The 1,141,824-nt window shown below is 34.7% G+C and overlaps 40 protein-coding genes, 6 long non-coding RNA genes and 1 other non-coding gene across 81 annotated transcripts in view; 25 read left to right on the forward strand and 22 right to left on the reverse strand.

Moving 5' to 3' along the window:
- Nucleotides 1-24,793: 24,793 nt before the first annotated feature.
- On the reverse strand, nt 24,794-28,108 carry LOC123317629 (acaloleptin A-like). Its single transcript, XM_044904235.1, has 2 exons — nt 28,037-28,108; nt 24,794-25,311 (listed from the first exon to the last, which is right to left on the reverse strand). The coding sequence occupies exon 2, from the start codon at nt 25,309-25,311 to the stop codon at nt 24,907-24,909; it is 405 nt and encodes a 134-aa protein (XP_044760170.1). The 5' UTR covers nt 28,037-28,108; the 3' UTR covers nt 24,794-24,906.
- A 13,609-nt stretch (nt 28,109-41,717) lies between these two features.
- LOC123318621 (transmembrane protein 42-like) lies at nt 41,718-48,776 on the reverse strand. Its single transcript, XM_044905291.1, has 3 exons — nt 48,593-48,776; nt 48,375-48,521; nt 41,718-41,896 (listed from the first exon to the last, which is right to left on the reverse strand). Exons 1-3 carry the CDS (start codon nt 48,698-48,700, stop codon nt 41,735-41,737), a joined length of 417 nt encoding a protein of 138 aa, XP_044761226.1. The 5' UTR covers nt 48,701-48,776; the 3' UTR covers nt 41,718-41,734.
- Nucleotides 48,777-53,494: 4,718 nt separating this feature from the next.
- On the forward strand, nt 53,495-85,285 carry LOC123308776 (protein phosphatase 1 regulatory inhibitor subunit 16B). Of its 5 annotated transcripts, none has more exons than XM_044891611.1 (8): nt 53,495-53,826; nt 70,309-70,573; nt 70,681-70,882; nt 70,968-71,211; nt 76,270-76,395; nt 76,459-76,534; nt 76,635-76,852; nt 83,139-85,285. In XM_044891611.1, exons 2-8 carry the CDS (start codon nt 70,342-70,344, stop codon nt 83,658-83,660), a joined length of 1,620 nt encoding a protein of 539 aa, XP_044747546.1. In that variant the 5' UTR covers nt 53,495-53,826; nt 70,309-70,341; the 3' UTR covers nt 83,661-85,285. The 5 variants fall into 5 exon arrangements, with proteins under 5 accessions (XP_044747546.1, XP_044747564.1, XP_044747569.1 ...); XM_044891629.1 differs by lacking the exon at nt 53,495-53,826 and adding an exon at nt 60,531-60,653; XM_044891634.1 differs by lacking the exon at nt 53,495-53,826 and adding an exon at nt 60,568-60,790.
- A 301-nt stretch (nt 85,286-85,586) lies between these two features.
- LOC123308800 (annexin B10) lies at nt 85,587-98,215 on the reverse strand. 2 transcript variants are annotated; one of them, XM_044891653.1, is made up of 7 exons: nt 98,055-98,215; nt 90,353-90,529; nt 90,067-90,271; nt 88,108-88,434; nt 87,229-87,410; nt 86,564-86,659; nt 85,587-85,697 (listed from the first exon to the last, which is right to left on the reverse strand). In XM_044891653.1, exons 1-6 carry the CDS (start codon nt 98,073-98,075, stop codon nt 86,609-86,611), a joined length of 963 nt encoding a protein of 320 aa, XP_044747588.1. In that variant the 5' UTR covers nt 98,076-98,215; the 3' UTR covers nt 85,587-85,697; nt 86,564-86,608. The 2 variants fall into 2 exon arrangements, with proteins under 2 accessions (XP_044747588.1, XP_044747592.1); XM_044891657.1 differs by lacking the exon at nt 86,564-86,659.
- A 5,295-nt stretch (nt 98,216-103,510) lies between these two features.
- Nucleotides 103,511-139,808, reverse strand: LOC123308810 (GTP cyclohydrolase 1-like). Its single transcript, XM_044891668.1, has 4 exons — nt 139,546-139,808; nt 128,007-128,216; nt 106,904-107,186; nt 103,511-104,221 (listed from the first exon to the last, which is right to left on the reverse strand). Exons 1-4 carry the CDS (start codon nt 139,724-139,726, stop codon nt 104,092-104,094), a joined length of 804 nt encoding a protein of 267 aa, XP_044747603.1. The 5' UTR covers nt 139,727-139,808; the 3' UTR covers nt 103,511-104,091.
- A 9,986-nt stretch (nt 139,809-149,794) lies between these two features.
- LOC123319305 (mucolipin-3-like) lies at nt 149,795-151,729 on the reverse strand. The gene has a single exon (XM_044906199.1). It carries the CDS (start codon nt 151,586-151,588, stop codon nt 149,825-149,827), a length of 1,764 nt encoding a protein of 587 aa, XP_044762134.1. The 5' UTR covers nt 151,589-151,729; the 3' UTR covers nt 149,795-149,824.
- A 422-nt stretch (nt 151,730-152,151) lies between these two features.
- On the forward strand, nt 152,152-164,942 carry LOC123307108 (dynein regulatory complex subunit 3-like). The gene is made up of 8 exons (XM_044889327.1): nt 152,152-152,534; nt 153,453-153,736; nt 155,100-155,272; nt 155,608-155,956; nt 159,118-159,438; nt 160,055-160,282; nt 163,746-163,885; nt 164,672-164,942. Exons 1-8 carry the CDS (start codon nt 152,315-152,317, stop codon nt 164,877-164,879), a joined length of 1,923 nt encoding a protein of 640 aa, XP_044745262.1. The 5' UTR covers nt 152,152-152,314; the 3' UTR covers nt 164,880-164,942.
- An 824-nt stretch (nt 164,943-165,766) lies between these two features.
- Nucleotides 165,767-293,052, reverse strand: LOC123311927. The gene is made up of 7 exons (XM_044896064.1): nt 292,626-293,052; nt 231,786-231,830; nt 195,983-196,139; nt 190,220-190,421; nt 178,994-179,169; nt 167,410-168,930; nt 165,767-166,036 (listed from the first exon to the last, which is right to left on the reverse strand). Exons 3-7 carry the CDS (start codon nt 196,130-196,132, stop codon nt 165,977-165,979), a joined length of 2,109 nt encoding a protein of 702 aa, XP_044751999.1. The 5' UTR covers nt 196,133-196,139; nt 231,786-231,830; nt 292,626-293,052; the 3' UTR covers nt 165,767-165,976.
- LOC123311937 (parkin coregulated gene protein homolog) lies at nt 246,517-252,790 on the forward strand. The gene is made up of 3 exons (XM_044896076.1): nt 246,517-246,745; nt 249,635-249,992; nt 252,220-252,790. Exons 1-3 carry the CDS (start codon nt 246,606-246,608, stop codon nt 252,448-252,450), a joined length of 729 nt encoding a protein of 242 aa, XP_044752011.1. The 5' UTR covers nt 246,517-246,605; the 3' UTR covers nt 252,451-252,790.
- Nucleotides 293,053-313,976: 20,924 nt separating the features above from the next.
- LOC123307761 (flotillin-1) lies at nt 313,977-330,513 on the forward strand. Of its 2 annotated transcripts, XM_044890191.1 has the most exons (9): nt 313,977-314,149; nt 315,976-316,051; nt 316,149-316,239; nt 317,926-318,189; nt 319,370-319,378; nt 319,660-319,928; nt 321,222-321,567; nt 329,488-329,652; nt 330,292-330,513. In XM_044890191.1, the coding sequence occupies exons 1-9, from the start codon at nt 314,098-314,100 to the stop codon at nt 330,307-330,309; spliced, it is 1,290 nt and encodes a 429-aa protein (XP_044746126.1). In that variant the 5' UTR covers nt 313,977-314,097; the 3' UTR covers nt 330,310-330,513. The 2 variants fall into 2 exon arrangements, with proteins under 2 accessions (XP_044746126.1, XP_044746133.1); XM_044890198.1 differs by lacking the exon at nt 319,370-319,378 and having other exon boundaries at nt 313,979-314,149.
- On the forward strand, nt 322,856-323,732 carry LOC123307778. The gene has a single exon (XM_044890209.1). The coding sequence runs from the start codon at nt 322,898-322,900 to the stop codon at nt 323,723-323,725; it is 828 nt and encodes a 275-aa protein (XP_044746144.1). The 5' UTR covers nt 322,856-322,897; the 3' UTR covers nt 323,726-323,732.
- On the reverse strand, nt 329,543-341,528 carry LOC123307747 (sulfhydryl oxidase 1-like). Of its 2 annotated transcripts, none has more exons than XM_044890175.1 (2): nt 339,513-341,527; nt 329,543-329,684 (listed from the first exon to the last, which is right to left on the reverse strand). In XM_044890175.1, exons 1-2 carry the CDS (start codon nt 341,302-341,304, stop codon nt 329,626-329,628), a joined length of 1,851 nt encoding a protein of 616 aa, XP_044746110.1. In that variant the 5' UTR covers nt 341,305-341,527; the 3' UTR covers nt 329,543-329,625. The 2 variants fall into 2 exon arrangements, with proteins under 2 accessions (XP_044746110.1, XP_044746119.1); XM_044890184.1 differs by lacking the exon at nt 329,543-329,684 and adding an exon at nt 335,854-336,054 and having other exon boundaries at nt 339,513-341,528.
- Trnak-cuu lies at nt 331,796-331,868 on the forward strand. Its single transcript has one exon. It is a non-coding gene; the product is annotated as a tRNA-Lys (tRNA).
- A 2,955-nt stretch (nt 341,529-344,483) lies between the features above and the next one.
- LOC123322947 (serine/threonine-protein kinase tricornered) lies at nt 344,484-552,974 on the reverse strand. 8 transcript variants are annotated; one of them, XM_044911045.1, is made up of 8 exons: nt 552,668-552,974; nt 552,373-552,500; nt 350,430-350,565; nt 347,578-347,890; nt 346,237-346,573; nt 345,372-345,681; nt 345,123-345,310; nt 344,484-344,979 (listed from the first exon to the last, which is right to left on the reverse strand). In XM_044911045.1, the coding sequence occupies exons 3-8, from the start codon at nt 350,552-350,554 to the stop codon at nt 344,870-344,872; spliced, it is 1,383 nt and encodes a 460-aa protein (XP_044766980.1). In that variant the 5' UTR covers nt 350,555-350,565; nt 552,373-552,500; nt 552,668-552,974; the 3' UTR covers nt 344,484-344,869. The 8 variants fall into 8 exon arrangements, with proteins under 8 accessions (XP_044766980.1, XP_044766973.1, XP_044766976.1 ...); XM_044911038.1 differs by lacking the exons at nt 552,373-552,500; nt 552,668-552,974 and adding an exon at nt 537,031-537,493; XM_044911041.1 differs by lacking the exons at nt 552,373-552,500; nt 552,668-552,974 and adding an exon at nt 431,698-431,764.
- On the forward strand, nt 415,709-417,147 carry LOC123322948. The gene is made up of 5 exons (XM_044911046.1): nt 415,709-415,922; nt 415,985-416,346; nt 416,402-416,503; nt 416,554-416,900; nt 416,957-417,147. The coding sequence occupies exons 1-5, from the start codon at nt 415,909-415,911 to the stop codon at nt 417,122-417,124; spliced, it is 993 nt and encodes a 330-aa protein (XP_044766981.1). The 5' UTR covers nt 415,709-415,908; the 3' UTR covers nt 417,125-417,147.
- LOC123322949 lies at nt 508,421-524,750 on the reverse strand. The gene is made up of 3 exons (XR_006539232.1): nt 523,986-524,750; nt 520,239-520,242; nt 508,421-508,431 (listed from the first exon to the last, which is right to left on the reverse strand). It is a non-coding gene; the product is annotated as an uncharacterized LOC123322949 (long non-coding RNA).
- LOC123307112 lies at nt 541,040-542,497 on the forward strand. The gene has a single exon (XM_044889332.1). It carries the CDS (start codon nt 541,040-541,042, stop codon nt 542,495-542,497), a length of 1,458 nt encoding a protein of 485 aa, XP_044745267.1.
- On the forward strand, nt 543,899-546,670 carry LOC123307121. Its single transcript, XM_044889340.1, has one exon. The coding sequence runs from the start codon at nt 543,899-543,901 to the stop codon at nt 546,668-546,670; it is 2,772 nt and encodes a 923-aa protein (XP_044745275.1).
- A 457-nt stretch (nt 552,975-553,431) lies between the features above and the next one.
- On the forward strand, nt 553,432-554,515 carry LOC123313457 (transcription initiation factor TFIID subunit 11). The gene is made up of 3 exons (XM_044898349.1): nt 553,432-553,846; nt 554,028-554,212; nt 554,266-554,515. The coding sequence occupies exons 1-3, from the start codon at nt 553,527-553,529 to the stop codon at nt 554,397-554,399; spliced, it is 639 nt and encodes a 212-aa protein (XP_044754284.1). The 5' UTR covers nt 553,432-553,526; the 3' UTR covers nt 554,400-554,515.
- A 1,377-nt stretch (nt 554,516-555,892) lies between these two features.
- On the reverse strand, nt 555,893-558,274 carry LOC123320102 (ataxin-3-like). Of its 6 annotated transcripts, none has more exons than XR_006538693.1 (4): nt 558,131-558,274; nt 557,200-558,057; nt 557,057-557,132; nt 555,893-556,579 (listed from the first exon to the last, which is right to left on the reverse strand). XR_006538693.1 is itself a non-coding variant. In XM_044907285.1 (2 exons), exons 1-2 carry the CDS (start codon nt 558,152-558,154, stop codon nt 557,278-557,280), a joined length of 804 nt encoding a protein of 267 aa, XP_044763220.1. In that variant the 5' UTR covers nt 558,155-558,274; the 3' UTR covers nt 555,893-557,277. The 6 variants fall into 6 exon arrangements, 1 of the variants encoding a protein (XP_044763220.1); XR_006538692.1 differs by having other exon boundaries at nt 555,893-556,742; XR_006538689.1 differs by having other exon boundaries at nt 555,893-557,132.
- Nucleotides 558,275-559,274: 1,000 nt separating this feature from the next.
- LOC123323006 (cold shock domain-containing protein E1) lies at nt 559,275-579,369 on the forward strand. Of its 2 annotated transcripts, none has more exons than XM_044911179.1 (13): nt 559,275-559,426; nt 562,736-563,296; nt 563,665-563,838; nt 564,247-564,398; nt 564,476-564,855; nt 566,356-566,563; nt 567,377-567,556; nt 568,051-568,329; nt 568,529-568,858; nt 568,912-569,123; nt 572,033-572,366; nt 576,442-576,686; nt 576,787-579,369. In XM_044911179.1, exons 2-13 carry the CDS (start codon nt 563,203-563,205, stop codon nt 576,953-576,955), a joined length of 2,757 nt encoding a protein of 918 aa, XP_044767114.1. In that variant the 5' UTR covers nt 559,275-559,426; nt 562,736-563,202; the 3' UTR covers nt 576,956-579,369. The 2 variants fall into 2 exon arrangements, with proteins under 2 accessions (XP_044767114.1, XP_044767113.1); XM_044911178.1 differs by having other exon boundaries at nt 559,332-559,482.
- A 1,902-nt stretch (nt 579,370-581,271) lies between these two features.
- On the reverse strand, nt 581,272-586,412 carry LOC123323007 (neurogenic locus notch homolog protein 4-like). 2 transcript variants are annotated; one of them, XM_044911181.1, is made up of 4 exons: nt 586,087-586,412; nt 584,997-585,131; nt 583,376-583,504; nt 581,272-581,387 (listed from the first exon to the last, which is right to left on the reverse strand). In XM_044911181.1, exons 1-4 carry the CDS (start codon nt 586,118-586,120, stop codon nt 581,323-581,325), a joined length of 363 nt encoding a protein of 120 aa, XP_044767116.1. In that variant the 5' UTR covers nt 586,121-586,412; the 3' UTR covers nt 581,272-581,322. The 2 variants fall into 2 exon arrangements, with proteins under 2 accessions (XP_044767116.1, XP_044767115.1); XM_044911180.1 differs by having other exon boundaries at nt 584,997-585,137; nt 586,087-586,394.
- A 1,848-nt stretch (nt 586,413-588,260) lies between these two features.
- Nucleotides 588,261-595,054, forward strand: LOC123312133 (luciferin 4-monooxygenase-like). The gene is made up of 6 exons (XM_044896381.1): nt 588,261-588,342; nt 589,523-589,629; nt 589,836-590,567; nt 591,841-592,134; nt 594,313-594,546; nt 594,738-595,054. The coding sequence occupies exons 1-6, from the start codon at nt 588,324-588,326 to the stop codon at nt 595,026-595,028; spliced, it is 1,677 nt and encodes a 558-aa protein (XP_044752316.1). The 5' UTR covers nt 588,261-588,323; the 3' UTR covers nt 595,029-595,054.
- Nucleotides 595,055-595,422: 368 nt separating this feature from the next.
- On the reverse strand, nt 595,423-616,155 carry LOC123319244 (neurogenic differentiation factor 2-like). Of its 2 annotated transcripts, none has more exons than XM_044906121.1 (2): nt 615,856-616,155; nt 595,423-595,960 (listed from the first exon to the last, which is right to left on the reverse strand). In XM_044906121.1, the coding sequence occupies exons 1-2, from the start codon at nt 615,969-615,971 to the stop codon at nt 595,504-595,506; spliced, it is 573 nt and encodes a 190-aa protein (XP_044762056.1). In that variant the 5' UTR covers nt 615,972-616,155; the 3' UTR covers nt 595,423-595,503. The 2 variants fall into 2 exon arrangements, with proteins under 2 accessions (XP_044762056.1, XP_044762052.1); XM_044906117.1 differs by lacking the exon at nt 615,856-616,155 and adding an exon at nt 596,817-597,042.
- LOC123319257 lies at nt 595,516-598,964 on the forward strand. The gene is made up of 2 exons (XR_006538458.1): nt 595,516-595,650; nt 598,622-598,964. It is a non-coding gene; the product is annotated as an uncharacterized LOC123319257 (long non-coding RNA).
- On the forward strand, nt 600,661-604,165 carry LOC123319237 (enkurin). Its single transcript, XM_044906108.1, has 3 exons — nt 600,661-601,078; nt 603,528-603,857; nt 603,918-604,165. The coding sequence occupies exons 1-3, from the start codon at nt 600,770-600,772 to the stop codon at nt 604,110-604,112; spliced, it is 834 nt and encodes a 277-aa protein (XP_044762043.1). The 5' UTR covers nt 600,661-600,769; the 3' UTR covers nt 604,113-604,165.
- LOC123319230 (suppressor APC domain-containing protein 2) lies at nt 607,615-615,857 on the forward strand. The gene is made up of 3 exons (XM_044906101.1): nt 607,615-608,700; nt 614,897-615,100; nt 615,488-615,857. Exons 1-3 carry the CDS (start codon nt 607,708-607,710, stop codon nt 615,608-615,610), a joined length of 1,320 nt encoding a protein of 439 aa, XP_044762036.1. The 5' UTR covers nt 607,615-607,707; the 3' UTR covers nt 615,611-615,857.
- A 1,094-nt stretch (nt 616,156-617,249) lies between the features above and the next one.
- On the reverse strand, nt 617,250-618,374 carry LOC123312398 (probable palmitoyltransferase ZDHHC24). Its single transcript, XM_044896797.1, has one exon. It carries the CDS (start codon nt 618,203-618,205, stop codon nt 617,384-617,386), a length of 822 nt encoding a protein of 273 aa, XP_044752732.1. The 5' UTR covers nt 618,206-618,374; the 3' UTR covers nt 617,250-617,383.
- A 277-nt stretch (nt 618,375-618,651) lies between these two features.
- Nucleotides 618,652-643,298, forward strand: LOC123315012 (DENN domain-containing protein 1B). The gene is made up of 14 exons (XM_044900539.1): nt 618,652-618,838; nt 619,288-619,443; nt 619,605-619,742; nt 626,535-626,670; nt 626,722-626,775; nt 627,934-628,191; nt 628,977-629,078; nt 629,312-629,539; nt 631,341-631,517; nt 631,648-631,680; nt 632,164-632,408; nt 635,533-635,686; nt 638,856-639,227; nt 641,486-643,298. The coding sequence occupies exons 1-14, from the start codon at nt 618,822-618,824 to the stop codon at nt 641,837-641,839; spliced, it is 2,424 nt and encodes an 807-aa protein (XP_044756474.1). The 5' UTR covers nt 618,652-618,821; the 3' UTR covers nt 641,840-643,298.
- Nucleotides 643,299-645,141: 1,843 nt separating this feature from the next.
- On the reverse strand, nt 645,142-646,817 carry LOC123313188. 2 transcript variants are annotated; one of them, XR_006537729.1, is made up of 3 exons: nt 646,252-646,817; nt 645,888-646,195; nt 645,142-645,181 (listed from the first exon to the last, which is right to left on the reverse strand). XR_006537729.1 is itself a non-coding variant. In XM_044897943.1 (2 exons), the coding sequence occupies exons 1-2, from the start codon at nt 646,690-646,692 to the stop codon at nt 646,091-646,093; spliced, it is 546 nt and encodes a 181-aa protein (XP_044753878.1). In that variant the 5' UTR covers nt 646,693-646,817; the 3' UTR covers nt 645,142-646,090. The 2 variants fall into 2 exon arrangements, 1 of the variants encoding a protein (XP_044753878.1); XM_044897943.1 differs by having other exon boundaries at nt 645,142-646,195.
- Nucleotides 646,818-646,947: 130 nt separating this feature from the next.
- LOC123321243 lies at nt 646,948-647,911 on the forward strand. The gene is made up of 2 exons (XR_006538832.1): nt 646,948-647,179; nt 647,820-647,911. It is a non-coding gene; the product is annotated as an uncharacterized LOC123321243 (long non-coding RNA).
- Nucleotides 647,841-650,897, reverse strand: LOC123321227 (replication protein A 70 kDa DNA-binding subunit). Its single transcript, XM_044908683.1, has 10 exons — nt 650,738-650,897; nt 650,436-650,680; nt 650,090-650,365; nt 649,649-649,811; nt 649,143-649,347; nt 648,971-649,083; nt 648,645-648,871; nt 648,330-648,585; nt 648,082-648,276; nt 647,841-648,028 (listed from the first exon to the last, which is right to left on the reverse strand). The coding sequence occupies exons 1-10, from the start codon at nt 650,768-650,770 to the stop codon at nt 647,927-647,929; spliced, it is 1,815 nt and encodes a 604-aa protein (XP_044764618.1). The 5' UTR covers nt 650,771-650,897; the 3' UTR covers nt 647,841-647,926.
- A 470-nt stretch (nt 650,898-651,367) lies between these two features.
- LOC123311060 lies at nt 651,368-653,226 on the reverse strand. Its single transcript, XM_044894824.1, has 2 exons — nt 652,699-653,226; nt 651,368-652,180 (listed from the first exon to the last, which is right to left on the reverse strand). The coding sequence occupies exons 1-2, from the start codon at nt 653,116-653,118 to the stop codon at nt 651,608-651,610; spliced, it is 993 nt and encodes a 330-aa protein (XP_044750759.1). The 5' UTR covers nt 653,119-653,226; the 3' UTR covers nt 651,368-651,607.
- Nucleotides 653,227-656,345: 3,119 nt separating this feature from the next.
- On the reverse strand, nt 656,346-668,014 carry LOC123315890 (glutathione S-transferase 1-like). 4 transcript variants are annotated; one of them, XM_044901795.1, is made up of 3 exons: nt 667,624-668,012; nt 666,955-667,152; nt 656,346-656,739 (listed from the first exon to the last, which is right to left on the reverse strand). In XM_044901795.1, exons 1-3 carry the CDS (start codon nt 667,762-667,764, stop codon nt 656,425-656,427), a joined length of 654 nt encoding a protein of 217 aa, XP_044757730.1. In that variant the 5' UTR covers nt 667,765-668,012; the 3' UTR covers nt 656,346-656,424. The 4 variants fall into 4 exon arrangements, with proteins under 4 accessions (XP_044757730.1, XP_044757742.1, XP_044757732.1 ...); XM_044901807.1 differs by lacking the exon at nt 656,346-656,739 and adding an exon at nt 659,156-659,550 and having other exon boundaries at nt 667,624-668,014; XM_044901797.1 differs by lacking the exon at nt 656,346-656,739 and adding an exon at nt 660,211-660,623 and having other exon boundaries at nt 667,624-668,005.
- A 3,116-nt stretch (nt 668,015-671,130) lies between these two features.
- LOC123317913 (anaphase-promoting complex subunit 2) lies at nt 671,131-677,750 on the reverse strand. 2 transcript variants are annotated; one of them, XM_044904541.1, is made up of 8 exons: nt 676,877-677,750; nt 676,192-676,330; nt 675,660-675,825; nt 675,131-675,389; nt 674,887-675,026; nt 672,816-673,355; nt 671,439-671,674; nt 671,131-671,385 (listed from the first exon to the last, which is right to left on the reverse strand). In XM_044904541.1, the coding sequence occupies exons 1-8, from the start codon at nt 677,521-677,523 to the stop codon at nt 671,185-671,187; spliced, it is 2,328 nt and encodes a 775-aa protein (XP_044760476.1). In that variant the 5' UTR covers nt 677,524-677,750; the 3' UTR covers nt 671,131-671,184. The 2 variants fall into 2 exon arrangements, with proteins under 2 accessions (XP_044760476.1, XP_044760481.1); XM_044904546.1 differs by lacking the exon at nt 671,131-671,385 and having other exon boundaries at nt 671,609-671,684.
- Nucleotides 677,751-694,061: 16,311 nt separating this feature from the next.
- Nucleotides 694,062-707,468, forward strand: LOC123307126. Its single transcript, XM_044889345.1, has 6 exons — nt 694,062-694,170; nt 694,282-694,584; nt 703,781-704,012; nt 705,333-705,435; nt 706,174-706,196; nt 706,857-707,468. The coding sequence occupies exons 2-6, from the start codon at nt 694,576-694,578 to the stop codon at nt 707,393-707,395; spliced, it is 906 nt and encodes a 301-aa protein (XP_044745280.1). The 5' UTR covers nt 694,062-694,170; nt 694,282-694,575; the 3' UTR covers nt 707,396-707,468.
- Nucleotides 707,469-708,982: 1,514 nt separating this feature from the next.
- On the reverse strand, nt 708,983-723,435 carry LOC123309505 (ubiquitin carboxyl-terminal hydrolase 47). Of its 2 annotated transcripts, XM_044892663.1 has the most exons (13): nt 723,218-723,434; nt 721,146-721,346; nt 720,823-720,867; nt 719,348-719,782; nt 718,303-718,793; nt 717,989-718,203; nt 717,671-717,846; nt 716,985-717,507; nt 716,128-716,300; nt 715,829-716,042; nt 715,570-715,743; nt 711,772-712,813; nt 708,983-709,826 (listed from the first exon to the last, which is right to left on the reverse strand). In XM_044892663.1, the coding sequence occupies exons 2-13, from the start codon at nt 721,344-721,346 to the stop codon at nt 709,652-709,654; spliced, it is 3,864 nt and encodes a 1,287-aa protein (XP_044748598.1). In that variant the 5' UTR covers nt 723,218-723,434; the 3' UTR covers nt 708,983-709,651. The 2 variants fall into 2 exon arrangements, with proteins under 2 accessions (XP_044748598.1, XP_044748604.1); XM_044892669.1 differs by lacking the exon at nt 720,823-720,867 and having other exon boundaries at nt 723,218-723,435.
- A 307-nt stretch (nt 723,436-723,742) lies between these two features.
- LOC123307133 (centrosome-associated protein 350-like) lies at nt 723,743-742,034 on the forward strand. Its single transcript, XM_044889353.1, has 9 exons — nt 723,743-724,760; nt 725,697-727,336; nt 727,736-727,831; nt 727,989-728,300; nt 729,652-729,776; nt 730,608-730,709; nt 730,822-731,175; nt 734,586-737,341; nt 741,163-742,034. The coding sequence occupies exons 1-9, from the start codon at nt 723,902-723,904 to the stop codon at nt 741,927-741,929; spliced, it is 7,011 nt and encodes a 2,336-aa protein (XP_044745288.1). The 5' UTR covers nt 723,743-723,901; the 3' UTR covers nt 741,930-742,034.
- A 579-nt stretch (nt 742,035-742,613) lies between these two features.
- LOC123311373 (kelch domain-containing protein 4) lies at nt 742,614-744,646 on the reverse strand. Its single transcript, XM_044895285.1, has 5 exons — nt 744,459-744,646; nt 744,211-744,381; nt 743,572-744,124; nt 743,212-743,484; nt 742,614-743,118 (listed from the first exon to the last, which is right to left on the reverse strand). Exons 1-5 carry the CDS (start codon nt 744,570-744,572, stop codon nt 742,724-742,726), a joined length of 1,506 nt encoding a protein of 501 aa, XP_044751220.1. The 5' UTR covers nt 744,573-744,646; the 3' UTR covers nt 742,614-742,723.
- Nucleotides 744,647-745,025: 379 nt separating this feature from the next.
- On the forward strand, nt 745,026-749,795 carry LOC123313268 (transcription elongation factor, mitochondrial). The gene is made up of 5 exons (XM_044898087.1): nt 745,026-745,351; nt 745,431-745,659; nt 748,820-748,969; nt 749,134-749,372; nt 749,448-749,795. The coding sequence occupies exons 1-5, from the start codon at nt 745,095-745,097 to the stop codon at nt 749,707-749,709; spliced, it is 1,137 nt and encodes a 378-aa protein (XP_044754022.1). The 5' UTR covers nt 745,026-745,094; the 3' UTR covers nt 749,710-749,795.
- Nucleotides 749,796-754,207: 4,412 nt separating this feature from the next.
- On the reverse strand, nt 754,208-900,091 carry LOC123316835 (glutamate receptor ionotropic, kainate 2). 6 transcript variants are annotated; one of them, XM_044903097.1, is made up of 16 exons: nt 899,828-900,091; nt 859,931-860,056; nt 849,047-849,208; nt 840,243-840,494; nt 822,687-822,859; nt 817,112-817,336; nt 807,093-807,245; nt 806,245-806,448; nt 798,184-798,387; nt 791,993-792,196; nt 778,035-778,139; nt 773,450-773,701; nt 757,210-757,407; nt 756,837-757,037; nt 754,742-755,032; nt 754,208-754,581 (listed from the first exon to the last, which is right to left on the reverse strand). In XM_044903097.1, the coding sequence occupies exons 2-16, from the start codon at nt 860,013-860,015 to the stop codon at nt 754,393-754,395; spliced, it is 2,898 nt and encodes a 965-aa protein (XP_044759032.1). In that variant the 5' UTR covers nt 860,016-860,056; nt 899,828-900,091; the 3' UTR covers nt 754,208-754,392. The 6 variants fall into 6 exon arrangements, with proteins under 6 accessions (XP_044759032.1, XP_044759025.1, XP_044759054.1 ...); XM_044903090.1 differs by lacking the exon at nt 773,450-773,701 and adding an exon at nt 766,621-766,878 and having other exon boundaries at nt 899,828-900,089; XM_044903119.1 differs by lacking the exon at nt 798,184-798,387 and having other exon boundaries at nt 899,828-900,090.
- Nucleotides 768,076-768,471, reverse strand: LOC123316877. The gene is made up of 2 exons (XR_006538111.1): nt 768,421-768,471; nt 768,076-768,204 (listed from the first exon to the last, which is right to left on the reverse strand). It is a non-coding gene; the product is annotated as an uncharacterized LOC123316877 (long non-coding RNA).
- Nucleotides 844,452-848,224, forward strand: LOC123316873. The gene is made up of 3 exons (XR_006538110.1): nt 844,452-844,969; nt 847,977-848,069; nt 848,135-848,224. It is a non-coding gene; the product is annotated as an uncharacterized LOC123316873 (long non-coding RNA).
- Nucleotides 868,859-869,721, forward strand: LOC123316868. The gene is made up of 2 exons (XR_006538109.1): nt 868,859-869,390; nt 869,498-869,721. It is a non-coding gene; the product is annotated as an uncharacterized LOC123316868 (long non-coding RNA).
- Nucleotides 900,092-922,322: 22,231 nt separating the features above from the next.
- Nucleotides 922,323-923,393, forward strand: LOC123307145. Its single transcript, XM_044889365.1, has one exon. It carries the CDS (start codon nt 922,323-922,325, stop codon nt 923,391-923,393), a length of 1,071 nt encoding a protein of 356 aa, XP_044745300.1.
- A 24,393-nt stretch (nt 923,394-947,786) lies between these two features.
- On the forward strand, nt 947,787-951,357 carry LOC123317646. 2 transcript variants are annotated; one of them, XM_044904253.1, is made up of 2 exons: nt 947,787-948,572; nt 949,303-951,357. In XM_044904253.1, exon 2 carries the CDS (start codon nt 949,980-949,982, stop codon nt 951,213-951,215), a length of 1,236 nt encoding a protein of 411 aa, XP_044760188.1. In that variant the 5' UTR covers nt 947,787-948,572; nt 949,303-949,979; the 3' UTR covers nt 951,216-951,357. Both variants share the same exon structure in this region, with proteins under 2 accessions (XP_044760188.1, XP_044760189.1).
- A 36,663-nt stretch (nt 951,358-988,020) lies between these two features.
- LOC123323010 (glutamate receptor ionotropic, kainate 2) overlaps nt 988,021-1,141,824 on the forward strand; it is a 540,373-nt gene continuing 386,569 nt past the window's right edge. The window contains exons 1-2 of the mRNA XM_044911184.1: nt 988,021-988,089; nt 1,019,531-1,019,739. Of these exons, the coding sequence (XP_044767119.1) occupies nt 1,019,649-1,019,739 (91 nt within the window). The 5' untranslated portion in view covers nt 988,021-988,089; nt 1,019,531-1,019,648. The remainder of the gene's footprint in view (nt 988,090-1,019,530; nt 1,019,740-1,141,824) is intronic.

The raw sequence follows: 1,141,824 nt of genomic DNA on the forward strand, positions 1-1,141,824 counted from the left end.
AGAAAAATTCCTCTGGAGCCAGATCAGGTGATCTGGGTGGTCACTCAATATGTCCCATTCTTCCAATCCTGGCGTGAGGAAAATTTTCATCTAAGAACTGACCCACCGGTTGAACGAAATGAGGTGGTGCGCCATCTTGTTGAAAAAGGATCGTTTGATGGTCTTCTGCATTCTTCAATACTTACCGAGGGTTGGATGAATTGCGTTCTCTAATAGATCTAAATAAATTGACCCGTTTTAGTGAAGTTTTTTGATAATATGCTATCATGCCAAATTATCAATAATTTTGATGCACTTCAATTACTTACGATAATTGTCCATACCCAGCAAACACTAAAACCCAGCCACTGTACAAAAACTGTACAGCGTTGCTGCACTTAAAATGCAGCGAAGTGCATAATTGTCCATACCCAGCAAACACTAAAACCCAGCCTCTGTACAAAAACTGTACAGCGTTGCTGCACTTAAAATGCAGCGAAGTGCATTAGAAGTGTCAGTGTGAAGTTTGAGGTCAAAAAAGTAAACCAGAGTCACGCAATAAATTGAAAGAAAGAAGATGTCTACCGAAATTGTGAAAATCGCAAAATTGGAGTATCGAACCATCATCAATGCTATCAAATAACTGTATTTAAAAGGGTTAAGAGGTAAGCAGATTTACGAAGATATGCTTAATACCCTTGGTGATGATGACTGATCGGGAAGGCCAGTTTCTGTGTCAGTCCCCGAAAATATCGATGCAGTTCATGACATGATTTTATCAGACCGTCGAATTGGGTTAAAACGGATATCTGAAGCACTGAATATTTCATACGAACGCGTTCATATATTATATAGATTCAAAATGGATCCCCAAATGTTTGAATGTTGACCATAAGCGTGCAAGGGTAGAAGCATCGCGTTCGATCTATGCTCGATTTGAAAACGATATAGACTTCTTAAACCGAATTGTTACTATGGATGAGACTCGGGTACATTTCTACGATCCAGAAACAAAGCAACAATCGATGGAGTGGCAACAATCTGGTCCTCCAAGACCTAAGAAGTTTCGGGTCCAAAAATTTGATGGAAAAGTTCTTGTTTCAGTTTCTTTGGATTGCCATGGGGTAATCATGATTGAATTTTTGGATAGAGTCATTCGGGGCAACTGTGCGCACTTTTGCCTTTCAAGCCATACCCTGTTTCAAATGTTGAAGCTAGGAAAATTAAAACATATTCAAAAGATAGAGAATCTATAATATCTAATCTATAAGAAAACATCAAAACGCAAACAAACAAAAACGTTTTCTTTCCGCAAAAAAGAATTTAATAGAGAATGTCGGAGTGCGTTCACATGCCCCGTATTGCGGGTAAGTGAACGCAGTGCTTAGTGAACCACACAATCAAAACAAATTACAAAATAACGTCATCAAAATGTTACAATATTAGAGAAATGCTGTTTATTGTCAATATAGAAGCGCCTTTTTACAATCAGTGCATTATTGTTCGTGCCACAATTCTTGGTGAACACAACACTTGATACATTCCCCTGTTGGTGGCTCTTCATATTTTTCTGAACAAATGGGACAATATTGATCGAGTCTTAACCAAGAAAATCAACAATGTCATAATTTATTCCTCACTGAACTAATGCCCATATAATGAATCTATGCGCACACTTACCCGCGCACACTTTCCCCAGTAAGCCAAAATTTGAATTAACGTTCTTATAGAGTTGAGCAGCTAAGAGAACCTAGAATTTTTTATTATATATTTAGATTAATATGCCCATGATCGAATAAAATATTGTTTAACACTGAGGGACTCGGAACTTGGACCTGGCAGAATGTGCAGAGATGCTAAAAATTAACAAGAAAAGTAGTGAATTTGATTAATTGCAAATAAAAAGTTAAAGAAACGTGGCACGGCGCACTCCTATGAAAAACTAATATGGCGAATCTGCGCCCTCGCTTCACCCAAATGAACCCCTCTTTCATACATTGCATAGTCGAGATATACGCACTGCGCACACTTACCCACTGCGCTCAGTTACCCCGAATTACTCTAAGGGTAGAACAATAACCGGAGATTATTATTCGACATTACTGAACACTTTACGGAAAAAAAAATGAAGAGAAAAGACGCGGAAAGCTATCCGAAGGTGTTTTGTTCTTGCAGGACAACGCCCCTACACACAAATCGCATGTTGCCAAGCAAAAAATTTGTGATTTAGGGTTTGAATTACTAGAACACCCCCCTTATTCACCAGATTTGGCTCCATCCGACTATCATCTCTTGCCTCAACTGAAAAAAAGTTTAAAAGGTTGTACATTTTCAACAAGGAGCTGTAGAGGTCTGGTTTGCAGAGCAAGAAGAAACATTTTTTTTGAGAGGTCTAGAGACGTTGCAGGTTCGCTGTAATAAATGTATCCAAGTTAGAGGAATATGTTGAGTAATAAAATATTTTGACATTGAAATTTTGTTTGGTTCTATAGTAGGCTAAGAATTTTTCAATATATCCTCGTATTGCTCTTCGTGAAATATCTATATTTTTATTATAAGGTTTTTCAGATTTGTATTCATTATCCTTTTTGGTTTTTTAAAGATGATGATGCTGACTTTTTAAGTTCATTCAACTTCATTGTTCGTGTTATGCCCAAACTTTATCAAGAGCACGAACTGATCAAAGTGCCAGAAACTCTCATGAAAGTTAGATAGATATTTAAAGCCGCGATAAATCTTTGCTAGAATACAAAATTCCATTTCAATAAAAGGTGTACCTACGGTAAACTTATAATATGGATATGCAACAGCCTCTATATAAACTTGAAACCTAATGATATACGTTATTTTATGCGTATGATGTTCTTATCGAAATATAAAATAATATATTATTATCTTGAGTATTCAGTTAATACTCAATGATATTATTCAACGAGCATATTATGAAGGCTATTGATCGCTCGGTCGACTTCGTCTTGGTTTGGTCCGTCCGAGTGAATTATTAACCATTTCACTCTTTTTGTTACTGATTTGTGATTTCCAGAGTCACGAGCCACTATTCAACATTCAAAATGTAATTAGCAGAAAGCTTCATCTTCGAAATGATTTCGGAAGCATATAATTTCTTGGTCGCTGGGAAATTGAACCTAATCCTGATTTTCGGGACGCTGAAATATTCTAATTTTCCCTTGTTAAGACCTGGAAGCGTAATCTACGACATAATTCACACTTAGTCGAGAGTGCTCTAATATTAGAGAATATTATTTCCACATCAAATCTGCAGGGTTTTTGCGCCAGGTGGATTTTACTGATTTCCTTCTACCTCATAATTTATTTTCTTGTTTTCTAATGGCCAATAGTAGTTCTCAAAAGAATAAAATCCCGATGAGGATTATTTTGCTCATATACAGGCTGGTCCAGTTTGAAATGAGGAAAATGTAAGAGACCATATAGATTGAAAGAATAATATGAATTTTCTTTATGAAGTGTATTCGGGAAATGCTTCGTTTCCAAATTACAGAGCATTAAAGTTGGCTATCAATTTGCAGGTTCGACTGTAATAGAGTTTTTCGTCCTTGGTACATAAATAACTATTTTTGGTCCTATCAGTGACGTCCGTAAATAACACTTCATTTCCAAGGAACAATGGTTATGCCACTGCACTTAATAGGTACATACAGAATGAAAATCCATATCCATATTCACTTCCTTATTCAGTTCGTGGGAAAAAAAGCTTACATCCATTTTTTCTCAACTAAGAACCTTACTTGAGGAAAGCGTGAAAATACAAAATGATTGATAATTGAAATCGTAAATAATTAAATATTCAATTCCAAAATATGCAGAGATGCTCTTGAAAAAATAGTTTGAAATGCAATACACCAATTTTAATATATGTATATTTTCGGTATCTGTTAGTTATAACGGTTGTATTACAATTTTGAATGTTTGCCTTGTATAGTACGTTCAGGATTCAGTAATGAAAGAATAGAAACGCTATTTTTTTATATTTTATTCTGTTTGGCGATCGACTTTGGTTTAAGCCCAAAACTATAACTAATTTCGTACATTTTCTTCTCAAGTAGGTATAATATTGATGTACAGGGTGGGCAAAATTCGTTGTCTGCTGAGAAGATTTCGAGAACTATAGCAGCTAGAAGAAAACGGATGAAACATTTCCGAGCATTTTTTCGGAGAAACAAAGAATGCCTCCTACGATACTTCGTTGACAATTTCGTAAAGTTCTCATAACTTTTTTGTCTTTGAAGTTACAAATCTGTTACTTGAACCTTCTACAGGCACTTTTTTACGTAGAATCCACTGATGAGCTCAAAATATTTTTTCATTCCGAATCATTAGGTTTGCATTTTTTTTAAATGCAAACTTTTATTGAATTTGTTGTTTTTGCATTGGAAAAAAATCTTTTGCCAGTAGATTCTACGTATAAAACTGCCTAAGAAGGTTCAAGTTTCAGATCTGTAACTTCAAAGACAAAAAAGTTATGAGAACTTTTCGGAATCGTCGAAATCTCGATTTTTGTTTATAACTCGAAATCTAAAAATGATAGGCCGATTCGCTTTTCAAATTTGGATTAGTCATGAAAAAAGAGCTCGAGAATGTGTCATCCTGCTAAAATTCTCGAGATCCTCTCAGTAGATAACGAATTTTGCCCACCCTGTAGGTACTTCATTTGAAATACTTTAGGGGAGACTACCGAACATAATTTGTGAGCTATCAGGCGACCCTGGGTAGTTATTTGTTATGCACCTCTACACACCTACATTTTATTTTTAATTTTGGTAGAAGCAACCAGAACTAAGACCACAACGAATATCGTGGATAAAATGCACGATTTAGTGATATCATTTCTCAATTGAAATTTGTCACATACTCCCATGTCTCAAAACGTGACGAGCGACGTTTGGTCATGACAAAGATTATAGAGTTAACCTAGAGTTAACTCTATAATCTTTGGGTCATGACTTATGACCTAGGAGCAGTCCGGGAGACTTGCTCAGATAGGAGACTTGAACCACCCCAAATATTTCAATACAAAGTTCGCGCTAAAGGTATCGTAAATAGCTTGCGACATACTCGTAACAAGGTACAACTAGTGGCGGCTCCATTTTGGCCGCCATCCGAACAGTTCGGAAATGAGTGGGTTGAACGTGATTTTGTTGTTAGGAAGTAAGAAATTGAATAATTTTTGTTTGTAACACTGTCTGAAAAGTTTAATAGGTGCGTGATTTTATTTAGTTTTATTGCTTTCATTGATTAATATTGTTTTACAAACGATGAACCTTTTTAATAATATTTGTAAAAGTTTCAAGAAAACATATCTGTTGAAAAGACTAAAAGGGAGTGCGGAAGACTTGTCGGGAGATATAATCAGTGGTCCAAGTTTCCCGCACTGAGTGAGGTTGACTCTTGACAAGAGCAATCGATGGTCGTTGGAAATTGTTTTCTTTCAATGTTTTTCCTGAGAAACAAACTTATGGTCAAGTCTCTCTCTCCACCTTTTGAACTCTCGCATGGGTTAAGAAGACATGAGCCAATTTTCGGTTAGTAAAAAAAGAATTGCTGTCATGATATCTTCACGCAAAAAAAATGAGTTGCTACCATTTAAAGATACAACTCAAGTGGCTTCAGAGTGAAAAGGGGTTCAACTCTCCCGGACTCCCCATACATAGTATGCACCATTATTTGACTATACCGGCCTTTACACACTTATTTTTCATAAACCCAACGCGAAACCAGATCATATTGGGAACAGCGTCATCATGCAAATGAAGCTATTCAATTCCATCAGAATTCACGAGCAGGGACAAATATACTGCAACATTTTCGGTCGTGTTCGATAATATAGTCGTTGTGAATGAATTTACTTGTAGGCGACAGCCATAGATTGCTACACGTGTTATCAGAGCTGTATTCATTATTTCCTCCTACGCGTATTGGATACAATAAGTTCATTGGTATAGGAGAGACTATTCATTTCAGCTTGCTGATCGGCTTAACAAACTGTTCAAAACAATTTATTAAAAACCGCCTTAAAAATATTCGCATTTACAAAGCCGGTATTCGTCCGAATGGTCTTTTCTAGATTTCCGTAGGTACTCATTATTTTATTTCATTGACTGAATTTTTCCGATTTCATCATAATCTGCTGATTGTGATTGACATCATGATAATAGACTTTTCAAAAGCCCACATTCAGAAAGTTCGGATGTTCCATAAAACTTGAGAATAATAATAACTGAAAATTTCGAAATTCCATCATATTTATTAGTATGAAGCGACAAAAAGAATGTTTCGTCCTCTGCGATGTTGCAATAATTTATAAAAACTCTGTACAGGGTGGGCAAAATTGGTGATACCTGAACTACAACTTCTTAACCCAACGAGATAGAGGAAAATGAATGTACCATTGTCGTCTTTTTTCGTGAAACTATTATTAGTTTCATCATTTCATCATTAGTTTTCGAGGTATAGGCCAAAATTGAAATTTGGGCGATTTCAACTTTGATCATTATCTCCGTTCCTGATTGAGCTAGGAAGTTGAAATGAAAACATTATACAGACACTTTTTTGATAACAATCCAGTGGCGTACTATGATTTTTTCCAACAGGTATATTTGCTGAGCTACAACATGAAGTGCATAGTGTTTTTTCTTATGGAAACAGTCGTTTAAAATGGCTCCATTTTTTTCCGTTTCTAAATTATATCATACATCATACATCGCCCTTAGATTCGTTCATATATTATGAAAAATATAGTTTATATGTGAATTTCAAATGATTGAGTATTAAGTAGGCTGAATCACACAATAATATTTCTCTACACATGGTTTAATTATTATCATTTAGCTTTTGAATACTTGATTCAATCCTCCATGGTTTGATCTCGGTTTAGAACAACTGTCAGTTATTAGAATTCGAAATCATTATTGGCGGCATTGTGGAAATATTCGAAAACTACGAGATTTGTGATTTCTTGAATAATAAATCTATAATTCAGCTTACATAATACTCTTCATATTAAATTTAACATAAATACAAACCGTAGTTTTCATAATATCTAAACGAATCTGAGGGCGATGTAGATGTATGTCATTTTAAACGACTGTTTCCATAAGAAAAAACACAACTTCATGTTGAAGCTCAGCAAATATACCTGTTGGAAAAAATCATAGTACGTCACTGGATTGCTATCAAGAACGTGTCTGTATAATGTTTTCATTTCAACATCCTAGCTCAAACAGGAACGGAGATAATGATCAAAGTTGAAATCGCCCTAATTTCAATTTTGGCCTATAACTCGAAAACAAAAAAAGATAGAGGATAGCAGTTGATGGCATCATTAGTTTCTCGAAAAAAGACGACATGAATGGTACATTCATTTTCCCCCTATCCCGTTGGGTTAAAAAGTTGTAGTTCAGGTATTACCAATTTTGCCCACCCTGTACATAGCACTTATATAAAGGGGTTAGGGGCAGTCAGAGATGTGAATATACAAGTATTCCAAATAATAAGTATTCAATACATTTTAAATAATATAATATATAAGTACCAATATAAAATCATATTATGTTTTAAATTGATTTGAACAAGATTTGAATGAAAAACCATTAAATTGATATGACGTTATAGCCATATTTGTTGAGGTCTGTTACATAAGCTTTGCTTGGCGCTCGCCATTATAACTAGTTCATATACAGGGTTCCCAAAGTGTGTGATCTATTAGACGTTTACGGAGTACGGATCATAGGATAATTCTGAAACTTTGGAAACTATGGTTTACGATTCTGATCTATCTGACTAAAATATTTTCAATGTTGCGACGTTGCCGCTTATATCAGCAAATACTACAAATTTTGTTATTTCAGATGGACACCCTATCTATTATAACTTTTTTCGCTTCTCTATCTCTTTTTGAGTATTTTTGTCCAGTACATCGCTATCCCTATTATTGATACTTTCAGAAATATTGAAGGTTTTTCTCAAAATAGTATGATTTCAAATCCTAGGGAACTGTCGGATCAATTCGACCCAAATCTTGAAACTGTACACGGTGGGCAAAATTGGTGATACCTGAACTACAACTTTTTAACCCAACGAGATAGAGGAAAATGAATGTGCCATTCATGTCGTCTTTTTTCGAGAAACTAATAATGCCATCAACTGCATTCCTCTATCTTCTTTTGTTTTTGAGTTATAGGCCAAAATTAAAATTTGGGCGATTTCAACTTTGGTCATTATCTCTGTTTCTGTTTGTGCTAGGATGTTGAAATGAAGACATTATACAGACACTTTTTTGACATCAATCCAGTGGCGTATGATTTTTTCCTACAGGTTTAGTTGCTGAGCTATAATATAATGTTGTGTTTTTTCTTATGAAAACAGTAGTTTAAAATGAATGAGAATCGCCATTTTTTTACCGTTTCAGAAATATATTATACATGACCCTCAGTCTTTCTAAGTCATTTTAAACTACTGTTTTCATAAGAAAAAAGTACATTTTTATGTTATAGCTCAGCAAATATACCTGTTGGAAAAAATCATAGTACTCCACTGGATTGCTATCAAGAAAGTGTCTGTATAAAGTTTTCATTTCAACATCCGAGCTCAAACAGAAACGGAGATAATGACCAAAGTTGAAATCGACCAAATTTGAATTTTTGCTTATAACTCGAAAACAAAGGAAGATAGAGGAAAGCAGTTGATGGCATTATTAGTTTCTCGAAAAATTACGACCGTAATGTGCCATGCATTTTCCTCTATCTCGTTGGATTGAAAAAGTTGTAATTCAGGTATCACCAATTTTGCCCATCCTGTACATAGTTTTCGAATTGAGATGCACATGTTGAATTTCAGTTATTCGAGAGTTCTGATAGGAATAGAGATTTCAGTGGTCAATTCGACAAAGTTTGATATCAATTTCTCAAAAACTGTTTGATCAATTCGTGCCAAATCTCGAAACTATAACTATACATAGTTTTCGAATTATGATGCATAATATATGTTGAATTTCAGTTCGTTGCTTCTGATAGAAATGGAGATCTCTGTAGTCGATTCGACAAATTATGACCTTCCTTTTTGATTTTCATTTTACTTCACTTGTTTCTATTCTTTTACAGTTGTGTTTTTTTTTTCGTTACTTTTAAGTTAGAGTTGATAGGTTATAAATGTACCTCAACCCTTTAACTTGGTTTAATAATAATAATAATTCCTAAGGAACTGTCGGATCAATTCGATCCATATCTTGAAACTGTACATAGTTTTCGAATTGAGATGCACATTTTGAATTTCAGTTCCATAGTTCTGAGAGTAAAGAGATCTCAGTGGTCGATTCGACAAATTAGGATTTCAATTCCTAAGGAACTGTCGGATCAATTCGACCCATATCTTGAAACTGTAAATAGTTTTCGAATTGAGATGCAATTGTTGAATTTCAATTCGATACTCCTGATAGGAATGGAGATTTCAGTATCCGATTCGACAAAGCATGTTATCAATTTCGGAAGAACTATTGGATCAATCCGAGCCAAATCTTGAAAATATACACATTTTTCGTATTGAGATGCAAATGTTGAATTTCAGTTCGATAGTTCTGATAGTAATAGAGATTTCAGTGGTCAATTCGACAAAGTGTGATGTCAATTTCTCAAAAACTGCTTGATCAATTCGTGCAAAATCTTGAAACTATAACTATACATAGTTTTCGAATTGTGATGCATATGTTGAATTTCAGTTCGTTGCTTCTGATAGAAATGGAGATTAAATCTCCATGGTCTGGTCGATTCGACAAAGTATGTTTCGATTCCTAAGAAACTGTTGGATCAATTCGACCCAAATCTTGAAACAATTCGATACTTCTGATAGGAATAGAGATTTCAGTGGTCAATTCGACAAAGTATGAGATCAATTTCCAAGGAACTGTTGGATCAATTCTTGTTTTCGGTTTGAGATGCATATGCTGAATTGGAGTTCGATGCTTCTGCTAGTAATGGAGAAGAAGATCAAGGAATTTTTCGAAAATATTTCCTTTCCTGTACCGCTAATCGTTTTTGTAGTCCTTATGAATGTTGTAGATAATAAAATTCTATACAACTTTTGTCCGAAGAAATTTCACATACCTATACTTCATTCAGATTTATTTTAGCAGTCGGTTGGCCATGAAATAATTTTCTCAAGTTTTTGTAACTAGAACGAAGTTAGGTTGGCACTCATGAAATGTCGTTAATGTCATAACGCCGTTGCCACAACTAATATCAATTAATATTACGAAAAAGCCGAAATTGATTGAAAAAAGAGACAGGGTTTCAGAAAGTGCTAGAATTCAGGTCCGCTCATTCAAATATAATAGTTATACCCTGATATTCTAAAATCCAGAATACGTCAGACGGTAGCGAATATATTCAAAATGTAAGAGAATTTATATAATGTTTCATCTGAATCTAAACGACTTATATTTCAGCTGAATATTTCCACAATCAGAAAGATTGTGAATGAAGAGGATGACAAAGAATTTCCTTCTATTGGGAGACCCAAAAAAGTGGTGGCATTCGAGAATTTTATGTTTGAGTGAATTAATGCGAAAAGTTTACTACAGGATTTTCGATGAATGTCATCGCAGAATAAGTTCCCGAAAGTTGATTTTTTTATTTTTCATTTGACTTGTCCTTCACATTGTGAATGTTCAAGGTACCATTAAATACCTAATTATTATTATTATATCAATGTATTAAGTTGAATAGCCACAAATACGCGCAAGTTGCCCAGTTACTTGTTTATTCAAGTGAAATTTTTCTTCAATTGTAGATTTCAAAAATATTAAACCGAAGATGAAATGCATATGTTGCAGTGGTTGGGAATGGGTATCTCCCGAAGGAATTAACAGATAATTACAAGAATGATAAATTCTTCAACAAAAATCATCTTGCATCAATATAAGTAAAAGGAATTAAAGGAAGTTTCAAGTCAAGATGAACTTCACCTTTGAACAAAAATTTCACATGAATAAACAATAAGCAGGACAACTGGCACGTATTTGTGGCTGTTCATCTTAATGCATTGATATAATAATAATAATTAGGTATTTATTGGTACCTTAAGACATTACAGGACAGGTCAAATGAAAAATAGAAAAATCAAATCACAATCTTTCTGAATGTGGAAATTTCAGCTGAAATATAAGTCGTTTAGATTCAGATGAAATATTATATAAATTCTCTTACATTGAATATGTTCGCTACCGTCTGTCGTATTGTGAATTTTAGAATATCAGTGTATAACCATTTGAATGAGCGGACCTGAATTCTAAATAGCACTTCCTGAAATCCTGTCTCTTTTTTCACTCTCTTTCGTAATAAAAATTGATATAAGTTGTGGCAACAGCGTTATGACATTAACGACATTTCATGAGTGCCAACCTTACTCCGTTTTAGTTACAAAAACTTGAGAAAATAATTTCATGGCCAACCGACTGCTAAAATAAATGTGAATACAGTATATATCTTAATCTGACACGGCCGAGTATGTACAATGTTAATTTTGTTTTTTACTATTAGAACAGGCTGTCCTAAACAATTCCCCCTATATACAGATCTAATTTTTGGTTGAGGTAGAGAGCCCAAGATATCTCACCGTATATTAATCTGACATATATAATATGTGGGAATATCATACAAAAAAGGATCCTTTATTATTCATACTTGGCAAGAGAATACACTGAACCACAATATGAACCACCCCTCACAACAGATAAGCAGTTGTTATCCGATGTTACGTCGAAATTAATAATTCCCTCTATATACCTGAAATTTCCAAACCTCTCCTTTTCAGCACCTGCTCCAAAGCTTATGAAATTTTCACGTATCTTTCCAGGGGGAATTCGTTCTCACAAATTTATTCCTTGCAAAAATAGCACGCCCCTCTGAGTACACATAAATGTCATGTACTATATACATCTGAGTTCAATCGATCGAGAGCCGTCTTTCGCCAACAAATGGCACGTTCCTATTCACGAGCAGATAGATATAAATGTAGCATCTCTCATATTTCTGCTTCTGGCCTGATTTATCACGCGTCAAGAATGGAAAAATGCCAATATTTGCAATGGATTTCCCATTTTCTTTGAAAGGTGAATTTTGAATGACGGATTTCTAGAGTCACATCGAACTTTTTTATAACCACTCTGGTAAAATGACATTTCGTTCTTGTGAAGTCGACACCACTGGCAGAATAAGGTTCCAGTCAGCAGTATTTTCTATCTATATTAATAAAAGAGGATCTATGGTTTACTTCAAAATGCTTTATTGTTCAAACGATCGCACCAAATTGGACAATTCTTTTTTTGTTGTGTTTATTATTGTTAGGGCAAGGTTTATATAACAAAATATTCCCAAAAAAAATTGTACAGAACAGAAAAAAAGGCATTCCTTTTTTTTACGACCAATAGAGCAATCACGATGAGTTAGTTATTATTATCTACCCTAGAAATAATTTAAATGGCAAAACTAGGTTTGCCGGGTCAGCTAGTTTTTCATAAACAAAATACAAATATGTATTTGGTATCTGTTTTTCAATAACCTCTTACAAATGTAATTTGTAGGGGGAGTCCGGGAGTCTGATCAGGTAGGAGACTTGAACCACCTCAAATATTTCAATTCCAATTTCGCTATAACGGTATCGTAAATAGCTTGTGACATACTCGTAACAAGGCACTAGTGGCGGCTCCATTTTGGCCGCCATCAGAACAGTTCGGGAATGAGGGGGTTGAACGTGATTTTGTTGTTAGGAAGTAAGAAATTGAATAATTTTTGTTTGTTACATTGTCTGAAAAGTTTAATAGGTGCGTGGTGTTATTTAGGTTTATTGCTTTCATTGAACAATATTGTTTCACAAACGATGAGCCTATTTTAATAACAGTTGTAAAAGTTTCAAGAAAATATCTGGGAGTGCGGGAGACTTGACCCATGCTCTGGTCGGGAGACCTAATCAGTGGTCCAAGTTTCCCGCACTGAGCTTGGATAATAGATTGCTTCAAAAAAAAAATTGAATAATAAAAATAAATAAATAAAAAATATGAAGGGGTTCAAAAAAGTAAAAAACATCTCAGAAATAAGAATGACTCTGAAATAGAAAATATGTATTTCATACGCTGATACATGTGATGATGAAAACCTTGACATAGACAATGATTGGTCATTGGAAATTGTTTTCTTTCAATGTTTTTCATGATAAACCTATGGTCAAGTCTCTCTCTCCCCCTGTTCAACTCTCCCATGAGTTAGGGAGACATGAGCAAATTTTCGGTTCCTAAAAAATTTTTGACCCAAAAAATAAAGATTTTCGGAATCCAGCTTATTTTCTAGGGTGGAAGCCTTGCCAACGCTGATTATAGAAGTCCCAATTGGATCAGACGAATATAACAGTAGATATCGCAGCTCGAAATTCGCAATTTTTGAAAAATGTCATGTAAACGATGAAAATCTGAACGAAAGGTACACGAAATTACTTGGAATAAATTCGGCGTATTCGAAAACCTATATTTGAATACCAAACTTTCGGATGTCTAGTAATGTTTACGAGAAAATAGATTTTTTTTTTTTTTAGTAGTGGAATTAATGTCTGTGAATTAAATATCAATAAATAAGTTTAGGGCATGCAGAATTTTCAGAATTCAATAATTGTCTGCATGCCGTAAACTTATTTATTGATATAGAATTTTTTGTTTTTCAACTTTTCATTTTCGAGTTCAGTTTAAAGGGTTTTGTGGAGAGCAAAACTCTATATTGAAACATGAACTGTTTGATTTTTCAGATTCTACAGAACAAATACAATGCACACTAGGTATATCCTAGGACGATAGTAAAAAAACCTGATTTCAGACATATGTGTAAATATGTTACCCCATTCCATTCTCATTTTTGACCTAGAAGATCGAAATATTCGAAATCGAGTTTTTGTGCTGAGGTGGAAGCCTTGGCAACGCCGATTATAGGAGCAGAAATCCCAATTGGACCAGACGAATATTACAGGAGATATCGCAGATTAAAATTTGCATTTTTTGAAAAATGCCATTTCAACGATGGAAATCTAATCGAAGGGAGATAGGATCACAAAATTGTTTGGAATAGATTCAGCGTATTCGAAAACCCATATTTGCACACCAAACTTTCGAATATCGAACATCAGTGTTCACGAGAAAAAAGAATTTTTTGTTTTTCTTCTTTTTATTTTCGAATTCATTTTGAAGGGATATCTTGAGAGCAATTCTCTATTGAAGTATAAACTATTTGGTTTTCCCCAATCTACAAAACTACTTCTATGCATTCTATATACTAGGACATGAAAAACCTAATTTTTGAACAGAGGTGCAAATAGGTCATTCAAGGGACGTCGAATCCCTTGCTCATTTCTTACCCAAAAAATCGATGTTTTCGAAAACGAGTTTTTGTTGGTACTATAGTGAAAGCCCAGAAACCCCAATAGTATCTTGTATCAGACGAACATAACAGGAGATCGCAAATTGAAATTTGCAATTTTGAAAAATGCCATTTCAACGATGAAAATCTAAATATATAAGTATACCTACAGGGTGTTTCCAAATTAGACGTGAACATTGGAGGAGGTGTTAGTATCACTCATTTCCGAGATATTTGAGTTCTTGTGTTTTTCAAAAAATTTCTCACCTTACTTCATTTTTCGTCAATTTTTTCTACGTTGATCAAGTTTGATTTTAATTTTGGATTATTCTCATCATAAAAAGATATGAAAAGGTATGAAAAAGGCAGAACTATCCTGTATTAGACGTTGAAAAAGAATTAGTGGGAAATAAAGAAGGAATTAGGCAAGTTTTTGAAATAATTTTTTCAAACATAAATTTTGGAATTTGAAAGTTCCAGGCAAATTGATATTAGTAATTGATTTTTCTTTTTTTCATAAACCAACTTTTAAATCATACTAATTCATTTTCAACATCTAATACAGGATAGTTTTGCTTTTTTCATACATAGAGTCATTCGGGGCAACTGTGCGCACTTTTGCCTTTCAAGCCATACCCTGTTCCAAATGTTGAAGCTAGGAAAATTAAAACATATTCATAAGATAGAGAATTTTCGAATCTATAAGAAAACATCAAAAAGCCAACAAACAAAAACGTTTTCTTTCCGCAAAAAAGAATTTAATAGAGAAAGTCGGAGTGCGTTCACATGCCCCGTATTGCGGGTAAGTGTGCGCACCCTTACGGGGTAAGTGAACGCAGTGCTTAGTGAACCACGCAATCAAAACAAATTACAAAATAATGTCATCAAAATGTTACAATATTAGAGAAATGCTGTTTATTGTCAATACAGAAGCGCCTTTTTACAAGCAGTGCATTATTGTTCGTGCCACAATACTTGGTAAACACAACACTTGATACATTCCCCTGTTGGTGGCTCTTCATATTTTTCTGAACAAATAGGACAATATAGATCGAGTCTTAACCAAGAAAATCAACAATGTCATAATTTATTCCTCACTGAACTAATGCCCATATAATGAATGTATGCGCACACTTACCCGCGCACACTTTCCCCAGTAAGCCAAAATTTGAATTGACGTTCTTACAGAGTTGAGCAGCTAAGAGAACCTAAAATTTTTTATTATATATTCAGATTAATATGCTCATGATCGAATAAAATATTGTTTAACACTGAGGGACTCGGAACTTGGGCCTTGCAGAATGTGCAGAGATGCTAAAAATTAACAAGAAAACTAGTGAATTTGATTGATTGCAAATAAAAAGTTAAAGAAACGTGGCACGGCGCACTCCTATAAAAAACTAATATGGCGATTCTGCGCCCTTGCTTCACCCAAATGAACCCCTCTTTCATACATTGCATAGTCGAGATATACGCACTGCGCATACTTACCCACTGCGCTCAGTTACCCCGAATGACTCTATCTATCATATCTTTTTCTGATGAAAATAATCCAAAATTATAATCGAACTTGGTCAAAGCAGAAAAAATTGACGAAAAATTAAGTAAGGTGAGAAATTCTTTGAAAAACACAAGAACTCAAATATCTCGGAAAATGTTGATTTTTGGTTATCAATAAACTCAAAAAATCAAAAAAAAAAAATAAACTCAAACGACAGCAAATGAGTGATACTAACACATCCTCCAATGTTCACACCCTGTATATATTTGTACTCGTCCGACTATTCCAAGTCAATTTTTTTGAACTCTCATTTCATTTAAAACTATTTATTATTCCCTCGCTATGGCAGGACAACGTCTGCTGGGTCAGCTTGTAATAAATAATTTACAAACACCAAACACCTCCCTCAATCATATATGTTAGTTGTTAGTTTTTTGTTTGATTCGATGATTGTTTGAATCCAATATAAAGAACAAACAACTTCAGACTCGCAAACCTTAGAAAAAATTTAACTATATCAATCGTTACTCTCGTAAAAATAATCACTTCACTCTGTAAAGAGAACAATTTATTAATTGGAATTGGAAGCGTTTGAAGACGAAACAAGGTTGCTCGTTATCGAAGAAGCTCAATCATCGAAAAGACGGTTAATTGAAGAGACACGGTACCGAGAATCCATCATTCACTTCGCTCCATTAGATGGCCCAGACTGAAAGGTATCGTTGGCGGCACAATATACAATCAAATTATTCATTTTCCCACCAGGTAAATCTATAGAACAATTTCAAAGGTGAAACATTGCCATTAGAACCCCATCTTTGATCAGTAATTTACGGTTTACCTAGTTGAAAATCAACATTATGAAACTGATAGACTCAAGCTCTCCCCTTTGAAATATGTTCATAGAAAAACTGCATTCTTTTTATAGTGTTTCAAGGCCATGGTAGAAATCAAGCTGAAAAAAGGAATCAAGGCCCGTTGTAGAACAGAGGCGGATGGGACCACCGGGAGCATTTAGACCAGTGAACTCTAAAAGAACTCTTTTAGAGTTAGTTCACTGATTTAGACATTCCGTACATATAAACTGCTCTATATGAGTTAGGGATATTGACTTAAATTGCAAAAAAAATATAGTTAAAATAAGATTTTTGTGATAAAAATTCATATTAATATGATTTCAAGTTGCAAATTAATTTTAGCCTGTAGGTCTGCAGCGTATACAGGGCGGTTAAGAAAAATCGAGTAAAATAACGAAATTGTATTCCCAGAGAATTCAAGCATTTTAAAACTATCAATACAATGTATGGCCTCCACGGGCATCAATAACAGCTTGACATCTTCTTTGCATACTACACACGAGGTTGTTGAGCATTTCTTGAGGAATTTGGTACCATAAACGGGGCAGAAACTCTCTCAGATCATTTAATGATTCTGGGGTAGATTGATGACTCTCTAATCTTCTTTGGAGCATATCCCATGCGCATGTTCTATGCAATTCAAATCTGGTGAGTGCGGAGGTATTGGTAAATGTGGAATACCAAGCTCCTCGCGCGCATTCTCAACTATGGCTGCACGGTGCGGTCTAGCGTTATCGTCTAGAAATTGAAAAGTTTCACCAATTTGGCACAACATTGTCAATGACATGCTCCCCATAGTGTAAGGCGGTGTAGATCTGTGCGCCCGTTGAAACATATCCCGGCCCATACCATAACACTACACCCTCGGAATGGATGGACTTTTTGGACAAAGCGACGATTACGGGGTATGCTTGGGATTGTCCATACCCTTATTCTTCGAGAATCTGAAAATCGTCCATATCTGGATTCATCAGTGAAAAGGACACTACGCCATGATCGTTCCAATGGCGAATGGAATGTTGCCTTGCCCATTCCAGTCTTTGACGCTTATGGTCACGTGTTAATGGAACTCCTCTTAATGGACGTCTAGAACCTAGATTCACCTCCCTCACACGTCGTCTGATGGTTTCGATGGAAACTTGGACCCCATCTGCATTTTGAAGAGTGTTCCGTAGCATTCTACACGTAGATGTAGGGTTTCTTTTCGCCGAAACAGTGATGAAACGATCCTGAACAGGTGTTGTTTTTCGTCGCCCACCGAGCTTTGGTCTTTCCAACACGGAACCTGTCTCCCTGAACCTATTCCAAAGTCGAGATATCACACTTTGGCTGACTTGGAGTCTTTCCGCTACAACAACCTGAGTAAGGCCATCCTGTAGCATTCCGATAGCCCAATTAGCCTCAGCGTTTGTCAATTTACATCTTGGCATTTTCAGAAAACTCGTTTCAAATCGAAGCCGTTGATAAACTGACTTCATTTCAAAATAAAAACATTCATCAAACATATGCAAAGAACCAAACTTCAGAAAAAAGGCGACCAGATTGACGAAATGTCTCATACTGATTTTTATTGGATCGATTCAAGTTGTTATTGAGTTTTAAATGATTTTACAGCGATTTTCCCGAAGATTACATACTTTTAAAAACGATTGAATACGATATCCCTAACTCTTGTGGAGCAGTTTATTTGGCACCCGGCGCGAATAGCGCTGTGCTATTGGTCTAGTAGCAATATTCCTTCCTTTCATTTACCTATGTTCCGAAGTCGTAAAGATGATACTGGCTTTTATTTGTTGATGCCATAGACTAATAAAGTCTAAGTTATTAGTCTAGGGTTGATGCATTAGTTCATACGATGCAACAAGTTTCCACTGCCTATGCTTTTATTCAAATGGGACCAGGAAAATAGGTATATATTAGGGCAAATTTAATAAATGAGCAGGATGCGAATTAGCGGATAACGTTTGATTAACAAGTACCAGTTAACGAATACCTATGCAACATGCAAAAAGCACCACTTCACATAATATACAGGTACGTCTATATAACTTATTGATGTAGAAAACTTTGTATTAAGTATTAATCGATATTCCAGTCTGGAATACATATACTCACTCCATTTAAATTTATTTTAGCAGTAAGTTGGCCATGAAATAATTTTCTCAAGTTTTTGTAACTAGAACGGAGTGAGGTTGGCACTCATGAAATGTCGTTAATATCATAACGCCATTGCCACAACTAATATAAATTTTTATTACGGAAATGCCGAAAGTGATTGAAAAAAAGACAGGGTTTCAGGAAGTGCTATTTAGAATTCAGGTCCGCTCATTCAAATACTCTGCGCAAAAAAATTAACGCACATTATGGAAATCTCAAATTTATTCTACAACTGAAGGTGTTTTTCTTTCGTTTGATTTTATACACTCGATCGCTATGCAACGCGAAGCACGCAATTTGACCCAAGAGGAATGTGCCCAAGCGGTAGTTTTGCGAGAAGAAGGGTGGACATACACAAGAATTGCAGAAAAATTTGGAGTTTCCCATACAAGTGTGTCCAGAATGTTGCAGCGATTCAGGGAGACAGGTATGAATGTCCGAAGACCAGGACAGGGTAGACCACGGTTAACAACTGCCATTTAAGAACGTTACTTGAGAGTTTCTTCGTTGAGACAACGGTTTGCAACCTCTCGCCTCCTTCAAATTCAGCTTGAGCAAACTCATGGGGTGCAAATTAGCACTCAGACAATAAGAAATCGCCTCAGAGAATATGATTTAAGGCCTCGTGTCGCGACAAGAGGCTCAGCTCTTACCCCAGCCCATCGAAGGGCGCGTTTGGATTTTGCGAGAGAGCATATCCATTGGGAAGAGGCCGATTGGGAAAGAGTTCTCTTCACAGATGAGTCTAGATTCTGCCTCTACCATTGTGATCGACGTTCCCTTGTATACAGACGACCACATGAAAGATATGCTCAGTGCAATTTCCTGAATACTACTGGTTTCGGGGGAGGATCGATTATGGTATGGGGTGGAATATGTTTGACTGCTCGCACAGACCTAGTGGTCGTTGATAATGGAGCTATGAATGCTGATAAATAAGTATATAAGGACCATTCTTGAAGTGCATGTAGTGCCATTTGCCCCATACATTGCTGAAAATTTCATTTTTATGGACGATAATGCCAGACCCCATCGTGCGCGCATCGTTCAGGAGTACCTTGAAGAGGTTGAAGTCTCTCAAATGGAATGGCCAGCAAGAAGTCCAGATCTCAATCCGATTGAGCAGGTTTGGGACAACCTCAATAGAAGGCTGAGAAGTTCAGGAAATCATCCAGCTACTCTTAATGACTTAGGAATCCAACTCGGAGAAAACTGGGAAGGATTAGATCAGAACATTTTAAGATCACTCATTTTGAGTATGAACCGTCGTTGCCGAGCTGTAATTAACGCAAGGGGTGGAAAAACCAAGTATTAAATCACTTATCAGCATTTCAGTATTTTGAAAATTGTTCATTTCCCTTTTTTCACATAAGATTCGGTGAAATCCTGAATTTTTCTTCCATTTAATGTGTCTTGTTTCGTTCAAAACCTGCCCGAGAGAACATAAAAAATAAGTTATAAAGTCAATGTAGAGTAAACTTTCATTAAAATTGAGATTTTCAGAATATACGTTAATTTTTTTGCGCAGTGTATTTACCTACCTATGTTATTTCGTATCTCTTGTTGTATGCTTCATCGAAATCTAAAATTCCGCATTGAGACTACAATTTTGAGTTTTGTGATTTTCTCACTTATTTAAAATGATTCTGAAGTCTCCAATCAGACTGGGCCAATACATTTGTCGATGTTATTGCCTTCAAGTCTCCAAGAACGTCAAAGTGTGCGACATCTTATACGTGTTGGAAAAAAAGTTTCTCCTTCCACCTCATGAATCTACTGTTGAAATATTTGTACGATTCAAACACTCATCCTGTATATTCTTTCTGTCGTAGTTGTTATATCTACAAAATAATGTTGAACATACCAGGAGTGACCTATGGCGCTTCATGACCTGTTAATATGAATGCAGTATTACCCTACTTCGCAGTATTACCATGCCTATACAGGGCAGTCAACGTTTTCTTCGTTTTTCATCGATATTGTGTTTCTACCATCGTCCATCGTCATTTTTTGACATTCCAGATGGATTTTCGTAGCATATTTAGAAAATGGTGAATTAATAACGCCTTCAGAGTACGGCAGGTGAATAATAAACGAATTAATTCAGATGCATAACATCCGCAGATAATTAAATCAACAAATTATGTTACGATCTAAATCGAACTAACAAACTATCATCGCTCGAAGTATTACCACCAACTATTTCTGGTTGATTTGATTATCTGCGGATGTTATGTATGCATCTGAATTAATTCGTTTATGTACCATATTCAGTTTCATTAAAATTCTTCACATTCATTCAGACAAATATCATTTTACAAAAACAAAAACAAAACTCTAACTCGCATTATTGGAGCGACAATTCCTTCGGAATTGTTGTTTCCATTTATATTTTATATTTGAATATCATTTTGTCCGATTCATACTCCTTATAATATTGAAGCGTAATTTCGAACCAAAATTAGTATCTATCTTGAACCTTATACATATTATTATTCAATTACACTATAAACAGTAGTACATTCAACTAACAACAAAGAATAACATCATGAAACACACACAAGAAGCCATCTAGATTCGAAATAAACAAAAAACTTCCTACCGACATTGGCAGCAGTGAAGCCAGTGGCCAGTGAAGCTGGATTTCAATTTTTTCGCAGATCACAAGGAACACATTGTGAAACCCAGCAATGCATGGTGCCAATTGTGAAAAACCTTAGATGCTCAATTTGTCCGCATATGTCGTTTTGTTCGCATTTTTCCTAATAAAACGCACATGTTTATGGAATTTCATTTATGTATTTTTATTTCATCAGGCACCAATCACAAAATTACTTAAACATTTACCGTACATACAGGCTGTACATACAAATGCGAAGGAGTTAAGGAGATGATTCCTCGATGAAAATAAGCAGGGGTAGTTCCAATAAATTTTTTTTTTCTGATCGAACCAATATTGAGCTATATCGCCTTAGTTACCATGTGTCATAACACACTCATATTTCCCTAGGGAAATATGGAATGTCAGTTCATATTTCCCTAGGGCAATATGAAACGTCAAATCATATTTTATTTCTTTATTTAGTAACAAAATGGAAACTGCAATTGTTGAAATTTCCACTGAAAGTTTTTCCACCAGATACAAAGGAAGAAGAAATATCTTGTTCATAATTATTCGTCGACGAGACTACAGTTTTCTTGAGAACATTCCGTGCAGCAGTAGTCTCGGACGATTCTCCCAAAACGGTCTTCAAAGACTGTGATGCTGCGGATGGCTCTCCCTCCACACCTGCTATCATCTTCGCTACCTTATTTTTGTGCAGCATACTGTTAGCCAGATAGCCTTCTGCAACAGACGAACTTTTCCAACCACCATGTCTCTTAAGTGTTGTCATTGAGGCTCCCGCATCGGCAACCAAAGTCGCGGATGTTCGTCTTCCACAATGGCCTGTATACATTTTCGGATTATCTAATCCCAACCATTCAGCAACCTTACTCGGAATTTTTCCGAAGGTATTTTTGCCGACAGGCTGAAGAGTACACTTCTTATCTCTAAAAGCTACGAAGAACCTAAGAACGCCTTGCGGACGCAACGCCGAATACTCCCGCACCAAACGAGCAGCACCCAGATCTTCTTCATCAATTATAGTGAATATTCTGTTTATATCATTCTTAGTTTTTGAGACTTTAATTATGATTACCGACCCACGATCTTCGATATCTGAAGATGGCATATTCACCAGCTCTTGTGTTCTGCAGGCGCCAAAGATTTCCATTATTAAAACAACCTTCAAAATTGTGAATGTAAAATTCTTATCAACAGAGGAAATCAAAATGAAACTTTTACCTTATACATCAAAAAAACGTCATTAGGAGCTTCACTCAAGAAGGTCTTGAGCTGCTCCCGGGACAACACAGCTGATTTTTTAGGAACGTATCCTTTATTTTTGTTCTCAACAAATGCTTCGACTTCATCGAATAATTTGACATCAGTTTTTTCCTTCAAATGTAGCATTGATCTTAACATCGATAGTTTCGGCCATAACGTGTTTGGTGAATATTTCTGCGACTGGGGATCGAATGAATTAATCATACATCAAGAATAACAAGAATCAGAGCAACATACCAAATCTTGGAAATATGCTAATAAAATATTACCGTCCACCAAATTCTTTCTTTTCCACTCCTGAAAGCAATCGTACTCTCTACTGTAGGCAGCTTGAGATTTGGCCGGAACCAAAGATTCACGGGCTTTTGCCGATTGAGTTTCGACGTAGTTCGACATTATTTCAATTATTTTATTTCTGACAAGACGTCAAAATGAAACCAGTCAACCATGATTTTCAGAAACATGGCCCATAGCAACGTTAAAAATTTAATTATTACAAAAATATACAATCTAACAATGATTTCCCCATAACAGATTATTTCAATCAGAAAAAAACTATTGATTACACCACGGGAAATATGAATATATTTCCCTCGGTTGTCTATACATCCCTCGGGCTCCGCCCTCGGGATGTAACTTTGACAACCTCGGGAAATATACTGTTCATATTTCCCTAGTTGTAATAATAGCTATTTCGAGATCGACCCCCCTTCCAAGATACAGCCTTTTGAAGGCGATGACGAGTTCACAGTCTTCAATTTTTTTACGGGTTCTAAAAAACACTGAGTCATAAATATATACATAACATGAAGCACTAAGTAGATGTTACTCAAACAGTTTGTTTAGATCTCATAACTTTATTATTAGGGGTTGAAAATAACAACATGTATTTTAGCGGGAGGTAGTCATTCTATGGAATACGATGAAAGAGAATCAGTGGTCAAATTTGCTTGTAAGTTTTTATTTATTCAGAAAAAAGTATCGACTGACACTTGCAAGAGACATTTTTTCTCCAGAATTGAATGAAAAACCATCAGAAAACACGAAAACAATTTTTGAAGGAAAATCATAAGGGGTTGTTATTTTCAATCCCTAATAATAAAGTTATGAGATCTAAAAAAAATTTTGTGAGTAACGTCTACTTAGTGCTTCATATTATGTATATTTTTTTGACTCAGTGTTCTTTAGAACTCGTAAAAAAAATTAAAAACTGTCAACTCGCCATCGCATTTCAAAGGCTGCATCTTGGAAGGGAGGTCGATTTCGAAAAAAATTTATAGGAACTACCCCTTCCTTCTTATTTTCATCGAGGAATCATCTCCCTTAGTCCTTTTTTTTTACAGACACCCTGTATAGCTGGCAATAAATGAGGCACACATTTTGTAGCATATAATCCAACAGAATTATCATCTATGTATTCTGCAAAATTTATTTCAATGATTCAGGAAAAAGTCGTACGAAATACCTTCTAGATCACTTTTATCAGAAAGCTTTATGGAACTCCTATCAATAAGTACCAATATCAAACAGATTTATTTTTTTGGATAAAACCCGATGAATAATTTTTCATCCAGTTGTTTTCCGGTAAAAACCTGACGGTAAAAATCTATGGTGTGAAAGGAGTCATAAAGTTAAGTCAAACTCATTTTACTGATTGCTATGGTAAGTGGTGTAGAAATCAGAGAAATAAGTAACCCTTAACTTAAACCTGCCTTAAATAAGTCGGTGCAAACAGGAATTAGTGACCATTGCTTTCAGTTCAATTCCTTTCCATGAATTGTTGAATCATTACGATCAAAATTATCGGTTCGTAAATAGTACAAACACCACGAGAGTAACTCAAGAATTTTTTCTTCAATCGATCAAATCTACCGGAAATATCGATTTTTACAATTATACAAGGGCACCTTGTATAATTTAGATATTATGGAATATGTTCTCATTTATGAAAAAATGCAATCTGATTATTAATGGAAAAGTGTTTATAAAAGAATACTTTATTTTGTTAAAAATTGTACACAATCAGTTATGAGTAGGTATTTTATTTTTGTAAGCTATTCATGATCGATAATGTGATTTCAGAGCCAAGAGATTTCACCATCTAAAAGTTGCTCCAATATTGTAGGATGGCCCACCCCTGTTAGGGCCAGAAAACACCCTTGAAGCACCAGCATGGACCTCGTGATCCCCGAAATTCTTCTGCACCCTTACAGATCCGGCCGTATTTCCATCAGCATCCCTGTTTACATTAGGCTCGACTTGCCAACCATCGTCAGTTGCTCGAACATGACGACTATTCAATGGTATGTTGCGGTCATGAGGGAACACTTTCATGATTTTGGAATAACCGAGAGTTGAATGGGAACTAAAAGGAACAATACGGCCGTATGGAGGAACTTGAATGTTGTTTGAATTATCGGGTTCTGGATAAGAGACAGGTCCTGCTTGGACGATAGCGACAAAAAAAACCAGGCACAAGAAAAATATCATCTTAACCATCTGGAATGAGAAATTGGATTATGGCATCACAATTTCCAAAGAAAAAACTCACAAATTATTCGCCAGATGGCAATCAAATTTCGACACGAATATTTGGAACGTAATTTGAGAGCGAAGTATTTTGCAAGTGGATCTTGTATTTTGGAAAATATCGAGAAAACAATCTTTTTCTCTTCTTGGGAGATTCTAAGGGGTGAACAAAACTTTGCCTGGTCAACAGTTGATCTGTTGATCTGATACAATAAAATCACTCTAATCTTTCTTATGCAGTACAGGGTGGGCAAAATTCGTTGTCTACTGAAGGGATCTCGAGAAATATAGCAGCTAGAAGAAAACGGACGACACATTCTCGAGCTCTTTTTTCTTGACTAATCCAAAACTGAAAACAGATCCAGCCTAACGTTCATAGATTATGAGTTGTGAACGAAAATTGAGAAATTGTCATTTTCAATGAAACTGAATAACTCGCTTATTTGAACTCGTATTCGAAATCCGTTGTTACCTTCTACAGGCACTTCTTTATGAGGAATTCGAATATGAAATTAATAAATTTTTTGATCTAGTCATTCTCGAGATACGAAAGGGATTTCTGCTTTTTCAAATGTAAACTATAGTTGAAAGTTCTTTCATTCTGCTGCAGTTTTTTTGCTGATTCCAAAAATGTATCATATGTCGCTATTCACATAAATATAACATAAAACAAAAATTCAATACTTTTTCCTGCTTTTCGCGATTCAGTGTTGAAATTTTAGTAGGCTGGCGTAACCATAGCGACCGTTGAAAATGCATTATGGTTCGTGAACTCCACATAATCCTATGTGAACTCAACCTTCTGTGATAGGAATTACTGACTGTCGAATAATTATTTCTTTTATATATCGATATCGAGATCGATATCCTTTAAAGCCCGATTGCAACAGCCGAGAATTCTTTAGAAAATTTTCTCAAGAATTCATGCGCCGTGAATCATGTACCGTTACATACGCACTTTCGGTAGAATTCTCTGTTCAGTTTCATACAAAATAATCTCTGCCGTTTTCTTACCAAAATTAGGTAGAGAATTCTCCAGACAATTCTCGGCTCTTACAAACGGGCTTAAGAGAGTAAAAGACTCGTCTGATTATTTAAGAAGACAATTTATTCAATTATCGTTTTTCTATTCATGAAAGAAACTTAAAAAGTCAGTACCTATTGTAAATAAAATACGATAGCTATCTATAATTATAATTTTCACAAAAGTAAGATGATGAAAGATAGGTACTTCTGTCAACGGTAGTATTCGAATTGTGAACCATCGCAAGATAAACATTCCAAACATCGCGAGAACAAACGATGGCAAATTAATCATCGAAATATTTATAGTCCATTCAAGAATGATTGACATCTTGGGTGGCTATGAAAAATTGAATTTAAGTTGGTAATAGTCCATAAGTTAAGATTTTGTGTTGCGGAATTCAGGTTGGTATTGTAAATGAACAGTGACTTATTACAAGTGAATCTATGCACTGAACCACTGACTGACGATAATTTGAATTTTGTACTGCTGTTTATGTCTATAATTCATTCGTACAAATTGAAAACATTATTCTATCAATTCTGAATGCAGATTAATATGCTCTGAATTCGAATATTTCTTCTTTTCAAATGCTTTTCTAGGTCATATTTATTTATTCCAGTTCTGTGATTAAAACTACAGAAATTATTGAAGCTCTTTTATGATCAGATATTAAGCTGCGTTTGGACTTTCAAGTCCTACTGGGATGTCAATCATTCTTGAATGGACTATATTTAGCAATCCGTGATTCCAATCATAGAGGCTCAGGTTCACAAAATATAATGCATATTCAACGGTTTCTATGTTACGCCAGCCCACTGAAAATTCAACAGAGAATCGAAAAGTAGGAAAAAGTATTGAATTTTTTTCTCGTGTAACATTCATGTGAATAGCGACATATGATACATTCTTGAAATCGGCAAAAAAATTGCAATAAGATGAAAGTACTTTCAACTATAGTTTACATTTGAAAAATCAGAAGTCCCTGTCGTATCTCGATAATGGCTGTATCAAAAAATTTGATAATATAATATTCGAATTCCTCATAAAAAAGTGCTTGTAGAATGTAGCAATAGATTTCGAATACGAGTTCAAATAAGCGAGTTATTCAGCTTCATTGAAAATGCAAATTTCTCAATTTTCGTTCATAACTCAAAATCTATGACCGTTAAGCTGGATCTGTTTTCAGATTTGGAATAGTAAGGAAAAAAGTGCTCGAGAATGTGCCGTCCGTTTTCTTCTAGCTGCTTTAGTTCTCGAGATCCCTTCAGTAGACAACGAATTTTGCCCACCCTGTACAGGGTGATCCACGAAAATAGGAAAAGTCTAAAATTTTTTCAGTACGGGTCTAATTTATTCGATTTCGGAAATATTGAAGGAAGGCGATAGTAAAGAGTAACAAAACTTCAAAATTTGGAATCATTCGGTCGATTAGTTCAAGAGTTATTGAACTGTGAAATTTCACTCATAAGAAGATGATCATCACCCTGTATATCCCAAACGAAGGTACTCAGGCGATTAAAACCTCTTGATATGAGTCCTGCCTGATGACATTAATTCATGGTATCCATTTGGCGCATTCTTCCCGGAACACTCTGTATATAGGATCAATACAAAAATCAAAGCCGAATTTTTTCGAACGAGATAAATTATAAGTTACACTCAACTCACCCTTTACGTGTTATTGAAGTTTTTCTTGATCACGATGTTCTCGATGAGATGAAACACTCATAATCAATGCATGCAGGATGATCCTTCAAATTTAAATGTTCTCATTAGGATCACCAGGCGGTAATTCACAAAATACGCTCCACTCTGGGATTCCTTATCAATTCGTGATTTTTCATCGTATCGTTAACGATACAATACTCGTTGTTTACATTTTATTGATTTTGAAAAATGTACTGATGATATGGAAGAATCATGAAAATACTGATCGTTTAGTTAGGTAAAAAATTATTTTTTACTGTGCTTCGAACACATCGAAAAATGTGTGTCACAGAAAATTGAAAATTACCACAAAATATCGTCGCAAATTGTACACTTTTTCAACTGAACTAGCAATGGACCACCAAAAATTGAGACATTATATCTTTGCAAAATTTGTCATAATCCGACTTCTTGTCAATGTGCTAGTGAATTTTGTAGAAAGGGTAGGCGTAAAATTTGAGAAATTGACTGCTTGCAGTTTTCGTTTTTTTAAGGCTAATATAAAAAAATTTCTCTATTGTTATCCTTGATCTATATTCTTGTAATTACGAATAAAATTCTGTTATTTTATTGACGCGTTTTCGGTTGATTGGATGATACCTATTTGAAGGTTCTGAGAAAATGAACAGAAATTCAACATCCAACAAATTCCTCCTTATTGTACAGGGTGGGCAAAATTGGAGATACCTGAATTACAACTTTTCAACCCAACAAGATAGAGGAAAGTGAATGTGCCCTTCATGACGTCTTCTTTCGAAAAACTAATAATGCCATCAACTGCATTCTCATATATTCTTTTGTTTTTGAGTTATAGGCCAAAATTTAAATTCGATCGATTTCATCATTGGTCATTATCTCCGTTTCTGTTTGTGCTAAGAAGTTGAAATTAAAACATTATACAGACACTCTTTTGATAGCAATACAGTGGCGTACTATGATTTTTCCTACAGGTTTATTGGCTGATCTATAACATAAAGTTGTGTTTTTCTTATGAAAACAGTAGTTTAAAATGACTTAGAAAGAATCGACATTTTGTACCGTTTCAGAAATATATCATACATCGCCCTCAGTCTTTCTCAGTCTTTTTTTAAAATGACAGTAGTTTAATACTGTTTTCATAAGAAAATCACATCAGTACGCCACTGGATTGCTATAAAAAAAATGTCTCTATAATGTTTTCATTTCAACATCCTAGCTCAAACAGAAACGGAAATAATGACCAAAGTTGAAATCGACCAAATTTCAATTTTGGCTTATAACTCGAAAAAAAAGGAGATAGAGGAAAGCAGTTGGTGACATTATTAGTTTCTCGAAAAAAGACGACGGTACTGTCGGTACTGTGCCATGCATTTTCCTCTCATTGGGTTGAAAATGTTGTAGTTCAGGTATCATCAATTTGGCCACCCTGTACAATCTCGGAATGAAATATAAAATACACAACATGATTGATTTTTTAGTCAGGTAACAAACCTTGAATGCATGCAGTTATTTCCATAAGAATATCAACTTTCAATATTTTAATTACTGTATTTGTACATGCGGTGTCGCAGACCGCACAACGCTGACAGCGCTACTGTGGTTAAGGGTTAAGAGTCCTCTAGATTTCTCAGTCACAACATCATCAGCCTCCTTTATAGTCTCCTCACACATACTTGCCCTTCATTCTCAATCACACAGCAGCAGCAGAAAATTTTAAGATGTAAAATGCACAGAGTCCAAAAGCAGCAAGTTTATAAAACTAATTGAAATAAATAGGAGATTAGACTTCTAAAAGACTTGCCAAATATATAATATTTCGTAGTTGTCGGTTGAAAGGTATAATATACCGGCATCCCTTCAAAAATCAAATTTTGCCATCAACTGCATGAAAAATAATTGTGAGCCGTAAAAAAAATGAAAATCCACTTGAAAATTACATACAAGTAATAACAAATAAACTAATTGTTACCAAGACCTGTTACAGAAACAACAGACTAGGTACTCTGAAATACATCCCTTCGATTTTCGCATTCGAGGTCAATAAAAATAATCATGGGTCATAAATTTCTCAATTATTTATTGCCCATAATGGGCAATGTGGCTCATGACCAAAAGTAACGAGACCGTCCGAGCTGAAGATATCCCTCGATGTGTCCTTGAAGGGCGTCTTCCATCCCAGCACAGGGTGATACTAAAACATACTCTTTATTCCATATTCGAAGCAAAATTCAATGCTGAACTACACTGCGCAAAAAAATCAACGCACATTCTGAAAATCTCAATTTTAATGAAAGTTAACACTACATTGACTTTATAACTTATTTTTTATGTTCTCTCGGGAAGGTTTTGAACGAAACGAGACACATTAAAGGGAAGAAAAATTCAGGATTTCACCGAATCTTATGTGAAAGAAGAGAAATGAACAATTTTCAAAATACTGAAATGCTGATAAGTGATTTAATACTTGGTATTTCCACCCCTTGCGTTAATTACAGCTCGGCAACGACGGTTCGTACTCAAAATGAGTGATCTTAAAATGTTCTGATCTACTCCTTCGCAGATTTCTCCGAGTTTGGATTCATTAAGTCATTAAGAGTAGCTGGATGATTTTCTGAACTTCTCAGCCTTCTATTGAGGTTGTCCCAAACCTGCTCAATCGGATTGAGATCTGGACTTCTTGCTGGGGATTCCATTCGAGAGACTTCAACCTCTTCAAGATACTCCTGAACGATGCGCGCACGATGGGGTCTGGCATTATCGTCCATAAAAATGAAATTTTCACCAATGTATTATGGGGCAAGTGGCACTACATGCTCTTCAAGAATGTTCTCTATATACTTATCAGCATTCGTAGCTCTATTATCAACGACCACTAGGTCTGTGCGAGCAGTCAAAGATATTCCACCCCATACCATAATCGATCCTCCCCCGAAACCAGTAGTATTCAGGAAATTGCACTGAGCATATCTTTCATGTGGACGTCTGTATACAAGGGAACGTCGATCACAATGGTAGAGGCAGAATCTAGACTCATCTGTGGAGAGAACTCTTTCCCAATCGGCCTCTTCCCAATGGATATGCTCTCTCGCAAAATCCAAACGCGTCCTTCGATGGGCTGGGGTAAGAGCTGGGCCTCTTGCCGCGACACGAGGCCTTAAATCATATTCTCTGTGGCGATTTCTTATTGTCTGAGTGCTAATTTGCACCTCATGAGTTTGCTCAAGCTGAATTTGAAGGAGGCGAGAGGTTTCAAACCGTTGTCTTAACGAAGAAACTCTCAAGTAACGTTCTTGAATAGCAGTTGTTACCCGTGGTCTACCCTGTCCTGGTCTTTGGACATTCATACCTGTCTCCCTGAATCGCTGCAACATTCTGGACACACTTGTATGGGAAACTCCAAACCTTTCTGCAATTCTTGTGTATGTCCACCCTTCTTCTCGCAAAACTACCGCTTGGGCACATTCCTCTTGGGTCAAATTGCGTGTTTCGCGTTGCATAGCGATCGAGTGTAGAAAATCAAACGAAAGAAAAACTATTGATCACTAGAATTGATCGAGAACAACTGATTTTAGAATGGAGCCAATACATTCAAAATCTGATAATATAATCTTTTTTTATTCCTGCTGTAGTGTAGTTTTTAGGCTTCATTTTTATCATTAATAGATATGTTATTTTGGAACTCTTAGGCTCGGTTGTTCAATTTAGGATTAAGCCGAGATTTTTAAGTTGATCCTGGATTAACGTGACAAATTTGAACGGAAATGTCAAACGGGCCTTAGAACCTCTATAACGGAAACGGATAATCCTGAATATATACTTCTCGACTCATCAGTCGATGTTCTACCATTTTCATATCAGCCGTTCTTTCGAAACTGTCCGTCCCACAGGAGATATGATCGGAAAACAGAGAACACAGCCCGTCGGGGGATACATATTTATTATTTATTTTTATTTATTGTTATTAGCGCCTTCCTCCTAATGCAAAACTCCGACTAGGGAGAAAACCTATGATATTCATACTGGGACATACCTACATAACTGAAACTATTTCAGCAACAAATTTTTTTTTCCAATTTTTCCATTATTGGTCGATTCTAGAATTTAACGCTACTGGCACAGTTATATGGGTAGGTACAGAGACAGACAGACAGACAGAGGTTGTCTCTGGGTAGGTATATGAACTTAACTAACTGAATTTCCAATAGACGAACAGTCAATTATTCAGAATTATATACCTAATGGATTTTCCTTATTCCAGCAACCTTGAAATATCCAAATACGTATATACAGTAGGATATTAGATTACGTGCAAATTGATTTGACTCTTAACAAAAGGCTCTAGGGATATAGAGAACCTCAAACTGAATTAGGATTGGAGGTTCAGATGTCGCATAAGGATATTGGTTTCGAAGATATAGGTTGATTGATGAAAAAAAGTCAAAAATATGCACTCCAATACCTTCGTCAATATGGATAATTTTTCACTGGTATTACACTGGATTGGTACTATAGGTAGGTACCTATCCGCATTCTCCAGCAGATCATAAGAAACATAACTTGCAGGCACTCATTCAAATATTTACCTATATCTGTATCTTTTTTCGTTGAGAATATTGATTTAATGAAGCTTGGGGCCAACCGACCAAGATCATACTATGACTACCGTAATGCCAATTATGTCGGTTTGAATGACTACCTACTTTAGTTCTGTTGACTGGCGAGTCTGTACGCAGTCCGAGGACGTCGATGAATGTGTTGCTAAATTTTATGATATAATCAATGTTGGTTTGGAATCATTTGTTACTAAGAAAACTAAAATGAGAACTGAGAAATATCCAGCATGGTTTAACAAACGTTTGATATCGTTGATAAATAAGAAAAAGAAATTACATAGGGAATATAAAAGATCCATGTGTGCAGACATTTGGGATCGATTCAAGGTGGTTAGAGCGGAATGCAAGCAGTTGAACAGAAACCTTTATAATAGTTACATCGCCGAGATCGACGCGAGCTTGCGAACCGACCCCAAGTTTTTTTGGTCATATTTTAAAACACTGAGTCCGTCAAATGATCCTCCAGTTAGTATGCATTTGGATGATAAGATTGCTAATAGCGATGAAGAGATTACAAATTTGTTCGCCGATTATTTTGCCAAGACATACGAAAACGACCATATAGTTTCACCTGGAATGCACTCAATACGGGAATGTATTGGTTTGTCTCATCTGTCTCTATCCACGAGGGAAGTTTTTGAGGGGATCCAGGGTTTGAAGGGTGGCTATTCGTGTGGTCCGGATGGGGTGCCTGCGATGCTTATAAAGAGGTGTATTTTTTCACTCACAACACCAATTCGTGATATATTTGAGGTCTCCTTGAGAACTGGGAAGTTTCCCTCATACTGGAAAAACGGTTATTTGGTACCTATACCGGGTGTCCCAGAGCTTTTAGGCCAGCAGATATCTCAGTTACCTGCGGAAAAAAAAAATTGAAAAAAATACTTGTCGTAGGAGACCATACGCTCTTTCATGCAGCATAGCAAAATCCACCCCCTGACAAACAACCCCTGAGAAACAACCCCTAACTTTTGTTTTTCAAATGGCACCCCCATGATTGTTTGGCTTCAACTAACAGCTCTTTTTAATTCTCAATCAATGATATATCATAATATGTAGTTGTAAAGATAGTGACTCGATAAAATTGAATTCGTTAGTGGGTACTGTTAATTGGACTGATCGAATTAGTCCATATTGTAGAGACAAGAAAAAGTGGATGTTGAAAAAAAAGAGTCAATAAAATGTTAGAACTTTTTGTGCTTTGTTTTATTCCTACGGTATCGGTATCTTTAGTATAATGTTGCATTAACAATACAGCTGAGCGTATAAATTCGTATTTCATTTGTATTTTTATTTTCCATAATTCTGCATGCCATTCTAGCTACCATGATACATCATTGAATGAGAAATGAAAAAAACTGTAAGTTGAAGCAAAACAAACATGGGGGTGCCATTTGAAAAACAAAAGTTAGGGGTGGTTTCTCGGGGGTTGTTTGTCAGGGGGTGGATTTTGCTATGCTGCATGAAAGAGCGTATGGTCTCCTACGACAAGTATTTTTTTCAATTTTTTTTTTCCGCAGGTAACTGAGATATTTGCTGGCCTAAAAGCTCTGGGACACCCGGTATATAAGGCAGGAGACAAAGAGGATATTAGAAACTATCGAGGTATTGCGCTGCATTCTGTTTTACCGAAGTTACTACTGGTTTATGTGGAGGATATTGTTTTTCCAATCGCATGTTTTTGAACATCAAGAAGTGCTCGGTGATCACGTTTTCCAGAGGAAGAGACTATATACATTCCACATACGACCTGTGCGGTGAGAGATTAACTCGAACAACGTCAGTTAAGGACTTAGGAGTGTGGTTCGACACGAAGTTATCATTTCATTCATTTTGCTCTCTGATTCGAAGCATTCTTGAGTATGGCTCCTTGGTCTGGTCTCCTAGAGGTGTGGTGGCCTCTCGATCACTGGAGAGTGTACAAAGTAAATTCCTGAGATTTATTGCTCACAAAAGGGGTATACGATATGCTGAAGTGAGTGTTACGGCAATTAGGGAATCGGTGGGACTGTGGTCGCTGTCTGATAGAAGACGTGTATTGGACTGTTGTTTCTTGCATAAGTTGTTACATGGCTGCGTTTCCTCACCTGAACTAGTGTCAAGACTAACCTTGAATGTGCCTCCTAGAAGAACTAGGCATACTGAGTTGTTCAGGCCGAGAGCGTTACGTACTAATTATGGTAATCATCTATACCTAGGTAGAACTCTTTACTTTATAAACAGGTATCCTGAGTTATCTGGATATCTGCGAGCAGTCACTCGGTAGATTCAGGTCTCGGCTGAGCGTTGTGCTTTCGCGTTCCTCAGTGATGGGTAGAAGAAGGTGAAACACTAGATTATTTTTTTATGTTATACTCGATGTCGTAGTTGCTGTGTTCCAAAATAGTTTGTTATGTAGTAGTTTTTATTTTAATGAGGCTGTTATTTTTTTTTGTTAAGATGTATTTTTTTCTGTAAAGGGGTTATCCCGTAGATTTATAATAAATAAATAAATAAATAAATATGGTATAACAGGCTCAGCATTGGAATGGATTATGTCGTACTTCAAGGGAAGAACACAGCTGGTGGAAATATCTACTAACAATGGTTCTATAAGATCTAAACCTCTTGAGCTGAAGTTAGGGATTCCACAGGGAAGTATTGTTGGTCCCATTTTTTTCATTATGTACATGAATGATTTCATTGAAAATTCACAGCGGAACACAAATGAAGTGAAGAATCTTTGAAAGTGAAGGTAATAAGCTAATTGGGCGGTAATTAATTGCAAATTTTAAATCTCTTGTTGCTTTCGGGAAAGGTAGAACGATTGCATTTTTCCAAATGGTTAGGCAATAGTTCAGTCGAAGACAACCATTGTAAATATTCGTCAATTGGCCAATTGCTTTTCTAGGAAGGTTTTTTAAAGTTTAGTTGTTTATGCGGTCTTCACCTGGAGCTTTTCTTTTCTGTTCTTGAGGGATTTTATAATATTTTTAATTTCTGAAGGAGATGTCAGATTTTCGTCGGTGATCTAACTGACTTCCACATATCGTTCGCATTGTTCAGATTTTGTGTTAAGTCTTCCCTTCTTTTCGTTTTCAGGGAATATAGTGAGGATCGTGTTAAGCAGACTGCTTCTTTGTATTCCTGGTATAAAGTACTGTCGAAATTACTTTGTAGGCGTTTTCTTATTTTATTCTTATATTGAATGAGTTTCCTCACTTCCGAAGGTAGTTCGTTGTTATAACTATATTCTGCGGTTTTATTTGTTGCGGATTTGAAACTCTTTTGGATTGTAGTTGTGATATTTTCAACGGCTTTGTCAATTTCAGCTACGGTTAACCACCAATTAAACTCCGTAGCTGAAATAGTCAAAGCCGTTGATGGAGAACGTTTGGAATTGATGGAACTTTATTCAATATTGTCAAGGTCTTCTGGGTACTATACATTCACCCAGAGCGCCACCCAATATGAAACGGTGTCCGATTCAATTCCCTCCAGATAGAAACCAAGACGAAGACAATAGCATATGTCCCATATTTATTCTTATCTTATAATCTTCCTAAATATAGACTGGCGACAAGCCGAAAACAAATGCAATATAGATGCCTGAAACTTTTTAATAGTGTACCTGGAATAATACAGGGTGAAAGCAAATTGTTCAAGAAGAAAATTTTCAAACTTCTTTTGAACTTAGAACCATATTGTCTTGATGATTTCATGAAGTAATTTATTTCTTTCATTTCATTAGTTATCAGTAATTTGTTATTGTGGCCATTGATTTTAAATAAAGACTGTTTGTTGTTGTTGTTGTTGTTGTTGTTATTTCAATTTACGTGTTAGATGAAATCACTCGGTGGATGAGATGAAAAAAATGCAGACAGAAATTGAATGAAGATAAATTTTTTGTATAAATGCCGCAAATTTTGTATGGTTTTCATAATATATTGAAAACAGAATATCACTTGATGAAATAATAAATAAATAAATAAATGTTTATTCGTCCTTAAAGATATCAAAAAGATACATAGGATATGTCAACACACAAAAGGTATATTAGGGGAGACTGGGGAGGGTTGATACGTTTTTTGGAATTTTTATTCTGGAAACGGAATTATATGAAGAAGCAGGACTTTTCTTATATTATATAATTCTTCAATTAATCGTTCAACAAAATAAATATAGAAGTCGCAAAACATAAACATCTTATTCTGTACAGAACGTTGAACACAAAAACATGCAAACTGTCTCAAGCCTCCCCACATATGGGAGGATTGATACGATGTACTGGGAGAGTAATCGAGAGGATTATTCAGCTCAGTAGGTAGGTCAGCAATGATACTGGCTTGCTTTGGTCCTATAGGTGTAGAAAAATCAGGAAATTGTCACTTAGTCACTTCCACACAAGAAAAGTCGGCCTCGTTAAATACATGGGGATTGTACGGTTTTTAAAAATCCCTTTGATATGTTGGATGGTGAAGACGCCTTCATGTAGGCCTATCCAACTAGCTACGGAATATTTTTTGAAGATTATACATGTATCAGGCCTCCCCACGACAAATGTCTCAAACCTCCCTGAAAGCAATTTTTAAAGTGATTTATGTTTTCATCTTATACCCATATAATTTGAAAAGCGAATAAAACTGTAAATTGAGTAGTTTTATGCATATTTCCCAGTGAAATGTTTGTTTATGCCGAAGAATAAATGCATGATCATAAAACCCTTAGGTAACTTGAGTAAAAACTTACAATTTCTCACCTCGAAACACTCTTCGTTGAATATTTCACAAACAAACAAAGGTTAGCCTTACATATTAACGTCACGCAATGCCCTCTGCCAAAGAATAGTGTTCACTAGTAAAATACTTTTGAAAACGGCTACAGATCGCGGATATAAGCCTGTATCAAGCCTCCCCATGTATCAATGCTCCCCAGTCTCCCCTACATATAATAATCTCTCAAAGAAGCTTACCTGAAAAATATTCAACTGTGTTATAGAAGCTTTCAGCGTATAAGAGTGCTTTTATATTATTCTTGAATTCTCGTAATTTCATATTCTTGAATCTATCTGGTAAGTGGTTATACAATGAAATACCTGCGAATATGGGATGAAACAATTTCATTGAATTCGAGATACTTAAAATGCGTATGGTTGCCGAAATTCCTATTCTAATACTTTTTCATCCTGGAGAAACAAACTGTCTACTTTTCCGCAGTAGACCACAGTTTACGGTCGAGTCGGTCGAGTGCGGAAAAGCCACTTTCCACATGTGATAGGAACAATATTATTCCTACAAGCCTATTCCTCCTTTCACGGAGAGTTTGCGTCTTGATACCATCGAGTATTAAACCCACCTGACTAGAATTCACATGAAAATTTCTTTTCCGCCGACCTCTTAATAATAGTACTGTTTAACGTACACGAAATTAGCTGTTAATAAACCCTTTTATTGATTAATTTCCTATTAATGCATTATTGTCATGGGTAATCGAACATAGAAGTATTCAGCAGCTTGCCAAATAATTATTTTATTTGTATGTCGCATTGACTTTCGTAGTACCTAGCGGGTGAATTGAGAAGAGATGAATTGTGGAGGTTGCAGAAAAATTATGATGGTTAGAGAGTAATCAATATATCTATTTACTACAACTCCAGCTTCCACCAGCTCCACACATTCTTTAACAGATATAATAGGGACTGATATCAATGTGATTTACTCAAAATGTCACAACTCGAAAATGCCCTCTATGGACTTCTCGAATTGTTCGATCGGCCGCATAAATATCAACATTCCGATATGAGCATAGAAAATTTATAAGGTGTCAAATTTGACTAGGTAGCTATAGAAAATTTTTGCAATCAAGATTTCACATTAAATTCGAAATGTTGTCGACGGAAAAATCTTGTAATCAACTCGTTTATTAATTGAGCGATTAATGATCTCGAACATTAACGTGCTCGCTTCGCTCACACGTTAAAATATCTCAATCATTAATCGCTTTTATTAATAAACGAGTTGATTAAACAACTATTCCATCTCAATTATTCAAAGTTTATCCGTTAACTTTAAAGCATTAAAACGATTATTGTATTTTCATTTCAGAAAATTAGTATAAAAAAACATACACTTGTTGAAGTGATATAATTTCTGTAAACATCAGGATTTTTCCAAAATGTCCTGAAGAAGACTGTTTCTTTCGTAATTTATTGCCGATTTTCGATTGTCCCACGACCACCATTATAAGATAAATTCTGTTTCTCATGTTATGTAACAAAGATTTTGACAAATCCTACCCTGCTGCGGAGTCCAAGTACCGGAGGGTAGTAAATTCTTACAGATTGTTGTACATGAATCGCAACCAAATCAAAGCAGACTGGCACGGCAGTTTTTAGTTCCATTTTTAGCTGCTATGTACCGCCACTTTACGGCCTATAATTTCGGCTTCATTTCGTTGAACCGCGTTGTTCCTCTAGGTGGGTTTAATACTCAATGTTGATACTGAAAAGCAAAAATTTCGGGCCTTCGGTGCATAAAGACCTGTTCATATTAGAATGCAGCGTCCGTAGCTTGGTGGTCAGAGCGTCGGCTCAGTATTATGCAACCACAAGGTACTGACTTCGATCCCGAGCTAGGCAAGAAATTTTCTAGTCGATACGCGTACGGGCCACCAATCACTGTTGGGTTAAAATTAACAGTGCTGTGCCTAAGGTGGCGTGTGGACACAGTAACAAAGCCTACACAAAACAAAACTGGTTCTCCGATCTCGTACAAGCTCACGAAGCTTCTGAGGGGTACCTACGGTACCTATGGAGAATCAGGATACTATAGTATAGTATACTTAGTAGAGTATAAATGCATTGAAACTTTAATATGAGTAAACACTGAATAAAGTAAGATATGGTTGATTTTAGGAACTTACTGATACCCAGGTAGCTTCTGATTTTCATTCTACTCAAGCATTGCATATATGTTGGACTCGAATTTCTTGAGTTCTTCCAAATAGGCAAGGATTCATCACATCGATGAAAAACTACTTATATTCCGAAAATCATTACACTCGATAAAATCGTTGGTGAGATATAACTCAAATAGATTTATGTACCAAGGACAAAAAACTCTCTCTTACAGTCGAGCCTGCAAATTGATAGCCGAGGCGCAGCCGAGGAAAGCAAGCAAGCGAGACAATATAGACATTTTTTGTTGCATATTACATTTTTTTTCGTCGATCTCACACACCTTTATGAAAGTTTATAGTATAGTGAGAAGGGCTTACAGTTTACTGCGACCTTAAGGTCTATTGTGCCCCCTGGCAGAGCTGTTCTCATCGCATTATGAAAGTAAGAAGTTACTTGTTTTATGGCCTCATCAGAGATTTGTGTTTCACTTAAATTTCTTAAAAAAATGGTGAATATCATTATGGATAATGTGTATACACTAAGGTCACGTTTTTATTCATTCAATATCTAATTTAGAAAATGTTTTTTTTTTGCCTTGCATGAATTGAAATTCAATATTTATGGGTGTTATAAGTTCTGTGCATAACATCATTGGCGTTTTTTCACCTAATTCTCTTCGCTGTTTTGTTTTTACAAAACTTGTGTGGATCCTTTTCATTATGTAGGACCTTCTGTCAAGTAATCAAAATATTGTACTCTATAATTTCTTCATTGAATGTTACCATTTTGGTGCAACTTCGATTTGATCAATGGAAATAAATCATGCAAACTTGTTTGCACTGTATTCCATTAATTACTGAAGTACAATAAAATTTATATATCCATGTATGTATATGTTTTTAGGATAGTAAATAAATGCAGATCAACACAATTGATTTTCTCTCAAATATTTTTATTATTCAAACATAGGTCAATTTTACTAATGTGAGTAACATTTGATTGTTAGGACTCAGTCAGTACTGTTGTTGATGTTGATGAAATGTGAGGTTCTATTTCTTGAAAAATAGCTGCTTTGATGAATTTATGGTCGAACCCACAAAAATACATTATTGATATTGTCACCGAGGAGTGTTTTCAACTTTTTTTTCTAAGTCTTCTATTTTTCTGGTGGCAAAGTTGAGCTACTCAACTTGTGTACTTAACATGGTCATTGTCAAGTCTGTTTGTTTAGCACAGCCTCTCAATCTTGCCCTGCTTGCTCTGTATCACCCAGATCACTTCCTTCGTTAAACTAAAAAATGAATAGAAAATTTTACATATTTTTAGTAAGTTATACCTTTATAAAGAGGTATTCGCAAGAAATCACTGTATATTCAGTTTCACTTATAGGTATATGAATACAGAAACATAGATATTCTTCCTAGGTAGGTACCTACCCGTTATGAAATGTCTGCTACATACTCCTTGGTTCTTAATAATTGATTCAGTAAGATCTTCTCTCTTGAGCTGCTAACCATATATCCCTTCTTCGTTAATATGTGGGTAATGCACAGATTTTGTCACAGTAGGTATACGAAAAAAACTTATGGCACCGATCTGCACGGCTTAATCATAATACATTCTTTCAGAATAAAACTTAGTTCTCACTATTCACTATATATTGGAAAAAACTAAACGATATTTAACACCAATCAATGTCAAATATTCAGAAAAAGCATCCAAAAATTCTAAATTAGGAAAGGTAAACAAACGTTGTATGCCGACCCGCCGCCATATTGAAATATTTTGACAGGTCGTTGGTTTGCCTAATTTTCTACCAAATTTTAGTAAGAAAACGGCAGAGATTATTTTGTATGCAACTGAACAGTGACTTCTACCGAAAGTGCGTATGTAACGGTAAAGAATTCACGGCGCATGAATTTTCGAGTAAATTTTCTACAGAATTCTCGGCTGTTGCAAACGGGCTTGAAAGATCTTTTTTTTGTTCAGGTCTACGAAAAATTTAATTTTTTTATAGATTTTCGATAGCCTGCTTTATCTTTCAAACCGTGCTAAATTGGAAAAAAATGGTAAACAAAAAAAGTGTTTCTTTTAACACCAGGAATCTTATTCTTTTAAAATATTTATAAGTCAAAGACTAATCCTGTATAAATGGTGAATAAAAAACCAATTGTGCTATTCAATATTTATTCAATCGTGTTTATCCTTGTCCAATGTTTTATACATATCATTATTTTTATTTCCTGGCTTTTCGTCTTGAACAATCAACAGCAACCCGCCTATGATGAACAGGAGTCCTAACCACCATAGAAGAGATGAGGTTTCCTCAAAGAATAAATAACCGAAAATGGCCTACAAGGAATTTTTATTAGTTTCATTACTTACTGGCATGTTGCATAATAACAATTATTGTTACATTCCATGAGAGGATATGTAATATACATTTTGGTGTTTCGAAAATGAAGAATTCGTTAGTAACTCATTAGTAACTAACAAAGTTTTGGTTTGTACCTTGAGGACAGTGGTATACCGCATTCTGTTGGGTGCTAGCTCAAAATCAAATATTATTCGAATATAATTCATTTCGGAAATACTGAATTTCCCATATTGAACGAAGTGCTTTTGTCGATATGAATTGAATGTGGAATATATATATAGTCCATTCAAGAATGATTGACATCTCGGGTGGCTATGGAAAATCGAATTTAAGTTGGTAATAGCCCATAAGTTGAGATTTTGTTGCGGAATTCATGTTGGGACTGTAAATAAACATTGATCTATGGACCTACTAAATGTGAATCTATGCACTTACCGACGGTTATTTGAATCTTGTACAGCTGTTTATGCTCTTAATTTAATCGTATAAATTGAAAACATAATTCTGTCAATTTCGAATGCTGATTAATATACTGCAAATCTGAATATTTCGTATTTTCATAGTCTTTTCTAGGTTATATTAATATATTCCAGTTCTGTGATTGAAAGTACAGAAATTTTTAAAGATCTTTTGTGACCAGATATCAGGCTGCGCCTGGTCTTTCAAGACCTACTAGGATGTCAATCATTCTTGAATGGACTATATATACAAATACAAAGATAAAAAATCTTAAACCGAAACAGAAATTTGTGTCACAGATACCTGATTTGTAGTTACAGATTGAGTATTTTACGGAAGCAATAAAGTAGATACCTAATTTTCAAAAATGTGTATGTGCTAATTTTGCACTTTAGGGGTGCTATTCTTTCCATTACAGGTTAGGTTACTAATAAAAAATTTTGTGTATCGAACATCTAGTAACAATGTGCAATTTTTCCATTAGTAGTTGAGTAGACAAAACATTTTGTCCCATAAATAATTACTAACGAAGGACTATTGAAAGCAGAACAGAAATATAGAATTTTTGAAAATGAGGATTTTATCTTCGGATTTTTAGGGTGTCATTATACCATTAGGGTAGAAACAAAATATTTTGTAACAGTGAAAGATAGTACTGTTGCAGTACGTGCCAACCGGGCACTTCAGAAATATCGAAATTAATGGAGACAAGATGTCCACCGATTTTGTGAAAATCGAAAAATTGGAGTATCGAGCCATCATCAAGTACCTATATTTAAAAGGGTTAAGAGGTAAGCAGAGGTGAGATATGCTTGGTGTGATCAATGTCCTTCGTATGCGACCGAAAAATATTGGTCTGCAAGATTCAAAAGAGGTAAATTTTCCATCAAAGATGATGACCGATCGGGAAGGCCAGTTTCTGTGTCAGTACCCGAAAATATCGATGCAGTTCATGACATGATTTTATCATACCGTCGAATTGGGCTAAAACGAATATCTGAAGCATTGAATATTTCATACTAGCGCGTTGATCATATAGTTCACGTCAATTTGGACATCAGAAAAATTGCTGCAAAATGGATCCCCAAATGTTTGAATGCTGACCAAAAGCGAGCAAGGGTAGAAGCATCGCGTTCGATCTGTGCTCGATTTGAAAACGATGTAGACTTCTTAAACCGAATTGTTACTATGGATGAGACTTGGGTACATTTCTACAAAGCAACAATCGATGGAATGACGACACTCTGGTTGTCCAAGACCTAAGAAGTTTCGTGTCCAAAAATCTGCTGGAAAAGTTCTTGCTTCAGTTTTTTGGGATTGGCATGGAGTAATCATGATTGATTTTTTGGATAAGGGTAGAACAATAACCGTAGATTACTATTCGACATTATTGACCACTCTACGGGAAAAAATTAAAGAGAAAAGACGCGGAAAGCTATCCAAAGGTGTTTTGTTTTTGCATGACAACGCCCCTACACACAAATCTCATGTTGCCTTGCAAAAAATTCGTGATTTAGGATTTGAATTACTAAAACACACTTCTTATTCACCAGATTTGGCTCCATCCGACTATCATCTTTTTCCTGAACTGAAAAAAACTTTAAAAGGTAGTAAATTTTCTTCCAACGAGGAAGTAATAAAAGCTGTGGAGGTCTGGTTTGGAGAGCAATAAGAAAGATTTTTTCGAAAGGTCTAATGGCGTTGCAGGTTTGCTGTAATGAATGTATCCAATTAAGAGGAGAATATGTTGAGTAATAAAATATTATGGCATTGAAATTTTTGGTTTGGTTCTATAGTAGGCTAAGAATTTTTTCGATATATCCTCGTATTTATATACTAACGAAGTGCTATTGAAAGCAAAAAAAATGGAGAATTTTTTTATTATATGGGTTAGGTTACAAACAAAAATTTTCTTGTTACAAAATGTTACTATTGATGGACTTTCCAACTGTACTATATTTTTCAGGAAAAATCGAACAGTGGGTGCCCGTGAAGTTAGCATCCAACGGAATGCGGTGTTTTCTACCACTGTTTTTGAACTCACAAAAATTTTGGTGTAACAAGTAGTTACTAACGAATGAAAATAGTTATTTTCCTATCAAGTGCGGAAAGTGATACTTGCCCGCACGAAACTGCCGTTGCCCGAACGATGCGAAGCAGAGTTCGGGTAAGCAGTTGAGTGCGGGCAAGACACTTTCCGCAAGAGTTAGGAACAATATTTTTTCTACAAGCGCTTGAAATATATAAATATATCAATTGCACGATACAGATCATATCTCATTTGATTAATTTATATAAAATGACAGACGTAATTCTGCATGTCGTTACCATGGGTTACTCATCGTTGACGTTCGGTGCATAGAGACATGATAGAATTTAATTTATTCTATAAGATTTGCGTGCGGGAAAGAAATAGCAGGCGTTTTTCCCGCACGTTTTGGAAAAGTGACTCTTTGCAACTTGAAATGCGTGCGGGAAAAAGGTTGAACGCGCACGCTTGTAGAAAAAAAAATTATCCTGTTAGGAACATAACTAATATTCTTCATTGCATGGTTCTAAAATTTGTATGAATGTTTTCCGTATCCGGCAAACGCCAGAGACAGGCTATATGGCATTAAACAACTACAGGGTCTTCATAATTGATCGTAATATCGCACTGGGCATGGATTTCTAAATTCATTGAATATAAAATTTCGCTGGATATATGTATACTCAATGATTCCATGATATATATTAAGTTCAAAGCCCTTTAGTAAGCAGTAGCACAGAGTAGTTCAAAGCTAAGTGCCATGTTACAATCATTTATACAGACCCTGAAGTATTTTAATAATGAACAATCAAAGGGTCTAGAGCTACCACAATAAGTTTTCAGTAGGAATGTGTGTCGGAGTGGCGCATAATTTCAATCTGACCATCTCTATTCATAAACTTGAGCTATAGCTTTGGACGCTCCAGGAATGAAGTTGGGAGAATGAAATCCTCATCGATATTCCATCTCAAACAAAAATTGATAAAGTATGAAGGGCTTAAAGGCATATTTGAGTAATATCATTGGGCATACAGGGTGAGACTTTGATTCGTACAAATATTTCAACAGTAGATTCTTGAGGTCAGAAGAAGCACTTTTTTCCTTTACCATTTTTTCCGAATCGGCTCGGTTGAAAATAAACAGGCTGTTGAAAAACCATAAAAAAATGTCATTTTTGTAAAATAAAAGTATTCTTCATATTTTCTCGTATAATGCGCCGTTTTCCAGTAATTGATGTTCAAAAATTAAAAAGTCTCGGTCGGTGAAATATGAAGAGTTGGGTACTTTGGCTAGTTCTATTTAAAAGATCCACAGACGTGTAGTGTCACTTATTCTGAAGGTTATTCTGTTTTTGCTGGGGTGGCACAGCTCACTATGAAAACTTAAAATGGCTATATCTTTCTATGAGGGCCGAATCGGAAAAAATGTTATGGAGGAATAGTGTTTCTTTTGACTGTTAAAATATTTGTAGGAATAAAAGACTCACCCTGTATATATTATATATACAAGGTGATTCAGTGGTGAATGTGCGGAAGCTAAGGGTCGAAAGAGGATAAGCAGGTGAGTCAGAATAAACTTTTTTTAAAGGGTCCATCTCTCTTTATATAATCAAGATGGAGAGTGTTTTATTGATTTTATCAATTTATTTAATCACCAATAACTTTCGCACCATCCTATATATTTAGATGAGTTTATTCTCCGCAACAACTAGTTCCTAGTTCATACTGACAATGAATATTTTTTCAGGTCTGGCCTAGAAACATTGATAAATAAGGTTCAAGCTAAAAAGTACCCTGTATATCAAAATTCCTCAAATTTGATAGAATATTCGAAAAAAATTGAAAAAACTAAAGGGAACAAGATATTTGTTGTACTTCCGCACGTGATTTAAATACTCAATTAATCTAGTCAAATCTGAATATTCAGACAATACAGTAACCAAAATTTCAAAAAAATTTTCTTTCTTTCGGTATTCACTAATTTTACCAATTTAATTGCATTTTTTGGGTCACGAGTGTGAAACATTTCGAAAGCAGTATTCTGATATCTAATGAATAAATGTTTATATGTTATTGTTTTCAGTGGTAAAATTACCTACTACTTGAAATTATCACTGATTAATCCAAATACAAATCTGTTCATTCTTTGTGTTTCTAGTTGGTAACGCAAAAATTTAGGGCCTGATGAGAGGCAGAAGATTAATTTACATCAGAAAAATCAATTATGTAAAACCTAATGAAATTGTGTTGTATAAAATTTTTGTGTGTTGTCTGAAAATTCAGATTTGTATTAAATTGATTGATTGAATATTAAAATCGCATGCGGAAGTACAAGAAATAACTTGATTTCGTTAGTTTTCTCTCCTTTTCTTGAATATCATTCTGTATATATATATTATTTTTCAGGTTGCGAATTTTCTCATTTTGTTAAATATGTTTTTTATTTTTACCCTGTAATTGGGAGTACTCCTATTGGGTAATAAAGTTATATCTAATATATAAAATTCTCGTGTCACAGTTTTCGTTGCCATACTCCTCCGAAACGGCTTGACCGATTTTGATGAAATTTTTTGTGCTTATCCGGTATCTATGAGAATCGGCCAACATCTATTTTTCATCCCCCTAAATGTTAGGGGTAGTCCACCCCTTAATTTTTTTAGGAAATTATTTATATGGCAAAACAACGTTTGCCGGGTCAGCTAGTTATATTATATTATTATATTATATCATATCAGATATAAGTAATTACGATGTATAGGGTGTTTTTGTTGGGTTCAAAATCTTTATTTATCAGTTTTTCCTATGCCAGACCTAAAAAAAATCAGTTACACTATGTCAGTGTAAACTATAGTTGATGCGCAGAATAAATGTAGCAGATCAAAATATATAGGGTGATTCGAAAGTTATGGTTGAAGCAATTGGAAGAATCAATAAAACACTCTGTATCGTGATTATTAGGAGAGATAGACCCTTTAAATATGGATTATTCTGACTCACCAAAGTGTCCTCTATCCACTCTTAACTTCCGCTCGTATACCAATGATATATTGTACTCAATGGCAATATTGAAATTCATCTAAAAAATTAATGACGTATTCCTACGATTTCACTGAAAATTTTGAATGAAAATCTGAGCATTATACTGAAAGATTCAGTATAATTCCCCATATAAACTAACCAACTTTTTTAATAAAGTGGAAGTCGAACGCCACTGGATTCAATGGAACCATAATGAGTACAATTGCAACATCTTATCTGCTGTAATGCCAGAAAAAATTTTTCACATAGAATCGAGGTTTCATTTTCAGTACAAGTCATATATCCTCTTAAGCACGTCACTGCAACACGCATACTTTCATAACAAGGTACTTTTTGGGGCAGTTGAGACCGCATGTGTATCGTTTCATCAGAAAAGACTTTTTACATGAGAAAACAGATTTTAATGAGATGGTGATATTTCCATAGCAACGCAATATATCGAAAAAATGGCGAGGTATTCACCTAAGAATCTACCCAAAATAAAAAAACTCCGAAAAAAACCTATATCTTGATATTCTCAGCGTGGAAACAAAAAAATTTTCCCCTTTTTATTTTCACACATCGTACAACGAGAAGAGTTTGAGAAAAAAAGCCTTTGTCAATTACTCTTAGATGAAGGATAGTGCTTCACACCGCTAGCGAAAAATCCAACATCGGTGGAGAAACGTAGAAGCTATAGCTGAAATTTTGAGAAAAAACTAGACTTCCATGAAATGGAAAAATGGCACTATTTTCAAATTTTTAAGTGTCCCACTTCATTTGCTGCTTAATTTAATTCAGCCAATTCCCCATTTCGGAGTCAGATACGCCAACGGGCGACATCTATTGGTGAGTATTGATGATTCATTCCTTATCCAGGCAAGTCGAGAAGAAAATCTCTCGACCATACCGCAATTTGCAATAAAAAAATATTTTCAAAGGACTTACGGAAGACAAAAAACTAGATGCATTCGTGACAACAGTAGCCAGCAACGTTGAACCACTCTGATGAAGTGCTCTCATAAAAAGTGTCAATACGTAAGTATTGACTGTGATCATCAGCAGCACACAAAGAAGTCTCAAAATCATAAAGTTCTGTGAAATTAAAGTTTGTCGGTTTGAGAATGTTCGGTTGATTGTGATGGTTTCTTTGGAACCCTACTCACTTCAATAAAAGGCATCCCAGAAAGCTTTCCTAATACACTGCCTGCTGCCCCACAAATACCTGCCAGATAAGCTGGGCCCAATTCTTTCCACTTCATATTGTATTTCATATTTCTGTTCAGTCAGGACAATCAACCCACTTTTAAAACTAAGAGATCACTTAAAATTGACAAAACCTTTTGGTTTCGAAATGCTTACGGCGTGTCAGGCCTATGCTGAATTAAAACATAACCTCAAATAACAATTTATCGTCTAATACATGCATTGTGTGAACAGATTTCGATAACGCAAAGTACCATTAGAATCGGAAATCTGATTCAAATACATTTTTTTAGTCATCATGTAAACAATGAGAACGTTTAGTAGACATTGGACTATTTAAATCTCACTAAATCCAAATTCTTACTTAAATTTTCTCTTTTACCAAGAAGGATGACCTCTTTCTGTAATTTTGTATTGGTTCATAAAATTACATAATGAGGAAGATGCAATTTGCATCCCAAGAATCCCGTAGTAATAACATAACAGGTGGCAGAATAATTCTGGCTGCCATATTGCCAGAACTACTTCTTATTTCTTCTAATTTAAGAAATTTCCAAAGTGGGCCAAATTTCCTCAATAAAGGATTGACAACAAGCCGATTGTTTCAATGATAATGATTTCCTGAAGCAGTATATCTTTAAAATGGTGGTTTCTGAAATACTACTACTACTAGTATAAGAACATCGAAGATGAATGGAAACAGTTTTTTTCCAGGATAATATTCCAAAAAGATCTGATTATCTTACAAATTTGTCAAACCTTTTTCGAAATGGTTATGCTTTGGATGAACCATGTAGGTATTCCACATTCTCAGTTGAAAATTTCGAATCCGAATTCTAGAAAAGAAGTTAATTACCTAATTGTCAAATTGTCATATTTTATATCTTGAGAAATTAATACTTGAATTATTATTATCACTTTTGCACCATTTAGTACATTCTTCTCATTTCCGCCAATTTATTTTCATCTTCTGATCTTTATTATTGTATTAAAAAAAAGAGCTTCATGAAAGAAAGAAAATAATAACCATCCAAAATTAAACCTGACTCCACTTTTCTTGAAACCCTACAAAGAGTATGATCTGTAGGTAGAGCTTTTTAAGTCCTATTGCGTTATTTCAAATCATGCCACTTAATTATTAACAATAATTTTTTTATTCGCATATTATTGTAATTCAATGAAATTTTGAAGAGCACCTTTTTTGCATTACCTTCCTTTGTTATGGAAGATAATACAGTATAAAACCCAGTTTGGTAGATTCATGAAATATCATAGTGAAAACGTTGAAAAAATTAAAAACGTAACAAATGAAAAATTTACACATACATCACTATACGTGTACCTACTGTAACACAAACAATCTCATCAGCTTCAAAAAATCCAAAGAATATCCTGAGGAAGGTAAGGAAGTAAGGAACATGAAATTTCAAGAGTTTATGACATATTGGAGAAAAAAGCAGATTATAGTAACGTGCTTTCAAAAAAATTCGTCATCAAGTAGGCTATGGAATTTTGAACGTAGATATTTCGTGTCTAAACGTTATTCTCAGCTCGTGCTACACTATTTTCCAGATGAACTGTAACTGAAAATTTTAGCATTTTGGATTGTTGTCGAATTAAAATTATCATCAAATTATATAAAGATGGTTTTTACGGACGTGTGAAAGGCTTTTACTATTGAATCCTACTTCAAAATTGGGAAGAACATTGAAGGAGAATGGAAATATTCTGTTCCGGCGACTTCATAGAAGCCTATGTTGCTGTAGATTATTAAGTATGAATTTTTCCATTGTACTGTTTTGCGATGTGTTGACGAAACAGGTATGTTCAAACAAAAAAGAAAGTGGTCGACCAAAGAAGAAAACTCCAAAGCAATAATGAAAACATGATGACAGAAGCTCGACAAACCTCTATTCAGGTTTTAACTCAAGTGGCTGGAGTATCCGTTGGCATATGCCACATGATTTTGAAAAAAAGATATCCATTTGTTTCCATAAAGATTGACATGTTATCAGAAAACTGAAAGGGTTGTGATACCTAACCTTGTAGCATCCAAGAAAAATTGGAGTTCGGTATGCATCAGTCAAAGGCAAAATGTGGACCTACTTACTTTTATGGAACTTTAATAGCAGAACGTTATGAAAGAGAAAGAATCATGCCTTTTTATAGCTGAATTGAATTTTAATAAATTGTCCAATAGCTATTTTCATGTAATTCAGTTCTTTTTGTTTAGTCATGGATTTTCAGTAATGACTGAATCAATTCAATATTTATAGAGAATTAATAAACAAATTATTATATATAATAATAATAATAACAGGCCTTCATTTTGTACTCTATGAATACATATGTAGATTCTTACTGTGACCTTCTCACAAAAAAAACATAATACCACGATCAATTCAAGATTCATGTCTCTTACGTATGAAAATAGTGGACGGTTAAAATTTTTACGAAGAATTTTTTCTAACCGCCTCAGATTGTTTGGATTTGTCATCTTACTCAATGAAAGAAATATTTTTCGAACGTTGAGTGAAATTTACAGGTAACTTTTTCTAAAAAGTGCCTTTCCGTACAAAAATACGATATATAGGTTAATGTCATCATTGTTTACATTTTGGGAAGATGAAGTAATTCAAGGAAAGACATACGTTCAGCTACCGAACATCAGCCTTCAAAATTTCATAGCCTACTTGACGACGAATTTTTTTGAACGCACGTTAGTTATGTATATACTAATATTATGCCAACCTTTACATAAAATAATAATAATTTTTTTTCAATCCAAAATAAATATGGTGAGTTACAGAGGTTTTCAATTCTAAAATTGACTACTTGTGCGTAACTATAAATTAACATATAGGATTCATAATCGGATTTTGGTTACCTTACCCTACATAGAAATGAATTGAAAACTAGTTTCAGAAACAAATTCCTCTTCTTTCTGGGCATCTGTAAAACTGCAAAATTAAATAAAACAACCTTAGAACTTTGCGGATGAGTTTGAGCGTATGTGAAAGTACCTAAATTAGATTTGTATCGTGAATATCAATAACCGAGTTGTCTCGAAAGAAATGTATCTAAATTGCCAAAGTTTTCGCTATCTGTTTTATATTCCAGTCCAGATTCATCACACTTCAAGTAACGCGTATGGAATTTGGTATAAGTACCTAAACCTAATGTTGGATGTTATTTTCACTTATCTCCATATACTTTATAGTATCCCTGAACTTGTGAAGATTTTGATTGAGGAATACTAAGTCACCTTAGTTAGAACTCTTTTGAAATAATTGAGTGAAGATGAATGTATCTCGAAGGTTGATTTGTAACGAAGTTTATCCATATTTATTCAAATAGTCTTCTCAATTCAATTACTATTTTTCGATTATTATGAATGAATACAGCATACAGCTGAGTATCTTACTGAACACTGAAAGCTCAAACACAGTTACACTGAATCACACTTCAGTATATTCAGTATATTCGAAAGATTTTTGAGAAACACTTCGAAGAATGAGATTCAATTTATCACACCTATATAATAATTAGAACTCCAATGAGAGAAAACGAACTGACCTATCACAAACCATTATCTACCTTTGAGGTTATTAAAAATCTAAATAACAAATTTGGCATTTACGACTGAATACATTAATGAAGGAAAATTCGAATAAATTAAATATTTCATTCCTGTAATAAGAAAAAAGTGGATAAGAAACCCCATCAATGACAAAATCATGCATCCTTTGCAACAAAAGATCTGTCATCTAATTCAAACAAAAGTTAAGATTGCCTTTAAAAAAAAATTCAACTTGTTTTTACTTCTCAGACGGAGACATGACAGAACTGTCGAATTGAGAGTAAATACCTAATTGAAAGTAATACCTAATTGAACTGTTCGAGTATTGTTCTACAAAATAGAAAATACCAGAGATATGAATTTTGTGCTATACTGATTTACTCATCTTGTATATACTGCTTCACAAACTTTCGACCTATTTGCAAGAATTGTCGATGAAGCTTGGAAACATTGGAAACTCGCTAGGGATCAGCTACAAAGACCTTTGGATTCTCATCAACCGATCAACCACCTTCGAATACACTTCAAGAACTCAGAAGGTCTTTACCACAACTCTAGAGAGAAATTGATAAAAGCTACTTTGACAATAATTTGATCGAAACTATGCAAAGGCATTGTCAAGCTGTGGTTGATGTTCGAGAAGCCATTACTATTTACTGATCTTTATTTTTTACTACAAATACTAGATAAAAATAAATGTTCACCTGAAACTGTGAAACTTCTAAAGAAATGGGCAAAAGACTGAATTAGATACTTATCTAATTCACTCACTTGAGTTTCCTGGAATTTGAAAAAGGAAGGAAATTTTTTAAACAGTTTCAAAATTTCTGAACTCTGATAACTTTCGTGGAGAAGTATATGTCTCCAAATATTTAGTCATCTTCGGTACAATGAACACGTAATAAATTCAAAGCAGCAATACATTTTTCACTGATGACATAAAAAAGTCTAAGCCCATTCTAAACCCACAACATTTACGAATGAGTAAGTTCCTTAAAAAAATATTTCAGGAAGTTGAAACAACCCGATAATTCCTCATTATATTGAACTGTTAACACAATGGAGGAAACATCACCACCTAAGCGAATTATTATTTCTTATTAATTGAAGAATGAGTCCCACAAACTAGCCCAGTTTTCTATTGACCCTTGAATCATAACGCTTGGTATTTGCCCCACTAGTCTCTACCTGCCGTTTACAGGATTTATGAATCCGTACAAGTGGTCTTCGTCAAAGAGAAAAATCTCTCCCTCCTCTTTCCAACTACCAGAACAGTTGTACCGGTTCTGGTGAATGGACAGGTAATGAACGATCACCTATTTGTTGTCCCACCTCAGCACATGTATCGGTCCGTATTCTGCCGACAAATGGATAGGTTGCTTGGCAACGTCGCACAAACGAAAATGCAGTAGAGCTTATCCGTATTTCCTTTCCGGAAAGTCTTTTTCCTGCAGTATCTGCAGCCGTATGTTAAAAGTTGATAGTGTTTTTGGTTGTGGCGATTAAAACAATGCCTGGAACATATGATCCGTATTGTTTCTACTTCCAACGAAATATCAGTAACGCCAAGTGCAGTGAAAGGTTAAAAATATGTAACAGAACCTGTTAATCAAGGTAAGGATACTGCTACCTGCTTAGTGCTCAACTTATCCAACGTATTTTGAATTAAAATAAAGAAATTCGGTTTGATATGTTTCATCGAATTTTGTCCTTTTGAGGATTTGTTCCCACAGCTACCTGTCAAACTTCGAAACTAATAACAAATTTCTCGGAAAAAATCGTTGACTCGACGACAAAAAGTAAACATACCTACCTGGTAGTATGTTGTCATGACTGCACTAAGTTACTTCAATAATGTTCTAGTCCTTTTCATTGATATAGTATATAGTTGTTGATGAAATGAATTTATTGTTTCCATATTATAGATTGACAATAATTATTCCAATTCCACGTTTTGTTTACTTTTTTATTTTATTTGGGATATTTCCGCAGATTCATTCTTCAATTTGAAATTTTCATAAACAAGTAATTTTGGCTATCTAGGGAATTGTTTGTGTAATTGAATTGTAAAAAAATTAATGAATTGTCAGAAATGTTCACTTGGAATTGCACAATTTGTTGTCAATTAAAGGATTAATTGACAAAAATTCGTGTTTTCTTGGATGATTTCCAATATCTAATATTGGCGAATTCACCAAATTTTTCATCTGATATTGATGGCTAATTCAGAAAAGTTTTGTTTCCAGCTTTGAATTAATTTCTTTACGACAACTGAATAAAATTATGGGTACTTTTCTGTAAAGTATATAAGTATAATCATATTTAAAAAAATCGAAAACATATTGAGCACCTTCACCATTTCTATCATATAGAGGACAGCGAAATCGTTGAAATCACTACAACAAATGCAGAGTTTTTTGGGAAATCAGGTAAATTTTAAGTGTAGGTACTTTCGACAGCAAAATGATGTTAAGAACGTTTGCTTGCCTAAGAATTTACTGTCAGTAATAAAAGTATATACCTACCTATAAATAATATAATAAATATTGTGAAACACTAAAAATAAACTAACCTTACATGGAAGCTCTAATTCTGTTTCTTACCAATCAGTTTTTTACCATTTAAATATACAGAGTGTGCCGTATAAGATAGGAAACATTTTAATGGGATAGAGATAGAGGACACCAAAAGAATATGGGAATTTAAACCGTTTCATCTCCTGAATCACCTATTTACCTGATATTTGGATACAGGAATGATCTCATCAGGTACGAGAAAACTCCAGTCAAAAATTCATTCGATTTTTAGAATTCGGATAGTTCTACGAAGTTCGCGAAATCACCCTGTATAGGAATTCCATAAGTCTTTCGATAACTGCATAATTTATTGGATTAGTTTATCAACTCCCAAATGAAATCAAGACCGAGTGTTCACTGATTTTTTTTTTATCTCGACTCGATCATTAATTTCAAATCGAAATGAATTTTGAAACTTATGAATTCCATCGATCAAATAATTATACACTTCTGTACGGAGAAAAAGAATATTTCACAAATATTTTTCGTTAAATTCCGACTTTGAACTCAGAATTTAGTTAAATCCCGACTTTGAATTCGGAATTTAACTAAATTCCTCTACCTGTCTACGACCATTAATTCATAATTATTCAAAAACATGTATATACCTAATGACAATTTTCTTCAATAAAATACATCAAGTTATAATCTTTATTAAAGAACAACGTGTTTTTTTGTGGAATCTGATTCCCCTCATGAATATCTCAGTATATTTGGAAATGAACCAAATCGTCAAAGAACAGCCTATAGAGTCATTCGAGGCAACTGTGCGCACTTTTGCCTTTCAAGCCATACCCTGTTTCAAATGTTGAAGCTAGGTAAATTAAAACATATTCATAAGATAGAGAATTTTCTAATCTATAAGAAAACATCAAAAAGCAAACAAACAAAAACGTTTTATTTCCGCAAAAAAGAATTTAATAGAGAAAGTCGGAGTGCGTTCACATGCCCCGTATTGCAGGTAAGTGTGCGCACCCTCACGGGGTAAGTGAACGCAGTGCTTTGTGAACCACACAATCAAAACAAATTACAAAATAATGTCATCAAAATGTTACAATATTAGAGAAATGCTGTTTATTGTCAATACAGAAGCGCCTTTTTACAAGCAGTGCATTATTGTTCGTGCCACAATTCTTGGTGAACACAACACTTGATACATTCCCCTGTTGCTGGCTCTTCATATTTTTCTGAACAAATAGGACAATATTGAACGAGTCTTAACCAAGAAAATCAACAATGTCATAATTTATTCCTCACTGAACTAATGCCCATATAATGAATCTATGCGCACACTTACCCGCGCACACTTTCCCCAGTAAGCCAAAATTTGAATTGACGTTCTTATCACAGATTACAGAGATTCTCTGTAATCTGTGATTCTTATAGAGTTGAGCAGCTGAGGGAACCTACAATTTTTCATTATATATTTAGATTAATATGCCCATGATCGAATAAAATATTGTTTAACAATGAGGGACTCGGAACTTGGACCTGGCAGAAAGTGCAGAGATGCTAAAAATTAACAAGAAAACTAGTGAATTTGATTGATTCCAAATAAAAAGTTAAATAAACGTGGCACGGCGCACTCCTATGAATAACTAATATGGAGATTCTGCGCCCTTGCTTCACCCAAATGAACCCCTCTTTCATACATTGCATAGTCGAGATATACGCACTGCGCACACTTACCCACTGCGCTCAGTTACCCCCACAGATTACAGAGTAGGTACAGGTACAGGTTACCCCGAATGACTCTATGAGGTTATCTCACCGTTGTAATGACCTCTTCATGTAAGAAATATAAAGAAACATCAAAATACACCGGGTTTACTGATTTCTTGTCCATTGAGCCTCACGAGTACATATAAGTTTTTTCATAAAACATCCGGAATAAACCTAAAAAAAGATTCATATCGTTATGGAACACCCTGTAGAAGGTTTTCATATCATTGTTATGACCTCTCATAGAAGAAAACTCAAATAATAATGTACACCCTGTGTACCTATGTAATCCCATTCATCATAAATGTGGGAACACCTAGTATAAGATGTATTTGAATATTTGTAGAGAAGCAAACTGTATTTCAGGAACTGATCTACGTCGTCGTAGAACACCCCGTAGAAGTTCGGAACTAAATATCCGACTTTGAACTCGGAATTTAGTTAAATTCCTAATTCCGGAAATTCCGGAATTTAACGAAAAATATTTGAAAAATATTATGTGGCCCTTCTACGTCTTCGTACTTTCGAATGTTAAGATTATTTTATTTGATAATTTTTCTCACGCGGGATACCCTGTTTAAAGAAGGCCATAAATTTATATCTTTCTGTTCTTATAATAATTATAACTTATGATGCTTAGGATTGAGCAGTAGATTCAATTTATTCGAAGGTAGTTTGAGAAGAAGAACTTCTTCTAAAATTTTGGAGTTCCAATAATTAGTATTCCTTTGCCAATATTAAAATCCTTATTTCGATTTCTATCGGTATATTTTCAAATAAAAAAAATAGTTCAGACGACTATAACTCGCGTATTTTGCCCATTAACAAGTTTAACCACCCCGGCTCATTAGCGTCATGAACCTACCCTGAAAAATCGTTATGGAGAAAACAAGTAGACTTTTCCATAATCCACATTCACATTTTCTGTTACCAGTATGCTGTATAAGCTGCATACCATAAGCTAAATCGATAGAAATCAGGGGAAACTGAATGAAGAAAATTAGAAAATATCACGGTATTCTATTTCTGTTTAACAATATTATTGACTTGTTTGAGATTCCATATCTTCGGAAATCTCATCTAATATGAAGTAGCGTATTGAAAGGAAGAATTGCCATGGGAATCGGTGGAATAGAATCAGGACTGCGAGATTTCACCCATTGTCCGTAAACAGTTGGTCTAGATACCATCTTCTACAATAAAAAGAAAGCATCACACAAGTAGAGGCTACCAGACCTGTGAGATTTGGTGAAAAAGCCGACTCGATTGTTTTCTATATGTCAAGGCTGAGGATAGCAATTAAACATAGTTTTGCAATTTTCAACCGCCTTTGAAGAGGATTTGCCGAAGGACTTCTGTGACTTCTCCATTCATATGTATCTCTTCTTCATCACTGATACAAAAATCTATATGCATAATCTTTATGACCAGCGTGCTACAAGATTAAGTGATATACAAATTGTGAATGAATAATAAATATTCAAGGGTCGATTCCTTGTGAGCTGAAACTGCCTAATTTTCACTTTCTTTCTTAGAAACGAGAAAACTGACATAAGTATAATTGAGCAGACATTCTACAAGGGCAACAAGGTATTGAAAAATTGACTGCGTTCCCCTAAAATTGCAAGGGGAATTAGATAGATAACATGATTCATTTCGAACAAATCAGGTCTTGATAAAATTAACTATTTCTAAGAAAAAAAAATTATCAAAACAGGTACGTAGAATGGAGTCGTATAGGCTGAAATTAGCTTCGAACTTTAATTGATCTAGTAGGCAGATATCATGCTGACATCATAGGGCATAGGGGATAACTACCGGACATTTTTTTGATTTCCTGCTCGCTGCCAAAGAATGTCTGCTCAATTTAATTTCTAATTTCTAAGAAAAAAATTGAAAATTGCTTTTCTTGTGCCATCTTCTGGCAACTTTAGCAGGAACTGCTCAAAAAAAAAAATTCTATGAAAAAACAACAATCTTTTTTGACATATAATCAGCTCTTGAATTTGAAATATTAATGTACGGGGTGAAAAATTCAAAAACAACTTGAGCTCAAATGATGCAGTAAAAAAACAATAATTGAATTACATTCAAACACAACGTATTTAGGACAACCTGTAGGTATTTTCTTCCATTTAAACCCGCATTAATATGAAATTGCAGATAATCTGCAGGTACTAACTTCTGGAAGATAGTTAGTAGATGAAAACTGCAAAGTAGGGCTCTGTTAAATCACTTTTTATAATTCGTTCAACAGAAAATATGATATAAACTAGCTGACCCGGCAAACGTTGTTTTGCCATATAAATAATTTCCATGTTGTATCATAAAAAAATAGAAATTAAAAATTTTGTCTAAAAAATACAAAAAAAAATTTAGGGGTGGACTACCCCTAACATTTAGGGGGATGAAAAATAGATGTTGGCCGATTCTCATAGATAGCTGACCCGGCAAACGTTGTTTTGCCATATAAATAATTTCCTAATGATTAAATTACTAAAATGGCTATTAAAAAATAAGGGTTGATCGTAGAAGGGTGAAAATTGAGGATTGTATGTATTTTTGTATGTTGTATCATAAAAAAATAGAAATTAAAAATTTTGTCTAAAAAATACAAAAAAAATTTAGGGGTGGACTACCCCTAACATTTAGGGGGATGAAAAATAGATGTTGGCCGATTCTCATAGATACCGGATAAGCACAAAAAATTTCATCAAAATCGGTCAAGCCGTTTCGGAGGAGTATGGTAACGAAAACTATGACACGAGAATTTTATATATTAGATTACAAATATCTTGAGAAGTATTGAAGCAATCGCTTGTAGCCATTCATTAAATATATAAAATTGTGCTTGTGCGACCAGATCACTGAGTTTTCAGTGAAAAATATGAAACAACATATTCCTTGAACAATTCTTCTAAAATTCATAATTTTCATAAATTTGAAGCCAGAGAGACAATGTTGCAAAAAATTATAGATAACAACAAGAAGTTCTTTGTGTACCCAAAATGGTTGCAAGTTGCAATTACACAAATTTTATAATAAGAATGACTTATTATTTATTATCATTATTATTTATTATTATTTTGTATTTCTAATTTTCAACCCAGACGTGGAAAATGCGTTTGGATCATTTTTCTGGTCATTTTCAGTACGTTCACACCTCTCCCACCTTAAAATTCATAACGCATACATTATCTTTACCTCCAGATGCTATAGATCATAAAACAATCTAGGTTTATCAACTTTTCGGAAGATATGTATGTAACATCAGAATAACTATAATTTTTTTATTCACTCTAAACTTATCCGGTGGAAGAATCTCAATTTTTCAACTATGCCATGCATCATAAAATCGCTCAATTTTTCATATAAAATGATTTTAATGTTTGGGTTTCCAGCGATGCCATCTCCATTATCATTACAATTTTTGATAATGATATCATTTTAAATTTTACACTTCTGCTAGCAATATTGGAGTTACTGAATTTTGTACATATTCTTGCGTAATATGCCATAACCATTGTATAAAGACTTTATACAATGCCATAACTATACATTCATTTTCCACCTACTTATTCTTGTTATCCTAGAAATACAAAAATTTCTAGAACCCTATTTTTTTCAAATATCAGATAATTTAATTACAGTTTTATTCCGCCTGAAGGAATTTTGTGATATTTATTGCGTAGGTACTTGAATGACTTAGTTCATTCTTGTATTGTTTTCTATTTCAATTTGCTCACTTTTTTTAATTTTCACTGTTATTTCGAGTATTTCAACGCAAAAGCTAGAAGGTTAACCTGATTTTTCTACCAAAATGTTTTTCTTACGTCTTATGAGGCTCATACACATCCTAAGAAATATTATGATAGTGTTTCTTCAGGTATATCCAACATGTCCTTGATCATAAACAATCAATAACTGTCCAATTTTTCATCTCAAGTCCTTGCTAACTGATATAACCTATCAAGATAAAACAATTAAAGTATTCCTGAATTCAAATTCTCACAATTTACACTTATCTTTCGATAATAATCAAACCATTGAATCGGCTTCAGTTTCAGTTAATCGAAATAAATGGATCTGTTGTGATTGTGGTTACAAAATGTGTGTTTGTTCAATTTTCGTGTTCATACAACGGTACGAGAGATCTCATAATAACTGTGCGTCCCAAGAACTGTGAAGTAACGGATGAAAAAGTTTATTGCATAATAATATCAGGAAGCATAATTCTGGGGATTTTCGTCGAAGTAAGAATTTGAATCAGACGGCATAAGGTGGGCTTTAAAGTTTTCGAGGTAGTGTTCATGAGGAAGCATGAATCTTGGATATGCTGTAAGCCAGTAAAGATAAACCTCGGATAACACTGTTTTCGTTCAAGAGAGTTGGGATCTGGGATACACTTGGATCTCTAAATCGTCTTATCTATTCTTTCTCTGTCATAATGTACGGTAGGATCGGTAAAATCATTATGAATAGGGAATAAATAATTGATTTTTATATTAGAGATAATTCCACATTTCAAGAGATAGCTGAGGAAATTCTTTAATTATCGGTATATCTTATGACCTACCTGGTTCTTATTGTTAACCGATCTCAATTTGTGTACCTATATATAAGCAGTATGATGAGTTGTCCAAATTATAATAATCAATATCATTTATCAGCCTTCAAATGTGCAGAATTTTAGATATGTTATCAATAACATACTATAGTTTTCACAGAATAGTCTGTTGAGAATAATTATATTTATGATTGTACTGAAATTCCCAAGATGCAGTTAATTCTCGAGATTGGTTGTGAATACTTCAAACTTTCGTTCGAGCTCACTCTGTATATTTTGGGACTGCAATTTTGCTCCATATTGCGTGAAAATAAGGGCTGATAAGGAACTTGTCATAAGCGGATTGCTATCTTTCTCTGATTACGCTGAAACATTGATATTTCTCCTATCGGAACTGGTGAAATTGTGATTGACGAGTTGTGATAAGAAAGTTTGGAATGATAATTGACACTACTGGAACAATTCGATCGATAAAGAATGTCGATATAAACGCTTTTTTGTATATTGGGATGAATTGATTGCGGAAGAAAAATTAGAATGTTTCAATTAAATCTTCATCAGAATGCGGATGTTAGGCACTTCCTCATCGAAATTAAATAGAAACCGTTATTACGTACAATTAAACTGGAGATTCGTTCTCTCTTCCATTTTTATCCAATATAAATGAAAATAATATGAAAATACCTCAGAAAATACCGTAATAGAGTATAGAATACTTAATTTTTCCAAAAACTCTTTGGACTGCACATCATTCTTGATTAGCCTTCAATTTAAGTAAAAGCTAATAATTTGTTGATGGCAGACTACACATTTAATAAAGGTTTATGATAATTTGTTATTGATGGATGATGGTCAAAAAAATAGTTACTCAAGCTATATTTCGGTAAAACCCTCATTTTGAATCTTCATTTTTCACTATAGTGAGCTGGAGCTATGTGCTTCTTTTTTTTATCTCTGTAGTTTCGGAGTATTCAAAGTTCACACACTCACAGCAGAAAAAGTGTATAGAGTGTTCCTAAAATCAATGTTAATATTTAAGAGGACGATTCTTGGGCCAATTTAAAAAAAATTCATATTAATGAATGTCTTGAATGTCATGTGTAAATATATATACCTAAAGAATAATGACGAACTTTCTAATAAGGTTATTATTGGGCCTTGAAAATTTTCTACTTTTTCCTAAATTGCAATTAGTTACTTTTCTCTAATTTGATTCACATTTAATATCAAACGAAGTCATGAGCTTGAACAAAGAAAAAACCATTTTCATATAAGATACACCGAGAGATACACTGAACCAAAACATTTTTTAAGCAGAAATCATGCATCCGTCGAAATTTGCTCAGAAACTAATGAGAATTCCAAACAAATTTTATTTCAAGAGGAAGCAATGACGTACCATATTTTCTCCAAAAATAGTCAAAGAAATACCCGTACAGAAGCCACTGGTGAAAATAATTACAATTGTTTGATTGTTTGAACAGCAGAAAATGCATCTTTATGCATTGAAAATATGAAAGAAATTTCAAGATATCTACAATAGTAGCAGAGTGGTTATAAAAAAAATTTCACCCTTTATCTCCATACAAGAATCAGGACTTTAACGGAACGCGTTCATATAAACTTTTTCTTAAAATGGGTCCTAGAATCGCCCCCTTGAATATTAGCATGTTGAAGGAGAACGATCGTCGTACTAAAAATGTGTCTCCAAAAATGTAGAATATATGAGGCGCTGCGATCGCTAATAGGAGAATCGATTTTATAGCGTCAATTTGAAATGAATTTCCTTCGTTTTATTTTAGGTTATGTATCACCGTTCTTGTTTTCGATAATTTTTCAAATAGTTACGTCTCTTCAAATCTATAATAAGTATAAACTTTCTGATTTATATATGCAGTAAATTACCATAATTCACATTATAAAGGGTATAGTAAAGTTATCAGCTTTATTCATTCAATTGATGAAATTCAAAAGGAATCACTGATCAAAAAAATATGATATCTACGTAGATATGTTTATAATTGTTTATGGAAAACAAGATATAGATATAATAGTTACTAATTATAATTGGTTTAAAGTAATCTTCAAAATTATATACATTCCGTGAGGAATAGAACACATCAAGACAGCAAAAGGTAGCAACCTTAGATTTATCACTTGTTAGAGTAGATTATGTTCCCAGTAATAAGCTGAGAATAGAATTACTTATACATAATACATTATGTTATGCCAATGAAAATCCTCAGTAAGGTCCATTTTTGAAACACGTGTAGGTTTATTGGTTAGACATTTTTATTCAGAAGAGTTCACTTCTCACGAGTGATGACAATTTCAGAAAATAAAATTAAATAATGACGTCACTCGGTGAAAATGAATGACGCAATAAGTAAAATTTTTATGGTTAATTGAAAACAAAAATTGACCCATCGGATCGTTTTACTTAAAAACATTCAATAACGCAGTTAGCAATTTTTACCTTTCTTTATCCACACTGTATGGTACATCCAATTTGAGAATAACAATATGAGGAAAAAAGTATATTCTGTCTCTATACTATTTATAGTCGAAAACCATTCGAATCTGCAGAATAATTTTTTTAAAAACACTTTTCCCGTAATAACTTCACAAGGCTTTGATTTATAGTTCCGACAGTATATTTTTAAATTTTAAATTTTGATCAAATAATAGGTTCCAATATTCAGTGGCCCGCTTTCGTGAAACACGCTGTAGGTACCATTTCCAAACAAAACGAGAAAATCAATGCCAACAATAATCCAATATTTTTTCCTATAGAATCTAGACCAGAAAAAGCTTTTCAATGGAAAGAGAAGAAGTTATTTTCGATGAGAAATTAAAATGATAATTACATCATTGATAATGAGATATGTCGTCTTTAGTGTGGATCATATGGAAATGTATTCGAATCTATGTTTATAAAATTAGTAATGACTTAAGAAATCATTCAAATGTCACACGAATTATTCCTTCGTGTTATTTATCGAACGATGCATCAGCAAAACATACTCAGTCAACAGAAAGATGAAACAAAATGACCTCAAATAAAATATTGCACGTTATGAACAAATGCGTTTCTGAATAAGGTGAGTTAATTGATGGTCACTGACTCCTCATGAATATTTAGTATGATTTCGGGGCTCTGTATAGTCGATTATATGTTAATTAATGTTAAGCTATGATGACTATACTCGCATAAAAGTATCTGAGAATTCTGAAGAAGTTACACTTACACAATATTTTTTCAAAATTTCTTCTTCAATACATTTCTTTTCCCATTTCTAAATTTCGAATGAAATTTATTCAAATTCATAATCAGAGCGGTCGTCTGTCCAGCTATTGAACTCGCCCATCGCTGCTTGGTTCGCAAAGAAAAAATTAATTTTTTCAATATTGAAATACAGACTCGATCAAGATGAAAACTTTTACTCAACTCTTAAAGCGGGTTTCATAAAACTTAAATTGTCCGATCAACGATTTGACAGTTACTCGATTTGTAAAACGAAATCACTGAAACTTTTTTATTTCTGAATATAATGCAGAATAAGCAATTGAGAATAATTGAACGGACGTCTAAAAATCATAATTTGATGCGAGAATGATATTCTGAATGATCATGACTGAATTATCGATAGAAAACAAATTGACGTCTATTTGTCAATCAAGAGTTTATTCCTCGATCAAGCTTTATGAAACCCGGGGTGAATGATGTTATAAAGGTGCATCAGGCCAAAATTGCTTCCTTACTCTTTTCTTTGAGAAATTGAAATAATTTCCTTTGTCAAAATGCTGACAGACGAGTTTTTTACTCGTTCTATAGAAATTTCATTTTGATAAATGTAAAGTGCAGAAAGAATGATCATTTTGATGTTTGAAAGAGATAATTTTGGTTCATAGATTCATGTTTTTGAACGTAATATATACAGGGTGTCCCAAGTTCGGGTACTTATTAGACGTTTCTGGAGAACTGGACATATTTGTAATCTGAAAATTGAGATTATAATGTTTTTCGGAAATTTCTTCTGAGTTAAAATTTTTTTGGAGCCTGAGCACTTCCAGTTACACAAGGAGTGAAAATAAATTTGCTAAAAATTTTTTTCAACATTAATTTTCTTCGCAGGCTCCATTATATCCTTTATATCATAAAAAATTGGGGTGCTAATTTGAAAGACGAAAGTTATGGCAAATCTTAATCTTAATCCCAATTTTTGACACAACATTTTTGGAATACCCTGTAGCAAGTTTTTCAAAATTCAGGAAATGTTCAATATTCCCACATTCATCGACTTCAAAAATGTGCAAACGGTTTGTGCTTAGGATATTTAGCATAAGAATAACGATCATAATACTGAATACGCTTATATCTCCGTTTTTTTCAGTTTTTTTTCGATATATTCAAAACTATTCGAATAACCACAATGGTTTTAACAGAAATGTTTTCAGCATTGAATACTCATTCATATCAGAAACGAAAAAATGTAAAAAAAAATTTTAACAAATTAATTTTCACTCCTTGTGTAACCGGAATACTCGGCCTCCAAAAATATTTCAGCTCAGTAGATAATTTCGAACAATATCATAATCCCAAATTTCAAATTTCAAATACATATGTCCAGTTCTCCAAAAACGTCAAATAGCCACTCGAACTTGGCACACCCTGTATTTTAGAACGAATGAAAAAATCAGTCGGTTCAGACTGCTTTTCGAGATTTCATTTGCAGAAACCATAACGGAGGTTCCATTCTGTTGATTATTGAATGAAATTTGTTGAAATCATATCTCACCAACTGACCAACTGCAGCAAAAATAGTCATGAAACTCGCATTATTTATTTGTCAGGTTCTATGCGAAAAAAAATTCCTTCATTCTGTACAGAATAACTACAATGAATTCATGAAACATTGTTTATTGTTTTAATCACAATCTGTAAGCATATCTGAAAATAAAGGTGCAATGAGATGGTTGGATCAGCGTAAAGCAGTGGAAAGAAACAATAAACTGCACTCTTACCTCAAAAGATAATAAGAATGAGTTCGCAAGATATGAACGTCATTTATTACGTTTAAATTATTGCCTATTACAAATATCAGCAACGCGCAAAGGTAACCGATACTAGTACCTTTTATCTTCTCATTATCAATACCTTTCTTCGAATCACATTCATTCGTACTCGCAAATGAACAAATAGGTACTACAGTTTATTCAAGTTGGTACATGAGCTGTAAGCTTCGTTAACATGACATTAATAAATGTATACATTGCCCCAGTAAACTGACGCCCCACAGGAACTGTTGATTTTATCGAGATATTCGCGTCTCATTCAAAAATAAACAGATAAGATTTCTTGGATCTTGTATGGAAATTCAATCCTTTAAAATCGCACGCCATATCAATTTTATTATCTAGGGTACATCTCTTGAAGAAGTTTACCATCGATTCTCTTCTCAGGAACCACAACCCTTGAGATTTAAATAGGAGAAATGGAATTTGCGATTTGTCCAAAACGGGCGATTTTCACAGGGGAAGAATTTTTTGAATCGTCTCATGAATATTCAAATTAGAAATTCCCAATGGGATTTTTGATATCGCAGTGTACGGCAATTTGGAAAGTCTAAGTAAGGAGAGTAATTCAAAGCCAAATTCGATAATTTTTGAAGACCTTGTACAAGCTACTTTGGAAGATGTTTTCGAAAATCCATTGTTGATACGAAATTTTGAGTTTGAGATCCTTCAGTATGGAAACGGGTTGTCGATAAACAAAACGCTCTGGATTTCATTGGACACAAATTGAAGTGCTCTACAAATTTCATAATAATTGCTTTTTTAAAACGAGTATATAAGTTTATATTAGTATTAGTAGAAATTTAATTTGCCGGAGAGGTGTAACCAAAAATACATATACATTCCTTTTAAGGGTACATTTTGTCCACCAAAAGTTAAGCTATTGAAACAATTAAATCTTCTGCAAAAATAAAATCCCTATTGAATCCCAATTTGCCAACAGTATACAGGCCGTACTTACGATGAAATATCAAATAATATAATCAAACAGACAGTAGAGGAAATAATTGACCCTATACAGTAGGTATATCATAAATAACTCTTAAAAAAAAACTTAAAATATGGAGTTTTTCCTGAGAGTATGAAAATAGCAGTAATTAAACCAAAACACAAGCAGGGGGATGTTAATGAGTATGGGAATTACAGACCCATTAGCATTTTACCAGGTTTTTCAAAGATTCTGGAGAAGCATCAACAAGATAAAAAACCTAAAATGTTTTAAACGCAGTCTATATAAGTTTCTATTAAATTTGGAACCATATACATAGTTTATTGGATTATGTCAGATGAAGAATGACGGAATCATTGACACTATTTCACCTCATATTTATGGTGTACATATTGATTCGACTTGAAATAAAGAAATATGACTTTAGCCTTACGGCTTTCACACTCCTCTCCAGAGGAAAATTCACTTATCCCAGATATCTCAGATATCAAAAGGATTAAGCTCGGTTGGAGCCCTTTCCAGGTTTTCGGGCTCGTGGTGGTGGTCTGGTCCGGGTCGCTCCTCGGCTCCCTGCCGCCGATTGGATTACTGCTCCACCCGCACTTCGTGTAGGAGCAGATGGTGTTCCATGTACTTGCATACAGTTCTCGCCGTTCCCAGCAGTACCGCCTTCTGCGTGACTCTATAGATATTTTCGTCCAACTGAAGTTTCCTCAATTTCTCTAGTAGTTTCTTCGGTATCAGGCCTGTAGATGATATGCCAATAGGGATGGTCTTGATATCTTTCAGCTTCCACTGTCTCCTGGCTTGTTCCTCGAGATCTCTGTACTTTGAAATTTTTTCAGTGTGCCTATCTAGAATATTGTTATTATTTGGAATCGCCACATCGATGAATAGTGCTCTGTCCTCATCCTTATTGAGCAATATGAGGTCTGGTCTATTGTGGGTTATTTTCCGGTCTGTGAGAACCGTGCGATCCCAGTAGAGCTTGTGATGTTCATTTTTCAATACAGCATCCGGATGGTAATTGTAATAAGGAAACTTTTTCGAACTTGAAGAGAAAGTTGGTGTTTTAGTGCCAATTTTTGGTGAAGAATCTTGGCAACGGCATCATGTCTATTTTTGTACTCCGTGCCCGCGAACTTCTGACATCCCCCGGTGATGTGCTGGATAGTTTCATGTGTCGCACAGCCATAACGAGAGCTATCATCCGCCACTGAGGCATCCTTGGCTATATATTTCATGTATACTTCATTCAACTTTATTTTAGCAGTCGGTTGGCCATGGAAATTTGACACATTTCACTCTGTATAGTACGAAAATGTGGGGTTATGAAGCTTGTCAAAACATTTTTGGGTTTTAAATCAACGCTAGGTTGCCCGTTCTACGTAAAAGTTTCTGTTATTACGTATTTTATCACAATGTCGAATCTCTTCGGAAAATATGTGAAGAACATAATTGAAGCTTATTCAAACTGATTGAAGGCATACATACCAAATCCAGTTATTTGCATGGAAAATACAAGAGATCAGTATAATATCATAATATGCACTCGCTTGAGGAGAGTTAATGTTCGTTATCTTCTTTGGCTTACATCATTTGTAGATTTCAAAAATATTAACCCGAAGATGAAATGCATATGATGCAGTGGTTGGGAATGGGTATCTCCCGTAGGAATTAACAGATAATTATAAGAATGTTAAATTCTTCAACAAAAATCATCTTGCATCAATATAAGTGAAAGGAGTTGAAGGAAGTTTCAAGTTAAGATGCAACTTCACCGTTGAACAAAAATTTCACATGAATAAACAAGTAACAGGGCAACTTGCGCGTATTTGTGGCTATTCATCTTAATACATTGATGTAATCATAATAATAAGGTATTTATTAGTACCTTAAGACATTTACATTGTATAGGACAAGTCAAATGAAGAATAGAAAGATCCATTTTAGGGAACTTATTCTCCTATGACATTTATCGAAAATCCTGTAGTATACTTTTCGCATTAATTCACTCAAAAATAAAATTCTCAAATACCACCACTTTTTTGGGTCTTCCAATAGAAGGAAATTCTTTGTCATACTCTTCATTCACAATCTTTCTGATTGTGGAAATATTCAGCCGAAATATAAGTCTTTTAGATTCAGATGAAACATTATATAAATTCTCTTACATTGAATATATTCGCTATCGTCTGACGTATTGTGGATTTTAGAATATCAGGGTATAACTATTTGAATGAGCGGACCTGAATTCTAAATAGCACTTCCTGAAACCCTGTCCCTTTTTTCAATCACTTTCGGCATTTTCGAATTTTCGTAATAAAAATTGATATTAGTTGTGGCAACGGCGTTATGACATTAACGACATTTCATGAGTGCCAACCTAACTTCGTTCTAGTTACAAAAACTTGAGAAAATTATTTCATGGCCAACCGACTGCTAAAATAAATTTGAATGAAGTATAGTTCCTTGTTGGAATCACCTGATCCTGGATGGCGAGCATGAAGCCCTCTGTCTCAGGAAACAACCTTCCGGAAGTCAACCAGTATTTCGACGCAGATATGTCGACGTAATCATGGTTGACCTCGTTCTGGTGCCTTCCATGCAAAGGTTTGCCAATAAGTTTCTGCATTTTACTTTCTGCAGAGTGTTCGACGGTTTCCAAGTGATCCTGTTGTAGCTTTAACGGTGTTGAACTATCAGCAACACAAACTACTCGATGGAGTTCTGACGAAGCCGCCTTGCTCAGGAAAGTCCTTCAATTTCCTGGGACATACGGTTGGACAAATAAACAATTCCTCTACCCCCAAGATGTCGTGGCAGCTCTGTCCGTTCTATTGAGCTTTTGGGGTGATGTTTATTGTGTTTAGTATGCATAGTCCTTATTTTTCTCTGTAAAGCTGCTAAATCGGTGGTCGTCCAAGAGATGATACCAAATGAATAGCTCATCGCCGAGCAAGCGTAGGTGTTAATCGCTTTTATTAGATTCTTGCTGTTAAGACCAGTTCTCATTTTCCTTCTCAATCTTCTAATTATTATTATTATCATTACAAAGAATCCTCTGTATGTCACAAATGTGGACCCTCTGGAATCATCTTGTATGGTATCATTCACGTGAAAAGTGGAGAAAATATTCAGTTTTTGTTGTTTCAAGATAAGTTTGAATGGTCTTCGATGATATAAGTTCATTTTTGTTATTGCAGTATTGAAAACGAAGGAGAAAACATCAAGGGAAAATGGAGCACGCGGACTTGATTCAAGAGATGCCTCATATCGAACAAATGCCTACTCAAGAAAGACTGATATTAGCCAAGAAGAGACGGAACCATCAACTAAAGGTTTGGTCGCAAAAAGAGAAGGAGTACAGTAAGAAAACGCATAAGCCGAAAACGTCCAATAAGAGAAATATATTTTTTAGCGAAAGCGTTGTACTTCTTGAAGCAGCTTCCAGAAATGATATAGACGAAGGTAATATTTCAGAAGATTCTAAGCTGTTCATATTGTCATAACTTACGCGATAAATTTCGCTAGAACATTTTCTGTACTGATATTTTTTAATTTTCATTTTTCAACAGTGCGACGGTTGTTAACTAAGGGGGTGAGTCCAGATTCCTGCAACGAAGATGGTCTCACTGCTCTACATCAATGCTGTATAGACAATAACGAAGCCATGTTGAATCTTCTGTTGGAATTTGGGGCAAATGTCAACGCGGAAGACAGCGAGAAGTGGACGCCTCTCCACGCTGCAGCAACTTGTGGGTTCCTAAGATTAATCAAGTAAGTTCTTCAATTTGGATAGCGTCCTGGAATAAACGATGCTGATTGCTCTTAGAGGTTCGTAAATAACCAATTCGAATTTCAGGATCCTCATCGACAACGGTGCTAATCTCTTGGCTGTCAACGCCGACGGCAACATGCCTTACGATATCTGCGAGGATAACCAGGCGTTGGATTGTATCGAAATTGAAATGGATAGAAGAGGGATAACTCAGCAGCTCATAGATGAAACTAGGGCTTCTACAGAGAGGCAGATGTTGGCCGATCTAGAGATGAAGGGAATGAGAGGTGAAGATTTGGAAGCGTACGACATTCAAGGTGCAACACCAGTGAGTTGAATTGGAATGAAAATTTTGGTTATAAACCTAAGTTATAATTAAAATAGTTATATTAATAGGTGGGATATCCATTATTACTTTTTTTAAATAAACTGCTCCACATGAGTTAGGGCCATGGTAGAAATCAAGCTGAAAAAAGGAATCAAGGCCCGTTGTAGAACAGAGGCGGATGGGACTACCGGGAGCATTTAGACCAGTGAACTCTAAAAGAACTCTTTTAGAGTTAGTTCACTGATTTAGACATTCCGTACATATAAACTTCTCCACATGAGTTAGGGATATTGACTTAAATCGCAAAAAAATATAGTTAAAAAAAGATTTTTGAGATGAAAATTCATATCATTATGATTTCAAGTTGCAAATTAATTTTAGCCTGTAGGTCTGCAGCGTATACAGGGTGGTTAAAAAAATCGATTGAAATAACGAAATTTTATTCCCAGAGAATTCAAGCATTTTAAGACTATCAATACAATGTATGGCCTCCACGAGCATCAATAACAGCTTGACATCTTCTTTGCATACTACACAAGAGGTTGTTGAACATTTCTTGAGGAATTTGGTTCCATAAACAGGGCAGAAGCTATCTCAGATCATTTAAGGATTCTGGGGTAGGTTGATGATTATCTAATCTTCTTTGGAGCATATCCCATGCGCATGTTCTATGCAATTCAAATCTGGTGAGTGCGGAGGTATTGTTAATGTGGAATACCAAGCTCCTCGCGCGCATTCTCAACTATGGCTGCACGGTGCGGTCTACCGTTATCGTCTAGAAATTGAAAAGTTTCACCAATAGCAGCGTGAAAGTTTGGCACAGCATTGTCAATGACATGCTCCCTATAGTGTAAGGCGGTCATATTCCCAGGACAAATGTGTAGATCTGTGCGCCCGTTGAAACATCTCCCGGCCCATACCATAACACTACCCCCTCGGAATGGATGGACTTCTTGGACATAGCGACGATTACGGAGAATGCGTGGGATTGTCCATACCCTTATTCTTTGAGAATCTGAAAATCGTCCATATCTGGATTCATTGATATGTTGATATCCCTAACTCTTGTGGAGCAGTTTATTTGGGATACTCAGTGGCATAGGGAGTGTTGATATCGAATAAAGGATTCCCCAATGCGTTCCATTTTCATCGAGTCGTGAGGTGTATTGCTCTGACGAGGTAAAATGAGACCGAAACCATAGTCAGCATCTACTCTTCCTCGATGAGATGGACCTAGAGTTGATATTCCGAGAAATGATGGCTAGCTGGCTCTATTTGTTAGCTGTAGCATTTGTTGATTTTTATGTAGATGGATGTTATGTATCTGAATTAGTTTCGATCATTACTGACAGCCTTGATTCGAAGGCTTACTCATTTGATTATTATTCCGAACCTTCGTGATACTCTCGGCTATCATCATTATAGGAACAGGTGCTGGAATTCCTTGGATTGTTGATCGTTTTGAGAAAACTGGTTCAGTTGAATTTCATATATCAGACCAACATGCTTTTTACATCACACAGGTTAAAAAATGACCGCAGTGTTCGCCAATATCCAACCCCCTCCACTAATCGCATTGGGCATCAATGACACCACCTTTATACTCTATTTTACACTTTGATTGACACGCCTATCCAAAATCCCATTAACTCAATGATTGAATCCGACAGACCATCAAGAGCAGCGTGTATCTATCGATTGGGCGCTAAAGGGCTTTTTTCTAATGTACCTTCTGGGTGTCTGAAAATCCAATCGAATGTCAGAAAAAACTTCTCCATCCGGCGAAGGTGGGGGTTTGATGCGATTTATGGGCTACATGCGTCATTGGACCATTAATCTTTTAAGATGGTAATGAACATGTTTTTATCGTCAACTGCGTCCATCTCCACGTGATATAACGGATTCTTTGAGACCGAAATTGAATTGAATTGATGATGACGACCTCTGGTTTCAACGAATAATCCTTTTTTTAGTCGAAGGCTTCCAAAATGAATCATTTCCTTCATTTCGGACGTCAAAACTTAATTGGCGCTCAAAATGGCATGATTTGATTTTTGGAAAAATGTTCCCAAAAAAAAATCAATACTTCAGGCACAATATCTGACAATAATTTCCAGCTAGTGACCAGAGTTTTCTCAAATAGTCGTTGGAGATTTTGAAGAAAATAAATAATAACTAAATTAGATGATTTTTATTAACGATCAGTTTGTACCACTACATGTGTATCATAATAGCTTCTTCGGGCGATCGAGTTTTATTTGTTGTGTGTACAGGGTGGGCAAAATTCGTTGTCTACTGAGGGGATCTCGAGAACTATAAGAGCTAGAAGAAAATGGATGACTCATTTCCGAGCTTTTTTTCAGAGAAACAAAGAATGGTGAAAACCGTAGCCTCCCACGATTCTTGAAGTTACAGATCTGAAACTTGAACCATCTTAGGCACTTTAATACGAAGAATCTACTGACAAAAGACTTTTTTTCCAATTAAAAAAAAATTCGATAAAAGTTTGCACTTAAAAAATAGAAAGTTCGCCTAATGATTCGAAGTTAAAAAATATTTTAAGCACGTCAGTGGATTCAACGTAAAAAAGTGCCTGTAAGAGGTTCAACTAAGATGTCTAAAAACATGGTGTATGCACTGATTAGATTTTGTTTTTCCCGCTTCGAAAATAAGAGATAAGTTTCGTTTTTCCCACTGTAGGTAGCGTCGTTTAGGAATTGACAGTTGTCAAATGATATTTAAAAATAATTTGAATGCATTCCTACGACTTGCGAATGTGCTGTATTTATAAGCGATTATTGGTGTGTGAAAATGTATTACTTTCGAGAAAGATCGTACAATATTCATTTATTGAACATGGAACATGTCGTTCAGTTTTTTGTATGGACAATCAAGAACTACAGCTTAGTCACCTTCGCTCTACATGCTCAATGTTCGCCGATGACACCAAGATCTATAACTATCCCATCTCCGAGGCTGGCAGTCTGCAGTGTGATCTGGATGTTATCTGTGAGTGGTGTGATGAGTGGGGGTTACCCCTGAGTATGGAAAAGTGCTGCGTCCTTCATATTACCTTGATGGTGAACCCATGAAGGTGGTGGCCAGTCACTGTGATCTGGGCCTGGTGATCACCGAGGATCTACAGTGGTCCGAACATATTTCTTATGTATGTGCAAAGGCTAAGCGATCAGCATACTGTATTTACAAAATGTTCAAGGGCGGCGATGTTAATACTATTCGGACCCTTCTTACCACATATGTGAGGCCCATCCTGGAGTATGTCGGTCCGGTCTGGTCGCCATCCACGGTGCGCGATGCAACCATGCTTGAGTCTGTTCAGAGGTGGATGACTCGTTTTCCCTATGGGCGTGATAGACCATCTTATACGCGTCGACTAGAAATATTCAAACTAACCAGCTTCCGCGATCGACGTGAGAGAGGGGATTTGCTTCTTACGTACCGATCATTGCGAGGACATTTTGGAGATGGGATCAACGGTATGTTCAAGTTGAATTCAGGCCATCTTAGGGGACATAGATATAAGCTTTCGAAAGAGAGCTTTAGAACATCACAACGCCAAAACTTCCTCTCTAATAGAGTGTTTGACACCTGGAATCGTTTGCCGCCTGAAATTGTTGGAGCCGCTTCGGTCAACTGTTTCAAGAATTCCTACGACAGATGGAGAGCCGTTAATCAGTAGTTTTGTTTAATTTGTCATGGTTTCATATTTTTATTCAGTATGTGAACATTTTAATTTTCAATTTATATTTCTTTTGAGTTTATAGACTTATGTCTCAACTCTTGTATTTGTATTAATAATAATAATAATAATAATAAAAGAATTCGGTGTTGTTGGACTATCACTCTTTGTTGTTGAAAATTGAGGCAGAGCCAAATCAGATGAACATTCAGGACGGATAGAGCTAACAGTTTTATGGCAACTTCAGCAATAAAGCAATAAAGGAACTGTATTGAAAATACGTAATGTGAATTGTGAGGCATGTATTAAGAAACAAAAATATGTTAATCTGTTCGAGTCTGTTCTTCAAATATTCTTCACAAGTGAAAATTGCGTTTCAGTCAACTGAATATATTGAATATTTCGTCAATCAACTGTGTTTTATTGAAACCATATTGAATTGCTTTCCTCACGAATACAATTTGTCAAACAAAAATTATCTTGTAGAAAAATAGAAGTACTCCTTCGAATCCTTCTATAGTGTTGAAATATCTGCAGGTTCGTTTTTACAACGAAAATACAAGTGTAAATCACAAATATTCGTTAACAGCTGATTCTTTGATGGATTAGGAACACAGAGATGACTGTAATCTGTGATCGATATAAACGCAGAACAAAATAAAGCGAGAGAGTATCATTTGATTTTCTTTCACAGAACAAGGATAGAACATAGTGGCGCCGCCACGAAACAAATCTCTTATTTTCGATTTAGTCTAATGTCATTCCATTCAAAAATTGACGAGTGCATACACCATATTTTTAGACATCTTAGGTTCAACTTCCAGATCTGTGACTTCAAAGATAAAAAAGTTATGAGAACCTTTATTTGAAATCGTCAAAATCTCATTTGACATGTAAACCACATTCATGTCAATTCTTTTCTGTGTCTCCTTGATTATAACCTTGTGTTGTATTTTTAAGAACTTTAGGATTGACTTGTCTTTTCTTGCCAGATAACGATTTTTATGTATGCCTTCCTGTCTTTAATGTCATCATTAATTTACCTGCTGATTGGTTGGTGTTTTGCAGTTAAAACTTGAAACTCTGTATTTCGGTTAGTACTCTTGTTCGAAGCTTGCTACATCTGTCACGCTGTTTTCTACTGTTAATTTTGTATGTTTTTGGAGTCCTGAAGAAGGTCTCCATCGGGATTGAAACGTCGACTAGATGAAATAAAGAAGAGTTATTTTATAACACCTATCAATTACCCACACCCCTTATCAATCTTTTTGTTTAATACACTTTGGGAATTAAAAGCGACTATCAATATTTGTTGTTACTTTTTCTAAAGTTTTGAATGTTTTCTATTCTCTTCATAGCTTCATATTGCCGCTGCAAACGGGTATATCTCAGTGGTCGAGTTTCTATTGGAACACGGCGTGAGGACAGATGCCAAAGACAAGGACGATTGGCAGCCAGCTCATGCTGCAGCTTGCTGGGGTCATGTAAGCGCACATTAAGTCCTTGGAAATTTCTCTTATTTTTATTTAGCCCGATGATTTTTTCAGCTAGAAGTCATAGAGCTACTGGCACAAGCCGGAGCGGACTTGAACGCAAAGAACAAGCACGACGAGACTCCATTTGGTGAGTACAACAGCCTAATTTCGACCATATTCTTCGTCAGGACAGAAATGCAAATTGTTTTAGGTGAAAAAGATCTAACATTTCGATGGTGTTTTTTCAGATATCTGCGAAGACATCGAACTGAAAGAGAGGATATTGGAGTTGAAGACAGAACAAGAGATCAAGAGGCAGGCCGAAGCCAAGCGAAAAGTAAGAAGATCGCAGAGCAACACAAGGACCCAATCTGTTAGGAGAACGTCATTACGAGATAAGGGTATGACCAGTCGGAAAGACGCGGTTGAAGAGGCTAGACTCAGGCTGGAAGCAGAAAGTCAAAAGGTTAGATTACGTATTTGAACCCTGACTGAATCAAATCATCGAAAATTGCAGATGATTGCCTTTTTCATAATAGTTGGGGAGCCGACGATGCTGAATCGGGATTTACTCGAGCATCGTGAATTTTGAAGATTAAATGGTAGAAAGAAAAAAAGGTTCTATGATGTATGCAATTTCAGCGGTGGGGAAAGCGTCTGCAAGGTCTCAAAGATGTAAAAAAAAATCGTCAGGTGTACATACTCAAGCGTGTCAGATTAAGATACTGTATATGCCCTACGTGTCCCTGATAATGAATTCATGCTTATCTGACAGTTTGCGCGGTGGGACAGGCCGTACAGAAGAATTGAAAATGGTAAAAAAAAATTTTCGAGGGTGTCAGATTTTTGGAGGATATATTAATTGGACCCAAAGGAAACTACTTTTCAAGGGACTGACAATTTGGACGTGACGCAAGGTAACAGCGGTCCTTTGAAAATGTAAAAAAAATCGTTACTTGTACATACTCGAGCGTGTCAGATTTTCATACAAATGGTTAATCTCGGTGTTGTAGACGTGTTGACCCATCAATCTGACACTAATCAGGGAGGGTTTTCTTAATCTGACACTTCGAAGAAGATGAAAAAAATCCTTTTTTATCGAATATTCCCCTGCCTGTACCTCTTATAGTCTTTGTATACATTATGAGAGTTGTAGATGATAACACAACTTTTGTCTGAAGCAATTTTACATACCCTTAACCGTTCTCGAGTTAGAGGGCGATAGGGGCGAGGAGCTTAGCCACCTATGGGAAAGGGCAAGGTCAATATAGAAACCCTGTTTAATGTACATTCATCGCTATATATCACGAAAACGTTCAAACGTAGAAAAAATTGCTCAGGACAAAATTTGTAGAAAATGTTATGCTCTACAACTTTCATAATGAATGTAAAAAAGATTTGAAGCCCAGGGGAGGAGATAATTCAAAAACACTGATGAAGGTCAATATAGAAACCCTGTTTAATGTACATTCATCGCTATATATCTCGAAAACGTTCAAACGTAGAAAAAATTGCTCAGGACAAAGTTTGTAGAAAATGTTATGCTCTACAACTTTCATAATGAATGTAAAAAAGAATTGAAGCCCAGGGGAGGAGATAATTCAAAAACACTGATTTTTGTGACCTTTATGGCCAATTTTTATTGTTTCGGCTTGCTAAAACTGTCAGATTATATTTTTTCCGTCATTCTTGAATCATAAGCTTCAAAACAAGTAAAAACTTAACCGCGCTCGAGAATGTAGGTACACGTGACTTTTTTTTTGCAACTTTGGCGCCCTCCCACACATTTTCGACTCGCTTAAATTGTCAGATTAAGAGAATATATACTTTTCAATATGTAATTAACCACATATATCTTAATCTGACACGCTCGAGTATGTACAATGATCGTTTTTTTTTACTATTTTGACAGGCTGTCCTAGACAATTTCCCCTATATACAGGTCTAATTTTTGGTAGAGGTACTCTACAGGGTCCAAGGTATGTCCCCATATATTAATCTGACACGCTCGAGTAAATCCCGAATTTCCCTCTTCGGCTCCCCAACTATAAGTAAAATTTCAAGATAGAGTTCACTTTTCCGACGAAAACATGATCTTAGTGATTAGTTTGTATCAATTGGCTGGTTTCGACAGAAAAATTCTGATAATAGTTCTCCCATGTTACTTGATCAAGAATGAAGCGATTTACATGATCCATTCTAGATCGAAAAATAAAAATATTGGCAAGTGAGATGTTATTGGATTCAAAATATCATTCTCGATCGAAAAAAATATATAGGATGTCTCATTCAAAAATCAAAAGTTGATTGACATTTCCTGTCAAACCGGAAATGCGGCAAACCAAGTAAATATGTCAAAAAATTTATATTGAACTATGATACACAACCCCAAAATTTCGTCTTTCTATCTTCAATAATACAAAAGTTATAGGGGTGAGACACCTTTGAAGAATCTCACGGTAGATTTATCGTTGCAGAATTTCAGTATAGGTACAATTTTTTATACTTCGCCGAGAATTGCATGCATTTATCTGCGTTACCATTATAAACAAAGTTCTGTGATAATTCTGCAGTTTCACTTGGAAAATATTTGCACAGTATTAACCGAGTATCTGGCATTACGTAATGACGAAAATCATTAAGACTCACAATGAAATTTTCCACTCCTAGCATAGTTTACTTATTTAATAAAATATTAATTAGTATCCCAAAGAAAGACATAGGAATTTTATGCGAGATACAGGGAGAATTTATGAATAAAGAAATCGAATTTTTCATATCAGCGAGCATATAGGACAGCATTGCAGGAAAGTAACTTGAAGATGAAATTGTTTAGTATCGTTAAGATCGTCGATGGGTAGATTGAATATCGTTTTTTGCCGCTATTTCTCGGTATGCTATCAGTGAAGCCATTATATCGCATGCTTTAGTCCACAGTGTTAAGGAAATGAGGTTTAGGAAAAAACAAACAGTTGTGTGTTTGTCTTATAAGTTCAAAGTGAGTGGATCAAAAGAAAAGGGAAATTATGCATTTAATTTAAAAGTTCGTGAAATGCTACCTACACGAATCACCTCAATATAATACCTACTCATCATCGGTATTTAGATTTAACAGACTACATATTTAATTCACTTCCTTGGATTTCCTGTATCTTATCGGACTGCCCTACAAGAAAAAAATGCGCACTTTACACCGTTTTATCAAATGTCAGTTCCTGAATTTTTTCGTGTGTTGGATATCCTATATAGTGGGTGGTCTTCATTTTTGGAAATATTTCAGGCCCGAAATTAATTTCAAAAGCTATGAATTTCGAGAATTCATAAAAGAAATCGAACATTCATCTCGATAAATTATGACTATCGGTATATTTCGAATCCAAAATTTCATGTTTATTCAGAATATGATATAAAAATTGAGTATTCTCATTTGAAAAGGCAGGGTGGTATCGTATTTCAACATTTTCGGAACACCTATAAAGCCAAAAACTCAGCTTATGCTCTCTGTAGAGGAGATTCCGCCAAAGTTTTAAACATTCTCCTAGCCCAAAATTTCTTATGGTTATCGACTGATCGGTCGATAACCATAAGAAGGTTGAGTGAGTCAACAGTGCTCGATCGAGCACTGTTGACTCACCCTGTATAAATACAAATTTATTTCAGACAAATTACCCTGAGGAAATTTCGGATCGAAATTTGGAAAATATATTCATGCTATCTGAGGTTCAAAAACTACTTGTGGCAAAATAGATTAAACTTAAAAAATTTGACATATTTATTGAAAAGCAGAGTCTATATGCAATACGGATATATTTTCCCTCGTATTTTTCCAATTTCAACGTTTTATTTGTGAAATTTTTGTACGCAGGGTGTAATTGAAGGTGAGGTTTTTGTTTTCAACAGAAGGTAAAACTGGTCAAAATGAAGCGTTTCACCAAAAATCACCTATACAAAACTTTCAAAATGACAAAGTTGAAAAAGAAATTGAAAATGATTACTGAAATAGATCCCAATACGACCCTAGACCGTTTGTTAGCTGAATTGATCGCAAAGCAGTGGGAAAAATCACCTGATTCGATCATGTGGTTTCGTTTAGGATATTGGCTCGTTCGATATTTACGTGGTAATAAAAGTGGAAACTTGAACACAATTTTATGAAATGGCTCATTTCGATACCAACTAACGGAAGAGACTTAGGACACGAGTAAAAATTATAATAATATTTCAAAATCTCACCAATAAAATTCGTCTAAATCAGGCATGGGCAAACTTTTTGAGGGGAGGGCCAGATAAAATGAAAAATTACCTAGGCGGGCCAAAAAAAAATACACATTTTTACAAGTGATTAACTTTTTTTCGATTTTTACATCCTAGAAAAGTAAAAAAAATGACAAAAATTAATTATTGTTCGGTAGGATACGAAAGAGTATGTGAAAAATGAAACTGTGATCGAGCTTCTAAAAGTTGTGAAATTGGCAGTGATAATGCTGAATGCTAGTCACTTAAGGTGCCAACAGATTACTCTGACGTGACGTGGGCCCAAGTCATAATGCGCATTATTCGAAAATCTAATATAGGATTTTTTGCGGAAGCGTTAAATTAGTCAGACGTGACGTTGACACGTGTATTCCCACGTTCCCACATTGAACGCTTCCGCGCAAAATCCGATGTTAGATTTTTGAATCATGCGCATTATGACATGGGCCCACGTCACGTTAGAGTAATCTGTAGGCACATTTATAGTCGGTTGCTTACGCTGCTATTCATAGTTTCATAGTGGAAAACACCTGTTCACATAACAATATGCAGTTGTTCCCGAGATATTATGATTATTCATTAAATATGCCCACGATACCAGATTCCGCCCGTCATATTTGGTGCTCCTACCTCCAGTAGTAATGTTGTAAATATTAGTCAAAGGTACTTTGAAGGACGAAATTTTTGAAAAATATGTGATATTTTTGTTGCTGTCATCAATGAAAATCAAAAGGTCAAAAATACTTCGAATTACACAGACGTTGACAACGAACCAAACGAAAATTTTAATGCTTGATTCGTTACTAACCATCACGAGCATAATATCATCATCTCAGTAACCGTGCTGTTGACTGCTATAACTCGAGGTCCCAAGACTCCCAAGCAAATCCAAAATAATTTAGTTTAGAATTGAGAGAACTAGAACACTACACCTATGCTAAGTTGCGCGCAAACTTTGCTAAACTAAATTAATGTTAGATCCAATAATTAATACCGTTCTTAAAGCTCAAAAATTTTCATTTAGAAGGAAACCGTTACTTAATCGATTCAAACTACGCAGAATCGAATAATTGAATAGATATTTTCATGTGTTAATCACACTTGAATACTGCCTTCATGTTTGGAGCTCAGCAACAAACCGTTCGTTGCAAGTTTTGTATTCCTTGCATCACTATTTCTGTTCTGTGATGCAGTCGTTGGAACATCGAAGGAGATTTGGCGTTTTTTGCTTTTTCTGGGGATTACAAGAAATAATGCCAGCCGCTGCCAGATGCACACGCAGTACTAAGGCTGAGCCTCGAGCACAACTCTATGCAATTTGAATAACAAATTGGTGGACTTTTATTTGAGGGATTCAGGGATGAAGTGAACCAAGTCCATGCAGCCTAGTTTTGAGATACATGACACATGACATAGAAGTTGTTTATCATCAATTAATTCAAAAGTGACTTCTTTAAATTTGTGTAAAGTGAATGTAAGCATATGCTTATATTCTAACCTAAGTCATGTATCCCAAAACTAGGCTGCATGGACTTGGTTCACTTCAGCAGCTATGAAGCCCCCATTTATCAGTCCTTCTTCCACCTAATACGTTTCCAGCTAATTTGTCGTCTTCGATGTATAATCTTCAACATTTTAAGATGATAATGAACAGTAAGCAACTTACGCTTTGAGACAACTCGGTATTAGGTGACATTGCTTTTCCTTATCAGGCGGTCAAACTTAGAAAACAAAAATACTGGTGATTGTTTCAAAATCTTGACGCGGGCCGGATTAGACTTTCACGTGGGCCGGACCTGGCCCGCGGGCCGTAGTTTGCCCATGCTTAGTCTAAATTATTCACGAATTTTTTCACAATGGGCATCACAATCTTCTTGTTCGAACATTCCAACAATCGTCGTAAAAATGGGATGAAATAGGGAAACATCATAGCACTTTTTAAACATAACTAACATAAGCACTTCCAAGAAACTGCCTCGATTTTCTACATATTTTTTCACCCTAAATTGCACGATACATCAATTATTATTCTCTCAAGTGACCTGATGCCTTTAATCCGATGAACTTGGTACTGAAACATTCATTGTCCAGGCATATGTTTATGTTTTGTTTCGTTTTTGCGATGCTGGAGTCACCTTCCACAGTCGAACTTCTAGGGGTTGTATCTCAGCCATCTTGGATATTTTATATAGACAATTTTTGGTTAAACGACTTATTTTGATAAGTTCAACCTTCTGTCAAAAAAAAGCCTCACCTCTGAAAACACCTTTCAAGAATGATGGACGAATTTCAGGCGTACTCAACTACATGGTCGCCAGTTACAATTTTTTTTGTTAGTAAAATTTCTTGCTTAATAGCATCGTTTCATTCTAAATGTTATGGGTACTACTGTATTCTAAAAAAAAAAATTAAGTGAGGTCGAACACCTCTGTCACTGAATATCAATGCAATCTTTATTCAATTTTCAAATCTACAGAAAACTATAATATATTTTTCAGGCTCTCGATACTACGGATGACCCCCAAACTCAGTCCAAACCTCCCAAAGTACCAATAAGCAATAACGTACTCACACTGCCAGCACAACCTAAACTGAAAACTAACAACGAGCAAACAAAACACGAGGGCAATTTAATATGCAATAACAACGAACCAGCCGATGCCGACAAATCCTTCGAATTAGAAAGACGGACACCAGAAGGTAAAGACAGCGATTCCCTGCTGGAAAGTCCCATAGCGGAATCCAACGAAAACTCCTACACCACAGACGTGAACGGAAAAGTCACCGTGCATGTTGTTGTGACAATAAATGGAAACGGCACACTGGCGGATTTGAAGAAGCAACGAATGCAGATAAGAAACAACAGCGGAGATGTCAGTACTCTATCCTCTCCGGTCAACAGTATACCGGACAACGATTCTGCCACTGTTCCAACAACAGACGTGGTGAGATTCACAGGAGAAACCACCCAAGAAAATGTCGGATACTCAAAGTCAAAAAGATGCTGTGTTATTCAATAGATACTAGAAAAATGACTGTCCGTTTAACTTAATCAAAATTAGTTGTGGATGTGATAAAAGTAACGGCAACTGATTATTTTATGTCTGAAAGTTCCTGCTATTTGCCATTAGGAATTAAAAAAAAACGTTTTAACCAATTTCTACAACGTCAATGGAGCCAGAACTTGTCTCCAATTTTTTATGTTTTTTCGAATTTGAAAGTTTTTCCTTAGAAAAAACTATAAGATAAATCCCAGTTTTCTCCGTCCGATCTGGACTATTTTTATCTTTACTGATAACAAGGAATAGAAACTTCTAGCTGTAGTACCTTAATGATAGAACGTCCACACTCAGTCCTCCTGTCAGTACACGGATTATAAATGTTTCTGGTCCTACCGGCAGGATTTTTTTGTCTGCCAACAGTACCTACACTAGAATTTCCCATAGGCGTAGATACTTTACCTTCCCATCATTAAATTAGCTCAGTACTGAGTTTTACCATGCATTGAGTATAATACTCGATGGTTTTACTCAACAAAATTCGATTAAAAAATTATGATTGATTTTCCTGTATTAGTTTTCCCAAATTTTCCGAATTTTTCTTGGGAACGACATACTCATTCTATTAGCTGAGACGTTTAGTTTTCGAAGTTGTTCAATATATTTGCTATTTTCAATAAACGTACCTAGAGGTACTCATAAAAAAAATTTGAAATAAAATTTATATATTCACCATGCCCGAAAAGACAATATAGTAGGAAAAATTTTGCTGGTAACACACTAAAATATAAGAAAGGGAATCAGCACTGGAATTATTTACCTTGACATTTCTTCAATAATCCCTAATTCATAGGCATTTCCTTCATCAATGTCACAAAGAACAAGAGCTGTGTTGCCAACTACATTCACACCACAGCACTTGTACATTCCTCACCAAATACGAAAAGGCTCCATCTATTTATTCCTTCATCGAAATTAGTAGCTTTTGTGGAAACTTTGTCATTCTGTCTCATTTTGTTTCTCATTTTTGGTGAACGCCTGTGAACGACTGAATGTAAACCTAACAAGTCTTCTTGTTGTTATAATTTGGTATGTACTGGAGCTAGAGAGTCGAAACTTGCACATTTATATTAGGCAAATTTCTGCATTCTTTCGAATGGTGATGATTTAGTCCTTCCAGCGTCCTATGTGAAATTAAACATTTGCTGGCATGTTAAATTGAACTGGCAGCAGACCCATTAGACGTTCTATCATTAACGGTCATTTTATTCATTGTAGATAAAAACACATTGTGTAAATATCAATCGCAAATTCCCCACGATTTATGAGTTGTCCCAAAGAGGCAATAATATACAAATACATTCCAAATATTGTGATAAGTCTTAAATTGTTATATTTGATTCGTGGTATGAGGTTTTCAATTAATGAAAAAAAATCTTATTTGTATATATACCTACTCATATATTTTCTGCCGGTTAAGGCATTTCTTCGATGCATTTCGTTTTGTAGATTTCAGAATATGTACTCGCATTTTTTAATTGTAAATAAGGTTGATAGTGCCTGACACAATTTTACCGTTTTTTTTTGTAATTTTCTTTATTTTTCTTTCATATTCCGGATGAAGTAAATCATTGATTTGAAGAATATCTTCGATAGTTTTTGTTTTCCCGACACATAGAAAACCGCCCATAAAGAAGGGAAAGATAGTCCTTTCTCTTCAACTTTTCATGATACGTTATCGTTATTAAATCTATAATTAAGTTAATAAAATCTCGTAATCACATAGCGTTATAGTATACAGAAAGACAGAAAATGTTTCATATTTTTGTTGAATAATACTGAATACATATACAATCACATCAATATTATGTGGATCTAAACTATTAAAAATCCGTACTAGATAACAATGAGAATAATTTCTTATATAAAATAAATAACCAAATATACAACGAAGTATATAATATGATATGACGATACCACTGGTATGAACAGCAACATTCCTTAAATTTAGGTAAGAAGTTGAAGCAGAACCCTCTTGAAATCACCTGGGGTATCGTTCTGAAAAAAATTGTATCAGTATCGAGAAATAAATTTGAATATCATGTATCGTTGAAGAGGATTTTATAACAGGAGAATATATCTTCTCTGTTTTGAATAGCATATTTATGGAACTTCCAGGGAGTAATTCAGATACATACTGATTCGTTTCTACGATGAAATATGGCAATTCCTCCTCAATCAAGATACGGCAAATAAAAGATTAATAACTGTGTTATAGCCGGTTTACTGGCAATCACGATTTTACGAATTGTGAATAATATCGAAAGTTTTTGGATGAACTCATCAAATAAATGATTCAGGGTGTCCTAGAATTAATGGAAATACTCGGTTCATAGCCTCAAAATAAGATGATAAGTCTTATGGCGTCATCAAGGAAGGTAAGTCTGTTGCAATTTTCTCTCGTTTACGTTTAGGTATATGAATCTAATATAAAATAATATTAACTCAAAGTGCCATAAGAAACGAAAAATTTTTGTGTCGAAAATGTGTTTTTATATATAAAAAGTCAATCTATAAAAAAAGTCCTGAATCAACGTAGGTGAGAGTTTATTGTGATCTTATCAAGATCACATTTGGTTTTATGAATAAAATTAAATGAGATATTTATGGAATCAACAAAAGAGCAAAGACATTTTCATTGTTTTGCGAAATATTTTTAGAAACAAAATCACAGTACAATGCTATTAATTTTGTTAGGAATAATACTACGAAACATCAAGAAGCAAACGACCATGAGAATGAGGGTTGGCCTCTTGGTGTTTTCAAGATTGATTATATTTAGTATCGAATGACAAAAAACTGAGAAAAATCAAACTAGACACATGTAACAAAACATATATTTGATGAGTGAGGTAGATACATACACTTTATTCCTTAAAAATCATAAATATAGAAATTCGGGTTACATCCTAGCGTGCCAATGCAAGTAAAGCGCGTTTATAGTCTCCGGAAGTGTCATTCTGAAAATTATTGAAAGAGGTGAAGAAATTAATATGAGCATGAAATAATCGACATTATATGAGAGGAGATGGAGAGTGAGTATTGATAGGGAGTTATCATGCATCTGTTAGAGCACAACAAACCAATTTGAAGAACACCTCACTTCTATTCTATTCTATCCTATTGAGAGTTAATCACAAAGGGTTATGGGATGTCGATGAAATATAATATATTGGATATCCTATACAGGTGGATCACTTTAAAATACTCATCAGAGTCCTGAACTTTAAATTTTGCATATTTTCATATTTTCTCGTGAAAATTTCAATAAATTTTAAACAAAATAATCAATCATTAATCAATATCATATCATCCAAACAAAATGATACGAATATGAATATTCATATTGATTTGAGTTGATATTTTTTCCAATTCGAAGTTAGTCAGTCAAATAAGGAAGTGGTTTAAAGTCAAAGAACGATAAACACTGAAAAATTCGAAGCGTATTTTCTATTTCCTGTTTTCTGATCTATATGATGAGAAACTTCATAAAATTTGAAAACAAAATTAGTGCCACAATCTTCCTTACCTCGATGCAACTTTCCAATGTTTTATCATACATCTTTTCAAATTCCTGCTTGATGGACCCCAAATCGATTTCCGACCGACTAACAATTATTCTTATAAGTGTATCGTCATCTGTACCCATACCATCCATTGCATCATGAAGTTTTCTGGCAAAAAATATAGCAGGGCCTTGGACACACTCAACTGAAAGATTTCAACACAAAAGTTAAAATAATGGAGGAATTTATTTTATACCTTGATTAAAATCCTCAAATAAATTTCATATCAAGGATGAGAAAATATGAAATTAATTAGAATAGATTTTCCGCAACAACATAATAATTCCATGGAAAAGAAAATCACAATATGTATTTTTGCTTTGGCTGGAACTTCGGGGGGTAATTAACCCCCCTCCCCTCCAGGAAAGAATTTTTCACACTAAATCTTCGAATGGAAACGATCTAAACCCCCCCCCGAATTGCTCTCTGGATACGCCCCTGATGTAGCGCCCTATTGGGGCGGCATAACAGTATTTGCACGCGGGCGCTCAGACAGCTAGCGGCGGGCCTGGATTCGGCCCTGAGAATCTGTGGATCTTTTGAACAGAGTTGTATTCAGCCTGAAATTTCACCGATACTTTTTGATTTTTGAACATCAAATTACTCGACAACGGCGCATTACACGAGAAACTATGAAGAATACTTTTATTTTATAAAAGGTTCAAATATTCATAAGATGGCGTCCAACTAAGTTTCAAGAGTAAGTTTCTTCGAAGTTTCGGTATTTTTATGATATGTAATGGTCATAATGAGAAAACTGGAAACTGGAAGACGTTGGTAATATCTTGTGTTCGAACCCGAATACAGCCAGTAATTCCAAGTTTCGTCACGATCGAACTCACCTACTGCTAATAGTGCATCCAAAAAATCCCCACTCAATTCATGCTTCAATGCTTGTTCGATGGTGTTTCCTGAAATTTCCTTGTATTCTTCAAATATTCTTCGAAGTTGTGCAAAACTCTCATGCGCAAGCACTTTGTAGAAGATGCTTTCCTCAGTTCCAAGTTGTCCTTCACCCCCTGCGTAAAGTTCTTCTGCCTTAGCTCTTGCATCGCCGTCATCTATATCGTTGCAGTCGTTTCTTGTTTTCGTCAAGATCAACGTTAGGAAACGTCCCAGGTTGCCTGATGTTTCTGAGCATACTTGCTCCACTAGGGGCCTCTCATACACTGGAGATAAAGCAGATAGATAATTAATGATTTGATGACACGTATTTTTGTATATTGAAATGTTTCACATTTCAAATATAAACTGCTCCACAAGAGTTAGGGATATCGTATTCAATCTTTTTTAAAAGTATGTAATCTTCGAGAAAATAGCTGTAAAATCATTTAAAACTCAATAACAACTTGAATCGATCCAATAAAAATCAGTATGAGACATTTCGTCAATCTGGTCGCCTTTTTTCTGAAGTTTGGTTCTTTGCATATGCTTCATGAATGTTTTTATTTTGAAATGAAGTCAGTTTATCAACGGCTTCGATTTGAAACGAGTTTTCTGAAAATGCCAAGACGTAAATTAACAAATGCTGAGGCTAATGGGGCTATCGGAATGCTACAAGGTGGCCTAACTCAGGTTGTTGTAGCGGAAAAAAAAAACAACAAAAAACGAAAAACAACACCTGCTCAGGATCGTTTCGGCGAGAAGAAACCCTATATCTACGTGTGGTATGCTACGGAATAGGTACTCTTCAAAAGTTTCCATCGAAACCATCAGACGACGTTTGAGAGAGGTGAATCTAGGTTTTAGACGCCCATTAAGAGGAGTTCCATTAACACGTGACCATAAGCGTCAAAGACTGGAATGGGCGAGGCAACATATCAATTGGAACGATCAATGGCGTAGTGGCCTTTTCACTGATGAATCCAGATTTGGACGATTTTCAGATTCTCGAAGAATAAGGGTATGGACAATCCCACGCATACCCCGTAATCGTCGCTATGTCCAAGAAGTCCATGCATTCCGAGGGGGTAGTGTTATGGTATAGGCCGGGATATATTTCAACGGGCGCACAGATCTACACATTTGTCCTGGGAATATGACCGCCTGACACTATAGGGAGCATGTCATTGACAATGCTGTGCCAAATTTTCACGCTGCTATTGGTGAAACTTTTCAATTTCTAGACGATAATGCTAGACCGAACCAGCCATAGTTGAGAATGCACGCGAGGAGCTTGTTATTCCACATTTACCAATACCTCCGCACTCACCAGATTTGAATTGCATAGAACATGCATGGGATATGCTCCAAAGAAGATTAGATAATCATCAACCTACCCCAGAATCCTTAAATGATCTGGAAGAGCTTCTGCCCCGTTTATGGAACCAAATTCCTCAAGAATTGCTCAAAAACCTCGTGTGTAGTATGCAAAGATGTCAAGCTGTTATTGATTCCTGTGGAGGCCATACATTGTATTGATAGTCTTAAAATGCTTGAATTCTCTGGGAATAAAATTTCGTTACTCGATTTTTCTCAACCACCCTGTATACGCTGCAGACCTACAGCCTAAAATTAATTTGCAACTTGAAATCATATTAATATGAATTTTCATCACAAAAATCTTATTTTAACTATCTATATTTTTTTGCAATTTGTCAATATCCGCAACTCATGTGGAGCAGTTTACTTAGAGAGTAGGTTGGATGTTAAGAACTTAAAAAATTTCTGCGTTTTCCTCTAGGACGTCCATAAATACCTGTTTTTGTGCTTCAGTGGAAAACTATTCAGAAATATTCTACCTGCGCGTGCCTCAAAATAAACGCGAAACAACTAGGCTGTGTTATCTGGTATCAACTTACATGCTTCATAGCACTCAACGATTTTTTCGATTTCCTCATTGGATTTCGAGCATATTATTTCTATGAGTGTACCCTCGTTTGTTCCAGCTCCGTTCATCGCGTTTTTCAGTTCTTTACAGAGATATTCATGGGGAGGCATCAGTAGAGCAACAATCACTTTTTCGAAATTACCTCCAAGTTCACCTTTCACGTCTTCAATAAGATCCTGGAAAAAATTTAATATAATTTTGATATCTCACGCTGTGTGGGCATTCATTGGAAATTACGATTGAATTTATGTACGAACCCTCTCGAGAACGTTTTTGAAATGTTCCGCAATAGCTTGACGTTGCTGGTTGGATCTATGTGTTAGGATCTCTATAATCATGTCTTCATCTGTGCCCAGACCATCCATGGCACCTCTGAGGATCTCTGCATCATCTGCAGCACTGAAATTTGGGGCTGGATGCACGGTTGGGACCCCCTGGAAGAAGCCGTTTAGATTGCATTGATTCGCATAGTCTTGATGATCCAATTAAAAAAAACTTTACACAGGGTGTGTGGCGTAATGAATGGATAATATGGTACCTACGGGTAGAGGATGTTAGGGCGGTTTAGAAAAATATGTTTTATGTCCCTAGGTATATTCGAAAATTTAAAAAAACTACACCTTTTGTGTATCGAATGTAATTGCGGCTCATCAATGGTTATTCCTAGCTGAGATCTAACTCAAAGTTCCTGTTAAGTTTCCTAACAACCTAACGTGGTGTATAAAGAATAAGGTTTCCTGAGTGACAAAGTAAGAAAAAACATGTGATTCTGAAATGAAACATGGTCACTGTATTTCCATTAATAGGTACAAAATAAATTTCTACTGCAATGAGTCGAAGCATAGTTTAACGCAAACCTTGTTTTTAAAATATTTAGCATCCGAAATGAGACATGCATGAGCAGAATAAAGCAATCATTCATTAGAAGGTGTAGAACATGTATTAGAGCTTATAGTGCCACTTTGAACACCTTTTGTAAAACTTAGCCTTCTTTGGGGCAACCTTATAGATAGGATTTTTAAAGATGGTCCACACACCCTGCCATAACTCAAGCAAAGAATAAACGAAGAAATCCGCGCCATACCGCTTGGAGTACCAACTTGAGTACAAAAACTGAATTTCCTTCCTCCTCCCAATTCGAAATTCGAATAACTTCTACAACTTTCTTGTAGCCATTTCCTTAAGATAAGATTCCAATGTGATTAAGGTCGAACAATGTTGGCAAACAATTTTGAGTCAAATTAGGTGAATATGATTCAAGAACAATTGTTTCAATGGAAGAAAGTCTAGAATACTTTCTGTTTCAGTTAATTGAAGCGATTCTTCATTAAGAGTTGATAATATAATAATGAAAATATTTTTTTCCCTTATCGATAACCCGGTTCCTAAATGTTTTACGTAGCCCTTAATATTCAGATTTGAAGGGAGTTAAATGTTTGTGATAAATATACGAAGATGTATTGATATCTAGTAACCTAGACCCGTGTTTCTTGCATAAAAAAATATTGCGTTACCGTAGCAACGAACAATAACTCATTAGAAGTGTCAGAGTGAAGTTTGAGGTCAAAAACCAATAAATTAAAAGAAAGAAGATGTCCACCGAAATTGTGAAAATTGAAGTATCGATCCATCATCAGGTATCTATATTTAAAAGGGTTAAGAGGTAAGCAGATTTACGAAGATATGCTAACACCCTTGGTGATCAATATCCTTCGTATGCGACCCTGAAAAATTGGACTGCAAGCTTCAAAAGAGGTAAATTTTCCATTGAAGATGATGACCGATCGGGAAGGCCAGTTTGCCCGAAAATATCGATGCAGTTCATGACATGATTTTATCAGACCGTCGAATTGGGCTAAAACGGATATCTGAATATTTCATACGAACGCGTTCATCATAAAGTTCACATCAATTTGGACATGAGAAAAATTGCTGTTAAATGGATACCCATATGTTTGAATATTGACCAAAAGCGTGCAAGGGTAGAGGCATCGCGTTCGATCTGTGCTCGATTTGAAAACGATGTAGACTTCTTAAATCGAATTGTCACTATGGATGAGACTTGGGTACATTTCTAGGATCCAGAAACAAAGCAACAATAGATGGAATGGCGACACTCTGGTTCTCCAAGACCTAAGAAGTTTCGTGTCCAAATATCCGCTGGAAAAGTTCTTGCTTCAGTTTTTTGGGATTGCCATGGACTAATTATGATTGATTTTTTGGATAAGGGTAGAACAATAACCGGAGATTACCTACTATTTGACATTACTGACCACTCTACGTGAAAAAATTAAAGAGAAAAGACGCGGAAAGCTATCCAAAGGTGTTTTGTTTTTGCAGTACAACGCCCCTGCACACAAATCTCATGTTGCGATGCAACAAAAGATTCGTGATTTAGGGTTTGAATTACTAGTACACCCCCCTTATTCACCAGATTTGGCTCTATCCAACTATCATCTCTTTCCTCAACTGAAAAAAAGTTTAAAAGGTCGTAAATGTTCTTCCAACGAGGAGGTAATAAAAGCCATGGAGGTCTGGTTTACAGAGCAAGAAGAAACATTTTTTTTAAAGGTCTAGGGACGTTGCAGGTTCGCTGTAATAAATTTATCCAAAGGAGGAGAATATGTTGAGTAATAAAATATTTTGACATTGAAATTTTGTTTGGTTCTATAGTAGGCTAAGAATTTTTCAATATATCCATGTACCTATATACAATATTAAAGAAAAATTAGCGCGTTCATATAAATAATTATATGAGTATAATTCATGTATACATACAATTGTTATATAGGGCGACCTGACCATAACAATGAACAAAACGATAATTCGGTTAAAGTTCTGCAAAAATGATTTTCTTTGTTGAAGAATATTACTTTTCTGAATTCTTTCAACTCCCTAGTTTTGTGGCTTTCTTCAGTTTCGACGAAACTTGGATTTGTAATATTCATTCAATTATTTCTGCAAGTCACCCTGTATTTCATTGATATTGATTAATTTCTCCATCAAAATGTAAATAGGTATGCATAGTGATTTCAATGGGAAAATTTCTGAGGTTATCATATTATATTAGTAGGTAATCAACACAAGGATGAATCATTATGTTGACTAATATATCTGGCAAGGTCAAAGTCTGACTACAACAGAATATTTAGTTGGGATCTCCGTATTCTTACGTAGACTACTAGTCTCAATTACAGGAAAGAAAATAATACTGAAAATATCACTACTAAATTAATTATTTCCAATTTCCTTTTATTAACCACCTTTCATTCTTCATAAAACTCCATAGGTTCTATATGTGAGAGTTCCATGAACTTGCAGCAAAAATGTAAGAAGGGATTACCAATCCTTAGAAACAGTTGAAACCTGATTCTCCGAAACCTTGGAGTGTTCGTCAAAAAACTTGAATAAATTATTCAATCATTTCCTTTATCGAAAGTTGCAATATGTAATGCGATACCAAATCAAAGTCTTATGATTGATTCGAATTGAATCTTCGGACGAGTTGAGAATTTCCAAAATGCAGGCCCGGTGTCCAAGGTCTTTGACATCTACGCAAGGGCGTCGCGACATTTCACGGTTTGCTTTGAACAGCAATTTTATTAATTTTAAGAGGGGTATACAAATATTCGTTCTTGTTATCAACTTTCCGAGGTGCAATTATCTCTTTTATGAATTTCCACATGAAGAAATTTCTCGAAAAGTCTCGCCATTGGCTACAATTCGTAACCCGTTCAAATTGAAAAAAGGCTGCCGTTTTTTCTACAAAAGTGAAGACTATTGTAATATCCGCAACTTTTACCTATCGTTCAAGTGTTCCGGCAACACCCCACATTCCGGTTGTCTTTCCCCTTTTCCGACTACGGATGGCGAGAAAGTCCCGTGGTATAAACTCCTCTTAACGTTTAAAGAAACTAGACAGCAAATAAAGAGGGACAGCTGCGAAAAAACTGTCCACGGTTGACTAGCTATTACTTCGACATTACTTTTTTGATGTTGGATTTTTACCAGCGATGCAAAGTTCCTTTGCCTGTATGCCACTGGCGTATATTTCAATCACTTCTAGTTGTACAGGGTGTATATTCTATGTAGAGCAGCCGATAACAATACCGCAATTCTGTTTCTAGTGAAACTCGACTCTTTTTTGGAACAATTAATAGAAAAACCAATCTTCATCCAATAACCTATAATAAAAATGATGAATAGCATTGACGTGCATTAGGGGACATTAACCCAATTTGAGTGAAATGTCCAGAGCTTACAGTTTGAAAGGTAAACTGAAGTGCTGATTTTGTTCTTATGAGGATGATAATACTTGCTTTCATGAAGCGTAATTGATTAATAGTTAGGGCGCCGAAGAGGGAAATTCGGGATTTATTCGAGCGATTAATATCAGGGGACATACCTTGGACCCTGTACCTGAGTACCTCTACCAAAAATTAGACCTGTCGTCTAGGACAGCCTGTCAGAATATTAAAAAAAAACGATCATTGTACATACTCGAGCGTATCAGATTAAGATATATGTGGTTAATTACATGTTGAAAAGTATATTCTCTTAATCTGACAATTTAAGCGTGTCGAAAATGTATGGGAGGGCGCCAAAGTTGCAAAAAAAAAGTCCCGTGTACATTCTCGTGCGCGGTGGCGTTTTTTCTTATTTTGAAGCTAATGATTGGAGAATAACGGAAAAAATATAATCTGACTGTTTTAGCAAGCCGAAACGAAAAAAATTGGCCATAAAGGTCCAAAAATCAGTTTTTTCGAATTATCTCCTCCCCTGGGCTTCAAATATTTTTCGTATTCATTATAAAAGTTGTAGAGCATAACATTTTCTACAAATTTTGTCCTTAGCAATTTTTTCTACCTTCGAACGTTTTTGAGATATATGGCGATTAATGCGAGGTGTTTAGCGATACATGCTGAAGCGAAAATTCACTCGTTGGAAAATAGTACATTCTAAGGTTCAGTCAAAGGCTAATTTCGAAATTGACATCATAGAAATACCATCTCATTTTGACAATTGGATGAATGTAGATTAGACTGGGATTTTACATTGACCTTGCCCTTTCCCATGTGTGGCTAAGCTCCTCGCTCTTATCGCCCTCTAACTCGAGAACGGTTGAAAGTATGTAAAATTGCTTCAGACAAAAGTTGTGTAGAATTTTATTATCTACAACTCTCATAATGAATACAAAAACGATTAGAGGTACAGGCAGGGGAATATCAGAAAAAAAAAGCATTTTTATCATCTTCAAAGTGTCAGATTAAGAAATCCCCTCCTGATTAGTGTCAGATTAATGGATCAACACGTCTACAACACCGAGATTAACCATCTGTATGAAAATCGGACACGCTCGAGTTTGTACAAGTAACGATTTTTTTTACATTTTCAAAGGACCGCTGTGACCTTGCGTCACTTCCAAATTGTCAGTACCTTGAAAAGTAGCTTCCTTTCGGTCCAATTAACATATCCTCCAAAAATCTGACACGTTGAAAAAAATTTTTTTTTTTACCATTTTCAACTCTTCCGTACGGCTAGTCCCACCGCGCAAACTCTCAGATAAGCATGAATTCAATATCAGAGACAGGTAGAGCATATACAGTATCTTAATCTGACACGCTCGAGTATGTACACCTGACGATTTTTTTTACATCTTTGAGACCCTGCAGACGCTTTCCCCACCGCTGAAAGTGAATACATCATAAAACCTGTTTTCTTTGTACCATCTAATCTTCAAAATCCACTAGGTGTCCACGACGCTCGAGTAAATCCCGATTTAGCATCGTCGGCTCCCCAACTATAATATGTAAATAGGTATCTTATAATCGTAGTGAATTTCCTTCCAGATCCCTATATTTGATAAACTATGGACAAGGTGATCATCTAAAAAAAAAGTCATTTTATATTGTATTATTTAATTTCGAGCATGCCAACGCAGTTTCAGGGAATCATTCAGCATTCAGGATTTAGAGGACGACAAAGACCTCTCTAAAAATACTTGTTTCGCGTAGCTTTCTCTCTATTTTGCTGAAATGTTGGCATATTTATCATGTTTCTAGACGTCGAGTATTGAATGCATAAGATTGAAATTATCCTATTTCAACAAGGACACATCCTTTGACAAAGTGCAATGAACTTTATAGTCTTTCACCTCTCAGCTGAATTCATATGGAAATCTTTCCAATGATGGAAAGAAAGCGGTATTTTTAATTCCAATTTGAATTCGACGAATTTGAACCCATTACAATTATAGCAATAAAACTCAGGAAAACTTCTTATAAAATTGGAGATTTCGATTTTTTATAACACATGTCCTCTTTTACACGCCACTGCTGTTTTTCATGTTCATAGAAAGGTGTTCCTTGATGCAGTTTACACCTAATTTATAATTTTTTTTAAAGAAGAGAAATTCCAGGAGAAATCTCGGAACATAGATACAAGGAATGGAAAATAAACATTTTTTGTTGTCCAAAGACTGGAGCGAGATAGTTGCTTAGTGTCGCCAATCACAATTCAGATAATTGAATCTCACATCATTTTCACGTCAATTTTCCGTAAAAAAAGGTAGAAGCTATATAAATTTATTTATTTTATGCCACTGCCGTAGTGTCGCGCTAGACAGAGAAGCATCGAATGTTTGTACCACAACAAATACATTCATTGCACGTCAATGTCGATTCCATGTACTTATGTTCTGAGGGAGAAATGACAAAGAAGTCCAAAGGTATTGATCTAGCAATCCTGCACTAACTTAAAGAAGCTTTGTAAGTTCCCCACTATTGCTAAATCCTTAGCCAATAAATCGATATGCATTAGGATTAGAGATTACAAAGCGCAAATGAGCAATTTCGAACCAAAACGATTGCCTCCCTTAGAATAATCGGAAATTTTTCATTTTGGTTTATTTTTCCTAAATTCAGCAGGTATGATAAACCAACGAAACAAAAAACACTCAGATAAATGAATCAATTATACAATTTCATGATGATATGTGTTAGAGTTACCACACCCCTTCTTTGGCCTATATGACGCAACCTACCACCTTATTCCATTTTATGATTAGCATTATCAACATGATCTTTTCATTCCCATCCCAAATCGTTCATTAATTATAAAAGGGGTTATTTTATACTTCATGAATTTGGAGGCTTGAAATCAATTAGGAGGAGAGTCCCTGATGAAAAATAAACGGCATGTTAAAAATTATTGCATTGAGTTACTTATATACAGAATGAGTCTTTGACTCGTATAAATATTTCAACAAAAGAAACATCTTCTACCATTTTTTTCCGATTCGGCTTGGTTAAAAAGATAAAGGCTGTTGAAAAACTATAAAAAAAATCTATTTTTAATTCTCACAAACGGTTTTATCGAATGAAATGAATTTCGGAATATAGTTTTTTATTGATTCGATGGATCTTTTCTCATGATCCCCATTACCTGCCATAAAATTACAAAAAATTGATAGAATCCAATTCCTGAAACGAAGTTGTACACTATTTAATGAATTATATAAACGTTTTGTATAATAAAAGTTTTCTTCATATTTTCTTGTATAATACGTCTCTTTCGAGTACCTACCTAATTTGTTCAAAAATTAAAAAGTATATCTAAAATTTGAAAAATTGGATACTTTGGCTGAATATAGCTCTGTTTAACAGATCTACAGATGTGTAGTGTCACAGATTCAGCTTGTTGAATCTACTGTTGAAGTATTTTTACGAGTCAAAGACACCCTGTTTAGCTCGAATTGCATCGAAAAATTATCTCCGTGTTATAGCCAATGCAGCTAACATCTCAATAATAATAATTCTGAATCAAATAATCACAGGAAGCACTGAACGGATGCGACTTCACGAATGTACTGTACACAATAATTGCGAGTATTATCTAAGAATATAATCGGTATGAATTGATTCCAACTCTCGAAATAGATCCACTCTAACCTATACTTACCCCGAAATATTTTGTGCACATTGTCGATGGAAATTGGAAATCTGCAAACACAGAAAAAAAACGTTGTTATTCGTTGTACGGTTTTCTACCTCAGACTGAATAAAGTGACATCAAAACACTCCTTCCTACTCCCATTCGATCGCGTGATGAACATTGCAAACCGTAACGTAAATGTGATATCATGTCATGGATGGGAGAATTAAAGGTGAGTCACACTGGTGGCATTCACTTCTTCAATTTCCTTCCAACAAACCTTCCAAATTCCTAATCAACCATGAACTATGCAGATTTACAATTTTTGAAATATATTGAGTGAAATTTTTTATCTATAACTTCAATAATGAGTATCTCAAAGAACCTATTCTTATATAGGAATACAGGGTGTCCTAATAAAAACCCTCTAGAATTAGTCATACAGCGAAACAACTGATCGATGTTTGCCAGTTAATTTCTTCTGGCAGGGGGCATATTTTGTTTAGGAAGTCAATTCTCCAAATTCATTGCATGTGCTTAGCTTTCCCTTTGCCTCTTCGAATAGAAAAGTGGATCGACTAACACATAATTCTTGTAGATCTGAGTTCGGTCGTATACATGCCATGTCAATGCTTGAAATGAAAACAATTTAATAATCTGAATTTTTACCCCTATATTCATTCCAATGTTGGTACTCAATCATGAACTGATGATTTGTGATGGTATTAGCATCTTAAAAAATATTTTGTTTAGGTATCATAGACATAACCTAGAGCGGATACGTCAATTTTTGGGATTATTCATACAAATATTGCTAAATAAGTTCTTCACAAAATTATATTTTCTCTCATCAAAGTAGAAAATGGACTATATCCATACTAATAAAATCTTTGAAATGATGTGTCAGTCCATCCGCATGCGCTATAAAATCTATAAACGCTTGCAGAAGTAACTTTGGCCGATGAGTAGATGAAGTTGAAAAAATAAAAAACAATACATTTTTTTCCAAAAAAAATCTACCGGACTAGAAGTTTTGGAAAAATCAATAGTTAGGCTAAGAAAGTAGGATTGTTTGAATTAAAACTTCATGTTCAGTAGGCAGAAAATCGAATACATATGGACTCCGTATTTGAAGCGTCTTACTTTTAGGCTATTAATTAATGAATCCAAAAATCATTATTTTTTAGCGAGGGATCCATAGATCTAATAAATGAAATGTAGCGGATGAGGCAAACTTAGTACTTAAAATGACAACGACCGTAACGACGCATAACATGGCATTTTCATGTTATTCTCAATACCGAGCTAGATCTATAAACCTATTTCTTAAGCTCTTTTGCTTCAATATTTCATTTAGAGTAGGTATAGATTCATTCAAGATAGAAAAAGCTATAACAATTTTCAGAATGGTTGACCAAATTTGAAACGCTGTATTCCACGAAACGGGGAAATTTACACCTATCTAGTGAATTTCAACCAAAGATTAGATTTCAACGAATAATTTGGTTTTGTCAGGATATGCACATTTATTGTGATACATATTCAAAGAATATTGCTACTGAGATGCATGTCACATGGAAGTCTATATAAGAAGTATTATTCACTTACTTGAAATAGCTCGAATATGATGTTTATGTTGTCTATTGATCCCGCTTGAAGAACATCGCGCAAGCGCTGTTTCTCTTAAAAACGACAGGAAATGGAACCAGAAGGAGAATTTCAAATTCCAAATTTGAAATTTCAATTCGTAACCTTCTTATTCAAGCTCTCCCAAAGTAGAGGGTTATTATATTTTAAGGCAGTTTGTTTGAGAAAGAATAGAAGCTCTCGAATACATCACACTACACACTACCCTTCATAAAGTAGATATTTTTATGTTTCTGCTGTTTCTAGTAAAAGCGACAGGAAATGGAATAAGTTGTAAAATTTCAAATTCAAAATTCGAAATTTCAATTCCTACTAGTTAACATATTCGTATAATGATGAAATTTTCAGGAAAACATTCGATGAATATTCCAACATTTCCGCGAGGTGATGTTTATGTGATGATGAGCTCTCGAATACATCACGCTGCACACTACCCTTCATCACTAGTAGCTCAATTGATTTTTTCATTTTTGTTCGAAGAGGAAGATGACAATGACAAACAACCTCCTACCGTTTTTCATATACAGGATGTCCCGGATAAGATGAGAACATTTTGATAGGAGATAGAGAGAACACCTAGAGGATTACGAAAAATCCTGATTTACAGGGTGTTTTTCAAATTTGAATGGATATCAAAACCTCTCTATCTCCTGAACGGAATCACCTACTCATCCGAAATTTGGAATGAAGTAACTTTCATGAATTTTTGGATTTCTTCGATATCTATCTGTGTGAACTGTAAGATTCATTTATTCAGTTCGCCAAATAATATTGCATGGCACCATCAAAGTTGCCAAGAACTGATTATTTTCTTGGTAGTGACAATAATTTTTTCTCTTAGCTAGAGCTCTTTCCAGAGATATACAGTGTGCGGCATTCAACTTGAGACAGTAAATTTTGGCACAAAAATTATATGTACTCTTTCAAATTTATTAAATACGTATGGTATCGAGGGAGATAGAAAATGAACATTTTTTTAACTTTGACCTTGACTTCAGGGTTATTCCAACATTCTTCAATGGAAAGGTAAATTTTTAGTGCTGATTATTAGATATTCTTCATACAAAAATTAGTAACTTTCTTTTGATATTTTTTTTCATTTTCAAATAGATTTTTAAGAGTTCAAGTAAGCATAGAAAGATCCGTCTGTCTCCCTCTAAATCCGCCCTTGTATCTTTTCAATGTTTCGGCAAACATTTACAGGCTGTATTGCCCGTAGTCGGAGTTTGTAGTGCGGTTTCTCATAGCATATCTGGTGGAATCACTTCACCAAAGAACGAAAAGTTTGCTCAAGTTTCAAAATACATATGCCTTACCGAAAAACATCATGTAATCATAATCCTATGGTTATTCTGTTTTATTTCAATATATAACCTTCATTTTGATCAATGACGAACTTTATGCTAAATTCGAATGAAGTGCCACCTGAATGCAGCACAATTTCTGTATGGATAGTTCTGCATTTTGAAAATGCAGTATTTCATATACAGTTGCTGCGCAGCTTCTGTATTGATAATACTGCATTTGGAAAACGCAGTTTTTGACATACAGTGACTGAACAGTTTTCGTGGAGTTGGTACTCCACAAAATTTTCAGTAATTTTTTTTCAAACATAATATGCTCATATGAAGAGTTATCAATCTTTATATCTCTCTCACTTCTGACTCTTGTTTCAGTTTGCATTTCTTTTGTATCATCTAAACTTAAGAAGGCACTTCCAGCAGATGCCCTAATGGGGATCTATTATAGTATGGTTTACTGTCACCTATGTTATAATGTAGTTTTGTGGGGGTCATCGGTTGAGTCGGGTCGAGTTCTGTGTGCCAAAAAAAGGTCTTGAGACTCATATTCGGTCTGAAACCTCTTGACTCCTGTCGTCCATTTTTTCACATTCCCACAAGATCCTGACATTGCCATGTATTTTCATTTTAAACTGCCTATTATACATTCATCAGAATAGGCATCTTCTGAAAAAATGGTCTGACTATCATAACTATGACACAAGGCATGGTAACAACTTATGCATATCCAAACACCATACTGCTGAGTACGAGTCAACACCAAGTTTTATTGGCATCAAGCTTTATAACCATTTGGACATTACTCTCAAATCGATTAATGTAAAGAAATTCAAATATGAAGTAAAAAAATTGTTAATTGAGGGTTCCTATTACAGTGTCGAGGAATACCTCTCAGCTGTATTTGCCTAGGTATATATGTTCTGTCAATATTCAGTTTGCCAAACTCGATGTTTGTTTCATTTTGTTTTATTTTATTGTATTCTTCTCTATCCTCCTGACTTGTCCTACATATTGTTTCTGATGTCTCATAGGATTAATAAAGTTTATTATTATTATTATTTATTATCATATACCTACACAAACACAAACGTTTAAAAGAAGGTGCTGTCGGAACAATTACCTACGCAAAAGTATTCATTTCAGATGGGGTTTCCAATTCTTTGACGAATGATTAGACAAGAAGTATTTTAGAATGAAATTATTTACTGACACTTATTCCTTCGTTATTTTCATAGAGTCTTTCTTCGAACAGAATGTAAAACTGGACAAAAAAAGCCGTATCATTAAAGCAGTACTTTCAAAATGATTAGATTAGAAAAATCATTGATGATATAGATATTCAATAGGTACTACTTTATGATCGTCTATGATCTGTTCAATCGGAAAGCCACTAGATCACTAGAAACACTTCATGTTAATCAATCACATAATGACCCGTTTGATTTTTTATGAGAATGAAAACAGAATCTTAGGATTTGCCTATATTTCTATCTATATCTATCTATCTTGACACTTGGATGCTTTCTTAAGCAACTATTCATTTCGGTGTGTGTGTTTGTGTTTGTGCATTCAACTTCTGTGGATGTTTGTATACGCCATAGGCTAAATAAATAAATAAATTTCGATAGGTACTACCCACTGGCAAAAAAGACTTCATCAACTATATAGTGTAAGAAAATTTGAAGGTTAGTTCAAAAGCTTACCAATAAACTGTTCCAAATTATTCAGAAATTTGTCCAAAGTTATCAGTCCCACAGACTCCTTTTCGCAGTTTTCCGCACACACACACCCGGCGAAAAAAGAAAAAAAATGCGATACCAATGTAGCATTTTGTCAACGAACAATGTCACAAGCATTTTCAATAGTGTCTCAATTTTTTTACATTTTTTCAACCTTACCTCGTTTTCAAAGGGACCCAATATCTACATAATTCCGAATATATTGAAAAAATTTTAACAATGGTCAATGGTTGCTCTGTCATCATTTTCCCGCAGCCGGAGGTGTGCATTCCAGTCCTGTACTCAAAAATTGGTGGAATAATATTGGATTCGAGAGTATGATAACTCCGCCAACTTGGATATTTTATATAGACGATTTCGGTGGAATAATTTATTTCGATCATTTTCACCTTCTGTCGAAAAAAGATTCACCCTGTATAGTAAAAGTAGCGATTAGGAATGATTAAATGGGCGTATTTCAATCATTGTTCAAAGTACGAATAATATATTTCTGATGATGTGAAGATCATAAAAAGATTATATAGGTACTATCGAATGAAAACAAATCAATATTTTTATTTGCTAATCTAATGCTTGATTCTCCTATCAAAACGGAATTGAAAACGTATTGTACTGACGTATGTCTGTGAGATTATTGTTTAACACTTTAATCATAATAAACTAGCTCCATCATTATAATAATTCATTATTATTACTCTTATATATATATCTGTGTCCAACAGCACGTCGGAGGATAAACATTCTATAATAAAATGAGTACCTAATTAGGGAAATGGTGTGTTAAAAAATTGAGATCTCTGTTGCAGCTCATTTTATTCTTTCGACAAAGACAGGCTGGCGATAATCATATACAATAGGAACCCTGTTAAGGTTAGCAGCCTTTAGGGCTCGTCAATTACGATTACCTTCATTATCACAGAACTTATACAAGCAAAAAATACTTCGGAATAAAGATGAACAAATTTTCGTCAATTCACACAGTTAGAAATTTTCACAGAATCTTCACTGAGAACACATTTTTGATACAGTAAATATTTCCACAAAAATATAAATACATTTTACGTCAACAGTGATTGGAATAATAAATATCTTATTTTGCAATAACATTTGTTTAAGATGGTCCACATTTGATTCTAATAATATATATCCTTAAATGTCAACAGTAATATCCGTCGATAACAGAAGTTTTCAGAAGAGTCGTTTGATCGAATATGAATTTTAAGTCATCGGTGATGCTTCATATTCGACCTTGAATATTGAAAAAACGTCTTTGTTTGTAAAGGAATTATTAGCATCTCGATTTTTAATGTAACAAATGAAAAGATAAAACACTCCTGAAAACCTCTAATTACTTTCGTAAATGATTGTCTTATTTATTTATTTGCTATGAACCAGATTCAAGAACTCCTCTCTTGTCTTCGAATCGTCCCTGAATACTCCAAGCATTGTAGACGTGACTGTCTTGCTATTTATCTTCTGAACTCCTCTCATCACCATGCACATATGTCTGAAAAAATATTATGAATTAATGACTGTATATACAGGTGTGATCTTATTGAATCGGAAAATTTAAAAGGGCAACGGGGTAAAAACGGTCCGGAATATTTACGGTTTCAAACGATTTCGGAGTCCTGAGTTAAAATTATGTTAATTAAAACCAAAGCGAGAAAAAAATGACCGAATCTCTCTAAAAAGAGAAAAAAATGAAACTTCATTACACATTGTATCATTGTTGTATGATGAAGATGAAATACGCTGTGAATTGTTTCAGATGCAAGTGATTGAAAAAATGATTGATTGAAAATGTAATTTTCTTTTTATTCAAAGAACATAATAGCCTTGCGTCATTCCAGATTCATGTCTTGGACGTTTGAAGAATCGATTAACATTTTTACCAAGGATTTTTCCAATCGCCTCAGATTTTATGGACTCTTATAAACTAATCCAATGAAAGAATGCATTTCGCACGTTGGAAGCAAATGCACATTATTATTGAATGTGCTAGTAACTTTTTCTGAAAAAGTGTTTTTTCATACAAAATTACGATATATGGGTAAATGTAATCAATGTTTACATTTTTGGAACATGAAGTGGTTCGAAAAAAGAATTATGTTCAGTGGCAGAAAATGAACATTCTTATTTCCACTGCCTACTTGACGACGAATTTATTTGAAGGCACGTTATAAGCAGGAGGTAGAGAGATCCTTTTGTTGTATGGTGGAATGATATAGGTAAACTCAATTTAGCGTAGCAATGAGTAATCCACATATTGACTCCGAAAGTTATATTAAGAGGAGTTTATACCACGAGACTTTCTCCCCATCCTTATAAGACGTAAAAGGGGGTAAAGACTACCAGAATGTGGGGTGTTGCCAGAACACTCGATGAACGATCTGTAGAACTTGTAGAAGTTGCGAATATTACAGTAGTTTTCACTTTCGTCGAAAAGATAGCGGCACTTTACTTTACGTCTTTTTCAATTTCAGCGGATTTCGAATTGTAGCCAACGTGGAGACTTTTCGAGAATTTTTTATATGCGTAAATCCATTGAAAATATCATTCGACCTCGGAAAGTAAATAACAGGAATGAACATTTGTTTTTCAATAAAAAAAAAAAATTTCTGTTTGACGAATAAAAAAATTTCTGGCTTTCCGAGATGACGAACTGATTGAATTGAATTATAATGAAAACTCCATGTAAATTAGTGGTTTCTGACGTAAAATATACCTTTTCGCTTTTTGAAATGACCACTGTAGAGTCGCCTCTTAAGATCCAACAGGTGATAAAAGTAGTTTTTCCCAAACTTCTAACCTCTTATTAACCTTCGATAATAAACAAAACCCACGTGCGTAAATTGTGTAATAATTAGATATGTACAGAGAAGTGAGTGTATCGAGAATTTGCACACCAGATAATTTTTTTCACATTAAGATAAAAGAGTTATCAATGTCTGTTTATTGATCATGTTATAAAATACGGAACGAACAGTGGAAATAATTTGTTATAGAAAATATATCAGCAGATATATTAACATGTGCAGCTAAAGAAAGGTCAATGTCAGAAAAAAGTAAATTCTAAATATGATTAAAAAGAAAAACATTGATTTGCTTTGTTATCCGTGAATCCACTCCCTCATGATAAAATATAATTTTCTTATCACACCCCTGAAGCAGTCCATATGAACATTCGATTGCATTTCTTCAGTCCTCTTCTATCTCGTGGCATTCCTTATGTCGCAGTTTTTTCAATGTTTGAACGTTGAATGTACAGGCTGGGCAAAATTGGTGATACCTGAACTACAACTTCTTAATCCAACGAGATAGAGAAAAATGAATGTACCATTCATGTCGTCTTTTTTCGAGAAAATAATAATGCCATCAACTGCATTCCTCTATCTTCTTTTGTTTTTGAGCTATAGGCTAAAATTTAAATTTGGGCCATTTCAACTGTGGTCTCCATTCCTGTTTGTGCTAGGATGTTGAAAGACATTATACAGACACTTTTTCGATTGAAATCCAGTGGCGTACTATGATTTTTCCTACAGATTTATTTGCTGAGCTATAACATAAAGTTGTATTTTTTCTTATGAAAACAGTAGTTTGAAATGACTTAGAAGGAAACGCCATTTTTTTACGGTTTCAGAAATATATCATACATCGCCCTCAGTATTTCTTAGTCATTTTAAAATACTGTTTTCATAAGAAAAAATACATCTTTATGTTATAGCTCAGCAAATATACCTGTTGGTAAAAATCATAGTATGCCACTGAATTGCTATCAGAAAATTTTTCATTTCAACATCCTAGCTCGAACAGAAACGGAGATAATGACCAAAGTTGAAATTTTAATTTTGACCTATAACTCGAAAACAAAAGAAAATAGAGTACTGCAGTTAATGGCATTATTAGTTTCTCGAAAAAGAGCTACCGTAATGTGCCATGCATTTTCCTTTCTCTCGTTGGGTTGAAAAAACTGTAATTCAGGTATCACCAATTTTGCCCACCCTGTACAGTAGACTGGATTTCTAAATTGACCTTGGCCTTTCGCATGTTCTGCTAGGCTCCTCGCCCTTATCGCCCTCTAACTCAAAAACGGTTTAGAGTATGTAAAATACATCGCTCGATTAAATCCCGATTCAGCATCGTGGGCTCCCCAACTATGTAGAAAAATGAATAGATAGATACTCACATTCCTTCCACTACTACGGCTACTCCAGCTGGCTGCACCGCCTTCGTGACCGCTACAGCGATCTGCTTAGTTAGCCTTTCCTGCACCTGAAGCCTTCTCGAATATATTTCTACAATCCTTGCCAGTTTACTCAGACCTAAGATTTTTCCTCGCGGAAGATAACCGATAGATACCTTGCCGTAGAAAGGCACCAAATGGTGTTCACACATTGAAAACATTTCGATGTCTTTGACCACCACCATTTCGTCAGTGTCTTCGTCAAAAACTGCTCCGTTGAGCACCTCTGTAAAGAAATAAGATTTAGAAACAATATAGTTGTAACAATCTTAAAACACCAACTAAGAGGGAGAAGTTTTATGACACCCCTACATCAGATCACAAGATGATCAAGGAATAAATGAGTTTACCCTATTATAAACCAAAAAATAAAATAACAAAAATATTATCACGAACCAATTACAAGAAATTCGGGGAAGGGATGATAGAGAAATGTAGACAAAATATTCAAACAACAGATGATTTAATTGATGCTACATAGTCCAGTAACTTTGTCGCCTGGAAGTATGGGGTAGTATGCGTCAAACCCGGTAGTACTGATTTTTTCCAAAAGTTTGTGACCTCGAGCGCCGAACGCAACTTCGTCAAAAGTCGAAGAAACCACGAAAATATCGTGTTTTTTTTTTCATTTCGGCCATTATTAGCTTGAAGGACTAGTTTTTGAGAAAACTTCTTCAGAACATTTTTAAAGTAGACGAAATTTACTACAATATGATACTAGAACTGACACAATAGGTTCCGAGTTTAAGTACAGGGCTTCGACAGTATAATCAGGGTCAAAATTCGTTCAAAAAGACAGAATGGCAAAAAATTGCGAAATTCGAAAAAAATGATAAACTTTAGAAGGCTCAAACTCGGAACCTATTCAGTTTACTTTAAAAACGTTCTAAAGAAGTTTTCTCGAAAACTAGTCCTTCAGGGTAACAATCGCCAAAATTTGAAAAAAACACAATTTTTGTGAGGTTTTTTCGATTTTTGACAAAGTTGCATTCAGCACTCGAGGTCACAAATTTGGATTATTCATTAGACCAACAACATAAAAAAGTCTGCAATAAATCAGAACTAGTTACTGGACTATAACCTTTACAAAAGATATTGAATTGATGTGGCCTATACTTGATGAAAATCCATAATTGAACTTAAAACAGATTATACGATTTTCACAAAATAAGTTTATACTTGTTATTCATTGTTATCATCTTCAAACTATCACATTAATAAAACTCCTCCTGATTAGTGTCAGATTAATGGGTCAAACGTCTGCAACACCGAGATTAAACATCTGTATGAAAAACTCACACGCTCGAGTATGTACAGGGTGGGCAAAATTCGTTATCTACTGAGGGGATCTCGAAAACTATAGCAGCTAAAAGAAAATGGATGACAAGTTTCAGATTTATAACTTCAAAGACAAAAAATTTATAAGAACTTTTGGAAATTTTCGAACTCAAAAACGAAGTATCGTAGGAGGCTGCGGTTTTAACCATTCTTTGTTTCTCCGAAAAAGAGCTCGAAATGTGTCATCCGTTTTCTTCTAGATAAACATGAATTTATTATCAGAGACACGAGGGGCATATACAGTATCTTAATCTGACTCACGCTTGAGTATGTACACCTAACGATTTTTTCTTACATCTTTGAAAACCTGCAGACGCTTTCCCCACCGCTGAAAGAGCATACATCTTAGAACTTATTTTAGCGTCGTGGGCTCCCCAACTATTGGGATCAACCATCACAGTAATTTGTGTCAGCCATCCTCACAGACAATCTAAGATTCAGAGTTCAGAAAGCTTTCAAAGCAGCTTTGAAGGCTAATCGAGCAAGGCCATATCAACAACCTGATAAACAATATGCAGAGGAGTTGTATGACTTTAATCATTTATGCTCAAGTAAGTCATAATTTCCATTATTTTTAGTTATAATCTTTTCATTAGATATGAATGCCAGATGACCAATAAGCAGCAACTTTTAAAAATAAAAATCTCGAAATAAGTGAATTTTTGTGGAGCAGTTTATTTGAATTTGAATGAATATTTCAGTTTTACAGTTTGCTATATATATTTATATAGAAAACATAAATTTTGGAGAAATATATTTCAACTTCATCAGTTCGTTAGTCAATTAATTACATGATATTTTTTGAAAAATTCATTCACTATACTCCATTCACATTTATTTTAGCAGTCGGTTGGCCATGAAATAATTTTCTCAAGTTTTTGTAAGAAGAGCGGTGTAAGGTTGGCACTCATGAAATGTCGTTGATGTCATAACGCCGTTGCCACAACTAATATCAATTTTTATTACGGAAATGCCGAAGGTGATTGAAAAAAGAGACAGGGTTTCAGGAAGTGCTATTTAGAATTCAGGTCCGCTCATTCAAATAGTTATACCCATATTCTAAAATCCACAATACGTCAGACGGTAGCGAACATATTCAATGTAAGAGAATTTATATAATGTTTCATCTGAATGAATCTAAACGACTTATATTTCAGCTGAATATTTCCACAATTAGAAAGATTGAGAATGAAGAGGATGACAAAGAGTTTCCTTCTATTGGGAGACCCAAGAAGTGGTGGCATTTGAGAATTTTATGTTTGAGTGAATTAATGCGAAAAGTTTACTACAGGATTTTCGATGAATGTCATCGTGGAATAAATTCCCGAAAATTGATTTTTCTATTTTTCATTTGAATTGTCCTATACATTGTAAATGTCTTAAGGTATCTACCAATAAATGCCTAATTATTATTATATCAATGTATCAACAGCCACAAATACGCGCCAGTTGTCCTGTTAATTGTTTATTCATGTGAAATTTTCGTTCAAAGGTGAAGTTCATCATGACTTGAAACTTCCTTTAATTCCTTTTACTTATATTGATGCAAGATGATTTTTGTTGAAGAATTTAACATTCTTGTAATTATCTGTTAATTCCTTCGGGAGATACCCATTCCCAACCACTGCATCATATGCATTTCATGTTCGGGTTAATATTTTTGGAATCTACAACTGATGTAACGTATTCAAAGAAGATAACGCACATTAACTCTCCTCAAACTAGTGCATATTATGATATTATACTGATCCCTTGTATTTTCCATGCAAATAACTGGATATGGTATGCCTTCAATCAATTTGTATAAACTTCAATTATGTTCATCACATATTTTCCGAAGAGATTCGACATTGTGATAAAATACGTCATAACCCCACATTTTCGTTCTATACGGAGTGAAATGTGTCAAATTTCCATGGTCAACCGAGTGCTAAAATAAAAGTGAATGAAGTATAGTTGAGGACGGTATTGACGACGGACAGAAAAATCTACTGTGTCGTTCCTCAAACCCCAACTAGCTCATTTATAAATCCGCCCCTGCTCATATCAAAGGAAGAGGGATCTTATTTCGATTAATCGCGATGAGGCAATCATCTTTTGTTCCATCATCTTCGCATAGATGGGTTGGAAGAAAGCATTCGGCCTGAAAATCTGGAACAGACTGTGGCTTCGAGTCAATGAAAGGTCGGAACAATAAATTAAACTTTTATAAGATGAAAAGTACATCTGAGGACTTCCATTTCCGCCGCTCCGGTTGAAAGCTTTCCGCCGTTTCCAGGACGACGGATTTCCAAGAGGTGGTCATTATGTTCGGTAAATTCGTTTTTCATGTAGGTATGACATACGGGGAACGGTCAGGTTTGGTTACTTGTGGAAATCCTAATTGAGTGGTAGTGACCACGATTGGATACCAAGTCACGAATTCACGACGCGCACGTTTCAGAAGTGAAATAATTCATTTACTGAAAAGTGAAATTTACATACAAATCAGTTTTTTTTTTAGGAAATCCCGAGAACTATAGCTTCTAGAAGAAAACGGACGACAAATTCTGGAGCTCTTTTTCCCTGACTAGTCCAGGTCCGAAAACAAAGCCGGCCTATCATTTCTAGATTTTGAATAATGAACGAAAATTGAGAAATTGTTCCAATAATAATAATAAGCATTAAAGGAAGGAGACACATACAAGTATCTGGGCATAAAACAGGCAAGAAAAATCAATCAAAGCCAGATGAAGAAAGAACTAACGGAGGAGTTCACCCGAAGATAGAGAAGGATAATGAGAACTGGCCTCAACAGCAAGAATCTGATAAAAGCTATTAATACCTACGCTTGCTCGGCGCTGTGCTACTCATTCGGTATCATCTCTTGGACCACCACTGATTTAGCAGCCTCACAGAGAAAAATAAGGACGATGCTGACTAAACACAATGAACATCACCCCAAAAGCTCAATAGAACGGACAGAGCTGCCACGACATCTTGGGGGTAGAGGAATTGTTGATTTGTCCAACCGTATGTCCCAGGAAATTGAAGGAAAATATTTCCTGAACAAGGCTGCTTCATCAGAACTCCATCGAGTAGTTTGTATTGCGGATAGTTCTACACCGTTAAAGCTACAGCAGGACCACTTGGAAACCGTCGAACACTCGGCAGAAAGTAAAATGCAGAAACTGATTGGCAAACCTTTGCATGAAAGGCACCAGAACAGGGTCAACCATGAATACGTCGACATATCTGCGTCGAACTACTGGTTGACTTCCGGAAGGTTGTTTCCTGAGACAGAGGGCTTCATGCTCGCCATCCAGGATCAGGTCATTCCAACAAGGAACTACATTGAATATATCGCCAAGAATGCCTCAGTGGCGGATGATTACTGTCGTTATGGCTGTGCGACACATGAAACTATCCAGCATATCACCGGGGGATGTCAGTTCGCGGGCACGGAATACAAAAATAGACATGATGCCGTTGCCAAGATTCTTCACCAAGAATTGGCACTAAAACACCAACTTCTAAGTTCGAAAAAGGTTCCTTATTACAATTACCATCCGGATGCTGTATTGGAAAATGAACATCACAAGCTCTACTGGGATCGCACGGTTCTCACAGACCGGAAAATAACCCACAATAGACCAGACCTCATATTGCTCAATAAGGATGAGGACAGAGCACTATTCATCGACGTGGCAATTCCAAATAATAACAATCTTCTAGATAGGCACACTGAAAAAATTTCAAAGTACAGAGATCTCGAGGAACAAACTAGGAGACAGTGGAAGCTGGAAGATATCAAGACCATCCCTATTGTCATATCATCTACAGGCCTGATACCGAAGAAACTACTAGAGAACTCGAGGAAACTTCAGTTGGACGAAAATATCTATAGATTCATGCAGAAGGCGGTACTGCTGGGAACGGCGAGAACTATACGCAAGTACATGGGGAATGCAGAGGAACACCGTCTGCCCCGACAGGAAGTGCGAGTTTAGCAAGAATCCAACCGGCGGCAGGGAGCCGAGGAGCGACCCGGACCCGACCACCACCACGAGCCCGAAAACCTGGAAAGGGTTCCAACAGAGCTTAATCCTTTTGATATCTGAGATATCTGGCATAAGTGAATTTTCCTCTGGAGAGGACTGTGAAAGCCGCAAGGCTAAAGTCATAGTTTATTCTGTGAAGTACAGTAATAAACAATAATCACAGTTAAGTAAAACTTATCTTTAGTTACCCTTTGCCACCTAGTATCTTCCCTGGTGTCACGAGGCAAGCTCCACAAGTGCGCAGTTATTCAAAGCACATGAGACTCTACTGAGATCCTACAGTTTCATCTGTGTGAAAATAAGTTATGTCTGGTCGCTCTGGGATCTTGCTCTATTACATTCTACAGGCACCATTCTATGAGTAGTTAGAATGATATTATTTTTCGAAACACTCTGACCAGAAGTGCGGGGAGATCAAGAATCCACCAGACAACAAGGAGCTGAGGAGGAGACAGGACCCGATAGACATCAAGGAGTCGAGGAGCAGCCTAGACCCGACCACTACTATGAACCCGAAAGCAAGGCAAAAATCATAAAAATGCGTTATTTTATAACTACATATGTACCATTTTTCAAATTGCTTCGATCTTACGATAGCTGACTTGAATACCTGGATGTGTTATCGCTTTGGTTAAGGATTTAAACAAGCGCTCAAAAGGTACTAACTTCACGTAGGTGGAGTCCGGGAGACTTGCTCAGGTAGGAGACTTGAACCACCTTAAATATTGCAATTCAAATTTCGCGCTACCGGTATTGTAAATAGCTTGCGACATTCTCGTAACAAGGCAAAGATTATAGAGTTAGACCTAACCTAACTCTATAATTTTTGGTAACAAGGCACAACTAGTGGCGGCTCCATTTTGGACGCCATTAGAACAGTTCGGGAGAGGGGGGGTTGAACGTGATTTTGTTGTTAGGAAGTAAGAAATTGAATAATTTTTTTTTGTTACACTGTCTGAACCTGAACGGTTCAATATGTGCGTGGTGTTATTCAGTTTCATTGCTTTGATTGATTAATATTGTTTTACAAACAATGAGCCTTTTTACTAATAGTTGTAAAAGTTTCAAGAAAACATATGTTGAATAGAATAAAAGGGAGTGCGGTAGACTTGACCCATGCTATGGTCGGGAGACATAATCAGTGGTCCAAGTTTCCCGCACTGAGCTTAGATAATAGTTTGCTTAAAAAAAATTGAATGATAGAAATAAAAATATAAAAAAATATACAAAGATTCAAAAAAGTAAAAAACATCTGGGAATTAAGTTAGCGTGACTCTGAAATAGAAAATATGTATTTCATACGTTGATACATCTGATAATGAAAACCTTGACATAGACAATCGTCGGTCATTGGAAGTTGTTTTCTTTCAATGTTTTTCCTTATAAACAAACTTATGGTCAAGTCTCTCTCGCCTCCCTGTTCAACTCTGCCGTGGGTAAGAGAGACATAAGCCAATTTTCGGTTACTAAAAAAAGAATTGCTGTACTCAAAATGTTCATCTCACCATCTCTCTACTATTATCTATCGTAACCTATTTGGGCATGATATCTTCACGCAAAAAATGAGTTGCTACTATTTACAGCAAGTGGCTTCAGAGTGAAGAAAGGTTAAACTCTCCCGGACTCCTCATTTGTTATTTTCTCAGTTTCAGATGATATAACTCATGAACCCTCTTTCGCGAAGGCTATTGTGAATCGTTTGGGTTGATCTACATTTATGTCATTTGAGTAAGACAACTTTTTATTCGTAACAACTATCAACATTGCTTTGTATAAGCAGGAAGATTCTTCTCTCCTAGCTCAAACTATTGGTAGAAATGTTATTACTTAATGATAATCGACCTTCAAAAAATCGGAAATTTTCCACTGTATATTCTATACTTCCATGCAGAAGATTACCACAAACTTCTTGTTATGCTGGACGAGTCAGAATTTCCGCAAATGCTTTAGACACATTCATTCTGGGGTTTTCTTCACTGTTGAATGTTTTCCTCATTAGGTTGGGATATACGGGCAATTGAGGTGTGAAAACACAAATCTAAGGATCATTAAAAAATTCAAGTGTGTAATTATTTGTAAATCAATGACTAGTACCTTGTGTGAATTCATGCAAAACGGACTAATTAGTTATAACTCATGAAATAAATGCAGGCCTTTTTCAAAAACCATATTCTTGAACCAATCTACGAATGGAAATAGATGATTGATAATCTGCAATATAATTCACACCAAACTCCACTTTTCCAGATATTTTCAATCAAACGATCATAGGTATAACAATAAAATTTCTCGACTAGAGATTTGCATTCGAAATTATTTCTAGAAGAACTAATAAAGATGAGTGTGTAGGTACCTTCCAAGATGATAAGCAAACGTAGGAAACACAATTCGGTTCATTCTGAGGAAGCGAATGCATTATTCATTTCTGGAAAATAAATAGGCCATCTCCTAAAATGGATATATCCCGTATAACCTATTCCTACGGCTGTTTTATGTTGATGGTGAATTTATAGATGAGGTTTAGTATTCCATCATCGTATATCATGTGTTAACGTAGTTTAAAAGCTCCCATAAAAATTATGTCTTTGAAACAGAATTCCGATTAAACACTAAAATAATCGATGGAAATCTGGAGTTGAAAGAGCTAATGGCTATCAGTATTCCGTATCGAATAGTGGATGTACCTATTTGTAGGGGAATTTCGAGAAGTTTCAGCTGTTCTGATTTTATTTCCAGAGAATATGTAATAGGCTAAGTACTGTGCAAATTTTATAGTACAACAATATATGCAAAGTAGAGAGAGAGAGAAATTGACTTTATTGATAATAAAAAATCATCAAATGGCTATCGACCGAAGTCTTATTGTCAATTACATTTATAATTTATTAATTGTATCCATTGTATGAAAAAAAAGTTATTCCAATGATATTAGATGTTCATAAATTGGTAGTGCTAGTAGTTTGGCCTTTGGTAGGCTCTCTGTGTCATATTGGTGCACTAGTGGTGTTATTATAGTCTTATTAGTAATCCCCTTGATGAATTTTTTGCTCTGTTTATGCAAAATACTCTCTTACTGAACGAAAAATATCTCATGAATAAGTGATAAATGCTGTAAAATATATAATTCAAATCATTCAAATGACGATAGTTTTCCACAAATATTATGTCGATGCTTTTTTATAGTGAATATGAATAACAAATTCAACGAATATCATATAGGTTCGGAGCCGTCGTCGAATAGAACAATGAAGGAAAAAAAAAGAGTTTTCAACGTTCTATGTCGCCTTCTGTACCTATATTATGAAGACAGTAATGGAAAGAAAATACACTGAACATAACTAATCAAACAATTTTTTTCCCATTAAAAACGAGAATTTATTATTCGATAGTGTATGACAAATTACGAGGATGTATTGATATCTAGACTAGTTCCATGCATAAAAAAATATTGTGTTACCATAGCAACGAACAATAACTCATTAGAAGTGTCAGTGTCAAGTTTGAGGTCAAAAAAGAAAAGCAGAGTTAAGCAATAAATTAAAAGAAAGAGGATGTCCACCGAAATCGTAAAAATCGAAAAATTGGAGTATCGAGCCATTATCAAGTACCTGCATTTAAAAGGGTTAAGAGGTAAGCACATTTACGAAGATATGCTTAATACCTTTGGTGATCAATGTCCTTCGTATGCGACCGTGAAAAACTGGACTGCAAGCTTCAAAAGAGGTTAATTTTCCATTGAAGATGATGACCGATCGGGAAGGCCAGTTTCTGTGTCAGTCCCCGAAAATATCGATGCAGTTCATGACATGATTTTATAAGACCGTCGAATTGGGATAAAACGGATATCTGAAGCACTGAATATTTCATACGAACGCGTTCATCATATAGTTCACGTCAATTTGGACATGAGAAAAATTGCTGCAAAATGGATCCCCAAATGGTGACCAAAAGCGTGCAAGGGTAGAAGCATCGCGTTCGATCTGTGCTCGATTTGAAAACGATGTAGACTTCTCCAACCGAATTGTTACTATGGATGAGACTTGGGTAAATTTCTACGATCCAGAAACAAAGCAACAATCGATGGAATGGCGACACTCTGGTTCTCCAAGACCTAAGAAGTTTCGTGTCCAAAAATCTACTACTAGTTTTTTGGGATTGCTATGGAGTAGTCATGATTGATTTTACGGATAAGAGTAGAACAATAACCGGAGAATACTATTCGACATTACTGACCACTCTACTCTAGCTATCCAAAGGTGTTTTGTTTTTGCAGTACAACGACCCTGCATACAAATCTCATATTGCCATGCAAAAAATTCGTGATTTAGGGTTTGAATTACTAGAACATCCCCCTTATTCACCAGATTTGGCTCCATCCGACTATCATCTCTTTGCTCAATTGAAAAAAAAAGATTTAAAAGGTCGTAAATTTTCTTCCAACGAGGAGGTAATAAAAGCTGTGGAGGTCTGGTTCGCAGAGCAAGAAGAAAAATTTTTTTTTGAAAGGTCTAGAGACGTTGCAGGTTCGCTGTAATGAATGTATCCAATTAAGAGGAGAATATGTTGAGTAATAGAATATTTTGACATTGAAATTTTTTTTGGTTCTATAGTAGGCTAAGAATTTTTCAATATATCCTCGTATCTTCACTTCTCTAGCGTTCAACCTTAATGCAGGTCCACACTACTAGTACTCGTGGCTCGCGAGTACTTTAACCAAAAATGGTTAAATCTGCCTTCTCTTCACTTAATGTTAACTAGGTCTGAATAGTTCTATTTTTTTATTTTGAAAAATAATTGCAATTATATTGAAATTCAAAAATTGTTATTTTTACTTCCACAAGATGAAAATCAATTTTGCGATGTCTAAGGACAAGATGAGACAGCTTTTATTATAAATTTTCTATTATAAACGACCATTTTACAATTTCACTAGAATAAACAGAAGAGTATGGAAAATGAAGATAACAATGTGCCAAATATCTCAATATCTGAATGATCATTCAGACAATATAAGGAGTATCATTGAAAGGTTTTTTAAAATTGGAGTTTTTCCTCGGTTTAATGGCGAACGTTCATAAAAGGAAAAAGCGAAACCTTGATATAGGACTTCCTATCAAATTAATTGAAATTGGCTTCTTTACTTCATATGGGTACAATTGTTTCATTAATTATATTCAGAAAGTACTACAATTGGATTTCCGGTATTATTTCCTTCTTCTTGGAGCAGTTGAAGGGAATAATTATTCATCAATTATCAAAAGAATATCTTTCGTTTAGTTATAAGAAATTCTATTGCCAATACCATTGTTGTTAAGGTATGAGAAAATTTAGTTGTACTTCTAAAAGGGATCATTTCTGTTGTATTCAGAGGTAAATATTACCCACATAGGAAATGGAATAAGTCATTCAATATTCATTTAATGTTGAACTACAAGAGATGAAAGGTGCACCGCAAGTTCATTATAAAGGACACCAATCTCGAATCGATAATTAAAGATAAGAAAAAATATTGACCCAATTCATATTTTGGCATTCGAACACTGGAATGTTAACTGACGAAAATTTCAATTCACTGACCTTATCCTTGAACATATACAATTCTAACCATATAGTTATAAATATAAACAATCCTCGTGTTTGGTATAATATTCGAGATGATTGAAAGCCGTGAAAAAATTCAAGGTAGGTCGATCAACGCAGCCGAATATCGAATTGATGCAGCATTTGATTCGATTATCAACATCTCGGCTATAGAACCTTGACCCATAAATGTTGCCATGAACGATCTTGGACTTAAATGTAAAATGAATTTTTTCACTTATCTCTTCTAATCATTAAAATGTTAATGATACCAATATTGCTGTATTTATGGTTGATTGGAATTGTTTTTGGTTCACGTGTTGCTTGAATTGCGGAATTCACAAAAAAAATTTGATGAATATTCCGATCCGATTATACTATGTTCCATGAAAATCTATCACGTATTTCTTACAGCAAAATAAGACGACTTAAGTATAATTTAAGATGAGGAAGAATTAGTTGTATACCTAAAGCTTTTTACTGCGCTAGTAGGAAAAATATTGTTCCTAATAACTCCTAACTGATAAACCGGAAAATTTTATGAACTAATTTCTGCATGAAAAATACAGAAATAGTTGAAATGCAAATGACTATGTATTTCTGTTTTTTTCATGGAGAAATCAGTTCATAAAATTTTCCGATAAATATTCGTTTTCGATGGCCCATTCTGTATTGTGTAACTTGTAATGAAAATGATTGGGAAGATTTACCCTAATTGATAGAAAAGTGGGTTCAGTCTGAGATTAAGCTTGCTCCAAAATCAGTTTGCAATAAAAATCTCTGGCATTTATTCTATTCTATTGAGAGCACGTGATACTCAAATTTCATTCGAATTTATTTTCCAAGTTGTATGACATTGTGACTGTCATCAAAAGTTTTGGAATAGTTTATATTCATCAATTATTATTATCGATCATTACTATTTTGTCGAATGTCAAATGAAAAGTACAAGCAAAACTACAATAATGTGAACAAACTTAAGTATATTGTAATATAGGATAAAAACAAATAAGTATAGGAAATACATATTGTGAATCGAACAATTCTTAAACGGTGTGAAGTCGTTTTTGATTTTTTTGTGCGGTGTTTGTAAGTGTAATCGTGTCGTGCCTCTCAAATAGTTAATATGGATATGTAGTTATATTAACACTCAAATGGCCGATAAGCATTTTATGTATGGTCGTGCCAATGGTACATGCTTAATATGAGAAGTTGAAAGAAGCGAAACATTGATTTCAAGTTGAAAAATGCCACAATCATTTTGAAAGATATCGGAAGACTAATTTTAGCGAAGAATGCTTGGTAAATATCTTTTAGATTCTTCTATACGTTCATGCACGGGTAGGAATTTTATTTTTTTTGCTGAGATTCGTTTGCTTCTACATAAACAACGCAGGATTTAAAAATAATTGACAGAAATTCGTTCTCTTCAAAAATATTACCAAATTCTGAAATTTAGTTGTTTTTTCTCGAATGGAAAATGAAATGGGGATTGTATGTTTCAAACAAACTAGAAAAATATTCATGGGTAGGCGTTTTATAGGACAAAAAATGTTATTTTTGGAAGAGTGCATAACTTTCCAGAGAAAACCTAAGAACAGTTGTTTACAGGACCTTCTTTTTTGAAAAGAAATCATCCTTAATTTATGCGCATACAAGTTCAGTACTTCATCTTGTAGTTCTGAGTACAATTCCTTGAAAAGTCAGGGATAGTTACTGGAAAAGCTTTCATGAAATCTGTTATTTATGAAGATGAATACGAAAGTTCTGCAATCTATATCGATATTTTCAATACAGAAGATTAAACAGTTTCCACTGTCTTCTCGTTTGTTTAAATGTTGAGAAGCTTGGGAACAACTGAAAACACATCTGAAAACAGCTACTGCAGATACATATAACAGAACAATCCTTCTGATTGAGCAAGACTTAGGATACGGTAACATTTCTTGATACTTTCAACTCTAAAGAGGTATTTTATATCTATAGAGAACAATACGGATTGTGGAGCATCGATTCATCTCAAATAGCGACAGAATAATCAGTCCCCAGGGGAAATGAAGGATAAAACCCAAGAGAATCAAGAGATATGAGAAGGAGAGATTCACATTTCATCATATGCCAATACACTCAGAACTGATAGTCCCTCCATGTTCTATCAAAATTGAATGCTGAGATGAAAAAAGAACTCTTATTTATCCTGTAATCTTATGAATCATACAGGGTACCCTTACTTTATACATCCTTCACGAACAGGACTATAACAGTGTTGTTTTTCACGAACACCTATCAATTTCTGTTTGGGGAAAGCCTGTTTTTAGGATATATCACTCAGAATCCCTCAACTCCAATTGTATGAGAACAACCTGTCTAATTCATGTCATAGACGTGTCGTATAATGTTTAGGTATTAAACAGTTTAATAGCGATTTCTATTGGAAAAACTATACTCCATTCACAATTATTTTAGCACTAGGTTGGCCATGGAAATTTAATTTGACACATGTCACTCTGTATAGTACGAAAATTTGGGGTTATGACGCTTGTCAAAACATTTTTGGGTTTTAAATCAACGCTATGTTGCCCGTTCTACGTAAAAGTTTCTGTTATTACGTATTTTATCACAATGTCGAATCTCTTCGGAAAATATGTGACGAACATAATTGAATTTTATACAAACTGATTGAAGGCATGCCAAATCCAGTTATTTGCATGGGAAATACAAGAGATCAGTATAACATCATAATATGCACTAGCTTGAGGAGAGTTAATGTTCGTTATCTTCTTTGGCTAAAGTTTGAATACGTTACATCAGTTGTAGATTTCAAAAATATTAACCCGAAGATGAAATGCATATTCAACAAAAATCATCTTGCAGCAATATAAGTAAAAGGAATTAAAGGAAGTTTCAAGTCAAGATGAACTTTACCTTTGAACAAAAATTTCACATGAATAAACAATTAGCAGGACAACTGGCGCGTATTTGTGGCTTTTCAACTTAATACATTGATATAATAATAATAATTAGGTATTTATTGGTACCTTGAGACATTTACAATGTATAGGACAAGTCAAATGAAAAATAGAAAAATCAATTTTCGGGAACTTATTATACGATGAATTTCATCGAAAACCCTGTAGTAAACTTTCCGCATTAATTCACTCAAACATAAAATTCTCAAATGCCACCTCTTTTTTGGGTCTCCCGATAGAAGGAAATTCTTTGTCATTCACAATCTTTCTGATTGTGGAAATATTCAGCTGAAATATAAGTCGTTTAGATTCAGATGAAACATTATATAAATTCTCTTACATTGAATATGTTCGCTACCGTCTGACGTATTGTGGATTTTAGAATATCAGGGTATAACTATTTGAATGAGCGCACATGAATTCTAAATAGCACTTCCGAATTCCTGTCTCTTTTTTCAATCAATTTCGGCATTTTCGTAATAAAAATTGATATTAGTTGTGGCAACGGCGTTATGACATTAGCGAAATTTCATGAGTGCCAACCTTACTCCGTTCTAGTTACAAAAAATTATTTCGTGGCCAACCGACTGCTAAAATGAATGTGAATGGGGTATAGTGCCTACTGAGTGTATATTTTGAACTCCCTTAAATAATTCCAAGAGATCTAAATACAGTTTCACCAATGGAATTGCTAATACAAGAAATCTTATTAGTACCTAGAACTGTCCACATATTGATAGCATATTTTTATCTCAGTGCAATAATGTACCAGAACTATAATATTTATGTCGTACCAATAAAGAGGAAAAATTTCGGAACCAAATGTTTAAACATTGTAGAAATTAATACTTTAAAAAATTCGGTTTCCCTTCCGAGATTTATCATTGAAAATTGAATCCTCCAATTTCATGAGAACCAATTTAGGTGAATTATACCTTTTCGGGAAATAACTTGATATGGTAACTATGTAATGATCAGTTCGATTCGTTTCAACAACATATCATTATTTATAAAAGATATTGCACCATACACGCCTATGTTGCATGATTAGACTCAGGTAGACCTTGAAAGACGAAAAGTAATATCAATCAGGAAAAACATAATGCAGTAATATCCTCCACCTTCGCATTTTGCCAATGAATATGCTTGCACTGCTGATCAAGAACGCATTTAAGATTATCGACATATTATGATGTAATGTCTTGATATATTAAGGGAGGTTAAGTTCGGAATGCATACCTACCTATGCGATTAGCAAGCTCAAACATATGAGCGATACGAAATTTGTATGTCGAATAATCGTCAAAGACTTCCGAACTCTTGGAGCGATTTTTTCTGTGATGGGTTGTCAGATAGCTACAACAACTTGTACCATTTTCATAGTATAATATTATGAACGCACTATTAAAAAAATGACGTCGGGTGTTGATTTGGTAGTCATGCTGCATTGAATTCTATAGGACTTTTTTATGATTGAAATCATAATTTCATGAAAAATTCTCTAAGAAGACAATCTCATGACTAACGAAAAAACGATGAAAGCAATGAATTGAAGTTAGCATGAGAAATCTTTAGCCTAATATAAATACACATATACATACATCATTATTTAAGTCTCCGAACGAATCGAAACAAAGAATATTTGTCCTGATATAATCAACTCCTTTGGATTTCGAACAATAACTGAAGCTGATTTATAAAAACGATTAATCACCAAACGATAAAAGTTCACAATATCCAACAGGCTATTTAATTTTTTACAGGGTTGGACTTCGATGCTATTTACTTCTGTTTATCTTGGGAATATTTTCAGTTTGCAGAAAGTTCATGACATATCATTTCTTCAAGTTTGAAAAATTATAATGTGTGTTTCAAACAAGATAACGGTTTCAAAAAATGCATAGATTTTTTTCAACTCTTTGTTGAAGTTGCAGTAAGAGCTTTATTACAGATTACCATTATTATTACCACTAAAACTTTCCCATCTTCCACAAATCTATTATATTTTTGAAATTATCGTAGGATTACTTATAGTCTTCTAACTTATTAGTTACTTGAGCTCCCATCTCACAGCAAGAATTACAACTTGCGTTGGGCACAAAGTGAAGATTGTGTAACCAATGAAAGTAGATCAACTCATCATAAACGCCATTTTTTTAGAACTTTTTTATGTTTATCCAAAATCTGTCTCTCAGTTGTGAATTGTTTATTAAATTTTGCTCGAAAACTTTTCTTTTTTCATATTGTGAGGTATAATAGGTATAACTATTTTATCTATGTTATTTACTGAATTTCATTCAGAAGTGGTGATTTTGAATATTTGACTTCATTTAAAGACTCACTGAAAATTTCAAGAATATGCAGGGTAAAGCAGGGTATTTTTGTCAAAAGCAATTTCGTAGTTGAGCTAAATCTGAAACCCTCACTATTTCCCTTTTTTTTACTTCCAAGCCTCAATTTAAGAAAAATTGCCGAATTATCTACTTCAAAATTACATGAAACTATTTTTTGTTGTATGTTATCTATTTTTTGTAGTTGTATATTATGTAAATTCTTTTTTTTTTCTTATCGTGTATTACTTTTGCACAATGCATACGCGTGTTTCATATTGTGTTCGTTCAATTTCTTCAGGATGTTCAAAACTCATTGATGAATGGGCTAAAATGTTCCTCCTGAAGGGGATTTTTAAATATATCTTCTGTAGAACTGAAAATTTAGATACATTTTTTTATATGAATACTGAAGAGCATTAAATTTTGCGTCAAATGGGACCAGATCCATGAATTTTGGAATAACCGTTTTCCTTATAGATACATATCAAAGTTGACAAACATTCGTTTCAACACAAGTTTTTTGAAATATCCTCTAAAATAACATATTAATGATAATGATAAAAATGATTTCTATCAAAGTGGTTGAGCATTAATTTCTGCGTTGAATGGCATCAAGAACGTTGATTTTAACCTCTAATTTCAAAACAATTAAATTTCGAAGTTGAGTCACTTTTTAACATACCTGAACAATTGAGCTGTGGTATTTAAAACTATCAAAAATCACGAACCGCAAGGTCAAAACTTTGGAGATATACTGTCAATCCACCCCAAACAAAATATCAAAAAAGCGTAGCGAATTTTACCAATGGTTTTCTAATTTGTACTAACGACATAGCAATAGAATAGAAGAGATAAATACAATTAAAAAAATTATGTTCTGATTCTCATCTCTTTTTTTCGTAATCGTGGCTCCCTAGAATACTTGAGGATTTGTTCAATTTATATGTGACCCATGTAATGATTATTTTTATTGCTCTTGTAGGGACTTATTTGAGAATGGTTGGTTATTTCTGCGACGAGTTTTTGTACGAATTATTTTATTTGTTATTTATTGTTTATGAATTTTCTAGTGAATTTCTCCATTTCTTATGACCATTATATTTTTTGTACCCGATGACAATATTTAAATTTTTACGTCTTGAAAATTTACTCGGTTGGAAATCATTTGTGACTATAACATTGTGGTTGAAGATGACGGACAAGTATTTTGTGTCTGAGGATTCTGGGAAGATAATAAAGGAAGACGATGAGGATATAACTGTTAAATCAAGAGGACTCTCAACATTGCATGATTGCAGTAAGAAAAAGAGTGATGGAAAACATAATCTTTTTAACTGGAGGAAATTTATAGTTTAGTTTACAGAAAATTCAGCTCCCTCCGAAAGAGTTATTTCGGAAATCACATTCAGAGTTAAGGTAACTAATTGAATCAAAAGATGCGTAAAGTTTCGCTTATTCCCAAATGGAGACAGTAGACGAGAACTTCTGCAACACGATTGATGGAGGCGGAAAATATCGTTAACGAACGATAAAGCCTGACGAGTCGACACAAGAGACAAGAATCAGTTTCCATGGTGATGACATGGACAGACTTCAGGGGTTCATAAATCGTTGATTTTCCGATTATAATGACACTCCAGGACAAGTGGTCCAATTGATGTCATCCCCCTGACATCAGTGACCTAATAACCTGCGAACCTATCATCAACATTTGATTCATGTCGAGGTAATTTCAATTTCAAAATTTTACGTGATTTTAATTTAAGAATTTGAAATAATGGAAATTTGTGCATTGTTGTGTTTTTTCATTTATTCATTCAAAACTTACGAAAAAAAATTTATTTCCCACATTAAAATGACTAGGTCATAATATTCCCATTCCATAATATCTAACAAGTCCAAATCTGTTGCAACAACTATCGAGCTAGAGCTAGGAGCATTGTTGAACCGAAATGCATCATCTTATTTCCAGGACTATCAGTAAAATAGGTATATCCTCGATGTATCTGCAGGGATTTTTTCTGTTAATTTCTCGAAACACGAATTTTCATTTTTTGTTGCGTAACTTTCTGAAATAAATGAGTCGCAGATAATGAAAAAGCACATTCCTATTGAATCATTTAATGAACATCTAGAACTTGAAAATCATTCTTATGAAAAATTCATAACTCACGTTAGAAATTAAAATTTATATAGACGTATCTCATGAGACTACGTAGTGTGATATTCAGTTCAATATTCTCACCCTCAATGAGTGTTACCAATAATTTGGAAATTGTTGAACACTGTTGTGCAATTTTTTGCAATTTTCAGATTTGGCAAAAGTGAAAAAGTTTTAAAGAGTAGCCTTGGATATTTTTTGAAATGAATAAAATTATTTCTAAAGTATAATTAGAAGAAGAATTAACGTTTGTGAAAAACCTTATGGTTGATGTATAAATGTTTTTTAATCATATACAAAGTTAGATCTATTCAGAGGGGGACTACAGGGATATCGAAAACCGTTAGAAATACAGGGTAGCTTGAATTACGAAAAAGTTGCGTTATTCAAGGATGAGTGGGTGGATGTAAACAGTTCTTGAGATATCTCGAAAAAACTGAAAATCAAGATTATCATTTTTTCTTCATAACTCATTTGTTTTTGGAGATAACCACACGAAATTCGGTGTGTAGTCATAATCCTATATAGCGATTATACTGGTGTACTACTTTTTTGTAATTTAGGCCACCCTTTATTTTTAACGGTTTTCGATATTCCTATAGCCAGCCTCTAAATAGTTCTAACCCTGTATAATAAAACGATTCTGAGGGAAATTTTGTGATTTTATTCAGTGAGCCTATGATTCTTTACTGATATGACATAAGAAATGGGGTTTTCTTCGTCAGAGATAAAAATAATCATCGAAGAAATTCTGTTGAGAGTTCTGAAAAAAACGTAATGTAAAAGGCTAACACAGAGGTATACAGAATGGAATTCTGTATACCTCTCAGATTATAGATATCGTTGTAGTGATAACGATGTTAATGGAAACTGAATTAATACATATTTACTGTCTTCATCTTACCTACGTATTCTTTCTTCACTACCTATCATATATTTTCGATTTTACGAAAAAATCGTTAATTTTAATCACCTTCGTCATGGTCATAGAAAGTTTGATTCCATCTGCGTTTTTCCCGATTTTGATCCTTCTGAGCTCTCAGTTTTAATAGGTAATTTAAGACGTTTATTAATTGCCGGTTACACCCTCTCAGTAGGTAAACAATGATTGAATCATAGAAATTTTATGTATAAACGTGGTTTAAGATTTTAATTATTTCATTATTGCCATAATGCTCACTTATTTCTTCGATTTCTATAGAAGTAGTACCATAACAATCACTGAAATAACGTTAGGCCTTAATTAAGCCTAGCTTAAATAGTCGGTGCAAATGAATTGGTTTATTTAATAATGAGGGTTATCAAATGAAAAAAAAATCAAACTTATTATGCGCTTATCTCGAATATTTCACTAGTTGATTTAATATTGACACCTGCATCGAACAGAAGATGAAAAATAGTTTGATCAATGAATGACATAAATCCATCGATGAATATGGATTGAATGTGAGAACCATTAGAATGGTTGTGCAATGAGATGTCAATTAATAAAATACATTACTGAATAGATAATAAAAATACTGGTAGAACTTTACCTACTTTGGGTAGAGTGATCGATTTTGTTCGTAATTTTTTTAAGCCTGCAGTTTTTCATAAGAAATCGATTAGTATCAATATAAACTCCGACAAACTAGTAGTCAAGGAGATATTAATTTTAGAAAATTGGATTTTTCCAATATATTTCGATGGATTTTTCTAGGTTACATCAGTCAAAACTACAGAATATCAATAGTTTTTTGTGTTGATTCTATGTTTCTCATAATTCAAACTCAGATTTCAAATGCATTTGAATTTGACCATGGTGAAATTTTTGGAAATTCGAATTTAAAATAATGGAAAGAGAATCGAGTCATTCTAAGGCAAAACCGTGGTTCCTCCTCGGATTTGATTGACAATTTTTTGCAGCAGTGGGGAAAAAATCCATTGTACAAGTTTATATCTGAGGAAACTAGAAATTTGAAAGTTTTGGTTCAAGATTCTAGAAAATTTCATCCAAATATAAGATATCATAATGTTTTCACAAAGCATTAAGTCATAGTCATGTTCAACTTTTAAATAACTAAATATAATTGCCTACAAATTAAATTTTCACGTGAATTATTTTTTCACTGTCCTAACAATCTAACCTAACCTAACCTTAAAATTATTCAGTTTTATTTCCATCCACACATTTTTCGAAAAATTATATCGTTCATATTGAAAGTTTGCCAAGTTTGGGACTTGAACTCATAGATTTCTTCTCTAACTGCATACAAAAAAATTTGCTTTAAAATCTGAGGTGAGCAATAATGTGTATAGGTTATCCACAAAATAACTCTTTTTTCACTTTTTGTCATGATTCCATAAGAAATTTTGCATCAACATCGACGAAGAATTTTTTGTTGTACTGAATACTGAAATTATATTAACCATAGAAACAACACAAAAAACTATTGATATTCTGTGGTTTTGACAAATATACTGGAAATATGCAATTTCCAAAAATTAATATTTCCTAAACTACGAGCTTGCCGGAGTTGAGACTAATACCAACCGATTTCTTATGAAAAACTGCATGTATAAAAAATCACAAAATCGATCACTGTCCGTAAAGTCCAGCCAAAATGCTTAATTATGCTTATTTACCTTCAACAGTTTGATCATATCCTTTGGTGAAGAACAGCATTGCCTTTGCTGCTCTCTCTGGTGTCTTAAGAAGGCCCTGTCTTTCAGGATTCTCCCCAAGGGAGGCTAATAATAATTTGTACGATCTGGACATTTCGGGTAGCATGGCTTCCCTCGTTGGTGGTCGATGGTCAAGTTCTAGGTCGTGGTGGAATGTACAGTTTTCGTGTCCTAGAAATAAAAATACAGATAAGTAAACTTCGGCATGAAGACGTCAATGTGATTCAGGAGATTTTCCAATAACTTGGAGTGGAGTTATTGAGTTTGCTTCGGGGCGAAACTGCATGTTTATTCTATGTTGAATTCGCAGTTAGGCAATCCATTCATTCAATCCAAACTGATACGTTCCGTTCAACCACAATTACGTTTCTGTTTCGAATGGAGATCATTAGCAAAATACGATTTCATGTACTCGGGTAGACATTCTTCTACCACAGTTGGTGGAAACATTCTATACTACTAAAATAGCCATTGCCCGAGGTTTTGAAAATAAAAATTTAGACTACGGTATTATCTTTTATTGGAAAATTAGCATCAAGTATAAGTAGACGAAGTCGTTAATAGTTAAACAAAAGATTTGTGTTTTTTTATATAGGAAAGCAATAAAGGCCTTGATGACTTTCAGAAATCTGGATGGTTAAACTAGGGGATGTAAACCAAAAATACTGCGATGAAAGCACATCATCATTGTGAGACGAGTAATCACTTTTGGGGCAAAGATCTAACATGCCAAGGCAAGTTAGAACAGTGAGAAAAACCCCTCGATATAAAGTGCGTTCAAAAAACTTCGTCGTCAAGTAGGCTATGGAATTTTCAACGTCGATATTTCGTGTCTAAACGTAATTCTTAGCTTTTGCTGTACTATTTTCCAGGTGAACTGTCAAGTTAGAAGTTAGCATTTTGGATTGTTGTTGAATAAAAATTGTCAGGAAATTACAAAGATGGTTATTACGGGCGTGTAAAGAGCATTTATTATTGAATCCTACTTTAAAATTGGGGAGAAAATAGAAGGAGAGTGGAATAGTTATTTAATCAACTAGGTTATTAATAAAAGCGATTAATGATTGATTTATTTTAATGTTCGAGATCATTAATCGCTCAATTAGTAAAAGAGTTGATTACAAGATTTTTCCGTCGACCACATTTTGAATTGAATGTGAATTCTTGATTGCAAAAATGTTTTATCGATAGCTGGTCAAATTTGAAACCTTATAAATTTTCTATGTTCATATCGGAATGTTGATATTTATGCGGTCGATGGAACAATTCGAGAAGTCCATAGAGGGCATATTCGAGTTGTGACATTTTGAGTAAATCACATTGATATCGTTCCCTATAATATCTGTTAAAGAATGTGTGGAGCTGGTGGAAGCTGGAGTTGTAGTACATAGATATATTGATTACTCTCTAACCATCATAATTTTTCTGCAACCACCACAATTCATCTCTTCTCAATTCACCTGCTAGGTACTAGGAAAATCAATGCGACATACAAATGAAATAAGTATTTGGGAAGCTGCTGAATACTTCTATGTTCGATTACCCATGACAATAATGCATTAATAGGAAATTAACCAATGAAAGGGTTCATTAACAGCTAATTTGTTGTACGTTAAACAGTGCTATTATCAAGAGGTCGGCGGAAAATATTCTTTAATGTTCCAGCGGCATTCCCAATGTAGCTGAAAGAATCAGTCTTTCCAAAGTACTGTTTTGCGATGCGTTGACGGAACAGGTATGTTTAAGGCAAAAAAAGGAGTGGTCGACCAGAGAAGAAAACCTCAGAGTTATTCAGCAATAATGAAAATATGATGACAGAAGACAGAAGCTCCACGGACCTTTGTTCGGTTTTTATCTCAAGTGGCTGGAGTATCTGTTGGCATATTTTATGCCACACGATTTTGAATGAAAAATAAAAAAAAATTCATGAAGATTGACATGTTATCAGAAAATTGAAAAGATTGATTACTTATCGTTGTAGCATCCAGAAAAATTTGGTGTTCGGTATGCATCAGTCAATGGCAAAATGTGGGACCTATTTTCTTTTATGGAACTTCAACAGAAGAACTTTATGAATAAGGAGAAAGCATTATAAATTGTCCAATATTTATTTTCATGTAATTCAGTTATTTGGAATTTCAGTAACCACCAAAGCAGTTCAATATTTATAGAGAATTAAAAAACATATTGAGATTCTTACTGTGCTTTATTCATATTGCTGATATAGGTAGAACCCTTTTACAAAAAAAAATACATAATACCACGATACGTTTAAGATTCATGTCTCTTACGTATGAAAATAGTGGACATCGGTTAAAATTTTTACCAAGAATTTTTCTAACCGCCTCAGATTGTATGGATTTGTGGGATCTGACTCAATGGAAGAAATGATTTTCGCACTTTGGGCGAAATTAACTTTTCCTGAAAAGTGCCTATCCATACAAAATTACGATGTATAGTATACCTAATTCAAGAAAATACCTAAGCTCAGACACAGAATATCAACGTTTAAAATTCCCTAGCCTACTTGACGACGAATTTTTTTGAACGCACGTTAATAGAAAGACTAGCCGTGAGAACATGCCTAACAAGGCACTGCGAATCACAGATCTCATCTTGTAATGGAAAGATTAGCCCATAAGGCCATCCTAAAAATATCCCCAGGGAAGGTATGGAAGATAGGAGAATTAGGAATCAGAGAGCATGAACCTCTGACTAAGTTGTTTTGGAAAAGAATCTTGCAGGAACAATCTTTGAAGCCATCCCACTGGAGTTCATTAGGACTACGGAATAAAAACCCGGTAGCTAAATGTGGAAACAATATATTTTTGTATGGTACTCAAATGCTTTCTCAACACTTTCGGAAATATGATGATGTTTCGATAGATTTTCTACACAAAATGAGTCGATTGGAATGAACAGCTCTGGTAGTCGATTTTTGTGCATGCCAAATTCTATCCATATGTGTTTTATTTTTGCCTGCTTTATCAGAAATAATGACCGAAGGTGACATTTTCATCCTCCTCTTTTCCTTGCATCTAAATTTTACTACTCAAAGGCGATAAACTTCTGTACAATGCATGTATTTGTTGGAAAAAAAACGATACATAGTGAGAAATAAGCAGGGTTTTTCCATAATTCATGAGATAGAAGCTGTATTATTGAATATTTTACGATCTGACACAATGCTGATCGAGATTGGCTCATCAAGTTTGACTTCCTTATTACGAGCCTGAATTTTTCTGTTATTGCGCGACATGTCTACCTCAGAATACTCCTTTTGCAGTTACCCAGAGAAAGAAACCTTGAAATAAGGAAGTGTACTCTAGTGATTGAAATCATTGATCATTACTGTTGGTAATCCACTACACAGCAATTTTCAACTGCAACTCAGTTTGCAGAATGAAAAGTCAAGGTACATTTACATATGAAATTAATAAGACAAAATCCGCATTGCCTTGATTGGCCGGATTGACAATTGAGATCCGATTATAAATTGGTGCACTGGATATTTACAATAATTTTAATAATTTGTGTTGAATTGACATGTATAGTTCTGTATTATGGACAAGTGATTGTAGGCCTATATGGTATTTTTTTCGAAGAAGAGGAACCTTCAATTTTGAATTGAGAAGAGATTGTAGAACTGAGTTGATGGAAGTGATCAACTTCCGAATCATATGAAAAAAGTTGTTATAGTCATTGCATTCAACAGGTTCGGATATAATATATTATTTTAAATTAAATCAACCGTTTTTGAAGAAACATCATATGATAATTTGAATACAGAACTACATAGGGGATGAATCCCCTATCAATCTCATTTTATCATAATGTTATCAAATGGAAGGGAATATTATCAAAAGAGAAAAGGAGGATACAAAAATTTCAAGCTGCTGCGGCCGATATTTGATGAAAATCCATTATTAAATTATAAATTGAATAACAAGAATTTGTATAAAGAGTTTCTAATGAATTTGGTTTGAAGTGGAAGGAAAGAAGAAACTCAATTCAGAGAAATATTAATTATTTAAGCAATAAACTGGCCATCTATTGAAGACAAATTCCAAATTGATCATGTTTTGTGCTCAATGTTTTTTTCCCTATATTTTTCATTTTCTGGATGGCCCTTCGACCGAAACATATTGAAGAATTTGAAAAAATATGTTCTATATACACGCTCAAACAGTATTATAAACAAATAGACATGACTATTCAAAGCAAACGTCGACATACATATATACATCATAGGTACGTGAAGAATAACTTCAAAATCTTCTTCAATCTGCCAAAAATATTCATTCTACGACAAGGAAAATAAACTATAGGTACCTACTTCTTGCGTTGCGTATGATATAAACTTGCATCTTGTGATTTCAAACGAATTAGATTAGTAGAGATCAGAAAACCTTCACGAAAAACAAAATTCCCGAGAATAAAAAGGTTTAAATCAAACTTTTACAAATTGCAATAATTTAAATGGTTTTTCAATTAAATTATCGTAAACCTGAATAACAGAAAAAAACTTTTCGTATAGCCGCTATGTGAATAAACTGAAACTTAGTTGTTTCCTATATCTGATAATTCAAAATATTCCATTTATACAGTGTGTCAATTTGGAAAGGTACCACACTTAATATCTTGACCTCCATGCAAAATGCGAAAAGAGGTAAACTTTGGTCCGTAGGGGGAGATTTTATACATCTGATTCCAATCACTTTGTATCAACCCTGTGAGAGTGATAACAGCATGACAGCAATCACTAAAATCTTGAATGGGAAGTGGATTGAGTGACACCTTGTTTCAAAAGAAATTTGATTGCCTTTTCAAGAATGCCATACGCTTGTCATTTTATTGTTAGTCATTCTAAAAAATCAAATAAAAAAGAGTAGAATAGTAACGATGGTAAGAGTTGAAATGTAACAAGAAAATATTGAAAAATTTCGTACTAAAAAGATTTTCAAAATGTTGTCCATTATTTTGTAGACAAAATATGAACTATCTATAAAATACGTTTTGGAAAACTTCAACTCCGCATTCACTTATGTAGTGCTCATTCCAACTTTAATTCCTCTACATCTCAGAGGAGAAAATCTAAAGGTATCCAGTCTGGGGAGTCCTCATCTACCAATTCCTTTTGAAATTTATCTGTGAGTAGGTGTCGACAAGACAAAAATTCTTGTCTTGATGACAAACTTCTAAATCTAAAAAAATCGTATTATAGGTATGACGTTTTCTTGATATATTGAATCTTGCCTTGACTTATTGCAAATCTAATTTTCAATTGGAGTTTCAACAAGATTATCATTAATTATTTTCAATTGACATTTTTAGCAAAAATTTGTGCAATAAGTGAATAGGTATTTCATGTTAAAATAAGTGATGTTTCTCACAAATAATCGCGTTTTAGAGTATTCATGGTTAGATAAAATATTTCAAGATTTCTTGTTTTCTTGACAAGAAATCTTCTTTTTGACATAAAATTTCTTTTCCTGTCTTGAAATTCTGAAATTACTTCTTGTCTTGAAATCAAGGCAAGATCTTGAAATTTTCAAGAACTTGTCTTGATATTGTCTTGAAATCAAGACAATATCAAGACCCCTATCTGTGAGTCGTTGCCTCACTAAATTTGGAACCATATATTTCCAGCTACGTCGAGTTGATTATCTAAACTGAGTGTTATTAACAGATCTTTTACTTCTTTAAGCAGATTTGAGTATCATCAGGTATTCTTCTATGAATAGAAAATCTTTTATAGCCAACAACCTTTCATTATTTTTATGTTTCAATGCTAATCTTGCTTTTGAAACTATTTTACATTTTATTTTTCGAAAGTACCTACTATCAATAAAGGTGAACGGCATTATATAACCTTTAAATAAGGTCTCAACCCCCTTTCCTATTTGAGATTTTAGGGGTTGCTGTGACCATGCTCACGGTGTAGATACAAATTGATTGGAACCAACTACGAACTGAAGTTTACCTCTTTTTGCTTTTTTTCTGATTTTGCATGGGGGGCCGAGATATTAAGGGTGGTATCTTTTCAAATTGACGCACTGTATGTATATTCCCATTTTACGTAAAATCGGCAACTTATGAAAGACATCACTCAACTATTTTCAAAAAAAAATTATCTTGTTAGAACTATGGTAGCAAGACATTTTTCAGTCCTTTTCATATTTCACTTCAAAGCTAATACATGAACTCGAAAAAGAAGTAGTCAATTTGTGTACTTTTTATTAGGTTCGACTATTATGGTCACCAGTTCCTAAATCACGAATTTTCCAATTTCAAATTTCCAGTGGAAGAACCGATACAATTACGACATTTATCGATTCTTTGATGGATTTTTGATTGAGATGTTCATAGGTTAACCACAAAAACCTTCAACCCGTAATGTAATCGAGATCGTTAATAAAAAGCTAGATCTACAGGATGGTGTAGTTGTTGAGAAATATCGTATTGAAGTCAATTAGTTACTTATGTGCTGATTAACAACACCATAAACAAGATTTTTTTCCTTATCTCATATTAAGTACGTATACCAACCGTAGAACATAGCAAAGAGTAGCGTGTTCAATGGCGATGAAAATCACAACAGATCATATCGGAATCATTGACTTGTGTGGCTGGTTCGGTAAAGCCAGTAATAACGAAAAATATTTCGTAATTTATCTAAAAGATGATGCAAACAGATCAGTATACTATTCTGTAGGTTGAATATGATGAAACCACCGACCGTATGGCTTATCATAAACGCACAAAATGTGTGTTATATGTGTAAATAAGAGTATGTCCAAGAAGTGGAAAAAATAATTGTCATTTAACTGCGAGACAGATTTCGACATAACTGGCTGCTTGAACTCATATACGAACAAAATTTGAACAATGTCAAGTAACTTGAAAGTGATTCATAGGCAAAATTGAAAAAGACCATATTCAATTTTTTAACTGATACATACCCATTTATTATTTTTGTTTACTTGTAACGAAAATATAAACCTAAGTACTAGATTTCCTCAAGAAACTTTGACTGTGAAATACACTGCGCAAAAAAATTAACACACATTATAGAAATCTCAAATTTATTCTACAACTGAAGATGTTCTCAATGATAATTATTTTTATCAGAATTATGCAGGCATATGTTATCCACTTTCAACGGTTTTCTTCAATACAGATGTTTTTTCCCAGCAGGAATAAAAAAAGATGATATTATCAGATTTTGAATGTATTGGCTCCATTCTAAAATCATTTGTTCTCGATCAATTCTAGTGATCAATAGTTTTTCTTTCGTTTGATTTTCTACACTCGATCGCTATGTTACGCTAAACACGCAATTTGACCCAAGAGGAATGTGCCCAAGCGGTAGTTTTGCGAGAAGAAGGGTGGACATACACAAGAATTGCAGAAAGGTTTGGAGTTTCCCATACAAGTGTGTCCAGAATGTTGCAGCGATTCAGAGAGACAGGTATGAATGTCCGAAGACCAGGACAGGGTAGACCACCGGTAACAACTGCCATTCAAGAAGCTTACTTGAGAGGTTTCTTTGTTGAGACAACGGTTTGCAACCGCTCGCCTCCTTCAAATTCAGCTTGAGCAAACTCATGAGGTGCAAATTAGCACTCAGTCAATGAGAAATCGCCTCAGAAAATATGATTTAAGGCCTCGTGTCGCGGCAAGAAGCCCAGCTCTTACCCCAGCCCATCGAAGGGCGCGTTTGGATTTTGCGAGAGAGCATATCCATTGGGAAGATGCCGATTGGTAAAGAGTTCTCTTCACAGATGAGTCTAGATTCTGCCTCTACCATTGTGATCGACGTTCCCTTGTATACAGACGTCCACATGAAAGATATGCTCACTGCAATTTCCTGAATACTACTGGTTTCGGGGGAGGATCGATTATGGTATGGGGTAGAATATCTTTGACTGCTCGCACAGACCTAGTGGTCGTTGATAATGGAGCTATGAATGCTGATAAGTATATAAGGAACATTCTTGAAGAGCATGTGGTGCCATTTGCCTTATACATTGGTGAAAATTTCATTTTTATGGACGATAATGCCAGACCCCATCGTGCGCGCATCGTTCAGGAGTACCTTGAAGAGGTTGAAGTCTCTCGAATGGAATGGCCAGCAAGAAGTCCAGATCTCAATCCGATTGAGCAGGTTTGGGACAACCTCAATAGAAGGCTGAGAAGTTCAGAAAATCATCCAGCTACTCTTAATGACTTAGGAATCCAACTTGGAGAAATCTGGGAAGGATTAGATCAGAACATTTTAAGATCACTCATTTTGAGTATGAACCGTCGTTGCCGAGCTGTAATTAACGCAAGGGGTGGAAATACCAAGTATTAAATCACTTATCAGCATTTCAGTCTTTTGAAAATTGTTCATTTCTCTTCTTTCACATAAGATTCGGTGAAATCCTGAATTTTTCTTCCATTTAATGTGTCTTGTTTCGTTCAAAACCTTCCCGAGAGAACATAAAAAAGAAGTTATAAAGTCAATGTAGAGTTAACTGTCATTAAAATTAAAATTGAGATTTTCAGAATATGCGTTAATTTTTTTGCGCAGTGCATATAAGTTTATATTAATATTATAAAGATATTTGAATTTGCCGGATGTATTTTTGTAACCAAAAATACATATACATTCCTTTTAAGGGCACATTTTGTCCACCAAAAGTTAAGCTGAATGAGGCCATTGAAACAATTAAATCTGCAAAAATAAAATCCGTATTGAATCCCAATTTGCCAGCAGTATACAGGCCGTACTTACATATTACAAAGAATCCTCTGTACGTCACAAATGTGAACCCACTGGAATCACCTTGTATGGTGTCATTCACGTGAAAGTGAAGAAAATATTGACTTTTTTCTCATTGATAACTATTGAATAATCTTCGATGTATAAGTTCATTTTTGTTATTGCAGTATTGAAAACGAAGGAGAAAACATCAAGAGAAAATGGAGCACGCGGACTTGATTCAAGAGATGCCTCACATCGAACAAATGCCTACTCAAGGGGAAGGATTAGATCAGAACATTTTAAGATCACTCATTTTGAGTATGAACCGTCGTTGCCGAGCTGTAATTGACGCAAGGGGTGGAAATACCAAGTATTAAATCACTTATCAGCATTTCAGTATTTTGGAAATTGTTCATTTCTCTTCTTTCACATAAGATTCGGTGAAATCCCGAATTTTTCTTTCATTTAATGTGTCTTGTTTCGTTCAAAACCTTCCCGAGAGAACATAAAAAATAAGTTATAAAGTCAATGTAGAGTTTACTTTCATTAAAATTGAAATTTTCAGAATGTTCGTTAATTTTTTTGCGCAGTGTAGAATTAGAGTAATCGACCGCTGCCCCATTGGGGCGGACACCCTGTATGATCTGATGAACATCATAAATAACTGTAATTTTGTATAACTGGATATTTCACCTTCAATTAATACAAGTTTGTGTGACTTTCAAGCAAAATGAAATTCGATTCTGAATCAATTTATGAAAACGACCAATTCACTATCCTCAAGGTTCCAAATGCTGCATTGATGGAAGATCAAAATATTTCTTTCAATGAATCCATTTAGAACAAGGTCTTAGAAATTGTACGGAAACCTTATGTAAATAATCAAAGAATTTTATCTTTTAATTAGTGTCAATTCTTTCGCATGCAATTAATTCAACGCTTGAAGAATCACTTAGTATTCGTTTTGAGGCTCTTTGTTTTGCAGTAGTTTCAAAATATGTATTACATGATTGACTGTTTATTCAGGTGATTGCAAATGCATTATTCAATAGTTCGATTCAATGTCGATCGATGACAATTTAATAAGAAAATTTCCTACTACCATTCAGCATTTCTGAAATTTTTTGTGAGATTCACCAACTACACCTATCAGTTTTCAAGAAAATTATTTTATTTTTATTTTGAGACACCTAATTGAAAAGATAATTTCATTACACTTTTAAAGATGCTTTTTCGTTGGAAATAAAAAGTGAATAAACTAATAATATCAACGAAATACTCAATGCTCCTCGAATAATGTTCAGAATCTGTTTATAAGTACAATATTGGATTTGACAAATGAATTCTCGAGGAATACCTCATTAATAACAAATATTGAATAACTTGATTTATATTTCATGCATCGCTATTCGAATGATATTTTACGTTCTTGCGAACGTCAACAACAATAATTCATTAACTTTATTATAGTGAATGTGAGAGATCAATTACTGAAATGCTCCAGTATTTAAGTCGAAATTTTGGAGATAACATACATTTCGTTTTTTGAGTTTAATATTTTGAAAAGGAATCAACAGATTTCCAATATTATTTTTTCACATAAAAAGAAACTTTAAGGGTGTATCGCACGATATTTATTTTGTCTTCAAGTTTGAAGGGTTGGGGAATCTGTAAAAGGGGTGGAATAATTCAAATCATCAATTAAAAAATATGAAAAGGATAAGACATAAGTAGAACGAAAGCCGACTCTTGAATTGTATATTTAGCGAAGTCTTACTTGGGTTTGGACAGAGATTTATCAATGGAAATCAAAACAATATCACCTCTTGTCATTTCGAGCTTCCAATTACTTTTAAAGTACATGTTGCAACTTTTTATGAAGCGCCATACAGGTTGTTACCGAATAAGTGCGAAAGTTTTAGGGGATGATTATTTGTCGGAAATTAAAGAGGGCCTTTCATGTCAATTAAAGCGCTCAGGCCTTTCCTTCAAAGTTACACGCTTTCAAAAATGAGTAAGTAAAAAAAAGTTGAAAAGTTGAAGGAATGGCATATTGTGGGCTGAATCTATCAATAAAGAGGCATTATAAATATCTCTTTATAGTGTTGTTATCTTTTAAAGAGTTGCAAATCTTTTTAAAATTGTATTATGTCCGTGAAAGCAAAAGTTTCCTAATAAAAAATAAAATACAATATTATGCCTGAACAGATCTGTAAATGGAATCTAAAAATCCAGTATGTGGCTGTCATGTCACTTCGATTCTTATTGCAGCCTTCTGATTCGTAGAACATGATGGGCATATACCTACAAAATGCCATTTCTTCACTCTTCAGCACTTTCGAGAAGAAAAAATTTTTTTTTTCTCATTTTTGACATCGTGTAACTTTACGAGGAAAAACTCGCTTTAATAACTTTTGCACTTATTTAGTACTGCATGATTTTTTTTGGAAATCATCAACTTAAACTAATAATAACTGAGTCAAGCTTTCATCGAAACCAGAAAAATTTGGAAGAATCGCGAACAAAAGTATTTTATTGCGAAAAACTAGTTATGAATTGCACCTAGGTATCTCTTCATATGGACTGCGAAAAATCGTTGGGGCGCAACAAGTTTCTTCCGGTTTTCAAAGGGAAGCCAACATAAACTTTACCGAAAGTGATAAATGATAAAAAGGATAAAAATCACGTTGAATCATTATAAAAGTTAAAAAAAAGAATGGCTTAAAAACATGAGAATTGAATTTTCTTTACCTGGGGTTGCTGAAGTTCTGGGCGTCTTTGGGGTTCCAGGCACTTCAACGTCTTTCAGTTCGTAATTTTCAGAGAGGGTTCGCGTAACCGCTGGCCTTCTATTGTTGCAATTTTCACCATTAGATGTCATAACTTCGTTTCCGTCTTGCAGATCGAGTGTTAGCTCCTTGGTGACTGGCATTTAAAGCAGCACAGTAAATCAGTTCGCACGCGCCTAATACCGTAGGAGAACTGAGCTTTTCAGGGGGACAAGCGCGAATTATACTGGGAATACTCGCCGCTCCGCTTATGTGGGATTTTCACGAACACTGGGTATGTTGCCTTGAAGTCACAGGGTTCATTTCGAGGTTTTATAAAAGTTGATTTATCATATGTCAATGGGTGAGAACGAATGAAAGTATCATAAGGTAACCCCATCACAACACTTGTTGGTGAACATCAAAAACTCTTTATATACCGAATGATCCACTGTTTCGACTATTGAATAGTGAATAGTGACTTCAATTTTGAGGTAAAATGTCCTATAAAGCTAGGTCCTTTCATAATCAATATAAGAGGGTCTTAGAATTTCTAGATCTACTTCGCTTTCGATAAAAAACAAGAAATAATAACTTTTATACAGGGTGATTCAATTATCTCAGTAATCAGGTGATCTCATTTTTCTCGAAAAGGGATGACAGTTTTTCATTCTGTTAACGGCTTTTTGTACAAGTCAATGTTGACTTGAGATGCGCGTAAAAGTCGGAGAAAAGAATTAAGACGGCAGACGTCGCGGCGCCTTTTTTTCCCAAGAATATTCCTTTTTTATTATGTCATTCGAAAAACTCTTCTATTTTGAACCGTATGCAATCTTCAGCGTGTTTCATGTTATTTCTATTCCATTTATACGAGGATATATAGAAAAATTCTTAGCCTACTATAGAACCAAACAAACATTTATTACAGCGAACCTGCAAAGTCCCCAGACCTTTTAAAAAAAAATTTTACTCTTGCTCTGCAAACCTGACCTCCACAGCGTTCATTACCTTCACGTTGGAAGAAAATTTACGACCTTTTAAACTTTTTTTCAGTTGAGGAAAGAGATGATAGTCGGATGGAGCCAAATCAGGTGAATAAGGGGGGTGTTCTAGTAATTCAAACCCTAAATCACGAAATTTTTGCATGGCAACATGAGATTTGTGTGCAGGGGCGTTGTCCTGCATAAACAAAACACCTTTGGATATCTTTCCGCGTCTTTTCTCTTTAATTTTTTCCCGTAGAGTGGTCAGTAATGTCGAATAGTAATCTCCGGTTATTGTTCTACCCTTATCCAAAAAATCAATCATGATTACTCCATGGCAATCCCAAAAAACTGAAGCAAAAACTTTTCCAGCAGATTTTTGGACACGAACTTCTTGGATCTTGGAAAACCAGAGTGTCGCCATTCCATCGATTGTTGCTTTGTTTCTGGATGGTAGAAATGTACCCAAGTATCCATAGTAACAATTTGATTTAAGAAGTCTACATCACTTTCAAATCGAGCACAGATGGAACGCGATGCTTCTACTCTTGCACGCTTTTGGTCAACATTCAAACATTTGGGGATCCATTTTGGGTCGTTCGTATTAAATATTCATTGCTTCAGATATCCGTTTTAGCCAATTTGACAGTCTGATGAAATCATGTCATGAACTGCATCGATATTTTCGGGGACTGACACAAAAACTGGCCTTCCCGATCGTCATTATCTTCAATGGAAAATTTACCTCTTTTGATGCTTGCAGTCCAATTTTTCACGGTCGCGTACGAAGTACATTAATCACCAAGGGTATTAAGCATATCTTCGTAAATCTGCTTACTCGATGATGGCTGGATACTCCAATTTTTCGGTTTTCACAATTTCGGTGGACATCTTCTTTCTTTTAATTTATTGCGTAACTCTGGTTTACTTTTTTGACCTCAAACTTCACACTTCATTTCGGCGCATGCATTTTTGTTGGCTTCTCCATAAATTGAAAACATATCCACTTTTTCATCGAGCGAAAACATCTTTTTCAAAGCTTACAATGCGTTTTTTCATATGATAACCCAAAAAGCTCTAAAAAGATGACAACACGAAACTTTTACTCAGGAAAAATAGTTTGTTACAAAACCACATCTATGACGCCAGAGGAAAGCATACTGTCGCAAAACAGAAAAAAATGTAAATAAAATAGAATTAACATAAAACACGCTGTAGGTCGCTGACAGTTTGAAATGAAGGAAAAAAGGTATTTAGAAAAAACTTCGAAAGAACTCTTCTTTCGAATGGCATAATAAAAAATGTCTGTTCCTGAGAAAAAATAAATTACAGCGCCGCGACGCCTGGCGTTTTTATGTTTTCGCAGATTTTTACGTGAATCTGAAGACAACATTGTCTTGTACAATACGCCGTTTACAGAATAAAAAAATATTTGGCCGTTTCCGAGAAAATTGGGGTTACAAAAATATGTATTACCCTGTTCAAGAGTTATTAGCCAACCCAGATATTTGGATCAAACTTGGAAGATGATAAGGTAGTTTTGGGGGAAGGCGAATCATTGTGAAAATTTACAGGAGAATACTCTCATCGATGTAACTTCCTATTTTCAACTCCAAATCTTTATTGTCATACGCCACTCTTGCTCCATAATATCGATTTCCGTTTCTTCTAAAAAATGTTCTCTATCCTCAACTTTTTCGTAATAACTTTCGACCATCTTTATGAATAAAAATGAAACACGGTTTTGCGTTATTATCTCGCATCGCGCAAAAAAGACTAAAGCGATTTCATTCATTGTTTCCAAACCTTCCATATATGTACAGGGTGAGTCTTTGACTCATAAAAATATTTCAACAGTATATTCTTGAGGTCAGAAGAGAAACCTTTTTTCTATACAGGAAAAGCTTTTTTCTATACCATTTTTATCGATTCTGCCCTGATAAAAAGATATTGCCATTTTAAGTTTTCATAATGAACTGTGCCACCCTTGGAAAAAAAATTACCTTCAAAATAACTAGCTAAATCTGTGACACTTCACATCTGTGGATCTTTTAAACAGAGTTGTGTTCAGCCAAAGTAGATTACATTCATAAGATAGCGTCCAACTTAGTTTCAAGGTTTGGGTTTTTGGTATTTTTATGGAACGTAATGGTAATAATGAGAGAAAACTGGAAGACGTGGGTGATATCTTGTGTTCGAAGAAGATTAATCAAATGAATGCAAAACTATAATCAGAAATTGAATGAGAACTGAAAATAACAATTTTTTATAGTTTTTCAACACCCTGTATCTTTTTAAACCTAGCCGATTCAGAAAAACTGGTAAAGGTATTCCTGTACCATTTTTCTGTTGTTACTTTGTGTTAGTGTTACTTAGTGTTAGTGTGTTACTTTTGACCTCAAGAATCTATGACAAACATTTCATGGTCAGCAGCTTCACCAGATCTTAGTCCCATCGAAAATATATGCATGGAACTAAATTGAATTGATTGAAGTTGAACGAGCAGCGCCACGAAATAAAGATGTTTTAATTCAGCCAGTTTTACAGTTCTGGAATACCATAATCGAAAATTATGGAAGTGATAGAGTTTCCGGTGTACCAAGTGGTTACCATTAAATTATATCAACCGTGGCTTGGTGGTTAAAGCGCCGGATTAGTATACCACAAGGTACTGAGTTCGACCCCGGACTAGAGAAGAAATTTTCTAGTCGATACGAATACGGGCCATCATTCACTGTTGGGTTAAAATAAACAGTGCTGTGCCTAAGAAGGCGTGAGGACACAAAGTCTATACAGAACACAACTGGTTCTCCGAACTCGTTCGTACAAGCTAGAAGAGCTTCTGCTGAGGGGTACTTCGGAGCATCGGAGCCTATGGAGAATCAGGGTAATATCATTGAGTATTAAGTGGGTTTAATTCTCAATGGTAATATGTAAGAAATGGAGGTTGTATAAGTGAATGAGATCAATATTTTGTTATAATAATAAAAATATATACTGAATAATAACAATTGAGCTTTGTTTTTTCAGGATATTTTCTAGACGGGCTACATACATATACTACATCAGCAACAACCAAATCGGTTTATAGCTTAGAACACAGATACATGGAATGGAAAATAAACATTCCAAAGACTGGAGCGAGATAGTTGCTTAGTGTCGCCAATCACAATTGAGACAGTTGATTTGGACATCAGTGTCGCATCAATTTTCAGTACGAATACATTAGGATGTATGTAAATTTTTAAATTTAACGCCACTGCCTTAGTGTCGCGCTAGACAGAGAAGCATCGAATGTTTGTACTACAAAACATTCATTTGTAGCACTGAATGTCCATTCCATGTATCTATGTTCTAAGGTTTATAGTAACCTTAATTTGAACCTGGCGCTGAACAAACCTGTTTGTAATCTCTATTGTTCGTTTTAAGCCGTTTATGCTGTCATACCTCTGTTACTCACATCAGATCTGAAGTTCCTCTAATAGATACAGTTAGCTACAATAATATAAGGTCAATTATACAAATGAATCATGAAATTTTTTATACGATTAGGTATATTTTCGGTGTAGATTGAATGGACAACAGGAAACTGATAATTTTAATTCATATTTAAAAAAAGTAGAGTATTTATTCGAATTCAATAGTATATCTTGCCAACTGCTCAGCGACTACAACTTACCCCATTTGCAAAACTTGCTGGGCCAATTTCACTAAACGGTGATAAACTCCGCTTAACTTAAACCTTTGAGTATTCAACCCAACACTCAATTCCTAAACTCAGATTAAAATTCAAACAAACTGTTGCTAACATTGACATCTTCTATGTTTATAAGTGATATAAGGAGGATAAATAAACCACACAACACAGGGACACTCCATTTTAACTGCAGCTAATCATTGTAATCGACATAAATCAGCGAGTTTCTTTCAACGACAGTTAAGTCTAAACTCGGTTTAAATCCTTGGTGAAACAGACATTCGTTTACAGATGTTTTTTAGTTATACATAGTGATTCGGTAGATATTTTGAATTGGTAATGTTGTGGTTTTTTGACAACCTCTCCTTCTAATAGCCACGTACTATCAGGAGGAGGCTGGATGCTCGCCACTATCTAAATTACTCTATTGAAATAACGAGAGGCTACTACTTCAGTTGGATATATTAAGAGTAACCTACACCGTTTTAATGGTCAGTTCAAAAAGAGAAAATGAATATCTAATGTCAGAAACCACTAATTCATATGGGGCTCCCATTATAATTGAATTCAATCAGTTCGTCATCTCGGAAAGTCAGAAATTTTTGTATTCGTCAAATGGAAAAAAAAATTTTTCATTGAAGAACAAATATTCATTCATGTTATTAACTTTCCGAGGAGCAATTATCTCTTCTACGAATTTCCACATGAAAAAATTTCTCCAAAAGTCTCACGATTGGCTACAATTCGTATCCTGGTGAAATTGAAATATACGTTCGTTAAGTGCTGCCATCTTTTCGACGATAGTGGAAACAACTATTGTAATATTCGTTATTTCTACTTATCGTTCAAGTGTTCTGGAACACCCCACATTCTGGTAGTATTTCCCCCTTTACGCCAAAGATTGTAGAGTTTAACTCTAATCTTTGCTTTACGCCTTATACGGATAGCGTGAAAGCGACAGAGTCCCGTCGTATGTAAACTCCCCTCAACCACAAATATTATACGCTCTCGTTTCTAGAAAAAAGCGCTCAGAAATTCGATGAGACAGGTATCTCAAACTTTCGGGCATAGCATCGTTATAAAAAGTTACAAATCATCGATATATGTATTATATCTCAAAAAAAAACCGTTTTCATCTGCATGGGTCTTCGAAGAACAGCCAAAACCAACAAATATGTAAATGCATACGAAGCACTTCCAAGAATATGGTAGCGCGGATTTTCCGATAAAAAATTTCGCACATTGGTTTATTATTTCCAAATCCTTTCTCCGAACAATTACTTTCCATTCTTCGCTGCACTTGAACACAGCAAAAAGTTTAACGACCGGAGCAACCTTAAATAATACCTACACCTACCTGAAGAAAGAGCATCCGTAGGTATGGACCGTATGTCAAGAAGATGGTAGCCCAGGATGTTAGAAATGTGCAGTTTATTCATTTATTCTCTTTTTGATGCTGGAATTATAAATTCAATAACAAAAAAAATTGAATCGAGAATTAAGAAAGATGAATATGGAAAGCTGTCATTAGATGTTTATGAACATTCATCATTTGAGTTGGAAAAAGGGAATTGAAAAGATGGCCGTCTCTCTTTGGAACTGAAAATAAAAAATTCCATGCATGTATAGAATCTTAAACAATTTTTACTTCTATCAACACTGAATTCGAACCAATCGATATACAGGGTTAGAACTATTTAGAGGCTGACTATAGGAATATCGAAAACCGTTAAAAATGAAGGGTGGCTTGAATTACGAAAAAGTAGTACACCAGTATAATCGCTTTATAGGATTATGACTACACACCGAATTTCGTGTAGTTATCTCCAAAAACAAATGAGTTATGGAAAAAAAATGATAATCTTGATTTTCAGTTTTTTCGAGATATCTCAGGAAATATCAGAGATATTTACACCCACCCACTCATCCTTGAATAACGCAACTTTTTCATAATTTAAGCTACGCTGTATTTCTAACGGTTTTCGATATCCCTGTAGTCCCCCTCTAAATAGTTCTAACCCTGTATAGTGAAGAAATGATCACAGTAATAGTTTTGTTTGGCTAGTGACCAAGATGAGCTCAAAAAAGTTAAAGATTTAGACAGTACAATTTTTTCCTATCGATTTTTACTCCACTAATTCTTATTAGGAACTGAGTGAATAAATTTTCGATTTGCAAAATGGGCATTTATTCATAAAATTAAGCAATAATATCCAAACGAGTAAGTGATGACTGGCATTTCGAATGACCATAATTTTCATTATTTTCAAGCCAAGTCAATATTATTTTGGGAAAGTCAGCTTTAATTATGATCTATTGACGATAACGATTTGATTGAAAACGCTAACTAAACGTTTTTGTCCACGAAAATCGTTTCATATAAAATGATCCATTTGACTATTTGCTTTCGATATTCCTGAGTTTTCAAAAACAAATCTGTATTCTTTATATCATGAGGTTTCTCGATATGGACGATTTCGGCATAAGTTTATCATTTCAAAAATAATTAAGTTGAAACTAAAAGTGTATGTACCTTGAAGTCTGTACTTTCACTCAATAAAACTTTGCAGAACATAAATTGGAATAGCTAAAAAATCGCTCGTGTTTGGCTGATTAAAAAATCGACAATTCTTTGGGCTTTGGCGATGTCAATTACCACTCAAAGAAGCAAATCGTTAACCTACAGGTCTGTGGTACCTATGTCTTATTGAACAGTATGTCGAGTATGCGAATGTAAGGCGCAGTATTTTGACGAAGGTATAAGGAATAGTAGTAGAGGGTATCACAAAGTTTTTTTATAGAAGTAGTTTGATGTTAGGGAATAAATTTGAGAATATTTTTAACGGCAGGCAGTCTATTAATGCAGTACTTTTTCCAGAATTCAATAATTGTCTGCATGCTGCCGTTAGAAAAAAAGTTTTTTTTATGTTGGTTAAATTGTTAGGTTTTCTCGAATGGTGTAAATGAGCACTTCTTCGTGACTGGCGCAGGTTAGTTCTTTCCAATCTCAGATATATATTATAAGTCGACGAAAACGTCCGTTGTCCATTATTGGTGTGGCATCCAAACACCGAGCTCCATTTCGAATCCAGCTTTGTGCGAATGGTCTAAAACTGTTTTATGATCGATCTTATAAGCTTTTAGGAGATGCTACGACTACTATTATATTTATTTCTTTGATTTTATCGATATTTTTGACGACGGACGTAGAGGTACCTGTGTGGGGTGCATCTTTAACATAAAAAATAATTAAATTAATAATTGGTTGTAACAGTACTGATACCGTTAATACCATTCATATACTTTCAATCGCTTGCCTCACATTTTCTCCTTCATCAAAGAAACACTCAAAACGTAAACGAATTGTCTTTTTGTTGACATCCACTTTCAAAATACCGCCCTATAACTGAAAATTAAATGGACATAACAAATTCTATAACAAGAGAATTGGTCAAGTTCGGAATGTTACCTTTCCTACGAAATTTGAAATAAATTGTTCGATAGATAGCTACTTTAGAAGATGATGTCCATCACTACATCCATATCTAGGTCTACCTAAAAAATAAAGAATTTCTTATTCCCCAACATAATATTTTATGCATAATTCATATTTAATAATAATTTGTGTTATATGATGTGGAGTCCAAATTTTAAACAAACAATAAAATATAAAGTTTTGCCGTTTTTTTCTTTATTTACGAGATATATACTCACAAGAAGATATTATATCTCAACTCATGCAATGAAGTGTCTAATGATTTTAAGTTTCAAACTTTTTTTGATAAAATTTTTCTGCATCGAAAATCTACATTTTGCACACGAGTTATGAACTTAGGTAATTCATATTGTGATGACAAATATGTTACAAAGTTATTAAATGCTTGAGATGGGTTCGATATCAGCAAACTACTCTATCGTTATGGAACAGATACTTTATCATAATGAAGACGTTGTAAAACTATGATGCTATTGTTATATCCCTCAACAACCTCCTGATGAGAAGTGCAGTATCAATTTGCGCTTCAAAGATCTTGTCCGATTTTCTTAAATGCCAAGGTAATTATCCCTATTGTGATCCCATAGATAGAATAGGGGTAATAAGGGCTCCTTATCTCTTTCTTGTTCGTATCTAAGAAAGGCTGTTTGCCGTTTAAACATAAATTGATTTAATCAATAATAATTAATGTGACTCACCGGAAACTTTGATTTGAATATTTTAGTAAATATATGTACCTTAATAAGTGTATAGTAGTTGTTTTAATTTTTCATCATAATCATTTACTAATAGTAAATGACATCTTTCATTTCTTTGAGCTTTTCAATATGCAACTTATATGTTTCAACTGTTGGGACGTGTTTTTTATAAATTCCTTCCATGAATTGCCGATGATACTTGATGAAAATCCATAATTGGACCAAAAACTGAGTTTCCTCTTTTTTACTAGGCTGAGTTACATTATCACTACATGTTTACCTCCACCCATTTCAGCAAAACACGTGCAACGTGCTTCTTATTTGAACTCATTGTAGTGTAAATCAGGTAATTCAATTTTTACCATTGATCTAAATGAGCATCATCAATACCCCATTATTTGTAGTTGAGAAACTGTAAATTTCAGATGAATATGAAGGGAAGTATTTTCATAAAGAGATGTCTTGGTTTTAATGAAGCTATACAGGAATTCTTGAAAGTTGTTACCTACCAGTTTAGATTTTAAATATTTCATAATGACGAAGAAAGCTTATCAGTTTTGCCATTTTATTTCAAAATATGTACTGTAAATAATTTTAGTAAGAATATAATTTTTTCTTCTTCAATATACTGTTCATAAATAAAATGATTGTATGAAATAAAACATTGAAATTTATAAAAAATACTATATTTTAAATATTTTACACTGCACATATATACATCAATTTACAAATAATCTGAACAATGCAAGGGATACTTATATTAAGATGTCAATAAAATGAAATTTCTTAAAATTATATGAATAAATTGCCATTTCTGGAAAGTTAAGATACCTATAAACAGAAAAATAAAGTCTTCATTCAGCTAAAAATGATGACATTTTAATAAAAATATCCCTTAATACAGTTTTATTCCTCATTCATATTCTTATTTTGTACTTCAATGGACTAAGATAAAAAGTATTTTGCTGATCTTAGTGAACATTCTGAGAAGAAAAAATATTTTAGCCTTCTGAAGAAAATACATTGTATATTAAAAAATTTTGTTCCCCAATTTAAATTTGATCACTATTACTCATTCTTCTATAAAGTTACAAAGGAATGAGTGATTTATAAATAAAAATTGGAACCTTTCTGAGTAGAACTCCTAATGAATATTGAAATAAAGTAAATATATATATATATATCTGCTCTAACATTAGAAAGCAGATATTCTATGATGTAAATATTGTGTTATTATGATTCAATGAATAAAAATTCTTTGGTGTATTCACTTATTAGTTCATCATTTCTAACATGAGTACCCAAGACAAGGTTTTACAGTAAGTTAAATGTAGGAAAATATCACCAAATAAAATTTCCTCAAGTGAATTGAAAATCTGGAGTAATTATTATGAAGTTTCACTGTTTTTAGGAACTGGAACTACTCTATATTCTTTGTTGAACCTATTACAGCAGAAAAAGTATTTAAACAAACCACCTAAACCGAGACCTAAACTATCAGTAGACCTTGTTCTATAAAGTCCATTAGAAACATCATCTAAATTGGTTTCCCCAATAAAAATAAGCAAATCACTCTTTGGAAAACCTTTTTCATAGTATTCTTTTATAGTCTCATAAGCATCCATGATAACAGAAATGAACAAACTGAGTATTATGTAGATATACAAACTAATAAATGTATACAGATAAACTCTAGAAAACCACCACAACAATTCGGATTTTGTACCAAGTATAGAGAAAGTGGCAAACATATCATCCCCATTAATCAATGAAAATAAACATTCCGAAGTTGTAGATAATGATTTGAACTTAAGATGATAAGGACCTAAGACAAGCCAACCACAAAATGTAAAACCTGCATAAATGAGGACTGCACATATCAAAAATCTCACAACTTGAGGGAAGGCTTTTTGTAATGTCAAAATAACAACATTATATGTTTTGAAGAATCCCAAATATCTCAACACCCCAAACCAAACTAACAAACTTCCTGTTCCTAAAAATACACTACAAACATTCCACTGATCAGAAACAAACTCATCTCTTTCAATTTGTTGTTGAATAGATGAGCCTATGATAATCAAGATATCATTCACAATAATCATCAGAAACCACAAATTGAAAAATTTCCAACGATCACTGGTACTAAGTGGTTTATTGAAAGTAGTAAGAAAATATTCCTTAGTTACATTCATCAATTGAATGGCCCTCCAGATAGCTCTTACACAAAGTATTAATGAAACTGCACATAACGAAATGATAATATAATTCAGCAGGCTTCGTAATATAGAATCGATTTCATCTTCAATTACATACTCAACATCACCTTTGCAATTGAGTCTTGTTGGTTGTGTCTCAAGACTTATTGCTAACTGACCATCATGATCTTCATTATCAAATGTAATCATAATGTCAAATTGGTAACAATTAGGAGGTGTAATCCTACCTGTAGATTTGAAATTTACTGTTTTCAGTGAAAATTTCAATACTGCTTTGACTAAAGATGAAAATTTTATGTCTTGGTTTTGAAAGTATGTTTCAGCTTTAAATGGGTCCTTTTTATCATATGTTATATTGCTGCAGGTTTCAACAATTTCTGGATTGAATACATAAGATTCATTAAAACCATAAATGTCCCCTTTTTTATAATTGTATAAGCAAAAGACCATATCAGGCATTGAATTATCTTCATTCGTATATGAGTAGGTTCCAATTGCCTTACCTACATTTGCATAGCCTTCGACTGCAAAATCTATCGTAGAATAGAAATCTTCTATCACATACACAGCTAAAGGTCCAGCAGTAGGGGGATAGGAATTTATTTCTCTCGTTGGATCCCATCCTCTAAGAAATAAATGGCAAAATGAGACTCTATTATCGAAAGTGTAGTTAACATGTTGGTATCTTGTGTGGGAATACAGCGATAGTTGCAGAGTGACTAGAACAATCTTGATTAGCTGTATAATGAACTTGTAGGGAATTCTTCTCCTGGCTATCCATTTTTCTATTGGATTCATGAAATAGAATTGTAATCTTTTCCTTAAGCGATCTTCTGTTAATAAACTGGATGTTGATATGGAATGAATGCAGTCTTCGACCGAAATGTCTTGATACTCTTCACGCCTGACTTCTTGGCTCGTTTCTGGATCCATTTTGGTTCTCACGTATCAAAACACACTGATTATAACATTGAACTTCACTTCGTAAGGGTGGAAAGAAAATACTAATCTACATCTACCAAATTCACAACACAACAAAGGCTGCCCTTTTTGTTATTGAAAATTATCATCACAGAACACTCAATGAGTCAAACAGCTGATTGACAGTTTAAAGAGGTTAACATTTTTCTTTTTGAAATGGCCAGTTCCAGCTTGTTTGAAATAATATTTATCTAGTCAAAAAATATTTACATAGTCAAATATTCAGCTATATGAAGAAAATTTAGGCTGAGTAAAAATAATATATTTAATTCATACATTGTGAAATATTTCCATCAATAATTTCTGAAGCGGACCCTATCGGAGAAATGTTGAACTACTGCAAACAGTTCATTACGGCCCGGTTGTATAGTCCATTCAAGAATGCAGCAGAAATTGAGAAAAAACAACTATAAACTGGGAAAAAGGATTTATTTGAAGAAAATCTCAAAATCCCCTTCAAAAATGACAATGACTGCATTAACTTTTTACTTCGAAATGTCACCACCATGTCGCTGCAATCTACATTTGAATTTCAAAAAAATCTATTGTTGTTCAAAGAGGCGAACAGTTTCATCTAATAGAAAAATAATATGTAATATATAATTCCTTCTCTAACGATGATAATAACTGTCAAATTTGTCATTACATCAATATTTCTCCAGTTGTTGGAAATAAAAAATGTCGAGTTCCTCAAGTGATGCTGAAGATGCGGAGATTAAGGATTGGGGAAAATTCCTCAAAAATCGTGTTTGTCAGGAAGAATTACCTGGTATAATAAATGATAAACTATTAGAGGATCTTTTGAGGAAACAAATGGAAGGAAATGAGATCGGGAAATTACTTCTCCAGGACGGTATACATTACGAAAAAATTACCGAAATGAGGATTGAATTTTGTAGTGAGTACCTTATGTCAAATGCATATCAACTTATGATGGAAAGAGGATACCAGAGACCTCTATGGAGGATACCTAAAGAAAATATTGAGCAACAGTTATTTTTACAATTTCCTTTCGAAGCTTTCACCCTGAAAGTCGGTTACAAATAGGTGTTCATCGTAATGCCAATTGGAGAAATATTTATAAGTCTAGGTAGACATAGAGCTACAATTCTAAAATCATGAATGGAGAAATTTGTCTCATTTCCTGAATATTTGTAGGAAATTAGGTATAACCACTAACTTTTGCTATATATAGCGGCAAATGTTATAGTGGACGCCCTCCGTATATCCTTTTTGGGGAAATAACTCTCTCTGGTAGGAAGATCTTACAATGTCAATATCTTGAGGGTGCATTTGATAACTCTATAAGTTTTCATTTGAAATGTACAGCCGAAATCAAAGGGGTGGAACCCATTCACTATAATACGGATATGCGGAAGTCTACAATATACCTGAGGGAAACTGAGGTAGCTGAGACCCGCAGGAACTGCTCGCAAAGCAGTTCCGAAATTAAAATTGGACGTAATCCACCTACACTACCTTTCACTTGAGTACTATCATTGTGCACCTATTATATAATATTTTAATAATTTGATATTTTGAACACTCAACGATACTATCAAAGGGATCCAAGAGTTTTGAGCGTTGTAGATATCATATTTCAGGATATCTCTGGAGGATTCTCTACAAAATTTCGGCAAGAATACGGCAGAGATTATTTTGTATGCAACTGGACAGTGAATTCTACCGAAAGTACATATGTAACTACAGATAATTCACGGCGCATGAATTCACGAGTAAATTCTCTAGAGAATTCTCGGCTGTTGCTAACGGGCTTCAGAGCATAGCACTCAGTTTCATTGGGATTTTTTTGCAGACATTCTTCGGATCGATCATTTGTGGATGATGAAAAACTTGAAAATACTCAAAATGGACAACAATTTCATCGAAAAAATCGAGAATCTGGAGGACCTAACTCAACTGATGGAATTGGACCTATCATTCAATAAAATAACTAAAATAGAAAACCTCAATACCCTGATCAAATTGAAAAAACTTTCCTTATTTGACAATCGGATAAGTGCCATTGAAAATATGGACGATCTAAAAAATCTGACGATATTGAGTATCGGCAGAAATTCTATCATGGATTGGAAAAATGTGAGTTAAAAAACAACCCTAAATATAACGCGTTTTATATAGGCAGAACTTTCAGGAACTATAAAACACGCATTATAAAACATTTGGGTTGTCTTAACCCAAATTCGACTGGCTTTTCATATTTTGCCAAACACCTTGTCGACACCGGTCACACATTTCACAGCATTACACCTAGCAAAGAAGGGTCCCTTATTGGATAATTTCAAAATTATAAAGGCTTATAAAAAATTTTGAATATTTTGAATGAACAAATTGGTTTTGACTTTAAACCTTTCTAATTCTCTTTGCTCTGAACGAGGCAAGACCTCTTGTGAGCCAATTGTGTTTAAATTAGTTGATTTCTTAGTATTTTATTTTAATTATAGTTTACTGTCGTGCTGTACTTGTTCTGATGACGAGTTCGAACATATTTTTGTTTTACCTGCTTGTTGTTTCTTAAGTTAGATGTCAACCCAAGTCAAGATCTGAATGATGCAAAATGCAATTATTGTTCTACTTGTGTATCTCTTTGCGGCCGATCACCTCAAAAACGCTACCCATCTGCAAATGCGCCGTTTTATAGAAATTGAGCTCAATAAATAGGAGATTCTATGATCTTCTTTGAAAGCTTTATCTTTTTTTTTTGACAGAAGGTATAAATCATCAAAATAGGTCGTTCAACCAAAAATTGTCTATAGAAAATATCCAAGATGACTGAGATACAACCCCTATAAGTGGAAGATGACTCCGGCATCGCAAAAACGAAACAAAATATAAACATATGGCTGGACAATGAATGGTTCAGTACCAAATTCATCGGATTAGATGCATCAGGTCACTTTTGAGAGAATCTTAATTGTTGTATCGTGCAATTTAGGGTTAAAAAAAAAATGTAGAAAATCGAGGCAGTTTCTTGAAAGTGCTTATGTTAGTTATGTTGAAAAAGTGCTATGATGTTTCCCCATTAGTTCATCCCATTTTTACGACGATTGTTGGAATGTTCGTACAAGAAGATTGTGATGGCCATTGTGAAAAACTTCGTGAATAATTTAGACGAATTTTATTGGTGAAAAGTAAATATCGAACGAGCCAATATCCTAAACGAAACCACATGGTCGAATCAGGAGATAAGTTTTTTCCCACTGCTTTGCGATAATTCAGCTAACAAACGGTCTAGGGTCGTATTAGGATCTATTTCAGTAACTACCTAATCATTTTCAATTTTTTTCTCAACTTCGTTATTTTGAAAGTTTTGTTTAGGTGATTTGTGGTGAAACGCTTCATTTTGACCAGTTCTACCTTCTGTTGAAAAAAAAGCCTCACCTTCAAATACACGCCATATATTCAATATAAACCTTATGGACTTGTGTTTCTTTATCCGTAGATTGTATACCTGAGAAGACTACCAGCTCTGCGATCACTCAATATGGCTGATAATCCTTGTTGTTCATTAAAGGACTTCAAGTATTTTATAGCGACTTTCTTACCTGATTTGCAATACTATGAATACCGATCTATAACAGCTATCGAGAGAAAAATCGGAGATGAAATTTTTCAGTTAAGTATATGCATTCACAAATAGGTACTCGAACAATTAATTTTTTTCAAAATCATTCGAGCTCGTCAATTTTTGAATGGCGATAATAGTTTCATTTCCTAACTTGGGTTATACTCTTCTTTTAACTGAGTTGCTTTGAAATCCATCTTGAAGCTCAGTCTAAGGGAAAAGAACTTTCTGTCTTGAAGTCTATCAAAGAATCTTCTGTTGAATTTATAATACATATCTAATGAATAGCCGTTATGTGATAGTAAAAAATTTTCAACTAGTCTCTGCTAATACGATTACAATGCAATTCTTGTTTGGAGAAGATGCAAACTTGAACTTTTTGCAGTGACGATTATCTTATGATGTTAGAGAACGAAAAAACCGAGCTGGGACATAAATATAAACTGGATAAAGAGGAATACGACGCCAAAATGAACGCCGAAAGTTTCGTCGAATATCTGAATACTCGTAGACTTTTCGACTCGTTCTTCGAGAATGACCCCGAAGGATCAGCATTGCTGCTGATCGGAGGAGAAGTTACCAACTTGTATGTCACTTACGAGGAGAATATCGTTGGTCTCTGTAAGGACATTTTCAAGATAGGCCAGGTGCAACATGAAATAAGGCAGAGTGATTACACAGATTTCAGAGACAGTGTCGAAACGATACACAAACAAAATCAGTCTGAATCTATCGTAAGTATGTATGTATTAAATTGATACCTAGGACCAGAATCAATACTTCTGCTCAATCGAGATGTAAAACTCAACCATAGATTGAAATCTATTGTGTGAAAAGTGTATCAGCAAACTGTTGGACGGAGGTCTGAGGGGTTAGAAACTTTTAGTTAATCTCAAGCTGAATCTTAGCTACCCATCAACCATCACACAGGTGCACTCACCATTTTGCAAATTTTCTATTTTCGTATTTTTTTTTCAGGTCATAAAAGGGTACCTATCTCTTCAATGAGTAAGAAATATTTTTTACGATAGAGCCAATATTGCCACTCATTTATACAGGATGGCTGTATGCGTGAAATATTAATTAATCAATTCATTCCAGATACTGTAATGAATCCGAATTTTCTGAGGAAATTGGAATTCATTTTAGAGCATTCCTTTCATTTCACATTTCCGCCTTTAAAAATATTTAATTCTCAAATCTTCAATGCATTCATTCCGATAAGCAGAGTAAATGTAAAAAAACCGTTTATCTGTGTTTAATGTTGTTTTTCTTGCATGCCGTTGAAGATTTCGACGTTTTTCTGATGTTGATATGCGATAAACCGGAGCTGACAACGCTTTTTACTCTTGTCGCATTCTGAAATTTTCAGATTTTCAACGTGTGGGGGATTTGCCTATAAAAGCAGATTTTCCCCCGCGACGGGACTCTTTTTCTCTGCGATTCTTCTTTGATTACCTGTGTTTACGACGAGCCGTTCCACAAATTTAGAGTAAATTTTGTTTTGCGAGGATTAGTGCTCTTGGAAATTAATTTTTCTTTTTCGTTTTCCGCGAGTGCCTTGAAGTAAAGGAGGTAGGTCCCCGTCTATACCGTTCAGTTTCTTTATTAGACCTACACCGTTTATTTCTTTGACACTGCTGTACTTTATCGCTTTCTGTTATCTTTTGCCGTACTTTACCCTGTTTCGCGAGTCTGACTTGTTCTTTCGCTATCAGTCATAGTGCGTAAGCCCTTGGGGTATTGAAGAGGAAGTCCCGTCAACCCCCCTGTTCGCGTTCCCACGTCATAAGTGTTGAAATAGAAATCTCTTCTTTTCTATCAGTCATGGTGCGTAAGCCCTTGGGGTAGAAAATAAGAGATACCGCTCGTCGTCAGTGAAATCTCGTAGTTGCGCTCATAATAGACCTTTTCTTCGCTATCAGTCATGGAGCGTAAGCCCTTGGGGTAGTGAATAAAAGTCTCGAGTAGATCCGCCCTGGTTGTGTTTCTTTCAGTTCTGGAGAAATACAATTAATTACATCCCGATACCGTATAGCAAGTCATTTCCCTTCGCGAGGTCATCCTTAGTTATCCATTTCGTCTGTTCTGGTTGGCGCATTTTATTGAACAACCTTTGATTTTTCACTGTACCCGTTATAAACTTTATAAAGTGCTCGTAAAGTTCCAGAATGTATGTTTGCTGATCGATTCGCTCATATTTCATACCTACATATATTTCCGTTGTTTATATAAATAATCAGTTTCCGAAGGTGTGAATAAACTGGTATAATTTAATTTTGACTACTTCGTTATTGCTACCACCCTAGATAACAGCGAACTCTGTCTCCGACTAGCAACTACTCTGGTAGGTTTGCTATTCTTCCTAGTGAAAAGAATAGCTGGCGCTCGAGATAATTTTTTCCGAGGAAACCACGTTACAATACCTCATATCATTTCCGAATCCCTTCTATCGATGTTATGCATTTTGTAAAGCTTTTCAGTTAATATTTTTAATTCAAGTTTGAGAATTTTCTTTCCACCCAGTTTTAGATATTTTCAATTTTTTTATTATAAGTTTTCAGTTTTTTTACCCAATCTTTATTAATATTATTATATACAATGCGCATCAAAATCATGGAACAAATTCATTTTCTCAGAAGAAAAATATTTGGCAACAAAATCCTGAAACAGGTCAATTTTTGTTTCACTTTTACCAAATTTTTATGTATTTCTGAAGAATTTTTGTTGCACACTGTGCAATCCCCATCAACCCTCTAAATTTTTTGAATAGAGAAAGTGGGTCATGTGTGGTACCTTTTTTGCGAGGTCTTTGTATCATCTTCTTTACAGTCGTGCAGAAATATTGAAGAAGAATTGTTTTTTTAAATTAGTTAGTTCAAAGAGGTTTTCAGTATGTGCTCTTTGTCATGGCTCATTTACTTTGAGAAGATGGTACGTGATAAAATTTGTCACCGAATGAAAGTCGATCATTACAGTTTTGTTCATGCGCAACTTTCAACCCCTTCAACTCCCTCACGTGAAAAATTAGAATGTGTGAAACAATGCCCCTCAGTTATGATCTTAAGTAGGTATGTAATTAGTAGGTTTCGACTGAAGTTGAAACTTTTCGATAAAATGTTTCAATTCAAAGAAAGATTTCTGACAACGCAATTTCATCAATATTATGAATGTGTAACCAGGTACAACCATGTAGAGACTTGAAATTCGAAGTAATAAAATTGCGAAATGTATTTCCAATGTCCTCCATTTTTTTTCTCCATTGAAGGTTTCGTAGGGGTTGAAAGTTGGGCATGAGCAAAAGTGTAATGATCCACTTTCATTCGGTGACAAATTTCATCAGGTATCATCGTCTCAAAGTAAATGAGCCATGACAAAGTGCACATGCTGAGAACCTCTTTGAACTAACAAATTTTTTATTTTTTTATTTTTTCTTGAAAATTTTTGCACCCCTGTAAAGATGGTACCAAGACCTTGCCAAAAAAGTAGGTACCACATGACCAACTTTCCCTAATCAAAAATTAGAGGGTTGATGGGGATGGCACAGAGTGCAACAAAAATCATTCAAAAATGCATAAAAATTTGGTAAAGTGGAACAAAAGTTGACCTGTTTCAGGATTTTGATGACAAAATGAACTTGTTCCATAATTTTGACGCGCACTGTATAACGCACATAATCAGTATGGAAATTCCACTCGAGAAGTATACTTCTATGAGTTTTCGAACTGGGCATATGGTCATTTCAAAATCAGTTGGCAAGGTATGCTTGATCCTGAGAATTCACTAATTAAATTATGGTTCGTCGATGAGAGCTATTTTTCTACTAAATTGATAGGCGGCTCTGGCTCTTCGGCATGCGAAATTGATAAATTTTAAATGATTTTAAAACTTACAGGAGCACATGGAATATTTCCTGAAGGAAAAACTCAGTATATGCGAGCAGTTGAGAAAAATACGCTGGCTCTTCAACATGGGGGAATCTTCGAAGAAATTGGAGAAAAAAATGAGGAGACTCCAAAAGAAATTCGAAGAACTATCGACTGCGACCTGGAAATCAGTCATGAAATTGGAAAGCACCTTATGTGAGCAAATAATGGAACTGAACGAGACTTACGAACATGTCCTATTGGATTTGATCAACAATTTCATAGAACAAGCGCAAGGAATCTTTGTAACTATGAGAGATGTGGTAGGAGAGTTTAGTGATAATCTTCAGGTATTGAACCAAAGAGGAATATTTGCTTCTACTAGGGGTCTTCTGTTCAACAAGCACGAAATGATTATTATTTTCCACGTGCGCAGCACCTCTTGTGCTGATGCTGAAAATCAGGAATGGAAAATGAATATTCAGTACAAATTTACATTGTACCTTCTTGTTCCACATATCTACATAAAATATGTATCTACGTCGTCATTCGCCTCATTATTAAATCTGGTTTCCTCTTATTTTATGTTATGTCTGACAACACGGTTATTATTCATTACCGTATTCAACATACTAGATAATATTTTCGAGCTTTCTGCCAGAAAGTCTATGTGGTGTAACAAAAAACGAGCCTATAAAAAAATTCCAAGAGCAGATACGACCTTTCCCGTATTTTATATTTTTGGTGCACGGTATAGTAAACTTTTTGCGCTATATTTCATTGTGCAAATATATCAATGATTATTTTTGTCGGCAGTTTTAGTCGAATTTTTCACATACAACTGTTAGATCTACCTATAACTCAAAAATTATCATGTGTTCTAATGATTCGTATGAATAATTAGACGCGCAAAATCGAGCATTTGTATACAAAGGTTGAAAATTTTCATACAGAATTAAATCGCAGGAAATTGCTCAGACCTACTACGCTACGGTTGTTTTCGAAGAAGAAGAAGCAGAAAAAGATAGAATTGAAGCGGAGAAGAAGAAGCAAGAAGAGATGAAGCGAGACGAAGAATCCGGCAAAAAGAAGATTATGATGTCAGCAAACGAAATTAACGTGTTATCAGATGGAGTGCCTGAAAAAAAAGAAGAGGAAACGCCTAGAGAAAGGGTGCCACCAGGATTGAGACCAGTAAGTCTGTTTGGTAGGTTTATGAGTTATAGCCTTTAAGATAGGTCTTTTCTATATTCTATACAGGGTCTTTTTTAAGAAGTTGAAACCCACAAAATGAACTATTCCACCAAAAGTCGCTTCTATAAGATATTCAAGATGGCGGAATTATCATCCTCTCAAGTACAATACGATTTCATTATATTTCAAGTATGGAACCATCCACAACTCTACTTTAGAGGAATCCGTTATAAAATTATTCACTAGCATCCTGGGTGATCCGAAATACTAAAGGATTCATTCATCGTGTTTACGAAGCACTAAGATAAGGTCTAAAAAAGCATCTTTCAGCATAAGAAGTGCTTTGAGTACTCGCAGCTCTGATCAATATAGAATAATATTTCCAATATTGAAATATTCATGAAACCTCCTATTGCATAACGATTTTTTCAAATAATTTAGTTGTTTTTTAGTAATTATGTAGAGTACTATACAGGGTTTTCTACGGTGAATGGCCTAATAGAAGTTTCTTCTTCTTCTATTGGTGCCTATCCTCTGTGGATGTTGGCAATCACATTGGTCCACATTATTTTATTGACAGCCGCCCTGAATACTTGAATGGTCGTAATCCCTGTCCACTGCCTTATATTCTTCAGCCATGATGTTCGTCGGCGCCCCGGAGACCGTCTTCCTTCTATCTTGCCTTGTAAAATCACCTGAATCAGTTGGTATTTTTCATTGCGCAATACATGTCCCAGATATGACACTTTCCTGATCTTAATACACTGCAATATCTCCAGGTCCTTTTGCATCCGGTGTATAACAACTTCATTCGTGATATGGTAGATGTACGAAATCCTGAGCATTCGGCGGTAGCACCACATTTCGAAGGCTTCCAATCTCTTGCATGTTGCTTCTGTTATTGTCCAGGCTTCCACTCCATAAAGAAGAGTGGAAAATACATAGCATCTTAAGACTCGTGCTCTCAAGTGTATATTAAGATGCATATTAGATAATATTTTTCTGAGGCGATTGAAAACTGCCCTCGCCTTCTCTATGCGGAATCTTATCTCTTGTGAGTGGTCCCATTCTCCGTTCAGACTGCATCCTAGGTATGTTACCTTGTTGACTACTTCCAAGGTATTATTATATGCTGTAAATTGATGTTGTACTTCCTCGCTTTTACTCACTATGAGGACTTTTGTCTTTCTGCAGTTCAGTGTCATGCCATACCTCTCACACACTTCGACAACACGGTTGATTAGTGCTTGCAAACCTTCCGCACTGTCAGCTAAAAGTACTGTGTCGTCTGCATATCGAAGGTTGTTGATTACTCGACCATTGATTTTTATGCCTTCTTCCATTCCGTTGACAGCCTCCCTGAACAGCATCTCCGAGTAGGCATTGAATAAAGCCGGTGAGAGAATACATCCCTGACGAACTCCTCGTTTAACATTGAATTTTTGGGTGTTGTGGTTGTCTACCCGTACAGTTGCCTTCTGTTGCAAGTACAGATTCCTGATAAGCCGTAAATCTTTATCGTCGATGCCTGAGTCCTTCAACATCTGAAACAGTTTGTTATGCTGAACCCTGTCGAATGCCTTCTCAAAATCGATAAAACATGCGTACACCTTGCAGTTCACGTCTCTAGCTCTTTGTATTAAAACCTGAATGGAGAAGAGAGCCTCTCGTGTTCCAAATCCACCTCTGAAGCCAAACTGGACGTCGCTTGTATTTTCTTCAAGCTTTCTATATACTCGAGAGTGTAAAACATTGAGTAGGATTTTGAGGGCATGTCTCATTAAGCTTATAATCCTGTAGTCAGAGCATCTGGTAGCATTTGCTTTCTTAGGAAGAGGTATGAAAGTGGAGTCTAACCAGTCTGCAGGAAGCTCTCCTGTTTCATAAATTCTGTTGAGTAGTCGGGTTAGAATCTTATGTTGATCGGTTTGGAATAGTTTCAATATTTCACTATGTATACCATCCGGACCAGGTGACTTGTTGTTTTTTAGACGTTTTATTGCGTGCTTTACTTCGCTAAGTGTTATCTCCGGCCCTGAGAATCCTGATACTTCGATGTCTGTTTGTTCTTTCTCCTCGAATAGCTCTTCCATATATTCTTTCCTCCTTTCGAGTATGCTTTCAGTATCATAGAGTAAGTTGTTATTTTTGTCCAGAATGAAGCCATTATTTCGTGAGTTTTTTATTCCTGCTACTGCTTTAACTTTAGAAGTTTACGGAGAACGAATCATATAGGGTTGTTCTAAAAATTTGGGTATTAGGGTTCAGGCTTCTTATCTATCTCACTAAAATATTTTCAATATTGGGACGTTGCCGCCTATACGAAAAAATACTATAAACTTCGTTATTTCAAATGGCACACCCTATTTATTATAACTTTTTTCGCATCACTTTATCATCTGAGTATTTTTGTCTAGTACTTCCCTATCTCTTTTCCTGATACTTTTGGAAATACGATTTTCCACGAGAAATTCCCAAAATCATGGATACAATGAAATAGGCACAGAAAAGACATTTCATATTTAAGGAAGCTAAAATTTTGAAAATATATCCCTGAAATCCCGAAGATGAGTTTGATGTAGAAAAAACTGGGTTTGTGATATACAGGATGTCCCGAAATTCTTCGTCCCGTCACTCGGTACTAAAATAACAAAAAGTTGATTCTTTCAAATGGAACACTCTACTTTTGAGAGAAATACACAATAAGTATGTTCACATACGAAAACCTCATGGTTTCGGAAATAACCTCAAATTTCTATTAAAGTGCCCAGGTAGAAATTTTAGTCTTCAAGACGTCTTTGGTTGGTCATGTTCGGACGTATGGTGACCAACTTGGTGACGTCTGTGAGACCTTATGGTGACATTAATATGTCACAGCCTGAAGACGTCTCGAAGACGAATTTAGATGACGATTATTCGGTACTTTTTACGTCTTGCGTACGTCTTTCTTACGTACTGAGAACGTTAGTATTTTTCTGAAAATTTTAGAATTTCATGGATAGAAATGAAACAAAAAACAACATAATGTGAACAAACATTGATTGTTATATTTTTTTCTCTGTATAAGGAATACGGATAGGGAAGTACTGGACAAAATGGGGAGAAAGAAGCGAAAAAAAATATATATTATAATAAATAGGGTATCCCATATGATATAACAAAGTTTGTAGTATTATTTCGTATAAGCGTCAACGTCGAAACATTGAAAATTGAAAATATAGTCAGATAAATCAGAAGTTTGAACAGTATTACCCAAATTTTCAGAACAATCATACTATCCGTTCTCTGTAAACGTCTATGAACGTCCAATAGGCCACCTACCGTGGGAAACCCTGTATGGAGTAAATATTTATTTACTCTCGGAGGTGATATTTAATAGTTTCTCATACATATTCGATGGAAGGATAACAGTTTTGTTATGCTAGGAATAGGGCAGTCATTTGATAGAACTCCTATATTGCAGTATGTTAAGGACAGAGAAACACTTATGAATGCATTAGCAGGGTCCAGAGATGTTCACCTCCTGATGGTCGATAATAGGGAGGATTTACTAGTTTCAAGAGCTAGAGAGTGGGAAGAAGCCGCAATCAAAAGTTTGTATGAGTGAGTATAATCTAGGTAAAACTTTTTTCTCAACTAGCTAATTTTATCGAGTTACATCGAAACGTCCGTCAATTAAAAGTGTTTTATATCGGAATAGGAGTTGTGTTGCTCTGACGATGGTCAACATACCTATTCTTCTTCGGTGGGACGTGCTTCCTGACGGGGTCCTTGCGATGGCAAAATTGCCTAATTCAGAGACAATCACGATAATATTCCGTCATATATTTTTGTCCATTATGAATGCTTATTGACATTAGCAATTTTCTTGTTGACTTTTGAAGAAATATCAAATAAATCTAGGATCAACTTTAATCGTGAACTGAGCAACCGAGCCTAAATGTTTACTCACTTATCTAACTCATTAGTCTATTTCTTTATTAGTTTTACAGTTAAAGGTGAAAATTTATTTATTTGTTGCGGTATAAAAGCCGTCTGAGTACTTGAAGTGTATGTGGAGGTGGTTGATGAGAATTCAAAGTTCTTTTTTGCTAATCCCAAACGTGTTCAATGGGTCTTCTGAAACACTTTAGAGTTTTCACTCCCAAGAATCGGCAACTTTTGAAACGGTCACAAAATCTTTGAACTTCCTTAACTTTTGTGGAGCAGTATATCTCTATTATTTAATTGTGAGAATAGTCAGCACTTTTTCATGACAAAATTTCAGCACATGATTGAGAGCAAGTGCAAATACAAATATTTAATAGTAATAAAATATTAAGCCTTCGTGGAAAGATATAAAGACAGTTCGATAGAAAGAGAGCTAGTAATCTGATAAATTGTTTTCAGGAATGAGATCCAAAGAAACAGAGACAAGATTTTGGAGATAACATATTTTATTGAAGTTCATACTCAAGAATTCAAGCAACAATGGTCTGAATTAGATGATCTGCATATAAGCATTCCTCCTGATAATATTTCACTGTTGGGCCAGAATCCCTCGGAAATCTCTGGAGGTCCTGGTATCGATACATTAGAAGATAACGAAGAAAATTGAAAAAAATTTGTTTTCACTTGAATATTTTTCTTGATGTTTCGAGTTCCTTTTTCATTCAAGATGAAATAATATCTATTTAGATGATTTCAATACATTTTTGCATTGCCTTGAATAGTAGATTGAAGAAATTAATTAATTTGGAACGAATTTTGTAAGGCTCACGAACCTGGAGATTTTGAGAAGACCATGTTTGCGATTCCATTATGCACGAGTTCACTTTGAAAGGCTCTCTGAAAAAATCATCGTAGATACGTCCTAGAACTAATACTGATACATATTCTAAAAGATCAACTCTTCTTGTAAATCTCCAAATTTCATCGACCTCAGTGCGACCGTCTGGTCTTGACGAATTTTCGAAAAACCCTTATTTTTGCATGTCAGCTTTCGACAGGCATATCTCAGAAAAAGTGATACATATTCTGAAAGAGCAACACTTCTAGTAATAAATCTGAAAATTTTATGGAGCTCGATGCAGCCGTTCGGTCTTGACGATTATTTAATTGATTCCATCTTTTTGGAAATTTTTCGATAGTGACCTTTTCAGTGGATTATCTCTCAATAACAATAACCGTAGATGAAATTGTGATACAAATTCTGAAAGGGCAACTCATCTAGTAATAAATCTGAAAATTTTATGGAGCTCCATGCAGTCGTTCGGTCTTGAGGGTTATTTAATTGATTCCATTTTTTTGAAAATTTTCGATAGTCAACCTCGACGACCGTTTGGTCCTGACGAATTATCAAGTGATCCCATATTTTTCTGAATTTTTCAGCAGCTTTCGACACGCGTAGAAACTATCTATAACTAGTTCGCAGAAGGATCTTGCCTTAGGTAAGTTTGCAAGTTTCATCATTAAATTTCGGTAAAAAAAAAGATAGAAAACGAATTAGGAAAAGGGATTTATTTAAATAGAATAAATCGTATAAACTATATAACTAAAACAACAATATATACAGAGTATAATGTTACAGTTTCGAAAATATAAATATTATTACAAATGTTTCTCAGTACTAGAAAATGGACAGGGCTGACCAGCAGCTTGGGAAAGGGTTTTTCAATTGATACTCGAGGATGGAACGTCTTCAAATTGGCATCTTCAACACTTAGATTCAGTCCTTGGTACTCCCAATTGCTGTATCACTCGCTCTTCTATTTTCTGTAGAGAAGAAAAATATTTTCTAGCAAATAGTAGTAGAAATGAATTTTATTGAACAATGTTTCAAAGGGCTAACTATCTAGATCTTCCAGCCCATATATACAAATTAATATTTCACATAGCAAATACTAATCGATTAATTTTGGATTTAATAGTTCAAGGAATCGAAGAATGGTTACTACGTGAATAATGAGTAGAATTGAAATATTTATTGTGTATAGTTTTCAAAATTAAAATATTTCTTATCTTTAAAAAATCTAATTCGGTTTATGTTCGATATAAAATAGAAATAGGTATTTTCCTAACAAGTGCGAAAAGAGTTATCTTCTCGCACGCGATAGCCGTTGCGGAAAAGTGACATTTTAGAAACTGAAATGAGTGCGGAAAAGTACGGGACTACGAAATTTTCCACTTCAGTTTTAAAATATCACTTACCCGAAATAGGGTGAAAGAAAGTAACCCCCCAATGACAGGGGAGAAATTCGCTTTTTAAACTTAAATGAGTTGGGGAAAATAAATGAAAATGCACGATAGTAAAAAAAAAGTTGCATTGCGATAAAACATTGATGTAATTTTTTCCACACTTGTGCGGAAAAATGAAATTTTGGAGTGACAGTGAGCACTGCACGAAAATTACGGATAAAATCGGGGAGTTTAGAAACGCTTGACAAAACACTTATAATGGAAACTTATTTTTCTTTAATTCTAATTGTGTCTTTCAGTTGATTTAATCACTCAGTAGTCCTTGGTCAAGCGTCGTCTATTAAATCCAAGTGATTAGGAATGAAATAAATATATTTAACTCCTGGTATATACACGCAACGAAAATAAAAGAACATAAAAAACAAAACCGTTCAATATTATAAAAAAACCTCTTCTTTATAAAAATTCCCCCTCGACTAAATTGGAACAATTCGTGCAGTACCATTTTTCAATTTTTGGATTCAACGAAGTATTTGTTATAATATATAATCTATAAATTTATTAATTAATAATTATCTATTAGTTATCACAGACTGAGAATCTATTCTATCAACATGCTTCAGTAATGTAGAATGTAGCTAGGAAAAATTATGATAAAATGTGATTTGTGAATGAATATGGAGAAAATGACTCGAAAAATAATGAATATATGGAATGAAAAAATGAATGAAGGTTTGAAATGAAACGAAGGTAGAGTGAATTCGTTCAATGACAGGTTCGCTAGATCATTAATTGATTCATCGTGCTTTATGTAACAGATTTTTTACTGCAGAAGGGCGTGCAAAATTTGAATGAGGTCGTTAGTTACATCGATCTATTTGAAGACCCTGGCATTCCTCATATGTACAACCCTATCCCTGATATCCCATCACCAGTGAATTGTTTCTTACCCTATGCATTTCGTTATTTCTTTGGTGCCTAGCTAGCAGTTCCATATCCGACAAGTAAGCTAAACTTTCGGATTTAATAATGGCACCCTCCAATTCAGGACACAACTTTGGAGTCTGTTTCTTTTTTCTCAGAAGGCTCTTCCAACCATTCGAGCCGTAGTTTCGGCTGGTCGCAGTTGATTCCCTTCTGGCCAATCCATCGGATTTAACTAACGAAGTGTCTGTTTCAAGGTTGGTAGATCTTTGTATTATTTCTGATGGCATTACAGGGTCGTTGTCGCCAGTTATAGAAACTAAGGTAACAGATTTTCCCTTCTGGTTCACACCGTTTGGCGTGAACAAGGAAATGACAGTGGTGCATTTGGAATTGTGAATTGAATATGATACTGGTTGGATGATTTCGGTATTGCTACCGTTTATTGACGAGGTGGTGGACCAGTTTTGCGTAGGAGTACTGGCGGAGCTCGCGGGATGGGATGGTGAACTATACCCGGAGGTACTTTGGGAATTTGGATGATGAACAATGATACTAGCACCCTTACCAGTCGGCGAAGGCTTGAATGTTCGTAGTTCAGGTTGACGTTCTGTAAGTGGTGAAGTCAATTCTCCAATAGAACCTATGCCAGTCTGAGTTTTATCACTGTCCTCACTACTAGCGTTGCTGTTCCTCCAGAGAGCTGTGGGCCTCTCCCTCTCCTTGAACTCTCCCAGAGATTTCGCCTCTGAAGGAGTTTCTATGGTATTGGGACTTTCCAAGTCCTGTATGAGCTGAAGAGCGGCCTCTAGCTTTCTTGAAAAATCACCATCGCTACTTTTTGCCTCAGATTTAGAAGATTCCTGTCTACTGCTACTCTTCGAATTAGTTTGCGTTTTCTCAGAAACTGAGATACTTTCACTTGTGCTCTGAGGGGATCCGGTTTCTTTCTTACTTACTATCGCTTTCTGCAATTCTTGCATAAAGGATGCGTACTGTACTTTTTCAGACCGTGGACTCACACTGTCTCTCAAGTGCATCGTTAGAGTTGAACAGCTTTGTTGACCAAGAGATTCCTTATCCTCCCTATCGCTTAGCGCGGAATTTAGCCTGGATCTGTAAACTTCAGGTTCTGTCAATTTTTCCAAATATTCGTAGATTGGAGGTTTATTCGTTCTACTGAGATTCAAACTTGATTGCGAAGAACTTTCTGACAGTAGCACAGGAGAAGCAGTTCTGGAGAAACTTTTCATATTTTCAATTTTCCTGCCGCTATTGCTCGTGCTATCGTCCGATGCTTCCTCTATATATACAATAGGATTATCGACGTGCTGTGTCTTCTCAGGGCTGCTTGTTGTTGTTGGGAGGTGATTTTTCGGGAGACCATTCAGCTGAGATTCTTTCTTCTTTGGACTGCCATTCTGCAGAGATTTGGTGCAAGATGCAAGATTGTTTGATCCTGCCGCTTGATCTACATCAAAGACCCAACTTTGTGCATATGCGTTGTAGATGGCATGCGGTTTGGAGGGGGATTTCGAAGGTTTTTGCTGAAAAAAAGGCTCTCATAAATTTCAGGAAGTTATGAATTTCTTATACAATTATTTAGTTTACAGAACATACGAGGCATAAATAACAAAAAACTCTGATTCATTTCCTTATAACTGGAAATGTATACAAAGACTACGATAGCAAGCATATTAATCATTTAACTTCTCCTCATTGCTCCACAATGACTAGGCTAAAGCCATTGATGTTTTAAGACATAAAATTTTATCTAATTCGAGATCAGTAATACCTATTCAAATATGTAAACTGTCCCTATTGCAGCTTCATAGACGGTTTTTTTCGATTTCGATTCAGAATAATTCACGTGAAAATATTTTTTAAAATTGTCTACATAATGAACTCGAGCAAAATTCACAACGATTTTTTATTCTTCTTTGGAAATCCACATGTCAACATTTAAAACAGTTCGCGTACCTAATGAAACACTCAGATATGCTCAAAAAGATAATAAAAGAGAATAAAAAACGCTGCAAATTTTATAGGTATGATTTTGCATATTTACAAAAGACCATCCGCCAGCCAACTAGTTCTTGGAAAAAAAAGCGCTTCTCTCCAATCGACTCATTATCAGGGTTGAAAATCTGTATGTCCAATAATGATAGGACTCATTAGTTGCGTGAGTTGAGGAGTTAGGGGCAGTCGGAATAAAATATCTTGAAAATATCATATGAATATTGTGAGTGAATCCAAGAATCTTGTCGAATTATTCTATAATTATTAAAGGGCTCTCTGACCCAGAGCAAAGTAGCTGGCGTTAGCTGCAAACAACCGGTTTGTTCGTCCTCCTCTCATATATGCATTAAAATTTTATACCGTAATCACTAAAACCTCCATTCCCTAATGCCCTAATGCATATATCGAGTGTTAAGCTTCAAATGGGCCCTTCTTGAAACGATGTTTCAGGCCCGGATCTAGGGGGGGGGCAAGCGGGGCGCTTGCCCCGGGCGTCAGCTTAAGGGGGCGCCAAAATCAACCAGAGGTTAAATTTTTTTTGTAGTTTCTGGGAAAAAAATAATTTCCTAGTGCTAAAATCGAAACTGTAGAATGGAAACATGATTAACCATCACTATGCCAAAAATCTTCAAAATCAATGAAGGATCAATTAACTGTATATGTATTATTCAGTCATCTAGGAATGACCGCCACACTTGGGTGAAATAGGTTAAAAGATAGGATATGTCTACAATGTGTCGCAAGCATAGAGCTAGTAATTTCTTTGCCTGGGGAATTACCGACTCATCCTCATTTCATCTGGAACTAAGGGCCAAAATTTCCGATTTTTTATGGACCATAACTTAAAAACTAATCCTTTCAGCAAAATTCTGTTCGCATATTCGTAATCTACGACCTTGATTTAGTAAAGACAACAATATTGGGGGAAATCGTAGAGATCGAAAATTTTTAAAACTTCCATACTGTATGGATTTTTTGAAAAATATTTTTGGTCTCCGATCAAAACCAAATTCGTACTGTACACTAATAATATTTTTTAAAAATTAAGTTTCCAAGGTATGGTCGATGGAAAATCGGAAATTTTGGACCTTCGCGGAAAAAATTATAAAATCTAAACTGTTAGCGGTAGATGAATGAAGTGTGGTTTTTTCTATTTGCGAAGAACCAATCTATCACAAAAAAATCAGCATATGACTTTTTTTTTTCTGGCTGCTACACCTCCTCAAAGTTGACCAATTTCTTCGAAATATTGCACTAAAAAGGATTTATTTCCCAAAATACTGATCCTACAAAAAATCAAATTGCATATTCGTGATCTACGATCTCGAATTAATAAGTGAAATGACCCGGGTCGATATATGTCGCTGAAAAAATTAATTTTCGTTCGTAATAATTTCGTTCGTGAAGCGCGGGTAAAAACGATAGGTGAGCGAGGGTTGCAAACGACATTCTTGTAAAAACAAACTTTTTTATTTTTCGAACGATTTCAACCCGAGTCATTTTTTCTACTAATTCGTGGTCGAAGATTACGACTAAGCAATTAGATTTTTCCTAAGATGAGATAGGAAAAAAAATAACTTTCAATGGAACAATGGGAAAAAAATAAGAGTGATATTTTTCCTAAAGTACTCATTTTAGGAAAAATCTAATTGCATATTCGTAATCAACGACCTCGAATTAGTGAAAAAAATAACTCGGGTTGAAACGCGATGACGAATATGCAATTATATGTTTCCTAAGAACCTCAGAGGTGGGGGGGCCATCATTAATTTTTGCCCCGGTCAGAAAAAATCGTAGATCCGGGCCTGCGATGTTTTCAACGTCGGTTATCACTGTAATTAGAGCCCATGAGGGATTTGAATGAAAAGTATACAGTTGGTGTTGCATTGTCCTTGAAAATCTTAAGTAAATTATCAGAAGGCGATATTTCGTTCAATTGAAAAAAAACAAAGAAGGCTCCGTAAGCCTAGTTGCACCCACACCGATTTTGGTGGGCCGATTTTATATTGGTCGTCCAAATTCCAATAGTGAACCACGTGTGGGAACGTTGGCTGATCGTTTAGACGGTAAAAATCCGGTTAGTGTGCTAGCAACTGCTACCGATAAAATATCGGCCGATTTTATTCCGGGCCGTCCAAAATCGGTGTGTGTGCAACTAGGCTTAGTGGTAGCGCCCAACAAAGTACCGTGTAGCACTGACATGGCACATACATGACAAAGGCGACGCATAATTTTCAGATGTGTGTTCGATATCTGAAAATTATGCATCGCCCTTGTCATGTATGTGCCATGTCAGTGCTACGCTACTTTGGTGGGCGCTCCCACTAAACTTTAAATAAATTGTTTAAAGATGAACTCATTAGAAGTTTCAATGCTCACTGCAATGCTCCACTTTTGGAACAGGGCTCAACAAATATGGCAATAACTTTTTTATTCAATTTTTATATTCTTTTTCGAATCCGGGTCAACTCAAGTTAAAATTTGAATAATTTGATATTGATAAATTTAATCACTGAGATAACATTTTTTTTGCTATATTCTCAAGGTTTATCTTCGAAAATAAATATACCAGTTAGCAAGATTACATTTAGGGAAATGTAGAAATCGAATGTTCAACCAAAAGCATACTCCATTCACTTTTATAAAAGCAGTCGGTTGGCCATGAAAGAATTTTCTCAAGTTTTTTATAACTAAAACGGTGTAAGGTTTCATGAGTGCCAACTCAAGAAATGTCGTTAATGTCCAATTGACGTTGCCACAACTATTTACTGAAGAGGAAGTTAATCTTTGTTATCGGTGCAAAAATGCCGAAAGTGCTTGCCACAGAGACAAGACAGAAGATCGGTAAAGAAGCTCTATATTTTGAATTGAGATCCGCTCATTCACGTCGAATTTATTTATTTTAACGTGTCATTCGTCTACGTGAAAATGTGAACCTTACATTCAACCCCCTTCGAAAGAAAGGCAAAACACCCAATTTTTCAGAAAATCAGGTCTTTTCTGAACTTTTTCTTCAACGACAAATGTGGTATTAAAATAATTTGGGAAAAGCATAAGATGCATCAATTTCATCTTTGGGTTGATTTTTTTGACTAATTTTTAGAATCAATAACTGATGTCATTACAGTACAAGAAAATAACCAACATCACCTATTCTCGAGCAACTGCGCATATTATATCAATAATTCAATTTTTCTCCATTGCATAAATAAATACAGGGTGGTTCAACGAATACTTGACTGAAAATAATGAACTGACTGACTGATGTAAATGTGGAAAATCGCTCGGACCTGATTCGAGGGGGTACCACTTTTCCGCATTTTTCATCCCCCTAACGGGGGTGAGCACAACCCCTTGATTTTGTATGAGGATCAGGGGTATTGCGATAACTAATTTTTAAGATCGTATCGAGTAGGTACTATATCTGAGTATATAAATATCGATCGATAATGAAAAAACAGCGAAAATAGTGAAAGAGAAATACGTTATTACTAAGACCTTCATATGTGGAGTGAACAATATAGCGTTGATTGAAATCCAAAAATGACTTGATAAGCGTCATAACCTCACATTTTCGTCCTATAGAGAGTGGAATGTGTCGAGTTTCCATGGCCAATCGACTGCTTTTATAAAAGTGAATGGAGTTAAACAGGGTGTTTCATGAGAATTTGGCCATAGCCTAATGGTGAATGCAGGTCATCCAGGTCTTTCAGAAAACTTGCTTTTTTTGTATCCTAAGGCTATTAGTTTCGGAGATACGGGGTGATTCATGAATATTGGCCTAAATTTGCGATAGCCATAACTCTGGACGGCAAGGTCCGATTTTGTTCAAATTTTATGGGTTTGTTCACTTCAGAATTCTCTTTCAAACGGCGCATGAAATATCATTATTTTCAGGGCAGTACTCAGAATATCGTGATTTTTCATTCAAGCCCCAAAATCTATATTTTTTACTATTTTTACATACCTTACAGAAATTTCGTTATTGCCCTGAAAAACTACATAATTTATTTTAAGAAATCCAATTTTCACTTTGCTTGACACACTTGTCACAAGGGAATAGGAGCCGAACGAATTCATATTTTGTCATTTTTCGAAAGGCGGTCCTGTTTTTACTCCTTCGGTAATAGTATTTATTGTCCTTTGCCGTGATTCTGAATTATTTGAGATTCTGTTCAATTCTTCTTCATTTTAAACCCCCAGCACATACTGAGTGTTCGTTAAAAAGTGTTTAAAAGTATGCAAGGTCGAGCTGTGAATTTTTTTGAAATTACATATTGAATTTACACACAAATGATGTAAACCATCTTGGAAAATATAATCCGTTAGTATATTTGCTTCATAAGAGAAGTTAGAAGTGTCTGTCACTTTTTCACGCACACTCAGTAGGAACTGAGTGTTTAAAATGAAAAAGAGTTGAACAGAATTTTAAAAATTTTTAATTCACGAATGAAGACAATGAATAATATCACCAAAGGAATAATAACAGGACCGCGTTTCGAATAAATGACATAAAACATGAATTCGTTCGGTTCCTTCATTGTTGTTTTATCAAAGGAATTAAAAATGTTTTTCGGAAGAATAAATTTTAATAGTTGTTAATATTGTTATGAAGTAAATACACTTACGGATTACATTTTTCAAGAGGGTTTACATAATTTATATCTAAATTCAATATACTTTTTCATAAGAATTCACAGCTCGACTTGGCATACTTTTAAACACTTATTTACGAACACTCAGTATGTGCTGAGGGTTTAAAATGAAGCTTTGAACAGAATTTAAAATAATTCAGAATCTCAGCAAAGGACAATAAAAATTATCACCGAAGGAATAAAAACAGGACCGCATTTCGAAAAAATGATACAAAATATGAGTTCGTCCGGTTCCTATTCCCTTGTTACAAGTGTGCCATGCAAAGTGAAAACTGAATTCCTTAGAATGGGTTATGTAGTTTTTCGTGGTAATAACGAAATTTCTGTAAGGGATGCGAAAAATATAGATTTTGGAGCTTGAATGAAAAATCAGGATATTCTGAGTACTGCCATGAAAATATTAATATTCCATAAACCGTTTGGAAGAGCTTTCTTAAGTGAACAAACCCATCAAGTTTGATCGAAATTGGACCTTGCATTCCAGAGTTATGGCTATCGAAAATTTAGGCCAATATTCATGAATCACCCCGTATCTCTGAAACTAATAGCCTTAGGATACAAAACAAGCAAGTTTTCTGAAAGGCCTGGATGACCTGCATTCACCATTGAGCTATGGCCAACGACTCATGAAACACCCTGTAGAACTACACTTCTGAGACTCACCCAATTTAAATTATCTAGGAACATTTTTCCCAGATACATATAGAAACATTGAATTCGTTCGAATAATCACTTTGTATCGTTTCTTGCTGGAGTCAAGAGCACAAGCGACGTTTCTGGTTTTTAGAATGTACTGTCCATCAATTGAACTATTTGGATGTTTTCTGCTAGTTCTTCTACCTGGCAATTTGCAGGTACGTCATGAATCGAAAAAACATGTTTTTAGCGCGTAATTCCCGATGATATAAGACTGCGGCAGAGGAGCAGCGTGAGGAACAGATTAGAGCCCATCGCCCGGAACAGAATCCAAGGTGTTGACTGGCAAACTCGAGACCGCTTCTGGCGGAATGTGGCAATTACTTCTTATTCCATTGAAACCATCGGCATTGTCGGCGTGCCAATTCACGTGAAGTTGTGTAATCCGGCTTGTGCAACAGAGCATCGTCCATGGGAATCACTCTGTACTCTGATAACATAATCGGGCGATCTTCGAGCACCGACGCTGAGAATGCGGGTTTGATGCCATGGAAAGTGACCGACACGACACACACGATAGACGATAGTCAATGATGGACTACTGAAGTGTGAGCCCACGGCAAGGTAACACCTAGCCGATTTGTGAGGAAATATCTATTACTTCACAGAGACATGGGCATTGTAATTATACCCACAAAGGTTAGTTTACCATCTGGGAGAACCATGTGGTGAATTGAAGAGAAAGTAGTTCTTCTAAATAATGAAAGATGATGCTTTTGTGCGCTTATTTCTAGAAACGAGGACGTTATCATTTTGTTCAAAAGTCTGAAATTTCCGGAGTATGACTTCGAACAACTGGTTTGTAGTCATTGACGAATAACTCGTAATTGAAATAAATTCTGTCCATTCGGTCTTTTTTTTTTCAGTCCGTGCGAGACGAAAAACCTTTCAAAGGCTGACTGTTACCTCATGAGGGCCCAAGACTGGCTCAGGTCAGCCCGTTGCATACTATTTCTTTTTCGATCCACAGTGCCTGCATGTCTCATATGCTGACTTCCCCATGCCCTATAAAAGATACTCAGTGTCCCAACAGCAGTCCTACCATTACTCGAAGCTCAGATGAGGCTAGCTCCAAGAGCATTTTGATATAGTTCGGTGAAAGGTGAACCAATCATTATATGCCTGTGGAAGTCCAGGAGTGTTAATCCAGAGGGCTGTCCTATTGTTCACCTTCATTTTTTGACAACTTTTGTTCCCAAGAAACTTACACATACCTTCTTGATTGTTCCTTCCAAGTCCCAAAATCAATTCAAGTAAGTATGAGGGTCGTAAGTCTTGCTGTGGCAGTTGTTAGTTAAACTAGCTCCCGTAATATCAATATAGGCCAGCCGTTGCGAGTGGTTGCCTCTTTAGTTTTTGACCTCTATAAAACCGCAGTGTATGACCACACTAGTCCATTTTAGGCTTAAGCCCCATGTGTTTCCAAATAGTCACTGTGGCTTTGGAAAGTTTCATTTATATACAGGATGTAAATAAATAATTGAATTTTAAAAAGTGATTCTTTGTAAAAAAAATCTTTCATATATTCATATTTTTTCAGCAGCCCCTACTTAGATACACCCTCCTGAAGATGGCATCTGAAAAGCAATTTCCCATTTTTCTTCAGAAACCAAATAACTGACAGAAATGAAATGGAGCGGGCATTCTATACAGTGTGTCAATACACTTCAATAAAAGGTGTTAGTATTACCTTTCAAAAAACATTTTTTTCATATCTGTAGGACGTTCAAATCCAAAGAAATAGATATTATTTTGAAGGGTCAACTAAAATGAAAAAATAAATTTAAAATGGCGGCTATTCCAAAAAAAGGGGCGCAAAAATGTGAGTGTTTTCGTCGATAAAATTAGGTATATTTGATGTCCTCAAACTATCGCAAAGTCATGCCGGGACACACTGTAGAATGCCCGCTCCATTTCATTTCAATTTGTCGTGTTCCCCTATAGTGTGTGCATGATATCCGCCTACTAGATAAATCTATACGACTACGTAAGTACCTGTTGATAAATTATTTTTTTTCTCAAAAAAGCAAAAGGTATCTAAAATTAATCAATAAATGGTATAATATGAATACGGAGAAATGTTTCACACCCCTTAAAATTATAGAGGAACACCAGCAAATTTTTTTATTGAGTTCTCGATGTCATAAAATGTCTGCTGAATTTCATTTCTGAGAAATATGTGGTTTCTAGGAAAAAATTAAAAATACTTTTCAGGTTTCACATTTAGTAGTTGGGGAGCCCACGATGCTTAATCGGGATTTACTCGATCTGACAGTTTGCGTGGTGGGGCTGGCCGTACGGAAGAGTTGAAAATGGTAAACAAAAAGTTTTTCACACACTTGCAGATTTTCAAAGGATATCCAAGGTCACAGCGGTCCTTTTAAAATGCGTTAATTGTACATACTCGTGCGTCAGATTTTCATACAGACGGTTAATCTCGGTGCTGTAGAGGTGTTGACCCATTAATCAGACATTAATATCAGGGAGGAGTTTCTCAATCTAACCGTTTGGAAACTTAGAACATAGAATATCAGGAAGGAGCTTTTTCGAATAAATGTGACGGGAATTGTGCAACGGAAACGGCCATATTGGTCTTCCAAGTTTTGATTTGAAAAGTGGCAGACTTGGAAGTCAAATGATTCTGTTATCTGTGGCCAAATGAACAAAGTGATGTTTTAACTTAATTTTGGTAATTTGGATGGAAATTTGCTGGAAATAAGGATTTTGGATATTGTAGCGTGAATAATTCATAGGTAGGTGATTTTTTTAAGCTGAATATCAGGTATTAATTATGTGTTCCTGAATTTCATGACATATAACCAAAGATATTACACAGTAATATCTTTGCATATAACAAAAGGTTATCCCATGACAATAACACTCCATGGGCGTAGGTGATGTTAAGTCATAGACCTTAATACCATTAAGTATCTAGCCAAGCAGTGTTAGGCGGGGTGAATTTCCGCTTTGATTATCAATTTGAACGAGCTTGAAAACGCTTCTGACTTTGCGTCAGTGCTTTCCTAATTTTTTTGATCAATCAGAATCAACTGACTATTGAAATTAGTTTTTTGGAAACTTCATTGTCCTACGTCACTGTTGAAACGGAAATATATGTCGGCCATATTTTTCCTCCATTCCGGTCAAATTGAAATGAGCAATATGCTCCTTCCTGTTATTCTATATTCTAAGTTTGGAAATGATAAAAATGCCTTTTTTTTAAATATCTCCGGTCGTGTACCTATAATCAATTTTGTATTCATTATAAAAGTTGCAGATTATAAAATTCTATACAACTTTCATCTGAAGCAATTTTACATACTCTTAACCATTTTCGAGCTAAAGGATGATGACGGCGAGGAGCTTAGCTATACATGCGAAAGGGCAAGGTTAATGTAGAATCCCATTCTAATGTACATTCATCGCCATATATTTATCTCAAAAACTTTTGGACGTGGAAAAAATTTCTTCGGACAAAACTTTAAGAGAATGTTACCTCTACCACTTTTAAAATCAATACGAAAACAATTTGAAGCCCAGGAGGGGGGATAACTCAAAAAGTTTATTTTTGAGACCTTTATAGCCAATTTTTATTATTTCAGCTTGCTAAAACTGTCAGCTTATATTTATTTTTGAATCATTCGTTTCAAAACGAGCTTCAAAATAAGAAAAAAACACCGCGCTCGAGATTGTAGGTACCTACACGTGACGATTTTTTTGCAAGTTTGTCGCCCTCCAATATATTTTCGTCCCACTTAAATTGTTAGATCAAGAGAAAGTATACTTTTCAATATGTAATTAATCACATATTTCTCAATCTGACACGCTCGAGTATGAACAATGATCGTTTTTTTGTACTATTCTGACAGGCTGTCCTAGACAATTCCCCCTATATACAGGTCTAATTTTTGGTAGGGTCCTACGTATCTACCCTCATATTAATCTGACACGCTCGAGTAACTCCCGAATTTCCCTCTTAGGCTCCCCAACTATAGGGAACTATAGCACTAAAATTAAACACTTGATGACGTCCAAATTCCCTAAAATGTTATTTTGGGCCAAGTTTTTCAACTTGATCGGATCTGCATTTTTTCATATCAATTCGAATAAACTTAAAAAAGCTTCGGACTTCCCGCCGGTGCTTTCTTATTGTCTTCAACATGTCAATAGAATGAAGAATGAGATAACTTGCTGATATACAGATGGCACCTAAGGAGTTCAAATATAATCAAATACTCACTTTAGGAATAATGTATTCGATATCGGGCAAGTTGTCTCGTGATCTTCTGTCTCCTTTGATTTTTCGGATACCCCTGTGATCCTTGGCACCAATCTGCATCGAACAAAAGGCGAACTGACTATCCAAGAAGGATGCAACAATCACAGCTACTGCAACTATTCTGGTAGCAAAACAACCTGAAAAATTTTTTCAATATTAAAAAAAATTCCACCAAGAAAAGATAAAGTTCCATTCTCAATCTATCTGATATTTTAAGCAGAGTTATGTACATTATATTGGTGCGGAAATTATCATTATACATGAAAGCTATCTGCTCTTCCAATTTCGTATAACTCTGTGATTCCGTTCAAATTTAAAAATCATCCTGTGAATCAGAATCTAATTATGAGGGTTTTTCGTAACCAACATTACACCAGTATTTCAGTTCTAAAACTGAAAATTTTTTCTGAACAATCTCTGGACTGTATTTCTCAGTTAATTCTTATTTAATAGTAATATATGAACTTATAATTATTATTCGATAACATTCACTCATTTGCATAAAATTAGTCTCGATGCATAATATGAAATAATTGATATCGGTTAGGAATTATCGCATTATTATTTTCGTAAGGGATAGAATAGATATGTAATTAATCAAACCGTAACTGAAATTTCCCAATTATCAATATCACCGGTTTTGGTTACGAGGAAAGAAAGCAAGTATTTCAAATATGCGAGTTAGTACTTTCACTAGCGTTCAGGATAACAAGAAAATTTCATTTTGAGTTAATACACTATAATTATCTGCAATATGCCGCGATGGAGACTGTCGTTCGAAAAAAGTTGATAACTTGACAATTTCCGGGTAAGCATCGCGAAAGGAAAGTTGACAAGGTATTTACCCTTAACTTGATTTATTTTATTGCGATTAACCGGAAAGTTCATTGACTAGGTAGAAGATTTATTAGGAAACTAACAAAAGTAACAAAATAATAGGTAGTTACATGAGTTTTGCACTTCCAATTGTTAAAGAAGAATATAAATGTTTTTCGATTCAGGAATTGTTGCTGGAATTACTGAACTACTGAATTACTCGAAGAGTGTTTTAGAAATTTCAACAGTTCATTGGATTACGTTTAAGAAAGAAATCCATAATCAATTAATTTTTGTTGTTCTGAAATAATCTTGTATTAGGTAGGTACATGTATTGAGTACATGTAACTTAAACAGGAAAACATCACTTCCACTTGTTCAAGTTGTAGATATAAAGGAAATATTATGTTATTGATTGTCAAGGACATTCAACAGAGTTTGAATAATATTAGTTATAATAGTCGAAGCCAAAGATTATAGATACTAGATACAAAAAGAAAAAGAAAGAGTACTGTAATACAGTACTCCAAGCACCTAACCGGGGGCATCGGAATAGATAGAGATAGAGTTAACTCCATAATCTTTGAGTCGAAGCTTTATCGTTTCATCCTCGCAAAAAAAAGATCAATAGTTTGAACTGTCAATGTCGGGAAAAATTAATAATGATTAAGATTGTTCATTGGAGTGACTTCAAATTATTTGAAAATCGTCCAACATAATATGGACATATAACCAATTTCGGGCATTCTGAATTATCAGGGCAAAAATGATAAGATCCATGTATGAGTTATGTTCGTCATTGTACCCTTCTAATACAAGGTTTTTCTCTTTTTTTGTGCCATTTTTTCTGTTGTCAATGCATAAATTTTCAAAAATTATCATCAGCATATCGTTGAGCACCTACACAATATAGGAAAATAATATTAAAATGTGAAGAAATCATGAGCCACTTTTTCTCAAAGCATTTTCAAAATCTAAGAGGATTTGTTCGAAATAGTAAATGAATAAAAACAAAATACAAAATGTAAAATGAAAACGAAACATTTTCCGACATATTTGAGATATTTGAGGATTTCAATGATATATACAGGGTGAGCCTTTAACTCGTACAAATATTTTAACAGTAGATTCTTGAGGTCAATAGAAACACTTTTTTACTATACCATTTTTTCCGAATCGGCTCGGTTTAAAAGGCACAGGCTATCCAAAAACAATAAAAAAATTTAATTTTTAATTCTCAAAAACGGTCTTATCGAATGGAATTAATTTCGGTGTATAGTTTTTTATTTATTTGATTCATCTTTTTCGAACACAAGATATCACCCAGGTCTTCCACTTTCCTCATTATAAACATTACCATTGAGTATTAAACCCAACCATGGGTTTAATTAATACTCAATGCCATAACGTCAAAAGTATTCTTCATATTTTCCTATATAATGCGCCGTTTTCGAGTAATTTGATGTTCAAAAATTAAAAAGTATCTGTGAGATTTGAAAAATTGGATGCTTTGACTGAATGCAACTCTGTTTAACAGATCCACAGATGTGTAGTGTCATAGATTAAGCTAGTTAGTCTGAAAATTATTTTGTTTTAACAGGGGTGGCACAGCTCACTATGAAAACTCAAAATGGCTATATCTTTGTATCAGGGCCAAATCGGAAAAAATGGTATGGAAAAAAGTGTTTCTTGTGACCACAAGAATCTACTGTTGAAATATTTGTACAAGTCAAAGACTCAACCTGTTATTGAATTTTAGGAAAACAGCAGTAAACAGGGGTATGTCATGCATTATCACGAGAGGTGGGGTTTCCAAGTTTCCATTTAAGAAACTGAACTACCCCTACACCCCACGTAGAGGGAACACAACGATCTCCTCGAATAAACATAAAAATTGAACTATTCGATCATTTTTCTAGAAATAGTGAATACCTTACTTTTTATTCACTCTATAAAAAGGTATGGGTGTACATTATTTATAGAAAGTGTCATCAAAGTTGCAAAATGGCTGATGCGCAGATCAAGTAGTACAAAAGGCAATAAAGAAGATTGAAAACGTTGTGTTATATTCATCACATTTTAATATCAGCACATTTATAATGCAGGGTTTTTATAAATGATTGGCATAAAATTTCAAAATTGAAAACCACTACAATTTTAATCATCTAAAAAAGACACCGTAGAAGGAATAAATAGGGTTCTTCATGTATAAATGCCTATTCTAAGGGAAAAAATTTTTGGATCATCTCAAGAGTACTCCTTCATATTCCTGGGACACAATTGTGTTAAAACTCAAGAAGAAAATAGATTTTTTACAATATCTATGAAAGCGCATTGTTTTTTTTTTATGTATTACATTTTCGGTTAGAACAAATTTGAGAAATTGAGATTGAAAGTAAAATATGCAACGGGGCAAGGCAAAGAAAGCATTTCATTTTTCAAATTGAAAATAGACACCTTGATCAGTAAATTATAAAATGATATTTGTTATGAAATAAAATACAGTAAGGATTCATTATTTTGATTGATAATGTTATAGGGCTGTCATCCGGCAATGATTTATTTTAACGGCTTCTACAGTTTTTTTCATTCCTTGTATTGTGAGAGAAAGATCGTTTATGAATTCGTCTTCGAACAGACTAATTGGCTCAATTCCAAGAATCGTAACTCAATTAGAATATACCTAGAACTTCCATGCTTTTTTCAGTCAGATTATTGAAGGCAAGTAAGAATATCGACAGACAAAATGTTCAAGGTGACAAAGGATTGATAACCAATGTTTCCAAAGCACTATATTGAAATAAGTCAGTGTTTTCTATGAAACAGGTATCACTAAAAGATGAAAAGGTTTGCTAAAAGGGGAACGACAAACCCGATTGATAACCTTGAAAGTATAATTAGGAAAATCCCAAAAATCTCTTTTTATTTGCTATCCCAACCCAATCATTTTCTTCAATTTGTGTTGTTCTTTTGGTGCATTAATTTTAATAAATAATGAAAACAAGCACGTACTGTGAGCAATTACCTTGGGTCAATGGTTTCAAAGTTAAGATATAAATCAAAAGGAAAATCATATATTCGCAAATCATGGTGCTAGACTCATGGACCTCGAAATATGTATTGGTATGATAATGCATAACTTTGTCGAGCATTAAATTATCTAAATTATTTTGTCACGGTGCTATACACTTTATTTACTTCGATAAGTCTCTAGCATGAGCTCTGTCTTACAACGTTGCATATTCTATGTGCTCTTGTGTGAAGTGAAAATTTTTAGAAGACTTTGGAAATGAACTTTTATTAGAAATTTTCAGCGTTTTCATCACAATATAAGAAATTAGAATCCCATGTTTAATAAATTTCTATATTTATACATGACCAAGTTTGTTTATATTATCGGGAATAAGAAAAAGAAATATTCCATCGATTTAGTTAGGAATCTTCAATTATTCTATTAAATATATACGTGATTTTGTTTTCAATCCATAGGAAAAATTCCATTCGTAAGTTGTTACACGTAATTAATCATGATATAATAGCTCCGCAATGATTGAATCTGCTTGCAATTTCCTCGAAAATAAAATAATTATCTATAAAAAAATTCCCATATCGAAAATTACACTAAGGTTAACATTTGTTTACATAACGTGCGTTCAAAAAAATTCGTCGTCAAGTAGGCTATAGAATTTTGAACGTCGATATTTCGTGCCTAAACGTAATTCTTAGCTCGTGCTATACTATTTTCCAGGTGAACTGTCATTTTAGCACTTTGGATTGTTGTTGAATTAAAATTATCAGCAAATTATAAAGATGGTTTTTACGGACGTGTGAAAGACTTTTACTATTGAATTCTACTTCAAAATTGGAAAGAAAATTGAAGGAAAATGGAAATATTCTGTTCCGGCGACTTCATTGAAGCCTATGTTGCTGTAGATTATTAAGAGGTATGAATTTTTCCATTGTACTGTTTTGCGATGTGTTGACGAAACAGGTATGTTCAAACAAAAAAGGAAGTGGTCGACCAAAGAAGAAAACTCTAGAGTTCAGCAATAATGAAAACATGATGACAGAAGCTCGAAAAACCTCTGTTCAGGTTTTATCTCAAATGGCTGGAGTATCCGTTGACATATGCCACCCGATTTTGAAAAAAAGATATCATTTGTTTCCATAAAGATTGACATGTTATCAGAAAACTGAAAAGGTTGTCATTACCTAACCTTGTAGCATCCAAGAAAAATTGGAGTTCAGTATGCATCAGTCAAAGGCAAAATGTGGACCTACTTTCTTTTATGGAACTTTAATAGCAGAACGTTATACGTTACGCCTTTTTATAGCTGAATTGAATTTTAATAAATTGTCCAATAGCTATTTTCATGTAATTCAGTTCTTTTAGTTTAGACAGGAATTTTCAGTAATGACTGAATCAATTCAATATTTATAGAGAATTGATAAACATATTATTGAGATTCTTACTGTGATTTATTCATATGACTGACGTAGCTAGAACCTTCTTACAAAAAAAAACATAATACCACGATCAATTCAAGATTCATGTCTCTTACGTAAATAATAGTGGACGGTTAAAATTTTTACGAAGAATTTTTCTAACCGCCTCAGATTGTTTGGATTCTTGTCATCTTACTCAATGAAAGAAATGCTTTTCGAACGTTGGGTGAAATTTACAGGTAACATTTTCTAAAAGGTGCCTTTCCGTAAAAATTATAAAGGTTAATGTAATCATTGTTTACATTTTGGGAAGATGAAGTAATTCAAGGAAAGACATACGTTCAGCCACCGAACAGCCTTCAAAATTTCATAGCCTATTTGACGACGAATTTTTTTGAACGCACGTTATTTTCGAAGTTTTTGTTCAATTATGATCATCAAGCATTTGAAAGAGTATTCTATGAATTATAAAGCTTCAAAACGTTCATGTAACGTGCGTTCAAAAAAATTCGTCGTCAAGTATGATATGGAATTTTGAACGTCGATATTTCGTGTCTAAACGTAATTCTTTAGCTTTTGCTGTACCTACTATTTTCCCGGTGAAATGTCAAGTTAGAAGTTAGCATTCCGGATTGTTATTGAATTAAAATTATCAGGAAATTATAAAGATGGTTTTTACGCACGTGTAAAAAGCATTTATTTTTGAATCCAACTTCAAAATTGGGGAGAAAATAGAAGGAGATTGGAAATAATCTTTAATGTTCCAGCGACATTCCCAATGTATATCACAATGTTGCTGAAAGAATCAATCTTTCGATTGTATTGTTTTGCGATGCATTGACGGAACTGGTATGTTCAAGCAAAAAAAAGTAGTGGTCGACCGAAGAAGAAAACCTCAGAGTTATTCAGCAATAATGAAAATATGATAACAGAAGTCGGAAACTCCACGAACCTCTGTTCGGGTTTTATCTCTTATCTATATACAGGGTGTTTCCTAATAGAATGACAATATTTATAGGGGTGATTTTTGGGCCCATTTTAAGAGAAAAACTTCATCTGAACATATGTCCTAAACGTCTCTTCTTTTGAGATACAGGGTGGTATTGTTTTCAAAAATAAATCATTTATTATTAATATCTACAATACCACTTCAGATATTTTAATGAAACTTGTCATACATGTACTATGAATCAAGATGCATTTTTTAATGTATCACTTTTTTTTAAATTTTCACCAGTGGCGTTCGTACGATCTACCTATTTTGGCAGACATTGATGGTACGCCACAGATTTTTCCTGAAATAAAAATTATTTTTGAAATTCTCAATCATTTCTTACCAAAGTTGATCACTTTGCACCGATGCACGGTTTTCGCTTATAAAAATAAAAAACGTTTCTCTACATTGAAATAAATTACATTATGTATGTAAGTAAGAAAGAATTGTTACTTATCGTAGTGAACTGTGGCCAAAAATTTTATATTTCTGTTGTTAAGGCGGTTGTCATTATTTCGTGTAACAGTTCATCAGTCTTTAAATTCAGTTCTTCTCGTCTTATTTATTTTTGAAAACTTTACCACCCTGTATATCAAAAGGTAAGACGTTTAGGACATATGTTCATATGAAGTTTTTTCTTAAAATGGGCCCGAAAATCACCCCCATGAATATTGAAATTCAATTAGGAAACACCCTGTTTGAGTGGGTGGAATATCTGTTGGCATATTTTATGCCACACGATTTTGAATGAAAGACATCAGTTTGTTTTCATATAAATTGACATGTTACCAGAAAATTGAAAAGATTGATTACCTATCCTTGTAGCATCCAAAAATATTAGTGTTCGGTATGCATCAGTTAATGGCAAAATGTGGGACCCATTTTCTTTTATGAAACTTTTACAGTAGAATATTATGAATAAGGAGAAAGCACCATGCCTTTTTATAGCTAAATTGAATTTTGATAAATTGTCCAATATTTATTTTCATGTAATTTAGTTCTTTAGTTAAGTCATGGATTTTGAGTAACGTCCAAATCAATTCAATATTTACAAAGAATTAATAAACATATTGAGATTCTCACTGTGCTTTATTCATATTACTGAAATAGGTAAAACTTTTTTACAAAAAAAAACATAATACCACGATCCGTTAAAGATCTCTTAACGTCTCTTACATATGAAAATTGTGGACATCGGTCAAAATTTCTACCAAGAATTTTTCTAACCGCCACAGATTGTTTGGATTCTTGTGATCTGACCCAATGGAAGAAATGCTTTTCGCACTTTGGGCGAAATTAACTTTTCCTTAAAAGTGCACTTTCACTTTCCATACAAAATTACGATGTATAGGTTAATGTCATCATTGTTTACATTTTGGGAAGATGAAGTAATGCAAGAAAAAGCCTACGTTCAGACACCGAATATCAACGTTTATAATTCCATAGCCTACTTGACGACGAATTTTTTTGAACGCACATTATATCGAAATGAGATACGCATCTCTGCAAAGATCATAAAACACGTATAAGCAACTCACCAGTTATCAAAATCTCAACACGAATGCGACGATCTTCAGGTTAAAATCGGGAACCGCACAAACACCTGCGAGCTGTACGTAACGAAAAAAAAGAAGATAATCCATGGCTAGCTGGCATCGGCGAGCCGAACACTAATTTGCGATTGATTGCGGCAGGTATGGGAATTACGTATGAGTTCGAAATAGAGACAAATATATCGTTCTCACAACATTCACGGTCGCGAATATCCCTCCCAAAACGAAGGTACGAAGTGAAATTGTGCCTGAGCGAACCCCAAGGGGATATTCCCAACCTGCTTCGAAGAGGCGAATATTCAGATTCCATTTGAACGAATCATCCAACGTTGTTTTTGTAGTAGTTGGGGAGCCGACGATGCTATATCGGGATTTACTCGAGCGTCGTGGAGCCCTAGTGGATTTTGAAGATTAGATGGTAGAAAGAAAAAAAGGTTCTATGCTGTAAGCACTTTCAGCGGTGGGGGAAGCGTCTGCAGGGTCTCAAAGATGTAAAAAAAAATCGTCAGGTGTACATACTCGAGCGTGTCAGATTAAGATACTGTATATGCCCTACGTGTCTCTGATAATGAATTCATGCTTATCTGACAGTTTGCGCGGTGGGACTGGCCGTACGGAAGAGTTGAAAATGGTACAAAAATTTTTTTTTTCCAGCGTGTCAGATTTTTGGAGGATATGTTAATTGGACCCAAAGGAAGCTACTTTTCAAGGGACTGACAATTTGGACGTGACGCAAGGTCACAGCGGTCCTTTGAAAATGTAAAAAAAATCGTTACTTGTACATACTCGAGCGTGTCAGATTTTTAAACAGATGGAAATCTGGGTGTTGTGGACGTGTTGACTCATTAATCTGACACTACTCAGGGAGGGTTTCTTAATCTGACACTTTGAAGATGATGAGAATCCATTTTTTTCGAATATTTCCCTCCCTGTACCTCTAATCGTTTTTGTATTCATTATGAAAGTTATAGATAATGAAATTCTACACAACTTTTGTCTGAAGCTATTTTACATACTCTTAACCGTTTTCGAATTAGAGGGCGATAAGGGGGAGAAGATTAGCCACACATAGGAAAGGGCAAGGTCAATGTAGAATCCCAGTCTAATCTATATTTATCCAATTGACAAAGTGACAAGGTATTTCTATGATGACAATTTCGAAATTAGTCTCTGACTGAACCTTAGAATGTACTATTTTCCAACGAGTGAATTTTCGCTTCAGCTTGTATCGCTAAACTCCTCGCATTAATCGCCATATATCTCAAAAACGTTCGAACGTAGAAAAAATCTACATTCATCCAATCATAGAAATACCAATTGTCAAAATGACAAGGTATTTCTATGATGACAATTTCGAAATTAGTCACGAAAATTTTAGTGTTGTCTGTGACTGAACCTTAGAATGTACTATTTTCCAACGAGTGAATTTTCGCTTCAGCATGTATCGCTAAACACCTCGCATTAATCGCCATATGTCTCAAAAACGTTTGAACGTAGAAAAAATTGCTTGGGACAAAATTTGTAGAAAATGTTATGCTCTACAACATTTATGATGAATGCGAAAAAGATTTGAAGCCCAGGGAAGGAGATAATTCAAAAAAACTGACTTTTGTGACCTTTATGGCCAATTTTCATTGTTTCGGCTTGCTAAAACTGTCAGATTATATTTTTTCCGTTATTCTTGAATCATTAGCTACAAAATAAGAAAAAACGCCACCGCGCTCGAGAATGTACACGTGACGTTTTTTTTTTTGCAACTTTGGCGCCCCCCCACACATTTTCGACACGCTTAAATTGTCAGAATATATACTTTTCAACATGTAATTAACCACATATATCTTAATCTGGCACGCTCGAGTATGTACAATGATCATTTTTTTTTTACTATTCTGACAGGCTGTCCTAGAAAATTCCCTCTATATACAGGTCTAATTTTTAGTAGATGTACTCTACAGGGACCAAAGTATGTCCTGTTATATTAATCTGACACGCTCGAGTAAATCCCGAATTTCCTTCTTCGGCTCCCCAACTATAGTTCATTAGAGTGGTTTTTGATCATTCGTTAATGGAATCTTTATCCGAAAAATGTTTATTCAGTAGTTTAAATGAAAAAGTGCCTCTGGTTAGTTTATGAAAAAGAATCATGATTTTTGAATAATAATCTTTATAAATAAAAACGGAGCCCTGTTTTGCGTTCTCAACGCGTCATTTGAAAACAGCTAAATCGATTTTATTTATGTTTTCTTTGAAACATTCCTCAACTTTTTTAGAAGGTTTTAGAGGAAAAAAACTTCGAAAAAGTTGCCTGGGGATTTACAAAATCAAGAAAACTGAATGAAATTCAAATTTCGCGTGCAAGTGTATGTTGCGTAACACTTCCTGGCGGTTGACAGTTGACAAATGCACTTGAAGAAGAACCCGATCTCAATGTTGATTTAACGTTCAGAATTTTAATAATCAGTTAATTGATTACTGTGAGTCTAACTGATTCCTGATGAAAATATTAATTTCAAGCACTATGAAGGGAAAGTCTTTGACCCGTACAAATATTTTACGAGTAGATTCTTGAGGACAAAAGAGACACATTCTTCCTGTACGATTTTTTTCTGATTCGGCCCTGAAAGATATAACCATTTTAAGTTTTCATAACGAGCTATGCCACCCCTGGAGAAACAAAATTCCCTTCGGAATGACAAGCTAAATGTATGACACTACACATCTGTGGATCTTTTAAACAGAGTTGCATTCAGCCAAAGTACCCAATTTTGCTAATATCACAGTAATTTTTTATTTTTGAACAACAAATTAATCGAAAACGGCGCATTATAGATATTATACGAGAAAATATGAAGAATACTTTTATTTTACAAAACGTTCAAAATTCCATTAGATAGTGTCCAACTTAGTTTGAAGAATTGGGTTCTTCGAATTTTTTGTATTATTATGATACGTGATGGCCATAATGAGAAACCTGGTAGACGTGAATGACATATTGTGTTCGAAAAAGATTCATCATATAAATGAAATCTACTTTCCGAAATTCATTTCATTGGATAAAACCGTTTGTGGGAAAAAACTCAAGATAACATTTTTTATGGTTTTCAACAGCCTGTATCTTTTGAACCGATTTGATTCGAAAAAAATGGTAGAGGAAAAAAGTGTTTCTTTTGACCTCAAGAATCTACTGTTCAAATATTTAAAGACTCACCCTATATATAAATATCATACATCGCGATTTTGCTTTGCACATTAATATTGACATTTTTTTCTGCTCATTTCCGAAATATTCTCGAACCGTGAACAGCAATAATCCTCATAGGAATGAACTGAAAGCAAAAATGCGCAAAATATCTCATATTATCTCGGCTTTCCACTTACCGTACAGAATTAACAAATGATGAGGATGATCCTTCAATAATTCGGTGAGGTTCTGAAAGTAGAGTCCCCATTCTCGCAAAATAGCGGCAGCCATGTTGACAGCCAACACCGTGAATGCAATATAGAGAAGAGCTTCCTGACGTCTGGGTGACAGCTTCCCGAAACAAACGAGAGCTCCCCCAGCAACCCCCATCACAACATTCTGCGAAAACAAAAGGACAAATCATCAACTGAATAATAAATATATACACTATTCTTGAGTCTAGAGAAAAGTATGTTGAAAACCAAGGTACGAGGATATATTGAAAAATTCTTGGCCTACTATAGAACCAAACAAAATTTCAATGTCAAAATATTTGATTATTCATAATATTCTCCTCTTAATTGGATACAATTATTACAGCGAACCTGCAACGTCTCTAGACCTTTCAAAAATAAATGTTTCTTCAGGCTCTGCAAACCAGACCTCCACAGCTTTTATTACCTCCTCGTAGGAAGAAAATTTGCGACCTTTTAAACTTTTTTGCAGTTGAGGAAAGAGATTATAGTCGGATGGAACCAAACCTGGTGACTAAGGGGGGTGTTCTAGTAATTCAAACCTTAAATCACGAATTTTTTGCATGTCAACATGAGATTTGTGTGTAGAGGCGTTGTCCTGCAAAAACAAAACACCTTTGGACAGCTTTCCGCGTCTTTTCTCTTCAATTTTTTCCCGTGAAGTGGTCAGTAATGTCGTATAGTGACTCCGGTTATTGTTCTACCCTTATCCAGAAAATCAATCATGATTACTCTAAGGCAATCCCAAAAAACTGAAGCAAGAACTTTTTTAGCAGATTTTTGGACAAGAAATTTCTTAGGTCTTGGAGAACCAGAGAATCGCCATTCCATACATTGTTGCTTTGTTTCTGGATCGAAGAAATGTACCCAAGTCTCATCCACAGTAAAAATTCGGTTTAAGAAGTCTACATCGTTTTCAAATCGAGCACAGATCGAAGGCGATGCTTCTACCGTTGCACGCTTTTGGTCAACATTTAAACATTTGGGGATCTATTTTTCAGCTATTTTCCTCATGTCCAAATTGACGTGAACTATATGATGAACGCGTTCGTATGAAATATTCAATGCGTCAGATATCCGCTTTAGCCCAATTCGACGGTCTGATAAAATCATGTCATAAACTGCATCAATATTTTCGGGGACTGACACAGAAACTGGCCTTCCTGATCGGTCATCATCTTCAATGGAAAATTTACCTCTTTTGGAGCTTGCAGTCAAATTTTTCACGGTCGCATACGAACGACATCATCAAGGGAATTAAGCATATCTTAAAAGGTAAGCAGATTTACTGCTTACCGTTTAACCCATTTAAATACAGGTACTTAATGATGGCTCGATACTCCAATTTTTCGGTTTTCACAATTTCGGTGGACATCTTCTTTCTTTTAATTCATTGCGTAACTCTGGTTTACTCTTTTGACTTCACATTGACACTTCTAATGAGTTGTTGTTCGTTGCTATGGTAACGCAATATTTTTTTATGCATGGAACTGGTTTAGGTTACTAGGTTATCTAGATATCAATACATCCTTGTATATTGTACTTGTCTGACAGCAATAATTGAGAGCAGTGAGATATACAAGTATGAAAAAGAAGCAGGACCCTTTCGGGTAGAAAAGGAAAATTTTGGAAATAAGTTCAAATAATTCGTTTTCTTGACGTATGTAACCATTGGAATTAAATTTTTATCGAAACTTCAGTGAATGTCCTGTATATCGATATGCGGTTTTCGCCATTGAGTTAATTATTTAAATTGAGCACTGGCATCAGCTTTTACCTATCTAGTGCAAAAATAGGACTTTCCCTTCAAAAGCACCCGATTTTGAACACCATGTACCTCGAAATTCTTTTCTTTGCCAGATTCCGAAGGTTTATCTTATCAATAGGACAAAACTGAAAAAAGGAAATAATCCATAACTGAATATATCCAATGAAAGAATTATTTCACTCAAATTTTCAGCTCACTTTCTCAATTATTATTTCAGAAATAATTCTGGTTCAATATTTTGCCAGTTGAAACCCATTCAGAGACATGTACTATATGAGAATTCAGATCTGGATATCTAGCAAACTATTTTATGATTTGATTTTTCGTGCATTGCAAGCCGAATAATAATCAACGTTCAAACAATCACGAAAAATTTTGGGGATTATGGGATTAATGAATTCCTGAAAATACTGGAAATGCCAAATAAAGGCCGGGCGCATTCGCCAAATAGCACCAAATGTTCAATGACGGTAAAAACATGCAATCAATATTTGGGGGCTTATTTACCCACTATGCAGATTGCACGATGTTCAGTAATTGAAAATGAGGTTTTTCTAGCAGCTATTATTCAGGGCTTTTCATAAACATTGCGAACAAATTCAGGACATTGTTCTCTGAGTTTTTTGGAGTTTGGGGTTTGAAAGGTCCTTCAGATTACTTTTCTCCTCATTGATGGTCGAATTCGAGAGGAATTCGTTATTTATTCGGAAAACATGAAACGCCCTGTATCTTGGAAACGAAGCATTTTCGATACAGTTCTATAATACCTTTCTGACTTCAAATACCTCAGAGTTATTTTTTTAGCTTTAAGAGTATGCATAATATCACATATTATATTTTACAGCACGAATGATGAAAATGAAAATTTGCTATTACATTTCAAATGTTCGTTTGTTGAATAATTAGGTAGGCAGTGCAATAATAAAATCTCGATAATGTGAACGGGTCACATTGTTTTCTCCTTGGAATTTGTGTTGGAATAGCTGGTAATGTTTTATTTTAGTCCTGACAAATTTTTTTGAGTATATATCATTTTACATTGAACTCTTGTCCGCTATCAATCGATAACTGCCTCTTGAAGGCGATAAGTTAACGTAATGAGCGCAAACTGGTTTAGAGCACGCTCAGCAATCTCGATTACGTCATTTCCAGTTTTTCATGTATTGACCGATTTGGGAAATTGACCGAACGTGTCTGAAGAAGGTTTCCTCTCGTATTATACAACCAAGAATGACAGAATAAAATTCAACTCGAGAAGTCATTAGCGAAAAGTAACGAATTTTGTTTTTGCTTCGTCCGTTGCGCTGATTAAAAAACAACGTGAGATGTCACTCCTTCCAGACATCCTAATTAAAAAATCTGGAGAACCCTATTTACAAAATGATGAATTCACACAATGTTCGCGATTCATCACAGTGTTGACCAAAAATTTTTTTAGTGCTTTCAGATCAGTAGGTCGATGTCGATGTTCGAATTTTCTGAAGGTTTGAAGGTTTTTGCCATGCTTGTTTTCAATATTTTCCTTGGACCATCATGTGGTTCTTCTTCTACGAACTCAAGATGTCGTTACTCGGCGGATCAGATTTGGTCGTTTCGTATTTGGTTTGCTGCATCTTGAATTCTACCAAGAAGGTAATTGTTTGTCAACGAGTATCAGTGTGAAGTTTGAGGTAAAAAAGTTAACCAGAGTTACGCAATAAATTAAAAGAAAGAAGATGTACACCGAAATCGTGAAAATCGAAAAATTTGAGTATCCAGCCGTCATCAAGTACCTATATCTAAAAGGGTTAAGAGGTAAGCAGATTTACGAAGATATGCTTAATAACCTTGGCGATCAATGTCCTTCGTATGCGACCGTGAAAAAATGGACTGCAAGCTTCAAAAGAGGTAAATTTTCCATTGAAGATGATGACCGATCGGGAAGGTCAGTTTCTGTGTCAGTCCCCGAAAATATCGATGCAGTTCATGATATGATTTTATCAGACCGTCAATTTGGGACAGAACGGATATCTAAAGCATTGAATATTTCATACGAACGCGTTCATCATGTAGTTCACGTCAATTTTGACATGAGAAAAATTGCTGCAAAATGGACAATGAAGACTTCTTAAACCGAATTGTTACTATGGATGAAACTTGGATACATTTCTACGATCCAGAAACAAAGCAACAATCCATGGAATGGCGACACTCTGGTTCTCCAAGACCTAAGAAGTTTCGTGTCCAAAAATCTGCTGGAAAAGTTCTTGTTTCAGTTTTTTGGGATTGCCATAGAGTAATCATGATTGAATTTTTGAATAAGGGTAGAACAATAACCGGAGATTACTATTCGACATTACTTACTACTCTACGGAAAAAAATTAAAGAGAAAATACGCGGAAAGCTATCCAAAGGTGTTGTTTTTGCAGGACAACGCCCCTGCACACAAATCTCATGTTGTCATGCAAAAAAATCGTGATTTAGGGTTTGAATTACTAGAACCCCCCCCTTATTCACCAGATTTGGCTCCATCCGACTATCATCCCTTTCCTCAACTGAAAAAAAGGTTGAAAGGTCGTAAATTTTCTTCCAACAAGGAGGTAATAAAAGCTGTGGAGGTCTGTTTTGCAGAGCAGGAAGAAACATTTTTTTTGAAAGGTCTAGAGACGTTGCAGGTTCGGTGTAATAAAGGTATCCAAATTTAGAGGAGAATATGTTGAGTATTAAAATATTTTGACATTGAAATTTTGTTTGGTTCTATAGTAGGCTGAGAATTTTTCAATATATCCTCGTATGTCTCCAAAAATAAAAATCTAAGGGATTCAGATCAGGCGAACGAGGTGGCCATTGTATTGGTCCTCCTTGACCTATCCATTTGTTCGGGATTAAGTTCATTCAACCAATATTTTCTGTCGGCCTACTTAATCAAAACATGAAATTGATTATTTTCAAATGCTTGCAACTCCTAAACGAACACGAATCGGACCTCTGTTCATAGAAAAAGAAATGTTCAAAGAAAGCACAGCTACATGCAATTCCTCTTGAATTTGAGAATGAGCATACCAGAAAAAATTACTAAATGTTGCGTTTTTGGGCAATAGATTTCATCTTCATTTTATTGTTCTTGCGCCAATGGAATTGGCTAATGAAGGGTTTTGCGGGAAGTAACAATAATTCTGAATGGAAATATTATGAATCGTTGTTATTCCTATATTGAAACAAGCTGAAAAAAATCTCGATAGGTTAGGAAATTGAGATGATATTTGAGTTGAATATCAAGAAAAATAATTTTCTTATTATGGGTTTTGAAGCAATTTTTTCAAAACATCAGCATATTCACCTCCTACCCTCTGTAGATAAAACAAAAAATTAAATAATAAAATATGAATCAAGAATTTGCAGGTATTCAATATGAGTCATATTCAATTGCTTCTCAAGAAAATCCACTTATTTCAGAAAGTTGTTCAGATAAATAAACGTTAGTAGACACTATTCATGGACAGAAGTATTATTTGTCAACAACAATGCATATACGAATGTGTTTCATTTGTTGCCTACTTCCAATTACTAATGCTCAAAGGAAGACTATTCTATATTTTGTACAAAGGATGTTGATGTGATTGAGATTGGGAAAGCCTTCCAACTACATTGATGTAAAAGTCTAAAGAATGTCAATTCAATCTCTACAAATGGAAAGGTCGATAGATATATTTAATCTTTTTGTTGAATGCAAAATCCCAATTCGACTTTTTTACGTAACACATTTCATCCAAAGTCAAAATCACGTATACCAATAATAAAAATGTTATGCATAATTGTGTTAACAACTATTTTATCTTAATTTAATTTGGATGACGGGGAACCAAAGTTTGCCTTCGACATTCTGAGTAATAATGAAAGTTACGAGCTCGTCGAGTCGTGTAATATTATGCAGAAATATTCGAAATTCCTTCACTTACAATTAATCCAGCCACCAGATTGGAGGTGAAGTTCAATGTTGGGATGGAAACAAGGAAGAAGATGCCAGATACTATTTGTGTGGCGCCACAAAATATGTATATGGAGCTCCATAGCAATTGCAACGCTGTCCAGAAACTGCCTAGGCACATCACGTTTCTGAAAAAAAAAATAGATTTACATTTTCATCTCGCCTTCTGATTGTTCCAATGGTGAACTATTTTGGGGAATATGATAAAGAAGAATAGTGAGGCAACAGAATAATTGGATTGGAAATACGAATACAAATTAAAAAATTCCTCCAATATCTTGAATGTACAGTGCATCCCATTTTGGGTGAGACAGCCAGGTTTCTGGCTTGCTATTTAAGATAGGGCTTCGCGGTTTTCATGTTCCTGTCCTACTTTTTTTTGGCCTAATCAGATTTTGCATAACTGTTTCCCTTTATGAGATACAGGGCAATTTTGGAAATTGATACTTTTTGGATCACTCCTTTATCTCCGAAGTTATTAAGAATAATGCTGAGCTAAAAACTAAGTCTGATACAGAATTCTGCGTAGAATCCAGTGGCATACTCAATTTTTTTTTCGTGGTATGGTTTTGAAGATACGACACAAACCTATATTTTTTTCCCTTCAAAATGACGTATAATATTATATAGGTAGGATGTTCATAAATGCTAAAAACACTAAAACATCACATAATGATGATTTTTGTTAGTCTGCCATGGATATCCCATATAAAAGATGAATCATTTGGATAATTTTCATTCGTGATTTTTACTTATAGGATAGTAAGCGAACAAAGATAATACACTGATCACTAACTCGAAAAACAAAACGTAGGTACCTACCTAGATGAAATCATAATACAAATTGGATACAGAAGAAATAACCAATAAAATATTTATCATTGATACAAATTTTCACCATTACATAATATCTTACTAATTGAAATGTTCAAATTGCTGTCCATTTTCCCTAATACATAATTGACAAACCTTTTCAATATACGGCTGAGTGCATTAGATATTAAAAAACGGCGGTTTTGTAAATCCTGGAAAGCTGCCTCTGTTGATGCACGAAGTTCTTCTGGACTGTTGTGTCTGAAGGACAATAATAATTCATAGCGATGGCAGCTAGATCAGATTTGTTTTTTTCTCTCCAATATGCCTACTTGACAAAACAATGCTGCCAAATGAATAGAAGCCATAATAACAACAAGGATGCTTTCATCGACCATGACCTATTACTTTTAATAATCAAAAGTAATAATTCTCTTCTTGAAACTTGGAAAATTCATGGCCCACTAACAAAAAATCATCATTATGTGATGTTTTAGTGTTTTTTAGCATTTTTGAACATCATACCTATATAATACTATGGATCATTTTGAAGGGAGAAAAATAACGAATTCAACGAAGTAATAAAATACAGGGTGTTCCATTGAAAAAAATATAGGTTTGTTCGTATCTTCAAAATCATACCACGAAAAAAAATATTGAGTACGCCCCTGGATTCTACGCAGAATTCTGTATCAGACGCTAAGCATTATTTGTAATAACTTCGGAGATAAAGGAAGGGTCCGAAAAGTATCAATTTCCAAAATCGCCCTGTATCACATAAACGGAAACAGATTAGGCCAACTTGGATTTCACAAAAAAGTAGGACAGGAACGTGAAAACCGCAAGGCTCTATCTTGAATAACAAGCGAGAAACCTGGCTATCTCACTGGGATGCACTGTACAGAATTCTAATATTTTTCAATTATCTGACCAAATATCTGAAAATTTAGAATTTTGAGCCTGAAAATTCCAGGAAAGGTTTAAGGGAAAAATCTGCTAAATGATTTCGGAGCTACAAATCATCTTGAAAGTTCGCGTCATTTGTATTTTATGATGCTTCATTCGAATTCAGCCACAATATTTCGAAATAGAAAACTATATGAGAGTATGAATGGGTAGTTTGATATTAATTATCAACAAATACTTATGACCCGAGGTTTTGAATATAAAGAAAACTGAGGCAATGATTCATCTCGGATATAGAATTGATCGTAAAACTATCAATGATATTATTCAGAGGCGTCATAAACAAATGGCACGCTGAAATAGTAGGAGAGTGGTATTCGCGTAAGTGAGAGAACTAAACTACCTTGGACGTCCTTGTACCATGAAACTCAGAGGAAGACTTTGACCATACGCTAATGACTCTCAACTTTTATTATATTTGCGATAAATTATGCTCATTACTGACGATCTTCTGTTCGATAAAAAGATATTTGTTGTTTTCGCTGTCTGAAGCGGATGTTCTCTTGAACCGAAACTGTGTGAACAAGATTAATTTTTTCATTATCCCCTAATAAATCACAATGAAAAAGGAACTTGAAATGAGGTAATTCCATGAATTATAAAAATTCCAGTAGTAACGTTTATATGAGCAAGACTCGTTCCTGCCACCGTACGTACAATGTGCCACAAAAAAACACTTCTTCTTTCATACTTGGTTTTCGCAGTATTATTTAAACCAGTCATTTTAGTTGAACCCAACGTCCACCTTATGAGCGTCTAAAGCTAAACCCTTCAATTTTATATCGAGTCGCCTATCATTTCAAGGTCTTTTTGATTTGATGCAGGTCGTGCATATGTGATCACACTTCGAGAGGAAAATATCAAATTTTCTGAAGAAAATTATGGACCAATGTGTTAATTTCAATATCATCCTGCATCAACAGATTGTCGATTTTTCATTCCAGGGGGACAACTTCTGAGATCAAACTCAAAACCGTATCGCTTCAACCCTCACAGCGGTTCTTATAAAACTTTGATTGTCGGATCAACGATTTGACGGTCATTCGATTTCTAAAGAGAAATCATGGGAACTTTTTCATTTCTAAATATATTGAAGAAGTAGCAACTAAAAATCATTGAATGGGCGTGTATATAGATTATAAATTGATGCGAAAATGATATTCTGAATCCTCATGACTGAATTGTCGATTGGCAAGAAATTGACGTTTATCCGTCAATCAAGCGTTGATTTCCCGATCAAGCTCTGTGAAACTGACAATCCCAACCCCAATATTTTGAATAGTGAATTTGAGGTGAGATATAACTCATTTTAAAAGAATTTCTACTCTAAGTTCAGCAAATTTCATTTTTTTCTCTTTTCGTTTTTTTTTTGGAATATTCAAATTTTGTACAGAATTGGCTATCGAGTTGAAAATGCTGTTTGAATAAATCATATCTATACTCATTTATTCTATGGTTTCGACTATTATTACTGCAGTACTGCCGTTTTTTTCGAGAAACTTATAATGCCATCAACTGCATTACTCTATCTTCTATTGTTTTCGAGTTATAGGTCAAAATTAAAATTTCAACTTTGGTCATTATCTCCGTGTCTGTTTAAGCTAGGATGTTGAAATGAAAACTTTATATAGACACTTTTTTGATAGTAAACCAGTGGCGTACTATGATTTTTTCCTACAGGTTTAATTGCTGAGCTATAACATAAAGTTGTGTTTTTTCTTATGAAAACAGTAGTTTAAAATGACTTAGAAAGGATCGCCATGTTTTTACCGTTTCAGAAATAGATATATTATACTTCATCCTCAGTCTTTCTAAGTCATTTCAAACTACTGTTTTCGTAAGAAAAAATATATCTTTATGTTATAGCTCAGCAAATATACCTGTTGGAAAAAATCATAGTACGCCACTGGATTGCTATAAAAAAAGTGTCTGTATAATGTTTTCATTTCAACATCCTAGCTTGAACAGAAACGGCGATAATGACCAAAGTTGAAATTTTAATTTAGACCTATAACTCGAAAACAAAAGAAGATAGAGTAAGAGACCAAGTTGATGGCATTATTAGTTTCTCGAAAAAAGACGACCGTAATGGGCCATGCATTTTCCTCTATCTCGTTGGGTTGAAAAAGTTGTAATTCAGGTATCACCAATTTTGCCTACCCTGTACAGATTTGTTGGAAATTATGAGACAAAACGAATAAGTGGGTTGATTTTCAAAGAATATTTCACTAAATGGAGCACCCCTGACAGCGTTTTCCTAGTGACTACACCTTGAATGCTTCAATTCTGCAAATACGTCCGAGACATATGACAAACATCCAACTCCTTTTTGAATTCTCTTATACTTTCATGAGAGAATCGCCTATCCTACCTTGACTATCTACTCAGTTTCCGGTTCAATCTATAGATTAATAATGCTACAAGGAATCAATTAAATACTGAAAAATTTCCTGCTAGGAGAGAAATTACAGCACCCTGACGGAATTCAATAATTTCTCAACGACCTTATTCAGAACCAATACATCAGCTGATGAAATCCAGACGTCATGTTGATAGATAGCAGATGGAATAATCGATGCAGATAGAATGAATTATGTATGAATCAGATTTCAGTACGGATCTAGTGAGTCATTCATTTCACAGGTGGAACGTTATGGCACCTAATCATTTCTAATGACTCGTGTAAGTGTTGTTGCCAGCACTGAATGTTGCATCCAATGGGTCATTAAACAGTCTGCGTTCTACTCCACTTAAAGGGAAAATATTGAATTTCCCAACTTTCATGGCGAGATTTCATGTCGATAAGTGAAAAATATTCATTCTTTTCCTTTTAGCACACTTTTCAATGATTACTCTTATAAAGATCGATTCAATTTCAGTTGTTGTGTACTTTGGTACACAATGGTAAACTGCTCCACATGAGTTAGGAATATTGACTTGAAATGCAAAAAAAAAATAGTTAAAATAAGATTTTTGTGATTTTGTGAAAATTCAAATTAATATGATTTCAAGTTGCAAAGTAATTTTAGCCTGTAGGTCTGCAGCGTATACAGGGTGATTAAGAAAAATCGAGTAAAATAACGAAATTTTATTCCCAGAGAATTCAAGCATTCCAAGACTATCAATACAATGTATGGCCTCCACGGGCATCAATAACAGCTTGACATCACTTCACACGAGGTTGTTGAACATTTCTTGAGGAATTTGGTTCCATAAACGGGGCAGAAACTCTCTCAGATCATTTAAGGATTCTGGGGTAGGTTGATGATTATCTAATCTTCTTTGGAACATATCCCAAGAATGTTCTATGCGATTCAAATCTGGTGAGTGCGGAGGTATTGGTAAATGTGGAATACCAAACTCCTCGCACACATTCTCAACTATGGCCATAGTTGCGGTGCGGTCTAGCGTTATCGTCTAGAAATTGAAAAGTTTCACCAATAGCAGCGTGAAAATTTGGCACAACATTGTCAATGACATGCTTCATATAGTGTAAGGCGATCATATTCCCAGGACAAATGTGTAGATCTTTGCGCCCGTTGAAACATATCCCGGCCCATACCATAACACTACCCTCGTAATGGATGGACTTCTTGGACTTGGACGTCTAGAACCTAGATTCACCTCTCTCGAAAGTCGTCTGATGGTTTCGATGGAAACTTGGACCCCATCTGCATTTCGAAGAGTATTCCGTAGCATTTTACACGTAGAGGTAGAGTTTCTTCTCGCCGAAACGGTGATGAAACGATCCTCAGCAAGTGTTGTTTTTCGTCGTCCACCAAGCCTTGGTCTTTCCAACACGGAACCTGTCTACCAGAACCTATTCCAAAGTCGAGATATCACACTTTGGCTGACTTGGAGCCTTTCCGCTACAACAACCTGAGTTAGGCCACCCTGTAGCATTCCGATAGCCCTATTAGCCTCAGCGTTTGTTAATTTACGTCTTGGCATTTTCAGAAAACTCTTTTCAAATCGAAGCCGTTGATAAACTGACTTCATTTCAAAATAAGAACATTCATGAAGCATATGCAAAGAACCAAACTTCAGAAAAAAGGCGACCAGATTGACGAAATGTCTCATACTGATTTTTATTGGATCGATTCAAGTTGTTATTGAGTTTTAAATGACTTTACAGCGATTTTCTCGAAGATTACATACTTTTAAAAACGATTGAATACGATATCCCTTACTCTTGTGGATCAGTGTATTTTATCTCTTTATCCATTCTCTACGTCGATTGACAGACATTGAACTAAACTCTTCAGTTCAATGTTGACAGATGGCACATCTATCCACGACCTCATATAACACATCGGTCATCGGTCGGCAACATATGGCAGAGCCATAAGATGACTCATTTGTATAGTACCCCAAAGGATAGTACTGATTCTTATGTTCAGGTTCTGAATGGACAGACATCCTCATTGATGATTCCCTCATCTATCTCCGGATGCCCTATCAATAGGGTGCGCAAACCTTTTGCATTATATGCCTTTATGTCCTCGAGTTTTTTCTGAGATAAGGGATGAGCATCATCTTATAAGGAATCGATGAGAAAATTAGAATTTTCCACATAAGAGTTATTTTTCTATATGTCCAAGAAAAGATAACAACTAAATAGCAATTTTTGCAGATTCTTGAGGAAAAAATCAGTGTAGTCGAAATCCATACGATCTGTGGTCCTTGAACTTTATTTCTAAGTTCATCTGAAGTGATTACATCCCCCAACGAAAAAGGATATATATCTAACCTTGATAGGCTTTAGATGTCCTTTTTATATTCAGGGATTGTTTGTGAAAGCAGGCATAGGATTACTAAGAACTCATTTTTTATAATGAAGTGTCTTGTTATAACAGTTTTGAATCCTGCAATCATTTTTTCAATTACACTTTCCAGCCTCCAGCCTACCATAAAATGCGGCTCTGTTGATAATGAATTCTATTCTCTATAGTGAAGGTAATTTTGAGTTATAATAAGTTTCTGTTTCAAATCTTCAATAAAAATCTGTGGAATCCAGTAAAAAAAATTAACTCTTCGGTTTTCGAGACACCAAAGGGGTAACTTTGGATGTTTTTTGGTTCAGATAAAACCGGTACAGCGACTCTTTCTATGTACTTTTGCTCAAGGATTAAAAACTTTATGGATCTTGATATTACGACATAAAGTAGATAATTTTCAGTTTTGAGAGTGAAGGTTATCTAGATCATGTTTTATAAATATTTCCGAGGAACAAGAGGTCGTGCGAAAATAGTTAAAAATGTTGTGTTCTGGAAATGAACAACCTATTGTATGAAATTAGCAACGTTTTCATGATTCATAACATGTCTTAGTTTCTTGTTTACTACGTTGAACTTGAAATGATGCGATCAGTAAGGAATTGGTTTGTGGCTTCTTAGCAACAAAGATGAAGTAATAACATGATTCACAAAATTTTCCAACTTGATTTATTCGGAATAGATTAAGATATATCTAACAGTTGAATGTTTTACTCTCTCCAATTTTGTTCCCCTGTATTATTTATTGCATTTCCTACCTATCTATGGCAGAGTAGAATTGAGTTAAACTGAAAATGTGTGATTTGTTGGGAATAGATTTACCCTGATAATAAGATACTATACATAGTGAGTCTTTGGCTCGTACAAATATTTTAGTGGTAGATTCTTGAGATCAAAAAACAATTTGTTTTCGATACCATATTTTCCGATTCGGCATTGATAAAAAAAAGCTTCGCCTACCTGGAATAAGAAAATACAAAAGTAATGATAATAAAAAGGACTTTTCGATTTATGAGTTCCACAACTCTGCAACCAACATAACTACTAATACAGGGTTGGGCATAAGTCTAGAATGAAATTAAAATTTCTTTAACCAAAACCAATGAATCAATATGAAAACGCTGAAACCTGTCAATTGGTTTTTAATCAATCTTATTATCTGACAATAAACTTGTGTTTTTCTTCAACCCCTTAGCCGCAACCCCATCCAAGTTTTCCGTTTTTCAAATGGAAACATATACCGGGTGAGTCTTTGACTCGTACAAATATTTCTGTGGTAGATTTTTTTTTCTATACCATTTTTCCGATTCGGCATTGATAAAAAGATGAAGCCATTTCAAATATTCAAAATGAGCTATGCCATCCCTGTAAAAATAGATTTATTTTCAGAATAACTAGCTAAATCTGTGGATGTTTCAAACAGAGTTGTATTCGGCCAGAATACCCAATTTTTCAAATTTCACAGATAGATACACAAATTACTCGAAAACGGCGCGTTATACGAGAAAATATGAAGAATGCTTTTATTTTACAAAACGCTCAAATATTCATTAGATCGCGTCTAACTCAGTTTCAAGAGTTGGCTTCTTTAAGTTTTTTGTTTTTTCATGGTACGAAATGGTCATAATGAGAAAACTGGAAGACGTGGGTGATATATTGTGTTCGAAAAAGATTTATCATATAAATAAATAACTATATATATATATATATATATATATATAGTTATTATATTATATATATATATATATATATATATATATATATATTTACATCTGGCATACTTTATTGCGTCCTTTCAAAAAGCAACCTTATTGCGTCTCCCAGAAATACGCTACCTAGGTGGAATCTGATCGAAGTATATTAATCTACGCAAAAAATTACGTAGTTTGGTCGTTTCAGATCTCAAATATCTTCATTAATAAAGAAGTTGATATACGCACATTATTGCGTCCTTTCATGGTCCTACCATTAGTGCGTCCGGCGTATATTTTGTTTTCATATGTAGCACAATGCTGCGTCCGAATTTTATTCAATCTTTCACCATTAGCATGTTGTTGCGTCCAGCGTAGTTGCCACTTATGTTTTACAATCTGGTACAGTAGGATTATTCTAACTCGATGACGTGATCGTATTATAACATTGGCTCCAGTTATTACAACTTTCATCTTTCAAAACGCCTCTATATTTATGATGGCTATCATCCTTAGTTTGTAGACTGCTCACTTGGGGAATCGTATTTCAGAATGTTTCAAACACTCTTTAAGTGTCTTTTTGTCAAGAAGAGCTTTAGTGATCATGTAATAATTTCAAAAACGTTATATATTTCATTTTCGTTTTTTTTTAATAACAAATGAAAATGAGAGAGTGGTGCTCTGGAGATAACTTAAATTAGGAATGCATTAACTGCACAGTTGTTACATAGTTTATCCTACGTTTATCCTACGAACAATTTGGCAGTCTGGATAGTCAACTACTCTCTCAGGGTAGTTAAATGGACGGCGAATAAAATTCTCGAGTTCGATAGAAGAGTTTGAATATGAATCGTAGCCTGCATCCTAGCTCTTCGATATACAAGGACTCTCTTTGCTTATAGGAGGACGAAACCATTGAGCATATCCTCAGTGACTGCCCAGCGGCAGACAAGGTTCGCTCAGGCTGGTTCTAGGGGAACCAATGAACTACTTCTCCTCTGTTATCACCTCTTCCCTTTGGAAGATGGCACTGGAGGTAGAAGTTTAGCTCTTTGAGCTTGTTTGTGTGCCACAATAGACCGCTTTGGTTGTGGTAGCAGAGGTCTGGGGGATTCGACAGATGCGCCGAACAAACTGTAACTGTAACTCTTCGATACAAAGGATATACTTTCCTCGAATGCAGGAAGACAGGGGTTTCAAAGTTTGCAATACCAACATTATACACAAAAGTTGGAAATGGAATGAGATTATTGAGAGGTCAAGACCCACTCAAGGGAATAGTAGCTCATCATAAAATCAAAGTCAAAGAGCTGGAGTGCTTTGGAGAAGCTAATATCCGACATATGAATGGATCTTAAGCTAGAAGGAAAATCTATCACGCCAGCAGAACAAAAGATATTAGAAAGCCAGATTAGACAAGCAAAACTGAAGTTTTCATTCGAATATCATATGAGTAAACATATACTTTATATATTTCAAGAGATTGAAAGACCATGACTTGCTGTAAAAATCATCTTCTGCTTTTCTGGAGTCGGCTGAGCTGATGTCGGAAACGGGGGGATTTGTTCATCAAGATGGAGTGATACTATAGATACTAGAATATCAGGTAGTATAAGATGAATATAATGCAAGTGGTCACCTCAACATCTTGCAGGGCTAGCCGTGATCGACGAAAACTCTTATGCACATCTTGTCCGCGTATATAGAGAGACACAATGCGAATTCCTTACTTCCATCTGAGAGAAGTTTATGGCATAGACAAATAACCAAAGCTCTCATTTGTACCTCCAAAGACCAAAGCAGTTTTTGAGAATGATAAAGCTCGCATATATTGCAATTAGGCTTTTTCAACATATATGCAACAGCATATGCCAATTTTTAGATCTGAGAACTAATAACGTTACTGAATTGGAGATTATTCTGGCCTGCAGAACTCTGGCAGAATGAAGAACTATCTCAAGAACGTGGGGACAACACCTGGTTCTGTCACTAGGGGTTCTGGACGTGACAATGGTCAACGCAGCTTCCAGAAGAAGTGTTTAAGCTTGGGAAATGGTGACCAAACCATCAATATCTGAACATAGGATAATCGAATATAAAATAACAGAAGAGGAACTGATCCACCATTAAGATCCATCTGAAGCAAAACTTACAACAGTTCGAAATTAATTGGCCAAACCTCTCGCATTACGATCTGGGACGAAAAGTCGATCAGGGAATTTTAGAGGCCTTCCACTCCAGTTATCCACTCCCGGAAGTTTGAACAAGTGAGGATGCATCATTCTTGATTTGGTGTGGCAGAAATCAACTACCATTGAGCATTTTTGAGTGCAATGTCGCCACGTACACCAGGAAAAAGAACTATTTATTGTATAGTTATAGTCTTTATAGCAGCGTCCTGAGCAAAAAAACGGAGGTAAAAGATCTTGGCGTTGTTTTGATCAAAGTTTTACATTTGTTCCTCATGTTAATCATTCACTTGGTACGAGGCCAAGAATGTATGAATTCATCGTGCGTAATAGCAGATATTTTCTGATCCGGATACCATGGTTTTGCTGTTCAATACATTTGTGACGAGCAAACCGGAAATTGGATGCATTGCTTGAAACCCAACATACGATTGCCATAGGGGAGAGTTCCTTTGAATTGGACAGCCCATGAACCGGACTCAACAGTTTTCTACTACACTCGATAGTAATTTAGCATCCTTTACGTAAATCCCATTTTCGCAACAAGGCGCGAGCCACAGGTCAGCCATTTTCCAAGAGATCTCGATCGATGTTGCGAAAATGGGATTTACGTGAAGGATGCTAAATTACTATCTAGTGTAGTAGAACACTGTAGCGTCCGGTGACATATATTCCGAGAGCTGGCGACGAAAATCGGCAAAAGATTTGTAATGGATCATAATTGAATATGAGTTAGTTTTGATGGTGTATATAAATCAGCACCCACGCTAAAAGGTCAGGTAGTGGAACATCTGACGGCGACGCTATTTGATTTCTATAAAATTACAATATCCGTACTTTGGGGTGACTACTGACTGCCTCTCTTCTATTGATATGTGGTCTGAATATTTTATTCACAAATAATATATGATATTTGAGCAGTAAATGCAGTTTCAGCCAATACAATTCTTTTGAAACAACATCGTCAAGGCAGCAACTTATGTGGTGTACTGACACACCGCGTTTCACTAAAATGAGATCTGACCACTTTTTCAAGTTTTCTGTTCTATGAACTAGTGACAATTTTCAATCACTACAAAATACTTGTAGAGTGTTGTAATTTCATATACCTACATTAAAGCGCGTCACCGCTAGGTGTTCCACTACCTGACCTTGAGAGTGGGTGCTGACTTATGTATACCCTCAATACTAAATCATATTAGATTATGCGCCAGTATAAAACTTTGCCGAATTTCGTTGCCAGCTCTCGAACTAATGGAGGCTGTTCAGAGAAGTTTTTTCGAGTAAGATCATGTTTTGTTGAATTAATTCGGTGCAGTTAAGCTTGATGTCAGGAAGGGCGTTGTTTGTTTGAGGTTATTTCATGGACCCTTGAATGGCACATCTACTCGCTAGAGTAGGATTTCATGTAGGACGCCCAAGTTCTAGACCCGTACGCTTGTTCAACCTTACTACGCTCAGAACAAATATATTGTTTCATTCATCTGTGTACAATATGATTTGTTCTAAATTCAATCAGATCTCGCATCTCTGTGATATACACTTTGACAGACAGTCCTTATTAATTAATATATTACAAGGACACTATATATGTAGATACAAGAGTTTACATAATTTGTAGAACTTTTTAATTTTTGTGGTAATGTCACTTCTAATCCCACAGCACTCAGAATACAAAAGGTCATGGCAAAAGGAGTAATCAACCCCACAATATCGCTCAATAAGCCAGACGGATAATTCACCGAAGGAGAACAGGAACGATCTTTCAGTTTTCCCAAAACAACCTTCACAGGTAGTTAACCCATAACTAGAATCGATACAGCAATATAGACCAAGAATCCTCGTAAGGAAGATTGGGATATTTAAAAGACGATGTTTGGAGTTGGCAATGAACACCTTCAATCTATATAGATCACCAGAAGTGTAAAGAAAAATCGTAGAAGAGATTCGTCTTCATCTTCTGAAGATAACCAGAAGCTGCTTAGAATGTGTCATATACACAGAAAATGGAGAAGGACAAAAGTTCCCTTCACACCGAAATGGGGACCCAAAATCTTCAAGAACAATTAATTCAACATCGTTTCTATTAAAGACGATGAAGAAAGTAGTAGATAACAACATAAGAACATAGAATCTGGAGAATACACCAATTCACAAATGCCAGATGGCCTACAGGACGACCGATCAACAAAAACTGCTCTGTATGACAGTATGACTCTATAGCTAGGTTTCTGGTCCCTCGGGAACTGAAGGAAATGAAGAGGCAAATACACTTGCCTCTAGCAAGGAAGTTGACATTTATTCATCCAGTGGAATAAAAAAATTTTAATTCACAAGTGAAATGAGATGACATAAGCATAAGCGGATAAAGCGATACCTTTCATGTCAATTTATAAATCCGATAATTCTCTAGAAAGTGTTATCGTTTGATTTTTAATTGAAGTGGAATAAAATTCAGGTGAGTTATAATTTTTTTTTCATTCGAAAAAATAATAATGACAATATCAGTTAAAAGAACACCATAAGGGCACTTCAATCGGACCTGCTATTGCTCTAGAGACAGAATCCAATTCTTCACCTAACATACTTTCGGGATGACCTTGGAGCCTAGGAAGCTAAATCATTTCAGTTGTGCAAATACAACTTGGTTTACTTGTATACACAGTTGCCAGATTTAGGACGCAACATTATGCGTCGTGTGAAAGATGTATATTGACTGTATATCAGTTTTCATCATTTGAAGCGCCCTCGAAGCGGAATTTGCGTGAACTAAAAATATACTTTAGGTTTCATGAGACGCACTTTACTGCGTCTGGAGATATGTTTTTCAACATGGAATAACTCTTTTATCAAAAGATGTATGAAATCTATAGTTGTTCCAAAGATAGCTCTCGACGTCCTTCACGATTTGCGACCACCCCTGTCGTTGAATCCCTCGAAATACCAGAGAAAACTTTGAAAAACAATGCTGCGTCCGGTATACGGACGCAGTATTATTCAGGACGCAATAGTGTATGGCCCAAAGACAATGTATGGACGCAACATAGTATGCTGGATAATATATATATATATATATATATATATATATATATATATATATATATATATATATATATATATATATATAATATTATAACTATATAAAAAATTATTTCTTTCGACCTCAAGAATCTACTGTTAAAATATTCGTACGAGTCAAAGACTATGTACAGAACCTACCATTATTTTCAAATACCTACTTATTGCTCATTTTCTCCAAACTCTTCTAAAGAAAATTTAAATATCAAAACTTACAGGGTCATGATTTGTTGTCGTGCTCGATTCCGAATAGCATATTTGGATAGCCCTTGAAAAATACAATCATACTGATGGTTTACTTTTTGATACTGTTCACTGAATAAGTCACAAAATCCAGTGGCCGCTTACAGTGTTGCACGTAAGCGAATCATCGGATTTTGTAACTTATTCATTAAGCAAAAATGGAAAGTGAACCATCAGTATAGTAATATTTTTCACGGGCCATCCAAATATGTTATCAATAAATTCATATTGAATATTGTGAAAGAGAAATTTTGCCATTATCGGAAGATAATGAAAATAAAATTGGTCAGAAATGGTCTCTATACAAGTAGCTTTTGGAAACCAGTCGAATAAGAAAAAAGGTTTTTTCCTTACATGAAACACATTGTTCATGTACAGGGTGGGTAAATTTCGATGTTTTAGCACTACAGCTTTTGAACCAGAGGAGATAGACAAAATCTGATACCCCATTCTCGTTCTCTTTTTCGGAGAAACTAACAAGAGTGGTAATCATTTTTGGCCTCGTTTTTGGCCACCTTCTTTTGTTTTCGAGTTATAAGCGAAAATTGTAAAAATGGCGATTCCGAAATAAATTTATATCTCCGCTAATACTGATGATAGAGCTCTGAAATTAAAACATTATACAGGCACTTTTTTAAATAGAATCCAGTGGCGTGCTTGACATTTTTGCACGATTTTTAATTACGAAGCTATGACTCGAAGTTATTTTTTTTCAATGGAAACACTAGATTTCTGTGCAATTCTTTTAAAGCTTAATTTTTACTGATTTCAAAAATATATAACATCGTATGGTTTGTATCAATATAAATAATAAAAAATGTTCAAAAACCATCTTTCTTAATATTTCTATGGTTTCAACTTTTGAGGAGAATAGAAATATGTAGCATCTTATTATTACCACAGTCTCCTTCTATTAGTCCTTTCACTTCTATGCTTCTTACTCAATTTCTCCAAGATTCAAATTTTGTGAAAATTGGTGAAAAGCATAGAAAGAATGACATTGCCGGAAGAGCTGCTCTTATTATAGGAAAGGAAGCTCTATTTTTCTGTGCTCGTCAAAAGTTGAAACCATAGAAATATTGAGAAAACATTCTTTTGACCATTTTCTATTATTTATATTGATGCAAACCATATGCTGTTATATATTTTTGAAATCAGTAAAAATTAAGCTTTCAAAAAATTGCAGAGAAATCTAGTGTTCCCATTTAAAAAAACACAACTTAGGGTCATAGCTTCGTAATTAAAAATCCTGCCAAAAAAGCAAGCACGCCACTGGATTCTATTTAAAAAAGTGCCTGTATAATGTTTTAATTTCAGAGCTCTATCATCAGTATTAGCGGAGATATAAATTTATTTCTAAATCGCCATTTTTCCAATTTTCGCTTATATCTCTAAAACAAAAGAAGCTGGCCAAAAATGACTACTACTCTTGTTAGTTTCTCAGAAAAAGAGAACGAGAGTGGGGTATCAGATTTTGTCTATCTCCTCTGGTTCAAAAGCTGTAGTGCTAAAACATCGAAATTTGCCCACCCTGTACATTTCGATTTTTATTAATAATCCAGATTATTCACTTCATAGAATTCAAGGCTATATTTCTACAGAATCACTTCACATTTCCACTTGGAATGAAAATCACAGCTATATTATAGTCATAAGCCATTGTAAACAAAGGAATATAAAAGGGTTCAAACATACACGGGTGATCCAAATTCTTGTTTGCTTTCAGCATTCTAAAATTTTATCTCAATAAAAACTACTCCGAATAACTCTAAAAGTAGGTTCCTTGATGATGATATTGCTCTAGATCTAATATTTGAATAGAATATAATGTTGTTCAAACACGTGTAGAAAGAATACAATTCATGAAATCTTCACGTTTGAGAATCCTTGAATGAGATGATATATGTCATAAAGATTGAGTCATGCGATGACGTTACATGAATGTGTAACGTTGGTGAATTGATCTGTGATTAAGTTTTCGTGGGATTCAAGATTTTTCTCATTGTGCAAGGAATTTCGTATAAACCTCAATTATCAATATTGAGAGTATCACCAATTTTTTCAAAATGATGTTGTGACATCATATGGTGAATTGATTGGTGAATTGATCTGTGATTAAGTTTTCGTGGGATTCAAGATTTTTCTCATTGTGCAAGGAATTTCGTATAAACCTCAATTATCAATATTAAGAGTATCACCAATTTTTTCAAAATGATGTTGTGACATCATATGGTGAAAATGTAAAGTAAAACGTTTCATCTTTATTTATTTTCTGCGGAAACTATACTTTATGTCTTAGCTGAAATCGCTGTGGGAAAAATTTTTGTTTCGAAGGATATGTACCTACCTATGTGTATAAGGCACATCGTCAGATAACCGAGTTGAAGAAATTATTCCTCCTGGAAGCAGTGCTTTGGAGGCATATCCTGTTCTCGAGGAAAACATCTTTGATAAAATTATTATCGTCTTGGGAATACAAAGATGTGTCTGCATCCCTTCTTCGTAATAAAAAAGGCATCAATCGTTTCTTCCTCATATTGAAACGAATGAACAAAGTCAGGAAACAAACAGAATGATATTCATCACGCAAACGATTGTTTTCTAGCTTGCATCTGAAGGGAATAAAATGATCTAAGATACGTGGTTTGAATATAATCCAATATTACAATATTCTTTTCTTATTGTTTTTCACCATTCGTAAAAATTTTATTCTAGAAATAGGCCCGCATTTAAAATTTATCACTATATGAACATCTGATTGTCCCAAATCTTGTGTGGAACACAGGGTTTTCAATTTAATTTCTATATTGATAATTTATGCAGGGTCGTACAATTATTTTAGCAGTAGATTCTTGAGGTCAAATGCAACATTTTTTCCCATACCATTTTATCCGATTCGGCTCTTATAAAAAGATATAGCCATTTTAAGTTTTCATAATGAGCTGTGCCACTCTTGGAAAAACAGAATTACCTCCAGAATAACTAGCTAAATATGTGACACTACACATCTGTGGATCTTTCAAACAGAGTTGTAATCAGCCAAATTTGAACACCAAATTACTCGAATACGGTTCATTATACGAGAAAATATGAAGAATACTCTTATTTTCCAAAATGTTCAAATAATCATAAGATAGCGTCCAACTTAATCAAGAGTTGGGTTTTTCGGATTTTTGGTATTTTTATGGTACGTAATGATCATAATGAGAAAACTGGAAGACGTGGGTAATATCTTGTGTTCGAAGAAGATTCATCAAACAGATCAAAAACTATGTTCCGAAATTAATTTCATTGGATAAAACTATGTGTGAGATAAAAAAACACTAAAAATAACAATAACAACAGCCTGTATGAAAAAAGTGTTTCTTTTTACCTCACAAATTTACTGTTAAAATTCTTGTACGAATCAAAGACTCACCCTGTATAATGATGGCAACATAGAAAAAACGCAAGTTTTTGCACTTTACTCAGAGGATGCAGTCAGTAAATGAATAAATTCATAGTGCTATTCACTAATCTGAAAGAGTGGTTACAAAATTATACTTCCCGATAAGAAGAGAAATATATCTACAAATGACGATCCCTGTGTATACAGGGTGTTTTGAAATTGATGTGAAACAATTTAGGAAAGAATAAAAGAAAGTCTTTCTTTTGAATTTTTTTCAAGCTTCTCACCATGTAAGCAAACGCCCATTTGTACTGAGGCAGAAATTTTGTTTTTTTGAATATCTTCTCTATGGAATATAGCAGACAAGGTGAGTCTTTGGTTTGTACATATATTTTAACAGTAGATTTTTGAGGTAAAAAAAAATTTTTTTTTATTATACCATAGCTTCCGATTCGAACTATATAAAGAGATATAGCCATTTTAAGTTTTCATAATTATTTATGCCATCTCTGGAGAAAAAATTCTTTCAGAATAACAAACTGAATACATAACACTTGAGGGTCTTTGGAATAGAGTTGCATTCAGCAGAACTACCCCATTTTTCGAATTCAGATGTTTCTCTAAAACATACCTACTACTATATAGCATATGAAGAATACTTTTGTTTTGAGAAATGGTCAAATATTCAATAGTGAGCCTTCAAGTTACTTTTAAGAGTTGGGTTTTTGGTTGAATTTTCTGGTATTTTTATGGTATGTAACGGTCATAATGAAGAAACTAGAAGATGTGTGTGCAATTTTCTGTCCAGAGAAGATTCATTAATTCAATGAAAAACTGTTTTGAAGGATTTTCAACAGCCTGTATCTTTTCAACCAAGTCCGAATTGGAAAGAATTAAACAGGAATAAAGTGTTTCTTTTAAACTCAGGAATCTTGTGTTAAAACACATACATATACAGGGTGAGTCTTTGACTCGTATAAATATTTTAACAGTAGATTCTTGAGGTCAAAAGTGAAACTTTTTTCCTATACAATTTTTTCCGATTCGGCCCTGATAAAAAGATATAGCCACTTGAAGTTTTCATAATGAACGTCCAGGAAAAACAAAATAACCTTTTCTAGCTCAATCTGTGCCACTACACATCTTTGGCTTTTTTGAAAAGAGTTGTATTCGATCAATCTAACCAATTTTTCGAATTTCACATGTATTTATCAAATTACTCGAAAACGGCGCATTATATGAGGAAATATGAAGAATACTTTTATTTTACAATACGTTCAAATATTTATCAAATAGCGTCCAGCTTAGTTTCAAGAGTTGGGCTCATTGAATTTTTGGTACTTTTATGGTACGTAATGGTCATAATGAGAAAACTGGAAAACGTGGGTGATATCTTGTGTTCGAAAAATATTCATCAAATGAATGGAAAACTATATTCCAACATTCATTTCATTTGATAAAACCGTTTGTGAGATTTCTTTATGGTTCTTAAACAAGCCTTAAACTTCTATTGACAGTTATCCAAAACTTCTCAGATGATATAACTGACACTTATTTGTACTTGAGGTTAAATTTTCTCTATAACATTCCCAAGTTAGTCACCGGATACCCCATATAAAATAAACGGGCTACATATTAACCGTCTTGCATGCTTATGGATGACCAACTCTTTAATTCCCGCAAAAAATCCTCTTTCTCACGCACGAAGAATTACGTGGTATTTCAGTTAGGCGGCTGGCATCATTCAAAAATGCAAACCTCTCATCACCGTTTGATGAATATGCATGAATACACTTATGACTAGGCAATCAGATCCTTGCCCCACCGTGGACACATATTCCTCTATTGAAGAGCGCGCAAAGCACCTAGTAGGAGCCGGAAAAAAGGGAAGAAATAATAATAATAATATCTACAAGATTATTCCTCAGTTGACCTTCACGCCATTTTGATACTGACATGAACTGCCGTCAACTCGTTCGTCGTGAAAAACTCAATATCTGTACCTGATTATGGGCCCTAATGACTGCTACAGACGGTGCCTTGCAAAGAGAAGTTGCAATTTCATGCTAGCAGAATAGAACACTCTTTCGCGTTTGATTGAGTTCTGTGCACGATGAACTCTGGATGCATATAATCTGTTGCATCTAGATACAGAGCTCCCATTGAAAATCTAACGTCCTGGAAGAACATAATGTCATGTGGAGCTGGTTAAAAAAGATGATATATCAGAATGTCCATCGAAGATGAACAGGAGTTAGATGTTTCAGATGCAGAAAATAGTTTTCCATCCTAAAATTATTTCCATCAGTTTTTTCAGAATACTTAAGTACTTGCAATAACCCCAACCAAGACTAGCATTTCTTTCGAATATGCGGAAATATCATAATCTAATATATAAAATTCTCGTGTCATAGTTTTCGTTACCATACTCCTCCGAAACGGCTTGACCGATTTTGATGAAGTTTTTTGTGCTTATCCGGTATCTATGAGAATCGGCCAACATCTATTTTTCATCCCCCTAAATGTTAGGGGTAGTCCACCCCTAAATTTTTTTTTGTATTTTTTAGACAAAATTTTTAATTTCTATTTTTTTATGATACAACATACAAAAATACATACAATCCTCAATTTTCACCATTCTACGATCAACCCTTATTTTTTAATAGCCATTTTAGTAATTTAATCATTAGGAAATTATTTATATGGCAAAACAACGTTTGCCGGGTCAGCTATCTATGAGAATCGGCCAACATCTATTTTTCATCCCCCTAAATGTTAGGGGTAGTCCACCCCTAAATTTTTTTTTAATTTTTTATACAAAATTTTTAATTTCTATTTTTTTATGATACAACATGGAAATTATTTATATGGCAAAACAACGTTTGCCGGGTCAGCTAGTATACAATAAATTCGTTGTTCACCTATTCAGATTTCTGGAGAACTGAAATATTGCATTTCTAGAACGGTGTCACGATCCTATATTCAAGATTCTATAGTCTATTATTGTTTATATCAACAATGACATGATGTCAGAGAAAGCTTGGAAAACATCGTTGCCAACCTGTCAAAAGTACCCTTGATGCCTGCATTATCATTTGAAGAATATTTGTGTCTCTCTAATAAAATGGAGAAGTGTTATTCTTCCAAAATAATTTCAAATTGACAAAATGAAATTTATTGAAGAAGGTTTAATAAATACTTATTGTTTTCATAAAAATCCCAATGCATATAAATCAACAAGAGATTCTGGAAAACTAAGGGTAGTAGTGAATGATAAAAATTACATCGAATACAAAATAACCCAATTCTCATCACGAATGAAATTAATAGCACTATCAATGAACATAACATAAGCACATTGTCAACCTAGAAAAGTTTCGAAAAACTTTAGAATTTGTGAACGTTTCCAATTTGGATTTGGAAATGTTGATAACAGAATTGAAAACATTGTTTGTCAATTTGTGCCAACCATATATGAATATATAATCAGGAGCACAAAGCTAGGGTTTTTTGTTCGTTTGTCTATTTTTATGTCGCATCTACTATTAGGAGTTATTCTCATAGAAAGAATATTCTATTCGATAGAAATATTATTGAATTATTAAAGACTGAGTTATACAGGGTGAGTCATTGACTCGTACAAATATTTTAACAGTAGATTTTTTTGGTCAAAAGATACACTTTTTCCCAAACCATTTTTTTCTGATTCGACCCTGATAAAAAGATAAAGTCATTTTAATTTTCATAATGAACAGTGCCAACCCCTGAAAAAACAAAATTATCTCAAGAATAATTATGTAGCTAAATCTGTGACACCACACATCCGGGGATCATTTGAACAGAGTTGTATTCAGCCAAAGTACCCAATTTTTAAAATTTCACAGAAAACCGCGTATTATACGAGACAATATGAAGAATATCTTGATAAACTTTTTAGGGTTTTCACTCCCAATCTCTGAAACAAAATCAATTAAAAATGAAATCGACGATTTGCTCCTGCGTAAATTCTTGCACTAATTTGTCAGGAGCAAATTAACTAGAAAAAATTGTTGCCTGACAATGAACTGAAAATATATAACGTTGAAATTATAATTTTAAGTGGTAACGTTTCGGAGTCTATATCAGACTCCTTCATCAGACGAAAAATCTATTTTCTAGTTAATGTGCTCCTGACAAATTAGTGCAAGAATTTACGCAGGAGCAAATAATCGATTTCATTTTTAATTGATTTTGTTTCAGAGATTGGGAGTGAAAACCCTAAAAAGTTTATTAAGAATGCAGAATCCTCCCAGAATAAATTTCAATCGAAATATGAAGAATACTTTTATTTTACAAAATGCTCAAATATTCATTAGATAGCGTCCAACCTAGTTTCAAAGAGCTGGGTTCTTTGAATTTCTGGTATTTTTATGGTACGTAATGGTCATAATGAGAAAACTGGAAGACGTGGGTGATATGTTTTAAAAACATTAATCAAATAAATGAAAAACTATATTTTTTCATGGTTTTTCAACAGCCTCAATCTTTTAAACCAGGCCGAGTAAGAAAAAATTTTGAGGGAAAAAAGTGTTTCTTTTGACCTCACGAATTTACCGTTTAAATATTTGTACGAGTCAAAGACTCGCCCTATATAGAACAACTTTTATTCGAGAATTTTTTATGTAATTCCTTAGTATCACATATAAAACATAGTGTATTTTTGGAGGACGTCCTGTATATTGGGCGTCATAACCGGTATTGCACACGGGGGTTCAAACAGCTCACGGCGGGCCTGTGAGGCGCCCTTAAGATTAAACAAATAACGCTTTCAGTGTTATATTTGTCATGGCTCCTCCAAAATCTATTCGTTTTCCCACACGTACCTACCACTCGTGAAAACTGTCGAATAAAATGTTATGAATCATTAAATCGTCGAAAACTTTATTGACATTTCGAAGAGATCTTCTGATGCGAAAGTTCATATTGAAATATGCAGGTATATCCCTGTTTCTTTTGAATTGAAGAAACTTGAAAGGAATGAAAAGTTTCCATAATAATCGACAGAAAATCCTATATCTAATTGAATGTCCGCGCAAGATCTCCAACCTACTGAAATACATCATCATCCAAATATTATGATACCTAATGATTTCATTTCAAAAATTGTCCCCAATGTGACAACTCATACAGCATGACTCATATAAGTATTTTATATTTGATAGGAAGTTTTGAAGAAATTACAAAAATATGTAAAAAAAATCATTACTCATTTCTTCATTGCACCCCCTCGTAAGTCAACTAACATATCCGTGAAAAAAACGAAAAATAATGATTCGTTCCTAATACAAAACACTTAACTATTTATTTTCATTTTGTATCTTTACGTTTAATACAAATCATTATACGTTGTAGGTTATGCCCGAAAAATTGAGGAAGAAAAATAAATCGGTATCTGTAACTTCCATTATCTTAGTCGTAGTTATTATTACTCACGTAACCCGTTCCAAATTCGATGAACAATGTGGGAGACACGGATTCCCATGATTAAACGGATGAGATAAGAAGATAGACGAAGAATTGGATCATTTGCATGGAGGTCTTGCATCTAGGTAATTAACCAATTATTGCGTACACTGCAGGTATTGTTCCACACGAACCATAACTTTTCCCATCTTTCAACCAAGGTGATCCTCTCAAAATAGATTTACTCATTCCACGATTCAGGAAGTATTTTTCCAGTTATTTCAAATTATTTATCAGGGAACGCTGTATCATGATTCCTAACGAACTTGTTTTGGTTGTCTAGACATCCCATTGAAGAACATACACATACCGTCTGTTCCGATATTCCTGAACAGTACTGTCAGTAATTCAGAGACGATTCCTATTGGCCCAGTCGTTCGAGTTCTATTGTTATTCGATTGCTGGCCAGTAAAACCAGCAATATCGGAACAGGCCCAAACTCTTCCCATGACTCTCGTTCCGATACATTATTGATTACTAGCTGACCCGGCAAACCTAGTTTTGCCATTTAAATTATTTCTAGGGTAGATAATAATAACGAACTCATCATTTTAAATTTTCGATTTACTCGATAATAATTTAACTTTTTGTCCAAATGTCGAAAACCTATAAGTACTCTATGATTGCTCGATTGGTCGTAAGAAAAAGGAATGCCTTTTTTCTGTTCTGTACAATTTTTTTTGGGAATATTTTGTTATATAAACCTTGCCCTAACAATAATAAACACAACAAAAAAAGAATTGTCCAATTTGGTGCGATCGTTTGAACAATAAAGCATTTTGAAGTAAACCATAGATCTTCTTCTATTAATATAGATGTTGCAACGAGTTTTTCTTTTCTATCTGCAGTGTACTGAAAATTTATTTTTCAATATAGTTCAATCTAATATTGAGCCAGATGTAGCAGTCTTCTCTCTTGATTAGAGCAATCTTCATTACAGAAGAATTTTTAAGAGCCATTTCCAAATACTACCAGAAGAAGAAAGGGAGACACAACCTCCTTTTCAAAAGCACTTGCAGAGTTCCGCAACTTCCTGAAATTTATTTTTGCCAAAACGAAATGTTTGTCATTTAGAAAGTTTTATGTTGATTTTTGGTGAAATGGTTTATTTTTATGAGTTATCTTCTGTTGAAAAACCTTTGAAAAAACTCTTGATAACATTGGCTGTCAAAATTTTTGGGAGCTTGTTCCTAGGAACAAATTTTGTGCCCAAGTGTTTGATATTCTGAATTTGAGCCAAAAATAGTCTCAAATGATTGGGTTTAGCTCATTGACGAAGAATTCATGGTCAGATTTGTATCTCGAAATTATCAGCGTAGGTTATTTAGTTTCTTCAGTTCAATTATGGATTTTCACCACCAAGTATCGGCCACACCAATATTTCACATTTTGATGTCACCTATATGTATCAATACAAAATGAAACAGACGACCTACTCATATTTGCTGACCGACACCATTTACGTAACGCGTTTGAATGTTTTGCAAATATCAATGCGCCGCCACGAGGGACATACTAATTCATAATTAATTACCATTTTAGATGCAACAGGTACTCGCAATCCCGATATATAAATAATAACATAAACGGCTAAGCACGCCGCATCGTTGGGATTTCTTGCCCATTTACGTGAGCATTTTTCAATTCATGAGGAGATTATGAAAGATGAATTTCAGAAATTGTGAAAATTACGAAACCGATCACGAGGCGTGTCTGCATTCAAATCACATATATCGACATCGCGAAATGTTGATTGTGTTATTTATCGCCTGCGATGGGATTTGCCAAGTTTCGCGTCATTCATGAAATACAGTTTGGCTTCAAGACCGATATCGAGAAAGTTGCATTCAGATATCTATGGAGGAGTTGAAAATGGGTTCCTCCTTCTATCTCCCCTTTCCTTTTCTTAAGATTTATAGGAGCAATTGGAAGGTTTCCAAAATGATCGAGTTTTCTCGAATATATTGATACCAGGGACGTACTCTTTCTGCTTTGTCTATCAAGTATTTTTGTAACAAATTCAGTTCATAAATTTGGTGACAGTTTGTAAGTTACATCATTTCAAAGTTCTCCGTTGCCAAATAATGATGGAATGAACGGGATATGATAAATATTTCCCAATTATTGTATAAGCGCAGAGAATGTTTTGAGTCGAGTGCTTTGTGACAAGTCGTGATCATTTTTCCATGAAGCGGAGATATTTCAACGCAGTCGACTTTCCGTGATTGACATTTTTCGAGTTCCTAAGCCAAATACAGCAATCACGGCAAATAATAGGGTAGCATTCAACCATGCATTCATACGATGCAATATTTTTCTAGTGAAAATCATAATTGAAATGTCAGACAAAACTTGTCTTGCAAAAATGTCATTGCTTATAAGATCAGCTACGTGGAAAGAATGAAAATCTCTTATTTAAACTAGACAACTTTATTACTAGCTATTCAATTATCTAGCAATTCACATAGTAACAACATTTTTTATCGTAGAAAACTGTGGTTATTTTAGTACAGCCTGTACAGGATGAGAAAAGTTCGTTGTCTACTGAAGGGATCTCGAGAACTAACTATAGCAGCTAGAAGAAAACAGACGACACATTCTCTAGCTCTTTTTTCTTGACTAATCCAAAACTGAAAACAGATCCAGCCTAACGTTCATAGGTTTTGCGTTATATATGAACGAAAATTGAGAAATTGTCATTTTCGATGAAACTGAATATCTCGCATATTTGAACTCGTATTCGAAATCCGTTGTTACATTCTACAGGCACTTTTTTATGAGGAATTCGAATAATACATTTTTTGATCTAGTCATTTTCGAGATACGACAGGGATTTCTGATTTTTCAAATGTGAACTATAGTTGAAAGTTCTTTCAACTTGCTGCAATTTTTTTGCTGATTTCAAAAATGTATCATATGTCGCTATTCACATGAATGTTACACGATGAAAAAATTCAATAGTTTTTCCTGCTTTTTGATTCTCTGTTGAATTATAAGTAGGCCGGCTTACCATAGCAACCATTATTGGATCTATGAAGATCTATGGTCTTATTACTCTGTGCATATTCATGAACAGAAAAAAGTATTCATCAGAATTTCAGGTCCTTTTATCAAATGGGTAAGTTTCCTAAAACTCCAAAATCAAATTCAAGATAATTCATGAAAACCCTTTTCATTAGTTATCCAAAACGTAAAAAATTCGCTTCAAAATTCAGAAATTCCATAAATACACCCTTCGAAACTTGGTAAACATTCGAATATGTAAAAATGCCTTACTAAAGTCAAGTAATTTTTTTTTAATTTCACAAAAAGTTGGAACAGATTAAGAAGATATAGAATTCTTAATTACAACAAATTTTTTTTGTAATCTTTGTCTATACTTTCTTAAAACCGATGACATTTTGTGTCATTGTCAATTGTCATCACCAAACTTGATATTTATTGAGTCTATGGTGATCAGAAAACTTTTATGAGCATTATTGACATTGTGGCATTCTGGATTGTGAAAATGACGTAGAATGTTCATAAGAAAGCACTTCTGAAATCAGAATTTTCGTAAGTAAATACAGACCAAATGCAATATGTTAATATTAAAAATATATATTTGAGTTATAAGGATTTTAATGACATATATTTTGAAATTTAGGAAAATAGCCTATTGAGTAGTTACAAATTTTCAGAATGCCTCACATATTTACTTATAGAGAATATGCAGACAGGTGAATTACTGAGAGGGCTGGACCCCAATATTGTCCTGAAATTTCAAACGTTGTTTAAACCATGAACAATATTTTGGGTGAATCTTTCAAGTGCTTTATGATGATTCGTGATATCGGTTTTCCGTTGAGCGGTGGTATAGTATAATATAATATTGATCGTTTTCGAACATGGTCAAAGAAGTCCAGCACATTGTATCAGAAAATCCAAGCTCGTTCTTTACTGATTAGGCCCAATTTCACTGACTGTTCTTGCAAACAACTGAGTAGAAACAGACAAAAGTAATTTCGAAAATATCATCCAGATCATAATATAAGGGTGAGCCTTGGTATTTAGACACCTACATCATGACAAATCATCTGTCCATGATAGTAGGAAAGACTTAATGATGTCCTGCGATAATCATTCACGATTCAGAAGTTTCAGAAATTCCTCCTGAATAATAAAAAACTGATTTAACGTTTTAATGAAAGGTAGGCACTAACATACCTTTCAGCCTATTGGAAATCAAGGTGAAAATTAAAACTCCCGAAATGAGACTATCTATCTACATCAAAATTTACTCACTTTTATGTTTATCGCTACGTTTCCGGCACTTTTGTACGAATGAGAACAACACCTGAACACATAAACAAAGTATATTGCGGAGTTACAAAATCTTCGACAGAAACTACAAATGTATAAAATTACCTACGGTTTTTGCTCTAATGGCGTAAGATCCTCAGTAATTCTCGTTTAGGTATCCCTAAAGGCGAAAGAAGAAACCAAATGAGAATTGGATGGGAATGAAAATGTGAACCACAACTAAATGAACAACTCATCGTTTCTTTTCCGACGAATCGCCTGTATTTTCCTGGTTGACGGAAGAATGCGAATGGATAGTTTCTCTTAATGTCTTCTCGAATCGCTATTAGAATATCCCTTCACCTTTTATAGCAGTACCAATACATTATTCCGTCAATGATAGCTAACTGTTGCAACCTTGATGTTCGATTCGAATTATTTACCCATTTGTTGGATTGCCGTGTAATTGGAAAAGCTAAGACAAAAAAGTACATCTATCTACACGTTAGCATAAGGTCGTGATGTGTCTTGCCGAAGATTTCCATGAAGATTACAGAGCTTGCCTACGAAATGTTCCCATAGGAACAGAGAATCTTTATCTCTAATTTTACAACTCATTCACCCTGTAGATTTCGGATAAGTTTCGAGATGAAAATCGCAATTTTATGGGTACCTACGTTATCAGTTTCAGTCTTCAGTTCTGATCCAATCTGGAAACTGGTGACCTTACATCAATGATATTAGTATAGGGATGGTGGTGGGAAAGTTCGAAATATTCGGGAATCAAACCTCCAAACTAGCCGACGTTTCGGAAATTATATTTCCATCATCAGGGCACTGAAAATGAGTATACAAAATTGAGGAGCATAAACGTTCAGTTAGTCTACCTATCTTCAAACCTGCACTAGCTCTCCACAGTGAGTCAACTGGACATTGCTTTGATTTCGATGATGTTGTTGTTTTGAGGAGGCATCATTTCCTCGGCAAACGGTTGTTGCATGAGATGATTCAGATCAAGATTCATGATTCTGCTAATTCCAGAGCTGACATACAGCACCTTTCTAAAATATACCATAATTTATTGAAGAAAGTAAGAAAGAAAATGTAAACATTTCTCTGTGTTTGTCTCCACATGTTCCTGATTTCCATGAGTTGTCAATATTTCTACTTCGTTGAAAGCAAACCATTCTTTAGATCTTTATGAATGTTATAAATACTTTTATTTTTTCAATGACAGTGGGAAAAGCAATTTCATCCTATAAGTATCAATTGATCTGTTATTCTTTCTTTTTCTAGTCATTTTACCATCTAATCTATTTATTTATTTTTTGAATTATTGATATTTGTTTACATATATGTACATATTCTTCCATATATAATTTTTTTCCTCTCCTTCTCCTCTGTACTGTGCTTTTGGTTTTGACTCTAGTGGCCTTATTTTTGTAGTGTTTTGTAATTTTGTGTGATTTGTTGTCTTTAAGATTTTCGTCATTTTCAGATGAATTTTTGAGAACTATTTATTATCCCTGTATTATTTTGTACTTTTGTCTCACTGTCGTGAAGGAGAGACTTTTGAAATTTTGTATACTCATTTTCAGTGCCCTGATGATGGAAATATAATTTCCGAAACGTCGGCTAGTTTGGAGGTTTGATTCCCGAATACTTCGACCTTTTCAGTTTTGATGTTGTCGAAAATTCCAAATATCACCATTCGAGGTGACACTGGCAAATTTACTTTGTAAAGAATGTTCTCACGAATGAATCTGTAGAATTGCCAAATCATTAAGTGTCAGTTTTTTGTAGGAATATTCACGTTAATATAATATGTTGGTGATACCTGAACTACAACTTCTTAACCCAACGAGATAGAGAAAAATGAATGTACCATTCATGTCGTCTTTTTTCGAGAAACTAATAATGCCATCAACTGCATTCCTCTATCTTCTTTTGTTTTCGAGTTATAGGCCAAAATTGAAATTTGGGCGATTTCAACTTTGATCATCATCTCCGTTCCTGTTTGTGCTAGGATATTGAAATGAAAACATTATACAGACACTTTTTTGATAGCAATCCAGTGGCGTACGATGATTTTTTCCTACAGGTTTATTTGCTGAGCTATAACAAAAAGTTGTGTTTTTTCTTATGGAAACAATAGTTTGAAATGACTTAGAAAGAACCGCCATTTTTTTACCGTTTCAGAAATATATTATACATCACCCTCAGTCTTTCTAAGTCATTTTAAATTACTATTTCCATAAGAAAAAATACATCTTTATGTTATAGCTCAGCAAATATACCTGTTGGAAAAAATCATAGTACACCACTGGATTGCTATCAAAAAAGTGTTTTCATTTCAACATCCTAGCTTAAACAGAAACGGAGATAATGACCAAAGTAGAAATTTCAATTTTGTACTATAACTCGAAAACAAAAGAAGATAGAGGAATGCAGTTGATGGCATTATTAGTTTCTCGAAAAAAGACGACAGTAATGTGCCATGCATTTTCCTCTATCTCGTTGGTTTGAAAAAGTTGTAATTCAGGTATCACCAATTTTGCCCACCCTGTACAGGTTGTAGCACGAGTAAACGGACAAACGAAAACAGTGAATAGAGGGCATTGAGCTGGGTTCAAAAACGTCTCATATGTGTGTCATAGGTACTCGATTTCCGATATACAGGGGTTTTTCTAAAATTTCTCGAATTTTTGTTTGGCTATAACTCCTGTTATTTTTGATCGATTCTATTGAAAATTTATTATCAGGTTGAAGTTGTTACTTTCAATGAGACAAAACAAAAATGTGAATAAACTCAGGACCGGACTCATTGTGTCTATATTCAAATTCATGACTCATGAAAAACACCCTGTGTGTAGTTTTTCATCATAATTTTAATATTTTAGTTATCTGCATGTACGATTGCCTCAAATTCAATGAATCTATGGTATGCCCCAATTGTTTTTTGGTCAAACGCCTCTTGAAAAAACAGCCTTGCCTAAAAATGGATTTGGAAATGTTCAACTGACTTCTTGCTCTCGAAATATGGCTCGCTTTTGTTTTTGATATTTATAGCATATCGTCGTTAAAACCCGAAAAATGTGTAACTCCATTTTAGCTGATTTTACAGGAGAGGCAAAAAACTTTTTACTATTACCCGTACTCCCTTAATATTTACCTTTGTTTTCACGACAAAGCAGCACTATTTTTCTACTACTTCTTATGTTATCCACTGATGCGATGTGGATATATGCACTGACGCCGTGCTGGTGTAAGGAAGGTACACGTATTTCTTTTAAACAATTTCAAGCACGGAGATACACATTATTCTATTTTGCGCGGGAAAAATAATTAACTGTTCGATGGTACTATGCAAATTGCTGAGCATGTAGATGTTGAAAACCGCTAAGGGATGGCATCAAAATCTCTTTTTTGATTAAATTGGGAGTTACACATTTTTCGGGTTTTAACGACGATATCTGGTTATTCAGAATTGTCATTTATAGTGATAATGAGCTTGATTATTAATAATGAACAAAGGTAGAAATATTCTTTCCAAATTTGTGTAGGTATTATCAATTACACAACAAATTATCATTGTGAATGACAATTTTGAATGACCGAACATGGTTTAATTGTTGAATACATTCAGGACATTTGTTGAAGAAAACCTTGCAATTAAAAATTTGTGCTCTATTCCTTAGAGGTGCCTGACCACAAAACAATTATTTATAAAACATGATCCACAGGTGAAGTAACCCAATGATTCATTTATTTCGAGACAATCATACATGCAGATAAAGAAAATGTTGAAATTATGACGAAAAACTATATACAGGGTGTTTTCCATGCGTTGGAAGTCGAATAAAGCCTCACTGAGTCCGGTCCTGAATTTTGACGAATTTTAATGTTGTGTTTCATTGAAACTAACAACATTAACCTAAATATAAATTTTCAGTCGAATCGATCGAGAATTTCAGGAGCTATAGCCGAACGAAAATTTGAGAAATTTCAGAAAACCCCCTGTATATCGTAAACGGAGTACCTACGACATTCATATAAGGTTTTTTTGAACTCAGCTAAATGCCCTCTCTTCAGGGTTTTCATTTATCCGTTTACTCGTGAAACATAATATATACAGGGTGTTCCTAAATGGAACGTACAAACGAAAAGGGGAGATTCCTTAAGTGAGTTTAAGAAAAAAAAGTCCCATAAACATGGGGTCGCAAACGTTTCGTTTTCGAGATACAGAGTGTTGAAGTTTGAATTTTTTTCAAGTTTTTTTCTCATAGTATCTACACTTCACAAGATATTCAACTGAAATTTGGCATAGATATTACATTTAAGAGTTCTCACCACGTGACATGGCAATTTCGATAGAAGATCTACAGGGTGATATTTTTTCTGGAACACTGCCACCTGTTCTTCTGCAGAACTTTTTTTTGGTGAGCAACTGTTAATTTGAAAAAATGTAAAAAGAAGCTTTGTTCTTATACTAAACTTTTCGGTCTCTTGTAGTTTTGTCGTATCTACCAACGATTTCGAGAAAAAAAAGTTTGAACGATTCTCTCGAAATTCTCGTAACTATGATAGGAAGGCCAGTTTGTAATCTGTAGTGAATGAATTCAGTGTCAGTTTTTATGGACATTTTCCTGATCTGTAGCGATAATTCATAAAGATTCGATAAACTCGTATAATCAACACAGATTACAAACTGGCCTTCCTATCATAGTTACGAGAATTTCGAGAGAATCGTTCAAAATTTTTTTCCTCGAAATCGTTGGTAGATACGACAAAACTACAAGGGGCCGAAAAGTTTGGTATAAGAACAAAGCTTCTTTTTACATTTTTTAAATTAACAGTTGTTCACCAAAAAAAAGTTCTGCAGAAGAACAGGTGGCAGTGTTCCAGAAAAAATATCACCCTGTAGATATTCTATCGAAATTGCCATGTCACGTGGTGAGAACTCTAAAATGTAATATCTATGCCAAATTTCAGTTGAATATCTTGTGAAATGTAGATACTATGAGAAAAAAAACTTGAAAAAAATTCAAACTTCAACACTCTGTATCTCGAAAACGAAACGTTTGCGACCCCATGTTTATGGGACTTTTTTTTCTTAAACTCACTTAAGGAATCTCCCCTTTTGTTTGTACGTTCAATTTAGGAACACCCTGTATAAAACCTCTCCTCTTCGATCAGTTGTGGAAAATTAACGTTACCTATAATAAAAGATACCTCCATGTGACCACAAAGAGAATAGAGGAAATTTTATATTCAGCAACCGAAAACCTAGTTCTAAAGTTCCAGCTCATGATGAAAATACTAGAATATTCATTTCTAAACGGTTTTACCTTCTCCGCATGAAAGCAAGAAAAAGCGGCACACTCTTTGTGAAAAACTCTTTCCGCAAAATTAATAGCGAACAATTACCTATGTTGGAACATAAAATTGAAATGTTGCCTGGATGATTTTGTTGTTCGCTCACTTTTTGAATGGGTTCCACTTCGAAGGATGTCCATCGAATCGTACATAATGATTATATTCTCTTACAGTTGGAACACGATAATTGACGAACGAGAAAATTACTTAGTTTCCAATAAGTCTAACAATTACTAAGATTACATTACTTTGTTCTCCATAACTTAGATTGTAGTTAGTGAGAATTATTAATTATCTATAAATAAGTAACGGACTACAAAAAAACAGTTTCTGATGAAGTACCTGTTTAAAATGCATCATTCGAACTCAACAGTGAATTAAATTAAGCACATCAAACTCAATTTCAACACATCATTTATTTTTGAACAACTGTTAATAGGTTTATGCTTACAAGTATAAATTTCACCAACAAGAAAAAAGATATGGATACTTTTTTTCGATTTAACGATGTGATATAGGAAATAATTGATTTTTGAATTCGATTTATTTCAAAGTATTCCTATACTTTATACTCAATATGCTCTCTGTCAGAATATAGGTAAAATTATGAATATACGAGGATATATTGAAAAATTCTTAGCCTACTATAGAACCAAACAAAATTTCAATGTCAAAATATTTTATTACTCAACATATTCTAATCTTAATTGGATCATTTATTACAGCCAACCTGCAACGTGTCTACACCTATCAGAAAATATGTTTCTTCTTGCTCTGCAAGCCAGACCTCCACAGCTTCTATTACCTCTTCATTGGAAGAAAATTTAGAACCTTTTAAACTTTTATCAGTTGAGGAAAGAGATGATAGTTGGGTGGAGCCAAATCTGGTGAATAAGGGGGGTGTTCTATTAATTCAAACTCTTTATCACGAATTTTTTGCATAGCAATAAGAGATTTTTGTGCAGGTGCGTTGTCCTGCAAAAACAAAACACCTTTGGATAGCTTTCCGCGTCTTTTCTCTTAATTTTTTCCTGTAGAGTGGTCAGTAATGTCGAATAGTAATCTCCGGTTATTGTTCTTCCTTTATCCAAAAAATCAATCATGATTACTCCATGGCAGTCCCAAAAAACTGAAGCAAGAACTTTTCCAGCAGATTTTTGGACACGAAACTTCTTAGGTCTCGGAGAACCGGAGTGTGGCCATTTCATCGATTGTTGCTTTGTTTCTGGATCGTAGAAATGTACCCAAGTCTCATCCATAGTAACAATTCGGTTTAAGAAGTCTACATCGTTTTCAAATCGAGCACAGATCGAACGCGATGCTTCTACCCTTGAACGCTTTTGGTCAACATTCAACATTTGGGGATCCATTTTGCAGCAATTTTTCTCATGTCCAAATCGACGTGAACTATATGATGAACGCGTTCGTATGAAATATTCAGTGCTTCAGATCTGTTTTATCCCAATTCGATGGTCTAATAAAATCATGTCATGAACTGCATCGATATTTTCGGGGATTGATACAGAAACTGGCCTTCCCGATCGGTTATCATCTTCAATGGAAAATTTACCTCTTTTTGCTTGATATCCAATTTTTCCCGGTCGCATACGAAGGACATTGATCACCAAGGGTACTAAGCATATCTTCGTGAATCTGCTTACCTCTTAACCCTTTTAAATACAGGTACTTGATGATTTCTCTATACTCCACTTTTTCGATTTTCACAATTTCGATGGACATCTTCTTTCTTTCAATTCATTGCGTAACTCTGGTTTTCTTTTTTAACCTCAAACTTCACACTGATACATCTAATGAGTTATTGTTCGTGGCTATGGTAACGCAATATTTTTTTCATGCATGGAACTGATCTAGGCTAACTAGATATCAATACATCCTCGTATTATTAAGAACTATTCATCTTCCGACAATAAGAATTCAATATCCATCGCAGCTATCGATATGCCATGTTTTTTAAGGGCAAATTCAACAGAAAAATTGCCATTCATTCAAACAAACATCTCCTAAAAGGGTACATTGTATCGTAAGTAACTCACACTCGAACAATAAAAAATAGGAAACTGTGTGAGTAATAAAGACGTTTTTCGATGATAGAAAAGGCACCGTTAATGGACAGATTCAAACCAATTAACTAAGAAGTTTGAACTGGCAGGTCAGGAACTCATTGTTCATTTCGTGAGAGGTCAATTGCCCCACTTGCCTGATTATTACCTTAACAACTACAACAGAATAAGTGGGGAATCTTGGGTTTGAAGAGAAGAATCGAACTTCTTACAACGCCATTTAGTTTGACACGTACTAAAATGTTGAAATGAACTCGTTCCCTGCAAGCTCGTCAGAAAATTGATTGTCACTAGACCCTACCCACCCATAAATTTTTTCGTTTTGTATGTTTTGATGAAGCTTCTCCAACTCTTTTACATCCAATCATCCAAAGTTGAATTCTGAGGTTTTTTAATAGAGTAAGGGCCGAGTGACTCAAATTTCCAGAATATTTTCAATCGGAATATAAAAAAGTGTGTTTAACAATGTGTGTGTGTTTAAATTACATGTATACTAACTCAATGGAATTTCAATTTGCAATGCTGGATCAGAGAATAATCGTTCATGATTCTTCTGATAACACACTCTTTGTCTGGATATGACAAAAACCACAAAAATGTTAAACCCCATATAAACCAGAGTTGTAATCAGCCAAAGTACCCAATTTCTTAAATGTCGCAGATACTTTTTAATTTTGACATCAAATTGCTCGAAAACGGCGCATTATACAAGAAAATATGAAGTATACTTTCATTTTCCAAAACCAAATAATCGTTAGGGTGCGTCCAACTTAGTTTCAATAGTTGGGTTTTGAATTTTTGGTATTTTTATGGTACGTAATAGTCCTAATGAGAAAACTAGAAGAAGTGGGTCATATCTTGTGTTCGAAAAAGATTAATCAAATAAAAGAAAAATTATATTCCGAAATTCATTTTATTGGATGAAACTGTTTGTGAGATCGAACTGAAATTTTTTATGGTTTTTCGACAGCCTGTATCTTTTGAACCGAGCCGATTCGGAAAAACTTGTAAAGGAAGCTAGTATTTCTTTTGACCTCAAGAAACTACTGTTGAAATTTTTGTACGCGTCGAAGACTCTCCCTATATTTTGATTACCTCCCTTTTTGAATCTATTTTTCGCTAAAAAATTTTGAGACCGAAGGGCAAAGCAACATTACAATTTATACAACGAGTCTTCACTCGATAATCATTGTTTCTTAAAAAAAAGTTATAGGTATCGCATTCTTACAATGATATTCAAATGGTAATCACTATTACAAGACGGATGTAGTAATAACGCAATGCAATGATGGGACGGTTGAAACTATGATAGCTGGTGATTAGTGGGGTCTTTGTGCAGGAAGATGATTTTGAATGTTGATCATTAAGAACTCAACAAGCTGTCTACTCACCGGGTAAATGGATTCTATCTTCAGTTTACATGTTTCCGTTTAGTGCTGAAATGAAAAAAAAAAATATCATTAGAGATATTATGTAACTATAAACTCGGAAATTTTACACGATAAAGACAATGTATGTACATACAGCGATACCCAGAAGTCATTCATGTCCCTCGAGTAGGATAAGAAAACTGTGTATCAATTTTTCTGATGATCTACGACATAATGATATTTCCAGGATTAAAATTAGAGAAGAAAGATGACATTTTACTGCAAGTCAACTGTTGTATGCATGAACATGAACGGCATGAACGGCCCATATATGGGAAATTATGACCTTTATACTTCCAGTCAATGATTCTCAATTGCTGCTACTTCCATATATTCAGAAATGCAAATGTTTCGTTTTGGGAATCGAGTGACTGTGAAATTGTTGAATGGCCAGTCAAAGTTTCATGTAATCTGCTGTGAGTCTTTTGTTCGTTCATTAATCAATTTGTATATTGTGTCATAAAGAGATCATATCATAAGGAAATCATAAAAAAACCATAAATAAACTATACTGTCAGGCTAACATACAAAGTATTGTAAACCTCTGTCAGGTTTTTTTTAAGTGTGGTTCTTCAATAATTATAAAAGAGAAAACTGTTATTAAATAGTTTTTCTGTATTGATAGTTGCAGGAAAGTCCATTAAGATTTGATGCCCCATCAAAATTTAAAAATGTCATTTTTGAGGGGAAAAATGTAGGATTAACATTTTGATGAATTATTAAATTTCATCGGACTTTTCGCAACTGGACCAACTGTTAATTCTACAGTTTTCCCTTCAAAAATGACAGTTTCAATTTTTGATGGGGCATCAAATTTTAATGGACTCTTCTACAACTGGTCCTCTAACAAGTTGTTAGTCACTGTATTGACAGTACGTTTTCAGCGCCATCCCATTGTCAAATGTGGCAAACACAGGCGAAGTATGTTATTGTCTTGAAATTCAGTTGGCATTTGAGGTTATAATTCTAGTTCAATTTATGAATTTTCGGAATGTAGGTTATTGTGATATGAGGGCAACTCATCTCTTTTTACCGTCTTTTCCTTCAATATCCCTGTAACAAAGATAGTTAGATGGGACGAGTTGATTCAAGTTTGATAAACTAATCCAGTCTAACCAACAACTGAAAAAAACAACTGTCTTCACGATTGCATTGTATAAGACCTTATTATTTGCCCTCGGCACACGCCCGCCGTTGAGTGACCTCAGATGTGACCAAATTCAATCCCGTCAGGTGCATTCCTCACCATTCAACTTTCGGTATCGAAATTATTATAGATGTTCGCGACTGACATTCACATGAGGCAGAAATCGTAACTTCGCGTAACTGTTATTTCTTGTATGGTCTGAGAATCGTAATGAGGCGATGTTCAGTCGGGGAACATGTGAAGTAGGTCAAGGTGCCCACTCGAAAAATGCGGAATTGAATCTTCGAACGAATAATGGAGGTTTTGCCCATAACAGGAAGATGATAATGGTATTTCTCCCATCGTTTCGAATTTCAAAGGTGAAAAGGTGTTTCAATGATAAGGAAGATTTAGATTGAAGAATTGAATATTGTCAAGACATCATCGCATAATGACCCAGCGGAAATCATATCTAAACAGAAAAATCAAATTTAGAGGTGATAATTTGAAACCTATGATGACTAAACCTTTTCAAGTTCAAATTGCCGCTAATCAAAATCAAAATGACATTAGTCAAAATCAAATCGATAACATGAATTTCAAACTTGTATTAATCAGAAGCAAATTGGCATTAATCAAGTTCAAACTGGCATTTATCAATTTCAAATTGACAATAAAAAAAATAAAATTGAAGCTGTAAAATTCGAACATTAAAGTTCGAATGGAACTGAATCAGTTGATCACACAGATTAACCCACCTTTCTATCTTCTTTTCTCTGTCTTCTTCTCCTTGAAAAGGATGAATGAAACGGAATGGTAGAATCCAGAGATTAGAGATTATCGTTCATGTTAATATTGACAAGGTAATGCTTGTTTTGTTGCAAAATTCATCGCTCATCCAAAGATTTATTGCTTCTGCATTGGATATGCAAGATATAACTTTTTGAGAAAATTCGTTCCCGAATGCTCTTAATTAATTATCACGTTTTTTACTAGGTATATCATTCAATGGAATTTTTTCATCAGATGCATTTTATTCCAATCGAGAATTCGAATTTAGAATTGCCAATTTGATTTTGTTTATTGTCAATTTGCAATTGACTAATGCCAGATTGAAATTGATTATTGCCAATTTGCTAATGATTAATGTCAATTTGAACTTGAAAAGGTATAGAAGTAGATAACCCTCCCACTAGGTTGATAGTTTTTCAGGGATCTCTTAGGTATTTTAAATATTTATAAAATATAGAATACAACCTTGCATTCATCCTTAGAATCTCACATAAGAACCTCAAGAAGAAACTTAATTCCTGATCGAATTTCATAAATGATTCAGTCACCTAACGAATATTGTCAACAAGTATATTTTGGTTCTTGTATTATATCACCATTTCATTCGGGCCACCTCCCAATAAACACACACACGTGTATTATACGTTTATATGTGGTGGGAGGCGTTGATTCAAGGTTACTCGTTGAATTTTGTAACGTTATTTCGAAACCTAAATTCCACCATAGGTTGATTTCACATATAATCAACGTTTATGATCAAGCTGGTTACTGAATCCACTAACATGAAACGTTGTTATTTTAGTGCACCCTCAACGTGTATTCAATAGGAAGTGAGAAACATCGAATTAACGTTGAATACGATACCATTCAACAACTCGTTACTGTAGTCACCAATATGTAACATTTCTTTAGCGTACTACCTCAACGTATATTCAATAGGAAATAAATAACATTACATCAACGTTGTATACGAAATCATTCAACAACGCGTTACTGTAGTCACCAATAAGTAACGTTTCTTTAGCGTACTTCCCCAACGTATATTCAATAGGAAATAAATAACATTACATCAACGTTGTATACGAAATCATTCAACAACTCGTTACTGCAGTCACGAATATGAAACGTGGATATGTGGTGTTTTCTCAAAGTATATTCTATTAAAAGCAACGAACATCCCCTTCTTGTAGCCACTATTACAGAACGTTTCCTTGTCTTGCCAAGTAGTATATATCGAAAAAAAATGAGGGTCCTGTATTTGGCATTGTAAGAGCAATAGCGATCACTTTTTTATATTGGATTGAGTATGTTCTACCAGTTACCATTAGTTATGAGATCTGCTTATAATTTGAATCAATTCAAGAGACTGGTAATGGTAATAAAGAATATGTATTGAGCGGATGACTGTTGATGTAGACATATTGTAAATATAATGTTATGAACTTCGAAGCCTTAAGCTAATGGAATATTCACTACTACTACAATAAAAACTATAGGGTGCAGTGGTCTCGTTGGCAGCGATGTAGGGTAGGACGCCAGAGGTAGCAGGTTCGAATCCCGTCGGTGATGGATGTTTGCGGTTGTCTCGATTAACCTAGTATGGGAAAAGATATAATGTTGGCTAATGGGAACTATTACAAGACTAGTGGATGCTGGGCAGAAAAAAAATAAATATTTATTTTAGAATCAACATTTGAATTTCGTATTGTTGCAACATTATTTCAATCGAATGGCAACGTTATATTCTCGTAGAATTTCCATTCCGAAAACATTGTCCTCTATGTTACTGTACCACTAGAACGAAACGTATTTCCTAACGACATTTTGCCGGTTTCTCAACGTAGCGTTACTTGAAGAACTCAACGTTACTTCCACGTATCTGTGTTTATTGGGCTGTATAGTGATTCCAAAAAATGAAGAGTTAAAAACTCTTCGGGCATTCAATAAAAAAATCATACATTTATTTCGAACGGTTTTCAAGATCTGGTCTCTGGTTAAAACTATCTTTCATAGAAATGAAATTTTTCGGAAAAAGTGGCCTATGTCAAAAACACATAGATAAATTATGCCAATTGGGGTATTTCGAAATCAGTGTTTCCGAATATGATATGGAAATTGGGTATTTTCATTTGGAAAAGCAGGTTGGTATTGAATTTCCTCACTTTCGGACCATCCTATAAGCCAAAAATAATTTTACTTATGCGCTAAGTAGAGTCGATTTCGCCAAACTTGAATCATTCTCCTATATATAGCCAAAATTTTTAAGAGATATTGACCGATCGAGCACTTTTGACTTACCCTGTAGATTATAAAGGCGGGTAAGTCTTGTACTCGTACAAATATTCAAACAGTAGATTCTTGAGGTCAAAAGAAACACTTTTTTTATATACCATTTTTTTCCATTCGGCCCTGATAAAAAAATAGAGCCATTTTGAATTTTTATAATGAGCTCAGCCACTCCTGGAAAAACAAAAGAATATAACTAGCTAAATCTGTGACACTACACAGCTATGGATCTTTTGAGAGTTGTATTCGGTCAAAGTATCCAATTCTTAGAATTTCACAGATATTTTTTATTTTTGAACATCAAATTACTCGAAAACGGCACATTATACGAGAAAATATGAAGAATACTTTCATTTTTCCAAACGTTCACATTTTCATTAGATAGGGTACAACTTAGTTTCAAGAGTTGGGCTCTTTGAATTTTTGGTATTTTCATGGTACTTAATGTTCATAATGAGAAAACTGAAAGAAGTGGGTGATATCCGGTATTCGAAAAAGATTAATCAAATAAATGAAAAACTATATTCCGAAATTTATTTCATTCCATAAAACCGTTCGTGAGATAGAACTAGAAATAACATTTTTGTATGTTTTTTCAACAGCCTGATCTTTTAAACCGAGGCGTCTCAGGACAAATGGTAAAGGAAAAAAGTGACCTCAAGAATCTACTGTTGAAATATTTGTACGAGTCGAAGACTCACCCTGTATATATTGTTTATCTTGTATCTCAATCGACTATAATTGAAAAAACGGTCGAAAATTGTTTTATTATGGTGATCTTGCCATCGCATAATGCACATATCATTATCTCCTAATAAGAGAAAGCGAAAGTGACTCTAAACTTCATTATTTCTTATGTCATGATAATAATGCTCACGAAAAAAATTTCTTTCTTCGAACAATGTCGCTCAGTTGATTGCAATTTTAGGCATATCGATAAATAATTAAATTCGTATAGTTCCTTATTTTCGATTCACATGTACATGAAAGCGTGAACAATTTACGGTTTCCTTGCTCGTGAACTATTTGTTGCACATTTTCACGATAATAGCCGATCACTTGAAAGGTTTCTTGGACTGTGAATATTCCAGAGGAAGTTGCATTCTCCCACTCCCAGTGTTTTCAGCTCGAGAAGTATGATATAGAAAATCTACACTCTAATAGCTGTTTCTAGTGTATAAATCCACATTTGCTCATATCCGATTCGTCTAATGGATTGGATTATATGTTATTATCTTTTCGTACTATTTCCTCTGTCTAATTGGTACGGTGGTTGATGATGATGATTTGGTAGGTTTGCACGAAAATCATGAGTTTCAAGATGATTTTCCTGCTCTTAATTCTAGCAGTTCCATGAAGAATAAAGAACGTGGAATATCTAATAATAACAACCACAGAATAATTTTTCTAGAAACTTTTTATGGGTTTTCTTTCCCAGGATATGAAACAAGAGGAATAAAAAAGAAAAATTGTTGGAAATGCTCCAGCAATTCTTTGAAGAGAAATGAGGAAAACTGGTTCTGGGTTCTTTAATTTGGTTGCTGTTTTTGATGCTTTGTTGAGGACTTGTTTGTGGATCAGAAGTTTTTCGTCAAAATTTATTACTATTCTGTGTATGAAATTTGTTTGGGATACATGTCTTCAGGTCAAAAGTGTGTTTTGTTGAATTCAATATTAGATTATGTCATTGAGAATTAACTCAAAGATTATGTTTTACTAGTTCTATAGCTGTTGTTTCTTTATTTTTATCTATGTCATTTTATTTATGTTCTGAACTTCATATAATTAGGAAATCTGTCTATAACACGACTCTACAAAAAAATTTTTGTTCTTTGTCCTAACGTTTATACTAGGATTTTCCGGTTAATTATGCACAAAAACGAAAAGAAAATAACTATTTTTGGTATAAAGTTTGCTTTTGTGATAGTTATAGTATTAATAGTCGTTCTTAATTTTTTTTATTATTTTTAATAATTCAAAAATATCGTCCAATGAGAGTGGGGTGTTTACGTTTACAAGGTGCCGCTAGAGAGCACTCGAGTCATAAACAATGATCAGGTGTTGTTTACTAGCCCAGACAAACTTCAAATATCGTCAAGAAAGTGTAAATACGATGATGATGCATTTTGTTTTATATGTGGTCAATTTATTATAATTCGTGACGTGAAATACGAATTAAAGACATCTCACGTTCTCTCTGAAGCCTATGAAGCATATTTTGACTTTCCTGTTTGGAATCAAGACAAGCCATGAGCTCCACATGTTGCTTGTTTTTATTGTAAATGCTATCGTTGCATCAGTCTCCTAAACACAGAAGCAAACTTTTTCATGCCATATATTTTTTTTTTCGTCTAATTAGGATCTAAACTATCGAAATTTCATGCTTTGCACTCAAAGTCAAATTTGGTGTTGACCCGTGTAATCCATTCACTTTTATAGAAGTAGTCGGTTGGCAATGGAATAATAGCCCAACCATTCACCATTATTATTTAACGCTGCCAAAATGCGTAAAGTGTTTTGTCAAAAATCAAACGGGAACTGCCATTTTGAATTGTAATCTGGTCCTTCTGATAATATCCCTGATATTTTGAAATCGACTATTAATCAGAAGGTATGGAACATATTCGATGTATGTGAATTTATATTATGTTTCCTCTCAATCTCAGCATTTTCAACGACTTTTACTATAGCTAGACTCACGAAGATAATAACGATAGAGAGTGAAGAGGATGACGAATAATTTTAATGGGAGAGATGGTGCCATTTGAGGAGCTACAACCACAAATTTGGAATTATGATTTGAAAAATTAACACTGAAGTATTGACACACTACTTAATTATGCGAAAGAATTTGGTGTAACGAAGAATGGACATCACTTTTCAAAATTTTAAAATCAATGAATTATAAATAGGTACTAAAGGATGAACGAACCCAAAATTATATGTGAACAAAAACATGTCAGATTTTTTCAAAATAATGATGATGAAACTTGGATTCAGAAAAACTGATGTCTTAAACTCTTCAACTTTTAGTCCAAGAGGATAATCAACATTGATTTTTCTCAAGAACTGAATTTTTTTCCATAGCATAATTACAAATATACTCAGACACTGATCTCTTTTATTTTTCATTCAAATAGCTAAATAGGGAATTCCATCAATCAGTTTAAAAAGACGTAAATTATATACATCACATTTTTCGCATCCATTTATTGTACGAATGAAGTAAATTCACATTGTGAAAAATGCATGAATACATACTAAGACTCTTATGTAGAACCCACAAAAAAGCGCAGATTTAAAACCCAAAATCGTTTCGACAAGCGTCATAACTTCGCATTTTGTACTATACAGAGTGAATCTTTGACTTGTACGAATATTTTAATAGTAGATTCTTGAGGGTAAAGGAAACACTTTTTTCCCATAACATGTTTTCTGATTCGGTCCTGATAAAAAAATATTGCCATTTTAAGTTTCCAAATGAGTTGTGCCACCCCTGGAAAACCAAAATAAACCTCAGAATAACTAGCTAAATCTGTGACACTACACAACCGGTAGATCTTTTAAACAGAGTTGTATTCAGCCAAATTTGAACACCAAATTACTCGAAAACGGTGCATTTGACGAGAAAATATGAAGAATACTTCTATTTTACAAAACGTACGTACAATACTCATCAGATAGCGTCCAACTTAGTTTCAAGAGTTGGGTTCTTTCAGTAGCGGCCCGTCAGGGACAGCGAGCAGCAAAAATGTGAATTCTCACTTGTGTAAAATAATAATGTATTAGAAATTCTCCAAACATTACATAGCTCTCAATAAATTTTATAAAAATATTAGGTATCTGATATCTGATATCAATGGAATATGGAACTTCTTTGAAGTACGCTGTTTCAATTTAAATCACACATCTACTCGGTCCGTAGACAAAATACGCTCATCTCCAATCGAGCTATGAAGACAGCGCCGCAGATGCCTTCTCTAGCGACCGAGTGACCGACCGTTCGTTCTGTTCATTCAGGTACGGCATGCCGAATCTAGATTGTAAACATATCGAAGGAGCGCTAATATCAATGAGTCAAATTGCTTCAAACTTGAATAATTTTTGTTGGAATTTCATTCGGATAACAATTGAAATTAGATAAGCCTCTTATTTAATGTTTTTTCCGCCAATATCCGATAGTTTCAGTTTCAAATAACAAATTACAAGAGATCGCTGTTATTTAAAACGAATTTTTATCGTATTTGTTAATTTTCATAAACGTGAGTGCTGAATATATAGGTAATACTAATGAAATTCCGACAATTTTTCAAGAACTTTTCAAAGAATAAAGACCAAAACTATGATGAAAGTTGATATTGTTGGCTCAATACTTCGCACGGTGTAGGACATGTAGGTCCGGCAGGCAGCGACCCTGCCGACCCTAGAATGCCTCTCTTCGGTAACTCGAAGAATGATCGTTCGGGATATCTCGATTCTATCGTTTGCACTCGAGGTGATGTTAATTTCTCGCAATTCTCAATTTCGTAAGAATGCACTTTTGTTTGTTTTTCCAATTTCATTTTATGGATAAGCATTTTTAGAGTATTTTTATTTGTTATATATATTTTCGGTTCTTATTTTCATATTTGTTTCGAAATTATGTTTATTTTTCAAGTGGTATGCAGGGCTAAAATAGTTATTTCGCAATCATTTTTTATTTTCCGGATTATCTTCAGAGATTATTGAAACAGAAACAAAAATTTTAGCGAAACTTCACTATGAAAAACTAACGCACCGAGTGCAGTACCCCATAGTGATGTGGAAACCTAAAAAAAATATATATATATATATATATATATCTGCCGACCTACGATAAATATGCTCGAGCCGCCACTGGGTTCTTTGAATTTTTGGTACTTCTATGGTACGTAATGGTCATAATGAGAAAACTGGAAGACGTGGATGATATCTTGTGTTCGGAAAAGATTAATGAAATAAATGAAAAACTATATTCCGAAATTCCTTTCATTCAATAAAACGGTTTGTGAGATATAACTGAAAATAACTTTTTTTATGGTTTCAAAACACCCTGTATATTTCAAACCGAGCCGATTCTGAAAAAAATGGTACACGAAAAAAGTGTTTCTTTTGACCTCAAGAATCTACTGTTAAAATATTTGTACGAGTCAAATACTTACCCTCTACAGTGTAGAATGTCTGAAATTTCCAAGGCCAACCTTGGATTTGACGTGAAATCGGGAGATGCAACACAATTATCATGTATGTATATCGTGGTAAAAAATGTTTTGGTTGGCCCTTTGGACCGGGGTGTCGCATTTGGAAGGTTCAAACTGTAGCCTTCTTCCACCAATAACTTGCCAAAAAACTGAGAGTTTCCCAAACCTCTCAGACAAAAATTTCACTTTTCGAACCTTAACTTCCACGCTTCTTGTCCCTGAACGGAATGGACTCCAGATCTTGCAACGCCAATGAGATCAAACGAATCATTAGAACGGAATGCCGGCATTTTGCGGTAGGACGAGGGGTATCGAGATGCCTGGGCAACTCTTCCCATTACATAATGTGGCCAACAGGTGGATTGCGTAACATGGAAACATGGGCGTATTGATGGTGCCGAGAGGGAAAAAAAGGCGCCAGCGATGGGAAAAACGATCACGCCAGCACGCTGTTCGTACCCACACACCTCGCCACTTTTCCTTAATGCCAATCGAGACCAATTATAGGGTGCGGTAACTAGAAATCGAATCGGCTATGAATGGTTGTTCAGCTCATTTCCCTATCGTGAAAACGAATCAACATTGGGTCGGATACATAAGGTTCTGGATTGAAATTGGGTGGGGTTTAATGAAGTCGCCAGTGGCAGAAATAGTGGAGCTATGAAGGGTTAGTAGTTTGGGAGACCAAGAGGCAAATTCGGGATTTACTCGAGATTGTCAGATTAATATAAGGTAAGATACCTTTGACTCTATAGAGTATAGGTATCTACCAAAAATTAGACCTGTATATAATGGGAATTGTCTAGGACAACCTGTCAGAATAGTAAAAAAAAAGATCGCTGTACATACTCGAGCGTGTCAGATTAAGATATCTATATAAGGTTAATTACATGTTGAAAAGTATATATTCTCTTAATCTGACAACTGCAGAAACAAAAACGTCAAGTGTACATTCTCAATTTTGCGCTACCGGTATGGTAAATAGCTTGCGATATGCTCGTAACAAGGCACAACTAGTGGCGGCTCCATTTTGGCCGCCATCAGAACAGTTCAGGAGTGAGAGGGTTGAACGTGATTTTGTTGTTAGTTAGTTGTTATTGCGACGTTTTTTGTTCATTCAGTTGCTAGATTCATTGCCCAAATTTATGAATATATTATATTATTCATCAATACAGAGAGGACCGTTGAAAACAAAACGACATCTCTCTAGGTCCGCAGAACCGAATTAAACAGGGTGAGTTTTACAAATATTTTAACAGTAGATTCTTGAGGTCAAAAGAAACACTTTTCTTGTATACCATTTTTTCCGAGTCGGCCCTGATAAAAAGATATAGCCATTTTAAGTTTTCATAATGAGCTGTACCACCCCTGGAAAAACAAAATTACCTTCAAAATAGCTACAGTGACTTTATACACCACAGTGGCGACAAAAGTCGATTTCGACCGTTTAGGGATAGGCAAACGTGAAAAAAATATCGATATATATTGTATCGATATTTCTCGACAGTATCGATATATATCGATAGTGATCATATAAACAGTGTGTTCAGAGTTCAGACTGATTTTAGCATTGAGTTATTCATCTAAGAAGAGATTGAAAGGAGTATGGTGAGTATAAAAACGAGCATAATATGTTAATTTGAAAATAAAATGAACTTGTAGGTTATATTTGTTTAATATTTTCAGGTCCATTTCTCCTCTTAGATGTAGGAAAAAGTGAGGGAGGTTGAGAAAAAATTATAAGGTGAATGCAGTGCCTAACATTTTTATTTCTACCAAAAATGAATCCTATGAAGTCACATGCATCTATTTCACTAGAAGACTTAGCTCCTATAGTACATTATGTTACATGTTACTTATAGTACATCTGGTTGCTCATGTGCAAATTACCAACATAGTTTATTGTTCAGAAATGCGAAAAAGCACAATCCAGTCATTTACAGAATATTTCAAATTTGATCAAGACGATTTTTCGTCCAAGCAAAACACTTTCGAACGACTCGAATAGCACGGGACAGGCACAGAATCACGCAAACTGTCACAAATTTTTTTTTTTTTTTTTGGTGTAGCAGGGGGAAAATCTGCAAGAGAGACGAACCACCCTCATCTCCTGAGGGGGAACAGTGTGGGGTTTCTCACTCTCCTGAGCTCGAGACCCACTAAAAACCCTACTGCTCCTTGAATTTTGGTTCCGGGCATTTGCCTATAAACCGTTCATCTCTTGGTCGGTTTTCTTCTCGCACACTATCGCGCTGGGATTTATGTGTTTATCCTCTATTGGATTAACACTTTATTGAATTTTTCAATAAGTTTCTGTTGTTATTTTAATCTCTTTTCAATTGATATCTTGGTCTCCTTCGGTGAATTCGCATTCTCCTTTTGTCTTCCTCTGGGTCGTAGTCCACTAGTCTCTTGAGTTCTTGATTCGGATGGTTTTTCGCTGTTTCGAATAATTTCTCTGCTTTTCTGTTCATGAATTCCGTTATGGTTTCCCATTTCAGGTCCTTATAAATCTGTCTATTCCTGACAAACCAAGGTGCATCTATTGCACATCGTAGCAGCTTGTTTTCAGTGGCCTGAATTCTTTTGATATGGCTCTTTGCCGCGAAACCCCAGGCAACTGATCCATAAGTCAGTTGAGGCCTAGCAACGGCTTTGATTATCTTCAATTTTGTCTCTTTCGACATGTGGCTTCTTCTTCCTATCAGAGGATAGAGTCTATTCATCGCTGCTTTCGTTTTGTCGATTGCTTGTTTGATATGACTTTTCCAGGTAAGTCCTTTGTCAAGCGTTATTCCTAAATATTTGGCTTCATTTTTCCAGTCGATTTCTTCGCCGTCAACATCCAGTTTTGTTGTGGGTCGCAGTCTTCTCTTCTGTAGTAATATTGCTTGGCTCTTTTGTCCATTGAGCTTGATTTTCCACTTTATGCACCAGTCATTTGTTTCGTCAATCGACTCTTGTAGAACTCGTTCTATTATTTCAGGGTTTCGGTGTCGAGTTGCTATGCCTGTGTCGTCAGCATATAACGTTAGCATGGTTCTTGGATTTTTCGGAATATCGTGGATGTATATGTTGTACAGAAGTGGCCCAAGTACTGATCCTTGGGGTACTCCAGCCTCTATATCTCTTGTTGAGGAGCATTCCCCTCCCACTTTTACGTAAAATCTTCTATTTTTGAGATAATTCCTGATCAACTTGCATATTTTGATCGAATATCCAACACATCTCATCTTATATATTAATCCTTCATGCCATACTCTGTCGAATGCTCTGGCGACGTCTAGTAAAATAAGACCTGTAGCTTATTTATTTTGGAATCCCTCTGTTATGTACTCTGTGAGCCTTAATAATTGTTGTTCTGTTGAATGCTCTCTTCTGAATCCGAACTGTTCTGGTGGTATTAGTTCCAGATTTTCGGTTTCCTCATTTAGCCTCGTGGCGATAATTCTTTCTACTACTTTTCCTAACGCCGACAGTAGACTTATCGGTCTGTAGTTTTGTGGAAACTTCTTCTCTTTGAATGGTTTATTGAATACTATGACTTCTGCTGTTTTCCATTTTTCTGGGTAGTGTTCTGTCCTCATAATTGTCACAACTGTCACAAATGTAAACATTGTCCGCCATTTAAGGTCGAAAACGGTCCAACCAATCAAAAAGCGGACGCCTATTAATTGTCGCCACTGTGGTGTATAAAGTCACTGTAAAAATAGCTAGCTAAATCTATGACACTACATATCTGTGGATCTTTTAAAAGAGTTGTATTCGATCAAAGTAGGCACTCAATTTTCCGAATTTCACAGATATTTCTTATTTTTGAACATTACTCTAAAACGGCGCATTATACGAGAAAATAAGAGGAATACTTTTATTTTACAAAACGTTCAAGTATTCATAATATAGCGTCCAACTTAGTTTCAAAAGTTGGGTTCTTTGTTTTTTTTTGGTATTTTCATGGCACGTAATGGTCATAATGAGAAAACTGGAAGATATGGGTGATATCTTGTGTACAACTTTCCGAGTGATATCGGTAGACCAGTAAGATCAGTTGATATGTCAACAGTTTAATGATTTCAGTCCATCGAGTCAAACAGCACACACCACTTTTTTTGTCTGTTGCAATTGTGTTTGCTTGGAAGATGCCAGTCATTTGTAAAAAATTTCTGAAGAATTGATATACTGATAAGTGATATTACTGTTACTGAATTTAACCCCATTTTTACGCCGGTAAAGACCGTGTGTAAATAAAAAAATAGTGATTTTTTCAAATCATTTTTCACATTTGAAAGAAGAATTTATCGTTTCCTTGATTTCTATCGACCTATTGCACATTTTTTCGATGATAACTTGATGGAGAAGAAATAATCTCACCCCAAATGAAAACTCTTTCAAGGAACTGTAGAGTTGTTTTACGTCTACGCAGCTGTCAATATTCTTAAGTAATAATCCGGAAAAGAAAAACTTCCGGTCACCACTATCTACGAGCTTTTCGAGTTAATTGAATAGAAATCTTCGGTTAAAGCCGTAATAAATAGAGCATTTTTCAGGATGATCAAGTCTTAACAACACAGGTGGGCGGGTAAGGCCAGTGTCAGCCAATTTGTTCTGATGTCCTCATAATTGGACAATATCACGAATGTTCGTTCAACCCAGAAGCGATCGGAGTGGATTCACCTCATGATTCACTCTATCGAGTATTGTCCCCTTAATTTTTTAATATTATACTCGTAGGTAATATTTCAACACTTGGGTGATAATTTTACCTACGCAAATTGGTAGGCTATCCCCATAGGAAGGGTGACATTCTACGTCATTTTCACAATCTGGCAACGACCATTGAGTCAATAATGGAATAATGGTCATTAAAATTTTCTGATCACCATGCCATAGACTTAATAATGTGATGATAACATTTGACGAGAAAAACGAACAATCACAGAAAATGTCTATAGACACAGATTACAGAAACAATTATCTGTAATCTGTGGATATAGAATTCTATGTCTTCATGATCGTTTCTACTGTTGTCGCATTCAAAGATTACTAGACTCTAGTAAAGGCATTCTACGTCACAAAGTTTTACACATTCGAATGGTTTCGAATGTTTCGAAGGATCTATTTTTTTCTAACTGAATTATGAGACGAATCTTTCACGTGGTGGTAACTAATGGGAAATGGTATCCATAAATAAGTTCAAATTCGATTTTGAAGTTTTAGGAAACTGCATAATTATTGAATCGTCAAGCATAGAATGAAAAATCCCACACATCAGATCACCATTCACCAAGCATGTCATTTTCAAGTGTCATATACAAATAAAGCCTTTTGTGTCAGTTTTTATCGATTTATCCAGAAAAAATGGTTTGTGGGCGAGAATTTAGAAGCAGTTTGCGAAGGCCTATGCCGAACGCCGCCAAAGCTGGTACAGCTTGCAGGATTGTGCCAGCTTTCACCATTCAATCCAATCAGAAGAATACCTGCGTTGCTCCACCACCTAGGTAGTGCGTATGTTCACTCCCTTTTTTAAGTTTTCAAATCGAGACCTTCACGTATTCTATCTGAATGGAAGTACAACAAATATTTTTCCAAGAAAACGAAGTTTCTCAGATTCTGGGCATATTCATAGTTTCCAATAATAATCTGTTGGCATTGAGTACGAGCAGAAATGTCAACCTCACTAATAGCTTTCTAGTTCTCATTTTGAGGCAAGTAGATTCCGGTAAATGAATTGTAAAGCCGTCCACCTTTTTTCCAAAAATTACTGACGATAGTTTTGGATGAATTCCAAACTGGAGATAATGAAAAACAGAACAGGTTATATAATTGTATATTAATTATATTAATGTGTCACAAGACATGAGAGAACAGCGTGCTTGATTCTAAAGTGCGGAAAATGGTAAGAAATGATTTTGTCTGACCCAATGAAGAATTCAGTTCAGATCTGATCAGTTCTGTCCTACAGTAAATTTTACAACTTTCGAAAGAGCAGCCTATGATGGTTTCCGTGTTATAGGCAATATACCAAGGTTTTCAAAATGATACCAAAGAAAGAAATCGCAAGGATTTGGATTTTCGGAATATGCACTTCAGCATGTAGGGGGAGTCAGCGCGATTGCTCAGGTAGGAGACTTGAACCACCTCAAATATTCCAATTCAAATTTCTCGCTACCGGTATCGTAAATAGCTTGCGACATACTCGTAACAAGACACTAGTGGCGGCTCCATTTTGGCCGCCATCAGAACAGTTCGGAAATGTTGAACGTGATTTTGTTGTTAGGAAGTTACAAATTGAATAATTTTTGTTGGTTACACTGTCTGAAAAGTTTCATAGGTGCGTTGTGCTATTTAGTTTTATTGCTTTCATTGATTTATATTGTTCTACAAACGATGAGCCTTTTTAATAATAGTTGTAAAAGCTTCAAGAAAACATCTGTTGAATAGACTAAAAGGGAGTGCGGAGACTTGACCCATGCTATGGTCGGGAGATTTAATCATTAAATCAGTGGTCCAAGTTTCCCGCACTGAGCTTAGATAATAGTTTGCGTCAAAAAAAGAAAAGTGACAAATAGAAACAAATATAAAAAATATACAAAGGTTCAAAAAAGTAAAAAACATCTCTGTTCAGTGACTGAAATAGAAAATATGTATTTCATACGCTGATACATCTGATGATGAAAACCTTGACATGGACCCTTGGTCATTGGAAATTATTTTCTTTCAATGTTTTTCCTGATAAACAAACTTATGGTCAAGTATCTCTCGCCCCCTATTCAACTCTCCCTTGGGTTAAGGAGACATGAGTCAATTTTCGGTTCTTAAAAAAAGAATTGCAGTAGTCAAAATGTTTATCTCATCATCACTCTACTATTATCTATCGTTACCTATTTGGGCATGGTATCACGCAAAAAAATGAGTTGCTACCATTTATAGATACAAGGTTGCTTCAGAGTGAAAAGGGGTTCAACTATCCCGGATTTTCCATACCTCTAATTAACTGGATATATCTCAAAATTTGATACTTTTGAATACGTTGGGTAATATTTTTGTTTTTCACAATTTTGAAGTGCCCTCTTATACAAATTTCCCTTCATACAATGCTCAGTTTTGGCATGAATACTAAACATAGTCCAAGATATCTTGGACTGACATGCTACAGTAAGTCCTAAATTTCGTTCTTGGACTCCGCAACTAAGGCCCGTAATCGTAGTTAATCTATGGTTTAAACCGTCGTGTTAAGATCAAGTACAAAATGAGAAGAGATTAACTAATCCTGTACAGTTGCCAAAATGGTTGGCTATTTGAACTAATTGTGACTCTTTGGTTGTCATTTCTTAGTTTTCTGTGTTAATCTTTGGATCAGTGCTTCTGTCAGACTGCAGCGATCAGTTTATTTATTTATTGTGTTCTGTTGTGATCTTTGTATCAGCATTATTATTGTCATATTATTGAGGTGTGAGGTAAAACCTATAGTTGATACATAGCATTCAGTGCTTCGTTTCTGAAAATATCTATATTTATTATCTAACGAAAGGCAAATTTCGAAGTGGAAATAAGGAATTGCATTTGAACATAGCAATTCAGAAGATGGATTGCAAGTGAGACAAAATATGAAATTGAATGTTGATATTTCACCTTGAGGTAGGGTGGCTTATTATTTCTCAATCTCACTCAAAATTGCTCTTGCAGAAGTTTTGGAGATCGAATGAATTCGATATCATCCCATTTATCCCAATGATTTTCTCGATCCCGTAGGTATAATATATGGTGTATCATGATACCTATTGAAATCATTCAACTCGTGCAAGATTTCAATATCTGAATCCGAATTACTATCAAATTCCAATTCCATGTTCATTTTGAAACATTGAACTCAATAATTCTCTAACAGGCAAAGCAAACCTAAACACAATTTCTTGAATCAAAACAAACAAGAAACTTCAAAAAACTTCATAGAAGCAGGTAGAAAATAATTTCATAGAATATATAGGGTTTAATCCCTTTTGGATGGTTTAAACCTACCGTCCCGAAGGTTTAAACTAATCGATAGTTTAAACCATCCTTGATGGATTAACTATGTTTGATCTTAAGAAATAATTGTTATCTAAAGTTTAAACCCTCATTCTTGGTTTAAACTACCATTAATCTTATGGGCCTAATAGTTACTTTTCAAGTTTTTCCTTCTAACATGATATTGTTTACGTTACTCTCAGAAACGTCCATTGTTTCCACATTGTCAAATTCCATCAACACTTTAGACGTTATCCAGAAACTGACAGATGGGAGCAGTTTGTGGCCAATAGACGAAAAAAAATGCCAAATTACAAATCATCTCATTTTCCTTGGCCACCTTGTATGATTTCATCATCCACCAAATGATTCATTTTCAGATGTTACGCCCTGTGTGAGCGTCCACCACCGAAAACCCTGTTCCGATATCGGTACAAAAGGGGAGACTTTCCAATCGCCCTAGAAACGAAGGGCATTTTGTGGAAGACCGACATCCCCAAGCTCGACTTCCACTTCTATCTTCCCATGTTTTTCGAGGGCCTCATCGAAACCACTCATCCCTATAAGATGTTCGCAAGACAGGCAGTTCACGATATGCTTACGTACGGGGGAAATAAGATCTTTCCGTGCATACCTCAGCTCATCATCCCCATCAAGAACGCTTTCAATACGAGAAACAGGGAGGTGATCTGCGTTACGCTCAAGGTATTACAGCATCTGCTCAGGACCAGCGATAAGGTGAGTGTTATGGTTGGGAGATTTCCTTATAGGCTGTAGTAAACGAACGAAGTGGAGGAATTTTATGGTTAAAGGGATCTCGAGAAATCATATATAGCGCATTTTGCTCGGGATGTCCTACAATCTCGTTGGATTGTAAACTCGTTCGATGAGATATATTTTTTTAAAAAAGAGAGTTAATACCATAGATTTTAATTTTAGAATATTATGCATACATTCCATACATTCTGTATATTATATTAAACAGGTTTGGACATTATTCTGCAATAAAAATGATATTTCTTCAACCAAAAAAAATCAGAATTAAAACGCTGAAACCGGTCAATTTTTTTAAATTATTCTCATTTTCTGGCAATAAAATTGAGTGTTTTGCTTCAACCCCTTCAACCAACAGAATAAAAAAAAGATTATGGGGGGGATTCCAATTTCCTTGAGCTCTCCAACGAGCCTTCATGTGATATATGTTTCCATTTGAAAAACAGAAGTTAAATGAGGTTGAGGTCAAGAGGTAAGGGAGAAATATTCAATTTTATCATCAGAAATTTATTTGGAAGGCAATTATGAAATACAGTGTTTCAGTGTCTTCATATCAAGTTATCGGTTGATAAAATAATAACTCAATTTTTTTCAAGAGACTTTTTTGTTATTTCTTGTCACTACAAAAAATAAAGAAAACAAAGATTACTGTGTGATTCCATTTTCCGTGATTTTTCCAACAAGCACATGATTGATATACAGGGTGTCTGTTAACAAATGCGAAGAACTAAGGGAGATTATTCCTCGATAAAAATAAGCAGGGGTAGTTCCTATAATTTTTTTCGAAATCGACCTCCCTTCCAAGATACAGCCTCTGGAAGGCGATGACGAGGTGACAGTTTATAATTTTTTTACGGGTTCTAAAAAACCCTGAGTCATGAAACTATACATAATATGAAGCACTAAGAAGATGTTGCTTACACTATTTTTTTAGATCTCATAACTTTATTATTAGGGGTTGAAAATAACAACATGTATTTTAGCGAGAGGTAGTAATTCTATGGACACTTCAGAACTGCTTGTAAATTTTTATTCATTCCGAGAAAAGTATCGACTTTATCTAGATTTTGCAAGGGACTTTTTTTCTGCAGAATTGAATGGGAAACCATAAGAGACTTGTCTTTCGAAAATCTATCTCACGAAAACAATTTTTGAAGGAAAATCATAGGGTTTTGTTATTTTCAACCCCTAATAATAAAGTTATGAGATCTAAAATAATTACGTGAGTAACATCTACTTAGTACTTCATATTATGTATAGTTTTATGACTCAGTGTTTTATAGAACCCGTAAAAAAAATAAAAAACTGTTAACTCGCCATCGCCTTCCAAAGACTGTATCTTGAAAGGCAGGTCGATTTCGAAAAAAATTTATAGGAACTACCCCTGCTTATTTTCATCGAAGAATCATCTCCCTAAGACCTTCGCATTTATTTAAAGATACCCTTTATATGTCAAGTCTTTTACTCGTACAAATATTTTAACAGTGGATTCTTGAGGTCAAAAGGGACACTTTTTTCCTATACGACTGTTTCCGGTTCGGCCCTGATAAAAAGATATAGCCATTTTAGGTTTTCATAATGAGCTGTGCCACCCCTGGACGAATAAAATTACCTGCAGAATAACTATCTAAATCTGTGACACTACACTTCTTTCAAACAGAGTTGTATTCAGCCAAAGTACCCAATTTTTCAAATTTCACAAATTTTATTAAAATATATGAAGAATACTTATACTTCACAAAACGTTCAAATAATCATTAGATATAGGGTCCATTTCAGTTTCAAGTTTTGGGTTCTTCGAATTTTTGGTATTTTATGGTACGTGGGTGATATTTTGTGTTCGTAAAATATTCATCAAATAAATGAATCAAGAATCTAATCTTAAAACATTCGTAAGATTCGTAAGACTCACCCTGTATGTTTCCATTTGTAAAACGGAAAAGTTGGATGGGGTTGCGGCAAAGGGGTTGAAGAAAAACATTCAATTTTATTATCAGAAAATGAGATTAACTAAAAACCAATTGACAAGTTTCAGCGTTTTCATATTGAGTTATTGGTTGAAGAAATTTCAATTTCATTCTAGACTTATGCCCAACCCTGTATTAGTAGGTATGTGTGGTTGCAGAGTTGTGGAACTCATAAATCGAAAAGTCCTTTTTATTATCATTACTTTTGTATTTTCTTGTTCCAGGTAGGCGAAGCTTTGGTGCCCTACTATCGTCAACTTCTACCGGTACTAAACATGTTCAAGAATTGCAACGTCAACTGTGGCGATCACATCGATTACAGCCAGATGAGGGGCGAGAATGTTTCGGACCTCATCAACGAGACTTTGGAGTTGATGGAAAGGACTGGCGGTGAAGATGCTTTTATAAATATTAAATATCTCATTCCGACCTACGAATCCTGCCTAATGAATTAAACATACCCCCAAATTCCTGCCCTCGCTAATGTGAAGATAAAAATGAAGGCCGACTAAGGCAAGTGTAAATTTCTCAATAAGAAATGAAAAATATTAAGGATTTATTCATCCCAAATCGAATAAAAGTTCCTGTGAAACAATTAGGGGAGAAATCTGTTACATCTTTGGAAGACGAAATTTTAAAGAATTTTAGACGAATTTTAAATTTCTGCATGACATCAAGAGAATTTTGGGAGGAATCACTAAATGCATGAGATAAATTCATAACGATCATATCATGAAAACTATCATCCAACATATTATAATTTTAATCGATATTATACAATAATTATTCAATGAATGAGTCGTTTTTCTTTTTTGAGAGTATTTTATTTTAAACTTTTTGTTGAAAGAACGTTTGGTACTACTCCAAGTAGGTAATTATTTTTGGTGGTATCCCTATTGAAATGACACACTAAACTGATTCATTCTTCTTTCACGGTCCCCTACAAAAGTATGCAACGTAGGCAAAAGAAGTATTAGAGGTGGAGAATAAGGATAAGATCAATGTTAAAAATTCAATATAACGAATTCAACAGTCTTTCAACTAATTCAAATTTTCTATCAGGAATTAGGAACAAAATTAAAAAAATATGTTAGGGTATTTTCACAACATCCTTGTCGACGTATCGCAGAAGTTGCCTTCTGTTTCTTCAGACCAAAGGAGTATTGAAAAAACACTTTGAGTTCGGTACAGTCGAAAACAATACAACAACCAGAATACATCCGAAAAAAATCTCAAAAATCTTAAAAACTTCGTATAAAAAGAATACAGCCAAGAGAAAAATGAGTCGAAGGAAGGTAAAAAATTATGGAGGACGCAATAACTGGTGTTATATCGTTTTAACTGTTTAAACTAAGATTCCCATCTCAGCTACACTCTCATATTCAGACTTTTCCAAATAACCCAGAAAAAAGAAAAAAATTATTTTAATGATTTATTCAAATATATTCTCTCTATATCGTTATATTGGGGAAGGCCAGAATTAGAGGAACTCGTTAAGAAGGAGCGTGGCTTCAGATCTTGTTATTAATTTGTATTCCCATACGTGTTTATTATAGTCTATTCTTCGAGCTAATGAAAGACTTCCTGTGTATGCTAAACCAGTGAGTCGTTTGTTTTGTTACCTCACGACCGGTAAGGAAGAGGCCGAAGACTACCGGAAGAAAAGTGAGATGACTAATATTAATATTCCCAGTCAAGTCTGACAGAGGAAAACATAAAGCTTGCCACCATATTTGAATCGTAAAAGCAATTTCATTAATTGAAAGCATAAATATAAATACTTTTTATTACGCAACCCACGATTCACAACCTGTTTGGATTTTGGTGAATGAAAATAAAAAACGATGTGAGTGTTTTATCCATTAGAAAATGGGAGAAGTCAATTCAATTTTTTCTCCGCCTGGGCCCGTTTCTTGATTTACTGACTGAATCCAAAATTGAATTTATTACGACGTTATTACCTATCTTCAGTCTCTGACGACGTCAATAAGAGATGGGAATATACGGAGTGGGCAAAAAGTAACGCACAAAAGTTATATCTTCGGTAGTTCATATTTCGGTATAGTATTTTGTGAAAAAATGCTGAATTAGGTCAATTTTCATTAAAAATTACGCAAATTTTATGTATAATTGGGAAGTTTGTGATCCTTTACGAGGGATTGAGGGTAGATACATTTTTTATTAATGGTAACTCCGAGGGTAACTCTTTGTGTCCGAAATGGACAGACCTTTTGTTGCTGAAGATGATTTGATCAATCTTGACCCTCTTCATTATAAAGAAAACATGGCTTTTTCGTAGGGTAGTAATTGATGAAAGATGAAAAAACAAAGAACGTATCAATTTCATGTGCATTTATTTTTGTGATTATAATTTTAATTTCAGATAATTAATCAATAACTACCCTACGAAGTATAACACTTAAAGAACATCAGACACTCCTGAACTGTGTGTTGTTGACCTCAAAATATAAGCATACCTAAAAATCTGAATTTCAGTATAGGTATACTCCATTAACTTTTATAAAATCACTCGGTTGGCCATGGAAATTTGACACATTCCACACTGTATAAAACGAAAATGTGAGGTTTATAACGATTGTCAAAATATTTTTGGGTTTCAAATCAGCGCTGTGTTGTCCGTTCCACGTAAAAATCTCAGTAATTAGGTACGTATTTCATCACAATGTCAAATTACTTTGGAGAATATGAAGTCGAAAATATGTGATGAACATTATTGACGTTTATACAAACTGATTGAAGGGAATCCGAATCTAGTTATTTGCATGGAGAGTGGAGAGGACAAGAGGTCACTTTTTAAATATATTTATTTTTGCTTTGGAAGATAATTGAATTTTTGACACAAAATATGCAGTTGCTTGAGAAGAGTTGATGTTGGTTTTCTTCTTTGTCTGAAGGTTGAAGACTTTACATCAATTTTTGAATCAAAAAATCAACCCAAAGATAAAGATAAAATGAATCTAATGCAGTGGTATGGAATGGGTATCTCTCTAAGGCAAGAGGAACTTTAAACAAGAATTCCACTAGAATTAACGATTGACAGGACAACTGGCTCGTATTTATAGCTGTTTATTTTTCAATGCTTCAATAACTAGTAACTTTTTGCGTTCGCTCACCCTAAAATAAAGTCCTCAAATGCCCGCCACCTTTTTGGATCTCCGAATAGAAAGAAATTCTTTGTCATCCTCTTCATTCAAATCTTTCTGATTGTAGAAACATTCAGCTAGAATGCTACATAATATCAGATTCAAAGAGTCTCACTTTATATGTCATAATCAGAAAAATTTCATTTCAAACCCCCCCCTCCGAAACTCAACCCTGGCTACGTCCATGATTCACTTTTATAAAAGCACTCGGTTAGTCGTGAAATAATTTTCTTAAGTTTTGTAACTAGAACGGAGTAAGGTTGGCACTAATGAAATATCGTTAATCTCATAACGACGTTGCCAAAATTAATATTAACTAATATTACGAAAATACCGAAAGTGCTTGAAAAAGATAGAAGACAGAGTATCAGGAAGTGCTATTTAAAATTAAGGGCCGCTCATTCAAATAGTAAACCTAATATCTAGAATATATCAGACGGTATCCAACATATTCAATGTAAGTAAATTTATATATTGTTTCATCTGAATCTAAACGACTTTTATTTTAGCTGAATTCCATAATCTGAAAGATTGTGAATGAAGAGGTTGACAAAGAATTTCCTTCTATTGGAAGTAGGGTTAACGAACGCTAAAAGTTACAACAAAGTTAAGGATTTTCGATTAATGTCATCGTAGAATATGTAAGTAATTTTTCATTTGTCTTGTTTTACACATTGTGAATGTCTCAAGGGATCAATAATGAATAAATTTATTATTATTATTATATCGAAGTATTAAAAATACATACACCTACAAAATACAGCCATAAATATATGAGCCTGCGTCAATTGTTAATTTATGTGAAATTTTTGCGTAAAGGTGCCTTAAAAGGCCCTTTAATTAATTTGACTTTCCTCAATGCAAGTTGATTTTCAATGAAATGAAATGAACATTCCTGTGATTATCCATTAATGGAATTAATAGGGACGATACCTGCATGTTGAAAATCCATAATTGAACTAACTTGATATTCACAAAATGAGGTTTTAAACCACGACACGTGTTTCGCTATCACAATAGCAATGTTCTATCCATTAATTCATTTGAGTTATATCGAGAGTTATACCCAGTGTTATAACACTGCATCAGATGCATTTTATTTTGGGTTGATTGTTTTAATTCAACAACTGATGTAACGTCTTCAACCTTTAACTAAAGAAGATAACCAACATTAACTCTCCTCAAGCAACTGCATATTATGTGTCAATAATTCAATTTCCTTCCATAGCAAACATTTATTTAAAATATTAAAAAAACTGATCTCTTGTCCTTTCCATGCAAATAACTAGATTAGGAATCCCTTCAATCAGTTTGTATAAACGTTAATTACTCAGGTTCACCAAATTTTTTCCAATCCATATTTAATGTAAATTGACATTGTGATAAAATACGAGATAAATTGCTATTACATAGAATTGACAAAACAGCGCTAATTTAAAACCCAAAAATGTTTTGACAAAAGTCATGACCTCACAATTTGGTACTATACTATGTGGAATGTGTCAAATTTCCACGGCCAACTGAGTGCTTTTATAAAAGTGAATGGAGTGTCCTTCATCTTTTCTGGTGATATAAATTCTGAAACAATCAACCATTTCTCCTTAAATTTGTAATGAATTGGCTCTATTGAAACTATTCCAAGAAAATACAGCCTGAATCGCTTCATATTTCCATGAGATCTAATGAAATTAAGAAGAATGGTTTCACTCAATAAGATCAATTACGGCGGAATGTACTAAACGAAAGTTATTCTCGCAAAACTTCCTAGTCATGAATATTGAATAAAGCGGAAAGTTCTGATAATCAGCGGAATCAATAGAGACGTTGAAGATGGCTGTTTAATCGACGTGGAGGATCGCATAATTGTAAGCCTCGGAACCATTTAATTCCACTAGCCGAGGAAGAGGATGAAGTCTATTCATATACTTAACGATCGCTTAGTTTGTTGATCATCTGAGCGATGAATAAAATGTTTATGGTTAATTTCATTTACTGTAGAGTAATACAAGATTTGATGGTTCTCAGAAAACTAAGAGGAAAAGGATATCTGCTTCGGTTAAAAATTTTCTCATTTGTATTCATCACATCTTCTAACGAAAACTATGAATATTTTATCATTTATCGAACGAAGCTAGTCATATGAAAATGTTGAAAACAGAAGTAAGAATTTCAGCCAAGCTTGTTAAATGACATATCTTAATCAATTTAATCACCACAAAGACTGGTATCTTTATAACCATCCTATAAATACCACAGCCTACATCAGTACATAAGAACTTGGTAATCATGACTACTCTAATTTACTCGGAGAGTTCCAGAACTATACATTTTAAGGTACTCAGTAACTCCATTTCCTACAGCTGACGAGTGAAGACTATATTTTGTTTATTATTTTATATTTTGCCAAAAATGTTTTCAAAATAGAATGAAAATCTGAGCTGAATTTTCTTCCTTCATTTCATCAGAATTTCAAGTTTGGTCTCATTATACATACTCACCTATGTTACAGTTGAAACTTGTATCTAGTTAAAACTAAATGCCTTGGTTATAACTAGAATTCCTAGTTGAATTTAGAATATACTGATCTACACATTTATTTCAGATAAAACTGCAGTTTTATAGAACCTTAATTAAAACTAGGATTTCAAAATTTTTTTTTTGGAAAATGTGCTATTATTTTTTAGTATAATTCAGTTAGAAATCTTGGTTACACTAAACATTGTTGAATACAGTCAACATACAACGAAGAAATATCAAAAAGAGCTCAACAAAAATTCAAACAAGAATAAAGTGAGATTATCAACTTGTTATTGCAACACAAACAATCGTAGCATTTTTGAGTTACTGATGTTAATATTTTTTATAGAGACACCTTCTTGAAATTCATCCTTTCCTACATATGCATCGAATAAATCCAACCTGTTCCTACAGCCGTTACCTTTGCAGCAGTTCTAGAAGTTAAATTTGTTTTAGGTAGGTGCATCTTCTATCTACAAAACCTCGAATAAACTATTAGCACATTTTACTTCGGACATTTCGTTGGAAAGTTCTTATATAAATGATATTATATTCATATTATGAGACGGAGGACTTCGTACCAGCTTATCTCAAGTTCTTCCAGTTGAATCATAAAAACTTCTTCATCTGTTCAATGTTAAACGATATGGGGTGTATAAAATCACTCCATATGAGCAGAACAGGAAAATCCTGTATTACATAAGACCCTTGAATTATTCGCTTACAGTTCATGCAAGAGTGACAGCAAAGAGAACATCTGCTTCGTTTTGATATGAGTTGCCAATCGCCAATTCATCTTGAGAGAATAACTAAAGAATAGTTCTTATTCTATTAGTGCATGCGTTTGTCAAAAATAACCAATACCTAATTCAAAAATGAACAATCACACACGATTTTAATTTACCACCATGATTATGAATTAATTTATCATTGATCAAGGTGTATAATTTTCATATAGTCAGATGGGAATTGTGATGACAAATTAAACTAAAATTCAATAATTTTGTGTAAATTTATCATGTGAAAAATATTACACAAGGTGTCCCATACGAGTGCCCATTAGAAGTTTATGGAGAAATAATTATTCGATCTCTTCCAAATTTTGTATGAAGATATAAGTCAGTTAGAACTTCAGTTCTAAAATATTTTCAAATAGCAATGACTTCCCGTTGTATCGGAAATGGCACCAAATTTCTTATTTCAAATGGAACACCCTGTATATTATGACGTTTCGGATGTATCTCTAAATTCCACATTCATTTTATGTATATTTCCCTATAGCCATCTTGAGCCGTTTTCGAGTTATTCACTGTTTTTTGAAAATAATCACAAGGAGGCTTGTAGAAGACTGAGGATTCCATAAAGGCACAACGCACAATCTCAGATCTGTTTTTTGAGCTGCAGAGCAGGACTCAGATATTGTGATTTTTGCTTTTGGGTCTAATTAAAGAACATACGTGGAATATCAATTGGTCCTTATAGTATCATCTGATTTGTCCGTCGAAATGGATTTTCCATTAGAACGACACTCACTTTGATATTCAATGAAAGTTAAGAGCCTTAAAGTTGGGAAGTCCAAGAGGAAAAATCGGGTATTACCCGAGCGTGTCAGATTAATATAAGGGGAGATACCTTGGAACCTGTACAGTGCATCTTCCAAAAATTAGATCTGTATATAGGGGGAATTGTCTAGGATAGGTTGTCAGAATAGTAAAAAAACATACTCGAGCGTGTCAGATTAAGATAGAGTCATTCGGGGCAACTGTGCGCACTTTTGCCTTTCAAGCCATACCCTGTTTCAAATGTTGAAGCTAGGAAAATTAAAACATATTCATAAGATAGAGAATTTTCTAATCTATAAAAAAACATCAAAATGCAAACAAACAAAAACGTTTTCTCTCCGCAAAAAAGAATTTAATAGAGAAAGTCGGAGTGCGTTCACATGCCCCGTAATGCGGGTAAGTGTGCGCACCCTCACGGGGTAAGTGAACGCAGTGCTTTGTGAATCACACAATCAAAACAAATTACAAAATAATGTCATCAAAATGTTACAATATTAGAGAAATGCTGTTTATTGTCAATACAGAAGCGCCTTTTTACAAGCAGTGCATTATTGTTCGTGCCACAATTATTGGTGAACACAACCCTTGATACATACATTTCCCTGTTGGTGGCTCTTCATATTTTTCTGAACAAATAGGACAATATTGATCGAGTCTTAGCCAAGAAAATCAACAATGTCATAATTTATTCCTCACTGAACTAATGCCCATATAATGAATCTATGCGCACAATTACCCGCGCACACTTTCCCCAGTAAGCCAAAATTTGAATTGACGTTCTTATAGAGTTGAGCAGCTAAGAGAACCTAAAATTGTTTATTATATATTTAGATTAATATGCCCATGATCGAATAAAATATTGTTTAACACTGTCGGACTCGGAACTTGGACCTGGCAGAGATGCTAAAAATTAACAAGAAAACTAGTGAATTTGATTGATTGCAAATAAAAAGTTAAAGAAACATGGCACGGCGCAATCCTATGAAAAACTAATATGGCGATTCTGCGCCCTTGCTTCACCCAAATGAACCCCTCTTTCATACATTGCATAGTCGAGATATACGCACTGCGCACACTTACCCCACTGCGCTCAGTTACCCCGAATGACTCTATATGTGGTTAATTACATGTTGAAAAGTATACATTCTCTTAATCTGACAATTTAAGCGTAACGAAAAGGTGGATTTTTTTCTTAATTTGAAGCTAATGATTGAAGAATAACGGAAAAAATATAATCTGACAGTTTCAGCAAGCCGAAAAAATAAAAATTGGCCATAAAGCTCACAAAAATCAGTGTTTTTGAATTTTCTCTTCTCCTAGGTTCAAATTGTTTTCGCATTCATTATAAAAGTTGTAGGGCATAACATTTTCTACAAATTTTGTTCGAAGCAATTTTTTCTACGTTTGACAGTTTTTGAGATATATGGCGATGAATGTTCATTAGACTGGGTTTGTACATTGACCTTGGACTTTTGCATGTGTGGCTAAGCTCCTCGCCCTTATATCACCCTCTAGCTCAAAAACGGTTGAAGGTATGAAAAATTGCTTTAGACAAAAGTTGTTTAAAATTTTATTATCTACAACTTTCATAATGAATATATAAACTATTAGAGGTACAGGAAGGGAAAGAAAAAAAATGCATTGTTATCATCAATCAAGCAGTCAGATTAAGAAAACCCTCCATGATTACTGTCAGATTAATAGATCAACACGTCTGCAACACCGAGATTAACCATCTGTATGAAAATCTGACACGCTCGAGTATGTACAAGTAACGATTTTTTTTGCATTTTCGAAGGATCGCTGTGACCTTGCGTCACGTCCAAATTGTCAGTCTCTTGAAAAGTAGCTTCCTTTGAATCCAATTAACATATCCTCTAAAAATTTGACAGGCTCGAAATTTTCTTTTTACCATTTTCAACTGATACATCATAGAACCTTCTTTTCTTTCTACCATCTAATCTTCAAGATCCACTAGGTCTCCACGAAGCTCGAGTAAATCCCGATTCAGCATCGTCGGCTCCCCAACTATTATATGCAGTCAGTTTTCTCATGCAATCAAGTACTCTTGAGTAATTCAGAGTCAGGCTTTCGGCTTTGGAAACGTGCCAAACTATCGAAGAAAATCGCCCTGCTCCCAATTTGGGCTTGAACTCGGTATCTTAATCAGCATCTGGTCATTATAGGGATATGATAATCCTAAGGCGTATTTCGCGAGACGATAACGAGAAAACCCTCGAATCTGGGACGGAAACCCTTCCGACGAGAGCTTAATTTGCACAGTTAATTGAAAACCAGATTGCACAGAGTTTGTTGATCCAATCCGGCCAAGTTTCGGTTGATCCGTCTGGCAGTGGCGACATTGCGCCATCGATCTTACGCAAACAAGGTCACCCAGATTTCGATTTCATTCGATAATTGTACGCACTTAAGCACTAATTAAAGCCTAACGGTGTTAACGGTTGTGTTTTTATAGAATTCGCACTGGTGTAGATGCTTGGAGCTCTATGTCAAACAAGACAAGACCTTCCAACCCTGGCAATAAAGCTAGGCACAATATTTGGTGTGTCTTTCATATAAAATTATCCTTTTAGCTGTGCCTGCTTGGATACAGCCCCCTAAAGATGGCACCTGAAAAGCAGTTTAAAATTTTTTTCCTTAGACACCAGTACTGATACTGATAGAAATGAAATTCTAGAGGAGTAAGAAGGCAAAAAAAAATTGGTGGTCTTCCTCCATAACGTCAGCGTGATATCCTTCGAAAGTAATTCCATGCTATACGTTTCATGCAATAACATTAAGAAAGAAATAACAAGGGACCTTATTGGTTCAAAATGAATCAAGGTATCAAAAATTAATTCTTCAATGGTATAATACACTCCTGGACAAAAAATGGTTTCACCAAATTCATTTTTAAATAACTTTTTGAGATGTGCATCGATTTTAATCATTTTGACGTCTATTTGTAGCCTATTTTATCTCGTTTATAATCTGATGTCGAGTTTGCAGAGATTTCAATGGGGAATTCTCCTCAATTTGGGTTATCACAGCATATGCAACTTTAAACTGAATAATTATGAGTTTCATTCATGAATTTTTCAAATGCACCGCGGAAACTATTCAAAATCATTCTTGAAAATGAGGTTTAAAAATTTAAATCGCTTCGTTTCTAGTTTACGAGAAGAACAATGGCTTGTTCATAAAATAACAGCTGTTGATTTTCAGTCATCATAAGGCGCCTACTCACTGGCGAGCCTCAACAGCAACCGGTCTTAAGAATCCCATAAAATTTTACGACCTTGCTCGTTCGTCGCAGACTTCATAGACAGCCATCTCTGTCTATCTCATCAAGATAGTGTATTTGTTGTCCTTTACTATCAACGAAATTTCAGTCGATGTTGCCAACTTGTGCAATAGAAACGAAACGCTTTGAATTTTAAATACCCATTTTTATTTTTGATTTTTAAGTACTTAAAATAATTTTATTTTGTGAAACGGTTGAAATGATTATTTCAAAATGTGACGTTTCAACGATATTTAATAAAAAATACATCATTTTCGTCAGAAGGAGTATTCCCTATTGAATTATGTGGTAAACAGGATAAAAATGAAAGTCGCAATTTCCTTCTAAATTTCTGAACACCCTTTGGGGGTAATTAGTGACGCAATGATGGGTCTTTAAATGAGTTTTTGAAGCCTGATCTTCTCTTAACATTTCCCTGTTTAGTTCACGTTAATAACTCTTTCCGTAAAGGATAATAGTTATTTTCCTATCAAGTGCGGAAAGTGATACTTGCCCGCACGAAACTGCCGTTGCCCGAACGATGCGAAGCAGAGTTCGGGTAAGCAGTTGAGTGCGGGCAAGACACTTTCCGCAAGAGTTAGGAACAATATTTTTTCTACGAGCGCTTGAAATATATAAATATATCCATTTACCATTTCACGAAAAAGATCATATCTCATTTGATTAATTCATATATAATGACAGACGTAATTCTGCATGTCGTCACCATGGCTTTCTCATCGTTGGCGTTCGGTGCATAGAGATATGATAGAATTTAATGTACTCTATAATATTTGCGTGCGGGAAAAACCCCTGCTAATCCATTCCCGCACGCAAATGCGTGCGGGAAAGAAATAGCAGGCGTTTTTCCCGCACGCTTTGGGAAAGTGACTCTTTGCAACTTGGAATGCGTGCGGGAAAAAGGTTGAACGCGCACGCTTGTAGAAAAACGATTTTTCAAAGGGAACTATGCAATTTACAATATTAAGAACAATAACTACTTTTTGATCAAGGAACACGGTTATCCTGTTGAGCAGCAACATTATGATTAGTGTTTTATGTAATTTATCTTGTCAGTTATAGTTCACTGGAATTAAGCATTTCATTTAACGAGAAATTTTTTATGCGGTCAGAAGTTGCGTATGCAGTTGCCCATGTGGTAAGAATTGTAACAGATTATCTCGATCAGATGAACATCAATTAGACTGGCCTCCACGTAGCCCTGATCTGAACCCAATTGATCATGCGTCAGACATGTTAGAGAGGCTTATTCGCAACCGACAAGCGAAAACCATTGCAGCTCTCAGAAGAGCTCTTCTTGAAGAGTGGGAAAACGAAGTTTTTCGAAATGAATTCGCTGAACATTTTGTTCGCTCGGTTTTTTTTTTGTCCAGGAGTGTATAAATAAGAGAAAAGTTTCTCGGGAAACAAATTGTAGGGGTGGCTCCTTCTACCCCTTGCCATTATAGGGCCACACTATCAATTTTAATGGCCTTCTCTCTTCCATTGAATGTCTGTGCAATTTTATTTCTATCAGTTTCTAAGAAAAAAAAATTGTTTTTTGTTTTACCAAAAATGATGAACAAATACCTCTGGATATTCCATTTTAAACTGCCTGAATTATTTCATTGAGTTGAATCAGATTCCTTCATTTTCGAATTAGCTGATGTTTGTTAAATACCTTTTCAACGACAAGGAATAATAATTTGATGGAAATAGTAGGATTGCCATGTGAATATGCTCGGGCATATTTACATTTACAACAGAAGAACTGTATTTGATAATAAATTCATTTCAAGACTTGTTACCACTATTGGTCTAACAAGGCACTGATGATCAGCTGAACTCCTTGTAAAAATGAGTGTAACTTTTCATATGTGAGCAACCGACAGATTTCGTAGTGAAAAGAAGAATTTTAAATTTCAGTTCACCAATACTCTTTGAATTTGAAAGATTAATTACCACTTGGTAATATTATTGAAATTTTCCCAAAAATATCAATTCACATTTCGGGGAAAAAGATGTTTATAAACGAGCAGAGAAACAACAACATGACTCATTTACCTGTACAGTTAAAAAATTTTTTGCAAACATTCTTTGTTCTCCACCAATTAGAAAAGTTTAACGGTTCTTAGAACATTCACACTGTCAAGAAATTATCACCTGTTTTGAAGGTCGAGGTGCAGCCAGCATAAATGAAGTAATTATAGAGCGAACTGATTGTCGCTTCTAAGAAAAAACTAGTTCCGATTTCGGAAAAAAGTTCAGGTGTAACAAGATGGTGAAGAAAAGCAAAACAAACAGGTCTCACCGATTGGTTTGAAGTCCCTAGTAATATCTAAATCAACCTGTGAAGATAAATAAGATGATAAAATGACTCGAGTGTCTGAAACAGGACTGGATTGTAATGAAGTCCTCATTATTGGAATAAAAATTAGATTTTTGCAGAATGGGAGAATAGGAAGGAAAATTCCCCAAGCATAGACTGTGGAATTATAACACCTGATATTTCTAGTGGAATTTAAAATGTGAAGTGAGAATTTTCAAAATTTCATAGTCTACTTGACGATAATAACTTTCAGCATTCCTTGGTATATTTTTCACTATATTGTGATGTTCTCATAAAGAGCATCTGAAAAATGCATCAAATCAATTTAACACTCAACCTAATAGAAAAATCATAATACGATTTGTCTAGACATCATAATGGGCTCGATTGGGTTCTGCATTCCAGGTATAAGTACACAATTATTTTCGTAAGTAATTACCGTATATCTGTTTCAGGATTTTTCTGGAATCCTATCTGAACATTATTTATAGCATTCGATTAGTCACCTGGAACAGAGACGTATTTCTAATTACTTAGTCTATTTTGAGGCAGAAGAGAAATCGTTATACAAAAAAAAGGATCGAAATGTTGGAGCTACGTTACTGATTCACTTTAGAAGGAAACTATTTTGATGGTGATTTTTACCCAAAAAAATTGTGTTTTCTCTAGTAGATCGTGTAGTATTTTAGCCAAGGAGATACTACGATACTAGTACTGAAAGTCTGAATGGTTACTTAATCCTAATTTCAAAATATCCCTGTTCAATATAAGCTCTATCATAATTATCTTGATGCAGAAGTGGGTTGGAAAACATCCGAATGTAAGGCAAAACATGTGGTTCCGTTACGTTCTGGATGTTGTGTTGTCTCTGATAAAAACTAAGGTTCTTCAATAAGCAATATCTCCCTCCCACAAACCCCAGTGTGGTGCACATGCCTTTGAACAAAAAATTGAGTATTTGCGTTATTAAAGCAGATATTATGTTGGATAATATCTGAATAAATATCATTCATCATAAGAATGGGTTAAAATTAACAGTGCTGTGCCTACGGTGGCGTAAGGACACAATAACAAAGCCTACAACAGAGAACACAAGTGGCTCTCCGAACTCGAACAGAAGCCCACAGAGCTTCTGAGGGGTACTGCCATTGTATAAAGGGGTCTTTATACAATGGTACTGCGGTGCCTACGGAGAATCAGGATAATATGATAGATATAATAATTAGATAGGTGAGATGGGATACAAGACTCTTGTATGTTTAGACAGGAGCAACAATCTGATATTATAATATTAATGAGAAAAATGCTTATTTTAAGGGAATGAGTTCGTTAAGATCGCTGGGTACTTTCCAAAACTCTTGTAAGCAACAATACGATATTGATATCTAGTTAGCCTAGACCAGTTCCATGCATAAAAAAATATTGCGTTATCATTTCAACGAACAATAACTCATTAGAAGTGTGAGTGTGAAGTTTGAGGTCAAAAAAGTAAACCAGAGTTACGCAATAAATTAAGAGAAAGAAGATGTCCACCGAAATTGTGAAAATCGAAATATTGGAGTATCGAGCCATCATCGAGTACCTGTATTTAAAAGGGTTGAGAGGTAAACAGATTTACGAAGTTATGCTTAATACCCTTGGTGATCAATATCCTTCGTATGCGACCGTGAAAAATTGGACTTCAAACTTCAAAAGAGGTAAATTTTCCATTGAAGATGATGACCGATGGGGAAGGCCAGTTTCTGTTTCAGTCCCCGAAAATATCGATGCAGTTCATGACATGATTTTATCAGACCGTCGAATTGGGCTAAAACGGATATCTGAAGCACTGAATATTTTACACGAACGCGTTCATCATATAGTTCACGTCAATTTGGACATGAGAAAAATTGCTGCAGAATGGATCCCCAAATGTTTGAATGTTGGCCAAAAGCGTGCAAGGGTAGAAGCATCGCGTTCGATCTGTGCTCGATTTGTAAACGATGAAGACTTCTAAAACCGAATTGTTACTATGGATGAGACTAGGGTACATTTCTACGATCCCGATACAAAGCAACAATCGATGGAATGGCGACACTCTGGTTCACCAAGACCTAAGAAGTTTCGAGTCCAAAAATGTGCTGGAAAAGTTCTTGCTTCAGTTTTTTGGGATTGCCATGGAGTAATCATGATTGATTTTTTGGATGAGGGTAGAACAATAACCGGAGATTACTATTCGATATTACTGACCACTCTACGGGAAAAAATTAAAGAGAAAAGACGCGGAAAGCTATCCAAAGGTATTTTGTTTTTGCAGCGCCCCTGGACACAAATCTCATGTTGCCATGCAAAAAATTCGTGATTTAGGGTTTGAATTTCTAGAAAACCCCCCTTGTTCACCAGATTTGGCTCCATCCTACTATCATCTCTTTCTTCAACTGAAAAAAAGTTTAAAAGGTCGTCAATTTTCTTCCAACGAGTAGGTTATAAAAGCTGTGGAGGTCTGGTTTGCAGAGCAAGAAGAAACAGTCTTTTTAAAGTTCTAGAGATGTGGCAGGTTCGCTGTAATGAATGTATCCAATTAAGAGGAGAATATGTTGAGTACCTAATAAAATATTTTGACCTTGAAATTTTGTTTGGTTCTATAGTAGGCTAAAAATTGTTCAATATATCCTCGTATATCTACTCGAAGACGGAAAAATCTTGGAGAACCAATAAAAGAAGATGCGAAAAAGATGGAAATTCCATTTCAATTAAATTGTCATGCCGCAGCATATACCAACAATCCAATCCAGTTTGCTATACAGACGCTCGAAGACGCACAATCGATAAATGAAGTCTCAAGTAAATTCTCATCTAAAAGCCATTTATATGCAACATGGAAAATTATCGTGACCTACATCGTCGACCTCGAGAGTATTTGACTATTTCAAGAATAATATTCTGGATAATGGTTTCTCCCGGCGAGGCAATATTGATTATTCTGAGTCGTATTCTTATATCATTTTCATACGAATATCACCAATCCGTTCTCCTCGAAATAGGTACGAATATTTTGACACTATTGAAAATTAATAAATTGAAGAATTCATGTTTTTTGAAAAAAGAAGACACTGCTTACCTTCGGTGTACTGTAGTAACTTCTCTTTGTGTATTTCCTTGAATTCGTTCAATTTATATGCCTTCCTCTCTGCATATATTGATCCTTTATACCTATATTATTTATGTTTATTACATTTATTAGATTTCCATTTTCACAGCCTTTTCAATAATATTTTCTTATTAGTTTCTACATGTAAGTGGCTGTGTAAACTTTTCAATTGAAAATAGTAGTTAAATTATTATTATTCCAGAAATTACGAATATTCCTCTATACCGGGTGGCCCACCCCAGACGCGGCGTTCATTTTGAGGGAGTGAATAAAGATTTTTTGAAAATCTTTCTTTGTGGTGTGTGTGGGGTGTTCAAAAGCAAAATTTAAAATTATTGTCATATTCACAGGGTCAAGATTAGACCAAAGTTACACTTTTTTAAATGTGACACTCTGTATTTGACCTCAAAAATGGAATGGCAAGCTCAAATTATGATGATTTTCTTCAGATCACTTTATACCTTAGAAGGACCATTTACGAGATAATGGCGAAAATGGTTTACTAGTTTTGAATTAAAAATCGAAAATTGCTCAGAAACTATCAGGTTTACATGTAGGAAAATTTTATGAAGATAGTTTCGAAATTAATTTTTAAGTTCAACGAGATATAACAATACCGGGTGTGCCATTTGAAATGAGAAAGTTTTCGACGATTATTTGTAGTTGATGTTTGAAAATTAATTATCACTCTGTATATTCCAGAATTGAAATTTTCTTTTATATGCAGGAGTACTCAACTTGTCTACTCGAAAAAATTCTGTCTGTATCGCTGGCATAACTAATTTCTTCAATAATTGCTATTTAAAAAAACTCCATTTTTCGATTTTTTGCCATCATCTCGTAAAGGGTGCTTCTGAACTATAAAGTAATATGAAGAAACTCATCATAACTTGAGCTTGCCATTCCATTTTTGAGGTCAAATATAGAGTGTTACATTTAAAAAGTGTATCTTTGGTCTATATATTTGTTTTCGAATACCCTGTATATATGACAATAATTTTAGATTGTGCTTTGGGACATCCTACACACACCACAAGAAAAGATTTTCAAAATATCTTCATTTACTACCTCAAAATGAGCGCCGCGTCTGGGGTGGGCCACCTGGTATAATATTTTGAAGCTGTGAGAGAGTAAAACTGAAAGCCTATAGTTTCAAAGATACATATTTCGAATTAAGTCGTTTTGTAAAAATTTGTTTGGCTTTACTCTGTTTCTTATCTGTCAATAATGAGTTGTCATAAGTATACAACATGTATTTTTTCAATTGATTGCAGATTTATTTCAATAAATTTCCAAAATTTTTTTGAATCAAATTGTTCATAGTGCTCGAAAAATCGAATTACTTTCACAAAGTGCTTAGTAATCGCGAGACCTTTTGAAAAATCGGTGCTTAGTGCTCCAAGTACTTTCTTTCAGTGCTCGTCAGCGGTCTGCCCCAGAGGACAATCTACAGGGTGTTTCTGAATTGATGCGAAAGATTTCAAACGGTGATTCTTTAGCAGAAATTAAGGGGGGTCTTTCATATAACATTTTTTTCAACATTCTTTTCTCTCCAAGTTACAGCCCTTTAAAATTAGGTTGAAAAATTTGTTTTTATTCAATATATCAACTTTGGTCATTAGAAGAAGATCAGGACAATAAAACTATTTGTCATATGACTTCATTTGACAGCAGCTTACTTAATTTTTTTTCAATAAATGATAACCTCTCTGTCAATTTATGGGAAAATAGTCTGAGCAGTATTTTATTTTTTTGTGGTAAAACTAACAACTTTATGATAAAAAGTCAAGACATAAAAAAGTTTGAGATTGAATCTTTTTTTTGAATCAATTTTTTTAAATAGGAAACTATAGGCGAATTAAAAAATTCTGATACAAAATATTGAATAAGGGTTGCCTTTTTCAGCCCCTTATGATTACATTTCAGGGTAACAAAAACACTCAAAAACTGCCATTTTATCAGCATCAGTTATCTGCTAAATTTCATTCTTCTAAATTTTTCCAAAGTGGATATATTAAATGAAAACAATTTTTTACCTAATTTTAAAGGGCTGTAACTTGGAGAGAAAAGTTTGTTGAACAAAAAGTTATGTGAAAGACAGGGGGTCTTTCTGCTAAAGAATCGCCCATTGAAATATTTCGCATCAATTCAGATACACCCTGTATAATCTGTGTTGTTTCACAGAAGTCATTCAATTTTTTCTCGAAGGCAACTGATTCGGAAGGAAGACGGTTACAAGCAGATGCCACCATATTCCACATTCCCATGCTGGTTCCTCCTTTCAAGCACCGGTAACGGTCGCTCAATTCTTGCCCTTACGCTGAATGAGAACTCGTTTTACCCTCTTTTGAAGCAACGCGCCAGGTAAATTGGTTCCACCTGAAAGAACCGAGGGCAGGTGTAATTCCTTCGCTCGTCTCAGTTCCGCATGCAATTTCGAAATTATTTTCTCACAAGAACGGTCAGTATTTCTCACAGGAAAACAACACGGCGTGAATCTCGTCCAGAGAATGGGCGAAAGTTGGTCTTGTGCAGGTCGAGCTGGGTTCCGTACCATGTCACGATTATTAACACTCTTCATGCAGGGTGTTTCAAAGATGAGTGTACATTGGATGAATCAAGAACACCGTGTTTTTCAGATTCTTATTAATGACAGAGACTTAAAAAGATTCGCTAACAAATTCCGTTTCTCAGAAACTATTGGCGGGTTTCACAAAACTTTGATTGCCAAATCAACGAAGTCATAGTCATAGTCACTCGATTTTCAAAACACAATCACTGAAACCTTTTAATTTTTGAATATATTGAAGAAACAAGACTAAGTCTGGAGAAAGGAGAAAGGAGAAAGAAGAAGAATATATTAAAAAAGTAGCAATTGAGAATCATTGAATGGACGTATGTAGATCATTATTTGATGCGACAATGATATTCTGAATGTTTATGACTGAATTATCGATTGAGAACAAATTAACGTTAATCCGGCATTCAAGAGTTGATTCCCCTATCAAGCTTTGTGATACCGAGGGTATGGGTTGACAAGAAAGTGATTTCGGTTTGCACCAGTAGATAGCGTTTTGATTGTTTCGTTATTCTTTTGTGAATGCTACAATTTTATCTTTTGAAATTTAGTTAGAGGACCTTTTTTGTTCACAACTTTCAGTTCACGGTCAGTTTCAACATGGACTGCAAAAATAAGCATTTACGACACGTTTCAATTTTTTATTTTCATAAAGGCAGGAAAGCAGCTGAGGCTCACAAAGAAATATGTGAAGGTAATGGTATTGATTGTTTAAGAGAACGCACATGTCAGAATTGGTTTGAAAATTTTCGTTCTGGAAATTTCTCACTTGAAGTGATCAAGGTTCTGTTGGACCTTCTGAGGTTGAGTATGACAAAATAAAGGCCATAATTTAATCGAACCGTCATATACAGTGTGATTCTTACTTTTGTCAGTCTTCTATAGAGGTTCCGATTCACACAAAATTAGCAAATTCCATTTGAAGAAATCAAACAGGAAATTTCTTTCTGACGATATTTCTGGTATAAATAATTTCCCAGTAAAATTTTGCTGGTGCCGATAACAGGATTCCAATCTACAAACTAATGAAAATTAATTAATTTATCACAAAGAACTTCAAGATATACAGGGTGAGTCTTTGACTCGTACAAATATTTCAACAGTAGACTCTTGAAGCAAAAGAAACACTTTTTTTCTCGAGTCGGCTCGGTTCAAAAGGTACAGGCTATTGATACAGTGATAAAAATTTTTTTTTGTTCTATCCCACACACGGTTTTATCGAATGAAATGAATTTCGGAATATAGTTTTTCATTTATTTCATAAATCTTTTTCGAACTCTAGATATCACCCACGTCTTCCAGTTTCCTCTTTATGACCATTACATACCATATAAATACCAAATATTCGAATTACTCAACCCTTGAAACTATGTTGGATGCTATCTAATAAAATTGTAAAATAAAAGTACCTATTCTTCATATTTTCGTATCCTTGAAATTTGAGCATTGGGTACATTGGCTGAATAAAACTCTGTTTAAAAGATCCACAGATGTGTAGTGTCACAGATTTAGCTAGTTATTCTGAAGGTAATCTTGTTTTTTCGGGGGTGGCACAGTTCATCATGAAAACTTAAAATGGCTATATCTTTTTATCAGGGCCGAATCAGAAAAAATGGTACAGGTGAAAAGCGTTTCTTTTGACCTCAAGAATCTACTGTTGAAATATTTGTACTAGTCAAAGACTCACCCTGTATTTGTGCATCTGGACATCTGGTTTCAAAGCGCCTGAGTAGTAGAAGAAACAACTGAATCTTAAGAAAAGAGAAAGGGGATATAATTGTGCGAGAGATTGTAAAACAGTTAAATGTATCATACCACGAAGATGGCAAAAGGTCATACAACAGAATGGAAGATATTCCATCTATTAAAGTTAATTTTTTATATAGAAAAAATTTAATTAATATCAATCAATTTTAAACTCAATACTCGAAATTACTTTATTACCAACCCATATTCGCGAAATAACACTCAAATTAGGGAAAAGCCTTGAAAATTTTATTCGTAGACCAAGTACTAGTTTTCAATAAGATTGGACCTACATTTTTTGAAAATAATCGGAAAATAATCATTTCTGAGCCAAGCAGTTTTGGTTCAGTTCAGTGCCTGGATGAGTGACTTGAAGTTTTTATATATAAATTAATTATATGTACCTACTTGTATTATTGTACACATTACCATTATTCTAATTACATTGTTCTATTAATTCTTGGTTTATTATTCAATCACCTGTTCTATACTTCATTACACTTCAAGCACAGCGGATCCTCCTTTTGTGATTACTGGAACATAAATCTCCCGATAAAACTGATGATTATTGTTTGTTAGTGAGCTGAACCTTTGTTTTGCCAATTTTGAGAAAAATCTTCTAACTTCGATAAGCTCATAGGCTGAAACACGATAAATATTCTATTTAGAAAAAAGGATTACACATTCGATACACTACAACTATGAAAATGAACGTTTTGGTCTAAAACCGCTTAGTTTAGAAGTTATGAGCGAAAAAGCGGAACAAACCCAAGCATTTTGAGGTTTTTTGGTACTCCCTAGATAGACACAGGGTTCTCTAGTTGGAAAACTTGTCAGAATCATCCCTGAACAATCAGTGAAAATATACCTTCGGAATATTTTCCATATAATATTTACAATATTATATTATATACGAGGATATATTGAAAAATTCTTAGCCTACTATAGAACCAAACAAAAACACCTTTGGATAGCTTTCCGCGTCAGTAATGTCAAATAGTAATCTCCGGTTATTGTTCTACACTTATCCAAAAAATCAATCATGATTACTCCATGGCAATCCCAAAAAACTGAAGCAAGAACTGTTCCAGGAGATTTTTGGACACGAAACTTCTTAGGTCTTGGAAAACCAGAGTGTCGCCATTCCATCGATTGTTGCTTTGTTTCTGGATCGTAGAAATGTATCCAAGTCTCATCCATAGTAACAATTCGGTTTAAGAAGTCTACATCGTTGTCAAATCGAGCACAGATTGAACCCGATTCTTCTACCCTTGCACGCTTTTGGTCAACATTCAAACATTTTGCAGCAATTTTTCTCATGTCCAAATTGACGTGAACTATATGATGAACGCGTTCGAATGAAATATTCAGTGCTTCAGATATCCGTTTTAGCCCATTTAACCCTTAAGTTATGAGCAAAAAAGTGGAACAAGCCCAAGCATTTTGAGGTTTTTTGGTCCTCCTACTAAATAGGCAGAGGGTTCTCTAGTTGAAAAACTTGACAGAATCATCCCTGAACAATTCGTGAAAATTTCATTATCTTTGGAATATTTTCCATATAATATTTACAATATACCTACACCCACAATCCAAATATACCTACACCTACATATCTACTGGACGTTTGAATAGGATCGATTTCAATGAACATCACTGATTGGTTCGAATGTTTTGTAATACTCCACCAGTCTATGATTCCATATAGGACTATGCTGACACTATATGCCGACGACACAGGAATCGCAATGCGACATCGCAAGCCAGAAATTATAGAAGGAATGTTACAAGAAGCTATAGATGAAATAAATGACTGGTGTATTAAATGGAAAATAAAACTCAACGGACAAAAGAGCCAAGCGATATTACTGCAGAAGAGGAGACTAAGAACTACAACAAATCTAGAGGTAGATGGAGAAGAAATCGAATGGAAAAACGAAGCAAAATATTTAGGTATCACCCTAGACAAAGGTCTAACATGGAGAAGCCATATCAAACAAGCCGTTGACAAAACCAAGGCAGCGATGAATATGCTCTACCCGCTGATAGGTAGAAAGAGCCACATGTCAAATGAGACAAAATTGAAAATAATCAAAGCCGTTGCTAGACCGCAACTGACTTATGGATCAGGTGCTTGGGGATTCGCGGCAAAGAGCCATATACAAAGAATTCAGGCAACAGAAAACAAGCTACTACGATGTGCCACAGATGCGCCTTGGTTTGTCAGGAACAAACAGATATATCGAGATTTGAAGTGGGAAACCATCACCGAATTTATGAAGAGGAAAGCTGAAAAGTTATTCGAAACAGCGAAGGAACATCCAAACGAAGAACTCAGGAGACTAGTGGACTACGATCCGGAGGAAGACAGAAGAAGAATGAGAATTTACAAAAGGAGACCGAGAGATCAATTGAGGAGAGATTAAAATGAGTACGACAACTTATTAAAACTATACTAAGAAGAGATATCCGAAATGGACGAACATGAAAACCCTAGCACGACAATGTGCAAGAAGAAATCAACCGATTAAGGGATAAATGGTTTATAGGCAAATGCCCGGAACCAACAAAAAGCAGGTTAGGTTTAGTGGGTCGCGAACTCAGGAGAGTGAGTAACCCCACAGTGTTCCCTAGAAATGGGTTCCTCTGGGCGAGAGATAGAGCCCCGTGTTTTCACGGTCGCAGATTCCCCCTGCTATAAAAAAAAAAAAAAAAAAAAAAAAAAAAAACATATAGAATTACGTTTACACAAATTCAAATTCCCATAACTACGCCAAACTTTGATACTACGTTTCATTCGTTTATTCCACAATTTTCATCTCCTATGGGTCTATAGACCCTATAGACCCTTCATTATAGAATAAAAAAAAACAAAGATAATAATAACTTCTGTCCAATGAGATATCCATCCTTGATTAGCTCCGCTTTTTTGGATCATTCGTTACGTGTTTATAGTGGTCGAAAGAATGACCATTGCCGTTACCGATTCTGAATGGATGCCTTTTGATTTTTTTTCGAACCATTCAAGTTCTCGGATGATTACAAGCGTGGATGAGAATCAATTGAACGAAGAAACTGGTAATCTTGGCGCTACACAGATTGTTTCGGCGATCTTGGGTGAATCCTATAGTCAGGGCATTAGTCGAAAAATACCGGAGATAATTCAGCAATTACCTGAATAATTTGTTTTTTCCAATTGAATTGAGGATTTGAGTAGCGCAATAACAAAATCTCCTTGAGAAATAATGGTTAGTTAGTCTGTTGACGAATTATCTGGGTGCAATTATGGTTGATGAACTTGTCAAATTTCGAATCACGTCTATTTCCATCGTTTTTTCTAGAATCCCTAGAAATGAAGGTAATTTTATATCTGAAAAGAAGCTTCACATCTGAATATTTCCGAATGATGACGAAAAATATGGATAGTTTCGAAAGAGGTTCTGTTTCAGGAGAGAAATCTTTTGATCTTGAATTCATGGATAACAAACCCTCAAAACAGTCCAGTGTTTCCTACTGATCCAATTTTCGAGAATATTTCGATCCAATAGTGAATCTTCTGAAACTCTCACTCCCAGTCTCTGAAAAAAAATCAATAAAAAAATTGAAATATTCGATTAGCTTCTTCTTGCACTAATTTGTCAGAGGCAAATCGATTATTTCAATTTTTTAATTGACTTTGTTTCCGAGACTGAGAATGAAAATCCTCAAGAGTTTCAGAAGATGCAGCCTCCTCCCAGATTGAAATTCAATCGATATACAAAAGTGAATACCTACCTGAATTATGAGTAAAAAGCATTTCAAGTATGATCGTTTTCTAAAATGTCAAGATAGATGAGATATTCGAGAAAGGAATGAATTTTGATTGAATGAATAGGAAAAATATCAACCAAAATTATTTCCAAAATTTGCTTTTTTGGACTTGCACTATGATTGTATAAATTAGTCTGTGCAATGATATTATGATGTGTTTTCTCATAATCCTCCTATTCAAAACTCAACGAGAATTCATTAAAATCCTACCGTTCAAAATATCAAGGCGAAACAAAAAGTTTTAGCTTTTTCAGGAAAATAATTAAGATACCCACCTTCAATCTGATATATCACTATTTACCATTTAAAGATTTCAATGAAGGTTGTGACAACCGTTGGAAGGATTACCCTAAATAAGCGATCCCTATTCCACTAGAAGATCGATCGTGTTTTTCACCACTACGTGAATATTTTGTAGATCTTCGATCTTCGGAGTAACAATAGCAGTTCTTCGATTCTTACTATTCCTCATATACACCGTTGGATTAATATAAAATTCAGCACTCCTGAACGCGCTCAAAATAAGAGAAGAGATCTAGAAACGCACTGCTCAACAATTGATCGTGATCAAATGTAAGTTTCTCTTTATTCTTGGCCATTGTTAAGTTATCTGGTAGATATATCTGTTATACATTTGATCTTTCCAGAAGAACTGGGATATTTCAAGCCGTTTTTATTATTTTTTTTATTTCATCAAGATCTAGCCCTCTGAAATCGATCAGTTGTATTAGACTGAATATGGTGCCATAAACAAACATGAGACATTTGTTGCTGAACCTGATTTTTTCTCGATTGAATGCGAAAGTTCAATTCTGAAATTGAGAACAGTTGAAGAAATAGAAGCACATGGTTCTAGCAAGAGGGGGGCAATGCCCCCCAGAATATTTCAAGCTGGTGTCTATAAAATAAAATGGCTTGTTCGACATTTGATCATGAACCCATATACAGGGTGACCCTTACAAATATTTTAACGGTAGATTCTTGAGGTCAAAAGAAACACTTTTTTCCTATACCATTTTTTCCGATTCGGCCTTATAAAAGATATAGCCACTTTAAGTTTTCATAATGAGCTGTGCCACGATTCATTTTGACCAGTTCTAATTTATGTTGAAAAAAAGCCTCACCATCAAATACACCCTGTATATATGGGTGAGTCTTTGACTCCTACAAATATTTTAACAGTGGATTCATAATGAGCCACGCTTGGAAAAACAAAATTACTTTCAGAATAACTAGCTAAATCTTTAACACTACACATCTGTGGATCTTTTAAACAAAGTTGTATTCAGCGAAAGTAGGTACCCAATTTTTTAAACTTCACAGATACATTTTAAATTTTATACTTCTACTTTACAAAACGTTCAAATATTCATTAGGTAGTATCCAACGTAGTTTCCAGAATTGGGTTTTTTAAATTTTTTGTATTTTCATGGTACGTGATGGTCATAATGAGAAAACTGGAAGACTTGGATGACATCTTGTGTTCCAAAAAAATTCATGAAATAAATGAAAAACTATATTCCGAAATTCACTCTCATGCTGCTGAAAGGATGGATTGACCAGCTCAATCTCTACACATACACTACATCGAGCACTCCATCGAGCATGTTGTTCAGTTATATAGGGTGGGCAATTGACTATAGCAGCTAGAAGAAAACAGATGGCACATTCTACAGCTCTTTTTTCCTGACTAATCCGAATCTGAAAACAGAACCGGCCTATTTCTAGATTTTGAGTTATAAACAAAAATTGAGATTTTGGCGATTTCGAAAAGTACTCATAACTTTTTTGTCTTTGAAGATATAGATCTTAAACTTGAACATTCTTAGGCACTTTTATACGTTGAATCTACTGACAAAAGTTTTTTTCTAATTCACATTCTTAGGCACTTTTATACGTAGAATATACTGACAAAAGATTTTTTCTAATTAAAAAATAACAATTTCAATGAAAGTTTGCATTTAAGAAAACGAAAATACGCCTACTGATTCGAAATGAAAAAATATTTTGAGCTGGTCAGTGGATTTCACGTAAAAAAGTGGCCGTAGAAGGTTTACTTTTCAGATCTGTAACTTCAAAGACAAAAAAGTTATGAGAACTTTCCGAAATCGTCAAAATCTCCTTGCTAATAACTCAAAAACGAAGAATTTAGGAGGCTACGGTTTTCACCATTCTTTGTTTCTCTGAAAAAAGCTCGGAAATGTGATATCCGTTTTCTTCTAGATCTCATATTTCACGAAATCCCATCAATAGACAACCACCATGTAGGGACAACAGAACTGTCCTCTCTAGAACAAACAATTGAAAATCTGAAGCAACTTCCTAATGCTTTGCTGGATATGTGGACCAATTTGTTTGAAATTTAATAAATTGTCTCATCAAAAATATCCCTCGAAGAGTAGAATGCTTGAGACGAACTCTTGGAGGACGCTTAATAACCGAAACTTTCAATTTTTTCTTCATTTCGTTTTTTTCCTGTTATTCAAACCTAAAATTTCTCAATGAAAAAAATTTTACTCTTCGTTCCTTCATATTTTGTGTAAAAAAACAAGAATATCATATATCATTAATCAAACCTAATCTGTTATCTGATCGAAATAAACATCTTGGAGCGAATATTCCTGAAATAAATTGATGGAAGGTCAGTGATCCCCATCAGTTTAAAGTATACTGAGAACTGAGATTGATCTCGTGAAATTGGAGAACGCTTCGATGAATTCCTCCTGAATTTGTCACATTTATAGTGAAATCATCGAAAAAACTTAAAAAGAACTTCAAAACGATATCATGAATTATAAAAGTTTGATAAATTTTGGATTTCGTGAAAAAAAAATGTAACTCTACCCAATAATTTTTTTAAACAAGACAAAAGCTATCAAATAAACGGGGAATTTTTTTCAACGGGTTTTAAAGTTGCTGTTAGATTAGATTCTAAATTATATTAATAATGAATCGTAATATTACGATAAGAGTTTCATGAGGAATCGAATAACCCCATAACAAGTACCTTCTGATTACGAGGATGTATTGATATCTAGTTAGCCTAGACCAATTCCATTCATAAAAAAAATATTGCGTTACCATAGCAACGAACAATAACTCATCAGAAGTGTCAGAGTGAAGTTTGAGGTCAAAAAAGTAAACCAGAGTTACGCAATAAATTAAAAGAAAGAAGATGTCCACCGAAATTGTGAAAATCGAAAAATTGGATTATCGAGCCATCATCAAGTACCTGTATTTAAAAGGGTTAAGAGCACTGAATATTTCATACGAAATATGAAAACGATGTAGACTTATTAAACCGAATTGTAACTATGGATAAGACTTGGGTACATTTCTACGACCCAGATACAAAGCAACAATCGATGGAAAGGCGACACTCTGGTTCTCCAAGACCTCAGAAGTTTCGTGTACAAAAATTCCCTGGAAAAGTTCTTGCTTCAGTTTCTTGGGATTGCCATGGAGTAATCATGATTGTTTTTTTGGATAAGGGTAGAACAAAAACCGGAGATTACTATTCGACATTACTAACCACTCTACGGAAAAAAAATTAAAAAGAAAAGACGCGGAAAGCTATCCAGAGGTGTTTTGTTTTTGCAGGACAACGCTCCTGCACACAAATCGCATGTTGCCATGCAAAAAATTCGTGATTTAGGGTTTGAATTACTAGAACACCCCCCTTATTCACCAGGTATTGCTCCATCCTACTACCATCTCTTTCCTCAACTGAAAAAAAGTTTAAAAGGTCGTAAATTTTCTTCCAACGAGGAGGTTATAAAAGCTGTGGAGGTCTGATTTGCAGAGCAAGAAGAAACATTTTTTTTTAAAGGTCTAGAGACGTTGCAGGTTCGCTGTAATAAATGCATCCAATTAAGAGTAGAATATGTTGAGTAATAAAATATTTTGACATTGAAATTTTGTTTGGTTCTATAGTAGGTTAAGAATTCTTCAATATATATCCTCGTAGAGTTGCTGTTAGATTAGATTTCAAAGTACATTCAACGAATCGTGACATTACGATAAAAAGTTTCATGAGGATAGACAAATTTATCAAATTACCCCATAACAAGTATCTACAGATTATTTATGAATGAGTAAGTACTATTGAGAACTTTACTGAATATCAATTTCTCAAGAAACTACAGCTTCATTGACGGAAAAAACTGTCAAGTTCATTATTCGACTTACAACAAAATTAACTTTCATGAAATGCATGTCAGTCACTTCACACAAATAATTATCAGGTTTTTTATATTTAGAATTGCAGTAATTCTATTAATTTCGAAGAAAACACCTCGTTATCGAAGGTCAACTGATTTTTTCGAAAATTTGTACAGTTATATCACCAGTTTGATCTATATTATTTTTACAAGAGAAACTGAGTCGCAGTTTACCTATCGTTGAAAACAAGGTCGTTGCAAGAACGGCATTCGTTAGCAAAAGAACTGACATTCCAATCTCGATGCGACAGGAAATGAGTTCTGGTTGCGCATTTTTGATATTGCATAATCAAATTAATTTGTTATCCCCATTGGAAATTTATTATATAATACCTTTACTTAATTATTGGAAGTAATCGGTGTGCGAGAGTTACAGACTAACGGTTCTACAAAGTAAGAAAACATAATGGAAGCCGGTACTTTCCCGATTTTATGGTTAGTGGAGCAACCATTTCTTCTTTTTACTCGTTTTGTTAGAGGGAGAGGTGACACAAGTGGAAATTGTCGAAAATAACAAAAAGAAACAAGATGCTTTTTATGTTACAGAGTACAGACAGCGGATGTGATCTATCCTTAATTCCTTAACGCTGATATAAGTCTACAGAATCTGGAGCTGGTGTTTCTAAACAACAAGCTTTTATGAAGCGTCGCTTATAACCCTTGTTACCAAATTTACCACCACACAAATTGCCAAAACCTCCGTCTGCAAACTTGTGAAAAAAAAATTTTGAGCTACTCGACTGTCGAGCTTCTGCAGTTTTTGTTTCTTGTTCCAGTTATTTCCAGTTGCTATAGATTCAACCCATATTAAGTTGATAGTAAATCAACCAAAGTTATACTGGGTGAGTCTTCGACTCTTACAAATATTTTAACAGTAGATTCTTGAGGTCAAAAGAAACTCTTTTTACATGTACCATTCTTTCCGATTCGGCCCTGATAAAAAGATATAGCCGTTCTAAGTTTTCACAATGAGCTGTGCCACCCCAGGAAAAATGTCAGAATAACTAGCTGAATCTGTGACCCTACAGATCTGTGGATCTTTAAAACAGAGTTATATTCAGACAAAGTACCGAATTTTTCAAATTTCACAGAAATTTTCTACATTTTTGTTCAGTAAAATGGAATAAGCTGGATGGAATTAAAACTGAAGGGCTTTCATTTCCATTGACATAAAAATTCCTCCATGGGTTTTATATCAATGGAAAAGAAGCCCTTCAGTTTTAAAAGATTATTCTCTAAACAAATTTTTCATCACACTCACTGAAATAAAAGAACTCATTTGAACAACTGAGAATAAAATACATAAATTAAAACGAATGACCATTTAGTACTATAAAAAACCTCTTAACAAAATGAAAAAAATATAAGAAACGACATTAAAAAAGAAGTAATATTCAATCTCGGGAAAAAATACTGATTATGATCAGAAAAATGGGTAAATACTGTGAATGTGAGTAGTTATTACACAGTGATCTCAAAAATCGGAGTGTTACCTATAATGAATGATAGGTAATTCTTTGAATGACATAACTCTATTAGTTCGAATCTGAAAATTAAGCTCTTTATTGACGATAATGCTTTTGTGAGAGGTATTTCTATTTTAGTAATCCACAATTTACAGCTAAGAATTAATACATAGAGACGTTAATTGTTAAGCCAAACATGAAAAATTCTATTATTTAATTATTCTACCGCGCTCAGTTCACGGATATATCGTGAATTAGCAATTTCCATTGAACACTAAACCATTTGAGCTCAGGACGTTTCCTTTATTGATCGAATAAACTCAGTCGTAAGATCCTAGATGAGCCACTATATCCTTCGAAGCAATAAATTGAGCAGTACATTATATTTTATTGAACATTTATTTTCTACACAAATTGGATTCAATCTCACTGCCGGTTTGAATATTATGAGCAAATTATTACGGAAGACTCGCCACCATCTATCAACAAATAAATATGAGCATTTTATATGAACGGCTACCATCTGAATTCTGAAGCCATTGAGTAATCCTTATAAATATCGATTTAACCATTACTAATAGGCCGATTCATCGTGAATAATCTGTAGTCATTAATGTATCATTCGAATTCGAATTTCTAATAATTATTTCCGATTTATTCCAAGTATTGATATGGCTTGCGAATGCTCAATAAGGAATTACGTGATAAGGTATATCATTTATGGATAATTTGATTGTCAGTTAAACTTTTAGCTATGTCTTATCTGGAAACTCCTGATATCGTAGAATGGTTCGTAATTTCGAAGCTAATAGGTTCTGTGTATCTACTGTACCTAAGATCGTTTCAATGTTTCTGATGTTCAAATTGAAATTTCGACAAGATAACTTTCAGAGATCTTATATTTGTGTCATTATATGATCTGATTATAGAATCTGAAAACTGAGATCTTTTTGCAATCGTCAACTAGTACAAGTAAAATTTGTATTGATATTATCTTCGAAAGTTCGAAAGAACTTTTCAGGACTCATGTGAATTCTACGCTGAGTTTTTGTTTTCGGATTTTTTTTCTGAGTTGTGAATAGATCAGAGTTCCAGCAAATCGTAGATTGTAAAAAAATAAATTATTCTAACTAAAGGGGGTATTTTTCGCAAGAATGAGCGATAAATAGATAAATATAGTAGAGTTCTGGTGTTCTTGATAGTTATTCAAAATTTTCTCGATACATTGCGTTCCTGGAAATACCGCTATTTTATGAAATTCTGTTTTCTCTTGAAATCCGCATTTTTTATAGAACAATAGCAAATACCATCTAAGCTCCATCATAATTAAAATGATCAACAGCATTGACGTGCATAAGGGGATATATGACAAAACAAAATTAAACTTAATTTTATGTGAAATTTTTTATAATTTTGTTCAGAGAAGTTTTAAAAGTAACATGGAGTGTCGATTTTATTTTTGCGGGCTATTATGCTTGGCCTCATCGAGCACAATTAGTACGCAAGTATCGCCAAGAGCAGAATCTTATAATCGTCTCGAATTTTCTCTTAAACCACAGTTAATCTTTATCTCGTGAGCTTTCTCCTTAGTTGTTTTTTTGCATATGTATGTAACACATTTTCAGACTACCTTTCGTTTTAAATTCTTAAATGAATAAGATCGAAATTCTATATTTTTAGCTTATTGAGTGTTTTTTCTTCGTATTACAGTTTAGGACCATGCTGTGTATTAATTATTGAATATTCACAAAGACACATGAACTTTATACTCATTCTGCTCAAGTGATGATTCTTCTGGCTTCAGTTGTTCGAGGAACGCTACAGGAATTATCTTCGAGATCATCTCCCATAGATATATCAGTAGTTGTTCATTAGAAAATAGAAAAAATGAGAAAGAAACTCAAAAAACCTCTGACAATGTTTTCGATAATTCGATAAGTCTAACCATTTCATCCCCATAATAAAAAAAAGTTGATAAAACCTTTGTTATTTACTCACTCTATATTCAATTCACAGTCGACACATATTCGACAAATTATTCATTACATTTATATCGATAAATCATTGTTTGAGACAATATCAATGATATTATGAAATATACTTTGAACCTTTGTTGATCTCCAGTCATTAACATAATACTTAATTGAAGGAATCCCTTCAGTACTACCCTGCCTTTCTCAATACACTCGGGTAGTCTAGGAGAAAAAAAAAATTTTAGGAAAATATGATAACACTAATATTTGATTTTAAGTTTTTCTTACCACAGCTTTTCGAAGAAGAGTTTCTCTAGACGACATTGCTGGAAAATATTCTCCATTTCACATTGTACACTCTACAGGGGGAGTATTTCACTCGTACGAATGTTTTAACGGTAGATTCTTTAGCTAGAAAATCACACTTTTTTCCTTTACCATTTTTTTCGAATCAGCTCGGTTTAAAAGATACAGGCTGTTGAAAAACCATAAAAAAATGTTATTTTTAGTTCTATCTCACAAACGGTTTTATCGAATGAAATGAATTTCGGAATACAGTTTTTCATTTATTTGATAAATCTTTTTCGTACACAAGATATCACCCACGACTTCCAGTTTTCTCATTATGACCATTACCTACCATAAAAATACCAAAAATTCGAAGAACCCAACAACTCTTGATCTTTTTATCAGGGCCGAATAGGAAAAATGGCATATGAAAAAAGTGTTTCTTTTGACCTCAAGAATCTACTGTTAAAATATTTCTATGAGTCAAGACTCACCCTGTATAAGTCAAACAGATGAACATGACAGTAAATGGAGGTGCAAGAATACAATAAGTGAGTATCAAGTCAAATACGCACTTGCAGGCACACAAGGCTAAAATTATGACAAATTCTACAGATATCAGTGGTAAATTTCTTTTCCACGAGAGTTTTATTTTCCTGAATTATGTGCAGTGATTATAATCATGATTGAACTAATTTCTCCTTGATATACTGCAATTTTATAATTCAATCATCATTATGTTCGTTTATCAATCTAGACAGGAAAATATTTGACGTTTTTATTTCCTGTACGCCACATCGTGGTTTAAATTGAGATGCATCTTCTTGGCATTATTCCATCGAATTGGCTCCTTCACTTTCATCAAGGAATGCAAAGAATGCTTGTCGTCCTTTCAAATAGCGCAGCAGAAATGAGAATTTTGTCGTGCTCGTGTTTGGTAGCAATCAAAGTTATAATGTTTTTCATTGCATCGTAACTCGACTTGATCCAAAAAACACCGGAAAGGATATTCCTATAATTATTGCGATTACAATGATTTAAATGGAATATCAGAATAGTTCCATGAGAATCGATTATAGCACTGTTTTTTTTTTCGTTAAATGGCATTTCTGGTTGCAGTAGGTACATAACATAAAAATGACGAGAGTTTAGTAAACCTTCACTAGCCTCGTTTCGATTAACCATTTTCGATTCCATTATTGAATACCACATATCGGTTCATCGATCAAAATTTTTTCGACTTGGGCTGTAATAGTGTGTTTTTAGAACGTTAAAATGGTTCCGTAGATAATATCGATGGAAAGGTATACTTGCAATGAAATTTATTGATTTGTAGCGCACATTTGAAAAGCGAAGTTGAAGGCTACTTCTGATATAACCGGAATTGACAAGAACATGAAAATATTTTAGTTTTTCACGGCATCTCGTAAAATACAATGAGAATGACTTGTTCAAAAATATCTGGAATAGTTCTCCGTATAATTTACAGCCGCTTTAATATAGTTCGAAGTAATACATATACCTACATAATTTGAAGTAATACATAAAATATTATTATCCGCAAAAAATGGAAATAAAACTTTGATCATTTTCTAAAGCAATATTTCATTGAGCCCTGTTGGTCCCACCGTCATATTTCCTTTCAAATTAAAAGTTCTTAGGCAATATCCCAATAGTTATTAAACACCCCGTTTACTGCTATTTTAATAGCAGTTAATAAAAACACTTTATAACATAAGCGAATTTTGAATAAACTTGATGGTACCTAATATTAGTAATAGGGTTTATAAATAAAAAAACTCTTAACAAAACTTAGTAACTGTAACTAGACTTAATCGAATACAGCTGAACCCATCGAAATTCAGTTGTGAATAGTAGACTTTATACAGGTTGAGTCTTTGACTCGTACAAATATTTCAGCGGTAGATTCTTGAGTTCAAAAGAAACACTCTTTTCCTATACAATTTTTCCGATTCGGCCCTGATAAAGGGATATAGCCATTTTAAGTTTTCATAATGAGCTGTGCCACCCCTGGAAAAACAAAATTACTTTCAGAATAACTATATAGCTAAATCTGTGACACTACACATCTGTGGATCTCAAAAAGAGTTACATTCGGTCGAAGTACCCAATTTTTCGATTTTTAATATTTGGAACTTCAAATTACCCGGCGCATTACAAGAGAAAATATGAAGGATACTTTTATTTCACAAAACGATCAAATATTCATTACATGGCATTCAACTTAGTTTCAATTTTTCTTATTTTTATGGTAGGTACGTAATGGTAATAATAAGAAAACCGGAAGACGTGGGTGATGAAAAACTATAATCAGAAATTCATTTCATTCGATGAAACCGTTTATGAGATAACTAAAAATAAGTTTTTTTGGTTTTTCAACAGCCTGTATCTTTTAAACCGAGCCGATTCGAAAAAAATGGTAAAGGAACAAGTGTTTCTTTTGACCTCAAGAATCTAATGTTAAATTTTTTGTACGAGTCAACTACTCATCCTGTACTTACTATACAGTGTGATTCAACAGTGCTCGATCGGTCGATAACCCTGAGAAATTTTGACGGAATTGATTCTACTTACCGCTTAAGCTAAAATTATTTTTGACTTTTTATGCTGGTTCAAAAGTGGTGAAACACAATACCACCCTATTTTTTCAGATGAATATTATTTGAAATTCATTTTGGGCCTGAAATGTCTCTACAAAAATGTAGACCACCTACTAGAGTGGGTAAGTTCAGAGCATGCAATTTCAAACAATTGACTTATTGACATTTTTAATGGACATTTTAGAAGAATTGGAGTTTCTCTCGGACCAACTATAGAGTAATCCGAAGAACTGTAGAATACCTGAAAACTTTTCGGGAATTCGATAAAATAAATCATACATTTATCCAGTTTTTGTATTGAAAATATATGCTCGGATATAGATCGATTAATATTTTGAATTTCTCTTTTTTTATGTAAGAAAATTTTATACAGCGTGTCCCAAATTTTCGATATAACGTCATCGATGTTTTTTGAATAGAAATCCTAATTTTTATCAATACGCCTGCATAACAATAATAAATAACGAATTCTTATACCTTGTCGTTAAAAAGATATTCAACAAACACCAACTGATTCAAAAATGAAGAAATCTGATTCAACTCAATGAAATTCAGGTAGTTCAGAAATAGAATGTTTCTTTATCATTTATTGTTAAACAGAAGGTTCAATAAAAATAAGGCAATAAAATAATAAATAATGAAAATAAAAAAATAAGTAAGGAGAGTGTAGCAAGCGAAGTATGCTTATTCATGGTAAATGATCGGTAACTCAGGTTCTCTCTGAATAAATGAAAAACTTTTGTTCTTGTCCTATTTTCGTGGCCAATGGCCATTGAAATTTTAATCTTGTGGGTTTCAGTTAAGTACCGCATTTTGTCCGATTTTTCAACAAACGTGTCCCACAAAACGACAAACTAATAAATATTTCCGCTTAACCTCACTCGATACGAGGCTATTCACATACCTCTTGTGATTCCATTTTCAAACTGCAGTTAATTCATTGAGTTGAATCAGATTCTTTCATTTCAGAATTATTTGATGTTGGTTAAATATTACTTAACAACAACGAATAAGAATTTGATATTTGTTACGCATGTCTGATTTGATGTACTCTTCAAGAATAGTTATAACAAATAAGGATGGCCATTTAAAAAAATATCGCTGACGTCATACCTCAAATTTGGGACACGCTGTATAACATTTTCTCACATAAAAAAACACAATTCAAAAATCGACCACTCCGAGCATATTCACAACAAAAAAACTGTCTTTGATTTACTGAATACATTCCAAGTTAGATACCTCCCTCATATTAACTTCTGTTTCGAGGGGGACGAATTTTTTTCTTGAGTTTGTTCCGAAAAAACCACCCCCATGAAGGTGTTATCAACCCCCAACATTTTTTAATAAGGAGAAGATGTCAAGTGTTTGCTAGTTTGAAAGATAATTATGTTTTGTACACAATCTAGTTGAAATTTTCAAAAGCGGTTCATTATTCACCAAATAATGTAATAATTGAAAATACCATCAAAAGACAGTTGAACTTAAGAACCTAAGAGTTTTGAAGAATCCAAAAATAATTTTCAAGTTCTGTATTAGGGGAAAAAATTTGTATGAAGACATTAAAAAAGCTTTTCAACTAAACCACAAGCAACATCTTCCTCTACTCAAAAAATGTTGGGGGTTGTTGCCACCCTCAGGAAGTTGACCTGATTTTTTAAAATCTGGTGGGAGTCAAATTTTCGTTGAGACGCCCTCTATGATTTTCCAACTGTTATGTAGCTCGATCGTGAAACTTCTAATTTGAAGAAGATAATATGCTCTTATCAAAATTTCGAACACGAACATTGTGTAGTTTTTACGATTCTACAGAAGAATAAATAAAAATCCCCTGAAATTATTCACATCCTTCAAAGTATCATAACAATACTGAAGTGTTCAAATGAAACACGTTCTGGGGAAGATTAAACACAATAATAAAGAAGCATACGGCTCGTAGCAATTATAACGTGTCGAAAAAATTTCGTGAGAAATTATCCAAAAATCGGGCAGATTCTTTCATTGCAAGAGCACCGAATGAAAAACATTGCGAATTCTTTTGGTGTAATGTTTATTTATTTCGACCGAATGTTTATTGTTTCTTGCAGTGCAATCTTGATAGCTCTGATGAAATTTTCAATAATAATAGTTATTTTTCAGGCAGTCATGAATACACGAGATGTTTCCATTCTCACTCTTCGTAACTGCATTCTCACATCGAGATATTTCAACAATGAGAAATTATCGCTGAAGATTTTCTATCCATCATATCATGGGATTGCGATTAAGATTTCAATGAAATGTATTCTCACGTAGGTTAAGTATTGAGTAACCTGAATATTTCGTATTTGTCGTCTTATGTAGAGCACTACGTTCTTTCGCAAAGCGGTTTCCTCGAAAACCAGATATATTTTTATTTACGGATGTCTGATAAATCCGAATTAATGTGAAGTGAGTGGTTTGTCTGATTTGTCAACCGCACTTTTCCTCTCGCTAATGTAAAATATTTGACTAAGAGATTTCGAGAACCCAGTATCAGCTATTGCTAAAGTTCATTGCTAGAGTTCACAAATAATAATAAAATATGTATATTCTTACTAATTGTTAATATACGATTATCAGTTTGTTTGTTATTCTATTTGGCCTTCTACAACTTCGAAATTCAGTGAAGTTAGCCCTACAACCTTAAAGTAGGTCAAAGGTCTTGTAGACCATCACCTTATACCGGGTGGCCCACCGCATACGCGGCACTCATTTTAAGGGAGTGAATAAAGATATTTTGAAAATTTTTTCTTGTGGTGTGTGTAGGGTGTTCAAAAGCAAAATTCAAAATTATTGTCATATATACAGGGTCAAAATATAGACCGAAGTTACACTATTTTAAATGTAACACTCTGTATTTTACTTAAAAAATGGAATGGCAAGCTCAAATTATGATGATTTTCTTCAGATCACTTTATACCTTAGAAGGACCATTTACGGGATAATGCGAAAATGGTTTACTAGTTTTGAATTAAAAATCGAAAATTGCTCGGAAACTATCAGGTTTAGATGTAGGAAAATTTTATGAAGATAGTTTCGAAATTAATCTTTACGTTCAACGGGATATAGAAATATCGGGTGGGCCATTTGAAATAAGAAAGTTTTCGTCGATTATTTGTAGCTGATGTTTGAGAATTAATTATGATCACTCTGTATATTCCAGAGCTGAAATTTTCTTTCATTTGTAGGAGTAGCCAACATTTCTACTCGAAAAAATTCTGTCTTTATCGCTGGGCTATCTAGTTTCTTCATTGATTGCTATTTAAAAAAACTCCATATTTTCGATTTTTCGCCATTATCTCGTAAAAGGTGCTTCTGAGCTATAAAGTAATCTGAAGAAACTCATCATACCTGTAGCCATATCTCAATTCTGAGATAACTCACAGTAACTTTTTTATGGATATTGAACATTCAACCCTTGTATCTTTTCGACCGAGATGAATTGGAAAGATTGTCAATAAATGGTCGGAATGAGGTAAAATTCCGAGTTTAATCGGAACAAAATTCCCACTAGGTCGTAATTCAACAAAACTCCGACATTAATCTCGTAATTTTATCGAATTCCGACTTCAAATCGGAATTTTGGGAAGAATATTTTTAAAATAATATTTGACCTTTCTACGCCTTCGTATAAGTACAAAAAATTTATTTTATCCAATCTCTCTTCGTTAAAAATAAAAAATAAGTTCTTGTCTATACACAAGATCGAGAAACAGGAATGAATTATAGTGTCGTTCTTTTCACCACTCCCTTCATTGATAAAAATACGAAATGAACAACTTAAAAGCTACTGTCAGTGCGGTCTAAATTCATTCACGTTTCGAGGATTACGTTTCCTATTGGACGGTGTCCAACCACCTAAGTTGTGCCTTGGATACGAGAATGTTTTTATCGAATGTAATTGAATTATTATGATTATCTAACATTTTTATCGCGAAGTGAAAAAGGTGAAAGGTGCAAAATAATGAACAGAACTCGGAACTAAGTCTTTCAATAAACACTAAATTGGAAACATTCTTTTTAGCTGTAACAATCAAAAGCTGAACTTTTTGCGATTTATTCGTCATGGATTAAATAGTAGGTCTACAAACTTATAGAAAAATACAGAATAAAAACAGATGACAGATCGAATTCAAGTTATAATGAGCAGTGAAAATAATAAATTGTTCATTTCCTACTCAAAATTTCCAGCTAGTGAAACAAAGCAGTAATTTCCTCCATTTTCAATAACATGAATCAATAATGGATATATACAGAGCGATTCATAATAAGAACGACATTCAATTACTGTCCTTACTTCAAAGCGAGCTTCAAAGTATGGATAGTTCCGAGGATAGTTCCTATCTGCAGATTATTTAAAGGGCCGACTTTGACAGATAGATATAGTATATAAAAAAAAATTGAAAATTTGTTGACCAATCTAATAGCCATTTGCACCGTTTCGAAACAATGATTGCATTTTCAAACCAATTGAATTTCTTGATAGATTTTCTATGAACTAAATCGTAGTTCAAGAAGTTAACCATAGTAATAAAAAGGTGCAAATGGATATAATAAGTCAATCAGAGTAATACTTTTATTCTTCATTTTTGAATTCCACTTCATATTTGAGATAAAACATACGAATGAACAAACTAGTATTGACTTCGGTTGTCTTATAAATGACACTCCACCGAGCTCTCCACATAACAAGCCAAAATACAAAAGCTCCTGAGATATTTGCGATGAACTGAAAACGCTTTCAGGCTCGCTTTCAGGCTTTCCGTTAAATATTGATTACTCTTTTTCTTCCTGAAAGAAGAAATCTGAGAAAACTTCAGCGGAATTTCGATTTTTCTTTTTCCTGATAGGAACTAGGTCGTTTCGTTTGCATAGGAAGTGTAGCACTCGGTGTAATTTACACTCGATTTTAGTATTCGTTTGCTGATTGTGTGTAGTTTATTTATACCTAGTCAAAAGGAGGTGTAATATTAGTGTTCTGTGGTGTGAAATGCAACATTTGATGTTAATGTTACGGACGTCACAATAATCTACCTCAAAATGGATAAAATTTGAAATTTGCAAGTTCATCACTTTACAAGAGGATGAAAAAGTAACAAATCTTCTGAGAAATGTAACCATAGATTATATAAAAATTCTTAGTCTAGTCTAGTAGCAACCTAACTTCAGTGATTTTTTTCATTCGTTTGTGTAGCTACACTGAAAATCAGCTGATTCAAAGTGCAGTGTAGATTACACTACAACAAGAAACAGACGAAGAACCTATTATAAAATCAGTGAATATCCGAGATGCCAAGTAATTTTGACCTTATCAAAAGTTCCACACTATATTTTCCTGTGGAAGTGCCTTGAAGTAATTCATCTAAGAGGTAATGATCGACTGAAGGGAAATTTTTTTACGATTTATTATTGCAACTTCTTTCCTATATTCATATTGATTTGAAATAAACTGTATGAAAGTATCTCGTGGAAACTACAACTTATAAAAATACTGAAATCTCATATTACAAGATAAAATTTCATTTCACAATGGTATTTAATACAACGTATCAAAATTCAACATCTGGAATCTATGAAGTAAAAAATTTTCTACAAACAAAAAGTGTCAAAACAAGTTCAAATGTTAATGAACACCAAACTATAATTACCCCACTTGAAAAATAAAATGAAATTAGCCTTTTTTTGGAATATTAAAATGTTATTTGTTCCTTCACAATAGTAGATATAATACCAAGCGAGACTTCAACTTTTGAGTTTTTATAGAAAATGTGTGGAATATCAAGTTAGTATTTTATCTTTATCCTGTATGAAAAATCGGAATGGTTTTATGGGCAATTCATGTACACGTTATATTCGCCATAAAATAATTTTGATCAAATTGAAAATTTTGGACGTTCTGGACACTGCATCAAAACGTGGACTCACCGTATTCGATAAGAACAAAGTTACGTAAATCCCACAGGATCCATGTCAGTCAATATAGATCCCGAAAAGAAGATGGAACAACAAAAACAAAAGTTCCAGAGTGTCGGAATAGATCGACAGATTAGCCCTCGGAAAAACTCCCGCACTCGCACAATCTAGTAGGCTAAGGTCAGTACCGAACGAGCCAAAATGCGTCTCCCTGGGGAGGTAAACAACGATTCGCACGAAAGAGCGTATTCCTTGGCGCACCAACGTGACAAGTGTGCAGCGGGTATTCTGAGTAATGGTAGACAGGTATTTCTGCAGCGATGATACGCTCTGGTCGCAGGTACCACGCACTTGATACGCGGTAGTATCGGTGGGAAACCGTGTGGGCAAAAGCTGAGCGAGAAGCGCTGCGCTACTGATGCGAACCGAATGATGCTAGGTCGCGGCCGCTCGCTCGGCCCTGCGCTAGTCTGATAACCGCGGACAGCACGTTTATGCACACTTTTCCTCGAATATTAGTAGTCATTTTACGAGGATATAATATTGAAAAATTCTTAGCCTACTATAGAACCGAACAAAATTTCAATGTCAAAATATTTTATTACTCAACATATTCTCCTCTAAATTGGATACATTTATTACAGCGAACCTGCAACGTCTCTAGCCTTTCAAAAAATATGTTTCTTCTTGCTCTGCAAACCAGACCTCCACAGCTTTTATTACCTCCTCGTTGGAAGAAAATTTACGACCTTTTAAACTTTTTTTCATTTGAGGAAAGAGATGATAGTCGGATGGAGCCAAATCTGGTGAATAAGTGGGGTTTTCTAGTAATTCAAACCCTAAACACGAAGCATGGCAACATGAGATTTGTGTGCAGGGGCATTGTCCTGCAAAAACAAAACACCTTTGGATAGCTTTCCGCGTCGTTTCTCTTTAATTTTTTTCTGTAGAGTGCTCAGTAATATCGAATAGTAATCTCCGGTTATTGTTCCACCCTTATCCAAAAAATCAATCATGATTACTCCATGGCAATCCCAAAAAACTGAAGCAAGAACTTTTCCAGCAGATTTTTGGACACGAAACTTCTTAGGTCTTGGAGAACCAGAGTGTCACCATTCCATCGATTCTTCGTATTTGGATCGTAGAAATGTACCCAAGTCTCATTCATAGTTACAATTCGGTTTAAGAAGTCTACATCGTTTTCAAATCGAGCACAGATCGAACGCAATGCTTCTGCTTCTACCCTTGCACGCTTTTGGTCAACATTTAAACATTTGGGGAACCATTTTGCAGCAATTTTCTTTATGTCCAAATTGACGTTAACTATATGATGAACGCGTTCGTATTCAGTGCTTCAGATATCCTTTTTAGCCCAATTCAACGGTCTGATAAAATCATGTCATGAACTGCATCGATATTTTCGGAGACTGATACAGAAACTGGCCTTCCCGATCGGTCATCATCTTCAATGGAAAATTTACCTCTGTACGAAGGACATTGATCACCAAGGGTATTAAGCATATCTTCGAAAATCTGCTTACCTCTTAACCTCGTTACTCCAATCTTCTTTCTTTTAATTTATTGCGTAACTCTGATTGACTTTTTTGACCTCAAACTTCACACTGACAGTTCTAATGAGTTATTGTTCAAACACAATATTTTTTTATGCTTGGAACTGGTCTAGGCTAACTAGATATCAATACATCCTCATACTTTTGGTAGAGACTATAAAAAATAATGTATTCAGGAAAAACTATGCAAATTAAAAGATTTTGTGTACTGTAAAACTCTTTCATTCAGGTGAAAAGACCAAAAATGCAATTATAGTTTCACAACGTTGACGAATTATTACAAAAATCAATTTGTTGGAAACCAGTGTGAAAAATTTTTAAATATCTTTTCTTAAAACAGGAATACCACCTTTAAAATAATATTGATCATCGACTGGGGATAGCTATTATATGTTGGGAAAAATCACATACAAAAATGTTATTGAACATTTTGGTCAATTTTCAATTGATGAATGCAATATGCAGAGTTCACATTTAAACTATGTACCTAGTTATTGCAGAAAAAGCCAAACGTTGGTCGCAGGTGGAATAGGGATAATTGTGAGATATTCTACAGGTGTTTTCAATTAATTATTTATATATAATTTTCAATGAATCGGATAAATAGATATTCTACAAGTGTTTTCAATTAATTATTTATATATAATTTTCGCATAAATCGGATAAATAGCCGAAATATTATTAAAGGGCTGATCAAGCTAAAACGTTAATTTACCTATAAGGATAATCAATCTTGAATACGAATCTACCTAAGATGTCAATCTAACTAAAAGGCCATTCACCTCGATAATCTCTTGGCTTCTAACAAGAAAAGTTACATGAAAGGGCAAGTATAACTCGAGAATATCTTTGTTCAAGCTGAAAAGGGAAAAAATAATACGACTTCGTATAGGTAAATACGAAAAACGTTCTGTTGAAAACATAAATCTCCTTTATAACAATTTATTATGATTCAGAGTTTTTCATTTAGAAAGATGTTATTGGACATTTTGGTCAAGAACATAAGGAAAGTAAAAACATGTCAAAGTTGAAAACAATTGTATAAAATCTTTGCAGAGACTAATAACTCGTAAAAATCCCGAAAAATAATACAAATTTGAGATCGGTTTAGCCGAAACCCTGGTTCATGTACTCGCCAAAAATTTCACAAAAATATACTTCCAGAAAATCGACAAAGACAGAAAAATGACTCCCCGATATGTATACAGGGTGGGTCTTTGACTCGTTCAAATATTTTAACAGTAGATTCTTGAAGTCAAAAGAAACACTTTTTTCCTTTACCATTTTTTCCGGATCGGCTCTGTTTAAAAGATACCTGCTGTTGAAAATACATAAAAAAATATTATCAGTTCTATCACACAAACGGTTTCATCGACTGAAATGAATATAGTTTTTCATTTATTTGATGAATCATTTTCAACACAATACCTATATTACCCACGTTTTCCAGTTATCCTATTATGACCATTACGTACCATAAAAATATCAAAAATGCAAGGAACCCAACTCTTGAAACTAAAATGAACGCTATCCAATGAATATTTGAACGTTTTATAAAATAAAAGTATTCTTCATATTTTTTCGTATAATGCGCCGTTTTCGAGTAATTTGATGTTCAAAAATAAAAAATATCTGTTCTGAAATCTTAAAATGCCTATTTCATTTTATCAGGGCCAAATCGGAAAAAATGGTAAAGGAAATAAGTATTTCTTTTGACTTCAAGAATCTACTGTTAGAATTTTTGTACGAGTCAAAGACTCACCCTGAATATGAAATACTCAATGCGGTATCTTGTATTTTAGTGTTTTAACTTGAAACAAAATCATCTGTAGATGTTTTGTGATAGTACATATTATATAGATCTCCAACCTTGCATGTTCAAAATGCATTTAATCGAAAGACTAAACAGTTTCATTCTGATAATAGCGAATAGCGACAACTTTCCAAATGCCGTTTTTCAATAATCAATGGAACTACTGTTTTCTTCGTTATTAAATTGAAACCATATTAATTTTGTATATGTCTGTATCAGAACCGAAATCTCCTATCTAAAAAAAAAATGTTTTGGTGGTTTTCACTCAAAATATTCAACAGTTCGCGCATGAATTGAGTGCGTAAATCCAAAGGATCCTGCGCCAGTTTGATCTGATGTCTGTGTAGATTCGTTGTTACCGCTTATTCTCAATTTTTGGAAGCATCAACCTCTCAGTTCCGTTTTTGGGTCAGTGCGAATTTTCGCTTCCCGAGCAGTCGACATTCTTTCTGAAGAGTTCGTTTTACAAGAAAATCTGATTATATCATTTGAATTTTTTAAATTATGTCTGCATGGAATTCATATCACAGAAATCGTTTATCACTACATTAAAATTTTATGACGTCTCCACTGACTGCTTAGGTGATAATTTACGACTGGTAATAAATTTATTAATCAAGGATTTTATTATAGCTGTTACCAATACAAGAAGGGTTTTTTTTGGTTGGCCACATAAAGTTGCATCCAGATAACGACATTTAATTGGCAAATTATGAATTCGAACTCTTGTAAAGAAATTTGCTATATTTATTTGAGGTGGAATGCAATTTTTCGAATAGAAAGCAAAAATATCTTCATATACTCTTTATAAATGAATAGTGAGGATGATCCCTCGTCAAAAAATAGCATCTTTCATATAAAATGTTTTTTTGAGCTGACCCTGCTTGAATACTCCTTAAAGATTGCACCTGAAAAGTAGTTTTTTTCTTAGAAACCAGAAAACTGATAAAATTATGCACACATTCTATGAGAGTGAGAAGGTAATAAAAAATAATTTTTGTGTTAATCCCCTATAATTTTAAGGGGTTGAAACAGCCATCCCAAAAATTTGTTTCGCGAGAAAAATTTCTCGTTATCTATATCATACCATTGGTTGATTAATTTTTAAAGCTTCATATTCATTTTGAACAAATAGGGTCTCTTGTAACCTCTTTCTAGAAGTTATTGTCCATCATCAACATATTCCACAAGAGTGGTGGTTGTATTTATTGAGAATTCTGCGGACTACAAAAGGTTCTGATTGGCTGTATTCGGATGCGAATTTCGAATTATTTATTCTTCTTGATCGTGTTTTAGTTCGTGAACTGAACCAGAATTTTTCAGGATGATTTTGATTTCAAATTCTTGAGGCAGTCCTCGAACAATAAAACCATTTTCACCTATTGTATAGATGTACAGCAATCAAATCCATACAAACAAAGATTGAAAATAAACTTACCGGAGGGGAATAAGAAAACAAAGTGTTTTTTTATTGAATTTTGATTAGGGTCAAAAATCACTTTGTAAATGTTTACATCAGAATCTCATATGTTTGACAAAATAAATGTGGTTCACACCAGAGGCTTCACAAAAGTGTACTTTAAATTTTATGGAAACGAATAGAGGTCAATTCGAACATTACATGGATATTAGTAAATCGTATGGATACGATTTACTAATATTTTTGAACACAATAAGGTAAGAAAAAATTCATTTTTCCGTTTTCATTTTCGCTAATCGGTATTATATGAGAAATAAATTATTTTTACACTATCGATCTCGTGAATCGTGAAAATGAAATCGAATTGTTCTCATGAATATTCAGCAAGGAACACGAAGAATTTGAAAAATTCCCACGAAATAAACTCTCCATAGATTCTTTCTGCTTTCTTGGCATATGCTAATACCTACGTTCAACGCGCTTTCTTGCGCCCAGGACAAGCAGATAAATGATCCAAATCAAAACAGTGCATATAATTGGGTATCTCTCACCCACTGACGATTTTTACCGATCATTTAAAAACACCAAAAATAAGGTATTTCTGTTAATTTTCATTTTTATTAAGATAGTACCAGAGAAACCTTCAAAGGAATTAACCACTTAAATGAGACTTCAATGACTTCTACTACCTTTTGACAAGTATACTTTGTGAGAGCAGATAACACATGAACCACTCTGTATATATGGTTGAAAATTGATCATCACTTATCCTAACTGAAACAAAGATATTTCTTGAAATTCTTTGTGATAAATAAATTAATTTTCATTAGTTTTAGATTAGAATCCTATGGTCGGTCCTGGGAAATTGATTAAACAAGAAATATTGTCAGTGACGAAACTTCATTTTTTCCGAATCGGCTTGGTTTAAAAGATACAGACTATTGAAAAACCATAAAAAATTTTTAATCAATCGAAATGAATTTGGGAATATAGTTTTTCATTTATTTGATAAATCTTTTTCGAACTCAAGATATCATTCATCCACGTCTTCAAGTTTTCTCATTATGACCCTAAAATACCAAAAACTCAAAGAACCCAACTCTTAAAATAAGTTGTCGCTATCTAATGGATATTTGAATGTTTTATAAAATAAAAGTATTCTTCGTATTTTTTGCTATACTGCGCCGTTTTCGAGTAATTTGATAAGTATTCAAAAATTAGAAAGTATCTGTGAAATCTCAAAGGTTGGGTACTTTGACTTAATACAACTCTGTTTAAGAGAACCACAGATGTGTAGTGTCACAGATTTAGCTAGTTATTCCGAAGGTAGTTTTGTCCTTACAGGGGGGGGCACAGCTAATTATGAAAACTTAAAATGGTTATACCTTTTTATAAGTGCCGAATCGGAAAAAATGGTATAAGAAAAAGTTGTTTCTTTTCACCTCAAGAATCTACTGTTAAAATATTTGTACGAGTCAAAGACTCACCCTATATATAGCACGGTTACACATTAATTATATCCATCGGTATTTTCTACTACAAGGATTGTAAGGTGGTTCAATATTCTTCAGAACAGACTTCATTTCTAAGTGTCAAATTTGATGTTAAATTAGGGTGACCAGACGTCCGTCATTGAGACGGACAGTCCGTCAATCGTCACTGGAAAACGTCCGTCAAAATGTCCGTCGAAATCTTGAAATTAATCTTTGACATAACACTCAATGATTTTATTCACTATTTTTCGTACCTTAGCCCGAGTGCGAACATCGCTAAATAAATCTCATAGTGAACGTCTTGGCGTTAATGAGTACGGTGGGAATTTGAACTTTGTAGTCTTCTCAATATTATTCAAGATTGATAATAAAAAAATGCAAAATTGCGGAAGATCTTTCAAAAAAATTTCCCTTCCTTAAAAAAACAAAACTTGATTCTTAAATCCAATGAACAAAGTGTTCGGGTCAATTCAGCATTGCATTTGGAGGAAGAATAGATATTATACGGCATGTTTTAAGTGACAATTGACAATCATAAAAAAATGTATAATGCAGCGTCTTCCTCCTTGATCAAATATTTCAGACATTGAAATTTTGAGGATGTAGAAGCTTCTCTAGCAACGACTGAAGCTCTGTTCTCATTCCACAGTGTAATGCACAACCATCCGTATTAATATATTATATATAATATATTATATTATTTATGTTGTGATAAGCGTTCATCATTTCTCTGTTTTCAATAAATTATATTTTTCCTTAAAATCGCCATACGTGGTAGGAAACTGTGAGCATACACAAGGTGATTCTTTGACTCGTGCAAATATTTTAGCAGTAGATTCTTGAGGTAAAAAGAAACACTTTCTTCCATTTTTTTCGAATCGGCTCGGTTGAAAAGATACAGGGTGTTGAAAAACCATAAAAAAATGTTATTTTCAGTTCTATCTCACAGTTTTATCGAATTAAATGAATGATGAATCTTTTTCGAACACAAGATATCACCCACGTTTTCCAGTTTTCTCATTATGGCCATTACGTACAATATAAATACAAAAAATTCAGAAAACCCAACTCTTGGAACTGTGTTGAGCGCTATCTAATGAATATTTGAACGTTTTGTAAAATAAAAGTATTCCTCATATTTTCTTGTATAATGCGCCATTTTCGTGTAATTAGGCGTTCAAAAATCAAAAAAATCTGTGAAATTCGAAAAATTTGGTACTTCGACCGAATGCAACCCTTTTTAAAAGATCCACAGATGTGTAGTGTCACAGATTTAGCTAGTTATTCTGAGGGTAATTTTGTTTTTCAGGGGGTGGCACAGCTCTTTTCTTTTTATAGGCCGAATCGGAAAAAATGGTACAGGAAAGAAATGTTTCTTTTGACCTCATGAATCTACTGTTGAAATATTTTTACGATTCAAAGACTCACCCTGTATATATAAATATACTACATTCACCAGGTACGGCCGTCATTGAACTGGGGATAATCTGGTCAGCCTATGTAAAATTGAACCAACACACATGATAACGATAACAACAGTGTCCAATTTTTAATTAATGAAAATATTATTATTATCTACAAATTGCAATTCACTTAATGACTAATAACCCCATAATTTCAAAGAAGAAATTTAGCCATCGATAATGCATTTTATTACAAATAAAGGACCCAAAAATTAAGATAACTACTCCAATACTGTATATGTTAGAGAGAAATGATCTGTACATTTTTGTAGATTTTTTTGGAGTTTATTTTTATGAAACTGCGATTTATGCCCCACCTCAGATTTTAATGATTTTTTTTTCATAGATAGAATTATTTATAACGAATCGAATGGTATTATTCTCAATCTGCGGCAGTTATAATTTTTTTGAAATATTTGTAAACTGCGTTAACTCGAATTCGACATTGTGCCTACGTCAGATTTTTCTGCTGATTTTTTCCTGGATGCAGAACATGATACAAAATCTATTCGTACAACTCTCAATCTCAGCAAACTTTGAATTTGAATTTGAGAGAAACTCGACAATTTCATCAAAATACCTACGTGTTATATTATTTTATCATGAAATATTATATTTTCACCTTTCAATGCTTTGAACCTACATTTAAATCGTCAAAAATGATATTTTCATGAATGAAATTGATTTTTCACTGTCCTTATCCAACCTAACAGCCTAACCTAACCTCAAAATGATTCAGTTCAATTTTTAGCCAAAATTGATCAATTATATTATTCACGTTTCTCCCAATGAATCACCTCAAAACCCCAATTTGTTGAGTTCTGTTGAGAAAAACATTCAAATGTAATAATTGAGTGAATTTAACGAACATTTCAATAAATCATAGCTACTGAATTATAATTTTACGCAAATTGGGATAACTACCATTCGATTCCTGACTCTATGTATATAAAAAAATAATCATCAAAATCTGAGGGCTATAAATCGAAGTCGGGAATTTTAACGTTGAGGTTCGCTGTTGTATTTTTTCGGGAGAAAAACTAACGATATTTAGGATTAAAAAAATTGCCGGTTTTCAGAAGTCTACATCTTTTTCTAGTTGGTTAGAAACGAGATTAGTTTATGGTAGTTTTCTTCAAATTTTTTTCCAGTGTACCATATATACCACCTAGTTCATACGGCCTCGCATATATGTATTTCAGCAAAAACCTTCAGAACCCTAAACACGCGAGCCTAACCTGCCCTTGACCCTTTTTAAATGAATGATTCCATTCGTTTGTGCGGCGAATGGGTATTCAATTGGTCTTTATTCAGCTGATTGGGAAAAGCGCGATTGTTTCATTATTGTTATTACTGCAATAAATTTAATTGAGAGGATTGCTTGTTGGGTTTCAATCTTCGTCTCGATTACGAATCGATTAAAATAGTTATTTTTAGACGAGCAGCGATTTGTGAAACGAAATTATATTTTAGCGAAATGGTAAAGTTCAAACTCATGATAAATACAAATATAGTATTGAAAATTGCCCACCAATTTCTTCGAAATTCAATGGCATTCAAGAAGTTCGGCCTATTTTTATTAAACATAAAGTATTCCATGAAACTTGAAACATATTAACGAATTTTTCAAACCACGACACGTGTTTAGTTTATCTTCACCCACCTGAAGATGCTATTGTAATATCGAAACACGTGTCGTGGTTCGAAAACTCATTTTGTGAAATAACCTGTTACAAGTTCAATTATGGATTTTCATCAAGTATCGGCTACAATTCAATATTATTCCACGAAATTTTGAATATGTATTGATGATTTGAGTAATGCGAATTCGAATTTGGTATGGAATAGTGGAATAAAATGATCCTAGGTCTCTCTCAACGTCATCAAGAGAATTTGCCGGGTTTTCATGAAAAAACGATAAAACGCTAATTTCGTTATTTCCCTCATCCACCACATTTCTCTGTTTGCATACCGTTTTGTTATGAGTGAACCAAAATTTCATGTTTTTCATTGTTCTATTGATGGTGTCTCTTGATAGTGCATGTCTGTCGGTAAACCTTTCAATGAAGGGTCTAATAATTGTTCTGCTAACAACTCGATTATACTCACCATGAATACGAGCAATCTTCGTTCGTGAAATCAGACATCTTGTCGAAATTTTAATAAACAACTCAAATGAGACCGCATGGAAATGAATTTTTTCATATGTAAATGACATGCAATGAAACATGAATAGTTGGGGAGCCGACGATGCTATATCGGGATTTACCCGAGCGTCGTGGAAACCTAGTGGATTATGAAGATTAGATGGTAGAAAGAAAAAAAGGTCAATGATGTGTGCACTTTAAGCGGTGGGGAAAGCATCTGCAGGGTCTCAAAGATGTAAAAAAAATCGTCAGGTGTACATACCCGGCCGTGTCAGATTAAGATACTGTATATGCTCTACGTTTCTCTGATAATGAATTCATGCTTATCTGACAGTTTGCGCGGTGGGACTGGCCGTACGGAAGAGTTGAAAATGGTACAAAAATTTTTTTTTTCCAGCGTGTCAGATTTTTTGAGGATATGTTATTTGGACCCAAAGGAAGCTACTTTTCAAGGGAATGACAATTTGGACGTGACGCAAGGCCACAGCGGTCCTTTGAAAATGTAAAAAAAAAATCGTTACTTGTACATACTCGAGCGTGTCAGATCTTCGTACAGATGGTTAATCTGGGTGTTGTAGACGTGTTGACCCATTAATCTGACACTAATCAGGGGGGGTTTTCTTAATCTGACTCTTTGCAGATGATAAAAATCCCTTTTTTTCGTATTATTCCCTCCCTGTACCTCTAATCGGTTTTGTATTCATTATGAAAGTTGTAGATAATAAAATTCTACACAACTTTCGTCCAAAGCAATTTTACATACTCTTAACCGTTCTCGAGTTAGAGGGCGATAAGAGCGAGAAGCTTAGCCACACATGCGAAAGGGCAAGGTCAATGTAGAATCCCAGTCTAATCTATAATAAAATTGTCTGTGACCGAACCTTAGAATGTACTATTTTCCAACGAGTGAATTTTCGCTTCAGCATGTATCGCTAAACACCTCGCATTAATCGCCATATATCTCAAAAACGTTTGAAGGTAGAAAAAATTGCTTGGGACAAAATTTTTAGAAAATGTTATGCTCTATAACTTTTATAATGAATGCGAAAAGATCTGAAGCCCAGGGAAGGAGATAATTCAAAAAAATTGATTTTTGTGACCTTTATGGCCAATTTTTATTGTTTGGGCTTGCTAAAACTGTCAGATTATATTTTTTCCGTTATTCTTGAATCATTAGCTTCAAAATAGGAAAAAATGCCACCGCGCTCGAGAATGTACACGTGACGTTTTTTTTTGCAACTTTGGCGCCCTCCCACACATTTTCGACAAGCTTAAATGGTCAGATTAAGAGAATATATACTTTTCAATATGTAATTAATCTGACACACACGAGTAAATCCCGAATTTCCCCCTTCGGCTCCCCAACTAGAATATAATGACAAATTTCTTACTATAAAAGATTCTCATTATGTTATTCGCTAGATAAAAATATAACCCATTTTCGAATTCGACACTTACGTTATGGGAAGATTTAACTTGAATTTATCGGCATGCTGTGCGTATTCTTACTTTCAATTCTCCTACTTTTCGGGCTGTGCTTTATACACATTGAGTTTGTCAAGTTAAGCGAGCGTGGTGGCCACTCCATATCTCTTGGAAATTATCTGTGAAACATTGTTTCACTAAATCTTATGTAATATTCATATCCTTATCCTTTTACAAAAAAACCTTATTCACTTCCAACTAGATGCAGCTTTCATCCAGTGAGGCAATGGGCAATGGCTCCCTGATCATTTACGAGAGCCACCATGCTCCCCAGCTATGACACCTTTAAATTTTTCCTCTGGGAACATTTAAAGTGGTTTGTGTATAAAACACAGCCCTGTTTTGTGGAAGAATTGAAACTAATAATACGCACAGTAGGCCTAGAAATTCAAGTTGAAGTTTTCCAAAACGTATGGTCTATGTGAAAAGAATATTTTTATCTACAAAATAATGAAGAACATTTTGAAAATCTTTCGCAGTAACAAATTTTCATGTTTCATTGCAACTCTGCTTGCTATTGTAACTATTCTACTCTGTTTTATTTGATTCTTCGAGAGTTGTAACAAAAAAAATAATTTTTTAAAAGGCAAACCAATTACCTTTGAAAAAATGTGTCACTCAACCCCCTCCATTTAAGATTTTAAGGGTTGCTGTCATCACGCTCACAGGGTTGATACAAATTGATGTTTTAGCATTACAGCTTTTAAACCAGAGAAGATAGACAAAATCTGATACCCCATTCTCGTTCTCGTTTTCTGAGAAACAAACAAGAGACGTAATCATTTTTGGCCACCTTCTTTTGTTTTCGAGTTATTAGCGAAAATTGGAAAAATGGCGATATCGAAATAAATTTATACCTCCGCTTATATATACCTTTTTAGAAAGATTTTTAACTACGAAGCTATGAACCAAAGTTATGTTTTTTTAAACTGGAACACTAGATTTTTTTCCATATTTTTATTGTTTCAACTTTTGATGAGCATAAAGAAATGATATGATTATCACAGTCTCCTTCTATTAGTCCCTTCATTTATATGCTTCTTACTCAATTTCTCCAAGATTCAAATTTTGTGAAAATTGGTAAAAATCATAGACATTGCCGGAAGGAGACTGCTCTTGTTATAGGAAGCTCTATTTTTCTGTGCTCCTCAAAAGTTGAAACCATAGGAATATTGAAAAAAAAGGACCATTTTCTATTATTTATATTGATACAAACCACATGATGTTACATATTCTCGAAATCAGTAAAAATAAAGCTCTCAAAAAATTGAATGCACAGAAATCTAGTGTTCCCATTCAGAAAAACATAACATAAATAAAACCAATTTACTTTTTTCGGGATGTTATTGAAATCGATTAGGAATATTATGTATCCGTCATTAAAAATCCTGCTAAAAAGGCGAGCACGCCACTGGATTCTACGTAAAAAAAGTGTACGTATAATGTTTTAATCTCAGAACTCTTTCATCAATATTAGCGGAGATATAAATTTATTTCGATATCGCCATTTTTCCAATTTTCGCTTATAACTAGAAAACAAAAGGAGTGGCCAAAAATGAGTACTTCTCTTGTTTGTTTCTCAGAAAAAGAGAACGAGAATGGGGTATCAGATTTTTTCTTCTGGTTTGAAAGCTGTAGTGCTAAAACACCGAAATTTGCCTACCCTGTACAGGGTGGGCAAAATTCGATGGGTTTGGTAGCAGCTCTGTAACAGTGACAACTAGGAGAAAAGCAATGGCACGTTTTAGACCTTGATTACCAAAAAACGGATAATGGCGAAAAGCACATCCCTCTATCTTCTTTCATTTTCATGTTATAAGAGAAAACTCATTTTTTGGCTGATTGAATTGGTGCTTTTATTTCCTTCTGTTTCAGTGATATCGAAAAACAAATGTAACATGTAACTTTTTCATGTAGAATGCAGTGACGTTATCAAATATTTCTTTCTGACCCTCACTTCATTGATACAGCTAACAGTACCTAGCTTTCATTTTTTGATTAAGTATAAACCCTAAACCCCATGTTTATTTACATATTCCACTTCTATATTTTTGTCTGATTCAGAATAAATACTATACGTCGTGTTTCTAATTGTTCTTTCCAATAAAAAAAAACCTAGTTCGGTCAAGTCGGCAAGTTATTTTCATTGATAGCGAGAATATTGGTCTAAAAGCTCAAATATCAGTGAGGTCATGATCGAATTCACATCAAAATCAAAAATGTGATAATTAATTGGGCATGCCATTTGAAAAAAATATGTGTATAACTAAGTGACAAAAACTCGATAATATTTTAGATTTTCTTGTCATGCAATTGAAAACGAATTTCATAATATCTTCTGTAGTTCGCCGTAAAATTTTGGGTGATGTTATGGAAGAATGTCCTGTATAGTTTTCAGATCACTTTCCAAAACAATAACTAATAATTTTTTACCATACTCTACATTAGGTGTATCCAACTTTTTATGACCTGGGTGAATTTCGACGACAAATTCTGTGAAACCATAATACATAATATTTCCATAAAGTACAAAGTTCATAAGTGAATCCACTATACAAATATAAAATAAAACTATGCACTCAGGTAAAGTGAGAGCTATCCGTACTCTCTCCTCCATAACATTATTGCTTCGGAATGTAAACATCAGAGGTTACGATGAAGATAAATGATTCCTCATTCACCTGTTGCCTTGTATAGGTCAGGTCAGAACGACGAAATCTGGGTCAGGTATACGTATACCATACATTCTTATGGTCAGACAACATTTACCGATGGCGGCAACTGAAAGATTCACAGTTTCAACTTGTAATTTATCTCGATATTCTATCTCAAGCTTGATTAATTGCATTGGAACTCCAATAAGAAGTCGAACGATATCAACGTTCAGTACCTACCTTCTATACAATTATCTTTAGACACAAATGAGTGCATTGGCGTAGCCAGATTTTTTTTTGGAACTTGGAAGCTCAACGTAGTTTTATGCTTGCATGCTCGTGAATTTAGTCGATTTCTGTGTCTGGAGGAGGAGGGCACCGAGCCTTCTGAGGGGAGGCTGTGCCCACCCTGTCTCCCACCGGTCTATTCACATGATTAGGTGTAAAGGGAATATCAGAATGATGATTTTGCACCAGAATGGCAGAGTCAAGTCTGAGGAGCGTAGTGGCCATTCTCCCTCTTTCTCCGATCCATTTCTCTTAGAACAGGTCCAATTGGATGGCCCTGATGCTCCCCAGATTTGACACATGTAGTTTTTTTCCTCCGGAGATATTTGAAGTCGTTTGTGTATCAAACGCAGCTCGTAGATGTAGAAGAATTGAAAGTAAGAATATGTACAGCCATAGGCAGAAATAAAGGAGAAGACGACCCCCGAGGTAAAGATGTTGGGTGGAGAAGACGCCGAAAATTCTAAAAATTCATAAAAACAACTAAAAAGCTCCAAAATAGCTGTTTTTACCGCTGTTTTTCTTCTCCCTCCTTTTTCTTCCTATTCGCCCTTTCCTTCACCTTTCCTCTTTATCTTTTTTCTAGGGGGGCACCGTGGACATTTGGGGGGGGGGGGCACTGCCCTTCCTGCCCCCCCTTTTCCGGCTATATTTACAGCATTTCTAGAAATCCCAGTATTCCAAATCATAAGGGCCGAATTTGTAAATACGGTTGTATTTTTGTCTACAGAATAATCAATGGACAACACTTAAAAAAAATTTTATTGTAACTTTGGTTATTGCAACAATTCTACTCCTTTTTTTTATTTTTCGGAAGTACCTACCTACTAATAAAATGTCAAGTGTAGGTGTGGCATTTTTGAAAAGGCAATCCACAAACATGTATAATGTTCATGTCTTGTTAGCGGAGGTTTCAGTAAAGAAAAACTAGAATGTATGCCTGACACTTCTACCAGCAATCTTTAAACTCTACTTTTTGAGGGTACGCTGTCCTCCATACAGAGTGAGTAATAGGAAATGTAGTTACCTACAAAATTAATATTTACTAATAAAGATAAATTCAGATGCATACCACCCGACGATATGAATATCTGAATTGAACTAGCCAATTTGCCATCGTCAAGGCCCCAAATGGAGTACGCTCCACCGAAGAAAAGCAGATGCTGACATTGCTGACCATGGTTTCGGCCTCATTTGGCCTCATCAGAGCAACATAGCATTTTTCTACGGTGGAGAACGTTTGGAATTGATGGAACTTTATTCAATGTTGGCATGTTCTACTGGGTACTTCGTCTTGGTTTCTATCTGGAGGGGATTGAATCGGACACCGTTTCATACTGGGTTAATATTACCCAGTAGAACATGCCAACATTGAATAAAGTTCCGTCAATTCCAAACGTTCTCCGCTAACCCATCCACAATAGACTTTGCAATTTCCAAAAATTTAACCGTCAAACAACCTCATGCCATAAATGAGATGGATTCGGACCATTTGCCTGTATCTTTCAACATTCCAAATTGCACCCCCCCAATAATAACATATAAGAAAACAACCTATTCAACTAATTGGACTAAGTTTAAAGAAAGGTGCCAACGGCTTATTCAAATAAATTACCTGCTCCATACCACAGCTGAAATCGACCAAGCAGTTGAAACCTTTTCTTCGACCATTCTGAAATGCTATAAAGCGTCTACAACTATAACCAACGATGAAAACCACAACGAAGAACTCCCTACAGAACTTAAAGAAATCATTCAACTCAAAAATAGAACTAGAAAACGTCTCCAACGAAATTTTGATGTAGATACATACCACGTATATAAACAATTAGTTTCGCAATCAAGATCAATGATTTCCTCGTACAAAACAAAAAAATGGGAAGATTTCACTCAGAATTTAAATAATTCTAGCGACATGTGGAGATTAGTTAGGAAACTTAAACAAAGTGATAACACCCAAAAAATTCCTCCCCTTCGAAGCAGTCAAGGTATACTATTTGAGGAAAAGGACAAAGCAGATCACCTAGCTGGAACATACGCTGAAATCCACGAATCCTCAAACAATCTGTCAGACAGTGAAACAGAGAAACTAGTGGAAGATACATTCCAATCATTCATTTCACTTCCCACTCTCATTCAAAATGAAGATCTCACCTCTCCCTCAGAAATCAAAAGCATTCTAAAATCGCTCAAAAGAAAAAAAGCCCCAGGGGACGACAAAATTCGAAATAAAACCTTAAAATCCCTACCACGTAAAGCGATTGTACAACTATCAAACATTTTCAATAGCTGCCTTCGTCTCAATTATTTTCCACAGATATGGAAAAACGCAATAGTCCTACCATTCCGTAAAGCTTCCAAAGATCCCAAACTCGCAATAAATTACAGACCCATCAGCCTATTACCTTCAATTTCGAAAATCCTTGAGAGGATTATCTTAGTCCGACTTCGTAAACATGATGAAGATAACAATCTTACCATCGAAGAACAATACGGTTTTCGCGAAAACCACAGTACTATTTTACAACTAGCAAACCTAACTGACAGAATTGCTAAAAATTTCAATTTAAATAAAATCACAGCTATGATAAGCCTTGACATAGAGAAGGCGTTCGACACGGTCTGGCACAAGGGACTCATCTATAAATTAATCATGAAAGCTTTCCCTGCATATTTGATTAAAATAATCATTTCATATCTTGAAAATAGAACTTTCCAGGTTAAAGTAGGTCACACATTATCTGAAAAGAAGAAAATTGCAGCAGGTGTTCCACAAGGGGGTCTGCTTTCTCCCGACCTATTCAAACATTATATAAACGACATACCGAAAGATAACAACACTAAAATCTATCTCTTCGCGGACGACACGGCTATCACTTCTGAGTCTTGGTCCAAAGCGCAGGCAACAAAATATTTACAAGTCCATTTAAATAAATTGGAAAAATATTATCACAAATGGAAAATTAAAATTAATGCTTCCAAAACAAACCTGACCTACTTCACACATAAACGCCGCGTCTCCCCCACCAAAAATTTAACATTTTGCAACCAACCAATAGCTGAGAAGAATCACCTGAAATATCTTGGAGTCATTCTTGATAAAAAATTGAACTTTAATAATCATACCAATGAAATCATCAGCAAAAGTATTGTACTGCTCAGTGGGGTCTTCCCGCTGCTTTGCAAGGAAAGCAAACTCAACCGTACATCCAAAATCAGGATCTACAAACAAGGCATTAGGCCCATCATGACTTACGCAAATCCGATTTGGAGTAAGATGACTAAAACCAATTACGGCAAACTTCAACGCGTCCAAAATAAATTTCTTCGAATCATTTTGAATAAATCCAGAGAAACCAAAATAAAAGAACTCCACCAAGAGTCTAATGTTGAAACAATTCAAAATATTGTTAAGGAAGAAACCTCTAAATTTTTCAACCATAATATCATGAAATTAGAAAAGACCTCCCACCTTAAAAATTATTTTCTTCCGACAAGGAGAATAAAACATAGATTAATTCAACATTTGATTATGTGAATTTCACTGCCTCTTTTATTTAACCCATCTGAGCACTAGTTGTGTTTTCTTCGCGCACTCGACATGCCTCAGCAAAAAACTACACACTCATATAAAACTTATGTAATCATTTTTTCAAACTTCTAGACTAGGTAAAACATTAGTTAGGCACTAGTATCCAAAACTATACATTAAGCCATATGTCAACATTGTATATATCCCCTTGCATATATAGCCCTGTAACATAGCTTAAAAACTTTAAATTAAAACAACTGCAAAGTTAAAAAAAAAAAGTTGTGTTTTCTTCTTCTTCACGTTCTCCACCGTAGAAAAAATGCTATGTTGCTCTGATGAGGCCAAATGAGGCCGAAACCATGGTCAGCATCTGCTTTTCTTCGGTGGAGCGTACTCCATTTGGGGCCTTGACGATGGCAAATTGGCTAGTTCAATTCAGATCGTAACACTTGTCGATATTCAGATCGTAACACTTGTCGATATTCATATCGTCGGATGGTACGCATCTGAATTTATCCTTATTGTTCTTACCACTGTTCATCATATTATTATCAAATTTTCATCAAATTATATTAAGTAGTTTAAAATTTATTCCAGTAAGATGGATTTCCAGTGGCGTCATTTAGGAGGCCGTATGTCCAAAAAACACAATTTATTTGTTACACTCAACCTGTATTCGAGGTCCCTTGTTTTAAAGGCTTAAGGCAGAAATTCTCAAAAGACTGAAAAATATCGAATTATCAAATACTCACCCTTTATTGAAGAGGCTTTCGACTGCAATTTTCACCATACGTAGGATGAGGGAGGTTGCAGGCACGGACATATCTAGGTTGACCTATTACGCCACCTTCCACCAGACTGCTACATACGGCATTATATTATAGGGTCATAGTTCCGGACTGATTGATGTACTCCTGAAACAAAAGGAAGCTGTCAGAGCCATTCTTGGAGTCCCAAGAATCATTTCATGCAGAGAGTTGTTTCGATCATTGGGTATACTCACCGTAACATCTGTGTATATATACTTAACTGTATAATGTATGTCCATGATACTAGAGCTAAATTCAGGAAAAATGATGACAATCATCACTATGGTACACGGAACAGAAATGAACTTAGCATTGAGTATCATCGCCTCAAAAAAACACAGACTGGCACTAAATTTTGTGGTTAAATTTTATAATAGACTTTCATAAAAAATGCGGATGCTTCCACGAAATAGGTTGCTGAAGAAGATTAAGGAAACGTTAATTGAAAACACTGTTTATAATTTCGAAGAATTCTGGAACATTAAGTTCGATGAAACCGTGCTTACATATTTACATTTACATGTTGGACCTTTTGTATGTGTATTCAAATGTTTCTCGTCTTTTATATTTATATTTTATAGTGTTCTATTTTTGAACTTATTGTATTTTGACCTGCCATGTAATATATTTTGATGGTGAATAAATGATGATGATGATGATAGCGGGACATATCTTTTTCCATATGGTCAAACATCCACAACGATGAAATTGGCCTAAGGCTAATTCCATATAAAAGAGCGGCAGCCCACCAAAAACCAACATAATGGTGTAAGGTATCAGAAAAGCACCTGGATAAAATCAGTTGGTCATATTGGGTGGCGCTCTGGGTAAATATTACCCAGTAGAACATGCCGACGTTGAATAAAGTTCCATCAATTCCAAACGTTCTACACCGTAGAAAAATGCTATGTTGCTTTGATGGGGCCAAATGAGGCCGAAACCATGGTCAGCATCTGCTATTCTTCGGTGGAGCGTACTCCATTTGGGGCCTTGACGATGGCAAATTGGCTAGTTCAATTCAGATCGTAACACTTGTCGATATTCATATCGTCGGGTGGTATGCATCTGAATTTATCCTCATTATTTTATTCATTGCCTCCCCGTTTAGGCGTGATCATTATTCATTAATATTTACTATTTTGTAGAAAAGTGCTCCAACAGGTCAAATTTATTTCAAACTACGCATGTTTTCATGTATAAATGAGGAGTTTGTCATGCACCCCCTACGAGGGGTGGAGGAAAGTTGAGTTTTTTAAATGACAACTCTAAATTTTTGTGACGGGAATTGATAGATTTCTTGTTGATGTGGATGATTTGGTCATTGGTGGGTTTTTTATCGACCCTTATTTTAGGGATGAAATTTTTGAACTGATTGAATACTAATTATTACTGATTTATGTTTTTAGAGATTAAATATTTCATCGAAAGCACGCATTTTTATATAGTAGTAATTAATGAATCATCCGAAATAAGAATCACAATTAGATAAAGAAATATATACTCATGAACATGTAATTTGAACCTTTTTTCATGTTTCATCAATTACTTGAAGAGTATGTCATATCGACCTCAAAATACCTACGTAAAAATTAGAATTCAAGTTTAACCATTTGATACCTAATAAGAAAAGTGTTGACCAAATCCATTAAAATTATAAATGGTTATTTTGTAAGCTGTATGTATGAGTTTTTTCAATTTTTGCATAAATTTACATTCATTATTTTGACGCACCTTCATTTATTACGTATGCCTTTAATGGTAATTTTTTTACATATAGCGTATAGAATAACCCCTAATATCTAAATGTTCTAGTTCTAGGTACTGGAAATGAAACTACTTCAAACAATGATACATTCGAAATAAGGGTAGTGAAGTTGTCTAATTAGTGTTAGTACATAGCTATACACGAGTCACTAGGTAGTTGGGACCACAGTATAGATGGTGTCTATGCTGTGGTTGGGAGTAATGCAATCTCTAGAGTAAGTTTATAGGTCTCTATAATCTTTGCAGGTGAGTTTTGGATCATACAAATCGAAGAATGTAACTTAACGAACAATATTGTAATGAACAATATTGTAATGAAAAAAGTGGGATGAAAAATGTAGGTATACTTGATAGTATGAGTTTGATACCGAAAAGATTTCTGAAGATATTCTAACGTGCGTTCAAAAAAATCTTTAAATAGGCCCTGTGGAACTTTGAAGGTTGATAAGTGACTCGTTTATGCACTGAATAACAACCTTCAAGATATTAGCTACTAGATTTATTAGATATTGTACTATACTTGACGACGAATTTTTTGGAACATACGTTATATAAAGAGTATCACTCAATGGTGTGATTAGTTTGTCTATGTGTATAATGGTTATATCTCTGTTGATACCAGAGGTATATCTCTAGCAAAGATTATAGAGTTACTTAACTCTATAATCTTTGATCTCTGGTTGATACACAGCCATTGAACTAAAGAACTTTAGTTCAATGTACACAGCCCACTGAGAGACGGGCGACTATGGTGAGGGCGAGGGCTCTGGCTGAGTTGACACAAGAAGCGCCAGATAAGCTGCAACCATGAATACTTTGAAGTACATATATGCGCAGGTCATTCAATAAGGGGATAAGGGCGTCTATTTTTTCTCTTTCTAACATAGACAACTGTCTCAGCTTTCTGTTTACAATTGGCGTTTTAGTCAATTGATGGGCATATGACGTAATAATTATGTTTTGATGTTAGTCGACTTATGAGAACATGAGCTCGTGCTAGTTATTTTATTCATTCGCTGTGAAAACTCCCAAACATTCATCAAAAATGACTTGGGGATTTGTAACTTGTGGTCCGAATGAAGCTCTTGTTATTTCAGGTTAGTCAATAGAGAATTTTCATTGATCAGGAAAGAAATTTAAATCATTGAACTATATTCACTTTAATGAATTCATTCACTTTATCGTTCACATTATTAGGATTATGAAGTTCCAATTCTAAATTTTTACACTTCATTTTGTTATGTTGCTCGAATTTTTATATTATTCAGTTTCTACATTTTCTCATCAAAACATATTTTTGATCTATATCAACTAAGTTATATTTGATCATAGAAGTTGTGAAGTTCTAGTTCATGTTATCTTTGCAACCCTAATACAGAGTCAAGAATCAATGAGGCTTCCACCACTTCCTGACGTTTTATTCTTTAATGTTGAACAAATTGGTGGATGCGATAGTACAATCATTGATTATATAAGTACATTTCAGCAAACTTCACAACATATTTGTACAGTTTCGAATGGTTCTCGCCTTCATGTTCTCCAAAGGGAATCCTGTGAAGTTAGAAAGCTGGTGGTAACAGAAACTTTCCACCAGAGTATATATGGTGGATGCGCAGCAAAAACCCCCAAATAAATTTTATAGTGCCTCGAAAAAGTTTTTTGCACCGACCGGCGACCTACTAGAGCGAATTGTAATCAAAAGATTGCTAATAAAAATTTACCTTTTCCGGCGTTTTCCGGAAAAAACTCGTAATGAAGGAAATATCCGACTAGTTTGTTTCATCTCCTGTCCCGGAGAACGTGAAATATTGAGGGAATCGCACTTCAAACTGTTTTATCTTCATTTACAATAAAAATTTGAAAAATATCAGGAAATCTTCAAATCAATGGCAAAATATAGTCGGCATCCAATATCCGGTGGAACCAATTTTTAGATAAGAAATATTATCTTCTATGTCCAAGAAAATATTTCATGGACACAAGGTAAATTTTAAGCATAGTTTGTGGAGTATAATAGCATATAAGTACGTCGGCGTGTATTTCCAAGGTCGATGCTGCGAGCCTATCCTAAATTAACGAATTAACCTAATTGTCTCAGAAATCAATTGCCTCACTGAGCTGCGAGAGTGATACATATTCTGATATTGTATTAATCGAAAACTTACCATTTATACTTAAAGTTTTAACAGTGAGTAGGTATATGAGCGTTTTATGCATCTTATACTAAAACTGTTTGTCTTAGATTCGACTCACTCCAGTTTATAATAATATACCTGATTTTATTTAATTTATCTTTATAAATGATAGTAATTACTATAATTTATATTACTGCATGTTAACATGCAGTGGATATCGAAATATTTTTGCTTATTTGGAAAAAGAAGATTCGCGAACCCATTGAGTATACGGCGTGAGTCTTTGACTCGTACAAATATTTCAACATTAAATTCTGGGAGTTGCATTCGGTCAAAGTGTCGAATTTTTCGAATTCCACAGATATTTTTTATTTTTGAACAAATTACGAGAAATTTCACTTCTGGCATATGGCAATTTAGGAAAGTCAATTACCGAGAAGTCGAGTTCTACCTACCGTATAAAAAAGTCGTCAAGCTTTTTTCGTTTCGTACAATTCTAAGCAAATTGAAGTACCTACACAAATTCGAGACTCACCTTGAAGTTTGTATACAAGTCAGATCTTCTTATCTGATATTAAATCATCGGGCATAATGATAGAGTAAAGAAATTTGGATTGAAAAGCATTCAATATAAATTTTGCTATTTCAATAAACAGCATTGTAAGCTTCGTAGAATTCTTAGATAGTTCGGATGATTTCTGTATCATGACCGGCGAAGCCATACTGGAATTTTAGTCTGAAAGAATTTGGCCAGGCTAAGCTAGGACTGATAAAAAATTTTATTGCAGGATGCTGCTATGCAAAACCTCTACTTGTTCCAGGAGGAAGGGCTTTTATTTGGCCGGCGGTCCAACAAATCCAGAGGTTAATTTTCCAACTCATAATTTAAAAAAAAATCCTATTTCTTTATTGACATGCAATAAATTGAATCATTCTTCCTAAATCAATGCATCTTTTTCAGAATTTCTTTGAATACTATGACATTAATAGTGGACAGCCCTACAGTGTACACTAGCCAAGGGGTACCAATTTCAGTAACCGGAATAGCACAGGTAATGAAAACCACAGAAATTTGGGATTATGGAAAATACGTAACGTATATTAATCAACGAGCATAACTTGCGTTCAGAAAAATTCATCGTCGAATAGGCTGTGAAATATCGATGGTTGATAATCAGTGCTTGAACGTGAAGCTTAGCTTCTAAATAACATCTCTTCGAATAATGTGGTTGTACAAGCTAAGCGATACGTTTAAGCACAAAATATCAACCTTCAAAATTTCACAGCCCACTTTTGACGACGAATTTTTTTGGACGTACGTTCCCAATAAATTGGCGTAAGCTTAGGGTAGATAGAGTACACTGAGGTGAGTCAGAATATAACCTAGATTTAAAGGGTCTATATCTCTTTATAATCAAGATACAGAGGGTTTTATTGATTTGGCTAATTTCTTTAAATTACCCTCAAATTTCGGGCCAGCCTATATGTTAATTTTGATGATATTTGGTACGTTTATTTTCTGCAACAAATAATTCATACTGGCATAGCAACTGAATTTTTTTTCAGGTCCGGCCTGATAGATCAGATTGAATAAAAAATACCCAGTATATCAAAATTCCTTGTATTCGATACGATTTTCGAGAAGAGGAGAGAACTGAAAGGAACAAGGTATTTGGGGTACTTCCGCATGCGATTTTAATATTCAATAAACCTAGTCAAATCTGAATTTTCGGACAACACAGTAACTAAAATTTTATGAAACACAATATGTTATTAGGTATTTAGTAATTTTCCTAATTTTAATTGAATTTCAGCCTCCCATCAAGCCCTTATTTTTTGGGCCACAAACTTGAAACACAAGAAATTAACAGATTTGTATTTGGATTGATCTGATAATTTCGAGTAATTTCACCACTGAAAATGATAACATTTATTTATTAATATCAGACCTCTGCTTCCGTAGTGCTTCAAGTTTGTGACCCAAAAAATTCAATTAAATTGGTAAAATTAATTAATACGTATTAATCCTAGTCAAATCTGAATTCTCCAAAATAGGTACCGATTGAAATTTAATTTTTATTTGAGATTTTATAGTTACTGTGTTGTCTTAAAATTCACATTTGACTAGGATTATTGAGTTAAAATCGCATGCGGAAGTTCGTGAAATACCTTGTTTCCTTTAGTTTTCTCTCCTTTTTTCGAATATCTTATCAATTTTGAGAAATTTTGATATACATACAGGTTTTTTTTTATAGCAACTTATTCATTAATTTTTTCTAGGCCGGAACTGAAAAAAATTCAGTTACTATGACAGTATGAACTAGTTGTTGCGGAGAATAAAACACCAAATATCATCAAAATATATGGGGTGGTTCGAAAGTTATGAGCAATGGAAGTAATTGACACAATCAATTAAACACTCTGTATCTCGATTATAAAGAGCAATACAGCAAAATCCCTATGTTCAGAGCCTCTGACATGTGGTTGGACCATGACACCATGAAGTTGGATAGACCAGTGAATAATGGCTCGTATATCACAAGTGATCTAAGCTTAAGTGAACGGATATATTATGCTTTATGCATTTCTCGTGGATGAAGTCTAACAAGCACGAAATTATACTTATTTTTCACGGCGGCAGCAAGAGCTAAAACGAATGCAATTTTCCCCTGTGTTTCTTATAATAGTTATGATATTTGTTCTCTAATCAAGATCGGAAACGATTCCCACCATTTCAGGTTAAAATACAAGGCCAAAACGAAGAAATGCTTCTTGCGGCATGCGAGCAGTTTCTTGGAAAACCAGAGTCAGAAATTCAGCACATTGCCCTCGTGACCCTCGAAGGACACCAGAGAGCAATAATGGGTTCTATGACAGTCGAGGAGATTTATAAAGATCGCAAAAAGTTCAGTAAGCAGGTCTTCGAGGTAGCTTCATCTGATCTCGTTAATATGGGAATAACTGTTGTATCATACACCCTGAAAGATATAAGAGACGAAGAAGTAAGTAATGGCACAACTGAGAGAATCTTTCATATTTTGCGTCCTTGTAATTTTAGTCCAAAACCAGATCTTGTGCGGGGTGTTTTGATCAGATGGAAGAACTGCTCAAAATCAACCGTTTCACCAAAAATCACCTACGCAAACTTTTAAAACCTTAGATTGTTTCTGATCTTATTATCGGAAAGCCATGAGATTCATGAGAAACATCTCGTGATAACTGAACAACTGAAGCAACTAGGTAGTTTCGTTCGGTTTTTCAAGAGGAATGAAAAGTCCCAAGAAGATAAAGCAAAGGAGGTGCAATTCAGTTCGAAGCCGATTGGAAGGGTGATGACGTAGAAGGTGGAACAGTCAGCTCACTCTGACAGAACTTCGTACCCAGCAGCGTAACATAGAAAATGGGCGAAGTTATAAAGAAGATAATTTAAAATAACGTCAACTTTTGTGCGTTGTTTATGTAAACACTACGTCATTAGAAGTGCTGAATTTACTTTCACGAGTTTGTCGAAGTAGTAGATGAGAATAAAATGACTTAAATTCATAGCACGACACCCTCTAATTTTACCAGAGTACTTTCAGATCTCCTATTGCACCACCCTTGCTATATCTTCTTGGAATGCCCGTATTTTTCTCTTGGATGTTTTTTTTTATGGAATAAACATTTCGATACGTGACAGAAAAGGGACAGCAGTGGAAAAAATATTTGAATATAATTTCAAAATCTCACCAACAAAATTGGTCTCAGTTATTCATAAAAGTTGTCTCCATTAATTTGGTTTCCGCAAAGTCTTACCTGAATGGGTGAAAGGTGGTAGCAATAATAGTACTTTGACAAACCTTTTAGTTTTTCAGTCCCGTACTGGAAATGTAGCAACCATTTTGAATATTTTATATAGGCGATTTTGGGTCAATGATTTATTTTGGAAGAGTTCTACCCTCTGTCAAAAAAGAATCACCTTTAAAAGCACCCTGTATAATTTGTTAGTAAGCAATTAAAAATCCATAATCGAAATAGTATAAAAGAGTCTAGATTCCTATCTAATATATAATAATTCTACTTTCGGTCTGGTATAATTAGAGGTTCTATCGAAAATCTTTCACGATTTTCAAAAAACCTCTCTCTATAATGAATGTTCATCGATTTTAATTTCACAATTTTTCTGTTTTATTTGCTACAAAGGGTGCCAAGGTATGTTGATCGTTTTTTTTTCTGTAGCTCAATTTTTGAATCTATTTGGACCTAGGAAAACTTCCATTTTATGTTATACCGATTTATAATCCGTTATGGAAAAAATGATCGATGATGTTTTCAAACATGCCTCTTCTAGATCCAGATCAGATTAGAAACGCACGTTTTGATTTTGATATCACAAATAATGGGGTGTTATTTGATGCATAGCTTGAGCTTCTTATGTTTTTTTGCCTTCATAACTGAATAATGAACTATCTCAAACTTTCCTACCTTTGCAGGGCTACTTGAAGAGTTTAGGTATGGCAAGAACGGCGGAAGTTAAAAGGGATGCCAGAATAGGAGAAGCAGAAGCGAGAGCTGACGCCACTATCAAAGAAGCTATTGCCGAGGAACAGAGAATGGCTTCGGTTTTCCTTAACGATACGGAAATAGCAAAAGCCAGGAGAGATTTCGAATTGAAAAAAGCCGCCTACGACGTCGAAGTTCAAACTAAAAATGCCGAAGCCGAAATGGCCTATGAGTTACAAGCAGCAAAAACTAAACAAAGGTAATCGCTAAAAATAATAATAATCGAAATAAAACAAGATTTTTTTTCAAAAGCAGTTTATGCATCCGATGTGAGTGTGGTGCTCGATTTAGATCGTAGCGTGCGTTGATTTTCCTTTCAATGAATGTTAATAATAATAATAATAACTGTCATTTATTGACCACAGTCAAAGGCCATCGACCAAAGTCCTTCAGCCTTGTACATTTAGATACATCGATGTAGCAAAAAAAAAAAAAAGGTTATGAATTCAGATACATAGTATCTGAAATTCTGAATCAATTCCGTCTGACTGTCACAATTGAAGAATTATTAATTCGATTAAAAAAAAAAATGTTATGAATTCAGATACATAGTATCTGAAATTCTGAATCAATTCCGTTTCTACTGACTGTCACAATTGAAGAATTATTAATTCGATTAAAAATAATATTAGTAAATGTAGTATACCACCGTCTAAATATCAGAAACAGTACCTAGTAAAATAAGGATAAGTAATTTCTTCATGACCAATTTCTTCCTAAATTTTTCCCAAAGTATTAATGTTTTTTAGCCAAATGCAACAAAGCAAATTACATAACAAACAGTACAGCCGATCTTGAGTTATGAATGGTATAACTAATAAAACTTTTTTTATTCATACAGGGTGAATCTTTTACTCGTACATATATTTCAACATTAGATTTTTGGGGTAAAAAAATACACTTTATACTTTTTTCCGAATCAGCTCGGTTAAAAGATACAGGCTGTTGAAAAACCATAGAAAAATGTTATTTTCAGTTCTCACAAAACGGTTTTATCGAATGAAATAAATTTCGGAATATATTTTTCAATATTTGATGAATCTTTTTCGAACGGAAGATATCACCCACGTCTTTCTCATTAGGACCATTACGTACCATAAAAATACCAAAAACTCAAAGAACCCAACTCTTGAAACTAAGTTTGTAAAATAAAAGTATTCTTCATATTTTCTCGTATAATGCGCCTTTTTCTAGTAGTTTGATGTTCAAAAATCAAAAAATATCTGTGAAATTTAAAAATTGGGTACTTTGGCTGAAAACCACTCTGTTCAAAAGAATCCACAGATGTATATATAGTGTCAGAGATTAAGCTATTATGAAGGTAATTTTCTTTTTCTAGGGGACACAGCTCATTATGGAAATTTAAAAAGGCTAATTCTTTTTATCAGGGCCAAATCGGAAAAATGGTATAGGAAAAAGTGTTTCTTTTGACCTCAAGAATCTATTTTTACGAGTCAAAGACTCGTCGAATATAATGAACTTCTTTTTACAGAATTAAAGAAGAGCAGATGCAAATTCAGGTGGTCGAGAGGACACAACAAATCAATGTTCAGGAACAAGAAATCGCCAGGAGGGAAAGGGAACTGGAAGCTACAATCAGACGACCAGCCGAAGCCGAGAAATTCAGGCTAGAAAAGTTGGCGGAAGCAAATCATAAGAAGGTCCTACTTGAAGCTGAAGCTGAGGCTGAAGCAGTACGACTGAGAGGAGAAGCTGAAGCTGAAGCCATTGAGGCTAAAGCGTTGGCGGAAGCAGAGCAAATGGCTAAAAAAGCAGAAGCATGGAAGGAATACAAAGAAGCTGCTATGATAGACATGTTCTTGGACGTTCTACCAAAAGTGAGTCAAAATGAACCGATTTTATATTTGTGCTTGAAATTGATTTATGGCCGTATACTCCGTTTCATTAAACGAAGATTAAGCTTTTATTAAATAATGTTCAACCATGGAATCTCTATGAAAAAAAAACGTTTAATGAATTAATCTCGTTTAATGAAACGGTGCATACGGCCATAAATTATACGGCATGAGTGAAAAGTAACGCACAAAAGTGATAGTGAGTTGCATTCTCTATGGTAGTTGAGTTTTTTCAAATGACAACCCTAAAGCCAATTCACAATGATGTTAATGGTTATGGTAATGTTAACGGTGAGCTACAATGTAAACGTTAAACATTACGCTCGACATTAACATTGATGTGAACAGTATCGTAGTAGCTCTATCATTTATTATTATTTAAACGTTTACATTGTAGCTCACCGTTAACATTACCATAACCATTAACATCATTGTGAATTGGCAGTTAGGGTTGTAACTGCCATAACCCTAACTGCCAATTCACAATGATATTAATGGTTATGGTAATGTTAACGTTGAGCTACACCGTTTGATAAAGATAAATATTTCTTGAATTTATTACTATTCAAGCGTTAACATCGTAGCTCACTTTTAACATTACCATTACCATTAACATCATTGTGAATTGGCAGAAACTGGGTGGAATTGATTAAATCCGAATTTTAACTTTTTGCATGCGTTATGAGATCGATCACAAAAAAATTTTTCATTTATCACGTTGCCGTACTGATTAGCAAAGGCAAAGGCGGATACAGAGGGACACCTCCAAAATGAGGGTTATTCAAGAATCTTATTACAATAAAATAACGTGATACGTGATACAGATTTTAGTTGATGCTCATCATTTTTATTCTCTCCAATAAATTCTTCACAAATTTCATCTTTCCCTAAAAATACCACTTACTTTTATTTGCAAAAATTGTCGTAAGACCCGAGTGGGAGAAGTAAGAGGAGAAAATTGACTGATTTAGTAAATCACTATCTGTGAGCGAACCGCTGCATATTGAGGGCCGTGAAAAATTCCAAACGAAATATGAATAACCGGAGCGTGCCTAGCAAATACTCTAGACCCGAAAGCCAGATCAAAAATAAGAAAAAAAAAATCAGAAATTCGAGATTTTTGACGTTTATCAAACGCAAACGTAATTAAAATTCTAAGTCAGTCGTCAATTTGACGAAACTGAGACTACCAAAGATATTAATATCTTTGGAGAATACTTGGAGTAGTGAGGTTAGCACCGATGACAGATCATTCGCGTACAGACCGTCTTATAGAGCAGGTGTTTTCGGATAAACTTATCGCTGAGAAAATATGTTCGTAAAACGAACAAATACAATAATTCTTGATTTCAAATGCGTGAGGAAAAAACCGACTCCACTTTCGATACATCGATGGATCAGAGAAAAATTCAAATTCAAGAATGAAGAAATTACTGCAATTCAATATGATTATGCACGAGCGAAAATTTATATCAAACTGATCACAGAGCAACTGATGAAGGAAACATTAAAGAAATACGAAACAGTAGAACTCAAATACAGGGATGAAGAAAATACGGAATATACAATTATATTGGCTGAAGATGTAATGGAAACTATTGTGAGAATACATGAAGTTCCAATTGAAGTGAATAACGAAATAATAAAAAGTGAATTAGAAAAATATGGCAAAGTAAATGGAATCGCTAGAGAAAAATGGAGTGGGCACGAGGACCTTTTTCCGGTTGAGAATGGTATCAGAGCTGTGAAAATGGTAATGAAAAAGGATATCCCTTCGTATATCTCAATCAACGGATGGAAGACCTTAGTAACCTACAGGAACCAAATAAGGACGTGCATGATTTGTAATGAACCTAACCATGAGAAAAAGGATTGTCCAAGTAAACCATCTAACAGAATGAAAATTCTCAGGAATGACTTGAACCCTCATGCATCAAATACAAATGAATACGAGAGGGGACCAACAACCTACTCGGAGGTGACAGCTGGAAGCTATAAAGAAACGGAATACAGACAAGGAAATCCCACAAACGAGGAAAAGCAATACACAAGTACAAATGAAACCCAACAGAGGAATGACTCCACTGAAACAGAAGAAGAGTCGTCTGAAGGAGAAGAAAGAAAAAAAAAATCAAGATGATATTGACGGTGATATATCAAGTATCTTGGATACGCCCGAAATAATAGAAAGTACACAGGACCCAAAAGAAAAAACACAGATTATAGCATCTGAACGTAAAAGAGAAAGGAAAAGAAGCAGGAAACTCGGAAAGAATAACAGTTCAAGTGAAGAAGAAATAAAAATACGGAAACTAAAGATAAAACTTAAAGGACCAGATGGACTCACTATTGAGGAGAAAATAGGTGAAATGATTATAGAAAATAATAATAATGGCCTCAATGCCGAATAATTTAGGGAACCTTGCTCAAAATCTTTTTTATTCTTGTCTTTTCGCTATGATAATAATACATAAAATTGCATCCATAAACTGTAACGGCATAAAGTCTAGGCTGAAACAAGACAGCTTAACGGAATTTATTGTTCAAAATGATTTAGATGTAGTTCTTCTACAAGAAATCAATAGTCATTTTTTTGCATGCCCGCTTGGATATGATTTGTTTACAAATATTGGTACAGATGAAAGGGGGACTGCAGTGATATATAGAACGGGCTATCATCTGTTTGATATGTTATGTTCACCAGATGGAAGAATTCTTTCCTTCGACTTCGAAAATGTAAGATATATTAATTTATATGCGCCTTCAGGTTCTAATAAGTGTAAAGAAAGGGAAGAATTCTTCCAATCTGCTGTGATAACCCATATAAAATTAAATCAGAACAATTTGATTTTGGGGGATTTCAACTGTGTTGTCAGAGAGAAAGACTCACGAAATAAAAAAAGAATAATAAGTAGAAGCTTGTGTAATTTCATAGATAGTATCAAAGTGAAAGATATATGGGAGTACCTTCATGGGGACAAAGTCGAGTTTACCTACTACAGGGGAAACTCTGCAGCAAGACTCGATCGCGCGTATTTAAGTTCAGAATATTTAGAAGCTGTTCATAGGTGCCAGCATAAACCAGTCTCCTTCTCGGATCATAATGCTTTGGTAATTGATATCAAACGGAACAAAAAAAGTAATTTTTTGAATCATGGTTGGTCCTATTGGAAATTTAAAAAGTCGTTCATAACAGAAGAAATTTCTAAAATGTTCAAAGTAGAATATACAAAAATGAGAAGTCATATATTATACAGGGAAAATATAGGAAAATGATGGATAGAAATCTTTAAGAAACGCGTAAAAGCTTTCTTCAAGAGGGTGGAATTTGAAGTAAACTCGCATGAGAGGAAAACTATACAGTTTTATAACAACGTACTATTTGACCTGAAAAATAAGCTGAATCATGATCCTAATTGTGTAGAAGAATTCAAGGATGTGAAAAACATTTTACTCAATCTTAAACAAAAACAAATCGATAGGAAATTCAAAAATAAAAGTAAAGATGACATAAACGGAAAAATTTCACTTTACGACTATATGAAACAGAGGAGAAATAGAATATCTGCGATAACAAAATTAAAACGGGACGGGGATACTAGAATTCTGAAGGAAACATCCGAAATTTCGGAATACGTTTTCAGCACGTATGAACAAAAATTTTCTTGTATAAATGTACATGATAGGGAAAAGTCGACAAAATTCACAGATGTGTTGAAATATAAAATTGGAATTCACAACCTAAACAAAATTAATACATATATAACGGCAGATGAGGTTTTTGAGGTAATAAAAAATGCACAAAAGAAAAAAACGCCTGGTTTAGATGGTTTACCTTATGAATTTTACTTGCAGTTTTTTGATACGGTCGGGGAGGACTTAACCAAAGTTTTGAACGAATATTTCACTTACGCCAACAAAACTCCAGAAGAATTCGTACAAGGAGTGATAGTATTGATACCTAAAGATAAAAACGCAATAAAGTTGGAACATTTTCGGCCAATTACTCTTCTCAACACGGATTATAAAATCTTAACAAAAATTCTTGCAGGAAGATTAGAACAAGAGACGGAAGAAATCAGTGGTAGGTATCAGGCTGCACGAAAACGAAAAAGTATTATGAATAACCTACTTAAATTACGGGACTTAGTAATATTTTCAGAGACAGAAAACCTAGAAAATATCGCACTACTTGCGATAGATCTTTTACAGGCCTTCGATAGCGTGAAACATGAGTTCCTTTGGGACGTACTTTCAAAAATTGGTTTAGAAGGAAAAATCTTAGATTTGATTAAAATATTGTATAGACGTGCGAAGTCAAAACTTTTGATCAATGGGTACCTAACAAATTTTTTTGAAGTAAAAAAGTCGATAAGACAAGGTTGTCCCTTATCAATGATCTTATTTTGCTGGGTAGTGGAACCATTATTGGAGATGATAGGCGTACAGATAAGTGGTATAAAAATGAAGACTGAAACAATTAAAGTATGCGCATACGCGGACGATATCACCATAATTGTTACGAAAAAAACTGATATAAAAATAATTGAAGACATTCTGGAACAGTTCGAAGAAGTTTCTAATCTTAGGGTGAGCAGGGAAAAAACTAAAATAATTTTATTGGGCAAAACGAAAGAGGGATTCTTGAAGTCAAACTTTCGAATAACAAATGAAATCAAGATACTGGGAATTTGGTTTAGGAATAGTTTGAAGGAAATGATAGAAAAAACTTGGAATGAAGTCATTGAAAAAATTAAAGTAACCCTCCTACTCAGCTATGTGCGGAACTTAGATTTAATAAGAAAGATTTGGTTTGTCAATACATATGTACTATCTAAAACATGGTATGTAGCGCAAATATTGCCGATGCCTCACAAAAAAGGTCAAGTAATTGTGAAAATGACTGGAAATTATATATGGAGAGGAAATTTTTATAGGGTTAGCAGGCCGCAGTTAGAATTGAATGAAGAACAGGGAGGGTTAAATTTAATAAACGTTGAATTGAAAACAATGGCGTTATTCATAAAAACACAGTTTATTTCCTGGACCTTGACTTCAGAAAAAATTGATTATCGCACGCTACTCCAGGAACTTTTTGAAGAGACAAAATTGATATACTCAAGTTGTAGGATTTTCGGAAAAATTAGGGAGGCAATTAAAAGTAACAATAAACATCTAAAAAAACAGGGAGAAGTCAATACGAAAAAAATTTATCAGTTATTCTTGAAAACACATAAAGTCAAAAATAAAATAGAACAAAAATATCCCAATTTAAACTGGAATAAAATTTGGGCCAATCTAAATAAATCAGAAATCAATACGGAATGGAAATCATCCTTATATAAGTGCTTGAACGAAATGTGGCCCGTAAGTGAGAAACTTTTTTCGCACGGTGTGATATCAGAACCGTACTGCACCATCTGTCAAGGCCCCGTGGATACAATTATCCACAGATTGAAATTTTGTAACACCGGGAGGGAGGCCTGGAACTGGCTTAATAAGAAACTCAAACATAGGTTCTTTATTGACATTGAGTATAAAAATCATTTGGAACTAGTATTATGTGCACCATCAAAGAAACGTAGATTGAATACATGGATGTGGTATATAGCAGCGTTAGTACATTACAACGTAGGAAGGAAAAAATTGGCATCATTAGAATTTGTAGAGATGATTAGGGAAGAAAGGAACCGTATTGTAGAGGAGGGAAAAATTAAATTATTTTCAAAGGAAATTTTTTGCTACTGAGCAAAAATCTTAATTGTTAAAAATGTTATGAAAATTTTTTGCTTGAGCAAAAATCTTAATTGTTAAAAATGTTATGTATTCTCGTGACTTTGTAAACTTGGTTTTAAATAAAATGTAAAAAAAAAAAAAGATGACAGACAAGTCATCGGGAAGTAGGTATACCGACTCAACTCATCGAAAGAGAAGTGTTCATGGCCTCGGTTTTTATCTTATTATGGTTTTTCAAGCAAAAATCGACCCAAAAAGATGAATCACCTTGATTTTTTTTAAAAAGTTAAAAAAGGTGAGACTTTTTTTAACAGAATGTAGAACTGGTCAAAATAAAGCGTTTTACCAAAAATCCCCTATACAAAACCAAAATGACAAAGTTGAAAAAAATTTAAAATGATTACTGAAATAGATCCTATTACGACACTAGATCATTTGTTATCTGAATTATCGCAAAGCAATGGGAAAAATTTATCTCGTGATGGTGATGACTGACTCAACCATATGGTTAAACGATTTTCTGAAATGGCTCATTTCGATACCAACAGACAGAAAAAAAGATATGGAATTAAGCCCAACTGTAGAAAAAATTGAATATAAGTTATTGTTATTCACAATTTTTTCACAATGGTCATCATAATCTTCTTCTTGTTGGAACCCTCCAGCAATCGTCGTAAAAATGGGTTTAAATAGGGTTACAATAATAGAACTTTGTTAACATATATATAAACTGTTTCAAATTTCTACACTTTTTTCACCCTAAATCGCACGATACAACAATTTTTTCCATTGTTTATAGCATATGTTTAGGTTTTCTTTCGTTTTTTCGATACCGTAGTCACCTTCCAACATTCCCGCACTTGAAATTTAATAAAATTTTGTTGTAGCTCAGCCATCTTGAATATTTTATAAAATTTTTTGTGAAATGACTTATTCGGATGACTACCTTCTGTCGAAAAAAAGCCTCACCTTTGAAAACACCCTGTATATATTTTTGTCGACGCCTCCAAAATATATTTCTGCGGGCGTTTTTCTCTTAATTCGAAACTTCAATAACCTAATTCTCCACTTTATGGTAATATAAAGTGAACAAACGTCGAAAAAAAATGAGTTACTAATATGAACCAATTTTATTGCCAGACTATACTATTTTGTCTCCTGTTAGTATAAATATAAAATATTCCTAATGGTAATAGAATACAAATTAATACATTTCATTCAATATTATAATATAATCATCCACCGTTGTAAAAAAATTGTTAAATTGTTAAAATTTCATATCACATTGTTATAACGTTATATTGTTAGTAGCGCTTCCCACTCTTCGGACCATCTGCTTAAATATTATTAAAGTTACAGCAGAAACTTTTATTCTTAGCTGATTGAAGAATAAAATCCAAAATCTTAATTACAAAGAAAAAGATTATATTGTCCATTCACAGAAAGTTGTCATTGTATAAGTTCGAAGACGTATTAGAATTTATTATCATAAGAATAATGTAATTTTTTGTCGAAGATATGAAAAATTATTTTCCTCGTTTTCTCTTTTTTTTCTCTTCGATTTTGTTCAATATTTTTTGTTCGTTAATTTTGCTGTAGAATTATAATATAGTTCTGGAAGCAATTTTACCAATATATAGTTTCAGTATCACATAATTGTTGCTGAAGTTATTCAATTTTTTCAAATCATGCACTAAAAGGAAACTTCCGAATTGGTGATGGAACAGGCTGAAAAACCTAAACGCTATCAATCACCAATCAGCGTTTTGATATATCAAGAGACATGTGGATATTCCGCAAACTTCAATTATGATCTCATTCTCGGTCTCGGTAAAGGAGAAAAAAATCGATAAATCCAATATTATTCATACACATATCTAACAGTTTCTCACAGAGGTTTAAAAATATTTTTCAATTGATTGACCATTACACTGATAAGAAAACTAGGTCTATCCTCCGAAATTTAGTGTAGAAATTGTCGTAATATCCAATGTGTCTTGAAACAAAAATTCAGCCCCATGCTCCCTTAAAAAAGAAGCGTTTGTAAACCTAATAATATTAGTGGTATAAAAAAAAATAATTCAAACCTTGACAAGGCTCAGAATTCGTTGTACATAACAGACTATTTTACCTTTCACCTCTTAATAGTAATTACTTTTGTTCAAGGTTGCCGCTGAAGTTGCAGCCCCATTATCCCAGGCTAAGAAAATTACCATGGTTTCCACTGGATCTGGCGATGTTGGTGCATCCAAACTGACCGGAGAAGTTCTAGACATCGTGACGAGAATGCCTATGCTGGTGAAATCAATGACTGGCGTAGATATAGCCAAGGTAAAGTGGCATCAATATCAACCATTTTAATTCTGAAAACAAGAACTACTTGGTATTTCAACTTTTTTCTACAGTGAAAACCCTCAGCGTTATAATTCACGAAATTTATGTGGATGTTGTTATTCAACCTTAAATATCCAATGAAATTGTTCATTTACACCCTTTTTCATCATTATTCAATTCAAACATCGGGAAATGAAGAAATTGTTTTTTTTTCATTTACAGGGTGTTTCAATTTAAGTCGGCACCATTGCCAATTCCGTTATTATTAATGCTACGAATTCGGAATTCGATTAAATGGGCAAACTAGTAGCATTTTTAAAGGCGAAAACAAAAACAAAATTGACAGTCGCATTTCCAAAATATTTCATAAAATGGTGTTTTCTTAAATTGTACAGCCTATATTTATTGCATATCGATTCTTTATAACATTTTCAACAACAAAGCTCATATCATCTTTCCCAAAGTTGTAAATGAGCGGCTTATGTGGAAATATTCATTTCATTCACTGGTACAAAAAATTTCTTTGTTTTGGCGAATAAAACCTCATGATTGTCCAAACACCCAAAAAAATATTGTTTTTGTTTACGAAATCGTATTTCTTTTTCAACAATTAAGTACTTTTCTTGTTATTTTCAGTCTGTTCGGGCCGCATAGGAAGTAAAAACCAGCACGTGTTCTTGCATTTAAGTTTTCAATGGAGCAATTTCGCTTGTGCCATTCCAACTTTCAAGATCGGGAAAAGATTCAATATATTTATATATTCTTACGAACTTCTATTTTTCTTAACGTTAGCTTCATAGTGTGATATTATAATGTATATGTGTTTAAATGTTGTGAAATATATTTGATTCTATAACACTTACAACAATTCTCATTTTCTCCTATCATAACGAGTTTTACACATTTCATGTTTCGTTTTACTTCAGGTGTTTTTGAATGCCTTCTCTTGTAATGTTTTAAGCGCAATAATTTCATTTTCCGAGTCTCCAGTGTAATACATACTCTCCAAATCTCGAAAAAGACTTCTAGTAACATTATGCCCCATAGAAACCAACTGTTTCGTAGTGAACCACAAACGAAACCAAAATATGTAGTGAATTAAACGCAAGGAGATATAGAGGATATCTCCTTGATTAAACGCAAACATTGAAAAAATATTCTGCTTTATGGTGGCTGTGCATAGCTGTTGAAGAAGTGGAGAGGGCAAATCAAATACTACATGTATATCCCAAAACACTTGTGATTTTCGTCCTCTATGGCTAGTTTTCATGAGAGTCGCTCCTCAAGGGAAGGGGTCAGCTGTCCTCTGGCGACGCCCATGTGATCAACTGGAAAACTGTAACTGTAGTTCACGACTGGATATATTTCCTATATTCTCTATAGATCAACGGGTTTGTGAAACTGGCCCATAGATAGAAGTCCCTTGTCTTCTATCAACGAACTGCGCCCAATCTACATCTTGCACCCAATGTTGCGTAAATGTTTAGTTGTGGTGGTATGTACCTCCTATCCATATGTTTCCTCTAACTTACTTAGTTTTATACTCACTCGTCACCTATAGCATTGAGCAAAGCAGTATTTAAGAACGTCCCCATAGACGGCTGTGAACATTGTGTAGCTAGGATTTTTTCGTTGGGGGGGGGCTTGCAAGCTCAAGGTAGTATGTTTGTTTGCTCGAGAATTTAGTCGATTTTATTAGCCGGGCGGGGCGCACATCATGGCCTCCACCTGTCCACGCCCATAGCTGTGATTGAGAATGAGTAGGTACTAGCAATAAAGATGCTCTTTGGTACTGGTTTAATTCTAAATGTCTGCTGTATGAGTATACGGCAACTCTGTTGAGAAATAGAAATGATGAATAACAGAGAAACTAGGTTTTCTACAAGAAATCCTGTAATTTTTCTATTTCATAATAATCTTTTCAATGAACATAATAAGGTTATACGGAGATCAACAACCAAATCGTATAATACAAAATCAACGAAAGAATAACTCAGACGCTTAACTCTTCTAAGCATTCTTCAAGGGTCAAGGATATTTTGAACATAGATAAACTAATAACAATAACTAATCATTTGGCTATGATTTCGAAAGTTTTACCATATAGCTATATCCCAATAAATCCTTTATCTGCCAATAAGCCCGGCTAGCTCAGTCGGTAGAGCATGAGACTCTTAATCTCAGGGTCGTGGGTTCGAGCCCCACGTTGGGCGAAAACTTTTTTTGATTCAAATATACATTATACAAGCTCTCTTATATCCTACGGGTAGATTGAATTTTACATTACGTTCACTTTGAATTTTTATAAGGAAGATAAAAATCATTACTAAATTTAATGAAGCGGAACGCTTATATTTATGAAGCGAACATAAAGGGTTTATGATTATTAACTTCACTCCCGTAACATATTCAAGTAAACTAGTGGATCCTAAATTATATATTAAGAATGTTCTTATACACTTAAGTGTGTCATAATTCTTGGACATTAATTCATTCATCTATTCAATCTATAGTATCAAGAATGGAAAATGAATTATAACACCCCTGAAATTGTTTATACAGTAAAAAAGGGGTCTTTCCGAAAATTGGAAGATGCACTTTGTAATTTGTAACCATTTTATCACTGTTTTCTGAATATTCCACTATGATTACTTTGGCGTGAAATATCATTAGTTTTGTAATTCAATAATATGACACTCAGATTCCAAAGAACTCATGAACTTTTTATACCTGAAAATATGCTAATTAGGAGGAGCACAAGATGTTGCAGCAGAGCGCGAAAATTGCCTCTTTTATTTTTTACTATAGGTCCTTTTAGTACGAGATCCCGCTGCAGAATCACTACGTTCATTACGTACAGAGTCAAATACACATTTTTACATACGTTTATGGATAGGAGAATACACTGATAACACCGCAGCCTGTCAAAAGTGGCCGCAAGTAATTTTAATTAAATTAATGTTTATCAATATTCGAAGAGAAATTTCGTTCACTCCGTATTGAAATAAAATATCATCCACAGCATAGCAATGCATGTAGAGAATACTAAAATCCATGGCTGCCGTTGCACACTTTGCCGCAACTACCTCGCAGCCAGGTGTAAGCACGTAACATTTAATAATAATAACTTTATTTCAAATAACTTCATTTCAAGTAGGGTAACCCTAATATACATACAGTAATCTAAAAAAAAAATAAACAGTAATACACTCGAAATATTATCGTGAAAAAGTTAAAAGGCTCCTAATGTTTTAACAAAGTTTAAAGAAAAGAAATTAAAAAATAATCAATCACACCTCCATAAACAGCAAAAAAAGAAAATGGAAACCCATTCAGTCTAATTATCCTTCCCAACTGTGTCCACTTCTGAGATGACGGGATAAATTTACTCTGAACGAAGAAATGGTGCAAGAGGTCTTAATATCCACAGGCAACCTATTGAACAAATCAAATCCCCTGAAGAAAATAAAATTCATAGCAGCAGCATTGCATGTTTTCCTAATGTATATGCACTTCCCATCCATAGGTGATGAATTTTCTCAGGTAAGGTGATGAAGTGCCATGCAGAATCTTAAAAACAAACAACATTGTCATGTAGTATAATCTCTGCTCGACATTTATCCATTGCAACGACTCCAACATGCATGTGACAGGTGTAAGCCTGCCACACTTTAGTATGATCCGCATTCCCCTGTTCGATGTATTTCTACGTTCATAAAGTACACGGATGTTTTTGATATCAAATTAAAGCTACTTTTTTTTCGAATATGATGATATATGGCTGCCTGTGAAAAAATGGCCGCAAGTTAGGTCTGCCATCTGTTGAAAACGCGAGATATCCGAAATAAAGTAAGAGAGAGTTCCACTCATTCTACACCATCGGGTTTTTATCGTCGGGTTTTTACTCGATGTTCCGAATTACACTGATATAATGGGATCTTTCACACGTGTTCCGGTTTAGTTTCGCACATGAGAACGTCATGTTTTAATAGGTCCAAATAAATTAATATTGAATCAGAGGAAGAATTTTTTAAAACGATGATAATTCTCACAAAAGTTTATTCCAAAGGCATAACCAGAAATAAATAAAATTCTCTGTCAGATCCTGGAAGTTGGAAGACGGACTAATATGCTTTGAGGTCTATGTTTCACACGCACATGATTAGAAATTAGAATTTTTTTTCCACTGGGTCGTCTTGCCTTTTCCTAAAAAGCTGTCAGCATTTTCATCATACCCAAACCTATCAAAACTCCCATACAGGTTGAAAATGTATTACGTACCTCAGCTAACAAATCTTCAGATGATGAAGATAAGTCTGATTACGACGATAATGACAACTGCGATTATGAAAGCAGCGAGGAATCGGGGGAAAATGTAATATACTGATTTGAAATATCACTTGATTCAAGTGATACTTAGTGAATGAAAAATTTTTTGTTATAAAATAAATCTCTTAATACTTTAAGTTTTTTTCATAGTATCCATTAGGTAATTATAATTTTGGATTAAATGTAGAGTCGTTTCTACTATTGTTTGAACCCTTTGCTAAAAACCCTATCTATCGACGCACAGAACACAACTGATTCTCCGAACTCGCACAAGCTTACAGACCTTCTGAGGGGTACTTCGGTACCTATGGAGAATCAGGATAATATGAATATGAATATATATAAATATGAATATGCGCAATGGCTTTAAATACTCACACGGCTAGCATACACATTCCTAATCTAACGAGTGGCGTTGCGCGCCATCTCTTTCACTTTATTTCGGATATCTCGCGTTTTCAACAGATGGCAGACCTAACTTGCGGCCATTTTTTCACAGGCAGCCATATATCATCATATTCGAAAAAAAATTAGCTTTAATTTGATATCAAAAACATCCGTGTACGTTATGAACGTAGACATACATCGAAATGTTACCTGCTTACACCTGGCTGCGAGGTAGTTGCGGCCAAGTGTGCAACGGCAGCCATGGATTTTAGTATTCTCCACATGCATTGCTATGATGTGGATGATATTTTATTTCAATACGGAGTGAACGAAATTTCTCTTCGAATATTGATTAACATTAATTTAATTAAAATTACTTGCGGCCACTTTTGACAGGCTGCGGTGTTATCAGTGTATTCTCCTATCCATAAACGTATGTGAAAATGTGTGTTTGACTCTGTACGTAATGAACGTAGTGATTCTGCAGCGGGATCTTAGACTATTTAGTCTACTAAAAAAAAGTAGTAAAGGTATATGCATATCGTTTATGCAACTTTATATTAGGTCCTTTCGTTTGTATAAAAAGTGTAGCACTTTTCTATACTCGATTTTAGTATTCGTTTGCTGATTGAATTTAAACCAGTGTAGAGGAGGTGTAGTTTATCTACATCTCTTTTTGATCATGTGTAGATAAACTACACTTCCTCTAAATTGGTGTAAATCAAATCGAGTGTAGAAAAGTGCTACACTTTTTATGCAAACGAAAGGACCTATTATTATAATAATGTAGGAAGGCATTTGCACGAAATGTGTAACACAGGCATGTAGGATTCGCAGTCTTAGTATACTTCAAGAGAATCTAACCGCAGTTGGCATATTCTGCTGTAGCTAAAAGGGCAATCAACCATGATAATAATGATAATTCTCTCTCTTACATCGGACAAGACTGTGCGGAAATCAAACCAATGAACAACGTACGCCAATAATTTTGACTTATTTAAAAAAATCACACTGGTGTCTTAGTCTTTCCTGTCAGGAGGTAGAACTCATAGAAATAAAACATCTCACAAAAAATTGAGTTACAAGATAATAAGAAGAATAGGAACGCCATAAGAAGCCTCCAAAAATATGAATGCACATTTCCAATCGAAACTCCCGTATATATTTCTGTTCCACATTTAAACATCAATAATAGAATCTTCTGAAAATGATTTATTCTATTGCAAAAACCACCTAATTCTAATTGCAGAACCATGTGTTGAGTGCTTTATGTGAAAGGAGATGCAGTGATATTTCCATAATTCCCCAACCTCATGATTGAAACGAAATTCAAAGTAATAGATTCTTGATTTTTGCAGGGGTGAAATGATCATTGCGTAATAAATCAAAAAATAAACCTGTTACTTCACTCCTCCAAATTAGTATTTTCTAATGAATTAATTCCATGAGCAACAAGAATAATAGGACAATGAAAAATGCAAGTATGATGAATTAGTATATTAAAATATAAAATTCAAGACAATATAACTAACAGATAACAGTCAATCAGAAACAATGTAAATAATTATCTGTATTTTTCAGTCACAATATAAATAAATCACAACGAATGGAATGTCAAATTCAGCGTCTTCCTATGTCGTTTTCTGAATCATATCCACTTAAGAAATATGTTATTTGAGATTTCTAGAGGAAAAAATTACTCACATGAGTGAAAGTGAAAATTAGTGCAACATTCAAATAAGTAAAACATAAAAAAGGAAAGATAGATGCACACCCTGGTATGATGAGTGTATTAGATGAATATTTTCCTCAAATTTATAGTGTGCTGTTTGAAGAGTAAAATATTCATCGGAGAAATCTGAAACGTGGTTATAGATATAACAAGCTTATAGCTGAAAAAATATAATTGTATTCTGCAGCACAGGTACTCAGGTTTACTAGTCCCAACATTAAGTAAAAATAGCTTTCTTATTCCAACTACAATTCTTATAAAAGTATCTCACAATAGGTGGGATGTTCAGAATGTATCAAACAAAATTGATGAGATGCATTCTCAATTTCATTTGCGAGAGCTAAACACAATTAACGAAGAAGGGGACCGAGAAGGGGGCCATAAATTCGTACAGAGTCTTTAATGTTGTAACATCGGAGTGGGTATCGAAATATTTTTATTTTTACGATTTTAATAATTATTTTTCGGTTTTAGAAACAGAAGGTCCACTGCGACTGTGATATTTGTTCGAGACCCTTTAGAGAGTAGGGGCATAGAATTATTCGAAGCCTACTGCGTTGTTACAATCATGTATAAACACCCCGTACGTATATGTAAGATTTGGATAATCATGTTAAACCAAAAGTTTTATCGAAGTGCAGGCACATTAGAGGAATGAAAGGGTTTTTCCCGTCATTTTCGCTTCTTGGCGAGTAAATTTCTGTAGTATCATCGAGTATTATATACTCGATTATATATACCGGGTGTCCCAGAGCTTTTAGGCCAGCAAATATCTCAGTTACCTGCGGAAAAAAAAAATTGAAAAAAATACTTGTCGTAGGAGACCATATGCTCTTTCATGCAGCATAGCAAAATCCACCCCCTGACAAACAACCCCCGAGAAACCACCCCTAACTTTTGTTTTTCAAATGGCACCCCCATGTTTGTTGTGCTTCAACTTACAGTTTTTTTCATTTCTCATTCAATGATGTATCATGGTAGCTAGAATGGCATGCAGAATTATGGAAAATAACAACACATTTATGCAATTTTCCTCAGTTCGCACAGGAGTAGGATGTGCTTGATCTGTTTTTCCGGGAAATGATCCTCTTCGCATGGTATTTTCTACATACGAAAACGTATTGCGACCTGGTTGTCGACGATCAGGAAAGCGCTGCTCATACAGCCTCTCCGCAGCACGTTTATTCTTTCGGCATTCACCAAAAATTAACAGCATATCAACGTATTCGTTGGGAGTGAAGGTAAAAGGCATTTTGATATACAACAACAATATCACGACTGATACCAATTTGTCATCCAGATACCGTAGGAATAAAACAAAGCACAAAAAGTTCTAACATTTTATTGACTCTTTTTTTTCAACATCCACTTTTTCTTGTCTCTACAATGTGGACTAATTCGATCAGTCCAATTAACAGTACCCACTAACGAATTCAATTTTATCGAGTGACTATCTTTACAATTACATATTATGATATATCATTGATTGAGAATTAAAAAGAGCTGTCAGTTGAAGCCGAACAAACATGGGGGTGCCATTTGAAAAACAAAAGTTAGGGGTTGTTTGTCAGGGGGTGGATTTTGCTACGCTGCATGAAAGAGCGTATGGTCTCCTACGACAAGTATTTTTTCAATTTTTTTTTTCCGCAGGTAACTGAGATATCTGCTGGCCTAAAAGCTCTGGGACACCCGGTATATACACTCAATGGTAGTATCAATATTCTAAGTCTAAAACAGCGTTTCCTAAAAGGTGATCAATATCAAAGAGATACTATAGGAGGAGACTAAGGCCCAATTTAACATTGACTGTTGGAAATGATGCATTTTTGTAGTATAAAATTAAATTGTAAATAACCATGATGTGTCAAATTTAAATATTCATCATTATTTTAATATGACGCACAATGAAAAATTCATAATAAAAGAGATTATATTCATCAGCGGTATGAATATACATTGAAACAAACTAAGGCCAATTATGAGACAGACATATTGAGAGCATTAAATCTTGCTGACCAAAGTACTCCTTCTAATAAGGTGTTTTTGGGGGACTTAGCCTCCTTTATCTATACTATCTTTATGTCCGATATCAGGCCACAAGAATGAAATATCCGTTCTTTTTGCAAATATCGAGATGAATAAATAAGTAGAACATTTTTGGCCGACATAGAATTTCAAACAGATTTATCACTTTTCGAAGTTGGCTTCTGGAGGAGTGCCTATGAGAGTCTTCAAGAAAATATTCTAGACCCGAGACAGTATCATTTAAGGATTTTTGGATGTCTTATCATCAATAGTAATCTGCTTTAGTATAACAAGCAATGAATTTCTGATTCATTTTCATACAACATATATTTGTGAGGTAAGATTCTCAACAAAATTGTTGAATTAATACATATAGCGAGACATATAGAGTAACCGATTGGGAGTTACGAATTTAAAGTTAAGAATGAGCAGCTCTATACTTTTATATAATAGTACTCAACTCATATGATGACAATGTAATTATTACATTTCAATTTAAGTTGATATGAACGATCAAATATGTTTGATTTTAGTAACGTGTATAGTAATGTGGTAGCACACAAAGGGAAGACATAATAATTACTGGGCTACTGGTCGATGGCATAAGTGTTGCTTAATGATTTATTTTAATGTGCAATTGAAAACAATGTGCTCTGATGGAGTAAATTTTATTTTCCATTCTTGTCAAATAACCACTACCAAACTCTATGTTTGATGAGCAACTGGGATCTACATATATGTATTATACCAATATAATAGATATATGGCGATCTAGTATATCAGAATTGTCCATGAGGGACAGGTAGAAAGTTTTTTTTAAATCTGTTCAGATTTAACTTTAGTTCGTAGGGTATTCCATTTGAAAGGCTTCGTTTTTGGAAATAATCATGAAATAAAATTTTTACCTTGACTGAGAGTAACAATTGAAAAATATGGTTAGGTTTGTCAAAAGAGCTGAATAGAAAACAAAATATATAGCTGTGCAAGTGGTATGAAACAGTGATGAAGCATAATAAGCATTGTAAATATTCATTAATAATGGTTTGGTAAAAAACTACTCTGTATAAATATATCATATAAAAACAATCTTATGTACTTTTATAAAGTGATCAACGAATTGAATATATCACAGTTTTATTCCTTGAGCCAATCATACTCAATTGTAAATCCAAAGTCACATACTTTTCAAGTATATGTTCACAATCAAATTTTTCAAGATCTCTTCCTAATACCAAATTTCATTAGCCTGAAATTTTTTTATCAAATCATACTTTTCCGAATAAATCATGCACATATGGCTTTTTTCTATAACCACGTTTCAGAAACATGCGTACCAAAACAATTAGTAATGAAAAAGATGCAAAATATAAAATGAGTAACATACTGCTATCGACAGGGCCCAATATACCATTGGAATGGAAATTGGATGCTCCATCATCTGAATGGATCACCTTCATGTCTGATCCAATGTACCGAATATTGTTGCTAGAGTACATATGTTTCATATACTGTTCAACCTGATAGAAGTTCCAGGAACCATTTTGATATCTACATTCTGGACAATGTTCTGCTGTTGGGAATTGTTTTTTCGGAAACAAGGGATCTTCAGTTGGATCTCCAGCTAATCTTGCATTAACAACATTATGAGCTGCCCATAACCACATAATAGCCTCATTCAGTGAGGAAACTTGCTCAATTTTTCTTTCTGATGCCATTTTCTGAAAATGTTGACTGCAATCTGCACAGCCAAAGAAATACTTTATGTAACCATACATTGCATTTAAAACCTCTTTGGGATCCATATTCCTCCTACCGATGTTCTGTTCACCAGCATTCACTGTTAGGAAATGAAACATAGTCCAAACTCCACAGGGATAACCTCGTGTTTCTGGTGTACTACCTTTACATCCAAGCCATTGTTTGGGTGAGGACCAAATAAACTTCCCCTCCTTTTCCGACTCTTTTACTAGTGAAGATATATCAGTTCCTTTCACAGAATCACTATTAGTTACTAACAAACTTAAATCATAAAGGAAATGGTGTCCACTTTTACTAATTGGAAAATATTTAACCAATACTTGCACGTAACTCCTCAAGGCTTGAAGCTTGTCACCTTCAATTATCTTTGTTCTAGATATTTCTTGCCTGAGTGAAAATCTCAGTGCGGTTTCTAAATCCATTTGGAAAATAACATCACCCATTCTTCTTACTTTGTCAATCATTTCATTTTCTTCACTCTTCTTTAGATCTTTTTCCTTCAGTGATTTATCTTGATTATCACTATTGTATGTTACATATTTTTCTACTTCAATTCCTTCACCTTTCAAGAATTTGATGATAACGTCTTTTAAGGATACTGCATTTGTAAAGTTTTTGTTCACAACACGTCCATCTCTGCTTAAGATGACTACAGTTGGTAAACTATTTGATACACCCAAGGAATCAATCAATACCTCATTAGATTTTAAGGCATATGTTATAAAAATATGTGGTACCCTATGAAATGTTAAAATGGTTTGGACTCCAATTAAATCAACATTTTCAATAATTAAAAATGCAAATTTGTCCTCTGATCTTGCAAGTTCAAATACTTTCGATACATCGCTATGGTTGTATGGATGTAATTTAGGTATCATTTGGGCTCGCCCTTTGTCCTGTTCAGCAATAATAGTGTTTATTACTAACTGTATGTTACTTGATATTTCATCATTTGCTTTGATTACAGTCAGTCCCAAATTTAGTGGGTCTTCCAGATAATTCTCATGAAAATATCGCAAGGAAGGATATCCCATAATTTCAAAATACCTGCAGGTGGGTTCATTGATTTCATTCGAGCAATCAATTGCAGCTATAACTAAAATATCTTTACAATCTCTGAAATACTCAGCAACTGCTTTGTAAGTTGGCGCATATTTTCGGCAGTGTCCACACCAAGTATTGTAAAATTCGATGAACCATGCACGATCACTTTTGTAAACATTTTTATTGAAGCTACTTTCCACAAGTTCCTCCACATCATCACTTGCGTTATAAAGTCCCTGTACTGTATCACCGACATTTCGACGAAATCTGTTATGAATACTGTTAATAGAGACTGAATAGGAAATCGTTACATACACAGACAAAACAATTAGGAATAGTCCGATATTGGAAGACACTGTTGAATTTTTGGCCATATTGTTAAACTTAGGAGTATATATATATTAATTCTTGGTTGAACTATTTACAGGGAAGAATCCATACAGCCTTGTAACTTGTATTATGCTACCACAAAATCAACCGCGGACTACTGCAACGTAGCCAATGACTTGATGACCTGTTATGATAACAATTAATTGATAATTTGTTGAGATAACCTATAATTTGGAGACATTTTGCTAGAGATTGTGACAGTCGACAGAACCAGAGCTGCCAAAGTGCCAGATTGAGAGAAGAAAAACAAACACTGAACAACTGAACTACAGATTTTCCCAGAGACAACCTCACAGAACACGAACACACATACTTTATGGACAACCTGTTGTCTCTGAATTTTTCTCTATCAAAGAGGAAAAAAGTTCCTTTTTATGGGGTTTATATGGGTTGCCAATTAAAAAAATAAGATTTTGATGAACTTCTGTTTTGATAATGGATTTTTCATGGGAAAAATTTGACCCTTTCACGTTTCACATGTTGCTCATCAATGAACGAATTAAATTCGGCACACTGTTCAGAATGTTATCAGTTCAAAGATATCCTAGAAGTGCGGGAACACAAAAACTATTGAATATTTTTGAGATATCAACATTGGCCGCCTTCGGAAAGGCTAACTGATTGTACCATGATAAGATAAAAAAAAAAAAACGCCTCCGGTGCTACTTTCATCAAGCATCATTCTGGGTGCGCCACTCTAAATCATTATTGATAATATCATATCACCTGTATGCACTAGTTATTCCACTTCTTTAATTTCATTTATGACAAAAAATATATAATGAAAATTGTTGGAAGCACACATGTCCATTCAATTATATCTCCACCCCAGAAATTCAGCCTAGGACCGCCCTTGTCCTAGTGGGCTTCTGTAGTAGACAGCGATATATATCTTGCGTCGACTTTCTCCAGGTAAAATTAATTTCATTCTAGCACAGGATTTTTTTTTTTTTGACTTATTCAGGCAACAAGAATATATCCGTGTGAGGCTGTGCAATAATAGTATATTATTCAACGAGCATATTATAATGGCTATTATTCACAGATTCTCTGTGATCTGTGATGTTCACCAAACGAAATGAAGTTGAGAAAAAGCAATTTTCTAGTCGAGTCTTAGGCGCCGTCAATTCTGTTTTCTGTGACTGTGTCCATAGACGTCCCTATGTCGGCGAATCACAACCTGATTTTGCACGATGATTGTGTAGGGTGAAGGACATATTCTGTAAAAATGGGGACTTCTAATGTGGTGGCAGGGTTGGAACTGGACACAATATAGGGATCTACAAAAATATGGAATCCATCCCTGTATCTGTGCTTGTGATCATGAAGTTTGACAGATCAGTGGATAATGGCTCATAAATCACAAGTGATTTATGAATCTCAAAATGCTCTAAGAAACAGATAGATTATGATCACTCAATGCAACTAATCGCAATAATTAGTGTTGAATACAGGGTGCAATGAAAAATCGAAATTAAAGCACATAAGTTTAATAAATTTTCTTTAATTATTCACATTTCTCAGAAGTAAATAATGTATGTACAATATACAAGTCCTGTTAGCGAGACCAACTACAGAAGGTACAGAATGACGTGAATAAAAAATAACTTAAAACCTGAAATATTATTATAGAGAGCCGAGTATAAAAACAAGTAAGACCGATTTTCGAAGAATTCTTCCTAAGTGTTTCATCAAGCAGATGTGATTCAATCTTTACTGTGAGAGCCATCCATCGTTGCTTTAGAAAATTTGTCGTTATTTCAAAATAGTTCATGGGAGTGAAAACAAAAAGAATTCAGTTTAAATCTAAAATTCAAGAACCTCACAAACCCAAATTGCCTTGTCTTAACCCTTAATTTGGCAAGAGCATTTATAAAAAACCAACATTACTTACTATAATGACACTGTATTCTCAACAAACATGCATGGCGGAAATAGTTGTGGGTTTGAATGAAATGAGGTCTATATATATAATATAGGTACTACATTATGCAACCTGATGCAGCCCTCTACACAGAAGAATACTTGCGTGAATATGGTGTATCTCATAGGATACGGAATCAAATTAAGGGTTAAATATCGCCCTGAAAAGACATAGATTATATATACTGTGATAATAGATCTACGATGAAAATTTCTTAATTCACAGTTCGAGTGCATGCTCCAAAATTAAAACTAATTATTATTAATCACTAACCGAAACGATATTCCATATCTTTTGAATCATAATTTGATTGAACAACTATTTTATTCCTTGAATTTAAGTAGCTACTGAAATTCAAGTTTTCAAATATTCCCTAGAATTAATTATCCAACAAGACACTGGTCAACTTGTTCTATAAACTACATATTACATTGTTAATTTTCATGTTTGGTACCAAACTGAACTGAATTTCTAGATTGAGAAAACATTAGCAATTAGCCACCTCAATGTTATCAAAAAGAAATCAGAAAATTTGCGATAGAGTGTCACTTAAACTCATTTTTCGATATGGAAAGAGTGTTCTTCTTAAAAAAATTTCTCTATTCTGTTTTCATGTTCAATTAATTATTATACTCAATAATCATACTAATTGGAAAGTCAGTTCAGTCTGTTTAGGTAAAATTTCGAGGAAAAAATTTGTTCAGTCACGCCAACTGAAAAAAGTGTCACGGATACAAATTGTTTCTCTGTTAATCTCACTGACAGAATAGGGCAGGAGACAGCAATCCACTTGTAACTATTACAAAAAAATACTTCTCGATAAAAAATCAAGACTTATGGTTTTCATCATTTTACACAATTTATAAGTTAAAAACAATAGAAATATAGTATCACTTTGTAACAAAAAACAAAAAATAACATATAAACAAATTGTTGTGCTACGTTCGACATGCTCCACAAGTCCATGCAAATAACATTCAGTAATTTCTACTTATTCAATACCAAATGGATAATTAGAATATTAATTTTTTTTTCTTGAGAAAAGATACTATACACCACAAGAATCAACAGGAGATAAATCATTACGAATAATCAAGCAAATCCTCCCTTTCACTTTCAATAAGCACATTAAAACACTCATAAGCAAGAAATGCAAATTCCACAAATTTCATGTTCAGTATTTTCTTTAATACGAAGTAATCCCAAAATAAATTTAAATTTCAAAGTAGTACTCAAATTAGAGTTCTAAATAAAGTATATTTGAATGAATTCAGAAAACAACTAATATTTTCAGGTTAAGAAAAATAACATCTTATCAATAACCATATCAGAATCTATGAAAAATATATATGAAAATGAAGATTCAATTACCATAAACTTTCAAATTGAAATTCTGATACTCCATTTTATTCTATGTCAAACGAAGCCCAACGCAGCGTTTCACAGCTCCTAAGCAAATGGTGCAAAAAATGTCTCAGACCTATACACATAAATATAACTGATCCCCACTTGTTTTCAGAAAATCGCACATGACTAATCTTTCTTTTTCTGATAACAAGCGATTTTATCAGAAGAGCCCAAAGAACTCCTGAGGAACAAACTTCATCCAACAGCACACAATAAGTTTACTTCTTAGGTGTGCCTCGCTGCGTTAAACCCTCAAATCTTTTGAATGTGTAGTTGATGAATACCCAGTCTTTATAGTTGTCACTCTCTGAAGGCATAGGTGCTGAAGCTAAAAATTAAAAGTATAAAATGAATAGGAACTCCAGAAATATCTATGTATTTTAATATTATTCCAACTCCACACTATATTCCCTATGATAACATACATGCATTCAAAATTATGTACAACCTTAAAAAAAAATCATAACTCACGAATTTCTAGTTTAACGTCGGGAAAATCGTCAAAGTTGCTAGTGTCATCGATAGATCGTACTTCAACAGGAATAGCGGCGGGCCTTTCTCTAATGTGTTCCCAGTCCACGCCACGGAAAAATGGAATAATCTTAAGGTCATCCATTCCTTTTTGAGATCCCAATCTTCTGTCTGCTTCACAACAGAATCTGCGAATAATAAGTTGATAAAATTAAGAAAAATTCCATCAGCCAACAATAATAAACCTACTTGATAATAGTTTCTTTGGCCTCTTCAGAGATGGGCACTTCAGCAGGAAAAACTAAAGTATCTCTCCAGTTCATCACCTTGCGATAAGTATCCTGTGGATTTTCTGAACAGAACGGGGGATACCCGATCAACATTTCGTACATTATCACTCCAAGTGACCACCAATCGCAGGCTGGACCATAACCAGTCTGTAAGAACACTTCTGGTGCTATGTAATCTGGAGTTCCGACAGTGCTGTAAGCCAATGCCCGACGGTTTTTCTTCCAACTTTCGGCTCTCCTTTTGCTATCCATTGGACTCGAAGAGATAACTGCAAAGGTAATTCGACTTGAACGTATTTATACCTGATGCAGTAACTTTATGCAAGATGATACCGAAAATTCTGTTAGATCAAATTATAAGGCTGCATCAACAGGTGAAATTACTAAAATTCTCTCATTTCTATTATGATGCTCGATTAGTTTAAGACCATTAAGAATGACAGCCATTGAATTAATTCTCTTGACAAGTGGTATTTTTAGTATTTTTCGTGTGATATACTATCAAGATAATTTTTATTTGTTCCTTTATTAAAGTTAAATATGTAGGGCCAAAGAAGTCTTTGGTATGGTAACGAACTGGAACTTTTAAACAAAGCTCAGGCTGTCCGATCGGAAGCATGCGCTTATTTCACCAAAGAAACCTCATCTAGGACCATCATTTACATGAGCACTACAGTACGAAATATGAGACGAATATTTCCAATTGGTAATTGAATTCTGTAATGAGTGCTAATGAAGTGATTCTGAAACTATACATCAACTGAATTACCAACCAGAAATTACACTTAAAAATAGGTAATATAATGAAATTGGGTCATACATACTGAATTTACTAAAATCCGATGGTTTGGCTTGGCTCAGGTCCCTATAGAAATCAGTTCGATGGCTCTTCTTCAAGCCAGTACAAAGTCCGAAATCTGAAAGTTTGAGATGACCTTTGGCATCCAAGAGCAGATTATCGGGCTTGATGTCTCTGTGGATAAAACCGAGTTTGTGTATAGAATCGATGGCCAAAGCAGTCTCGGCTATGTAGAACTGTGTGCACTCTTCACTGAGAGTGTCCTTCTTCATCAGGAGGGTCATCATGTCTCCTCCGGGGAGAAATTCCATGATCAGGTAGAGATTGATGGGATCTTGAAAACTATAATACATTTTCACCACCTGGAAGTAAAACGATTACGTTAAAACCGCTACTACTTTCAAGTAATAAAGAGGTTTTGAAGATTCTGCGGATAACTGCTAGGTGATGCAATATAAGAAATCCATCGAATAAATCGAAGCGAAATTGAAAACCACACACTTCATCGTCGAATTATTGACATATTGGTATGTGGAAGATTTTTGAGACTATCGTGGTCTTTTTGAAAAGTCATTATTTATAGAAGGGTATTATTGAGAAGTACCATCTATTACACAATTCTACCAAGAAATATTTTTATTTGTTCTAGAATTCATTTTATGATGTTTCTATTCAGTATTCTCCGAAATAAAGGAAAAATATCCGAAAATTTGGCTTTTGTAAGAGTTATGATAATAATAGTTTTCTTGTGAATTTTTGTTTTGAACAAAAATTATTTCTGTTCTGTTATTTTTTATAATATGGCGGCAAAATAAAAAAGGCTCTTACGGTCACACAGCGTCTACGGATGTTACCTAAGCGATAAATTAACTTTTTTGTAGAAGACTCAATATAGTTGAAATATCGTACAGAAAGTGTAAATATAATGCTGATACATTTTCAATATTTGTTATATATGGGTTGTATTTATTGAAATGAGACTGTGAGAGACATAAAAATTTATTCAAATGAATGTGGAAAGCTCCGTGAAGACTAAAACTAATTTTTCGGCTCTTTAAATTGTTAATATCGAAAAAAAAATGTTACATTCTATAGTCACTTTTTCATGTAGAATTCAGTGGCTTAGTCGAAGATTTTTTTCTGTATACCACCATTCAAAGAAGTTAAAGTTGATTACATATATCACTGAAGTGGTGAACTGAAAAAATCACAACTACGCTGACTTCTTCATGAAAAGTGACTGTTACATGTTTTTTTTTTTCCGATATCACTCAGCTCTTACAGCTGCCATTTAATACCATCGATTTTTGCCTACTCTGCATACAGATGTCAAAATGATAAAAATCGAGTAAAAAATTGTACTAACCCATTGGTGGTCGGCTTCGACTAGAACGTCTCTCTCGGCTCGCACGTGAGCCACTTGCTCCTTTTCCAGCATATCGGCCTTCCGAAGGATCTTCATGGCGTACACGTGACCGGTATCCTTCTTCTGCACCAATCGAACCTCCCCGAAGGCGCCTCTTCCGATTACCTTGAGAGGCTCAAAGTCCTCCACGCCAAGTCTACTTCTTTTCAGCCTCAGAAATTCCGTCTCCTTTAGAGCGTGCGCCGTTCGCTTCTCCCGTCTCTGATCTTCGGATAGGTTTTCATCTTTGAGAGTCTCCTCCAGTTTTGCCAATCTGTAACAATAAGATCGAACGTAAACATCAACAGCCCGAAATATTTTATTTCCACCTTTCAATTCAGAGAAAGACCGACAAAATGGGGAGCAGTAACGTGAGGTCAGGAGCTTTTGTCCAAATTCATAACCAGAGCGGTCGCTCATCCAGGTACTGAGCTCTTCCAACGTTGCTTGAGAAATTTTATTTTTATTTTTCAGGTATGGGATCGAAGTTTGAATAACCTAACTTAGTCGAATTCTCAACCTACCCTTAATATTTCAAGTCACTAAAGCTCTTTACATTCGAAAATTTTGTGTTTAGAAATTTGATTGGACCATAAATTCTCCATCAATGGAACAAGCGCGCAAAAAAGGATACTTATAGTATGTGGTCACCACTCGGGTCATCATATTTGATTGTACATTAATATATTAAAAGAACATCCAGTATTAATGAATTCATTACAACAATTTTCTGTATACGAGGATGTATTGATATCTAGTTAGCCTAGACCAGTTCCATGCATAAAAAAATATTGCGTTATCATAGCAACGAACAATAACTCATTAGAAGTGTCAGTGTGAAGTTTGAGGTCAGAAAAGTAAACCAGAGTTACGCAATAAATTAAAAGAAAGAAGATGTCCACCGAAATTGTAAAAATCGAAAAATTGGTGATCAAAGTCCTTCGTATGCGACCGTGAAAAATTGGACTGCAAGCTTCAAAAGAGGTAAATTTTCCATTGAAGATGATGACTGATCGGGAAGGCCAGTTTCTATGTCAGTCCCCGAAAATATCGATGCAGTTCATGACATGATTTTATCAGACCGTCGAATTGGGCTAAAACGGATATCTGAGACACTGAATATTTCATACGAACGCGTTCATCATATAGTTCACGTCAATTTGGACATGAGAAAAATTGCTGCAAAATGGATCCCCAAATTTTTGAATGTTGACCAGAAGGGAGTAAGGGTAGAAGCATCCCGTTCGATCTGTGCTCGATTTGAAAACGATGTAGTTTTCTTAAACCGAATTGTTACTATGGATGAGACTTGGGTTCATTTCTGCGATCCAGAAACAAAGCAATAATCGATGGAATGGCGACACTCTGGGTCTCCAAGACCTAAGAAGTTTCGTGTCCAAAAATCTGCTGGAAAAGTTCTTGCTTCAGTTTTTTGGGAGTGCCATGGAGTAATCATCATTGATTTTTTGGATAAGGTTGGACAATAACCGGCATTACTGACTACTCTACGGGAAAAATTAAAGAGAAAAGACGCGGAAAGCTATCCAAAGGTGTTTTTTTTTAGCAGGACAAAGCCCCTGCTCACAAATCTCATGTTGCCATGCAAAAAAATCGTGATTTAGGGTTTGAATTACTAGAACATCCCCCTTATTCACCAGATTTGGCTCCATCCGACTATCATCTCTTTCCTCAACTGGAAAAAAGTTTAAAAGGGCGTAAATTTTCTTCCAACTTTTAGGTAATAAAAGCTGTGGAAGTCTGGTTTGCAGAGAAAGAAGAATCATTTTTTTTTAAAGGTCTAGAGACGTTGCAGGTTCGCTGTAATAAAGAGGAGAAAGAGGTGATTAAGAGGAGAATATGTTGAGTAATAAAATATTTTGACCTTGAATTTTGTTTGGTTCTATAGTAGGCTAAGAATTTTTCAATATATCCTCGTATATGCCTTAGACTCCGTCTTAGGGTTAGGTAAGTAATCGATTAAAATTTGAGAAAAATCCAACCGTAGGAGAAAATAATTAATTCGATGCCTTATGCCATCAAAAACACATCGGAGCATACTCCTAATAAATGGTCGGTTTCACCTTGAGGTATCTCAAACCAGGTAGAGGTTGTGGAGGATGAGATAAACGGTGTAATCGTCTTCCTATAATGTCCCAGATGTGTCCTATGGATGGAAGATCGGGAGATCTAGGGGGCCAAGGCAACAAATCGACTTGACTATTTTCAAAACGAGAAAACGTAATTCTGGCTCATCTTGTTGGAAAAGTGGCTTGCACGGCGCCGAATATGAGGCAGAACATGTAGTTTCATCACCCATGGATGTAACGCACGGCCTCCTATGAATGTCAGAAGTGACTAAATTCCATAAGCCTTTCAACAAAAAATTACCACCACACACACCGCTCTCTCACCCTTTCATGTCCAAATAGAATCTGGATTAATTACTAAAGACCAAGACAGTCGATGACTTCGGTAGGAGGTAGGATAAACGGAGGACTGTATGAAGTAAGAGCAAAACTTCTGATCCGGCTATAAACATTTCTCATTGTTATCGACCTGCCATGCTCTGTGAACCATTGGTCCGCAATTAGTCTTGTAGGCGTGAGGTGATCCCGTAGTGCCAAACAGTCAACATTGTTTTTCAATGGGGAAAAATACTGTTGATACCTAACAATGGCTTTATAAACACTATGGGGATAAATTAATATTACTGACTAATATGAAAGCAGTTATAGAAGCATTTATGACGCGTAAGGCCCTGGTCCTGAAAACATCTAAAACGTCCACGAAATGGTTTGGTTTGGATTGCTCACCTCTGCTTTCTCTCCAAATGTTGGGCAATGAGATTAGTGTAATAATTCTCCAGGGTCACCTTGGCTTTGGTTGCCTTGTCCAGTGTGTGGACACTGAACCGGATGGTGTTCTCCGTGGCGGTCATATCCAAGACCCCTGAAAAATAAATCGGGAAATTACAATACGTTCGTCAATGAAATGTTGTTTTACAGGATAGGTACAAATTGCACTGAAAATCATGTGAATAGGATTAGGATACGAAACAGAAGAAGGCTGATACTGTGTCACTTATTCAATTGATTATTTCTAGTCTTCGATCTTAGCCATTCCCCCATAAAAATAAAATGAAAAATGTATGACTATGACAATATGGTATCGGAGTTTTAGGCATCAGATATTTTTCCAATATTAAGTAGTATAGATGCTAAATCGTGATTTATTCGATCGAATTGGAAGCCTAGTGGACTTTGAGATTGAATAGTACAAAGAAAAACGGTTTTTTGATGTATCCACCAGTGTATCCACCTCAGTATCCACTTTCATCGGTGGGGAAAGCGCATGCAGGTTTTCAAAGATGTAAAAAGTTTTTTTTGAAGATGATAACAATTCATTTTTATAAAATATCTCCCTCTCTGTACCTCTAATCGTTTTTGTATTCATTATGAAAGTTGTAGGTAATAAAATTCTATACAACTTTGTCTGAATCAATTTTACATAATCTTAACCGTTTTCGAGCTAGTGGGTGATGAGGGTGAGGAGCTTCGCCATACATACGAAAGGGCAAGGTCAATGTAGAATCCCAGTCTAATGTACATTTATCACCATGTATCTCAAAAATATTTGAACAAAGAAAAAATTGATTCGGACAAAATTTGTAGAAAATCCTCCAACATTTACGAATGCAAAAAGTGATTCGAAGCCAAGAAGAGGAGATAATTCAAAAAAATTTGCCACCGTGATCGTTTTTTTGCAGGTTTGGCGCCCTCCCACGCATTTTTTCACGTTTAAATTGTCAGATTAAGATAATATAAACTTTTCAACATGTAATTAGCGATATATATATCTAAATCTGACATGCTCGAGTATGTACAATGATCGTTTTATTACTATTCTGACAGGCTGTCCTAGACAATTCCCCCTATGTACAAGTTTAATTTTTGGTACTCTACTGGATCTAAGGTATCTCCCCTTATAGATATTAATCGGAAACGCTCCAGTATATCCCGAATTTTCCTCGAATTTTGGAAGCTTTGTGATTTTATTGTCAGGCGTTAATACTGCATCGAAAATATAATGGATGAAATGGAGGAAATTGAACATGGCGAAACTATTGTAGGTACCACTGTTATTCGGGAAATAATTTCAGCCAGTTATATTTTCCTGGCTGGCTCTTAATTAGACGATAAAATATGTTATCCAAACTCTTTCAGAGAAAATGTCACTTTTTATTATATTGCAGAATGATTTATTCCTTTCGATCAAGTGAAGGATAATCACGAAGAAACGACCATGTTGCGTTCACAAACTTGCTCAGAGGAAAAGTACGCTTGTGAACCCTTCGAGTAACCAGAGCTTACTCAGAATAAGTTTGTGAACGCAACTCATGAGTAGATGCGCACTATGCGCATTTACGTAGATTATACAGCTGACAGGAGTTCACCGTTTGTGAAATAATTACAATCGATTCGGGTCAAATGGCAGCATCCGACGACAATAGAATACACAAGAGGTATAACGGTTACTACTCGTTACTTGACACACCGGATGATTCATGAAAAAAATCATTGCATCGAGGAGAAAGCACTACATCACAGTCGAATACGCACGCAATGTCGCGGTTAGAAATGAATTGCCAATGGTTTGGATCTCGGTTTGGATGCTAAGTATATTCCTATAACTGAGTACGAAAAAACAATACCTGCTGATATAGCGAAAGTGCAAGAGATAGACAGATGTTAGAAAAGATCTGTTCCCTTTATTGAAATTATAGGTATTTGATTTTTTTTTTTACTTGAAATGAATGCGGTGAAACTCCTTCAAAGTCTAGTAATTGTTCAACAAAATAATTTCGCAAACTCGATAAAAAAGTTGACAGATTAAGAAGATTCTTTGGAGCTGATAATCGAACCTATTTTGGTTGGTTGGAGGTACGTAATGGTTGCGAAGAATGAAGGAGACGATATCACCCGAGATATCACCCATATACACTGCTCAAGAATTGATAGAGATCACGTGTACAGCGTGCCGAAAGAGTAACGTAACTTGTCAATAATTCTTGTACGAAAAATAATTAAGGAAAATCCTGGCACTCGTCGATTTTTAATTTCAAAAGCAATTTATCGTATGCTTTTTTGAATTTGATATTTCTCACCCCTTTACTTTATTTTTTCAAATGGGAATATATGGGTTGTGATACATCAAATGAAGGATAATTTGATAACCTATTCAGCGATTAGGAAAGTGGAATTGGTTGTAACGTTTTTTTAATAAAAAATTACGAAATAATTTACAATTTGTGATTGGAGAGTACTGCAATCAGACCATTATTCTTTTACTGATTATTAAAAAGGAGTTTATACCACGGGACTTTTTCACCATCCGCAGAATGTGGGGTGTTGCCGGAACACTTGAACCTCGACTTGAACGATAAGTAAGAGTTACGAATATTACAATAGTTTCCACTTTCGTCGAAAATATGGCAGCACTTAACGAACGTCTTCTTTCAATTTCACCAGGATACGAATTGTAGCCAATGGCGAGACTTTTCGAGAAATTTTTTCATGTGGAAATTCATGAATGAATATTTGTTTTTCCGTGAAAAAATTTTTTTTTTCCATTCGACCAATAAAGAAATTTCCGAGGAAATTTCTGACGAGGTGACGAACTGGTTGAATGGAATTATAATGCAAACCGCATATAAATTAGTGGTTTCTGACGGAAGATATTCATTTTCTCTTTCAGAACTGACAACTTAAACGGTTTAGACCCCTCTTAAGGGGAATCCACGAATCCATGGATTTGTAATTTCGAAATTTTTTAATTTGAAATCCCTCACCCTTCATGACACACATCCTTTTATTTTTTTTTTCAAATGGGAATATACAGATTATGATATACAGCGTGTCCAAAAATTTAGATATTCCTATTTAAAACAAAAAGTAGAGGGGTGTGGAGTGTAAAGGGTGAGAAGTTTCAATTTTAAAAAAAGTATAGGGAGACTTGCTTTCGAAATTATAAATCCATGGATTCCCTTAATTTTATAATAATCAGTAAAAGAATAATGGTCTGATCGTAGTACTACTCTCCAATGACAAATTGTGAATTATTTCGTAATTTTTTTAATACAAAAACCGCACAACCTATTCTACTTTTCGCCACATCGCTGAAAAGGTAATCAAATTACCTTTCATTTGATGTATCACAATCAATATATGTATTCCCATTTGGAAAAAATAAAGTAGAGGTGTGCGGGACGTAGGGGGTGAGAAAGATCAAATTCAAAAAAGCATTACATGAATTGCTTTTGGATTTTCCTTAATAATTCTTCGTACAAGAATTATTGACGAGTTACGTTACTTTTTTAGCTCGCTGTATAATAATAAGAATAAATTCAGATACATACCACCCGCTGATATAATTAACAGCGAACTAGCAAATTTGCATCTTGTGAGAACTTAGGGTGGTTTTAAGGAAAGGTTAACCCTAGAAACTTTATTTATTTGTTCAGAACAATGAAGGGTTATGAACATTTCGAGAATTTCAACGAATTATGAATTATCACTTAGCCTTACCGGTGTGAATACAGCGGCCAAAGATAGCAGACCAAATCTCCGGAAACACCCGAACGCCCGGACCAGTGGCGTCCGAATCCATTCAGTTTTATCATACGAATTCGATGTATAACGGGAGGAATAGTGGGAATATCAGTGGAATCAAGATTTTCTATATTTGATCAATTAATTCTTCAAGGAATGAAGTCATCTGGGAAATTAACCTTTAGAATCGGACTAGTTTTTATTCACGGCACGTAAATTTATCAATGTCGGCATGAAGAAAATGGATAATGGATACCAGGAATATACTGTATCCACCAAATTTGAATAAAAAGTATTTCTAGGCAATATCATTAATTAGCGAAAAAAAAGTTGACTTCCGATGGGCTTCAGGGGTTGAATTTTCAACCCTTAACAGTAATGGTCGTATTTCGACGGGAAGGCGTGATCCTTGCATAATCAAATTTGCAGTAAATATTCTTCAGGTCAATATCATTAATAAGCAAAAAAAAAATTTGACTTCCGATGGGATTCAGGGGTTGAATTTTCAACCCTTAACAGTAATGGTCGTATTTCGAAGTGAAGGCGTGATCCTTGCATAATCAAATTTGCAGTAAATATTCTTCCTAGCAATATCATTAATAAGCAAAAAAAAAATTTGACTTCCGATGGGATTCAGGGGTTGAACTTTCAACCCTTATAGGTAATGGTCGTATTTCGAAGTGAAGGCGTGATCCTTGCATAACCAAATTTGCAGTAAATATTCTTCAGGTCAATATCATTAATAAGCGAAAAAAAATTTGACTTCCGATGGGATTCAGGGGTTGAATTTTCAACCCTTAACAGTAATGGTCGTATTTCGAAGTGAAGGCGTGATCCTTGCATAACCAAATTTGCAGTAAATATTCTTCAGGTTAATATCATTAATTAGCGAAAAAAAAATTTGACTTCCGATGGGATTCAGGGGTTGAATTTTCAACCCTTAACAGTAATGGTCGTATTTCGAAGTGAAGGCGTGATCCTTGCATAACCAAATTTGCAGTAAATATTCTTCCTAGCAATATCATTAATAAGCAAAAAAAAAATTTGACTTCCAATGGGATTCAGGGGTTGAACTTTCAACCCTTATAGGTAATGGTCGTATTTCGAAGTGAAGGCGTGATCCTTGCATAACCAAATTTGCAGTAAATATTCTTCCTAGCAATATCATTAATAAGCAAAAAAAAAATTTGACTTCCAATGGGATTCAGGGGTTGAATTTTCAACCCTTAACAGTAATGGTCGTATTTCGAAGTGAAGGCGTGATCCTTGCATAACCAAATTTGCAGTAAATATTCTTCCTAGCAATATCATTAATAAGCAAAAAAAAATTTGACTTCCGATGGGATTCAGGGGTTGAACTTTCAACCCTTATAGGTAATGGTCGTATTTCGAAGTGAAGGCGTGATCCTTGCATAACCAAATTTGCAGTAAATATTCTTCAGGTCAATATCATTAATTAGCGAAAAAAAATTTGACTTCCGATGGGATTCAGGGGTTGAATTTTCAACCCTTAATAGTAATGGTCGTATTTCGAAGTGAAGGCGTGATCCTTGCATAACCAAATTTGCAGTAAATATTCTTCAGGTTAATATCATTAATTAGCGAAAAAAAAATTTGACTTCCGATGGGATTCAGGGGTTGAATTTTCAACCCTTAACAGTAATGGTCGTATTTCGAAGTGAAGGCGTGATCCTTGCATAACCAAATTTGCAGTAAATATTCTTCCTAGCAATATCATTAATAAGCAAAAAAAAATTTGACTTCCGATGGGATTCAGGGGTTGAACTTTCAACCCTTATAGGTAATGGTCGTATTTCGAAGTGAAGGCGTGATCCTTGCATAACCAAATTTGCAGTAAATATTCTTCAGGTCAATATCATTAATTAGCGAAAAAAAAATTTGACTTCCGATGGGATTCAGGGGTTGAATTTTCAAGCCTTAACAGTAATGGTCGTATTTCGAAGTGAAGGCGTGATCCTTGCATAACCAAATTTGCAGTAAATATTCTTCCTAGCAATATCATTAATAAGAAAAAAAAAATTTAACTTCCGATGGGTTGAAAATTCAACCCCTGAATCCCATCGGAAGTCAAATTTTTTTTTCGCTAATTAATGATATTGACCTGAAGAATATTTACTGCAAATTTGATTATGCAAGGATCACGCCTTCCCGTCGAAATACGACCATTACTATTAAGGGTTGAAAATTCAACCCCTGAATCCCATCGGAAGTCAAATTTTTTTTTCGCTAATTAATGATATTGACCTGAAGAATATTTACTGAAAATTTGATTATGCAAGGATCAGGCCTTCCCGTCGAAATACGACCATTACTGTTAAGGGTTGAAAATTCAACCCCTGAATCCCATTGGAAGTCAAATTTTTTTTTCGCTAATTAATGATATTGACCTGAAGAATATTTCCTGCAAATTTGGTTATGCAAGGATCACGCCTTCACTTCGAAATACGACCATTACCTATAAGGGTTGAAAGTTCAACCCCTGAATCCCATCGGAAGTCAAATTTTTTTTTTGCTTATTAATGATATTGCTAGGAAGAATATTTACTGCAAATTTGGTTATGCAAGGATCACGCCTTCACTTCGAAATACGACCATTACCTATAAGGGTTGAAAATTCAACCCCTGAATCCCATCGGAAGTCAAATTTTTTTTTCGCTAATTAATGATATTGACCTGAAGAATATTTACTGAAAATTTGATTATGCAAGGATCACGCCTTCCCGTCGAAATACGACCATTACTGTTAAGGGTTGAAAATTCAACCCCTGAATCCCATCGGAAGTCAAATTTTTTTTTCGCTAATTAATGATATTGACCTGAAGAATATTTACTGAAAATTTGATTATGCAAGGATCACGCCTTCCCGTCGAAATACGACCATTACTGTTAAGGGTTGAAAATTCAACCCCTGAATCCCATCGGAAGTTAAATTTTTTTTTCGCTAATTAATGATATTGACCTGAAGAATATTTACTGCAAATTTGGTTATGCAAGGATCACGCCTTCACTTCGAAATACGACCATTACTGTTAAGGGTTGAAAATTCAACCCCTGAATCCCATCGGAAGTCAAATTTTTTTTTTTGCTTATTAATGATATTGCTAGGAAGAATATTTACTGCAAATTTGGTTATGCAAGGATCACGCCTTCACTTCGAAATACGACCATTACTGTTAAGGGTTGAAAATTCAACCCCTGAATCCCATCGGAAGTCAAATTTTTTTTTTGCTTATTAATGATATTGCTAGGAAGAATATTTACTGCAAATTTGGTTATGCAAGGATCACGCCTTCACTTCGAAATACGACCATTACTGTTAAGGGTTGAAAATTCAACCCCTGAATCCCATCGGAAGTCAAATTTTTTTTTCGCTTATTAATGATATTGCTAGGAAGAATATTTACTGCAAATTTGATTATGCAAGGATCACGCCTTCCCGTCGAAATACGACCATTACTGTTAAGGGTTGAAAATTCAACCCCTGAATCCCATCGGAAGTCAAATTTTTTTTTCGCTAATTAATGATATTGACCTGAAGAATATTTACTGCAAATTTGGTTATGCAAGGATCACGCCTTCACTTCGAAATACGACCATTACCTATAAGGGTTGAAAGTTCAACCCCTGAATCCCATCGGAAGTCAAATTTTTTTTTTGCTTATTAATGATATTGCTAGGAAGAATATTTACTGCAAATTTGGTTATGCAAGGATCACGCCTTCACTTCGAAATACGACCATTACTGTTAAGGGTTGAAAATTCAACCCCTGAATCCCATCGGAAGTCAAATTTTTTTTTTGCTTATTAATGATATTGCTAGGAAGAATATTTACTGCAAATTTGGTTATGCAAGGATCACGCCTTCACTTCGAAATACGACCATTACTGTTAAGGGTTGAAAATTCAACCCCTGAATCCCATCGGAAGTCAAATTTTTTTTTTGCTTATTAATGATATTGCTAGGAAGAATATTTACTGCAAATTTGGTTATGCAAGGATCACGCCTTCACTTCGAAATACGACCATTACTGTTAAGGGTTGAAAATTCAACCCCTGAATCCCATCGGAAGTCAAATTTTTTTTTCGCTTATTAATGATATTGCTAGGAAGAATATTTACTGCAAATTTGATTATGCAAGGATCACGCCTTCCCGTCGAAATACGACCATTACTGTTAAGGGTTGAAAATTCAACCCCTGAATCCCATCGGAAGTCAAATTTTTTTTTCGCTAATTAATGATATTGACCTGAAGAATATTTACTGCAAATTTGGTTATGCAAGGATCACGCCTTCACTTCGAAATACGACCATTACCTATAAGGGTTGAAAGTTCAACCCCTGAATCCCATCGGAAGTCAAATTTTTTTTTTGCTTATTAATGATATTGCTAGGAAGAATATTTACTGCAAATTTGGTTATGCAAGGATCACGCCTTCACTTCGAAATACGACCATTACTGTTAAGGGTTGAAAATTCAACCCCTGAATCCCATCGGAAGTCAAATTTTTTTTTCGCTAATTAATGATATTGACCTGAAGAATATTTACTGCAAATTTGGTTATGCAAGGATCACGCCTTCACTTCGAAATACGACCATTACTGTTAAGGGTTGAAAATTCAACCCCTGAATCCCATCGGAAGTCAAATTTTTTTTTTGCTTATTAATGATATTGACCTGAAGAATATTTACTGCAAATTTGATTATGCAAGGATCACGCCTTCCCGTCGAAATACGACCATTACTGTTAAGGGTTGAAAATTCAACCCCTGAATCCCATCGGAAGTCAAATTTTTTTTTCGCTAATTAATGATATTGACCTGAAGAATATTTACTGCAAATTTGATTATGCAAGGATCACGCCTTCCCGTCGAAATACGACCATTACTGTTAAGGGTTGAAAATTCAACCCCTGAATCCCATCGGAAGTCAAATTTTTTTTTCGCTAATTAATGATATTGACCTGAAGAATATTTACTGCAAATTTGGTTATGCAAGGATCACGCCTTCACTTCGAAATACGACCATTACCTATAAGGGTTGAAAGTTCAACCCCTGAATCCCATCGGAAGTCAAATTTTTTTTTTGCTTATTAATGATATTGCTAGCAAGAATATTTACTGCAAATTTGGTTATGCAAGGATCACGCCTTCACTTCGAAATACGACCATTACTGTTAAGGGTTGAAAATTCAACCCCTGAATCCCATCGGAAGTCAAATTTTTTTTTCGCTAATTAATGATATTGACCTGAAGAATATTTACTGCAAATTTGGTTATGCAAGGATCACGCCTTCACTTCGAAATACGACCATTACTGTTAAGGGTTGAAAATTCAACCCCTGAATCCCATCGGAAGTCAAATTTTTTTTTTGCTTATTAATGATATTGACCTGAAGAATATTTACTGCAAATTTGATTATGCAAGGATCACGCCTTCCCGTCGAAATACGACCATTACTGTTAAGGGTTGAAAATTCAACCCCTGAAGCCCATCGGAAGTCAACTTTTTTTTCGCTAATTAATGATATTGCCTAGAAATACTTTTTATTCAAATTTGGTGGATACAGTATATTCCTGGTATCCATTATCCATTTTCTTCATGCCGACATTGATAAATTTACGTGCCGTGAATAAAAACTAGTCCGATTCTAAAGGTTAATTTCCCAGATGACTTCATTCCTTGAAGAATTAATTGATCAAATATAGAAAATCTTGATTCCACTGATATTCCCACTATTCCTCCCGTTATACATCGAATTCGTATGATAAAACTGAATCGATCCGGACGCCACTGGTCCGGGCGTTCGGGTGTTTCCGGAGATTTGGTCTGCTATCTTTGGCCGCTGTATTCACACCGGTCTTAGCCTTTCAGTGAGAATAATTCCTGATTTTGACACCCCACATGGCAGAAAAGGTGCACATTTGTTTCCTCACGAAATATTAATGTTTTCGGAGTAGGAATCACCTCAGGAACATTTTTCCGCATACCTGTAGAATTCTATTTATTTTCAACCATACCGACTGGGAGACAAATAGAGATTGGATGACATTCGAGTTATTTTTTCATTATTTTCACGCGTACAAAGCACCCTAGGAGTTCGTCTCGTTCCTCCTGTCCCACCCTGTATACTTTTCATCAGAAACTTTCCTCGTAGGAATAGAGCATCGATCAACAGTATCAACACCAACGACGTCATACCTCTCGCTTCCTCAGCAGGCATAAGGTCTATAATGCGCCATGGTCGGAGCGTCGACCGCAGTAACAGGGCGTCGGAATCGTCGAAAACTTCATGAAAAAGCGGTATTCCCCAAGTTCAGTGAGCATCAGAAGTGGCAGAATCGACGTACACTAGTTCCGCCAGCAGGAGGTCTCGTAAATTTTCGGCAAACGACACTAATGAAACAGAGCGCAGCGACCAGACGCGAATCTAGACACAAAAGGAACGACACAACGACGTCGAGAAAAAACAATACGGGAAGAACGAGATGAAATAATAATAACACACCCGCTATCTACAAAGTGGGACGACAGAACCGGCCGGGAAGATGACTGCGGCGAACTGACAAAAACTCAAAATGGACCCCGCCGCACGTCCGATCAGACGAGGTGGACCAGGAGGTAAAAACCCATAGTTCACCGCGTTTACTCACACTTTTCCGGAACTGGCACTCACCGGAATTTTTCGGGCATCACTCATCGAGCAATCTCGGAATCGAATTTATTTAGCAGAGTCCATTCTCTCAATTACGTCAGTCAATGAATTTGACTTGCAATATCAGAAAAGAAATTCGAGGTTGTACAGGGTGGGCAAAACTGGTGATACCTCAACTACAACTTTTTAACTAAACGAGATAGAAGAAAATGAATGGCACATTACGATGGTCTTTTTTGACAAAATTATAATGCCATCAATTGCATTCCACTATCTTCTTTTGTTTTCGATTTATAGTCCAAAATTGAAATTTGGGCGATTTCAACTTTGATCATTATCTCCGTTTCTGTTTGTGCTAGGATGTTGAAATGAAAACATTATTGGGACACTTTTGATAGCAATCCAATTCCAATAGGTTTATTTGCTGAGCAATAACATAAAGTTGTGTTTTTTCGTATGAAAACAGTAGTTTAAAATGACTTATAATAGAAAGAATCGTCATTTTTTTAAACGTTTCAGAAATATATCATCCATCGCCCTCAGTCTTTACAAATAATTTCAAACTACTATTTTCATAAGAAAAAACACATCTTTATGTTATAGCTCAGCAAATATACCTGTAGGAAAGAATCATAGTACGCCACTGGATTGCTATCAAAAATGTGTCTCTATAATGTTTTCTTTCAACATCCTAGCACAAACAGAAACGGAGATAATGGCCAAAGTTGGAATTTTAATATTGGCCCATAACTCGAAAACAAAAGAAGATAGAGGAATGGTATCACCAATTTTGCCCACCCTGTATAGTTCGGCGATTTGGTGGTTTGGATCTGAAAAAAATTACTAAAGAATTTTTCTCAACAGACTAATATGTTATATGGGATACTGAATCAGAGAATAATGCTATCGTGATGATAGTTTTAGTGTCTGAAATATAATATAATGAATGAATAAATTCATTAATAATGCTATCTACTAGATTCGGATTTGGCATCATCATCAAAAAATAGCGGAAAATCATAAAATTTCAGACGTTTTTCTAGTTATTTGCTTGTAATCCACGTGATGTGAAGTAACAATCTACCAAAGATTATAGAGTAGAAAGGTGTGAAACGAAGCGACTAAAGTGATGTGAGCGCCATCTGTGTTTCAAATGTGTTTCTAAGACCCCAAGGCTGGTTATGTAGCTCGTTCTAGTTGCTGATTATTGAATTTTTTTGTCTAATTTCTTGGTGAAAACCTCTAAATATCATTCGAAAATTATTTCATGGTGAAGAACTATGAATCAAATGAAATGGAAATGTAAGTATATTTAACACGTTGACTGTCCCCATTCTAATTTTTTTCTCACCCCCCACGTCCAACACATTTATCCCAAGATAAGGGTTGCTTTTGAGTGATAAAATATATATTCTATGGAAAAATTAATTCTGAAGCCATTCAAGGAACTGTTCATGTTCAAAATTTTCAAGTCCAATGGAAGGCTTGATGCTAATGTTTCTTGAATCATGTATGATTAATTATGATTGAGGTTATCAATACATATTTCTACAAGACTTTTAGCCCATATGAACCGACCACACTGCAGCGTTCATGAAAAGTAACCATATTCATCTTGAACGTCAAATGAATCAATGAATCACATACGACTCATGGACTCCTGGCGAAAATCTTTATGAATCATATGTGATGCATGGGACAGTCAACGTGTTAAACTGGTAACATCATTGATTTTTATTTTAAGTTCTCCGAAGTGGACAAAATTTTCAGGGCCTAATGGCCTGCAAACACTACTGACTACATCATGTGCAGTGAACATTTCACTGCAAAAGTCAATTAAGAACTGTTCATCCACGTAAATTATTGTGTGCAGAAAGCAGCCCATGCATGAAGGGTCATTTTGGGGAATTTATGACTTTCATACGTCCTTTCAAAGATTCTCAATTGCTACTCCTCCAATATATTCAGAAATGTAAAGGTTTTATTGATTTCGATTTGAGAATCGATTGACTTTCAAATTGTTTTTAGGAAAGTCAAAGTTTTATGAAACCTGCTGTGAGTGTTTTGTTCATTCATTAATCAATTTGTATATTGTGTCAAAAAGAGACCATACCACAAAGACATTATAAGAAAAGCATAAAGAAACTATACTGACGGGCTATCATACAGGTCCTATATACCTCTGTAAGGTTTTTTTCAATTGTGGTTCTGAAAATTCTGTATACATGGTGTTGAATGTCAATACTTATGGGGGTGATTTTTGGGCCCATTTTAAGGAAAAAACTTCATATGAACATATGTCCTAAACGTCTTAACTTTTGAGATACAGGGTAGTAAAGTTTTCAAAAATAAATCATTTATTATCAATATCTACAATACTACTTCAAATATTTTAATGACACTTCTGATACATGATTACTATGAATCAAGAGACATTTTTTAATGTATCACTTTTTTTTTTATTTCCACCAGTGGTGTTCGTACGTAATTTGACCTACCTATTTTTTCAGACCTTGATGGTACGCCACAGATTTTTCCTGAAATAAAAATCATTTTCGAAAATCCCAATCATTTCTTACCAAAGTTGACCACTTGCCTTTTTTCAATCCGATTCACGGTTTCCGTTAAAAAAAAATAGAAACCGTTTCTCTGCATGATCATAACAATATCCTTAATACATACATACATATGACAATATCACCATGCAGAGACATACGTAGATTTAATTTTTTTAGATGAAACCCGTCGGACTGAAAAAAATTCAAGAGATCAAATTTGCTCATAGTTGAATACAGTCAGTGGCGTGCCACTGACTGTCTAAATAATACCACCCTGTATCTCAAAAGGTAAGACGTTTAGGACATATGTTCATATAAAGTTTTTTTCTTGAAATGGGCCCAAAAATCACCCCCATAAATATTGACATTCAATTAGGAAACACTCTGTATAATATGTAAAGAATTTAAATGTATATGCTATGATGGTATATTAGTTCATATTAATTTCTGATATAAATTGTACAAGTTCAACTATGTTCTAAGTTTATTGATTCAAAACAACGTATTGCACAGAAATACCACCTTTGACATATAGCAGATCACCAAATATACTATATACTCTTGTGTCCTAGTCAAAGCTCTATTCGTTGTCTATAATTTGGAAAATGATATACACCACTTGAAACTTTTCCGAAATGTATGAATTCTCCTCATTATTTATGATGATTTTCTCATTGTTTCGTTCTTCAATTTTTATTAATCTTAGAAGTCCATCGATTGGAGGACGACTGTCGTATGTCACTTAATTTATGTCTCAAATTTCATAGATTTTTCCTCGCTAAAACCTTCACATTGGACAAAATAATTTTCTTTTAGAATCTATATAAGTACTATATACATACTATACATGAAAAATTCGAAAGGAATAAAAAATATTCTCTTTCATCATGACTTTCAAACTTCCATTATTCGATGACAACTTTGTTTCAGAATCAAGAGTTAAAGCGTCTTCATTTGTAGTTTATCTCTACACGTGATGATCATGTGATGGAAAATTTGACCAGACGATAGATGGAAACATTGTAAGTGAGCACCGATATCAACTTTCTCAACCAACAAATGAAACCCAAATGATAAGTGGAAAAAGGTTGATTACTAAACAAATTTCTTATCGAAGTTAACGTCATATTTCGAGATTAGTACAGGTTTATTTTGGCGATAAAGTGGTTCAGGTATACCTACTTCCACTCTGAGACCGTACACATAAACAAATAGTGTGTGAATGAATATTCCATCATTTCTACGATAATTCTGAACCTTTTCCACATAAACTTGGAAGAGTGCGTCGATAATTATATCCGGTAGATAACAATTACAGCGAAAAATGATAAGGGGAATCTCTACAAGATCAACAAATCACGAATTTTGATAAATTTCGGTGGATGTGGATATTACCGCCTGGTAAAAAAAAAAACAAAACCCAGCGGGTATGAATACAAAAAATTACGAATCGAATCAATATTTTCCAAAATGGAAAACTGAAATTTGTAGAATCGCTTGCCAAAATAGGTAGCACTATGAGATTTCGCATATCATACATCTCTTGTGTACCAAATTCAGTGATTTTCGTATGACCGGATTCTGAGACAAAAAGAGGCGAAATTCAGCGGGCTATAACTTCGAAAAAGGGGGCTTCCAGGCAAAAATGAAAAATAGGAGTCTCTTCATTTAGCCTCGAGAATCTGCGCGCAAATTTTGTTGCATTAATCTCGAGACACCCTGTATTTTTCCAATTGTACTGTTTTTTAGGAAATCTCCAAAATCTCAGTTGTTGAGAATCGCCTACATGAATCGGTTTAGTTATAACTTAGTTATAATTGGTGACGGTTTGTACAGAGTGGGCAAAATTGGTGATACCTGAATTACAACTTTTTCAATCCAACGAGATGGAGGAAAATGCATGGCATATTACGGTCGTTCTTTTTCGAGAAATTAATAATGCCATCAACTGCATTACTCTATCTTCTTTTGTTTTCGAGTTATAGGTCAAAATTAAAATTTCAACTTTGGTCATTATCTCCGTGTCTGTTTAAGCTAGGATGTTGAAATGAAAACTTTATAGAGACACTTTTTGATAGCAATCCAGTGGCGTACTATGATTTTTTCCAACAGGTATATTTGCTAACGTAAAGATGTATTTTTTTCCAGTAGTTTAAAATCACTTAGAAATACTGAGGGTGATGTATAATATTTTTTTGAAACGGTAAAAAAATGGCGATTCTTTCTAAGTCATTTTAAACTACTGTTTCCATAAGAAAAAACACAACTTTATGTTTTAGCTCAGCAAATAAACCTGTGAGAAAAAAATCATAGTACGCCACTGGATTGCTATCAAAAACATGTCTGTATTGTGTCTTCATTTCAACATCCTAGCACAAACAGAAACGGAGATAATGACCAAAGTTGAAATCGCCCAAATTTAAATTTTGGCTTATAACTCAAAAACAAAAGAAGATAGAGGAATGCAGTTGATGGCATTATTAGTTTCTCAAAAAAAGACGACATGAATGGTACATTCATTTTTCTCTATCTAGTTGGGTTACAAAGTTGTAGTTCAGGTATCACCAATTTTGCCCATCCTGTACAGTTCGAAGATTACCATCATTCTACAGGGTTAGTCAAAAATGAGTAGCATTCTGGGGGAACATTGAAAAATAAGTACAGTTTGATAAATAAACTTATAACCCAAAATGCACATTAAGGAAGATATATCCTTCCAGGGTTAATAAAATCAAAAAACTTTCGTTTTGGTGAAAAGTATTCGATGGAGTGCAGAAAATTACATGAAAAAGGTACACATATCCAAATACAAAAACTTCGTTTGCTGATGTTACCACGAAAACTCAAATATCCCGAAAACGGTTCAAGTTTTTGTATTTGGATAAGAGTACCTTTTTCATGTAATTTTCTTCGCTCCATCGAATGATTAAATGTTTTTTTTACCAAAATGAATACAACGAAAGAAGTTGTCCCAAAAAAATCATGACTCACCCTCTATAAACACCGTTTATAATAATATAGAAATGTAGAAGTGTAATAAAAAAATGTTTTTTAACAGCATAAATTTTTGCACGAAATTTCAATCTGGTGGAATTCACCGGCTAGAAGTTATGCGGAGAAATTTTTTTTCAACTTTGGAAGGATATATCTCGCTTAATATGCATTTTGGGCCATGAGTTCATTTATCAAACTATACTTATTTTTCAATGTACACCTCCAGTAAGCTCGGTACACATTTTTGACTACTCCTGTATATGCCTACCAGACTCAATTAGTGATTGACATATTGGCCATCCGAGTCTAAACTATGAAAGACATTACAAATGTTAATCAATTCCTACGTAACGTTACAAAAAACCCATAATTACAAGGAAAAATAAAACGACAAAAATGTAAAAACTACAGAAAGAATACCCACTCACTCCTCAACACTGGCGACTTTAGAGGAAGTCGGAGGAAGATGCATCTGCCAATTAGCTGTCGGTTAAATGCGCGTCAAGATGAAAATTCCGCTATTGTACGCCCCTCACCGTGACACGAGTAAACGGTGACCAACAATCGTTATAAATAATAATGATGTAGATATACTGGTGCAAATAGCAGGTTCCACTCGCGCTGGTCAACGCACTTGAATTGGCGGTACGGAACAAACAACCTTGGCGGGTTCAATGACGATGATTCACGCACTCGGGGATACCTGCGATACATACATGTGTATTTCGGGATTGAAAAAGACCGCCAACGTCTTGGACCGAAATAGTCGATTGTTCTCTAGAATGTGCGCAACGTTGCACAACCTGTGGAATTCACAGGGTGGACGAATTACGAGAATGAATATGAATGAGAAGAAATCTCGTCGATGACTTCTTATGAGGACGTTCATCGACTCTGTAGGTCGGCAGAACCGAATTATACAGGGCGAGTCTTTGACTCGTATAAATATTTTAACAGTAAATTCTTGAGATCAGAAGGAACACTTTTTTCCTATACCATTTTTTCCGATTCGGCCCTGATAAAAAGATATATAGTCATTTGAAGTTTTCATAATGAGCTGCGCCACCCCAGGAAAATCTTAATTACACTCCACACTGTGGATCTTTTAAACACAGTTGTATTCAGCCAAACTACCCAATTTTTCTTTGAATTTTTTCAAGTTCACCAGGATACGAATTGTAGTCAATGGCTAGACTTTTCGAGAAATTTTTTCAGGTGGAAATTCATAGAAGAGATAATTCTACCTCGGAAAGTCAATAACATGAATCAATATTTGTTTTTCAATGAAAAATTTTTTTAATTTTTTTTTCCGTTTGACGAATAAAAAAATTTCTGACTTTACGAGGTGACGAACTGATTGAATTGAATTATTATGAAAACCCCAAATGAATTAGAGGTTTCTGACGTAAGATATTCATTTTCTCTTTTTGAACTAACCACTAAAACGGTGTAGACTCCTCTTAACTCAGTATTTGTGAAATTATGTCCATTAAGGTTTTTTTAAGGCAAATCGTACAAGTGGACCCCCTGGCAAACTAGTCCTATATGCTTTTGAATATGGAATGTTGGTTTAGGTGGAATATCATTCCACTGGTTTTTTTTACCTTGAATATGGCCATACATGTATTTTTATTTTCTGGCTAGTAACATTTGCTACCATTGTAAATGAAGAAATTATTGATCAATATAATATCTCAACAAACATCAACTGATAATTCGATGAATCTAATTAGGTATCTGGTATAGACAAAAATATGTTTTCTATGGAGGAATCAATCATATATGTCTAATGAGAAAGAATCGAGTTTTTCTAGTGGAGATTTTCTATACCTATCAAAATCAAAGATATCCTCTGCATCACTTCGAATTGCATTCACAAAAAAAGCACAATCACTAGATCAAACAGGAATAATCTTTAATTTTCAGAAGTCAGATACTCGTACATCATGTCAGAGCACTTCATATTATCAGATTGTAAAAAAAACAAACAAATACAAATATAGAAAACATGAAATTATGCAGAATCATTGTTAATAGTTGTAATAATAATAACGATATGCAACAATGTAATAATGTTTCTCGGAACAATCAAATTCAATGAAATTAATACTTCGTCTTATGATGAACTGAATTAAACGAAACAATAAGAAAAATGCCTATGTGTTATGAAGGAAATATTCAGCAAACAGGAAACATAAGTAGCGTCAATTTTTTATATCTATTAGCTGCAAATGGTTGTTTTGGGCTTTTGTATGTGTAAAATGCGGAAACCGTGATATTATACCAAAAATACAAAATCTTAGGCCCAGTTTCATAATCAAATTTAAAGTCACTTCAAGCTTAAAGCTTCCTTTACTGTCATTTTTAGTAGGGTTAAAGGAAGTTTAAAAATTAAAGGGACTTCAAATTTGATTATTTCAAGTGAGGTATCACTTGCCCCATCTCCCCTATTCATAATATTGGGGATGTAACACTAAGGGTTGAAGATAAACGGTTTGGAATTTGATCTTAGAAGTTCTGCCCCTGGAATTAAAGATTGACGTGTCCGAGCATTTTTATATAATTCGGTTCTGCCGATGTTTCGTTTTCAATGTCCCACTGTGTATATCATAATTTGATTCAGGAATAATATCCTGAATGCTCATTATTGGATTATCGATTGAAAACAATATTTGGATCCGTCCATCAAGAGGGTTGATTGTTAATTCTCTGATCAACCTTTGAGTAACCGAGCAAACTATGTTTTTTTTTTCCAACTCAACCAACTTCAACCCTCAAAAAGCTTGGCGGACGGTTATTGGATAGTACTAGATTCTTTTCTAATTCTTGATGATGGAACGGATGTTTTTATTCTCTTCTCTCTAAAAAAAATCAGAAAATTCCAGGAAAGTCATAGTTGTTTTGGTATTGGAAATGAGGAACCGAAATAATTGTGAGAAAGTAACTCAAAATTAAAAAGTTCGAAATAGATCTGGAATGAATATTTGAGATCTATTGGAATTAACAAAAACTTCTGTACTTTTCGAATAGTTATTAGTTTTATTTTTATTAATAATTTACATTTCAAAGGACTCATTGGCCAGCCTGTATATTAAATCCTGCATAAATGTGGACTTTTACACTCATTTCTTAAAAGCTTCAACTGCAGAAATTTTTGTTTTAAGCCAATCTCAGCTCGAAAATGAAGAGGAGCAATAAAAATTAAAAAAAAATTCATAAAATATAAGAATATGAAACGGGAAATGTACATTTACCGTCCAGGGATTTCCTTGGAGAGAATCCCCTAAAGCACAACATAATCATCGTTGGCCACACCGACGTTACACATAACCTCGACTGATGGGCAAGCAGTATCGGTGTAATCCGTAAATACGGAGCGAAACCAGATAAGATATGCACAGATGATATCGAAAATATCAGGTGAGTAAATCCTGGATTATCATCAGTTATGGCATCAAGCGGAAAGTGTGCGTTTCTCGGTATACGAAGCGGAGATTCATCGTTCTACATCATAGATCATCTCCCCTTCATCAATCATAATCCCTGAAACTTATCACGATCCTATTTTCGAACTGATTGATGCGGAAAGATCACACAGATTTGTTCTATCGAATAAGGGTATGAATATACACCTACAGTGTGTCAATTTGAAGAGGTACCACCCTCAATATCGCAAAAAGTACAAAAAGGTTGTAGGGGGATATTTTATACGGTTGACGGTTGGTTACAACCAATCTTAAATGGGAAGGGTTGCTGATTTTCTAGACTCGCTGTGCGTATTCTTACTTTCAATACTTCTACAGCTCGGGTCTGTGTTTTATACACAACCGACTTTGAATGTGCCGATGTGAAATCTAAAGGTGTCAAGTCTGGAAAGCGTGGTAGCCATTCAGTCTGCCCACTTCTACCAAACCATCTCTCTTGGAAATGATCTGTGAGCCATAGAAAAGTGGATGAAAGTAATGAGGTGGGGTTCCATTTGTTGAAAGTAAATGGGGTCTTCTTGTGAAGACATAAGAAAGAAAATATGATTTAAATTTATTGAGGTAATCGCTCACAGATTGGTATATGGTGGATATGGATTGGTAGAAGAAGGCTACCAAGCTACACAGACTTGACACACCTTCAGATTTTTTCATTCCGACATTCAAAGTCGGTTGTGTATTCATTCATTCATTGCTGTATCCCGTTACCGAGAATAAACCTACAAAAAGAAAAAAAAATCGGTGCTATCAAACCCTAATTTTCTAGGGCTACTTGCGACTGTGTGCCCTCCTGTGACTGAAGAGACCCAGCCGCGATCTACAGATCCTTCCACACTCAGGGCATGGATAGTCACCAACCAGATCTGGCCGCCGCTGTATTCTTCTCGAGTCTCCATTATAACTGTGGACCAAAAACCTCCACTGTGATCTGTCTAACGCTAGTTGTTCCCAGTTATGATTGGCATTAACTGATTTTAGGGATTGATGTAGTATATCCTTAAACCGCTTATACTGGCCTCCTGGTTTCCGGGCTCCCTCTGTGAATTCGCCATACAGAGCTATTTTGGGAAGTCTTGTGTCTTGCATCCTTAGAATGTGGCCGCTCCATCTGAGTCGGGCCCTAGTTACTTGAGTCTCAATTGTTATACAACTCGCGCGCTGCAAGACTTCCGCATTCGAAACTTTGTGGAACCATCTGATGTGCATTATTTGTCTTAGATGACGATGTTGCGTTTGTTCAGGCTTTCTGAAGGACTTACCAGGATTTTGGTTTTGTCGATATACAGGCATACTCATGTCAACGATGTGCCCCTGTTATTGTTGCAATTTGACGTATCGACTTTGTTTTTATAGCGTTCTAAAGCGTCTCTGAAGTCTTGTGGCACATCTCCTTGTTCCCAGATCTTGCGGAATAGTGTTAGGAGACTATTGACAATGTCTTTATCCAGGGCTTTGATACCTCTGCTGGAATGCCGTCTAGACCAGGTGACTTATCATTTTTCATATTTTTTATCGCACTTATGATTTTCGACATTGAGATTTCGTTATCAAGTGATGTCATCGGACTATACGCGGGAGCTGCTCTAAAATGGATAAATCCGAGTCATTATTTTGATTCAAGACCTGTGAGTAATGCTCCTCCCATCTTTCGAGGATGCTGCTCTAAAATGGATAAATCCGAGTCATTATTTTGATTCAAGACCTGTGAGTAATGCTCCTCCCATCTTTTTTTCTATCATCAGTTAGGATAGCTCCATGAGCATCTCTTATAGGAAAGTTAGCTTTTCTGCTTGGACCATGAACAGTTTTAATAGCTTCGAAAAATTGCCTGTAGTCATGGTTATCGGCGTAAGCTTGTATTTCCCTAGCTTTTTCTTTCCACCAGTTATCCTTGATTTTTCTTATTTCTTGACGTACCTCGCGTTTAATGTTTATAAGACTTTTTGGGCTGCAACATCGCCAGGCTTGTTAATTGCTGTTTTCATCGCTTTGTGTTTTGCATCCAAAAGGGGTGCGATATGAGTTTCGCTGTCGGCGAACCAGTCTGGGGAGTTTCAGGAGCGTTCTGTGCCCAGTATATCTTTCGCTGTATTTGTAAGAGATGACTTGAAGCGGAGCCAATGGTCGCATTCAGCGGACGGAGCGCAAAACGCTTCTGCTACCCATCGGTAGCGGTAGCGGTCGGGAACATGTTGAACGTTCGCTGGCAAGCCGAGATAGGATAAGGCAGTTCAACGAGCTGTCACAGTCAGCTGATTAGTTGAGAAGTCTGTAGGAAAGACGTAAACAAACGGATTTTTTAAGTTTCGTTAACCTTGTGCTGGTTAAGTAAGTTTTTTTTTTGTGAAAAACATAACCTAGAATTCTGACGAATTTTTTTGTTGCTCTAGTATATTTCCTATAACTTATTTAACATCCTTCTTTATTACCTTCTATCAATTTTCATTTCATTTTCCTCAACAAACTCAAGCTCGTGCATCTTCCACACTAAATAACAACTACCTACTCAGTTCAAGTCCAACTTTCGCTCCTTTCCGCTACCGCTACCTAGCACAAATCAAATCCGCTCCCAAAAGTGGCGTCCGCTCCAGAACGTGTTGAGAATGTAGCGCATATGTCACCGAACGTTTACGCTAGCGTTTGGTAACAGTTGCACAACTGTTTCGTCCGCTGAATGCGACCAATGGTCGCATTCAGCGGACGGAGCGCAAAACGCTTCTGCTACCCATCGGTAGCGGTAGCGGTCGGGAACATGTTGAACGTTCGCTGGCAAGCCGAGATAGGATAAGGCAGTCCAACGAGCTGTCACTATCAGCTGATTAGTTGAGAAGTCTGTAGGAAAGACGTAAACAAACGGATTTTTTAAGTTTCGTTAACCTTGTGCTGGTTAAGTCAGTTTTTTTTTGTGAAAAACATAACCTAGAATTCTGACGAATTACTTTGTTGCTCTAGTATATTTCCTATAACTTATTTAACATCCTTCTTTATTACCTTCCATCAATTTTCATTTCATTTTCCTCAACAAACTCAAGCTCGTGCATCTTCCACACTAAATAACAACTACCTAATCAGTTCAAGTCCAACTTTCGCTCCTTTCCGCTACCGCTACCTAGCACAAATCAAATCCGCTCCCAAAAGTGGCGTCCGCTCCAGAACGTGTTGAGAATGTAGCGCATATGTCACCGAACGTTTCCGCTAGCGTTTGGTAACAGTTGCGCAACTGTTTCGTCCGCTGAATGCGACCAATGTCGTCGGTATAATCCGGTGGTGTCAGGCTATCTTTGACGGCAGCTGTAAATCTTTCTTTTGTAGAAGGGTTTTGTAGTTTGGAGATTTGAAGGTGCTCTCTTAGTAACTTTGGCTTGCGTTGGTATTTTGGAAGCATTGAGATCTTCATTCTCATTGACCTCCTACGAAATAGTCGTCCACCGACTATCGGTCGTGTGCGTTGGACCTAGTTCGGAAGAGATGAATGATGGAGAACAATGACATGCAACATTCACGTACACACACGTGAGCGTTGATGGTTGTTAGTCTTGGCATGCTGCGTGATGGACGTCTTCCCTCCGTGTCTGTGGACGGCTTTAGAAGAAGAATCAGATGGTAGTATGCTTCTCCGCAGATTTCCACAAGAGCGACGCCGTGGATAAAAACTGGTCCTGGCAATAACTCAACACAAATCCAAACGTTCGTTTCCTATCCTGCGCCTCCCCTAGCATCCCATGATAGTAATCTTCTTGGCGCAAACCAGTTCAGAGCAAAGTTGGAGGAAGTAGACGTTGCGGAATGCGATAATGAACGGAAAAAAAGGTTACATTAAACGTTATGGCCGTCCGTCGTGTACCTATGACGCCAATTGCGGTAGAGTCGGGGCGTGCCAAGGGGGACACAAGTTCAAAGTTCCAAGGCCGGACCTTTCAGCCAAATGAAAATGGTAATTGAACCGTGACGAAGAGCGTTATGCGGCCCTTTCCATTTTCCGTCGGTAAGATTAGCGCGAAACTACGATAGGCTTTGCCGTCACGTAACCTTCAGTTCGTCAAAGGAAAAGAAAGTGATTTTTGGTTCATTATTTCCAATTAGTAACCTTGGAAATCGAAGAAAATTAGGAACAAAATTATACTTACAGTTTTCTGTTAGACGTGTATAGTGGATCTGAGTTTCGCAACGTACGAGAGTTATGTTTATTTTATCAAAAACATTTTTATCCACCATTGATGCCAAAAAAAACTAATCGTTCAAACATTCGTGAATCACTTGTGATTCAGCCATTTATTCACTAGTCCAGAGTTTCCCAACCTTTTCTTGGCCAAGGACCACTTTTATACTATTCTTGTTAGCAGGGACCACCTGTAATAAACCCGTTCGGTCTTGACGATTATTCAGTTGATTCCATCTTCTTGGAAATTTCTCGATATAGTCACCTTTCGAGTAGATTATCTGTTAATAACAATAACCGTAGATGGAAATGAGATACATATTCTGAAAGAGGAACTCTTCTAGTGATAAATCTGAACATTTTATGGAGATCGATGCAGCCGTTCGGTTTTGATGATTATTTAATTCATTTCCTTTTTTTTGGAAATTTTTTGATAGTCACCTTTGGAGTAGATTATCTCTGAATAACAATAACCGTAGATGGAAATGTGATACATATTCTGAAAGAGCAACTCTTCTAGTAATAAATCTAAAAATTTTATAGAGCTCGATGCAGCCGTTCGATCTTGACGATCATTCAATTAATTTCATCTTTTTGGAAATTTTTCGATAGTCGCCTTTCGAGTGGATTATCTCTGAATAACAATAACCGTAGATGGAAATGTGATATACCTATATTCTGCAAGAGCAACTCTTCTAGTGATAAATCTGAAAATTTTATGGAGCTACATGCGGCCGTTCGGTCTTGACAATTATTTAATTTATTCCATCTTCTTGGGAATTTTTCAATAGTCACCTTTCGAGTGGATAATCTCTTAATAATAATAACCGTAGATGAAAATGTGATACATATTCTGAAAGAGCAACTCTTCTAGTAATAAATCCAAAAATTTTATGGAGCTCGATGCAGCCTTTCGATTTTGACGATCGTTTAATTAATTTCATATTTTTGGAAATTTTTCGATAGTCCCCTTTTGAGAGGATTATCTCTCAATAACAATAACTGTAGATGAAAATGTGATACATATTCTGAAAGAGCAACTCTTCTAGTAACTAGTAATGAATCTTAAAATTTTATGGAGCTCGATGCAGCCGTTCGGTCTTGACGATTATTTAATTTATTCCATCTTTTTGGAAATTTTTACGTATAATCACAATTGAAGTTTGCAAATGAAAGCTCGAAGGTTATCTTCAAAAATGAATATATTTGCGACGTTCTCAAATTTTTCAGCAAGTTTGTATTGACTGTACCTACTACTGATTCTATTCATTAACGTCATCTACTAAACAGTTTGGTCTGAGAGCAGCGGTTAAATCTCAAATAAAAAACTGTAAATCATTCGAATTAAGTTCTATGTTCTAAGTTCGCGGACCATATTTTGGCTTCTGCGGACCACTAGTTGGGAACCACTGCACTAGTCGATCAAACTTTACGATCAGAATGAGTGTATTGAGATATTGAAAGGAATAAACTGAATGAATTAAAAATGAAGTGAGGTATTTCAGAAATAATCTTTTCACGATGGTGGATAAATTACAGTATTCTCCTTGACTATTATTCACTTGTCTAGTCTGGTGAACCTCATCCGTGTGATTAATAGCCAACCTCATACAGGGTGTCTCTGAATGACATCGAAAAAATGTAAGGGGTGATTCTTTGAGGAAAATTAAAGTGGGTATTTGGTATAAAATTTTTTGATAACCTCCCCCCGGAAAATACTCTATATACTGCAGTGACGGCTCGTGCCCATAAGGTGTGGGTCGGCCAGACCCAGGATATACAGGGGAATATCCTGAAATAAAATTAATATCTATTTTTTCAACCAATAACTGAAAATGAAAACGCGGAATCCCACCATAATCTCTGTTTTTCTAAAATTAAATATTGATATATTTTTTGTCGATTAAGTTTCTGAAGATAAGTTGGATAGGGTTGCGGCTAAGGGATGGAAAAAAATATTCAATTTTATTTCCCAAAAATAAATGCAATCAGAAATGACATGTTTTTCAGCATCTTGATGTTAAGTTATTGGTTGAGAAACTACTCATTGATAGAAGAAGGAGGTAATTGAAAATCAATTCGTGGGTTTCAGTGTCTTCATTTTGAGTGGTTGATTAATATTGAAGAAATATTAATTTTATTCCAGACTTATGCCCCATCCTGTAGATATAGTCTGATTTATTTTTATACAAGAGTGTATAAAAGTTTCGTTTTCAATGCGATATAAAGGCTTGTTTTTGGAGAAAGAATGTACTATACTTCTTTGTTTTTGCCCAGCTTTTGAATAATAGTTTTATTCTTCTTCGGTGTCTCTCTGTAAATACCGATAACAAATTTATTACAACACAAAACGTCAATACGAATCAAAATTTTAAGTTCACTGAAACACATCTACAATTTTGATATTAAGTGAAAATGTACTAATTTTTCCTTTCTTTATTTCACCATTCTTCCTTCTACTGTCACATGATCTTGTGACAGGATGCAAAGTTTGTTTCGATTTGCTACTACTCCAATTATTCAACAATTAAAGAAATTTAGAATCCACTCAGATTGTCAAAATTTACGAAATGAATCGAAGAAAACTGATAAACACGTGCACCCCTTTCTCTTATTCTACGACACTGACCTAATTCAATTCATAATATGGGAACAGCGATGCGGATGCGATTCTTATATCCCCACTCCGAGGCTCGGCCGGCCGGCCTACGCGTATTCAAGAAGCTTCGAAATCACCGTGCCCTTATAAATTCACTAGGAATTACGAATTTTTATGGTCAAAAAATCACTAAACTACTCTTATACGGTCGGAATACCCTTTTTCAAAAATTAACTATTCATTTAATAATAAAAAATCTAACTATAATTAGGGATATATTATATTTTCATTGACTAAAACTACTCTTAAAAGGTGCGAATACGCTCTTTTCTAAAATAGACATAATATTTAATGATTAACTATTCATTTGATAATATAATATCTTAGAATAGACAATGAGGAAATCTAGAAATATGACAACTAAACGACCAAACCATAGCAAGGTAGGCCCAACTCGTGCTGGCCGACCGTGTATGTATCTAGCAGAGACGTAATACGATGTTCAACTTGGTGATAACTGCGTGCGACGTAGGTGCTGTATAGTACAATAACTTGAAGCGTTTCGCTAGGCTACTGCCGGCTGGCCGACCTAGCGTGTAGCGTCAAAGAGGAGTTCCTCTTTGGTAGCGTGTTTATCGTAAGGAAAGAGAACTTCGAAATAAACTAACTCAGGGCGACAGGGGCGTCACGTTGATCGAAATAAGTTGTCGTACGTATTACTAGGGAATTAATCGAGAATTTAATATCGAAATTAATCATTTGGAATAAGTTTTGAAGAATAAAATAATTATAATTATTTTCCATTTCTCGATTATTTTTGGGTCGGCCCGGCCGACCCTGCATACCCGGACGAGCCGTCATTGATATACTGGTTGAATAGTAACTGCCAACCCAACTATTATCGCTCTTCAGAAATTTCGCTTGAAAGATTCATACACTTTTTGCATACGAAACAACCTACAGAGAACGTCAGTCAGTCCCAGTTCAATGCGTATACAGTAAGGGTAGATAAAGGACACACCAAGGTGCAGTGTTGCCACAGACATTTTTGAAGTTTCGGTAGAACTATCGGGAAAATTCGGTAGATTTCGTAAATTTTCGGTAGATCCAAGTTAATACTATTTATTTCATGCAAAGGCGTCGAATGGGATAGGGTTTTTGCTTCAAAATTACAGAGTAATATAATTTCTTCCCTATTCACGTAATGATGAATGATTATAGGAATTTCATAACGAGAAAACCAAATTAAACATTAAACAATTAATCCATGCCATGAAATTAATATCATAAACAACAAAAACTATAAATGGAAGATTTATTTATACAAATGGTAATAAACTAAAAAATAGAAAAGCACTCATTGAAAAAATCATCATAAAAAAATAAATAACGTAACATAAAAATAACAAAAAGTTAATTTTGAATGTAAGTATATATCTCGAACGCTACCCATCTCGAGTTTCATATAGCGCCTTTCTATCACTCATTTTTGTAAAATGCTGTTCTGTTACGGCGAAACCTGTATCTAACACTTACGTAGTCAGTTGTCCCTTGTCAAGTCACCAAACCAAAGCAAATTATATCTGTTTTGTTTTGTACTGGAATGTAATTTTGTGTTCGACACTGATCAAAAAATTCGGTAGAAAATCAATTGAAATCGGTATATCGGTAGAAATTCTCGCAAATCGGTAGATCTACCGAAATTTCGGTAGCTGTGGCATCACTGCCAAGGTGCCTCTAAATAACCTTTATCTCATGGGTCTATTCATTTCGCGACATCTTGTTCCCATGAGTTTTCGAACAGCATCAGTGTTTTTTTGTCACGGCCGATCTTAAACGATCTTGTTTAACCTAGTCAGTGAGCGGATAATTACCTACTGCCAGGATCGAACCTGAGATTTCGCGATCCTAAGCAATGCTTCAACCTAGTGAGGTCCAAAATGGACGCAATTATGACATTATTCATCATAAACATCACATTTCAATGCCTAGGATTCTCGTATATTTAATGGAAATTTTTCAGTGAATTATTAGGATATTGGTTTCCAGACATTGCAGATGGACCTCAAGTCTCCCTAGGAAGCTCAGTTGGTAGAGCACCTAACCGGCAATCGGGGGGCCGTAGGTTCGAGTAATGCTCTGGAAGATACTTTTTTCAGATATATACCGATAATTTCTCATTATATTTAAATCTTCAGACATTAAACTACCTTCATTCAAAGAAGTGTCACCATTTTTTCAGTTAAATTGGCTCAATGCGCATCTCTTCGACATGAAACGTTCATTTCTTCACTCGGAAATGATCACGAAAATTATCTTCTTCCTTTATCGCCTAAAGACAACCATGTTGCAGAACAAATTGTCACCATTAACGTCGTCATTCTCCTTGACGTCAGGATTTTCTCCACGGCCCCTGAATTTATACAGAGGTCCCATTTCTTCCGCCAAAACTTCTCTGAAGGTCGTTGAATAGGAAACGGAAAAAGAGTGCTTAAGAAACTAATTTTCTCTTTACCTACGTCAAAAAGCCGGCCTGCATTCCTATAGATGGAAATAGGATTTTGTTGATAGATTGACCATTTTCATCTTATTTTAATAATAGTTGTATATCGATTAAGACAAAATAGATTTCCTATTACTAAATATGTTTCCATTACTTGAGATATCAATATTTAGAAAAATCATTTTTCATAAAAGCATTTCAGAGTTAAGTTCATTTCTACAAAGGCCTGGCTAGGATACGCAGAAGCTTTCTGAGAAGCAAACACAATCAATTTGCTCCAGACTCGGATTTGATACTAGGGAGATCAAAGACATAGAAAACAAACGTAAAGGCTTCACAAACGACGCTGGAAAGAGATGCATTCTTCTCCGCCTAATCTAAGCAGAAGTTAAGGATCTGATTCTCGTTGCAGAGTAGGAAATATCATTCGTTATTTTGAGACATAAAAATGAAAATAATATCTGATTAATTGAATTATATCTGTAGTGTAAGTGATTCAGTTGATCGAACAGGGAGCTAAGAAAAAAAACGTCAAGTAGGCCATGCAATTTGGAAGGTTCATGTTCAATGCCTCAACGTGGCTTATAGCTTGTACCACTACTTATTCGCATAGTAAAAATTTCGAGGAAAATCCCCAGCAGATTTTCACTAAATCCGAAACGCTGATCAAATAGCTTATTCAAATTTGAAAGATGTTATAATGGAAGCTAAACGCTAAAGCACAGAACATAAATTTTCCACATCCATATTGTGTAGCTTTGTCGACGATGAGTTTTTTTAAATCGCGTTACTATTTTTTCCGAATCAGCTCCACCTACATCTTACAGTTTTCTCATTATGACCAAAACGTAGTATAATAAAAGTATATTTCAAATATAAATGTATATTTGAATATTTTGTAAAATGAAGGTATTTCTCATAATTTCTCGTATAATGCGCTTTTTCTGAGCAATTTGATGTTAAAATATTAAAAAATATCTGTGGAATTTCAGAAATTGGGTAATTTGACTGAATACAACACTTTTTAAGAGATCAACAGACGTATAGTGTCTCAGATTTAACTAGTTATTCTGAAGGGAATATTTTTTCTCCAGGGGTGGCACAGCTCGTTATGAAAACTTAAAATGGCTAAATCTTTCCATCACGATCGAATCGGAAAAAATGGTATAGGAAAAAAAGTGTTTCTTTTCACCTCAAGAATCTACTGTTAAAATATTTGTACGAGTCAAAAAATCACCCTGTATAAAGTTGAAGGGCTGTTAAAAATACATATCTGTAATAAATGGAAATATACTCGGTCGCACAAAAAATTGTGGAGAATGATAGTTATATTTTTTTTAATGGAACAGTCTATATATAAGTGCTTATTTTGATTGTCAACTCGATTTGAAACATTTTCTATTAACCATATATTAATAAGTATCATTCTCCGACCCTGCATATTTCAATTTATCACGGATAAGTCGATTTTTAACAGCCCTAACACTTTAATGTGGGACATTTTTGATACCCCCGGTATATTTTTTGAAACCGACCGTTCTGGTAATTTTTCCTTATTTTGTATTTATTTTGGCTGATGCCAATCAACGCCATCTTACAAGATTGCAATAAGGGGTACCCTCCCATTCCCTTCAATGGATGCCTTTGACTTTGTTGGACCTTGCCTCTCCAATCTACACAGGGTGTATTTGAAGGTGAGGCTTTTTTTCATCAGAGGGTAGAACTGGTCAAAATGAAGCATATCACTAACACTCGCCTATAAAAAATCTACAAAGTTGAAAAAAAAATTCAAATAGTTCTCATTATTTTTTAGTAACTTACACGATTTTATGAAATGGCTCATTTCGATACCAACAGACAGAAGAGACTCAGGACACAAGTGTAAAAAAAAAAGGATAATACTTCAAAATCTCGCCAATAAAATTCGTCTAAATTATTCACGAATTTTTTCACAATGGGCATCGCAATCTTGTTGTTCGAACATTCCAACAATCGTCGTTAAAATGGGATGAAATGGAGAAACATCATAGCACTTTCTCAACATGAACTAACATAAGCACTTTCAAGAAACTGTCTCGATTTTCCACATTTTTTTTCCACCCTAAATTGCACGATACAACAATTATGATTCTTTCAAAAGTGACTTGATGCATCTAATCCAATGAACTTGGTACTGAACCATTCATTGTCCAGCCATATGTTTATGTTTCGTTTCGTTTTTGCGATGCCGGAGTCACCTTCCTCGTACTTGAAATTCAATGAAATTTTGTCGAACTTCTAGGGGTTGTATGTCAGTCATCTTGGATATTTTATATAGACAATTGGTTGGTTCGCGATAGAGTTTGATATGTACTTAAGTAGATCGCGTCAATTCATAAACCCAATAAGAGCGATGAAACTTGCTCCTGGTCCCAGAGTGGGTCACAATTTCATAATATAATTTTGAAACGTCCCAATCTAAGCTCGTGAACTGTGTCCTGCCCACGTGGCTCGGGAGGGCATCGAACGCGTTGTTTACAAGAGCTTTTTATGAGACGTCATTTCGGCCTATCTAGGTGTTGTTCCTCGTCGCTAAAATAACATAATATCACGTGGGCTCCCTGTAAGGCGTTTGATAATTACTAATGGCCCAATGGATTTTCACGTTGTTTATATGCATAAGATCAAGCCGGTTGTTTATGATTATTCTACCCGACTTTCTCCGATAGTTGTCAGGCCAAATGATTCACTGATCCCATTATTTCATGGTCATCTATGCCACTCGATTATTTCAGTTCCGATTACCTCATTCTTTCTGGTTGACTGAATGCAAACTCAAGGCTGACGATAGACGAGGAGATCCATTTCAATGTAATACTATTCTGATGCGATTACAATTTCAATGTCTTCGTATGTTTGTGCAATGAAGGGTAGCATTACAAAATGAATCTATAAGTCGTAATACCTCTTTGACGTCTTTCCTGAAGAATTCTAGATAGGATGTCCAAGACAACGAGTTGAGAACTCTATATGTGACTTTGCTGAAAACCATATATTTTCAATCTTATTTTTGATAAACTTGGTAAAGACATACCGAAAATTTCATTGGTAATGTTTTCTATATTTGGCTCTTCGAATATATCGTAGTATGGAATTTCATCCCAACCAACTGGATGAAAGTCAAAGTCGTCCGATAAGTCCTTTGTGGGTACTGGATCAGCACATCAGAGGTGTGATTCTGAGAAAACATCCCCAGACTGCTCAACAGTAGGCATACCAGAAAACCAAATCCACAGATCTCGCTTCCTACAATTTTGCTGGTACGACCTCCTATTGTCTCAATTGAAGAGATATCCCGGTAGCTGCCTTATTATTGAAAGCACCTTCACTGAGTTTAAACTGAATAATTATGAGTTTCATTCATGATTTTTTCAAATTCACCGCGGAAACTATTCGAAATCATCCTTCAAATATGGGGTTTTAAAATTTAAAATCGCTTTGTGTGGAGTTTACGATGTGGCAACAGCGCATACAAGACAATGAAAAGAACAATGTCCGATCAGCTTGTTTATAAAATAACAGCTGTTGATCTACAGGCGCGTATTTACTGGAGAGCTTCAACTGCAACCGGCCATAAAAATCCCATAAAATTTTACGACCTTCCTCGTTCGTCGCAGACTTCATAGACAGCCATCTTTGTCTATCTCATCAAGATAATGATAATTGTTGTCCTTTATTATCAAGGCATATTTTAGTCGATGTTGCCAACTTGTGCAATCGAGATGAAACGCTTTAAACTTTAAATACCCACTTTTATTTTTCATTTTTAAGTGCTTAAAATAATTTTTTTGGGAGACGGTTGAAGTGGTTATTCCAAATTTGACGTTTCAAAGATATTTCATAAAATATACATCATTTTCGTCAGAAGGAGTATTCCCTATTATCAGCTTAGTAGATGTATACAGGGTGAATGTTTGACTCGCACAAATAAACTTTTTCAGTAGATTCGTGAGGTCAAAAGAAACACTTTTTTTCTAAACCATTTTTCCGATTCTGCTCTGATAAAAAGATATATCCATGATAAGTATTCATAATGAGCTCTGCCACCCCTTGAAAAACAAAATTTCCTTCAGAATAACTATACTCCATTCACATTTATTTTAATACTCGGTTGGCCATGAAATAATTTTCTCCAGTTTTTGTAACTGAAACGGAGTAAGGTTGACACTAAGATGCCTAAAAACATCTTAGTTGGCACTCATTAAATGTCGTTAATGTCATAACGCCGTTGCCACAACGTATATCAATTAATATTACGAAAATGCCGAAAGTGATCGAAAAAAGAGACAGGGTTTCAGGAAGTGCTATTTAGAATTCAGGTCCGCTCATTCAAATAGTTACCCTGATATTCTGAAATCCACAATACGTCAGACGGAAGCGAGCATATTCAATCTAAGTGAATTTATATAATGTTTCATCTGAATCTAAACGACTTATATTTTAGCTGAATATTTCCACATTCAGAAAGATTGTGAATGAAGAGGATGGCTAAGAATTTTCTTCTATTGGGAGACCCAAAAAAGTGGTGGCATTTGAGAAATTGAGAATTTTATATTTGGCTGAATTAATGCAAAAAGTTACTACAGGATTTTCGATGAATGTCATCGTAGAATAAGTTCTCCAAAAATCAAAGTTTTGAAAATAAACAGCCAGAAATACGAGCCAGTTGTCCTGTTAATTGTTTATTCATGTGAAATTTTTGTTTAAAGGTGAAGTTTCTCTCGACTTGAAACTTCCTATAATTACTTTTACTTCCATTGATGCAAGATGATTTTTGTTGAAGAATTCAACATTCTTGTAATTATCCGTTAATCCTTCGGGAGATACCCATTCCCTACCACTGCATCATATGCATTTCATCTTCAGGTTGTTATTTTTGAAATCTACAACTGATGTAACTTTAGTCAAAGAAGATAACCAACATTTACTCTCCTCAAGCTAGTGCATATTATGAGTCAATTTTCTTCCACAGCAAAAATAAATATATTTAAAAACTTATATCTATGCAAATAACTAGATTTGGTATGCCTCAATTAGTTTGTATAAACTTCAATTATGTTCGTCACATATTTTCGACTTCATTTTCCGAAGTGATTCGACAATGTGATAAAATACAAAATTAGTGGGACTTTTACGTAGAACGGACAACATAGCGGTGATTTAAAACCCAAAAATGTTTTGACAAGCGTCATAACCCCACATTTTCGTACTATACAGAGTGAAATGTGGCCGATTTCCATGGCCAACCGACTGCTTCAATAAAAGTGAATGGAGTATAGCTAAATCAGTGACACTACACATCTATGGATTTTTTGAAACGAGGTGCATTCGGTCGAAGTACCCAATTTTTCGAATTTCACAGATATTTTTATTTAATATTTGAACATCCAATTACTCGAAAACGGCGCACTATAAAAGTAAATAGTACTTTCATTTTACAAAAGTTCAAATATTCATAAGATAGCGTCCAACTTAGTTTCAAGAGCTGGGTTCTTTGAATTTTGGGCATTTTTATGGTACGTAATGGTCATAATGAGAAAACTGGAAGACGTAAGTGATATCTTGTGTTCGAAAAAGATTAATCAAATGAATGAAAAACTATATTCCGAAATTCATTTCATTTGATAAAAGGGTTTTTTCAACAGCCTGTATTCGGATTCGGGAAAAAGTTTTCCTTTTGACCTCAAGAATCTACTGTTGAAATATATCTACGAGTCAAAGACTCGCCCTGTATATTCAAGCATACGCTAGTTGAGAGGCAGTGAAAACATATGCATGGACCCAATACGTTAATGAATCAGTTTTCGCTGATTGACTGTCAAAAGTATTCAATATTTGAAATCCTTGTTGCGGTCCTAATTTTGAAACGGATTTCGACCAATGAGTGAAGAAATAACAAAAAAACCCATTATCACCTGCAAACTTAAGAGGAGTTCATACCACGGGACTTTCTCACCATCCCTATTAGCCGTAAGAGGTTAACGAGGAGGTTAAAGACTACCAGAATGTGGAATGTTGCAAATACACTTGAACGATCAGTAGTAATTGCGAATACCTATTACAATAGTTTCCACTAGCGTCGAAAAGATGGCACTTAACGAACGTCTTTTTTCAAATTCAGCAGGTTTCGAATTGTAGCCAATGGCGACACTTTTCGAGAAATTATTCCATGTGGAAATTCATTGATGAATATTTGTTCATCGATGAAATAATATTCCAATTTTTCGTCCATTTGACGAATAAAAATATTTCTGGCCCTGCAAGATGACGAACAGATTTAATTGAATGTGGAATTCTCCTCAATTTGGGTTATCACTGCATATGCAAGTTTAAACTGAATAATTATGAGTTTCATTCATGATTTTTTCAAATTCACGGCGGAAACTATTCAAAATCATCCTTCAAATATGGGGTTTTAAAATTTAAATCGCTTTGTGCGGAGTTTACGATTTGGCAACAGCGCATACAAGACAATGAAAATAACAAGTCCGATCAGCTTGTTTATAAAATAAGAGTTGTCGATCTACAGGCGCCTACTTACTGGCGAGCTTCAACTGCAACCGACCATAAAAATCCCATAAAATTTGACGACCTTCTTCGTTCGTCGCAGACTTCATAGACAGCCATCATTGTCTATCTCATCAAGATAATGTATTTGTTGTCCTTTATTATCAAGGCATATTTCAGTCGATGTTGCCAACTTGTGCAATTCTCATAAAACGCTTTAAACTTTAAATACCCATTTTTATTTTTCTTTTTTAAGTGCTTAAAATAATTTTTTTTGGGAAACGGTTGAAATGGTTATTTCAAAATGTGATGTTTCAAAGATACTTCGTAAAAAATACATCATTTTCTTCAGAAGGAGTATTCCCTATTATAATGAATTATAAGAAACCATTCGAGTTATTTTTTTGATAGGTTCTTATTCTTCTTCATGGAGTCGAATATATCAAGTTCACCGAAATATTGTGTGCATAGTAATAATATGCACAGTTTATCATTAATTTCGGTGCGTTTCGAAAACAATTAGACTGATTAGGCTGGCTTCTATCTACAAACAAAATAGATAATGCAAGCAAACATTTCCAGTGTAATGCTCATTGAATCTAACATATAGGTTTGTTTGATACGTTGTCATGCCGAAAGGATGGTATTAAAATTGGTAATCATTCCTGTTTACCATTCGCACTGTACAAATTAGTTTTGAAACTGCTCAACACTCGAGGGGATTACTGCAGATTCCATTGAATAAAGTGGGGATTTCGAAGGCTTTATTTTACGTGATTACTCATAAATGAAATTAGGGTATTCCACTAATTGGAGCAAAAATTAAAGCGCTCGAATTATTCCGGTAAATGCCGTTTTGATGAATTGATTAACAATTTCCCAAACCCAGCACTAAACAGCTTAACACGAATTAAAATTCGGTTAAAAATCAAGGTGAAATGAAAAAAAATCGCTTTTTCGAAAATTAGAAAAATTAGACATTTTACATGAGGATATCTTGATATACTGAACTTGTTATCCACATGTTCGATTGATTAGGTCCTTATTTGATGGAAATTCATTGTCATGAAGTAAAATATTCAAAGTTTTGGTACTTCCAGCGGCTTACTCAAATATTAGAACTTTTTTTTTGAAAATAAATTCCAAAATATGAACCTGAAGGAGCTGCAGTTTCAACGGATTGATTGTATACTAGTTTACTCATCTAAGCGTTCTTATTTTAATAATGTTGAACTTAGAATTCAATCAAATAAACTATAAAGGGAACTCTCGATTTTCATTTCAAAATTTAAAATATTCGCCTTATTACAATTTTGTGCTTGTATGACACACCCAGTATACTTTTGCATCATTAGATAGCTGATTTAATGGCAGTTTTCATGAGAAAATCATCTGGTTGGACATATCGAATTGATTAAATAAATATAAAGATTTTCAAATTACCACCAATTTTTTTTTATTTAGGATACTACGTAAAAAATATGAGGGTTTACCCAAAAAACCCCATACCTGAACTGAAAACTTTCGCAGTTATCCAAGTAGAATTATAAATAAGAAAAAAGCCTTTTCGAACTGCTCAATTAGTTTATTATTCCGGAAAAAAACTTAAATTCCGATAAATAGTTTTGACTTTACATAAATTGTTGATGCATTCTCAACAATCCCTACAAATAATTTAAGTAGATACAATTTATGAAATATCTAAATTTATTCATCGGAACAAGAATTCTTTCGTTTCTGAAAGTCACAGAATAATCAACGGTTTCGAAATTGCTCCTTTTTCCTTTATTTCAAGTTTTTCTTTGAGAAATATAAAAAATTCCATTTTAAGTATAGGTCTTTTTTATGTAGAATCGACTGAAACAATGAAAAGTATAGGTTGTAATTCGAAAAACTTCAGTATTGATGAATTTGATATGTCCATCTTGATGATCTTCTCATAGACAGATATTTGAACTCCAAACACCAGTATTATTACACAATGGAGAAATTGAAAAAGAGTTTTCCAAAAAAACCTTCCCAACATAAATATTGAAAAAAAAATGTGACTTCTCAAAATTTTCACAATAACTCGTGAACCATTGAGTTTATTAAACGTGTGGTAGTAAAATGTTGGGATCGTCATCAAATCAGCTAAGGCCTCGGCTAAGGCTAACTAACGATGTGAAGATAGACTGGGTGTGCTGTTTAAAATAAGATAGTGGTAGGTTGTTTCTGGTATAACTCAAAGTTGCAGGAAGAAACTTTAATGTCGAAAATCCCAACATGCAAATTTCAGTACAAAGTTATGATTAGTAAAATAATAAAAGAATGATCTCGCCTAAACAGGGAGGCAATGAATACAATAATAAGGATAAATTCAGATGCATACCACCCGCCGATATGAATATCAACAATTGTTACGATCTGAATTGAACTAGCCAATTTGCCATCGTCAAGGCAACGTTCTCCATCGTAGAAAAATGCTATGTTGCTCTGATGAGGTCAAATGAGACCGAAACCATGGTCAGCATCTGCTTTTCTTCGATGGAGCGTACTCCATTTGAGGCCTTGACGATGGCAAATTGGCTAGTTCAATTCAGATCGTAACACTTGTTGATATTCATATCGGCGGATGGTATGCATCTGAATTTATCCTTATTGTTACGATTAGTTCTCCTAAACGTCTAATAGGCCATCGCGGTGAAACACCCTGTATATCTATATGACCAAGCACTATTTTCAAATGACGAATGGATTCCAAGCTTGTATATTTCACTACGCGTTCAATTGTTTTGTGGTGGGATTGAATTTGATATCATATTCCAAGGTAATCGAGAAATAAATATTTGATTGAGATTTCATCAACTTTGGTACTGCCAATTATTATCATCTTACTTAGGATGCCTACTCTGTTCAAAAATTAAACACCTACCTCATAAGTCCTAATCATCTGATTTTCAATTACGAATTCGAAGAGTGACACTTACCTGAAACAAAAAAAAAAAACGTAAGTTCTAAATAATGATTCAAACTAGATGAATGTTTCATATCGAAACACTTATCATCGAATGACATTGATGAAAAATTGGAATTGGAGTTGGAAATTCCATGTTATCGTTTTCTATGAAAATACATACATAGTTGTATTTAATGATAATGCATTCATGTCGGGAGTACTCGTACATCGTAACGATAAAAATCCAAACAAAGACGAAAGGTGCAAAGGCCATCGAACTCTACTTTGTACCAAAGTCAAGTTATCACAGCGGTGTTTTTTTTTACAATATTACAAAATAAAGCGACCAATCTTTCCTTTTTGGGATGTTATAACTATCAAAGATTCAGTTTAATAACGGGCAACTGGAATTCAAACATGCTAACAGTTTCAATGATCACGTTATTATTTGCCAATTTCATAAAATTCCATTTTGAAGAGTTGTGTGAAGGGAAAGCATTAGTCTCAAAACTCTTCAGTTATTTATTGGAACCATTTCTAGTTATTTATCCAGGTTGACATGTTTCGGCATTATATGACTTTTGGAATATATTTGTAAGTTGAAGCCAACGTTTCATAACCTTAAGCTTATACTTGTTTTACAGGGTGGGCAAAATTCGTTGTATACTGAGGGGATCTCGAGATATAATAGCTAGAAGAAAATGGATTACACATTTCCTAGCTCTTTTTCAAAGAAACAAAGAAAGGTGGAAACCGCAGCCTCCCACGATTCTTCGTTTTCGAGTCATTAGCATAAATCACTTTTTTGTCTTTTTCAAGTAGAATACACTGACGAGCTCAAAGAAATTTTCATTTCGAATCATTAGGCGAATTTTCCTTGTTTTATGCGAACTTTTATTGAATTTGTAATTTTTGAATAGGAAAAAAATCTTTTGTCAGTAGATTCTACGTATAAAAGTGTCTAAGATGGTTCAAGTTTCAGATCTGTAACTTCAAAGAAAAAAAAATGTGTCATCCGTTTTCTTCTAGCTCTTATTGTTCTCGAGATCCCCTCTGATTCATTTGCTTTTGAAAATGGCGTTATAGGTCGAAACATGTAAACCTAGATAAATGACTAGAAGATGTTCCAATAAATAATTGAAGTTAAAAATTTCGAGACTTTTTCTTTCCTTTCATTATTTGCCAAGTTTCGACTAGGTATTATCTTCCTATGTATGTATGAATGGAGGCTTTGAAAGCTGACGTATCTCCAGCTCCAGCCAAAGACTCTTCAAAGGTTTCAAGTTATTGAACTTTTTACTGTCTTGTATTGAACATTTTCATTCATTGTATGTATTGTATTCCGTTGTGTAATTTTACTTGTTGAATACTCAAATGTAAAAATAAAAAACAATCAACATATGAAAACAATGCAGCCTAACAAGTAAAATTACACAACGAAACATGTTAAGTAAGTAAAATCGCCTGAGTATTTTATCTGGAATAGCGTTTTCCTCCACCTTCTATAGTTATCTTTCAATTTAGGCCGAATCGTATAAAAAAGCAGAGGAAAAAAGTGTCAATGCCGACCTCAAGAATCTACTGTTGAAATTTATGTACAAGTCGAAGAACCACCCTGCAGGAAGTTTATTAAAAAAAAAATATATAAATAGAATGAAAATATAATATAAAATAATAAAAATACCATATGACAAACATAGGAGCTTATTAAGAGGGGACTCAACCGTTTCGGTGATCAGTTCAAAAACAGGGTAAAGGAATATCTTACGTCAGAAACCACTAATTTATAGGGGGTTTTCATTATAATTAAATTCAATCAGTTCGTCATCTAGGAAAGACGGAAAATTTTTTTTTGTCAAACGGAAAAAAATTGGAAAATTTTTTCATTGAAGAACAAACGTTCATTCATTTTTGTAATGAACTTCTACATAAAAAATTCCTTAAAAATCTCGCCATTGGCTACAATACGAAACCTGCTGAAAATGAAAAAAGACGTTCAGAAAGTGCTGTCTTTCAGACGAAAATGGAAACTATTGTACCTATAGAGAATCAGGATAATATGAATAGAATTCGTTCTACTGATCGTTCAAGTGTTTTGGCAACACTCCACATTCTGGTAGTTTTTACCCCCTTAAGGCTATGCAATATGAGCCTCAGTATTCAGGTTCGAACTCGGGTCCTGCGTTGCTACGTGTTCTCAGTGTTACTGTATGGCGCTGAGGCGTGGACTTTAACTGAAGCCTCCATCAAACGTCTACAGGCTTTTGAAATGTGGTGTTACCGCCGCATGATGCGAGTGTCATATATACATCGTGTCACCAACCAGACCATCCTAAATAGAATACAGAAAGACTGCGAAATAATAAGAACTATAAAGATGAAGAAAGCAAGCTACTTTGGTCACGTAATGCGCAATGAAAAATATAGAATACTGCAACTAATTCTTCAAGGCAAAATCGAGAGCAAGAGAGGACCAGGGCGAAGGAGAGTGTCCTGGCTTAAAAATCTGAGACAATGGACTGGGATGACATCAGCTACACTGTTCCGTTCGGCGGTTAATAAAGTCATATGGTCAAATGTGATCGCTAACATCCAAAGAGGATAAACACCAGAAGAAGAAGAAGAAGAAGGCTAATACGAATGGCGAGAAAGTACCGTGGTATAAACTCCTCCTAATTACACTGCCGGAATACCCCAGACTTACTTTCATTGAGAAATCAGAAATTCAGGAAATTTAAAGCAATGGGGAATTCTCCTCAATTTGCGTATCACTGCATATGCAAATTTAAACTGAATAATTATGAGTTTCAGTCATGATTTTTTTGAAATTCAGCGCGAAAACTTTTCAAAATCATCCTTCAAATATGGGGTTTTAAAATTTAAATCGCTTTGTGCGGAGTTTACGATTTGGCAACAGCGCATACAAGACAATGAAAAGAACAATGTCCGATCAGCTTGTTCATAAAATAACAGCTGTTGATCTACAGGCGCGTACTTATTGGCGAGCTTCAACTGTAACCGGCCATAAAAATCCCATAAAATTTTACGACCTTCCTCGTTCGTCGCAGACTTCATATGCAGCCATCTTTGTGTATCTCATCAAGATAATGCATTTGTTGTCCTTTATTATCAAGGCATATTTCAGTCGATGTTGCCAGCTAGTGCAATTCTCACAAAACGCTTTTAACTTTAAATATCCATTTTTATTTTTCATTTTTAAGTGCTTAAAATAATTTTTTTTTGGGAAACGGTTGAAATGGTTATTTCAAAATGTGACGTTTCAAAGATATTTAATAAAAAATACATCATTTTCGTCAGAAAAAGTATTCCCTATTCTGATACGCGCATTCTGTCGAACAATTAACACCATAAACTTCACATATCTCTTTTTGAGCCCCTGTCGCTTTTTTGCCTTTATGAAAAAAGTAGAATGGGTCGATAATGCTTATTTTTGCACCCCAAATTGAAATTGACAGCAAACTGAGAGTTATGAACAGAATCAAATGGAATTTGTTTGTGTAACAACCTAAGGGTATCGACTACCAAACCACAAAAATTCTAACATTCACAAAACAAATAAAAACGCACTTTCTTGCCAACCCAATAATTTTTTCTGCAGAAAGAAAATCTCATCCACAATTTGGTCGGTTGACGGCGAATCCGATCGTGACCGACCCCATTTCTACGCCCATGAATATTCACGTTATTGCAGGCCGATGCCGGTGGAATATAGGCGTCGGCAAGCGGCAGTGTCGTCACATCTGCATTCTGCATAATTGGATCGGATCCAGAAATGGGCCGTGCGGAACGCACGCGGCGCGTCATCCACAGAAATCCCTTCACTTTTGGCCGGAATCGATGGCGAACCGTGCGCCGTCCGAGAGTTCGATATAGATTTATGGAACGACCTTTGGATTTTATTTTCCGCTCAAGGTTTCGGCTGACAGGATCCTGGGACGGGGTATTCAATGTCGACGACGGCGTTCAGAAAGGATTGCGCTGGGATCATGAAAGAGAGAGGTTTCTTTCGGTAATATGGCGTTCAAGAGGAAGAGATCTACGTGTTTTTTCAACAAGAAGTGTGATCCATGACACTTTGAAATGTTAAGTTCACAAAATCCCATACTGAAGAGTTATATAAACTGATCCACAAGAGTTAGGGATATCATATTCAATCGTTTTTAAAAGTATGTTATCTTCGAGAAAATCGCTGTAAAATCATTTAACCCAATGATGCCATATGGCATCATTGGGTTAACAGTGTCCATTTCATTAAAACACAAAGCTATTCCACAATGAGCTCTGTATGATTTGGATCCATCGTTCATTGGTAGATGACATTACCAAAATTTAACTCAGTTACAGAAGTTTGATAAGAAGGAATTTCATTTATGTTTAGTCGGCAATACGGTTCGCCATAAGCCACGTGCATAAGTGATTATTATTAATTTTTTTACTGTTATTATCACCCAAAATTCGGCCATACCTGTGTAAACGGCAAGTAAAGTTGCCCTATGTCTAACAAAAGATAAAAGTTGTTTCCATGTAAATAAATAATATAACTCTTTGATTCTACTAATTCTATTCATTCATTCCAAAGTGCCTAATACATATGCCCACTGACTCCATATGGCATCAAGTCGATATTTTACTAAAAACTTGAGAAAAAATTTTTTCCTCGCCAATGTGTTTATTATACTTCTTATACATAGTTATTGTTGAGAAATATTTTTTTCAGTGGGCGGATAATAATTCGGACTGGAAAGGGTTAAAACTCAATAACAACTTGAATCGATCCAATAAAAATCAGTATGAGACATTTTGTCAATCTGGTCGCCTTTTTTCTGAAGTTTGTTTCTTTGCATAGGCTTCATGAATGTTCATATTTTGAAATGAAGTCCGTTTATCAACGGATTCGATCTGAAACGAGTTTTCTGAAAATGCCAAGACGTAAATTAACAAACGCTGAGGCTAATAGGGCTATCGGAATGCTACAGAGTGGCCTAACTCAGGTTGTTGTAGCGGAAAGGCTCCAAGTGAGCCAAAGTGTGATATCTCGACTTTGGAATAGGTTCAGGGAGACATGCTCCGTGTTGGAAAGACCAAGGCTTGGTGGGCGACGAAAAACAACACCTGCTCAGGATCGTTTCATCACCGTTTCGGCGAGAAGAAACCCTACATCTACGTGTAGAATGCTACGGAATACTCTTCAAAATGCAGATGGGGTCCAAGTTTCCATCAAAACCATCAGACGACGTTTGAGAGAGGTGAATCTAGGTTCTAGACGTCCATTAAGAGGAGTTCCATTAACAGGTGACCATAAGCGTCAAAGACTGGAATGGGCAAGGCAACATATCAATTGGAACGATCAATGGCGTAGTGTCCTTTTCACTGATGAATCCAGATATGGACGATTTTCAGATTCTTGAAGAATAAGGGTATGGACAATCCCAAGCATGTGTCAAATTTCCATGGCCAACCGAGTGCTGAAATAAGTTCCAGGAAATACATTTTTCCATTTTTCATTTGACTTGTCCTATACATAATGTCTATAATCAATGGAAATTCTAATTGAAGCTCTTACAAAAACGCATCTTTTTCTACTTATCCACCTTGCCTGACCGATGTTGAAAATTCCATTCCACACTGGACCTACTTCACCAGAAACATCCGTAAGCATTACTTACGATATATGGATCTAAAGAACAAGGAAAGTTTTTCGATAATCTGATTGTAAATTTAGAAATTCAACCCCGTCCTGCTTTATCCGATTTTTTTCAGAACCTACCTCCACATCAGGGTTCTACGCAATTCATGTTGTATTGCTTTTAGACCCAATCTTATACCTATCTGGCCATGAATCATGAAGCGGAAAACGTTGGTAATATCTGTCAACACGGATAAGCGAACTTGAGCTTTAAATATACCGCAAATATAGATGGGTTCACGACACGATAAGATAACATCGATTTCTATTTTCACTTGCAGGAAATTGTTCGTTATAGGGTGCAGTTTTAATGCGGCCTTCCCTGTCAGCTGTCAAACCAACCTTCCTTTCAATTCTTATCACAAACATGTCAATCGAAAGAAATTCTGTATTGTGAACCGAGTTGGATACAAAAAGTTCATGTCAGTATTAACTTGCATTAACATTTAATCTCGCATCTAACTGTGGATAATAGATATAGTGATAGTGGATCGAAAAAAAAATTTACTTAAACCATTCTTGGCTTGCCTTCATTGATTCTATGCCAGTTGTATTAATTTTTATTCTTTTATTTAAGAGCATATATATCATCTCACAATATATATTTCGATACTTACGAATGGGTAGTGAACATTTTTGGATATCCTTTTTGCATCGAGAAATGTTCTCTCTACATAGGCTGTTCCAAAAACCCACCACCCTTCAGGTTCAGTCTTACAACTGATCCAACCAAAGGTCAAAGCTATCTCTATAGGTTTTCGGTAGTTTGGGAATAGTGACAATAGGTCAAAAAAAAATTGAAAATATGATAGGTTGACATACTTCATGAGATTATACAACATCTCGAGCAGCCATCAACATGGGTATGTCGAAGAGAAATCTGTAATAAAAATTCACTGAGTGAATAATGCAAGTTTTTGAGGATGGTGAATTGCTTTTGGGATTATTTGTAGATCTGTCTGAGTTAGGGATATTGACTTAAATTGTAAAAAAATGTAGTTAAAATAAGATTTTTGTGATGGAAATTCATATTATTACGATTTCAGGCTGCAAATTAATTCTAGCCTGTAGGTCTGCAGCATATACAGGGAGGTTAAGAAAAATCGAGTAAAATAACGAAATTTTATTCCCAGAGAATTCAAGCATTTCGAGACTATCAATACAATGTATGGCCTCCACGGGCATCAATAACAGCTTTACATCTTTGCATACTACTCACGAGGTTGTTGAACATTTCTCTTTCTACCTGAAGAGCAGCATCGAGAAAACACCAATTGAACCCATCGATGAATCTTTTATGGAACAGTCGGTCTTTCCAACGAGTCGGAAGTAAACCTATTGATTCCACGTAAAAAATAAAGAACACGTGCGGCGAAAACTCCACCTAACGAGAAAATCGACCTTATTCTCCACCCGCACAGCGCGCTGCTGGCTGACCCCGTTTTCAACGTACACTACTGTTGTGTACAGGCCGACCCTAATGACCTTTTCATTCGCGAAACACCCGTCGAGGTTGGATGTACAGATGCAAATCTGCGCTTTCTCCATAAATCACCCGTCAAGAACGGAATATATTATTTTTTATGGGCTCTTACGACGGCGCTACCAAATTGAGAAATGTTTTTCGCATTCTTATGACGGATTTACCTAATTATCCGTTCGCTCTTCCTCGGGCTCGATACGAAAAGATCCAGGTCAAATGTCAAAAATATTAATTCCAATTGGTGTGCTCAACAGAAAAATAACTCAAACCATAAGTGTTTTACTAATTCAGTTAATGATTTTGATACACTGACCATTTCTTCAATCATTTATACGAGGATATATTGAAAAATTCTTAGCCTACTATAGAACCAAACAAAATTTCAATGTCAAAATATTTTATTACTCAACATATTCTCCTCTTTTGGATACATTTATTACAGCGAACCTGCAACGTCCCTAGATCTTTCAAAAAAAAATGTTTCTTCTTGTTCTGCAAACCAGAACTCCACAGCTTCTATTACCTCCTCGTTGGAGGAAAATTTACGACCTCTCAAACTTTTTGTCAGTTGAGGAAAGAGATGATAGACGGATGGAGCCAATCTGGTGAATAGTAATAGTGTTTTAGTAATTCAAACCCTAAATCACGAATTTTTTGCATGGCATCATGAGATTTGTGTGCAGAGCCGTTGTCCTGCAAAACAAAACACCCTTGGATAGCTTTCCGCGTCTTTTCTCTTTAATTTTCTCCTGTAGAGTGGTCAGTAATGACGAATAGTGATCTCCGGTTATTGTTCTACCCTTATCCAAAAAATCAATCATGATTACTCCATGGCAATCCCAAAAAACTGAAGCAAGAACTTTTCCAGTAGATTTTTGGACACGAAACTTCTTAGAGAACCAGAGTGTCGCCATTCCATCGATTGTTGTCCATAGTAACAATTCGGTTCAAGAAGTCTACATCCTTTAAAAATCGAGCACAGATCGAACGCGATGCTTCTACCCTTTCACGCTTTTGATCAACATTCAAACATTTGGGGATCCATTTTGCAGCAATATGATGATATGATATGATGAACGAGTTCGTATGAAATATTCAGTGCTTCAGATATCCGTTATAGCCCAATTCGACGGTCTGATAAAATCATGTCATGAACTGCATCGATCGGGGACTAACACTGAAACTGGCCTTCCCGATCGGTCATCATCTTCAATGGAAAATTTACCTCTTTTGAAGCTTGCTGTCCAATTTTTCACGGTCGCATACGAAGGACATTGATCACCAAGGGTACTTAGCATATCTTCGTAAATCTGCTTACCTCTCAACCCTTTCAAATACAGGTACTTGATGATGGGTCGATACTTCAATTTTTCGATTTTCACAATTTCGGTGGACAACTTCTTTCTTTAATTCATTGCGTAACTCTGGTTTACTTTTTTGACTTCAAACTTCACACTGACGCTCTTAATGAGTTATTGTTCGTTGCTATGGTAACGCAATATTTTTTCTATGAATGGAACTGGTCTAGGCTAACTAGATACATATCAATACATCCTCGTACGTTCAAGTCGATAACTTGAATCAATCTGCATTTTTCGATTTCTCTATGAAGATTTTCGTATGATTTTTGCATTTCCCATGACATTTATTAGTTTTGGGAGGAAAGAGGCAACTTTAGACAATCCATTTTCCATTATGAAACATATTTGCTAGGTCTGTATCAGGATTTTCGTCCATGTTATCAATAATAAAAACCAATTATCGGGAATTTGGACTTTTATTGTGAATGTTAAATTACCTTAAATCTTCGCCGACGTTTCGGACACAAACTTGTTCCTTTATCAAGGCTAAAATGTAACAAAGTATAAAATTGCAGAGTTCACCCGGAAGAGCACGAAACAGGTACCCACCTCGAATTTTCATTAATTTAACATGTAAGCTTTTGGAAGAATGATCATTAATTTTAAAACTTTGCAACTCATTTGGTGAGATTTTTCTCTATCTTTCGGAAGTACGTGAACATATGAACGGACAACAAAGTTTTAGGTTGGAGCATAGAATAATGTTTTTTGTTTTTTCTTTTCTCAAGGTTTGTGATCCAGGTGGGCATCCGAATCCTGCCCTCCCAAGCGCCATTCGCATCAACATGATTAAAACAGTGTGATGTAGAAATCAAAAAGGTTTTGACAAACAATCCACAAATCAATATAACACACATAAACAATCAATTGGGCAACAATACAAATACAATGATGTTACATAAATCTTCAAATATAATTTCGACAGATCACAGTTATTCGAGCATTACAAAGTTTTCTGAATATTAACAACATTAAAAATATATCACAGCACTACTACCTTCCAAAGATTAAAGAATACTATTCTTAAACAATTTCATTTTTGATGAGAAATATAGTCAAAAACCATCCACCAACCATTACTCTAAGTTCTACCATTATTATTCATTAAACTATCATAAATTTTGCTGAGGTGTTGAGTATCCTCTCTGAAGTTAACTGTGTTGTGCGTTCTGATGTGAATCATTTCACTAATTAACCTTCTGTTGTAATGTTGTTCTACGTCCAATATTGTAACCCCGCCAAAGTCAAATCTGTGTCCTGCTGTGTGAGTGTGTGCCGTCAGTGCCGTCTTTTGTGTATTGTCAAATTTCCTTGAGTCAATAGTATGTTGTCTGATTCGTTCTTGTAGAAGTTGTTTTGTTTGTCCTATGTAGCATTTTTGGCAATTAGAGCATTCAATCTTATAGACCAGTTCTGATTGTTTCAAAAGAGGTGTTTTGTCCTTTAATTTGGTGTAAAACAATCTTTTATTATCCATTTTGTTATAGATATATATTATATACATATATTTGCTAGGTTTCAACAGAAAGGCGCTTCTAGATACGAAGCCAAATGTCTCAGACTGGTTTTTGCACTTGCACAGCATCTTCATGAAGCAATCAGTGACAATTTACGGCCTTCAATTGATCCTTTTTCGTACAACACAATCGAAACTTGTATATGGCGAGACATAGCGAAGTGCCGTTAAAAAAATTGATTCATTGAACTGAATACCACTTGACCTACGCTAATGACCGTTTGACTCTGCGAGTAGATGATATAACTGACTCATTCAGCCTAAGACGTATACATCGATTGCGATAAATCGCTAAACGATGCACAATATTCCGTAAGTGGACCTGATGATATTCGTTAATTAGCGAGAGTGACCTAAAAACGCCTACTGGAACGAATTCTGCGTTTAATGGCGTGTTTATTCCGTTTCTGTCGAAGGTTCTGCCACTTAACGAGACACCTGACCGTCGGTCCTATGGTGTAATAGAGTTCTTCTTCGGATTATTCAAAGTTTGTAATTTTCCATGGATGAGGTTCCCTTTCTACGTTCAACCAGATTCCTATTTATGTAAAAATATAGGGTTTATCGAAATTTCGCAAAAGATATATTTTCTTCAGAATTGAATGAAATACATAAAGAAGCGATTTGACTAATATCCTCTTCACAAGAAAACTACCCGAACAAATTTGAATAGTGCTCGGAATAGTGCTTCACATTGTGTGAAATCATATTATTCTCGATATTTTTCAAGACCTTTAAAAAACTAAAAACCGTCAGCTCGTCAACACCCTGTCACCCTGTATAGATCATAATTTTGTTATAATGATATTCTAAATTTTCATAACTGAATTATTAGTTGGGGAGCCGACGATGCTTAATCGGGATTTACTCGAGCGTTGTAGAGACCTACTGGATTATGAAAATTAGATGGTAGAAAGAAAAAAAGGTTCTATGATGTATGCACTTTCAACGGTGGGGAAAGCGTCTGCAGGTTTTCAAATATGTAAAAAAAATCGTCAGGTGAACATACTTACTCGAGCGTGTCAGATTAAGATACTGTACTATATGCCCTACGTGTCTCTAATAAATTCATGTGACGCAAGGTCACAGTGGTCCTTTGAAAATGCAAAATTTTGATTTTGACGATTCCGAAAAGTTCTCATAACTCTTTTCTCTTTGAAATTACAGATCTGAAACTTGAACCTTCTTAGGCACTTTCATACGTAGAATCTATTGACAAAAGATTTTTTTCCAATTCAAAAATAACAAATTCAATAAAAGTTTGCAATTAAAAAAATTAAAGTTCCCCTAATGATTCGAAATGAAAAAATATTTTGAGCTCATCAGTGGATTCAACGTGAAAAAGTGCCAGTAGAAGGTTCAAATTTCAGATTTGTAACTTCAAAGACAAGAAAGTTATAAGAACTTTACGAAATTGTCAAACTCAAAAGCGACGTATCGTAGGAGGATGCGGTTTTCACCATTCTTTGTTTCTCCGAAAATGAGTTCGGAAATGTGTCATCCGTTTTCTTCTAGCTGCTATAGTTCTCGAGATCCTCTCAGTAGACAACGAAGTTTGCCCACCCTGTACATACTCGAGCGTGTCAGATTTTCATACAGATGGTTAATAACCTCGGTGCAGTAGTGTTGACCCATTAATCTGACAATAATCAGGGGGTTTTCTTAATCTGACAGTTTGAAGATGATAACAAGATATTTTTGTAAATATTTCCATTTCTGTACCTCTAATCGTTTTTGTATTCATTATGAAAGTTGTAGATAATAAAATTCTATAAAACTTTTGTCTGAAGCAATTTTACATACTCTTAACCGTTTTCGTGTTAGAGGCGATAAGGGCGAGGAGCTTAGCCACACATGCGAAAGGCCAAGGTCAATGTAGAAACCCAGTCATTCATCGCCATATATTTCGAAAACATTAAAACGTAGAAAAAATTTCTTCGGACAAAATTTGAAGAAAATGTTATGCTCTACAACTTTTATAATGAATACGAAAACAATTTGAAGCCCAGGAGAAGAGATAATTCCAAAAAAACTGATTTTTGTGACCTTTATTTCTCAGATAATAATAATAATGCATGACTATGATCATTTGTCCATACATGGAATTCTACTGAATACGGATTTTACCTCAGGAGCGACGGTAGAGCTGAGATGAAGCTGAATCACCTCCTTCACATGAACGATTTGAAATTCTTTGCATCTACTGAAAGCCAAATGCAACAGATGCTGAAAATGGAAGAAGAATTCTCTAAAAATATGCAAATTAAGTTTGGACTGGAAAAATGTCGTATTCTCAATATAACAAGAGGCAAAGTAGAAGACGAATGAGAGAAGAGAAAGAAGCTTTGAAAGAGGGAGATACGTACAGTGCCTAGGGATCAAACAAGCTACACGGATCAATCAGAAACTGATGAAGAAAGAATTAAAGCAAGAGTAAGCTCGAAGATTGGGAAGGATAATGAAAACTGGCCTAAATATAGTGAGAATCTGTTCAAAGCGATTAATACCTACGCTTGCTCAGCTCCGAGCTACACCTTCGGTATCATCTCTTGGACCACCACAGATTTAGCAGTCCTACAGAGAAATTCTAAGATGAAAAAAGGTTCCTTATTACATCACCAGATTCTTTATTTGAAAATACTCAGCACAAACTCTACTTGGATCGCACAGTTCTGACAGACCGGAAAATTATGCACAATAGACCTAACCTCATATTATTGAATAAAGATGAGAATATAATTCATCGACGTGGTGATTCAAAATAACAACAACCTACTGTCTAGATAGGCACATCGAAAATATTTCGAAATACAGAGACCTCAGGAAACAAACCAGGCGACAATGGAAGTTGGAAGATATCAAGACCATCTCTATCGTCAGTTCATCAACACGTTTTTCACCGAAGAAACTGACAGAGAATCTGAAGAAACTTGAATTAGACGAAACCATCTACAGTCCCTGGCCAGTTTATTAGACGCACTGAGAATTTTTTTTATATTTACTGGTATTGCCCGAGGAAAAAGCAGAATATTTGAATTTCATTTCGACAGAATGTCAGTTTTATCTACGACTCTCATTAAATTGTTCTATTTGGCATATATTTTTGATGTTGTAATATTAGTACTGAATTATGAATCAGTACTATGTCTTCCAGTGGACGTCTTGCATGCTGCAGGTTCGGACGTCATTTCGATATTCCACATGTGAAATCATCATCCTGGAATGCAGCAAACCGAACAATTCTGCATTGATAGTATGAAGCTCTCATAGCTACACAAGGTGGCTCAGCAAAATATTAGAATTTCATGTTGAATCATCAATAAATCAATATTTTTTATTGAATATGATATATTATATGTAAAAATCATTTACAGATCAAGTATGTATAACATATACATTCAATTCAATAATTCAATATTCAAAAACAAATAACCTACTAACCAATTTCAAAGCGTGTTTAATTGAGATTTTGAATCGAATCAATGCGTCTAATAATATGGCCAGGGACTGTATAGTCATGCATCAAGCGGTACTGCTGGAAACATGGAAGAGAGCAGCATTCATTTCGACCAGAAGTGCGACTAGATTAAGAACCCAACGAACCCCAAGAACAAGAGGAGAAAACAGGGCCCTATCAACATCAGGTAGCTGAGGAGCAGTTCGGACCCGACCACCACCATGGCTCAAATAGATCGGTTTTTTTTATATCTGAGATATCTGGGATAACTGAATGTTCCTCTGCAGGGGAGTGTGAAAGCCGCAAGGCTAAAATCATAATAATATTATTATTGTCTACTATTTAAACTCGGTTCACAAAGCAGAATTTCTTTGGATTGACATGTTTGCGATGAGTATTGCATGAAAGAGCTGGTTCGATAGCTAAAAGGGCAGGTCGCATTAAAAACTGCGCCCTCAGATAGACAATTTCCTCTGAATGAAAATAGCAATCGATGTTATCTTAACATGTCGTGAATCTATATTTGTGGTATATTTTAAGCTCGCCCATCCGTGTTGACACATATGCCAACGTTTTCCGCTTCGTGGTCAGATACGTATAACATCAGCGTCCAAAACCTATACATAATTGAGGAGGGTGCTCCTGAAAAAAATCGAACAATGCAGGATGGCGTAGTGGTCGTATATTGGTTCTTAATGGAATTTCTAAAATTAGAACTCGACTATCGGGAGAATTTTCCTTGTTCCTTGGGACCATAAATCGAATGCAATGGTTATGGATGTTTCTGGGAAAGTAGGTCAAGTGTGGAATCGAATATTAAACAACGGCCAGACAAGGTCAGGCAAGAAAAGCTTTTTGTCTCGCTGAGAATTTCCCCTAATTCTATCAGCAGAAATAATACAGGATCTTTTGGAATTGAGTTCCTCATTTTGCTCCTGTTAGGAGCATTAATGCAGAATCTAAATATTCTCTCAAAGTACGTAAGTTCTCAGAATTCAAATTTCAATTTCGACTGGGAAAAAAATGGTTGGCTGTCAGGAAAAAACAGTTTCTAAATATACCAACCCGATGGAACTTAATGGAAATATTAAGAAATTCAATTTTTTTGGGGGTGCCAAGTGTTCACCACCTGTATGGGTAACCGTTCTGGTTACGAATTTTATTTGTTTCTCATTTGTAAACGGCAGTTTCCAAAAACACAATATTAATCAAGAAAGTTTATTTTATCAAGTCACTAACTTGTAAAACTGACAGTTAACTTGCAAAATTTTTACAAGTTAGTAGTATTATTTACATTAAAAAATTTTGTTTTATCGTCATCTATGTTGAAAATCATGGTACAATTGTTATTTCCTGTAACACAGATTTTTGATGATGAAAGAGTTGATACTGATGATGATGAACCATCTGTTGACTCAGAAACTGCTGAACTCGAGGACTGCAGAACGTTTGTACTCTCCTTACTACGAAAGCCGGTGTATAACTCTGGGTCTTTTAAACCTAAATATTTCGCTATTTGCTTTGGGACACCACCAATAGTGTGCTGGCCAGCATTAAGGGAAATGCACTTTCCATGTCGGTATGTCAAAAAAAATCTTAGGCTTTCTGTTCCAGGAGGCCGAAGATTTACATATTTTCTGTATAACATGCAGGGCTTGAAGCTGCATCCATCATCGGTTATGGTGAATCTTCTTGTTGTTAAATTTTTTGTTTGCCGCAATGTCACAATAACGTATTTTCCCATATTTTCTACATCATTCATGTTTAAGGAGAGAATTTCGTCACATCGACAACATCCAAAAATCCCAAATATTGTTAGAATTTTCGCCAGCAACCACTGGTCATCAGGAGCATGTAAAAGAAATTGTTCAGCCTCTTCTTTACTTAATACTTTGGCCTTTTTTGGCGTATAACGCTCATTTTTTCGTTTCAGAAACGCTATTACCTTTTGAAATCTGCAAATGACAACTTAACGTCATATTTTTCAATGAATTTTTTAAGGAAAACAAACCTGCGAACAGGGGCATTTTCTTTAATTTCCAAGCAGCTTTTCAGCATAGACCATTTTGCCCATAAAGTATTAGGGCTGAATCTAGCTGATAGTTGATTCAAGTAGACCAACAAAACATCTTCAGTTACCCCAATCACACTATTTTTGTTTTGCCACTTTTTGAAGTCGTCGTATTCTCGCTCGTACCTTGAAGCTGATTTTGCAGGTAATAAACTTGAAGCTACACTGCTGGCTGCCTCAATAATTTCTTTTGGTACATTCATTTTCGCTTTCGCCAAAACAAATGTAAGGAAAAATGTTCATGGCAACGCTTCCAGCTTACGATTGAGATTTTTTTGGAATTCATCTATCCTTTTTACAAATGAGAAACAAATAAAATATAAAATAATACACGAAAGGTAACAGGTTTTACTGGCTCAAGGAGGTAACTTATCCTCCATTCGCCAGTAAAAACCCTCTTACCTTGCTAGTAATGTTATATACTATAACAAGCCCGCAGAATTTGTAATAAACCATCCAAATGATTGAAGAGGAACAAAACGCATATCAAGCCAATGAAAACACTCCGATAGCTTTTTTACCTCGTTTTCTACAATAGCAGAGCTCCAGGAAATTCAGAGCTCGGCGTGGCAAATGGCTTAATTCAATTTTCCTCGGCTCTCTTGGGATATAAATCAATTTCCAGGACGACGGAAAACAACTTTCGGAAACATTTGACATACATTCAGGAATCGCAGCGACTTCATGCTGACTGACAATTTCCCGCTTAATTGCTTTATCGCGAAACGAGGTCGAACCGCAGGTGACTGGATTTTCCCTCAACGTTTCCGCGAAAGGTGGTTGTTGGTGTAATTTCCGCAATTTGAGGACAACATCTTTGCATTGTGTTTTGGTTAATGATGACTGATGGCTGGTTGTCAATTCAAGAAAGGAAGGAATTATACAGGGATGATACATTTCCGAGCTCTTTTTCATAGGAACAATGAATGGTGAAAACCGTAGCCACCTACGATCCTTCGTTTTTGAGTTATCAGCAAAAAATGAGATTTTGATGATTTCGAACAGTTCTCATAACTTTTTTGTCGTCGAAGTTACAGATCTGAAACTCAAACCTTCTACAGGCACATTTTTACGTAGAATCCACTGACGAGCTCGAGATATCTTTTCATTTCGAATCATTAAGCCAACTTTCGTTTTTTTAAATGCAAACTTTTATTGAATTTGTTATTTTTGAATTGAAAAAAAAATCTTTTGTCGGTAGCTTCTACGTATAAAAGTGACTAAGAAGGTTCAAGTTTCAGATCTGTAACTTCAAAGACAAAGAAGTTATGAGAACTTTTCGAAATCGTCAAAATCTAATTTTTTGCTAATAACTCAAAAACGAAGGAGGCTACGGTTTCAACCATTCTCTGTTTCTCTAAAAAAGGTCTCGGAAATATGTCAGCCGCTTTCTTCTAGCTTTTATAGTTCTTGAGATCCCCTCAGTGGATAACGATATAACGAATTATGCCCATCACCTCTGTTTCACTATTGAATAAAAAAACAATAAGTAGAAGGCCGTTACCATAGTGTTAAATATGTATTTATTTTTAGTTGATACAATACTCGTGTGATCAGAAATACCGATTGTCGAATCACTTCACCTATGCATCTATGTATTTCTACTTCAGCCTTATTGAAACTGGCAGTTTCTCAATTTTTGTTCATAACTCAAAATCTAGAAATGATAGGCCGGTTCTGTTTTCCGATTACTCAGGATAAAAGATCTAGAGGATGTGTCATCCGTTTTCTTCTAGCTGCTATAGCTCTCGAGATACCCTTACTAGAAAACGAATTTTGCCCACCCAGTACATTGAAGATTAGATTTTTTGTGGAGTCACAAACTGACCTTGGAACTGGAGGGAAAATAAAAAAAACTGAAAAAAGTGCTCGGTCTGGGCCTGAAAACGAGGAAAAGAAAAGAGATGCAACTTATAAAGACGTTCTTGAAGAACTGCTTCTAGCAGTTGCATGTCATCAAAAATTCATAATCTGCACTCCCATTGGGATTTCTTTATTCCCAACTTGGTAGCATCAGGATGTTCCCTAAATTGATAAAGGGTATAGCTGTATCTTCTCATTGCATAATGAGAAGAATCTGACACCTTCTGGTCATACAAGGGGAGAAATCATAGACTAAAAAAACTTAGCAAAAAGTTATATTATGTTCGAGTGGTTCTAAAATGAATGAAACGAAAGGTATTTTTTGAACTTCAGATAGTTAACATATCCGAAAACATGGAAAACAGGCTAGTGATTTTATTCCAAAAAATATATCGCTGGAGTGGCGGACTGTAAAAAATCTTTGACTACGCCACTGCATCCTTTACTTTACGAAATAAAGTACGAAGAACCGAAAAATGAGTTTTCACTTATAAGTTGAAAACAAAATATTGAGGGATGTTTAGGCAATTAACAATTGCAAATTGCTCTTACAGTTACAAAGCTGTCATTCAAAGAGGGTGGGCAAATTTCGATGTTTCAGCACTACAGCTTTTAAATCAGAGGAGATAGACAAAATCTGATACCCCATTCTCGTTTTCTTTTTCTGAGAAACTAACAAGAGAAGTAGTCATTTTTGGCCACCTTCTTTTGTTTTCGAGTTATAAGCGAAAATTGGAAAAATGGCGATTTCGAAATAAATTTATATCTCCGCTAATACTGATGATAGAGCTCTGGAATTAAAACATTATACAGGCACTTTTTTGAGTAGAATCCAGTGGCGTGCTTGTCTTTTTAGCAGGATTTTTAATTACGAAGCTATGACCCCAAGTTATGTTTTTTTTTTAAATGGGAACACTAGTTTTCTGTGCAATTTTTTGAAAGCTTAATTTTTACTGATTTCAAAAATATATAACATCATATGGTTTGTATCAATGTAAATAAAAAAAATGGTCAAAAACCTTTTTTCTCAATATTTCTATGGTTTCTACTTTTGATGATAATAGAAAAATGTAGCATCTTATGATTACCACAGTCTCCCTCTATTAGTCCTTTCATTATTTTAAAAATTTATGAAATATATCTAGATTCAAATTTTGTGGAAATCGGTGAAAAGCATAGAAAGAATGACATTGCTGGAAGGATACTGCTCTTGTTATAGGAAGCTCTACTTTTCTGTGCTCGTCAATAGTTGAAACCATAGAAATATTGAGAAAAAAGGTTTTTGACCATTTTCTATTATTTATATTGATACAAACCATGTGATGTTATATATTTTTGAAATCAGTAAGAATTAAGCTTTTGAAAAATTGCACAGAAATCTAGTGTTCCCATTTAAAAAAACCTTAACTTTGGGTCATAGCTTCGTAATTGAAAATCCTGCTAAAAAGGCAAGCACGCCACTGGATTCTACTCAAAAATGTTTTAATTTCAGAGCTATATCATCAGTATTAGCGGAGATATAAATGTATTTCGAAATCGCCATTTTTCCAATTTTCGCTTATAACTCGAAAACAAAAGAAAGTGGCCAAAAATGACTAATAATATTGTTAGTTTCTCAGAAAAAGAGAACGAGAATGGGGTATCAGATTTTGTTTATTTCCTCTGGTTTAAAAGCTGTAGTGCTAAAACATCGAAATTTGCCTACCCTGTACATGTATGCAACTGAAAAAATTTCATAAAAAATCTTATCCTCCTATACAGGGTGAGTCTTTGACTCGTAAAAATATTTTAATAGTAAATTCTTGAGGTAAAAAGATATACTTTTTCCTATCCCATTTCTTCCGAATCGGCTGTTGAAAACCCAGATCTTCCACTTTTCTCATTATGACCATTACGTACCATGAAAATACCAAAAATTCAAAGAACCTACCTGTTGAAACTAAGTTGGATGCTTTCTGATGAATATTTGAATGTTTTGTAAAATAAAAGTATTCTTCATATTTTTAGTATAATACGCTGTTTTCGAGTTATTGTATGTAATATTCGGAGAATTGCGTATTTGGCAACTCTGTTTAAAAAATCCACAGATATGTAGTGTGAATTAGCTTGTTATTCTGGAGGGAACTTTGTTTCTTCAGGGGTGGCATAGCTCATTATGAAAACTGAAAATGGTTATATCTTTTTATCAGGGCAGAATCGGAAAAGGTGTCCTTTTGAACTCAAGAATCTACTGTTAAAAAATTTGTACGAGTCAAAGACTCACCCCGTTAGAAGTTTAACGAATTGCATCAAACGACATAAATAAATTAAAACACTTCTAACGTTAACGTCAACAGTTATTATTATACATAATGAGTCTCGCAGTTTGACCACTGAACTTCACCTTTCGTTATACGTAAATCCTCGAAGTTCTCCTTATGGCTAGTGACAGGTTGCAGGAACACTTTGCAAGGATACCACATAATGTCCGGTCAACTTCACGCATCTGGGAGTCGGTACCGAGAACAGCGCACGTTAATTAACTAAGCCCGACTAAGCTTAGCGCGGGTCCCCAAGACGGAATTCCGAGTGTCATTGTGTCATTTTGGTATCGGCCTAACGGTTTCGGTAGAACGTGCGTCGGGGGCGGCCAGACGAAAACAATAAGAATTTAAAGTCCAGAGGAAGGTTGTGTATGTTAGTGAAAGAAGCGATCAATCGGTCGACGTACGTACGTCTCAGGGTTTCGGAGATACTGGACGAGATGGATCAGCTGGACCAGGTCCAAGATAGACGCCGCGGTTCATTAAATTTCCGATCGGTTATCAACGTGTTATCAGACCAGACGGCGGCGGCCAAGGGACGGCAAATCAGGGGCATCTGTTCAGGTGTTAACGGTTAAAGAGTGTGGCCACTTTAGCTCAGCGGACATCGAGTCGCGTTACTTTTCCTGAGCGGAAGAAATACGGAGTGTTTTCAAAGTCAGAATGTAGAACTCGAAATAAACCATCACATCAAAAATCATGTATACAGGGTGACAATTTGAAAACTTGCCAGTCGAATTATGTCACGACAAGGATGATTTCTCAGAAAATGCCGGAACAGGTCAATTTCTATTCGTAGGGTGACATATTTTGAGCAGAATTGTAAGCCGAAATCTCCTCAATTCTAGGAGTAGGAGCTATCACCCCTAAATTCTCAATAAGGAATAGGGGGTGAGCTATACCTCTATTGAAAGATCACTTGACCCTCTACATGAATACTATGGTTTGCAAATTTTTATTGATTCCTTGAAGTAGTTACAGGGCCTGACAATTTGAAAACTTGCCAGGACAATTATGTCACGACAAGGATGATTTCAGAGAAAATGCCGGAACAGGCCGATTTCTATTCGTAGGGTGACATATTTTGAGGAGAATTGTAAGCCGAAATCTCCTCAATTCTAGGAGTAGGAGCTATCACCCCTAAATTCTCAATAAGGAATAGGGGGTGAGCTATACCTCAATTGAAAGATCACTTGACCCTCTACATGAATACTATGGTTTGCAAATTTTTATTGAATCCTTGAAGTAGTCACAGGGGCTGACAATTATGTCTCGACAAGGATGAGTTCAGAGAAAATGCCAGAACAGGACAATTTTTATTCGGAGGGGGACATGTTTCTGGCAGAATTGTTAGCCAAAATCTCCTCAATCTTAGGTGTAGGGGTCTTCATCCCTAAATTCTTAATAAGGAATAGAGGGGGAGCTATATCTCAATTGGAAGACAATAGATTATGTATAGGGACATATTGTCTTCCAATTGATTTTTAGCTCACCCTCTATTCCCTATGAAGAATTTAGGGGTGATAGTCCCTACACCTAGGTTTGAGGAGATTTCGGCTTACAATTTTGCTCAAAATATGCCCCACTCCCTTTAAAAATTAACCTGTTACGACTTTTTCTTTGAAAACATCCTTGTCGAGACATAATTGGCTTAGCAAGTTTTCAAATTGTCACCTCCTGTAACTACTTCAAGGAATCAATAAAACTTTGCAAACCATAGTATTTATGTAGAGGGACAAGTGATCTTTCAATTGAAGCAAATCCCACCCCCTATTCCCTATTAAGAATTTAGGGGTGATAGTACCTACACCTAGGTTTGAGGAGATTTCGGCTCAAAATTCTGCTCAAAATATGTCCCTCTCTGCATAAAAATTGACCTGTTCCGGCATTTTCTCTGAAAACATCCTTGTCGTGACATGATTGGCCTGGCAAATTTTTAAATTGTCACCCTGTATGTTACCGGCAATGTGTACGAATATATTTCAGGCATTCTATACAATGCCTGGGTCTTCTAGGCAATGCATGAAATAATATGCGAATGCGTTTGTCCATTTCATTCTTTACCCAGGCATTGTATACAATTCCTAGTATGTACTATTATGTTTTGTGATATGTAATTCGAATTATTTTATGATTGATACATTAATTTTTTTTTCATTCCCTCTTTTGATGGAGGACAGAAGAAATGAGGAGATATATGAAAATCCATTATAAACAAAAAATTATAAGTTTCCAGATCTTAGATAATATTTTAATTAATAGAACCAAGAATTTCCGTATTCTTTCTCATTTTTCAGTAACTCTCTAGCTTAGGTTTCTTCAGATGCTGAATATTGTTGGGTTAGTAGTGTTGCAAAAAATTGATGCACAGTTAGATCTTTCTATACAGGGTGAGTCTTTGACACGTACAAATATTTCAACAGTAGATTCTTGTGGTCAAAAGAAACACTTTTTTTCTTTCCCATTTCTTCCGAATCAGCTCGTTTTAAAAGATACAGGCTGCTGAAAACCCATGAAAAAATGATATTTTTAGTTCTACCTCACAAATGGTTTTATCGAATGAAATGAATTTCGGAATATAGTTTTTCATTCATTTGATTAATCATTTTCGAAAACAATATATCGCCCAAGTTTTTCAGTTTTCTCATTATGACCATCACGTACAAAAATTCAAAGAACCCATTTCTTGTAACTAAGTTGGAGGCTATCTAATGAATATTTGAACGCTTTGTAAAATAAAAGTATTCCTAATATTTTCTCGTATAATGCGATAATTTTCCAGTAATTTGAAGTTCAGAAATAAAAAAGTAGCTGTGAAATTCGAAAAATTGGGTACTTTGACTGAATATTTAGCTAGTTATTCTGAAGGAATTTTGTTTTTCCATGTTTGGCACAGCTCATTATGAAAACTTGAAATGACTATATCTTTTTATAATATTAGGTCCGAATCGGAAAAAATGTAATAGGAAAAGAGTGTTTCTTTTGACCTCAAGAATCTACTGTTAAAATATTTGTACGTGACAAAGACTCACCCTGTATATGAGAATTAGTACTGAAAGTATAAAATCTAAACCAGGTTACCAGTTCTGCAGACTGCAGTTATGAATTCTTGGAATACATTTCACTCCTTTCCCGACTCATTTCCAATTCTATCCTATATTCCACAAAATATGATTTCCATACTGAAGTCGTGTAAACCCTTAGGCCTGCCGCAGACACGCAACTTTTCAGTTTCGCGATAGTTGCGCAACAGTTTTATTGCAAGCGGTTCGAGTGCTCACGCATACGCAATCGTTTAGTTTAATCGATTTCAAGCGAATAACCTGGTCAACATTGGTAAATACCAACAATAACCAATAATGACCAACTGCATTCAAGCGCTTTTGGTCATTATTGGTTATAATATCGTGACGTTATGAACTAGCCCTTCAACATCATCATTTTGGACCGCAGATAACCGGAGATAACCACACTCGAGGGGTGTGTTCATAAACTTACTCCGAGAGTAGAGTATGAGTACGGTCATGCTCAGAGAGCATGAGAGGAACTAAAAGTACGTTTGTGAACGCTTCGGGTAATCAGAGCTTACTCAGAGCCAGTGTTGCCAATCGGCGGATTTTTATCCGAATTGCGGATTTTTCTAGCTCTCGCGGATTTTTTTCGGATTTAAAAATATTTCGGATATTTTCGGATTTTTTTTATGTTATACAGTTTCAAAGAATATCTGAAGGAATTGAATTATTCAAATCAATTATTGAGGCTTTGGCCACTAGATGATTGAATAATTCAAATCAATAGTAGAGGCTTCGTGGAATATTCCTATTGGGAACTGGAGAAACCACGTTAAAAAAAACGTTAAGTACACTACAAGGAGCGAAAATGTGAGCATGTAATTTGAAATACGACTTTCTCACGAATAGAATATTTTTTTGTAAAGAATTGTACGATCTGCAAAAATTCTTGAGGTTTACAAAAATGTGCGAGCTTTGACCTCAAATAAAAAACTGTACAAGCGGGATCGATGGGGATTTTTGAAAAAGTGTTTGTTTATGTTTGTGGATAGTTCTCGTTCCTTCCAGAATTTAGTAATTGATAACTTCTCGGTTTAAGGAACTGGATGAAAACACTTTGGATTCCTAGAGCGACGTTTCGGCTTTATATTTCGCCTTCCTCGGGCTACAATGATAAAAGAAATCAAAAAAACATCAATACGTGGATGACTATGTGGCTAGAACAAACTTATATCGATATCTACATAAACAGATTACAGGAACTATTACAAATTTTTTTAAAATTTAGGTTGTTTAATCAACTTTACTTTGTTGTTGTTTTTACTTTGTTTATGTTTAGGTAACGAAATAAATAACGTATTCGTTACTGGAACAAAATTCAGCTACCACACATATTCGCAGCTCAAAAAGGCTAGTGAAGATTTTTCACATTGAAAAAATGATTGGAATATTGAGAAAAGAAAATTGTGTTATCTGTTTTCTTAATTATTTAATTGTTCGATGAACGAGCGGATTTTTTTCGGATTTTTTGTCAGATATTTCGGATTATTCCGTAAATTACCATTGGCAACACTGCTCAGAGCTTGCTCTGAGTAAGTTTGTGAACGCAACCGAGTGCTGGGTTTAACTTCTGGTTATTGAAGTGAGGTTAGAAGTTGTGAAGGGACATAACCAAGGACAAAACCAGCAATAACCGCGGTTATTACGGGTTATTCGCTTGAAATCGATTTTTGTGTCGAGGCTGAAACTATTCGATCGCAAAACTTTTCAGTTGCATGTCTGCGCGGCCCCATATAAATGCATTGTACTCAATTCTGCAACTAAACAGTTGCAAAACTAAAAATTGCATGTCTGCGATAGGCCTTATGGCCCAACTCTTTCCTCAATTCGGATGTAAAGGGCAAGAACATTAATTTGGCAGTCTGAATGGAATAGATGCACTATTTTCAACAAAGAATTAGTTACTGATTCCTCGAATAGAGTTCCTAGTTTTGATCTTCCCAGGAAAATATGGTATATTCTGAATAGTATAGGCAGAGGTCAAGGACACTGCAATAATATTTTCCGGTGGAATTCTGTTGGGAGCCCTAGTTGTGAATGCGGGGAACCAGAAGAAACCATGAATATCTCAAAAATCATTTAACGTCATTGGAAATATTGTATGGAACTGAAAAACCTACAAAATGGAACACCTAATATACAGCCCCTTTTACATATTGCCAGACGAAATTTAATAAATCTCCTATTGACGCGACGAGCATAAAATCGTCAGCGATGAAAATTTTATCGCGCACATAAAATTTTCGAATGAAAATCCCGCCTAACGAGAAATGGAACACATTCTATTTCCTTTTTCCCGTGAAGATCAACTTTTTATTCCTGTGCTGTTGTTGTTTTCCGCCCCGTCAGATCCACCTAGCCCCCGCCGAGGCGAAATTGATTAAAGGCGCGTTATCCGAGGAAAATCGGATTTTTTGAGCAATTCCACAACACCGTAACGATTCCGGTCGCCGAAATCTTGAGGTCGGCATTAAATGGTCGATTGGGGGCTGCTGAACCGTGCAGTCGATATACATAGAACCACAAGGCAGATGTGATTATACCAGATGAAAATCAGTTATTATTCTCGCTTATGTTCGAGAATTTATTGGAGCAATAAGTGTCCAATAAAAACAAAATTATAATTAAAGGCGACATTAATTTGAATATTCTTGAAAATAATAGACAAATAAATGATTATAAAGATATTTTTTAAATGAATGATTTTGTCTTACAAAATATTAAAAGTAATTGAAATTTACCCGACAAACTACAGCAGACTGTTATAGACCACATAATTAGTTCAAATCAAATAAATTTCATAATGAAAACAATTGATGTCCCTATATCTCATCATAAGATTTATTGCTCATTCAAAACACCAAAAACCGAGCCTAAAACATCAAAAAAGACGCAAATGAAAACATGTAGATTTAAGGATTACAACGAACTTCACAACTATTTAAGAGACAGGCTGGAGAGGTTAGAAAAATTTTCCGACCTAATGGATATCATTAAAAATATATGTACTTCAACAAAACACATAAAATTTGTAGATAACAAAAACTGGTTCAACCAAAATATCCTCAATAAAATGAAGAAGCAAGATAAGTACTATAAAAAATGATTAAAAATCCTAATAACTATACCCTGAAAGAAAAGACAAAATTTTTTCAGAAAAGTCTAATTGAATCTGAAACAATATACGAAGTACATATTTGGAAAACTATAAATAGCACACTGAATGTACAGGATGTGCAAAATTGGTGATACCTGAATTACAACTTTTTCAACCCAACGAGATAGAGGAAAATGCATGGCACATTACGGTCGTCTTTTTTCGAGAAACTAATAATGCCATCAACTGCATTACTCTATCTTCTTTTGTTTTCGAGTTATAGGTCAATATTAAGATTTCAACTTAGGTCATTATCTCCGTTTCTGTTTAAGCTAGGATGTTGAAATGAAAACATTATAGACACTGTTTTGATAGCAATCCAGTGGCGTACTATGATTTTTTTCAACAGGTATATTCTATAACATAAAGATGTATTTTTTCTTATGAAAACAGTAGTTCAATATGACTTAAAAAGACTGAGGGTGATGTATTATATAATTCTGAAACGGTAAAAAAACGGCGATTCTTTCTAAGTCATTTTAAACTACTTTTTTCATAAGAAAAAGCACAACTTTATGTTATAGCTCAGCAAAAAAAGCTGTGGAAAAAAATCATAGTACGCCACTGGATTGCTATCAAAAAAGTGTCTGTATTGTGTCTTCATTTCAACATCCTAGCACAAACAGAAACGGAGATAATGACCAAAGTTGAAATCTCCCAAATTTAAATTTTGGCTTATAACTCAAAAACAAAAGAAGATAGAGGAATGCAGTTGATGGCATTTTAAGTTTCTCAAAGAAAGACATTCATTTTTTCTATCTCGTTGGGTTAAAAAGTTGTAGTTCAGGTATCACCAATTTTGCCCACCCTGTAAAGGGTGGTTTCGATGTTTTAGAGCATACGTTAATTCTCTCAAAGAATCCCAAACTCCACGCCAATCAGGGCAAAGCTAACAGATTGAAAGAACAGAAGACAGTTGTCTCTTTCTATGTCAACAAATATTTTCCCGCTCTCTCGGCGCTCTTGTGATTATTTTCGTATTATTCCATACAAAGATTATAGAGAACTCTATAATCTTTGATTCCATAGACATAATAATATATTATGCTTTATTAAGTCTATGTATTATTCTCAGAGACTGATTCTGATTCTCTGCTATTCTTCTGAATTCAGAGTGGTTATTGAATAACGTTGAAATAATTATTGTAATTCGCAAAAACACAAATTGTGACATTTAGTTACCAATCGTCTGGACAAAGCAATTTTGATTGCTGAATTTCAAGTGAACAACATCAAACATGGACCAGCAAAAGTAAGTTCGAAGTTATATATTTTTTTTTGTTGCTTATGTTCTATTTGTTTTTATGTTTTAAGTGAACACCTCGTTTGTCACCTATGTGGAAAACAATTTTCCAGTGTGTCGAACAAAAATCGGCACCTGAAAAAAATGCATAACCAAGCACTTGGAGGAAAAAAAACAAAGCATGTTAAATGCCCACTTTGCTCTGACGAGGATAAAATATCATTTGGATCCCACGAACATTTGATAGATCATTTGGAGCAGATGCATTCTTTGGTAATCCAACAGTCTAGCCATCATTTTGAAAACAAGGAAGATTTTGAGGCTTGGAGATCTCTTTCCAACAGGAATGTAGATTATATTTTAGAACGAGCAGTTAAAACTAATTCTGCTGAAGAATATATTTATTATAACTGCAATCGTAGTAATACTATAGGTTAGTGTTCGAAGAGCCAAATGACAATCATGAAATTTAAATATATTATTTTTAGAATATGTGAGTCAGTGTAGCCAACGAAATATGAAGAAGGGAGGCAGCATTAAGATATCTGGATTATGTCCATCAAGAATTTCTGTTAAAATTAACAGTTCTGGTAACATTTTTATAGTATCACATCACATTCGTTCATTAATTTTTTTTCAGGAGTAGCGGTTAAATATATCGAGACACATGTTGGTCATAATGTTGAACTTCAATCTAAACGTCTCTCCAATACTCAGCAGGAAATGCTCGCAAACAAACTTGTTGCCGGAGTAACTAAGGAAAGCGTTCTTGAAGATGCAAGGTTCATCAATGAAGGAAAATTAGAAAGAATGAATATTTTAACAAGAGGAGATCTCTCATATATCATTCGAAAATTCAATATAAACAAACAGCGACATGCAGATTTTATGACAGCAACAGCCTTAAAAGTGGAAGAATTGAACAGTCAAGATGAAAACACAGAATCTCAAAATACTGTTTCCATTGATCCTAGTACCAAGCGTGAGGTAAGTTGGGTAGAAAATTGGTGATGGGAATATCCTGTGCATTAAAATTTTTGTAGACTGTATTGAAAGATACATTCCTGAAATTAAAATCATTGGATGATGAAGAATTTTATAAGATGGTAGAGATTATCAATAAAACTTATAATAGTTCTCAAGCCAAAAAAACCCAAAGAGTAGAAAAAAGGAAAATAGAAAAGCAATTATATTATCCTAACAAAAAGTAGAATATTATGAATGTTGGTGATGGAATATTCACATTTATAACTACTCTTGTAGTAAGTTTGTGAATGCAACCTTGGAGAATAATGCTATAGTACATGCACTGTTGCTTCCCATGAGTTATGCAGATTTCTGTTTTGTGAAACAAGTAAATGTAATTGACTCGTACTTCTTGGATATTCTATTGATCATTGTAGAAAATAAAGAATGATAACTTTTTAACCTGGATGTTTCCGTTATTCCCTATGTCCTGCCAATTTCATTTTCAAGAGCATCTTTGAAAAGATTTGAGTGAGAAAATTTGTGTATCTCTTTTTGTAAGCCAATTCTTCAAAGTTTTTGATAAAAAAAAATTGAAGAAGCAATTATGAAGTCATATTGCCTACGAGTTCAGTAGAAAAATATCCCTAGAAAGTTAATCCTTATTTTAAATAGACATCAAATTGTCTGATAACATTAGTTATTTTTTTCTAATCAATTTTGAATATGACTTAAATTTATAGTTTTGTTTTAGTATTCAAAGCAAACAGCTTCCTTGAAGTGGATACAATTTTCAATATCTTTTTAATATTAACTAAAATGGCATAATAAATTTAGGTAATTATGAAGTTTACCGTCCACTGCCAATTCCGTATTTTTATTACATTTTAATATTAACCAAATTTTATATCATATTTAAACAAAGTGTAAAGTTTCGCACCACCTTAACAATCAAAGAATATTCATATTCATCCACATGAGGAACTAACGGAGAAATTTGTACAATACTATACTTCCAATATTATTATTTTTAATCCATGTTTGAATAATATACTTCATATTAATCAGTGGATTACAAAACAGAACACTAATATCAGAGACTCTGACTAATATTATTACAAGCTGAGCTTTGTAGCAAATATCTTTCTTTGTAGGTTAAGCTATCAGCTGAAAGCTGTCAATTCATAACACAACATTCGTTTTTCGATTCACACACGTCAATATCGGGTGCATTGCGTAGGGAAAACGACAAACGAGATAGCTTTGCCCTGATTGGCTAGGATTTTGGGATTCTTTGAGAGAATTAACGTATGCTATGTTTTAGCACTACAGCTTTCAAACCAGAGGAGTAGACAAAATCTGATGCGTTCTCTTTTTCTGAGAAACTAACCAGAGTAGTAGTCATTTTTGGCCACCTTCCCTTGTTTTCGAGTTATAAGCGAAAATTGGAAAAATAGCGATATCGAAATAAATTTGAATTTCCGCTAATACTGATGATAGAGCTCTGAAATTAAAACATTATACAGGCACTTTTTCACGTAGAATCCATAGGCGTGCTCGCCTTTTTAACAGGATTTTCAATTACGAAGTTATGACCCAAAGGTATGTTTTTTTAAATAGGAAACACTAGCTGACATCTAGTGTTCCCATTTAAAAAAACATAACTTTGGGTCATAGCTTCGTTATTGAAAATTCCATTGAGCACGCCATTGGGTTCTACGTGAAAAAGTGCCTGTATAATGTTTTAATTTCAGAGCTCCTTCAGTACTAGAGGAGATATAAATTTATTTCGATATCGCCATTTTTCCAATTTTCGCTTATAACTAGAAAACAAAAGAAGGTGGCCAAAAATGACTACTGCTCTTGTTAGTTTCTCAGAATGGGTATCAGATTTTGTCTGTCTCTGGTTCAAAAGCTGGAGTGCTAAAACATTGAAATTTGCCCACCCTGTAACTTTTGTATAATGAAATATTCTAAAATTAAATATCTACTTTTACTTATGAGTGTATTTATCAGGGTAAAAAGTACTCACTTTTTTCACCGAGGAAGAGAGTTCAAAATTCAAAAAGTGATATTTTTTACCTGTCAACAGAGATAAAATAAAAAATTTTCCCGTTACAGAAAAACCTATTATTTTTCCATGGAGATCAAGAGGGAAAAGTTTTTGCAAGGAGAGTAATTGTAGGATAACCACAAAAATATCAGATCGGGCAATTCGGCACATTAACAAGTATAATATATCCGAACATCCAAATAGAATAATAAACCGAAATAAACATGACACAATTACAATTTTCCCGTTATATAAATATTTTCTCTATACAACTGAAACACATAAATATTTTCCCATCGGTCGAATTCATGAGTGGCTTCGAATTTTAGAACAGTTTCCGGTTTCTGATATCCTGGATATCGCATGACGAAAAGCCTTGTAAATTTACCATAGTTTTCCCCTTTGGGGAGAAAGGTTGTTGTTGGCTACACGATATCATTTTCGAGGGGAGAAATCCGTCAAACCACATATCAGCATTTTGGTTTCTTAATCAATCTGATAACATATTAACACTACCTTTAACTAGAGTCAAGATTCGCTCAACTGAATGAATAACTGTGATTGTTGGAATCATTTTCTTGTCGGTGATGATTTTATGATTTTAGTCTACGAAAAAGGCACTTCAAAAACGTCAATCACTGATAAAGTGTATCTCACTGTCCTCAAAATGAATGAAAAACTCTGTATTATATAAATAATAATTTGGGAAAAAAACATTAACACTGGACAATTTTGAAAATATCAATATTGTGGTATCTTCATATGATCATAAAATATCGTGTAGGTACCTACTTTTAACTCCAGTCTTCCTCAAATTCCATATTTTACAATATTCTCTACCCGTCCATAAATTAACAGTATCGACGAATGAAAAAGTTTCTCATTTTGAAATGAATTCAATAAATAGCAATGACCTTACTAGTTGGTGAACGAAAGCTGAAGGAAAACTGAGTTCCAATTCTTTTGTACCCACTTTATTCGCAGTGTACGAGGGAAATATAGATTTCTTAACCGTTGGTGATTAATGAAAATTCAGTCCGAGGTATTTAGTGTCCTAGTTTCACCTTCGAATAGCTATTAAGGTGAAGTTGGGAAAAATAGATACATTTTCCATAATTAATGAAGAAAATATGTTCTACACGTGCCAATCGATTCCGATGACGAGACAACAAATGATATGCATTATCGTTCGATTCCTTGACGATTCAGCATGTTTATTTTAATTTGGAAAAGTTTTCTTACATTCGAATAATACTTAACTGAATAGTAAATGATATTGTACCTTATCTATTCAAGACACCATTATTTTTTAAAAATTACTAAAGGAAGATAAACAATTTTATTTTCAATGAAATCGATGTCCAGGAATATAAAATTTTCTCCTTACACTAGGTTATACATACGGGGTGGGCTTTTTAAAACGAAACAGACGAAATACAGGCGGAATAAATTTATTTCGAAAAAATGCTCGGACACGTCGATTTTTGTTTAGAGGGGGACCACTTTTAAACACAAATTCACAACTACATCGCTTCAACCCTTAGTGTTAGAACACCAACCCCTAAATTTTGAATAGGAAAGATATGGTGAGTGATACCTCATTTGAAAGGACTTTTTATGCGGAATTCAGCGTATTAATTTTTTTCTCAATTAATTCATTCGTTTTCGAGATATTCAATTTTGAATTTCGTACTGTACCAGTCATTCCGCTAACCATGCTATGTGAAATCATCAATTATTTGACTAATTCATTCTGTGGTTACGATGGTAACCGTTAATTGTCAACATTAGACAACGAAATAATTATTATTGGTTCTTACTTTTTTCAATAATTAAGGTGAAAATGGTTTATTCTTTGGCAGAAAGAATTGAAATTATTTCTTTATTCTTCATTGTTGATGAGAGAAATGAACATTATTTTGATGTCTGGTGTATGGCAGTTATGGAGTTTCATCAAATCTACAAAATAAATGAATAAATTCGCTCGATTCAGACAGCTTGCTTGACGACAATACCATCGTTGTTTCAAATTCAAATGTCAATATTTCAAGAATCAATGAATCAAATGAAGAAAAAACCAATATGCTGAACTCAGGATGAGAAGACCTTCTAAATGAGGTGAAATTTACCCCATCATCCTTAGAAAATTTAGGGGTTGTTGTTCTAGCACTAAGGGTTGAAGCGATATAGTTGTGAATTTGACCTTAAATGTTGTCTCCCTCGAAACAAAAATCTACGTGTCCGAGCATTTTTTCGAAATAAATTTATTCCGCCCGTTATCTCGTCTGTTTCGTTTTAAAAAGCCCACCCTGTACTGGAACAACAAACAAACTTGGTATCATCGAAAACATGCCTTCTCTAACTCTTGAAGTGTATCTCATCGACGTCAAAGTACATAAAAAAAGAATATGTAATTCGAATTCAGTTCGACCATATCATACCTTGATCATACCTATAATCAAAAAATGTAAAACGCATATTTCAGTTCATATTAGTCATTTAAATACTCTTACTGCGTGAGACTATTATTATTCTTATAGAACGTTGGAAAATATTATGAAATTTTAACGGAATAGACATGGAAGGAGAAAAGTTCATGGCCCAGAAATGAAATTTTCCAACCCTGCATATGTTAACGCCGCCAGTAACCATTTTTCATTCGTTTTAATCCTTGGCAAACCCAGAATTCTAGGGGTCCACCTTCAAGTTGGTACCATTAGCATATTAATGGATACAGTAGTTTCCGACGTAGGAGCTATTTTAGTCACAATGCGGGGTAAATAAAAAATTGAACGAAGGGCTTATTCTTCCCCAACAACGACATATCGACCTAATAATCGATTATATTGGAGATGCCGGTCTTCTGGTAAGAACTCATTGCTCACTTTTTAACAAAAAAAATATTGATTATACGAATAAGCGCTAGATAAGTCCATTTTGAACCGACTTCTTCCAAGAAGTGATATCAGACATCATCCTGCATAAACAGGAAGTTATTGACGATAAATCCTGGTGAAATATTTTCGAATCTGCTTTGGCAAGCTCGCATAGCCCTTCAGCTTATAAAAGTTGTGCTCTCCTGGTGAAAATTTGATAAGGCATTAGGTTGAAAAGTAAGATATCACACTTTCGATAAGATTTTTGGACTGGTTAGTAAAAAGTGCAGCAGGATATTGTAAATGTACCGATCGTAATAATACATATTTCAGAAAGCCTTGGGTGATCATACTTTCAAACGGGTACATTATTTTTCTTTACCTCGGATTGATGAGCGATAGTATTGACATAAGAGATATGTATAAAAGGCATCTTTCATAGAAAAATTAATATAATCATTCTAAATGAATCGAAGAAGTATCGAAGAATAAAAAAAAAGTGGATACGAACTAAACATAAAACATTAACAACACCTTTTGTACCTGGAGAAAACATCAATATTTGGAAGAATTAAAAAATGGCACTAATGAAAAGTCATGAACTCAATCCATTTGTACATGTACTACAATTCTACATGTCCTACATTTTGCTTGACACATTTTCGGTCATTTCTTTTTTCTCCCTCTATTGCTTCCAGAACCATTGTCTATGTTCAATAGATCCATTTCATAGATCAGTGAATAAATATTTTATTCTTTTTATAGTCGATTGTATTGATTCGCTTTTCAAATACCCCCAGAAAAATACAGCAATAAGGTTAAATCAAATCAGGGATGTTGTAGGCTGGCTAGCCATCTTGTTCTTTTTCTGTCAAGCATTAAAATCATTATTTATAAAACGTTGGGTTCCAATACCAGTCAAAATGCATAATATGGAAAGTGATGACGATGAAGTTAATAACTTACTCTTCAGCTCATAAGAGAATTAAGTGAATTATTTCTTTATACAACTCGTTCATGTTACAAGAATTTTAAAATTTCAATATCGAATGATTTGGCTTATAATATGTATTGGATGATAAACATTTTAGGACTGATTTCTATGGTTCTATGGTGGTGCAAAATGTAATATTTGGGGGGACAAAAGGTGGACTAGCATTGGATTAACGATTAATACAATCAAAAATAAGTTTTCGCAATTTGGGGGTGCTGCTCAGAAAATGCACCGAAAAAACTTCCTTTTCCATATCTCTCAAACGGTGCCCAGGAAAATGAAAAAAGGTTGGACAAACGACCCTGAAATTTTTGTTACAAAATTCGCATTTGTCAGTGTCAGCTTCACATAGCTCGCCCTGTATGCACGTTTTCATAGCCCATAATAGTTGGGGAGCCGAAGAGGGAAATTCGGGATTTACTCGAGCGTGTCAGATTAATATAAGGGGACATACCTTGGATCCTGTAGAGTACCTCTACCAAAAATTAGACCTGTATGTAGGGAGAATTGTCTAGGACAGCCTGTCAGAATAGTAAAAAAAAAACGATCCTTGTACATACTCGAGCGTGTCAGATTAAGATATATGTGGTAATGTGGTTAATTACATTTTGAAAAGTATATATTCTCTTAATCTGACAATTTAAGCGAGTCGAAAATGTGTGGGAGGGCGACAAAGTTGCAAAAAAAAAACGTCACGTGTACATTCTCGAGCGCGGTGGCGTTTTTTCTTATTTTGAAGCTAATGATTCAAGAATAACAAAAAAACTATAATCTGACAGTTTTAGCAAGCCGAAAGAATAAAAATTGGCCATAAAGTTCACAAAAATCAGTTTTTTTGAATTATCTCCTTCCCCGGGCTTCAAATCTTTTTCGCATGCATTATAAAAGTTGTAGAGCATAACATTTTCAATAAATTTTGTCCCAAGCAATTTTTTCTACGTTCAAACGTTTTTGAGATATATGGAGATTGAGGCGAGGTGTTTAGCGAAACATGCTGAAGCGAAAATTCACTCGTTGGAAAATAGTACATTCTAAGGTTCAGTCACAGACAAAACTAAAATTTTCGTGACTAATTTCGAAACTGTCATCATAGAAATACCTTGTCATTTTGACAATTGTAGATTAGACTGGGATTCTACATTGACATTGCCCTTTCCTATTTGTGGCTAAGCTTCTCCCCCTTATCGCCCTCTAACTCGAGAATGGTTAAGAGTATGAAAAATTGCTTCAGACAAAAGTTGTGTAGAATTTAATTATCTATAACTTTCATAATGAATACAAAAACGATTAGAGGTACAGGTAGGGAAATATTCGAAAAAAAGAATTTTTATCATCTTCAAAGTGCAGATTAAAAAACCCCCCCTGATTAGTGTCAGATTAATGGGTCAACACGTTAACAACACCGAGATTAACCATCTGTATGAAAATCTGACACGCTCGAGTAGGTACAAGTAACGATTTTTTTTTTACATTTTCAAAGGACCGCTGTGACCTTGCGTCACGTCCAAATTGTCAGTCCCTTGAAAAGTAGCTTCCTTTGGGTCCAATTAACATATCCTCCAAAAATCTGCCACGCTGTAAAAATTTTTTTTTTACCATTTTCAACTCTTCCGTACGGCCAGTCCCACCGCGCAAACTGTCAGATTAGCATGGATTCATTATCAGAGACACGTATAGCATATACAGTATCTTAATCTGACACGCTCGAGTAGGTACACCTGACGATTTTTTTTTACATCTTTGAGACCCTGCAGACGCTTTCCCCACCGCTGAAAATGCATACATCATAGAACCTTTCTTTCTTTCTACCATCTAATCTTCAAAATCCACTAGGTCTCCACGACGCTCGAGTAGCATCGTCGGCTCCCCAACTATAATTTTTTTACTGTGAACTACTAAATATTAATCCAATATCCAATATTGTACCAACTCAAGTGAATGAACTCAAATAGCTCCTCATAACTATCAAAAACATCACCCACTTTCTCCTAAATACGAGACGCAGCAGTCGCCGAAAAGAAAATGGGAAATATGACGGAAACAGCTCCGTGTAATGGATTTCCGAGAACGTTTTCCGCCGCGCTCCATTGTTTCTTGATGTGTTTCCTTTCTTGCGTAAAAAAGAGAGTGCATTACATCCATTAAAAAAAAACAACAAGCGGTTTCGTTCCCTCAGCCGGTGTGGCAATCCACAAACACAAAGAGTAATAAACACAATTTAAATATGCGCTTTTTCTTATCTTTGCGTTTCGATGCGGTAACGCGATAAGACTACCAGCTACGCAACTCTCTCCCTGGTGATTTCGTAATGAAAAATTGACGATGAACGTTCTGTTAGGAATTGGGTCAAGAGGGCACGCTTCTATTGGTTCTCGAAATGAAGACTCAATTTGATAATAAATTGATCAATTGATATCTATTGGTAATTGAATTTTTGGAAGACTGGAAAATATAAACAGAATATGACGGTGAAACGTATAGACCATCACGCTATCAAGAGAACGACTGTTTCAAGCACGAAATGTTATAATGAATAAAAATTAAAAAAACAAAAACCGTAGACGAGAACACAAGAAATTTTACGTGCTTGTCGAAATTCATAAAAAAACGATTGTCCATCAACTGGCACAACCGATGTTTGGTTACCAGACGAAAAATTATTTTTCCGCAAATCGCTAGGAAATTTTAACATTCCAGACAAGATTTCCCAACTGTTAGGAAATATTCATTTTCTTGTTGTAAGGAAATGATACTTCCTTATAGTTGTTAGTGTTCTACATGAATGATTGTCTATATGGCATGTCTATAAGGAATTTATTAATATTTTGAAAATCTCGATGCATTGCAGAATACATTTTGAAATCAGTTTGTTATATTTACAGTTATTTGATAAGAAGTATGTCATAACAACATTTTCCGAGAAAGAACTCGTGTTTTTACTCTTGCTATAGTCCATAAAACGTTTATATCAATATTCGTATTTTTCTCTTGATTTTTTTGGCAATAATTGAAATGAAGCAGTATTCACTGACCCAACCAGCTCTGGAGGAAAATTCATCATCACTTATCGTTTTACACCGTTTTGTTTTCGAAAACACCAACAATTAAATTTATATGCGTCACGTTTGACAATTCAACATTAATACGTTTCCATAGTAACGCAACCAATTTCATAACGAATTTCAAAGCATCATTTATTTATGAATAAAATAATTCGCGATTTTTTCAAAATTAATTTAGATCTGTCGAATTTTAAGCGATTTGCGGAATAAATTGTAGGTTTACCTCGTAGGAAAAGCCACATTCGTGGACTGTATGTTTCTGACATCCGTTCTCAATAAACCTATCTATCCATCGTTTCACTTACTGACGATTGTAAACCATTCAAAAATATATCTACAGATAGATCATAGAAACGAAATCAGATGGTTTTTCTATCGTCAGTGACTGAAACAATGCATAGATAGATTTATTGAAAACGGCCGTAAGTCGAGGCGGAATGTTAGGCTTTTCCTACCCGGTAAACAATGTACCATTTCCAATATTTTCACAACTAGACTTGGCAACATCGGTTAAAAACGTTTTAAAAATGATTGAAAATTCAGAGTGTCATCTAACGAATAGGGTTTTCTTTCACTCCCAATCTCTGAAACAAAATCAATTAAAAATGAAATAAACGATTTGCTCCTGCGTGAATTCTTGCACTAATTTGTCAGGAGCAAATCTAGAAAAAATTGTTGCTTGACAATGAACTGAAAATAAAGAACGTTGAAATTATAATTTTATGTTGTAACGTTACGGAGTCTATATCAGACTTCTTCATCAGACGAAAAATCAATTTTCGAAAATCTTCTGAATTGTATCTTTTGTTTGACATTAATTGTGAAAATATCAAAATTAGTTTTCTAGTTTGAAAAATATTGAAGCAAAACAGTTTTAACGTTGGAAATTCATTTTCCCGACCCTTCGTGATAACAATTCGGCATAACAAAACTGCCGAAAAAATAATATTTAATAGGGAATACTCCTTGTGACGAGAGCGAGGACGAGAGTGATGTATTTTTTATGAAATATCTCTGAAACGTCACATTTTGAAATAACTATTTCAACCGTTTCCCGAAAAAATTATTTCAAGTGCTTAAAAATGAAAAATAAAAATGGATATTTAAAATATAAAGCGTTTCGTTTCTATTGCACAAGTTGGCAACATCGACTGAAATATGTGCTGATAATAAAGGACAACAAATACACTATCTTGATGAGATAGACAAAGATGACTGTCTATGAAGTATGCGACGAATGAGGAAGGTCTTAAAATTGTATGACATTTTTATGGCCGGTTGCTGTTGAGGCTCCCCAGTGAGTGCGCGCCTTATGATGGCTGCAAATCAACAACTGCTGTTATTTAATAAACAAGCCATTGTTCTTTTTATTTTCTAGGAGGCGCTGTTGCCAAATCGTGAACTAGAAACGAAGCGATTTAAATTTTAAAACCTTATATTTGAAGAATGATTCTGAATAGTTTCCGCGGTGCATTCGACAAATTTATGAATGAAACTCATAATTATTCAGTTTGAACTTGCATATGCTGTGATAACCCAAATTGAGGAGAATTCCCTTTTAAGTCAACTATCTGCCAATTCTTTCGAATTGTTTCACGCGAGAAAAACAAAATCAAAAAGCTCGTGAAGCTAAAATTTGAATCAGGAGCCTACTTTCTCTGATTCCCAAAATTCCGTCCAATATTTTCAATTAGCAAACCAACCACGATAATATATTTCAGCCAAGAAGGGCTTCCAGAACAGCGTATATATCGACATATATATCATAAAAAATTTTACCACAATTTTCTTTCATGGCATAATTCAGATAATGAAACTTACTCACCCATTTATGGATGTATGGAAACGTGAAAAATCCTTACCTGAAACAAAATTTATTTCTGTTAACAAGCAATATGAACACTCATAAGCGCAATAATAACGAAGGTTGCATCAAGTCTTAATGTTGTACCATCTATTGTAGAGCCCTGAAGACGATTTTAAATAAATCGAAACGTCGGCATTTTGTTAAATTGAGTCTCTTTAACCCAGACCAACAAGGACCCTCTCAATAATTATCAAATTTAAAATAAGGTCTTTAAAAATACCTACATCAAGATTTTTTCAATGGTTTTTCAACAGCCTGCATCTTTCAAGGCGATCCGATTCGGAAAAAATGGTAAAGGGAAAAAATGTTTCTTTTCACCTCAAGCATCTACAGTTGAAATATTTGTACGAGTCAAAGACTCATCCTGTATAGGCACTGTTGAAATTGTGAAATCAGCTAACCTAACGATGCAATGATACACTGGATCTGCCATTCAAAATAAGAAATTAGTAGACTGTTTCTGGTATAAGCTAAAGTTACTGAGGTCTGAAAATATTTTGAGGAATAAGTTCATTGTGGAAAACCCCAACATGCAAATTTTAAGAACAAAATAACGATGGATAATTTTCCATAAACGTCTAATCGGCCATCGCAGTGAATCACCCTGTTTACTAAGCGTAGGAAATCAAGGCAAGGGCAGAATTGTTCACCTTGATGCATTTTACGTGACGCTGTCATTCATATAGTTCATATAGCTGTCATACTATATAGTTGGGGAGCCGACGATGCTATATCGGGATTTACTCGAGCGTCGTGGAGACCTAGTGGATTTTGAATATTAGATAGTAGAAAGAAAAAAAAGGTTCTATGATGTATGCACTTACAGCGGTGGGGAAAGCGTCTGCAGGGTTTCAAAAATGTAAAAAAAAATCGTTAGTTGTACATACTCGAGCGTGTCAGATTAAGATACTGTATATGCTCTACGTGTCTCTTATAATGAATTCATGCTTATCTGACAGTTTGCGCGGTGGGACTGGCCGTACGGAAGAGTTGAAAATAGTGTCAGATTTTTGGAGGATATGTTGATTGAACCCAAAGAAAGCTACTTTTCAAGGGACTGACAATTTGGACGTGACGCAAGGTCACAGTGGTCCTTTGAAAATGTAAAAAAAAATCGTTACTTGTACATACTCGAGCATGTCAGATTTTCATACAGATGGTTAATCTGGGTGTTGTAGACGTGTTGACCCATTAATCTGACACTAATCAGGGGGGTTTTCTTAATCTGACACTTTGAAGATGATATCCCTTTTTTTCGAATATTTCCCTCCCTGCACCTCTAATCGTTTTTGTATGCATTATGAAAGTTGTAGATAATAAAATTCTACACAATTTTTGTCTGAAGCAATTTTACATACTCTTAACCGTTCTCGAGTTAGAGGGCGATAAGGGCAAGAAGCTTAACCACACATGCGAAAGGGCAAGGTCAATGTAGAATCCCACTCTAATCTACCATTGTCAAAATGACAAGGTATTTCTATGATGACAATTTCGAAATTAGTCACGAAAATTTTAGTGTTGTCTGTGACTGAACCTTAGAATGTACTATTTTCCAACGAGTGAATTTTCGCTTCAGCATGTATCGCTAAACACCTCGCATTAATCGCGTATATCTCAAAAACGTTTGAACGTAGAAAAAATTGCTCGGGACAAAATTTGTGGAAAATGTTATGCTCTACAACTTTTATAATGAATTCGAAAAACATTTGAAGCCCAGGGAAGGAAATAATTCAAAAAAACTGATTTTTGTGACCTTTATGGCCAATTTCTATTGTTTCGGCTTGCTTAAACTGTCAGGTTATATTTTTTCCGTTATTCTTGAATCATTAGCTTCAAAATAATAAAAAACGCCACCGCGCTCGAGAATGTACACATGACGTTTTTTTTTGCAACTTTGGCGCCCTCCCACACATTTTCGACACGCTTAAATTGTTAGATTAAGAGAATATATACTTTTGAACATGTAATTAACCACATATATCTTAATCTGACACGCTCGAGTATGTACAAGGATCGTTTTTTTTTTACTATTCTGACAGGCTGTCCTAGACAATTCCCCCTATATACAGGTCTAATTTTTGGTAGAGGTACTCTACAGGGTCCAAGGTATGTCTCCCTATATTAATCTGACACGCTCGAGTAAATACCGAATTTCTCTTCGACTCCCCAACTAATAGGAAAAGAAGAATGTTCTTAAAATTACTCTCTTTCAAGCCGGAAGTATCGCACGAAAGGAAACATATAGTACGCCGATCATTTTTTTAGGTTGTTCATATTGTTCAAACGACGGTTCTTACGCGATTTTTTTTCCCATGAGGCTGGCATTTTTCAAGCATTTCACAACACGAGTCATATCTCACTTCCGCGTCGCTATACATCGTGTCCTATACCGGAGATAGCGATCTTGACGCGCTCCTGCGTTTCCGGACCGGGCCGATCTCCATTCTCCAGTCCGTCCGCGGGTTTTCAATCTGTTTTTCCTTAATTACGGCACCGATTATCGCTCGGATAATCGCCCGCGAGATGTCATTGTTCCCCTATTACTGTCGGTTGAACGTTCGCGCAACGGGCAGCAAGCCGTGGAAACAGTTGGTTTTTGCGCGACACTGCCGATCCGGTCACGGGCTACGGAAAAGGCATCTAAGTACCGGAAAAACTGGCCGCGGATGGGCCTCATGACTTCTGAGAAACGTGCATCTAGGACGCAGGGATGGACACTCTCGGAACTCGATCGTCGTCGACAAGATAGAGTAAGATCCCAGAGCGACCAGACTTATTTCCACACAGATGAAACTTTTGGATCTCAGTAGAGTCTAACGTGTTTTGAATACCTGCGAACTTGTGGAGCTTGTCTAGTGACACCTGGATAGATACCAGGTGTTACTTAACTTATTTTCACATGGTTGATTTTTATATATGTTTTAAAGAATATTATTCTGAAGTTATATTATAAGTAACAGACACTTTCCATGGGCCAAAACTCTTGCCAGACGCTTTGACCTCAAGAATCTTATGTAAACTTACAGAGAAAAATAATCTTTTAGTTTCAGCTATTTACAAATAAACAATAAATGAACTAACCAATATGTAATATGTGATTAGGGAGATCAATAAAATAAAAATTAAATAATTTGAATTATATATCTACCTACAGTTGTATAAACGACTACCCGTTTCAAGTTACGCCAAAAATGCTATTGTTATTATCATTCAAATAGTGTTTATACTTCCATCATCGTTTATTTGTATTCCTTTGAAAACAAGGTCTGTTTGATCTACATTCTGACCGGATCATTCAGTATTTTTTTTTCATTTATGTTGACCCAGTAATATTCATATCTGATCAAAGTCTAAAGTCTAAGTACATAAGATTAAAAAAATTATTTTCTAGAAGGTTTGAAAAAATTGGAGAAACGCTTGGAAAAGTGTGAAGAGCTAGAAGGAGATTGTATTGAGAAAAAAAATGAGCCAAAATCATTTGGTTTATTATTCCTTTTCAAGAACTTATTGAACGACTCTCGCAGTACGTTGAGTTAACGTTAAGTGAACGAAAATCTTCCAACTAGTTTCATTTCATCGACATCAAAAGGGTGTCCTATATTAAAATCAAAGCAATATGTTTTAAAAAGAATGCGCTTTGAATAAGTTACACGTTCGTAGGTACCAACTCGTGCATAAATGATTAATGTTCAAAATATCATTCGAATCGATTTGGACATCGTAACAGAGTGTTTAAACCAATTCAGTAATTAAGCTGCTTCAATTCGAGGCACCTATTTTACACAGACAAAACTGCAAGTGCGAGTAAAATCCAACAATCTTCTCCTGATATTCGCACTGCCAATGGAGGTGAAAACGATCGACCATCCCTGTTACACAGATTGCAGGGACGGTTGAATAGAACTGCCAAGCGAAGCATCACTACTTAGCACAAAAGCGTGCAAAATACAGAACAATTTGTTGTACCTGATCCTGATCCACTTTTTTTAGGACTCGGGGTTGCTCCGGATTTCTTCATTGTCTCCCTATTTCCGTTGTACCATCAATGAAACTGAAAACCAATCCATTCAGAAACTAATAAACGATGTTCTACTCTAACTCTACTGGATAACGAATTATTATGAAATTTTCAAGTAGCTAGTAATGCAGGGAAAATCTTCAACTTGACAACTAATATCGGCAGATTTTTCTCATCAAATAAAACATTAATTTTATGACTTGCCATTTCCGCAGTTCGTCTCGGTTTAAAGTTCAAGATGATATTAGTGAAGTATAAAATGGTTGTTAGTTACGAGAAATTCTGAAAATTATCATCAAGTCATGACAAATTTTTTTCCGCTAATGAATGAAAAATAATTTGTATAAGGAAAAAATTTTACTGAGAACATCATGAAAAAAATCATGGATTCTGGAAATGGATCAAATCAAATGTCACGATTTTTTTTTCTGTTGGATGAATTCATATGTGAACTTCGGAAGATTATCTATATTATTCTACAGAGTGAGTTAACAGTGCTAGATCGGCCGATAACTCTTAAAAATTTTGAGCTGGGAGGAGAATTACTCATAATTTGGCGTGATCGACTCTTCTAAGCACATAAGCTAAAATTATTTGACTATATGGAATGATTCAAAAGTGGTGACCTCGGTGGTGACACACTATACAATCCTGCTTTTTCCAAATTTTTTTTATCATGTTCTGAATCTAGATCAAATTCTGATTTGAAACTACTCCAATTATCATAATTGATATTTTCCGGTTTTAATGGGGAATTCTCCTCAATTTGGGTTATCACTGCATATGAAAGTTTAAACTGAATAATTATGAGTTTCATTCATGATTTTCTAATTCACCGCGGAAACTATTCAAAATCATCCTTCAAATATGGGATTTTAAAATTTAAATCGCTTTGTGCGGAGTTTACGATTTGGCAACAGCGCATACAAGACAACGAAAAGAACAATGTCGGATCAGCTTGTTTATAAAATAACAGCTGTTGATCTACAGGCGCGTACTTACTGGCGAGCTTCAACTGCAACCGGCCATAAAAATCCCATAAAATTTTACGACCTTCCTCGTTCGTCGCAGACTTCATAGACAGCCATCTTTGTCTATCTCATCAAGATAATGCATTTGTTGTCCTTTATTATCAAGGCATATGTCAGTCGATGTTGCCAGCTTGTGCAATTCTCACAAAACGCTTTAAACTTTAAATACCCATTTTTATTTTTCATTTTTAAGTGCTTAAAATAATTTTTTTTTGGGAAACGGTTGAAATGGTTATTTCAAAATGTGACATTTCAAAGATATTTCATAAAAAATACATCATTTTCGTGAGAAAGAGTATTCCCTATTAGAGATATTATATTGAAAACCGTAAAGACAAATGAATTTTTTCAAATTTAATTCCCTTGTCAAGTTTTTTTCAGTTTCACGGATAACTCTAAGGTTTATAGTCCGAAAGACACTGCGATTTTTCGAAAATCAAATTTTTTAAATTTGAATCATTCTTCCGGAGAGTTATCGACCACTGTTGAGTCACCCTGTATATCATTGATGATGAAGTTATTACATTATTAACATCTGATTTTTTCTTCTACTAGTTCGAAGAATCTCATCAGGAATGATTAAAATTTTTAATATTTCAGAAAGATTTGGTGTGATGATAAAATAAAAACTTTCATTTCTCAAAATATTTGATGAAACCAAATGTGCGACAATTATCTTAAAAGTTCCATAGTAGGACGTTTTCCGAGTAGGGTACCTCACTTCGAAACTGGTAGCTTCACTAGAATCAGTGGCGTGCAGACAGAACAATCGCTAAACATTTTCAAAGAAAAGTTATTGTTCTTTTTAATTTTTTAACCCGTTCCATTCAGTAGTAGTGGCTCGTGAGCTTTTCAGTACAAAATAAAGTATACACATCAATGTTTTTTATATTTTTTGTCAAAAAATCACATAAAACAAAGGAAGTCACTTTTCTTCCAAACGGAGCAGACAGTTGCGCACCGCATTGAAATTTTTCGCTCCCTGTATTTAGGAGTAGGACAAAGCATTTTTGCACATAATTCTCGAAGCAAAGGCACCTTTGTTTCACCGGAAGAATGCTCTCTCATTAAGATCTGCACTTAGGAAACATCCTGTATATTCGTATAGATCACGTGGATTCTTGAATATCATGTAAAAAGACGGATGGAGGTAAAATCTGCCAAATATTCAATGTACTGACCCTAGGTATTTTAGCAAAAAATGCAATTGAAAGTATTCTTTTAATGATGTTAAGATTGAAGTCCCTCCCTGTATAGACATCGAGTATTTCGAAACAAACTGACGGTTCACGTGAATCCGGACAATAAAAGAGGAATCAAAGGAATCGACATGAAAGAGCACGTGAGAATCAAGGATCTTGTCAGTCATCTTTTAGAATTCCATCAACTTTACATCAACAAATTTCTAGGCAAATAAATCCTACCTTCGTCAATTAGGTATCCACTTATATATTAGCGTTCCACTAGAGTTAGAAAACAGAACAACAATTATATTTGGCCAACCGAGTCGACAAGATCGCCGAGATAACTGATCAAAATTTCGACCAACCTGGTCTTTCGAGGGGATATTTCCTCTTCCAATGCCAGAGAATCAATCGGTCAAAAGCGCACAGAGGACGGGGTACAATATTTCGAGAGCAGGTAGTCGACAAGGTAGGGTGGGAACCCGGTATACCCCGTAGTTGAACTTGGAAAAGGAAGATTGTTGCGCGGTTTCTGTAAAAACATGGGCGGATGTTGATGGTTTTCAAAGGTGAGAATTTAGCGGAGGAAATTCGTTTGTTGACTAGATTTTTTCGATGACAGAATGACTAGGTATTTCAAGGAGAATTATGTCTATGAGTAGCGACAGAGTAATGTAGTTTTAGCATTTGGCTATTTTGTAACGACACCAGAGATTCCAAAAACATATTTTTTGTGCCACAGGGTGATTTTGAAAATTTGAAATTTTAAGATCACCTATACAGAGTGAGTCTTTAACTCGTACAAATATTTTAACAGTAGATTCTCGAGGTCAAAAGAAACACTTCTTTCCTTTACCATTTTTTCCGAATCGGCTCGGTTCAAAAGATACAGGGTGTTGAAAAACCATAAAAAAATTATTTTTTTTAATTCTATCTCACAAACGGTTTTATCTAATGAAATGAATTTCGAAATATAGTTTTTCATTCATTTTATTAATCCTTTTCGGACACAAGATATCGCCCACGTCTTCCAGTTTTCTCATTATGACCATTACGTACCAAAAAAATACCAAAAATTCAAAGAACCCAACTCTTGAAACTGAGTTGGACGCTATCTAATGACAATTTGAACGCTTTGTAAAATAAAAGTATCTTTCATATTTTCTCGTATAATGCACCGTTTTCGAGTAATTTGATGTTCAAAAATGAAAAAATATCTGTAAAATTTTAAAAATTGGGTACTTTGGCTGAGTACAACTTTGTTCGAAAGATCCACAGAGGTGTAGTGTCACAGATTCAGCTAGTTATTCTGTAGGTAATTTTGTTTTTCCAAGGGTGGCACAGCTCATTATGAAAAGTTAAAATGGCTATATTTTTTTATCAGGGCCGAATCGGAAAAAATTGTATAGGAAAAAAGTGTTCTTTTGACCTCAACAATCTACTGTTAAAATATTTGTACGAATAAGAGACTCATAAAGGGTGATGACAAATTCGATTCTCACAAATTCTCAATTATATCAGATGGAGATTTCGTTTATTGTCAAAAAAGTTGTGCCCTTGCAATTCCTCTAACATGACGTACCTCAAATCTTAATGTCTTCTTCTGTTCTAAATTTATAAGGAAAAATCGGAAATACTCTCAACCAAGCCTATTTGGAATCACCCAGTATTAATATGAAATTATCGTTTATTCTTTTTCCTTACAAGCGATGAAAATGTACATGTGTCACTAACAAGAACATGTATTATAGATTAACAACATAGTTTCGATTTTACCGTTTCGCCCACAATTCGAAGTGAGTTTATAATTTGTTCCTTTTCGCATATTTAGAAAAAATGCCGTACGTAAGGTTAGGTAAAAGAACCTCAATTCCCATTTGACAAATCAGAACCAGTTAAAGGCATGATGGTCTAGTGTTCGACATTTAAATTTATGTAAGATAACGCACCTCCGCATACCAACAGTTTCGAGATTTTGCTTAGAAAAAGAAGGTGCGACAGTTTTAGAGCGGCCTTCGTGCTCACCGGATCTGAATCCTATAGAGCACTTATGGCATAAGATCAAAAGAAAGATTAGAACTCGTCAAAACAACCCTTGTAGAACAGCTTATAAAAGCGGTTCTAGAAGAAAAGTCAAATGTACCTCAAAAGGAGGTGGTACTGATTATTAAAATTATTTAAATACCTAGCAATATTTCTTGTTGAATTGACATTGTCAGAAGAATTACTTCCATAGAAATCTACACTTTTTGTTAATTGTTCTATTATGAAAATCGTAATAATTTTCATTTTATTTCTGTATTAAACTTGGTTTGTAAAACTACTCTTCAATTTTTTTTTTCAATGAAATTTTATTTCTCGAAATTACCTGGTGATTCCATATACGTTCCGTTGTGATATCCTAAAATTGCTTCTATCTACTTTCTTTCACCGACGATTCCCATGAAATTTCGAAATTCTTCAATGTTATCTTAATTCAATGAAATTATTAAATTTTTATTGAAATTGGCCTCCTAGATTCCAGGATACAACTTTCAACTTTTTTTTTCTTATGGTAGCCTTATGGAATTTTTCCATTGAAAAATGATTAATGATATTTCTATTTAACAGTCGACTTCGAGAAGGGGAATTTCTAAGTTATATATTTTTGAAGAAGAAAAACTGTAAATCATACCGAATTTTTCATTTTCAACAACCTGTAACTTATAACTGAATGGAACAAATAAAAAATAGCAAGAGAATTGTTTGAGTTCGGAACGTCACCTTTCCCACGGGCATGGATTTGAAATGGTTCGATAGATACCTTACAAGATATCCATCACTACAGCCATCTACCTGAAAAACAATGGATTTCTTGTTCCCCAACCTTACATATATCGTTCAATGCTCTAATATGCAATATGAAATTAGATCGTGTTTGACATTCAACAATTTGGGCAGCGCACTTATATCTGACATTTGTAACGACCAAAAATGTAGGGGTCTACACCGTTTTAGTGGTCAGTTCCAAAAATGAAAATGAATATCTTACGTCAGAAACTACTAATTTATATGGGGTTCTCATTATAATTCAATTCAATCAGTTCGTCATCTCGGAAAGCCAGAAATTTTTTTATTCGTCAAACGGAAAAAAAATAAAAAAAAAATTTTTCATTGAAGAACAAATATTCATTCATGTTATTAACTTTCCGAGATGAAATTATTTCTTCTATGTATTTCCACATGAAAAAATTTCTCGAAAAGTCTCGTTATTGGCTACAATTCGTATCCTGGTGAAATTGAAGAAAGACGTTCGTTAAGTGCTGCCATCTTTTCAACGATGTGGAAACTTTTGTAATATTGGTAACTTCTACTTATAGTTCCAATGTTCTGGTAACACCCCACATTCTGGTGGTCTTTCCCCCTTTACGCCTTATACGGATGGCGAGAAAGTAGCGTAGTATAAACTCCTCTAAAAGGTTTACAGTTCTAAAAACTGTAAAATATATAAATTATGTGTATTTGGTATCTATTGTCTCAATATACATGGTCTATCGCTACATTTTTACCCACTTGTGGGGGAAATTATACTTTCGATGCCTACTGAAATGAATGCGTTTCCAATTTTCCAACTCGGGCGTATAGTGTCTTTTCCGCACTGCTTATCCAACCTTCGCTTTGCGTCACTCTCCGCATTTGATAGAAGTAAAAGAATTTTGGAAAGAGAAAGTTAGCGAAGTTTTAAAAAGAATAATTGAGAATGCAACATGAGACTGTGACCATGATATTTGTTCGAGACCCTTCTTTGGGGAGCGGCAAAGAATAATTCAAAGACCACTGCAATGTTATAATACAATCATTCATGAAGGCAACTTCACAATATTTATATCAGAGCCGAATAATTGTCAGCATGCTTGCCGCACTATTTTGGCGACTAGAAGCATGAAAAATGCCAAATTACTGATACAATCAAGACTTCCTCAAGTAAAAAGATTTCATGTGTGTATAACACAAGAACGTGATTCACGGAGGGTCCGAGGACGTCTCGGATAAACCAACCTTATTTCTACCTTTGGAAAATTGGCTATAAATAAATACGACCTTATAAGCCATCAAACTGGAACTTAAAGATATGAAAGTTTATAGCTGCACGAGACAATGTCGCTAGGAAGCTCAATATCGATCATAGAGTTCACTGGACGAGGACGAACCTCAGCTTTATGGTTAAGAACAAAAATTAGACACTGTCTGCGAATTTTTGGTCGCAAAAGTCATAGCCTTCGAATTTTAAACGCGGATCAATAGGATATCTTCAAGTCATAAAAGATAATATTATCGGAATGAGGAAAGCACTGACGTGAGTCAGCGATTCTTGTACGCTTGTTCAAATTCATAGCTCGAGCGTTCGCCCATCCAGGTATTGAACTCTATCAATCCTGCTTAGCCACCAGATTTTTCCCAAAAATACAGATTTGATTGAGTTGAAAACTAATATTTGGATATAAAATAAAGTTTCCTAGGTTTTAGGGAAATTTACAATTCAATTTCAGCCAGTGGCGTAGCCACACAGGCGCAGACCAGCAAACCCCATATCGAACTGACAAAAAAAAAACTTACATATAATTTTCAATTTGATTTTTGCTCCGTAGATGAAATAATTATGAGTAGTCGAATACACCTATATATACACAAAAAAATATACGCTTTTATTTGATACATTATAGTAACAGTCAAGTAGTGAAAAGGCTAGAGGCAAGAGGCTTTTGTGCGAATGGAGTAAATTTTTCATTTCTATGCTCAAAAGCCGATCGATACATTCCTGTCTCACGGAGTGAGATAGTTGTCAACTGATTATTTTCTATCTAGCAAGAAACGGATCTTTCAGCTTGAAATGGATATTCTGGATCTGACGAAATAAATTTTGTATCGTATAGTTTTTGTTACATTTTGGTCCTTTTTGTGGTATAGGTAATATACAGGGTGAGTCTATGACTTATACAATTTTTTCCGATTCGGCCCTGATAAAAAGATACAAGAAAAGATATAGCCATTTTAAGTTTTTATAATGAGCCATGCCACCCCTGGCCTTCTAAAGAATTCCCTTCAGAATAACAAGCTGAAACTGTGACACTACACATCTTTGGATCTTTTAAACAGAGTTGTATTCAGCCAAAGTACCCAATTTCCCAAATTTCACATATACTTTTTAATTTTCGAATTACTCGAAAACGGCGCATTATACGAGAAAATATGAAGAATACTTTCATTTTACAAAACGTTCAAATATTTATTAGATAGATTCCAACTTAATGTCAAGAGTTGGATTTTTTTTAATTTTTGTTATTTTTATGGTACGTAATGGTCATAATGAGAAAACTGGAAAACGTGTTCGGAAAAGATTCATCAAATAAATGAAAAAATATATACCGAAATTCATTTCATCCGATGAAACCGTTTGTGAGATAGAATTAAAAATATTTTTTTTTATGATTTTCCAATAGTCTATATTTCTTAAACCGAGCCGAATCGGAAAAATAGTAGAGGAAAAAAGTGTTTCTTTTGACCTCAAGAATCTACTGTTGAAATATTATACAAATCACTTTTTTTGTAAACTCCAATGCCCTGTATCTCAGAAACGAAGCAACTCCGACGTATTTTCGTAGGAACTTTTTTCAAACGACGCGACGTTCCGTGTTGACTTAGGAATAGGAAACAGCCTGTAATGCGCCTGTAGAAATGAAAAGAGTTGCGACATGAATTTCCTTGCAAGAAACACTGCATCTTGTGAAGCTTAGAGCTTCACAAACTCAAATTGTATCTGAGGTTAATAACACCTAAAAATATGGTAAATGAGAAATGAATGTTAGTTTAAATAGTAAAATCATTTTTTTTCCTCAAGAATCTACTGTTACAATATTTGTACGAGTTCAAGATTCAGCCTGTATGTATGTATTTCGATCATATCCCATGCCATGTCAAAAACGTAAATCTGTATTTTGGTATTTATTGTGTTCTAAAATATTTTCAAAATATATTCTGTGTGACGTCATTAGTTCAATCGTCGCTAAAATGCATAGTTTCGAAGTATGCTAGAATCTGCTTTCAATATGCACGAAATATTTTCAAACATTTTTGTGTGTGACGTCACCGTTGCAACGCCAGAATACATATCTTCCAAAACGTACGGCATATTTTTGAAAAACGTTCAGGCCAAAACACAGCTCATATATCTTTGAAACCGAGTGCCTTTTCGAAAAACCGGTAACGGGATGCTTTTTGACAAATCTACGACAAAAAAAAAACTGCGTTGAAAAATATGGGATGCCCCATTTAAAAACATCGACCCTCCACTATATTTCTGAAATGGTTATTAATATCTATGATCCTTTACTAGTATCACATAAAACATTAAAATTACTGACAAAAATGTTTCGGAATTTTTCGAATATCTCGAACATAAATCATTTTTCATAAACGCCCTGTAGCTCGAGGACGGATCAAGATATGTATCTATGATCTGCTTTCCGATCGGGGGTTCTTGAAGTCTTATAGTTCTCGAGACGCCCAGAGTGAGCATCGAATTTGGGACACCCTGTGTAAAAGGAAAGATAAAAACTTTCTAAGTTTCACCGTAATCATTTAATGTGAAACTGATGAGGTTATCCCGATACATTAGGTGAAATTAAATCTCATCAAGGATATTTGTTGCGATACCCACCATCTATGCTAAATAAGACGTAATTATCTGAACTCCCATTTAATCATCTTTCTGGTGACCCAGTGCCGTTTCCTTATTAGCTTCATAGGGCAAGCCGGCGTCTTGGTAATTGAAGCAAATCAGCTGAATCTAACGCTACCGCTACACGCTCTCACCTGATCTCGCTACAGAGGATGGCTAGTGCATAAATTTCAACGGTGCATTCCCGGCATCAAAGAAAACATTTTCCTTTGAAGAGATTTACGAGAGGTTTCACAAAGCATCGATTTCCATGAACTGTATTCAGTTAACACTATAATACAGGGTATCATAGAATTGTCATTGTGTGTCTGATATATCTATTGGAGATAATACCTCAACATAAGGATCATGTAGCGTTCTCAAAGACCTGAAGAACAGAATAATCATCACTTAGAAGACCGAACCAGGTCGAAAGTCCAAAGAAAACTTGGAATATTATTAATTTCAATACTGAAGAGATTTCTGACGACAAGAGTCATCTCCTTCACCAAAATCAACACAGAATTTTTGACGCAGAGATTATATTCTTCACATTGCTATTGGAAAACAATTTATGATTAATTAATTGTTTTTTCCTTAGTTATCATCTAGTATCCGAATCCGTTTGATGAAGACTGTATCATTTACCTATTCTTCGTCGTTTTCTACTATGGTTTTTCGTTTCTGACATAATTTTGAGATGGAGAAATTTATATGTATATGGAAAAGAAGCCCTCTAGTATTAGAAGTTTATTCTGTTGACCAATTTGTCATTACTACAAGCTCTTGTATCATACGCCGAATTGTATGGCGCAATATACGAGAAAATATGTAGAATATTATATTTTACAAAACATTGAATATTCATTAGACAGCATCCAACTTAGTTTGAAGAGTTGGGTTCTTTGAATTTTGGGTATTTTTTGACACGTAATGGTCATAATCAGAAAACTGGAAGACGTGGGTGATATCTTACATTCGAAAAAGAGTCATTAAATAAATGATAAACTATATTCCGAAATATATTACTTTCGATAGAACATTTTGTGAGATTAAAATAACATTTTTTTATGGTGTTTCACCAGCCTGCATTTTTAAAACGAGCCGATTCGGAAAAATGGTAAAGGCAAAAAGTATTTTCTGTTACCTCAAGAATCAACTATTTGTAGGAGTCAAAAACTCACCCTGTATTGTTTGATAACAAAAAATTGCTGACATTCAAAAAAATATATATAGGGGGTGATTCTACAGGTGACTTTAGGTCCTAAAATTCATCCCACGGACGTTAGAGCCTCTTCAATATCAAATTAAACAAGAAGCTTTAGGCCCGGTACTTTCACGTGCGAATAACTGAATTTATTCGATAGATAAGTCTTATTCTTAGGATAAGTAAAAACGCAGTCTTTTCACTTTCAGATAGTGTTATTCATCGAATAAATCTGTCATTGAAACTCAACTAAAAGAGGTTATTTGTCATAGATCGAATGTCGGTACGTCATTATTGGTTGAATTTTTTAGATTCTTGATATATGGTTATTCTTTGTGTGATTTTCACGAAATATTTGTTTTCTAGTTGGAATAATGACAATTTCTACAATGCGGTGTCTTATTTTACATTAATCAGTGAAAAGTAGTATACCGTGTTTTCAAAGAATTGTTATTCGTCAAATAATTTCATCTGAAATCACCGAAATGAGGTATCCTTCAGATAGAAAATTATTTGACAGATACTTATTGACATTGAATAAAATTTATTCGAAGGTGAAAGTAGGTTGACTAAGGAGTCAAAATTTGGCGGATTGAAATAAAATTCAGTACTTGGAGGTTTTTGAATAAACTGAGTCTGAAAACTTACCCATCAGTGGCGTAGAGAATAAAATAATAAAATTTCTTCTAATATTTGAGTACGTGAGCTCATTGAAATTTCAAACAAAGAAATAGACACACAAAACATTTTCGAAGACAAAAGGTACCCTTCGATGAAAATGATCAACATTCTCGAGAAAAAAGTTAGATTGCATATCGCATTCTAACCAAACCATGGACTACTAGCTTATCTGGAAAAACATAAGGTCCTTTCGTCTGAACGAGTATAGTGTAATCTACACTGCACTTTGAGTCACGAATGAAAGGAACACTGACGTTAGGTTGTCACGCTCATAGACTAATAATTTGATTTAATAAATAGTTACGTTTCTCAGAAGATTTGTTACTTTTTCATCCCCTTGAAGAGTGATGAATTTATCGCAAATTTTAAATAATCGTATCCATTTTGAAGTAGATTACTGTGACGTCCGTGACATTAACATCAAATTTTGCATTTCACACCACAGAACACAAATATTACACCACATTTTGACTAGGTGTAGATAAACTACACCTCCTCTACACTGGTGTTAATCCAATCAACAAACGAATACTAAAATCGAGTGTAAATTACACCGAGTGTAGAAAAGTGCTACACTTCCTATGAAAACGTCTGTCACTTCGACATTATCAATAAAACACCAAAATTGTATTGGTGTGTTGTACATTTCTGTGTCTCAAAAATTATCCGAATTGATAAAAATGGTGCCATATTCAAATTAAGAAATGGCTGATATCCATTTTATTTATGGAAAAGCTGATTGTAACCTTGGAACATACATAGATACAAGGAATGGAAAATAGACATTTGCTGTTGTCCAAAGACTGGAGTGAGAACTATAGTATATCCAAATCCAAGAGGCCAGCGTAAACATTGCAGCATGCAGTGATCACGCGTCAAGAACGTGATAACGCAGAGGTGTACTAATAAATTAAATTCCGAGAGCGTTATATTTTAAAACTTTTTGAGTGTTCCAGTTCCAACAATTAATCTAAAATTCCCACTTTAATACATACTATGTATATAATTGTGTAACAATATTTTTTCGTAAAAGTGACTAGCCCGTAGTGTCGTCAGAAGATGCAGAACTTTCTTCTAAGTTGACGATGACTGGTGTTATATCATCCATAATATTATCCAGTTTCCACATGTCTACCTCAACTTTTTGTTTGACATGTTCCACGCACATGTTTCCATCTTTCGGAAGTAACCCGTGAGAGAGCCTCTTGAAAAAGATTTTGGACGTCAGCCATTTTAAATGTGGTGTTTTTATCTGCCACAAAATTCTTGACATCGGCACAAATCAACTCAATAGGGTTCAGTTCGCAGTGGTAGGGCGGTAATCTAAGTACAGTAATATTTTGGGCCTTTGCGGTTTCATCCACGATGTATTTTTCAAAGTTTTCTTTGTTCTGCCTGACTATCTGCAACAATTGCGCTTTTATGAGGTCAGGGGTGAAATCAATATTTTTCTCCCTCAACCGTTGTTGGATATAACTCTTTCTGAATTGTGAATTAGGAATTTTTTCCATTTTCCTTGAATGGTAAGGAGCATTATCTAAAACTACTATAGAATTTTCCTCCAATTTAGGAAGTATACCCTCGAACCACTTTTCGAAGGACTGACCATCCATTTCTTCGTGGTAGTCACCAGTTTTTTAGGATTGGAAAGTCCAGAGTCCTCCAGTTAAAAAACCAGTGTCACTGCCAATATGACACACTATAATTCTTTGCCCTTTGCCTGGAAAAATATATTCACTTCATTTGAAAAAGAATGTTGAAATTGTTTTCCACCAAAAAGGTACTTACATCAAGTTTCACAAAACTTTGATTGCTCGATCAACGATTTGGCATTCGATTTCCCGAAGGAAATCATTGACTTGACTTTTATATTTCCGAATATATTGGAGGAGTAGCAGTTGAGAATCATTAAATGGGCGTGTATAGATAATTATTTGGTGCAAGAATGATATTCAGAATGCTTATGACCAACTTATCGGCTGAAAACTAATTCGTTCATCCGTCAATCGATCGTTGATTCTCTGATCAAGCTTTATGAAACCGAGGGTTAAACGAGGGTTAAACTCAAAATTCAAGACCTTACCAGACGGATTTTTTAATCCAGTAGATAGTCCAGCAAGTAACGCTTGCCGAGAAGACGTAACTGTTTCATCGGTCCACACTTTTGATTTAGTATGACCGCCATTTACCCAAGTTTCATCCAAGTAGTAAATCTTCCTGTTTTCACCACGGAAGGCCCTAATTTTCGTGAGATAGTTTCTTCTCCAACATTTAATGTCGTCACGGTCCATTAAAAAACTGTTGCGTTGGCGACGTCCATATTTGAAATTAAGTTTTCTCAATATTATTGGGAAGGTACTCTTCTTAAAATTTGGCAAGTTCGAGTCTTCATTAACTATTTTTAATACTTTCTCTATAGTCGGGTGTTCATTTCTGAAGAAAAACTCGTGAACTTTTCGCCGTATTACATTTTTATCGAAATCTGATAAGGACTCCCATTTGGTGGTCCGATTTTGATTTGTTGCCGGCTGTGATAGAACACCGGAATTTATGCCAAGTCTCTCAGCAACTCGGAGTTCTACGTACTTCAAACACATTCCTGCATTTTGAATTATCTCAATTTTATAAGTATTCAAAATCATTTCTTTTATCTCGGCACTGAAGTGTCGTTTCAGACGTCTCTTTTTTGGAGGACTTAAGTCAACACGCGATTCCTCAGCAGTATCAGTACTTGACATTATCTTAAATGCTTGTAACTTGAATAACTTGCTACAACTATAAACCAATTTACGAAAGAAAAAGCAATGAATGACCTCTGCAATTCTGCACAACAATTCGCATACAATCAATGAATCAAACGTAATGCGGTTCTGCATTACTCCCACCTGCAAACATGGCGTTCCTGAAGCTTTGACCAATAAGAGGAGTACCTCAAATAAGATCACGCGTTAGTCAGTTTGTTTACGCTGGCCTCTCGGATTTGGATAGACTATAGTTGCTTAGTGTCGCCAATCACAACTGAGATAGTTGAATCCGAGGTAGAAGCTATGCAGGGTCTTTTCAAAGGTAAGGCTTTTTTTTGACAGAAGGTAGAAGCCATCAAAATAAGTCGTTTAACCAAAAATTGTCTATATAAAATATTCAAGGTGGCTGAGCTACAACCCCTAGAATCTCGACAAAATTTTATAAAATTTCAAGTACGGGACTGTGAAGGGAGACTCCGGCATCGGAAAAATGAAACAAAACATAAACATATGGCTGAACAAAGAATGATTCAGTACTTCCAAGTTCATCTTATTAGTTGCATCAGGTCACTTGAAAGAATTGTTGCATCGTGCAAATTAGGGTGAAAAAATGTAGAAAATTGAGGCAGTTTATTGAAAGTGCTTCTGTTGTTATTATTTTTACCGAGATTTTCATCTTATTTTATCCCATTTTCACGACGGTTGTTGGAGTGTTCAAACAAGAAGAAGATTGTGATGCCCATTGTAAAAAAAATATGAATAATTCAGACGAATTTTATTGGTAAGATTTTGAACTAAAGCCTGTTTGCAACAGCCGAGAATTCTCTAGAAAATTTACTCGAGAATTCATGCGCCGTGAATTATGTACCTACCGTTACATACGCACTTTCGGTATAATTCTCTGTTCAGTTGCATTCAAAATGAGCTCTGCCGTTTTCTTACCGAAATTTGGTAGAGAATTCTCGGCTGTTACAAACGAGCTTAAGATTCCATTTTTTTACACTTGTGTCCGAAGTCTTTTTCTGTCAGTTACCGAAATAATTCATTTCATAAAATAGTGTAAGTTACTAAATAATGTGAAAAATTAGGCAATCCTAAGTTTCTATTTTCATTTCCACGTAAAAATCGAATTCTGAACGGAACAACTCTCTCTGGTTGAGTCAGACATCATGAGATAAGTTTTTTCTATTCCTTTGCAATAATTCAGATAACAAATGATCAAAAATCGTATTAAGATCCAATTCTGTTATCATTTTCAATTTTTTTTTTCAATTTTGTCATTTTGAAAGCTTTGTATAGGTGATTTTTGGTTAAACGCTTCAACCAGTTCTACCTTGTGTTGAAAAAAGCCCTCACCTTTAAATTCACCCTGTATAAATGTATAGGTACATTTAACGCCACTGCCGCGCTAGAGAGAGAGAATGTCGAATGTTTGTACCACAGCAAATATATTCGCAGCACTGCAAAGGCCATTCCATAGATTTATGCTCTAACATTGTAACTAGCTTGCTGCCACACTTTTTTATGCCATAAGGTTGAACATGACGTTGCAGCATCAAGTCCTGCCATTAGTGTGCGTCTACTTTCGATACAAAAAAGAATCCCGAAGAACACGGTAATAAACCGTATAACCTGCAAAAGGTTCGAACCCTAAAACCTGAAGACTTCCCAGTGAGATTGGAATTCTGTTAGTTAACAGAGCAGTTAAGACTGCTTCAAGTCGACATATTGGAAAAATGAAAGCAGTCTTCTCATTTCCCCCGCGAGCGGAGATAATACGAGGTGCGGCAAAGTTGAAATTCAGAAAATCTAAAATCTATAAATTACCCATTTTCAAAACTGCCGGAAAAAACACCCTTTTTTTAATGAACGATACTCTACCAGTACTCCAGCATGAGTAGAGTCAAAGAATAGAAAGGACATTCTATAATAATAGGTTTACAACATCTTAACAGACTCCAAATAATCGGCCATCATGCGCGGTTTATTAATAACGCTTCTTAGGAAACATTCCTAATGGTCGATAGCTATTTTTTTCAGTTCTGTCGTATGGGTATAATTAGATCGAAGCTCTCAATTAGGCACTATAATCAAAGTGAGAGCTCTTCATGCGAATAAAATCTAATTTTAGAGACCAATTTCAACTCTCATCAGGTTGCAAGAGATGCGAAGCGACATATCAATTAAAAATTTAACATCCACGAGATTGCAGGGCGATCTACGATATACATTGTGAAAAAAGCTGAAGTGGAATATTTTTATTTATATCATACATCTGAAATGCAGAAGAAAAATTCGTGTTATTTCGAATAACATGCAGAGGATATTGATGCAGAAAGCTGTTCAGTAGGGATAGACAATGTATTGTTTTTGAAATTGTAAGTATGGAAGAGAATATCGGAAAAATGAAAATATAAGGGTATTTAACGTTACATCAAATCCCATGGCCCTGGCCTAGAAATTATTGCCCTGTTGGTTTCAATATAGAAAAAAACATTTCTACTAGTATGATACAAATTTACAGGGTGATCCCGCTTTCAGGTATAAAAACAGCAAGTATCTCAAAAATTATGGAGCATGTTGGTGTCAATGGAACAAGAATTGATGAATACTATGATATGATGATGTAATAACTAATATAATAATGAGCATGAACAAACCTGTATTAGTTGTAAAACACTTCGACAACTCACGTTTACTTATAAATAAAAACTGGACAAAGAATAATTCCAATCTGTTCTCAATCACACTACAAACAAGTCTAATATCCACAGTAAAATTTCTCTCGTACAGTAATACTTTTATCGCTTATTAATGAACATTTGCAGTTCAATTAGGAAGAATTCCTTGAAATGATATCTACAGTATAGAAACCTATAAATACTAATCACTGTGTAGATCCATCAATAGTTCCGGAGAAATATACCAAGTGACATAGAAAATAATTTACAACAATGTTTCGTTAACATGAGTCTTACGGTTAGATAAGTACATAATAAATCAAAATTTAAGAAAGAAAAAAAGGGAAACAATAATAATGTTTGTTTTCGTCTAAGCTCGTTCGATATTTACGTGGTAATGAAAATGGAAACTTAGGATTGCCGAATTGCTCTCATTGTTTTTTAGTAACTTACATGATTTTATGAAATGGCTCATTTCGATACCAACAGACAAGAGATTTACTGATTTGATTAATGACTCAGGACACAAGTGTAAAAGATAGAATAATATGTACTTCAAAATCTAACCAATAAAATTCGTCTAAATTATTCATGAATTTTTTCACAATGGGCATCAACAATCTTCTTGTTCGAACATTCCAACAATCGTCGTAAAAATGGGATGAAATGGGGAAACATCATAGCACTTTTTCAACATAACTAACATAAGCACTTTCAAGAAACTGCCTCGATTTTCTACATTTTTGTTCACCCTAAATTGCACGATACAACAATAATGATTCTCTCAAAAGTGACCTGATGCATCTAATCCGATGAACTTGGTTCTGAACCATTCATTGTCCAGCCATATGTTCATGTTTTGTTTCGATTTTGCGATGCCGGAGTCACCTTCCACAGTCCCGTACTTGAAATTCAATGAAATTTTGTCGAACTTCTAGGGGTTGTATCTCAGCCATCTAGGATATTTTATATAGACAATTCTTGGTTGAACGACTTATTTTGATGAGTTCTACCTTCTGTCAAAAAAAAACCTCACCTTCGAAAACACCCTGTATACAGCAGTAATACTTCTTTGGATATCTTATTGATTAGGCTGTGTTTTTCATTTACTTCAGAAAATCATTCAGTTCTTGAATGTGTGAGATATCCGAGAAACCAAAAAAAAAGCGGAAAGATGTTAAGATCAAAGTGATGGAATTGATACAGAACTCTGATATAATTTTTTTGTATTAATCGCATGAATTCAGAAATCATCTGATTACGTTGGATGAAACCAGTTTTGTCGACGACTGTCGCCTATAAACATAATCTAATTAAACCAGAATCAGTTCAATTGGCTGAAATTATTCTATTTATTAATCGACCAAATATGACTTTCACTTATATTTTACTACTTGCAATCTTGCAATAATCGCTGCACGTTATCTATGTCAGAATAACAAATCACATTCAAGTTATAAGTGGGTAATTCGTTGTATTAATGAATATACAATAGTTAATTATACATTTTTCAATATACAGTAAAGAGAAAAACGATTCTTTGTTTCTCAAATAAATTTATTTTCATTTCCAAAATTTCCCAATTCATTTTTTTTGCTTCTCGCATCTGTGGCAACGCTGATATTTGAAAGGAAAGGCACATCCAATTATCTAACCAGTACTTAAACAGCTTCCATATTAAGCTGTTGTAATTTGACTTCCATCACGAATTGTTGAAGAGAACATCAAATCTTTCCTGCATAATTTATTCATACATATTCACGAAGTGGTCGGTCTTGAAGCAAGTTTAACATTCCATAATAACAAAGTATGAATATTATATAATCTTCATCGTTCCTAACTTTGTCCCACTAATGGTGATGAAGCCATTCTTCAGTTATGGATGGGAATAATGTTGAAAGTGATGAAATTAATTACAGCGCACGAAATTTTACAAGAATTCTGCAAGTTTTCGTGGAACTTTTCCAGGGAAGAAACGCGATCTTTTGTTTCATAACTAGTATAGTATGTGTCATTGTTCATTTTCATGTCCGAGAGTACAATCCTATTACATATTACTATTATTGTGAAAAAATGAATTATATTTCAACACAATCTGGAACTCAATCTAGGATAATAAAAATAGCTAGGCTCAAATTTTCGTGATACTTGAAGTCCAATTAGGAAATTTATTAGAAAATTGAATTTTCGACAAAAAACTAGTTTTTCACTAAGAAGTAGATACATAGATGGAAAAATTTCGGATTGTAGAAATAAAAATAGTTATAATGGTAAATGGTCTTATAATATTAGAGGTGAGTCTTAGACTCGTACAAATATTTCAACGGTATATTCTCAAGGTAAAAAAAAAACACTTTTTTTCTATACCATTTGTACCATCTATAGCCATTTTAAGTTTTCATAATGAGTTGTGCACCCCTGGAAAAACAACATTACCTTCAGAATAACTAGCTTAATCTGTGACATTAAACATCTGTGAATCTTTCGAACAGAGTTTTATTCAGCCAAAGTACCCAATTTTTCAAATTTCACAGATAATATTTTTGAACATCAAATTACTCGAAAACGGCGCATTCCACGAAAAGATATGAAGAATACTTTTATTTTACAAAACGTTTAAATATTCAATAGATAGCGTCCAACTTAGTTTCAAGGATTGGGTTCTTCGAATTTTTGTTATTTTTATGGTACGTAATGATGGTAATGAGAAAACTGGAAGACGTGGGTGATATCTTGTGTTCGAAAAAGATTCATGAAATAAACTACACTGCGCAAAAAAATTAACGCACATTATGGAAATCTCAAATTTATTCTACAACTGAACGTGTTCTCAATGATAATTATTTTTATCAGAATTATGCATGCATATGTTATCCACTTTCAACGGTTTTCTTCAATACAGATGTTTTTCCCAGCATGAATAAAAAAAGATGATATTATCAGATTTTGAATATATTGGCTCCATTCTAAAATCAGTTGTTCTCGATCAATTCTAGTGATCAATAGTTTTTCTTTCGTTTGATTTTCTACACTCGATCGCTATGCAACGCGAAACACGCAATTTGACCCAACAGGAATGTGCCCAAGCGGTAGTTTTGCGAGAAGAAGGGTGGACATACACAAGAATTGCAGAAAGGTTTGGAGTTTCCCATACAAGTGTGTCCAGAATGTTGCAGCGATTCAGGGAGACATGCAGGTATGAAAGTCCGAAGACCAGGACAGGGTAGACCACGGGTAACAACTGGTTTGCAACCGCTCGCCTCCTTCAAATTCAGCTTGAGCAAACTCATGAGGTGCAAATTAGCACTCAGACAATAAGAAATCGCCTCAGAGAATATGATTTAAGGCCTCGTGTCGCGGCAAGAGGCCCAGCTCTTACCCCAGCCCATCGAAGGGCGCGTTTGGATTTTGCGAGAGAGCATATCCATTGGGAAGAGGCCGATTGGGAAAGAGTTCTCTTTACAGATGAGTCTAGATTCTGCCTCTACCATTGTGATCGACGTTCCCTTGTATACAGAGGTCCACATGAAAGATATGCTCAGTGCAATTTCCTGAATACTACTGGTTTCGGGGGAGGATCGATTATGGTATGGGGTGGAATATCTTTGACTGGTCGCACAGACCTAGTGGTCGTTGATAATGGAGCTATGAATGCTGATAAGTATATAAGGAACATTCTTAAAGAGCATGTAGTGCCATTTGCCCCATACATTGGTGAAAATTTCATTTTTAAGCCCGTTTGCAACAGCCGAGAATTCTCTGGAGAATTCTCTACAAAATTCTCGCAAGAAAACGGCAGAGATTATTTAGTACGCAACTCAACAGAGAATTCTACCGAAAGTGCGTATGTAACGGTACATAATTCACGGCGCATGAAATCTCGAGTAGAGTTTCTAGAGAATTCTCGGCTGTTGCAAACGGGCTTTATGAACGATAATGCCAGACCCCATCGTGCGCGCATCGTTCAGGAGTACCTTGAAGAGGTTGAAGTCTCTCGAATGGAATGGCCAGCAAGAAGTCCAGATCTCGATCCGATTGAGCAGGTTTGGGACAACCTCAATAGAAGGCTGAGACTTTCAGAAAATCATCCAGCTACTCTTAATGACTAAGGAATCCAACTCGGAGAAATCTGGGAAGGATTATATCAGAACATTTTAAGATCACTCATTTTGAGTATGAACCATCATTGGGGAGCTGTAATTAACGCAAGGGGTGGAAATACCAAGTATTAAATCACTTATCAGCATTTCAGTATTTTGAAAATTGTTCATTTCTCTTCTTTCACATAAGATTCGGTGAAATACTGAATTTTTCTTCCATTTAATGTGTTTTGTTTCGTTCAAAACCTTCCCGAGAGAACATAAAAAATAAGTTATAAAGTCAATGTAGAGTTAACTTTCATTAAAATTGAGATTTTCAGAATGTGCGTTAATTTTTTTGCGCAGTGTAGATTTGAAGAAACGTATTTGATAAATCATCAGAAAAAACTACGATGCCACATAACCTGAAATAAAATAAAGGTAGCTCATTTCAAATTGACGCCTGAAATCTCCACCCCTTATCGATTCATCTAGCGATCGCAGCGACTCCTATTTTCCCCGTGTTTGGACACACATTTTTAGTCCTTCTCCTCTCAACTCCATAAGCTCGCGGAAAATACCATCATATTGATGGTTCACTTTCGAATAAAATAATGATGACGATTCCGTGACTTGCTCACGTGAAACACCCTGTACCAGACCGATAAAAGAAAATTGTCTTCCGGATCGATGCCGTCGTGGCGATGCGCGCTGTACCCGAGCCTAATTTTATTGCAACCTTTAATCCGTATCGAAAATAGAGCCGATGGATCTGGTGCACGCACGAAATTCGGACCGGGTTTATTGACACCGTTGTTGTTGCGAGAGCGATGCCGTCGCCGCTTTATTTCCGACCGCCACGATGGATGATGCGCTCCTGTTGTTCCACTTTCACTTATCCGGGATTAGGCCCAAAATTCCGAAACCAGGAGACCGAGGGGATTCGCGACGCGGTCCCAATCTCGAGTCGAATTAGATAGGACGGTAGGTAGGCTTTGTCTGGTTTCTGGCAATCGAATTTTTTCGAATTCCGGGGATTTTACGGAGTTGCTTAGGCCGCTAAGGGGGTCCGTACTACTCCGTACAACAACACGGAGAGAATATACCGTAGATAGAGGAAGGGGAAGATAACGTAAACAACAAGAAAAGTGTGTCCAACATCTCTATGTTTTTGTTGACATTTACTGTGCATCTACTCCATGTTTGTTTACGTTTACCCCAATATTCGAATGTTTATTATCGTATTTGTGTTCGATTTAATAGTGTTTCGTGCGTTTTAAGACTTGAGTATCAAGAATTTCGGTGTTAACATGCCAGGAAATTGTGTAATTTGTGGAAAATATGCCGAAAAACATAAATTCGGATTGGGGTAAACGTAAACAAAAACAAGTTGATGTTGGACACAGAAAGCTCTCCTTCGTAGCTGCGCAATGCGGTATCTTCTCTTTCCTCTATCTACGGAATATACAGAGCTCGATACAGAGTGGGGCTTAAAAACGAAACATCGGCTCTGTAGGTCGGCAGAACCGTGAGTCTTTGACTCGTGCAAATATTTTAACAGTAGATTCTTGGGGTCAAAAGAAAAATGGAATGAATTTCGGAATATAGTATTTTATTTATTTGATTAATCTTTCACGAACACAAGATATCACCCACGTCTTTCAGTTTTCTCATTATGAACATTGCGCTCATAAAAATACCTAAAATTCAAAGAACCGAACTCCTGAAACAAAGTTGGACGCTATCTAATGAATACTTGAGTATTCATCTGTTCTGCCGACCTACAGAGCTACTGTTTCCTTTTCAATGGTTACATCTGTGAAATACACTGCGCAAAAAAATTAACGCACATTCTGAAAATCTCAATTTTAATGAAAGTTAACAATACATTGACTTTATAACTTATTTTTTTATGTTCTCTCGGGAAGGTTTTGAACGAAACAAGACACATTAAATGGAAGAAAAATTCAGGATTTCATCGAATCTTATGTGAAGGAAGAGAAATGAACAATTTTCAAAATACTGAAATGCTGAAAAGTGATTTAATACTTGGTATTTCCACCCCTTGCGTTAATTACAGCTCGGCAACGACGGTTGATACTCAAAATGAGTGATCTTAAAATGTTCTGATCTAATCCTTCCCAGATTTCTCCGAGTTGGATTCCTAAGTCATTAAGAGTAGCTGGATGATTTTCTGAACTTCTCAGCCTTCTATTGAGGTTGTCCCAAACCTGCTCAATCGGATTGAGATCTGGAATTCTTGCTGGCCATTTCATTCGAGGGACTTCCACCTCTTCAAGGTACTCCTGAACGATGCGCGCACGATGGGGTCTGGCATTATCGTCCATAAAAATGAAATTTTCACCAATGTATGGGGCGAATGGCACTACATGCTCTTCAAGAATGTTCCATATATACTTATCAGCATTCATAGCTCCATTATCAACGACCACTAGGTATGTGCGAGCAGTCAAAGATATTCCACCCCATACCATAATCGATCCTCCCCCGAAACCAGTAGTATTCAGGAAATTGCACTGAGCATATCTTTCATGTGGACGTCAGTATACAAGGGAACGTCGATCACAATGGTAGAGGCAGAATCTAGACTCATCTGTGAAGAGAACTCTTTCCCAATCGGCCTCTTCCCAATGGATATGCTCTCTCGCAAAATTCAAACGCGCCCTTCGATGGGCTGGGGTAAGAGCTGGGCCTCTTGCCGCGACACGATGCCTTAAATCATATTCTCTGAGGCGATTTCTTATTGTCTGAGTGCTAATTTGCACCTCATGAGTTTGCTCAAGCTGAATTTGAAGGAGGCGAGCGGTTGCAAACCGTTGTCTCAACGAAGAAACTCTCAAGTAACGTTCTTGAATGGCAGTTGTTACCCGTGGTCTACCCTGTCCTGGTCTTCGGACATTCATACCTGCCTCCCTGAATCGCTGCAACATTCTAGACAAACTTGTATGGGAAACTCCAAACCTTTCTGCAAATTCTTGTGTATGTCCACCCTTCTTCTCGCAAAACTACCGCTTGAGCACATTCCTCTTGGGTCAAATTGCGTGTTTCGCGTTGCATAGCGATCGAGTGTAGAAAATCGAACGAAAGAAAAACTATTGATCACTAGAATTGAGCAAGAACAACTGATTTTAGAATTGTGCCAATACATTCAAAATCTGATATCATCTTTTTTTATTCCTGCTGGGAAAAAAACATATGTATTGAGGAAACCGTTGATATATGCATGCAGAATTCTGATAAAAATAATTATCATTGGGAACACCTTCAGTTTTAGAACAAATTTGAGATTTCCATAAAATTCCATTAATTTTTTTGCGCAGTGTATTTAGGAAGGAATTCTTTCTGAAATTACTGTGAGGCACACTCATCGATTCAAAGTAATTTGTCGAAATGATCATATTGAGGGAGATCTACCTGGAAAATTGGGGAAGCACGAATTAAATTTTATTCATCTGAAAAATTTTGAACAGACAACAAAACAGTGAGCTTCTCCAAAAAATAAATTTCAATATTCCCGCTAGAAGTTGAAGGCACTCGAATATATTCCAACCCAAAGTTTCGAAATAACATATGCGCACACTTTAGAAAATGATCTACTGGTGTAATGATTTTTGTTGTTGATAATTATGTTCTGTATATTGTTCTTTCTTATTTGTATTCCGAAATTTGATGCCTCAATTGTAACCTTACCTGTGTATATGATTATGGACTTTAATTAGCCTGTGTATTCCTGTATTAAAACTTGGAATAAATAAATCCTTATCCTCATATACAGGGTAGAGGATAGAATCATCGCAGTCAATTTTGAAATTCTATGATATTCAGAAACAAGCAACACCTAGAGCAAGTCAAAGCCAACTGCGATCTTACAATCATTTCCCTCTAGAAAAGAAATCGAGTGGGGTACTGAAGTCGATTCTTGATAATGTCATTTTTCGACCAATAGTTATTGAAGTTCATTACTGACTGAATTTTATGCGAAGCCTTGGAAGTATTTCATCTCTTCCTATTTCAAATCAAAGTGAAACCTAAAGCTCGAAATTAACTAACCTAATCTCTGGTGCACTATCAAGGCCGTTAACCGCTAAGGAAGAATACAAAGATCGTAAATAGTGATATATCGTAATACAAAATTCGACTTTCCGATGAATATGCCAATTCACGTCAAAACTAACAACATACACAAACAACATTGCATATAAACATCCTCAGACTTATGAAACGCATGCATGAATTATCCCTGACACGAAAAAACCTATTCAATTCTGTTTTTTTTTCAAACTTGCTTTGGCATAATATCGTGCGAACGTTTTCGATCGGACAATGGACTGATTCATATTGTTTTCACGTTGATAAGTTATGTACGTATATTCGGAATTTCCGTTGATATAAAACAATCCAAGGAAAAAAGAAAGTATACGAAGTAGCAAGACCATTAGCATAAGATGTTTTGCATATAAGTGTGATTCATGCACAACTTTGAGAAATAATATATTTTTATTTGCATCGCCGATTCAAGTTGTTGTCAAATACCGATAAGAAAACATGTACAGGGTGGGCAAATTTCGATGTTTTAGCACTACAGTTTTTAAACCAGAGGAGATACACAAAATCTGATACCCCATTCTCGTTCTCTTTTTCTGAGAAACTAACAATAGTAGTAGTCATTTTTGGCCACTTTCTTTTGTTTTCGAGTTATAAGCAAAAATTGGAAAAATGACGATATCGTAATAAATTTATATCTCCACTAATACTGACGATAGAGCTCTGAAATTAAAACATTATACAGGCACTTTTTTACGTAGAATCCAGTGGCGTGCTCGCCTTTTTAGCAGGATTTTCAATTACTAAGCTATGACCCAAAGTTATGTTTTTTTAAATGGGAACACTAGATTTCTGTGCAATTTTTCGAAAGCTTAATTTTTACTGATTTCAAAAATATATAACATCATATGGTTTGTATCAATATAAATAATAGAAAATGGCCAAAAACCTTTTTTCTCAATATTTCTATGGTTTCAACTTTTGATGAGCATAGAAAAATATAGCATCGTATGATTACCAGTGCCTCCTTCTATAAGTCCTTTCATTATTATAAAAATTCATGAAATATATCTTGATTCAAATTTTGTGAAAATTGGTAAAAAGCATAGAAAGAATGACATTGCCGGAAGGAGACTGCTTTTGATATTCTATTTTTCTGTGCTCGTCAAAAGTTGAAACCATAGAAATACTGGAAAAAAGTGTTTTTGACCATTTTCTATTATTTATATTGTTACAAACCATATGATGTTATATATTTTTGAAATCAGTAAAAATTAAGCTTTCGAAAAATTGCACAGAAATCTAGTGTTCCCATTTAAAAAAACATAACTTTGGGTCATAGCTTCGTAATTGAAAATCCTGCTAAAAAGGCGAGCACGCCACTGGATTCTACGTAAAAAAGTGCCTTTATAATGTTTCAATTTCAGAGCTCCATCATCAGTATTAGCGGAGATATAAATTTATTTCGATATCGCCATTTTTCCACTTTTTGCATATAACTCGAAAACAAAAGAAAGTGGCCAAAAATGACTACTACTATTGTTAGTTTCTCGAAAAAAGAGAACGAGAATGGGGTATCAGATTTTGTGTTTCTCCTCTGGTTTAAAAACTGTAGTGCTAAAACATCGAAATTTGCCCACCCTGTACAAAATTTCATGAGGATCGTATTACTTGGAAATAAAAGAAAAATTTGAAAAAATTTATGATTCTCTATAATTATTCATCTAGTGACACTCAAGTTTTGTACGAAACTTCAGAACTACACCATTTCTATGTGTATTTCAGGAATAATCAATTGCAATTCACAAAACATCATTTTTTTTTCAAGATTATTCAAGTTCATTTCAGAAAACATCAGAGTAGTCAATTTAATTTAAGAAATGATCATTTGCAATTCAGTTTAGTCACATTTATTTAAGGAACCGCCAATTGTTATTCAGATCTGTCAATATCTTTTCAGAAATCGTCAATTGTATTTCAGAAAATATCAATTGTAATTCAGAAAAAAATCAGTTTATTTAAGTATGCGAAAACTTCTGACGATAAAAAAGATTCAAAATTTTCAGGAGAAGGTAAAGACTCATAAAAAACAAAATGCCCATTTTAAATAAAGAAATAGAATAGAAATTTCTGCAACACCCCATATACTATGTGGAATTTTTTTTTCAATCATTCATTTTGAATCATTGAACTTTTATATACCTACAACTTTTTTTTTCACAGGATAACACAAAAAAGGTAAGGTGGGGGGAGGAGCATTTATAAATCAATCACCCTGTACTGAACTATCGAATAAATCCAGTAGACAAGTAACACGTGCAAAACCTAGAACAATTTTCGTACTTTCTGAATTATGATCCATCTGACATACAATTGATGGTTTCTGAAATTAAATTGATTAATCTGGAGTACAATTGACGGTTTCTGAAATTAATTTAACAAATCTGTATTTCAATTGATCATTTCTGAATTACAACTGGAAATGGTGTAGTTTTTGGCATGTATAATTTGAAATACTGGGAAAATAACTTATACACCAAGCAGCGTTAGACGAGTACAGTGCCTGGATGGTTGACCGCTCTGGTTGTGAACTCAGTGTATTCCTCACTTTTTGTTAAACAACCGCTATAAGAATATATTACGTTATTTATAGTGTTCCTTGTTATGCCTGCACTCAGATTTGTAATATGTTAATTTTTCATCCAGATATTCCACTTATATAACGCGCCAAGAAAAATTATTCATGTTCACTTTGAATATTCATACCACTACATCACCTTGAGATACTTTTTCATTTCCCGTTTAATTAGACGACATCTGGCCTCGGCGAACTGTTGAAAAAAAGCCATCAATACTCCCGGAATCGCTCTCGCTGTGAAAGATGCATGAAAAGTAAACAAGAATCCGTTAGGGCGACTGGCAAGCGGATTTGGTTTCCTTATTCCGTTACTGGACAGTGCCATATGGCAGTAATTGCTAGGCAAGGTAACGTCACGAATAAGCTGGTAGTACGATCATCGGGAAAAACCAGCATGGATCGATAATGATGGTCGATGACAACGTAACATTTCCGAAGAGTACGTATATAGAAAAAGAAGTTGACTAGAAAGGAAGCTTTCTACATAATATGACGATGGTTCGAACAATGTTATTGCTTCTGCTACTACCAAAGATTTTGACTAATCGTTTCTGTAATGATTATGAAAGATGTAGATAATAAAATTCTATAAAATTTTTGTCTGAAACGATTTTACGTACTCTCAACCGTTTTCGAGTTAGAGCTCGATAAGGGTAAGGAGCTTAGCCACACATGCGAAAGGCCAAGGTCGATGTAGAAACCCATTTTAATGTACATTCATCGCCACATATCTCGAAAACGTTAAAACGTGGAAAAAATTGCTTCGGACAAAATTTGTAGAAAATGTTATGCTCTACAACTTTTATAATAAAAGCGAAAAAAATATCAAGCCCAGGAGAGGATATAACTTGAAAAAACTGATTTTTGTGACGTTTATGGCCAATTTTTATTGTTTCGCTTGCTGAAAGCTAGCTTCAGAATGTACACGTGACTTTTTTTGCAAGTTTGGTGTCCTCCCACACATTTTCGTCACGCTTAAATTGTCAGATCAAGAGAATAAGAGAATATATACTTTTTAACATGTAATTAACAACATACATCTTAATCTAACACGCTCGAGTATAAATACAATGATCGTTTTTTTTTTAAATATTCTGACAGGCTGTTCTAGACAATTCCACCTATATACAGGTCTAATTTTCGGTAGAAAAACTCTACAGGGTCCAAGGTTATTGGATATATTGACACTCTAGAGTGAATCCCAAATTTCCCACTTGGGCTCCTCAAGTAGAAATAATCAATTGAAATTCAGAAAACATTACCTTCAATTCAGATTAGTCAATTCAATTTCAGAAAAGGTCATTTAAAATTCAGTTTAGTCACATATATTTCAGAAATCGTCAATTGTAATTCAGATCGGTCAGATTCATTTCAGAAATCGTCAATTTAATTTCAGAAAATATCAATTGTAATTCAGAAATTTCAATTGATCCTTTCAGAACTACAAGTGGAAATGGTGTAGAGCTATCCTTATTAGATGCTTCCTGAGGGGACAGTGTCCTGTTTAGTGGTGTGAATTATTTTTGCCAAGATCTAGATACTGTGATCTTGAAGCATGAAATTACCGAAGGAACTTTTTGGAATGGTCCAGCTCTTGAAGATTGAGCTAGAGTGTTACACTCCTGTTCTTTCCTTCTTTTGAAACTCTTTCTTCTAGGTGCATTTTCCTATACCACTGTAAGGTTCCGGACCATTAAAAAGCGTTTTAGCTCATTATTTTCTTTGACCCTAAAATGAACGGGAACCCAGACTAAAAAGACCTTGTTATACTTGTTTCAAGATCCTACCTCTTTCCTAAGTAGGTAAATTTTCTTGCTCCAAGTCCTAATTGATTGACGTACAGTGTGTGGATATAAGAAATGAAATTCATAACTATGTTATTGAATGTTTCCAAGCAAAAAGCTCGGTTCATCATTTGGGAACATTGCCTGGCTTTCAGAGCTAACGCTAAATCATACAAAACAAAAAACAATCTGCTGTAAGGTTCTTTCCACACTGTATTTTCCGATCGCATTCGATTAATTCCTTATCTCTTTACAACTCTATTTAATTAATCTTTCAATCAGATGTTCTTGACTACGTATTTCCTCCACATAGAATTTTCGCTTCAGGCAACCACAAACAAATTAATCTAAACATGTGAAATCCGGCTACCACGGTGAATATGCATATTCCATAAGGCTGAATAGTTCTAGATCCCATCACAATATTTAGGGACGTAATAGCTCTAAAAAAATTATAAGTTATAAGCCAAGGCCCGTTTGCACCAGTACCCCTTAAAAGAAGTACTTAACTAAGCGTCGTTTCAAGTTAATGGACGCTTAATTTTATTTCCAGTTGCACGACCGTAGCTTAACGGTAACGGAATCTTAAGTAAAGGGGGCCTTAAATTTTTCTATCTAGTGATATTTCAGGTTTTCATTTGGGTGCATCTTCATCCTAGTCCAATAAAGCCATTTCATTGGCTGGCCGTTTACCGATGACTGTTGTCATTTCATCAACCTAACTTTACTGTCCTGTCAGTCAGTTTCAAGTAAATTATTATATAATTATCAAGAGTAACAACTCTTTGTTATTAAATTAGAATTATTATTGATAATGATAAGGACTGTCAAATAAAAGGTACCTAAGTTTATATACAACACTTTCTCAGTAAGGTAGTAAGGTCTTATGCGAATTTTCAATTTTTACATGGATCTTAATAATAATGGAAAAAGTTTCAATAGTGTTGAAAGGAACGTGAAGAAAATGTCCTTGTTGGTATGAATACGGTGAATGATTGCCAAGCAGGTGATGGTAATCGACAAAGGACACCCAACTTGTTGTTAGTTTGTTGCTAACTTCAGTATATGATTTGAGACACAAAATTGGAAAAAAAGACTGACGGCATTACAATAAAGGCAAAAGAAATGGCTCAGTAATGAATTCATTCAATTCTCAAAATCCATCAAAAATGGGGAGTTCTGCAGCCAGTTCAAAAAATTATTTCAGGTTAGAATCCCGCCCTCAAATATTCAAGTGGTCATTATAGGACCACTTAAATTTAAGGTTAGCTTGGGCCATTTGAATGTCAGTTAACAGATGGTGTAACGTAATTTGAGTTAAGGGTTCATTTTAGGGGACACTTAACAATAAGTGTGTTTGGTGCAAACGGGTCACAGTTATTTTTTTAAGGGAAAATGTTAATAGTTTGATTGTCATTCTACTGAAGAGTAGTATTCGAAGAGCAAATCCACAAGGAATAAGATGATATTAACTGCGAATTGATATTTCATGTACAGGGTGTTTATCAGACTCGAAGCAAAAATTGAAATTTCTGAGTCCTGGTACTTTTTTGGAATGGTTTATATGGACAGTTTGGTGGTCGAGAAAACAGAAACTGACTAAATTTTTCGGGCTATTCGGGAATTCAGCTAACCGAACGTTCTGCCCAAATGAACAAATCACCCTGTATCTTAGAAACGAAAAGCCTTATCCCAAATTCAATTCCTGGCACTCCAAGATACCGTCCATTCACCATAAAACTATGTATGTACAGTTATTGGTGGACCACCTTACTTAGGAAAAACCCTGTATTCTGTATGCAAACGCGTTGGAACTACTCCGTTTACGAACACTGTTTCGGTCGTACCAACAATACGCTCAAGTCTCAACCCCGGAAGCGTCGACTGACACGTGTCCGGAAGCCCTAGATACGCCCTATCGCGGATATGTGGACACCGATCATTGTTCCCGTTGCCCTTCTTCTATCCCGTCTGGCCGGCTTCCTCGATTGCACTTGCACAAGCTGCATTGTTTCACAGATCACCACCTCGAGCGGTAGACAATTGCAATTGCAGCACTCACGTCGCGTCGGTCTGGTCCGATATCATTTCACTTCCGCTGCCTAGTTTTTTCTAGGTGGATAGATGAGTGGTTGACGGTTTTCCGTGGCGGAAGTTGATCCGAAGGGTAGGAAAACTCACCTGTACTCAAAAAAAGATGGAGAAACGTTGACTGGTCACTTACCTGCAAAAAATTAAATTAAATTGAAATAATGAAAGTGATAACGCCTTAAGAGGAAGGCCATGAATAATGATGAGAATTAATTCAGATGCATACCACGCTGGCATATTGACTAGCTCATTCAGATCGTAACTCCTGTGGATATTCGTATCAGCGGGTGGTATGCATCTGAATTAATTCTTATTAAATTGAAATTTTGTACTCATCGTCACATTTCATGTAACAAACAAATATATACGAAATACACCTGCTTCAACCCTAACCAAAAAGTATCTTCCCAAAATCCAGTGGAACAATTGCCCAATTTATTACCTTAACCTAATGAAAATAGTCAAATGATCAAAAACATCCAATCATAACATAACTACAGCGATACCAGATCCCATTGATAATAGGGAATACTCCTTCTGACGAAAATGACGTCACATTTTGAAATAACCATTTCATTTTTTCCCAAAAAAAATTATTAGCACTAAAAAATGGAAAATAAAATGGGTATTTGCAATTTAAAGCGTTTCGTTTCTATTGCACAAGTTGGCAACATCGACTGAAATATGCCTAGATAATAAAGGACAACAAATACACCATCTTGATGAGATATATTACAAAGATGGCTGTCTATGAAGTCTGCGACGAACGAGGAAGGTCGTAAAATTTTATGGGATTTTTATGGCCGGTTGCTGTTGAAGCTCGCCAATAAGTAAGCGCCTTATGATGGCTGTAAATCAACAGCTGTTATTTTATAAACAAGATATTAATCTTTTTATTTTCTAGTAGGCGCTGTTGCCAAATCGTAGACTAGAAACGAAGCGATTTAAATTTTAAAACCTCATAGTTGAAGAATAATTTTGAATAATTTCCGCGGTGCATTTGAAACATTTATGAATGAAACTCACAATTATTCAGTTTAAACTTGCATATGCTGTGATAACACAAATTGAGGAGAATTTCTCATTATCGCTCATTGACAGTTCAAATGTCGCGATTTGGATCAGACGCTGGGGAATTAACTCCGTTTCAAATTCGGCAAAAAATTACTCAAGAATAACCCTCGAATATTGCCAAATTGGTTTCTGAGAAACAAATTCAAAATTGCTTTTCAGGTGCCACTTTTAGTGAGTATCTAAGCAGGGGCTGCTCGAAAAAAAAAAATATGAAAGACCTACACTATTTTTTGACAAGTCACCCCTTGAATATTTCGCAATTTCTCATTTACACCCTATTTATTAGTGCATTTGTTCTCTTTGTATAATACAAAAAACTCGTAAAATTTCACTTTTCCCATTCATATGTTAACCAAGAAATACCTAATCAGCCATTAAAAAAAATATAATATAAAGGGTGAGTCTTTGACTCGTACAAATATTTTAATAGTAGATTCTTGAGGTCGAAAAAAAAAACTTTTTTCTATACCAGTTTTTCCCAATCGGCTCGTTTTAAAAGATACAGGCTGTTGAAAAATCATAAAAAAAAATGTTATTTTTAGTTCTATCTCACAAACCGTTTTATCGAATGAAATGAATTTCGGAATATAGTTTTTCATTTATTTGATGAATCTTTTTCGAACACAAAATATCATGCACGTCTTCCAGTTTTCTCATTATGACCATTACGTAATATAAAAATACCAAAAATTCAAAGAACCCAATTCTTGAAACAAAATGGACGCTATCTAATGAATATTTAAACATTTTGTAAAGTAAAAGTATTCTTCATATTTTCTCGTATAATGAGCCGTTTTCGAGTTATTTGATGTTCAAAAATTAAAAAGTAGGTATCTTTGAAATATTGGCTGAATATAACTGTGTTTAAAAGGTCTACAGATGTGTAGTGTCACAGCTCATTATGAAAATTTAAAATGACTATATCTTTTTACCAGGGCCGTATCGGAAAAAATTGTAAAGAAGAAATTTTTTTTCTTTTGACTTCAAGATTTCACTGTTAAAATATTTGTACGAGTCAAAGACTCACCCTGTATACAGGATGTTTTCAAAGCTGAGGCTTTTCTTTTCGACAGAAGGTAGACCTCATCAAAATAAATCGTTTAACCAAAAATTGTCTATATAACATATCCAAGATGGCTGAGATACAACCCCTAGAAGTTCGACAAAATTTCATTGATTTTCAAGTACGGGACTGAGGACTCCAGCATCGCAAAAACGAAACAAAACATAAACAACATATGGCTGGACAATGAATGGTTCAGAACCAAGTTCATCGGATTAGATGCATCAGGTCACTTTTGAAAGAATCATAATTGTTATATCGTGAAAAAAAAATGTAGGATATCGAGGCAATTTCTTTAAAGTGCTTATGTTAGTTATGTTGAAAAAGTGCTATGATGTTTCCCCATTTCATCCCATTTTTACGACGATATTTGGAATGTTCGGACAAGAAGATTGTGATGCCAATTGTGAAAAAATTCGTGAATAATTTAGACGAATTTTATTGGTGAGATTTCGAAGTGTTATTCAATTTTTTATACTTGTGTCCCAAGTCTCTTCTATCAGTTGGTATCGAAATGAGCCATTTCATAAAATCGTGTGAGTAACTTAAAAATAATTAGAACAATTCGGCAATCCTAAGTTTCCATTTTCATTACCACATAAATATAAAACGAGACAATGTCCTAAACGAAGCCACATGGTCGAATAAGGAGATAAGTTTTTTTCCATTGCTTTGCGATAATGCAGCTAACAAACGGTCTAGGATCGTATTAGGATCTATTTCAGTAATCATTTTCAATTTTTTTTTGCAACTTTGTCACTTTGAAAGTTTGTATATGTAGTTGATTTTTGGTGAAATTCTTCATTTCGACCATTTCTACCTTCTGTTGAAAAAAAGCCTCACCTTCAAATACACCCTGTATATAATGAATATAATTAATATAGGCATCATGATAGTTTTCATAAATCATTGAGTAATAATTATTGATGCATGATATTAAACAAATTTTGTTTAACAAAATATTGTTCTATGATTCCTTCAGATGAATCTGAGGTTTCCAATCGTCCAATTCTAATTGAGACATCCTGAATGTACTTTCTACTCGGGACAAACATTCCGGAAATTTCGTACAACAGAAGTAACAGTATGGAATGAATATTTATTCGTCTTCAAAGAACAAAAAAGTGATGGTAATGGGCAAATAATGAAGCATTGTGAGAATTCATTCACCATTTCTCATATTATCCTCCAATAATTGAAGTCGATGCTCTCTGCATCAATATTCACAGAACTTCCGCTTGCTGTTAAGAAGAATGTTTGTTATCCATTAAAAGAGTGAGTTTTCTTCTTCCTTTAATTTACATAGTGTCGGATACTTTTAATTTAACTGTTTCTGCGAACAATACTGTTTCTATGACGATAAATGCAATAGTTTAGTAATTATTACGATCAAGACCGAAAAATTGCCATGAAGAATGTATTATAATGCCTGAACACACATCGAGGTGTGTGGTGCTTTTTTTATTTCGCTTGGATAACTCTTCAATGAGAGTTTTCGCAGTTTGAATGTTCACACGAATTTGTTTAGTATCTTTACCCAATTGAGTAATTTTTGATCATTATCCAATAGGAAACTTCCATAATTAAACTCAAATATAATTAAAATCTCTGTGTAAAAGACGTTCAAGTGTGCCGAAAACGAATAACAATCATATAATAGTTTTGAGCATTGATGTTTACAGATGTAGATAAAAAGAATATACACTGCGCAAAAAAATTAACGCACATTATGGAAATCTCAAATTTATTCTACAACTGAAGGTGTTCTCAATGATAATTATTTTTATCAGAATTATGCATGCATATTTTTTCCCAGCAGGAATAAAAAAATATGATATTATCAGATTTTGAATGTATTGGCTCCATTCTAAAATCAGTTGTTCTCGATCAATTCTAGTGATCAATAGTGTTTCTTTCGTTTGATTTTCTACACTCGATCGCTATGCAACGCGAAAAACGCAATTTGACCCAAGAGGAATGTGGCCAAACGGTAGTTTTGCGAGAAGAAGGGTGGACATACACAAGAATTGCAGAAAGGTTTGGAGTTTCCCATACAAGTGTGTCCAGAATGTTGCAGCGATTCAGGGAGACAGGTATGAATGTCCGAAGACCAGGACAGGGTTGACCAGGGGTAACAACTGCCATTCAAGAACGTTATTTGAGAGTTTCTTCGTTGAGACAACGGTTTGCAACCGCTCGCCTCCTTCAAATTCAGCTTGATCAAACTCATGAGGTGCAAATTAGCACTCAGACAATAAGAAATCGCCTCAGAGAATATGATTTAAGGCCTCGTGTCGCGGCAAGAGGCCCAGCTCTTACCCCAGCCAATCGAAGAGCGCGTTTGGATTTTGCGAGAGAGCATATCCATTGGGAAGAGGCCGATTGGGAAAGAGTTCTCTTCACAGATGAGTCTAGATTCTGCCTCTACCATTGTGATCGACGTTCCCTTGTATACAGACGTCCACATTAAAGATATGCTCAGTGCAATTTCCTGAATACTACTGGTTTCGGGGGAGGATCGATTATGGTATGGGGTGGAATATCTTTAACTTCTCGCACAGACCTAGTGGTCGTTGATAATGAAGCTATGAATGCTGATAAGTATATAAGGAACATTCTTGAAGAGCATGTAGTGCCATTTGCCCCATACATTGGTGAAAATTTCATTTTTATGGACGATAATGCCAGATCCCATCGTGCGCGCATCGTTCAGGAGTACCTTGAAGAGGTTGAAGACTCTCGAATGGAAAGGCCAGCAAGAAGTCCAGATCTCAATCCGATTGAGCAGGTTTGGGACAACCTCAATAGAAGGCTGAGAAGTTCAGAAAATCATCCAGCTACTCTTAATGACTTAGGAATCCAACTCGGAGAAATCTGGGAAGGATTATATCAGAACATTTTAAGATCACTCATTTGAGTATGAACCGTCGTTGCCGAGCTGTAATTAACGCAAGGGGTGGAAATACCAAGTATTGAATCACTTATCAGCATTTCAGTTTTTGACAATTGTTCATGTCTCTTCTTTCACATAAGATTCGGTGAAATCCTGAATTTTTCTTCCATTTAATGTGTCTTGTTTCGTTCAAAATCTTCCCGAGAGAACATAAAAAATAAGTTATAAAGTCAATGTAGGGTTGACTTTCATTTAAATGAGATTTTCAGAATGTGCGTTAATTTTTTTGCGCAGTGTATTTCCACGTTCAAATAAAGAAGTGAATAAATTATACACTGTTAACTCATAAAACTCCGAGTAAAACTCTGAACATATTGGTGAATACTTCCACTGATCAAAGCACAATTTGTAATTTATTGTTACAACTCAGTTTCTACAGACCTAGAAAAAAGCACAGAAGAAGAGAATTCCAGAGTCAGCCTGATAAACTGTAGAGATTAGGTGTAGGAAGTCATAATTCTAGTTCATGCTGGAAAAAAACCTCAATGAAAATACCGATTCTAGGAAAATGTATTTCGAGAATATGGAGTTGCAGCTTCAAGTGCGATCAATATTTGGATGGATATCTGGAAAATCTATCGAAAATAGATGAATAGCTAATCACTCAATCGATACCATAAAAATAAATTAGGACCACTTTCAAGTTCAGTATTGGCATCTTAATGGATTTCAGATGATGAGGTTCAGTGTTCTATAACGAATGATCGAGTGAGTACCAGAGGATGGTCGATGACTTGCTTCTTGTAACGATTAGACAAAGCGATTTAAACTATCATTGTACAATATCAGTTCCCAAAACTACCGATAGGTACCTAACGTCAGTCATCAAATACTGATTAATGTAGTGAATAAACCGGCTTGTGGTACAATTAATGAATATGAACGATAATGAAATACACAATAAGATTGTTGTGGTGTTGCAGTACTGCTATCTCGTCAAGTTTATACCTACTGTTTATTATACAATCAAGAATCAAATACAACTTTCATACATCCTCAAGGGCTGTTTCAATAAATCTGTAAATTGTAAGACCGAGAGTTCGTCGTGAAAATTTAACGTGATACATTATTGATCTGCATTCGACCCAGTAGCGGTACCACCAACTACAGTAAACCTCGTGATCCACTGACCCCGAGCGACAATCAACAATTGGCCAAATCCTACTATGATCGCCAGAAGCTTCACCTATATGGGTTGAAATGAACAACGTGAATGCAATTTTATTTCAAAAATATTTCAAAACTTGTGAATTATAGAAGTTCTATAATAATATATGTTGATAAATAAAATATGTATTGAATTGATATGGTCGTATTATCTTTACCCACCTTAAGATAACATTTTGATATCTACAAGATCAAATATCTCCCAGATATGATTTTGGCTAAATTATTTTCGATGATGAATATTTATTATCCTGAAATGTACGAGGATGTATTGATATCTAGTTAGCCTAGGCCAGTTCCATGCATACAAAAAATATTGCGTTACCATGGCAACGAACAATAACTCCTTAGAAGTTTCAGTGTGAAGTTTGAGGTCAAAAAAGTAAACCAGAGTTAAGCAAGAGTTACGCAATAAATTAAAAGAAAGAGACTATCATCTCTTTTTTGAGTAAGAGCAAAATATGTGAAACCAATACACCTGTTTCGCTATAACGATAAGTGGATAAAGATAAACTTTGAGTTGTCATTTTTAACGACTAGTAAAAGCGATAGGCAAAAAAATTATCGCCATGGTCATAGGCCACTCCAGTTCAGTTCTCCCAATTTTCGTTGTTTTCTTTATTCTTTTAAAAAATAAGTTCTAGAGTTAGTGTACTCTAATATCCTCAAGTTAATAACTGGTTCCATACAAAGCCCATACATACATTAGAAAATGAGGATAATACACTGCGGAAAAAAATTAACGCACATTCTGAATACCTCAATTTCAATGAAAGTTAACTCTACATGGACTTTATAACTTATTTTTTATGTTTAAGAGTAGCTGGATGATTTTCTGAACTTCTCAGACTTCTATTGAGGTTGTCCCAAACCTGCTCAATCGGATTGAGATCTGGACTTCTTGCTGGCCAGCCATTCGAGAGACTTCAACCTCTTCAAGGTACTCCTGAACGATGCGCGCACGATGGGGTCTGGCATTATCGTCCATAAAAATGAAATTTTCACCAATGTATGGGGAAAATGGCACTACATGCTCTTCAAGAATGTTCCTTATATACTTATCAGCATTCATAGCTCCATTATCAACGACCACTAGGTCTGTGCGAGCAGTCAAAGATATTCCACCCCATATCATAATCCATCCTCCCCCGAAACCAATAGTATTCAGGAAATTGCACTGAGCATATCTTTCATGTGGACGTCTGTATACAAGGGAACGTCGATCACAATGGTAGATGCAGAATCTAGACTCATCTGTGAAGAGAACTCTTTCCCAATCGGCCTCTTCCCAATGGATATGCTCTCTCGCAAAATCCAAACGCGCCCTTCGATGGGCTGGGGTAAGAGCTGGGCCTCTTGCCGCGACACGAGGCCTTAAATAATATTCTCTGAGGCGATTTCTTATTGTCTGAGTGCTAATTTGCACCTCATGAGTTTGGTCAAGCTGAATTTGAAGGAGGCGAGCGGTTGCAAACCGTTGTCTCAACGAAGAAACTCTCAAGTAACGTTCTTGAATGGCAGTTGTTACCCGTGGTCTACCCTGTCCTGGTCTTCGGACATTCATACCTGTCTCCCTGAATCGCTGCAACATTCTGGACACACTTGTATGGGAAACTCCAAACCTTTCTGCAATTCTTGTGTATATCCACCCTTCTTCTCGCAAAACTACCGCTTGGGCACATTCCTCTTGGGTCAAATTGCGTGTTTCGCGTTGCATAGCGATCGAGTGTAGTAAATCAAACGAAAGAAAAACTATTGATCAGTAGAATTGATCGAGAACAACTGATTTTATAATGGAGCCAAACATTCAAAATCTGATAATATCATTTTTTTTAATTCCTGCTGGGAAAAAAACATCTGTATTGAAGAAAACCGTTGAAAGTGGATAACATATGCATGCATAGATCTGATGAAAATAATTATCATTGAGAACACCTTCAGTTGTAGAATAAATTTGAGATTTCTATAATGTGTGTTAATTTTTTTGCGCAGTGTATAACAAAAATTCACATTTCTAAAGTGCAACTACGTCATTGGCAAATCTTCAGTTACGTAAGCGAACGGTCTCCTTGGCATTTTGTGTCGATTAGTATCGCGTCCAATATTTCACAAATAATTAGTTATATCGGACGTAGGCATCCTTTACCCACTGAACTTTAGGGCTCCCCTATCCAGGAAACGATTCGATTTTCCGATAGAACAAACACGGCGCACATAAATTTAAAAAAAAATCAACATAAAATATAGGTTTAGTCCGAACGACTTGATGACGGTCCTAAAGTAGTTCATTGCGAAGAAGATGATGGATTTTATCGTTTTCTTGAACGTAATGCCGCCTTATGGTTGCGATAATAGCTTAGGTGAACGGGAATTATAAAAAGTCAATGGGTCCCACGTGGTGGCGATAAAAGAAGAATTTTCCGCTCCGTTTTCTTCGGAAAACGATCGTCATTTCCTCGGGAATTATTTCCTTGGATGAATCTTGAATTGAACAAAGCAATTTACAGTAAGAATTCTAATAGTCGTCACCTGTTTATCTTTCAGCTTCCGTTAACGACTTCAGCTTAGTTATTATTGAAATTTATCTGAGGCAATTGACAATTGAAATTCGGATAATTTCTCCAAAATTCGACATCAAGAATTTCTTGAACTATACCTGGTGGCCCACCCCGGACGCGGCGCTCATTTTGAGGGAGTAAATGAAGATATTTTGAAAATCTAGCATATTTGGGTAGCCCGTGAAGAATACTATCATCTGTATGATTTACTTTACACTTTTCCTCAACGAGCAAGTCACATAATCCAGTGACCCACTTTCGTGAAGCGCACTGTACGTTTGAACCACAAAATTTCAAAATTTGATATACCTTGATAGAGAAATCAATATGAAACCTTCAAAATAGAACATCTGGAAGCATGAGAGGATAAATGTATACTCCATTCACTTTTATTTTAGCACTCGGTTGGTCATGGAAATTTGACACATTTCACTGTGTATAGTACGAAGATGTGGGGTTAAGACGCTTGTCAAAACATTTTTTGGTTTTAAATCAACGCTATGTTGCCCGTTCTACGTAAAAGTTTCTGTTATTACGTATTTTATAACAATGTCGAATATCTTCGGAAAATATGTGACGAACATAACTGAAGTTTATACAAACTGATTGAAGGCATACCAAAACTAGTTATTTGCATGGAAAATACAAGATATCAGTATACCTAATATCATAATATGCACTAGCTTGAGGAGAGTTAATGTTCGTTATCTTCTTTGGCTAAAGTTTGAATACGTTACATCAGTTGTAGATTTCAAAAATATTAACAATGCATATGATGCAGTGGTTGGGAATGGGTATCTCCCGAAGCAATTAACAGATAATAACAAGAATGTTGAATTCTTCAACAGAAATCATCTTGCATCAATATAAGTAAAAGGAATTAAAGGAAGTTTCAAGTCAAGATGAACTTCACCTTTGAACAAAAATTTCACATGAATAAACATACTATTCATCTTAATACATTGATATAATAATAATAATTAGGTATTTATTGGTACCTTGAGACATTTACAATGTATAGGACAAGTCAAATGAAATATAGAGAAATCAATTTTCGGGAACTTATTCTACGATGACATTAATCGAAAATCCTGTAGGAAACTTTTACCATTAATTCACTCAAACATAAAATTCTCAAATGCCACCACTTTTTTGGGTCTCCCAATAGAAGGAAATTCTTTGTCATCTTCCTCATTCACAATCTTTCTGATTGTGGAAATATTCAGGTAAAATATAAGTCGTTTAGATTCAGATGAAACATTATATAAATTCTCTTACATTGAATATGCTCGCTACCGTCTGACGTATTGTGGATTTTAGAATATCAGGGTATAACTATTTGAACGAGCGGACCTGAATTCTAAATACACTTCCTGAAACCCTGTCTCTTTTTTCAATCACTTTCGATATTTTTGTAATAAAAATTGATATTAGTTGTGGCAACGGCGTTATGACATCAACGACATTTCATTAGTGCCAACCTTACTCCGTTCTAGTTACAAAAACTTGAGAAAATTATTTCATGGCCAACCGACTGCTAAAATAAATGTGAATGGAGTATACATAATACTTTTCATATAATATGATCAAAGATGAAACTTTGCTATTTTCACCCTAGCATGTTTGAGATACCAAATAAATTTCTTCTGGCTTCAACACACGATATTCTTCAGCATATTCCTTTCTGAACATCTTCATGGTATTTGTTTTTCTGAGAAATACTGAGCGATTCCATGTTTAGGGTTATCCAATACAACTTGCTCTGAATGGTGTGCAAGTGAACTGTTACACAGGAAAGTTGCAGATCTTCGTTTTATGGGCAACATACCCATCGAAACATATTACAAGTAGGCACATCTCAGTAGAAGAGGATGGTATGATCGCCATTAAGTTGAAGAGCGTTGCCACAAACACGGCATTTATTTTCGATCCGACCTCTGATACGGAGATGAAAAGAAGTCTGAGTACGAGACCGTTTTTCAGCTCAGAGGACGCAGACAAAAGCGGACTCTAGAAAAGGAGCTTTTCCTTCCAAGTGTAAAGATAAACGTTGGCAGTTATCCACAGTGTACGTGATGAGAAAAAACTTCACACGAGCTTTTTATATTTTCGTAATTATCAGCGCAGTAAATAATTCTCATAATACTCGATGGAGAATAATCAACAAAACGTTCGAAACTATCTAAATCACATGTTTGAGGTTGTTCGGCAAACTTGATCTGAGAAAGATATAATATATTTGCTCCTTTCTTATAATTGGAAAGCCCAAGAGAGAAATTCGGGATTTACTCGAGAGTGTCAGATTAATACAAGGGGAGATACCTTGGACCCTCTACTGAAAATTAGACCTGTAAATAGGGGCAATTGTCTAGGACAGCCCGTCAGAATAGTAAAAAAAAATAAAATATAAGTTGTTATTTACATCTTGAAATGTATATATTCTCTTAATCTGACAATTAAAGCGTGACGAAAATGTAGGAAGGGCGCAAAAGTTGCAAAAAAAACGTCACGTGTACATTTTCGATAGCGGTATTTTTTTCTTATTTTGAAGCTAATGATTCAAGAAACACGAAAAAATATAATCTAACATTTTCAATAAGCCGAAACGATAAAAATTGGCCATAAAAGTCACAAAAATCAGTTTTTTTTTTTAAATTATCTCCTCTCCTTTTTAAAATTATTTTCGCATTCATTATAAAAGTTGTAGAGCATAACATTTTCTACAAATTTTGTCCGAAGCAATTTTTTCTACGTTTGAACGTTTTGAGATATATGGCGATGAATGTACATTAGACTGGGTTTCTACATTGACCTTGGCCTTTCGCATATGTGGCTAAGCTCCTCGCCCTTATCGCCCTCTAACTCGAAAACGGTTAAGAGTATGTAAAATTGCATCAGACCAAAGTGGTATAGAATTTTGTTATCAACATCTATTATAATGAATACAGAATACAGAAACGATGGCGAAGGGAGATATTTTGAAAAAATACCCCCCTGATTAGTGTCAAATTATTTTTTCAACACGTCTACAACACTGAGAATAACCATCTGTATGAAAACCTGACACGCTCTAGTATGTACAAGAATTTTTTTAATTTTCAAAGGACCTTGCGTCACGTCCGAATTGAATCCAATTCACATATCCTCTAAAAATCTGACAGGCTCGAAAAAAAAACTCTTCTGTACGGCCAGCCCCACTACGCAAACTGTCAGATTAACATGAATTCATTATCAGAGTCACGTAGGGCATATACAGGGTATTCCTAAATTGAACGTACAAACGAAAAAGGGAAATTCCTTAGGTGAGTTTAAGAAAAAAAAGTCCCATAAACATGGGGTCGCAAACGTTTCGTTTTCGAGATACAGAGTGTTGAAGTTTGATTTTTTTTCAAGTTTTTTTTTCATAGTATCTACACTTGACAAGATATTCAACTGAAATTTGGCATAGATATTACATTTTAGAGTTCTCACCACGTGACATGGTAATTTCGATAGAAGATCTACAGGGTGATATTTTTTCTGGAACACTGCCACCTGTTCTTCTGCAGAACTTTTTTTTGGTAAGCAACTGTTAATTTTCAAAAATGTAAAAAGAAGCTTTGTTCTTATACTAAACTTTTTGGTCTCTTGTAGTTTTGTCGTATCTACCAACGATTTCGAGAAAAAAAATTTTGAACGATTCTCTCGAAATTCTCGTAACTATGATAGGAAGGCCAGTTTGTAATCTGTGATAGATACGACAAAACTACAAGAGACCGAAAAGTTTAGTATAAGAACAAAGCTTCTTTTTACATTTTTTCAAATTAACAGTTGCTCACCAAAAAAAAATTCAAACTTCAACACTCTGTATCTCGAAAACGAAACGTTTACGACCCCATGTTTATAGGACTTTTTTTTCTTAAACTCACTTGAGGAATCTCCCCTTTTCGTTTGTACGTTCAATTTAGGAACACCCTGTAAAGTATCTTAATCTGGCACGCTCGAGTATGTACACCTGACAATTTTTTTTACATCTTTGAAAACCTGCAGGCTCTATCCTCACCGCTGAAATTGCATACATCATAAAACCTTTTTTGACTACCATCTAATCTTCAAAATCCACTAGGTCTCCACGACTCTCGAGTAAATCCCGATTTTGCATCGTCGGCTCCCCAACTATTAGGAACTCTGAGCAAACCCACCATAAATGAGGAGGCACAGGAGGGTGGGAATAAGGATTTCAAAAGATCTAGAGAACATGTTTCAAGGAGGTCAAGGAAATCCAAAAGTAATTAAGATATTTTCAACTCATTCATGATGAATAATAGTCCAATTGTAGCAAAGAAAAGAAAAATACAAAAAGGAAAATATACTAAGGAGGGCTCTGCAATATTACTGAAGGTATCATCTCCATTTGATCCATCCAATAAATCAAAACATACTTATCCCAGGTTTATTTTTTTCACCAGAAAAAAAAAACGTAAAGAACAAATTGAACGAAAAAAACGGGAAAACTGTAACTAAATCGGTCAGTTGAAAAACAGTACAAGTATAAAAATAGCCATTTTCATCTAAGATCAAATAGACAGCAAAATGATCAAAATCGATTAAGAAGCAAATTTGAAATGAATTTGGTGATCATTATGTTTGTCCGTTTTTTTTGTCCAGGAGTGTACATTCTGACGGGTGAAAGGGGAAAGGAAAACATTCCATGTGACAAAATTGAAACAATTTTCAACGGAAAATCAAACTCCACAATACTTGTCGAAATTTGAGACAGATGAAATTCTCAGTTTCTTCTAGCAGCGCGAGTTTTTTATGTGACAACACTGATAACGTTTTCATTTTAAGAGATAGCGTTGAAGTGTATACGACAATTGAAAATCCGAGTGAAAATCCTAGGAAAAGATGAGTCCTCTTTGTGCATTTTCTGCAGTATCTCATTTATCCTTGGCCTAAGGATAGACCGGTTTATGTTCGCATTTCCCTTTTGAAGAGAGATAAAATTGTTTCTCCAACAATGGAGATCAAGACATTTTTTATAGAAGGCCTTCGTCAATCTTGAACATCTAGGATGAGGAAGATAAAAAGAAGGGAATTTGTAGCAACCTGCAGAACACCTACATGAGGCTACAAGGGCAACTCAATGATAAATTTTCAATTTTCCACGATCGAACGAACACCTTGAAGCGAAACTGGACAACTTTATTCGTATCTCATTTCGAAATAACATAGATTTTCCGCATCGAGTGTCGGCAGATTGAAGGTTTCCCATCGGGATAAAAAACGTCCATCTTTTCCGCATGGACTTCCGCTCTAATGGATCCATCGATTTCCATCATCAGAATTTCCTCTTAACGGGCAACGATACGTCTGCAGAGTGGAATGGTATGGCTTCCTCGTGAATTTCCTATACCTGCAACGAGAGCATGAGAAATATTTAACCGCCAGGTTCGCCATGTAAACCACGTAGGAAACAGCAGTTACATCGGGTCAATATGTGCCTGGAATGCAAGAACAAAGACCGGGTTCATCGATTTGAATACGACGGCAATGATTATGCCGACCCACTATTATAATGAGCGGTTCTGACGTAAAATGGGCCGTTTCAGCGAACGCACGTTCAAATCACGAAATCTTGACGCGCGCTTATCGTAGAAGTTCTCTAATAGGGCCTTTTCCAATGTATGGTCTTTTTGTTTATGTCCATGATAAATTATTATTCCCAATATTCGGGTTTCACAGTATATGCAAGTTCAAACTGAATAATTATGAGTTTCATTCAAGATTTTTTCAAATGCACCGCGGAAACTATTCAAAATCATTCTTCAAATATGAGGTTTTGAGATAAATCGCTTCGTTTCTAGTTTACGAATTGGCAACAGCGCCTACTAGATAATAAAAAGAACAATGGCTTGTTTAAAAAATAACAGCTGTTGATTTACAGCCATCATAAGGCGCATACTCACTTGCGAGCGCCAACAGCAACCGGCCATAAAAATCCCATAAAATTTTACGACCTTCCTCGTTCGTCGCAGACTTCATGGACAGCCATCTTTGTCTATCTCATCAAAATAGTGTATAATAATCAACGCATATTTCAGTCGATGTTGCCAACTTGTGCAATAGAAGTGAAACGCTTTGAATTTTAAATACCCATTTTTATATTTTATTTTTAATTACTTTTGGGATTAACTACTACTCAGGCATCCCTGATACTCTACAGAAGTAGAGTAGAGAAATTTTTTTGACAATGTTGACTTTAAGGCCACACACTTGTGTTTCCTAACTGTGGAACGAAAAAAAGTTCTTATGAAAATACGTTGCTTCGTTACTGAGATGCAAATACGAATCATTCATCAGAAGGTAACCAGTGTGAATGCAGCCACGAGTTCCAGCCACGCGTTTGCCTCGGCGCCTCGGTGAAGCGGTCGGCCCGCTCGGGGTGTATCTTGATTCGTAATGAAGGCTAGTACGGGATTGATATTGAAAAGTGGTAATGAAAATGAAATTTAACGATGTTCTCGAAAAGGGGTGAGGGTACTGAGTATCTACAACCATTCTGAACTATTACTAGGAATGAATGACGAGCTAGTGGGTCAATAAAATGGAAATTTTCTAGTTTCGAGTAAAATCGAGATATTTAAATTTTTTTTTCGGTGAATATATTCTATTTAATATGCTCTTCAATAACTATATACCACCTGATTTTGTCGGGCACCAATTCACCCCCCACTACCCCCAACTTGTGTGTCTGAAAAATTACGCTAAGTCGGGTAAAATTGAGATATTTCGATTTTTTTTTCAGTGAATATATTCCCTTTAACATGCTCTTCAAGACCTATATACCACCTGATTTTGTCGGGCACGAATTCACCCCCCACTACCCCCAACTTGTGTGTTTGAAAAATTATGCTAAGTCGGATAAAATTGAGATATTTGAATTTTTTTTTCAGTGAATATATTCTATTTACAATGCTCTTCAAGACCTACATACCCACTGATTTTGTCGGGCACGAATTCACCCCCCACTACCCCCAACTTGTGTGTTTGATAAATTATGCTAAGTCGGGTAAAATTGAGATATTTGAATTTTTTTTCAGTGAATATATTCTATTTACAATGCTCTTCGAGACCTATATACCACCTGATTTTGTCGGGCACGAATTCACCCCCCACTACCCCCAACTTGTGTGTTTGATAAATTATGCTAAGTCGGGTAAAATTGAGATATTTGAATTTTTTTTTCAGTGAATATATTCTATTTACAATGCTCTTCAAGACCTATATACCACCTGATTTTGTCGGGCACGAATTCACCCCCTACTACCCCCAACTTGTGTGTCTGAAAAATTATGCTAAGTCGAGTAAAATTGAGATATTTGAATTTTTTTTTCAGTGAATATATTCTATTTACAATGCTCTTCAAGACCTACATACCACCTGATTTTGTCGGGCACGAATTCACCCCCCACTACCCCCAACTTGTGTGTCTGAAAAATTACGCTAAGTCGGGTAAAATTGAGATATTTGAATTTTTTTTTCAGTGAATATATTCTATTCACAATGCTCTTCAAGACCTACATACCCACTGATTTTGTCGGCACGAATTCACCCCCCACTACCCCCAACTTGTGTGTTTGATAAATTATGCTAAGTCGGGTAAAATTGAGATATTTGAATTTTTTTTTCAGTGAATATATTCTATTTACAATGCTCTTCAAGACCTATATACCACCTGATTTTGTCGGACACGCATTCCCCCCCTACTACCCCCAACTTGTGTGTCTGAAAAATTATGCTAAGTCGAGTAAAATTGAGATATTTGAATTTTTTTTTCAATGAATATATTCTATTTACAATGCTCTTCAAGACTCACATACCCACTGATTTTGTCGGGCACGAATTCACCCCCCACTACCCCCAACTTGTGTTTTTGATAAATTATGCTAAGGCGGGTAAAATTGAGATATTTGAATTTTTTTTTCAGTGAATATATTCTATTTACAATGCTCTTCGAGACCTATATACCACCTGATTTTGTCGGGCACGAATTCACCCCCTACTACCCCCAACTTGTGTGTCTGAAAAATTATGCTAAGTCGGGTAAAATTGAGATATTTGAATTTTTTTTTCAGTGAATATATTCTATTTACAATGCTCTTCAAGACCTACATACCCACTGATTTTGTCGGGCACGAATTCACCCCCTACTACCCCCAACTTGTGTGTCTGAAAAATTATGCTAAGTCGGGTAAAATTGAGATATTTGAATTTTTTTTTCAGTGAATATATTCTATTCACAATGCTCTTCAAGACCTACTTACCCACTGATTTTGTCGGGCACGAATTCACCCCCTACTACCCCCAACTTGTGTGACTGAAAAATTATGCTAAGTCGGGTAAAATTGAGATATTTGAATTTTTTTTTCAGTGAATATATTCTATTTACAATGCTCTTCAAGACCTACATACCCACTGATTTTGTCGGGCACGAATTCACCCCCCACTACCCCCAACTTGTGTGTCTGAAAAATTACGCTAAGTCGGGTAAAATTGAGATATTTCAATTTTTTTATAAGGCAGGTGAATAAGTAATAAAGGAAATGAATGCAGCAAATTATATAAACATGCATGTACGTAATGATAAAAAAATATACTTACTTTTGAGTCAGTTGAAAAGGTTTCGTAATAGAAAATATGCACTAACAAAAATTTCAGAAGGTTATTCCGTTATTTCACTGATATTAAAATTAACTCGGAATGGAATTTCGAAGGTTATGAATTTGCTCGTCTTCGTCTACAACTTCAAGGCAGAAAAGAACAGAACGGAAGTTCAGTCTAAAATGAAGCTTTTAAAGAAATATTTTGGTGCAAAAAAATCCACAATATGGTGCTAACACTTCATCATCTGTTTTGTATTCCCCCATTTTCGGAAAAAGCCATATAGCGGCTCAGATATTATTGCTTCAAAGATACTTGTCCGACAACAGAATGAAGTTTTATTGCATCCCATTTCTAGTATTGGAATCCTAGGGTATTGATAGAAAAATACCTGAACTATGAAAAGTACGGGTTATCTGAAGAATTGAGAATATTTTGGATATTTTGAAATTCAATTTTTTGAATAGAAGAGACATGTAAATTTTGAATTATGAAAGAGTTGGGGTGTGATGATTTTACCCGACTTAGCATAATTTTTCAGACACACAAGTTGGGGGTAGTGGGGGGTGAATTCGTGCCCGACAAAATCAGTGGGTATGTAGGTCTTAAAGAGCATTGTAAATAGAATATATTCACTGAAAAAAAAATTCAAATATCTCAATTTTACCCGACTTAGCATAATTTTTCAGACACACAAGTTGGGGGTAGTAGGGGGTGAATTCGTGCCCGACAAAATCAGGTGGTATAAAGGTCTTGAAGAGCATCTTACAGGGAATATATTCACTGAAAAAAAAAATTCGAATATCTCAATTTTACCCGACTTAGCATAATTTTACAGACACACAATTTGGGGGTAGTGGGGGGTGAATTAGTGCCCGACAAAATCAGGTGGTATATAGGTTTCGAAGAGTATGAAGGTATTTTGGATATTTTGAAATTCAATTTTTTGAATAGAAGAGACATGTAAATTTTGAATTATGAAAGAGTTGGGGTGTGATGAGGGTGAATTCGTGCGCGACAAAATCAGTGGGTATGTAGACCTCGAAGAGCATTGTAAATGGTATATATTCACTGAAAAAAAAATTCAAATATCTCAATTTTACCCGACTTAGCATAATTTTTCAGACACACAAGTTGGGGGTAGTGGGGGGTGAATTCGTGCCCGACAAAATCAGTGGGTATGTAGGTCTTAAAGAGCATTGTAAATAGAATATATTCACTGAAAAAAAAATTCAAATATCTCAATTTTACCCGACTTAGCATAATTTTTCAGACACACAAGTTGGGGGTAGTAGGGGGTGAATTCGTGCCCGACAAAATCAGGTGGTATAAAGGTCTCGAAGAGCATTGTAAATAGAATATATTCACTGAAAAAAAAATTCAAATATCTCAATTTTACCCGACTTAGCATAATTTATCAAAAACACAAGTTGGGGGTAGTGGGGGGTGAATTCGTGCCCGACAAAATCAGGTGGTATATAGGTCTTGAAGAGCATTGTAAATAGAATATATTCACTAAAAAAAAAATTCAAATATCTCAATTTTACCCGACTTAGCATAATTTATCAAACACACAAGTTGGGGGTAGTGGGGGATGAATTCGTGCCCGACAAAATCAGTGGGTATGTAGGTCTTGAAGAGCATTGTAAATAGAATATATTCACTGAAAAAAAAATTCAAATATCTCAATTTTACCCGACTTAGCATAATTTTTCAGACACACAAGTTGGGGGTAGTGGGGGGTGAATTCGTGCCCGACAAAATCAGTGGGTATATAGGTCTTGAAGAGCATCTTACAGGGAATATATTCACTGAAAAAAAAAATTCGAATATCTCAATTTTACCCGACTTAGCATAATTTTACAGACACACAATTTGGGGGTAGTGGGGGGTGAATTAGTGCCCGACAAAATCAGGTGGTATATAGGTTTCGAAGAGCATTGTAAATAGAATATATTCACTAAAAAAAATTCAAATATCTCAATTTTACCCGACTTAGCATAATTTTTCAAACACACAAGTTGGGGGTAGTGGGGGTGAATTCGTGCCCGACAAAATCAGTGGGTATATAGGTCTTGAAGAGCATTGCAAATAGAATATATTCACTGAAAAAAAAATTCAAATATCTCAATTTTACCCGACTTAGCATAAATTTTCAGACACACAAGTTGGGGGTAGTAGGGGGTGAATTCGTGCCCGACAAAATTAGTGGGTATATAGGTCTTAAAGAGCATTGTAAATAGAATACATTCACTGAAAAAAAAAAATTCAAATATCTCAATTTTGCCCGACTTAGCATAATTTTTCAGACACACAAGTTGGGGGTAGTGGGGGGTGAATTCATGCCCGACAAAATCAGGTAGTATATAGGTCTTGAAGAGCATCTTACAGGGAATATATTCACTGAAAAAAAAAATTCGAATATCTCAATTTTACCCGACTTAGCATAATTTTACAGACACACAATTTGGGGGTAGTGGGGGTGAATTAGTGCCCGACAAAATCAGGTGGTATAAAGGTCTTGAAGAGCATTGTAAATAGAATATATTCACTGAAAAAATAATTCCAATATCTCAATTTTTCCCGACTTAGCATAATTTTTCGGAAACACACAAGTTGGGGGTAGTGGGGGGTGAATTCGTGCCCGACAAAATCAGGTGGTATATAGGTATTGAAGAGCATTGTAAATAGAATATATTAACTGGAAAAAAAATTCAAATATTTCAATTTTACCCGACTTAGCATAATTTTTCAGACACACAAGTTTGGGGTAGTGGGGGGTGAATCGGTGCCCGACAAAATCAGGTGGTATATAGGTTTCGAAGAGCATTGTAAATAGAATATATTCACTAAAAAAAATTCAAATATCTCAATTTTACCCGACTTAGCATAATTTTTCTGACACATAAGTTGGGGGTAGTGGGGGGTGAATTCGTGCCCGACAAAATCAGTGGCTATATAGGTCTTGAAGAGCATTGTAAATAGAATATATTCACTGAAAAAAAAATTCAAATATGTCAATTTTTCCCGACTAGCATAATTTTTCGGAAACACACAAGTTGGGGGTAGTGGGGGGTGAATTCGTGCCCGACAAAATCAGGTGGTATATAGGTCTTGAAGAGCATCTTACAGGGAATATATTCACTGAAAAAAAAATTCGAATATCTCAATTTTACCCGACTTAGCATAATTTTTCAGACACACAATTTGGGGGTAGTGGGGGGTGAATTCGTGCCCGACAAAATCAGTGGCTATATAGGTCTTGAAGAGCATTGTAAATAGAATATATTCACTGAAAAAAAAATTCAAATATGTCAATTTTTCCCGACTAGCATAATTTTTCGGAAACACACAAGTTGGGGGTAGTGGGGGGTGAATTCGTGCCCGACAAAATCAGGTGGTATATAGGTCTTGAAGAGCATTGTAAATAGAATATATTCACCGAAAAAAAAATTCAAATATCTCGATTTTACTCGAAACTAGAAAATTTCCATTTTATTGACCCACTAGCCCGTTATTCATTCCTAGTAATAGATCAGAATGGTTGTAGATACTCAGTACCCTCACCCCTTTTCGAGAACATCGTTAAATTTCATTTTCATTACCACTTTTCAATATCAATCCCGTACTAGCCTTCATTACGAATCAAGATACACCCCGAGCGGGCCGACCGCTTCACCGAGGCGCCGAGGCAAACGCGTGGCTGGAACTCGTGGCTGCATTCACACTGGTCAGAAGGTAGACAATTTGCTTGGGTTACTTTATAGTCGACGTTTTTCATTTTTACTTTTGGATTTCATTTTATGTCGTCCATGAATAATTAATAGAATGAGTAAAAAGTTAATTTTGACTCGAAACTTGATATGAAGAAAACACAAGAGACCAAACGTTGAGCTTTTATTGCTTAGTGTAAAAAATACCAAAAAAGTTAGTGGCGTACTTTCTCCTCAACATTGTTGACTGTGGTGCCCACTGAGACGCCACTGGATCTAATAATTTCAATCTGGTTAGAGCTAAATGAGTAGGTACCTCAGTAAATAAAATAACTGTAACACAATTCAAACACACTGATTCGAGGAAAATCAAGTATTTCAAAAATAACGTTTTTTTTTTTACATTGAACGACTACTTTATTAAAATTCATAATCTTTTTTCTAAATTTTGTATTACACATATTTCAGTTTTTGATACTGTTTCAAATTGATTTGATTTTTTTCTATTTTGATTTTTGCAATAAACATAAGAAGTTAACTAACATTTCTGAACAGAGAACCCGAGAGAGAACCTCTCGAACGATGTACCACAAGCCCATACTTGAGAAATTAGGTCTTGTACCTGGTACCTGTCTTACGGAGAGGGTTGAAGGTAGGGTTCGCATTTTTACGAAAAAGAATGACAATTTGAAATTTGACTCTAACGTATTTCAGGATTTTTCATAAATATGTTTGTACAGCTTCGATTGAATGACAGCTCTGTAACGATAAGAGGTACAGAAAAACGGATGGCATGTTTCCGACCTCGATTGAAACATGGATAATGTCAAAAAGCGCATCCCTCTTCATCTTCTTTTGTTTTGAAGTTATGAGTGAAAACTTCCTAAAATTTCAATGATCTTGAAAAACAAATGTCACATTCTACAGACTTTTTCACGTAGAATGGCAGTCAAAGATTTTTTTCAATCCGTCACTTCAGTGAGAGTGTTGTCCTTGAAGTTACAGATCCGAAACATGGACATTCTACAGGCACTTTTTTACCTAGAATCCACTGACGAACCCCATACAATTTTTTTTCTTCTAGATTTGGAATTTGTAGGTGAGTTTTTGATTTTTTTTTTCAATGAAAACTTTTATTGAATTTGTTATTTTTGAGTTGGAAAAAATATTTTGTAGATTCTACGTATAAAAGAAGTTTCAAATCTGTAACTTCAAGGACAAAAAAGTAATGAGAACTTTTCGAAATCGCCAAAATCTAAATTTTTACTAATAACTCAAAAACGCAGGATCGTAGGGGGCTACGGTTTTCACCATTCTCTGTTTCCCTAGAAAAGAGCTCGGTAACGAGTCATCGGTTTTGCTTTAAGTCTTCTAGTTTGCGAGATTCCCTCACTGGACATCGAGTTTGGGACACCTTGTACAGTAACAAGGATAATGAATACATTCCATTTGGTTTTCCACACGGTATGTATAAATATTGAAAAGAATCCTCGTTACAGACTTTTTCATGAATAGCGCCCTAACTACGGATATTTTCCCACAGGAAAAATGTTGTAGACTACATTTAATAGGGAATACTCCTTCTGACGAAAATGATGTATTTTTTATGAAATATCTTTGAAACGTCACATTTTGAAATAACCACTTCAACCGTTTCCCCAAAAAAAAATATTTTAAGCACTTAAAAATGAAAAATAAAAATGAGTATTTAAAATTTAAAGCGTTTCATTTCGATTGCACAAGTTGGCAACATCGACTGAAATATGCCTTGATAATAAAGAACAACAAATGCATTATCCTCAGATTGGGGGTTATTTGGGATTGCAGTCAAAAAAAAGAATAAAGAGTGATCCATTCGTTTTTTTGACTGCAATGGATCACTCTTTATTCGTTTTTTTGACTGCAATCCCAAATAACCCCCAATCTGAGTATAAGCAGACAGTCGATACTTATTTACCCAAATGCATTATCTTGATGAGATAGACAAAGATGGCTGTCTATGAAGTCTGCGACGAACGAGGAAGGTCGTAAAATTTTATGGGATTTTTATGGCCGGTTGCAGTTGAAGCTCGCCAGTAAGTACGCGCCAGTAGATCAACAGCTGCCATTTTATAAACAAGCTGATCGGACATTGTTCTTTTCATTGTCTAGTAGACGCTGTTGCCAAATCGTAAACTCGAAACCAAGCGATTTAAATTTTAAAACCCCATATTAAAGAATGATTTTTGAATAGTTTGCGCGGTGCATTTGAAAAATTCATGAATGAAACTCATAATTATTCAGTTTAAATTTGCATATGCTGTGAATTTCCCATTGAGCCATAGAAAATATCATGTATCCATCACAATTTTTCCATACAAATCGGTTCAGTTCAATTCATTGAACCCGAATATGCAGCGTTATTCGTCTTCTTCTAGGTATACTGTAGCGGTATAAGTTTTCAAACCTCTTCGGACGACAAATTTTGGAAAATTTTCCACACAACTTCGTAGCCGAGTCCGTTGCGTGCTGACCTCGCGCTTTCGTCTCTATAAACGGAAAAGTAAACAACGAACCAGTTTGTCGTGAAAAATGCGGGACTTTTTCGACTGACGCGACGCTGAAAGTCTTAAGGTCGAACAACAAGACCGAAACCAAAATGTCGTCAACATTACACGCCCGATTAGCGTAACGATACGCGGAGTAGTACCACGGCAGCGATCGGAAGATAACCGAGAGTAGAATTACCAACGGATGGGTGAACGCCAGCAATCTCCGAGGAGGAACAACGAGCGGGCAAATTAATAAGTTTTCGCTCTAACTGTACGAACGGAACACAATAGAATGGGAGTTGCCGAGAGACCCACATTCGGCCGGATTTCGACCTTGTTCCGGACATTGATAACCATCAATTAGTGGCATAATTCTACGCCATTATCAATGTTGTTGTTGTTGCGATCATCTGTTCTACCGCGTGCGTGAAACGCGTTTTTCCCCTGTCATTCATGTGCAGCTGACGGAGCGGAAATCACCACAGATGTGAGTGCTAGATGGTTTCCCAAAACTGAATCGATCCTAGAAAATTCCCACAAATACGAATTTCTCAACGATGAGCAAAAAATATAAACGCTAGAAGCTAGAGATAATAAGGGAGAAAAACGCTATCCTTAATCACAAATTGGCCTTGTGATTGAAAAAATAGTTCGAAAAGCGGCAACTTTAGGTTAGGTTTTTTCAGAAACGGTACATTTTCACTCAACTAATGTTGGTGTCATTCGATAGTATTTGATCTACTCTATCGTGGTGTGACGTTCGATTCACTAGTTTTGGGACACCCTGTACATTCTCTTAATATGACAATTTAAGCGTGAGGAAAAGGTGTGGAAGGCTGCCAAACTTGCAAGAAGAACGTCACCTGTCACCTGTACATTCTCGAGCGCGTTGACTTTTTTTCTTATTTTGACGCTAATGATTCAAGAATAACAGGAAAAATATAATCTGACAAGTTTCAGCAAGCCGAAACAACAAAAATCAGTTTTTTCGCATTATCGCCACTCCTGGGTTTCAAATTGTTTTTGCATTCCTTATAAAAGTTGTAGAGCATAACATTTTTGAGATATATGGGGATGAATGAACATAAGACTGGGTTCTACATTGACCTTGGCCTTTAGCATGTGTGGCTAAGCTCCTCGCCCTTATCGCCCTCTAACTCGAACACGGTTAAGAGTTCTATAGAATTTTATTATATACAACTTTCATAATGAATACAGAAACGATTAGAGCTACAGGAAGGGAGATAATCTAAAAAAAATGCCTTGTTATCATGTTCAAACTGTCAGATTAAGAAACCCCCCCCTGATTAGTGTCAGATTAATGGGTCAACTTGTCTGCAACACCGAGATTAACCATCTGCATGAAAATCTGCCACGCTCGAGTATGTACAAGTAGATAACGATATTTTTTGCATTTTCAAAGGATCACTGTAACCTTGCGTCACGTCCGAATTGTCAGTCTCTTGAAAAGTAGCTTCCTTTGGGTCCAGTTAACATATCCTTTAAAAATCTGACACACACGAAAAAAAATTTTTTTTTATAATGTTCAACTCTTCCGTACGGCCAGCCCCACCACGCAAGCTGTCAGATTAACATGAATTTATTATCAGAGACACGTAGGGCATATACACTATCTTAATCTGACACGCTCGAGTATGTACTCGGTGAAAGTGTATCCATCATAGAACCTTTTTTCTTTCTACCATCTAGTCTTCAAAATCCACTAGGTCTCCACGACGCTCGAGTAAATCCCGATTTGTCATCATCGGCTCCCCAACTACAAGTGGAAAGCTTTGACCTGGAGATTGTGGAGCGCATAAGAAGATTCTGAACAGAATACATACAACCTTTTGGCTAAATCTTCTGACGCAATGCCAAACATATTTGAAATCAACTAGACATCGTCATCCATATGGTATAAAGATGGCTCAAAATGTATAGAGAGATGTAGCCTCGGATGTAGAGGTATACCCTCCTCCGTCTTTCTGGAAAAAATATCTGCTGTATATGAAGGCTTTCCAGTTCCACTTCTAGTTACAATACAAGTGATCAGTTTTTAACTATATTTATTTTTGCTGTGGAAGAAAATTGAACTATTGACACATAATATGCAATAGCTTGAGGAGAGTTGATGTTAGTTATCTTCGAGGTTATCTTCTTTGACTAAAGAGTGAAGACGTTACATCAGTTGAAGAATTTAAAAAAATGAACCCGAAGATGAAATGTATCTGATGAAGTGGTAGAGAATGGGTATCTCTCGAAGGAATTAACAGATAGTTACAAGAATGTTGAATTCTTCAACAAAAACATCTTGCATCAATGGAAGTCAAAATAATTAAAGGAAGTTTCAAGGCAAGAGGAACTTCACCTGTAAACGAAAATTTCACATGAATTAACAATTAACAGGACAACTGGCTCGTATTTATGGCTGTTTATTTCTTAGAACATAGATACATGGAATGGACATTCAGGGCTACAAATGAATGTTTTATAGTACACACATTCGATGTTTCTCTGTCTAGCGTGACACTAAGGCAGTGGCGTTTTATTGAAAAATTTATATACTTTTTATCTATTCTTACTGAAAATTGATGTGACACTGATCTCCGAAACAAATGTCTCAATTGTGATTGGCGACACTACGCAACTATCTTACTCCAGTCTTTGGAATCTTTATTTTCCATTCCATGTATCTATGTTCTGAAGTTTATTTTTAATACTTTGATATAATAATAATAATATCCATCAGAGCCAGATGAAGAAAGAACTAACGGAGGAGTTCACCCGAAGATTGAGAAGGATAATGAGAACTGACCTTAACAGCAAGAATCTGATAAAAGCTATTAATACCTACGCTTGCTCGGCGCTGAGCTACTCATTCGGTATCATCTCTTGGACCACCACCTATTTAGCAGCCTTACAGAGAAAAATAAGGACGATGCTGACTAAACACAATAAACATCACCCCAAAAGGTCAATAGAACGGACCGAGCTGCCACGACATCTTGGGGGTAGAGGAATTCTTGATTTGTCCAACCGTATATCCCAGGAAATTGAAGGACTTCGAAAATATTTTCTGAGCAAGGCTGCTTCATCAGAACTTCATGAAGTAGTTTGTGTTGCTGATAGTTCTACACCGTTAAAGCTACAGAAGAACCACTTGGAAACCGTCGAACACTCTGCAGAAAGTAAAATGCAGAAACTGATTGGCAAACCTTTGCAAGGAAGGCATCAGAACGAGGTCAACCCTGATTACGTCGACATATCTGCGTCGAACTACTGGTTGACTTCCGGAAGGTTGTTTCCTGAGACAGAGGGCTTCATGCTCGCCATCCAGGATCAGGTGATTCCAACAAGGAACTACATTGAATATATCGCAAAGGATGTCTCAGTGGCGGATGATAGCTGTCGTTATGGCTGTGCGACACATGAAACTATCCAGCACATCACCGGGGGATGTCAGAAGTTCGCGGACACGGAGTACAAAAATAGACATGATGCCGTTGCCAAAAATTGGCACTAAAACACCAACTTCTAAGTTCGAAAAAGGTTCCTTATTACAATTACCATCCGGATGCTGTATTGGAAAATGAACATCACAAGCTCTACTGGGATCGCACGGTTCTCACAGACCAGAAAATAACCCACAATAGACCAGACCTCATATTGCTCAATAAAGATGAGGACAGAGCACTATTCATCGACGTGGCAATTCCAAATAATAACAATCTTCTAGATAGGCACACTGAAAAAATTTCAAAAGTACAGTGATCTTGAGGAACAAACCAGGAGACTGTGGTCATATCATCTACAGGCCTGATACCGAAGGAACTGCTAGACAACTCGAGGAAACTTCAGTTGGACGAAAATATCTATAGAGTCATGCAGAAGGCGGTACTACTGGGAACGGCGAGAACTGTACGCAAGTACATGGGAAATTCAGAGAAACACCGTCTGCTCCGACAGGAAGTGCGGGTAGAGCAGGAATCCAACCGACGGCAGGGAGCCGAGGAGCGACCCGGACCCGACCACCACCACGAGCCCGAAAACCTGGAAAGGGCTCCAACAGAGCTTACGGCCGGTTTCATAATCAAACCTTAAGCCGCTTAAACTTTAAAGCTTCCTTTAACTCTACTAAAAATGACAGTAAAGGAAGCTTCCTTTAACTCTACTAAAAATGACAGTAAAGGAAGCTTTAAGCTTAAAGTGACTTCAAATTTGATTATGAAACTGGACGTTAATCCTTTTGATATCTGTGTACAGAGGATTCCGTTGACGATACGAAGTTTGTGTAGGTCTGCTCTGATACTGCAGTGCCTCGTGAAGACAGCTATTATATATCTCATTGTTGTAGTTCTGGAGAATTCTATCACCGACCTATAACCAACAAGAATGTGTTTCGAAGTCAAGGGATCTCAAGAAAAATAATTAGCACTCGTCCAACATTTGACTTGCTCATTTCTCACTAACCGATTAGAGTCGGGAAGGTGGGTGGTGATGATAACGAAGATATCAGTTACACGACCGGATTAATTCCTCCTAACGTAGCATGAGCTGCAGATCGGTCCGGGATCAGATTTCCATCTTCATAAAGAGAACGCTGCCGCTGGAGAATAAAAAAGTGAACGCGAACGATCATCATCGGACAATTTGCTTCCTGGCTGATTCGATGCATGAGATAATGATCGTGAGAAATGACGAATAAGGCGTATATAGTATGATCAATGATCATCGGGCACGATGTTTTCACTCGAGTGCTTCCTCCACTTTTGGATAGAGATGGTTTTGCAAAGTGATAGTTGTGGCGAATGAGAATAGGTAATGAATATGCGAGGCTTTCACAGAGAGAAAGAAACTGTTTATGGGTTTGTTCATTACCAATGCAAAATCGAATATGCCCCAATACATTTAAATTTCATCTAGTTGAATATTCAATATAAGAATACGGATGTTAACTTAATACACAGTAACGTCGCAGTAAGTGTCAATTTTGAAAATACCAACAGTAACCACCCGCACAAAAGCGGGGACAATTTCACAGAATTTCAGTTGATAAAACTGTGCTACGTTGTCGGTTCGCTAGCGATTTATTTCAACACCGATAGAATGCAGCTTAATGGCTCTACAACCGACCATTTCTTAACCAAATCTGGAATAAAACAAGGCTGCGTGTTAGCGCCTTTACTGTTCAATATTTTCGCCATAGCTGTCTCGATAATTGCTACCATGAGTTCGCCTATAAGAGGTGATGGATTAGGATTCAGATTTGATGGAGGCCTGTTTAACCTGAAGCGCCTCAGAGCAAAAACCCGTACAAAGTTCGGTAATCTACAGGTAATGTTGGACACCTATAAACATATACAGGGTGTTCCTAAATTGAACGTACAAACGAAAAGGGGAGATTCCTTAAGTGAGTTTAAGAAAAAAAAGTCCCATAAACATGGGGTCGCAAACGTTTCGTTTTCGAGATACAGAGTTTGAATTTTTTTCAAGTTTTTTTCTCATAGTATCTACACTTCAAAAGATATTCAACTGAAATTTGGCATAGATATTACATTTTAGAGTTCTCACCACGTGACATGGCAATTTCGATAGAAGATCGACAGAGTGATATTTTTCCTGGAACACTGCCACCTGTTCTTCTGCAGAACTTTTTTTTGGTGAGCAGAACAGAAGCTTGTATAAGAGTTGGGGAGGACATTTTCAACATTTGCTTTAGTTCAGTCCTTTGCGGTAACTTAGTTTTCTTGTTATGATTTTTTTTTTAGTTTTACGTTTCTTGTTGTTTTTTACGTTTTTTGTGTTGATTATACGAGTTTATCGAATCTTTATGAATCATCGCTACAGATTAGGAAAATTTCCATAAAAACTGACACTGAATTCATTCACCACAGCTTACAAAGTGGCCTTCCCCTCATAATTTGGATTTTCACGAGGATTTCGAGAGAATCGTTCAAAATTTTTTTTCTCGAAATCGTTGGTAGATACGACAAAACTACAAGAGACCGAAAAGTTTAGTTTAAGAACAAAGCTTCTTTTTACATTTTTTCAAATTAACAGTTGCTCACCAAAAAAAAGTTCTGCAGAAGAACAGGTGGCAGTGTTATAGAGAAAATATCACCCTGTAGATCTTCTATCGAAATTGCCATGTCACGTGGTGAGAACTATAAAATGTAATATCTATGCCAAATTTCAGTTGAATATCTTGTGAAGTGTAGATACTATGAGAAAAAAACTTGAAAAAAATTCAAACTTCAACACTCTGTATCTCGAAAACGAAACGTTTGCGACCCTATGTTTATGGGACTATTTTTTCTTAAACTCACTTAAGGAATCTCCCCTTTTCGTTTGTACGTTCAATTTAGGAACACCCTGTATACGAAGCTTTAGGCCTTGCACTCAATATTGACAAAACCAAAATCCTGGTAAGTCCGCCAGAAAGCCTGCACATACATATCAGCCTGGAGGATGAAACTCTGGAACAGGTCGAGCAGTTCAAATACTTGGGAAGCTTCATAAATACTAGGGCTAACCTGGACACGGAAATACACAACCGTATCAATTCGGCACCACGGGCATTCTGGAAGCTAAAGGACAGAGTGTTTCAAGATCACGACCTCAGACCAAGACAGCTGTTTACAAAGCAGGGGTCCTCCCAACTCTTCTTTGCGGAAGCAAAAGCTGGACGCCCTACAGGCGACTTAAAAAGCTTGAACAAACGCAACAACGTCATCTAAGACAAATAATGCACATCAGATGCTTCCACAAAGTTTCAAATGCAGAAGTCTTGCAGCGCGCGAGTTGTATAACAATTGAGACTCAAGTAACGAGGGCCCGACTCAGATGGAGCGGCCACATTCTGAGAATGCAAGACACAAGACCCTCCAAAATAGCTCTGTATGGCGTATTCACAGAGGGAGCTCGAAATCCAGGAGGCCAGTATAGGCGGTTTAAGGATATACTGCATCAATCCCTAAAATCAGTTGATGTCAATCATAACTGGGAACAACTAGGGTTAGATAGATCACAGTGGAGGTCTTTGGTCCACAGTTATAAAGGAGACTCGAGCAGAATACAGCGGCGGCCAGATATGATTGGTGACTATCCATGCCCGGAGTGTGGAAGGATCTGTAGGTCACGGTTCTCTTGAGTCACAGGAGGGCACACAGTCGCAAGTAGCATTAAGAAAGTTTGGTCGCACCGATAGTTTTGTTTTTGAGTCTTTTGTAGATTTATTCTCGGTTACGGGATACACCAATAAATGAATGAATGAATCAATCAATCGTAGAATTTATAAAACTACAATGGTTTGGCACTTTTGATTGTACTACACATCAGGCTTCATCAGAAAATTGATCAACAGGTTCAAGAGTAATTTGTTACCTTAGTCATTCCTATTGTGCCAGATTCACGACGCTTCTGAAGGCAGGAAAAGATTGTCTTCGGCCTTCCAATTAATATCAATTCGTCATATCGAATTTATGGTAGAAAGAATCGAATCGACCCGTTTACATGATGAGATCCGAGGGATCCTACTCATTTCCGAGTCATTTCTCTATTATTGGCCTCCGACATGCCGTTTAATTTAGGAATGCGTCTCCATCTAGAGATAATCACCATTAATCGATTTCAACATTTGAAGAAAATTGTTATCTGAACAGAAGAACGAACGTGATGTACTATCGAGTACTTTTTGAGTGACCCATGATTCGTTTCATTCCGAGGTTCTCTTTGTTCTCTTTCTAACAATGGAGATCTCAGAAGACTTTACACTTATGGATATAACTGAACAAATGAGATCGATAAGTAAGCAAAAACTACTATGATTGGTTATTCAAATAAAGAGAACTTGATATTGAACGCACACATACAGAAAGAGACTCTAAGAATCTGGATTTCATTATCAAACAAAGAGATACAATACTTTCAGAAACTGGGCTTTGTTTGAACGATGGAGTGATTTTATGAGTTTATCATCTATTTACACACATGAATCTTCGAAAAACCATTATATTATTCTAGAAATGCACATGTTGGGGAAGAATGAATGGAAAACCTGTACGCTTTTCAAGCTCAATTTACAAAACTAACGGTGGTTATTTAGAGCAAAATTTAGTGACATCCGACGACCGTCCTCCCAGCGTTTGGTTCAGACAAACTCGTTTACAGAATTGAAAATTGTTGAGTGATAGTGAAAAAAAAAATTCGAAATGTTGACTCACGCTAGGTACATACCGATACTGCAATCACGATAAGTACCTCTAATGATACTTCATATACAGAGCTAGTATCAATCCTTCAGTAAATCAAATACAGTTTTTGCTGCATACAGGTGGAGTTATCAACTTGTATGTAGGGAATACAATTTTAACCGTAGAAATGGGAAAATTCTGAATATTTTTTATGGTCATTACTAAAGTTTATAGAGTGTAAAGTATACAGATGGGAACGAAGCGACTAAAGTGACGTGAGCGCCATCTGTGTGTCAAGCGTGTTTTTAACACGTCAGTACAGGTTAAAATATTAATTTAAGTGCAATTTGCAGAAACATGAAATTTTTTGAGAATTCATATGGCCATTTTTATCGATAAGGTTTTGAATGTTCTGTTCGTGTACCGCATTTTGTTCATCAAGCTCCTTCTAGTTGCTGATTATTGAATGGTGAAGAACTGTGGATCAAATGATAAGATGGATTTTCCGATTAAATTTTTTACTCAACTAAGGAAAATGAAAGCGTAACAACAGGGAATACTCCTTCTGACGAAAATGATGTATTTTTTATGAAATATCTTTGAAACGTCACATTTTGAAATATCCATTTCGACCGTTTACAAAAAAAAAATTATTTTAAGCACTTAAAAATGAAAAATAAAAATGGGTATTTAGAGTTTGAAGCGTTTTGTGAGAATTGCACAAGCTGGCAACATTGACTGAAATATGCCTTGATAATAAAGGACAACAAATGCATTATCTTGATTAGATAGACAAAGATGGCTGTCTATGAAGTCTGCGACGAACGAGGAAGGTCGTAAAATTTTATGGGATTTTTATGGCCGGTTGCAGTTGAAGCTCGCCAGTAAGTACGCGCCTTTAGATCAACAGCTGTTATTTTATAAACAATGGGACATTGTTCTTTTCATTGTCTTGTTTGCGCTGTTGCCAAATCGTAAACTCCGCACAAAGCGATTTAAATTTTAAAACCCCATATTTGAAGGATGATTTTGAATAGTTTCCGCGGTGAATTTAAAAAAATCATGAATGAAACTCATAATTATTCAGTTCAAACTTGCATATGCAGTGATAACCCAAATTGAGGAGAATTCCCCATTGAAACTCGTAACATGTGAATCGGTCATTCATTGATTTTTATTTTCAGTGCTCCAAAGTGGATAATATTTTCAAGACGTTAAGAAAATGACAACTCATTACACCATGTGCAGTGAACATTTCACTGCAAATCAATTGAGAAGTGTTCATCCACGTAAATTGTTGTATGCAGAATTGTTGTTTTGAAATTCAAAGTTTTATGATACCTGCTGTGAGTATTTTGTTCATTCATTAATCAATTAGTACCTATATTGTGTCATAAAGAGACCATATCATAAGGATATCATAAAAAAAGAATAAAGAAACTATACTGACAGGCTAACACACAGGTTTTGAATACCTCTGTAAGGTTTTTTCATGTGTGGTTCCAAAAATTTTATAAATAATATATACGTAAAGAACTGAAATGTGTAGGCTATGATGGTATATTGAATATTTGATCATATTAATTTCCGATATATGTATATTTTACAAATTCAACTAAGTTTTTCAATTCAAAACAACCTATTGCACAGGAATAACACCCTTGACCTATAGCAGATCACAGGGCCGTCGCTATAGGGGGGGGAGGGGGGGAGCGTCCCCCCCCGGAGCACATTCGAAAGGGCGCCAAATAGACCGCGCAGGCGCGAAATCATAACAAACTGCGTGCCCCGCCATCTAGTCGATTCATGGGAACTACAGTGGCGGCATTGTAAAGTCTCGTTGTCAGAGCGGTCAGCGGTGTGAACACATGAGTTTAACCATTTAAAAGCATTTTATCGTATTATGGATCCCTGCCAAAAAAAGCTCAAACCGTCTGGAGCGGAACTCAGAAAAAGGGCGCAGAAAAGGAAAATTGAGACGGAAAAAGCCGCAAATGTGACGGATCCATGAATAAAATAAACATAACATAAAATTGAAAACTCTTTGAAACTCAGAAATTTGTCTAGAACACGCTGGGTTGCTAGAGCCGAAAGCATAAAGGCCGTCAATATTTCCTACGAAGAGATAGTTCAACTCCTCCAAGAAATTGACGAAAATACTGACTTTGACAGCACCTCTAGAACAAAAAGTTCAGGATTGAGAAAGAAAATTTTGAATTTCGACTTCATTGTAACCCTTTATTTCATGAAAAATGTGATGTTCAAACTAAAAAATTTAATTGAATCTATCGAGACTCCCGAAATAAATGTGATCGATTGCAATAATATATTAGAATTACACATTCAAATTTTGAAAACAATGAATGAAAATAGCTCATCTATCGATGATTTGATCGCCAGCGCAAAGCAGTTCGACATCAATGTTGAAGAAGACTTTAAAAAATTTCATCGGCGTCGATTAGGACCCCAAAAATTCGATAGCAGAAATGAAAATGAGACAATTTTAGGTTTATATATTATACATTTTATAGAAAAGAGTTCAAACAAGTATTAAACACGCTCATTAATAATTTATCATTGAACGTGATATCAGCAATAGAAACGTTAGATCCAATATTTAAAGTTTTCCATTTTCCGCTGAAATCACAAAATTTGAAACTGGAGTACTTAGAAGCATTGATCAATATGAATCCGCCAAAGCTAGATAGGCCAGACCCACAAGCATTACTTACCGAACTCATGATTTTATTTTCTGATTGCGAATCATGTAAATCATTAACTGAAGTAGCTGGTGTATTGGCAACGAAATATAAAATGTTAAAACTCGCCGATTACATTTTAAGATTTGTCGTAACCGCTGGTTATGGTACCAGTACTAACGAGAGAACGTTTAGTCAACTTAAGTTAGTAAAAAATGTTCTCAGAACAACAATGTCTGATCAGCGTCTGAACGATTTGCTTCTACTGAAATGCGAAAAAAAAATCGCAGCAACTCTTTCTCTTGAGTCAATAGTGACTTCTTGGAGCCTATTAAAAGAACGAAGAATTAAAGTGTGATCTGAATAGCAATATTTATGAGAATATTTTCTTGTTTCGTAGATTAGTTTAATTAATCACAGATTTATTATTACACTTGTTACTTAAAATATTTGTGAGGTATTTTCATTTATACTCATGTTCATTTATAATTAACTCTTCAAAAAACTGTAGGTACATATTTGTATTACATATCATAATACACCTTTTCCATATTCTTGTTTTTTTCGATATCCTGTGAATTTTTTTTAAAGAGGGGCGCCAAAATTCGAATTCCCCCCCCTCGGAAAAGCTCTTCGCTACGGCCCTGGCAGATCACTATATACTTTTGTGTCGTAGTCAAAGCTTTATAAGTTGTCCAATTTGTGTGAATTTTTTATAAATTGCAAATCAAAATACAGCACATCCAACGGCGTTTTTCATTGATATTTATTGATTCCAAACAATTTTCAGATGAAAACTAACATCCTGATCACAAAAGCAAAACCTAACTTTTGTTTTGTCTCAACAAGTCGATATTGAAATTGAATACAAGGAAAAGAATTCGAAATTTCGCACCCCTCAATTATAAAACAGAAAACTGTTATAGAACAGTTTTTCTGTATTGAAAGTTACAGTGACTCTATCAAACACAGTGGCGACAATTGGAAATTTAGCAAAAATATGGCGGCCTAGAAGCACAGATTTCAATGCTTTGATCTCTAATTCAGAATGCGGATTGGCTCACGTCACGTCACGTGACCAAATCCGCCATATTCTTGCTAAAACGATGAAAAACGAGACCACAATTGTCGCCACTGTCTCGTTAGAGTCACTGTATTGAAAGTATGTTCTGATCTCATTGTCAAGTGTGTTTTCACTGATAAAATGAAGTCGGTTTTTAGTACTAGAGATATGAGGGCATTTCCTATCTATCTACTCTATAATCTTTGGTCAGTTGTATCTGTTAACGCATACTTAATTCAATTGATTTCTTTCTAAATTACAATTAAAATTTACTGAAATACAATTGACGAATTCTGAAATAAACTGAATTTCAAATAACTATTTCTGAAATTGAATTGACTAATCTGAATACCGTTTGATGTTTTCTGAAATAAACTTGACTAACCTCAAATACAAGTGATCCTTTCTGAATTTCAATTGATTATTTCTGAATTACAACTGGAAACGGTGTGCAGCAATGGATGGTTATGAATTTTGTGTCCTTTTAGTTGCTGCGACCGCAATTCAATTCAATTTCCAGCATGTCAAAGGTTAACAAAACTCAGCGTTGTTCCAAACACTGTGCAGCTGTTCTCGTTGCATTTTCCTTCGCTTTCTCAGGCGTCACATTCGATTCGATCTCTAAATCTACACCGTAACAAGTAGGTAAACAAATTCGATTTGAATCACGTTTAGTTACGCGCCCATTTTGCATGTTATCATTGCGCCAATACGCGTGGTGAAAGTTCCAAGTTACACAACTTAGCCGATCGAACCATAAATCTAATTTCAGAATCCGATTATAACTCCTGTACCTATGTATTCTATAATGCAACGTTATAATCTCTGTTGTTACGAATCGAGGATGGATCAATAATTGATTCCTGATGCGTACTGAAGTCAAACAGTTTGAAGCTATCGAATGAACATCAATGTTAGTACTGCCGGATAGAGGATGCAAACAGAATTCGGTGGATAACAAACATGGTCGATGGCGATCCGCATCAATAAGCGGTAGAATGTAGAATAGCGTGATCTTCTGCCAACCCTTTCCCCTACATAGTTATCGATTGGACCGAATCTCGGCAAAACTATAGCTTTGACTAAAATGACCAGATGAACCGATTTTATTTGGGTGCACCATCCTTCTACTCCTGTTATAATCTTTGCTCGTTCACATCAATTTACTGGTCTGCCCCTGTATGCATATGTATTCATCTTCAGAAATCCCAATTGCCAGCTACTTTCAAAGCATCATCGAGGTTCATATACTGTAGACCGAAGATTATAGAGAAGAACGATGGGAAACGAATCGACTAAAGTGATGTGAGCGCCATCTGTGTTTCAAATGTGTTACTAAGACCCTAAGAGTGGAGAAAATATTAGTTTGAGGGCCATATGGAGTTTTGTAAGATTTCAGATGACAATTTTGATCAAAGAGGTTTTGAATGTTTTGATTCTCGTACCACCTTTTGTTTATCTAGCTCCTTATAGTTGCTGATTATTAAATTTTTTTGTCTAATTTCAAATTCAAAATTACGATCGAAAATTTTTGCATGCTGAAAAACTGTGGTTCAAATGAAATAACTAGTAACATGTGACACGGTTATTCATTGATTTTTATTTACTGTACTACAAAGTGGATAATACTCGGGATAATACGACATTATTTATACGACCATTCTATGATTCTCAATTGCTACTTGTTGAGATATATTCATCAGAGTAAAGCAAAACCAAATCCCTTACTTATTCGGAATTCTCGCCGACAATAAATAGATATGTCAAATGCTATTGGTTTATTAGTCAACAATATTAGTGCTGGCGGTCAAAGTGTTGAATGACAATCCCCAGCAGTGTTCGACTGTGAGAACCATATTATGTACTTTGCTATTGGAACCTATATACTGTATATAAGCATCTTTTAGGAATAAGATATTTCTCTTTCCTCTCCCTCTTAGTTAGTTCTGGTTTGATATTCATTGAGAGTATAGATCGACCTCCGTTAAATCTATTGAATCAATATACAGATTGTTTCACAAAGTGCGTTTCATTGAAGAAGAATTTATCCTAAACCAAGCTAATTTCCAACACTACTCCTTCAATATATTCCGAAATGCAAAGGTTTTATTGATTTCATTCTGTGAATCGAGTGATTGTCAAATTGTTGATTGGGCAGTCAAAGTTCTATGAAATCTGCTGTTAGTGTTTTGTTCATTCATTAATCAATTTGTTTATTGTGTCATAAAGGCATCATATAAAAGCATAAAGAAACTATGCTGACGTGCTAACATATAGGTCTGTATACCTCTGTAAGGTTTTTTTCAATTGTGGTTCTGAAAATTCTGTAACTAATATGTAAGTAACGGAAATGTGTATGCTATAATGGTATATTGAATATTGGTTCATAGGTATTAATTTCTGACATAAATTTATTAATTCAAAACAACGTATTGCACAGAAATAACACCTTCGACGTATAGCAGTTCACCATATACTTTGGTATCCTAGTCAAAGCTCTATTCGTTGTCCATAATTTTGAAATTTTATATATATTTTTTTTTAATTACAAATGAAAATATAGTACATCCGACAGCGTATTTTTTTGATATCAATTGATTCCAAACAATGTTTAGATAAAACTTGACATTATAATCACAAAACAAAACCATGCTTTTGTTTCGTCGCTCAGGATGTTTGTTTTCTGGTCTCAACAAAGTCGGTATTGAAATTCAATACAAGGAATAGAATTCTAATTTCGCGCCCTTCAATTATAAAACAGAAAACTGTCAGTAAACACTTTTTCTGTATTGATAGTACGTTTTCAGCGCCATCTCATTGTCGAATGTGGCAAACACAGGCCGAAATGTAGTCTGTTTTTAGTACTAGGGTTATGAGGGATCTTTCTATTTTTCTCTTCTATCTTTGCTACTGGGACCTACAGGCTTACTAGTGGTATACAGTATCACATATCCCGAAATTTAAATTGAGTGAGTTTTGAAATCATCTTTCACCGTCTACTGGGAATCGGTAGCAGCTGTTCATCATAGAGGCTCACCGACAAGCTTAACCAGGTTAGTTCTTTCAAATTTTAATCTCAAAGTTCTACTTCATTCACTAGAGTATAATAAGTTCATATACTTTATAACATAAAATCATTCCGTATAAACTACCACTAAGGTCTATGAATAAAGAAGGTAAACTCGGGTCAATAAAGGAAAAACTCAACAAGTAGACAAAAATTGTTGAATGCAGGAAATTTGAACATTTACAGCTCGAGTTAGAGCTTTCGTTAGAGAGTTATATTTTTTTTAAGTTATATAACCCAAAAATATTTTCGATTATACCTACTAACACATACTCATTTCGACAAAGTTTTGTCGCAGTTCTTTTCGGGAAATAAAAAACATCTTGCAAAATTTCCTGACTTCTACTGTTGAGATAAATTCATCAGAGTAAAGCAAAACCAAATCCCTTACTCATTCCGAATTGTCGTCAACAATAAATATGTCAAATGCGATTGGTTTATTAGTCGACAATATTAGTGCTGGCGGTCAAAGCATTGAATGACATACCCCAGCAGTTTTCGACTGTGAGAACCACATTATGTACTTTGCTATTGGAACCTATATACTGTATATAAGCATCTTTTAGGAATAAGATATTTCTCTTTTCTCTCCCTCTTAGTTAGTTCTGATTTGATATTCATTGAGAGTATAGATCGACCTCCGTTAAATCGATTGAATCAATATACAGATTGTTTCACAAAGTGCGTTTCATTGTATAAGAATTTATACTTAACCAACCTAATTTCCAACATCTACCAACATTTCCAGACATTTACGGATCTCAATCTAGCTAGATTTCCAGATGTCAACCAACGTTACCAGATATTTTCCTATAATAACCGATATCTAACGAAATCTCCAGACATCTACTGAAGAGATTTCTGACGACGAGAGTGATCGTTCACCAAAATCAGAAGAGAATTTTTGACGCAGAAATGGTGTTCTTTTCAGTGCGATCGGAGAACAAGTTATGTACTTAACTATGATTAATTATTTTTTCCTAAAATATTATAAAGTCTCCGAATCGGTTTGATGAAGGCTGAATTATTTACTTTCTCTTCCTCGTTTTCTGCTTTGGTTTTTTGCTTCAGTCATAAGTTGGAGATGGGAGAGGATGAAGAAATTTTATGAAAAGAAGCCCTTCAGTATTATAAGTTTATTCTGGTTCTCTACATCACTACACCATTCACGGGAAGACAGGGTTTTTTACTGCGTTTTTTCCCTAAGCTCTTGTATCATACGCTAAATTGTATGGTACGTTACACTACGCCTGTTAAAACTCATATAAGCTATATTGTTTTATTATAACCAAAAATGTATAGCTGACATTCAAAAGACTATATATATTCAAAGAATTTCCCGGTTTCAATTTCAATCGTCAAATATGTTTACCTAATAAAAAAACGAATCCAATCACATGATGTGTAATTCAAGAATAAGTGATATCGATACTTTTGGTAGGTGCGACTGAAATGATCCAGTCAATAATGGGTTTCGATGAGAACATTCTACCTCCAACGCAAAATATGGAGGTCATTACAACAAGCAAAGAGCACGTTCTACAGAGAAACAAAGATTTCAGTTTCGAGATGTGAATCAGTCCGAGATTGGAACAGCGAGTTTTTGCTTCCTCGAGAGCACGCTCTCGTCTCACAGGTTGTGATGTTTTCAACAACATCATCCTTGTGACAAAAAATTATACAATTTGCGATCGCATATAATTACTGTCAAGGAAATAACAGGAATTGACGAAGACAGTTATCCATTTTTTCAATCAATCGTTGGCTGTTTTGCAATTTTTATAAAACATGAAGATATCGAACAAAGAATCTGTCATAACTTGCGTTGAAAACATTACATACAGGGAAGGCGCGCAGGTAGCGAGAATATAGTAGCGTGGCGAGTGGAATTTTTGAAATCTGTGTAAAAAAAATGGACTATACGAATAAAAATGGAGGCATGATGGCATATTAGTTAATAGATAATCAAGGAAAGTAGTCCAGTCTGAAGTGGCTTGGCGATTAAGTGGCGAGTGGAATCGCCCAAGATTATTATACCGGGTGGCCTACCCCAGACGCGGCTCCCTTGAGGGAGTAAATGAAGATATTTTGAAAATCCTTTCTTGTGGTGTGTGTAGGATGTCCCAAAGCACAATTTAAAATTATTGTCATATATACAGGGTGTTCGAAATCAAAGATATAGACCAAAGTTACACTTTTTTGAATGTAACACCCTATATTTGACCTCAAAAATGGAATGGCAAGCTCAAGTTATGATGAGTTTCTTCAGATTACTTTATAGCTCAGAAGCACCCTTTACGAGATAATGGCGAAAAATTTGAAATATGGAGTTTTTTAAAAAGCAATTAATAAAAAAAACGCCAGCGATACAGACAGAATTTTTTCGAGTAGACAAGTTGGCTACTCCTACATATAAAAGAAAATTTCAACTCTGGAATTTACAGAGTGATCATAATTAATTCTCAAACATCAACTACAAATAATCGTCGAAAACTTTCTTATTTCAAATGGCACACCCGGTATTTCTATATCTCGTTGAACGTAAAAATTAATTTCGAAACTATCTTCATAAAATTTTCCTACATCTAAACCTGATAGTTTCTGAGCAATTTTCGATTTTTAATTCAAAACTAGTAAGCCATTTTCGCAATTATCTCGTAAATAATATAAATTCTAAGGTATAAAGTGATATGAAGAATATCATCATAATTTGAGCTCGCCATTCCATTTTTGAGGTCAAATACAGAGTGTTACATTTAAAAAAGTGTAACTTTGGCCTACATCTTTGTTTTCGAAGACCTTGTATTTATGATAATTTTAAATTGTGCTTTTGAACACCCTACACACACCACAAGAAAAGATTTTCAAAATATCTTTATTTACTACCTCAAAATGAGCGCCGCGTCTGGGGTGGGCCACCTGGTGAAGGAGAAAGATGGAAATGACCCTCATATCTCTACTGCTAAAAACCGATTACAATTTTGGCCAGTGAAAACACATTTGACAATGAGATAGCGCTGAAAACGTACTGTTAATACAAAAACTGAATTCGAGATCAGAAAAAAAATTCTGAGCGACAAAACAAAAGTAGAGCTCTATTTTGTGTACAGGATGTTATTTTTCATCGAAACATTGTTTGGAACGAGGTTTGGAATCAATTTATATTAATAAAATAAGATGTTGGACTTGATATACCTACATATTTTTTATTTGAAATTTGTAAAAAAAATTAGACACAAATTGACGAGTATATAAAGCTTTGAATATAGCACACAAAAGCACATGGTGATCTGTTCTACAGGGGAGTCTTGGACTCGTAGAAGTATTTTAACTGAAGCAAGAACTTTTCCAGCAGATTTTTTGACACGAAACTTCTTAGGTCTTGGAGAATCAGAGTGTCGCCATTCTATCGATTGTTGCCTTGTTTCTGAATCGTAGAAATTTACTCAAGTCTCATCCATAGTAACAATTCGGTTTAAGAAGTCTACATCGTTTTCAAATTGAGCACAGATCGAACGCGATGCTTCTACCCTTGCACGCTTTTGGTCAACATTCAAACATTTGGGGATCCATTTTGCAGCAATTTTTCTCATGTCATAATTGACGTGAACTAAATGATGAACGCGTTCGTATGAAATATTCAGTGCTTCAGATATCCGTTTTAGCCCAATTCAACGATCTGATAAAATCATGTCATGAACTGCATCGATATTTTCGGGGACTGACACAGAAACTGGCTGTCCCGATCGGTCATCAACTTCAATGGAAAATTTACCTCTTTTGAAGCTTGCAGTCCTATTTTTCACGGTCGCATACGAAGGACATTGATCACCAAGAGTATTAAGCATATCTTCGTAAATCTGCTTACCTGTTAACCCTTTTAAATAAAGGTACTTGATGATGGCTCGATACTCCAATTTTTCGATTTTCACAATTTCGGTGGACATCTTCTTTCTTTTAATTTATTGCGTAACTCTGGTTTACTTTCTTGACCTCAAACTTCACACTGACACTTCTAATGAGTTAATGTTCGTTGCTATGGTAACGCAATATTTTTTTTATGCATGGAACTGTTCTAGGCTGACTAGATATCAATACATCCTCGTATTATCTCTGTCATGCATGCAAGGAACAATATTTGCGATTTTTCCTCATATCTTGTTATTATTTTTCATTTTCACTAACTGAACAATAAAATTCGTGACAATAACATTCTTTCAGGTGCAAGCATATTTTTTTTAGTGGACGAAGGTATGAGTGGTGATTCCATGTAGGTCTGGTTGTGAGTAAGGTCAGCTGCAGGCCTGTCTGATCAATTTTAAGCCATTCCGTGACTTCAACTTAATAACGTCATATCCTATCGATCTCATCGATTTTTCTCATTTCAACTCGACGGGTATTAAATATGTTGAACATTAAATCGGCCTCATTCACTGAAAAATTGTCCAATAAATTTTACACAATCAGAAACGACCATCACAGCTGTACCCGAAATTCTGTTACTTTCACATTTCAAGTTCAAGTCAAGGTCGCGACTCATTACGCTCGGAACGTTCCGATCAATACGATCTGCTTCTAATTTCTGTCTTACTACGTCAATAAGAAATGTTATCGGTGCCAGCATATTTTTTTCGCGCCGCAAATATGTCTCGCCGGACTTGTACCATCAATCTTTCAGTGAAAGCTTTCCAAGTTATAACAACCTTGATCTTGACATGAATTCGACGAATTGCTGTCTGATGTAAATAAGGAAACGGGCGAGTGCAAGAGCCTCAACAATCCCCGTTTTTCCATAAATTTATGGTGTACGAAATTTTGATTACTGATACAAACAGCATCAGACCGGCGTGAAAATAATGCCCTACATTTTCTGTTCGTTCTTTCTTTGAAATCAAAATTAAAAACTGTTAAGAAGAATTCATACCACGAAACTTTCGCAGAAAGACTACCAGAATGTGAGGTGTTGCCAGAACACTTGAACGATAAGTAGAAGTTAAGAAAACTACAATAGTTTCCACTTTCATCGAAAAGATGGCAGCACTTTACGAACGTCTTTTTTCAATTTCACCAGGATACGAATTGTAGCCAATGGTGATACTTTTCGAGAAATTTCTTCATGTGGAAATTCATAGGAGAAATAATTTCACCTCGGAAAGTTGACAACATGAATGAATATTTGTTGTTCAATGAAAAAAATTTTTATTTCCTTTTCCGTTTAACGAATAAAAAAATTTCTGACTTTCCGACATGACGAACTGAGTGAATTGGATTATAATGAAATCCCCATATAAATTAGTGGTTTCTGACTTAAGATATTCAGTTTCTCTTTTTGAAGTGACCAATAAATGATTGTTACCCCTGCTCCACTCCAGGGGTTTATTATTGAAAATTTGTGATCTCAAACCGGGTTGAAGATTTCACAATAATCTCTAGACAAAAGTTGAAGAACCTCTTGGTTCGGTCAGTTGCACTGAATATCCGGAAATCGTGATTCACATTCGAAAATTCAGCCGAAAAGAATCGCCGAGCTTTAACGGACAAGCAAATTCCCAGTATCGGTATCGTGACTTAAATCTCGAAACAGTAATGAGAAAAATGCCAGTCGTGAGAGTGGCTCATCGTTGTTCGTTGAACAATGAGTTTCCAGCACTGGATGGCATTTATTGTTCCAAGAAAACGCCTTAAAAAAATTCATTTAGTTGACTGTTTCCTTCCAATCAATTGAAATTTGGGTGAAAACGCTGATAATTTTACAGATTGGTTCACTCGTTGTTTCAGCATATTCGAAGTTCTTTTCTTGAAAAAACATGTCACATCCACCCATATAATAACAAAACGAACATAACAGAAGTTTCATAAGGTACATGACTTTAGAAGTCCCGACCCGGAATCGGCATACAGGGTGTATTAGAAGGTGAGGCTTTTTTTCAACATAAGGTAAAACTGGTCAAAATGAAATGAAAAATTTGAAAATGATTACTGAAATAGATCCTTATACGACCCTAGACCGTTTTTTAGCTGAATTATCGCAGAGCAGTTGAGAAAAACTTATATCCTGATTCGTCCATGTGGTTTCGTTTAGGTTATTGGCTCGTTCGATATTAATGTGGTAATGAAAATGGAAACTTAGGATTGCCGAATTGTTCTCATTATTTTTTATTAACTTACACGATTTTATGAAATGGCTCATTCCGATACCAACTGATAGAAGAGACTTAGGACACAGGTGTAAAAAATGGATAATACCAATAAAATTCGTTTAAATTATTCGCGAATTTTTTAACAATCACAATCTTCTTGTTCGAACATTCCAACAATCGTCATAAAAATGGGATGAAATGGGCAAACATCATAGCACTTTTTTAATATAACTAACATAAGCACTTTCAAGAAACTGCCTCGATTTTGTTCGTTTATTTTCACCCTAAATTGCACGATACAACAATTATGATTCTCTCAAAAGTGACCCGATGCATCTAATCCGATGAACTTGGTACTGAACCATTCATTGTCCTGCCATATGTTTATGTTTTGTTTCGTTCTTGCGTTGCCGGAGTCACCTTGTACAGGGTGGGCAAATTTCGATGTTTTAGCACAGCTTTTGAACCAAAGGAGATAGACAAAATCTGATACCCCATTCTCGTTCTCTTTTTCTGAGAAACTAACGAGAGTATCAGTCATTTTTGGCCACCTTCTTTTGTTTTCGAGTTGTAAACGAAAATTGGAAAAATGGCGATTTCGAAATAAATTTATATCTCCGCTAATATTGATGATAGAGCTCTGAAATTAAAACATTATGCAGGCACTTTTTTATTTAGAATCCAGTGGCGTGCTTGCCTTTTTAGCAGGATTTTTAATTACGAAGCTATGACCCAAAGTTATGTTTCTTTAAATGGGAACACTAGATTTCTATAAAATTTTTTGAAAGCTTAATTTTTACTGATTTCAAAAATATATAACATCATATGGTTTGCATCAATATAAGTAATAGAAAATGGTAAAAAACCTTTTTTCTCTATACATATTTCTATGGTTTCAACTTTTGAAGAGAATAGAGAGAATAGAATAATGTAGCATCTTATTATTACCACAGTCTACTTCTATTAGTCCTTTCATTTCTATGCTTCTTACTCAATTTCTCAAAGATTGAAATTTTGTGAAAATAGGTGAAAAGCATAGAAAGAATGACATTGCCGAAAGGAAACTGCTCTTGTATAGGAAGCTCTATTTTGCTGTGCTCGTCAAATGTTGAAACCATAGAAATATTGAGAAAATATTTTTTTGACCATTTTCTATTATTTATATTGATGCAAACCATATGATGTTATATATTTTTGAAATCAGTAAAGATTAAGCTTTAAAAAAATTGCACAGAAATCTAGTGTTCCCATTTAAAAAAACATAACTTTGGGTAATAGCTTCGTAATTAAAAATCCTGCTGAAAAGGCGAGCACGCCACTGGATTCTACGTAAAAAAGTGCCTGTATAATGTTTCAATTTCAGAACTCTATCATCAGTATTAGCGGAGATATAAATTTATTTCGAAATCGCCATTTTTCCAATTTTCGCTTATAACTCGAAAACAAAAGAAGGTAGACAAAAATGACAACTACTCTTGTTAGTTTCTCAGAAAAAGAGAACGAGAATGGGGTATCAGATTTTGTCTATCTCCTCTGGCTTAAAAGCTGTAGTGCTAAAACATCGAAATTTGCCCATCCTGTACAGTCCCGTTCTCGAAATTCAATGAAATTTTGTCGAATCTCAGCCATCCTGGATATTTTATATAGACAAATTTCGGTTGAACGACTTATTTTAATGAGTTCTACCTTCTGTCAAAAAAAAGCCTCACTTTTGAAAACACCCTGTATAATAGATGGCGTTAGTGAATAGAATCAGTGGTACAGTCAAAACAAACTTGCTCAAAATTTTGAGAACTTCGCAAAAATATTCATTTTTGAAGATAACCTTCGAGCTTTTATTTGCAAACTTTAATTGTGATTATACGTAAAAATTTCCAAAAAGATGGAATAAATTAAATAATCGTCAAGACCGAACGGCCGCATCGAGCTCCATAGAATTTTCAGATTTATTACTAGCAGAGTTGCTCTTTCAGAATATGTATCACATTTCCATCTACGGTTATTGTTATTGAGGGATAATCCACTCGAAAGGTGACTATTGAAAACTTTCCAAAAAGATGGAATCAATAATAATCGTCAAGACCGAACGGCTGCATCGAGCTCCATAAAATTTTCAGATTTATTACAGGTTTATTACAGATGGTCCCTGCTAACAAGAATAATATAAAATAGGTCTCTGGCCCACCCCTGTTCTATACCGTATTAGTTTGCTAGTTCACGACCAGGAATACGCTTTCAAAACTGCATCAATCGTTAGCCACCATTAGACCTCGACTATCTGAATTTCCAGCAATTTCCAGCAGCATAAATGCGGCAAGAGTTCCCGGTGAAACTCAGCTCATTAATAAAATATGTCGGAATTTCGTAGTCACGAAATAATTATTTTCCACTGATAAAAAGAATGGAAGCGTCGCATTGAGAAATACGAAAGTTGCAAGGTTATGCTCTGAAAACCGCAAGCAAGCAATACAATCCAATGCAAAGATTAATATATCTGTGCGATAATTTGGTAAATCGAATTACGTTCTTAACAAATTATCAGTTACATCTCAAAAATGAAAAGGTTTAATTTACAATTGAATGCTGTACAGGGTGGGCAAAATTGGTGATACCTGAGCTACAACTTTTTTACCCAACGAGATAGAAGTTAATGAATGTGCCATTCATGTCGTCTTTTTTCGAGAAACTAATAATGCCATCAACTGCATTCCTCTACCTTCTTTTGTTTTAGAGTTATGAGCCAAAATTGAAATTTGGGCGATTTCAACTTTGGTCATTATCTCCGTTTCTGTTTGTGCTAGGATGTTGAAATGAAGACATTATACAGACACTTTTTTGATAGCAATCCAGTGGTGTACTATGATTTCTTCCAACAGGTATATTTGCTGAGCTATAACATAAAGTTGTGTTTTTTATGGAAACAGTCGTTTAAAATGACCTAGAAAGAATCGCTATTTTTACCCCGTTTCAGAAATATATCATACATCATACATCGCCCTCAGATATTATGAAAAATATAGTTGGTATGTGATTTTCAAATGATTGAGTAGGCTGAATCACCGAATAATATGTCTCTAAGCATGGTTTAATTACAATTTTGCGTTTGAATACTTGATTCAATCTTCCATGGTTTGATCTCTATTTATAATTCAGCTCACATACTCTTCATTTTAAATTTAACATAGATACGAACTGTATTTTTCATAATATCTGAACGAATATTTCCTCGAACGTGGCTTTTGAACGAACCAAGCACAGCGAACTTATCTGCCAACTGTTTGAAATACCTAACATTCGGTTGATTACGTTCTCGTAATTTTCGAATATTTCCATAATGCCGCCAGTAATAACTAAATGTTCTAAACCGAGATCAAACCATGGAGGATTGAATCAAGTATTCAAACGCAAAATAATAATTGAACCATGCGTAGAGAGATATTATTCTGTGATTCAGCCTACTTAATACTCAATCATTTAAAATTCACATACAAACTATATTTTTCATAATATCTGAACGAATATGAGGGCGATGTATGATATATGATATATTTCTGAAACGGGAAAAAAATGGCGATTCTTTCTGGTTCACTTTAAACTACTGTTTCCATAAGAAACATCACAACGATGTTATAGCTCAGCAAATATACCTACCTGTTGAAAAAAATCAAAGTACGCCACTGGATTGCTATCAAAAAACTGTCTGTATGATGTTTTCATTTCAACATCTTAGCACAAACAGGGACAGAGATAATGACCAAAGTTGAAATCGCCCAAATTTCAATTTTGGCCTATAACTCGAAAACAAAAGAAGATAGAGGAATGGAGTTGATGACATTATTAGTTTCTCGAAAAAAGACGATATGAATGGTACATTCATTTTCCTCTATGTCGTTGGGTAAAAAAAGTTGTAGTTCAGGTATCACCAATTTTGCCCACCCTGTACACTTATGTCTTCCGTTAATTTGAATATTGACCAGCGCCTACCGAAAGGCTTCTTTTGTTAGAAGAAATAATCTACCTGATATTATATCAAAATAATCCATAACAATTACAAATAGGATGCAACACGGTCAATTGTAGTGTGTTATATCGTCTTGCAAGTGATTTTCGGAAGATAAAGATCGGGAAATTCCTCTCATTTCCGGGATCAACGTCCCCCCCTCCATTCGTCTGTCAGTAAGTAACGATTTAATCTCGACCTAAATTCGTTTCGTAACCTATGATTAATTTTCTTTTGTCTCCGGGTCTACAACGGCCACAATACTGGAAATTGTGCAAGAATACCACTTGGAGGCAGAGAGAAAACAGTTACATGGAACTGGGGCAGATATACGGCACGCACTTCAATGAATCACGACCCGCTGTGATTCATTTCCATTGTTTTCAGAGACGAAAACAAGAATTTTCAGGAGATAACTCAAGGATGATGATGGAATATAATGGTTTCCGCATTAGAACGCCATTTTTCGTGAGATCATGTTCGACACTCCAAATGTCAAGCTGTTATTGACATACGCAATCTACTATCACGATAAGCGGAACGTAGCCAGATAATAGAGGAAAAATGCGCTATTGAGCGAAAAAATAATTCAATGGTTCATTACGTTAATATTTTTCTTACATTCAGAACCATATATGTACAGGGTGTTTCACGTAAGCGAAACACTGGATTCATTGAGCAAAATTCAAAAGTGAACGATCAGTATGATAGTTTTTTCCAAGACCTACTCAAATCTGATATCTGAAAGACTATCGAACATAGGAATGGAAAGATATTTCGTAAAAACCAAAAAAAAAGGCAGATTCAACTGGTGTTCAAAATTTTATGGCAAAGATTATAGAGATAAGAAAGATGGGAAACGAAGCGACTTAAGTGATGTGAGCGCCATCTATGTTTCAAATGTGTTTTCAGGACCCTAAAGCTGGTTAAAATATTAATGCGAGGGCAGTTCGCAGAAACATGAAAATTTGTGAGATTTCAGATGGTCAGAATGTTTTAATTCTAGTACCGCCTTTTTTTCATCTAGTTGCTGATAATTGAATTTTATTGGCTTATTTCTTGGTGACAAACCCTAAATATCGTTCGAAAATTATTGAATGGTGAAAAACTGCGGATCAAATAAAATGGATTTTCCGAAATTAAGATTTTTACTTCACTGAGGAAAATGGAAATGTAAGAACTAAAATTGGTAACATGTGACTCGGTCATTTATTGATTTTTATTTTCAGTGCACCGAAATAAATAAAATTTTCATGGCGTAAAGACAAGACTTCAGAAATCAATACTGACTACACCATGCACAGTGAACATTTTACTGTTGAGGACTGTTCATCCACGTAAATTGCTGTATGCAGAAAGCATCCCTTGAATGAAAGGTCCATTTTGGGGAATTCATGACTTTCATACGTCCATTCAAAGATTCTGAATTGCTACTCCTTCAATATATTCAGAAATGCAAAGGTTTTATTGATTTCGTTTTGGGAATCGAGTGACTGTCAAATTGTTGATTGGACAGTCAAAGTTTTATGAAACCTACTGTGACTGTTTTGTTCATTCATTAATCAATTTGTATAGGGGCATCATAAAAAACAATAAAGAAACTATACTGACGGGCTAACATACAGGTCTTAGGTCTTGTATAGGTACCTCTGTAAGGTTTTTTTTTTAATTTTGTTCCGTAAAAACTATGTAAGTAACTGAAATTTGCATGCTATGATGTTATATAGAATATTGTTTCATATTAATTTCTGATATAAATTGTACAAATTCAACTGAGTTCATCAATTCAAAACAACTTATTGCACAGAAATAACACCTTTGACGTATTGGTCATAGTGAAAGTTGTGTCCTAGTGAAATATATATACTGTTGTGTCCTAGTCAACGCTTTATTCGTTGTCCATAATTTAAAATTTTTGTAAATTTTTTGTAAATTTTTTATAAATTGCAAATTGAAATATATAGAACAGAAAACTGTTATTTCAGTTTTTCTGTATTGACAGAACGTTTTTAGCGCCATCTCATCGTCAAATGTGTTAGTTTTTAAGACTGGAGGCATGAGGGCGTTTCCTGTCTTTCTACTCTATAATCTGTTTCATGGTATATACAGAATATCCCGGAAGTGAAACGCCATACGTTAACCATGGATTCAAATCGAAAAGTAATCCTTTTTTCTCGATAAAGTAGAGGCCAAAAAGGCTTCGTTTGGAATTTACGGAGTGTAAAGTATAACTGAAAAACCAATTGAAAAACCGGCACATTTTTTCCAAAATTCACAGTACACACAGCATTATTGTTCCATCCCTAGGTCAATCCACTCTTTTGTTACAAGTTGGCCGTGACAAAACGAAACGATGCATTCATTGATGTTATGGATAACTCGAATATTGGAAGCTCAGAAGTATAAATCAGAAGTAGGGTGCACAAAATTTCGAGCAATAAACGTGACCATTGTATCAAAACTTATTTGAAATTATTAGCCAAAAAGATTAATTTCGCTGTTTCTTTTTGATTTTCCAATTACACTTCAACACCCTATAAATCCGAAACGAAAACGTAATGACCTATAATTTATTTTAAAAAATTCGGGAATCTTTGTATACAGAATGAATATTGATTTTTTTCAATTAAACTTCCGATGTTCTCGAAAATAACAAAATTTTTCTTGCACAAGATATTTAGAAAAATTTTACCCATAGTTTCTGAATTATACATGTTTTCTATAACCGAGTCTATAACACTTCAATAATATGAATCGCACTTAAAATAAATTGTCATTGACCAAATATACATTGAAAAAGTATAAATTCGAATTTATTAAGTTTAAAACCTTTCAATGACCAAATCAACCTCAGCAACAAAAGGTCTATCCATTTCTGATATACAGGGTGTCCCAGAACTCAACGTCAAGCCGAAACGGGGTGACAAGATTGTAACCATCATAAGAAAAATCAGAAAAAAAAATCTATCCCATGCAGTTGGAAAATTATGGGCATTTAAAAAAAACTAAAAATTTGGTCGAATTGTAACCATTTTTCGGTTATTGTGGTTAATTTGTATTATTTTTGTTCATTTAAGCTTTGGAACCGTAACCCTAAATAACATTTCTAGAATCACAGTCAAAAATAATAATGACACATTTGCCCCAATTTTCTCAGAATTAATACTATTTGTTAAACTATGAATTTAAAATTTTCAAAATTTGTCGAATTCGATAGGCCCTCCTTTAAAAAAAATGTACTAGAGTGCCTTGGCATATGCCATTAAAAGTTGGCGCATTCAATCAGGATTGTTAAATGGTACAATACTTGTTAGTTTCATACTAAAAAAAAGGAGAAAAAAATAAAAACCTCAAGTAACCCGATTTTTTGTTAACCCATTCTACTCAGTCAAAATGTTTTTTATTCGCACAAGTTCTTGGTAGGTTCCATCTATCCATCTCTCTCATCATTTTGCCATAAAATTAAGAATCTACCAAAAACTTGTGCGAATAAAAAACATTTTGACTGAGTAGAATGGGTTAGCAAAAATCGGGTTACTTGAGGTTTTTATTTTTGTCTTCTTTTTTTTAGTATGAAACTAACAAATATTGTACCATTTTACAATCCTGATTAAATGCGCCAACTTTTAATGGCATTTGCCAAGGCACTCTAGTACATTTTTTTTTTAAGGAGGGCCTATCAAAGTCGACAAATTTTGAAACTTTTAAATTCATAGTTTAACAAATAGTATTAATTCTGAGAAACTTGGGGCAATTGTGTCATTATTTTTCACTGTGATTCTAGAAATGTTATTTAGGGTTACGGTTCCAAAGCTTAAATGAACAAAAATAATAAAAATTTACCACAATTACCGAAAAATGGTTACACTTCGACCAAATTTTTAGGTTTTTTTAAATGCCCATAATTTTCAAACTGCATGGAATAGATTTTTTTTCAGATTTTTCTTATGATGGTTACAATCAATCCTGTCACCCCGTTTCGGCTTGACGTTGAGTTCTGGGACACCCTGTATAAAAAAACACAACAACCCGCCACCCTTCGATGGGGGTGAATGACAAACTGATATTTTTTTACAAAATTTTAAATACCGTATATATGACTTTTATTTACTTTTTACTCACTTTGTATTATGCTTAATATTTTCGAGAACAGTCAGCGAATGTAAATATAGCATAGAGTCGTGACCGAAACTGAGCTGATAGCTTTGTGTCGTGCAATTTCGGAATAGGAACAGAAGGAAATCTAGGCTAGTACTCTTTCCATTAACATTAATCCATTCCTTACCCGCAGATGCTTCAATGCGCTATTGGGTGTGCGTTCAGGATATTCGCCTATCAGCGATCTACCAATTATTATGATGATTCAGATATAGTACGTTGCTTTGAAGGTACGTGCCGACACTACGAATACGGCTTCTGTGCGGCATGAATGCTAAAATTATCGGTTTCTTGATGAATAAAATCGCTTAGGCACAGCGGATTATTTTCTCCAAAAAAAGTAATTACTGTCAGATGGCCACTTGGTATAGTTTCTGACGTCGGACCATTCTATGTAGAATCTCTTTGGACTAGATGATTTAGCAGGAAACTAAAATCGTCCATGTAATGGGAGATGAATACCGAGGTCGTTCACCAAGAAAGTTTTCGACTTTCAGTTTTGAGGTAAAATTAGATGAATTGGTATTGGGCTAAATCGATCACAGTCTTGCCAAGTTATTTGAAGAATGAGATAACTCAACTTATATCGAAAACGGGTTTTATTTATGTTTTCTCAAGAAGAAAAACAGAATTCCTACTGGAAGTAATTCGAAGTACATACAAAGATCAAGTACAGGGTGTCCGAGTTAAAGTGTCCCTATACCTTATTGTGGAAACTAAAGGAGCTAGAAGAAAAAATTAAATACCAAATTTGTCTGTAATCGATTGAACTTTAATTTTTTATAACCCACCCTAATACTGGGTGCTCCGTTTTTTCCTGTTGGTACCAAATTTCCTATTTCAAATGGAACACCCAGTATATTATTGCATTTTTTAATTCTTGTCAAATTTCAAGGTAACTCTGGTATGACAACCATGGTCCTATCACGGCCTTCTAAACCCCCGGGCCCGGTCATTGCCAAGAGCGGCAACACTGGACCGGGGTATACGTCTAGTCAGTTCTAGTGGTAAATAGTTCCCGCGTTTTAGAGCACCGTCTTAGTTTAGTGTTGATTCTGGTACTAAATGTGAAAAATAAGTGGATTATTGCGATTGTTCGAGTGCTGTGAACAGTGAAAGTGTGTGTGATTTTGGTGTTAGTGAATTTTCCTTGGAATAACAAACTACACTCGTCTTTATAAGTATCTAACCTATAAATTCAACTCAACTAGAGAATAGAGATCATCTGCTTCGGAAAATGGTCAAAACGTGTTGTATTCCATCGTGTAGAAGTAATTATCCGTCTAAAAAAGGAACTAAAATAAATAATAAATACTTCGATGCTCTACAGAGAAACGGTTTGTCAATTGCCACTGACCCTGTAAGTTTTATTTTTGTTCACATGTGCGCTATTTTAGAATATATTTTGAACGACGGCGAAACTTTTTCCAAATTTTTGAAGAGTTCCGAACAGAAATCAATTTTATGTCAACTGACTATTCATAGCATTGAATTGGACTTCTATTATTCAGTCTCGTATTCAGTATTCACAGAAACTTGTGGTTGTGGTTTGAATTCAAAGTTCATTTTAAATTCGCTCTGTTCTATTTTTTCGAACATACTTCTCAATAATTACGTGAAGAATACGAATAAAGAGAATCGCGCCGAAAAAGTGGAAAAAAGCGGAAACATGCGGGAGATAGTAGTCGTGGAGGTAATTTTAATTTGCTTCCAAAGAATCGTAAACCTTAAGTTGAGGGGTCAAAATTTTCATTCCTTATCAATTTCCACTTGGTTATTTTTTCGAGAATTCCGATTTATTTTTTTACTAGCTGACCCGGCAAATCTAGTTTTGCCATTTAAATTATTTCTAGGGTAGATAATAATAACTAACTCATCGTGATTGCTCGATTGGTCGTAAGAAAAAGGAATGCCTTTTTTTCTGTTCTGTACATTTTTTTGGGAATATTTTGTTATATACACCTTGCCCTATCAATAATAAACACAACAAAAAAAGAATTGTCCAATTTGGTGCGATCGTTTGAACAATAAAGCATTTTGAAGTAAACCATAGATCCTCTTTTATTAATATAGAAGATTTATGTAGAGAATTCCAGTTTATTTTGTTATTTATATGGATAATTTTGATTTATTTTGTTATTTATATAGAGAATTTTATTTGAGTTATTTCATTCTTAGAATTATATTTGAGTTCACATTTATTGGCGAGAGATGGCCCTACACTTCCCCGTGGTTCTTGCTGGACAATAAATTGAATGAAAAGTCAACCAATTGGGTTTAATTTCAATTTTGTTTTTCATTTATATTCAATTTATTGACTGAGTAGGGCATACTTTCACCTTTTTTTCCAGATTTTCATCGGGAAACCCATTTAATAACTTCAGGAAATCAAATGATACGTTCGAAATATCGTATCTCTCAATGCTAAGCATCGTAAGTAGTATACCTCCCAACGATCGTCTTTTGCGGCGTTGCCGCTTGAGGCGCCCGGCCATGTCTTTAGACGGCCGTGGTCCTATATAGCACCGATTCTGAGATATTCGACGTTTTCCTGAAATTCTGACAGCTTTAGGTGCTCACTAAAATAGCTGATACTAGTTTTCTATCTACAGTAGAATCCGATTATTATGACGCCGGCTATATTGACCAATCGCTTATTATGACGCAATTGCAGTGTTAAGTTTGGTTTCATTCAAAACTCCTTACAACAGGGTTCGGATTTAATGACTTCGCTTATAATGACATGTCGCTTACAATGACATGATTTCAGATACAACAATATTATTTGTAGAAAATTTATCCGGTTATAGTGACATCTCGATCGTTTTCTCAAGCCACCCCACCCCTTTTCATGCGACGAGGTTTGATACGATACGAGATATATCAGATTTTTTTGTAAAAACGAAAAAGTTCTTCATATTTAGCTGATAATTTTAAATTTTTTCAATAAAGGAAACATATAATTTGTCGTTTTTCTCTCAAATTGAATCCATAAAAAATATCATCAATTTTGCTTTTTGTGACTTCCGGTTATTATGACGTGTTTTTCATTTCCCCTCAATGTCATTATAAGCGGATTCTACTGTATTTCTCTATTTATAGCAATCTGATGTACAGGGTCTTCAAAAAAAGTTGAAAATTCAAAAAGAAGTTCAATCAAATCTTAATTTTTTCAAATGGCAACCCATATTTTTTTCTTGTTCATCATGTAGAGCAGGTTAAAATGGGGAAAAACTGTATCTAAACTTTTTCTGTAAAGTGAATAGTTTCATAAATATGGATGAAAAAGTGCATTTTCCCGTAAGATCCAACGATAATTATCAATTAGTGTTGCTGCTATATAATTGACTTCGATTTTTTTGACAAATTTAATTAACTAGATTGACTAATGACAGACAAAAAGACTCTTTTACTCAAAATCAGTAGTCGCTTCCAATAAAAAAATTATTTGAATAATCAAGTAATTTTCTGACAACACAAAAATAAATCAAAAATACACAATTAGATAAGTGCCAGTTTCCATAGTTACCACATTCTATCAGCTTAATTTTATCGTTGGTTCTTATGGGATAATACACTTTTTCATCCATATTTATGAAACTATTCACTTTACAGAAAAACTTTAAATACAATTTTTCCTCATTTTAACCTGCTCTACATGATGAACAAGAAAAAAATATGGGTTGCCATTTGAAAAAATTAAGATTTGATTAACCTTCTATTTGAATTTTGAATTTTTTTTGAAGACCATGTACATATGTATATCAGATTGCTAAAAAAGAAATAGATAGAAAACTAGTATCAGCTATTTCAGTGAGCACCTACAGCTGTCAGAATTTTAGGAAAGAGTCGAATATCTCAGAATCGCTGCTATATAGGACCATGGTTGTCATACCAAAGTTACCTTGAAATTTGACAAGGAATTCAAAAATGCAATAATATACTGGGTATTCCATTTAAAAAGAGAAAGTTGATACCAACAGAGAAAAAACGGAGCACCCTGTATTAGGGTGGGTTATAAAAAATAAAAGTTCAATCGATTACAGACAAGTTATCGCCAAAGTAAAGTAAAACCCAATCCTTCACTCATTCAGACGATGACAATGTGTCATATGCGATTTATGTTAGTGCTGGCAATCGAAGTGTTGAAGGAAAATCCCCACAGGCTTCGACTTTGTTACCATGCACTATCCTATTGGAACTCATACACCTACCTACTGTATAAAAGGATATATATTTTAGAAATATGTAACATATTTCTCTCCCTTTCTGTTAGTTCTGGTGTGATGTTCATCGATAGGCAAACACAAGCACAAAGTGCGTTTCATAAAAGAACTTATTTTAAACCTAAACAGTTATTAATGTTTGTGTTCGTGAGCTAATAAATGTTTTGAGCAAATGCTTTGCTGTGAATAGCAAAAAATACGGACGTGAAAAGTCAAACCTGAATAATGCATTCAGAAAGTATCTATTGGCAAGAAAAACAATGAAAAAATGGAGTGAATAAGGTCCATATTTCTCCACATAAAATTCATTCATACGGTGTAACCTGTTTCGTCAGCACGACGCTGACATCCATCAGACACATTACTAAAAAAATATATTTCACTTCCGACAAATCCCAAAAATCTTCATCCATAACCTAACTTAATCCAACAGTAGGCACATCTACAAAATCGTTTATTTCCTTTTATATATTATTACATGTACGCCACTTATGCACTTCGATTTTTGAGCAGTGTAGTTACTTTCCCGCACGCGACTACCATCGCATGTGTTAGCTTTATTTTTTCAAGCCCTTTTTCTCTCTATTTTCCTTCACTCATTTCACAATTGGTTTCTCCAATTTACTGGATATTGGCGTTGATTCCTTGAATGAACGCTACCTGCAGTAAAAATTCATTGTTTCAATTTTTGTATTGTTTGAAGGAATTACCTTTTGAATCTCTCTCATAAAAGTACAAAAAAGGTTGAAGATAATAAATAAGAAGAATGACACCTTAAAAGTTCCTGAATGATTGTTCATGGCAGAGTAATTTATCTGCAGATAAACCTGATGGTTCTTTGACAACTTAGTACAGAGCAAGGTGCAAGTAACTGTAGGTATGACAAATGCATAAAAATTAAGAAGAAGAGCTTTTGATTTTTTTTTCCATGTGAGGTGGCAAAAAAATCCACTCATTTAAAGGAACAAAAAACAAAAGTTCTGGGCTAAATTTTTTCTTAATTTTCGATTATCTTGGAAATAAGGAAATTTTGCAAAAATTCGATCGGCACAACTCAGTACATATATAGCCCTGGTATAGCACAATCTATTACAGGCAAAATTCCTAATTTGCTAAAAGTGCTGGCCCATTCCATACATTTTGTGGAATATCTTAAGAACCGTATGGAATTGAAAAAAAATCTCCATGGCACAAAGCAGCACAAACCTAGCACAATTCTATCTCTTCTTCGAACTTAACGCAGAGATTAATCAACTTCTAGTACATAAGATGGCAGAAAAACACTTTTCGAATAAATTTGCAGTCTGGACTGCCAATTTCAATACAGCACATAATGCTTACCATTGGGGTGAAGAAAGAACTTCGATCAGGAAAATAATCTCTTACCTGCAACAAAAAAAAATTCATGAAAAATCCGTGATGGACGGGGTCAAAGAGGAATTCAACTATTTTGATCCGATTTCAACGAAAAATGAGCAATTATTCTTCGGATCGAAGAAGATCAATCAATTAGATAGGTTTCTTTCTTAGGAAGCCTGAATAATCCGAAAATTACCTTCAACAACCCTCTGTATATAATTTTTCACCCGACCTAGGGTAGCGCCACATATTGCTACATAATTAATAAAGATCATTCCTGAATCGACAATTGAAATTGAGAATATGGACGGAGAGCCCTCATCGAAAGTTTACAAATCCAATCCCACACACAACGAAGTGTAAACGTTTTCGTTTACATCGAGTCGAATTATTTCCCGTGTCGATTGAAAAAATTACCCAAGCATATGAGTCAGAACGAAGGTCGATCGCAGCATGAAATTTTATTATAAACAAACATTTGCCGTAAGAACTCCCGATGTGAACAGTCATACCAAATAGCATTCTCGAATGTTAAGTGGCGATTCTGGTAGGTACACACGGGCTTATATTTCAATGCTATACAAATAAAGCCGGATTCATATACAGGCTGTCTCGAATTTGATTTGAGTCTAACTCAAATTCATTACCGTCATAAGCCCATAGAAACAGGTGATGCATACAGACCCAGTATTCTGTAAAGTAATGATTTGTGAAATTTACGACGAAAAATAGACAGGGTGTAGAGAGGATAGGTAAAAAAAAAATTTTCACAAAGTTTTCTGTCTATCCTAGAGACGGGGTCACCTTTTTTTTAAACACCCTGTATAGAATGTGTTTTTTTTTAAATGAGGTTGAGTAAAAAGCCTTGTTTAAATATCTGTCTCAACAGTTTAGCATAAATCACTTCGTTACTGCCACTGTTTTCAACAACAAAATTCTTGCTGCCTTTTCAGAAATCATGAAACAGCAATATTTGCATTGAAACTTCTTTTGTTATTTTTTATCGTAAACTGTTCGTTTATACTCAGAAATGAGTCTCGATTTTAAAAATAAAACTTATACAAACAAATCGGTGGCCTGTAGGGAATGCAATCTCGGTGCGAGATCGCGAATGCGGGATCCGCGAGATTAGGACATTACGATCTCGCAGGATCCCGGTATTTTCGAGATCTCGGTAGTTCTGAAGAAATTCAAAAAGTGGTTGAAATTTCTTGGTTGTGAATATGAGGTTGATTAATAAAATATTACTTAGAAGAAAAACTTTATTCTTAAATACATAAAAAACAACTCATTATCATTTTCTTAATAAAAACAAAAACAATAATAATAACATAATCAATGAAAAAATTCATGAGCGATTTTGGAAATAACTCCTCAAAATACAAAGATTGCTCAGGGTGTTGTCTGATAACCTGCACCTGATATCTGTTGCTATGTACCCAGCAGCTGAAAATGCCCTTTCTGCTTCCACACTAGTTGGCATCAGTGTGGAAAATCAATTATATGCAAATTCTGAAAATATACCCCTTGCTCCTCCACACTCATAAAGGGACATATCTTTCTTTAGAAGAGACTCTAATCTGTCCAAGCTGCTACTGGTTGTATTCATAACAGGATTTTTAGATGCCTTCAGAGTCTCTTCTAATTCTTCTTGAAGAGTTTTATTCAATTTTTCAGAGAAAGAAAATTCTTCGTTTCCTGACGGTAATGACGGTAAATTCTCATCGCCAGAAGTTGAGGGTAGGTTTGATGATGTTTCAATTTGTTTAGGATATAATCTTTCAATTATATTTTTTATTTCTTTCCGGACAATGTATTTGGTGGGCAATTGAAGAGTTTCATTGTCTCTTAATAGATCCAATTTATCTTGATAATTATTTGGATTTTTCAAATATAACAGCGCTGCGGTTGCATTTATTCGACGCTCGGAGATACGCCTCTTCATTGAAGCGACCAACTTTTCTGAGAGTGGAGTTTTCAGACATTCTAACTTTCGAATCATGAAACGTAATGTGTGTTCGGCACTCACTAAGTCAGTATCTCGACGGCACAATACCTCAACTGTCAATTTCACTGGCTGAAATGTGTTTTCTAAATCGACAAGGACAGCATGCTCTTCATCCGTGAAAAAATAGTCCGAATTATAACTGAGTGAAACGTCAATCAGGGTCTTAGCTACACACTGCTTTACTTTATTGTAAGTACTTATCATGTCGCACTGGCTAGACCAACGAGTTTTACAGTCAAGAACCAGTTGAATTGTTTTGCCAAACTCCTGTTGAATATAATTTTGAAGAATATGGTCTGCCGTTCACACATTTACTACTACGGCCCAATCCCGCCGATCTCGATCGGGATCTCGTTATTATTCTGCTGCGGGATTGATCTCGAAAAATCACACGAGATCTCGCGAGATCGGGATCCCGCGGGATCGGGATTGCATTCCCTAGTGGCCTGGCATTTTTATCGATACAAATATCGAATATAATGTCTAGGTTAAAAGCAGGTGACGGTAGCAAATTTATTTTATTCATATGAAAAGATTCTCATGATTAAAGACCATATAATTCAAACAATCCAGGACTGCTTGGATCTTCAGAATGATCTAGACAGCCTTTTATCTTTTTGTAAAGCCTTTAGTTTACATTTGAACATAGAAAAGTGCTGTATAGTTTCTTTCACACGGAATAGGTCAGTAATAAACTATGATTACTCAATTTCTGGAACTACCCTGCGGCGCACTGATACTGTCAGGGATTTGGGTATTGTGCTTGATTCAAAGCTCATCTTCGATGAACATATAAATGGTTTAGTGTGTGCGAGTAATAGAGTTCTTGGGTGGATTATGAGGCAATGCCGTCAATTCAAGAGTCGTGAGGCAATTTTAGCGCTGTACTATGCCTTTGTTCACAGCAAGCTCAACTTTGCTTCTTCGGTTTGGTGTCCTCATTATAATGTATATATCGAAAGGTTGGAAAGGGTGCAAGCTAAGTTTCTTAGGTTTCTAAGTTATAAGACGGGATTTCACCTGATACCTGGAAATCCGGATAACTACTTTGTTCGTTTGAGACATTTTCGAATTAATAGCTTAAAGGACAGAAGAATAATGAATGATTTAATTTTCATCTATAAAATACTATCGAATAAAATTGATTGTCCTCAAATTCTAGATTCAATTGATTTTTATGTTCCTGTTAGAAATCTGAGGAGACCTCCTGTATTTTACCTGACCACCTATAGAACCAACAGTGCAAAGTATTCACCTATATCGAGAATGTTAGATCTATGCAATTCTTATGTACATAGCCTTGATTTATTTTCGGGGGGGTAGTTTAAGTTCTTTCAAAAAAACTGTTAAGAGGATATTTGGGTAGTTCTTTACATTGTTCGTGAGCATTGTTTCATTTATTTCTGATTGTTAGCATTGTCTATTTTATATTATTAGTGGGCGCTTCTTTTGGGTGTTCACACCTGTTAGCGTTCTTCTTTGTAAAATAAAAATAAAAAAAAATAAAATAATTTCAAAAAATATTTCAAGAAATCTCAATGCAAATAAAATTAAAGCCATATGTATATGATATAGGTATGTTGTGGGATATATGTAGGACAAAAATTACAAGGTGGATTTTATCCACTTTATACTCACCGACGTTTCGCAGAGTTTTTTCATCTGCTTCTATGAAATAAAGCAGACAAAATCCACAATTAATTTTTGTTTGTGTGATATTCGGAAAATTGGGTACTTTGGCTGAATGCAACTCTGTTCAAAAGATCCACGATGTGTAGTGTCACGGATTTAGCTCTTCATTCTGAAGGTAATTTTGTTTCTCCAGGGGTGGCACAGCTCATTGTGAAAACTTGAAATGGGTATATCTTTTTATCAGGGCCGAATCGGAAAAAATGGTATAGGAAAAAAGTGTTTCTTTGTGCCTCAGAATCTACTGTTAAAATATTTTTAAGGGTCAAAGACTCACCCTGTATATATAAAATATAAACATAATTTTTATATTGAAAAATTGAGTTGTTCGCTTAAATAAATCAAATGAGGTTTTAGAAATCACTAGGACATTGTTAACGAAACATACTAAGGCCCGGTACTTTCACGTGCGAATAACTAAATTTATTCGATAGATATGTCTTATTCTTAGGATAAGTAAAAATGCAGTCTTTTCAGTTTCAGATAGTGTTATTCATCGAATAAATCTGTCATTGAAACTCGTTAATAAGATTTTATTTGTCATAGATCGAATGTCGGTACGTCATAATTGGTTGAATTTTTTAGATTCTGGATGTATGGTTATACTTTGTGTGATTTTCACGAAATATTTGGTTGGAATTATGACAATTTCTACAATGCGGTGTCTCATTTTACATTAATCAGTGAAAAGTAGTATACCGTGTTTTCATAGAATTGTTATTCATTAAATAATTTCATCTGAAAGCACCGAAATAAGGTATCCTTCAGGTAGGAAATTATTTGACGGATACTTATTGACAGTGAATAAAATTTATTCGAAGTTGAAAATACCGGGCCTAAGTAAATTTTCAAAACAAATAGATTGCATTACATACTCGAACAAAGTCAAATTCGAAATAATTTCAATGGAGTATTTTCTATTTTAACCTTGCTTTTGAGACTTGCTGCACAGAGACTTTATGTTAAATCTTGCATTGTATTTAAAGGGCCTGTCTAGTCAATTTTAGAATGTCCCCCTTAACAATAAAATTGCCCCGTTGGCCCCACTTTTGGAAACACCGGTTTAAACTCATGGATAGCGACGAGTAGTGTTTTTAACCTAATTATTTATTAGATTCATTTTATATATCTTTATTATATCTTTAAGACAGATCTGTCCGAAAAGGTGGATCTCCTGACCTGCTAGTCGTTACTGCTAAATTATCAATACGCTTATCAGTTTATAAGATTGTCAACAATAATAATTCAAAACATTCTCACGTCCTCAACAGATTGATAGCGACTCGGATAGCGACAAAACCGTAATTATTTACCAACGAATAAATGATCAAACGTACCAAGACGAATTTATTTTGATGCAGTTTCCCAAAATATCACCCAATTGTTATTACGTAACGACAACTATATCGTTATATATATTTCGCGATTACAATACTCGTGCGATAACCAAGTACGTCATATTTATTTTGGAAGAAAAAAATTATTTTTCGAATGCGTTACAAATATGAGACCGATTACATTCGAGAAGAATTTTAATGAATGAACTCCTACGTTGAGCCCGTGAAGACGTAAAAAATTATTGATACACAGCCAACTCTATGCCATGCAATTTCAGGAGATAGTAAATTCGGAATTTCACGTACCCACAAGATTTATTACTGTATCAAGGATCAAAGTTCGAGAGAAATGATCTAAGTAATTCAGCCCTGAAAATTTTTGAAACTGAATATGATGCGATCATTGTAAAGCTACAAAAAATAACCTCACACGAAACAACATTTCGAATATACAGGTTGGTTCACATAAGAGAGTCCAGCTGAAGAAACGGTTTTTCCGAAAAACATGTCACTTTTTATTCGGATTGGAAATCTTTTGACTGCTAATTCTTTGCATCGTAAGATGGCACTCGGTGTGCCATTTAAAATAAGAAAGTAGTAGACTGTTCTCGGTAATCGGAAATTGCAGAGGTCTGAAAATATTTGAGGGAGAAAGTTTATTGTCAAATTTTCAGTAAAATAATTATTAGTTTTCTATGAATGTTTAAATAATGTCTATAAAGCTTGGGCAAAATTCATCGACTACTAAGGGGATCTCGAGAACTATAAGAGCTAGAAGAAAACGGATGACACATTCTTTTTCCTGACTAAACCAAATCTGAAAACAGAATCGAGCCATAATTCCTAGATTTTGAGTTATAAACAAAAATTGAGAAGTCGATTGAAATTCATTCTGGGAGGATTCTGCATTTCCTGAAACTTTTTAGGGTTTTCACTCCCAAAAAAAAAAATTGAGAAATTGCCATTTTCAGTAATGACTCGTACTCGAAAATCATGATGACATTCTAAAGGCACTTTTTTATTTACGAGATTCTGATTTTCTAAATGTTAACTACAGGGTGAGTCTTGGACTCGTACAATTATTTCCACAATAGATTCTTCGAGTTCAAAAGAAATACTATTTTCCTATACCATTTTTTTCGATTCGGCCCTGATAAAAAGATTTAGCCATTTTAAGTTTTCATGAGCTATGCCACCCCTGGAAAAACAACATTACCTTCAGAATAACTAGCTTAATCTGTGACATTAAACATCTGTGGATCTTTCGAACAGAGTTGTATTCAGCCAAAGTACACAATTTTACAAATTTCACAGATACCTTTCAATTTTTGAACATCAAATTACTCGAAAACGGCGCATTCAACGAGAAAATATGAAGAATAATTTCATTTTACAATAAGTTCAAATATCATTAAATAGCCTCAAGTGTTGGGTCCTTTGAATTTTTGGTATTTTTATGGAACGTAATGGTCATAATGAGAAAACTGGAAAACGTGAGTGATGTTGTGTTCGAAAAAGATATACAAATGAATGAAAAACTATATTCCGAAATTTTTTCATTCGATAAAACCGTATGTTAGAACTAAAAATAACATTTTTTATGGTTTTTCAACAGCCTGTTTCTTTTCAACCAAGCCGATTCGGAATAAATGGTAAAGGAAAAAAATGTTTCTCTTGAACTCAAGAATCTACTGTTGAAATACACTGCGCAAAAAAATTAACGCACATTATGGAAATCTCAAATTTATTCTACAACTGACGGTGTTCTCAATGATAACACGACTTTACAACAAAATTTTTGTTCTTTGTCCTAACGTTTATACTAGGATTTTCCGGTTAATTATGCACAAAAACGAAAAAAAAATAACTTTTTTTGGTATAAAGTTTGCTTTTGTGATAGTTATAGTATTAATAGTCGTTCTTCATTTTTTTTATAATTTTTAATAATTCAAAAAGATCGTCCGATGAGAGTGGGGTGTTTACGTTTACAAGGTGCCGCTAGAGGGCACTCGAGTCATAAACAATGATCAGGTGTTGTTTACTAGCCCAGACCAACTTCAAATATAGTCAAGAAAATGTAAATACGATGCTGATGCATTTTGTTTTATATGTGGTCAATTTATTATAATTCGTGACGTGAAATACGAATTAAAGACATCTCACGTTCTCTCTGAAGCCTATGAAGCATAATTTGACTTTCCTGTTTGGAATCAAGACAAGCCATGGGCTCCACATGTTGCTTGTTTTTAGTGTAAATGCTATCGTTGAATCAGTCTCCTAAACACAGAAGCAAACTTTTTCGTGCCATATATTTTTTTTTCGTCTAATTAGGATCTTAACTATCGAAATTTTATGCTTTGCACTCAAAGTCAAATTTGATATTGACCCGTGTAATTATTTTTATCAGAATTATGCATGCATATGTTATCCACTTTCAACGGTTTTCTTCAATACAGAGGTTTTTTTCCAGCAGGAATAAAAAAAGATGATATTATCAGATTTTGAATGTATTGGCTCCATTCTAAAATCAGTTGTTCTCGATCAATTCTAGTAATCAATAGTTTTTCTTTCGTTTGATTTTCTACACTCGATCGCTATGCAACGCGAAACACGCAATTTGACCCAAGAGGAATGTGCCCAAGCGGTAGATTTGCGAGAAGAAGGGTGGACATACACAAGAATTGCAGAAAGATTTGGAGTTTCCCATACAAGTGTGTCCAGAATATTGCAGCGATTCAGGGAGACAGTTATGAATGTCCGAAGACCAGGACAGGGTAGACCACGGGTAACAACTGCCATTCCAGAACGTTACTTGAGAGTTTCTTCGTTGAAACAACGGTTTGCAACCGCTCGCCTCTTTCAAATTCAGATTGAGCAAACTCATGAGGTGCAAATTAGCACTCAGACAATAAGAAATCGCCTCAGAGAACATGATTTAAGGCCTCGTGTCGCAGCAAGAGGCCCAGCTCTTACCCCAGCCCATCGAAGAGCGCGTGTGGATTTTGCGAGAGAGCATATCCATTGGGAAGAGGCCGATTGGGAAAGAGTTCTCTTCACAGATGAGTCTAGATTCTGCCTCTACCATTGTGATCAACGTTCCCTTGTATACAGACGTCCACATGAAAGATATGCTCAGTGCAATTTCCTGAATACTACTGGTTTCGGGGGAGGATCGATTATGGTATGGGGTGGAATATCTTTGGCTGCTCGCACAGACCTAGTGGTCGTTGATAATGGAGCTATGAATGCTGATAAGTATATAAGGAACATTCTCGAAGAGCATGTAGTGCCATTTGCCCCATACATTGGTGAAAATTTCATTTTTATGGACGATAATGCCAGACCCCATCGTGCGCTCATCGTTCAGGAGTACTTTGAAGAGGCTGAAGTCTCTCAAATGGAATGGCCAGCAACAAGTCCAGATCTCAATCCGATTGAGCAGGTTTGGGACAACCTCAATAGAAGGCTGAGAAGTCCAGAAAATCATCCAGCTACTCTAAATGACTTAGGAATCCAACTCGGAGAAATCTGGGAAGGATTAGATCAGAACATTTTAAAATCACTCATTTTGAGTATGAACCGTCGTTGCCGAGCTGTAATTAACGCAAGGGGTGGAAATACCAAGTATTAAATCACTTATCAGCATTTCAATATTTTGAAAATTGTTCATTTCTCTTCTACAAATAAGATTCGGTGAAATCCTGAATTTTTCTTCCATTTAATGTGTCTTGTTTTGTTCAAAACCTTCCCGAGAGAACATAAAAAATAAGTTATAAAGTCAATGTAGAGTTTTTCATTAAAATTGAGATTTTCAGAATGTGCGTTAATTTTTTTGCGCAGTGTATTTGTACGATTCAAAGACTCACCCTGTATAGTTGAAAGTTTTTTTATCTTGCACAAATTTTTCTCTGATTTCCGAAATGTATCATATGTAACTATTCAAGTATTTGATGAGAAAAAATATGAACTTTTTTCTGCTTTCTGTTTCACTTTCGAATAATAAGGCAATAAGTGGGTAGGCGCTACCCTCGGCGCTACCATAATGACTGTTGAATATGCATTCATTTTTCATGGACTCGATACTCTGTGATCGGCATTACCGATTTTCGAACCACTTTGCCCGAGACTTTTCCTATGCATCTATTTCTACTTCAGCATTATTTAAAATGGCAGTTTCTCAATTTTTGTTCATAACTCAAAATCTAGAAATTATAGGCCAGTTCTGTTTTCAGATATGGATAAGTCAGAAGAAAAGAGCTAGAGAATAAGTCTATCGTTTTCTTCTAGCTGCTGTATAGCTCTCGAGATCCCCTCAGTACATAACGAATTTCGCCCACTCTGTATTTTATATTTCATCAATGAGATTATAGAGAATAATGATGGGATAAAAAGAGAGGACATTCAGAGTTAGAAACAAATCCAAAAGAAACGTATGGTCATGCCGTAACATTGGAATGTTGATATTCAGTTATAATATAAAGATTCTAGATCAAATACATGATGACCTCGGGAAACATTTGTCATCAAAACGCGCGGAAGTGAGTGTTATTTTCAACAATACGCCTTATTTTGTTGAATTTTCCATCATTATCCCATACGTGACAATAGCGTTCGCCTCTCAATTAGCATAATAAAAATTTTTATTGAATGATGAACGCATAAAATTATGTCCTAGTTTAAAGAACCGGAGTGGAAACTAGACATACCTAACACTCAAGTCATTAAATAATATCAACTGAAAATTTCCACATGATACTCGTTCGACGATTCGTCAGCCTTTTACCTACAAATAGTAAGAGATAAACATAAAATTACTCATACCTACGAAAAATGTCAATCGATGCTCTTGAACTTTATGCTTCACCTTGGTCTATTCGATTTCCATTTATGTAATGTTTACCCATTCAAATTTTCTTGGTTTGCAACATTTGTATTGCGCAACGCGGCGTTAGAATGGCGGATTTAATTTTTGTTCAACATTTCCAATATCCTCAGTTCGGAATAATGGAGTTTCGGCTATCGAGATTAGTAGGTTTATTCGATTATTTCCAAACATTTGTTACGAAATTGTTCGAGACGATTAAACATAGAAAAACTGGCACCCAAGAACTTAAATGAGTATTTCTGGATGGTAATGTACAGGGTGGGCAAATTTCGATGTTTTAGCACTACAGCTTTCAAACCAGAAGAGATAGACAAAATCTGATACCCCATTCTCGTTCTCTTTTTCTAAGAAACTAACAAGAGTAGTAGTCATTTTTGGCCACCTTCTTTTGTTTTCCAGTTATAAGCGAAAATTGGAAAAATGGCAATTTCGAAATAAATTTATATCTCCGCTAATACTGAAATTAAAACATTATACACGCACTTTTTTAAGTAGAATCCAGTGGCGTGCTTGTCTTTTTAGCAGGATTTTCAATTACGAAGCTATGACCCAAAGTTATGTTTTTTTAAATGAGAACACTAGATTTCTGTGCAATTTTCTGAAAGCTTAATTTTTACTGATTTCAAAAATATATAACATCATATGGTTTGTATCAATATAAATAATAGAAAATGGTCAAAAACCTTTTTTCTCAATATTTCTATGGTTTCAACTTTTGACGAGCACAGAAAAATAGAGTTTCCTATAACAAAAGCAGTCTCCTTCCGGCAATGTCATTCTTTCTATGATTGTCACCGATTTTCACAAAATTTTAATCTAGATAATATATTTCATAAATTTTTAAAATAATGAAAGGACTAATAGAAGGAGACTGTGGTAATCATAAGATGCTACATTTTTCTATTCTCATCAAAAGTGGAAACTATAGAAATATTAAGAAAAAAGGTTTTTGAACATTTTTTTATTTACATTGATACAAACCATATGATATATATCTTGGAAATCAGTAAAAATTAAGCTTTCAAAAAATTGCACAGAAATCTAGTGTTCCCTTTCAAAAAAACATAAGCTTGGGTCATGGCTTCATAATTAAAAATCCTGCTAAAAGAGCAAGGACGCCACTGGATTCTACTTAAAAAAGTGCCTGTGTAATGTTTTATTTTCAGAGCTCTATCATCAGTATTAGCGGAGATATAAATTTATTTCGAAATCGCCATTTTTCTAATTTTCGCTTATAACTGGAAAACAAAAGAAGGCGGCCAAAAATGACTACTACTCTTGTTAGTTTCTCAGAAAAAGAGAACGAGAATGGGGTATCAGATTTTGTCTATCTCCTCTGGTTTAAAAGCTGTAGTGCTAAAACATCGAAATTTGCCCAGCCTGTACAATCAGGAACATCGATAAAATCATCTGTAAGTATTCATAAAAATCACTGAAGGAGTCGTTTTTCTCTGAAAATACTTAAGGTAAGACAATAAAATTTTGTATAAAAGAATCGAGAAAAGAACCATCACGGATTGGTCCTACTAGTTTTTGAATCCAAAGAATTCGTTTTGGTGTAGAAAACTGAGAAGTCAAACGAAACGATCACATTTCCGAAAGTAATAATAATTGATATACTTAATGATTTTTATCGAATGGGGTTTACAGAATTAAACTAAGCAGAAAAGGAAGTTGGTCAGCTTAAAAATCGCTCCCTGTAGGACAAGAGATCGGAAAAAATACCCTGGGTCAGTTATACATACAAACCAAGGATTTTACTTTATAGCTGCTTAGTTTATTTATTAAATTTTTATTTTAATTTCAACAAGCTTTTTTTTCAATATTGATGGAATGGTAAATTTGGTCAATTCGTAAATAATCAACATGTCGTGTGAAATTTGCAGCGTATTATTTTCGTTCTCCAAAAATTCATAATTTAAAATACTGAACCAAAAACAAAAACAAACCGTTTAATTGTTCAAGAGAACTAGTTTTAAATTGATGGAAAAGATTACTACATCAATGATGAGTACTTCCTTGGTTATTTTGCATAATTTTTGCTCGTTTATTTACTGTTCATTTCGTTTTCTTTTTCGAAGAAGTTATGAAATTTGCCTTCAAATAATTCCTAGAATTCTGTATTCCAAGGTAATTTTGATATGTTTGGTACCACATTTAAGTGGTTTATTGGCAGTAATTGTTATTTTCATTACTATTGTGATGATCATTATCAGTTGAACAATAATTTCGATTACTACAGATAACAGATATGAGTCTGTTTGAAGTAGGTAATATTCTTGATGCTATCGGTAATCTCTCTATAATCGAGATTATAACTGGGAGAAATGCCATTTAGCAGAACACAACTTATATTGTAATTTTGGTATGGCGGTATAGATAAATAGGGGTCGATGTTTTTTAAATGCGACACCATATATTTTTCAATGCAGTTTTATAGTCGTTTCAAAGATATTCAGTTTTTTCGACTTCATTCTTGACATGGCCACATGGGACACCTTATATGTAAACATTTTTCACTTAGTAAGAGTTTCAGTTCATTTCGTGTGTCTATTGTGTAATCTTCTTCATCAAAGATAATATCATATTAGAAAGATAAATTGTCTGAAAGATTTAATTTCATGAAGAATACACATAAATTGAATCGAAACTAAAGTAAGCCGAATATATAAGAGTTATATTCTATTATAAGCACTCTTCTCTATATCTGTGAAATGGTGAATAATGTATATGATCCGAGATATGATCCGTTACGAGTATCACATAAAACATAAAATTACCGAAGAAAATATGTTTCAATATTTCGAATATCTTGAACATAAATCAAGATATAGATAGATATATAATATTTGAAACGCCCTGTAAGTCAAGAATTAATCAGGATATCTATGATCTACTTCCTGATATCTAATTATTTTGAAAGAAGGGACCGGGGTCCTTGAATCCAGAATTTCGAGCAGATTGAGCTGGAGAAAAACATACAGGGTGTTCCTAAATTGGAGGTACAAACGAAAAGATGGGATTCTTTGAGTAATTAAAAAAAAAAAGTTTCTTAAACATGGGACCGCCAATGATTCGTTTTCGAGGTACAGGGTGTTAAAGTTAGAATTTTTCAAGTTTTTCTTTTATAGTATCTACATTTCAAAAGGTATTCAACAGAAATTTGGCATAAACATTGTAATTGATAGTTCACACCATGTGACATGCCAATTTCGATAGCAAATCTACAGGGTAATACTTTTCTCTGTTTTCCTTCACAACTTTTTTTTAAGCCACTGTTAATTTGAAAAAATGTAAAACGAAGCTTTGTTGTTATACTAGATTTTATGGTCTCTTGTATAGTTTTGTCGTATCTGCTACCGATTTCGAGAAAAAAATTTCTCGATTCTCTCGAAATCCAAATTGTCATAAAAATCCAGTTATTAAGCTGTGGTGAATAAATTCATTGTTAGTTTTGACGCAAAAATTAAACAAGGTATTTCTATTAATGAAAATGTTTTCACAACTCGTTTTGATACCAATCCGGAAATTTAAACTTTACCACCATGTATCCCGAAAAAGAAACGCTGTATATTTCTGGTACTAAAATGGCGATTTTGCCGAGAGAAAGTAATATATCGACATATATACAGTGTGTCCCAAAACTAGTGAATCAAACGTCACACCACGATAGAGTAGATCAAATACTATCGAATAACACCAACATTAGTTGAGCGAAAATGTACCGTTTCTGAAAAAACCTAACCTAAAGTTTCCGATTTTCGAACTATTTTTTCAATCACAAAGCCAATTTGTGATTGCTATTAAGGATAGCGTTTTTATCCCATATTATCACCCCTATAGAGGGGGTTTATTCTGAGTAATAAAAATCATGTAGAAAAAACAATTGTTTTAATTTACATCGAGATTTACATTTACTTAGGTTATCGATTAAGTACTTAAAATAATTTCAATTGGGGGAGATAAAACAATAATCTTAGTTTAATATAATTTGAAATCGGCCCTGTGATTTTCACAAGCTGGCCCTGTGATTAAGAAAAATAGTTCGAAAATCGGCATCTTCAGGTATTTTAATAAAATTCTGATTCTTTTGGAAACGGTATATTTTCGTTGAACTAATGTTGGTGTCATTCGATAATATTTGGTCTACTCTATCGTGGTGTGACGTTTGATTCACTAGTTTCGGGACCCCCTGTATATTTTTTTGAAAAGCTAATTTTTTTGGATGATATGAGACCAACAAAAGAATGCAATCATATTTAAAACAACAAAGTTGTTTTTTTTTTCACCCTTAGTACAAGAGATAAAAAAAAGTTAAATATGGTATCGTATTTCCAATAAAAAAGTGCCTGTAGAAAGTTTTTACCGTTTTCAGATATTTTCGAAAATAAAGAAGTTACGGCACATTTTAGATATCGACAAAATATCAAAATTTGGTCATATCTTCAAGACAAATGAAGATATCGTGAAACGGTTTTCAGTTATGGACTTTTTACGAGAATCGAGACCAGGACTCCTTTCAACATTTTTACGTATCTAGTCTAGAAGTACCAGAAAAAGCCAAAATCAAGCAATTTGAGATACCCTGTACAGGATGGACAAAATTGGTGATACCTGAATTACAACGAGATAGAGGATTATGCATGGCACATTACGGTCGTCTTTTTTCGAGAAACTAATGATGCCATAAACTGCATTTCTCTATCTTCTTTTGTTTTCGAGTTCTAGGCCAAAATTGAAATTTCAACTTTGATTGTCATTATCTCCGTTTCTGTTTGAGCTAGGATGTTGAAATGGAAACATTATAGAGACACTTTTTTGGTAGCAATCCAGTGGCGTTCTAAGATTTTTTCCAACAGGTATATTTGCTGAGCAATAACATACTCATCATTTTAAACTACTCTTTTCATAAGAAAAAACATAACTTTATGTTATAGCTCAGCAAATAAACCTGTAGGAAAAAATCATAGTACGCCACTGGATTGATATCAAAAAAGTGTCTCTATAATGTCTTCATTTCAACATCCTAGCACAAACATAAACGGAGATAATCACAAAAGTTGAAATCACCCAAGTTTAAATTTTGGCTTATAACTCAAAAACAAAAGAAGATAGAAAAATGCAATTGATCTCTCAATAAACTTCTTAGGGTTTTCACTCCCAATCTCTGAAAAAAAATCAATTAAAAATGAAATCAACGATTTGCTCCTGCGTAAATTCTTGCACTAATTTGTCAGGAGCAAATTAACTAGAAAAAATTGTTGCCTGACAATGAACTGAAAATAAATAACGTTGAAATTATAATTCTAAGTGGTAACGTTTCGGAATCTATATCAGACTCCTTCATCAGACGAAAAATCTATTTTCGGAAATCTTCTGAATTGTGGCTTTTGTTTGACATTAATTGTCAAATTAGTGCAAGAATTTACGCAGGAGCAAATCGTTGATTTCATTTTTAATTGATTTTGTTTCACAGATCGGGAGTGAAAACCCTAAAAAGTTTATTGAGAAATGCAGAATCCTCCCAGATTAAATTTCAATCGATATTCCTCTATCTCGTTGGGTTAAAAAGTTGTAGTTTAGGTTTCACCAATTTTGCCTACCCTGTACACATTACAGGTGAGTAAGTATCGAACATAGCCTCTGCAGAGTTCAGTGGCATGCTGGTGCATCATTAACAATGTTGTTCTTGTCTCTGGGATGCCACATTTCCGAAACTAGTCGAGGCCGCCAAAAATTTCTGGTGAATTTTTTGTTCAGGGAACCAAAATAGGTGAGTTTCGCTCGGATAGGTTATCAAACCCGGCTTCATCGAGGAAGATAATCCCGATAAGGCCCGGATAACGGCAGAACACCAAACATAATAAAACCCACCTATAGTAACAGTTTGTTTGTTGACCGACTGCGGTCCAAGTTTCGAGATCCAACGCAAGAACCTGCAGGCCGATGCCTGCGGAGACTGTTTGCACGCCGGCGGTGTCTGCAAGACCGACAGCCCGTCGGAGCCGGGTAACGGCCTGTAGCGGCTGTAAGGCGACATCTAAAACAGTCGCAAAACTATCACATCACACAAACTGAGATCGTCACAGAACAAATCGAACGAGAACGCACAGTATAAATGATAACAGGTCGTTCGGCTTTTCCTTCTGGAAGGACCGCCGCCTCCGGGTTCGGTAAATCACTGAAATAGACCCGGTGCCGGTACGAGAACACGCGTTCACGTCGACTCCGTGTCACCTGTTGCTGCACTAGGTGAAAACGAGACTGCTGCCCCCTTGACGAGCGTGGACTGACTGCGCGCGGCTAGAGGAGCTGCCAACAGCTGAGCGTGGATAGCGGTACCGTAGGCCCTCTCGACTTCCACCGAGGACACCGCGTAACGTATGCGCAAAGTCACCTCGATTATGTTTACAGGTACAGGAGTATCGCAATATTGCGTATGCGACAGTTTTGCGTGCTGTATAATTGGGTCGATGTACAGAGTAGGCAAAATTCGTTGTCTACTGAGGGTATCTCGAGAACTATAAGAGCTAGAAGAAAACGGATGACACATTTCCGAAATCTTTTTCAGAAAAACAAAGAATGGTGAAAACCATAGCCTCCTACGGTTCTTCGTTTTTGAGTTATTAGCAAACATGAAAATTCGACGATGTCGAAAAGTTCTCATAACTTTTTTGTCTTTGAAGTTACAGATCTGAAACTTGAACCTTCTACAAACAAACGATTTTTTTCAATTAATAAAAAACAAATGAAAGTCTCTCCTAACCTGACACAACATAGAAGCATAAAGTTTATTATCATATCGAGGATTTCCACAAAATTGCGATTTTGTGGATATGCCCTTCTGGTACGAAACCCTCGAATTATCAATAATGAAAATGACCTGCCAACTTGACCGAACTAGTTTTTGAGTTTTTTTTTGAAGAAAAAAATTAAAGTAATCGCTATATCACTGAAATGGCGGACTGAAAAAATCTTCGACTACGCCCCTACATTCTACATTAAAAAGTGTTTGTAGAATGTATTATTTGTTTTTCGATATCACTGAAACTCTACGAAATAAAGTGTGTCATCTATTTGTAGGTCCTTCCTTTTTTTTTCAAGTAGGTACCAACTATTGAAATAACTTTTCAAGTATAAGGATTTCCAAAAAAAAATCCAGCTTTATTACCATTCAGACAGGATAACTTGTTTATTCAACTTCAATTTCGTTTTTTCAAAACCTCGAAACGATCGTCACATTGTCTTTGATAAATCAATATATCAGCAACCAATTATCGCACGGAAACTTGAATAAATTCCCTACAACGAGAACCGTTGTTTTGTAAAAAAAAAGTTTTTTATATTTTCCTCTAAAATGCGCCGTTTTCGAGTGAATTCGATATTTGACAATGGGGAATTCTCCTCAATTTGGGTTATCACTGCATATGCAAGTTTGAACTGAATAATTATGAGTTCCATTCATGATTTTTTTCAAATTCACCGCGGAAACTATTCAAAATCATCCTTCAAATATGGAGTTTTAAAATTTAAATCGCTTTGTGCGGAGTTTACGATTTGGCAACAGCGCATACAAGACAATTAAAAGAACAATGTCCCATCAGCTTGTTTATAAAATAACAGCTGTTGATCTACAGGCGCCTACTTACTGGCGAGCTTCAACTGCAACCGGCCATGAAAATCCCATAAAATTTTACGACCTTTCTCGTTCGTCCCAGACTTCATAGACAGCCATCTTTGTCTATCTCATCAAGATAATGTATTTGTTGTCCTTTATTATCAAGGCATATTTCAGTCGATGTTGCCAACTTTTGCAATTCTCACAAAACGCTTTAAACTTTAAATACCCATTTTTATTTTTCATTTTTAAGTGCTTAAAATAATTTTTTTGGGAAACGGTTGAAATGGTTATTTCAGAATGTGACGTTTCAAAGATATTTCATAAAAAATGCATCATTTTCGTCAGAAGGAGTATTCCCTTTTAAAAAATCAGTGGAATTCAAGATTGGGTACTTTGGCTCAGGCAACTCTGTTCATATGATCCATAGAATCAACTGAAACATAACACATTACAGATGTATATAGTATATGGAATTTTGTAGTCATTGTAGTGTTCTCTGTTTGTCAACTTTTCAAAGAAGAACATCTGAACGTTGAGAGAAAAATATAATTTATTTATTAATATGGAAGGTAATTTTCGAATCTGGTGAGTCTTGTACGAAATGGAATAAACAATAAACAAATAAATAACTAGATATTGCAGATGAACATCGGCTAAAATGGGTGGTTGCAAGCTGAATTCATTTTATTATTGTCGAAAATGAAATACAAATTGAGAGAAGAGTATTCAATATTTATTGCAAACAAAATTGCGGTAATTCATTTGCTCACTTCCTTGAGCAAATGGAATGGAAAAAGTGAGTTTATGCTCGTTTTTCTAATCACAGCCGTCTTCAAGGGTTTCCACAGGCGGATGTGTTCTAACATAGTAGCTTATAACCAAGGTAAAATGCTTGGAAAAGCTTCAGTGTCAGGATTCCAGCAGTGGCATAGCTCATAATGAAGACTAAAAATGGCTATATCTTTTTTATCCAGGCCGAATCGGAAAGAAAAAAAGTGTTTCTCTTGGTCTTGACCTCAAGAATCTACTATTAAAATATATGAACAATTCGAAGACTCACTCTGTATATGGAGAGAACTCAGTTTAAGGGAAGCTGTTGTCAATTTGTGCACGAGAAACGCTCTTTAAAACGTCATATTTGAAATACAAAGTGATTCACCACGATGACCTATTAGACGTTTATGGAGAACTAATCATAATTTTGTGCTTAAAATTTGCTTGCTGTTATTTTCGACAATGAACTTTCTCCCTAAAATATTTTCAGTCCTCTGCAACTTCCGGTTATACTGGAAAGAGCCTACTACTTTCTTATTTCATACGGCAACGCTTTATATTGGGATTTTCATGAAAAAAAAAAAGGTGAAAAGGTGAGATCACATTTTTTTCAATAAGCCTCGAACGCCGGTTCGAGGCTTTTTTCAGAAAAATCTTTACTTTAATTATTGTTAAGTCGTGAAAGAAGAATGTTGTGTTGCCTAGGTGGTCTGCTTCGGGGGTTTTTTCGACCCGAGAACTAGCGCCATACGGCTTTCGGCGAAAGCATACATCGCGACTTGCGTACGACATATAAGTCAATGTCGTCAGTTTGTTTACCACGAGAACGTGCTTCTAATAAATTCAGAAAAGTTATTAAAATTCATTGCTATTCTATCATCTAAAGTTGAGGAAGATTTGTTTCGCAAACTTCTCGTCACCATACGATTATTCATCTGTTTTCTTCGGTGAAGAAATATTCATCTGCTTTCTTCGGTCATCTGTTTGGACGGAAAATTTGAGGTTGAGCAACCAAAACCAAAGGTGAAGTGCCCTTGGAGCCTTGTGCAACCGGTGGAGTGATCGCCACGAAGCAAGTGCAGAGGAGGTTATCCCCTTTTTCCCTCCTGGAGCCAATTCTGCTACTGAGTTGAGTGGAGGATCACAGGACTTCATACGTCAACGTCGACTTCTGGGTGAGTGCCTTCATCTGATCGGTTGCTCAATTTTCGTAATTATTTTCATCTGAAATTGATCGTTGCAGTTGCCGATCATTTATTGGTGCCGAAACCCGGGAATCTTTAGATATTCAGTCTAATTTCATTCATCTGATTGCTTTCATTTCATATTTCATTGACGTTATTTCATTCGGAGAAATTAACAGTGCAATTCTTTATTTGTTTTTTTTTTTGTTATCGCTCATCATCTGTTTGTTATCTTCGCATCGTCTGTTCATTTCAGCGAAGTTTTCGGAATTCATTTAGCTACCGGGGTTGTTCAAGAAGTAAAATGCCGTCGATGGATAAATTGAAGGCTTTGATCAACGAATCCATCGTCAAGCGAGAAAATGCTTTCGCCGCGGCCTCTACTTTATTTAAATTAATTAAAGGGTTGACTAATGAGGCAGATGTGGCCAATATGTGTTTATCTGAGCTCTTTAAGATAGAGAAGGCCTTCAAAGAGGCTGATGAGTTGATTGTTAAACTCAACTCTCAGTTGGAGGAGCCAGAACGGGACGGATCGCCATCGAAATTCGCGGCATTTTTTGAGATTTGCCTGCAGATCCGCGCTGCCCACAGTCAGCTGACTGCGTCTACGTCGGTCGCAAAGACGGGTTCATCCTCCTCTGTTGACCTTCCGATTCCTCGGGTCGAGTTGCCATGTTTTCATGGTAAAATCGAAGAATGGCCCGGCTTCATCGCACTATTCGACGCTCTTGTGCATCAAAGCAACTCCCTGGCGCCTGTTCAAAAATTTCACCTGCTAACGTCTGCTCTCTCAGGTGAAGCGGCTTCTGTCATCTCCGGCTTTGAGCTAAATTCAGTCAATTATCCTCTGGCTTATCAGGCCCTTTACGCTCGGTACCAAAATCCCCGTCGGCTGGCTGACTTGTATGTGAACCAGATACTGGATTCGCGGCCGGCGTCTGTTTCTTCTTTATCCCAGTTGAAACAATTCGCCACCACGCATCAAAATGCCATCAACGCCCTCAAGGCATTGCCCATTCCAGATTTGGCTGATTATCTTCTGTTTTCTCTTGCCTTGCGCAACTTAGACGTACCATCTCGCCAGCTGTTCGAGGGGCAATTATCCTCTGATGACTTTCCTAACCTCACCCAATTGCTCGAATTCACCAATCGACAATTACGAGTGTTGGAAAGCACTTCCATCACTTCGTCCCGTGCGTCTGCGCCAAAGAGGCCGCCTAGACCTCAATCACCAGCGGGGTCAGCGTCTGCTCCTTCATCGTCTGGGCCCTCCTCTGCTGGTCCGTCCTCCCGTCGTCCTGCCTATGCAGGTGTGCGTCCTCCTACATCTTCTGGTTCGTCGTCAGTGTGTGTGTTCTGCTCGGCGAATCACTCAATTCGCCAGTGTCGTGAGTTCAAAGCCATGACCATCCATCAGCGAAGAGCTTTCGTGACTGAGAGGCGATTATGTAGAAATTGCATGTCATCGTTCCACGCCACTGCTGATTGTGGTTCGGATCAGTGCTGTCACACGTGCGGGGGGCGTCACCATACGATTCTTCATCTGGCACCTGTTGGCCCTACGCCCTCTCTTGGTACCCAAACGGAGGAGAAACCAACGAATCAGACTCCCTCTCAACCTTCTGGTTCGTCGGAGCCGCCAGCCCGTGCCTCCACCTCTCGAGGTAGTTCAGTGAGAGGCCGAAGGACTGGCCTGGGGGGGTCTCGCACGCCTCCTAAGGGGTCAAGTTCAGCATCTTCTGGAAGCGGTTCCGAATGACTGCGAATGCGGTCAGCTTGTGGTAACCACTTGTTCCCGTCTTCTCGTCTGTTCTCTTCTTGTCATCTGTTTTCCTCTGTACGGTCTGCCTTGCGTAAGAGTAATAGTCCTGACCACCTTATGCCTACCGCTTGGATCCGCTTAGATAACCAGCGGAATGTTGTATTCGGCCGAGCTCTTCTCGATTCCGGCTGCCAACACACCCTCATCACCCGAGCTTGGGCCACCAAGCTTCGTCTGCGCATTCACCCTGAAGTTGTTCAACTTCGCACCTTAAGTAACGCAGATCGGTTTCGTATCCAAGGGTACGCATACGTTAGCCTCTGTCACCAAGGGGACCCCCCCCATCTCATCATCAAGGCCTACGTCATTGACAGCCCCATAGATCCTCTCCCTGTCCAAGCGTTTAATGGCCGATGGCCCGAGTTTCAGCAATTCAACCTAGCTGACCCACTCTTCTATCTGCCTCGTATCATAGGGATGTTGATTGGATCGGATGTGCTCCCTCATCTTATTCTTCCTGGCACGATGTGCCCATCGTCTGAACTTCCGGGGGCATTGTCTACCACCTTAGGTTGGGTGCTTTATGGGCCCTATGCTCGCCATCGCAAGAAGACTAAACATGTTTCCTTCTCACCTGACACTGTCAACAGTCGCGCTCATCAGGGCTCTCGGCAGCGCGCCTCTCCCTCGTCTTCTGCAGGGTCATCATCTGCTGTACGTTCTCCGTCTTCTTCGCCGCCCAAATCCCCCGTTTCAGTGATCACCTATCAATCTTCCTCTGACAACACTAACTCTGACATAAAATCTCCTGCTGCTGCTGACCTTCAAACCATGGATATGACCCCCTGGCAGCCGTCGGACCAGGAACTTGTCAACATCGTTCGGCGCTTCTGGGAACTTGACAGGGTACCTGACGTGCTTCCGCTGACCCCAGCCGAGAGGGAGTGTGAGATGATGTACTGCGCTGATGTCACCCGTGACTCCAACGGAAGGTACACTGTCGGTTTGCCCTTGACGTCGTCTAGGCTGGGCACCTCCGTCAACGTGGCAACTAGACAATTTATTCGGCTCGAACATCGTCTGGATAATAACCCTACCCTTCGTGTCGCTTATCATGAGTTCATGCGAGATTATCTCGAGAGTGGCCATATGGAATTGGTCCCTGAGTCTTCTGATTGTCCGCGATATGAGCCATATTATATCCCTCACCATCCCGTACATCGTCCCGATGATCCTCCTGATAAAATTCGTGTAGTCTTCAATGCCTCTTGTGCATCCGCTAATGGCAAATCACTCAACGATCTTCTGCTGACAGGTCCGAAGCTGCAAGCGGACATTTCCACCCTCCTGCTTCGCTTTCGTCTATATCGCTTTGTCTTCACCGCCGACATTAGGCAGATGTACCGACAGATCCTGATACTCCCTGAGCAAAGGGACTATCAACGTATAGTCTGGCGTTTTAGCAAACACGAACCTCTCCAATATTATCGTCTGAACACCGTCACGTATGGAGTTTCTTCTGCTCCCTTCATAGCACTTAGGACCCTTCGACAACTGGCTTCGGATGACGGACCCAAGTTTCCTGCTGCTAGGCAAGTATTGCTGGATGAAATTTATGTTGATGACATCTTGACAGGCTGTTCATCCGAGGCTGAAGCTCTCGAGTTGCGACAGCAAGTGCAGGATCTGCTCAAGGCGGGCGGTTTCGAGCTACGCAAATGGGCTACTAATCATCTTCCTCTGCTAGACGGTGTTCCGGCCGACCATTGTAGAGAATCCTCGTCCACTGACCCCCTTCTTCTCGATCGTGAACCAGGTCTCAAGATTCTGGGGCTTGGGTGGAACCCTTCATCTGATCACTTCTTCTATTCTGTTCGGTCGACTTCAACGGCAATCACCAAGCGAACTGTGCTGAGTCAGATGGCTAAAATCTTCGACCCTCTGGGATGGTTAACTCCTGTTACCTTCTATGCTAAAATCTTCTTCCGTCAGCTCTGCCTACTCCATCTGGAGTGGGACCAACCTCTTTCGAATGAGGTTCAGCGCCCATGGTTGCAATTTCAGTCCCAGCTCCCCACTTTGTCAGAGCTTCACATACCACGATTCATCCCTGACGTTTCTTCTTCTACGCATCGGTTGGTTGGCTTCTGTGATGCTTCTGAATCAGGCTACGCTGCGGTCGTTTATCTCCGCACTTTTGCATCGTCTGGTCACTGCCAGGTGTCTCTTCTAGCGGCCAAATCAAAAATTGCTCCTTGCAAGGCTATAACTCTACCTCGTTTGGAGCTGTGCGGTGCTCATCTTCTCGCAAAGCTTATGCATCACCTGTCCACTCGCGTGTTGCAGCATCTCGGCGCTGAGTGCATGGCCTTCTGTGACTCTTCTGTGGCCTTGTCGTGGATCCGCGGCGAGAGTCACAGGTGGAAGACATTTGTCGGCAATCGGGTTGCTGAAATCCAAGATCTCATTCCCTCTGACTGCTGGAGACATGTAGTGTCTGAGGACAACCCAGCTGATTGTGCCTCTCGAGGATTGATGCCTGCAGACATTCATCATCACCCATTGTGGTGGCGGGGTCCTCACTGGTTGTCTTTCGACTCATCCTTATGGCCCTTTTCCTCTGTTGATTCATCTCAAACTGATCGAGTAGACGAAGAAGCCAAGCCGATCTCCGCTTTGATGGTAGCGGCTATCTTCGATGAACCCACCATGATTGACCGCTTTTCCTCGTATCTTCGACTCAAGCGGGTCACCGCCTTTTGTCGAAGATTCATAATGAATACTCGTGGTACATCATTCCCTCGGTCAGGTTTTCTTTCCTCTGTTGAGCTCCAGGAGGCGGAAGCCTGCTTAATACGTCTGGTCCAATCTGTTTATTTCGCCGAGGAGTTGTCTGAGCTTCGAAAGCCATCTTCTCGTCTTCGGCTCATCATGAAGCTTCACCTTTTTTGTGACGAGCATGGACTTATTCGTGTTGGAGGCCGCCTGTCAGCGGCCTTGTTGCCGTATAGACACAAACACCCTGTTCTTCTGCCAAAGAATAGCCATCTCACTCATCTGATTATCGATGATGCCCATTATCGTCTCCTGCACGCCGGCGCTTTAGCTACTCATTCATATATTCGTCGCCGGTACTGGATTCTGGACGGACGTAATGTAGTACGCAATCGACTGCGCAGGTGCAATCGATGCTTCTCGTGCAAACCTCGTCCCCTGGTACAACCAATGGGCAATCTGCCCCCCTCTGCTATGGCCTTTCTTACCACTGGTGTCGACTACGCCGGACCCTTTTACGTCACGAGTGCCCGACTACGTGGGGCTGTCAGCACGAAGGCATACCTGGTTGTTTTCATCTGCTTCACCACCAAGGCAGTTCACCTAGAATTGGCATCTGAGCTGTCCACTCCAGCGTTCATCGCTGCTTATCGGCGGTTCGTTGCGCGCCGCGGTCACCCTTCCGTCATCTTTTCCGACAACGGGACCAACTTCGTTGGAGCTCATAACTACCTTCGTGACCTTGGTCGCTTATTGTCAGCTCCACAACATCAGCAGAGTCTTTGTGATGCTGCCTCGTCGTCTGGAACCGATTGGCGATTTATACCCCCTTCCAGTCCTCACTTTGGCGGCCTTTGGGAGGCCGCTGTGAAATCTGCTAAGCATCATCTCACTCGCGTTATCGGCGAGCAGAAACTCACTTACGAGGAATTTCTCACCGTCTGTACACAGGTTGAGGCTATTCTCAACTCCCGTCCTCTGTATCTTCCCTCATCTGACCCTTCGGATTTTGAGGCCCTCACACCGGGGCATTTCTTGATTTTCCGCCCCCTCAACGCTCCTCCTGACCATGATGTCAGTTCCGTGTCGGTGAATCGCTTATCTCGTTGGCAGCTAGTCCAGCGATTCCAGCAGGATTTTTGGAAGCGCTGGCGTCAGGAATACTTGCATACCTTGCAGCAACGTCATAAGTGGTTGCAGCCGTCTACCCCTATCCTTCCGGGCACTGTGGTCATCATTCGAGATGATGGTCTTCCTCCTCTGAAGTGGAGTATCGGCCGTATATCATCTGTTTTTCCCGGAGCTGACTCCACAACTCGTGTGGCTGATGTTGCCACCCCTTCTGGGACAATTCGGCGACCAATCGTCAAGCTGTGTCCTCTTCCAAGTCAGTAGATGACTTTCTTCTTTCGTCTGTTCACTCCTTTCAGTTGGTCTTACTGAAGGGATCCTTCAGGGCGGGCGGCATGTTAAGTCGTGAAAGAAGAATGTTGTGTTGCCTAGGTGGTCTGCTTCGGGGGTTTTTTCGACCCGAGAACTAGCGCCATACGGCTTTCGGCGAAAGCATACATCGCGACTTGCGTACGACATATAAGTCAATGTCGTCAGTTTGTTTACCACGAGAACGTGCTTCTAATAAATTCAGAAAAGTTATTAAAATTCATTGCTATTCTATCATCTAAAGTTGAGGAAGATTTGTTTCGCAAACTTCTCGTCACCATACGATTATTCATCTGTTTTCTTCGGTGAAGAAATATTCATCTGCTTTCTTCGGTCATCTGTTTGGACGGAAAATTTGAGGTTGAGCAACCAAAACCAAAGGTGAAGTGCCCTTGGAGCCTTGTGCAACCGGTGGAGTGATCGCCACGAAGCAAGTGCAGAGGAGGTTATCCCCTTTTTCCCTCCTGGAGCCAATTCTGCTACTGAGTTGAGTGGAGGATCACAGGACTTCATACGTCAACGTCGACTTCTGGGTGAGTGCCTTCATCTGATCGGTTGCTCAATTTTCGTAATTATTTTCATCTGAAATTGATCGTTGCAGTTGCCGATCATTTAATTATGCCGATATGCAGTATTTTATCACTGTTTGTTGTTTGAACCGAAAATAAACATGGTGTTCATGAGAAGATTATCAGGTTGGGCAAATCAAAACTGAAGATTTCAAATTACAACCTATATTTATTATTATTTCAGTCGATTTTACGTGAAAAAGAGAAGATACCTGAATGAATCCTATATCTGAATTGGAAATTTTCAGAATTTTCAAGGAAAAACTCAAAGATATTAGTCTGTGAATTCCGGGAACCACAGAAGGAAAATGAAATTCAATGTTCCGATAAATAATTTTGACACCTGTTGTTGGTTGGGATTTTTAAGAATCCAAAAACAATTTATAAAATATGGTGATATTTTCGAATGTAAACTGAACCGGTAACCCTGAATTTTTCCACTGAAGATAGAACGTCCAGAAATAACAATGTAAAAATTTGCATCAGATGCTTAGAGGTTTTTTGAATGTGTTCAACACCAGAGGCCTCACAAAACGTACCTACCTCAAATTTTTCGAAACAGGTTTAATTATTATAATATGAGAAATGATCGGGAATGACACGCTGTATATAGGTCAACAGAACCTCGATTAAGGGTATGTATTTATACCTAATCAATAAGCCGTGATACATACAAAGGTCGAATAATATTGATCAGAAAGTGACATGCAAATGAATCTTTCATATAACCAGCGGTTTACATTTTACCAAGCCTAAATGGGTTTCGAAACTTGTGTCCAACGTTGACTGTAACATCCCTGACACTTCGATTTGTTTATCTAACCAACCAACATGTCCCAATAACAAACTCATTAAAGCATAACTAGTGGGTGTCAGCAGTTTCGTCTATAACTGTCCGATCGTAGTTGTGTCTTCCTCAAGGCCCCAATAAATTAATTCACAGGAGCCATTTATAGCAAAATATGAAGCGATCAATACACAATCAACAACTGAACTAATTATTACATTGCAGTGCGCCCTGGGGGAGTTATACTTCAACAATATTCAGAACCGTCTTGGCTCAATTCACCGAGTGAAATGAAATTTACTTGAACAAACTGCTATCAGTATACAGGGTGATTCCTTACTATCGGGACATAGGCTAAGGGCAGATTGTTTGGACCAATATATGGCGATAGGACCAAATATACCTCAATAAAATATTGCTGTGGAAAAATAAAGAGGGCGTTAAAGTTGAATTTTTTTTTTCGTTTTTTGCTAATACATAATTTCACTGTATATTTTTTCATCCGTTTTTAAGAAAAACAATTGAACAGTTCAGAGCATCGGAAGGGGATTTGAAGTAACGATTTATTTATTTAATTTATTTATTTCGACGATAAAGCATAATTAAAAACAATGTAACATAAAAAGAATAAACTTAAATTAAATGTTCTACATGGCCTCCTCCGACTTCTATGCCTTTTCTAATTCTTTTCATAAAGGACTTTCGAACTTCGAAGAAAATATTATTTTGTCCCCTTATAAAAAATTCAACTTTAACGCCCTCTATCTTTCTTCACAGCAAAATTGAGGTATATTTGGTCCTATCGCCATATTTTGGTCTACACAATCTACCCTTAGCCTATGTCCCAATAGTTATGAATCACCCTGTATAAGTTTTTTGTTAGGTTATGTCTTATCATTTGTTCTGGTATGAAGTAAAATCGAAAAAATATACCAGCATTTCCTTGATTATCATCATGGTTGCCAGTTATGGCGCAAATTGATAATAAATCAACGTCAACCGATATTACTAACAGTAATTCCACATCTGAACGATTCCTAAAAAATGTAATTAGATTTCAATGGTGTTCTATATGCGAGCAAGAAAGGCTCGACAGAGTCTTGGAACAGTTATAATTGTACTCTAATTGCAAAGAATACTGTGACTTGAATCGCTCAACCCGTAATTGGGACAGTTTTTATACAATTAAAATTGTATTCGGTGAAGTCGATTCTTAACGACTTGGAAAAAATCACAAGCAGAAAAATTGGTGAGGGAGTTCAGCAAAATCGACATGCAGGAAGTTTTTTTTTTATTACAATGTATACAGGATGAGGCAAATAGATACCGACCAACTGCGAATTCATATTCTTTGCCTGGTTTCGAGATAAAAAACTTCAGCTCCATGAAAAAAGAATGTACCATAAACTAGAATAATGTCGACGAGTTCGATATTCAAATAAATTGAGGCATAATTTGACTCAGGAAAGGAAAAAACCAAAACAATTGACGAGTCGTATGACCGTACCGTTCAAATCAACGTACCTACTGAACCCTTTAAGAATCATCTGATCTAACCAGGGGGTGATAGCTCCGCCATCTCTAATGTTTTATATACGATTTTTTGGTGAAATGATAATAATTTATTTTGAGTTGTACCACCTGTCAAAAGCAACCTCGCCTTTTTTAAGACACCCTATATAATAAATACGAATCACCAATGAAATATTACAAATTCAGAAAACATTATATGTATCTGAAAAAAGTCGGAGAGAAGAAAATTCTAGTTTCGCGATCAAAAATATTCGAAATAAAAGGCGTTCAGAAAAGAAAAACTCTCAAGTCAAGTAGGCTATCGAATTTAAAAAGGTAATATTCTGTGCTTCAACGTGCTTAGACGGCTTAGCTGCTAATACATCATTATGTGTTGTTTTCCAAATTCGTTACAAAATGAAGACGCTTTTGGACCTCTCCGTTCATATATCGAAAATTATGCTTAACATTTATGCCACTGATGTGTCCTCAGATGTGTCTCAGAGCGAGCAAATTGATTCCAACGTTTTCAACAAATGTCGGCCCTTTCGCTCTATGGGGGTCTATCATAGCCCACAAAGAACTAAATTCCACTATCCAATACCACTTTTCAAATAAAATTATAAAGCAGGTTTATATCTTTCGTATGTCCTCTAAAATCAGCTTGAGCAAACTGAATGAATCATGTCTTACACCATCTTCAGCAGTGAATAAACAGGGTGACCATCAGGAATACGCGCATATTTGAACAAAGAATACAACTTTATTTTTTCATCAAAAATTTATTGGCAAATTTATACATATGCCAGAAGCCGTGTCATTTGAGCTACAGGAGATATATTGCAAAAATAACATCTCCCAGATTATGTCTATATGAAGTCTTCTGATAAAGTCAGACCACACTCATTCCAGTGTTTCTTCATTGATTTGCTGCACTTTTCTCTATAATGCTGTTTTCAGCTATTAGCAGGAACGCGATTTTTGAAAATACACTCTATCCTCCTTTCAAAATCCTTCTTACCGTTTCTCTATTGAGGCGTAACGCCTGTACATGTCGACTAGCTGAAGGTCCAGGGCTGTTGCTATTAGTCCAAAAAAGTACAGCTGCTCGAACTCTCAACAGTCTGTGAAGTTCTCACTGTTCATTGAGGCCCCATAGAGATATTTTTAGAACTATGCTACTTGTTCTCGCAGCTTTCGAATCCACTTCAAAATATTTTCCTGCTGGTAACAGCCCCATGCCGACCACGTCTCCATTGACATTAAAATGGCAGAGAAAAGAAAGGCCTGCCCCCTCCACTCCACAGCTGAGTACAGCCTCTGTCAAAATGGGTATAGTTCCAGGTGTCACACTGTATAAGTATTTTCGTCTTCTTTAAAACAGAGTCATCCACAATATCCAGTTTATAAAGGAGCCTGAAAGTATGCTGAAGCTATAACAGATTTCAAAACTTCCTAGAAAGTTCTAGTAAGTTTGCTACGTCTAATGACCGGCCACTGATAATCCTACGCCACTATTCAAGAACCCTGAATTCCATCCATTAGTGCATTCCTTCACCATCAAGTTGGAATCACCAATAGTTAATTCTGAACTAATTTGCGCATTGTTGGTTATAGCATCTGCAACCACACTGACCTTGAACCAATATAAGCTGCATTTTGTTACCTATATTTCCCTAATTGAGAAAGGGTGATTGCGCACTAGCGCTGAGTCAAATCTGCATTGCATCAAAACTGTCCAAACGGATTTTAAACATTTGAATGACCTTCCCATCTTTCCAATTTCTTTCGAAGAGCGAATGGCGAAAACCTCCGTTTGAAAAATGGTCGCTCATTTTTCAAAACTAACGTAGCCCCAAGAACACGGCTCCAGATTCTCTCTTTCCACTTTCCATTCATTGGTAATCCACCATGGTCGTCCTCATATGTAATGATTTTTGTATAATTTATTTCATATTTTCATATTATCGTGATTCTCCATAGGTACCGAAGTACCCCTTTCAATGCTTGACCTGAGATATTTGCGATAAACTCAAAATATGTCCTGTCCTGGGGTACTTTTTTGAGTGAATCAATTTTTTGTGGGCATAATTTCATAATACGTCGTTTGTTTTAGGACATCTCAGATTATTTTACAACCTATCTAAATGAAGATAAGTTTCACCCTGTGTTTTAATACATTCAACCCTTTTTCTTATCGATTACTGTTATGACAGTATCCAGTATCCAGTCGATACAGATTATTGATGGCTTTCAAAGATAGAGGACTGTGTCCTGAATCATGGTGCAATTCAACTGGTATCATGGCTTCTCCCATTGAGAACTCAATTTTTATTGTTAATGATGAAAATTTATTACATTTTGGTGTAAGTGACATTGACCAAGTTGCCAAGCAAACAATAGGAGGGTAGAGAAATGATCACTATAATATGTGTTAGTATCATAACCATGACCACCCCTTCAACAAACAGCTTGAAGAACTTGCATCTTCAAGTTAACAGGTGGCATTTATCATTCAGATACAATTCATACCTGTTATGTAAGTCCAGTTTGGAAGAGACACAAGCGTAACATTTAACTTCCTCTGTCGAATGAAAAAGTTTTTTCCACTGTATATACTAACATTTTTGTATATACCTCTCAATGTGTTGGTTAGGTTGTCCTACATGTGTACTCAAAATTGATAGTCTATCATAACCAACCGAAATGGAAAATAAATATTTCAAGGCCTTGACCCATTTATTTATGAATAGAAAGTAGAAACCCTTCTTGATTTCGATAGAACTCACCTTCTGGATTTAACGGGGTAATGGTGGTGGTTGAAGTAGGAGCCAGTGCAAGAAATCCGGGGCGAGACAAGCCCCATCCAACACTCCTAGGGTTTAAAGACCCTAAGATGCAAGAGCCAAGCAATAACCTGAAAATTGAGGGATAAATCACCTATTCGAAAGAACCCAGCTGGTAGAACTGCATTATGAAGAAGAGAGTATAATGATAATGAAGCAGTGATTAAACAAATGAGGATCTTTTGATTAGGAACGGGGAAGAACGCTTGAAACCAGAGTGTACCCCAAAAATACTCACTTTTAGTAGCAATTTCTAGTAGTCTGAAATGCTAGGTATAAAATGGAAATGATAAATCGGTTATATATTTCAGTTGTATGTAAACAACAAAAACCAATCACAGCACAATATCGTTATTTCCACACTTTCCACGAACGCGCAAAGTACAATGAACTAGCACTTTAAATCCTGATAATACTATGGGCGAAATAGACAAAAAGTTGATGTTTTACTTGAGATCCTATTATAATAAATCGAAAATTCAGCCAATATAAGCCTATTCTTGACAATATTGACTGAATTTCGTGGCTGGCGCACAATCGTATTCTAGGTTCTAGGGCAAAAATTTGACATGACGTTGTGTCGGATTCATTTTGTTGCACATAAAAAATTAATTATCCACATAATGGATGTAATTTCTCAAGAGAATCTACAATGCAGAACAAAATCTTACTATTGTAGGATTGTAGGATCAAATGGATGGATTGAAGAATTTTTTATAGTTGTTCTTTTAAAAATAAGTCAAGTGATATTCCTATAAGTAGGATGAAAACAATATATCCTAACCAACTACCACTTCCACAAATTTAGTTTACTTTTAGTCACTTAGCTAAAATGTTTTTTAAGACAAATCAATTTAATTAAATTTTTTATATTCAATTCTGTGTCTCTGGAAACACAAATGTCAAGAAAAAATCAGAGGTTAACTCCCTCTCTGTGTTTGAATTTGAAATGTAAACAAACAATGAGGTTAACTCTGTTTGTGGAGGTCTTTGACAAGGTAAACAAATAAAAAAAATATATTTTTTTTTTATTATTCAATACGAAGAAAATTTTGAGTTTCCACGAAATAGTCTCATTGATATTTGAATTGTGAAAAATGGAAAATATTCTTGATAAACCTGATGCCAACAATATCAGAGCTCTAGAGCAACTAAAATATGATCTTGGGGTTGAAAATTCCGAGTCAGAAGATGAACAATCGAGGGATATGTGTACCGAGTACGATGAGAGTTCGCTGCAGAGAGAGCCTCAAGACCATGATTTGATTTTTGATAATTCAATCAATATGAAGGAAGAAGAGATTGATCTTGGGGCTGATTTCATCTTGCCCGAGGTATCCCAATATACTGTACAAACTAAAAAGAAGGAAAAAAAGAGCAAAAGAGAACTCGAGGAAGAAGAAAGGGAGAAAATGCAGTAAGTATTAATTTATATATAATATCGAATACAAGGAGTTAGCACTTGTTGCTACTACTCTCTTGATTCAAAATCATTGTAACTGACTTTTTAAAAACTAGATTACTTAATTGAAGTCAGCACTCAGTATACCTCTTTTATATGTTTATACCACAAAGCCTTGAATATTCTGTTTCTTCAGGGTTTTAGTTTCAAATTTTACTGAAGAACAATTGGATCGATATGAAATGTACCGAAGATCAGCCTTTCCTAAGGCTGCAATCAAGCGGTTAATGCAAACTATCACTGGATGCTCTGTTTCACAAAATGTTGTTATAGCCATGGCTGGAATCGCTAAAGTTTTTGTTGGAGAAGTTGTTGAAGAAGGTAATTCTACTATCCTTTCTAAGTTTTCTTCATCAAACAAATGTATTTTACAGCTCTAGATGTAATGGAGGAACAAAGTGAAAGTGGCCCAGTTCAACCTAAACACTTAAGAGAAGCTGTTAGAAGACTAAGACTTCAAGGAATGATTCTTGGTGGAAGAGATTATAGATCACATTTCAAGTTGTGAGACATGACTGTTTCTTTCTTCCAGCGACTGTTATTCATGCACAAAATTTATTTTTTAGTTGATTTCAACATACTTATTAATTTATCCTATGAGTATATAATATACTTTTTTATTGAGATTTTTTTTTTTGATGCTGTAAAAATTTACCCTCATTTTCGAATAATTTTTTCATTTTCATTCGCATACTTTAATTTCAATTCAAGATTCCCACATGGTTCAAAACCATAAACATTCCGCACCGTTTTTATTCCCTTTTGAATTCTCAAAAACGATGTCGCACCGCGAAAAAATCCTGAATTGGTCAAGCCAGAATCAAGTTTTCATCGACGCGATTTTTACCACCTCTCACAAGCGGGTTTAAAAGAGAATGTCCTCCTGCAGGTCAATAAATTCTGAATTTTGATTGAGCTGAATTGTTGAAGAGTAGTGATTGTGGGTCTAGTGCCGATTTGAATCTTGTAATTTCCTTTTGATATTTAATCAATCTTTTAAAGTATGTATTCTGTTCGCGTTTTTCGATCGTTCAGTCATTTTTCAATTTTTATTAATCCGGTACTAGTTATTGTTGAGCCCGTTTCTGAAAGTCCGCAGATTGATGTTAAGATTGCGAGGGAGACTACAGGTGCAAGTACAACTCTCGTATCATTATCTGGGAGCCTCCACCTTCACCCATCCATTGCCACAATTTGTGTTCTACCCCTACTACTAGTACGTACACTGCTGGTGTGAAAACCCGGGGGGAGCAGAACGCACACAAGGATGAACTGCCTTTACTTTTTTTCCCAACTTGCTAGTGTCCACCTCTGCTGATGTGAAAACTGGGGGAGAAGAGAAAGCATTCAGAGGTGAACTGCCGTATTTCTGTACCGCCTTGCTCTAACCCCAACTACTGAGTTCCTACATCATTGCCCATTAAGTGTGAACCTTGGCCCGTTTGAGATCGGATCCCCCTTTTTTTTTCTTTTAAACTCACTCCGTGAATTCACCACCTGTGCATTGCTATTTGTATGTAATTCCAAGAAAAACCCTCTTAATTGTGTTAAGTAGACTGTTTATATCCCACCTAATGCACTGTGATTTTCACTTGACTGATTTAGTTTATCTCCCTATAAATCGGTGGATTTTTTTTTAGAGTTGTGTAATAGGGCATATTGTGTTCCTTATTGGGAAACAATGAATAAACTTTATTAACTCGGATTTTGACTTACATTAGTTATCGCTAACACCCTAGATAACAACGAACCTTGTCTGCGACTTGAAACCACCAGGGTAGGTTTGCTATTTTTGCCTTCAAAGAATATGTGGCGCTCTAGACAGCCGAGGGAACGTCGTAACAATACATTGATAAAGTACAAAATTATACAAATTGTATCAATCAACTAAGGTAGTGTTGAAGCAAAGAAAATATCCCTTTTATCCATGTTCATGTTGTTTCTTTGAGCAGGGCAAGGGAATGCTGCAGATACAAAATGAAATAGTGAAAAGCCTTTAAATGTTCTTGGCACTTTTAGTGAAAAACATCAAACACAAACATCAGAAACATAAATCAGCAATATATTGAATAAATTAAAATCATATCATTGGGTGACACATTAATTAGTTAACAATTTTATGTTATAACAGTTTCACAGATAAAAGGAATTCAAATTCATCAATCGATCCTTCAGTTCGAATATAACTTCAATGAATAATTTGTAGGAGTTTCTACATCTATTAAAATGACTCATTTCACAAAAAATCATGAGTACCACTCAACTAACTCATCTTGGAATATGAATCAGGTGAAAATATAAAAGAATAGAAGTCCGTTTCAAATCATAAAAATTGCAAATAAATAAAAATGACTAAACTTTCAAAACAATTAACAAAAATTTTCACTGTAGAGCAAGATTTTATTAGGATCTGAAGAATAACTAAGAGTTTCAGTAACAGCTTTGAGTGCTTTCTTAAACTCTTAAGGGTGTACTACAAATACATGATTAAAGTTTCCCCAAGGAATCCATAAAAAACTTGTGTTACAAATTTTTAACAAAAATAACATTCACACATTTCATAACTTTTGGATTATACGATCAATAAATTGAAAGGCAGATATACAGATGTTATTCTGTGTCTGATCAATCTTCATAGAGCATATACCATACTATGCTATAGTATGTTTACAAATAAAAATTTGAGACCTAATAACAAAACTCCCATAACAACCATTCAGTCATAGACCTACCAAAGATGGACTGGCCCTTGTGGATTTTGCAATTCAAGCTTCGATTCATACATCCAAGAGAAAAATAAGTCTTTAGGAAGCTTATAGGATGTATAGGAAGGGATCCATGTTTACACTTTCTGAAAACATTAAGTAAGGTATGTATTCTTCTACAAACATTAGGCCTGTTTCAGTTCTAGTTTCAGAGTATCATTGGCACATTCATTTATGCAACCTTTTATATTCCACCCTATCAAGGTTCTACTCTACTTTTAACCGATCTGGAAACATTAAACGAAAGCAAGCCTATTAAATACAATTTCCTCTTTAAAATGAATGGATACCCTCTGTCTAAGGGCAAGTCCATATATTATTAGATCTATGTACAGAATATATTCAAATAAAAACAAGTGAAATGAGTGAGTTCTGTATTGATTATTTGGAAATTACTCACATATTCTGGGAAGATGCAAATATTTAGCAATAAGAAAATAAAATATTTCATTCTCTAGATAATACCAGCAGCAGCTCTAAAAAATAATTATAATTAGCAAGTAATCAGACTAATTCATTTAAGAATACTGTTTGTATCTTTACCCAAGCTTTATTAATTAAATCATGACTGATAGGATACTTTGAAAATTTTCAATGTCCTTATGGCTAACACTAATGCTGCTAACATTGTAAACTCATATTTATAGCTTTTTGCAGCATTGTTTCTTCATCATCTTCTTTGATCTCATTTCTTGACTGATGAGCTAAACTTAACCTTAATGCCTCTTGAAGTTCTGGATCATCCTCTATACCTAGATAATCATATGAAGTAGATTCTTCTTGTAGACTAAGATTAATGGCTTCTTGTATTTGAGGATCACTATCTGTTTTTTGTACAGGTAATTCATGTGGGGATGATTTTGAAGGAACAAAAGGTGTTTTCAGTAGTATCTGGTCAGCAGTAGATTCAGGAAGTTTTCCAATAACCACAAATATGGAATATCCCTCATTCTTCAACTGGGCCAAAAAAAGTGATAAAAAAGTATCTGACAGAAGTTGCGGTCTGGTTAATAGAGAATTTAAGTTGAACCACTGGTTTCCAATTTTTCTTATCGTAAGCCAATGATCCCTATAGTTGCATATAAATGCATTCATTTTATGTGGTTCTGCAACACCACTTTTTACACGTTCATCTGTACTAGAATAAGGCACTAATTCTAGTCCCCAAACTTCTAGGGCACTACTAATGACTTGGACTGAAAAATATCCACTATCATCCATGTTCCCAGATGGTTGTTTTAAAAATCTTTGATACTCTTCGCTGTTTTCTCCACATTCAGCCATTCTTTTTCTTTCTTCTTCATCTAATTTATATGCTAGAGAGCTCAAATCAACTGCCGTAAAATATGCTCCTTGAAGAAGGGAATTCAAACAGTGCTGAGCGCAAAGGGATCCTTCTTGCTAAAATTGAATATGGCATTAAAATTAAAACATATTTCGTTAAGTTTAACGTTGTTCAAGTTTGAACTCTTACTTTTTCGTGAAATATCACTTCCATTTTCGAAAGCACATAAAATATCCATAAACAAAATAAGAATAATATGAATACAAAAATAAAGATGACACTTCATACAGGAAGTACGAAAGTAGACTTCGCTTCGCGATCCCCCACAGAACCACAGATACAGATTACTTTCGCAGAACACACATCTATGCACAGAACACAAATAATAGGGATTTTTTAGCGATATATCGCCAGCTTTGCCGCCAGTAACCGAGCGGTTACTTTCTCCATTATTGTCATTCTTCAATTTTTCACCTCCCACCGCAAAAATTGGTTAACGAGCTCTCAATAAAATCGTACGGTTACAAACGGTCGTGGTAACCTGCCTTCAGCAGTTATTTTTGAGTTCAATATTCCTATTAAAGATATTAATGTAATGTGTGCAGCTTTAAATTCTTTATTCGAAGGTGTGTAGTCTGAAATCATCAGAGATATATCTATATTCTATATCTCTGGTAATCATTGGTATTTTTGGTATCTTTGGTTCCTATGGACTCCATAAAGATTGAGTTCTATGTAGGTTTTGAAGATATTGAGGGGGCTGAAACAAAAATAGATAAATTATTTATTGGTTTCTTGAATCCGTTGATTTGTGATTTGACAAACTTTCTTTGTCTTTGATCTCTCTCGTCCTGATGAGGGTCACAACGCAAAACCCGAAACATATGCAGACTGCCGACGCTCATAACTTCTCCAAAGAGTAACCAAGTTGGTTACTCTTTGACTTCTCTTAGGAGGGCTAGATCTACATGCACTAAATGTCTTCATTGAATTATTTATTATTTCAATGTAATAACAGATTGTTGAATGCAAATAAGTCAGTTCAGTGCCCACAGTGTGATACCAAAGAGGTATTACACTGTGGTAATACCAATACCATACTTTTGTAACAGTGTAATACAAGTTTCAAAGAAAAAATAACAAACAAAGCGGTTTTTTCTACATAAACCCCATTACCTACTAACAGTCAAGATTGTTTCAAAATATTTTCCATATTTCGAAATATCTCAGGAAATGAAAGAAGAAACGGCAATGAGGCAAAGATGATTGCTGAGAATAGTAGAAATTGTAGGATATAACAATATAATATTTGAGGCGAAGAATATGCAAAATATTTTTTAGCACGTTATTTAAATTTTTTGTTCTTGATGTTTTTTATGGTTTTACGGCGTACTAGATCAAAGAGGAACTTGACTAGATGGATAGAAAATGTTGACTGTTGACATTCAACATGGCGGCATGTCGTCAGTGCTGTGCTGTGTCGTGGTGAGTTGAAATTTTGTTCAAAACACAACCAATTCAATGCGAAATAATCAAAATATGTACGTAAGATAAGGATACTTTATACTTTTCAATAGAATAATGCATAAACACCACTATTTTGAACCTGAGAGTGCATGTTTTACCGCCCGGAAATTCTACATCCCCAAAGAGCTGAAACAACGAATCATCCTCAAATTGGTCTTACTATTGGATCGTGTTGAATAAAACTATAATTGACTCTTACGGAGTTTTCTTAGATAGTTCTTATCAACATATCTAAGTCCAATCTAGCCGGCATTATTAGTGGCAAGAAATCGATAAAATTGCTCCTCAGTTTCGAGCTCAGGAACGCATTCACAACAATTTATATCATCTTTCCGAACATAACTAATAACACTTTCATTATTTATTTTCTTATTGTATGTTGAAAACAACTTAGCATCTAAAGCTCCACAGATCGCATTTCAAGAGAACGTGAGAATTGCATGGAAATTGACAGGAAACTTTTTTGCTAGTATTTTCTTCGTTGAACATACTTGCTTTTTGTTTTGACACTTTTTTTAACTTTGATCATCTGTATAATTTGCATTCAATTGGAATATCAGAATTAATTTTTGAAATGTTTGCTTTGTTTTGACTAAACCTTCAAATTTGCATTTGTTGTAGTGAACACCTCATTGGCAGAGCACTGTTTTGATTTTGAAAAAAGGAAATTATGTATTACTAATTTTTTTAGCTGTGATACAAACATTAAAGAACAATTCTTTTTTTGTTCACATATATATTGAAATGAAATATTAATTTCAAGGAAATACTCCCAAGTTTAATTATGAAGAAATCACTAGGAAGTATTTCGATAAGTGGATGACTGCCTGATCCAAATGTACACCGGCATTATTGAAGTATTGGTTCTTTTGTTTATGGATGCACAAGAGAGTTCAGTATGTAAACACATGAAGCCACTCAATGGGGCTTTCAATTAAACTTTCAGTTTGTTTATTAGTGGAGTATCGAAGTTTACTTATATACCTTTTCGTTTCCATTGACCTTGTCTGAAGAAAGGTTTGGTAATTTCTTGATATCTTTTCTCATTTTTCAAATATCATAATTGGGAACGTTCAAATTTGACATATGATATAGAACAACTATACTTCCACAGTTTCCATTTGTGTCTTGCATATATCGTGAAGATTTATACTAGCAATTTTATTGATGAAGGAAAGTTCATCCCAATTTTGTAATAATAGTGATAAGATTATTGAAGAAGTAAGATTGCTTTAAGTGGTTGTCTGCTTACTATTCCCCTCGTTGTATTTAATGTTGAGCTTCCTCAGTGTTTCAACTGCTTCACCAGAACATTGAACATCTGGATGAAATATTAGCATTATTTACATGCAATTGATGAGTGCTAGTGAATTTAATCATTGTGGAATTGCCCTCGTAAATTTTAGCAACACAGAGCGATCATTTGCATATTTATTGTACTTAGATCTCTTAATTATAGGCAAAACTTCATTTTTCTCTTACCCTTGATTCGACTATTAAATTTTTGTAGTTAATGATTTCCATTAAAAGTTTGATGATAGTACTTTCAATTTTAGAAGCTTTTAATTTCAGAGTTATGATTTTTTGGAAATTGCATCGAAAAATATATGGCCTTGATATATGTCTTTTCGCTGTCTTTCTCTTTACTCACCTAACCTCTTTTTCATTTAATAAATATTTATTTATATTGTTGATTCTTCATGTACAAAGATGTTCCTGCACTGCACAAAAGTAAACCCAACTCCAAACCTCTAAAAATGTTCATAACTTCTTCACCTGATCTCATAAAATTTCAATAATCGAACACAAAAAAAAATTATACTCTTCCCAAAATTTTCACCTAATAGGCTTGTTCATAGAGTGGTTCACAACCGTTGCAAACCACTCTACGAACAAACCCAATGAGTTTTAGATTCCAAAAATTGAACACAAAACTGTTTTTTTCGAAATGTATTGGAAAAATAACGGAATGAAATTTGTCGTTTCTTCTATTTCTCATCATGAAATGATGATGAACTTAAATCCATCAAATTCTCAAAATAAAAACATTCACACTCGCTAAAATCAATAACAATGTATTTGAACAATAACAATGTTGGGCGATAAGGTGATGACGCAGTAGTTGCGGTAGATACATAATTTCATTTCTGGATTTTTGTAACATATCATCCGATTAATCTTCAATAATATCTGAGATAAAAATTTGGTAGGCAATCCGTTCATTATTGGAAAACACAATTCACAAACTTGGGACAAGTTTCTATTCTTATATGGGATATTCATGAGAATCTGCAATTTGATATATTAAAGTGTTATGAATATGCTTGCATTCGTGAAATGATAGCTAGAATTAATGAAGTCCTCTAGAATTTTATTTTTTTCAATATAATGTGGGTGTTTTTAGAGTATTATAAACATGCTTGCTTTAGTGAATGTTAGGCACTATAAATGAAAGTGTCTGCCATGAGCCAACAAGAAAACATCCCCAAATAGCTCTACCACAAATATTCCACCTTTGTTTGGAGTCGTTCAAGAACAGTGGGCAATGAATGTTAGAGATACATGTAATAGGGTTCTCATCAAAAGCCATATAGCTCATTTGTCTTGGACAAACAGGATTGTTAAATGTGGAAATCAAAAAAATCTTAGAGTTCACTAAATACCGTGCAAAAGGTGCATTTATGCCAGATGGTGTAGGGCCATTATGAGAATGTTGGAAAGGTGAACGAACTCTTTTGCTCTAATTTAAATGAAGGATACTTTTAAATATATAAAAATGGCTAAACGATACACTGAAATCTAATTGATGGACAAGTTTGGTGAACCCAAAATTTCATGAATGATGAATAGGTCGTAAAGATCTTTCAGTTTGACGGATTTGTGGATTATTTTAATTAGATATTTATGAGAATAATTATATGACCACAAATGTGTAGTAAATATGCACAAGTCGACAGAAGAAATATTAATTTCCTCGTCTTCGTGTAAAACAAATTTAGAAACTTCTCAATACAAATGAATTTTATTGATTTATTGTCACCAATCTACTCTACTCTCAATAGTTCCCTCACCTAAAATTTTGCGCAAAATTTCTGAATACGATTCTTGCTGCATAAAGCAGATTGTACAGATGTAAGAAATTCTGGTGGATACTTTATTGATATTTATGCCATTTCGAAGATCATCATTAACACCCGTATGTAAGGCCAATTTGTAGTGAACTTCAACTGAAAAATAGTGGATCTGATGTTAGCATTTCTGTTTCAGCTTGTGTAACTAAAGAAAACAAATTTTAACACAGAAAATTGGAAGTATATCTACGAGCTTTGTCAAATTATGAGAATAACAGCACAAAACGCACCCAGCACGCATTGAAGACATCTGAGGATTTTTATTTAACCTTCTGTTACATTACAAATTTTGAGTGACTGTGAATTGTAATTTTTTTTATTTATTGGGTTGTTTTTATCATTCTATTCACATTGTGAAGTATTGTTGACCACTCGAATCATAAAAGCGATTGATACATTGTGAATTGATTTCAATCTGCACGACTTCCAAAGTCGTCAGCATTAGTTTTGGACATTTAGTGAAATCGGCTGCCATATTGACTTTGGGTGTACATTTAATATTGACGAAAACCATTCTGTGATATTCGCTACAATTAAGGAACAACTAACAAAGACAGTCAGAAGTAATCATTGTATCCACATCAAAGAAGAGATCGAGAAGACATGTCAGGCAATCCTCAGTGGAAAAACTTCCAGCCGTCTGACATTATGAATCAGGATTCTGCTATCTTGGACTTAAAGTCCATGGGAACCACTGGTGAGTTTATTGCCTGCGTCTATGAATTAAATGTTGAAAATGGGAAAAATAACTGAAAAAATTCATTCCCAAAATTTTTATCGTATTGTAGGCTTATGCAACTACAGTTATGCAGAATGTAATAACTTCAAAGAATATAGATATTCAATTTAACATAATTTCAAAGTGTAATCTTCCCTATCGAGCATTTCATTGAAGTATAAAATGGACTCAAGAATTTTGTTTTTGGGAAAATTCTTGAACAATAATCAATTTAATTGAGAGATTAGTCTGGTGTTATGAGTAAACAAAGTTGTATTTATTGCCCAAAATTCGTATGATCCAGAAAATAAGTAAGTCTTAAAATTTTCAATTGGTATGTTTTTTAGGTAAATCATCTCAAGCATTCAATTTCAATCGTTCAACATCGTCATCGCGGTTTGGGCAAGAATTTCCACTTCTTCAAGATAAATCTTCTTCATCAAACGCCCCCTATTCCAACAATGGTATTTATGGATCTTCTAGTGCGACTCAAGCAGGAAATGGAAGTCGATTTTCGATAGGTTTGTAAAAATCATTCATCATGAACAACCAAGAGATTAATATCATGAATTGAAGTTTCATGTTGATAGAAACTTTGTTGTTTGACTCTGAGGTAAATTACATTTAGTACATTGAAGATATTTTCAAAAATGAAGTCCTCTGGAATTTTTTCTTTTTTTCAATAGAATGTATGTCACTAGTAGACATGTTTTTTTCAATTGATGTGCTGAATGTAAACAACTCAGACTAAATTGAATGCTGTGTTGAAAACCAGCACAAATAAGGTTAATTCTTATAATTCATTGATTTACATCAGATATCATCAGCCTCTGTTTGAAAATTAGTGTTGTTATGTTGTTGAAAAAAAAATTGATCAATTGTTTAGCCTTTATATGTTGTCAGTGGAGATTACAGAAGGATTTTTTTAGGCACCTTCTCTTTGGACTCCAACAGTGTATTCAACAGCTCTGGAGATAACACAAATATATTTTCATCCCCATCTAGTGCGAATAATTCCAGTTTTGATTCTAATTCCACAAATTTGGGTACAAGGGAAACTGGCATAATTGAAAAACTTTTGGTAAGTTCCTTTACACTCTGAGTAATTCAGTGTTAACCACAGGAGAAAAAGTTTTCAATGAATTTTTCCACTTTTAGCATTCATACGGTTTCATACAATGTTGCGAAAGGCAGGCCAGGTTGTTCTTCCATTTCTCCCAGTTCAGTGGTAACCGTGACCATTTGAAAATTGGCGATCCTGTGGAATTTGAAATGACCTACGATCGTCGCACCGGAAAGCCAATTGCAAGTTCTGTGTCCAAAATAGCACCTGAGGTGGTTATGAGTGAAGAACGAGTTACAGGTACGGTGACCACTGAAGTAAGAGGTGAAGGATCGGCTGGCGACACTACAGGAAGAATTAGTTACGAAAATAGGGGTGAATGCTTTTTCTTACCCTACACCAAAGATGATGTCGAAGGAAATGTTACTTTAAGCGCAGGGGATAAAGTCAGTTTTCAAATAGCAACAAATAATCGGTATGTCGAGCATTTTGATGGAAAATTTAATTTTTCTCTTGCAATATGTCCATTCCTGCTTCTTTCACAAGCTTCCCTTTCAGTACATTCTTAAAGTATACAGGGTTTTTCAGACAAAATGTTCACTAGAAGTACTCAGAGAAGCAAATGAGATTTTTTTCTGAAAATTTGTGGATCTATGCAACTGAAATATTCTCGTCTCGTTGGTACTTCCGGTTATACCGAGTACCACCGCAACAAGAATATTGTTATTTGGAATTTTAACTGCAGGGTATTTTAACTTCCTCATACCTAAAGCTCAAGATTCTGGAGATTGTTACTTATAACTTTTAGAAAATCTTCAGATTAAGGTGTACGGTGTGAAAAATTGTTAGATAGAAAGTCCTACCTAATGGTCTATCAAAAAACAGGTATTGTATTTGAAAGAATGAACTTTTTAGTGTTCGACTACCACCCATACTCACTCTTCAAATACCTGAGAAACATTCTGATCGAATTAGACGAGTTGAATCTAGACTCTAGAGGGTATTCTTTGAGGATAGTCATTCGGTTCTCTAGATACTTGTTTTAGTGGACACTTTATATTCTCCTAAAAGAATTTGAATAGTTTCTTTCAATAAACAAAAAATCAGATAATACAGAAAATATAAACATTTCAAACTTTGAATTATTTTTTTATGTTTGAATAAAACTTAATCTCAAAAGCATAGAAAAGTTAAAATTTCAACAATAATAGACTCTGAGAGCATTTTTAGTACATAACATAACGATTTTTCACAAACGCAGATTGAAAAATGTAATAGGGAATACTCCTTCTGACGAAAATGATGTATTTTTTATGAAATATCTTTGAAACCTCACATTTTGAAATAACCATTTGAACCGTTTCCCAAAAAAATTATTTTAAGTACTTAAAAATGAAAAATAAAAATGGGTATTTAAAATTTAAAGCATTTTGTTTCTATTGCACAAGTTGGCAACATCGACTGAAATATGCGTTGATAATTAACACTACTACACTATCTTGATGAGATAGACAAAGATGGCTGACTATGAAGTCTGCGACGAACGAAGAAGGTCGTAAAATTGAATATGATTTTTATGGCCTGTTGCTGTTGAGGCTTGCTAGTGAGTACGCGGCTTATGATGGCTGGCTCTTTTAAACAAGCCATTGTTCTTTATATTTTCTACTAGGCGCTGTTGCCAAATAGTTAACTAGAAACGAAGCGATTTAAATCTTAAAACCTCATATTTGAAGAATGATTTTGAATAGTTTCCCCGGTGCATTTGAAAAATTCATGAATGAAACTCATAATTATTCAATTTAAACTTGCATATGCTGTGATAACCCAAATTGAAGAGAATTCTTCATTGAGCTTCTATGTTTGTGTTTTCACTTATCTGTATATTAGAATGCTTTCATTACAATGTTTACACATACCTCAAAATATGCAGCGGTTTCAAAAGTCTGTATTTTAAAATGGGAAATTCATGTTTCAGTGGAAATTTAGGAGCTTGTCATGTTCGCTTGGAGAACACAGCACATCCAGTCAAATACCAAGGTGTTGTTTGTTCGATGAAGGAGAGTTTTGGATTTATAGAGCGGGCGGATATAGTTAAAGAGATATTCTTTCATTTCTCTGAGGCAAAAACCAAAGAAGAACTAAGACTTGGAGATGATGTCGAATTCATTATCCAGACTCGCAATGTGAGTTGATTATTTCACTGCTTAAATGTTCTTCATAATTCAACTTAGTAATTTGTACCGGGTTTCCCAAGTTTTAGCGCCAATCCTTTATTTCATCTTATTTACTGAGGTGAAATAAAAAATGTATGTGCTTTTTTATGAAATATTATTCAATGTTTTTTTTTTTAATTTTTGTTGATCTGATGGTTTCTTGACTGCATCTTGATCCTAAGAAATTATATGATCTTCTTTTTCCACTATTTGCCACTAATCATGCCGCCTTCATTCAAATGATAAAATTAAATTTGGTTTATTCATTACAATAAACTGTTAGGACATTATATTGTAGAATTTTAGGAATAGGGAGTTGAAATTATAAGACGCCCTTCAAACTATAGGAAGTTGTTCAACAGCATCTGAATAGGAATTGACCAAAATTTTTTAATTAAAATTAGAAGGAATGTTCCAAAAAGCACAGCCAGGTTTTTCAAAAGAATTTTGTGAAAATTATGTTGCGGTTGTACTATTCCCTCCATGTTTACCGTTGTATCTCAAGTCAACGGAAATTTACTGAAAAGTATAGTATTTACCCCACCGTATTTAAGTTTTTTGTCTGTTTAAACAAATTAACTCAAAGGATGGGGATAAATAAAACCTAGAAAACCAGGTACTGAAATATGATCATCAATTTTTTTTTTCAAATAAGTTTTTTCAATTTTGCATAAAAAGTACATACTTGAATAAATAAAGAATTAGAATTTCAGTTTTGGATGAATTTTTTATAGTCATTCAATAATTTCTTCGAAGGAGGGGAGTAAATGAAATTATTTTCAGGGCAAAGAAGTAGCATGTAATATTACTCGCTTACCAACGGGTACGGTGATTTTTGAAGATCTGAAACCTGATATTATTAAAGGTCAAGTGTTGAAACCACTTGACAAAGGCCCAAATGCACGTCATTTATCCGATCCCTTGCCTGGTAGAATAAGATATAGGGCACCTGATCACTCAGAGGTAGGTAACTTTTATTTTGTTGAAAAATTATTTTCGGAATCAAAAATTGATTTCTTCATATCTTCTTAACAAGCGCCATATCCTTGTTATGCGCCCCCTTACATTTCGAAAAAAATATCAAGAAATTCGTTTCAGAGGGATTCACAACCCGTAAAAAAATTTGTGTAACTTGTCATTGTGGAAGTCGCAATTTTGAAGCTAAAGGCTAAATTTTAACAGGATTATTCAGATTTTGGTGGAAATTGGAAAAACGGTTGTTGTGTTATTCTAATTTCTCAAAAAAAATTGTGGGCACGCTACAATTCGCGTAAAATTCTGAATGTTAGTGCTCCATCTGTAGACTGTTGATTTTGGTCAGAAAAGATCGAGTTTGCGAGTTTTTTCAAATTGTCCGGAATTTCTGGTCCCATTGCAAACAAAGGGTGCATTATTTGCTAATCAATAATATTGGTTTGTTTTTAATGAACAAATTAATATAATTTTTCGATGTATAGGTGGAAATTTCATTTGGTGACAAAGACCAAAAGGGCGATTTCACCCTTCGCCATGGAGATTGGGTACAGTTTTGCATTGCTACAGATAGAAGGGATGGACTTAATAGAGCCACTAATATATCTCTATTAGATGAAAGCTTCCTAGTTTCAGGAGAAAAGAGAGAGCAGGGGGTTGTAAGCAGTAGAAAAGATGGCTATGGTTTCCTCAGATGTGTCGATAGAGAACCTAAATTATTCTTCCATTTCAATGAGGTGTTGGATTCTGAAAGAGAAATCCAGGTAATTGAATGACCAATTTAAATTTCCCTTTTTCAATTAATATTGGTATCGAGTGTTCATATTTTTCATTGTGGAATTTTTTTTGAAATATTTTGAAATATCACTTTATAAACTTATTTTGGACTTTATATTCATTGTAGAATTTATTGAGCTATTATTTTTTCCAAAAATCATTCAGTTTGTATTTATCACCTGATAGGTTGGAGATGAATTCGAGTTCACTGTTATTCAAGACCAGACTAGTTCCTTTGCGAACAATAGACAAAGTGCGATAAGAATGAAACTGCTTCCTTCTGGAACTGTTCAGTTTGAAACTTGCGTGGAATGTGAAGTGCAAGGAGTTGTATGTAAGGAGGTTCCCCTCATTAATTGGACTGTACGTAGTCCTAGCAAGGGTGGATTAACCAACGGTGAACACCAGCAAGCGGAGCCTGGCCTTATATCTTATCAAGTTGGTGGGCAGAAAAAAAATATATCATTTTATCCTAAGGATATCGACATGAAACATTATCCTAGACTTGGTGACAAGGTAAGTTTCATAAAAGAAGTGAATAAATACAAGTTGAAAATATTGTCTTCTAGATCAAATTCGATATAAGTCAGGTTAAAAGAAATAAAGAATTGATAGCTACCAATATTCAAATTGTCCAGTCAGCTTCTCAAACAAACGGAGTCAAGTTAAACCGTAGTACAAGTAGTGGTCAGATATATCAGGGATTCATCGCAGCCCTCAAGGATGGATTTGGTTTCATAGAAACCATTCAGCATGATAAGGAGGTTTTCTTTCATTTCAGGTTTGTTCTTATCCTTCCTTTTTAGAATTCACTATCTTGGATTGATGCATATGAGTGACTAACAATGGAGTTCTCCTTCAGACAAAAATGAGGTTTTTTTTTCGAAATATATATATTCGAAACTTTTCATTTCAAACTAATCATTTCGGCATTTTCCTTGAAAAACTCAAAAAATAAATATGGTCTTAAAATTCAAAGGTCTTTGTTTCTATTTCACCATTTGGCAGCATTAAGATGTCTAAAACACTGGTGTGTGCACTTGTCACTTTTTGCAAGCATCAACATTTAAGAAAATCGGGGATATGGGATCAGTTTCGTGGCGGCGCCACCATGTCATTTGCTTCGTTCTATCCTTGTTCTACCAAAGGAAGTCCAATGATACTCTCTCGTTTTATTTTGTTTTGCGTTGATATCGAATGTCGATCAACGTCCAACGAGTTCAAAATATGAACTTGAACTGGTGCATTTTGTCAGCTGTTAAGGAATATTTGTGCTTTACAGTTCAATTTTCGTTGTAAAAACAAATTTGTCAATATTGCAACACTATCGAATAAGGGTTCGAATGAGGATTTACTGTTCTTCAAGATAATTTCCGTTTGACAACCTGAATTCGTGAGGGGGGTAATTCGATATGATTTTAATAAAACACAGTTAATTGGTCAAATATCCAATATATTCAGTTGACAAAAAGGAAATTTTCACTATATCTACTCAGGAAGAATATTTGTAACAGACTCGAATAGATTTATGTATTTCTGATTCTCAATACATGCTCACAATTCACATTACATATTTCCAATACAGTTTCTTTGACATATTGCTGAAGTTTCCATAAAACTTAGCTATATCGGTCCCAAATGTTCGTTCATCTGATTTGGTTCTGCTTCAAATTCCAACAACACCGAATTCTTAGCTGTAGCTCTTGATTGTCCATATGGAAAACTGAACTTACTGAACGACATGTTGATTAAATGAATGTTCTACACCCCTTTCTTGAAACTAATACATTTTCACACACCAATAATCGCTTATAAATACAACATATTCGTACGTCGTAGGAAATTATTTTCAAATATCAAATGACAATGCTCTGTCAAATTCTAAACAGCGCTACCTACAGTGGAAAAAACGAAACTGATCCCATATCCCCACGAAATTAAAAACAAAATCGAATCAGTGAATACACCAGAGTTTTAGACATCTTAGGCAGCATCGACCAAAGATGACATAGATATTGAAGGATGACAAATTGGTTATGTTGATTGAATAAACAAAAATGGCTTCTTGAGAATCAGTAGCTGTTATTTGGTAAACAAAAGATAATCTCATTTTTTGACAGTTGTAAGTGCCCAAAGCCGCTCCATATCATTCAGGAGTCAATCCTTTTTGTCTTAGGATCAGTTTCTATCTTGGTTTAAGAGGTACTGCTGCCACTTCGTGCAAGTGAAACTAAGCTATTTGAAATATGAATTTGGACCGTTTTTGAAACGAATTTGGAAAATTTATAAATCAAACAATCATGAAGTTTAAACTTGCTTGGAAAAAAGGTTTTCGTGTTGTTTTGGTATCGGCAATTCAAGAAAAAAATTGAGCTTGTATGCATCTGCTTCTAAATTGAAGCTCTTCTTTGAAGTACAGGGTGTGCAAAATTGGTGATATCTGAACTACAACTTTTTAACCCAAAGAGATAGAGAAAAATGAATGCCACATTACAGTCGTCTTTTTTCTGCATTCCTCTATCTTCTATCAATAAAAATTAAGCTTTCAAAAAATTGCACAGAAATCTAGTGTTTTCATTCAAAAAAAAACATAACTGTGGGTCATAGCTTCGTAATTGAAAATCCTGCTGAAAGGGCAAGCACGCCAGTGGATTCTACTTAAATAAAAGTGCCTGTATAATGTTTTAATTTCAAAGCTCTATCATCAATATTAGCGGAGATATAAATTTATTTCGAAACAAAAGAAGGTGGCCAAAAATTTCTACTACTCTTGTTAGTTTCTCAGAAAAAGAGAACAAGGATGGAGTATCAGATTTTATCTATCTCCTCTGGTTTAAAAGCTGTAGTGCTAAAACATCGAAAATTGGTGATACCTGAATTACAACTTTTTCAACCCAATGAGATAGAGGAAATTGCATGGCACATCACGGTCTTCTTTTTTCAAGAAACTAATAATGCCATCCACTGCATTACTCTATCTTTTGTTTTCGAGTTATAGGTCAAAATTAAAATTTCAACTGATCATTATCTCCGTTTCTGTTTAAGATAGGATGTTGAAATGAAAATATTATACAGACACTTTTTTGATAGGAATCCATTGGCGTACTATGATTTTTTCCAACAGGTATATTTGCTGAGCTATAACATAAAGATGTATTTTTTCTTATGAAAACAGTAGTTTAAAATGACTTAGAAAGACTGAGGGTGATGTATGATATATTTCTGAAACGGTAAAAAATTGATGATTCTTTCTAAGTCATTTTAAACTACTGGTTTCATAAGAAAAAACACAACTTTATGTTATAGCTCAGCAAATAAACCTGTAGGAAAAAATCATAGTACGCCACTAGATTCCTATCAAAAAAGTGTCTGTATTGTGTCTTCATTTCAACATCCTAGCACAAACAGAAACGGAAATAATGATCAAAGTTGAAATCGCCTAAATTTAAATTTTAGCCTACAACTCGAAAACTAAAGAAGATAGAGGAATGCAGTTGATGGCATTATTAGTTTCTCGAAAAAAGACGAACGTAATGTGTCATTCATTTTTCTCTATCTTGTTGGGTTGAAAAGTTGTAGTTTAGGTATCCCCAATTTTGCTCACACTGTACATACATAGGAATTCCAGAACATTTTCTTAGAATAACCATAATCGAATCGATAATCCTAAAAAAAGAAATTTGTTCACAGTAACTTCGATGGAGAATCAAATACATTGGAATTGGGTCAGGAAGTCGAATACAACCTGGGCAGTCGTAGCAATTCTGGAACCTGTTCATCTGCGGAAAATGTACGTGTCGTACCTCCTGGCACTATTGTGTTACCTCAAGTTAATGGAGAAATCTTAGATGGTACTGTTATAAGACCATTAAGGTCTGTCAATCCCGATCAGACAGACTATTCCGGTTTGATTCAGATCAACAGCGAGAGTCCAGATGATGTTCCAGTCGAATATGAATTTGGTATAATGGGTCTAATGAACAAGAGGGAGTTACTTCAAGTAGGGGATCATGTTCAGTTACAGGTAAATAAAACATAACATTACAATTAACTGTAATATAATTTCATTAATATAGCGACCCGACAGACTGTTCTATCAACTTACATTAACACATCTTCAAATTTGGATCGAAAGTTTGAATTAAATGTTTACATTACAACCTTCACACAATATTTCATCCAAATCATCCCAGCCGTTTAAGAAAAAATCCTGCAGGTCGACTACAACGCCACCTATCTGCCTTGATTGTAGATCTAATCTGTCCAGGTCTTTACCCAAATCCATACAAAAAATTTCATTGAAATCGTCCAGCCGTTCGAAAAGTTGTATAAGTACAGTGCTCTATCAAACACAGTGGCGACAATTGGAAATTTAGCAAGAATATGGCGGCTTAGAAGCACAGATTTCAATGCTATGATCTCTAATGGAGGAGTTCCCTACATGTTGGCCAACCTAGAAAAAGGTCTAAAAGGTCTACCAACGGGGAATGATTGCTTTCTAACGAAACCTACTTCATTTTTTCCGCAATGATCAAATATATTTATGAAATTCTACCGAGCTTTCTAGAGTTTACTGTTAAAGAGAAAAAAAGATTTTCATAACCTCGATTGCTGATTGGTTGAAATTTATGTTGGTATTACTACTTCTTGTGACAATTGACATATTTCATTGGCAAATGTCATTTTTACTGATATACCGGGTGTCCCAGAGCTTTTAGGCTAGCAGATATCTCAGTTACCTGCGGAAAAAAAAAATTGAAAAAAATACTTGTCGTAGGAGACCATACGCTCTTTCATGCAGCATAGCAAAATCCACCCCCTGACAAACAACCCCTGAGAAACAACCCCTAACTTTTGTTTTTCAAATGGCACCCCCATGTTTGTTTGGCTTCAACTGACAGCTCTTTTTAATTCTCAATCAATGATATATCATAATATGTAGTTGTAAAGATAGTCACTCGATAAAATTGAATTCGTTAGTGGGTACTGTTAATTGGACTGATCGAATTAGTCCACATTGTAGAGACAAGAAAAAGTGGATGTTGAAAAAAAAGAGTCAATAAAATGTTAGAACTTTTTGTGCTTTGTTTTATTCCTACGGTATCTGGATGACAAATTGGTATCAGTCGTGATATTGTTGTTGTATATCAAAATGCCTTTTACCTTCACTCCCAACGAATACGTTGATATGCTGTTAATTTTTGGTGAATGCCGAAAGAATAAACGTGCTGCGGAGAGGCTGTATGAGCAGCGCTTTCCTGATCGTCGACAACCAGGTCGCAATACGTTTTCGTATGTAGAAAATACCATGCGAAGAGGATCATTTCCCGGAAAAACAGATCAAGCACATCCTACTCCTGTGCGAACTGAGGAAAATTGCATAAATGTGTTGGCCTACGCCGAAGCACATCCTCATATTTCGGTTCGTGCATTGGCGGTGGAGGTTGGGATCAGTAAGTCGTCTGTGCAACGAATTTTCAAACAGTACAGATATCATCCCTTTAAAATACATTTACACCAAGGACTCAGACCTACAGATTTCGAAAGACGACTGGCATTTATTGCTCACATGCAAGTGTTCATCCACGACAATCCCAACTTCCTCAATCAAATCTTGTGGAGTGACGAATCCCGCTTCCATAATAATGGTACTGTTAACCGACATAACATGCACTATTGGTCACAGGACAACCGTCACTGGATTAGAGAAACCAATTTCCAAACAATGTGGGGTGTGAACGTGTGGTGTGGTTTACATAATGGACGACTCATCGGCCCTCATTTTTTCCAAGACACTTTGACGGGCCACCGATATCTACATTTCTTGGAAAATGGCATGCCTGCACTACTAGACGATATTCCAATTGAAGAACGACAACAAATGTGGTGGCAACAAGATGGTGCTCCTGCACATAACCATAACATAGTTACGACATTCCTCCATAATACTTTTCAAGACCGTTGGATTGGAAATGGTGGACCTGTGCGATGGCCTGCACGTCAATGTGCTGTATAGCTTTCAAAATACTAAAAAACAAGAATGCGTTCAAGCAAAGATTGTGCACATAACCAAAACTTTGCCCATAACCTAACAGACTACTTTTTCCTTCTTGACATTTGCCAACGAAACATGTCAATTGTCACAGAAGTAGTAATACCAACATAAATTTCAACCAATCGGCAATCGAGGTTATGAAAATCTTTTTTCTCTTTAACACTAAACTCTAGAAAGCTCGGTAGAATTTCATGATTATATTTGATCATTGCGGAAAGAATGAAGTAGGTTTCGTTAGGAAGCAGTCATTCCCCGTTGGTAGACCTTTTAGACCTTTCTCTAGGTTGGCCAACATGTAGGGAACTCCTCCATTCGGAATGCGGATTGGCTCACGTCACGTCACGTGACCAAATCCGCCATATTCTTGCTAAAACAATGAAAAACGAGACCACAATTGTCGCCACTGTCTCGTTAGAGTCACTGTAGTATAAGTAGACTGTAACGCCATCTACCGGGCTCAATGGTAAATCTAAATAATCCGGGGCCACAAAATTTCATCAAAATCGTTCCAAATGTTGAAGATAATACATTTATATCTCGACTGCAACGCCACCTACCTTGCTTAATTATGAATTTAAACCATCGGGGGCATCAGCCAAACCCACAAACAATATTTCATGCAACACCGAGATTAACCATCTGTATGAAAATGTGATACGCTCGAGTGTGTACAAGTAACGATTTTTCTTTTTGCATTTTCAGAGGACCGCTGTGCCTTGCGTCACGTCCGAATTGTCAGTATCTTGAAAAGTAGCTTCCTTTGGGTCCAGTTAACATATCCTTTAAAAATCTGACACGCTCGAAAAAAATTTTTTTTTACCATTTTCAACTCTTCCGTTCGGCCAGCCCCACCGCGCAAACTGTCAGATAAGCATGAATTTATTATTAGAGACACTTAGGGCATATACAGTATCTTATTCTGACACGCTCGAGTATGTATACACCTAACGATTTTTTTTTACATCTTTGAAAACCTGCAGACGCTTTCCCCACCGATGAATCATGCATCATAGAACCTTTTTTTCTTTCTACCATCTATTCTTCAAAATCCACTAGGTCTCCACGACGCTCGAGTAAATTCCGATTTAGGCTCCCCAACTACATGGTTTATAAAATGCGATATTCGTGATATTCATCAACTAAGTTATGGTATTTAGAAATATTTAGTTTCTACCTTAACATCATATGGTTGCTTTAAAATTTGATGAATCTAGCGTTTCGAATTTTGCTGAAATCTGCTATGTTCTAATATCGAAAATTACTCTAAAGGTAAATGTCATTTATGTTTACATATTTTCATTCTGCAAATAATGTGATGTTAGAAGGTAACCATCACATTTGATAGTGCCATTTGTTTGGAAACAGCAAGCTTATTCAAGGTCCTTATATACAGGGGGATTTACTTACACGGCGTACTAGAAGTATTGGGGGAACTGGGGTCAATATTTAGCTTAAAATTTGTATTGAGATGCGACCTATTCGATTAAAATATTTTCATAGGAGAGCAATCTTCGTTTAATGAAACGGTGCATACGGTCATTTGAGTCCATTTAAGAACAATTTCAACAATTTGCCATACTTGAGATATAAATTAAACAGTTTTCAACTCATTGCGATTTTTGCGATGAAAATTGCATATTTCCATTTGAATTAAGTGAATTTTCGTACTACCTCTGATTTGTTGAAATTGACTAAACACCTGAAGAAGGATGACTCAAAAAGGGTCATTTGAGTAATAATAGTTTTTCACTGATTACATGAAAATTTTTTTCTGAAGATATAATTTTTGCCATCGTTATTTGAAGAAATGTAAATTACCTCTAACACCAATTTTTTCACAAATGTCTTCATAAGTTGAAAACTCTTGAATTGAATCCTCGAGTATAGTACATTTTTGAAATTGTCTTTGAATAGACTCTCTGAAAGCCCTAAATACATTTTATTTAAAATAAGATAAATATTGAGGGTTGTAAGAGTGTATAAAGGGTTATTATATTTATATTTTATTGTTTATTTTTTAACTGGATTTTATTATTGCTACTAGGTTGACGCTACAGGTAGAGCTGCTAATATTGAAGCTGTAAGAAAGAAATTGCGGGCCACCGTTGACGCGATAAAGGGACATTATGGGTTTTTGGCCTACGAGGTCGAAGAAGGCAAGAAACTCTTCTTCCACATGACAGAAGTAAAAGAAGGTGTAAGTCTTCAAGTTGGGGACACGGTAGAATTTGTGTTGGTCACTAACCATAGGAGTGGAAGATCTTCTGCATGTAATGTTGTCAAAATCAAGTAAGTGTATTTTTCAATTATGACTACACTCAAAAAATTTACATCAAAAATAATTAACTGCAAAAAATCGATTCTTATTAAAACTGTTGTTTTTTTACAGTGACGTCAAAGCTAGGCCAGAGAGGTTGATAAGCCGCCTAAGAACAATATCTTTAGATGAAGCTGGTCCTAAATTAACAGTTTTGCGCCAGCCCAAAGGACCTGATGGTACCAAAGGGTTTTCTTTGGATGCAAGAATGGAGCGTTTGCCTGGTTTGGTAAACGAATAACAGCAGATATCAGGAAGCCTGGACGTTCCCATCATTCATTCCCATCTTTAACCATGAAAAATAATACAGATAAACTGAGAAAACGTCAGCTGCAACTAGTCTGTGCGTTCAATTGGCTTACAATTGGGATCTCGTCGAAGTATTCTGTGATGTTCTTTCAAGCAAAATTCTCAATTATGTTTTTTAGAAGTAACATAATTTCTATCATGTTCCCGACACTTGTCGGGGTCTTCTGTTTCTTATTCTGAAAAATATGAAATTCTCGGAGTCGGTTATTTCTTATGACATATGAAATATATTTATAATTGAAAGATGGACAACTGAATAAAAAGCATGACAACTGAAGAACAAAATAATTCTGGTACTAATTTAAAAATCCATAACCTTCAAAATATATAGGGTTTCTCAATAGGATGTTTCAACAGTGTCCATAAGAAAAAATTTATTTTCATTTTTATCGATTTTGCCTTTTTTTTACGTTAATTTTTGACATCTACATGTTAATTTAAATTAACTCTTTAGAGTTAAAGGAAGTCGTTTCATGTGGATGAAAATTTAGAACATCCTAATTTCTGGTATATTAATGTTTGTATTAGTTTTTAGAAGTTTTTTAATTGTTCGGAATAAACCTTCAAAAGGAGGCAGCAGAAAGAAGGCTAGTTGACTGAGATCTTATTGTGAAACCGAATTGAATTCATGTTCAGAAACTTCCAGATACTCTTACATGAATTAAATGGTGTCGAATGAGTTGAGGAGATTCCTTTTGTGAGCCATGCATTAGCAAAGAACTGATTACCTGCTTTATCACCCTAATCTCTTGACGAACAGTCATATTGGAAGTTTGTCAAGCTGTATGTACTTTGTAAGTCCTCTACTACGTATAATTGATCTGCTGAAATTAATGAAAACTTGCAACAAGTTTTCTCTTACTGATATTGAACAGCCCGAGAAATAAACACTGTAGTCGTTCAGATTCATCATAATTATACTCTTATGATTTTAAGCAAAAAAATTTTAAACAGGGATTACATCAAATCTTATTTTGTGGAATTTAAAAAAAATATCTCTTTGATAGGAGTTTTACTGCAGCCTTTCATCTGCTTCGTTATGGAATCTTAGGATATTACAAAAGAAATCCACAGAGTATTTCACTATAAAGTGGACAAACATATAGTCATGTAGATGAGGTCAGCCTTATCATATATACCCAGTTTTCAAAGCATAAGCGAGATAAAGGGTGTTCAAGATCATTTTTCCAGCAATGTTTTGCTGAGTATGGTGTGTTGTGTACGAGTTTTAAAACAAATTTTTTCCAGAGTTCTCTACCATATTTGGGTTGAGCATTAGAAAATACCAAGATGTGATTAAAAACCAATACTTAAAGACCCACTACATGTGACAAAATATTGCTAAAAATGATCTTAAACATACTATATGCTTTAAAAACTGAATATTTATGATAAGGCAATAGTAATTATTCTGATCTCATTTACATGTATTACATTACATTCATAAATATTTTTCCAGTTCATGGTGAAACACCCTGTAAAATTCTTGAATTTGAGCCCTTCCTTGTTTAGTGCCATAAAAGCAGAAAACAAGAGAAAATTTGGTTTTCAAGTGCTTATCAATTATTGATATATTTCATGTTTTGGTCTACCCAGTGCTTTTTTAACAATAAACGTGTTCATTAATTTCCACTCCAAAAAACCTTTCGCTGGAATTTGTTTTATTATTGAACTTAATTGATAGAAACAAGCATTTGAAAATGTTGTCGATGGAACAAAAAGTTACACTAATTTCTTATCATCCACCACTACTAAGTACTAAGTACAGTGCATATAATACTTCAAGATGGCCTAGTTTTTGGCCAAATGTTGTTCTTTTCTATTTTCCATTATAGAAATTCTTAGAACTTCAGCAAAAAATTACGACTTCTATCTCAATTCTCATTTTTTATTAATATACTTCGAATTATTCTCTGAACGACCGACAGTGTATTAAAAACTTCAAAATTATTGATTGAAGTTTGTAGATTCAGGTTCACATCATTGAAATAATTGGCTATTTGCCCTAATTTCTTTGTAATTTTTTAGAAAATTTATACCCCACAAATAAAATTGTGTTATTTTATTTAATTAAAATTGTTTCTTATTGGACCAAAACATTGGAATTCAGGTGATATTGTTTAAAAACTGTATTATAGCAATTTATTTGAAAATAATGGTCATTTTGATTCAATTGCTTTTTTTTAGCATCGATGAATTGATCTTTCAAAGTTTCAAATGGCTGAAAATTTTCGCGTTTATGTGAACGAAGTATAAATTTCAGCAAATATCGGTATTTCTGATTTTATACATCATAGATAAAGTTTTGTATAAACTTGTGAACAAAATATATAGTATTTATTTTAAGTTTTTTTTTTTTGAAGTTTTGCTGTACTAGACGATGACGTTGCTTAAAAATACAAAAAAAAAATGAGTAAGTAAACTAACTTATGAAAATGATAAACTAGAAAAACAAAAAAAAATCCATTGACAAATATGAATACAATGAATTTATTATTAGAGTAAATAAAAATACATTACTGAGAAAATATGCAGAAGTAAGGTGACTATTAGAATATTGTCCTAGAGAAGACTGCGTCTGTGAGTTTATTTTTTATGAGGTACCTATCCAATTTTTGTAACTTTTATTTTGATACTGTTTAGATGTACCATTGGCTCCGCGGCTTGCAGTCTCGGCAGTACCCCCAACACTTCGTACCTAATTCGTGAATTTACAGGGTTTTGAATAATTTTCATCATTTTGTTGACCGAAACGGAAATCTGAGATTTATTCATTTAGGAACTTTTTCGGGTAATAAGTAGATTGAATTAGTTGAAATTCTCAAACACTGAAAATTAATAGTACTGAATAAGGTGCCTTTTGTAAATTTTTTTAAAAATATATCGTTCTGGTATATGCTGGGGAAAGATGAATATCCACATAATACTCGATTATTGAGTATCATTAAAAGAAGCAGATCCTTATTTTGAGAACTTTTTAAAATCTTTTTGGGGCGTTCTTCATGTATACTGGTATCATTTCAATGAATTTGGTTATGTTTTATCATGAGTCATAACAAGAAACATACTAGTTACGAAATATATATTCAAATTATGTTGAATAGTAATATTTAGATGTGAAGTTCTTGATTAGCAAGGGTAATTTTTTCTGTGATAAACAATGCTTTTCAATTTTTTTCCACAGAATGGCGACTATATAGTTCTTTTGGGTATCTTTGCGATTTTACCTTTTACCGTGAAAATATGTGAAGGGATTCATATGTAATATAATTAACACGAGCTGTGTGTGTGTTTGATATCTTGTTGTCTTATCAACTAACTGAGCAAAATGACCTAGTAATTGTGATCAATCTCCAGGATCAATAATTCTAGTCAGTTGTACATAAAACAAAGAGTTTTATCTCCGTCTCATATTTTAGTACTAAGCGATAGTTTTTTCGGCCGAAGTAATGTTGTTATTTCGTTTTCATATGACCCTCATTATTAGGATAAATGAAAAATGGCATCATAGCTTCGAATGTTAGAGTTTGCGTTTTCGATTGTTTGGCAAAATTAGCGTTAGGCATCGCCAGCCTAACGATAACGACTTTTATGGTTTCTATCTGTTTGTGAAATTGTTAAAGCCTAATCCTTCTTAGTAATGCGTAATATTCCATGTAATAGGTTGCAAAAATACAGAGCTATTTCAGATTCTGCAAAGAGATTTCACGAATAAAATTTGGATTTGTGTTCTTCCATTTAACTTAACTTTGGGACGTTTGGGTAGCTGTTGAAAAAATTGTGAAGCTAAGACTTATAATAATATTATTAGTTTTTGTGAAACCAATTCGAAAAAACTCTTTGTTTTAGAAAATATTACAATTATTCTGTAACATTCTAGTCATCATGGGATTATTCTGAGTAACTTCGTCTGAAGTTTAAATATCCAGTTATAAATTCTATCATCCCGGCGTGTATCGACAGAAATACACTCGATAATTAAAGAATTTTGCAAATGCTGTGGAATTTTCCCAATGTGACATTGGTGAACTTACCAGATTTTCCGTGGTTTCCAAAAGAATTTCTGTAGAACTTTAATTGAATATCGTTATAACTTTTTTACTCTTTGTTTCGAGTTTGTTTACGAATGTTGATGTGGGTACTGTGATGCAGTTGAAATACATTAATTGCAATATTGAATACGTGGATCATCTTTATACATACTTGTAAATTGTTTTACTTTCAAAAGAAATAAATATGATAAGCACAATCCGTCGAGATTTTTATTGAATTTTATTTACTGTATATTGTACACCTTTCCTATATTACTATGCATTCATATGGAAAAATATTGGCTGAACCTGAAGCTCCTTGTGTGGGACAGGCTGAAAATAAAAAATATATAAGGAAAAAAATAACTATCTATTCTAATATCCTGTAATCTTTACCCTAAAAATGTAGAAGCTAATGAAAAAGAAAAAATTATTGGTAAGGCCTGAGGGGCACAAATTTTCGGCAATTAACAAAAAATTTATAAAAATAGTAATATATAATCAAACTATTAATGCGATGCAGTTTTCGAATAAATTTTAAATATTTGTAATAGCGGAAAAGCATTCTGTTGAGCTGTTTAGAATGAGAATGAGCATAATTTTGTTTCCTCTGTGTCTCAACGCATTCTATTTATAAGCGAATCCAAAAATCTAAATGCCTTATGATAAAACTTGAAACGAACAGGCTATTTTGAGTGTTAGTTAAAACTGTAGAGTTTTATCTTCTATCTTGTTATTATTCATAATTCAAAGTATGTCAACAAGGGAACTGAATGAGCTAAAGGAGAGTGACCAGAATGATGCCGCGAATTTCTTTATCAAAATACCAAAAGCCAGATTCTGAAGAAATATAAGTAGCAGTACCCAATCTTGTTTGTAGCTAACCGGACTATTTGGCTAATAGTTTTGCGATGAGTACGATGACACTGCACTTGAATTCTCCGGGATGATTCATCGAGGGCGACAGGCGGTAGGTATGTCCAATGAATTGGGAAGAAATTCTTATAACAAAGTCAACTAGTAAAAGTGTTTTCAACTAGTTTTATGCTCATAGTTTTATTTTTGATGACGCAATTTAACACTTTTACAAAGAACGATTGTTTTTTTTTTGCAAAAGTATTAAGGTTGGAAAGAAATTGCAACATTATATAGAAATCAAATCGTTTCTATTTCGTTATTTCGTAGAGATTTTTTCCATAAAGCCAATTATTGAATGGTGGGGCAATTATATAGAACTTTTGTTCACAGAAACATATCACCCTAATATTTCATTTCTTTATGAGTTCATATTCTGGTTTTCCACAGGATAAATGCCTAACCAAAAACCTATTGTCCTGTGGAAAAATATAAATCTAACTTCTGTATGTGTGAATTGATTTTAAAAAACTTTAGGCTCTATTTGAAGAAGCATTAAACTCAGGATCTCCGTAACAGATGAAAATAATCATAGTCTAATAGACCTTTATATTAATATTATAGTCTATGAAAATAACACATTAAATATTAAATTGAAAACCAATGGGCGTTATGTAACCAAACCTCATCTAATTATGCAAAATGGCGTTAAATGCTTTTTTGCATATTTCAATTCTAAAAATTGAAACAAAAACGCGGCCGCATGCGTCTTCTTACATCCGACCATTCAACATTCAAGACATCACCCTTCCGCCTGTTCATCGAATACGTTTTTAACAGTTTCGTTTGAGTAATGTGCACATTAGCCGGCTAAAGATGAACTCCCTGTCTTAAATGAATATTTTATCCAGATTTTATCGAACTTTAGACGGTCCTCGAATATAAACCTAAGTTTACCCGGCTAAACTTTAAAGTTTATGCTCACACCTATCTTTAACCGTAACATATGCATTCTAGGAAGGACACTGACAAAAATTCAAGCCTGGTTGTTTATTATATGCGGAAGTATGAAATTTATTCTTTGAAAACTTCTCCTGATATAATAATATTGATTCCGCCTCATTGCATCAATCGAACGATAACCTAAAGGGTCATATATATGATATGATCTAACAGGCAGTTGGGTCAAACTTTTTTTGTGTGCATCTTATATAATCATTTCTTTAATTTTTCCAATATGACTTTTCAAAAAATTGAAAAATCTTATCGTTTGAATTTTGATTCTGCCTAAAATGAGCATTACCTAGAGATAAACCTGTCCCTGATGGCATTTTACCTATTTTCGTTAGCATTCTTTTTCCGTATTGTAGGTTGTGTACGTTAGAGATGATCTTATTTGTACGCAAAAATAACTATTTACTACGCCTCAAATCGACAGCAACTAAAAATATCCCATAAAAACTCACCTCTATGACATCTTTGTCCGAAAAATCCTGTGCCATCACATCTGCAAATGAAGTAAGGTCTTTGGGATATTTGAATGCAGGAGCCCCCATTCATGCATGGATTCGGATAACAGCTATCTCTCCTTTTTCCTGTGACAATTTCAAAAGTGAATTCAAGATTCAATGTGTTCGATGTGATAGTTACACTAATAATTTAATAAGAAGGTATGGTATTCATGTTTAATGTAATCGAAAAATTCTAGTCTACTAGGTGATGAATTATGAAGACATATATGCGGAGCAATTTTAATGCTGCTCATTCGAAAACATCAACACTTAAAAGGTCCAAAGCCTTCGGACTAAGTATCTAGCCTGAAAACTTTTGTATAAACTGACTGACTAGTTACTAGGCATTGAGCTCTATAAACTTTATCTAGTTCAATGTTACTAGGATATGTAACAGGTGTCCCAAATGAGTGATCAATAATTAACCTTCGTTTCTATGCTTAAAAATATTGGGGGATTCAAATTTTTTTTTCGATAAAAACTTCTGGACGGAACTGCAGCCTTTGAAGGTATACGACCCTTGACATGGATTTTCATCTATTTTCCCAGGAACTACCTTAGTTAATATTATCATCAGCAATCAAAATCAGCTGATGCTTTTCTAATTAAAGTCTTCAAGTGTAAATTTCTCAACAAATTTCGGATGCACGGTTTCCGAGAATAACAGTGTTTGAGACTTATCATCATCGAACCGTAGAAAAAATAATTGTGAGATATTTACTAAATGAATTTGAGTTAATAGTTTGAGGAGCGACTAATTGAAATTTTTATAGTTTCTTACAGTAATAGTTCAGCTCCACGATTCCAAAGGGCCAGACCAAGTTTCGTGATTCTTGCTGCGGTAATATATAAATAATAATATCCTTCGTCGAAATTTAAAAAAAAAAAAAAATTACTGATGAAATTTCCAAATAATTTTGATCGCAGAATATGGAGGTAAAATACTGACCACTAATTCTGGAACATCCAGTATACAGACAGGGTGAGTCTATGACTTGTACATATATTTTAAGAGAAGACTCCTGAGTTCCGAAGAAACACTTTCCTTTACCATTTTTCTAATTGGGCTCAGTTGGAAACATATAGGCTGTATGCGTTACGCCTAACTCTCACTAATAAATATTTGACCATTTTGGAAAATAAAAGTATTTTTTTCACATTTTCTCGTATAGGTACTTAATGTGTCGTTTTCGAAAAATGTAAATTCAAAAATTCAGGTTCAGGCTTTGCCTGAACAGATATCTGTTTATTCTAAAGGGAACTTATTATGAAAACTTAAATTGGATATATCTTTCTTATTTAGGCCGAATACGTTATAACTTATAACTAATATAATATATGGCGAATTATATAAAAATAAGAAGTCGGGGGTCAATTTTCTGTATAACGTGTGATGAACTAAAAATCCTTTGCTGAAAAAAGATTATCGGAAAACCCTGTATATTTTCATGAAGTCCTCTGTGAATTCTGGCAAATATTGGGCCAAATATTTCTGCCTGAAATGCATCACATCAGGAGAAATCCAATATGGTATAGGAAAATAGTTTTTTCGTTCGATATAATTATGGAAATATACCTTTTAGAGCACTATTGCACTCTGCCATTGTTTCATATCTATACTCCGAAATACATCCAAAACCACAAGAGCAAATACCATTTCTGATTCGACATCCGTCTTTGGTCTGATCCATATCACAAGCAGTACAGATTCCTAAAACTGAAACAATATTTGTTTTTTCTTGCAACAAACAGTTTTATCTGGGATTCTCTACTGATATCAAGAATATTATGGGAATTGAACTCCTTCAATAAGGTTCTTCATATTTTTATGAGCTTTATTCTTAGGCGGATTAAGTAAATTGAATTCATTTTTTTAATGGATTGCATAACAACTCTTTAAATAAAAAAATTAGCTTCATTGCTGCCCCAGTGACCGTCAACTTGAACTAAAATTTTCACTAGACATCATCATAGGCAAAACATTTTTGGTTACTTCTATCCTGTTTATTGTAAAACTCGCACGATTGGCACTCTATTACATTACTTTTACTGTTCATTACTGTGGTTGTTTTTAGATGAAACTAGGAATTCGAGAATCTTTCTTTGGGCAATGCTGATTCAAAGTAGAAAAAATATAGGTGTGTATTACAGTTTGGGTAGAACTTCCATTGGGGTAATAAATTTTGGTATAACTCGGGTTAAACTGAGTCATTTTGTATTAACTTGTGTTGTTTGTTAATATTGCCCACCTAAATTTTATTTTCAAATTCGATCTTTCAACAGTTTCAAACATATAGGTAGCATTTAAAAAAGCAAATCCCAGAATTGTTAACAAACAAACTGTTTTATATATACAATTTATTGTTGAAATATGTTTCAAATTTTAATAATATTCATCAATAATTTGAATATTTCATTAGATATATTATCCGGTGAAATATTTTACATCCCTCATCACAATCCTATTTTGGGTCTTCAGGTTATTCTCGTTGAGGTATAGCAAGCATAAACGGATTGTTTTTTTTAATGACTTTTTATTTGTGATAATAAAGTTTTCATGATTTAATCGTAAAAGTATGAAATGAATTTGAAATCGATATAATAAATTATTAAAATTGTTAAAAAATATTTCCGAGTTCACTAACATACCAAAACCATTTACTCACCTAAAATAAATAATACAGTCACTTTGAACAACATTTTCGTAAAGTATAGAATCGGTTTCGATTCAAGAAGATACTGTTTAGTTTTTTTGTGGAAAATTAAAAAAAGGTAGATAATATAATGGTTTCCGTTGTTTTCTCAGTGGGAGGCTCTTGCCTCCACTACAACTCAACTCATTTAACTAAAGCAAAGATGCGGTTCTGTTCTGTTTTGATAACAAAGTCGTTGGCCTCTGCTTCTTCCCACTCTGATACTGATAAATCAAAGGGCGCTACACAAATTTGAAACTGAATACTAGTTGCCCATCGCCGGAAATTCGATTCATTTAACTCATCTGCTTCGTTGATCTAATAATGCGATGTTTTTGATAGAGCAGGCTGATGGTAGTATGCCACGGATTGAGTTTTGTAGCTCCATTATTAAGAAAACTGCAGTCTCTAGTACGCACAGCTAGGGCGGGGTTATTAGTTATATTTCGAATATTTGATTGTGACATGCAGCTTATTTCAAAGCTGTTATAAAGATTTTCGAGTTTTCTCCAATTAATATAAGAGTCATTTTTTATGAAAAATATTTGTCTATTACAAAGGGAGTGGTATGATCTATAAACTTCTATAATATTTTACATAACAATATTTCAGTCTTATAAAATCGTTAATCTGATCAGAAATAAGAGAGTGATTAGGCTTACTATCGCTTAGTACATAAAATCAACATAACAAATTTATTTCTGCAATATTTTGTCATTTAAAAAATTCTTCAATTTAATAAGGAAATGCCATTATTCGAAAAAAAAATATAATTTTGTTATATAAATACACAAAAAATTTGGGTTGCTATTTGAAAAAATTCAGCTAACTTCCACCTCTATATCTTTGACCTCAAAATACATAAACAACAAAATTTGAATTTTATCAAACCTTTTAACATATAAATGACTAAATCTTCAGCAACAAATGGTTTTTCCAATTCTGGAACAATAAATTTGGGTTACTATTTGAAAAAACTCTTCCACCTCTCGTATATAGGGTGTACATGACAAATTCCTCAATCATACATTTGAAATAAAAATTGTCTTGATCGAGCATTTTTTCTACAATACAGTAAATACCGAAGAAATCAATATTGTAGAATACTTCTTACTTTTTACTCACCCTGTATAGTACTGTCAAGCTCTCATCAACTATAACTTTATTCGACACCTTGATTATTTTGTAAATACTAGACATCTTCATATCTAAAGGGAATTTGATGATTGCCTACCTCATTTACTTTGGTGATCAGTTCATGATTATGTAAGAAACAGTCAAGAGCAGAAGATGGCGTATAGGTACTGAATTTGTTTTTATAACCAATTTTTTGAAAAGAAAAATCAAGAAAATTCTGATCCAAAATATTATAGGGGTTGTTTTTCCTTTGCAGGGTAAGGAAAACCAACAGAAGCTGCAATTATGTATAAGCGTTATCTTTCATTAATTATAGGTACCTATATTAGATGCCCCTTATTACATCTAGAGATGTTGAGCAAACCTTTTACACTAGATTTTAAAGGGCTACTCTCAATAAGATTTTAAATCTGCTTCGAAAAACAAATTTCAAATCCTCCTGAAATTTTCTAAATTAACATTTCGAAACAAATAGAGATATCGATAAAACAAACTCAAAATTGTGTATATGTATTTGGTTCAAATGAAACCACACTCCTAGAATAAAAAAAATTCATAACTCATTAAATTGTACAATAAGTAATGAGTCGAATATTGATGCTCTCAAGATCTAAATTCTAAGTTCAACGGACAGCATGACAAACTTCGGTCTTTTCCTGTTTGTTCTTCGATTTTCAAACGACTTTGTCGACTAAAACCAAAAGTTTTGATAATGTTTACCGGTTGACAGTTGATGTCGATAATACATATATGATATTTCATATTCCATTTATTAGTAATTCGTCTAAACAATCTTTAATTCTATCTTGATTAACCTAAATACACTAGATGAAAATATAGGTATAGGTATATTCATTTTTATACATTTAACAGACGTTGAAAATCTTGAAATACATTGTTAACTAAAAATGGAATCTTGGCAGATACTACGCCTATGATTATTTCACTGAACCGACCTGAAAGCGATTATAAGAAATCAAGATCAGTATATTTTTCTACACTCTATTACTAGTCGCTTCCTTAGAAATACACTTCGACATATTAATTCCCTGACAACGTGAATTGTTAAAGTGATGAGAAAATACATTTCAGGTAATAATGATGGGTAATTAATTAGAAATAAGGAATTATTTTCAAGTTGATAATTTAGAGTCGATTTCTGTTTAGATGAATATCGTGAATCTTTCTAAATTTTCGACCTGAAATCTGTTGTATTGTGTTGAAGTTAATTTGGAGTTTGCTAAAGAAGTATTTCTTAATTAGCTTTGGATTGAGATTCTTTGAAAAATTTCATGGTGGATGGAATATCTTGCCAATTTCCAGATTATCATTGTTATTATTTCATTTATTGTAATCGTGGAAATAAAAAATTTTTTATAAATAATCGACAGAATCATGATTGACGAGTGAACAGAATAATATGTCCCTGTAACATTTATATCTATATCTGGCATGCTGGTAAAGCTTCTGATTCAAAATTTTCCACTTATATTTCCTTTCCTCGTGAGCAGTGAAGAATTTCAAATTGAAATTTTCAGCAAAAATGCATGTTTTGGATCAAAAAACTGTATTTTTTTTAAACGGAAACCAATGAATGAATTACTTCAAATCCTCTTTATTATCTATAAAGCATTTTTGTGAGCAATTCGAGTCCTGCTCGTTTTTGTTCTTTACTTATCCTGGAAATAACCAAATGAAAAATAATTAAATTTTGGAGTGAAACAAGAATTTTTAGTTGAATTTTCAGATTCTTTTAATTCATTAAATTTTCGACCGAAAATAACATCAACTTTCGTTTTCCCGATTACACTCTTTTTTTCTTGCACAATCACAATTTCATCTATTTATTCATCAATTTCTTCCATGGAATAAAATTGAAATGAGAAAAAACTATAAAAAAGTTTAAAATGGAGCTCTGATATAAGGATCGAAATTTCTGCTCACGAAAGTTCAAACGATTTGTCCTAAAGTCAATTGGATATTGGACTGCCTTGTGGAGCGCCACTTAAATTAATAATTTCATGAGATACTGAACGAAATTCCTTATGACCGAATAAGAGCATAACGGGTTTTATCCAAAACAGCCAAAATGTTTTTGAGCAATTCATAAAAATCTCTCTTTTTTCTATAAACATCGTCTTGTGCTTGTGCGACCTTGTATCACAAGTCGAATTAGGATACGTCTAATAAACCGAACGTTTGATGATTTAATATTTAACCCTCAGTCAAATAAATTAATTGAAGAAAATCAGTTGAAACATTTTTTTTTCAGAAGGCAACCTATTGGTTGGTGAAGATGTGGTATTCGAGCCTGCTGAGGGTGGATTAGGTCATGAGGTCTTTAAAGCTTTGAACTTGAACAAGGGAAAGATTGTTGAGGTTGGTATAAAAGCAGAAGAAGCCTGCGAGCTACAAATTGAAAAAGTTAATTAGGAGAGATAATAATATGTAGTACCTAGGTACTTTCTAATTTTGAAAATTGGGATTCGAGACTCATATGATAGGCCTAGATGTTTGTTCTCCTTAACCCGTCAAAAGATAATTTCTCTACATTTTATCATAAAATAGATATTATATTATTCCAGCGTATTCTGGAAACTGGAGAGGAGATTTCTTATGACGATCTTCTTATTAGAAGTGTAAGAGTTGCCTTATTTTTCGCTGAAAAAAAATTGAAGAAGGATGATGTTGTCTGTTTATGCAGCAGAAACAATAGCCATACAATGGTAACTCTTATAGCCTCAAAATTTGCTGATGTTCACTTCTCTGCGATGGAGCCAACGTTACCTTTGGATGATATTATTTATTTAATAAATCTGATTCGACCTAAGGTACTATTCGTGGTTGAAAACGTCATAACTAAAATCGAGGAAGCATTTAAAAAATTGGATTTCCGATGTGAACTCGTTTTATTAGGATGTGAGTCGACCAAATATACGAACATACATCAGCTGTATTCTCCCAAAGAGGAAGAGGAAAAATATCGTCCATCGTTTGTTAAAAATCTCAAAGAAACTGCAATCATATTTCTTAGCAGTGGAACTTCTGGAAAACCTAAAGCAGTGTGTGTGAATCATTATGCGCTTCTGGCACAAATATACATCTTGGCAAGCCAATTCCATCGGAAAGGAACGGTGAGATTCAGCAATTTCACCGAAGAATTCTCTACAGGGGAAAATTCAATACTCCACTATGCACCACTGTATTGGTTAACAGGTGTAATGTTCAGTATGATTCCTATATTTTGTGGAGGTACCTTTTTGATAGGCACTTCCTTTAATGCTGCGAATGCTTGGAATGCGTTGGAAAAATATCAGGTGGGTTTTTTACTTACAACTTACGCCTCTTTAGCTAATATACAGGGTGGTCCAGATCGTAACCAAGAAATTTAAACCACGTATTCTACATCAAAAATAAGCCCTAGTTTGTCATATAAATATATGTCGAGAAATGTTTCCTCTCCGTGATACGGGGTGTTAAAATTATAGAAAAAAAAATGTTTCTTATTAATAACTTTCACACTGCTTGAATCATTTTTATGAAATTTGAGACATAGGTTTTGAGCGTCAAGGAGCACTTTTTGCATAATATCATTTGTTTTCTATTCTACCAGTGGCGTCCGCACTGCAGCGAGACTGAATATTTTCAGATAAAAAATGATACGCCCCTGGTTTTCCCGACAATAAAAATTACAATTTAAATCCTTAATTAATTTTGAGCAAATTCGGTCTCTTGACTTTTTGCTGTACGACTCACCGTTTTCGATTAAAAACACATTCTCATGCATGAAGAAATCGCCAAAATTTGATATAGCAAAAATAGTCTTATTATTATTATGTAGCTCCATATCAAATTTTGGCGATTTCTTCATGCATGAGAATGTGTTTTAACCGGAAACGGTGCCTCGTACAGCAAAAATTCAAGAGACCGAATTTGCTCAAAATTAATTAAGGATGTAAATAGTAATTTTTATTGTCGGAAAAACCAGTGGCGTATCATTTTTTTACCTGAAAATATTCAGTCTCGCTGCAGTGCGGTCGCCACTGGTAGAATAGAAATAAGTGATATTATGCAAAAAGTGCTCCTTGACGCTCAAAACCTATGTCTCGAATTTCATAAAAATATTTGAGTGTGAAAGTTATTAATAAAAAACATTCTTTTTTCTATAATTTTAACACCCCGTATCTCGGAGAGGAAACATTTCTAGACATATGTTTATATGACAAACTAGGGCTTATTTTTGATGTAGAATACGTGGTTAAAATTTCTTGGTTACGATCCTGTAGAACTTAATTCTAGATTGGGCCAAATAATATTGATTTTCAAAAACATTTTACTAGTAATAGTTAGAATGAATTTTTGAGTGCCAAAACTTTCTATTATTAATTTTATTTATTAGGTTATAAAATTTTCGATTTCATACTGTTACTCTTCTGAATTTTGTTTTTATGAAACAAATCCATACAAGATCCACTTCCAATCTCAAATATCTTTACCTATTTTAAGACAACCAGAAAAATCTCGGATTTAACGAGGTTTTTTATCCCATTCTACTTTTTTATTCTTACAAAATTCACTGTTTATCTTCAGCCAGACTCCATTATCCTACCACCAGGACAAACAAACGAACTATGCTCCTACGGCTTTTCCAAAAAACGCATCAAGAGTGTTAATATTTTTGGAGTAGGTGGCGGTTTTGTCACTACCACTCATATGAAGGATATGAAAAAATGTTTTCCGAATACAAAGATCACTCAGTTGTATGGCCAGACAGAAAATACTGGACCAATATCTCTTTTCAATTCTAGTGATCCAGAGGAAATGGAATACCAACAGAATCACCTCAACAGTTGCGGAAAACCAGTGAATGGTTTTAAGATGAAAGTAAGTTGTGTTCATGTTGAATATACTCGAAAGTCGAAACTCATGTTGCTTAATTAATAATTAAGTGGGTTTCGGTCCTTTTTCACTATACCTAAGTATTAGTTTAATTCTACCTTTGCACTTTGAGATGACCTTACTGACAGTTCATCTTAGGGCTCTGGAAGTTCCAAAAGAGATCAACACCACCTTTGGAACTTCTTTATAGAGTCTGAAGAAGTCCTATCAGTGAGCTCGAAACATAAGTTGCAAGGAAAATGAATAATAATTAAACTTGAAGGAAGTTGACATAAAAATTGTATTTTTCTAATTTTGACGTATAAAGTAACCAGTTACGAAAAGTAAGATATTTCGAAACTTGTGTGATGAAAAGATACTTGCTTCAATAGTAACGGTGTGGAAAATTTAATAATTTCCATCACTAGACGATTTTAAAGGAATCTCCGAGAGAAGCTTTTAAAGAATTTTTTGGTATTTTTAATTTCAATTCATAGCAACATCCTATTCAAAATTTGAAAAAATATTGTGCTAAACAAGTTCGGAAACAGTATTTTTCGTATTTCGCATTCTTTCGCGCAACGAGCTCACGAAAACTAATGCTTTTCCCAACTGGTTGCACAACTAACTATTTTAATTAAATTATTCCAATCTCCAATAACGAAATGAATTATTCTTCTACCGTTTCAACTCATAAATAAGGGTGTAAATAAATATACTTGTGAAAAGATTTAAGAAGTGTTTACTTCAAAGATAGTGTAGGTCTTTCATTTAATTTTTTTATCAGCTCCGGCTTAGATAACAGCTTCCTAAAAAAGGTACCTAAAAAGTAATTTCCAATTTCTCTATAGAAACCAGAAAACAAAAATTCAACAGACATTCTACAGGAGAAGACGAGCAGACAATCAAAAAAGATTTGTGATGATCCCCTATACAGGGTGAGTCTTTGACCCGTACAAGTATTTCAACAGTGAATTCTTGAGGTCAAAAGAAACACTTTTCTTTTCTTTACCATTTTTTCCGAATCGGCTCGGTTTAAAAGATACAGGCTGTTGAAAAATAATAAAAAATGTTATTTTCAGTTCTATCTCACAAACGGTTTTATCGAATGAAATGAAATTCGGATTATAGTTTTTCATTCATTTGATGAATCTTTTCGAATACTAGATATCACCCACGTCTTCCAGTTTTCCTATTATGGCCATTATATACGTACCATGAATTCCGAAAATTCAAAGAACCCAACTAAGTTGGACCCTATATTGAATATATGAACGTTTTGTAAAATAAAAGTATTATTTATATTTTCTCATATAATGCGCCGTTTTTAAGTAATTTGATGTTCAAAATTTAAAAAAGTATCTGCGAAATTTAAAAAATTGGGTACTTTGGCTGAATACAACTCTGTTTAAAAGATCCACAGACGTGTAGTGTCACAGATTTACCTAGTTATTCTGAAGGTAATTTTGTTTATCCCTCATGAAAACTTAAAATGGCTATATCTTTTTATCAGGGCCGAATCGAAAAAAATGGTATAGGAAAAAAATGTTTCTTATGACCTCAAGAATCTACTATTAGAATATTTGTACGAGTCAAAGACTCACCTGATATAGGCAAAGGGTGGAAGACGCTAGAAAAAGCCCTAAAATTTATATTGAAGGATACTTTTTTCCTAATATTATACTATTGAAAAATTAATTTTTGAATGATAGCTGGATTCATTCTGAACAAATAAGATGTACTGTTATTTCTTGGTAAAAGTAAGTATCGGTTTTGAAGAAAAAAAAATTATCAATATCAAAATTGACCTATCAGACGGATTAATGCTGACATTATAATAGAGGAACAACACCAACATTCTTTTTCATTTCATTCTCGCTGCTATAGAAAGAATATAATTTCTATCAGTTTTCTGGTTTCTAAGAAAAAAATTAAAAATTTCTTTTCAGGCGCCATATTGAGGGGACTGTAGCTAAGCCCGTAGTGCTCGAAAAAAAGTTACGTGAAAGACCCACACTATTGTTTGACAAGAAAATTTTGCACAACTATTAATTTACATATTAGGTATATTGGTGATTTTTCATTTTTTGTACCTGTGGAATTATTTCTTGAGGGCAACCAAGTCAGCACTTGACACCAAGTACCTAGTAGGTATCTATTCAATAATTCAATACATATTTTCAGGTAGTAAATGTTGACACAGAAGAAATTTGCGGCCCTGGGGAAAGGGGAGAATTGAGGACATTAAGTAAATACATCATGAATGAATATTACAAAATGGATTCAAGTTTTGCCTTCGACTCGGATGGATGGTTCAAAACTGGCGATCTAGTTTACTTCGACGAAAATGGCTGCATATATGTAGTTGATAGGATAAAAGATCTTATATTATATTCCCTTCACAATATTGCACCTTCAGTAAGTACTTTTCTGGCTATCACACATAAAAACGCTATTTTGTGCGAAATCAAAACTTAAAACTTAAAATAAATATTCTGAATCGCTAAAAGATTCCTTGTAAGAAACATATGAGGAGTTTTTAAAATGCCTCACAAAAGTAAAGTACCTACCCTTTAAGTTAAACTTACTTTCTTCATTGATTTTTTCAGGTTATAGAAAACATTCTAAAACAACACCCAGCAGTCTTCGAATGCTGCGTGGTCGGAAAGCCACATTTAAGAGACAACGAGCATCCAATTGGCATAGTGGTCCTACGGGAAGACCATAAGGGAAAAACTACAGAAGAAGAGATAGTTTCATTCGTAAACGAACGCGTACCTGATGATAGGTATAAAATACGAGCAGGCATTATATTCATTGAAGGAATGTTGAAGACTTCTACCGGAAAAATCAGAAAACTAGAAATGAAAAGAAGACTAATTGAAGGACTTCCTATTTAGAATAACTATATTCTGTGCTTCTCTTGGCAATCTGTTGTATATTGCAAAAAATGACTTCATTTGCAGCATATTTACAAATAAATTCTTGAAATTGAAAACGACGTTTCAATTTTTTCAACCTTTATTGCTCCTTGGGACAACTGGAAAACTGATGTATACAATCGACTCTGCCTATTCGTTCCAACCATATCAAGAAAAATAAAAATAAACAATTCCCAATATAACACGTGGCCGGTACCTATAAATAAGTTTTAATTCCATCTCACTGTCAAGACCATGATAGACTGATATTTTTTTCGCGCAGTGTTATATGTTCGTATCCAGCTTTAGTGAGCACAAGCACAACCATACATGAAGATTACGAAAAATAATTGAAAAAATGAAAGCATTCAAATTGAAATCATTACGCAAAAAAATTAATTGTATAAGTATAAGTATCTATATATTTTGGCATAAATATAGTTCTCATGTATGGTCAACAGTTACATCGAGAGTAGATAAAGTTATCACCAATAAAGTCAAAATCTTTGTCGTAACACTTATAATTAGTGCCGTCCTCGTCTGAGCAGAACCAAAAAGCATCAAATCTGTATGGTGACCAACAATAATCATGGAAGGAATTGTAAGAGGAAATCCACTGGTTGTTAGTTTTGTTGTGATAATTAAATATTTTACTGTTTGTACAGTACATTTTAGTCCTTTCTTCCCAGATGTTGGTGACCGAATTTTTTATCACCGAGTTGGCTATGAGATTCGCTGTTGATTGACTGAGATTCTTGGATAAAATTTGAATATATCTCTCTGATTCCATTGGCTGATTTTCTTGAAGCATTTCGCTCAAAGCACTTATGTAATTTGCAGCCAAGCGTAGAGTTTCTATTTTAGATAATTTCTGAGGGGTGTCTATGTAGGTTTCTTGAATGGGCATGCAACTGAAAGAAAACTTGGGTGAATCAAATTATTTCTTGCTCAACTCAAGCATAAAATCAATCCTAAGAAGACTAAGTGGAAAAACAAAAAATTATAATAATTTAATGATCCTATAAGACATTGAAACAATTAATGTGTAGGACAAGTCAGGAAAAACAATAATGCAATCCAATTTAATTGAAAAGCTTTATAAATACACTTCAGTTGTGTATTTGTAGAAATTTAGTTTTTGAACCAATAAAGTTGTTTCTGGCGCTTGAGAAACAGTTCACTTACGCCTCTCAAGAAAATATATTGTGGCAGAAGGTAGAGTATAAAAGAGCTGAAGAATAAATTTCAATTATGTTCAGAGAAATATGCTGAATTTAAGTTTAAAACTAATGTAGAAAAACTGAAGGATAAAAATCCATCTCAGTAATGAAAAGCTTAAATTTGATATTCTCATTTCGCGGAAATAATTAAAGTATTATTGATTCATTTTTAAGTCTGCTGACATAAATTACAGAAAAGAATGAGTGTATTTTGTCTACAATTCCTCATCAGAGAGGACAGCCGCTTACATGTTTCTAGGCATCTTATTTCATTCGAGAGTGTCAACAATTTACAACGAAACAACATTCATTGAATCAAAGTAACTAAAATATACAATTTTCACTAGGAGATTTTTTAACTACTACACGTGTTTTGCCATAACAAAAGTTTTCTACCAATAAGAAAATTCAGAATAGAGAATGATTCAACAATTTCCACTTGGTCCGATATACATTATTATTTGTTCGTGGTGGACATGCATCTGCATAGATACACAATCCAAACACCAAAGCCTGATTTCTGCTAGATAGTACAAAAGAAGCATACCTTCTCAAAATATCCAAAGCAGCATTCAACCCGTGCATTCTGCTTCTTTCTCTGGCATTTGCCTTGCTCCGTCTCAATTTTTTCTTGTAGATTTTTATTCTATAATCTTTGCGTGAAATATTTCCAGATTTATCCATTTTCAATATTTTTTATCTGGCCATATCGTGAAGTGTTATTTGTTCATTCAATTTAAATTCCACAATATAAAACATCAGAGGGTTTCTGTTACGAACTCTATATGACTGACAGATGAGAAGGAACCTGAGCTGATTTTTATAGTCCAATTAACATTATCTAGATCGATGTTGACTCTAGCATTTTCCATTTAACCAAATCTAGAAGTTGAGTAGTTTAGGCACCCCTTATATCTGGCCATATGTCATTTTTGCTACGTGGGAAAATTATTGCTTATTATTATCAGGATAATATCAGGACACTATCCTATTTGCCCTGATAAAGAATATGGGCGAGTGGGAAAATATTTTCGATTGATGAAAGGAATTATCTTCGATAAGGGATCAGAATTGAACTGAATCGTCAATGGGCCTGTTCCGATATTGCTGAACAGTACTGTCAGTATTTCAGAAACGATGCCTATTGGCCCAGTCGTTCGAGTTCTATTGTTATTCGATTGCGGGCCAGTACTAACAGCAATATCGGAACAGGCCCAATATCTGGCAGTAATTGCTATTTGTAGTTCTCATTTACACGTTAAACTATTTTGCTATTATGTTCGATAGAAATAGAGAACAATTTTGGACTAGACTCTATAGAAAACTTGATTTCCGCATATACAGTGTCTACAAATAAATGCAAAGCTTCCTCGATGAAAATTGGAATTCGTATCTAATTCATATAAATTTTTTTCGAAATCACCCAACCCTCGAAAATACATATGGCACTAGGAGTTGTTGACGAGTTTTTATTTTTATTTACGCGTTCTGAAAATTATTTGGGGTTGAAATAAAAAATCTCATATGATTAATCGTTTTCGTGAGAAAGATATTCGAAAAAAAAAACATTATTCTTATGAACAGTACCCCAAATAATTTAATCAAAATAAATTATACCCAATGTGAATGTGCACCTGAATTTTACAAAGGATATAAAACAGAAGCAACATATTAATATGATGCAACATAGATCCTTTTCTCATCTGTTTTTATTCTATTTATATTTTATGCTTCGTACACCTACTAGGTGAAGTTACTGAAAATGATCAAATATTGCCTATTTAACATATATGTTGCGAGATCCTCGAATGCAGCTCCATTAGTTTTGGAAATAAATAGGTATATAATTTTTTTCGTAAAAATTCAATTGAATCCATGAACGATATGGATTATCTATACCTACCAAATTTCACCTATTTTTTAAACTTCCAAGTTTATCGAAGGGATTTCAGAAATAGTCAAAATTATTGGTCAGTAGATGAGAATCAACAAGAAATCAAAATTTCTGATTATCGTGCTAATTGGGTTTAAAAGTCCTGATCTGACAAAGTTCTCTATAAAAATTTATATATAAAATCCGATTGAGTATTGGAATTACCAAGATCTGCTTAGCAGCAGGCTCATTCGGCTGATGTGGAAATTTGTATGAATGGCCGTGGACATAGTAAAAGAAGAAGAAATTCCTCGATGATTTCCACTTTCGTTTTGATGTTCGCTCAAAGTTTTGCTTCTTGTTTTTCATTTCTATACTTTGTCCTGAATTCAAATTGACTATCTTCTACGAGAACTCCGCCAATCAAATATCCTATTAAAAATGTCAATATTTGTTTGTCAAATCGGAGTTTTTTGCAGGTAAATTTCAGTATCAAAAGGAAGCATTGTTTTAGACAATAAAATTCAGGGGCAAACCATGAATACCAGAAAAAAAACTATCAAATATTCAAAAAATGGAAATTCCCATGGTAAGCGGAATGGGTATCGTCTAAGACCACTAGGAAGAAGCTCCCGTGAAATGATGGAATTTGATGCCGAACGTAGAAAATTGGATATCTGGAGATTTGGACATAATTTTCTGACGGATAATATCGAAGAAGTTACAAGAAATCAATATTACTTCCCAATTAAAAAATTCCATAGATTGAACTACTGAAAATTAATTATCCTCAAATAAACTGTTTCATGTGTTGGATGCAGAGTTCGATTCAAATATTAATTTTTTTTTGACAACTGAAAAATGTTTCATTCCAAAAAAATCAGGATTAAATCCACATTCTTTCTATGAGAATATCATAGCAAAATTATCAATGATCTTGTAACTAAAAACTAACTCGAAGAATTCGATCTGAAACGAAAGCGTATAAAATAAATAAAATTGAAAACTCCACAGAGTTAGACAAGTTACACAATTGGTTTTTGGATTTTACTTCCCTATCTTCATACTCCTATATATATATCTCTCATTGAAACGGCAATAAAATATCGTTTTAAGGATATTTTCATACATTTCGTGCACGTCTTTCCACATTTTCATGAAAAAATTAAAAATTTTCATTTCATTTCAATATCATTTATAGAAAACAACCGCTACAGGTCTGTAGGTAAGAATATACAGCGAATAAAATGAAATAAGAATTGACAAAATAAAAGAATATCGAATGAAATTAATAGTTTCTACATAAAAACAAAATTAAATGAGAGCTAAGTAAAGTGTGAAACGATAAAAAACGGCTCCTTTCACAAGTAAATTTCAATAAAAAAATCACAATATCATATGAATACCTATATTTTTTGTATAGGACACTATAAGTTTGTATAGGGTGGGCAAAATTGGTGATACCTGAACTACAACTTTTTAACCCTACGAGATAGAGGAAAATGCATGGCACATTACGATCGTCTTTTTTCGAGAAACTAATAATGCCATGCATTCCTAGATCTCCTTTTGGTTTCTAGTTATAGGCCAAAATTGAAATTTGGGTGATTTCAACTTTGGTCATTATCTCCGTTTCTGTTTGTGCTAGGATGTTGAAATGAAAACATTATAGATATATTCTTTGGTAGCAATCCAGTGGCACATTATGATTTTTTCCAACAGTTATATTTGCTGAGCTATAACATAAAGATGTGTTTTTTCTTATGGAAACAGTAGTTTAAAATGACTTAGAAAGACTGAGGGATGTATGATATATTTCTGAAACGGTAAGTCATTTTAAACTACTGTTTTCATATAAAAAAACAATTTCATGTTATAGCTCAGCAAATAAACCTGCTCGAAAAAATCATAGTACGCCACTGGATTGCTATAAAAAAAGTGTCCCAATAATGTTTTTATTTCAACATCCTAGCACAAACAGAAACAGAGATAATGACCAAAGTTGAAATCGCCCAAATTAAAATTTTGGCCTATAACTCGAAAACAAAAGAAGATAGAGGAATGCAGTTGATGGCATTATTAGTTTCTAAAAAAAAGACGAAAGTAAGGTGCCAATCAATTTAAAAAATTGATTTAAATAGACAGACTCAATGTGCAACTTTTTGTGCCCTGACTTTTTATCATGAAGTTGTTGATTTGATCACATAAAAATATAGTAAAATACTGCTCAGACTATTTTCCATAAATTCACAGAGAGGTTATCATAGATTGAAAATAAAGTAATAGTTTTATTCTCCTAAAATTTCATTCTTCGAAATTCTTCCAAAGTGGATTGAATAAAAACAATTTTTTCACCTTATTTTAAAGGGTTGTAATTTGGAGGGAAAAGTTTGTTGAACAAAAAGTTATATGATAGACCCCCCTTAATTTTTGCTAAATAATCACCCATTGAAATCTTTCGCATCAATTCAGAAACACCCTGTATGTAGGTATAGGTTGAAGATACAAACATATCGATCAAACATCATTCCGTAACTAACAGTATTCTAGATCAATATTTTACCCTTTGACAGCAACTGATGCCGTCAAAGTTATTTCGATGAGAAAATTTTCACTGTCCAGACGAAATGTCGGTAATTTATTTGAAAAATCACGACGAGAATATTTATAGCATTACCACAAAACCTGTACCACTAGTGAAAAAATCGCCAAGGTACCGTTCTAAATACGCTGATTATGTCAGGAAGCCAAATGTCTACACAACCGTATGCAAAGAATCCCATAAAAGTATGGGAAAACCTGAGGAATGCTTACCTAATCCCAAGGATTTTTTGAGGAAAGGGACGGGAAAACAACCGCATTCTAGATGTCGACCATACGATGATATAAAGATAGAATTTCAGAAGAAGGAAAAAGTCTATCCCACCAGGGGAGAAGTGAGTATGAAAACGATGCATATTTTACTCGGATATATTTTCAAATCATATCCTCTAATAATTCACAACATATAATCTAAAAATTGTTGCTAAAGTCGGCGATTATAAGATTCTCTATTCCCAATTTTCATATTCCTTCGAAATAAGCTTAGCATAACTATATCAGAATTTTTTCGTGTATCTTATACTACTGAATTAGTTCGGTCTTTTTGTTCTTACTACACCTAATTAGATATTAATAAGTTCATTGTATTCCTATTATATCAATTCCTGTATCGTTGAACCTGTGTATAACCGATTACCAGAATATAAATACGAGCAAGTTAAAAGCTCCAGATTCCGAAATATCGTTTTCGAAGGCATGTGCAAAATCTGGAGCGTCATTTTGTGAACAATTTTTGAAATGCAGAAATTTTTTGAGATTTTTTTTTATTTCATAAAGATAAAATCCCCACAAGAACAATTTAATGTTATTAAACAAAATACTCGAGAAGAACAATCGAACAATGAATTTTATTAAATCAAAAAGCCTTTCAAATTACAAGAATTGTTGAAACTCGAGCGTGTCAGGTTAAGATACTGTATATGCTCTACGTTTCTCTGATAATGAATTCATGCTTATCTGACAGTTTGAGTGGTGGGACTGGCCGTACGGAAGAGTTGAAAATGTTAAAAAAACAAATTTTACCAGCGTGTCAGATTTTTGGAGGATATGTTAATTGGACCCAAAGGAAGCTACTTTTCAAGGGACTGACAATTTGGACGTGACGCAAGGTCACAGCGGTCCTTTGAAAATGTAAAAAAAAATCGTTACTTGTACATACTCGAGCGTGTCAGATTTTCATACAGATGGTTAATCTGGATGTTGTAGACGTGTTGACCCATTAATCTGACAATAATCAGGGGGGTTTTCTTAATCTGACACTTTGAAGATGATAAAAATCCCTTTTTTTCGAATATTTCCCTCCCTGTACCTCTAATCGTTTTTTTATTCATTATGAAAATTGTAGATAATAAAATTCTACACAAATTTTATCTGAAGAAATTTTACATATACTACTACCCTCGAGTTGGAGGGCGATAAGGGCGAGAAGCTTAGCCACACATGCGAAAGGGCAAGGTCAATGTAGAATCCCAGTCTAATCTACAATTGTCAAAATGACAGAGTATTTCTATGTTGACAATTTCGAAATTAGTCTCGAAAATTTTAGTGTTGTCTGTGACTGAACCTTAGAATGTACTATTTTCCAACGAGTGAATTTTCGCTTTAGCATGTATCGCTAAACACCTCGCATTAATCGCCATATATCTCAAAAACGTTTGAACGTAGAAAAAATTGCTTGGGACAAAATTTGTAGGAAATGTTATGCTCTACAATTTCTATAATGAATGCGAAGAAGATTTGAAGCCCAGGGAAGGAAATACTTAAAAAAAACTGATTTTTGTGACCTTTATGGCCATTTCTTATTGTTTCGGTCAGATTATATTTTTTCCGTTATTCTTTTGAATCATTAGCTTCAAAATAAGAAAAAACGCCACCGCGCTCGAGAATGTACAGGTGACGTTTTTTTTGCATCTTTGGCGCCCTCCCACACATTTTCGACACGCTTAATTTGTCAGATTAAGAGAATATATACTTTTCAACATGTAATTAACCACATGTATCTTAATTTGACACGCTCGAGTATGTTCAATGATCGTTTTTTTTTACTATTCTGACAGGCTGTCCTAGACAATTCCCCCTATATACAGGTCTAATTGTAGAGGTACTCTACAGGGTCCAAGGTATGTCCCCTCATATTTCTGTCACGCTCTAGTAAATCCCAAATTTCCCTCTTCGGCTCCCCAACTACAAGATAGTCAACTGAAATTTGGCATAAATATTATAAATGACAGTTCTTACCATGTGACTTGCCAATTTCGATAGCAAATCTACAGGGTGATACACTGTCCCCGGTTTTCCTTCAGAACTTTTTTTTAGTTAGTCACTGTTAAATGTAAAAAGATGCTTTGTTGTTATACTAAACTTTATGGTTTCATATAGTTTTGTCGTATCTGCAACCATTTTTGAGAAAAAAATTTCGAACGATTTTCTCAAATTGTCATAAGAATTCAGTTAATAAGCTGTGGTATAAATTCATTGTTAGTTTTGACACATCAAATCATACGAATTATATATGAATGTGTTTTCACAACTTGTTTTGATACCAAACAAATTCAAACTTCAACAGCCTGTATCTCGAAAACGAAACATTTGCGATCCCATGTTTATGGGACTTTTTCAAATCACGTAAGGAATCTCCCCTATTCGTTTGTACCTCCAATTTAGGAACACCCTGTATATACCTGTATCAAATTCAATTTTTTTTTTACTCGAACTTGTATAACGTTGAGGTTTTTATTAGCACTGCCAATTTCCTATTTCTCACCAAGCCTTGTCGATTCTCAGATCAAAAAATTTAACGAAGAGATGAGAAAGAAAGAGGAAGAACGTAACAATCACAATTATGTATCTACAAATATCAAGAAAGTGTTAGAACTGAAAGCGAAGGAACCTGAGAAAAAAGTAGCCTTTAATAACAGAGGCGATTCGAGACCTTTGATCAGGGAAGTGGATCCGGTTTACATTTACTCTAAATATTACGGGAAGACACCACCATATTTGCAGAACTACATCGAGAATCAGCATAAAGAACACCTAATGAAAAGAGATACAGAAGGTGTTGAACAACCGAAGTGCCGATATATCACGAGAGAAAATAGAGAGCAATTGCTTGAGGTAAGGGTAAACGCATTTTACGGTGTTATAGTCAAAGACAAACAATCATTTAATTTTCAGGGCTTGAAACAAAACTGGGAAGAATTGCAAAAACAATATCAAGGATTGCCTATTCTCACAGACACAATTCCAAAAAAAATACGAAAAACCAAAATGGAAGAAGACTTGAAACAGCTAGAAAAAGATATAGGATTGGTTGAAAGACACCCATATATTTATGTGTATGACGATGATTCTTATCTAACGAAAAAATGATAAACGTATCTACCTATTTTTTTAATGAATAAAAAGCATTTGTTTATTTTGAATCGAATTCTCCATAATTTCTAGCCACAAAAAACATAGTTAGTCCATATAACTTTTTTTTCTTAAAACGACAATATCTCCATTAAACCCTAAAGCGAAACAGGTAGTTTGACTGATACGTGAATGAGCCCTAGTCAGATGGCCCTTATCTTGCATTGCTTTTGCATAGGTACTGGCATAAAATACGTGAAATTTTCATTTCCCTCTCCAAACCCACGATCCGTAATTTGATTTTCACTCCACCGATTCTCGAATTATTTCCTTCAACGAACGTATGAACGGTTAGACTGCAATTCAAATTTCAGAATTCAAAAATCCTTTTGCCGCCACTTGTGACGGAGATCAGAATGGTACAGTTAGGCAGTCTCTCTTTCTATCATATACCCACTGCCCACAAGACAACATACCTGTGCTCAATCAACGTTACCTGGAGATGAAAAGATCTCGTAATAAAGAAGAGTACAGACTGACAGATTTATCGCTGCTATTATCCCAACAACAACTGAAAATATAATTTTTTCTTTTCACCTAAATAATTTACTTGAACAAAGACGATTCTTCCGAAAGAACTAGAAATATATTAATTTCAAATTCAAAATCCAAACCTCTATATTTTGAATAGACAATATGGGGTAAGTGATACCTCATCTGAAAGGCTTTTCTATTCTGAGTTCAGCATTTTTTTTTTCATTCAATCCATTCGTTTTCGAAATATTCACATTTATTCAATCTCGGTTTTCCCTCCAAGCAGGCTGTTTAAATTAATCGAATTTTCACTCATTTTTTCACCAATTTCGATGATGAATCTGCAGTACGGTTCCCGCTCTGGACATTTTTAAAAACTGAAGGAATTATTTCTGCCTTAATTGTTAATAAAAGAAACAAACAGTAATATTTTTATGTGTAGTGTAAGACAGTTGACGATTATCATCGATTCCATACAATAAATAAGTGAAAATTGGTTGATTCACACAGCATGTTTAACGAATTGACCATTTCTGTACCTAACAAATTTGAATTTGAATATCTCAGGAAGGAATGGATTGAATGAAAAAGAATTGAATACCCTGAACTCAGAATAGAAAGGCCTTTCAAATGAAGTACCATCCCATCTTCCCTATTCAAAATATAGGAGTTGGGGTTGCGATACGGTTTTGAATTTGATCTCTGAAGTTGTCAAAAATTGACGTACCCGAGTGTTTTTATGCAGGGCGTGATAGTTCATTGAAAAATAAGTATAGTTTGATAAATAAACTCATAGCCCAAAATGCATATTAAGGGAGATATATCCTTCCAAAGTTGATAAAATTTAAAAAATTCTCCTAATAATTTCTAAACGGTGAATGCCACCAGATTGAAATTTTTTTTTTCTGATATTATTATGAGGATGTTTTTAGAGGGTGAGTCATAATTTTTTGAGGCAACTTCTGTCGTTGTATCTGTTTGGTGAAAAAACTGAAGCATTCGATGGAGCGAAGAAAATTACTCTTATCCAAATACAAAAAATTGAATCGTTTTCGAGATATGATGTCAGCAGATTCATTCATCGCGAAATACATCAATAACGATATTTTAGCATGCCAAGAACAATTCTGTTCTTAATTTCGTCGATGACATAATCTCCCTGTGCCTTGTGACGTTGATAAACCATAAGAACATAAATTATCTCGCGATGAATGAATCTGCTGACATCATGTGACTACAAAAACTGAAATTTGGAAGGATATATCCCCCTTAATATGCATTTTGGGCCATAAGTTCATTTATCAAACTATACTTATTTTTCAATGTACTATCACCCTCAGAAAGCTAGGTACACATTTTTTACTCACCCTGTATAAATCGGTTCTGCCGTCGACCTACAGAAAGCCGCTATTTCGTTTTCAATGGCCTAATCTGTATATATTGGAATTACACCATGAATTTATCGAGTCAGATTTGCGTTGTCATGAGAAAAAAATAAATTGAAATCAAAACTCTGATGGAATTGTTTTTCCATGATCTACAAAAAAAATTTTTTAATGGAAATTTTTCTCGCAATGAAACTACTTCATCCTTTACTGCTCGTTGAAGTAATAGGTTAAAATTAACTACTTCTTAAAAAAAATAATTTCATTATTATATCAGTTAACAAAGAAGTTCAGGAAGTACAATATAAATCCATGATTCAAAATAAAAATTGTAAAAAAACTGATTATTTGGAATTTGATACAAATCACAATCGCAAAAAAAATTCACTTATGTTCATTAGGAACTTTTACTGCAAATAGTGTTTTTCCACGGTGAAACATTCTACTTTTTATTCCTCTACTTTCAACCTTGCCATATGGTCAAAGCTAGAAGAGAGCTAGAAGGAATGAAGGATGGTACAATAACAATTCTTTCATACGCCGTTTGTCCTACAAACTTTTTCAAAAAATCCAAAGAAATTTAGTATGAAAATCGAATACCTACCTTTCGATAGTTAGATACAGGGTGTTTCCTAATTGAATGTCAATATTTATGGGGGTGATTTTTGGGCCCATTTTAAGAAGAAAACTTTATATGAACATATGTCCTAAAACGTCTTACCTTTTGAGATACAGGGTGGTATGATTTAGACAGTCAGTGGCACGCCACTGACTGTATTGAACTATGAGCAAATTTGATCTTTTGAATTTTTTTAGTCCGACTCACGGGGGTCACCAAAAAAAAAATAGAATCTACGTATGTCTCTGCATGGTGATATTGTCATATGTATGTATTAAGGATATTTTCATGATCATGCTAGAGAAACGGTTTTTAGTTTTTTAAGCGGAAACCGTGAATCGGATTGAAAAAAGTCAAGTGATCAACTTTGATAAGAAATGATTGGGAATTTCGAGAATAATTTTTATTTCAGGAAAAATCTGTGGCGTACCATCATTGTCTGCCAAAATAGTAGATCAAATTACCAACGAACGCCACTGGTGGAAATTAAGAAAAAAGTGATACATTAAAAAATGCCTCTTGAATCATAGTATACATGTATGACAAATTTCATTGAAATATTTGAAGTGGTATTGTAAATATTGATAATAAATGATTTATTTTTGAAAATTTTACCACCCTGTATCTCAAAAGGTAAGACGTTTAGAACATATGTTCATATAAAGTTTTTTTCTTAAAATGGGCCCAAAAATCACCCCCATAAATATTTACACTCAATTAGAAAACACCCTGTATAGGTACATAACCATGCCAGATTACAGCTTTTATCGAGGGTTAAAAATCGATGAAAAATCATATTTCCGAAAGTTTTTTGTTCAGAACAACACAGTTCAATTCCCAATGCCAAACTATTCAAGTTGCTTGGGTCGAAAGAATCAAAAGATTTATCTCGAGATAAATCCTGCCGCAGGACCACATCCATGGGTCCCCTACCATTGACCATTCGAATCCACTCGCCCGCACGCGGCGGTTTAGACCGAGTCAGTGCCCGAACGATCTCAAATGAAACGGTCTTCTCCTCCTTTTGTGCTCATAGATTACGATGTTCTAAATAAAGTGTAAACAGTGACACACGATGACCTCACCATCCACCCTTGATGGACTGCCGAAACAATTCGTCTCGGCAATGAGAACCCTCTTCGACATTATGGACGACAAGAGAACGGGCTACGTCAACTTTTCGGACATCGAAAACAGATGGCAAGACGACGGATCCAAGGGACTGCCCAAAGGAGTAATCGAAAGTTTGAGAAAGGTCACGCCGCCAAACGGCCTCTTGACGTTCGAGAGGTTTTGCGCCGGCTTGAAAATTTGCCTATTGAGAAATCAAGTGGAAAATCGCAACGATCACAATGTGAAAAGAACGAACGACCCAGTGAGTGTTCAGTCCAATAGCAGACCGCCCTCAGCACCTCTGCTGGACATCGAGCCTACGCCGAAACCGCAGTGGACCAACACGGCCACCATAAGACCTAACAATGTGATATCCCAGCAAAGAACCCTAAGCATGCCACTACTCCTACCTAAAGAAAACGCGAATCTCCAATCAGAATCTGTAGACATCCACAACAATCTCAATAATTACGAAAAACCTCTTCCTGTAATCAACAAGCCCACCCTCTACGGACCTCCGAAACCCCCAAGAACAGCCATTGGCATCGAAAGGAATACCACAACAAACATTGACAGAGCAGAAATTCGAAACGCTCTTCAAAATTGGCAAATTGGACTCATGATGAACGATGAGAACAAGAATAAGCAGCAAATGCAATACACAGGTCTTTTGAGACCAAGCAGGAGTATGGGAGATGGTAAGGCGGCAATACCTTCAGATATTCAAACCGGTATGTACCAAAAAAAGGCAAATGTACGAAGAAGAGAACCAAGGAGGCATACTTTGCAAAACGGGATTGATTACAACATGCTAAAGAGGATTAAACAGACAGAGCAGGAGAAGGATGTTTTGATGCAAGGATTGCAAGCTGTGGAGAAAGCCAGGGAATGGTACCTGAAACAGATTGCTGCCCTTCAAGAAAAAATGAAATATTTGGGAAGGATGGGTCATGTGGTGAGTACATTTTAATTATGTCGATATAGCATCCTATAAGGTGAATTGGAAATTTCGAGCAATAATTTCAGGTTTTTGTCCTATGAAATAATGTACGAAACCGTTTATTACACCCTTAAAATGGTCTTAACAATGATTTATATATAATTTACGAAGGGATAGCATAGGTAAGCATCCCGCCTTCAAAATGCTAGGTGTTACTGGATGTTGAAGATAACTAGACACTTCATTTACTTAAGATTTAGGTTCTTAGGATCCACTAAGAGTAGTTTTCAAGGAGTGAACATATGTTTTTTGAACTCATAAAATCCCATATGTTTTTTGTTATTAGTTCTTTAAGATCGATGTTTTTCAACCTTTTTCATGACACGACCCCCATAGTAAGAAAAAATCTTCCGGAACCCCCGACCCTTCGCTTTTTTTTATTTCATATCTTCTGAAACTCTTTAGGGTTTTTTCACTCTCAGTCTCTGAAATAAAATTAATTAAAAAATTTAAATAAATGATTAGCTCCTGCTTAAATCCTTAAATTAATTGGTCAGGAGCAAATCAGATAGAAAAATTGTTGCCCCTCAATGAACAAAAAATGGAACTTCAAAATGATAACTTCGTAACCTTTCGGAGTCTATGTCAGACTCCTTCATCAGATTAATTCTTGAAAATCTTTTTTTTCGTTCATTGTCAGGCAACAAATTTTTCTATTTCTATTTCTATTTACTACTGATAAAATAGTGCAAGAATTTACCGTGGAATTTACGCGGGAGCAAATCAATTATTTAAATTTTTTAATTGATTTTGTTTCTGAGATAGGGAGTGAAAACCCTAAAGAGTTTCAGGAGATTCAGAGTCCTCCCAAATTGTATTTCAATCGATATCATTTATTGAGTTTATAAAATATCTTTATCGAAGACCGCGAATGAGAAAGTGTTGTATTTTGCTACTGTCAGCTGTCAGTCCTTGAAACATATCTGAAATTTGAAACAATTTTTTTTTCTCATTTTTACGTATTTTGGTTTTTTTCAAAAAACAAGTGAGTGACCGTCCTGAAACTGAAATTTTCTCCCTACAGAATCTTCGCGATCCTCTAGGTCTAGGGGGTTGTTGAAAAACACTGTTTTAGATAATACCTATTGAAATAATATCTCGAGCTTTTTCTTGAAATATCAACCAATTATCAATCATTTTCAAGTAATTTAGGTAAGTTTAAAGATAGATCTGTTTTTTTTTCAAGCCTGAATAACTCGAAAATGGTTAATTTTCAAACGATACATCATTACATATTACATCAAGAGTATTCTTTGTTCGATTTTTTGCCAACAACAGCTTCGAAGAATATTATTTCAATCCAACTTTCTGAAGAATATAATAACATATAGTATGGTGAAAAATGTATATATCACCATTTGAAACTACCCTTAGTGTCTAGTGAATCCAAAGGATCGAAGTAGCATATACAGTAAATAACGTGTCTTGGTACCCTCAAATAATATCCAGAATTCAAATGTATGACGGTATCCCTTTCGTAAGTTAGGAAGAAAAAACTAGGAATTCCTCCAAAAGTGTACCTACTTCACTGGTCTCCTAATACATAAAAGTGTAAAAACTCGAATTCAGTAAGTTTAACCATTTCATCGCTATAATAAAAAAAAGGCTGATCAAAAGCCCATCAATGACCAAATCAATAGGTCTATCCATTTCTGACACAAAAAGTTAGGGGTGCCAAATTTAACTTCCCTCCATTCCTCATAAAGGGTGCATGATAAACCCCTCAATTACACTGACTTTTTCAATATGGGGGTATAAAGTCACTGAACCCTCAATTAAACATGAAAAATTGCGTAATTTGGGTACCTAGAAGAACCTCTGCACTCCATTTGGATTGAATGAAATGAAATGTCTCAAATATATCGCATGGTGTATAGCTTACAAAGAAAAATGAAGTTGGTCCTATGACTCCCATGTGGAGCATATTCACGTTGAGATTGTTGAGCAAAAGTCAAACATTCAACTAGATGATCGTTAACATTTTTATCGGTTCCAGCTGAACCATAAAGGTGCATTCTACGAGTGTAGGACAGTTTAAATTGCTGTCACCATTGTTTGAAGTAGCACACTATTGTAATATTTCCGAGAATATTTCCATTCCGTTCCGTTCAAATGAGGAACAAGACTAGTAATTCTCAAAATGTCAGGCAAATATATCTATTTTCACGATTACAATTTACAATTATGGATTCCAAACAAGTTTATAATACAGGGTGTTAATTCAAGATGCGGCAATACCTAATGGACGACGTGATTCCTTATCCGAAAATATTTTTTCTCTAGTTTTCGTTGTTAACATTGAAAAGGCAATAGATATTTCGTTAACATTTCCAAATGTTACTAGTTGCAATCGTTTATACAGATCCTGTATTTGATGAACCCCTTGACACATCATGAAATGTGGTTATTGCAAAATTTCAATATCATAGATCGTTACGATGTTAAAATTGATTCAGTATGAAGAATTTCATATTTTTTTTAACTGCACGTGTAATATACAGAGTGCCCCGGGAAGAATACGAGATATACGGAAATCATGAATTAATGCCATTAGGCTGGACTCCTATCAAGAGGTTTTATTGGCCTGAGTGCCTTTGCTTGGGATATACAGGGTGATGTTCATCTTATGAGTGAAATTTCACAGTTCAATAACTCTCGAACAAATCGACCAAATGATTTCAAATTTTTCATCCTTTATTATCGACTTTCTCCAATATTTCTGAAATCGAATAAATCAGATCCGTACTGGGAAAATTTTAGCCTTTTTCTAATTTCGTGTATATTGGATCACCTGTACGTGGATATTATGATTTTTTTTCATTTTCGTAACAACAAAGAATTAATTTAAAATAAAAATTTTAAATCTCTGCTTGGATCACAGGGTGATCAATAAACATTCCTTTATGAGCGAAACTTCATAGTTCAATAAATCTTGAACTTATCGGTAGAATTATTTCGAATTTTGCAGATTCGTCACCCTTTGCGACTGACTTCCTCGAAATTCTCTTCAAATTGAGGAAACAAATAATTTTAATTTTCACGTATGGGCTCGGAATAATCCAAGATCAATAATTCAAAAAAACCTCAAAATTTGAAATCTTTCGGTAGATTAGTTCAAGAGTTATTCAACTGTGAAATTTCACTCATAAGGTGAACATCACCCTGTATATTCCACTCAGGCTATTAAAACCTCTTGAAACGAGTCCAGCCTGATTGCCTGATGACATTAATTCATGGTATACGTTTGTCGCATTCTTCCCGGGACATCCTGTATAGATCAATGTAAGTGTATAACATATAAAATAAAAACCAAAAATTTTCCTCATTCGAAATATCGATTGAATTATGAAATCTTTATGTATGATTATCGATTTTATTTCTTCATGCTACTTAATCCGAAAATCGATTTCACCTCTAAGTCTATAAATCCTGATGAAAATTTTTGATCACTAAGAAATTAACTGCAAAACTTCAAATGGCTCTGGCTTTGATTGAACTTTCTAGGTTGAATCTAATATCTAAAACAATAAAACTTCTTCGAAATTGACCACGAAAAGGTTATGAGGTATGAACCCGTGCCGCTATCAATGATTATCTCCAGTTTAATTTCGAAAATATGCAGATGACTTGGAAATATTATGCATTCTCTCCCTTGATATATTACGGCAATAATATTAATGTTAAATTTTGATAGACATTTTTTCATCGAAATTAAGTAGTTAAACGTTTTATCAACGCTCATGAGCTCCTTTTTTAACGTATGCTAGTTTTAAGAATTGAGTCAAACCGTTGACTGCTGACACCATTTCTCAGTAAGCGTGACTATTCTCTCCATTGTAATCAAAACCGATAGGAATGCAACGATTATTACAAAATCGTTGTTAGGCTTCATTGAACGTAACAACAAGTAGAGAACTTAGAGGTTGTAGAAGGCATCTTGTAAATATGTGTTTTGTTCTCGCTTAGAAGTGATTTCGATTGAATCATATTCTGCTCCCGGATTGATTCGCAAAGTTGCGTATTATGAATAGCACTCCCTTCTGTTTCATCATAACTTCCCTCCCCATTCTATAAGTGAATAACTCAACTTTAATCGTCAGTTAAATATTTTAAATCGAGATGAGTTCAGCACTGCAAATTTTGTATTACTCCATACAGTTAGATATCAGCGTGGATATAACTGCTGATATAATGAGGGTGCATTTCTTATTTGGGTGAAATTTTTATACTGTTGCTTATATTGTTTCTAATTATTCGAAACATTGTCTTACTCTTAGGCCCGGTACTTTCACGTGCGAATAAATAAATTTATTCGCAATTATTAAGTCTTATTGGTAAGATTAGTAAAAATGCAGTCTTTTCACTTTCAGATAGTGTTATTCATCGAATAAATCTGTCATTGAAACTTAATTAGAAGAGTTTATTTGTCATACATCGAATGTCGGTACGTCATTATTGGTTGAATAAAATTTATTCGAAGGTGAAAGTACCGGGCCTTAGTGAAACAAATGCTGGTATCAAACTAATAGTGACAACTTTCAATATTGAAATGTGAAAAACTAAGACCGATTAATTTTTTTTTTTCACACTGCTATTTTCTAAGGAAAGCCTTTTTCTATCAGGGGTAGAACTAATCGGCGTGAAACAATGCACGAAAAATCTAAGATAGTGAGAATTATACGAGCATAATATCCTAATATGAATTGCCATTAATTTTTATTTTCTTGACTGATCCAAATCTGAAAACAGAATCGGCTTATCATTTCTAGATTTTGACTTATGAACCAAAATTGAGAAACTGCCATTTTCAATACACAGGCTGGGCCATCCATAACTTTCCACCCCGAATTTTGCGTTTTGGGATGGAATAACGAAAAAGCGCTCAGACAGGTCAAATTTTGTTGAAAGGGGGACAAATAAGGGTGTTTAAATGAGTTTGATATCACTACCCCTCTAGCCGCAACCCCTAACAGCTCTCATTTTTGAATAGGGAAAAGTGGTCGAGCACGACCTTGTTGGAAAAGCAATACAATTTCCTGCATGAGTGTATTTTTTTTTTTTCATCGCTTTATTATTATACAGAGTGACTCAGTATTCCATCAATAACTTTCAAACACCCAATTTGGATCTTCGAGATGAAAAAACACTCGGACGGGTCAAAAAATGAGTTTGATATCACTACCCCTCTAGCCGCAACCCCTAACAGCTCTCATTTTTGAATAGGGAAAAGGGGTCGAGCAGCACCTTGTTGGAAAGGCAATTCAATTCCTGCATGAGTGTATTTTTTTCATCGCTTTATTATTATACAGAGTGACTCAGTATTCATCAATAACTTTCACACGCCGAACTTGGATCTTATTTGAGACGGAAAAAACACACGGATGGGTCAAAAAATGAATTCGATATCACTATATACCCCTCTAGCCGCTACCACTTAGAGCAATTATTTTTGAATAGAGATAATAGGTCGTAAATCGTTCGCTTTCGTTCAAATTGAATTAATTGCTGTTAGGGTAGCGGCTAGAGGGGTAGTGATATCAAATTCATTTTTTGACCCGTCCGAGCGTTTTTTCCATCTTAAAGATCCAAATTCGGCGTGTGAAAGTTATTGATGGAATACTGAGTCACTCTGTATAATAATAAAGCGATGAAAAAAAAAACACTCATGCAGGAAATTGAATTGCCTTTCCAACAAGGTGTTGGAAACCTTTTCCCTATTCAAAAATGGGAGCTGTTAGGGGTTGCGGCTAGAGGGGTAGTGATCAAACTCATTCCTTATCCTTATTTCTCCCTCTTTCAAAAAAATTTGACCTGTCTGAGCGTTTTTTTGTTGTTATTCCATCCCAAAGCTCAAAATTCGGGGTGAAAAGTTATGGATGGCTCACCCTGTATGTTGCCCTGACAACAGTTGAAGCAACTTCCGCTGGTCTTCTGCGTAAACCGATGAAGGATGAAAGGACTTCAAATTCTTCTCGAAATTAATATATTTGAGCGCGGAAAATTTTAAATGGATTCCAACTTTAAAATTGAAAGAAAACACCTCTCCAAGAACATTGGCCATTTTGTGTTTTTCTCCCATTTTAACTCCCATTAACCCACAACCCATTAACCCATTTTAACATAAAAAAATAATACTTTAATTCGTCAACAGGAGCCATGGTCAGAATCCCAACAGGAGCGTTTAGAATTACAAAGAGCTAGGGTGCTTGAAGTCAACAGGCATCTTTCAACTCTGACAGAAAGCTGGGAAAGGGGAGGGTTGCCTCTTCATATCAATTTAGCAGTTAATCACTACCCTTTAGCTCATGGCGACATCACAGATAGACTCAAGCAACAAAATCGTTTGCTGACTGAGGTAAGATAAAAAATTTGGTAAGGTACCTGATGTGACTCTCGGTCATATACAACAAACAATAATAATATTAGATTTTTCGAAGCATTTTGTAAACAATATCAAAGTTGCAAATTCTAATAATTCTCACGCTTCTCAATATGAACAATAAAATTTAAAATCCTGTACACATTTTTTGTTATATTTTGCACTAGAACATATCCTTTAGACACGCCACTTTTACACCAAAGCAGATTTCTCTATTGGTTTCAAATGAATTTACCATTATTTCAGTTAATTTATAACCCCTGAATGGCCCTGAATGCCAGTGGTTACACTCATTATTGCTGAATATATTATAATAAAATAATAAAACTAAGTAGGTAGAAAAGTTATTTCTGTTTTCTGCAGGAGGTGAGCAAGAAAAGTGAAAGAATTTCCGCCTTGGAGCACGAAAAAGCTAGTTTAATTCAAGTTCTCCAGATGAGATCGCCATCAAGTAGAAGCAATGGACAGGAGGAGGCCGTTTTTTGAATTGACACAAATCCCATTTGATTCTTCCTCGGAATTATAAAACAATAATAATAAGTGCAATTTTCAATTAATTGGATAAATTAACAATTATTTAACATTAAACTTGAACTAATTTTTTTGTTGATCTATGAAAAATTTTATATTCAATATTAAAATATACAGAGATGGTTATATCATAAAAAATTCCCCACAAAAACAAATGTGATGCTTTAAAGAAACATTATGAAATATTTATTTCATGTTACCTTATTATGAACAACGATGTTCCTGTGCCATGATGATTTGCCACAAAGAAATATTTATTACCTATAAAAATTGTAAGAGTTGCTTGGCAAAATGTTCTTGAAACTTGCTCATTCATTATTCACCCATGATATGTTGACTAGATTACTTTATTATTATATTATACTTAATTATGTTATTTATTTCATATTTTAGTGATCTACAGTCAGACTGAATCATCATTCAGTGATTTTATAAGTGTAATTTAGTAATTTTTTCACCGAAAATTGATTCAATTACATTCGGCCAATATTTGTTTGTACCTTTTTTGTTTTATATGTTCATGTTCTAGAATTTGAGTAATTTGATCCTGTTTTGTTGTCTTGTCGTAGACTGAGGAATACTTCAATCAACGGTCTTGTATCGCTCGCGTCTTCATGTTTAATTGCTGATCTGATCTTTGGCATAGACGTTTACGAAAATAGATTTTTGAGGAACCCGCCATCGATTTGTATCACATTATCAGAAACAAATTTACCTACGCCAGCATGCAAAGAATCTCCATACACAAGGCTATCTCTTGAATCAAAATTATGCTTACTAAACACATTATATCACACGCGAACTTTACAGTTTAGATAGTCATTGTCGATCCTGAATTAACATTTCCTGAAATTAACAGCTTTTTTCGAAGTTACAACTTGACAAGCACGTTCACAATTCTTGGCGTAGATCTTTTATTACTTTTATTCCGATGCGTTCACTTAAATTGTTTGGAAAAGCTGTATAACGAATTCTTTACTTTTGTATACAAAATTTATGTACATCATTATATCATGAGATTTAGTATTTGCTTCATTGAAATTTGAATTATTCCTGCTTGAATATTAAAAACTAATTCAACAATTAACACCAACTTCTCAGATTTCATTTTAGTATAAGAGATTGAATATGTTCTAGATAACTCTGTTTCCCTTTCAGAATCAGAATTTGAGACATTTTGAAATAAATTATTTTAATTAAAAATTGAATCCTTGTTTCCATACAGCATTGAGTAACTTGGTCAAAATGTAAATTGCAAAGATTATAGATTCTTTATAATCTCTGGTAAATTGATTAATTTTATTTAATAAAAAGGTTCATCTTCATCTGATTCTCAACAGATAATGCTCAAGAATAATGTAGATACTATTTTGGCCGCTATATTTGTAGAGATAACAGTGATATTTGATTAATTTAATTCAATTAATATAATACAACGATACGTTTTAATGCACAAATCATTTGAATAACATACGTCTTCCAAAACAGATAAATTAATCAGGTGATAGGTGAGCTCGTCATTAAACTGTCTTTATGAATAAAAAATCTTATGGAAATAATTTCTTACAATAATATAACTAGAAGTTCATAAGAAATTATTATTTTAACAATACTCATTATGTGCGGTAAGGAATCATTTTTGATGGATATAATTACTTTCATTAATTAAAAAAAAATTAAAATACTGTAGGAATAAAAAAAAATTTCACATGGAATTAATACCTGAAATTATTTATTCTTCTGCGTTTCTTTGGTGATCCAATAAACACCATTCTGTGGAAGTTTGCTTTCAATTAAAGGAGATAACCATACCAAATACCATTTTTCACCAAAAACATCTTTCATATTTTCAAATTTGCCACGATTGTATTTAGAATAATATTTTTCATGTGTAGTCTTATTTCTCAATATCAATTTACTATGAAAAATCAAAAGAACACCTGTGAACATTGCTCCAAATACAGTCAATAATGCAGCAGCCAGATATAATTCCTTATAGGTAAAAAATACGAAAAGGGCTGCTATTGGAAATATGACCTTCAACAATGAACCCAATGTATCAAAATGCACTACATCATATATGAAATAAAAATTATAAATGGAGGCGTACAAAGTTGCTATAAACATATATAGTACAAATACGTAAAAATATCGATGATTGAAATGCCCAATGCAACAGCTCGTAAATTTGCAATGATGATCACGCTTCAGAATACAAACATTGCATACTTCACAATGCCAAGATCTTGGAGGTGTGATGCTTTCACAAACTGCACAAAATTTCCAATCATCACTAGAGTCCGAAGGTAATATAATACCTTTGATACTTGAGTCACATAAAATGATTGCCATTAAGTTGGAACACAGATTCCAAAGTATAAAAGTTCCTGTGCATAAATGAAAAATGAATTCTGGACCCCATAATTCGTAAAAATGTGGCAACACTATGAAAATTTCGAAGTAATATATAAAAGGTATGATAATCATCAAAAATGATGTGATAGCTGCATCCTGAATTGATTTAGGAAAGATGTAACGTCTTACTCGCATTTGTGCCAAATCAGGAACTTCAATTGGAATATGAGGATTTGTATTTTATTATGGAATACGTCTTCAAGATATCAATTTGAAGGAATTACTCAATATATCAATTTAAAGAATTATTCAATTCAAATAAATTGGACACATTTACGTGTTATTTGTAAACAAAATACATAGAAATAAATCTTATCTTATCACTGAGAATAGTTTTTCTTCAATTATTTCATCATTCTTCTAAAGTAATCTTAATTCAGTAAATATATTTCAAGATTCCTCTGTAATTTTAACTCCGATACTATTCATTTGCATAAAAAGAGATACATTTTTTATATAATATCGAATACGGTCTGTATGACCAGAAGGTTCGAATTATGAAAACTTGTTTGTCTATGTTATGGAACACATTTTTTTTTAGAAACTTCAAACTTTACCTAACCTCTAATTTAACTTTTCAACTTGTCAAAACATTTGTCAGTTTTGTTCTCAAAATAATGAGAGTTGTTTGTTCGTTCAGAAATCGGTGTGAAATGTGCTACGAAATTCTAAATTCGTGATAATATGTGCTATGATATTTATTCAACATGGAATAATTAATTTAATGGAAAGAAATTAGAAATCATTCATTATGGGATCAAGAATCAGGTAATGTTCATTTACTAGTCATAAACTTTCTCTGCAGGGAAGAATATATAATGTATTACAAAGTATTTGATTCGCCCAGAAATCATATCATCAATATTTGGATTATGAGTAATATTAAATTTACTTACATGTTTTTTCTACATTCTGTTTTTGATTCAGTTATAATAATTATAGTTAGGGATTGAAATGTTTAACAGATGGTAGTTGACAAATTATTGGTAATATGAATAAATCATGAATATTGGAGTATTATTAATAATTTAACGTAATTTAATAATATCAGTCCGAAACTTCATTAATAATAATTTAAGTAGAAGAAATTCAATTAATAAATCGAAAACATTTATGCACCATAACAAAAATGTAAATGAAGCAGCTTATAGAAATTATCTCCTGTATTGTGTAAAACTAGTATGGTTTTATTGTTAATTAGAATTTTTCATTTCCAGAACCAATGTAACACATTTTTTTGAATGCTTCTGCGAAGTTGTCCCTCCTCAAGGTGACAATGATGCATGGATCATCCAACAGTTTCCTGATAAGTACAAGGACGAAGGAGTTCTTAAATCTGTACCTAAATTTGCATATCCTTATAAAGTGGAAAAGTAAGTTGAATTTTACAGTAATTGTAAACCTCTTTTGCAGTTCCTTGAACTTGCTGGTTTTAACTCCATTCATAAAGCTTATTTATGTATTGGAAATTTCACCTAATCATATAAATTTTTTGGGTGGAATTACTATGCAAAATTATTATTTCTTTTTTTAGCACTGTTATCCAGCACTATTCCTTTGTACTCACAAATAACGAGTCAAAATGGACATTTGGATTTTGCAGACATGATCCAAACTCACAGACAGCTATAGTTGTACTAAGCTATCTACCCTGGCATCATGCATTTTACAAGTAAGTGCTTGAAAAGATTTTTCACATTCATATTTGATATAGCAGATTGAAACTTGAACTCTTTCAATATTAACAAAGTATTGCATGGTCTTCAGATGACTTTGTTCTATTAGATAATACAGTGTTATGAAATAAATCATAACTTATGTCTTTTGTGAATGCTACTAGAGAAATTCCTTGTGAGGCTGTACCAATATAGATTTAATCTGCTCAAGTGCTCATTAGCAATGGGTGAATGAATATTTGTTCAGTTATCTGTACAAATATTCAGAGCTGGAAAGAGTACAATTATTACAAACGCTAATGGTCAATAGATGAGCTTTAAAGGGAACAAATTTCTTAGAAGTTTTCCTACTAGAGAGCAAATTAAATAATTTTTTTCCTAGAAGAGATATCACTTTTTTCCAATATAATTCAGAACCTCTATTTATTTATTGATTACCTAATATTGCATTGAATTGACGTGCGATAAATGCAAGATAATAATTTGATCTATACTGAAGTAACTCCCTAATAATGAGATAGGAACACGCGCCTTTTCAGTTTGATTGATGAGGTAATGAAATATACAAGTACAAAACGAGCCGCAACTTTCAACTAGGCGGTCGTATTTCACGCCACGAATTTCGTTATTATTAATTACTAATCACAATTTTTTAATGTCAAAAACCCAACGCCAATGATTAATTCAACGAAAATAAGAATGTGCACTCTTAGTAGATAAAACAGAAGTATATTTAATTTCGCTGCAATTCAGTTTTTGTAATTCTCAAATTTTAATGTTTCCTGAATATGATTTCCCTTTTAACAATGAGTGTGAATGTTCAGTCCACTATCCTAAATACTTCAAAAATTTCAAATCATTGGAGAACTAAAGTTTTATTCCACTTTCAGTCTTTCAACTAAAATAAAAATGGTATTAATTTTAATCACAAATTCTGAATGTCAATAGAAAATAGAATTCATCTGATGGACAACAAAAAGTAATAACGGAAAAGAGAACTAAATACAGGCAAAATATTAAATTCGGTGGTATTCATTTAATTGACCTTTCATAATAATTGATAAAGTTATCTACATATTGACACCCTTTTCGCACGCAAATGTTATCTAGATCAATAGAAGGTAGTCTCCTCCACTGAGATGTTAAAATCGCCACAAATTGATAATTTCTGAATATATTGGTGGAACTTATGTGAAATTTCTTCGAAGGATGATTCTCTTGAAAGTTTTTTTCAAATATACATTACATTCTTCGAAAAAATTGCAATACAGAATTCATATACGTGTTTTTATAAACGAGAATAGAACTCCTATTTTTTCCAACCGAGACTTCATGCCAAGTTCAGCAAAGTCTAATTTCGAACTAGCATAAGCTAACTGCTCATTTTATCCTATTGTTGCCAAGCGTATTGTTGCCGAACAATCCGCTTTTTTTCGTGATCTCAAAGTAATTACCCTTCGTACCGATGCGTCCACATTCCAGAGGTGAAATAAAAACGCATTAAAAATGAAAATGTTTTCAAGCGACGAATCTCAACCGTGAATCGTTATGCATCATTCGGAAGTTTGAATCGACTGGATTTTATGTGAATGTCCATGTTGACAAGTTTCTGCTCTGGTGATGGTCAATACAAATCATGCAGACTTTTTTCTAGTATCCCAGATATGCTCTATAATATACTTGACTGTTTTTTATGTAAGGAATGTTATTGTGTGAATTTCTATGAAGAAGTGTCAAAAAATTCATCCATTATTAAAAAGGTGCATACGTATTACTTTTATGTACGTAGAGTTGAAATTTTTTTTCTTTCGAAAACAATAAGTGAAGGCAATGAAGAAAATCATGTTATTCAGTTTTTTGTTGATTATGGATTTTCATCTAGTATCGGCCACATCAATTCAAAATTTTTCTTGGTCATCTCAGTTGAGTAAAAATTCGTTCAAGGTGCTTGCCGCCGACTTATTATAAATACGCAACTAAACCCATATGGATTCACCCGATGAAATATTCACTACTACTACATTGAAAAAAACAAATGAGCCGTTTATTTTGAAAGTGGCCAGAGTCCACTTTTATACTTACATCGAGTTATTTCGAGTTTGTGTTTCAATGCAATTGAAAATGTACGTACAGGATACTAATGAGTCTTACTGCTTTAGCTTATATAAAGGTGTTGAATTTATAGTTTCTATTAAAATAATGGCAAATATTATGTAAATAACACGTGTTTTCATTTAGGCCACTTTCAAAATTAATAATCAAGTTCGTTATTAAATTTGAAAGAGCCCAAGTCTATCCCACATGCTCGAGATTGCAAAAAACCGTTCTCAATTCATTTTACATAATTCTAGAACAAACCATAAATATAATTTTCGCGAATCGAAGCATTTGTTCACTTCATAAAGTTCAACATAACAAATATAAATAAACATAACAATTGTTTAGATATTCATCTGAATTCTGTATGTGTGATTCGAAGAAATCATGAGTGACTTTAACTTACACCAGCCAAATCACCGAAACCGGAAGTTTACTGCAATTTCTTACATTCTTATTACACCAGGTATGAATTTGATTTCACTTGCCATTCCCGATTCATGCCTGTTTGGTGTTGGTTCTATTCAAAGCTCTACCACCCACTTGTAACTTTTGAATTCAAATCTCAACTTTGATCTTTTTAAAGACGTCGAATCTTCGGTATTGAATATACTGAGGACGTATTCCAAGAGTCTACTATTATCGCAGTTAACTGTTTTATTATATAACACCCTGTATTATATTTGTGATGACCATCGATTCAATTTAAAAAAAAAATAGAAAATCTTAACGGAAACATATATCATTTTGGTGTATTATAATATGTATAATACACTGCGCAAAATAATTTACGCACATTCTGAAAATCTCAATTTTAATGAAAGTTAACTCTACATCGACTTTATAACTTATTTTTTATGTTCTCTCGGGAAGGTTTTGAACGAAACAAGACATCTTAAATCGAAGAAAAATTCAGGATTTCACCGAATCTTATGTGAAAGAAGAGAAATGAACAATTTTCAAAATACTGAAATGCTGATAAGTGATTTAATACTTGGTATTTCCACCCCTTGCGTTAATTACAGCTCGGCAACGATGGTTCATACTCAAAATGAGTGATCTTAAAATGTTCTGATCTAATCCTTCCCAGATTTCTCCGAGTTGGATTCCTAAGTCATTCAGAGTAGCTGGATGATTTTCTGAACTTCTCAGCCCAGGTTGTCCCAAACCTGCTCAATCGGATTGAGATCTAGACTTCTTGCTGGCCATTCCATTCGAGAGACTTATTGGCATTATCGTCCATAAAAATGAAATTTTCACCAATGTATGGGGCAAATGGCACTACATGCTCTTCAAGAATGTTCCTTATATACTTATCAGCATTCATAGCTCCATTATCAACGACCACTAGGTCTGTGCGAGCAGTCAAAGATATTCCACCCCATACCATAATCGATCCTCCCCCGAAACCAGTAGTATTCAGGAAATTGCACTGAGCATATCTTTCATGTGGACGTCTGTATACAAGGGAACGTCGATCGCAATGGTAGAGACAGAATCTAGACTCATCTGTGAAGAGAACTCTTTCCCAATCGGCCTCTTCCCAATGGATATGCTATCTCGCAAGATCCAAACGCGCCCTTCGATGGGCTGGGGTAAGAGCTGGGCCTCTTGCCGCGACACGAGGCCTTAAATCATATTCTCTGAGGCGATTTCTTATTGTCTGAGTGCTAATTTGCACCTCATGAGTTTGCTCAAGCTGAATTTGAAGGAGGCGAGCGGTTGCGAACCGTTGTCTCAACGAAGAAACTCTCAAGTAACGTTCTTGAATGGCAGTTGTTACCCGTGGTCTACCCTGTCCTGGTCTTCGGACATTCATACCTGTCTCCCTGAATCGCTGCAATATTCTGGACACACTTGTATGGGAAACTCCAAACCTTTCTGCAATTCTTGTGTATGTCCACCCTTCTTCTCGCAAAACTACCGCTTGGGCACATTCCTCTTGGGTCAAATTGCGTGTTTCGCGTTGCATAGCGCTCGAGTGTAGAAAATCAAACGAAAGAAAAACTGTTGATCACTAGAATTGATCGAGAACAACTGATTTAAGAATGGAGCCAATACATTCAAAATCTGATAATATCATGTTTTTTCATTCCTGCTGGGAAAAAACATCTGTTTTGAAGAAAACCGTTGAAAGTGAATAACATATGCATGCATAATTCTGATAAAAATAATTATCATTGAGAACACCTTCAGTTGTAGAATAAATTTGAGATTTCCATAATGTGCGTTAATTTTTTTGCGCAGTGTATAATATAATATTTTATTAAACCAGATCGCCTGTTGCTGCTGGAGAGTTATTACACCCTGTATTATTTAATACTTGTCATCACCAATCATTTGGTTGAAGAAAAATATGAAATATCCGCCGGAACATCATTCGTGTATTCGAAAACCTACTTTTTCAAAATAAAATATTTATTACACTAGACCGCCTACTGCTGATGGGTCACAACACCCTGTATTATGTAATATTTGTGATGACCTGTAGCTTGAAGAAAAATGTGAAATTCGTTTGGTGTATTCTAAAACTACGTTTTTCAATGTTAAATAGTTTATTACACCAAATCGCCTGATACTGAAGACTCACAACACCCTGTATTATGTAATATTTGTGATGACCATCAAATTAATTGAAGAAACATGTGAAATGTGACCCTTCGGTATCAGGCATGTAATAAAATAAAACTTTGAAAACGTAGGGGTGCTATTTGAAATAAGAAAGTAGTAGTTATAACCGGAAGTTGCAGAGGTCTGAGAATATTTTCGGGAGAAAGTTCATTGTCGAAAACCCCAACATGCAAATTACAGCACAAAATTGTGAATAGTATTCCATAAACGTCTAATAGGCCATAGCGGTGAATCACCCTGTATAATCCGGTCTCTCGTGATAACAGATGACATTATTTTATTATTATTCATTCGAGCTTGTGGTTTTAAATTAGATCTTCACGAATTAATTTCAACTGGTCTATGTTCTGCATCAGATATTATGTGTATTGAAATAGACGCATTATCGAATTAACCTTCGTGGTAATGAATGGAACGAATTCATACGTAACACGTACCGGATGCAGAGCGTTCCTCGCTTCCATCTACGGAACCTCCGAGCCGGCTATTGACCGATACTGTATCGCCCGTGCAGTCTCGGTAATTTCACTTAAAGGCCCTACGAATTTCAAACGTTCATTGACTCTCAGCGTTGAATTTGTGCCATCACAAAAGGAAATATATTATTTTTTTAAGAAGGATAAATTCAGATGCATACCACCCGACGATATGAATATCAACAAGTGTTACGATCTGAATTGAACTAGCCAATTTGCCATCGTCAAGGCCCCAAATGGAGTACGCTCCACCGAAGAAAAGCAGATGCTGACCATGGTTTCGGCCTCATTTGGCCTCATCAGAGCAACATAGCATTTTTCCACGGTGGAGAACGTTTGGAATTGATGGAACTTTGGCGATTTCTTCATGCATGAGAATGTGTTTTATTTTTTTAACGGGAAACGGCCTCGTACAGCAAAAAGTCAGGAGACCGAATTTTCTCCAAGTTAAAAAAGGATTTAAATAGTAATTTTTATTGTCGGAAAAACCAGTGGCGTATCATTTTTTGATCTGAAAATATTCAGTCTCGCTGCAGTACGGACGCCACTGGTAAAATAAAAAAGAAATGATATTATGCAAAAAGTGCTCCTTGACGCTCAAAACCTATGCCTCAAATTTCATAAAAATATTTCAAGCAGTGTGAAAGTTATTGATAAAAAACATTTTTTTTTCTATCATCTAAACACCCCGTATCTCGGAGAGGAAAAATTTCTCGACATATGTTTATATGACAAACTAGGGCTTATTTTTGATGTAGAATACCTGGTTAAAATTTCTTGGTTACGATCTGGACCACCCTGTATAATTAATTAATGCTTTTTTTCTGGGGTTGAACTTTTCTCAAATGTTGATCGATTATTTATCCAACCCTAAGAGATATGCATACAAAAAATAGTTGTAATAAATTCATTAATACTGGGTGTTCCATTTCCTATTTCACTATAAGTTTCCACCTTTTGAAAAAAGATGGTCCAACCAAAAAGTATCTTCGGTCTAACCAAAAGGTTACGTTGAACTTGACAAATGGCTCGAACATAACAAAAGATTTCCACACTATTTGGAAACACTTATTTGAGAATTCCTTTCCTACCCTACCCACCGATATTGAATTTTGGTGTGTGATGACCTTTAATTCTCATAAGTGGCAATATGAGCCACCAACTTTGAATTTGTAAAGTAGAGGTATCTCATATTGACATGTTATACTCTACTTCCGGACCCCCTCTAGTGCGCTTTTCCAACAAGATGAGGTTATATAGCGAAAAAATAAGAAATTAAATAAAATTAGCAAGCCCTATTGGCAGATGGGATAACGTGATGGCCAACAGCCAATAGGGCTTTCTAATTTTGTTTTGTTATAATTCTCATTTTAATGCATTTGCTATATGATACTACTATACTACTAGGTATAATAAAGTAGTACTATAAGGAGGTCTTTTCAGTCTGAGTATACTCGCGAATAATTTTTTTTAATTAATATTTGAAAACATTGAAATTATCTGAGGAAATCAGTTTATATTCGAGTAAAATTCGAACAGTTAGATCTGTTCATTCAAAGAAGGCACTAACATTAATCTTTCCAGATTTTTGGACACTACAGCATCACTCATGCACAGCACAAGGGCAGAAGATTTAAGGGAGTTCTTAACCTCAGTGTATGAAGCCAAAATAGCCGAACCAGGAAAGCAATTTTCCGTATCATTCAATAAAGAGCAGAGTGTAAGGAAATAGAAGATAGGTTTTTCCATACGTATAACTTTTATTTTGCAGATCTTTTCGGTGGACGTTCCGAAACCGTTCCAGTTGCCCAGCATCCCAGAAAATGTGAGTTTATTGATAATTATTTATTATTCCATATAAAATACACTGCGCAAAAAAATTAACGCACATTCTGAAAATATCTTTCATGTGGACGTCTGTATACAAGGGAACGTCGATCACAATGGTAGAGGCAGAATCTAGACTCATCTGTGAAGAGAACTCTTTCCCAATCGGCCTCTTCCCAATGGATATGCTCTCTCGCAAAATCCAAACGCGCCCTTCGATGGGCTGGGGTAAGAGCTGGGCCGCGACACGAAACCTTAAATCATATTCTCTGAGGCGATTTCTTATTGTCTGAGTGCTAATTTGCACCTCATGAGTTTGCTCAAGCTAAATTTGAAGGAGGCGAGCGGTTGCAAACCGTTGTCTCAACGAAGAAACTCTCAAGTAACGTTCTTTAATGGCAGTTGTTACCCGTGGTCTACCCTGTCCTGGTCTTCGGACATTCATACCTGTCTCCCTGAATCGCTGCAACATTCTGGACACACTTGTATGGGAAACTCCAAACCTTTCTGCAATTCTTGTGTATGTCCACCCTTCTTCTCGCAAAACTACCGCTTGGGCACATTCCTCTTGGGTCAAATTGCGTGTTTCGTGTTGCATAGCGATCGAGTGTAGAAAATCAAATAGAATCAATAGAAAAACTATTGATCACTAGAATTGATCGAGAACAACTGATTTTAGAATGGAGCCAATACATTCAAAATCTGATAATATCATCTTTTTTTATTCCTGCTGGGAAAAAACATCTGTATTGAAGAAAACCGTTGAAAGTGGATAACATATGCATGCATAATTCTGATAAAAATAATTATCATTGAGAACACCTTCAGTTGTAGAATAAATTTGAGATTTCCATAATGTGCGTTAATTTTTTTGCGCAGTGTATTATTCTTTTCGATAGCTGTCACCACCACAATCAGGCAACATTCGCTCGGAGGAAAATTGATTTGTGGTGGTACATTGTCTTGCAATTTGATGTAACTTAAGCTTCGTTCAATTTAGGAAACTTAGCTGAATTCGCCCACAGACCTCTTAACACAGTGTGTTTAAGAGGGCTGTGATTCGCCTATCAACTAACCGTTTATATTTACATTTAATACGATTAATTTAGTTGCTTTAGATGAAATGAATATTATTGGCTTTATTTTTTTTTTCCAGAGTAATCTCACGGAATATTATAATGCCGTAGATTGTACCAACATGATGCAAATATTTGCTTCAATGTTGTTTGAAAGGAGGATTATCATCCGATCCAAAAGACTGAAGAGATTGAGCGCTTGCGTTCAATCAGCAAACGATCTAATTTATCCAATGCACTGGCAACACATTTTTATTCCTGTGCTTCCGCTTTCTTTGATCGAGTACCTCTCTGCACCTATGCCATTTTTGGTTGGAGTCCCAGAAGAGGTCATGAAGGTAAGATATTAGAGCTGATCTCCTGATGGCTTACAAAGTATAATGATCTTCAAAACAATCCATACTTATAGAGAAAAAGTTAACTAATGAAAGTGAAATTTTCTATTAACATTTGTTGATTTTTGTATAAATTGATGTTACGTATCTGAATTAATTTGGTGAACACTTTTCCTGGGTAGTGTAACGATGAATTAAGACGATATGATGATATATGGAATCATGATGCTTTCAATGACTCCATAATGGTCCATAATGGACGTAGAAGAACAGCACTACTACATGGAAAATAAAGAAATTTCGAATTTTCTTTTGAATATGTGCTGTCATTTTCAAATAATATGAAACGTTCTGCATAACGGTTTGAAATCATTTAAAAATGGAATCCGGCAAGATTAACTTAATATTCGCCTAATATGAACTCAATAAGTATAAAAAAATATTTTTTCTTCAGGAGTTTGTGTTGAACAACCCTATTGAGACTTCATCTAGTATCAGGCAAAAGACATTCTTGATGATATTTTTGGCGTACACTCATTCCGAATTTTAGTGGAATTTGATCAAGAATAGTCGCCAAAAAATTTTTCATTTATTGTTTCACTTGCTACTGATTGCCATTTGAAATTCTAGTTATTCAACTCGTTGAAGAAAACAAATGTAGAAAACCATGTAGGTGCATAATATATACTTGAAATCGATTAGCCCCTGACCATTTGAAGCAATAATGAAGCTGTTCATAATATATTTCTCAAAACTAACTGTATTAATTTCAGCAATGAATTTTTCAGAAGGTAAACCGTTCTGAGATCGGCGATGTTGTGATATTAGATGCAGATACCAACAGTATTGAAAGTCCATTCGATGACCTGAGTAGTATACCCCAAGAAGTCGTAAGTACTTACAGATAATTTTCCTTTCATTAGGACTTTTGTATCGAGTTAAAGCTTTTTGGGTCCAAAGTAGTAGTTCAGACGAATTATTAACCATTCGTTAGTAAGGTGATACTGAAATTAACACAATCTACTCAAGTTCGGAATACAGTATAACTTTTTTTATGCTTGATGGTATATCATTTCTTCTAAATGTGTTTTTTTTTAATTATTTTTCAAGACAAACTTTTCAGGTGGGTCCCTTAAAACGCCAACTTAAAAATAAGTCAGCTTTATTGGGAGATGCAGTGTCTCGTGCCTTCTTGAGGGCCTTGGTTCACTTGATTGGTGGATATAGAGACGCCCTCAGAATGCAACCAGGAAAAAGTGTCTCTTTCGATGAGGAAGTTTTTGTAGGAACTAGATCGGCTTCTATGAAGCCATTTATTAAGGAAATGCTCAATCTGCAGATATTCAGACAGGTGAGCGATAATGTCTAAATATTGAATCTGTTCTGGATAAATAAAATATGTACCTCCACACATCTGAAGAAGCAACTGTAATAGCTAAACACATGTAGTGGCAGAAAACCCATCTTGTTGAAAATCATAGAATGGGGTATTTTCCTAAATTTCAAAATATATATCAACGAAATCCTCATATCTCAAATATATGGAAAAGTATTTTTTTTCTATTTTAACAGTTGTATTTAGCCTGTTTTTAATTACGGAAATTCACATCGCGGAGGCATTCTCCCAGAAACATTCTACGTCACTTTTACAATCCGGCATCGTTGGAACACTCATCAATGTTTCTCATCAAATTTTCTGATCTCCATATATTATTGCGTCTATGGTTGTGTATTGCCATCAATGACCATATATCTATTATATTGAGTAGATTTACAAGAGGGAAATTCAGGAGGTGAGATAAGTATGATGTTAACACGTACACGCAATATTGAAACTGGTATGAAACAGTAATATGAAACGAACTTGTTATTATGTCACTCTTGAATTTACTGAGTATGGATAATACCATTCCTATTCGGCACTTATTATTTCACAATTCATAATAATATTGGGTGAATAGTTTTTATGCACTTATTTGGTTTGATCTCTTTTCGTTGTTTCATCTGAAAGTTGAAAAAAACGATTTGTCGATGAATTTAATATTCATTAACTTTCACCTCATATAAAATTCTTCTCAAAATTTGTATAAGAATTTGAAATAAATCATCATTCGAATTCATTCAACGACAAATATGAAAACAAACTAACCAATATCTTGATTGTCATTTTCGAACTTCTAATTCGCGCATGCGTACAAGTGGATTCCTCCCAACGATTTGGCTTCATTTTTTGTCGTAGTCTAGAACGCGTGTTATCAATATTGGTATAATAGATATATGTCAATGACTCTCATCAATGTTTTCTGATCTCCATAGACTTGATAATATATTATTGAGTCTATGGTTGTTTATTGTCAGTTAATATTCGATCTTCCTTGGGCTGTTATTGTTGATGAAAGAAGGCATTGCTGATATATTTTATAGGTTCCTAGAGTCATCAATATGAAAAAGTTTACAGGTGGTAAATTTTCACTGCTTGCTTTTGAAAAATTCGACTCCATTTCCACAAGTTATAACAATCTGACAAGAACGTTTAAAACAATGTCAGAAACTGTCATCGGTTTCAGGAAGATATAATTCTGTATCTTGGAACATAAATACATAAATGCATTTATGTTCCAAGTTCTATATAATATCCTCTTGATCAGTTCCGATGTTGTCGAATTCACAAAAATTACTAGACTCTAGTAAAGGCATTCTACGTCACAAGCTCTCACATATTTTTTTTCAAAGGCTATATTTTTTTTCCTACTGAATTTTGAGTGGAACCTTTTATGTGGTGACTAACCAATGGAAAATGGTTTCCAAAAATAATTTTTAATTCTTTTTTTGAGTTTTAGGAAAATACCCCATTCAGTTTTTTTAGTAATAATTGTATTCTTTATACTCTTTATTCACTTTGCACCTTACTGCACAGACTTTAAACAAGAGAGTTAATCAAGAAAATCATGTATATTTTTCTCAAATTATTCAAATGAATTGTATCGATATGGCTCCAAATACTTTTTTTATCAATGTTTACTGAGTTTGTTTATTCACGCCTTTTCATTCATTCAGTTGATAAAGTGGGATCAACTGAAATTAAACCTCAATCAAACTGATCCTCTTGATTGCATGATTCGTTTTAATTTCAAAATCGTTCTACCTTTCAGTTTATAGAGGAGAGACTGACTATGTTGAACAATGGCTTAGGTTTTTCTGATGAATTCGAAGTGGAAACATTCAAATTCTCGGAAAAGTCCAATTCAAAATTGAAACAGCAGTACAAAGAATGGACGACCGCTATGAAATCTGAGGGAAAAGAGTTTTTCAAAAGTGTCAAGGATAAGGTAAATTGTTGTTTCTGAAGAAATTTAAACATGACTATATCAATTTTTCGATGTAGAGCATAATCTTTAAATTCAGAAGTTTTTCAACTGTTCTGGAAAATTCACTGCATATTAACTAACATTTTTACAGGCAAACCCGGCGGTCAAATCGGCTGTTAAAACAGTGAGTTCGTTATTTTGCTTGCGTGTGTTGCTGTGGGGTGTTAGTGCTTTTACTTGCTTAAATGCCGTTTTCATTCTTTAACGTTCTGAAATGCTTGTGCTGTTTTCTCGAAAATTTATCTTTCTCATCTGTTTCTCTCTCTCTCAGTGTGATATTCAGCTTGAACAAATTTCTTTGTTTTTTGTATTTGCACTTTTTGAATGAATCGCATTGTTCTCAATTTCTACTTGTGTCTTTCTTGAGCCTGTGTTTTTTTATCATTTTTTATGGAATGCAATTCAATTGTTGCGACGACAGTATAAATGGTTGTGTTGCAAGAGTTTAAAAAATCACTTCCATGAAGGTGGCAACGTTCGAGTACAAATAATGCAGCTTATTGAGTTAACGAACTATCTATGCATGTTGATGTCGCTTCATTTTCTGCATTTGTTTGATGTGCTTTTTTGCCTGTGCTCATTTTTTCTGACGCTGCAAATTTCTCAGGTAAAGGGAGGAGGAAAAGGTGTAAAAAATGCCTACAAAGGTCTTCGATTCCTATTAAAAGAAGGTGAAGGTGCCCCGCATCCGTTGCAAAATGGAGCTAATGACTCTGGATCTAAAAGTAATAAGCCAAGATCAGCGCCTAGTTCTCCGACGTCTAGTAAGCGAAGAATCGCCGGTTTGAGCGTCCCTACAGCAACTTATAGAAAAGATACATCTCTACCCTTCAGGAGTTCTCCTTTTGAAAGGTGAGTACCAAGTGTTTCATTGATTATACTGCATAAAAAAGTGCGGCACAGAAAATTGCTGATTTGTTTTTAGCGCCAAACGTCAAGGGGAGGTTGGTTGAGGTAGAGGAAGGTGTAAACGACAAGAAAAAGTGTGTGCAACATCTCTATCTTTATGTTTACATCTTCTGTACGTCTACTCCATTTCTGTTTACGTTTACCCCATTATTTGAATGTTCATTATACAGGGTGTTAGGTAAACATGCGGCAAAAATTCAAAAGGTAATTCCTTGGACCATTTTAAGGATATTTTATCATTTGATCATTTTTGAAGAAGCGCTTTGTTGCGAAGATATGGAACGAAACAAATTTTCAACAAATAACAATTTATTACTAAAAATTATAGCTGTATTCGGGTTCGGCTTTCGGACGGTCCGAGAATGGTTCTAGAACTGCGCAGAGGATTTAATACTAGGGCGCAACAGTTTTGCGCAGTCCCAGAACAATTCTCGGACTGTCAGAAAGCCGAACCCGAATACCCCTTATATGTAACATTCCTAAAACTACAATAATTGTTGAAACTGGCTACTTCCAGTTCAGATGCAACCTTCCAATTTTCTTATAGACTTCTTATGAACTCTTTCAAAAACACCAGGATCGTTTTACAGCCACCAATTATCTGATCTCTTAAATCGTCCACATCTTCCACGAGCATAGTATAAACTATTGACTTTAGATGGCCCCATAAGAAATAATCCAGGGGGTTTAAGTCCGAGGATCAAGCAGGCCATACGTGAGGTCCACCTCGACCAATACATCGATCTCCGTATGTTGCTGTTAAAAACTCTCAGCAACTACAATAAAATGAGCTGGTGCACTATTATGCATAAACCACATTGCCTGTCTTGTAGCCAATGGTACATCCTCCAGAAACTGAGGTAGCGTTTGTTTCAAAAAGTTTAAGTTACGGTAAGTCTTCCTTCCTTTTCGCCCTATATCTTCGCAACTAAGCGCTTTTTCATGAATAATCAAAGGATAAAATATTTTTTCCATTTTTTCCGCTTGTTTTCCTAAGACCCTGTATATTTGTGTTTCATTCGTTTCAAGGCTTGAGTATCAAGAATTTCGTTGTCGACATGCCTGGAAATTATGTAATTTGTGGCAAATATGCTGAAAAATATTAGTTCGGATCCGGGTAAACGTAAACAAAAACATGTTGATTTGGTCACAGAAAGTTCTCCTTCGTAGCTGCGCAATGCGGTATCTTCTCTTTCCTCTCATTCAGTAAAGCTGAGTAGAGAACGCCTTGAATTATTGTTTCCCCATAGTCAGTAGATATAATGCATTACAGAAAAAGGCAGCTCGCATTTATCTAATAGGCCTGTTTTTATTAAATTGGAATATTATTACTTATAAGACAAACACTGACACTATCATCTAATGATAACCCTTTTAAGAAAAATACTAACAACTAAGATGTCTGAAAACATCTTACTAACAACGCCTTCTTATCGTTTTACCAAAATCGTTTGCTTTGAAAAAAAAACCTAAGAGATAACAACCAAACAGCCGAAATAATTATCCATCAAATATCCCTTCAGATACAAACATTGATATAAAATGAATTCCTACTGCTTCTGTTCAATTTAAAATTACTTGAGGGATTTGAGGTTCAATGATAAAAAGTGGGTGCCTTTCGAATTAATTTAAATTGCTAATATATGAACATTCTCACCCATAACATCCTATTTACCATATTTATAATTTACGATCCAAAACTAAGCTGATTGCATCAACGCTGTATTTCTTTGACAGTAATAGACCATTTAGGACCCAGACAAATGCAAATACTTTGAGAAACTAACACGAACATTTTTCGTTTCATTAGTCCGATTTCGAATTTATTATTCGTGAGGGTCAATGAATTTTTGATTATGATTGCATTTGTCTCGTCGTTATTACCACACCCTTTGCGTGATAAAGCACTTTCCACAGAAGTAATGACCACCAACCTCGCAAATTATACGCTTTTTTCCATGCATATATATCCTGATTAATAAAGTGCATCAATGTGATATGAAGTATATAGGATATTTGCCGCGAAAAAGTTCATGTACCCGATATTCCCAGAACAAAGCTGGTTTATTTCAAAACACAAGAAGTGTTAAAAAAAGCAATTTCATGTGGGTTACATGCGATAGAAGATGGAGAATTTTATGGATACGATGTTTCTCAGATAGGGGCTTATGCAATTAGTATCTACATAATAGGAGCATCCTTATGGCTTATGGCCTGTCCTTTTCACCACAATTACCTAAAAAAGAAAGTGATATGCATGACCACCCTTTCTTCAGTTCAAATCACGTCTCCATCTTAAAATATCAATTTATTATTGAATAATATTTTTTTTATATTTCATCACCTTCAGGAAATAATAAAATATGGGGCGATTGTGTTCAACCTATAAGCGACCCATTCACAATTTATTTTTTGTGAACATGGTGGTTTTCAAGAGTAAAGAAACTGAATTACATGATTTTCACTGAGTGGTTTTTACCTCTACACATGTATCACAATAGCTTCTTCAAGTGGCCCGATGTTGTTATAGCTAAACACCTGTAGTGGTCAAAACAACCACCTAGGGAAAAATTCAATAGTTAAATTCTTTTACTTTATTCATAACATGAATTTCCTTGAAGTCAACATGAATTCGATATTTTAGTAGTGGCTATTCGATTGTATTATTAAAATTTTCCTTCCCTAATTGCTTGCTGAAAATTTACATTATATTTGCATATCAAAAATGTATTCAATGATAGCTAGGTACGTCTTGTATCTTTTTCATCATCGATAATAAAATAGCGTCCGTGGCTTTGTGGTTAAAGTGACAGCTCAGTATACCGCAAGGTACTGAGTTCGATCCCGGGCTAGAGAAGAAATTTTATAGTCGATACGGGTACGGGTCATCATTCACTGTTGGGTTAAAATTAACAGTGCTGTGCCTAAGGTTGCGTAAGGACACAGTAACAATCTCTACACAGCCCTCAACTGGTTTTCCGAACTCGTACAAGCTCACAGGGATACTTCTGTACCTACGGAGAATCAGGATAATATGATAATAATATGATTGATGATTATCTTCCAGGTCATACAGTCCCTTGAGCCCAAGTTCCCAACCTCATTCACCTGAAGGGAGCAACTCTAGAAGTGAAAGCCCGGATATCCCTAGAATAGATTTGATGAATGAAGTTCAAGATTTGTTGAAACTGCGGCTTGAAAATCCACCAGTAGACCGATCGGTAATTATTGTTACGAATATTCTTTTACATCTTTGCTTATAGATAGATGTTGGTAGAACATTCCTTCTTTGAGTTATACCTTGTTTCATACTGATATTAGATACTGAGAAGAGAGCATATTTTGAGTTGGCAAATTGTGTAGTTCAAAATTCCAAATCTTTCGAAATATATTGAACTTGGCCAGTAGTCAGTAAGATCTCAAACGTAAAATAATTCAGAAGCCTTATTGGGCACCAACGATATCTACTGAATTCTAGATGATATTCATTAAGAATAATTCTAACAGACTGTCAGTTGTCCCTCATGATGAAGGATTTAAATTCTATGTATATTACATGTAGCTAGAAGCCTGCTTTACACAAGAACTCCTTCAATTAGTATATACTCTTCATAAAGTAAGCATAATTAGTAATTGTATATTACAATATATAATACCTTGAGTAGATACCGTAGACCTGAGGATCAGGGTCTGAATTGTCTTAATCATCGCCAATCTGCCCTAATTCTAATCTAAATATTCGAGTAGAAAGTAATAGGAAGTCTAGTGGTATATTGCAATAGTACTTAGCACCAATAAGCAATGAAATATGTAATATTTAAAACGTCCTCGATTTTTTTTTAGGGAAGTTCAAAAGATGCATCAGGTCCTCCGAGAAATTCCGTCCTTTGAATAAAGGAACAAAAAAATACATATACTTATTTAACAATCAGTTGTGTATTTCGTCTCCTTTCAACAAATGATATTTTTATGATATTTGTTATCTCATTTTAGAAATATAATTATTACAAATGGTACATGAATTCCAAATTTCATTGAAGAACTCTTTTGTTTCAAAACTAATAGTCGTCCTACACCTATAATATATTTTCCAAATAGTTAGAAAGTGTATCTACTCAATCCGTACCTCCTCCTTGAAGGATAATTGAATCTTTCTTAAACAATGCCAATTAACGAAACATCCAAACATGCACTAAGCAGATATTTTTAACTCGCTACTATAATTTAAAATTATCTGAAGCCAATGTGTAGCAATAGTAGGACAAATTCCAACTATTGAATAGATGAGGATATCTCAAACTGATGAGAATTGAGATAACCTCTGCTATGTCCAGAAAAAATTTTGGTATGCTCTTGGATTATACATTATACTCAGAAATATCTATAAATATCCTTTCCAACTATTCCAATATACAGGGTGAGTCTTTGACTCATACCTACATATATTTTAACAAATGTCAAAGTGAAGACTTTTTCGCTTTACCCTTTTTTACAATACGGCTCGGTTGAAAGGATACAGGCTGTTGAAAATCTACAGGAAAATGTCATTTTGAGGTAATTAACATTGATGTGATGAATCTTCTCTGAACACAAAATTCTTCCCACATCTTTCTTCATTATGACCATTACATATCATAAAAATACCAGAAATTCGATAATAGTAAAAGTAAAAGTCATAATCACCTTAAAGGTCTACTGACTATTGGTACTCAGAAGTGAGTATATTCATTTCTACTAAATGTGGCCACACGGATCCACCTAAGTTGTTGTGAACAGACAATTCTACGATTTTGTGTGAAGCAGGCTTCATTCGAAATGTGCTCTTATTGTATGTATTAAACTGCTCCACAAGAGTTAGGGATATCGTATTCAATCGTTATTAAAAGCATGTAATCTTCGAGAAAATCGCTGTAAAATCATTTAAAACTTTAAAACTTGAATCGATCCAATAAAAATCAGTATGAGACATTTCGTCAATCTGGTCGCCTTTTTTCTGAAGTTTGGTTCTTTGCATATGCTTCATGAATGTTCTTATTTTGAAATAAAGTCAGTTTATCAACGGCCTCGATTTGAAACGAGTTTTCTGAAAATGCCAAGACGTATATTAACAAACGCTGAGACTAATAGGGCTATCGGAATGCTACAGGGTGGCCTAACTCAGGTTGTTGTAGCGGAAAGGCTCCAAGTCAGCCAAAGTGTGATATCTCGACTTTGGAATAGGTTCAGGGAGACAGGTTCCGTGTTGGAAAGACCATGGCTTGGTGGGCGACGAAAAACAACACCTGCTCAGGATCGTTTCATCACCGTTTCGGCGAGAAGAAACCCTACATCTACGTGTAGAATGCTAAGGAATACTCTACAAAATGCAGATGGTTCCAAGTTTCCATCGAAACCATCAGACGACGTTTGAGAGAGGTGAATCTACGTTCTAGACATCCATTAAGAGGAGTTCCATTAACACGTGACCATAAGCGTCAAAGACTGGAATTGGCAAGGCAACATATCAATTGGAACGATCGATGGAGTAGTGTCCTTTTCACTGATGAATCCAGATATGGACGATTTTCAGATTCTCGAAGAATAAGGGTATGGACAATCCCACGCATACTCCGTAATCGTCGCTATGTCCAAGAAGTCCATCCATTCCGAGGGGGTAGTGTTATGGTATGGGCAGGGATATGTTTCAACGGGCGCACAGATCTACACATTTGTCCTGGGAATATGACCGCCTTACACTATAGGGAGCATGTCATTGAAAATGTTGTGCCAAATTATCACGCTGCTATTGGTGAAACTTTTCAATTTCTAAACGATAACGCTAGACCGCACCGTGCAGCCATAGTTGAGAATGCGCGCGAGGAGCTTGGTATTCCACATTTACCAATACCTCCGCATTCACCAGATTTGAATTGCATAGAACATGCATGGGATATGCTCCAAAGAAGATTAGATAATCATCAACCTACTCCAGAATCCTTAAATGATCTGAGAGAGCTTCTGCCCCGTTTATGGTACCAAATTCCTCAAGAAATGTTCAACAACCTCGCGTGTAGTATGCAAAGGAGATGTCAAGCTGTTATTGATGCCCGTGGAGGCCATACATTCTATTGATAGTCTTAAAATGCTTGAATTCTCTGGGAATAAAATTTCGATATTTTACTAGATTTTTCTTAACCACGCTGTATACGCTGCAGACCTACAGGCTAAAATTAATTTGCAACTTGAAATCATATTAATATGAATTTTCATCACAAAAATCTTATTTTAACTATATTTTTTTGCAATTTAAGTCAATATCCCTAACTCATGTGGAGCAGTTTATTATGTTTGCGATTATGTTCTCACAACATACATTTCGTCTTAACCTCTCATATTTATCTGGCTTTTCAGCTTAAACCTGTCCGTAGTCTCGAGAACTTCAAGCACGAAATATCCTACAACTCCTCACCCACAAGTCCCGACCATTGGAGTGGTGCATTCACATCATCACGCATCGCACAACCACTTTTTCTTCCCCGTTTAGCTTCCCAGGACTCCGGAAATTTACTGCTACAATCCCCCGACGATGTCTTTTCCTCCCCCCCAGCACCTCCACCTCGTTTTACACCGCCACTTCCTACCCAAGATATCTTTGGCACGTCATCTTTTGTGGTCGGTGGAGGGCGAAACGAAAATGGCGATCCATTATTTTACGTTGCTCATCAAGATTCTTTTGATATCGTTAAGTTATCACCGCCAGTTATTAGAGCTTCCAGGCGCAAGGTAAAAACAAAGACGAAACAGTATTCCGCTCATCACACAATCGAAATAGATAGGAAAAATAGGAAAGTTTATACAAAGCTGAAAATTATGTCATATTAGATAGGGGACGATATGTATCGAAGAAAATGAAGTAAAATTTGAAAGGATTTAAGCATACATGAATAATAATCATAATGATCTTGTGGACTTAATAGTCCTAAAGGGGGATAACAATTCGCTAGGTAGGTCGTTGTTTGACGACTACTGTGAATGTGTGACTTTTTATGAGTTTTGACTCTGAAAGAAATTTCAAATTTCCAAGCAATAAATTGAAGATTGACTTTTTTCAAATTACTAAGGTACTTGAGAAGAGATGTGAATTGAATCAATGCTCTAGTTTTCAGCTCTGTAAACATTTTCCGATGTGAAACATCTATATTGGTTGTACTTTTATTCAAAGATCATAAGAATTGTTCAGTATTTTACTAACATATTGTGATTTTTCCGTTGAATAACTTCAAATTACAAATAATAACATTGGTTTAAAACCTGTCTGAATTACCTTTTATCATTGATACTCAAGCATTTTACTTTATTTTCTTATAGAGCTTCAATGGTAACCTGAGAGTTCACCTTGTTTTCGAATCCTCCAGTTTTATAACATTCTTCATAGATACCTGCTGAAAATCCTATTTCTTCATTTAGTTAAAAAATTGATTGATTGAATGAGGTTTTTAATTGACTTCTAATAATTTTTGTGCATAATACAAATGACAACCCTGAAATCGAGGTGTATACTTTATATGCAGTATTTGTTCAATGTGAAATTAATGGAACTGATGAATTTATGATGTTAGTAGAATTCTGAATAATCATTGTGGGCTCCAATGAAAAGCAAAATACTCTTTTGGTTTTTTTTAAATCCTTTGGTATAATACTTTGAAATACTGATACCTCTGGTCACTTACAGATTACGAAAATTATTTTCCGAACATACAGGGTGGGCCATCCATAACTTTCCACCCCGAATTTTGAGCTTTGGGATGGAATAACGAAAAATCGCTCAGACAGGTCAAATTTTATTGAAAGGGGGACAAATAAGGGTGTTTAAATGAGTTTGATATCACTACCCCTCTAGCCGCAACCCATAACAGCTCCCATTTTTGAATAGGGAAAAGGGGTCGAGCAGCACCTTGTTGGAAAGGCAATTCAATTTCCTGCATGAGTGTTTTTTTTTTCATCGCTTTATTATTATACAGAGTGACTCAGTATTCCATCAATAACTTTCACACGCCGAATTTGGATCTTTGAGATGGAAAAAACGCTCGGACGGGTCAAAAAATGAATTCGATATTTTACCCCTCTAGCCGCTAACCTAACAGCAATTATTTCAATTTAAACGAAAGCGCACGATTTACGACCTATTATAATAGGTCGTAAATCGACTAGAGAGGTAGTGACATCGAATTCATTTTTTGACCCGTCCGAGCGTTTTTTACTTCACAAAGATCCAAATTCGGCGTGTGAAAGTTATTGATGGAATACTGAGTCATTCGGTATAATAATAAGGCGATGAAAAAACAAATACACACATGCAGGAAATTGAATTGCCTTTCCAACAAGGTGCTGCTCGATACCTTTTCCCTATTCAAAAATGAGAGCTGTTAGGGGTTGCGGCTAAAGGGGTAGTGATATTAAACTCATTTGAACACCCTTATTTGTCCTTTCAACAAAATTTAACCGGTCTGAGCGTTTTTTCGTTATTCCATCTCAAAGCTCAAAATTCGGGGTGGAAAGTTATGGATGGCCCACCCTGTATGGAATGTCATGAGAAAGAAGCAATGCAATCTCCTATTGCGAGAATAATTTTATTATAGCTGATAAATTATTCAATATTCATCTGTACCGCTCCATATTTGATTTGCCCTAGTTATTTTATATATTTTAAGATAGTTCCTCCTTTCTCATCGGTAAGTATTGAAACATCTGTGAAGTATATCAATCGTTCACAGACGAAGAGTTCGCAGTCCCCACTCTAGTGGCAAAAACAAGTAGGAACTGATTCATAGTGTGGTCCATATTAACATTCGAATATTTATTATATGTAGTAATATTATCGTACTTGGCGATTGCATTTCTTAGGTCATCTCCTTTCTCCTGGCAAGCCCTATATACGGAATTATATTTTCGTAATCTTTATATTGGTTTGGTGTTATGCGTTTTGCCATGGTGTGGAAGGAATTTTCCGCACAAAACATTTTAATTCCAATTAATTTCAGCAAAACGAGGAAACTGAAGACCTCATCCGTTTAGATTCAACTTCAGATGAAATGGATGATTTTGATCCATTGAAAACCCCTCAGCAAACTGCAAATTCTTCATTTTTGCATCGGAACACGTGCAATGTTCCTCTGAGCATATCAAATCCATTGTATGCCTATGAAAACCATAGTGTTATGAGACAAAATGGTAGTGTGCCTCTTACAACCTCGAGTAGAGATCACGATTTACTTCAAGAATATGGTATAGACTTTAATAGTTTTTCTAGTGTTCAGAATAGAATTTCAGAATTTGAAACAGGTGCTGGATCTAGTAAAGTGAATTCTAAGAATGAATGGACTACTTTTGATTGAGATCAAAAAGATTCGATGGTATCTAATTTATAGAAAATAGGTTTTTACTAAAAATTATGTAATTGAATTTTTTCACATGTATTGAAATATTTTGATCTATGGCATAACTTGTTTATGCCACTAGAAGTCTATTAACTGATTCCGTAGGTCATATTGCAGATTTTAGTGCCTTTTGAAGTTTATCGCTGGTTTATTGAAAATTCGTCAAAAACGAAACGCTTAGCGATTTACAATTAAATTATTTAAAAAAAAAAACAACGGAAGCAAGATTAAAGAACAAAATAATCAGTTCACATCACTATCCACTTGAATTTTGTCGAACAATTTCCAGAGCCATATCCACAATCAAGAATACATAACAAATAGAGAACAAAATTCCCGATGAAGGTAGAAGAATTTTCTAAATATTGATTGATCGTGAATGAGCAGGTTTTAAACATATGCACGTGATGAGACGGGTATTTCTGATTCTTACCAAATGTTGACAATTCTAGATTAAATTGTTATTGTTTCCAGCGTCTTAAAATATAAAATAAAAAGTCATAATTTTTTTATCAGATAGCTATGCAGCTGAAATATATGTCGTTTCGATTAAATACAAAAAATGTTGAAATTTTGCGATAATATGAAGGAAACATCACTATTGAAAGTAAAGCATTCCAAATTTATCTTAAGAAACAATGCTGGTACTATATGCTTCTGCCAATTGATGGGTTTTATGATTATTGAATTTTATCAGTATGATTTTTGTGCTTTTAATCCTCTGTTTTTTATGATCTACACTGTAAATAATTCCCTCTATAATTTATATGTAACATTTGCAATATTTTTCGATAACTAGAGTGAATATAAGTTTTTATACTTATCTACATGAATGATATATGTACATGAATTTCAGTTGTATTTTTATCAATATTATTGGAAATTAGAAAATTAATCTAATTATTAACTATCCATATGTCGAAAAACATTTTCAAAAGAATACATTACCATCACAAATGAATTTCATGTACATAAATTGCTTCATGCGATCTACTATTGAAAAAATATGATTTTACCTTAGAATTACTTAGCTGTGATATTATATTAAAACCCCCTACTGAAATATATGAAATGATAGAATTTTGTTGATTTGTATGGATAACTCAATTATTTCAAGGACATATCATTTGTGGAATTGAAAAAGTACAGGCAGGTGTTAATTCATATGTGTTTGCACATCTGCTGTTAGGTATTTTGTTCTATTTGCTCCATTTGCAAACTGTTTGAACTTTGAACTATTGTTTTTTTGAGACCAAAGATCAATTCTTTGTAGGGACAGTATTATCAAAGAGTAAGTTGATCTTTAGTATTATAATGTCAAGATGACCATGGGTCATCAGGCAGAGATGAACAGACAGCAGACAACCATATGCTACTCATATTGAGCGTCCACTAAAAAATAAATTTCTTTACTCAACTTTTCTTATTTCACTTTACTATGTTTTATTCACTTCATTTCTCTAAACTGCTCTACTCCACAACATTCGACTTAACTTCACTCTTCTGTAGATTACTTTTCGCCTAAACCAGTGAAAATTGGGCCAATCTGGGTATTGACTCAATAATGTCAGAGATTCGGAAATGACAGACAGACTCTCCAGTTTTATTCATTACCGCACCATTATGACTAAATTACAGCTATGGAAGGTACTACCCTCCATAATTACAGCATTACAGGCGCTCTGAGATCGACTCCTACAGCAGCGATAGAGTGTCTGCTAGGTTAACCCCTATGTACACCTCGCATTTACGGGGGTGGCTATGAAAACAGCTCAATGGCATGATAGTGGACTGTTTAGAGGAGGCATGCGAGGGCTCTCAAGACGATGCTGAATAGAAGGGCTTTTTTCCGAACGATTTTGGAAAAGTATTACATACTTTCCAAACGTCAATGCCTGTAGGAAAAATATGCTAGATACTTCCATCGGTTGCTTTTTCCCAGGGTAACAGAGGTCTGAAATAACTTTACTCGGAATAAGCTACATAAGCTTGTAACGGTAAAAAAATACATGGTCAAAAATGCAGGTATCAGAATTATTAGGAACATTGAAAATGTTTGGAAAGTTTTTCTCGAAATTTTCGAAAATGAGGTTTATCAGAAACAGTTTCGATCAGAAGTTGCAGAGCGGAAAATTCGAGTGAGAATCAAGTCTGCCCCATAAAGTAAGGTATCTTCCGTGGTCTTCCCATCCGCATACCAACTGAATAGCAACGTAAATCTGTAGTGGAGCGAGACAATCGAATTCTTAACACGGACTACAGAGTAAAAGATGTTCATTTTCGCGCACGGATACCAGAAAGTGAAGTTGGGGGCGCAACTTATTTGGCCAGAGTTGTACTCTTGTTTCGCTCAAAGATTATAGAGTTAACTAACTCTACAAGCGAATATCTCCAAACTAGTTAGTAGTATAGTAAAACTAATAATAATAAGTCTCCACAAAACAGGAAACATTTTTTTTATTTCCAACCACCAGTTGAGAAAAATAATTGTTATATTGTATAGTGATAAACACAAAACAGTCAATGGAAATTCATGCAGCGAATCATCTGAGAAAAAACTCATCTTTAGTAATACATAATTTATTAATTATTAACGTAAATACATCAATCTTCTCTTATTGTATTATCTGCTTCAAGATCATCTTCATACCGTCGTCCTCATCTACTTCAGAGTTTATTTCTGCTGTGTGTATTAGATTGGAAACTTATACTGTTACATACTTTGTAGGACCTTGTGCATTTCAGCCCTGCTTTCTTGCAACTGCAACAAGGAGTATCACATTCTCCATTACAACTACAAAATACCTGAAATAATAAGTATATTGTAAGAATGGGTTTTTGGGAAACAATATCTGAAACGAAAAAAATTGAAGAGTGAATGCAATTGAGACTTACGTTATTCAACAATTCCTGTGGCGATATTGCTAGGCCCATTATTTTTGGAAGTAGCATGAAACCTAAGCCATCCCCAATCTTCCGGTTGCAAATTCGTTCGTCCTAGCCAACTTTGAATCTGATAATAAACTCAGCTAGTATGTTCCGTCAAGGCTGACTGCGTTGATGGAGGCATTGCTAGTGAAATCTTTCTACTTCCTAAGACTAGGGTAGTAAATATTTTATATCTCAGTAACATATTCTCCGTAACAACGCAGATGGATCTACAGCTGAAGAATCCCCAGGAACGCTAATTTTATTTTGGCCATCGCATAAATTTTTCACATCGAATTTCGATGACACGGCAATACTCGCAAAATCTTTTTCTATTATTGATTCCATTCCTTTGCGTCCTTCTTCAAAAGCCTATCATAAAAATAAACATTTCTTTAAAAACATGTATCCGGAAACGCTAAAATTAAATCTACGGGACGATTCTTTTCTTCCATCCAACATATTCTAGAAATTACTGGGATAACTCTCCAAAAGATACCTCATAAAGGGTATATTAATAAAATAAATTTTTTTTCTTCAAAGTTTTCCACCCTTTCTATTGAAAACGAAACGTCTCCAGACATAAGTTCATTAACTGTTCGAAACGCCTTTTAGGAAATTTAGAGAAAAACGTAACTTTCCATTTCTAAACATTTTCACGTATTTTTCACAGTTCCTGATAATTCTGACACCTGCATTTTTGACCATTATTCTTTTACTGCTATAATCATTATATGAAAAATGTATCTCATTCTGAGAAATTCGATTTTAGACCTCTGTTTACTGGACCACGATGGACATTTGACTTATGGATTTGCCTAATAATGATGTACTCTATGCTAGCAAAGTTGTAAAGCAGAGACAACCTGGCCGACCCTCACTCGGTTCAATTTGGAAAGTGCAGAAAACTTATTTTGTAATTAAAATGTAAAAAAAAATTTTAACAACTCTACTATCTTTTTGCTGTGAATCGTCACAGGCAATGAGGGTGTCATTGGTCAAATTGAACCCAGCAAACCATTATCATTATATAAGGTACAATAAAAATATTTTTCAGAACAACTTAGTAGGGACAAACCTGATCAAAATATTTAGAAATGCACTTATTCAAGTTCCTTCTTATTACTACTTGTTTGGATGGATTACAGTTGGCTTATGAGAATAGGAAAAAAATTGTTGTTTTGTACTACTTGATCTATGTTAATAAAATAAAAATACTTTTCAAACATGTAGGTAGTAAAAAAACTTCGGATGGCACCAAAATATATACTGGCTCAGTGTCTATTCAATAATTAGACAAATCTCTTCTGTTTCCCCTTGCGAACTATTCATTTGTTGCAATTCCATTATTTTTGTATTCAATTGCTTAATTTTTCTATTCTTTTCCTAGAAAGAGAAATGATCAAGTCTACACTTGTATTTGAATCCTATTAATATTCTACCTTCAACAACATCCTCAGTTTACTTTTTCTTGGTGAATTTGCAGATAAATCTTGTGTTGTCTGGATCTGGACATGTTCTTTCTGTATATGTTCTTCAGGCACCTTCACGATTTGCCTTTCCAGTACTAAAATTTGTTGTAAATTTTCAGTTTGTGTAGCTATATCTTTCGTCTGTGGTTTTAAGAATAGATTCAGAGTAGGAATAGCGGCTTTATTTAAATTATGACCATTCATATACATAGCTTCAAAGTGGTTACTACAAATTCTGTTTGTACTATACAGTACTGAGGGTTCCTTTTTCATAATATTTTCATCACCACATGCTATTTTCCATTGGATAACTCTTTGTTCATTTTTCGGATTAGGGAAACGGAACAATCTCACTCCTGAACTGGTACAATTCTTAATAGAGCAACGCTTGCGTCTCCCGTTATTATCCATTTAAAATAAATAAACTTACGCTGCTCAAAAATTGATACCAGGCTACAATTACAGAGGATTCGAAAACATTCACGCACAAAATAATTTGAAAATATTTTTTCATAATCACAGAAAAAACCTGTTGATGTTCATAATAAATAATTAATATTCTATGTTCTCAGGGTCAAGTCAAGTTACCTTTCTATCTACTGTTCATTTCCACTACTTAAAAAATCAAAGCAAAGAGGAACTCTTTGGTCAAAGCATAAAAATGAAATGTCCTCATTGGAAATGATAAAAAACATTTTTCTCTATGTCTATGGAACAAATAATTTGTCAACAAATGCTTAAATTGCTTAACAATAACAATCAAAAAAATTAATTAAAAAATGTTTGAATTCGCGGATACAATTGCTTTATTACTAGGAATAGTCATTGGTACTCTTGGTATATTAGCTTGTCTAGGGGCTTATGCTAGAAGAAAAATGTATATCGAGCAAATATGAAGGTAATTTTAATCGAGTCAGACCCATTTTTTTTTCGGATCTTAATTCTACAGTACGAGTGTTTCTACTTTATGTTCATCTATTATTCAAATCAGTGTTGTCACTGCTACCCTAGTCAATACTATATATACATATATACCTACTGTCACCTGTTCCTAATAGATCATTTCTGAAACATGAATTGCATTGAGATGAAGCCAAAAAAAAAAGATTGCTATGTGTTACTGAAAATCTTGATAAACTCTTCTCTCTTAGTTATCAATCATTATGCTCGCAACTCAATTACATTGAAATAAAAGACTGAACAGTAAATTTGAAATCATGAAAAGGATCACTCCTAAACAGTGAGGCAATGAAAACAATAAGAATTAATTCAGATGCATACCACCTGCTGATATGAATATCAACAAGTGTTAGATCTGAATTGAACTAGCCATTTTGCCATCGTCAGGGCCCTAAGTGGTTGATGGAGCATACTCCATTCAGGGCCCTGTAAATGGCAAATTGGCCGGTTTAATACAGATCGTAACACTTGTTGATATTCATATCAGTGGGTGGTATGCATCTGAGTTAATTCGTAATATTAGCAAAGTTCAAAGAGTTTTCTGTAAAGAAAAGATTGATGAATTTTTTTTGTTTCAGGAAAGGATTGAAACAAAATACTGGAAATATATTTTTTAATTATTACTTATGTAAACAAAAATGTAAATAAACCACCAAAAATATAGTAACAACTTAAGGATATTTATTCAACCCATCAAATGCTTGATTCTTTTAATCATTTGGCTGTTTAATTCCTTATAATCAATCGGTTTGACTTCTACAGCAATTGTTTTGAGACGTGCTTCATCCTGCAAAGGATAGTAATTCAATATACACAATATCTAACAAAAAAGCTTCTTACATTATATGTTTCCATTTTAGCTCTACATTTGAAAATGAACTGTTTGAAGTTTACTCTTTCCACAATACTGGCTGCTGCTTCAGAGTTATTTTCAATGGAATCACCAATTTCCTGAGCAGACATTCCTAGAATAGTTTCAGCTTCAGATGTGAACATGCTTATCCAGGAGTTTCCACTCCAATCAGCTACATTGATCTGAAAAAAATACTTCATTATTTCTGTGCTACAAAACGGGAAGATCAACTCACCGAAGACAACAGCCGATGTTTGAAATTCGGATACTCTCTGTTGCATTTCTCACAACGAAACATACCATTTTCCAAGTCAATAACTTTTTTGTTGCATGCCTCACTCGGACATGCTTTATAAGTCAGATTCTCAGCACGCATTAGCAATACTGTACCCATTGTTTGGTAGTAATCTCCTTTTTCACCATTACCCAAACCTTGATCTTTAACCTCTTTGAATGACATCCAGGGAGTACTGAACGATGATCCTCCAGATCTAAACAAACCAGCAGAGAAAAAAAAATCTTCCTGTAAGTCTAATATCTTCAACCTTACTTTGCACTAATGTCAATAACATTTCCCTTGTGTCCTTCTTGATCATACCAACCACGTATACGAAAACTCTCTGGAATATCTGGATTTATTTTCAACAAACTACTAGCAAGACAGGATAAATTCTTTCCTCCTCCAAACTCTCCGACTTTGGCACCCTTTATTACAACAACTGGATTGTTAGTGCCATCAAAATTCTCTGCTTCTGTACCCCATAAAGTCATAGTAATCTAAAACATTTTTCCATATTACGATTGCATAACTATTTGCAATTTTTTATTTTATTTTTTAGGTTTTCACAAGAATAGGCAAAGGCAAATCAAGCTTACCGAATTATTTGACTGATCCACCAAAACAACTTCCTTCTTCTTCAATTCACGTCCTGTTGATTTGGCTTGAAATGTCTGAATATCACTTACATCTTTACAAATACCACAAATATCTATAAAAAAGAAAACAACCAATATTCATATTATTCAATATGGAGACAGCTCATCTTACCAACAAGGGTACCAATTTGTATGTTGGCTATTTTATCAATTGATATGAAATCGTATTTAGTTGTTGGAATGCCTGGGTTCTCACTTAGGCATTCTTGAATAATGGTGTCATTTGTCATGGTCATTTCATAATCATTTTTCAAAGAACTGTACTGCTTATTTGCAGCTTTCAATTGGCATTTGCTGATGTAATAAATCTTATCAACCTTAAAAATTGAATTACCAATAGTCTTTATAATTTTCAATTGTTCTTTAACTCACAAATTGGATAAGAATGAATTTTTACGATTAAATGATAACCTTTCACTCAGAAATTCAATGAAGAAGAGTTGGTTGTCAGTCACCACATTGTCAACCAGTGAAGGAGATAGCATTCATAACATTTGAAACTACGACACTAAGGGAAAGCCTACCCAGACACCCTCTAAAGTATGATAAATACAGGGGAAATCTAGTTAGATAGGCTGGAACTTCATATTATGTAAAAATATTTAATTATGAACTTACTTGAATATAATCATAGTATTTATCAACCATATCTCTAAATCCTGTACATCGAATTTCACCACTTTCATCAATCAAATCTATGCTGAAAAGTTTTCCTTCACCTCGTGAATTTGACCACGTTCTTATAGTAGACTTATTGGAAACTCTAGCTCTGATAATCCATCTAAAGTTTGATACAGAAATATTCAAATTAACTCATTATTTTTCTGAAAGCTATGATCATATTAGCAAGCACTTGTGGAAATATGGTTAAAGTGTGATGTATACCCCATCGAGGAATTTGATGATTATTTTCTATATATAAAATTATTTATAAGGAATCAAATAGTAATTATTTCAATGTGCCGACAATTATAGTGCAGCAGGTTTGATTTTTCAAATTTTCATAGAATGTGTTTTCTCAAATTTTTTTGCATTTTTCACCAAAGAATAATAGCTAACCTGTTTTGATAAGGACTCAGACTTGAAATGGGGTGAATCATTTGTCCTTCCAAAGATGAACCAATACTACTTCCATTATATGGAACAGTAGAAGTAGAAGCACTATCAGGCTTTATAGGATTACTATTATAATTACTCTGTCTTGATGCAGTACCATTGTCAGTACTAGATGGTTCATTTTTTTTAGCTTCAGTCAGTTGAACTGGATTTCCTATTGGATGACCAACTTGGCCACCAGGAGCGACAATGTCAACATCCAACAAAAGGAGAATGCGTCTGAAACATAATCAATCAGAACTGATCTGATTTTTGTCTGATATGAAAAATATATGAAACATTCGCTTACTGTTCTTTTCCAGAGTTATTATTAAAAATGCTGGTAATATATCGCTTAACTTTAATGACGGTATGATCTCCTGCTTGCAATATTTGTTCATTATTCTGGGCTGCTAACATCGCATGAGACACAGTATACACTCCATCAGAAACAACAAGACGATAACGTTCCTTATTAGAACTTCCAGACTGAATCTTCTTAATTCCAAGAATTTGGAAAATGGGATTGGGCAATTCTGCACCGCCCATTATTTTCTGTTAGCAAAAAACAATTATAAATCACCTTATAAAATGATTATATTGAAAAATTACCTCCAAAGATTTTTCGGTTAGATTGTATTCCATTTTGCGTAGTATTTCAATTCAATTATTCACATTTACATTTAAACTTTTAACAGCCTAGCACATTTCGGCGGGATTCTGGATTTGACTTTTGAGTTTGACGCTCTTGACACTTTGCCAGTCGGTGGTTAGCCATGGGCGTAACAAATGTATGGATATTTTATTTTTTAAATTTTTATTTACTTCTTTGATTCTACGGATTCACGTATAGTTTTCAAGGGACGAGTTACCCTTTTATGTACCTATTTTTTTGTACCAGTTTCTTCAGGCGATACATATCAAAACAGTACTCTTTTTTTTATTGAAAAAAGGTTCTCTCGATACTTATTAATTAACATTTTCCGTTCGAAGTTTAAAGAGGTATATTTTTATCTTTCAGGGGCATGCATTAGCAATTGCTCTAAGTGGTAGCGGCTAGAGGGGAGTATCAATCAAGTTGATACTCTTTGGCGATAATTCAGCTAACAAACGATCTAGTGTCGTATTAGGATCTTATTCAGTGATCATTTTCAACATTTTGAAAGTTTTGTATAGGTGATTTTTGGTGAAACGCTTCATTTTGGCGACTGGAGTCGCCACGCCATAATTCAATCAATGATAGACAACTAGAATTCATTTATTATAAGGAGTATAAATATTTTATAAGTAATAAATAAATAATAATACTTGATCATATCAGTCTATAAATTACATTTTAATGCTTCAAACTTATTGCCGATAGAAAATAAGCGATTCGCCTTATACCGGCCGTCGAATTCGAGAATCCATAATTCTCAATTTCTAGATTTCTGATAGTTGGCTTGTGAACTTATTTTCTATTGTCAATTGTATATTCTGATCTTATTGTAGGAACTGACACTGGTTTTGATTGCACAAAGAATGGGAATTCAACTGGACAAAATGAGGTAAGGATTGTGAACTGTCAAATAGGAGAGGTTGACATATGAGAGGCTCATTCATGTTAGAATCACTGACTAAAATTTGGGCAAATTGTTCCAAGCCTGATTGAAACTCCAACCTTATATTTTGAATAGGTATGTCTTGGACCAATTGAAATGTTGGCACAGAGTTCATCTGCATGGCTTCTTGTATCAAATCACTTTTTTCTACCATTGTTGGGTTCAGCTGTGTTGGGAGTTCTTGCCTATTCTGGTCCTCTTTCAATGATTCCAATTTTTCAGTGTCGAAACTTTGGGATCGATCTACATTGTTTGTGTTGAGTGAATTTACCTTGGGGTGATTTTGACTTCCTATAAAATTCACACCTTTTTGAAGCATCTCAGCAACAAGTTGTGGTAGCCTTTCATTACCATTAGCTTGGCATTTTGGAACTGTTGATTGAGGTTTACAGTCATGGACAAAGAAAGCATATGGATTTGTTATGTTCACTTTGTGCAAATGTACAAAATTTATCTGAAAAAAAAAAACTATTTATTCGCAATTCAAATTTGATTTTTAAAAACCAAAGTGATTAAACTATGTGAAATGTAGATTCTCTAGGATTACTCAGTTAATTATTATCATGCATAAGACAAGGGTAATTCTCGTATGGAACATCACCCCCTGATACATGCAACAGTCTCTGCCCTTTACACTGTTTGATATCACGACATAATAGTAATTGAATCTGTTGACTTTTTCATGCATGATAGGATCGCCCATAGTGAGCAGATTCTTTCGGCATTCTGAGTAAGAGTAGTTAGCTAGTTCGATTCAGATAGTGACATTTGTAGATTTTTATATAGACAGTTCTTTTAAAACTGCATAATTACCAGATTATGTATATATACAGTAGTAATAATAAACTGTATTGAAACAATGTTTCAAAGAGCCAACGATCTAGGTCTTCCTGCCATGTATATATATACCACTATGTTATTAAAATCACATTTCCATTTGCGAATGGAACAAAATACTCATTGATAACATACCTTGACTACAACATTTAGTCCTAATCTCACAAATTTGTTCTTGGACGATGGATTGACATCACTCAATACTTTGATATCTAATGTCCCCTTACATTTTCTAGGATCAAAGAGAAGCTCTTTCCGGATTTCTCTGCCCCCGTGTGTCCAGCATTGGTACTGTTTTCTAAATTTTACTTTAGGTCCTGTATTAGATGTTTTTTTAGCCCAAACAGTACTAGTTACATCTGAAAAGATATCAACCCAATCATCACAAAGTTTGTTGAAATCGTCACTATTCTTATCCATCTCTGTACGAAATTTGATTTCAAAAGACTTTTCTTCGCTCCATGTACAACTTATTATTTCGAATTTCTTGTTTATCGTGTTAAGGATATTTGTGAAGTCCAAAGTGGATTTATCTATTATTGATGATTTTTCCATAGCTGTATGTTTATTTTATCAGAAAGCAAGTTGATTATTAAGCCATTATTATTTTATTAAGCTTCTCGAATCAGAAAAAAATAAACAAAGATTACTCTACAGAACACAGATTACAGAGACAAGACTCTTTCCCTTTCTCTATGACAGATTACTCTTTGATGAAAACCACAGAACACAATACAAGAAGTGATATCAATTCTCTTTGGTGAAATGTCCTAAGTAATCATGATGAGGCAACACTAAATGTCATTTATATCAAAGATTATCTTTGATTTCAAAGATATTACTAATAATATCTTTGTTTGATTTATATGCCGCCATATTTGGTTGTGAAAGTAGATATTGAATGGCGGGAATTTTGAATTTACAGGCGTACTATACCTATACACATAGAGAAAGGGTCTCTTGTCTCTACCTATACATATTTCGTTGTTTTCACCTTCATTGTAAATTTACAACTTCTACCATTAATATTGAAAACAGATTTGGAATTCATGATAGAAGCTGTAAATTTACATTACATACAAAATAACATCAAGGTAGGAGAAAGTTAGCATTTCAGCAATTTATTTATTTTTCGTAAAAATTCTATAAATAGTATTTTCCAGAGGAGTACTCGGAATTTAAGGAAAAATATTTTTAAAATATTAAGGGGACCTTTCTACGCCTTCGTACATATTTACAAAAAAAAAACTGTCCTCAATTTACTGAATTTATTCCATTCCAAAGTTAGAGACTCGCTCTGTATAAAAATATATTTTTGGTCAGTGCAAAAATACCAACGTTTTTATAGTTTTATCTTCATATCTATCAATCAAAATGATGATATTCCAAAATGAAGGGTGATAAATGAGGAGTCTTATCAATTATTGATCAATAATCATATTGCATCATATTGCGAAAATAGTTATATCCTCGTCAATCAGAATAATGATTATTATACTCCTGTATGTATACCTACATTTATCTTTGAACGAATTTTTCAAGTGTAAATTATAACTATACAGGGTGTTCCTAAATTGAACGTACAAACGAAAAGGGGAGATTCCTCAAGTGAGTTTAAGAAAAAAAAGTCCCATAAACATGGGGTCGCAAACGTTTCGTTTTCGAGATACAGAGTGTTGAAGTTTGAATTTTTTTCAAGTTTTTTTCTCATAGTATCTACACTTCACAAGATATTCAACTGAAATTTGGCATAGATATTACATTTTAGAGTTCTCACCACGTGACATGGCAATTTCGATAGAAGATCTACAGGGTGATATTTTTTCTGGAACACTGCCACCTGTTCTTCTGCAGAACTTTTTTTTGGTGAGCAACTGTTAATTTGAAAAAATGTAAAAAGAAGCTTTGTTCTTATACTAAACTTTTCGGTCTCTTGTAGTTTTGTCGTATCTACCAACGATTTCGAGAAAAAAAATTTTGAACGATTCTCTCGAAATCCTCGTGAAAATCCAAATTATGATGGGAAGGCCACTTTGTAAGCTGTGGTGAATGAATTCAGTGTCAGTTTTTATGGAAATTTTCCTGATTTGTAGCGATGATTCTAAAGATTCGATAAACTCGTATAATCAACACTCTGTATCTCGAAAACGAAACGTTTGCGACACCATGTTTATGGGACTTTTTTTTCTTAAACTCACTAAAGGAATCTCCCCTTTTCGTTTGTACGTTCAATTTAGGAACACCCTGTGTATAGCGACATAATTGTAGAATTATGTTCATGTTAATGATCATGTAGATATATCATCCAACATAAAGGAGAACTTGCTTGGTCAAAAAACGGAAATTTCTCGATGCACACACTGGACAACAAAGGGGAGCTTGAAAAAAATACCCTGCGCCAGTTGAGCCGCGAAGTCTTAGAGTTAGTATGCCTAGCTTTATATTACTAGCGAAAAATCGGCGAAGAAATCTCGAAGTAGAATTTAAGAAAAAGAGGTGGTTTCATAAAACGACGAAATTACCATAGAAACGCATTGCTTATACCGGATGGCCCACCACAGATGCGGCGCTCATTTTGAGGCAGTAAATAAAGATATTTTGAAAATATTTTCTTGTCGTGTGTGTAGGGTGTTCTGAAGCACAATTTAAAATTATTGTCATATATACAGGGTCAAAATACAGACTAAAGTTACACTTTTTCAAATGTAACAATCAGTATATTTGACCTCAAAAATGGAATGGCAAACTCAAATTATGATGATTTTCTTCAGATTACTTTATACCTTAGAAGGATCATTTACGAGATAATGGCGAAAATGGTTTACTAGTTTTGAATTAAAAATCGAAAATTGCTCAGAAACTATATCAGGTTTAGATGTAGGAAAATTTCATGAAGATCGAAATTAATTTTTACGTTCAACGAGATATAGAAATACCGGGTATGCCATTTGAAATAAGAAAGTTTTCGACGATTATTTATAGTTGATGTTTGAGAAGTAATTATGATCACTCTGTATATTCCAGAGTTGAAATTTTCTTTTATATGTAGGAGTAGCCAACTTATCTACTCGAAAAAAATCTGTCTGTATCGCTGGCGTAACTAGTTTCTTCATTAATTGCTATTTAAAAAAACTCCATATTTTCGATTTTTCGCCATTATCTCGTAAAGGGTGCTTCTGGGCTATAAAGTAATCTGAAGAGACTAATCATAACTTGAGCTTGTCATTCCATTTAAGAGGTCAAATATAGGGTGTTACATTTAAAAAAGTGTAACTTTGGTCTATATCTTCGTTTTCGAACACCCTGTATATATGACAATAATTTCAGATTGTGCTTTGGGACATCCTAGACACACCACAAGAAAAGATTTTCAAAATATCTTCATTTATGCCCTCAAAATGAGCACCGCGTCTGGGGTGGGCCACCCGGTATATGTATCTTGAGTAGCCTTGTTTTTCTGTTGGATTTTTTTCTATATCGTTGTCCCACCAATAAGGTTTTTGTTTATCTTCGAGTTTTTCCAAGGCTTCCAAAGCAGCTCTATGTATATACATAGAGCTGCATATGCAGTCTATTATGTCGATTGAAATTTACTCTGGGAGGATTCTGCATTTCCTGAAACTTTTTAGGGTTTTCACTCCCAATCTCTGAAACATTTTTCAATTGATTTTGTTTCAGAGATTGGGAGTGAAAACCCTAAAAAGTTTCAGGAAATGCAGAATCCTCCCAGAATAAATTTCAATCGACATAGTAGTCGTGAAAAATTAAGAACAAAAACAAAATAGAGTTACGACTTTTATTATTACAAAAATGAATAAAATTTCATACATATAAAAGCATAAGACACAGAAATCTTGATTTTTATTCTTTACCAGCCCATCTAGAAGCCCAAATGGTCAATCCGACACGGTTGATTTCGTAGCAAGGTAGTTTTTCCAGCCTTTTCCACCACGCAATAACTTTTGGAAATCTCTCTTCTTCAATTTTGAAAGGGATAGTCATTGTTGAAATCCATGTTACGTAAGATAAGTCGGCTATAGTGAGATTATCCCCAGTGAGGTATTCCTTATCTTCCAGAATTTTTTCTACGATATCGAGGTTTTGGAACAAGACATCTACTTGTGCTTGATTTTCTGTTAAAGTAGATTTTTTCTGGCCACCAAGGATAATAGGTTTCTGAAATATGAATTAGGTAACAATTGGTTGTGAACTTGATTGGAACAAATTTTAATGGTATCAAAAGTTTTTTTCAGATGGGGGGTATTTGAAATTTATAAACGATATTATAAAATAATGTGAGAGATATGAAATTGAGCACATAATATGCGAGGAAGAAGATAATAAAAAAAAATTGGTGGTCTTTCCCTATAATTTCAAGGGGTAGAAATAGCCAGCCCTAAAATGTGTACAGCAAGAAACTTTATTCCTTATTCATATTATACCCATTTTGAACAAATGGGGTCTACTGTTACTACTGTAATTTCTTGTTAAAATTATCTTACGTTTTTGAGTATAGGTCCGTATAGGCTGTGGTTATTTTCGAACTTTACCTAGAAGGCGGATATCATGCTATCATAATATTATAGGGAAACACCACTTAAAATTTTTGGTAATTTGGTAACCCAATCTGAAATGGGAGTCCGTCCCTGAATATTGCAATACTTGCACATCGAGTGGATCTTCTAAACTGATAATATTTTTCTGTGTCCACTTTTTGATACATCTCCGCTTAGAAAATAGATATTCTATGTTCTAAGCATCTCGGTATGGTTTTTCCATGAAAATCAATCCAAATAGGTAATTTATCTCCGTGTACGCATTTTCAATATTTTTTTTCTCTAAATCTGTAGGTGTGCCACGAGATTTTATGAATCTTATTCAGAATGTATTTAGTGTAGTTTTAATGGCCATAATAGGTTTATAAACTTTTCCATCTACAGGGTGATTTTCTATATGATTTTTTTGAAAAAAATAGAGTCCGGTTCTGGAAACTGATGAAATGTTACAACTGCTGTATGGGGATTAGTGCGGTCCTCCCACTCACCAAATATGATGGGTTTGTGATCATTCGTTCGTACACTAGAGCATTTTCAAAATATGACCCGAAACAGGAAATCGCCCTGTACAATCCAAACGAGTGGCTAAAGACCTAGCATGTGGGGTATTTTTGGAACCAGCTAAGTACCCTCTACCTTTGTGTGAAGTATGTACAGTTCAACAGGATTCACCCTGTATAAATCTAAAATTGTCGAATTTTCATTTCTTCTATCGAATTTTAGGGTCCTAAGCCGGCCGATGAAATTTTTTAGAGCCTTCTTCCACATTCATATTGAAATTTTCTGCTATAACTGTTTTGCTCTCACGATCAAATCAACGATATATTTTCATTGAGTGTGTAATAATTCCAATATATTATTGCAATAGTTTACATTAATTTGGCAGTATCAATAGATCTAATTAAATTCTTGCGATTTAACACATTTTTCATGAATTAAAGGCTTAGGTAGGTACATTGAATTCAAATATCTCTTCGTATCCAATATGTATTGACGGCCTTCATGCTTTCTGCTCTAGCAACCCTGTGAGTTCTAAGCAAACTTCTGAGTTTCAAAGAGTTTTCAAATTCATTTTTTCATTTGGTTTCTGCGCCTTTTTTCTGAATTCCGGTCCAGACATTTTGAACTTTCTTGGCACGGAACCATAATACAATCAAATAGTTTTAAATTTTCATCAAAATATTTAGACAAAGTGCGTTGATAAATTTATATATGAGGATTCAAAGTTTATATATTTTTGTTTATTTATTGAAAGATTTTCACTCATAGTTATTCATGCATATGTAGTTGGGTTTTTACACTCTACAATGCTGTCGCTGTATATAGTTCATATAAATCGACCATACCTCTTGCACCTCAAATTGAGATATGTACTGTCAATTATATTTGTACGGAAGAATTTCATTCATATTAGTAGCTGCAGGCTATTAGGTATATTCAATGTTATGTGGAAAATCGTTTTACCTTTTGATCGTTATTTCGATATTTCTAGTTCAGTTCAAACAAAAAAAGCTAATATGTATACCTTGTTCTACGGTAAATGCAAGGCCGTCGATAGCCTATATCTGGCGCCCTAGGCAGAGGGCCCAAGGCCCAATGATTTCTGAAATATAATAATTCACAGTGGCCGCTGCAGTGACTGACTTTAGATTTAAAATTAAATGAGAGATTTTCGAAAGTAATTGGTAAAATTTCAGTTTCATTGGAAAGATTTCCTTCATCTATGTCTAAATTTTCAGATTCATTTCTCCATTTTTCTGCAAATTGGTGTAACCATTTCTTTTTTCTTTTGGATCGAATTTATTTGAATTTCTTGGGTTTTGCAGTAAAAAAATGATTGTGTGGTGATATGTTTCTTTAATAATTTCGTTACAAAATTGAACGCTTGAAACACACAATGTAAAAACTAATGCAAAAGTTCTCGAAACTCAGTTTCGATCTTAGACCACAAGAATAGATGAGGGCGGTGAGGCTTCGAAAATAATAGAAACAACAGTCTGAAAAAACGTATATATATATATATATATATATATATATATAGAAGAAAAATTTATTCCATTATCTATCATGGCACTTTATAGCTATTGTGAAATCTTTTAGTATAATGACTGTTATGCATTCATTCCTTAGAAGCCCACATGGCCTCAAATTGTGCCACTCCTTCGCGATTGGTCTCGTAACAAGGTAATTTTTTTAGTTCCTTCCACCATGCCAAGATTTTTGGAAATCTGTCTTCTGGAATTTTGAGTGAGATATCAATCGTTGAAATCCATGACAAGAAAGACAGGTCTGCTATGGTAAGATTGTCCCCACTTAGGTATTTTTTATCTGCCAAAATTGTTTCCAGGATATCAAGGTTATGAAACAAACTATCCACTTGTGGATTCTCAAGCATAGTTGATTTTTTGTTGCCCCCAATAACAACAGGTTTCTGAAATGATTCAAATATCAGCGTATTCATTTCTGTTATGTAACTGTCTAATGACAAACCAGAATTTTTGATCAAATTTGGTTGTTTTCCTTCAATTAATTCTTCATCTCTATTAACTTTCAGCTATACAGAGCGAGTCTCTACCTTGGAATAAATCAGTTCAAACAAAAAAAGCTAATATGTATACCTTGTTCTATGGTAAATGCAAGGCCGTCGATAGCCTATATCTGGCGCCCTAGGCAGAGGGCCGAAGGCCCAATGATTTCTGAAATATAATAATTCACAGTGGCCGCTGCAGTGACTGACTTTAGATTTAAAATTAAATGAGAGATTTTCGAAAGTGATTGGTAAAATTTCATTTTCATTGGAAAGATTTCCTTCATCTATGTCTAAATTTTCAGATTCATTTCTCCATTTTTCTACAAATTGGTGTAACCATTTCTTTTTTCTTCTGGATCGAATTTATTTGAATTTCTTGGGTTTTGCAGTAAAAAAATGATTGTGTGGTGATATGTTTCTTTAATAATTTCGTTACAAAATTGAACGCTTGAAACACACAATGTAAAAACTAATGCAAAAGTTCTCGAAACTCAGTTTCGATCTTAGACCACAAGAGTAGATGAGGGCGGTGAGGCTTCGAAAATAATAGAAACAACAGTCTGAAAAAACGTATATATATATAGAAGAAAAATTTATTTCATTATCTATCATGGCACTTTATAGCTATTGTGAAATCTTTTAGTGTAATGACTGTTATGTATTCATTCCTTAGAAGCCCACATGGCCTCAAATTGTGCCACTCCTTCGCGATTGGTCTCGTAACAAGGTAATTTTTTTAGTTCCTTCCACCATGCCAAGATTTTTGGAAATCTGTCTTCTGGAATTTTGAGTGAGATATCAATCGTTGAAATCCATGACAAGAAAGACAGGTCTGCTATGGTAAGATTGTCCCCAGTTAGGTATTTTTTATCTGCCAAAATTGTTTCCAGGATATCAAGGTTATGAAACAAACTATCCACTTGTGGATTCTCAAGCATAGTTGATTTTTTGTTGCCCCCAATAACAACAGGTTTCTGAAATAATTCAAATATCAGCGTATAGTTCATTTCTGTTATGTAACTGTCTAATGACAAACCAGAATTTTTGATCAAATTTGGTTGTTTTCCTTCAATTAATTCTTCATCTCTATTAACTTTCAGCTATACAGAGCGAGTCTCTACCTTGGAATAAATCAGTTCAAACAAAAAAAGCTAATATGTATACCTTGTTCTATGGTAAATGCAAGGCCGTCGATAGCCTATATCTGGCGCCCTAGGCAGAGGGCCCAAGGCCCAATGATTTCTGAAATATCATAATTCACAGTGGCCGCTGCAGTGACTGACTTTAGATTTAAAATTAAATGAGAGATTTTCGAAAGTGATTGGTAAAATTTCAGTTTCATTGGAAAGATTTCCTTCATCTATGTCTAAATTTTCAGATTCATTTCTCCATTTTTCTGCAAATTGGTGTAACCATTTCTTTTTTCTTCTGGATCGAATTTATTTGAATTTCTTGGGTTTTGCAGTAAAAAAATGATTGTGTGGTGATATGTTTCTTTAATAATTTCGTTACAAAATTGAACGCTTGAAACACACAATGTAAAAACTAATGCAAAAGTTCTCGAAACTCAGTTTCGATCTTAGACCACAAGAGTAGATGAGGGCGGTGAGGCTTCGAAAATAATAGAAACAACAGTCTGAAAAAACGTATATATATATATATATATAGAAAAAAAATTTATTTCATTATCTATCATGGCACTTTATAGCTATTGTGAAATCTTTTAGTGTAATGACTGTTATGTATTCATTCCTTAGAAGCCCACATGGCCTCAAATTGTGCCACTCCTTTGCGATTGATCTCATAACAAGGTAATTTTTCTAGTTCCTTCCACCATGCCAAGATTTTTGGAAATCTGTCTTCTGGAATTTTGAGTGAGATATCAATCGTTGAAATCCATGACAAGAAAGACAGGTCTGCTATGGTAAGATTGTCCCCAGTTAGGTATTTCTTATCTCCCAAAATTGTTTCCAGGATATCAAGGTTATGAAACAAACTATCCACTTGTGGATTCTCAAGCAGAGTTGATTTTTTGTTGCCCCCAATTGTTATTGGTTTCTGAAATAATTCAAATATCAGCGTATAGTTCATTTCTGTTACGTAAAGTCATTCGGGGTAACTGAGCGCAGAGCGTATATCTCGACTATGCAATGTATGAAAGAGGAATTCATTTGGGTGAAGCAATCGCCAAATTAGTTTTTCATAAGAGTGCGCCGTGCGACGTTTCGTTAACTTTTTATTTGCAATCAATCAAATTCACTGGTTTTCTTGTTAATTTTCAGCATCTCTGCAAATTCTGCCAGGACCAAGTTCCGAGTCCGACAGTGTTAAACAATATTTTATTCGATCATGCGCATATTAATCTAAATATATAATAAAAAATTTTAGGTTCTCTTAGCTGCTCAACTATATAAGAACGTTAATTAAATTTGGCTTACTGGGGAAAGTGTGCGCGGGTAAGTGTGCGCATAGATTCATTATATGGGCATTAGTTCAGTGAGGAATAAATTATGACATTGTTGATTTTCTTGGTTAAGACTCGATCAATATTGTCCTATTTGTTCAGAAAAATATGAAGGGCCACCAACAGGGGAATGTATTAAGTGTTGTGTTCATCAGGAATGGTGGCACGAACAATCATACAGTGCTTGTAAAAAGGCGCTTTTGTATTGACAATAAACAGCATTTCTCTAATATTGTAACATTTTGATGACATTATTTTGTAATTTGGTTTGATTGTGTGGTTCACTAAGCACAGCGTTCACTTACCCCGTGAGGGTGCGCACACTTACCCGCAATACGGGGCGCATATGAACGCACTGCGACTTTCACTATTTTTTTTGCGGAACAAAAACGTTTTTGTTTGTTTGCTTTTTGATGTTTTTTTATAAATTAGAAAATTCCCTATCTTATGAATATGTTTTAATTTTCCTAGCTTCAACATTTGAAACAGGGTTTTGCGTTCTTTTTGATGTAAGAAAATGTTTTACAGCGTGTCCTTAATATGAAATATGGCGTAATCGATAGTTTTTTAAATGACAATCCCAATTTTTTCTATTCTTAACTAACTATTCTTAAAGGATAGCAAATTATACCTACATGCGCATCAAATTTTCAGTCAGTTCGAAAATGAAGAAATCTGAACGGCTGATTTCTCTTATTATCTCAAATTTGTTTCAATAAAAACGGAACTGATACCGTAGATTCGGGTGACTTGGAATGATTGCTGAATTCAATTTGTCATATTTTCAAAAAGATGACCAATTTTTATCCGAAAAAGGGGTTCGAATATGCTTAATGACTCAGGCTATTGATTAGAATATATACCATGCTTCAGAATTCGGATATAAATTGTGAAAAAAATAAAATATACCTACTTGTGCCAAGTCACCCACCGATTTGGGAGGCTTGGTACAGAAGTCTATTGATTTCTCAACTTTCAAATGAAATAGGTGACTTGGGACGGTGTAAAGTTTTGAAAAATTAGAATTTGTGATTATATAGTTGAAATTCGGTAAGTAAATTAAATGATAAACCCCTATTACAGCGAGAGTAAATATATTGCAACTCAAATGTAAAAAAACTAAACAAAACAAGAGAACTTTGATTTATTTCATTCTTTGGTGATTTCTTTGTAGAAATAACGTAAATAATAACCTTTCGAAAAATCGGCATATTTCCTGCTGCCAATGCGCCGCATTGTCCCAAGTCACCCTATGAAACAACAAAAAAAATGAATGAGATCCGTGTTGCCGTTTGATTTGTAAACAACCTTGTTTCATGACATAGGTACCTAATATCCTACGTATCCAGAAAAAAAAATAACACATGTACAAAGTGAAACACATGTACAGGATACTAGTGTAAGGGCCATAAAAAAACGCGCTTTTACTCTCCTGAATTCGTTAATTTTTCCTGTCAATTTAAACGCTCTGGTCACGGCAAACACAACAGGGATTTATTGTTAAACTAACCGAAAAGACGCTACACAATCTTATAAGTTTGTCCCTTCATCCATAAATGGTAAGAAACAAAGAAATCTGCAAGGGGGGTGATTGTCCCAAGTTACAGGACTAACAGGACTGTTCCGGTACTCGTTTGGACGTTTCTAATATTATGTTGGCAGTAATTAGCCGACACTCCTGTGTTATTCGTTGTTGTAAATGCTCAATGTTTCCCAAAAATTTGCTTTTCATGTCTCTAACACTCTAACCCCTAGGTCTTAAAAAATGGGAGGAACTAAATTAATTAAGATGTTACGTAAGTATCTGAATTAATTAATTTTATTATTCACCTGCGTTAACCTTGAAGGCATATTATTTTATGATCATCTTTAATCTTCGATCGATACGATGATACTCCTGAGTACTTATTTTTATTTGATTTTTTGTTTGACAAAAACTGGTGTAAATACCTTTGAAAATCCATTTTTTAAACTGTTTGAATTATTTCATGAATTGAATCAGATTTCTTCATTTTCGAATCTGTTGATAATGTTTGCTGAATTTCTTTTTAACGACAAGGAATAAGAATTTGATATTTGGTACGCATGTGTCACTTGATACAACCTGAAAGAATAGTCATAAAAATTTAGGAATGCCATTTAACAAAATTATCGATGACGTCATAATCTCGAATTTGAGACACGCTGTATAATATTTTGTAACATAAAAAAAGCGCAATTCAAAATACAAATCAACTCTCTGAGCATATTCACGAATACACTAAATTTATTCCAAGGTGGAGGCACTGTATAAAAATAGGTACATTTTTGGTCCGTGCAAAGATATCAACGTTTTTATAATTTTATCGTTAGAATATCTATCAATTAAAATGATGATAAGTATTTCAAAATCAGTGGGTGATAAATGAAGTGTGGTATATCAATTATTAATCAATTATCGTTTTGCAAGTCATGCATTGCGAAAATAGTTTTCCTCGTCACTCAGAATAATGATAATTATTCCTGTATACATATATTTTTGAACTCTGGTTTGAATGCAGTCTGGATCTGCTAAAAAATTTTTCAAGTGTAAATTGATATAACCAGCGAAATTAATATAGAACTATGTTTATGTTATTGAACGTGTAGATATATCATGTATTGAAAGAAAATACTTAGTTTTTGATTTCGGTTCAACGTTCAACGGTTATTTATTCCGTGTCCTTTAATATATGGTTGATCAATGTGAATTGGTTTTTTGCTCGTTTGCTCCCACAAACGAATATTTTAAATTTTCGAATTTCGAGTCGAAAATGTTCTCAGACTCAAACTACTGAGTTAGTTTGTGTTAGTTAGAATGGGAAATTCTCCTCAATTTGAGTTATCACTGCATATGCAAGTTTAAACTGAATAATTATGAGTTTCATTCAGGATTTTTTCAAATTCACCGCGGAAACTATTCAAAATCATCCTTCAAATATGGGGTTTTAAAATTCAAATCGCTTTGTGCGGAGTTTACGATTTGGCAACAGCGCATACAAGACAATGAAAAGAACAATGTCCGATCAGCTTGTTTATAAAATAACAGCTGTTGATCTGCAGGCATGTACTTACTGGCGAGCTTCAACTGCAACCGGCCATTAAAATCCCATAAAATTTTACGACCTTCCTCGTTCGTCGCAGACTTCATAGACAGCCATCTTTGTCTATCTCATCAAGTTAATGCATTTGTTGTCCTTCATTATCAAGGCATATTTCAGTCGATGTTGCCAGCTTGTGCAATTATCACAAAACGCTTTGAACTTTAAATACCCATTTTTATTTTTAATTTTTAAGTGCTTAAAATAATTTTTTTGGGAAACGGTTGAAATGGTTATTTCAAAATGTGAGGTTTCAAAGATATTTTTCATAAAAAATACATCATTTTCTTCAGGAGGAGTATTCCTTATTCTCAGTCGGATTCAATATTCGGCTGTAACACTCTTATTTCCGAAAGCAAAAAACTGGTTAAGGGTACGAAAGCTCTTGAATATTTCGTTAATATGAAAAAAAATCTGCACGATGCTTCTGGAGTTATATGGAGCATTTGAATGTTTTCTTCCAGTATTCGAAGAAATAACGATACAATTGAATTCAACTATGTATGTGAAACTAGATGTAAGATAGAGGTACTGATAAAGTTTAAAATTTCGTGGATATCACTGAAAAAAAAAATTTCAAAGCTACAAAGTTTATTTTTGGAAATAGTTATTTTCCTTCCAAGAGTGGAAAGTGATACTTTTCCGCAATAAGAGACTGCAAGCTGTCGACTGGAAAAGGTACTTTTCCACATGAGTTAGGAACAATAGCGTAAATTAAAGACTTCCGCGGTAGACTTACAGAGATATAGAAGACTTATGAGGCTTTGGATTCATTTAAAAGATAATAATATTTTTTCGGTATTGGTCTTATAGCCCAAGCAAATAAGGTCGAAAAAAAGGCCGTGCTTCGTAAGGATTGCGAACAAGGTGTAAATGGTTTGAATCGATGTTGGGTCACTCGAAAGATGATAAAAGTAATTCCTGTTCCGGAGGAATAAAGGACAAGAGCTTGGCCACAACAACGATGTCGATGACTTCTGGTACTTGTACAGCTGAGCCACGAAAAATTGAACGAGATAAAAGAATAATTCTTGTTTCCGAATTGGCCCAAAAAAAAAATAAAACATGGATAAATGAATATAGACGATTTGTTACGATGATAGTTTAGTGTCTGAAAATGAAATATGTATACCGGCAATCATGGGGTCGTAGGTTCGACTCCTGCTCTGTGAGGTACTTTTTTCAGAATTCAATTCTTGTCTGCATAGCCGTTAAAAACTTCCATTATAGATGATTTGTGCCTTGTAAGGCCATTTCTATAAATTTCTCATTTTTAAGCCAAGTTGGAAATAGCTTTGATGATCGATTGTGCCTAAGCCATCTGAAGGATTTATATGTCCTTCATATCATTCAAAGCGTGATTTTATCGTTTACAAAAAAGGTATGAATCATTTTTTTCTCAGACGCCTTCTTCTGGATCAAATTTGCAAAATACTAAAATAATTCCGAAAATTTTGAAGTTAAGCCTTGCTCGAAAATTATCCCAAACTTTCGTTATATTTGAGTCCCAACGTCAATTGTAAACATTGCCAGCATGTTTCTGATTGGTTTCTAAAAATTAGGGGATTAATCCCCTAATTTGACTTTGACCGAGACCGAGATTGAAAAAACTGTATCTTTAACTCATTATTATAGTCTTTTAGCTATTTTTCCCAGATTGATATACCTTCCAAGCTTCCAAAATTAAAGACCTAATCTTTCTCTTTGACTTTTGAAACTTACCATAAGTATGAGAAGACGTGTGAATGAAGAAGTACTGAAATGCAACAGTTGGTCGATAACAGCACGTTTACTAACATCCTTTGGGTAGAGAGAGTCGTCTTTTCCATATTTTCCAACAAGATAACCCATTATTGCTGCGCTTTCCCATATAACGACTCCATCATCCACCAGTGTTGGCACTGTGTGAGCTGGATTGAGCTAAAAATTAGAAATACATATCCCCATTTTTTATAAACGTTTACTTAATGAGATTACTTAAGAGTAACATAATCATATGATTGTGTAGACGAATAGTTGCGAAATAATTCAAGGGATGATACTTTGTCCAAAATTTATTATTTATATTTCATAAATAATCCTCCTCATGTGTTTTTTAAGATTGATTTCAAATTCAGTGGGAAATCTGAAACTGTATGAGCCAGGGTCTCAATGAAACTGGGTGGCATATAAAGGGCCATGGAACACCAAAAAAAAAAAATTAAAATAATCTCATCTTATTATTGCACCACAGAATTTGATAAAATAATAAATTGCAGTTCTTGAGTGATTGAAAAAAAAAAACGATATTTGGACGACCGCGCCTTATATAGGAGAAACATCCTGTAAAGTTCATTAGATAATGTTAAAGTCAAAGTGAAGCTAACGTTTAGCTCAATTGGGTATAAATACCTTCAAATATTCTTCCTTATATTGATCGCCTGCAAGAACATTACATTCTTTTTGTTCCAATTCTATATTTAAACATTTTGCTGTCATCAACACCGCCCTGACTGGTGGACTTGCAGGTAGCATATAAAGAATAGGAGCCATTTCTAATGAATAATCGACCTCAGCTACGGTAGGAAGGCAACTAAAATTTAATAACTGTCTGATCGACCAATGGATCCGACAAGGATTGGATTATTATTCGGCGGTAGTGGGAATAACACTGGGATAAAGAGCCGGTTTATCGGAGAATTCTAGATATTATTTTTGTTGTCAGTTGTGACGATATTCGGATGTTCAGTATATTTTATACACCACGAACCAACGAAGTAACTATTTTATATCTCAAGTAGTTCAAATTCAAATTTCAAACATATAGGTAACAAGAATCTATTACACAAATATGCCATTTAGCCTTGAGATGAATTATCTATATATATAGATAGGTACATGATTTCCCCTTCATATTATTGAGGCCCTGTTGCACAGTTTAGGTTCAAGCCGAGTTTTAAGTTGATCCTAGATTAATTCTGACAACGTTGAAATCCGCTCACTACTGGAAAACAGAACTTTTTAGCACGTGAAAAAAAAACTTGTACAAGGATTCTAAAAATTTCAGCAGATCAAAATTTGAAAGAAAAATTCTTCATCAATCATTTACGGTAACATATTTTGGTGAAAAATTGTGTAACTAGGAAATGTTGTTGTCTAATTTTTAATTTTCTTCAATAAAACATTTAGAGTACTACAAGAGTCTTTTCTTCACCTATAGGTACTACTTATTTCATATAGTCTAAAATCAAGGACGAAAAAATAGATTTTCTAGTATCACTGTACGTGGTATCTCCCCCCTATTTTTGAGTTTTAACTTTGAGTATTCAACTACATAATTCATATTCAATAAATACTCAATATGATTCTATGTGTAGTCTAAACTATAGGAAGTAAATGTAGTGGGACAGCTATAAAATGGCCCAATTTTGACTAGCTATAACTTCTTCATTCCTTTGGTGATGCTGGATTTTCACCCCGAGATGCAAAGTATTGTCCTTTGTCTGTAAGCCACTGACGCAAGGTATTTTTTTCAATCCCTTCTTGTTGTACAGGATAGGCAAAGTTGGTGATACCTGAACTACAACTTTTTAACCCAACGGGATAGACGAAAATAAATGGCACATTACGGTGGTGGGGAATTTATAATCAGGGAGTCTGTGTTATAATGGATAATATAATATACGTCGCATTATTATAAAACTTCGAGTCTGGGGACATAGCTCATCAATTCTATCATATAATCATGTGTTTGCTCCTCCCGGCCGGCCAGCTCCAAGACGACTATTCCACCACGGTCAATACCATATCTCTCATATCAATGCTACAGGCGGTTAAATAATGTATGAGATGTACTCAAAAAAAAATTTGTTTCATTCTGACCGCCCTAGAATTCCACCTCCAACGATCAAAATGACTAGTCATTTTGTAAATTGGCAAACGTTTTCTAAAACGCTTTCAAGATAATCATTTTACAATGACGAAACCCTACGAGATCTACCAGTTATAAAATTGTTAAAATTTTAAATTAAAAAGTACATGATGATGAGGCGGCAGTAGAAGCATATGTGTATTTCTCGTACGAGTATTACTTACAATCAATGCCGTGATCGATTATGGTTGCGCCTAGATCATGTTATTATAGGTACCCTTCCAAACTCAAGTTGTAGAGCATAACATTTTCTACAAATTTTGTCCGAAGCAATTATTTCAACGTTCAAACGTTTTTGAGATAAATGGGGAAGAATGTACATTGGACTGGGTTTATACATTGATCTTGGCCTTTCGCATGTGTGGCTGAGCTCCTTGCCATCTAACTCGAAGACGGTTGATAGTATGTAAAATTCTCAGATCAATTTTTTATTGATCTGTGGTAAAATTGCTTCAGACAAAAGTTGTATAAAATTTTATTATATAGGGTGGGCCATCCATAACTTTTCACCCCGAAATTTGAGCTTTGGGATGGAATTACGAAAAAACGCTCAGACAGGTCAAATTTTGTTTAAAGGGGGACAAATAAGGAAGCTCAAATGAGTTTGATATCACTACCCCTCTAGCCGCAACCCCTAACAGCTCATTTTTCTGAATAGGAAAAAGGGTTCGAGCAGCACCTTGTTGGAAAGGCAATTCAATTTCCTGCACGAGTGTATTTTTTTATCGCTTTATTAGTATACAGAGTGACTCAGTATTCCATCAATAACTTTCACACGCCGAATTTGGAACTTTAAGATGGAAAAAACGCTTGGACGGGTCAAAAAATGAATTCGATATCACTATATACTCCTCTAGCCGCTACCACTTAGAGCAATTACTTTTGAATAGGAGATAATAGGTCGTAAATCGTGCGCTTTCCTTTAAATTGAAATAATTGCTCAAAGTGGTAGCAGCTAGAGGGGTAGTGGGCTCACCCTGTATACAACTTTCATAATGAATACAGAAACGATTAGAGCTACTGGAAGGGAGATTAAAAAAATGCCTTTTTATCATCTTCAAACTGTCAGATTAAGAAAAACCCCCCTGACTAGTGTCAGATTAATAGATCAACACGTCTGCAACACCGAGATTAACCATCTGTATGAAAATCTGACACGCTCGAATATGTAACGATTTTGTTTTGCATTTTCGAAGGATCACTGTGACCTTGTGTCAAGTCCGAATTGTCAGTCTCTTGAAAAGTAGCTTCCTTTGGGTCCAATGAACATATCCTCAAAAAATCTGACTCGCTCGAAAAATTTTTTTTTACCATTTTCAACTCTTCCGTACGGCCAGCACCACTACGCAAACTGTCAGATGAACATGAATTTATTAACAGATACACGTAGGGCATATACAGTATCTTAATCTGACACGCTCGAATGTACATCTGACGATTTTTTTTACATCTTTGATAACCTGCAAAGCTTTCCCCACCGCTTAAAGTGCACACATCATAGGACCTTTTTTTCTTTCTACCATCTAATCTTCAAAATCCACTAGGTTTCCACGACGCTCGAGTAAATCCCGATTTAGCATCGTCGGCTGCCCAACTATTATTAAACATCCCGAAATGTATAAAAAACCAAATTAAAAAATAAATAAAATTTATTATTCATATTGATACTCCATAAGTAAAAAATTTTTATGAAAACTAAATTTATCGAATAGTGTTTTAGTGAAAGTGCCGCATTTTCAGGTTTACATTTTGACTGTGTGTGAATAATTTTCTATTCAAAAACATTAACTCGTAGAAGTTGCACTGTTAGCAATTGTGCTACATTATTAAATAAATTTAGTTTTCATTTAGTATTTCTACCTATAATTACATGATGATTTTTTTTTCTTATAATCCAGTTTACTGTGGTGCAAGAGAATTTTCGAGACATCCATTTATGATTCCCAATCCCCTAAAGATACAGTAGATCAATAATTTATTTCAATATCAATATCAAAAAAATTCATTTTAATCAGTCTCAGTGTGTTGTATCACTTCACATTTCATTTAGGTAGTTTATACACTCCATTTGAAAGTATAAGTTGATGCTCCCTTATCTTTTTATCAAGGAAATTCTGTAACTCTTCCATACTGTATTCTGTGCTTGTTCCTTCAAAAACAAACATTTTCAGCATTTGATGGATTCGGTCTAATGATAGTGACTCCAGGTTTGTGAGCATGCCCACTATATATGACCAGAAAGTCTGAAATGATGGGGAAATTAATCCTGGAACTCCATGGCTGAATATGAAATTACCTGTAATTCTTCATTTCTTTGATCCTTAGTACTTGTCATCACAGATTCAGTCTCATAATCTTCTACATCGGCCTCAACATCACCACTTTCTACATTATCTTCTTCCAACACGTAAACATCAGGGTCAGATTCAGACTCTGTAATTAAGCCTTGAGATTGCCAATAAGTAATCTTTCTTTTCAGTGCAGTATAAGGAACCATCATCTTCTTACTTAGCTTCTTTAGTGACCATTCTCCTAGAAAGTGCTAGAATCAGATCGGTCACATTTAGAATTCTCAATCACTAAATAATTTCATTGTTTCCTGAAAATTCAGAATAAAATTTTTATCATATGAACATCGCATATATTCGATACAAGCTGACACAGGCATTTTTGGTGAAAATCGATGTCGTTTAGTCGCAGCTATTGTTCGAACCAACTGCGAGTACTACTAAAGCACCACAGGCGTTCGACAGTTTTGTGGTACCATTGCCCTTGGAAAGTGGTACATGTAAGTTAAGCCTCAGATTTAATGCTTCATTGAAATTTAAAACTGTCATTTTCGAAGGGAATACTGGAGGATTAAAATTTTAATGAAGCATTAAATTAAACATTGAAATTTCAACGAAGTTTCTTGCAACTGGACGAAGTCTGATAATATTTAATTACCACTATTACAAATGCTGTTCTAATTTGAATCAAAGAAAGAGTTGTGTTCATCAATCTCTAAGGGTTAGGGATCATTTCAAACCTAGTAGGTTTCGGAAAATGCCTTTTGAACCAGGCCTTCCAAAAAAAATTAAAGAATGAAATCTAAAACATCGACAGAAATAACAAATACAGGATGATTCATAACTATTTGGACATAGGCTAAGGGCAGATTGTTTGGACCAAAATATGGCGATTGGACCAAATATACCTCAATAAAATATTGCTGTAGAAAAAGATAGAGGGCGTTAAAGTTGAATTTTTTGTTTTCTGTTTGCTAATAATTTCACTGTATATTTTTTCATCTGTTTTTAAGAAAAACACAATTGAACAGTTCAGAGCATCGGAAGGGGATTTGAAGTAACGATTTATTTATTTTATTTATTTATTTCGACGATAAAGCATAATTAAAAACAATGTAACATAAAAAGGATAAACTTAAATTAAATGTTCTACATGGCCTCCTCCGACTTCTATGCCTTTTCTAATTCTTTTAATAAAGGACTTTCGAACTTCGAAGAAAATATTATTCTCTCCTCTTATAAAAAATTCAACTTTAACGCCCTCCATCTTTTTCCACAGCAATATTTTATTGAGGTATATTTGGTCCTATCCTCATAACAATCTTAGCCTATGTCCCAATAGTTATGAATCACCCTTATAAATAGCTCTAATGAAATTTACTTACTATTCTCTTCGAAATACAACAAAACAATTGCATTAAAAGGAGATACTGTCAATTCCAACTTTTTATTTCCAATCTCTATCTCCAAATCCACAACCCCAAGATGATTCTTCCACAACAAAGTTCTGTTCCCTTTCAATGCCTCAAAACTGCCAGTGAATCTCTGCATCGGTATCACTACCCTTGGGTGCAGTTCCAATCTATCGTCTTTGAAAGGCGGCCAGAACTGAGCGGAGACTATCATTGCTGATACGAAGTTCTCCTCTTGATTGTAAGATGGATCTTCCCTGATACGCTGATTGATTCTCTTCGAATCTACAATATCTTTCAGCATCACTTCACAATAATTCAGTTGGGCATCACCGAACCTCAATTTCAATAATTCCAGATACCTGATCTCTTTTTCTGTATCACACGAAAGTTGGGACAATAATCGGTCAGCTAATAATGTTCTATATTCATTGACAAATAATTCCTTGCTTCCATACACATTGATCAGCATTGTTATGATGTCTGAGGATTTGGATTTTGTTTTTGATTCAGCTGAAATGAAAGGAAACTGTCTATCAAAGTTTCAGCTTGAGAGGATGCTGAATTTTATAATTATTTTGTTTGAAAGGCATGTGCTGTCATAGAAATTTAGGTACATTTTTTAAATTTTTTGAAACATTTGTTGCATACATCAAATTTGCAAATATTTGAAATAGCACACTCTGTACAGGGTGGGCAAAATTGGTGATACCTGAACTACAACTTTTTAACCCAACGAGATAGAGAAAAATGAATGTACCATTCATGTCGTCTTTTTTCGAGAAACTAGTAATGCCATCAACTGCATTCCTCTATCTTCTTTTGTTTTTGAGTTATAGGCCAAAATTTAAATTTGGGCGATTTCAACTTTGGTCAATATCTCCGTTTCTGTTCGTGCTAGGATGTTGAAATGAAGATATCATACAGACACTTTTTTGATAGCAATCCAGTGGCGTACTATGATTTTTTCCCACAGGTTTATTTGCTGAGCTATAAATAAAGTTGTGTTTTTTCTTATGGAAACAGTAGTTTAAAATGACTTAGAAAGAATCGCCATTTTTTTACCGTTTCAGAAATATATTATACTTCACCCTCAGTCTTTCTGAGTCATTTTAACTTCTGTTTTCATAAGAAAAAATACATCTTTGAGTTATAGCTCAGCAAATAAACCTGTAGGAAAAAATCATAGTACGCCTCTGGAGTGCTATCAAAAAGTGTCTCTATAATGTTCTCATTTCAACATCCTAGCTTAAACAGAAACGGAGATAATGACCAAAGTTAAAATTTTAATTTTGACCCATAACTCGAAAACAAAAGAAGATAGAGTAATGCAGTTGATGGCATTATTAGTTTCTCGAAAAAAGACGACTGTAATGTGCCATGCATTTTCCTCTATCTCGTTGGGTTGAAAAAGTTGTAATTCAGGTATCACCAATTTTGCCCACCCTGTACCTAGTACTCAATTAATAACGGGCTATTCCAAACTTCCCGCATTTGTGTCTGATACTGTATGTAGTGAATTGAAATAGGAATTCCGAGTTGCAAAATAAGAGATATGCCCTCTGGTGGCAGCCAGATTAACCCGAATAGGGTTGTAACAATATACCCCCATGGAGGGTGTATAGTCACTGTAATTTTTTCGAATAGGACTGATCAGTAGATCTATCATATCAGTGAAATTTTTTTATTGGTAGATACAACAGATGCAGATGCAACACATCGCATTGAAAAACCCCACGAATTTAGTATAGCTTGAGAGGCAAACAAACCATCTAATTTTTAGAAGGAGAAGACATTAGTTGACTAGCTAAAAAAAAAAAAAGTAAAGCTTTCTTACTGTATCTGCAATATTTCACGTCGTGATTCTCAGAATTTCTGAAAAATATTTTGACGTTAATTTGACAGCCTTTGATAGTTTCGTCACGTGATCTGTTTTGTATATTGGTATATAGAAGAATAATTAAGATTTATATATAGGAAAAGCTTTCCCAGGAAAGTTCACTATTTTGTTTGTTTTTGGTATTAGGTAACGAGTTATACTAACTTGGAATAGGATTTTTAGGTGGTGGTACCCAATTCATCCAATCATCTTCATCTTCTTCTTCTGGTTGCATAACTTCCCCACTAACGAGTTCTTCAGCAAGATCATTGGGTCCTTCTTCTGTCAAACTGGTTACCACACATCTACAACACATCAATAAAATCAGTGGAGGAATTTAATATTTATTTTAATATCTATTTAAATATTGAAATAAAGATAATGAAAATAAGTTACCGATTTTATTTACCTTACAGTATCCGAGCGAGTTCTGAGATATTCATGAATTGGTTCTGTAACTGCGTCTAATAATTGACTTGACGGGTCAAGTACTCTGAGAGCTCTTATGGTTGCAACATAAGCTGTTAATATATCAGAAGTACCAACGCCTGGATGCAACAGACGAGTCTTCATCTCCCTTTTGAGTGTATCGATGAAATAACGTCGTAAATTTGTTTTTGGCAACCATTCCTTTATATCTTGTAGAACTGGTAATGAATCTGGATATTCTGCAAAGAATTAAAAATGTTATCTGTTCCATTAAAATCAGTAAAGTAATAATTTTATAATTACAGAAGCTTTTTCAACATTTTCATTTATCTCAATACAGTTTATACATTGGTCACAATGAAAAATATTGATATTCTAACCTGACTAAATGTTTGAAAATGAACATTTAAATGAACTCCATTACCTTCATGCAAATGGAAAAACCTATAGCTAAAATCTTTCTGTTGTCCTGAGATTAGTACCTATTATTTGCTTCAAAAAATTCTTACCAATAATGATTTTGAAAAGTTGATTAATTCGGTGTTTGGTATACGAAGAATATAGGTGGTCACTCAATATTGTTCTATGAAAAACTTGCAGTTTATCATCAGCAGATACACCCTCTTCTAAAGCACAAGTTTTCGACAGCCATTTGAGAATAATTTCATTGAGCCACTGAAAAAAAATGTTGAAAGGTGTTAAAACGATGGGCTGAAATCATATCCGAATATTTTGTGATAAAACACTTTTATTTTGATAGGGGGGGAATATTTTATTCAAGTGTTTTAGGCTGAATCTTTATATCTTTTGCTGAAGTCTCTCCTGTTACTATATGGATAATTGTTAATGAAATATCCTGTATATTTTAATCGGATATGAATCGATCTAAGTCTTAACATTTCATCATTCAATCAAAGAATAAAAATCCAATTTATACATATGTTTGTAGTATATAAATCAAGAAATTATTTAGTATCTTCCCAACATCTATTTATCAGTGATAATATTATGTGACTGAATTCAATATGGTAATCAACACACCTTCTCCAGATTTTCAATATAAGATTCTTTAAGGTCTCCTTCACAAATCTCCTTAATGCGTGAATCCATATACTCACTGACTAATGATAATATTACTGAATGCAGTATATTATGTAGAACATGCATTTCTTTGAGTTTCCTGAAAGTGTGATATATTCAGTTTAAAGCTTGCACATCTAACGATCAAATGATATGTTTTAGAATATAAAATTTTCATCAATTTAACATTTAGCTGTTACACTGAGATACAAATATATTAACCAGATAGACTAAAATGATTCCAATAATACAAAGTGAGTTTGTGATCCCAAAATTGAAATATACAAATTTTATGCATCGGTTATGAAATTTTCAAACTATCATCTTTCATTCTGCAATACTCTTCAAAGTGTATGGAATGATGAAAGTAGGTTCTGTGTATTCCTCATCTAATACTGTTTCATATTGTTGATAGGGATGTTATACCTGTTAGCACTAATTAACAGAAATCGCAGATATGACTCAACGTTAAACCTGCCTTGAATTCCTTAGTGCAAACAGGCATAAGAATTTTGAGTTCTTAAATCCAAACTGCCAAGTACTTATTACGTTTGACTGGTCAGGAATCTGACAGTAAAACCTTCTTATATAAATAATAAACTTTGTTTTCACGCATCTCGAAAATGAAGCAAAGAAGTAAAGTTACCTGGAACACTCTTCCAACCAATCACCACATCGTGGACACTTTTCTACCTCGCAATTTGGACACTTCAATGTAGTGTTATTACTGCTATCATATGAAGATAGATCATACCTATAATAGGCTTTAATCACTGCTTCATGTTCTGTTTGCAAAAGGCGATATAATGAGCCTGAAAATTTTGTTCTAACAGCTTCCTCTGGATTATCACTAAATGATATAATGGGCTTTCCATTATTTGCCCCAAGTTTGAATATATCTCTCACCATCTTAACAGTTCTCTGATAGTGGTGATACAAAAAGGAAACCGCTTCAAAGAATCTATTGGATTCTCTATCTTCGAGTTTTTCAATAAATTCAGGAATAACTTTCGATCTTACAAATCTTTCGTATCTGAATATAAAATAATGATGTACGAAGCTAGTTACTTCCCACGTTTCTTTGATAAGTTTTATTGTATTCTCAAATTCTACCATATCATCATGTAGTTCAGTGTCAAGAGAAAAATCGTCGTTCATGATAGGAAAAATTTTCTTGACTTGTAACCATTCTGGACCATCTTCAACTTGAACTAAAGGTGTTTTGAACATGGATGTTTTGAATACGTTGAAGCTCTTGAACTTGTATAGTGGCTGAGGCCCACTCTCACTCATTTTAACGGTGTTATAAGGCTTAGCACGAAACAGATCAATTATGGATTAATCAACAGAAAAAAAGGATAAAGATTAATTAATTAATCTTTGATACACAACGTAACTACAAGTACTACAAATACTACAATCCAAGAGTAAGTGGTTACTCTTTGCTACAATTGTATAATTACAATAACAAAATTAAAATTACATTACACCACTGTCATCATTGCACGTGGTGGAAACCGGAAAAGGCGGAAAAGCAGATATGAAAATATACATGGCAGGGTTGCCAGTTGTCTTCGCATGTATGTTTAATCCGAAAAGATAGCATTTTACGCTTTCTTTTTGACCGTTTGAGCAGCTCCTGGGCAGCTCCGGTGCATCTCACTCGAGCACCGACGCGTTCTTTTTGATTGGGGCGTGAAGCACCGGAGCAGCTCGCGTTCCCTTCCCCTGCCCCCTCTTGCACCAACCGAAATGCTGGTGCACGTCGAGGGCTTGAAGCCCGTAAACAAACTTTTTGGTTATGTTTACATATGTCAACAAATATTAGAAGTCGTGTATTGTTGAAATTTGTGGATTAATACTATAAAAAGGCTGTAATACACCTTATGGACCACCTAAGATTGATTTTTTCGTCAATTGAAGCTGTCAGTTAGTTTTTTATTGAGTAAATGAATAAAGAATCAATGCTAGATGGAATTAGAACTGAATGATTTTGAATGAAGATAAGATTCGTTCTTTCAGGTTTGAAGAGTGAACTAATCATTTTTTTCATGAATGCATAATTTTTAGAGATCGATCAAATGAATAAACGACAAGTTTCAGTTTAGTAGCGCCCATCAGTGAAAATGTAGCATTTCTTTTCAAATAAGTTGATATTTCACGTAGGTACTTGAATGCAATTTTCGTAAAATCAGAACACTCTTTACCTACTTTTACCAAAGAGAATTATTAACGAAGCTTTAAGAGATGAAATCATTGTTAAATAGTTTTTTCAAGTTTTATATCTACAGACATATCCAGTATTTCGTATATTTTTACTCTCCATAGCAAAGAAAGGGTAATGTTTACCCGGTAAATCAAGTTTTTCAACCAAATATATGGCAATAGATTCCGAAAAAATAGTGAAACTTATTAAAAATCAACGACTTTAACGTCAAACTGAAAACAAATAATCCAAAGAACCGCGAATCCGGACTTGTCTCTTGTCATTTTGCTCAACAGCTGATCATCCAACTCGCTGCGCGCAGTTGGCGCACTAATAACCGTTTTATTTGGAACAGCTCAGGGGCGAGAAGCCCGGAGCTGTACCGGTGCATGAAGCACCAAAAAGAAAGCGCTTATTATGTTGATTGAAATACTTCAGTCAACGAAGCAACCATACTTTAGAAGGCAGTGATATTGCTATATCTTCTTGTGTTCAGTCATAGCCTACTAGAACCATGGAGGTAAAGTCTTTTCCTACCTCCATGACTAGAACTGATTAAAAGACCAAAAGTTACTAACTTCTAAGTTCTAGTAGGCTATGGTTAAGATTAAGTAATGTATTTTTTTTTACAATCTTACATACAATATCAATCGTGATCTACACACTCTGCCAAAGTCTGACTTTGAGACTGGAATTAGCCAACATGTTTTTTCAATAATGATTAATGATAATAAATAATAAATTCATAAAACCTTCTGACACCCGGACGTCCCTGATACGAATTATGAATAAAATCTTTTAAATACGATATAAGCAAACACTTGGCAACATCGGAGAATGATGCAAGAGTTACCTAACCTAACTCTTTGGAAAACAGCTGATCTTGAGTAATGCCTCTCCTACACGAAGCGACACATCGCAAAGGAAATACGAACCAAAATAAAGTACCTATTACACAAATCCAGAATTGAACTCGAACGAAAAAATAAAAATGTAGGGTGTTTATAAAGGAGAATTCTTTCAAATAAAGGTAAAGGTGGTCGAAATAAAGCGTCCTACAAAAATTCCCCTATAAAAACTCTCCAAATGACGAATTTGGGATACTATCTATAAAATAGATCCTAAAATTCCTAAAAATTTAAAACATGACCCTAGATCGTTGGTGATCTGAATTATCAGAAAGCCACGAGAAACATTTTAACACGTCTTTAACACTTAATGTCTGAATCAACCATATGGTTCAGTTTCCTTCTCTAAACTGTGACGAAAACTTAAAGGATGCCCGAATTTGTTGGGTGTATTCCGAATAGGTACAGTGGAACTTCTCTAACGGCCGTTTTCAATAACCTACCTATCCATCAAAACGGTGGATAGATAGATACTAGGGATAGACAAATCTGTCATTTTGTGCTTGTTTACGTTTCAATATTCTATCTGCAGATAGCGATTCTTACTGGCCGCAGCGATCTATCCCTTCCTCTGAAATGAGGTCAGATTGACAACCAGAGATAGGAACTTTCATTATATATGCGCCTATCTGCGTTTCAAAGAAATTTGAAGTAAACCATCGATTGTAAAAATTATCTCCGGTAGTTCAGTTTTTTGATCTGTCGAGTTCGAGCAGTAAGGGGTAGAGATAAGCGTTGGAAATTGTTATCAGGGTGCATTTCAGTGCTTTTTTCTTAACAATTGAATTGTAATTAACTTTGAAAATGGATTATTTGAGTAGCGACGATAGCGACATGGAATTATTAGAGATGATTGATGATGAAGAAAGTGAATCGGAAGAGACCCAAAAAGTTTATAAAGCACGAGTTGATTACATGATTATTTTGAATGATTACGAGTTCACATGTAGAATTCAACTGAGCAAAGTTGCTGTGAGTGAATTATTGGATTTAATTAATCCATATTTGAGGGCGCAATGTGGGAAAATTGAAACCGAAGAGTTGAAGGATTCGGTCAATCTTCTCCAAATCTCCTCTTTCAATTTATTGTTAGTAGCATTAATAGCTCTGCTGGTAATAACCCCATCAGCTGCTACAAATTGTACCAAACGCATGGCCTCTTCTTTAGTCATTGGTTTTGATTCAGGCTGAAAAAATCATTGCCTTCAGAACTTGAAATTAATGAAAAATGAATATCGATAACAACGGCGCTTTTATTTGAAGTTACTTACGGTTGAGGAATTCATTTTCAAATATTGCGTGGTTGAGAATCTCGATCAACAATTATTGTGATGTATTTATTGCCGTATGCACCTTTCATTGAACGACGTTTAAGCATAGAATCTCTATGGGAAAAAAGCATAGATTAATAAAAAAAGACATTAAGGAATTAAGCTCGTTCAATGAAACGATGCATACGGGTATGTAGTCATACACACACGATTAACCTTCTATACATAATATTCAAATATTTACACTTTCTAACACACCCCAATATCTCAAACGCTAGAAATGAATTAATGATGTGAGGTCTTATATTAGTGTTCTGTGGTCTGAGCTGAATGGATTCCTATCTATCCTTGCCTTGAGATAGATAACGTCAAACCATAATTGTGAAATGCAAACCATAGATAGATAACTACAAGGATAGATAGGCAGACAAACTGTAGATAGCGATCTATCCCTTATCTTGGATAGGTTATTGAAAACGGCCGTAACTCGAATCTCCAAGGGGGCGTACGTTGATTTCGAGTAACGGAAAATTCAAGTGATTTTTATCACATTTAGATCTGTGATGTTTCCCAAAAAGATGAGTTAAAAATTTGTCATAACTGAACGGTTGTACAGAGCTCCATAAAATTTTCAGATTTATTACTAGAAGATTGCTTTTTCAGAATATACATATATTGAGCCTGGGGGTAGAGGACTCTATGGCGGTTCAGAAAAATTTATTTCACGTTTAGTAAAAGTGCCTTGGTTTTCGAGATATTCGGGATTTTCGAAAATTCAAGCGAATTACACCCTTCGCCACTCGTTTTGCAAGCAAGACTCCAAATGAAGGAATTTTTTCAAACTGTTTTTTGGATAGTATTCCTGGATAGATGATCTATCGAATGTAATTCATTATTTTTGAGGCGCATGAATGGTTCTTCATGAAAAAAAGATATAACTCAACTTTTCCGTTTTGCTATTTTTTTTCATAAGTTCAACCTAGCGCGGTGTAAAAAATAATATGGTTACCTGAGAGCCAATGGAAGAAAAAACCTCCCAGTTTCATTGAGATTCCGAAATGGTATAACTCTCTGAATTCTCAGCATTTAATACAAAATAAATTCATATTGCAATCAGTTGAGGCCTAGTTTAATGTAAACAGTGTTTCTAAAATTTTTATCAGCTAAAATGAGAAATGCAAGCAGAATGAAACAATCGTCCATAAGAAGGTATAGAGCATTTACTGAAGCTCATGGTGGCCTCTTTTGTAATCTTTTGTAATATTTAATTCAATGAAACGATACTCATTTTAAAATGATATCTATGCAATAAAGCTATGATTCAAAAAAGTGTAGACTATAGAGCATGTATCAGAACTCATGGTGGCCAATTTAAGCATCATTTGTGATTTGTGAAACTTTATTCAATGAAACGATATTTTAAAATTGATATTTTTTCTCGTTTTCTTTTATTATTGAACCCCATCAACGTTGTGAAATCAATATTTTCAAGTTAATTTCAAGTTATGCAGTAAATTTCAGGATTTTTGTAACAATAAGGGTCTTGACTCAATATAATAAAAATTACCTAATTTTCAGCTTTTTTTCTTAATTAACAAAAGTGCTAAAATTCACTTCGTTACTTGAAATTCGCTTAACAACTATTAACTTTATAACTATAGGGCTTAATTATGAAAGAATACGGAGGAAAAAAACCAATTTTAAAATATTGTTTAATTGAATCGAGTTTTACAAAAAGCGTTCAAAGTGTGCATCAGGAGCTGTACTAGATGCTCTACAACTTCTTATGAATAATTGCTTTATTCTGCTTGCAAGTCTCATTTCAGTTGCTAAAAATTAAAGAAAAAGGCTTACGTCAAACTCTGCCTTGACTCATTGTAATAGAAATTTATTTTGTATTTAATGCTGAAAATAGAGTGAGTTATACCATTTCAGAATCTCAGTGAAACAGGCATGTTTTCTCTTGCTTTGGCACTCAGGTAACCATATTATTTTTCACACCACGCTGGGTTGAACTTGGGAAAAAAAAAATAAGCAAAACGGAAAATTTGAGTTAATTCTTTTATTCATGAAAAACTATTCATGCGCCTCAAAAATAATAATTCACATTCGATAGCGCATCTATCCAGGAATACTATCCAAAAACAGTCTGAAAAAATTCCTTCATTTGGAGTCTTGCCTGCAAAAAGAGTGGCGAAGGGTGTGATTTTCTTGAATTTTCGAAAATCCCGAATATCTCGAAAACCAAGGCACTTTTACTGAACGTAAAATATATTTTTCTGAACCGCCATAGAGTCCTCTACCTGCATGCTCCATATTATCCATTCATTACGCCACACCCTGTATATCACATTTCCATCTACGGTTATTTTCATTGAGAGATAAACGTTTCGAACGCTGACTGTCGAAAAATTTCCAAAAAGATGTAATCAATTGAATAATCGACAAGGGCGAACGGCTGCAGCGAGCTCCATAAAATTTTCAGATTTATTACTAGAAGAGTTGCTCTTTCAGAGTATGTATCACATTTCCATCTATGGAAATTTGAATTGAGAGATAAACGACTCGAACGCTGACTGTCGAAAAATTTCCAAAAAGATGGAACAATTAAATAAACGTCAAGACCGAACGGCTGCATCGAGTTGCTCTTTCAGAATATGTATCGCATTAGATCTTCCACGATTTTTCTTGGAAATACTCGTGTCGAAAGTTGATCTTCAAAAATTTCCCAATAAAATCACTATTATATTTAGAGTCATGTTGTAAAAACGTCTTTGTTTGTGAAGAATATTCAAATCATAGAATTCTGCGATAGGGAAGTTCGAATTAGAGGAGTTTCACTGTAAAAGGGGAGACTGGGGGAATCCCGGCCGTCGGGGTAATACCGGCCATCGAGATTCCCCTACCCCAATAGGAATTTTCCATAGATTTGTATTCAACGGCCAAGCACATCGAGAAATCTAACCTCAGTATCATTTGGGCAGCTCGGAGGTGATGGTTGTTCCTAGTGTTGATCATTTGTCATTTGGTGAAATAGACGTGTTGCTTACAAGAAAACTGTGACTTCGAGACGCCATAACTTCAAAACGGTAAGTGGCAAATATAGTTAGCGCATATCAAAATGAACTGAATACTCTTGGTGATCATCCACTTCACTCAAAAAAGGTATTCCTCCACACATTTTTTCATATCGTGATTATTGTTGAATGACTGTTTTGCGGGTAATTCCGGCCCTTGCCTTGCGGGTTTTACCGGCCCGGCCGGTATTACCCCATAGATAGATTTTGAATTTTTTCCCAACTTTCAGATGCCGAGGACATACAAAAGGAAGACCGAAAAAGCTTCTTGGACTTCGGAGACTCTGAGGGAAGCTTTGTCAGCTATACAAAATGGGCGTGCTGTTCGGGAAGTGTCAAGAAGTTTTGGGATTCCGAGAGCGACTCTCCAAGACCGTCTTAGAAATGGCAATGTTTCGAATCCTCGATTGGGACGATGCCCTATATTTAACCAAGAGCGAGAAAATGAATTAGCAAATAAAATAATTAATCTCTCTAAGCTATTTTTTGGAATAACGCCCGGCCGATATTACCCCCACGGTGCGGGTAATGCCGGCCACTTAGTAATTTTTTGAAAATTCATTATGTTGCTACTACTTATTTGTACCCTTCTGTTTTTTTTTATAAATTTTGTTTCTGAATGTCTTATCTTTGATTTACACCAACCCGTTTCCTTCTGAATCAATAAACCTTCATGAAATTCCAAATTTTCCTTAGGGGGCCGGTAATCCCCCACTCTCCCCTAATTGATCTTTGTTTATGTGGCAGCATTTCTGCTTCATTATTTTCAAGGGTATTCCAGACGAAGGAGCATTCAGGAAATATGCAGATATTTGTGCCTGATCAGTGAAGTAGATAGCCCTTTTGTCGAACGGATGATTTCGTAATTCATGGGGTTTTTCCATCAACCCTTTTTTTATTATAGGAACGATATGGTTAGATGTTAACGACATACACTTTTTATGAGTGATTGGTGAAATGTTATCGAATGTATGCTTTCTTGGAGGAAGATGAAAAAATTGGGATTTTTATTTAAGATTATTCATCAATTGCTACCCTACGAAAAAGGCACGTTTTCAAACACAAAAAAATCCATAATTTCCCTAAAGTGCACCTACTATATAGTGATAAAACAAAGATTCGAAACCAATAAGTTTCAACCGTGGATTAAAATGAAAATGAAAAAAAGTTTTGAAAAACCCATCCATGATCAAATCGTATCATTTCTAGCACAAAAAGTTCAATTATACGGGGTGATTCATAGCTATTGGGACATGGGCTTAGGGCAGATTGTTTGGACCAAAATATGGCGATAGGACCAAATATTCCTCAATAAAATATTTCTGTGGAAAAAGATAGAGGGCGTTAAAGTTGAATTTTTTTTTCGTTTTTTGCTAATAACTTCACTATATATTTTTTCATCCGTTTTTAAGAAAAACACAATTGAACAGTTCAGAGCATCGGAAGGGGATTTGAAGTAACGATTTATTTATTTTATTTCGACGATAAAGCATAATTAAAAACAATGTAACATAAAAAGAAAAAACTTAAATTAAATGTTCTACGTGGCCTCCTGCGACTTCTATGCCTTCTCTAATTCTTTTAATAAAGGACTATCGGAATTCGAAGAAAATATTATTCTGTCCCCTTATAAAAAATTCAAATTTAACGCCCTCTATCTTTTTCCACAGCAATATTTTATAGAGGTATATTTGGTCCTATCGCCATATTTTGGTCCAAACAATCTGCCTATGTCCCAATAGTTATGAATCACCCTGTATATTGAAATTTGCCTAATTTAAAATGAAAATTGAATTGTTCGATCAATTTTTATGAAAAAGTAAATAATGAAGATATGAAATTTGTGCTCACTTTTTGCTCACTCTGTAATGCGCGAACCCTTTCTTGGTAAACTGACCATACGATGAGCCCATTTTCTCAAATTATTCAATTATTATTCAATTATAATAACTAAATCCCAGGCTTTATACTTCAACTTGAACGAGCCCAGTTATTGCGCAGTTTGTTTACCTGTACCCTTATTGAGTATTAACCCCCATCATGTTGAATACTCAAAGCCTGTACCTGATATGATATCCTGGTTTATATAAGCCCCTATCCAAGGGGGTCTATAAACATAAAAGGATGATATTCAATTATCTGTATAAGCAAAGAGGATCTTTGGTATAAGCTTTGAGTTTTCAATACTCAAGGGTGTAAGTTACCGATGATCATGATTAGTAACTAGTAACCCCAGAACATTTTTACCTAGTAGGTACCTACTATAAGTGATAAGAATACTTACCATAATTGGCAGGAGATGGCTCTTGCTCAATTAACTGAACATTCTGAAGAGCACCTTTTCATCGAAGACCTCGTTTGATCTCTATAAAGCAACACAAGACCGCATATACCAGTTCAAGTCAAGTAATTAAAATTGTTCTGTCTTCAAGAAATACCGAGTCTTCATTGTTTCGAAGAATCCCCTGAAATTAAAGTACTGAGTAGGAAGATCACTGGATGCCTGACATATTAGGGTACACAAAATCGTGAAGGTATCTTGATGTGAAGGCGAAATGCAGCTTTTTCTACTTCAACGTTCATTTGGTACTTCACACTTGGTTCGTTAAACTTTCTAGGAAAATAATCATGTTTGGTAAGGGTATTCATGGTGGGTTTTTGCACTTAATCGAAATATTTTCGAACACTATGATGCCCTTGTCCGTACTCATTTTAATTCAATGCTCACCCGATGGCGCACTCAACATTTTTTCGAGCTCTCCTGCAACTGCATTATTTTCAACAGGTCTTCTATTTCCTATAAGAAATAGTTAATCGAAATATTCATTAAATGAAATATAACATAATGGGAAACATTAACACAATCTCATCATCTAGTACAATCGTTTTTCTTTTTCGATTCTAAAAGATCTCATCCAAGCGATTAGATAGAATCTTTATTCCATAGCCAACACTGGATAACTTCCGACAGACCTTATCTATATGAATTTCCCAATTGAGGAATTCATCAAATGAATACCCAAGAATTTGATGTCGGATGAAAGCGCAACACTGTTATTATCCAGAATAGTGCAATCTAGAGATTTGTTCAGATGAAAGAGTAGGTACCAGATTGGTTTTGACCTCATTTATCACTAATTTGTTCATATCAAAGCAATGCCGACCTTAAAGAACGCATCTTTGGTTCTGTGAACAATCGCCTTTAAACCACTCCCCTCAATTAAAATATTCTTGTTATCAACATGATATATTCGCATTTAGGTACTTATCTATTGCCTCTGGTAGATCGTTAATATAAAAGAAATAAAATTGGACCAGCTATAGTACCCTGACCAACTCCCAATTCCAGGTTTCGAATATCTGATTTTACATCAGCACTCATCAAACACTCATACCATTGAAAATAACCCTTTCAACCCCTGCTGAAACTCAAAGCTTCTTTTTCAAGGCGACAATTGATTTGGTAAGAGTTATTTATAATAGGTATCTGGTACTGGGTAGTATCAGGTATAGATACTTATATCGTTCAAGTTCAACATACCGGTACAGAACCGAACGATCCGTTATTCTAATGGTTACAGATGACTATTCGCAAGCTTCATTTCATTTGAGCAATCGCAGCAAAAATCGCACTTTAGAGCTGGAAGGTATTTGTAGCGTTTATACGAGGATATATTGAAAAATTCTTAGCCTACTATATAGAACCAAACAAAATTTCAATGTCAAAATATTTTATTACCCAACTTATTCTCCTCTTAATTGGATACATTTATTACAGCGAACCTGCAACGTCTCTAGACCTTTCAAAAAAAAAATTTCTTCTTGCTCTGCAAACCAGACCTCCACAGCTTTTACCTCCTCGTTGGAAGAAAATTTACGACCTTTTAAACTTTTTTTCAGTTGAGGAAAGAGATGATAGTCAAATGGAGCCAAATCTGGGTAATAAGGGGAGTGTTCTAGTAATTCAAACCCTAAATCACGAATTTTTTGCATGGCAACATGAGATTTGTGTGCAGGGGCGTTGTCCTGCAAAAACATAACACCTTTGGATAGCTCTCCGCTTCTTTTTTCCTTAATTTTTTCCCGTAGAGTGGTCAGTAATGTCGAATAGTAATCTCCGGTTATTGTTCTACCCTTATCAAAAATTCAATCATGATTACTCCATGGCAATCCCAAAAAACTGAAGCAAGAACTTTTCCAGCTGATTTTTTTACACGAAACTTCGTCGCCATTCCATCGATTGTTGCTTTGTTTCTGGATCGTAGAAATGTACCCAAGTCTCATCCATAGTAACAATTCGGCTTAAGAAGTCTACATCGTTTTCAAATCGAGCACAGATCGAACGCGATCCTTCTACCCTTGCACGCTTTTGGTCAACATTCAAACATTTGGGGATCCATTTTGCAGCAATTCTTCTTATGTCCAAATTGACGTGAACTATATGATGAACGCGTTCGTATGAAACATTCAGTGCTTCAGATATCCGTTACAGCCCAATTCGACGGTCTGATAAAATAATGTCATGAACTGCATCGATATTTTCGGGGACTGACACAGAAACTGGCCTTCTCGATCGGTCATCATCTTCAATGGAAAATTTACCTCTTTTGAAGCTTGCAGTCCAATTTTTCAAGGTCGCATACGAAGGACATTGATCGCCAAGGGTATTAAGCATATCTTCGTAAATCTGCTTACCTCTTAAACCTTTTAAATACAGGTACTTGATGATGGCTCGATACTCCAATTTTTCGATTTCAACAATTTCGGTGGACATCTTCTTTCTTTTAATTTATTGCGTAACTCTTGTTTACTTTTTTGACCTCGAACTTCACACTGACACTTCTAATGAGTTATTGTTCGTTGCTATGGTAACGCAATATTTTTTTTATGCATGGGACTGGTCTGGCCTAACGAGATATCAATACATCTTCGTAGTTATGCCAAAGATTGTTAATTACATCGAATTGAAAAAACATATACCTTCAGGATGTCAAAGTTATCGAGAAAAAATTTAATGGTATAGAAAGTATAGATAATATATTGTAAGTCGACAAATAGGAAATATATCCGGAAATTCTTTGTTTCCGATAAATACTCCATCTACTATTAGCTCGAAAGTAAAAACCTGAATGAGTTTTCTCATCACATAAAATAAAAATCCCCTCCACATGCATATTTTAAGATATCCCTTTGTTTCCGGGATTTTATAAGTGTACAATAAAATGCTTACCCGCATTTAGATTGTAGCAGAGACAACCTGATCTGATTGCAGATTCAAGGAGCATTTCATTGCACTGCTATTTTAAGGTAGCATCAGATCTGTAGATATATTTTTGTTAAGATCATATGATCCAAAGATTCAGAAACTTCTTAGAATATTAAAGTTTCTTTCAAACTGTTCCTCTTTCGATTTTTTCTTCCTCTGAATCTCTTTTCTTCATTCACCTATACCACAAAATGGTTCTGGGCACCTCCATTTCCTTTTATTCCTGAGTGGCCGGGAACCCAGACTTACTAAGAACTAAGCAAACCTTGTTTTTCTAATTTCTTGCTTATTTTGTTAAACGAACTATTCTCTGTGATGTTGATGATATAAAAATCAACAAATGTTACGATCTAAATCGAACTAACCACCTGATAGAGGACAAGTTAATAATTGTTTATTTTCATGCATTATGGTGGTTCAGTGGTTGACTAGATTGCAACCTTTGTTGATTTTAACATCAATGGATATTATGCATCTGAATTAATTTCACTTCATTTTATTTCAAATATCTGATTTTGACGACGAATATTTCTAATCCTGAGGGAATAAAGGCCAAAAATCGTAATGAAAATGTTTTTGAACGTTCCTCATGAGATAATTAAAATTTGCAGTGATACGTATATGCGGGTTCGTGTTGAGAATAATTTAAGATACAGGAAAAGGAAAGAAGAAATCATATTTTTATTCTCGTCCTTCGCGGCCTCCTGGGAGTTGGGCCACCTCAAGAGTAACCATCGACGTCTAAATTATTGGAGACCGAAAAAACCCTCTATGACGTACCTAATACTTTTCAAACTTCCATCACTAGAATATGAATTAAACTAGAGTGTACAGGGTTGGGATAAAGTTTGGCACCAAATTAATTTTCAAAACGGAACGGACGGTAATTTTGAAATATTGTCAGGAGGTGAATGGCAAGCAGTTCGAACATTTAAAATGATTTAAAAAAAAATTATTTTCAATAAATTTTTTCTACTAGTAAAAGCCCTGTATTTCTTCTTTTTATAGATTTTCATAAAAAATACGTCATGAAAAGCAGAAAGAGTTATGTAATACAAAGTATTTCGTTTTATTTCTCACTATTGATACAAATAACAACGATTTATTTATTTGAATGGATTTTTTCTCAAATGTACAAAAAGACTGAATTTCTTCTTTTTACAGATAATTTTTACATGGAACCCGATATGGACAGATCCGAAACACGGTGCACTTTCAGAATCTGCAGAAATATACAGGGTGTCCCATTTAAATAAAAAAAAGTTTTGTCATTTCCGGTTAAACCGGAAGTATCTCATTAATGAAAATATGCTCATCAGATGCATTGTGGTCCATTACACTCAGCTGCCAAATTTCAAAAATATCGCCCGTTTTGTTTTAAAGATATTAATTTGGTGCCAAACTTTATCCCAACCCTGTATGTATTGTATATATTGCTTTATGAAGTGTTATATTTTCTTACAATCTTACAATTGTAAGTCAACTTTACAAATTGAAGCGAAAGATTTTGTAGTATGTGCAGCAAAAATTAAAGTCCTTTCATGTAACTCATCGATCTGAACCAATTCTCCTACAAGTTACAATCCTCTGAAGTTTAGATTTCACCTCCAATGTCGACTATGGAAAAATTTATGAAAAATAAAGTTTATTATTAATCTGATCACTAACGCTATTGGCTATTGTAATGGAAGTTTTTGACTGTTTTGTAACCCTGTAATATAATAAATTGGGCGTGAACTGACCAACCTGCCTAATATTTTTTATCCAACAAATTTGGTCCTTTCTGTTAACTGGGAAGACAAGGCAAGATGCCCTTCATCCCTTTAACAAGGTGAATAATAGAATTCCTTCAAATTGTCGACGTTTCGATCCTGTTTGGGATCTTCTTCAGGACTGTAACAGTCCTGAAGTTTTATATAAGTTTGGATGAAGGCTTTATTATTCACTTTTTTTCTCGTTTTCTGCTCTGTTTCTTTGTTTCAGATATTATTTCGAAATGGAAGGAGGACAAAGAAATTTTTATGTCGATGGAAAGGAAGCCCTTCAGTATTAAAAGCTCAAAAGATGAGCGAGTCACATACAAGTAGGTACTTCTACCACGAATCATCTATTTCAAACTCCATGAGTTAACCTGTAGATGACGTCAGTTCACTTGTAACTACTGCAACAATCTAGCTAGAGATCAGTGGCGAATTGTGAATATTATACTACATACTTTCGTATCTGATATCTGTGAGAGAAATATTCACGGTTTCTATATAAGATTAAAATTGTTGTGGTTCAATTTTTCCAATTGAAAACCTTCGGAATCGACCAAAACATACAACCACCCTGAGAATTACGAAGTTTACATTCTGAATCATTTGTATTCCAAAAAAAAAGGTTAAATATTTGTCTTTTCACCGTCCATCTTTTCCTCGCAAGCTACTTGAAATAATTAGACGAAATTCGGTAACAAAATCTTTTACTATTATTCAAAATTTCTCGACTCAATAGCTTCATATGCCTATATACTAGGGTTGAAAATTGAGGAATTGAATAAAAATAAATTCATATTTCTGAAAACCCGAGTGGAGCATCTGATAGCGATTTTTCTATCCTTTGGCAACAATTGACTAAATACAAAAGATGGAAATTGGCTAAAAGATATGTTTTGCCACTCTTGCCTCGACAATACAAAAATAATATACTAAGTGACATAAAAAACAGTAGCAGAACACCTAGTATTAATGAATTTATTACAACAATATTTTTGTCTCCATGTGTCTTAGGCGGGTTAGGTTAGTATTTGATCAAAATTTGAGGAAAATGGAACAGTGGGAAAAAAGTGAAAAAAAATAATATGTTATTGGACCTCCACGATGTCCCATACACTCCAAAGCATGCCGAGGCATACTCCTTAAAAGATGGGAAATTTCTTCTTGAGGTATCTCATCCCAGGCGACTTGTACTTTACGTCAAAGGGCCGCTAGAATCTATAGAGGCTGGGGTTCCAGACGTGTTCGATGGGAGAAAGATCGGGAGATCTAGGGGGCCAAGGAAACGAATCGACTCGAATTTCTTCAAAAGGAGCCAACGTAATTCTGACTTTGTGTTTGTGCATTATATTTTGGGAAAAGTGGGTTGGACAGCGTCCGTTAGCAGCACTGTATTCATCACTGCAGATAATGTTAATCATAGACTTATTACCCCGATTAATATGTCTATGATGTTAATCTATTCAAGGTCCCAGTTCAGCCGTTCCCTACACCAAGCCAGTCGACCACTTCAATTACTGTACAGGGTGGGCAAATTTCGATGCACTACAACTTTTGAACCAGAGGAGATAGACAAAATCTGATACTCCATTCTCGTTCTCTTTTTCTGAGAAACTAAGAGTAGTAGTCATTTTTGGCCACCTTCTTTTTTTTTCGAGTTATAAGCGAAAATAGAAAAAAAGGCGATTTCGAAATAAATTTATATCTCCGCTAATACTGATGATAGAGCTCTGAAATTAAAACATTATACAGGCACTTTTTTGAATAGAATCCAGTGGCGTGCTTGCCTTTTTAGCAGGATTTTTAATTACGAAGCTATGACTCAAAGTTATGTTTTTTTAAATGGGAACACTAGATTTCTGTGCAATTTTATGAAAGCTTAATTTTTACTGATTTCAAAAATATATAACATCATATGGTTTGCATCAATATAAATAATAAAAAAATGGTCAAAAACCTTTTTTCTCAATATTTCTATGGTTTCAACTTTTGATGAGAATAGAAAAATGTAGCATCTTATTATTACCACAGTCTCCTCCTATTAGTCCTTTAATTTCTATGCTTCTTACTCAATTTCTCCAAGATTCAAATTTTGTGAAAATTGGTAAAAAGCATAGAAAGAATGGCATTGCCGGAAGGAGACTGCTCTTATTATAGGAAGCTCTATCTTTCTGTGCTCGTCAAAAGTTTAAACCATGGAAATATGGGGAAAAAAAGTTTTTGACCATTTTCTATTATTTATATTGATGCAAACCATAAGATGTTATATATTTTTGAAATCAGTAAAAATTAAGCTTTCAAAAAATTGCACAGAAATCTAGTGTTCCCATTTAAAAAATCACAACTTTGGGTCATAGCTTCGTAATTAAAAATCCTGCTAAAAAGGCAAGCAAGTAACTGGATTCTACTTAAAAAAGTGCCTGTATAATGTTTTAATTTCAGATCTCTATCATCAGTATTAGCGGGGATATAAATTTATTTCGAAATCGCCATTTTTCCAATTTTCGCTTATAACTCGAAAACAAAAGAAGGTGGCCAAAAATGACTACTACTCTTGTTAGTTTCTCAGAAAAAGAGAACGAGAATGGGTATCAGATTTCGTCTATCTCCACTGGTTTAAAAGCTGTAGTGCTAAAACATCGAAATTTGCCCACCCTGTACATATATTTTTTATGTATGCTTGGAGTATTTTTATTCATGTATCGATCCAGACGTAGTCAGTCCTCTCCTGTTAAAACATCATTAGCGGTAGTCTGATAACATGAGCTACTGCCATAAAAACAACAAACTATAGAGTCTTTCTGCTGTGCGCTGTATATAGGCTGTCGGTGGTGCGTTGTGTAGGTCTGGATCAAAGATATTACCAGAGTATATTGTCTCTGATATTACACATCTTAATATCTTTGGTCTGGATTGTGCATTAGGCGGCGATCTTGAAGTGGGGTCGTCCTTTTGACACGTCCTCTAGCTCGTTGTATAAGGATTTCTTTATGCCATACACAATAATAATCAACTACCGCATTCATACTTCTATGCATCCTTGTGTCTAATTCCCTAAAGGACAATCCAGCCTCAACTATTCGCCTCCTATCAAACTCACTGAGCTGTTGAAAACTTTCTCGTCTTCTTACTCTATAGGCACGATGAACAAATTAAAGCAGCTCTTCACTACGTCTTGTACGATGATTTAATCTTAATGCAAATGTCACAATATTTTACTACATATTTCTGCTCTCTTTAAGGTATTTTACTAGGTAATGAGTGTGTGCCGCTCTCACATCGTGATTTAGAAACAAATTTTCGTCATAAAACCTTTGAAGACTAGTGGAAAATATGTCAGTGTGAAGAAGAAACTTCAGAAAAGGACCAATAGTTCCACAGTGTTTTCTTCAACTACGTAAGAGTATAACCAAAAATAGGTGCTTTTTGGTTCATAGTAGTTGGGGGATCCTGAGGTAAGACCTTGAATTTTCGAGCCTATCTAGCCTAAAGGTATTATTAATTCAATAATGATTAGTTTAAAAATCCAAACCTTGTTCTGGAATCAAAATCGCGCGTTATTACAGGTGGTGTGTTAACGAAAGCTCTCTAGTCTCGCCACTGGTTGAATTGGTAGATTGAAGAAGTAGATGAAGAGTTGTTTTCGACGGAACAGTCTTCAGTATCCGCAGATGCGAGCTTGCTGGTTATAACGACCGGTGTTCCGCCTGTACGCGGGTACTACCACGTATTTCACGTATCGATCTAATAAACTTGTTTTAAGTTCGAATCGAGGTTCAAGATATCGGAATTATGTGAAGTGGACACAACAGACACCAAACTATGTTGAGAAAACGGATCAAGGGATCGTCCGAAGGAAAATGAGCAACGTATGTTGGTTTGATTTTTTTCCCCTTCGCTTGGCAACGTCTTCTTAGTGATTAATGTACTGAATATGATACCTTCATGCTTGCTTTGGTACAAATTACCTTCTGCTGCATTGGAGATCTCATCTTCATTGACATGTCTAGAAAAACTGGCCATCGTGGGCAATGCAATGAATATTTATAGTCTGAAAATAAAAACAATTTCGAAATGCGTCATAATATGGCCATTTATCGAAAAAATTAGTGCTTCCAGTATGAGATAGCGATTTAAACAGAAAGATTCGCAGATAGGAAATAATGGAATCAGTAAGAAGGAAGTAATACCTCAAGAATCTCCAATCAAAAACGGCATTCAGTAGTTCTTAATTTACGCTTTCAATTTTGTACATAAAGCTTTGATTTTTTTTTAAATTAATGTTAAGGGACGTCTTGATGTCCCGTTCCCTTTTTTTTCCCAATTCAGTTTTTTATGAGGAAAAAAATGTTTAACTTTAGTGTCTATAAAACTTGTTTTCACAATTATTTTTCGACGGTTTTTCAACATATTTCGATAAAAATAGCGGCGGGGTGACATCGACGTTTCAATTCTTCATATATTGCAAAAATTTTCATAGTGATACATACCAAAATTACGCTGAAATTCAGGAATAACTGAAAATTATTCAATATTCCTTATATTACCTCTGGTGTGTTAATTTCAATTTTTTAACTGCGTTCGTAATTCAAGCTATTTCTCAAAGATGTGACTCATTTTCGTATTTGGGGTAACATCCGTAAAGCAACCAATGTCGATCGTCTTGATCCCGAATCGTTTGTACCTACCCTTAAGAAAAAATGAGAAAATTTAAGTGATAAAAAATGTTACACTAAACCAAAATTCGAGAATTATGAATAAGAATTTTCAGTCGAATTTCGAATTAGAATAAAAATTTTGATAAAAGACACAAACATTCATTGGTTATACATGTACAGGGTGGGCAAATTTCGGTGTTTTTGCACGACAGCTTTTAAACCAGTGGAGATAGACAAAATCTGATACCCCATTCTCGTTCTCTTTTTCTGAGAAACTAATAAGAGTAGTAGTCATTTTTGGTCACCTTCTTTTGTTTTCGAGTTATAAGCGAAAATTGGAATAATGGCGATTTCGAAATGAATTTATATCTCCGCTAATACTGATGTTAGAGCTCTGAAATTAAAACATTAAACAGGCACTTTTTTAAGTAGAATCCAGTGGCGTGCTTGCCTTTTTAGCAGGATTTTTAATTACGAAGCTATGATGACCCTAAGTTATGTTTTTTTTGAATGGGAACACTAGATTTCTGTGCAATTTTTTGAAAGCTTAATTTTTACTGATTTCCAAAATATATAACATCATAATATGATTCTTATCAATATAAATAAGAGGAAATGGTCAAAAACCTTTTTTCTCAATATTTCTATGGTTTCTACTTTTGATGAGAACACTTTTTTTTTATAGCAATCCAGTGGCGTACTATGATTTTTTCCAACAGGTATATTTGCTGAGCTATAACATAAAGAATAAAGATGTGTCTTTTCTTATGAAAACACTGATTTAAAATGACTTAGAAAGACTGAGGACGATGTATGATATATTTCTGAAACGGTAAAAAATGGCGATTCTTTCTGACTCATTTTAAACTACTGTTTTCATAAGAAAAAACACAACTTTATGTTATAGCCCAGCAAATAAACCTGTAGGAAAGAATCATAGTAAGCCACTGGATTGCTATAAAAAATGTCTACATCCTAGCACAAACAGAAACGGAGATAATGACCAAAGTTGAAATCGCCCAAATTTCAATTTTGACTTATAACTCAAAAACAAAAGAAGAAAGAGGAATACAGTTGATGACATTATTAGTTTCTCAAAAAAAAAGACGACATGAATGGTAGATTCATTTTCCTCTATCTCGTTGGGTTGAAAAGTTGTAGTTCAGGTATCACCAATTTTGCCCACCCTGTATAGGGTGAGTAATAAGATACACCCCAAGTTTCATAGAAAAACTGAATTCTTGATATAATGTAAGTTTTGCAAAGGTCGAAATACTGCCATCAATAATAGCATAGTCCCTAGGACTTGTTTTTATTTGTGGGTTACATATGTTTACGCAGGTTTTTGATTGTAAGTAGTAATCATTTTGTCGAATTATTATTGTGATGTGAAGATGAATTCACTGGTACTACTTCAGGTAAATGTGAAGATTTTGATCCTATCTCTCCTAGATATGATCGGAGAATTTCATATACTCAAATAGACAATCAATTTATTATATTGTTGAAGACGTATAATTTCACCCACGTTTGTACGATATCCTCTCTGAATCTTTCACGAAGCATACCTTCACGTTGATCGTGCTATATATGGTATACAATAGGAAAGTTCTTCAAGAATGCCATTTTTAACATTCCGATATAGCTTCTTTTTATATAAGAAAAAAAACTTTAATCTATAATTCACGGTTCTTCTCACTCTGCGTTTTTTTTATTTCATCGTACTTAAAATAATATATCTCCGAATGTACTCAGAAAAACCATTGCTTAAAGCTGAAAATGAGGAAACCACAGGGGAAAGTTAGGAGTCAGGAACATTTGCAGGCTTTCGTTAAAATCGATAACCTGCACGGTCACCCATCCAGGTAATGAACTCGCACCCTTATGTTGGAAGGTGCTTCCGGAAGAAAACTTATTATCCCAATATTTCCAGAAAAATAGGCCCAATTGAGTTGAAAATTAAAACTTGGCTTCTTTATATAATCACGGTTTGAAGGTTTATGCGACGAGGTCATGTGACGAATAGCTTCTAAGATGCAGAATATTTCTGTATTTTCATTCTTCGCGATTATTTTTGTGCAAAGGACAAACTAGCCTCGCATAAGCCCACTGCCACTATTAGCCCCCTATGAGACATGCTAAGGTGTAAAAAATTTTCTCTAAATGCAGCTAGAAAATAGAATTATCCGGTATATGCACTTAATTTTTTTTGTGAGAACAGACGATTGGGTAATCGTCTCCACTCCGTTGATATGATTGTTTATTATATCCTGATTTCAACAAATATATTTATAGAAATTCTTTCTAAAAAATTCAGGGCAATATAATAATGAAAATGAAAAGAAGAGAAAACAATTATAAAATAATCAAACTGTCTAAGCTTATATCAACTTCGGCTCTGAAATAATATTATAATGATATAAAATTAACAAAAAAAAATTAAAAGAACAGCGAAATAAAAAAACTGAATTTGGAATCAAATCACAGATCAGGCTTTATGTTTGTACACAGAATTACTCAGTTCAAATAACAAATTCAGTTAATCTTTTTTTAAGCTCAGAAAATTCATCTACAACCTCATCAATATTCAAATTTATTCTTCTTTCAAGATTGGTGCATTTTTTGCTATATCATTAACTTTTATCATCAGTCATCTGCTTTGGCCAAGGAAATTGATTGAACTGATTATTTCGCAGATATTCATGAATTCATCTGGAAATAGGTTAACTTAGGAGCCAGGCTTGTGAATGGTACGGATTCATACACGTAAAGTTCCATAGGATTCGACCTTGATACTGCACCGTAGTGTCATAGCAATAAATTATACAGTGTTCCTAAATTGGGTGTACAAACGAAAAGGAGAGATTCCTTGTAAAATTTTAAGAAAAAAACGTTCTATAAATATAGGACTACAAATGCTTCATATTCGAGATACCTACAGACCTACAGGGTGTTTCTTAAAATTTTAATTATTCATTCAATTCTTACCCTCTCCCCTTAGAAATTCAGCCTGTTGTAATAATTTAAAACAGGTGGAAATAATGAAACAATTTACGATCGTGTAATACTATCTGTGTATGTTTCCTGAATTTCCTGATACCTGAAGAGCAGCGAGGTGGAAAAATAACTACGATTTGAGTAGCAGTAGAGGCGCTGAGAACGAGATAATATTTATCAGATTGCACAATGGAATATCTTTCGTTTCAGAGCAAGATAGTGCACAATCATGGCCTATTGTCGCAACTTTATACGGATATAACTTGTTTTGGTTTATCTATTTCCTTTGTATCGGTCGGTAAATGGAAATCAGATAAGTTTACTTTGTTGGGCCGGTCCACATATGATCAAGTGGAAGTTGAAAATAATGGTTTGAAGATATTGAAAGTGGTCTTTCTTCGAAATTTTTTGCTTTTCTGAATCACCAGGGCCACTAGGGGATAGTTAAATCTAAAATTTATCAAAACTAGAGTTGATGCACATGTAATGAAGACCCTAAACCTCGAAAATTTATTTCAGTCAGTATAGCTATACTCGAGTATAGCGAGAAGCAGCAGGAATTAATATCTTCATCTTCATTTTATAAACAGGACGTTGTCTAATGATTAGAGATGGCCAATAAGCTCTTCAATCGACACAACTCTAAAACTTTTTCAAAATTACACCCCGTCAAATATGCCGATTATTGCAGCACAAAGGGATTTTTATTATGATTTTTCAGATATATTGGCATTATTGGCAATATGAACTGCTTGCAAGTAATGGAAAATTAAGGCGCTGGCTGTTCGGTTAGGCGGTCGTTCGGTTGACAAAGAAGTTCGGCGCTCTACTGAATTTTCGAATTTGCAGCAGAAATGGTCTCAAAAAATTGTGTTAAGAGTCCTCGATCTTGGAAATAGGGAGAATAATGTGTTTATTTGTTTCTCATTTGTAAACGTCAGTTTCCAAAAACACAATATTAATCAAGAAAGTTTATTTTATCAAGTCACTAACTTGTAAAACTGACAGTTAACTTGCAAAATTTTCACAAGTTAGTAGTATTATTTACATTAGAAAATTTTGTTTTATCGTCATATGAAAATCATGGTACAATTGTTATTTCCAGTAACACAGATTTTTGATGATGAAAGAGTTGATACTGATGATGATGAACCATCTGTTGACTCAGAAACTGCTGAACTCGAGGACTGCAGAACATTTGTACTCTCCTTACTACCAAATAATTTGCTAGACATTTCGATTTTTTTGTTGACCGAATCATCGACATAACTCATCGCAATTTCGATGCTCTTCCACCCTCCTGCACGCTTTAGTGCTAAAATATCTCCACCCGAATCCGCAACCATAGTGGCTCCAGTTCTGCGAAAAGATTGGCCGGTGTATAACTCTGGGTCTTTTAAACCTAAATATTTCGCTATTTGCTTTGGGACACCACCAATAGTGTGCTGGCCAGCATTAAGGGAAATGCACTTTCCATGTCGGTATGTCAAAAAAAATCTTAGGCTTTCTGTACCAGGAGGCCGAAGATTTACATATTTTCAGTATAACATGCAGGGCTTGAAGCTGCAGCCATCATCGGTTATGGTGAATCTTCTTGCTGTTAAATTTTTTGTTTGCCGCAATGTCACAATAACGTATTTTCCCATATCTTCTACATCATTCATGTTTAAGGAGAGAATTTCGTCACATCGACAACATCGAAAAATCCCAAATATTGTTACAATTTTCGCCAGCAACCACTGGTCATCAGGAGCATGTAAAAGAAATTGTTCAGCCTCTTCTTTACTTAATACCTTGGCCTTTTTCGGCGTATAACGCTCATTTCTTCGTTTCAGAAACACTATTACCTTTTGAAATCTGCAAATGACAACTTAACGTCATATTTTTCAATAAATTTTTTAAGGAAAACAAACCTGCGAACAGGGGCATTTTCTTTCATTTCCAAGCAGCTTTTCAGCATAGACCATTTTGCCCATAAAGTATAAGGGCTGAATCTAGCTGATAGTTGATTCAAGTTCAACGGGTTTTACTGGCTCAAGGAGGTATATATCCTCCATTCGCCAGTAAAAACCCTCTTACCTTGCTAATAATGTTATATACTATTTCGGGATGCCGCAGAAGTCTTGGCTAGTTCAGCAGCTGGATGGTTAACCGCTTAAGTCATGAACAAGCGTCCAAAAACTGGTTTCTTTATATTTTCGTGATCGATCATTTCCGGTAGGTACTCTGCAAGTTCTAAGTACATACAGGCTGGGCCATCCATAACTTTCCACCCCGAATTTTGAGCTTTGGGATGGAATAACGAAAAAAAACTCAGACAGGTCAAATTTTGTTGAAAGGGAGACAAATAAGGGTGTTCAAATGAGTTTCATATCACTACCCCCCTAACCGCAACACCTAACAGCTCTCATTTTTAATTAGGGAAAAGGGGTTGAGCAGCACCTTGTTGGAAAAGGAATTCAATTTTCTGCATGAATGTTTTTTTTCATCCTTTTATTATTATACAGAGTGACTCAGTATTCCATCAATAACTTTCACACGCCGAATTTGGATGTTTGAGATGGAAAAAACGCTCGGACGGGACAAAAAATGAATTCGTTATCGCTACCCCTTTAGCCGCTACCCTAACAGCAATTATTTCAATTTAAACGAAAGCGCACGATTTACGACCTATTATCTCTATTCAAAAATAATTGCTCTAAGTGGTAGCGGCTAGAGGGGTAGTGATATCGAATTCATTTTTTGACCCGTCCGAGCGTTTTTTCCATCTCAAAGATCCAAATTCGGGGTGGAAAGTTATGGATGGCCCACCCTGTATACACGCTCTCTTCTCTACATTCCTTTACTTTCAAACATAATTATCGTAGATCTAGACCTAGAGGATAAACTTCAAAATTCGATCTTGAAAACCGTTGAATAGATAAAAATATGACTGGATTAAAAGATCATGCATCAAATATATTATTTCAACACTTTCGTATACGATTAAAGAAAATTATTTATTTCAATGGGTTTATAATTGCTCTTTCCCCGAATGAAAATAGGAATTATCCCTCATGCACCGACGATATTGTGTTAACGACCTGCATCACGGAAATTCTTCATAAAATGAAGCAATATAGGTGCCATGAAGTTATTTTGTACGATGATTATACTCATTTCTTCGTATGATTGAAGTTTCTTCAAGATGCTTGCTGGTCCTTATTGTACCCATTTGGTGATTAGTACTTAATTTCATCAAAAGAAAGTCTTCAAATTATATTTTAAATGACATCATGATCCAAGTCAACGGAATCTATCTTTTTTTCGGATAAGAACATGCTTTTTTTTTCATATTTAAAAAAAAATTACCTTATATTTCCCACAAAAAGCGGATCTTATCAAGTTGAAAATACGCGCTTGGTTCTAAAATAGCGCTTTTGAAGGTTTTCTTCATTTTCTAGTTATTATTCCTGAATAATTTGAACCAGTCATGGCTCAACTCTTGGAACTAAGTTGGACGCCATATAATGAATATTTGAAAGTTTTGTTTATGATGTTCAAAAATATCTGTGAAATTTGAATAATTTGGTACCTATATACTTTGACTTTGACCGAATCCAACTCTGTTTAAAAGATTCACAGATGTGTAGTGACACAGATTTAGCTAGTTATTCTGAAGGTAATTTTGTTTTTCCAGGGGTGGAGCAGCTCATTATGAAAACTTAAAAAATGGCTATATCTTTTTATCAGGGCCGAATCGGAAAAAATGGTTCAGGAAAAAAGTTACCTCAACTACTGTTAAAATATTTGTACGACTCAAAGACTCACCCTGTATAGTTGACACCATGAAACCATCATAAAATAATCAACCCCTGTTGAAACTCAAAGCTTCTTTTGCAATGCGAAAATTGATTGGAATATACGAGTTATTTATAATATCTGGCACTGGTAGCAAATATTTTAACAGTAGATTCTTGAGATCAAAAGAAAACACTTTTTTCCCATACCTACCATTTTTTCCGACTCGGCCCTGATAAAAAGAGCCATTTTAAGTTTTAACAAGCTAAATCTATGACACTACAGGATCTTTTGAACATGCAGAGTTGCATTCAGTAAAAGCACAATTTTCCGAATATCACAGATATTTTTTATTTTGAACATCGAATTACTCGAAAACGGTATATTATACGAGAAAGTATATGGAAGAATATTTTTATTTCACAAAACGTTCAAATAATAATTAGATAGCGTTCAACAGTTTCAAGAGTTGGGTTCTTTGAGTTATTGTTATTTTTATGGTACGTGATGGTCATAATGAGAAAACTGGAAGACGTGGGTGATGTCTTGTGTTCGAAAAAGATTAATCAAATAAATGAAAAACCATATATTCCGAAATTCATTTCATTCGATAAAACCGTTTGTGAGAACTAAAAATAATATTTTTTTATGGTTTTCAAACAGCCTGTATCTTTTAAACCAAGCCGATTCGGAAAAAATGAGAAAGAAAAAAAAGAATCTACTTTTAGAATATTTATATGAGGCAGCGAATCTGGGTTTGAAGAATAATAAAACTTTTTTTTTTGAAAATAAATAAAAATTTAAAACCAAGCCAAAATACAGTAGATTGAGAAATAAGAAAGAAATAAATTAAATATCAATACAAACCGAATATAAAAATCTTTTTCGTTTAGGTACACAACATGTCTTGGTTCTTCAAGGTATTGGTTGTTTCAGATTGAAAAGTATAATTAAGCAACACAAATTTTTTCCACATAATGAAAATTAAAGATTGAGGCGTTATTATGATAAGGTAGGAAATGTTGTCAATTGCACTGAACGATTTTTATAATGTATAATTAGAGACAATCAGCCTCTGCCCCAACTCAGTGATGGTTCCAGGGGTGATTTGGGGGGGGGGGACATAATTTCATATTCGAAATTCTATTGATATTAAATAGGCATATCTTTATGATTATTGGCCCAATTTATTATTTGTATCAGCATTATGTGGAAAAAGTTAAGTTATGTTGGTTATGGCCCTATAAAACGTTGCAACGGTGCATATGGTACCTACCTAAAATATTAAATTAAGTAGGAAAGGTCGTGTGAAATAAAAAGTTAAGTATAGTAATACAGGATATCTGTAAATAAGTGCGAGGGACTTCATGACTTGATTCCTCTCAGTAGTGGTACTTTATGTAAATTTTTTCGAAATCACCCACCTTAATGACACAGCTCCTACATGGTAATGAGGAGATAACGTGTTCTTCTAGACGCCGAGTGATATAATTTGACTTTACTTATTTTGAGAAGTGAACTGCAGGAAACGTGCTAGGTATTAGGTCGAAAGAGTAGCAGTTATCACAGGTCCTTCTTTCAGGACGTTGGACTTTTAATTCATAACAAAATAATTTCTCGATTTTTTCAGGCATCTGTACTACGAAAAGGATCCAATGTCACTAAATCTGGGTGGTATGAGGAAAGTGTACTTTTCATGTTGGACGTGAGTGAAAATGGTCTGTTTTCTGGCGTGTTTGTACCACCTCCCCCAAGACCCATATTCTTCAATGCTTCGGCGATACCTGATGACCTCACCACATGTGATCTTTGCTCGTGGGCATGGAAAAAAAGCAAGATTTTGACAACGGAATCCTCATTCGGTAATTTTTTTTAAATTTGAACTTTCCAACCACAAAGCAGGACTGTTGCATCCATTGTTTGAACCACAACATGACCACAGCTACCTAATTTAAAGTAGTTTTCAACCGACTGCAAGTTGTGGTACGTGTGGATGTAGAGCTCAAAGATTTTATAAGTATTATCTACAATCTTTGGTAGAGCAACAATGCGTTTCCACATACTCACCACAGGCGTACGACAGTACCTATACGACCATGGATGGTCAAAAAAAAAAACGGTTTTGTTGTTGGAGAATGGTACGTTTGTGTTAGGCCTTATAATACCTACATTAATTCTATTTTGTCATTGTATCTAATATGAATTATCAAGTTGAATTAGGTATGTTCTTTCCACAGATTTGCCTTTAAAATGAAGATTTCAGAGTCTCTCAAACTTGATTGCGACAATATCGCAACGCAAGTCCTATATATATATATTCTTTTGAATGTCAGCAATACATTTTTAGTTATCAAACAATATAGCATATGTATGAGTTTTAGCAAAGGTTAGTGTAACGGGGTACCATACAATTTAGAGTATGATACAAGAGCTTAGGGAAAAACCTCAGTAAAAAAACCCTGTCTCCCCGTGAGAAGTGTAGTGATGACAAATTTGTTTACAGAATAAGCTTTAAATACTGAAGGGCTTCCTTTCCATTGACATAAAAATTTCTTTATCCTCTTTCCATTTCGAAATAATATCTGAAACAAAGAAACAGAGCAGAAAACGAGAAAAAAGGCGAATAATAAAGCCTTCATCCAAACTTATTTCAAGACTTGATGATGACTGAAGAAAAAAATTAATAATCATAGGTACATATCTTGTTTTTCAATTGCATTGGGAGGAATATCATCTCTGCGTCAAAAATCTTCTGCTGATCTTGGTGGAGGATCACCCTCGTCGTTAGAAATGCCTTCAGTACTCAAATTAATAATAGCCAAATCTTGCTTTTGACTGGGAGGGCCTTTCGACCAGGTCCAGTCTTCCAAGTCCTATATTTAAATATAACGATCGACTACTGTACATTTTCAACAGATTCTGCGTTCCTGATTCGTTTAAATGAAAAAATAAAAATTATGAAAATATTGGCATTACTCTTAGTCTCAGATACTTGTTATGTTGATATTAAATTGAGATATATATTTTCAGTTTTGCTGTATGAATTTTAAACAATCATGAAAATAAAAATGTCCACAAATGAAAATATCATCCAACATTAATTTATAGGCGCTTACAGTTTTCAGAACTTGAAACAATTTGAATGAAATTTACTCTTATTATTGCTGACAATTATTTTTCAGATATTCCGAACCAAGTCGAGTGGCTATTCAGTCTGGTAATAGTGTCGATAATTTCTGCAAGTCTGGGCGCCATAGCGATGATAATATTCTTTCAGTGTAAACGGTAAGAAGTTTGAATTCTCACATTTGTTACTTTTCTGTTTGGTTGTTTGTTTGAAGATGAATATGAAATCACGTTGATCAAATTTGTAACCAGAGCAGTCACCCATCCAGGGAAGTGAATCCTATCGCTGCGCAAACAGAAAATTTACTTTCCCAATATTTCCAAAAATAGAGATAACAGATTTGATAAAGTTGTAAACTAATACATACTTCACCATACAAATCTCATCAACAACTACAAAATCTACCGATGCATGTGAATGACTCGTACAAATATTTCAACAGTAGATTCTTGAGGTCAAAAGAAAAACTTTTTTCCTTTATATCATTTTTTCCGAATCGCCTCGGTTTAAAAGATACAGGCTGTATGAAAAACCATAAAAAAATTATTTTTAGTTCTATCTCACAAGCGGCTTTATCGAATGAAATAAATTTCGGAATATAGTTTTTCATTTACTTATTAGATTAATTTTTTTCGAACACAAGAAATCATCTGCCACGTCTTCCAGTTTTCTCATTATAACTTTTACGTAAGTAATAGTCGTGACTATTACGTAAGGATATGGTACGTACGTGAGAGTATTCTTCATATTTTCTCGTATAATGCACCGTTTTAGAGTAATTTGATGTTCAAACATTGAAAAGAATCTGTGAAATTTGAAAAATTGGGTATTTTGGCTGAATACGCAACTCTGTTTAAAAGATCCACCGATCTTCTCATCTTTGACTTTTGTTTCAGATCAAAGAATATGGTTCAAAATGGTGAGTAAAGGTTGCATGGACACAGATGAAATGAAAATTTCGCGCAAAAGTGAGGCGAAATGGAGCAGTACTACAAAACAGAAGGTTGCTTAAAAAATGGCTGCCGCGTGACAAACAAAGCGCAGATTAAATTTACCAAAAATATATTAAACAAAAGTGTTAGTTCAAATTATCCCCTGCTCATAGGCGGAAATAAGCATTTTTTGTGGGGGGCACCCCTTGAGGGTGGTCTGAGGTGACCGCTCCCGAAGTCAATATATTGGGTGGAGAAGATGTACGGAAATTCTAGAAATGGCTAAAAACAACGGAAAAAACTCCAGAATAGCTTTTTTTAGTGCTGTTTTTTCTCTTCTGGCTTCTTTTCTTTCTTCTTTCTCCCCCTTTTTCTTCCTATTCGCCCTTTCCTTCACCTTTTCCACTTTCTTTTTTTTCTGGGGGAGGCATGGCCCCCCTCCCATTTCCGCCTATGCCCCTGCTTGATTGCTGCTATTAATTTATTCGTCTCCGCATCATGCGGCATATGTACCATTATCCATTATAATTACGCCACACCCTTTATATGAAGGGTTTTTATAAGAAGCATAGGAACTAGCTCAGCTTTTCTCACTCAACCCTAGTCATTATTCTTATCACAAACCTATACCTAAGTATAAATTTCCTTTTCAGATGTGAGCCGTAGATCCATTTCAAGACAATCAACAAGAAATATGACTGTGAGGCCTCCGATAGCAGAGCCAACTGATAAAAATGAAATAGAAACTATTGTTTTCCCAATCAGCACATCAGATAGCAGCGTTTGGTGTTGGCTTTCTAAAAAATCATCTAGTCCAACGCAACTCAATTTCACAAGCACCCCTGTGGAGAACCATTACACTCAGATGGAAGAAGCGTACAATAATGAAGATGCACTATACGCTGAACTCGATATGGATGGATCAGCGCAAACGAAAAATGGAAGTACTGAGCCCTATCAAAATCACGCCTTTATTGACCCAGACATTCAAGTATCTAGTGCTCCAAGTAGTGCATATTATTCTGATTTATCGGTAACTCCTATATCAGAGCAGGCTTACGAGGTGGTGAATCTAGCAACTATGAACGTGAATTGGGACAATATCGGTAGCAGTAGTAAGCAATATGTTCCAGCTAGGTTGGCAGCGATTAGTGAAAACGCCACAGTTCCTTCAGATTATGTTTGAGACTGAACAGTTGTGTATAAATTTCAATAGTGCCCGATTAATATGAATATCCAAACGAATTATACAATTAAATCATCAATTGTTAGAATATTCCTATCCTTAGGCTACCCTTCCTTGAAATTATTCCCAAAAGAGGGATATTATGTTAAATTTTAGTCACACATCTTTGGTTTATAGTGACTCTAACGAGTTAACGTGTTAAAGTCACTGTAATTGCATTTGATTGATGCTCCCATCTATTGTCTAAATCCTTTTGAGTCCAATAGGTACTTGTTTCATGAGGCGAGCGTATTATGTTGTCCGTATACATTGGATTTTTCACATGAATATTTCACTTAGAAACGATTATCTTTTTCTTTACGAAAAACTTCTCTTCAAACTTCATTCTACAGTACCAAGAAATACAAAGAGACAGTAGATTTTGCGCATTTCGTTGACGCCTTGTGTGAGTGTACCTTTTTTCGTTTAGAATTGGATATTCAGACAATTACCACCGCCAACTATTCCATTGCAAAAGATAGATGCTGATCGGGTTTCGATAACATTATTGACCTCGGTCGAGCAACAGAACTTTCACCTCGATGGAAAACGTCCACGAATTTATGGATCTTCATCAGATGCGGGCAGAGGTGTTTTGAAGTTATAACAATAACCCATCCCCATCTAGGAGATAGAGGATCCAAGCTAGAAGATTTAAAAAGGAGGTGTAATAAGGGATCGGAAATACTCAGGTGTTGCTTCCATCTACGTCACACTAGCAGGCACACCTGCACAATGACATTGAGCGCATTGGCGTAGCTCACATAAAATTAGGTGATGCCGTGCAATAAACAATAATTTCCGTCTCCTCCACTAGCTCTTCTAACTTGTAAAAGTATCTGTAGCACTTCCTGTGACTAATGGTCAGTCGATGAAGTTACTAAGAACTAACACCTAAGAAAGGGACCAATTTAATTAGCACATGGCGTGCATGTGTTGCTGACCACAGAAAACACCCGTATTTGATTTACTTTATGTTGCTGCCTTTCTTAGGTATTAGTTATTCTACATACTAACCATTATTCCGACGATTGCTGAATTGCACCTCCCTAGCTATATCTTTTTGGATCCAACTCAGCATCCCAATCGCCTCCGAACGAAGGCAGCGGCCGTACCAATTAGCTAAAATCGCATTTCGCGGTCACCGTACGTATAGGAAGCAGCGGGCAGAAACCGTGCCAAGGAATCAGAAGCAAAGAGATATGGAGTACCATTCAGACTTTTCCAATGAGTAGTAAATTCACTTTTTCTTCAATGAAACTTATTTATCTAATGGTCAGTTTCATAATCGAATTTGAAGTCCCTTTGATTTCAAAGCTTCCTTCAGTCCTACTAAAAATTACATAATAATAATAATAATAAAGGGCCCTTTTTTGTATTCTATGAAATACAATCATGAGGCGAAGTTTAGCCTATAGCTATTCTTCTTAACCTACATTGAAGGAAACCTTAAGCTTAAAGGGACTTAAAATTTTATTATGAAACTGGCTGTAAGCACCGTAGGTGTAGTAATAGGAGGATATTTTGTAATAACTGAATCAAAGGAAATATTCAAGAGAAATTTATTTTTGAAAAGTTGAAATTATTATCATACAAACTTGAGAAAGAATATCATTCGAGCATTTATTTCAAAAACCTATTGGCCAGATATTATCACATAGATGATTTTTCGAATAGTTCCATGATCTTCCTCAAAATTAATTCATGTTGAATGAAGTTTTGAAAATAGATACATTTGTGCAATTTGCATTTTGAGGAATTTCACTTGAAAGAATTAAATGAAAAATGTATTGGTACTAGGATAACAGAGGATAAATTTCGAAATTATTAACCAAATTCCAACATTACTCTTTGAAACAACAATTGCCTAACAAATACTTTAGGGAGCTATCATAATACAAGTAAATCAATTGAAGTTGAACAGAATTTGAAAAAAATTGCTCCATAACAGAAACTCTCTTTCAAACCCACCTTCATTTGTTATAATAAATACTAGCAGGCATCACAAACAAGGTATATTACACTTTTAAATAAATTACAAAAGACGTCCATTCAGAAGGCGATAAAATTAAAAATGATAACAAAGATGCAAACAATGATATTGCGGTAAAATCTTGATGGATAAACACGATGCAACAAAAACTAATTATGATACAAACAATCATTAGACCATTAATTCAGTACACAGTAGAAAATCGAATGCAGATTATCTGCTGGTCAATCTATACAATTTTTTTTATTAGGCGATGTATCTACATATATTTTTAGAGCCCTCTCTTTACCAGGTGAGTAAGTTTTAATACTACTTTGTAAACCTAAGCGTTTGTTTTCTTGCAAATTTATTTCCTTCCTTTCTTCAGTTGTTAACATTTTGAGAGGCTCTCTGTTATCTCTGAAAAAAAAATATATAATTTAGAAACCCATTAAAGGTAATCTTATATGAAAAAGTCAACATACACCCAATCAAGGACAGACTAGTGAACCTGAATAGAAGATTTGCACAAAGATTGACAGGAATAGAGGATGAAGAAAACATGATCCACAAGAACCCTCCCTGTAACTACCCCACCCAGAAAATTTCCAAGAATTGTGAATGTGATGGAAAGACTATCTGAGCTGCAGTGAAATAACAACGTAGAAATAGAATGTTGTTTTTTTTTTATTTTTTTTTGTTCTCATATAATTCACTAGGCTGTATTATTTACTTTTTCTTTCTCTTTTTTTGCTATGGTTTTTTGTTTCAGACATAATTTCGAGATGGGAAGAGGATAAAGAAATTTTCATGTCAATGGAAAAAAGCCCAGTATTAAAAGATTATTCTGTAAACAAATTTGTCATCACAACACTAATCACAGGGAAAAGGGTTTTTTTACTGAGGTTTTTCCCTAAGCTCTTGTATCATACATATGGTACACTAACCTCTGTTAAAATTATATTGTTATATTGTTTGATAACCAAAAATGTATTGCTTGCATTCAAAAGAATATACAGGGTGAGTCCTCGACTCATACAAATATTTTAACAGTAGATTCTTAAGGGGAAGTAGTACATACAATTCGAGATGATCGACATTGGTTGCTTTACGGATGCTACCTCAAATACGGAAATGTCAGCAATAGCCTGAATTACCTTATACAGTTGAAAAAAAGAAATTTCCACGCGTTAGAGTACTCTATAGGGTACTCTAACGATTTGTCAAAATCAGCTGACCCTTCATTGACGTGGGGCACACAAAGCTTTTTGTTATCAGTGTAAAGAGGCATTTCTTAGAAAGTTATAGTCTAATCGCTCTAATCTAACGTAGAAAAAAACATTTTTTCCAAAAACATGCACAAAACACAATACTTGACCAAACCAGCATGCGAATCAATGGAGGGAAAAGCTTGTGCGCCCCACGACAGCGAATGCTTAGCTGATTTAGACAAATCGTTGTCCCTATACGGAACTCTAACGATTTGTCAAACTCAGTTGAGCGTTCGTTGTCGTGGGGCACACAGAGCTTTTTATTATCACTGTAAACAGGCATTTCTGAGAAATTTATAGTTTAATCACTCTAATCAAACGCCGGGAAGAACATTTTTTCTAAGAACAGGCACAACATACAATACTCGACCAAAACAGCATGCGAAAAAATGGAGGGAAAAGCTTGATGGCATTACAATAAAGGCAAAAGAAAAGGCTTGGTATTCAGTAATGAATTCATTCAATTTTCAAAATCCATCAAAAATGAGAAGTTCTGCAGCCAGTTCAACAAATTATTTTAGGTTAGAATCCCGCTCTTAAATACCTAAGTGGTCATTACAGGAGCGCTTAAATTTAAGGCTAGCTTTAGCCATTTAAATGTCACTTAACAGTTGGTGCAACGTAATTTAAGGGTTCATTTTAAGGGACACTTAACACTAAGTGAGTTTGGTGCAAACGGGTCTTATAGGTTTTGTTTCTACCAACATTAGAAAATATAAATCAACCCTAGGGTTACAAAACCCTTCATAATAAAATTATTTCGAAACGCTAGGTATAAGTTAACAATGAGTATTTGTAATTCTTAACCATAGATTGTAAAACCGGGCGAAAAATTTCTTTTTTTCAAAATACAAGATAGATTAGACATAATTGGCATTAAGGACAGAAACTCGTTGATTTATGTCGATAACGCATTTTAATTTCAACTACAATGTCTCTGTGTTTTGTGGTTTCTTTACCCTCCTTACTTCAATTCATAGAGAAAGCAGATGTCAATATTAGAAAGAGTTTTTTTGAATTTCAATCCGAGTTTGAGTTAAGCGGAGTTATCATCGTTCGGTGAAATGGGCACTTATTAATATATGTTTACTCACCTATAATAAAATATTGAACCATCACTGGCATACAAGGGATGACCATCAATATTCTTAGCACTTGTTTTCCAGTCTAAGTCATTTATTTGCAATCGATGCATATCACCAGGAATACAAACATTCACTAATGCCACTTCACAATGATTCGATGGAATACCAGATAGCTGAGAAATTTTTTCTTTCATTTCTTCTATGGAGGAGGAATTCAAAACAATTTCTTCAACAGGGTCTAAATGTAGCAGTGAAGGTCTCCATCTTCTTAGGAATATTACGAACTGATTGAGACTAACTACATTTTCAGGCTCCGGTAACTCTTGTAAGAAAATTTCAATATCATATGCTATCATAAATATATCTTCACCAAATACTTGATTTTCTAAATATACTTTTTTCACTTTTTTCAGACTTTTTCCACGTAGTCGACATTTTTGATGGTTCAAATCTAAAATGTTCCTTTTTTTCGCTGTGTACACTATTTCTTTAAGTACCTGACCCACTGTTTGTCCTTTAGTTATTATAAAATCAAAAAGAAAACTTATAGGTTCCTTGTGGTTTGGTCTCAGCAGGAAAATTTTTGCATTGTGTTCATTTTCTTGAAGTACACGTCCCAATTTGATACTGAGAACATCTCCATCTTTCCTGCATCTCAAGGTGTCAGTCAATTTATACCACTCATCCTCTGGTGGGATCGAGAGAGTTGTATATTGTCTATAAACTTTGAAATAATTAACAGGTACTTTCACATATGGCTCTAAATGCTTTTTTAGCTTCTCTAATGTTATGCACTTATCCACAAGTATTTTACAGAGTCTTGTAAATGGATAGAATCCACTACAATCATCGTTTGTAATGTACACCATTTTGAAATATAAGTGATTCTGCTGCTGCTCTTCCTCAGTTTCATGGTCATCCCAGTGCATCTCTTCTGAAGGATTACCCAAAACATCATGATTATAAGAATCTTCTGATGGGTCAGTTGGGGAAGCCATGTGTTGATCACCTGGTGAATTAGAATTTATTGGGGATAATGCCATTCCATCACCTTTAGAAAAATAAATAAAATTAGAGGCTGAATCAGAAGTATCAGGACAATTCTTTGTTTGGAGGCCAGCTATTTATCTATGACTAGGCCATTTCTTGCCCCTTTGTGAAAGGTAGATAAGCATATCTGGGGGACTCCTACATATTGCCAAAATTTTGACCTATATCGAATGATGATTAAACAGTATTTTATTCATTCGCGGTTAAGACGCAAGAGAGTGTGGTGTGACGCTGAAAACCAAATACCATACGGTCCATACGATACGAAATTTTCTACTTTAATGCAGAATAATTAATTTACGACAATGAATGCCCCAAAGAATTTCATTTGGGGAAAAATAAACAAGAATACTGTAAAAAAAAAACTCAACGCAAGTTTTAGTAGTATTCACTAACTTTAAATGAGTCTAATTGAAATACACTGCGCAAAAAAAACTAACGCACATTATGGAAATCTCAAATTTATTCTACAACTGAAGGTGTTCTCAATGATAATTATTTTTATCAGAATTATGCATGCATATGTTATCCACTTTCAACGGTTTTCTTCAATACAGGTGTTTTTTCCCAGCAGGAATAAAAAAAGATTATATTATCAGATTTTGAATGTATTGGCTCCATTCTAAAATCAGTTGTTCTCGATCAATTCTAGTGATCAATAGTTTTTCTTTCAGATATCGATTGAAATTTATTTTGGGAGGATTTTGCATCTCTTCATAAACTTTTTAGGGTTTTCACTCCCAATCTCTGAAACAAAATCAATTAAAAATGTAATCAACGATTTGCTCCTGCGTAAATTCTTGCACTAATTTGTCAGGAGCAAATTAACTAGAAAAAATTGTTGCCTGACAATGAACTCAAAATAAATAACGTTGAAATTATAATTCTTCGTAACGTTTCGGAGTCTATATCAGACTCCTTCAGGTTATCTATGACTCCTTCATCAGACGGAAAAATCTACTTTTGAAAATCTTCTGAATTGTCGCTTTTTGTCTGACATTAATTGTTCGATAGGAATAGATCATATTTGGATCAATTTACTAAAGAAGGAACTGTCATCCGGTAATTTCAAAATTAAATGAATCAACGTTTCTGTGCAGTCTCTGTTTCTGTGTGTTGACAATTAATGTCAGACAAAAAGCGACAATTCAGAAGATTTTCAAAAGTAGATTTTTCCGTCTGATGAAGGAGTCTGATATAGACTCCGAAACGTTACGAAGAATTATAATTTCAACGTTATTTATTTTGAGTTCATTGTCAGGCAACAATTTTTTCTAGTTAATTTGCTCCTGACAAATTAGTGCAAGAATTTACGCAGGAGCAAATCGTTGATTTCATTTTTAATTGATTTTGTTTCAGAGATTGGGAGTGAAAACCCTAAAAAGTTTATGAAGAGTTTTTCTTTCGTTTGATTTTCTACACTCGATCGCTATGCAACGCGAAACACGCAATTTGACCCAAGAGGAATGTGCCCAAGCGGTAGTTTTGCGAGAAGAAGGGTGGACATACACAAGAATTGCAGAAAGGTTTGGAGTTTCCCATTCAAGTGTGTCCAGAATGTTGCAGCGATTCAGGGAGACAGGTATGAATGTCCGAAGACCAGGACAGGGTAGACCACGGGTAACAACTGCCATTCAGGAACGTTACTTGAGAGTTTCTTCGTTGAGACAACGGTTTGCAACCGCTCGCCTCCTTCAAATTCAGCTTGAGCAAACTCATGAGGTGCAAATTAGCACTCAGACAATTAGAAATCGCCTCAGAGAATATGATTTAAGGCCTCGTGTCGCGGCAAGAGGCCCAGCTTTTACCCCAGCCCATCGAAGGGCGCGTTTGGATTTTGCGAGAAAGCATATCCATTGGGAAGAGGCCGATTGGGAAAGAGTTCTCTTCACAGATGAGATTCTGCCTCTACCATTGTGATCGACGTTCCCTTGTATACAGACGTCCACATGAAAGATATGCTCAGTGCAATTTCCTGAATACTACTGGTTTCGGGGGAGGATCGATTATGGTATGGGGTGGAATATCTTTGACTGCTCGCACAGACCTAGTGGTCGTTGATAATGGAGCTATGGATGCTGATAAGTATATAAGGAACATTCTTGAAAAGCATGTAGTGCCATTTGCCCCATACATTGGTGAAAATTTCATTTTTATGGACGATAATGTCAGACCTCATCGTGCGCGCATCGTTCAGGAGTAGCTTGAAGAGGTTGAAGTCTCTCGAATGGAATGGCCAACAAGAAGTCCAGATCTCAATCCGATTGAGCAGGTTTGGGACAACCTCAATAGAAGGCTGAGAAGTTCAGAAAATCATCCAGCTACTCTTAATGACTTAGGAATCCAAGTCGGAGAAATCTGGGAAGGATTAGATCAGAACATTTTAAGATCACTCATTTTGAGTATGAACCGTTGTTGCCGAGCTGTAATTAACGCAAAAGGTGGAAATTACAAGTATTAAATCACTTATCAGCATTTCAGTATTTTGAAAATTGTTCATTTCTCTTCTTTCACATAAGATTCGGTGAAATCCTGAATTTTTCTTCCATCATATGTCTTGTTTCGTTCAAAACCTTCCCGAGAGAACATAAAAAATAAGTTATAAAGTCAATGTAGAGTTAACTTTCATTAAAATTGAGATTTTCAGAATGTGCGTTAATTTTTTTGCGGAGTGTATTTGGGTAACTGTAAATTATAATCTAAAAATGGCAATTATATTCAGAATTAAAAAGCGTTGTAAGTGGAAAAAGATCTCACCTGGTGTATCACCAACTAGAGTTCTATCACTATCACTCAAACTGCTATCTTCGCTGTTACTCTGATCACCTAGACCATCACAACAAGGCACAGCTCGATCTCCCGCACCAATATCCAGCCTGTTCGAATTCTGGTTTTGATCTAAAGTAGGAATAGAGAGCGACTCCAACACACCTAAGAAATATTTTTTTTTTCAGATGACATGCATTGTTTGAACCGACTTTCGAAAAACATAAATGAAATATGCAATAAAATTTACCTAAACCCACATCTGGTAAAAATATTCTTAATCCGATGACTTGTCGCATTTTCTCAATAATTTTTCGAAACTTGGAGAATTGGAAGGTTTTATCAAGATCTTCATCTATCATGTTTCCAACATATAGTTTATATTCAATATTTTTAGAATCAATGTTGATGACTTGCTCATCGTTATCAAAATACGTAAGATCACCCAATTTCTCCAGTGCCAGCTGCAAAAATGTTTGGTTACTGAAAGACTCAAAAACAAAGCATAATGCACTCGACTTTTTTTGGAGTTATATGAGGTATCCTTACCTGAAGGGGATCAGATGAACCAAGTAGTAGAGAAATTCTGTATTTTATTTCCCCTATAGTTTCATTCACGTTAACACGAAGAATTTTAGGGTCTTCCAATTCTTCAGTGAACAGATTGAGCGGATAGATTTTCATATTTACAGCACCTGCTCTGTATATTGACCATTCAGTATCTACAAAATGGATATTTTATATAGATAAATGTTTTCAATTTGGCCCTAACCCACTCATTCATTGACATTCTTTCTTAATCTCTCCCAAAATTATACAGAGGTCTACAAAAGATATTTACATTAAATTCATTTTCAGTGTGTCATTCAAGATGACGAAAAAATCTAAAATATTTTAAAATTTCTGTGACTTCCAGTTTTAATAGAAGTAGCTATCAACTTTTCCAATGACATGCCCGGTAAATTATCACATTTTCAGATATCCCTTAGAATTTTGATGTGATTTCTATCATGACTTCACTGATTTTCCGAAGCTTTTCAGAGAAATTTGAGATTTAAGACATATATTCTCTATTTGGGATGATCACAAGTGACTACTTGCCCTTCAACATAAGAAGGATGAAATTTTTAGGGACTATTATTATTGAAGCTATGTTTTTTACACTTATTTTGATGAAAGAATTTCAAAGGGCATTCACAAAAAGAAGAGCATTTTGATTAGAGTTTTCAGCAAAAACTTCATTATTTCAAAGGGGTACCTATATTATTTTATCAAAATATGATTCTACTCCTATGAACCAACAAAAAAGTTCTCATCAAACTTAAGCAACAACACAATTTCAAAATTGACTTCCCCATAATTTATGGACACCCTGTAGAATTGGATATGTAAATGGATATACTCACTTGGTTGCCTTATCTCTAAGAGCCAATCACTCATAGAAAGATTAAAATTGGAATCGATATCACAGAATTTAGTTTGATCTGATTCGAAGCTATAGTCAATGCAGTCTTGGAACTTGTTATATCTCACAAGCCGACAGTCTTCTTTTGCGACTACACCTTCTAATTTGAACCTCTGGTGAGCTGTGTAGTGAACAGTTTCTTGGAGTGTGTTATCAATGAGTACAGCAACTTTAGCATCTACAAGTCTCTTTTCCACTGGATGATAACAGAAAATGTTGATTTTCACAAAATCATTTTCTTTCTCTTTGTTTATCCTGTCTAATTCTTCTTTCTCTTTCATTTGTTTCAGAAGTTTTTTAATGTGCATAGGGAATTCATCTACTGACATAGCAGAAGCATTTCTATTTTTATCAATCTGTCTGTACATAAGCATATAGGCATTAGTACTTGAACTGTAAGCCCCTGAGAAATATCCCCTATGGGGTGAACCACCATATGTTTTCTGGATGTCATCTTCAGTTATCTAAAAACCAGGAAAATGATTTTCCTTAAACATAATATTTACAATTTGCAATATACAGTGCTGTGATCCATGATTTGAAAAACTTTTTGTTAGTTTACTCTATCCAGAAATTTTAAAATGTATCAAAAAGATATTTAATATAAAAACAGTAGAAATTACTGACCCTTGTTACGCTTTGATCATTAAAACAATACCATTTCTGTTTGTCAAAATCTTTGACATATGCATAGTAATGACCCCCTGTAGCAGACCCAGAATGAATCATGATACTATAAAGGTCATAGATGTAAGGTCCTTGGGGTTCATTTTTAAGATTGTTACAAGAGCTGACATCAATACCTGAAAATTCGTAAATAATTTAACAACCCACAATATTGATCAAGCTCCAGTGTATTGAATCTACTGTTCAGATCCTCTTGAAGGTAGATTTTTAATTTCAATGATGTATTTGAATTTAATATTGTAACATGGATGTCATTACCTTCATCACTTTCACTGCAATTAACGTCTTGTCCATTAACAGTAGATGATGCATCTGTGCTCTGACAGCCCTCATCTTCAAGAGCTGAACCTGAATCTGTAGTACAACAGTCATCACATTTAGATATGTTTTCTCTTTCTTCAATGATATAATCATTTTCAGTTCTTTTACTCAGAACGAAAGAATTTAAATTCAGCATTTCAGGAAAAACAACTCTGAAAGAGGATAAGAATAATTCAATGTTTGAAAGTGAGTGGCTCCAAAGAAAACAAAATTGAATTAGTGTCCATTGAAACATTTTTATAGGTACATACTTATCATTCAGTTTTATTCGATGAAATGTATTGTAGTCAAAATCAAATCTTTTCAAGTGCAATGTGAGAAGATATGGGAATTTAGTGAATTTCAATCCTTTATGGGCATTACACTTCTTATTACATTTCTCACAGAAATACTGATTGTTCCCATCTAAAATTTCTGGCTGGACAAATGCTCTTAATGCTTCTTCAACACTGTTATATGCTACTTGACTTCCAAATGGTCTTACAGGAAGGGGGATATCTAAGAATTTATCTTCTCTTGATTTTTCAGTTAAACACTCCAGGCATCGGACATAATCTAACATTTTTCCTTCATATAAATCATTTATTAACTTGGCTTGTTTGGTGTCTTTAAATTTTTGTTCCAAAGCATCAAACATCACCCTACAAAGCTCCTGTATATCATGCTGTTGCCAGGCATCACTGCCTTGCCATCCAAAGCTTGTGGTTAAATCAGTTGTTTCAACAGCAGATTTGGAAGAGGTCTACAATAAACATTAATTGAAATAGGTCATTAAAATATAACACATTGGATACAAAAAATCAATATAAGCTAATTCTCATCAATTCAATATAGGAAATTTATAAATAGACATGCATACTACATACAATTCTACCAATGATTATACCAATAAAATATTGCTGTTGTCCTTTTCATCTAAATTCTCAACTTCAAGTATTGCAGTTACTTTTTTTTACATACTATCTTCAACACATTCTCATTTCAGAACCAACAACTGTTTTTGTATAAATATAAGCTTGGAAATATTATAGACCTACTCAACTTATATCAATTTCTTTTCATTTTTCATAAATTTCGATACCTTCACATAAAAGCTCCACATTGACTTTGTAAACATGCTGAGAACTTTTCTCAAATAGTTGTTGGATATAATATCAAATACAATATTTTCACCAAGAGGTAGCATAGAAGTATGGATATTATTCTAGAGATTTCAGAGCCCTTTTACCTTTATTTTCATTTTAAATAATTTTTATATTGAACCTACAAGATCAATTATTATATTCGGAAATTTACCTGTAAATTCAAAAATAATTTCTGTAACTGGAAAGGAATGGATCTGGATTCGTTCTGGCCATCAAATTCCCAATTGTACAGTGCATTACGAAATTCTGGAGTCATATACAAGGCTTGTAGTAAACTGTTCAAATAACATGTCATAGCTTGATTTACTAATCCTACATAATTCAATGTATCCACAGGCGATTGTTCTGGTGCTGATAAACCATATTCGTCATCACTTGTTAGAGGTGGCAACTGATCACCGTTGAAATAAAGCGTTGTAGTAGGACTTGCTGAAGCACCAAGTTGAAGGTCATCATCAATTACTTCTTGTACAACAAGTGACATTTTTTGTTTCGGCATCATGACCTTTATTTTATAGTCAGTTTTGAAGTCACATGATATTCCTATATCTTCCAGCAATTTATTTTTATAAGGACTTAAATTCACCTGCAATAAATTTTTTGGAATCTAACATACATCATCCAAGAGGATTCAATAATTTAGGTCGGGGAAGAATCAAAACTGAAAGTTTTTATGTTTTTTCCATTTTAGTTTGTGGGACTCATTAGATATTTCAACATTCGGTGTTTAAAAGTGCTATGTTATTCACAGCAAACAACTATCAGAGTCCCAAGATGGATATTAAAATTGATTTCAGTGATTAAATTGAATATAGGATGTTCCTATAGCTTCACAAGATTAATCATATTCGATCTATAGCTATTTTCGATTGATAGGAACAATTCTTGCATTTCAACAAGATTTTCAGGTTGATTCACTGAGTCAAAATAAAACAAGAACAATCAGTAATAGTTGAATGTGAGGCCCTGCGATGGTTCAAGAATAATTCCCGTGTTTTTTTTTTAGTAAAACGATCCCCGCAGGTTAGACCTAAATATGAGGAATACAGTGGATAAAGGGAGTGTACAAAGAGGAAGTTTATACTGCACTTGAATATCTGCAGATCAAAGCTCTTCAGGCAGAGAGTCCAACAGTCTGGATTTTCTAGGGCGGTCGTATCGAGCCGTCCTAGATGTCCGAAGATTCAAGATTGGACCACTTCCCATACCTAGATATATAAATAGTCAGAAGCTTTAACAAGCAATGCATGGATATTGGGGAAGTTTTTTCAGATTGATTGTTATACCTAGACTGCCTCTACTCAGACACTTGCTCCAATATTAAAATTATTGGCTTCTTAAGGGCTTCCTAACTATAGACGCATAGGCGAGGACAAGTCATCATAAATAATCTTTAAATAGTGCAAACCATAGGTTAGTCCAATATAACAGTGTTCATGGATATAAATATTATCATAGTCTATATTAAATGATTAAAGACAGTTGTATCACACACAATGACAGGACAAACGAACTGGTTGTTGAAATTTTTGTTAGTAGGTATATTTGAGGTCCACACAAATATCTAACGTAACAAATTCGACTAGGAGACACAAACTAATGATCCCATTTGGAATTGATTCATACCTTGTATGACCTCTCAGTTTGTTCATCTTTGTTTGTAGTCGAAACCTTGAAAATGAAACTGAGTTTATTTATTTTTGCAGCAAAGACAATGTTTTCAAGTGTGTGATTGAAGCATTCATTTCTTCTTTACTGGTATTTGAATGAAATAACTAACGGTTAATTTTCATTATGAGGGTATTTATGTTTTTCAACGAAATGACACTACTATTAAGATCTCATATAGAAGGAAGTGTTTTGAATTTTTCAAAATCTGTAGTTATTATTTCTCAAATTCAATTTCCACCTGTATTTTGTGTTGAACTGAAAGAACAATAAACATTTACCTCCTTCTCATTTCCTTCTAAGAAAATTTCAATATCTTCAAGTGCTCCCTCTGGTTCAGTGATTAAATCCTGCACATGTTTGAATATACTTTCAACTTTTAAAGATGAAGTTAGCTCAATATAGCCCAATACCTGTGGGGTTTCATCTATTGATTTATTGGTTATCACTTCAGCAAGTATAACTTTTCTATTTTGGTCCATCTATAAGCAAATGCCACAACTAAGTGATACTATTATAGTGTTATTATTATTTCAAGCTTTGGGATTGTGGTTATATAATCTAATTCAGAAATTTAAATACCAGACGTGAATTCACCCTACAGAAATCCCCTGAACTAGTTTTTAAGCAGTTTTCATGTTTCTCCCATTCAGTAATAGGTACCAGAACTCACTATTAAAGGTGGGCATATCAACCACCAGTGATTTAGGTAATCATACAATTGCAGTTATGAGAACTTTGAAAAGTCCCAATGAAAATTCTGTTATAAACAAATGTAATATATTTTACTTCTTGTCCTTACGAATATCTTTCTTATATTACCTAGTACTCAATTGCAGGCCCACATAAGGTGGTAAATACTCTTACAATTACATGATATATGTATGATCTATTAGGAGAAGTTCAGAATTACAGTTGATCCTAGATTAATTTTGACATTTTCGTTCAATTCTGTCAGATTAATCTAAACAACCGGGTCAAAAATAAAGCAATGCAAGCTAACCGTTGAATCTTTAGATATCATATGAAAGAACCCATGTCAGTGGGACCATTATTTCCAGCTGTCCTATCCTGTACACTGCTGCTCAATAATGTTAATAAACATATTATTAAATTTTCAATATTCGATAACTCAAAACTATTATGGGTAAATTAAACTGGTGAAATTAATTACACAGTAATAAAAACACTCCAGAAACTGCAAATGATTCATGATTTTTTATTGAACCTGAAACATATATTATCAATCATAGAAAATACATGCATGCTTTATGAGTAAAGGGGTTGGTATTCCGATTCTCTCCTGAATGGGATAGAATAAAACAGTATCATTTTAGGCTCAGTTGATTTAATCTGTGATTGCATAAAGAATAAGAGTAATACCCCAAAAATTGGAACTGGATTTCAGAGTACACCAAGTGTTTGATATATATATATATATATATATTGAACAAACATATCAGAATGTGATATAAATCAACATGAGAACATGTAAACTAGCATATATTTCTTTAATGAGTAACATGTATATAAAACCGAAGGAATCAGATAAGATACAAAGCTATTGATAAAAGTAAATGACGAAAATGAATTGTTCATGAAGAGGCATTGAAAGATTATTCATTCAATTCATAATTATACTTCTCCCTCATGATTATTCAATTATAACATTCATTACATGTCTTACGGATCAATCCATGAATAAATTTATAATTCTAATGTAAAGTTAATGATCAGTAAAAATAAATGGAAAAGGACATATATGTGATTGCATTGTCTGCATTGTAATAAAACACAAGCATCAACTTATTAGTTGATGAATTAAGAGTATCAATTTAGTAACAAACTTTCAAAGTTTATTTTAAGAGCAGAGAATTTATGTTAATCCTATATTTAGCAGTGAAGATTAAATAGGTTGAGTAAATGAAAGTTTCTTTCAGAGCGATATCTCGCACATTACTAATCCTTGGCAGATATGAACTAGAAAATAAACTCTTAACAAGAAGTGATAATGGTATTCTTATCATAATATAAAAAAGCCTCTTTCGCATGACATAATTTATTCTAGTATTAGATCTTGAACTCTTCGAGTATCTTTTTTTGGACAGTTTCCAGGTTATATTTAGACCTCCAAAAGGTGTATCAAATTAAGGAAACATGAAGAGTAGATATATCAAATTCACTTTTTATTATCTTAACCACCACCACCATTAACATCTGAATCTGCATTGTAATTTTATTATTTGAGTAAGCCAAGAAACAGTAGCCTCATATCAAAATAAAGTAATCAATCATCTCCTGATGCTGATATTTGTGCGAAAATTGCAAATCTTATTAAAAACTTCTTACTCACCTCAAAAGAAGAGCTGAAACTTGTAAAAATCGGCGTTACGTCACATGAATAAACATTAAGAAACGAAGACTTCAAACAATTAGTTCAATTATTGAATCAATTATTTTTATTAAAACTTTTCAAGTTGAGAGTTTATAGGTAGATTTCGATAATTTTTTTGCTGAAAAAATGACATGTGTACAGAAATTCCATTAAGCGCCATTTCATAATAGACACATGACTTTTATGATGTGTGTCATGTGTCAATTGTGTCATGTGTTGAATGACAGAGAGAGCTGACTACGCATTTGGTTTTCAACTAAAAATTCCCAACAAAGAATTGAGAAATAATAAATAAGAAAAATCTTAATGAACAATAACCAACAAAAGTTCGAAAAATTGTATTATTCCATTTCAATCACATAAAAAAAATATTCTCCAGACAACAAAAGAGTTGTTTTGTTCGGAGTTGCGAAAAGAAGAAGTAAGAAGTTCAGAAGAGAATAATTTTCTGATGTCATTAATTTTCTATGAATTCAAATAACCGCAATTTACGAACGAGATCCAAGTTTTATATCAAGCTCTTTAATTGGAAAAATTATGGATTAATCTTGAAAAAATAATATTTGATTAATTCCTTAAAAAGGCTTATTACTTCTTCTACATGTGCCAGTATATTTAAAGTTGAGCTTCAATTTTTGTACTATGGATAAAAAAATTAATCCAACCGACGTTGGAGAACGAATAAACGATACAAAAAAAGAAATAGCACAGTTGAGCGAAGAATTAGAAAGATTAATACATTCTAATGCTGGTTTAAATAACATAAATGTTGAACGTGGTACATCTGATAATATGGAACCAATGAAATGCATACAAAGTGAAATTAAGTATACAAAAACTGGAAATGAAGGCCTTTTTGAAAAGTTATCGAATATAGAGTCATCTAATAGAAAAACTAATGTTTCAGTCAAAACAAAAATTGCTCCAGAACCTAAAACCAAAACAAAATCAGATATAGCCTGCAATACGAAAAATATGACACAGGCTAAAGAAGCAACAAGGGAATTTATGCGACAACAGAGAGAAAGGAGGGAGGAACAAAGAAAAAAAATAGATTCTAAAAATAAAATTGATCTGGAATTAAAAAAGCAGAAACTGCTGGAGCTGCAACGGAAATCTCTGGCTTTGGTACAAAGAAATCTCCAGCTTAAACGTGAAAGGTCAAAATCTAGAGAAAGAAGAGATCAAATTAGAATAGATAAAAGCAATTCAGGTAGCAATTCAGGTATTCCTCCCATCAAAAAACAAAATGACTTTTTAGCCCACAAAAAACCTGATGTGCAATTAAGACAGCAAGCAAGGCTGCCAGATAAATTAGTTAAAGTCAGAAACGATTATAGTAAGACGAACACTAATAATTGTAAAAATCTGCAGATTTCAAATAAGAGTAGATCAACAACGTCCTCAAATGAAAGAAAAAATTCAGACAATTCACAAAGTGCAGAATTATCCACTAAAGATTTGGATTTAGCTGCAAGGAAAATTCAAGGATGTTATAAAGGTGAGTCTCTTAATATAAAGTTCTCAGGTGTCATTGAAATATTAGGTTACTATAGTTTAAAATTCTAGAGGATCTTAAATCTGTTGTTAATTCTTCAGAAAAATGTTTAAAATTCTGATACCTGTTCCTTTGATATACTGGAGAATTTGGATTATTTTGGCTTATATTGTCCAATACTTTGGCTCGTAGAGCAGTCTAACAACAGCTAATCTGCTTGAAAAATGGCTGCTGTAGGATAAACAAACCACAAATTTAAGAGAAAATAAAAGAGACATTTTAGCTCAGTCGGCATATTTCAATTCATCCTATATAAGTCTGCTCTTGTGATTGCTCTATCCATTGTCCTTTCCCCAACTTTGGGAGCTCATTTAAATGCTTTGTATAAGCGAAATTTAAGATTGCAGGAATCCAATGAAATTCAAAATAATCCCGAGGTTTCCTGCTTCCTCAAATTTGAAAGTATGGAAAACCAGTTAAATATAACTTGTACGAGGTAAACAATGGTTTATATGTCCTGCAACGGCTTTGAAACAGCTGATTGTGACAGATCGTTGGATTCTATACCACATTTTGGAAAGCATTCACTATCTGTCTTCAGGCAATGGTTGTGGATACTTTGTACAAAATAAGCCAAAATGATCTTGATAGGTAGCTTGTTGTTTTTCACATTGTTTTTACTCAGCTATTGGAAATAGTCCCTCAGGAACTCTGTTTAAATTCAGCGTTGATTCATTTTGCATAATTTATGGAAGCAGCTTAGTAAATTGAACTATTGAACACACATATAAATGTGTGGTCAGTAGATCACCACAAAGCAACACTTTTCTAATACATGTTATTCAAAGCTTTTGGGCATTTCATAATCCTTTGAATGTTTTGGCTAGGAATTCTATAGGTACTGATTTACTGAATCACAGATATTAAAAATTTTTTCAGAGTACCTACGTAGAAAACAATTAAAGAAAGAAAACAATGAACGGAAAGTTCACAAGGAAAAAAATCCTGTTAAAGAGTCCAAAGAGACCCAGACATCAACACATAAACAAATTGAATTTCCAACATGGCTACAACCTCCTTCCATAGATCCATACCCCTGCAATTTCATCAATACCATTAAAAAAAAATTACAATTAGTTGTCAATTCTCCAATAAGATCTAAAGATATTGGTGTTCAAAGTTCAATAATGGAAACAAAGTCCAGTATGCAAAAATCTTCTGATAATAATCGAAAATATGCAGAGGAAAATTCAAGGTTTGATGAAAAAATTGGTTACCATTCTCAAAAGGCAAACAATCTTGATGCTGATGCTCTTCAACATTTTGCTCTAATAAATTTCAGAGAGAAATTTTCACAAAATATTAAAGAACAGTTCAAAACTGATAGTGAATCTGATACATCGAAAAATATTCCTGAGATTTCTACAGAAAGTGGGGTGATATCTGATGACAAACCTATACTTGTTACTGAGTCAAATGATGAGGTTCTTCCCATCAACACCGATAAATTCAAAAATCTCACCCTGAGGAGGCCAATGAAGGAAGATATCTCTAAAAAATCATATACTTTTAATTTCTCTGAGGAGCACAGTTCGAAGAACTCTGATATGGTATCAGAGAAGATACAGACTGAAGAGTCTCATTCAAAAAAACTCTTGAGATCTCCAAGAGATTCCATCATTTCCTTCAATATTAGTAATGACAGTGAAACAATGACTTCTATTGTCAGCCAAAAGGAAAAGCAGAATTCAGAACCTACTTCTTTAGAAGAAATTAAAACTGAAAATTCAAAACGTTCTCATCCTGATGAAAAGGAGAGTTTTAGAAAAAAGTTGATTTTTACTCCAATACAATCAAATAGAAGTGATGACAAAGAGGTGCATAATACTCGAAATAACTCAAGTAAAAATAATTCACAAAAGCACAACACTAAGGTGCTACCATCTAGGACATCACTAAAAACAAATTCTGTTTCTGAAATATCTGCTGAAAAAACTTATTCTAGTCATCTATCTAGTCGTAGTTCAAAAGTTAATATCCAAGAAAGTGAATTGAAAAATTCGATGGAAAAACCTAAAAAAGAATCCAAGACCCCTAGTTTTACAGATGATGGAAAATATTCAGATAGATTATCAAATGATAATAACACAGATTCTTCAGAAGTAATTAAGACAAGCTCTATGCAGTCTTTGGTTTCAGCATCTTCATCAAAATTTTCAAATCCTAGTAACTTGGCTGTTCCGTCAGAGGTGAATTCTCTAAATCAACCAGATGTGAAAAAACAATCATTATTAAATTCCTTAGTAAGCAACAAATCGAAGACATCTAATTCTCCTTATGAAGTGAATACTAGTTTGTCAGAAGTCTCAAATTTATTGAAGATGTCAGCAATGGTGTCTGATGAACATGATGAAAATTCTAGCCTGTCTATTAATAATATTACAAACAAATCTGTACATAAACAAAAACTTCATGAATTACCTAAATCCAAAGGAACTGAAAATTCTTCTCATTCCACTGAAAACAAAGTGAATTCCCAGGTGGTAAAAGATTTCAAGAGTAGAGTAGTTCAATCTAAGGTTAGTAGTTTCAGTTACTACTTTATAATCAAGAGCCAATAAAACCCAAACGAATTTATTTATAAGTTTACAATTCAAATATCAAAATATTGGGTAAGATCATTACTCAACTTCCTAGTCAAAAATTGTTCTAAAACATGTGCTCATCATGTTATAAAATTCAGGTAATTGTATAGATGACAACTTTTATTTTTCTTCATTCATATAACCAATAGGCTTTAGGGATTTGTTAATCATATGATCCGATATCTGAGAATTTATGAACTGAAAATAAATTTCCATCGGTAAAAGATTTAGTGGATAAGTATGTATGTATGAATAATGAAACAGAAAGCATATTATGTGATATATATATGCATACCTGAAAAGTCCTATGTACCTTTTTTATTTTTTTTATAGAGCGATACCAATGAAATTCATTTAAAATTTGAAGCTGAAGTGCATTTGTTAAATGATTTCAATGAATCATTGAAACAATTCATGGCTGTTGAAAAGGTAAGAAACCAAAAATTTCTTTATGGTTATTAGGGTTTGCAGTTAGAGTTAAATAGCACTTTGGTTTATAACTCATACTGTATTGTTAGTGCCTACAATCTTCATTTAATAATTTGTCCCTTGAGCTAATATTTATTTTATATTCCATCTATTACAGGCTTTTGAGTCATTAAAAAATAAAAATGAGAGTAGCTTCCGCAACAGCTCAAAGAACTCCTCAGCACTCATTTTTTCTGAAGATAGTAAGATATCTACTGAAGTCACTAGACACATTGGATCTACAATTAATACTTCAAGAGGTTCAGATTTGGATGAATCATATATAGGAAATGATAATTTAATTAAGTCTCATTTGAAGTCCACAAATAATTTGGAACTGTCAAGCATGCAGAAGAGTACTCTTGACAATGCTAGTTTTTCATTCAATGAAAACATTCCTCATAATCTTGCTGGATTGTCCATCAAAATGGTAAGTTTCAATGCATGCTTATCATCATAAGAGTTCAAATTAGTATCGATGTTTTCTTTCACAAGCAGTTAATTTCATATTTTTGATCATTTAGTTATACAGGGTGTTACCAAATAAGTGCGAGAGCTTTTAGGGTGTTAATTCTTGCAGAAAATTGAGGAGGGTCTTTCATGTGAACTAAAGCTCTAAAATATTGTTGTTGAGCTGGACAGTTGAGAGAATGGCATTTTGTGGGCAAAATGAAGGCTGCCTATGAATATTTTTTCAATTTTGTTGTATTTTTTAAAGGGATGAAACGTGCTACCTCTATTCCATTTTTTACTAGAACTTTCATATCAAACCAAATTTTTTAATTTGAAAATGTGTTGAAAAAAACGATTCACTGCAAATCTTTTTCAACTGTATTTTGTCCATGTAAAAAATATAATGCAACATTGTGCATGAACAGATCTTCTATAAATGGAATGTATAGATCATGTAACTTTTCAAGGAGAGGCCTAAGGTCTTTAGTTCACAAAGAAGACCCTCTTTAATTTTCGCCAAGGAATCACCCCCTTAAAACTTTCCCACTTATTTGATTTGGTAACACCTTGTATACATTTTTTAGAAGTCGATCAAATAGTCTTCTAGTTAGAAAAGAAAAATAATCTAATATCCTGCTTGTTATTATTGTTGTACTATCTAGACATAATTTTATTTTCACTGATTGATGGTGTGATGTCACTTGTTCAATGTACATTCTATTCTATTTCTGATCTTGACTGACTGTCAATTTGACTTGAATGGTCACAAGACTCTCTTATTTGGTTTTGTTTATAAAATGGAAATTGAAAGAAAAACAAATGAGGGGAAGTAAAGACTTGGTTCTCAATTATTATACCTGCACCCAAAGATTAGAGTAGAAAGATAGGAAACGCCCTCATATCTCTAGTACTAAAAACCTACTACATTTTGGCCAGTAAAAATACATTTGACAATGAGATAGCGATGAAAAATATTTTTGAAATCTCACATCAGTTCATATGTTTCTGCAAATGGCCCTCGAATTAATATTTTAACCAGTCTTAGGGTTTTAGAAATACATTTGAAACACAGATGGTGCTCACATCACTTTAATCTGTTCGTTTCCCATCTTTCTACTCTACTCTATAATCTTGTTTGCAGTGATAACATCCTTCATAGTTTGTATTCTTTTTTCAATTCATTAGTCATTAGTTTAACTGAAAAAATCAAAGAATAATAATATCCATGATATTTTCAGATTTTTTTAATGAATATAGTGATGAATTTTCATTTGTTGAATCAGAAAAAATTCCAAATCCAAGAATAATAATAACAGTGATATTTTCAGTTTGAACAGTTCATTAAAGATGAGGATATACGTATAGAAAACTTGAAAACTATTATAAAAATAAGAGAGCAAGCTCTTCTGGATAGAACTAAAGGGGAGTTAGCATGGCTGGAAATTCAAAGAAAGTAAGTACCTCCTAAGATGACTTGATTTATTTTACATTAGAACTTAGCTTTAGCTACGGCTAGCTGTCCTTCACTGTTTATGTTTGATTTTGATAATTCTGGCTTATCAGCTGATTGCTGCCTAAAAATGAATACCATAAGAAGTGTTTTACAGAAAAAAAAACTATAATGGTCTATGATGCATATTAAAACAAGATTAAAAGTAGATCTATCCTTGAAGGATCAGGTAGATTTAATATACTGGCTTCGACCCAGAGGATTTACAAACGCCAGAACCACAGCGCAATGAAATCTTGAAAATTCTTTTTAGAACTCCAAAAATCTTTTTTCTAACTTGACATATTTTAAAACTAACTTTCCGTCACTAGACAATTTAGAAATAATTTGCAAGGAACGCTTGTATAGACGTTTTTGGTACTTTTAACTCGAATTCATAGCCATCCTATTCAATTTAAAAAAAAATATTCATGCTCACTATTTTTCATATTCGCTACGCTCGTTTCGCAGAAATACGCTTATTACGAAAAATAATGTTTTCCTGCAACTGGTTGCACAAACAACTATTCCGTTTCTCGATGTAAACAAACAAAACAAAAATACACTAAAGAAATTTCGAGGATTTCGTGAAGGATGAACTCTCAAATTTCAAAAACTTGAAAAATGCTAAATCGATTCTGAACAAAATCAAAGGTCTTCGTCAAGTAGTTGTAGTAGTTGTTAACAAGTAGTACTTGTCAACAAGTACCTTATACTACATTCGACATTTTTTCATTCATTTTATTTCAAGTGGTAATATTTTCCCCTATGGTCATTGAAGCATTCTATTTTCAGACACTTAAAAGAAACAGGAAAGCTCCATGAAGCTTCACTTGTTAAGAAGAAACAGCGTGGCATATTGCTTAAGCATCAACAAGAGCGGAGGGAAATGCAAAGGTAATGAAAAAAAGGTTGTTGAAAATATGTCGAGTACTTTTCTATTTATGTGTGGATAAATTATAGACACAAACACAACATCAAACTACAATAATTCTCCTGATCTTTTCAGGCTTAAACAACTTCAAAAAATACAGTCAAATGAAAGGAAGACAATTTTGAAAGAGCAGAAGAACTTAATTAAAGCCAAGTTGACATCGGAAAAGCTTATGGCGGAAATGAAAATGCAGACGCCCAGGAAACAGAGACCCAGTGGACCCATGAAAGTTTTGAAGACCAGTGAATCACATTCTGAAACATCTCTGTCTAGAATTGCATCGGAAGCTGACGAAATCTATAGCATTACATCGAGAAGCCGTTCGATCAAATTGTCAGAAGTTGATTCAAGCAGGGAATTCGTCTTCAAGCAGGAAGAAACGGGTATTAAAAAGATTGGTGCTAATGAAGACATCGATCGGATGAAGAAGTGAGTAAATTCTTGATAGTTCATTTTGTGAGGGAATTTATTGAACTTTAAGTGATCAGAAATGAAAGTCAAGGGAAAATTTTACAATAATGTTATTATGTAGGTAATTTTTTATGTGTGAAGATTGTAATTTTGTTTTGTTTTGTCTGCATTATTTTCTTTTTTGCCAAATGCTTTATATGGGAAGGTTCAATCAACTCTATTGCTAATACATACATAGTAGCGGAGATATATAGGGTGTTTTAAGCAAATTGGCCACTAGAAGTATCTAGGGAACCAAATGAACTTCTTTCTGAAAATTTGTGGACCATAATGAATGGCTGGGATCTATTCAACTTAAATATTCTCGTCTTGATGGTACTTCCTGTTATACTGGAAGTTGAGCGTACCTTTGTTATTTCAAATGGACACCTTATATTTTATCACATTTTGGGTTTCTCCAAAAAAATTATCTACGGTTCATTTTAAATCAAACCTCAAGGTTCTGGTAAAATAAATTCATTTGTCCCAAATTTGAGGTGCGAGCGAAGTTGTTGCTGCATATGTCGGATGGTACAAGGTTGCAGGCGAGTGTGGTGGTGGGATTAGAAATTGATGTTGGGGTTCCACAGGGATCCATTTTGGACCTTTCCTGTTCGTTATCTATAGTAATGATATCGGCAATGGATTGAAGTCACATGTGACACTTTTCTTAGAAGATCAACTGACATGGCAATTTTATTGTGACAAGCTGGTCGCCTAATTACTCTCTATGTTACCTTTTTTGTGGTTTGAGATTTGTGCCTGGTCAGTTTATATCGTGCACAGGTAGCATATAGGTTAAGGTGCGATATTTGCCTGTAAGGCGGAGGAGTTTTCATTCATATATTGCTTATAAATAACTGATCAGGGCCCTGATGGGGGTAACATCTGTTTTCTGCCTTTACCATTGACAGAGTACCACAGTTTTAGAGTCCCATGTCCATCGGTGTTAGCAGATAATTTTTCTTGAATGATTAAATTCTTTTAATTTCTACTGTCAATAAAATCAAATGGGTAATCTTCTGATTCTTCATTTAATCAAACTAGAATACTTTTAACTAGTTTAAGTTTTGCACAAAGCATTCTCTGCAACATTCTGACGCATTTCGAAGTAGATCAGTTTGTGATAGATTGATTGACTGCCCAGCCATAACAGCTGATCTAAAATCAATAGAACATTGAAGAAAAGTAGCACATCTTATTTTATATTTTCGTGGAAGATGCTGCCAACTGCTGAGAAAACCTATGCCAACCAGATTTTCTCTTACGATAGAAAAATCACATACTGTCGCTGTCAATTCCGAGAACCATTCATCAGAAGTCCTTCTTCTTTCGCACTGGAAAATTGTACACATCTGCGTATCCAGCTTGGAATTATTAACCTTCTGCTGTACCAAAACTTGGTGGCATAGATCTTCCCATTCCGCGGGTGGTTCTACTTCTTCGCTATTCCTACAAAATGTATGTCTTGAAGAAATGATTCTATATATTTCCGGTTACAAACAATTATCAAAATATTGCTTCACTTTCGTTGCTGAATTCGAAGATGTACTGGCGTAGGTGCTCTCATGATAACAATTTGGAATTATTTTCTAGTTTTATCCAATTACGAAAAGATCGTTCCAACGAAAAATCAAGTTGTATTCTAACAGAACACAACAATGTCTCATAATGCTAATCAACAGTATTGCCATCTAGTGCAGATACTAAAAATATTAAAGAAAAAATAGATCAAGTATAAAATAATGAGAGTTGTTATAAAATAGACATCTCATCAAGAAATATTATTCGACATCTTGCATACACGTTTGTTTTCGCTCGAGTCATGTCAGAGAAGAAAAATTGGCGTACTCGTTCTAATCTTAGATATCCTGTTGGACCATTTCCAAGCGCTTCCCCGATACAAGTAAACTTCCTATTTGAAGAAAACAAATCTCGTCTTTCTTTCCGTCCGAAATTAAAGAAAAATCTAGAATTGTTAATGTTAAGTGCACGAACTAGGTTGTGTACCTCTTCAGAACGTTGAGAGAATGTTGGTGGTTTTTTAGCAAGTACGCAAAATTTAATTACATTTCTTAATTTTTTTTTAAATTTACGAATAATCTATTGAATGAAAGAATCTATAGTCCATATTGCACAATTGAAGATCTTGATTCAACTCACCAAAATCCATTGGTCCGCCTGAAATTTTCATCACTTAATCAATCATTATCTTCAACATATAAGGTTTTCACTGTTTTTCGTTTGAAATTTGTTTTTGTTGCATAATTCAAGGAATCGACCTATCATATGTGAAATTATGGGGTTTTATTCGTCAAAACAAAGATATTTTTTGTACTAGTGAATGAAATAAATAATTCCCATAGACATTATTAGTCTATGATATTTCCACATAAGTCGCTCATTTTCAACTTTAGGAAGAAAGGTCATACGAGCTTTGTTGTTGAGAATGTTGTAACGAATCGAACTGCATGATCAAATATAGGGTGTTCCTCTTAAAAAGACATCATTTTATGAAATATTTTTGTTTGTTTTCAGCAGCGAGAAGTCTATTGAAAATGCTACTAGTTTTCTCATTCAACCGAATTCGTAGCATCAATAATAACGGTAATGGTGCCGACTTAATTTGGAACATCCTGTATAAATATATATAGAGACCCAAACCATTTTTTGATAAGTAATCACTTCTTAAACTTTTTCGCATCTGTTCGTTTACACATGATGGTATAATAATTCAGTAATCATTCTGCTGAGCTAGCACAAATAGAGAATAGTCCTTCTAACGAAAATGATGAATTTTTTATGAAATATCTTTGAAACGTCACATTTTGAAATAGCCATTTCAACCGTTTCCAAAAAAAATTACTTTAAGCACACAAAAATGGGTATTTAAAATTTAAAGCGTTTCATTTCAATTGCACAAGTTGGCAACATCGACTAAAATATGCCTTGATAACAAATACATTATCTTGATGAGATAGACAAAGATGGCTGTCTATGAAGTCTGCGACGAAAGAGGAAGGTCGTAGAATTTTATGGGATTTTTATGGCCGGTTACAGTTGAGGCTCGCCAGTAAGTGCGCGCCTGTAAAGCAACAGCTGTTATTTTATAAACAAGCTGATCGGACATTGTTCTGTTTATTTTCTAGTAGCCGCTGTTGCCAACTCGTAAACTTCAAACCAAGCGATTTAAATTTTAAAACCCCTTACTTGAAGAATGATTTTGAATAGTTTCCGCGGTGCATTTGAAAAAATCATGAATGAAACTCATAATTATTCAGTTTGAATTTGCATATGCAGTGATAACCCAAATTGAGGGGAATTCCCCATTATAAATAAATGGCATTAAATGCATTCACTGTATGATTATTTTCTTGAATTATTTTCAGGGCTCTTTTGGTTCGTCAATCATCTTTGATGAAAAGGCGGAAGGCGGTGGAGGATCTATTGAAAAGGCATCAGATGCTCCTTGAGGAAGAGAAAAAAATTAAAGAGTTAGAAATGGCAGCGAATGCAATAATTATGCAATTGCCATCTCAGTCTTCCTCCACCAGGGAACCGAAAATCAAGAGTCATCTGAAAGAAGCTCATCAAAAAATATTACCTCTAGCTGATAGTAAATCCTCAGATGAAACAAGTCAGACAGATTCTCTACATAATACAGAGAAAAATTCTTATCAAAAGAAGGACGAAGAAAGTGAAATATCGACCAAGACGAATTTATCACTAACAGAATATAGTTTTAATACTTTTTATGAGAATGCCAAATCAACCATCAATAAAATTAAAAACAAGAAGGATGCCATTGAGAGTTTGAGTAGCGATCTCCTAAAAAGGAGTTCAGTAGAATACTCCGAAGATTTTGAATCAGAAAAACAACTTATCGAAACTGAATCGAATGAGAACAATATATCATCAATCAGTGAGTTGATTGAAGATTTTACTCAAATTGAACATGGTATTTCAATGTTCAGCAAACAGTTTGATGAAACAACTTCAGATAATACTAATTCGCATAGGTTGAGTGAATTTTCTAAACCTCTTTCATCTCCCAATTTGAAGAACACGCAGTTTGTTGCGTCTCAGCCCATAGACAAGTCGAGTATAACTTCTGAAAATTTAAAATTCGAGGAAATTGTTAGCAAAGAAGATATTCAAACAGAAAATGAGCTGAGCAGTTGTCACAAAGGGGAGGACAAATCTTCTCCCCATATTATACAAACCTCAAGTGCAGTAAGTGATACTTTAGGATTCAGCGGACAAGAAGAAAAAGTCATTACTTCTGAGCAGATTCCTGGTGCCGAAATCACTGAAGAAGCATCAATAATTGAAGAAACTCCATCAGAATTGTCAAAATATAGTGAGCAGAGTATCCAGGAATATCCAGATGAAGCTTCTAAGTCCACTTCAAAAGAATTGTTACCTTTTAAAGGACTTATCCATTCTGAGTCAATTTCTTCTGAAAAAGAATCATTGATATCTACATTAGAAAAAGTGCCAGAAACCGAAATAATTCTGTCGATGCGGACAACTGGCTCGTCAAAAGAAAATCTCTCTTCAGATATTTCGATTCCAATCCAATCAAAACATTCCAAGACGCTTATTGCGAATCAAAAGCATACAGGACCACTAACAGAACAATCACAAAGTGATAAAAATCAGACCTCCGATATTTTTTCAGTTACAAACAAATCTCAGCATTCCGAGTTGCAAATTGTAGATGAAGTGCAAACTAAATCTGATTCTTTGGAAACTAATAAATTTGTTTCATCATCAGCTGAAATTATATATTCCAGTCCCAATGAAAAAATTGATGGGGACCATATTCTTGGTGATATTCTCACTGATATGATTCCTTCAGGAACAAAAGAATCCAAGGATGATGGTCATTCTGAGTTGGACAAAAATGAAAGCATTCCAAATAGAGATGGTGGAGGTTTTCTTGAAAGTATGCCGGTAGAATCTGAGTCGCAGTCTATTTCTATTCATCTAAATTCATCCGAAAATGACACATTATCTACGCCAGTAAAAAGAGAAGATTTCGAAGACAAAAATCAATGTTCAATTAAGGAGGAAGATTTGTCCCAAAGTATTTCAGCAAAGTTTGATAAACATCCCAAGAGAGAAAATCTGGAATCTATATCAAAAGAAAAAATTTTAGATTCGCCTATGGTCGAAGAAAACCAAAATGCAATGGTCACCTCTTCACAAACAGAAGAAACATATAAAGATATACCATCCATTGAAACCAATACTGAGTTATATATTTCCGAAATAAAAACAGATGATACAACAACCAAAGATATTTCAGAAATAAAAGACTTGGAGTTAAATTTGGAGAATGAAGATATTGTATTAGAATATGATGAATCTAGCGACCAACAGAAAAGCAGTGAAACTGTTGAAACATCCATCTTGAATGAAAATTCCAAGCACAGTCAAAAAAAAACCAGCAGTTTTCCGGAAGAAAATTTGGAGCATGCATTTGATGAAAATAGCGTGAAAATATTATCAGAAGGAACTGAAAGTAGGAAGGATGAAATCGGCAGTGAAGAAATGTCACTTAATAGAATCATTGTTGACGGAGTTGAAGATGAAATTTCATCAATCGAAGTTAAGAGTGTACCAGGAGCTGTGGGGAAAGACACAGTGCAAAATGAAAAAGACGAGATAATGGATGAAACACACATGGGAGAATCAGCCAACGACGAAAGTTCTTCGGATAGTTATACAGACGATTTTGAGGATGACAAAGACGATATTTCTATTCCTTCCATTCAAGGTAACGCTGTGGAGTCGGCATCAAATTCAAGTGTCAAAATCGAAGAAGACAAAAAAGTTTCTGAAATTGATGATGTGCTCATGGTAAAAATAGATTTAACAATGGATCCATCTAATAAGGAGGCCAAGATAGTTGTGATAAATGAAAATTCGAACATTTTATCTAAGCCCAACACACAACAGATAATAGAGAAATCGGAGCATGATGAAGATAAATCGAAATCACCAATACAACAGAGGGTATCTCAAATTTTAGCCAATACAGTTGGTTCACAGAAAAGTCCTAGAGATAAAAACACTCGTTACCAAGATTATTATGTTACTACATATGAGGATATCACGCCTGTTAATTCTCCAGAATCAGGTGAGTTCTTTCATTACCCAAATTAATGAATATCTAGTGTACAGGGTGTCAGAAAATGACCCTTACATGCAAAATAGTATTTACAGAAAAAATTGTCCAACAAAAGTTGATCTGGATAAATCAGTCTAAAAAAAAACTTTATTTAATTCTAGTATAAGAAATATGTAGGTAATATTGAATATATTAATTATTTATTATTTTTATCTTTTGATCAATTTTTTCGTCCTTATTGAGAAGAGTATTGCAAGTATGATTAACTCATTTGTATACAAGGTGATATCAAATTTGTGGATTTTAAAGGGGGTTGAGTTGCACTGCGACCTTGAGATATATTGTTCTCGTCACTACGTCATGTACAGGGTGGACAAAATTCGTTGTCTACTGAGGGGATCTCGAGAACTATTGCAGCTAGAAGAAAACGGATGACACATTCTCGAGCTCTTTTTTCATGACTAATCCAAATCTGAAAACAGAATCGGCCTATCATTTTTAGATTTCGGGTTATAAACAAAAATCGAGATTTTGACGATTCCGAAAAGTTCTCATAACTTTTTTGTCTTTGAAGTTACAGATCTGAAACTTGAACCTTCTTAGACACTGTCATACGTAGAATCTACTGATAAAAGATTTTTTTCCATTTCAAAAATAACAAATTTGATAAAAGTTTGCATTTAAAAAAATGAAAGTTCACCTAATGATTCGAAATGAAAAAAGGAGGTGCGGTTTTTACCATTCTTTGTTTCTCCGAAAATGAAAATGTGTCATCCGTTTTCTTCTAGCTGATATAGTTCTCGAGATCCTCTCAGTAGACAACGAATTTTTCCCACCCTGTACAACTCGCCCTCCAATTTTAGAGCTCTAATGAATTCAAAATCTGGTATGGCTTCAAGGAGTTTATCTCCTTGCTCCCCACAGAATCTGCACTTTCCTGTTTCTGCTAGACCAATTCTTGTGAGATGCTTCCTGAGGCTAAAATATTCTGTAGGCAATCCAGTAAGGAGATGTACCTAGTATATTCTTGCTTCGAATACGTCTTAGACCTCGAAGTCTTGAAATTCTAAAGGAACTTTTTGGAATGGTCCAGCCAGAGTGTTTCTCTTTTGGCTTTTTCCTCCTCCTGCAAGCCTGCAACTCCTTGTTGGTATGTTTCCCTATAATCACATGGTTACAGACCAATTATAGGAGTTTTTGCTCAATTCCTGGCAAATGTGTTTGCCTCTTTATTTCCTTCGATTCCAGAGTGTCCGGAAACCCATACTAAACAGACCTTGTTATTCTTGCCTATTACGTTGAGTTGTCTTCGGCACTCCCATATCGTCGAATGGATGACTCGATAGATTTGGTTAGACTGGTAAGAGAGGCGGAGGCTCTCTGATTCTTAATTCTCTCACTACCTGTACCTTCCCTAGATATTCTTAAAAATGGCCTCATGCGCTAATCTATCTATAACAAGATGAACAGGTGTGAGATCTGTAATGATCTCCAGTGCCTTTGTTGGGCACGCCCTCATAGCTCCAGTGATGCAATACAAAGTTACCTTTTTTTTACATGGGACACTCTATATTTCTTTCGGCATTTGTGTAGAGTTAAAAAAATTCAAATATATATGTGAGTTTCATGTTTCATTGTTTGTTTAGGATTTATTGATAATTTTCAGGAATATCTAACTTTGAGCTCCTTATATGAAGACAACGTTTTCGAAAGCTGGAAAGCAGTCTTGTCAAATTTAAAAAAATCAGTTATATTTTTGAATTCGTCTTTTTGAGCTATACTCCAATGTCGCATAAAATGTAGGGTATAAAAAGGTTACTTGGTATTGCCAGCCTGTATACAAATGATTGTATATTTGTAGATTGAATTATTGATGACCGATTTACCCAGAACAACTGAGATTCGACAATTTTTTCTGTAATTTTTATAGATTCGCATATATGGTACCTAATTCAATAATGTGATGACTATTTGGTCGCTTGAAATCATTTGATTGATTCGATTTCCGAAGTCACATCTAAATTAAAATAAGTATTTCAAAACTACCATATAGTATTTTGCTCACCAGTGGCGGCGTGTGACTCGATGCTTTGGTGTGGCTCAACCTTAAAATTTACAAGGCCTTTAATTAATTCACGCGGCTATAATGATGAGTCTTTTTTTATTAGGTCCATAAAGAAGCACCAAAAATCTTAAATACTTTCTATGTACAAATGTCTTGTAAACCTAACAAATTTGATCCTAATTTATCAGATGAGTGCTTCTGTGGATGCAGTTTAAGGCCAGATTTTTCACATTTTGATGCCTCATTGATTCGAAATAACAAACAGAGAAAAACATACGAACCATTTTTAGTAACACGGTATATTTTTCTGTTAGGTGTGCTCGCCTGTTTCGGAAGACGAATTTTCTCCCCTCAAAATTACTCATTTCACTTTATTTATTTTGCTCCACTTCTCTACTTTGATGTGCTCTACTCCAGTCAACTCTACTCTATTCTACTTTATTTCACTTTACTCCAATCTAATGTCCTCTCCTCTCCTGTACTTTACCCTCCACTTTACTATCAACAACTTTACTATCCTCCTACACCCGAATCTAATTTACTCTCATGTACTTCAATTTCTTTTGTAGTCTAAAGCCTTCCTTGAAGAGTCCCCTTGCCTATAATCCATTGATTATTACGTGACATTTCACGTGAAAATAGGTTTGGGCAAAATAACAGACAGAAACTCTAAATTTATTTATTAGTACACAGGGTGTTCCAAGAAGTATCCTGAGAATTAAATGAGATTTTTGAATGAAAATTTGTGGATCATAATGTTCAGGATCTCAATCAACTAAAATATTCACGCCTCGGTAGTACTCAAGGTGAGCCAAGTTTGGTTATTTTAAAATGGGACATCCCAAATTTGATAACATTTTGGATTCTCGACAAAATTTTAATCGCGGTTCATTTGAACTTCCTCTACCCAAAGATCAAGGTTCTTGAAATATTAATTCATTCATCTCAAATTCGACGTAAATATCTATTCTATTGACAAAAATTGCAGCAGTGTTGAAAATTGTACTTCAATTTCAGAGAATACTCTCTAGATTCAATGTTGAAGATAATGTTTCTCAGGGTAATTCAAAATTTACTCTAACTAGAAGAGGTAGTTTAAACACGAAAAAGTTAATTTTTTCAACATTAATAGACCAGTAGACGAGACGCAGTAATATTTAAGTCCTGTTCAACACCCTCTATCTAAATCTGAAGATTTTTCGAAAAATTATAACAATTGATTCAAGACTATCTTTACGTCCTTTTGAGACAAATTAATTTATATATCTAGAATCTTGAGGTTTGAGTGGGTGGGAGTTCAAATAAAACGTAGTTGAAATTTTGTGGTGAATTCAAAATGCAATAAAATATAGGGTGTCCCATTTGAAATAATAAAGTTTGGTTCAACATCTGGTATAGCGCATATAGTCGCAAATATTTTAGTTGAATAGATTCTCGGCAATTCATTATGATCCAGGAATTTTAAGAAAAAAATCTCATTCCAAATTCTAGTGGACACTTCGCGTGACAGATTAGAATAGTTATTTCTTATTTCCAATAGTTTCATTACAATTTTTGGGGGTAGTTAATTAAGTTTTGCTCTAAGCTCCTTGCCAGTGCCACGAAATTTTTTTTTTAGTTTAAAATGGTCATTGATTTTTAGTGGTGATTCTCAAAGTACCCCGTTGCACCTCTATGCATAAAATTTGCATCCTTATCTCACGACCTCGTCTCTGAAAAATTTTACTATCGTCATGCTTCATTTATAGATATTGTTCATTTCCAGTATCACCAGTCAAGTCAAACCAGTTGGCTTCTATTAACACATTCAATAATGAAGCAGAGGAATTGCTGAAAAAACAACTCGCCATCGAATTGGAAATAAAACAATTAGAACAACAACAAAAAGGACAGATTCCATTTGTGTACATCAGAGAAATTCCTAACAAACCTCCGCCACCTTATACGCCACCTTCTGCTCAAAGTAATGCTATTACCATATTACCAAGTACAGCCGATGACATGAAAGAAATATGCAGATATTCTGCCAAAGTTTTGTATAATGCTTACTTGTCCAATAATCTACATGCAGTTACATTTTCGGAGACGGACTTCAGAACAATAAACAAGACGAAGAGCTCCAAGGAGTGTTGTCTTTTTGTCTTTGATTTATGTAGGGAAATTGCTGAAAATCACTATAAACGTTTCCAAACTAAGAAGGTGCCAGCGTGGATGAAACTTCCAGAAGAAGCTCGTTTAATTCTAGGAAAACCTTATAACTATCATCAATTGGAAAATCATATACACACCAAAGTGAAGGAATTACTAGGGTTTGAGAAGATAAATATCAAGGAAAATTCGATCATACGATGGAGTAAGAAGAAAAAGGATCACGTTGATGAGATTCTGGTATTAGAGTCCCAAGCAGAGGAACAAGAATGGCTCAACTATGATAATGATGAGTTAATGGTTAAAAATGAAGTTACAGATGCTATTTTCGACATTTTATTGAGTGAAACAATTGGAATTTATAAAAATATATTTTCTTCATGAGAATATGTCTAGTACTATTATTATAGAATTGCCTAAGGGCCCTGTTGAATAGTTATAATCAGTATTAAGTGTTTTGTAATTTTTTTAATAAAAGTTGGAAAATTATACCCTTGTTCAATATAATTTTTTATGGATATTATGGAACCAAAATGAAATTTGCATAAATAGTTTACGCAAGATAACTCATTCCTTCTGGTTTTTATGGATCAAAAATGATGATTATATTTTCATGAACTAACCAACTAACCATAGTTATTGTTTTTTTATCATGAAAAACATGGTGGTTTCGGACTTCGATCATATTGTATACAATACTTGAGTATTAACTCTTTGAACTTTGAATACTCAAAGATACAATCCATCAGTATCTGTTGTCATACAAGCCTATGGCACTATTGCCAACATGAAATTTTTAAATGTGAACCATATTATAGCAGAGTTCCAGAATTACATCTCGGAGGAAAGAGAGCGAGCAGATTTTCAGGTTACTTTGCTCTGATTGGACGGCATTGATGTAACAGATTGAAAAGATGCAATTCTGGAACTAGCCATATGTAGCTATCTTGAGATTGTTATAACTTTGTTTACTGAAAAAAATCAGCTTCAAATGATTATAATAAAGCAGCTCTGCTCAAAACCCTATTAAGTGAGCCTAATTAAAATGGAAATAACAACATAAGGATAAGTTTTTAAGGATTCTTTATTCACAAAGAATGTGAGGTTCAACAACTATACCCCAAAGGTAAAAAATATATATGTACATATGTATATTAAATCTATTTTTACAATAGAATCTAATCTTCTTCCTCAGAATCAGAATCTTCAGAGTCAGAACTTTCTCCATCTTCTTCATCTTCAGAATCGGACCCAATCCACGATAGCTCTGAATTCTTATCTTCTATTATTGTCTTCCACTCATTGAACTTTTTGATGTCAATTGAGTAAAAGTCATTCAAAGTTATTTGTTTTTCCCCTTGTTCAAACATCCCTCCATACAAATATAAAGTTCCTTTTCTAATTGCTAAACCACAGTTAATTCTTGGGCAGGGCTGGAACAACAGAACTTTCTCATCTTGAGTTTTTGTTGCAGAAGATGTATGTATTGCTGGCCCTACAGTTACTGTGAATACACCATCATTTGAAACCTCTTTTGGGGTTGGTATTTCCAATGGCATTTCAACATCTTGAACTGAAACAATGAAAAATGTTACTTCATATTTTAATCATGATAGGTAAAACCAGCATGCATAGAAGGTATTGTTTGCTATGTGAGGTACCTTACCTTCTATATCTTCAATAGGCTTTGTTTTCGATTTTCCTCCTGTGGGTTGCATAATCTTCCATTGCATTTTATCTGTATCTAACAAACAGCAGTCATTGAAAAATTGGCTATCCAAATCCTCTTCTTCATCCTCCACATCAAATACTCCACCATAACAATATCCAATTGAGTTACTTGAACTTATTGTTGAAGACATACTGCATCTTGGTGAGATATAGGTGCCACCGATTTTTTTATGAATCCACTTCCATTTTTCTCCAGTAGGGTCGTTTTCTAGAAAAAATTAATATTATTTTTTTTTATTTTTATACAATAATGGGCAAAATATTTGTAGTGATTTCTAAAAATTCAAATACTTACTGTCTGGTTGCAATAAGAAAGAATCTGAGTGAACTAGTCCCTTATCTTCATCTTTTTTGATATTTTCTTTACTATAACCACCATAAATCAGGATTCTTCCATCTTGAATGGGGAGCATTACACAGCCAGATCTAGGTGAGGGAGCAATTCCACCTACATCTAATTTTTTCCATTCATATTTTTCTAAATCGAAGATATGCACATCATTGAAATATCTATATGATCTCAAATTATCATGAAATCCACCAAATACGAATAATTTCTTTTTAAGAAGTACCATTCTATGTCCACTCCTTGCACTAGGTCCATTTGGAGCAATTATTTTCTCCCACTTCTTTTCTGAGATAGAGTATAACCATAAATCTTGGTAATGATAAAACTGAGATTGGGAAGGACTGGTGAATTCTCCTCCAAAAACCCATAATTGGCCACCATTTGCAGATGTCGCAACCATCTGATGCCCACATCTTGGTGGTGGTGCACCAGGAGCTTTCACAATATTCCATGTATTATTCGTTATATTATAAAATATCAAATCGTTATAAACAAATGTCTGCAACAAAAAGGGATGATTAATGGAATGATTTATATTAATAATAATTTGTAGATGTATAATTAAAAACAGTAAATTTTTCTTACCTTTTGTCCATCAAAAAATTCTCCACCAAACATAATCAGTTGATCCTTATCTGGGTGGGCAATGAATGTAAAGTTCAGTCTTCGAGAAGGAGGATCAATTACTTTATCAACTACTTTTTGCCTTTTCTTCTCTTCTTTTTCAATTTGAGCTACAACGACTTCGATATCATCCTGAGAAATAAAATTGAGAAGTATTCATAAAGAGCACTATTTAGGAAAAACATTTTTTTGATTTTGTTGTAACTTACCTCTCCTTTGAGCTTCAGCTCCTTTTTCAGCTTGTTGGATAGTTTCTTCTCTGTTTTTAATGCTGTTTTTTCCGCTCCTTTACCTTTTTTCTTGTCTTTATTCTTCTTGCCCATTTCAGAAACAGTAAGATTAATAAGAAAAAATTAAATCAACACAACACTTCCAATAATAAGGTTTTCAACCGGAACTTTCAAATAAATATATAGGTTATGTTATGACATAAGAATGCATGGAACTCATAGATCGAAGCACAGAACATTTTATTTCTTTGTTTTTTTCTCCTTTTTCGAAAATTTGGGTTCTTCAAATGGACAGAGAACATGAAATCAGAGACAGTCTCTGATGAAATGATTTGATCTTTATCTGCTACACGCTACACACTTCTTTCAGAACCCTGCTCTGCTGATCGAAGATGAGATGACCTCCGTTCACTGACCAAAAAGTTATTTCTCTTTGTCTGTTTGTTTGTACTCTATGGTTTCATGCTCATAACCTTCATACAAAATGTCAAAACGTGCAAGATAAACAAAAAACCAGAATTTGTGTTGAATTTGTCTCTGCTCTGACAAAACTGAGGATTCTTTTACCAGGAGTTTGATAGTTGTTTCTGGTTTATAAGAGAGAAATTCAGTGCCATGCTAGGGCAGTGTTTGAAAAAAAGATTAACAGATAAAATGTTGTGCTCCTCTGTATCTCTGAAAGATGTTATTTGTTTTCATAAATATCCCCTTTATGACTATTTTTTCAGAAGAACTAGATCGTATTGCCAATTCTCAACAACTACAACGAATAAAAACGTTCAGTTCAAAAACACTTCTTTAGAATTCTCTAAAGAGGAACAAGCTAAGATATTACAAGTATTGAATAATGAATCTGAGGATTCTTTCAAAAGGTATCTCGAATAAAATTGGAAATATCAAACAAATGTTTGAATTTAGCATTTCTAGAAAATGAGAAATTAATTTTTTCAGACTTAACATTCCCCCGATGCAAATTAACAAATTAAAAGTGTGGAAAACCAAAAAAGGTCCCTACAATTCTATAAGTGATGTTTTAGATATCGAAGGCATAGATGTCAAAAATCTTATCAAAATATGCCAGAGTATTATATTGGATAAACCAGTTTCATCAAATCGTAAATCAAATTTCTTAAGACAACGACAGCTCACTTCACCAATTCTCACTAATGACATTGTTGAAGTAAGTGAGTTCTAGGTTATTTTAATTTTAAATTAACCACGAAACTATTTTCACTGAAGATATGTTTCTTCATACATATTTGCTAACACTCTTTATGGTGATATTTTTTCTCAAACGCTGTTTCTCACTAAATAGTGATTTTGGCACTATTTTGCCTATAATTAGATATATATTTTCATGTGAAGATAACATGAGAGGCTGTTTCTTTCCTTATATAAAAGAGTAACTTACTCTTTGCTTTTATCATGCAATCTGCCAAATGGCCAGATTAGAAATATGATTTTCGATGCTTCATTCTTCAATCTTCTACACTTAAAATGAGTTGATCTGTGCCAATAGCTGGGAGGATCAGATGGTAATTGTTTGTGCCAAATTTCTTAGAGTTATCTCCAGTGAAAAAGTCCAAATGACGGCTGATGGAACATTACTTTTTTTTTGCTTAACAAAACCTGTTTGTCAGAAAGCGTAAAAAAAGATTTATATTAAAATTATTCATATAAAATCACAAAAACTGCAGGGGAAAACTCCATGAATCTCAGTAGACACACATTCTCTGCGAAAGTCAAAAAATAATCAAACCAGCATTATGCTAACTCCCTACACTTCTTTGGTACAGTAGGACGCGGAGATAAATGAAGGGTAAATACTATGAAGGGTTAAGAGACCCTTCCTAGTAGATATATATTGATATCTTGTTGTGCAAAGACGTAGCGAAGCGCCTTCAAAATTTTCAAAACCATTAAAAAAATATGGACAAATAAGGGTCCTTCCACGTAATCCGGTTTTCAACCGAAAACAACCCGATGAAGAATTATCAGGTTTTAGGGGTAGATAGACCCTCCATGTTAATCCATTGCCATGAATGTTGAAATGAAAAACAACCTAGGTGTGTCTAAAATCACTAAAAAATTATGCGCACATTTATGACCCGAACCCTACGCTAAAAACCAGATCATCTGAAAGATGCTCAAGATAGATTTGTAATAACATTATGTGGCCATCTAATTGATTTGCCATCGATAAAACAATAAGTTAGTTTTTTCTTGAAATGTATAACAAACTCGTTTACGTATCGATAAGGTTCACAGTAGTTTAGTGATGACCGAAATTTCAGGAACTGTGATTAAATTTCAGATATATCAAAATCACAAGTCGCCACAGTTCCCCAACAGTAGAATATAATGTGAAGTCGTGATCACAGTTTTACATCTATCTATTTTCTATATCATCCGCCTAGCCCCTAGCCAAACGTTTCGGTTTTTCACAGTGCCATCAACACGTGATAATCGGAATAGCGAAGAACGAAAGCGAAGGAACCAAATATTAGAAAGGGCACCACAGCCTTCTCAAACTATAAAATAAAGACGGCTGTGGAAAGGGTCACTTTCCTTATAACCGTTTTACAAGAACGATACGTCTTATTGTCCCAGTCAGCTGGGACTGCTCTCTGCTATTGATATTTATACAGGGTGATTATTTGACTCGTACAAATATTTTAACAGTAGATTTTTGAGGTCAAAAGAAACACTTTTTTCCTATACCATTTTATCCGATTCGGCCCTGATAAAAAGATATAGCCATTTTAACATTTCATAATGGGCGGTGCCACCCCTGGAAAGACAAAATTACCTACAGAATAACTAGCTGAATCTGTGACACTACACATCTGTGGATCTTTTAAACAGAGTTGTATTCAGCCAAAGTACCCAATTTTTCAAATTTCACAGATACTTTTTAAAATTTGAACATCAAATCACTCGAAAACGGCGATTATAGGAGATAATATAAAGAATACTTTTATTTTACAAAACGTTCAAATATTCATTAGATAGCGTTCAACTTAGTTTCAAGAGTTACAAGGTTCTTTGAATTTTTGTTATTTTTATGGTACGTTATGGTCATAATGAATAAACTGGAATACGTGTGGGTGATATCTTATGTTCGAGAAAGATTCATGAAATAAACGAAAAAAAAAATTTATTTTATTCGATAAAACCGTTTGTGAGACAGAACTATAAATAACATTTATGGACTTGTCCAAGTTATTGGCCTCGCTCGCTTTGCTCGCTCTGCCATAAACTTTTGGACTCGTCCATAAAGACCTAATTTATGTACTTGTTACATAAATAGCTATTTTGTATGGTTTTTCAACTGCCTGTATCTTTTAAACCGAGTCGAATCGGAAAAAATAGTATTGGAAAAAAATGTTTCTTTTGACCTCAAGAATCTACTGCTAAAATATTTGTACGAGTCAAAGGCTCACCGTATATATTATACGCGTTATACTATTATGGAATTCAGTATCAGTTGAGGTCGTGATCAGGTCACGCTTTAAAATCACAAATTAAAAAGAAACAGTCACGATATCGCTCATCACTAGCATATAGTTCACTACGAGGTTCACTAGTTTCTGCTATGGATTTTAGTTCATAAAGTTTCAGTTTTTTCTCTACATGGAGTTCCGAAGAGAATATTATTCTGATTACTATATTGCGGTTTTATGAAGCTTTACAAAGAACTAATAATATAGTAGATAAGTTTTGGCCCTCCATAGTGAGGTTGTAGCTGAAATGGCGACCCACTAGAACACAATTGCACCACTGTATTTGTCACATTTCCACGGTTTTTTTATTTTCACTCGTTCATCGCCCACCGCTGTTTTGAAGTACTGTGCTGACTCTGTCTCAGTACTCGCAGTTCATGCGCTAATGGAAATACAGGTCTACAGGTACTGTAGACTCGCCTGACACCATTTCCGTGGACTTGTAAATACGCCGGTCCGCTTCAGCGGCTTTTGCCTTCGATGAAAAACGAAGAAAAGCAGGTGTCGAAAATGTTGATATTTAACTCCTGCAAATTCCATTTCTAAAACTCAAAACTAATAGAAAATTAAATTGCTCGAAAAGACGGTATAAGCACAGTTTTGAAGAGCAGAAAGAGCTTTATCTAATAAATACCATACAAATTGTCAAACAGCAAAGAAATCGTTGTGGAAAAAAAAATGAAACGCTACGAATTTATTTCACGTAGAACTCCCATTCAAAAGAGCTTGGATTATTCTCTTTCCTACTGTATACAAAACTTCCTTCAAAATCGACTTATCCTTTCAAATGATGCTCAAACATTACAATCATTAACCAGAATTTTTTTTTTTTTTCAGTCTTTAACGTCGGCTGTAGGTTTGCATTTAGGACCAGCTGGTATAAGTTGGGCACATGTCACGTGTCCCGTTAAAAAACTTAATCATTGGGGAAGTAATCAATTTTCAGACATTCCAGTGAAAGTTAGCTCATGGGAGAACTTTGATTTGGTAAATTTAATTCCTCATTCAAAGCATTGAAAACTTGATTTTTGTGGATTCTCAAGTAATAAATGACTGATTGGTTCAGGTCTAACCAGGATGCCCATTCATTGTTATGTCGCATAATTATTTTGAATACTTTCTGATGCTTATATTTGTTATTATTTTTTCAGGCTATGAAAGTTCTGGATGAAATTCCTCCTGCCGACTTGTATGTATTTGAATCACCTGGATTAGGTTTACAGCCACAAAGTCAGTTGGGAGCAGTAACCACTTATATACAACAAATTGAATTAACTTCAATGTTGTTTGCTCTCTTGAATACTAGTAAAAAGCATAATAAAAGAATTCACAACAAAACGGAACAAATTGAGAATGTTGTATATTATATGAAATCCAAATTAGCCGCAAGGTAATTGTTTGATTCAACAATATTATTTTTATAACATTGGCCTGAATAAAAAACATTATTTTTCATATATTCCAGGTTATTTAAAACGTGGGTTGGAACAGAGCAAGTATCCACTCTGACGACTATCCAACAACTGTTCAGTTATAATGATTTTGATTTACCTTGCTCAGCAATAGACATAGATCAAAACACAATAAATATGTTCCAAAATCAACCTTCATTCAACAAAGAGATAATGGGACAATCATTACTATTAGCTATCACCTTTTTAGATTTATGTGTGTATAAAAATGAGAAGAGCTTAAAGGCAATGTCATCACAGAAGAGGAATAAATAAATTTTCATGGAAAGGAAACAAAGGACTTTTTTGATGAGAGAAGTGGACGGTATTCATTTAGGGTTTATGAAGGACATATTATCTGAATTCCATAAATGGAAATATTTGCTGTGATACTTTTTCAGATATAAAATAGGAAATGTATATTTTATCGAATTTCACACGCTAAATATACGAATTATAGCAAATGGAGTTTGAATTGTTTTTTGTTGTAATGATTGGGAGTGAAAACCCTAAAAAGGAAATAAAAATGTGTTATTTCAGATTCAGAAATTTTTCATGTGAATTCAAGAAGAAATAATAGCTCTTTATATCGCACGTCGCATTCCTCAGCAAAGCAACAAATCAAATAAAACACTGCAATTTCAATGGTTCATTATTTTGGAGTAGTGTATTTTCTTCCTGCTATCACCTTTATTAACTTTTTTTGATCTGAGAGTGCCGAACCCAAAACACGATTTTTTTCGTAGGCCGAGATTTATGCTTATGGTCCACTCAAGAAAATATAGCAAACGAAGTGGTATTTCTCGGGAAGATGATATGTAAATGGAGGCTCAACTTTTTGTGCTAAAACGTTGCTTATCTATGACTTCATCATTGGAAGTGCTGAAGATACCCTCACTACTGGCCCGCAATCGAATAACAATAGAACTCGAACGACTGGGCCAATAGGCATCGTCTCTGAAATACTGACAATACTGTTCAGGAATATCGGAACAGACGGGGAGAAGTAAATTATTTAATTTATTGCAGATGGCACCCCCTAATTTTATGATATCTACGCCAATGCGCTTTAGTGTGATGTGGCCGTAGCGTAGCCATACCGAAGCGATCCGAGTTCCGTGTACTCCTTATTTGCCATTTATTTCTTCTTGTTTTTTTCGTCGACATTAGTGAAATCAAAATGTCGGCTCCAAGATGGCGGACGAATACTAATATTATGGTGCGATTCGTTCGAAATATAGGGTTGGCGATAATAGCATATACGCGAAGTCGCAGATAACGACTATTTGGTCAAAATTCCTAAATTGTCAAAAGAGCTTGCGAGGATTATTCAAGTCCAAAGATATTAATATCTTTGTTCAAGTCCAGTTCGATTTCAAAATTAGGTGTAAACGAGAACCAACCATTGAGTTATTAATTCGATGTAATACTTCATTGGGTTTAAACTCATTTCACTTTCCTAACTCTCTGAGAGTGAAGATTGCAGCATGCGTATGCATTTTTTGCCCTAGAATCTATATCATCATTAGCATGAGCGAATTTACAATTTATGTCCATAGGCTCAGCAAAGGCGAAATCTACTTACAATAAGGTACTAACTAACACTAGTCACTGTAATTTGCCCAAACTCTCAGACTGCAGGAATCGTATTATCACGATAATCAAGCAGGAAGAGAGAGCGTTGGAAAAGATCCGGCACTATACCTCTATGTTGCCTCGAAAATCATTCTGAATTTCTGAATATTAAACCAACAAAATTAAAGAATTTGTTGTGCTACCGCAATATCGACATTTCTTACTAATGCAAATTCTATTTGGTTCTTCAGTTTTCGAATTCTAATTTTCTTTTTAAATTTGTCACTCAAACGAAACAAGTCCTTGTTTGCCCTTCTGCGGCTACACTTTTATACTATTAAGCACGCAAAACATAACGCGTTATTTTTGATGCACTTCGCCAATATAAATATTTTGAATTCAATTGTCTTTCATGAAATTTCTCCCAACTTAAGGAGGTAAATTTTAAAATAATTTATTTCTTTCAATTTTACTTTTTCACTAAAAGAATAATCGTGGAATTTTCCAACAATAAGATCATATCTTCATCCAGACTCATTTTGGAAAAAGCCAAAAAAATCCCCCTCAAATCTATAACAAACGGAACAACAACATGCAAGAGGAATGCCATGAGAAAGAAAGGAACAGACAGAAGAAATGCAATCGCCCAGTGCGAGTATAATTTTATTACATCAGGCGTGATAAATTATTCAATATTCAACTGGTCCGCTCCATATTTGATTAGCGCGACTTATTTTCGAGTAAGAGCTCCGCTATTTTCATCGGGTAAGCTCAAAGAATAGAATTATGAGCTTACCTGATCAACAGCCAGTTTTGATCTGTTTAGTCTTCTGTCTTCTGTCCTCTTCTTCATATAGCCATATTTGGAATGATATTTTCGCAAAATCTGTAACTATTGCGGCTCAACTCTCCCATAAGCCAGTGTATATTGAGATTTAAGGAAAAGAGGTTAAGTGAGAACAGGCGCAGGACGCGCGTAGTCATTAGTGTTAAACCTCAATATCACTTGAACTATACTTCATTCACTTTTATTTTACCAGTCGGTTGGCCATGGAAATTTGACACATTTCACTCTGTATAGTACGAAAATGTGGGGTTATGACGCTTGTCAAAACATTTTTGGGTTTTAAATCAACGCTATGTTGCCCGTTCTACGTAAAAGTTTCTGTTATTACGTATTTTATCACAATGTCGAATCTCTTCGGAAAATATGCGACGAACATAATTGAAGTTTAAACAAACTGATTGAAGGCATACCAAATCCAGTTATTTGCATGGAAAATACAAGAGATCAGTATAATATCATAATATGCACTAGCATGAGGAGAATCAATGTTCGTTATCTTCTTTGGCTTATATCATTTGTAGATTTCAAAAATATTAACTCGAAGATGAAATGCATATGATGCAGTGGTTGGGAATGGGTATCTCCCGAAGAAATTAACAGATAATTACAAGAATGTTAAATTCTTCAACAAAAATCATCTTGCATCAATATAAGTAAAATGAATTGAAGGAAGTTTCAACTTAAGATGAACTTCACCTTTGAACAAAAATTTCACATCAATAAACAACAGGGCAACTTGCGCGTATTTGTGGCTATTCATCTTAATACATTGATGTAATAATAATAATTATGGGTATTTATTAGTACCTTAAGACATTTACTTTGTATAGGACAAGTCAAATGAAAAATAGAAAAATCCATTTTAGGGAACTTTTTCTCCGATGACATTTATCGAAAATCCAGTAGTAAACTTTTCGCATTAATTCACTCAAACATAAAATTCTCAAATGTCACCACTTTTTTGGGTCCCCCAATAGAAGAAAATTCTTTGTCATCCTCTTCATTCACAATCTTTCTGATTGTGGAAATATCCAGCTGAAATATATGTCGTTTAGATTCAGATGAAACATTATATAAATTCTCTTACATTGAATATATTCGCTACCGTCTGACGTATTGTGGATTTTGGAATATCAGGGTATAACTATTTGAATGAGCGGACCTGAATTCTAAATAGCACTTTCTGAAACCCTGTCTCTTTTTTCAATCACTTTCGGCATTTTCGTAATAAAAATTGATGTTAGTTGTGGCAACGGCGTTATGACATTAACGATATTTCATGAGTGCCAACCTAACTTCGTTCTAGTTACAAAAACTTGAGAAAATCATTTCATGGCCAACCGACTGCTAAAATAAATTTGAATGAAGTATAGTTAAGTAAACGTACCATATAGTATTTTTTCGTCGACCTAAACAAAAAATTACATCTAACGTATTCATTTTCAAACGTAGACTATTTTTGAGGGCAAGTACTTTTCGTCCGTATACACTTTTCGTCTGCAAACTCTTTTCGCCTGGATGTTCGTCACTAAGATACCAATACTAGATTACTAGAGATAGAGGGGAGATTGAATCAATTTTAGGAATACCTATAGAATTTGATGAAAACATAAATGCCCTTGACAATAACTGTCTTTTGGTGTTGTCAAATTCTTTACGAAATCTGCTAGATTTTACGAGTGAAATAGGTACGTGGTTTGAATGTTAGTAGTTAGTGTTCATTATGACCAAGAATGGATAGTGGTAGCGATATGGTTATCAGTATAACCAAAGATTAACTTCCTCTTTGGTATAACACTACTCCAGGGCTAAGGGAATTTGCAAATACGGACACCTAGATGAGGCCATCAAAAGGGTATCTACTTACTTTCATAAAGGTATGAGAGGTCGACGAAAAAAATGTATATGCCGAATATGCGCCTCGGCTATCAATTTGCAGGCTCGAATGTAATAGACAGTTTTTCGTCCTTGGTATCTGAATAACTATTATTGAATCAAATATTATAGATCTCCATAATCTTTGTATCGAATAACATATTGGTTCTGGATTGGATCACACAGCGGTCTTGGCTGACTGCTCAAGGGCTCACTGCGCCATACCACAGCCTTCTATAGACCAGAGTTATCTCTGCTATAGACGGCTGTGGCCATACATACGTGATGATTACGATCTAAAGTTGTCCAGACACACAGAAGGTTTGGCCAGCAATTCAAAAAACGTTTCCAAAATATCGACGCAGTTGATTTTTTACAGTTTTCCAGAAAAATTACCCATTTTGTTTTTTGTTGGTTTGGTGGTTCTGCTTGAAAAAATCAAGGAATTTAAAAAGAGTAACCTCTGAAACTCTCGAGTCGATTTATTTCAATACTTTATTCAGAAGATGTTCAGTCTAACATTCTTGAAGATCACATAATCACCATATATACTTTAATAAACGTCCCTATATCGTTCACACGGTCACAACACATTCTTCCTATAATTATTGCTCATTAAGAATAACAGAAAATACTTTTAGTAGAAAAATTGCGTCATTATTTCAAGGACTAATTGGCAAAACGGGACTCAGGCTAGTTTGTTTATTATCGTCTTTCACGTAAGCAACTTTGTTGAGGCATTTGGAACATTCCCTTCTCAAAGCTGGCCTTTGTCTTGATCCTCTACACTGCATAGCAAAGCATAGTTCACCTCCCATTTCGGAACAGAGGGATTGTTGATTCGTCATTCTCTGAAAACGGGATAGTTAAGAACTCACAGAAAAATTTCTACAATATAAAAATGTAATACATCATAGCATAACGATATTTTAAATATAACATGCTATATAAGAATATTTTTCGAACATATATGAAGTGGTTTCTGGGCAATTGGAGTGTTTTAAGTTTTACCTTCTCCCTGATGGAATTCTTCTTCGAATTATAACAAAATTCACAAATTGCTACCATCACAGCGAAAGCTAGACCGCACATAAGTACAACAAATACTCCACCAATGTTATCCACTCCCAAAGAGTTTGCTTTAGATTCTTTCCCTTTATCATTCCTTTGGCAGGTATCTCCGGTGTTTTTCCACCATTTGTCATATAGCATTTGGATCTCACCTTTTTCTTGTAATTCCAGAATTGCCAAGGAGATCTTATCTCTCCAAGGGCTTCCCATTGGGGTTGCAATGCCGTAACCCTAAAAAATGAATTCAAATTGACTCAATCATCAATTTCATAATGGATCTTCATTTAGAAGAAAAATTGGTTTTTACAGTCTCTAGACCATTTCCACATACACTGTAACGGGCTTAGGTTGCAAAGGGTTTTAAATTGGAACTATTCAATAAACGGGACGGGGTTGATGCAGGTGGAACACAATGCAACAATTCACAGGATAACGGGGTAGTTTATCGTGGTCTCTCCGTGGCAACCTTGGGTGTACACGCCAAGTATTACCAGCAGAAAGACTTCGAGACCTCTGCCGATTGGTTTCCGTCAGAGAGCCAGGCGACAGAAGTCTACGATAAACGGGAAATCTAAACGGAACCCAAAAGGGGTAGGACGGGATAGGTTACTGTGGTCTTTCCGTGGCAACCTTGGGTGTACACGCCAAGCATTACCAGCGGAACGACTTCGAGACTTCTGTCGAATTTAGAAAAAAATAATGAATAATCAATCGCAGAATAAAGAATCAAGATTAAGAATGACTGTCGAACAGTGAATAAGGAATCAAGGATCACGAATAAAGAATGAATCAATAAAGAATACAGAATCATGAATGACGTTCGTCTGGTGGTGCGGCCAGAGACAAACTGTTTTTGAGAAACAAAATACTGAAAATGAATGTTCACCATAAACTGTGAAATTCATACGGAAATGAGCGAAATATAATGAGTTAGATAGGCAAGACCTGGTTTATTAAAAAAATTGATGAAAAAAAATTGAAACTTTTGTGAAGCAGTATATTCAGATGGCTGGTATTCAAGGTAAAATACGCTACTGCCATCTTGAAGTTTGATATTTATTTTAGTATACGTACTCCAGAACGTTTCCAAATGCGAGCAATTTTTGTCTTGTTTAGATATTCGACCTTTGATTTTTCATGACGTGGTTTATATAACTCAACTTTACTCACTGTACACTGAATTTGAACGTGGTCGTAGCGTAGTTCGCTCACTGAAATTTAAAGAAGATTGTCGAAAATCGACCGAAGTGCCAAAAAATTTATCCAGAAAGGAAAGGCAAATCAAGAGCTTGGGTGTTTTAATGTGAAGAGCTAACAAAAGTTATTTGTTCTCGAAAGTTGAAAGCAAATGGGCGCATGTTTTATCACGAAAACCAGTAATAAGGCAACTGTGGCTTTAAAATATCGAAAGACCATTATTTCAGCTCAATATATGACCATCTATTGGGGAAAGTCAAATTATCACGAAAACCAGTCATAAGGCAACTGTGGCTCTAAAAAATCAAAAGACCATTATTTCAGCTCAATATATGACCACCTATTGGCAGAAGTTTTTGGTTTATTGAGAGCAACCTGAAGACGATTCGTTTTGCATCACGACAATTCCAGCTTATACACATCAAAAGAAACAAGCCAAAATCTGGACAGAGAAATAATCGAATTGAAAATTTCCATTTTCATCGCCCAAAGAAGGGGTGAGGACTTCAAAAATCTTATATTTTGGAGCTATCATTCTGACTGCAAAAAGGGCGTTGAAGGGTGGTTCAATTGTATGCAAAAGTATGAAGTGCATGTATTGAAGGGCGAATGTTTTGAAAAGGAATAAAATATTTTTTATGATATTCGATTGTTTATATTTTAATTCTGAATAAATAGAGGCCCTCTTATCATTCAATCTATTTTCAAGTTGAGTAAACATTTAGTTCATTCCTGAGCGAGCACCCTTCACTCAGTAATTTGGAAAAATTGCGGAAAATATTAATTTCACATGAACATCGTGAACCTTTATGTATCAGATTCGTGAGCACCAAATTACCTTGCTATCTAGAAGTCCTCCAATCTGAGTTAAATTACAGTCCCTTTGTACAACATAGTCGAGCATAGTTGATTCCATTAGGAAAGCGTAATTTCCTTTCAACACTCTCTGTATACCATCTTCGTAGGTTGATACAAAAACGGACGGCTTACGATTTTCCATGAAACGCCACATCTTCCTATATGTCTCAATCATGGAGTCCTAGAATATTTATTCAGATGAAAGTTATTTGAGTGAATATTTCCACCAAAATGAAAAATGAATATGAAGATATTCTTCATTCTATTCTATTCTATTCGAGTATGACTCCGAAAAAAATCGATTATTTTGAAACTGAGATGATGCAGGCTTTCAATTACACCATTTCACTTACCCGGAAAAACGTCATTGTTGATCCACTTTCTAAGGTACCATAAGGTATCTCGGTCTGACCAGCAAGATCTTCAGCATTTTCGATTGGTGTTATCATTCTTTCAACTGTTAAGAATGCCGCCAAATTGGCAGTGTAAGAAGAGATTATGATCAAGGTGAAAAACCACCAGATACCACCGACTATTCGGGTTGAAGTAGCCTAAACAGATGAAAAAAAAATTACCAAAATTGTTGGCATACTTTTCAATCAACTATATTCATTTAATTACAGATAATTTCATCAGTTTAGGAATACTGTACGTATTTCATTCGCCTTGTTATTCATGAAATGGATATTAACAAATCATAACACATTCATAACGATACATAATACCAACACATTAGCATGCGATGCAAAAGATACAAACGTAGATAAATTTTTCAGTGAGTATATTCTCCAAAAATCTTGGCCACCCATGTCAACTGTTCGAAGTAGTGAAGTTGATGATAATTTGTTCGTCGTAATTCAAACTGTATTAAATATCTTAACTAAATTAAAAAAAAAGTGGTTTTCATGAACTACCAGCACGACTCTATTATAATTATATAATTGTTTCACTTCACAGGTTACATCTTCATAAGTGAGTACTTATCCAGGATGAGTCTTTGACTAGTACAAATATTTCAACAATAGATTTCTCAGGTCAAGAGAAACACTTTTTTCTTATACCATTTTTTCCGATTCGGCCCTGATAAAAAGATATAGCCATTTAAGTTTTCATAATGAGCTGTGCCACCCCTGGAAAAACAGAATTACCTTCAGGATAACTAGATAAATCTGTACCCAATTTTTCAAATTTCTCAGATACTTTCTAATTTTGAACATCAAATGGTAGAAAACGGCGCATTACACGAGAAAATATGAAATATACTTTTATTTCACAAAACGTTCAAATATTCATAAGATCCAACATAGTTTCAAGAGTTGGGTTCTTTGAATTTTTGGTATTTTATGGTACGTAATGTACATAATGCGAAAACTGGGAGACGTGGTTGATATCTTGTGTTCGAAGAAGATTCATCAAATAAATGAAAAACTTTATTTCGAAATTTATTTCATTCCATAAAACCATTTGTGAGACATTTTTTTGGTTTTTCAACAGTCTGTATCTTTTAAACCGTACCAATTCGGAAAAAATAGTAAGGGGAAAAAAGTGCTTCTTTTGACTACTGTTCTTTTTCGAATAAATCATTCAAAGTTTCAGTTTACTGGTTTAAAAATGAAGACATTTTTTCCTAATGTAACAAAAATAGTCTGTTGTTTTTGTGAATATTTGGGTGACAAGGTGACCAAGTGATTGAAAATCAGGGACTTTACAATGAGAATGAGGTGGAACTAGAGGTAGTAGCGTCGGTGTAGTAAAATTGACCCCATGACCCCCACAAAATAGTAATAATATACGAGGTAAATATAATTATAAGCACATTCTAGTATAGTGTCAGCTTAAATATCATAATAATCAACAATATACATACAAAACTCTCTGGTCAATACTATAAGGCGCTCGTTTTCCTAAAGTTGAAGCAGCGCTTACCTCTTTTTATACCTATCTCATTGTACCATAGCTTATTGTGCTTGAGAATTTTAGTTGGAATATGAATAATATTTTTTTCTTATATTAGCTTCAGTTTGAATATTTGTAGAGAATTAGGTAATAAAAGTTTCAAAAAGGTGAAATATTTAGTTTACACAAGGATACAAAACAATTCACATAGATGCAGATAAACAACCCATCGACAGATCTTAGAGTTGAGTTATGAATACTAGATACCTTTAGGTAAAAGGCGGTGGATGAAAATTCATTCATTTGTATCATTAACTTTGACTAGAATTCTAATCAATATGGATGAAATGTAAACTAAAACTGATGAAATGTTCTGATCATGACTAATTTCACAATTGTACGGAGTATTCAATTGCGAAATTATGAACAAAAAGTTCGAAGATATAACAAGATTTTTCAATCAAAAACATGTTACGTCGTTTTGTTGTTGGAAAGTCAATGTATTAGGTAGTACATATACAGGGTGGGCTTTTAAAACGAAACAGACGAGATAACGGGCGGAATAAATTTATTTAGAAAAAATGCTCGGACATTTAAGGTCAAATTCACAACTACATCGCTTCAACCCTTAGTGTTAGAACAACAACCCCTAAATTTTCAATGAGGAAGATGGGGTGAATTTCACCTCATTTGGAAGGTCTTCTCATCCTGAGTTCAGCATATTGTTTTTTTCTTCATTTGATTCATTGATTCTTGAAATATTGACATTTGAATTTGAAACAAATATGGTATTGTCGTCAAGCAAGCTGTCTGAATCAAGCGAATTTATTCATTTATTTTGTAGATTTGATGGAACTCCATAACTGCCAGACATCAAAATAATGTTAATTTTTCTCATCAACAATGAACAATAAAGAAATAATTTAAATTCTTTCTGCCAAAGAATAAACCATTTTCACCTCAATTGTTGAAGAAAGTAAGAACCAATAATAATTATTTCGTTGTCTAATGTTGACAATTAACGGTTACCATCGTAATCACAGAATGAATTAGTCAACTAATTGATGATTTCACATAGCATGGTTAGCGGAATGACTGATACTTGATACGAAATTCAAAATAGAATATCTCGAAAACGAATGATGAAATGAGAAAAAAATTAATACGCTGAATTCAGCATAAAGAGGCCTTTCAAATGAGGTATCACTCACCCTATCTTCCCTATTCAAAATTTAGGGGTTGTTGTTCTAACAATAAGGGTTGAAGCGATATAGTTGTGAATTTGTGTTTAAAAGTGGTGCCCCTCGAAACAAAAATCGTCGTGTCCGAGCATTTTTTCGAAATAAAATTATTCCACCCGTTATCTCGTCTGTTTCGTTTTAAAAAGCCCACCCTGTATAGATATTTTTTCCGAATATTCTCACTGGCGAAATATCCGTTATTCTCTCGGAATAACATCGCTCAAAATGTCCATTCACAAAATTCAACAAAATGCATATATGTAAAATGATTAGAAAAACAAATGGGTGGTAGGTTTATGGAAATATTTCCAAATGAATTAGTGTAGTTGAGAAGACTTAAGACAAAAATAGTGTAGGTATTTCATTATTTCCAACCCCCCAAATAAGGAAAAGAACTCCAAGATTCTCCAGTTTGGCAAGCAGGTGTCTATGTGAAACACCATCAAAAGCAAAATCAAGGTATATAACATAGTAACGTTCTCGGGGTTAATTAAATTGTCTTCTTTCCAGAACGTCCAATTCATTTACACAATTACTACACTTATTTATGTACAAGAACTTACTGTAATTCATTTACACATTCACTAATTTACTTTGACTACTATGCCGCTCGAGCCCACCGCGCTTCTTTTATATCGATACGCCCCGCGATATTGAAATATTGCTCTCGGTTTTCGAGCGGCAACAGAGGCGTATTCAGGGGATTCGGACGTTACACTGACCCCTCTTTGAGACTTTCGGTCCCCAAACACCGTGGTTGGTGTGACTGACCTTCAAGCTTCTCCCTCTCTGCAGGACCCTTGTTGTTCGAAATAGAATTCCAGTCTTCTTCTTTGCCGTTTGGCTGCTCGGATTGAAACTGCATACAAGTATTTTCGTTTCCCTTCTCTTAAAAATGACTTTCAGCATTTTTCAAACGAATCGTTGAGTTGATCTAGACCACAACCCATCTTTGGCACAACTTCTTCACTTTCAGCTTTGCGAGTTCACCCATCAGGTTCAACAAGGTATCCTACATACTTCTTTAGCTAGCTTTGTTATCGGAAAATCTCTTGATTATCAGGTAGAAAAATTAGCCAAATTTCTTCCTGAAGACGAATGCTATTCCTCCGGAAATACGCAGATGTTCGGCGACAAAATGGATTAGTCTTCAGGCACATAGAACAGATCTTGCTGCTGCTCAATGGTTACTCCGAATCTTGCTCTCCCACTTCCTCCATAGTTTTCCATGAATTGGTCGAAGCTCATCACATCATGTTCCACTTTCTGGATGGTGGTCCTTCTCAGATGGGTGTCGTCACGATCGTCATAGTCCGCCTCGTATTTCTCCAAACGATTCACATGGACCACTCGTCTCTTTCCCCTGTGTAGTTTTTGGATACAGTACACTACATCGTTAATCCTTTTTATCACCTTGTATGGTCCTTCCCATTCCTTCTGTAACAATCCCTCTGAGGGTTGAATAGAAAGACCAATTTCTTGATAATTTCGGTGTAAACGGAAATGAATTTCGAATTAGTAGTAGCCCAATTCGGGAAAATTCTGTCCCATAAAAGTGCACCGAGCTACTGAAGCAGATCCATGAAAATGAAACCGAATCACAAACTTCTCGATATACTAAATTATTAACGAGATGATGTTATGCCTAGTATAGTGTCTCTTCGATTGCAGTAAAGTTATGAAATAGAATCGATTTATTTTCTTCATTCGTTGCAAAAGCATAAAAATTATTCATTTTGAGATAATGAAGAAATATCGATGTTTGATGAAGTTCCTTGATTGACGGCGATTTCTTTTTGCGCATTCGTTCTTAGCGAGAGAGTTATCATTACGCCTAAACTAATATGAATTTCGAAAACTTTCAGCCTAAAATTTTCTTAAATTATTGGGTTGGACTCTTTCGATTACGAAAGAAATAAACGAGGGATTTGAAATTTTGAGGGAAGGTTCAGAATGTCGTTTAAATTTGTGTTATTTAGCAAAACACGACCCATGATTTCGAAGTTACATATGAGGGGTTCAGAGTTGAAGTGAACCAAGTCCATGCAGCCTAGTTTTGAGATGAATAACTTTGAAGTTGTTTATCACCAATAAATTCAAAAGTGACTTCTTTGGATTTTAAAAGGTTAGAATGTAAGCATTTGCTTACATAAGAATAATAATAAATAAAGAAGTCACTTTTGAATTAATGGGTGATAAACAACTTCTAAGCCATTCATCTCAAAACTAGGTTGCATGGACTTGTTTCACTTCAGCTCTGAACCCCTCATATATGCTTGAGAATTTTTTAATGTTAAAAAATTCCGATCCAATAAAATTGAAACTCCGAAAGCTACTGATGCATATTTTCGAATTTTTTTTTTCTGGGATCTAAGCAGCGTACAGTGGTATGCCACTGTTTCTGCTTTTTCTCAATTTTATTTTATTGCCTGTGTACCCATTAAAATTTTTTTTACAACTCATCCTAAAGGAGTGAAAGTGGTTTTAGCTTTTCTCTACTTGAAAAGAGGCAAGAAAGAACAGTTACACAGGCATACTATATTGAAACTTTCATACCTTATATCTCCGTAACGAAGCATTTTTGAGACATGTTTTCACAGTAGGGGAAGTAGTAGGTACCTACATACGATTCGGAATCAAAAAGCCAAATACAGAAATGAGCCACATCTTTGAGCAACAGTCTAAATTACGAACTGATACAGTTGAAAAATAGAAATTACCACGCTAGAGGTTATATTATGAATATTGAATCATTTTCAGTTATTCCTGATTTTCAAGGTAATGAATATCATCACTATGACAATTTTTGCAATATATAAAGAATTGAATAGCCGATGTACCGTGAAAAATAATTGTGAAAACAAGTTTTATAGACACAACTTCTTTTTTCTCATAAAAAACCAACTAAATTGAAAAAAAAGAGACGGGGTGACATTAAGACGTCTTTTAACATTAATTTGAAGAAAAAAATCAAGGCTTTACGTACAAAATTGAAAGCGTAAATGAAGAACTAGTGAATGCTGTTTTTGAATGGAGATTCTTGAGGTATTACTTCCCCGTAAGGCCCGGTACTTTCACCTGCGAATAACTGAATTTATTCGGCAGATAAGTCTTATTCTTAGGATTAGTAAAAATGCTTTCTTTTCACTAAAAGATAGTGTTATTCATCGAATAAATAATCCCTATTCGCCGAATAAATCAGTCGTTGAAACTTACGAGTGAAGCCCGTTTGCAACAGCTGAGAAGCTCTAGAGAATTTACTCGTGAATTCATGCGCCGTGAACTCTCTGCAGTTACATGCGCACCAAAGATTATAGAGTTAACCTAACTCTACAATATTTGATACGCACTTTCGGTAGAATTCACTGTCCAGTTGCATAGAAAATAATCTCTGCCGTATTCTTGCCAAAGTTTTGTAGAGAATTCACCGGAGAATTGTTATCAGTCAAATAACTTCATGCCAAAGCACAAAAATCCTTCAGATTAAATATTATTGGACAGATACTCCTTCACAATATAGACAAAATTTATTCAAAAGGTACCGGACCTGAGAGAAGTCTCTTTTATTTCAGTTGCAGAATAGCTGGGGATCTAGGGTTTTCAGTATGAAAAAAAATGTTCGGATATTTTATTCATCCCTCTATTTACTCTATCCATCAATTTCCTTGACCGGCTTTTTTGAACTGATATTACCCCCGGAGTAAAAATCCTTCAAATATTCTGAATAGAAAAAAAATACGTATCATGAAATCAAGGATTATAAAAAAAATCTTTAATCCTTGGTAAGAAATCAGTCCATCACTCCTTGCATATAGCTTCAGCATCCCATTCTAAATAAGGGAAAACATTAACAGACTGCAGCATTCAAAGATTATAGAGTTAGGATAGGTTAGCTTTAACTCTATAACTTTGGCAGCATTGATTTCAGACATACGGCATTGACCGTGGTGGAATAGTCGTTCTTGAAACTGGATGGCTGGGACTAATCACTACGGTCATTGAGTATTAACACAAATATTTAATACTCCAATGCTACGGTGTATAATTCGGGTAGATTAGATTGATTTTTTCGCTTGTGATTTTTTGAAATTAATTTTGTGGTGAAAGATTTATCTACTGAAAGGTAGATCGCTGGGATTACTGGTATACTGCACCTAATAACGCATTCGTAATTATTCATTGAAATCACGTTTTCGCTGTATTTTCAGCCGAATTATTCATGGTATGTTTCGATATTTCGCAGAAATAATCAATGGATCTGAATTCATCCGAGGTTTCAATATTGACTAGATCTATTTTATCTGACACTAATCAATAAATAAAAAACTTTTCAGCCCTGCAAACATGTGTAAATTAAGACCATTTCACTGATGTGTAAATCAAGCCTATATTTGGAACTTTATATAAAAAATTTTGATTTTGTATTTCTAGTTTAGGCTGACATATTACAGACCTGAAATTAAATTTCTGTTGAAAATCATCGAAATAGGGGAAATATTTCGATTTCAACTGGTATCGAAATGATTGCTTTGGGTTTTTGGTTGTTTTACGCATCTATCACATTATATTCGTTAACATAAGAACTTCTTGTCGTATGGAAGGATTTTTCTTTTAATTCTCGAACATGAACTTCAAATAATCGTCAAAAACTGCTGAGAAACTATCAGGTTTAGGTGTAGGAAAACCTTATGAAGATAGTTTCGAAATTAATTTTTACGTTCAACGAGATATAGATATACCGGGTGTGCCATTTGAAATGAGAAAGTTTTTGACGATTATTCATAATTGATGTTTGAGAATTAATTATGGTCACTCTGTATATTCCAGAGTTGAATTTTTTTTATGTGTTGAAGTAGCCAACTTGTCTACTCTAAAAAATACTGTTTGAATCGCTGGCGTAACTATACTGCATTCACATTTATTTTAGCAGTCGGTTGGCCATGAAATAATTTTCTCAAGTTTTTGTAACTAGAACGGAGTAAGGTTGGCACTCATGAAATGTCGTTAATGTCATAACGCCGTTGCCACAACTTATATCAATTCTTATTACGAAAATGCCGAAAGTGATTGAAAAAAGAGACAGGGTTTCGGGAATTGCTATTTAGAATTCTAATGATATTCTAATATCCACAATACGTTAGACGGTAGCGAACATATTCAATGTAAGAGAATAGAGAATTTATATAATGTTTCATCTGAATCTAAACGACTTATATTTCAGCTTAATATTTCCACAATCAGAAAAGTTGTGAATGAAGAGGATGACAAAGAATTTCCTTCTATTGAGAGACCCAAAAAAGTGGTGGCATTTGAGAATTTTATGTTTGATTGAATTAATGCGGAAAGTTTACTACAGGATTTTCGATGAATGTCATCGTAGAATAAGTTCCCGAAAATTGATTTTTCTATTTTTCATTTGACTTGTGCTTTACATTGTAAATGTCTTAAGGTCCAATAAATACCTAATTATTATTACTATATCAATGCATTAGGATGAACAGCCACAAATACGCTCCAGTTGTCCTGCTAATTGTTTATTCATGTGAAATTTTTGTTCAAAGGTGAAGTTCATCTTGATTGAAACTTCCTTTAATTCCTTTTACTTATATTGATGCAAGATGATTTTTGTAGAAGAATTTAACATTCTTGTAATTATCTGTTAATTCCTTCGGGAGATACCTACCCATTCCCAACCACTGCAACATATGCATTTCATCTTCAGGTTAATATTTTTGAAATCTACAACTGATGTAACGTATTTAAACTTTAGCCAAAGAAGATAATGAACATTAACTCTCCTCAAGCTAGTGCATATTATGATATTATACTGATTTCTTGTATTTTCCATGCAAATAACTGGATTTGGTATGCCTTCAGTCAGTTTGTATAAACTTATTATTATTATGTTCGTCACATATTTTCCGAAGAGATTCGACATTGTGATAAAATACGTAATAACAGAAAACTTTCACGTAGAACGGGCAACATAGCGTTGATTTAAAACACAAAAATGTTTTGACAAGCGTCATAACCCCACATTTTCGTACTATACAGAGTGAAATGTGTCAAATTTCCATGGCCAACCGACTGCTAAGATAAAAGTTAATGGAGTATAGTTTCTTCATTAATTACTATTTAAAAAAACTCCATTTTTCATTTTTTCGCCATTATCTCGTAAAGGGTGTTTCTAAGGTATAAAGTGATCTGAAGAACCCCATCATAATTTGAGCTTGCCATCCCATTTTTGAGGTCAAATACAGGGTGTTACATTTAAAGTGTAACTTTGGTCTACACCTACACACACCACAAGAAAAGATTTTCAAAATATCTTTATTTACTCCCTCAAAATGAACGCCGCGTCTGGGTTGGGCCACCCGGTATACATTGCCAACTTTTCCAATATGTTGTGATTCTTTTTGAAGGCTAAAATGGCAAACATTATCTTATTATAGGTAATTGAATTGCTGACTGATTCTATAATTTGTCTCTTTCTACAACTTCATTTTGGCATCTAAAAAATTTGGAATTTCGCACCATTCTGAATTTTTGTCTGTGAGATTAATCTCGAAATAAAATTCCTCGTTAAAAATGCAAAAAATAACATCTATTCAATTTCAATATGCCAACCTTTGGATTGAGATCTGATCCTTGTTGCATGAGTGTCCCTATTGTGAACCAAAAAGAGTTGGCCAGGGAAAATTGGTTCTCGAGAAGCTCGTTGAATACTTCGCAGGGGTGGGGGTTGTGCCACTCGTGGGGGGAAAATCTGGCTACCACAAACATGGTGGCAGATACCAAGACGTAGGCAGAGAAAACATACATCCAGATATCGGCTGCCAGAGGATTCATGAAAGAGAAGAGACGAGCCTGCCGAGGTGTTGGTACCTTAAAAAATTAGAAAATATTTGCAAAGTTTTATTTATCCGATCCAATTTTTTGGTAGTTCGATATTTTTTCCGACATTTTATTGTTTGTTTCTAGAAACCATTCGCAAAACCAAAAATTATCTTGAGGTAATACCTAACTCCTTAATGGCAAAATCACTTGATTCTGATAAAAATTCAGTGTTGTTACAATGCAGATTGCCAATTTTCAAGACTAATAATAGTCATCAAGTATGACTTGGCAGAAAATTTGTTTTTTTACTCCCCATCATAATTAACGAATTTAAAAAAGATCGTGCAATCGAATAAAAATACACGGTAAAATTCAGTGGGCGTCGAAATGTAAATCATTGCCGAAAAAAATAATTATTATTTTAATAATTGGGAATACATCGTATCGTGATGCTTTTGTATAGAGCCGCATAGAATATTTCGAAGCCCACTGCGATGTTACAATCAATTTACAAAAACCCTGTATTAGTTGTGATGATAGTTTAGTGTCTGAAAATATAATGAAATGCTCTGGGTGGTACTTTTTTCAGAATTCAATTCCTGTCTGCATGCCGCTAAAAACTTTCATTCCTGTATTAGTTGTCGGTGTTTTATGATCAGCATTTAATGAAGAAAAAAACTTAACAAACATTTGTGGTAATTTCCTACCGCTTGGAAAGGGAAGATATTTATAAGTGTAGTATAGAGGTGCTCAGGCAACAAGTTCGAAATGTTGTCCATTATTGTGCGAAACCCCCGCGAAACTGCCATATTTATAATATTATATATATATATATATATTATATATATATATATATATATATATATTATATATATATATATATATATATATATATATATATATATATATATATATATATATATATATATATATATATATATATATATATATATATATATATATATATATATATATATATATATTCTTTTGAAAAAGAGTGTTACAAACTTTTACAATCTGGAAAACAATGAGGCGGGTGTAAAGAAATGGCAACAAGAGACAGATCCTAAAAACCTGTTCTTCCTTCCAGATCTCAGTGTAAGCAGAGGAAAAATGTCAACGGGGTACCATACATATCTTCGTATGATACATGAAAAAACAGAGATAAAAACCTCAGAAAAAACTCTCTGTTTGCCCGTATAATTGTAATGATGATGTATTTGTGTAAAGAATAAGCTGAAATTATTATGTTTGTGGATAGTTCTCGTTCCTTCCAGAATTTAGTAATTGATAACTTCTCGGTTTAAGGAACTGGATGAAAACACTTTGGATTCCTAGAGCGACGTTTCGGCGTTATATTTCGCCTTCCTCAGGCTACAATGATAAAAGAAATAAAAAAAAAACATCAATACATGGATGACTATGTGGCTAGAACAAACTTATATCGATATCTACATAAACAGATTACAGGAACTATTACAAATTTTTTTTAAAATTTAGGTTGTTTAATCAACTTTACAAAAAATTCAATGTTTGGAGACTGACTAGATTGTATTGAAATCAAAAACATCATCGCACATAATCTCTTACCTAAGAAATCCTTTATTCTTCAAGGAAGAACCAGTCAATGGAAAAATCATAAAAAATAAAACATAATAGCAATAAATGCTTAGAGGGCTCGGTAAATACTTGAGATTTTCTTGGTAATCTATTCATAGTAAATCAACTGAACAGAGAGACCGGCGGGCGAGTTATCACATCGAACATATGAAATTCTTACTACAAGAACACAAACAGGAAACACTACACAGGGGTATTCATCGACTATCTAACGAGGTTTATATATATATTGTTAAGGGTGGAAGTATCAGATTGAACATTGACGTTGTATGTTGTTTTTTTGATGAAGATCATCTCTTTGAAAATTTTCTTGTCCAAATTATTTTCTCTAGATAGAATCTCAGGTTCCTCAAAATCGAAAATATGACCTGTATCTCTATGATGAAATGACAAACCCGTACTAAAATTGCCACTCTTGCAATCGTTTTCATGTTGCTTCATTCTATTTTTGAGGTATTGTTTAGTTTGACCCACATATGAAGACTGACAACTTTTGCAGTTAACTTTGTAAATTAAATTAGATTGTAACATTTTAGGGGTGAGGTCTTTTAACTTAGAAAAAAAGTTCTTAATTGTTTTCCTGTAATAGCAAACAATACGGACACCGCTGCTAGACAGTGCATGGATAAGTTGCTTCGTCAACATCGGGACAAAAATTCTTCACGTGGAAACTGGGATGGCTGAGATTCAAGATTTTTTGCCTGATGTTTTTTATTATTGATATTTTATGCTTAAATTCATAAGCATAAAATATTAATATTAAAAAACATCAGGCAAAAAATCTTGAATCTCAGCCATCCCAGTTTCCACGTGAAGAATTTTAATTTTTTCTCAAAAATGTTACGTGAGAACGGTTACCCCAAATCTTTAATCAATAATATTTTTTACTCCTCATCCGTCAATAATCCAGTTAACGCTCCAGAAAACAATGAAGCTACACCATCTAAAAAAACATTTAAACTTATTTTTGTCCCGATGTTGACGAAGCAACTTATCCATGCACTGTCTAGCAGCGGTGTCCGTATTGTTTGCTATTACAGGAGAACAATTAAGAACTTTTTTCTAAGTTAAAACACCTCACCCCTAAAATGTTACAATCTAATTTAATTTACAAAGTTAACTGCAAAAGTTGTCAGTCTTCATATGTGGGTCAAACTAAACAATACCTCAAAAATAGAATGAAGCAACATGAAAACGATTGCAAGAGTGGCAACTTTAGTACGGGTTTGTCATTTCATCATAGAGATACAGGTCATATTTTCGATTTTGAGGAACCTGAGATTCTATCTAGAGAAAATAATTTGGACAAGAGAATTTTCAAAGAGATGATCTTCATCAAAAAAACAACAGACAACGTCAATGTTCAATCTGATACTTCCACCCTTAACAATATATATATTAACCTCGTTAGATAGTCGATGAATACCCCTGTGTAGTGTTTCCTGTTTGTGTTCTTGTAGTAAGAATTTCATATGTTCGATGTGATAACTCGCCCGCCGGTCTCTCTGTTCAGTTGATTGTTTGATTTACTAGGAATAGATTACCAAGAAAATCTCAAGTATTTACCGAGCCCTCTAAGCATTTATTGCTATTATGTTTTATTTTTTATGACTTTTCCATTGACTGGTTCTTCCTTGAAGAATAAAGGATTTCTTAGGTAAGAGATTATGGGCGATGATGTTTTTGATTTCAATACAATCTAGTCAGTCTCCAAACATTGAATTTTTTGTAAAGTTGATTAAACAACCTAAATTTTAAAGAAAATTTGTAATAGTTCCTGTAATCTGTTTATGTAGATATCGATATAAGTTTGTTCTAGCCACATAGTCATCCATGTATTGATGTTTTTTTTTTATTTCTTTTATCATTGTAGCCTGAGGAAGGCGAAATATAACGCCGAAACGTCGCTGTAGGAATCCAAAGTGTTTTCATCCAGTTCCTTAAACCGAGAAGTTATCAATTACTGAAATTATTATATTGAAGGACATCTTCTTCATATTTATAATAAAGAATGATCACGCCTAATAACAGGGAGGCAATGAATACAATAATAAGGATAAATTCAGATGCATACCACCCGACGACCCGACGATATGAATATCAACAAGTGCTACGATCAGAATTGAACTAGCCAATTTGCCATCGTCAAGGCCCCAAATGGAGTACGCTCCACCGAAGAAAAGCAGATGCTGACCATGGTTTCGGCCTCATTTGGCCTCATCAGAGAAACATAGCAGTTTTCTACGGTGGAAAACGTTTGGAATTGATGGAACTTTATTCAATATTGGCATGTTCTACTGGGTATTATACATTTACCCAGAGCGCCACCCAATATGAAACGGTGTCTGATTCAATCCCCTCCAGATAGAAACCAAGACCAAAGAGTATCAACAAGAGGATTCACTCTATCATTTTGGCCGGTTGCGTTTCAATGCCCTTGAATGTTCCCTGGTTTAGTGGAAGGGACGAAAACGAAAGCAGATGTTCGTTCTGTTCGCAAGTCCCAATCTGATTGGTCGCCCAGATTCTCGTTTGACTGAAGTGAATCTGGGCGCATTATGGCTGGCGCGTACCGTCTCCCCACTTCAAGGTTAAAATTCCATGCATTCGATCTTCCCTTGTAAATCGTCAAAGTGAAACCTCTTGTTGATACTCTTTGCCAAGACGAAGAAAATAGCATATGTCCCATATTTTACCTAATTCAGTACGCCGATTCGCTTTGCGAACAACAGACGTATGACGAATCGAGAAGTCTGGAAACGCGTTCAGATCACGGCAGAAATGATGCCAGCGGTACAATAATACTCACATGCGTGATCATTCTTTATTATTGTACCGCTGGCATCATTTCTGCCGTGATCTGAACGCGTTCCAGACTTCTCGATTCGTCATACGTCTGTTGTTCGCAAAGCGAATCGGCGTACTGAATTAGGTAAAATATGGGACATATGCTATTGTCTTCGTCTTGATTTCTTCTACCTGAGCAAGTCTCTCGGACTCCCTCTATCTTTTTTAATTCTAAATTGAATAAGAATACCAGGAATGAATTTTATTTTCTTTGAAAATATGAAAGTCAATGCTGGTTCGCACGCCACTGTAGTTGCTGAAGATGAGGTATTCAGTTTAAAACAACCTCCCAAATAAGATATTCCTTCTCACCAAATCTTGTTGAAATATCTCAAGTTGTTTCGGAAATATCGAGCAATTTGTTATTTATCTGTGAACATTTAAAGTCCTGTATCTTGGAAACAAAGAATTTTCGGACCTACACCTACACGAACCTTCAGACTCCAAATAACTCAGAGAATAATATCCTGAATTTATTCCCCATGTTCAGGACTCACCCTACACCCTGAAAATACCAGTTCTTAGTTTACTTAGGTAAATCTCTGTCGACTTGGTATGTAAATATATTATTAAAAGATATTGTCCGACCAAATTATGAGTAGAGAAAATCAACAACCTGTCAGCCACTGAGAAATTGTTATATTTACATACCTACTTACAAAATTATATTACCAGTCCCATCTATTTGATTTTCTGAAGTAATTTTCCTTAGGGAGTTTTTCCCTTAGATCATAGAATATTGATATATTATTCTTTATTCTGAGGTTTTTCCTGAATGAATAGCATTTTCAAGGACACCATTCCAAATGCTAATATTTTTTTATGGAGTCAATTATTTTAATTTTTTCTGTTTTTTTAAGGCCTATTGCAAAAGTAAATGTACAGTCATCAGAAAACATGCTATTCTGTGAAATGGTTCGCCTGGTCCCATTTCGTACTTATTTCATAAAATTCAACCCTTTCTGCATAATCATAGTTGAAGAGCTGATAGTGGTACTTTATTTATGAGGGGCAAATTTTAGCAAATTTTTTTAAATCAGTTTCGAGGCACAAAAATGATTTAGACGACTTGCGATCTCATTTAGATTGAAATTAAATATCAAAGGAGTCGTAGAATTGAAGAATTTGATTATTATTATAAAGTACATACATACTAACATTTTCTAACGCCGAAATTTCGTTCCGCAAAAAAGGTAAAAATTTTTATTGACGAAATGAGAATCTGTGTTGAAATGGACATTATTGATTAATTGGTAGCTGATATTAAATTCGTCTATTATAATTTGGAAGTAAAAAAAAACTATTTCTTCATGTGGACTGATAAGGAGTAATTTTTGGCACTATTGAGTATCATTCGAACAATTTGTATATTAATCCTATTGGTATAGCAATCTCTTCATTAGGATTGTTGATAATGCATTCTAAGAGAAATCGATAGATATCTACATTGGAATTGTTCGTAATATAGGTTTATGATGCGATTTGCAATTTGAATAGCACTACTATATGTATAATCACTATGGCAAAATGCTTAATGACTTCTGGGTTTTAGGTTTTAGGTATATGGATACGAGGCATTTCGAAGTCAATTATGAAGTTGACGCAAGAAATCCTAATCTTCTGTTTTTGTTAACATGTATCTATTTTTCTGACCGTATCTTAATGAAATTCATGATCAACACAAAAAAATTGCATAAATTCGATTCGACAATTGTTACCAGAAAATTTTTCATGCCTTAACACAGTTAATGTCCCTCATTAAAAATATTATCTTTTATTCGGCTACTAGGTAATAGCATTCAGTATTATTTATACTCAAAGGTAATAGTTTAAAAAGTTTCTCGACATAAGCACGGTTCAAATGTGTCGATATATATTATTCCGCCGGTTGTTTCTTTGAATTTCATTCATGAAAAATAGTTTTCTATATATATGTACAATAATATATTTTATCCAAAAATATAAAAATATATTTTTGTAGGAACAGCAGATAAGAAAGGAAATTGTAAGTATTCGATTCTGTCGTTGGGTTATTTCGTGATAGAAAACAAGAAAACTAATGAAAATTTAATTACAATACAAGAGGTGATTTTTGTATGTACAGAGGTGCAGGCAGGCATTCATCAAAAATTGCGAAATTATTTGCAGCTACCTGCAGAGCTATGCCAGAGCTCTGTCGCAAAAATGTACCAGCGACGAACCAGAAACTGTTTTCGGCAGTTAAGATGTTAACCAATCGATCTCCCTCCCAGGGCCGGGGGTTGATCCATTCGTAGGGGGTGAATTTGGCAAGGGTGTGCAGGCAAAAACCTGACATGAAAAATGCACCACCAACGGAAATCCAAATAGTGCAATCTAGCGGTTCCAGAAATCTGAACAGGTTGTATTCTTTGTCAGTTGATACCTGATGAAATCAGTTTGATGAAATGTCACTGTATTCGACATGAAACATAATTCATAGTTCCTTTCCTACTAAAAAATATGTGTTAAAATAAAGGAACACAAGTTTTTCATTATTACATAGGGTGATTAACGTAAACCATCCATTAGAAGTTTTGGGAGAACTTGGAAACTATTTTTTTCATTTCAACATTTTATATTGATCATATGTAAATTTCTCTTTATTCGTGATTTTTGCTAAGTTATCTGGAACACCTATTTGTTGCTAAATCTGATTTTTTCTTGTTTTGATGCTTACATTTGATTTTAATTGACAATAAGAAAAATGTTCAATAGTTTGGAAGGAAGATTCGATAAATTCAAAAGAGTACCCATATTTTTATGCTTTTTAGGGAATGAGAGATTAAAAGCGGCTTCTCTGTTGTCTATCTTCGAATAGAATTATATTTTTTCGATAAAAAAGGAAAAAGCCTGTTTTCAACAACTTTGGTTTTTTATTCTTATACTATAGAGTTGTACGGAGTGTTTCAAATATGTCCTTATACCCATAATCAGTATGCAAGTAAATCGGAAGAGTTTTTCAGTTTGGCAATGATATACAGGGTGTTTCATGAGTGGTTGGCCATCATGGCCTAATGGTGAATGCGGGTAATACAGGCCTTTAAGAAAACTTGCTTGTTTTGTACCCTAATTAGTTTCGGAGATACGGGGTGATTCCTGAAAATTGGCCTGAATTTGCGATAGCCATTAAAACATTTTGACGAATTGAATATCAGGGGGTATTCACTTCCGGCATGATAGTACAGGTCCTTGCCGATTTAGACAAGTTATGCAATATCTGAACAACAAATTTCCGAACAGATGGATAGGAAATGGGGGACCTTTGCCATGGTCCCCAAGGTCCTCTGATCTAACGCCTCTGGATTATTTTCTGTGGGGTTGTCTGGGAGAGAAAGTATACGCCACTGAAATAACTTCACGGGAGCATTTGAGATAGAAGAAATCCCCGTAGAAGTGGAACAATTCCATTTCGAACATCTCTTTTGATGGTACATTTTCATTGTTGTTTTATGAAAGGAAATAAATAGGTGAAGGTTTTTAGGAAGAATAAATTTTAATACTTATGTAAGTATTAAAATTTATTCTTCCTAAAAACCTTCACCTATTTATTTCCTTTCATAAAACAACAATGAAAATTTGCTTCATAACACACATGTGTTATGAAGCAAATACACTTACGGATTACAGTTTCCAAGAGGTGTTTCCAAAGAATTCATAGCTCGACTTTGCATACTTTTTTACTTTTTAATCTTAATCACTTTTTTACTTTTTAATCTTAATCACTTTTTTACGAACACTCAGTGGGTGCAGAAGGTTTAAAATGAAAAAGAGTTGAACATAATTCAAAATCTGGGCAAAAAACAATAACTATTATCACCGAAGGAATAAAAACACAACCGTATTTCAAAAAAATTACACAAAAGTTTAATTCGTCCGGTTTCTATTCTCTTGTGACAAATGTGCCATGCAAAGTGTAAATTGAATTCCTTAGAATAAATTATGTAGTTTTTCATGCCAATAACGAAATTTCTTTAAGGGAAGTGAAAAATATAGATTTTGGAACTTGAATGAAAAATCATGATATTCTAAGTACTGGCCAGAAAATATCGAAATTTCATGAGCCGTTTGAAACAGCTTCCTGAAGTGAACAAACCCATAAAATTTGATCAAAATCGGAATATGCATTCCAAAGTTATTGCTATCTCCGGAACTAGTAGCCTTAGGATACAAAACAAGTTTTCTAAAAGGCCTAGATGACCTGCATTCACCATTAGACTATGGCCAACTCATGAAACACCCTGTATGTTTTCTTTATATGTTTTCTGATTAATTTAACGTTCGTAGTCTAAAAATTTCAAGATATTTCTCTAAAACAACAAAGAGAGATCATTATGAACGAGTTATGTAAACAATATGATAAAAAAATTTTATAAACATTTTGAAATAAATCCTTCGAATCAAAGAAGGTATTTAAAACTAAACATTAATAACGGCATAGTACGACAATACATCCCAGAGCAAGCGAAACATTTTCGAATGAATAACTCAAAAACTATAGTTGAACAATTCGTGGTCAGATTCAATCCGCGGTCTAAAAAAATCTTCTGAATCTCGGGGCGGTGTGCTCTAATTATACACAACCGGTTTTGAATGTTCCCAGGGAGCGTGGTGGCCATTCAATTGGCTCTTGTAAAAATCTCTTGGAAATGATTGATGAGGCTTTGCCTCATTGGATGAAAGTAATGGGGTTATCACGCTCCTCAATCATTTCCAGGAGAAATTGATTAGTAGGATATGGCCATCTCGTTCTCCAGACATGATACCTTTAAATTTTTTCCTCTGGGGACATTTAAAGTCGGTTGTGTATAAAACACAGCCCAAGATATAGAAGAATGGGGAATTCTCCTCAATTTGGGTTATCACTGTATATGCAAGTTTAAACTGAATAAGTATGAGTTTAATTCATGATTTTTTCAAATTCACCGCGGAAACTATTCAAAATCATCCTTCAAATATGGGGTTTTAAAATTAAAATCGCTTTGTGCGGATTTTAAGATTTTGCAACAGCGCATACAAGACCATGAAAAGAACAATGTCCGATCAGCTTGTTTATAAAATAACAGCTGTTGATCTACAGGCGCGTACTTACTAGCGAGCCTCAACTGCAACCGGCCATAAAAATCCCATAAAATTTTACGACCTTCCTCGTTCGTCGCAGACTTCATAGACAGACATCTTTGTCTATCTCATCAAGATAATGCATTTGTTGTCCTTTATTATCAAGGCATATTTCAGTCGATGTTGCCAGCTTAAACAATTCTCACAAAACGCTTCAAACTTTAAATACCCATTTTTATTTTTTTTTAGTGCTTAAAATATTTTTTTTGGCAAACGGTTGAAATGGTTATTTCGAAATGTGACGTTTCAAAGAAATTTCATAAAAAATACATCATTTCCGTCAGAAGGAGTATTCCCTATTGAAAGCAAGAATTCTAACGGCAGTTGAAATCTTCCAAAACGTATATGTGCCGAATTTCAAAATAGGATATATTGAAAAATTAGCCTACTATAGAACCAAACAAAATTTCAATGTCAAAATATTTAATATTTCATTACTCAACATATTTTCCTCTTAATTGGATACATTTATTATAGCGAACCTGCAACGTCTCTATACCTTTCAAAAAAAATATTTCTTCTTGCTCTGCAAACCAGACCTCCACAGTTTTTATTACCTAAAAGTTGGAAGAAAATTTACGACCTTTTAAACTTTTTTTTCTCTTTGCACTTCGTCTTTCTTCACTTCAAACTAAACGCGTGGTACATGCAAAATTCCGAGTGCAATATCTCATAAACTATTCTTCAGATTTCGTTCGAACTCCGCTTCTTTTCACATTTTTAAATAACCATTTCAACCGTTTCCCAAAAAAATTATTTGAACCACTTAAAAATGAAAAATAAAAATGGGTATTTAAAGTTTGAAGCGTTTTGTGAGAATTGTACAAGCTGGCAACATCGACTGAAATATGCCTTGATAATAAAGGACAACAAATTCATTATCTTGATGAGATAGACAAAGATGGCTGTCTATGAAGTCTGCGACGAACGAGGAAGGTCGTAAAATTTTATGAGCCGGTTGCAGTTGAAGCTCGCCAGTAAGTACGTGCCTGTAGATCAACAGCTGTTATTTTATAAACAAGCTGATCGGACATTGTTCTTTTCATTGTTTTGTATGCGCTGTTGCCAAATCGTAAACTCCGCACAAAGTGATTTAAATTTTAAAACCCCATATTTGAAGAATGATTTTGAATAGTTTCCGCGGTGAATTTGAAAAAATCATGAATGAAACTCATAATTATTCAGTTTAAACTTGCATATGCAGTGATAATCCAAATTTAGGAGAATTCCCCATTGATGGGTACAAAACTACAAAAAGTCTTAGTGAGTTTTGTTCTGGTTAGATATGAAATAAAACTCCTAGTTTTGAGAACATAAAGGCAGATTGTGATACGATAATTATCATCTGCTTTATAATTAAAATGATAGATCCCCAGATGATTCAAACTTACACCTCAAATTTGCATAAGTTGTAGAGTATGAATAGTTATCTTCGCCTTCCCACCATGATCGTTCTGAATTTGACAACTCAGATTAATAGCAAATGAGTGGCAAAAGTTTAGCACATGTGGCGGGAAAGTTAGCCCATATCAAACTATTTCGGCAATTGTGGTCGACGTAGAAGGGGAACTACAAATATTCGAGTCAACTTGGCTTACCTTGAAGAGAATGCTGATGCCGAGGTTCATGAAAGGTTTCGTGAAGTCGATCACACTCTCCCTGGCATAGTTTATCGTCATCGATCCAACTGCCAGGTCGGCCTTCTGCAATTTAAATGGGGCAATTAGATGTCAGGTCTTTTGGGGGAATTAGGAAGACATCATTTCGGCAATGATTACGTGAAAATTGATATCCACTGGTTTTCAGTTCTAAACCTGTCTGTAATTTTCGTTCAGGGCCCATTCCGTTTGTGTAAGGGAGGATGCAAGTAATCGTGAATGGATACGAAAAGGGAAATTTTTACCTTCAGCAACGGTGCGAAAATATTTCTCAGTTTTCTTCATCACGATCGAGATTTTTTGTATAATAAATGGAACAAAATGAAACATTAATAATTGCAGTAGATATACTCGAAGGATAATTATGTTAGATTTTACGAACTTTATGAGGTTTATTATTTATTATGTACAGGGTGTCCGAGTTAAATGTCCCTTATTGTGGAAACTAAAGGCGCTAGAAGAAAAAGTTGAATACAAAACTGTCTGTAATCGAACTTTTATTTTTTATAACCCACCTTAATACAGAGTGCTCCGTTTTTCCCTGTTGGTATCAACTTTCTTATTTTAAATGGAACTTCCTGTATATTATTGCATTTTTGAAGTCCTTGTCAAATTCAAGGCAACTTTGGTATGACAACCATGGTCTTTATATAGCAGTTATAGTTATAGTTATTCATTCATCATTCATTCATTGCTGTATCCCGTTACCGGGAATAAATCTACAAGAAGAAGAAGAAAAAAAAAAAAAAAAAAAATTCGAACAGACTTGTAACTTCTTAGTGCTAGTTGCGACTGTGTGCCCTCCTGTGACTAAAGAGACCCAACCGTGACCTGCAGATCCTTCCACACTCAGGGCATGGATAGTCTCCAACCAGATCTGGCCGCCGCTGTATCCTTCTCGATTCTCCATTATAACTGTGGACTAAAGACCTCCACTGTGACCTGTCTAACGCTAGTTGTTCCCAGTTATGATTAGCATTAACTGATTTTAGGGATTGATGTAGTGTATCCTTAAACCGCTTATACTGGCCTCCTGGTTTCCGGGCTCCCTCAGTGAGTTCGCCGTATAGAGCTATTTTGGGGAGTCTTGTGTCTTGCATCCTCAGAATGTGGCCGCTCCATCTGAGTCGGGCCCTCGTTATTTGAGTCTCAATTGTTGTACAACTCGCGCGCTGCAAGACTTCTGCATTCGAAACTTTGTGGAACCATCTGATGTGCATTATCTGTCTTAGATGACGTTGCTGCGTCTGTTCAAGCTGTTTAATATGTCGCCTGTAGGGAGTCCAGCTTTCGCTTCCGTAAAGAAGCGTTGGGAGGACCACTGCTCTGTAAACAGCTGTCTTGGTCTTCAGATTGAGGTCGTGATTTTGGAACACTCTGTCCTTCAGCTTCCAGAATGCCCGTGATGCCGAATTGATACGGTTGTGTATTTCCGTGTCAAGGTTAGCCCTAGTATTCATGAAGCTTCCCAAGTATTTGAGCTGCTCGACCTGTTCTAGAGTTTCATTGTCCAGGCTGATATCTGTTTGAAGGCTTTCTGGCGGACTTACCAGGATTTTGGTCTTGTCAATATTGAGTCTAAGGCCTAAAGCTTCGTATATATGTTTATAGGTGTCCATCATTATCTGTAGATCCTCTGAGCTGCTAGCGATGAGTGAACAGTCGTCTGCATATTGAAGTTCCGTGATAAACTTGGTACGAGTTTTTGCTCTGAGGCGCTTCAGGTTAAACAGGCCTCCATCAAATCTGAATCTTATCCCAACACCTCTTACGGGCATGCTCATGTCAGCAATTATCGATACAGCTATGGCGAAAATATTGAACAGTAAAGGCGCTAATACGCAGCCTTGTTTCATTCCAGAGTTGGTTGAGAAATGGTCGGTTGTAGAGCCATTATGCTGTATTCTAGCGTTGTTGTTGGTATGAAGGCTTTTACACACTGCTAGGAATTTTTCGGGTACTCCTAGACGTGCCATGATTTTCCAGAGCGCTCTCCGATTCACCGAGTCGAATGCCTTGCTCAAATCGATGAAGGCTGTATAAATCCTTGATTGTTGTTCACGGGCCTTTTCTTGTAGCTGTCGCAGTGTAAAAATTAGGTCCACCGTACCTCGATTTGGTCGAAAGCCGCACTGGGATTCAGGTAAAAGCTTCTCTAAGAGTGGAACCAGACGATTAGCCATAATCTTCGAGAGAATTTTACCGGCCACATTAAGCAACGATATGCCCCTGTAATTGTTGCAATTCGACGTATCGCCTTTGTTCTTATAGAGGTTGATAACTAAAGCGTCTCTGAAGTCTTGTGGCACATCTCCCTGTTCCCAGATCTTGCGGAATAGTATTAGGAGACTATTGACAATGTCCTCATCCAAGGCTTTGAATATCTCCGCCGGAATGCCGTCTAGACCAGGTGACTTATCATTTTTCATATTTTTAATCGCGCTTATGATTTCCGACATTGAGATTTCATCATCAAGCGATGTCATCGGACTATACGCGGGAAGCAGGTCTAAAATGGATAAATCCGAGTCGTTATTTTGATTCAAGACCTGTGAGTAATGCTCCATCCATCTTTCGAGAATTTTTCTATCATCAGTTAAAATAGCTCCATGAGCATCTCTTATAGGAAAGCTAGCTTTTCTGCTTGGACCGTAAACAGTTTTAATAGCTTCAAAAAAACGCCTGTAGTCATGGTTATCGGCGTAAGCTTGTATTTCCCTAGCTTTTTCTTTCCACCAGCTATCCTTGATTTTTCTTATTTCTTGACGGACCTCGCGTTTTATGTTTATGAAACCTATTTGGGCTGCAACATCGCTAGGCTTGTTAATTGCGGTTTTCATCGCTTTGTGTTTTGCGTCCAAAAGGGGTGCGATATGAGTTTCGCTGTCGGCAAACCAGTCTGGGGATTTTCGGGAGCGTTCTGTGCCCAGTATTTCTTTCGCTGTATTTGTAAGGGATGACTTGAAACGGAGCCAATGAGTCTCAATGTCGTCGTTATAATCCGGTGGTGTTAGGCTATCTTTGACGGCAGCTGTGAATCTGTCCTTTGTAGAAGGGTTTTGTAGTTTGGATATTTGAAGGCGCTCTCTTAGATACTTCGGCTTGCGTTGGTATTTTGGGCGCATTGAGATTTTCATTCTCGAGATTACCAGCCTATGATCAGTCCAGCACTCCAGATCTGCTCTGGGTTTAGTGACCAACACCTCTTTCAGATCTTTCCTTCTCACGATCACATAGTCGAGGGTATGCCAATGCCCTGAGCGCGGGTGGTGCCAGGTCCCCCTTGAATTGGGTCTCGTAATAAAATAGGTGTTCGTTATACACAGATTGTGTTCTGCACAAAGAGCCAGCAGACGTTCTCCATTCGAATTGATGCTGTCTGTGCCGTGTTTCCCTATTATTCCCGGCCATAGTTCTGAGTCTTGACTTCTGCCCACTCTAGCGTTGAAGTCTCCAAGGAGAATAATTCGTTCCCGTTTTGGGATTTTACTTAATGTAACAACGAGTGTTTCGTAAAAAGTGTCCTTTAAGTTGTCAGTGGAGTTCAAAGTGGGTGCGTATACTGCAATGATGTTCACAAACGTGTTATTCGCTGCAGGAAAACGTAGGGTCATTAAACGTTCTGAGATACCAACTGGATTTTCGTTAAGTTTGGCGGCCAGGTCGTTTCTAATGGCAAAGCCTACGCCATGTTGTCTGATTTCGCCTTCCGGCAAGCCTTTCCAGAAAAAAGTATACGCTTGTTCTACCAAGCTACCTTCGTCCGAAAAGCGTGTTTCGCTTAAAGCAACTATTGCAATGGATGTTCGTTGCAGTTCCTTATCGATTAGGGCAGTACGCCTCTCTGGTCGGTCGGCCTTGGGGTTGTCTAGCAAGGTTCTGACGTTCCATGCTGCAAAAGCTATGTGCTTTTCATTGGTGTTTGTTCGATGATTCACTCGCTCAGGCACCCTCCCCCGGAGATCCGAATGGGAGGGTATTTTACCTCCGGATACGAATTTTGTCCTGTTCGACTGATCCATCTTTTTGTAGGAGCTGCGTTAGAAGGTGTTCAAAAGCTGCACTGGTAACGCTGTCAGTGCAACTTTGGTTGCGGCTACGACTAGATTATCTTGTGGCACAGGTATCCTGAGACGACAAGGTCTGAGACGTAACTTGAGCAACGCAGAGAGCCATTTCCTGCTCAAGCCAATGTTTAGGCTACGTAATTGTGGGAAACAGAGTTATACCGCTCATGTTCGGTCGCCAGAGCCTCGTTCGTAAGAACAGGGTGCACCGCGAGTAGGTGAGGTTGGCATTTGAGAGGAGAGGCTATAAAACGCATCCTTCCCCCTTACACCCCAGTTATAGTTATATAGTACCTAGTTTTTCCTTGAATTTTGACTAGTTTTCTAATGAATGTATCAAAATAAAATTTTGCCCAGCTCTTGTCAACATATTGGATCATACGTTACATCTCTATTTTTATCAATCTGATATACAGGGTCTTCAAAAGTTGAATTTAAAAATTCAAATAGAAGTTCAATCAAACCTTAATTTTTTCAAATTGGAACATATATTTTTTTGTAGAGCAGGTTAAAATGAGCAAAAAATATTTTTAATTTTTTTCTGTAAAGTGAATAGTTTCAGAAATGAGGACGAAAATGTTCATTTTCCCTTAAGAATCAACGATAATTGTTAATTAGTGTTGCTGCTATATAGTTGACTTTAATTTTTTGATAAATTTAATTAACTAGATTGACTATAGAAGACAAAAAAACTCTTTTACTCATAATCAGTACTCGCTCCAATAAAATTAAATTATTTTAATTTTAAAGGGAGACTCATCTAACAGATACATGTTTCTCACAATAATCAAGTAGTTGTCTGACAACACGAAAAAAATTAAAAAATACACAATTAGATAAGTGCTAGTTTCCATAGTTACCATATTCTATAATATCAGCTTAATTAATTAATTAATTATCGTTGGTTCTTACAGGAAAATGCACTTTTTCGTCCATATTTCTGAAACTATTCACTTTACAGAAAAAGTTTGAAAACATTTTCTGTTCCTTTTAACCTGCTCTACATGACGAACAAGAAAAAAATATAGGTTGCCATTTGAAAAAATCAAGTTTTGATTGAACTTCTATTCAAATTTTTAACTTAATTTTTGAAGACCCTGTATATCAGATTGATAAAAATAGAGATGTAGCGTATGATCCAGTATGTTGACAAGAGTGGGGCGAAATTTTGTTCTGATACAATGATTAGAAAACTAGTATGAGCTATTTTGATGAGCACCTACAGCTGTCAAAATTTAAGGAAAAAGTTGAATATCTCAGAATCGGTGCTATATAGGACCATCGTCGTCAAACCAAAGCTACCTTAAAATTTGCCAAGAAATAAAAAAATTGACCCATTCAAAATAAGAAAGTTGATACCAACAGAGAAAAAACGGAGCACCCAGTATTAAGGTGAGTTATAAAAAATTAAAGTTCAATCGATTACAGACAAGTTTTGTATTCAACTTTTTCTTCTAGCTCTTTTAGTTTCTACAGTAAGGTTTAGGGACACTTTAACCTGGACACCCTGTACAGGAATGCAAACAGATTACTTAGAGTTCACAATCTGCATTCACTTTCAACTTACAAATGATATCAATAATTGAAATACCAGAAATGCAAGTTTTGGTTCATTTTTTCTAATTCTAAATGACGTATATTCTTATATGGAATTCTTTAGCATAAATGTATATGATATCAAAATTTCTCTTTTACTGAAGATATAGATAATCAACTATTAACAAAATATTTCTGAAAGTGAGTTCATTCAGCAGATAAAATAAAATAAGGTATTGTAGGAGTAGAGTGCTGGGATTTCGTTACCCTAGTAACTGCATGTCAACAAAAAAATAGATGAATAAGAAAGTTGTTAAAAAATTGTTCTTTCCCTTTTTCCCTCTTTCTAATCTGAAATAATAAAAGTATCTGACTGAGTGCCTCTATAAACTCAATAAACTGGTGACCCCGAACTTGTTTCTTCGTGGAAAATAAAAATTAGAGGACATGTCAGACGACGTCGAGTAGAATGCTGGGATTTCGTTACCCTAGTAACGGCATGTCTACAAAAAAATAGATGAATACGAAAGTTGTTAAAAATTTTTTCCTTTTTCCCTTTTTCTAATCTGAAATAATAAAAGTATCTGACTGAGTGCCTTTATAAACTTATAGTATAAAACAATCAGGTGGTAATCACGTGGAAGGAATTCCCACAATGCTTCTCAAAGTAATCTACATATAGTACATATACTCCATTTATTTTTATTTTAGCACTCAGTTGTCCATGAAATAATTTTCAGTTTTTGTTACTAGAACGGAGTAAGGGTGGCACTCATGAAATGTGGTTAAAATCATAACGCCGTTGCCACAACAAATATCAATTAATATTACAAATATGCCGAAAGTGATAAGAGAGAGTTTCAGGACTTTTAGTAAGTTTCCACTCGATACATCCAGTACATAGCAAATTATGACAACAGGGGAGAGTATTATATCAAAGAGTAACAGTTGTTACTTTTTGATTATATTCTGTCATTCAGAGGCGCACACTAAAAATGAATAACAAAATGAGACATATTAAATTTGATTTTTTACCACATGAATTTTACTCAGGGTAGTAAATTATGAGTTCCTAGTATTTTGTCCTTTTGGGCATAGTGAATTAATCAATTTTTTTCTGATATTTTTTTGGAATGAGTACCTATAGGTGAGTATTGAAAATAGCAAATATAATGAACAACGTCGAAAATTAAACGTTTCATTTAAATAAGTAGGTTATTCCTAAAAAAAATCACGCAAAATGAATACAGGAAAAATCTCGAAAATCAAGAATAATTTATTTATCAAATTTTGTTCAGTAAAACTCAGTACTGAGCGTTTATATTGATGAGGTAGAAATTCTACGCCTATGGATAATCCTAGGCTGGTAGCCAAATAAGTCCTGCCGGAAGGACCAAAAACATTTAAAATATGTGTGGACTGCCATCAGGACTGAGTATCGTGTACAGACGCTTGGACATTAAACTACGACACGTCTTTCGCTATCATAATGGCAAATTCAGGTGGATGAAGATAAACTTGAGTTTACCTGAAGTTCTTGAAGAAAGAAGATGCTATTGTGATAGCGATAAGCGAAATACGTGTCGTGTTTTGAAAACTCAATTTTGTGTATAATCTGTTTTGCGTTCAAGATTTTCCTCGAGTATCGGCCACATCAATCCAATATTTCTTATTTCTGCTGAAATATGGAAAGTTCGGAGAATAGACTCTGGAAATAGTAGATCGTAATTGCACCACTCAAATAAATGTGATACGAAGAAGAATTTAGTTCCTCCCTTCTGCGTCGCACCTCCCATCGAGATTAGTGTTTCCATTGGCGAAAAAAAGTTGCACTCTGAATTATGGAATGCTGCAGGAGCTCATTAAAATAACAAAGTAGGAACAGCTCTTTAGGATGCTGACATCTTCGGATTAGGCTAATAGATGCAAAGCCTGGTCTGAGTTACTTAAATGAATTTCAACTGAACGATTACCTCATACTGTCGGATTAAATCCGAAGTCTGACGCGTGCCGCCGGATATAAATATTGAAATCTGAAATCAAGTCATGAATTATTTGCGTATGATAATATCGTAGCGCAACATAACATCACATGGGGATGTGTATACCGGCGAATTGAGTTATTTGTATTAAATAAAGAGGAAATGAAAGGCAGGAAGGGTAATACAAAGGTAAAACCCTCTTTGATTAAGTTTAACAGGTTTTGGACTGAGTTCTGAGTTAATCATATCATAATTATGTATATATATATATATACATATAAATATATATAAAATTGTTTCGTCCTAAATAAACTTTGTACGGGGGGAACCGGCTGATGATGAGAATTCAATATTTGCATGTAGAAATTTAAGCAATATTCTGTTAAATTATGATTGTAAATAATGAATGGCTGTAGACAAATGGAATTCCATAAAAGATATACAGGGCGTCCAGAGAACAATTGAAGAATGCTAAAAACAGAAACTACACACTCAGGTCATCAAGGTGGACTCATATAAAGTAGTTTTAATTGCCTGAGGGCCTTCACGGTGATAATATGTTGGGCGAAATTTCAAAGTTCAATAAATCTTGACTGATTTCAAATTTTGCAGTTGTGTCATTCTTTCCGACTGTCTTCGTTAAAATCTGTTGGATCATCCTGTACATTGATACTATGAAATTTTTATGACCGTGGAAAAACAATTCAAATACAAAATCCAAAACCTTTGCATAGCACAGTCCTACAGGGTGAGTAATGATTATTTTCGTGTGAATAAAACCATTTTTATTTTATTTTTTCAATTGCCCTGTTTTGTGTGAAATATCACTCATCGCCAGAATTTGACAAATATTTTGTTTTTTAATTAAGAAATGGAAGAATTCAAGAAGGAATAAAAACAGAACGACTGAAATAGAAGAACAATAAAAAAGAACAGAATAACTTTTTAAGTGGTGCCCACCTATTTCTCGACACTTTTGAGTACGTGCAAAAGGGTGGTTCATAGATTTCTTTACTGAATTCGGTCAATTTCTCTGAAAGAGTTGATCTATGGTTCTGTGCCATGTGCATAGACCTCGAAAACACTTTGAGCTAGTTAAACCTATACTAAAAATTCTTCTGTTCTTTTTTTTCAGTTTTCTTCGGGTTCGAACATTCTGATGTCTTCAATTTTCCTATTCATTAGCTAAGTTAGAATGAAAAAAATTTATTTTTGCCGAATGAATTATTTCTATCCAATGTCAACTTATTCTTTATTCTCAACTCGAAGTGCCACCGATTTTTGGGTGGATGTTGAGAAGATTATGCAATGTAAGTCCTCCACATTAAACTGCTATTAAGTACCTATACAGTGTGCGTCTTTTACTCTCACAAATATTTTAACAGTAGATTCTTCAGGTGAAAAGAAACGCTTTTTTCGTAAAGGTACCTTTTTTTCGATTCGGCCTGATAAAAGGCCATTTTAAGTTTTCATAATGAGCAGTGCAACCCTTTATTACTCGAAAACGACGCAATAACGAGAAAATATGAAGAATATTTTTATTTTACAAAGCGTTCAAATATTCATTAGATAGCTTCCAATAGTTGGGTTCTTTAAATTTTTGGTATTTTCATGGTAGGTACGTAATGGTCATAATGAGAAAACTGGAAAACGTGGGTGATATCTTGTGTTCGAAAAAAATTTATCACATAAATGGAAAATTATATTCCGAAATTAGTTTCATTCCATAAAACCGTTTGTGGAATACAACTAAAAATGACATTTTTTTCCATGGTTTTTTAATACCTGTATCTTTTGAACCGAGCCGAATCGAAAAAAATGGTAAAGAAAAATATTATTTCTTTCGATCTCATGAATCTACTGTTGAAATATTTGTACGAGTCAAAGACTTACCCTGTATAATTGTGTTTTTCACGAAAATTAGAATATTTCAATGAATGGATTAATCCAATTTCATTGAAGATATTTGGGATTTGAGAAGTACCTATTGATTTTTACTGTTGTGTAATCTTTCAGCTGAATAAAAAAATATAGAATACTTAAGTGATATTGTACATAATATACAGTGAAATATCAATCAAGCCAATTGAAAAAATGGAATTTTTATTCATAAAAGATATTCATTGATTACCCTGTATAATCGTGCCAAGCAAAGTTTTTGGATTCTATAGTTTAGTTGATTTTCTATGCTCAAAAAGTTAACAAATTTTATAGTGTCAACGTACAGGATAATCTGATATTTATGTATATAGAAAAAGTCAAAAACTTTTTTATTCCGGTAAGTAGTTATTTTTCTAATTTTAAAAATGTTGAACGAAGGAGGTCCGAAAAATTGACACCAGTGCAAAATTTGAACTGTGAAATTTCACTCAATATGTGATTATCACCCTGTATATCATAAATGAAGGCCTCCAGGCCATTAAAACCACTAAATAGATAGAGTCCACCTCAACCTAAGTTTATTGTTTCCGTTTGTCCGGTGTCCCTGTATACTCAAAAACGGAAAACTTTTCGACTGAAAAGGAATTTCCTTAGCGACCGGTAATTGGATTAAATTAAAATATGATATGATATTTTTCAATTTATTTCGAAAATCTGGGGGAATATGAGTTCTGAAATTACACAGACTTAGTTTCTTCAAGCTGCATATTCAAACAATGCTTAGTGGAGAAAAGCTGGTCATTTTATAACATCATATTTTTTACAAGATCCTCCAAAATCCCGTTTGCTTAATCTTCGCACGACTTTTACGAAACAAGGTTTGGATAGAATCCAAACTAAAAATGTTTCTTACAAGAGCCGCGAGAGGGACTTGGAAAAGATCCCCGAATGGAGCAATTAGTCCAAGAATTAAGGGAGAGGTCGTTAAGTGAAGCGTGTGCCATTTCCGCGAATAATTATGATGCAAATGGATATCAGCCAAACCAGGGTACATGCAATTTTGGCCCTTGGGGCATTATCAATTTTACGAGAATTTCTCTGTTCCTCCACCTTTGATGTAATGATCGCAAATTTTCACACCAATTTGAAATTATTTACGTTGTGCTCAGATTATCATCAGCCTATCAATCAGTGTTGCAACTTTTGCAAATATCGAAAAAATGTTTTAGAATATTTGTGAAATGATTCTTAGAGAAATTAAGTTTCTTACACTCGTTTCGTTGAAAGGTTTGGATGGATTTCAATTGTTTCAACTGAAAACATCGTTTCTGGAATTGCAATTGGAATTGATTAGTATATTCGAAAGGCCCCCATCTTCGATAGAATGGTGAAAAAGAAAGAACTTTTCAATTATTTTGATTCCGGTGAAGGAGGAAAAATTTGAAAACGCAAGTAATCTAAGCAATAAATGAAGTTGGAAGTGGGGCAGCTAACAAATCGCTTAAGATTGACTTCGTTAAACTTCGACGTTACTTTGGTGATGCTGGAATTTTATCCAGAGAGGCATCCTTGGTGTTCGTGAAGTTAGCACCCACTTTTTCGAAAATGAAAATAATTTTGTTTGCATTCGTTCGTAACTCGTTAGTAACTATTTGTAACACAAAAATTTTTGTTTGTAACCTAACCTATAATGGGAAAATGACATCCTCAAAATGCGAAGTTAGCACCCACATTTTCGAAAATCAAGATAATTTTTTTTGCGTTCGTTCGAACTATTTGTAACACAAAAATTTTCGTTTGTAACCTTACCTATCTATGATGGGAAAATGACACCCTCAAAATGCGAAGTTAGCACCCACTTTTTCGAAAATGAAGATAATTTTTTTTTGGATTCCTTCGTAACTCGTTAGTAACTATTAGTAATACAAAAATTTTCGTTTGTGCCTCAAAGATAGTGCTAGAAAAACACTGCATTCCGCTAGGTGCTTACTTCACGGGCATGCACCCACTGTTCGATTTTTCGCGAAAAAATAGTACAGTTGGAAAGTCCAAGGTTAGTAACTATTTGTAACACATTTTTTTTTCTCGTAACTTAACCTATAATGAGAAAAAATGAAGATTTTTTTTCCTTCCGTTAGTTACTCGTTAGTAACTTTTTGTAAAACTAAAATTTTCGTTTGTATTTCAAAAGTAATGAAAGATAAATACAGTATTACGCTGGGTGCTAACTCACTGGGCACCCAAAAATAAATGAAATTCAGTTGTAGAGTCCATCGTTAGTAACTATTTGAACCACAAAAATTGTTGCTCGTAGCCTAACATATAATGGGATAATGCCATCCCGAAAATGCTGAGATAACACCCTCATTTTCAAAAATTCTATATTTCTTTTTCTTTCCCAATAGAACTTCGTTAGTAACTATTTGCGGGACAAATTTTTTTTCTACCCAATCACTAATGGAAAAATTGTACTCTGAAATAGTGAAGAGGGTGAGTAAGAACCAATATGTTGGAAAATTCTAGATTTCGCTTCTGCTTTCGATAGTACTCTGTTACTTAATGTTTGATACACAAAATTTTTCGTCAGTGACCTATTCTGCAATTGACAAAATAGCACCACATAAAGCGCAAAATTAGCATATATGTATAAACATTTTGGAAAATTCTGAATCAGTTTATTGCTTCCGTGAAATAAAAACTCCATCTGTAACTACATATTTGTGACACAAATTTCTGTTTCGTTTCAAGTTTTTTTTTTCATGGGAATTTTCGTCTAGGAACCGATGTTTGTGCTCGGAGTATCTTCGTATTTGTATCGATACATATTCCACATCCAATTTATATTGACTAAAGTACTTCGTTAAATATGGGAAATCCAGTATTTCCGAGATGACTTATATTTTATATTCGCTTGATCTTTGATTTTGAGCTAGTACCCAGCGAAATGCTAACTGCTAACAAATAGTTACCAACGAAGTGCTATTGGAAGCAAAAAATAAATGGACATTTTCCAAAAATGTGATTGCTGACTTCGCATTCTGAGGGTGTCATTTTTCCATTATAGGTTAGGTTGCAAGAAAAAAATTTCGTGTTACAAATAGTTACTAACCTTGGACTTTCCAACTGTACTCTTTTTTCGCGAAAAATCGAACAGTGGGTGCCCGTGAAGTTAGCACCCAGCGGAATGCGGTGTTTTTGTAGCACTTTCTATGAGGTACAAACAAAAATTTTTGTGTTACAAACAGTTACTAACGAGTTACGAACGAATGGAAAAAAAATTATCTTCTTTTTCGAAAATGTGGGTGCTAACTTCGCATTTTGGGGGTGTCATTTTCCCATCATAGGTAGGGTTACAAACGAAAATTCTTGTGTTACAAATAGTTACTAACGAGTTACGAACGAATGCAAAAAAAATCATCTTCATTTTCGAAAATGTGGGTGCTAACTTCGCATTTTGAGGGTATCATTTTCCCATTATAGGTTAGGTTACAAACAAAAATTTTTGTGTTACAAATAGTTACTACCGATGAACATTCCAACTGTACTTTATTTTTCGCGAAAAATCGAACAGTGGGTGCCCGTGAAGTTAGCACCCAGCGGAATGCGTCGTTTTTCTACTAAAACCTTTGAGGTACTAACGAAAATTTTGGTGTTACAAATAGTTACTAACGACTTACTAACGAATGCAAACAAAATTTTTTTCATTTTTGAAAAAGTTGGTGCTAACTTCACGGACACGCATCCTTGTCCTGTATGCCACTGGCGCAGGGTATTTTTTTCCCAATCCATTCTAATTATAAAGGGTACGAATGTGAGTTAGCATAAAGTTTGATTTTTTTCTTGAAATTTCATCTATAACTTCGACACTTCTTCGCCCATGTATGATTTTTTCGCCAGTGGTATAAAGCACCATCCTAACGGCCGGTTTCATAATTAAAGCTGAATTCCCTTTAATTTTAAAGCCTCCTTCAACCCTACTAAAAATGACAGTAAAGGAAGCTTTAAGCTTAAAGTGACTTTAAATTTTATTATGAAACTGGACGTAAGTCTTTACGTAACTCTTCTTGCTCTAAAGGTTATTGATAGAGATCCGAAAAAGTAACAAAGATGTTCCGAGATGTTGACCTAACAATCCACCTAGCATTAGAAAATATTTTAAGGCTCCCTAATATTCCGAAATTCTTCGCTTAAGAAGTAAATTTGCTGTCGTACATTATTAACTTATACCACAAGAAGGGACTCATAAAATAATTTGCATCAGTGGCCTACAGACAAATGATATTATTTTGCATTTCGGGGGAAAAATTCAACATCACCAAAGTAATGTCGAAGTTGTAGCTAGTCAAAGTTTGGCCATTTTTTGCAGCTGCCCCACTTCATTTGCTGCTTTATTCAGTGGAAATTGTTGAAAATTATTTTCATTCCAACTCACCTTTTCCATCAACTGTTTAACGATTCCATTCCATTCTCCTGTATCTAAATCTATCACACCATACTTGCCATCTGGCACTAGCTCTATTCTATATTCGAAGCCCACCATGGAAGCTATTTCTCTTAGCAAATCGATGCAGAAGCCTTCAAACTGGTCATTACCTATTAGGGAAGGGTCGGTTCTCATCATTACGTAGGGTTGTTCCTAGCGGTAAAATAACTTTATTACAATTCAATATCGAATCATACAATCTACCGATTTATGCGAGCTTCACATCACTGGTGCCCTTTCGTGTGCCGAGAATGTTATAGTTCCTAGCCGGACAAAAATAATAGGGTAGATTTACGAGAATAACTGTGGGCACAGCTATAGAAGAAAAGCGGTGTACGTCTAGGGTGATTTCCATATGAACAATATGTTTTTATATCAAAAAATGTTCTAGAATAATTTTTATCGAAATTTCATAAACTTCGACGAATGTCATGACCGGTTAGACCTAGTTTTATCCACGATTGGTGCATACAGTGATCAAAATCTATAAGTCACCTTGAGCATTAGATATGACATTCATAAATCACTTGTGATTAATGAGCTACTATTCACTGGTCTATCAAACTTCAATATCAAAATCACACACGAGAGTCTTTGAGCATAGAGATATTGCTATACAGGGTGATTCACCGTGGTGGTCCATTACACGTTTATGTAATTTTGTTATACCGGAAACAACCTACTACTTTTGATTTCAAATGGCACAGCTAGTATATCTTTGCATCATTAAGTTACTTATACCTTATACAGCTACAGCTGATTTGATTTCAATCTTCAACCTTTAAAAAAAGCTCATCAGTTTATGAGTTATTATTATTTTCATGAAAAAAATTGGGAAAATGGAAAGTCACACTTCTCTTGATACTTTTGCTGGGGAGGTTTTTGAAGAAAAATCTCTACCATTTTCAATTTTTCCCTTGTGTACTATTATAACACTGTTTGCTGTTTGGACCAAGAATGTACAGGGTGTTTATTGAAATATATTCAAATTGGCCAAACGATTTAATCAAATCTCAAGATTTTCAAATTACAACCTATATTTTCATCCTTTCAGTCAATTCTACTTAAAAAAAGAGGTAGGTAGGTTACCTAAATAGACCCTGTAACTGAAATTTAAACTTTCAGAGTTATCAAAGAAAAAATTGAAATAAGGGAAAAGAACAATTTCCAACTAATTTTCTTGTGACCTCTGGAAACTACGGAAAAAAACTTTAATAATATTTGTTCCAGTTACTGATTTTTGACATTTCATGAATTGTAACCAACAAATTGTTTATCAGGATTGTTGGGAATTCATCAACAATTTATGAAATGTAAAAATTAATCACCAGAATATCGAATATAAGGTTTTTCTATGATTCTATGGTTTACAGAATCACAGAATAATCAAGCAGTGCGACATGGCTCTTTTTCTTCAATAACTCTAAGAGTTTCCATTTCAGGTATAGGGTTTATTTAGACAACCTCACTCTTTTCTATGTAGAATTGACTTAAAAAATAAAATATAGCTAAAAGATCTAGTAATCTAGAAATTTTTATTTCTGATGAATTCAATTTGTCCAACTAGATGATCTTCTCATGAACATTTTGCACATTTCAGGTCCAAACAGCAAACACTGTTTTAATACTCCATAATAGAAAATTTTTAAATGAAAAAGATTTTTTCGGAAAAAACTTCCTCAGCAGAAATATTTCAAGAAGTGTGACCTCTCGTTTTCACCATTTTTTTCATAAGAATCCCAATAACTCTTCATTGAGTTTTCACCCAAGGTATAGGTATACTGTTGAAGCGATATCTAACGATGCAAAGTCATAGTGGTTGTGCTATTTGAATTAGAAAGCTTAGGCTGCTTCCGGTTGATCTGAAGTTGCAAGTTTGAAAATATTTTGGGGAAAAAGTTCACTGTCGAAAACCGCAATATGTAAATTTTCACAGAATTGTGATCAGTTATTTTCCATAAACCTCTTATAGAACATCGCCGTGGATCACCCTGTGTTGACCTGTATAGTAATATTGGAATGACAGAACATATATTACATTAAAAAGGAGGTGAGATATTTCAGAAATTATTTTTTCAAAATCGTGGATAAAGTACAGCATTCTACTCCCATATTATGGCTATTATACCACGTACCACGTCAACGTCATCCGCGTGAAGAAAAGCCATCATAAAATGCACGTTGAATAATATACTATCATTAAATTACAAAGATTCATTACATCTTTGATACAATAATAATTGAGAATGACAGAAAATTTCGAAATATAAGGTTTTTTAACGATTGCTCTAAATATTTTCTTTATGGAAAATTTGAAATAAATCCAATATTTTTTACAGGAAACACAATATTTGCGTGCAAGAAAATAAACTACTCATGCATATGCAGTCAAAACTACCTACTTCTTAATTTTCAACTAGTTCTAGGAAAAATAAAGCTTCAGTCGAATTTCCACGTCGAGGTTTCATTATGTTCAATGAGTACCTATTATTAATTCTAATTTCCCTCTTCATTACTAGGGTTGGAAAATTCTTCTACTGAAGGAATAACAGTCATGTATCGGATATGGATATGAAATCATCATAGCCATTATTATGATATGATATGACAATATGATATGATATTATGAAACACTATACCTACATAATGAAGTAGAACCTATACTTTCACATGGTCTTCACAGTATTGTTGTTTATATCATAAAAGGGTATCGCTCAAGACAAGAGCGGCTCGTCAGAGGAGACAAGGGAGGCTAAGCCCCCTCATACAGCTGAGCACCAAAATTGTACATGTGTACTCTAGTCACTTTTATAAAAGGTTGGCACTTATGCGAGACAATTTTTGTTCAAGAATTCAATATTCCTGTGATTATCCATTAATTCCTTTGAGACATACCCATTCCCTATCACTGCATACAATGCATTTCATCTTTGGGTTGATTTATTTGAATTCAACAACTGATGTAACTTCAACCTTGATACAAAAAAGATCACCAACATTAACTCTTCTCATCTTCTCAAGCCTCTACATATTATATGTCAATAGTTTAATTTTCTTCCATAGCAAAAATGAATATAATACAAAATCGATCTCTTTTCCTTTTCACGAAAATAACTATACTGCATTCACATTTATTTTAGCAGTCGGTTGGCCATGAAATAATTTTCTCAAGTTTTTGTAACTAGAACGGAGTAAGGTTGGCACTCATGAAATGTCTTTAATGTCATAACGCCGTTGCCACAACTTATATCAATTAATATTACGAAAATGCCAAAAGTGATTGAAAAAAGAGACAGGGTTTCAGGAAGTGATATTTACAATTCAGGTCCGCTCATTCAAATAGTTATACCCTGATATTCTAAAATCCACAATACGTCAGATGGTAGCGGACATATTCAATTTAAGAGAATTTTGATAATGTTTCATCTAAAAGTTTACTACAGGATTTTCGATGAATGTCATCGTAGAATAAGTTCCCGAAAATTGATTTTTCTATTTTTCATTTGACTTGTCCTATACATTGTAAATGTCTCAAGGTACCAATAAAAACCTAATTATTATTATTATATAAATGCATTAAGATGAACAGCCACAAATACGTGCCAGTTGTCCTGCTAATTGTTTATTCATGTGAAATTTTTGTTCGAAGGTGAAGTTCATTTTGATAGAAACTTCCTTTAATTCCTTTTACTTATATTGATGCAAGATGATTTTTGTTGAAGAATTTAACATTCTTGTAATTATCTGTTAATTCCTTCGGGAGATACCCATTCCCAACCACTGCAACATATGCATTTCATCTTCGGGTAAATATTTTTGAAATCTACAACTGGTGTAACGTATTCAAACTTTAGCCAAAGAAGATAACGAACATTAACTCTCCTCAAGCTTGTGCATATTATGATATTATACTGATCTCTTGTATTTTCCATGCAAATAACTGGATATTGTATGCCTTCAATCAATTTGTATAAACTTCAATTATATTCGTCACATATTTTCCGAAGAGATTCGACATTGTGATAAAATCCGTAATAACAGAAACTTTGAGGGAGATCGGCCACCGAATGCGAAGTTGAACGAAGCTCAGCGTTTTCAATGCTAAATGAGCTACGTCACTCGATTCGTAGTTTGTCGATTATATTAGCTTGAAAACTCTCAGCTTCGCACAACTTCGCATTCGGTGGCCGATCTCCCTTACGTAGAACGGGCAACATAGCGTTGATTTAAAACAAACAAAAAATTTGAGAAGCATCATAACCCCACATTTTCGTACTATACAGAGTGAAATGTGTCAAATTTCCATGGCCAACCGACTGCTAAAATAAAAGTGAATGGAGTATAGATTTTGAATCCCTTCAATTAGTTCGTATAAACGTCAATATATTCATCATAATTCATATTTTCCGAAGTAATTTCACATTGTGATAAAATACGTGATTACTGAGACTGAGACTCAAAACGGACAACATGCGTTGACTCAAAACCCAACAATGCTTTGACAAGCGTCATAAACTTACATTTTCGTTTTTCGTACTATACAGTGAAATATGTCAAATTTAAATGGCCAACTGTGTGCATTTATAAAAGTGAATGGAGTATAGGTACATAAATTTCTAATTTATCATATTATTCAGAAGTAAATTGAAAAATTTAGCACTTTCTAAAGTGCTAAAAACAATATAAAGGGTGTAAATGAATATGTATTTCCAAAAAAATGAAGGTGTGATTCGTCGTCAAAAATAGTGAGGGTCTTTCATATAATTGCAAGGGGTAGAAAAAGGCACATATTAAATTTTGTTCCTGTTTTCCTTATTTATATTATACCACTGAAAACAGGTACCTACGTAGTGTGAGTGGTATAGGCTGAAATTATCTTCAAACTTAACATAGTAGGTGGATATCATGCTGACACCACCAATTTTTTTTATTGCTTTCTCCCATAGAATGTCTGCTCAATTTCATTTTTTTCCAGTTTTCTGGTTCTGAGCAGAGGCTGCTCAGATAGTTGTTAGACACACACTATTTTTTGACAAGAAATTGTTTTTTTAGCAACTATTCACACCCTGTATTTTTCCTTGTTTATGAAGGAGAGGGCTATTCCCATAAAATGAAAATTTGAAAAATAAACTTTGGAAGAAAGAAGAAGATGAGAATTCCCACTGAAAACACCTAATTGTGAAAGCAATTGAGTATTAGTAGACATTATGTAGTTTATCACAAGAGAAGGAGCTCCGAATTTGGGGATTCTATTACCTCGAGTGATTTATTTCGTAGAATAAATCACGTTGTCTTTCTGGGAGTGCGATTTAGAGGCTAGAGATCTAATTTAAATGAGCTGTTACGTGAATCACAAAAACACACGAATTAAATAGATATGGAACCCCCACATCACACGACAGATTTTCCGACAATTTTTAATAAATTGCCGAACGCAGGCTATCTGAAAGTAGGAATCTGAGTGTATTCTTATCAGAATTCAACTCATGCAAGTTTTTGATTAATTTATGACAGAATATGGAAGACTTCTAGCCTCTGATCGAAGAAAAACTTTTCTGCCTAGAGGTATCATTATAGGAGACACAATAACAGTGCTGAGTTCAGGCTGACTGAAATGTAGGAAGAGACTTAAAAACTACACACTAGGAAACCGTTTTTGAGATATTCAAATTCAAATCTGCTCAGATTTATCATCGAAATTGCAGAATAAATGAGTAAGAATTCGATTGATTTACACATCACGTTTGAAGGGAAAACCAACTTTGAGTCGCTGTTTCGTTTTCAATGGTCCACTCTGTATAAAGCAATCTGTCTTGATCGTTGGGATTGTTGGGAATAATTGTCGGCTTTGCACATGTATATGTGTGTCTTCAAAGAAACATAGGATGCTGGGACTTTTAGACAGTTGGTGCAAATAAGGAACATGTTTGTTTTGCTTCGGAGGGATGAAATTCAACACGTGACACCTTTGGTCGGAGAATATTTCATTACAGGAACGCGCCAGGATTCACGGCTACAGGTGATAAACAATCTAATATCTGATATATTACGTACAGATTCATCTTGACTGTCGTAAATTAGACTTCCACAGCCAGATTATCTAGTTGGCGTCTAGCCTAACAAGCTTTCAGAGTACATACATGCATTGTAAGCTGTTGCACCATGCCATTCCATCTACCAGTTTCAGGATCTCTGGCACCATATTTCTTATCAGGCACCAGATCTAAAATGTAGTCGAAACCAACTTTTTTGGAAATTCTTTCCAAGATATCAACGCAAAATCCATAGAATCTGCTGTTTCCCTTGAAGCTTTTGTCCTTTTGCATCATTACATATGGAGTTTCCTGAAGTCAAAATCATGCAAACATGCTTACCTATAAGCACAAAAAACGATCTCTAGTTCTTAATAACAAGTATTCAATTTAATCAAACTAACTACACATGTAAACTATAATAGTTGGGGAGCCCATGGGGGAAATTCGGGATTTACACGGGAGCGTCAGATTAACATAAAGGGATAGTATCGCTACCGAAAATTAGACCTATATATAGGGGGAATTGTCTAGGACAGCTTGTCAGAATAGTAAAAACAAAAACGATTATTGTACATATTGAAGCCTGTCAGATTAAGATATATGTGGTTTATTACATGTTCAAAAGTATATATTGTTTTAATCTGACAATTTAAGCGTGACGAAAATGCTTGGGAGGGCGCCAAACTTGCAAAAAAAAAGTCACGTGTACATTCTCGATCGCGGTGCCTTTTTTTTTATTTTGAAGCTAATGATACAAGAATAACGGAAAAAATATAATCTGACAGTTTCAGCAAGCCGAAACAATCAAAATTGGTCATGAAGGTCACAAAACCCAGTTTTTTTGAATCATCTCCTCTCCTGGGCTTCAATTTGTTTTCGCATTTATTATAATAGTTGTAGAGCATAAAATTTTCTACAAATTCTGTACGAAGCAATTATTTCTACGGTTTAAAGTTTTTGAGATATAGCGATTAATGTACATTAGACTGGGATTCTACAATGACCTTGGCCTTTCGCATGTGTGCAGGTTCAGACAAAAGTTGTATAGAATTTTATTATCTACAACATTCATAATGAATACAGAAACGATTAGATCTACAGGACGGGTGATATTTAAAAAAAATGCCTTTAAACTGTCAGATTAAGAAACCCCCCCTGATTAGTGTCAAATTATTGGGTCAACACGTCTGCTACAACGATTCTCTTTTGCATTTTTAAACGACCACTGTGACCTTGCGTTACTACCGAATTGTCAGTCTCTAGAAAAATAGCTTCCTTTGGGTCAATCAACATATCCTCTTTAAATCTGAGACGTTCAAAAACATTTTTTTTACCATTTTCAACTCTTCCGTACGGACAGCCCTACCACGCAAACTGTCAGATTCATATGAATTTATTATCAGAGACAGGTAGGGCATATACAGTATCTTATTCTGACACGGTAGAGTATGTATACCTGACGATTTGTTTTTACATCTTTGAAAACCTGCAGACGCTTTCTCCAACGCCGCTAAATCCCGAATTAGCATCGTCGGTTCCCCAACTATAACGCAAAAAATTATATCAACGGGTTTACTATTTTGTAGAAAGACGATCGCACACGTCAATTCCTATTTTAAATCACCCAACTTCTCATGTTTATTGAGGAGTTCGTCATTCCTCAATTAGTTATGCCAGAAATGGATAGACCTTTTGATGCTAAGGATAATTTGGTCATGGGTGGTGTCTGTTATATCAACCCTTTCTTCATTATAGGCATGAAATAGTTGAACTATTTGCTTACGAATTTTTGTGTATTTTTCATGAAGGCAATGCCATAATATACTTTATGTTCGACTGCATCATAAACACTTTATTTATGAATTCGTTTAGAGTCCATAATTGACTACTTTATTGGACACCACTTTATTGGACTCAACTGTCACTATCATTCTGTCAAGTAAATAAACTAGATGCAAACAACACTTTATTTAAGGAAGAAGAATTGAACTTCGACCTAAAAACAAAATCATGAATTACTATTCTAAACATTAGTGTGGTAGTGAATATTAAAAACACATTCTTTGTCATTATAAAAATGCATGCCTGAGGAAGTCGAGCTCGAAGTGGAAGCACACTTTTCCGATCTGCAATACTCTTGATGCTTGAATCAACTACTTCCTGGCCCAATATTATGGTGGCAACACTTATTTTAGTACTTTTCGATTCATCTATGTAGTCCATAGCGAAGAACTTTTGTGAGCTTTCAATTCACTATTGAGGTAAGCCAGAATAATGTCTTCTGTCGATTTTACAATTTTTCTTTGTTTTACACCACTTGTTATAGGCCGCATACATATTTTCATAAGAACTTTTAGATTTAGTGGGTAAGAGAGATTCTTTGGCGCTTACGGCTGAATTTTCTACGCTTTCATCTCCAGCACTATCTATTTTTTGGATTATTATGACGTTTGTCACAAAATTAGCGAAGTAAACAACTGTGTTTACTAAGGTTGCTAAGGTCGCTGGTTACTAAGGTAAGAAAATCAAAAGCACACTTAATGTTTTTCAGTAATAAGCCATTTCAGAAAATAAAATTTCTGCATTGCAGTCCAACATAAAGCTTTGTATGCAACTCGTACATAATTAGGCTTTATGGACTTGCCCAAGTTATTGGCCTCGCTCGCTTTGCTCGCTCTGCCATAAACTTTTGGACTCGTCCATAAAGACCTAATTTATGTACTTGTTACATAAATAGCTATTATGTTCGACTGCATCATGAACACTTTATTTATGAATTCGTTTAGAGTCCATAATTGACTACTATATTGGACACCACTTTATTGGACTCAACTGTCACTATCATTCTGTCAAGTAAATATACTAGATGCAAACAACATCAACAAGAAGAATTGAACTTCGACCTTAAAACAAAATCATGAATTACTATTCTAAACATTAGTGTGGTAGTGAATATTAAAAACACATTCTTTGTTATTATAAAAATGCATGCCTGAGGAAGTCGAGCTCGAAGTGGAAGCACAGTTTTCGATCTGCAATACTCTTGATGCTAGAATCAACTACTTCCTGGCCCAATATTATGGTGGCAACACTTATTTTAGTACTTTTCGATTCATCTATGTAGTCCATAGCGAAGAACTTTTGTGAGCTTTCAATTCACTATTGAAGTAAGTCAGAATACTGCCTTCTGTCGATTTCACAATTTTCTTTGTTTTACACCACTTGTTATAGGCCGCATACATATTTTCATAAGCACTTTAGATTTAGTGCGTAAGAGAGATTCTTTGGCGCTTACGGCTGAATTTTCTACGCTTTCTTCTCCAGCACTATCTATTTTTTGGATTATTATGACGTTTGTCACAAAATTAGGGAAGTACACAACTGTTTTTACTAAGGTTGCTAAGGTCGCTGGTTACTAAGGTAAGAAAATCAAAAGCACACTTAATGTTTTTCAGTAATAAGCCATTTCAGAAAATAAAATTTCTGCATTGCAGTCCAACATAAAGCTTTGTATGCAACTCGTACATAATTAGGCTTTATGGACTTGCCCAAGTTATTGGCCTCGCTTTTGGACTCGTCCATAAAGACCTAATTTATGTACTTGTTACATAAATAGCTATTAGGAGTGATTGGAGTGTTATCGCATTGTAGAGTAGTCAATCATGATCACTCTTGAAGGGATAACACGTCAAAATGCATAAAAAGTTAAATTCCCTATATGAAAAAGGGTTGATAAAAAAAACAAAGATCAAATCAACCTTAGTAAACAAAGGGTTATCCATGTATTTCTGGTACAAAAAGTTAGGATTGCCATTTAATAGAAATCAATTATTCACCACCAATGAAAAACTTTTCACCTTTTTTCTCACTCTGTATAAAAATGATAGTTAAAACTTGATGCTTAAGGGGGAATTTTTCTTTCATCATCAGAAACATATTACAACCTCTTTTTACCGATCTTATCATTTTTATTGAATAGAATTATCTTGAAGAATTCGTTTGATTTGACACATTGATGATGAATTTTTATTATAGTTTGTATCTCAAAGGATACATAAAGTATTATTATATTCTAATAAAAATATTCAAGTTTTTTTTTAAATTAATTTATTAATGGGTTGTCATCAAGTATCTGCCACATCAATTCAATAATTTATCCTCAGTTGTAAAATAAACACCTAAACTAATTTATTGACATAACTAAAGCACTGGATTCATTTCCACACTTCGTCGCTTACTGCTATCTTGTACTGACTCTGTTTCGGTTCGTGGCTTATTTATTACATTTGTAGAGACTTCTTTCTGGTGCTTTCCAGATCCCGTATTGTATATGAACTGTTCCTCAAATCGAATGATTAAGTCCTCGTCCAAACCGAAGTTTGATCGCCAACTAATGCACTTCTGTATTGATATTCGGATATGTTTGATACGGTGGAATTGCCAAATCTACCCGAACGCTTTCCAACGGTTTGATTTTCTTAGCCTGCGTTCGGTGCAGATATGATACATCAAATGGATGTTCTCTATTGTTAGTAAAACGTTTTCTTGTAGTCAGAAAAGTTTTTTGTTGAAAATGCAATACAGATTTTAAGCAGTAGCACTTCTGTTAGAAATATGCACTATTTTTGTTTGTGTGGACGAGATTAATCTTAATTTTTTAGATTAACATTTCATGATTTTGAAAGTATCACCGAACCTCCTCAACCAAAATTTCATAAATGTGAAGTGAATCCTATTTCGACGACAGCTTCGAATCGATTCAAATTTTTATGAATCCCAATGCAAATTGGCACAACGCGATAGTGTTTGCGTTCAATCTTTGGTCTGGAAGTGGTATGGGACGTCTGCACTATATTCCTTTTAAACTAGTTATCGTATTAAAATAACTCTGGCATGCCTTCAAAATTCACGGATATTCTGGGGAATTTTTCAACTCTGCCTTAATTTTTTCGGATAACCCCTATCGAAAGGGAAAGCCGATAAAAAACGTTTACGCAGCATCAGAGATCGGCAGAGTTACATTGAACATTGAATCAGCTAAATCCTCAGGATTATCCGAGATTTATATGTCGTAGAACATTGTGATAGAAATCTTCAGGGGTAAATGTGGATTATCGTGAAATGCTCTGAGATCGCGCTTTTTTAAAGACAGATTTACACTTCATCGTAATCTTCAGGCTGGTGTTTTCTCAAGTGGATCCACCTACTTTAGTGTGATAATCATTGAACAGGAAACGAAAAATATTGAATAACAACATCTTGCGAAAAGTTTCTGAGACGCAGAAATTTTTTTGAGGATTAGTTTTCTAGTATTTTCTAGTTATAAGAAATCCCTGAGAAATTATTGACATTTCCATCAATTCACTATCGAGTTCACTACATTATGGTTTATTTTCTCAACTCACTTTGAAAATGAAATATTTGCCTTCAGCATCAAATATGGTTATCTGACCATCCTCACTTTGTATTCCTAATAAATCCTCAACATTCCACAACTATGTCCAAATTGGGGTTTTAGGATTTGCAACACGGGGAATTTGAATAGCCGGTTATGAATTTTGCCTTGTTAATTACGAGAGCTTAATTCTCTTTTCGCTGATCCTAGTAGGTAAAATAAAAGACAGTTTGTTCTCATACAATATTTATTTATAATTTTTTAAACTTTTCCTCCACAGAGTCAATGAATTTTTAAGTACACGAATAACGTGATTGAAAATATTTTTTCCAATTTTCCGGCTATTCATTTAATTCAATTCGTTTCTCTTCTGTCTTGAGTTTTACCAACTGTCATGGAGTTCAAAACCAAATTACAGGAACGACGTTCAAAGCGATCTAGTGTAGATCAGCACCAGCTATCGGATTTTTGTGCTGTTGTGTTTCGTTGAATACACTGAACAAACATAATGAATTAGTGTTTTGCTTTCATATCCATCTTGACATTAATTCCAGTCGCTTTTGTTTCTGAAATTAATGTCCGGCACATGATTGATATATCCAAAACTTTTTCACAGTTTTTCTACAGCTTCTTTCTTCGATATCGTATAACTTAGAATCAACTATATTCGAAAATTTCCGACAACAAAACTTTTAAACATTGAATTGATGTAGCCCACACTTGATGAACATCCATGATCAAATTAGAAACAAAATTAAAAACAGAATTTTTACTAGGGTGATTTATTTACCTTAATCCTCCTGAAAAATGCTATAGTGACAGGCAAAACATGTCTCTGAGTTTGAACCTCCGAAAAATTGGGTTAAAATGTGAGACTCAATATATTCATAAAATATCACCGCCTGTCAGAAAGATTAAGCAGAAAAGTGCTGCCTAAGAAAGCTCGAAACGTTTTCTCACCCTGATGCGTTGAGAAATTTTTTGACAAATGGAATGAAAAAAATTACGAATACAATGTTTCAATGTTAGATCGAATCTTTGTCAGTACAGTCACATATAGTTGAGAAGCCGACGATGCTAAATCGGGATTTACTGGAGTGTCGTGGAGACCAAGTGGATTTGCAAGATTAGATGGTAGAAAGAAAAAAAGGTACTATGATGTAAGCACTTTCAGCGATGGCGAAAGCGTCTGTAGATTTCGTCAGGTGTACATACTCGAGAGTGTCAGATTAAGATACTGTATATGCCATACGTGACTCTAATAATGAATTCATGTTAATTTGACAGTTTGCTGACAGTGGGGCTGGTAGTACGGAAGAGTTGAAAATGGTAAAAAAACAATTTTTTTCCAGCGTCTAAGATTTCCAGAGAATATGTTAATTGGACACAAAGGAAGCTACTTGTCAAGAGACCGACAATTCGGACGAGACGCAAGGTCACAGCAGTCCTTTGACATTTTCAAAAAAATCGTTGAATGTACATACTTGAGCGTGTCAGATTTTCATTCAGATGGTTAATCTTGGTGTTGCAGACGTGTTGACCCATTAACCTGACACTAATCAGACATTTTGAAGATGATAAAAAGGCATTTTTTTAGATTACCTCTCTTCCTCTACCTTTCATCGTTTCTGTATTCATTATGAAAGTTGTTGATAACAAAATTTTAAACAACTTTTGTATGATGCAATTTTACATACCCACTCTTAACCGTTTTCGAGTTAGAAGGCGATATAAGGCCGGGGAGCTTAGCCACACATGCGAAAGACCAAGGTCAATGTAGAAACCCAGTACATTCATCGCCATATATGTATCAAAAACGTTCAAAGAAACAAAATTTGTAGAAAATGTTATACTCAATAAGTTTTTTAATGAATGTGAACACAATTTGAAGCCCAGGAGAGGAGATGATTAAAAATAACTGATTTTTGTGACTTTTATGGCCAATTTTAATTGTTTCGGCTTGCTGAAACTGTCAGATTATATTTTTTTCGTTATTCTTGTATCATAAGTTTCCAAATAAGAAAAAAGAGCCACCGCGCTCGAGAATTTACAGTTGACGTTATTTTTTGCAAGTTTGGCGCCCTCCCACACATTTTGTCAGATTGAGAAAATATATAATTTTCCACATGTAATTAACCGCATATATCTTAATTTGACACGCTCGAGTATGTAAAATGATCGTCTTTTTTACTATTCTGACGGCTATTCTAGACAATTCCCACTATATACAGGTCTAATTTCTGGTAGAGGTGCTCTACAGGGTCCAGGGTATCTCCACTTAAATTATTCTGACACGCTCTAGTAAATCCCGAATTACCCTCTTGGGCTCCCCAACTAATAAGTGCCTGTGACAATAACTGCCATTTCCTGTTGTCGAATTAATTCTTTACGAAATCGGCTAGATTTTACTGGTGAATTAGGAACGTGGTTTGAATGTCAGTGTTCAGTTATAGCAATAGTGATAGCGATATGGATATCAGTACCTACTATTTCTCCAGAGCTCCGGGAATTGGAAATTACGGCGACCTAGGTGAGGCTATCAGTAGAATATGTGAGGTGGAATATTTGTGAGAGAACACTTCTGAAATCGGAATTTCCGTAACCGAATACAGACAAAATGCAATATGTTGAAACAAAAAATATATATTTGTGATATGAGGATTTCAATGCTATATATCTCGAAATTTGGGAAAACAGCCAATTCTCATACAGCAGATTCTATGAAATAATCATCATTCCATGCATCGAACTGAGTAACTGTACATTCTCACCAATATTGTCGTCACCACCAAGGTAACGTTGGTAGTACCAGCTTCAAAGAAGGCCCCTCGGTCTGTTACATTCACTCCAAACCCTGGACGCCATTCACCTACCTTCACCAGGGAATGTTGTTTTAGTTTCAGTAGATCTAGCTTAAACTGAATACGTCTACCCTCCTTGAACTCTATAGGACCGCTTAGACCTTTTAAACCAACCTGTAAATTGATCAATAGTCCAGTCATCGTCCAATAAGGATTTATTTAATTCCTACAAAAGTTTTTATTACTTTTGGCTTCATTAGCAACCTTGTGAGATTATCCTAGACTTTTTTAGTGCTCTAGAAATTTTATAAGGTTCCTTGGCGATGTTCGGATTTTTTGAATGGATATAACCCAAAAATCACTCAAAACACCCTTTTGAGGTTACATTTTTTTGGGACCACACGAAACCTAAGTTTTTTGTTCAGAATAATAGAAGACAACGAAATTTCACCAATGAAAACGGAAGAAGAGTTCCCATATATACCTATTTGACATCCCATATTCCAGTAGGGAACATAATCATATGACCAAATTTCTTCACGAAATAAATATTAATGTTTTCGGTAAGGAATCCCTTCCTGCATTTTTGCCGCATCTTGAATAAACACCCTGTATAGACCACGGGAAAAATTTGCCTTCTACTCCCTAGACCTAAATGTATAATCTACTACTTCAACATAATTTCGAACAAGAATGGTTTTTTACAAGCTTAATAGTACATTATGTCTTATTGTCAAGTTTTCATCTGAATGAAAACATTCATATATTCACGATCACCTGTCACGATTGATTGATGACGTTTCGAAATGGAAACTCACCATGTTTATGTAGTTAATGAGGCTTAACCCCCCATCCCAAGGCTGCTCTCTATCACAAGATACGTTGGGGTACGCCAGGGAGTGCGATTGCTCCAAAGTTTGAAGTCCTAGGGCGAACACGTATACAGAGTCGTACATGAGGGCAGCTTCTGCCTGCAACATTCGGGAAACACACAATATAAACAAAACTCGTTCCGTCTGATCAAGGATTAGGTTTTGTGGATAATTTAAATATTCATTTTAATCAGTACAGAAAAACTCATTATGTTGTTATGAGGTGGTCCAAATATCAGTTCATAGTTAAGAAGTGATACGAGAATAAATAATCAATGTTTTCGAAGAATAAATTATGTGCATAATTTATTAGGGGAAAAATGTAGAAGAAGATTTCTGCAACAGAAAGTCGAAGTTGTTTCATCAAAACAAAAAAAATTAAAATAAGTAAAGTAAATAAAGTATTAAATATTAACAAGCAATAATACATGATCTGTCCAAATAAACAATAAATTGTAGCAGTTTATGTATACAGAATGAAAATGTATGCCTGATGGGATATGACATCCCAATACGTCAATCCAGATACGGACGAACCCCAACCGGGACCTTCCAAGAGGGCTAAATCAATAAAGTTTTTTGATTTTTAATATTACTCAATTTCCCAAAGAATAAACTTATTAACATTTGTTTAACATATCTTTTCCACTTCATTATTCTTAGCTTATCTTAAACATCATCGTTCACACTTCTCTTTCATTTAACATCCCATCATAAATGTACAAGGTTTCAACCGAATATTAAGGGTCAAAATTCGTTCGAAACGACAAAATTGCAAAAAATCCGAAATTCGAAAAAAATTATGAATTATTAGGGGCTTGAAGTATTAGGCCTACAGAGACAGCTCTAGTATCATATTGTAGCAAATTTAATCTATTATTTAATCTATTTTAAAAACGTTCAGAAGAAGTTTTTGAAAAAAAAAGTGAGAGCAGTACGACTTTCGTATACGAAAAATTTCAAAAAGTTGGTTTTTCACAAAAATTTCGATTATATCCATACATTGTTGCATATTATGTTTGAATTGTTATTAGGTATATTTTTTCTCATATGTTTCAGTCTTCTCATTTCGAAATCACGGATTATTGTTCTGGCTATAGTTATGCATTTTCTGTCACATTTTCTGTGACAACTTGTCACAACTCTCCTAATATAGTCAGTTTTTCTGGCAAAGTCTTTTCGTTTGTCTTGTGGTGCGATACAACATAAAGAATGGCCACATTTTTTGCTCCGCCAAGAAAAAGGAACCAACCGAATGGACCAAACCTGCTGTGCTTGCTGGCACACACTGACTCTCTGCATGAAATTGACGTTTTAGGAACTGCTTAAAAATAAAAAATGTGAGCGATAAAAATAATAAGAAGATAAAGAAGTCTAATAAGAAAAGAAAGCTTCATGACGAAGAGGAAGAAGCCGAAAAAGATGCAGAAAATAATTGTTTTGATGCCTTGAGACCTTTCATTAGGCAAATCGAAAGAGAAGTGGACTCAGGTCAGGGCCTCTAATGCAAAGGCAGGTCTGACGAAGCTTGCGCTGGTATCAAACTTCGATACGTCTGATATAAGTTTAATCAGATAAAATTTCGCTATTTGGATTGAATGTTGTATGTATATTCAAGTACCTACAGTCATATCAAATAAGGATTAAAGTACTCCATTCGAAAGAAACGAGTTATTTATTTGTCATAAGTATAATGGCTTCAATTTTTCATTCAACATAATAATGGATTAAGGGGTTTGAGAAACGATGACAAATCCACATTAAGTAATGACAAAGTCATATAGAGGGTCTGACACCTAATAGATGAGAACAATAATTGAAATGATGAGAGTGGAAGCTTATATGTAGTATATTTATGCCCGACAGCGCCTGACAGACAATAATAACGATGCACAAGTATTCTCAATCATTTCATACAAGTAATCAATATCTCCAGCTTTCGAGTATTAAAAATATTACAATGTGTTAACCATTTTTTGCGCTGACAATTCACAAAAAAAGTTACTACAGAATTGAATTGGAGGGACCACCTTGATGAAAAATTGATAAATCACCCTTTACAGGTTGAAGACTATGAACTCGACGTTTCGAGAGATACACAGTTTGTGATAATGAATAATAATAATTTTGTTGTAGGAAAGATATTTTTGGATGATAGCTTGTTTGTTTCAGAATTTTTTGAGTTCCCGATAAACAGAAACTGAAATAAAAATAAAGAGTATGGTAAGATTCGTTTTTCCGTGAGCTATTAGGTAGAGTCGCAGAAAAGTATCCAATTTCAATGCCAAGAAATCGGAACAACGTGTTCCATCTTCTTAATTTTAAGTTATGGGTTGAGAAACTATTAATTTTGATATTTTACATAAGATTTTTCTGATAACAAAATTAAAATGGTTGGAATTGATTTTCTGTGAGCTTTCCAACGAGCCCACATATGGTTTATGTTTCCATTTGAAAAAGGAAAGTTGGATGGAGTTGCGGCTAGGGTTTGAAGAGAAACACTCAGTTTCATTACCAGAAAATGAGGGTAATTAAAAATCAATTGAAGGGTTTCAACGTTTTCATTTTGATCTAAATACCTATGTGTTGAAGAAATATTAATTTCGTTGCAGATTTATGACAACCCCTTACAATGTGCGTTCAAAATATTTGTCGTCAAGTAGACTGTGGAATTTTCTAGGTGAATTTTTTTGTTTGCACATAATTCTCAGCTTGCATCATCGCATTATCCGGGAATTTAAAATATTTCAACATAATTATCAACGAAATTAATCTCCAGGTAATATTCGATATAAATGAGCTTTCCAAGATAAACACCTTGCCAATTCTCAAAAAACCCTAAACTGACCTTGAGGGTTGGTATCATATACACTGCGCGAAAAAATTAACGCACATTATGGAAATCTCAAATTTATTCTACAACTGAAGGTGTTCTCAATGATAATTATTTTTTCTACAAGCGTGCGCGTTCAACCTTTTTCCCGCACGCATTCCAAGTTGCAAAGAGTCACTTTTCCAAAGGGTGCGGGAAAAACGCCTGCTATTTCTTTCCCGCACGCATTTGCGTGCGGGAATGGATTAGCAGGGGTTTTTCCCGCACGCAAATATTATAGAGAAAATTGAATTCTATCATGTTTCTATGCACAGAACGTCAACGATGAGAAACTCATAGTAATGACATGCAGAATTACGTCTGTCATTATATATGAATTAATCAAATGAGATATGATCTGTTTCGTGAAATGGATACATTTCTATATTTCAAGCGCTTGTAGAAAAAATATTGTTCCTAACTCTTGCGGAAAGTGTCTTGCCCGCACTCAACTGCTTACCCGAACTCTGCTTCGCATCGTTCGGGCAACGGCAGTTTCGTGCAAGTATCACTTTCCGCACTTGATAAGAAAATAATTATTTATCACTTTCAACGGTTTTCTTCAATAGATACAGATGCTTTTTTTCCAGCAGGAATAAAAAAGATGATATTATCAGATTTTGAATGTATTGACTCCATTCTAAAATCAGTTGTTCTCGATCAATTCTAGTGATCAATAGTTTTTCTTTCGTTTGATTTTCTACAGTCGATCGCTATGCAACGCGAAACACGCAATTTGACCCAAGAGGAATGTGCCCTAGCGGTAGTTTTGCGAGAAGAAGGGTGGACATACACAAGAATTGCAGAAAGTTTTTTAGTTTCCCGTACAAGTGTATCCAGACTGTTGCAGACAGGGTAGACCACGGGTAACAACTGCCATTCAAGAACATTACTTGAGAATTTCTTCGTTGAGACAACGGTTTGCAACCGCTCGCCTCCTTCAAATTCAGCTTGAGCAAACTCATGAGGTGCAAATTAGCACTCAGACAATAAGAAATCGCCTCAGAGAATATGATTTAAGGCCTCGTGTCGCGGCAAGAGGCCCAGCTCTTACCCCAGCCCATCGAAGGGTGCGTTTGGATTTTGCGAGAGAGCATATCCATTGGGAAGAAGCCGATTGGGAAAGAGTTCTTTTCACAGATGAGTCTAGATTCTGCCTCCACCATTGTGATCGACGTTCCCTTATATACAGACGTCCACATGAAAGATATGCTCAGTGCAATTTCCTGAATACTACTGGTTTCGGGGGAGGATCGATCATGGTATGGGGTGGAATATCTTTGACTGCTCGCACAGACCTAGTGGTCGTTGATAATGGAGCTATGAATGCTGATAAGCATATAAGGAACATTCTTGAAGAGCATGTAGTGCCATTTGCCCCATACATTGGTGAAACTTTCATTTTTATGGACGATAATGCAAGACCCCATCGTGCGCGCATCGTTCAGGAGTACATTGAAGAGGTTGAAGTCTCTCGAATGGAATGGCCAGCAAGAAGTCCAGATCTCAATCCGATTGAGCAAGTTTGGGACAACCTCAATAGAAGGCTGAGAAGTTCAGAAAATCATCCAGCTACTGTTAATGACTTAGGAATCCAACTCGGAGAAATCTGGGAAGGATCAGATCAGAACATTTTAAGATCATTCTGAGTATGAACCGTCGTTGCCGAGCTGTAATTTACGCAAGGGGTGGAAATACCAAGTATTGAATCACTTATCAGCAATTCAGTATTTTGAAAGTTGTTCATTTCTCTTCTTTCACATAAGATTCGGTGAAATCCTGAATTTTTCTTCCATTTAATGTGTCTTGTTTCGTTCAAAACCTTCCCGAGAGAACATAAAAAATAAGTTATGAAGTCAATGTAGAGTTAATTTTCATTAAAATTGAGATTTTCAGAATGTGCGTTAATTTTTTTGCGCAGTGTACATAAGAGATGGAAAGAAGGATTTTTTAAGTGTATCCGGCGCATTCGCCAATTCGTTAGCAATGTGGTTTTATTTGGATTTCCTTCTGATATACAATACCTTAGTCCTCGTAATTTAGATGTTCAGGACAGACCCCTTTTTCCCCAATCAGACTTCGTTATATATTTCGAATAAAACTTTTTGAAACTCAAATGAATTTAGATGAATCCTCCAGGAGTTCGACCTAGACCGACAACGCACCAGTGAGAACGATACAATTACTGCGAAATTCCTGTGGACAAGTCTGTCCTCAGCGGAGCCTACGATGAACTGTTGGCAATGGACAAAGAATTGGCAACAACAGCTTCACTTGCGGGATTATTTTATTCGATGGCGACCGACGCCAAAGGGTCCCATGTTTTTCTCTTTTCGTTTAAATTTGTTTCGGCGTTATTCCCTTCATTATGGAAGGGATTACGAAATGGCTTCTGTTATTTGATATCCTGTTATAGGGGCGCAGATTAGTTCACCGAAAGTTCGGAACTTTATATAACGAAAGAGTGAAGCATACACATTTATCGGAGTTAAAGTTCAAATTGGTCCAACCGCAGTTTCAGGATTATTCCGCATCTATATACAGGATGAATTTCAGTAGAACAGTACTGCAGTAGTGGAGCTGTTACATATGCGATCCTCAATAAACACCAATATCAAATTGACTAGAGAATCATATTACTTGCTGGTGGGGTTCTGAAGTTCAACGAACGATAACATTTATTTTTTTGGGCAATGTAGCTATGGATGATATTTTTTTTCTTTCATAATACTAGAAGAAATACTAGACAGAAGAAAACCTTTATTTAGGATTCAAATATTTTTGAATAATAAACGAAATTAATTCAGATGCACATCACCTGCCGATATTAAATCTCAACAAATGTTACGATTTTATTTTATGTTTAAAAATCGTAACGATATTTGATTGTTTTATATAAAATCAAGCCTCGTTTTAAATGTCCGTTTCCCTGAATTGTCCAGTTGAAGCAATGTAACACCGTCTGATGGAGATTACAGTTTCAATATAGTTATTCCGTTTCATTTTGGAAATATTTTTCAGAATCCTGATTAATAGGGGAGACTAGGGAGCATTGATACATGGGGAGGCTTGATACAGGCTTATATCCGCGGTCTGTAGACGTTTTCAAAAGTATTATACTAGTGAACGCTATTCTTTGGCAGAGGGCATTCCGTGACGTTAATCTGTAAGGCTAACAATAGTTTGTTTGTGAAATATTCAACAAAGAGTGTTTCGAGGTGAGAAATTGTAAGTTTTCACTCAAGTTACCTAAGGGTTTTATGATCATGCATTAATTATTCGGCATAAACAAATATTTCACTGGGAAATAGGCATAAAACTACTCAATTTACAGTTTTATGTGGTTTTCAAAATATATGATTATAAGATGAAAACATGAATCACTTTAAAAATAGCTTTCAGGGAGGTTTGAGACATTTCTCGTAGGGAGGCCTGATACATGTATCATCTTCAAAAAATATTCCGTAGCTAGTTGGATAGGCCTACATGAAGGCGTTTTCACCATCCAACATATCAAGGGGATTTTTAACAACGGGAATTTATCCGTACAATCCTCATGTATTTAACGAGGCCGACTTTTCTTGTGCGGAAGCGACTAACCGACCATTTCCTGATTTTTCTACACCTATGGGACCAAAGCAAGCAAGTATCATTGCTGACCCACCTACTGAGCTAACTAATCCTAGTACATCCAGCAGCATACATAGCCAAGGCAGAACAAGAACCAAGAAAATCAAACAAAAGAGGTATACGAAAGAAAGAGTATGTAGACCGGGGTATTTCGGACAATGAGGATGACACAGTTGAAGAATATGATTGAGAGGGCGAAGATGTAGCCTATATATATTGCAATGGTTCATTTTCATCCTCTAGATCGAACGAATTCTGAATCAGGTGTCAGGTGTGCTCGCAATGGCGCCACGAAAAATTTACGGGTGTTAGAAAAGGCACAAAAATGTTTATATGTGACATTTGCAAGTGATGCCAATGGGACTTCATATTTTCATATTTTCAATTGGTGTCTCATGCCTCCCAGTACATCGTATCAATCCTCCCGTATGTGGGGAGGCTTGAGACACTTTGCATGTTTTCGTGTTCAACGTTCTGTACAAAATAAGATGTTTATGTTTTGAGATTTCTATATTTATTTTGTTGAACGATTAATTGAAGAATTATATAATATAAGAAAAGTCCTGTTTCTTCATATAATTCAGTTTCCAAAATAAAAGTTCCAAAAAACGTATCAACCCTCCCCAGTCTCCAAATTCAAATTCCGTAAATTGAAATTTCCATCAATAATCTGCCGTAATAATTAAAAACAAAGAACAAGAAAAAGTGTCTTTCTGCATTCAGCGTTGTTTTTCCGTCCACAAAAACACACCGAATTCAGCATAAAACAACGTGGATGGCAGATAACGACAGTTTCTTTTACCGACAAAGACATAACCCCACCGAGAATATTTCTTCTGGGGAGAATATTCGAGAAATACCGAATTTTTTGATGCACTTTCGGTCACATGACCGTCCACATGTTGGAAAGTTGATAAATATGGCCGCACCACCAGACGAACGTTATTCATCATTCGGCAATTATTCATTATTCGGCAATTATTCATGATTCGGCAGTTATTTCCTTAATCTGTGTGCGATATTCATTTGATTCTTCATTCAGCTCTTGACTTGATTCTTTATTCAGCTCTTGATTTGATTCCGCTATTAATTTTCTGAATTCGAGGATCCCGCGATCTGTTTTTCTTTTTTCTAATTAGTGGTGTGACCGTACCAGAGCAAACCGTAAGGCTTTTCTTGATACCGCATACTTAGTGATTCAAAGTTTCATTCTTTCATTAGTTTAATTGTGTTAATTCTTATTGTTAATCCCCCTGTTTAACGCAGACTTCGGTCGTCTGGCTCTCTGGTGAACCAAGACCAACCGACGGGAGTCTCGAAGTCGTTCCGCTGGTAATGCTTGGCGTGTACACCCAAAGTTGCCACGAAAAGACCACAGAAGCCTATCCAGTCCTTCCCCTGTTGTGTTCCGTTTAGTTTTCCCGTTTACCGCAGACTTCTGTCGCCTGGCTCTCTGGTGACTGAAACCAATCGGCAGAGGTCTCGAAGTCTTTCCGCTGGTAATGCTCGGCGGTACACCCGCGGTTGCCACGGAGAGACCACGATAAACTACCCCGTTATCCTGTAAATTATTGCATTGTGTTTCACCTGAAACAACCCCGTCCCGTTTATTGAATAGTTTCAATTCTGATTGGCCTGTACTCTGAAAATCACTTAAAGTGCTCGGGATCAAACCCATCGCTAAATTAACCGGTTACAGGGACTTAGATCTTTCTGAGACAACCGGTTACTGTGAATTTTGTATAAACCCCGTACATCCCTTATTGTCTCAGAAGGAATCAAAGCGATCGCTATTGATTACTTTCTTTCTTTAATACCTGATATTTTGACTGAAAATAATTAATTTGAATATTGTTCCATTCATTAATTTCACTGTGTTGATTTTGAATTTCTCACCACCGTGACATATTATTTGTTACATTTCTGTTTTCCTTGGTCATCAGCTGTATATTTTTCTTGACTAGGAGATCATTGTATGGTTCAATGTAGATTAAATTTATCGTGATAAATTCGGTTTTGAAGTACTTGTTATCGCTACCACCTTAGATAACACCTAACTCTGTCTCCGACTAGTAGAAGATACCTGGGTGGGTTTGCTATTTCTCCCTTATTGAAAGAATAGCTGGCGCTCGAGATTAAACCCTTGAAAACTAAACCCGTTACAAAATTTGGTATGATTAACCTAAGAATAAAACTTTCCTGAAACATTAAGCCACTATAGCATCTCGAAATTGGATAAACTATAAATAAACACAACAAAAAATATGCCATGTCTAGAGGAAAAAGAGTTAAAAAATATTAATATTTTGTTTGTGCTCACCACCACATGTAACAATCATTTATGAAGACCACGTAGAAGAATATTCAAGATTCCTTCGTGAAAATCGATCACCTATCAACTTCAGTAAAATGATATCATAAATATCAGTAAGGTTACTGAATGTATTCAATGAAACATGGCAGAATGAGAAAATTGCAAACTTTAATTTCATAATGGTAAACTTTACCCGACATTTCCGAGAGTATATTCATCATTTCTTTCTCTCTCCCAAAACAATTTTTCATGAAGTTACTTCGGTGGGTTCATTTTGTCTGATGGATGTACAATAGCTAGTAGTATATTTTCCCTTAATCATTTTGACTGATTGTGGTCAGAAGAAATATGGAAGTCGTCACGTTAATTATTAAGATTTGAATGGAAGTAAACACTTATACAAAGTGGTCCAGAATTATCACTGGACTTCAACGTTGAGAAAAAAAGGGTAGGTACTTCTTCATCTACACTTTTTTCTGAAACTGAAAATTTAGGGACATAATACTACTATAGAATAAATTATGCTTTATTTCTTCCTTCAAACATGAAATCCATGTATTAGACAAGTGAAGAGAAAAAATCGACACATAAATACAGAAAAATTGAAATATTAACTAAATTGTATATAAATTATTATCCTCAAAATTCTGGACCACCTTGTCGGTAGAATTAATATTGTGCTTTCGTTACATAATTTTTTGCTTGTTTTGCTCGCCGAATTTTTATATTTGTTTCTTCCAACGTTTGTTTTTTCATGCATTCTCTGTGTCTTTGTATATTCGACTCAACCGGTAGTGTAAAATTTGATAGTTGTGATATATTTTTCAGGATTGTCCTTTGTCAATTATATACTACGTACTATTCATCAACCTTTCCTCTACCCAATAATCTTGTTCAAGAATTGGAGGAGGCTAGCAGGATGAAATTGGGAATTGGGAAAGTGAAAACCTCAAACAAATATTATCCCCCGAAATAATATCTAACGGTTTGAAATAAATCAGTTTGTGACTAATTACAAAGTAGAAGGTATTTCAGTGGCGACACTGATTTTAACATTTCATTCAAGATAGCTGAGCTCAGTACAAAGCAAATCATGAAGTTTCCAATTTTGTTCTCAGATATTTTCCTCAAAGTGCAGTGTGTACTCACCTGGATGTAAGATGAATTCAAAACGGGGAGCAGGTCAGGTCTGCCAGATCTGAATGCTGCCATGTCTCTCAAAAGCTCTCTAACAGACAAATCCTGAGTGTCCACAACTCGAAAGGCAGTCATGTTGACGAAGTTGTATTTGAAATCTTCCAGATCGAACGCTTCCAAATCGAAGGTGGTGAAAAGGTAATGGTACTTATAATCGTTCATCTGCAGCTGAAGAATCTGAAAAAATTGGAGAAAGCAGGAGGTTAATTATGTTGAAATTTTTTTTTTCGGATCATAGAAATTAATTACAATTTCAGAGATCGAATTGGATTGGTGTTTTTCAAATGGGACACCCTATATTTCTTTATACACTTTTTTAGTCACAGATTTGTGGAAGAGCCTCCCGTTTACCGGTGTTTCAAAAATTTGATCTGCTTTCTGTTTCAAAGATATTTCATTCATTCATTGCTGCATTCCGTTACCAGGAATAAATCTACAAAAAGACAAAAAAAAAACAGTGCGAACAGACTTATAATTTCTTAGGTCTAATTGCGACTGTGTGACCTGTCTAACGCTAGTTATGATTGGCATTAACTGATTTTATGGATTGATGTAGTATATCCTTAAACCGCTCATAATGGCCTCCTGGTTTCCGGGCTCCCTCTGTCAATTCGCCATACAGAGCTATTTTGGGGAGTCTTATGTCTTGCATTCTCAGAATGTGGCCGCTTCACCTGAGTCAGGCCCTTGTTACTTGAGTCTCAATTGTTGTAAAACTCGCGCGTTGCAAGACTTCTGCATTCGAAACTTTGTGGAACCATCTGATGTGCATTATTTGTCTTACATGACGTTGTTGCGTCTGTTCAAGCTGCTTAATATGTCGCCTGTAGGGCGTCCATCTTTCGCTTCCGTAAAGAACCGTTGGAAGGACCACTGCTTTGTAAACAGCTGTCTTGGTCTTCAGATTGAAGTTGTGATTTTGAAACACTCTGTCCTTTAGCTTCCAGAATGCCCGTGATGCTGAATTGATACGATTGTGTATTTCCCTGTCTAGGTTAGCCCTAGTATTTATGAAGCTTCCCAAGTATTTGAACTGCTCGACCTTTTCTAGAGTTTGGTCTCCAGGCTGATATCTACTTGAAGGCTTTCTGGCGGACTTACCAGGATTTTGGTTTTGTCGACATTGAGTCTAAGACCTGAAGCTTCGTATATATTCATGTTTATAGGTGTCCAACATTATCTGTAGATCCTCTGAGCTGCTAGCGATCAGTGCGTAGTCGTCTGCATATTGAAGTTCCGTGATGAACTTTGTAAGGGTTTTTGCTCTGAGGCGCCTCAGGTTGAATAGGCCTACATCAAATCTGAATCTTATTCTAACACCTCTTACAGACATACTCATGTCAGCAATTATCGAGACAGCTATGGAGAAAATATTGAACAGTAACAGTAAAGGCGCTAACACGCAGCCTTGTTTAATTCCAGAGTTGGTTAAGAAATGGTCGGTTGTAGAGCCATTATGGTGTAGCGGTGTTGTTGGTATGGAGGCTCTTGCACACTGCTAAGGGTGACCGGCCACCGAATGCGAAGTTGAGCGAAGCTGAGCGTTTTCAGTACTAATATAATCGACAAGCTACGAATCGAGTGACGTAGCTCGTCATTTAGCATTAAAAACGCTCAACTTCGCATTCGGTGGCCGGTCACCCTTAGAATTTTTCGGGTACTCCAAGGCGTCCCATGATTTTCCATAGCGCTATCCGATTCACCGAGTCGAAGGCCTTACTTAAATCTATATAGGCTGTATAAATCCTTTATTGTTGTTCACGGGCCCTCTCTCGTAGCTGTCGCAGTGTAAAAATTAGGTCCATCGTACCTCGATTGGGTCCAAAGCCACACTAGGATTCAGGTAATAGCTTTTCTAAGAGTGGAATCAGACGATTAGCCATAATCTTTGAGAGAATTTTGCCGGCCACGCTAAGCAACGATGTGTCCCTGTAATTGTTGCAATTTGACGTATCGCCTTTGTTCTTATAGAGGTTGATAACTAAAGCGTCTCTGAAGTCTCGTGACTCATCTCCTTGTTCCCAGATCTTGCGGAATAGTGTTAGGAGACTATGTCTTCATCCAGGGCTTTAAATATATCCGCAAAGATATTTAGTGTTGCGACTTCATTCTTGAAATGACCTTATTATTATTCCAGTATATAAATATTTTTCATTAATTTTGGGACTTAATTCATTTTGTGTCTTTTGTATAATTGTAATAAACTCATTTTTCTTCTTCAATGAAGATAATAACATATAAGAAAGAGAAATGATCTGAAAGTTTTAATTTCATGAAGAACACACATAAATTGAATCGAAACATCGACAGAAACCTAAAATAGGACGAACTCGGAACAGCACTAAAGTAAGTCGAATATCTCGAATAGAAACCAAGATAACTAGATTTGGAATCCCTTCTATCAGTTTGTATAAACGTTAATCATGTTCTTCATAATTTTCCGAAGTTATTTCACATTGTGATAAAATACATAATTACTGAGACTTTTACGTAAAACGGACAACAATAAAGCGTTGATTTAAAACCAAAAAATGCTTTGACAAGGGTCATAACTTCACATTTTCGTACTATATAGTGTGGAATGTGTTAAATTTCCATGACCAACCAAGTGGTTTTATGAAAGTGAATGGAGTACCTATAGTTGGTGAGTTTACATTCAATTGGTATTTTTTTAGATATAAAAAAAATCAGATGTAAACTTTTCTCTTGACAGCTAACATGAAAATTCCAATTCCTAAGTTCTTTTCTTCGGCTCCTTATATAGTGCTTACGGACTGATGAACATAGTGAGTTCGGATTTTGTATCAATGAGTCTGAGGTAGTTTTCTGGTGAAAATGCAAGAAAATTCAATACACAGAGATCAGATACTTGGAAAAAATTATAACGTTCTCGATCCTACAAACAAGCGCTCAAAAAGAAAAAGAAGAAAAAAGGCACATAATTATATTACTGGGAGACTGAATCGCGACAATATGTGCATCTCTATTGTAGCTTGTTGATACGTGTTGAAATCCTTCAACAACAAAAATTGTCTTTTTGAATTCTATGGAATACACCACGGGAATGATTCTATAGTTTCTTTTCATTCTGTCGCATTACCCACATTTTCCACTTCAGGAAATTCCCCAGCTTCAGGGGAGGATGTAACCACAGAGAGCTCGTAGATAATGACTGACCTATATAATTCTTCATTTAACAATGTGAGTTCAGTTCCGGTTAGGTTGAACATAAAACTTGATGGCATGACTGTCAGTCATTAACACAGAGAGAGCCATCAAGGATTTCTTCCGTCTATTGAAATTGCCTCGTTCAATGGCCTATAAAACTGTTCCCACGATAGGTTGTTATACATCAACTGGATGTCGAACATAAAAAAGGATTTTATCTACCTTTCTCACCGATTTGAGGGAGATAAAGATAAAGCGGAGAAAATTCGTTCACAATCTTTTTTCATTTTTCATTCGAAGCCTTCCACGGTTTTGGTAACGCAAATTTTGAATTATCCTTGATTCCTGGGGATCTATTGTTCAAGATTTTCTAAAGATTGATTACTGCCGTCTATTTATTTCATAACAATGAACCCGTTGAAAACGAAACAGCTTTCATACTGTTCGGTGTATTAAAAAATGCAGAACAAAATGTTTCACTGGTGGGGAGGAAGAAGCTTAAATTTGCAACAGATAAAATTTTACTAATTTGTGTCAAATGTATGCGCATTAGATATACCGGGTGACACAGGAATCGGGGTGACTCCTGAAGAAAATCTTAATATTTCAAGATATCGGATTGAAATTTTCGTTAAGCACACATCATATTATTTCTCATCCACTGAGGTTACAAAAGGTGTATCTACGAGTTCCAGTTTAACCAAAACTTGCATGTCGAGTGGAAAATCGTCGTAAAAACCGAGGTAAGAGGAGAGGTGAGAGGCGAAAATCAGCTGATTTAGAGGTTTGGGAATTCTCTATTCCTTCGAAAATCGCAGCATATTCACGTCCGCTAAAAATGCCAAACGAAAGACGAATAATCGGAGCATAGGAGCGTACTACTCTCGACTCGGAAAACATATGGAAAATAGGAGTAAAAAGCTTCAGAAATTCGAGATTTTTTTCCACGAATGAAAACGCATCCAACTTCACGTGGTGCCTGTAACCGTTTCTTATAGTTTCGGGAGGAGTCTGATAATTCCTGAAAATCAATCTCCTTTTCTATAGACAGATTTAGTTGACAGGGTCCTTTTCTATACGAAACCAGCATGGAAACGCTTACCCATGGTAAGAAAATCATTTTCCATATAACGTAGCACGATCCGTGACCCAAATTCGGGCGCGAAATATACAGATAAATTGTGAATTAAAAAAAATCGAGACCCCTTCGTGCCATTCACTCAAGTCGATAAGGTCCATTTTCGCAAAACAGCCAAGCGAGATCAGCACATCAGCTGACATTAACGTAACCTATGTACCTAACTTCAGTCATCAGCTGACCCAGATTTGTACTTTTAAATTAGAGTTAGACCTAAAACTGTAATAATATCAACTTCGAATCTTTCTTATATTCACTGGCCAACAATTTTTCCCCATGCGAATTATATACGGTACGTTCAAAATGAGGATCTTACAAAAATTACTACATTGAGAGATTCTTTTCAGTTTGGTAAACAATTGAATTGACTTAGTTTATGAAGGAAGATATAGAAATGAAACATCTTGAGTAAGTAAAGAGTTTATAGTTGATGTACTCTCAGGTGGGAGTTTCAAGGTATCTATCTAAGAAAAATCTATCCAAGGAAAATCTATCCAAGAAAAATCTATCCAAGGAAAATCTATTCAAGAAAATCTATCCAAGGAAAATCTACCTAAGAAAAATCTATCTAAGGAAAATGATTCAATTTCATGTTATAATATATTCTTTATCCTGAAATCTAAAATGCATTGATGTCGAAAATAACAGCTCATAGAACATTCAAACTGTAATGTTCTAAAATTCTAACATTCCAAATTAATTCATGATTAAGAATATTGTCCTAATAGAACAATTTTTGTTTTAATACATACAACATATTCAGTCTATGATGAAGCGCATATTCCTCATTTCTCAAGTTCAAAATGGCCGGCCAATAAAATTGGTGAATAAAGAAATGCATCAGAATGTACTCAGAAATACCATGCACTAACTACTAGCTACTAGTCACATTATTCCTGTTCTTTCAATATTGTTTATAAGGCAATAATTCCACGCATAAGCAAATTCTTACTAAAAAAGTTTCAGGATAAATCCAGACACATCTTTAAATTATCCCTCCCTCCTTGGGATCTCAAAAACAGTGGAAAACTGAATTGAGATTTGAAACAGGACATTATGTTGAATTGATCTCGATGTCTCAATCAAAATCAGCACAGCATGACTCGGAGCAAATCGAATCTTTGCAAGTTCCGCATTCGAAATAACCGAATTTGAGCAATAAGTGTAGTTGAAATAGTTAATGAAGTTCCAGGTTATACATAAATCATGAACTCAACTCACCCCTTTCAGGAAATGCGGCATATTTTCGGGCTTCGTGTCAATTACAACATTGTGTATTTCTTTGGTTTTTATCTCCTTGAGGACAGCTCTGTAGGAATCGAGATCAGTTTGCCGTAAGTGGACTTCGAGATCCGTATTGGTTGCCCTAATTAATTCCCTCAGCTTTATTATCCCTGAAATAATGACTTTGATTAGTTTCCAGCAATTCCAGCATGAGGTTTCAGTGGCTTATCTTAAAATGAAGAATAATAATCATTTTTCATAACATACAGAGTGAGTGAAAAGTAACCCACGAAATTGATATATCCAGTATTTACTATTTTGTAGAAAAATGTTCAAGTAGGTCAATTTTTATTTTTTTACGCTTTTCATGTATAATTGAGGAGTTTTTCATGCACCCTCTATGAAGGAATTAGGTTAGTTGAGATTTTTTGAATGGCAACGCTAATTTTAAACAAAAAATAGATGACGTTTTTTAATCAACCCTTTTCATTTATAGACTGGAAATAGTTGAACATACTGAATTCGTCTTTATAATTTTCCTATGTGTTTTGAAGCCAATGATGTTCTTCAGGTGTGATTGATGTTTTGGAAGTGTGCCTTTTTAGGACAATAATCGATTAAAGAACTTCTTATGCGTTCACTTATTTTTGCAATTGTGATTTTTGAGATATCATCAATGAATACCCTACGGAAAGGCATGTTTCCGACAACTCAAAAATATTAATCACTCCTAAAGTGTAACGTCATTGACCTCAAAATAATAAAATTATTAGAGTTCAAAACGAAGGGTCGATAAAAAACCTTATCAAAGACGAAATCATCGTCACCAACAAAAGGTCTATCCTTTCCTGGAGAATAACAGTCACAGGAAAATCTATATATGTAAAGAAACCGTATTTCTTTAATTTGAATTTTGTTAGTAGATTAGGATAATTGATTAGACGTTTAATCAGTAGTTTTTGAAAGAATACTAATTAGTTGTATAGAATAGACTTGTATTGAAAAGAAGTGAAGAATATACTTCAATTGTCGTTTCTTTATTCATAGGTAAGCGTTTTGTAAATAGTTTCTTATAACCTTCGATAAATATAATAAACTTTATTCATAGAGCAACACTTTGGAGTTTATTTTATTTAATTGATTCCAAACCAAGAATTGGAGGATTAACTTTATATATGTATTTATTACTCTTCCAGCAACGTTTTTTTGCACCAAATTGATTAAATTGAAGGATCCAGTTACTACAGATAAAAAGTCAGGTTTAATTTACAAGATACTGATAGACTGCATTCAACAGCATTATCAGCGCATGCTCGAGCTTATGAACATAATTTTTATTTTGGTGCTTAATATGAAGAGAACTCCTAATACTGTTAATTATAGGAGTATAGGACTGATTTGGCCGGACTTAATTCGTCATATTTGAATTTAATGAATAAAATTAGATCAAGATAGTAGGTGTAGTTATTTGCTTTTACCATATTTGTGTCCGACCGACCTGTCCAATTGAACATGTTGTTCATGAGTAAATTGTTGACTCTTAGATCGTTAGATATTTGTAAATTAATTGATTTTCTTTCAATCACACCACATCGATTGGTTGTTGTGAATGCTCTGTGTTCTGGATTCCTTTTTTTTTGCATTTTATGACTATATTGTTATACAATGTATTTTTTTAAAGTACTTATTAATGTTTTTTTCTGAGGGTGAGTCTTATCATGGTTGTTTGCTTTCATTGTTATTCAAGTGTTGTATGTAAGATCTCATGATTTACCATCTTTTCATGACATTGTCTCTTTTTAGCTTGATAAATGCTACATATTAGCCGAAAAGTTGCTGGAAGAGTATTAGATATATAGATGTGCTTGTGACTGTTATTCTCCACTCTTATATAATAGAAATATATATATTGAATTGAACAAAGGGTCTATCCATTTCTGGCACGAAAAGTTGCCATTCAAAAACACTCAACTACATTCCATTGCTTATAGAGGCTGCATGAAAAACTGCTGAATTATATAGGCTGATTCGTTGTATTGTGACCAGTCGTATCACATAATGCTCTATAACTTCAGGAAAAAATATCTTACTACTATTCGAAACGAAAAAAGGTCAATAGATGACACAATCTATCACTTACGAAATGTTATTGTATTTTTTACAAAATACATCCTATCAAGGTTAGTGAAAAGAAATGAAATAAGAAACTATACTTTCTGTTTCACAACATTTGTTGAGGTAATTTTGTCATATTTTCTATTTCCGAATGGTGACGTGGATCATTTTTTCTCTATAGAAAAATTACAGTGACCCGAGATTCATGAACTTAGGCTGTATTTGAAGGCCTTTTAATGTAGATCTCAAAAACAGAAAAAAAATATCGAATGTTTCAATTAGAAACTAAGAGGCATTACGTAGCACCTTAATCTTTTTTTGGTGTTTTTTCTGGGAAATTCCGAATGCAATTATCCCTAACCTAGTGATGGAAAGCCAAATAGTAGTAGGTTCCTATTGTTCTGCCAACATGGCAAACACATATCTCTTGTTATTCTGCAGATATTGTCATTTTATCAATTTCACTCGCTAACCATGGTTATGAATCACAATGTATACTCACAAAAAGTTGTGCAACATAAAATAAAAATTGTCCTGTTCGATCATTTTTGTACAAAATAGTAAATAATGAAGATATGACATTTGTGCGTTATTTTATATTCAATTTGTACAACTGCGAATCAGATTAGATTTGTAAAATTGAGAGAGAGAGAGAGTTTTTAGTTTCGAAACTAGTTTGTAATGAAGGTGGTTGAACATAGGACTTTCTTTACTCTTGCACACATGAACATTCTGATAAAACGGAATCGAAATAAAAGCAAGAAAGGCATCAATGCAATGGTTTATTTTCTCGAGACAAATCCATAAAAATCACAATACAGGAAAGCGCCAGAACTTCAAATATCCGAGTATTAACCGTTGACCCGAATGGGACAATGAGTTTCATTTGAACATATGTAAATATCCGCAAGCACCTAGTTCATCCACAGATAGCAGCTTTTCTGTTCGTCCAATTTATGAACTTCATGCTTATAACAAGTTGTCCCGCTGAAAGACTGTTAATCACGCTTTTCAATTGACTTTCTGTGAATGGGAAAGCGCACAGGCTCATCAAAATGTGCGTGTATCGCTTGGTCCGGGTATAACTTCTTTAGCCTCAGGACTTTTTCGACTACATGTCCTTTACCTCGCGAATAATAATGAGTTCATCAATATTTAGCATGCATAGTATCTGTACTGGATCGTTTCAGGGAAACGCTGAAAGGCATCTGTTTTCAGTGTGCCGAACCTGTTCGCGAATATTTCTGTTTCCAGCATGAATAACTGTGGCTCAAGATCAAAGTTAGTCAGTCAACGAAACTGATTCTTGAAAACTATGTCCAGTAGTCCCCACAATCAATTTCTAGGTACTACCTGAAGGCCATATATACCTGGTGTTCAAAAACAATAATGTTTAAATATTTTAGAAGCTTATTCTAGACCTCAAAATAAGTAAAAAGTTTCATATAAACATGGGTACCAGCCTCACTTTTGTCACTGACGATCATATTTCGGATTTGTAAAGCGAAGAAATAAATACCAATGTTACATGACAAGGGCTGTCATAATATAATACGAAAGTCTACATATACTCCATTCAATTTTACAAAAGCACTCGGTTGGCCATGGAAATTTGATACATTCCACACCTCACGAAAATGTGGGGTTATGACGGCTGAGTTTCAAATTATCGCTATGTTTTCTTTTGTACGTAAAATTTTCAGTAATTACATATTTCTTACAATGTGAATTTACTTAAGAAAATAAGTGAATTCATCTATGATAAACGTTAACGTTTATAGGTACCACCTGGTTGAAGGTATTTCTAATCTAGTGGAAAGATGGAAAGGACAAGTTATCAGTTTTTAAATTTATTTGTTATTGGTACTGAGGAAAATTTAATTATTGATAAATAATGTGCAATTACTTGAGAAGAGTTAATGTTGGTTATCCTCTTTCGGCTAAAGGTTGAAGACGTTACACCTGTTGTTGAATTAAAAAAAGTCAACCTATAGATTAAATGAATTGAAGGATAATTACAAGAATGTTGGATTCTTCAACAAAAATCTACCATTATTGGAAGTCAAAAAAGTTGAAGGCAAGAAAAATTTCACCTATAAACAAGAACAATTGGCTCATATTTATAGCTGTTTATTTTTAATACATTAGGTCTAGTTGCAGAAAAGCCCATTAAGATTTAATGCCCTATTAAAATTTAATTTTATTTATTTTATCAAAAGAATAGTGAGGATTAATGGAACATGAAGGGCCTGTTCCGATATTGCTGGTTTTACTGGCCGCAATCGAATAACAATAGAACAACAATAGAATTCGAACGACTGGGCCAATAGGCATCGTCTCCGAAATACTGACAGTACTCTTCAGGAATATCGGAACACACGGTTTCACGGACTTTCCATATCAACTCGACGTAATATAATAATATATTTACGCATTATTAAGTGCAAATTTGCCGTTGCAGGTCTTTTCTAAAAATAAAGTTCTCAAGTGCCATCTTTTTTTGGGTCTCCGAATAGAAGGGAATTTTTTTTTGCCATCCTCTTTAATCACTATATTTCTTGTTCTGGAAACATTAAGCTAAAATATAAGTCTTTTAAATACAGATGAAACATAATATAAATTTACTTACATAGGATTTGTAATTCGTTGCTGTTATGTGAATTAAAACGATTTTTATTAGTGAGATAGCAGCAAGAAAAAAGAGTTCACAATTTAATTGAAGATTGCTGCTACCCCACTAACTAAAATCGTTTTACTTACCTACATAGAATATGTTCGATACCGTTTGATCTATTGTACATTTTAGAATGTCAGGGTTACTATTTGAATGAGCGGCCCTCAATTCTAGAACTTCCTGATACTCTATTTTAAATCACTTTCGGCATTTTTGTAATATTGATTAATAAACAAAATAATTCAGATGCATAACATCCGCAGATAATTAAATCTGCTGACAAGGAATAGAAGGAGCCGGCAATTCATAGCATTTCGTTGACGAATGAATTTTGTTGCTCTGACGAGGTCAAATAAGACCGAAACCATGGCCAGCATCTACTCTGTGTCGACGAAATGAAATTTCTGGTAATACTTCGAGCGATGGTAGTTTGTTAGTTCGATTTAGATCGTAACATTCTTTTATTTAATTATCTGCGGATGTTATTCATCTGAATTATTTTGTTTATTATTTACATGCCTTACTATGATGGCGTGATCCATTTCTTATATTGATTAATATTAGTTGTGGCAACGTCGTTATTACATTAACAACATTTTATGACTGCAAACTAAGATGTCTAAAAACATCTAGGCATTTTACTGTCAACCTTACTCCGTTCTAGTTAAAACACTTAAGAAAATTATTTCATGGAGTGCTTTTATAAAAGTGAATGGAAGTATAGATCTAAGAACATGGATAAGTACATGGAATGGACATTCAGTGCTACGAATTAATTTTTTGTAGTACACATATTCGATGTTTCTCTATCTAGCGCGACACTAACGCAGTGGCGTTAGATTGAAAAATTTTGATACTTCATGGCTGTATTCGGGTTCGAATTTCGGACAGTCTGAGAATTGTTCTAGAACTGCGCAAATCTGTAGCGCCCTGGCCCTAGTATCGAATCCTCTGCGCAGTTCTAGAACCATTCTCGCTAGGAGCTGTATTCGAGTTCGAATTTCGGACAGTCCTATCAAAGAGTATCAACTCTACTCTTTGGTCCTATCTATTCTTACTGAAAATTGATGTGACAATTATCTCCGAGACAAATGTCTCAATTGTGTTTGGCGACACTGAGCAACTATCTCACTCCAGTCTTTGGAATGTTTGTTTTCCATTCCATGTATCTATGTTCTAAGGTATAGATGCAAGATCGTCCCGAAAATAGTTACTTTCGGAACTGTTTATGTAAACTGATACTTTCGATTCAATTAATCATATCGAAAGTTTCATTTTCGGAACAGCCGCAGAAAAAAAATTATGATTCAGAAAAGGAACTGTATGTCTTTGTGTTAATTTGTCTGCATTTCTCTTACGACATATTACATTTGTAATACCTAATAGGTTCAATTAGATACAATAAAATAACTTTCTATAATGATTTTATGTATGTTTGCTTTCCACGACAATATTTTGAATGTTGAAAAACGTATTATAGTAAAATGTTTTGGATTTAATATGATAATAATATAAAAATAATACAATGTTCCTCGAATTCATGTCCACAAACTAATTATAATTAAAAAAGTGGTATAGAAACAACGATTTCTTCGACCTAGGGAATTTTCAAATGAAATACATGTTCGACTTATATAAGAGAAGAACTTCCATTCTACAAAATCATTTCCTCCTCGATTCATCGTCATTTCCCCCTAGAGGTTCTCGAAGAGCAACCATGGCAAAAAAACGTTGATAGCTGTTCGAGTCTCCAAGGATTTGTCGGTATGAATATCGGAGAGACCGAATCGATTCACTCAGTGAGGAGTGATGGTTGAGTTTTCAATTTTAAATCGAATGAGGTTGAACAATAATTCAAAATGTAAAAACGTGATTCTAGATGGGTGTGCCCTCCTCTAATTAAACAATTCTTATAGTAATTATAGGTATATATAATACTTATTTATAATTTTTTGTTTTATATTATGAAATGTCACAATTTCGCCATTGGTTGAAAATTAGAATTTGATATTGAAATTGGCATTCAAATAAGGAAGTCTTTCCTCCAATGCCTTTCCATTCGGGAATGAATTTGATGTCGAAATTTTAAAAATATGCCTGAAAATTGTGCGTTAAATTAAAATCTTCAGAGAATCTTATTGATGGTAATATGGAACAAAGTTATTTGCAAAGTAACTGACTACTGCATTCAATATTTATACGACTGTTGTTTTAATTATTGGTTATTTCAGTTAATTATTGGACCTGAATTGAGACAATTCAGTAATTGGAAGCAATCTAAAAAATATATTATATTGAGCGTATTCCATTTCTTCCAGTATAAATGACATGGGTTGGACATGTGTGCGGAATAAAATTAATTTTTCTTCAACTAATAGGCAACTCAATGGAATCATGTATGTATATGCTTGGTCTCCTTTGAAAATGGAATCCACGGAAAATGGAATCCCACAGTAAAATATTTTTTCAATTTTGTGGTTATCCGAAAAAAGCGACAAAAGTCACTTGAAAAAGAGTATGGCCAACATAAACTTCCAAATATGATGACTTTCGGCCACCTTTTAAGTACTTCATATTGAAGTAATGAAGCCCGCCGCAAAAACACATTGTTCGATGCAAAAGCTTACATTTTCAGAGCACTCAGCAACTATACTCCATTCACTTAAATTTTAGCACTCGGTTGGCCATGAAATAATTTCCTCAAGTTTTTGTAATGAAATGTCGTTAATGTCATAACGATGTTGCCACAACTAATATCCAAAGATTATAGAGTAGAAAGATAGGAAACGCCCTCATATCGCTAGTACTACAGTGACTCTATCAAACACAGTGGCGACAATTGGAAATTTAGCAAGAATATGGCGGCTTAGAAGCATAGATTTCAATGCTATGATCTCTAATTCGGAATGCGGATTGGCTCACGTCACGTCACGTGACCAAATCCGCCATATTCTTGCTAAAACGATAAAAAACGAGACCACAATTGTCGCCACTGTGTTTTATAGAGTCACTGTAGCTAGTACTAAAAACCGACTACATTTTGGCCAATGAAAACACATTTGACAATGAGATGGCGCTGAAAACGTATTATCAATACAGAAAAACTGTTCAATAACAGTTTTCTGTTTTATAATTCAGGGGCGTGAAATTCGAATTATATTCCATGTATTGAATTTCAATATTGACCTTGTTGATACCAGGAAACAAACATCCTGAGCGACAAAACAAAAGGTGGTTTTGTTTTGTGACCAGGATGTCTGAACATTGTTTGGAATCGATTGGTATCAATGAAATATGCTGTTGGATGTGATAAATTTTTATTTGCAATCTATAAAAAAATTACAAAAATTTGAAATTATGGACAACGAATAGAGCTTTGACTAGGATACAAGAGTATATGGTTATCTGCTATAGGTACGTCAAAGGTGTTTTTTTCTGTGAAAACGTTTTCAATTGAGAAACTGAGTTGAATTTGTACAATTTATATCAGAAATTGATATGAACCAATATTCAATTTACCGTCATAGGATACACATTTCCGTTACTTACATATTATTCACAAAATTTTCATAACCACAATTGAAAAAACCTTACAGAGGTATACAAGACCTGTATACAAGCCCGTCAGTATAATTTCTTCATGCTTATTTATGATTTCTTCATGGTATGGTCTCTTTATGAACACAATATACGAATAGATTGATGAATGAACAAAACACTCACAGAAGGTTTCATAAAACTTTAACTTTCCAAACAAAAATTTGACAGTCACCCGATTCCCAAATGGAAATCCATAAACCTTTTGCATTTCTGAATATATTGAAGGCAATTGAGAATCTTTGAATGGACGTATAAAAGTAATAATTTCCCCTAAATGAGCCCTTCATGCAAGGGATGCTTCCTGCATACAACAATTTACGTGGATGAACAGTTCTCAATCGACTTGCAGTAAAATGTTCATTGCACATGGTGTAGTCAATAGTGTTTGCAGGCCTTTACGCTCCAAAAATTTTATCTACTTCGTAGCACTGAAAATAAAAATCAATGAATGACCGAGTCACATGTTACCAGTTTTAATACTTACATTCCCATTGTCCTTAGTAAAATTCGTTTTATTTGATCCACAGTTCTTCACCATACAATAATTTTCGAACGATATTCTGAGGTTTTCGCCAAGAAATTAGAAAAAAATTCCAATAATCAGCAACTAGAACAGGCTTGAAAAACAAAATTGATTCGAGGTTGTCCAATACGAGAATCAAAACATTAAAACCCTGTTTGATCAAACTGGCTATCTGACTCTGACATCTCGCAAAATTTCATATGTCCCTCGAATTAAAATTTTAACCAGTCTTAGGGCCTAAAAAACACATTTGAAACACAGATGGCGCTCACATAACTTTAGTCACTTCGTTTCCTATCTTCCTACTCTATAATCTTTGCTAATATCAATTTATATCACAAAATGTCGAAAGTGATTGAAAAAGACAGAAGACAGGGTTTCAGGAATTGCTATTTAGAATTCAGTTTCGCTCATTCAAATAGTTAATCCTGATATTCTTATATCTGCAGTGTATCAGACGGTAGCGAATATATTCAATGTAAGTGAATTTATATAATGTTTCATCTGAATCTAAACGACTTATATTTTAGCTGAATGTTTTCACAATCAGAAAGATTGTGAAGAAGAGGATGACAAAGAATTTCCTTCTATTGGGAGACCCAAAAAAGTGGTGACATTCGAGAATTTGATTTTAGGGTGAACGAATGCGAAAAGATATTACAGGATTTTCGATGAATGTCATTGTAGAATAAGTACCAGAAAATTAATTTTTCTATTTTTCATTTGACTTGTCCTATACATTGTTAATGTTTTAAGGGATCAATAAATATATAATTATTATTATTATATCAAAGTATTAAAAATAAACAGCCATAAATTCCAGCCACTTGTCCTGTTAATTGTTAATTCATGAGAAATTTTTGTTTGAAGGTTATGCAAGATGATTTTTTGTTGAAGAATTTAACATTCTTGTAATTGTCCGTTATTTCTTTCGAGGGATACCCATTCCCTACCACTGCTTATGCATCTGATGATGCATATCATCTTAGGGTTAATTTTTTTGAAATCTACATGTGATGTTAACATCTTCAAACTTTAGCCAAAAAAGATATCCAACATTAACTCGTCTCGAGCAACTGCATATCATTATGGGTCAATATTTCAATTTTCTTCCATAGCAAAAATAAATATATTTAAAAACTGATCTCTTGTATTTTCTATGCAAATAACTAGATTTGGTATGCCTTCAATTATGTTCGTCACATATTTTCGAATTCATATTTTCCGAAGTGATTCGACATTGTGATAAAATACGTAATTACTGAGACTTTTACGCAGAATGGACAACATAGCGCTGATTTAGAACCCAAAAATGTTTTGACAACCGTAATAACACTACATTTTTGTACTGAGTATACAGAGCGGAATGTGTCAAATTTCCATGGCCAATCGAGTGCTAAAATAATAGTGAATTAATTTAGTGTATGTTGTTAAGACCTCAGCGATATAAAAGATACAGAAAAAAGAAGCCAGATTGAAAAATGCAATAATAAACCAGCAGCGACTTCTGTTACAAAACCGCACGAACATATTTTTTATGGTCATATAATATATTATTACGCAATCCAAAATCCTCCGACTATCATGATCTAGAAATTTCGACTATATCTGGAAATCCTTACATATATTATGTCGAATATTATTTCGATAATTTTAAATGAATTTTGATTGGGAGAAAAATTGAGTATAATTTGGTCTTCGCAAACCTTTAGAGATATAACAATTAAACCCACCTCATTTTGAATGGGGATTGTTTAATTTGATGGTTTCTCAGAATAATAAGTTTATTCGAAACTTTATTTACCCTTATTACCAGGCTGATGAATCGTCAACTGCAGAACTATGTTCTTTTATCATTTTTCTGTAACGAGGAGGAATTCATTCATTCATTCATTGCTATATCCCGTTGCCAGGAATGAATCTACAAAAAGACGAAAAAAGGGAAAAAAAAAAAAAACGAAAAAAAAAAAATAAAAAAATTCGGGTCTCATTCCCAGCGAGCACAAAAACATCTCAGAGATGTTAAAAGTAATAAGAGATTTCGAGACATTGAACATCCACTGCGATGTTCTGTTTATACATGAATAGAACTTTTATATACTTTCCTATTATATGGATGTCCCTGGGATGTCACAAAAAGAACTACTCAGAAGTTTTTTTGATAGCCTTTTCATGTACACAATAGAACATTTCTAAAGCGCTTTGCGCACACGAAATCGCTGTTTGTAAGACTTTATATGAAATTCTTTTGTGGGGCCTTTTTTCTTTCATTTGAATGTTTGAGGATACCACATTCAATTTTAAATGAACTACAAAGTTTTTAAATGAAATACAGAATACTATATAAGAATAGAAATATTTTAATGATACTTCAACAGGTACAAAAGAAAAAGAAATCACATTTCACATAAAAAATTGAACAACAGAAAACAAATGATAAATATTATAGTACAGAAAGGGAGAATAAACAAAAAAATATATCACATTCAATAAAACAAACATAAATAACCAAAAAGAAATATCACATTTAACATAAAAAAAACAGAAATAATAGAAAACAAACTGATTATAATTTTAGATGTACCGAAAGGGAAAATATAAAAAAATTCATGAAAAATTTATTTTCCCTTCATTTTATCGTCCCTCCTCCTCTGCCTAATATGCCTAAACCAATCTTTGGCATAGAGTTCGAATACTTTCCTAGTGATTTGGAATTTTTTATGGATCACATCTACAAAATAAAAACAATTCGAACAATTAATTCACAAAATATATGAAGGTTAAGATGATTTTTTCCAATTAAAATAACAGAGAAAATAGCTGCATGAAAGGATCTGGAAGATTTGAGTTGTATAGCTCCTGACCAGGTTGATTTGCGAAACGATTTTATTTATTTAATTTTTTGTACTGGTATTTAAAGATACAAAATACAACAATTTAAAGGAGTTTTCAAAAACAACAACTTTTCTGGGACAATTTGAATTATTTTGTGATTCACAAGTGATGAATGATTATTATCATCGTCGGAAGAGTAATCTTATACAATATTCTGGGAATTATTAACGGCAGAGATAGATTATCGAAATATGTTGAAATCCTTGATGATATGGCTTTAAACTTCATAAAGTTATTTCTTGAATAATTATAATAACCTTCCATATACCATTCGATTATTCCAACCAAAATACAATGATCTCTTATACCTAGTCCCAAAATACACAAATAATATTAACCACGCAGCGTGGATTCTTTTGAGGTTATATGTATGTTTCTGGACATTATACTATACATTTAATTCATGTAATACTTACTTATTAATTGTATTATATTTGGTTACTATGAAGAGATCGATCCTAAATTCACAATCAAAACCAACACAGAAGTAGTTAATATTATACAAATCCCCAATCAACTTTCAACTCCGAACAGTCCACAGTCCAAATTACGAATAAAGTGGAATTGGCGGCAAAATGAAATAGATGAATTGTATATTGTTTATTTGGAATAAACCTCCCAAGGCAAACTATGCGACGTCAAGAGAAGATATCCACACGTTTACATTATTTTCAACTCGACAGTACCTCTCAGTAGGTAGACGAAGAAATGCCACAGATGGCACAGATCAGAACAAATAAAGATTTCCAATAGCCTTTGGAGACCTCTTTGGGAAGTGCATATTACGTTTCAAAGAAACATCCTCATGCCAACATTTTCGAAACATCCCAAAACATCTAAGGGATGTTTGTGCTCGCTGGGTTGCGACTGTGTGCTCGCCTGTGACTGTAGAGACAACCGTGACTCACATATCCTACTACTATACCACACTCCGGGCATGGATATATGAATTTGATGTTGGATAAGTATGCGTTGACTGATATATCCTTTGGGATTAGTCAAAAAAATTTTGAATTGCCATTTGAAGAAATTATTCATTACCTACGTCATATATAGCGAATTTGGAATATTTTCATACATTAACAAGAGCGAAATTTAAAATATCAATGGACCATACTCAAAAAACATTCTTTGATTTATTGAATTTATTTTAAGTTAGGGGCTCACACAAAAGAATATCTACTCTTTGCTCACACCGTAAATGAGATGGCTCTTCGCTTCATATCTCTAATTATATACCTCGAAAAATTCAATATTTCAGTAGCGTATGTGAGCTTAAAAAGTATCCTGTATATATTCTTCCTTTTCGAAGGTCTTAAATTGGAGGGAAGTTTTCCCCGTTTTATATTGGAAACTTCCGGTGCTGGTTTCACGCGTTCCGTGACCAGGGTCTTGAAGGTTTCACTTAACCTCTGTCATAAACATCCGGCCCAAAGCCATCATTTAAATCGAGAATTCCCTGAGAAGGAAATTCCGAGTTGGTTTTTTTTTATGTTTTGACCGTCCGGCGAATACCTACCGAGAATATTAGTGATAGAATTTTGTTTCACGGAAATTTTAGGTCCTAATTTTCTTACGTCAATGAATTATATTGGGAACGATTTGCAAAAACCTACAGAAATCACATGGCTTTCAACTTGAATAACTGACTTTAATGTAATGAACCTGTACTTTATAAAATTCATTCCAAGTGTCATTCATTTATCTATTATTTTATTGGATGAAAAACAAATTTGTACATTATTAGAAGAAGAGTAAGATAACCAAATAAAAGCTTCGAAAAGTTTTGTAAATTTCAAGTAAAATGATGGCATCTTTTCATTGGGGCTGTCGCTGAATTCTTCAAGTACTTCTCGAATCAGTTAATTTGAGTTCGTAAACTCGGAAAAAAAGGTTCAGACTCAGAATTTTGAGTCATCTTCTGTGAAAATAACTACAGTCCCTGGCCAGTTTATTAGACGCACTGAGGATTTTTTTTATATTTACTGATATTGCCCGAGGAAATAGCAGAATATTTGTATTTCATTTCCACAGAATGACAGTTTTATCTACGACTCTCATTAAATTGTTTTATTTGGCATTTATTTTTGATGTTGTAGTATTAGTACTTAAGTATGAATCAGTACTATGTCTTCCAGTGGACGTCTTGCATTCTGCAGGTTCGGACGTTATTTCGATAATCCACATATGAAATCATCATCCTCGAATGCAGCAAACCGAGCAATTCCGCATTGATAGTATAAAGCTCTCATAGCTACTCAGGGTGGCTCAGCAAAATATTAGAATTTCTTGTTTAATCATCAATAAATCAATATTTTTTATTGAATATGATATATTATATGTGAAAACCATTTACAGATGAAGTATATGTAACATATACATTTAATTTAATAATTCAATATTCAAAAACCAATAACCTAATAACAAATTTCAAAGCATTTTTGATTGAGATTTTGCAACGAATCAATGCGTCTAATAATATGGCCAGGGACTGTAAGTATTATTTCCCATTGCCAAACAATGTAAAATCTCTTGGTGCGCTTAGAAATGGCCTCCAGGCAAGGAATGGATGAGGGCGTATTTTAAGAAATAATTTTTTTTTAATTTACCAATGATCGTTTATATACCTATTATACAGGCTATCTGTAAACAAATGCGAAGAACTTAGGGAGAAGATTCCCCGATGGAAATAAGTGGGGGTAGTTCCTATACATTTTTTTCGGAATCGACCTCCCTTCAAAGATACAGCCTTTGGAAGCCGATTACGAGTCCACTGTTTTTATCTTTTAAGGGGTTCTAAAAAATACTGAGTCATAAAACTATAAATAATATGAAGCCCTAAGTAGATGTTACTCACACAATTTTTTTAGATCTCATAACTTTATTATTAGGGGTTGAAAATAACATGTATTTTAGCGGGAGGTAGTCATTCTATGGAACACTTACACGATGAAATGGAAGGAACAGACTTCGCAACAGACTTTTTTCTCAAGAATTGAATGGGAAACCATAAGACAATTTCATTTTTCGAAAATCTATCACAGGATAATAATTTTTGAAGGAAAATCATAAGGGGTTGTTATTTTCAACCCCTAATAATAAAGTTATGAGATCTAAAAAAATTGTGTGAGTAACATCTACTTAGTGCTTCATATTATATATAGTTTATGATTCAGTGTTTTTTAGAACTCGTAAAAAAATTAATAAAAACTGTCAACTTGCCATTGCCTCCCAAAGCCTGTATCTTGGAAGGGAGGTCGATTTCGAAAAAAAATTATAGGAATGATGAAAATAAGCAGGGGGATGCTTATTTTCATCGAGGAATCATCTCCCTAAGTTCATCGCATTTGTTCAAAGACCCCCTCTATATGTGACTATTGTTAGAACGAGTCTCTGTTGGAAAATACGATTCAGAGGTAGGAAAAGCTTCAATGAATATATTTAAAATGAATGTAGTATTATGAAATCAAAGTCACTCAAATGAAATCGAAACATATTTTATTCAACACAACAAACGGAATTGTTTGAAAAATATTAGAAATAGATAGAAATAGATGTTTTGCAAAAGTGTTATCTTAAGCTTCCTGGAATAAAGCTCTTACAATTCTTAATATATAGAATCTTATCCTTCGTTTAATTTTCAACTTTCTTATGATATCAATGAGGTGCTTTTCTCGTTCAAAGTTTTTTTTTTATTGATTACTAGATATATGCATATTGTGTATGTAATATTTTATTCAACTGTAATGAGTAGTGTCTCGAGTAGTGAATATACTCAAATAATTGGTACTCTTTTTTCTTTCGGAATTATTGTGAAGGTATATTTTTCGGGAAACAAAGTCTTTTAATTAGCTCAAAACGATAGATTTGTTAGAATGTGGTATTCAGACTACTTTATCTCAAGGTTCAAATTTAATATTTTTCGAGCAATAGATATTATGAGCTGTTTTGAGATTTCTCTATCGGAGAAAAGTAAAGGGGTACCTAGTTTATTGTTGAAATAAAGTGAGCTTAATTTTTAATACTCTCAAATTATTCATTTCCTGAAAAGAATCATTAGAAACAAATATTTCTCCTATCTCGATTTATCATACGAAATTATAAAAAGAAATTTTACTGGGAATTGATTCCTGCTACCATTGCAATAAAAGCGTTAAGAGAAAATAAAGAAGAAACTAAGGCGGAATATCGGAAAATCGTATAAAACTGAAATGGTGGAGTGAATATATAGTAATTGCAGACGTACGAACTTTCTGTAAATCGAACGGTAGTTCGTTAGAATTGAACGAACTTGGGACGATTCATTGGAGCATAAATTCAAAATGAAGTAAGAAATGACTACTTGATAAAATAGCAACAATGAATGAGAGGTGATATTGGTGCGATGATATTTTTTGCAGATCACGGTTTGAGAGATGAACTCGTAGGTTACAGAAAACGAACATAAAATTCGTCAGTCTTTCAGGATATGCTCCGGAAACTTCCGCAGGTAACTGAGTGAAATTCTATAAAAGAATCGAATACTACCTGACAAAGTTTCTGCAAAATTTTGACTTATTGCGAATATTGAAAGTTAAAATCATAACCGATCTGCTATTTCTTGGTGTCAGTACAAAGGCGTGAATAAATTATAAGTATTAGGTATATTTTCTCGAATTTTCGTGACTTAAATTTCTTGCCATAAAATATTAGAATTTGCCATTTAAATATTCAGTTTCATTGCTTGATGAAAGAAAATTAATTGTTTACTAAATGATTCACATATTATTGGGGTTGACTCTGTATTTCGAAGAAGTATGTATTCAGTTTATATCTGCCGACTGAAGACCATTACTGATGAAAATATTCAATTTTACAGAAAACCCGTATTCGCAAAAAAAAATCATGTAACTAGCGCGTTATTATGACTCTCAAGATGTTAATTTCTTTTTATATCTAGAATTGCTAATAATTCATTCGATCCCTCACTTTTTGTGAATGGAATTTTGATATAAAAGTATCAATTTATACAACATTAATTTGACAGCATCGGGGTATTTTCCTAAATTTCAAAATATATGTCATTAAAATCCTTATAACTCAAATATATCGAAATATATTTTTTTAGAATTTTAACATATTGCATTTTGTCTGTATTCACTCACGAAAATTCTGATTTCATATGTGCTCTTATGAACTTATCTACGTCAGTTTCACAATCCGGCAACGCCCATCGAGTCAATAATGGTCATGAAAGTTATGATTAATATAGACGTAATAAATATCAGGTTTTGTGATCACATTTGACAAGAAAAACAAACAATGACACAAAATGTCATCGGTTTTAACATAGACATATAGACATGTCTCTATGTCTATGGGTTTTAAGATGGTATAGACACAGATTACAGAAACAATTTTATGTAATCTGTGGATACCTTCTTGATCGGTTCCACTGTTGTCGAATTAACAAAAATTACTAGACTTCAGTAAAGGCATTCTACGTCACAAGCTTTCACATATTCGAATGTTTACTATGTTTAGAAGGATGTATTTCTGAAATTTCTGAATTTTGAAGCGAATATTTTACGTGTTGGATAACTAATGGAAAAGGGTTTCCATAAATAATCTTAAATTCGATTTTGGAGTTTTAGGAAATTTGCCCATTAGATATTAATTATTACCTTGTCGAAAAGAATGTTTATTCAACTAAATCAGCGGGAAAAACTAATGGATAAATAAATTAGAAAAAAATCATTCTGCTCACCGTAATCTCCCTCGTACACAATGGCCACTCTGGTCCAATTCAGAAACGCCATCACGTCTTGGAAAGCAGCGTTGAGCAAATGTTGAGCTGGATACAAATTGATAGCAAATTCTCTGAATTCAGATTCCAGGTCTGGTCTGGCCTCCAAATGAGGGATGTCCAAGGCATCGCATATTGAATGTATGTGGGCACCCAGCACTGGGTCTGATGGACCGAACATTGCTTGCACCCCGAAATTGACCAACTTGCAAGCTGAAATGACAAGAAATTGTGGTCACAATGCGAGTTATGGTGAGACTACATGTTATAATGGAAGTAGGTGAAGCATTAAGTAGAAAAATAAAATCGTTCAAAATTGGTGATACCCGAACTACAAATTTTTAACCCAACAAGATAGAGGAAAATGAATAGCACAGTACGTTCGTGTTTTTTCGAGAAATTAATAATGCAATCAATTGCATTCCTTTATCTTCTTTAGTTTTCGAGTTATAGGTCAAAATTCAAATTTGGGCGATTTCAACTTTGGCCATTTTTTCTGTTTCTCAATAATGAAAACATTATTGAGACACTTTTTTTAATAGCAATCCAGTGGCGTTCTATGATTTTTTCCAACAGGTTTATTTGCTGAGCTATAACATCAAGTTGTGTTTTTTCGTATGGAAATAGTAGTATAGAATGACTTAGAAAGAATCGGATTTTATCCAGTTTCAGAAATATCATACATCGCCCCCAGTCTTTCTGAGTCATTTTAAAATATTGTTTTCATTAGAAAGAACACATCTTTTGTTATAGCTCAGCAAATATACCTGTTGGAAAAAATCATAGTACGCCACTGGATTGCTATCAAAAAAGTATATATTTTTATTTGAGCATCCTAGCAAAAACAGAAACGGAGATTATTACTTGAATGATTTTAATTTTCGAAACAATCGAAAACAAAAGAAGAGGAATGCAGTATTATTAGTTTCTCGAAAAAAGACGACCGTAATGTGCCATGCATTGTCCTCTATCTAGTTGGGTTGAACATGTTGTAGTGCAGGTATCACCAATGTTGCCCACCCCGTACCCACCTTGATATACCCTTTCAGCATATTCTAAAAATCCTTAGGATTACTATTTAAAATAGATATATTTTACCGGCAATGTGTGGGTATAATCCAGCATTGCCCAGGCATTGTATAGAATGCCTGAACAAGTCAGGCAAAGTATGAAATATTATTCATTTCATACATTGCCTAGGTATTCTATAGAATACGTAACGCCTAGCAGGCAATGTGTTAAGGTAATAGACGGAGAGGCAGAGCCAAAAAAAGTCTCTGAATTTATTAAGCCTGGTTTTTTCTCAGGTGATTACAATTATAATAAATTCCCGGTAACGGGATACAGCAATGAATGAATGAACAATAAAATGCTGCGGTCAGTCAAGTGGATGCTAGAACATGTTCCTCTGGTGCGCGGTCAAACATGTCGTGATCACCGACATAATAAAATCAATTTCTTAAGGCTGAAACTTTATAAATTTTTGTGTTTTAGTATGTAAATCAAAATTATGATAGTCAGTCAACGTCCAATCGGGACACAGCTGGTCACTCAGCATTAATGCGCGTAGTTAGGAGTTGGGACTAGGAATCATCAAAGGATGATTAATGTCAGTAGAATGCATCAAAAATTAGGAAATTCTGTTTGCAATGCTCTTCCTGGACTGCATGCTCTACCTGGATGTGAGAGTTGAGAGCTTTTATTGAGAAAGCTAAAAAAACCTCCGCAGATAATGAAGCGAGCGAAGATTTTCAAAAAACATTCGCTGACCTGGGACTTGCAGGTGGAAGCAACCAGAATAATATGTTAAATAGGGTTCAAGAATTTGATTGCCATTAATACGTCTTGAAAAAAATAAAATCAATTGACGAGGCAAGATTCGTTTTATTTTCGAAGACGTATAAATGTCTTAGTACCACAAACGATCGTTTTAAAATTAAAATAAGGAATGTAGATGGGTCGAGTATGCCACCATGCCAATCAGAATTGATGCAGCAGTTATTAAGAGCGAGATTCATTACAAATATTTGGCGTAATGCTCACAGTCAAATTCCAACGGAGCTATCGCCTACTCAAAGATTATAGAGTACTCTATAATCTTTGCTCCTACTGACTACATCTGAAAATTGGTGGATGAGAAATATGAGTGTGATTGGTTCAAAGGCGATCAATTACCAGAACTTGTACAGGATGTTATTATTCAACCTTTACAAGAAAATACAGGTATAGAAATTATATCTGAATTTATCTGAATTAAACAATCACCAATTTATTTATTTTTTAGATTCTGCAACACCTGAGCTTGCGACATGTCAGATCACGATAGTGAGAATAATGAAATGAAAGATTCAGATGATGAATTATGTGATGATTATTTATAGCTTGTTATCCCTGATGAATTAAATGAATATTAGTTAAAAATGTTTGAAAATCAAGGAGTTCAAGGTATACTGTTCGTATACCTGCGTTAGTTGACTAGTTGAGTACACTGTTGATTTCGAACGAATTTTATTTCTGAGATTTTAAGACAGAATTGCGACACGGAAGTGCCTTATTAAAATAAATATGTTACTTTGAATGATTATGATGTAATATCTATAGAGAGCGAAAAAAATGTAAATTTTTATTCACTGACTGACGGGCGCTGTTTTACGGAATGGCTGACTGACCATTTTATTTATTAATAATAAAGTCAGTAGTAGTTAAAAAAATTTTACGTTTAATAAACGAATTGCACCCTTATAAACGACGCTACGCCTCGCGCTATGCACATTGAAGCTGACTGACCAGCTGTGTCCCGATTGGACGTTGACTGACTATCATAACTTTGATTTACATACCAAAAAACAAAAGTTAATAAAGTTTCAGCCTTAAGAAATTGATTTTATTATGTCGGTGATCACGACATGTTTGACGGCGCACCAGAGGCACATGTTCTAACATCCACTTGACTGACCGCAGCATTTTATTGTATATTATGATTGTAATCACCTGAGAAAAAACCAGGCTTAATAAATTCGGAGACTTTTTTTGGCTCTGCCTCTTGGACTATAAGATCTCATTGATGAGGAAGATGTTGACGATTTAAGAAGCGCATTCGTTTGTTGCGAATTCATTGAAATAGCGGCCGATCAACTAGTGTCTCTGATGTTCATTTTAAATAAAAAGTAAATATTGAACATATCATCTAGGAACTGAAAACTTAATTTTTGTGCAGAATGGCTTTTCAGACATCTCTCTGTTTCTTTAAACATCTATCAAAAGAGGAAATGAAAAAAAATTTTTGTAAACATAAAATAATATCAATTTCATACTACAAAACTTAATAAATAGTACAGGTTGGGAAAATTCGTTGTCTACTGAGGGCATCTCGAGAATCGAGCTATTTTCCAGAGGAACAAAGAATGGCGAAAACCGTAGCTATCTACGATTCATTAGGCAAGCTTTTGTTTTTTTTTGAATGCAAACATTTATTGAATTTGTTATTTATGAATTCGAGAAAAATCTTTTTTCAGTAGATTCTACGTATGAAAGTGCCTGAGAAGTTCAAGTTTCAGATCTGTAAGTTTAAAGACAAAAAAGTTATGAGAACATTTCGAAATCGTCAAAATCTGCTGATAATTCGAAAACAAAGAATAGTAGGAGGCTACTGTTTTCAACCTTCTTTGTTTCTCCGAAAAAAACTGTGTCATCCGTTTTCTTCTAGCTCTTATACCTCTCTCGAGATCCCCTCAGTAGATAACGAATTGTTACACACTACTCTAGTACTAAGATTGTCAGGAAATCGTTATAGAAATAAAAAAATGGTGAATTGGCAAAATTTCTATTTGCAAATTACTTAAATCGCGACAGTTTCGAGATGGGATTTATCTCTTCTTCAGGCTAAAAAAAAAATTACAAGACATTGTAAAACAAAATATGACAAACTACACCTAATAAAGCTTACCGAAATAAATACTTTTACAATAATATTGGTAATTCAAATGTTTCGACATCACACAGGCACTAAAAACTAGATTAGATGGAACCTTCTAGAATTCTAAATATAAACAATCAATCAGACATGCTCCAACGACGAGGTTAGTTGTTATAATCCAATTACTTGTGTTCACATCAACTTTGTATCCTAATGGCCTACCACAAATCATTTAATATTTAGAAAGTAAATTGCAATAAATCTGGCTCAAATTATCAATGTCGGTCCTATAATTTACAGAGTTACACGTCTTTATATAAAACATTTCGGCAAAAGATCTTTTAATATAATTTTTCTCTTTGTGCAAAATTTCAACATTATCGAGATTAAAATCGAACATGTGTCCTGTACTAAGATGATGATAGACTAGGGCCGTTTTGTTGTCAGAGGGATGCTTAATCGAATATTTGTGATCAGATATTCTCTTACAAAGATGTTGCCTAGTTGTTCCTACATAACTTTGTTGACAATGTAGACAATTGATCTTATGTATCAGATAAGATTCCCATTTTTTAGGAACTTTGTCCTTTAGTTTAGTAAAGAACACTTTTTCGAAAGTGTTGTCACTCCAAGTTATGAACTTCATGTTTTCTTTCTTTAAAACTCTTTTCAGATTGTGTGTCAAATTTGGAATAAGTGGAAGTTTAACAAATTTAACAATATCATTGTCTATGTTATTTGGGCGAATATCGTTGACTGGAATAGCATTAGGGTTAGAATTTACAAATTTGCTAATTAATCTCGTTGGATAACCGTTTTTAACTAAGTCACTTCTTAAAATATCTAAGTTGGATGACACAAACTCTGGGCTACATATTCTAAGCACTCTCAAATATCCCTGTTTAATGATATTCATCTTTTGATGTAATGGATGTTGGGACCAATAATTAATTGTCCTGCATGTATTCGTGGGTTTTTTATACAGATTCGTTCTTATACTTTTACTACTAGGATCTCTAATTAACAGGATTTCTAAAAAGGGTAATGAAAGATTTACATCATCCTCTAATTCAAATGTGAACTTGAGATTAGGCTCTATGCTATTAAAAATATTCAGAATATAATCCAACAAGCTCCTCGGGATAGCCATGCAAATATCATCCACATAAATAAATATGAATGGGAAAAATATGTTAGATCTACAAATGACTTCATTAATTATGTAGTTCATGACTAAGTGTGCAAAAATTGGCGAACATGGAGCTCCCATAGGACATCCAAAAACTTGTTCGTAAAATTTATTCGAATATTGTACGTAGCTACTTTTAAAACAAAACTCAACCAACTCTAAAAAAGTTGCAAGGTCAAAAGTACAAAAATCTGTTATAGTGGGCCAATTATCAATGATTAGAGATTTAATAAGTGTGTGAGCTATATTTGTGTATAAACTCTCCACATCAAAGGAAACTAAAATGTAACCGTCAGGAATCTCTACATTTTTCAACTTCTCAACAACTTCTATGGAATTTTTAACATTGTATTTGAAAGAAGGTATAAGGTTACTTAAAATATCATTCACCAACTTAGAAATGTTGTATCCAGGTGAATCAATGCTAGAAGTAATTGGACGAAGAGGTAGTCCATCTTTATGTATTTTACATAAACCGTAAAGTCTAGGTGGCACACTATTATATCTTATGAGACAATTCTTTCTCTCTTCAGTTATATCCTTAGATCTATACAACTCTAAAATTAATTTATTAGCCCTATTTTGCAACGACAATGTTGGATCACCTTTTAACAATCTAAAAGTCTTTTCGTCATTCACTAAAATGTCCATTTTCGTTATGTAATCTGATTTATACAGCAGTACTGTTCGATTTCCCTTGTCAGCTCTCGACACTATTATGTCAGGATTATCCCTAAGGAACTTTCTTGTAGTCTTCATCTTACCGACAATACTCCTATCAATTGGTTTATTGCCTGTACACGATGGCTTGTTTCTAAAATTGGTGATTATATTAGTACACAATGCTCTTTTTTCATCTCTACTTTCTACAGGAAATTCATTCTGAATTATATATTCCACATCTTTCAAAATCTCAAGTACTGGAATGTTATTATTGTTATATGGAGCAATAAATTTTGGGCCTAAAGACAATATGGTGGAGACATCCGGAGGTAACATTTTAGACGTAGAATTAAACAACCACTCCGGATTTTCTGCAATGCACACGGTTTATGTAAAATACATAAAGATGGACTACCTCTTCGTCCAATTACTTCTAGCATTGATTCACCTGGATACAACATTTCTAAGTTGGTGAATGATATTTTAAGTAACCTTATACCTTCTTTCAAATACAATGTTAAAAATTCCATAGAAGTTGTTGAGAAGTTGAAAAATGTAGAGATTCCTGACGGTTACATTTTAGTTTCCTTTGATGTGGAGAGTTTATACACAAATATAGCTCACACACTTATTAAATCTCTAATCATTGATAATTGGCCCACTATAACAGATTTTTGTACTTTTGACCTTGCAACTTTTTTAGAGTTGGTTGAGTTTTGTTTTAAAAGTAGCTACGTACAATATTCGAATAAATTTTACGAACAAGTTTTTGGATGTCCTATGGGAGCTCCATGTTCGCCAATTTTTGCACACTTAGTCATGAACTACATAATTAATGAAGTCATTTGTAGATCTAAAATATTTTTCCCATTCATATTTATTTATGTGGATGATATTTGCATGGCTATCCCGAGGAGCTTGTTGGATTATATTCTGAATATTTTTAATAGCATAGAGCCTAATCTCAAGTTCACATTTGAATTAGAGGATGATGTAAATCTTTCATTACCCTTTTTAGAAATCCTGTTAATTAGAGATCCTAGTAGTAAAAGTATAAGAACGAATCTGTATAAAAAACCCACGAATACATGCAGGACAATTAATTATTGGTCCCAACATCCATTACATCAAAAGATGAATATCATTAAACAGGGATATTTGAGAGTGCTTAGAATATGTAGCCCAGAGTTTGTGTCATCCAACTTAGATATTTTAAGAAGTGACTTAGTTAAAAACGGTTATCCAACGAGATTAATTAGCAAATTTGTAAATTCTAACCCTAATGCTATTCCAGTCAACGATATTCGCCCAAATAACATAGACAATGATATTGTTAAATTTGTTAAACTTCCACTTATTCCAAATTTGACACACAATCTGAAAAGAGTTTTAAAGAAAGAAAACATGAAGTTCATAACTTGGAGTGACAACACTTTCGAAAAAGTGTTCTTTACTAAACTAAAGGACAAAGTTCCTAAAAAATGGGAATCTTATCTGATACATAAGATCAATTGTCTACATTGTCAACAAAGTTATGTAGGAACAACTAGGCAACATCTTTGTAAGAGAATATCTGATCACAAATATTCGATTAAGCATCCCTCTGACAACAAAACGGCCCTAGTCTATCATCATCTTAGTACAGGACACATGTTCGATTTTAATCTCGATAATGTTGAAATTCTGCACAAAGAGAAAAATTATATTAAAAGATCTTTTGCCGAAATGTTTTATATAAAGACGTGTAACTCTGTAAATTATAGGACCGACATTGATAATTTGAGCCAGATTTATTGCAATTTAATTTCTAAATATTAAATGATTTGTGGTAGGCCATTAGGATACAAAGTTGATGTGAACACAAGTAATTGGATTATAACAACTAACCTCGTCGTTGGAGCATGTCTGATTGATTGTTTATATTTAGAATTCTAGAAGGTTCCATCTAATCTAGTTTTTAGTGCCTGTGTGATGTCGAAACATTTGAATTACCAATATTATTGTAAAAGTATTTATTTCGGTAAGCTTTATTAGGTGTAGTTTGTCATATTTTGTTTTACAATGTCTTGTAATTTTTTTTTTTAGCCTGAAGAAGAGATAAATCCCATCTCGAAACTGTCGCGATTTAAGTAATTTGCAAATAGAAATTTTGCCAATTCACCATTTTTTTTTATTGTTACACACCCGTTCTTATAAGAAATTCACACCTGAATCATTTCATTTCACACATTCCCAGCAGATCAGCAGGCATTCTATACAATACCTAGGAATTGTATACAATGCCTAGCTAAAGTATGAAATGGACAAACGCATTCGTATTATTTCAGACATTGCCTAGAAGACCCAGGCATTCTATACATTGTGTAGGCATTGTATACTGTATAGAATGCCATTCTATACATTGCCTAGGCATTGTATACTGTATAGAATGCCATTCTATGCATTGCCTAGGCATTGTATAGAATGCCCGAATTATACACATTGCCGGTAACATATCGATGATAATCTAATAATAATTTGGGCCAAGCTGCGTAACATTTTATCACATCAAAAAGAGCGCAATTCAAAAGTCTAATCAACCTGACGAGAATACTTTAAAACAAAAACACTGTCACTGATATATTGAATTTATTCCAAGTTAGAGACTCGCACTGTTGAGTTCATTTGGCTCATTTGTAAGAATAATGTTAAATCCTATGTGGTAGGATATTTATTTGTGATAACATTCCGCTATAGGATTGTTTCTATATGTTCCATAAAAACCTATTCTTATTCCTATTTTGATCGTAAATTTAAATTATAACCCAATGAATTACTGAGTCAAAAAATCAGAAAAATTGTGACATAAATGCAAAGTGAAATCCTGGATCTCATCATCATACCTTGGGACCGAAACTTCCCAAATTCTTACTGTATGAATTTAGATAAGACGGACAAATCGCTTCGCACATCTGAATGAAAAATATGGATGATATTTCGTTCAATCTTCCCACCTACCTCGTTTGCTTGCATGGAAACTATCATCTCTGGGCACGTACTGGATGTCGTACACCAGCGACGTGCGTGGCAGGAGCTTCTTGTCCTTGTTGATCTTGTAGACGGCATACTTGAAGGCTAATTCGACAGCACTGTTTTCTTGGTCTTCCGTAAATATTGCCCCTGGAAAAGATTAATTGCATTTGGAGTTTCACCGTGTCCCTTGAAGATGTGTCTTTTCTATAAAGACAATTTCGTGTGTCTCACAAAGTATTATTCGCGCTAGAATGAATTTATATGAGTTGGTCCTGGAGTTTTCTCCGAGGCGGAAATGAAATTATTGGACTTTCACGTTCATTCTGCCGCCTTGTCGGACTCCAAGATTATTTTTATCATCGTCAGTTTGGGACTGAACTACAAGGCAGGCCAGGCCTTCTGCTTTTTATAAAGCTCACACTGAATTTGGAGCGACACAGGGTGTTTCACGAGTACACGCACAAATAAAAACCGTAAATAGTGGGCATTGAGCTGAGTTCAAAAACACCCCATGTAGGTGCCTTCGGTACTCCGTTTCCGTTATACAGGGGGTTTTCTGAAATTTCTCAAATTTTCGTTTGGCTATAACTCCTGAAATTCTCGATCTATTCGATTGAAAATTTATATTTAGCTTAAAGTTGTTAGTTTCAATGAAACGGAGCATTAAAATTTGACAAAATCAGGACCAGGCTCACTAAACTTCCAACTAAAAAACGACCTGTATGTACCTAGTTTTTTGATCATAATTTTAACATTGTCTCAAAATAAACGAATTATTGGGTTGCCCAAACTGTTGATGATAGTTTATAAATAATTGTTTTGTGGTCAGACGCCCCTAAAGAATAGAGCACTTCATGAAAATGTATTTAGAAATTCTTATTTGCAATTTTTTCTTCAACGAATATTCTATTGAATGTATTCAAAAATTATACCATATTCGGTCATTCAAAATTCTGTCATTCATAATGATATAATGTTTTTTAATTGAAAATAGACAAATATGGAAAGGAAAACTATGCCACCTTGAAAGTAATAATGATAACTTGATCTTCAGAATGAAGCGTCTTTCTATGAATAACTATTTGGTCCCCTTTATGCTTGTTTTATTACAAGGATTTCTAGGAATTTCGTCGCAAGCAGCATTTATTCAATCTAATAATTTTTCCTTTGTCATAAATCTTGGCCTTCAAATAACCACAAAGAAAGAAATCGGTTTCAGATCAGGAGATCTAGCAGTCCAATGTTGGGGTTCTACCCTTCAAATCCACCCGTCTGCATATTCTCTATTAGCAATGAGTATTAAACCCAATACTCAATGCTATTAGTCAATTTGTGAGACATTCTGAAAATTTTCAACTACTTAAATTGATGAAGGGACCTGAAAAACTGATAAATACTTTTTTCTGTGCATGAATATGATAAATGTTTCAATAAAAAAGAGTAATTACAACAGATCAATAGATCTTTATAGATCTAACAATGGCAATAAAGGAATCAATGAAGAATTGAAAGAGCATTTATCATACTTATTCGAATTTTTAATCATTACCTTCACTAAAAGGGCGAATGGGATGAAAATCAATCCGGAAAATTACTTCAGGTACACTTTATCCATAAAAATCGATTCATTCTGAAGATATCAAGTTATAATTGCTATTTTCCTGATACCGTAGTTTTTTATTTCCATTTTTTTTTCATTATCAATAATACAGTTTATTATCACTGTTAATGAAAATTCTGAATAACCAGATATGCTATAAATATCAAAAACAAATGCAAGGCATATATTGAGGAAGAAAAAAGTCAGTTGAATATTTTCGAATTCTTTTTCACGCAGCGATGTTTTTTCAAGAGGCGTTTGATCACAAAACAACTATGTATTCATTAAAAATAATCCACGGATGGAGTGCATTGAATTTGAGAATTTCGTACATGCAGATAACTAAAATATTGAAATTATGTTGAAAATCTACATACAGGGTGTTTTTTATGAGTTTGAATTTGAATATAGCCTTAATGAATCCGGTCCTGAGTTTTGTCAAATTTTAATGTCCTGTTTTATTAAAACTAACAACTTCAACCTGATATTGATGAATTGATGAATTTTCAGACGAATCCATCGAAAATATCAGTATGGAGTTATAGCAAAATGAAAGAGAAAGAGAATTTTGAGAAACGGAAACGGAGAACCCAACACACATATGAGGTCCTTTGAACTCAGCCCAATGCCCTCACTAACGTTTCTGTTTGTCCGTTTACTCCTGAAACACCCTGTATAATAAATACTACATATACTAAAGAGCCATATACTTTAATAACACACACTAATAGCATTGAGCATTGAAACACGAAGAATGAAAGGATATTTGTAATTTGGATACAGGAATTTTCGGATGAGAGCAATAATGAATTCCTAATAGCTAACGTTTTGTTTATTGTGCATTAACTTCATCAGGGCATGTAATCATAACAAGGTTTACAACTCAGAATGAACCACATGTAAAGGGGGTGTCAAAAAAGTAAGAAAAAACAAAAGGGCAAGTACATTTCTACAAAAACAAGAAATACAATATAAACTACGCTGAAGTGAAAAGATGTAAAAAGTGAACTCCATTTAGTTTCACCATTTTTCAACTGGTCATAATTTTGACTTCAACTGTTTGAAGGTTGTGTACGAAAACTCTCGGAAAAAATAGGGTTAATTTTCGTTCTGACACAGAAAATGATAGTACTTACCTAGACTACTTATCTGTTTAGAAGCCTCCGATTGCAGTGGTGCTCACATGTTGTATAAATCAAGAAATTTGTTTGCAGATAATTTGTGAGAAACAGATACCTTTGTAACACTTGCTTCATATTTGTTCAGGTTTGTAGAGATGTCGTTAAACTGTGTTTCAGACTACAGTGACTCTATCAAACACAGTGGCGACAATTGTGGTCTCGTTTTTCATCGTTTTAGCAAGAATAAGGCGGATTTGGTCACGTGACGTGACGTGAGCCAATCCGCATTCGGAATTAGAGATCGTAGCATTGAAATCTGTGCTTCTAAGCAGCCATATTCTTGCTAAATTTCCAAATGTCGCCACTGTGTTTGATAGAGTCACTTTATTTCAAACTACAGTGACTCTATCAAACATGATAGAGTCACTGTATTTCAAACTACAGTGGCGACAATAGCGGTCTCGTTTTTCATTGTTTTTGCAAAGCGGATTTGCTCACATGACGTTCCCAATTACAGATCATAACATTGTGATCTGTGCTTCTAAGCCGCCATATTGTAAATTTCAATATAGATTCTGTTGAAATCGCGTTTCTACTCGATGTATTCACAATGAATGATGTGATAATCTCTGGTCATTTGAATACAAAAGACAAAAAGGTATACTTCACCTATTCTACTGAAGTTACAGTTACAGAAAAAGTAAAAAAATTCAAACGTATCGATATGGTAAAAGAACTGTGAAATATGAATAATGTCTTTCGTAAATCATTTTGTTTTCCTATTTCACTGAGAATATTCACAGGTCTATTCGAAGAAGGAATGAATTCTAAATGTTTTCACCCCAGGTCCTAGATGTTGGTAAACCACTGAAAAACAGGATGAAAAATTGCTTGAGAGCTTCATTTATATATTTTTTGGTAAGTTCGAGATTGAAGCACGTTCTACACTCCCCATGAAAGGGGAGTGAAGTGATCCATTTCCTGAGGGTCGACTTGTTTATTGTCCAAGTGCCTTGAATTTACAAAAAGAGTCAGTTTTGACAAATCGTGGCGTGGATGTCCATGTAGAACCCACTTGAAAGAATCTTGAAGGAGATGTCAAATGAGAAAAATAATGAAACATATTTAGGTTGTCGGAATCGAAACAAGAAACTTATTTAATGATTTCCACCCTCTAGTGTTCAAAGTCGCCCTTTCAACTGAATGACACATTATTTCGAAGGATTCTTCAATCTGAGTACCTATAATTGAGTTTATGGTTCACGTTAAAAAAGAAGTAATTTATTAGACTATAAGTTATTATGAATTATCATCAAGACTTGATAGAAATTCGAATAGAAATCCATCGTACATTAATGAAATAATACACATATACCTTCATTTTCATTACTTATTTTATTAAAACATGAAACACTACATTAGCTTCTTCAGATATTTATTTCCAAACAACTAGCCTGTTATTCGAATATTCGAAGCCTGTGAAAGGTCAAGATAAGGGTACAAAAGTATAATGGTGTATATGTTACGACTAAAGATAGGTGTGAGCATAAACTTGATTAGACGGCTAAATTTTGGTTTATATTCGAGGACCGGCTAGAGTTCGATGATATATTCATCTGCGTCAGAGAATTTCATCTTTAGCCGGCTAATGTGCACATTACCCAAAACGGAAAGGCTAAAAATGTATTCGATGGACACGCGGAGGGGTGAAGTCTTTTGAATGGTCGGATGGGGAAGACGAACGCACGAAGCCACGTTTTTGTTTCAATTTTTATAATTGAAATATGCAGAATAGCATCGAATGCTATTGTTTTGAGGTTTTGTTACATAACGCCCATTGGTTTTCAATTTAACATATAATGAGTAATTTCCATTTGTTTAGGAGATTAATGCTCTGCAAATCGAGCCTAAGTTTTTGAAAATCAGTCCACATATAGATGTTAGATATAGATACAGCTTTCCACAGGACTATAGGAACGTGGATAGTTAATTGTCCTGTGAAACAAGAATATGACCTCACAAGGAAATGAAATTAAGACATTAGATATAAAGAATAATCTGTGCACAAAAGCATATTTTTCCTACCATATAATAATTCGGTTTATGGAAAAATTTTCTGTGATAGTTTCTGATGTTTCAATTTTTTTTAACCTTTTCCAACTTTTGCAAAAACGGACAAAAAAAAACTATGAAGATGAAAATAGTTGAAAACACCTTTTCTAGCTGATTTTTTCTTTTTCTAGCTGATTTCTTCCCAAGTCATATATGAATTCCAAAATACGGCCGGTCGCCACCCTTGATGAATCAAGGGTGCAAATTATGAATAATAGCAAAATGAAAGATAACCATTAACTCTACAGTTTACTCTTACACTCAAAATAGCATGTTCGTCTGGAATTTTATCATCAGGCGTTGAGATTTTTAGATGCGCTAATAAGAATGCGTTGAGACACAGTAGAAACAAATAAATATATGTTCATTCTTAACTGCTGAGCAGAATGCCTTTCTGCTATTAAAAATATGTGAAATTAATACAAAAAATGCATTGCATTAATAGTTTGAGTATATATCTATTACTATTTCTTTACATTTTTTTAATTGCCGAAAATTTACGCCCCTTAAGCCTAGCCAATACTTTTCTTCTTTTCTATTAGCTTCTACTTTTTTAGCCGATGGGATGTGGTTACACTTAAGTTTAGCCGGCTAAAATAGAAACTAACTGCTTTACGTAATATACGTTTATCATATCCCGAAGAATGCTAGAAATATGCTCACCTTGTACGCAGATGACACAGGAATAGCGTTCAGACATCGACGCCCAGAGATCATACACCGGAGACTGCAGGAAGCCATAGATGAATTACTCAAATGGTGCATCAAATGGAAAATCCAAATCAATGGAAGAAAGACTCAAGCAAAAGAGAAGATTGAGGATGGAAGAAAACCTTGAAGTTGATGGAGAAGAGGTTGAATGGAAAAATGAAGCAACATACCTAGGAGTGACGCTTGACAGAGGACTTACATGGAAAAACCACATCAAATGTGCTGTTGATAAAACAAAAGAAGAAGTCATATGAATAAGAACATCAAGTTGACGATGATTAAAACTATTGCGCGACCACAACTCACATATGGATCGGCGGCATGGGGCTTCGCAGCCAAGACCCACATCAAGAGAATACAGGCCACTGAGAATAAACTCCTTAGAATGGCGATGGACGTACCCTGGTTTGTTAGGAACAAACAAATCTACAAGGACTTGGAATGGGAACCAGTTACAGAATTCATGAAGAGAAAGGCGGAAAGGATATTCGACAAAGCCAAACAACATCCAAATGAGGAACTACGAAGATTAGTCGACTACGATCCAACGGAAGAAGCTAGAAGGTCAAGAACCTACCACCGAAGACCGAGAGATCAGTTAAGGATTTAAATGTAACCAAAGAAGAGCTTAACCTATAAAAGCTATAGGCAGCATACAACTATCAACACGACTATGATCGTGTGAGAGTCCAGAAACCATAAGAGTCAACTGGTTAATAGGCAAAATGCCCGGAACCTATGAAGAAGCAGTTAAGGGTTTTTAGTGGGTCTCGAGCTCAGAGAGTGAGAATCCCCACACTGTTGCCCCTCAGCAGAGGGTGTGTTCGTCTGTTTGCAGATTTTCCCCCTGCTACACCAAAAAAAAAAAGAAACTAACATAAGCAAATACCCGAAGCTAAATCTAAGTTTAGCCGGCTAATCTTAAGTTTATGATCACACCTATCTTTAGCCGTAACATATATATAAGTTCCTGCAGATCGGTATTTGGGACATTCAATTGCTTCATGTGAAATATTGTATTTCTCATCAAACTCATATTTCTCATCAATTTGTCGGCATATATGTAGTGAGAATAGGACTTGAAATCTATGTTCTAATATTGAAGGTTCAAAAGTCCTTCTTGCCCTTCCAATGTTAATTTTAGGAAGGTTTCAATAGATGCAACTATATATATATATATATATATATATATAGCACACAACGTCCTTGGGACGTCCAATTCATGTCCATTTAACGTCGGAACGTCCATGTACTTGATTTGTATGTCCTTTGGACGTCCGTTTCCGGACAGTTTTAAGACGTCCAAGATGGATATCCATTGTTAGTCCAATTCATGTACAATGTCCGTATCGGATATCCATTGGATGCCCGTGATGGACATAATACGGACCATATGACACATGTCCGTATCATGTAGTCCCAAAATGGTCCCTGACCGACTTGATACATGCAATGTCAAATATATGTCCTTACTGGATATCCATTAGTTGTCCGAGATGAACATAGTACGGACCATATAACTTTTCATATATATATATATTACATGGTCCGTATAACGTCCATCACGGACACCTAGTGGATATCCGGTAGGGACATCTTTTGAATGTCCATACCGGATATTCACTAGGAGTCCGTAATGGACGTAATATGGACTAAATAACATGTATATATTACATGGTCCGTATAACGTCCATGACGGACACCTATTGGATATCCGGTAGGGACATCTTTTGAATGTCCATACCGGATATTCACTAGGAGTCCGTAATGGACGTAATATGGACTGAATAACATGTATATATTACATGGTCCGTATAAGGTCCATGACGGACACCTATTGGATATCCGGTAGGGACATCTTTTGAATGTCCATACTGGATATTCACTAGGAGTCCGTAAGGGACGTAATATGGACCAAATAACATGTATATGTTACATGGTCCTTATAACGTCCATCAAGGACACCTAGTGGATATCCGGTAGGGACATCTTTTGAATGTCCATACCGGATATTCACTAGGAGTCCGTAATATGGACCAAATAATACATATATGTATATCAATGAACACCAAAATTTAATATTATTTTTCACTAAACTCCATTTTTCCGCTTTGTAGTATATAAATATCTTATGAATATTATATTATGTATAACGTTATGATGAACGAAGACTAAATACTTGAGTAATTACTATTATAAAATAATCTATATTTGAGTTTCAAGACTTCAGTTTTTATTATATGGTATTTCTGTATTAATCGACTACTATTCCATAAATCAGTTAACAATATAATGAATATGTTCCTACAAGTAGGTATATCGTATGGTCTCGGTAGCTAGGACGGTTGCACCGAAGACTCAGTAATGCGGTGTCCCCACGTACTCGCGAGTTCGAATCCGGGCCAAGTGTGAAAACTTTCTAGTAAGTATGGATGAAAATGAGAACAACACAGAAAAAATAATATCTGCGTCTGAGTGTAAGACACCCAATGTCTAGGACATAAAATTCAAATAGATAGGATAGCCAACGTCGTGGTAAATTTTTGTACCGTTGAGATTGCTAATGATGGTCCCAACGGGATATCCATTGGACGTCCGCGATGGACGTCCGAATTCTGTTCAAAGTTGTGACATTTGTACGTCTCTCGGATGTCCATAGAACGTCCATTGTACCAGAAATGGACGTCCCATGGATGTCCGCAATGTCCGAAGAGGACGTCCTATGGATGTCCATAGGACTACTTTGTGCTATTAGGGTATATATCGGTTTAAAACGCGCGACGACGTTGTCCGATGCCTAGATTCCATTGTTTGCGATCTTCCCATTGTCCTATTTGTAAGTTTCGATCGCTCATTGCTTTTCGTATTCCCTCCAACCAGTTTTTCTTTGGTCTTCCTCTTCGTCTTTTTATATTTGGTATCCATTCCATTATTTGTTTCGGTAATCGTGTTTGTCCCATCCGTTGAACATGTCCATACCAGATCAGTTGTTTTCTCTCTATATCATCCATGATTGTGCCTTCTACTCCCATTTGATTACGTACTTCCTGGTTTCTTATTCTTTGCATTCTTGATATTCTAGCCGATCTCCTCAACGCATCCATCTCTGCAGCTTCTATCCTCTTCTTATTTCTTTCTGTCAGTCTCCATGTCTCGGACCCATATGTTAATTGGCTTTTGATCATTGTATTATAGATGTTGAACTTTCGTGATTTAGTTATGTTTTTGCTCCACAATATTCCATTCAAACAGCCAATCACTTTTCTTGCCGCTGTTACTCTAGATCTTATCTCATTGTCATCTGTGCCGCTTGTGTCGAACTTCACTCCCAAATACTTGTACTCCTCGCAAGGTTGTATGCCTTCTGCACCCCCAATATCCAGTACACTCTTTTCGTCTCCTATACAAAGGTATTTGGTTTTTTCCAGGTTCATTTCTAATCCCCAATATTCATATGTTTCTTTCAGTTTGCGTGTCATGTATTCCAGATCTTCTTTGTCTCCTGCGACTATTACCTGATCATCCGCAAACTGTAAGGTGTAAATGTTTGTATCATTCAGGGGTATACCCATCCCAGAACATTTTCGCTTCCATTGCATTAAAGCATTTTTTATATATACTTTAAATAAAGTGGTTGATATGGTGCATCCCTGTCGTAAGCCCTTATTGACATAAAATGGACTTGACAATTTGTTTCCTATTTTAATTCTAGATGTTGAGCCATAATATAGATTCTTCAATGCCCCAATCAAAGTCTTGTTTATATTTGTGTTCTGTAGTGTTTCCCATAGCATACACCAAGGTATTGAATCATAAGCCTTGGTTAGATCTACGAATAAAATATGCGTTGCTAGGTTAACTGAACTTCTTTTTTCAATTATCTGTTTCATACAGAACACATTGTCCGTGCAAGATCTTCCAGCTCTGAATCCACATTGTTCCTCCTCTTCGTCAATTTCTTTTTCTATTAGGGTTCTTAAAAGTCTTCCGTATAGTCTGCTAAGCGTACTTGTAACTGAGATGCCTCTGTAGTTCGAGCATACGTCTTTTTTTCCTTTTTTATGGATTGAAGATATATAAGCCTGTTTCCAAGCATCTGGGACATCCTCACCGTTTATGTATCGGCTGAATATTGTAGTAAGCAGGTGGAAAAGTTTTTTAGTACCGTTCTTGATGAGCTCCGCATATATCCCTTCTGGTCCACAGGATCTACCCTGTTTCAGGCCTTTTATATTCTCCACCACCATTTCCATATCAATTTCAATGTTCTCACCTTGAATGTTAAATGCGTTCTCCTCGTCTCTGTATTGTGGACGTCGTTCCTGAAGTAATTCTGTGTAGTGCTGTATCCATTGTTGTTGTCGGATTACGCTTATGTTGGATTTTTCCTTTCCTGTTGATTTAACATTTTTTATAAACTTCCACACTTCTGTAGATTTCCTTCCTCCTATGTATGTATCTATTTCTCGGCATTTTTTATCCCATATTTCGTTCTTTGCTTTGTTAATCTTGTTTCGTGTTTCTCTTTTCATCGCGTTGTAAGTATCCCGATCTTCCTGTAGCCTTGTTGTGATCCACTTCATATAAGCTTTCTTCTTTTGTGCTATTATTTCTTCTATTTCATCGTTCCACCATATTTTTGCACTGTTGAATTTTCTTTTCTCTCCAATAGCTTCTCTCGCTGCTTGATGTATACTTTCAACAATATTCTGGTATATATCAGTTGTTCTTTGGTTTTCCGGAGATTTTAAATACATGTCAAGTCTACGTTGATACAAATACTTGGTAGAATCGTCTGAAAGGCCCTCCAAATTATATTTCGGGTAATCTATTGCAACTAGCTGATCCCAAATGACTTTTTCTCCGTAAAAAAATGTTATTTCATTCACAAACGATTTTCATTTCGGAATATACTTTTTTATTTATTTGAGAAACTTTTTCGAACACCAGATATCACCTACGTCTTCCAGTTTTCTCATTATGACCATAGCGTACCATGAAAATATCAAAAATTCAAAGAACCCAACTATTGAAACTAAGTTGGCCGCAATCTAATGAATATTTGAACGTTGAACTCTGCTTAAAAGATTCATAGATGTGTAGTGCCACAGATTTAGCTAATTATTCTGAAAGTTATTTCGTTTTTCCAAGGGTGGCACAGCTAATTATGAAAACTTAAAATGGCTACATCTTTTTATCAGGGCCGAATCGGAAAAAATGGTAAGGGAGAAAAGTGTTTCCGTTGACCTCTATCTATCTACTGTTGAAATATTTCTACGAGTCAAATACTCACCTGAATAAATTAACTAGGCTCAATTAACTTACCGATTTTAACAACAGGTGGGAGTGACAGGACGATTGACGTTGTGAACCCTATGGTCACCAGGATCCATATAACTGAACTGTTCATATTTCTAACACTCTACGAGTGTAAAACATGCTGCCGAACCTCTGAAAAAAAAAAGGAAATTTATCATTACTCATATGGAACTATGTATCATCCTATGTATACGCTAATATTTATTGCATTATCCGAGTGTCTCTATGTTCAAACTGATAAGAAGAAGCAGAAACCACAGCCTTCAACAATGATTTTACTCTAGTTCTGGTGCCTTCGGATATCAAAATGAGGATCAAACAACAAGAACATTTATCATTTCTGATGAATGTGTGGTTATGGTTGTCATTCCCGAATGTTGCATAGTGTTCCTAACCTGTTCTTTTTTAATCTTCTCAAATTCTTCGTTTCTGAGTTCTAGGGGATCAAATTCTCGTTGAAACACCCTGTATATATAGTTAAACTCAAAAGGAAGCTTTCGATGAACGAGTATCCCGAAATTCATCCCCATACTTTTGAAGAATACAGAGTATCTAGTCTACTCCTGCTATAGTTCCAGTCATATTGAAGGATTTTTTACCTAGACGTACAAATATTGAATTCTCTAATTCATAGAGAGCTCAAGCCAAGCAGTAACAAAGGATTAGATGGATAAAATTCTCTGAAATAGGTACACTCTGAAAGAAAATATCCCTTCCTTCTTCCTTTTTCTTCAGACTTGATCCTATCTAGTGAATTCGCCTCTTTTTTCGATGGGTTATATTTGTTTTGTTTTATTTTATGAGATCAGAATTTATTTTCATTTTATCGTAAGTAGGGGGGGGAGAAATATTTCTACACTCCTGTTGAAGGTACTGATTTTTGGATATTCACCTTTTTTATATTCTAGGGCAGTCATAAAATGATTTTATTCTTACAGCGTGGACAGGAAAATTCGAAATTTCGATTTATTAATCTCTATTGGATTTCAAGCAATGCTCGATATAAATCAAAAGGTTTGAAATTTGCATATTTCCATACATGTCATTTCAACGATGGAAACCTAAGTAGAGTGGCTTCTGATTTTACTCCCAATAGATTCAGTGTTTTCGAAAAATGTAATGAATTGATGATCCCTCTGTTGTTTTGACGATACCGAAACCATAGCAAAATTTTTCGAATTTTTGTTTTGCTATAACTCCTGACATTTTTGATCGATTCGACTTGAAATTTATTATCAGTTTGATAATTGTTAATTAGTTTCAATGAAACAAAAGTTAAAATTTGCTAAAACTCAGGACACATTGAGTCTATATTCAAATTCAAACTCATGGAAAATATCCTGTATGTAGTTTTTCATCATAATTTTAATATTTTAGTTATCTGCGTTTGTATCAAATTCAATGAATCGGTGGTATGCTCATTCGTGGATTATTTTTAATGAATAAATGTTTTGTGGTCAAACGCCTCTTGAAAAAACTGCCCTGCATAAAAATGGATTTGGAAATGTTCAACTGACTTTTTAGTTCTCGAAATATGGTTTCCATTTGATTTTGATATTTATAGCACATCTCGTTATTCAGAATTGAAATTTACCGTGATAATAGGCCACATGACTGATGATGAACTAAGTTAGAAATAAAAAACTACGCTATCATGAGAAATATAATGATAACTTGACAACTTCAGAAATAATCGCCTTTTATAGCCAACTTGTACCTCAAGTACTTTTCCGGATTCATTTTAACGCCATTCGCCCTTTTAGTGGGGGTTATAATTGAAAATTCGAATATGATAAAAATGTTTTTTGAATTTTTCATTGATTCCATTATTGACATTATTGAATGTATGAAGATTATGGTCTTATTACTCTTTGTTATTGAAGCATTGATCATATATTCATGCACAGAAGAAGTATTTATCAGTATTTCAGGTCCCTTTACCAAGTTGTAGTTAAAAATTTTCAGAATGCCCCACAAGTTTACTAATACAGATATGCAGACAAATGGATTGGAAGGGGAAAACCCCAACAGTGGCCTGCTTGATCCCCTGATCTGACACCCCTTAATTTCTTTTTTTGCGGTTATTTGAAGACCAAGTTCTAAGAAACAAATATCCTGACAATGGAACAATTATTAGATCGAATAAAACGAGCAGTTATGAGACTCATAAAGAGGGCCAAAAAAAATGAAGAATGTTAATGTGATGAATATTCAGTGATTCTAGTCCGGATATTTGAAAAATACAATTTTTCAAATGAGGTCTAGGAAAAAATCATAGTGTGTGAGATATTAAGGATTATAAGTCAACCCTGAAACAGCTTCCTTAGAGTAGCTAAGTTGAAAATAACTATTGGGCAATTCATCAAAATTCAATTTTGCTATAGAAACTCATTCTGCTATTCAAGTTCCATCAAACAAAATATGTCCTGAAATTTGCCTCCGACTGATGCATAACAAACTCCAATTTTATTACCTACCCTACAAGGGAAGGTAATCAACCTTTTCAATTTCCTTTTAACATGACAATCTTTGTGGCAACAAATTGATGTCTTTTTTTCAAAATCGTGTTGCTTATGATATGCCAACGGAGACTCCAGCCACTTGAGATAAAACCCGAGCAGAAGTTCGTGGAGCTTCTGTCATCATATTTTCATTATTGCTGAATAACACTTGGGTTTTCTTCTTTGGCCGACTACTTCCTTATTTGTTAGAGATAAAACCCGAGCAGAAGTTCGTGGAGCTTCTGTCATCATATTTTCATTATTGCTGAATAACACTTGGGTTTTCTTCTTTGGCCGACTACTTCCTTATTTGTTTGAACATACCTGTATTAGCTATAACGCGAAAGCAGTACTTTGGAAAGATTGATAATAATCTACAGCAACTCTATGAAGTCGCTGGAACGTTTAAAAATAGAATATTTCACCCTCCTTCTATTTTCTCCCCAATTTTGAAGTAGGATTAAATATTGAATTGCACGTCCGTAATCTTTATAATTTGCTGATAATTTTTATACAAAAACCATTCGCGTTCTTTGATATACGCTCATTACGAAGAATATTTTGCTTTTCCCAACTGGTTGCACCAATAGCTATTGGCTAAGTATGTCGCTGACAGAACTATGCGACATACATGAAATGTTTGAAAACAACTTTTCAGATCCTGAAAAGATCTAGGGTTGCCAAACCCATAATAATCGTTTTCATCGTCTTGAATTTGTTTGAAAAAAAATCTATATTTGTTGAAGGTATGGATATGGTATGGATATATGATTGTTTCTTCAGACCTACAGAAATGAAATCATACATATACTCCATTCACATTTATTTTAGCAGTCGGTTGGCCATGAAATAATTTTCTCAAGTTTTTGTAACTAGAACGGAGTAAGGTTGGCACTCATGAAATGTCGTTAATGTCATAACGCCGTTGCCACAACTAATATCAATTTTTTCTACGAAAATGCCGAAAATTATTGAAAAAAGAGACAGGGTTTCAGGAAGTGCTATTTAGAATTCAGGTCCGCTCATTCAAATAGTTATACCCTGATATTCTAAAATCCACAATACGTCAGACGGAAGCGAACATATTCAATGTAAGAGAATGTATATAATGTTTCATCTGAATCTAAACGACTTATATTTCAGCTGAATATTTCCACAAGCAGAAAGACTGTGAATGAAGAGGATAACAAAGAATTTCCTTCTATTGGGAGACCCAAAAAAGTGGTGGCATTTGAGAATTTTATGTTTGACTGAATTAATGCAAAAAGTTTACTGAAAAGTGGAATTAATGTCTGTGAATTATGATCAATAAATAAGTTTACTACAGGATTTTCGATGAATATCATCGTAGATAAGTTCCCGAAAATTGATTTTTCTATTTTTCATTTGACTTATCCCATACATTGTAAAAGTCTTAAGGTACCAATAAATTATTTTTATTATATCAATGTATTAAGATGAATAGCCACAAATACGCGATAGTGTCCTGTTTATTGTTTATTCATGTGAAATTTTTGTTTAAAGGTGGAGTTCATCTTGACTTAAAACTTCCTTATTTATTTTACTTATATGATGCAAGCTGATTTTTGTTGAAGAATTATTTAACATTCTTGTAATTATTTGTTAATTCCTTCGGGCGATACCCATTCCCAACCACTGCATCATATGCATTTAATCTTCGGGTTAATATTTTACCCAATATATACAACTGATGTAACGTATTCAAACTTTAGCCAAAGAAGATAACGAACATAAACTCTCCTCAAGCTAGTGCATATTATGATATTATACTGATCTCTTGTATTTTCCATGCGAATAACTGAATTTGGTATGCCTTCAATCAGTTTGTATAAACTTCAATTATGTTCGTCACACATTTTCCGAAGAGATTCGACATTGTGATAAAATACGTAATAACAGAAACTTTTACATAGAACGGGCAACATAGCGTTGATTTAAAACCCAAAAATGTTTTGACACGCTTCATAACCTCACATTTTCGTACTATACAAAGTGAAATGTGTCAAATTTCCATGGCCAACCGAGTGGTAAAATAAAAGTGAATGGAGTATTTGAAGAGTTGACTTCAAATATACCTTGTAGACACCCCCATCTCCTGCAGATTCAGTTAGCTCCACGAATCCTGATGAAAATTCAATTATGGATGGAAATATATCGTATTTCAATGATATGATTTATGTAGTATAACATTTTTGTCGCGACTATTCCATAAAGTATTTATTGTTAATTAAATTTAGTTGATATCTATTTCGGATCCGAATAGAGTGTTATGGATTATAAGGGTAGAAACATCTATATCCTGCTTTATTTATTGGCTTCGATAAGACTTAGCGAAGCCGGTGGAGGTGTGGCACCAGAAACGAAACCTTAATCACTGATTAAATTCCAGCTTGCCGTAGCCGCAACGGGAAATTGTTCCGATCGTTGCATACCAACGTTCATTTTCCAGTTCCGCTTTTCTTTATGGGAGATGACAGATTGAATTTTGACGAACGATGTTGGGTAAAAATTTTTGCAGGATTGTATCCGATAAAAAAGGGACGAGGTGAATATTTTATATATGTTGGCGGATATATGTTATGCATTATTCGAAATTCTTCTAATAGGATCCTAAACGGTTTTGATGTTTTTGGTGGGGTAATCCTTTCACTCCACGACGCCTCGTAATATGATTTCCATCTTTGAAGTGCTTCGTGGATTTTTTGTGGTGTACAGGTGGAAGAGTAGATCGTAAGGGGGTTACATTGCTTTGCGACTTTAAGCTGTATTTTACAGACCATTAGAGTTGCTCTCGACGTCGTCTACAGCTTGCCCTTCAGTAAGATGGTGTAGCATATTCTTGATCCAGATACTTCTTAGTGAAAAAAGTGAAATTCAAGAATTATCCAATCACATATGATTCTGCCAGAATATTACTCTTTCAGTTTTTTCTTCTCCTAAAACTCTTTCCTTTAGGTATATTTTCCTATACCACGAAAAGATCCCAGGTCAATGAAAGGAGTTGGTTTAGGTATCTTTTCTGGCAAGTGTGTTGGCCTCTTGTCCGACCTTGTTTCCTATTTTTGCCCATATTAATGTGATGACATGAGAGCACATTGCTTTGATGTAGGAATGACATGACTCATTTCTGACCATTTGGAACCAGCACAGAATATTTCTGCGCCAGTCCCTGTCGTGTTTTCAGATCCATTAAATGGTATTTCCATTTGAATTTTGAGTAGTGCGTTTCATTTTCCCTCCTTCAATTCTACTTTGTATTATAGTGAAATGAATTGAAGATTATTCTGGGAGGATTCTGCATTTCCTGAAACTTTTTAGGGTTTTCACTCCCAATCTCTGGAACAAAATCAATTAAAAAAGGAAATAAACGATTAGCTCCTGCGTATATTCTTGCACTAATTTGTCAGAAGCAAATCAACTAGAAAAAATTGTTGCCTGACAATGAACTGAAAATAAAGAACGTTGAAATTATAATTTTATATTGTAACGTTTCGGAGTCTATATCAGACTCTTTCATCAGACGAAAATCAATTTTCGAAAATCTTCTAAATTGTATCTTTTGTTTGACATTAATTTTCAATACATAGAAACAGAGACTGCATAGAAACGTTGATTCATTTAATTTTGAAATTACCAGATGACAGTTCCTTCTTCGGTAAATTGATCCAAATATGATCTATTCCTACCGAACAATTTGCCAAATTATTATCTTGATCCAATAAAATAATGGTCTGGCTCCGTCATTAAAATTTTAGTGTTATTCCAATCCAATCCAAGCACTACAGCTTTCAAACCAGTGGAGATAGACAAAATCTGATACGCCATTCTCGTTCTCTTTTTCGGAGAAACTAACAAGAGTAGTAGTCATTTTTGGCCACCTTCTTTTGTTTTCGAGTTATAAGCGAAAATTGGAAAAATGGCGATTTCGAAATAAATTTATATCTCCGCTAATACTGATGATAGAGCTCTGAAATGAAAACATTATACAGGCACTTTTTTAAGTAGAATCCAGTGGCGTTCTTGCCTTTTAAGCAGGATTCTTAATTACGAAGCTATGACCCAAAGTTATGTTTTTTAAATGGGACACTAGATTTCTATGCAATTTTTTTAAAGCTTAATTTTCACTGATTTTAAAAATATATAACATCATATGGTTTGTATCAATATAAACAATAGAAAATGGTCAAATACCTATTTTCTCAATATTTCTATGGTTTCAACTTTTGACGAACACAGAAAAATAGAACTTCCCATAACAAGAGCAGTCTCCTTCCGGCAATGTGATTCTTTCTATGCTTTTTACCAATTTACACAAAATTTGAATTTTGGAGAAATTGAGTAAGAAGCATAGAAATGAAAGAACTAATAGAAGGAGAGTGTGGCAATCATAGGATGCTACATTTTTCTATTGGCGAATCCAAAAATCTAGACGCCCTCTGCCGACTCAATTACGAAACTACTTTGTCAGTACTGCAAAGTCAAAACAAGTTTAGCTCCTTATGTTTTTTTTTATCTCACGTTGTCCAACAAAGTATTATAATTATTATTTGGAGAAGTTATATTGGGATTATTGTCTAGGTTTCTGAATAGAAATATTGATTCCGAAAAAATATTGGAAAAAGTATTTATACCAGTACTTTCAACTGGCAGGAGTTAGGTTAAACGATTTTTCTTTGCGAGAGTTTTCTGCTAAATTCAATTGACGATTGAGAAATACAATTTCATAATTTTCATACTTCCAAATGAATGCTTTTTCTCATCTCTAGAACTTGTTCCATGAGCTGAATCATTTTTTATGTCTCCTGAGATTTCAGTATGAGGAATATCTATATCGTTACATGAAATTGAAATACTTTAAATAGAAACTTCACAAACTCAGCATATGCTGCCTCAACTTTATTAGGTAGGTTTAATTCAAGAAAGAATCTGTGAAATAATAGTATTTTGTGTCTAGGTACAGTGGATCAACAATATCATCGCTCGATTTTATTCCACAATTCATCCTTTTCAAATGAAATATTTCCAAAGAATGTTGATCTTTCTTTCACGAAACTAAATCAATCAATTCACTTCCGATAAATATCTTGATTTTCTAGAAAAACTCTGTTAGGCCGTACAAATCTCGAAAAGAGTACTGACAAACGTCAAAGTTTGTTTTCATTTCGCAGCGCCCTCAACGGTAATTGGATTCGCGAATTCTCATCAAAAGTAGAAACCATAGAAATATTGATAAAATAAGTTTTTGACCATTTTCTATTATTTATATCGATAGAAACCATATGATGTTATATATTTTTGGACGCAGTAAAAATTAAGCTTTAAAAAAATTGCACAGAAATCTAGTGTTCCTATTTAAAAAAACATAACTTTGGGTCATAGCTTCGAAATTAAAAATCCTGCTAAAAGGACGAGCACGCAACTGGATTCTAAGTAAAAAAGTGCCTGTATAATGTTTTCATGTCAGAGCTGTATCATCAGTATTAGCGGAGATATAAATTTATTTCGAAATCGCCATTTTTCCAATTTTCGCTTATAACTCGAAAACAAAAGAAGGTGGCCAAAAATGACTACTACTCTTGTTAGTTTCTCAGAAAAAGAACGAGAATGGGGTAACAGATTTTGTCTATCTCCTCTGGTTTGAAAGCTGTAGTGCTAAAACATCGAAATTTGCCCACCCTGTACTATGAATTTCATGAGTACTTCGATAGCTGCGTAAACTGTAAGATTCTTTTATTCAATTCACCAAATAATAGTGCATGGCACCATCCAGGTTGCCGAGGACTGATTTTTTTCCCTTGATAGTGACAATAATTTTCTTCCTCTCGTGTCGATATTCAACATCCTATTCATCTCATAATAATATGAATTTTGAATATTTATGCATTTAATCAATTGAATATATATTATTGAATATTAATTTCAGTCATTTGATCGAATAGATCAGTTTTCTGAGGCGTAACTCAAAAATGGGTCAACAATTTATTTTCGAGTCATTTAATCAGCAAAAATAAACTATAAAGTGATAAGAAATAGATTAAATAGAACAAAAACTAAGCGGCTCTCATTGTCTGTTCGAAATGAAGGCCTACATCTGAAAACATTTATCAGCTCCTTTATATTGGAATGCCTTCATTTCGAACAGAAAATGAGAGCCGCTTAGTTTTTGTTTTATACTACCCATTTCTTATTCATCACAAGTTTATTCTTACTAATCAAAAGACTTAAATATAAATTATTGTTAAAGACCATTCCTTGAGTTACGCTTAAGAAAACTGATGTATTCGATCAAATAAAAACTGAAATTAGCATTCAATAATGTATATTCAATGAGGGCTACCGTTTTTTTGCTCACCAGTTGGCGCCTTTGTAGAGTGAGGTCCTGAACATAGACAAACTAATGCAAGATCATAGACAACTTATAGATGGGAAACTCTCCTACTAAACGTTTGGAGGTGATTTTAATTTCATCAACACCCACCAGACAGCGCTCGCATCGTGGTTTTCGGTCTTTCGTTACGATTTCCATCATAAAGTAAGTCAAGTGGGTGTGTTCTGTGATTTCCATTTCCTCTGTCTCATAGACAACTTAAGTTGTCTATGCTCTGTCTTTCACTGTTGAACTGTCACAGGGGTAACATTGAGTTTTTGGTTAGCCGGGTGAGCGAATATTGAAATATTCTAAATTTCAACATGGAAAGAAATATGAGGTTGAAACCTAAGTGTTGTGTTCCAAATTGTGAGGATAGGACATGCAAGCGTCATCGGTTTCTGAATCCAGAAAAATATCCTACTCTCTTCAAACTTTGGGTGGAAAAAGTGAATAATTCTATCCTAAAAAATAAAACACCACAACAGATACGGAAAACATATCTTGTTTGTGATAGACATTTTCCAAAAAATCACAAAACAGAGGGCCGAAAAGGACCCGTCCTGGTTTCTTCCTGGTGAGTTGAATGAATTGATATGACATGGATTTGTGGTAACCGAATTGGTTATTACATAACTGTTTCGTTAACTATTCATTTCAAGTAATAAATTAATAAATTTTCAGATGAAAGTGATGATGTTCTGGAAATGCAAGAATGTACGAATGTTCCAGAGATCCATGAAGGCAACAATGATCTGATGATAGGGGAACCTGCTGGCTGTTCAAATTCCATCCACTTATTGAGACGAGGAGCAGTCAAGAAAAGGGTGATGATGAACATTCACGAAAAAATTTTACTGAAAAGACTGACTTATCAGAATAGAAAATATAATGTTTGGTTTTTTCAATTTTTGTTTTTCTTAGTGCCTTTACATGTCCAACAACTCATACTCACTATTATGATAATATATCATTCGAAAAAAATTCGATAAGATCATATTATCATATTTTGAGTGAGTGATTTAGAATTCAAAATAGGAAATAAATTGAAAGAATCAGAAAGGTGAGGCTATTTTAAATTTTCGCGCCAATTAGTACCATTTATCACCGCCAGTTGGCAGCATTTTTACAAATAACTCTTTCAACACCCACCAGGGGGCGTATTAAACCCAAACATTAGAGGGAGAGTTTCCCATCTATAAGTTGTCTATGTGCAAGATTTGTTTGTCTACGATGACGGGGACTTGTCATTTCACAGATCATAATATTGGAGAAATTGAATATAGAAATATTTGGTTACTAATCAATATCTTGTTCGTTATTTTTGTATTTTTAATTTGCGCATGTGAGTAAGTCCCTTTCTGACAATGATTTGGCTTCACTTCTTTTATAGCATAAAACACGTAATATCAATAAAAGTATTATAGATATATGGAGACCATAAACTTATGATTAATCATATAGTTGAGTCTATGATGTGGTCCCACGCTACACTAGAGCATCTAGCGGCGAATTCACATGCGGTAACCCTCATTGATTTAATTCAAAAAGATTCAAAATTAATTTCGTTATGAGATGAAAAGGATGTTAAATATCGACACGAGAGAAAAAAATTTTTTGTCACTATCAAGGGAAAAAAATCAGTCCTCGGCAACCTGGATGGTGCCATGCACTATTATTTGGTGAATTGAATAAAAGAATCTTACAGTTTACGCAGCTATCGAAGAAACCATGAAATTCATTGTACAGAGTGATTTCGCGAACTCTTAAGAACTTTCCAAATTTATATGATACGGTCCTGCAAAACGAATGATATCTGATTGCATTGTTCTGGAACCTCATAGAAGCAATTTTCATTTCAAATTTTGGATAAATCTATTCAGAAGATAATGTGGTTCTGATTCCCATTCAAATTTGAAAAACACCCTGTTAATCAGAGTCTAGAACTCCTAAATATTTCATATGGGGTTTTTTCGTGATCTTCTAGGTATTCTCTATTACACTTTAAAATGTTTCTCATCTTATCCGGGACACCCTGCATATGGAGACTGTCACGAAAAAATTGCTATGAGCATCGCTCTGCAAGAAAGATTGTAGAGATCAAACCATGCATGATAGAGAACAAACAAAATACCCGATAATAACGCAATAATTAATTTTCGAATTGTATGGCTATCGAATTGTTCGATTGCAATTGTCACAAAAATTCGTAATAGCCAACACAAACAATTGTATTATTTTATACTGCACCCCCTATTTTTAGTTCACATATCGACGAAAAAATTCAATTTCACTATTTTGGTTCAAGGCTCCGTATGTAGATCATCAACCGTTTGCAAGATAAAATATGTTTACCTGAAGTTGTCAGATTGATCGGGTTTATTGATGTTCTTGGAAAGCTATGAAGTTTTTTCTGTTGCCACTATTCATATTACTGCAATTTTACAATTTTGAACAGATGCATTATTTTGAATCCGGAAAAAATTTGTTCGAAATTCCATCAGTTTATTCACAAAAAAATGCTTGAGGATGGTGCTTCAGATAAGAAAAAATCCTTAGAATTTTCGCCTATATCTCGAAAACCAAGGATCACTGGAGGCCCAGATTCTTACCATTCCGTTTTTCCTGGAAGAATAGTTCGAAAACGTTGTTGCATGCGTTCTGCTTCACCTCTTTTAGTTTCCAAGACACCTTGGTACACAATTAAATTAAAAAGAAATTCAAATGAAAAAAAAAAAACTAAATTGCATACTGAAAGCCTGAATTGACACAGCACTATGTGGAATTTTCAGAAGTAATTTTTTTCAGTTTGATATGACTAATTCAAGGAAATTACATCGGAAAAAGCATTTTCATAGAGAAAAATATTTGCCAATATTCAGGTCGATTCTGTTTGGAAATAGTAATATGGTTATAGAAAAGATATTGCTATCACAGCAAAGTTTGAAAAACTGGTATTCTTATCATTGATTTTGAGCAATATGATCTGTCAATTTCTAGAAGATCTTGTTATTTCAGTTTGCTATATCAGCAATATCATTTAAGTACTTGCTATTTCATAAAAAAGTTGGAAATGGCAGTGAATCTCTTGTTTTTACATTTCTTCCAAGCGTTAGAAATTTAGAAAATAGGCAAGTTATTATAAACATGCTTCGTGTTAGTAACTTTTTGGAAACCTTCACTTGAACTTTTCATTTATAGTGAAAATATGAGACTACGATTTCGATATATTAGGGACACCAGTAATTCATTTGAATTGCCTGATGAAAAGTTTCTGGAACTGTTTCGTTTGAATAAGGAGAGAAGATTTGAATAGATTGGTAGAGGAACCGACCAGTAAAAATACAGTTCCTTTTTACCTACAAGTGGGTGAAAATCCATAGAGAATTTCTAGGAGATTGATTATGAAATCAATTCCATCTGATTTTTTGTTGTTTGCTTATTTTCAGACATGATGCACAGTTCAACCAAAAACTCGCAATCCAAATACCGAATAAAACATTAAACCGAAGAGTATCAATTGATGATACTCTTTGATTAAACACAAGTAACACAACTTATTCTTCTTTTCCATAGAAAAGTTATAGAATTACATGTTCTTTTCTATGAAATGAGAATCTCACCCTTCAAAACAGTGTTGTCAGCTCAAACATTCGATTATTTTTCAACAATATTGCTATGGCCAAAACTCATAACCAATCTTGCGTAAAACGGTGAAACAGAATATTCGTTTGCTCAGTCATATTGCTATATTTTATAATTATAACAATGTTGTAGATTTAGCAATGTTATAACAAGATGCGAACAGAATCGACCTGATTGTAGTGAGTGTATATTAATATACATAATTTTTTTGATTATTATGGACAATAAGTATAGGCTCACTACAATATTGGCAAATGTTTTTCTCTATGAAAATGGTTTTCAGTTTTCATATTCAACAAATCGAAAGATTAATTTTTATGAAGATGCGAAATTCAAATGAATTTTTTTTCACGAAAAACTGTAGGCTATAACGCAAAAGGCCTCTTCGAAACTTTCCAAATAAGTAGCATCGGTGAAAAAATACCAATTTTCAAAATACCATAAACGAGGATATCAACTTTTTATATTTTGAAAGAAAAAATTTTGAAATATTTTTGCATATTTATCGAAATCCTTTTTTCGATAAAAACTTCCACTAGGATACAAATAATTGAAAAATTCTTACAATGGAGCAGTAGGAGCTGCATAGAAAAGTCAGTTTCCAATAGGAGCTGTGGGAAACTTCCGAATCTACATACACTAACAAAGACACACACAAACATCACATAGTACGCATATAAACACTATACGTACACATAAACACAGAATCCTTACGAAAACATTAGAAATTACCAAGTGAATATTGTTATTGAAATTCTCGAAATACTGGGATCCACCTACTATTATGAAAAACCTTCCCTACTGTCAAAACTCTTTCAATTACTGGAAATTCTAACATATAATAGAAGGTGTTCATCTGGAAGAAGCGGAATCGAAACTGGGGCTGGCATTTCCGATGATACGTAGTGGAACTGTGTCACTAAATCGGGGCAACCGACTAATATACTAAGTGACAAAAAAGAACCCCGAGAATGAGTTATTGTGATGAAATACCGCAATGTCTGATAGAATCTTTAACACGCCTGGCCATTGATCAGGCGGTGCGAATAATTCATTCCTGTAGTAAGTTATCCATTCAATGTCAGCGCGTTGAATAGAAGCCAGAGTTTGAGATTTTTCTGCACATTTTTCATTCGAGGGGAACATTTTTTGAGGTTATGTTAACATCCATATCATTTTAACTTTAATCCTTAGCGTGCTGTGTAAACCAATCAAATGTCTACTGATTTATTTTGAGGTTTCAATAACGAGTTATTGATAGCTATCAAATATCGAAAATTCCAAAATTTTGGGATTGCTGATGAAAACAGGCATGCTGAAGCATGAAAAATGTGTCAGAAGACGCTCCAAGAACTTTTGCCCAAGTTGTGCTCAAATAGCTCACAAGATTGAAGAAAACAATTAGGAAAGCACTGATGTAAACTTGAACTCAGCAGCATTTGTGCTTGTTCAAACTCATAAACCCATCAAGGAACTGAAGTAATTCACTGATGATTGCCTCCGAGAAAAATAATTTGAAGAAACACTGAAAGTTGAAAACTAGTTAGTAATTGACTCTAGAATATTGTTTCAAAAGTTTCTGTGAGCATTATCTAGCTGATCTAGCGAATAGTTCCTGATAAGAGACGATTACATCAACATTATAAAAATTCTGTAGAATCAAAGTGATGAAACTACCTTTATTTAGTCTTGGATGAAATATTTTTTTATGACTGAGACTGAGAGAGTAATAATGAGAGTTCAAAAAATATTACATATTTCGAAATTACTACGCATTCGCCAATTTGTTACCACTCTAACGACCAGTTTCATTATACAACTTTATGTTCCTTTAATTTTGAAACTTCCTCTAGTCCTACCAAAACTGACACTTTAGCTTCAAGCTCAAAGGAATTTGATTATGATACCGGCCGTAAACCTCAACTATTATAATCTAACGACTTTTCATCACCACTGTTTTCCATTATTCTTCTATACTTCATTCAAATTTATTTTAGCAGTCGGTTGGCCATGAAATAATTTTCTCAAGTTTTTGTAACTAGAACGAAGTTAGGTTGGCACTCATGAAATGTCGTTAATGTCATAACGCCGTTGCCACAACTTTTAGACATCTTAGCCAAAACTAATATCAATTTTCATTACGAAAATTCGAAAATGCCGAAAGTGATTGATAAAAGAGACAGGGTTTCAGGAAGTGCTATTTAGAATTCAGGTCCGCTCATTCAAATAGTTATATTCTAAAATCCACAATACGTCAGACGGTAGCGAATATATTCAAGGTAAGAGAATTTATATAATGTTTCATCTGAATCTAAACGACTTATATTTCAGCTGAATATTTTCACAATGAGAAAGATTGTGAATGAAGAGTATGACAAAGAATTTCCTTCTATTGGGAGACCCAAAAAAGTGGTGGCATTTCAGAATTTTATGTTTGAGTGAATTAATGCGAAAAGTTAACTACAGGATTTTTGATAAATGTCATCGGAGAATGAGTTCCCTAAAATGGATTTTTCTGTTTTTCATTTGACTTGTCCTATACAATGTAAATGTCTTAAGGTACTAATAAATACCTAAATATTATAATTACATCAATGTATTAAGATGAATAGCCACAAATACGTGCAAGTTGCCCTGTTACTGTTTATTCATGTGAAATTTTTGTTCAACGGTGAAGTTGCATCTTAACTTGAAACTTCCTTCAACTCCTTTTACTTATATTGATGCAAGATGATTTTCATTGAAAAATTTAACATTCTTGCAATTATTTGTTAATTCCTTCGGGAGATACCCATTGCCAACCACTGCATCATATGCATTTCATCTTCGGGTTAATATTTTTGAAATCTACAAATGATGTAAGCCAAAGAAGATAACGAACATTAACTCTCCTCAAGCTAGTGCATATTATGATATTATACTGATCTCTTGTATTTTCCATGCAAATAACTGGATTTGGTATGCCTTCAATGAGTTTGTATAAACTTCAATTATGTTCGTCAGATATTCGACATTGTGATAAAATACGTAATAACAGAAACTTTTACGTAGAATGGGCAACATAGCGTTGATTTAAAACCCAAAAATGTTTTGACAAGCTTCATAACCCCACATTTTCGTACTATACAGAGTGAAATGTGTCAAATTTCCATGGCCAACCGACTGCTAAAATAAAGTTGAATGAAGTATACATAATATTTTTATTGAGTGTATGGAACTCCAAATAGAAAACCCATAGTAAAATGGGTTGATCATAGTAATCGCTTTAAATAAGAAAATATTTATTGTCATTTGGTGTATGTTCAAATCGACATGAATAAAAAGCTATTGAAAAAAGGGTGAAATGAAATACGAGCATATTTAATGGATTATGGGGATGGAAGAAAACTTTCAGTACATTTGAGCTAATCGAAGATATACGAGTCGTAATAGCACCCGGTCTATATTTTCAGTATTATCCTCACTTTGCCCGCATTTACAATCAATAAATTACAAGATTTTCGTTCCAGATAAAAAAGATATCTATATATCTGACTGGGAGCTATAATTTATCATTCAACATTGGGAATATGAGATAGAAAGTAACAAAACTTAATGGAAATTCCAATGGTTTCCTACATCTCTAGTATAAATACTAAAAACTGGCCAGGGAGAGCATTATTTTCATTTTATTGCTTTCTATTTTTGGGGTCATATAACTTTCTGTGCAAGTTTAAGCATAGAATTTAAATGGATTTTATAACGTTCTAACTGTATTTTCACGTAACTTCTAGCACAGTGCTGATTATTATTATCCCAGTAGGGAATAGTAGACTGATGAATCGATTGCGTCCCAAGCATTATGGTATATCCATTTGAAAAAGATTTATTTTCGCTAAAAATTTTACGTTCAACTATAACCGAAAGAACGTGATAGTATTGTGCACTCGAAATTCTTGCCAGAAGGTATATAAAAATTATTACTCCTAGTAAACGAAATAAATTTGGATACATAACACCTGTTGAAATAAAGTCAACAAATATATATTACGATTTAAATTGAACAAGAAAACTACCATAATGCAAAGTATCAATAGAAATTGCATGCCTGCGAGAAAAAGTAGAAGCTGGCCATGGTTTCGGTTTCATGGGGCTTCGTCAGAGCAACACAACTCCTACCTCGACGAGAATGGAACGAATTGATTATATCAGCATGCGTATCTAAATTAATTTCCTTTATCGTTCACCTAAGTTTCATGGCGTGAAAAAATCATATTTGTGGAAAGAAAACTTGTGGATTTTTCACCATTATAAAGAATCATCTCACAATGCAATCCAATCTCTGTGAACAAATTTAAGGCCCAAAACTCAAAGAATCTGATGTAACCATCAAACAAACACCGCATTTCTCTGATATGGCTCCGACCGACTTTCTTCTACCTCAAATCAACACTCGAGGCATCTGTTTATCTTTGATAGAAGACATAAAAGAGAATTCTCGGCAAGATAATTTCTGAAAATGCGTGTAAAAAATTTTTTTTACCACAATTGGCACTGAATCTAGTTCTTCAGCCACACACAAATATTCACAATACGTGTTTTATATCAGTATGCTTTTAATCGTGTTCTACCAAAATATCATAGACGTTTTTGTTCCCCGAGGAGGGGGTTTTGCTACAACTAAGATGTCTAAAACTCTGGTGTATTCACTGATTCGATTTTGTTTTTAATTTCGTGGGGATATGGGATCAGTTTCGTTTTTTCCACTGTAGGTAGCGCTGTTTAGAATTTGACAGAGCATTGTCATTTGATATTTGAAAATAATTTCCTACGACGTACGAACATGTTGTATTTATAAGCGATTATTGGTGTGTGAAAATGTATTAGTTTCGAGAAAGGGGTGTAGAACATTAATTTATTCAACATGTCGTTCAGTAAGTTCAGTTTTCCATATGGACAATCAAGAGCTACAGCTAAGAATTCGGTGTTGTTGGAATTTGAAGCAGAACCAAATCAGATGAACGAACATTCGGGACCGATATAGCTAAGTTTTATGGAAACTTCAGCAATATTTCAAAGAAACTGTATTGGAAATATGTAATGTGAATTGTGAGCATGTATTGAGAATCAGAAATACATAAATCTATTCGAGTCTGTTACTTCAAATATTCTTCCTGAGTAGATATAGTGAAAATTTCCTTTCCGTCAACTGAATATATTGCATATTTGACCAATTAACTGTGTTTTATTAAAATCATATTGAATTATCCCCTCACGAATTCAAGTTGTCAAACGGAAATTATCTTGAAGAACAGTAAATCCTCATTCGAACCCTTATTCGATAGTGTTGAAATTTGTTTTTACAACGAAAATTGAACTGTGAAGCACAAATATTCCTTAACAGCTGACAAAATGCACCAGTTCAAGTTCATATTTTGTACTCGTTGGACGTTGATCGACATTCGATATCAACGCAAAACAAAATAAAACGAGAGAGTATCATTGGACTTCCTTTGATAGAACAAGGATAGAACGAAGCAAATGACATGGTGGCGCCGCCACGAAACTGATCCCATATCCCCGATTTTCTGAAATGTTGATGCTTGCAAAAAGTGGCAAGTGCACACACCAGTGTTTTAGACATCTTAGCTACAACTAAAGATAATATATGGTTTAAATCTTCGTCCTCGGAACATAAAGGAGAATTTGTGATACCAATGAGGAAACTGTCTATCTAGCCTTCATGATTGTGACGATTTAATGTTCTTAGCTTAGGATGTGACGTAGATAATAATCAAATTTCCTGTGAGGAAATATGGAGAATAAATGCATTAACGTTGAGAGCTTCCTTGAATATTGAATAATTAGATTCATTTCGAGAAGCCGAAACCAATTGACATTTGGTAGATTTCCATAAATCATCATGGAATATGTATAAAATTCTCTATCAACTGTAGGTACGTGTAAATTCATTGTTATTTTTTTTACTATGTTTTTCAGATTTTGAGCTTTATGAGAATAATTGCAAACGAAAAATAGTAGTCAATTCCTTTTCATCGAAGTTTTCTAGAAACCTACTATTGTTTGCATATACAGACTTCATCATAATAATTCACGTTTGTCAAACATAGGGGTTTTGGAATGTATGATTTGTTCTAGGCAAAATATCTGTTACATAAAAGTCTACGTCCGTATAGGTTTATTTGAAACTTGCTTGTTCTATTTCTTATGTCAATATTTTTTATGCGTTCTGATCTGTTATGTCAGATCAGAAATACTCAAAATTTTCAGGAAATTAATACCATATTGCCCATACTAGCTCCATCTCATGTTGGCCGCACTCGTGGCTATTGAAACTCACTGAAAGGGCGCGTCCATGTGTTTTATAGGTCTATGAGACAAACTAATGCAAGATTTGTTTGTCTACGATGACGGGGACTTGTCATTACACAGATCATAATATTGGAGAAGTTGATTATAGAAATATTTGGTTATTACTAATCAATATCTTGTTCGTTATTTTTGTATTTTTAATTTGCGCATGTGAGTAAGTCCCTTTCTGGACAATGATTTGGCTTCACTTCTTTTATAGCATAAAACACGTAATATCAATAAAAGTATTGTAGATATATGGCGACCATAAACTTATGATTAATCATATAGTTGAGTCTATGATGTGGACCTCACGCTACACTAGAGCATCTAGCGGCGAATTCACACGCGGTAACCCTCATTGATTTAATTCAAAAAGATTCAAAATTAATTTCGTTATGAGATGAAAAGGATGTTAAATATCGACACGAGAGAAAAAAAATTATTGTCACTATCAAGGGAAAAAAATCAGTCCTCGGCAACCTGGATGGTGCCATGCACTATTATTTGGTGAATTGAATAAAAGACGCAGCTATCGAAGAAACCATGAAATTCATTGTACAGAGTGATTTCGCGAACTCTTAAGAAATTTCCAAATTTATATGATACGGTCCTGCAAAACGAATGATATCTGATTGCATTGTTCTGGAACCTCATAGAAGCAATTTTCATTTCAAATTTTGGATAAATCTATTCAGAAGATAATGTGGTTCTGATTCCCATTCAAATTTGAAAAACACCCTGTTAATCAGAGTCTAGAACTCCTAAATATTTCATATGGGGTTTTTTCGTGATGTTCTAGGTATTCTCTATTACACTTTAAAATGTTTCTCATCTTATCCGGGACACCCTGCATATGGCGACTGTCACGAAAAAATTGCTATGAGCATCGCTCTGCAAGAAAGATTGTAGAGATCAAACCATGCATGATAGAGAAACAAACAAAATACCCGATAATAACGCAATAATTAATTTTCGAATTGTATGGCTATAAAATTATTACTCCTAGTGAACGAAATAAATTTGGATACATAACACCTGTTGAAATAAAGTCAACAAATATATATTACGATTTAAATTGAACAAGAAAACTACCATAATGCAAAGTATCAATAGAAATTGCATGCCTGCGAGAAAAAGTAGAAGCTGGCCATGGTTTCGGTTTCATGGGGCTTCGTCAGAGCAACACAACTCCTACCTCGACGAGAATGGAACGAATTGATTATATCAGCATGCGTATCTAAATTAATTTCCTTTATCGTTCACCTAAGTTTCATGGCGTGAAAAAATCATATTTGTGGAAAGAAAACTTGTGGATTTTTCACCATTATAAAGAATCATCTCACAATGCAATCCAATCTCTGTGAACAAATTTAAGGCCCAAAACTCAAAGAATCTGATGTAACCATCAAACAAACACCGCATTTCTCTGATATGGCTCCGACCGACTTTCTTCTACCTCAAATCAACACTCCAGGCATCTGTTTATCTTTGATAGAAGACATAAAAGAGAATTCTCGGCAAGATAATTTCTGAAAATGCGTGTAAAAAATTTTTTTTACCACAATTGGCACTGAATCTAGTTCTTCAGCCACACACAAATATTCACAATACGTGTTTTATATCAGTATGCTTTTAATCGTGTTCTACCAAAATATCATAGACGTTTTTGTTCCCCGAGGAGGGGGTTTTGCTACAACTAAAGATAATATATGGTTTAAATCTTCGTCCTCGGAACATAAAGGAGAATTTGTGATACCAATGAGGAAACTGTCTATCTAGCCTTCATGATTGTGACGATTTAATGTTCTTAGCTTAGGATGTGACGTAGATAATAATCAAATTTCCTGTGAGGAAATATGGAGAATAAATGCATTAACGTTGAGAGCTTCCTTGAATATTGAATAATTAGATTCATTTCGAGAAGCCGAAACCAATTGACATTTGGTAGATTTCCATAAATCATCATGGAATATGTATAAAATTCTCTATCAACTGTACACTGAGAGAACGAAATAGTGAAATTACAGTGAAAATCTTGGGTTATTTGTGACCAACGATAATCACTGGAATTTCACAAGGAATATTCTGAAACGAAAACCTTGTAAAATCACAGAAAATATAAATCACAAGTTAGTTGTGATTTCACATGAAATTTTTTCTAATGATTTTTCTAGAAACTAAACCTGTGAATACTCATTGTGAAATCACAATAGAATTTTATGGTATCAACTGTAAAATTACATTTATTCTGTGAATTCGCAAAGGATTATTACAGAAATAAATTGTAAAATTAGAAAATTTTGTGAAATTACAGGATTCATTGTGGAATCACCTCTCGTTCTCGCGAAAATACGTCGTGAAATTCAGCATCAATTAGACCGTAAAATACTATAATGTTGTGAATAAACAGAGCAGATTCACAGAATTTAATTGTGAATTTCAAGTATTTGTTAAAATTCCAGAATTCATTGTAGAAATACCCCACACCCTTTTAAAATTACTTCGTGAAATAACCATGAAAAGTACTGGATAATTGTCTTTATTTTGTTATTGATCAAAGTAGTTGTACAGAACTTAATTGTTAATTTCAAAAATTCAACTGAATTTGGCACAATCACTGCCTAGAATATACACTTCAATATGGAAAAAAAAAACATTAAATTAATTAAAAATAACAACTACATCATAAAATATAGTCATCAATATGGAAAACAAAAAATTTGAAACATTATATCAGTTAAAAAACAACCACAACATGAAATTAATATAATCTTCAATATAAAAAACAGTATGAAACATTACATCAAACAAAAACAACAACCACGAATATCATCTAAAATGATAAACATTTTTTCAAAATATAAAAAAATCAACATAATTGTGAAGCATTCAACTATGAAATATCAGCTTCTGAAAATATTGATATGCGCTTAGTTAGCGGTTCATATCATAAGAGTATAAAATTAAAATTCAAAAACAAAGTATACCTAGTCTTCTTTCAACGAAAAAGACACAAACTTCTGGAATAGATAAATTTATGAATTTGTTTTTTATAAAACTTGATTTCCTCGTGCTTGACTTACTTCCAGAATCCGGATTAATGTTGAAATGCATCCTTTGGAACATCTCCATAGATTAAATTGAGGGCCTCCCTGAATACATAGGTTGCAAACACATATCGTTTTTCCATAAAGAATTCGTATCGGTGGTTTATTCCTGAAAAAAAAATGAAATAAGTAGGAATCCAATAAGCAATATTTCGATACAGAATATTTGTTGTATGCATGCGGTGTTCAATTTTTTTCATTAGTATCTGCCAAAGGAAAACCACAAATCGAAAAAATAAACATCGCTTTCAAAAAATGTGAAGTATCTACTTACCAGTATATATTTCTTTTGTCACACACTTGAAACTTTCAAGGAACTTGGAAGGCACAAATACTTGGAACTTGAAAGAACTAAATCATATTAAACAAAAAACTGAACCATGTATCACTCTTCGCACTTCAGAGTTCTTGCTTGAAGACACGGTGGATCATTCCAGAATGAATTGGGTTATGGGGTAAGTTAGTGAGTATTTACGATAGGATATGGGATTGGGCAACGAGCAGGTGCCAGTTGCAGAAAACGTTTTGATTGGCCACGGAATGAATCTAGAAGCAGATAAAAGTTGTGATTTTACAATTGCATTATGAAATTCCATTGAAGCTGTGAATTCGGATCCAGCCGAGCGACGTCACGTACCGCATAGGTGGAAAATGACTTGATATTTGCAATCATATTGTAATATTACGTTCAAGCTATGAATGTGTTTAACACATTTTTAAAATAGATATTTTACAGAAATACCCAGACTTACGAGTTTTTTCAGCAGTAGGTACCTACTCAAAATATTTTCTGACCAAGTGACAGAATTTGTTTTTCGATTATGGTTGAGGAGGAATGCAGGAACCTATAATCTCCTATATGAATTATACAAAGAATAGAATAAAATATATTTTATTTATATCTTCAGAAATGTATTCATATAAAGAACAAGTCGAGAAAAAAATTTCTACAAAAAACGTCATTGTGGACTGCCTCAATGTGATGAATAAATTGGACAAAAAGTCATCTGTATGGACTCTATGTTGTACTGATGGATCAAAATTAGAAAGAGGTACAGGCATTGGGGTGTGTGGACACAGATCAATATAAGGCAGCAGTCCAAAATGAGGAGTTGAGGAAGCAATAAAAAAATCCTGTACACACACTCCTAGGCATGCACAGAATAGTTATAACAACAAAAAAATTCGTCTTTCCTTCACCGATCTACACCCGAAAGCTCCTGGAGCTGCCACTAGATGAGCTTCTGAAAAGTCAACTTCAGATCAGACTCTGCGTGGATCGGAAAAAGAACAGCACAATTTTGGCCTTCGTGAGATCATCAGTTGTTTATTACATTTCAAGCGGCATCTTTGGAACGCTCTAATGGAAACCGATTGATTTTTTTTAATTCTGTTTTCATATTCGAGAGAAATATTTTGACCATAACAAATTTCAAAAATTTCGCGTAAGATTTTTCTCTTGCCGTAGACATGTAAATAAAAAGTGTTCGATCCTTGAAGGAAATTGTGCCGCGATATCATGTACAATTATATTTTTTCGTGGTAATTTCACAACCGCCTTAATAACACATTGTATAAGCACATTTGTGAAGGAATTTTGCAATTAAAAGGGTTCTGCATTGTAATTCTACAACACAACATTTTTTTCTTCGCAAATTCACAAGAAAAATTCTCAAATCACAATAACTTTGTGAAATAAAGTTGTGAAATCACATTTTCATGTGATAATTCACAAAAATATTGTGATTCACAAAAATTTAGATCACAATAATGTTGTGAAATTACCGTTTCATGTTGAAATTCGCAAATTTATTGTAATATTGCATTGCAGTTGTAATTTTTCAGGTGAATATTACAACCCTTGTGATATCACAGAGAATTAACACAAATTTTCGGTAAATTTCATATTCACTATAAATATACATGATAGTTTTACATTTTTCATGAAATTCCGCAACACTCTTGTAGAAACATCCAGATATTAGTTGTGAAAAAAATAATCCAGCTGTGTAACTGTAACCTGTCCAGCTAATATGTGGGTAATTTCACATTGTAACCTCAAGATTTTTCTCAGTGTAGGTACGTGTAAATTCATTGTTATTTTTTTTACTATGTTTTTCAGATTTTGAGCTTTATAAGAATAATTGCAAACGAAAAATAGTAGTCAATTCCTTTTCATCGAAGTTTTCTAGAAACCTACTTTTGTTTGCATATACAGACTTCATCATAATAATTCACGTTTGTCAAACATAGGGGTTTCGGAATGTATGATTTGTTTTAGGCAAAATATCTGTTACATAAAAGTCTACGTCCGTATAGGTTTATTTGAAACTTGCTTGTTCTATTTCTTAAGTTTCAAGTTTATGCGTTCTGATCTGTTATGTCAGATCAGAAATACTCAAAATTTTCAGGAAAATGAAAAGATTGAATACAAAAATAAGGTACCCATTTGAATAAAAGTATGATTGAGCAGAACCATTCTGAAACAGACATTTTAAATGAAGATCCTTTTGATTAATTTTGAAAAATGACATGTGAAACTTCTTTTTCTACAAAGTAGAACAAAATATGGGGAAGGGCTTTTGAATTCAATTTCCTTTCACCGAAGGATTGTGGAAAGTTTCGAGTGGAAATCATTAGAAAATGAAAAACAAATGCTGTAGGTCTACCAGTAACTATTAGACAACGTACGCTGAAAATTCAACACTAACCCTTAAAACGTTATTTTTGAGCAGAGTTTTCAACTAAGTCTGGAAAATAGTTTTTTTGGAGTCAAGCAGTGTTTGATGACCGTCATGAATATTAAGTTAAACAAGCGATATCTCATTACCATTTATTTTTCCTTTTATTTCAAAGCTGATTTCATTAAACCCTTAGCATTTCCCTTCATATTCATCACAATTACGCAAATTTCAGTGAACGTGTAACTTAAATACAGTGAGGTTCAACGAAAACTTAACTCGATTTTCCGGCTTTGAAAATAAAATGTGGAAAGTCGCTTAGACCTGTCATTTCTGACTCGAGGGGGAACAACTTCCCCGCTCTTACTGCAACACCCTAACGGAGATGAGCACAACCCCTTGATTTTGAATAGGGTTGAGGGGTATTGCGATACCTCATGTTGAAGATCTTATCGAGTACTATCTGATCCTGAAATTTCACTGCAGGTTTAAGAATTCTACATCGTTTTCAAATCGAGCACAGATCGAACGCGATGTTTCTACCCTTGCACGTTTTTGGTCAACATTCAAACATTTGGGGATCCATTTTGCAGCAATTTTTCTCATGTCCAAATTGACGTGAACTATATGATGAACGCGTTCGTATGAAATATTCAGTGTTTCAGATATCCGTTTTAGCCCAATTCGACGGTCTGATAAAATCATGTCATGAAGTGCATCGATATTTTCGGGAACTGACACAGAAACTGGCCTTCCCTATCGGTCATCATCTTCAATGGAAAATTTACCTTTTTTGAAGCTTGCAGTCCAATTTTTCACGGTCGCATAGGAAGGACATTGATCACCAAGGGTATTAAGCATATCTTCTTAAATCTGCTTACCTCTTAACCCTTTTAGATACAGGTACTTGATGACGGCTCGATACTCCAATATTTCGATTTTCACAATTCTTCTTCTTTCCCTTAATTTACTGCGTAATTCTGGTTCACTTTTTTGACCCCAAACTTCACAATGACACTTCTAATGAGTTATTGTTCGTTGCTATGGTAACGCAATATTTATTTTTTGCATGGAACTGGTCTATGCTAACTAGATATCAATACATGCTCATCCTACATCGGATAATTTCCTAGTACTAAAGGTCGGATATATGCCACTATTGCCAGAGTTTGTCTCTGATATTGCTTCATGACCTAAGACATTATTTCTAAAAAATAATTTTATCGTTTCCACCCTTTCTTCTATGGAATATCTATCTACACCATTTTAATTCTACTACAAATTTACAATCGCTTTGACATACTCGTAACGTTCTTGAAAATTCACGATAGACTAAGGTAAATCGAAAAATGGTCCGCCTACTTTTTTAGAAAAAAAATTGATATTTTTTTGGACAAAAATTTAACATAACAACTAAATACCTGTAAAATGTGTCGGATGCGAATAATATTCTTGAGATGAATTTCACATTGTCTCTTCTACTATTTTTGCTGTTATTTCACTATCGATGGATATTTTGAAGCGAAATTTTAGAGTCAGATAGTACTTGATACTATCTTCAAAATTGGTTATCCCTATTCAAAATCAAAGAGTTGTGCTTACCCCCGTTAGTAGGTTGAAGTTATGAGGATGAAAAAAGCGTAAAAGAAGACCTCGAATCAGAAATTGACGAGTCCACATTTTCATTTCAAAGTCGGAAAATCGAGGCGTTAAGTTTTCGTTGGACCACCTTGTATATGGAAAATGATTCAATTTCATATCATCCGAAGACGCATCAGAAACGTTGACATAAAATAATACACATATTTTCTATCTCCATCAGTCGTATCTAGATATATACGGAAAAATTCGTTTAAATTGTAATTCGATATATCTTATACTTCGTACGGACAAACTCAGCTCTGCAAATACAGAGAACGATCTGTCTTATCGATTTTAGCTGCAAAACAAGTTTCCCGCATTCTTTTTATTCCATACTTTCGGGGCTCCCGAAAAGAGAGCGCAGAGTCGCGCCATCCGATGTAAACAAGGCATTAAATCAGGAAAAGTGCCATAATATCGGACTGGAAATTGACGAGAGCTCTGCAATTCACCGACTTCCCCACATTACGTTCTTTTTCCAGTTGCCGCCAGTAGGGTCTGGAAAGAAACGTATACAAACTGATTTGAAATGAAACAACTTTTACTGTTAATTTGAGTGACCAGCTGAAAATTCCCCCTCTCTACAAGAACTTCAAGCATGGAAGTTTGTATAGATTCATTATTGCGAGCAAAGTTTGTACTTTTTGCTTAGTTTTTTTGTGTGAAAACCAATCTGCATTATAAGTGACATGGCCCTAAATAAAGCTCATTTCCATGTTATGTGCAGAGCTTACCCTCGCAAATATATGATAATAGGGAATAATAAATGATTGTTACATCGTAACATTACTCTATAAGGCTTCTTACTAAGGATTTCGTACTATACAGGGTGTTTCATGAGTCGTTGGCCATAGCCTAATGGTGAATGCAGGTCATCCAGGCCTTTCAGAAAACTTGCTTGTTTTGTATCTTAAGGCTATTAGTTTCGGAGATACGGGATGATTCATGAATATTGGCCGAAATTTGCGATAGCCATAACTCTGGACGGCAAGGTCCAATTTTGATCAAATTTTATGGGTTTGTTCACTTCAGAATGCTCTTTCAAACGGCGCATGAGATATCAATATTTTCAGGGCAGTACTCAGAATATCGTGATTTTTCATTCAAGCCCCAAAATCTATATTTTTTACATCCCTTACAGAAATTTCGTTATTGCCATGAAAAACTACATAGTTTATTCTAAAGAATTCAATTTTCACTTTGCATAGCACAATTGTCACAAGGGAATAGAAACCGGAAGAAATCATATTTTATCTCATTTTTTCGAAATTCGGTCCTGTTTTTATTCCTTCGGTGATAATATTCATTGTCCTTTGCCGAGATTCTGAATTTTTTTAAATTCTGTTCAATTATTCTTCATTTTGAACCGTCAGCACATACTGAGTGTTCGTTAAAAAGTGTTTATGAAGAGTATGCAAAGTCGAGCTGTGAATTCTTTTGAAATAACATATTGAATATAGATACAAATGATGGGAACCATCTTGGAAAATGTAATCCGTAATTTGCTTCATAACACACATAAGTATTGAAATTTATTCTTCAACAATGAAAATGTAGTATCATAAGAGATGTTCGAAATGGGGTTCCTTCATCTTGACGCATTTCCCAGCGCTTAAAATCAGATTATTTATTGCCCTTCTTATCATACCGGGATTTTGTTTCTACACAGGCTTCTTCCATAGAGAAAGGTCTCCATAGAGAAAAGTCTCTGGCTTCTTCTATCCTCTGCCGCAAATGCTCCCGTGAAGTCAGAAGTCATTTTTTCACGCACATGCAGTGGGAACTAATGGTTTAAAATGAAAAAGAGCTGGACAGAATTTTAAAAAATTTAAAATCTTGACCGAAGACAATGGATAATATCACCAAAGAAATAAAAATAGGACCGCATTTCGAATAAATGATATAAAACATGAATTCGTCCGGTTCCTTCATTGTTGTTTTATGAAAGGAAATGAAAAGATTAAGGTTTTTCGGAAGAATATATTTTAATAGTTATGTGTGTTATGAAGCAAATACATTTACGGATTACATTTTCCAAGAGAGTTTGAATCATTTGTATTTAAATTCAATATGTAATTTCAAAGGAATTCACAGCTCGACTTTGCATACTATTAAAAACTTTTTTCCGAACACTCAGTATGTGCTGAGAGTTTAAAATGAAGAAGAATTGAACAGAATTAAAAATAATTCAGAATCTCGGCAGAAGACCATAAATATTATCACCCGGGGAATAAAAACAGGACCGCATTTCGAAAAAATGACATAAAATATGATTTCGTCCGGTTCCTATTCCCTTGTGACAAGTGTGCCATGCAAAGTGAAAATTGATTTCCTTAGAATAAACAATGTAGAGTTTCTCATGGCAATAACGAAATTTCTGTAAGGGATGTAAAAAAATATAGATTTTGGGGCTTGAATGAAAAATCACGATATTCTGAGTACTGCCCTGAAAATATTGATATTTCATGCTTCGTTTGAAAGAGCTTTCTGAAATGAACAAACCCATAAAATTTGATCGAAATCCGACCTTGCACTACAGAGTTATGGCTATCGCAAATTTCGGTCAATATTCATGAATCACCCCGTATCTCCGAAACTAATAGCCTTAGGATACAAAATAAACAAGTTTTCTGAAAGGCCTGGATGAGCTGCATTCACCATTGGGCTATGGCCAACGACTCATGAGACACCCTGTATATCATAAAATTTTGAAATGTACTGCAATCCAATTTTATTGTATTTTTTCTCTTTCTTCCTCAGACTTGTCCTACACATTGTTTTTGATGTCTTATACGATTAATAAAGTTTAAAGTGCCTATACACGCACCAGCGAACTGCAGTCCAGGACTGCTAATACGTAGATCTTAAATTTAACTGCACTACAAATTTCTTAGAGTTTCAGTTCAAATTGAAAGTTCTGGATTACAGTTCGCGTGTGTGTGTGCATAGGCACTTTTACAGTCATTGTAAGTACTCTACTGTATATTTTATAGTACAATTTTTTCATTATATTCATGTTTCATTGCATCTTTAGCTATGACTTTTCTTCTCTTTTTATGGGTACTAATGAAAAAAGTCAAGTGTATGGCATTTCTGGAAAGGCAATCGAATTACCTTTGAAACGAGGTATCATTCAACCCCCCTTCCCAGTTGAGACTTTAGGGGTTTCTGTCATCACTCTCACAGGGTTGATACAAATTGATTGGAACTAATCCTATTTAATGTACCTCTACTAATCAGAAGATTACCTTTCTTTTTTTCTAATTCTGCCTAGTGTCATGATCAACGATTATAAAGTAGAAAGATGGGAGACGCCCTCATATCTCCAGTACTAAAAATCGCCTACATTTTAGCCAGTGAAAAAACATTCTACAATGAGATGGTGCTGAAAACGTACAGTCCATAAAGAAAAACTGTTTGGTAACAGTTTTCTGTTTAATAATTGAAGGGCGCGAAATGCGAATTCTATTTCTTGTATTCAATTTCAATATCGATTTTGTTGAGACCGGAAAACAAACAGCCTGAGCCATACAAAATTATGGTTTAGTTTTGTGACCAGGATGTAAGTTTTCATCTGAACATTGTTTGGAATTAAGTGATATGAATGAAATACGCTGTTGGATGTGCTTTATTTTTATTTGTAATTTATAAAAAATTTTTATATGAATTATGAACTACGAATAGAGCTCTGACTAGGACACAAGAGTATATGGTGATCGGCTATACATGAAAGGAGTTTTTTGTGTGCAATAGGTACATTGTTTTGAATTAACAAACTTAGTTGAATTTCTACAATTCATATCAGAAATTAATATGAACCTATATTCAATATACCATCATAGCATACACATTTCAGGTACTTACATATTATTTACATAATTTTCAGAACCACAATTCGAAAAAAACCTTACAGAGTTATACAAGGCCTGTATTTAGGTCCTTTCGTTTGCATAGAAAGTGTAGCACTTTTCTACACTCGGTGTAATTTACACTCGATTTTAGTATTCGTTTGCGATTGGATTTACACCAGTGTAGGGGAGGTGTAGTTTATCTACACCTAGTCAAAAGGAGGTGTAATATTAGTTCTGTGGTGTGAAATTCAAAATTTGATATCAATGTCACGGACGTCACAGTAATCTACTTCAAAATGGATACTATTACATTTGAAATTTGCGATAAGTTCATCACTTTACAAGAGGATGAAAAAGTAACACATCTTCTGAGAAACGAAACCATATTTCGAATTCGAATTATTAGTCTATGAGCGTGACGTCAGTGTTTTTTTCATTCGTTTGCGCAATTACACCGAAAATCAGCTGATTTAAAGTGCAGTGTAGATTACACTACACTGAGAAACAGACGAAAGGACCTTATGTTAGCCCTTCAGTGTAGTTTATTTATGGTTTTTTTACGATTCCTTTATGATAGGTCTTTTTATGACACAATATAAAAATTGATTAATGAATGAACAAAACACTGACAGCAGGTTTCATCAAACAATAATTTGACAGTCAATCGATTCCCAAATCGAAATCAATAAAACTTTTGCATTCTGAATATATTGAAGGAGTATCAATCGGGAATCTTTGATTGGAATAGCTATCTCAAATCTTACATCCTTTCACATGTTCCTGAAAACGGATCTCGAATAAATATTTTTACCAGTCTTAGGGTCTTAGAAACACAGATGGCGCTCAAATCATTTAAGTCGCTTGGTTTCCCATCTTGCTACTCTATAATCTTTGGTCAGGATATTAGGGGTGATACTTTCTCAAATTGACACCTTGTATATTTATTTCAATCAGTATTCAAAATTATCCCGACGACACTTTGAATCGAAGTTGTTTTGTCACATTTGACATCATTGGACCATTCATTAAACCAGACAGACAGCATGGATATATTTTCAAAATTTCGATTCCTCAGGTTAATTTTGAATTGAAATGCTTGAAATGAATATAAAACCACCATTATATTTATATGCTGGGATTGAGATTGACTGAGCATCCAAAAACATTAAGTTTTTTGTAAATTGTTACTACTTAAAAAGTGAGAATTAGTGAGACCTACAGGCAGCAAGTGGGAGTGTTAAGGGGGGAAAATCAACTGATTTGGAGGGTTCAGAAATCGCTAACTGTTAGCGAACCGCTGCATCTAGAGGTCCTTGGTGCATTTCTTTTGGTAGGTTGTTTCGTTTCTTCTTATTTCTAAGTTCTTCAATAATTTTAACATAAAAATCGTTATTTATATATAATAATTTCAGATCATCAACTCTACCGAAATATTCTTTCGAAAGAGAATAGAAAATAATCTATGTACAAACGAATGGAACGCACTAATTTTGATTTTAGTTTTCGCTATATATTAATTTCATAATCACCGAGTGGGTGAGGTAAAAGGACATAATCAACTGATTTATAGGGTTGGAAAATCGCTATCTGAGAGCGAACCGTTGCATCTTGTGGTGAAATAATTCTTTTATCTTAAGCAGTGTCCAATATCTCTACAAAGACGTCTTTCAGTCTTATAAGTATTCCGATACATGAAATATCTATTTTACCCCTAGACATCACACCATTCCTTAAATTGGGAACCCTAGCTCATTCTGCCGGCTTTTTATCGAAAAAGTAACAAATTTCAGAACAAATTGAGTAGGAGGTCCTTGCGTTGGACTCTTGCAATCCTACCTTCTCTTTTTGTCAGTTGTATGAGACAGCGTGGGAGCCTATATAACTTTTTCTTTTATTGTCTTCTGGGAAAACATCTGGCGTAGGATAGGGTCTATCACTCCTAAAAAGTGAATTGCCATATTCCGGATACCTAGGTCGTCATGTTCTCCAGAACTCATTTCGTGAGTATATAAAAAGAGCGAACAGGGTAACCCAAATAATAAAGATCCATTTCACGACCAGTTGAAAAGAAATGAAACGGAAGAACGATGAACAATTTCCCGAATAAAGGTCCGGACTTATTTCTATTAGCTTGATTAATTTGTTCTGTAGAATAGTGGTAATAAAATTAATATTTATCCAACCAAAATCTTAAAATGACACGCTGAAACACATCAATTGGAAATATTTTTTTATGGAAATCTCTAATCTACGATGCTTGAGCTTGTTGGATAGCTGACGGGAAATAAAATCCCACCATAATCTTTGTTTTTTTTTGATGTTGTGGTTATCGAAAGAAACAAAAAGTCTCTCGAGAAAAAATTACGAGGATATATTGAAAAATTCTTAGCCTACTATAGAACCAAACAAAATTTCAATGTCAAAATATCTTATTACTCAACATATTCTCCTCTCAATTGGATACATTTATTACAGAGAACCTGCAACGTCTCTAGACCTTTCAAAGAAAATGTTTCTTCTTGCTCTGCAAACCAGACCTCCACAGCTTTTATTACCTCCTCGTTGGAAGAAAATTTACGACCTTTTAAATTTTTTTTCAGTTGAAGAAAGAGATGATAATCAGATGGAGCCTAATCTGGTGAATAAGAGGGGTGTTCTAGTAATTCAAACCCTACATCACGAATTGTTTGCATGGCAACATGAGATTTGTGTGCAGAGGCGTTGTCCTGCAAAAACAAAACACCTTTGGATAGCTTTCCGCGTCTTTTCTCTTTAATTTTTTCCCGTAGAGTGGTCAGTAATATCAAATAGTATTCTCCGGTTATTTTCCTACCCTTATCCAAAAATCAATCAATCATGATAACTCCATGGCAATCCCAAAAAACTGAAGCAAGATCTTTTCCAGCAGGTTTTTGGACACGAAACTTCTTTGGTCTTGGAGAACCAGAGTGTCACCATTCCATCGATTGTTTCTGGATCGTAGAAATGTACCCAAGTCTCATCCATAGCACCAATTCGGTTTATGAAGTTCACATCGTCTTCAAATCGAGCACAGATCAAACGCGAAGCTTCTACCCTTGCAAGCTTTTAGTCAACATTCAAACATTTGGGGATTCATTTCATGTCCAAATTGACGTGAACATATGATGAACGCGTTCGTATGAAATATTCAATGCTTCAGATATCCGTTTTAGCCCAATTCGACGGTCTGATAAAATCATGTCATGAACTGCATCGATATTTTCGGAGACTGAAACAGAAACTGGCCTTCTCGATCGATCATAATCTACAATGAAAAATTTACCTCTTTTGAAGCTTGCAGTCCAATTTTTCACGGTCGCATACGAAGGACATTGATCACCAAGGGTATTAAGCACATCTTCGGAAATCTGCTTACCTCTTAATTCTTGTAAATACAGCTATTTGAAGATGGCTCGATACTCCAATTTCTCGATTTTCCCAATTTCGGTGGACATCTTCTTTCTTTTAATTTATTGCGTAATTCTGGTTTACTTTTTTGACCTCAAACTTCACCCTGATACTTCTAATGAGTTATTGTTCGTTGGTATGGTAACGCGATATTTTTTTTTATACATGAAACTGGTCTAAGCTAACTAGATATCAATACATCCTCGTATAGTTTCTAATCCAATAACTTAAAATGAAGATGTTGAAACACCCGAATTGAGTTTTGATTGCACTTTTTTGGGTTACAAATTTTAAAATTATTTGATGATTAATATAAAATTCAATACGCCTCTCGTTTTTTTCTTTCTTTTTTGTTTTCAGATTATTCTTCGTCAACCATCATAGTAGAAAGAATGGGAGGAAGTTTTTGGATTTTGTCATATGAAGAAGATGTCCTTCAATATAATAATTTCAGCTAATTTTTTACACAAATACATCATTACACTTATACGGGCAAACAGAGAGTTTTTTCTGAGGTTTTTATCTCTGTTTCTTCATGTATCATACGAAGATATGTATGGTACCCCGTTGACACTTTTCCTCTGCTTACACTGAGATCTGGAACGAGGAACAAGTGTTTAGGATCTGTCTCTTGCTGCCATTTCTTTACACCCGCTTCATTGTTTTTCAGATTGTAAAAGTTTGTAACACTCTTTTTCAAAAGAATATATAGAATATATATATTGCACTTTTTTGTTATTAATTTATTTTTCTAAATCATGATAATTGTTCCAAGAATCTTCCTCATGTTTTGCCACGCTCCATAATCTGTAGAATAAAATATTTTGATGGGTGTCCTGCGAGTCATGGAGTTCAAAAGGAATCCCATCATGTTATTTATGAGCTTAAGTTTCAGAGTGACGGTTTAGTTCAAATTGCTGTGAAACTGTGAAAGCGTTTAATTTCAAAACGGATCCACCACAGGATTACAGTTGATTGAATTTTGTGTTCTCTGAAAGAAATCCTTTGTTTCCTTCGAGTTTGCTCGAGTAATTCTAAAGAGGTTTTGTCAAGTTGTAATCTATTTACTTCATTCTTCAAGTTGATAATACATAAGAATTGTCTTGTTGGGTTTCTACCAGGACAAAATTGAACTAGTCTATTTGAAAAATATCTAGACTTTTCTGAATGAACATCATTTTTCGTGGGTAGAAAGCAATCGCATGGAAAATTCGTAACAACTTTATTTGGTTGGACCAGAAATTTCTAATTATGTTCTAAAATGCTGATATGCAGGAGTCTTCTCAGAGAACTTCGTAAGGAATTTGAAATAACCTTAGACTCAATTGGGGATCTATGGAAATATCCATACTTTCTAGAAATAACGTGCGTTCAAAAAAATTCGTCGTCAAGTAGGCTATGGAATTTTGAACGTCGATATTTCGTGTCTGAACGTAATTTTTAGCTCGTGCTTTGTTGAATTAAAATTATCAGCAAATTATAAAGATGGTTTTTACGGACGTGTGAAAGACTTTTACTATTGAATTCTACTTCAAAATTGGAAAGAAAATTGAAGGAAAATGGAAATATTCTGTTCCGGCGACTTCATTGAAGCCTATGTTGCTGTTGATTATTAAGAATGAATTTTTTCATTGTACTGTTTTGCGATGTGTTGACGAAACAGGTATGTTCAAACAAAAAAGGAAGTGGTATACCAAAAAAGAAAACTCTAGAGTTCAGTAATAATGAAAACATGGTGACAGAAGCTCGACAAACCTCTCTTCAGATTTTATCTCAAGTGGATGGAGTATCCGTTGGCATATGCCACCCGATTTTGAAAAAAAGATATCCATTTGTTTCCATAAAGATTGACATGTTATCAGAAAACTGAAAAGGTTGTGATTACCTAACCTTGTAGCATCCGAAAAAAATTGGAGTTCAGTATCATACTGAACTGATGCATACTGACAGTATGCATCAGTCAAAGGCAAAATGTGGACCTACTTTCTTTTATGGAACTTCAATAGCAGAACGTTATGAAGGAGAAATCATCATGCCTTTTTATAGCTGAATTGAATTTTAATAAATTGTCCAATAGCTATTTTCATATAATTCAGTTCTTTTAGTTTAGTCATAGATTTTCAGTAATGACTGAATCAATTGAATATTTATAGAGAATTAATAAACATATTATTGAGAATCTTACTGTGATCTATTCATATGACTGAAGTAACTAGAACCTTCTTACAAAAAAACATATACTACCATGATCAATTCAAGATTCATGTCTCTTACGTATGAAAATAGTGGACGGTTAAAATTTTTACGAAGAACTTTTCTAACCGCCTCAGATTGTTTGGATTCTTGTCATCTTACTCAATGAAAGAAATGCTTTTCGAACGTTGGATGAAATTTACAGGTAACCTTTTCTGAAAAGTGCCTTTCCGTACAAAATTACGATATATAGGTTAATGTCATCATTGTTTACATTTTGGGAAGATGAAGTAATTCAAGAAAAGACATACGTTCAGCCATCGAACATCAGCCTTCAAAATTTCATAGCCTACTTGACGAAGAATTATTTTGAACGCACGTTATAATAACAGGAAAATAAAGTTAATGCAGGTTAGCACATTGAAGAGGAAAAATTGTTTTCACGGTTGAAAGAAGTGAGGACAATTTTGTTCTGTATTCTTTGGCAGGTGTTCTGCTGTATCTAGAAGTAGGTACACTCAAAATGATGTTTTAAATCTTGGAATATTAAATGTCGTGTATGGCAAACTTGAAAGGAGGAAAATCCATACAGAAAGGTTTTCCTCGTTGAAAGACGCAACGGTCGTGGAGTATTACCTATACTCCATTCACTTCTATTTTAGCACTCGGTTGGCCATGGAATAATTTTCTCAAGTTTTTGTAACTAGGACGGAATATGGTTGGCACTCACGAAATGTTGTTAATGTCATAACGCCGTTGCCACAATTTATATCAATATTACAAAAATACCGATTTGTGATTGAAAAAGAGAAAAGACAGGGTTTCGGGAGTGCTATTTAGAATTCAGGGCCGCTCATTCAAATGGTAGGTAACCCTACTATTCGAAAGTATTAGAAAACTAGACATTCCCATATCTACAATATATCAAATGGTTGCGAACATATTCAATGTAAGTGAATTTATATATTTATATAATGTTTCATCTTAATCTAAACGACTTATATTTTAGCTGAATGCTTCCACAACCAGACAGATTGTAAATGAAGAGGATGACAAATAATTTCCTTTTATTTGAAGACCCAAAAAGTGTTAATTCATATGAAATTTTTGTTCAAAGGTGAAGTTCCTCTTGCCTTGAAACTTCCTTTGATTATTTTGATTTCCATTGATGCAAAATGATTTTTGTTGAAGAATTAAACATTTGTGGCGGCGTAGTTGTACCCATGGTAGAGGAATACTTCATCTCACCATGATGGTACCAAGGGTAGCCAAACGATGGCATCACTGCGCACGACGGTTGCGATCACAGGGTAGATTATACGTCTATTGCGGTGCAGCATACGCCAAACGATGGCGCCACCGGCGACGCAAAACTCGATACCCTCGACGTAACCGGCGTTTATAGCAGGCACAAACTACGCTGCTTCGGCGATTGTCGTAGGTAGCTGCTAGGGTTCATTAACCTACCTGATGAGTCCGACCCTAGCAGTGGGACGAAACAATCACCCCAAGAGCACGCCATTCTTCAAATGGCGTGAACTCATCTCAGCACATACCGCCAAAGTGGTGACCCCGACGTGATGTGGGAGGGCCGTCTTAACGACGTATCCCAGAAGGCCAGACCGGTTGAGACAATAGCTCGCTCACAATGCACGCTCCCATCTCTGGTATTTCTGACGCTACTCTAGACGCCCTTTCCCATCTCCGTAAACGGCGGTACCCTGCCTACCGTATCGCATCGCTTCCCCAGTCAGCGCCGCTGGTGGGGGAGTGTTGTGGCGGCGTAGTTGTACCCATGGTAGAGGAATACTTCATCTCACCATGATGGTACCAAGGGTAGCCAAACGATGGCATCACTGCGCACGACGGTTGCGATCACAGGGTAGATTATACGTCTATTGCGGTGCAGCATACGCCAAACGATGGCGCCACCGGCGACGCAAAACTCGATACCCTCGACGTAACCGGCGTTTATAGCAGGCACAAACTACGCTGCTTCGGCGATTGTCGTAGGTAGCTGCTAGGGTTCATTAACCTACCTGATGAGTCCGACCCTAGCAGTGGGACGAAACAATCACCCCAAGAGCACGCATTTCCTCAAATAGCGTGAACTCATCTCAGCACATACCGCCAAACATTCTTGTAATTACCCGTTAATTCTTTTGCGAGATACCCATTCCCAACCTTTGCATCATATGCATTTCATCTTTGGGTTAATTTTTTTCAAATCTACAACTGATGTAATGTCCTCAAACTTCAACCAAAGAAGATAACCACCATTAAGTCTCCTCAAGCTACTGATAATTATATGTCAATAATTTAATTTTTTTTAGTAGCAAAAATGAATACATATACTTCATTCAAATTTATTTTAGCAGTCGGTTGGCCATGAAATAATTTTCTCAAGTTTTTGTAACTAGAACGAAGTTAGGTTGGCACTCATGAAATGTCGTTAATGTCATAACGCCGTTGCCACAACTAATATCAATTTTTATTACAAAAATTCGAAAATGCCGAAAGTGATTGAAAAAAGAGACAGGGTTTCAGGAAGTGCTATTTAGAATTCAGGTCCGCTCATTCAAATAGTTATACCCTGATATTCTAAAATCCACAATACGTCAGACGATAGCGAACATATTCAATGTAAGAGAATTTATATAATGTTTCATCTGAATCTGAACGACTTATATTTCAGCTGAAAATTTCCACAATCAGAAAGATTGTGAATGAAGAGTATGACAAAGAATTTCCTTCTATTGGGAGACCCAAAAAAGTGGTGGCATTTGGGAATTTTAGTTTGAGTGAATTAATGCGAAAAGTTTACTACAGGATTTTCGATAAATGTCATCGGGAATAAGTTCCCTAAAATGGATTTTTCTGTTTTTCATTTGACTTGTCCTATACAATGTAAATGTCTTAAGGTACTAATAAATACCTAATTATTATAATTACATCAATGTATTAAGATGAATAGCCACAAATACGCGCAAGTTGCCCTGTTACTTGTTTATTCATGTGAAATTTTTGTTCAACGGTGAAGTTGCATCTTAACTTGAAACTTCCTTCAACTCCTTTTACTTATATTGATGCAAGATGATTTTTGTTGAAAAATTTAACATTCTTGTAATTATCTGTAAATTCCTTCGGGAGATACCCATTGCCAACCACTGCAACATATGCATTTCATCTTCGGGTTAATATTTTTGAAATCTACAAATGATGTAAGCCAAAGAAGATAACGAACATTAACTCTCCTCAAGCTAGTGCATATTATGATATTATACTGATCTCTTGTATTTTCCATGCAAATAACTGGATTTGGTATGCCAGTTTCAGTTTGTATAAACTTCAATTATGTTCGTCACATATTTTCCGAAGAGATTCGACATTGTGATAAAATACGTAATAACAGAAACTTTTACGTAGAACGGGCAACATAGCGTTGATTTAAAACCCAAAAATGTTTTTACAAGCTTCATAACCCCACATTTTCGTACTATACAGAGTGAAATGTGTCAAATTTCCATGGCCAACCGACTGCTAAAATAAAGTTGAATGAAGTATAGTTTCTGAACGAATTTTAATTAATAAGATCTAAACAGTAACAGAGTACGTCTTCGTCAACATGTTCTCTTACATTCTATAGCCTCTCAGGCTATAGAATGTGCTTACACTACATATCTTCTTGGTTGACGAGTTTGGTGTTATTGTTGATCCTTGGATCAAACCTGAAGTGCTTCACTTGGAAATATCGAACGAGAATTTAATTACTGCATAGAAGCCGATCGTAATCAAGTTCAACATGCAGTTTTAACATAATTTGATTAGTAATGAAAGCTTTATGCGAACTTTTGTACTCCCTCAATTCTTCCCATTCCCTTTCAACTTTTCTTGCTGACTGGAAAATGTAAGAGGCTCTAGAAACGGTCGCCGACATTATCTTTTTGTTTAGCGCCGCCACTGAATGTATATTTCTACTCGAAAACTTTCGGGATTGATTTGACCTTTTTTTGTGCTGCATTATATACGAAAGGTTCAATTATAGGGAATAATAAACCAAAACCAAAAAAATCACAAATCATGCATAAAAGTCTGTAGTATCGGAAAACTAACCTTAAATCCTCGTTGTTGATGACGTTGTCAGTTCGCGTAACATCGCGTCGGAGGCGGCATAAAAGCACCCACACCGTTGGCCTATCGTAACAATCTAGCATGCTTTCGCCGTCTCCGCTATAACGCGCACCTTATACGCCTTTGAGGCGGCGCGCGGACCGTTTGACCACGTGCTGACAAGCAACTTGATTCGGAGAACCGGACCATCGAAAAACTTAAAAATTCATTTATCATGGGTAGAGCTGGCAACCGTCCAATTCGATAGTCATTAATAGGGCCTTTCTGCTCCCGACTGAAGGACTTAATTTTCTAAAGATGACATAATGGAAACCCAGCTTAGAACTTATTGCAGGATGGCTCATCCAAGCGGAAAAGCTCGTTAACAGTTTGGTATCGATTCGAATCAAGCGATAAACGAACTGAATTTAAGATAATTAGGGTTGTTGTTTGATGAAACTAAATGAAAATTGATTGGAAATCTTTCTAGTATTTTTTCTGGAAGCTCAAACATGAAGAAACTTTTCACATATATAGAGGTTTTCCTTTTCCATGAATACCGCCGTGGTTGTCTGTTGTAATCCACTCCTGATGGTAATTGACAAAATCCCCAGCAATTCAACGATTCTCAATGATCGTTGTGAATTCAAGGGTTCCTAGTAATTGTAGGTATAATTGGCATTAGATCCAAGGGTTTAACCATGAGGTTTGAATCCAATTGATTCAGAATCCTCAAGTCTTTCGCCTAGTTACCAGCTAAGAGTCTCCCAATCAGATTGATTTGTTTTATTCCATGAAGCGACCTATGCAGCGTTGAGCATAAGTCATCTTTTTCTCTGCACTTTTCGATTCTGAATGCTTTTCCTGCAACGTAATCTATCTGACAAGTGAAAAGGGGAAAGTGAAAAGTTACAGGGTAGTTTGGCGAAATAGCCAAGCCAGCTGTCGTGCCATCTTTACGGTGGTATTTCTGGTGGTCTATTATGATTTGAGCTTCCGGGTTGTTGCTCATTTCGCTAGCCTTACTGTGTCAAATCTATGGGCATGTTCTCTACATCCTCGTGTTCATTTTACCACATCCCCAACTCTCGTTTCTCTCAGTGTGTCCTCATTCCTTTTTCTGTCTCTGATTGAAATTCCCCTTATAGCTCTGAGCACCTTAATTTCTGTTGTTTTTATTAGCCTTTTCTTATGAGATGTCTTTGTCCTTGTTTCGGCTGCGTATGTCAGCACTGGCCTGACACATATCTTATACATATATTCGTATTTTATTTTCCACGCTCATGTATTTGTTTCTCCATATTATATCTTTCAAGTATCCCAATATTCTCCTTGTATGTCTGCTTCACGTGGATTCAGTAACTCAGCGGGTTGCACTCTTATCATTGCCGGTCCCAAATTTGGAAAAAAGGGGAGGGTTCATAGGTGAGTATACTCCATTCACTTTTATTGCAGAAGTCGGTTGGCCATGGAAATTTGACACATTTCACTCTGTATAGTACGAAAATGTGGGGTTATGACGCTTGTCAAAATATTTTTGGGTTTGAAATCAATGCTATGTTGCCCGTTCTATGTAAAAGTTTCTGTTATTACGTATTTTATCACAATGTCGAATCTCTTCGGAAAATATGTGACGAACATAATTGAAGTTTTATACAAACTGATTGAAGGCATACCAAATCCAGTTATATGCATGGAAAATACAAGAGATCAGTATCTAATATATAAAATTCTCGTGTCATAGTTTTCGTTACCGTACTCCTCCGAAACGGCTTGACCGATTTTGATGAAATTTTTTGTGCTTATCCGGTATCTATGAGAATCGGCCAACATCTATTTTTCATCCCCCTAAATGTTAGGGGTAGTCCACCCCTAAATTTTTTATGTCATTTTTTGGACAAAATTTTTAATTTCTATTTTTTTATGATACAACATACAAAAATACATACAATCCTCAATTTTCACCCTTCTACGATCAACCCTTATTTTTTAATAGCCATTTTAGTAATTTAATCATTAGGAAATTATTTATATGGCAAAACAACGTTTGCCGGGTCAGCTATCTATGAGAATCGGCCAACATCTATTTTTCATCCCCCTAAATGTAAGGGGTGGTCCACCCCTAAATTTTTTTTTGTATTTTTTAGACAAAATTTTTAATTTCTATTTTTTTATGATACAACATACAAAAATACATACAATCCTCAATTTTCACCATTCTACGATCAACCCTTATGTTTTAATAGCCATTTTAGTAATTTAATCATTAGGATATTATTCATATGGCAAAACAACGTTTGCCGGGTCAGCTATCTATGAGAATCGGCCAACATCTATTTTTCATCCCCCTAAATGTTAGGGGTAGTCCACCCCTAAATTTTTTTTTTATTTTTTAGACAAAATTTTTTATTTCTATTTTTTTATGATACAACATGGAAATTATTTATATGGCAAAACAACGTTTGCGGGGTCAGCTAGTAATATCATAAAATACACTAGCTTGAGGATAGTTAATGTTCGTTATCTTCTTTGGCTAAAGTTTGGAAACGTTACATCAGTTGTAGATTTCAGAAATATTAAACCGAAGATGAAATGCATATGAAGCAGTGGTGGGGTATCTCCTGAAGGAATTAACAGATAATTACAAGAATGTTAAATTCTTCAACAAAAGTCATCTTGCATCAATATAAGTAAAAGAAATTAAAGGAAGTTTCAATCACGATGAACTTCACCTCTGAACAAAAATTTCACATGAATAAACAATTAGCAGGACAACTGGCGCGTATTTGTGGCTGTTCATTTCAATGCATTGATAAAATAATATAATAATAAGCTATTTATTGGTACCTTAAGACATTTATAATGTATAGGACGAGTCAAATGAAAAATTGAAAAATCAATTTTCGGGAACTTATTCTACGATGACATTCATCGAAATTCCTGCAGTAAACTTTTAAGTTTTAATTCATTCAAACATAAAATTTTCAAGTGCCACCACTTTTTTGGGTCTCCCAATAGAAGGAAATTCTTTGTCACCCTCTTCATTCACAATCTTTCTGATTGTGGAAATATTCAGGTTAAATATAAGTCGTTTAGATTCAGATGAAACATTATATAAATTTTCTTACATTGAATATGTTCGCAACCGTCTGACGTATTGTGGATTTTAGAATATCAGGGTATAACTATTTGAATGAGTGGACCTGAATTCTAAATAGCACTTTCTGAAACCCTGTCTCTTTTTTCAATCACTTTCTTTATTTTCGTAATAAGAATTGATATTAGTTGTGGCAACGGCGTTATGACATTAACGACATTTCATGAGTGCCAACCTTACTCCGTTCTAGTTACAAAAACTCGATAAAATTATTTCATGGCCAACCGACTGCTAAAACAAATGTGAATGCAGTATAGTTATCTACCTGCGATAACAAAAAGATATTATAGAACTGCCAAAAAAGCCTCTGATTACGGACAGATGATGATTCAGCTCGAAAATGAAAGTCTGGAATAAGATCAATATTTCTACATCCAATAACTCAAAATGAAAGCGGTCAATTTATTTCTTTTATTTATTATTATATTACCTTCATTTTCTAGGAATAAAATTGTGAACTTTGAAAAGCTCACGGAAAATGGAATCTCACCATAATTTTTGTATTTCTTCTAGTTTTAGAAGTTTTATTTGAAGCTTTTGTTGCAAGTGGGCAAATGTCTTCGTGGACTAAAGTTTTCATCGTTTAACTACAAAAATGAAAACTCCCTGACCACATTGATTGCAAGATAATTTAGGAGAGAGGATTTTTTTAACTTCTTCATGGATTTTTTCTCCCAATGTCTGGAACACCGTTTTCTATTATTAACGACGAGCTGACCCGGCAAACCTATAAGTACTCTATGATTGCTCGATTGGTCGTAAGAAAAAGGAATGCCATTTTTTCTGTTCTGTACAATTTTTTTTGGGAAAATTTTGTTATATAAACCTTGCCCTAACAATAATAAACACAACAAAAAAAGAATGGTCCAATTTGGTGCGATCGTTTGAACAATAAAGCATTTTGAAGTAAACCATAGATCCTCTTTTATTAATATAGATAGATTTCTTGTGTTTCAGATATTGGAATGGAAACCATATGAAAATTGAAGAAGGACTTTTCTCTCCCAATACCTGAAATATCATTTCCATAATTTTTCCTTATGTTTCAGACTCGGTTTCAGTTATTCAGAGGGAAAATATATAAAAGTATATATTGTGGTGTAGAGGAAAACACCTACAAAGAAGAAATTGAAGAATTCGATATAAAGGATCCTAGGAGAGACTTCCAGGTTTGGGCAATGAGCAACATTTCTGGAACATAATCAAAATATGCTGCGCCTGCTCATGGGTAAAAAAAAATTTTTTAACGGATGTTCTTAATATTTTTAATTTAAAAACCTCAAATTGTACTCAAAGATAATACTTCACGACAGATTTTAGAAAGCATTTGTTTTTTCAGTATTTTCACCTCGAAAATGTTTAACAATAGCATTCGCCATTTTGCAATTGTTATACTATATGTGTTGATCATTTTGACTTATAATTTCTTAGGGCTAATTGCGACTGTGTGCCCTCCTGTAGATTTATTGCCGGTAACAGGATACAGCAATGAATGAATGATCATTTTGATGTATTGAAATGGCCTGATGTGCTTTCGGTGTATTGAAGTTATTAGTCTCAACGCAAACCTTCATGGAAATACTCCTAATATTTTATGGTTTCCAATTTTCGAAAGATTTTTCAGATAGCCGAACCGTATGCTTATTTATTACCGTATCACTGATAAAAAACAAACAATTTTTTTTACAATTGAATGACTGAAAAAAATTAATTGTCCGTGTAATCCTTTTAGGTTTTGACATTGCCTGCACAGTTAAATTCTCCTCATAACATTCAAAACAGCCCGAAATGAAAAAAAAAAATTCGAAACTGAAAAATTATTCACGCCAAAAGAATGAAACTATCTCATCAATTCCCATCAAATTACTCCCCTAGGAAGTTTTTCCTGTATATACAAGAGGATTGGAAAATTTTATCTGCCTTGTCAGAAGAGCCATGGGAAGCTTGATAATAAATCAAACGTTCCCGAGACAAGAAAACATAAAGTATTATTTCGAATATAGGTCTGCTGAGATTTTCCCCCAGGCCAGCTGCCAGAGGAGCTATGACACACAGCATAAAGAGGACACAGTTCCACTGGCCTCGATGTTGTTGGAGTCTTTTCCGATATTTTCACTCAGATCCTCAGAGACATCTTACGGAAAATTTCAGACTCTGGAGCAGGTAACTTCAGATACTCCGGTTAGCTAATCGATTCTAAAGGATTCCACACATTATCCTTGCTATGGAGAAATGCCCAAGGATAATGAGTTGAAACAATTTTGGATATAGAAACTCCTCTTGGGTGAAATTATACCTACAATATTTTTGGAAGGGATGGTACATAAAAATAGATACAATAATAGGAACAATGTGAAAATCAAAAGTCAATTTGATGTATAGGAGCTTAAAATATTCTCTTGAATTGTCAGGATTCTCATTAAGAATTTTTTTATACTTAATTATTTATGAAAATCGCTGAAACACATTTTATCAAAATTTCACTTTTTGTAACAAATTTAGCCAAATATGGTCTATTCCTCTAGAGCAGCAGGCAAAATTATTTTCTTCATTTCACATAACTGTGTAGAGACCCTATAATTTTTTTCTTAAGACATTAACCCCGGTTACGCAAAGCTTGATCTGTAAATCAATCACGAGCATTCAAAATATCATTCCCGCATCAAATTATGATATATATATTTATATATATACTTCATTCAACTTTATTTTAGCAGTCGGTTGGCCATGGAAATTTGACACGTTTCACTCTGTATAGTACGAAAATGTGGGGTTATGAAGCTTGTCAAAACATTTTTGGGTTTTAAATCAACGCTATGTTGCCCGTTCTACGTAAAAGTTTCTGTTATTACGTATTTTATCACAATGTCGAATCTCTTCGGAAAATATGTGACGAACATAATTGAAGTTTATACAAACTGAGTGAAGGCATACCAAATCCAGTTATTTGCATGGAAAATACAAGAGATCAGTATAATATCATAATATGTACTTGCTTGAGGAGAGTTAATGTTCGTTATCTTCTTTGGCTAAAGTTTGAATACGTTACATCTATGGAGGGTAGAGACCCTCCATAGTTACATCAGTTGTAGATTTCAAAAATATCAACCCGAAGATGAAATGCATATGTTGCAGTGGTTGGGAATGGGTATCTCCCGAAGGAATTAACAGATAATTACAAGAATGTTAAATTCTTCAACAAAAATCGTCTTGCATCAATATAAGTAAAAAGAATTAAAGGAAGTTTCAATCAAGATGAACTTTACCTTTGAACAAAAAGTTCACATGAATAAACAACTAGCAGGACATCTGGCGCGCGTATTTGTGGCTGTTCATCTTAATGCATAATTAATAATAATAATAAGATAAGATAAGATAAGATATTTCTTTATTTCAGATAAATTCGAATTACATGAAGAGTTACAATAAATCCAAAATTAAATGAAATGACGTCACAAAAATTTTTAGTTCACTCAGTAGCTTCAAAATAGTCCCTGAGGTTGTATGGTTCCAATGCAATCAGTAGATTTTTAACTTTATTCCTGAACGATTTATAGTTATTTATGCGTTTTATATCATTTGGTAACTTATTGAAGGCTCTGATGCTCATATAAGCAGCGCTCTTCTCAGTTAATGTTAATCTATGGGTTGGAAACATTATATTTAAATTTCTTGTGTTGTAACTATTTATATTCTCAGATATGAAACTACTCCTATTTTTATGTAAGAACATAAGGCATTCAAACAAATACAGGCCATAAACAGTGAAAATTCCTCTAAATCTAAATGTTCCTCTACATGATTCCCTAAATTTCATTTTGTAAATTATTCGAATTGATCTCTTCTGAATTAGGAATATTTTCTCTAAGTTTTCATTTGTTCCCCAGAAAATTATTCCATATTTGTAGGTGGATTCAAAGTTTCCAAAATATACTGTTCTTAAGGTTTTCTCATTCATATATTGGGTTATTGATCTTAGTGCAAAGCATGTTTTACTCAACTTCACTGAAATGATTTCTGTGTGTTGACGCCAATTGAGGAATTGATCAATGTAGACTCCCAGAAATCTGACGTAGTTCGAAAGTTGGTAGTTGCAGTTGGATAAGGTTACTGAATCTGATTTTTCCTTGTTTGACCTACTTGTGTCAAAAATAATGATTTTTGATTTGTCTTCATTTAGAACTAGGTTATTTTGGTTGAACCATGTTTTTGATTTCACGAAGATGTGGTTTGCTTGTCTCGAGAGCTCTTCAAAATCGTCGGCACTGGTTAATAGATTTGTGTCGTCGACAAAATTCACCATGTTTCCTTCATCTTGCAGTACTATGTGGCCTAGATCGTTTAGGTATATTAAGAATAAGAGTGTGCCGATGACGCTTCCTTGGTCGATTCCTATTTTTCTTATCAATATTTTTGACTTTGATTGATTTTTATTTTGTGTGATGGTAACTCTTTGTTTTCTGTTAGTCATGAATGAATCAAGCCATTTAATTGTGTTTCCTCTTACTCCATAAAACTCTAATTTCTGAAGAAGATATTCTTTGTTTAATGAGTCATAGGCTTTAGAGAGGTCTAGGAAAATACCCAGAGCCATCTTACTGTCCTCAAGTGACTCCAAAATGTACTGCAAGAATTCAAAGATAGCTGTCTGTGTTGAGCGTCCATGTAGAAATCCATGTTGGGTATGTGAAAAAAGGTTATTTTCTTTAAAGTATCCAGTTAATCTTGTCGAGACTAGTACTTCAAAAATTCTGGAGAATGCTGGTAGTAAGCTTATGGGTCTGTAGTTGTTAAGAAGTTCTGGGTTGCCTGTTTTGAATATTGGTTTTATGAGTGCTAGTTTCAAGGAATCTGGAAATATACCATGTTTGAAAGAATTATTTATGATGTATGATAGTATTTCGCTGACTGCTGGTAATGATAACTTGACTATCATAATAGGAATTTCGTCATCTCCGCTGCTGAATTTGTTTTTGATGGTTTTTGTTAAGTTCTCTATTTCGGAAGGTGTTGTTGGTCTCAGGTAGAAGGACTTCTCTATACGCTGCATGTGAGAATAATCTATAGGTGTTGTAGATATGTTATTTAGGAGGGTGTTTACTGTGTTGAAGTGATCGTTGAAATTTTCTGCTATTTCTTCTGGAGTCCCTTCCAATTGCCAATCTTCAGTGGATCTTGTTGTGCCAGTGATCTCTTTGCATATTTGCCACATAGTTTTACCTTTATTGTCTGACTTGATTATTCTTTCCTCATATGTTTTGGTTCTCTGGTTTTTCAATGCATTGTCATATTCTTTTTTTGTTTTTTGGTAAAGATCAAGATGTTGTGGGCTCACGTTACTTAAGACTAAGAGGATGTCTAATTCGTTTTTAATTTTTTCAATTTCAGGTGTTTTGTGAATATAGGCTCGCTTTTTGTTTAGAGATGGTTTTTTGGGAAAATTCTCGTTGAATATATTTATGAATTCAGACATGAAAACATCCCATTGTCTATTCACTTCGGATCTATCTATCTCTCGCACAAGGTTCCAGTTTTGGTTAAATAATTTTTCCAAAAATGCATCTTTTTCTTGCTGGCCATAAAATCTTCGGAAATAGATGTTATTTATCTTTACTTCTTCTGTAGCAAAAATAATTAGGTATTTATTGGTATCTTAAGACACTTACAATGTATAGGACAAGTCGAATGAAAAATAGAAAAATCAATTTTCGGGAACTTATTCTACGATGACATTAATCGAAAATTCTGTAGTAAACTTTTTGCATTAATTCACTCAAACATAAAATTCTCAAATGCCACCACTTTTTTGGGTCTCCTAATAGAAAGGAAATTCTTTGTCATCCTCTTCATTCACAATCTTTCTGATTGTGGAAATATTCAGATGAAATATAAGTCGTTTAGAGTCAGATGAAACATTACATAAATTCTCTATTCTCTTACATGGAATATGTTCGCTACCGTCTGACGTATTGTAGATTTTAGAATATCAGGGTATAACTATTTGAATGAGCGGACCTGAATTCTAAATAGCACTTCCTGAAACCCTGTCTCTTTTTTCAATCACTTTCGGCATTTTCGTATTATAATAAAATTGATATTAGTTGTGGCAACGGCGTTATGACATTAACGACATTTCATGAGTGCCAACCTTACTCCGTTCTAGTTACAAAAACTTGAGAAAATTATTTCATGGCCAACCGACTGCTAAAATAAATGTGAATGCATTATAGTGCCCTCGATATGCAATCTGTTCTTATTGACATTATTTTTATTGGAATGCTGGAATGTAGGTATGTTATTTCAAAGTATGTACCAAAATAAATTTTCAGCAATTCATTAATTTCAGTACTTACGACCTACGGGCAGGCTGAAATTCTTTCACTTCAATGACGGGAATTTATTAAGGTCAGCTCATAAAAACTTTGGTGGATTTCAGTGCTGAAAACTTAACATCTCCAATTTAAACGCATGTTTGGAATAACGCTTTTTTGTGTAAAATATGGTGTTTTAAAAAAATCAATTAAAAAAAAGATTGCTTGTTTTTCTCATAATATTATACAAATGATATATTCTAAATGAAAGTGCAGACATCATGTTACAGATTATTTTCTAATTGCCCGCAGAAAGTACTAGAAACGACATAAAGATTATAGTGAAGGGTGAAGGGCATCTGAACAGTCTCGAACAGTGAAATAGTCTTTGCGCCGAATAGAAAATAACTAAATTCCCCCATTCTCATATCCCTTTTCTGGGTATCACTCACGAAAGTCGCCTGATGTTAGTTGCCCATTAACTCTATTTCCTTTTACGTCTATACTTTCCGCTCCGCGCATGTTTTATAATTGAATGGATTCAGAGTAGGCTAAATTAAATTTGGTTGTGAAACCAACATATATATGTAATAGATAATTTTTTGCTGAACCTATATTATTTCATTCAATGGAGAAGAATGTTCACGAAATATTTTGAATATGAGGTATTAGCTCGTATAATGTATCTATGAAAATAATGCATATTCCAGTTTCCAGTTTCATGTGAATTTAAATTTCGTTTTTCAGCATCGAGAATTGGCAAGTCGCCAATGCTCAATATTTAACTATTTCTCGGAATATGGTGAAATCAACAAACCAGTGAAAATTAATTGCAAATACACATGATGATAGATTAGCTACATCTGATTAAGTTTTGACGAATTTGTTTGTTTTACCAATATTTTACAACAAAAATCGTCAAAATGATAGAGTATGGCCTGGCTCAAAACACTTGATTATAATGTTTTCTACATCAACTTCTGAAATGTTAAATAAACACATATGAAAACTGAAAATTGACCAATTTTTATTTTGACTTGACTTGAACAATTTTCAAGCCAAACTGTTATTTGTTTAATGTCCCTATTCGCCAAAAAAAAGCATCTTTAGATCTGCTAGCAATACACTCATGCCATAATACAGCCAGCGGGTAGGTATTGAACTCCTTTCCAAGCTAGACGAAACTCCCATTGTATTTTAAAGTCCGTTTGTAAATGACGAGAATTCTTTACCAAATTTTGGTAAGGAAACGGCAGAGATTATTCTGTATGCAACTGAACAGTGAATTTTACCGAAAGTGGGTATGTAACGGTAAAGAATTCATGCCGCATGAATTCTCGAGTAAATTCTTTAGAGAATTCTCGGCTGTTGCAAACGGGCTTTAGATACGTGGCGTAAAAATAATTTCCTTGAATGTTTCCAAACCTCGCAACATGATGTCCTAACTGATCTCGCTCAGTACAAAATGCTAGTTTAAATTGTCCTAACTGCATTTAAAAAAAAATCGGACAATTTATGTTAGTCGACATGGCTTTTTATTCAGTTAGGACTAAACATTTAGGTATAGGTATATAGAACAAGAAACTTAAAAAGCATATAGAACAATTTCATTTCATACACAAATGTAAATAATATGTTTACGAATACTATGAGCCAAAAAAGTCAATTTATAAAATTTTGCAGATAGGACCTTTCTTGTTAGCAAGGCAGATCTGTCCTCATTCATGTTACCGAAAAAATGTAGGCATCAAAAAACTTAGGGTCAATATTTTTGTCGATTTCAGTTGATGTATGGATTTCAACAATGAAAGAACCTGTTTTTCTATTACAGAGCTTACCTTTAGTCACAATTGGAGAATATACCTATGAAAGGAGGGTTATTGAGCGTAAAAACGCCTGAGTATATTGATAATTGTAAATTTGTATGATACTCATTTTTTTTCGAAAGTAAAAAGTAGTCGGCCAAGAAAATTGATGAAAAGAGTGCATAGAGGAATGTTTCAGAAATACTTACTCAGAAAAAATGTGTATAGCCATTTTAAACTTTCGAGAAAAAATTAGGAACATGCATCTTAGACATAATATCGGTTATTTCAATCCTTGGTCCTGGAGCTTTTTTTTTAATGAGTAGGCACATATTTGGTACTTTCCTCTATGCATTTTTTTTTTCGAATTTCTTTGCTGGATATTTTTAACTACAAAAAAATGAGGAAGATGCGCTCCATCGTAGAATATCGTAGAATATCGGTTATTTTGATAACCGGATGGGAACAACCATATATTTCAAAGACAATTTAGTTCTACCAACTTGATATTTTCGAATATTACAGAGAATTTGAAAGACAATCACCTGATTGTTATTTTATATTATTCCTATGCTTCGTCCATCTCAAGAATAAAATGACGTCAGCAGTCAGAAGTATAATATCATTGTTAGAATGTCAAAATAATCCTAACTTTTAATGCTGCCATTAGTTATAACGAATTTTCGTGTTAAATGGAAAATTATGATTCATTCGGATTACAATGTAATGAATTTTTTATACAGGGTGATTCCGGAGGTGACCGTTAGATTTCAGGAAAAGTTTATACTAGTCAAGACGATTTCGAATCCCTGTTTGGTTTATGGCCACTATCAAGTACTATCACTATCAAGACTCTACAGGGTGATTCGACCAATTTTATTTCTATCACTAATTTATGGTAGGTATGAAATTTTTTAATGTAGTAGAATATAAATGAGCATATTCCATCATACTAACACGTTTTTCAAAATACCGGGTGGATATTGTGATAATTTCAGTTTAATTGTGCAGATTGAAAAAATAAATGTACGTTGCGTTTTCGAAATTTTATCCCGAATCGATCAGTTTCAGATTCTAGCATAAGGAGTCATTATTCCAGTGTTTTTAATTTTCTTGGCTCACCCCGGTTTTCCGAGAAATAATATTTATTAAATAACAATATCGAAAATTAGCCCTAATGCAGTGGCCAGTGAGAATATTCTGAACAAGGTATTAAAGCTGTATCGTCAAAGGATGCCTCATGAAAAGCTGTTTCCAAGTTCTCAAATACTTCTATCAAATTCCAAATCCATCTTTACTTTAGTAAAGATAGAGCATATATGCTCTATATGCACATCTCCGATTTTCTAATATAAAGATTATTTCTAAAAAAACAGATTACGTAAAGTAATTTCGTTCAATAATGTACCCATTTACGGTCTCAGAAAAGTGTGTAAGTTCTATTAGATAGGGGTTGAAAAAAAAAAATTAAAATTGAAAATTTTTTGAAAATTCAACTTTCACGCCCTTTATCTTTTTCCACAGCAATATTTTATCAAGGTCCTATCGCCATATTTTGGTCCAAACAATCTGCCTTTAGCCTATGTCCCAATAGTTATGAATCACCCTGTATTTTATTATAGTTCCTACTTAATCAAAAGACTTGGATACTGATAGTCAATGAACCTAAAATGGGTAAAAACCAGAGGATCGATTAAAATTGCGTTAAATAAATAAATATGAGGGAAAAAAAACACCATGTCATTTTGTAATACCCCTACTAGTAAAATGCTCACCCTGTATAGTGAAACGATCTCTCAGGTATATCTGAAAAACAATTAAAGGTGTCTCTCGAATTGTCGGTCGTACCTATCGTAAGAACACTAAATTTTAATGAACTTGATCATTTGGATAAGTTCCTTATTATCTCCTTTCTATCATGAATTCTACATTGATTTTCATTCGTACCAATCCGTAGATTAGGAGTTATTAACGGAAAATTGATGAATTTGGTCAATTATAGGTTCACCATTCATTGATGATTAATATCCCAATTGCAAAATTGAAGAGATTGGAGATTGATTACTAATCCTTTCAACTGTTGGGATGCTAGGAGCTCGAAAGTGGCATCAGCAAAGTTTTATTGAACTTGAAACAGATTATGCGATTTTCACAATAGCATCTTCAGGTGGGTGAAGTAATTACTACAATAGACCATTATATTCCAATTCATACTGGAAGTTTACGAATGTTCATTCGTGGAATACCCCTTACTTAATCCACGATATGCCGTCATGTGTATGTTGAACCCGGTAGATATACTCACGATAATGATTTTTTCCGGTGTTCATTGAGTGGTTCGTTATTGTTTTCTGAATATTGAACTGGGATATGCCCGAACTGAAAAGCAATCGAATGAAGAGCACATATCCCATTCTCTCACAATTTACCGTTTTGGAGCCAGCTGAATTTCCAAGATTATCCCCTCAATTTTCGTTCAGAGTCCATTTATTTCTGTTCTTCGGGCTGGTTCAATCTCTTAATGCAATGCCAAAAGAGTCCACATCCAACAATTCCTGTAGATTGTGCATTCCATCGATTCGACCATTCTGGAAGAACGGAGTTTTTCGATCTATCCGTTCTGTGATTGATGGAGGTGGCAAATTTCGTAAAATTTAGTTTATTTTGGGCAATCGTTGAGATGATTCTAACTCTGTTTCCCTACTGAACTCGAGTTTGAAGGAGATTCAATGACATTTTGTTTTTATTTGACGAACAACGAAGAGGAAATCAAAGTTTTCCTACTCAAGTATACAGGGTGTCTTAATGGCGAGTCTTATTTTTTGACAGAAGGTCCAACTTCCTCAGCAGCGACTGAATATCGGTGCTGTCAAAGGCCTTTTTTAGATCACATGAAGATAGTTTACCTTTTTTTCATTAATGGCCAGGTATATTCCGTAGCATAATGCTCTATAGATATACAGGCTGTTTTTGAAAGTGATTGTTTTTTCAACAGAAGTTTGATTACATAAACCGTTTAACCAAAAATCACCCATAAAAAACTTCCAAAATGACCACGTTGGAAAAAATTATTGATAAAATAGATCCTGAAATGGTTTATTTCGATATTTTTTACATGCTGATAAAAACAAGACTCAAAACATCAATAAGAAAAATTTGAAAATAAGTCGAAAACCCACCAATAAATTTCTTTCAAATTATCACTATTGATTTTATGCGCACAGTCTCAATCCCTGTAAAAATTGGCTTACAATAGTTATACGGTAGCAATAAGGGCACTCTGACTAATAAGTTCACTAACAAGTTCACATAAGTTACCGCGTCTCATTCTTCTAAACGTTTTTACCAAAGATTATATAATAGAATAAAAAGATAGGAACCGAAGCGACTAATGTGAGCGCTATCTGTGTTTCAAATGTGTTCTTAAGACCCTAAAACTGGTTAAAATATTAGTTCGAGGGACATTCGCAGAAACCTATGAAATTTTGTGAGATTTCAGATAGCCATTTTGATTCTCGTACCGCCTTTTGTTTATCAAGCTCGTACTAGCTGCTGATTATTGAAATTTTTGTCTAATTTCTTGGTGAAAACCTTGAAATATCGTTCGAAAATTATTGTGTGGTGAAGAATTGTGGATCAAATATGATATGTACCTAAGTATTGAAACTGGTAACATGTGAAGCGGTCATTCATTTTTATTTTCAGTGCTACGAAGAGGATAAAATTTCCAGGACGTAAAGGATGCAAACACTACCAACGACTACACCATGTGCAATGAACATTTTACTGCAAGTCAATTGAGAACGTAAATTGTTGTATGAAGGAAGCATCCCTTGCATGAAGGGCCCATTTAAGGGAAATTATGACTCTTATATGTCCATTCAAAGATTCTCAAATGCTACTCCTTCAATATATTCAGAAATTCAAAGGTTTTATTGATTTCGTTTTGGGTATGGAGTGACATCAGATTCATGCATCGCGAGATCAATCGATAACGATATTTTAGTAGGACATGTTAAGATTAAGAACGAAATTGTTCATGGCCCGCTAAAATATCGTTATCGATTAATCTCGCGATGAATGAATCTGATGACATCATGTGGCTACAAAAACTCTAATATCTCGAAAACAGTTCAATTTTTTGTGTTTGGCTACTAGTACCCTTTTCACGTACTTTTCTTCGCTCCATCGAATGCTTCCTTTTTTCTCACCAAAACGAAAGAATTTGTCCCAAAAAAAATCATGACTCACCCTCTAAAAACACCCTTTACAAAAATATCAGAAATGTAGAAGTGCAATAAAAAAATGTATTTTAACAATATATATACATTTATGCACAAAATTTCAATATGGTGGTATTCACCGTTTAAAAGATATGCGGAGAAATTTTTTAAATTTTATCAAATGTAGAAGGATATATCTCCCTTAATATGCATTTTGGGCCAGGAGTTCAGTCATCAAACTATAGTTATTTTTCAATGTACTATCATCCCCAGAAAGCTCGGTTCACATTTTTGACTCACCCTGTATAAAAACGCCGGGACACGTCGATTCCAGGGATACCCTTAGTGTTACAACCCCAAACCCTATATTTTGAATAAGGAAGACAGGCTATAAGATATCTCAAGCCATCAAACTATAGTTATTTTTCAATGTACTATCATCCCCAGAAAGCTCGGTACATATTTTTGACTTACCCTGTATAAAAACGCCCGGACACTTCTATTCCAGGGGATACCCTTGGCATTGTCTTTATACAATGCCCTTGGTGTTACAATCCCAAATCCTATATTTTGAATATGGAAGACAGGCTATAAGATACCTCATTCTACATTCAGCATGTTTAATTCTTTCTCATTCAATCCATTCGTTTTCGAAACATCCACATCTGAATTTCAAACAACGCTGATTTACCCTTCAAGCATGCAGTGTGAATCAATTGAATTTTCACTCATTTATTCTGCAATTTCGATGATAAATCTGCTGTAAGGTTCTCGCACTGATTTTTTTTGAATAATAGAAAATTATTTCAATATTTTCTGCCAATGAATGAACTATTTTCATCTTAATTGTTCATAAAAGAAACAAAGAGAAATTATTTTGATGTCTGGTGTACGGAATTTAAAGATTATCGTGGAAACCATAGAATAAAATAGTGAAAATTTGATTGATTTGCAAAGCATCTAACGAAATGTCCAATTCTGTACAAAATTTAGATTTGGATATCTCAAAAACAACTGGATTGAATGGGCAAATTGAATATGCTGAACTCAGAAATCAAAACAGTAATGCCTTTCAAATAAGGAATCACTTACTCCATCTTCCCTAACCAAAATATAGGGATTGTGGTTGTAGCACTAAGAGTTGAAGCGATACGGTTTTGAATATGATCTTAGAAGTTGTACCCTTCAAATGAAAAACCGACGTGTCGGACCGATATTTGGTTTCAATTGCCCAGTCTGTATATATTTATAGATAAACATCGATATACATTGGTTTTGGCTCCACATATTGTTGTTTGTTCACAACTATTGTTTGAACGAAACATATTTCACCAAAAAATCCACTGGGCATATGGATGACAGACTGAGTAACAATGCGTTTCATAAAATAATGAAATATGACCGAAATTTATCACCGCAGAGGTATTAATTAAATTAATGCAAAGCTTTACCGAAACTGAATTCGACTGGCCAATAACAAACCGGTCCGACACGACAATTCCACTAATGTGGCACAGTTACTAGCATGTGCGATCTTGCAAGGTTCTAATGAAAGTCATGTATCAAAAGGGATTTTCAGTTATTCATCCGCTGCTGGTCCTAAGTAGAGAACTTCATGGAAATTATAAACCTTGATTTCTTCTAGTTACCTGATTTTTCTTCGTTTGCTTATGTCAACCTGAATTCGTTGAGCTAGATTTTCTGAAAAATAGTTTTGATGTCCGAGTTTGTTCAAAATTCACCGGGATTCAATAACATCAGAGTTGAATATTTCTGTTTTACGGATCAACATTTAATTCAATATTTTCATTCATTCAATTCAGAGAATCCACACTCGATTTTTATCGAGAGAAGACTGTTTACTGTCTGATCTAACGCCGATTGTATTGAATGTCTAACTGAACTCAATCAAAACCGCAATAAGTGATAATAGTTGCTCAATTACTACCCTAACAATATACGGAATAATTCCTAATTGACTTAGGAATTAACACTGTTTGTTTGGTTGTTTTCTGTATCGAGAAAGAAAGTTCATTAGTAAGGATTATTGAATCAGAAATAGTATATGTGTCATAGCTTTGAAATTGGATAGACACGAATGCAACTGAATTACCATATAAATACCAGGCTAAGACCTATTTTAATGTTCTATGTGGGCTTCACTCAGGATTACATTTGACCAATTTAATTAGTTCAAGGCACTAATCACTGGTCGATAATTCTTCGTTGTTATATAAGGTGAAATACACCTGTGATCTAACACATGCGCAATTCTTAATTTGATACACTTCTTATTACTGGTTTTAACAGATTATTCATCTCAAGATGATTAAAATTCAAACCAAAATGCAGATTATCAGAAAAGTCAGGAGATTTTTCGCAATTGTTCAAATTTATAATTATAGCCACAACATTCAGAGTTATTCGTTTATTTATTTCCCAAACAGATTACAAAATCTTTTTACTTGAGGAATACAACAATTTACTCAATCTAGATATCGGAGTTAGTGTATTGAAGAATTACAACTAAAATTCAACCAAATCAAATTAAGGACGAAAACAGCTAGATCACAAACTCACAAGCCATTGCATGGTACCTTGGAGTGTACCTTAGGAGATTGGTCAAATCTGTCGGCTGACCTAATGAAGCTGCAGTGTTAGCGAAACAATTGTTGTAAAATTATTAAAATATTTTGTTGAAGTTACCGTTTGATTTTTATCTAGTAGGTATAAATGAAGTCTTCTTGTGAGCTTTCCATGATATATATATAATATCATGTCAAAATTGCAACATATTGGTGGTTGTTTTTCTTGGCGTAAATCCATGTTGTCCTTGGCATATATTTCTTCATACCATTGCCGACAATATTGCATATATAATTTGTTCAAATAGTTTAGCCACTGCGCAAAGAATCGAGATCGGCCTATAATTTTGTATTTCTGAGGATTTAGGTACTTGGTTTATGTACAGAGGTGTCACTCAGGGCTGCCGCCAGACATTTTGCAGACGTGGGAAAATAAAATTTCGCCGCCCCCGCAAAATGATATTTTGCCACCTTGATGGGACTATATTGAGTTTAAGTACATTATTCTTCATAGAATAACGTACAGCATGTTCAAAATGTAGATATTCAGAGATAAGTTTTTTTTATATATTGATATGCCTTAGTAAATGCTGAATCTAAAAAAAAGATAAGAAAAAAAAAATACAAAAGAGCGGGTTATATATCTACTAACTACGCCGTCGCCGGTATCATACAGTAAAATATATACAGTGAAACAAATCGGTGGGTGACTTGGGACAAGTATATTTTATTATTTTCAAAATTTATATCCAAATTCTGGAGCATGGTATATATCCTAATCAATAATCTGAGTCATTAAGCATATTCGAACATATTTTGAAAATATGACAAGTTGAATTCAACAATCGTCCCGAATCTACGGCACCCAATTTTTTTCAGTAATATTCTATTCTATTCAATAAAGTTAAATAAAATTGACCTTTGGTTTGAAATTTCAGGTTCGACAAATACAAAAGATTTTTGCTCGGTACCATCAAACAATACCGCCAGTCTTCTATTTCGAAAGATGAACAAAATAAAAAACTACGAAGCCTGTCATTAACAAGCTGAAATTGCTGACGTCTTATAACGTTATTAAGCATATTCGAACCTCTTTTTCAGATAAAAATAGGTCACTGTTTTGAAAATATGACAAGTACAATTCAACAATCGTCCCAAGTCACCCGAATCTACGGTACCTAGAATATAGGTGAATATGGCCCCATAAAAAGTTATGGGGCCATATAAAAAATACGAAGTTCTAGCTAAAATCACATAACTTTCTGGATGCAATATCTAATTTGAAATAATTTTGGTCGCTGAAAAAAGGAAAACTCCCGTTAGTTTAAAAAACTAGCTGATATCCATTATGATGTGGGAAATACCAATCTATATAACAGGATTCACGAGATGCAATAAATGAAGGGGAAAAGTATGAATGAAAAGCCTGCTTGTTTGATGAAATATTGAACTGAACTGAAGGTCTATTCCATTATGTATTCTCATTTTCCGAGCAATAGGTATGAGTCGACAATATCGATATGTTCAGCATCAAACTGAAAATTGGTTAAATGTCATACTATATTTATCCGGGATGTTTGTTACGCCATAGCCGGTAGCGTCAACAATAAAATTAACTTTCGTTTTGAAATTGCAGGACACGAAATCGTACTTTTCAGAATGAGAACTGAGTATTGGGGATACATAAAACACTAAAAGTCCGAAAAAAATAACTAAATGAATCTGTCACGAAATATTTTGGAATTTTGGAATATATCAGAACTTGGCAAGGCAAATTCGATACTTCTATCCCCTTTGTATTAGTACATTCGTCTCATAACAGCCAGGCGCTATTCACTACAACAAGAGCCTCTTCACTTCAGCGGATATATCTCATCACCTACTTCCATGGTTTTCATATTCATTCTCGGATAGTAGGTACCTAAAAATATGATGATTTGTCCATTCTTCGAGTATCATGTCCTACGAGAGCTTACTTATCAGTCTGATTCATGCCCGGATTCTGGGCTCGTTTATTAACCATCATCAGTTATGAGTTGGAAAACTTTAAAGGGTAAAGGATAAACTATATTAATTTTGTTTGAGCTTCTGAGATCACTTTCAATGTTCTGACAACTGTCAATCAGATATCAGATATCCTACTATTCCTTCAATCAATACTAAAAACCCTAAACACTATTATGATAGCTACTAATCTTAGGTTATTTGTTATATGCCTGTAAACAAGAACTTCAAGAAGTACGCCATTGTAACTTAATCCAAAGTTACTGGAAGTTGTTCTTTCCCACCGCGGCCACCGCCCAACCAGCAACTAAAATTACCAGTATGATTCTTCAAATTTTCGTTCCAATATAAATATTAAGAATGTTGATATCGGTTGAAGGAACAATAAAAACCTGGATCTCTATGGCGACGTTTCGGTGGTTTATTTCTCACTTTCCTCAGGCTACAATTAATGAAAAAACAATTTCAAACACAACAACGATATCACAATAATACAAAAAATACAAAAGGATCAAGTTGACAGTCAATCATCAATCAAAAAAATACACAAATAAAAGTTGACCACAATGTATCAAACTGTATTGACTTAGGAATGAACAGAATGGAGAGACTCACCCGAGAGATCAAAGCTCTATTCCAAAAATGGAAAACGTTTCTAATTTAGTCATTAGTATGAATGGATAATTAAGGTTATCTTCAACATCGACAACAATCAACGTGATAAGATGTGCAAGCATATTGGCAAAGTCATAAACTGAATCCTCCTCGACGACTACATTTGTTTTCAATCCTGGCAACCCCACTGTTGATTATGAGCGGTGGTAATGCATAAAAATTTCTTATTCTCATTTGCATCTTTTTATCAAATTAATATATATGTTATTCAGGGACATGGTATCAGTAATTAAATTTACATTATTTTCGGTGTTCTTTATGGAAATCATTTCTTTAGTCAGTCTTTTTTCTAGATTATCTTCTCTGTGAAGGATTTTTGGATTTTCAAAATCGAAATTATGGCCGGTATTCTTACAGTGGTCTGATAGTCCTGTGGTGGTTAGGCCTTTCTTACAATCATTTTGGTGCTGTCGGATTATATTCTTTAATAGTTGTTTGGTCTGGCCTACATAACTACCTTCACAATCACCGCAATTTAGTTTATATACTAGATTGGTTTGGAGTATACCGGGAACTGTGTCTTTCACCTTCGAGAAATAATTCCTGATCGTCTTCTTGTAATATTCCACAATTCTAACATTAGTATTAGTCAAAATTCTAACGATTTGTTTGGTCAGTGTAGGTACAAATGGAAGTTTGAAAGTACGTATCTGTGATTGTTCACCAACATTTTCAGAAATCATCGTTGCGTGGCTCATCTGGTCCTGACTAGTATTCTGTGATGAATAAAATAGACTATTGATGAGTGTTAGTGGATATCCATTATTTTTCAGGTACTGAGTAAAAAACAAAAAATTCTTTTGATGGAAACATGGATCAGATAGAGTTATGATCTTTTGTTTTATGTTCTTTATTATAGCTATCTTATGTTTGAAGGCGTGACATGATTTATAATTTAGAATCCTTCCAGAGGATGTTGGCTTTTGGTATAAATCGGTGATAATTTTATCTTCCTTTCTTATAATCAATAAATCTAAATAGGGTATAGAGCAATTATTTTCGAGTTCGTAGGTGAAATTCAGGTCAGGGTGATAAGAATTTAATAGTTCCAACATGTACTGAACCTTGTCTCTAGGTATACATGTAATGATGTCATCGACATAGATATATAAAAAAGGTATTAAAAAGCTACACTTCTCTTTCTTGAATGTGGACAAAGGCAATCGGGTCATCATTTTGGAAAGAGATGAATATCGAGAAAAACTAAATTGTCTGCTGTGTGACATATCTTCGTATGAAAAAATGACGAATGATCCAACCACGTCAATTCAGAACAAATGCAATACGTTCATAAAGTTATAAAAAGACAACAGTTTCATCTCAGAAGCAAGGGCAAAGTATCTAAAAACATATAATTTCATAGCTCCGAAAATTTATGGATTGATCAAAATTCATAAGCCAAATCGACCTTTGAGACCGATTATTTCATGTACTGGCTCCCCGACCTATAAAATTTCGAAATTCATAGCAGAAATTTTGGTTAACATAAGAACCACACTCAAATACATCATTAGAAATTCCATGGACTTGAAAGAGAAATTAACGAATGTTACAATACCCGAAGATTATGTTTTGGTCAGTTTTGATGTTTGTTCATTGTTTACTAATATTCCGAGGAGAAAACTCATAGAGATAATACGCAATACATTGGAATGAAATTGGTGCATTCACCGATTTGTCTGAACATTGTTTCACTAGTGCAGTAGATCTTATTTTCAATACCAGTTATTGTCAATACATGGGCCAATTCTACAAACAAGTCAAAGGATCCGCCACGGGAAATCCAGCATCCCCCATTTTCGCAGAAATTGTCTTGAACTCGCTGTTATTGTATGTGGTGGAGAAGTGTAGCTTTTTAATACCCTTTTTATATATCTATGTCGATGACATCATTACATGTATACCTAGAGACAAGGTTCAGTACATGTTGGAACTATTAAATTCTTATCACCCTGACCTGAAATTCACCTACGAACTCGAAAATAATTGCTCTATACCCTATTTAGATTTATTGATTATAAGAAAGGAAGATAAAATTATCACCGATTTATACCAAAAGCCAACATCCTCTGGAAGGATTCTAAATTATAAATCATGTCACGCCTTCAAACATAAGATAGCAATAATAAAGAACATAAAACAAAAGAGCATAACTCTATCTGATCCATGTTTCCATCAAAAGAATTTTTTGTTTTTTACTCAGTACCTGAAAAATAATGGATATCCACTAACACTCATCAATAGTCTATTTTATTCATCACAGAATACTAGTCAGGACCAGATGAGCCACGCAACGATGATTTCTGAAAATGTTGGTGAACAATCACAGATACGTACTTTCAAACTTCCATTTGTACCTACACTGACCAAACAAATCGTTAGAATTTTGACTAATACTAATGTTAGAATTGTGGAATATTACAAGAAGACGATCAGGAATTATTTCTCGAAGGTGAAAGACACAGTTCCCGGTATACTCCAAACCAATCTAGTATATAAACTAAATTGCGGTGATTGTGAAGGTAGTTATGTAGGCCAGACCAAACAACTATTAAAGAATATAATCCGACAGCACCAAAATGATTGTAAGAAAGGCCTAACCACCACAGGACTATCAGACCACTGTAAGAATACCGGCCATAATTTCGATTTTGAAAATCCAAAAATCCTTCACAGAGAAGATAATCTAGAAAAAAGACTGACTAAAGAAATGATTTCCATAAAGAACACCGAAAATAATGTAAATTTAATTACTGATACCATGTCTCTGAATAACATATATATTAATTTGATAAAAAGATGCAAATGAGAATAAGAAATTTTTATGCATTACCACCGCTCATAATCAACAGTGGGGTTGCCAGGATTGAAAACAAATGTAGTCGTCGAGGAGGATTCAGTTTATGACTTTGCCAATATGCTTGCACATCTTATCACGTTGATTGTTGTCGATGTTGAAGATAACCTTAATTATCCATTCATACTAATGACTAAATTAGAAACGTTTTCCATTTTTGGAATAGAGCTTTGATCTCTCGGGTGAGTCTCTCCATTCTGTTCATTCCTAAGTCAATAGAGTTTGATACATTGTGGTCAACTTTTATTTGTGTATTTTTTTGATTGATGATTGACTGTCAACTTGATCCTTTTGTATTTTTTGTATTATTGTGATATCGTTGTTGTGTTTGAAATTGTTTTTTCATTAATTGTAGCCTGAGGAAGGTGAGAAATAAACCACCGAAACGTCGCCATAGAGATCTAGGTTTTTATTGTTCCTTCAACCGATATCAACATTCTTAAAATTACCAGTTATCGGTATATTAAGTTTATCGAATAGATTAATTCCGACAAATAGAGTTCAAAAACCGGGCATTAGTCGATTATATATTTTTTGTTTCCTAGTCTCTTTTGAATGCTACTTCTGATTGTTCCGGTGTATAGGCCTTACCGTAATCAGGTATTCTTTAAATACTCGCTTGCAAGATTGGATTGATTTGGGGTGCCAAGAATGAAATTAATCCATTCTTGAAATAGGATAATATGGATTGATTTAGTAACTCGTTGCAGCTTCTAGCTTTCAACAAGAGGTCTTCTGCTTCATTTGGTCGCTATTCTTCTTCGATGGCGTTATGATCTCTATAGTTTACTCTTAATGTTGATTTCCGTCAATCAAATTTTTTTCATTATTTTTAATATTATTATACCACAAGTATGTCACATTGTCGGAATTGTGTTGCTATGGGCTTTCTAGTAGAAGTTATCAGTACTGGGCGTACCATTTGAAATTAGAAAGAAATATGCTATTTCCGGTAAAACCGAGAGTCGCTCGTTCATAAACGTACGAGTTGGCAAAAAAGTAATATCGGTGTGCCATCAATACACTAAGTTATAATCCATTCAAGAATGATTGATATCCCAGTTGGCCTTGAAAGTCCAGACACAGCTTAATATCTGGTCATAACACATCTTCAATAATTTCTGCAAATTCAATCACAGAACTAGAATATACAGGGTGAGTCTTTGACTCGTACAAATATTTCAACAGTAGATTCTTGAAGTCAAAAGAAACACTAATTTTCTTTTAGCATTCTTTACAAATCGGCTCGGTTTGAAAGATACAGGCTGTTGACAAGCCATAAAAAAATTTATTTTTAGTTCTCACAATTTTCATCGAATGAAATGAATTTCGGAATATAGTTTTTTATTTATTCGATGAGTCTTTTTCGCACACAAGATTTCACCCTCGTCTTCCAATTTTCTCATTATGACCTTTACGTACCATAGAAATACCAAAAACGTACCATAAAAATACACACAATTCAAAGAACTCAACTCTTGAAACTAAGTTGGACGCTATCTAATGAATATTTGAACGTTTGGTAAAATAAAAGTATTCTTAATCTTTTTCGTATAAAGCGCCGTTCAAAAATTAAAAAGCATGTCAAATTTGAAAAAATTGGAAACTCTGGCTAAATACAACTCTGTTTAAAAGATTCACAAATATGTAGTGTCACAGATTTAGCTAGGTAATTTTGTTTCTTCAGGGGTGGCAGAGCTCATTATGGAAAATTAAATTGGCTTTATCTTTTTATCAGAGCCGAATCAGAAAAAATTGTATAGAAAAAAAACTGTTGTATTTGACCTCAATAATTTAAGGTTGAAATATTTGTACGAGTCAAAGATTGTATAAATACAACATAGAAAAGTATTTGAAACAGGGAAGTATTTAAATTGAGGGCATATTAATTATTAATCAGCATTCAAAGTTTATATAATTAGGTCACCAATTTATTCGATTGAATTGGGAACAGGAACAACAGTACAAAATAAATTCAAATTATCTTCGGTCAGTGCATAGATTCACACATAAAGGTCTATAGATCACTGTTTATTCACAATACCAACCTGAAATCCGCAAAACGAAATCTGTACTTATGAGCTTTTACCAACACTAATTCGATTTTGCATAGCAACCCAAGAAAGATATATATTTCATTAATCTTCCAATCATGAGAACATTTTCTTCTTTTGAGATTTGTTAGCTAACACTTTCACGTAGCACTACAAACAAATTCACAACTATGTATAAGCGGTCAAATTTAACATGGGGTGCAAGAATAAGCATTTTGTAAACATTTTACTTTTTTATTTTCATAAAGGCAAAAAAGTGGCTCAGGCTTACAATGAGACGTGTGAAATTTATGGTGTCTCATCAAATTTGTTGAATAGCTGTGTCCAGTTCCTTGCCGAACCACAATTCCATTATTTTCAACAAATCTATTTCCTCTTCATCATTTCCGAAAAATTGTTTATGTGCTTCGATTACACCAATATTCTTTAGGCCCAGTACACTTTCACCGGCGTATAACTGAATTTATTTGACAGATAATTCTTATTCTTAGGATAAGTAAAAATGCTTTCTTTTTACTATCAGATAGTGTTTTTCAATAATCCCTATTCGCCGAATAAATCTGTCTGTCAGTTAGCCTAGACCAGTTCCATGCTGAAAAAAAATATTGCGTTATCATACCAACGAACAATAACTCATTAGAAGTTTCAGTGAAAAGTTTGAGGTCAAAAAAGTAAACAAGAAATTACGCAATAAATTCAAAAAAAGAAGATGCCCACCGAAATTGTGAAAATCGAAAAATTGGAATATCGAGCCATCATCAAATACCTGTATTTAAAAGGGTTAAGAAGTAAGCAAATATACGAAGATATGCTTAATATCCTTGGCAATCAATGTCCTTCGACCGTGAAAAATTGGACTGCAAGCTTCAAAAGAGGTGAATTTTTCATTAAAGATGATGACCGATCGAGAAGGCCAGTTTCTGTGTCAGTCCCCGAAAATATCGATGCAGTTCATGACATGATTTTATCAGACCGTCGAATTGGGCTAAAACGGATATCTAAAGCACTGAATATTTCATACGAACGCGTTCATCATATGTTCACGTCAATTTGGACATAAGAAAAATTGGTACAAAATGAATCCCCAAATGTTTGAATGTTGACGAAAAGCGTGCAAGGGTAGAAGCATCGCGTTCGATCTGTGTTCGATTTGAAAACGATGTAGACTTCTTAAACCGAATTGTACTATGGATGAGACTAGGGTACATTTCTACGATCCAGAAACAAAGCAACAATCGATGGAATGGCGACACTCTGGTCCTCCAAGACCTAAGAAGTTTCGTGTCCAAAAATCAGCTGGAAAAGTTCTTGCATCAATTTTTTGGGATTGCAATGGAGTAATCATGATTGATTTTTTGGATAAGGGTAGAACTATAACCGGAGATTACTATTCGACATTACTGACCACTCTACGGGAAAAAATCAAAGAGAAAAAACGGGGAAAGCTATCCAAAGGTGTTTAAAGGTGTTTTGTTTTTGCAGGACAACGCCCCTGCACACAAATCTCATTTTGCCATGCAAAAAATTCGTGATTTAGGGTTTGAATTACTAGAACACCCCCCTTATTCACCAGATTTGGCTCCATCCGACTATCATCTCTTTCCTCAACTGAAAAAAAGTTTAAAAGGTCGTAAATTTTCTTCCAACGATGAGGTATTAGAAGCTGTGGAGGTCTGGTTTGCAGAGCAAGAAGAAACATTTTTTTTGAATGGTCTTGAGACGTTGCAGGCTCGCTGTAATAAATGTATCCAATTAAGGCCCGGTACTTTCACCAAACTTTCACCTTCGTATAAATTTTGACTATGTTGAATAAGTATCTGTCAAATAATTTTTAATCTGAAGGACACCTTAGTTCGATGCTTTCATTTGAAATTATTTGACGAATAACAATTCTATGAAAACACGGTATACTACTTTTCACTGATTAATGTATAATAAGACAGTGCATTGTAGAAACTGTCATAATTCCAACTAAAAAGCAAATATTTCGTGAAAATCACATAAAGAATAACCATACATCAAAAATCTAAAAAATTAAACTAATAATGACGTACGGACATTCGATCTATGAAAAATAAACTCTTATTCTTAAGTTTCAATGACGGATTTATTCGATGAATACATAGACATATAGACTCTATGTCTATGGATGAATAACATTATCTGAAAGTTAAAAGACAGCATTTTTACTCATCCTAAGAATAAGACTTATCCATCGAATAAATTTAGTTATTCGTAGGTGAAAGTAGAGGAGACCATGTAATAAAATATTTTGACATTGAAATTGTGCTTGGTTCTCTAGTAGTTTACGAATTTTTCAATATATCCTCGTATACTTGATGTACGGTTATTGTTTGTGTGATTCGCACGAAATATTTGCTTTCAAGTTGGAATTATGACGATTTGTACAATGAGGTCATCTATGGCCTGATCTTACGACAATCCGTTAAAAGTAATGTACCGTGTTTTTATAGAATTGTTATCCGTCAAATAACTCCATATCAAAGATTATACTCTTTGCTTCATGTGAAAGCACTGAAATGACGTATCCTTCATAAATTATTTGACAGCTACTCATTCAAAATATGGTCCAAATTTTTTCGAAGGTGAAGTATCGGGCCTAAAGTGAGAATAATTAAACGTTTGCAATAACTTTCACATTAGTTTTTCTTCTTGCGTTTCAAAGGCCACGGCACAAATAATGTTGGCGTATATTCTTGATTTTGCCTTGAATTTGTTATCCTGAAGCGATGATTGGACGAAGCCTGGGACCCGTGGGAAGAACTGGGTTCGTTGTTGTGGCCTATGACTTTGTCCTACTCATCAGAAGTAAGGTACTGAGTTTCATTTTCGATCTGATACAGAATGCATCGCTCATGATTTATCGAAAGTGCTTGAAAAACGAACTTTCGAAGCACATTCTATGGAAGGGAGAAGGAAATAAAGAAAATTTATGGTGGTCTTTCCCCATAATTTCAAGGGGTAGAAAGAGGCACCCCTAAAATTTGTTTAGCAGGAAACTTTTCTCATTATTCATTTTATACCAAATGAGGTCTACTGTAATTTCTTGCTGAAAGTATCTGATATTTTTTGAGGAGAAAAAAATATCAACAGGTACGTGCCGTGAGTTGTATGGGCTGTGGTTGGTACCTAGTAGGCGGATATCTTGCTGGGGAACACCACCAAAAATTTTCTTCTGCCTTAATTCTCACTCCCATAGAATGTCTGCTCAATTTCATCTGTTTTCTGGTTCCTAAGAAAAAAATTACGGATTGCTTTTCAGGTGCCATCTTTGTTTTGACAAAGATTCACCCCTTAAATTTTTTCCTAGTCATTTACACCCGGTATATGGAATAATACATGTAATGCATAAAAACATTTTCTGTACGAAGTATAAGAAACTTGAATAATAATGATTATAGAGGTCTCTAGTCTTCATGAATCGAGTTCGAAATGAATTCTCCTTTTCTCAGAAGCAAGTCTATTTTAATCTGCATCATAATCTTTTTCGCGTTTTCGCTGGTTGAAATGCAAGAGTGGCTATCAGACTATCAGCTTTTCTTGACTCATCTAAAGATTCGTGGAATCACTTTCAAAGCTAGTCTTGTGGATTTGTCAGGTGAAAATATGAAAATCACAAAATCAGCAAATGAAGCAGGGCAACTGCTGCAATAATTGATAGATCTAATCACAAATATAGTGCCAAATTATTAGTGTGTATGTAAAATTGAAAGAAATATTGGGTAAAAATAATTGTGAAAGAAATATGCTTGAAAATTGGTGATGAGTAATAAGTAATAATTAGCACCATTACACCCCCCACCCTCCCGTACCGACGTTATTGCCTTTTATGCGAATCACCCTATATACTGAATCATATCATCTTTATTTTTACGATTTTTATGTTTTTTTGGCGATTGAAAGAGTCGTCCCCAAAAAAACATTTTACTTCTTATCTCCGCACCATTCTGCTGTAATGTTGGGAAAAATATCTCAAATGAAGAAAATTTGTCCTGCGAAGCGAGCAGGTGGAGCTAGTTTTCAATAAAACTAGTTTTTTCAAAACTAGGAGTTTTGCGCCTCAAATAATTCAGATTTTACTAATTTGAGAAAGTATAGGGATAGAAGAATACGTTTACTTGCTGGTTCGTGAGATTCGATACAAGGATTACTCTTCCCTATTAGGGAATACTTTTTCTGACGAAAATGATGTATTTTTTATAAAATATTTTTTATGAAATATCTTTGAAACGTCCCATTTTGAAACAACCATTTCAACCGTTTCCCAAAAAAAATATTTTAAGTAGAGTAACTTCGGGTAATATGGCACACCACAAGCCTTTTTCGAAATAAAATATAAAATTTATAAGATCGAACAATCTTTATTCGATATATCTCTTCTTTCAACTTGAAAGTAAACAACAATGATAAATTGAAGCTAATTAACATCGAAACATAACTCAAACAACCCTTCTTGTCAAAATCGAATATTCGTTAGAGTTTAAACAAGGTAGGTCAATATGGCCCAGGCCATTGTAAGGTGAGTTTTCCTCCTAATTTCGCAAAAGTCGCTATCTCGGCTGGTAGATCTTCTTTAGATGCCAAACGTCTCAAAGTTGTTCGAAATAACTACATTATACAGTTTGGTAGCTTTCAGCCTTTCAATTAACCCATTTGCTTCTTTTCGTATTTTTCATGAAATCCTTGCACCATGTTTGTGGTTTCCTTTCTGCAACGAGTTTTCTTGTAGCTATTGTCTCGGGAGAAAAAAAAATCATTTAGAAAGACGAGATAACGGGTGGACACTATGGTCTGGTGGTCTATACAAGCCACCTACATAGTGGGCCATAATGTCCGCAGGGTTCTTTTCTGCTCATTAAGAATATAACCTAAGAATTTGAGGACAATTCTTTCAGAAAATGTCACTACAAAATAGTCTTATAAATTACCTACATTACTATGCAACCGCAATATAAAAAAAGATAATGCATAACGAGATAGAATAAGTTGAACTTACCCAAAAAATAAGATCTCTACCGATAATTTTCGGTTTCCGCACAGACTTCACACATGCGCACTCGGTGCGACACAGGGATCAACTGAGACGGTCAAATGAAGAGCCTAGACGATATGGATGTTACGACCCCACTACAGTTGGTAAGTTTTGGAAAAATCGGTACAGGCCATATTACCCGAAACTACTCTACTTAAAAATGAAAAATAATAATGGTTATTTAAAATTTAAAGCGTTTCTGATAAAACTTTGGTTTGCAGTAGAATCAGAGCTAATAAGGTTGTGATGTTTGATGATTTAATTCACCGATGCTTCAAACAAACACTTTATATTTTAAGAACTTTATTTCAACGACAGACACATCGCAGTACATACATCCATATTCAAAGATTATAGAGTAGAAAGATAGGAAACGCCCTCATATCGCTAGTACTAAAAACCGACTACATTTTGGCCAGTGAAAACACGCGTGACAATGAGATGGCGCTAAAAACGCACTGTCAATACAGGAATACTTTTTGATAACAGTTTTCTGTTTTTTGATTGAGGGGCGCGAAATTCGAATTCTATTTCTCGTATTGCATTCCAATATTGACTATGTTTCTATCTATTTCTATCTATCTATTCTAGAAAACAAACATCCTGAGCGACAAAACAAAAGTATGGTTTTGCTTTGTGATCAGGATGTTAGTTTTCATCTAAACATTGTTTGGAATCAATTGATATCAACGAAAAACGCTGTTGGTTGTGCTATATGTTTATTTGCAATTCATAAAAAATTTACAGAAATTGAAATAGTGGGCAATAAATGAAGCTTTTCCTAGGACACTAAAGTATATGGTGATCTGCTATACGTCGAAGGTGTTGTTTCTGTACAATAGGTTGTTCTGAATTAATGAACTTAGTTGAATTTGTAAAATATACAAATATTGCAGACATATGCAAGACCTGTATGTCAGTATAGTTTCTTGGTGCTTTTTTTATGATTTCCTATGATATGGTCTCTTCATGACACAATATACAAATTGATTAATGAATGAACAGAACACTCACAGCAGGTTTCATAAAACTTTGACTTTCTAAACAACAATTTGACAGTCACTTGGTTCCCAAATGGAAATCAATAAAACCTCTGCATTTCTGAATATATTGAAAGTGTAGCAATTGAGAATCATTGAATGGACCTATAAAGATCATCATATTAACTTAATAGGCCGTTTATGCAAGGGATGCTTTCTGCATACAACAATTTACGTCGATGAACAGTTCTCAATTGACCTGCAGTCTTCAAGCCCTGAGAATTTTATCCACTTCGGAGCACTGAAAATAAGAATCAATGAATGACCGATTCACATGTTACGACTTTTAATACTTACGCTTCCATTTTCCTTAGTTGAGTGAAAAACTTAATCACGTAAAATACATTTTATTATTTTATCCACCGTTCTTCACCATTCAATAATTTTCGAACAATATTTTGAAGTTTTCACCAAGAAATAAGGCAAAAAACTCCAAAAATCGGCAACTAGAACGAGCCAGATAAACAAAAAGCGTTTGAGAGTCAAAACATTCAAAACCTCTTTGATCAAAATTGACGTCTGAAATCTTAAAAAATGTCATATATTTCTGCAAATGGCACTCAAATTAATATTTTAACCAGTCCTAGCGTTTTAATAACACGCGTGACACACAGATGTCGCTCAAATCGCTTTAGTCGCCTCGTTTCCCATCTTTCTACTCTATAATCTTTGTCCATATTTTTTCTGTTATCGACCATAAACTTATATGTCTCATATTACATTTGACAGACAACATTCATAGAACATGTTATAAGTGTTCAGAGTTTTTAGATTGGTCTCAACAGTTTTGTTTCTATTGCAAAAGTTGGCAATATCAACTGAAATATGCGTTGATAACAAAGGACTACAAGTACAGAGTGAGCAAATTTCGATGTTTTAGCACTACAGTTTTTAAACCAGAGGAGATACACAAAATCTGATACCCCATTCTCGTTCTCTTTTTCTGAAAAACTAACAATAGTAGTAGTCATTTTTGGCCACTTTCTTTTGTTTTCGAGTTATAAGCAAAAATTGGAAAAATGGCGATATCGAAATAAATTTATATCTCCGCTAATACTGACGATAGAGCTCTGAAATTGAAACATTATACAGGCACTTTTTTACGTATAATCCAGTGGCGTGCTCGCCTTTTCTGCAGGATTTTTAATTACGAAGCTATGACCCAAAGTTATGTTTTTTTTAATGGGAACACTAGTTTTCTGTGTAATTTTTTGAAAGCTTAATTTTTACTGATTTCAAAAATATATAACGTCATATGGTTTGTATCAATATAAATAATAGAAAATGGTCAAAAACCTTTTTTCTCAATATTTCTATGGTTTCCACTTTTGATGAGCATAGAAAAATATAGCATCGTATGATTACTAGTGCCTCCTTCTATAAGTCCTTTCATTATTATGAAAATTTATTAAATATATCTTGATTCAAATTTTGTGAAAATTGGTAAAAAGCATAGAAAGAATGACATTGCCGGAAGGAGACAGCTTTTGATATAGGAAATTCTATTTTTCTGTGCTCGTCAAAAGTTGAAACCATAGAAATACTGGAAAAAAGTGTTTTTGACCATTTTCTATTATTTATATTGTTACAAACCATATGATGTTATATATTTTTGAAATCAGTAAAAATCAAGCTTTCAAAAAATTGCATAGGAAACTAGTGTTCCCATTTAAAAAAACATAACTTTGGGTCATATCTTCGTAATTAAAAATCCTGCAAAAAAGGCGAGCACGCCACTGGGTTCTACGTAAAAAAGTGCCTGTATAATGTTTCAATTTCAGAGCTCTATCGTCAGTATTAGCGGAGATATAAATTTATTTCGATATCGCCATTTTTCCGATTTTTGATTATAACTCGAAAACAAAAGAAAGTGGCCAAAAATGACTACTACTATTATTAGTTTCTCAGAAAAAGAGAACGAGAATGGGGTATCAGATTTTGTGTATCTCCTGTGGTTTAAAAACTGTAGTGCTAAAACATCGAAATTTGCCCACCCTGTACACTATCTCGATGAGATAGACAAAAATGCCTGTCTATGAATTTTGCGACGAACGAGGAGAGTCGTAAAATTTGACGGGATTTTTATGGCTGGTTGCTGTTGAGGCTCGCCAGTGAGTACGTACCTTATCATAAATTTTCTGAACAAGTCATTGTTCTTTATATTTTCTAGTAGCGCTAAATCGTAAACTAGAAACGAAGCTAAACCTAAAATGTGAAGAATGATTTTGAATAGTTTCCGCGGTGGATTTAAAAAATTCATGAATGAAACTCATAATTCTTCAGTTTAAACTTGCATATGCGGTGATAACCCAAATTGAGGAGAATTTCACAAATTCTAATCAGAACGAAATTGTTTTCCTTTTGATCTTTATCGCAAGAATCAATTTTCTCGAACAATGTTTATAGAACACATGTATCGAAAGATCTCTTCAAATTTGATATTTGAGATCAATTTCCTCATTCAACCAAAACTTCAGTATGCAAGAATTCCGGAGGTGTCGACGCAGATATGTGGCGAAAGGACATTTCTACAATTCCTGACAAGCACCGTGAATCTAGATGGTGAAAGGACGATTTCTCGGTAATTTATGCCACGACTGTTGGACTGTTAGCCCGCTAATGTAGCAAACTGTGCGGAGCATTAGGCATTACTCAAAACTCAAAACAGCGAGTGTATATTTAGTACATTATGATGTACGCGACCTAAAACCGGAAGCCATTTTCATGAATCTGATAACATCGGGAGCTTGGAGGAAGCGGAATTACGCCATGATGAGATGAGAGAGCGGGGCTGGCCATGATATGTCGGAAGTACATAAAGTGCATAAATCAATTTCAGCCGGAAAATTAAACCATCATCTTTCTTGTCACTCTTTGTGTTGTCGAATTATCATTTGTGACTACAATGTCGGTTTTAATTAATCCTTTATTGATGTATTCACACCGTTTTGTCACCATACCATGCGTAGGAACTCAAATTCAGTCGATCCTGATGGTATACAAAATCGTTTCCTGGAAATGTATGTCAGTGTGTTGGCTGCCGATATTGCTCTCCTTTCTGAACTTTGGATATTTGTCTATCTTCTGGAATATGAATCCATTGCTTAATGGAAACATGATGACAACAACAGAATAATATTCACGTCCTTATCAGTTATGAAAACAATGAAGGATAATGGGTATTTGACATCCTTTCAAAAACAGATTTTTAATTAACCGACGTTTTGTCTGTATATTCATACTTCTTCTCACAGCTGAAAATATGATAAATCAGAAAACAATAAAAGACATCATACACACAATAGAGACTCACCCAAAATGAATCTCTGTAGGCTAAACAAATCATCGAATTTACAAGGTATGAAATCTCAGTCAAACATAAAACATGATTAACAAACTGCAGAAAACGATTTTGAAAGGCTGTCATATTCCCATTATCCTTCATTGTTTTTATGATGACAACATTCAATCCAAAGATTAGAGAGTAGAAATATGGGAAACGCCCTCATATCTCTTGTACTAAAAACAGACTACATTTTGGTCAGTGAAAACACACTTGACAATGAGATGGCGCTCAAAATGTACTGTCAATACAGAAAAACTGTTTAATAACAGTTTTCTGTTTTATAATTGAGGAGCGCGAAATTCGAATTCTATTCCTTGTATTGAATTTCAATATTTACATTGTTGAGACCAGAAAACAAACATTCTGAGTGACAAAACAGAAATATGGTTTTGTTTTGTGACAAGGATGTTAGTTTTCATTTAAACATTGTTTGGAATCAATTGATATCATTGAAATACGCCGTCGGATGTGCTTTATTTTTATTTGCATTTTATGAAAAGTTTACTAAAATTCTAAATTATGGATAACAAATAGAGGTTTGACTAAGACACCAAATATATGGTATGTGGTGATGTGCAACACGTCAAAGTTATTATTTCTATGCAATACGTTGTTTTGAATTAATGAACTTACCTGAATTTGTACAATTAATATCATCATATGCCATCATAGCATTCACATTTCAGTTTTTTACATATTATATGTATTATTTATAGAATTTTCAAAACCACAATTAAAAAACTTTATAGAGTTATACATATACATATATGATGTATATGATATTTTTATGATATGGTCTCTTTATGATATGGTCTCTTTATGACACAATATACAAATTGGTTAATGAATCAACAAAACACTCACAACAGGAATCAACTTTGACTTTTCGAATAACAATTTGACAGTCACTCGATTCCCCAGTCGACATCGATAAAACTTTTACATTTCTGACGAGGTCAAATAAGACCGAAACCATGGTCAGCATCTACTCTTTGTCGACGAAATGAAATTTCTGGTAATACTTCGAGCGATGGTGGTTTGTTAGTTCGATTTAGATCGTAACATTCGTTGATTTAATTATCTGCGGATGTTATGCATCCGAATTAATTTGTTTATTTCTGAATACATTGAAGGAATAGCAAATGAGAATAATTGAATGGACGTATAAAAGTCATAATTTCCCCTAAATGGATCCTTCATGCAAGGGATGCTTCCTGCATACAATTTACGTGGATGACCAGTTCTCAATTGACTTGCAGAAAAATTTTCACTGCATATGAACTTGTTGAAAGTTGCCTGTTACAATCCCTAATGGCAGAAATCGAGACACAAATTTCAGGAATAGTAGAAACAACATCAAGTACAAGATCCATTACAGGATAGGTAGATATGACAGTAGTGTTTGGAAGACTCGAAGAACAGCTGCAGGATTACTTCACTCACCTGAAGATGCTGTTGTCATAACGAAACACGTGCAGTGGTTTAAAAACTCTGATTTTATGAAAATCGTATAATCTGTTTCAAGTTCAATTATTTATTTACATCAAGTATTGACGACAACAATTCAATAATGTATACATATTGTTGCAATATTCGTATTCGTCGGCAAAATTATATCTTTTACTATGATTTCTTTTCCATAACATATGCTTATATATATGTATATTACATAGCGGGATATTTAAGGAAAATTCGTATTTTATACCCTTCTTACTTATGTAGGATAACTTAATACAACAGAATGCTCGTAAATCCGAGGGAAATTTCCGCTTCGTTAATGTCTAGGTTTTACGACCGCTACTCTGAAAACTGATTATACATATTTTCTTTTATCTCAGCATGTTGGAAGATTAAAATTATCATTTGGACCATAACATAAGACGGATAATGAACTTAGAGTGTTCTTTCTGAATTTGTCAAGAGTTTTTCTCCATTTCATGAATATTCCGGTGACTTTCAACATCGAACTCGAAATTCTCTCATATGATTTTTTATAGATAATGAAGAATGTATTTTCATCTCTCTGGTGCATGAGATTTACTCAAGATATTGATAGTGAGGGTAAGGGTAGAGTTCACGTTCTTGAGTGAAATAATTTATTGTTTAAAAATTATAATATTCAAATTTCTGAGATAACCCACGAGAAAATAATTCGAAAATATCAAATTTTCAAAAGTTACACGTAGGATCCAGTTGATTTATTCATAACTGATTTCCCAATGAAGATGCTAGGGAATGGAATTAAAAAAATACAAGAAAAAATCCAAGAAAAAAGCTTTTGTACTGCTGATTCTCACACAAGGTGTGAACTTTCATTCAAGGTCGAGTACACATCAATCATCCTTGATGAGTGAGTGGTACTCAAGATTTAAAAGTTATGATGAGCAATGAAATTTGTTGTAGGAGAAGTATATTCTTACAGTTGTACAAAATCTACATTTCCCACTCGTAATATTTGCTGTCTGAAGAATGAGCTGAAAGTCATCATAAGCTGACATGAGGACAATATCGAATGAACTAAAATAGGTCAAGACACTGTTAATTTTTTTGCCTTCTCAACACTGTGATTATCATTCAGATTCGAAACGAAATATGTCACCGTTGCGAATTTTGTGGAAAAATTCTTATCCAAATTATATGGGTGTTTTCAAAGATGAGGCTTACTTTGACTGGAGGAACAACTCCTCATGAAAATAAATAATTTCACCAAAAATCGCATTTATGAAACATTCAAGATGGCGGAGCTATCACCCCCTGAATTCTGAAGGAATTCAGTGAAATTTCGAATACGGCGCTCCGAGGTTAGATCAGATGATGATGATAGTGTATGCTCGTGTGGGTATTTCAGAAGAAAATATTGCTGTTGGGAGTGATATCATTGCAGAGCTTCATTTTTCCTGTTTTGAACGATATGCTTTTATGGAAAAAATTCTTCAAAAAAGTTGAAAATTCAAAAAAACAATTTGGTCTAAAAATTTGCCTTTTTTCCAATTGTGACTCATATGAAATACAAAAATGGATATTTAGCTTCGGAAAAAATTACTCTCCATTCAACACATAGAAATCAATATTTTCAGTGGTTGTCATCTGAATCGATACAATTTTGCTGCAGAAAAAATAAAAACCGAAATTTCTTTTTTTGCGAAAATTGCTGAAGTTGTAATTTGTTAATATCCACAATTTTCGAATACGAAGTTTTCTAATACGAGATATTGTTCAGCCGGAAATCGTATAAAAGCCATTTTCCACGCCTAAAAATTACCACCAATCCCTGTTCCGGAATTTCTACCGAGTTCTTTTCATTTATATTAAATTTCACTTTTAATTCATACCAAATTTTCCGACCAACCACATACTGCTAAGTGTTTTTTTTCTTTATTATGTTTGGCCCTGGAGTATTGTCGGTTGAGCATTATTATGAGTTTTCATCGAAATCGGATTTTAAACCTAATTTTTCAATTTGGTATTCTGCTTTCATCTGTAAGCTAATTTGTAACTTTTCTTAAGCTTACAGGAAAATTGCATTTCTGGACGTTTTTAGTGATCTGTAGCTTACAGGAATCCGTAACTATTTACGATGAGTAGTTCAAAAGTAACATTGTAAATAAGTTATAGGAACATTTCCAGAATTGCATTTTTTACGAATCTGTCAATCGGACACTGACAGATCGATCGTACGCTACAGATTTGTAAGTTACAGATGAAAAGCAGAATACAATCATTAGTGAGGAGATTTTGTAAGCGTAACAGAAGACTGGTCATCACTTTAGAATCAAATATTTCTACTTTTTGGTGTTACTTTTGAATTCTTTCTTTAGTATTTTCATTTTTAGCATTCATAATATGTTTTGTTTTTTAATTTTATAATCAGTTAATTAACATCTTCGATGTTGTTATTTATGGAGCTAGTTTGTGTTATTTTGAATCTTTCAGTATCCAGTAATAACATGTATACTCCATTCACATTCATTTTAGCAGTCGGTTGGCCATGAAATAATTTTCTCAAGTTTTTGTAACTAGAACGGAGTAAGGTTGGCACTCATGAAATGTCGTTAATGTCATACCGCCGTTGGCACAACTAATAAGTGCTATTTAGAATTCAGGTCCTCTCATTCAAATAGTAGGTAACCCCGATATTCTAAAATCCACAATACTTGTGATGGTAGCGAACATATTCTATGTAAGAGAATTTATATAATGTTTCATCTTAATCTAAACGACTTATATTTCCAAAGGTGAAGTTCATCTTGACTTGAAACTTCCTTCAATTCCTATTACTTATATTGATGCAAGATGATTTTGGTTGAAGAATTTAACATTCTTGTAATTATCTGTCAATTCCTTCGGGAGAAAGTGTTCCCAACCAATTAGTCCGAGAGCTGGCAGCGAAAACAACTACCTCATAAGTTACCAAAAGTTTGGTTTGGCACTTTGGTTCAACTTTATTACCAAAACTTGAAACCGCCCGTCTGCCGGGCGAGAGCGGTCGCCTTATGGGATAAAAAAAATTGAAAAGATGAGAAAAAATCGATTGGAACCTCCTAATAGTTACCAAGATGAATGTTGTGTCAAAATGATCTAGGATCTTAACTGAATTGAAATCGCAAGCGTCTGCCAACAGGGGTGGTCGCCCTTTTGAAACAGACGCTGTCAAATATAGCAAAAAGTCGACAGCAACTTCCTCATAGGTTACCACTGCCATTTTTGTGCCAAATTGTCACTGAATATACTATGAACCAAAGTTCAAAAAGAAAACACTGGAAGACGGTCGCATTCTCAAGACAGACGGCCTAAAGTAGTACTACCTGAAGTAGGTAGTACGCGTAGAAACCCAAAATTTCTCATAGTTGATAACCATTTGGGATTTTTTTTTAATTGAATATTGTCTCTTGAAATGAGTGCTAACATATGTGTCAAAAAACGCCATCAATTTCTTCACAAGTTACCTCAATTTTTTTGCAAGAAAGTAAAATCATTCATTATTGTAGGTTATGAGGACCAATGGAAAAATCTGTAGAGGACGGCCGCATTTAACAGACATATGACTTCAATGTCTATAAATATGTAAAAGTAGGCCTAGTATAATTATTTAAAACAACAACGAAAAAAAGTGGGGGTCCCCAAGCTGAAATTTAATGTAGAAAAAGAACTATTGAAAATTTATTCTATATTGAACATCCAATGGAAAAACACTAACCAAATTTAAAAGAATTTCAACAGAAAGGAAACACATATAAAATCTGAATAGCTAACAAAAGAAATGATAAAAAGTATGAAAATGCTAACTTTATTAATTACTCTTCATCACTACTTGCGCTGTGGAACACTTCATCTTCCTCATCTATATCTGGAGTTGGGAATTCACAAATTTCTCGAAGTGTAGAAGGGGTTTGTGGTCCAATAAACCATTCCACTTCGTATCTTCCATCAACTAGACGCCATGTATGTCTTTCAGGATCAAAAAAATTCGGATGAGCTTCTGTGGCGTAATTCCAGATAGCGCAAACTTGATTCATCCTTTTTATTTTATTCTTCTCAAGACAGACGGCCTAAATTGCGTTCAGGTGAGCTATTAAAATAATTTCAAAGAACCTTGGGAATAAAGAATTTCTTCGCAAAAATATTATATAGAAGAGGATCTATTGGTACATGCAGTTCAGAAGATGTGGATCATTCGATTTAATTCAAAAAATAAGTCATTTCCCTCCAATGTGATGTACAATAGGAAGCAACTATGAACACCACTGACAACATTGTGGTGTAGTGTGAATGTACAGTGGTGATTGCCACATGTATATTTGTATTCTGTCATCGGCACGTCATTATTATCAGTTTTCCATATTATTTAGTAGAGTTTACTCCTTTCATTATTGCGTTCTACTCCTTTATTGTGATTTATTGGTGAGTTAATTTCAATAATTTTGAATATTATAATTTGATTGATGAAACCTTTTCATTTCTGAATATATTGAATAAGTAGAAATTGAGAATCGTTGAATGGACGTATATAGATCATAATTAGATGCGAAATTGATGTTCTTAATGCTTATGACTGAATTGTCGGTTGAAAACAATTTAACGTTTATCCGACAATCAAGCGTTTATTCAGCGTTAAAACTTTTTGAAACCGGGGGTTAATCGTTGAAGCTTTGGCGTTTTTTGCCTACAATAATTTATGGATTGTAATTTCATTTACTGGTGGCGATAGTTTATTAGATTATTAGATGAAACTTCTCCTAATTTCCATTTTATATATTCATTAAAGGTCATGGACTTGGGAGTGACGGGTTCTTCATTAGGGATATAAAGATATTGCTGTATTCACGTTGAAGATGACTCAGAAAATTTAAAATTATTTACGGTAGAAACATTCAAAAAATGTCAAGTAGCTTTAGGCTGTCGAAAGCATTTTAATTTGAAGTATGCTGAAATTCAACTTCCATGCCGAAGTGGCATTTCTAATCTGAGTTACCATTCGAGCTGTTACAGAAAACTAACAGTCATCAAAAAAGATAAAGTAAAGGCGTATTTACGTCAGAAATTGGACGATGATAAAACAAAAACAGAAGACAATAATCGAAAAAAAGCTTCTTCAAGAACTACAAGATCAAAAAAGACCTTTTTGAAAAATTGCGGCAGTGGAAGTTTGGGGAAAACCTGCATTTTTTGCGATAAAAAATTCATTTATAAAAACAAGAAACGAGTTCATTTAACGAATTGTCGAACGAAAAACTTTGAAGACAACATTAAGCATTACGCATTAGCTCTCAACGATCAGCAGCTTTTATTCAAAATCACTCATGTAGATTTTGTTGCAAAAAAAATACACTATCACAGACCATGCCGAGTAAAGTACACTATGAAGTTAAAAAAACGATCTGGAATAGAAAATAAACAGAGTAATTGGTACACTATTCGGAACAGTCATAGAATTGCCTTTGGTAAATTAAAGGAATTTATCAAAACATTTATCATTGAAAAACAAGACGCTTACTTCTTGACTAGAATTCATCGTATTTATATTCAATATTTCTTAGAAAGTGTTGACGATAATAAGACGATAAAATATGAGAAATTTACCCCATACCATTTATTCAGAAAATTAAGAATGGTTTATATAAATCTTTTAAACTTCACAAAACATCGGGGAAAGTTTATTATACATAATAAGGACATTGATTCTTCGACTGCTGTGCACATGTGTAAAAGTAAGAATAAAACATTGAAAAGTGATGTACAGAATGTTGCGTTTGCATTAAGGAGAGAAGTATTGAAAATCAACAAAACAACTCTGCCTTCTCAAATAACTTTGAAAGATATATATATACTGGAGAATGTTCCATACCGCCACTGCTGCACGACTTTTTCACAAATTTTCTAGGGGGGCCATACGAAAAAAATATCGAAACGAATAAAAAAATTAGGATTGAGTCTCTAGCACAAGATGCCATCAGCTCAGTGACGAACGGTCGGATTAAAACTACAAAACACATGGGGCTAGGTATGGTTATGAAGAGTCTAACAGGAAGTAGAAAAATCATAAATATATTGAATAGATTAGGTCACTGTGTCAGCTATTCAGTAGTAGAAGAACTCGAAACGGAGCTCCCTTATTCTTCTTTCGAGGGCCCTTTCATTACACCTTATGGTATTGAGCAAAAACCTAATTTGTCGACTGCACTTGCTTTCGATAATTATGATAGGTTTGTAGATACTTTGTCTGGCAAAGATACTCTTCATGATACCGTTGGTATAATTTATCAAAACAAAAGCACTATAATAATTGACAATACCGAAAAAGAAACTAATAATAGTGACCAGCCTAGGATTACTTCCCAGAAAAAAAGACGACGAATGTTTGATGTGATGGACGCAGAAATTGAACCATACCATAAAAAACCTAGGTTGAATGAGATCGTTCATTTACCTTTTATAGCAAAACTTGACCATTCAAAGTATAAGCGTATTCGTCAATTAGACCATTTGTGGGTTATGTCACTTGCTATACTACGAGAAGAAGTACCTATGTGGACGGGATGGAATAATTTGAAAATCACAGAAACTTTTTTTTTTTTTTTTTTGGTGTAGCAGGGGGAAAATCTGCAAGTCAGACGAACCGCCCTCATCTCCTGAGGGGGAACAGTGTGGGGTTTCTCACTCTCCTGAGCTCGAGACCCACTAAAAACCCTACTGCTTCTTGAATTTTGGTTCCGGGCATTTGCCTATAAACCGTTCATCTCTCGGTCGGTTTTCTTCTCGCACACTATCGTGCTGGGATTTGTGTGTTTATCCTCTATTGGATTAACACTTAATTGAATTTTTCAATAAGTTTCTGTTGTTATTTTAATCTCTTTTTAATTGATCTCTTGGTCTCCTTCGGTAAATTCGCATTCTCCTTTTGTCTTCCTCTGGGTCGTAGTCCACTAGTCTCCTGAGTTCTTGATTCGGATGGTTTTTCGCTGTTTCGAATAATTTCTCTGCTTTTCTGTTCATGAATTCAGTTATGGTTTCCCATTTCAGGTCCTTATAAATCTGTCTATTCCTGACAAACCAAGGTGCATCTATTGCACATCGTAGCAGCTTGTTTTCAGTGGCCTGAATTCTTTTGATATGGCTCTTTGCCGCGAAACCCCAGGCAACTGATCCATAAGTCAGTTGAGGCCTAGCAACGGCTTTGATTATCTTCAATTTTGTCTCTTTCGACATGTGGCTTCTTCTTCCTATCAGAGGATAGAGTCTATTCATCGCTGCTTTCGTTTTGTCGATTGCTTGTTTGATATGACTTTTCCAGGTAAGTCCTTTGTCAAGCGTTATTCCTAAATATTTGGCTTCATTTTTCCAGTCGATTTCTTCGCCGTCAACATCCAGTTTTGTTGTGGGTCGCAGTCTTCTCTTCTGTAGTAATATTGCTTGGCTCTTTTGTCCATTGAGCTTGATTTTCCACTTTATGCACCAGTCATTTGTTTCGTCAATCGACTCTTGTAGAACTCGTTCTATTATTTCAGGGTTTCGGTGTCGAGTTGCTATGCCTGTGTCGTCAGCATATAACGTTAGCATAGTTCTTGGATTTTTCGGAATATCGTGGATGTATATGTTGTACAGAAGTGGCCCAAGTACTGATCCTTGGGGTACTCCAGCCTCTATATCTCTTGTTGAGGAGCATTCTCCCCCCACTTTTACGTAAAATCTTCTATTTTTGAGATAATTCCTGATCAACTTGCATATTTTGATCGAATATCCAGCACATCTCATCTTATATATTAATCCTTCATGCCATACTCTGTCGAATGCTCTGGCGACGTCTAGTAAAACAAGACCTGTAGCTTGTTTATTTTGGAATCCCTCTGTTATGTACTCTGTGAGCCTTAATAATTGTTGTTCTGTTGAATGCTCTCTTCTGAATCCGAACTGATCTGGTGGTATCAGTTCCAGATTTTCGGTTTCCTCATTTAGCCTCGTGGCGATAATTCTTTCTACTACTTTTCCTAACGCCGACAGTAGACTTATCGGTCTGTAGTTTTGTGGAAACTTCTTCTCTTTGAATGGTTTATTGAATACTATGACTTTTGCTGTTTTCCATTTTTCTGGGTAGTGTTCTGTCCTCATAATTCCATTCGCGATATTTGTTAGAGCGGCTATACCTTTTCTAGGTAATTTCTTTAACATAACATTCGTTATTTTATCGATTCCGGGAGCTTTCCTCTTCTTCAAACTTCTAAATATTTCCCTGATTTCATTTGGCGATGTTGGCTTGTCTATTTCAGCAGTCGCTGGTAATTCATCCATTTCTTCATCATTTTCTTCAACCAGTTCTTCCAAATCTTCATTATCGTCGTCTATCCTGTAATTTATTCTCGATTCTCGTTCGATCGAGTCCGCCAATGCATCTGCCTTATCAGTATTGGTATAAGCCATTCCGCTTTCTCCGTGTAGGGGTGGAATTTTAGTCTTTTCTCCTCGTAGGCTTTTTTGCATTCTCCATGCAGAATGATCGATTGTATTCAGTTCTTGAACCCTTTTGTTCCATCTGCTTGTTCTTAGATCTTTCAGAGCATTTTTCAGAACTTGGCTATGTCGGTTGAGGTTCCTTCTATTTAGATCGTTTTTGTTCATCCTGTATATTCTTCTAAGTCTTCGATTTTCTTGTATAAGATCTTTTACTTCTTTAGGCGTATCGCCATGCGGATGACTTGGTGCTGGTCTCTTCACTCTTCTCGTGCTTTTTTCGTAAGCTTTCAATATAATCTCTTCCAGTTTATCAACCGCACATTCCAAATCGTCTGGAGTGCTTATTGTTGGAATTTCTGTTATTTCCGATTGTATTAAATGGCTGTATTTAGTCCAATTGGTATATTCTCTTATTTCCAGCAGTTTTTCTCTTGGTTCTTCTCCAATTGTCAATTCCACGGGATTGTGGTTTGAGATTCCATCTTCCAAAGTTTCAATCGAGAATTCTTGAGTTATATTTTTCAATATCGCGATATCTATTACATCTGGTATTCCTCTTCCAAAAGCAAGATATGTCGGTAGCTCTGGTCCAATAACTATGGCATTTTGTTTTTCGGCGAAATCCTTGAGTTTTTTGCCATTTCTATTCTCTGTTATGCTATTCCATAATGGGGATTTACAGTTGAAATCTCCGATGGAGGTTTTCGGGTTTGATCCTTCCAACATGTTGTTTATCTCTTCTTCCAATAGATTGTTTTGTGGTGGCTTATACGCCGAGGTTATTTCGACTCTTTGCCGATTTAATTCGGCAACAATCGTCACTTTTTCTGTTTTTTCTTGTGTTTCGTCGGATCTACTTTTAAAGTAGTGTTTCAGATCTGTTCTCACCAATATTGCTACTCCTCCTCCGGTGTTTGTAATTCTGTCACATCTATATGTTTCATAATTCATGAAATTCAGTCTTCTGTTCCGGTTTATTCTTGTTTCCTGTAGGGCTATAATATCAGGTTGTCTTTCTGATATTATTTGTTCTATCTCGGCTTTCCGAGTGTTGATCCCGTTTATGTTCCACGAGATTATCTTGAGGGATTTCTTCCTAATATCCGTAAGGTCCATTAATTCAGTTTACTGAATAATGCTTGGAGTTTTTTCTCCATTTCCCTCTCAATTTTCAACATTATCTTGTTGAAAATTTTTTCCGTGAAGATATCTAAATCATCGGCTGATTCAGATATCTTTTTCTTCTCCTGTTGGCTGTTCACAGCCTGTTTCATTGTAAGTTTTTTCTGTCCTTCTTTTTTCTGGACTGGTTTTGGAGTTTCCCTCTTCTTTTCCTGCTCTGTAGGTTGGGTCTTCGCTACTTCCTGAATTTTTTGTTCAGAAGTTGTTGTTTTTGTTACCTTCTTTTTCTGTTCAACTGATTTTCGGGAATTTTTCTTTCTGGTCACCAACTTGAACTCGCTACATCCTTTGTAGCTAGCTGGATGGCCCTCTTCTCCACATAAGACGCATGTGGCATTTCTCTCTTCACCTTTTCTGGTGAGTGTGCAGTCATTGCTGCTATGACTTCCTGAGCACTTCACGCATCTCCACGGGAAGGAGCATTTGTTTTGTGCATGTCCGTACCCTTGGCATCTAAAGCACTGGCTTGGACTTTCAGGCCTCTTTTCATGTTCAACCACAATACAGAGGTTGTAGAGTCGCTTCACTTCGAAGATTTCCTTTTTCTGGGTTTTAACCAGGTAGAGAGGTATTGCCTTCTTTGTCTTGTTCGATGTCATTCTGGACACCTCAGCGTCTGATATTCCCTGGAATATCAGGTCGTCCTTAATCAACGCAATATCAGCGTCGATTGGTAAATGCCTAATAACGGCATATATCTTCTTCTTCTCCTCCTCCATTTGGTAGGTAAAAAATTCTTTACCATGCTGCTCGAAGAATGTAGTGATTTTTCTAAAATCATCTACGGTTGACGCGATGATTTTTATACCGTCTTTAACTGTAGTTGCACGGTTGTAATTTATCCTTTTTGTGTAGAGAGCTTTAGATATCTCTACCCAATCTGAGGTGCCATCATCGTGATGGGTGGAATTTTATCTCTTTTAGGCACTTCCGTTGCCTTCTTGACAGTCTCCTCATCAGAAGAGGAGCTTTCTTTTCGCGCGCGTTTAGTTGGGGGCGCGTTTGGGGCCTTCGCGACCTGCGTTGAATCATTTTTCCTTGTTTCGGGTTGTGAAACAATTCCTATAAGGGAATTATTCTTGGAACCCGCTACCGGCTTTGTGATTGCGGCGTAAGTGGGAGATTTCGTCATATTATTGCGGGTCATTTCCTCCCTCAAGAGGCGCATCTCACCGACCAACTGTGACACAGTTTCAGTCAGTTTGACTATTTGAGCTTTCAACTGCCCATTTTCTTCTCTGAGCTTTACAAGCTCCTCGTGTTCGCCTTCGCTGAACTCTTCAGCATCGGTCGCTTGCATGTAGGAACCCTCATTATCTGAGGTTTCCGACAAATCTCAAAATATCAAACAATTTGAAAATAATAAAATATTCAGAAATCTTCACTGAAATAGTCTAATATAAAACTATGGTATAAAGCCGAATGTTTTATACGCTATGATAAAAATCAGAAAAGAGATACGAAAAATAAGCTCACCTGATGTTTTCTGCAGTACCAACGAGAAAAAAAAAAATTCTCTGGACACTTAGGATGAACACCAACTTTGAAAATTTTAACGAATTAAAATTCCGATAACAAATATAGAACCTGTCACAGAAACTTGTCCAGTTCAAAATATTTGCTACCTACCACCGATAAACCAATCACCTACAAGCCTGTCAGTAGTAGCACATACATTAAATATTTCTCAGAATATTGCCATAACTTGCCAACAGAAGTATATATCCGTCACTTATGACTTGGCGATAGCAAAGCTCGCAATGCAAATACAGAGCGAAGAGCGTCCAAAATATGACAATGTATTCATTCAATTGGGAGCTTTTCATATTCAAATGTCCTACTTCAAGGCAGTTGGAAAATATATGGAAGAATCTGGTGGTCCATATATTCTTACAGAATCTGGTACTTTGGCTCAGGGTTCACTCAAAGGCTTTATCACGGGGACACACTACAATCGTTGTAAACGAATTCACCCCATATTTGCAGCATCATTGCATATCCTGCATTTTCGAGCATATCTCTCAATGAATGATATATGTATTGATAAGTTGACTAAAGAACTGAAAATGATTCAAACACAAAAGTTGTGTGAAGTCAACTTTTCGACCAGTCTTATTGAGATTTTGGATGGATATGACGAATATTACCATAAAACAGAAGAAGGCTTACATGGGGCGACAGCTAAATATTGGATAATATACGTGAATTTAATAAAACTTTACCAAGAATTTTCGAGGAGCATAAGAACAGGAGATTTTGAATTATATGTCACATGTTTACCTCAAATTGCTACACTTATGTTCTCTTTTAACCATCAAAACTATGCAAGATGGGTTGTCAGATTCTACAACAATTTGATAAATGTCGAGGACACCCATCCTGGTTTGAAGGAAATATTGATAAATGGGGGCATTTCAATAAGGCGCAGCACAAAATCATTTTCCGGTTCTCCAATTGATCTTACGTTGGAACAAACCATCAACAAAGACGCTGCAAGTAGACTGACAGGTAACAATTTATTTTTACGTTTTTTTTATGTATAAATAAATATATATATATATATATATATATATATATATATATATATATATATATATGACTCGAACAAATATTTTTAACAGTTGATTCTTGACGTCAAAAGACACACTTTTTTCCTATACCAATTTTACCGATTCGACCCTGATAAAAATATATAGCCATTTTATGTTTTCATAATATGCTGTGCCACCCCTGGAAAAACAAAATTACCTTCAGAATAACTAGCGAAATCTGTAACACTACACAACCGTGGATCTCTCAAAAACTGTATTCAGCCGAAGTAACCAATTTATCAAACTTCACAGATATTTTTGATTTTTGAACAAAAAACTACTAGAAAACGGCGAATTATACGAGAAAATATGAAGAGAACTTTTATTTTTCGAAACGTTCATATATTTTTATGTTACGTAATGGTCACAATGGGAAAACTGGAAGATGTAGGTATGATATTTTGTGTTCGAAAAAGATTCATCAAATGAATGAAAAACTATATTCGGATGAAGCCGTTTGTGAGATAGAACTAGAAAAACAATCTCTTCTTTTTTTTCAATATCCTGTATCTTTTAAACCAAGCCGATTCGGAGAAAAAAATGAATGTTTTTTTTAGTTCAAGATCTACTGTTAAAATATTTGTACGAGTCAAACACTCATCCAATATATAGATATATAATTGAATTATGAATTATTTCGTTTACAGGAATTAGCTCGTTTACAAATTCGATATCCGCAAGGCGCCGATGGGCTACAAGTCATTCACTACGCACATCTTTAGTCACACATTTACAGATACCCTGAATTTAAACTCTACAGAGGACGTTATGAATGATCTTCGAGAAAATAGAATTAAAAAAGATAACACTTTGGTGAAAGAGCTTGTGAGTCGAATTACCGACACTTTGAATCCCTTTTCATCTGAAATATTAAACATGAATGAACTCGCTAATCTATCTACTGGAAAAATCGCCAGCGATAAAACCAAGAATTTTCTTTTGAATGTAATTTCCAGAGGAGAAAAGCTAAGAGACCAATTTATTACTGAATGCAATGAGGGTGCGAACAGGTTTGAAAAACCCATATCGAAACAAGTAATTCATACATTTGCATCGGAAAATAAAATAAAAATTAAGAGAAGTGATGGAAAAACAGCTGAAGTGAAAGTTGAAAGAAACCTATTGGGACGACTTTTAGTATTATCGTTGGAACATAAAATTGATTTATTAAATGTGCTATCGTATCCATTGACCATCGTTCCGTTGTCACTGAGTCATCTCGACGGTAGTATCAATAAGACAGATAAATCAAAATTATACAAGTTATTAGAGAATCGCATATCTACTTCTTCCAGTCCAACTAAAATAGATTGTACGATTTTTGATGGATTCTTTTTTTTTGCATCTCTTACGTGACCCTCCTCTTACTTATGGTCAATTGGCAATTCATATTATTAAAAAGTTATGCAAGACTTCAAGCAAAAGAATAGACCTTATTTTTGATAAGTGTGTGCTGCCATCGATAAAAGATATCGAAAGAGACAGGAGAGCAGGATTATTGGGAAGAAATGACGTGTTCAGTATTATTGGAGAAGAGCAAAGGCAGCCTAACGATTTTTTGCAAGCATTGAGGAGTGACTCGTTTAAAGCCGAATTTGTGAAATTTTTAGTGAAACACTGGAAAACAAGTATTCCTCCGGGTATTTTGGGAAACAAAATTCTTCGCGTAAATTGTGAAGATACATGTTACATGTTTGATGAGATTGACGGACTTGTGAAATGTGAGATTGATCAGATTCTATATTCTAGTCATCATGAAGCTGATACAAGAATTCTATTCCACATATCAAATTTACCGGACAGTACAAATGTGGTTATACGTGCCTCAGATACTGATATATTAGTAATAGCAGTAGGAAATGTGCACAAACTGAGGAATAAAGTGGATATTTGGATAGAAACTGGACTTCACTCAAAAAATACTCTCAGATACATTTCTATTAACGATATATATACAAATTTAGGAGACGTACTTTCTAAAGCATTACCTGCCTATCATGCTTTCACGGGCAGTGATTATACAGCATCATTCGCTCGCAAGGGTAAGATTAAGCCTTTTAGGATTATTGAAGAGTATCCCAATATTGCCAACATTTTTGCTTCTTTTGAGCATTCACAGGAAATATCAGAAGAGCAAATTCAAGGCATTGAAAAATTTGTATGCTGTATGTATGGCAGGCATAACGCCAATAGTGTAGATAAAGTGAGGCTAGATTTGTTTCTTAGAAACCATGGTGGCTTTGTTTCTCAAGCAAAAAATCCATTGGACAAAGTGAAGAATTTTGATGGAAGCTTGATGCCACCTTGTAAAAAGGTGCTTATAAATAAAATAAAAAGGATGAATCAAGTTTGCGCTATCTGGAATTACGCCACAGAAGCTCATCCGAATTTTTTTGATCCTGAAAGACATGCATGGCGTCTAGTTGATGGAAGATACGAAGTGGAATGGTTTATTGGACCACAAACCCCTTCTACACTTCGAGAAATTTGTGAATTCCCAACTCCAGATATAGATGAGGAAGATGAAGTGTTCCACAGCGCAAGTAGTGATGAAGAGTAATTAATAAAGTTAGCATTTTCATACTTTTTATCATTTCTTTTGTTAGCTATTCAGATTTTATATGTGTTTCCTTTCTGTTGAAATTCTTTTAAATTTGGTTAGTGTTTTTCCATTGGATGTTCAATATAGAATAAATTTTCAATAGTTCTTTTTCTACATTAAATTTCAGCTTGGGGACCCCCACTTTTTTTCGTTGTTGTTTTAAATAATTATACTAGGCCTACTTTTACATATTTATAGACATTGAAGTCATATGTCTGTTAAATGCGGCCGTCCTCTACAGATTTTTCCATTGGTCCTCATAACCTACAATAATGAATGATTTGACTTTCTTGCAAAAAAATTGAGGTAACTTGTGAAGAAATTGATGGCGTTTTTTGACACATATGTTAGCACTCATTTCAAGAGACAATATTCAATTAAAAAAAAATCCCAAATGGTTATCAACTATGAGAAATTTTGGGTTTCTACGCGTACTACCTACTTCAGGTAGTACTGCTTTAGGCCGTCTGTCTTGAGAATGCGACCGTCTTCCAGTGTTTTCTTTTTGAACTTTGGTTCATAGTATATTCAGTGACAATTTGGCACAAAAATGGCAGTGGTAACCTATGAGGAAGTTGCTGTCGACTTTTTGCTATATTTGACAGCGTCTGTTTCAAAAGGGCGACCACCCCTGTTGGCAGACGCTTGCGATTTCAATTCAGTTAAGATCCTAGATCATTTTGACACAACATTCATCTTGGTAACTATTAGGAGGTTCCAATCGATTTTTTCTCATCTTTTCAATTTTTTTTATCCCATAAGGCGACCGCTCTCGCCCGGCAGACGGGCGGTTTCAAGTTTTGGTAATAAAGTTGAACCAAAGTGCCAAACCAAACTTTTGGTAACTTATGAGGTAGTTGTTTTCGCTGCCAGCTCTCGGACTAAATGCATCATATGCATTTCATCTTCGGGTTAATATTTTTGAAATCCACAACTGATGTAACGTATTCAAACTTTAGCCAAAGAAGATAACGAACATTAACTCTTCTCAAGCTAGTGCATATTATGATATTATACTGATCTCTTGTATTTTCCATGCAAATAACTGGATTTGGCATGCCTTCAATCAGTTTGTATAAACTTCAATTATGTTCGTCACATATTTTCCGAAGAGAGTCGACATTGTGATAAAATACGTAATAACAGAAACTTTTACGTAGAACGGGCGACATAGCGTTGATTTAAAACCCAAAAATGTTTTGACAAGCGTCATAACCCCACATTTTCGTACTATACAGAGTGTAATGTGTCAAATTTCCATGGCCAACCGAGTGCTAAAATAAAAGTGAATGGGGTATACGTGCTCCATCGAACGTATAATTCAAAATTTACTATTTTTGATCTATTATTCTTTTTCATCAATATCGTTTTATCAGGCATATGGTATATTTCAATTTTTTTTCATTCCGTTATTTCTATTTGATTTTTCTTTATCTATCAGCAATTACAATATTGATTGTAATCGGTTCTCCATATCTTATTATTTTGTGAATATTCTTTCTCTTTTGTTCGATTTGTTTGCCACAAGTACTATCAATAATATCGTTGCTAATATTCATAAACACCGGAGTATCTGATTAATACTACCAAAATGCCGAAAGTTATTGAAAAAAAAAAAGACAGAGTATCAGGAAGTGCTCTTCGGAATTGAGGGCCGCTCATTCGAATAGTAACCCTGATATTCTGAAAACTTCAATATATCAGACGGTATGGAACATATTCAATGTAAGTGAATTCATATTATGTTTCATCCGAATCTAGAAGACTTTTATTTCTGCTGAACGTTTCCACAAACAGGAATATTGTGAATGAAGAGGATTACAAAGAATTTCCTCCTATTGGGGGACCCAAAAAGATGGAGGCATTTGAGGAGTTTATTTTTAGAAAAGACCTGCAGCGGAAAATTTGGGATTATAATTTGAAAAATGAACACTTCAGTAATTATTGACACACTTTATTATGCAAAAAATGATTTGGAATCAAAAGGGGGAAGGACATCACTTAACAAAATTTTAAAATTATACATACAAAAGGGTGAACGAACGGAATGTTTTATGTGAACAGAAGCAAGTCGTTGCACCCAAAATTACTTTCTTGGGAACTTTTCTGCATTATAAAGCTTTGGATCGAAATATCAGATTTGACGAAACTTGGATTTACCAAAATGATTCTTCTGGTCGTCAACAACTGATGTAACGTCTTCAACCTTTAGCCAAAGAAGGTAACCTACATTGAATCTTCTCAAGAAACTTCTTATTATTATGTGTCACTAAATTAATAATACCCATTGCGAAAATAAATATATTTCAAGACTGATCTCTTCTACTTTCCATGCAAATAACTAGATAAGGAATCCCGTCAAGCAGTCTGTATAAACGTTAGTTATGTTTATCACATATTTTCGAATTAATTAATTTAATAAGAAAATATAGTAATTACTTATGGCCGTTTGCACCGTTTGTTTAAACAACGCTTATATTCTTAAACAACGTTTAATTCCCTAACCGGGTTGCACCGTTCCTAAACGTTGATTATAAGGCCCTTAAACGTTGTTTAAACTAAACGCAGAAATTTGCCCGTTTAATGCTCGATTAAGACGTTGATTGAAGTATTATAAAACTTCATATTTGATTGACAACTGTGTTTTCTATTTGTGTTGATATAAAATTCCAAAATAATAATGGATGATTTGGAAGATGATATATCACTTGATGATTATTTTGATGCACTTGGCAATATTGAATTTGGATTTCCCAGACGTTTCCTCGGAGAAGAAATTATTTCGAAGAAATGGACAACCTCAATTTTTCAAAAGATTTCGTTTAACGAAAGAAACCGTGTTATTTTTGCTGCCATATACGGAAAATGATTTGGAATTTAATAATCAATTATATTATACAAATATAGATATTTCATGAATAATAGTGTTGCAACAATAAATCAATTGACAGCTACATTGAGGTTGCTAGTGCTGGTCACTTGGCTTCTGTTGCCAATTTCATAAATGTAGATGTATCGACAGCATCAAGAATTATTGCTGAATTTTCATTAGCAATTGGTTAATTAATTCATTAAAATGCCAAAGATGAGGAAATAGTGCAAATTCAACAGTCCTTTCACAAGAAGGCATCTTTTTCTAGACTAATAGAATGTGTGGATGCTACCCATGTTCGCAATTCAAATTCGAAACACAACACCGAAACTCCAAAAGAAATGTTCGAATTTCCCACCTTGACAACAGAACTTTAGTCACAAAACCTTGAATTCTTTTTCATTTTAATTCATCTTCTATGATGTGCTTGGCTGAAATCTTGAATTTTCAATGCTGTAAGTGATGTTGCCAAACCTATCGATGATTAAAGTAAACAACGATTATGATTCCACGGTGCAACCCAGCAACCGCTAAGCAACGTTTAAATATTAAACATCGACTAGTAACCATGGTTAGGGTACGTTCATACCGAAGATGCATGGATGAGCGCAGTGGAGGTCGCGGTCGCGGTCGAGGTTTACATCGATGCCTGGCAGTACATGTCGAAGATGCTTTCCTTTCAGTCAAAGCTCATAAACGAACTGAAAAATAAATTTTTTTTTTTTTTTTTTTTTTTTTTTTTTTTTTTTTTTTTTTATAGCAGGGGGAATCTGCGACCGTGAAAACACGGGGCTCTATCTCTCGCCCAGAGGAACCCATTTCTAGGGAACACTGTGGGGTTACTCACTCTCCTGAGTTCGCGACCCACTAAACCTAACCTGCTTTTTGTTGGTTCCGGGCATTTGCCTATAAACCATTTATCCTTTAATCGGTTGATTTCTTCTTGCACATTGTCGTGCTAGGGTTTTCATGTTCGTCCATTTCGGATATCTCTTCTTAGTATAGTTTTAATAAGTTGTCGTACTCATTTTAATCTCTCCTCAATTGATCTCTCGGTCTCCTTTTGTAAATTCTCATTCTTCTTCTGTCTTCCTCCGGATCGTAGTCCACTAGTCTCCTGAGTTCTTCGTTTGGATGTTCCTTCGCTGTTTCGAATAACTTTTCAGCTTTCCTCTTCATAAATTCGGTGATGGTTTCCCACTTCAAATCTCGATATATCTGTTTGTTCCTGACAAACCAAGGCGCATCTATGGCACATCGTAGTAGCTTGTTTTCTGTTGCCTGAATTCTTTGTATATGGCTCTTTGCCGCGAATCCCCAAGCACCTGATCCATAAGTCAGTTGCGGTCTAGCAACGGCTTCGATTATTTTCAATTTTGTCTCATTTGACATATGGCTCTTTCTACCTATCAGCGGGTAGAGCATATTCATCGCTGCCTTGGTTTTGTCAACGGCTTGTTTGATATGGCTTCTCCATGTTAGACCTTTGTCTAGGGTGATACCTAAATATTTTGCTTCGTTTTTCCATTCGATTTCTTCTCCATCTACCTCTAGATTTGTTGTAGTTCTTAGTCTCCTCTTCTGCAGTAATATCGCTTGGCTCTTTTGTCCGTTGAGTTTTATTTTCCATTTAATACACCAGTCATTTATTTCATCTATAGCTTCTTGTAACATTCCTTCTATAATTTCTGGCTTGCGATGTCGCATTGCGATTCCTGTGTCGTCGGCATAGAGTGTCAGCATAGTCCTTGGAGATTTTGGTATATCGTGAATATATATGTTATACAGTAACGGCCCAAGTACTGACCCTTGAGGCACCCCTGCTTCCATATATCTGGTTGTGGAGTTTTCTCCTTCCACTTTCACGTAGAATCTTCTGTTCCTCAAATAATTCCTAATCAACTTGCACAGTTTCATTGAATATCCAGCATATCTCATTTTGTAAATCAATCCTTCATGCCATACTCTGTCGAATGCTCTGGCGACATCTAGTAGTACAAGACCGGTTGCTTGTTTATTTTGGAATCCTTCTGTTATGTATTCTGTGAGTCTCAGTAATTGCTGTTCAGTTGAGTGGTCTCTTCTGAATCCGAATTGCTCTGCTGGAATGAGATTCAGATTTTCAGTTTCTTCTGTAAGCCTCCTAGCGATTACCCTTTCTACTACTTTTCCTAGGGCGGACAATAAACTTATCGGCCTGTAGTTTTGGGGGAATTTCTTATCTTTGCCTGGTTTGTTGAACACTATGACTTCTGCAGTTTTCCACTTTTCCGGATAGTGTTCAGTCCTCATTATACCGTTTGCAATATTTGTGAGAGCAGCTATACCTTTTCTAGGTAATTTCTTCAACATAGCATTCGTTATTTTATCACTTCCGGGAGCTTTTCTATTTTTCAAGCTTCTGATTATCTCTTTTATTTCAAATGGAGAAGTTGGTTTTTCTATTTTGTCGTCTACTGGTGGTTCGTCCATTTCTTCTTCGTTGTTCTCTACAAGATCTTCCAGCTCGTCATTATCGTCATCAGGTCTGTAATTTATTCTCGATTCTCTTTCTATCGAGTCCGCCAGTGCTTCTGCTTTATCGATATTCTTATATGCCATTCCTCTTTCTCCGTGGAGAGGTGGTATTTTAGTCTTTTCTCTTCTCAGACATTTTTGCATTTTCCATGCAGAATGATCGATAGTATTTAATTCTTGAACTCTTTTGTTCCATCTATTTGTTCTCATGTCCTTCAGGGCATTTTTCAGAACTTGGCTGTGTCGGTTTAGATTTCTCTTATTTATATCTGTTTTGTTGAGCCTGTATGTTTTTCTTAGTCTCCGATTTTCCCTGATGAGATCTTTGATTTCTCTGGGTGTATCACCGTGTGGATGTATCGGTGCTGGTCTCGTTATTTTCTTTGTGCTCTTTTTGTAGGCATCTATTATATTCTTTTCTAGTTTATCAACTGCTCTTTCTAGGTCTTCCGGTGTGTTGATTGTCGGTATTTCTGTTACCTCCGATTGTATCAGATGGCTATATTTAGTCCAATCGGTGTATTCTCTTGTTTGCATTAGTTCTCTTCTTGGCCCATCTCCTATTGTTAATTCGATGGGGTTGTGGTTAGAGGTTCCGTCCCACAAGGTCTCTATCGAGAATTCTCTAGTGATATTTTTCATAATTGCGATATCAATTATATCTGGTAATCCATTTCCGAATGCTAGGTACGTTGGTTCTTCAGGTCCAATAACGATAGCTTCATGTTTTTCAGCGAGATCTTTCAGTTTTCTGCCATTTCTGTTTTCCATCCTGCTGTTCCATTCTGGAGATTTGCAATTAAAATCTCCGATGCAGATTTTCGGGTTTGTTCCATCTAGTAAGTTGTTGATTTCTTCTTCCAATAGGTTATTTGGGGGTCTTTTATATGCCGATGTGACTTCGACTCTTTGTCGATTTATTTCAGCTACAATCGTCACTGTTTCTATTTGTGACTCGTCAGATCTTCCTTTAAAATAGTGTTTCAGATCTCGTCTAACCAGTAAGGCAACACCTCCCCCAGTGTTTGCGATTCTGTCACATCTATATATCTCATAATTCATGATATTCAATCGCGTATTTGGTTGTATTCTTGTTTCCTGTAAGGCTATAATATCAGGTTTTCTCTCTGATATTATTTCTTCTATCTCGGGTTTTCGAGTTCTGACCCCGTTTATGTTCCAGGAGACTATTTTAAGGGAATTTTTCCTAGTTGTATGTTCCATTATTTCAGTTTACTGAACATTCCTTGGAGTTTTTTCTCCATCTCTCTTTCAATTTTCAACATGATTTTGTTGAAAATTTTTTCAGTAAAAGTGTCTAAATCGTCGGCGGATTCAGAGACTTTTCTGTTTTCTTTTGTTTTGTTGATCGTGGGTTTAGCTTGGGGCATTTTCGGTGTCTCCTTCTTCTGTACTGGTTTGGGTACTTCTTTTTTCTTGTCGTCTACTTTGGAGGGGGTGGGCTTCTTTTTCTCCTGGACTTTTAGAGGAATCGTGCTCTGCTGAGCCGATTTCTGGCCTGTTTTCCTCTTCCTTGTAACTAATTTGAATTCGCTACATCCTTTGTAGCTTGCTGGATGGCCTTCTTCACCGCACAGAACGCATGTGGCATTTCTCTCCTCACCTTTTCTGGTAAGTTCGCAATCTTTTGTGCAATGATTGCCCAAACATTTGACGCATCTGTATGGAAAAGAGCACTTGTTTTGGGCATGTCCGTACCTCTGACATCTGAAGCATTGGCTTGGATTTTCTGCCCTTCTTTTTGATTCCACTACAATGCAGAGATTGTAGAGGCGTCTTATTTCGAAAATCTCCTTTCTCTGAGTTTTTACCAGGTATAAGGGTATAAACTTTTTGGTTTTATTGGATGTCATTCTGGACACCTCGGCGTCATGGATTCCTTGGACCTTTAGATCATTTTTTATTAAATCTAGGTCAGCATCTATTGGGAGATGTCTTATAACTGCATATATCTTTTTCTCTTCCTCCATCTGGTACGTGAAGTACTCCTTACCAATCTGGTCAAAATATTTTGTTATGTTCCTGTAGTCGTCCACAGTCGAGGCTACGATCCTGATTCCGTCTTTTACGACGGTTGCTCTGTTGTAGCTGAATTTCTTCAAGTAGAGAGCTTTTGAGATCTCTACCCAATCGGCTGTACCCATCGTCGTGATGGGTGGAATTTTATCTTTTTTAGGTAACTCCGTTGCTTTTTTTGCGGTCTCTTCGTCTGAAGATGAACTTTCTTTACGCGCGCGTTTTGTGGGCGGCGCGTTCTGGGTTTTAGCAACTTGAGTTGCAAAATTTCTCTTCTTCTCCGGTTCTGGAGCTACTTCCTGTTTGGAGGAATTTTTGGGGACCGCTACCGGCTTTGCAATTTCTGCAAATGTGGGGGATTTCTGTGCCGTATTCTGTTTTGCAATTTCAGCAAAACTAGGGGATTGAGGAGCTTTATTTTTGTTAACTTCCTCTCTCAAGAGGCGTATCTCCCCGACCAACTGAGACACGGTTTCAGTCAGTTTATTTATTTGAGCCTTCAACTGCCCATTCTCTTCTTTGAGCCTTACAAGCTCCTCTGCATCTCCATCGCTAAATTCTTCGTTGTCCGTAGCTTCCATGTAGGAGCTCTCATTGTCTGAGACCTCCGACATGGCTTTTGTCCGTATTGAACTATATGAGGTATTTCGGAATAATAATGAATATTGGAAATCCTTACTACTATGTTACTATTAAGCTATGTGGCTAAATTAAATATTTTCTATACTATCAGAAAAATAAATCGACTCACCAGTGATATCCGTGGAACCAGCGATCTTGGGATCTGGACTCTACACTGAATACACTGAATTTGAACGAATTTCCGCTCTATAACACATACACTTATAGAACTTACAAAAAACTTCGGAAGTTTCGTAGACGGAATCATAAATTCCGCAGCTTCGCCAGTGTACACTTTCACCTCCGCTTTCACTTTTACGGCACTGTGACACTTCGACTTTCTCGTCCGCTTTCTCTTTTATGACACTTCGACTTTCTCGTCCGCTTTCTCTTTTATAGCACTAGGAGCACTGTAGCACGTCTTCTCTTGTCAAGCGAATGAAAATAAATACGTTACCCTGGTGAATGTCACGTGATTTGAAGAGCGCCAATAAGCGTGCAAGGTACCTCGCGGCAACAGCCCGATCGCCATATAAAATCAAACTATTTTGTTCTGCGATCGACAATCGCTTGACAGGAGAAGACGTGCTACAGTGCTCCTAGTGCTATAAAAGAGAAAGCGGACGAGAAAGTCACAGTGCCGTAAAAGTGAAAGCGGAGGTGAAAGTGCCCACTAACAAAGCTACGGAATATTTGATTCCGTCTGTGGAGTTTTTGTAGGTTCTATATTTGTTATCGGAATTTTAATTCGTTAAAATTTTCAAAGTTGGTGTTCATCCTAAGTGTCCAGAGAATTTTTTTTTTATTTTCTCGTTGGTACTGCAGAAAACATCAGGTGAGCTTATTTTTCGTATCTTTCTTTCTGATTTTTCTCATAGCGTAGAGAATTTTTGATGAGCCGTTTTGTTTTTATGCATGAGATACATTTTTCTTTTGTCTTGAAAAATTTTATTTCCAATTTCTTTGAGTAGCAAAGTAATTATTAATTAGATTCTAAAATGTCTGACCATTCGGACTGCGATTCCGTAATGGAAGAAGACGCGCCAGAAATCGCTAATGTCGTGTCCGAACACGATATTTTGAGAGAGGAGAACGCAAGTTTGAAAGCGAGGGTGAATGAGTTAGATAGATGCGTATCTAGCTTAGTTGCTGAGATTAAAAATCTCAGGGAGAGGCTCGAGTTGCAGGAGGGAAATAAGGAAAGTTACTCCAAAGCACTCAAGAAGAACATTATTTTGAAAAATGTCCAAGAAGTGAACTTACCGGTTCAAAAACAGAAGATGGAGGTGGTCAAAACCCCTCAAACCAAAATTTCCCCACCCGCCAAAAGAGTGAGAAAGGATAGCTCCTCGTCAAATGAAGATACAAACAAGAAAATAGTCTTGGAAACCCCAGCCCAAGAGAAAACCACTCCAGTGGAGAGAAAAGAAAAAATCCCCCCAGTTACCCTGAGAGGTACGTCCGAATGGACGTCAATTTCCAACGCGTTAATGCGAAACGGAATAAATTACAGCAGAGCGACTACTGTGAAGGACGGAATTAGGGTCGTTCCACAAACCGCGGAAGACCACAGAAGAATGACGGACTTCCTTCATAAAATAAATAGGGAGTTTTACACTCTTCAACGGGAGGAAGAAAAGAAAATCTATGCGGTAGTGAGATATCTACCGCTGGATGCAGATATTCCGACGATCCTTGACGACCTCAAGGATCAAGGGATCGTCGATGCTGAGGTCATAAGAATGACCTCAAATATAACTAAGAGGCCGATGCCCTTATTGCTGGTTAAAACCCAGAATAAGGGTATCTTCGAGGTGAGAAGGCTCTACAACATGAACTGTGTTGTTGAACCTAAGAGAAGGACGACCGGGCCTGGACAATGTTACCGCTGTCAGCGATATGGACATGCCCAAAGTAAGTGCACTTTTCCATGGAGGTGCGTGAAATGCTCCGGTAATCACAGCTCCAAGGAGTGTACGCTCACCAGGGAGAACGAGGAGCGAAATGCCTCTTGTGTTCTCTGTGGAGAGCAAGGACATCCAGCCAGCTACAAGGGATGTAGCGAATGGAAATTGGTCACTAAAAAGACCAAGAGATCGCCAAGATCGAACCAGACCAGCTCGAGGCCAACACAAAATACACCGAGGCCATCCCCAAACTCTTCGGAAGTGAAGAAACCCCAGGAAACTGCAACCGAAGCAGTCAAAGAGACGAAGAAACCTGAGAAAAAGACGGAAAAGGCAAAAACCGTCAAAAAAGCCGAAACCAGAAAAGGAATTTCTGGAATCACTGAGGAACTGGATAAGTTCACGAAAAAACCTCCTCAGCACGATGATGCAGAATCTGGAGAAAGAGATTGAGAAGAAGATGCAGCAAATTATTAAGAATATTTAATGGCTGACACGACGATAAAGAACAATCTCATAATCGTCTCTTGGAACGTCGAAGGATTGAGAGCCCGCAGATCAGAATTCGAAGAACTGATTGAAGAGAAGAGACCGGATGTCATAGCTCTTCAAGAAACGAGACTTAACCCCAACGTTCGGATAGCATTTCCCAATTACGATATTTACAGAAATGATAGACCTAACAGCACAGGTGGCGTTGCTATACTGGCTAGAAGGAATATGGATCACCATTTCGACCAAATATTCAATGGACAAGAAGTAGAAGCAATATCGATTATTGTGAATACTAATCGAGGGCAAGTGAAGATTATTTCAACTTATAAATCACCGGATAAGGACATGCTGGAAGAGGATCTAAAAATGCTACTAGAAGGAAGACACCCGAAAATCATAATTGGTGATCTTAACTGCAAATCGCAGGAATGGAACAGTAGGGTGGAAAATACAAACGGGAGAAGACTGAAGATTTATGCTGAAAAACTTAATGCAGTTGTGATAGGACCTGATATACCGACCTACATACCAAGAGTAAATGGACTACCCGATGTACTGGACATTGTCGTAATGAAAGACATCACTGAAGAAATCAGCATTGATACAATAGAAGACGGAACTTCAGACCACAATCCCATAGAATTCATAGTGGGTCATGGCCCAAGAAACGAAGAAGAGACACAAACCAAGGAACGCACAGACTGGGAGAAATATAAGAATTTACTTCAGGAGAAAATCAGGGAAATTCCCCAAATAAACACCCAGGATGAATTAGATGAAGCAGTTGAAAAATTGGAAAATCATATAAAAGAAGCCTATGAAGAAAGCACCAAGAGAATAAGGAAACCAATTCCGAAACATTCACATGGAGATACGCCAAGGGATATAAAGGAACTTATAAAAAAGAACAGAAGACTCAGGAAAATCTACAGAACAACAAAAAGAGAAGAAGACAAGAAGAAACTGAATAAGCATAGTCAGATATTGAAAAATGCTTTAACAGAACTGCGTAATAACAGATGGCAACAGAGATTAAGGGAACTGAATACAATAGATCACTCAGCTTGGAAAATGCAAAAACGCTTACGACGAGAACAGACAGTTATACCTCCACTGCATGGAGCAAACGGAATGGTATATACGAGACTTGAAAAAGCCGAAGCACTTGCCGACACAATTGAGAGAGAAGCCAGAATAAATTACAGAAATGATGATGACAATGAAGATCTAGAAGAAGAAGTGGAGGCAAACGAAGAACTGATGATGGAACCACCGGAAACCGAAATCATTCCAAAACCGGCTTCACCAACAGAAATCAAAGAGATCATAATGAAACTGAAAAACCGGAAAGCACCGGGAGAAGATAGGATAACGAATTATATGTTGAAGAAATTGCCTAGAAAAGGAATAGCAGCCTTGACGAATATAACAAACGGAGTGATGAGGACCGAATACTACCCAAAGAGATGGAAAACTGCAGAAATGATAGTTTTCAACAAGCCTGGAAAGGAACGGAAATTTCCTCAAAATTATAGACCAATCAGCCTACTATCAGCACTAGGAAAAGTCGTCGAGAGGGTTATCGCCAAAAGGCTGAATGAGGAAACAGAAATGTTGAAGATAATTCCACCCGAACAATTTGGATTTCGACGAGAACACTCGACTGAACTCCAATTACTACGGCTCATAGAATACGTCACCGAAGGAATGCAGACCAAACAGGCCACAGGATTAGTTCTGATGGATATCGAGAGAGCTTTTGATAGAGTATGGCACGAAGGCCTAATCTACAAGATGAAAAAAGCAGGATATTCGACCAAGCTATGCAAGATTATAAGGAACTATCTGAGGAATAGAAACTTTTATGTGAAGATAGATGGAGCAACCTCTCAAACCAGACAATTGGAAGCGGGAGTGCCTCAAGGATCGGTACTTGGACCTCTGCTTTACGTAATATACGTTTATGATATCCCGAAGAATGCTAGGAATATGCTCACCTTGTACGCAGATGACACAGGAATAGCGTTCAGACATCGACGCCCAGAGATCATACACCGGAGACTGCAGGAAGCCATAGATGAATTACTCAAATGGTGCATCAAATGGAAAATCCAAATCAATGGAAGAAAGACTCAAGCAATATTACTGCAAAAGAGAAGATTGAGGATGGAAGAAAACCTTGAAGTTGATGGACAAGAGGTTGAATGGAAAAATGAAGCAACATACCTAGGAGTGACGCTTGACAGAGGACTTACATGGAAAAACCACATCAAATGTGCTGTTGATAAAACAAAAGCCGCAATGAGTAAACTTTATCCACTCATAGGCAGAAGAAGTCATATGAATAAGAACATCAAGTTGACGATGATTAAAACTATTGCGCGACCACAACTCACATATGGATCGGCGGCATGGGGCTTCGCAGCCAAGACCCACATCAAGAGAATACAGGCCACTGAGAATAAACTCCTTAGAATGGCGATGGACGTACCCTGGTTTGTTAGGAACAAACAAATCTACAAGGACTTGGAATGGGAACCAGTTACAGAATTTATGAAGAGAAAGGCGGAAAGGATATTCGACAAAGCCAAACAACATCCAAATGAGGAACTACGAAGATTAGTCGACTACGATCCAACAGAAGAAGCTAGAAGGTCAAGAACCTACCACCGAAGACCGAGAGATCAGTTAAGGATTTAAATGTAACCAAAAAAGAGCTTAACCTATAAAAGCTATAGGCAGCATACAACTATCAACACGACTATGATCGTGCGAGAGTCCAGAAACCATAAGAGTCAACTGGTTAATAGGCAAAATGCCCGGAACCTATGAAGAAGCAGTTAAGGGTTTTTAGTGGGTCTCGAGCTCAGAGAGTGAGAATCCCCACACTGTTCCCCCTCAGCAGAGGGTGTGTTCGTCTGTTTGCAGATTTTCCCCCTGCTACACCAAAAAAAAAAAAAAAAAAAAAAATGCGATCGACATCGCTGTAAACCGCGATGATAAGCGGCGAGGGTGAACGGGTGAAACATCCTTGGTATGTACGGTCTCATTAGGGTACGTACATACCGAAGATGCATGGATGAGCGCAGTGGAGGTCGCGATCGCGATCTTTACATCGATGTCAAAGAAACCTTCATATTCTGATGAGACCGTACATACCAAGGATGTTTCACCCGTTCACCCTCGCCGCTTATCATCGCGGTTTTCAGCGATTTCGATAGCAGAACAAAATAGTTTGATTTTATATGGCGATCGGGCTGTTGCCGCGAGGTACCTTGCACGCTTATTGGCGCTCTTCAAATCACGTGATATTCACCAGGGTAACGTATTTATTTTTCAGTTCGTTTGTGAGCTTTGACTGAAAGGAAAGCATCTTCGACATGTACTGCCAGACATCGATGTAAACCTCGACCGCGATCGCGACCTCCACCGCGCTCATCCATGCATCTTCGGTATGAACGTACCCTTAGGATATGAAGGTTTGTTTTGACATCGATGTAACGATCGCGACCGCGACCTCCACCGCGCTCATCCAGGCATCTTCGGTATGAACGTACCCTTACCAGCGAAACGGTGGAAACGGGCATTAGGCTTAGTACACATGAGGGCGTTAAACGCCGCGTTGAGCGCGCGTTTGTAGTTTTTACTTCGACCGTCGCGTTTGCAGCGCGATTCGTGTTACTAGACAGGGCATTGGAGCGTACACATGTAGGCGCGCTCAACGCGGCGTCTAACGCTCTCATGTGTACAAGGCCTAAGACTTTTACGTAGAGAACGACAACATAGTGCTGATTTAGGCTATGTACACATGAGAGCGTTACCCTATGTCCTAATTGGCAAAAGATCGCGCGATCGGGCGATGGCGTTGGTCGTTGGATCGGGCGATGAAAAAATCAAACGTGAACAAATAAAGCCGGCTGTCCGAATACAGCACCAAACTGGCTCGCGCGATGGAGGAAGACGCTCGCACTTGTTTGTTTCGACATCGCGTCGAGTACATCGCATCGGCTCAACGCCTAGATACAAACCTATGCTTTTAATGGGTTGTGACCGAATTGGTTACCGACTTCGAGCGGTCAATGCGATTGATCGCTCCAGAACAAGCAAGTTTGTTTTAGATCGCGCGATCGAACGTTGGACAGGATGGACTTTGAGGAAAATCTTATTAATGAAGTGCTGCTTTCAAGATAAATTATGAAGACGCAACTGCTGTCGATGAGGATACTCTTTTCTTAAAATCGTTGGCTTCATATTTCAAGGGAATGGAAGCTGTCCAAAAGTTGAGGTTGAGGAGCAAAATCGAAAACCTCATCGCAGATGAAATATCCTATTCTTCTTGTAGCTAAATAGTGATTCTTGAAACCTTTCATAAATATTGTTGTTGAAATATTTGAATATACAAACCAGCTAAATATAATATATTCATTTTTTTCAAAATATTCCAATTTGGATGAATAAGGCATCATCATTAATATGATGTATCAATGAATATGTTTACGGCATGCAGACGATTATTGAATTCTGAAAAAGTACACCTCCGGGCAGGATTCGAACCCGCGCCCCTCTTGATTACCGGTCAAGTGCTCTATCCAACTAAGCCACCAGAGGTCACGGTTTCCATCTGCGTTGACGGACCTATACTGAATCAGAATCCATATGTTAGTACGAATCTCCTTGTGAACGTTTTATTGTTCGCAAGGGTTAGAGATTGTTAGCAGGTGGTGAGGGAACAACATTCACTTTCAGTGATCATCAAGATACTTTTTACCCATTACCCATGGCATCGTCGACATTTAGCGACATCTGTAGGGAGCGGATGCGGATTCTCCGACCACTGAACAGGAGGTGTACTTTTTCAGAATTCAATAATCGTCTGCATGCCGTAAACATATTCATTGATATTTAATTCACAGACATTAATTCCACTACTCAATTAATATGATGTGTTTGCATGAAAAAGGTTCAACACATTTCAAGAAATTTTCTACAGACACTATGCTCATTGGATTGAAATTTTAGAAGTGAGTTGAGAAATTAATGCATACATGTAACTGACGACGAACAGAATTTCATTCTGGTATTTTGAAATTAGTAACTTTATGACGGCACTCTCGTTCAATTTCCTTGCAAATGTAGTCAAATGTTGAAGTTGACATTTTCGTGTAATGAAAAAACAAATCATCTTGACTTCTCAGCTCGCTAAAGATGATGAAATTCACCTAATTCGGATCGGGTTCTAACTAATTACATTTTTTCCTCTTATTTGGAAGAGCCAATTCTGCGAGAAGTATCGGGAAGTGCGAATTTCCTAGCAAAGATTCAGACTTTCTAGAAGTCATTCAATCTTGAAAAACAGCAACTGCACAGTGTGAGGTGGTCGCGCTATAGTGAGTTGATCGGACCGACCACATCTATTCGCCCAAATAGGCGTTCCGAATTAGGACACCCATTTTTCATCGCGCGATCAAGACGCGATGCGACCGACCAACGCGATCGCCTGCTCGCGCGATCGTTTACCAATTAGGACATAGCCTTAGACGCCGCGTTGAGGGCGCGTACATGTGTACGCTCCAATGCCCAGTCTAGTAACTCGAAGCGCGCTGCAAACGCGACGCTCGAAGTAAAAACTACAAACGCGCTCTCAACGCGGCGTCTAACGCCCTCATATGTACTAAGCCTTAAAACACAAAAATGTTTGGACAAGCGTCATAGCACTACATGTTTTCATGGCCAACCCAGTGCTAAAATAAAAGTGAATGGAGTATAGATATAGCGCTGATGGCATACAAAGTTGACACAAGTGTTGGTAGGTAACACAATATCATTCCATGGGTCGGGACTTTTTAATTTTCAATTCAAATTCTATGTGTTTAGTTACACATGTTTGAAAACTCAATTTTGAAGATCCTTTGGGTTCCAATCAACATAAAAACTAATAAATGAATATCGTTGTCCCAAAATATCGAGGAGAACCAAGGCAGCGGAATATTCTGAATTCGATCAGCGAACGTTTTCAGTTCGATAACATCGAAATGCTCCTGGGGGAATTGAAGGGATAAACTTCCTTCCGTCATTCCTCTTTGGACAGCATCAGATACACCGCCATCAAATCGAAAGCTCAGACTCTTGACCTCCCTTTCATGTGACGCTTCACAAACACACTCATGCATTTTTAATTGTCCCATTCGTAAATATGCAGATACCCCGAAGACCAGGAACGAAAGAGAGCCTTCCGAAACGTCGCGCAATGTCTCGGCAAAGTGCGCGGGCGACGCCGTCTGGACGCCGAACGACATCAGCCAGTGGTTCCGGGACCATCGCGAAGGCAGCTCCACAGCCGCTTGCGGAACCGGGAGTAAGCGTGCGAATTTGCGACGAAAAATTTCAGGTGGTTTCTTGGCGGGATTTTTGCCGGTTTACTGGACTTACGGTTTATTGTTGAGGTAATATTTACAAAATGTTGAATGAGACGCTGGAATCTAATTGTTGGAAATTTTATGGTCACCGGTTGCTGTTTGCTCTTATCGACAGCTAATTCTTAATTTTTTTCACACAACCATACCATACCATTCCCTCCATTTCTATCAAATAAATTCTTCAATAATTGAAGATCTTATTATGCGCCTGTAAAACAAAGAAATACAATGACAGGCTATTTGATAAAAATATTTTCACGAAATTGCTTCCTTAAAAAATTAAAGGTATTGACATCCATAAATGTTTGTTTTGAATGCATCATTGCTTTCTTCTTGGAAGGTGCCATAAATGTGTAATCAGCTAGAAAAGGGTGTAGTGCTGAGCCTAAACTCTACACGGTGAGTCCTTGACTCGTACAGTACATTCTTGAGGTCAAAAGAAAAACTTTTTTTCTATACCATTTTTTCCGATTCGTTCCTGATAAAAAGATATAGCCATTTTAAGTTTTCATAATGAGCTATGAATTCCCTTCAGAATAACAATCTAAATATATGACACTACACATCTGTGGATCTTTTAAACAGAGTTGCATTCAGCCAAAGTACCCAATTTTCCGAATATCACAGACATTGCATCAAATTACTCGAAAACAGCTCATTATACGAGAAAAAATAAAAAATACTATCATTTTAAAAAACGTTCAAATATTCATTAGATAGCGTCCAAATTAGTTTCAAGAGTTGGGTTCCTTGAAGTTTTGGCATTTTGATGGTACGTAATGGTCATACTGAGAAAACTGAAAGAGGTGGGTGATACCTTGTGTTCGAAATACATTCATCAAATAAATGAAAAACTATATTCCGAAATTCATTGTATTCGATAAAACCATTGGTGAGATTTATGTAAAGTTTTTTTACGATTTTCCAACAGCATGTATCTTTTAAGCCGAGCCGATTCGGAAAAAATGTGTTTCTTTTGACCTCAAGAATCTACTATTGAAATATTTCTACGAGTAAAAAGAGTCGAACACTCATCCTGTATAGCCTGCCCTCCTGCCCAAACTAGTCTAGCCATCAGTTAACCCTTGACCATATATGTATTCGGCAGGTGGCCTCGAACAATTTGAACTCTAGTTTTGTCATAATTCGAACAGTTAGCGATTGATCCTGCAGTGTTAGATCGATTACACTGTTCTTATCGTTTCTTTTACAAAAAAAAAACATAATTTGAACAGATCGAGTTTTTGTACGTTATTTTCATTTCATTTCATATTTTATGAATTGTAATAGACATAATGAATTTATTTTTCGAACGTATATAAAGTTGGGTAAGCTTGATTACGTGATCAATGTTACTCCACTCAATATTTGCTGCCATCTTTAAAGAGCAGACGTGTTTTGAAAAGCTAAATGGCTAAAACTTAGTGTCACAACAAAGCAATAAAAGTTTTTGCGAGGCAAAAAAAACGCGCCCATCACTGTTTTTTCTTTTCAATTCAAAGTACCCGGACTTTGAGAAGAGGAGGAAAAACAGATTTGATTGAAAAAAGTATTTCTGCAGAACAATGCAAATTTCCAAAGTAATAACCACATGAAGTAATCTCAGGCAGTCCCAAGGAAATGATAACTACCAAACTACCACGTGCAGCAATTACTGTATAGCTGCCCCTTGTCACATACGCGATTCAATGATGAATTGTCAATTTTACTCCTGCAGATCATTATCGCCCCGGCTTACGGTATCCTGCCTAGTAAAAAAATGTGAGAAAGATCAGCGTGAACTGAGCTCCAGTAACGTTTACAAACTCTTTCTTGCTGAAATTTAGGGTGTGAAACCTAAATGTGCTACTCCACTGCATTTGTTTTTTCCCGATTTTATCTATTATTTGTCCCATTTGACAAAAAATACTTCTTTTTCTGTTTTGTCGTAGGACAACTATGCTTTCGGTTAAAAAAAAGTTGTCGAATAAATATAGACGCGTTTATTTTATTTAGTATTGCGATCTGAGGTTAGAGGTCCTCAGACGTCTGCGTATATTTTTAAAAAGGTGTTGGGAAACGCGATACATCTTATAACCTGACTCGGGATTTTTCAGGTGAATGTAAATCAAACATTTCTGCAAACTCTCGGAAGAATCGTATGACAAGGACAGGAATGAAATTTTGTACCTCAGAATCTATTCTCCGGAAATATTTATTAATAAAAAAGGAAACGCACAGGTTCAAGAATGCAATGTTTATGACACCCTAATATACAGGGTCAGTTTTTGACGCTTACAAATATTTCAACAGGTGATTCTTGAGGTTTTTCTTTTTTTCCTTAACCATTTTTTTCCGAATCGGCTCGGTTCAAAAAACACAGAGTGTTAAAAAACCATAAAAAATGCTATTTTTAGTTGTCACAAACGGTTTTTTCCTATGAAATGAATTTCGAAATATAGTTTTTCATTCATTTGATTAATCTTTTTCGAACAGAAGATATCACCCACGTCTTCCAGATTTCACGTTATGACCATTACGAACCATAAAAATACCAAAAATTCAAAGAACCCAACTCATGAAACTAAGTTGGACGCTATCTAATGAATATTTGAATGTTTTGTGAAATAAAAGTATTCTTTATGTTATGGCTCACCCTGTATAACAAAACTAAGTAGGCTATTCTAAGCAGACACTGTGAAAAAACATAAAAACAAAATGTTCAGGACTCATTTAACAAAAATAACCTTTTTTCAATTTCATTGTACTCTTGCTTTCAGGGATAATGGGTTTAAATAGTTTTCTGTTTTCTTCTTGGCGAGTCAAACAGCGTTGAGCGTGTTCAGTAGTAGCATTGAGTATTAACCTCAAAGGGTTCTTGACCGTTCTGGTTATAAATTTGAACAAGCACAGAAATGCCGTGAAATAAAAACAAGAGTTTGAAATGGAAAACATTATGGGTAAATGCACCGCAATGTAATAACCACTCAATGTTTTTTATTGCCGGCACACCTAGCAGGACTAAGGCCTCTAGGTGTCTAGCCTCGAATTGTAAAAACTATTCAATTATCTTAGTGATTGTTTATTTATTTTATTTTTTTATTTTTATTTAAGTAATACACCATTCCACAGCCTAGGCCAATTATAGAATGGGAGAAATTTACAATAAAAAATAATACGATAATTTAACTTCGTGTACAATTCGTAACTAAACTAAACAAACAATAAGCACCTTTAAAATACCCAAAGCAGAGCATGAGCTGAAAAAAACTCCATTGGAGAAAAAAGCTCACACTCGCGATAAAAAAAAAATAAATTTAACCAAGAATGGCCCTTTTTACATCAGATGGATTGCAATGAAATATATCAATAATGTCCTGATGGGACATGTAATCACTACACATTCTATACAGAGGCGAAAAAAGAAGTACATTAGAACGTGGAAAAGGTAGGTAAAATGTGGTCATATTTCGCACGGGTAGTCTAGGAACATGAAAATTTATAAGGGCAAGCAAGTAGGGACAATCAATTACCGAGGATAAAATCTTCATCAGGAACAGAATACCTAAATAAGTACGCCGTCGCTCTAGAGAATTAACTTCAAATCTACTTAAAAGATTTGCATGTGCAGTACCCCTGTTTGGATAAACACCGTCAATTCGAAAACATATATACTTCAAAAATCGCCTCTGTACATTCTCTAAACTATTGACATGCACATCGTACCCCGGGCTCCATATTAAGCACCCATATTCGAGCCTTGACCTCACAAGAGCATTAAACAAAGTGAAAAGTGTCCTGTTATCTTGTAACCACCTTGAGTTTCGCAAAATAAAACCAAGCGTTTGAAATCCTTTTGAAACAATAGATCTCACATGTGGTACAAAACTGAGTCCCTGGTCAAACAGAACTCCAAGGTCCCTATACTCCGCAACCCTACCAAGGACACGGCCGTCAACGTTATACGAAAACTCAATCATTGTTCTCTTTCGGCTGAATGATAACACGTTACACTTTCCGATATTTAGGGGAAGTAAGTTATCCCTGCACCAACGATTCAAGCCATCTATGTCACCCTGAAGATCCCAAGAATCCTCAATCGAAAGAATACGACGGAACAATTTAAAATCATCCACATAAAGGAGGAAACAACATACTAAATACAGACTAATATCGTTGATGAAAATTATGAACAACAGTGGCCCCAAAATAGACCCCTGTGGAACACCAGATGACGCCACGAACGTATTCGATTTAAAACCGAAGCACCGAACACAAAGTTTTCTGTCCGAGAGATAAGACTTCATGAAGCGCAAAAATCCGAGATCCAATCCAAAAGCTGATAACTTCTGGAGGAGTATACCATGATCAAGTCTGTCGAACGCTTTCGAAAAATCTGTATAAATCACATCGACTTGAGAAGATTCATCCAAGGCTGCAGTGATGTACTCAGTCAAACAAGTTAAATTGGTCACGGTTGATCGACCCCTCACGAACCCATGCTGACTGTCAGAAATATGACATCTTACATGTGAGTAAATTATGTCATAAAGCACTCTCTCAAAAACTTTGCTGAAGTTGCTCAAAATAACAATGGGTCTATAATTTTCGATGTTAACCCTGTTGCCCTTTTTGAAAACAGGACACACTCTACCCTCTTTCCAGATGGTCGGAAAGGAAAGTTTTGAGAGAGACAGTCTATAAATAACAGTCAGAGGCCTGACCAAAACGATCGCACAGTCCTTCAACAGAAACGAGGGAACTCCATCGGGTCCCGCTGTCATATTTGCTTTGCATTTTTTTAAGGACTTGAGCACAGCATCCTCTGTTATTTCAGGAATAGTTAGAGTTTGGCCAAAAGAGTTGACAGGTGGCAGATCACTCAGATTGAAGTCTGAGGTTTCATTAAAATTTGAGCTGAAGAAAGAAGCGAAAGCCTGAACAATGTCCTGAGGAGCTGAGAGGTGACGATCTCCGTAGTTCATCGAACCAGGAATGAGAGAACTATCCCGAATTGAATTTATATAAGACCAAAATTTTGATATGCTCTCCGATAAATCTGCCTCAGCCTTTTTCGTGAAATTCGCACGTGCTACAGCTATTTCTTTCTTTATATCCCTGCGAAGATCTATATTTATTGACACATTGAACATCGCCCGTTGACCTATACATGCGCAAATACCTATTTTTCTCTTTCAGCCTAGTAATAATATGTCCCGTGAACCATGGCGGGTAAGAAGACTTTCTATTTATCGATCTGGGGACACATTGAGAAAAAACATTATTCAGAATAGAATAAAACATGTTACAAGCTAAATTGACATCAGTTTGTTCATTCAATAGATCCCAATTGGTGTTGAGGATCGCGTCATAAAGCCGCGGAAAATCTGCCTTCCTGAAGTTAAAACACTCAAGATTGGCTTTAACACTCTTAATCGGTTTCGAAGTCAATGACAATGAAAATTCCAAGGGGGGGTGATGCGCATCGACGGCAACAACAGGAGATAGGGACTCGAGAACAACAATAGAGCATCGAGTGCAGATAAGATCCAAAATCCTGTTTTTAGCATTCAATATCTTATTTTGCTGGGTGAGTCCGAAAAAGTTAATAAAATTCTCAAGCGCGTCGACTCTGCCATTATGCAGATTTTTATCCCTGCCCGTGATGTACTCCGGTATATTGAAATCACCTGTAATTATCAACTTATCGTCTTCATTGCATAAACATGGTAGGCAAGAAAGGGTCCCGAAAATCTCCTCGTAGTGATCGGAGGAGGTATTTGGTGGTATATAGATATTAATAATGTAAAAATTTGAGCCTCGAATAGTCAACCTCAACCCGATCACATCGACCCCGGGGAAAACAGCACTCACGGAGCTGAGATCAAGTGGGGAAGCCAAAAGATTTGAGCACACTGCAATCAGTACACCACCTCCCCTCGTTTTACCCGTGAGGTCAAAGTCTCGATCTTTTCTAAACAGAACGTACCGCTCGTTACAAATTTCAGAATCTGAAATATCAGACGACAACCAGGTTTCCGATTGTGGAAATATCAAAAAAAAATTCTTATTTCAATGAAACTTTTCGCACTATATTCAACGAATCTGCTTTGGAATGCTACTCTTATTGTGAAGTAGCCTGTATTCAAAGCTCCCGTTCTTATGTAAGTTCAGGTGATACCTGAACTACAACTTTTTAACCCAACGATATAGAAGAAAATAATGCAATTCGCAGCCTCTTTTTCCGAGAAACTAATAAGGCCATCAACTGCACTTCTATATTCTCTATCTTCTTTTGTTTTTGAGTTATAGGCCAAATTTTAATTTGGGTCATTATCTTCGTTTCTGTTTGTGCTAGGATGTTGAAATGAAAGCATTATACACACACTTTGTGACAGCAATCCAGTGGCGTACTATGATTTTTTCCTATAGGTTTATTTGCTGAGCTATAACATAAAGTTGTGTTTTTTCTTATGAAAACAGTAGTTCAAAATGACTTAGAAAGAATCGCCATTTTTTTACCGTTTCAGAAAAATATCATATATCGCTTTCAGTATTTCTAAGTCATTATAAACTACTGTTTTCAAAAAAAAAAAATACATCTTTATGTTATAGCTCAGCACATAAACCTGTAATTATAGTACGCCACTGGATTGCTATCAAAAAAGTGTCTCATGTTTTTATTTAAACATCCTAGCTTAAACAGAAACGGAGATAATGACCCAACGTGAAATTTTAATTTTGACCTATAACTCGAAAACAAAAGAAGATAGAGGAATGCAGTTGATGGAATTACATATCAGTTTCTAGAAAAAAGACGACCGTAATGTGCCGTTACATATCTCAGTTTGACATACAGGGTGTTTCATGAGTTGTTGGCCATAGTCTAACGGTAAATGCAGGTCATCCAGGCCTTTCAGAAAACTTGCTTATTTTGTATCGGACCTTCCAGTCCAGAGTTATGGCTATCGCAAATTTAGGCCAATGGTCATGAATCACCCCGTATCTCCGAAACTAATAGTTTTAGGATATAAAACAAGCAAGTTTTCTGAAAGGTCTGGATGACCTGCATTCATCATTAGGCTATGGCCAACGACTCATGAAACACCCTGTATAGAACCAGACAGTATATTGATACTCTTTTAGAACCACGAACAAATCAATAAGAGGAGCATGCTCTCTGGTGATTTTTCATTTAAGTCTTGCATTAGTATAATCAACTATTCATTATTGGTTCGACAGAGAATTTGCAATACAATAGAATTATTCCCTCAATAAATGTAATCGAGCAGCCAAACTCTGTTAATAATATGTAATTGGTAAGGAATGTCTTTGTAATACAGAATCGGAAATTCCCCGTTGGTAAATGCTCTTTAAAACTATTGTGAACTCAAATTGAGTACCTACATAGTTAATAGTTACAGTTAATATGAATAACTAGCATACCCCACCAGATGACTAATCAATTCTACTCTATTCAAGTATTGTCGACTAGCAGGTGGGTCTTCAAATCCGATTATCATTATCATTGTGTTAGCGACGTGAAGATGTCGACTGCAAAATGATTTCTGATCTGGCAATTGATATATCGTCTGTCGAAATGAGCTCTATTGAATGGTGAAGGGTATACATAGTTATGTTGAATATAGTCGATGAATATTCGGTATCAAAAAGGGTATCAACTGTATCTTTTCGACAAAAACCTATAATAAATAATGTTGAATCTAGAAATCAAATTCGAAACTATTGGATCATTCATTCATTCAGATCAATATTTAACGCTATGAAACCAAACTAGTTGTTGCCTCATATTCCTTAATAGTTCACAATAAGGTTTTCGAAGAAAACCAAAATCAGTAGGGTGAATAAAAATCCCGCACTTTATCGGAATGCCCTAGAAGGAGGGGATTTTTTTCCTTTTATCAATGTATTTCATTTGTAAGCTTTGGACAGTTCGGGAATTATGAGATCAAACTTTGGAAAGAAATTCTGTACGTCACATGCATCAAAAGCTTATGTGGAAAACTCAGTTAGGTTGAAATAATGATCCTTTGCTAGATATCTATGATACCTTTTATTTTATTTGAAATCATAATTTTAATTTATAATGACCCTCCTGCATATTTTTGCACTTGAAATAAATCCCATAACTAATGAATATATTTCATAGTTCTCTCTATCTATCACTGACAATAAACAGTAATATATTTTTACAGGGCGTTTCACGAGCGGTTTGCCAAAGGCTAATGGTGAAGCAGGGTCATCTAGGCCTTTCAGAAAAGTTGCTTATTTTGTAACCAAAGACCATTAGATTCAGAATGATTTATGGATTTCGGCTAAAATTTTCGATATCCATAACTTGGGAACGAGTAGCTCGTTTTTGATGAAAGCTTGTGAGCTCGTTTACTTCCAATAGCCCTTCTAGATGATACAGGCAGTTTGCAGATTATCAGCACAGAAATCAAAATGTTGAGATTTATTTTTCAAATATCAAAATCAATATACTCTATATCAGTTGAAGAATTTATGTTTTCAGAATTGAAAAACATATTTTTTTCAATCAAATTAAATTTTCTCTTCGCATGGCACCCTCGTTCCAAAAGAGAAACTAACGAACGAAATCATATTTCAGGTTCATTTTTGACAATACCGTCCTGTTTTCGATTATTTAGTTATAATTTTCAATGCCATCTGTCGACATTTTGAATAACTAATGTCCTCTTTTCAATTATTTATTGTACTGAATCATCAAAAAAAAAACAAATGTTCAAGTAGGCTGCCTGAAAATTATATTTGAAAAATGTACTATTGAACTATGAATTCTTTCAAAATTTTCATCTGCCTATAGGCAGATGACGGGTGATATCTTTCTTCGAAATCAAAGCAAACATGCATACTCACGGAATAATACATTTTTCTAGATCGTACTTATCCGTCATTCTATCTAATATTCTATAATTTTGAAAGAATTCATAGTTCAATAATATAATTGTTCAAATATATTTTTTACACAACGTGCTTGAACACTTGGAGTGTTGATGTCTCAGAATGAAAAATAATTGAAGGGAGGGCTTTTGCTATCCAAAATAACGGCAGGTGGCAATAAAAATTCTACCTTAAAAATTGAAAACAGGATCGTAAATTCTCAAAAATTAACATGCAATATGATTTCCTTCATTCGTTTTTCTTTTGTAACAAGCGAGAACAAAAGTTTTTCAACTGATCCAGAAAATATAGAATTTGATATTTGAAAGATAAGATATGAGAGATATGCATCTGCTGAATTGACATTGCAGCTGTATTCTTGGAGGGTTATTGGAAAGTCAACGAGCCCACAAAATTTCATTAACATCGGACCACTCATTCTCACGTGATAGATATCGAAAATTAAGGCCAAAACACATAAATCACCCTGTATCTCCGAAAACTAATGGCCTAAAGTACAAAAGATAAAAGAAGCAACTTTCCTGAAAGGCCTAGCAGATGAGCTGCATTCACCACAATCTGGCCATTTGAAAACGAAACAGAGCCATTTACGGGCGAATTGGCCACATTGGTTGAAAACGCCGAGACAGGTCGATTTTTTTTTGAGGTGGACACTTTTTGACGCATAATTAACTAGTGAAATCGCCATTCATTTGAATCACCTGATTCTGACAAATATCTCTATTCTCAAGTTCAGTTTAAAAAATTTTTCATTACATGATTGAGTTAGGAAGATAAAATGATGTTGAATTTAATCTCTTTAACTACCCTTTTGCTAAGATCTATTTTGACACCCAACAATGGAAATTCTGGCGGATATAGTAACAGAAATATATCACATTTTCCATACATTGTGAACAAAGAAGTGGAGGGAAGAGAATTTTCTCGTTGCCAGTGGTGATTTATTATTTCATACCCCGAATTCCTGCGAGAGTTGTTGAGATATGATAAAACATTTTCCATCCGAGCGATGTTGATTTCAGTGTAACAAGAATATATGTACCTACAGTTTTCACATGAAAACTAATCATTTCCGAAAGCGAAACTGAAAGGACATATGAAACATTTTGAAATAGAAATTTCGGAGCTTCAGCGAATCCAATACACAGTAATTTCTAGTTGTTCGAAAACAAATAATATTAAGTTGGCGTTTTGTGAAAATATAAGTTGTTCAAAACCACGACAAGTGTTTCGCTATCACAGTAGCTTCAGGAGAATGAAGGTAAACTACACGTCGTAAATGTCCGTTCTTGCGTTTTTTATGGCAGGAGATTCAAAGGGACTAAGTGAGCTCAAAACTATCAATTCGAACTTGGTGAACTGTACCGACGATTTGATATTCTCGTCTTTCTCGAAATGATTGTGAATATAAAATAAACAATCTTTAGTAAAACTCCCATCACTTCCCTAGTGTTTTCGACGCACTTTCTAGCTCGCAAGAGATACTTTGGAAATTGTGCCATATTTTAAGTTTTCATAATGAGCTGTGCCCCTGAAAATATGAAAAAAAAACTTTTTTTACGAAACGTTCAAATATTCATTAGATAGCGTCCAACCTACTTACAAGATTTCGGTTCCTTGAAATCTTGGTACGTATAATGGTCATAATGAGAAAACTGGAAGACGTGGGTGATGTCTTGTGTTCGAAAAGATTTATCAAATAAATGGAAAACTATTTTCCGAAATTAATGTCATTTCATAAAACCGTTTGTGAGAACTGAAAATAGCCTTTTTTATGGTTTTTTAACACTCTATGTTTTTTGAACCGAGCCGATTCGGAAAAAAATGGTTAAGGAAAAAAGAAAAACATCAAGAATCAACATTTTTTTATGGTTGTTAAACAGATTGATTGTATCTTTTAAACTGAGCCGATTCGGAAAAAATGATGAAGGAAAGAAGTGTTTCTTTTAACCTCAAGAATCTACTGTTAAAATTTTTATACGAGTCTAAGGCTCAACCTGTCTCTATAGTTTTCGCAGTGGAAGTGCATCGCAGGAAGCAGGCATTTCCAGCATCTTTTGTGAAAAAATCAAAGTTGCAAAAAGGTACATGATATAACTTCTGTTTTTTGTTATAAAAATAGCAGCTTCTCGTTCACTAGCGATTTTCCCGAAATTAGTTAGAGCTACGAAAATTTGTCATAAAAATCTGCAAATGAAACAAGAAATGAATTCATTTTTGAAAAAATATTACCGTAGAATGTCAAATTATGTAGAAAATTCAGCTCACTGCATACTTGCAACTTTCAGCTCATGCTGCTTGTTTGTAGCACGAATGCTCATTAAACCATTCTATAGCTATAATACTGAATTGCTTAGGATTAATTGGTAGTAATTGGACATCTATTTTGGATATTACAATACAGTTATTGTTGCATTGTCAGATGCGATAGCCTAATTGATGAATTTTTCGATTGACGAACGTTGTTCCATGCATGCTGCAAAATGGCGAAAGCATTGAGAGAAAGCTCGTCAGTAGCAATCATATCATTTTTGTTTATTTTATCGTTTCTTGAAAAATTTTCATCTCGATTGAAAGGCAATTATCGCACTTCGATTATCAAAGGCAGTTCAGAAATCTTTCGTTAATTGGACATACTTTTCGCTATATTGGGTGAATTTACAAATCGTTTCATGATAAATAATATATTTTCTTCAGATCATGAATGCAAGAGCAATAATTATACCTATAGATGCGATCGAAATAAAATGAGCGTCCAATTTTCTGACTGTGTATAATATTGTTACGTACATTCTTCAAATCCATTCACTGAGTATGCATTAATAGAAATTTGAGTTTCGATAAAGTGTAATGACAAGAATTCGATAAATATTTGTCCAAATTAGTATAGCATCTTTGATACAAATATAGCTTCTTATGACTGAGAACCTGTTCTATGAACAAATTGAAAATACAGATTTTCTGCTGCAGTTTCGAATAAAATCGAAAATGTAATATTGGTAATTTGGTGATATTAATATTACAGAAGTTTTTATTTCCATTGATTCTGATTTTCGAATAGCTCAACATGAATACCAGAGGATGGAAGTTGGATAACATTCTGAATAACCAATCTACTGTTTTTTGAATTTTTCAAAGTTCAAGAATGAATTAACAGGCTTATAAAATTTCTTAGGCTATTGCATTGAATTAGTTATTCAATCAACTAGGTTATTTATGAAAGCGATTAATTATTGAGATATTACGTTAATGTTCGAGATCATTAATCGCTCAATTAATAAACGAGTTGATTATAAGATTTTTCCGACCACATTTCGAATTGAATGTGAATTCTTGTTTGCAAAAATTTTCTCTCGATATCTAGTCAAATTTGACACCTTAAAATTTTCATATCGGAATGTTGATATTTATGCGGCTGATCGAACATTTCGAGAAGTTCATAGAGGGCATATTCGAGTTGTGACATTTTGAGTAAATCACATTGATATCATTCCCTATTATATCTGTTGAAGAATGTGTGGAGCTGGTGGAAGCTGGAGTTGTAGTACATAGATTAATTGATTACTCTTTAACCATCATAATTTTTCCTCCACAATTCATCTCTTCTCAATTCACCCTCTAGGTACTACGGAAATCAATACGACATACAAATGAGATAATTATTTGGAAAGCTGCTGAATACTCGATGTTCGATTACCCATGACAATAATGCATTAATAGGAAATTAACCAATAAAATGGTTCATTAACAGCTAATTTCGTATACGTTAAACAGTGCTATTATTAAGAGGTCGGCGGAAAAAAAATTTTAATCGTCAATAAAATGACAAATCCGACTTAAAAAGTCTCTTTTGGCGTTTCAGATAAACTTACTGTATATTTAATATTCAGTATATCATACACATACACAATTGATTTCAGAAGAAAATAGTAGTTCGATTCTGATTGTTTATTTATGGGTCAAGTTTGTATTTTCGATCACAATATTAATTAATGATCCTTTCCGGCAAATCATCTCCGAGATGAAAACATTTCATCTGGATATGAGTAATGCTTCGATTTCCTATATAGAGCATTGAACAAATTTTTTTCAATGCAATATTCATCTTTCAGCCTTCGTTGTTTACTTCATAAAGTATATATCAGCTGGGATTGCTAAAGAACTCTTCGAAAAGTTTCAGAGGGTGCGTAGGGAACAGTGAATAACTGATAAAGAACAACTCTATCCACGTCTTTTTTATTGTCAACTACTTCCGCTCGGAAAAATGAGATTACTGAAAGTCTTTTGAAGCTTCGTCCAGGTTTCGGGGACAATATGTATATAAGTATATACATATATCAAATGGAAAAATTCAAATAAATGTCTGTATTGAAATGAAATTTTATTTAGAATTCTCGTTCTCAGAGTTCCATCTCTGTAACTATGAAGTTCGAAACGTTAACGATGATTTAATGAATATTTTTTGATAATTTTATTATTCCCAAACATATTCCCCACCTGCGAGAAGAATGTACAAATAGTATCCTGCTAATTTCATTATGGTAGTGAACCTTTTTATAATGTTATGAATGTAAGTGTTATCATAAGGAACATCAATTAAAATGAAGTAATAAGATAGCTATTCTGACATGCCAGTACACAAAGTAAATTAGCTGTTTCATTCTGGAAATTTACAGTTCAAGTCTCCGATACAGATTTTCGGGTTTGTTTTTTTCAGTTATGTTGTATCTTTCTTTCTGTGGCAAATCTTTTCATCTTTTCTGGTGACTTTACATTCTTCGGAGTTATGGCTTCCTAAATATTTCACACATTTGTACGGGAAGAAGCTTTTTTTTTACGTATCCGTATCATTCGCTTGTGAAACCTTCTTTTTGGGTTCGATTACAATACAGAGATTGTGGAATCGTTTGATGTCGGATATTTCGTTCTTTTAAGTTTTACCAGATATAATGGTATCTGCTTCCTCGTTTTGTTTGCCGCCGTTCTTGACACTTCAGCAGCTGAAATTCCTTGGAAATACAGCTGGTACTTGATCATTGAAGATCAACGTCTATTGGTAGATGTCTTATGACGCCGTAAATATTCTTTCTTTTTTCAATCTGATGAGTGAAATATTCTTCGCCATGTCGGAGAATTTGTTCAAAGGTATTTCTATAGTAATCTACGGATGGAGCTATAATCCTTATTTCCTTTTTGACGATGACAAAGACGATGTGAAACAATTCAAGAAAAAGGGGACAAAAAAGTCAACCTGATGTCTTTTGTAGAAACAACGATCTTAGGGACCTGGACTCCACACAAAACGACTCCAACTTTGTGAACTAACTACCAGAATCAGTATGCCGTCAACTTCACTTGTGCGCAGGAGTCAGGAGTAGCACTAACACGTCCATTTGCAAGAACATCTGACCAACTATTCTAGAGGTTGGAGAGGGAGTAGTGAAATATGAAAACATATTTATTGAAGTATTGTTGTTGGATATACAGGTCTACTTTCCAGCTCATAAGTTGAGCTCAAAAGGTCGTTGTCCATACTATAACTTCTGCACTCAATGCAGATACATATTAACGTTTTGCATGATTAACAAAATAATTTTGGTTTCCATCTCGGTTGTTTTGTTAACTCTTCATTCTTATACTGGAAAATAATCCGGTCTGTTGACTGAACTATGCTTATTATCCAAAATATAATTGATTGCAAGAAGAACATCGATTCCGGATATCTCAAATTGAATACATGCCTCATTTATCTCGAATTTCCATCGAAATCATGTATCTGTGAAATTTATGTAAAACAGGATAATGTAGTACGGGTCAACGCTAACCATTAATAGGGTAGCAACTCCGATAAAAGGAGATATGTCTGTTAAGTTTGGATCCAATTTATGCACTACTCCACTAATCTCTTGAACACCAATTACGAGTATATCCGAATTAGACCATTATGTCTTAGTGAGAATAATACTCGAGTCATCCTTCAATTATTCAGATTTTCTACACATCAACTCAAACCTGAAGATGCTATTGTATGTAACATTTACCGTGGTTTGAAAACTCATTTCATAAAAATCGGTAATCTGTTTTAAGTTAATTTAGTTCTTTTATTGTTGAGTCATTATTTTCATTATCACGCCTAATAAAATGGAAATATCTGTCAAAATATTAACTTATTAACTATTTCATGAAAATATGACAGGAGGATATGAGTCATACAGCGTGGCCCAACGAAAACTTAACACCTCGATTTTCTGGCTTTAAAATGAAAATGTGGAAATTTGCTCGGACCCGTCAATATCTGATTCGAGGGGAAACAACTTTTTCGCTCTTTGCATCCCCGTAACTGCAACCCCCTAATGGGGGTGAGCACAACATCTTGATTTTGAATAGGGGTGTGAGGTGTTGCGATACCTCATGTTGAAGATCTTATCGAGTACTGTCAGATCCTGAAATTTCGCTTCAAAATTTCCATCGATAACGAAATGACAGGTAACATAGTGGAAGGGTAGGTAGTTACTTTTATGATTAGTTCAGTAAATGCTGGAAATGGTGACCATTCACGTCCATGCAGTAATGCAGGTAGTTTGCTCAAGATTTCTGGTGTAATTTGACGGCATGCATTTGATACGAGTTCGCAAATCATCCAGTGACTCTAGCTGGGTAGCGAAAATCTTAGATTTCAGGTGACCTCATAGAAAAAAAAACTAGTGGAGCCAGATCAGGTGATCTGGGTGACCACTCATTTTGTCCCCTTCTTGCAATCCAGGCGTGAGGAAAATTTTCATTTAAGAACTGACGCACCGATTGAACGAAAGGTGGTGCGCCATCTTGTTGTAAAATGATCGTTTGATGGTGCATTCTCCAACACTTGCACGAGGTCTGGAAAGCTGAACTTGTAAACTATTCGTCAGTCCCGAGATTTCACAAGTTACACCTGAGATCTCTCGCAGCAGAGGTTGTATAAGTTCGAGAGGGTGTTATTAATAAAACATGAATTCATTTGAATTCAATCTGGTTGATGCATGAATCCTGATACTCTTCACATACCTACACCGTGTATATATTCATTACTCGCCCTAATGAACCTATCATTGGGAGCTATATTCCTTCGTGTCGCTTTATGTTCGTCATATTGAGTTGATTATAACTATCGATTTTCATTTTGTATAATTATAAGTTACATGAAGAGCAACGTGATTCTCTACCTAGAAAATCTTATTACTTACCTCCATTAACAGGCGTTACTGTTATGAGAACAGAACTTTACATGATGTATATATTGTATTAATAAATAATTTCGAATAAATTTAGGCCACGATACATGAGTCAAGAAGAAGAGTTTCTTATTCGAAATTCATCAGAATTTTTGAGTACTTTTATTTTGTTAGTGATTTTGAAGCGTTTTGAGCTCTATTTGAACTCTTGAAATAATGTTTTTTTTACTTAAATGAATCAATGATAATATGAATATGGACGCATCATACATACATATTGAAATGGATACCTGTATTATAGTGGGTGTGAATGAATAGTTAATTTAAGGAGTGATTCCTTGTCCTGCTCAGATGGCATCTAAATCACAATTTTCAAGTGTTTCAGAAACCAATGAACTGACGGTAATGTCCCATATAATAGAATGTCTACTGAAACCCATTTGTGCTCGCATTTGTGTCGGTTTTCTATCTTCTGAAAAAAAAAATGCTTTTCAGGTTTCATCATTGATAGAGGGTAGTATTTAAGCATTGGTTGCTCGAAAAAAGTGGATTGTATGAAAGCCCCAAACAATTTTTAAATTTTTCGCTACTATTATACAGGGTGATTCATAACTATTGGGACATAGGCTAAGGGCAGATTGTTTGGACCAAAATATGGCGATAGGACCAAATATACCTCAGTAAAATATTGCTGTGGAAAAAGATAGAGGGCGTTAAAGTTGAATTTTTTTTTCGTTTTTTGCTAATAATTTCACTGTATATTTTTTCATCCGTTTTCAAGAAAAACATAATTGAACAGTTCAGAGCATCAGAAGGGGATTTGAAGTAACGATTTAGTTATTTCATTTATTTATTTCGACGATAAAGCATAATTAAAAACAATGTAACATAAAAAGAATAAACTTAAATCAAATGTTCTACGTGGCCTCCTGCGACTTCTATGCCTTTTCTAATTCTTTTAATAAAGGACTTTCGAACTTCGAAGAAAAAATTATTCTGTCCCCTTATAAAAAATTCCACTTTAACGTCCTCTATCTTTTTCCACAGCAATATTTTATTGAGGTATATATGGTCCTATCGCCATATTTTGGTCCAAACAATCTGCCCTTAGCCTATGTCCCAATAGTTATGAATCACCCTTTATATACAGGACGAGTCTTTCACTCGTACAAATGTTTTAAGAGTAAATCCTTGAGGTAGAAAGAAACACTTTTTTTATACTTTTTTTTACGAATCGGCTCGGTTTAAAATATACAGACTGTTGAAAAACCATGAAAAAAGTTTCATCGAATGAAATGAATTTCGGAATATAGTTTTTCATTTATCTGATTAATCTTTTTCGAATACAAGATATCAGTGAAATCACCTAGGTCTTTTCTCATCATGACCATTACGTACCATAAAAACAACAAAAATTCAAGAACCCAACTCTTGGAACTAAATTTGACGCTATCTAATGAATATTCGAACGTTTTGTAAAATAAAAGTTCATATTTTCTCGTATAATACGCCATTTTCGAGTAATTTGATGTTCAAAATTAAAGTATCTGTGATATTCGGAAAATTGGGTACCTACTTTGGCTAAATGCAACTCTATCTAAAGGATCTTTTCATCAGGGTCGAATCGGAAAATATGAACTTTGGTACTTTTTTGAGTGTGGCTTAAAGATGAGGTCATCTAGCGCCAATTTTCAATTCCAATGATGGAAATGATACACATATGAGTAATTAATGAAAAATATTTGAGGATGTGGTTTGTAGTGAAGATTTTTAGCAAAAATCCACCCTTATTTTGAGGTAATTCAGTGTATTTTCTTCCGTTATCGGTTCTAATCAACATATTTCAATTCCAATTCAGGATTCAGACATCTCTGGAAACCGTTAATATTCCGGACCGTTTTTGTCTCTTTTTTACTTCTCAAAAACGATGTAGCACTGTGAAAAACATCCTGGATTTGGGTATGACCTAGTTTTTTTTCCTCCGTACCCATACATAAGGCACAGAAAAGACATTTTATCGACGCGATTTTCCTATTTTTTGCACATAAGCGACATACCGTTTCCGCGCACCGCAGGTGGGCATAAAAAAAGATGTTACCCGCCGGTCTCTCATTCGGTATTGAGTAATCATTCACTATTTGGTTTTCACGCTGTTTGGTGTTCAAGGGCTCATTCAGTTTTATTTCTTGCTTTGCATTCAATAAAAGTGGGCTTAAAGGTAGTCTTTTAGTCGGTATTTTTGCTCAACTTCCATAGAACTGCTATTTCTACTGTTTTCTCGAGGCGTATTCGTTCTGCGCAAGGTGTAGCTCCAAGATTATTCAACTTGTCGCTTACTCGAGGGGTAACAACGTGCACGCCAGAGCAACCGTTGAGACCGACGTCAACGAGAGGCCGTGTAGCGATAAGACAACACTCATTGTTAACTTGAAACCTCAGTCATTCCGACCTGGCTTCCTGGCTTGCTGGTCGTAGACCCGTGACTCACTGAGAGCAGGAAAGGAGGGACATCCAGTTCTGACCGGGTTCTACCCCTGCTGGAAATAGGATACTTGGCTGGTGCGCAAGCTCGTTGGAGCAGAAAAAAGAGTGGTAAATGAACCTCTGTGCCTTTTCCTCTGCCCTGTACGTGTTCTCCCCTGTTGGAAGTAAGATACTTGGTGGGTGCCCGTTAGGAGCAAAAAAAAGAGTGGAGAACTGTTCCCACCGCCGTATCTTGTTCCCCCACCTGCAAACCCGTAACATTTGACGCTCAAATTGTCCGCTAAGTGAATGTTCATGGCTGGAGAACGAATCTGTAACATCCAAGGCGCGATCCAGATCGGAATCTAAGGGGAGTTCCCCTAAGCCTCATCTTCTAGTTATAGTCTCTTCCTTTTTGAGTAAGAGGAAATATTGTTCTCCTTGAATCATCATCATCATCATCATCATCATCATCATCATTGCTGCATCCCGTTGCCGGGAATGAATCTACAAAAAGACAAAAAAACTATGGAATAATTCAGCAAAATGGAATTTGGCATTGAATATCATATTTTGTATTCCCGAAATGCTATGTCGACAGGATGAAAAATACACCCACTCAATATTTTGGATAAGAACTTTCGATACTTCATCATTCTTCGATCTACAAATTATCTACACAGTTCAACCTTTGATTGGCACCCATCTCACGAGCAGCCTTCTTTGACTTCATTTTCCAATAACTAATAACAGACAGAGTATTAACCCAGGTCCTCGAATCTTATATCCAAGTATTCACTCGATACCCGTAGATATTTCTATTACTGAACTCAACAGCTTCTCAAGGATGTGAGCTGTCAATAATGGGAACTTTTCCTGGACAAAGTATCTGCTATTATATCACTCAGGCGAGTCCCTTCATTCAGTGAAAGCTTTTTCTAAAAATATTAAATCCATCTACTAGAAGTCGAACACAATCCTGATGCAAACAGAGCTGAAGTCACAATGAAGCAGTAGTGGGACAATGACAGACTTGATTGCAACGACCGTTTGAATATGCCCGTGAACAAAATACATTCGTAAACATAACCCAAATTCATGAATCCTTGACAAATACTGAATATTATGTAGAGTACGAATATCCTCCTCATCAAATATTAGGAGGCATGAAGGGCTTCCTTCTGTGAATAACAACTGAGAGGCAATAATTTCTCTTGAAAATGGGCAGAAAGTTGGAATTTTATGGGATTATTAAGGATATTTCTCCACATTCTCTTTCGTGCGCTGAATAGACAACGATGGTTGTAAGAAGAGAATCGGCCAATGAAAATATTGAACGTATATTCTTATCAACGCCTGGAGAACAAGGTACTCAGATATAACACAATCTTTTATGACATAATAAATTTCATTGATTGCTTCATAACTTCACGAACAGTTTCCATTGGAATATGTTTTTAGTTTACTCCCCATTGAGAAACGGCGTACGCACTCGTCAATTTTTGAATGTGATCACATTCGATTGAAATCAGGAATCTTATTCACGAGAAAATAAGTCGAAATAATATTTGACAATTATCCGCTTCCAAAGTTGTCTTGAATTTGAGAAATGTCAGAATTTTATCAGTGAAGAACTAACCGCGGGTTTTACAAATTTTTTTTTGCCTGATCAACGATTTAACAGTCTCTCGATAGTCTCGATTTCCAAAACGAAATCCCTGAAACGTTTTTTCGTGCGCTGATACCTTGATCAAGCTTTGTGAAACCGGCCGTAACTAAGTTTTGCCACATTGTTTTATCGCCGTGAAGCGAGCGCCCTTATGGAATCTTTCTCACTAAAAATAGAATGAGTGAAATAGTCATTGTGAAGGCTTCTACAATATGCAAATAGTTGATGTCTTGTAGTCCAAGCATTATAATATAATGAGAGGCAAATTTGAGTTCATACGGCAACTATGTATTGAAAAGATATACGAGGATGTATTGATATCTAGTTAGCCTAGACCAGTTCCATGCATAAAAAAATATTGCGTTACCATAGCAACGAACAATAGCTTATTAGAAGTGTCAGTGTGAAGTTTGAGGTCAAAAAAGTAAACCAGAGGAACGCAATAAATTAAAAGAAAATATGTCCACCGAAATTGTGGAAATCGAAAAATTGGAGTATCGAGCCATTATCAAGTACCTGTATTTAAAAGGGTTAAGAGGTAAGCAGATTTACGAAGTTATGCTTAATCCCCTTGTTGATCAATGTCCTTCCTATGCGACCGTGAAAAATTGGACTGCAAGCTTCAAAAAAGGTAAATTTTCCATTGAAGATGAAGACCGATCGGGAAGGCCAGTTTCTGTGTCAGTCTCCCAAAATATCGATGCACTTCATGACATGATTTTATCAGACCGTCGAATTGGGCTAAAACGGATATCTCAAGCACTGAATATTTCATAAGAACGCGTTCATCATATAGTTCACGTCAATTCAGACATAAGAAAAATTGCTGCAAAATGAATCCCCAAATGTTTGAATGTTGAACTAAAGTGAGCAAGGCGTTCGATCTGTGCTCGATTTGAAAACGATGTAGACTTCTTAAACCGAATTGTTACTGTGGATGAGACTTGTGCACATTTCTATGATCCAGAAACAAAGCAACAATCGATGGAATGGCAACCCTCTGGTTCTTCAAGACCTAAGAACTTTCGTGTCCAAAAATCTGCTGGAAAAGTTCTTGCTTCAGTGTTTTGGGGATTGCCATGGAGTAATCATGATTGATTTTTTGAATAAGGGTAGAACAATAACCGGAGATTACTATTCGACATTACTGACCACTCTACGGGAAAAAATTAAAGAGAAAAGACGCGGAAAGCTATCCAAAGATGTTTTATTTTTGCAGGACTACGACCCTGCACACAAATTTCAAGTTGTCTTTCAAAAAATTTGTGATTTAGGATTTGAATTACTAGAACACACCCTTATTCACCAGATTTTGCTCCATCCGACTATCATCTCTTTCCTCAGCTGAAAAAAAATTTAAAAGGTCGTAAATTTTCTTCCAACGAGGAGGTTATAAGAGCTGTGGAGGTCTGGTTTGTAGAGCAAGAAGAAAAATTTTTTTTAAATGTCTAGAGACGTTGCAGGTTTGCTTCAATAAATGTATTCCAATTAAGAGGAGAATATGTTGAGTAATAAAATATTTTGACCTTGAACTTTTGTTTGGTTCTATAGTAGGCTAAGAATTTTTCAATATAATCCTCGTGAAGGTTATCATTAATGGTTGACAATTTTTATCAAATAAACTCACGATCCCCGTTAGACAATATATTTATATTTTCGCATTCATCAATACAAAGTTATAACAGTTTTACGAGCAAAAAAATCATCCCAAACATGAGTTTCCCACTGAAACTGAAGTTTCAGGGTAGTGATACAGTCAATTCAAAAAGGATGGAAATGGATATGATAAATTATAATTTCGAAAACTCGCTAATAGCTCAGATGGGCAATTCTCTTATCGAGGCGTTCATATTTCAAAATAAAAACTTTCATCATTACATCATTACACTTCGTTGAATTGGGAAGAGGGTTTTTTGCACATATTATTGAAACGGTTTTTGTTTTACGCAACAGACAAAACTCATATGGTTAATGATCCTAAAAGAGTGGCGGCAACATGCTTGAAAATTCTTATAAATATATGGTTTATTTCAGCAATCGAACTATCCTATCATATTGTTTGCAATGCTCACATTATATCGAATATTATTGTTTAATGTAATTGAAATTTTGATACTTTTTCATTACAAAAATACGTTCTTTTATATACTGAAAGATTTTATATATTCAATTTAAATTTTGAAGAGAAAGAAAAATTATTTTATAAAGATGCACAGATATTTGTGCAGACACGTATTTAGAAAAAAGTGTTACGTTGAAATATGTATTCAAAAATATTCATCATACGACATATTTTACTGAAGTCTACGATAAGATTTATTTATTTATTCGTTCATGAGATGAGTAACGATTTCCGATTTCTTACTTGCAAAAACCCTCGGTAGTCTATCCTCATGTTATTAATGCGTATAGGTTTATCCAGTTTCTGGATTTCCCTTTCGTATTGAATCAACCTGTATAAAGTACAGAATCTGTGAATAGAAAATACATAGATGCAAAGTTCCATTGAACAAAGATTATAGAGTAGAAAGATCTATCCCTCATATCACTAGTACTAAAAACTGACTACATTTTGGCAAGTGAAAACACATTTGACAATGAGATGGCGCGGAAAACGTATTGTCAATACAGAAAAACTGTTTAATAACAGTTTTCTATTTTATAATTGACGGGCGCGAAAGTCGAATTCTATTCCTTGTATTTGATTTCAATATAGACTTTGTTGAGACCAGAAAACAAACATCCTAAGCTACAAAACAAAAGGATGGTTTTGTTTTGTGACTAGGATGTTAGTTTTCATCTGAACATTGTGTGGAATAAATTGATATCTCTGAAATACTGTATTGGATGTGCTATATTTTTATTTGCAATTTATAAACATTTACAAAAATTTGCGATTATGGACAACAAATAAAGCTTTGACTAGGACAACTCTTGTGATCTGCTATACGTCAAAGGTGTTATTTCTGCGCAATACGATTTTTTCATATTACAAACATAGTGGAATTTGTACAATTCATATCAGAAATCAATATGAACCAAAATTCAACATACCATCATAGCATACACATTTCAGTTTCTTTATAATTTCTTTATGATATGGTCTTTTTATGACACAATATACAAATTGATTAATGAATAAACAAAACACTCAAAGCAGGTTTCATAAAACTTTGACTTTCCAAACAACAATTTGACAGTCACTCAATGCCCAAAACGAAATCAATAAAACCTTTGCATTACTGAATTCAAGAAGTAGCAATTGAGAATCTTTGAATGTGCGTATAAAAGTCATAATTTTCCCTAAATAGGACATTCATACAAGGGATGCTTCCTGCATACAACAATTTATGTGGATGAACAGTTCTGAATCGACTTGCAGTAAAATATTCTTTGCGACTCTGCACATAATGTAGTCAGTAGTGTTTGAAGGCCTTTATGCTCTGAAAATTGTATCCACTTCGTAGCACTGAAAATAAAAATCAATGAATGACCGAATCACATGTTACCAGTTTTAATACTTACATTCCCATTTTTCTTTTCATTTGATCCACAGTTCTTCACCATACAATAATTTTCGAACGATATTTCGAGGTTTTCACCAAGAAATTAGACAAAAATTTCAATAATCAGCAACTAGAACTTGAACATGAACGAGCTTGATTAAGAAAAGGCGGTACGATATTCAAAACATTCAAAACCTCTTTGATCAAAATGGCCATCTGACATCTCACAAAATTTCATATGTTTCTGAAAATGTCCATCGAATTAACATTTTAACCATTCGTAGGGCTTCAAAAACACTTTTGAAACACAGATGGCGCTCCCATCACTTTCGTCGCTTCTTTTCCTATCTTTCTACTCTATAATACTGTAATGTAATGTATTTGACATTGAAGAAATCTTAATTGAAGAAAATAGGGTACGATTTGTTAAAATCACCCGACCGTTCGTTGCCGTGGGGCACACAAAGCACTTTATTGATGTGTGTTGAAGTTTTTGATTTTTATACTTTCGCAGATAATGAGAAAATGCCTGTTTTTTGTTGTGCAGTCCAATGTAGAAGAAGGGGTGAAAGGGACGATTTAAAGTTTTTCAGAATACCCGTTATTCGGAATTTCAAGTAAAAAAACTCTATCAAACAAACTGTCCGTTGTCCGTGATTAGGAAATCTAACGTCAGGAACATAATGCACAAAACACAATAAAACGCCACTCAAACTCGAAACAGCATGAATATCAATGGAGAGGAAAGCTTGTGTGCCCTAGGGCAACGAACGGTCAGCTGATTTTGACAAATCGTTAGAGTACCCTTATAACGTGCGTTATAAAAAAATTCGTCGTAAAGTAGGCTATGAAATTTTGAAGGCTGATGTTCGGTGGCTAAACGTATGTCTTTCATTGAATTACTTCATCTTCCCAAAATCTAAACAATGATGACATTAACCTATATATTGTAATTTTGTACCGAAATTGGAAAGGCACTTTTTAGAAAAGGTTTCTTGTGAATTTCTCCCAACTTGGAAAAAGCATTTCTTTCATCGAGTAATATGACAAGAATCCAAGCAATCTGAGGCGGTAAAAAAAATTCTCTGTAAAATTTTAACCGTCCACTATTTTCATATGTAAGAGACATGAATTGATAGTGGTATTAGGTTTTTTTTTGTAAAAAGGTTCTAGCTACTTCAGTCATATGAATAAATCACAGTAAGAATCTCAATTTGTTTATTAATTCTCTATAAATATTGAATTCATGAATCCATGACTAAACTAGAGAACTGAATCACATGAAAATGGCTATTGTACAATTTATCAAAATTCAATTCAGCTATAAAAAAGCGTGAGGCTTTCTCCGTCATAACTGCTGTTTAACCCTCAATGCCCAAGTTTTTTTCCTTTTTAAAATTATTTCCCTATAGTTTCAAGTTAGCTTATGTATAATCTACATCTTTCTTTCGCAAATAGTTAACTGATTTACATTAACACCTGTTCTCACAAAATGAACCTATACTGAAGGCGGACATGGGCAGTTGAACTAAACTGCTCAAAGGGAATAATTTTGTATCCACTTATATGCAACCAGTCTCAAGGCGGAGTTGGGTATTGGAGGGTTAAGTTCCATAAAAGAAAGTAGGTCCCACATTTTGCCTTTGACTGATGCATACCGAACTTCAATTTTTTTTGGATGCTACAAGGGTAGGTAATCACAACCTTTTCCATTTTCTGATAACATGTCTCAATCTTTATGGAAACAAATGGATGTCTTTTTTTCAAAATCGTGTGGCATATTCCAACAGATATACTCCAGCCACTTGAGATAAAACCCGAACAGAGGTTTGTGGAGCTTCTGTCATCATATTTTCATTATTGCTTGACTCTGGAGTTTTCTCCTTTGGTTGATCACTTTCTTTTTTGTTTGAACATAATACCTGTTCCGTCAACATATCGCAAAACAGTACTATGGAAAATTGATAATAATCTACAGCAATATTGAGATACTTCTATGAAGTCGCCGAACAAAATATTTCCATTCTCCTACTATTTTCTCCCCAATTTTGATGTAGGATTCAGCAGTACAAGCTTTTTATACCTATGTCCGTAAAAATCATCTTTATAATTTGCTGATAATTTCAATTCAACAACAATCCAAAATGCTAAATTGACCGTTCAACGGAAATATATTAGCACAAGCTAAGAATTACGTTTAGACACGTTCAAAATTCCATAGCCTACTTGACGACGAATTTTGTTGAACGCACGTTATAATACGTAGCCAAAGATTAATATAATCTTTGGCTACGTATTATAACGCGCGTATTATAACGTGCGTTATAATAATACTAAAGAGTACTCTATAATCTTTGATAGGTAGCATCTTTGAGTATGGAATTTTTTTTCTATGGGTAACATAATTCTCATTTGACGGATAGCACATATGTGAATTTGACTGCTTACTATTTGCTTATTTAGGTCTTATCGCAACATGAGGGAATTCTAAAATTGTTATGACTCGCTCTCAATGAGCATTTCCGTTCTGTGAAATGTCTTGCGAAAACAAGTAATGAAGAATTCGCAGAAGTCAGATATGAAAAAGAAATCTTCAATTCAGAAGCAACTGGAACAATATCACTTTCCTCCGCACTGAAACCACTTCAGGAAGAAGTAATATCAATTATTATTCAAGAAGGAGCGCATCGAAGATGTAGCATGAGGAGTAATGTAATAATTTGAAACGCAGAAGTTTTGTTTTCCCAGTATTTTTGATCTTTTTGCCATTCATCAAACCCATTACAGACCCAGGATGTGGGCGAGCATGGCTGTTTACTTCGATATACCGAACACATTTCTCAGGAAATATAAGATTGTTTCTCAGAGCTCAATTATTAAGTTACTTTTAAGGTAGCATTATCTGTGAAGTTCATCGTACATTGGGTAACAGGATATAGTTTTGGAAAAAAATCCAAGATTCGAGAAAACTGTCTACGCCCTTGTGCTCTCATTCAAGACATATATCTATTATATTCTATATCGATAATGGGACATCGAAAATTGAAGCCAGCCCGTGGCCGGAATCGACTTCTGCGCATGTGCAGAAATATTAAGAATAAAAATACCTGATTAGCTCTGTCTCTTTCTGATACATCGATTTATGAACTGACAGGAATGAAATGATTTTACTTCACAACCATTCGAATATTTTCGACCTTAACCTTACAATATATTGATAATGGATTGAATTAGGTTCAAACTCAGGTTTGCATTACGTAGTAATTTGTATTTCATCGTTGATTTCTAATAATTAGAAGTCAAAATTCATGAAACTTCATCATTTTGCAGCACTAGACGCTCGGATTCATAACAATAGTGAAATATTATGTGTTTTCCACAGAAATGCGGAGTGCCGAGGTTAACAAAAATTATGTTCAACAAAATTGTAGGAATGTGAATACATTTTTCTAGGTTGTTCACTGTTGTATATTATCTGCATTGTATCTAGATAAGTCGGTTATTGTCTTGAAATTCAGTTGGGAGTTGATGTAATAATTCTAGTTCAATTTATGATTGTTTTTTTCGGCACTGAAATAGTGAAACATCTAAATCGACATCTATATCTCTAAAGCTCAACTGTAGTTACTAATATCTACCAGTTTCTCATCTTCTAAATATTCTTATTGCCAAATTGATTATTGTATGGATTCTATTGGAGCATGGCTCTTTAAATGAGCACTATGTACTTTTATATATAATATAACTACATATTACATTAAATGTTGACCCGAAAATATTTTTTATTGAGTATTGAGTAGATTTACAAGAGGGGAAATTCAGGAGGTGAGATAAGTATGATGTTTACACGTACACGTAATAATTGATACTGGTATGAAACAGTAATATAAAACGCACTTGTTTACTGAGTATGGACAATATTATTCCTTTTCGGCACTTAATTATTATTTCAATCATAATAATATTGGTTGAATAGTTTTTATGCACTTATTTGGTTTGATCTCTTTTCGTTGATTCATCTGAAAGTTGAAAAAAACGGATACATACTCGATGAATTTAATATTCATTAACTTTCGCCTCACATAAAATTCTTCTCAAAATTTGTACAACAATTTGAAATAAATCATCATTCGAATTCATTCAATCATTCAACGTCAAATATGAAAACAACCTAACCAATATTTTGATTGTCATTTTCGAACTTCTAATTCGCGCATGCGTACAAGTGGATTCCTCCCAACGATTTGGCGTCATTTTTTGTCGTAGTCTAGAACGCGTGTTATCAATATTGGTATAATAGATATATGATTCAAGAAAACACTCAGGAAGTAGAGAAGGTTTATCTTTACCTATAAAGGGACACAAATATTATTTTGACCAGAAGCAGGGCAATCTGTGGTTCGATTGACTTGATACTCCCTTTCAGTGTATGAAGACCAAAAGCGTGACGGGTACTATTTTAGGCGAGTAGATACGCGATTTGTGCTTCGAAACAGTCCCATATCAGGAGCACTTGCCTTGTTTTCCGATAATGCTTGTATAAAACTGGCCTGAGATGTCCAAAAACATGGTGTACGCACTCGTCAATTTTCGAGTGCAATCAAAGATTATAGAGTTGAAAGATAAGAAAAGCCTTCATTTCTCTAGTACTAAAAACCGACTTCAAAACACGATGACAATGAGATGATGCTCAAAACGCACTGTCGATAGAGAAAAACTTTTTAATAACAGTTTTTCCTTTTTAAATTGGTGGGCTTGAAATTCGAATTCTATTCCTTGTATTAAATTTCAATATCGACTTTGTTTCGATCAGAAAGCAAACATCCTGAGCGACAAAACAAACGTATGGTTTTGTTTTGTGATCAGGATGTTAGTTTTCATCTAAACATTGTTTGGAATCAATTGATATCAATGGAAAACGCTGTTGTATGTGCTATATTTTTATTTGCAATTCATAAAAAATCTACAAAAATTGAAATTATGGCCAATAAATGAACCTTTGACTAGGGCACAAAAGTATATGGTGATCTGCTATATATACGTCGAAGGTATTATTTCTGTGCAATAGGTTGTTTTGAATTAATAAACTTAGTTAAATTTATGAAATATACATATATCAGAAATTAATATAAACCAATATTCAAGATACCATCATAGCATACACATTCCAGTTACTTACATATAGGTATTATTTATAGAATATTCAGAACCACACTTAAAAAAAACCTTACACAGATATAGCAGACCTGTATGTCAGAATAGTTTCTTGGTGCTTTTTTATGATTTCCTTATGACATGGTTTAGATGTCTATACTCCATTCACATTTATTTTAGCAGTCGGTTGGTCATGGAAATAGAAATTTGACACATTTCACTCTGTATAGTACGAAAATGTGGGGTTATGACGCTTGTCAAAACATTTTTGGGTTTGCCCGTTCTACGTGAAAGTTTCTGTTATTACGTATTTTATCACAATCTTCGGAAAAGATGTGACGAACATAATTGAAGTTTATACAAACTCATTGAACGCATACCAAATCCAGTTGTTTGCATGGAAAATACAAGAGATCAGTATAATATAATAATATGCCCTAGCTTGAGGAGAGTCAATGTTCGTTATCTTCTTTGGCTAAAGTTTGAATACGGTTGCATCAGTTGTATATTTCAAAAATATTAACCCGAAGATAAAATGCATATGTTGAAGTGGTTGGGAATGGGTATCTCCCGAAGGAATTAACAGATAATTACAAGAATGTTGAATTCTTCAACAAAAATCATCTTGCATCAATATAAGTGAAAGGAATTAAAGGAAGTTTCAATCAAGATGAACTTCACCTTTGAACAAAAATTTCACGTGAATAAACACTTAATGCATTGATATAATAATAATAATAATTAGTTATTTATTGGTACCTTAAGACATTTACAATGTATAGGACAAGTCAAATGAAAAATGAATTTTCGGGAACTTATTCTACGATGACATTCATCGAAAATACTGTAGTAAACTTTTCGCATTATTTCACTCAAACATAAAATTCTCAAATGCCACCACTTTTTTGGGTCTCCCAATAGAAGGAAATTTTTTGTCATCCTCTTCATTCACAATCTTTCTGATTGTGGAAATATTCAGTTGAAATATAAGTCGTTTAAATTCAGACTCGGATTCAGATGAAACATTATATAAATTCTCTATTCTCTTACATTGAATTTGTTCACTACCGTCTGACGTATTGTGGATTTTAGAATATCAGGGTATAACCCTTTTCTCTATGGGTATAACTATTTGAATGAGCGGACCTGAATTCTAAATAGCATTTTCTGAAACCCTGACTCTTTTTTCAATCACTTTCGGCATTTTCGTAATATTGATTGATATAAGTTCTATAGTTCTATAGTTACAAAAACATGAGAAAATTATTTTATGGCCAACCGACTGCTAAAATAAATGTGAATGCAGTTTACAAAATAATTAATGAATGAACAAAACACTCACAGCAGGTTTCATAAAACTTTGAGTTTCCAAACAATAAGTCATTCGGTTCCCTAATGTAAATCGATAAAACATCTGAATTTCTAAATATATTAAAAGATTAGCAATTGAGAATCATTGAATGGACCTATAAAGGTCATAATTTCCCCTTAATAGGCCGTTCATGCAAGGAATGCTTTCTGCATACAGTGCATACAACAATTTACGTGAATGAACAGTTCTCTATTGACCTGCAGTAATATGTTCACTGCACATGGTGTACTCAGTAGGGTTTGCTGAAGTCATTGTCTTAACGCCCTGAGAATTTTATCCACTTTAGAGCACCTAAAATTAGAATCAATGAAATACCGATTCACATGTTACCAGTTTCAATACTTACCTACGCTTCCATTTCCCTAGTTGAGTGAAAAACTTAATCTCGGAAAATCCATTTTATTATTTGATCCACAGTTCTTCACCATTCGAACAATATTTTGGTGTTTTCATCAATTTGATATGAGACCTATGTTCTCTGAAGACATTTCATTTCATTGCTTTCATAGTTGTAAACAAATAATACTTCAAAATGGTTAGTTGTTCATCTTGTGGCCTTACTAAACACAAAATCAAACGGATGTTGGTAGAAAATTTCACAGGTAAGTGTTTTACATGCTCAATAATCAATATATTTATAATATTATATTATAATACGGAAACAGGGGTCGGCCATATGCAAGCACCTTAAATGCTCCATCCTGTTATTCTATACTCAAAGGAACTGACCATTTTGTCAGCTTTTAACGAATATTTGTGATTTACTGATTTACACTTTAATTTTCGTAGTAAAAACAAATCTGCAGATATTTCAACACTATCGAACGAGTAGGTAGGTACATACTATTCTTCTTTGATATTTTTTGGTTGACAAACTGTATTCACGAGAAGGGTATTTCAATAAAACACAGTTATTGATTGGCGAATTATCCAATATATTGAGTTGACCGAAACGGACTTTTCACTGTAGTGGTGAAGAATATTTCGAAAAACAGACTCGAATAGATTTATGTATTTCTGTTTTTTAATACATGCTCACAATTCACATAACGTGTTTCCAATACAGTTCCTGTGATTCAATATTGCTGAAGTTGCCATAAAACTGTTAGCTGCAATCCGTCCCGACAGTTCATCTGAGATTTCGTTTTGTCTCTAACAACAAAGGGTGAAAGTCCAACAACACCGAATTCTTAGCTGTAGTTGATTGACCAAACATAAAACTAAACGACATGCTAAAGAAATGAAAATTCTACAATCTTTCTCGACACTAAAAACTAACACATTTTTACACACCAATAATCGCTTATAAATAGGTACAGCACATTCGCAAGTCGTAGAAATGTATTCAAATTATTTGTAAATATCAATTAACAATGAGCTGTAAATTTCGAAACATAGCTCTACCTATACAGTGGGAAAAACAGTGCATACACCATGCTTATAGACATCTCAACCTAATGACAGTGACAGTAATCTTAAACTGCTAACGTTGATTGAATACTTCAAACCAAAAATTCAAAAAATCCAACTCTTGAAACTAAGATATCGATTGAAACTAAGTTGGACGCTATCTAATAATCTAATGAATATTTCAACGTTTTGTAAGATAAAAATATTCTTCATATGTTCTCGAATAATGCGCCGTTTTCGGGTAATTTGATGTTAATAATTTAAAATATCTATGAAATTTGAAAAATTGGTCTGAATACAATTCTGTTTTGAATATCCACAGATGTGAAGTGTCACAGATTCAGCTAGTTATTCGGAAGGTAATTGTGTTTTTTCAGTGGTGGCACAACTCATTATGAAAACTCAAAATGGCTATATCTCTCACCCCGTATATTCCGTTTCAAATATGTAAGGTGAATCGCAAATGTCGGGCAATATTTTTTGGTATTATATACCTAACAACAAAAAATTAAACAAATAATTGAACTCACTCACTCACATAACTCATGAGTGAAAATCAAGTCAATTCAAAAATCAAGTAGCCACTTTGAGTTATCAACCTATGTCCGAAACCGCTTGCCAGGTATACTACAACCATAATAAAGGGTTTAACAATAATCACTAAATAACTTCCGGAATCGTAAATATGATACATACAAGATATTGGGTATTTGAGGATGCCAAGACACGTTGTTTTCTTATGACCCCTTGATTTTTCGGATGCACTAAGGTTATCCTTAGTTATCAAGGATTGAGTTACTTTTTTGAGTATACAATAAGTCAATAAGTCTTTTTATCGAATGGCACATCCTGAAATTTTTGTCTGTTTGATACTAAAGTCGATGGTCTTCTTGTTCATGGAAACATTTCAGGCCTGAAATAAATAGTTTTTGAAATTCATATGGCGACAATGGACTTAGTGACATTTTCTGAAGAACATTGTCGAAAAATAGCAGTTTTTGTGGAACCACTTGTAGAGTTATTCAAAAAACCGAAGACAATTTGGAAACCCTTCAAGAATACAATAAAAAAATCATACTTTTATCTCGAACGGTTAACAAGATCATCTCTAGTTATTATAATAAAACCATCATGACCATGAAATTTGTCGGATACAGTAGCCTACGTCTCGCGAAAAGGTACATAGATAAATTATGACAGTTGGGTATTTCATGTATACTCCATTCACTTTTATTTTAGCATTCGGTTGGCCATGAAATAATTTTCTCAAGTTTTTGTAAGGTTGGCACTTATGAAATGGCGTTAATGTCATAACGCCGTTGCCACGATTTATATATAAATTAATATTACGAATATGCCGAAAGTGATCGAAAAAGAGAGAAGACAGAGTATCAGGAAGAGTTATTTAGAATTCAGGTCCCTTTATTCAAATAATAGGTAACCCTGATATTCTAATATCTACAATATATCAGACGGTAGCGAACATATTCAATGTAATAGCGTTTTCTATTGTTAAAACTAGTGCAGTGCGAGTGCATATTTTGATGTCACTACAACCATTCCAATACCTCTGAAGCTAGTTTTACCACCGCAATTCGCTATAATAGCAAGTTTCTTTTGTAAAACTGGTGCGTATTGTTGAATGTTTCCACAATCAGAAAGAGTGTGAATGAAAAAGATGACAATGAATTTCCTTCTATTGGGAGACCCAAAAAAGTGGTTATAATATGCACTAACTTGTGGAGAGTTAATGTTCGTTATTTTCATTGGCTTAAGTTTGAATACGTTACATCAGTTGTAGATTTCAAAAATATTAACCCAAAGATGAAATGCATATGGTGCAGTGGTTGGGAATGGGTATCTCCCTAAGGAATTAACAGATAAGTACAAGAATGTTAAATTCTTCAACAAAAATCATCTTGCATAAATATGAGTGAAAGGAATTAAAGGAAGTTTCAAGTCAAGATGAATTTCACCTTTGAACAAAAATTTCACATGAATAAATAATTACAAGACAACTGGCGCGTATTTATGGCTGTTCATCTTAATACATTATTGATATAATTAGGTATTTATTGGTACCTCACGACATTTACAATGTATAAGACAAGTCAAATGAAAAATAGAAATTTTCGGAAACTTATTCTACGATGACATTCATCGAAAATCCTGAAGTAAACTTTTCGCATTAATTCACTCAAACATGAAACTCTCAAATGCCACCACTTTTTTGGGTCCCCCAATAGAAGGAAATTCTTTGTCATCCTCTTCATTCACAATCTTTTTGATTGTGCAAATATTCAGTTGAAATATAAGTCGTTTAGATTCAGATGAAACATTATATAAATTCTCTTACATTGAATATGCTCGCTACCATCTGCTATATTGTAGATATTCTGAGATATAGAATATCAGGGTATAACTATTTGAATGAGCGGACCTGAATTCTAAATAGCACTTTCTGAATCCCTGTCTCTTTTTTCAATAATTTTCGGCATTTTCGTAATAAAAATTGATAGTTGACTGATTAGTTGTGGCAACGGCGTTATGACTTTAACGACATTTCATGATTGCCAACCTTACTCCGTTCTAGTTACAAAAACTTGAGAAAATTATTTCATGGCCAACCGACTGCTAAAATAAATGTGAATGGAGTATACCTACCTAGATTCAGAATAGGATATAAAAATTGGGTGTTGGAAAATTCGAAAATCAAGAACATTTCGGCAAAATGACAACGCTCCCGTTCATGAACAGGCACGTAAAACCTCATCACAGTATCACGTAATTAATTCAACATGCCAATCTGTTACCGATGAAATCGTTTCGAGCATTTTATTCTGATTGAATTCTCTATATCTCTATGGAACTCGTTGAATTTTTACTTTGATATACATGTGTTGGAATTTTACTGAAAACGTCAATGTGAGGATTAACTTTTTGAACTTGGAGATGAATGAATAATCCCTTGTACAATTACCTACCTCTTTCTCATCAAGTACGAATCGAAGCTGAATGTTACTAACTGACATTGGCAGTATTTGGCATGTATTTGGTAACTATACTTCATTCAACTTTATTTTAGCAGTCGGTTGGCCATGGAAATTTGACACATTTCACTCTGTATAGTACGAAAATGTGGGGTTATGAAGCTTGTCAAAACATTTTTGGGTTTTAAATCAACGCTATGTTGCCCGTTCTACGTAAAAGTTTCTGTTATTACGTATTTTATCACAATGTCGAATCTCTTCGGAATTTATGTGACATAATTGAAGTTTATACAAACTGATTGAAGGCATACCAAATCCAGTTATTTGCATGGAAAATACAAGAGATCAGTATAATATCATAATATGCACTAGATTGAGGAGAGTTAATGTTCGTTATCTTCTTTGGCTTACATCATTTGTAGATTTCAAAAATATTAACCCGAAGACGAAATGCATATGATGCAGTGGTTGGCAATGGGTATCTCCCGAAGGAATTAACAGATGATTACAAGAATGTTAAATTCTTCAACAAAAATCATTTTGCATCAATATAAGTAAAAGGAATTAAAGGATATTTCAAGTCAAGATGAAATTCACCTTTGAACACAAATTTCACATGAATAAACAATTAACAGGACAACTGGCGCGTATTTGTGGCTATTCATCTTAATACATTGATGTAATTATAATATTTAGGAATTTATTAGTACCTTAAGACATTTACATTGTATAGGACAAGTCAAATGAAAAACAGAAAAATCCATTTTAGGGAACTCATTCTCCAATGACATTTATCGAAAATCCTGTAGTTAACTTTTCGCATTAATTCACTCAAACATAAAATTCTGCATGAAATGCCACCACTTTTTTGGGTCTCCCAATAGAAGGAAATTCTTTGTCATACTCTTCATTCACAATCTTTCTGATTGTGGAAATATTCAGCTGAAATATAAGTCGTTTAGATTCAGATGAAACATTATATAAATTCTCTTACCTTGAATATGTTCGCTACCGTCTGACGTATTGTGGATTTTAGAATATAACTATTTGAATGAGCGGACCTGAATTCTAAATAGCACTTCCTGAAACCTTGTCTCTTTTTTCAATCACTTTCGGCATTTTCGAATTTTCGTAATAAAAATTGATATTAGTTGTGGCAACGGCGTTATGACATTAACGACATTTCATGAGTGCCAACCTAACTTGAGAAAATTATTTCATGGCCAACCGACTGCTAAAATAAATTTGAATGATGTATATATTGATTTATGAAGTGCCATTTCATTAGGCAATCAAATTGCTGTTATCTGTGATTGCTACGTCCGTATTTTGTAAGGAAAATTGGGTCTCTCCAGGTGCACTCCTTCCAAAGTTCATCGAGTAAATTGAAAACATAACAAAGAGGCATTCACTCTTTGATTATATCCCGAAATGCGATTGCTTCAGGTGGAGCTCCTCAGAGGTTTGCACAATGGACTTGCGGCGACCTCTGACCCCGCTAAATCAAATGAAAGAAAGGGTCATGAAACATTTCAATAAGAACGGCCAATTCTCTGGCTCCTACGTGATCTAGGAAGGTGAAGGAATTGATGTTTTCCACCGGGTTCTTGTTGGAGTAAAAATGCTATCCCATATCATCTGATTGAGCCGATTGGGCGTATTATTCGTTCTAGATGTCAAATGTTCAACACTATGTGAATCTGAAGGCGGGAATACCAATGAGGCAGGAGGCAGAAGGTTTGTACGCTTTTTCACCCAATTCATGAAGAATGTGGTACATTATCAATATTTCCATCTAAGAATATCTTAAGATAGTTTTTGTTTTCGTTCAAAATATTAAGTGAATGTCACATACAAAGTTGGTATCTAGGAAATGTAATGTCAAAATAATTCTTTTTTTTAAATAATTGAATTAATTTTTTTTTAATTAATATTTTATATTATTGCTGAAAACTTGTGGTTTCTTGTAATAATTATTTTCGCTCAGTAACTTGGTGGATTCCAATTCAACAACTTCAAGTCATCATCGAAGCAGAGCCTCCCACAAATGATCAACTCAAGTAGATAATATAATTTATGAATAATATGAACAAAAGTGGTCCAAGATTAGAACCCTGCGGTATACCTGAAGCTAGGAAGTGTAACCATTACAGCTGACCAAATGATTCCGTTTGGACAGATATGAATCCAAGAGTCTAATTGCTGCATCATACAAACGGGGATTGGATAAATTGTACAATAAAATATCATGCGGATTTCTATCGAAAGCTTTAGCATAATCAGTATAAATGACATCAACCTGGACCTTGTCATCCAATACCTCTGAAATAAACTGTGTGAAAGTCACAAGGTTGGTTATTGTTGATCTTTTACAAAACAAAACCTGAAAGAGTGATAGAAAGGATTGCAAAGAACCAATTATTCATTTGTATAGGACAATCTCGAAAATCTTGGTGAAGTTACTCAATATAGATTTAGGCCTGTAATTGTCAACAACTAGATTTGTGGATAGGATATATTTTAGCAATATTCTAACTAATATGAATTAAACATGTTTGCACCGACTTATTTCAGACAAGATTAACCTTAATTCGGTGATTGTCACGGTAACTGCTATAGAAAGCGGAGAAATAATCAAGTATTAGCGTTAATCTCTCCTTAAATAAGTCGGTGCACACGGCTGTTGTGTATTACAAAAATGCCGAAAGTTATTAATAAGAGAGTAGGTATCAAGTGCTATTTATAATTTATTTATTTATTTATTTATTCATTATGCTTCGCATAATTTATGAACGGTACAACCCATTTGACACATAATATAGAGAATACATTGGTTTTCAGCACATTTCTGACAAGTTCGAAAGTACTTTTGTGAAATATCATAGTTACTAAATGTATCGAGATCAATTGAATTGCTTTCCACTATAGTAGAGTCATTCGGTGCAACTGTGCACACGTTTGCCTTTCAAACCATACTCTGTTTCAAATGTTGAAGCTAGGAAAATTGAAACATATTCATAATATAGAGCATTTTCTAATCTATAAAAAAACATCAAAAAGAAAACAAACAAAAGCGTTTTTTTTTCTGCAGAAGAAAATTTAATAGTGAAAGTCGGAATGCGTTCACATGCCCCTTATTGAGGGTAAGTGTGCGCACCCTGACGGGGTAAGTTAACGCATTGCTTAGTGAACCACACAATCAAAACAAATTACAAAATCATGTCAAAATGTTACAATATTAGAAAAATTGTGTTTATAATCAATACAGTAACGCCTTTTTACAAGCAGTGCATTATTGTTCATACCACCATTCCTGGTAAACACAACACTTGATACATTCCTCTGTTGGTAGCTCTTCATATTTTTCTATACAAATAGGATAATATTGATCGAGTTTTAATCAAGAAAATCAACAATGTCGTCATTTGTTCCTCATTGAACTTATCCCCATATAATGAATTTATGCGCAAACTTACCCGCGCCAAAATGTGAATTGATGTTCTTATAGAGTTCAGCAGCTAACAAAACCTAAAAATTTTTATTATATATTTAGAATAATATGCGCATGATCGAATAAAATATTGTTTAACACAATCGGACTCGGAACTTGGACCTGCCAGAATTTGCAGAGATGCTAAAAATTAACAAGAGAACTAGTAAATTTGATTGATTGTAAATAAAAAGTTAACGAAACGTCGCACGGCGCAGTCTACTAAATCTTAGAATATAGAATAACAGGAAGGAGCATATTGCTCATTTCAATTTGACCGGAATAGAGGAGAAATATGGCCGACACATATTTCCGTTTCAACAGTGGCGTAGGACAATGAAGTTTCCAAAAAACTAACTTCAATAGTCAGTTGATTCTGATTAATCAAAAAAATTAGGAAAGCACTGACGTTGAGTCAGAAGCTTTTTCACGCTCGTTCAAATTGATAATCAAAGCGGAAATTCACCCCGCCTAACACTGCCTGGCTATATACTTAATGGTATTAAGGTCTATGACTTAACATCACCTACGCCCATGGAGTGTTATTGTCATGGGATAACCTTGTTATGTCATGAAATTCAGAAACTCATAATTATTACCTGATATTCAGCTTAAAAAAATCACCTACCTATGAATTATTCACGCTAAAATATCCAAAATCCCTATTTCTAACAAATTTCAAGAATCCAAATTACCAAAATTAAGTTAAAACATCACTTTGTTAATTTGGCCACAGATAACAGAATCATTTGAATTCCAAGTCTGCCACTTTTCAAATTAGAATTTGGAAGACCAATATGGCCGTTTCCGTCGCACAATTCCCTTCATTCCCTTTTATTCGAAAAAGCTCCTTCCAGATATTCTATGTTCTAAGTACTAAATAAATAATTTGGCGATTATGCGCCTTTGCTTCATCCAAAGGAACCCCTCGTTCATAGATTTCATAGTCGAGCGCTCAGTTACCCCGAATGACTCTATAATGGAAATATAAATCATGAACAGTCAAATAAACGTTTTGTGAAAAGTTTGATGAATTCCATCTCATATTGTGAAGTCTCAATCACTGAGGTAAAATCAATAGGTACTTTTCGAAAAAATACACATTTACCCTCTGCGCTCAGTTACCCCGAATGACTCTACTTGTTCATCAAGTACATCAATTTAAATTCGATTTTGGACTTTTAGATAACTTGCCAATTGTCCGATATGGGTACAGGAATTTCCAACAAGATTATGCCAGAGCACAGAAGCTGCACCTCAGTTAAAATATGTTTTCCGGGATCGGCTCTTTACTATCATTTAGGGACATGAATTTCCCAGTAATTTTTTTATTCTGGATGATTTTCGTTAGGCCTCATTTGAATGATCAATTTTTTTGATATCTTCCCCTGATCTAAATCGACTGGAGGAATTCGATAGTCAAAAATCATAAGCTATCAAGTATCAACAATTATCCTTTCCTTCAAATAGGTAGGTAATGTTTTTTGATTAATCGGAAAACCGATTCTGAAATATTTATTGGGCTATTATCGCATGCCATAATCGTAAAGTATAGACAAAAACAGTAATAGGTAGATTTCGTTGCTGAATTTTGTAATGTTCCATGTGACACTTATAAAATAAGTCGATATATTTCCCAAGACCACCATTGATTCAAAATATGTAATATATAAGATGAGAAATACGTCATCAAAAAAAGAAGACTCACTAATGAAATAGAGATTTGAGAATCCTAACCCTGAGTGTAGAGTGTAGAAAAACTCGAATCTCCTAAGATAACTCCTTCAAATGTGAAATTTTGTTTTCAGTTAGATTTCTCTTCGTATTCAGTTGTGAAAATCTTTCAAAGTATTTTCTAATCGCTTCAAATTTAATGGGTTCTTGTATTCTAGGGTTTTAGTGTTAGAACTCAACTCAATGCTCGACACACATCTTCATACGAATTTGGATTAGAGCACCAAATGAAATAACGAAATGAATATTTGAATTAATCCTTCATAAAATATGCATTTGGAGTTTCTCCCTCACTTTGCTCACGTATTTTTCACGTGAAGGAAAAATGTTACAACAGTTCGATGAGACCAAGAAGCGAGATTTTTTTCAATCGTTCGGATTAATTACCTTTGGCAATAACTGTTGGGTCTATCATCTATCACACCGTTCATGTGACGTCCGCACGTTCACGTAAATTCATGGAGTATGTTTGTGTCACAGATCGCGATGAACTCGAAGTGGATTCAGATCAACTGTTGCATACGTGCATCGAAGCTTAAAGCTCTCTTGACCAACCCCGATAACACATGTCCAAAATCAGCCCTGTTTACATTCAGTCCAGGTACCCCAAGACATGATGACTTAACGGTAAATATTGGATCGAGGTAGATATTTCACCGAATTGATCCTAGTCAAATACAGTTCACCTGTTTTCCGGAATCTGATCGAGGGGTGTAATAAATCCCATATAGTTGCAAATCTTATGCCTTCCATATACCTATGGAGAAAGTTTTGTGGTAAGGGAGATCGGGGATAGTTGACCAACTTTTAGCTGAAAGGCTTCTATTTTAATTTCTTAAGAGTATATTAATTTAAAAACGGGTTCAGATAATAGATTGACTATTAACCTTTGGAAAAAATTGACAGAAAGCACGTTATTCATTATGGTATAGAGTGCCAGTTCTTGTATAATTGGAAAAACTAGTCAACCTACCCCATGCCTGGGGTAAGTTGACCTATGAAGTTATAAGGGCCAAATATATGAGGAAATAGGATGAAAGACACTAAAAGATAGGTGCCTTGCTAATTTCTTTTTATTGAAATCAATAGACAATTTTCTGCCACTTTCATTGAACACAATAAACTTTAAATGAAAATGAACAATCCGACGTTTGAAAACAACGCAATTTGAGTACCTGAAGAACAAACAAGGTAAACAAAGTAGTTATTGAGTATTTAAAACAAAACGAAGGAAATTTGCATGACTATTATGTCATACATAAGTCTATCAGCCCCGAATAAACTTTAAATTTGTAATCTCTTGCCAAAATCTCAAAACTGTGAGGAAATCAAATAGAATTATACATAAAAGAAAGAACATGAATCAAACAATCGATATAAGTGCTTTGACGATCAATAACCACGAATAAATAGGTATTATTAAAAATATCACTAGGACCAAAATAATTACCTATAAGTGTGGTTTTTCAATACTGAGTTCTTTCTCTAAAACTTTTTGCGTGCGCGATGCCGCGTTCCCGGTGACTAAGCAGGAGGAGGTGACGCACTTTTGTGCCTCACTGATTGGCTCAAGTCTATTGCGTCGGACGAGTTTTTGAGAGTTAGTCAACCTACCCCTATAGATAACCATCCCCGGTCTCCCCTACACCTAATAAAGTGATAAATATTTCCCAAAAAAAAAGATGGACGATTTCAGAATCGTTTGCCAAATTTGTGAATATTCGACTACACTCTTTCAATGGAAACGTATTGTTTTTCAATTATATTTGTGCCTTTCGGCTGCTTTAAGCATTTTTCAATTATTGGAATGTCGCGGGCTCTCAAATCCAATTGATATGAAATAGTTATTTTCCTATCAAGTGCGGAAAGTGATACTTGCCCGCACGAAACTGCCGTTGCCCGAACGATGTGAAGCAGAGTCGGGTAAGCAGTTGAGTGCGGGCAAGACACTTTACGCAAGAGTTAGGAACAATATTTTTTCTACAAGCGCTTGAAATATATAAATGTATCCATTTCACGAAACAGATCATATCTCATTTGATTAATTCATATATAATGACAGATGTAATTCTGCATGTCATTACTATGGGTTTCTCATCGTTGACGTTCTATGCATAGAAACATGATAGAATTTAATTTACTCTATAATATTTGCGTGCGGGAAAAACCCCTGCTAATCCATTCCCGCACGCAAATGCGTGCGGGAAAGAAATAGCAGGCGTTTTTGCCGCACGTTTTGGGAAAGTGACTCTTTGCAACTTGGAATGCGTGCGGGAAAAAGGTTGAACGCGCACGCTTGTAGAAAAAAAAATTATTGTATTTTCAAGGTAAATTTTGACATTATTCAGGCGTTTTTTTTTGGTGGTTTCATCCATAGAATAATAATTTATTTATTATTAGACTATGGTTTCATCACATAACAAATTAAAGTTGAAGCGTTGTGTGATGAAACCATAGTCTAATAATAAATAAATTACTAGTCAATGGATGACACCGTAAATATAATGCCCTAAACACGAAAAAAACGCCTGAATAATGTCAAAACTTACCTTGAAAATATAATATAAATTTTCTTTCATATCACTTGTATTTGAGAGCCAGTGACATTCCAAGGATTGTAAGACCCTCAAATCAACTGAAAGGCACAAATATAGTTGAAAAAAAAAAGTTTTCATTGTAAGAATGTGTAGTCGAATATTTACAAGGTTGGATAACGTTTCTGAACTCGTCCATTGAATGCCTAGAGAAACCTCATATCATATCATTAATAATTAATAGGATGTATGTATATCACTTTTCACTTGAAAATGGCCGCCTCAGCTAGGATACAAGAGTCCCAGTCTTCTCAAGACTTTTCGAAAATATCGAGGAATTACTTGTTTTATTTGCAAAACATGTAACGCCCTCTAATCTTGGAATCGAATCATTTCCGGATAAAATAGAAATCACGGAGAGAATATTTAGTATTCATGGCCAATAAAATTGCGGTAACTCATTTATTGTAGATATTACAAATACTTCGTCGTGCACCAAAATGGAGAGGAGAAAGTGAGTGCTCGTTTTTTCAAAATACATAGTAGCTTATTTCCAAGGTTGAAATGTTTTGCTCAATGGTTGTAAATAAGATGTCTAAAACTCTGGTGTATTCACTGATTCGATTTTGTTTTTAATTTCGTGGGGATATGGGATCAGTTTCTTTTTCCCACTGTAGAGGTATAGCGCTGTTTAAAATTTGGCAGAGCATTGTCAATTGATCTTTGAAAATAATTTGAATACTTTCCTACGACTTACGAAAATTTTGAATTTATAATCGGTTATTGGTGTTTGAAAATGTATTAGTTTCGAGAAAGGGTGTACAACATTCATTCATTCAACATTTCGTTCAGTTTTCTGTAAGGACAATCAAGAACTACAAGAATTCAGTGTTGTTGGAATTTGAGGGAGAACCAAATCAGATGAAGGAACATTCGGGACGGATATAGCTAAGTTTAATGGCAACTTCAGCAATATTTCTAAGGAACTGTATTGGAAATACATAATATGATGTGAGCATGTATTAAGAAACAGAAATACATGAATCTATTCGACTCTTGCCTTCAAATATTCTTCACAAGCGTGCGCGTTCAACCTTTTTCCCGCACGCATTCCAAGTTGCAAAGAGTCACTTTCCCAAAACGTGCGGGAAAAACGCCTGCTATTTCTTTCCCGCACGCATTTGCGTGCGGGAATGGATTAGCAGGGGTTTTTCCCGCACGCAAATATTATAGAGTAAATTAAATTCTATCATATTTCTATGCATAGAACGTCAACGATGAGAAACCCATAGTAATGACATGCAGAATTACGTCTGTCATTATATATGAATTAATCAAATGAGATATGATCTGTTTCGTGAAATGGATATATTTATATATTTCAAGCGCTTGTAGAAAAAATATTGTTCCTAACTCTTGCGTAAAGTGTCTTGCCCGCACTCAACTGCTTACCCGAACTCTGCTTCGCATCGTTCGGGCAACGGCAGTTTCGTGCGGGCAAGTATCACTTTCCGCACTTGATAGGAAAATAACTATTCCGTCAACTGAATAAATTGGATATTTGACCAATCAACTGTGTTTTATTGAAATCATATTGAATTACCCTCCTCATGAATTCAATTTGTCAAACGGAAATTATCTTGAAGAAGAATAGTAAATACTCCTTCGAAACCTTCAATAGTGTTGAAATATTGGGAGATTTGTTTTTACAACGAAAATTACACTATAAATAACTAATATTCCTTAACAGCTGACAAAATGGGCCAGTTCATATTTTGAACTCGTTGATCGATATTCGATATCAACGCAAAACAAAATAAAACGAGAGAGTATCATTGGACTTTCTTTGGCAGAACAAGGATAGAACGAAGCAAATGACATGGTGGCGCCGCCACGAAACTGATCCCATATCCCCAATTTTTTTATCTAGGCCGAATAGAAAAAAATGGTAAATAAAAAAAGTGTTTCTTTTGAACTCACAAATTGACTGTTGAAATAAATGTACAATTCAGTCTTTCTCTCTCTGTTTTTGAGCGGCCTGACGAGATAATAGATTCAAAAAAAGGATGAAAATTATGCTGGTAATAGAAGGTTTACCCTAACATAGACGAATACATACGAGATTGTGCATATTGGGCTTGTTTCTATGTTTTCTTTATTGTTGCTTGCTTATTCTTGATTTTATTATTTATATTGTTGTAGAATTAATGATTTAGATTTATTGTGTTTGTGATAAATTACTATTTGACTTGTCATATACATTTTTTCATATGTTTCAAAGGACTAACAAACATTATTATTAATCGAGTTGTTGAGTACTGATATGAATTGATATGCGAAATTTGATAGTGATTTTCTCAGAAACTGTAGGCCAGCCGATCGTAAGCACTTGATCGGTATTTCTGAAAATATTGTAAATTTCAATACATACATTTTCAATACAATACTTACAATATTGTAAATATTTTTTTCTGGGAACAAAGCAGCTTTCGGCTTTTAGAAACCGGATAGGTGACTGCTATGGTTATAAATTCGAACAAGCACTTAAATACTCCTGAGTTTAGGTTGTTGCTTACAATATTTTTTCTCCATTCCGCTCGTCCTGAAAAATTTGTTTTTTTGGCTTGCACTCAGCGACATGGAAATCGGAACATCAAGATGAATTAGATTTCTTGACTGGACCGTTCAACTCCTAAGGAAAACGGATATTAATCCTTTCCAACAGTTAAATTTTCCTCAGAGGGTTCTTTAATGGCTACGAAATAAAAGAAGAAATTAGTTTACGCCCGAACTCGAATAAACGCTGTTAATTGAGACATTTTGCTACCTACGTTTCGCTAGAAGGCATCCTTACCGATTAACTTTGAAAACAATGGATTCAGCCCATTGTTTTCAAATGCTACTAAATTAATTGGAAGAAAAATAACGGGACGTTGTGAGTGAAAGTAGTCGAAATCTCGCTCCCTTACCAATTTCACACCAGAGGAGGTTTCATGTATAGATACTATATACTATATATATTATAAGTATCTGGAATTTATTATTTTTCATAATTTTAATATATTCATATTTCGTAATACTCTAAGAAAAAAGTAATGTATGAAATAGATTGGGCAGATAGTTGGCTATGGCCAAATTGCATGGCAACACTATTTGTCAAATATTGTTGATTGTCAACTGGTATACAATTCATGAAATAATGTCGCAACTAAAAAAAAAAAACAGGTAGAATATGTCTAAAGATAAGTTTTTCGAAAAGTTAAAAAATCAGTGCAATGAGGGCTACCGCGTGTGAATTCGTGGTGATTAATATTAAGTTTATGGTCTCTATATATATATATATATATATATATCTATTATACTTATATCTTGATATTTCGTGTTTGTATAAGTAAATAGGATGAATATTTTGTTCTTATTTTCTAACTCAAGAATTGAAAATATACCAAATAATTACAATTGAGCTTTGTTTTTTCCGGATAATTTGTCGACAGACTATAGATTACGGTTGTTGACGTTCACCAACCTGCGAAATAATTTGTTTGGTTCATGAAATAATCATCCGGCAGAAAATGGAGTTTGATGAAAAATTGGGACAAATGGATGAGTAATTTGATCGAAAGAGGATATCGAACCCTATCAATCTCCGATATGATGTTGCGTTCATCCAATTTGGAGATACACGTTCCACAAAACACCTGGGTATTTCATATTATTTCGGATTTCCACAAATACCGTACTTTCGATAAAAATGCACGGTGGTTTTTTTTTCTAATTTCATTTCCATTCTGCATTGATTGGTTGTTTATTCGCTATGCAAGTATTAGTCCGGGAGGTGGTGTCACTTTTTTATTAGTGATTTATCTGCAACTCAAATGTGATTAATTAGAGAGTTCCACTATTACTGTCAGAGACAACCTGTTGTTGTCTCTGATTACTGTACTCGAAATCGAAAGTCAGCGCGACCGTGGTGGACGTGGGCGTGGGAGGCGGTGGAACTCGCCGGAAAAATCTCAAAAAAAAGTGATTGATCTCCACGTGAAACTTTGTAATAATGTAAATTATTCATTATTATGAGTGAAAATGGACGTCAGTCACTTTCCCGATGGTGGAAACATCGTCAGTCAGGCGGTTGAAGTGGTCGGAAAAATCTGAAAATTGACAAATGACCCATCTTCACTTGAAATTTCGAAAAATGATTATTTTAATCAAATTCAACGTAAACATGGACGTCAGTCACGTTTATTGTGGTGGATTCTGCGTCAGTCAGGCTTCCAAAGTCAAGGGCAGTGACCAGCTTCCTTTGGCACGCTGCACCTTATGCAGTTCGAATGACGCATATTCCACCGGCATCGTGCTGGCTGACGATTATTTATCGAGTGTACATAACAATTACTTGTTTATACAGGGTGTTTCATCATAAATTGGACAAACATATATAGAGGGTAAATGACACCGGGAGAATCACTTTTGCCTTATGACATATGCCCCGTTTTCGACGCATAAGCGAGAAATAAGGTGTTCAACGTCGTATTTGAGCAATATTCTATTGAGTGTGCTCAGTTACGTATAAACCACAAAGTAACGGTTTCTGGTCACATCGGAGTATTTTTGAGTGCGCAATTCAGAAAAGATGAAGAAATCTGAAAAAAAATTTCAAAATGGCGGAAAACCTTCGATGTTCGTGATTTTTTTTTTTGGTTTCCAAATTGAATTTCATTTTCTGAATGAACACAATTTTCGAACAATTTCCTTGTAGTTTCCTACAATCAGGAAACATTTCAACAATTTCGAGTTTTCATTTCTTAGAAACGCGTCATAAGGCTTATATTCCAACTTCGGTCACGTGATTCATATCGTCCGATTTTCAGGTAGTTTCGTATTCTTCCCTTCCCTTGTAAATTCATCCTCAATTGTCTTGTTTATATCCACCTGAACATCGGAAAATACAGGAAATGCTCTGATTTTCATGGGTACGAAACAGTGGCGGATTTACATATTTGCCGCCAGTAGGCCATTCAAATTTTGCCGCCCTTACCATAATTATTTAGTTCAAAATATTAATGACAATTTTTCTGTCAGTGAAAATGTAACTTAGAGATTTGTACACGTTGGTCCTAATAACTACTCATAATAATTATTGTGACCTAGGGAATCGATGTGTCAGTTCCCGAGTTTCCAGATCATTTTTACAACACAACGATTGATTTTGATTTTGATTTTGATCCATTCTTAATAAATAAGGTCTCTTGTAGTTTATTGGAAAAATTCGCGGTTTTTCAGGAAAAGACCGTAAACAAAGTGCACGTCGAATATTTCTGCGTTTGTGCATACAATCATCTTGATTAGTCTATTTGACAAAAATCTCAAGATGATTTTTCGAGAATGGATTAAGTTATCCAAAGTTAATTTTTCATTATAAAATATGAATATCAAAAAAGTTTCTTGCGAAGCAAGGATCAGGAATGGATTTTTCTACCCCTTTCTATTATAGACGAACAGAACCAAAATTTTTTTAATGCCTTCCCGCCCTTATAAAATATCTGCTTGATTTAATACGTGAATGTTTATTAATTTTCAATAAAAAAAAAACAAAAACCGCTTTTCGAACGCCATCTTTAGGGGGCTGTAACTAGGCAGGGACACAAAAAAAAGACCTTCTCTAAAATTCATATTATTATCTGTATTATATGGCCACAATCTAACTGACGATGACAATAAAATAGGAATGTAAGTCATAAAAGTCTCACCTCGGGTTTCATATTGATCAGGGAATCAACGCTTGATTGACCAACAGAAGATGTCAATTTGTTTTCAATCGATAAATTATGTTCATACGTCCATTAAATTATTCTCAATTGCTACTCGTTCAATATATTCAGCAAAGAAAAGGTTTCAGTTTTAGAAATCAAGCGTTGATCGCACAATCAAAGTTTTATGAAACCCGCTGTGAAAATATCTTTCTTCGTCATACGAAATTTTGTTTAGTTATGACTTCATACACAAAACAGCCAAAGCGTTCAGCTTTTCTTGGCTTAATATGGTTCTTAGGTACCTAACTTTTCACCTTTTTCAAGCAAAAAAAGCTTCTCTCACCCGAACAATTAGTCGCAGGTGTATACAGGGTGGGCAAAATTCTTTGTCTACTGATGGAAACTCGAGAAATATGGAAGCTAGAAGAAAACGGATGACACATTCTCGAGCTCTTTTTCAGAGAAACAAAGAATGGTGAAAACCGTTTTTGAGTTATTAGCCAAAAAAATGAAATTTTGACGATTTCGAAAAGTTCTCATAAGTTTTTTGTCTTTGAAGTTATAGATCTGAAACTTGAACCTTCTACAGACCCTTTTTTACGTAGAATTCACTGACGAGCACCAAAAATTTTTTTATTTCGAAACATTAGGCGAACTTTCGTTTTTTTTTAATGCAAACTTTCATTGAATTTGTTATTTGTGAGTTGGAAAAAAAGATTCTGTCAGTAGAATCTACGTATAAAAGTGACTAAGAAGGTAAGTTTCAGATATGTAACTTCAAACACAAAAAAGCTATGAGAACTTTTCGAATTCGTCAAAATCCAAATTTTTGATTATAACTCAAAACCTAGAAATGATAGGCCGGGTCTGTTTCCAGGTTTGGATTAGTCATGTAAAAAGAGCTGGAGAATGTGGAATCCGTTTTTTTTCTAGCTGCGATAGTTCTCGAGATCATCTCAGTAGACAACCAATTTTGCTCACCTTGTAAATAGAGCTATAGATACGAACTTCTGGACAAACATTTCTTGAATTGTGTTTTCGTAGGAACCGAAGAAACACATCGCAACGATTCAGAATCTGGCTTCACCAAAATTTTTCACCTTCACGAAGTTTCAGTATAGAGTCCAAAGCGGCCGAAATAAGAGTGAAACAGGAAAATAGTAATGTATTTGGTCAGTTTTTTTTTATAATTAGGGAAAATCAGATGTAGATAGATATTAAAATATCTATGAAATACAAGTATTTCAGTTTCTATAATTCGTGCTAACAAAATTGTCCCCAAATTTGCCGCCCCCTGAAATCTGCCGCCCTAGGCTGCAGCCTACTCAGCCTCTATGGTAAATCCGCCACTGGTACGAAACATGACACACTGATACCATAGCCTTCCCCAGGCATCATACAGTTAAATATGAGTCCCCACCGAGTTATATAGGTATCAAATTATATAACAATTTGCCCAATCGCTTGAAATCAATGAGTGGAAAATCTTTCAAGAGAGAAGTTGAGTTCCTTTCAACTAACAGGTGTTACTATAGTGTGGAGGAGTTCCTTAAGGACTCCATTTGTTGAATTTGTTATTTTTTTTTTCTCTTGTATTTGTCATAATATAAGACTTGTCCTATACATTTCTTAACGGTCCAAAAGGATCAATGAATTTTATTTATTTATTTATATGATGAAACACTCTTTATAAACAAGTAATTGTTATGTACACTCGATAAATAATCGTCAGCCGGCACGATGCCGGTGGAATATGCGTCATTCGAACTGCATAAGGTGCAGCGCGCCAAAGGAAGCTGGTCACTGCCCTTGACTTTGGACCTGACTGACGCAGAATCCACCACAATAAACGTGACTGACGTCCATTTTTACGTTGAATTTGATTAAAATCAAATTCCGACCACTTCAAACGCCTGACTGACGATGTTTCCACCATCGGGAACGTGACTGACGCCCATTTTCACTCATAATCATGAATAATTTACATTATTACAAAGTTTCACGTGGAGATCAATCACTTTTTTTTGAGATTTTTCCGGCGAGTTTCACCGCCTCCCACGCCCACCGCTATTGGACTGACTGACTCGCGGACCTCATATGTACAAGTGGAGAACTACTCATCCTAAAAAATTCGTGTGAAGATCGATCACTAGTTCAAAAGTGACGCCACCTCCCGGACTATATGAATCGATTTGAATTCAGTGGGAATTTCGCTTCCTACAAATGCAAAAATATCAGAACCATTAATATCATCTGCAATATCATCTGCAAACATGAGATTATTGTTTGTGCATTGGTGAAAATGTGAAATTCCGGATTGTGAAATATGAGTTTTATTCTCAGAAAAGGAGAGTGTTCCTTTTCTTTATCTCAGTTATTCCATTTAGAATTCATTATTCTCTTTCATTATAATTATTCTCCTTAATTGTAATTATTCTCCTTAATTACAATTAACTACAATTACTAGTAAGTCAGTATATCTACCCATTTCGGTAGTTTCATCTTTGTGGGCTGATTCGCCTCCTATAGCGAATATGCTGATAGATATAGGCAGTGAACTCAAAAACTCGAGACTTTCAGAGTTCACTGGATATACGTCTACTAAATCAGTCTAGAAACCTGAAAGTCCTGAGGCATGTTTCTAAAGGTTACATTATAATTCGAAAACTATGAGTAACAGAGTTGAATTGACTTTTTCTATTTCCAAGAGGATTCCTCAATATGTTCAAACACTCTTCAGGTCAAAACAACCCTAATTTTCTTTCAGAATGATGGAAAAATTAAATGTTTCCCATTGTTGTATTCTAGCTAAACTGGATGTTTTGACCAATTTATTTTATCCCTCTCTCGGTGATTTTTCTCTTTCAAGTGAAACCAGCAATAACGTTTCTTTGCGAAAGGAAAGTCGTGTGGCATCAAACATTAAAACTGCCGTTTGTACACACTGATTTATGCAAGCCGATGGGCACATTGGCCGCACAGTCTTGCACGTTTCACTGTAGTATCTATTGCGCGTGATCAGAAATATTCGCCATCTGCAATGAGCTCAAGAAGGCCAACGCTGCGCCCGCGCAGGTGCGAGTTGAAATCCCTCCAAAATCTCGAAAACTGTAAAGAAGCCGACTTCTTTCATCTTAATTTGAAATTATGAAAAGTTTTCATCCTCATTATTAATAGTTTTTTTTTTATATTTTCAGGTGTCAATGGTGTGTGCTAGTTGAACGAATCGAGTGATGTGATTCAACGAGCAGCTTATCGTGACATGACGGATTCAACTGAATTTTTTCTGTAAAAGTAGTGCATCTGGATGTTAACATGGGAACAATTCCAATTGTTTTGTTCCTCGTTTGGATAAACCTAAGGATGGAGTACGTGCTGACAGCACTACCTCCTGTTATTCGCATTGGTAAGTCTGCATTTTGCCCATATTTCTCCTATACTAGAAACAAGATACTCCTATTTGTAAGTGTATTGTCGTATGGTTGTTGTGGCCCATGCGGATGACCTTGTCCTACTGATCAGAGTTAAGGCAATCAGTGTCATTTTCGATCTGATGCAGATTGCTCTGCGTATGATTGAACGATGGTGATTAGAGTACGAGCTCTGGGTTAATCCGGGTAAAACGGAGATAGTTCTTTTTACAAGGAAGAGGATGCCCCGCAACATCAAGCTTCCTAGCTTGTTTTGAATTGGGCTCACTCTATTCGAGCAAGTCCGATATCTCGGTGTGAAAGTGGACCACAAACTACTATGGAACAAACACATTGAGACTCAATCGAGTGAGGCCAATATAAGTTTTTGGTGTATTTGGAGAGTACTTGTTAAGGGATGGGGCTTCAAACCACACATTATGCACTGGTTTCATACTGTAGAGGTGAGGCCTATCCTTACCTACGCATGTCTGGTGTGATGGACTTACATGGGGAAGAACCGTAGCCGTACATTATGTCTAGATGTCAAAGGATAGAAAGTCTAAGCATTACACAGGCGCTCTGAGATCCACCCCTACGGTAGCCATGAGTGTCTGTTTGAATTACCTTCTTTACACCTTGCAGTTACAGAGGTGGCTACGAAGGCAGCTCTTAGAGTTTGGGAACAGGGACAATGGCGTTATAGTCGACTGTTCAGGGGGCACGCGAGGGCTCTCAAGATGGTGGAGGATGCCAAAGCATCGCTTCTACATAGAGGGGACCGCGCGGGCACCAGCTTCTACTTTGCCGAATCCTACAAGGTAATTGTTCCTGACAGAGACCTATGGTCTACACCCAACAGTCTTTTTGTGTCTGAAGGCCCTACTTGGTTCATCGATGGCTCTGTGATGCCCACAGGGACTGGAGTGGGAATTATGAGCCCTGTTTCAACCTGTTCATCCCCCTAGGGAATGGAGCACAGGAAGAGGTCTCAGGCAGTCGAGGATTCTCATTGGGAGACCGTTTTCTAAGCCTGAGGTCAAAAACTCCTCGCTCTTGAGAGCCAATAGCTGAGTCTGGTGACTAGAGCAATAACTGAACATCTGTTTAACACTTAAATAGAATGGGACTGACCGGCTGTTTGTGCCGCTGATGCAGGAGCACTGATGAAACAGTTGAGTCCAAGATAAACTCATTTCCGTATTATTTATTTCATCCTCTGATTTCTTTTGGAAATAATGAAATTGCTCTTGAACCTACATCTTGAATAATTCTTAGTACCTTTGTACACTTGGCTGCCAATTGATGGTTACGTTTAGGCAATCGCTTTTAAGAAAAATATATAAGTATAAAAATTTATTGTGGAGTGCTTCATTAGTGAATAAATGTGTCACATAAAAGAATTGAACAAATCATGCTTTCATACTGCCACATAATCTTTCAAACGAAATTCAATTATTCAGGCGATTCCATGTGTGTGGTTGATGTCCTTAGGCTTTTTGAATTTGTGTGCATCTCGAAACTGATAATATTCCAAGTAGCACATAAACGAGAATCCAACCAGCATAAAGAAGTTTCTGAAGAATTTGTTGCATTGCTTTTTTTTCTCTTTCGATAATACCTCAAAGAATGTTATGTATAGAATATTTCCAGCTGATAATGCCTCCATAAATGTGTTGATTTTTTCCCTTTCTCTGAAATTCAAATCGGCCAAGTTCACCAGCATTCCCATTATGACCCCTAAGGGAGTTGTCAAGGCTAAAACGGCGTAATGGCCTAAAATTATCTTCCTGGGGGTCCTGGCTATTATAAAATTAATTCCTAGGCAGGTGAGTGTTGTTATTGAGTGTATTGCCATGCCAATGGACAAGTAGGCTATGTTGAGTACTTGGCACTGAAGTCCTATTGCCAGACCTGTGAAAAAATCAATTGTTGTTAAAATTGAATATTCCCATTTTTCTATGAAGTAACGAGGTATATGATGAAATAATCGGATTTGGATAGATTGTAGGTGTACTTGCACTATATTAATTATAACAAAAATTGTCTAGAACACACAAATTTGTTTTATATCAAAATGTTCGAGGTTTAAGGACCTCAATTGCTTGACTTCAAGTTTAACACATGGTGATCATGATATATTGTTCATTTGCGAATCTTGGTTGAATAATGGAATTAGATATTTTGAAATTGTTAATATCTGTGAATAAACCATATTCAGATTAGATGGTTCTTCAACAGCAAGTCATACACATGACGGTGGTAGGCACCATTATCCGTCGGTGTCTTGCATCCCAAATGGCTACAAATTACTGAATATGTACCAAAGTGATGCTGAAGATGTCTGAGTTCAATTAATTGTCTTATGCTGCGTATGGGTATATTCCTCTAGGAGACATTGCAGTGTCAAAACCTGAATATCAAAATATGTCACTAAATGTATATCAAAGCCATAAATTTTTATATAAAATAATTACTACAAAATACCCCCATCAGCTTAATTTGAAATACTAATTGTTTATTACATTTTAAAGAAGTAATCGAATAACAAATACCAATATACATATATTTGTAGTCAAATCACGAATTTTATTTACGAATGATTGTGTGTTCACCACACCTCATGGAAACTGGGCAAATCAAGGATTTTTTTCACGTAATGAAGTGAAGTTCCTAGAAATCTAAATGAAAAGCTCACTTTCCTAAAGTGCAGATGGTAAATTGGGAATTGGAAATTGAATTCTATTCACCGAGATCACACGAAACATCGAAAGCATACTGAATATATTCGACGCGATCTTTTTGCATCGGTATAATTTATGTATGCATTCGGGGAATAAGATTTCTCTTATTCAAAGTGTTCTCAGCATCTTTTCCGAAGAGTGGCAAATTGTCAATTTCCTGTAATACACGTGTGCATTAGGTCACACATCTCTTCGATGTCTTTTTTACAAAATGATCAACCGTGATAAAATAAAGACGAAAAAGGTAACAAAACTGTATGTGGATTTTCCCTAGCATACCCATACAAATTCTTCAAATTAAATATAAATAAAAAATCAGCATATTAATTTGTGTTCAATCCCACTAGTGTGATCGAGATCCCTTTTTCTTCAAAAATCGATCGTAATTTTTCATAATAATGCCTAATAGATTCTCGCATCAAGAATACCTATAATATATTGTTCTTTTAAGATTTTTGTGACAGTAATGGAGCGACTGTTCAGAAATATCAATGAAGGTTCCCTAATAGAATAAGATAACCACCTAAAATTTTCTCTTCAGCCTTTGATTATATTCGTGAACAGGATAACTTTCCTACTACTAAATTATATGATATCCAAGAAATAAAGCACAAAAATACGGAATTCTTTAAATGAATATAGGCAATGGCGAATCGCATGCCTGCCCCCCTAGATCACCAGATTTCATTCTTGTCGATTATTTCGTTTGATGATATTTTAAATCTTTTGTTTATTGAAATTGGAAGCGAAGGATATTCTGACACAAAGTTGCCTGCAGTTAGATCCGTAATGATCCAGAAATGATAAAAAAGCTATTAGACATGAATTGAAAAGAACGAGGACGTGCATCGAGTGAAACGTTGGCCTTTTTGTCTTTTTTTCCTAATCCATTCTGAAAAATTCTTGAAATAATTTGTTAGAATATCGAAAGATGCAAATTTTCAATCTGTGCAACAGACAATTTTTGAATTCGATTCAAACAAAAATTTTTAAAAGTCAAATCTACTGATACTCATCGAAAATTTTCTGCTTTTTATGAATATTCTAATCAAATTTCAATATTCCATCATACATGATGTTGAAAATCAGCTTACAAAAGTCCTATATTCTTCTAATAGTCCGAGAGCTGGCGACGAAAATCGGCAACAGTTTCGTAATGGCTAATAAATAAATATTAGTTAGTTTTGGTGATGGACATGAGTCAGCACCCACTCTCAAGGTCAGATAGTGGAACAACTGGCGGCGACGCTCTTTGATTTATGTAAAATTACAATATTCGTACTTTGGGTGACTGCTGACTGCCTCTGTTCAATTGATATGTGGTCTGACTATTTTATTCTCAAATAATATATGATATTTGAGCAATAAATGCATTTTCAGCCATTACAAATCTCTTGAAACGACATCGTTAAGGCAGCAACTTCTGTGGGGTACTGACCCACCGCGTTTCACTAAAGTTCTGACCACTTTCTCAAGTTTTCTGTTCTATAAACTAGCTGAGTGACAATTTTCAATCATCACAAAATAATTGTATAGTATGTTGAAATTTTATATACCTACATCAATGCGCGTCGCCGCTAGGTGTTCCACTACCTGATCTTGGGAGTGGGTGCTGACTTATGTACAGGGTGGGCAAAATTGGTGATACCTGAACTACAACTTTTTAACCCAACGAGATAGAGGAAAATGAATGTACCTACCATTGATGTCGTCCTTTTTCGAGAAACTAATAATGCCATCAACTGCATTCCTCTATCTCCTTTTGTTTTTGAGTTATAGGTCAAAATTTAAATTTGGGCGATTTCAACTTTGGTCATTATCTCCGTTTCTGTTTGTGCTAGGATGTTGAAATGAAAATATTATACAGGCACTTTTTTTATAGCTATCCAGTGGCGTACTATGATTTTTCCTACAGGTTTATTTGCTGAGCTATAACATAATGTTTTTTCTTAAGGAAACAGTAGTTTGAAATGACTTAGAAAGAATCGCCATTTTTTCGCTGTTTCAGAAATGTATAATACAACGTCCTCAGTCTTTCAGTCCTCAGTCCTCAGTCTTTCTAAGTCATTATTTCAACCTACTGTTTTCATAAGAAAAAACACATCTTTATGTTGTAGTTCAGCATATATACCTGTTGGAAAAAATCATAGTACGCCACTGGATTGCTATCAAAAAATGTTTTCATTTCAACATCCTAGCCAGAAACGGACATAATCACCAAAGTTGAAATTTTAATTTTGACCTATAACTCGAAAACAAAAGAAGATAGAGGACTGAAGTTGATGGCATTATTAGTTTCTCAAAAAAAGACGACCGTAATGTGCCATGCATTTTTCTCTATCTCGTTGGGTTGAAGAAGTTGGAGTTCAGGTATCACCAATTTTGCCCACCTTGTACACTCTCAATACTAAATCATATTTAATTATGAGCCATTACAAAACTCTTGCCGATTTTCGTTGTCAGCTCTCGGACTATAAAATGCACCTGGATTTTTTTATCTGTTTAAACATGAATCGATTGACCAAATATCAATTGAAGTACTGGAGGGTTCGAAAGTTTTAAGTAAGTAATTTAAATTATTATCTCGGCTATGGAGTTCATTAGACCTATCTATACATATATGTTTTGTGGACTCGTCTAGGGTAGCTCTAACTCAAGTTAACATGTACATTTACCAATGAAACATTTGTATAATTGACAAATATCTCCTTTCTTCATTTAATAAACTTGAGCATAATTTCGATATGAGTAGAGTAAAATATCAGAACGTATACGATAGAGGAGGCTTTTGATAATCAAAAAACGTGACACAAAAATTTTTTGAAGAGAATATCGATATCAAAAAAAAGATTGCATATTTTATGTACACCTTGAAACATTTTCATGAAAAAATAGTTGTTTACATTTAACTTACTTATTATGTGTTTATTTTTATTATCTTTTCAGAATTATCCATTTTTATTTTAATAAACACTCTTTATTCAGATCTCAGTCAGGTGAATATTGGCTTTATTTCATTACAAGTTTAAAAGAAGCCTCAAGAAATCTTGCAAAGATCTCTTCGCGAAGCAAGTACAAGGTGCGTAACGTAAAATACCAGTAAGTTTTTAAACTCACCTTCGAAGAAAGCGTGAACTCCTACAGCCACTTCCGTGAACAAGAATCTGACGAAATTTTTTGCATCTATAACGACAACGGTGGTTTTGGAATCGGAAGATCGTTCGACATCGATTGTTTGTGTTATTTCTATTGGTTTGGACTTTTGGCAACTTTCCAAATGGTTACTAATACTGGAGATAACTGTTTCACTCCTGTTGCTGATCTGAAAACAGAAGTCACAATCAGGTATTTTAGCCTCACTTATTGCCGAAATCATATACCGGCAAATAATAGTACACCGAATATAATATAGGGGACGATGGGGAAATTGCGGACGCTGAAGGAAAATTAAGTATAACTTAACAGTTCAATTTTATTAATTTATTAATCTTTGGTTAGTCAACTATAAAATCATCATTTATGTTAGCAAATGCTAATTTTGACCCCCTTTATAATATAATGATAATGTCCGATGATGAATGCCAAAGGAAGAATAAGAGCATAGAACCCATGCTCTGTGCACCCTGTGCTTCTATGTAACCTGCTTTCTCTATGCATAGGTCTAAGGGAGAATTACCCGACCTTCCTTGCCGAGTGGTAGGCTTTTTTACCGGATCCTTTGTTAGAGCACCGCCACGTGCGAGATAACCGTCCGCCATTTTACTTTGTAAATAAAAGCTTTCGCCCACGATACAAATTGAGTTTTTATTTCTTACATCAGAAGTGCGATTAAATTTCTTCTTTCGAAAGAAGAAATTGAGGACCCTATTGTGTGAGTGAAAATCGTTTGGGTTTTGTGAGAATCTGCAAGAGTAAGCCAAAATGGATCAGCAAAATCTCAACAACGCTCCCCAAGAAAGTGAAGCCATTTCGGTAATGCGGATAAGGGAGAACCAGGCCCAACTTCAAATGAAGATGATGGAGCTGCTAGCCAACATGTCTAGTTCAAGGAACGACACCGACCACGTGGTGACCGCACAATTATCGTTAGCCCAGTTTGACCCCGACGATACACCCTTTTCTACCAAGGAGTGGATTGAGGAAGTAGATCGAAATGAACTCGAAACAGGTATGTCTGATACTGTTGTAGTATCAAAAGCTGGACAAGCCCTGAAAGGCCGTGCAGCTAAATTTTATCAAAATTGGAAACCGATTCTTAGAAATTGGTCAACATTTTCTAGGGATTTAGAGATAGCGTTCCCTGAGAAAGGAACTCCGGCTACGAGGCTTAAAGTGAGCATGTTGATAAGTAGCGCAAATTTTAGTTCGTTAGAAGAGTATGCTCATGCCAAGTTGAATTCGATCAGGAAACTTTGTGAAAAGTTTCCGTGGGAAATAGTGTTGAGCTTGATAGCACATGATATCACAAATGTAGAAGTTAAGAATAGATTATTAGTGCAAGAACCTAAGAATGAAATGCAGCAGCTGAAATTGCCTTCTTCATAGGATTCCGACGCTCCATATTAGTCTCAGATAATAGTAGAAAACTAGAAAAATGAAGCAGCTACTGAAAACAGAATCAGACAAAACCTTTCATGGGAGTTGTAGGAACTGTAGAAAATTTGGGCATAAAAAGTTTGATTGTGAGGAAACGTTGTTTTAATTCTGATCCAGAAAAATCCAGTTTTGAATGTAATTTCTGTAATAGAAAGAGACATACAGAAGATTTGTATTTTGTTAAGAAAAAGAAAGAAACAAATTCAGTCAAACTTTAGTTACCCAGTGTTCGTAAAAATCAATTAGCACATTGGATCTGAATCTAGACTTGTCAGGATTGGACGAGCGATTAGTAAAGTATTGAATAAATCGAATATTGTGAAATAACAAAAATTTTCAAGCATGTCGACTAACTTAGTCGGAACATAACTAGTGAAAATAAGATACTGGCGCTTTGTTATGTTTCAGGAAAATCAAAACCAATTGCAAAGGTTTGATCTGTTTTGTACGTAAATTCTTATGAATATTCACACAAGACAAGCGCTCTCAAGAATGTGAAATGTTCCCGTTGAGCAATCCAGGAGTATAGTATAACGTTGGCAGGTCTCGATCAGGCTAGGTTAACGATTGATGTTAATCAGAAAATTTCCATGGAGGTGACATCTATCGAATGAAGGAAAATTGAAGCAAAAATTTATTGGACCTTTTGAAATCAAGGCTGTCTTACCGAATGATCGATATGTACTGAAAAGGATAGGCGGCCAGAATAGAACGAACACGGCAGGCTAGGAACAATTAAGAATTTGGCCTGAAGATCCTTGTGAATTGTGAAATTTTCAATGTGACAATGTATCTAACAAAAACTGTGAAAATGTTAACTGTTTAATGTTTGTATCTATCATTGCACTACAAAAGCTAATACAGTTTTATACGATTTAACCCTTTCGGTCACCGCGTCCTCATTTGAGGACATACATATTAATATCTTACTCGACAACCTTCTGATCACAGTGTCCTCATTTGGGGACATGCCATAACTCCCGATAGGGGCGTTTTGGGGGTGAAATGATCATATGAAAAGTTCAAATTAAAATTGTAGGGAAGATTCCACAGGTCCAATATTTCTCCAATGACACAACAAAAATTCGTGACTGAAAGGGTTAAGTTGAATTAATATGCTCAGAACTTGATAGCCTTGAGATATTAGCTTCTTTGAATGGTTTTAATGTCATTGCGAAGACCAGGGAGGTTCGCTTATTTTTGTTTTCTGGTGTAACAGGTGTTACAGTTTATTGTTTTTAGTTTTGCTTTTATTTTATCTGAACTGTAGTATTGACACGCATGCCCATGACTTAGGCGAAGTCCTGTGTGGTATACCTCTGAGCAATGCTATAGTCTGATAAGAGTTTCTTTTGGTTAGCAAGGTTTGATTTTCTTTCATTCTTGGCTATTCAGTTCTAATTTACATTCAACTTATGAGCATTTAAGCGGTGGTGGTTTTTTTCTCGCTTGGCTCTTTTTTCCACCTATAATAATGCCGCAGCGCGAGCCAGCGCATCAAACAGAGCCATGTACACAAGATTAAACTGTTTTATGTTTACAAGTTCTCTTTAACAATGTTGTTTGTTATTAAGATAAGTGAAACGAGGACGTTTCAATGGTCAGTATGGCCGTGTTAGCAAATGCTAATTTTGACCCCCTTTATAATATAATGATAATGTCCGATGATGAATGCCAAAGGAAGAATAAGAGCATAGAACCCATGCTCTGTGCACCCTGTGCTTCTATGTAACCTGCTTTCTCTATGCATAGGTCTAAGGGAGAATTACCCGACCTTCCTTGCCGAGTGGTAGGCTTTTTTACCGGATCCTTTGTTAGAGCACCGCCACGTGCGAGATAACCGTCCGCCATTTTACTTTGTAAATAAAAGCTTTCGCCCACGATACAAATTGAGTTTTTATTTCTTACATTTATAATTTCACGAGATTAATGAACAAAATTGTTTTTTCAAGAAATACAAAATCCTTTCTGTCCGTATTTACCCGAATCATTTGGGTAAAAGCGGACGTGTGTTGGGTTAGTTGCAAACATCCTAGAGAACTCACGCATTTACGCAATTGAGGTAAATATTAATTGCAGAAAACACAGATAAAACCTCTTTCGGACGATGTTCCACCTGAACAGTTCTCGTGTACCCAATTACCGCATTATACAAACATTCTTAGTCTAAGAAATAGTAATTAGCAGAAAAGGCAGAATTAGTCCATTTTTGTTTGTTTTGAAATTATTTTTTACGTCTTTCATATATACATTTTCGAAACATCTGTAAACAAACAATAATTATTATTGTTTTTTATTCACCATATCTGGGATGATTGCCTTGTTCGCAATTACGCCAAATGGCATTTCAAAAACAATAAAACAAAAATTTGAGACTAGTACATGAGCATCACCTCTATTGAAACAAATCAATCGATAGAAATTATTTACTATTCGACATTACTCTTTCGATATACACCACAAGCAAAATAAAACATCTTCAAAATTAGATCACAAGTTACACAATTTTTCGAAATGAATTATCTTGAAAACTAAGAACGATCACCGGTAGTAACTGTTTTCTTTCCACTAAAGATGTTTGAAACTAGATAACTTGGTCATGATATTTGAGCGCATGGAGAAGGATCTAATAGATATCGCTGTGTCCGCTTTTACCCCGTGTCCGCCATTTCCCCATCGTCCCCTACAGGGTTTTTCATAAGATCAGTGAAAATTTCAACTGTGGGTAGAGGTGATTCCAAGTTGAAGGATTTATGGACGACTTTTATATTCACGGCGTTTCATCAATTCGGTAAATTATTTTGAGAGTTGTCAAACTCAATTGATTCTAAGCCACAATGAGTACCTATCGTCCCCAAGATATTTCATTAGGATCACTAGTCTCGGTCAAGGAACAGGAATATAAACAACCTATCTTTCGGCAACGTTCCGGCCCCTTCATTGAGTCTTTTTCAGGATACAAAATATAGTATATAATTAAACAAATATATAGATAAGACAAAAACTCAATTGAATAAAGAAAAATGAAGGGTCGGCAAGAATACAACACAACTACAGAAACAATTCAGTCTTCAACTTGAGTATTCAAAAATTCTTCAGAAGACAATAATCAAACGGTCAAACTGAAAAGATATTGAACAAAATTATATGTGTAAAACAAGAATATATAAAAAACCATCTAAGGTAAGAATACACCAATCAGAGAAAAAAAACAAAAAATGAAATTGAAAATGAAAACACGTAATTGGCGTTGTTAAATCGAAACACGTACAAATGGTACTCAAAGTAGTTATTTTTTGGGCTAATTTTTTCACAATCGAAACAGTTACCTTACTTGCAAGTCGATTATTGTTATTTTCGGGAAGATTTTGGGTATCTATAGGTATCATTGAGAATAACATTAACTTTGTATTTGGCAGAGGTTGCTATATAATATTGTTAACTACTCGACTTCGTCTCGTTTGGTGAAATTTGTTAGCCTGATTAATAGCCACCATAATGCTTGTTTATATTTACCAATTCTGAACTTCACCCGTTAAATTAATCAGCAAGCATAAAAAGGGGCTTAAAACACAAATACACAGAGCAAACCATTGCTAAACTGGTATAATTTTCCGATTAACTTGAATAATCAAATATTATTTCATTTGCTTATGAGAGACACTTATCATGTTCATCGGGCAAAGTCGATTGTAATTAAAAATTTGTGCTCTCATTTGAGTTTATTGACTTTTTTTGTCACTTTGATTGATCGGAACGGCCCTTACAATAATGAAGAAGGATCACGCCTAAACAGGAAGGCAATGAATACAGTTATAAGAATTATTTCAGATGCATACCACCCGCTGATATTGAGGCTGATATGAATATATATGTGATCACACATCACAGCAGTCTGTTTCCGATTTGTCCAATTTTTGGTTAAATTCTCGTTTGATGTTGTCTAAGAGTGTTATGTGTTTCATATCTTTCATGATTTTGACTATAAAACCACAAAAAGACTGTAAGTAACTGTTCCCCCCTTTTTTAATGTTAAATCAGGTACCTGTATACTGAGCTGAATTATATTCAATGTTTCTCTCAATTTTCGTATTTTCAATTTGGAATTTGTCTATGCATTGTTATATGCAGATATTAATGTGATTTTTATTCATTTGTTGTACTGATGTATTGTCCCATTGTATGTTCCAACACATTTTATTTATAAGTGTTATTAATTGAAAAATCTTGTAATCATTTTAGAGCCCTGAAGAAGATTTTAGAATAAAATCGAAACATGTCGGCAATGGTCTGAGAAGTGGTTTTTATTCCAACAACCTGACCTTCAACCCTGTTAAGCGAATTGGTTATTATAGAGTTAGGAAGATAGGAAACGCCTACAGCTGTATTCGGGTTCGAATTTCGGACAGTCCGAGAATGGTTCTAGAACTGCGCATAGGATTCGATACTAGGGCGCAACAGTTCTGCGCAGTTCTAGAACAATTCTCGGACTGTCCGAAATTCGAACCCGAATACTGCCCTCATATCTCTAGTACCGACTACATTTTGGCCTGCGTTTCATACAATTGACAATTAGATGGCGCTGAAATCATACTGTCAAACTGTTTGATAAAAGTTTTCTGTTTTATAATTGAAGGGCGAGAAATTCGAATTCTATTCCTCGTATTGGATTCGAATATCTACTTAGTCTAAACCAGAAAAAACATTGTTTCGAATCACTTGATATTAATGAAATACTCTGTTAGATTTGCTTTACCTCTTATTTGAAATTTATATAAAAGATTTGACAGAATTGAATATTATACAAGATGTATTCAAAGATTTTTTTTTAACAGAAGGTACAAATGGTGAAAATAATTCACCTTTGAAAACACCGAAACACCCTTTACACAAATAATAAGAGCTTTGAATATAGGACACAAAAGAACATGGTGAAATGTTCTACATCTACAGAAGGTGTTGTTTCCATAGAATACCCACATTTTTGTCAATTAATAAAATCAGTTCAATTTTGCAATTTTTATCAGAAATTTATATATATTATACTATCCTGATTCTTCATAGGTACCTCTACATATTAGTTACATTTTCAGAACCACAATTTTAAACAACTTTACATAGAAGTACAATACCTTTATGTCACTAAAGAAGTGTGAAAATAACAAGTCAATTCCATAATGTGAATGACTTCTATAATAACGTAAAATATATCCAGCCATAAATGATTTTTGCAATTCATTGAGAAATTGAAATAAGTGTAGAGTCATTTGGGGCAACTGTGCGCACTTTTGCCTTTCAAGCCATACCCTGTTTCAAATGTTGAAGCTAAGAAAATTAAAACATATTCATAAGATAGAGAATTTTCTAATCTATAAGAAAACATCAAAAAGCCAACAAACAAAAACGTTTTCTTTCCGCAAAAAGAAATTTAATGGTGAAAGTCGGAGTGCGTTCACATGCCCCGTATTGCGGGTAAGTGTGCGCACCCTCACGGGGTAAGTGAACGCAGTGCTTACTGAACCACACAATCAAACCAAATTACAAAATAATGTCATCAAAATGTTACAATATAAAAGAAATGCTGTTTATTGTCAATACAGAAGCGCCTTTTTATAAGCACTGCATTATTGTTCGTGCCACAATTCCTGGTGAACACAACACTTGATACATTCCCCTGTTGGTGGCTCTTCATATTTTTCCTAACAAATAGGACAATATTGATCGAGTCTCAACCAAGAAAATCAACAATATCATAATTTATTCCTCACTGAAGTAATGCCCATATAATGAATCTATGCGCACACTTACCCGCGCACACTTTCCCCAGTAAGCCAAAACTTGAATTGACGTTCTTATAGAGTTGAGCAGCTAAGAGAACCTAAAACTTTTTATTATATATTTAGATTAATATGCCCATGATCGAATAAAATATTGTTTAACACTGTCGGACTCGGAACTTGGACCTGGCAGAATTTGCAGAGATGCTAAAAATTAACAAGAAAACTAGTGAATTTGATTGATTTCAAATAAAAAGTTAACGAAACGTCGCACGGCGCACTCCTATGAAAAACTAATTTGGGGATTATGCGCCCATTGCTTCTCCCAAATGAACCCCTCTTTCATACATTGGATAGTCGAGATATACGCACTGCGCACACTTACCCACTGCGCTCAGTTACCCCGAATGACTCTATCTATTCTAATGAATAAAATTCAAGTGTCTGAATTGTCAAATATCTGATTATCCGAATCAGGTAGGCATTCAATCAATGAATCAGAAAGTTTGCGATACATTTGCCCCAACTTCAGCAGCAATCCGAATTAAAAATATAGAGGGTTTACTTCTCAAAAAACGGTGTTTATAATTATAAGCGTAGGAGTACAAGTGCCTTCTATTATGTTTCGAGCAAATCAGATTTGAAATTGAAAATTTTACCCAGATAAAATTCGACCTGTTGGTTTTTCAAGTATTGTGTTATTGCTTTGTCTTTCTCACTTGAAGTTTGGAGTTACTTATTCATACCATCCTCAGTTTGTCCCACCTCTCACTCAAAATTATCGGAGTGATTGTCAAAGTGCAACTCTTTGAACTTTTCACTTGGACTTATTTCATTGAACATAAGTAAACAAATTTCCTTTTTCTGCTCAGTATTGGAGAAATGCAACCTCAAAGAATAAAATAAAATTAAACGAATATTTCCACAAAATATTTTAATAATTTTACAATAATTGCTAACACTGTAGCATTGTAATAACAATTATTAAAATATTTTGTGGGAGTTGTCGTTTAATTTTACTTTATTCAAAATGAACTTCCCTCAAGTAAAGACCGAATCAATCAAACAACCTCAAATATTCTATAATTGTTGGACTTATTCCGGGAATTTTTTTTTATTTTGACTGTAGTCCGGCAAGTCAATGTCTTGACGTACTGAATATTCTATTCAGTTCAGAGCACTGAAAATAAAAATTGATCAATATCAGAGTCACATATGTACGAGTTTCAATACTTACGTTTTCATTTTTGTGTTAAATCTAAAATCTTACATTCGGAGAACCTTTTGTACTACAGTTTCGACAGTTCCTTGCCAAACAATAGATTCGACACTTTGAGCAAAGATTATTTTCTTTGATTTTCAAGTTTTCACTTAGAAAATACACAAAAAACTTTAATAATAAGCGACTAGAACGAGCTAGATAAACGACAGTATGAAAATCAAAACAAAACGGCCATTTTTTTTCAAATCTTTCAAATTATGTTTCTGCAAATGGCATTCTTATTATTTCAGTAACACAATTGAACCACCAGATGGCGCTCAAGCAAATTTAGTCGCTTCGTTTCCTATCTTCCTAACTCTATAATCTTTGATCACAAATTTTTATTTAAAAACCTTGTTGGTTGAAAACCATTGACTGTGTACCTCAAGTATGGCACATTGTTGTAATTGCCTCTGACTGACTATCTAATTGTGCTATATGAAACTAGTTGTTCAGCTTTTGTACAAAAGCTATCGGTTCAAATTCAAATCAATATTTTCAAGTGGTCTCAATTTTTCCAGTAGACGTCTACGTGAATCACCCTGTATTTTGAGTACCCTATGAAATTATTGATGACGCATAACTCAAACTCTATAGGTACTTACCGCAGCTGAATAATCGGGATTCGAAACGAACGGTTTAGCAGGAACTTTCGTGATAATCCATTGTCCAAGCTCCTCTAGGAAGTATATCATAAAAAATCCGGAGCAAATCAGGAACTGAGAATATTGACTGGTTAACGCCACGTCTCCACCAATTTCATGAGAGATGGCTGAATGTACACTAGTCACTAAATGTATAAGGCACGTACATAGCATCACCCCAGCTCCGAAGGAATGAAATATGGCATTATAGAATCCGTATCTAGAACATGAAAGTACAATATAATGGAACAGAGGGACGTACAAAGTTTCACTTTAATCAAACATTAATGATTAACTGATACGTGGAAAAGACGGGTGTGCTCCATTCCAAGGCTGCTCAATTAATTAAATGGATTGTTTAAAACTCGACAGGGTGAACGTTCTCGTCGATGAATATATCAAGTATAATAATTTATATCATATTCATATTCATTGTATTGTATTGTCATTGCCCACGATTATCTAGGGAGAACCAGAAAAAATGGGTCATTCTGAACTGAAGATGCTGCAGACTTAAAATCAATGCGATTTAACTCAATATATTTTATAGTTGAAGTGAAAACTTCTAGCATGGCAATTTGAAAAAAAATTATTGTTATACTTCAAATTTTTTTTATATAATTTTCGTGTATTAGGAACTACAAGAATTTATTTATATTCAATTGTTTTCATCGTATGTAGATATTTCGGAAAAGAAATCGTAGTGAATCAAAACATTGAAAAAATTGTGATACATTTAAATTCATATATAAATATTCAACATTCAACAGTGTGGCGGAAAAATTCCAAATGTCATGGGAAGGTAGGAGAAATTATTTCAATGGCTAGTATTCCTCCCTCAACTGTTGACCTTGTTTTTTTGTCCCACCTTCTTATGGCTCGAATGTAAAAATGTTTTCGAGTAAACCATGACCATGACTTGCTGGTCATATTTTTCTTGTGGTTGTTTGCAACGTTTCAGTAAACAATGATTAAATTTCTAAATCATGTTTAGTTGATAGAAATTCTATGCTTTAAATATGGTTTAAGAATTCGATCATAGTTTGCCAAAAATTTGCGAATGACCATTAGTGTATCTGTTACAGTTTGATTCAGTTTTTAGTTGAAAGGCGTTTTCTCTAATTGAAACTATTTGAATGTGAATGCCCTTGTTATGACTATAATTTCCTGGTGAATTCCTCAATATACTGCTAGTGTATACAGTATGGTACAAATTAAAGGAATAAATTCGTTATTTCGTAAATAGGCGACTTTACGGAAAAATCCTGAAACCCGTCGATTTTTATTTTAAAACGGGCTATTCGTAAGGATACCTTTTTATTTTTGACGTCATCTATGTAAGCGTAATGACGTCATCGCTTGAATTTTTAAATGGAAATGTGGGTATTGTAATACATTATTTGAAAGGTGTTTTAAATACCTATGCAGCCATAACTTATCAGTTTTAACTGAAGCATTTCGACAAAACACTAGATAGAACTAGAATATTCGTTTTCGAGCAACGGTGAAATCTAATTCCAACAGAGGCATTCTGTAAAAACTGGTTTCAACTAGAGAGAACGCGGTTTAAACTGTAAGGTATCGATTGCAAAATGGCGAATGCGATCATAGAGGGAAGGAAACTTTCCTTTGGAAAGCGCTGCACAAAATTGTCGAGAAACTTTTGGAAAAACTTTTTTGTCTCAAATGAGTCATCGTTTGCTCATTTCATTCAACCTCTTCAGTAAAGTAAATCTAGTAACGTAGTAATTAAGATTTCTTAAAAAAATGGTTGTAACAAAACGATAAAACAGTTTTCCTGTTCAGATTTTTCAAGTTTCTTTTCTCTTCAACAAAAAAATTACCTCATAAATTTGTCATTTCGAGGGTACATTTGATCCGCTGAAAATTGTTGAAATTATTGTGCAAGACGAAGATCCCCAGTTCACAAAGGTATACCATTTGCTTACATTCTTGCATAATATGATGTAATTGCGAGAAATCACCCCTTTCTCAAAATTCAGGATTAAAACATTACCTCCTTTGTCTCTTGGGATCAAGGATGCAATCATCGCCCACTTTGTCTCCTCCGTGAATGACGTTGAATATCTTAATAGGACAATAGACCATGGAAAACCTCACTACACCTAGAGCAGCAGCAGCGGATGTTTTTGCGACAACAAGCTTCATTTTTATACGATGTCGAATGCTGAACTGACAAGTTCATACTTTAATTATCTTGAATGTGTGGTGATAACCGTCTATTTGCTCTATCGATCCGTTTGATCCTGTTTGCCGAAGCTATGGCAATTTTCATTATCCTAAGGGCGATTTGACGCCACGTTGAATTTCTTCGGTTCTTTTGGATTGATGGAACTGGAAGGAAATAAAGAATAGGTAAATAATTTTTCGGAATTGAAAAAAAAGTACTATTTTAGGAAGACTTCCGTTTGATTGAAACAATACAACTTCTCGTACTCTTGGTTGAGGATATATTTGAATCATGTTATTACAAATTCATTCGTTCAGATGAAGTATTCCAGCTTCTAAAGGTACGGTTTCCTAGGAGGGTTCGTTGACCGTTGTAATAAACATAATAAGAGGAGGCAAACTAGAAGTCGATACATTTAAACTCATGGAAGGTGCAGAAATCGAAGCATTAAGGGGTAGAGACACGTACAAGAATCTGGGGATCAAACAGGCTAGAAGGATCGATCAGAGCCAGATGAAGAAAGGATGGTCTAACCAGCAAGAATCTGATCACAGCGTTATAACGTACGCTTGCTCAGCACTGAACTACAAATGGGTCGGAAACGAGGTCCTAAATCATGGTCAGCATCTACTCTTTGTCGACGAAATGGAATTTCTCTTAGTACTTTGAGTGATCTCGTGTCTCGACAGCTATGGTCATTGACACGAGATCACATTGAGAGTAGACAATAGTTAGTTCAATTTGAAACGTAATATTTGTTGGTTGTTCAATTTTGATATTTGATGAATTGTACCTGATCATCTGTTTGTTCGGGTTGTTGAGAATCCATGAACAATTCATGAAATGTAAAAATTATTCATCGGAACATCAAATTTTAGTTTCCTTCTCTGTTTTCCGGAAGTGATAGAGTAATCTAACAATATGGCGTCCGTGGCTTGGTATTTGAAGCGTCGTCTTAGTACCGCAAGGTACTGAGATCGATCCTGGGCTAGAGAAGAACTTTTCTAGTCGATACGGGTACAGGCCATCCTTCTCTTCTTCTTTTTTTACGTGCGGTACCTGTCAACGGGCTGAACTGAGACCTAGTAACCCAATGCTCATCCGCTTGCAGTTGAAGAGACTCCATTGAACTAAAGACTTTACTTTACTTTACTTTAACTTTAGTTCATTAAACAAGTCGCCAGTCAACTGACTGACTCAGCTGTTTCCTCTCAAGAGCCAGGAGTTCTTTGAACTCAACGCAGAGGACGCTCTCTAAATGAAAAGCCATGACTGCTGCTCCATTCAGAGGAAAATTTCCTGTCTAGCCATCTATTAAAGAAGTTCTTGATAGATGTACGACAGATGGGCAGCGCCGATCCCGGACCAACAAGATTTGAGCGGGCTGCTCGCTTAGCAAGCATGTCTGCCTTCTCGTTTCTCTCGTGCGCCGGACACCAGATAACTTCCATAATGTTACCAGATTTCAGGTCTCGCAGAGCCTCCCTGCATTCCTCTACTAGGTGTGAGTTAACCCTGGCCGTCCTTCACTGTTGGGTTAAAATTAACACTCTGTGCCTAAGGACACAGTATCAAACCCTACACAGAACACAACTGGTTTTCCGAACTCGTACAAACTCACAGAGCATCTAAGGGGTACTTCGGTAGGTACCTAGTGAGAATCAGGAAAATAAAATTCTATAATGATATACTCGTAGTTCGAATTTGTTGTTTTTCCTTGATAACTCTAAAAGTTTCCATTTTAGGTTTAGAGTTGATTGAGGTAAAACCACCTCTTTCTCGAATAGAATCCGATGAAATATAAAAAAATGTTGTTTGCAAATTGAAAATCTTGAGTTTTGATAAGTTCGATATTTCCAAATTGATTATCTCATCATAAACATTCTGTACATTCTCCGTCCAAAAAAAAATAGTGTTTTAATACTACATAATAGCATTAATAGCAGAACTGACCCCAGGTTTCATAAAGCTTGATCGGAGAATCAACTCTTGATTGACTAATAGACGTCAATTTGTTTTCAATCAATCATTCAGTCATGATCATTCAGAATATCATTCTCGCATCAAATTTTGATGTTCATATGTCCATTCAATTATTTTCAATTGCTACTTCAGAAATGAGAAGTTTTCAATGATTTCGTTTTAGAAATCGAGTAGCTGTCAAATCGTTGATCGGACAATCAAAGTTTTATGAAACCCGCTGTGAAAGTAGTACCGGCAGAAATATAGAACAAGAGTGAACTCCCATTTTCACCATTTTTTCCATAAGAATCTCAATAACTCATAAACGTTGACTTTTTACCCAAAGTAAGACATACTGTTGAAATTGCCATAGAATAAGCTATCTAATAATGAAAATATACAGGGTGGGCCATCCATAACTTCCCACCCCGAATTTTGAGCTTTGGGATGGAATAACGAAAAAACGCTCAGATAGGTCGAATTTTGCCTTACCAACAAGGTGCTGCTCGACCCCTTTTCCCTATTCAAAAATGAGAGCTGTTAGGGGTTGCGGCTATAGGGGTAGTGATATCAAACTCATTTGAACACCCTCATTTTTCCCCTTTTCAACAAAATTTGACCTGTCTGAGCCTTTTGTCGTTATTCCATCCCAAAGCTCAAAATTCGGGGTGAGAAGTTATGTTATGGATGGCCCACCCTGTTTACTCAGTGTGTTATTCGAAATAAGCCTTTTCTGGTAGCTCCGGGAGCTCAAGAAGTTGGAAAAATTTTTATGCAGTGAGTTCATTGTCGAAAACCCCAACATGCAAATTTCTAGCATAAAATTGTGAAGGAGATTTTGAGATTTTCGTCAAACAAATTCTTTTTTCTCAGTTTATAGTTTTTTTCCTCAATTCGGATGATTGGTTGTCGAAACTGGATTCAAGTGTGTTAATCAAAATCAATTTTAGGTCAATAAATGTCATGAAGTATAAGGTAGTATTTATGAAAAAAATTCCGACTATGTTCTGAATCAGCTAATAAAACAGAGCAATATTTTTTGAATCCGAACTTCTTGGCTCTTTATACGATCAAAACTAATAGAAGGAAATATAATATATGGAGAGCCACAACTATGATATCTTGCCTTCTCCATCATACACTCCGTAAAGTATGGAACAGAGTCATTTTTAGCTGAACAGACCGTTTTAAGAAATAATCCTGAAACACGTCGATTTTTGATTTTAATTTACCGTATTTTAAAATAATAATCTAATATATAGGGTGAATTACTTTCGAGTAATGACGTCACCGTCATTTTTTTTAAATGGAACATCCCCATTTTGTCTCAATTTTCAGATCACACTAGCTGAGCTGATTCCAAAAATGTATCACATGTTGATTCCAATTGGTACAGGTGGACAAAAATACAATACTTTTGTGTGTGCTCATAGGGAAACGCGTAACATTCTTTATTAGTCAAATTAACAATATTAACAAAAATACTTATTGTCTAGCGGAAATTGGTTTAAATGTAACAAACTACAGGGTGTTACATTTTTAGATTAATAAAAATGAGCTGTTTCCAAACATGTTTGGTACTTGTGGTCTAGCAGACAGAATATGAAATTTATAAAGTCATGTATTACGTCAATAATAATACTATTAGTATCATATTGTATTTTTGTTCAGCCTGTACCAATTGGAATAAACATGTGATACATTTTTGGAATCAGCTCAGCTAGAGTAATCCAAAAATTGAGACGAAATGGGGTTGTTCCATTAAAAAAAAAATGACGGTGACGTCATTACTCGAAAGTAATTCACCCTGTTTATTAGATTACTATTTTAAAATAAAGTAAATTAAAATCAAAAATCGACATGTTTCAGGATTATTTCTTAAAACGGTCTGTTCAGCTAAAAATGACTTGATTCCATACTTTACGGTCACAGTGTATACAGTGGCTAAAAATGCAACATTGATACTAAGAGAACTAATCCAAGTTGAACTGAAAATCAGAAATAATTTTCTGAATGAATTTTGTGTGAAGGTTATCGAAATTGATATGTTATAGAATCAACCTACTAGGTGGGAAAAGTCCTCTCTGTGGGAAACAGATTTGTTTTTTGTGTAAATCCTTTCATTTTGAGTTTATATATCCAGGTTAGTTAATTCAACTTCTATTCTTCGTAACCAATTTGAAATGAAGAAAAACTTTACCGTGCTATAAGGACGACAGACATATGTCCTTAAAAATTGAGTGAACGTTCATTTCACCGTGGAAAATAGTAAAACTAACATCTTCACAAGAAAGTCGTAATCGAAGATTTGCTCAAAGGATGCAAATTATGAAAACTTCACTAAACTTTCCCCATGTTCACGAGATAGATTAAAATATTTTCAACAGTTTAAGACATTTTTTTATGAAAAAATCTTATTGAAACACCAAAATATTCTCCGTTCCTCGATGTAAACAAAGAAAAGTGCATTCACTTTTTATTTACAAAAATTGACACCAGGGAGCGTATCGCTTGTTTAGAATTCCCAATACGTTCCGAATTTTCGGAAACCTTTCTTTCCTTCGTATCCACTCATTCAGTAATTCTTGCTCCGTTTCCCGGTTTCCGAAAAAAAAATGTTTTAAAAGCTTCAGCTGAAAAAAAAACTGTTTTGGCCTGTCGAAAATGCTCAACGGTCCAATTGTTTACAGTAACAAATAGCGTAAAACGCACCCACCAATTAGTCCAGTACATTAACTGCGATGGGAGAAATAAGCATTCGGAAAGTCGTTTCATCATCCCCCGTGATGTTTTAAGCTCGCTCGGAGCTGGTGGCCTTAATTAACTCGACATATCATTTCATCCACCTCATTTCCGTCGGACGAGTTCGAGAATAGAATTATAACAATTAACAAACCTTGAAAAATGAGTTCAAGTTCCCCCATCCTAGGTGGCGCTGGTGGAAAACTTATAATGGAGTTAATATTTTTTCATTTATTTCAGGTTTCGGAGTTGAGTGCTCTCGATTCCAGTGGACGATAAAATTTGATTAAACCTATGGGGCTTAAATGTTTTACCCGAATAACCGATGAAAAATTGAACGAGTATTAATTTTCGCGGAATTTATTCGGGAAGTTTTTCTTGCTCGGTTTCACATTATCGCATGTAGTTTTTTCATGCATGTAATAATAGAATAAAGAAATATTATTTCTGTGTGATATTTATAAAGGCTATGTATGCACAGGTTCACCACGAATATTTTCAAGACGTGGTTTTAGGGGTCGAAAGAAAAAACTTTTAACCATTTATGCCCTTCGTTATGGTGCCGAAATAAATCTGGATTTTTTCGATTATTTTGTAAAAGGAGCTCACTGTACAGTGTGATTGATTATGAATCCCTCAACATTTTTGCGCCACTGTCCGGAAAAAAAGGCTTACATTGTTTTTGATATAGATACTGGTATAGGTTTCTCATAAAGAACACTTGGGTATATACAGGGGTGTTTCTGAATTGATGCGAAAGATTTCAAAGGGTGATTATTTAGCAAAAATTAAGGAGGGTCTTTTATACAGGGTGGTCCAGATCGTAACCAAGAAATCTTAACCACGTATTCTACATCAAAAATAAGCCCTAGTTTGTCGTATAAACATATGTCGAGAAATGTTTCCTCTCCAAGATACGGGGTGTTGAAATTATAGAAAAAAAAATGTTTTTTATCAATAACTTTCACACTGCTTGAAATATTTTTATGAAATTTGAAACATAGGTTTTGAGCGTTAAGGAGCACTTTTTGTATAATATCATTTCTTTTCTATTCTACCAGTGGCGTCCGTACTGCAACGAGACTGAATATTTTCAGATAAAAAAATGATACGCCACTGTTTTTACCGACACTAAAAATAATTATTCAAATATTTATTTAATTTGGAGCAAATTCGGTCTCTTGACTTTTTGCTGTGCGAGGCATCGTTTCCGGTTAAAAAAATAAAACACTTTCTCATGCATGAAGAAATTGCCAAAATTTGAAATAGCAATAAAAAGCTTACTACGGTCTTGTAGCAATTTTCTAAGATTAGATAAATTCAACACACACCTCCTGTGAACTCAAGGGAAGAACTCAAAGGCCGTATTCAAAATGCTTGCGACGAATTAAGAAATCGAAATTTAGCTGCTGCTGTCGGATCTGTTAGACGTCGATGTGAATTATGTGTTCAGCAAAATGGTTTATACTTCGAACATCTTCTTTAAGTTCGTTTTGAGTGTGGTTATTGATGTTTATTTTTTTTTAGTTACACGTTTCGTTCACAAAAATAGTCTTATTATTATTATATACTGTTATGGTTTGAGTTTTTCCAATATAATATTGTTTTGTTGGATTGGAGAGAGTTATTTAAGGAGAAAAAAGAGAAAAAAATGGAGAAATCATAAAAAGTTCAAGAAAAAAGATTTAGGTTAATAATTGATGATTTTTTTTTGTGTGTGTAATATTCAGTTTGTTAAATTTAAACGGTTTATTCCCAAAATTTTCAATTTGGGGAATAAATATTTTAATTTTGGGGATTTTGTTATGGTTTGAGTTTTTCCAATATAATATTGTTTTGTTCAGTTTGTCCAATGAGTAATAGGAATTAGAAGAAATTTTTGTTAATTTATAAGAAATTTATTCATCATAGATGCTATGTTAGAAAGTTTTGGGATGGCATGGAGACATAAAAAAAAAAGATAGAATTGTCAGTCAGAATATTTTAGGAGAAAAGTCAGTGGAGAATTGAATGAATTGTTTTCTTTTTCATAAGTTACGATTTCGTTGATTGTGATAACAAATTAATTTATAATAAAAAAATAAAGGTATAATAAACGGATCGTAACAATACCTACCATATCAAATTTTGGCGATTTCTTCATGCATGAAAATGTGTTTTATTTTTTTAACCGGAAGCGGTGCCTCGTACAGCAAAAAGTCAGGAGGCCGAACCTATGTCTCAAATTTCATAAAAATATTTCAAGCAGTGTGAAAGTTATTAATAAAAAATATTTTTTTTTGTTTAATTTTAACTCCCCGTATCTCGGAAAGGAAACATTTCTCGACATATGTTTATATGACAAACTAGGGCTTATTTACGATCTGTACCACCCTGTATAACTTTTTGTTCAACACCCTTTTCCCTCTAAGTTACAGCCCTTTAAAATTAGGTAAAAAAATGTTTTTATTTAATATATCCACTTTGGAAATCAGAAGAAAATCAGGAGAATAAAACTATATGTCATACGACTTCATTTGACAGCAGCTTACGTGAATTTTTTTCAATACTTGATAACCTCTCTGTGAATTTGTGGGAAAAGAGTCTGAGCAGTATATTATTTTTTTGTGATCAAATAACTTCATGATAAAAAATCGAGACATAAAAAAGTTGAAGATTGAGTCTGTATTTTCAAATCAATTCTTTAAATAGGAAAATATAGGAGCATTAAAAAGTTCTGATGCAAAATATTATAGGGGTTGTTCTTTACAGCCTCTTGTGATTGCATTTTAGGGTAAGAAAAACACTTAAAAACTGCCATTTTATTAGCATCAGTCATCTGCTTCATTCTTCAAAATTTTTTCAAAGTGCACGTTGAATAAAAACATTTTTTTTGCATGATTTTGAATAGCTGTAACTTGTAGAGAAAAAGGAGTTGAACAAAAAGTTATATGAAAGACCCTACCTAATTTTTGCTAAAGAATCACCCATTGAAATCTTTCGCATCAATTCAGAAACACCCTGCACACTTCATTCAACAGCAACACGTTTCGGGAATTCAAAGATTCCCTGTACGATTGTATCAAAAGTGAAATTTTGTGTTCATATAACCTTCATTTATTCTGTGATTCGCACCGAGGACTAGATTTTCTTCCTCTTTTATTTCGCTGATCCGATTAAAAGTTGTAATCTCAAGTGGAAATTAAAAGTATGGTTTTTGTTTTCAGGCCAAACTTTTAATATTTTCATTATGGCAAAAATATTTCATTCACCAGTAAAACATGAATTAAGTTTGAAAATCTTTCAACCTGTTCGGTCCAAAATTTCTTCATCATATCGGCCTAACCAATTTTGAACCACCTCAATTCATCTCAAAAAATAACCATGAGTATTTATTAAGGGGGCTTATTGAAAGTATCTTGGGGACTAGTAGACTTAGAGAAAAAATCTTCAAGGACCCCGATATCTTTTCGAAATAATTAGACATCAGGAAGCAAATCATGGATATCTTGATTAATTCTCGAGTTACAGGGCGTTTCCCCCATAAAGAGTCAGTGGTTTGCAAATGAGACATCCTATATTTTTCAAGGCAAATTTTTCGAAAAGCATCTCGTTACCGGGTCTTCAAAACTGTCATCTGTTTCAAACATATTTAGTTTTTCGACTTAATTTTTGACATGGGACCCCTTTTATATAAACTTTAAATATTGGACTTCTCTGTCGTCCTATGTTGCGTTTCTAACGAAGTTGAGATTCAATTCATGTGTATTCTTCAGTCAGTTAAAACTTTCAGATAACTGCTACTTCTTATATGATATCTTTATTGAAGAATATTACACAATAGACACAAAATGAATTAAATCTCTAAATAAATGAAAAATATCAATAAAGGTATAAAGTAAAGAATGAATAACATGAGCATCACATGAAACATAAAAATTACTGTTTTGAAATTTTTCGAATATCTCGACATAAACCAAGATATAGCGAGATATCATTTTTCAAAAAGGATCTGTAACTCGAGGATGAATCAAGATATATCTACGATACTTAACCTGTACTCACTACATATCTCTACTATCCAGAAACTTTCAAACAATTTCAAACAATTACGTGAGAAAAACAAAGAAGTAACTGAATGTTTTTTCAACGACCTTTTATTTATATTTATGAGTGAATATAAAATGTATAAATAAGACTCGTTTTGGTCAGGTATTCTATAAAATTCGAACGTATGGGAAATCCTTGTTTTTTTTTCAGTTCAAGTGTTCATCAAACGTCTGGTTTTGAAATATTTGTTTCCTTGTGGTTCATCCATGTATCAATTTCTTCATAGTGGTTTCTCACAAAGGATTTATCCAAAAACAGAAAATATTCCAGAGCACACATTACAATGAAACCTGTTATCATTGAAAGACTCCTGGAAACTCTCCAAACCCTCATTTGTTTCTCCTTCGATAGAGACTCGAAGAAAGTTATATAAAGAATCGTTCCTGTGGAAAGGGCTTCGAAATATCCATCAATTAGGAGCGTTTGCTCTAATTTTCCCCCTATCAATATACAATATCCTACAAGAATTCCTGCAGGACTAGCTATGGCTTGAATTATGAAGTGGACAATTATCGATTTTCGGCTCGCCCTCATGGCTAAAAACTGCATTCCGACGCAAAACAAGGTGGTGGCTGAGTGAATCATCATCGCTATTGTGAGGAAGCAGACATTAGATGCTTCTTTGTGTTGCAATCCTATTGCTATTCCTGAAAAAGATGAAGAATATGTTCAATTATCCATTTGGACAAATTAGGTTTCATAATTGTTTATATTAATTCATAGTTTCCCAACCACGAACATAATAGTTGGGGAGCCGACGAGGGAAATTCGGGATTTACTCGAGCGTGTCAGATTAATATAAGGGGACATACCTTGGACCCTGTAGAGTATCTCTACCAAAAATTAGACCTGTAAATAGGGGGAATTTTCTAGGACAGCCGTCAGAATAGTAGAAAAATAACGATCATTGTACATACTCGAGCGTGTCAGATATATGTGGTTAATTACATGTTGAAAAGTATATATTCTCTTAATCTGACAATTTTAGAGTATCGAAAATGTGTGGGAGGTCGCCAAAGTTGCAAAAAAAAACGTCACGTGTACATTCTCGAGCGCGTTGGCGTTTTTTTTCATTTTGAAGCTAATGATTCAAGAACAACGGAAAAAATATAATATGACAGTTTCAGCAAGCCGAAACAATAAAAATTGGCCATAAAGGTCACAAAAATCAGTTTTTTGAATTATCTCCTTCCCTGGTCTTCAGATCTTTTTCGCATTCATTATAAAAGTTGTAAAGCATAACATTTTCTACAAACTTCATCCCAAGCAATTTTTTCTAAGTTCAAACGTTTTTGAGATATATGGCGATTAATGCAAGGTGTTTAGCGATACATGCTGAAGCGTAAATTCATTCGTTGGAGAATAGTTCATTCTAAGGTTCAGTCACAGACAACACTAAAATTGTCGTGACTTATTTCGAAATTATCTTCATAGAAATACCTTGTCATTTTGACAATTGGATGAATGTAGATTAGACTGGGATTCTACATTGACCTTGCCCTTTCGCATGTGTGGTTAAGCTTCTTGCCCTCTAACTCGAGAACGGTTGAGAGTATGTAAAATTGCTTCAGACAAAAGTTGTGTAGAATTTTATTATATACAACTTTCATGATGAATACAAAAACGATTAGAGGTACAGGCAGGGGAATATTCGAAAGGAAAGGATTTTTATCATCTTCAAAGTGTCAGATTAAGAAAACCCCCCCTGATTAGTGTCAGATTAATGGGTCAACACGTTTACAACACCGAGATCAGCCATCTGTATGAAAATATGACACGCTCGAGTATTTACAAGTAACGATTTTTTTTACATTTTCAAAGGACCTCTGTGACCTTGCGTCACATCCAAATTATCCCCCCCAAAAATCTGACACGCTGGAAAACAAAATTTTTTTTACCATTTTCAACCGTACTGGCCGTACGGCCAGTCCCACCGCGCAAGCTGTCAGATAAGCATGAATTCATTATCAGAGACACGTAGAGCATATACAGTATCTTTATCTGACACGCTCGAGTATGTACACCTGACGATTTTTTTTTTACATCATTGAGACCCTTCAGAATTTGGCTATGTGTTTTGTTTTCGATTACGTTTGTGACGAATTTTCAGAAAATTAATCCCATCCTCAGTTGTTGTAATTAAAGTGATTGAATTGACATGACCCTACTTCAGTTTATTCATTGTACTCTTGAGAGTAACAAGATATAATATTGAAGACAATTTCTTCGTTTTTCTTAATTTATGCTTTAAGGTTCAAGCGTGCATGAGTTTTCTATTCGAAGAGAATTTGCAATAATTAATATATTCAACACGTCAAAAGCTTTGATGCTTGTTTTATTTTAACAATATATTGAGTATTTTGAACAATCTGTCGTAGGAATTTGGACAGAATAAATAATCAATTATTATTTCGCCAACGTTTCTGAACTAATTGTTTCTTTCTCAAGGCTAGAAGAAATAACATTTAACGATTATAAACAAAAGATTGTACATTTAACATTATACCTGATCGTAATATTAATAAAACGTAATTTTAAAATGGTTAGACAGAGTCAAAAATAAACGAAGAATTTCTCACCTTACTTCATTTTTCGTCAATTTTTTCTACATTGACCAAGTTTGATTGAAATTTTGGATTATTTTCATCAGAAAAAGATAATATGATACGTATAAAAAAAGAAAACTATCCTGATTACTCATTCACTTTTTTTCATATTGGACATTCAAAAGGTTGTTTATAATAAAAACTGCTGAAACGAAACTAGTGACTGCATTCTAACGAAAACTTTTTTGGGAATGAAGAAGGAATTTGGCAAGAGTTTAAAATACTTTTTTCATCCATGAATTGTGGAATTCGAAAGTTGCAGGCAAATTGATGTTAGAAATGGATTTTTCCTTTCTTCATACCAAATTTTAAATCATACTAACATCTATTACCGGATAGTTTTGCATTTTTCATAGGTATCATATCTTTTTCTGATGAAAATAATCCAAAATTATAATCAAACTTGGTCAACGTAGAAAAAATTGACAAAAGATGAAGTAAGGTGAGAAATTTTTTGAAAAACACAAGAACTCAAATATCTCAGAAAGTGTTGATTTTTGGTTATCAATAAATATGGCGCAAACGACAGCAAATGAGTGATACTAACACCTCCTCCAAGGTTCACGTCTAATTTCTAAACACCCTGTATATATAGAATGATTTTTTTTGTAGGACAATTAATGGAAAAACAAAAAACTCTGTAGTCACCTCAGGTTTTGAGTTTATGTTTATGGTGTTCGTTGTATTAGGCGTTACATGGACATCCCTACCATTTGCTCACAAGGCAAACCTGGTCATATTTGAGATTATATTTATTCAAAGATTTTTTGATACTTCAAGAACTTCTTATCTGCGTGGTTAGTATGTCAGAGATTTTTTGCTACGCTCTCACTTGTTCGACTTGAATGAAGTTTATATCTCAGAAGTTGTAAGGTTTCTGCTATTGCATCTTTCATCCGGTATTGGTCATTAATCAAATGAAATTTAAATCGATTAAAATTCAATCGATATTAATTTATTTTCGTTCAAAATAGGTACTTGCAAATGAACTGTTAGTTTAATGTTGCTGTTAATTTATTTAATTTCATTCATTTTATTTGTACCGATTTCAATGAACTTTTTCAATTGTTTCGAGAATTAATTAAAATTAACAATTATACCGCATTGTACGAGGTCCTCATGAACTATTGTAACATCGCAGTTTGTTTCGAATTGTACTGCTGGTTTTGAACTAAATATCAAGGGATTTAAAAATTAACCCACTGCTTTGTTAAGATCAAGACCCTGTACTAAGGTCTTCATCTCAGATTGGAAATTGGTGTGGCTCGGAAAGAATTGATGTCTTATCTATTTTTTACATACTTACTTATTCTGAAGCAAGTACGTTTTCGATATACTTAAAGCTTAGTTTTAATATCTCAATATCAATATCGATTAATATTTATGATTCATAATAAATTGATCTTCAATTCACTTAATTCCTAAGATAGCGATTAACCACTAGTTAAGGGAATTCATATTCATAATTTAAACTAAACTAACTTGTTAATTTTTAGTCGGAAGTTCGAATCACATATCTCAAAAGAAAAATCATGAGTTTTTTTCTGTTCATCAATGAAAAATTGTTTTCATAATGGAGCTGCTTTCGACTCACCTTCAAAAAATGCGTGTAGCACAACTCCAGTTCCACTAAACACGAAACTAACAACCTGTCTCTGACTAATATTGCTCCCCTCTTCACTAATGCTGATTTTTTTCTCATACCCCGGCTTATCATTTTTCGTAACATTCTCACTTTCCGTTATACTGTTAACCATATCTGTTAATAATTTTGAGTGTCTGTTCTGTTTCTTCCAATCGCTGCAATCAACATAACTAACAGTGGTTTCCCCCGATGTCTCTGCTCTCTTGATTTTGACCGAATTCTCGGATTTTCCTTGAATTGAACTGACGAATTGTTGCAATCTGTCTGTACCAGATTTTGTTGATATTCTAGATCCTATGGGAATACTTGGCACTTTGGTTAGTACCCAATGGCAGAATTCTTCTGTGAAATAAATTATGAAAAATCCGATACAAATGTATAGTTGGGCCATGGCGCTGATCATACCATCATCTTTGAACATATTACTTTTTTTATAACCATCGCACATGAGTTGAACAACTTCCGGCATCAAATGAACCAAACAAGTGCACAAAAATACTCCCGAACCAAAAGAACGCAATATCATCCTATGAAAATCGAATTTTTCCAGACGTTTCCGGAAAGTAGCATCGTCAATTATTTTCTTGTTTTTTCCATTGATTACATTATGAATTTGCACTGGTAAGCGAGCGAATGAGAGCCTAAAAAGGGCTAGGAAAATCGCCGATATACACTTTGACAAATTTATATCCATTTTAATATTATGCTCTACTCGGCGGATTATTACCGCACAAATAAAGGATGAAATGATGAAGTTCACTTGAGTGCTAATTCATTTCCATTCCTCCTGATATCGATATATCATGATAAGATTTTTGTTGATATACCGGAACATGAAAACTGTGTTTCTTATCATGTAATTTACATATATCGTTCACCCCCTCGATCAGACAATTACTCTTACTAAATGGATAGAATAGAAAACATAATGAATATTTGAAATCGAACACGAAATAAATATTCTTCGTGATACTCAGAAATCTTTCCTTCACAAGGTTTCACAAGCTCGTTTTACATGGTGTTACTAAATCGGACGTAAAAACGAAAAGAGGAGATTCCTCGAGTAATTTCGAAAAAAAAAGTCTGGTAAATATGGGACCGCAAATGATTCGTTTCCGAGACACAGGGTGTTGAGGGTGTTGAAATTCAAGTTTTTCTCTAATAGTACGTTTACTTTTCGAAATATGCAAAGTTAAATTTAATGTTTCAAAACTAATTTTGAACTTTTCACCACTTACTAACTGAATTTTTATGACACTTTGGATTTTTCTGAGGATTTCAAGAGAATAATTTTTTCAATCGGTAGCTGATATGACGAAACTACAAGAAGCTATAAAGTTTAGTATAGCAACAAAGCTTCTTTTTCATTCATTCAAATTAACAGTGGCTCACCAAAAAAAGTTCTGGAGTAAAACAGGGTTCCACAAATAATATCACACTGTATTTGCTATCGAAAAAGTCATATGGTGTAAACTCTCAATTATTGTAATATCTATGCGAAATGTCATTTGAATATCTTGTGAATTGTAAATACTATTAGAAAACGAAATGTTTGCCATCCCATGTTTATGGGGATTTTTTCTTAAAATAACTAAAGGAATCTCCCTTCTTCGTTTTTATATCCAATTTAGGAACACCCTGTATCTCTAAATACCGGTTTGTGAAATCGATGCCGTTAATTTTGTCAGTCCGATAACTGGTGGATTTCTAGAGATTAATCCTTCCAGTATCCTTCCATTACTAAGGAAAATACCGAATACTACTATTATTATGGTATCTACTACAGTGAGAGTGACGCTGAATGCCTGTAAACGAAATTGTCAAATAGTACGCCGTAGTTGACGGGGAACTTAATTTAAGGTTGGCAGTTTTTCTTTCGACGGGTATCAACAACTGAAATTACAGTTTAACGAATGGATTTATTTCTGATTATTCGATCTATTGCATAACTATGTAGCAATGTGTTGCTGCATTTTATTGTTTTGACCTGAGATACTTTGACTACAAATCAATATACAATATTCATAAAATAGTAAAAGTATTAACTTTTTACTTTAAAAGTGCCCGAACATGTGAATCTCAATTTTATACATTATGCAACTTTTTATGTCTAATTGAGAAACTTGTTATGTTGTCTTTTAAATGGAAATCCTTATTTTTGTTGTAGAAATGGATCGATAATTTGTAGGTGAGGATGATTGGGTCATTGATATGGTTTATTATCCACCCTTATTTTAATTATAGGGATAAAATGGTTAGACTGATGGAATTGGAATATTTACTTTTGTTAAGTATGTTGAGTTCAATTATAGTTACACTTTGAGACAAATTGATATTTTTGATGAGTTGTAGACAGCATGCCGTTTTTGGAAAATAGGTACCGATTGATGAATGATATATTTTATATAAATATATTATGATGAAATAACGCATCAATTATAACCAGGGTGAGTCTTTGACAAATATGTCAATAGTAGAACTATTTTTCAGTTCTCAAGAACGGTTTCATCGAATGAAATGAATTTCGGAATATAGTTTTTCTTTCATTTCCTAAATCTTTTTCGAACACAAGATATCAACCACGTATTCCAGTTTTCTTATTATGACCATTACGTACCATAAAAATACCAAAAATTGGACGCTATCTAATAAATATTTGCACATTTTGTATAATAAGAGTATTTTTCATATTTTCTCATATACCTAATGCACAGTTTTCGAGTAATTGGATGTCCAAAGTTATCTGTGAAATTCGAAAAATTGAGTACTTTGACGGAATGCAACTGTTTTTAAAAGATCCACAGATGTGTAGTGCCACAGATTTACCTAGTTATTCTGAAGGTCATTTTGTTTTTCCAGGGGTTGCACAGCTCATTATGAAAACTTAAAATGACTATATACTTTTATCAGGGCCGAATCGGAAAAAATACTATATGAAAAAAGTGCCTCTTTTGACCTCAAGAATCTACTGTTAAAATATTTGTAGGAGTCAAAGACTCACTCTTCATATTGTGATTATGATTCTTCTTTCAGTTACTATCTTATATAAAAATAACTCCTAAGACGTTGAGCACTGCATTGTAAACTTTTAAATATGGCCCTGAGAACGAACCTCTTATTCAATTACTATGTTATCTTCTTTACAAAATTTTTCACCTTTTTCAAAATGTCTACTGGTGGGCACGAGGTTCCACCAACCAAATTTGCATCCTTGGTCACACGCAGTTTGAAAATACATAGAAAAAGTGAATATTCGAATTCAATAATTTTGAAAATTCTATCCCTATAATAAAAAAGTATCGATATATAGACTCCATCATCAATAAAATTATACCTAGCAACAAAAGCTCTATTCATTTCTGTCGAAAAATATTTGGGTTACTATTGAAAAGAGTCAGTTACCCCCCTTGGTTTGTATAGGGTGAATGACATATGTCCTCAGTAATACATGTAAAATTGTGTAATAAAAGAGAAGTTTACCCTTTCGTCATTTTTCTATAAGTCTTTAAATACCTGCCGAAGATATGATATTATGTGCATTACGTTTTACTTACTCTATATTATGATACAAGTATTTGAGTGAAGTGAGCCTCTGAAGCGAAGAAACAAGAGCACAAAGCATAGCTGAGTGCTCTCAATGTTTGCAAGTGCTGTGAACGCATTTATGTACGAGAGCATCCCTGAATTCTACATTCAATAGGGTTGTATTCAGGGTGTTTCACGAATGATTTTATAGTCTTTTATTTTAGGACATTAGGAAAACACTGATTCTTATACTAAAAAATCAGTGTTTTCCTAATTTCCTAACTACATTCGTTTAAGGGGTACAGGATACTGAATATTTTATGTATTTTATCAAAAGTTTTAGATCGGCATAATCCTCGAAAGCCTTCATGGATTTTAGTGATATCGCAGGTCCGCACTGAGAGAATTGTATTTTTTATTTCACATCTTGTAAATCACCTTGTACATAAAATTTGCAAAAATCAAAACTTTCCTCAGAATTAACACTAAATACTTTTTCAAATAAGCCTATTTGCAGTACTGGCACACTTCGTATCAATATTTTATGTACCATATATCGGCAACTTACAATTTATAATAAACTTGGACATGTGAATCTACAAATAATGCTTTAGTCCGTATTGAATGATTTAAATTTTTCAGGGATTGATTTTTAGGAATGTGCTATCCCTATCAATTCAGAAGCAAGCAAATGTTAAAAACTCTGGCTATCGAATTATTTACTTTCGAGAATTTTTTTTTCCGAATAACTAAAACAGATAAAAGCAGAATCAAAGATTTTATGGAAAAATGAAATAAAATTAAAGACTCGAAAATACATTGAACATTGAAGTGAACTCATTATAAACAGTAATTAAGGAGAGATATTGTATTTTGTTTCGGAAAATTCCTCCCTTTTCTTCTTAACCCTGCCTAAGCTCTTGTTGTATTGAATCACAGCCTTCAGAAGGCTGTGATTCAATGTCCTGCAACTGTCATCAACATTTCTGTTCTATCCCCAGATCTTTCATGCATAGATTATTTCCTATAAGGTGTAACTGATTCATCGAGTTCAGGGTGCATATGTGAGGAGATACGGAATCGACACACAAGAGCTGAAAATTCTTTAAAAGAAAGACAGGGCGTTTTCAAAAATAAATTAAAATTTTCATTATCATTTATTATCAATTTTTTTTAGTTCATTAACACGTTTTTTAGATGCATTTTCTTTCCTTGAAACCATTTTAATAATGAGTTCACTTCAATGTTTGATGTTTATTAGAGTTTTTGGTTCCATTTCGATTATTATTATATCTTTTTTTTTACCTTCACCCACCTGAAGATGCTATTGTGATAGCGAAACACGCGTAGTGGATTAAAAACTCATTTTGTGAAAATCGTATGATCTTTTTCAAGTTGATTTATGGATTTTCATCAAATATCGGCCATATTTATTCAATCTGTTTTTGTTTTCCGTAAATAAGAATCATCAAAGATGAATTATTTGAAAATGAGAACTTCTGCTATTTGAAGATTGTTTCTGTACTTAGGGAATTTTTTTTTGAGAAAATATTTCAGGTTATGTAAAAAGAAACTCCAATTTTTTTTTATTTGGGTGAGGTGATATGTAACACATGCCTAAAGAATGGCTCCTGAGAGATTTGATTAATTTAATATGAATTGACGCATTTTTCGGTGATTCACAGTTCCGTGTTAATTATGGATTGCAAATTCTCGATATTCAATGGTACAGTATTGCCAGACATAGTTGCTTATCAAACTCATATTTACATTTAACAAGGAATTCAAAAATGTAGAAATATATAGGGTGTTCCATTTAAAATAACGAAGTTGATAGCTGTGAAGAAGAAACGAAGCATTCTGTATAGTTCTAAATAATTTTAGGAGATGCTCTACTTAAAAAGAGGAAAGTTTTATTTCAAACTCTTTCTTGTAAAGTTAATAGAATTAGAGTAATCGACCGCTGCGCGAACACCCTTTATATAGTCTTGTCGTATACTCGTTCTGAATTTTTCATAAACATCTTGCGTTCAAGAGTTATGCCGTTTGAAATTGTTCAATAAAATTCATAATATTTTATTTACGTCACATTTCCTCTATCTCTTAAACGATTTTATTTAGTACGTATTTCGCACACTGACTCGGAGTACTCAATATGTTCTGCATCTGCACTGAAAGCTTGTACAGAGTGGGCAAAATTGGTGATAACTGAATTACAACTTTTTCAACCAAACGAGATAGAGGAAAATGCATGGCACATTACGGTCGTCTTTTTTCGAGAAAATAATAATGCCATCAGCTTCATTACTCTATCTTCTTTTGTTTTCGAGTTATAGGTCAAAATTAAAATTTCAACTTTGGTCATTATCTCCGTTTCTAGTTAAGCTAGGATGTTGAAATGAAAACATTATACAGACACTTTTTGATAGCAATCCAGTGGCGTACTATGATTTTTTCCAACAGGTATATTTGCTGAGCTATAATATAAAGATGTATTTTTTCTTATGAGAACAGTAGTTTAAAATGGCTTAGAAGGATTCAGGGTGATGTATAATATATGATATTTCTGAAACGGTAAAAAAATAGCGATTTTTTCTAAGTCATTCTAAACAGTTGTTTTTATAAAAAAACCACAACTTTATATTATAGCTCAGCAAATAAACCTGTAGGAAAAAATCATGTTACGCCACTGGATTGCTATCAAAAAAGTGTCTGTATTGTGACTTCATTTCAACATCCTAGCACAAACATAAACGGAGATAATGACCAAAGCTAAAATCGCCCAAATTTAAATTTTGACCTATAACTCAAAAACAAAAGAAGATAGAGGCATGCAGTTGATGGCATTATTAGTTTCTCGAAAAAAGACGACATGAATGGTACATTCATTTTTCTCTATCTCGTTGGGTTGAAAAGTTGTAGTTCAGGTATCACCAATTTTCCCCACCCTATACAATCATTCGTGAAACACCCGGTATAGCAAAGGCGAAAAATATTTATACCCGAATTTTTCACATTGACTGAGAGAGCTTTCCGTATATAAAATAAATATCCGAAAATAGTCGAATACAAAATGATGGACCAGCATCTGAAGGAATTTGGAAAAATAAATAAATCTTGTTTGCTCTGTCAAGTATTTTACACCACATATGTTTCGTCTTCCAACAAACATTAGTGAAGCGAAACCAAGAACTATATTCTCTTCAGACCGTTGCTGTCGTCGACGTCGACGTCGGTTGGATACAATGGCAACATCGAAAATATCAGTGAGAATGCTATTCTATTCAGAAGGAACGTCGTAGCAGGCAACTTTTAATCTAAAGAAATATTCCTTGCGGTGATAACAGCGGCAAACGTAATGAGAAGGAAATGATGGCCCCAAATTGGCTTGAATAGACCTCGATAATTTCATTACACCCCCAGCCTTAAATTAGGAAAAGTTCCTGGCAGTGCAACTGGCCTTTTATCTGTGCAACATTAACTTTTTCACAAAGTCTCCAAGGTGAGCTTGAATAACCTGAAAGAGATTAACAATTGTTGAGTTCCAGACGGAACAATTTAGTCCAGCATCACTTCCTCTTAATTTTCCCAATTAGGACCAACTTTCCCTTCAATGGAAAATATCGAAGATATATTGAGATATATTCGCCTGGAAGATTATTCCATTCGGAATGGGTATTGTAGTCGTGATAAATATGAAATGCAGGATATGCATATTGGTTTATATTAATATAAACCAATATTCAATATACAAAAGTATATGGTGATCTGTTATAGATACGTCAAAGGTGTTATTTCTGTGCAATAAATTGTTTGGAATTGATTAACTTAGTTGAAATTCTACAATTTATATCATATTGGTTTATATTAATATAAACCAATATTCAATATACCATCGTAGCATTTTCAGTTCTTTACATATTATTTACAGACTTTTCAGAACCGCAATTTAAAAAAACATTACAGAGGTGTACAAGTCCTCGTCAGTATAGATTCTTCATCCTTTTTTTATGATTCCTTTATGATAAACAACATATAATACAAATGAATAAACAAAACACTCACAGCAGGTTTCATAAAACTTTGACTTTCCAAAAAACAATTTTGTCACTCGGTACCCAAATCGAAATCAATAAAACCTCTGCTTTCTGAATATATTGAAGGAGTAGCAATTGAGAATCAATGCCTACAACAATTTACGTGGATGAACACTTCTCAATTGACTTGCAGTAAAACGTTCACTGCACATGGTGTAGTTAGTAGTGTTTGCTCAAGTCATTGTCTTTACGTCTTAAAAATGTTATCGGAGTAATGAAAATATAAATCAATGAATGACAGAGTGACATTTGAAGAGTTTTAATACTGTTCCATTTTCCTTAGTAGAGTAAAAAGTTAATTTCGGAAAATCTATTTCATTTGATCCACAGTTCTTCACCATGCAATAATTTCCGAACGAGATTTTGAGATTTTCACCACGAAATAAGACAAAAAATTCAATAATCAGCAACTAGATAAACAAAAAGCAGTACGAGAAACAAAACCGCTTTGATCAAAATGGCTATCTGAAATCTTACGAAATTTTATGTTTTTGCAAATATTCCTCAATTCAATATTGTAACCGGTCTTAGGGTCTTAGAAACACATTTGACACATAGGTGGCGCCAATATCACTTTAGTCATACAGTGACTCCAACAAGGCAGTGGCGACAATTGTAAAATTTTCCAATAACATGGCGGCTTAGGAGCATAGATTACAATGCTGTATTATGTGACTCAACTCCATAGTTGGGTTATAATCTTCGAATTGAATGAATATTCTTTCGATTATTTGATTCATCGAAGATTTTATAAGGAAGGACAGATGTTTAGAGAATCTGAAATCGAACTATTCCATAGATAAAATTGAAAGCTCGATAAAAGATTGATAAAATACATGTTCAGTAATCAAGTATTGTATTCTTGATGTACATTGGCAAGTTTAGTTCAACATAATTTTCAGCTGAGATAGGAGGCTCTACAGTACACAAATTTTGACACAAAAATTATTGTACCGCAAGTTTCACTTTATGAACATATTTAATATTTCATTTTATGAACATATTGGTAAACCATTCAAGGAAGGTGAAGAATATATAGGACCCTAGATCATTTGTGATCTGATTGTGTTCTTATGCAAAAAAGCAACGGGAAACAACTTATCTTATGATGACTGAATCAACTATTTTTTATTGGAATATTGATACGTTAGATTTTAGCATGGGAATGAAAAATAAATAGAAACTTAGGATTACGGAAGTTCGCTTATTATTCGGGAAGATTTTATTTTATGAAATGGCCCATTTCGATACCAACAGAGAAAAAGACTTAAGACCCAAATGTATAAATATTTGTTGAAACACCCACCAACAACATTCCTGCAAATTAGTCACATATTTTTCCATAATAGTCATCACAATCTTCTTCTTTTTCCAAGCCTCTGACAAATTTCACCGACGAAAAAAATGAGGTGAAATAGGATAGCAATAATAGCACTTTATCAACAAAAGCACCTTCCATAAAATATCTCATTTTTTACACTGTTTTCACCTTAAAAATCACACCTGATACAATAAATCAGGTTGTTTTGGATGGACTGAACCATTTTGTTAACATGTCGGTTCAGTCATATGTTTATGTTTCGTTTTACCTCAATTTTTGGTGAAATGATTTATTTTGATGGCGTCAACCGTCTGTCAAACGTGAAAATACGTACCTATTTCAAGTCCATACCGATGCTGAAGAAATTGCTGAGTATTATGAAAATGAGATATTGTTTCTTTATATCTACGTTATTATAATAGTAAATCATCTTGCATCAATATAAGTAAAAGGAGTTGAAGGAAGTTTCAAGTTAAGATGCAACTTCACCGTTGAACAAAAATTTCACATGAATAAACAGTAACAGGGCAACTTGCGCGTATTTGTCGCTATTCATCTTAATACATTGATGTAATTATAATATTTAGGTATTTATTAGTACCTTGAGACATTTACATTGTATAGGACAAGTCAAATGAAAAACAGAAAATTCCATTTTAGGGAACTCATTCTCCGATGACATTTATCGAAAATCCTGTAGTTAACTTTTCGCATTAATTCACTCAAACATAAAATTCTGAAATGCCACCACTTTTTTGGGTCTCCCAATAGAAGGAAATTCTTTGTCATCATCTTCATTCACAATCTTTCTGATTGTGGAAATATCCAGCTGCAATATATGTCGTTTAGATTAAGATGAAACATTATATAAATTCTCTTACCTTGAATATGTTCGCTACCGTCTGACGTATTGTGGATTTTAGAATATCAGGGTATAACTATTTGAATGAGCGGACCTGAATTCTAAATAGCACTTCCTGAAACCCTGCCTCTTTTATCAATCACTTTCGGCATTTTCGAATTTTCGTAATGAAAATTGATATTAGTTGTGGCAACGGCGTTATGACATTAACGACATTTCATCAGTGCCAACCTAACTTCGTTCTAGTTACAAAAACTTGAGAAAATTATTTCATGGCCAACCGACTGCTAAAATAAATTTGAATGAAGTATACCTACTGAGTTCAAGTCCAACTTTCGCTCCTTACCGCTACCGCTACCTAGCACAAATCAAATCCGCTCCCAAAAGTGGCGTCCGCTCCAGAACGTGTTGAGAATGTAGCGCATATGTCACCGAACGTTTACGCTAGCGTTTGGTAACAGTTGCGCAACTGTTTCGTCCGCTGAATGCGACCAATGGTTATGGTAATGTTAACGGTGAGCTACAATGTGAACGCTTAAATAATAATAAATAATAGAGCTACTACGATACTGTTCACATCAATGTTAATGTCAAGCGTAATGATAATGATAAAAATTTCTTGAATTTATTATTATTTAAGCGTTAACATCGTAGCTCACATTTAACATTACCATTACCATTACCATTAACATCATTGTGAATTGGCAGTTACCCTCTTAATTTTGTAATAACTTGTCTATAGCTTGCTTCGAACTAAAACAATAAGACAAAAATAGAGAAAAAATAGGGAAATTGAAAAGTAGGTCGTCCTAATTAAAATGAAGAAGTATTTTCTTTTTTTGCGTGAAAGCCTTCAAATGTATCCAACCCTCTTATTGATTTGAAACAACTCGGATTCGATAACAGCAATCAATTATAGATTCTAGCATAATTCAGGCGGATCTTGAAATACAATTGGATGTTGGGGAAATACGTAACATCCACTTGGATAAAGCGATCAAGAGAAGTAGCGAGTGCGACTTGAGATCACTTAATCTAGCAATTTGCTCCGTTGTCAGCTTTAAATCCCAGAACAATGTAATTATTGACAATAACATAAACCCCAGTCGCCAAATGAATATACTTCGATGACAGAGCCACTGTAAATTACCAAAATACGGAAATGCAAGGGGACAAACTCGATTCCACTCTATGGCGTTAATTGGAGCGAGTGCAGGAAAACTCAATAACTAGATGTGATATGTCTAAATTGCGAATGTGTGCTACAATGTGTTGGGGTGCGACTAACAACTAGTGAAGAAGGATTTGTTTCGAACCCGCTTTCTTTTCTTGTTTCTATCGTACTCGTTCAAACTGAGAATACAGCAGAAATACCACAAAAAAAATTCTTGTAAAATTAGTGATCTTCATTAGCATCAACGACTTATAGTTGGGGAGCCCAAAAGGGAAATTCGGGATTTACTCGAGCGTGTCAGATTAACATAAGGGAACATACCTTGGACCCTGTAGAGTACCTCTACCAAAAATTAGACCTGCAAATAGGGGGAATTGTCCAGGACACTCAGGACAGCCTGTCAGAATAGTAAAAAAAGACGATCATACATACTCGAGTGTATCAGATTATGATATATGTGGTTAATAACATTTTGAAAAGTATATATTCTATTGATCTGACAATTTAAGCGTTTCGAAAATGTGTGGAAGGGCACCAAACTTGTAGAAAAAGTCATGTGTTCTTAATTTGAAGCTAATGATTTAGAATAATGGAAAAATATAAGCTGACAGTTTCAGCAAGCAGAAGCAATAAAAATTGGCCATAAAGGTAACAAAAATCATTTTTTTTTTAATATCTCCTCTTCTGGGCTTCAAATTGTTTTCGCATTTATAAAAAAAGTTGTAGAGCATTACATTTTCTACAAATTTTATTCGAAGCAATATTTTATACGTTTGAACGTAATTGAGATATATGGCGATGAATGTATATTAGATTGGGTTTCTATATTGACCTTGGCCTTTCGCATGTGTGGCTAAGTTCCTCGCACTTATCACCGACTTGATCGAAAACGGTTAATGGTATGAAAAATTGCTTCAGACAAAAGTTGTATAGAATTTTATTATCTACAACGTTCATTATGAATACATAAACGATTAGAGGTACAAGAAAGGGGATTATTTCAAAAACTACCTTGTTATCATCTTCAAACTGTCAGACTAATGGATCAACACATATGCAACACCATCTTTATGAAAATCTGACAAGCTCTAGTATGTAGAAGTAACGATATTTTTGCATTTTTAAAGTACCGCTGTGACCTTGCGTCACGTCCGAATTGTCAGTCTCTTGAAATGTAGCTTCCTTTGAGTTCAATTAACATATCCTCTAAAAATCTGACACGTTAGAAAATTTTTTTTTTACCAATTTCAACTCTTCCGTATCAAGCAAACTGTCAGATTGACATGAATTTATTATCAGAGACACGTAGGGCATGTAGAGTATCTTAACCTGATACGCTGGAGTATGTACCTACGCCTGACGATTTTTTATATCTTTTAAAACCTACGAATAAAAACTACGATACGCCAAGTTTGCTTCGGATCTTAAGAGGGGCCTACACCGTTTTAGTGGTCAGTTCAAAAAGAGAAAATGAATATCTTACGTCAGAAACCACTAATTTATATGTGGTTTTCATTATAATTCAATTCAATCAGTTGATCATCTCGGAAAGTCAGAAATTTTCATATTCGTCAGACGTAAAAAAAAAAAAAAAATTTTTCTTAGAAGATCTTATATTCGTACATGTCATTGACTTCACGAATTGAAATTATCTCTTCTATGAATTTCCACATGAAAAAATTTCTCGAAAAGTCTCGCCATTGGCTGCAATTCGTATCCTGGTGAGATTTCAAAAAGACGGTCGTTAAGTGCTTTCATGTTTTCGACGAAAGTGGACTCTATTGTAATATTCGTAACTTCTACTGATCGTTCAAGTGTTCTGGTAACACCTCACATTCTGGTAGTCTTTCCCCCTTTACGGCCGTATACGGATGGCGAGAAAGTCCCGTGGTATAAACTCCTCTTAAGTTGCATCAACTTCGGGAGTTCTGCAACTCGTCTTTCTCCAAACCAAAATTGATGTCAAAATAGATTTTGAAAAAAAAACCTGGGATGACCCCGGGATACACAAAGCTTGATCGGGGTATCAACGCTTGATTGAGGAATGGACGTCAATTTGTTCTCAATCGATAATTCGGTCATGATCATTCAGAATATCATTCTGTCATTTTGAATAATGATGTTCATACGTCCATTCAATTATTTTCAATAGATACTTCTGCAATATATTCAGAAATGAAAAGGTTTCACTGATTCCATTTTAGAAATCGTTGATCGGACAATCAAAGTTTTCTGGAACCCTCTGTCAGTCTTATTAATTGGTGAGGACGGGGTGTATTGTTGGAAACAACATGCAGATTCAAAACTGAAACAAATATTCCATTTATAATTACTATAGAGTGAACCATGAAAAATTCTTCTCCATTTATCGGAAACCAAGTAACACACATTTTTTTTCTCACTGTGGGCATATTTTCCTTATGAAAGAAGTGGAAATCTAATATAACTAGAATAGAATGCATAACATCGTAACAATTACTCACGGCAAGAAAATATGGGGGACAATTTGGAAAACTCATGCGTGATTTGAATAGTAATTCAAATTGTGAGGAAAATAAAGCATTCGGGACTTGTCTCCTTGCGCTATTTATTGCAGTCACGGTTTCTTTACTCGGAACAACCTCGAATGAAACTTTTATGAACTATCGTTTGTCAGGAATATTCCGCTTGGAATAAATCACTGAACTTCTTCCGGATAAGTCCTATTGGACTCCTATGAAACAGATAATGAAGGATTTACTGCTCATAGATCCGGATACGAATGATGTTTATGTTGTGATTACGTATTGTTTGTTTCCAAAGGAACCGGATAAAATGAACGTGACAAGGAGCTTGTATCATTATTATTTTTTAAACCATTATATCTTCGGATAAAGCGTGTTAAATGTCCAGAATTGGCCAGTCTCCTTTCAAGAAGTATTACCGCGAATACAATATACTTTTATTACTGCTTTAAGATATTGATTAATCGAAAAGATTACCTGACAATAATAAAGAAACCAAAAAAATATGAATATAGAATTTATCATCATGAAAATATTCTTTCAAATGGTAGTTACACTTTTTGATTAAACAAATGCGAAGGACTTAGGGAGATGATTCCTCGATGAAAATAAGAAGGGGTAGTTCCTATAAATTTTTTTCGAAATCGACCTCCCTTCAAAGATACAGCCTTTGAAAGCCGATGACGAGTTGACAGTTTTTAATTTTTTATGGGTTCTAAAAAACACTGAGTCATAAAACTATACATAATAGAGTCATTCGGGGTAACTGAGCGCAGTGGGTAAGTGTGCGCAGTGCGTATATCTCGACTATGCAATGTATGAAAGAGAGGTTCATTTGGGTGAAGCAAGGGCGCAAAATCCCCAAATTAATTTTTCATAATAGTGAGCCGTGCGACTTTTCGTTAACTTTTTATTTGTAATCAATCAAATTCATTAGTTTTCTTGTTAATTTTTAGCATCGCTGCAAATTCTGCCAGGTCCAAGTTCCGAGTCCGACAGTGTTAAACAATATTTTATTCGATCATGGGCATATTAATCTAAATATATAATAAAAAATTTTAGGTTTTCTTAGCTGCTCAACTCCATAAGAACGTCAATTCAAATTTTGGCTTACTGGGGAAAGTGTGCGCAGGTAAGTGTGCGCATAGATTCATTATATGGGCATTAGTTCAGTGAGGAATAAATTATGACATTGTTGTTTTTGTTGGTTAAGTCTCGATCAATATTGTCCTATTTGTTCGGAAAAATATGAAGAGCCACCAACAGGGGAATGTATCAAGTGTTGTGTTCACCAGGAATTGTGGCACGAACAATAATGCGGTGCTTATAAAAAGGCGCTTCTGTAATGACAATAAACAGCATTTCTCTAATATTGTAACATTTTGATGACATTATTTTGTGATTTGTTTTGATTGTTTGGTTCACTAAGCACTGCGTTCACTTACCCCGTGAGGATGCGCATACTTACCCGCAATACGGGGCACGTGAACGCTGACTTTCACCATTAAATTTCTTTTTGCGGAAAGAAAACGTTTTTGTTTTTCGGCTTTTTGATGTTGTTCTATAGATTAGAAAATTCTCTATCTTATGAATATGTTTTAATTTTCCTAGCTTCAACATTTGAAACAGGGTATAGCTTGAAAGGCAAAAGTGCGCACAGTTGCCACGAATGACTCTATGTAGCACTAAGTAGATGTTACTCACACAATTTTTTTAGATCTCATAACTTCATTATTAGCAGTTTAAAATAACAACTCCTTATGATTTTCCTTCAAAAATTGTTTTCGTGGGATAGATTTTCCAAAAATAAAATTATGTAATGGTTTCCCATTCCATTCTGGAGAAAACTCTTGCAAAATTTCGATACAGTCGATACTTTTCTCGAAATAAATAAAAACTTACAAGCAGTTCTGATCACTGTTCATTCCATTTCATCTTATAAGACAAAAGTGTTCCATAGAATGACTACCTCCCGCTAAAATACATGCATCAACTCTCTGCCTCATAGACCTTCGTGTACTGCTTGTAAGTTTTTATTTATTCCGAGAAAAATATCGACTGTATCAAAATTTGCAAGAGACTTTTCTCCAGAATTGAATGGGAAACCTTAAGAGAATCTCATTATTCGAAAATCTATCCCAGGAAAACAATTTCGGAAGAAAATCATAATAAAAGAATAAATAAATAAAAACTTTATTATTATAATAATAAAGTTATGAGATCTAAAAAAATTGTGTCAGTAACATATACTTAGTGCTTCATATTATATATAGTTTTATGACATGTTTTTTAGAACCCGTAAAAAATATTGAAAACTGTCAACTCGTCATCACCTTCCAAAGGTTGTATCGTGGAAGTGAGTTCGATTTCGAAAAAAAATTATTGTAACTACCCGGCTTATTTTCATCCAGCCAGGAATCATCTCCTTAGTCCTTCGTATTTGTTTACAGACACCCTGTATTCAGTAACTTCCCTAAACGTGATACTCTATAAGGAGTCCAATTTCATAGGTCATCAAAATAAGTCATTCAACTGAAAATTGTCTATATAAAATATTTAAAATGGCTGAGCTACAACCCCTAGAAGTTCTACAGAATTTCATTAAATTTCAAGTACAGGCCTATGGAAGGTGACTCCAGCATCGGAAAAACGAATCAAAGCAATGAAGTGTCACTCAACCCTTTCTCCTATTCAATTTTGAAGTGTTGAAGTACCTCCTTTTAGTGGTTGCTCGTTCAAGCCATCAAGCCTCAAAAATACGTCAAAAGATATCACCCAAACAAAATTATTTGACGTGAAGAGATTACGGGGTGGTTCCTCTGAGAAGGAACAACCTTTATGTAGAAGGGATGTAAATGAATAACTATTAAGAGTCAACAACAAATTTATTCAACAAAATATTTACAATAAGAAACGAGATGATTCCAAATTAATAGGAATGAGAACCTTCGAATCCACTATGGCCACTGGATAGACTTGCAGCTAGAAGCGCGCTATGTTCGTCATGATCGCCATATCCACCAATCGATGTGTAATGACCTAGGCCGCCTTGATGACCTTCATCACCGCTGGATTCATATTTTCCTGCAACGAAACTGCCACCGTAGAGACCATTGTGGCCATCACCTGGAAGAGATATATGGGAAATAATTCAATGTAGATTTCCACCATGTCAAACCTCGCAGCAAAGAGAGCTTCAAAGAAATAGAATATGAAATATGAGATGAATAAAAAATTTTAATAAGAATAAGACGAATGCGTCCAGTATCTATATAGGGTATAAATGAAGAACTTTGAAAACATAGACAAAAAATAGTGTGGGTCCCTTTGTTTTCTTAGCTAAAACGTCATAACCCCATGAAACTTTTTAACAAAACAGTTATCGAGATAAAGTACACAGTTTTCGAAAAGTTTTTTCTTCTATAGGACCAATTTCGAACATTCGTTGAATTAAATAAGATCAAATCTCATGTACAACATTTCTACTCATAAAATATTATCTAGATTATGACAAAAAATAGACCAATAAGGGTTTATTAATTTTATAAAAGTTTATGAATGTTTTGATGATATTCAGTGAGCCCAATTTAGGTTTATCTCCCCGGTGAAGGTGAATTTAACATTTGATATCCAAAAATGTGCCTTCCAAAGAGTTCTTTGCTAATATCTCCCCAGAAAATTCATCAGTTTGATTCGTTATATAGAATTCTGCGTGGCCTAGCCATATTTTTTTATCAACCCGTTGTCATAATAGACTACCTCAAAGTTGATCCAGTTATTCGAGGTATTGATAGAGATCATCTGTGGACTATAACATTTCGAAAATGAAATTTCCAAATAGCTGAATCGGTGCCATTAGCTCCAAATAATACTCTTTTCAACTCATTTGATGCGGAATATAAAGCTCAACAATTTCTTTGGAAGAATCTCTTTTTATATTCGGATTTCCTTGGTTATATAGCCACAAAAACATAGTTGTTACATTTTTGGTCACTGAAAGCTTAATTCGCATCACGCTAGGAGGTAAATTTAGAATGCTCTTATTGGGTAATTAATGAAGTATTTCAAACAATAACAATGATAGTTGATTGATCAAATGTCTGTAGAAATAAAATCCTTACCGCCGCCATGCTTAGTCAGATCAAATGTTTGTCCCTTCTGGTTCCCTATAGAAATAACACTGACTCCATGGTGGTAATCTCCACCATCTGAGCTTCCACCCTGGTGAGAGTCCAAACCATTTTGATTATTGCCATAACTTCCTAAACCCTCACTACTAGCATAACTTTCTCCACCATAACCATTGCCACCGCCTCCACTGTAACTTCCTGGAGAAAGTCCATGGTCTAGCGAAAAAAGAAAATCAGCAAAAGTAATCAGAGGAGAACTCAGAAGCTCTAACCATTCTATACATTTTCAAGTTCAAATTGGCGCTAATCAAAATCAAAATGACATTAGTCAAAATCAAATTGACAATATCAATTTCAAATTGCCATTAATCTGAAGAGAATTGGTATTAATCAAGTTCAAATTGGCATTTATCGATTTCAAATTGGCATTTCTCAATTTCAAATAGATATCAAACATAATAAAATTGCAATTGTAAAAATCGAACATCAACGTTCGAATGGAACTGAATCAGTTGATCACACAGATCAACACAGCTCTTTTTCTCTGTATTTTTCGTTCAAAAATTATGAGTTTTTCTGATGGCAACATCTCTAAAAGTATTACTAAGTATGTATTCGGAGTCTCTCAAATCTTTGCATACTCTGCGAAATGAAATAGTTAATAGGTATCCAAAGAACAGCGAATAGTAATAAACGTTGATTCTGAAACACAATGGGAGTCTGAAATCGTCTCTTTTTATGATAACTTTTAAAAAAACACACGATCTTCCGTCTCTGCTCTGTAAATGAAACGAAATGGTAGAATCCAGAATTTCCAGAAATAAGAGAATATCGTTCAAAATAATATTGGCAAGGCAACGGTTGTTAATTGTGCAAAATTCATCGCTCATATTCAAAGATTAATTTTTTCTGCATTCGATATGTAAGATATAATTTTTTTGAGAAAATTCGTTATTCTCGAATAATTTTAATTAATTATGACGTTATTCACTCGGTATATCATTCAATAAAATTTTTTCATTAATACATGTTATTCCAATGAAGAATTCAGAATTGCCAATTTGATTTTGTTTATTGTCAATTTGTAATTGATAACTGCCAATTTGAAATTGATTAATGCCAATTTGCTTCTGATTAATGCCAGTTTGAAATTGATATTGTCAATTTGATTTTGACTAATGTCATTTTGATTTTGATTAGCGTTTTGAACTTGAAAAGGTATAGTTGCAATTAATTTTCATGTCATTTTTCAGCCTATATGTATATGCAGCTCTCAAACAATGTTGTCAGTCATTTTCGCGAATCCACGATTCAATAAAAACAAATGCCTGTGATGATAACTGTCCTTTGCTTCTTAGCTACCATAATTATAACTACTGTAAATCTAAAACAAAGGATAAAGAAAAGAATAAATTTTACCCGGGGAAGTGACCTATCATGGCTCGCTTGCAATTACCCACATGCTCACCATGAAAAGTGATTTCTCTTCCGTATGAAATGAATACTATTATTATTTCGTATTTATTATGGAGTTGCCATTTCAGAAGGATAGGAAGCCTAATTATTGAAATATCGAAATGAGACGCCAAATTAGTATGGGCAATAGGTTTGAATTGAAAAGATGTAGAAAGTTTTCATCCCATTGAGATAGATCACTTTTACTTTGATTTTTTTTTAAATTTTGAATACCATATGATGACATATCCAATGAAGTCATTTTAAAGTTCAATCACGTGAACTAAAAATATTTCATCTCAAAACAATTAATAAGGTGACCAATTCATACAGTGTTTCTGAAAACCAGTAGTCTCGTCATCAAGGCCCTCATACTGCAATAAGGGTGAAAGGAAATAGTTTCAGTTTAAAGGATGCCATGGCCGTTATTGTCAATCATCCTCTTTCCATTACGTTTTAGATTTTCGTGGCTCTTTAACGATTTGTTTTCCTCGAGCTGCAACTCTGTGGGTTTTACTTTTTCACAGCAACTAAAAACATTGGCGTAGATAATTATCCTGAAGAATTATTGTTCCTCTTTGCTGTAACAATAATTATTCTTATGTTCTCCTCGAGCTAATTGTTCGCGTATACAAACGTCCGGGACATATACCCACAATGGATGTTGAAAAAAAAAGATTAATAGATAAACATTTTAAATATTAAACTTTTGGGTTCTCGTTTTCCATCAAAATTTTGCACCCCTCGTGAAACCATTCCAAACGTTTTCAATCTTTCGTTTTCCATAAAAATAACAGAGACAATCTGCGATACGATAATATGGAATCAACTTTCTTGTCTAATCTATTTTATTGATAACTAGCTGACCCGGCAAACCTAGTTTTGCCATTTAAATTATTTCTAGGGTAGATAATAATAACTAACTCATCGTGATTGCTCGATTGGTCGTAAGAAAAAGGAATGCCTTTTTCTCTGTTCTGTACAATTTTTTTGGGAATATTTTGGTATATAAACCTTGCCCTAACAATAATAAACACAACGAAAAAAGAATTGTCCAATTTGGTGCTATCGTTTGAACAATAAAGCATTTTGAAGTAAACCATAGATCCTCTTTTATTAATATATATGTTACGGCTAAAGATAGGTGTGAGTATAAACTTAAGATTAGCCGGCTAAACTTAGGTTTATATTCGAGGATCGGCTAAAGTTCGATAAAATATTCATCTGCATCAGGGCATTTTATCTTTAGCCGGCTAATGTGCACATTACCCAAAACGGAACGGCTAAAAATGTATTCGATGGACACGCGGAGATGTGATGTATCATGAATGATCGGATGGGAGAAGACGAAAGCACGCGCGGCCACGTTTTTCTTTCAATTTTAGGAAATTGAAATATGCAAAAGAGCATCGAATGTATTGGGGTTGTATTACATAACGCCCATGGGTTTTCAATTCAACATTCAACGAGTTATTTTCATCTGTCTAGGAGATTTGCTCTTCAACCGGGCCTAATTTGTGAAAAACCATAATATGACCCTACAAAAAAATGAGATATTAGACAGAAAATTTTTTCCGCAAACAGAAGTATATTTTCCCTACCATTCAATAATTGGGTTTATGGAAAAATTACGAAATAGGAACTATAGTTTCTAACGTTGCAATGTTTTTCCAACCAATTTTTTCGTAAAAAAGAACGAAAAAAAACTATGAACATGAACATCGTTGAAAACACTTTCTCTGGCTGATTTTGTTAAAAATTTCTTCCCGAGTCATTGAACATACGGGTTCCAAAATATGGCCTGTCGCCACCCTTGAATCATCCCGGGGGATACAAGTGCATTAATCGTAAAGGTTATCAGCCAAATCAAAGATTATAGAGTTAACTCTATAATCTTTGAGCCAAATAGTCCGGTTAACTACAAACAAGATTGGGTACTTCTACTTATATTTTTCTAGAACTAAACCTTTGGTATTTTGATGAAGAAGTTCGCGGCATCATTCTTGTCTTCATTATCTCCTTCTGTTCATTCAATTCTCCTCAAATTATGGATAATAACAAGATGAAAAATAATCATTAACTCGTTAAGATTTTTAGATTCGTCAATAAGAATTCGTTGAGACACAGTTGAAACAAATATATGTTCATTATCCAATTTCTCAACTGCTTAACAGAATGCTTTTCTGTTATTAAAATATGTGAAATTCATACAAAAAATGCATTGCATTAATAGTTTGATTATACTCGTATTACTATTTCTTTACATTCTTTTAATTGCCGAAAATTTGCGCCCCTCAAGCCTTCTACATTTTTAGCCGATGGGATGTGGTTACACTTGAGTTTAGCCGGCTAAAGATAGAAGAAACTAACATTAGCAAATACCCGAAGCTAAACCTAAGTTTAGCCGGCTAATCTTAAGTTTATGTTCACACCTATCTTTAGCCGTAACATATAGATTATTTAATCATCATGTATCATAACCACTTTGAAAGTTTTGACCAGTTCTACCGTTCTCTAATCCTCTCATTATATTTTTCAATTTCAGGAAAAAGACATAAGTATTAAGATCGGATAAAAAGTGGCCGAAGAACACCGAGAGGATATCTTTAAGATTCTTAATTTATTGTTTGATGCAGAACCAATTTCTGCAAACTAGAAATCTATGTATTTATTTCTTGTGTTTGAGAAATTGGGGGAGGAAACCCATTAAAACTGTTCGATCGAACCAAAATATCCTTCAATTTATTATAAACTAATGTGTCAAATTTTCAGATACCATAGGGCTCAGAATGTATGATTTCCTTTCTTCCTATCACAATATGGATCTCTTAGCCTTCTAGATTTCAGGAAGCGATTTTTCTCTAAGCTCCACTAGGGGAAAGTCAAGCACTTAGTGGTCAATAATACACGTGCATTACGTGACGCAATCCATTGAAGACATCCAACAATTCGAGAGCTGGACTCTTTTTTTCATCCATTCTCAATCTGAGGGAATGATTGCGATCGGCCACTGCGGAAACTAATGGGACTCCAACAGAGGGCGATGCGGGAGTCCCTTTTCCATGAAGGGATTTGAATTTTCCATTCGGGACACGTGTATAGCCCGCTGATTCTGTCGAATGAATGAGAAATCGTATCACACGTGTAGTCGCGGTTACGCCTTTTCGAGGTGAAATTCGATCAGTTCTATCCAACGGCTAGTTGAATAGATGCTGTCGAGAAAAATCAAACTAGCACCATATCTTGGCTATAAAGTATACTGAGCATTTCCTCACAACGCCAGCGGTCGCATATCTATACTTCATTCACTTTTATTTTAGCAGTCGGTTGGCCATGGAAATTTGACACATCTCACTCTGTATAGTACGAAAATGTGGGGTTATGACGCTTGTCAAAACATTTTTGGGCTTTAAATCAACGCTATGTTGCCCGTTCTACGTAAAAGTTTCTGTTATTACGTACTTTATCACAATGTCGAATCTCTTCGGAAAATATGTGACGAACATAATTGAAGTTTATACAAACTGATTGAAGGCATACCAAATCCAGTTATTTGCATGGAAAATACAAGAGATCAGTATAATATCATAATATGCACTAGCTTGAGGAGAGTTAATGTTCGTTATCTTCTTTGGCTTACATCCTTTGTAGATTTCAAAAATATTATGCAGTGGTTGGGAATGGGTGTCTCCCGAAGGAATTAACAGATAATTACAAGAATGTTAAATTCTTCAACAAAAATCCTCTTGCATCAATATAAGTACAAGGAATTGTGGCTATTCATCTCAATACATTGATGTAATAATAATAATTAGGTATTTATTAGTACCTTAAGACATTTACATTGTATAGGACAAGTCAAATGAAAAATAGAAAAATCCATTTTAGGGAACTTATTCTCCGATGACATTTATCGAAAATCCTGTAGTAAACTTTTTGCATTAATTCACTCAAACATGAAATTCTCAAATGCACTTTTTTGGGTCTCCCAATAGAAGAAAATTCTTTGTCATCCTCTTCATTCACAATCTTTCTGATTGTGGAAATATTCAGCTGAAATATAAGTCGTTTAAATTCAGATGAATTTATATAAATATATAGATCCTCTTACATTGAATATGTTCGCTACCGTCTGATATATTGTAGATATTAGAATATCAGGGTTTCCTACCATTTGAATGAGCGGACCTGAATTTTGAATAGCACTTACTGAAACCCTGTCTCTTTTTTCAATCACTTTTGGCATTTTCGTAATAAAAATTGATATTAGTTGTGGCAACGGCGTTATGACATTAACGACATTTCATGAGTGCCAACCTAACTTCGTTCTAGTTACAAAAACTTGAGAAAATTATTTCATGGCCAACCGACTGCTAAAATAAATTTGAATGAAGTATAGATAGAACCATTGGCCAAAATATGGTGCACGTATTATTGAATGTACAGTGCATCCCATTTTGGGTGCGATAGCCAGGTTTCTCGCTTTTTATTTAAGATTTTTGAATTGGAATTTATCAGTAGATTCTACGTATAAAAATGCCTAGGGAGGTTCAAGTTTCAGATCTGTAACTCCAAAGACAAAAAGTTATAACTTCTCGAAATCGTCAAAATCTCATTTTTTGTTAGTAACTCAAAAACGAAGAATCGTAGGAGGCTGCGGTTTTCACCATTCTTTGTTAGGCTTAACTTTAAGGCACACTTATTCCTCTGATTTCTATAGTGGTCACCATAGCAATCACTGAAATAAGTACGACTTTATGTCGTCCTCACTGATAAAGTCGGTGAAAACAGGCAGATATTCGTGCTATGCATAGATTAAGGTGGAGTAGATTTGGTAAATTCTCACAATATTATTGAACATTGTTTACCTCGGTGGACTGGGGTGAAGCTTGAGTAGATCTCGTTTCGAAAAAAAACTATGTGTTGTCAAACAAAAAGAACGGAAATTTGAATTGTTCATGCGAACGCAAGAAAACTACTTGACAATTTAGTCGTATCGAATAATATTTACAATTTACACCAATCTACTGGTATTTAGTTCAGCGATGAAATACCAGTAGTTCAGTGTCTTAATGATATGAATAAATTACCAGAGTAGTATTCTTTCATTCGCATACATTTCAAAGTGAAAAACCGATTAAAGCAAAGGAAAAATAAGGATAATATGGATTTCTTCCTTGTATTACTTATTTTATTGATCAGATGGATCGACAAGTAATAAAATTCACCCTCTATAAAGGTTCATTTTTTCGATTATACCAGTGTGATCTTTTTTTTACTGATAAGTGATAAGTTATTTCACAATCGACACAATCTTAACTTTCACGTAGAATTACGCGTTCTTCAGCAAGGGAATAAGGCATATTACTTGTTAACATAATACAATTGGGATCAGTCTTATCATATTTTTTCCCTTTTTTTGTTCTCTCTTGAATATTGAACTCATGATCCGTGGAATCAGATTCATTTTGCCTATAAGGAATATCTTTGTACTGTAGCAATTTTCTATTGCATTTTGATTTGTTATCCTAATTGGATATCCGGATACCTATATATTTTGATATTTTCGTTTTCAACGGTGTACCTACCTAGTTGAAATGACCTCCTGAAATTGATATTGTTTCAATAACTACTATATGCTTCTATTTTACATTTACTTGTTCCGCTACCTATTAATCAATAGTTGAAAAATACTGAAATTGAAACATTTGATAATATGTGAATGAAATTGGCAGTATCGTTCATTTTTTAATATGATTCAATAGGTCAACATAAAACAGTTAAACTGAAGAGGATGAAAAAAACTTGCCAAAAATATAGGTATCTAAAATAACTCACTGCCTCAACTAGGATCAATAAAATAGTTTCAAACATTCAAACTCAATCTTCAAAATTTCAAATGACAGAACACAAATCTTTCCCTGTTCTTTGACTGAAGTTGAAGTAAATCTACTTTTTTCCAGCGTCGTCAATAGACTAGATTTTGAAAAAACACCTATTAATTCACCCCAGGTTTCATATCGTAGAATGCAAGTTTCCAATCTACATCACTCTAATCTATGGTGGTATGTTTACTGAATACGAAAAAAATTACGAAACCATTTTTCTCATGTTCAACTTGCACTTGGTCAGTTTCTTGTACTGAGAACATAATAAATTATATTTTGCCGATAGACCCTCTGGCATTTCCAATCCATCCATGACTTTCACTAGCAATAAAATTTTATCAATCTCGACATACACCTTCGTAATTAGCATAAGAACAAGTTACTACTCTCTTCTAACTAATTCAACCAAATCGAGTTCGATCTGAAGATCTGAATAGTTTTTTCATAGAGTACCTAAAGATATTATTAGTGCCACTCCTCTGTCTGAAAAATCATCTGCCGATATCGATCGCAATTACTGCAGTTCGTTGGGGCCTAGTTTAGGTAATGTTCAGTTTGCCTTTTCTCATGTACCTGATCAGAGATATAATTATACCACTCAGAAATAAGTGGTCGAGAGTTTCACGGATTTAACCGTAACAAAATCCTTAAGGGTTCAGCTAATGAGATCATTAATGAATTTATGCTTTCGAAATTTTAACATCGAGTTCTACATCTTTTACTTAAATTAGAGTAGTTCCTATGTACAAGAAGAATCCGGAGGTAACCGTAGGAAATTGTAGACCAATTTCAATTTTCTATTTCACGAAGGTCTTCGAAACAGTAAAGCGACATCAGTTTCCTACATATTTTGGAAATAACCGCCTCTTCAGGAAGTCTCAATTCTGTTTTAGGAATTCTGTCTCCAAAACAGTTGCTATTGCAGAACTGATGAAAGTAATGAATAAGGGTTACAGTGGAGCTGAAGTAGGGTCACTTTTTTATGACCTAGGAAAGGCTTTTGATTGGCTCTCCAGAGAAAATCTTCTCGAGAAATTGCAATTATATTTTTGATCTGAGTACAATTGACCTCTTTGATTATTTTCAGTCAAATATGATCTATGAGTAGATCGTAATGGTAATATGTCCGACATATCAGATGTTAAATGTGGTGTCCCTCAGGGATCTGTCCTTTGGCCATTCCGGTTATTCATATTCATAAATGATCCGATTCTCGATGATATCGTGAAAGATTTATGTCGTTTACTGGTTTCATAGTAATCACCTCAATTTAAACGTTACAAGAACGGAGTTCATGTATTTTTCGATTAGAGATATGGAGAGAGAAACTTCAACTGGACAGGTCATTTTCTAAGGCGTACTCATAGATATTGAATCATCGACCACATAGATTATATGTATTTGTCAACATGTTTCATCGCATATTTATGCATTGAGAACCTTGGTTCATGTTGTTTGGAGTTCGGTGTTGAAGCAATGTTAATAATGTATTTGTAGAGTCAAAAATATCTTACGATATATTTTGTTGGTGTCATGAAGCAAATGTGCCCCTGTTGGATTTACAGAGGAGAGCTATCAGGGTAATAAGCCAAGCCAACTCAATCGCATAAATGACTGTAGGAATGCTTTTAAAGATAATAAAATTCTTACTATCCCTCAGGCCCGGATCTACGATTTTTTCTGACCGGGGCAAAAATTCATGATGGCGCCCCCCCCCACCCTCTAAGGTTCTTAGGAAACATATAATTGCATATTCGTCATCGCGATTTCAACCCGAGTTATTTTTTCCAGTAATTCGAGGTCGTTGATTACGAATATGCAATTAGATTTTTCCTAAAATGAGTACTTTAGGAAAAAAATCACTCTTATTTTTTTTCAATTGTTCCATTAAAAGTAATTTTTTTTCACAAAGTACTCATCTCAGGAAAAATCTAATTGCTTATTCGTAATCTTCGACCACGAATTAGTAGAAAAAATGACTCGGTTTGAAATCGTTCGAAAAATAAAAAAGTTTGTTTTTACAAGAATGTCGTTTGCAACCCTCACCTATCGTTTTTACCCGCGCTTTACGAACGAAATTATTCCGAACGAAAATTAATTTTTTCAGCGACATATATCGACCCGGGTCATTTCACTTATTAATTCGAGGTCGTAGATCACGAATATGCAATTTGATTTTTTGTAGGATCAGTATTTTGAGAAATAAATCCCTTTTAGTGCAAAATTTCGAAGAAATTGGTCAACTTTGAGGAGGTGTAGCAGCCAGAAAAAAGCATTAGTCATATGCTGATTTCTTGTGATAGATTGGTTATTCGCAAATAGAAAAAACTACACTTCATTCATCTACCGCTAACAGTTTAGATTTTATAATTTTTTCCGCGAAGGTCCAAAATTTACGATTTTCCATCGACCATAACTTGAAAACTTAATTTTTTTAAAATATCTGTTTGCATATTCGTGTTCTACGCCCTCGTATTAGTGTACAGTACCAATTTGGTTTTGATCGGAGACCAAAAATATTTTTCAAAAAATCCATATAGTAGGTATGGAAAATATGAAAAATTTTCGATGTCTGCGATTTCCACCAATATTGGTGTATTTACTAAATCGAGGGCGAAGATTACGAATATGCGAATTCAGCAGAATTTTGCTGAAAGGATTAGTTTTTATGTTATGGTCCATAAAAAATCGGAAATTTTGGCCCTTAGTTCCAGATGAAATGGGGATGAGTCGGTAATTCCCCAGGCAAAGAAATTACTGGCTCTATGTTTGCGACACATTGAAGATATGTCCTATCGTTTAACCTATTTCACCCAATTGTGACGGTCATTCCTAGATGACTGAATAATACAAATACAGTTAATTGATCCCTCATTGATTTTGAAGATTTTTGGCATAGTAATGCTTTATCATGTTTCCATTCTACAGTTTCCATTTTAGCACTAGGAAATTAATTTTTTCCGAGAAACTAAAAAAAAATTTTAACCTCTGGTTGATTTTGGCGCCCCCTTATGCTGACGCCCGGGGTATGTGTTTTTTGTTCTTTGGTGATCATCTGAATTAATTGAAAATGTCATATATCAAACTTACTACTGTCGAAAATTCCTGGTCGTCCTTCAGCGAGGGTGAGAAGAACACTGACGAGCACAACCTGGAAAAATATTCAAATATGGGTGATCGTATGTTAATCTATTCAAAATGATTTATTGATGAAGCGGATATCAGAGTTCTCTGGTATAATGGTAATAACGACATACGACAATTTCCAGTTTATGCTATTCTCCTCAGCAATGAAATTGGTTATGCAGTAGCAGTAAGAGTAATGTAATTCTGAGTACGTTTCGTATTACGATTGGCCCATGAATGAAGATAATGCAGCCCTAATATCAATAAAACGAGATGACTGAATATGATAGCTCCACTTCATCGATGTCGAAAGTCGTTTCAAAGATTCGTATCAAATTGGATTCATTTTAGTAAATGCTTTAGTAGGTTTTTCACGGACTTCAAGCGGTTGATACAAAATAAACCAGAAGATTGTCATTTCGAGAAAACATTCCAATATTTCTAGATGAAAAACTGACGTTTTCTTCCACTTAAGATGAAATACTTGACCAAATTATGATTCGATGAAGGAAAGAGTAAGTATAGATTTACAAAACATACATGTCTAAGTAGAAATTGTATATATTCAGAAATTATCATGTATCATATCATATCAATATCATGATTGCAGATTTCGTTAGTTGTATTGTCCATATCATTCATTTATTTATTCGCTCATGGCACTCAAAATTGCTTCGGTTCTTATCTGCATCTCATCTGCTTATTCACTGATTAACATTGATCTGACCTCGATTGTACAATTCGCAAAAAACCACAACCTCCATATCAACTCCAGCAAATCCATTATTTCCAAGGCTAATCTGACGGCTATAACTGTCATGGGTTACTATTTTGCAGCCTCAAAAAGTTATTAAAGGTTTAAGAAAGACACGTAATAAGAACAACAACGAAAACAGACTAGTAGAAATCTAAATTGGAAAGGAATGTACGTAGAGATCTATTTTTTGAAGAAACGGTTGGAAAGAAGTGTTGACATTTCAATGTCAGATATCACATCTGTTTCCTTGAAACTCATATGTTCTTTCTGGCGTTGAATATAGTAAGTTCTGCATTTCATTTTGGTTTTCATCAACTTGAGTTATTCGGTACTGAAGACGGCAAATAAGCCAGAAACCTGCTACTCTTTCGATCGATGTATTAGCAGATCACTTTTAAATTTGGATTTCTACTAGTCCATTTTCGTCGTTGTTGTCAATTGAAATTTTCAAAACATGAAGATTCAGATGGTTGCGTTCAAAGAAAGTAAATGTCTTTTAGACATTTTGTACGGTAGTCGTCGTTCTGAACAGGAAGTTTGCGGATAAGGCTGTGCAATCAACTCGGAAGTATTATCGTGTTTCGTTTATTGTGTTGTTGTACATGGTCCTTTTCTCCATAAGTTTCATTTATCAATAATACAATCTGTCCAAAATCAATGTTGCCGTCTAATTCTCAGTTTGAGGAGGTGTGCGGTGATCATAAAATAGTTGCATCTATCGACTATCGCACATGGGCATTGAAAGTTATCATCATTTTTTTATAAAAAAGATCATTTTACTGGTATTCAAAATTAAATAACATAGAGGCAATTTCTGACTATTACTTTTTCCATTTTTTGAAAACGGCAAAATTTTTCTTGTACATTATATTCAAGAAAATTTTGTTCATATTTTCTGAATGCTCGATCAACTCTCCCTCCAAATACTCAGTAAAATATAACGGTACTGTTTCATCAAGCAGTTTCCAGTTTCATTCGAAATTGTCCTGAGAAATCGAAACGGGGAAGATATATCCATGTTGTCTATGGTTCTATAGAAACTTGACGTCAAATGTGAAAAAATGGATACAACATCAGTATTCATAGACATTATGGATTCATTTTCCAAATGAATGCGAAGAAATGAAATAAATGAAAAATTCCCTACATATTTATATACACATTAGACTAGAGTATTTCTTTAGCATTTAGAAATATTGAGCAAAATATTTATGAGTATATTGTGCAACAAACATTTTTGCAGTTTCCGGAAAAAAAATTTTCAATGATTTTTTACATAGCACACTCCGATAGATCCTGAAAAATACTATCACGCTGAAGGCTAATGGTTCAATTTCCTTCAATCAATAAATCACAAAATACAGTGAAAAAATCCAACTTGAATCACAGAGTACTCTCTGTTATACCAGAAGCCCACTTTTGTCCAAATAGGAAATTTATTACATTTTTGGTTTCCTCACAAAATTTCAAGTACGGTTTATTTGAAGTTCATCATACGAAACATGAAGATATTGAAACATTAATATCCTTAATATCCGAGACAGATAATGTTTAAATTGCTATAACTTCCTAATGACAAAAGTTATAGATTTGAAAATTGTAATGCCATCAGAAAATTTTCTCTAGATACCATTTGTTGTCTAAGCCAAACAGACAGTTTTTCGGGGAAGTTCAAAATTGACTCTGACTAAAAGTGTTAGTTAAGCAGGAAAAAGTTCATCTTCAAATACGAGAAAGACTGTTAATTTCAATAGACTATTAAATGCAAACAATTTCACATCCTATAGCTCAATCTCAAGATTTTCGAGAAGTTATGACGATTGATCATTGCTATCTTCACGTCAAATTTGAGACAAATCCAGAGCCTTGAGGTTTGGATAGTCTGAACAAACTCTGTAGTTGAAATTTTGTGAACAACCCAAAAACGAGTCCAAAAATGTAATGAAATATAGGGTGCTCGAATGAAAATAACAAACTTTGACACAAGTTCCGGCATAACCGGAATATTTTAGTTGAATAATTTCCTGCCATTCATTATGACCCATATTCATTTTCAGAAAAAGCCAATCAGTTCTCTTTTCATACATCTAGAGGGCACTTTGCGTAGAACAACTTTTATGTATTGACAATTAATGTCAAATAAAAGCTACAATTCAGAAGATTTTCGAAAATTTTTGCAGAAGTTTCAGAAGACCCTGTATGTTAATAACTGAATCTGGGGATTCCTAGAATCAGAAGGAATATAATTCAATAATTTCGTGGCCCTTAAACACCTTCTTCGCAATGTCTATGTCTATGATATATCTCCAAAAATAGAATTACATCTCATCGAGGCTGTTATTCTATTGAAATTTTTGCATATTTCACCTTATTGCTTTCCATTTACTAATATCTCTTGTTTCTAATCCCGAATACGTGAGATTTTTATGTATTATAATAAAACTGAAATTTTTATGCCATCGATTTTAATTATTGCATGGACATGAAAGTTTCATGTAAAGAGCATGTGTGTACAAGATTAAATGAAAGCTATAAACCTTCGATATCAGAGTGTCATTCAGAACCCAAGAATTTATTAGATCCATCTACTCTGACACTACAGGTTGCAGTAATTTCGATGTCAATGTTCGATTTCAGAAAATACGAGCATGTTGTTTTATGGGCTTTGCTGTATATTTTCAATTCTAGACATGTAATAAGAGTTTAAAGCAATTATTTTTTGTATTCGCCTAGATTTCTATGAAAAAAATAGCTCATGGTTTTTTGGAATAAGGATATCGTGTCTGTTACCCCAATACTTCATCTATTGAACAACATATGATTCAAGGATTTCCTCAGCTCTATAACAATTTTTCTTGGCCCACCACTCGAAAAATTATTCGCTTGATTATGATAGAATCACTGACAAAAAAAACATATTGTATATTTCATCAGTTGCATATGATATAACTTTTGGCCTAGCATCATCAATGTTAAAGGTTTATAACTGCGGATAAAATATGAAAAAGTGTTGGAGCTGGCTCATGAAATCAATGTGTTCATTCTCGCAATTTTACTATGAAAAACAATAGATATATCGCTTGATTTTATCTCAATTGATTCTTGAATAGTGGAAGTTTGAAATGCATTTTACGGTACATGAAGAATGTCAATTCCAGCATTTGAAAGTAGCCCAGATGATGAAATGCTTCATGAATTTTTAAAATGCAATAATTTTTGTTTTACTCATTTCGTGAACAAAACCAATGTGTAGAATTCAAAGCATTTTATATTAACAATGAACGAAATTATGTGGTCTCTGTTAGATAAAGCCTGAACCAGAATACAATTGAAATAATTCCATATTTGAAACGTATCTACTCTGATTCAACATAATGATCTTGCATAAATAATAGCTGTTACAAAAATTAAGCGGACAATTGCCATTCTAAGCTGAGGAATTTTGAGTTATAAACGATTCTTATAGAGAATCAATAAATGAGCTTCAACTAGATGAAACATAATTTGATTTTCAATACTTAGGATTTCTAGGACGGAGTTGCCCCTAAATAGTGAAGCTGGCCGTAATCTCTAAAGTCAGTGCACACTATTGAAGAATCCAAAGCAATCCAATGAAAATTCTTGAGCAGATACGTAAACTAACATTCAACAGCGCCAAAATATATATAGTATAATCCACATAACACTTACGGCAGTTTTGCAGATATCACAATACATTTCTGCAACCACCAAATAACAACCACTTGAATTCCTTATTTCGATCAAGTAATTCTTATATACCAAGATACCTTCATTCTTGAAGAAGGGAGGAGAATCTTGGCATCGGTGAAAGTCTTTCTCCTCGGGTTTACCTGTGCAAATTCGATCTATTTTGAACCAGTTACAGTTCCTTGAACTTGACGACAATCACATTCATCCGACTGCAGCTGATTCATTTATCTACATCGTTATCTGCGGCGTTCCTTTCATTTTCTTCACACTGATAATTTCTGAGACTACATTCGAGAGAGCGGCGCTTTTCTGCTCATTACTTAATTGGCGTACTTTTACCTTTTTGAATTTACGCTTATTGTGCATTTCGTTTCGTTCTTAGTGAAATGGTTGCGAATTAAGTCTTCTTGATTTTAGTATAACATTGACATTTCTTGCAGTCTGATCAGTTCAGCCTTATTGTTTTTATCCATAATGATCTAGACTTTGAAAAGTGTACTCCACTCGTGTAAAATACAAACCAGATTATGGGATATCTTTCATAAAGATCTCGCTCGAAGTACGTAAAAGATGGTCGTCGTGAATTGAACCTTTTTGACACATATGCACTTTTTATCAATAAACAACTCTTGAAACTAAGCTGAACGCTACCCAATAAATATCTGAACGTTTTGGAAAATAAAGGTATTCTTCATAATTTCTCGTACAATACGCCGTTTTTCGGTAATTTGATGTTCAAAAATAAAAAATATCTGTGAAAATCGAAAAATTGTGTACTTTGGCCGAATACAACTCTGTTAAAAAGATCCTGTGTTATGTCACAGATTTAGCTAGTTAATTTGAAGGTAATTCTGTTTTTTCAGGAGTGTCACAGCTTACTATGAAAAGAATGACGACTTAAATAAAGAAAATTTGTTGTCGACTCCTCAGCATATCACTGACAATTTATCTTGTTCGACGTATGTAATTAAAATATAATAATATTAGTGAACTATGAACATTCAATGTAAGGGAAGATAGTTAATCCGATTCCAAAATAATAAAGTTCTTGAATTGTTATGGAAAACTACTACCCTCGAAAAATTCGTTTACGAATACCCTGCCAAAACACGAATCACTCCTGAAAAGTATGTCATTGACCTCCAAATACAAAAAAAATTTGAATTCAATAAGTTTCACCATATACATATTACCATCCCTATAATAAGAAACAGTTGATAAAAACCCCATCAACGAGCCCATCAATGACCAAATCAACCCAAATCAGCAAAAAAAGGTTTCTGGCGCAAAGGGTTGGGGTATTGGATGGTCTGGTGAATAATAATATAGCAAATGGACCTTTCTATTAACTATCTTTTAATGCATAATGAATTCTTTATTCCCCGATGTCATCGAAAACTATCATTCTCGCCTAGATTTCAAGAAGTTTATTATTTTTTCTCTATTCAATATGCAATATTTATAAAAATATTTTTAACATTTTTTACGGCCTTTTTTGGTTTGTTTCATGTTATATACCAACTGAATTGACGAAAATACTACTGCTTCTTGGTTAATCTCTTTGTTTCTGAACTTAATCCAGATTTATCCACGTTATTCGTTTGATCTAACAATAAGGTAGATAAATGTGGAGTTGATAAACTAAATTGTAGTGATTGTCCTTCTCTTTATGTAGGTCTGATGAAAAATTTCAGAAAAGAATATTTGAACATGGTTGTTTCATCAACGGTACTGAACATTCTACGTTTGCTGAGCAACTATTGAATGCAAAGCACAACTTCAAGGAAGACAAATTTTACATACCTATAGAAACTAAAAGTCAAAACCTGAATCTTTCAGAAAGTTTGGAAATCAATTAATGTAAATTATTGCCGGACTTACTCAACGACAAGATGACCTCAATACCTCTCTGTTATTGAATTTATTTTGAATATTTTTTTTTGTTCAATTAGAAGTATTTTTGTTTAGGTGACATGAAACAAACAAACAAAAAACCTTGAAAAATTAGAAAAAAATAAGAAAAAACATGCGAAATAAAGAAAAAAATAAGAAACTCGTTCAAATCTGGAGAAGGGTGATAGTTTCATATTAAATCGAGGAATACAGATTTCATTATGCACTGATAAAAAGTTAGTAGAAACGTTCTTTTTCAATATTATTTAACGACCGATCCACCGATTTTTACCTGTAATTGCTTTGATCGTTCCGGAAATTACTATTACCCGCTATAGTCCGATTTATACCTGCTGTGAAAAATTGCCCAAAATTTTTGGAAAATGTCACTTACCCCCCTAGATGTTTAGGGGTGGTGTTGAATGCTTGTTTATATATCTTCTCGGTGGGTACCGAATACCACCTGAAGATACTATTGTAATAGCGAAACACGTGTCGTGGTTTGACATCTGACTTTTGTGAAAACATATATCATGTTTTCAGTAAAATAAATTCGTTATTTTGTTTGTTACACCATTTATTCATTTATACAGACTGCCCCAAAACTAGTGAATCAAACGTCACACCACGATAGAGTAGATCAAATACTATCGAATGACACCAACATTAGTTGAGCGAAAATCTACCGTTTCTGAAAAAACCTAACCTAAAGTTGCCGATTTTCGAACTATTTTTTCAATCACAAGGCCAATTTGTGATTAAGGATAGCGTTTTTCTCCCATATTATCACCCCTATAGAGGGGGTTTATTCTGAATAATAAAAATCATGTAGAAAAAACAATTGTTTTAATTTACATTTATTTAGGTTATCGATTAACTACTCAAAATATTTTCAATTAGGGGAGATAAAAAAATAATCTCAGTTCAATATAATTCAAAATTGGTATCCTTTTTCACAAACTGGCCCTGTTATTAAGAAAAATAAAATTCTGATTATTTTGCAAACGGTACATTTTCGTTGAACTAATGTTGGTGTCATTCGATAATATTTGGTTTACTCCATCGTGGTGTGACGTTTGATTCACTAGTTTTGGACACCCTGTATACATATAAAATACAGGGTAATTCATAACTATTAGGACATAGGCAGATTGTTTGGACCAAAATATGGCGTTAGGACCAAATATACCTCAATAAAATATTGCTGTGGAAAAAGATAGAGGGCGTTAAAGTCTAAGTCTAATTTTTTTTTCGTTTTTTGCTAATAATTTCATTGTATATTTTATTGAGGTATATTTGATCCTATCGCCATATTTTGGTCCAAACAATCTGCCCTTAGTCTATTTCCCAATAGTTATGAATCACCCTGTATAAAGCTGTATACTCTGTATTATATATGAACGTATTTGTCTACGACTGGGTAATTATAAAAATCATTATTTTGGAAAATTCGATGACAAAAATAGTGTTTACTGAAACTTTTCAGGGTTTTCACTCCCAATCTCTGAAACAAAATCAATTAAAAAATTGAAATAAACGATTTGCTCCTGCGTAAATAATTGCACTAATTCGTCAGGAGCAAATCAAGTAAAAAAATTGTTGCCTGACAATGAATGAAAAAAGAACTTTGAAATTATAATTATTTAACGTTTCGGAGTCTATATCAGACTCCTTCATCAGACGAAAATCAATTTCAGAAGATTTTCTTCTTTTTTCAGTGTATTTTGTTGGATCAAACTAATAATTTGGCCAATTGTTCGTTAGGAATAGATCATATTTGGATTAATTTACTGAAAAAATAACTGTCATATGGTAATTTCAAAATTAAATGAATCAACGTTTCTATGCAGTCTCTGTTTCTATTATATTTATTGACAATTAATGTCAAATAAAAAGCAACAATTCAGAAGATTTCCAGAAATTGATTTCCGTCTGATGAAGGAGTCTGATATAGACTCCGAAACGTCATATAATTATAATTTCAAAGTTCTTTTTTCGGTTCATTTTCAGGTAACAATTTTTTTTTCTAATTTATTTGTTCCTGACAGATTAGTGCATGAATTTGCGCAGGTGCAAATCGTTTATTTCAATTTTTTTAATTAATTTTGTTCCAGAGATTGGGAGTGAAAACCCTAAAAATTTTCAGGAAATGCAGAGTCCTTCCAGAATAAATTTCAATCGATATAGAAAATAGTTGTTTTTCTCCTGGCTAGTTGTGTGTTGCGTATTTGTTTATCACCTGACAAAAAATTTGAAAATGTAGTTCATCACAAGATGATGAGCAAATTGCAATCTATTAGAAAACCAATATACAGGGTGAGTCTTTCACTCGTACAAATATTTTAACGGTAGGGTCGAAAGAAACCCTTCTTGCTAAACTATTTTTTTTTTCTGTTGTTTTCGGCTTCAAAGACACAGGTGGTTGAAAAACAATAAAAAATGTTATTTTTAGGTCTATCCCACAAACGGTTTTATCGCATGAAATGAATTTTGGAATATAGTTTTTCTTTTATTTGATGAATCTTTTTCGAACACAAGATATCGCCAACGTCTTCCAGTTTTCTCATTATGACCATTACTTACCATAAAAATACCAAAAATACAAAGAAAACAACTCTTGAAACTAAGCTGAACGCTACCCAATAAATATCTGAACGTTTTGGAAAATAAAAGTATTATTCATAATTTCTCATACGAGTACAATGCGCCGTTTTCGAATAATTTGATGTTCAAAATTAAAGAATATCTGTGATATTCGGAAAATTGTGTACTTTGGCCGAATACAACTCTGTTAAAAAGATCCAGAGATGTGTTATGTCACAGATTTAGCTAGTTAATTTGAAGGTAATTCTGTTTTTCCAGGGGTGTCACAGCTTACTATGAAAACTTAAAATGACTATATCTTATTATCAGGGCCGAATCGGAAGAAGTAGAATAGGAGAAGAGTGTTTCTATCGACCTCAAAAATAAAAATCTACTGTTGAAATATTTGTACAAGTCCGAGACTTACCCTTTATTGTGAAACAATGACGACTTAAATAAATAAAATTTGCTGTCGACTCCTCAGCATATCAATGATAATTTATCTTGTTCGACGTTTGTAATTAAAATATTGTTTGATCTTCGTACTCATACACAAATTTAACCTCATAAATCTCTTTCTTTAAACAAAAATGACAACGCTAAGTTCATCATACAGCATTCCACATTTTTGAGTCGCAATGAAGTTCGCCCGGTCTGCTACAAATCAAAAAAATTATATAATCTCGCCCAATTGATCAGAATATTCCACCTCCTCGATAATAATCAATGTAATAAAAACAGATAACGGATCAGAAGGTTTAAAAGAGACTTTTTTCGAATCCGTGACTTCACTCCGATAACTTCCCCACCTCGATTCCTTTCAGTTTGCGTAGCTCCATTCCCTGGAGCATGATGATGTGACCAGGAAACGTCGGGATCGACGATGCACGTTCGCACGGTAACCGATCCTGAATGGAAATGTCTGGATAATAAACAGGAACGTTCAGTGGGACACTATCCAGTCCGATTATTACGATCGCTCATTGACGGCAGGGGGTATTTCTGTATATCTTGCCGATATCCTGGAACGGAACTGCGAAATTGGATGAGGAATGTTATGATTCACCTATGTATTCATGCCTTCATTTTAACATATAGATGGAATACGTCTCACGCATGCAGGTGAAGAAACTTCCTACGGAATATCTGACGTATAGGACGTAAGGAAACTTTACGGGTGCTACGACGGGCTGACATGTTTCCCCATGTCATCAACAAAACTCCACAACAGAATCGGAAAACTTTCAACATAATAGAAAGGAAAAGTTTGAAGGAAATCGGGCGCCACTTTTTCAAACATTGATGAAGTAATATATACCTATATATGTCGAAGAGGTTAAGGGTGTTTCGACTATTGGGCAGTTAGTTAAAGTCAAGATAATTAGGAAAGAATTTGAGTAATAATATTAACATCGTACAATATCTCCTGAAATTTGTTATTATGATAATGTGGATTGACAACTTTCAGCGGTTGTGCTTTTTTCTTGAAGCTGTGACCCTGTTTATGTCTTAGTATTGTAAGTCCACTGTCATATATGTACATTAGAATATAAGGTGAAGTTCTTTTTTACAGTATGCTCCTGAAAGAATCCACAAAGTTCGGACGAAATATAGAGCTGTTAATACAAATTGACTTTAACTAACTGCCCAATAGTCGAAACACCCTTAACCTCTTCGATATCTCCTGACGACTAGTATCTCACCTCGATTACCTATATATGTATATTCTTTTAATGCCAAGCATTACAATTTTTAACAGCAAACAATAATTATAGCATGTGTATGAGATACAGTTTCAGCAGAGGTTAACATAAACGGGGTACCATACAATTTGGTGTATGATACAAGATCTTAGGGAAAAAGCCCATAAAAACAACCTTTCTCCCTGTTAGGTAGTGGATTGTAAGAAGGGAAAAGAAGAAAATGTTGACGAAATAAGCTAGAATATTTTATAATATATCGTCACATGACAATTTATTTTCGGGTCGATTTTATTTCTTGCCTTAATTTGAATTTCTTTATTCTGACATATCTCGCCAAATATTTGGTAGAAAGCTGCTGAAGAGCTGAAGAGCACTTTGAATGGAACATTTTTTTTTTGTGCGATGGAAAATTTTGAAATAATGAAGCTTACTTCCATAAACTCACAAAATTACAAATTTTAGATCTCTATAATTTTAGTTTAGATTCCTCGGATGAATGTTTCAGGAAACGTTGATCATTTAAAGGTTGACTCTCTCTAGGCATAGATTAGTTAATTGAAAATTAGTAAACACATTCTTCCTAAGCCTGTGATTCAGTTAGAGTTGATTCACTGGATGGAAGGTAGGTAGGGAGGTACCTCTATGGGGTATCAATACAGGGTGAGTTTTTGACTCTTACAAATATTTTAAAAGTAGATTCTTGAGGTCAAAAGAAACACTTTTTTCCTTTACCATTTTTTTCCGAATTGTCTCGATTTGAAAGATACATGCTATAAAAAAATATTATTTTTAGTTATATCTAACAAACGGTTTTAACAAAAGAAATGAATATTGGAATATAGTTTTTTATTTATTCGATGAATTTGAATGATATCACCAACGTTTTCCAGTTTTCTCAATATGATCATTACGAACCATAAAAATACCAAAATTCAAAGAACTAAACCCTTGAAACTAAGTTGGACGCTATTTAATGAATATATGAACATTTTGTAAAATAAAAGGATTCTTCATATTTTCTCGTATAATGCGCCGTTTTCGAAGAATTTCATGTTTAAAAATGAAATATATCTGTGAAATTCGAAAAATTGGGTACTTTGACCGAATGCAACTCTTTTTAAGAGATCCACAGATGTGTAGTGTCACAGATTTAGTTAGTTATTCTGAAGGTAATTTTGTTTTTGCAAGGGTGGCACAGCTCATTATGAAAACTCAAAATGGCTATTTCTTTTTGTCCGGGCCGAATCGAAAAAAAATGTATGGAAAAAAACTGTTTTTTCGACATCTAGAATCTCCTGCTACAAATTTGTGTGAGTCTTTGACTCCTACTGCATGAGACTGCATAAAAAATTTCTACCTTCTTTGTTTCCCTGTCCATAGCTTTTGAGTGTTCAGAGTCAAATGATGATACTTTTCGAATATTGAATTTATATATTGATGAACCTTATTTTCATATACATTAGAGTTGTATTTGATAAATGTTTTTGAAAATCATATCAGTTTTTAATTCGATAATATTTTCATGTCTCAATTCAGTATATTAACATTTGGAAGTGAACAACTTTGCGTCTCAAAATGATACAAAACATTTCCTTGTTGTAATAAAGCATCTACATTTTCATTAGTTCATAGTTTTGCTCATCGAATAGTAATTTCTGTAGTTTTTTTTTAACTTTTTTATGTATCTCTATTAGAATTGCGAAATTTCGATGTACACCTAAAAAAGGTAAAAAAGGTTTTCCTTGCAGAAAGTCTACTCGCTCGACTGTAATTCACTTTAGTCAACTCTGAGTAGTACAAGTTGATCAAACTTCAACAGTTTTCGATTTCAATCAACTTTTACTGAATAGATCAATATATTTATTTATTTATTTATTTATTACCGAAATACACAAGTTAACAATATTGTACACCATGTGTAGCTCACAGAGGCAATCAAGATGCCTGTACGTGAGCTCGGCGTGGAAAGTCAATGAAATACTCCATATTATTACTGAAAAATCAATTGAAATGAAAACCCACAAAATGACAGTATGAACTCTTCAACAATCAACCATTTCTGCTACAATAATACAACTTTTGACATCATCCTAAAATCATTCATTTCTGCTACAATAATACAACTTTTGACCCCATCCTTACAATCTACGTTCAAATAAAATTTATGATATGAATTTTATCCTAATCACAATTTTGACGAGACCCATCTCTTCAATTTGATCTTCTTAGAATATCGATTACTTAATATCTTCAGTTCATTAGGAAGCATGTTAAAGACACTGATTGCTCTCACAAAGCTACTCTTACCACTGACCGTCCTGAATCTTATAGGCACTTGGATACTTTTGTTCCTAGTAATGCTATATATATATTCTTTTGAATGTCAGCAATACATTTTTAATTATCAAATAATATAGCATATGTATGAGTTTTAGCAAAGGTTAGTGTAACGGGGTACCATACAATTTGGAGTATGATACAAGAGCTTAGGGAAAAACCTTAGTAAAAAAACCCTGTCTCCCCGTGAGTAGTGTTGTGATGACAAATTTGTTTACAGAATAAGCTTTTAATACTGAAGGGCTTCCTTTCCATTGACATAAAAATTTCTTCATCCTCTTTCCATTTCGAAATAATATCTGAAACAAAGAAACAGAGCAGAAAACGAAAAAAACAAGTGAATAATAAAGGCTTCATCCAAACTTATTCTAATACTTGGTGATGAATAAATAATCATAGGTACATAATTTCTTTTTCAGTAACAGTCGATTTTACTTATAAGTAAAATTGACTCTTCCAAATGGAAAGAGTCAACTCTCGCTGGAGCATCATTTTTCCCTGTATTATGTGCATTGTTCACATCTGTTCATTAATCTCAAACATATAACGGTCTTCGTGCCCCTAATGCTGTTGGAGATAAAAATTGTTTTCCCTGAATAAATAGGTAAATGAGAAGTTTTGAACAAGAAGAATGTAGTTATATCGATCCAGTATTGAGTTCCAGTCAATACAGGAATTGGAATATTATGTGATCAGTTTCAGACAAATGATCCTACGATAAACTAACAGAATTTTACAGCATCCAAGTTGAGACATAAATCGGGAAATTGTGGAACTGTATTTAAGTTGTCTCTTCGTTCAGTTCCAGTGATTCATTTTCGAAATAATGCAGTCCGATGGGATAAAATCGACTGCTCCAGGGGCTCCTGTCGTCCTCTTGAGTCCTACGTAACAAACAAGACGAGTAAAATAACATGTCTTTCCGAGGAATACCGTACTTTAATGTTGTTTAATAACTAACGAAGTTTATAAGTTACTACAAGTTTGGGATTGCTGAAGCCCAAAACTTAGTAATTATTAATTATTCCGGATTGGACAACCCTCGATGTTGAATCGTGAATAAGTTGGAGAAACCTGGATAGAACCTTACGCTCGTTCAACAAGTGCGAGAAAACGAAGTTAGCGCATTGCTCTTTATTTCCGATACTAATTGATTTAGCAAGATTTATGTTTGTTTATTGCTTTGTATTAAGTGGTTATAGTATTTTTGAGATGTTTCTTTTTTCTCGGAATATAACTTTGATGATGAATAGTGATGTGATGGAGGATGATATACAGTGCGCGTCAAAATTATGGAAAAAATTTATGTTCTCAGAAGAGAAATATTAGTCAACAAAATCCTGAAACAGGTCAATTTTTGTTTCACTTTTAACAAATTTGTATGCAATTTTTGAAGGATTTTTGTTGCACCCTGTGCCATCCTCATCAACCCTCTAAATTTTTTGAATAGGGAAAGTGGGTCATGTTTTACTTTTTTAGCAAGGTCTTTGTATCTTCTTTACAGGCATGCAGAAATTTTGAGGTAAAAATTTTTGTTTTGAAAAATTAGTTAGTTCAAAGAGGTTTTCAGTATGTCCTCTTTGTCATGGCCCATTTACTTTGAGACGATGGTACCTGATAAAATTTGTCACCGAATGAAAATCGACCATGGAGAAAAAAATGGAGTGACATTGGAAATTTATTTCGTCATTGAAGTACCACCCGGATAATCATTGTGCATTACAAGATAAGTTAAATTAAATGTTCAAAATGATCTCCAAAGGTCTCAAAGACCTTGCCAAAAAAGTACCATATGACCCACTTTCCCTATTGAAAATCTTTAGAGGGTTGATGGGGATGGCACAGGGTGCAACAAAAATGGATACAAATTTGGAAAAAGTGAAACAAAAATTGACCTGTTTCAGGATTTTGTTGCCAAATATTTTTCTTCTGAGAAAATGAATTTGTTCCATAATTTTGACGCGCACTGTATAGATCAGTGGATGAGTGGATCACACAGTGCTTTGACTTCCTCAGATTGATATAGATAGGGAAAGCGGACAGATTTATACACAAATAGTCAACTCAATTTTTCGTGGACTATAATTATCAGATTCGAATATTTTTTTCGATAGGTATGCCGGTTAATGTGTGAATTTTAATACTTCGTATTAGATTTTGATCTATAGATTTTTTCCCTTGTTTGGATCTCATCAAAGATTATAGAGTAGAAAGATAGGAAACACCATAATATCTTTAATACAAAAAACCGACTACATTTTGGCCTGTTTTTGACACATCCGACAATGCGATGGCGCCAAAGATAAAAAAGTTATTAGAACTTCACGAAATTGTCAAATTCTCATTTTTTGCTGCTAACTCAAAAACGAAGAATCGTTAGAGGCCTGCGGTTTTCACCGTTTTTTGTCTCCCAGAAAAAGAGCTCGGAAATGTGTCATCAGTTTTCTTCTAGCTCTTATAGTTCTCGAGATCCCCTCAGTAGACAACACTTTTTCGGAGAAACAAAGAATGGCAGCCTCCTAAGATACTTCGTTTTTGAGTTTGACAATTTCGTGAAGTTCTTATAACTTTTTGTCTTTGAAGTTATAAATCTGAAACTTGAACCTTCTATGGGCAATTTTTTACGTAGAATCCACTGATGAGCCCAAAATATTTTTTCATTTCAAATCATTAATTGAACTTTCATTTTTTTAAATGCAAACTTTTATTGAATTTATTATTTTTGAATTGAGAAAAAAAACTTTTGTCAGTAGATTCTACGTATGAAAGTGCCTAAGAAGGTTCAATCTTCAGATCTGTAACTTCAAAGACAAAAAAGTTATGAGAACTTTTCGGAATCGTCAAAATCTCAATTTTTGTTTATAACTCGACAACTAAAAATGAAAGGCTGATTCTATTTTCAGATTTGGATTAGTCATGAAAAGACAGCTAGAGAATGTGTCATCCGTTTTCTTCTTGCTGCTATAGTACTCGAGATCCCCTCAGTACACAACGAATTTTGCCCACCCTGTACAGGATAGTATTGAGATCGATAGGGAATAAAATAAACACAGGGTTCTTGAATGATTTTCTATGAATAGTTAATTAAAGGGTGTTTCAAATTGCGCGGTTTTTTTTAAGAATAAATAAAATATAGATGGCGCACCGAATTCGTTTGGGTATTATAACATTTAAAAAGTATGATGTATGACATTTATAAAAATGGCTTCGTACACGATTCAAAAACGCGTTCAAATTGTTGAATGATTTCATGAAAATCAGAGTTCTGAGAAAGGGTTTTTAGAAAATTTCGTGAATTTTATGGTTTGCATAATTGTCCATCTGAAAGCACTGTTGGTCCAATTATTAAAAATTTCAAGAGACCGGTTCGGTGATAATCGAATTTTCGTGGCCTGAATTAATGAATATTGATCAGGAGGAAATTTGGTTTTAACAGGATGGCGCCACACCTCACTTTGCAAATGACAAAATTGATTTATTGAGACAATAATTTCCTGGACGAATAATCTCCAGAAACGGTGATGTCCATTGGCCACTAAGATCATGTGATTTGACACCATTGGACTATATAATAATCCATAATCAATTCCTGAACTAACGGATGAAATTATTCGTGCCATTAGTGAGATAGAGCCTCAGTTATGTCAAATTTTCATTGAAAATTTTAATAAAAGATTGGACGTCTGTAGAGCTGCAAGAGGAGGCCATTTGGCAGATATTATTTTTCGTACATAAATGTCATAACTTATTCTTCAATTACCAATAAAAATTTCTGAAAATGAATGCAAATTATGTGTTTTATTTATTGTTAAAAAAAACCGCGAAATTTGAAACACCCTTTATAAACAAGTTTCATATAGTGTACTCTAACGATTTGTCAAAATCAGCTGATTGTTCGTTATCGTGAAGCACACAAAGCTTTTTATTATCACTATAAAGAGGCATTTTTGAGAAAGTTACAGTCTTATTACCCTAATCTAACGTCAGGAAGAACATTTTTTTCAAGAACATGCACAAAACACAATCTCGTACTCGACAAAAAAGCAGAACATTAGAGTTGCCAGTTTTATTTTTGAGGGGCCTTGACAGCTGAATGTTGTTTTATGGTTACTCGCTCGAAAATTAACTAGATTTCAGTATCTGGGGTGGGGAGGGGTGTGCCCTACTTTTCTATGCCCATGAATCCATAATTCCTCAAAAACATGTACTTTTTAAAAAAATTTTAAATACATTAATATTAATATTCATTAAAAAAACGTGTTTATTTTACGCAACCTAAATCCTTATGAATACCTCAGTAAATCTGGAAATGAACCAAGTCGTCATAGAGCAGCCTATATGAGGTTTTCTTACCGATGAAATGACTTCTTTATGTGAGAAATCTAAACGAACATCGGAGAACACCTAGTGTTCATAATATTCCTAGTCCATTAAGTGTCACGAGTATATTGAATAGGGGAAAGTCGGGTAGTACCGGACATGATACGAAAAAATATTAAAACATAAACTTATCCTGAAGTTTTCCAGCAAACTTAGTTGGAAATGATTATTCCACATATACTTCACATGTCCTGAAAAGGTACAAACATACACGTCATAAAATAAACATACATCTTTCGAAGAAAATGAAGTGAACATTTTGAATTTTTTCAAAATTAGAGGGTAATATCGAACACAAAAAAACTTGTAGATACTGTTGAAAAACGCTAAATTCCGAAAATAATTACACCTGTATTACGTATGACCATTTGCTACGTCAGAGCATCCTTCATATAGACACATCCATTACACTCACAACCAGACACATCCTTGGTTGTCTCTGCTCACAACACTGGATCCAGTCTTTCTCGAAACATTCATGGGTAATGAGAAAATGAGTTTTCTGCTCTCGTGTTCCTTCGTTTGGATGAAAATTTTAGTTTTTGTTTTTTTTTTCAACTAGTTTCGAATCATTTTGATTTAAACAAAATTTTTTACTCCTTCTTACTTCTAGATCATCCCAAACATTTTTTGTGAATTTGTTCCATCAAAAATATTTCATTTTTGACCATTGGTTTTTGCTTTTGGTGGATTGTGCTGAGCATTAAGTATCTTGTTCGTTGATATTTGTTGGAGTATTTTGGTTTTGAGAAAATTTTCTAGATCTTAATAACTTCGGAATTTTTGGTTCAAAATATTGAAATTTTTTTTGTCCGGTCATGCCCGACATGCTTGTGTCCGGTGACACCCGATATGCACATTGCAATCAATTGGCCATTTACTGGGGAGATATTTGAAATGCAGGGTATTTGTGCACGTTTTCATTCTCACTACTCAGTAATGGCCATTATGCCTACGAGACCATCTGAACACCCATCAAGAGAAGGGAGACCTCAAAGTTCATTCTATCCATGTGTCAATCACAAAAATCACAATTTAACGTTTATTTCCCAAATGGCTGAAAATATCAAGGTTAACTAAAGATATGTTTGCGCTTGCATAGAATCAGTTGGTTTGGCCATTCAAAGGAAGGGGTGAAATGATAAATCCAAGAAAATGCCCGGTGATACCCGCTGTCCGGTGCTATCCGACTTTCCCCTATAGAAAACAAGTTTTTTCATGAAACATCCGGAATATAGCTGAAGAAAAGAATCATGTCGTAATGGATTAACTTGTAAATGGTTGTCATATCGTTGTTATGACAAAACTTTTATCAGAAAATTCAAATGGTGTCAAAAAACACCCTGTGTACAGGATGGGCAAAATTGGTGATACCTGAACTACACCCAACGAGATAGAGAAAAATGAATGTACCATTCATGTCGTCTTTTTTCGAGAAACTAATGATGCCATAAACTATATTCCTCTATCTTCTTTTGTTTTTGAGTTATGGTCCAAAATTAAAATTTGGACGATTTCAACTTTGGTCATTATCTCCGTTTCTGTTTGTGCTAGGATGTTGAAATGAAGACATTATACAGACACTTTTTTGATAGCAATCCAGTGGCGTACTATGATTTTTTCCTACAGGTTCATTTGCTGAGCTATAACATAAAGTTGTGTTTTTTCTTATGAAAACAGTAGTTTAAAATGACTAAGAAAGAATCGCCTTTTTTTTACCGTTTCAGAAATATATCATACATATACATCGCCCTCAGCCCTTCTAAGTCATTTTAAACTATTGTATTCATAAGAAAAAATACATCTTTATTTTATAGCTCAGCAAATATACCTGTTAGAAAAAATCACAATACGCCACTGAATTGCTATCAAAAAAGTGTGTCCATTTCAACATCCTAGTTTAAACAGAAACGGAGATAATGACCAAAGTTGAAATTTTAATTTTGACCTGTAACTCGAAAACAAAAGAAGAAAGAGTAATGCAGTTGATAGCATCATTAGTTTCTCGAAAAAAGACGACCATGTGCCATGCATTTTCCTCCATCTCGTTGGGTTGAAAAAGTTGAAATTCAGGTATCACCAATTTTGCCCAACCTGTACATAATCATCATTTCATCATAAATTTACGAACGCATAGCATTATATGAATATTAATACTTGTAGAAGAGCAACGGAATTCAATTAAATTCTGTCGGAATTTTACTAAATTGAAGTCGGAAGTTAACTACACCCGGCATTGAAATCGGAATTCAGCGATAAATATTTTCAACATATTATGTGGCCTTCTACGCCTTCATAGTAAACATTTGTATCTAACAAAACTTTCACCATGATTAGCAAATCCACCAGAGAATGGATGTTTGTCGAAAATTCTGAAAATCTGCGAGTATATAGACGATGAGAACAGCAAACAGTACCACAATAAAAAAGCCAAACCTCTGTCTCCAACACTATACGCTATCAGTATGTGCATAAATTGAATGGCAGATGCCAAACGGAGCGTCCCATCAAATAGGATATAATTGCGAACATAAACTTCTGTTGAGCACTCGACTCATCCATTTTCCGATCGAAAAACTCCACATTCAAGCGTGTAGAAAGGAGCCAGCCGAATCTTCGAGCAACTCCTTCGGCGCAATTTTAATCACAACTCCGTAATCGAGTTTAAAGACCGTTTTCAGCGGGACGCCTTAGTTGCGTGATAGTCTTCTAATTATTATTCAATTAAAACCTAGCGACGAGTCGTATGATAATGCATGTCGTCTTCGTCAGACATCTGTGTGGTTCCGATCCCTGCTACCGTTCCAGGATCAGCGAAAGTGGAGATGTTGAGAAGTATCAAGGGGATATGTATGCTTCGTTGGTCGGACTCGGTCTTTTGGCGTCTCTCGTTTACACCCCTTGATCCGGCATGATGGGGGAAACTGGAATTTCATTCCTATATTTGAGGGCTGCCTCTCACGCTCCGCTTTTGCGTTCGCTAGAATAAGAAAGGCGACACGAGTAAGGCCGTCTGATATCAGTCAAACACCTGCAATACCGATACGAGCACGGTTCATTGATATCCAATTCCGATTTGTCGGAATTCCGAATTGTTGACAGTTTCTCAGCATGGATAATATGTCTCATTTTGATGAACGCAATATTCGATGTGAAACCAGTAACGTAAGTCTTTCATCATTTCTGTACGTAGTTTTGGATACAGACGAATCCGATCACAATTCTCACTTTTAGGCTTACCAGTAAGCCAGGATATCCGCCTTCTCGGCAGATCTACCTTTCTGGATCCACCTGAAAAAAAGGCATTTTTCGCGACGACATGCAGAATTGGTCCTTTTCAGGGTTCAATATACGAGGCTCAATATCATATTACCGTAGATTCGGGTGACTTGGGACGATTTTGAAATTCAACTTGTCATATTTCGAAAACGGTGACCTATTTTCATCATAGACCTATAAAACACATGGACGCGCCCTTTCAGTGAGTTTCAATAGCCACGAGTGCGGCCAACATGAAATGGAGCTAGTATGGGCAAGATGGTATTAATTTCCGAGCTATATTTATATATTGGCGCCCGTTAGAGATAAAAACAAGTACCCATAATCGAATATAAAAAATTGAACGAATATTAGTATCATTTAGATTGCGTTCAATGATCCAATTAGAATAGCACAATTTTTGCTTTCGGCAACTATTCCTCGGAAAATACAACAGATAAGTTCATGAAAAGTTTGTGAATAAATTGATTTGAATAAAAACAATTGAGCACATTTTAGCCAACACAATATTCTGATTTCTTGTTCAATATCTGAAAAAATATTTCATTGCTCAATATTGAAAAATAGACATTACAATCAGCATACTAATTTTCTCTTCTAATCTCAAGTGCTTCTTGAGTATTATTTTAGCTAGATGAGAACAGAATTGACATACATTTATTGATTTGAAATGAATAATTCAACTATGATATAATAAATCGATTAATACATTCGAAGTTACTATACCTGTGAAATTTCACTTTATCTGTCTTTTCAACTCATTTCGTACTATTAATTGCACTCTACGAGGACACCATCATTACTTTCATAATAGAAAAAGGATACGACATTCAAAGTTGATCTAAAATTGATGAGAAAATTCTGAAAATTTCGATAAATACAAAGTTCAAACGAATGTTTTGCCCATACTAGCTCTATCTTATTTCGGCCGCACCCCCTCTCTCTCTACGCCGCGTCCATGTGTTTAATATGTCTATGATTTTCATGTGAGAAAGAGGTTCAAATGTGTTTAATGACTATTGATTAGGATATATACCAGAATTAGGATATAAATTTAAAAAAAAAATGAAATATACTTGTCCCAAATCACCCACCGAGTTGGGAGGTTTGGGTTTGGGACACAAGTTAAAATCCATCGATTTCTCAACTCTCAAATGAACTTGGGAAGGGTATAGTTTTGAAAAATTAGAATTTGTGATTATACAGGGTGGTCAAGATCGTAACCAAGAAATTTCAACCACGTATTCTACATCAAAAATAAGACCTAGTTTATCATACAAACACATGTCGAGGAATGTTTCCTTTCCGAGATACGGGTTGTTAAAATTATAGAAAAAAAATGTTTTTCATTAATAACTCGCACCTTGCTTGAAATATTTTTATGAAATTTGAGATTTAGGTTTTGACCGTCAAGGAGCACTTTTTGCATAATATCATTTCTTTTTTATTCTACCAGTGGCGTCCGTACTGCAGCGAGACTGAATATTTTCAGATAAAAAAATGATACGCCACTGGTTTTTCCGACAATAAAAATTACTATTGAAATCCTTGTTTAATTTGAAGCAAATCAGGTCTCTTGACTTTTTGCTGTACGAGGCACCGTTTCCGGTTAAAAAAATAAAACACATTCTCATGCATGAAGAAATCGCCAAAATTTGATATATGGTAGGTACATAATAATAATAAGACTATTTTTGCTATATCAAATTTTGGTGATTTCTTCATGCATGAGAATGTGTTTTATTTTTTTAACCGGAAACGGTGCGACGTACAGTAAAAAGTCACGAGACCGAATTTGTTTCAAATTAAATAAGGTTTGAATAGTAATTTTTATTGTCGAAAATCTCAAATTTCATAAAAATATTTCAAGCAGTGTGAGAGTTATTAATAAAAAACATATTTTTTTCTATAATTCTAACACCCCGTATCTCGGAGAGGAAACATTTCTTGACATATGTTTATATGACAAACTAGGGCTTATTTTTGATGTAGAATACGTGGTTAAAATTTCTTGGTTACGATCTGTACCACCCTGTATAGTTGAAATTCGGTAAAGAAATTAAATGATAAACTCTTATTACAGCGAAAGTAAATATATTGCAACTCAAATGTCAAAAACTGAACAAAACATGGGAGCTTTGATTTCTTTCATTCTTTGGTGATTTCTTTGTGAAAATAACGTAAATAATATTATCCTGTGAAAAATCAGCATATTTCCTGCTGCCAATTAGCCGCTTGTATTCGGCATTGTCCCAAGTCACCCTATGAAACTACAAAATAAATTAATGAGATCCGTGTAGCCGTTTGATTTGTAAACAACTTTTTTTTATGACATATCTAATATCCCAATATCCCACGTATCCAGAAAAAATAATTGCACATGCACAAAGTGAAACACATGTACAGGACATTACAAAGTATAAGGGCATAAAAAAACGCTTTTATTCTCATGAATTAGTTAATTTTTCCTGTCAATTCAAACGCACTGGTCACAGCAAACTGAACAGCAAGTAATTCTTAAACTGACCGAAAAGACGCTACACAATCTCATAAGTTTGTCCCTTAACTCATAAATGGTAAGAAACAAAGAAATCTGCTAGGGGGGTAATTGTCCCAAGTTACAGGACTATCCCAAGTCACCCGAATCTACCGTAGGTATATCATATACGACATATACGGAAAATGACTAAGTTGTACACAGACAAATCTTATTTCAAATTACAGTCCAGCGATAACCTGAGTAAACGAATACTGTGGGAGGTATGAATTATACATTGTCAGAAATTCGATACCAAGAAATAATCGCTTCAAAAGTCCTTTCACACCATCGGGTTTTTACACCGGGCGTCGATATATGGGAAGTCCGGGATAGTTGAACTCCTTTTCACTCTGAAGCCAATTAGGTTGTATCTGTAAATGGTAGAAACTCTTTTTTTGCGTGAAGATATCATGTCCAAATAGGTAACGCAAGATAATATTAGACTGATAGTGAGATGAACATTTTGAGTACAGCAATTCTTTTTTTAGGAACCGAAAATTTGTCTACCAACGATGGTCTATGTCTAGGTTTTCATCATCAGATGTATCAGCGTATGAAATACATATTTTCAATTTCAGAGTCACTTTCACTTTCTTCAGAAATGTTTTTCACTTTTCTGAAAATTTATTTCTATCATTCAATTTTTCTTTTTTGAAGCAAACTATTATCTAAGTTCAGTAGTATTCCAGGGAAACTTGGTCCACTGATTATGTCTCCCGACCATAAAGCATGGGTCAAGTCTCCCGCACTCCCTTTCAGTCTATTCAACAGATGTTTTCTTGAAACTTTTACAACTATTATTAAAAAGGCTCATCGTTTGTAAAAGAATATTAATCAATGAAAGGAATAAAACTAAATAACACCACGCACCTATTAAACTTTTTAGACAGTGTAACCAACAAAAACTATTCAATTTCTTACTTCCTAACAACAAAATCACGTTCAACCCTTTCACTCCCGAACTGTTTTGACGGCGGCCAAAATGGAGCCGCCACAAGTCGTGCCTTGTTACGAGTATGTCGCAAGCTATTTACGATACCGGTAGCGCGAAATTTGAATTGAAATATTTGAGGTGGTTTAAGTCTCCTACCTAAGCAAGTCTCCCGGACTCCCCCTAACACTTGCATAGGTTCACTTTTGCAACGAAAAGCAACCAGATGATGCTTTCTGGCCGCTTATCCGTCTCATTAATCAGCGTTGGGATATGAAAGGATACGGCAGGTTTTAGACCATCGGGTTTTTACCGTACTGTTCAGATACAAATCTACGCTTAGGACGTGGTATATTTATCATTTTCGACAGCATGTTTCGCTTGCTTTTTATTTCGAATTTCGTGTTAATAATGAATTAGCACATTTCGTTGAATATGAGCCTATTAATTTCTTAGGTAGAGGCCCGCCCGCGATGTGGGAGAAATCTTCGACAACAAGAATTCGAGATGCATAGACGGATATTTGCTTAGAATTGTATTATAACAAGATTGAAGGTGATTGATTGGACGGAAAATAAGTCACACTTCTGACCACGAAAGCAGGTTCTATGCGAAGATTGTGTGAAAGGGGCTTTAGGGTATAGTTTTTTCTCGCTGAGGCTACTTGGTGAAAATAAATCAAAAAAGCGGTTCTTGATTTCTTAAAAAGGTTATACAGGGTGAATCTTTAACTCGTACTAATATTTAAAGAGTAGTTTCTTGAGGTCAAAAGGTACACCTTTATCCTATAAAAAATTTTCCGATTCGGCCCTGATAAGATGACATAGCCATTTTAAGTTTTCATCATGAGCTGTGCCACCCCTGGAAAAACGAAATTATCTTCAGATTAACCAGCTAATCTGTGATACTCTACATGGATCTTTCAACCAGAGTTGTATTCAGCCAAAGTACCCAATTCTTCTAATTTCACAAATACTTTTTAATTTTTGAAGTTCAAATTGCTCGAAGAATACTCATTATAGGAGAAAATATGAGGAATACTTTTATTTTCCAAAACGTTCAAATATTCATTAGATAGCGTACAACTTAGTTTCAAGAACTTTTTAGGGTTTTCACTCCCAATCTCTGAAACAAAATCAATTAAAAATGAAATAAACGATTTGCTCCTGCGTAAATTCTTGCACAAATTTGTCAGGAGTCAACTAGAAAAAATTGTTGCCTGACAATGAACTGAAAATAAAGAACGTTGAAATTATAATTTTATGTTGTAACGTTTCGGGGTCTATATCAGACTCCTTCATCAGACGAAAATTCAATTTTCGAAAATCTTCTGAATTGTATCTTTTGTTTGACACCAATTGTAAGAGATTGGGAGTGAAAACCCTAAAAAGTTTATTAAGAAATGCAGAATCCTCCCAGAATAAATTTCAATCGATATCTTAGCTTCAAGAGTTGGGTTTTTTAAATTTTTGGTATTTTTATGGTACGTAATAGTCATAATGAGAGAACTGGAAGACGTGTGTGATATCTTGTGCTCGAAAAAGATTCATCAAATAAAAATGAACGGAACAATATTCCGAAATTCGTTTCAATCGATAAAACGGTTTTGAGATAGAACTAGAAATAACATTTTTTCACGGTTATTGAACAGCCTGTATCTTTTAAACCTAGTCTATTCGGAAAAAATGGTAAAAGAAAAAAGTGTTTCTTTTGACCTCAAGAATATACTGTTGAAATATTTTTACGAGGCAAAGTCTTACCCTGTATATTATAACTTTTAAATTTAACCCGCAGAATCTTCTATATTTTTTCACAGTTTTCACATTCTTCTATCAAAAATCGTTATCTCACTTCCGAACATCCCTGCTCTATAAAAAAAATATTACTGTCGACAATAAAACTGAAATGTTTCAATGCGTAGTTTCAATTTTTCGTTTTGAACTGGATAGAAGAAGCTTCCGTTACTTTACTACCCTATTTGTCCTACTTTTCAAGACAGAAGAAATTCACGTTATAATGTGTTATCTATTACTCTGCATTACTTCGCAGAAAGCAAGAAGGCGGATCAGGAACAACAAATGTGATTCATAAGATATAATCGCTATAAATCTTGTCATACTTTTGAATGATGCCGCATCCTCTGCGATATTTACATTTGAGTCGCTCTCTGGTTCCGCTTTCCCTCGTAAGCCTGAAATATGACTACAAGGAGAAAAACAGACAAAGTGGATCCTCGCCTGTATCGTTCGTACAGAATTGAACACTGATGAAAATATTTCTTTTCTCCTACTGAACCGACTTTTGTGCAGTATGTATGCCAAAGGTCCTTTCACACAGGTTATCCCACCGGGAATGTTGGTTCGTATTATTACTGAAAATAATTAGATTTGTTGAAATGTGGAATAGCTTTTAGTTAGTTGAAAGTTCTGTTTTCCGGTTGTAGGTACCGAAAATGGATAGAAACTCGACCTTTCCATGCAGTTAGTCGGAAAATAAAAAATAAAATGGGACATAAACTTTTTATTAATCGAGAGCACAATAATACAGAACCTCATATTAGATTTAAGCTATTGGTTATACATGGAAAATTCGAAAAATGTAAGCAATATGCTTAATCATTTCATTATATTCAAAATGGACAAGAAATAGTAGGATATTAGATAAAATTGAACGACAACTTCCACAAAATATTTTTTTGTTTCGCTAACACTATACCTTTATCAGGTTATTACAAAAATAATATTCCTTAGGCATTAATCGAATACCTATATAGGCAGAGTGGACGGTACAAAGTAGATTAGGGTGACCAGACGTCCGGCATTGTGACGGACAGTCCGTCAATCGTCCAAGAAGTCTGTCACTGGAAAACGTCCGTCAAAATTTTGAATTTAATTTTTGACAATACTCAATGTTAATCCACTATTTTTCGTACCTTAGCCCGAGTGCGAACGTCGCTAGATAAATCTCATAGTGGAAGTCCTGGCGTTATTAAGTACGGTGGGAATTTGAACTTTGAGGTCTTCTCAATAATATTTAAGATTGATAATAAAAAAAGTGCAAATTTGCGGAAGATCTTTCAAAAGAAAAAGTCCAATAAACGCAGTGTTCGGGTCAATTCAGCATTGCATTTAGAGAAAGAAGAGATGTTTTAAGTGACAAACATAAAAAAATGGATAACGTCTTCCTCCCTGACCAAATAAACTGCGCAAAAAAATTAACGCACATTATGGAAATCTCCAATTTATTCTATAACTGAAGGTGCTCTCAATGATAATTATTTTTATCAGAATTATGCATGCATATGTTATCCACTTTCAACGGTTTTCTTCTATACAGATGTTTTTTCCCAGCAGGAATAAAAAAAGATGATATTATCAGATTTTGAATGTATTGGCTCCATTCTGAAATCAGTTGTTCTCGATCAATTCTAGTGATCAATAGTTTTTCTTTAGTTTGATTTTCTACACTCGATCGCTATGCAACGCGAAACACGCAATTTGACCCAAGAGGAATGTGCCCAAGCGTTAGTTTTGCGAGAAGAAGGGTGGACATACACAAGAATTGCAGAAAGGTTTGGAGTTTCCCAAACAAGTGTGTCCAGAATGTTGCAGCGATTCAGGGAGACAGGTATAAATGTCCGAAGACCAGGACAGGGAAGACCACGGGTAACAACTGCCATTCAAGAACGATACTTGAGAGTTTCTTCGTTGAGACAACGATTTGCAACCGCTCGCCTCCTTCAAATTCAGCTTGATCAAACTCATGAGGTGCAAATTAGCACTCAGACAATAAGACATCGCCTCAGAGAATATGATTTAAAGCCTCATTTCGCAGCAAGAGGCCCAGCTCTTACCCCAGCCCATCGAAGGGCGCGTTTGGATTTTGCGAGAGAGCATATCCATTGGGAAGAGGCCGATTGGAAGAGAGTTCTCTTCACAGATGAGTCTAGATTTGGCTCTACCATTGTGATCGACGTTCCCTTGTATACAGACGTTCACATGAAAGATATACTCAGTGCAATTTCCTGAATACTACTGGTTTCGGGGGAGGATCGATTATGGTATGGGGTGGAATATCTTTGACTGCTCGCACAGACCTAGTGGTCGTTGATAATGGAGCTATGAATGTTGATAAGTATATAAGGAACATTCTTGAAGAGCATGTAGTGCCATTTGCCCCCATACATTGGTGAAAATTTCATTTTTATGGACGATAATGCCAGACCCCATCGTGCGCTCATCGTTCAGGAGTAGGGAACCTTGAAGAGGTTAAAGTCTCTCGAATGGAATGGCCAGCAAGAAGTCCAGATCTCAATCCGATTGAGAAGGTTTGGGGCAACCTCAATAGAAGGCTGAGAAGTTCAGAAAATCATCCAGCTACTCTTAATGACTTAGGAATCCAACTCGGAAAAATCTGGGAAGGATTAGATAAGAACATTTTAAGATCACTCATTTTGAGTATGAACCGTCGTTGCCAAGCTGTAATTAACGCAAGGGGTGGAAATACCGAGTATTAAATCACTTATCAGAATTTCAGTATTTTGAAAATTGTTCATTTCTCTTCTCTCACATAAGATTCGGTGAAATCCTGAATATTTCTTCCATTTAATGTATCTTGTTTCGTTCAGAACCTTCCCGAGAGAACATAAAAAATAAGTTATAAAGGCAATGTATAGTTAACTATCATTAAAATTGAGATTTTCAGAATGTGAGTTAATTTTTTTGCGCAGTGTATTTCAGTCAGGCATTCAAATTTTGGGGATGTAGAAGCTTCTCTAGCAACGACTGAAACTCTGTTCTTATTCCACAGTGTAATGCACAACCATTGTATTAATATTATTATATTTTCGTTTTTATGTTGTGATTAGCTTTTATCATTTCTCTGTTTTCAACAAATTATAGTTTTTCTTAAAGTCGTCATACGGGGTAGGAAACTGGGACCATATACAGTCTTTGACTCGTAAAAATATTTTAGCAGTAGATTCTTGAGGTCAAAAGAAACACTTTCTCCCTTCTCCATTTTTTTCGAATCGGCTCGGTTCAAGAGATACAGGGTCTTGAAAACCCATAAAAAAATGTAATTTGCAGTTTTATCTCAGAAAGAGTTTTATCGAATAAAATGAATGAATCTTTTTCGAACACAGATATCACCCACGTCTTCCAGTTTACTCATTATGAGCATTACGTACCATACAAATACCAAAAATTAAAAAAAACCTAACTCTTGGAACTGAGTTGAGCGCTATCTAATGAATATTCGAACGTTTTGTAAAATATAAGTATTCTTCATATTTTCTCGTATAATGCGCCGTTTTAGAGTAAATTTGACGTTCAAAAAATAAAACATCTGAAATTTGAAAAATTGGGTTCTTCGACAGAATGCAACTCTTTTCAAAAGATGTGTAGTATCACAGATTTAGCTTGTTATTCTGAGGGTAATTTTGTTTTTCAAGGTTTCATAAAAACTTAAAATGGCTTTATCTTTTTATTAGGCCGAATCGAAAAAAATGGTACAGGAAAAAAGTATTTCTTTTGACCTCATGAATATACTGTTGAAATATTTTTACGATATATGCAACGTTCACCAGGTCCGTCCGTCATTGAACTGGGGATAATCTGGTCAGCCTAAAGTAGGTATAAAAGAATTGGGGTAGGACGCTGGAAATTCCAAAATTACATGCATGAAGATATTCAAGAGAGAAGACCTATCTATGTCGGTTTGTTCGTTCAAAAGGATTTTCCTGAAATCTGAGCTATTGATTTCAAGTGCTTCTACTTGTGTTAGTCTCATGCTTTTATTTTCGAATGAAGAACTTCAAATTCATGTTTGAAATTATGTCAAGATGCGTGTTATCGGTTGTATAACTCCTTTGATTTTCTTGAATGATTTTCCCGTTTGTCCAATATATACGATTGGGAAATCATTGCAAGTCAACTTAAAGACTGCAGATTTATTTTCTTTTTCTGATTTATCTTTATTGTTTTTGATAATATCTCCTAAATAATTGTTTTGAAAGTTACTTTACAACTTAAATTCTTTTTCAAATTCTTGGATATTTTTTCTGATAAACTTTTATGGTACAATAATGTGATATGTTTATCGGATGTATTTTAGATCATTGTTGGATATGCCAGGCTAATTGCACACTTTCTTTGTTTGTTCAACAACAAATTATTTATCATATTCGGGATATAACCATTATCGACTGCTTTTTGTTTAATCAAAATTAATTCACTATTGAAATTCTCATGACTCATAGGCAAGTCAATTAATCTATAATAGCGAATTAAATTTGATTAAAAAAAAGCAGCCAATAATGTTTACAACCCGAATATGATTAATAATTAGTTATTGAACAAACAAACATTAGCCTGGCGTTTCCAACAATGATCGATAAGACATCCGATAAATATATCACATTATGTTACCTTAATAGCTTATCAGAAGAAATATCTAAGTAACTTGGATAGAATACCCATGATGTGAGTGTGACTAAACAATACAATCAAATAAGAGTATCAAAAGACTTCTATATGGGTTAAAAATGCCACACCGACAATAGAAGTCTTTCTTCTATCTAAGTATTTGAGAAAGAATTTCAGTTGTAAAGTAACTTTCAAAAGAATAAATAACTTAGGGGATATTATCAAAAACAATAAAAATAAATCCGAAAAAGAAAATAAATCTGGAGTTTATAAGTTGACTAGCAATTACTGCCGAATGGTATATAGTGGACAAACGGGAAGATCATTCAAGAAAACGTATTCAAGAACATCAGAGGAGTTATACAATCGATAACACGCATTCAGAATATGCGAATCATTCGAAAGAGTCGGGACATAATATCAAACATGAATTTGAAGTTGTTCATTACGAAAATAAAAGCATGAGAATAACACTCCTAGAAGCACTTGAAATCACTAGGTTCAATTCTAGGAAAATCCTTTTGAACGAACAAACCGACATAGATAGGTCTCCTCTCTTGAATATCTCCATGTAATTTTGGAATTTCCAGCGTCCTACTCTAATTCTTTTACCTACTTTGTACCGTCCCCTCTGCCTATATTTTCGAAAGTTGATGTCAAAGGAATATCATTTTTATAATAACTTGATGAAGCTACAGTGTTAGCGAAACAATTATTGTAAAATAATTAAAATATTTGCTGGAAGTTGCCGTTTCATTTCATATAATGGACAATGAACTCCCATCAAGTGAAGACCGAATCAATCAAATAAAGAGTAGGACAGTTGTTAAAATTTCTTATACCTGAAAACCATTCATTTTTGAGATATTTTAAAATAAAAATCAAAAATTAGGACCATGTTGATGTACAGCTATCAAGCAGTTTGAAAAATAAATAGTTTTATACTTTGGAAAGGAAATTCGAGATATTATCATTATCATCATGTAGATTAGAAGTTAATGATTGAGATATTGTGAAAACCTGTCTTCTGCCAACCAAAGTAGCAGGTATGATCTAAAATGATCTATAAACTCCGACGGCAAAAAGAGCGGAAGGCAAAAATCAAAACTTAAGTAATTGGAAACATTGAAGTCGAGATCTTTCGTCCCTTTTGGTTGGATGAAATCCACTGATTTCTGTTCATAAGAAAAATGTTATAAATCAACTTGTCTTTACAAAAACGCATTCATGACTAATCGATCTACGAATAGCTTATAATTTTTTTATTTCAGTTAATCAATATTAATAAGTATCGAGAATACATGAGGAAGTAAAAGTGGACAGGCTTTCCACAATTTATAGATCACCAGTTAAATAGACTATTCACAGTTTTGATATTGAGGGAATGAAAGAAAATACACACAAATCAAAAGACCAAAAAAGTTTCCGACCCCAACACGCGCTGACATACGCTCAAACTTTGTACTGATCGAGACAGGAGGTTGAGGAACTTCCAAACCAAATCTTCACCTGAATCTGTAAACTGGTGACCTCACATCAACAATGCTAATATGGGAATGGTGGTGGAAAAGGTCAAAATATTCGGGATTTAAACTTCCAACTTAGCCAACGTTTCGGAAATTATATTTCCATCATCAGGGCACTGAAAATGAGAAAACAAACTCTGAAAAGTCTCTCCCTTCACGATAGTGAGACAAAAGTGCAAAACATCAATACAAGGATACTTGTTACTTCTTAAAAAGCACAATGGCAGCATAAGCTTTTTGGACCTTAAGATTCAACGAGATGAATTGAACGTTCTAATTGTTGATTGGTTCCATAAGCCAACCTTCTCTGAACGTTATATAAATTTTTTCTCTCATCATCCGCTCGTGCATAAGATCAGCATTATCCGAAATTTGAAACATAGAGCGTTACACCTCTCTGATGAGGTATACTGGGGGAAAAACTTAGAATACATAAGATCGATACTTCTTAAAAATAATTATCCTATTTCTATTATAAACCGTATTCTCGGTGAGGGTTTTCCGATTAATGTCCCGGTTGCTTCCCAGGGGGTTGATGGTGTTGGGGATGTCTTAACAACAAAAAAATTCTACGGACTAGTTTACGTTAGGTCCCTATCGGAAAGGTTGGCGCATATATTGAAATCTGATGTTTTGCATGTAGCTTTCAGAAATAAGAACACTGTTGGCGTTAATTTTTTCACCCGTATCAAGGACGTAACTCCGGTTTCCCTACAGTCCGGCATTGTTTACATGATTAGATGTAATGATTGCTCCCAAGTATATGTTGGCCAGACTGGCAGATATTTAAAAATTAGAGTTGAGGAGCATAAACGTTCTGTTAGTCTACCCATCACCAACCCTAAGACTGCACTAGCCCACCACTGTGAGTCAACTGGACACCGTTTTGATTTCGATGATGTTGTTCTTTTGGGAAGACATCCTTTCCTCGGCAAACGATTGTTGCACGAGATGATCCAGATCAAGGTTCACGATTCTGTCAATTCCAGAACCGACATACAGCACCTTTCTATAATATATCATAATTTATTGAAGAAAGTAAGAAAGAAAACGTGAACATTTCTCGGTGTCCGTCCACATTTCTCTGTGTTTGTCTTCATATGTTCTCGATCTCCCTTTGTTGTCATTGTTTTACCTCGATGAAAGCGTACCATTGTTTTGTTTTAATGAATTTTATATATGATATTTTTCAATGACTGTGGGAAAAGCAATTTCATCTTGTGAGTATCAATTGATCTGTGATTTCTTTTACATTTCAATTTATTAATTTACTAATTTATTTATTTATTGATATTTATATGCATATTCATATATTTGGTAATTCTTGTTTTTTATATGTTTTCTTTCTCTTCTCCTTCTCCTCTGTGCTGTGCTTCTTGATTTTGACTTTGTCGTTTTTATTTTTGTGATATTTTGTAATTTCGAGTAATTTTGTAATTTTCTTTTTTAATCACTTTTTATACCAATTTTTTAAGAAGTAACAAGTATCCTTGTATTGATGTTTTGCACTTTTGTCTCACTATCGTGAAGGGAGAGACTTTTCAGAGTTTGTTTTCTCATTTTCAGTGCCCTGATGATGGAAATATAATTTCCGAAACGTTGGCTAAGTTGGAAGTTTAAATCCCGAATATTTTGACCTTTTCCACCACCATTCCCATATTAGCAAATCTTCACCTGCAGGAAGCTCGTGTTCGATTATTTATAATATCATGAATATTTTTGCGGCCTGTGTTGAGGAGCCATACAGGGACACTTTTCTCCTGAAGGTTTTACAATATTTTATAGTTTTTAATTCATCTGGTAGTATTCCATATAACTCCGGTGTTAGGTATGACCAAGATCTTTGGCCTACGATTTTTTCAGTTCGTTTACCTTTTTAATGAAGTCTATGTCTCTTGAAATAATAATAGAGTTTATTAAATAGTTGAACTACAGAAAAAACTCTGAAAAAAACTGTGAGTTATTAATTCTCAGAGAGATTATAACTGTGTAGAGCTATAACAACTTAAAAGTCCCTATTTAACGGCGAAACAAACTAAAAAGTATCCATTATTTCCAATATATTATAAAATATCTCAAAATTTTGTTATTAATTTGTCGATGTTCGTGAAATCTTGTCTTTATCGGTGTTGTTTTTCCTGTCGGATCCTTACGTCAACAGTGGTGAATTGCAGTCCTTGTTGGTATCTCTCGTGATCTGGAAGTCTTGATCAATGTTTTTGAAACGTTCAGAGTCCTAGTTTCATTAATTCCATTTAATATGTGGAATTTAATAGCTTGTGTATCAAAGATCGATCTCCTTCAATTAGCCATTTATTCATTTTTTTTTTGAAATTCTTTGCATTTCTAGTCTCTCTTATTTCTAGTGGTACACTGGGGTATATTCTTGAAGCTAAATAAGTGCAACATCTCTGTCCTATTCTTTTTTTTGCTCTAATTCTTTCGTAATTATCTCGTTTTGCTCTTGTTGAATAAATATGCTCTCTCAATGTGATGGGTATTTTATTCTGATGGATGTTGAAGATAATTTTTTGAGCAAATATTTGTCTTATGTCCAGTACCTGGGATATCTCGTATATAGGTAAAACATATGTTCATTCCATCTTAGGTGCTGATCAATGATAATACCAAGGTATTTCATCACATGCGTTCTGGGAATATATCGTTGGTCACCAATTTGTAGATTATTCAATTCTGGGATTCCTGTCTTATTAGAATTAAAGGTTATGTACTTTGTTTTCTCCGAATTCATAGTGAGTTTATTCAATTTAAACCATTTTGACAATGTGACGATCTCCTCAGTTGTTTTTTGTTTAAGGTTTTCCCATGTTTCGTCTTTATATAGAACTATAGTATCGTTCGCGAAACCTATGACTTCACCTTGCACCGTGCCTTGTGGTACACCATAGGTAAGTCGGTTTTTTCTACTGTGTTTTCCATTAATTTTTACAATTTGAGTTCTATTCGAAAGATAGCTTCGTATTAGGTCATATATTTTTCCACGGAATCCATATTTCGCAGGTTTTTTATGGCAGACAGTATCGAACGCTTTTGACAGATCAATAATTACTGCTAGAGATGGGATATTTTTGTCCATAGTGCTGTATATAATATCTGTAACTTTCCTTATTGCGTCTTCAGTCGACATACCCTTTCGCATTCCAAACTGATTTTTGGACAGAATATTATGTTTATTTATGAAGCTTTCCATGTGCACTTTAATGAGCTTTTCTATGATTTTGGCTACATTTGATATTAGTGTAATTGGTTTATAGTTGTTCATCTGACCTTTATCACCTCCCTTGTACAAGGGCTTCACTACACCCAATTTAAGAATCTCTGGGAAACAGTCTTTTTCGAAGCAGTCATTTATTATATAAGTAAGAGGTTCCGAAATCTCTTGTTTCACTTCCTTCAGTGTTGAGTGAAGTGGTCATTGAAGAGATTACACATTTCTTGTTCGTTTTCAATTTTCGCATCATATTTATTTTTGATATATTTTACGTGAGTTTCTGGTTTCGTGGTGTTTGTTGAATTTTTAACGCAGTCCCATAAAGCTTTAGATTTATTTTGATTGTCTTTTATACATTTTTGGAAGTACTTTTCCTTGGCTTCTTTTATTAGTTTGCGTAAGTTGTTTTTGGATTTAGAATAATCAGTTTTTAATTTTGTATTATTCGGTTCTTTTTTCATTTTGTTATACATATCTTGCTTTTTTTTTATTTCGTCCATTATCATTGGCGTGACCCATTCTTTTCTGTTCCGTTTACTTCTTTTTATGTTTACTGTAGTAGTACTATTTTCTATAATAATAATATATGTCGTTTAAATATGTTGATGAAGTTTTCCGTCATCTTATCAGTATCATCATAATCGTAGACTTGTTTTCAATTCTCATTTCTCAGTAACTTTCTCAATTCGCAATAATTTATATATTTTTTTGTGTGTTCTTTTTTCAAAGTGTTACTCTTCATTTTAAGGTCAGTGTACAAGAACACGGGATTATGATCAGTTATCAGATTGCGCAAGATGATCCCATTGATATTTAAATTTTCAGGATGCATACCATTCATAAAGAAATGATCCAGGCATGTTCGACTCTCTGGTCGTGTATATATAAATATTAGTCAGTTGTAGTTCAATTTTTTTGCTCTTAATAAACCCTGCAATCCTCGCGAAGTATACAACTGATTGATTTAACAACTCAAACAAACAGATAATGAGGGAAATATATCTGGACCTGGACCACCAAGCTATTTCATAAAAATCCATTCGCAGGTTTATATTCATTTCGCAGCACTAATGAAGGACCAATAAAGCTTTAGCGGATTTACAGTAACCATTGATGCTGGGGTGACCTAGATTATATGATGTCCAGCTGTAGGAGGCTATAGTTAGTATATCGGATTTGGATTTGTTTCCGCATATGAATTATAATAATAGTGTGCACTACAACTACAACAATCGTATAATAATTCTCAAAATGTAGTAGATGATGTTGTGTATTTAGTTCGTTGCCGCATTCCCTATAGTTATTATATGTACTTTTGAAGAATATCCTCATATTTTTCCTCTGGGTTTATTAAGCAGAGTAGGGGATAATATTTTTTCAACTGCGTACATATACTCCATTCACCTTCATGTTGTCCGTTCTACCTTAAAGTCTCAGTATTTCATCACAATGTCGAATCAATTCGGTAAATATGTTGAAAAAATTGAGGAACATAATTGAAGTTTAAACAAACTGATTGAGGGAATACCAACTCTAATCTAGTTATTTGCATGGAAAATACAAGAGATCAGTTTTTGAATATATTTATTTTTGCTACTGAGGAAAATTCAAATATTGACACATACTTTATATGCACCAGCTTGTGGAGAGTTAATGTTGGTTATCTTCTTTGGCTAAAGGTTGAATACGTTACATCAGGCATCTAATGCAGTGGTAAGAAATTAACGGATAATTACAAGAATGTCAAATTCTTCAACAAAAAAATATCTTGCATCAATGTCAAAATAATTAAAGGAAGTTTCAAGGCAAGAGGAACTTCACCTTCATACAAAAATTAACAATTAACAAGTCAACTAACTCGTATTCATGGGTGTTTAATTCTAATAATTGATATAATAATGATAATCATATATTTATTGATCCTTAAGACATTTACAATATACCGGACAATTCAAATGAAAAATAAAAAAAAATAATTTTCTGGAACTTATTCTACGATGACATTCATCGAAAATCCTATAGAAATTTTTCGCATTCATTCACTCTAAAATAAAATGCTCAAATGGCACCACATTTTTCGGTCTCCAAATATAAGGAAATTCTTTGTCGTCTTTCACAATCTTTCTGATTGTGGAAACATTTAGCTAAAATATAAGTCGTTAAGATTAAGATGAAACATTATATTATAAATTCACTCACATTGAATATGTTCGCTACCGTCTGCTTTATTTCAGATCAAAGATTATTGAGTAGAAACTAAAAACCGACTACACTTTGGTGAGTGAAAACACGCTTGACAATGAGATGGCGCTGAAAAAGCACTGTCGATACAGAAAAACTTTTTAAAAACAGTTTTCTGTTTTTTAATTGAGGGGCGCGAAATTCGAATTCTATTCTATTTTTTTAGTTTCATTATCGACTTTGTTTCGATCAGAAAACAAACATCCTGAGCGACAAAACAAAAGTATGGTTTTGTTTTGTGATCAGGATGTTAGTTTTCATCCGAACATTGTTTGGAATCAATTCATCTCAATGAAAAACGCTGTTGGATGTGCTATATTTTGATTTGCAATTTCTAAAAATTGATATTATGGACAATAAATGAAGTTTTGACTAGGACACAAAAGTATATGGTGATCTGCTATACGTCGAAGGTGTTATTTCTGTGCAATAGGTTGTTTTGAATTAATAAACGTAGTTGAATTTGTAAAATATACATATATCAGAAATTAATATGAACCAATATTCAATATACTTACCATCATACACATCAAAAACATTCCAGTTACTTACATATGTAGGTATTATTTATAGAATTTTCAGAACCGCACTTAATAAAAAACCTTTCAGAGGTATACAAGACCTATATGTCAGTATAGTTTCTTGTGCTTTTTTATGATTTCCTTGTGATATGATATCTTTATGACACAATATACAAATTGATTAATGAATGAACAAAACACTCGCAGCAGTTTTCATAAAACTTTGACTTTCCAAACAACAATTTGACAGTCACTCGCTTCCCGAATCGAAATCAATAAAACCTCTGCATTTCTGAATATATTGAAAGAGTAGCAATTGAGAATCATTGAGTGTACCTATAAAGGTCATAATTTCCTCTTAATAGGTAGATCATGCAAGGGATGCATACAACAATTTACGTGGATGAACAGTACTCCTTACCTGCGGTAAAATGTTCATTGCACATGGTGTAGTCAGTAGTGTTTGAAGTACGTCATTGTCTTAACGCCCTGAGAATTTTATCCACTTCAGAGCACTTAAAATTAGAATCAATGAATGACCGATTCATTTTTCCTTAGTTGGGTGAAAAACTTCATCTCGGAAAATCCATTTTATTATTTGATCCACAGTTCTTCACCATTCAATAATTTTCTAACGATATTTTGGTATTTTCACCAAGAAATAAGACAAAAAACTTATAAATCAGCAACTAGACGAGCTAGATAAACAAAAAGCGGTACTAGCATCAAAATATTCAAAACCTCTTTGATCACAATGGACGTCTAAAATCTTACAAAATTTCATATGTTTCTGCAAATGGCACTCAAATTAATATTTCGTTTCCCATCTTCATACTCTATAATCTTTGTTTCAAATATTAGAATACCAGGGTTACCTACTATTTGAATGAGCGGACCTGAATTCTAAATAGCACTTCCTGAAACCTGCCTTCTCTCTTTTTCAGTCGGCATTTTAGTAATATTAATAATTGAAATTAGTTGTGGCAACGGTTTTATGACAAACGTCATTTCATGAGGGCCAACCTTACTCCGTTCTGGTTACAAAAACTTGAGAAAATTATTTCATGGCCAACTGAGTGCTAAAATAAGAGTGAATGGAGTATACCTATACAATTCTAAGTTCGAGAAAAACAGATGTATTGTACAAATGGACTTAGCTAAAAGAGAAAACTGTGTGAGATGCTGCAGATCCACACTAGACTTCATCTAATTCAGTGTACAACCTCATCACAGGCAAAGCAAAGTATCTGGGTCTTTGAGAATGTGGCGTCTCGAATAAAAGGTTTTCATGGAAGCACTGTCGTGGCTCTCAAATCATTGATCGAGCAATCCGAGTTTTGTGAAAACCGCCTCAAGTCTGAATAAAAAATCTGTTCCCCGAGCTATAATAACTGGAACTCACAATATGAATATTAACAAGATTCATTTTTTCCTTACTCGGATCATGCTGATAGCAGGGTATTATCCGAAGACAGAAATAAAACAACGATTTAACGTAGGTGAACTCCATTTTTCTTGTATCCTGCGTTCAGCTCATACAGTTGGAAAATGATTTCTCCATTTTTTCTTAATTTTGAATTTTCATATCGGTACTCCATTCACTTTTATAAAAGCACTGGGTTGGTCGAGGAAATTTGAGACATTTCACGCTGTATAGTACGAAAATGTGAAGTTATGACGCTTTTCAAAATATTTTTAGGTTTTAAATCAGCTCTATGTTGACCGATCTACGTAAAAGTCTCAGTAATTACGTATTTTATCACAATGTCGAATCACTTCGGGAAATATGAGCCAAGCAACCTTTATCGATCGTTCTACAAGGATGGGCGATCACGCTTTTTATATTTTTGTTTTACTTATCACTATTCTTAACCTTATGTGTATTGACTTGTCAAAAATTGTGAAGTTTTTCTCTAGCATTTGGTTATACTTATGACGACTGATATCTAAGCCTCTCCTTGAAACTCTTCTATTTTTCCGTAATAATTGGCTCGATTTTCATTTTTATAAGATTAAATATTTTTACCAAGTGGTGCGAATTACTCGCAGCGATGCCATTTTTCGTTTTTCCTTAAAGCAAAGTCCTCTATTTACAAGTCTAATCCATTCATTACAAATAGAAGTCGGACAGAGAATTGAATACCATTCGAGAATCCAACAATTATTTCTTAATTCTGAAAATTGAGATGGGAAGAGTGATGAAGTATTTATATTTTCGGGAGGGATAAAAAGCTGCCAAGACGAACAGAAGACTACGCTGCAGCGAAATTTAATTTGAATGAGTTTCTGATTATTCTTAATGGGTATCAGAGACTGGGTATCATTTCACAATCAGTATAAATTCTGAATAATTGTTGGATTATGTTCACGATTAATAAGGACAACCATTTGATGTTTGATAATAGTATATAATGCTCAAAACGTTAAAGTATCAACTTTACTGGGTGATTCACGAATAATGTCCTTTAGAATATTTCCAAGAAAGACTAGAAATTTTATATTTAGGCATTGTTAAGTGAGATGAATTATTGGAAAAAATTTCAGGAAAGGATATCAACTTTCATTTTTTAATGTAATATCCATTTTTTTCATTGATTACCTATTGATTTTTACATTGTTTCAATGTGCCACTTACATATTATTCTCAGAAAATTTGAGTGCAATCTGAAAAAACACCTCAAATTTTCCCAAAGGGCCTCATTCCAATGTTAATAATTAATAACTTCAAATGAAAATTCTATTTCTTCCTTCGTTAATTAAAAATTCCATTGAACACACTGGGTGTTTCTATTTCAATGTCGATGTGAGTCATGACAAAAACCACATAACTCATTTTTTTTTCAAAGGAAACCCCATTTTTTTATCGGTTAGTTGTTATCTGCTTTAAAAAAATAGTGAAATACATACTATTGCTTCAAAATGGTCGGGCTCTCGTTTACGTTATTGAAGATTCATCCGTTCTTCCGAAGCCATGGTGAAGAAAAAACAAGAGTTTCATGATCAATACTATGTTTTTAATCTTATTTTAGATGGGGCCACCCAGGCCACCGTATTTTTTGCGCCAAGTTGCCTTGTGCAGAAGTTCGTCAGAAGTAGTATACTAAAACATAGGTATAATTTTCAATCACAAAGAATTCTCAACATATTGGATATACACGAGAGAATGGGCACTTTCCTAAAACTCCAAAATCGAATTTAAGATTATTTATGGAAACCCTTTTCCATTAGCTATCCAGCACGTAAAAGATTCGCTTCAAAATTCAGAAATTTCAGATCTGGGAACAGGAAGATGTGCCACAAGACTTCAGAGACGCTTTGGTTATCAACCTATATAAGAACAAAGGCGATACGTGAACAACAAAAAAAGGATCTATACAGCCTATATCGATTTAAGTAAGACCTTCGACTCGATGAATCGGAAAACGCTATGGAAAATCATGGGACGCCATGGAGTAGCCAAAATATTCTTAGCAGTGTGTAAAAGCCTCCATATCAACAACACCGCTAAATACAGCATAATAGCTCTACAACCGACCATCTCTTAACCAACTCTGGAATAAAACAAGACTCCGTGTTAGCACCTTTAATGATCAATATATTTTCGCCATAGCTGTCTCGATAATTGCTGACATGAGTATGCCTGTTAGGCCCGGTTGTTCAATTCGTGATTAAAGTTAATCCTGGATTAATTTTGACATTTCCGTTCAAATTTGTCACGTTAATTTAGGATTAACTTTAATCTCGGTTTAAACCAGAATTGAACAACCGAGCCTAAGAGGTGTTGGAATAAGATTCAGATTTGATGGATGCCTGTTCAACCCAAAACGCCTCAGATCAAAAATCTGTTCAAAGTTTATCATGGAACTTCAATATGCAGACGACTGCGCACGTATCCCTAGCAGCCCAGAGGATCTACAGATAATGCTGTAAACATATATACGAAGCTTCAGGCCTTAGACTAAACAACCAGACAAAACCAAAATCCTGGTAAGTCCGCCAGAAAACCTTCAAACAGATATCAGCCTGGAGAATGAAACTCTAGAATAGGTCGAGCAGTTCAAATACTTGAGAAGCTTCATATTTACTAGGGCTAACCTAGACACGGAAATACACAACCGTATCAATTCGGCATCACGGGCATTCTGGAAGCTAAAGGACAGACTGTTTCAAAATCACGATTTCAATCTGAAGACCAAGACAGCTGTGGTTCTCTCAACGCTTCCTTACGGAAGCGAAAGCTGGACACCCTACAGGCGACATATTAAACAGCTTGAACAAACGCAACAACGTCATCTAAGACAAATAATGCACATTAGATGGTTCAACAGAGTTTAAAATGCAGAGTCTTGCAGCGCACGAGTTGTATAACAATTGAGAGTAACAAGGGCCCGACTCTGATGGAGAGGCCACATTCTGAGGAAGCAAGACACAAAACTAACCAAAATAGTTCTTTATGGCGAATTCACAGAGGGAGCTCGGAAACCAGGGGGCCAGTGTTGTATCAATCCCCAAAATCAGCTAATGCAAATCATAACTGGGAACACCTACCGTTCGACAGATCACAGTGGAGGTCTTTGGTCCACAGTTATAATGGAGACTCGAGAAGCATACAGCGGTGGCTAGATCTGGTTGGTGACTATTCATGTTCGGAGTGTGGAAGGATCTGTAGGTCACGATTGGGTCTCTTCAGTCACAAGAGGGCACACAGTCGCAAGTAGCCCTAAGAAAATATAAGTTTGATCGCACCGATAGTTTTTTTTTGAGTCTTTTTGTAGATTAATTCTAGGTAACGGGATACAGCAATGAATGAATGGATAAGGGTTATTCTTTCTAAAGACAGAGCAAAGATCCCAAAACAACTCCCAAACAAAATGTTTCATTAACAAGAATAAATTCTTCATATGGTTTAACAAATGTTGTAGTCAATAAAAATCATTGAGAAAATAATGAGGAAATATGCTAAACCCGTTCGCTATTATGAGATAGCAATCTCAATAGCGAGTACGAATCCTAGTGAAAGGGATACCTACAAGATACAACCCTAATAATATACTTTTTCATATAATAGATCACCAGGATAACAAGTCTGTCGGCCTCCTAGTAACTATGGATATCGACAACCTACAATCGCCCTTTGAAGGATGATGATATTCGCAGAAAAAAGCCGTACAATGCAAACTCGTTCGGAAGAGGAATATTATTTTGAGAAGAATCCATGGATCGGAGCGCACAAAATATTGGCATCGTATATAACCAAAACTTCGAAGAATATAAATGAAGCCGAAATGAAATTGACTATGTACATATCGATCCGTCGTCTTTCGTTTCATCGTAAGTTCCTTGACTCCCAACTTCGGCTTTCTTCAAACTAGTGAATTATTCGAATAGACGAAGTTTCGGGAACACTTAGCCTTCTTGCCATTTCCCCATTACGAGAACTCCTTCAAATGTTCCGGTTTTTCAAAGTTCGTAAGATTCTGAATCTGAAACCATTGCACGTGTTTCGTTCGTAATTGAACAAATTGAGTAAGGGTGTTATTGAAGGGAGAATTCCAATATATACGGTGAATCATAACCATCATTGGTACATAGCCTAAGGGCAGGTTTTTTGGGCTAAATATGCCAAATATTTCTGTGTTGAGCAATAATGGATCATAAACGTGCTGTAAAAATAATTCACTGAGGAAAATTACGTTCACGAGCAATCATAATAAAAGATAAGCCTTTTTTTTAGTTTGAGAGGGAGTTTCTGTTCCTTGAGACTTCATGTTCCCTTGTGACCTTTAAAAAAGTTCGACATTTTCACAATCTTTTTCTTGAGAATACCTACAGTTGAAATTGTCATCAAATTATAACTATCTAAGTTTGCGAAGATACTGAGTGAGACATTCGAATTAAGGAAGTGGTAGTGGTCAGAAGATAGGGAATTGTCTAAAGCCTCAACATATAAATTTTGAACACAAAATTATGATCAGTTCTCCATAAACGTCTAATAGGTCTTATATCTTGGTGAATCACCTTATATTCAAGCCCCCGTTACAACAAAATGTCAAAATACACAATATTAGTCTTCCAAAATTATTCGCAGAATTTGATGACAATTGATAAATAAATACTAGAATTCAAAGTCAACTCCATGTATCTTCTTCCACAGAGATATTTTTTTGAAAAATATTTTTTGTTCTATCGCCATATTATGCCCCAAATAACATTTCTCCTCTTAATTGGATACATTCATTAGAGCGAACCTGCAACGTCTCTAGACCTCTCAAAAAAAATTTTTCTTCTTGCTCTGCAAACCAGACCTCCACAGCTTTTGTTACCTCCTCGATGGAAGAAAATTTGCAACCTTTTGAACTTTTTTTCAGCTGAGGAAAGAGATCATAGTCGGATGGAGCCAAATCTGGAGAATAAGGGGGGGGTTCTAGTAATTCAAACCCGAAACCACGAATTTTTTGCATAGCAACATGAGATTTGTGTGCAGGAGCGTTGTCCTGCAAAAACAAAACACCTTTGGATGGCTTTCCGCGTCTTTTCTCTTTAATTTTTTCCCGCAGAGTGGTCAGTAATGTTGAATAGTAATTTTCGGTTATTGTTCTACCCTTATCCAAATAATCAATCATGATTACTCCATGGCAATCCCAAAAAACTGAAGCAAGAACTTTTCCAGCAGTTTTTCGGACACGAAACTTCGTAGAAACTTTTAAGGAGTTATTGTTCGTAGCCATGGTAACGCAATATTTTTTTTATGCATGGAACTGGCCTAGGCTAACTAGATATCAATACATCCTCGTATAACTCATAGACATAGAGACATGGACTGAGCAATGTCAGCATGAAATTGGCTATTTTATAGAAAGAGAGAAATGATCGTCGAGCATTACCTGCCTCTTTTGTGTTCACATAGAGGAGAGTGCGGACCAATCAAAACTCTAGAAAAAGACAACTAGCATGACCGATGTTCAGTTTCTCTCTGTCACTTTTTTGGACCAAATTTCTTGCATAGATAGAAAAGGAAGGCACAGTCCATGTCTCTTTGTCTATGGTATAACTACATCCTCCCATTCTCTATATCTGTGCTTTTGGCATTTTTCTCATCTATCTCTAGGAAACTACATTTGTCTTCTCAACATGAACTCTAAGAATCTATCTAGTCATAAACAAGCTCAAAAAGAATTGGTTTTGAGTTATTCCAGTTAATCAGAAAAGTCCACCAGTTTGGCAATGCTTTATGCTATGTTGACGGTCAATCAATCTCAAGTAGAAGTTGAGCAAAACGTTCAAAATCATCATATTCATATCACTATATAATAATATGAGCATTTAAAATTCCAGTGTTTGTCGACGATTTTTTGTTTGTTTCAACGCTTGGTACAGGACTAAAAATTCATTCCGGTTGATTCAAATTCATACAACCGCCGCCAATTTTAATGCAGGACTTTTGGTTGTATGTTATCCAATCTCGTCTGAGCCTCGCGCGAATTCAACTCGGGTATACGATGAGAAGGGCGTAATTGTAAAGCACCCGGGGGCATACGAATTCAGTATTCCGAGGCCCATGAGAACGTTTCTAATTTTACTTACCTTCAGAATCGGGAAAGAAATGCTTAGTCGACCCCTATAGCGGTTTCATCGGCACAATGAAACGTAATTTGTTCAGTTTTTGGTCCTTCATGGACGGATTAGTTTTATGTGATCGTTACTTACTGTTGTTCATTATATTTCATTCTAGAAATTAACTCAATGATGTAGAAATTGCTACATCAATTTTTATGAATGAAAAAACCTCATCTTAATCCCTCGTTCAGATCGCACATCACAACTTATGCAAATAGAAAAAAGTTGCACCACAAACTGGAAAGGACAAAAATAAACATATAGGGTAACTATTTCAGAACTTAGGACAACTTTGCATATTGCATCCTTGGGCAATTCAGTTTTACTACCTGGTTTGAATATTATCCCACTGCTTTGGAGCGAAATTTCGATATTATTCCTTTTTAAAAATTCGGAGGTCTAACAAAGAAAGCACCGAAATGAAATAATCACTTATTACTGAATCTGAATAATGAAGGGTATTTTTTCAACCTGCACACATAAAATGAAATTAAATGTGGGTGCTTCATAAAAATTTCTTTTTGTCCCACAATCTTTATTAAGTGTTCATGACAACTAGTTTCAAGACTTTTCAAAACAGGGTCATAAATAAGAAATGAATAACATTTACATACAAATTAAAATTTTAAAATATTGACAAATTTCCCGTCTTTTATACCCTCTCTTCTCGAAATCAGCTGAATTAAATGGCGTCAAGCAAAAACAAATTGAAAAAAAAGAACTCAAAATAAACAAATTACAATTCTGAATATTGAGGTGACACCTAAAGTCAGAAACAACAAAGCAGCTAAGACAGAAATATGTTTGATATCATTTTCAGAACTGGGACAATATGACAGTAAACTATAAAATGCTAAGGAATCTACTAATACATATATAATACAGATATACATACAGAGTGGACCATTGAAAACGAAACAGACGAGATTACAGACGAAATAAATTTTTTCGATAGAAATGCTCGGACAGGTCGATTTCTGTTTCGAGGGGGACAACTTAAGATGTAGGTTACGGACGCATAGCGCTTCAACCCTTGCTACTACAACCCTCACCCCCAATTTTTGAATAGGGAAGATGGGGTGAGTGATACCTCATTTGAAAGGTATTTTTATACTGATTTCAGCATAGTAATTGTTTTTTCATTTTATGCATTAGTTCTCGAAATATTCTTAACGAAGTATTTGAAAATGAAGTGGTGTTTTCATGGCACTTGTAGTGTTTTTTTGTGAAAAATCGACATTTTGAGCTTCAAAACAACCATGACTGTGGCTTCCTTCCTCCAATCCACTGACATAGAAATCTTTAATCAAGATGTCGAACAAACAAAGCGTATTGCGAAGGAGCTCAATCTTGCTGAAACTCAATCTAAATTATCTTCGATATATTTGCAGTATTTCCAATAACATGCGGTAACACTTGATCGATAGAAATCTCCAAAAAGTAATGTTTTCATTTTGTTGATTAACTGAGAAAACACTTCATAATTAAGTCGGAAATCGTTTCACGAATTGGGACTGGAATATTTCTGTGGCATCATTAATGATTTGATTTTCTTACCTGGTAATCTGATTAGAGATATGTACGTATTTGGACTTTTTGGAGATTTCTATCGATCAAGTGTTACCGCATGTTATTGGAAATACTGCAAATTATATCGAAGATAATTTAGATTGAGTTTCAGCAAGATTGAGCTCCTTCGCAATACGCTTTGTTTGTTCGACATCTTGATTAAAGAATTCTATGTCAGTGGATTGGAGGAAGGAAGCCACAGTCATGGTTGTTTTGAAGCTCAAAATGTCGATTTTTCACAAAAAAACACTACAAGTGCCATGAAAACACCACTTCATTTCCAAATACTTCGTTAAGAATATTTCGAGAACTAATGCATAAAATGAAAAAACAATTACCATGCTGAAATCAGTATAAAAATACCTTTCAAATGAGGTATCACTCACCCCATCTTCCCTATTCAAAAATTGGGGGTGAGGGTTGTAGTAGCAAGGGTTGAAGCGCTATGCGTCCGTAACCTACATCTTAAGTTGTCCCCCTCGAAACAGAAATCGACCTGTCCGAGCATTTCTATCGAAAAAATTTATTTCGTCTGTAATCTCGTCTGTTTCGTTTTCAATGGCCCACTCTGTATAATACACAATTGGCTCAGAGTAAAAAAGAATAGACAGGTGTGAAGTCATAACCAATTTGTTTATTCAAAATATTACAATTATTTTTATAAGCCTTTAAAATTACCTTCCAAATTGTCCACTTTTGATAGGTGTGATGCTGTGATCGACAAAACACGCAACGCACAGTCAATCAATGAACACTCTGTATATTTTAATAGTAGGACAGATAACAACGCTCCAGAAAATTAAAGTCCATACAGATCTTCAACGTTCATTAATTCTTCTATAGGTTAGCAATCATTTTCAGGCCTTTCGTAAACGTAAAGATCAAATCCAAGGAGAGTTTGGACAAAAAACTAGTGAATAACTAACAAAGATGTACTTGCACGTATGGATCGTAGCGAAGTTTATCAACTTTCTTATAATTCTTGTAACGCGTTTTATATAGCGATAACTTTCAGTAACATTAAAACCCACATTAATGAACATTTGACTTGCCTTAACCCTAATTCAACTGGCTCTTCATATTTTACCAAACACCTTATCGACTCCGGTCACACATTCGACACAAACACAAATTTCACAGCATTTCACGTAGAAAAGACAAGTCCCTTATTGGACAATTTGGAAAGTATGGCAATTCTAGGGGCATATAAAAATAATTGTAATATTTTGAATAAAGAAATTCGTTATGACTTCACAACTGTCTATTCTTCATTACTCTGAACGAGTTAAGATCTCTTGTTAATCAATTGTGTTTATTAGTAGATTCCTTCGCAATTTAATTATAGTTATCTGTTCCTGTTCTGAAGATGAGATCAAACATATCTCTGCCTTACCTGCCTTGTTGTTTTATATTTCAGATGTCGCCTCAATATTCAGAATTGTAATTTGATTAGGAACTATTTTGAGCTCTTTTTGTTCAATTGGTTTCTGCTTGATGCCATTTAATTCAGCTGATTTTGAGAAGAGAGGCTATATACAGGCTGAGCCTTTAAAAACGAAACAGACGAGACAACCACCTTCATTGTTGAAGAAAGTAATTACCAATAATAATTATTTCGTTGTCTAATGTTGACAATTAACGATTACCATCGTAACCACAGCATGAATTAATCAAATAATTGATGATTTCACATAGCATGGTTAGCGGAATGACTGGTACTGTACGAAATTCAAAATTAAACGAATGCAATAAATGAGAAATAAATTAATACGCAGAATTCAGGATAAAAAGGCCTTTCAAATGAGGTATCACTCACCCTATCTTTCCTATTCAAAATTTAGGGGTTGTTGTTCTAACACTAAGGGTTGAAGCGATATAGTTGTGAATTTGACCTCAAAAGTTGTCCCCTCGAAACAAAAATCGACGTGTCCGAGCATTTTTTCGAAATTAATTTATTCCGCCCGTTATCTCGTCTGTTTCGTTTTAAAAAGCCTGTATGAAAGGAAATTTGTTAATATTTTCATATTGTATGTGAGTGTAATTCATTTCATTTTTACGATCCTTTGTACCTAATGTGGGAATACTTCGTATATTGCTTTTATGACTTAAAAATTATAATGTACGACACTGAAAATGTCATCAGAATTGATAAAAGTGAAATCGGAAGAAATGGACAAATTAACTTGGAGAGTTTCAATAGTGGCCCCAGCAATAAACCAAACATTGTTTCGAAAGCGTCTTGACTAGTGTAATCTCCTAAAATCTGACGGTCTCCTCTGGAATCACCCTGTATAGTCGTGTTGATTAGATCAGGAGAAAAAAATTGTAATATACAGAGGATAGGTATTCACCGCGATTGCCATTTCGATAGAATTTCGAAATGACAGTTTTGGCCATAACTCAATATTTCTGAATTAGAACATTTACGATAGACATTCGTAAATCGAAAAGCAGATTAAAAAAATATTAATTTTCAGAAGGGACTAAATATTATCCTTCATACCTCTGATGAGTATGAATAAATACTTATTAGCTAACACAAGTTGGCTTTTGTTTTGTTTCATCATTCATTCATCCTTCAAAAAACACTTTTTGTATTAATTTTTGTTGCAATATATACCTACGTTATATTCGTTTTCTTACTGAGATTTATGTTGAATTATTTTCATCACAAGCTTAGAAGGGGCTTCAAAAAATATACATTCAGTTACGCCACTGATCTCTTCATCTACAACCATGTGGCCTCATGCCGGGTTATGGCCTTCATTTCTCGGAGTGATGTTAAATATACTCACGTGTTCGGTATGTTATAATAATAACATGAATCTCAAAAACTCCAAACTGAATCAGAAGTTTTGTTTGATTCATTTTTTTAGTCAAATCTCAACGATCAACTATAATTCCGTAAGTAGAAACTATAAATATTTGAATATATTAAGGAAAATATAGATAATTTTGAAATTTCGGTCTGTATCTTTCAGAACTTCTTTCATTGTGAGAATTCGAAAAATATATTCTCACCAGCATTGGTCTGATTTCATCATTAATTACTTTTTTGATTCATTTGCAAGAGTTTCACAGTCAATTCAGATCATTAGTGTGCTGTGACATACTCAACTCTTCTCCGAAGAATTATTCGGAGATTAAAAGTCAAATTTTCAATATTCATCATTCGGGTCTAACTATTTGAAACATAAGCTGAGATTTCATGTGGTTTATTAATTAATTTCAGATCATGCCTTGTCCTTCATAAATTCGGCTATAAACTAAAAGGAAGAGATCTGCTTCACGAAATGGGAAACCAGAACGTCTGGCATCATCTTCCGAGTCCTCATAGCTTCTTCGAGGTGTGCTGTTTCGTATAACACCGCGATCAGGAGAATCAATCCTGAATCTCTTGGGCGTCTCTTTATATAATGGACTTGCGATCCTGAAAATGAATACCGAAATTTTATTATTGTTGAGTAAGGCTCGTGTAGGATAATACATGGTAAGTTCACATTGAAAGGAAGTGCTTTTTGGAACCCTGATGATAGTGGTGTCACATTGCAATGGGAATCTCAAAATGTTTTCATGAAAATCAACATCAGTAGACAAAAAGTCTTTTGTAAGAAGTTTGCATTTGGATTTTAATTAAACATTGAAAATGGGCTCTTAAATACATCCATTAACTAGAGCCTCAAATAGTATAACTCCAACTTCTTTGCGAATCCAGCGAATATGTGTATTCTCAAACATCATCGAATATCTTGGAGGTGCGTCCCAAAAATGATTTCACGTAAAAAATTTCATATGAAAATAGTTCGTTGACTTATTTTTAGTATACAAAAATATTAATTATTCAATCAGAAATTATTCTTCCACAGTTAAAAATACTTAATTAGGAGATCTTACTGATAAAAAATGAATATATTTTTGCAATCTATATATATGAAAAATGAACAGAGAAGACGACTTATAATTGAGCCTCAGTTGATCCGTTCGATTATTGTATAAATGACAGTTTGATTATCATTTATATTCTAATACTTTGATTTTGACATTGAAATTCATATATTTTTAACCCTTTCATTGTATTTGTCTCTCTCTCTAGTGACATCGGTATTCAAGTCATCGTATACGAGGATGTATATTGGTATATAGTTAGCCTAGACCAGTTCCACGCATAAAAAAATATTGAGTTACCATAGCAACGAACAATAACTCATTAGAAGTGTCAGTGTGAAGTTTGAGGTCAAGAAAGTAAACCAGAGTTACGCAATAAATTAAAAGAAAGAAGATGTCCACCGAAATTGTGAAAATAAAAAAATTGGAGTATCGAGCCATCATCAAGTACCTGTATTTAAAAGGTTTAAGAGGTAAGCAGATTTACGAAGATATGCTTAATACCCTTGGTGATCAATGTCCTCCGTGACATTGCGACTGTGAAAAATTGGACTGCAAGCTTCAAAAGAGGTAAATTTTCCATTGAAAATGATGACCGATCGGGAAGGCCAGTTTCTGTGTCAGTCCCCGAAAATATCGATGCAGTTCATGACATGATTTCATCAGACCGTCGAATTAGGCTAAAACGGATATCTGAAACACTGAATATTTCATACGAACACGTTCATCATATAGTTCACGTCAATTTGGACATGAGAATTGCTGCAAAATGGATCCCCAAATGTTTGAATGTTGACCAAAAGCGTGCAAGGGTAGAAGCATCGCGTTCGATCTGTGCTCGATTTGAAAACGATGTAGACTTCTTCAACCGAATTGTTACTATGGATGAGACTTGGGTACATTTTTACGATACAGAAACAAAGCAATAAAATCAATGGAATGGCGACACTCTGGTTCTCCATAACCAAGAAGTTTCGTGTCCAAAAATCTGCTGGAAAAGTTATTGCTTCAGTTTTTTGGGATTGGCATAGAGAAATCATGATTGATTATTTGAATAAGGGTAGAACAATAACCGGAGATTACCATTCGACATAACTGACCACTCTACGGAAAAAAATTAAAGATAGAAGACGCGGAAAGCTATCCAAAAGTGATTTGGTTTTGCGGGACAATGCCCCTTATTCACCTGATTTGGCTCCATCCGACTATCATATCTTTCCTCAACTGAAAAAAAGTTTGAAGGGTCGTAAATTTTCTTCCAACGAGGAGATAATAAAAGCTGTGGAAGTCTGGTTTATAGAGCAAGAAACATTTTTTTGAAAGATCTAGAGACGTTGCTGGTTCGTTGTGATAAATGTATCTAATTAAGAGGAGAATATGTTGAGAAGTAAAATATTTTGACGGGCACAATAGACCTTGAGGTCGCAGTGAACTGTAACACCTTCTCACTAAAATATTCTGACATTGAAATTTTGTTTGGTTCTATAGTAGGCTAAGAATTTTTCAATATATCCTCGTATATTTATGAAAAGTCAACAAAAAGGAGGACGTCGGATTTATAATATATACATGTACTATTCTCCGGAACTCTGAATTTATATAAATAGGGAAATAATTTTGAATACATTTTTACACTGAGGTGCACTAAAAGAGGCAATAAATAGAGTTGTTCATTAAATGATCAAACTGAACGTAAGATTAGAATACGTACCTTTTTTTCTGGTCTGGCGTTTTGCAGTTTTCACCACTCTCGTCCCTGGAAAAAGTATTGTGTTAGCATCATTATATCCTATTCGTGTCCAAGTAATAATATATGTATCCTTTCAAAAATTTATTTTGTAGAATTCTTGTTCGTTTTTTTATTGAATTGAATTCTCGTTGACCTATATAACGTTTGAAATACTAGCGAATGCTCACAAGCTTAGTCTTCCCCAGTTGAAATTTAAGAGTGATTGTAATTTACCTCTTATTTCTTCAGCTGAATAGCCCTAGTATTTGTTAACGAACTTTTTCAGGTTCTTGGATGTCAGCAACTTTTAGTATTTTGAAATGATTAGAACGAATAAAATCTTTTCTGTGGGAGACTCCTTATCAAATGTTTCGACCCAATATCAAATTTATTCTTAGAGCAAGTGCCTTTTGGACGCATTATTGATATTTATTATGATCTAAAAATACCTGTATCTGTTATAGCATCTGAGTTGGTCACTGGTCCTTTCCTCCCTACCGTGACTTTGATCTCTGAAAAAAAGTATTATATTAACATTATTCCATATGGGTAAAACATCCCTCTTTGTTATCATGAAATTGTGTTTAAGTCGTTTCTGTACAGGGTGAGCAAAATCGGATGGGATTGAATGGCAGCTCTGTAACCGTGAGAGCTAAGCAAAAATGGATGGCAAGTCTCCGATCCCGATTTTCAAAATATGGAATATGGCCAAAACCGTATCCCTCTATCTTATTTTGTTTCCAAGTTATAAGTGGAAACTCATTTTTCGGCTTTGAATTGGTGCCTCTATTTCACACTATTTCACAAAGTTTCAGTGATATCAAAACCAAATGTTACATTCTACAGACACTTTTTCATGTAGAATGCAGAGGCATAGTGCTATTTATTTCTCCCTAACGGTTACAGAGCCATCGAATTTTGCTGACCCTGTACATTCCTATTGTTCTCCATGTAGGAACCTTTTTAACGATCGACAATGCGTTAATGAGTTCATTATAGACTTCGTTGTAAGACCAAAACAGGTTTTGAATATAGCAACTATAGTGCGAAAAGTGCATCCATGGAGAAATAGTGTACATTTGCATTTTTTATCTGAAGAATTATTTTAGGAAAAGAATTAGTTTTCTTTACTCAAAGTAGTCAGATGACTAAGGACAAAACATTTCGTTGAACTTACCTCTGGCCTCTTACTTTAGGATATTCAGGGCGTGTTCTTTTTGGTGTGGAAAAGTTTTGGCTCCTTGCAGAGGCTGAATTATTCTGTAATTCATGGAAAGATAATATTATAAAGGGACGAAGCATATAAAAAACAATATTGTTATTTTGACTTCCATAATGCTATAAATTTCGAGAATTATACACAATTTTCATGCTTAATCTATATCGTCTACAGTGTTGTTTTTCGAGCAACTATGCATATCCGATTGAAATTTCTACTCGACTTCGTGAATTGCAGCATTACAAGTCAGTTACATTTATGGAGAAATACTTCAGGAGGTAGAGTATGAATAGTTCGCGGAATAGTTTGAATACTAGCTCATTGATGCGTTATCGCTTTATCAAAAAGGCGTAAATAAACTTATAACTTATATGTATATAAGATTATGAATTGAGTTATTGAATCATAAACACAAATTGATCAATCTAAAAACAATGTTCTTTTATTATTTAAAAGTTCCAGCAAATTCAATGAAATTAACAAACCTGAAAACAATGAATCAACAATTAAATGCCTATGCTTCACTATCTTCTCCAATAAATTTCTCAAGCAATTAATAATTTAGGAATTTAACAATTCACAAACTTCAAATTGAAAGTTAACGTCAAAAGTAAATTACTTATCATGGCTATCCGGTGATGTCAAGTACACAAGCTTACATGTATACTTATAATGAACTTATTCTCAGAATTATTCCTCTAGCATTTATGATATCAGAAGAAATGTAGAATAATCTCGTGGAAGTACCTAATGCGATATCAAAAATTCATTCAATTTTTACAGTTATGATTAATAATCTTTTAATTGTCAGGAGCAATATATTTCACAAAATACTTTTTTCTAATTTTGACATATATGAAGTGACACTTTTTAAAACCATTGACGTTTTGAAACATTTTATTTTCAGCAAGCAGTTACGCAAAGTAAAATATTTCGTAACTGATGATGAAACGATACTTGCTTTCATAGTAACGGAGTGAAGAACTGAATGATTTCCGTCACTAGACAATTTTAACGGAATCTCCGAGAGAAGCTTTTAAAGACGCTTTCGGTACTTTTAATTTGAATTCAGAGCAACAATTCAAAATAAGAAAAAATATTGTGCGAAACACGTGGGGAATTACTACTTTTCTAATTTTGACATATAAAGTTGCTTCGTTTCGCAAAAATACGCTCATTACGAAAAATAATGCTTTTCCCAACTGGTTGCACAAATATCTATTTTTTATAGGTTTGTTCGTTGAGTGGTTCACAACGGTTGTGAACTCTACAGAGCAAGCGCAATTCCAGTTTAAGGTAGCGAAATATAATTTAAGTGACAAGGCTTTCAACTACCAAGTATCACGATTTTTAGAGACTGAAATAGAAATTATTCTCGAATAAGATATTGTTTCAAAAATTTCAGTCGACACAAACCATCAATCAGAGAAAATATTTATATTTACCTCACTCATTCTGTTGAATTATTTTCGATGACACTTAACCGATATGAACAACACAACGGAGCAGTTGAACAGAAACACAGATAACACAGTTGATTCACTTTATGAAGTATGAACAGAAATTCCATGGGATGGATTTATGTAGGTACGTTTTTGAAAAAGAGAAGGGGAACTTCCCACCCCAACCCTTGCAACGTATTTTCGAAAAACGCAGTGAAGAGGGGATTTGGAGCTTCTCACTGGATCGTTGTGTCATTTAAATTAAATCCATTTTGATGTCGAGATATTCAAAAGCACCGTTTTCTTGTATGTAATTGAAAATATACAGGAAAATAGAGTGAGAGAACGGCTTAAAAGATACAATTCAAAAATTTGAATTAGAAAATTACAGCTCGGATTCATAATCAAGAAGGGAATTTGATTTAATTTCTGCTGACTGTAATTTTCACTTTTCATAGAATACTTTATAGTCTTTAAGTGGTTAAGAGGATCACAGGTCTGTTTTTGCGAGAAACACAGTCAATAAAAAGCCGACGTTTCGATTTATTTAAAATCTTCCTCAGGCCACTGAAAGAAACGATACATCTTGAACAGAGAACAAACTTATATATCATCAAAATGAAAAACAAGGAACCTTAGATAAACTCATAAATGATGTAAACACAAATCAGAATATAAACTACAAGAATGTGAAAGATATCAACTAATAAATGACATTCACAAAATCAACAACACCGAGCAAATTTAAAAGTTAAAAAATATATATAAGACAACAAAAGTTACTCACATTATTGGTTGGCCTCTCTAGTTATCATATTAAAAATATCTTTCGATATTATCAATTTTAATTTACCGGATGAATGCATGTAGGTAGTGATACAGCAGACCATTGACAAGTTTAAAATCAAACTGAAAACTAAACAAATATGTGGAAATCATGAGAATTGCACAAGGCTGGGCATGATTACCTTGTCGATATGAAGGTCAACGCAGAAGTGGTGACAAAAATGAAGTATTTTATCTTGAAGGTAGTTTCTTTATTTTATTAATTATATTAAAATAGGCTGCATTGAGATTCTCTATATCATTCCGTTTGTTTACAGAGTTGTCTTCCTTTTTGATTTCCAACATTTCACTGAACAATCTTTTTTTAATATTCGTTTGTTGACCTAGTATATGTACATTTTCAAAATCGAACGAGTGCATTTCTTTGAAAGAATGTTCTGCCAAAGCGGTGTTGGTTTCTTTAGTTTTTACTGGGTTATGAATGTTAATACAATACCTTTTATGCTCTGTTATTCTAGTTTTCAAATATCTCCGCGTTTGCCCCATGTAGACTCTGTTACAATCTTTGCAAGGTATCCTATAAATGACATTAGATCTCAACTGTGTGAATATTTTTGATTTCAAATTACTATAAAACTATTTTCTTATAGTGTTGCATGGTTTATATCTCATCACTTAACATTTTACCAACTCTCTTAATTCTTGTACGAAGAATCATAAAGGAAAATCCTGGCACCCGACAGTTTTTAATTTCAAGAGCAATATATCGTATGCTTTTTTGAATTCGATATTTCTCACCCCCTTTGCCCCGCACCCCCTCAATTTTTTTTTTCAAATTGGAATATATGGATTGTGATACATTAAAGGAAAGGTAATTTGACTACCTATTCAGTGACGTGGCTAATAGTAGAAATGGTTGTGTCGTTTTATAATTGAAAAATTACGGAGTAATTTACAATCTGTGATTGGAGAGTACTAAAATCAGACCGTTATTATATTACTAATTCTTATTAAGGAAAATCCACGAAGCCATGGAATTCTAATTTCGAAAACAGATCTCCCAATGGTTTTTTGAATTTGATATCTCTCACCTTTTACGCTCCACACCTCTCTACTCTTCTGCTCAAATAGGATTATATGGATTGTTATATAGAGGGTGCAAAAAATTAACATATTACTATTTGAAATAAAAAGTAGAGAGGTGTGGAGCGTAATGGGTAAGAGATTTCAAATTCAAAATAGCATAGGGAGGCCTGCCTTCGCAATTACAAATCTATGGATTAGTGGATTTCCCTTGATAATAATTATCAGATATATAATTATGGTCTGATCGCAGTACTCTCCAATTACAAATTGTAAATTATTTCGAAATTTTTCAATAAAAAAACGGCACAATCAATTCTACTTTTAGCCACATAGCTGAATAGGTAATCAAATCATCTTCCATTTGATGTATCACAATCTATGTGTATATTCCAATTTGAAAAAAATAAAGTAGAGGGGGGCGGGGCGTAGGGGATAAGAAATATCAGATTCAGAAAAACATACAATAAATTGCCTTTGAAATTGAAAATCGACTGGAGCCAGGATTTTCCCATATGATAATTCTTTTTACAAGAATTATTGACGAGTTATGTTACTTTTTTGGCACGCTGTAAAACAGTTACTCATTCTGTACTTGTTAAAATTGCATTTTTTTCGCTCCTTTATATTTTCTTCCATTTTGATTTAGATATCGATTGAAATTTATTTTGGGAGGATTTTGCATCTCTTCATAAACTTTTTAGGGTTTTCACTCCCAATCTCTGAAACAAACTCAATTAAAAATGAAATCAACGATTTGCTCCTGCGTAAATTCTTGCACTAATTTGTCAGGAGCAAATTAACTAGAAAAAATTGTTGCCTGACAATAACTCAAAATAAAAAACGTTGAAATTATAATTCTTTGTGACGTTTCGGAGTCTATATCAGACTCCTTCATCAGACGAAAAAATCTACTTTTTAAAAATCTTCTGAATTGTCGCTTTTTGTCTGACATTAATTGTCAACACACAGAAACAGAGACTGCACAGAAACGTTGATTCATTTAATTTTGAAATTACCGGATGACAGTTCCTTCTTTAGTACATTGATCCAAATATGATCTATTCCTACTGAACAATTTGCCAAATTATTATCTTGATCTAATAGAATACACGCAGATTCTTTAATTTTTCGTTTAAAATGGTCTGGTTCTGTCATTAGAATTTTAGTGTTGTCCCAATCCATCATGTGGTCTCCCGTATTAGAACAAATGTGATCTGCGATTTGTGATCGATTAATTTCTCTATTTTTAATATTATTTTTATGTTTCAATAAGAAAGTTTTCGAATTATTTTGAAACGAGCGTATACCGAAAAAAGACACATACTAATAGATATTTAAATTTTTATTCCAATCACCAAGTAAGTGTCAAAAGAGGTATCATTAAAACACTTTATGATAGAGCTAATTTAATTTCATCTACACCCGAAATTAGAAATAATGAAGTTGACTTCATTAAACATTTTCTTAGGGATAATCAATACCCAAAAAATTTTATTGAAAAAACAATATTAAATTTAGAGAGAAAAATGACTAACCAAAATCGTAATAATGATCAGGAACAACCAACAAACCGTCAAGAACAACCAAATTTGTTGAATGTAATTCCTTATGTTAATGGCCTTTCAGAAAAAATAAGAAGAATAGGTTCGAAGTTCAACATACGAACTGTTTTTAAAACGCAAAATGATTTAAGATCTATATTAACAAAAACTAAACCTTTGAACGAAAAACAAAAATCAAAAAATTGTTTTTACAACATACCCTGTATTTGTGGTAAAACTTATACAGGTGAAACGTCCAGACCTCTAGAAATAAGAAAACGCGAACATAAAAATAATATTAAAAATAGAGAAATTAATCGATCACAAATCGCAGATCACATTTGTTCTAATACGGGAGACCACATGATGGATTGGGACAACACTAAAATTCTAATGACAGAACCAGACCATTTTAAACGAAAAATTAAAGAGTCTGCGTGTATTCTATTAGATCAAGATAATAATTTGGCAAATTGTTCAGTAAGAATAGATCATATTTGGATCAATGTACTAAAGAAGGAACTGTCATCCGGTAATTTCAAAATTAAATGAATCAACGTTTCTGTGCAGTCTCTGTTTCTGTGTGTTGACAATTAATGTCAGACAAAAAGCGACAATTCAGAAGATTTTTAAAAAGTAGATTTTTTCGTCTGATGAAGGAGTCTGATATAGACTCCGAAACGTCACAAAGAATTATAATTTCAACGTTTTTTATTTTGAGTTATTGTCAGGCAACAATTTTTTCTAGTTAATTTGCTCCTGACAAATTAGTGCAAGAATTTACGCAGGAGCAAATCGTTGATTTCATTTTTAATTGAGTTTGTTTCAGAGATTGGGAGTGAAAACCCTAAAAAGTTTATGAAGAGATTTTGATTTAGGTCTATGTTCCCTGTTTCTTCTCATTTTTTTTTACACTGAATTGAAGAGAAGTGATCCCTATTCTAAAACTGTCTGTTAGTGGCACGTATTAGTACAAAATATCATGTTCCTAGGGACTATAGGGTTTTTATTCTGCCTAAGACACTGTTATATTAGAATTTTAAGCACTAAATGTTTCCAAAAGATTTGAGTGGACTCGTTATTGAAGAATAATTCAGGGTCAAAATCAATTCTGTCCATATAATCTGCAATTTCAGAAAAAAAAAAACTAGATACTTCATATTATCAGCTTCGGTAAAGGGTAGAGATTGTTTATGGCAGGTTTGCAAACCGGTTGATCGCGGCAGTGATTGTGAGTAATACGAGGAATAGACAGATGCTTCTATTGCCGCCCCATCATGTACTTCTTCATTTAAAATTTTGACAATTTTATAACTCCTAAATCTCGCAGACTTTCATCAGTAAATAGTCGTTCTTGAGTCTCATAAAGTTGGCCACCCCAGGTTTAGGACAAAGCTCCTTATCTTCTTTGGGTCTTTCAATGCTAGAGCACCTACCGTTATTACGATTAGACTCTAATGGCTTCACAGAATCAACTCATGAATGAATGTGAGGATGTGCCAACAAATGCGAAATCACTGACGTGGAGTTAGAAAGAGATTTGTTGAAACAACCGGGTATTGAATTGAATAACGTTCCTAAGGTTAGTGCAAAATTTGAAGGTTATCTGGTAAACACTTTCTGCTATAAGAAAAAATTCGAGAAGTTTTTCTTCTTTCTAATGGCACAAATATCCGTATCTGTAGGTACTTAACAGTCATAGTTCCAGGAGCATCAGGATTTTTTCTCAATAATTGAAAAAATACCTGTTACCTATACATATATATAGAATTGAAACTCTGTAATATTAGTGAAGTACCTGCATATGCGAATATTTTTTCGATTAGAAAGAGGAAAAACTCGAATTTTTTCATAAATAAAACAATAAAAAACACTCGACTATACGTTTCACAATTTATTATGTTAGAACGATGTTTCACCAAGAGATTAGCGAGGAATCAATTTCGAATTTTTTCGTTTACCAGTTAGCATCAAAATTTTGCACCTTCGAAATGTTATTCAATTCAATACCTGGTTGATGCGATAAAGCTCCTAACTTCAAATCAGTGATTTATCATTTGTTGGCTGATACTTTTACATGAGTTGATTTTGTGAAGCAATTAAAATCGAAAACTCATGAAATTCTGTATGACGTGCATTTATCTGAATAAGGAACTACCTATAATTACGGTAGGTGCGCTAGCTCCTACCCAAAGAAGATAAGGAACTCAAATTGAGATCATATTGTTGGTAATTGAAAAATGGGGAAAACCCGTCCCTGCCTACCTGAAGGTGTGATAAATACGAAAAGACAGAAAAACAGGTAGATTCCTCATAAAGAGGTCGGTGGTGACCAAATAGATATTATAATGAAGATACATACACACTTATACCTACAGAGACAGACCCACACATTTTTTATAAATTAATTTTTGGCCACGTTAGATGCAAATCCGTGAACATTGTGAATTCTAGATTTTCACGATTGACATTTCTCTTATATAGAGAGATATATAGAGAGTTTAGGTAATTGCCGATTATGGCCTTTCGAAATCGCACAGCCAATAAATAAATAATGCAGCAATTTACATTCCAAAAAGCTGTTCAAAAAGCACCCCTCTTTTTCAAGATGAATCAAAATGTTGGTTATATTTTGGAATTAATGTACAGGTTGGGCAAAATTCGTTTTCTACTGAGAGGATCTCGTGAACTATAGCAGCTAGAAGAAAACGGAAGACACATTTCCGAGGTCTTTTTCGGAGAAAAATAATGGTGAAAACCGTAGCCTCCTACGATACTTCATTTTTGAGTTTGAAAATTTCGTATAGTTTTTGTAACTTTTTTGTCTTTGAAGTTACAAATCTGAAACTTGAACCTTCTACAGGCACTTTTCTACGTAGAATCCACTGATGAGCTCAAAATATTTTTTCGTTTCGAATCATTAGGTGAACTTTCATTTTTTTTAAATGCAAACTTTTATTGAATTTGTTATGTTTGAATTGGAAAAAAAATTTTGTCTGTAGATTCTACGTATGAAATTGTCTAAGAAGGTTGTAATTCAGATCTGTAACTCCAAAGACAAAAAAGTTATGAGAACTTTTCGGGATCGTCAAAACCTCAATTTTTGTTTATAACTCGAAATCTAAAAATGATAGGGCGATTCTGTTCTCAGATGAAAAAACAGAGAATGTGTCATCTGTTTTCTTCTAGCTGCTATAGTTCTAGAGATCCCCGCAGTAGACAACGAATTTTGCCACCCTGTACTTTAAATATCATTCATCGGAAATTTCTGGAAACTTTAGTTCATACAAAATGGATGATGACTTCAAATTCACAAAAAAAAATAAAAGCTTGATCGATTTAATAGAAAGAAAATCTACTTGGGTCACCCAATATATAAAAGTCTCCTATACGCTCAGTTCCAATCATGTGACGTCAAGAATCAGAAAAACCTACAAAAGCATCGTTTCTTCGAGATGCTTCTAGCAGGAAATTAGCTTAGAGTCGACAACATTTTCACGTCTCACGCGAAGTTGTTATAAACCCATGGAGAGAGCTGACATAAACAAGATATCCACATGATGCCGTGCCTACCCTCCTGGAAATGACAATAGTTGACAGGAAATATTGGGTGTAAGCTATCCGAAAATAGCGTAGTAAAACATTTTGTTCATTGACTATTTATTTTTCTCTTGGAAGGCTCATTCACACTCATTCGCGATAATATGAGATGAAGTATACAAAATGTTTGGGACAAAAGTATCTATTCAATTGAAAATACGATGGTTCATTCAGTGGAACGAAAAATCTATAAAAGGTGAAATTAATTTGGGAAAAGTGTCATTCACTACTACTTGGCTACTAATTAGCAAATCAGCACCAGACCTTCCGTTGCAACCAGTTTTTCTCCCTACAGCTAACAGTATGCCATAACAGTGCTTACTTCTCACAGAAGTAACCCATTTTCTCTCTGTTAATTATGTTTCTTATTTTACGTTCGTTCATAATCCGTTTTTCGAATCTAATACCGTTCTCTTTTGTTAATCTTCTCGTATTGTTCATGTGTTTGACATCAGGATGAGATAAGAGAGGGGATCCGAACAAGCTCGTTTCGAAAACAAAAACAAAAGCAATAGAAATTCACAAGTATTGAACACAAGGTGAGTCAGGGTAATAATCAGAAACATTGAATGTTAATAATAGAGCCTTCAATTAGAATGCCATAAAACTGAAACATTCAAAATATCGGAACGAATAATAAAACAAAATTTTCCGAAAAAAAAACAAATTTACAAATTTTGAGTCATCAATAATTATATTCGTCTCTCGAAAATAACACCCACTGATATCGAAAAGGTCAACTCACTCATCTTTAGAGTTTTATTATGAAACTTAAGAAAGAAAAAAAAACGGAAACAAATAATAAAACAGGCTGAGCCATGAATTATATTCGTCTCTCAAAACTAACACCCATTGAGATCAAAAAGGTCACCTCACACTTTATCAGAATTTTATTATGAAACTTTACCTCATTCAAATCGAGGACCAATAGTTTCTGAACTTGTTTTTTCGAATTTTTTACTGAAACGATCTCAGCGAAATTTCCAACAGAGCTTCATGTTGGTATCTTACAACTAGCTAGTGATTCAAAATTTGTACAAGAGCGCAAAAATGACTTATTGAATACGTATAATTGTAGCAAAAACATGTTTCTTTTGAGTTCTGTTGATATAATTTCGGAGTTATAGATTTAGGGCCTGTTCCGATATTGGTGGTTTTACTGGCCCGCAATCGAATAACAATAGAACTTGAACGACTGGTCCAATTGGCA

This window comes from Coccinella septempunctata, chromosome 1, assembly GCF_907165205.1.
Source record: "Coccinella septempunctata chromosome 1, icCocSept1.1, whole genome shotgun sequence".
Classification (NCBI taxonomy): domain Eukaryota; kingdom Metazoa; phylum Arthropoda; class Insecta; order Coleoptera; family Coccinellidae; genus Coccinella; species Coccinella septempunctata.

Coding starts and splice junctions, on each gene's coding strand:
- LOC123322947 (XM_044911038.1), bottom strand. CDS start 537,196: ATGTCGCCTTACAGCCGCTACAGGCCGTTACCCGGCTCCGACGGGCTG. Junction 345,311..345,371: donor GCCAAAGAAACTATTATCAA/GTAGGTTTATTA, acceptor TATTATTCGCAG/ATTCTGTTGTGAAGCAGACA. Junction 344,980..345,122: donor CGACGTTAAACTAGAAATTC/GTGAGTTATGAT, acceptor TTTAATTTTTAG/CTTCAGCACCTATGCCTTCA.
- LOC123317913 (XM_044904541.1), bottom strand. CDS start 677,523: ATGAGTGAGAGTGGGCCTCAGCCACTATACAAGTTCAAGAGCTTCAAC. Junction 675,826..676,191: donor ATATTGAAAATCTGGAGAAG/GTGTGTTGATTA, acceptor ATTTTTTTTCAG/TGGCTCAATGAAATTATTCT. Junction 675,390..675,659: donor ACTTTTCAAAATCATTATTG/GTAAGAATTTTT, acceptor AATTCTTTGCAG/AATATCCAGATTCATTACCA.
- LOC123307133 (XM_044889353.1), top strand. CDS start 723,902: ATGGATAAAAAAATTAATCCAACCGACGTTGGAGAACGAATAAACGAT. Junction 729,777..730,607: donor TGGCTGGAAATTCAAAGAAA/GTAAGTACCTCC, acceptor TTCTATTTTCAG/ACACTTAAAAGAAACAGGAA. Junction 730,710..730,821: donor GAGCGGAGGGAAATGCAAAG/GTAATGAAAAAA, acceptor TGATCTTTTCAG/GCTTAAACAACTTCAAAAAA.
- LOC123307145 (XM_044889365.1), top strand. CDS start 922,323: ATGGGCCAATTCTACAAACAAGTCAAAGGATCCGCCACGGGAAATCCA.
- LOC123312133 (XM_044896381.1), top strand. Junction 592,135..594,312: donor TGAATGGTTTTAAGATGAAA/GTAAGTTGTGTT, acceptor ACATATTTTCAG/GTAGTAAATGTTGACACAGA. Junction 594,547..594,737: donor TTCACAATATTGCACCTTCA/GTAAGTACTTTT, acceptor TGATTTTTTCAG/GTTATAGAAAACATTCTAAA.
- LOC123307778 (XM_044890209.1), top strand. CDS start 322,898: ATGTTCGTAAAACGAACAAATACAATAATTCTTGATTTCAAATGCGTG.
- LOC123312398 (XM_044896797.1), bottom strand. CDS start 618,205: ATGCGAGTAAGACGTTACATCTTTCCTAAATCAATTCAGGATGCAGCT.
- LOC123308810 (XM_044891668.1), bottom strand. CDS start 139,726: ATGCCAGTCACCAAGGAGCTAACACTCGATCTGCAAGACGGAAACGAA. Junction 107,187..128,006: donor ATATGATCAAACTGTTGAAG/GTAAATAAGCAT, acceptor ATTTCTTTACAG/AGGTGCTCAACGGAGCAGTT. Junction 104,222..106,903: donor GCCGTAGTAGTGGAAGGAAT/GTGAGTATCTAT, acceptor ATATTTTTTCAG/ACATATGTGCATGGTGATGA.
- LOC123322948 (XM_044911046.1), top strand. Junction 416,504..416,553: donor TGTTAAAATTAACAGTTCTG/GTAACATTTTTA, acceptor ATTTTTTTTCAG/GAGTAGCGGTTAAATATATC. Junction 416,901..416,956: donor ATCCTAGTACCAAGCGTGAG/GTAAGTTGGGTA, acceptor AAATTTTTGTAG/ACTGTATTGAAAGATACATT.
- LOC123315012 (XM_044900539.1), top strand. Junction 631,518..631,647: donor TCAAAAGTGTCAAGGATAAG/GTAAATTGTTGT, acceptor ACATTTTTACAG/GCAAACCCGGCGGTCAAATC. Junction 639,228..641,485: donor TTAGAGCTTCCAGGCGCAAG/GTAAAAACAAAG, acceptor AATTAATTTCAG/CAAAACGAGGAAACTGAAGA.
- LOC123316835 (XM_044903090.1), bottom strand. CDS start 860,015: ATGAACAGTTCAGTTATATGGATCCTGGTGACCATAGGGTTCACAACG. Junction 849,209..859,930: donor CCCACCTGTTGTTAAAATCG/GTAAGTTAATTG, acceptor AATCTTTTCCAG/GGGCAATATTTACGGAAGAC. Junction 798,388..806,244: donor TGGTGGTGACGACAATATTG/GTGAGAATGTAC, acceptor TTTTGACTTCAG/GAAACTCCATATGTAATGAT.
- LOC123307761 (XM_044890191.1), top strand. CDS start 314,098: ATGACTTGGGGATTTGTAACTTGTGGTCCGAATGAAGCTCTTGTTATT. Junction 316,052..316,148: donor GCGGTCCAACAAATCCAGAG/GTTAATTTTCCA, acceptor CATCTTTTTCAG/AATTTCTTTGAATACTATGA. Junction 316,240..317,925: donor CAGTAACCGGAATAGCACAG/GTAATGAAAACC, acceptor CCACCATTTCAG/GTTAAAATACAAGGCCAAAA.
- LOC123317629 (XM_044904235.1), bottom strand. CDS start 25,311: ATGGTTAAGATGATATTTTTCTTGTGCCTGGTTTTTTTTGTCGCTATC.
- LOC123323007 (XM_044911180.1), bottom strand. CDS start 586,120: ATGTTGTTCAAAGTGACTGTATTATTTATTTTAG. Junction 585,138..586,086: donor GACTGTATTATTTATTTTAG/GTGAGTAAATGG, acceptor ATATTGTTTCAG/TTTTAGGAATCTGTACTGCT. Junction 583,505..584,996: donor GTGCAATAGTGCTCTAAAAG/GTATATTTCCAT, acceptor AAATTGTCACAG/GAAAAAGGAGAGATAGCTGT.
- LOC123319244 (XM_044906117.1), bottom strand. CDS start 596,953: ATGGATAAATCTGGAAATATTTCACGCAAAGATTATAGAATAAAAATC. Junction 595,961..596,816: donor GCTTTGGATATTTTGAGAAG/GTATGCTTCTTT, acceptor GTTTTCTTTCAG/TTGCATGCCCATTCAAGAAA.
- LOC123321227 (XM_044908683.1), bottom strand. CDS start 650,770: ATGGAATACAATCTAACCGAAAAATCTTTGGAG. Junction 650,366..650,435: donor AATAACTCTGGAAAAGAACA/GTAAGCGAATGT, acceptor ATTATGTTTCAG/ACGCATTCTCCTTTTGTTGG. Junction 649,348..649,648: donor AATACTATGATTATATTCAA/GTAAGTTCATAA, acceptor TCAATTTTTAAG/GTTGATAAGATTTATTACAT.
- LOC123313188 (XM_044897943.1), bottom strand. CDS start 646,692: ATGGATAATAACGGGAGACGCAAGCGTTGCTCTATTAAGAATTGTACC. Junction 646,196..646,251: donor AACTGAGGATGTTGTTGAAG/GTAGAATATTAA, acceptor TTCTCTTTCTAG/GAAAAGAATAGAAAAATTAA.
- LOC123315890 (XM_044901795.1), bottom strand. CDS start 667,764: ATGGCTCCTATTCTTTATATGCTACCTGCAAGTCCACCAGTCAGGGCG. Junction 667,153..667,623: donor ATAAGGAAGAATATTTGAAG/GTATTTATACCC, acceptor TCTAATTTTTAG/CTCAATCCAGCTCACACAGT. Junction 656,740..666,954: donor CACGTCTTCTCATACTTATG/GTAAGTTTCAAA, acceptor TTCATATTTCAG/AAACCTATTATCCTTGGTGG.
- LOC123313268 (XM_044898087.1), top strand. CDS start 745,095: ATGCTAGGGCAGTGTTTGAAAAAAAGATTAACAGATAAAATGTTGTGC. Junction 745,352..745,430: donor TCTGAGGATTCTTTCAAAAG/GTATCTCGAATA, acceptor TAATTTTTTCAG/ACTTAACATTCCCCCGATGC. Junction 749,373..749,447: donor AAATCCAAATTAGCCGCAAG/GTAATTGTTTGA, acceptor CATATATTCCAG/GTTATTTAAAACGTGGGTTG.
- LOC123307121 (XM_044889340.1), top strand. CDS start 543,899: ATGTACCGACAGATCCTGATACTCCCTGAGCAAAGGGACTATCAACGT.
- LOC123308800 (XM_044891657.1), bottom strand. CDS start 98,075: ATGTGCACAAAATATTTCGGG. Junction 88,435..90,066: donor CGTTGAGTGCTATGAAGCAT/GTAAGTTGATAC, acceptor CTTTATCTCCAG/TGTATGAGAGGCCCCTAGTG. Junction 87,411..88,107: donor GGATGCACTATTAGCAGTAG/GTGAGTTCGATC, acceptor GAAATCTTTCAG/TTGAGTGTGTCCAAGGCCCT.
- LOC123311060 (XM_044894824.1), bottom strand. CDS start 653,118: ATGGAAAAATCATCAATAATAGATAAATCCACTTTGGACTTCACAAAT. Junction 652,181..652,698: donor GACTAAATGTTGTAGTCAAG/GTATGTTATCAA, acceptor TTTTTTTTTCAG/ATAAATTTTGTACATTTGCA.
- LOC123309505 (XM_044892663.1), bottom strand. CDS start 721,346: ATGGACCAAAATAGAAAAGTTATACTTGCTGAAGTGATAACCAATAAA. Junction 719,783..720,822: donor AAACTGAGAGGTCATACAAG/GTATGAATCAAT, acceptor AATTTATTGCAG/GTGAATTTAAGTCCTTATAA. Junction 712,814..715,569: donor TCTAGTTGGTGATACACCAG/GTGAGATCTTTT, acceptor ATTTTTCTAAAG/GTGATGGAATGGCATTATCC.
- LOC123313457 (XM_044898349.1), top strand. CDS start 553,527: ATGGAAAATATTCTTGATAAACCTGATGCCAACAATATCAGAGCTCTA. Junction 553,847..554,027: donor GAAGAAAGGGAGAAAATGCA/GTAAGTATTAAT, acceptor CTGTTTCTTCAG/GGTTTTAGTTTCAAATTTTA. Junction 554,213..554,265: donor TGGAGAAGTTGTTGAAGAAG/GTAATTCTACTA, acceptor TGTATTTTACAG/CTCTAGATGTAATGGAGGAA.
- LOC123319237 (XM_044906108.1), top strand. CDS start 600,770: ATGTCGGTAATTTATTTGAAAAATCACGACGAGAATATTTATAGCATT. Junction 601,079..603,527: donor TCTATCCCACCAGGGGAGAA/GTGAGTATGAAA, acceptor GTCGATTCTCAG/ATCAAAAAATTTAACGAAGA. Junction 603,858..603,917: donor ATAGAGAGCAATTGCTTGAG/GTAAGGGTAAAC, acceptor TTTAATTTTCAG/GGCTTGAAACAAAACTGGGA.
- LOC123319305 (XM_044906199.1), bottom strand. CDS start 151,588: ATGGATCCAGAAACGAGCCAAGAAGTCAGGCGTGAAGAGTATCAAGAC.
- LOC123307108 (XM_044889327.1), top strand. CDS start 152,315: ATGTCGAGTTCCTCAAGTGATGCTGAAGATGCGGAGATTAAGGATTGG. Junction 155,273..155,607: donor ATCGGAGATGAAATTTTTCA/GTTAAGTATATG, acceptor AACTTTTTGCAG/TGACGATTATCTTATGATGT. Junction 163,886..164,671: donor GCAATCAAAAGTTTGTATGA/GTGAGTATAATC, acceptor AATTGTTTTCAG/GAATGAGATCCAAAGAAACA.
- LOC123311937 (XM_044896076.1), top strand. CDS start 246,606: ATGGTTTGTGGGCGAGAATTTAGAAGCAGTTTGCGAAGGCCTATGCCG. Junction 246,746..249,634: donor TGCGTTGCTCCACCACCTAG/GTAGTGCGTATG, acceptor ATTCATTTTCAG/ATGTTACGCCCTGTGTGAGC. Junction 249,993..252,219: donor TGCTCAGGACCAGCGATAAG/GTGAGTGTTATG, acceptor TTCTTGTTCCAG/GTAGGCGAAGCTTTGGTGCC.
- LOC123317646 (XM_044904253.1), top strand. CDS start 949,980: ATGGATTCTTTTTTTTTGCATCTCTTACGTGACCCTCCTCTTACTTAT.
- LOC123311927 (XM_044896064.1), bottom strand. CDS start 196,132: ATGTGCCTAGGCAGTTTCTGGACAGCGTTGCAATTGCTATGGAGCTCC. Junction 179,170..190,219: donor TCATTTGTTAATTCTGTACG/GTAAGTGGAAAG, acceptor AAAATTTTTCAG/GTTGTTTTGCTACCAGAATA. Junction 168,931..178,993: donor TCGAATACATTATTCCTAAA/GTGAGTATTTGA, acceptor CCTTTTTTTCAG/CAAAAACCTTCGAAATCCCC.
- LOC123307126 (XM_044889345.1), top strand. Junction 704,013..705,332: donor GACAACGGAATCCTCATTCG/GTAATTTTTTTT, acceptor ATTATTTTTCAG/ATATTCCGAACCAAGTCGAG. Junction 706,197..706,856: donor AAAGAATATGGTTCAAAATG/GTGAGTAAAGGT, acceptor TATAAATTTCCT/TTTCAGATGTGAGCCGTAGA.
- LOC123307112 (XM_044889332.1), top strand. CDS start 541,040: ATGCCGTCGATGGATAAATTGAAGGCTTTGATCAACGAATCCATCGTC.
- LOC123318621 (XM_044905291.1), bottom strand. CDS start 48,700: ATGAAATACAATATGAAGTGGAAAGAATTGGGCCCAGCTTATCTGGCA. Junction 48,522..48,592: donor CTGGGATGCCTTTTATTGAA/GTGAGTAGGGTT, acceptor TTAATTTCACAG/AACTTTATGATTTTGAGACT. Junction 41,897..48,374: donor CATCTAGTTTTTTGTCTTCC/GTAAGTCCTTTG, acceptor AATTCCTTGTAG/GCCATTTTCGGTTATTTATT.
- LOC123323006 (XM_044911179.1), top strand. CDS start 563,203: ATGTCAGGCAATCCTCAGTGGAAAAACTTCCAGCCGTCTGACATTATG. Junction 568,859..568,911: donor ATCCTAGACTTGGTGACAAG/GTAAGTTTCATA, acceptor ATTGTCTTCTAG/ATCAAATTCGATATAAGTCA. Junction 576,687..576,786: donor TGTAATGTTGTCAAAATCAA/GTAAGTGTATTT, acceptor GTTTTTTTACAG/TGACGTCAAAGCTAGGCCAG.
- LOC123311373 (XM_044895285.1), bottom strand. CDS start 744,572: ATGGGCAAGAAGAATAAAGACAAGAAAAAAGGTAAAGGAGCGGAAAAA. Junction 743,485..743,571: donor TTTCTTATTGCAACCAGACA/GTAAGTATTTGA, acceptor AATTTTTTCTAG/AAAACGACCCTACTGGAGAA. Junction 743,119..743,211: donor GCCTATTGAAGATATAGAAG/GTAAGGTACCTC, acceptor TCATTGTTTCAG/TTCAAGATGTTGAAATGCCA.
- LOC123319230 (XM_044906101.1), top strand. CDS start 607,708: ATGACCTCACCATCCACCCTTGATGGACTGCCGAAACAATTCGTCTCG. Junction 608,701..614,896: donor TGGGAAGGATGGGTCATGTG/GTGAGTACATTT, acceptor ATTCGTCAACAG/GAGCCATGGTCAGAATCCCA. Junction 615,101..615,487: donor AAAATCGTTTGCTGACTGAG/GTAAGATAAAAA, acceptor TGTTTTCTGCAG/GAGGTGAGCAAGAAAAGTGA.
- LOC123307747 (XM_044890175.1), bottom strand. CDS start 341,304: ATGGCCAAAAATTCAACAGTGTCTTCCAATATCGGACTATTCCTAATT. Junction 329,685..339,512: donor ATTGGGCCCTGTCGATAGCA/GTATGTTACTCA, acceptor TCTTGTTTTCAG/AATTAAAATGGTTGATATTG.
- LOC123320102 (XM_044907285.1), bottom strand. CDS start 558,154: ATGGAAGTGATATTTCACGAAAAA. Junction 558,058..558,130: donor AAGTGATATTTCACGAAAAA/GTAAGAGTTCAA, acceptor ATTCAATTTTAG/CAAGAAGGATCCCTTTGCGC.
- LOC123308776 (XM_044891611.1), top strand. CDS start 70,342: ATGGAGCACGCGGACTTGATTCAAGAGATGCCTCATATCGAACAAATG. Junction 76,396..76,458: donor CTGCAGCTTGCTGGGGTCAT/GTAAGCGCACAT, acceptor TGATTTTTTCAG/CTAGAAGTCATAGAGCTACT. Junction 76,535..76,634: donor GCACGACGAGACTCCATTTG/GTGAGTACAACA, acceptor GTGTTTTTTCAG/ATATCTGCGAAGACATCGAA.